This window comes from Lathamus discolor, chromosome 4 (genome assembly GCF_037157495.1).
Source record: "Lathamus discolor isolate bLatDis1 chromosome 4, bLatDis1.hap1, whole genome shotgun sequence".
NCBI classification, from domain to species: Eukaryota; Metazoa; Chordata; class Aves; order Psittaciformes; family Psittacidae; genus Lathamus; species Lathamus discolor.
In genome coordinates, this window is record NC_088887.1 from 42308130 (window position 1) to 43461562 (window position 1153433).

At 37.4% G+C, this 1153433-nt stretch overlaps 2 protein-coding genes across 2 annotated transcripts; one reads left to right on the top strand and one right to left on the bottom strand.

The window, feature by feature from the left end:
- Window positions 1–8463: 8463 nt before the first annotated feature.
- Window positions 8464–746236, bottom strand: IL1RAPL1 (interleukin 1 receptor accessory protein like 1). Its single transcript, XM_065675722.1, has 11 exons — window positions 746103–746236; window positions 658622–658727; window positions 342813–343092; window positions 277685–277871; window positions 275562–275715; window positions 165374–165448; window positions 36148–36280; window positions 34057–34202; window positions 24343–24486; window positions 10218–10388; window positions 8464–9182 (listed from the first exon to the last, which is right to left on the bottom strand). Exons 2-11 carry the CDS (start codon window positions 658701–658703, stop codon window positions 8464–8466), a joined length of 2091 nt encoding a protein of 696 aa, XP_065531794.1. The 5' UTR covers window positions 658704–658727; window positions 746103–746236.
- On the top strand, window positions 407569–409319 carry LOC136012624 (matrix-remodeling-associated protein 7-like). Its single transcript, XM_065675715.1, has 2 exons — window positions 407569–408051; window positions 409227–409319. Exons 1-2 carry the CDS (start codon window positions 407569–407571, stop codon window positions 409317–409319), a joined length of 576 nt encoding a protein of 191 aa, XP_065531787.1.
- Window positions 746237–1153433: the final 407197 nt, after the last annotated feature.

A 1153433-nucleotide genomic window follows, 5' to 3' on the forward strand; every position in this document is an offset into this window, starting at 1 on the left:
AAGGAATAAGAAATCTGCAAACCTTTATGATGAAACCAAGATGTTGCATCAAATTATTTCTTAGTTTGCTCATGGTAGGGTGTGATGGAATTAGACGATCTTAAGGTCCCTTCTAACACTAACTATTCTATGATTCTATGAGAATAATAATAAAATCCCTAGATCATATTTTTACAGGACATGTAAACGAACTTATGGCCATTGACTATCTAGAACAGGACAGGAAGAGGTATGGGAAGAAGGGGTGGATATCTGTGTTCTAGTCAGCTATTCGAAATGATCAAATATGGAAATGTATTTTTCCATTAATTCACCTTGACTTTGAAATATCTGATTTTATTTTATTTTTTGAGTCTTAGGAAAACCTCATCAAGCCAACAGATGGCAGTCAGAAGGCCAAAATGAGACGGAAACCTTATGTTTCACGCAGAAACCTCATCTCTCAGGGAGCCTGTGGTATCAGACTTACTGTATCTGAGACTCCATCTATTATGGCACCTAAAAGCACCATTTTTTTCCTTTTCAAAACCTCTTTGTTAGAGTGCCTATGAAGTGGAGAACCAACTGAAGTGGAAGCTAAGGAAATTCAGCAGCTCTTTCAACAGCTGCAATGTGCAGAGGCAGGAGACTTTCAGCCTTAGTTCATGACTACTCCAGTTCTCTGGAGCTCAGCTCCATTCTTTCTAATGTGGCTATGCCATCTCCTAACTAATGTAGTGCAGTAGTATGTCAGTTCTGACGTCTCTTTCCTTATGAAAACAAAACAAAAAAAAAGCAAAACAAACTAAAAAGCCAATAGGAGTCACTACAAGGAATAAAAACATCCTTGAAAATTATATGCATGTGCAATTCAGTCCTTTATTCACTAGATTGCTCTTTGCCAGGATCTAGAAAGAAGAATTTCAGGTAAGGTGCCCAAGACGACTGAACAGGGAATTTTTGAACTTGGCAAGTGTCATTTCAAGCAGATAGTATCTTTGCTGCTATTTCTCACTTTTCAAATATCTAACACTAAAAAAAAAATTAAAAAAGTGTGGGAATGCTATTTGCTGTATGGCACTGCAAACTGTTCACAGTCTTTTTTTTTTGTTTAGAAGAGTGAAAAGGTAAGCAGAGAAAATAGGAGATGAACTGTACTGACACTAATTATTATTTACAATGATAGGAATTCTGACAGATATTCTTTTGATTTGGGTAGATCCTGTCATCCAGAAAAAACATTCTCTGCCTCTAAGAGGGTTATATAATTGACTTCAGATAGCACCCAGGAAGTGAAAGAAGTACCTGGTAAATTTGTAATTCTAGTGTCCTACAGGCAAAAAATGCCTGTAACCTCCTGTGGCAGTAGGACCAGATGAATGCCAGTCAGGTACCACCTACACTTCCTGACATGACCAGAAAACATCTTCGCTATACTTCTCTCACTCAGTGTCACCCCTAGCTATGTATCTGTGTTACAGTGCCACCTAGCAACGGTCTGGTTGCAAGTCTGTCATCTTGCAGAAGATGGAAAATGTCATCTTGCGAACAAACTCAGGTTTTTGGGAGTTACTTGAATTTTTATGAGTGTTACTTATTTTGTTGCACTATTTGGTGATTAAACGATTGCAAGTTAAAATACCTATGTAGAAGTATGAATATTTATAAAATGCTTTTTGTGATATAACTGTGATTCAAAAGTGTTTATTGCAACAATTTTTCACCAGATATCTGCACATTTTGTAGATTCATGTGTTTTCCTGCAGTAGGCATAGGTCAATGATCTCAAAGAAGGAGCCTGATGTCACAGAACTATTTTGCTAAAATAGATGGAAACCACTGTATTTTCCTCTCTGCTTTGTATTTGCATAATTGTCCCATTTGAAGTTGCCTGGGTTTTAAGAAGACAAATGTACAATGATGTGATGTGATGCTTAAGGTACATGTATAATACTAATTGTTTAAATTTTCTACTGAGATGTCCCTAAGAATTTAGTTAGGGCTTCAGTGGGCTGTTCACCAGAGAATATTAACTCTGGCAAACAATTTCTTCTAAGTCTGTAAATTCACTGCAGCTTGTGTTTTAAACTTGCAATTAAGAATTGAACTTTCTCAAAAAAGAAATAAAATCTCCCTGTGGTTTACCTGTCATGCAAGGAATGAAGACAAAATTTAAAATAATCTCTCATATAACTGTACAAAACAGCAGAAGCAAAAAACTTTCCCTGACAAAAAAAAAAAAAAAAAGGAAAAAAGAAAAAATCTCTCAAAGCCACATTTAAATAGGATTTAATAACTGCATTGCTATTTTGCTTTTCTTTGTTTATTTTGTTCTTGTTTGTTTTTTTCTTCGAGTGTGCGTGCAGACACTGCAGCTTAATGGCAGATGCATGGGTGAAAATATTCTGAACCCATGACTGACATTTTTAAGACTGACTTTTTTCTTCACAGAAAGCTCAGGACAATATCAGGATGTTCTTTCAGACGAGCACTCTACAGGGATGTGAAAATTGATGTGCAAACTGAGAGCAAAAATAAAAGCATTTTACAAATCAATGCTTTGTTGCTGTTAAGTCTCTTCTTAGGAAGGAAGACATCTATTTACCCTAAACATCTTTGCAAAGAGTTTTCACATGTACCTCAGCCTGAGGGCTCACAGCAAGCTTTGTGTGCATGTACTTTTAGCACAGTCTGCAAGGTAAATGGAGAAGGCAGAATGGGATGGGATAGGATGGGATGCTTGGGATGGCACAGCATGGGATGGGATGGAATGGGTTAGGGAGTTGCTGCAAGAGAGTGGTGCTAACTGACTGAGATGGCAATTTCCTGTAACTGTCATTTAGTGGTTTGCACACTAACCCAGTAAGAAACTTTTTCTGTGTTTAGTGCTGGCTTTTATTTTGCATACTGAACAAGTGGAAAACAATGTCAGCTATTTCTACTCTTCTGGCTGCTTTGAAATAGGGTATCTGTGCTTAGCCAGCTGATGGCATTTGCAAACATCAAGGTTTACTGCCCACCTTCTCTGTGTGTTGCCTATAGCAGATAGAAGAATGGTAATATAGTGAGCTTATAGTTCCTTCTGCACCCACCTGACAGAGGTGTAACTAAACACAATGGACAGAGCCCTGTGCCTCTCCCTGAACAGGCACACACAGCATCCCCACTGTAGAGCTTCCCAGTTGCAGCCATGTGGTGCAGCCCCTCGCTCTGGCTTGCTCTTCTTTGTCTGCCATCAAATGGGCTTCCAAGTATGGGCTCAGTAGGTATTCATTTTTCCTGGATGATTTTGTATTTTTGAGGGGGGCACAGAACAAGATAATATTTGATAAACAGAGAAAGAGAAGCTTAAAAAGCACATCCATTTTATTTTTTGAGTAATTTGTGTGTTCTTTCTGCCATACCTTGACGGTTGAGAAATATCTTTATAAAAAACAACAAAAATATCTCCAGAAAATTCATAGCTCTTAAATTTTGCTTCAAATTGTTTTCCTAGTGCTAGTGAACCAGCAGAGAGATTGTTGTGCTTCCTGTAAGCTCAGTACTAGATAAAGTTTATCTATTTTATTTTACATTTAGATCCTAGAGAATCATGTTGATCTTAAGTCATCAAACTAAAAATATTTTAATTGACTATTGAATGTTTCTGAAATTACATTATCTAGGATATTGGCCATTTGATGTAAGAATGCTGATAAGGTTTTGCAATGAGGCTGGTTATACAAACAAACCAAATACTTTCCATCAATCTCAATGCACCATTTTAGAGTAATATGGGAAGCTTAAGAATTTATAAATTTTCCAAATACGGTATCAGACTTGCCTTTGTAATTTCTGTTCTGATTACTTCATGGCTGTGTGGACTCCAGACCTCTCACCCACTGAGCTTATTAGTGCGGAGCAAAGGTCAAAATCTGTCTTAAACAGAATTAAAAAAAAAAAAAAAAAATCTAGATGAAATATTTCTATTAGTTTCACTCCCCAGGGCAACAACTCTGAGTTCTGGAAAATCAGCCCAAGGCCAGCTGGAGAAGTCCAATGCCGCCAACATGTCTTCTTGGAGGATACAGCCAGAGTCGATGGAAAATAGCCCAGTGAAATTATATCACAAATGATAGCTTAGTATGCGTACGAAGTTCAATAAATCTCAAATGAAAGACATAGTGGTGTTCTGCAGCCTCCACTCAGCAGGCTATTTAGGAGGTGAAGACTTGTGATTATACAGAAAAAATGCAAGGGAACTTGCACCAATACAAGTAAAGTAATGGTTATGGTATTGCTTGCATTTTTTCTGATGCCAGACACATTAATCACTTGCTGAGCTGAGAAATGGGTTAAAAAAGTATTCTAATAATAGTAAATCAGATAAGGGGTGGGTGTGAAGGAATATAGTTACTCTTGAATAATAAACTAAGCTTGCTACTGAGATTATTTTAATGCTGACAGATTTCTTCAATCCTGTGTATCACAACCAAAAGCTCTCTGTGCTAGACTATCAGCAAGCACAAAATCATTAGGAAGTGTATTAGACATACAGGTACATATTTGTGTTGCTGACCTGTATGATGGGCCCCAAAAGCCAGTTGCGTGATGTAGGTCAGCTAGAGTACAGAGTTTTCATGACAAAACCAGCCACAATACAGACAGAACACAGGTGGGCATTTTGGCCTTTCTTCTCCATTGACCTTTATCCTATTTTTAAGCTTACTTTACTGCTGCGATTTGTTTTTCTTCCTTGGATTTTAATTAAACTCTCCTTAGGCTTGCTAACTTGACATTTTTCTTCAATTTAAGAATGAAGGAAGCCTGTTTATCCAGCCAGTTTTCCCCAAATCTCACTGCTTTATCTATAATTTAAACGTGTCATTAATGCACAATATCCAAGTAAAACTTTGTGAATTTTAATCAGGTGGATAACAAGCTTTCCAATTATTCTGAAGCTGATTATCACCCATTATGTAATGTACACATGGTTTTTGCAGCTGTGCAGTAATAGAAAAATCTTAGTTTGCATCTAAGCCTAACAGTATCTAGCTCTGCACCAGATCATTTTGAAAGTGTTTGAAGTCAGCTGCCAGGTGAGAACTGGGCCTCTACTAAAATTCAGAAGATGTTTTGCTGCTGCTTCCCTTGCAGCCAAGATCTCAGCTTGTCACAGACTCCAAATATGATTTCTTTTTCTCTTTGCTTTTCCAATTTTCTTCTCCCACACAAATCAATCTTAAACTCATTCAGCTTTATTAGATTTACTCTCAAATCATACTGCTGCAACTGAGAACGGAATCAGACCCAGCAATGCACTTTACCCTCAAAATAATTAGCTGAATATTATACAGTTCCCCCATTACTGTTCAGCTACATGTGCTGTCCGGAGAATCTATATACTGAATTTCCACAGGTTGTAGAATAGAGTCCTTTAGTTTTATAGCAAAGACTACCCTGATTATAGAGAGCCTCATAAAGACAAAGCACCACACTTGAATAATTCATGTGCATAGAATACACATACAAACCAAAGTTCTTGACCAGGCAGAGTAAGTTTTTCCAATCATTACACTGTGTAGCTTTTAAAATAAAGTGCTATTTGCTTATGGCTAAACCTTATATGTGGCTATTGCATGCACACTGCAGACTGCATTGTCAAAAACTGGAACACCTTCACCAAAAAGGATGGAGCCTAAGCACTAGGGCAACAACAGGTGTGGTTGGTTTTGGTTGTTTTGTTGTGGTTTTTTTTATTTTTATTTTATTTTGCATTCAAGCAACTTTTGGCAAACATAGAGCATGTGAACACAAAACAGTTCTCTTCACTGTTCCCTGCACAAAGCTGTTCATAGAGGAGGAATTCTAAGGAGGAAAGTTTCTAAAGCCGTAGACAGCTTCTCCATTTGTTTTAGGTTTTGTTTTGTAGTTGATTCTTTTTCTTTTTGTTTTTCTTTTGTTTAATATAGTATAACAAAACATCATAAGAAAAAAATTTTACGTAGTGTGAATATCAAATAGTATTTGTCAATCCCTGAATCATGCTATTCAAAGTGCTTAAATCTACACTAAAAATAGAGCAACAGAAAAGTACTCCCCATGAGGGATTGCCTACCAATCACCTAAATGTGACTGCTGTCAGATAGTTGCATCCTACATTTGTTTCACATCCCAGTCTTTACGCCAAGGTAAAGAGGAAGGAAAGGGGAAAAAATAATGCATTGCTTTCATAGGATACTGGGGTATTTGGCATACAGATGAATGCCATTGGTGCCTGACAGGTGTCTGTAGAAGAAAATAAATACTAGCTTTCTTTCTTACACTACGAAAATAATCAAATGTGCAAAGCTCTCTTAAAATTTTATGTGGCCTGGCAGCTTCATTTCCATTTTGTCGATGTTTGGCACATGTCCAGAGGGAGACACCATAGTAAAGAGTAGATTGTAGAAAAGCAAATAGTCAGAAAAACAAACTTTTTAAGCAACTAAAAATCAGTGCACATCCCAAAGCTCTATTAGGTTGTTATGCAGATACTGAGATTTCTTGACTTTCACAACAGGAGCATAGTCATTTCCTCCCACACTGTCAGCTCTGGATTACTCCCACAAACATCCCCCACACTGCAGTTTACCCACTCTCTACCCATCACTTTTCATTAAGAAGACCAAAATATTATAAGCTGTACTTTTCTTATTGTGACAATAAGGATGAGAAAGCCCCACACATCCATTATATGGGTCAATATTATTTAGCTACCATAAAAATACATAAAGTAAATTAATCATATATGTAGACTATAAGGTCTGTTTGTCAGGATACCAGTTACATTTCTGCCAGGGCAAATCAAACCCATGACTACATGACAGTGTGCTGCAACGAGTAACCCCAGCTCCTCTGCTGCTTCTAGCAGCTAGCAGAGAGCTTGGCCTGGATATGTTATAGAGCTACAACACAGCTCCTGTCTCTTTCTAAAACCAGAAAAGCCTTTTCTGTTGTTTAAAATGTAAGTATGAGTAAGATGATTATTGTCTTAAAGACGTCCAGATATGAACCTAGTGGGTTTTTATTTCCTCCCTGGCAGCCATGGTGCATGCATTATTTACAACTCCTCAAAGATAGAATCATACATAAAAAATAAAACTAATTTATTTATTCCTTAAAGTGAATATTTTTTAATACTTCCAGATCTGATTTAAATATTAATTTTGTATAAATAAAGTTTATTTTTAAACCAATTATATTTGTTATTCATGTCATTGTTTTTCTGCCTGAGTTCTTACTGAAATAATTTTGAAATTAAGAAAGTTTTACTTTTCTTTACAAGCTAAAACCAAATGAAAGAAGATTTCTTAATCCTGAATATATAATTTTAAAGCAAATAATACAGGGTTTTTTGAACATTAAAATACAAGGGGTCTCTGTAATCCACAGCAAAATAATGTTTTGCTCTTACTTTTTTAGAAAATAACACTTTCTATAATACAAAGTGACAAACCATCTACAACACTGCCTTTTATTCCCCTTTGGTCTGGAAGTCATCACTGTAAATATCAGCAAGATATTGCACTTCTGTGCCTATTGCCTCACTTTTCTTATTAGCCTTACAATCATAAATGGTCTTATTTGCAGGATTTTGAAAGGGGGGAAAAGAAAAAGTTAAATGCTTAAAAATAAAATCCACAACCACATTAATACTTTTCCAGGAAATGTTAAAAATAGGGTTTGCTTTTATATTTATAAAAGGGATACAATCAACTCATTCTGAAAATAATAATTAAAAAAAAAAAAAAAACAAACCCAAGAAAGCAAAAACCAAACCATCTCTAGTTTCTACAGACTCTGTAGTGACTACTGTGAAGCAACCGATACAGATTGGGTATATTCTGTTGTTTGACAGGTATCTACCAAGTTACATGTTAGATGATCAGACTGCAGTGTTACCCCAAATGAGGGTCATTGTAAGGGCAGGGAAGGAGCAGTGCACATTACAGGAGTAGAAATGAAGCTGGAGCTCTCAGTGAAGGATGGGGTCCTTCTAATAACAAATATTCTCTGAAAGAGGTGAACTGCAGCAGGCATGGCCTTCAGAAATCAGGCTAGGTAGGCCAACAAAACGGATGGTGCTTCTGATATCAACATAGCTTTGTCCAAGCATTCCCAAGAGAGGTTAAAAACAAACAAACAGGAAGTCTAAAACTATACTAATGAAGCAAAAAAGTTTCCTATCTATACACCAGTCTTTTCATTTAAAAAAATGTAAATATACAAATTCCAATGACATATAAAACAAAGTTGAAAATGTGAATGGAAAGAGACATGGGTAAAACAGGAAGACTGATGCTACAAAGAAATTGCAAAAACCATATGTACAAGACCCTGTTTTTCCTCGTATGTTATTGATTGTAATGCATGTTTAACAGCAGCAGTTGAGGATGTAGTTCCAGGCACCGGACTGCAGACTCAGCTCCTACTCAAGGTGGTTGACAGCCCCTTGCATTTCGGTCACCAAATGACACTTGATATACTGGTCTCCCGTGGCAAGAGGGGCAGTATCGCACTGTTTGTGTGAGCCTCTTCTGGATTCTGCTCCCTGTTAGTTTTTGTCTGCTGCCGCTGCCCGTTTATAAGTGTCATAGGGATGTTGCAGTAGGTATGCTGGTTACCTATTGAGGTAAGCGGCAGGGTGCCGGTAGGAGGTACATCGTATTCGTAGCTTCGATAATAGTGTTTCTGGCGCATCTGTGAATGATATGTGTTATGAAAGGTGGAGCGCAGGTCTGGATGGGCAGTGGCAAGAGCAGTGGAGGTGGCAGCAGCCATGGAAATTGCAGAGACTGTCTGCAGTTCCCCAAAGGGCCCCTGCTCACTGACATCTAAAACCTGCTCGTGTGTGATGGGTTCAATCCTCTTAAAAGGCATTTCGTACTGTAAACGTTTCCAGAACTTGGAATTCAACTTGTTACATTTTGGTCCATGCCATTTAATGACAGTGAGGAGCTTGATGGTATGTTTTAGGGCCTCAACCTCCTGGTAGTTCATAACTCCTCGCAGTTCACTGCATTCAATCAGTATCACTTTGATTTCGCCCGTGACTAGCATATTTCGAAGCCTTGTTTCCAGTTCAAAGATGCTCCAGCCTCTTCTTACCACATAATTTGGAGTCATAACGATGATCAGTCGCTTGCTTTGGTCTACACATCTTGCCACGTCTTCAATGTAGGCTACAAAATAAGACAATTGCTGAAAAAACAATCTAGAAAACACTGCTCCCATAGGCTTGGGAGAATCAACAGAGGCAAATCCCTGCTCCCAGAAGAGCTGAAGTACTCAGATTTACCAGGCTGGCTTGGCAGGCCATGGTCCTGGGCAACCTGCTCTGGAGGCTCAGCTTGAGTACAGGGCTAGAGAAGATGACCTTGAGAGGTCCCTTCCTATCTCAACTATTCCGCGATCCTGTGAAACATCTATTCCTGCATGCACTGTGTGCTATGAGTGCTTGCTCATGAGCCATGGTTTCGTATCAGTAACTATGTCTTTATTAGAACAAACGTGTCCACCATCATCCTTTCCTTTAAAAAGGCAAAGTCACCCAGGTAGCCAAGAGAGCAGCAACTATGTGCTTGAGGGGCTCAGTCTCAAATCAAATATACAATATACAAAAAAAAAATATACAAAAAAAATACTGTATGTATATTCTAACATGTGAAAGAAACATATAAAAAAAAAAAAGATTTACTTGAAGCAGCTGGAATGAATTCTGATTTTCAGTCTCTGAGAATGTTCCAGTACCTCAACTACACATTTATCTGCATTGGACACTAACAAAATTCACTGCTTTGCTCTGCTGCAGATGTAATATTTAACCCTTATTTTAGTCCAAACATAACTTTTTCCTTCCTGTCTGAATTTCCGTAACAAATACTTGGAACCATGGAAATCTTTCCAGGTAAGTCCTCTGTATTCATCCCTAGATATGCAAGGTCTCAAAAAATTTGTGAAAAAGTTCATTTCATTAATTTAATTATGCATGGCCTTTCTGCACTATCTCACCTTCAATCACTGTAATACAAAACCACAATCTTCTTATCTGGGAAATACACATTAAGTATGCTTGGTAGCTTATTTTCACCATTCTGTAACATAAGGGAGGAAAGATGACATTCTGAAGCAGTATGTATAGAAATGATACTAAACCAACCACTGCAATCACTGCATTTGCTGTTTAGGGAACACACAAGAGTAAAGACATTACTTACTTCCTGTGGGAATCAAATCTCTGTCTGGTATGAACAACTTATATCCATAATGCTTTTCAAGCATGTCTGGTAAGATTTCAAGAGCAAATCTTTCTTCTTCTCCAGTTTCTTGATTCCACTGGTCAGGATCCACTTTGGTGTAAGATAGATATGCATCGTAGTCTTTGTTGTCTAAGGAAAGAGTGGAAGAAAGTAAGTTAGCTTATTCATTATTTTTGCAGATTTCCTAGGCAATTCCCCAGGAATTATTTCTAGAAGAATTTCCCAGGAATAGTAAACTGTTTAGATAAAATGGCAAGCTTTCACACAGTATGAATCCATTCACCTTTCCTGTTCCCCCTGGTAGAGGTAATCCTTATTTACACAGATGCAAGGGAGAAGGCATCCATATCCATAGACCGAAGCCAGTTTATGTATAAACGTTTGTGTAAGGCTCTGTATGGAGGAAATCCACTCTACTGTGACACCTTGTGAGCATAAAGGAAAAAAGTCACTGAAAATAATTTCAATCCTTCTCTAGCTTTAAAAGGGAAAAGAAAAGCATGGCAATACCTAAGCTAATGTGCAGTTGTCTCTGCTGCATAGTAAAACCATTTCAGTCTTGCCAGATTTTTATTATAGGTTTAGGGGCTGAGGCTGAAATGTTCTAAGTGTATGTGTAGCTTTACTTGTAAAACTCATTGGCTTTCCCAGTCTGAAATTATTGCCAAGCATAAACCTTTGCTGCATCAGCTGCTGATAATGCAGTTTTAATCTCTCGAATTCTGTGTGCTTAAATTTGCAAATTTAATGTTGCATTAATGTACGTTTTGTTACTTAACAGTGTGTTATTTCAATATGAGAAATAAATGTGCCTGTTTCTTAAATGTGTTTGGTGTGCCTACTTAAAAGACTGAATCAAAAGAGCCATCATTAATTTTCATTAGGGGGTCAATAATGCCAAGTGCTCTGGAACTAATTCAGTGGAATGAAATAAGAGGTCATGTTTTGACGTGTTGTGAAGAAAGCAGAAAAAAAATCAATGGCAAGAGTAATGAAATGTTAACATCCTTCTAACTCTCTTGACAACATTATGCACAAGCTATCGAGAATATAAATTGCTTGCAAAAGAGACCTGACTGAGTATGCTGTATACTGTGTGTCATAAGTAACATTATATTCGATGTTGACTTTATTTACTGAGACACTCCTTTCCTTATTTCACACCTGCTTATATTCTGTATTATGTAGAAAAGCCTGCCAAGTGTGTGGTGGGTGAAAGAGTATAAATTAAATCAATGATAATAATCTTGGTCAGACCACTCTTCTTTCTAAGGAACCATGCATACTGTGCTCATTAACATTTGAAGATTATAAAATTAGAATTGGTTATTCTGTTACTATTTTCAAACTTTCCAAACCCATGAAATGACCGTGGGCTCATTCTCTCTCCTGCATGCTTTTTGTGTGATACTATTTATTGGATTGTTGTATCCACAGAAAACCAAACAAAAAACCAGCAACAACAACAAAAAAGAAAAATAAGAAAAAGAGAAGCACTGCCTTCTATGGCTCACTCTTTTCACTATTTTTCTTCAGAGTGTGTGTGAAACAATCCTTAACAACAGACAAGCATCTAATGCCTTTGACAATGCCTTTAAATAACACTGAATGGATCAAGTATGAGATTCCATAGCAGTTTTTTGTTTCTGCAATAGGACATTGTTAAGCCAGCTACTGAGTTAACACACAGAGAGGTCAAGAAATACATGGGAAAAGTATGACAACTGACAAAATGAAGATCAGGTAATGCCATTTTCTGCTGTCACCTTAGTAATGGTCATAACCATACTACGTGCTTGAAAGCAGTGCTGCTCTGTTGAAAATCTTTGAGTAAAGAAGAGAATATATCACTTCTTGAAGGGATAAATAATAAGAAATAATGCAGTATTCAAACTATTTTAAAGGCTCAGGGTATTGTCTGCTAAGATGGTTTACAAATCCTTACTTAGAGGGAAAATTATTAATGCTATGCCATTGCTTTCTTGCTTATGTAAATATCACACTAATATATTTATTTGACATACACATTTTTCATACCACTGACGCAGACAATGCATTATCCTGTATTGTATGGCACATTTATTTCTCCTCTAGTTCCCTAGTTTTAATAGCATTTGAAGAGAAAGAATGACTAGGATCTAGGCTACATCTGCAGAGATGGGTTCAGGCAATCATGAATTTATTCAAACAGCAAGATGGGTAGTCTGGTTTGGGAAACTGCTAGATGCATTAGCACAGTGGTTTCCCTGAGTTATTATACTCCCTATCTGTCAGGGTCATTTTAACTTTTTTTTTTTTCATGAAAAGTAAAAAGATCAGCTTAAAGCAGAATCACCTTATATGGTAATTTTGTTATCTGATGGGATGGCGTACTGGCATAATCAGACAATTTGGAAACTGTGAAATGCCTGGGATACACAGGGGATGATCAAATACGCCTTTTCTTTACTTCTATGATATTTACATATTAGCTTGCTTTTAGTTAATTAAAATTATTTGAGTTACATAGACAGCTCTGTGAAACATTTTAAGGACTACCTCAGGTTCTTCTCAGTTAAATGGTCCCACCTACTCCTGCTTGTAATAGGTGGGACTGATACCTACATTCTAAAGAACATTTCTCTTTATAATTAATTTTTTTTTAATGTGCTGTCCCGATGGACTGTGAGGGAGACATAGGAGCCTGCAGACATCCAGATCTTATGGCTGAATCAAACTCTGGGAACTGGGGCTCACATCTTATCAGTCTTTTAGCCATGTCACATGGAAGCAGAAGGCTCTCGGTTTTCCTCACAACCCCTTTGCTCTCGGGATATTTTCCATGTAACTATTCTTTTAAGCAATGCATCCAGGAGTTCCCAGACTCCCAGCAAGCATGCAGCAAGTCCATCACAGCTTTGTGTTTTCTTGACCATTTACTGGTGCATGCAGTTTACCCACGAAAATACTTGGTGTCAGCACATCTGCCTTTTCCAAGAAAAAGAAGACATCACCAGAAAATTTCTGATCTGGTCTTAATCATAAACCAAGTCATAAAGGATTTAATATTACTAATTATATAATTATGTAGTATGATAATTACAGTTTTGGCTGCTTGATAAGTTCAGATCCTGGACAGATCTAATATTCAATGTCAGGAAAAAAAGGCAAAACTCCAAATTCAAAGCAAAGCTTTTCTTTAAAATGATAATTTCCTTATTTCCCTTCATCAGCAAACAATTATGCCATCTATCCAAGAGTTATCAGAATGAAACTGTGATTGATCATTGCTTGCACTCTGGCTTTCCATATAGATTATGCCATTTCAAAGATTTGGTTTTTTCAAGCTCCTGTGCCTTAGCAATAAACTGGAATATAGTTACTCACTGTTTCCTCCCACACTTAGGAAGAAAAATACCTGGTAATAACCAAATGAAGGGCTGTTGATCATTTCTTCTGAAATTTTTTTCTTTCCCAAGGAGACTGAAAGTATTTATCTATGTATACTTTCGTACCTGAAAGTAGTCTTATTTTCTTAACCATTTCAGAATTCTTTATTTAGAAACATATCAGAACAAGTTGATCTTGCTTTGACTTCAGGTATGCTGCAGAGCTGTATTATGTAATGGCTGCCCTTTAATTTTGTGAACAGAGATGAATGTGACATAGAATATCATGCAACAGCAATACTTTGAAACATTTTGGTGCAATAAGTTTCCTTTTCCCATTCTTTGTAAATGGACAAATAATCATCTTCTGTTATGTGGTTTGTTTTCTGCTGCCCACAGCTACTATACAGGTACTATACTATACTAGGATGGAGCTCTTCAACTCAACAGCCTCCATTTCTGTGAAGTTTTTTTGTATCCATTAATTGAAAATATGGAAACAAAACCTAAAGCAGACCTTGTATGGCCAAATTCAACCAGATTTGATGAAAAAAAATTGTTATTGTACTGCAGACAACTATGACAGCATATGGAAACTCTGGATTAGCTTATCATAATGGGGTCAAATACAGCCTGTGCTCAAGTTATGGATGCATTCAGTTCAAAAATGTTTCAAAACCACTGTTACAGAAAGACTTTGGTCAAAACAGACTGTGAGGTACAAACTTTGCTGTATCATTTTAACAATTAAATGGAGTTGAAAGTGAGGACACTGAGTAATACCAGCCACAGGTCTGACAAAATTGTTAGGATCAGTCTTAGGTAGGTAAACACTGAGGGTGAAATCCCAGCTTCATTAGTAACACACAGAAACATCACTTCATTTAGTGGCCCAGTGTTTTAACCAAAACACCTGCTGCATTACTTCAACATGCATTTTTTAATGCTGTCCATTCAATTTGGAACTCATCCAAATATAGAATATGTTATCATACTGTCCTGGGTTTAGCAGTAGCAGTCAGTTTCTCTCCTTCTTAGTAGCTGGTGCAACGCTGTGTTTTGACTTTAAGCCTGGCAACAGAGCTGATAACACCGATGTTTTTAGTTGTTGCTAAGTAATGTTTACTCTGACTAAGGACTTTGTGAGTCTCATGCTCTGCCAGGGACGAGGGGAGGCCGAGAGGAAGTAGAGACAGGACACCTGACCCGAGCTAGCCAAAGAGGTATTCCATACCATAGCACGTCATGCCCAGGAGGTAACTGGGAGTTACCCGGCAGGGCACAGGCTCTCTTCTGGGGGTTCGACTCATTTCAGCGGGTGGTACTGTATTCTCTTCCCTTGTTATTTTCTCTTATCATTATTATCATTGGTGGTAGCAGCAGTGATTTGTGTTATACCTTAGTTACTGGGCTGTTCTTATCTCAACCCGTGGGAGTTACATTCTCTCAATTCTCCCCCCCATCCCTCCGGGAGCGGGGGTGGGGTGGGGCGGGAAGGAAAGAAAGAGGGAGAAAGGGGGGGGAGTGAGTGGACGAGCTGTGTGGCTGGGTTTAAATTACGACACATACACCCTGTAACTTTCTACAGTGTTAATCCAGAAGAAGAAACACAAACTTCTAGGAGATGAAGCTACAAATGCTGCTTGTTATTCAAAGGATGTGCTCAGCAGCAGTCACTTAAAGGCTTATTGTAAGCATAAAATGAAACCCAAACTCTATATGCATCCATTTTGTCACAAGCAAATGGAATCTTTGGGTAAGTAAATTGCCATCAGACATCTAAGAACACATCTGTGTGCATGTTCTTTTAACAGCTACACACGAAGAAATGGTAAGCTGGTGCCTACAGAAATACAGATAAAATTGCCTATCCTACTGGGACCACCAAATATATTCAACTTTGAATTTGTATTAAAGATGAACATGTTTTCTAATGGCTTGCATGCTGCACCCCAAAAAGCCAGCAGTTTGGGCCTTTGAAGATTTATTAAACCTTAAACATTGCAAATATTTTTGCTAATGGGGGACAGAAGAATTATATATATATGAATGAAAAAATAAAAATATTTTAAAAAACCTTCATAGAGTCCACTATGTTAAACAGATGAAAAACTGAATTTCAGCTGGCATGATATGCTTTAGCACCATACAGATTAATAGATAAAAGCAAAGAGAAATCCTACAAAGTCATATTTCATAGTGAATCTTATTTTAATGAAGCTGTAAGGCCTAGACACCAGAGTGAATCCATGCTTCTGTGCATTCTGAAATCCTCCACAGTAATTAGCAGTGACTTTAGAAATGTTCAGTGACCACATACAGCTGCTCTGCACCTAGGTGTAAGCTGGCAACAGGTCTGGCTTTGGCAAATCTTCCATTTCCGGATCAAGAGGGAACTGGACAGCTGATTCCCCTCCTTTGCCAGAGCACATGCCAGCCTAGTAAAGATTCAAATATTCATTACTGGACACTAGGAGCAATGTGCTGATTTAACTCAAAGTTTCAAAATTTCAAGTGGGATCCTAAGAAAAGACAGGCCAGATCCTCCCAGTGCTGCACGGAGTTGGAGTCGAGCCAGTGGAGAAGACTTTCCTCTTTAAAAAAGCATGCTGTGTTCAGGAAAGTTTGCAAAGTACTGGGCTTTCAGTATCTCCCAGAGACTGTAGTGGCTTCAAAATTATGACTATGGCATTTCATAATCTGTATTTGTTTTATTATTTGTGGAGCCACATTTAGTGTACACATTGCAATAGTGTTCATCATCCTTAATGTAATGAAAAATGTTTTTTAAATACTTAGTTGAGCAAAATGGCCAAATCCCAAGTCTTCCAAAGTGCTAATACTTTTCCTCATGCTATTTACTGTTGCTTATGAAGCTCACCTTAACATTTTCTTTTATGTCAAGCCCTTTTAATGTTAATAAAAATTAAGAACTGCCAATAATAGCTATTTCTAAGGCAAAGCACTTAAGTATCACATTCCTAATGACAATTCATATCCATGTGAAGAGTGGGTAATGGTGGATTGGTGAAAGGCTTTGTAAATGCAATACTGGAGAAGAAATTAAAAGAATGTAATCAGTTCTAAAGAGGATCTAGAGTATTCTTGTACACCATAGACCAGAAAAAAAAAAAAAAAGGTGCTTTGTCCTTACTAGCACATTTATAAAGACATTAAAGCAATCAACATGCATTTCTGTTTTCTCCTTTTTTCCCTCCACATTAAGCCATACTGAATAAAGAAATACCAATTTGAAAGTTGATTTTATACGGACATTTATGAAAAATCCAAAATATCAATACTGCTTTTGACATTTCTTGAAAATAAGGAGTGAAACCCAGCAGATAAAAATTTAGCCAAAAAAAAACAAAACCAAAACCTACAAACAAAAAAACAGTGAGATGATTTCAAGTGTGAAACAAATATTTCCATAAGCTATATTTGCCCTGGTTTTCTATAATTACAGCTAAAATTTGTCACTGACAGACAGATAAGATAAAATACTACTTGTTTAAAATTAATAACCTATTTTAAAGTTAATTTTTCCCCTTCTATTTAGTCTAATTTTGTATTCTTAACTAAATGAAAAGTGTATCTCAAACATTCTCAGTCATTCTCTTTAACGTGGAAGTTTAAATTTATTACTACTACTGAAGACATTCTACATTTAATAAAAGAGATCAATAAATCATTAAACTTCTTAGTTGATATTGATAGATATGAAAACTGAGAAGTCTTTATAAGAATTTGTCCTGGGTTTAGCAGTAGCAGCCAGTTTTTTCTCCTTCTTAGTAGCTGGTGCAGTGCTGTGTTTTTGACTTTCAGCCTGGGAACAGTGCTGATAACACTGATGTTTTTAGTTGCTGCTTAGTAATGTTTAGTCTGACCGAGGACTTTCTGAGCCTCATGCTCTGCCAGGAAGGAGGGGAAGCCAGGAGGAAGCAGAGACAGGACACCTGACCCAAACTAACCAAAGAGGTATTCCATACTACAGCATGTCATGCCCACTATATAAACTGGTGGCAGTCACCCAGAAGGGCTAGATCACTGCTTGGTCAGGCTGGGTATCAGTCAGTGGGTAGTGAGCGGTTGTATTCTCTTCCCTTGTTATTTCCCTTATCATTATTATCATTGGTGGTAGCAGTAGTGGTTTGTGTTATACCTTAGTTACTGGACTGTTCTTATCTCAACCCATGTGAGTTACATTCTTTTGATTCTCCTCCCCATCTCTCCGGAAGCGCGAGGAGGAAGTGGGAGGAGGAGCGAACAGCTGTGTGGTTTCTGAGTGACAGGCTGGGCTTAAATCACGACAGAGTTTCAGACTACTAAAAAACCTTACTAAAAGTTAAAAGATGGTGATTAAAAAATTCTCTCGGTTGCTATGAATTATTTGCAGGTCAAACACCAAACTAAGAAAAAATGTATTGTTAATAGATATTGAAGGACTGAATGTTAACTACCTAGCAGAAACATAGCATAACAGTTACCTATGAAAGACTAGAAGAAACTAGCTACTATTTAAAAAAGGAGAAACTAGGAAGTGGTGCTGATGGAAAGTGTCATGTAAACTCTGAAGAAATGTCAAGAATTGATGCTCTTATTGTGGTCTTAATTCAGCAAAGCAACTAGTTACCTGTATAAAATACATGCTCAATTTTATGTGTATTCCTTAGTTCTCTTGATACCAGTGACAGTGCCTGTATCTTAGCACTGGGTTAAGTATTTTGAAAACTGGAGCTGAGTTTTGCCTTGATCTAGGCAAAATCAGTGAAAAGTTAAGTATATCATCATAAAAATGTATATATAAAAACCCTCAAGGGACAAATGGCTTGGAACAGACTTTCAAACCAAGATTTTTGAAATCAGATGCCAATATGCTGCGTTCATCTCACCTACCTTGGAAATATACAGGTGCTTTGGACTTCAATAAAAAAAATATTCACAATTTAGAACCATTTGACAGAGCTTCTGGTTAAATAACAGGAAATACCTCAGTTTTCATTGATTTATATATGGTAGTTTTTTTGTTGGGTTTTTTTTTTTCCTACTTTACATCTGGACTTTGTAACCTATAACTATCTTTCAGTTTGAAATCTAAAGATTTTCTTGTGTTATTGTTTGGGGTTTTTTTATATATATATATATATACACATATATATGCTACACATGTACTTTAGATGGTATAAAATAGGACAAGAGAAAATACAGAAGTTTTTATTTGAATTAGTAAGTTTCATGGACAGAATCCAGAAAAACCCATATTCACTTGAGACATAAATTGAGATTTTATGGTTTAAATTATATTTCAGATGTAAATAAATAGAATAAACAAGAAGAGTTAAGAGAAGGAGTTCTTCAACAATAAAACTAATTAAATAAGAGGAAACACCCTTTTTGTAACCAGTAATATTTAGAAAGATGAAAGCTGCATTTTTCTAAAGGTGATTTTAATAGAATTTGAAATTGATATTCATAGAGTAGGATTTCTTATTGCCACAATTTGCCAATAGCCAATAAAACTACATAGACCGTGGTGAAGCTGTTATTAAAAACTTGCTCTATAGGTCCCCAGGGAAGATTCTGTAATTGCAAAGTCAGTAACTTGAGCAGTAATTTCAGTTTAGCTATACCTGCATAGCATAATCATTAATGCAAGTGCTTTGGTGGCGTTTAAACCATTGGTTAGTTATATTCGCAAGTTAACAACTAAGTCACACTGAAGCATTAAGAATCTCAAAATGTTGCCTTTCCTTGCTTTATAAGAGGTTTACTGGGATGAAACCCAGGAAACCACTAACAAGTATATCCTATTTGTTCTTGTCTTGTCCAGTTAATAAGACTGTACATATCCCATAGGTCTGTTCATGAACCATGCCAGTATTTGCAGATAAATAATACGGGAAAAAATATGATTACCTAAGGACTCACAGGTGCAACAGAGACTTTGAGGCAGAAACTGTTTCATCAGTCTCCTAATCTGAGCATTGATTTTTCTTCTCAGCAAGCAGTAGAAATTCATCTCAAGAAAGTGCAACCAGCCCAGCCAAGAAACAGCCACTATGTACTAAATCCAAACAAAATTTCCTTAACACAGAGAGCTCACCAGTGACACATTTTAATCATTATAGCAGCAGGAACCTGCAGGACTGAAAGTGAAACCCAGAGGAACTCCCCAGCCCTGTCTCCCAGGTGCATTTTCTGGCAGCACCGCAGCTACACAAAGGCTCTCTTCCTTCAATTCAGGAAGGTTTCCTTGGCAAGGAAAGCTGAGAATAAAATTGAGGACGCTATGTAGATCTCCACCCCAACTTTGTAGAAACAGCTGATGGGATCTAAAGGCATCAAAGGTCATTGTGAAGGTCATCATATCAGCTGCTAAGCAAAGCTCTCCTTTCTTTGGTTCTTGACCCTAAAGCTTGGCTTCTTGTTAGCCTAGTTGTAAGAAAGGGTATTTATGTAAATTTACTTAGAAAACTATTTACAGCATATTTGTTCTGACTTTATTTTTAATTGCTACTTTTTCATTCTTACGAATTTTAATGCCAGCCTCTTAATGTTTTTTGGTTTTGTTTTTGTTTATCATAGTGTCCACCCTTTGCTTACTAATTCCTTCATACAAGCACTTCCACTCATTTAAATGGTTACTAATGTACTCACATAATGGTAGCAGCTGGTGCCTGCAGACTGTTTCTACTGTCAACTGTATCATATGCTCTTTCCTCTGAAACTGGACTTGGGAATGTAAGCACATATGTAAGTTCATAATTTTGAGTAATCTTGCCTATCTGACCATGTCCAGAGGGTTTCAGCCAGTCATCTGTAGACTTGTGGATTTATCCTTAGCATACCTTACATCTGGCATACAGACATCTGCGCATCCACAGGAAACTCACAGGTCTTGAAGTAGCAAAAAAAAAAAAAAAAAAAAAAAATTGAAAAAAGTTGTTTTGGTGACTCTCAGCTTCCTGTCCACTATAAGGAGGCATCATAAATGGTACTGCTTAGAGAAGTGGTCTGACTCCCTTCTTCACCCCCACTGCATCTGCTGTGGCTGTCACGCCTGGGGTCTGATCCTTGCACAATTTAATAAAGCAGCAGCAGTCTTCAGGTAAAATCCTGGGAAAATTTCCACAGATTTTAGGTGGCCTGGAAGTCCATTTGTATGTAGCCAAAAAGTAGATTTCTGTACTGTGGTAATATCACAGAGTGCAAGGTAGAAAGAAGTCAGAGCATGTGTTGATCACAGTTGCTTGTAAATGTTTACCTGCATTTTTACTCTTCTCTGTTAGTTAAAGTATGTTCACTTGTTCATGAAGTAATTTAAAAACTGGAAAAGGCAGCAAAAGAAGATCCTTGGAAAATAAAAATACATAAACTAAGACACTAAAACTAAAGGCTAAAACACTCCTCAAAGGATGAACGTCATATAACATCCTTGTTCTGGAGCTGAGTGTACAGCAAAATAGAAGAAAATATCTATTCTAAAAATAGTTTTCACTAATAGTGTGTTAGTCGTTAAGGTGCACTTTATGGACAAGGTGTTTTAAAACAACCTTTTAAGTTTAGAGCTGCAAAACTAAAAAGGTTGCCTGATGTCTAGCAGTGACCAGAAGTTCCCATTTAAGTGTCTAACTCTGAAAATTTTATTGTTTTTCAGAATAATACTGGATATTTCTTTGGTTGCATACCACTTCAAGGTATCATCTTCATTGTGTCTATGGAGAGATTTTGAACTAAGATTCTCCACTTAAACAGATTTGGGAATTTCATCCTACCAAACTGGTAGGTGTGAGTTACATCTCTGAGATGCAAAGCCATGGCAAACACCTGCAGATGAGAAAGCTACAGCTTTGCCAAGGGTTGGAGTGTTCCTTTTGCCTCTGTGCTCCAGCTCCCAGGGAATCCATCAGACATTCACAGTGAGGTCCCCTGATTAAACACCAGCACAGTATTTTGTATTCCTCCACATGGAAGGGCATGACAGGGTGTCTGTCATACAGTCCCCCAGTATGGAGTCAGCTCCCAGGAGGCTGGAAAGCATGGACACAGAGTGGGAGGAAAAGCAATAAAATTTGAGCTGAATTTGATCATATTCTAATTTAGTAGGAAAGGCAGGGAATTCGCCATGAAAAGAAAAAAGGGGGCTGCAATGCCCATTCCTAGGAGACACTAAAAGCAAAACTGAGCTAAAGTGTCTGCAGGAGTGAGAGACAAGCAGAAGGAGAGTCTAGTCCCTGCGATGAGAAAGAAGATGGGGAATTCAAAGCTACAAGCTAGAGAAATGAGGAATAAGCAGGGGTGATCACTTGCTTAATCTACAATATCCTCAGAGAAAGTAATAAATTATGTTAGCTATAACAGTTAAATACTTTGTTTTCAAATTTTTCTCTCAATTTACCCATGCCTCCCACAGAAATGTGTATGTTAGCCTGAGAAAAACTGATGTATCTAAGGCTTGGAAAGGAAAGAGGAACTGTGATGGGATTTGACATCCTGAAGGGCTTGTTCTCCGATCAGGGAAGAAATGAAGCATTGCATTTTAAAAGAGATTTTCAATTGAAAATTTTAATTGGACCTCACTTTTAGAGTGTTTCAAATCCTCTCTGAGTACAATATAGCACACGCACAAAAAAAGAGCCTGTGATATTTTGATGTTTGTTTCTCTACATGTTCTCCCATATGACCGAACATGGTGAAAATTATGAATAACATGGGCACTCTGCTGTTGCACTGCAGGAGATACAGTTAGGAGATGATACTAGAGTTCAGCATTTTGTATCTGTCAGCAACAAACTAAGCCAAAGGAAAGGATGTCACTGTATGTCTGCAATTTATTTCTGCAGAAGCTGTGGCTTGGTCTTCTGTGGGGCATTTTCTGTCTTCTTGCTTTTTCAAGAGTGCAAGTGAAAGAGACAAAGTAAAAAAGTCCAACTGCAGTAACTTTATTTTCACAATGGGTTATAACCACGTTGCTAGCACACTGAATACAAGTAGAAGCGTTAAGAATCTGAAAGTAGTATTTTTATTGCTATATTATTGTGATTAAGCATCAAAGCTATCAGTCTTTCCATTGATCATCTAAGGAGAATCCATGCCTTACCTTTTTTTTAACAATGACCTTTGTTCAGAAGGATAAACTGAATGGATATTGGTTTTTCTCCTTCTGAATCCCAGAACAGTATCCTTTAGAGGTCACTTTTTTGTTGCTTAAAATGCGTGATTAAAGTATTGATGTTCCCAGGTGACCAATGTTTGAGATGGGAAAGGAGATAGAAGCAAGGGTGTAACACCTGGTAGAGCAATATTGCAAAGGGATTGGAATGATTTGAGATAACAAAAAATGACAGCAGCGAAGGTAAGAATTCCTGATACTGAGAAAGAAAACATTCAATTGCATTTATTTAAACGATTATAATTAAACTATTTCTGCATCATTTTATATGGCCATTATAAAATTCATACAACTCATGCAAGTAAGCATGATCATTTAAGATGGGGGCTGCTTCTGGAAAAGAGAGGATCTCAGCTCCTGAAAAAGAAGGTGTCTGGCAAAATCCTCCATGAGTCACAAGCCCTCTGGGCCTCAGTTTCCTCCTCTGTAAAACAAGTAGAATAACCTGATTTTTTTCCTCCACTGAGCTGCTATATTAATGAACCCTTTTTGTAAATCCAGTAGAAGGATACAAAATGTTCTAATGCTCTTCAGCTTGTTGTTTTGAGCATTTTCTATTTTGAATGCTTGTGCATTTTTAGATGGGAGGCAGAAATGGGTCATTCCCTAGTGATCTTATTATGGAAGTCTTTCCCTTATATAAGGACCTCTAATTCTGCTGCTGCTCTTCTCCCTTATCAGTGACAGATTTTGCAAGTGCTTGCTTATTTTAATTTATTTTAATATGTTACAGTGGCCTCTCCCCACAGATTATTGCCTTGAACTGTAAAATAACTTCTATTAGTATTTCAGTAAAAAAGAAGGTCCTGTCACCAAAGATGTAGTGGTAGCATAAAACATCAGGAACTCTGACCCAAGAAACCAAACCTAATTAATCAGAGCCTGCAGCTCAATCCAGTTCACTGTTTGACAGCAGTTTTGATTAGTAAGGCTGGAGGCAAAGAGTGCTTAAAAAGAGAAGAAAATAGGTGTATACATTTGACACAACCCAGTGCATACATTGTGGATTACTTTTGTTTAGGCTGGGTGTCCCTGAAACACAGAACAACTTTAATGACCATTAACAGCTCTTTCAGTGATTAAGTAAATGAACTCAACAAAATTAACTGCTGGGTAGATTCCCAAGCACTTGGTACAGTTTATTGAAACTGATCAATTTAAACAAGTAGCAAATTGAGATTCACTTCAACCTCTACCTATTCGGTGAATACAATTAGCTTCTGGAGAAGTGAAGCTGGTTTGCAGTACTGACAGAAACTGAAAATCTTTAATGCATCAATGTTGGTAATTTACATTCAGTGTAAGGAATAAAAATCTGAAAGACTTGGGTGTCTACTGGAGCTCCAGAGGGCAGCAAGTACATCAGCTCAGCAATCACTGCTGCTAATGTGCTGTATGAGGAATGCATATTCAAGTCAGTTGCTAATGCAGTGAGAAATAAAAACTGCAGTTGTTAACACATCTTGAACTGAAATGAAATTTGGTGGAGAGAACAAAAAAAGCATACTTAGAAAGTAGGAAATATACTAAGAAGCTGCCTTACCTCCATCTAGTTCTTCAGCTCCAAAATGATTCCTGTAGAAGAGCATAATCTCTATCTTGTAACACTTGTAGATAGTCACTAAACAAACGAGCAGCAGCAGAATAGCACCAAGCCCACCAGCAAGCTCAACTGTGTACATCAGCTCTGCAAAGAATTACAAAATGCAATAACCACGACATTCCAAAACAGAGAAATATTAGCAGCAGATCTCACACTTATATTAAAAATTAAAATAAAATAATGAATGACGGGGTAATCATGTATTTATTGTGTTATAGAGCCCTTGAAGAATTACATCATTATAAGGCTTGGTTTTTTTTTTTTTTCCGTGAATAAACTATTTTTTCCTCTGGTAAGCCATTTGAATTGCTCATTTAAAAAATAACTGTTGCTGGGATTGTGCGTGTATATGTATGACTGTGAGAATATATACAAGACATTTGATAACTGCTCTCTCTGTGGATAGATCATGGTTTGCTTTACACAGATAATGTTGAGATTCTACTTATAATGAAAGCAGAGATTAATGGCTTTTTTGTGGAGGACTATAATGCAAATACAGCTTTTCCCTTTTTTCACACAAAAATGAATTTCAGTGTTCTGGATAAGTTTACACTAAGGATTTATTTATTTATTTTTAAATATAAATAAATGTAAAAAAAATCAAATTGAGCGATATGAAGGCAAATCTCCTGAAGAACCCCACATCCTCACATCTCAGTTATGTTTTAGTATCTATAACAGTTTCCCAACATTCTGCAGTTCATCTTTATTTTCCCTTTCCCTCAGTTGGGGTTACTTTAAATGTAGTCACAGCAAACCACCACAATTTGTCCTTCTGGCATTCCCATTCATACTGTGACCCACTGATGTCTTTGCTGCACTCTACCACTGGAGTCTCACATGATGTTGCTGTGTAGCTCTATACCATCTGGTTAAATATGGCCAAAACCAGCTAACACCAGCAGTGTTCTTAGTGGGGCCACTTATCATTGCATAAGTAATATGCTATCACGGACTTTCACCTCTCCCAGTCTTAACTGTTGCATGTTCCAGCAAGCCTACACAGCTATGTGGCATCCATTTTGTCATTACTTTTAATTTGCTATTTGACTGAAAACTGCAATGTTAAAAAAAAGAGGGTGGAAGGACAGGAGCTTTGCTAACAATTTCATAATTTGAAATGAGTAGTAGATGGCAAATCTTAAGACCACCAACCAATACTTTTACAATATCACTCAATTTTGAGGAATGCCAAGAAAATGAATCTTGGAAATCTAAGATACGCAATTTGCTTCATAAAAATCTGTGGCGGAGAAAGCTCAGTTCCATGGAATTTTCACAGTATCCTCTACCAGTGGGCAGCATCTGTCCGAGTGAAGCAGGGTAACCCTAAAATAACCTTTTATGTGTGTGTGTGGTTATGCAGATATGATACTCTAGCACAATACAATTCAATTAGAGAAATAAAAGGTTAGAGGAAAAAGTAACAATTCAATTTATTTTAACTATATCTACTGAGAATCACACACTTTTTTATTATTTTGAGGCAAATGTAAGAAGATTTCATTGCTCTCTGGAAGACACTAAAAATGCAATAAAATAAAAAGACAGCTATATTCCATGTCTTTCCCTCCAAAACTGTGCTGGAAATTCTGTTGTGTTATTTTTCAGGCCAACATGCTTATTTCAGACTTTCAATACTTCTCTGGTCCTGAGAAGGGAATGTTATTAAAAACACCCTACAAAAAATTGTTTGCATAGACAAGTAATATAGTATTTTAGAATACAAATGGAAAGGGAAACTACTCTGCACTGGCCTAGTATACCCTGTTTATCATTTTGTACTACAGGTGATATAGCTGTTCAATGGTAAGTAGAAGAAATGTTTTAGTATTTCAAGTTGCTAGGCACAAAATACTCTATTTATGTGCCTAGTGTTATGATTCATTAAAGGCAAAGAAAAACTTTAAAAATGGAACACAAAAGTTTTTCCTTAATTAATGATTTTGAGATTATATGACAAAAATAACTGCAGGTAGTCAACTATTCTCTGTCACTGTGCATGCAATTAGGCTAATGCACTGCATCATTTTTGCCATCAAAGAGTCCCTCTTAGTTATCTTTTTCCACATAAAATAATTCAAGATTATGCATATATTTTTACTGCAGTAAAGTCTATCAGAACATACAAGAAAATGTTCTAATTTAGGCAACCGAAGCCAACAACAAAGTTCTCTAAGTCAATCTGTACTCGAAATCACCTGCTTCCAGGCCATCATGATCACTTACAATCAAAAAGATATGGTGTTTTCTTCTTACACAGATTTGTTTGCAAAATGAGTTTCACGATCTACCCGTCTAGTATAGCAAGGTTGTATTTTCATCTGTGCTGGACAATGTCTATCAGCACATGTTTGCACTTTGCCTTGGGTGTTATTTGTCAGGGTTCAGAGGCAGGCAGGAGCTGCGATTAGCCCAGCATCCTCACACCCAGACCTGCAAATGCATTAGCTAATCCCCGAAGTGCTAAGAGGAAGACAACCACATCTGTGCAGTGCTGTTGGAGGAGGGACAGATTGGCCTGGGCACAGTGCCACACTGAGTTGATTGCTTTCAGGCCTTGAGTTAGTGTTTCTGCAGGATGATAAGCCCTAAACCCTGCCCTAAGGGGACACTGGCTGAACTGTAGGGATTTTATGAGCAATATTAACTTGTGTTGCACTGAACTAAAGAAGGTGTGAGAAGCAAAAGGCTTGGTCCTGCCTCTGGTGTTGGCCTCTTGGGTGATGGAAGCCATTTCACATTTCTGTGCCTTAGTTTTCCTAATGTGAATTGGGGAGGGTGCTTCTCAGTCCTTCATAGGAGAACACCAAAGATATTGTTGATGTGTGTGCTAGCAATGTCAACAATGATGTAGTGACTGTTAAAGCTCAGTTAAAGTGTAACAGCAAGGTTAGAATGTAAGGTTACGTTCACAATAACATTGTTTTCTGCTGCTGCAAATTGTGATTTGAGCAGGGATGCTCTAGCAGGCATTGCACTTCACTTTGAAGTGTGATCTTTTTTTTTTTTTTCTTGCTGAAATTCAAGTTTCCTGTAGTGGCTACATGCTAAAAAGATTCAATTTCAGCACAATTCCACATCAGAAGGGAGAGACAAAAAGTGCAAACCTTTTAAAATCTATTTAGCCTCTGTGTTACATTGCTCAAATTACAGACCTGGCCCTCCTTAAGGAGCTGAGACTGAATGTAGAAAATAGTAGAGGAAAATTACTCAGCTAACCCTGAGGGGGACAGGCATTCTGTTAAACACAACAAATGAGTGAGTGCCAGGGAGTTACATCCAGAAGCACAGCAATCATTTAGTTACAGGCAATTAACAATACTCCTCCAGTAGCACAGGAACAGTTCTACTCCAAGGGAAAACGCATTGATTACTGCAGCAGTAGTAGATTGGTTTCTGAATAAAATTCAGATTTAAAACAAGATTTCTTACAAGCATTTTGACCAATATACTTTTTTTTTTTCTTCCTTATCAGGAGGCTTTGGACAACAAACCCATTGAAAGAGATAGTTAATTAAAGCAAAGTATGTGTTTTCTCCAAATATTCAGCATGATATTTCTGATAATACATTTACTTGGTTTATACTGATTCTATCCTAATTATTAAGCATATTTTTAGAATATAATTTTGATCTTCACCTGGCTTTAATATTTGATAAACTTCCTTTCACTGTGTCATGAATTCACTTATCGTAGCCGGAGTTGTAACAAGAATGTAAATAAAAGGATGCCTTCAAAGATTCATATATTTTTACTTATACAACATGTTTCAGGGACTTCACATGTAATGATCTGTGATAATTTAAAATTAATCTTATTCTATTCATTAGTCCACATACAGCTGAGCTACGAAGAAAAAAAATATATTTCAAACATTCTTTTTTCGTGATTTATAACTCTTCAAGGATGTGATTTATAGTTGTGTATTCAATTTCTGAGCCTTTTTCAAAATCCAATTACAGCCTATCTAAGGTTTCAATTTTTCAATCACTTAACGCAGATTGCTTAAGTTTATGGACTATAAGTAATGCCTCTAAAGTCAACAGGACTATTCACAGAGCTTCAGGTTAATGTATACATAAATCTTTGCATCTTTGTGGCCTAAACTCATTTCCATTCTCTGCCTGTCTTGGATAATTTAACAAAGCTACAAGGTTTGGTTAGAAACAGTCTGTTTGTCTAGGCATGCTTTCATGAACCGGAATTATTAAACAAAACATTAAGATAATGAATATAAAGGGGTGACATGTTAGGGAGCAGTTGAAGAATACTAAAACTCCTGTGATGACATCTGAGAGAAGGTAAAGTACGCAGATCCCAACAAACAGAGCAAGACTGATGTGTAATAATATACAGCTTTGGTTGTAAATGGATGTGTTTCTCCTAAAGGAAGGAGGCTGGCTAACACACAATTACTTGTCTGAGTCTTATTTCAGACTTTCAGTATTCAAATATTGCATTATATAGGATTTTTTTTTGTTTGTTTCAACAAGCCAAACAAAATCTGTATTTGAGGCACCTAGATGGCTTTGTGGATTCTGTTGTGGATGGTTACTGTAGGATAATAATACTTATATTAACAGAAATAGATTTAGGATGTTCATTAGCTTGACTATGAAATAATTTCTTAGCACAAAGTATATGCTTTCTTCCAGCATAGGACATACTGGAGCATAGGAAGTTCCACGTTAACATCAGGAAGAACTTCTTTACTGTAAGAGTGACAGAGCACTGGAACAGGTTGCCCAGGGGGGTTGTGGAGTCTCCTACACTGGAGATATTCAAGGCCCGCCTGGACAAGTTCCTGTGTGATGTACTGTAGGTTACCCTGCTCTTGCGGGGGGGTTGGACTAGATGATCTTTTGAGGTCCCTTCCAACCCTTGGGATTCTGTGATTCTGTGATACAAGCTTGCAGATGTCTGTAGAATTGACTTAAGGTGGCTAAATTTCATTGCAGTTTTTAATTGCAGTTTTAATTAAATTTTTTAATGCAGTTTTAATGCAGTTTTTCGATGCAGTAATTTCCTTTTATTTATTACAACTACTGAGAACAGGGTTCTCACTTTATTTTTTAGATCAATACCTAATATATATTCCCAATTCATCTATGAAAAAGACAGTCAGGTTTGGGAATATATATGCATATGTACATGTGTGTTCAAATGCAAGACAGGGATCTTGTTAACCTGTTCATTAGTATGGCAGGCAGCATATCTGAGTCTTGGTGCTGCCAGATTTCCAATATTATTAGAATAGAGACAGTAAATTATTATAATAAAAGTATATTCTTACTGATGACATTTTTATTTCTTCTGAAAAATGCAGGATACCTGTTCCTGGCAGGAGACTAATTACACTGACTAGCTCCAACAGTATGTTAGCTCAAAAGAGGATAAGGTTGAAAACACATAGATGTTGCAATGTTACTGAAGTTTATTACATTTAAATACAGAACACTGAATTTTAAAGGCAATTTATACATTAGGTTGAAGTAAAAAAGTGTCATGGTGCAGAATTACATTAATCTTTGGTTAGCTTCCCCAGATAAATGAATTGTATATGACTTAAAACCTTACTGACTAGGAGAGCTTCTGTTTGCTTACTGCACTACAGAAATCAGACAGCCCACACAACTACTTCTTTTAGATCTTCTGAAAGAAATGAATGCATGAAGCACTGGGAGGTGCTAAAGTTCCAGTGATTTAAGATCATAAAACATACTGTTTACATTTTTTTTGAGGATAGCATTAATGAATAATTTAGCTCTGCATGGTTATGGGAACAATTTGTGACATTTTATTTTAAAATATTTTTATCCTTGGCAATCAAGATTAGAATTGCACTTAGACGTTATATAAAGAGAAGATTATGATAAAAGTGGTACAAAATCTGTTTTTAAAATGAAGGCCTACCTATTCGCAGGTTTCCTCAAGATGCATTTCCTATAAGAAATATTAACTTATTTCTTTTTCAAACATATATTCTTATGGGTTATTTCAAACAGATTAAATCTCTTCCTCTAAACAATTTATTCCAGTGAAGGTCTTTTTTGTTGTTTTTTTTTTTCAACAGAAAAAGAGTTGTTTTAACCATCCCTCATTATCTTATAGTCAAGAAAACCCATTATGCCCACTGAGAAAACCTATAAGAGAAAAACAAACCCAGAGCATAAAAGAGGCCCAGGATAGGAAATTAGACAACACTGAGAAAATGGGAAGAAAGTACAGGTGACACTTAGAAAAAAAAAAAAAAGGCATAAAGTATGTTACCTGTTCTTAGTTCTTGAGTCTTTCTCATGAAAAGTAGAGGTAATATATTATTAAACTTTTAAAATTATATCAGCAACATCAAAGAATAATGCCAAGATAGAATTTGAGATTATTTTTGCTTTAGAGTTTTAACTGCAGACATGTAGATAAGAATTTTCAGAAAAATAATCACAAAATTAGATAATAATTGAGTAAGACTATGTAGGCTTTGCTCTGGAATGAAGGTCATACTTTTCAATACATAACATTGTGGAAGAGCATTCTTTCTCTTCATGCATTACATTTCTATCTACTATATTGATCGACTATAGGCTTGTCTTCCTGAATTAAACACCCGTGAAAAAAATCAAATCATAGTGTGTGATCCATTCCTTTTATCATCTGCAATATGTGGTCTGTTGTTAATAAATTTGTGCTTAGCTGCTGTCAATACTACTCTCAAAATTAATTTCTAGAAGATTGATCTACATGGCTGAAGATTAACCTGTAGCGGCTACAAATGATCAATGACAGCTATCACGAATAAGTAAAATCATCCTCAGATTACAACAAGTAGGTGTGTTTTATTTCTCACACAAATGAGAAAATTATTATTGTCAAGGTAGAGATTTGGCCAACAGCTGGAGGAAGGGTTCTGATCCCTCTTTTTTTTTTTTTTTTTAATTATTTTTTGACAATTTTTGTATGACTGGACCAGAAAAGAAAACAGCATTGGCATTTGCATGCTTAAAATGCTCTACTGTCTCTAGCTCTGAGTTAAATTCTCCCTCTGCACAGGGTCTTAGGAAAGTTAGGAGTATAAAAACAGCTAGCTGGCTGCACAAAACCACAGATCATAGGTTTTCTCCACTGGCAGTATGAAAGTAGAAGAAGCTCAGAAGAAAATGGGGGCTCAGCTCCTCAAGACACAGAAAGCTGGCATCTGGGCTAGACAGAGATACCAAGGCCCCCAGGTTTGTCCCAGTGCTGGATGACCAAACTGGGTTTGCTTTTCCTGCACCCGTGGTGCTGGAGCCCAGAGGAGCTGTGTTCTGCTCTCCTCCTCAAATTCCTCTTGGGAGGCTCTGGATTCTTGTTCCAGTGCAATGTGGGGGACAGAGCAGAAGCTCCCTGTCTCTGACTGAATGTGCCAGGCACTGGTTTGCGGTGGGGACCACCATTAGGTGGACCCTGCTTGTGTTTTCTGTGAGGTGAATGTGCGTCCCTGCTGGGCTGACCAGCAGGAAGAGTAAGGAAGATGCATCCATGTTTTTGCTGGTGATTTACCCTGAACTTTTTGCCCTTTCAGGGTCTGTGTAATTGGAGGCATATCTAAAACTCCCTCTGGAATTTTGAGTTTACAGAGAATATATTGACAAGGATGAAGGAGCAGTTGCAAGGATGTTTGAAAGGCTTAAATTTTATACCTGAATCCTCACTGCAATTTAGCCCTAAACAAATTTATTCCCAGGATCACGAAGGATTATAATTTCTTTTTTGGGTATCCAGTTAACATTCCAGATTCAGCATTTTTGTTGGCTTATACTGCTGGAAAAAAAAGACCACCAACTAGAAAACCACTCAAAACTAATACCTTTACAAATGCCTCAGTGTTCAGGAAGCAAATTTACCTAATTCTTAGGTCCCAATTGTTCTAAGTGAGCCAATAATCAGAAATTAATAAATAGGTAACTCATTCCTAGCAGCAACTAAATGTGGCTCTAAACAAGGAAACCTAAAACAAAATGTTGTCATGGTGACATACAGGAGACTAAGCAAGCAGTGCAAAGCTCCTATTCCTAGGAGACCTGAGAGACTAGCTCAAATTTTTATCTGTCATGGTTAATTTATCATTCCACTGAAACAGCTGTCAACATGGAAAGTAAGTAGAAGGCTTCTATCAGGTACCTTTTGTTTTCTGAGGGCACAACGGACTTTGTTTCCAAATCAAAATTTCAGATTCAGCCTTAATTAAAGAAGGAAAAAAATATTGGGGGATTTTTTTTTTTTTGCTATTTTTAGCTTTTTGCTATTTATAAGGGAAATTAAATATTGAGATTGCTTCCTCTTAAGCATGCCATCATGAGGCCACATGCTGTGGTGTGCTTGACATACTGATTTCCCAGAAAGGAAGAAAGGAAAGTAGACCCTTGCAAAATTTATGCATGGATATTGTTAGATTAAAAAGCTGGTAGGCATAGAACAGAAAAGACTCGTGTTGTCAGTCTTGGAGTTACTGCTTCTATGTAAGGCAAAACAAGGACTCACCATCAGCATGTAGCTCAATACATGTCAGTTAAGTATTGGTTTCAAAGCAATCTGAGCCTTAAGAATTCTTTATTTTTGGTGTTCCATGCACTAATTTCATTATTAAAGACAATCACTGGATTTCAGTGTTGGGTTAAGCTCTTTCTCTGTGTTCAAACCTCTCTGAATTAGAAGTACATGACTATTAGCTGGTAAATTGTTGAGGTTCAATTACTTAATAAGCTAATTTCCCATATCAGTAAATTTAGGAAAATATACCAGAGTAAGTAGAACACTTGATTATTTACATCTGCTTCCCTTAGGAAGCAATGACAAGAGTTCAGAAAAATGGCTACAAATTAGTTGTATTAACCGGAGGTACACAGCATAAGAAAACAAGCATAGTAACAACAGCAAAGTCCAGACGCTGCTCCTGATTTTCACTGCTCTCATAAACCAGCAGAATAGTGCATGACGATGGGGACTGACAAGCCCAAGCATGTGGAGCGCCCTCTGGGAGGTAAAGTGAACAAAGTCGATCTGGGAACCTTGCTTTACAAGAGATTCTCCACCTCTCTATAATTATCTCCATGGGAGATGGCAATGGCCATTAGGCAGGCTGGAATCATGGGATGTAAGTGGTGAGTAGAAACAGGAAGGTCCTTAGCAGTTTCTGTCATGATGCTTCACTTCAGAAACATTGGTGTCAAACAAATGTGTTAGAAAGAAAATGTCCATAGACAGGCTATGCAAGAACTGCCCTGGCATGGGGTTTAGGTGGCATTTCTGGTAGAATGTATTTTTTGTTGGTTTTTCTAATATTTGATGTTACTTCTTTCAGAAAATTATTAGTTTTATCACCTGTGTGTTCTTACCACTTCCTTTTCTCCATTGAGCCTCTATTAAAGTTGATGAATTATTAAATGCATCTTTCATATAAATACAATTAAAAGGTGTGACTGTATTCTTCCCAGTGACATCCACAATTAGCAACCACCTTTCTGTTTAATTTTGAAACAAATGCCTGGAGAAAAAGAATTGTTGTCTATTAATATCTCATGAGGCCAGAATTCATGCTGTCATCAGAAAGAAGCTCTATAAACAGACCACCCCTATATTATACCATTTCATAGTGAAAAGCTGCATATTTACCCCTTTTATGTAGAAGAATACTGGCATGCCGGCGTCCATTTCCATTCTCGACATAGCATGAGTAATTCCCCAGGTCTGCCTCTTCCACAGAGTCAAGAATCAATGAGATGGAAACTTCCTGTTCCCCGAGATGTTCCTTGAGAACCCTGAGAAAAAAGTAACCATCACTGCTATTCTGCTTGTACCATAGCAGAGCACGACATAATCATGACATAATAATGCTACTTTCAATTCAAAACTCTCTGGCTTCAAATTTGGCTATGGTTTGATGTAATCTTAATTTAATTCTATCATTCCCTTTTCTTCCTCATTTCTAATGAGGAGATTTGGCTTTGTAAATGTTAATGAGAGCTTCAGTTAATTGTCTTCTTTAAGACGAATGATGCACACACTGATAATATATCACTGCATACTCTGATGGAGACCCTGATCAGTAGTATGTGAAGTCTTGTAATGTTAGAAAACTGAAAACAATTATTTTGTGGTTTAGGGTCACATTAGGAGTCTGGACCAAACACACTATTTGTGCACCTTCTGAGGTTCTTCAATGTGCCACTCTGAAACAATGTGTTCATGCTATGGTCTGAAAAATTATTTATCAAATGTGTTATGAAATTTGACTAGGTATCATAAATCAATAGAAAGAATGTGTATACCAGATGCTGCTCATTCATACAGATGATAAATAAAGCACCTCCTGCATAAGACTCCACCTGTCTTCACATTGCTTTCTTTCCCTGTTAGCAAGCCCGTCCGTGGTTTTAGAAACCCAGGAAGGCAAATGACAAACCTTTCCAGGCTGTTCTCTCACCTCACACCTGACAAAAGAAGTGGAAACTAGCTTTCCTGCTCCTCCCTCCACAAAACAAGAGAATTGCAATGACATTCTTGCTACCTTTTTGTCAGCCTTCAAAATAGCAAGTCTTTGGTTGAAGGGCTTAGAAGAGCTTTAGATGTGAAATACAGCTGATCTGGTTGTGATTTGCCATTTAGTGTATTTGTACAATAAACCTAAAGTACCTTGGGGAGAAACACACTTTCATTTTGCCAGCATCTGGGATGATGAACTTGAATGTCTATGTGGCCTTCCTGATTTTGTTAAAAGAATTGTCTGTTATTTTGGTTTTTTGTTACACTCAAGTGTCTGTTACACTCAAGAATCCCAAGATTTAAGTGAAAATGAGTGCAACTTCGTGTCTTTTGATGATATAGTAAACTCTCATGTAAAAGGTGAAGTATAAATAAGCTTATTTTGTTCTATTATAAACAATCATGTAGACAACATATCCATGATTATTTAGTGTCTTTTTTAATGCACATTTAGATTTGCCTTAATTTCTGGGTTTATCCATGATATATAGACACAGTGATGTACATGCATGAAGAATTATACATGAAAAAGAACTCTCTGCAGATCCAAGTAGATACTTTGTACTGAATAGAAGTTGGTATGCTATGTCAAGCATGTAATTCCCAATACAAAACCACCTTTTTCTTATTTTCCAAATGAGGCAGTACTTTTAGGAACCATAGGAGTACATGGTGCGAATTGCCAAATCCTCTCTAAAACATGTATTTCAGCAGATAAAGGCAGCCCACATAACAGGATGCTTGGCTCTCACAGGCCAGATAACATCTCAGGAAACTCAGTTTTTGCCTTGAAGAACAGAAAGCAAAATATTTCAAAGAGAAGCCACACATCAGTATTTATGTAAGGCTCCATGCTTTAAATGACTTCTTTTGAGCTGTTTTTCTTGCTGTGTTTATTTTTCTGTATTTCATCTTAGTAACTGTCTTAGTGGTTGTTATTGTAGATTGCTACAGTTTTAAAAAGTCACTGTGCAAGTTCCAGTCCTTTAACACCACAAAACTCATCAGGAAGCTATTCTACTTTTGCATATCTCTAAGATCAGACCTGGCCAAGGCATGCATTTTTCTGTTTTGTACAGGTGGAGTTGAAAAGGTAAAGAATGGATGTTGAAAAACCAGGGATCAGAAACAAACTGTTCCTGAGTTAGTCTGTGATAACAAGTATTACAGTATCAAGAAAGTATATTAACTGGGAAAAAAAAAATAAAAAATTCTTTTTACCTGATGTCACTTTCCCAGACTCGACTATCATCCAAATCTTCAATAAACTTCTCCCCTTTCATCCAGTAGATTAAAGGACTGACATCTCCACTATACCCAAAGAAAGCTCGGCAGGTTAGATTAGCAGAACTGCCTGTTACAAAGAATGCAATAAAATTTATTATTTCAAAATATGTTAAAAACAAAAATAAGTTTTGAATTAGTTGCTTTTGTTGATTAAAAAAAATAAAATCTGTAGAGACCCTCAATTTCCAGCTGCTGTTGAAAATGTCCACAAGTAACTACTTATCTTGCCACTAGTGTTCAATATATTTTCTGAAAATGAGCAAAATAAAAATGAAATTAAATGTTACATGAGAACAGGATTCAATTTTGTATTCTTTCACCAAGCTTTCTATGTTTGGTAAGGAAATGAAAGACTGTTTTTTCTCAGAAACAGCTAACTTAACTCTATTTTCCATGTTTTCTCTGAAAGCAGATAAAGATTAGGTAAAATAAACATGCAATCACATCTTTGTGAGTTCAGCTTTGCAATGGCTTCTGCAAAGAGGATGGTGGATTCCTGTTGGGTACCATTTCCAGGGGAAAGCCAGTAGAAAGATGACTGCTCATTACCAAATTAACTTAGCAGACAAATATTGAACAGTGAAACTCGAAAAAGGAATACACATGGTCTCATTCTGTACATTATAGGACATGTCTTGCTGTATGAATAGGAATAACCATTAAGTGTATGCAGCAAAAAGTAGAAATTCAATATGTATGCAGCATAATTAATCATTTGAGTGAAATTTAAAAATGTAATACACCTTCACTTTGGTTTATTTTCATTATTTAGTTTTACATTGTGTTAGCAGCACTTGGTTTTGGGGTTTCAACTAGAGCACATACAGGGATCGAGACAGTACTTCGCACGCATTTTGTGTATTGGTAAAATGGGATAAAACTAGAGGACAGCCATAGTTAAAGACCTCCCATTCACTCCTGTAAAGATGTTTGTGGATACATACACCAACTCTTCTAAACCAATATTCAAATTTCTTTAGCAGATAATTACACAGTGATTTAAGCAGTGGGTTTTTTCCCCCCTGAGGAGAGTATTTTCATGGAGTTTATATTCCTGCTGAGATGAAACTCATATTTTATTTACACTTTCAATTTTTGATCTAATGATTGTAAAGCTGACTGACCACAGCTCCTGGAAATTTAAAAATAATAAATAAATGAAAACTGCATTGTTAACACTACTTCAGTTTGTACTGAGATTCCATGAGAAGTCTGTGTTCAATGAATTTTCTTAAAAACATACTGCTTTGGGTCAGGACCTGGTCCTTCTCAAATCTTCTTCAAACATTTATTTTGAGCATCCTATTTACTTTTCAGTATGGAAACAAATACAGGATTATGTATAAAAATAAGATGAGTAATTTTACATAAATGCCTTATTTATCTGGAACTATTTGTGGTTTTCTCTAAAAGCATCCAACTCTTCCATCTGGTTTGAACTCTCACATCCACACTGTAAAAGGTGCAGAATCAAGTGTTTGTAATTAAAACATGCAACACCAAGCCAAGTAACCATCTATGTTGCTTTCACAAGCTACTTAGGAATTAAATTGCTTTTAGACATCTCTTGAACTTTTGGTTAGTGCCACACTCTTTGTCAGGAACGCTTGCTAAGGAGACAGGACTATCCCAGTTCTTGAAAGTAAGATGGAGAGGAGAGTCTCATTCATAATCAAAAAGTATGAAAACAGATCTTTGACTAATGTGTGAGATAAGCCTTGGGAGCCACTTAACACGGGTCAAGTGCATGAAAACCTGTAATAGAACATGAAAAAATTCCTAGTTGTTGCCTAGACATTTTAACAGATGCAAACCCAGCTTATTATAGCAGTTGCATAGAAGATATAAATTGGATTTTTGTTGTGCTGTGCATTATAATTATCATACCTGAACATATGAAAATGAAAAGACAAAACCTTAAAGGATTATGACTATCATGCCACAGTCATCCAATCTAGCACAAATTCAGGGCTGTGAAATGCTTCATAACCGCAGCACTGGTGGATTCTGATCACTCTTGAAACAGAAGGTACCTGCACATCAAAATCGAAAGGAGGTCCCTGTGATAATTGTGATTATCTCCCTGTATTAAAGGAAAGAGTGCTACCTAATGCATCACTGGCATTTCTTGGGCTTTTTTTTCTGGAGCTTTTCCATCAAGTCAAGGCCCTGTTGAAACTTTACAGCTTTTAAGAGCTGTCAAGATCATAATTAAAGGGACTGTAGCTTGTGGCGAACTTATCCATGATTCACAGAAATTAGGCACCACAGGTGCTGAAGCACCAAAGTTCTCCGGGCTCCTGCAGCCAACAGATACCCACTGAGAGCTGTTTTTTGCACTGTACAGACCTTGAAGCCTTTTACAGTTGAATATTAATGGACATAGGTTTGTTTTTTTAAAAATAAACTTCTTCTGTAAAGGGCAAAAAATGTCAGAAAAAAATAATTTGTAACATAAACGCTTTTATCCTTATAAAATTCTTGAAGAAAATTCTCCCTTAAAAAAAATAAGTAAACATATTTTTAAACATGGAATTCAAAGGTTCTATTAATCATGAAATATTTACACCTGAGAAATAAAATAGGAAGGATGTAACATCTCTTAGTAGTTCTGTGTCAATTGCAGCCACTGAGCAAAGACCATTAGTGTGCAGCGTGTTCAGCTATAAATTACCTATACCATCTACCTTCGGCAATCTTCACAATCAGCCAGTGGGAAGTTCATTAGCTGGTCATCAAGAAAGATTCAGTGACCAGCTAATGACCAACTGTGACCATTAATGAAGAGGTCTGTTATTGCAAAGCTCACAGCTCATTGCAGAGGGCAGTGGAACTCACTTGGCGGAGCAGAGATGCTTCCAGCTGTAGGCACATGTAAGTAATGGAGAAAGGTTGGCTGAAGGGCTTTATTAGGAGTGGACAGAGTATTTCGGGACTGCATCTTGATCTCTGCTCCAGACCTGCCCTCATGTGAGTAAGTGTATGCCGTAGGATGGGCTGCATTTTCCCCTAGAAGTACACCTTTGAGGTGACAAGACAGACAATGCCTAATTTGGCAGCTGCAGCTGCTCTGCATGGGCAGTCTGGTTTTAAGAAGCCTGCAGATTTTTAGAAAGCATTCAAAATCTAAGTAAACAAATACAAGAGCGGCATAGCTTCATGTTTAAATTAATGTGTAAATCAATCTGTCAGCCAATCGATAGAAATCACTCACAGTTAACCCTACACAACTATCCCTCTCCATGTATTTTGTGTGCTGGGAGAAACTATAGGAGTGATTCAAAAAACTGTAAAAGTTTGATGAATGGATATGTAATGCTTTTTCTGACATTATTTTCAAATTTCCTGTAAATGCTGGATTATTACAGTTTTATAGTCTATTTTTGATGGAATATAAATACAGATTTTAAATTAACTACATGTTTTAAATTAACTATGTGTTTTAAATTAAATAAGTAGGGAAATATCTCTCTCCCTTTGCTGTGAGATGCTGTAAATTCTTGAGAATGTCCTGTCTCAAGTTATGTCTTGTGTAAACTGATTATTTTATGGACCCTGGAAAAGTCCAAAGGCATGAGATCAGAATTAGTAAGTGAAACTGAGAGTGTTTTTATTAACAGCACCCCCCCCAAAAAAAAAAAAAAATCAAACCAAAACACAGCATTCTCAAGAAGGGATAAAAAAAAAAAAGAGGCCTTTGATTTCTCAGTATGGTTATAATTTTGTTACTGTGAAATAATGTAATAAACACATGTAAAAGAGCACCCAAAAGGTAAGCTTCAACTGAATATTTCTCCATCAACCTTATTTCTGACGATGAATATGCTTTTACTGAGCTGATGTTTGTAAAAACTGGAATATATAGTACTACGTATTCCTGCTACTCACTGTGATAAACTTGCAGTATTGATTCCAGTCAACTGGGTTGAAGCTAAATTAATCAAAAGCTCTTTGCTGTCTAATCGGAGAGCAATTTTTGTTACATAGTATGCTTCCAAGTAAAGCAGAATGCAAGGACGGACCACAACAAAGTATACTTCCCTGAAACCAACAAACCCCTTCAGTGGAGCAACACACCGGTTTTGTGTCCCTTTTCTCTAACTGGAAACATTTGGGGCACTTTCAAAACTACTGCTATGGGACCCTATGTGCAGGAGAGGGCACTGTTTACCTTCTAAACATTAAAAAAAAAAAAAAACAACAAAAAAACACCAAAAAAAACCCCAAAAACCAACCAACCAAAAAAAAAAAAAAAAACAACCACCAAACAACCAACAAGTAAATTCCTAGTGCATAAGCTATAATTAAAAACATCACCCTGCTAAGAACCTGTCAGTTGTAATTAGCAAATAGTGAATGTTTTGTGGTTAATGAAATGTCATCTTGTATGGGGAGTCTAAATTACACTTGCACCATTAAGTCATACAAGTTAGCATACACCGTAATGGAACTCATTCTAGTCTTAGATTTGACAGATTCTTCAGTGAAGGACAACGATTTTTGTTGGAAGCAATGACAATTATCAGAGTTCTGCTATCATTTTTTAGAAGAATCCTCAAAGATGTATTATGGAAGTGAAGGGCTTGAGAGCCATGCTCAGCATCTAGTAATATTGAGGGCTGAAGGAGTGGAAATGTCAAGTGCACTGAAATACAGGACTTTCTTTTACTGTACAACATAAAACATTTATAAAACTAATGCACAGGCAATACTTACACACTTATAAGTATGTAATTTATAATGTTAAGTATGTCATTTGTTTGTAATGTTAATGTTTCAAAATGACATTATAAAAGGGCAAGGCAGATGCAGTCAAAATCTCTCACACATGAATTAAAATAATTCTTTCTGCTCATATAAGAGAAAAAGTACTGATGAAATATCAGTCTTCCAAGTGGAGGGATGTTAAAGCTGCTCTTAGGTGTGAGGAATAGGTGGCAATTCCTCACAAAGTCAATAACCCACTTCTTTTACCAATGTCACCTTCCAAGCCCAGCTGGTAGGTAGGTAGAAGCTGCTCATGTATTCAGGGAAGTCCTATGTCCTAAACCAGTTCAACACTTCTTGAAAGTCTTCTTGTAAATATGATTAAGAAAAAAAAACAAACAACAAAACCCAAAAGAAAATAAGGTATAGTATATTTTTGAGCCATGAGCCTTCATCAGATTACTATATTGTTGTGATCTGTAAGTCTTCCCTTAGAGCAGGGTGAACTGCAGAGATTTCTCTTGATTCCTTTCTTGCCTAAACAAAGCATCACCTACTGCTATGCTGGCCTTCAGTTTACATACATATTTTCACACATTGGTATCTTGGACTTTCTCACCAGATTGTAACTGTCTTGCTGCTTCCTTCATATAGAAGGTTAGGCCAAATTAAAATATAAATAATTAAAAAAAAAGTTTTCTGAAATGTAACTGTAAGCTTGTAACTGCTAAACTCTAATCTCATCACTGAGTGGTATGTTGTGAAGTCTGGCAAGCCATCGCCTTGCATTCATACAATTGTGAAGATACAACGTACAAATTCCCTCTTTTCTGAATTCACTGAATGTAGGTTTGAAAGGGCTGGGTATTATTATTCCACTAAAAACTATCATGAATGCATCATACAAAGTGGCTGAGTGTGATTATGAAGCTGTATCTCCTCATAGAGACATCAGTTGGATAGGTAGACCACTCGGTGGATAAAGAACTGGTTGGATGGCTGCATGCAAAGAGTTGTGGTCAATGGCTCCATGTCCAGCTGGAGACCAGTAACAAGTGGTGTCCCTCAGGGATTGATTCTGGGACCGGTCTTGTTTAACATCTTTGTCAGTGACATGGACAGTGGGATTGAGTGCGCCCACAGCAAGTTTGCCAATGACACAAAGCTGTGTGGTTCGGTTGATATGCTGGAGGGAAGGAATGCCATCCAGAGGGACCTTGACATGCTTGTGAGGTAGGCTGATGCCAGCCTTATGAAGTTTAACCATGACAAGTGCAAGGTCCTACACCTGGGTCAGAGCAATCCCAGGCACAGCTACAGGTTGGGCAAAGAAGAGATTCAGATCAGCCCCTGTGGAGAAGGACTTGGGGGTGTTGGTCGATGAGAAAATGATCATGAGCTGGCAGTGTGTGTTTGCAGCCCAGAAAGCCAACCGTATCCTGGGCTGCATCAAAAGAAGCATGACCAGCAGGTCGAAGGAGGTGATCCTGCCCCTCTACTCTGCTCTCGTGAGACCTCACTTGGTATATTTTGTACCGTTCTGGTGTCCTCAACAGAAAAAGGACATGGAACTGCTGGAACAAGTCCAGAGGAGGGCCACGAGGATGATCAGGGGACTGGAGCACATCCCGTATGAAGATAGGGTGAGAAAGTTGGGGCTGTTCAGCCTGGAGAAGAGAAAGCTGTGTGGAGACCTCATAGCAGCCTTCCAGTACCTGAAGGGGGCCTATAGGGATGCTGGGGAGGGACTCTTCGTCAGGGACTGTAGTTACAGGACAAGGGGTAAAGGGTTAAAACTTAAACAGGGGAAGTGTAGATTGGATATAAGGAAGAAATTCTTTACTGTTAAGGTGGTGAGGCACTGGAATGGGTTGCCCAGGGAGGTTGTGAGTGCTCCATCCCTGGCAGTGTCCAAGGCCAGGTTGGATGAAGCCTTGTGTGGGATGGTTTAGTGTGAGATGTCCCTGCCCACGGCAGGGGGGTTGGAACTAGATGATCTTAACATTCTTTCCAACCCTAACTATTCTATGATTCTATTAATAAACCTGTCCATATTTTGCTATGCTTCAGAGCAGTATGTTGGTTCCACAGGACTGTGAACTACACACTGAATAAGTTCTTCAGGCTATAAATGTGTAAATTTAGAGTACACACTACCATTCCTCCACCAAAGAAAAAAAAAAAATAAATCAGCTAAAGGTTTGCAACAAGATCAGAGAGAGTCTGTAGCTTTTGAACTTTCACTGAATTTGTATATATGACTATTTATTGGAGACATTAAAAAAATCACTTCCCTGAATTTCCCTTTTTTTTTTTTTTTTTTAATTGGAAAAAGTTCTCATTCATAAGGATTTTCTTTGTTGGTTTTGGTTGGTTGGGGCTTTTTACTTAGAAACTAGCCCTCATTTACCATAAGGCTAAACTCATTTGACCACTGACAGTCATCCACTGCCATATGAAGAGCCCTTTATGCTGCAAGGCTTCCAGTTGCTGTAATACTGTTCAATGCAGGAAACTTAATGAAGGTCTGTATGTGTCTGTATGTTGCTGTTCACATCTTCCTTGATGTCAGCTGTGAGATATTCAAGTCTGCAACACTTAATAAGGTGCTGTACCGAAACATATATGGTAAGATCTAAGATTAACATAAGAATATTAATTTTTTTTTGTGGACTGCTTCATAGCTTGTGAAGGAAAAGAAACCCAAATCCTTTCTGCTTTGAATGGGCTCTTTAGCAGCAGGACTGTCAGAGAGAAAGCCAATGAAGAAAGCAACCACTACAGCAGACTGCAGAAAAAAAAATGATGTATGGGACTTTGGGCTCTAAATGCCCAGAACATTGTTAAACTAACCTTCATTTCACAAGAGGTAACAAAACCCCTGAACCAATAATCTTGATTTTCCTAACAGCAGGTCTCTCCTCTTGATAGATGGTAACGTCAGGCTGGTAAATTATTCAGCAAGTATTTTTTATTCCTTCCTCTTCAGAAGTTGAAGCTGGAGTGGGAGACAACTATCACAAGCATAAAGCAAGAGTTGCTAAAGAAAAGAAAATCACTGCAATTGTTTTACAAGCTTGACTTAACTTTTACTCTAGGAGCTCATATTTTTCTCATGATTTGTTTTAGACATATGCATTTCTCAAACGCTTTTTTCCTGTGCCCTGTCTGTCAAATAAAAAAATAGGTTTTGTTTTAAAAGCATAACTATTTTTAGATACAAGTCACAAGAAAATATCCTAGATAACAAAACAGCTCCAATGGAAAAAAAAAAAAAAAAAAGAAAAATAAAAGGAGGTGGCTTTAAATGTAAAACTTCACGTTTTTCAGCCGTTACAGACTTATGCCTTGGGAACTTTACATCTGGCAACACTGTGCCTAGCTCAGTATTGTTCAGTATGTTGTTTCTGGATTCTTTTTCAACAGTATTGCTGTTGACTATGGTGCTGTGGTTTTTGCTTTTTAATGATGCTACATGGTAAGAAAACAAGCTTAGCTAGCAGCCTGAAGTTCCTTTTGCATAAAGGAGTCCCATAAGGACTGCTGTAAGTAGTCCCATATAAACACCTTACACCTTATGGTCTCTGTGCCTCGAAATTGAGACAGGTAGGTCAGGCCCCCAGGGACCACTGTCCCTCAGCAGTCTCAGACCACCAGAATGGCGTCTTGGAAAGCTTTGTGAAGTCCTGCTCTGGGTAACATCTTGGGAAACACCTAGAAAAGCAGGAGGGCTTTACCGTTGATCTTTTCACATTTCAAAGAGGTTAGATTAGGGGAAAAAAAAACAAAACAAAACAAAACAAAACAAAAACAATGTGTATCTCTCTGGTAAAAAGTATTGATTATAAATATATTAAGGACTGTAGCATCCTGGATGTTACTCTGGGTCCCAAGAAATTACAGAGCTGTAATAATTTCTCTGTTAGTTAAGGAAGTTTCAAGCTATTACAGCTCTGACAATATTTTCCTCCTTCCCATACCAAATCTAGAGGCAAAGCAGCAGCAGACTGAAAGTGGGACTTAGGCAGCTCCTCTCAGAATGTAGCTGTTGGTAGACTTGTTATGCTAAGGAGCTACTTGAACATAATGATAAATCCATCCATGACTACAGTGACAATAATGTTCTAATAAAGAATACTTGCAATAACACAGCTTTCTTTTCACTTTACTTTCTTTTAACTGTGAAAACTGTAGAAATAATTGACCTTTTTTGTTTCTTTGGGTTTCTTTGTTTTGTTTTTTTTTTTTTTTTGTTTGTTTTGGTTTTTTTTAAACCTGAAGAATGTTGGCTTAGAAGATAAAAACATTCAAATGTCTTGCTGTGGAGGTTTTGTTATAAATCCTGTTTTCTTGCTCTTTCTGAACAGAATACAGTGGGTTTGCTTCGTTCTCTAGTGAGTGCTACTCCATGTCAAAAAAACCCTGCACATAAATCACAACAACCAGCAGCAGCCTCAGAACCTTCTCACAGCATCTGTCTCAGGTGCACTGCACAAAGCTTTCTGTACAAGGTGAATGCAGGCTATGCTTTGGATTCTAGATAATGATAAATAACACACTTATTTTCCAAAAGAGGTTACCCCTGGGGAGCTGTAGCAAACAAATTATTGTGTCAGATCACACTTAAATGAAAATATCAATAATCTTAAGGAACAGATCTGGCAATTCAGTTTTCATACAAATTATCAGCTATTCTACCTCTTGCAGTTATTTCAGCCCCTAACTATTCAGCCAGCTGATGACTTCAGACATAGCACTTAACGAAGAGTGTTAGAAACTGTTTTACTGTAATGTCTCATAATACCTTCTTTTTTATTGCTTTGGGAAGAGGGATTATAGTGTTCATGCAATCATTAGGTAATTCAAGTACATATAGCAAATCCTCAGCTCTGGACTCATACATATATATTAAATAGAGAGTTATGGTTTTATTTTTCATTGGTCAGCCTCTCTGCAGTTTTCCTCTCCCTTTTTTCTTTCCTCATGAGGAAGCAAGACATGGAGGTTGCAGGGGATTATTCAGCAAGGGAAGTATTCTGAGAAATATGACAGAAACAGGCTGCATTTGGAAGATTTCTTATTAAAGTAGAGCTTTTGGAAAGTAGCAGGCACAGTGTCATCTACACCTGCTAGGAGTATTAAGGAAACAGATTACAAACAACAAACAACAAATAATTAAATACTATCTCTTCCTCTGACAATCTTTACTCTTCAGCACACATTGAAAACAACAGCAGTTCTAAGATTTTCATGAACTAATCAGTTCTGTCAGATCACACTACATGATGGAAAATGTCATTTGGAAAAGACTGAAGCTAGTTTAGCAAGCATTTGGATGGGAAAAATTACCATTCCCATGAAGCAGTGTGGCACAACAGGATAAACATAACTGAAATAAAACACATCTATTAGGTGAATCAAAATATTTCAATTTGGTACAAAATGATGTCAAACCACTGTTCAAATTTTCATCAGGAAATCCATTAAACACCGCTGAAAATATAAGCTCTGGTTAACTGATCCTTTGATTACTAATAAACAGTTAAACAAAACAAATACCAACTTTCCCTTTTACTGCAATAAAGCTTCTGATGGTGGGAAGTTATTTCATGCTTAGTCATACTGTGGTTTTCTCTATAAATAAAAGAATGATATATGTACAGTTTAGATGTACTTCTGCTTTAAATCCTGATATGAAGATAGTGCAATGGAGAGAGAAAAACCTCAGAAATAGCTGGTTTACCATTTAATTATCACACAGACTATTATTTTTTTATATAATTTAAAAGCCCCAACACATCAGATATTTCAATTGTATAAAAATGTGACTGCATGCTGTTTCTAACTGCACGAGTTTTTCTGGTTTTATACCACGGTCATTACACCACGTAGTCTTTCTATTTCTCTTGCATGTGTGAGTTAGTCCCCTGTTTTCCAAAGAAGCCCCTGAAACAAAATCCATGAAAACAAAACCCTCTCATTCACAAAAATGCAAATGGACCAACACAGTTGCTTGTCCATGACAAATATGCACTATATATATGGCCTATAAACATGCTGGAATTTACTGCTATTAATCAACTTCCTTTCCACACGAAAGGCAGACAGGCTTTTTCAGTATTTACTTCTATGTAATTGCACATTTATAGATATCATTTAGTGAGGGAAGCTGCATAAATGTCACCAATGGAATAAATAAAAAGACTCCACTGAGCACTACATATGTGCTACTTGACTTTAAAGGAAAGAAGTATAGAAATGGGGGGAAAACTTGAATTCTAAATGTCATACCCTTATTTCTGACCTACAGGTATACGAGTAGAGGAGAGGACCTGTGTTACAATCAGAATACCCACAGGAAAAAAGACAGCTCTGGCGGAATGCAGGATTCCTGCTTCATGCTCCTGGGCCACACAGCAGGTTCTCTCTCTGGGTCCTCACTCTAAATGAGAGCTTCTGCTCCACCATGGGGCCTGCCCACTGCTCCCAGCCCCGTCAACACTGATTTTAGGATAGGTGAAAACCTGTGATTTCTCCTCCTCCACAGATAGTAGCTATTCTTGTGCCACACGTGCAAGAAGGGGAGAGTTGTTCTTGTACTCCTAAATAACACCTGCTAGAGGGCTGGCTTTACATTGGTTATCATTCTTTAACAGAAAAATGGACTGAGCACGTACAATAGAAAGAAGGAGTGCCTGATGTCCCCATGTGTGTTTGAAGTAGGTGCGGTGCTAGGCATCATAAAATGTGATTCATCCAAAATAACTTCCTTCTCAAGAACAATTAGTCATAAAATTATTTTGTTTTCTGACACGTTTTTGTCAAGAGATGTTCTTCAGCACTGGAATGTCTGGACAACAGTAAGGCTTAAATTATTTATCTTCTTGCAGCAGCCACATGGGCCTTCTTTCTCTAGTCTGCCTTCATCCTCCTTTAGCTGTAATTTCCATAGTTGCACTGTATAAGGGTCCTGCCAGCCAAACTTCTGAGAGATTTAGGGCTCCTATATCTGAAGCCAAATACCTGAGGTCAGCAAGCAGAATATCTATCCTCATTACTAGCATAATTGTGAATTTCCTGATCAATTTACACAACCTACCCTCCTCCTGCTGCATGCTCACCGGTACTGTAATTTTTGTTTTAATTTCCTAAGTTCTCTGAGAAGCATGGGAGTTGTGACATATCTCAAAAGTAGGTGAAAGTAAAGGAAACTTTCACCTTGCCCCATTCAAGCCCCAGGAATGCAGTGCAAGCAGGGAAGTGGCAAGTTGGTGTCTCTGACAGAGCATCTCTCTTCAGAGGTGGAGAATGCCACTCTGAGCAGCTGCTCTACTACTCACCCAGTCCTCTGCCCCTCCAGATTTGAGGCTGCCAATCATTCCAAGCTGCATGATGGCTTTTAGCATTGAAACTAAAAACCCAAGAGGGACTAGGGTAGACTGGCAAAACCCCTTTTCACTTGTGACATGGAGCTAGAATTTTAATCCAGATCTGGGGAAGAAGAGTGTATGTTAACTTTTGCATTGCATAGCCCATCATCAGGTCTAAAGAATACCACTGCAGTTATAGGCTTTGATTTTTATTGATGCAATAATTTGTAAGTAAGTGCTGTTACAAACTACTGGCTAATAAAAGGATGGATTTTTAGAAAGCGCTTAGTACAGTGTTTACTTTCAGTACTTTGGCATCTATATGACATCAATCCCTTTAAAAATATGTAATAATTGCAGTCATAGAAAAATTAGTATTATTTATGAAACAGTCCAAAATGAATGTGCTAAGGCATCAAGTATTGCATGATTGCATATTCAGCCAGTTTCCTAAATGTATAGTGTACACTCTCAATAGAGTTTAAATCCATACGGATTATCTGAAGTGAGAATTGTGTGGTGGGGGGAAACACTTTAAAATCTTATTTCCTTCACAATCTTTTTTTTAATGTTAATTTGGGATCATTAATCTTCAAAAACAAAAAGTCGGAAAGAGTAAAGCAGCCACACATACTAACTCAGAACAAGGATTCATTATTGTAACATCCTGTACCTGACAGTATTCAATAGCAGGGGGCAAATGTCTAGATATGAGAGTCATAGTCCTTGAAAACAGCTTTAATTTTATGATGAAAATGTTGACAGACTTTAAACTACAGCAATGCCAACAAAATAAAGCAAGATCATATGGTTGTCCTCTGTAAGCAATTAATATGTTTGTTTTAATAGGATGCACATATAAAAACAGGGCCTGTAATCAGCTTCATTAGCAGTAGGAAACAACAAAACATATCCCTCTTATGGAAGTTCAGCAATATGCTTTTTAGCAAAATCATGTGCATTTATCTGAGAAGTTAAAAGATGGGAATTTATTGGTATGATAAAAAGCAGCTAGGTGAGCTTTTCCAGTTGAATGCTTTGCCCCAAGTTGCTGTTTTTTATTTTCTCCATGTTCCAGGATAATCAGAGATTATTATGACTAAAGTTTGGGAAGAGTTGTTTGTTGGTTTTGTTGGGGTTTTCTAAATGCATTAGATTTTGGATAGCAAGTATAAGAAATTTCATTTTACATAAATTATGCTCCTAAAACACTTTGTAGTGTGTAATTATGAAGTTTAAGTGTTAAATAATAAGATCATTTAAGAAGCATGAAAAAAACAGGGGAAAATAATAAAAGGCAGAGGGAAAAAGGCAAAGTTGTTTCTACTCTGGGCAGTCATTTAGAGACAAAGTGAGGATTTTTTCAAGACTGTGATGGCAGGGAGTGTTTCCTTGGTGTCCAAGGCAAGTAATAGGATGAGATGGGGTGGTTGGTCCTGTAGTTTTCCTATGAGTCAGTCTCTAAAACTAGTACCTGTTCCAATGAGCATGAGAGAAAAGCTAACCATTGGGAAAAGTAGTAACTTTTAACTGTCCTGCTGAATAAGGGCTTCTTGTAACAGCCATTTCTACTTTCAGTGTTTAGGTCAGTATGGTGTGGAGGGAGTAACTGCGAAGCAGAAAAAGACTGTTGCTGTTGAAATCAGGACTTGACCTCTTCATGGGTGTGTCTATGGGAAGCTGAATGATGGCAGTGATATCCCCTTTGAGATGGGTTTCTGGCACCTACTCGGTGTCACTGCAGTAGTCAGAGTAAATTCCAGTAAAAGGCTTAGATTAAAGAGAAAGATATTGTTTTTTCTCCTTAAAACCTTACAACACTCCTGTCGCCTCATGTTTCCACAGTCACCCTTTCTCATCCCATCCCCTCCTCCCCACCCTGAAAGATCTTCTGCAATTGCCAGCACCTCTCTGCCTACAGACAACTCCAAGACTAGACTTCCAGCACCCAGATCAGGTGAGAGACAGCCTGAACCCTGTTAACATGGAAATACATCTTACACTTTGGTCTTCACACATAAAGTTACGAAGACTGGAATCTGCCAGGCCCCTAACAGTCATCAAATATTATGAAAATAATTTGTCGGAGGAGTAATAAGGAATTAAAAAAAACCAGCAAAATAAAGCAACACTGCAAAAGAGGTATGGGAAAACTGGCTGACAGCAGCTTTACAAGTGGCATTACAAGTAAGAACTAGCTAAGAGAAGCAGTTTGCAATCCTGAATAAAATGAATCATTCCTAATATGATTAGCACATGTTACATATTAGAATGAAACTGAAATGTAAGTTTGAAAAGAGCATTTGTCGAAAACACAGAAGAAAAAGGTTGACATGACATTTTCTGCATAAATGAAGACTTTGAAGGAAAAAGATCTCCTTTCTTTGTTCATTTTAGAGATATTACTGTTAAAAAGCTATTAGTTACTTAAATGTCACTTTTATGAATAAAAACTTATCTTGGTGACATGGGAGATATTGCAGATGAGCTGTTGTTTGTGTAGAGCTGCAAAACCCCAGATTTTCACAAAGACAGACAAAAAATGCAAAGCTACTAGCTCATCCTTTCACTAAGTGGAAACATTAAAAGCTCCAATAGATTATTTAAAATTAACAAGGCAAATTGTTAGACTGGTTAGACAGGAACAAAACCATACCTCATATAGAATTTTTACAGTTTTATTTATAAACTGACCATAAATGAATGATACATATTCTGGACACACTGGGTTCAATAGAATTAAGTTTCCATAATTTAGATAATGGGATGGAAAAGCAGAGGTTACCAGGAGACAGGATTTCTGATAAAATAGCCTTGCCATTCTGTTTTCTTGGATTTTTTTTCTTTTTTTTAATTTTTTTTTTTTCTCATTAGTTTATTTAATTTTAATAGACAGCACCTCAGAGCTTTTGGCCCAGGACAGTCCCAGGATCAAGAATGACCTGTTGAGCCAAGATGCTGGGATCTCTCCCAGGATTTGCAGGTTTTGAATTCAAGTGCTGCAGAAGAGGCTTGGAAACACTATTGGACCTTTGGCCCATCATTGTTTCCAGGGTTTTTCTGTTAAGGACAGTCACTTAATTGGGGCTGGTGTTTAATTAAAATGCAAGGGCAGCAAGTCAATGAGACTCCACAATTGAGACTGTCCAGCACCAGCTGAATGAATGGGTAGGCCAGGGTCCATTACATAGTAAAGCAATATGCAGATATAATAGCTAAAGTCCAGAAAGCCATATAGCTGTAAATGCTGTATTAGATCATCCACACTGCTTCTGTACCAGAGGTCACTCAGTCTGAACCACATTGGCAATGTAACTGTAGAATGCATTGCATACTGTAGATCTATCATTACTGTTTCTTCTGTACAAACCAGAATAAAATTGCAATGGATCCTCCTTCTGGTGGACACCAGTAAATGTCGCTGTGCTAACAAGTATTGCTAGTTACAGTTGTGACTGTTCATTTCTTCAGTCACTATTTCTTCATCTGATCCTCAATGAGGTTACTTGTTTTGGCAGGCTACATAAAGAAGTGTGAAGAAAGGGGAAGACTTATTAATGCATTTATACAAAGGGTGTCAAGTTTAATTTTATAATCTGTAGGGCAGTATTATTTTCAGCTTATAAGAAAAAGAATAAATAAAACTTGAATAGCTAGACACTGGAAAGGGCTCTAAGCAAATTGCTACTGAAACCTTAGCAAAAAGCACCCTTGTTATCACTGTGATCTAGGCTTCACTTCTGCAATGAGGAAACTGCTTAACACTCTGTAAGCTACGAGATGACTCATATGCTTCAAATTAAGCATTTACATAACTGTTTATAGGTGGGGTGTTGGATCATAAGCTTCATGGGGGAAGAAAATAATTTCTCTCATGCTCATCACATACATAAAACTTCATTCTTTTTTCTAGAAATCATTCTGTTTCTAGTAGGAATAATTTTGCAATAACTATTATAACATCCCAGATATATTTTTGCTTCCTTTATTTTTCATTATTGACTTGTAATAAACATAGTGATTTCTAGTTTTTTTTTTATTGGAAAGAAAGGCACAAGTAAAATTAAAAAAGTCAAAGTAGCAAAGATAAAGATCAGAGAAAATAGATTGTAATTTAATTCATTGTATTACAGAAGGAATTATATGAGGAAGGAAAATGTGCACTGGTAACTGTTCTGTTAATCTTAAATTGATGCCCCATGTCATTAATCTTCAATCAAGATGAAAAATCTAGCCGCATATAATATAGAAATAGGTATATAATCTTACATGGGTGTCCACATGCTATTTAAGTGTTCTAGTACTAATACCAGATTCTAAGTTTTTTCAGCCAGTATGTGTATAGGTCTTTCAAAATACACCCTGAAAGCATAATTACTGTTGTGAGTGTTATTACAATAGGGATGAATTTGGACCCTAAAAATATTATCTGATGGGGTTTTACTGGTTACAAACAATATTTGCTAGAAGACGCAAATGTGAGGAAATTCAAACATTCATCACAAAGTTAGAATAAACACTTGTACTGTCCACCTCTAATTAAAAAATTCTCACTTCTATGTTATATTGCCAGTATGTGCCTCATATATAAATTCGTAGAAGCAAAAGAGCATAGAATAGTAGTGCTGCAAGGGACCTCCCAAGACATCTAGTCCAACCCTCCTACAATGAGCAGGGAGGGGTTCCTATTTTTTCACATTTTTCCTTTTTTTCCTATTTATGCTCCCCAGAGGGAAAACACAGGCCTCCAGGTTACATAAACTTTGACCTGCTTCTTTTCAGAAATTATTAATTTTACCTCTTCTTTTATGGATAGCATTTTGTATTTCTATACTGCCTTCATACTGAGTAGTTGTGCTATCTAAGGTACTCTACAGTGCTCTTAAAATAGCATAACAACTTTTCTGATACAAATGGCTGTCTTTATGTTTTCTGAAGGGTAGAACATAAATAATACACTTTTATGATTGATAGCATGATGAGAAACTAATTGCTAAAGTACTACCCAGGCTGAGAGCAAAACTCTCATCCTAGTCTGGGATTCCACCCACTGTCTTCGCAGTACTGCAGCAATTTGCAAAGTAATGCGCCATCTGTTGATGGTTGGCAAAGTAACTCCCATCATTACCACTGCCCAGCTCAACAGCTGTAGCAGTGTAATGAAATATAAAACCACTTAAGGCTTCTATTGCTATAAGATAAATGCATCAGGACAGTCCATATTATTCTTTCCACGAAAAGGTGTATCACCTTGGAGTCTTTTAGTACGGGTGAACAGTAGGAAAACGGAATTTGTGTGTTTATGTGGACTAAAAAAATGGGAGATTAGTCAATCTTTCATCCATGGATCACTGAATAATTTTCACTGCTCACAATTACTGATGTGCTTCTTGTATTTCTGGCTCATGTTATCAACTAGAACCAGACTAGTCAAACTACAGCCAGACAAGTCAAACACTGCCTGACTTCTATGACTTCTACTCCAAATGCATATGTGATTACCACACAAAAAAAGAATGTGGTGAACATGGAAGAGGAATATGAGAGTAGCTCTTTTGAGAGCCAAGATGAAAGGTTAGTTCTTAGTCAGCTGGAGAAGACACTAATTGTGAGGAAAGAAAACCAAAATCAACCCATACCTTGCAAGAAAGAATTTTATTTCTAGTCTTAGGGGATGAACACTTATTGTTAATACAAAAGGTAGTCATGGAAACACAGTGGCTGCAGCAGAGAACTTTCAGACCACTGAGTCCACATCCTTAGGACAGGATGCAGTTTTCACACTTCTAACCTACTTAGTAAATATTAAACTGATGTTTTACTGGAGCTTAGCCAAAAGACCAGTGAGAAAGTTGCATAACTATGTGAGAGATTTGGAATAACAAATGCTTTTGGATTAAACACTATATAATTAGCAATTATTCACTATAATGATTTAAAATTCTCTGAATGTATCCCTTTTATTGGTAGATTAAAATATATTCCCTTCGGAAGAATAGTGGAGGGAATATTTGCCCTCACGAAGTAAATGCTTATTCTCATTCTCTTCTCAGCTTCCTAGTAAAATAGTTGTGGTAATGGCTCCTTCACCAGTTTTGACAGTACCCTCTGTGGCTTGCTTGGATTCAAGTTATATATTCTTGTGGGGGGTATGGGTAATAATTCAGTTTAAATATTAATTCTTTCTTCCTCTTCTTCTGAATTCACAGGGAACATAGTTTTCTACATGTTAAAGATGAGGTAAGAAAAATCCTTTGGTTTTTTTGATGCATAAAAAGGACAACTATCCAGAGACTACAACATCATGGAAATTGACCTACTTAGTAATGCTTCCTAACTAATTCTTATCCTCTTGAGAAAGGCATCTTCAGTTAATTAAAAGGCTCATGTATATAAATTGCTTGGAACTATTCAAGGATGATAATAAAAAAAAAGATGCAATTTGTAATTCTGTTGGTAGAAAGGGGAATTTCTTTACAGATAGGAGAGACTGGAGTTGGTAGAAGGAAGAAATAAGTACTAGTCATGTAAGGCTCATTTGCAAACAGAGACAGGCAAAGTCTGTCTAGATGCTAGTGCAGGGTGCACTAGCTCTCATTCAGAACTGTGACTATTTGAGTTACTCAAGACTGCAAACAACAAAATTCCCAGTAAAAGACCATATGACTGCGCCTGCTTCCTGAGATGTACAGAAAGCTTGCATATACAGTTCACTTTGCCTTGACCAAGGCAATGTGTTTTTTAAGTGAATATCGAATTAAAAAAAAAAAAAAAGGAAGAAAGATGCAAAAGAAAGGTAGAAAATATCAATAGAGTCCTTTTGACATTTTCAAATAAAGTTTGTCAATATTTCTAATTTATTTTATTTTGAGAAATTGCCTACCCTGACAAAGGAAATTTTTTTCAAGGGGACTGAAAAAACTCAAAAGGAAATGAAACTTATTGTTTTGTGTTGCATGAAAGAGCTGGCTACTCCAAAACTATATACTGCATCATTGTGGCGATAAATGTTCCAGAAAGATTATTTAATTTCATCCCTAAAAATTACACTCTAATTTCTCATCCAAATATTGATGCTTGGCAAGTTCGAAACACAGGGGCTGAATTGTGATTATTAATGTGAGAACAGACTTCTTTAAGTTATTAAGCTCCTATATCTAAACTGTCCTTTCACCATATCCTAGCTTTTCAGGCAAATGGTATTTGGCAGAGCAAGAGGAAAGGGAGAGGTATCTAATCTCCAAATATTTGAGTTCTGTGAAGAAGTGAGATATGTGAACACAATATAACACTCTACATGCCTTCAAGTCCCTTGGACTTGTACAGAAGCATGCAGAAAACATGCAGAATTTCAATAAAAAACTGTATAGGAATTTATTCTGCCAGCTTCTATATCTCTAGATGTGACAGAATGGCAGTGGTATATAATGTAATCTTGCTCAGAATACACTTACTGGAAGGCCCCAATCTAACAGTCATTGATAAATCTGCAGAGGATTTGTCTTGGCTAAACTAACTTCTGTAAGTTCAAATTTCCTTCAAAATATGTCATGTGAGTGACTCATAACAGATCACATGTTTGTATAGTCACTGTCTTCCTGCTGGATGTGGACATTAAATTACACAGAGCCTGAACGGATTTTCCTTGACTGCTCAGTATTTTAAAACCAACAGATTTAACCAAAGGGCATGGAAAAAACATATGGAAAGAGATTTTCTGTAGGTCCTGATTTTGTCTGGGCAGCATATCTCCAGATCAACAACAGATTTTACAATATTTTGGCCAAGAGAATTGTATCTGTGGCTATCCCTAACTGTCCTGGGTTCAGCAGTAGCAGTCATTTTTCTCCTTCTTAGTAGCTAGTGCAGTGCTATGTTTTCATTTTCTAAATGAAAATGAGTAGAGGGAGGGCAAGAAGAGGGGGGGGGAGTGAGTGAACAAGGTTTGTGGTTGTGTTTAAACCACGACACTAACACACACACACAAAAAAAAAAAAAGAGAGACAAAAACATTTTAGTGGCATACCAAATTTAAATTGGGCTATGAATTCTTACACCTGGAATAAAGTGTGCTATTACTGAACATTTTCTGTAGAGGTTACCATGCTTTCAGCATCTCCAGTTGAGGTCATTTTTTGTTTTAGCACTTTCATTCCAACATAAAGCTAGGAGAATTACTTGCAAATGTCATAATAGACAAAAGGTGTTAAAATTTGCTGAACCATCAAGACAATAGTTTGCATTTGGAGTTTGGCGTTTGACTTGCAATTCAAATAAAAAATTATTTTCTGCCCTATTCCATACACCTCTGCCATTCAGATTTAATCATCTCAAACAGGGTATTAACTGGCATGAATTACCATGCTCACTATGTGGGTCATTCTTTCTGTTTATGCCCTGTGTAGCCCATACCCATATAGGCTACATAGAATAATATTTTTAGTAACTTTTTGCTTAGAGATTTCATTTTTTTAAAATGTTCAGACTTCCAGATTCATATTACATAAGCTGGTTGAAGAATTGTCCCAGGCACTTGGAGGGCAATGATAGGATTTCTGCTTTGTGATTCATCAGAAAAGACTCCACTGCAAAATATGGTTCAACTGTACAATTAAACAAGGACTTATCTGAACTCTCACATAAGGACATAAATAAAGAGATATTTAACTAAACCAAACTTGGAGATGATTTCCAATAGAAAATTATGCTTAACAAAAATAATTACAGGCTATTTCCAGCACCATGAGAAGAAAACATCATTTTTAGATCAAACTTAAAAGTTTTTGTTCATGAGCATTTCAAATTTTTTCATTGTAGTTTAAAATCATATAGTAAGAGCATAGCCATGGAAAACAAATTTTAAACATAATTTACTATGTTAAACATATATATCTGAGTATAGCAAAGTAGCACAATCTTTCAAAAAGAGTGAATGTTGAATATTTCCTAAAAGTTACCTTTTTATTGATATCACAAAGTCCCTCCAAATCTACAGTTTAATAATATCATTTTTTCTTGAATGAAGAATAATTATAAATAAAAACATACATCATGTAACACAGTAAGACTTCTATTTTAAGGATCTTAAATATGGTAACTTAAAAATATTAGGCTCAGCTGTGCCCACATGTTTTCAAAAGTAATTGAAATTGTAGTGAAAAGGGAAATATAGTGTCTGCCCCCATGTAAGTTACTCTGAAATTTTTAATTTGTACAGTTCTGTCTTTCAATGACTAAAGGCTAAAACTTCAGGTTAATAGTATGCCTGTATATAATGTATCATTTATTAAAGTGTGAATCATTTCAAGTGACTGACAAAAATGTTATAAAAAGCTATTTAATCCTTCTCTATCTTTCCATCACACCCTGGAAGATATGAGTCTATTGAAATACTATTAACATATGACTTATGTTAAAAACATATTAATACTATTAACATATGACACCATTCCTGAAAACAGACAACATTTGACTTAATTTGCTTTGACTTAGTAATTTTCATTACTAAATTCAATTACTATATTACAAATTCATTACTAAAATGTATAATATAAAAAGGGGATTTCAGGCAAAGAGATCTGAAAAAAGTCCATTGTTTGGATGTTACTATCTTTGTTGTTGCTCTGCTAAATAAAAAAAAAACTAGTTGATTTCTTCATTAACACAATCTGGGTATGCCATTGGGTTTATATTATTATAACAGGAAGTTTGAAATAGATTGACATACTATGGTAAATAATACTACAATCTTCCTGGGACCAAACACTTGCAGAAATGGTCCTGTTGCTAATCCATACCGTAATTTCATCTGAATGCCAGGTATAGTTTTAGCAGACACCCTGCCATGTGGACACTGCAGCTTTTGACTCCTTGCCTTCTGTTTCTGAGCAACTTTGTAAGAGTTTTCCAGGGACTAAAGACTAGAGGCAGCAGCCAAGAGAAAGAGATGAGAAAAATATGACTACTGCCTTTCAGCAAGCTCTAGAGTGTGAAATTACAGTAATTGACTACTGTGGTCAGATATTGCACAGTTCATGGAAAGAAATAAAAAAGAAATCTACTAGTAGGGAAAGGAATTTTATTCAAAGTAAATTCTGCAGTCACAGCTTCAACAGTCTTCACTGAAAAACATGATACTTAAACCCAAACACATGGATTTAAAAACCCAAACACATGGATTTAAAAAACATGGACTTAAAGCACACTGGCTCTTTTAAATGGTTATCTATGCAATCATGGTCAACTAAAGAGAGACTCCATAATAATATGAAATCAGTTTACACCACAAGAGCTACTGGACACCACTGTTTAATCGTTTGTCACTGAATGAGAGGATTTAATATTTTTCAGGTGTTCTGCTCCACTTATTGAACATAAATTGCAAATCCTTTCCTAGTCCTAGACTTTCTTTGAAGTATGATTCAAGAACAGTGATCTCTTGTACCCTGTGATCTGATCTCTTTGAATTTAAATGCTGTAAACACGCTGCTCATAAAAATTAAAAAAAGAGAAGAAGCTTCCACAGAAGCTAGATGGTGGGGGTGATAGTGGGGGTGAGGGGTGAGGGAGAAGTAAAAGAGGAAATGATATTAAAGATGTCAAAAGGAAATGGCTTAGCACCTTCAAAGATTTGGCTGTTTAGACATTTCTGAGAATGGGGAAGAATTGGGTAAAAATGCCACTTTTTTCTGCACCCAAGGGAAAGGGAGCATAATATGTCCTTGGACTGGTGCTTGCTTGTGCGTGACAGATGGAAAGCAATTGTGAAGAGATACAGCTCTTGCTCTTTTTCATGCTACCAGTGTATAATGTGTCTAACTCTTGTTATTTTCTTCCGTGGCTTTTGTGATATCTGTCCTTTCCTAACATCCCTAACCTCTGAAGATCTACAACATCTCATCTGATTTCTACAGCCTTCCCTCTGGCAGTCATTTAAAATGTTCTTACCCATTCTCATAAAAACCTGGTTACTAAGATCAGTTTCTCTGAAAGCAGCTTTGAATATCAAAATCCTTCATGTCCCCCTGTAAGTCCATTCAAAAATACTTTCATTAATTCCTTATTCAATGTTCTATTATTATTTTTTTTATTACCTAAACAGTTTGTCACTACTAAAGTCCTCCAAATAATTAAGTTCAGCACAATCTTTTAATAAGGTAAACCTTTTGCTGGAAAAGAAATGGAATTTTGTTTAAAAATGGAAACAACATTTGAAAAGGATAAGGTCAAAAACTATGTTGAAAAGTTTTAACTGATCTGACTTACCTTGAGGTTTCAGTTCTTAAAAGCTTTTGTGATTTTTTTTTTTTTTTTTTTTTTATTCCAATTGAATAATTTAGGGGGTTGGGGAAATCATCGTAGGACATGAAAACTGCCTCTTAGTCAGTTATGGCTCCTTGTACAGGTACTAGATTTTAAGTGGGTATCTATACTGCCGCTTGACAGCAAGTGCTCTTACTACTTTCTTTCCATCTTCTTTCTATTAACAAAGTTAGGAGGGGTTACATGGGCAGAACAGAAATGACTGATGTATTACCATGGTTTCAATAGATTCAGGTATAAAAGTATAAATCTCTAGTTCATAGCTTTAACTCTCTCCCTTAATCCTCATGTTGCTGGTCTAAAGTTTTGTAGTATCAAGTAACATATATTTCTGGTTAGAAACTTTCTCAGAGAGAGCTTAGCTGTGATAAATAAAGTTTAGAAAGGTTCAAGTTTTCAGTAATGGAAAGTTTCCACTAAGGTCTTAAAAGGAAAAAAAAAAATAAATTAGAAGCATCATTTCTTCATTGCCTACTACTGAGTTTTAATCTCCATTAGCAAACGCATGAATGGATACAATTTTAATCTATTCATTTATCTGTCTAGAGGAAGTATTTGAGGACATCTTTATTACCTGTGGAATCTGGAGTATTTACAACAGCTATATTATGACTAAAATAATCCTTTCTGCAAAGGTACACACGTATGGTGGGCACCATGGAGGCATGGGAGCAGAGGGGAGGGCAACATATTGCACACAGCAGAGATGCAAATGAGGTGGCATATATAGGGGAGTGCATAGAAAGTAGACCAAACCAAATCTTGGATTATTGGTAACCTGTTGCTCAGCTACTGATAGCACAGTTATCTTTTCTAGCTACGGGAGGATTTGCAGCCACTAGCTTATCACCTGGCTGTTTCCAGAACTCACCTACATCAACACATTTTTTAGAGAGGAGGTGGTAACTCAAGAATTAAGCAATATGACCATGTTGAAAATAACCCATGGAAAACTGGCAAAACCTGATCAGCTTTGCTGAGTGGAAATGCCATTTTTCTCAGAATGTGGTGGTGTAAGGTTCATTGTGCCTTCCAGTCTCTAGGCCATACAGGACATTTTGAAAATTAAAAGATGCTTTATACCTCTAACTCCAGTCCTCCAAACACACAGTGGGATCTACTACATGATTTTCATATGCTCACTGTTCAAAATGGTTATGTTTTAAAGGTTGCATTGTGAACTGAAAATTTTACATACCAAGAAAACTTCAGCATATGTTCCCAGCTGGATGGTGTTTCTCTCTGTCACACCAAATATTTCATGTCTCAGTATTCAGCTTCATGCCAGCATCCCTCCACCCACCATGGCCCCTTAAATTAAAATTAATATTCGAACTACTTAGCTGTTATAGTACTTGGGTAGAAATAGATGACATTTTCATTTTTTCCTTCAAAGGATAACTGTATTGGCTCGCTATGGAGTTAATCTTACACAAGTTTATCATATGCAAGATAAAATTTGAATCACTTAATTTTAAAACTGTGCTGGTTTAGTTATCCTGAAATAACTTCTTTTTCCTTCATAATAAAACTCACTCAAGAGATATTAATATTGCCAACTTTTTCAACATGTACTTCAGTTTGAGTAAGATTCAAATAGTTATACCCTGAGAAATGAAGAAAACTAGGCTGCTTTTATATTTTACAGCACAAGGTTGAAATTAAATGTGCCATTTTTCACCAAAATATTGTTTCCTATTACTGAAGAGAAGTGATGGGCCTGAGGGCCTCATGCATTACAAATCTCATGTGCTTTAAATTGCTAGTAAATCACTTGCGGTTTTGCCTTTAGTAGTTTCTGCCAAGCTCAGCATTTATTGCTTACAGCTGAATACAGCCACCTAAATCATCCATTACACTTTTATAACCTACTGTAGCTTTCCATTTCATACACCAAGGAACTGGCACATCTTCAGAATAGGAATGGGTGAGCACACTCTATACACACTGAATAGTACTATACATGCAGTTCACTGCAGCATTTTTAATAGCACAGGGGAAAAGAATTGGGAGTTTCAGCCAGCAGCAGCCACAGGTGTTTGAGCTCATCTGCAAGGACAGAGATCCAGCGCAGAGCCTTCCCCACAGGTTGAAGTTCACACCTCTAGTGCCAGCAATCACTATTAATTACCGAAGAGCAATAACTTCTTCCTTCACAAAGGGACATTTCTCACCTTTCTCAGAATTTCTTTCATATTTATTTTCTTCATCATATTTTTAAGTGGGAACCCCTGCTCCTACTGATCCTTTTGGTGCACAGTCTGTGTTTGGGTCAGTACTAGCCTGTCACAAAAGACACACAAAAGACTATATCCTTAATTTGTCCTGGTGAACAAAATACAAAACCAAATACACAAGAACAAAATTTCCTCAGAAAAAAAAAAAAAAAAAGAAAATCTTGTTTTTAATTGGTTTTCTACAAATAAAATGAAGGTTTAAATGATCCTGAGCTGAATGTACCTGCTTATACAGCAGATGGTTATAATGTGAGGAAGATCTCTGAATCTCCAAACGACTTCCAGTTGTAGTCTGGGCCTTATCTTTTTTATTCAAGTAACTGACATGCTATAGCCATGCTGGATCTGTTTCAAATTATGCTTATTCATCTGCTTTTTAGCCCATAGTAGCTTTTCTGGCTATACCTTCATTGAAATATTAAAAAAAATATATATATAATAGAAGGAATAAATATGCCTGGTCCACAGATGGTACACACCAATGAAGCTTCTCTGTCTTCAGTGGAATGACACCAATTTATAGCAGCTGAGGATCTGGCTCTTGGAGCCAAGTTATGAGCCAGATGAGCACAATGGGATGGGAAAAAAAAAAAAAGGCATAATGTGGCCATAAATTTGCTCAAAGGCTCTTCACAATTCAATGACAGTCTCTTCCTAGAATTCAATTAGCATTGCTGTTTCTACTCATAAAATATATGCAATTCCTGAATAATTTTATCTTGTTCTTTTACACTATGCAGAGGCCAAATATTACAGCTGCTACTGAGGCTAAATTCTGTTGATTTCATAAGATGCCTTCAGTATGTAAGCTGGACTATTTGAATATCTATCTTAAACAATAGGAACTTGGAAAGCAGTCTCGGAAGATTCTTTGGAGTGTAGAATCTAACATTTGTTGGATGCTCCAGCCTTTCATGAGTTCAACACACAGTGCTGCCTCATTGCAGTCATTTTATTTTTGCAATTTATCAGTCATATTTTATGTTGTGTTAGATTTTATGTGCTTTTTTCCTGATGTACTACAAAAAGGGTATTTGTGTGTGTGAAGCATATGCTATAAAATAATAAATAACACAAAAAAGAGTCAGAACCAAGTATCTTATTTACTGACTGGCAATATTGTAAAAAGATAAGAACAAACTATAGGAACAGGTTTTTAAATCTTGTTTGTTGTACAGCAAGTAAGAAAGTCATTAAAAACAACAAGTTTATGTTCATATGTCATTTGCGAACACCACTGCCTTTAAAGATTTATCAAAATTTTCAGCATATGTAATGTTCAAAGCTAAGGAAAACAGAAGCAATACATCACTAGTATTTTCATGTATTTTCCTAACTATTTAGTCTTAATAGCTAGTTTGAGCCTTTTGACTGAGTCAACAGCCCAGGAGGAGCAATAATTCTGACCAAATTACAGTCCCCTCCCTTTTCTTTCAGGGCTGAAGAGTCATGGCTCTTGCAAAGGTCAGGCTGTCATCCTCCTTATGTGCTGCCATTAGCTGCATTGCTTAGGCGCTATATCAAGAGTCCTTTTCCTCACTGCCAGAGAGTGATATCTGCATCCAAAGAGTGGCTGGCTTTCTCTAGCCTCTTCTATGTAGTATCCAGGAAGTTTTGTAAAAACATACTGCAGGAAGGACAGAAAGCCACTGTTCCTTGTGCCACCCTACTATTAATTTTAGAATATATTGTATGTTTGGCCTTTTTCCAATTATATCTCAAATTTAATCTTTTCACTTTGCCTGTCCAACTTTCTTTTTCTGTTAATTCTTTTTCACACAGCTGCTAATGTAGCATATGCCCAGTCTCACCACTCTCCTTTCCAATTCCTCTTCAACATCCCTTCTCAGAGATCATCCACAAATTCCAGCCAGATATTCTAACGGTATTACTAAGGAACTGGAGCACCTCCCGTATGAAGACAGGCTGAGGAAGTTGGGGCTTTTCAGCCCAGAGAAGAGAAGGCTGCGTGGAGACCTTCAGTACCTGAAGGGGGCCTATAGGGATGCTGGGGAGGGACTCTTTGTCAGGGACTGTAGTGACAGGACAAGGGGTAATGGGTTAAAACTTAAACAGGGGAAGTTTAGATTGGATATAAGGAGGAAATTCTTTCCTGTTAGGGTGGTGAGACACTGGAATCGGAGGTTGTGAGTGCTCCATCCCTGGCAATGTTCAAGGCCAGGTTGGATGAAGCCTTGTGTTGAATGGTTTAGTGAGAGGTGTCCCTGCCTGTGACAGGGGGGTTGGAACTAGATGATCTTGAGGTCCCTTCCAACCCTAACCATTCTATGATTCTATGATTATATGATTCTATGAATGATAAGTAATAGTCTAGCATAGATATCTGGTTATGGACCTATCTAAGAGCATTAGGAAAAAAAAATTGTCAGTATTTTTGTGCCTAATTTGTATGTCCAGTCATTGTCCATCTACTCTGTCTGTAAACTTGAAGGGCAAGAGCTGTGTCTTCTTTTATGTTCTGCAGAATGTGGAGCTGGTTGCAAGTGCTTTCTGAAGACAGATAATCACAGTAACAACTTACAGTGCTCAGACTCATAAGGAGACCTTGGGCTGGGAACACATAAACCTTAAGAACATTCCAAAAGAAACTACAAGAGCTGGAGGATGTGGCAACACCCCTACAACACAGGATATTAAATGTTGAAGACAGAATACATCACAGGGTGCGACATTAAGGAAAAATATATCCTTTGAAATAAAAATTTATAGTACGTTGGAAATACTTACCCAACATAGAAAACTTCAGAAAGATAATTTTATAACCAAATCTCAGAAGTATGAAAAAAATTATGGAAACAAACCCAAGTGTTAAACTGTGATAGAAGGAACAATATTGTAACAGTAAAAATAACGAAAATAAAATCAGTAGTGAAAGAATTCTTTATCAAAGTCATAGTGAGTTGTATGATCAGCTCTACAAGATTTTTCTATTCCATTTTATCTGAGTAACAAAACCATCTCAGAAATATTTTAACCAATGAATATAAACTTCCCTTTAAAAAAACATCCTCTGAATTAAGGAGTAAGGTTGCCATTCGCTTTTGTGGTTTGTAATTTTTTGTTATGTCTGATTTTTATTTTTCACATTCATTCTTATAATTCTGAAAACACAGAAAAAACTTGTAGATTTTGCATGTAAATTTATGCTAAACCAGTGTTGAAAGTGAACCACTGTTTTTATTTGGTGCTATTGACTTTGGAAGTGGCCAGGCAGCTCAAAATGAATTGCAGCAAGTTTTGGATTATTTTATCTGCTCAGATAAATTTGAATCTGCTTCTTTAGCCGCACTTCAAAAATAGGGGTTTTGTTCTGTTCTTGGACAATAGTTGTTACATACATGAGCAAAGAGCTATTTTAGCAAGCAAAATTGATTATGCACATGTGATCTTACTTTGGCCTTCATTCTTCATTGCCTGTAGTCATTTAAATCTGTACAAAATTAATCTGTTTCCTTTGGGTAGTATTTTATTCCCATACTGCGCTGTAAGCAGTCTTTAAAGAACAAAGATTTGAGCACATTCTTTCCTCTCACCTCCTTTGTGCAGCTAGGGTGCTAGCCTAAGGATTTTTTCTCTTCAGTAAACATAAAGATAATCCTTAAAAAGAAATCTCTATGAGAACAGGGTCTAAGTTTTAGTTCTCATTTCTTTTAAATTTCAGTGATACCTGTTAGGCTCAGAAAATACAAAAAAACAGTGTTTTTTTCTGTTTTGCACACTTAAGGCTTTAGTCCTGTGCTAGATTCTAAATGGATACTGCATGCATGCATGAAAAGAAATCACAGGAGAACCGAAGTATATTCTCTTCATCAGGCAGAAAAAGGATCTCTTTTCCTCTCATTGTAAATTGAACTCCCTAAACTGCAATGTTTGCCAAAAGAATGCACTCCAATCCCATTTAATTTTTAGTTTATTATTAGGAATTAACTAAATTAACTAAATAGTTTGAAGAGACTAAAAGTGAAAATAAATTATTCTCCAAAAAGATCAAACTCAGGTCAAGATTTGTTAACCATATTTCACTGGAGGTTAACAAAGACTATAAATAACATATAGTTCAAAAAGAATTCAAATGAGTATAGTAAATAATTTGGATTCACTATGATGGTTTTCTATGGGTCTGGATTTTGAGTACATTTAAAGTAATAATTTCATGTAAATATAGATATTAATTAGGCAATAGTTGGCTAAACTACAAATTCAACGAATTTACTAGGTTAGTAATTGCTTTAGGGGATTTTCTTAATTTTTTATTTTACTTTCTCATGCTCTTGCAATTTTTTTTTTAATCTAGGTCCACCAAACATTACAGCCAAAGCCAGTGAAATCCCTCATATGTTTAAGGCAAGGTAGATGCTTAAGTGCTTTCCTTCATCAAAGCACTTTGTGTACTGCTACAGTCACACTACTTTTTGCGCTTCTATTGTGCTTCCATTTCCCTGTTTTTACTCCTAGATCTGTAGTGTATTCTGAGATCTGCAGGTGCAAAGAAACAGCTCAGTGACCAAGATCCCTTTATCTGTTTGTCGTCTTATTTTACACTCCAAGATATCCTGGGGAATGGTAATGAATCTGCAATGTACTTGCCTGTTGTCTAGTACAACTGCCCCTGAGCAATAAGAAATACAAAATTACAAAGAAATACATAAATATACAAACAACAAATACAATATTGCAGGTGTGTTCAGACTTTTTGATATGCCTCAGTTTTTTGAAATCTTGTGTACAATTAAGAATCTGTTGCTAAGGTTTTGCTTTAGAAACTCAAAGAAATACATATAATATATACATAATTTGTTATTCTCATTTTTGACTCTTGTTGCTTATGTTATCCTATCTTTGCTTTTTAGATAGGTCACAAGGATAAGAACACTCCTCTAGCTTCATGCATCAGTATGATTACTTTTAGTCACTGAGTCCATCATAAACTGTGTCAACTTGGTTCATTGGTTGCTTTTAGGACCCCTGTGTTGAAACTCTGCCTCAGAATAGCTGGATTCTATCCACAGGCCACTGATTTCAAACAGGTTGCAGATAAAGTTTATGCTTTTTCATCTTTGTCATAATATGACGTAAGTGCATAAAACACTAGGGACTCTTTCTTACAAGCTATCTATCTCATAAATACTTTGGCTACTTGTCCTGGATTCAGCAGCAGCAGTCATTTTATCTCCCTCTTAGTAGCTGGTGCAGCACTGTGTTTTTGACTTTCGGCCTGGGATTCAGTGCTGGTAACACCAATGTTACTGCTCAAATGTTTAGTCTGATGAAGGACTTTCTCAGTCTCAGGCTCTGCCAGGAAGGAGGGGAAGCTGGGAGGAAGAAGAGACAGGACACCTGACCCAAATTAGCCAAAGAGGTATTCCATACCACAGCACGTCATGCCCAGGGTGTAACTAAGAGTTACCCGGAAGGGCGGGTTCACTGCTGGGTGGGGCGACGTATTGGTCGGCGGGTTGTGAGGTGTTGTGTTCTCTTCCCTTGTTATTTCCTTTATCATTGTTATTATTGGTGGTAGCAGTAGTGATTTGTGTTATACTTTAGCTACTAAACTGTTCTTATCTCAGCTCCTGGGAGTTACATTCTTTTGATTCTCCTCCCCATCCCTCCGGGAATGGTGGGAGGAAGGGGAGGAGTGAGTGAACAAGCTGCGTGGCTGGGTTTAAACCATGACACTACTTTAAATATGAATGATGCTCTAGCGATGTGTTTTAACTATAAAAGTAGGCTAATTAAAAGATATATGAGAATTTTCTTTGATCAACTAAACTTTCAGGATGTAATGTAAGGTGAAAGGATATATCTCAGATGCTTAGGAAGATTCTTGAAATCACCTTAATTTCTTTCACTATGCTGTTAAAATTTTAAGTTTCAAGTTTTTAATTTGAAACCATGCCATTCTGGATGTGGAAGTGCTGGATAAACTTTTGTCTGTAATAAACGAAGATGTTTGCAGTGAGGTATAAACTGGTAATGAAGATTTTATTTCTCTAAATATTTATTATGCTCCTAAATAAAGCTATTGATAGCTCCTCAAGTAATGCAAGCTGTCTGATCTTTACAGGAGGGATCACATATTGAAGATACAAGACTGAGCAACTGGAAACGCATCCCCTTGACATATTCTAATTTATAATACCTCCAATGGCAAGGGTAGAAAAAAAAAATCCTGTTCATAACGTAGAAAATGCTGATGTTCAGTGAATAATTCCTAAGAGTCTCTAACTTTTATCATGTTTTTTGTGTTATTGCTAGTTCAGCTAATTCATCTAATAAGAGATATTGCTTCTCTCCCCCAACCTCATTTAGTGCTTGATCAGGGCACTGCAAATGCTGTCACAGGTGGTCCCTTATTCTGAAAGATTCTGCATGCTGGCAATACTTGACTGAAAATAGCAAAAATGCTACTTTGGGACTGGAGTAATGGGCTGTGAAGAAGGATGATACCGTACTGCTCCTGCCTTAGCAGCAAACTTCTGCCTGACTTTTCGTAGACAGCTGGGTAGCTGTGGTATCTCACTTGCTATAGGTAGATAAAGCTACATGCTGCTACAAGTAAGAAGCACACTCATGCCCCAAAACTGATTCATCCAAATTATTGTGGAGCTTTGTCTAAGCTAAAAATCTGCAATTCTCAGCATGACTACTTCTGCTGCCTGTCCTGGGAGGTGTTGTGACAGCATGCTTGTTTATCTTTCATATTGGCTGTGAAACATCTCTTGTCTGCTTTTCAGCTGTCATGAAAAGCTTCATCTTGAGTTCCTCTTTTAAGGTCATTTTAATAACAAGCAAACAACATGAAATAGCAATTAAGGACACAGTTTTACACCTTTTCTGCAGGTGAGAAGGAAAAAAAAACAGGTTGGTATTTTACCTCAACAATTTCAGGACTGCTATTTCTCTTTCAGAAGATGTCTTTACCTTGTTCCATAAAGTCTCTGGTTTCAGTAACAGATGTTTTAAATTCATCTTTCACTGTGTGTGACTGGTAACTAGAACAAGTATGTAGAACAGGAGGATTATGGAGAAAAGTACTGAAATGTGTAAGAGGTCTGAAGGGATTGACATACAAGAATAAATTAAAATTTTAATATGTGTAGAGTAGCTAAACAAAAACAAAGAAGGGATTGATAGCCATGCAGGGAGTAAACACAATAACTTGAGGCAACTGAAGGAAATTAATCAGAAGAAAAATTAGTCAGAAAAAAAAATAAATAGGAAAAGTAGAATTGATTAATTTCCCAGAACAAAAGGGGAATTCCCAATACTTCAAGTCCTAAATCCAATACAGAGGAAAACCATAATAGGATGCTCTCTTGGGAGAATTCCTGCATTGCAAAGAGATATTACTTTCTGACATACTCTATTGCTTTTATCACTAATTCCTCTGTATATGTAACTAACTTTCAGAAGAATGGCAGAGGAAATACTGCAGCAAATCCTGTGGAATACTGTTCCCTTATTTTCATATCAGCAAAGGTGATATATATTAACTGTGGCATACTATGGGAAACATACTGATTCTGCGATTTTTAAGAAAATTATGGTAGACTGTAAGCCAGACTGGAAACTTCATGAATAGTCAAATTAAATTATCTTTTCTTATCCTTCCTACTTTGCCACCTGTATATTGTAATGTCTGTTGCTCAAGAGGTTACCCAGAAATAATCTTTGGGAATACATTGTCCCTTGAGTAATGTAATTAATTACTATTGTTTCCCCAAAGGATTTCACTTTCAGATCATTTATTTTCTAGAGTCACTGATGAGCTGACTGGGAAAATGAAACACTTGAGTTTAATTACCGGTTAAAATTACAGCTTTCTAAGCAGGTACTCCATCTCATACCCTTTTTATAATTGTCTCTTCTTATGATATAATATGCAGTCATATCTGCTGCCTTTCACACTGTTAACAATGTCTTACTACAATTTTCAAGACAAAATGAATATAAGATGATTGTAAGATGACTTAAGTGTGGCTTTAACATGCACTAAGCATGGCACAGTTTAACCTCTTACAGATGCTTACATATTTTCCCCAAACTGGTGCCATAATGAAGAAAAGAAAGGAACAAGCAAATTACCTGAAATGACATATTGACATTAAAACTTTCAGGTCTTTTCAAATTTTAGTTTATAAAATCTAATGCAAATGAGACAATGGATATAAACTACATTTTTAATTTCAGTGATACACTTCAGTGATCACTGAATGTAACACTGAAAGCAGATTCCCAGTGGAAAGATCATACCCTCAGGACCAGAGCTTTGCTTTGCAAAAGGGGTAGGGTCACTTTTATCAAAACACATATCAACACTGTTAGCTACAAAAAGACTAAAAATGTAAAGAAGAAATATTTTATTCACCACTAGGTTTATAAGATTGGATTTTGTTCCTAAAAAAAACACAGTTTTCTCTTTTCTTTCTAGCTTGCTCAGGTATTTACAGACGTGTTATTCTTTACATTGCTTACGCTGGATGTTTAAATGGAGTTTCAGCTGATTATTTAGCTAAGCTAATAGTTATGCAGTCTTTTGACTTCCATCTTCCCATGTTGCCACTCCCATATTACCTAGTATGGCCTTTGCAGCATTATTCTTTTTTCTAGGAGGTGAGAGAGATGAATTCGGTATAGATGAAACTGTGAAAATCAGGTTTAGGAATGGACGACACCACAAGCTCTGCTCAAAATGCAACTTCTGGTCTTCTCCAAGTAGGAAAATGTTTATTGCTGTGACTTTTACCTTATAAATCATCATTAGTTCTGGTATGTATCTAAACATACTTCAGGAATCTTAGCCAGCAATTTTATTTTATGTTTGTATTTGTGAATTAGAATTACTGGAGCTAAGTGAGCTGCTAATGGGATGGAGTTATCATAAAGCTAATAACTGCTTATCTTTAAAGATGATAATGATTTTCTTTTTCAGGCATGGGTAAAATTTATTCTTATTAATTGCAGATGTTAATTAATTTGACAAATATTACAATTTGAAACCATGCTTTGTCATTTGTGTTATGTGTTGCCTAGGGAGAGTGACATGTAAGAGAAAGAAGTAAGACTATACAAGTTAGGATGTTGACAAACCATATGACAACATGCAGTTTACTGATCTCTTAACACAATAAATTAGAACTGAAGATGCCCAATGCCATTACCATTCATCTAACTAGCTTTGAACAAGACTCATTTCAAATTATTGCAATTATTCCACAAATAAGAAAAATCTACGATGCTCAGTTGTTTGCTTACATGTCACTGACTACATATCACTTTATTTCTGACTCAAACAAGGAAATTACATGTGCTTAGATTCTTCTAGAATTCTCTGTCTCCTCCACTGAGGAAAAGCCTAACACAAATCCTCTGAACTGTCTATAAATTGCTGCACATTTCTTACTATCCACTTCTTCTGGCTAATACACATGATCATAAGCCTATCTTAGTTACCTCTTGGGTTTTACTACTGTTGGTTTGGGGCTAATAGATAAAAAAAAAACAAAACAAACCAACAACCCCTAAAAAGATAAAGTGCTGAAATCAGAGACCACCCAGAAGAAAAAAAAAGACACACACACATCCCCTATCTCTTCTCTCCTTCATTCTGAGATGTTTATTCCTTCTATATTGATGGTGTTTCTTAAAGCTTCTCACATATAAACTTTTTGTTTCTTATAGTTATTTGATTTTCTGGATTTGAGATAGGGTGTTTCAAGTGAGCAAATGCTCAGAATAGAGAATTTCTCATGGTGAGTAAGGGATGTTCTGGGTAGTTTTGTTTGTCAACCCCTCCTTCCTCCCCAGTCTCTCCTTTGGTCTTTATTATATTATGTTTTCAAATTTCTGAATTTTTTATATGACTTGACTATTAATATTTTTGAAGGCAAAAGTAACTTTTTCATAAGCATTAATTTCAGAAGACAGGAGAGATATCATTATCCCAGCTAGCAGGATGGATAATAAAATCTTAAAAATGCGAGGATCCAAATTAAGATGACAAAAAGAAGCACATTACACGTGAATTTATTAAATTAAATAGAAATCCCTGAAACATAAGGTCACACCATATCATAGAATACCATGTTGGAAGAAACCTCAAAGATCATCTGGTCCAACCTTTCATGGCTAAAGCATGGTTTAGACAAGATGTCCAGCTGAATCTTTAAAGTGTCCATCTTCAGGGAATCTACCACTTCCCTGAAGAGATGAATGATTCTTCTCATTGTGAAAAAATTTCCTCTGTATCAAATCAGAATCTTCCTGGGAGTAACTTGCACCCACTAACCATCATCTTTTCCATGTGACTCCTTGTAAAAAAGGGATTCCGTCTTCTTTATAGCCACCCTTTAGATACCAGAACATGGTGATGAGGTCTCCCTAAGCCTTCCTTTCTCAAGGCTGAACAAACCCAGTTCTCTCAGCCTTTCCTCATACAGCTGGCTTCCTGATATTTTGATCATCTTTGTGACCTAGACAATGCCTGCCCCCCACCTCACGTTAACCGAGCATGTTATTTTGTTATAGAAGGTGGGTTCATCAAGCATGATTTGCCCTTCGTGAATCTGTGCTGGCTTTTCCAATCACATGCTTCATTAGACTTGTGATAGCCCCCAGGAGGATTTACTCTATACTTTCCTGAGGACTGAAGTAAGACTAATAGGCCTGTAATTTCCTGGATCTCCCTTGGAACCCTTCTTGTAGATGGAGGTGATGTTAACCTTCTTCTAGTCTTTTGGGGTGTCCCCCAACCTCCATGGCTTCTCAAAGATTATGGAAAGTAGCTTTGCAATGATGTCAGCCAACTCAATTAACACCCTTGGGTGGATATTGTCAGGACCCATTGATTTGTAGGGATCAAAGTCCTCTGATAATTTATATATCAACTCTTCCTTCACTGATGGTGGGTCTGTCTTCAATCAGCCCTGGAGTTTTGCTCCCAAGGCCCGGGGCCCAACAGTGCTGGTAAAGACAGAAGTGAATAAAATGCTAGGAATCTGCCTTTTCAGTGCTATTGGTGACTAATTCCTCTCTCCTGGTTAACAGCATGCCAGTATCTTCCTTCTGTTTCTGCTTGTTCTTTACTTGGCTAAAGAACTCATAGTTTTGACATCTATGGCTAATTTCAATTTAAGCTGAGCTTTTGCTTTAGTAACTGCATCTCTGCACACCTTATCAATGCCTTTGTATGCTTCTTTGGTACACTTTCGGTTTTGAGCAGACACAGAAGCTCACAGTTATGCCAAGTTCCACCTACTTCCATTACCTTTAAAAGGGATGAACTGGCTTTGTGTTTCCAGGGAGAGTGCTCTTGAAAAATTCCCAGGACTTGCTAGCTCCTTTTTACTCCATGGAAGCTTCCCATGGAATCCTTCCAAGCTGAAATCTGGGTAAGCTGAAGTTTGCTCTTCTAAAATATAAAACTTTTATCTTACTAATAAACTTTAGCATACTCAGCCAGATCCCAAATTCCACAATCTTGTGAGCATATGATCTATCTTATAGAATATTTTCACAAAGAATGGATTACGTGTATATTACTAAAGCTCTTTGTAGACTCCAGCTATACCAGTAAGGACTTTCGGAGTGAAATTTTTGAAGAGAAAATTCTGCTTAAGATGTTGATTAGGACTAATTTGTGAACAGAAAAGAAGAAACATCTTAGGTCACCAAATACAGTTCTTTCATCTTGTCAGCAAATAAAGCCAATAGCCAAAATGCAGAACTGTTTCCTTTTCCTATACTTTCAGATGAAAAATGCTTCAGAAGAAGCTTTTGGATTAAAAGCTTCACTAAGCAACGCAGACTCAAGAATACACTTTTAAGTTTTTGCCTGTTTCCAGGTATAATAAAAAAGTGGTTTTGCCTCAATAGATCATTACTGACCACTGCAAAATGGAATATCCCTCCTTCAGAAAGCAAGATTTCTCTAAGACCTTTAGAAAGCCTTATTTATGAAGCAACTTTTCACCTTTTCCCACTTCCATTACACCTCCATCAGGTGAATACTAATCTTAAGAATAGTTTAAAGATTTTTGAAAACTAGTTCCAAGTCACTGAAGACACAGCAAGCTGGGAAATCTTGTCATACATTTTTATATGAAGACTTGACAATGTCACCTGTTAGGACAAGCTAGAATTGGGCAGTTCACATTAACCAAATGAGGAATACCCAACTGTGAGGATTTTGATTTGCCTCAGGCATTTTCCAAAGTTTGCTCAAAACCCTAATTCTGTTTTTTTTTTTTTTTTAATTCTTAGTCATAAAATGTGCCAGACAGGAATGCAGTTGTTTATATATATATATATATAAAAAATGTTTCTGTTTTCCTGCAGTAGCAATGGAAAACAGGGTGACATAATTTTAACATCATTATTTTTACTGTGGTAGCTAGGCAGGAATGACTGCCACACTTCTGTTGGCAGTGCATAAGCAAAGGGACAGATGTATTTCCTACCTTAGAATGTGTTAAGTCACAAGCCATCAAGCGACAATCAGATCCAGCAGCTTTCCATTTTGAAATCACAGGAATTGCAAATCTTGAGTAAGGGATTCTTTGACAAAGCTTAGATCTAAAAAAGCTTTCCTTTGCCTGCTGCAATGTATTTTTGACCTAATTCAGTTTCTGAATGGTTCACAGAGTACTGTGTGCATTTTCCTTATCATTACCTTATTTGAATATTCTGTTGGCATGATAATATACCATCGTCATTAATTATTAATTGGAGTGAGTCAGTGACTTTTCTGTATTATATTTTCTGTTCAGGTCTTGCCCTGAAGAGCCAGCTAGTGAGCCATCAAAGGCAGAAAGATAGACCTGTAATGCCCCTTAGCTTTGATATGCAACTTTCCCCAACATTTCATTCAGGCAATAAATATTTTAGAAGGGAAGCAGACAGATAAGTAAATAAGTGAATAAGTGAATTACTTCATAAATTCATATTTATGAAATACTCACTTTGATTCTGTTAAAAAACTACTTCCAAGAGAAATAGGAATTTGCTTTCCTGAAATGACCACCAGCCTCTCCCCACTGCAGAACCAGTGCTGCAAATGGCAAAAAAGCTAGAGCACAAACTCCTTTTGAAGGGAGAAAGCTTGCCCTGCTTTAGAGATGAAAAGCCTTGACAAAATTCTTCCAATGTCATCGCAGATATGCCAATCATTTAAGAATAAAAAATATGTAATTTATTTTATTTATGGCTCATTCTCTTTGGACTTTAATTAACTTAAAGAGTGTCAGAAATCTTGTTTGTGCTTCAAACAAAGCTGCTTTACCCCTTTGAGATAGTTGGTCTCTTTCAACTTGTTCCCTGAGAAACATATGGCTGTGTTGAGGCCACCCTTATGTGAAATACTCTTTCTTCTTTTTCTGTATGAGACTTCCCTCACTTCGAAAATCTTTTTTCTGCAAAATATTTATCACTTCATTAATGTTTTTGATCTGCCATGGAAACTGAATATATTTCCATTTCTCAAAATATTTACCAGTGAGACCTAATAAAAGATTCTTATTAAAAGCCAAGATTAACATATATTAGGCCATTCTGTTACATGAACTAAGTAGGACAGACTGTCTGAGTTAAGTCTTCCTCCGCCCCCAGAGCAAGGTAAAGCCTGCACCACTCAATGCAGGAATACTTTACTTCCAAGAAAGAGTATTTATCTGTATCATACAGTTGTGCAGGCATGTCAGCTCTTGTCCTACATATGTTACAGGAATGCTAGCAGTTTGCATGTGAAGTCTTCTACCCTGAATGCAGCTGCTAACGTTACTGCCAGTTTTTGGGCTAGTCTGCTTATGCAGATGTTGCAAAACATGGTGCAGATTTGACACATGCCTTTTCTTTCAGCCAAGGCGATCTGCCTGATAAATGGCAGGAGCACAAGCAACATGACTGAATTTTTTGACTGATTGCAGCGGGTTGGCTCTGTCTAGACAGAGGTGCCCACCTAAAGCTGCTCAATCACTTCCATGGGATGCAGCCCTTAAGGAACAGACTGCTCCAGTGTGGGTCCCCCGTGGGATCATAGCAAACCTGCTCCAGCGTGGGCTCTTCTCTCCATAGGGACACAGGTCCTGACAGAAGCCTGCTCCAGAGTGGACTTTCTGTGAGGTCACAGCCTCCTTTGGGCATCCACCTGCTCTGGTGTGGTATCCTCACTTGGCTGCCTGTAGGTATCATATGGTATGGAGTATCCTTTCGGTCAGTATGGGTCTGCTGTCCTAGCTAAGTTCCCTTCCAGGATGTTTCCCATCCTCCAGCCTACTGGTGATGGGGGGAACATTGGAGAGACAGCATCTATGCTCATAGCCCTAATGTTTCCACTGATTGATGCCACTGAAAAATCTCTTCATTCAGTCAAGCTGCACCTTATTTTTCAAGTCAGAATATATATCACTGTAATCAGATTGATTAATACAAATAATTAGCCAAAAGAAATATCCATAGAGCTCTCAGAACATCTAGCCCTACAACATACAGGATACATATTTCCCTATTAACAAAAGTCCCATGACAAATCTTTTATCCCTGATGTTCCATGACACATCTTTTGCAGCAAAGCTTCAAAATAGAAACAACTGTGAACAGACATCCCGGAGTTGAAAAAACTTTAATTCTAAGAAAATTAGGATTTGAGGATAGGCCTTCGGAAAGTATGACTTACATTCTCCAAGTAGGTATTTCCACTTTGTTTTCAGTAAAGGAATCAAAAAACTTCATAACAGTTCTTTCTTTTCAGTCCTTATTATTTCCTTTTTAGCAAGCCAGTAAGACTGAGAAATGCTGGTTCATTGTTGCCATCACTCCCTGATCAGTCAAAACCATTTCATACTTTGCCTATAATCTTTTTTCTTCTTATATTCCCTTCAGTTTGCAGCATGGACAACAAACACATACCATGTTATGTGAACTCTCTAGTTGAAACTTTCTTTTTCTGAACTCATCCATGTATCCAGGAACTGTTAGAATGATACAGTGAAGGTTTTGATACTTCCTTCATCATGTTCAAGGTCTTTCTTTCACATCCCATTGGGTATAAACCAACATTACAATTTAAAAAGAAAATAACAGCTGGGTTTAAAATCTAGCAGCAGAACGAAGTAGAAAGCACTGCATCTTTGTAAAATTTAGGTGGGAGAGGAGTCTTTGTTTCAGTGAAAGAACCCAGATGGACTTATACTTTAAGAGAGATGACAGAATTCTTAGCCAGCTGAAATTATTTGATTTTACTGGAAAAGCGGGACCATGGACTCTTAGCTACTATGACCAAAAGAGAAGAACATTCACATTTTTAAGATGAATTCTCATTTCTCTCAGTAATCCATTGTTATTTAAGAGCATGTCAGTCAAATTGGATAGGCACCACCTTTGACTGAATATGGGGAGACAGTTCTGCTATGTCAAAAATAGAGGTATAGCCCATTTACCTTTCCTTTTTCTCCATATTTCTAAGGCTCTACTTGAAACAGTAGTGATATTATCACATATTTTGCATAAAATTTAAGTTAAAAAATTCTGCAGATTCCGAGTATATAACGCATAGGTAGTCAAAAAACCTGCACATCAGCTGAATTTGTAGTTCAAATTCTCCACACTTTTAAAATAAATGTTTGGGAAAAGCTCTGCTTCTTTTTTCCTGTAATACTACAAAGCAAAATAAGCAGTACAATGCCAAAATGGAAAATACCACCTAAAAGTTTATTAAAGGCAACAAATATATCATTGCCAATTCACAGCAATATTTCGTTTCAAACAATCACCCATTCTTGAGTGCTAGAAATGCTCCAATTTTGAAAAGCTATGTGATTTGTGACAATGGTGGTGTGAGAGTTCAATGTAGTTATCTGTAAACACATTTCAATTCCGCTTCAGTAATTGTGGAAATGAGCACAAAATATGATTTTTAAAGATTTAGTTGTTTGGGGTCTTTTATCTGGTTTTTAAATCTACATTTAAGCAGGCCACAAAAATTACTACTTTTCATCCTCACATAGCGCTCCTCACAAATGACACCACTATTCAGGAGACCATTAAATTGACAAGTTGCAACTAAAGCTCTCCAAAAATAAACACATCGTCATTTATTCAGGGATACAAACATAGAGTAGTTAGAATCATAGAATAGTCAGGGTTGGAAAGGACCTCAAGATCATCTAGTTCCAACCCCCCTGCCATGGGCAGGGACACCTCATACTTAAACCATCTCACCCAAGGCTCTGTCCAACCTGGCCTTGAACACCGCCAGAGATGGAACATTCACAACTTCCTTGGGCAACTCATTCCAGTGCCTCACCACCCTCACAGTAAAGAACTTCCTCCTTATATCCAATCTAAACTTACCCTGTTTAAGTTTTAACCCATTGCCCCTTGTCCTATCACTATAGTCCATAATGAAAAGTTCCTCGCCAGCATCCTTACTGGCCCCCTTCAGATATTGGAAGGCTCCTATGAGGTCTCCACGCAGCCTTCTCTTCTCCAGGCTGAACAGCCCCAACTTTCTCAGCCTGTCTTCATACAGAAGGTGCTCCAGTCCCCTGATCATCCTCGTGGCCCTCCTCTGGACTTGTTCCAATAGTTCCATGTCCTCAACAGACACCAGAACTGTACAAAATACTCCAAGTGAGGTCTCAGAAGAGCAGAGGGGCAGGATCACCTCCTTCGACCTGTTGGTCATGCTTCTTTTGATGCAGCCCAGGATACAGTTGGCATCTGGGCTGCGACTGCACACTGCCGGCTCATGTTAAGTTTCTCTCCGACCAACACCCCCAAGTCCTTCTCTGCAGGGCTGCTCTGAATCCACATGGGATTGCTCCGACCCAGCATGTCTCACCTTGTCAGCTTTCAGACTGCTGAGCTGAGAAAAACAGGTGCAACTTTCCATTAAATGTCTGTTTAAGCCTGGTAGTTAAGAACATAAAAATGGTATCTTTAAGATGGTTCCTAAATCCTTACTATGAACTACTTAGAGCATTGATTTTCTGAAGTGCTGAGCACTCTACAGTTCCCTTTAAAGTCATAGGTTGGTCAGGAAAGATAAATGCCTAGTGATTTCTGTGTCCAACTTCAGATGCCAAATACATGGGTGCTTTTGGTATTAGGCTACACGTATAGGTGCTTAAAGGAAGACATTCCTTGCTTTTTAATAAAGTTGTTCTACAGGGATTTGTAGGTTACAACCTAGCTTTGCCCAGTTTTCAAGGTGTCGGTGTGGTCAGTTAAAAAGCCCTATTAAAAATCTTCACCTGCGAATTCCGGCAGTGTAATCAAGATGAAAACATGCAATAGAGGCTTAATGGAGAATGACTGAAATTTATTTCTCTTGTTTACCTGATGAGCCTTAAGCCTGCTGATATTCACAGCGGACCTAGCTTTTTTACATGTACTTTTTCTTAGTAAGCTATAAAAGTAGTGTAGAGTGTTTGGTGTTTACACAACAATTTGCAAATATATTGAAAGGCATTTTCTTAATGAGCTTGGAGTGACAGTCAGGTCCAGACACTAGGCAATATTTGAGAAAACAAGAAATGACTGGCCGAAGGAAGGTCAGGAATGGTCTCTGAATGCTGGAAAAGAACAGCTGGAAGAGGAGGACTGAGTTAGCTGGGGATGAGAGGAAGTTAAGTCAAGAGAAGAAACCAAGGTAGAAGAAAGAGTAAGGAATGTGGAGATGAAAACAAACTAGAAATAGGGATATCAGTGAGACTGCAAAGGGTTTTGTCATCAAGAATTAATAGCTTTATCATGTTAAAAAGGAGCAAAAAATCAGGAGATTCAGAAAGAAAAGTGGCATAAGCAGATCAAGAGGTAAGAAAGGAAGATTCCTTTGGCAATGGCACTTAAATTAAAATGGAAGACGGTGGCAGGCAGTAGGGGTGGATAATTTCAGAAAATCAAATCCAGCCATGCTCAGCTCATAAGCATACATGGATTTTAGTAATGCGGTATTGTGGAACCAGTGGCTCCCAGAGATGTTAGAGGGAAAGAAGCCACATATTCAAAGTGTCTGAGTATATCTGTATTTTAAAAACACATTAAAAACATACTACTAGTGGGTCTGTACTTCACTGGAAGATACATTTATATTGTGATATTAAATTTCTTCCCAGAACCCTGAATCAAGGACATATTGAAGGCTTTCGTCTTGAACTCCAGCCCTCATTACCTTAATGGATTTAACTTAGACCCTTAATTGTATATAATACTGTTCATTACTGTAAAGATACTCCACGGTCATAGAAGGAAAATAATATGGTTGGCAGCCTGCTAACAGTACTGTTGGCCATAGAAGGCTGTTTTTGCTGGTGCTGAGTTCCTCTGCCATGGGGTCCAGGGGCACACAGCCACCCCCCTCACAAGTCTTGCTATTCAGCAAGGATGATCACAAGGAAGCTACACTCTATCTGGTGGCCTGGTACCTCATTTTTCAATGCGCTCATTCTCTAAAACTAAGTTAAGGAATTTCTGGGAGAGTTGCAGCTCTTATCTTCAGGTGCTGCTGCTGCTGCTGCTGCTTCTTTGTACTCCTGTTTGCCAAATGAGTCCCAGGTAACTGCCATCCATCTTTATACCCTAGATACCTGAAGTCTTGTATTGTTACTGTGGTGGGATTTTCCACAGAGGGAAAAGGCATTAGGGGAGAGAGGTTAATTAGGCAGAGAAAACTTCTGTCCCTAAATGGTGAAGCAAGTGCCATAATGAAAGTCAATTTAACAAGGCAAGTAGGATGAACTTTGACACAGAGATCATGGGTAAAATGACTCTGCTTTCCTTGATAAATAATAAAATCTATTTTTAACTAACAAAATTCTTAGCTCAATGTAAACCTTCACAAATATAGATAAAAAGTTGCTTCTTTCCCTTTTTATTTATTTTTAAAATGTTCTTTGCTGTGCTTTGAGGATATGGTCCACAGGTGAAAGGAGGATCATCTTTTATTCATTTCATCTGGTAAAAGACTTGGCTGTTAGTACTGGTGTACCATCTTTCCTGTTGATCGTGTAGGTAGTTATATTCCAGCTAACAGTTTATGTTTGGTAAACCTTAGATAATTGAAATTATTCTGCCCAGGTGAGTTGGTTCTTGTAGCTTGCCTGATGTCTATAGAAGACACCTTTGTGAAAGTCTTACATATATCTTAACTATATGGTTTAAATTCAGAGAATCTTTTCCATCTGAGAAATGTCTCAGTTATCCCAGCTGTGAATTTTACTGATTACTCCAGTCTGTTAAAATGGGCTGATTTTTGAGAGTAAAATCAGCAAAGCACAACAGCAAGGTTAAAAGCAACCAAATTCCATTCTCTTTTAAAAATAAAGGAGTCATTTTAGTGTAAGAGTAAATACGGTGGGAAAAAAAGTATTTGAAACATCTGTGGTAACTGGCATTAAAATCAGCTACAAAAAAAGCATAAAGCCAAAGTCTCAGAAAATTCTGGCCTTCAGATGTCATCTCAGTCATTTAAAGAAATCACAGAACTTGTCATGACAAAGCACTGGTATGACATGACAACTTCTGCTGTATCTGAAGCCCAGTCAGGTTTCAAGGTTAAAGACACATTCGTGTTTTCAGAGTTTTTCTTCCTAATTTGTAAGGTTATATCTATGATTATTATAATATCTAATCTGCAAATTTCTAATAGGTGAAAAGGTGATCTACCATCATCTTTAAAATGTGAGGTTAACAGCTTTATAGTTAAATTATGCCGTCAAAAACGACTAAAGGTTGCCTATGAAAAAGATCTTTTTTACGACAAAGATAATTGAACCCATAGAGAGGAAAGTATAAGCTGTAAATGATTTAGAAAATTCATCATGAAAGTGTGTCATTATATTCATTTAGAGAGAAAATAACTTCTTTTATTTACCTATCTCTAATGAATTCATATTTCTCCATACAGATAGGCTAAGAGAATGTCAAATGTTAATGATGAACATGTCAGAAGTTAGACTTTAACCTTGTCTTATTCTGCATAAGGCTAGCAGTTAAAGCCAGTATTTCTGATGTGCTTGTAATGCAACATGAGATGAATCACTGAGAGTCTTTTTGTTTTTAAAGGATAAGAGAAAGACGTTTTGGAAAAACTGAATTCAATCAATTTGATAGCTGCTTTTTTTTTTTTTTTTAATCAATATATTATGCAATGAAAGACTGTTCTAATAGCACTGAAAATTTCACTTCAGCCTGCATAATATTAGTTGCAGTGCACATCGACTCAATTTTTTTTTCATTTTTATCAGTTTGTCAAGTAATTTATAGTTAGCATTATTAACTGCCCCAGTAATTAAATCAAGGAGCCTACCTCTAGAGTGAACAGTAATGAGGCAGAACATAGAATCATAGAATCATAGAACAGTTAGGGCTGGAAAGAACCTTAAGATCATCTAGTTCCAACCCCCCTGTCACAGGCAGGGACACCTCACACTTTTCCAGGTCACCCAGGGCTCTGTCCAAACTGGCCTTGAACACCACCAGGGATGAAGCATTCACAACTTCCTTGGGCAACCCATTCCAGTGCCTCACCACCCTCACAGTAAAGAACCTCCTCCTTATACCCAATCTAAACTTCCCCTGTTTAAGTTTTAACCCATTACTCCTTGTCCTGTCACTACAGTCCCTAATGAAGAATCCCTCCCCAGCATCCAGATAGGCCCCCTTCAGGTACTGGAAGGCTGCTATGAGGTCTCCACACAGCTTTCTCTTCTCCAGACTGAACAGCCCTAACTTACTCACCCTGTCTTCATACAGGAGGTGCTCCAGTCCCCTGATCATCCTCATGGCCCTCCTCTGGACTTGTTCCAACAGTTCCATGTCCTTTTTATGTTGAGGACACCAGAACTGGTGGGTGCTGGTCAATGAGAAAATGAACATGAGCTGGCAGTGTGCGCTCACAGCCCAGAAAGCCAACTGTATCCTGGGCTGCATCAAAAGGAGCGTGACCAGCAGGTCAAAGGAGGTGATCCTGCCCCTCTACTCTTCTCTTGTGAGACCTCACTTGGAGTACTGTGTGCAGTTCTTAGTGTTCCTCCAGAGACAAAAACAATAGTTTGATCAAACCAGTGATTAGGAAAGCAGAGAAAAAAGATCCCAAAGTATCAGGAATCCACATTTTACAATGAGGGTGGTGAAACAATGGAACAGGTTGCCCAGAGAGGTGGTAGATGTCCTATCCCTGGAAACTTTCAAGGTCAGTCTGAACCAACAGAACATCATGTTATGAAGCGGAATTGTGAGTTTATGCACTCAGACGTGTATTTTGAAATCTCTAAGTAAAAACAAGAAAACACATTTCAAAATAGTAGCTACAGTGTTTATCATTGTCAGATAGAAAAAAAAATCACTGTTGAAAACAAACTATATGTGAAGTGCTAGAGACAAAAAAGGGGGCCCATCCCCCTAGATTTAAATCCACAACGAATTATATAATGTAAGGGAAAGGAGTATCTAGTAATTTACAGTAGTTCTATTGAATATATTGTTCCAGAGATATAGGATGTTAAACCTGTGTTTAATTCTTTTCATTTTAACTAAGAAGTAAATACCTGCACTAGAATGAGATTCCTCAAGTATTCAAACTAGTTTCTCTAAGAAACACAATTACTGAAGTCTCTGCATGAGTTACAAAGACAATTTCACCGATCAAGCAAAGGAAAGGTCTTCTTTTATGTTTTGTATTAGGCATAATTTGTCAGAGATGTTAAATTACTTTTCTGTGGATTAAATTTCTTTTAAGTGGTTGACTTTTGCATTTCATTAACTGAGATCATTATTAATGTCATGATAAGGGATAATGAAATACAGCTTCTTTCACTAATAGACTGTCATAGTGATGCTCAGATAGATCTTTTCCTTGGTAATCTTTCCCTCAAATAAGTTTGAGATTAGGAATAACCAAATCAAGACATGAACATGTTAAATAATTGGAATATATCCCTTACATCTACATCTTCTTTTGTAACGATCAATACACAGAAGAATATGAAAGCTGTAACTTCTTCTGTCCATGAGAAAGAAAAAATAGCACACAACCTCTCCTCCCTGGGTACAATTTTGCTGCTAACAGGAATGACTTATCTACTTCAATCTTTTATCACAATGAAAAATTGATTTTGTCAAAATCAATTTTGTCACAAAAAGCAGGGAAATACACTATATGTGTGTCCTCCTGGTCTCATGGATTTTACCTAAACAGACAGAAGGTGTAATAGTTTAATTTTCCCTGGAAGACAAACTGAGTTCATGCCCAGGATAGTCCCAAGAAACTTATGGAAGTAATCACAATCTGCAGAATTTCAAATAACTTATTTATAAGCATGGCATGTTTATTTTGACTCAGTTAGTGAAAAAAAAATAATAGCAATAGCTAATTCATGTTCAGTACGCTAAATGCACATATTCTGTGCCCTTGTAAAACTAACCCCAAACCTGCTTTTCAGAGGAAGCATGTGGGCATTTTCCTCATGAAGGTAGCTAGAAGCTCACAGATTCTTAAAAGAGGTAGTTTCAAGATATTCTCAAAAGCAAGGTAACATCAAAAAAGCTTTCTTTCCTTTATTCCCTCCCTCCCCCCTTCTTTTTCTTCCCCCCATCCCCTTCAATTCTTCAATACCCAGACAAAATGCAGGAAAGTTGATTATGTTAACAGCCATTACTAAGTTTTCTCAATGCACTTGTTATTTGAACTCTTTCAATTACATCTAAAATGATTGTAATCACAGTTCTCCCAAAGTGCCTTGCTTTTTTTTGTCTTCTTTTACTCAGACCTCATTGTGACAGTCTAGACAGAAGAAGCATTTTGTGACATTTATTCAAGCTTTTCCTTCTGCTCTTATCTCCTGCTGCTCCAAGGGCAGTTTTACTAGTCTTCCCCAGCAATACAAGTGAGAATGTTTCTTCTGGATTTAGCCCAGCCTTTCTATTTGCTTCAGATACCTCTTTCCCAATCTTATTAAGTCTTCAGATGATCCATTTGAGAGCCTGCATTTCAGATTTAAGACCCTTGGGTCTGTTGTTGCAACCCAAGAGCAGGCAGAAAGGTTTCTATGCAAACAAATCCTAAAATGCAGATCCTGTTTCTAATTGGGATAAATTAAGAGGAATTAGAGTGAAGTGCTACAGATCCAGGCTAAAGTGGCTTTTGTTTTCCACTTGAGATTTCAAGAACCCAGTTCTCCATTTCAGTTCTCCATGGCTTTGTCGGCAAATACCAGGGTAATGTTACCATGAGACAAAAATCTGTTCTGCAGAAATGGGGATTAAGCACAAAAAGCACTGTAAATCACATATTTCCTGCATCCTGCTTACAGCCATGTAGATATTAGGGTGATTTAATTCTTGATATAACTACATTTAACCATGTATGACATGACAGACTCATGTTCTCATTCTATCTTCTCAATTTTTTTGCACATGGATCACCCCAAAGCTTTTGTAACGGTGCCATCCTTATGAAGCTTGTCAAAGGACATGTTCACATGGTTCAAGCTTAGAAAGAACTGAGAGCCTTAAGCATAACCTTGTGCATGCTTAAATGAAGTGATCTTTCTTGAATCACTAGGTAAACCACTTCCATGGCTAAAATGACAGATTTGCCTTTTGCACATTAACGTTCTACTAATTTTTCTACTCCATGATCAGCAATTGACCTTACTGCATTTGCTGTCTGACTGCAGAGCAGTGTTGAATAGAGAAGGATCTGGGTATCACGTTCCTGAAAAGTATCACAGAATCATAGAATGGTTAGGGTTTCCAACCCCTCTGCCATGGCAGGGACACCTCACACTAGGATCAGGTTGTTCAAAACCCCATCCAGCCTTGTCTTGACCACTTCCAGGGATAGGATAGCCACGACTTCTCCGGGAAAACTGTTCCAGTGCCTCACTACTCACACAGTAAAGAACTCCTTCCTTATATCTAACCTAAATCTACCCTCTTTCAGCTTAAAGCCACTATCCTTATCCCTACATGCCCTTGTAAAAAGTCCCTCTCCAGCTTACCTGTAGGCCTCCTTAATGTACTGGAAGCCTTCTCCTTCCCAGGCTGAACAAACCCTGTTCAGTACACAATTAGTACTTTGCTCTTTTCAGCATTTGATCATTCCATCATGGCAGGAGATGTTGCCTGAGGCTCAGTTCAGGTAATAATAAACATGCACCCAGTGCTACTTCAGTTGTGCTTATACTAGTGCTTTGTGGGATGGGTTTGAGAGAACTGTGTCCTTGCAGTTGCAGGACGGAAGGGATATCGTAGGCTGTCTCAAACTACGCAAAGGTGGCTGAGTCTTTGCCTATCTATCTTATAGATCGATTTACCATCAGCGATTTCCCTTCACCCAAGTTAGAATGGGTCTTCTGTTCATATTGCAGTAATGCTTTCTGAATTTCAAAAATATGTCTAAATCTTTTAATAGAGACTAAATTTTCTTTCAATAAAAGGAATGAATCTTCTTTTAACAGAGACTTTAAAACTCACCACCACCTGTCTCTTCAAAGGAAAGGTTCTGCACAATAAACTAGACCAGTGGTTTGCAGAGGGGGTTTATTGTTTGTTTCATTTCTGAGCTAAATGAACTAGAATATGCTGGAAAAACATCAGTCATTTCTGGAACTTTAGTCACAATGTAAGCACTGTGGAAATAGTACCAGTATGTTCACTGTAAAGGACTAGATAGTACAGAGCTCAGGACACAAATTATATGCAGCCCATACTCTGGCAAACATTGGCATTTCTGATGAAGTTCTGGATTTATAAAAATGCAATACAAGTGGGTCTTTCAGCCATAACTGACATTCTTTACAAACAATAATTTTTGAAACATCTGGTTTAAAGGTTACCATGGTTGACTAGGGCTAAGACTTCCCATACTAGGTGAGGTCAAAGTTCCCTCTATCCCAGTACCAGGGTCCACTGGGAGTAAATATGGATTACAAAGATCAAAACTGAAGCAGAAGCTAAGCTTGTTCTGAGATTAAGAAAATAGTGCAGTGAACACCAGGACATGTAGGTGCTTGCTTGACCCTGCATTTTGTTTAAGCTTGGGAAAGTCTCCCCTTAGCATTTAAATCTGAGATATTCTGTTTCAGCTCTTTGTCTGCTATTTTCTATACAGTGAATTAATGTAAGGAGGACTGTATTAATAAACCATTAATTCATAGCCCATTAAAGAAATTCCTCCTACAGATTTCATGAAGCTGTTCAGAGCTGCAGTGCAGCACCCCAGGTAGTCCTCTGCTCTGTTATGTTTACCATTGGTAGACAAAATTTGCAGGGAAGGCTTGGTGTGTACTAAATGCCTTTTAAAGAGAACCCTGCACATGCACCAACTCTGCTACATTTGGGCAGCTTTGAGGCACCTACACAGTGGGGTGTGTGCAGTCTTAGGGACCAATCTAAATCTATTCTGAAGTAAAACTCGAAAATGTAAACATTGTCAAAATTCAGGCCTCAACACAAGCCAGCTCAGTCTATTGCACTGCTGATAGTGCATCAAATTGTTTGTCAGAGATAGTTGCTGCCTCCAAACTTCTTACTTCAGTTTATAAGCTCCAGTATGAGAACGATTTTCAGCTTCTTAGCTCAGAATTCCCCACATTGGAAGTAACGCATTAGGATTGCCTGTGTTGTATCTGTCTTTCAATTGTCGTGATTAAACCATTCAGGGGCACATATATAGGTTTATATTTGAGACAGAAAAAAACAAAGCAGATAAATGGGACTCTTGATGGCGAGCTGTATGTTAATAAGAAACCAAAAGATGATTTATGAGTTGAAGTCCTTCCCAAACACCTTTCATATTACTGGATTTACTCTCCATTTTTCAGCTTCAATTTGAGCACAAAACACAGTATAATTGCATGGAGGCTAGCAAACTTGTACTGAAACAGAACATTAGCTACTGATACAATATCTTTTATGGAAACTGGATAAAGGTAAAAATCAATACATAAGAGAAATTAGGATAATTGAGAAAAGCAAGAAAGCCAGCATTTTAAAATGGTACTTGTCAATGGTACTTGCTCCATTTTAAAATGGAACTGATCTATGAAGTTTTGGGATAAAAAATAAATTAACATTTCTTAAGGAGTGTGTAATATTCTTCCATGGGAAAGGGTGGAAAATGTAATAACTTAAGAGCATACCAGATGTCAGATCTTTGGAGAAGATAATTTTTATCTGTAGGAAAATAGAATTGGGAAGAATGGTGGATTACAGGAGATAATTACTCTTTTTTTAAATTCTCTAATTCCTATAATTATATTATGACTAGGAAGTTATGGAAACACTGGTTATCAGCTTGTTGAGTGGCATGGTGTATTCCAGTAATAGCTATAATGTATTCTTCTTTATAAAATTAATTAAGCTTTCTTAAATCTAAAGTAATTTATTTCAGGAAAAAGCGTATGGTGTCTTCTGAAAGAAATACATATAAGATGCCGGAGGAACTGCAGTTGTGAACAATTATATCCAGATTAAAATAGAATATCAATATCCTGTGGGTACTCTCAGCATGAGGAAGCTTGCATTCCCATCATTTTGACTGGTGCTACTTCACAGGGGAATAGAGCAAGAGAGACTGCAAGAGATAATGGGTAATGGGTTAAAACTTAAACAGGGGAAGTTTAGAATGGATATAAGGTGGAAATTTTTTCCTGTTAGGGTGGTGAGGCACTGGAATGGGTTGCCCAGGGGGGTTGTGAGTGCTCCATCCCTGTCAGTCTTCAAGGCCAGGCTGCACGAAGCCTTGGGTGGGATGGTTTAGTGTGAGGTGTCTCTGCCCATGTCAGGGGAGTTGGAACTAGATGATCTTGAGGTCCTTTCCAACCCTAACTATTCTATGATTCTATGATCTTCATATGCCAGGAGAAAATTGTTATAAAAGTGACAGAGCCAAAAGTCACTAAGTAGTGGCAGTTATACAATAGCTTTTGAATCTTACATAGCAGCATGAAGAATAAAAATCCCCAGGCTATTGCAGCCCTCAGTCACAGATTCCATCAGTAACAGAGAAACTGTGAAGGGAAGGATAGTAAAACTGAAAAAATCAACAGCAGTTTTCTTGGCACCATTCGAGTGAACTTAAACGGTATCAGTACAAAGCTGTTTGCTTTATTTTGTTTGTGCCTTGGAGAAAATGTTCAGAAGCAATTCATCCTCATGTTAAGAATTTGCAATTTAAGATTTACTGTGTAATATAGCCAGTGATAAATTGCTTTACAACCTGAACATCTTAAAGCTTAGAAACTATTTTCAAACTTTTTTCTCAGAACTCTCCATTTATTTCTGTTCCTTCTTTCACTTTTTATTTTAGACCAGTTCTTATTCTGAGCTTGGAAGAAAAATAGCACTATAAGGTCCCCTAAAAACAAAAGCTTTACTCCATCTAGCTTTACTGAGAATTGATTCTCAAGTAATCTGAATAGTTTATTCTCTGATATTTCTGTCTTTATAACATTTGCTGCTCATTTTTCTTTGTTTTGTCAGGTTTTTTTTGCTAATGGCATGGCTTTTATTTAGAATGATTACAAGGTAAATGAGTAACATACCTCTGGGATACTGTATACTTCTAAGCCATTCGTATTGCATGCCAAATTTCTGCACAGAATCCACAGCATACATCTGCACAGATGAGTCTGAGAGTCAGTACTACAATGTCTAAATGGATCAAACATGAACTGGCAACTATTCTCAGCTAAGATATTTCTCTGTTCTGAAGGAAGTTACAGTTAAGGAGTGCACTTAATTCTTAATAGGCCTAATGCAGTATGCAGTATGCAAAATGAAAACGAAGATGAAGGACTCTTATGAGGATTAGATGTTTCAAAAGTGTTGGATATTTTCCAACAAAGTCAGAGGACAAGGATGTCATTTGATACTTCTGAAATTACATATTCCTAGGGAGGCATAACAGCTACTTTTCAGCTATATGAAATAATGAATCAACAATACTAATACTAATGCTTTCTTCTGAAAAGCTTTTGCTTTCTTTTGAATTGCATTATTGTTGAGAATGACATAGAAAGACCTACAGTTCTGGGGGATAAAAAACTGGAGAAAAAAGTTATATTTCTATGAAGACATACCAGATTCATGACTGCAAGATATTCCAGAAAGAATTGAGAAAATTCTGTTGCTTTTTTAAAATTATTATTATTATTAATAGGAACCAAATAATATTTATAAGCAAATTGGGAGGGGAATTTCTGCAATTAGCATTAGATGTATCAAAGTTAATTGTACATAAATGAATGAACTCTTTATTGTCATATTTTTTATTTTTATTATTAGTATTATTCATCTCATAAGGAAAAGAAACAGTTTGACATGCAAGGAAACAAATATTTATATTAGGCTATCAAAAGGCAGAACAAGTGTCCAAGAGAAAGGAAAAGAAAGGGCAGTGATATTTCTGTCTGTACTGACTGCAAAGTTGTGGAAGGTTGTATGACACACACTCCTTTGAGACACAGTGAAATTGTCTCTGCAGAGGAACTGGTCAAAGTGCAGCCAGCTGGGCTGCCTTGTACATGCAACACAGCTAAACCACAATGCAGATCATCCTCCCATGGATAATTGAATTAACTGCTTTGTGCATCCTTGTTATCACTACAGTTATCTCACTTTCTTTTATAATTAGTATGAGCTAAATATGGGCAAAGAACAGTTTAGCATTCAGAAAGTTTAAATTAGGCTGTATCATTGATTTGTCTATGACTGTCTAACACATGGGCGAGAGTGGGTTTATAACAATTGCTTCCAGAAAATGACTAAGGACTGAGTCACTTTCACTTGGGAAACCCTGTGCATTGTCTTCCTAGGTATTTTTAGGCTTCTGCTGTTTGATACAAAGGGAAGTACTGAATGTATATGGTATGAGGCAGATCTATCATCATAAAAATTGATGTTTAAAAGCACTAGTTTGAGTGACTAGACATTTACATAATTAAGTTGCTATCATTTTTTCTAAAGGGCACCTTATCATAGAATTGTAGAATCATAGAATCAATTAGGTTGGAAAAGACCTTTAAGATCATCAAGTCCAACTGTTACCCCAGGACTGCCAAGACCACCACTAAACCATGTCACTGAGGGCCTCATCTACATGGTTTTTGAACACTTCTAGTGATCAAGACTTTGTAAGCAGCCCTACCCTCCCCTTAAGATACCTTAGCAGCAATTCAGTGTAATCAAAGAGCGCATAGCTAGCTGCTTTTGAGCATCCAGTCTATAACCTGTAGGGTTAGTACCAGTAGGGATGATAGCTCTAAACTCACTGAATAAATTCTATGAAGCCAAATGTACTTTCTTTTTATTCTTCCCAAAGAACTCCCAGTCTCCTAAGGGAGAAGACACCACAAAACTAATAGATCATTTTTAATCCCAGTAAACAGGGAAGAACATATTCAAAATTTTAAATAAAAAAAAAAAAAAAACAAACCCAAAACAACGTTTTTTGGGGGTTTGGTTTTTTTTTTTGTTGTTGTTGCTGTTTTTTGATTTTTTTTTAAAGATTAAAATAACAGTGACATCTCATTGCTTCAGAATGCTTCATTCTCAGTAAAAGTACCACTGGCAGAAGATACCACAAGAGAACAAGAAAGTAGGAGGGCAAGAAGAGACTGGTACAAGTCCTAGAGCAAAACACACTGTATGTAAGTATCAAGGGCTCAGATGACAGAAATAGTCATTATTATTAGCAGCAGGTTTCCCAGCAGCATTAGGCTCTAAGAGATGAATTTGGAAAATTGGCAGTAGTTAATGGCCTGCAAAAATGCTAGTGACAGGAGGTCTTCCAGGCTGCTGTCCAAATACTGGGTGATGCCACATCAATATAAAACTTACCTATCAAGAATTTATATTTCAGAGATCTTCAGCTTTTAAATTGTAACATAAACCTTCTGGATATATATAAATCTTGCCCAAAATCATGTAGCAGTACGAGCTCACAATTTCTTGAACCTCCATCAGTTCTTGCCCTTTTGTAGCTCTTGTGTAATAGAGATGTGAGCAAATCTCCCTTTCACATCCTCACAGCAGAGATTTCAGCCAAGCTCTGCAGTGGATCCCAGTCATTGTTGCTTCTTGATCCAAGAAACTCTCAAAGGATCTTTAAAAAGCAGTCTAAACTCATGTGTATATGAGAAATGCTGCTTTGGATCAGACCTAGGCTTGAGTAAGTAATGTGTAGGCCATTACTCTCCACCTATAATTCCAGTTTCCAAGGCTCACTGGTTTAGAAACTTCATGACATAGCTCTTGCACCTGTTGAGGAACTCTTTCATGAATTTTCTTCTCCTTTCTTCAAATTATTTGTATTTTGCTCTCAGTCACATTCCAACACACTAATCTTACAGCTGTTGAGAACTGGTTAACAGAAATTACTGGGGACAGAAGTACATTATAGTATCCAGCAGCATTCAGGTATTAACTGTGTGCTGTGATTTGTTCTCTCCCAGTACCCAAAAAATCAGTTATGTCTGCTTTAAAAAAAAAAAACAACCCAAAACCAAAACCAAACTTAAAACCAAACACAACCCCCAGCTCCCAATTTCTTTTGTATTTAAAAATGACACTATAAAACATTTAGAAGTTAAATGAGAACATATCTCAGTCCACTCACTTCCAAATCACTTTCTGTCTCTTTTTGTCTCCTTAATATATAGGCTAAATCACTACTGGTTTGCTGTCTTGAAAAAAACTTCAGGTACAGGGGGAAAAAAGAATTCCTCAGACATTCACTTGAAAATTTTGCCTGTGGGGGAGAGGAGAAAGGGACTCCTCATTTAAGTTAACCATGCTTGTGATTCCTTAATGAAAACACTGTCAAGAGCCATTGAATCTCAATTCTTTTCATAGCAAAGGAATAATTATGACAGGATCTTACTTTTTTTAACATTTGCAAAGTCTACTTGGAACTCTCTGACCCTTGGTCCATGGAATTAAATAACTGTTTGTAAGATGCAATTCATCTGACCTATTCTGGGACACCACTTGTGTTTATTCCAAAGGGCCAGATCAATAGATCAGAAAAAAAATAACTACGTTGCATATTTCTTAAATTCTTCAGATGACTTTCACCTCTTCTTTGAGTTCTGAAGGACTTGAATCCACTGTATGGCAGAGACAGTTCTGGTCATGTGTGGAGCCACAGATGTCTCTGGTAACTAAAACAACTGCTCCCATATAAAGCAGAGGCATTCCTGCTTAAGGTAGCAATGAATTGCCATTCAAAAATTACAATTGTCTGTATAGAAGGCACGAAGATCTCCTATGTCTCTCACTGCCTAAATTCTTGCACCTGACTCTCTTTTGCAGGAAGTAGAACTATGTTTTAAGAGGCTTTTTTTTGTTGTTGTTTCCCACACCTAGTTTTCAATCTCAGTGTCAGAAATGGCTGTTACCGGACAGAATCATCTTTGGCAATGTATCAATACATTGCAGGTGAAACACTCAAAGGTTAATGATTTGACCCTTTTTCCATCCTAAATTATCTTCTAAGGCAGTTCTACAAACATGTATTTTATTAGTTCATCTACTTCTAAAAAACTATATTACTTAGCTTTAAGAGCAAAGCTGAAGAACTACAAAAATCCTTCAGCCATCTGTGTATTTCCTGCTATTGGGTAAAATTCATTTTTTTAAATTATTTTAATTTTAATATGCAATAAAGATAGGAAAATCATATTCCCACAGAGATAAGCACACTAAAATTGGCACAGCTAGGGTTTTCCGCAGATTCTAAAGAAGACAGAGCTGGCTCATTTGGTTTAAAAATGGATACATTGAATATAGCACATGTAGGGAAGAATTAACTAACTGTAGCAAAATGTTTTTCTCAACTGCTTCTCTCTGCTGGAAATCTCACTATCATACTTAAAATCTAAGATAATGAGAAAGCCTCTAAGTTGAAAAAGCACTACCTCTAATAATTTCAATCCCAGTTTAATATATAATTCTATAAAACCAACCATCTTTCCTTATCCAAATTCAGATTGAAATATTTTCTTTTCAAATTTTAAACTATTATTTTTGTTGTAGATTCTTTCAACGCACTGCTACATACACTGGCAACTAAATAACAGCAAACAGACTCTTGCTACACCTGGGAGATGAGAGTGAATTTACAACAGCCCAGTGAAAAAAGCTGCAGGGAAAATGTGGAGTACGTACTGAGGTAGGACAACAAGCAACACAGTGTGCCAGAAACAGGCAATGAAAGGATCACATGGATATATATACATTAGCAGGCCTTAACCTGAAATAGCTGGGGTAGTAAGAAACACTGTCAACTCCAATAAGAGTTCTACTTATTTGAGAGGAATTATGTTCAGCTGCAGGCATGGAATACTCCAGTATTGAAGAGGTGGTGACTTTTCCTTTCTGCTTATGGGACACTAGGGACAAGTACAGAGAGTATAGGAGTATAGGATTTTTCAAGTGTGCTATTTATGGTGTCTAACGTTATCCATTTAAGTTTGAATGTCCAGTTTAAAAAAAGAGAAAATTAGATTCCTATTGCTATCACAAGTAAACATCTGCTCCTTGGGGGAAACTTAGCCTTTCCATGTTAGTGTCTAAGATGGGGTAATCCTCCTTTGGGAGATGTTTCTCTCCTACCCTTTCAGTTCCAGACGCTTAATTTTCATATGGTCAAATCTAGGAAACTGAATCCTGTCAACCTCGGGGAGAGTAAGCAGGGAAGCATAAGAAGGGATGGAAGAAAGATAGAGGTTGGTTCTCACTAAGTTTTATGTTCTTTTTCTCTAGTATCTAATGCTCAGCTACTAAAGATCAATATTAATTCCTGCTAATAGCACATACAGCACATGAAATAAATAATAGTTTCTTTGCAAAACCCTCCAAACATACTGAGAAATGTTAATATTTCAGAGTAATGAAAAAAATGAAAATTTCTGCATGTCTGGAAAACCTGGAAGCCACTTCACTTGCAAGTCTATTGAATGTAAGTAAAAATAACTTTTCAAAACCTGTTTCTGTTCCACATGTTATGTCCTATAAAATAACACAATGGAAAAAGGACTGTATTTCAATAATGCAGATGGGGTTTCTGTCTAAACCTAAGGCTTTCTGTGCTTTCCTGATGCCCCCTTCCCACTGAGGTTCCATGCCAATATTTTGGCTGCTATATTGAGATATGAATTGGAAATTAATTTATACACAAAGTAGATCAACCTGAATTTCTGACAGATATGAAATTATATCTAAACTGTTTTCAAAGTATGTTAAAAGGGTAGCAGATGAAAGATATGTTGGTTTTCATTCATGGGCTTGAAAGATATAGCTTTAATTGCTTAATGGTATAAACATTTCTACTTTTTTTAAACATTCTTTTTGTCACCAAAGAGCCAGTGGTTATAAAAGTTTGATTTCACACAGTATTTGCAGAAACTGCATTATTGAACTTAATTATTTACCTATTGTAAAGTTAAGCAAAACTATGTTTTATGTTTGGTTGGGACAGAGTTAATTTTCTTCTTAGCAGTGCCTGAGTTGCTGCATTTTGGATTTGTGACCAAAACAGTGTTGATAACACAGGAAATTTTTAGTTACTGCTGAGCAGGGCTCACACAGTATCAAGACCTCCTCTGTTTCTCACGCTGCCGCACCAGCGAGAAGGCTAGGGGTGCGCCTGGTGAATGAGTTCCTTGTTTTGCTTTGTTTGCATGTGTGTCTTTTGCCTTACCTATTATTAAACTGTCCTTATCTCTACCCATGAGTCCTCTCACTTTTATCCTTCCATTCCAGTGCAGGGAAAGCAAGTGAGCAGCTGTGTGGTGCTTATCTGCCTACTGGGGTTTAACCACAACTGTACATGCTGTCTTATTACATTTACAGAGGCAGAAGTTTTACATCCAAACATACTCTATGGATTGCAATTTCTCGTGTGAATGTAGCCAAGTTTTTAAAGGATAGATTCCTGTAGCCACTTGTTTACAGAACATTTCAACCTGAGTTCATATAATTTTATATAATTCTGTAAGATCAAAATATAGGGATATTATTAAATTGCATAACAAATGTTTGATATGATTAGATATTTATGTAATAATTTGACTCTTCACATTCAGAAAATAAGGAAATATTAAGCAAACATAAAAGAATAATTATTTAAATTAAAAATAAAAGAGATATCTGCAAATATTAATATATTATATACATATGACTTTGGCTATGTGCTGGTTTTAACATTACATGTTTTAGATAGAGTAGCATTATAATACAAACATAAAACAGAGAGGTAAATGAATAACACTTGTGCATATATTCTTTCAGAAAAAAGTTAACGAGCTATTTCAAAAGCATGTTGGCAGTTTGTAAATTATGGCTTCTGGAAATAGACCCGTAAAATGAGTGCAAGCTGCCCTCTAAATTAGAATGTAATTTTATTTTACAGAAAGGTAAGCATTTGGAATACCATCTTGTTTATCGCAAACAGAGAGCACACATTTGCTCAATGGAAAATTTTAGTCAGTTAAGTGAAGTTTGTAGTCTCAATTTAAGCTTTGTTAGAAGTCTGTTTCAAATATTATACTACAGAATAAGCTCCTATTTAACTGATGAAAAGTGACCCATCTGCTAAATACTCATTAGTATGCATGTAAATTTATGTGCTGCTTGAGAATTTTTGTATGCTGTACTATCAGCCCTGCCTACTGGACTTATTTTAGCCAGTTCCAAAAAGAACATTCCAGAGTATAATAAAGTAGACTGCCATAAAGGATAAATAATATCCTCAGTCCCAACACATAGTCTTGTCTTTCATTTATAGTTTCCCTTGTTTTGTATGGCAGGGAGAAGCAAGGAACTGGTTATTTCTCCTGTTGCTGCATATTTGAGTATTTACTTGTCCAAGATGTCTAAGACATGTTGGACCTACTTTACTTGTATGATGCTGATTAATTATTATGAATAATTAGTCATATGCAGATAATCCAATGCTTTTGCCAAGGCAAACTATGAGCATGGTAAGATCACTTTCTTTGAGCATGAATAACACCCACAAATCTTCCCAGATATGTCAGAGCCCTCTTCACTATGGAGCATTCTTTATTTTATGCATGTTTTGCACATAAGAACTAGGTCTTTTATGTCCCACTATAACAAGTTTATAATATATGTGCTATTCTATTCATGTATATGTGCTCAAGGCAGAAATATGGTGGTCCTATCTGGAGATGATCACTACTCTGGGAAGTCACGATTAAGTCCACTGAAGGTGGACCACAAAAGGTGCCATTCTACTGCTCTTGTGGCACTGAAGTCTAGAGTGAAGAAAGGTTTCTCTGTAAAAGGAGTGTTCCAGTGGCTTCATTGCATGGTACTCAGGATGGTTCAGTGGCTTCAGTAATTCTGCATAATCAAGGCTAAAAAAATGTCCAAGGGCTTTCTTCCCAGTGAGTAGTGATCAAATACATGTACAGAGGTAATGTTTGTGGACAAATAATGAAATAACACTAAGGACAGTACAATGATTTCAGTCACAATCATAATGCATGTGCGGACTATATGTCTTACAATTTTTAATGCTATTTTGCTTACTAGTGCTAAAATAGAATAAGATTACAAAGCAGTATTCCTGAGAGCCAGAATCTGTTACACATATATGACATGAAGTGTCAATGGCTTCAAAAGAGATTAACTGCAAAGGAAGATAATGTTCAGATGAGAAAGGAAAACTGAATATAGACCTTGGAAGTTTCACTGGTTTTTATCCAGAGGGAAACATGATCATCCAAATCTGATTTCCAACAAAACCACCTCAAAAGCTTCAACCACTAATTCCTTCACTGAGCCCACAGTTCTTGTGGAGTTTGAGCATATCTTTTTAAAAAAACAGTTAATCTTAATTTAAGTACTTTAAATGATGGAAAGTCCACCACAACCCTCAGCAAATTGTTGCACAGTTTAACTACATTTTACTGCTGAAGAAGTCTACCTCATTTAGACTCTGAATTTATTAAGCTAATTCCAGTCACTGGGTCTCATTCTCCCTACATCTATAAGATTAAAGAGACTTCTACTACCAGAAAACTTTCCTCATGTGGGGAGTGGCAGACTACAAACAATTCACCTCTTAACCTTCTTTTTGTTAAGTAGATTGACTTTTTTTACAGCTAAATAGATTAACTTTTTTTTTATTATTTTACAGTTGAGACAGGTTTTTCAACCTTACATTGTTCTTTGCATTCTTTTCTCAATAATTTCCAAACTGCTGACATCACTTTTACACTCTTAAAATGACAAAGGTACAAAGAATTTCAGTAAGTTCTTGTTGATATCATAGATAGAACTAGCCACCTTACACCTACTTGTTACTCTCACCTTTATAAAACTGAAATCTCTGTTTGGCTTCAGAGCCACAAAAATCACTCTATGACCTGAGGTTCAGATGTCTCTGCTTGAAGGGAATGGGTAAAGGTCCTTTTGAAATTCTTTCACTTTAGATAGAGATCTTATTAAGGTATACTTCTAAAAAACTTTCAGATAGAACCGTATGAAGAAATGTTTATATATATATATAACTGTCACTTTTGTAAAAAGCCATCTGCTCTTCTGAATGTATAAAACCATTCAGTAGTTGAATAGGCAATAATATAGTCATAGAAATAATATTTTTGTTAATTATAAAATTAACTTAATTATAAAAAAATCAACTGGTTACAAATCATTGCTTGCTAGAAACAGTTTCCAGTTGGGTAATGTTAAAGCTTAAATCAAGATGGTTAGCTGAAGCTCTTATCCATTAAACACATAAAGAATTCTATGTTTACTGAGGCAGACATTGAAGTATATTTTGAATAGTTCTAATTAACAGAGGTTTTAAACTACAAGAAATCAGTTTATGGTTTTAAATATCTTCTCTGTATCTAGAAATTTTCCACTTAGGCTTAAACTGAAACTAAAGCATTACTCCTCCTCCAAGTGAGCAAGCAAGGCAAAAGGAAAGCAGGTATTTTCAGAATTTCTCTTGTAACATTTTTATCACCCAAGCATGTATTACAGAGATACTGGTTACAGGAGTTACTCAGAGCAGTTACAGCAGAGTTTGTACCTTCACAGAATTTGGATGATTTACATTACAAGACAACTTCTTAAATATTTATTAAAGTTTGAGTCAGTAGCTGAATTGGTTTTGCTCCAAAGCAAATGATTTTAAACATGATTTTACAATTCTTAGTTCTAAGGATAAAGAAATCTTGTTCTTGGCTTCTGCTGCAATGATTGTCCATTTCCCTAAAGCTAAACTGATCCTCTAATCAGAATAATTTGGGGATTTCCTTCTTGTAAATTACAATATAGGAAAGATATTTTCCTCTGTATTTCACCCTAATTCCTTCTCACTCTGCTGCACTGTCTCTGAAGAATGGACAAAGGCTAGTAGTTAGTTGCTGTTACTGATTTGCAGACTACAAATCCTCCCTCTGTAGGACTTCAACTAAGTTTGTCAAGAACTTGGAAAGCAAGCCATCTCCCTTACCTTTCTTCAGATTACTTATGGACACAGATCCACACAAACTTCAGTACAAGAGCCACTTGAAATGAACATTATTACTCTCCTATTCTTTGTTTTGTTATAGCTGTCCAAGGAGAACCTACAAGTTAGAAAAGCCAGGCTCATACTGCTCCATCGTCCACGTATGATTCTTAGAAAGCAATACTACAGTTGTTCAGCAGCTTGTGTTTCTTCAATATAATTGCTGACATTTTGATAGTCTGAAATAACCACTTATTTTCACATGTAAGAGAAACTACTGCACATCTAGGAATAGTGGCGTTTGGTAGATGAGCTGTGCACATTACTGGTGTGGAGTTTTATTTATTGTTATAACTTTTGGCAAATATTTAGAAAAAGTATTAGCTGCTTTCTCAATCATTTGTAGACCTGTGTGAAATTAAATTCCTCACTTGCTGGAAGTAGTGTATCCAGTTATTGTTTGTTTGATTTTTTTCAACAGTGTTCTGTTCGTGCATGTTGAGATCTGTGAAAACCAGATTAAACAAAAACTAAACCTCAAACAAGATTGACAAATTTCAGTTGCCTTTGCATATTAAACTATATAAAGCTCTGATCTCCTCACAGAACTGCAAACAGCATCTTAGTAGATGGCTTACAGGCTTTGCAAAGCAGAGCCAAATCAGGATGAATATCCATAACTTTGTGAAATTACACTTGTTGGCTTGAAGTTCTGCATAGTGCTAACAGGTAACCCTTTTCATAGACAAATATGAGATTTGCAATCCTGTAGAATTTTATGGTAGTTCCTGTGAGGCCTATTTTGCAAATATCAATTGCAGTCAACAAAATAACTCATAAATATAAGCAATGCTGTAGTTAGAAATGTATCTTGATTTTGGGTCATATATTATTAATAGAAAATAAAACATTTCTGTTAAGAAAAATTCAGAATGTTCAATTCAATGAATTCTAAGTACAAATATTTGCTGCTGTTTCTAAGGTTTACTTATCAAAACATCACAAGATGCTCATCTCTGTTGTCCATGAGGAGTACCCTAGTCAGAATGTAAATTCTGCACTGCTCTGTGCTCAGATATATATATATAATGCCTGTCAGGTTCAGAATAAAGTTTAGTTAGCCTTCTGAGCTAACAAAACATGTATTACATGGTAGATTGACTTCACCCATTGTCCATCATTAAGGTCACTGAAATAAATTTTAGAATATCGCTAGATTTTACTTAATATCTTTAACAGGTAAAGTGTTATTCTGCTGGAATTGCATTTGTTCACTTTTTTTCAAGTTAATATTTTTAGGCTATATTTCTAATCACCACCTAAATGTTAAATCTCAATATAAACTTTATTACTTCTTTGTAGTAATGTTACTACTGACATTAATTCTCTCTCCTGTTTTATGTATTGTCCGTAAAGACTATTCATGTGAGAATCATTCCAGCTTCCACAACAAAAATTAAGATATTAATTCAAGATGGATAATAAAATCTATTCCTGTAGAAAGCCACTAGACACATCCAGTCAACAAATGTTATTTATCCTAACGATTAGCTTAGCTGTCTTCTGAACAACATAAAGCAATTTGTTGACATTTCCTGCACAGAATCTTGCCCTCCATAAAACAACCAGCATCTGTTGTCAGGAAAGAGAAAAGAACAATTGTGAGAGTACTACAGTTAGCTATTTATAGTTACTATGGAAACAAAGCAGAATCAAATAAGCACCAGAGCTTGTGTGATTATACTTTTGCTCATTTGTCAGTGTATTGAACAATAGGCCTGTTTTAACAGCATTTTTTTTTGCAATATTAATATAATTTACTGTGGTGGGTCTGATGATACCAAGTAGAGAGATAGTAAGGCTTAAATTTTTCTAACTTAAAACTTTAGCAATATGCAATATAGGAAGTTTTTCATGTATAAAAAACCAATTCCCAAAGTAGGATGTAGAACACAAAAATGGTACTGTTCTTTGCCTGATGTTCTCTGATATAAAAAAAAAAAATCTTTTCAATTCATGAAGATGATATTACTATCATGAAAAAAAGTATTTAGGTAGACCTAATTGAGCTGCATGGGTTAACTATAGAATCACAGAATAGTTAGGGTTGGAAAGGACCTTAGGATCATCTAGTTCCAACCCCCCTGACATGGGCAGGGACACCTCACACTAAACCATGTCACCCAAGGCTCTGTGCAACCTGGCCTTCAAGACCGACAGGAATGGAGCACTCACAACTAACCTGAGCAACCCATTCTGGTGCCTCACCACCCTAACAGGAAAGAATTTCCTCCTTATATCCAATCTAAACTTCCCCTGTTTACATTTTAACCTGTTACCCCCTGTCCTTTCACTACAGTCCCTAAGGAAGAGTCTCTCCCCAGCATCTTTATAGGTCCCTTTCAGATACCAGAAGGCTGCTATGAGGTCTCCATGCAGCCTTCTCTTCTCCAGGCTGAACAGCCCCAACTTTCTCAGCCTGTCTTCATACGGGAGGTGCTCCAGTCCCCTGATCATCCTTGTGGCCCTCCTCTGGACTTGTTCCAACACTTCCATGTCTTTTTTATGTTGAGGACACCAGAACTGCACAGAATACTCCAAGTGAGGTCTCACAAGAGCAGAGCAGAACAGAGGGGCAGGATCATCTCCATCGACCTGCTGGTCAGGCTTCTTTTGATGCAGCCCAGGATACGGTTGGCTTTCTGGGCTGCGAGCGCACACTGCCGGCTCATGTTCATTTTCTCATCGACCAGCACCCCCAAGTCCTTCTCCGCAGGGCTGCTCTGAATCTCTTCTCTGCCCAACCTGTAGCTGTGCCTGGGATTGATCCTACCCAAGTGTAGGAGCACAGTATGTCATAGGTAAGAAGTTCTAAGCTTCTCAATTGCTTTCTTCTTCATACCTATCTTTTCAGACAAAAGACAATCAAAATATATATACATGTAGAAATAAAATTGCATATATAACAGAAAATTTGCTTTGTAGTCCAGTTTTCAAATAATTCTTGCTCTCTCAGTTTATACTGCTTGCTTGTACTATATTTATATATTTATTATATTACATTATATTACATTAAATTGTTGTATTACATTATGTCACATCACATCATGTTATATTATGTTACATTGTATTGTGCTATGTTATAGTATAGTATATTTATTATATCTATTCTATTTCTGTTCTATTTTTTACATACTTAACCTCTGTGCAATAATAATGTGCGTAGAGGCAACCAAAGAAATATTTATCCAATTGCTCCATCACTTTCACCGCTAACACCACTATTTGCCTCTGATCCCTCTGGCTTCTTGATTATTTGACAGGGAGAGTTAGTTTATGATATATTTTTGAACAAGAGTACTTCTTAAATAGTGAAGGATACTAATGACATTCATATGCAAGAGTCTTTCCTGCAAACTGAAGAAATTGTTACTTAGTAAGGAAATTAAGGATAATAGGTTTTGGGTTTTTTGCATGCAGTAAGTTCACTGTCAGAATTTAGGACTATCTTTGCACATCACACACAATAGTTATGAAGAAGTTGGACTGCATCATTGCTGGTTTGATTCTTGAAAGATTTCAAACATTACTGATGTAAGCCCAGAAACAGTACCTAAATATTTTTGCCAAATGGAAATGTTTTGTGATACAATGTTTTCAGCAATCCTTTAGGAAGAAAATTTGCAATCTAATAACTTTACAAACAATTGTTTAATAATCTGGTAACCACTACAATCTTAATTTCATCCAATTATGTAAAATGTAGTCATGAATATGACAATAGCTTAATTTCTGGTTTAATTACTTTTCCCCAACTGCATATTTTCTCAAGAATGCATTAATATCTTATTTAGATATAACAAAATATTGTGGGTTCATTTTCACAATAATCAGCGGTCTGGAGAGGTGGTTTTTTTAATTCAAACCCCTGATACACCTCTTGGTCAAGGTAACATCTCAAACCCCAGGAAGACTGGAACTATTAAAAAAAATTTACATCAATCATAAGAAGCTGCTACCTATTGTAAATATTAGCTTAAGCCCTGGGATATGGCATTAACTTCAATGGGAACTTAAAGTTTTAATCAATGTAGAAAAAGTTTTCTTAAATGTGGGAGAAGGGCTCAAAATATCATACTTTCTGACACCTAATACATTTGCTTCTCTACACTCAGCAATTAATTTGTAGTTTAGATTATGCATTTAAAAACTTTCTAAAATTTTACATTGTGCCTTTGCTCATATTTTTCTAAGATGAAGATAAGAAAAGAATGTGCATGGATTATTATATTGGGAGTGGGACAGGTGTGTCCATGTCCTGCGTTCAGTTGTAATAGTTACTTTTCTCCTTCCTAGTAGCTGGTACAGTGCTGTGTTTTGGCTTTAGTCTAAGAATAATGCTGATCACACCCCAATGTTTAAGCTGTTGTTAAGTAATGCTTACCCTGATCAAGGACTTTTCAGTTCCTCATGCTCTGCCAGTGAAGAGTGGCACAAGAAGCCGGGAGGAAGCAGAGACAGGACACCTGACTCAAACTAGCCAAACGGGTATTCCATACCACAGCAAGTCATGCCCAGTATATAAATTGATGGGAGTTACCTAGAGAGGTATTACCTAGAGTTACCTAGAGGCTGCTCAGGTCAGGCTGGGTATCAGTCAGCAGGTGGTGAGATATTGTACTGTGCATCACTCGTGTTTATTGGACTTTTTTCCTTTCCCTTTTTAGTTCTATTTCTCTCTCCTTGTTATTTGCCTTATCATTAATATTAGTAGTAATAGTTTTATATTATACTTCAGTTATTGGACTATTCTTATCTCAAATGTGAGGTTTACATTCTTTCATTTCTCCTCCCCATCCTGCCTGGAGCAGGGGGAATAAGGAGGGGAGATGAATGAGCAGCTGCGTGGTTCTGAGTTACCAGCTGAGCTTAAACCATGACAGTCCTTTTTGGTGCCCAATGTGGGGTACGAAGGGTTGAGATAACGACAGATCTGACCAGAGTGTGTCAAAACGAATTTATAATAAGCATTCATTGTTTTGGATTAAGTCACTTGTCATAATGTTGATTTATTTGTTCTTGGAGTTGTAGTGCTTGGTCTCAAGAGTTTCATTATGTCACAAGTATAGTATGCTATACTTAATTGCAGCAAGTGTTTGCTGTTTTAGCATTTATTGGCTTCGAGGCGTAGGCTAAAGTTCTTGTTTTGTTGTACTTTATGATAAAGGGTTGTGATGTAATAGAATTATTGATAATGAAACTGATCTGGTATGTGTTCTTAGCACTGCCATCACCTCTATACTTTGGGAGCCATGTAATGGGAATTATTAACAATTACATCTCTTTTTTACCCCCCTCAGAGGGCCAATCTGTGGAGGAGACATCCTTCTGTACCTTCCCTCTCCCCCCACCCCCCCAGTAGCATTTGAGAATTTTAAAAATTTTTAATATCCTTTGAATACCCTTGAAACCAATCTGCTCCTATTGCTGGGAACCATCATTTTGCTGAGTATGGTTCAAATTTTGTTTAAGGTTAGACCACTATGTAAGAATACCACCAAGAGATCTTCCCCGAGCTTGGACAGTCATGAGTGGCAGGGTGTGTGTGATCGCACGGACAAGTACCTAGGCCAGTGGGCCCCTCCAGTGTTCTGGAAACTTCACCCGAAACAAGTGCAAAATCTGGAAAAACTAATAAAACTCTTAAAAAAGGTATGTGTCATCCTGGCAGCATTAGAGAGGTACAAATCACCATAATATGCTGGGGCTTGGACTATGCCTACAGAGCCCTGCTCAACACTATCCAGTACCCTCAAGAGGAAAAAGATGGTTTTGGATCTGATGGCAAAGTAACAGACAATGTGGCTACTCCATCCCTGACAACAAACACAGCAGCTGGTCCAACTGTCATAACAGACACTGCGGCCACTCCAGCCTCAGACAGCATTTACCGCAGCTGAACCAAAGGACTAATCTGTACTGCCATGAGTTGTCCCTATATGCAAGAGGAGATGGAAATGAAAAGCAACTCCTGCAGCAAAGGAAGATGAAGAAGACTCAATACCAGAACTAGAGGGGGAAACACCAGAACGACAGAAACCAATACAAGGAACAGAGGAAGAGGCAGAACAAGAGGTAACTTCTTGATCCCCATCCTTGACTGAGGAACAGAATATGCAGGAAGATTTCAGCTATCTTCCAGCTGAGCACATCATCGCCTGGATGCTCCGATGCTGGGACAATGGGGCCAACAGTCTCAAAACTACAGGGTAAAGAAGCCAAGCAGCTGAGATCACTTGCTAGGGAAGGGGGAATTGACAAAGCAATTGTGAAAAAGAAACGAGTCTTCAGCCTCTGGAGGCGGCTCTTGTTAGCTGTGAAAGAAAGATATCCCTACAAGGAAGATGTTATATATCCCCCAGGCAAGTGGATGATAGAGAAAGGCCTCCAGTACCTGAAGGAATTAGCTGTTCTACAGACAATCTATTGTAAGTTGGATGCCAGGGATACACCCATAGATCCAGAAGAAGTCGAATGGATGTGACTCACATCATGGAAATTTACATGGTGTCAGCTCATTGGCAACAATGAGCTGGAGGGATGCAGCAGCACAAACAGTGCATGAAGTGAGTTGTCAACTCCAAGAATTTGAAGAAAATCTCACCCCTTCCATCATTTTGGCTGTGGAAAAACTCTAGTCCCAGGAGTTCAAACAATCGAGACAATATATCCAGCTCCCCACATGTACAGACCCACATTTTAGCTATTAACAGTAAGTGCCCTGTTGTTCGAGAGGGAAGATATAGGAGGTGCATGCCATGGGGCACCCGAGACCATAATTTGTAATTGGAATGGTATAATCTTTTTATGGCAAGAAGAAACAGCAGCTCTTGGTTACTAGCATCCCACTTGCTCTCACACCCAGAAAGATTCTGACTACAACCTACTTTGTATTTCAACTAATCACCAGCTCAAAGATTCATTTCAGTCATGTTAAGAGAATGACAGTGATGGCAGCACCTAACTCTTCTAATCACAAGGGACTTGTAGCTACTAAGATTGTAATCAAAGTTTAAAAAAATATTTTGACAGCATATAGAGTGCACGTTACTGTTGTGGGCTTTTATTGTTATGGTTTTGGAAACCGTCCTGGCTCCCTTCCCTCCCTTCATGGTGATAAATACATCATAACTCAGATTTATTTTTCTCTACCACAGCTCTTGATTCTAGTTGCTCAACTGGGCTTGCGATAAGTTCTGTATTTAAATCAGCTTCTCTGTTAAGAAGGAAATTACTTTATGGATGACATCCTGGTTCAATTTACATCAATAGCAATATTCTTCTCCCTTCATTGGAGCCAGAATTTCATAATACAAGCTCAAATTAATTTTAAAATTATTACTGTAAGAAAAGCAGTTTCCAGAGGCAGAATTTGTCTTGTTTCCAAATGCTTTTAATAACATCATGATGTACAACTTTTTACACTTTCACATAAGTACATCCTTGTCCAGGGGAAAAAAAAAAAAAAAAGAAAAAATTACAAATAATGAAATAAAACCACCTCTATTTCCTTTAGTGATACCAAAACAAGGGGAAAACCAACAACTTAAAGAATAAATTGAGTATAATTATGTACCACTATAACACACTAATCAATCTGATGGGTTTTGTAATCATATTTCAGAAGAATGCTATTGTTTTATCTATGAGATATTTTGATATGCCCTCCTTTTCCATATTTTAATACATTGTTTTCATTTTCAGTATGATTAGAACTCCTGAATTTTCTAACTTTAGAAGTACCATAAAAATCCTTCTGATGTATTTAGATAAGTTTCCAAAGAACAACATCTTCTTGAATATGTACTTAAATTCTTTTTATTGTTGATTGAAAACATAATTATATATGTTATTATGCTATTAAGTGTTGACATCAGTCAAATCCATGCTTGAAAAAATATTTCTAGCATTTTGATGATGAACTTGCTTTGGAAGTGTTGCTGTACTTTAATAAATAAATCTCTTAATATCGTATTTTTTCTTCTTTTTTTCCAAACTAGAGCTGACATGCACGTAAGGATCTTTGAAGACCTGAAATAACTGTATTTCTTAGACTCTCTTTCAGGGCTTTTTCACATTTTGGTTTCCATTTTTCTTCCATCTTTGTCCTCTAATTTATGACAACATCATGTTTGAAGAAATTGAGTGAGTCAGGAAGAAAGAATGTGCTGCAGACTTCTGTTTATAACTCAACATCTGACTAATTTATAATATTAGAACATCTTGTCAGCTACACAAGGCAGTATAATGTGGTTTCTAGCTGGAGTCATTACTTAGAATCTTTCTGGTTTTGTTAATAAAAATTAGTATTTTTCCAAATACCGTATCATTAGGGAAAGGAAAGATAAATGTTTCCTCATCCTATTAAAATTTAAAAAAGCCTTTTGTTGCCAACAAATGTACATGTGTTTGCTTCTAAAGACACAGTCCTTATGAAAAAATTACAATAAATGCATTTTGGTTGGTTTAAACAACAGATGGCTGGCATCTTTTACACTTTGATTTTTCCAGTGGTATTTTGCCACCATCTGAAAAGCTTGAATTGTAGCACTTCTTGCTTTTTTGTTAATTTTGTGATGGGAGTCAATCTGGGAAGGAGTAATGACATCTCTGTGAAGGGTAAATGTTTTGCAACAGTTTTCTGCACATAAAGTCTGAGGCAGTGGAAAAGAATAGGTAATCTGAAAGGTTTAGCTTTAGTTACAAGGCTCAGCTGGTGAGAAATTGGACTGAAGAAAAACTAAGATGGCAAGAAATTCACAGAAATGGCAGTGTGCCTCATTTCTCGCATTGAGAAAAATAAGAAACTGTTGGAAACATCCAGTTCTTATTGCTATACCAAGACTTTTGACTTTGGAAATAATTGACATTGTAAAAGCTCCTTTTTTCCTCTTTCAGCAATTTAAAAATTGGAACATGTGACGGAGGTGGAATAGGGATGGAAAAAATAAAAGGTTCCTAGATGAAACAGAAACATTCGGTCTGAAGTCAGGAACTCCTTAGGCATGGATTCCCCAGTGAAAGCATTTGGATCAGTCAGCAGAAGTTAAAATCCAAAATTCTTCCTTCTAAATGAATGCTAGTGAGACTGACCTTCCTGTGAAAGGACAGTTGTGCTGCACCTAGCTACTTTCATCTCATTCTTTGAGCCAAGCAGTGTTGTTCTCAAGTTCAGCTCCTCAGCAAGCCCAGCTCACGTGTCATCGTGAGACACAGACAGGCAGCAGAGACACGCTGGGCCAGGCTGGCAGTGCAAGCAGGAGAAGGCACCCCACTGTCTCTATATCCTCCCACCCCTTACTGTTTCCTTCCTCTCCACCACACCCAAAATACCTTTTGCACTTCTGTAAGCCTTAATCTGTCAAAGGTTATTCAAATGAATCCTTGGGAGGCTTACACAGAGCAGATCATCGGTATAAGACAAGAAAGTTGCCTTAAAACAGAGTTAGTAAAATATTTTTGGCAAGTCAAATTTCATCAAAATGTTGTTTTTATAAAGCTGAAAAGCTGCCCGGAGATGTGTCAGTTTAGACAAAGATGAATTTTTTTCATAAGAAGTGTGTGGAGAGAGAGACAATTCAAGGTACAGGCATAAATGTACCCACATTTTCACTCAAAATGCTCAGCCAGCATAATTCTGCTCTTTGAAAATGTTCAGGGGTTTTGTTTACCTTCCAACAAGCAATTTCAAAAGAAAAAAAAAAAAAAACAAAAACAAAACCCCATAACACCTTAGAATTTGACATAAAATATAACTGAGTCTGCTCAATTTTGAACACCTCTAGCTTACATTGAGGCAACTGAAAGAAATGAAAAAAAAGATTTTGTTGGGCAGCTTTCAAAAAATGCTGTAGTAGTTTACCTGTAGCAGTATTAAAATAGACCTTTAAAAGCTCAATTATTGCAGCCTTTGAGACTGCAGTTGAGAGAAATCTTAATTACATTATTTTTTAACAATAAGCAATGCGGGGAAAATATCCAAGTATTACTTCCCTATAAGAAAAAAAATGATGAAAGATTGTGCTACTTTGAAATACCATGTGAAGGGGTGGGATGAAATATTATTGCATTTAAAACAGTGGCATGTAGCTGCTTTCTTTTCTGTTCTTTTTTTTTGTGCCTGTTTCTTCAGCAGTGCTCCTTATCAAAAGTATATAGCCTTATCTGAGCTAAAGAACAAGCTGGAAAAGAGCTACATATATATCAAACTCTGTATAAGTTGTCATCTTTGCGGAAGGAAAACAAGAAGATTTAAGCACTGCAAAGTGCTTCAGTATCCAAAATATCCGTATTGATTCAATGTAAAGATATGCTAGGAACTATGGTAAGTGATATGAATTTACAACTCGGTCAGCAAAGGAAGAATCTCATCTTGGAGCTGAACATTTCCACTGCTCATTTTTCCACCGCTCTGTGATGCATAGTGACATTTTTAAATGAAAACCATCTGGCTTTAAGGACACTGGATAAAGACGAGCAATATAACAAGCTAATCTCTGAGACAGACAACGTTTCGCAGAAAGTTTTGGGAAAAAGTCAGCCATCTTGATTTGGAAGGCAAAGAAAGGAACTTCCCAACAGAAGAAAAAGATAAAGAACTTGTATATGGCTCTTAGAGGCCAGGGTAGGATCTGGGCTGCCCTATACATAGGCATAGTCATGCATATATACTGCTGAACCATGAGAATTCAATTCAGCTCTTAATGTTTAGTTAAAAAAGACATTTTCTACAACCATAGCAATGGTTGTAGAAGCTCTCCAGAGGCAGACCCTGAGTGAGTCTTGCTGCAGTGGGAACTAAGACACCTACAAGGAGATAACGAAAAAAAGTCTGTCTGGTACAGATGAGCTGTACCAATGTGAACAGGCCATCACAGTGATGGAGAAATGAAATGGAGTGGGACAAAGCCTCTCTCTTTGCATGGTATGCAGAACAGATGCCACACTGTGAGGTTCTACCTGGAACCCCAAAGTACTCCCCTTCTCACTTTTTTCTTTGGCAAACAGGTACTACTCCAGATGTAGACTCACAAATGCCAGTGGTAGTGAAGGATCACTCCCACAGACATAGTAGCTCCATCACTGCCAATACAGCCCAGAGTACCGAGGCTGCCTTTGCTGCAGGGATCACTGCTGGCTCAAGTTAAACTTGATGAATGTGTGGGCTCCCTGGACCTTTTCTGCAGAGTGGTTTCCAAGCAGTTGGCCCCCACCTCATGGTGCTCCATGCTCTTATTCCATTCCAGCTGCAAGGTTTCTGGTTTGTTGAAGTTCCTGAGGATTTCACCTGTTCATTTCCCAAGCCTTCGAGTGCCACTTCCCGGCCCTGACCTCCAGCAGATCAACCCCAAAAAAGAGATGGAGTTAACAAGTCTTCAAGCCTGATAGTGATGTGTTTTCCAGACTAGGGCCTGAGTTTGATGGCTATGTGCTGGTGCTGTGGTAAGCACTGAAGATAAAAGTTCTCTCTTCATTAGGTGTTTAAAATAATTCTGCCTTTCAAAAGCAAACCGTAAAGAAAAGAATTCATCCTTTTCCTATACAGAGCATTTCCAGTACAACACCTTCAGCTTTTCCTTCTCAACTTGAGAAGGGTCCATAGGTCACACGAAAGGAGGACCTAAGGGACAGAAGGCAGTGGCAGACTCATTCTGAAGACAGCATCTATGTTACATTCTGTAAATTAAAGCTATCAGCATATTATTTGTATAGCCTCATTAATACACAGAGCACAGAGTGGATTCTGCAGTTAAAAGAAAGGATCTTACCTGATATCTTTCTAAATAACTCTGGAAAATGCATTTTGTGCTGCAAAAGGTAGCCTTACAGGTACAGTACTGGATGTCAGTGAGCAGTAAACAATGGTTTGAGTACATTGCACTGCTACCAGTGCATGAAATTGTGAGTACATAAGAGAATGGGCATATGCAAAGCATTTTGATTTCTTCTTGTTTAAACTCAGAACTGTCTCTATTTCTGTCTCATAAAAAGACACTGGATAGAAATTCATAATGCAAATGATCTAGGCACCTAGAATAAATTAATCATTAAGATATACCTACTCTTTATTCACTTTTTCATACTAAGGTAGTATTCTTGTAGAATCATAGAACAGTTAGGATTGGAAAGGACCTTAAGATCATCTAGTTCTAGGCCCCCTGCCACAGACAGGGACACCTTGCACTAAACCATGTCACCCAAGGCTCTGTCTAGACCAGCCTTGCACACCGCCAGGGATGGAGCATTCACAACTTCCTTCGGCAACCCATTCCAGTGCCTCACCACCCTCACAGTAAAGAACTTCTTCCTTATATCTAATCTAAACATCCCCTGATCAAGTTTGAACCTGGTATCCCTTGTCCTGTAACTGTTTCTTTTAAAGCGTGGGAAATGTTACAAAACTTTTAAAATTAAATGGCAGGATTTGTTCAGCAAAAATATGCAAATCAAAAACAAGAAACAATACAAAGTCTTGATGAACATAATGGAAAGGAATATTCTGATTTAGAACTTTAAAAATGAACTAAACTTAGTACACAGAAGTTATTAAAATTATTATTAATGACATGCAACTACTATTATAATTGCTTTACTAATCATAGGGACATTATGCAAAGTTCTTTAACATGAGCAACATCATTTGCATGCAGGCTACTGCTAACTAGTTTGATGCTTTGTACTATCAGAATGATCACACACTAGGAGTGTATATTCAGAGCATTTGTAACAACGAATTTATTGAAGTATAGTTTTCTGCATTTGGTTATGATGGAAGACTTGGTAACTGTTGAACACTGAATGCTGTCATTGTCGTTTCATGACTGTTATAAAGGAGAGCAATGTATTCTCCATAGTGAATGATGCAAAGTGGTGACAAGAGCCATTTATGTAATTTGGAGGAAATAAACCACAGAACTTTGTGAAAACAATATTAAGCAAACAAATTTTAAAAACAATGACAGCTACAAGCTGTTGTAATTCATATCAATAATATCCTTGTTTTCCTCTTAGCAACTAAGAAAAAAAGAACAAACACAACAAGTTGGATTACACAAAAGGTCCTTCTAAACTTCTGGTTTTAGGGAGGGATGCCATCACCAGCAGGGTGAAGTTGGGTTTGTATATTCATGACATTCCTCCAGATGTAGGCAACATCCAGAGAACTATTTGAAAATGTTAAGAAGATATATAAAATCATCATGCTATCACTATGGAGTTTTCAATCTACTTTCAGTCTGGGAGAAAGCAGCCTCACATTAAATATATATGCTTATTATCACATTAATGAAGAATTCTGTGTTGTTGCATTGAATATTTTAATAACTTTCATGCAGTAAACACTGCAATGAACATTATAGCAAACTCATCCATTTTAATTAGTCATGCTATAAATTAGGTGAGTGACACTACACAGCTGCTTAGCAGTAAGTAAAATGCTGCTTTTGTATTCACATGTAAATAACTGTGCATGACAATTAAGAAAATGTCAATAAAGGAGAATATAATTACTGCTATTAACATTACACCTTAAAAACAATTGAGGACTGAGTTATACCTGTTAAAATACAAAGCTCCTTTGAAGACAACACCCAAAAGATTCTTTTCATACAGTTGTTTTAATCTAGTTTATTGTATGTTTAATGAGTGCAGAGTACAAACCAGTATGGAAGACAAAGCAAAAGAGAAGAAAGAAAAATATTTTAACTTTTCTGATGATTCCATGGAATGAAGTCTAATTTACTGTAATACAGATTTTAATTAGTCTGTGTTTGACACGAGATGAGGATGAGAGGCAACAGCCTTTTATTTAATTTTTGCTTTTTTTGTTGACATATTTGATTTGGTAATTGTGTAAGCTTGTGAATCGATATGGACCAAACTTCTGCAACCAGGAAATATTTTGTTAATTAATTTTGCAGTGAAAAATATGTTTAGATTAAAAAGTGTACATATTCACAAAGTCAAAATATTAAAATATATTTTTAAAACAGTTTATTCTCTTGGGGAGGTCTGTTTTGTTAAATCTTATTTGAATACATTTAAACAGAATATCATAAAATGGTCCAATTTTCATGCAATTATCTTGTTTTATGCTTAATTTGATCAAAAAATATTAGTTCAAAGTTGTCAGCAATTTCAAGGATTTTGCACATCCCTGTTTATATATTAACATTCCCAAGCTTTTACTGATGCTTAGGTAAAAACATGGGATTGCTTGCATCAATATCACATCAGTGAGATTTATCAAAAAGAGTCATCATACTTGAGGGTGAGATATTGACAAATGTTATGAAATGTTAAATAATTATTTTCTTCATGCATTGCCTGGGAAAAAATACTATTAACAGTGTCAATGAGTTTGTTATGGTTTTTTTTTAAATTGTAATGCAAGTTATTTAATTTCCATTGATCACATAATTCACATGGTAATTAATTATAAGTCATGGGATGAATTAATCCTATGTGCTCAGGAGAATAAAAAAAAAATAAATACATTAGTAGCATGTCCTATTTACAGTGTCCCTTTCTGGTTCTTTCTGTACTGCATCCATATGAGAGACACATGTAATCTACTAATTTTCCCCTCCTTTCCCTTCCCCAGAAAACGAAATTAGGATGAAGCCACGGTTCGTTCCAAAGCATGATAAGCCCGTCTACATCTCGGAAGTCCTAATTGCTCCTCACCATACCAACAATGCCATCATGACTCGCATGCTATTTATACTACAGCAATTCTGCCCCTAACTTGCCAAGTTTTCTCCATCACATCAAGTCATAAAAGTACACTCAGATATTTCTCTTGATGTGTATGTAGCAAGGACAGATTCAGCTCTGTTGCACATAGCGCACTGTGTACCACTAATGCATTGCTCTCATCTCTTAGCATATATGCTGAACCAGACTTATTAGTATGGGTCCACTCTCAGTTATGGGTCATAAGGTTCTGCCCAGTCACTAAATTAAACCTGATCTGTAACTATTGCTGAGTACTTAAGGTGCTCTCTCTGAAATATTTTTTTAAACACAGTAATTCTGTTGGTTTTCAATTGCCCTGTGCTTATTTAGCGGTCCTCAAAATATGACAGCATATTGTCATTACTGATTAAGTGTAGAAGAAGAAAATCTGTGCATAGCAGTTCCAAATTGGAGCCCTTCAAGTAGAAAGATATGAGAGCTGCTGGGAGCACTTGCAGCAGTGACTGATCTGGTTAAGATTGATCTCCTTTGTGCACACCAAGCTGTCAGCAATAGCTTGTCTCTTTTTTGGCTGATTTCAAAAGTATCATCAAAAGAAAATTAAGTAAAATGAAAGCTGATGCTTTTCCTTTCTGAATTCCACACCATACATGATACAGAACTTTTGAGTGGTCTGGCAAACAAATGCACAGCAATGAACTTGCAGGTAAAATTAAAGCGAGCATAATGACTTCTAGCTGGGGAGCAGTGTTAGCATTTACAGTATCTGTAGAGACAAAACACAGTTTCCTATGGCCCACAGAAATGGGGGAGGGAGTAGCTCAGGTAGGGCTACAGCAGTCCCTGGAGAAGTGAATGATGACCAAGTAAAAAGAAATGCAGGAAAGATAGTCGAATATTTGCTTTTGAGGACAGTGGCAATGACAATGTCCTGGCGGAACAGTAAACTCACGATCCAAGTATCAGTGTCAGTGGTAGAAGGCCTTATCTTAGGTTTTGGCATATAAAAGCTAAGTTTGTTGAAGAGTTCGTCTGAAAATTATTTATCTTAGCTATTCCTTCAGATTCTTTCATTTTGGTAGAATTCAAAAGCTATGGGAGTAGGCATGAAAAACAAAGTAAGTACTTTGGTCCATAATGCTTATTTGCTGCCTTCTTTCTTTGCTAAGAAATGGTATAAACAGAAACACCGAGATGCATATTGCAGCAGTCTACTTTCAAACTTCATTGTGGATTCAAATGAAATGGAAAAGAAAATCAGAATAAATTCTACTTGTAAACTTCCTGTAAAAAACAGGTCAGATGTCATCCTAAAAACTATTATTTCCGTGTTCTTTCTTTTCTACAGAAATGGAAAGTAATCATTAGTAATACATATAACCCATGAAGCAAGGGATTGCTAGACACCTCTACAAATAGCACATAATAAATCAGTGAACAAAACCCATGAAGACTCCACTGTTTAAAATACTTTTTTTAAACACCTACCCCTGCTATGACAGATATAGCTGGGTAGCTGGGTGGTCTAGCTTAAAAAAACACCCCAAACAAATGAAAAAGGTTCTTCCCAGCAGTAGAGTCCTCTCATTATTTCAGAACTCAAATTTGAGGCTTGAAGAAGCAGCAGTAGGGTTATTATTCCCTGTAAGATTCAGTCTTCTGTGACAATTTTTTGACAAACTGTAACAGGATAACAAGGTATGCAGGGCTGACACAGGAGGATGATAATGCACTTGAGATTGCCTTTTGAGTAATTATGTGATCCCAATTAAATTATTCTAGTTTAGAATGTCTTAAAAGGCAGGTCAAAATTTGGTATTCATTGTCCACCTCTCTAGGAGTTGAAGTCTTGCTCAGCACAGTACATAATTGCCATGACAGTAATGATTAGAGCCTCATTGTCAGGATTCATTACTGAACTTCCTTTGCAGCACTCACAGCTTAGGTTGCTCACCAGTTTTTCTTGCATTTAAATGCATGAGGTTCTGATAATAAATGTCATTTAGGATATATATATAAAGGTACTGTCATCCCAGAGATAACTTCAATCCTAATTAAGTATTTACAGCATTTCTAGAAAAAAAAAAAAGCTTTATTCTTGTTCTTTTAATGAGTCTGTACTCTATACAGTCAAATACAACTTCTGATCATGATAAGAATGTAGATGCACTTTGGGAAAAGATATCCTTTGGTTAAAAGTGAATTGCTTTGCCAGTGTTGTCTCAGAAGAGTTTTTGCACTAGTATTCAGAAGTAATCTTTCAAAGAAGCACATTTTATAATGCAGGCATTTTTGATTACTTTTCTGCACAAAGTACACAATTATTTGTCCTAAAGGACTGCAACTGACAGTAAAGAGAGTGTTTAATTTACTTTAAAATAAAAGGATTAGCATTCAAAGTATTGTGGCATCCTGAATGCTCTCTCTTTTTAGTGAGACAGCAAATTACTTGCTTTTGAATATATGCATAAATGCTAGGTAATTATTTTGATCATCAAAAATGACTAATTCAGGTCTGCAAGAAATGTAGGCCAGAAATGGTCTGCCAATTCGTTTTTGTAATTAACTGTACCCTCCTATGGATCTCTCTTCTTGCTTCTGCAGCCCAAAAATATCCTTGTATTTAGTATCAGTTATATAGTTTGCCATTCTAGTAGAGCAAATATGTCCATCTAACAGCAGTGCATTTTCCACTCAGATGTCAGAGAATGAGATGGCACCCAGCTATTCAATCAGCTATTCCCAGATTGGAGGCAGCTCCCACTAGGCATGCATTGTCAAATTGGTCAAGCTCACAATTATTGCTTCACTTAAAAAATGTCTTTCTATGATCTGAATTCAAAATAACAAAAGCTTAATCAGACTGCCTGTAAACATGATGGTGAACAATGTTCACCTCTCAGAAAACCCTCAAATCACAGTCATGCTAACAGAAAAGTGTAGAAAGCTCACTGACAGAAAAGCTGTGAGGGGCAACCAAAGGGTATGATTCTATGATTCTATTCTAGTATTTGTTAAAATTTGCATTAAATAATAACTTCATGAGGATTTATACAGATTCTTTCTGAAATACAAATTGTTGCAAAACTATTTGTTCCCTGTAGAGAAAACTACCGGGAAACAGTATCTGACTTATTGGCTGACATGGCTAACGCCTTCTTCTGGAAGGAAGGGCTGCTGGCACATTTTGTGAATGACATTGTAAAACTGGCTATTTAAAATACTAGCTTCTAGTAAAACAGATTTCAGCAATTTCTTTTGTGTATGTATAATCTTACATTACAAACATAATTTGGCAATGTGCTATATTGTATAAGCAATAACTATGCACAGTGGTTCACACCTCCTAAAAAAGCTTTCGTAATTCCAAGTATCCCATTAGAGTAAACAAAATAATCACAAAAGTGTTTTACCAAAATCTTTCTTGAGTATACGTATTTGGGCTGCACAACTGAAAGCTTATATTAAACTCAAAGACAGTGAGGGGAAAAGGCTCCAGGGGCTCAAGATATGGCTTGCTACAACCCTTGATAATGAATTATGATTATTAATTTTATAACTCTTGAGTTAAAATCCAGGGGTGAAGCCAAGGGCATCTTCTAACTCCAAAGATGTTAACAGTTGGAAAGCCAAGTTTGGTAAACTATTGTTGTTTCCATAAATAAATTTTCAATTCTATTACAGATAAATAAAATTCATCTTTTTAGTAGCACATCCAGTGTGTGCAGCTGGAATTTTGTGATGGAAGGAATATGGTATAACATTTGAGCTGATACAAGATTGGCCTTTCCCCAAGAGAAAATTATAGATTTTTCTACCAATTGCAATGTAACACACAGTTTGCCAGGCTTAAATTGCTTAGCAATACTCTTGGCAAAGGCTGATATATAATCATATGTCAATTACACTACTGCTGTGTGTGGGAAAAAGAATTCATTTTGACTACATTAAAATCTGAGCTCCTTAATCCAGGCCTTGATATCTTTGTTCTAGAAGAATTTTGGTTTGTTTTTTTTTTTTTTTTTTTGCAACGTAACACAGTGATTTCAAGCTTTTCAGATTATTCCCACCACACTTTACCTGAAGTAGAAATTAAAAGTGAGGGGAATAATTTGCCATTCAAGCTACAATAAAGCAAACCACTAGAGGCATAATTTGAATTTTCTTTCAACAGGAAAATGCATCAGTTTTAGGCCCAGCGTGGCCCAAAAAAGGAAATCTAAAATCATCCAAAGCCTAAGGCAAAAAGCTGTTGTGCAAAGCATCACTTCACTGTTAAAAGTTGGCTGTTGCAAGAATAAAACACATTTGTGCCATAAACAGAGCTTTGGTCCTCTTAGAATTAAATAATATTTCCTTAATGTAATTTATGTCCTATGGTAGCTGTGGAAAACTGTGGTTTTCTGATTTTGTGCTTACATATGTGACCATCACCCTGTACTCATCTCTAATAAACTAAACGTGTTTCTACTTTATTTTTGAGTTTTATGGAGTTGAAGAGCTTGTGATTCAGCCATGGTGGTTGCTTGTTAAACTTCTGATCCAACTTTCTGCATCAAAAAATGTTAACATGTCCTCAATATATAATGTCATTAAGGAATTCTGAGCTCTCCTGAGCCTCCTTGGTTTGTTTTTCTTGGGTTTTTTTTTTTTTTGTTTGTTTGGTTGGTTGGTTGGTTGGTTTGTTTTAGGTTTTTTTTTGTTTAGATTTGCTACCTATAATCTAGTACACCAATCCTTTGAGTTTTAAATTTGCTTTCTTTAAGTTAATGTTTCTGTTCTGACATCCTTTCTCCTTTGTTTTTTGAAGAATCATGAGGTCTTATGCTGCTGACATCCTTTTGTTTATGTAGTTAAATTCCTTTATGAAGCTTCCTTCAAATGTGTATGTTAGCTACCTCCCAAGAATAAGTTAAATATATAATAGACAACAAACAACATTCAAATACCAGTAAAAGGAATAGAAAAAACATATTAAGCAATCCCTCCCTTCACACATGTGAGCACAAGCACACACAGTGTGCACTAAAATACTTAGGTTTTCCTTATAAGTTAATCCCCTTGAACTCTCCAGGACACTTTCCCTGATGAATGTGTATATATATTTTCCCTAGGCACATTGTTAAAATATAATAAAAAAAATCATTATTTGGATTTAAGTAGCTCACAAAAGCTGTTTATTGTTTAATAGACCGTCATCATTAATTTTAGCCTTCATTTAATTTTCTACCATGCGGTTATATTAGAAAAATATTTGAATGAAGTCATCTTTTAAAAATTCATTTCATTTTCCTAGCTGAAACAAACCATATGCATGAACATGCTGAGAAAATGCAAGGAAAAATTAACATATTTAATTTTATAAATCAAAATTATTCAAATGATTAAGCTTTGTTGAGTTTAAATAAAAAACTTATTTGACATGCCCCTAATCAATTTGTAGAACTGTTGTCTCAGGAAAATAACTAAGATTCAGTCTGCCCTACTGTACATTGAAGCAAGCACAGGAAGCCTCACTGGAGGGAAAGGGAGGAAGGGAGAGAAAGCAAGCCCTCCGATCTTTCTCGTTTCATAGGATTTAATTTTTCCAAGGTGGGTGGTTGCCAGGGAGCAGTAAATACAGCTGAAGAAATGGATTCATTTGGCATGAATCCCATGAGCGGGGTGAGGAAACAGAACTGCAATGGCTAAGCTGAGGATCAGTTCAAGAAATCCACATTTGTTCAGGTGATTACTGAGCAAGCTACACACAATACTTTTGCACCCTTTCCTACCCTGTGTCCATTCCCTGAAAAAAAGATGAGTGTAGAGCTGGCAGCCCTATGGGCTTTGTGCACAGCTTTATTGGGCTGAAGCCTGGCTCCCAGGGAGAACTTCTATTGCTCTCACACTGGTTGGGTACCAAGGTGATCCCCACAGCCCTGGCTCCACTCCCACATCTTGGAGTCCTCTCCTCCCTATCCTGCTCTTACCTCCTCCCTCATCTCTTCCTCCTTCTATCCCGCTTAAAACCATGGAATTAACATCACATTTGCTTCCAGCTCTGCTTACACAATATTAATTTCCCATGCATGTATTTCATCAAGACGGAAAACTGCTGGATGCAAAACCCATATCCTTCTTGGCATTTGTTTCTTTGTCTAGTACAATCAGGCACTATTCTTGTTTGTTTCCATGCATCATCACTGCAATAAATGTAAATAATAATAGTATACAAATTATCCATGATTAACTGTTTCTGGGTGAGATTATCAGTTCTCTGGGATACACCATGAGAAGTCTGTAATATTATAGTAATATTAAATCTTCGAAATGATTCAGAAATGTTGAAGCAGGGGAAGCAGAAATCTGCAACTCTTTAGTAACTGCTCTGACATTTTTATGTAAAGATTTTTTCAATATACATTTTAATTGAAAAATTTTATTACAAATCTTGCAGCTATCCTACCCTGGTAATTACATGTACAATTAATTTGGAAGTGTGCTGGAGAACAGAAGTAGTGCAATTAATTTCACTGTAAAAACAGGTATCTGTGTAAAGACTCATAATTTAAGATCACATTCAAAAATATCCCACTTTTGTTACTATCTTTTTTTTTTTTTTTAAGATAATAACTGGTGAGAAATTTTTGTGTCATGGCTCATATTTCAGATTTGTCTTTGTTGTAAAGCTGTAGAAACACAATATTCTACTAAAGATGCTTTGAGCTGGGTAAAAGGATATGTCTATCTAAGCAGCTAAAGTTACAACTTCTGTTGCTCCTAGAGTTACCATATTTTAGTCAAAGATGGTCAAAAGTTTAGTTAGTAACTAAGTGGGGGTAATATGCCTTATATATTCAACATGCAATTCATACGGATTTGAGGACAGTAGGATATTCTTGACCTTAAATTATTTAAACTCAGAAATATCGGGTTTAAGGACTAGTAAAAGACAAAATTTTTCTCCAGTGAAAAAAGAAAAGTTATATTACTCCTATAAGAAACCAAGTTTTTCAGAGAAATTGGAAATTCAAAAGCGTATATTTTGCATTGTGCAAACAACATCTACATCAGTTTTAACATTAATGCATACCCTCTTTTACTGCATACATTTTGCAGAGTCTAAGACTTGGAATGAAAAATAAAATCATAAAATCTAGTCAGTACTTATACAACCCAGGCCCACGAGAAAAGGAGGAAAAAAGCTTAACTTCTCATGAACTCTGGATAAGAACTGTCTGGATGTCCTTGGTGGCTTATGGAGCTGAAAAAGACACCATTTCCTTGAAGTGGTTCCTGCCTTGCTGCCACAAAAGAATGTGCTATGGAAATCCGGCATATGCTTACCCTGAATACTGTGGATGTCCACCAAAATGAAGAGATGTCATACATGTACAACTTATACCAAGTGACTTTCCTCATGTCAGCACATATACTGCCAAAAGCACAATGACCAGAAATCAAAATTTCCTGAATTGCAACCCTGTATTACTTCTCTCAAATCCCATTTCCATAACTGTTTACCATCTTTACAGTAAGATTTACCATAGGGAACTACTATCAAGGTAGGTTACACTTCGAGCCTAACAATTTTGGCAGTATCCTTAGAGTACATTTCTTTTTTCAAAGGATCAGTGTGAGTGACTGCCACTTCTTTTCATGTAGGAACACTTGCTGATCTTACTACAACCAACTTCATTGAATTACTTACTGAAAATGTGGTGACAAAGCATAGCTGTCAGGAAACCATGCCCTCTACAAACATCTGATTTTAGCAAGTTACTCGTTCATACTATTTCCATACTACATTTGTATTAAATAAATATGTATATTCCCATGCATACTCAGTAGACAAAACTATTATTTATACAATATAAAAAACCATGGAAAAGTTGTTAAAGTTTCATGATGTGTACACACAGTTTCACAAAACAAATCTTTATAGTGTTTTGTTATTGTTATTTTTGTTGCTAGTTTTGCTGCTTTTGTTGTTCTTCTTGTTATGAAATATTACTTTGAATAAAATAAAACCATGGAGAAAATTGTCTTTTAAGTGCATACAATTGTCTTTTAAGTGTATGCACACAAATGCCGGGGATGATGAAGGCAAGGACTTAAAATAATGCTTTCACTGTTCTGGGGATAGGAACTTTAAATAGTTCAATTATTTTAGATATCTATGGAAAATTAAGAAGTAAAATTTGCTACCTTTAAATGAACCCTTGACACAAAATTATAGAAGAAAATAACAGGTCTCTAGACTAAACATAAACACCCAGACAGACATATTTGCACCTATTCCAAAACATCTGTAAAAGCAGCAGCAAATGTGTAATCTTAGCTTACAGAAACATAACTAGTAAGGAAATAGGGGTCCACTTATGACCAACTTTTTATTATAGGATTAAGTTTATGATACTCTAGTGTATTGTGTAGTGAAAGCAGAGAAATTACAAAATAACAAGACTGATAGAAAAAATTTGGGGGAACAGAGTGGGAAAAAGAGAAAGCCTTGATGCTCTGCAAGCACAGATCAGTGAGAACCTTGTTTTAGTCACAAATCCAAAATGTAGCACCATACAGGTTGCTACGGAGGAAGTTAACTCCATCCCAGAAACAGCAAGTACAACTTGCTACAAACGATACTTCATCACTTATATTGCAAAATTAGCAAAAGGATTAGCAATTAGCAAAAGGGATTGTTACATATGTCCATCAATGCAACAGAGGTTGTAAGAAAGGAAGGCCAAAGCAAGAATCTCCTAGTCCCTGAACACATGCAAGGAAGTTCTTGGGCAAGCCCTGAAGGCCCCATCACCTGCAAAGGAGGAGGTCATTTGAAAGAAGTACTTCCACACATGGCAGCTGCTTGGATGAGAGAATTACACTAGTCTGTTTAAATGGGAAATGCAGTGCTAGCATCACCTGATTTTAATTGCAATCTTTAAGTCAGGCTGTCAAGGACTCTCTAGTCACTGAAGAGTATAACATATTTCCTTAGGGAATTCAGCCAACTATTTTACAGAGTTGTCTTGGAACAGGATGAATCATCCATTTTAGGTACTTACTGCTCTTCAGGTATTGATGTAGCTGTCTAAATGCCAAAATACAGTATCAGAAAGAGAAACTGCAACTATCACTTACTGAAGAACTATCTTGAAATGAGGGTGCAGCCCCAAAATACAATATTTTCTAATCTGCCCAATTTAGTCACAGTTCATAACTGATTAGGGTTTATTTCCAGTTACCGGCTAACTATAATGTTTGTTCTCCTAAGCAGAAATAAAACCCAAACAACAAAAACCCCAAACTGAAACCATGATTAAGAAAGGTATACAAATGACACACCAGAAGACAATTGGACGTTTCCAACTGTAACATAAATTTTGTCTGTCATTTCCTGTCACTTGAAAGTGGTTTTGTAACACAAAATGTAGACCAGACCTTCATGTAAAGTGTATTTACTTCAAAAAAGCTGAATTAAGAAATTGCATAAAATGAACTGTTATCAAACCTAGTAGAAAAATATTTATTTTAGGCTTATTATCCAAGACTTAACATATCTAAATATCGAGTTAAGATTACTAAAAATGAATTAACTCATTTTGCTTAGGTTGCATAAAGAAATAGATGACAAAAACTACTTTGGTGTTTCTTATGAGATTCCTTTACTCGAAATTCACCAGGGAATTTATTGGCACTGATTAGTATGCTGCAATACTGACAAAAATAATTAGTTCATATAAAATACAAGAAATTCCTGATAAATACAATCACTGGCTATAACAAAATGTATGCTACAATAATTGAAGGTGAGCTGGCAAGCAAAATTAATAAAGTTTCATCCACTTAATTAACACATACACACATGGGCCTGGTGAAGACAGCTATTTGAGCATATAACTGAGACAACACTGTTCTTTCCTGAGGCTTAGATTTTTTGTTTTCACTACATTAAATCCTTGTTCTGCTTGGAGTTGTATTAAAGACCATAGCAGTATCACATGGTTACAAAAAAATTTTAATTATTTTAAAGGAACTAGTATACAGCTGGGATTGAAAGAGGATGGGGAACAATTACTAAAAATTTATTAATATTACCTCAGTGACCACTCCTTAAAATTATGGGCAATTTTAACGTGGCTCCAGTCTCTTTTCCTAATTTGAGATAGTATGGAAATGCTCATAGGAGTATACACTGAAAGAATTTTGGCCCTTCCACCGAGGCCAAATGGAAGTATGACTTTTGCAGTCAGCCTTTACAACAGGGGAGAGTACTCATCTGCAAGCTGTGAGGCAGGAACCATGCAGGCTTCCCTTCTAGAGCCTCCCTTGCTCTTCCTTCTTGAACTAGGTGTGCCAATAGAAATGACAGGTTATAGGCAAGGTTTTTTCCACCAGTTCTGTTTCTTATGTCGACAATATTAATAACATACTTCTTGATAACTAACTTGGACTGTTTTTCTGGTAATTTCTTGACTTGGAAGCAAATGAACAATTCATATCCACAATAGCAGCTAATAAAATAGCATTAAAGAAGGGATAGCATAATTTTTATAAATCAGAGCTGGGTTTTTTTCAGACGATAGTGGCAACACAGAAGTGTTTTACTGCTTGCAAAACATAAAAATAAATCACAGAATAGAACTGTTATTTTTTCTCCAGTGATTGTTCATTTTATTATGTTTAAATTATTATGTACTACTGTAAATATTTAACTATAAAAATAGTCTGTAGTTACTAAAGTAAGAGACAATGAGGAAAATATACAAAATATAATTTATAATGTTTCTGCAATACTTTCCACTGTTGTTCCAAAAGTGTTACATGGTCTGTGAGAACCTGCAAAAATTGCAGACAATGTGCAAATGGTCTAGTAAATCCCAAAACTTCCATTTCACAGACTATCAGTTGTCAAATGTGTGGGGTAAAATATAAGCTCTGCAAGGCAATAATTCCATTGTAGAGGTTTTTGGGAACTGTGACATTATCACCTGTCTCCTTCTTTTGCTTTGGGTACCTGTGTATAGAAACTCAAAGCCTTTTCAATAATGCAGCCGTTATGAAAACAATTTTCCAGAAAGTGGTTAGTATTATACCTAAAATTAATGTTTCTTTTCTATGCAAATACTCAAGCAATGCTTTTATAATGAATGTAGAAGACAAAAAACTTAAAAATTATGTGACTGAGAAAATAAACAAGGCTCATCAGACTCCCAGAGAAGCTGTTCAGCAACTACTAAAATAAAACTCAGTCCTCTCTGGCTTGAAATTTATAGTCCATGGCTTCTGCTGTCTTTGAAGATAGCATCCTCATGGATCAACGTATTTCCATGCAATGTTGGCAGTTGTCTGAGAATGGTTATACTGCAACTCTCAAGACAAGGATGCATCCAATGTGAGCTGAAATGTTTCCTATCTTCACCACTTCTCACTGCCTGCAAAACCTGAACAGAATTTAGGATTTTAATGGCTGTCAGATGATAGCGAAAGGTTGGGCAGAAAAGACATTCAGAGCAGCCCTGCGGAGAAGGACTTGGGGTGCTGGTTGATTAGAAATCTAAAATGAGCCAGCTTCAGTGTGCTCTCACAGCATAGAAAGCGTGACCAGCAGGACAGGAGCAAGTACATGAGGATTATCAGGGGGCTGGAGCACCTTCCGTATGAAGACAGGCTAAGAAAGTTGGGGCTGTTCAGCCCGCAGAAGAGCAGACTGCGCGAAGACCTCATAGCCGCCTTCCAGAGCTTGAAGGGAGCCTATAAGGATGCTGGAGAATGTAGAAACAGGATAAAGGAGAATGGGTTCGAAATTAAACAGGGGAGTTTAGGTTAGATACAAGGAAGAAGCTATTTACTGTGAGGGCGGTGAGGTGCTGGAACAGGTTGCCCAGAGAAGTTGTGAATGCTTCATCCCTGGCAGTGTTCAGGGCCAGGTAGGATGGAGTCTTGGATGACATGGTTTGGTGTGTGCTGTCCCTGCCCATGGCAGAGGGGTTGGAACTAGATGATCTTAAGGTCCTTTCCAACTCTATTCTATGATTCTATGCTTATAAAGTTTGTGATAAAGCGATGTTATATATCTCAATACATTAAACAGAAGTCATAGATTAGGATACAAAAATGTATTAAGGAGATAAACGCATGGAATGTTTTGATTAGTTGAGGGATTTCCGTGAAATGTCATTTCAGTTGTTAAAAATGAGACTCCATTTTGAAAGTTGATCAGAAGAATGATAACTTCTTAGTTTTACAAATTACGTATCTGCGGAATACATGTATTAACCTTTCTTTACTTCCTGTGAGTTCTAGGAGTCTCCAATGCTTAACATTAAGACTCTTGGGTAACTAGTAAGACAGCAGTGTAAAGCATTTTTCTTAACCAGAATAATGTGACAAATGAGCTACTCTTCAGAGTATTTTAACAGTTTCAGTGAACTGCAACAGGAGGTGAAGAGACACCCCATTGTCCAACCTGTGTATCTCAAGGGTAGACGTCAGCATGATTTATTACAAGAGCTTGAACTGAGCCTGCAGCAAAGGAGCAGCAGTTTCAGATCACTAGGGAGGGCTGGGCTGACTAACAACTTCGCTGAAGTTGATCACTCTTACACAAAGCATCTGTCAGGACTCTGCTACAAGACATTTACAAATCGCAGATCATGACAAGTACAGAATGTTCTGCGCTTCTACTTCTGTTTTTTGCCTGGTTGAAGTTAGCAGTAAGATGATTTGTATTCAGTACTCTTGTTTTTCACTATGTTACACTATTTTGCTTGAAGTACAGTTCAAAATTTCTTAGCACAGCATAACTAAATTAATTTAAGTTCTTTCCAGATTTTGCTAATATAAAGGTACTATAGGAGGGACCACTGAGAACAACCACACTGCACTTGTTTAATGGCGCAGGTACAAGTTTTTGTCTGTCACCTTTGCCCCACAAACTGGTATCAGAGTATCTCCTGAAGCCAAACTCTGCAAATGGAGCTGACTTCATAGATTGTGGTGGGTAAAAGCATACTATAGGGTACCAGTTATTTAGCTTCTCACTAAAAAATACCACTCTTTTGATATCTATGTTTGCCAAATTCTCTGTCTTTTTCTTTTAGCAACTTCTGAATGTGATAAAATATAATTACACATAACAAGATGCAATGTATAGAACTATTACTTTATGATGGTTCTCAAAACTGCATTTAGAAAGCTGTATGGGCTGCCTATATGAATGCACTTCCACTGCTGACCCAGTGACTTTGGCACTAAATTTTGCTAGCAATGCTTTAATGGAAAATCAGAAGATCAGGTATCAAAATATAAGAATTTATGTGACCCCCAAGTGTTTTTAAATGAAAGATGGTGAGCAGGCCAGGACTTTCATGGTCGAAGCTAAAAAAAGTGTCACAACTAAAACATTTAAACTGTGCTCTACTTCTAGTATCTTACCAATAGCAGGTAAAATTTTCCCTTTTTCTGTTTATTTGAATGAAAAAACAGCAGGCAGAAACCTGGCAGAACACATATTATTCAAAATGTTGGTACATATTTTATAATGCAATGTACCATACATCTGGTATGATAAATGAGAGATAAATACCTATAATAACATAGACTGAATCATGCTGAGTATCATATTCTTGATGCAAGGAATCAGAATGTTTTAACAATTATTAAACCCACAAAAACAGATGGTTAGGAAGGCTAAGGCCCAGTTAGAATTAAACCTAGCAAGGGATGTTAAGGATAATAGGAAGGGGCTCTACAGGTACGTAGCAAATAAAAAACAGACAAGGGACAACATAGGCCCCCTGAGGAAGCTTTCAGGAGAACTGGCTACACAGGATTTGGAGAAGGCTGAGGTTCTGAATGACTTCTTCACCTCGGTCTTCACTGGCAACTGCTCTGACTGCACCACCCAGGTCTTAGAAGGTAGACTCAGGGACTGTGAGAATGAAGACCTTGGGCCCACTGTAGGAGAGGATCTGGTTCGTGACCATCTTCAAAATCTGAACGCACACAAGTCCATGGGACCTGATGGAATCCATCCTGGGGTCCTGAAGGAGCTGGTGAATGAAGTTGCTAAGCCAATGGCCATCATATTTGAAAAATCATGGCAGTCCCAACGACTAGAAAGGGAAATATAACCCCCATTTTCAAGAAGGGGAAAATAGAATACTCGGGGAATTACAGACCAGTCAGTCTCACCTCTGTGCCTCGTAAAATCTTGGAGCACATTCTCCTGGACAGCATGCTAAGGCACATGAATAACAACAAGGTGCTTGGTGACAGCCAGCATGGCTTCACTAAGGGGAAATCCTGCCTGACCAATCTGGTGACCTTCTATGATGGGGCTACAGAACTGACGGACAAGGGTAAAGCAGTTGATGACATCTACGTGGACTTGTGCAAAGCGTTTGACACTGTCCCACACGACATCCTTCTCTCTAAATTGGAGAGATATCAATTTGATGGATGGACCACTCGGTGGATAAAGAACTGTCTGGATGGCCGCACACAAAGAGTTGTGGTCAATGGCTCAATGTCCGGCTGGAGACCGGTAATGAGTGGTGTCCCTCAGGGATCGGTGTTGGGACTGGTCTTGTTTAACATCTTCATCGCTGACATGGACAGTGGGATTGAGTGCGCCCTCAGCAAGTTTGCTGATGACACCAAGCTGTGTGGTCCGGTTGATATGCTGGAGGGAAGGGATGCTATCCAGAGGGACCTTGACAAGCTTGTAAGGTGGGCTGATGCCAACCTTATGAAGTTCAATCATGCCAAGTGCAAGGTCCTACACCTGAGTCGGAGCAATCCCAGGCACAGCTACAGGCTGGGCAGAGAAGAGATTCAGAGCAGCCCTGCGGAGAAGGACTTGGGGGTACTGGTATATGAGAAAATGATCATGAGCCTGCAGTGTGCGCTCGCAGCCCAGAAAGCCAACCGTATCCTGGGCTGCATCAAAAGGAGCATGACCAGCAGGTAGAAAGAGGTGATCCTGCCCCTCTACTCTGCTCTTGTGAGACCCCACTTGGCGTATTGTGTGCAGTTCTGGTGTCCTCAACATAAAAAGGGCATGGAACTGCTGGAACAAGTTAAGAGGAGGGCCACAAGGATGATCAGGGATTGGAGCAGCTCCTGTATGATGACAGGCTGAGGAAGTTGGGGCTGTTCAGCCTGGAGAAGAGAAGGCTGCATGGAGACCTCATAGCAGCCTTCCCGTACCTGAAGGGGGCCTATAGGGATGCTGGGGAGGGACTCTTCGTCAGGGACTGTAGTGACAGGACAAGGGGTAATGGGTTAAAACTTAAACAGGGGAAGTTTAGATTGGATATAAGGAGGAAATTCTTTCCTGTTAGGGTGGTGAGGCACTGGAATCGGTTGCCCAGGGGGGTTGTAAGTGCTCCATCCCTGGCAGTGTTCAAGGCCAGGTTGGATGAAGCCTTGGGTGACATGGTTTAGTGTGAGGTGTCCCTGCCTATGGCAGGGGGGTTGGAACTAGATGATCTTGAGGTCCTTTCCAACCCTAACTATTCTATGATTCTATGATTCTATGTTTCATAAAAGCATAAGTTTACCCTAGAATGAGTATGAAAAGGACAATTGCTTTTTACTCTTCTTATACTGGCAGGAAAGACTCAGAAAACTGGGTACTAGATAGTTTTAAATTACTGATGGATTCATAAATAGGTGTAAAAAAGTAAATAAGTCTGAACCTGGTTGAATTACAGAATACAGAACATAGTTACCTCAGTGTGGAAGATAGCACCTTTACCCATTCTGACTTTGTAAAGAATGGGAAAAGGTGACAATTGTCAGTACTTATGCAGCACTTTGTTGAACATGAAATACATTCACTGCCTGGAATTGTCTTTTCAGTTTAACCTCAAAATGTGAAAATCTCTCTGTTTGTCGAGTCTCCTGATCACCTCTTTTCCCAGTGAAGCCTGTTTGTAACAGAAGAAAGGAGAGTTTTACTCTACAGCAGAATGTGTCTAAGGATAAATATTCTAACAGTGATTGCTCTAATTGGCAAAGGCACAAAGTGCGCACTCCAAATTCAAGAACTGCTTCCTGATTTCGACTAAGACATCCTGTTAGTTCAATGCAATTATCTAACTAAACTTCTTCCAGTGTAGCCAACAGATGAAGTATTCATCTCAAACTTAGACACAGGGAAAACAAGGCTGACAGCCAATGGTGCTGTTTAACGGGTTTGGTTTTGTCCTTAGTAATGAGACTAGTGTTCCTTCTGTTCAATCTTTAATACACAAGTGACATTACAGTTAATCTTTTGGAATGATGGATTAAAAGCATAAGAACTGCAAGACCTGTGTTCTCCAGGGTTATCCCAGAAGTCATTCTGCCTAAGTTCTTAATTAGAAATAAATAAAAATTATGGACATTTAAACAGTTGAAACAGTTTTTCTAAGTAATTTGGCTTTACCTATATTAAATAAAAACACATTATGCTATTCTTCATGAAAAAGGCGCATGTTGAAAGAATTTGCCTTTGTTCATCTCTCATGTACAAGCTTTGGAATGAACATAGCAAAAAAAGTAGCAGTTTTAGAAAGGAGGTCTGGATTTTTCTATTGGCAAACCTGATGCCAATAGGGACACAGTAAAATCTAACCAGGGTATCAAAAATCAGTTTTGCACAATCAAGCCAAACATTTTTGGTCTATACTAGAAAACATACTGCAGCTAAAACCCACTGAAGTTACTGCATTTGCACAGATTTATACCAGCTGGGAATATCTACCAGGTTCTATTAGGCTGGTAATATTAGAGCTTTCAGTATGTTCCTTTGAGGCTCAAATACTGGACTTCTTATAGAGAAAAATCTTTCCCAAATCTGCTTCTGAACTGATCTTTTTTGAGAGGATTTTTAAAAGATTTTTGAATTGGGAAAATATCATATATTTGCATAACATATATATATGCATCTGTGGGTATATATGCATTTATATTTATGTGTCTAGAAAAGTAACTTTACGTATAACCATATATATAAACAAATCCCAGGACCCTTAAAGTCCTTCATCTGAGAAAGTGTGTACAAGAAGCGAAATAATTCCTGTGGCAGCCTAAATTATACACTAAGCATGATAAGAGAGTCAGTGACATGATAAATTACAGCTTCCTGGGCCTCTGAAACAAAACCCCAAGCCTTTCTTATTTTGTTTGTTATTTCTCAAAAATATATGAACATTGGAAATTAAAAGAACCTGCTGATTTTTATGGAGGAAAGCTATTTCTAATAATAAAATATTTAATTTTCTTCCATTTTCATTTCTAAATGATTAATACAATAAAACGGTAGTAACTTTCTACGTAATCATAATACTGACATGCAGTATAAACCCTGATGGAAAAATACTTATTATACATAAAATTTTCCCATAAGGGTGACTTTAAATCTTATATAAATTATTAGTCTTGCATTTTGTGATACACAATTTTTTTTTTTTACAGAAATAAAGAAAAATTAACTTAAAATTATGTTAATAAACTGGCTTGAGTAAATGTTCTGTCTATTATTTGTACACGTGTTTATCTGAGAATTTACTTACAAATTACTTTCTTCACTATTAATTGAAATATTATACTAACAGATAAAAAGCCATAATTGAAAAAAAACCCTGAAAATATTACATATTTTTTTATCTAAAATGTTCCTTAAAAAATAAGAATATACTGGATACCTTATGCTATTTCCTTATAAAGTGGATTTTCTGTCTAAAGAGACAAAAACTATACCACATTGAAAAAAAAAAAAAAAGCATGCATCTTCAAACATAATTTCCTTTAATTTAATTCCAAAAGGTATTTATTTTTCCACAACTTGATAAACTCCAGTAAGAATATGAACCTGCCATTTAATACCAATAATGAATAGGTTAGTCTCATGAATTGTTCACATTGTATCAGGACTTCTGTGGCTCAAACCACACCATCAACAGCACTGTCTGTTTTTCTGTAGATGACAAAAGCCCTAGAGCAAATCCATAACACTTAAATTTTGCAGAATAAGGATAGCTCTGTGATCATCAGGGGATGGAAAGAAAGCTTGTTTCTGGTCTGGTTATTCCACGTTATGCTCTACATAAAGCATTCTTAAATTTTCCTTAGAGGTAAGAGTCAGAAGGACTCCTCCATAGCCAAGAAACTCTCTACTTAAATCATACACAAAGAAATGCATACTTTAGCTAGCATCTTGCTCAATGGACAGGCTGAAAGATGGTAGAACATCTCCTTGGAGAAGGTAGCAAAACTGTCGGACCACTAATGCAGGCCAGCCCACACTTCACGGCTTGTCTGTGATCATGCCATGCAAGCTTTGTTCCAGCTCCCACACTATTACATGTGGTTATATGATGTAATCACAGTAGGTACTGTTACACACTTAGTTTCTGTGACAACAATCAGAGCTGACCAGTTCTGAGAGCTACTCGGTTTTACTTATCATCTTTCCCCTTAGATGTTTGCTCCCGAAATTCACGGGTGTCAGTCTCTAGTTGTAATTTCTTCCCTGCCAGCTATAGGTGCCCATGGATCTTGTCTTTGCTCAGCTGCCACACTACACAGTGAGTAGAAGTACTCAGGGCATTTATTGTGCTGATTTACTGAGTCCACCAGTCTGTCACACTGACCTTGCTCTGTACAGACTTTGCAGAGTCTCACAAATTTACTTCCACGTGATCATCCTCCAAATCCCTTAACCTGCCATTGACACCAGGAAAGACTCCTCATTCTACTGGAAAGTCCTCCTGGCCATTCCTCCTGTTGAAAATAACATTACTGATAAAAATAGCTCTCTTCCACACACCATAGGGCTTGAACTGTCATCAACTAATGCAATTGATTTTTATTCCTTTTATTTTTTTTTTTTTTTATTTTTTTTTTTACCCTTCTTTGGCGGAACATGTTGTTTCTCAGAATGCTTAGGTGGTCCTGAAAGTGTTCTATGTAAGCACTTCAGGAGACAATATTACCTCAAAGCAACTAAATATGCCCTAGTTTAATAGTCTTCATGTACTGGTGTATCCACAGGCTACTGCAATAGTCAAAGCATGTCTAGACAAGGTTGAGGTGAATATATGCAACCTTAAAATATTCAATTCTGTTTAGCAAAAAGACACAAAAAGTATGATTAAGTATTAGCTGCCTATGCCATGGAACTTCTTCTGCCTCTGCCTGCAGGCTAGATTTGCTTTTTACCCTCAAGCAGAAAAAGAGACTGCTGAAAGAAAAATCCAGGAGTATCTCAGAGGCTGCTCCACGACAAAGATGAAGAGAAACTTTCTTATTCTTCTAGAAGGAAACAGTAGGGAAACTAGAGGAGTTTATGCCTCAGGAGATGCAATTTGTTTCCTTGCCTACTCCTGAGACTAACTTTTTCTTTAGAGTATGTTATAATGTTGTGATGTACCCCTAATACTTTTTGTTATGCAGCTGCAAAGCAACTGCAGTTGTTCTGGATGATGGTTGTAACAGGAATGCAAACACAGATACTATGGCTGCTATAAGACTGACTTATATTAAAAAAAAAAAAAAGGTTGGAGGTGCTTTATTTAAGCTTTTTGACATGTTTCATAAGTGCACAGCTGGTTCTTTGAAACAAAAATATAGAAATTTTATTACTGACTCCTAAACACAAACCTGCTTCAAATGCTTCAGGGAAAGACTATCAAATATGTTAGTTATGTGAGAGATCATCTGCCTTATATCTATTTCGTAATTGTTTTTTGAATGAGTGGCTTGATACCTGAAGCATAAGATTAACATCTTTTCTAACATTCAACTACTATAAAATCCAAACTATTATTTAACTACAGCAACTCTGGATATTTTATTTCATAAGCATTTCCCCTTGCTTTTCAGTTACACAGCATTAATTTTTACAGATGTTCTATTATCCTAACCCACACATTTTGATGAAACTAGGTTTGTGAGTTGTCTCAAATGTTTGTTTCTCCTCTTACTGTTTATTTCACTGGCTTTGGATCCTGCTAATTACTTGAATCAATACGTTTATATTCCTTTCCCTGATCAGAACAGCTAATTGATACACCAATTTTCAACTACAAGCTCCACAAAAAGTAAATGTTTAAGCAATAAGTAGGTAATTATATTTACCTGAAAGTGGAGGCTTCTTCACTGTGGGAAATGTGGTAAGCTCCCTATGTAATGAATGTGTGTGAATGCAAGAGGTATCCTGAAGCTGGAGAGAGCACATCCCTTGGTGCCCTTCAGGAAACTTGTAGATTCCAGCCTTTGCTTCTTGGAGGGGCAAGCACCTCCCAGGTGCAAGGAAAGGAAGGCAAAATTCCTGATTTGATTACAGACTTTTCATAAACATGACAAGTGCAAGGTCCTACACTTGGGTCAGAGCAATCCCAGGCACAGCTACAGGCTGGGCAGAGAAGAGATTCAGAGCAGCCCTGAGGAGAAGGACTTGGGGGTGCTGCTATATGAGAAAATGAACATGAACCAGCAGTGTGCGCTCGCAACCTAGAAAGCCAACTGTATCCTGGGCTGCATCAACAGGAACATGACCAGCAGATCAAAGAAGGTGATCCTGCACCTCTGCTCTCGTGAGACCTCACTTGGCGTATTGTGGGCAGTTCTGGTGTCCTCAACATCAAAAGGACATGGAACTGCTGGAACAAGTTAAGAGGAGGGCCACGAGGATGATCAGGGGATTGGAGCAGCTCCTGTATGAAGACAGGCTGAGGAAGTTGGGGCTGTTCATCCTGGAGAATAGAAGGCTGTGTGGAGAGCTCATAGCAGCCTTCCCGTATCTGAAGGTCTATAAGGATGCTGGGAAGGGACTCTTCATTAGGGACTGTAGTGATAGGGAGTGTAGTGATAGGGTTAAAACTTAAACAGGAGATGTTTAGATTGGATATAAGAAGGAAGTTCTTTACTGTAAGGGTGGCGAGACACTGGAATGGGTTGCCCAGGGAAGTTGTGAATGCTCCATCCCTGGCAGTGGTCAAGGCCAGGTTGAACGGTCCCTGCCCATGGCAGGGGGTTGGAACTAGATGATCTTGAGGTCCTTTCCAACCCTAACTATTCTATGAGCCTCTGAGCTAATGGTAAAATATAAAAATTAAACAGATTTTATAAATATTTTAACCTGAACATTCATATTAGTTATTTGTGCACAGAGGAGACCTTGTAACAGCCTTGCAGTACCTAAAAGGGGCTTACAAGATATCTGGAGAGGGACTTTTACAAGGGCGTTTAGTGACAAGACAAAGGGGAATGGATTTAAACTGAAGAAGGGGGATTAAATTAGGCATTAAGAAAACATTCTTCACTATGAAGGTGGTGAGGCACTGGAAAAATTGACCAGAGAAGTTGCGGCTGCCCCATCCCTGTAAGTGTTCAAGACCAGGCTGAATGGGGCTTTGAGCAACCTGGTATAGTGGAATGTGTCCCTGCCCATGGCAGTGGGGCTGGAACTGGATGATCTTTACGGTCCCTTCCAACCCAAACCATTCTATGATTCTGTGAAAACCAAAAAATTGTACAAAAGAAAGTTTGCAGATAACAAGAAAAAAACAAATGTTTTTAACTTAATATGTGGTCACGTCTTTACTTTTCTCGATATTCATTGAAATTTGCTGGCAAGGTTTAGAAAATATTGCAAAAACATATATAAAAGCAAAACTAATTCCTCTGCGTAATTCATTCCTCCTCTGATTTTGTATACATTGCTTAGATTTCTGTATGCTGTGTAAAAGCATGTTGGTGGTGGGGGTCCTGTAGCTCATTCTAAATTAAGAACCTTTCAAAATACACTGAAACATTTCCTGAGCTGCTGGGTTGCAAAATTTTTTGATTGTGGAATATATTACATATGCTTACGCTGATCTTATATAGCAATGAAAACCATAATAAAATAATAAAGAAAACTCCTATTTTGCAGCTATAAAATAATTTGATATTAAGTGTATATATTTTATAAAGGTTGGGTGCATGTGATTTTGGTACATTCTGCCTGAGGCTCTTTAAATGCTTTTCAGACAGTAATGATTACTCACAACACTGCAACAGAGATTGTATCTTATTTTCCTCATTGTCTCACAGAGCAGAAACATTAGAAAAACCCTATTGCCTTTTATTAGATAACAGAACCATTGTACAAATTTGTGCTGAAAGCTTTCTTCATAAGAAACTTTTTATTTAAATTATTACATTATTTAAAATATTTTTTTTAATCTTCCTTTTTTTTTTTTTTTATCCCTTCACCTGGAATTCTGGACAAATATTCTTCTTGTACTCTGTAAGTCTGCATGTAGAAATAATCTAGGTAGCTAACTGCATGCTTCTGTTTGATTCAGTTTCTCTCCTCGTGTCTCTTTTAAAGACATTTTATTGTGTGTGAATAAAAATAACAGAAATTCACGCCCCACATCACACAAGGCTTTTCAGAATGAGGAAACTGTGATTAGGCATCTTTCCTCATTGCTGTCCTTTCCACAATGTTATAAATATTTTTCTTTCCCAATTGATGAAACTTTAAAGTATTTCATGAAACAGAATTCAAATTTTATATTTTTCCGGCTTTCAGTTCTAGGTGCAGGGAGGGGGAAAAAAAGATCTTTCTCTCTGAGCTCTGTGAAATTATGATAATTGATATTACCATAATGTCTAAGAATTCCACCCACGTAGCAGAGTATTATCATAGCAGAAACTCTACAATGCTCGTAGATGTTCTTAAGCTTGATGCTCCTAAATCTATAATCTACATTTAAGATGAGAAGCAACAGATTGATACAGGCAGATGGAAAAATGCAAGGGAAAATCAGATGATGGCATTAAAACCAGCAGGCTTTGCACACTAGTACTGTTTTCCAAATTTCATCATGGCACCATATTAAAGGAGAGTTTTGAGGAATTTGAAGGAGAATAATAACACAGCTCCATGGAGATACTTTGTAGCAGCAGGGACACCACAAAAGAAAGCAGAAAATATTTTCCTGATAATTTGCAAAAGGGAAGTGAAGCATTCAGCTGAGGAAGAAGAAAAGGTCTGAAGTCAGGGCAAAGTTTCACTAGCCTACAAGTCTAGATGGGGATAGCTAGCCATAGATGGGAATGGAGTACAAGAATTGCAAAAGAATCAAAAGGAAAGATGTAATAATGAGGATTTAAAGGGCAGCACAAAAAGATCAGCTTGTAACAAAGATAAAGGATCTTGTGTCCACCAGATTCCATTCTTCTCCAGTCTTAAGGTGACAGCTCCATCTTGTATCAGTCTCACTTGTTTTACAGTATTTCCAGACAGATGCAGACCTGCTTCAACCATGGTTATCACCAGCCAGATGAAAGCCCACTTTGAATTGAAAGGCAAGACATTATTGGTTTACTCACTCACTATTCTGAGGGCAGCTGCATTTCTGGTTAAGCTGACATTGAAGTAGGTAACGTTGGCATTTCAAAGCTGACAACAACCCTGCGTGGTAAAAAATGCTCTACTGGATTCTTAAATGTGCCTCATTTTCTACTCCTTTCCACCTTTTTCCACCCCTTGCTCCTTACATCCCCTTCACAGTATGGCACTGGTGCTTCTAAGAGAAGTGAATTTTACCTTGAGTTAGTCCCTTCTAGTATAAAGGGATGTAAACCTTGGTTTAAGGCTTAGCTATGGGCAGCTACACTCCACTGTGACAATGTGCTAATCTTTTTACAAGGACTGCAACATTGCTCTGTGCAAATGCATACTTCCAGACTCTTTCATCCAGGGCCAAATTTCAGTCCACATTTTCCTAGTACAAGGTTTACTTTCTCATTGGCACCTTGATTAATCTTTAATTCACAGGGGCATCTGAAGAAGGAGGCATGAGGTCTGCACAGCTTTTCTTGTGAGTCTAGCCCCTATCTGTGAGCCCCATGCAAAGTGTTAAACTCTCCAGTGTGTTACAATCCTTTATACCATAGTCAGCATGTGGTTTGTACAGGGTGGTTAGGGAAAGGAGTAGGTCTTCAGATCATTAACATGAGACAGATAAATAGCTGTGCAATTTACAGACCTACTCTTCCAGTTAACCTAAATAAGCAGTGGAGAAAAACAAGTATTTCCTGGGAGGAATGGAGAGTAAGAAATTACTCAAAATGATCTGTTCTGCCTTTTGAAAGATTTTGGCTCTCAAGGGAGATAAGGCACCTAAAGAGCTGCGCAGAGGAGGGAAGAACAGATATCCAAAATCCTTCTGAACTTTGAAGAAACAGCTCACAGCACATCCATGGGTGAAAGAAATGGTGAAAAGGTCATGTACAAAGTAGTGGGTAAAAGAGCTTTGGGCTTTCCTTATAAAAATGCAGTTTATTGCTGACTGAGAATAAACTGCTCTGTCACCTTCCCTAGGGACCAGACACTAATGTGTGATATGAAGCTGTACATTATGAAAAGAAGGTAGACAGGCAGCCAGGGCTTGTGGGCTGTTTCGTCTGCTGTGCTGATGCTTCTGACTTTTATTCTGAACTGTGAAAGAAGAGATGATCCCGCTTGCAGTGTCAGTACATCCCAGAAAACTCCCTATAGAAAGCTTAGGTTCTTGAACATTAAGCATGAAAAAGCATTAAAATGCTAAACTACATTGGAGTTCAACTTCTGTGTTAAAAAGTCGCTTCAAAGTACAGCGTTTAACAGATATCAAAATACTGAGTGTACTCAGTGGTAAAACTACGTTATTCTCTAATTGTGTAAGTTAAGAATAAATATTTATTGATGACTGAAATTTATAAAGCAAAATCCTATGAAAGCAAATTTCAGACCCTAAATAACAGATAAAAAGATCTCTGAAACTTATCTTGATCATGTTATCCCAGTAGGAAGCAGCGATTTTTCTCTTGCTATTTTCTGCTGTGTTGCAGGGCAACACCACTGAGACATACACATCTATGGGGACAGATGGGATCCACCTGAGGGTACTGAAGGAGCTGGCAGAAGTTCTTATCAAGCCACTCGCCATCATTTACCAGCAGTCCTGACACTGATGGGAGAAAGCCGATGTATAAGGTTAAATAAGGCTAAGTGCGAGGTTAAGAAAAGAAAGAACAGCAGCAAAGTGAGAAACTGTGTTTTGTTGTAAACTCTAATTGTTTGTATGTCTCTTCCAGTTTCATTGTCGGTTTCCAGTGTACATTGCATTCTTACTCTTCCTTCCTGAGAGATAACAATATAATTTCTTGATAGCATACTCAAATATGGTCTCAGAAAATATATTTTAGTTTTGCTGGACTTCTTGCCAGATTTGAAGGTGATGGGTTTGTCGACTCTTTCAAATTCCCCTGCAGGAAACAGAGAAAGGGTGAAGGAAACATTTCTACTGCCCTTTTTGTTCTGTCAAGGGGAAAAAACTCATTAGTATTCCCAGATGTCCAGGTAGAACTATTCGCTGATCTAATGGTCTCTGAAATGCAGTGGTAGCTCAGTACAAAGGTTCAAGTACACACTGATCTTTTTTTCATTATTATTCAGCTCTGATAACTCTGGGTCAGAATAAATTCCAAAATGATTTAAACATACACTTTCATTTATATCTTCCAGCTCCATAACTTCTGCGACAGAGTATTAATGTAGGGCAAGAATCTATGCATTCAAATCAATAGCACTGTATGAAGAACAGTGGAATTGCCTAGAAATAAGTCTTCTGCATATAAGATTTTCTGGTTAAGGAGATTGTCATCCACTGAGTGACTCCTGTGGCCTACAGTTCTAATACTGAAGTGGGATTTATAAAGGCTCTTGCGATACTTGTTGGTGTACATGGTGAAAGACTTCTATCAGTGGAGGTACAGTCATTAATACTATGGAGACTACAGCCTACAATGTGAATGCATGTACAAAACGTTTCTGTGATTCAAAGATTATTGTTTCTTACTGATTGTGCTAAATGACTTAGATGCAGTTAATAGATCCCATAATCTGCTCAGGTTTTTGCAGTTCTGTCTACACTAGAATAATTCATTGTCTACAAGATTCATGTATAATGGCTTTCAACTGAAAGAAGGTAGATTTAGATTTGATATTAGGAAAAAAATACTTCATTATCAGGGCGGTGAGACACTGAGATTGACACTGCCCAGAGAGATTGTGGATGCCCCATCCATGGACATGTTCAAGACCAAGCTTCAAGCAACGTTAACATCAGGAAGAACCTGGTCTAACGGAAGGTGTCCCTGGCCACGGCAGGGGAGGTTGGAGCTGGATGATTTTAAGGTCCCTTCCAACCCAGGCCATTCTCTGATTCTATGATAAATGTATTGTATTAATATTAAAATAACTGTATAATGGTTTGTTCAACAAGGGCACACCTGAACTTTGAAAATCCCATTTCTAATAGCCAACAGATTGTACTTCATTATCAAAAACCAGGCAAAAAAGACTGTGAAAGCAGGCTGTGAAAGCATCTGGCCACAAAAAATGTTTCCACAAAAGTGATTAGATATTTTGCCTAGGTCTGAACATAGGAAAACTGAAAATTTTCTTCAATCTATTATTACTAGTCAGGTAATATAACTGTGCCTAGTTCGTGGTTACATGTCTAAGTAACTAACAATAAATCAGGGTAATATGATCTTAAAAAGAATGCAGAGAAACCACTTCAAATTATTCTGCAAAAATAATTAGGTATTGCTGACTTAGTTTTCAAATCTACTGTCTTAAGCAGGGAAAGTTTCATTAATATTGCATTCTAACTTCATAGATTTTAAATTAATTTTTCAATTATCTTCAAATATTAAAAGCATGGGAAGAGCTTACAAAACAAGAAGACCTCCTTAGGAAAACACTTAGGGAATGTATCTGAGAGCTATATTTCACTTTTTCAGTTCATGCTTGTGATATGTGCTATTACATCTGCTTAGGCAGCAATTAAAGTATAATTAATCTGTCATTATACAGAAAAAATCAGAAAATTTAACCTGTTTGGTCAATGGTGGCTTTCTGTCTACTTTAGGTATGTGTCTGCTTTTAATGGGCTTATTGTTGTTTTTTTAATCTGTTCTTCTACTTTTTCCCTTGAAAAATTATCTCATCAAACTATGAATAAATTCCACATCCCTCTTTTTTTTTTCCCTCTATTAGCTACATTGGTGTTGCTTGCAAATACATACAGACTGTATGCAGGTAGAAGACTTCTCTGCTGTTGTAAAGGACTCAGCATACAGAGCACAGGAGATCAGCAGTTATCCAGAAGAGTCTTCATTTTCTTGCTATCCATAGAGACAGTGTGTCTGATTTTCAGGATATCTCTTATTTGAAGTAAAACCTATTGTTATATCCTGAACCATTCATCATTTTTTTTCCCCATGTTTAAAATCAAATGCATTTTGGAAAGGACACAGTAACTGATATCAGTTAATTTTTTTTGTTGTTATTTACAGGAAAAAATATATAGAATGTAATGAAATGTGGAATAATCCTTATATAAAGTGATGATACGTAGCTGTAATGTATTGGGTATCTGTTTCATCAATATTCAAACCCTGTTCTGATACTACAGTGAATTCCTAAAAATGTAAATACAATGAAAGAAAGTGGAACATAGTTGTTGGCAATTTAAAGCCAATATTTCAATAGCTCTTTTAAAAGTTCTATGGGATTTGCTTCTAGCCACTACTTCGTTTCTTACTTGTAAATGCAATAATTTTATCTCTGTGCATGCTCCCAATAACAACTTGCTAGCACCTGTGGCAACATCAGTCAGTACTGGAAATTGTAAGCTAACACATATGCACATATACACGAAAAAGCCGTGCTAGTACTGCTGTTCAAAGACAAGCTATTACAGCACATGCAAGGGACACACAACAAAGTTATGCAAATAGGAACTCAGAGAATGAGTTTTGAAAAAGCACTTCTTTGTTTCAACTAGTCTGAATAACAATTGCAAAAAAAAATGAAATATCTGCCAAACACCATATATATTAATAAGCAGCAATATAAAAAAATAATTTAAATGTTTACCTCTTTTTAAGAAATGTGTTAGGTCAAAAAAAAAATAAAAATTAAGAGGTATCTCCTAGTCTAAAAATATCCTGAAAACAGAATGCTTCATCAGACAGAAAAACCAACAAAGCAAAATATCAAGGGAACAGCTGACTGAGTCCTCACAAATGGGACTGCATTTACAATACAGATCAGTACTGGTTTCAAGGATTGACAGAGCTTCTGAAAAGTAAAATCACATCTGAGTTAAATTTGAAGCCACTGGAAGTCAGTCTGGAAGCAGGAGATAAAGAGCTTTACCATTTCTGCAAGTAAACCAAAATTTATTTATCTTATTTAATGGGGTAAGGTGGTATTTTACCTCATCACAAGAGAATGCATAGGAAAAAGAGCTCAAACGATCAATAACCCAGTAAGATTCTCCTGGAAGGCATGCTAAGGCACATGAAAAACAACAAGGTGCTTGGTGACAGCCAGCATGGCTTCACTAAGGGGAAATCCTGCCTGACCAATTTGGTGGCCTTCTATGATGGGGCTATGGAACTGACGGGCAGGGGTAGAGCAGTTGATGTCATCTACCTGGACTTGTGCAAAGCGTTTGACACTGTCCCACACCACATCCTTGTCTCTAAATTGGAGAGACATCAGTTTGACAGATGGACCACTCGGTGGATAAAGAACTGGCTGAACGGCTGCATGCAAAGAGTTGTGGTTAACAGTTCAATGCCCAGCTGGAGACCAGTAACAAGTGGTGCTCCTCAGGGACTGGTGTTGGGACCAGTCTTATTCAACATATTTGTCGGTGACATGGGCAGTGGGATTGAGTGCACCCTCAGCAAGCTTGCCGATGACACCAAGCTGTGTGGTTCGGTTGATAACTTTGGAGGGAAGGAACGCCATCCAGATGGACCTTGACATGCTTGTGAGGTGGGCTGATGCCAACCTCATGAAGTTTAACCATGCCAAGTGCAAGGTTCTACACCTGGGTCGGAACAATCCCAGGCACAGCTACAGGCTGGGTAGAGAAGAGATTCAGGGCAGCCCTGCAGAGAAGGACGTGGGGGTGTTGGCCGATGAGAAAATGAACATGAACCAGCAGTGTGCACTCGCAACCTAGAAAGCCACCCGTATCCTGGGCTGCATCAAAAGGAGCGTGACCAGCAGGTCGAAGGAGGTGATCCTGCCCCTCTACTCTGCACTCGTGAGACCTTACTTGGAGTACTGTGTGCAGTTCTGGTGTCCTCAACATAAAAAGGGCATGGAACTGCTGGAACAAGTTAAGAAGAGGGCCACGAGGATGATCAGGGGGTTGGAGCACCCATGAAGATAGGGTGAGAAAGTTGGGGCTGTTCAGCCTGGAGAAGAGAAGGCTGCGTGGAGACCTCATAGCAGCCTTCCAGTGTCTGCAAGGGGTCTATGAGGATGTTTGGGAGGAGCTCTTCACTAGGGACTGCAGTGATAGGACAAAAGGATAATGGGTTAAACTTAAACAGGGGAAGTTTAGACTGGATATAAGGAAGTTCTTTACTGTAGGGGTGGTGAGGCACTGGAATGGGTTGCCCAGGGAAGTTGCGAATGCTCCATCCCTGGCAGTGTTCAACGCCAGGCTGGACAGAGCCTTCGGTATCATGGTTTAGTGGGGGGTGCTGGAAGTAGATGATCTTAAGGTCATTTCTAACCCTAACTATTCTATGATTCTAAGAAACCTGACTGTGCCTTTATGGGAATGCACTTTTAAGTGTGTACTTACATTTTTTAAATTAATGCATTTGTATGTGCAAATATAAACAGTATTGCCAATGTGCTAGTAGTGTTGATCTGTTTTTTCGGGTTTTTTTTAGTTATCCAGAACAGGGAAACCTCATCACAGCCAGAGATATTCCTACCTCTGCTTGGTGATGACCCTCAGCTCATTTAGCCTTTAACAGCATCACAGTGGTGTCACTTAGCATCTTCTATTCCCTGCTCACCACATGATTGCATAGGCCAGTAATCACAATGTCTTTACAGTGACCAGACTATGGATTAGTGAAGACACAGTCCTCAGAAGCACCTTGTGCTTCTTACATCACAAGATAAGGCCACATACCATGCCTCTCCATTGATCTAGTTAAGATTTTTTTTGCCTTCTGACCCTGAAAAATTCATGGGTTTTAGACAGATTTCCCAAGAGGGACACCTTAAAAGCAGCTTTTCCAAAGATGAAAATCAGGACTCCGGAAAAAAAAAAAAAAAAAAAAAGAAAAAAAAGAAAATGCAATGTATACACTAGAAATGTGAGATAAAATCATAGAATCATAGAATAGTTAGGGTTGGAAAGGACCTCAAGATCATCTACCTCCAACCCCCTGCCATGGGCAGGGACACCTCATACTAAACCATGCCACCCAAGGCTTCATCCAACCTGGCCTTGAACACTGTCAGGGATGGAGCATTCACAACTTCCCTGGGCAACCAATTCCAGTGCCTCACCACCCTAACAGGAAAGAATTTCCTCCTTATATCCCATCTAAACTTACCCTGTTTAAGTTTTAACTCATTGCCCCTTTTCCTGTCACTACAGTCCCTGATGAAGAGTCCATCCCCAGCATCCCTATAGCCCCCCTTCAGACACTGGAAGGCTGCCATGAGGTCTCCACTCAGCCTTCTCTTCTCCAGGCTGAACAGCCCCAACTTTCTCAGCCTATCTTCATACGGGAGGTGCTCCAGTCCCATTTCAGTGAGTTGGTTGTAAATCACAAAGCTCCAGCTTCCTGACAGGGCTGTTCAGTGCCTTGTGCAAGAGCCTCCGAAGCTGGGCCTTAGTACAGGCTGGCCAGTACTGAGTGAAGCCTGATGTAGGCAATGACCAAAAAAGCCTCCTCAGGCACTTGCTCATTTTTAAGTCCTTTTTTGCTTGCTTATGGACAGTTTGAGGGTACACACACAGACTCGATAGGGTATAAGCACATGTCTATAGTTTAGGTGTGCTCAGGGTAGTGATAGGATGTTATTACTGAGATGTTTCATGACTTTCATATCCTCCCAAACACCCACCACCATTGATTCTATTAACATTATCACTTATTAAATTTCTTGCCCAAAGGACTAAAGTAGATCAGGGAACAAAGGCATATTGTGGCCAGTGCCACCTCTGTCTCATCCCTAATGTCCTTAAGAGTAGATGTTACAGGGGTAAATTTCTCCAATAACTCATGATGGCACTGGTGGTCCCTCCTTCCCTACTCTTGTCCAAGTTGTTGCACTCTACCAAAACACCCTCAGGACCCAGAATCTCCCCCTTTGTCTCCAAGATTTTGCTGAGGAGATGCATTTTTGCAGCAAAGGGCAAACAGCAAATCTAGCTTCTGCATCCCCAACTCCTTGTATGTGGTGGAGTGAGAGGGTTATTGCTCTAGTTCTATGGAAAGGGAAGAGACAAAGGAAGAGGTTAGCCCGTGAGGTAGAGCATGGGACACAAGCCGAGCAGGACGCAAATTTGCCTTAGTGATGAGCAAGTCTCGTGTCTTTCAGCTAATGAAAGTTTAAAATCACCATACTACCACCTTGTTGATAGGTTGTGTGTCACTAGTTTAACAGCTCTTTGAGAAAACTATAAACCAAATAATGAACAGCTGCAGAAGCAGATATAAACCCAAAGTCACAGGAGAGGAAATAGGAAAAGAAATCTCTCAGGATGGTGACAAAACACAGTGTGAACAACATGGTGGAAGAATCCACCCCCTCACTGCTACTGAGCAGCATGTATAAATACAGCATGGCTACAGCGCTCTACTCAAGGAAGTCAGTACCTATTCATCTGACATAAAGACTCAAGAGTTGCAAAGGGGGGCAGGCAGAAATATTAAACCTGTTAAAACAAAAAATGGACTACAACACAATTGTGATTGTATTAATTTACAGTAGGAAATTTGTCAATACTTTGAACACCTGTGTTCTCTATAAGAATAGAAAGACATTATTACAGTGTTAACTACTGAATTACGATTTGTTGAGCTGTTTAAAGTGACAGACAATTCCTATACCTGTTATTCATGAATGGCCACATTGGACTGCTCTTCCTCAGGCCACTCTGACAGATAACACTGCAGACAGATCCTCTGGTTCTTTATAGAGCAGGTGGATGTGATGGAACAGATGGAAGCTATTTGCTAGTATAAGAGAAACACTGACACCAGGTTCAATGAGAGTATCAGCAGGTAGGCTTGCATGGAGTGGTTTAACAAAATACCTCCATTACTCCAACATGCACAAATGTAGGCATTAGCATGCCACATGCAGTGACTGAAACTAAGGAGACATTGCATTAAAGAGGGTTAGCCACGTTTACCCATGTGGATGGCAACCTGAGTAAGCAATAGAAACAATCAGATTAAAGTAGATCTACAAGGATTTTCTTCTCCCATGTTTCTTTCACTCCTTCATCTGGAATTAGGCACAGATCTCAAGAAAGTAGTTCTATTACAAAGTCCAAAAGTATCTGTGGGGTTTAAGAAAATCCTTGTTCGCACAGCACGTGCAACCAATCCTTCAAATCAAACTGCTTTATTTATGTTCTGTAAGTAAAATTTTCCTAAAAATTTTAAGACTTTAAGGTGTTATTTAACTTTAAAAACAGATAATATAAAAGAGTTATCTTTGATATGCTAGCAGATGTAAAAAGTAATTTATAACCCCATAACACAGGACATAGGTTTAGGAAATCCCTAAACTTTTTTCTATAAGGAAAGGAATTTTGTTAGTGCATTGTGTCAGTGAACTGTTTCAACTGCTGAGGGGAAAAATGAATAGTGATTTATTTTTTCCATGGGGAGGCAGCATGCCCACAGCTTCACTAATGTCTTTCCATGCTGCATGCCCAGTAGAGCTTCATGTCACAAGTTTTCCCAGCATCAGCACGGCAAGTGAGCTTTCTATCTCATTTTGACTCAGATTTTTACTCTAAAAGAGTCTAAAGAAAAACACATCTTTCACATGTGAATCAACAGAGAGAATGCCTTTGCCTCTTCTTCATTGTCCTTAGATAATTGACGAATTTATTACTCATCCTCTGCAAATCATGAAAGATCACAGAAAATGCAGAATAGACAAACTAACTGCTAGCTATCCTACCTACAGACAGGCACAGCAACCCCTAAAATCCATGTGTCAAAAATGAAGAGAATTTATAAATATTTAATTAAATTTTACTTTTCTAATTGCATTTTTAAAAGAACTTTTTACTGTGTGAAGACATCCTACAAATTAGTAGCCATGCAGAAATAACTGAAGCAACCCACTGTGCTTCCCTACTGTACTTTGATGTTAGCACTTTTTTCCTGTAAAGGTGCTTTCCTGGCAACATAATGATTAACGGAAAAGAGGTCAGTTGTTAAATATTTAGCTTTCATATGTCATATTCTCCTGACAGAGATCTGTTAAGAGCTACACAGACCACTAAACCCTTTGAAATGTTGCATAAATAAAATAATTTTCTAAACCTTTTCAGCAATTAAAAATGGGGGGGAGGGAGGGGAAACCCAGTAGTTTTAAATACTGTGATAAACTCAGTAAAGGCTAGGAATTTTTTATTCATTTATGTTTAAAGCAGGAAGATAGACTGCTACCAGTAAATATAATATGACAATAATTTCCCGGCTGTCAAACCCTGCAGGTATAAGAGAAAATGACTACTTAACCATGATTTTCTGGTATTTCCTTCTTTCTCCCTCTTTTAAAATATGCATTTTTTATTTTAAAAGTATTTATAGTGCTTGTCCATTAACAACTTATTCTATTTAACCACTTAGACATAGGCAGCATCAGTGTTTCTGACATGTCCCTTTCATTATGTCTCATAGGTGAATCAACACAACAAAACCTACTGTGGCAGCGAAAAGAAAGTTACTTCCCTGTGACTGGTCACCAGGCTCCCTGGGGAAGTGTCCACAGCTCCTGACTGTGGCCCATGTCAGTGGGTGACACTAATTTATTTTCTCTGACTAACCTAAACGTTTGCCTTTCTGTGAGGACTGCAAAATGAATGCTGATGGCTTACAGACAGACCCTATGTAAAAGCCTTCAGTTATTAAGCTGGATTCATACAAGTGACTACCAGGAAAAAACATATTTCTCAGCTGTTCCAGTCAGAAATTTTTGTTTGTTCGTCAAACCTTTAATGAAGAATTAGCTGCTGGAAATTTGAGGACTTAGATTATCAAAGCTTTGCTCAGGTGAAGATCAACATGACAAATTGCCTGACAAAATTAATCTTTATCTAAGAACAATTTGTGTTTTTCAGTGAGTAAACATATATAGGTAATGCAGCAGGGGTGGGTACTGAAATGTCAGGAACAGACTCTCTACCTGATTATACTTTCAAATTTACTTCTATTTTCTAAAGACACTCCTGGCTTCCATGGATTTGATGACTGCATATGTTTTGCTAGTGAATGTACAAGAACGTGTGAGTAAAATAGATAATACAGCACAGACTGTCACAGATCAATGCAATATCAAATGCAACCTCCCATAGTCAACATAGGCCAGAGAGGTACGTACACTGTCACTAGAATGTAAGCATACCCGTGTTAAAGCTAGTGCAGAGTTTTCCCAGACAGGATCCACATCATCCTCCACAGTTGATTTTAGTCATGAGCAGTCATTCTTACAAATTTTACATGACACTAATAAGCTTAAAGACTGAAAATGAAGTTAAGATAAAAGGATATGGAAATGCTAGAGTTTCAAAGGCCAAAAGAAGAGTGCCTTATCAATCGTTCTGAAATGACAGAGCACTTGCTGACCATTGCTAACCAACTTCTCCATCTTTTTTCCTCTTCTTTTTTTTTTTTTTTTTTTTTTTAATCCCAGCCAGGATATAGAAGAGTCATACTGCCTGCTACATGCATCGTATTTTCTGATACTTATACTTACTGAAATCTGCTTTCATGTGTAAGTATTCAACAGAAACACAACTGGATAATTATAACCCAGCATGGTCTAATATAATTAGAAAATTAATATATTTCCTGCCATAGAATTTATTTACATTTCTTTCTTTCAGTTTTCATTTAATAAAAAGAAGGAATCAGTTTTAGCCTTGCAGGCTAAACATTAACTTAATTAGAAGATTATTACGGAATCTTTCACTTGATATCTATTGTAATCCTGGCAGCATTAACAAGACAGATTCTTTGTGTTATGCCCTTGTGCCCTTCCATTACAGTCATAACACAGTCACCCGATAGATGTCCTCCTTCCTTTTGGCATCTAACTGTTTCTTGGTGCACACTACACTACCCCAGTGAAGGAGTCTGTAGAGTTCTCTTTCCTCTGTCACACAATGGGGTCCAAGTGTTTTCCTAACAATACTCTTGACAAGCGGTTGTGGCTACGCTGTACTCCATGGCTCCTTCCTCTTGTTCTACTGTTTCCAGTCTTAGCTTGTTTTATCTCAACCACTGCAAGGCCCTTTTTCCTTGTTAGCTGAGGCTTTGCCTGCTTCCTGCATTCTCACTGCCTGATGCCTGAACTTCTGGTTTTAAATGGCCTTGATTTTTCATTCTGCTAGAGGCTCTGTTTATGCCCATTATACCTAGTCTCCTGGTCTACTTCTTATTTCTTACACTAATTACTACACACATCTTTCCTTCTTTTTCAGACCCAGCTGTTTGGTTAAGAGGTTTTTGAAGGATACCTCAAATGCCTTTGAAATTATTTATAAAGTTTAGTCTGTTTATTGAAATTTGACCAGAAGACCAGGCATGACATACTGGAAGATTTAAATTCTAAATATCACGCATATCACTAAAAATCAACATCTGATAACAGAAATAAGGAATACAAGAAGCACCTAGGGGAAAATATGCTATGAATATGGAACAAGCAGAAGATACTGTGAGCATGTAAAAAATTCTTTCATGTTTCATTAAGCATTTCTACATAACAGTTCTTTCTATAACTACATAAACTGCTAATGAGGAAGTTTGTGTGTGATGTCTCACACAAGCTCATGCATGCATAGATCATTAAGTCACAGAAACTCTATTGCTGTTACAAAATCATCTAACAAAAGGCCATCAGGTGCACTGAATTCAGTAGTATGCATTTTAGCATTTTTCATCAGTTTAGTCCCTTCCAGAAGTAAGGTAGTGCCAGAGATGAGCATGTGTTTTCCGTATTGCTGAAACATCACTAGGCTTCTGCCTGAAAATAATGATCATTTGGGATTAATGAGAAAAGTAATAATAAATACTGCCTTGAAGTTTGTATTGTCTACACATCATTTCTACTGCAAAAGATTTTCTTTACATTTTATTTCCCATTAAAATGGCAGTGTGGATAGATGGTGGATGGACATAAACACACACTCTGATTCCTTGCAAAGCTGCCGAAATAGGAAATGAAAGCTATACTAAGCAGCAGTTTTGGTTCTTAGTGCAAAAACTTCTTCTGAAATTATGCCATGACCTAACAGAGTTTTCATTAGCTGGAAACGTCAAATGAATGCTACAAAGGATCACTGACGGCTTCTGTCTTCATAGTGTCCCATGGGGTGCCTGGCAGCTCTGAAATGTCTTCTAATAATAAGGGTATGGATAGACTGCATATATTTTTATTTATTTATTTATTAAGCTTCATTTTGAGATACCTGTACTACATGGAATAAGTTTTGCTCTTCTTTTGTTCTCTGCCTTTCTTTCTGTTCTTGGCTGGGAAGATAATGGTAAAGGAAGAATGAAGATGACAGTGTACTTTACAGGGTTGAGATGTTGACAGGGTTCATGGAGAGGTCAGCACACTGGAGAAGGATGGACTGAGAAGCAACAGCTGTAATCTAGATCTCTTTCCAGTGAAAGAACAAAACAGTTATTGCTATTGTAGTTACAGCTACCATGACTAGTTATCACCAGTTGGGCATGACTCTAGATGGTCCATCCATAGTAGAGGAGAAGTATTTCCTCCAAAAGCTTTCAGTTTTTATTTATGACAAAACAAACATGTAGAAAAAACAAGTGGAGACTGCAAACCAAGCAAGTTTTAATAATTTCAGTTTTCTCTGTCTGGCCACCACTGGTAAGTGTATTTCAGCAAGTATTTGAAAAGGGTATGATACCTACCTTAGCTATTTCTGGAATCTATGTAATATACTGGTACCTGAGTGTTACAGGATTTTTGATGCTTCGCTGGGGAGTTCAGGTAAAGATGTTGGAAGATGAAGAGGTTTCTGAGATAATTACTTCCTCTTGTTCAATGACTTAACTGTCACTTTTATGAAGGATCCTAGGGAAGGAGAAAGTCTCTTCTATTCTCAAGGTATTTGGGTGAAACTTGAGCAGGAGTGCAATACTTTTCATTACAGGAACTACCACACACGAAGCTTTTGCTCTTTAAAAAAAAAAAAAAAGCATTCTTTCAAGCAAATCTTTCTTGATTTACTGCTATAACAGGTGTCTGTCCCACCTCTGCTGGCCAAAGACTAATTGGAAACTTAATACTTGTCTTTTAAAGGTCCCTCATACAGACAAGTGAAGAGCAGCCCATCACTGGCAGGTATTTTAGCTTTGTGAAAGGCACAGAGTTTAAATCTTAGATAGACCTTTCCAGTTACATTAAAATAACTCTTGGGAAATAGTAAAAGGCGGTAGAACCCAGACTAGAAAACCATCACTATTCTTCACACGATAAAAATATTTATTATAAGGGTGGGTAGGAACTGTCTAAATAAAGCCAATTATTTTCAAAGAGAAATGAAGAAACAAAACTGGAACTGAAGGAAAACTTGATGGCTTTGGCCTTTATGTGAAAGATAAATATGACAGTAGTATTGCATGTAAAAGTCTTTATCTCCAGCAGACAGGAAGATTGCTAAAGACAAAAGTGTACAAACCTGTAGAGAGTGAACCTGGTAAGGAGAGAAGGTGCATTTTACATGTAGACAGAATAAAATGTTGAGGGTGTTTTTAAGTCTTTTTGAAGAAATAATTATATTGTTTTTCCAATACAGAATTGATTCAATCGTCCTCAGGCTTTGAATCATTTACATTCCTAGAAAGATGTAAAATCTTGAATCTGTATTTATCTAATGTAACTGGAAAAGCTTTAAATTGCAAAGACGTATGAAGAAGATTGGCTAAAGAGACTCACAAAAAGTTTGGGACTGGAGAAACTTAGAAATCCTTTCAATGTCATTCTCTGAGATTAGTTTTATCAGTTTTATCATTACTTATGTATGCCAGACTTCTACCTCACTAGTTTTTTAAACTTACTTCTCCAAGAGGTATGTTTTTAAAAAGTGAACTTTTAAGGGAAACATACATCATTTAAATATCCTTAATAATATTATCTACTTTAATAAAATTCACATAATGATTCTGACAGAGACACTTTTTTCAGCACTAGTCACTATTAGAAAAAATCCTGACATTAATGCAACACAAATTATTTCCTTAGTTACGTGATTCTCCCTAAATCCACCTACTTCCAGTTTATTTGTACAGTTATCTTATGTTTTTAAAGAGGCAGCACAAACCTTTACAAATCCTGACCTTTACTAACGATTAATGGATTCTTTCTTTCTTTCCCCCTCATCCCCTTTCTCCAATCTTTACTTGGAGCAAAATAAGTATTATTTGGATCCATGTTTTAAGTAGGCAGTATTCAGTAGTACAGGTGCGTAAGAAAGAATGAACCCTATTGAATTTTTTTTCCATTTATTGTCTTTCCCCAGTTTAAATTCTCCTATTATACTCCAAATTCAACAGTGATTTTTTTTTTTTTTAATTTATTAGAAAACGGTCAGTAGATAAACCCCAACATCCCCTTGTCTCTTAAAACATTCTTATGGCTTACTACCATAAGGACAACAATGAAGGATGTGAGTTTTCATCTGTGTTTAAGATAACAGGGGTTTTATGGATTTACTGTTACTGTACACAGCCAGTAAAATCTATAATTACTGTAATCTGGTTCTACTTGTGCCTACACAGGCAACATGTGGGTACCATAACCCAATATTTTCTCTTTAAAAAGCTACACTCATATGCAGACTGCTGGTTTTAAAATATTATATCCTTCTATAACCTTCATAAAAAGAATTAAAAATATTCTTTTTCCGGATGGAATATACTAGAGAATAAAACTGATGATACTTACATATCATGTTGGCTTTTCATTATTTAAACTGTATAGTTTTACATTTCATCTAGTTTGAACTGTAAAATTATTACCAAAAAAATCAGTTTACTTCTGTTCAGACTTAGTTATTTTTGTCTTTTGACCTAGCTGAATATACTTCCGTGCTGCAAAATATGAGCTGCAAAGCAAGCTGGTAATAATTTTTAGATGATCATACCTGGTGGTTTTTATAATAAATTTGAAAATAAACCCAGAAGATTAGTTCAAATACAATACCATGTTATATTCTTACAAAGTAAATTCATGTACACATATTTACCTGTGTGATATATAATGCGTCTGGGGGCAGGTAAATGACAAATGTTTAATGTATGGAAATATACCCTGCAAATCTGACATGTATATTATCACTTTGTATGCAAAGGTCATAAAAAGTACATATAAACAGCCTCCTTTACTGAATTCATTTATAAGACAGACTTAATGCTACGTCTCTGCTGGAAGAACAGCTTAGAAAAAAATGGAACTTTCTACAAATGGCATTCATCTATGATAAATTGCTGCACTGCTAGTATATAACAGAAGCAACTATGAAAAAGATTTTAAGGTTTCAAAGTAGAATATAACCTTTTATGTACTTGTGTTGTACACAGCACTGTGCATGAACTAAAAATTCGGTGCTTTCCAATACAAGTTAAAATAGTCCAGACAGTCATTTTAACTAATTTATCATTACTAACTGTGAAGGAACTGTTATATTCTGAGTAGACAAAAGAGATATTAGATAATTTAGTAAGGATTCAATATTGTCATTTAACTCACAAATGTATGATCACAGTTTAAGGAATTGCATAACATCTTCTATAGCACAGTAAGTGATAATGTTGCGCCTTTGAAAAGTAAAGAAAACCCTGCCATCTTAAACTTCAGCAATTCTTGATCTTGCATTTACAATGTACTTAACACGTATCTCAAGAAATGCTGCGAGCAGTCAATTACTGAGGCTCAGCTGATCTACAACTCAGTCATGCTTGAGACCCCAATTTACAGACTTGGAAATAACCAGCAATTACAAATGCACAATAGTTACTACCTTCAGTCATCTCTAACTAGTGAAGTCCTCCTTTTCATCTGTGGATTGCTTGTAAACTGCTACAGCAGTCCAATGCTTTTTGTGTGTGTTGAGGAGTTGTAGCACCTAAGGTACCAGGCACTCGTACTGATATGGAATCATCTCCACTCCTAAATATCTCTGGCATATCCCATACCTACATCTACCTGGGATCAAGATTATCAAGGAACTATCAACAACACTCAGTAACCTATAAGGATTGGGCCTATAAGGATGCTGGGAAGGGACTCTTCATTAGGGACTGTAGTGATAGGACAAGGCGTAACAGGTTAAAACTTAAACAGGGGAAGTTTAGATTGGATATAAGGAGGAAGTTCTTATACTGTAAGGATGGTGAGGCACTGGAATGGGTTGCCCAAGGAAGTGGTGAATGATCCATCCCTGCCGGTGTTCAAGGCCAGGTTGGACAGAGCCTTGGGTGACATGGTTTAGTGTGAAGTGTCCCTGCCTATGGCAGGGGGTTTGGAACTTGATGATCTTAAGGTCCTTTCCAACTCTAACTATTCTATGATTCTAACCACCACTGTCAGCAGTCTGCAAATTGAGGCCTTTCCTACAGCACATTAGATTATTCCGCAGTCTCTCTTAGCTTTGTCTTTCTACTCTCTTCTACACCTGCCTGAAATCTCTACTGCCTCGAGGATTTAGACAACTCCTTGAAAGCTCAAACACGTTAAATACAGACCTAGAAATAAGCTGCTTTAAATTCTCTTTCTTCCAAGAAGTTAGATTTATTTCAGCCTTAAAGCATGGATTGCCACCTGGAGGGTAATCCAGCCTCCAGAGCAACGTAATCTTTATATAAACCACACTTAGCTCCTCCCCTGTGGCAATTCAGAGCTGCCACTATGCACAGCCTCAGCAGTGAAATATTCTCCCCACAGGGCAACTGCCAAATGCCTGCCCATGTGGATCTCCTTAACCAATAGGCTAATTTTGAATGAAGCATACTGAATTAAGGACAAAAAACCTCATGAACTACATTTCATGCCTTGGGGTATTATGACAGCTCAGAGGAGTTGGTCCACATCCACACTTTTTAACAGATTGCCACAAAAAGCAAAATAGGATATAAGGGCAGGGATACTGCGGAGTAGTGGGTGATACATACAAGCTCAGTGACACCATCTTACCATAATAAAGATAACACTTCTAAATCACAACCACAGTTCAAAGGAGGAGATGCTCAAGCTCTGAGACATACTGACTTCTCTCAGTAGTCTTCTCTTTGATCTACTTCAGGCTAGAACCCTACGTCTAATTACATAAGACGCTTAAGCAAAATGGAGTTCAGAAACAGAATGTGCGCAGACACTAGCTGCATGCAGTGAGAGTGGGGGTTTGGAAGTTTAGCACATATGATGCTGACCACAGCAGATCTTGTTCTTACAGAAAACTCTGGTTTCCAGTGCAAAGAAAAAAAAAAGAAGAATTTCAAAAGCCAAGTGATTTGCTTTTATAATGATTAATTTGAACTATTTTCACTGATGATTGCCTATAACATAAAGTGAGACCAAAGTGAAAAATAAGATATTCCACAGTCCTAAGATTAGACATAAGATACCTTTTCAGTGTACTATACAGCTAAAGTAGAGCCAATAACCTTACTGTGGGCAGGTTTGTCATAGCTGTGAGCAGAGGCAAGAAGCCTTGGGCAGAACTCATGCTCCTTTGATTGAAATAAAGAGAGCTTGGGCCTTAACGTAACCAGAGCGTCTGGGGAGGCATATTAGGGAAGTAAGATTGCTGATGCTGTATAGTCTTACAGCTAGAAACAGGATGTGAAACCGCAGAATTAAGATGTTGAAAAGTTGTGGTCGGCAAGCAATGTTTAGCAAGTCGACATTGTTAACTTTTGAACGTTAGAACATTAGCCAATGGAATTGTTGTTGCTAGGCTTATGAGGTAAGTTAACCTTTGAATGTTAGCCAATGGAATTGCTGTATCTAAGGATATGACGCAAGCTGGAAGAACGAGATCGGTATATAACCCAGTGTAAACGCAAAAAACTTTGGCAATTGCTTGATCACATTGATCATCTCTGCATTGTTCGTGACTCCCGCGTCAACACCTTACTTCACAGGTTGTGTTAAAGTCAGTATGTTTTTTTTCCATAACAAAGCAATATTCAAAAGGCAGGAACAATCCTGAGATTATTTTTAAATGCCACCAAGAGGAGCAACTAAAAAAATTCTGAGAAATAAATCTTCTGAAATGACAATACTAAAAGACTGAAAATTTACCAATGAAAATAACATCTGCTAAAATTAAAATTGTCTTTGAAGTTTGATGAGCTGTATAATTATGACAAAAATCAGCCCTTAAAAATATTTGTTATGTTGTTCTCAGTATCGCTAATGTAGCATATATGCTTCTGTTGAAAAACAAGAAACATCCACCAGTATGCTTTTTATATATAAATGAGTACCAAGGAGACGAAGCAAGAACAATGGATAAACAAAATTAACTGAATGTTTTACTAAAGAGTTGACATGACTAATATTTTTTTATTTTAGCATTGGAAAATGTATTCCTTGCTCTCAAGTTTCTGTAACTGGATACCAGACACCTTTTTAAGCAGCAGTGTGATTCATGTATAGCTTTAAATAACATTAGGATAATGACAGAATTGTTTGGTCATGGTAAACCATTAACACATCTCAGCTTATGGAGCTACGTTTCAATAATTTTAACAGTCAAAAATACAAACACGTCAGAAGACCTGGGCCACAAACTTCTATGATATACTATACCTATGCCATTTCCTGTTATGAAATTCAGTGTTAAATGGTTCAGCGTAAAATGTTTCTGAAAGATCTATTCATCTGCCATGCATAGGTGTCATGAAAGAAGTGATTCATACACTCTAACTTCAGATGTGTCATCCCACATGTCTAAAACAAAGTCTAAAATCCTATACAGTGAATGGAGTAAGATGTCAGTGTGCCAAAGTCCAGACAAAATACATCCTCATGGGAAGACATGGGTAGCTTCAGAGCAGTTCCACTGTGTTAGGATATGATTCATGCCACTCCAGTGCTTCTCAATCTACATGTACCTTATGGGGAGCCTACTGTGACCAAGTATTGACTTAGAGTGATGTTTCATAATTGGTTTGAGTCAAAAAACCTTTATGCTATCTTCTCCACACTTTTCTCCCTGGCTATGCACTCCCACTCTCACCATGTCTCAGCACTAGGGCTTGTTGCATTCATATCATAGAATCATAGAATAGTTAGGGTTGGAAAGGACCTCAAGATCATATAGTTCCAACCCCCCTGCCATGGGCAGGGACACCTCACTCTAAACCATCCCAACCAAGGCTTCATCCAACCTGGCCTTGAACACCGCCAGGGATGGAGAACTCACAACATCCCTGGGCAACCGATTTCAGTGTCTCACCACCCTAACAGGAAAGAATTTCCTCCTTATATCCAATCTAAACTTCCCCTGTTTAAGATTTAACCCATTACCCCTTGTCCTGTCACTACAGTCCCTGACGAAGAGTCCCTCCCCAGCATCCCTATAGACCCCCTTCAGATACTGGAAGGCTGCTATGAGGTCTCCACGCAGCCTTCTCTTCTCCAGGCTGAACAGCCCCAACTTTCTCAGCCTATCTTCATACGGGAGGTGCTGCAGTCCCTTGATCATCCTCGTGGCCCTCCTCTGGACTTGTTCCAGCAGTTCCATGTCCTTTTTATGTTGAGGACACCAGAACTGCACACAATACTCCAAGTGAGGTCTCACAAGAGCAGAGCAGAGAGGCAGGATCACCATCAGCATAGTGAGCCATCTAGTTTAATGAATGGATTTATTTCCTTTTGAATCACTTTAGATGGCATTTTACTCCTAATTTAAATTTGGGACTTCAACTAGGTTGTACTGTTATTGTTGGTTACATTAACATATGTATCTATTACAGTAAATAAATTGTTCTGAATACCACCCTGGACAAACTAATTATCTTTCATTCCCTAATAGTAATTCCAACTAATTTCAGTCTTGGGTTTTGTCCTTGTACATTCGATTTCTGTTTGTTCATTTGGTTAGGTTCTTTTTATAAAGAAGAATAATCTCACTGATTTGAGTACTCATTTGGCAGAAGGCATTCATGTTTATAAGCTTTTTAATGATTAGAAGTGCTTGACCTTTCCAAAGTGCTGTGAAACTAAACAAAGCACCTTGCATACTGTATCTATGATAAAATATCTGTTTTGATATTAATTACCACTTGAAAAAGGAAAAAAAATGTATAATATTGGCTGCTTTATTTTTAAGTCATCTTTCTTTATGTGGGAATTGAATCAACAGCTTAAAAAGTCTCCCAAAAAGAAATTCTCTAATTTTAACTTAAGTGGAATGAATGTGCTGTTTAAAAGAAAATAGTGAGAGATTAACACAACACAACAAACCCACAGAAACTCTCTACTAATATTTAAACTATAACAAAGTTATAAGTATCTTTGGTATCAATCTCTAAAAGTATTACAAAATCAGCACCAAGAAGCTAGTCTTCCTATAATTTTTAATGAGCAGAAATGTAGCACATATGCTTTTATAAACCCCATGAAAAAATCTGACCATGAATGATTAAATATACAAGCATATCTTACTTCAAATTAATTGCCTTGAAAACTGTGAAAGAAACAAAACATATGACCCTACAGCCTCACATAACTAATCCTTCCATCACATTAGTGTAGAGAGAGGTAATTTTGCAATGCTTGTTATAATTTTTTCTTAATAACACAACTTATTTAACTGAGGCTATGTGCTTCTTTTGTTTCTGTAGTGAATATAGGTAGTCAATACGTTTTATTTCTTTGTAAGTATGACTTTTTTTTATATTTCCTTTCCTTCAAATATTTTCAGTTATTATATACTAGTTATTGGAATGAGACCAGTATATTTGTAATATAGCAGATACAGATTTAAAGGATACTTTCAGCATTTGAAATCACTGATGCACTAGAAGGTGGCATTTACTGGTTCAAGGTAGATAGCAAGACAGGCCTCACAAATAACTAGATCTTGAGGTGCATTCTGAGAAGGATATAGGTCACAAACTATGATTGGTATGTGAATGTTGAATACATTGCTAGTAATTTGTTGTCAGATATGAAGTTTGGACTAATAGCCGTGTGTATCCTAATATCCTCAAGCCTAACCCCAAGCAAAGGAGTTCACTGACCTATAGTTCTTGAGCATGCATTCATCACTAACAAAGTGTTACATGAAGGTTTACAATTGTCCTGGGTTCAGCAGTAGCAGTCATTTTTCTCCTTCTTAGTAGCTGGTGCAGTGCTGTGGTTTTGACTTTCAGCCTGGGAACAGAGCAGATAACACCGATATTTTTAGTTACTGCTCAAATGTTTAGGCTGACCAAGGACTTTCTGATCCTCATGCTCTGCCAGGGAGGAGGGGGAGCCGGGAGGAAGCAGAGACAGGACACCTGACCCAAACTGACCAAAGAGGTATTCCATACCACAGCACGTCATGCCCAGGATGTAACTGAGAGTTGCCCAGAAGGGCTAGTTCACTGCAGGGTTGGACTAGGTATTCTCCTCTCCGTCCCTCCAGGAGTAGAGGGAGGGAAAGAAGGGGGGGAGTGAGAGAGCGACTGCATGATTTATGGCTGGCTTTGTTTAAATCACGACAACAATACATGACATAAATAAACTATTCTTGGAATTCATTTTTTTTAATTAAGTAACTATGCTACGCAGCATCAAACTGAATTTTTGTAAGTCTTGTTTTATTTGAGAATTCCTTAGATATTAAATATAATAGCAAATTAAATAGCCAGTGAATTGGCCATTTATAACAAATTTGTATTGATTATATCTAGGGATTCTGTATGTTATTCCACCCTTAATAAGCTATGTAAACAGACAAGCATAGCACCCCAGTATGCACAGCTTGAAATTCAGTGTTATACATCTGTTAACAAATATAAAAAATATCCTATTAAACTGATTGTTTCAAAATATTCATACTGTTATGAAGTTCTAAAGCTTAAGAGCTTATCACAAGCATTTAAGCCCTTCAGCCTCTCAGTGTTCCTCCAAATAACTTTCAATTTTCTATTGACATGACAAACTGACAAATCCACAATAATTATTGCTAGTAAGAATGCATGCAGATTTAGGTAGATCTTTCAAAATGAAACCTCTGTACAGCACTAAATCTTGATACAATCTACAAATCCACAATACATATAAGACAAAAAAAAAAAAACTCAATGCAGCTTCTGTAAAACCACTCTTCATTTGGACTGCATGAGTATATCCTGACTTCACCAGTAATGCTGGAAAACATTTATTCTAGAACTGGAAAACAGACTAATTTTTGGGAGAAAAAACAAACAAACAAACAAACAAAACAAAACAACAAAACTGGATGATCAGGGGACTGGAGCACCTCCCATATGAAGACAGGCTGAGGAAGTTGGGGCTGTTCAGCCTGGAGAAGAGAAGGCTGCATGGAGACATCATAGCAGACTTCCAGTACCTGAAGGGGGCCTATAAAGATGCTGGGGAGAGACTCCTCCTTAGGGACTGTAGTGAAAGGACAGGGGGTAACAGGTTAAAATGTAAACAGGGGAAGTTTAGATTGGATATAAGGAGGAAATTCTTTCCTGTTAGGGTGGTGAGACACTGAAATCGGTTGCCCAGGGAGATTGTGAGTGCTCCATCCCTGGCAGTGTTCAAGGCCAGGTTGGATGAAGCCTTGTGTGGGACGGTTTAGTGTGAGGTGTCCCTGCCCGTGTCAGGGGGGTTGGAACTAGAAGATCTTGAGGTCCTTTCCAACCCTAACTATTCTATGATTATATGAGTCTATGTATTCAGTATTTATTATGATCTTGGTTACAATAAGTTATATCCTGTTGTCTCCCACAGAGAACTCTTATAAGAGTTTTGTTGTATCTGATTATATTTTATTCTGCTAGTAAGAGACATATGATTTTTGACTGTTTAAGGAAGTCTTAAACAGGAAGTCAAACTTTTGGATGATTATCCAATTCATATGGAAAAATCTTTTGAGGTTCCACAGTCTTCTCTCATATTATAAAAATAAAATGGATGTTTGCCTTTTTAATAGGAAATGTGACAAACTGCACAAACAATCTGAAAGAGAAAATTCTTATATACCTAATCTGTACATAAATAATGAAATGTACATAGTCGCAGAAAGACTAAAAAGGAACTTTTTATTGCATTAAATCTTATTTAGATGCTTAACACAGAAAGCACCTCAGATGACTATGGTATCTAGTATCCCCTGGATACAGATATTTCTCAATGGAATATGATCTAACACTGATAAAAAAGTTTTATTATACCATCATTAAATCATATAAATGTCTCACAGAGAAGGCATTAATAAATTGAGATAAAATTTGAAGAAATGCATTGTTAAGTTTTGTCTATATATATTTTTATATATATATATGTTCTATATTTAGGCAGAAATTAGGTATACATGCATACATACTTATTCTCAGATGTGCGCACACAGAAGAAAGACAGAAAAACAAACATTTAAAATACATAAACCTGCTATTTCTAATATCTTAATTATGGGCTTTTAGTTTTTTATTAAATTAGGAAAAAGAGTAGAAGGAAAATCAGTTGCCATGTTGTCACTGAGCTGTAACTGCAAATTTTCCTTGGTGCAATTGAATGTGTCTGACCCAGTTATTGTCTCTCACTTAGTAAAATACGTTTCACCCTTTATGGATTACCTCAACTACAGAATAGTTAGATTAATTGAATCTCAAGGTTGAAAGTTTAAAGAAGGGACCAGAGTACCCAGGAAAAAAAAATCTTTTTTTTTCTTTTTTTTAAAATAAGATCGTAGTGATTAAAATCTCCCTTATTATAACATGGGTTTCTTCACTAGATTTTTTTTCCCACAAGCCAAGACCTTTGGAATCCCTCAGTCCTTGGGCCATTACATTGTTCTTCATTAACTGTGCCTTGCCTCCCTTTCATTGCCTGCTTTTTTTGCCTCCCTGGCATATGCTGCTGACAGACCACAGAGTGGGAAACACTCCTCATCTCACTACAGCTTGGAGCTTGTTGCAGGCTTCAAAGTTTTGAAGACTGTATTTGACATTTTTTATCTGGAGTGATTTTTTTTAGAGAAGCAGTTTATATTGAGGTCACCACAGCTATCTAATAACCCTTTTAACAGGAGAATATCTTAAAAAAAAAACAAAACCAGTATTAAGGATTAAGTTGCAACAGGATTAAGTTATTGATTACAAAATTGGAAGTGAATTTACAAACAAAAAGCATTTAGTGCAGAACAGGTAAGCTGCGAATTAATCTTTCTTTCCTCATCTAGGATTTCTCATGCTTTGGCTGTCTCATACTGTCCGTAAAGAAAAGCCTTTAAGAAATTAATTTCTTCTCCAGTTTCCATCTTGTGTTCTTCTGGTTATTATTCAGTGTAATAAAAAGGCATTTCATGATTCCTGTGACTTTCTAAGGTTGCTCATTGCAGTGCAGCCATGCTCAACACTCAAACATCAGGTGAATAGCTGGACACCTTTTCCATGACAGACTGTGGCTAGCTTGAGTGTGATAGGAACCTGTAGGTTCATAGGACTGAGGTGTCCAAATTCTCCAGCTCTGACATCTTTCTGTTTTCTTTGAGGGTTTCTCAAAAGCATGCCTAGTGCCTATCACCAGAGGCCTGCAGGCAGAAAAAGATTTTTAGGTGAACCCTCACTACTGATGTTTCAGCACACCATGTGCACCTGAAGAAGCTGACGCATCCCTGTAACTTATGTATGCACCCACCAGGGCATGCCCTGACACTTGCAGCCTGCTTCATTTCCAGCTCAAGGTGGAGAACTGTAAACTGAGAAACACAGAAACACTGGGGGAGAGCAGGGACTGCCCCAGCTCCCTGTTGCACTGGCCAGTGACCTGTTAACGAAATCACAGCCTACCTCAAGCTCCAGGTTCAATGCTTTCCCTTTTCTGTGGCACACATTCCACTTCTCCCCCTTCCACCAACACATTTGTTTTCCAAATAAGGGACAAACACCATCTGAAACACACTCTGGAAGACTAACATGTTTTGTGGCAGTGTCTAGACCAGTCTGCAAAATATGGTCACCCCAAACCTCAGGTGCATAGAAAGCTGCTGGCTTAGGTGACTATCTAAGGTTTGACTTAGTCAATCTTGGCATTATTCCGACATTAAAATATTTTGCAATTTTTGCTGGGTATGCACTGGCCCCCTGAAATGAATGCTAACTACCCTCAGTGAAAGTGAAACAGAGCTTTCAAAGCAGGACCACAACATTAAATCGAGGAGTGCAACAACATAATTTTCATTTCAGGGAACTATCACTTATTTTGCACTTGCTCCAGTTCTCATTTTTTAACAGGCTTTTAAACAACAAATTAATATATTCTTGTAACTTCCTGATATAAGTCTAAGTATTGTAGCTTCACATTCATTTACAGTTAGACTTTCCCATCTGTGCCTGAAAGTGACATTTTCAAATTAACTCTTTCATATTCATCAATAGCTATTTAGTTTTCTAGAAAGTGTCTTTTCCAAATGCAGCACTTCTCAAATTATTTAATTTGTTTCTTAAAACTACAAGAAAACAAATGTGATTAATTCTAAAAATCACAGATAAAAAGCCAGCCATGAATAATTACACTTTTTATTGAAATAGTCTCACCCATGCAGTATATTTAGTAAGACAACATCAAAGCCCCAAAAGGTTCTGCCTTCTGATTTTTTCATCAAAAATATCTCAGTAAGCAACATTAGTTAGGAGAAAAATGTGTGGAATCACTTTGTTTCCTGTTCCCTATGCTTGTTCAAGCAAAAAGGTAAAATCATCTAGGATTGTCATACAGAAGTTTTCTGAGTTGGTACATCAGAAACAATATCTTCAGAACAAAAGAAAGTAGCTCTATAGGGAAATATGTGACATCTTCCTTTTTCTATAATTTTCTGAAAACATACATATGAGTATCTCAGAATATCACCTGAATAGCATGAATAATTTTAAGTAATATTTTATGAATATTAAAACAAAGATGAATTATTCTCTGTCCACTATTAGCCATATGCTGGCAAGGACCACAACATGTTCTGCCAATGACTGTCACAATCAATTTGCAAGACTTCTGCTTTTTCTGGTGCTGCAGAATGTACTGAGTTTTGCTTGCTATTCTTTTTTTTTTTTTTTTTCTATGAGATTTAGAAAACCACCAGATTTGTTTCCATTTGTTTCTGTAGCTAACATGCTAGAGGATCTATCAATAGGCTACTGTTCTGACCCCAAACAGTAATTCCAGTATAGCCTACCGAGGACTATTTGTTTCTTACAAGTTGCCCTCTGTGTCCATCTGCAAATGGGATGGACTGTCAAATCCTGCAAACTGTAGCAACTCATGCACTTAGCTTCGGAGCCTTAATTACCTGTACAGCAGTAGGAGACCAAAGTGAAAAATATACCCACCATCCATTAGGCTAGAAAACAATAAGCAAAATGTTTTCTTCATGCATCAATTTCTCTCCATTTATCTTTACATATATATATTCATACATTCAGAATAATCAGGTGCTATTATATTAACTTCTCACTGTTTTCTGGATGGTTTTATACCAGTACAACATTTACAATTACAAAACATCTTTGAAATTCTTCAAATAATTGCCAAGCAAAGAAGTCTTTGAAGCAGAATTTACACCACTATATCTGTATATATATAGAAAAGGGGAAGTTTGGAAAGAAAAGCTCAGGTAAACATAACTGTAGACTTTCAGCAAAGGTAAAAAACAGCATCTGGGTTAATATTCCAATATCTGAAACATTAAAGAGTTTAATATTCAGTATCAATTGCTACAAATTTTTTTTTAACAACAATCTTTTAGATGGTATATGACACATCTCTCCACAGAAACAATTTTTAAAGCCTTTTCCATGAAATTATTGTCAACATACCATCACATTGACTTCATACATTAACACATCAAATACCTTCATAAAATCTGAATATAAATTATGTGTTTGCTACTTACCTAACTGGGTCTCCTGAACTGTTAGCTTACTCTCCAAGGGATGCAAAAGCTTCGGTGGTTTATCTGTTAGTGGTGCTAGAAAAGAAAGACATTCACATATATAGTTTTCCGATTATTATTGGGTAGCATAAGACTTGATTTTATACCTATTGTTTCAGAAATGCTTCAGTTTTTCTTTTGTTTAAATAATGCTCACGTGTTCAGTAGCTGTAAATATTTCTGCTTAGAGAGTAAATATAGCACTGATATTTAGAATCTTTCACATCCTAAGATATTGAATTCACTTCCATTAATAAAACTCATCTCTTTATACCCTCACAAAAAACATGCATTGATATAATTTTGTATTTTCATAAATATTATCCAGCATTTCATTGTTACAATATTTAATTACCTTTCTATCAAATGTAGTTATTAAAAGAGAAATAATATGATCTAAGTTACTGTAAAACAATTTTGAAATTTTGATTAAAATTGTGTTTAAAAAGATATTGCCATCACTGAAACATTTGACAGTAGAGTACTAGAAAAAGGCTCAGTTTTCAAAATCCAAGGGATGGATACAGTGAAATAATGTCAAGATTAGTAAGATTACTTTCCAATAAGATTATTTTCCTCCTCCTTTTTGATCTACCCTGAAATAATACTAGGAGACTTATGCAAATTTTGGAATAGGAAGAGTTTTGTAGTGGTCAAAATCCTTTTGAAGGTTGTTGAAGTGTGTGCACACATGCATCTAAATAGTGTAATTATTCCACTAGATTTATTTAACATCTTCACACTTTATTCACAGAAGTGATATTGATTATTACTATATTTGTTGTTGATAGCAAGTATAATCCTTACTGATCTCTGACAGATAAGTGCATGCAAAACAAAAAAAAACCACATTCGTTTATGCAAAACAAAAAAAAACCACATTCGTTTATTTTTTTCTTTAAAATTGATAGTAATTTTTCAGGGGAAAGCTCCAGCTTTTGTAGCCACCTGAAACACTTTGATATTTTGCTTTTCAACATTAATTCATACTTCAGCCTTTAACACAGATGATGGGCTGTCAGAGATTTAAAGTACATTTGACATTTTGATATAACTCTATAATATTTCTTCCCTCCAACTTGTCAAAATCACTGTTCCCTTTCTTACTGACACATACATCCACATGTGTATGGGTTTAATCTACTAAACACACTCATCTTCTGTCAGTTGAATTGCAGGAGAGGTTTATGCATTCCCTTTACTGTTTCCCCTTCTCTTTGATTAAGGTATGATGCTTTTTAAAATCTACAATACAAATTTCAACATTGCAACAATGACGGAATGGATCCATTATCTACTCATATGTTTCTGCATTACAAAGGTTTGTCTTTATCTGACCAGAGCACAAACCCACCCAATTGGTGTCTGGGATGTTGACCCTATCAGATCTAGGACTGAATCAAAATATTTCTTCAAGGATAGGAAAAGAACAGGATTTGGTCCACAGACTTTCCTTCCACTGATTTTTCCAACAACAGGTTCTACTTTCTTATACTCTTCTAGGAAATAATTCTAGACTATAGACTCTGGAGAGAGCCAAAGCTGTGAAAGACTTTTCATTACACTGTTCTCTGATTTGAATTATTTTTAGCTCCTTCTTTTTTTTTTTTTTTTTTTTTGGTAGGGGGGAGATAACATGGATAGGAGACGAATTCAAAATACATGTTTTCTTAAGCTGAAAATTTAGTTATTTCCATTTCTTTACTCCTCTGTAAAGGCTCATAATTTATCAGCACATTGCAATTTTTTAACCATCATCCACTATGAATTTAAATTTAGTTTTGCAGTTCTGTCATTTTCAAGTCATATACCATTCATCAGATAATGTCTTCTGAGTCACTGTTGTTCTAAATCTGTTTTGAAACTCTTCCAGCAAACAAAGTTTTCTCATTCTAAGTAAAGATACAGTAACTGGTGGAGTTAATCTCAATGCAACAAATAAGTAGATTAGAAAACAGTATTTTTCTCAGTTAAGAAAAGACTGACGTGATAGTCACCAATATCTGTGACCAGGAAGAATTAATGCTTAATAAGGCAGTGCAACTCTAAGCTCTTTATATTGAGGCAAATATCAGTATTTCCGTGTTGCATTCCCTACTGATGCCTGCCAACCTAACACTGCTGTGAGTATGTCTGTACTACAAGCAATCACATCTTCCAGGGCCAACTTGCTGGAAAATGGGAAAAAAAAAAAAAAAAATACCCTGGGTATTCTGCATTGCAGAGGTTTAGGCTGTAGGGAAATATTGTGAATGGGAGTAATACAGGCAAGGAAAATAATTTCTGTAACTTGGTATAATTACAATCTCAGATTTTCAAAGGTGATCTGAAATGTGCCCTCAGTCAATCAACACCTTTAGTGTCTGTTATTTCATCTATTTATCAACCTGCAAATATATGTAGGTTTTCATTGCAACTAATCCATATGGACTGAGGCAGAGGTGGAAATATCTCCAGGCTATTCAAAATTAATATAATTTTCAGATGGGTCTATTGAGGCACAGTTATCTACTAAATGAAACAGCAAACCCAGACATTCATCCTTGCTTCCTAAACTTTTCCTAAACAGCAAGAATCAAACAAAAATTACAAAACTCACAACTACATCTGGTCTCTTAAAAAGTTAAACAACTTTTTTCTTTTTCATGAATAGATGCTGGAAGGCAATAATTTCCATGTCCTACAAAAATATTCATGATTTCAAAGCACTTCCTGTTCTGTACTGTATACAAAGAACCAGGATTCTTTTGAATGTGTTTAAAAAACACAAAGAGAGGGTCCTCTACCCACCAGGCAGTAGTTATCAACACGGTTGTCCTACAGTCGGAACAGAGTATTCAGATTCTTATTCTTGCATAAGGGAGTTCTCACCCGTCAGCAAGAATCTTAGTTCCTGGACCTTACCGCCTACTGATGCATGGGTGTACTTCTCCCTCCCTCTCTCTCTCCCCCTCCCCACTTTTTTTTTCTTTCCCTGTTGATAGTTTAGGGTGGTTTTTTTCCCTTTCTTTCCCACTTAAGAAAACTGGTATGTTCATCTCAAAAAAATGAGGTTTGACAGCTCAGATTCATTAAAAAGAAAAAAAAATAATCAACAAACAAACAAACAAAGATGCTGGATTATTGGATCATAAATCAAGTTTATGGCCAATCTTATATTTGATTTCTGAACCACCAGTGATGAATGTGTCACAGATATGTCAAACTTGATTTTGATTAGAAACAAGCTAAAGTTAAAAAAAAATCATAAGTAACCAATTCTGAAGCTTTATTAAAAATTAATATTTAACTCCAGAGATACTATCCACTTGCAGATATATTGATCCTGCTCAAAGAGTAAGTGCCTAAATTCATATTCAAAGTCTATCAGATTGGTTTTACATTTAAAACATATTGAACAATTTGTCTTGTGGTAATGAAAGTGAGAGCCATCACAATCCGTCACCCTCCTGGTAACTAGCCAGAAGATAATATTTTTACATCAGCTGCCTACTTCCATACTGCTCTTTCTAAGCTGCCATTTTAAGTTTAGAAGCTTATGGTCACACAATATATACATTTCCCTATGCAAAATTCTGTTATTTGAAGAGACCACCCACCTGTTACGATTTAACAGAGCTAATGAAGAAAAGCTTAATTCAAACTGTACATAAAAAGAATCACAAATCTGGATATCAAAAAATACAACTGCCTCAAACCCCACAAGCTTTATAATAGAAAAAAAATAATTTCAAAGTGCTATGTTTATGTCTGTTTTACAAAGTGCTCTCAGATTCTTCCTTGCAAATTGTAATGATTACAGTTAGTTTCAGTTTCTTAGAGGCAGGAAGGGCTGTGGAGTTGTCTGCAACTCAGAAAGCCAGTTTATTGGGTGGACACTTCCTGCAGGGAAAAAAAAATATAAATCACAGGAATGGCTGCCTTCCCTGGCCAGTCTGAGTTTTCTATATTTTAGAGTATTTCTTGTTCAACTTTTTTATTGAAGTAAAACTTCCTTTCTGAGGATGAAAACCCTTCCGATCCTTCTTAGATTTGAGAAAATATGAGATTAAACCTCTTATGTTTATGAATTTAGACCATTTTTAGAAAAAATGACTGACATAGCCCTGTAACGCATTGCAACTAAGGCACAGAATTAAATCAGGCAAGGAATTCATTGCTATGCTAAGGCAAAATATTCATACACTTTGAAACCAAACAAAGCCAGAGGGATGGAGTTCTCTTCTTGAAGTCCACACTGTTTCTCTGATTTCACCCCACAGTTCAAAAAGATCCCCCACCTCAACTTGCCTCTAGAAACTAAGGAATTCCTCATTACTATTAACTTCCCTGCTGATTTTCTGTGCCTGGATTTCTTTTTGTGCTCACTTCATTCTGCTAATTTTGCCACAGTCAAACGACTCTGGGGACAAGACACCTCTGTCAGAGAAGGGATATTAGGTCTGACTGACTAAAAGCTGAACCTTCAGGCACTTCTGAGCATGGTGCCTGGCACTCCTCATGCTCTCAGAGTTGGATGGTGTCTGGCTATTAAGTGCATGTGGTGTGCTCACCCCTTTAACTACTACATCTCAACATTTAACCAAGTATTGTCAAGCTTGATAACCTCATACCAGCAGCAATAGAGAAGATTTGAAATGAGATTAAAACAATAGATTTGATTTTTATACTGCTATGATAGGGTCCGTATCATGATGGGGCTCTTGAAATAAAGCACTGTCATTAGAAAGCCATCATTTATGAAAAGCTGCTGTAGATGGCAATATTTAGGAATCACAGGTAATTATAAGAATAGGAGGAAAAACTATAGCAATTCAGTTGATAAGTGCTATACCTTGGAAAACAGTTGTGTATGCTGTTGGTTCTTTTCTTTTTCTTTTTTTTTCCAATAGTCATGTCTGTAAAAGAAATAATGCAGTAACAGTAGTGTACTGTAGGCTGCAATAAAATTAATTATGCGCAGCCTGAACCTGCAGCCTTGAAACATTGGTATACACAGTTACTGTCCAGATGAATACTAATTTGGAGAACTCTCAGGTTCCTTAGAGCAATTGTGAGTAGCGCAAAACTTAGGTAATGCAATACAAGGATGTTGGTTTTTTCCTTATTTCTCCTAACATATGTATAGCTCTACGCATTCAGATATATCACTAGAGAAATCATTGCCTTTTTAAAAAAAATATATGGCAAGGACTTCCATAAAAAGGGAATTTATAACTTCTTGATACCCCTAACAACCTTAAATCTCATTTCTCAGCTACAATTAGATTAGTTTTCATTCACAAGGACATCATTTAAAAACATGTATGCCATGAAACACACAGTAGCCTTGTAAAACTGTTCTGTCTCACTGTGTAAACAAGGCTGGTTATACAGTGAATCAAGCAGTTAAAACTGAGGGCAGATACATATACAGATACTGAAGTTACATGTGTGAAGCCATAGGCATGTGACCATAAATGAGTAACCTAATGTGACTTAGTTATTACTTTGACTGATTAAAGATCAGCTCTTCTGAAATGTTCACATAAATCTTGCATTGAGAAAGACAAAAAATCTGTCTCTTTTTTCAGTTTATGTCTTTCTGTCCTGGGTTCAGCAGTAGCAGTTATTTTTCTCCTTCTTAGTAGCTGGTGCAGTGCTGTGGTTTTGACTTTCTGCCTGGGAACAGCGCTGATAACACCGAAGTTTTTAGTTGTTGCTAAGTCATGTTCACTCTGACCAAGGACTTCCTGAGTCTCATGCTCTGCCAGGGAGGAGGGGAAGCCGGGAGGAAGCAGAGACAGGACACCTGACCCAAACTAGCCAAAGGGGTATTTCATATGACAGCACGTCATGCCCAGGATGTAAAACTGTGGGCAGTTACCCAGAAGGGCTAGATCACTGCTCAGTCGGGCTGAGTATCAGTCGGTGGGTGGTGAGCGGTTGTATTCTCTTCCCCTGTTATTTCCCTTATCATTATTATTGGTGGTAGCAGTAGTGGTTTGTGTTATACCTTAGTTACTGGACTGTTCTTATCTCAACCTGTGAGAGTTGCATTCTTTCGATTCCCCTCCCCATCCCTCCGGGAGCAGGGGAGGAGGAAGGGGGATAGTGAGCAAGCAGGCTGCGTGGCAGCTGGGCTTAAACCACAACACTTTCTCATTGTCTTATTGCACATTTAAAACACCCCAAACCTCTTCCTCTGGACATAAAAATGAATACAGTCCTTATTTCTCATACCTAATCCTTTCTTCTGATGTTTTTCCAAAACTGAAGTTTAAATCCTCAAATTTTTTACATCAGAAAATTTTCCTAAAAGAACTATGTAATGCATTAAAGACAATATTAGCAGTTTCTGCAAGAAAGGGCAGAAGCACATAAAATGGCAGCAACCAAAGAGGCCATTATTATGCAAAAGCTACCGTGATGCATACTGAGAAGTGACATTGCTAAAATGAAATCTTAGAAGACAGGAAGAATACTTCCAAGAAGCCTATTTAGGATGTTTTAAACTTGCAGGTCACTTGTGCTTAACGACAGTTTGAATATGGGAGAACAGCAAATGAAGCCAGATGTTGAGGTTTTACATTATCTGTTCATCTCTAATTATAGAATCATAGAATAGTTGGGGTGGGAAAGGACCTTAAGATCATCAAGTTCCAACCCCCCCGAGGTGGGCAGGGACACCTCGCACTAAACCATGTCATCTAAGGCTCTGTCCAGCCTGGCCTTGAACACCGACAGGGATGGAGCATTCACAATTTCCTTGGCAACCCATTCCAGTGCCTTACCACCCTTACAGTAAAGAATTTCCTCCTTATATCTAATCCAAACATCACCTGTTTAAGTTTTAACCCGTTATCCTTTTGTCTTATCACTACAGTCCCTAATAAAGAGTGCCTCCCTAACATCCTCATAGACTCCTTGCAGATACCTGGAAGGCTGCCATGAGGTCTCCATGCAGCCTTCTCTTCTCCAGGCTGAACAGCCCCAGCTTCCTCAGCCTGTCTTCATACGGGAGGTGCTCCAGTCCCCTGATCATCCTCATGGCCCTCCTCTGCACTTGTTCCAACAGTTCCATGTCCTTTTTATGTTGAGGACACCAGAATTGTACACAAAACTCCAAGTGAGGTCTCACAAGAGTAGAGGAGAGGGGCAGGATCACCTCCTTCGACCTGCTGGTCACGCTCCTTTTGATGCGGCCCAGTTGGTTGGCTTTCTGGGCTGCAAGCGTACACTGCTGGTTCGTGTTCATTTTCTCATTGACCAACACCCCCAAATCCTTCTCCGTAGGGCTGCTCTGAATCTCTTCTCTGCCCAACCTGTACGTGTGCCTGGGATTGCTTCGATCCATGTGTAGGACCTTGCACTTGGCATGGTTAAACTTCATAAGTTTGGCATCTGCCCACCTCAAAAGCATGTCAAGGTCCCTCTGGATGGCATTCCTTCCCTCCAACGTTATCAACCGAACCACACAGCTTGGTGTCAGCGGCAAGCTTGCTAAGGGTGCACTCAATCAGACTGTCCATGTTGCCAACAAAGATGCTGAACAACACCGGACCCGACACCGATCCCAGAGGGACACCACTCACTACTGGTCTCCAGCTGAACACTGAGCCGTTGGTCACAACTCTTTGCATGCGGCCATAACTGAATCTGATGTGACACTTATGCTACCCCTATGACTTCAGAGAAGATGTATATTTGCTTTTTTTTTTTTTTTTTAATTGTTAGTTTTCTTAAACACAGAGTGACATTTCCCAGTGGTCTCCAAGGAGAAAGTACAAATAATTAGAATGCTGTTATCACAGATGCTAATGCATTCTTGAAACACAAAAGGACCAAAGAGTATACGTAGTTAAACCTATTCAGTGAAATATTAGCCTAATATTTTGACACTATTGGTCTCTTTGTATGGCAGGTTTAAAAGCTATATTTTGAACTTACAAAGAGGAAAGAAAGGAATAAAGATTTTAATCCTAGAAGACTTTTAATTCCTCCTCCCTATCCCCCCCCCCCCCAAAAAAAAAGAGACCCTAAACACACAAAGACAAAAAAATAATTAAAGGTTCTAAAATACCTAAAATATTTTTTCCTCTCTTGCATAATATTTCTCTGCATTACACCACTGTTTCTGCATGAACCTAATCCCTAAAGCAAGAAAATGGATATGAGATTTTCTATGTAGTTCTATGAAAATGATGCCATGCTAAAGCCTAGCCTGTCTGTATGGTCTATTAAATTTGACTGTCCATTAGGAAGCATCAGATCGTCTGAAGAAAACCTGATAAATGATGAACAAGATGGTTGCCGTTGTTGTTGCTATAAACAAGCATGATATATTATCCGTGCTTTTAATTAAAATAGAAGTTCTTATCAAAAGAATGAAACAATGAAACCAGGCATCTGGGAACACTTCCTCCAGGAGATTTTCTGATGTTTCATCTTAATGGAGAAGCTCATCAACATTTAGAAATTTTGCCTGTTTTTTAATGTTTATATTACTGGCTCATATGAGTCCTCTAGGTCAAAATAACCATCCTTCCAGAGTACCAAAAGTGGGTGCTTTGCATAACCATTTCTATACTTCTGGAGGAGGACGCCCAGACCAGCTGCTGCTCACATGTAACAGGTCACTCTTATAAAACACGTCTATAGGATCTGGTATTTTGCGTGGTCTCTAACTGTTCCTTCTGCCTTTGTTATGACAGCAACTAGAAGTCAAAATAAACTGAGGACAGAGAAGGCCACTACAATTGTCACGTTCTTGTATTCACGCACTATGCTATTGGTTTGAGTTTGGCTTATTCTCCAGTTTTACCTACACAGAGCTTTCCCTAAAACATCCTTGTCTTTACCAACGGGTGAAACCATGATTAAGCAAATCCACTTCACCTCAGTTAAACTTCATATGCTGCAGTTTCTTCTATTGTTTCTATTCAAGACTAATGAAAAATTCTGGGAGGTTGTTTCCTAGCACTTCTTAAGTCTGGCATCATATACTAATGATTTTTGGAGGGATCTATATAGAACATAATCCATAACTATTTATAGACATATTTATTTGCTTTTAAAACTCAAAAGTATTCTCTTGCTCCTATATCTACGTGTTATATTATGCCTTTGTTTATGAGTCTTCAGGGGTGTGTTGTATACATCCTGTATAAAGCTTGTGAAACAAATAGAAACATATGCAGCATTCTTCACAATTGGAATACCTAAATAGATTACATATTCATGCAGCAAAACAGAGTTATATAAATCATGAAGTTTTGACAAACAAGAAAAGACAGACTCACACATTTCACATCAAGGAACCATTCTGCAACACACTGTTAAAATTTCTCTGCATATTATAATAAGTTCTCTTATACTGTTCCCTTCGTCTATTCTCTTTCTTTTTTTCTCTAGGTTAAAATATAGAAAATATAGGGGGTAAAGTATCATAAGGTTGTGTTCTCTGTGACAAGACCAAACACGTTTTCTTAAAAATTACTTTATTATCCTTACTGCATGACTCCCAGAAATTTTATTGTCCAATTAATTAGAAATAACTACATTTTCTCATTCAGCTTCAATTTTATGATTGCCAGTTGAATTTTAGCATCCACTATTATTTCTTTTCCTCAACCTTGTCACAATCATTAAAGTTTTCCCTTGAAATTAATTAATTTTCATTTTTGCCTATTGTTTGTATACCTGTCTCAGGTTTAGATTTCAAACCCAAAGAACTGAAGCATATTTTCCCTCATTTAAAGTAATTTACTGTAAATTTTAGAAAATTAATTTTAGAATTTTAGAAACTTAATAATAATATATGTGGATCACTTTATGCCTTTTTTTTTTTTTTGTTATTCTCTCCTTTTTTGAGATTTAGGGCAGATAGTTCTTGGAAATACTGTAGCTCACAACCTTTGAACACAAATTCTAGATACTCTATGCTTCATTTTTTTATAATTAAATCTTTCTGCTGATAATGCTGACATTTCAGAATGAGATTTCTCAGCCTCTGAGGAGGCCTAGTAAAGGGAATAAGACCCTATGCACCCTGACCACTTCAACTCTTCCAAAGAGCTGACATTTAAAGGCCTTGCAATTAAAGTTTTTACCTATCGCACAGAGTTTCCTCTTCCAGGATTTGTAGTCAACCTTTTAATTCTGTTGCTTTATTTCAAAATAATCTGATATAAAAGGCAACCTGCTCTCGTTCATTCTGTTCTGATTCTGTCTTAGACCTGTATACTTCTTTCATTTGTTCTTTGCATCATTTCAGTGATTTAGTTTTCTGAATCTGTCTTAGCTCTGCTATTTGGACATACCGTAAGTTCTTGCAACCTGAAAAAGCAAGAAAAATTTATAATTTCCTCTTTTGTGAACAATATGAAATCTTTTGTTGCTTTTTCTATTTTTTTTCCCTTTCTTTCTGTACTTCTCTTTTAGTGCACGTTACATTTCCTGCTCTGTCAGGCAGCTATTTTTTATCTGTTCCATACAACTGTGCTTATTTGCTTTTAAGCTGAGACACTTTGGGCTATAACATAGCAAATGTCACTCTCATCTTCAAGAAAGTCAAGAAGGAGAATCTTGGGGACATAGACTGGCCAGCCTCATCCTGACCCCCATGAAGGTGATGGAACAAATAGTCCTGGAAACATTTGAAAACACATGAAAGAGAAGAAATTGGTTAGAAATAGTCAGCATGGATTTATGAAGGAGAAAATGTGCTTAATCAACCTAGTAGCCTTCAGTGATGAGCTGACTGGGTCAGTGCATGTGAGGACAGTAGCTGATGTTGTCCATCTAGACTTTTTCAAGAACTGACAGTGTCTCACAAAACATCCTCAGTGACAAACTAACTATGGACTAAGTATGGGTTAAAAACTGGCTGAACTGCTGGACTCAGCTGCAAACAGCAGCACTAAGTCCAGCTGCAGGTCTGTACTAGCAGTGTATGCCAAGGAACAGTGCTGGGGCCAATGCTGTTTAACTTTCTCATTAGTGACCTGGATGATGAAACACAAAACTGGGAAAAATGACTGATAAACCAGATGGGTATGATCCCACTCAGAGGGAATTTGACAGGCTGGAGAAATGGTCTGACAGGAGCCTCAGGAAGTTCAACAATTGGAAATGCCAAATACTGAACCTCTGGAGGAATAACCCCACACTCCAGCACAGGCTGGGAGTCAACTAATCAGATTAGCAGAGAAGGACCTTGGGATGGTAAAGAACAAGTTAGACATGAGTTGGCAATGTGCTCTTGCATCAGTGAAGACCAATAGCACCCTGGGCTGCATTAGGCAGAGCATGGCCAGCAGGTTGAAGGACATGATCCTTCTCCTGTACTCAGCTGTAATGAAATACATTTGGACTGCTGAGTCTAGTACTGGGCTCTCCAACATGAAAGAGATGTAGACATACTGGAATAAGGACAGTAAAGGACCAAAATGATGATTAAGGGATTGCAGCATTTCATACAAGGAGATGCTGAGACAGCTGGGACTGCTCATCATGGAGATAAGAAGGTACAGGGGGATCTTGTCCATATGTAAAAAACTTTATGGGGGAAGTAAAGACAATAGAAACAGACTTCTCTCAGCAGTGCTAAAGGACAGGGAAAAGGCAATAGCACAAACTGAAATACAGGAAATTCCATTTAAACATAAGGAAAAAAATATTCACTATGAAGGTGTTCACATATAGGAAGAGGCTGCTGTCCTGGGTTCAGCAGTAGCAGTCATTTTTCTCCTTAGTAGCTAATGCAGTGCTATGTTTTAATTTTTTGGCCTGGGAACAGTGCTGATAAGGCTGACGTTTTCAGTTGCTGCTCAAATGTTTTAGTCTGGCCAAGGACTTTCTGAGCCTCATGCTCTGCCAGGGAGGAGGGGAAGCTGGGAGGAAGCAGAGACAGGACACCTGACCTAAACTATCCAAAGAGGTATTCCATACCACAGCACGTCATGCCCAGGATGTAACGGGGAGTTACCTGGAAGGGCTAAGGACTGCAGAGTTGGACGAGGGATCGGTGGGTGCCCAGCTGGGGGGAGTGGGGCGAGTTATCAGTCGGCTGGTGGTGAGGTGTTGTATTCTTTCCTCTTGTTATTTCCTTTAGCATTATTATTATTGGTGGCAGCAGTAGTGGTTTGTGTTATACCTTAGTTACTAAACTGTTCTTATCTCAAACAATGGGAGTTGCATTCTTTTCGATTCTCCTCTCCGTCCCTCTGGGAGTAGAGGGAGGGAAGGAAGGAGGGGGGGGATGAATGGATGAGCTGTGTGGATTGGTTTAAACCACGATAGCTGCCCAGAGATGTTGAGTCTCCATTCTTGTATATGTTCCAAACCCAACTAGATATGACCCTCAGCAACCTACCCTTGCTGAAGGTCAAATCTCCTGCTCTAAGCAGGGGGATTTGACCAGAAAATTTCTAGCAGGTCTCCACCTTCTTTTTTATTTTTAGCAAATATTTGTTCTTACAATCAGATTTAGAAAGTCTGGAGAATTCACAGGGTGTCCTGAAGGGTTAGTGTCTATGCAGCAAATGGGATAGGGCTGGATTTAGGGGATGTGCCATGCAAATTGCACTGTACAACTCCACAGTGTATCATAAAGATGTTCTGCCTGGTTCTATACTGTGTGTACAGACCCTCCCATAACAGCATGAACCTTGGCACAGGGGACTTTGGGTTTCCATTATCTCCACACAAAACTTGCCAGAAGCCTGAAGGTTTAGTTTCCACAGATTTCCTGGTTTGTAACATGGTAGGAAGCCAAGGTCTACCACAGGACATTAAAGTTATGCAGTCCATGTAAGAGGAGGGAGGGGAGCATGCCTGAGAACAATTATATCTGGCACTTACTGTCCATTTGATGTACCATGATTTAACTAAAGCTCCCTATACAAACCTAGTACGGCAGATGTTATATTACCACACATCATACCCTTAACTTAGCAACAAACAGAGATTGGACATCATAAATATTTGGTCTGCAGAAATGTTATCAAAGCTGGTGCTTACACAACCATTATTTAATAATACGTTAAAAAAAAAAAGTAGTTGCAAAAAATGTGTGTATATTTATATACTACAATATCACTAAAGCAAGCTCTTAAACCAGAAAATCATGTTGAAAATAATACTATTATATATTAAAAAATACCCAAGCAAACAGAAAAACACAACAAACAAATAAAACACAACACAAAACACCCTTTATTAATTACAAACAAGTTAATAAAAAGCACCATTGCTGCCAAACAATGTAGATCACACTAGATTATTTATTTTTCAGATACTGTAATAGGAAAATGATGACAGACTTCTCTCGCTTTAGTTGACCGTTTTAAAAAGAAATCTTCTCTTACTTTCATTTGAAACAGAAAATAGTGATTGGACAAAGTTAATTTTTTAAATGAAGGGGATTAATGACTACTAAATCATCTGTACATTGTTTTCTTTGGTCAGAATGATATGCTTTCTTTGGCTAGAAATCTAAGACATCCTATTTCTCTTCAGAATATCTACCATCATAAATTCACAATAACTCTCATGGTTGCTATTACTCAGGTCTCTTCATCATCAAATACCTTCAGCTAGAGGAACTGGAAAGCTTTTGCTTAGTTTTCACCAAACTTGCTATTTCTTCTGAATGCAACGAGGAATCCATAATGGTGTATATATATTGTTTACACAGAAAAGAAATTGTTACTAAGGAATTTTCTAATACTGAAATTTTCAGTAGAAATATCTACTTTTCTTGCCCCCCCCCCCAAAAAAAAAAAAACAAAGAAAAAACCCAAAAGAAACAAACCCCATGGCACACTGTTTTGTGGTTTCTGGCATTGAATACAACATTTAGAGTAAGGTCTCTTTAATATTACTCTTTGTCTGCCTACATTTCTTATATTGGCTCTTGTGGTACGAGCAGTTTATATTTCACAATATTTTGGTTTGAATCAAGGCTGAAATTAAGAGATCAGAAATTAATACAAACTCAAATTTCAACTGAAGGGCTAGCTATCTATGTTAGAATTTCCTAATCTATCTTGGAGTCTGTTTACAAGGCACTACTCAGTGTCATCCAGAGTTGTATGAGACCCATAGAAAGAATGTATTAGGCACTATTGTGTCTAAGCTAAAATACTTTATTTCAGAAATTCAATAATCTGTGCCGGTGAGCAAGGGAAGAGTGCCCTCCTAAAAAATCTGTGCTGCTCCTAGCATTTGAGCTAACTAAGTGCTACTGTACAATACTTCACTATAATATATCATTAGTTATTTAGGAGCCTTATTCTGGTTTTCAAAAATGGCATAGCTACTTAGCAGCCCAAGTGTCATGCCAGTTCTCAAAAACTCATGACTTGATAAGAATCCCATTTTTTTAATTCCTGTGCTTTTGTAAATCCCACTTGGTATCAGCAGGTATCTAAATCCCTGGAAAGCAAGTGACTTGCCTGAAAATTTTCTTTGGCTGAAAATGTAATTTTCCAGCAAATCAGACTTTTTTTCCCAATGGATGAGAAATCTGTAATGTAGAGTCTGTGTAGAAAGTATAAGCATAACTGGTTTTGTATACAAATACTCTTTGAGTTTAGTTCATATAGCTGACTTCCTTTGCATGTTCGAAAAAGTCCATAACCTGTCATGCTAGAGAAAGGATAAAATAGTTGTCACTTCGGCCACCTAGGTTTTAGAATCTAAAAAGGTAGAGCTGTAGCAAACACTTTAAGTTGGTTTTACTGGGAAATGGAGAAAGAAAAGCATTGAATCAGAAATATTGCAGCTTTTAAAGATGCCAAATAAAATCATAGACAGAATATGAAAAATTTTCATGAGAAAAATTCTCATCCTTGTATTGATTGAGAAGATTGTTCCTTGGTACTATTTCATCCTTGTGGCTTCTGTGTTTAGTTTTTATAGCAAGGAACAAATTTTGTCCCATAAACAGCTGTAGGAAATTACTATTGCATTACGTGGCTCTATCTCCTTTAAGCAGAGAAAGAAGGCAAATAGAAGTTATTATCCCATAGTAGCAGCCATATCTTTGCTATGTAGTGCACTGGCTAGGAGCAGTCTGCCCAAAAGACTGGCATCTCTGTTTAATGTTCTTAAATTCTTAGTAATCAAACAGGCTTTAGGCAGTAAACATTAGGACACAGTGCCTCCCCAGGCAGGACAGCAAGCTAGTATACTGAAGGAAGAAAAAGGATCTTATGAATCAAATGAAAAACAGATGATACCTTTTGCTACTACATTACATTCCAAGACAAAGTAAACTCAGAAGCAATGCTACCAACAAAACCCAAAAGAAGACCAAACCCAAACAAGCCTCCCAAGTTTTTCTTACACTTTAAGCAGGTATACACCAAGTTAAGCATGAATTTATAGATATTTTATATTCATACTAATTATCTTAGTATATTAGTGACTTCCACATATTAACAAGGGTGAGGGATGAGAAACATTTTAAAAGGTGTGTATTTTAATTACTAAAATATGCTGACAGACGCTTAGGAAGATTTTCAAAGTCTTTGGATATCACATTCCCATTGTACACCACAGTTACTGGGTATTTTGGAAAACCAGGCACTGTACATTATGTGTAAAGGTCAGAATACATGTCAAAAGCATAAAGACTATTCCATGATTTTCTTTCTGACTCAGTTATATCAGTTAGGTATAGTCACAATATTTGTCATTCTTTTTCATGTAACATCTCCCAAAGATGATCCAGAAATTATTGCCTCCCGCAGAAGTTTGTTTCACCTGTAACAGGTGTTGGCGGTACATACAGAAGTTTTCTCCTGTATTGTGTTATACTACCATCCATGGCATAGTTTTCATTGTTACCAACAGTTTTCACTTGAAACTCAAAAGTTATCACAGACCCTTCTAATGACTGAATCATATGTAACCCTAGGTAGAAACACTGAAAGTATCAGATCAGGTCCAAAAGTAAATAATGAAACTATTATTCAAATCAACTAAAAAGGAAAAAGGTAATTACTATTTTTTTTAGCAGTTTGAAAAATGCCATGCTTACGGTGTTCCACTTTGCTTCCTATCACACTGCTCAGCTTCCCTATTTGTTTAATACAAACCCAGTTAAAGCCTCATTATAGCTGTTTAGAGCTGATCACTGGGGAACACACACTAAACAGTGATATTACAAGAAATGGTACCTCAGCTAGGGTGGTGGCAAACTTAACAGGCTGTAATGCAACAACTTAAATTAGTCATCAAGTTGACTAATCACAAATTGCAAACGTAGACACCACCACTATAGAAGCTAAAAAAAGCACCCCTGAAAAAAAAAGAAACTTATGGTATTTTTTGTGTTAGGAATAAATATCATTTTCAAGCATGCTCAGTGACAGAGAGGAAGAGAATGAGAAACAAAAGCAAATCATTCCCAAATTCACTTTGCATAAGGAACAGTGGAAGAAAGCATGGCAACATCACACATTTCTACTGAAATTAGCTGCTTCATGTATAAATGCAAAGCTTCAAACTCTTGCAGCACTTGAAGATTTTCCCCCATCATTATTTTGATAGAACTGAATTTATGAAGTGTTTGTGGGTTCTCAAATCAATTTCATATGTATATATTTATCCTTCATGCATATTTCAAAAATTTTCATCAACATGCTACAAGTTAAGCATTGTTCAGCCAGACTCACTTCCGATAAATGTGAAATTAATATATTTAATTTATGACAGCAATAGAAAACCAAGAAAAGAAATAAACAATAAAAATTGTCAAAGCCAGGTATATTATTCTGTGTTTCTCTTCTGGGAATACAACTAGCTCTAAAGTACAAGGTGGATTCAAGCTATCAGAAATCAATAAGCAAGAAATTGGAAACATTTGTGGCGTGAAAGAACCCTGGAGCTATGCTGTAGCTATTTTCCTGAGGAAAACCTCATGCTAGAATGTAATATGGAAGGTAAAAGAAGTTACAGCAAATGCGTACCCCTTAATGTATGCACATCTTTTCTACAACTTCCTCCTTCTTTTTTAAAGGGAAAGGTGAGAAAGGAGATTTAGCTTTAATACATACTTCAATCCAAACCAAACCATATACACCAGAGAACAGAAAATGCAGAAATGCAGTGCAAATTAAAAGGAAAAAAAAAGTATATAGCAAATCATACTATAAAATTATCATGTGAAATGTTGATTTCAAAAAAAACCATATTCACAAACAAATATTGTAAAGCTATTAAAAGCAGGCAGCAATAAATCTATTGAACAGAAAGTGTTGATTAAAGATTTGTAATTTTGCAGGCAATTTGTGCCTTATTCACATAGTAATCACAATGTCTCATCAATATGTGGATATTTCAAAAAGAGTTTCTAAGAGTGTACTCAATGTGTGAAATATCAGAATCATGAAGTGGTTGAGGTTGGAAAGGTCCTCAACCTAGAGGTAATCTAGCCCAAAACCGCTGCTCAAAGCAGAGTAAAATAACCAACAAACACATGTTCAAGGGACCTTAAAGAAATAATCTTTGTTGCATTAGTAATTTTGTATTCCTCCTAATCATCTTACTTTATTTTCTATAATAAGGTATTTCAGATAAAGAAGGGAGGCCATTTCATTCCCATCCACCTCTGCTTTACCCATGACAGAACACCCTTGCACCAGAGTTCTGACACAAGAACCCACACAAGAATGAGACTTTAGAACTTTCTTAAAACAGGTTTTCATCTGCTCAACTTTTTACATAAGGGCCAATTTCTCTGACAAGTGTTGTCATTTTCTGAAAAAAGAAAGACTTACTAAAAGCTGCTTGTAAGTGACAGCCAAGTTATTAATAGCTGAGCATTGGCAGCAGACTCAGGAACATCTAAAATATGCTTTTTCATCTCAAGAATTACTTCATACAATAGAATTTCTTAATTTTATGAATCAACATCACATAAAGGTACTTCAAAGTTCAGAACAATCAGATATTCTGAGATCATTTGTGCTTGTTAGTATTTTCATCATTGTAAATGCACCTTAAAATACACTTATTAAAATGGATTTACCTCATTAACAGGCATTTCCACTTTTGTACTCTTCCATATAAACTGTTGTGTTTACACTCTGCAGACAGAGTATTTTAGCTTCTCAATTCACTATTTCTTCAGATATTTAAGTAGCTATAATGTACATGTTTTCAGGTGTTTTTGGAAATACACAAATGGAAAAAAACCAGGAGTTGAACACAGAAAAGAGAGAAAGAAAGAAAGAAAGAAAGAAAGATAGATAGATAGATAGATAGATAGATAGATAGATAGATAGATAGACAGACAGACAGGTAGATAGATAATGTACTACTTCTAAAATAACAAGGGGTTAACAAGTACAATGCCAAATTTCTGTAATCCTAGGATGGCTAAAAGTTTAAACAACAAGTAGACAGATCCTACTGACCTCCAAAGAAAGCAGGTGATTCAAGGAAATAAAATAGACTTCAAAAGTCCCCTTCATTCTATCTGCTGAGAATTATTTGCTTACAGAAGTATGAAACTACTCTGTCATAAGTTAATGTCCTGGGTTGAGCAGCAGCAGTCATTTTACTCCTTCTTAGGAGCTAGTACAGTGCTGTGTTTTGATCTTTTGGCCTGGGAACAGTGCTGATAACGCTGATGTTTTCAGTTGCTGCTCGAATGTTTGGTCTGGCCAAGGACTTTCTGAGCCTCATGCTCTGCCAGGGAGGAGGGGAGGCTGGGAGGAAGCAGAGACAGGACACCTGACCCAAGCTAGCCAAAGAGGTATTCCATACCACAGCACGTCATGCCCAGGATGTAACTTGGAGTGACCTGGAAGGGTTGGGACTGCAGGGTTGGAGGAGGTATCGGTCGGTGCTCGGCTGGGGGGAGTGGGGCGAGTTATGGGTCAACTGGTGTTGAGGTGTTGTATTCTTTCCTCTTGTTATTTCCTTTAGCACTATTATTATTGGTGGTAGCAGCAGTGATTTGTGTTACACCTTAGTTACTAAACTGTTCTTATCTCAACCCGTGGGAGTTGCATTCTTTTCGATTCTCCTCTCCGTCCCTCCAGAAGCAGGGGGAGGGCAAGAAGGGGAGGGAGTGAGTGGACGAGGTTTGTGGTTGGGTTTAAACCACGACAGTTAACTACTTAAATATATTCATTTTTCTTAATGATTTTCCTGCTGCTCAGCACTTTTATCTGTATTTTATATTCAACCTTACAAATATTCATAGCAGTCCACATTGAACTCCTTAACAGAAATCATCGCATAGTTTTTTAAAATGGATCTGTACTGTGTCCAGCTCTGGAGTCCTCAAAACAGGAAAGATATGCACCTGTTGGAGAGTGTCCAGAAGAGGGCCACAAAAATGACTGGAGGGATAGAACACCTTTCCTTTGAGGAAAGAGTTGGGGTTGTTCAGCCTAGAGAAGAGAAGGGTGCAGGAAGACCATATTGCAACTTTTCAGTTTTTAAAAGGGGCCTATAAATAAAATGCGGAGAGACATTTTAGCAGGGCCTGTTGTGATAGGATGAGGGGTGATGGCTCTAAACTAAAAGAAGTGAGATTCAGGTTAGATGTGAGGAAGAAATTTTTTTTACAATGAGTGTGGTAAAATAACAGAAGAGGTTGCCCAAAGAGGTATAGATAGATATATAGATAGATGCACTATCCCTGAAGACATTCAAGGCCAGGCAGGATGTAGTTCTGGGCAACCTGATCTAGTTGAAGATGTCCCTGGTCATTGCAAGGGGGCTGGACTAGATGAGCTTTGAAGATTCCTTACAACCCAAACTATTCTGTGATTCCACGCAAAACCCACAGGCCTACCTGTGGTTCTTTTGACAGATCTGTACTAAATTCATGAGCAGAGCCTACAACTTTCCTTACTTATATACAGAGAACAAGCTCTGTCTCTGGGCCAGCTGGTCCAGTCTGAGACCATTCTTATAATGTGTCAATTGGTGTAAACCTAGTGGCCTGGTCTTCTGTATAATGTATCGGTAACAAGTACACTGAAAAATTGACAGCATGAAGCTCCTCTTAAATAAGTTGGTTATTTTACTAGAAATGAAAGTCCAAGGTAGAGATAAAGATGCAGACTCAAAACTTAATTTTCCAGCCGCACTGCAGGGGTGACAGTTGGGGGGATGGATGGAGGGAGAGAAATAAAAGCCATTTTAGTGACAACAAAAGTGATTGACTGAAGTTAGCCTTCATGTTACATGAAAATCAAATGCTTACTTGAGATTTGGAGTGAAGAAGGATCATAAAGAGATCTATATTTCCAAAAACTGACAACAATACTGGGTGCATAACTTAAAAAAAAGTTCTTATCTACAAATTTCTGTATCTTTTTATTCAAGCAATTAACATGATTAAGTACAGTTTCCCTATCTGATTTAATTAGCTGCAATCATACCAAACTATTGTAAGTTGGGCATCAAAGATGTATGACATCTTTTCAAATATGTGTACAATTATTGTGAAAATGAATGTAATTGTAGCGTTCACTAGCCCAAGGCAATTACAATTATGAGAAGTGCTTGTCTGGTAAAAGGTCAAAATCAAGTGTCGTGCATTTGCCTGAAATAGCCTTGTCACTGCACAGGCTCTAACAGTGGAAGCATATTTTTAACAACCATGATTTAGCAATTTAACTTTAGAACTAATTCCATGTACTCCTGAATATGTTAACAATGAAAACTTAAAATATATTACCTTGACAGAAATGATAGATTAAACATTTAAACTGTTTCTTACTTTTGTACTCAAGCAGTTTATACCTTTACATATAGGCATATTGCTTGAATAAAGTGTGCCAGTTTTATGAAACAGCAATGCTATGATGATGATAATTCCTTAACATTATGTGAATTGTCAAGAAATTTTTTAGTGACCCTTCCAAAGTTACATTAATTTTCAAGTTTCTCCCCACTGTCTCCTGATTAATTCACTTGCATTTTCTTGGAAGTTACTCACACAAAGCCTTTGAAACACGAGTGAGCCTGCTTTCAGTACAGTCCACATCACATCAATCACCAGCGCCCTTCCTCCATACAGCCACTGTGTATTAATGACCTGGTTCCTGAAGCCAGAACTCTTTGCCAGAAACCAGTTTTCTAGCTTGCATTGTAACACATTACAGCTGTAGAGGATGTAACGTAATTAGTCACTTTAACATTTGCTGCCAGCAAGTTGTCAAACAGCATTTGGGGAGAGAGGGAGGGGAATAGTATAGAAATTGAGAACAATCTTAGAGTAGATTATTATGAAAGTAATTACTTTTTAAGCATCATGTGCCTCAAGAAGGAAATGGAATGAAAATAGAAGCGAAGCTGGCTGCCGTTTGAAAAACATGCAGAAAATGACAACACATAAAGTTCCTGGTTCACACCATGAATTAACCACAGTAAACATACTAAATGCATTCAATATGAAAAATCTGTTGGAGGTGAAAGATCAAATTATATCAAATCAATGAAGCATTGCTACTAGAGTAAATTACAGTTGTTTGCAATAGGTTTTGCTAACTCTGTAGGAAACTGCAAACTTCTTAGGAGATAGTTTCAACGTTTAAGCATTTTCCTTTTTGACTTCTGAATAAAAAGCCAGATAATACATGTAATTTAAAGACGTCATTACAAGCTGCTAGCAAAAGGTGCGGTGATATAAGTTTATACTGAAAAAGTACGGTTTCTCTCTTGTTGACTACACATACAGGTGAAATATAACAGTGTGTTGTGTTTAAACACAGCATAGGATACCAAGGCACAGTACCGATATTTGGAAAAATAAGCAGAAGAGAAGAAAGAGAATACAGTTAGGGAAATTTATAAATTAAATAAAAAAGAATAAACAATTTACTGAATTAGAAGTACTGAATTGAATAACCTGTCACACATGGTGACCTGTGTCATTGTTTTAAGGACATTGCTTCATGTGTTTCATCTCCTCCTTCATCTTTCTTTCCAGACATGTGACAAGTGTACTGAACACCATCTATCTTTTTATGAAATCCCATACCCTTTCAAACTTCTGTTTTAATGAAAACCCATACACTTAATTTTCTTTTGGAAAAACAATTCATCACAATCTGAAACACCTCTGTAAAATGCTGGATACCTAAATGTATCCAGTATTTATATACAAAATGATTTATCTTGTGTACCAGAACAAAGAGCAAAAGAAGTTAAACCTCCCCACCCCCCATATTTTAAAGCTTCCCAGCTATTGCCCACATATGTCCCAGGAAATTTTCACACAAAGGAAGAGGCTTTTTAAGCAACAAAACCAAACTGGGGATTTTGTTTATGTCTGTTTTCTGAAATAGAACAAAACCACCATTAAACTAATATAAGTGTCTAATTTTCTCTATGGTTAAGCTATTTATTGATTCAGAGACAGACACACTCTAACCTGAAATAGCCTTCTTCTTCCCTCTGTACTTTCCTTTAAGTAAAAGCAAAATCAGGAAAAATATTCCATTTCCTTACATCTGAATGCTTTATTACCCCCAAAACCTCTTTTTCCAGAGCATGTATTCTTCTGCATAGGAACCTATAACACCTGTTTTCTCTAAAAACAGACTCAGTTCATTCATGACTTATTTTGCTTAGGCGCCCAGGATGAATAGCGATTAGTGTCAGTGCACTTCTTATTCATAAATACGTATGGCAAGTATGATAGGGTCACATAAGTGAGAGCAAGTTTGTGAGCAATACAGGAACATCTGAACAAAGCTACATTGAATAAGTTACTTATTCAACTTCCTTATGTGATACCTAAATATCTGGTCTCATCTGGAACTGCTGGAAGTGGATCTGTTAAAAAGTTTGTTTATTTGAATTAAAAGCAGTTGCAGTCTATTTATATTTGCAACTTTTCCTTAGTCATAATTTCTTTATTAAGCTCAATATTCAGAAGAATAGACCTTAAGCTTACATGTTGTTTACTAATTCAAGTTAAGCCATAGTTGGAGATGTGATTCTCTCATCTCCATCAGGTAATTAATCTAAGCACGAATGAATCCTCTCCAAACAAATTTTAGATACAACAAATATTATCAGATTGGCCTTTCTTTCTAAGTAGCCCAGTTGCTAAAGTAGCCCAGGACTAAATTGCCACTCAAGAATTTTGTAATTTCTTCTTGGGAAAATAAAAAAAAAGGCAAAAATATCCGGATTAATAATGTTGTTGCTAACACTGAAATCTCAAAGCTTATCAGTGTGCTTCTTATCAGTATTAAACCTTTGAACTTATTTTCATAGGTATAACTGATAGAAATGTCAAACATAAGCGTAAAAAGTAAGCCAATGAAAGTTAGCAACAGAACAGCAAACAAAGCAGAAAATCCTAATACACTTCTTGTTCTATACAATATCTAAGCTCCATATTAATATTGAAATTTACAGCAATGGTAGTGCTGGAAAATATCAGCACATGCACAAATATGTGCTGTTAGGGCACATGACAAACTTGGTACAAAAGCTGTAGGTGCTATATCTGCTTAGTAATAACCATTTGATTATTTAACATAACAGACTCATGAATCCTTAATGCAGACAACTACCCTTACCTGATGTGCAGTGATGATTTTGTAGAGTAGTGTTTATAGTACTTCACTTTTTTTTACTTGCAGATAGTTGAGAAACAGACAAACTTCTATTTCAAAACAAAAATACATGATCCAAATTTCAGGTGTTCTGTTGCCTGTAAGCCCTGGGAGTATGTATGTAATGTATGGGAGAGCATGAAAAAGATTTTAGAAATAAACCAAACACTATACTCTTAGTACCAACGCTAGGAGCACCCTTTCCCTAGAGTGGTAGTGAGGCAAACAACAGAAATTGTAGTAAGGAAATATGTAGGCACAGAAGCCAGCTACTAAATCAGACATTTTAAGGAAGGGATGTAACAAATGGGTTCTGAAAGATGGTTCTAAAAGTTATGTGGCTTTCAAGCATAGGCCAAGATTTTGAAATGTAGCCATTACGCGTGTATATGTAGATATATGTACATATGTTCAAAGACACATTTGCAAAGGAAGTTTGCAGCAACTCAGATAACTAATTTTCCAAACAACCAATGATAAGAGAGATTTCTGAGCACTGGAACTGCTCTGGATTAAGTCCCAAGCAAGGAATACTCCAAACTTCTGACTTTGTGTAAAACACAAAGCTTGTTTTTAAAATATGATTTTTCTTTCCAGAGAAGATTATGGAATTAAGGTTGGGACACCTGGCACAAGGATCCTTCAGCACGCATCTTTTTATAAATTTTTCTCTTTGCATCACAGTCCCTTCAAATAAACCTGTTCCTAAAGCACAAGATTTCTTTTAGAAGAAAAGAACATTCTTTCTTGCAATTCTGAAGTCATATATGATATGAATCAGAAGAAAACAGAGCAACAAAAGCAGTCACACCTCTAACAGCTTGAAATCATACTTGCTGAAAGTATTATGTGTCCTGATTCATCGCAATGAATTTCACAAGGAATCTGAAAAAGGTCATTCAAATATTAAACATTCTACTGTTTCACTGATGACAGCCCCCACTAAAAGCAAGCTGTACTTCTATAGTAAAATTCTAAAATGGCATCTCTGCTGCTAAATGCCCCTGATGACCACAGTTGCAGTTTAAATAATGCTAAGCCAGTGAAACTTCTCTACTGTCTAAACTACAGCTAAATATTATAATGTCAGTGGTTAATAAACCTGACAGGAATAACTTGGGCATTTAAATCTGGGAAGTTATTCTTAACTGAGAACTAGAAACTCAGAATGAGGTGCACCTTGATCCCGCCCTAGGGACAGGAAGGTAATTCTCTAGACCAACAATTTCTGAAAGGATTGTGGCTCAAGTCTACACTGAAGAAGGTACACCTCAAAGCATCAGTGGCTGTGGATAAGCCCATGCTTCAGCAAGTACACCTTCAGCATCAGTGGCTGTGCATTAGGCCATGCTGGAACACCTCAAAGAGAATGGCCATGGATAAGATAAAGGCCCATGACAAAGCAGGAACCCCCTAGAGGACTGTAGTCTGTGGACAAATCCAAGCCAGAGCAGGAGACAAGGGGAGGAGTTCACTGCAGTGTTAAACCCTATGGTTTCATCCAAAGGGATGAATGACCTTGTGTTAAAGATGAGGAAAGAAAGAAGGAAGGGGGGACACATTTGGGGAGATGGCATTTGTCTTCCCAAGTCACCATGATGAGCGATGGAGCCCTGCTTTCCTGGAGATAACTGAACGTCTGCCTGCCGAATGGAAGTAGTAAATGAATTTCTTGTATGCTTTGCTTGCATGCACACCTTTTGCTTTACCTATTAAACTGTCTTTATCTCAATCCATGAGTTTCCTTTCTTTTACTCTTCTGATTCTCTTCCCTATCCCAGTGCTGGGGGATTGAGTGAGCAGCTGTGTGGGTGCCAGCTGTAGTTAAACCATGACAGGTTCATTCCCCACATACTGACCAGCAGTCAACCTGTATAACCAGAAATTAAATATCATCTGGGCAAAGGAAGCTTCTTCCAAGTTTCATAGGATTACGTATTCAAAACTGTACATGCTGAGATAGATGTCTGGTGGCTGGAGTTGTACCCGTGGGATCCGGCTGCAGTTCCACAGCCCAGGGACTGCAGGCTGTACACATGCATGTGAAAAGGTCAGCCACCTTTCTAGCTTTGAGCAAGTCTGTCTGAGGATTCTGGCCACGCAGACCTGAAGTGTCCTGTTGACCAGGTTGAATTGTCAGTTCCTGCCTTAGACAAAAGACTGATTTCTAATGACAGTCACACTGTATCAGACTTTTAAAAGGTTAAACAGATGAGCTTAAGCAGTTTTAACTTGATGAGACATTCTTTGGATCATTATGGCCTCATCAAAAAGCCAGGGAGCATTACACTGTCATTCATTCATCAACAGGTTGAGATGGAAACAACAGAAAATGTCTTGAATACAATTTCCTGGATTGCTTTCAAATTTCAAATTTTGACATACTACACACACAGATCACATCAATTTAATCTGATAATCAGATGCCAGTAACCTTTGATCTTTGCTACTGATTATAAATTATTAAAAATGTATTTGCTATATAGGTCTCTGACATGATTCAGAATATCTAAATGAAGAGCACAAAGTTTTTATCAAGTTAACCATGGAGACTGAATTTCTACAGTTGTAACTCTACTATGTCCTGTATTAAAGCCTGTGTGATTAAAATTGCCATGGTAACCAAAAAGTTTCAGAGAGATTGTGACTTTTCATATGAGAATTTCATAACAAGTTTATACTTTTTTTTTTTCCAAAAACTCAATCAATTTGTGCAAACGGTTTATATATGTAGTTGTATTTATAAAGACATTAAAACATGACAGCATTTTGCAAAAATAATTACTTCCATGTATTTATTGGTAAAACAGGTAGCTAGGTAAATTCTTCTTTGTAAGAAATCAAGATTTTGCAATAAAGTTAGAAAATTGATTCTCTTATTTAGTCCAATAAGAAGGTACTTGTAATTAGCTCAAGGCTATCTTCCACCATTGGTCACAGGCAGTTGATAATATATTATCTTATTATCTTATCAAATACCCATAAAATGCACTGTTAGTATGCACAGGTAAATAAACTGAATCTAACAAAAGGTGAAATTCCCCTTGAATGAGCAACCAAGTTCAAAATGCTCAAACAGAATTAAAAAAAAAAATTAATTCCTCTCATATTGAGTGCACCCTCAGCAAGTTTGCCGATGACACCAAGCTGTGTGGTTCGGTTGATACGCTGGAGGGAAGGAATGCCATCCAGAGGGACCTTGACACGCTTGTGAGGTGGGCTGATGCCAACCTTATGAGGTTCAACCATGACAAGTGCAAGGTCCTACACCTGGGTCGGAGCAATCCCAGGCACAGCTACAGGTTGGGCAAAGAAGAGATTCAGAGCAGCCCTGTGGAGAAGGACTTGGGGGTACTGGTATATGAGAAAATGAACATGAGCTGGCTTCAGTGTGTGCTTGCAGCCCAGAAAGCCAACCGTATCCTGGGCTGCATCAAAAGGAGTGTGACCAGCAGGTCTAAGGAGGTGATCCTGCCCCTGTACTCTGCTCTTGTGAGACCTCACCTGGAGTATTGTGTGCAGTTCTGGTGTCCTCAACATAAAAAGGACATGGAACTGCTGGAACAAGTCCAGAGGAGGGCCACAAGGATGATCAGGGGACTGGAGCACCTCCCGTATGAAGACAGGCTGAGAAAGTTGGGGCTGTTCAGCCTGGAGAAGAGAAGGCTGCGTGGAGACCTCATAGCAGCCTTCCAGTACCTGAAGGGGGCCTACAGGGATGCTGGGGAGGGACTCTTCGTCAGGGACTGTAGTGACAGGACAAGGGGTAATGGGTTAAAACTTAAACAGGGGAAGTTTAGATTGGATATAAGGAGGAAATTCTTTCCTGTTAGGGTGGTGAGGCACTGGAATCGGTTGCCCAGGGAAGTTGTGAGTGCTCCATCCCTGGCAGTGTTCAAGGCCAGGTTGGATGAAGCCTTGGGTGGGATGATTTATTGTGAGGTGTCCCTGCCCATGGCAGGGGGGTTGGAACTTGATGATCTTGAGGTCCTTTCCAACCCTAACTATTCTATGATTCTATGATTCTATATTTTAATTTCTTTCTCTCTCCACTTCTTCTTCTTTCAGTCTAATGAGAAGTGAAGGGAAAATTGTTCTTCAAGGATTTTCGCAGCCGTGATGCAAAAGTGGGGGTCTAGAATATACATAGAACATCCAATAAACATTTAGTATTTTACATATGTATTGAATAAGAATGATATCGGAACTCTGTGAAAATACTAGAAATAATACACTCTAGAAAGAAGTTCTAGGTATGGAGTAACTTATAGCATGCAGATGAATGCAGACACTTCCTTTTTTCTAAAGTCAATCCTGTCAGTCAACAGTGTTAAAAGATTTGATACGGGGAAAAATAATTTAACTGCTCTGTTCCTGCACTTTAAGTTCTTCATTTAGGTTAAAAATAAGAGCTATTTCAATTATGTGGTTTTGATGACTTTTTAGATAAACAGATGAACACTCATAATCTAAAACAATATGGTAAAAAGCATAACAAAATGCTGTAGTATTACAAAATTATGATTCGTTTAAATAGTAATAAGCTGAAATCACACCATCTCGCATGGCAATCGTATAAAAAGATTTCCTGTATTTTGCTTCTAAAAAACCATCACTGTGCAACATTAGGAATCTAATATAAATGGGCTCCTTGCATAGTCATTAACTATCATATGTGCAAGTTGAAATGAGAAGAATTTAAAAATATGGCCATCTACCATTTTCTATTAGAAATCCACACAGATTTCCCACCAAAGTAGACATGGAGTATTAACTGGCTCTTTGCCTCATGACTCTGCAGTAAATACCTCCAACCTACCAAATCATAATTGCCAATAAAACCTCGGTCAACTTCAGAATACAGTTTTTCAGGGGCTGTCTTCACATTGTCAAGATGCCCAGAACAATTTCTTTCTATACTTCCACTCATCCTGTGTGCATCTTACTGTGCAAGAAGACTCAGTGCTCAATATGGGCACTCAACCACAATCTCAGCGCTTACAGCCTATTTTTAGATGCAGGACCACCTGAATTAGCTGCTCAAATCTATAGTCTGATAAAACTGTCAGTGCAAAGCCCAAACTTGGTAAGGTGCCTTCTCAACTCCTCTGCTAAATAGAAATGAAACACAGCCCCAAGATTTTTGCTTTCTTAAGTAATTCAAATGATAGGTCCACAAACAGACTAACTCATAATGGCAGATAAATAAAAGATAAGAAATCACAAAACCAAATAGAAACCCAGCTTTGTGTAATTTGGGGACATGTTGCAAATACATAATCAATCAAACAAACAAACAAAAGATAATTTTTTTTCAGAAACAGATGGATCCTAATAGAGCATTATAAACTGCATTTAAAATACAATAGGATTTACCAGAAAGTATGTTCTTAAGTCAATATATGTTTATCTTGTGCCGAAAAGCAATCCCTGAATGACTCTCACTATGTTTGTGTAGTGTTGCTCTTTGTAAATACTTTGCTAATTAGCTAATGATTCTGAAGTATTTATAAGTGTTATGAAAGAGCTAATTACCAATATATTATATTGTTATATTATGGATCATTGAAAATACACATATATACACATTTTCTTTGTTTCCAGTTATATGGTGGCTTAATTTTCCGGTTCTGATTTGCAACAGGAGAAACACAAAAGGCTGAAGTCCCGCTGAAAACCAGTGAACCCAGTTCTGTTCTAACAACAACCAGTGATGCTTTTTCTAGCATATCGGTTCAGTCAGTTTGCTGTAATAGACTTATTTGAAAGGGCGCTATATCCTTTTCTACCATGTCCTGTACAAGACTGAAATCACTACTTTTTTCAAAATTTTATATGACAATAATGCTTATGCTAAGAGCAAAGATACATAGTTAGACCTCCATATTACTCTGAAGAGTAATATGTTCAATAACTAATACCATGTCTAATAATAGATTATAAACTACAGGTAAAAACAGGGCATTCTAGTTCTAAACGCTGTCCTGCTAGGAGCAGATTTCTTGCTTATACCTCCAATCATCATGGAAGCATGCATTACTTATTACTCTTCACCATAATTAATAAAATAATTGACTTCAACATATGGGTATCTTTACTCTTAGCCGAATATCACTGCTATTAGACTCTTGAAAGCGTGAAACCATCTTTGACCACATGATTCAATTTATCTGAAATTACATAACTTACTTGTACTGACGTATTTTGAAAATCAGATGGTTTACGCTTCCTAGGATGCTACTGTCAGAGTTGTCGAACATGGATCAGGGTGCAAGACTGTATATGGCTAGGCACAATGTCCAAAGATATACCACCATGCAAGCTGGTGTCCAACCCAAAGAAAACAGGAACTTTCATAACTTGCACCCAACACTTATAATCAGTGAAGTCCCTACCACCATGGGGCTAACTCTGTGTAGACATGAAGGTACATAAACCATTCCTAATTCTCCAAACCAAATTACATCAAAAGTTATTATCAGAATATAATCAGATAGAATACTATTATTAGTTTGGGTTTTTTTTAATTCATTCTAATTTTATTTCTAAATAGAGTAAATGACTAAAGAGTTTTTTGGTCTATAGCTTTTCAATTTTCTGCTTTTTTTTTTTTAAACTGGTTCTACTCATGAGAATTGCATATCAGAGTTCAAACGAACAGCATTAGTAGTAGAAACATGAATCCTATTTTTAGAATTTCAAAACTTAGTCAGCATTTAATTTAGAAGCCATTGTGAAATATTTGGCATAATGATACGTGAGCTGAGACTAATTATTTGGAGGTCAAAGGTAAAGACTTTTATACAGCAGGATTGCTGGATTTTTCTTTGTGCAAAAGCAATACTGGAAATGGGATAGTTAGCTAGTATATATCTCAAACTTCCTATGAGAAATTCATATTTTGTTCCTTACAGCTTTCAGTGACAAGAGCTTGTGTCATGATCACATATTCTGTTTGCTAAAAGCCTATATAACTTGCCATTTGATGTCTCTCAGATCCAACAGTCTACCCTGTCAAATACTCAGTAAATCAGATGAAGTATTATCAGAGTGCAGAATTCATCCTGTGGAAGCTTTGTAGAAAATAAGAAGTAATTTCCGAACTGTATTTCTAGATGTCTGATGCAAAGGAACCCTAAATAGATTTTGTACATCTTTTTCTCTTCACTTGGATTGGAGCTATTGATACCAACTGTGAATTAATAGCTTCAGGAGACACAGGATAGCTGCTTGCAAAGTTCATCACAGGGCAGATATGGCAACTTCATTGGCGTCCTGTTGGTTGTTCATCAATGGCAGCTGTTCTTCAGTAAACGTAACTCTGCAAGAGCAGTAGAAAAGTAGCAGAAGAATTTCGACACCGCAGTTATACTGATAAAAGGAGTAACAGCTGCCTGCATGACAGATATAATGGCATTTATTATTATCTGTCATTTGTGTCTGATTTAATGATTTTTTAATTTTTTTTTTTATCCAGGAACTTGTTGAATGCTGCTTGTAGTTTTGATTACATGCCTTAAGCAAATATAGTTAATGCCTTTGAGTAGCTGAAGACAAGTATTAAAACTGCCTTAACTTTACAATGGACAAGTTTATAAATGGAAGTCTCACCAGGACTGTGCTGGACAACATTATGTTGTCAATCTTTCCATTTTTACATACTGTGAATCAGAGAAAAGGGAAACAATAAATCAGAAATGTAAGAGACTGTCCCCAACATCACAAAACCTAATGCTGCATAAGATGCATCACTCTGAAATGATCTGTGGAAAGATTAAACATGAACAATAAGCAAACAGCCAAACACAGTGAGATAGCAGAATAATGTGTACAAGAGGAAATTGTTTAAAAATGGTAGCTGGAAATAGAAGAACAAAATCTGAACATTTCTAGCTGAGCTTTTAAACAACCTCAGACTTTTCTGACCCACGCATTTCACTGAACAATCCGTAATATGAATATACCAGGCCTGAGACCTCATTCTTTCATGGAACAAAAAAAAAAAAACATTTAGATATTTTCAAAGAATGAACAATCATTGTAAAGGTAAGTATCTGCCATTCCAGATTGGGAATGTATCTGTGCTTGTCTCAGCTTTCTTCAAGGAGGTAAATTTTCACAGGATAATCAGCACAGAGGAGTCACATTTTAAAAGCTTTCCGAAAGCTAAATCCTGCCTTATTGCCTGCATTGACTTTTCAGTGTATTTGCTGTGTAAAAAAACATGCAAACGAAATTAGTGTGCACATTTTTTTGAAGGAGATAATATAAACCCACAAACACATGAACAAATTTGTCTAAGACCTCCTTTAAAGAATATATTTAAGATTATTAGGTTTTTGAAGGACTCCTTGCTGACACTCATGTAAAGCATGTGCATGTAGGCCATAATTTCAAATTCGCAAATACACCTTACAAATGTGGTCTGAGTTTAGGCATCCAGTTTTAATTTATGTGTGACTCTATCATACTCAGATTTTGTTACAATCCATATTTAGATCTTCAGCATATATGATCCACAGGAGGTGAACCAGGGAAGGTGGAAGGTGCATGTCACTATTTTATTCAGTTAATGTGACACATTTTTCAGAACTTTGTTCATGATGATGCCATGGAATTTTCCGTCATCTTTTTTTCTTTTTCCTTAGCTCTATATGCCAATGACAAAAAGAATGAGCCTGCCTAGAATAATTGTTAGAGTAGCAATGGAAAAAATACCTCAATTATCATGGAACTACAACAGAAAGCAATCACTGTGTGTGGACATATCTGTATACATTTATGCATCTGTTACTTTGATCAAGGGACTTAACACTTATTTTGCTTTGGATAAAAAACAAACCATAACTGTACTTTAATTTTCATTTGTAAATTCAATGCATCATAACAAATTATTACAGAAACTGTAATAGAATTTTCTACATGCTTTCAGTTCTCCCTAGCCTTTTTTCCATCTTTAGCCTGTTCCTACAATCCCCTCCGGATGAAATCTTGCCAGGGAATTGAACAGAGTAACTGATTTCAAAAGCATAAGTGATGAACAAAGGACATCACACTTACAGTTCTCTGCATCTGTTACTGCTAGACAATAAAATTTTATGCTAGCTATTGATGCTGCTAGCATGGCAAAAGTTTACCACATAACATGCTTATTATGATAGTAAATTTTTTAAAATTGTATTTTACCTAGATAAAACTATGCTGTAAGGTTCCCTAGCTCCTGCACTATAAAACAACCTTCAGCAAATGCTGCAGAACAGACTCTTTAGATAATCCATTCTGAAGTATGCATACAAAATACGTTCTTTCCAAGTTGTACTACTATGCCTCTGATAAAAAGCCCACAGCCGTGTTGCACTGTAATAACTGCTATGACGTGCCGCTATTAAATAAAGTTGTTATGCCTGTTTTCTTTGTTTCATGACTGAAGTTAATTACACCATCAGGATACTTAAGCACAGCTCACAGTTCATGACAGCTTTCCATTCAGATTAAAGTAACTGCAAGACCTGGATGTGACCAGAACGGAAATATGCGGAAAAAATATTTAACTTAATCAGGTTTCTCTGTTAACGAAGTTGTCATCAAGAAGTGTCATGTTACACACCTGACAGGTATTTTTCTGGTTATTGTTTCCTGGGGTGTTTCAAAATCATTTTACTTGGAATATGAAATGCTACTACAACACAGAGAAGTGCAGGAGAAGCCAAAAAGAACTGTGGAGAGACAAAATCAAAGATGGAGAAGTCTTCTCCTGAGTCTGTAGAACCCGCTAAGCCCTATTGAAGTACATCTGGGAAAAAAAGGAAAATTGTCAGGCAGGGAGAGTCAGCGAAGCTGTCCTACTCAATGAAGAGAATGTACTTAATTTCTAGGCAGTGTAATATTAGTCAGTATTAACTCTGACAGAGGAATAACATGTATGAGGTCCTGGGGATGCAGGGAGTATATGAAAATGTTTTAAAAAGCATTTCTTTTCACAGTAAATTATTTTGCAAGGTAAAATCTGCTGCTGACAGATTATGACATTCATCTTGTGGACTGGCACCTCACCACAGTTTGCTAAACTATGGAGAAAGAAAGTGCAACGGGAACTTTCTGTTGCAATGGGCTGACTGAAATCACAAGAGCTCTGTTTTTGACGAAAATCTCCATCTGTCCATGTCCAAAAGAATCAAACTTAAACCACATTATCAGAATGTAGGCATACACTATGGTACTGTCAGCACCAAATATGTGGTTCTGCACTATGTATTGTTTCCTGAAAATAGGCAAAAATAGAAATACTAGTTATCCAATATTACATGTTAACATCTAGATCCAAAGTGGTGCTTTCATTATGCTCTGTGTTGCAGTTCAAAACTAGAAAAATCAGGGTGTATGCTAAAACCAGCAGTCTGATGTGTCCAGTAAGGGTGCTTCATTAAGGTATTGATGGAAACATAATGAGATAATGAGCATGCAACCTCCATAGCAGGATCAATGACTGTCCACATGCTAGCTTGTGTGCTGATCACCAATGAAGAAAGATGAGCACAGATACAGTGCTGCAGCTCCTCTTTTTAATGACAATAAGCTATTAATTCAGTTTTAGGCAAGAATAAATTATACTTGTACAAGCTATCTGAGAAAATGAAAATAATCAAAGTATAGTATCAAGATTTAAATTATCTTCAGTGAATTGAAAAAGCAAACAAAATGTTATGACATTTTTTTTCTTCTTGGAAGAATAAGAGACCACAAAATACGGTATGCAATGTTGGCGATTTTTCTTTTTTTTTTTTTCAAATATTAAAAGAACCTGTGATCCCCTGGATTCCACATTTTGGAAATATTTCAGTAGACAAATAAAATGTCTCCTCAATAGAATTACTCAAGTACATTTGGAAACCATATGAAATTAAGGAGAAAAGTAACGACTTTTGCTTTCCATTTATACAAAAACTTATTCTATGTATGGTTAAAACTCTCTGATGACATAAATAAGCATATATGTTATAGAAGCATAGACAATGTATCCTAAAACGTAACACATAAGGTTGCTGTCCGGCCCCAATATTTATAGTAGTCAAGAAAGTGGGAGGATGAGTGGAACTCATCCACACTGCGTGGAAGATCTAGTGTGTGCTGAAGTGTATAAGGATCTCAGACCCTTTCATGTTAATAACTGGACACTAGCTGCAACAGAAATTCTGCATGTGCATTAAAGTTTTAATTGAAAGAAGTTTTGCCCCTCAGTACTGGGGAAATTGCTACTGACAATTACTTTAATGTGTATTGTAGAACTAAATTGATAACTAGGAAATATTGTTTATGCTTTAGGAATGTCTAAATGACATTTAATATTTCAGAAACAACTGATAGGACTGCAGTCATTGCTATTATATTGAACAATATGATTATTTTTTTCAGTAACCAGTCCATGAATAAGTAGTTAAGGAAAGATTCTACTAGGCAGCATTTTTGAAGAGTTTTTTGTTCACACACATATTGCTTTTAAATGCTTCGTTTAAGTAGAACTTAAACTATTGATACATAAACTATATATTAATAGCATGTCTTTCTTTAAATATAATGTAAAATTATTGAATTTTCAATTCATATAAAGTAGAAAAAAATGCTAAACCTTTCCTCAGAAGACATGCACTCAAGTGAATAAATAGTCTTTTATGAACTGTTTGAACATTACTCAATTTGAAAAATACATAAATGCATCTTCAAAATTTCCTAATCACTTCATTTTAAAGACCTGTTTCTTGCTGTCAGAACTGATGAATTTATATCTTCTGTCTAAATGTAGATATACACTTTATAACTCTACAAGATACCAAATTTCCTGCTGAATGGGAAGTAAACTGCCATATGCAAGAATAATGTACTAGTGCAAGATGGAAGTAATGAGTGACATCAGGTTTTTTTTACTCTGTCTATAATCAGCTTCCAGGCTTCATATTCTTCATACTAGTACTTCACCAACCTCCCCTGCTTTCTACTTAAAATGTTCATTGAAACAGACACATCAGGACATGCATCTCTGGATGAACAGAATTATGAAAATGGAAATAAATGCCTGTGTTTTGACAAACAATAAATCCTTTCAGGGGACTTGATCAGTATTAAGAATGATATGGAAATCAAAATACCTTGACTGAGAGTAATGGATTGGTGGTTACAGCAGGATAAAAAGAAAATTTCTCTTTCAGTCTTAGCTGCAGGAATTGAATACATCCAGGTGTAGCAAATAAGACGATTTACAGTTGCTTGGGTGATGTAATGGATATTCTGATCAAGGTACTAATATTGCCATCTTCTATTTGACAATACAACTTTACATGTTTCAAGAAGGCCCGCAAAAAGGCAAATATAAATGATTGCATGTTCAGAGCCAGAGATAAACTGTAAAATCTTTATAACTACATAATTAAATGAGAACGTTCCCTTTTGTGAGACTAATTGCTGAAAAACTCCAGTGTTTTTTACCATCTTCTGATTACCATGTACATTATAACCTCTAATGGATAGGTGTACAATTTTTACAAGAAACTGACAAACTCCTCTGTTCCTAGTATTCATAGCAAATCAATCCCTATAGCAATTGGGAAGAACATCTGCTCCTCAGTTTCTCTGAGACAAGGAAATATGATATCAACTAAAGGCTTAAGAAAGAAAAAATAAAATAAACCACAGAGGTTTTGAAGACGATTATGGCTAAAAGACTGAATCTGGCAAATTCACACTTTGGTGCAGTTAGTTCATAACATACAGTCTTTATTTCACCAAAATGTTGTAGCTCATTTAGCAGGATTTAGAAAAGTTGAATGCAAAGACTGTCAAGACAATCTAACAAGAAAGCTGATGAACAAAGCTGGCATACTACATGTCTTCAGTTATTAGGTCCTTTCAACTTTTTGTGTGTGAAAAATGTCTTGATGCAGACTAGAAATAACTAAATTAGGAAAAACAGAGAAAATCTGTATGAAAATTCATACAATCAATTAAACAAAATCAAGATTGTCTGCTTTAATCATCGATCCCTTTTGTTGGACCTGACCAAAATAAAGGTAGTAAAACAGATAAAAAAGAGAAAGCTACACAAAGTCAAGCTAAAAGAAAAAAAGAAATTAGATGTACAATGGATTTTTTGCATTTAATAAATTTTAATCCTCATATAGTTTTTACTGCCAAAAACTTTACTGAGTCATTACACATTTACACTGCAAGTGTTCCTTTGTTTCATTTCTTGTCATGATGAAGGTACTTGGAACCACCTGCACATAAGAATTCTCTCAAATTCAAAATCACAGTCTAACAGGCTAGTTTGCACTGCATATTTAAATAAATATTATACTGTTATACACAAATACTCGCTGCACATATGTTGCAGTGTTACATTGTGTAAGAGGACAGAGACGACATTTGCATATATTTCAGATTTGTTCAGTACAATCAAATATTTTCTGTTGTATTACTCTGTCCTACCCTTCAACACACAGAAGTAGCATGAAAATAACTAGCAACAAGAAAACATCACCACTTGCATGATTTCCAGCCTATAGTTTTCAACACATTTCACTCAATGATATATTGAACTCAACATATATATACTGTTCTTTGTCCTATCTTGTGTACAATATGCGGATTTTCTATCACAATTTCATAACCTGGAAAAACATATCTTGTCACACACACACAAAACAGATAGCAACACACATTCCTGCATGAAAAACACATGAAGCCAACCTAAAAAAGGAAGGAATAATTGAGAGACCTAGCAATGTGAAACTATAATGAAATTAAAATTCTGAAAACAATCTTTCCTCTACTTTCTCAGGTTGAAAGATAATTACAAGAGAACAGCTAGGATCAAACAAATTACTTTGTCTGGAGCACAAATTGTATAAGAAAGTTTTCTAAAAAACAGCACAAAAATCAAGCTTAATAAAAAAATCAAAAATATTGTCTTCACACTTACAGATTTAAGTAGGCAGTAGTTTCATAGCGTCAATTAAGATTTATATGCAACTTGATACTGAATACTTTTTTACAGGAAATATATATATATATGTAAAATGAATATGAGAATGCTGAGATTTAAGTAATTAGATTTTTACCAAAATAAAAAGATTTCGTCTTTTTGCACATTGCAGTATTATTTAATTTTCTTAATCAAGTATTCTCCCTGGAGCTATAGGAATAATAGTCCAGAACATGTGTTTTAGATTTCTCACTTTAAAATAATTTTCACACACACACACACAGACACACACACACACACACACACATCTTTATGATATATTAGAAACACGATCCATGATTTCCTTAGGTTGGTACTGTGATTAGAATAATATGGATACCATCAGATACAACTAATTATAGAGTCTGTACATAATCATAGAAACATAGAAACATATAACAGTTTGGGCTGGAAGGTACATTAAAGATCACCTAGTTCTATCTCTCCTACAATGGCCAGGGACACCCTTTGCTAGACAAGGTTGCTCAAAGCCCAGTCCAGCCTGGCCTTGAACACTACCAGGGATGGGGCATAATATCAGATCATTCTGAGATACTTCCTTGAACATACTTATAACACAAAAACAGTCTCATATGAATACTGTGAGGTGTCCATGCTACCTCAGAGTTTGTCTAGCAAGATCAAATTTCTGCCTTGGCAGGATACTGAGATCAGTATGGGCTACCATTTAATCTCTCCTGCTGATTCATGTAGAGGAAAAGATTTTGCATTTGTTTAGAACTTTAAATCTTTTTTTTTTTCTTTGCAGCTGTTCTGTTTGGGAAGTGGTATTACAAATGCAAACTCTCAAGGAGATGAAAAAATCAAAATATAAATTAAAAGCAAAGAACAGGCAATACATTTTAAGTGGAATAACCAGAGCACTCATAAATTCAGTTTGTCCAAATAACTGTCCTTTAAGAAAGGTTTTAGTTGCTTGTTGCTTGGTTTGGGTTTCTTCCACTTCTTTGATAAGTATTGATAAACAAACAGTCTCACACCTTATTTATGAGGCTGACTTCTCCAGTTCAACAGATGGATTTGGGAGTCATCTCTTAGAGGTAACTTTATATATTTATATTTTTATAATCCATCTCATTTTTTTGCAGCTGGAGAAATACAGTTCGAATAAGACATAAGGATTTTCCTGAGCATTCTCTCAGCCCAGTTTTTCATGGGCAGAACTCTTAGTCAAGTCTAAAGAGGCATGAAAACCGGGTTGTCGCTCAGTAATATCTGGAATGTGTCTGCTTCTCATCCTCTGGCAATGAAACAAATATTAGCCCAGGACATAAAATTTGAAGGTGCTCACCCCTAAATGATCAGGACAAAATAAAAAGCAGAAGAATATTTTTTGCAATGTCATGCTTTAATTTTTGAAAATAAAATTGTTTTTCTTTAGTACAAAAGTCATGGAAAGCCAAAAAAATGTATTTGCTCAGAATTATAAAAGAAAGGCTAAAATGAATGACAGGAAGAACATGAATACAGGAAGAACATCATATAATTATATGGATTTAATTTCTTCACTTCGAGTTTCATAGTTATCTAACAAATACTAAAATTAATCTTTTTAAAGGCAATCACAGGATGACTCTCTCTTAAATAACTATTTGTTTTGAAGCATATAAAAGGGAAGTAGGATTAAAGGGAGTATATACAAAACGTTCCAAACAAAGATTTCTGGATAATTAAAGAGATAGAAATGTCACTGAAGGATTTTTGCACCATGAACAAGTGAAATTTTTCAAGACATAAATCTCACAGTTCTTTGACACGAACTGTGGTTTTTCAAGTTCTAGTCTGATTTATCTTGTGATAATTATACATTTCTCTGGTAAATAACAACCATTAAATTCTCCTACACTACGGTGACATTGCTATACCCTCAGTGGAAGCACGCAATGCCTTCAAACACTTAGATTTGAGGGATCTCGCTGAAAAGTTATAGTTACATGCCTATATATAATCATGGTAACAATAAACATATTAATTAATCAGAAAAATATCTTCAGGAAAAATTTTACCCTTAACCCACTAGTTTGATATTTTATAGGAATAAGCTAATTAAGAAAATGTTGATATTCAAATTAGAACACCATTTGCATGTGCATTCCATATATAAAAATATATATAAAAAATAAATATAAGTTGTTATAAGTACAAACTGTTTCAAACATCTGATGTTGTTCTTGTAGGAAGTAATGATGAAACACAAACCAGAAGAAAATCTACAATGTTATGTTTATAGCTTGGAGCTTTCCGAATTAACTTTAAAAGATTGTCAGTGTTTCCCCTGCCCAGTCTCCCAGTTTCTTTGTAGTGAACACAGTGGAATCAATGGTTCATCCATCCTTTACATTTCTTATTTATTTATTAGCATTAAACATGAATAGCTGTGACACAGTAGCAGTTAAAGACTATTTTACAAGGACACAATCATTTTATGTAGTAGAAAGATACTAATAGAATAGACGCTGGTTTGCTCAAGTCATTTCTCTATTACTGTACTTACAGTAAAACATGAAAATCCTGTGCAAGACTTACATAATTACTCCAATGGGTTTATTGGTTCAGCAAATGTTTTCATATGTCATTTGCCTGCAGAATATAGATTTCAGATTGGTTTTGGCTTGCCTTGTGGAAATCAACTTCTTTTTTTTTTTTTTTAAAAAAGGCAAAAAAAGCACCCCAAATCCAAAGAAATCTCAGACTGTACAAGACGTAAAAAAAAGGATTTCCACCCTGTAAAATTATAGGGATAATTTTAGTTACGTAAATGTCACTGAAATGCATTTTAAAATGGGAGTGTCTTAATTAAATTTTTGCAGACATCAAAGTATTTTTCTATGGAGCAAATCAAGCTCTGAGCTTTATGACTGTACCTGGACAAAACCAAAAAAAAATTTGAAATCCAAAATTGTTTTATTAATAGGAAAACATACAGTTCACCTGTGCCATAATAAATAACATTTTATGGTTAGAGAAATCAGAAAATTGAGAAAGGTTCAAAACAATGACATATTCAGGTCTATAAATAAGTACAAATAAAAGAAAAAAGCTTTTTCACTAAAAATATTTTACACTATAGTAGAATTTTACAGTATAACAGTACTTCAAAGTATAAAAATACTTCAAAAAAGTATTTTCATGTAATAAATGAAATAAACCTAAATACTAAAACTTATAAACCTAATACTAAAGTATTGGAAAAAGCACCATTCAAGGCGACATCTCTCTCCCTTGTATTATTAAGCTCAAAGGCATTTCAATGCTCTGAACTTACAAATTTCTTTTACTATTGAGTTATGTAGAAAGTTGTGGTGAAATAACTTGGGTGCTACAATTACTCCTTAGTTTTTCCTCAGTCCTTTCAGTGGAAATTATGGAGGTGAAACTGGTCTCAGTACTTTATAACCCCTCTGTTTATAACCCCTCTGAATAAAATGTTAGACAACTGTGATTTTGCATATGTCATATTGAAGAAATATCTACAATATGCTGGGTCTTCCAGTTATATGGTATTTCCCTATTCTGTTCTTCAGTAAGACCTTGTGTGATAATAATGATCACTCACTCACAAGTAATGATATTTCCCCAAGTCTAGGAACTGTACAGATTATATCACCTTCCTGTTCATTTCTTGTGTGAGGCTCCTATATTTTTCTAGTGCTGTTGTGTGTTGGCTAAATTTGGGCCTTAAGTGTTTAACTTGGATTGAATCTGAGTAAGACTAAATTGAATCATAAACAGGTAAATTATGATGAAAATATGGAGGAAGATTATTTTGGCCATTTTTTAAAAAAATGCCCATCCTTCTTTTGAACACGTCAAAAATAGTGTTAGACTTTGGGATGCATCTTTTGGCATCAGTGGATTTTACCTCTTTTATTACTTCTGCTTGCTGAAATCACTTGAAAAATTTGCTCATGTTGAAGGCTTCTTACCAAAGCTTACTAAAGCGAGCATGACAAAGGGACATGATTAACAACTCAGAGTCATGGCTGTGTCTACCAATAACTAGGGAATCACTGTGAGAAGGGCTGCTCCAATCCAGATTTGAAATACAAGGGATTAACTTCAGCTATTCCAAATCTGCAAGAAATTACAAAAGCAGCTAGCGTGGCTGCAATCCTTGAGCCCAGTGTGCAAAGCACATGCTGACGAGATGAGATCAAGCCAATCCCACAAAACAACCTTATTGTTGTAGTACACTGGAGAAACTACCTTTGGTTAAAAGGCTTTGCTTCAGAGCTCTAAGGTTCACGATGGATGATGCAATCTTCCACTTATTCCCCAATTTTAACTACATTGGTTGCATCTAATTGCTAATTCTCATATACCCAAACTCCTGTTAGATCCTCTCAAAATTTGATCACCATTACCTCCTGTATCCTAATAAACAAGAAATACTTGCAAAGCAAAGGATGACCTCTTTTTATATATTACTGCACAACACTCCAGATCTTCACAATCTGAAACACTGACCAGCTAAGTTATCACTGACACAGGCAAAAGAAGCCACTGGAACATATTTCCATCCCTGTACATCTTTGAAGGAACTGGTAAGGGAATGAGAAAAAGGTAGCAATTTCATACACATATGCTGCAGGCTTTTGAAAGAAGGAAGGATGCTGGGACAGAGCTGCAGTAGTACTGGCTCATTTTTTCCTTCCTCAAGTCTCCCTCTCTCACATGTTACCCATTTAAAAGAGAGGAGAGGCTATCACAGACTTATTAAGGATAAACATCAACTACAGTTTTGGCAAGACCCAAACACTTCTGATAATCGCAGTCATCTCCTAAGTATAGAATATCTACAACCCTGATTTAAACAAACAAACAAACAAACAGACCAAAAACCAAAACAACAACAACATAGCAAATCTGAAAATGGCAGATTTTCAGTAGACTGAAAGAATTTGGAATTTCTCCAGCCATCCAAAGAACAGGGATGCTTCCCTTTGTTTAGCAGAGAGATATATACTTAGGTTGAACCTAGGGGAATGATCTTTCCTAGGTAACTGCAACATGAGAATGATGACAGGTGAATAAAGAGGAAAACTGAATTTCCTATCAGCCCCAAGTCATAAAAAGCATAAGTAGCTCTTTTATGGTGCTGCATACAGACAGGAGAGGCTGACATGGCCCACTCTCCAACCACAGAGCAGGGAAAAGTCTACATTTGCCCATGTTCCCTGATAGTCAAAATTATCAAAAGAAGGGCATGAGGCATCTATGAAAGCATAAATTGGCAGGAGGGCAGCAGCAAATCACCACATATGTCAGCAAGACTGAAGGGAAAGAAGTGCATGACCATTTATGTGGCAGAACGTACACCACTGACCGCTGGGAAGAGGTGGGACTGGGAAGACAGCGGTGGACAGTGAGATACCCTCAGGTGGGCAGAAATATTGTGAGATGCTGCAATAGAGAAGTTCGGGTGATAAGGAGAGATGAAGGGAAGAGAATGGGCAAACTAAGAAATGGAAAAAAAAAAGGAGGAAGAGATAATTTTTCTAGAAATGACAGTTCCAGCACATAAACAGGTTTAATGCAGCCTGGAGTTTGTGCAACACCCAGCTACAGACAATTAAACAGTGTGACAGCACCAGAGAGTTGCCAGTATTTTCTCCATATTTGATTTCAGGGCAGAGCTGTCACTATAACATTTTTTTAGCCCACCAAACTCTGAAAATTGATGAATAGTTCATATTTAAAACAGAATCAGATACTAATGTTACCTCATGACCAGGGAAATTCACAAAGCAATATTCCCTTATCCCATGCATGGAGTATAGCCTGAGGTTCAGAGACTTTAATTCATGTACCCAAGGTGCTACAGGAAGTCATTGGAAATACTAGAAAGCAAGATATGCCACACTGCTAGGCTAGTATCCTAACTACTACCCAAGCATTCAGAACAAACATGATGAAAATCCAATTAAGCTCTCACTAATCTGCTTGTGTTTTTTCCTCCATGCTCTAAAGACACATACACTACCTTCTTCATTTACATCCTAATGTAATGTAATGCATGCGTAAACACAAATCTTAAATGGAAATATGTAAACTAAATATTGAGATAATAAAAGAAAAAATAAAGAAAAAATAGACGTACCCTCATGCAATGACTTGCTCTTAAGATGACCTTACTGTTCACATGTCAGAAAAAAAATTAGTAACTAGGAATTTTCTGACAACACATTTAGCAATTAAGCCCTTGTTGGAAAACACTTTTCTTGTCAAATGCCTGGTAATAAGTTCTGCGGCCAGAACTAAGCACAAATTTGGCTCTAACCAAATGTATCAGAGATGATGATGTTTGAACTGCCAGTAGATTTTATCTGAAAAGGAGTAATTAAAAAAACCTCCACAACTTTACAAACTAATTGTAAAATTCAGGGAGGATGGTCTCCAGAATTCATTCTCACATTTTTCTGTCACAGCCATGGCCAGAAAAAGCCTGTAGGAGAAAAGGTTACACAGCTTCCTCCAGCGGCAAGGACATAGGTATATAGCACTACTATGCAGCTAGTGGAGCTGCTGCAAAGGAAAGGTGGACTGGGGATAAAAAGGGACATCAGCGGGGAGAGTAAAATGACAGAAGGAAAAGGATCTTACTGTCACATTGAATCAGGATTAAACTGTGGCATATGCTGACTGCACACGAGATGTTATACCCTCCTGGCATGGACCCTGGATACAGAAGCAGAAAGGGGGAATCTGTCTTCAATTATTAGGCCCTGCTCTGTATCAGGAAAAGAGAGATGGGTTGGAAAATAATAACTAGCAATGTAGTAGTACTGAAATATAATTTTTAAATCACCTGTCAGAAAAATCTAAAGAACTCTTGTAAAAAAAAAATCCCTATTTCCCTCTTATTTCAACTGATAAAAATTTTACTATTGGATTCTTACAGCCATCCCACCTCATTAGAGCTTGAAAGGGAGGGGAAAAAAAGTCAGCTTTTGCTCTGCTTCCCCAGGGGAGTGTCCATACCAATACGGTTTTGGAGGACTAGCATCATGCACCTGAGACTCCTGAAATTAGGCACAGTTGGGTGACTGAAGTCAGCTTTCAAGAAGCGGCTGGTAGAGTGAGTCTTTTTACACCAAAGAGGGAAAGAGTAAGTGAGATGAGAACTAAGCGAAAGTTTCACTAGAAATCTTGTCTTTTCCATTTGTCCTTCGCTTAGCTACAGCTATACTTTCATGTTCACTTCAGTAGTTATGGACACAAATATACATTAATTTAAGAAATAACTCCAGTGCCTTTAGTAGTACGAAGGTTCTAGCAAGCATATCTTTTTTTCAGTGGTCTGCCTGTTAACTCTGTTTTGGCATGTTTAACATAGGATATTCAAGATTCATATTAACAAGGTAATTTATTAAAAAATGTAAAAAATAGTAATAATAAAAAAAATGAAAAATTAACAAAAAACACCTTAGTAATGTAAAATGTCTGAAGATAAAAGAAATTAAAAAAAATTACACAGTAACAATACAATTAGCATTACACAACATGTGGTGAGATTTCTGGTTTTGATCATTAGTATTCCTACAGCTTTGTCAGCCCAGGAATAATGAGGATAATGGGGTGTTTTTCTCTAACTGCTGTCTCAAGGTATGGAAATTAAAGAAATCTCTGTAGAGCCTGAAATCTGAAGTTATAAATAATAATGAAAATCCTTCTGGACCCTGGAATTAACTAATGATACACGCATTTTTTCTGAGAGGAAAAATAGCAGTGCCGAACACTACACCAAGTGTCTTGCTATTGTCTAACATGCTTTCCAGCTCCCAGTCTCATTTTGACTATGGAACGAGCAAATGCACTTTGGTGCACAAGGATCTAAGATTTTACAGGGCAAGACCATTTTGTTCACATTTTCTTCCCCACATTTATTTTTTCTATGTAGATTTTCTTGTATAGCTCCTTTGAACTAAGGGTCCCTGCTTTACAGGAAGAAAGACACAAAAGCATGGATCCCAAAGCTAATTCTAAACATCCTGCAAACGTGAGAAGAGGGTGTTACTGAACCCTCTTCTCACTGCTCTGAGGTGGGATGACTCATTAAAGAATCATTTCAGTATTAGGCTGAGAACAGAGAAGAGGTACCTGTGGCTCAGTGGCAGGAAGAGTGAAAAGATTCTAACAGGACCTTGAGCTGGAGACCCTGAAAAGAACAACCTTTCTGATGTACAGTGTAATTTTTCTATTTATTTCTAGGAAATCCAACAGCTGTCTTCCCAGAACTGTTATACAGCATTTACTTTAAAAAAACTTTTGATTTCTGAAGTGAACTATTTACTATAAAAGAATTCTTAATGAATTTTTGTATCCCTCTGTATGAAATAAGGCAAACATATTATTGCATGCATGACATGTAAAATGTAATTCTCATTGGACTTCCACAATAACTTCATCTGCGTATTAATAATTTCCTGTGAACAGCAGCAGAAATTTAACATTTTCTCACCAAGATTCCCATGAAACCAATTCTAAAAAATACTATATTAGCAAATAAACTGCAGTTTAACAGTCTAGTTTTGAAAAAAACCCAACAATTAAAACAAAGTTTAAAAACATGGTTAGATAAAACCAATAACTTCTTCTTTTCAGAAAAAAAAAAAAATAAAAGAAAATAAGGGAATTCTAAAACAATGAATGACATAAACAGCTTTCCTTTTCTATATTTTTTTCCTTATCAAAGACATAGAATCAAAAAGTTCTCTTCAGTCAACACTAAGATTCTGAAGGTGGTTTTTGTGGATTGTTTTTTGGGAAAACTCCTAGATGCAGAGATAGGAAAAGCATAAGGATGAGAAACAGGCACCTCACCGAGTGCACTTTTTTACTCTTTTACTTTCTAACTTACGAGGAAATGCTCAAAATTCAAATGAACATCATACTTGGTCATCTAACATTGTTCCTTACTATCTGAATTTTTAATATTGCCTCAATTCAGATATATTTCACAAGAGCAAACTCGCTTTTACCAAGCTAAGCCATCATTTGAAAAACTTCTAAACAGTAATTGGAAATAAAGAGTAAAATTAGTTTAAATAAACAATTCCCAAAGTGTATTTGATAAAATAACCAATTGCTTTAGTTTGTATTTGTATGCTTATGTCCTTGAAAAAGTTAAATGTGTCACAATATTAAGATTTTTGGAAAACACTGGCAATAATGGAATTTTAGTTTAAAAAATAGAGAATGACAGAGTTGAGTTAACTGGACATCTTTTATGTGGAAATTGCAGAAGATGTAGATGAAATTGAGCAGCTTTCCTTATTATTTTTTTTTTTAATTAGCAATTACTATCATTTATTCCTTCCCCTGTTTTTCCTACTTAAATTGTGGAATGTCTGGACAATATATTAAGAATTCAATTCAGATATCTGGACACTGGTAACATTTAGGTTGTATCTTCTACCTTTACTGATGGAAAAAAAAAAAAAAAACCTAGGATATTCTGAAAATAAATACTTCATCTAAAATATTTTACATTCATAAACTAGCACAAATTCTTAGAAAATATTATTTGTCAGTGAAGAACAGGGAATGGAAAGCAGAGTTGGCTGAGCATTTATAACAGTGCTAACTGGAGGAAGGCTTCCCTCTTAATTTCTGGTTTGATATGGAATGGAAATAAATATGGTGGCTTTGACCATACTATAGCTGAAACAAATGTAACAGATACTAAAAGGTGTTGAAATTTTGTCTTAGTTTGACCTGTCTTTTGTCTGTCTTTATGATATTATCTTTGTTGAAAAAAAATCATAGAAGTTCAAGAAGATTACTTTTTGTGCAACAAGGATTTAATCATGTAATTTCACTAAACTGGAACTAAATTGGTTATGAAAGATATATAGCATAAAGAAACAGAAGGAGGGCACAATGAAAAACATTTCTTTTTTTTTTTTTTGTGTAGGCCATGTACAACATTATAATAAATACAAAAAGTAATGTTTTGCTGCAATAATAATTCCTACTACTGGCCTGATAAGCATTCAGAAAGATCGGAATATTTCTATGTACCATGCAAGTTAACCTCTGCTGATAAAAAACATGAAAATATTATTTGGCGTGTTGTTTACTCAAAAGTTAACATTTACAACCATTTTGAACCATTTTGAATAACATATCTTCTTGCCTGAAGCATCCCTAGCTATCTTCACTGAGCCTAGTACTTTTGAAGTTAAGTGTAAAAACACTCAAAAAAAAAAAAATGGATACTGGATGACAAATACATAACTTGAATATCAAGAATAAAGTCATAGTAGGTAGACTGCGTAATGACACCTACTGGATTCAGTTAAAAGAAAAACCTTGCCATCCAGAGAAGTGACCTAATTCGGTACCATTCAAAGTAATCTCATGGCTTTATTATGTAGATAAAACTATCCAGAAAGTTGGTTGATAAGGTGGATATATGTACTATAGCAATATAAACCTGAAATCCATAACAAAATCCTTGGGCTCATTCTGAGGATAGTTTGCATTAAATGTACAAAAGCCATAATTACAAAGCAATGAACACCTGTTCAACAGACAAAACAAAAATCTTTTGTCAGGGGAACTATGTAGCTCTGCCATAGGTTCTTTGCTGCATGTCCTGAAGAGTGCATTGGAGACATTTAAACTTTAAAAAGAAGTTTGAAAATTGTAAAAAATATCATTTTCAGTAATTCAGCCCAACTGTTCACTCCATGTGTGGTTTGTTTTTGTTTGGGGTTTTTTTAATATCTGTCAGTCAGTTGATTTTGTTATGTTTATGGGTTTGATTTGGGGTTTTTATTTTGTTGACAGTTTTTAGTATGAAAAAGCATATGCCTGCTGTGTGTGAGTTTTCCTACAGCATGGAAGCCACTGAAGTGTAACTCAGAAAGTAGTGGAACTTCCTGAAGCATGAGGAAGGAGGCTTTGGTGCTACAGCAGTCTAAAAATGTCTGTGTAGAACTCACTACAGGTAGCAAAATTTGCCTTCTGAAGTTAGTCCAGAGACACAAAGATGTTTAACTGAGCTGGGAACAATTTGCCTCTGAACATAGAAAGGGAAATTCCTGAATGTCCATTGTTTTTTCTTTATATGACAAGATGTGTTAAAAAATCAATTCTAGCAGACTATTCCAGGACATCTGGACATTGTGGCAGACAATGGCATTGTGCCCAAACACCTCATACAACTTTGCCTTGTCTGTCCAGCTGACTGAAATTCTTCTTGAAGTGATGGGATTTGTACATTTTATCAAAACTATTTCATAAAGTAACACAATGATCTAGATGTGTGTCTTTATGCTGCTTCACAGCCATGTAAATATAGCTGTCTATGAGCAAATATAGAATATTCTTTATATTCAGACTCTTGACTGACTACATGAATCAGTGCTAAAAATACAGTTAATCACTTTCTACTCTTCTGCAACTGACAGGCCAAAAGTGACAAAAATTAGCTGTCACAATGTGTTAAACATGCTCTAAAGTTCCCACTGAAATGCATGATTCAGCTGCTTTGATAAACACATATTGCTGAAACAGCACAATTATTTATCTTCAAAAAAATGTATAATTGAAAGAGCAAAGTCTGCTTTTGATCATCACTTTGAAATCTTCATTAGCACAATTTTATTTAGAGCTGCAGCTGCTTCTCTTTGGTGGTGGAAACTAATCAATCAAACTGCAATCTTATACTTCTAAAAGACTACAAAGCAGCATCCAAGTATCAGTATATTTTTGGTGTGCCTTTAAAGCAGACTAATAAGGAACAGACTATGTAATTCTCTTTATTCTAAATACACTATTCACAGCAATGACAGTTAATTAGCAAGTAAAACACAAAAGTAAATATTTGGCAAGATTACAACTTTTAAGAAAAGGAGTATAAACAAATTACTGGGCCAAGTAACAGATTTTTCCATACTGTATACCTGACAGGAGGGCTTTTTAAATGAGGTCAGTGACAAATTCTTTAAATTACGGGTTTTGTTTTAATAGGATAAAAAGGATTAATAACTTGTCCCCTGTAATGGTCTGTAATTTATTAACTGGAAACTGCTCTATAGTTGCTGGGTTTTATCTCTTGACTGTTCCAGGCTACAGGAATATTTAAGACTGCCAGAAACCAGAATTAACTGGAAGTGATGAATAAATTTGTCTGTTTTTTCCATCAGGAAATATGTACGTACTAGCATGACCAAAAATTCTAGTCTGATCTTCAGCTGGCCAAAGTCTACCATTTACAAGGAAGATGATAACCTTTTATAAAACTTTGATGAGGATTTATTAATATATAGCAGGCAGAAAATTCTATTTTGGGTACTCCTTTGCATGAAAATGTTATACAATCTTAGTCCAGTGGAGCAGATGTCAACTCTAGCTTTGTATTAATTAGTTGTCATATGGACGTGGGACAGGTGTCTATGTGGCCATGTGGTGCACAGTGGAAACACTCTTTGCTAGATAGAATAGGGCTGGAAACAGAGACACATTTTGCATGACACAGCTTCCTCAGAAAAAATAATTATGAATTATTAAGGGGGGAAAGTATTGTCATTTTGGAATAATTAAGAAGGGAAAAATTAGCTGGATCAAGCAGGGTTCAGCTAACTCTTCTGCAGCACCCAAAAAGCACTATTTTACTAGTAGAAAAATAAACATGTCCAAAAAGGCAATTTGGTTTGATATAGATGCCAAGCTACACCTGCTTATGCATAGAACAGTGTTAGGTGGGACTGCTGGGTGTCCTGCAATGCAGTGTTTAACATCATCATCCAAGGCCCTGCAGTAAAAAAGGCCCATGGAATCTAGGCCAATTCCATACTGACTTGCTTGGGTACCACTGCACTACACCTACCCATTTAATTTGGACATCTCAGCCTCACTGACTTTATACAGCAACATTCAAAGGAATGAAAAACAGCAATAGTGAAGAAATTCTGCAGTGCTAACGAAGTATGAAACACTAGACAATCGGTGCAAAACCCTTATTGCATAGAAATTTAAGATAATGTAGATGTCTCCTTGTTTTCATTACATGCATTCAAAATAGGTACAGTAAAATTGAAGACAGCTGAGACTTCAGACGTCATATTTCTTGTTCTAAAGCATCTTTAAAGATGCAAAAGAAGCACGTATGTGAATTCATCTTTTTTCAGCTCGTGGCTGAGAAGCTTCAGTGATCTTAGCAAAATGCTTAACATTCTGCAATCATTGAGCTAGTTGATAGTGTCAACGCACTATGAAACAAAATAACATCACAATAAACTATCTCAAAGATCTGCAGGTCAAAATCACTGTGCATCCTTGCCTCTATTCGATGTAAAAAAACTGTCTACTGATGAGATTTCCTTTATGATAATCTATTTTATGGTACCAAACCCACAAACTGGTGGTGATTTGTGGTATTCTTTTCTCAACTTCAGCAAAGAAGCCATAATTGATCACCTGAAACCAAAAACTGTGGCCAGGACATATGTGGATCTTACAAGCCACAGAAAAAATGCTTTCAAAATGGAAACAGTCAACATGAAATCCAGTAATACTTGGAAGAACTCATGCAAGTGAATAATCCTTGTTCTGACATGTAGTTCAGCTGCATAGCTACATAGCTTATTCCAAGCTAGCCCCTGGGTTAAGTAAATATGAACAAAGAAAAATCTATAGTTTCTCAAATACTGATTTTTATTAATATAACAGTATATGAATAATGAGGTGAAATCCTCCCTTCTGTTTCCCTCTCTAAGACTGTTTTCAAACAGTTATTTGGTCTTTCACAGACAATCTAATAAAAGAAGATGTATTTTTCTTCAGATACTATTGAAGTAGCCTGTATAATTTTTTAAAAGCAATTTGCAGCAGACATTTTTTTGTTTCAGAATTTTCATAAAAGCCAGCTACTGTAAAATAATGGCCAGTTACTCACAAACACAGGCTTCAGACAAATAGTTTTCCCAGAAATCCTGATCTCATTCTGTCATTCAGAGAGAACTCCCATTTTTCTAATATGTAGAAATCTTCACATTTAGCACAACATGTACACCTATGATCAGAAGATGTATTAATTTAAATAAACAGCAAGAGGTTCAGCAGACTTTGACCCTTTTCAATTGTATTTCTTTGAGTATAACATAAGTAATGAATGGGGGGCAATTTAATTAAAAAAATGAACTCTTCCTGTTTATGCATGATTAAATTCATAGACCAATAAAGATTAACACTTAACATTTGCTTGTTTTAACAATGCTCCATGGGCCTCTAGAACCCTGTGAGGACAGCATTTTCTCCTGTAAAAACTAACAGTATTACAGTGGTGGATTCAGGCAGACTCTGAGACTGGCTGGTATGTAGAGATTTTTAGGTGAAAAATTATCATAGGCATTAAAAAGATTTTACAAAACTTGCTTTTAGACTTCACAGGAGAAAACAAAAAACAGTTGTTTGAGGTCATCCCTCCCATAACAAATCTCACCACCAAAAGTTACAGCATATGTAACTGTCAACAAGGTAGGGTTCCTTAATCTTTATGTGTGATTTCTTATGTATGCCAGCAAGGCTGGATTAACAAAGGAAACCCCCTTTTTTTCTTTTTTTTTTTTTTTCATATGTATTCAGTGTACACAAAATCCAGTTAGAGAAAAATTAGATTGCCCCTATTGCTGGAAATTATTTTATATGTTAATACAATATTGTTCTGGTTTAGCTTTTTAAGCATAAAGAAGTCTGAATAATGCTGTCCTCAACACATGCAAATAAAAAAGACATTCTCCCATGTGAAATTAAATAGTGCTTATAACCTCATGTAACACTACACTGACACAGAATTGTAAATGCTGCATTAACACAAAGTTAATGCAGCATTTATGCCCTTCAGCTTCAGGGATATAAAAGCACCTAATTTAATGTAATCAACTGATTTTCTTCTGGAGTTCCTAGCATCTTAACATCCTAATATCCTAATACAGGTGAAGTGTGGTGAAGCCCTTGTAGAGAAATGCTTTTAACTCTTGTGAATATTGCAGGAGTTATACACCAGATTTTGTGTTCAACTCCCACAAAATGTAGTCTGCAAGACCTCTCAAACATATTAGACTATTAGATTCTCAAACATCTCTTACTGCATATCAAACTATAGTACACTAATAAATAAATATTTGTATAGATTAGAAGATTCTAAGGAAGACTGAGTTACTGTCCCAAATCAAAAGAAGACCTTTCTTGAGTATGTATCAATTGTTCAAAAGCTATTAAAGCTCCTGAATCATGCTGACTCTAAACAAACTCAGAAAGTTTGTTGTACAGTAAGGAAATCTAAAGAGATTAGCAAACAACTGAGAAGTCACAGTTGTGACTCAGCTTCAACAGGAAATTTCAAAGTTTATGTGCAGAATAATTCAGGAATGCACTGCAATATTTGACCACCTCTGAAACTTTTTGCTTTCTCAGGTGATGGAGTTGCTCAAGGAAGACATTTTTATTCAGCACCTGTAACTCCAGACCAACCAGATCTTCACAGTGAATATGTTTTTCTGTGAGCTGGTGAGTACACATCTTCAGAAAGTATTTTGCTTTCCAATGAACTGAAGCTGGACCTAAAGATAGCTTACAGACAACATATATGCTTAAAGTGGGATTTTCCATACTGGACTTTAAAATCTTTTCACACAATTTTAATGAAGAACAAAATGCACACTAAACACTTCGAAGGAGCTCAGCTCTAGACAAGGCTTTATCAGCATTTCAAAGCACTTTACTGGTGAGTGTTACAGCATTGAAAGACTCTTCACACAATATACCAATGATAGAAATATTTGCGTAGGAAGGGATTTCTCCTTTGTAATCTGCTCTCAGGATTCACTTTCATTGTATTTGGGTAGTGATAATTTTACCAATGAAACCTCTCTGGGCAACATGATCTATTGCTGAAGTGTTCTTACTGGTATGATGACATCCTTAATATTAAATTTAATATTTGAGCTGCAGCTCAACCATATTACTTCTTCAATATATTCAATGTAAAAATCAAATGACTGAACCCTGTATTATTTTTAGGAATATTTTAGGCACACCATCCCCAATTGTTTTTTCCTTTAATCAGTTGTTCAACCATTTTGCTGCTCAACTCCCTCTTTCTACACACCTAAAATGTGCCAGTCAGAACTGGCTCTTGTGATACAGTGGATGCTTGTTATAAAACTATTTAGATGCTGAGTGTTAGAATTAAACCAGGTTTATCAAGTATGTTGATCTGGAGAATATAAAAACAAAGCAGCAAAAAATAATGAATCTAAAATTCATTAGTTAGAAAAATAGTTAGAAAATGGTACTAAAATCAGACTGAAATGTAGAATTTTTTAAATGCTTTCATATACCTTGTTTTTAAACCAGAAAAAAAAACCCAAGCTAATATAGCAAGAAAATAGAACTGATAACGTAGAATCATAAAATTGTAGCATCGCTTAGGTTGGAAAAGGCCCTTAATGTCATCAAGTCCAACCATAAACCTAACACTGTCAAGTCCAGTAAACCACATCCCTAAGTGCCAAATCTATATTTCTTTTAAATACCTCCAGGGATGTTGACTCAACTACATCCCTGGGCACCTTGTACCAATGCTTGACAACCCTTTCAGTGAAGAGATTTTTTCTTATATCCAATATAAGCCTCCCCTGGCACAATTTGAGGCTATTTCCTCTCATCCTATCACTTGTTACCCAGGAAAAGAGACCAACAGCCGCAGTTCACAGCATTTTCATATGTAGTCTTTGCACTAGAGTAGAATGGCAGACTTCATGTGCACATTCTGAACATTTGTGTCCAAATTACCTCAGTGGAATAATGCTAGGATAAATGGGCAACACCAATTTACGCATACTGATCAGGCATGAATATTAAACTCTGAGTCTTCCTACTCTGATAGTAAAAGAAGTTTATAGCTGTTTTTATCTAACAATCACAAAAGGTACCACATTGTCATCAATTGTCTGTTTGCTTGCCTATCTGGTAAAACAAAGTGTGATTCTAAAGTTAATGTATCAGAAGCCCATAATATCTCTGAGCTACTGTGACCATTCCTGTTCATGATGACCACAAGACAGTAATCCAGGAAAGCAGTTAGCTTCTTGCCTAACTGGAATACAGTCACATTATTCACTTGTTTGATGATGAATGTATTTTCAATATTAATTTTCACATCTCCACATAGTCAAATAAGTAGCACAACCCTGAACATGTAGTGCCATTAGCATGGAAAATGCTTTGTCTCCTTTCTTCACTGTTTGATGTTATAGTGATTCAAATGTGTATGTGGTTAAAGCAAGGCAAGGAAGCTAAGGGACAACCAAAACCAAGTTGACCCTCTCTATTTCTGCACATTGTTTATGTTCACTATGCTGGTGCACCTTCCAGTTCATGATTTTATTTCTTTCTGATACTGTTTCTACCTCAAAAGACTTTTTTCAGGATAACGTCAAACAAAAGCCAACTGGCGTTAAAAACAAAAGGATCAAAACCATAACTGGCAATGTTAGCAGGAAGGAAAGAATTTGTGTACCTCCAGGCCCTCCTGTTCTGTATGCACTCCTGTCCAGGCACTCTTTTCTGTACACATAGAAGAGACTGCTCTTCAACACGCTAATGTCTCCCACAACATTATTTTTTCTTCCAGGAATATTCCACTCTCTGGACTTAAGAAGCATCTAGACTCAGAGTCTTGAGTAAGAATAATCTACTAGCCACACCAGTCTCAACTCCAGACGGCAGTAGTTTGTATATCATTACTCCTATCCTTCTCCCACCAGACTGGCGTGAATTTGAGTGACCCGGACTTTTACTTTATTTTCAAAATCCTGCTGAGTCTTTTTAGTTCTTACCTCATCTACCTTTACAGCTGCTAACCACAGAATCATAGAACCATAGAATAGTTAGGGGAGGAAAGGACTTTAAGATCATCTAGCTCCAACCCCCCTCACACTCCAACACCTCACACTAAACCCAGCAGAATACAAAAAAATTTAGTTTTTCCATTTTCAAAGCCTTCCCTTTACAACCAGTGCCTTAAGATTTTCAGCAGCACCTCATTTAGTAATTCACTTTTTTTGTTTTAGGCTTATCTTTTGGGATCAGACCACTGTTACAAAAACGCGTTGCTCAAGGGATTTTAATTGGTTTGATTAAGCCCCCAAAAATCCTGAAAGCATAGAGTATTCATTACACATTTGAATTTAATTTTTAAAGAGAAAAAGTCCTCCCCATAAAAGAACTGAAACAGTTGACTGATGCATGTCACCAGAGGATATCTTTCTGTGGATTGAGAACTATTCCTACGATGAGAGAAGATGTTTTGTTCAGGTATGTACAGATTTTACATACTCAACAAGAAAATTTTCACTTCTGACTTGTTCTTCCACTGGGAATACTGAAGCTGATGAGAAAAAAATTCTGTTGGGAAAAAAAAAAATCTTTGTAGGAAAAATGAAAGACATTTCACTGCCTGAGATATTTCAGAACTGATGAGGGCACAATACAAAAAGCTACAACCAAAATAACCCTCTCTATAGACCATTTTTGTCTTGTATTCCTTTAAGTAAGTGTCTACTGACTGACAAAAAATTGCTAGCCCAAGCCAGTATTCAGAAAAGTGATTAGACAAAGAAGTGATCACGTCAGAGTATGCAGATCCCACAGACTTGTAGCTGCTTTGTAGCTTATGCAAAATTATACCTTTATCTTCCTCTCAGCTTTTAAGGCAACTCTAGGAATTAAACAATCAGAAGAGCACTTGTTAAAACTCAAGAAAGATGTGGTTGTATTGAAGTTAGTGAAAAGATTAGGGAACACCTTCTAAGGCCATAGTGACAGCCTAACTTTCAGATGGTTATGGCTGCACCTGCCCTGTTACATCTTCAGGATAAATTGATGTTTTGCGTCTTGATTCAACACTTGTGAAGGCTACCCAGTTTTCAAAGAGAGCAAAGCAACAGGCCAGGCCTGGCCAAACATTAGACCTTCTTGTGTCATAGTCCTGAGCCAACCATGTATTTTGCGCCATGAGGCTCGATTTCTCCAGCTCAGCACACCCGAGTACAAAAGCACCCATCTAGAAGAAAAGCCCTAATTAGCACAAAATACAAAAGACCATCTGGTTAGCAACCATGAGAACACGTTATCCCTCCTTCTGCACACTTTCTCCCAGATGAATTGGGAGATCAGCTCAATCTATCTGTTCTAATATCTAAAGACATCTGTAGTAGTTGCCTTCCTATGACAGACATCACGTCAATCCCTTGTACTTCTGTTGCATTCTCCCATAAGAATCAAACTGTTGACCCACACAAAGCCCCATGAGTGCAGGGGGCTACCTCCGTATTTCTGATGGAGTAGAGTATGACATTTCTGTTGTTAAGATTCAAGAAGTACACTGAATAGCACGGCTTCCAGAATCAAAATTTTAACATTTCCAAAATGCAACAGTCCTTTCAAAATCTTTACATAGAAGAAAATCCAGCCTCATCCTCCCTGAATTAAAGATTAAAAAAATGAACTAATAAAGCTAATTTTATAGGCTAGAGATATTTCTATTATAAATTCAGACAGCAGAACTTTATGTGATACAATCTAGCCTCTTGCACAATACAGGCCAGAAGACTTCATGGTTTTTCTTATGACTTGAAATAAAAATAATTTTCTGCACATAGTAAAAAATAAAATCCTCATGTAAATGGTATCAGGAAAAAAAAAAAAAAAGCTGTAATTGCTATTCTTTCCAGTCAAAAATGTATATGTATTACAGGAATTTAGTGTTTTGATAGAGCTTAGATTCACTTTATTCTCCATGCTCTTAATTCAAATATTCTCTGACAATTAAAAGAAGTATTAAAAAGTTATTACTTCATAAAATCAATTTTGTATATGCTAGACTTCTAATCTACACCCCTTCAGAGCTGGAGGCTCAGAAAGCATGTGGAAACAACACAAAGCTAGTTGAAAAATTAGTTTACTTATTTACCAGACACAGAACATAATTTTAAATTATATGTGCCAGTAAAAATGTAATGACACAGCCATTTACAATGAGGTACAACCAGCAAACATAAAAAGGTTTTAATTTCAAAACATAAAGGCAAGAACTATGTGGCTGGACCCAAATACATCAAGCTCTCAAAACCAGACACCTGACCCCCTGCAAATCTCCCTTCCAGTACCCCATTTTTGACTAAAAATTATCTTGCTTTATTAGATTGAAAGTAGAATTTTTATCTTTTTCTCAAATAGAAACATAAATAGAAACATAAAGTCATTAAAAAACAGAGAGCTGCAATGAGTGCTCTTCATCCCCTTGCGCCTTTCTGCATAGCCAAAAGCCTTGTATTTCCCTATCTTGGTCCAAGGGAACTCCTCCCAACACCTGGGATGTGGCTGTCCTGCTCCCCAGGGCCGTAGGTTGTGCTGGCAGTTACTCTTTCTGCAGCTCGGCTGCTTCACCTTTCCAGTCTGCAGCAGTAGACCGTAGAAATGCTGCCAGTAGTTCCCCAGACTTTTTAGACAGAACTGAAAATACGCACCCATACACTGTCATTTACATAATAAATAAAAAGTCTGAACTTTTATTTTATTCTGGTCTTTCGGCTTATCTTTTTTTAAGATACTGAGAATTAAAGCCAATCTTTCATCTTGTCTATTTTTCTGTGGACATTTTTTTCCCAGAATGCAAGTATAGTATATGATGTACCTCAAAGTATATCAGAGTAATATATGAATAGAGGACAAAGTAAAACTTTCTACATTTTCTCTGTGAGGATTTAAAACTAAGGAAACATTTGCTCAAGAAAAGAAGTCTTAGTATTTTTTTTAATACTGATACTATTTTTTTCTCCTTTGTAGGACATTAACCATAAACACAAATGGGCCATGCTTTAATGATTTACTGAAGTTGTTTTTTATTATATTATTTCTGCTTTCATTTTGAGGAGTTTCATGAGTCATTAAATCAGACAACAGTGTGCACAAAATAAAATGTCAAGCAAGAAGAAATTATTTAAAAGAGATGCAGGTTTGTTAATAACAGCAGCAACAGCAGAAAACTCACTGTAAATGTTAACTTCTCATGAAAAAATGTTTTTTATCTTTATGCTTTCTATTAAATCGTTTTCTGTTCATTGCATAGTCACTTTTCGATGCTGGCATAGGATGCTGCACTTTTGATCAATGGTACATTTATAATCCATGCTGTACTAAAATGTACTCACATTTTAACTAATGAGGATACGATTTTTACACAAATACTGAAATATTATGCAAACCTGAGAACATTTTTGTTTAATTCCTTAGAAAATGAATCCACACAGTATGATTCCATTTAAGTTGCAGCATTTTGATGTAATAAGTATTATAAATACAAATTGCTTAGATTAATGTAAAGCCTGATTGTTGGCAATTACTTTCACAATCAACTTTTATTCTTGCTTCATTTAAGATAAGTAGAAAACACCTAATAATTTTAATTTCATACAGAATTCTGAAGAAAAAAAGCCAACTGAAAAGATACATTAGAAAATGAACATATCAAATTCTGTTGCAGTAATAGTAGCTTTTTTCTTTTCTCAGAAATTTTAGAAATCTTTGCCATTGCAAATATTGATACTAGTATATGAATATCAGAACCGAGTAGTTTGTTTCCTCAGCCGTATATATATTAAACACAAATAGGAAAAAAGTTAGCTATTATCTATTTAGAGTGATACATTCCTAAAGTAGCGCCAGTGCTAAATATCCAATTCTCCAATACATATTATATACAATTATTTGAGGGTCCTTTCAACATTTCTTTAAAGATATATTTAAAACTCCTTTTGAATTTATAATTAATTCTTCTCATAATTAATATAAGTTATTCTTTCCTATAAAACCAAGAATTTGGCAACCATATCATGATGTAGGAATATAACACAGATCAGCCCTAGCAGGAATTTAGCAGAGGTATAAGTTTAATAGGGGCTAGGGGAAAACATTATAGTGTAATAGATAAGACCACAGAGATATTCCACAAAGACTAAAACCATCGTTATATGTAAGAATATCTTTATTGTCATTAATACAGCCTTGAAGGAGTGGGTGTTAAATAGACGCACACTCATGTAAATTAACTTAGGAAAAACATTCTGTATGCAGGGGATGACTTGGAAGAAAGTAGAGTGGTTTGTATTTCCAGACAGATGCTGTGCCTGGAATTCAGAAAGGGGGATAAATGATACTATGAGACGTATACTAAGTGCATTTTTAAGTATTTCCAATAAAAATATCTTAAAAAAAAAAAAAGGGATAAAAATGAAGTGTTAGATATAACTATTCTGTGTGGCAGGCAATTGGGGTTAGAGTGGATGTACTTACGAGAGATCAGTTTGTGTAAATCATTGTCTTGTTTAACCCCCTTTTATTTTTTAAGAAAAAAAATGTATTTATCTAGATATGAATTCTTGATTTGCTGGTACATATCGGAGCTATAACCAAATACTCCATAACCATGTTTAGCCTATGTAGTTTGGTCTAACTTTTGGCAGACTAATAACAATAATCTGTATACATAAATAAAACCACTGGACTGATGCAGACAAGTTTAAGACAAGCCACACAGGAGAAAAAAGGGCAAAACCTCTGATTTATAAGTGAAAACAACTGAAACTACCCCAGTACACACTACCTGCCTGACAAACAGAATTTCCCCTCTTCCATCCAACCCACTTTCCCAGGAGCCCCTCCTGGCTTTTATCACATTTCTACTCAGTGTCAGTGACTGTCCACAGCTCCTGGGAGACCTGTAGCACACCGTCAAAAGAAAAGGCTGCCCACTGATTTTGCTCTAAATTCACTGTAATGGCTGTGCTGATCAATGCATGGGCAGAGTCCATGCACTATAGCATTTGACTGAAAATCTCTTAACAGAAATGAACACATTCAACAGGATAAATATATTTGAAAGAAGTATTTCAAAACTGAGAAACTTCTCTAAAACCTACTGAAAGAAGGTATTTGAGACATAGTTTCCTCTTACAATGTATTTTCAAACTTTGAGTTTTAAAATTTAATTATTTCATCTTAGTCACTTAGTATCTTTATTGTCACTAGCTGTGACTATTATCACTAAATATCACTAAAATACTATTATAACAGATAAGTTATTTAAAATTAATTAAATTATATACGTTTGTCATTTGGGGAATATATGGGACTAGATTTTATATTTTTATCTTGACTACATATAATAATTCATGCCAAAATACAAATGTAACAATCTTATCTTATTACAAGCTGTATTGTCACAGAAGTGACTGCTCAGAACTTATTCCAAACTGTATCTATTAAGCAAGTGACCGATTTTGACATCTCAAGAATCACAATATATTAACAGCATACTCCAAAGTTATTGCTACGATTTTTGAAGCCAGCTACAACTTTTAGTCTGAATTGCTTGACAAGCAGTGAGCACCAGTACCTAGGAAAATTACAAAAGTCATGATGACAGTATTTAACAAACCAAAACCTATTTTTGAAAATTATTACGTTTATACTTAATGTTAACTTCAACTGTTTAACTATAAATGTGCTCCTCATAAGTTATGAAAAGCTATATACTTAGTTTTGCAAAAATAGAATGAAAATTAAGAATACATTTTAAGACTTCAAGTATAGTAGAAACTATCCTTCAAACTTCATAAGCCTTGGTGAGCTTTTTTGCAGTTTCCTGACTGAATTAAATAAAGCACTCAGCAAAGAGCAGATGTGTAATGCTGCAATGGCAGTGGGGGCAGGGGCGCTGAGCAGTAACATTATTTAGTCAGTTTTCTCTTTCATAGTCTAAAGAATACATTCTTTCATTGACTGCAGTACTCATGACTCCTTCAGAATTTTCAAGGCTAATTATTTAACAAGTGATTTAATAAGTTGTTCAGATATTAGACTGTACAATACACTAAAATACAAAGATGGAAGAATCCAAATGTGAAGATTAAAAAAAAATCTAAGAACATCAGTGTTTCAATGAGATTCCATGAAAATAAACCTTTTTATATGTACATTTAGAAATTCATATCCAGGAAAATACAACAGTCCTCATTACGAAACCACAAAAAATATGCATATGTAGCAAATTTTATTCTTGAGACAGTAGTTTCCCAAAGCATTGTACAGAAATCGCTTTAGAAAAAAGAAATTAAAATCTTTGCCTTAGGTATGAACATTTGAAATTTAACTTGTGGAAACAGAGCCTCCATTAAGAGTTACAATCTTTCATCCACCAGCAGGTGTTATCTGTTTGACAGGATGTTTATAATACCAATCCAACTGCTAGAGACACTGAGAGAATACGCAGTGCTTCAGTGCATCTGAAGGCTGAAAACAAATGAAATTCATATGGGTACATGCCCTCATTAGGAAATGTATTTTTTAAAGGGGACTTGGAAATAACTAACATGATCTTGAAAAACAACAAAAATCCACCGCGTGCCACCACTAAATAATGATTTTTTTTCAATACTCTAAAAGACTGCAAGTTACATAGCCTAGCTAAAGCTTGGGCTAGCAGGGTGTTTTGGTGCTGACCATCGTGTGTGTGGGTGGGAAGTGCGGAGATCCCAGGAAAAGGCTGATGCTTGAAACCTTGCCCCATAGTGTGTCAAATTCTGGTAGGATTTCCAGGAAGAATTCATTACTCCCTTTTAGTACTTCTGGTGAAAGCCAGAAAAAGTGAGAATTACAATCCTGAAAAACAAAGGAAATGGGTTTTGTTTCCGGGGGGGGGGGGGGGTGGTAAGCCTCCAACAATCTATCACAGATAAAACATGGAAGACATTAAATCCCACTCTGCCTGGCACACCTTATATGACTCAACCTAGGTCTGCCAGAGCACAAGTCCATACTGTTCCCCATGCACTTCATTACAGGATTTTGAGGGAGTTTTTCTTGCATTTACTATAGGAAGCTTCAGCCCAAGTCTCTAATTTGAATTTCTAATGTGTCTTTTAGTCAAATATTTTTTCAGGAAATCTTGTCCTGCCCCTAGGACAGTTACTTTCTAGGGAGTACGAAACAAATATTAAGCATTTTCAGCTTTCCCCAGGTTTAATTTTCTAATCCTTTCCTGATATATTTCTAAGTTTCCAATCTATATTGAAGCATAGACCCACTCCTGGATTTTGTCCATTCTTTTTACTTCACTATCTACTTTTAAAACAATGTGAAGGCACCAGACAGTAATACTTCATTGCCTGTCTATACTCTTGTGCTTCTGAGAAAGATTTTCTGGCTCCCATTAACCTTTTGTCTCCAAGTGTGGGGATTAAATACTAAATCCCTTTCACTCTAACACATATTGCTTCAGCTCTGACAAAGGAAAATGTTGCAACCTCATTATTATTTTTTTTTAACTTCTGCTAACAGCAAAATCAATAAAAAATGGCCATGGAAAAGGTTCTAAAATATCTGTGTTTAAACAAATTTGTACATACCATATTTATCTTTTGGAGGTGTAAAGCCTATAATAAAACATAACTGCAGGGTTGGTAAAATGCTGAGATTAGAAACTGTTTATGATGATAACTTGCTATACAAAATGCATTTTGTCATCACCCCTTGTAAACAGCTACCATGCTTATTCATTGGTCTTTTTTGTCTAACTTTCATATCAGGAAAAGAACATTTTAGTAATCATACATTCTCTGAGGTGCTTTCCAGAATAAATGTGTGATGTTGACTTAAGAAACTGCTAGATCAGTGGACTACGGTAAAGGAGTAGGAAATAAAGCAAACTCGACTATATGTGGTTGCTGGTCAGAATCCCATGTCTTTTCTAGAAAGATGACTGGAAAATGAGATAAGCACACGCACACATCATATCTGCAATGTGAAGATAGTTACATATTTTGTACACTTAAATGTGCCTCCTATATATTATTCAAATATGTTTTTTCCACTTGAACTTTTCAAAAATATGTCTCTGTAGGAGCTTAAAATTGTAGAGTAGACTGCACTGCAGCTAGACCAAGTCAGCCAGAATTTCTGGGCCCACCAAATGTTATCAAATTGCATTTCAGAAAGATGAGGGCCACCAGTAAGTTGCTAATGCTCATCCTTCCAATTTTTTTCTTAGGTGAATCATTATTATTACTTCTTATTATAATTTTTTTTTTTTTTAATGACAAAAGGCAGTTCAGACAAGCTAATAGCTTGGTGCTTGCCATGCTCCTGACAGATCCATGAGTCCAGTTCAAGGAGCAGTTCAACTATCACAATACAACTGTGTGCATACTGCTACCTCCTGCATATATATGCTTACATCAATTGTCATTATGACTGTCATAAGAATCAGGATCTCTGCCATCTTTCTGCTAGTTACTATCCACCAGACTTGCTTCTTCCCTGTTTTTCATTATAGTTCCTGACTTACATTTACTGCATGTTTCTTTGTTTTCAAAACGTATTTCAGTTATCCTACCTGTCACAAGAACCTTAATAAGACTTGACCTTACCACTAATCTTTCAATGACATTTGTGAACTCAGACAGCTTTGCCTCTAATTTCTCCTGCTCTCACATCATATTCTCTTTAAAGAGCATGACTTCTTTATACTCCTTTCACATATGGTTTATTCCTAGCAAAGCATTTCAGGTTTTCAAGTCAAAATCCATCTTCCTATACCTTTTAACACCTGCAACATCCAGTTGTTTATTGAGTATTCCCTTTTTTGTTTGTTTTTGTGGGGTTTTTTGGTTTTGTTGTTTTGTGGGTTTTGGTTTTTTTTTTGTTTTGTTTTTTTCTTCTTTTTCCTATAGGCAGGGTTGTGGTTTTTATGTGGTTAAAAAAAATAAAAAAAAATACAGAAGGCATGACATTATTATTCCTCTTAGTCTGCTTTCTTCATGTCTATTTATCATCCAGAGACACAGCATGTTCTCTCTTCTTGTCACGCCTGTCTCAATCACCCTATTTTTATTCTGTCATCTCTTAATGTTGATAGCGGGGAAGAAAAGTTTACAGCTGTTTAAGGAACAAAAAAAAAAAATCTCTATATATAAAGCATACAACTAGTCAATTTTAATAGTTTATATAGTCTGCCTGGCAATAACAGATATGTCATCTATTTCTCTTTAGATTTCACAGTCTGTGACTGATATAAGTACGATATGACAACTGGCAGTGAAGAACTCTAATTAACTCAGTGGCATACAATCACAGTAAATATTAACAACATCATGTTGTGGTTTCTGCAAGCACTAGCAGATCCCTTTTGCCCTAACCTGCAAAGGTCTATAAGACCTCTTGGTTGGCTCTGTGAGCCCACACGCAAGCACAGGGAATCAAGGTGTCCTGCTGGCATTCAAAGGCTGTCAAAAAGTGCTCACCCACCCCTGTACCAGGTGATGTTCAGGGCCTGTCATTCCCCTTATGGGTCAGAAGCCTTTCCTGTTACCTAAATAGATTCAAATTTCCTATCGCATCTTACCATGCCAAATCTAAATTCCTCCCTACATTTCTCTTCTAATTTTCACTCACCTCAACTGCACCTTACTCGAAGAAGATAAGAAATGTCCAACTGTGTCAGAACAATTACCTCTAGTTCAGCAATCTGGCTGCATCTAGCTCAGCAGTGGCAATGGGAGATGTTATTCAAAAACTTGTCACTTTCTCCAAACCATTCTCCCACAAAGACTATTACCTTTTATGCCCTTTTACATCACAGTACAAACATGGTCAAGTCCCCTCCATTTTCTAAAGAAAAAGGCATTCAAATTTTCCCCCCAGTTCAATTCCCCATTCAAATTTTGTCCTTTCTCTTCAATTTATATGTGCACAGAATGTTATAATGCCTACCCCTAAGTGGGTTTCCATACATTTTCCATAAATTATTAAAACAAAACCCTTAGTATCTTTTGTATATTCTAATAGTAAGACAAGTGCCCCATTTTCCTTCTTTCACTTACGAGCTTCCTCAAGCCAACTTCCTTCTCCAGTCTTGGTTTTTCTTCTTTTATTCCATCTTTTTTTTTAACATTCTTTTTCTTCACCTGAATCACTGCTTCATAGAATCATAAAACCATAGATTGGTTAGTGTTGGAAAGGACCTTAAAGATCATCCAGTTCCAACCCCTCTGCCATGGGCAGGGACACTTCCCTCTAGACCAAGTTGCTCAAAGCCCCATCCAACCTGGCCTTTTCAGACTAATCATAAAAATATGATCTCAAATCCTGCGGCATTTTTTCTCCACAGCTACCTCAGTCCTCCTGGAGTTGTTGTCTGTTTAAATAATTATTTTCTGTTTAAATCATTTCTTTCATGAAACCTCTTCACAGAAAACAAATTTACCTTCTATTATTGCATGGCAGCATGCAACCCAGCCAAGAATTTACCACATGTAACTTCAGGCATCTATACATATAAACCCCATCTCTCTTTACTGTCATTGCAGAAAACAAAACAAAGCAAAACAAAACAAACAAACAAAACAACAAGAAAACCCAAACAAACAAAAAAACCCCACCAGAAACCAAAAACACCCACCCAACAAACAAACAAAAAACAACAACCCTCCCCCCCCCCAAAACCACTCAAAAACGAAGAACAAACTCAATGTTTTAGGCACTAATCTATTTCAGATTAGTATCTTAGAAATAATGGTTTTCTAGCTGTCTTATTTCTCTCAGATATAAAAGAGTTTGGGTGGTTAGCTCAGATATTAATGTCAAATAATCCCACTTAGACTGTCAAAATTAAGACATCAATTTGACTGTTTTACCAAAGTTTTACTGGATGCCCAGCTATAAACTTAAGTTCAGTTGCCTAAACAAAACTTTTCCCCACCATTCCTCCTTACTACCTTGTTCTTGTCACTAAAGACTTCCACCTCCATTGATCCACGCATTTAGTTTGGAGGAACTTTGTTTCTGATAACTAGCTTTTAATTCACAACTGGACTTCTTGTCAAGGTGATTAATAGAGCCTATGAGGAAACACCCACAAGACTGCCAGCCTAGCCATGAGAATGATGGAGGAACCATTCATATGACAGGAGGGACAGGAGGGACAGACATGTTTCATGGCAACAAAGCAAGAAAAGAAATTTTAACTAAGACCTCAGTTACCATTCTTGAAGGCCATCTTGATGGATGTTTCTATTTCCTGAATCCTGGTTAAAAAAATTATCTCTAAGAGCTAGGAAGACGGAACCTATGCAGATCAGATCAATCTCTATACTTGTGTTCTGTGGGAGATACCATTAATCAACCAATTGGTATTTTTCCCCTAGAATTTCCTGAGTAGTTTGTATAAAACGTACAAAAGCTGTCTCTGTGGATAGAGGATGAAGGCAGGAGTTATACGAAATCTAACATACAAGTACCTGAGTTTTCAGAAAAACTGAAAAAAAATAAAATTGCTGATTGGTTACAGATGTTTACTTGTAACTTGCAGTTTGGAACATCTTAGTATATTAAAAAACATGAGGACATTCCTTAACATTTATGCCTGTTATCAACCTAAGGTTGAAATAAAAAAAAAAAAAAAAAAAAAAAAAATTAGTTTCTTTAGGATAGTTTTCACTATACATATAAATTAACTTTTATACCCATCACAATTTTTTTTCCACAGCTGGTCTTTTAACGTCTAATCCTCTATTTGGCTCCTGAACAGAATACATATTTCAGACATTTTATTTAATATTCACTCCTCTTCCTTAATCCCTAACAGAAACCAACCTAAAAAAAAAAAAAAAAAAGGATTGAAACATATATAAAAGAGTACTTTAGTTGCTCATGAAAAGCCTTCTGTGAAATTTTTCAAGTACTAGGAAACCAACAAGAAAAGCTTGGATAATCATATCCCCGTCCACGAATTTCTCAATTCTCACAAAAAAAATTAAAACCACAAAGTCAATTTTGCAATCTTTTCTACTTCAGTTTTTAGAAATATTTGCCAAATGTAATAGTTTATTGTTAAGACAACATATACATGAAAATATTTTCTTCCTGAAGTCCTTTGTTTATATAAACTGTGTCTTTCTCTGTCAAGATGAATTAATGTGGGTAGACTAATGAACTATCAATATTGATAAACAAATAACTCTAATAATAGCCATTATCTAAAAGCCTGATGTGCTACTGCACAGAATAGAACTTTAAAAATTTTAGATTCCAAATAAAAGATAAGCTTAATTATAGCCATTATTTGTTAGTGGCAAATAAAGACTTGTGTAAAATAAAATAAGAGCAATTATTATGAGATTATTTGATTCACTGATTTATCAAGTCTCACTTTTATTTAGACAGGATATACCAATAAATACATACATGCAAGATAATGCATTATTACATTAATGAATTGTAATAATTGGTTTTGATAACACACACGAACTTCAGTTCTCATCTTTGTTTCAATTTGTTAATTGTCTTTCCATCAGCAATTACCAAACCAGAGCTATAACGCAAACACATAATACAAATGCTACTTTATCCAATACAAAATAAATTACGTAACTTGTCCATTTCTTTCAGATGAGATCAGAAAGGAATATTTTCCTTCATTATTTTACTTGGTATTTTTCTCCTTTATAAGCTCAAAAAAAAAGTTCCAATTTTCATTTGTTTCAGATGTTTCAATTTTTGATGCAGTTCTCAATCTGCCTTTTGTTTGAAATGCTAACTAGGATTTCAAGAAAAATTTCCCATTCTTCCAGATTTAACATCTGATCAACTTCAAAATGATATAGAGGAAAAAAAAATCTGGATTTTAAGTATATATTCTGTCATAATTATTATTTTACAGTTGTTTTTCTAAGGGTTTTGTTGTGGGGTTTTTTTGAAGTGGAAACTCATCAACCATGAAGGGCCTGTGCCCATCATGACACTGGACATGCTAACCGCTGATCGACCAAAAGCACTGTAGGTGCATTTAACTCAGTTTAAGGTCTACAACGGAAAACCATATATGAAAAACAACAAGGTGCTTGGTGACAGCCAGCATGGCTTCACTAAGGGGAAATCCTGCCTGACCAATCTGATGGCCTTCTATGATGGGGCTACAGAACTGATGGACAAGGGTAAAGCAGTTGATGTCATCTACCTGGACTTGTGCAAAGCGTTCGACACTGTCCCACACAACATCCTTGTCTCTAAATTGGAGAGACATCAGTTTGATGGATGGACCACTAGGTGGATAAAGAACAGGCTGGATGGCTGCACACAGAGTTGTGGTCAATGGCTCCATGTCTGGCTGGAGACCAGTAACGATTGGTGTCCCTCAGGGATCGGTGTTGGGACCAGCCTTGTTTAGCATCTTCATCGCTGACATGGACAGTGAGATTGAGTGCGCCCTCAGAAAGTTTGCCGATGACACCAAGCTGTGTGGTCCGGTCGATACGCCAGAGGGAAGGGATGCCATCCAGAGGGACCTTGACATGCTTGTGAGGTGGGCTGATGCCAACCTTATGAAGTTCAACCATGCCAAGTGCAAGGTCCTACACCTGGGTCGGAGCAATCCCAGGCACAGCTACAGATTGGGCAAAGAAGAGATTCAGAGTGGCCCTGCGGAGAAGGACTCGGGGGTGTTGGTCAATGAGAAAATGAACATGCTGTGTGTGTTCGCAGTCCAGAAAGCCAACCATGCCCTGGGCTGCATCAAAAGGAGCGTGACCAGCAGGTCGAAGGAGGTGATCCTGCCCCTGTACTCTGCTCTTGTCAGACTTCACCTGGAGTACTGTGTGCAGTTCTGGTGTCCTCAACATAAAAAGGACGTGGAACTGTTGGAACAAGTCCAGAGGAGGGCCATGAGGATGATCAGGGGACTGGAGCACCTCCCGTATGAAGACAGGCTGAGAAAGTTGGGGCTGTTCAGCCTGGAGAAGAGAAGGCTGCGTGGAGACCTCATAGCAGCCTTCCAGTACCTGAAGGGGGCTTATAGGGATGCTGGGGAGGGACTCTTCGTCAGGGACTTTAGTGACAGGACAAGGGGTAATGGGTTAAAACTGAAACAGGGGAAGTTTAGATTGGATATAAGGAGGAAATTCTTTCTTGTTAGGGTGGTGAGGCACTGGAATGGGTTGCCCAGGGAGGTTGTTAGTACTCTATCCCTGGCAAGGGATGGGTCAAGGCCAGGTTGCACAGAGCCTTGGGTGACATGGTTTAGTGTGAGGTGTCCCTGCCCATGGCAGGGGCGTTGGAACTAGATGATCTTAAGGTCCTTTCCAACCCTAACTATTCTATAATTCTATGATTCTATGATATTATTCAGAGATGTCTGGAACTTGAGGATCAGGAAGACTGCACAAGGAAATGCAAAATTAAAGCAGTCTTAGGTTCTGACATGGATGCAATAACTTCAGAGAAGATGAAAAGTGTGGAATAACAATAATAGAAACTTTATTTATTGATGAAAACCACTACATTACAAGTTTCCTGTCTTAGTGACCTATCAGATAATAATGATTTTCAAATGCAATTGACTTTGGTGAATTTAAACTCATGACCTGAGGGTGACAAAGCTATACCCCACTGCTTGAAGACAGCAATTTGTCTTTGAGAATTACTTTTTTGAAATAGAGAAAAGCCTAATCATCTTTGCATGTCATAAACAGGGATCACACAATAAATGCTGAAAGCTTTGTAAAAGAAAATGCTGATATTCAGCATTTTTTTAAAAGAGAAAATATTAAGAAATTGTTAAATGTCCATTACCAACAGAACTATTAGATATTTGCTCTTACAAGTTATGAGAAGGACAGAAATAGAGATTTGCAACTATGTCATACTTTTCTAGCTGCAAAATGGTTTCCAGTTCATTGCTGTACATGCACTTCTTTTGTGCTATTGATCCCACCACCTTTTGAGGGGAGAAGCACTAATTCCCATGTGACCATTCTCAGGCACTTCTGTGGTTTCTAACACATCAATAACCCCCATGTATTTGCTGCTGCATTGATATCCATTCCCTACCTCCACTGAGATGGCAGACTGAATCACCTTGCTAGCACATCATCCCCCAATCACTGGTGTGTTGGTGTGAACACAGCATTCTGTCGGGGGGATGCCATTGCTCCCTTGTCAAGCTGGTAGGGCTCCAGCATCCACCCTGACACATAAACTGCTATGCCATGTCTTTTGTGCCATGACATGCCATTTGCCACCATGTTTGTGGCACTCCCTGTTGCTGGCACTCCCTAAGGGCTTCTTTATAAGTGTGGGGAAGCTTGGCTACCATTGTTCTTGGCCCTGCTCAGGTTTTGTCAGCCACTGCAGCACAAGCTACTGGCTCTTGGTAGCTGTCTTGGCTCCCCAGAGGTTTCTCCACTTCAGGAGCTTGCCTTGTGCTCTGTGCTAGAGTTCTCCGTTGTGGATTGTGCTGGCACTTAAGCTGCTCGTCTCAGAGGCTGTGTGCTATTACCTCCTGAATTGCCATTACCTCCTGAATTTGCTTCGCCACAAGTCTGTGAATGACCCTGCTTCACAAAGATTACAGCTGTAGCATTCTAGTACTAATTCTGCACAAAGTAATTGTACAGATTATAATAAAATAAGCAAATTGGGATTTGTATTCAAACTGAACTATAGGAGTAACATTTGTTACTTTATTGAACAACAAAAGAGGTTTCTCTCAAGTGATTTTAACATCATATAGAAAAAGCAGCAAATGAAAAAATACCCAACAAACAATAAAACTTCCAGTTACCATCCATTCACTTCTATCTAATTCTGTGAGCAACTACATAGAAATGATTATGTTATAAATCTATTTTATTAATATGGTGATCACAGAAAAAGCTCCAAACTTAAGGAGCTCTTGAGGAAAAAGCTTTTTTGGCCGTGCTTTTCTTTAAACATAAAGGCACTTCCAGCATAATTACTTTCAGGACTTTGAAGAGGCTAATGAATCACTTTGGAGGTAGGCAGACATCAGGCTTCGGAAGGACTTTCTCAAACTCATGGGCTAACTCTGTATTTTGATCTGGTAATATCCAGTCTTCTACTGGGAAAGCCTAAACAGTGTCTCACAAAGGCAGTGAAGGTCTTCATGTCATGATGCCTCCCTTGTAAGATATGGCAGTACTTTTGACCAGTGTTGTCAAAATCATAGAATCACAGCTTCACAGAATCACAGAATAGTTTGGGTTGGAAGGGACCTTAAAGGTTATCCAGTTCCAACCCCCATGTATGGGCAGAGACACCTTCCATTAGATAAACTTGCTCAAAGTCCCACCCAACCTGTCTGTGAACACTGCCAGATGGGGCAGCCACAACTTCCCTGGGCAGCCTGTGCCAGTGTATCACCAACCTCATAGTGAATTTCTTCCTAGTATCTAATTAATTGTACTCTCAGTTTAAAACCATTACCCCTTTCCCTATCACTACACTCCAAATAAAAAGTCCTTCCCCATTTTTCCTGTATGCCCCCTTTAGGTACTGGAAGCCCGCTATAAGGTCTCCCCAGAGCCTGTTCTTCAGTAGGCTAAACAACCCCAAATATCTCAGCCTGTCCTCAAAGGGAATATGCTCCAGACCCCTAATCATTACAAATCCTCTGGTTACCTGTAGTTATGAGAATGATATCTGTGAGACTGGTTCATGTTTCTTGTCTGCCACAGCACAAATCGGAGTCTCTGCAAAATGAGGGCACAGAGGAGAGAACTAGAGGGTGTTTGCTTAGGAGGGCAGGTGGCCAGATGGGCACTTCTGATGAGATGAAACACTGTCATGGGCCTTGCAGGGCCAAGCCATTGTGTGGTGATCCGCATACAATCAATGCAGGTCATGCCAGCGTAATATCCTTCTTACAAAGCAGGCTTCAAATCCAAGGTTCAGTTAAAACATAACTCCATAATGGCATTAGGTAACTTTCCAGCTTGAAAGCACAAATAAGATTGATGCATTACAAAATAATTCTAGGTCCTTTACAATTTTAGTGAGTAAAGAAAAACAGTTACCCATTTTATGTAATTTTGCATAGTGGATGTTCTCTAGATGTGTGTTAAGAAAACCCAACAACAACAAAACAACAACAAAATCCTAAAATATAGCTAGTAAGTTTGTGTATATAAACAAAAATGTAGATCTTTCTTCATCTTTTTCAGCATCTATTTTCATTTACCAGTCCGCTTATCACTATGTCTCCAATGCTTCACTCTGCTGCATATCCAAATGAGCTTTACAGTAGTTTTACAAAGGAAACTAACTCTATATTCCAGACAACTTGGTTGTTGTATAGTATAGAAATTTCCACCAGTACAAACAAGTATTTCAGAATGCCATGCTGCTAACTTCCTTCCAATACAGAAGCTGATAAATTTGTTTTCTTGTGGAATCCTCTTTCTTTACCAAATTTCAGTGCTTGACCTCTCATGTCATGGCCGACAAACTTGCCAAATTTTTTTCAATATGCTTTATTGAAGGGTTACTTAAGGTGATCATTACCTTGGTCTGATTGTACTGAATTAAGTCTACTTCAGCATGAACAACCATTCTGCAGCAGCAGTTATTATATGCCTGAATCCAATTTCTCTAATTGGCTAAAATGGACAGAAATTGAACTTTTGAGCCTCCAGAGAACATTCAGCACTCCAAATGACTTAATCTGCCTTCTTACTGAAAAAAACTGTGGTGCTGACCAGTCATCTCTGATCAGGTAGCTCATATTTAAACAAACAAGCAAACAAACGAGCTGTTGGCAGGAAAATTTACGCACAAAGCATAAGTAAGAATACCAGATAAATCTGAAATGAAAACGTACACATAATAAACATTTAAGATATAACAAGTTATATCTATAAATTTGTCTTTAGAAAAATTTTATTAATTCCTTCACATGGGTGAAAATGACCTCTTAGCCTCTCCAGACTTTCTCAGGTAGTCTGCTTGTTCTCATTTATTTATTTGCATCTATATCACTATTGTTTATTGACAAGCAAGTGAAACATCTTTTCTACACATTTCAAGGTCACAAGCAGCACTTAAAAAGCATGGATACCAAATAGTGTTCTTTCATCCTTCAAATATACAAGTTCTTCTACTATAATTTTTTTAACAGAAACTTCAGTTGGAAAAACTCAGGTCTTTATTTTTATCTCATTTAATTTCTAATTGCTTTGTTTCTTGTTTTAGTTTATCTGACAGGCAATGACTGACATTGTTGCCTGTTAAAAACCGTAATCAAACCTTTTCAAAATGGCTGGACCTATTTCTTTTACTGTGATTCATAATAAGACAAAACTTGATGCCTTCTACCATTTTCCCATAACTCAGGTTTTTCATTTGCTGTCATAAACTGTCTTGGTAATAAATTGTCACTCTTCCTATTTACAAACCAGCAAGAGCCAGTTTTTTTTTTTGTTGCAATGCTGCTGTAGGATGATTCAAAGCTTTCACTGACAGTTTGTGATGGAACTTCAATGAGAAATAGAAACTTGGGTAGGCCTTTGCTTTCAGCAAGCATTTCATTTGACAAAACAATAAACCCTCTCCCATGAAATCACAATTCCATCTAAACTCCTGAAATAAAAACCAGTGGGATTTTCAGCCAGCTTCCAAAGTGCATTATCACTCAGTATGTGCTGTGTCTATACCAAAGCTTTGAAAGTCACCCAAGGTGCATCTAGGCATCCTTTGCTCTGCCTGTGCTTTAAAAGCACCAAGCACTCATTTAGTGCAGAGCAAACAAATGTAAAAGAAAAGTTATAAACTTGGCACATGGTTGGCAATTCTTTTTCTAGTCTGTGTTTCGTCACTTCTTCCAGTACTGGGGAAGTTTCACAGAAGTCTAGTCATCCCTCCATTAAAACAGGTCCTCTGTAATGGCACAGTATTTGTCCTCCTGAATTTTTTGCAGTTTGGAAGATGTCTCCAATATTCTTACAATTGGATTTCCATCAGGATATAGAAATAGAGATGCAAATACTGAGAAAAATCTCTTTCTCAAATAAAGTATCTTTACATGATAAATAGATGAATATTTACATAGTTCAGCTCAACAATAACATTCATTAAGTAATCTGGGCTAAAAGTTAGTAACTGCTTCATCTTCCCAAGTCTTGGGAGATCTTTTCTCATGAAGCAAAGTTTCATATGTATATAGAATATATCCAGGAATATATCCCTCAAATATAGAGAATATATCCCTGAATTAATTCCAAGGTTAAAATCTTTCAGCACCTGCTCACATAAAGACAAAGATTTATTTAATGCTAATTGATCACATCAATGCATTTTACAAACCACCACCAAAGAGGTCACACTGGCTTACAGAGGGAGAAAACGTGTTCCTTTAGTCTGTATTAATGAAAGGTCAAATGAAGTACATGTCCAAGTTCTTGCTTGTGCGGCACTGAAGAATATGAGATACGTTTCTCCATCTATTATGGTGGGTGCCCTATAATGCATTTGTTTAAAATATTTATTCCTTCTTTGTTTAAAAAACAAGTGTTTTGTAAAAAAGACATATGGTATTTTATTATTTAAAGTGTTCTAGTTCAGAGAACATGAATGGTACTAAATTCATCAGTGTCTTCCTATCATATTTAAACAGAAGGATTATAGCAAAGAAAAACGTTTTTTCTGTGCCTTATCTGCAGTCTCACAGGGAGAGGACTATGGCAGACCTAATTATATTCACAATGAACTCAGAGGAAAGTGGTTCAGAGGTGAACTATTCGTTAAAACAATTATGCATATCTCCATGTGCTAATTCATAAATAGATGCTGAGCTGTAGAATGTGGAGTTTCAAAAATACATATCAACTCTATTTGAGAATTAATGAGCTTTCTGAATACTTGTCATGAGAAGTCATGTACTCAGAAATTTGATAAATCCCAGTGACAGAGAGGAATAGACCCATTCAGACAGTGAACATTCATATCATGTTCAAAGCATGACATTTTCCTTCCTGATGTACCTGAATTACCCATTAACAAAGGTAAGTAGAAACAATCTTGACACCAAATGTCATCAGCAACATGCATAAAGGTCACTAGCTTGTTAATGTTTTACTCAGCATCGGTGCAACATAGAGCGGTATTACTTGTACTACATACCATGAGAAGAGGGTTTTTTTTAAAGAAGTCTTTTGTGTGCAATGATACAGAACAATAACCCATCATTTGAGGAGTGCTGCAAATGAGTGTTTAAGAGTAGAAAACATAATGACAATAATAGTCCTTTATGTTCAGAAGTTAAAATTTAAAACACAATTTTGACATTAAAAAATCCTGTAACTTGAAGTTACAATATTATTATCATTTTCTTAATGGTTATCTTGAACAGTATTTAGTGATATCTAATATTGTGTGGCAACATATATATATATATTTTATCACATTTGAAGATCAGGTCTAATAGTTATTTCTCATTGACATGACTAGGATATTACAACCTTCAGCATCTCTCTTCAAGTAATCCCTTCAGACCAGTTGATATTGCAAAATCTGCTTCAGGCATTTTCGTTTTAGCACCATAAATAAGATAGTGTTTAGCTCTCTTGCATACTTATGCTGCATATGAAAGTGAGGAACATTTATATCTATTGCTGAGATAAAGTGATGCAAAAAAGTCTAAATTTAACCTTAAGAAAAGTGAAAAGTAATGCATCTATTCCTGTATTTTCACTCAGTTTAAAGATGCTTACAAATACAGAAGATCTGCAAACGTCTAGGTGAGTGCAAAGAAGAATTACAGAGTCCTAATGTCTTGTTTTACATCTATGACTGAAATAATAAATGAGATTAGGTTATTAAGAAGCATGGAAATAAATTGTTCCTACATTTTAAAAGTTTGTAGTAATTTTCAAATGCACACAGAATTATTGAAAAATATGTAACTTCTTTTAAAACAAAAGTTCAGTTCTTATATAACCATTTAGGTTCAGATCCTCAAATGCAATAGGCATATAACATTAAACTTGGTTTAAGCAACTGATTCACAGTAAATATAGACTAAAGCGAAAATTAGACATCTCAGTATCTTTGGGGATCTGAGTCATGGTAAACAATAACAAAGCAAACTAAATGAGGTTCACGTCAATGCTATTTCAGAGGAATAAAAAAACCCAAAACCAACCAACAAGGAAATCACTGTGGATTGTGCTAAATACACCAAATTCAGTATTCTTACTTTAGGGTCTATATTGTGAGCACTTATGCACAAACTCAAGCTGAAACATGCAGTTTCCATGAGTGATTTATATCTTTGGGAGGAAGTATGTAGGCAAATTTCAGAACAGACCTGCAGGCTCAAGCAGCAGAGTAAATTTTCTCTAAACTCATTTGTGTTGGAAGTATATAGCATCAATCTTGTTTAAAAAGACAAACTACTTTTCCCTACCAATCTCCTACATTTATCTCTGCAAAACAGTGGTTGATACGTATATCCTTTCCACTATTTTGATTTAATTTTATCTTGAGTTAAAAATCTACTTTGTCTGAAAGTGTTCTATAGAGGTACACAGGTATCTTAAATTTCTGGATACAGTTGTGCCCTTTATTAGTTTAATCAGCACAGACATAAAAGACTTTGAAGTGACCAGTGAGATACACAGATGATGAAACTTATCATTTGCATTTTTCAACAAAAGCTGCAATAACTGTGACACAGGTACGGTATACTTCTCATATCACTAAATATAAATAAAACATGCCATGCTTTCCACTGCTGGAGAGCTGAGCTATTAGCTATTGTATTTGCCACTCTCTAATTCTCTTTGAAATACTTGGGAAAGCACTGAATCTGAAAATGATTAAACTATATATCATAAACACCTGAGAAACCATACTGCAGTTTTATTTAACAATACCTAATATTATTTAAGCACTCTATAGACAGGAACAGCCTCAGGCTCACAGGCCCTTGTTCTCTTGGGGAACTTCAACCACCCTGATATCTGTAGGAGGGACAGTATGGTCGAGCACAAGTAATCGAGAAGGTTCCTTGATTGTGTGGAAGACAACTTGAGATGGTCAACTTTGAGATCCTCAGGACAGTAAGAAGAGCGTGCAGCAAGCTCACGTTGGTTGATACGCTGGAGGGAAGGAATGCCATCCAGAGGGACCTTGACATGCTTGTGAGGTATGTCAGCGTTATGAAGTGCAAGGTCCTACACCTGGCTCAGAGCAATTCCAGGCACAGCTACAGGTTGGGCAGAGAAGAGATTCAGAGTAGCCCTGTGGAGAAGGACTTGGGGGTGTTGGTCAATGAGAAAAGGAACATGAGCTAGCTTCAGTGTGTGTTCGCAGTCCAGAAAGCCAACCATGCCCTGGGCTTCATCAAAAGCAGCGTGACCAGCAGTCAAAGGATGTGATCCTGCCCCTCTACTCTGCTCTTGTGAGACCTCACCTGCAATATTGTGCACAGTTCTGGTGTCCTCAACATAAAAAGGACATGGAACTGTTGGAACAAGTCCAGAGGAGGGCCACGAGGATGATCAGGGGACTGGGGCACCTCCTGTATGAAGACTGGATAAGAAAGTTGGGGCTGTTCAGCCTGGAGAAGAGAAGGCTGCACGGAGACCTCATAGCAGCCTTCCGGTATCTGAAAGGAGGCTATACCGATGCTGTGTATGGACTCTTCAGTCGGGACTGTAGTGATAGGACAAGGGGTAACAGGTTGAAACTTAAACAGGGAAGTTTACATGCCTTAGTCGTCGTGGGGGACTTTAACTACCCCGATATTTGCTGGAAGACTCACACAGCCAGTCATTCACAGTCTAGGAGGTTCCTCGAGTGCATTGATGATAATTTCTTAATGCAAATGGTGGACGTACCAACTAGGAGAGCAGCACTGCTAGATTTAGTACTCGCCAACAAGGAGGGTTTGGTTGAAGTGGTGACGGTCAATGGCAGCCTTGGCTGCAGTGACCATGAGATGGTGGAGTTTAGGATCCTGTGTGGGAGGAATAGAATACCTAGCAAAGCCACAGTTCTGGATTTCCAAAGGGACAACTTTGGCCTCTTCAGACAACTGCTAAGGGAAGTCTCATGGGAAAGTGTACTAGGCGGTAAAGGGGCTCAAGATAGTTGGTTAGCATTCAAGGACCGCTTCTTCCAAGCTCAGGATCGGAGCGTCCCAATGAGTAGGAAGTCAAGTAAGGGATCTAGGAGACCGGCGTGGTTAAACAAGGAGCTGCTGGGCAAACTCAAGTGGAAAAGGAGAATCTATGGATTATGTAAGGAGGGGCTGGCCACTTGGGAGGAATATAGGACAGTTGTTAGAGGATGTAGGGAGGCAATTAGGACAGCTAAGGCCTCCTTGGAACTCAATCTTGCTAGTCGGGTTAAAGACAATAGAAAGGGCTTCTTCAAATACATAGCAAATAAAACTAACACAAGAGGCAATATAGGCCCACTGCTGAACGAAGTGGGTACCCTGGAGACAGAGGATATAAAGAAGGCAGAGGTGCTGAATGCCTTCTTTGCCTCTGTCTTTACTCCTGCAGACTCTCCCCGAGGGCCCCGGATTTCTATAGCCCCAGAAGGAGTCAGGACAAAGGAGGAGTTTGCTTTGGTAGATGTGGATTGGGTTAGGGATCAGCTATGCAATCTGGACATCTGTAAATCGATGGGTCCGGATGGAATGCACCCACGGGTGCTGAGGGAGCTGGCGGAGGTCATTGCTAGGCCACTCTCCATCATCTTTAGTAAGTCGTGGGAAACGGGCGAGGTGCCTGAGGATTGGCGGATGGCAAAGGTCACACCAGTCTATAAGAAGGGCAAGAAGGAGGACCCAAGTAATTATAGACCGGTCAGCCTTACCTCCATCCCTGGAAAGGTGATGGAACAACTTATTCTTGACTCCATCACTAGGCATATCAAGGATGAGGGGGTCATTAAGAACAGCCAACATGGTTTTATGAGGGGTATGTATGACCAACCTTATAGCCTTCTATGAGGAAGTGACTAGGTGGAGGGATGATGGTAGAGCGGTAGATGTAGTTTTTCTTGATTTCAGTAAGGCATTTGATACTGTCTCCCACAGCATCCTCATAGATAAGCTAAGGAAGTGTGGGCTTGATGATCAAGTAGTGAGGTGGATCGAGAACTGGTTGAAAGGAAGAAGGCAGAGAGTTGTGGTCAATGGCGCAGAATCTAGCTGGAGGTCTGTGACTAGTGGAGTCCCTCAGGGGTCGGTGCTGGGACCGGTGCTGTTTAATATTTTCATCAATGACCTGGATGAGGGAACTGAGTGCACCCTCAGCAAGTTTGCTGATGACACAAAACTGGGAGGAGTGGCTGACACACCAGAAGGCTGTGCTGCCATTCAGCGAGACCTGGACAGGCTGGAGAGTTGGGCGGGGAGAAACTTGATGAAATTTAACAAGGGCAAGTGTAGAGTCTTGCATCTGGGGAAGAACAACCCCATGTACCAGTACAGGTTGGGGGTTGACCTGCTGGAAAGTAGCGAAGGGGAAAGGGACCTGGGGGTCCTGGTGGATAGGAGGATGACCATGAGCCAGCAATGTGCTCTTGCGGCCAAGAAGGCAAATGGCATCTTAGGGTGCATTAGAAAGGGTGTGGTTAGTAGGTCAAGAGAGGTTCTCCTCCCCCTCTACTCAGCCTTGGTGAGGCCGCATCTGGAATATTGCGTCCAGTTCTGGACCCCTCTGTTCAAGAAGGACAGGGAATTGCTTGAAGGAGTCCAGCGCAGAGCCACAAAGATGATTAAGGGAGTGGAACATCTCCCTTATGAGGAGAGGCTGAGGGAGCTGGGTCTCTTTAGCTTGAAGAAGAGGAGACTGAGGGGTGACCTCATCAATGTTTACAAATATGTGAAGGGTAGGTGTCAGGATGATGGAGCTAGGCATTTTTCAGTGATATCCAGTGATAGGACAAGGGGCAATGGGTGTAAACTGGAGCATAGGAAGTTCCACGTTAACATCAGGAAGAACTTCTTTACTGTAAGAGTGACAGAGCACTGGAACAGGTTGCCCAGGGGGGTTGTGGAGTCTCCTACACTGGAGATATTCAAGGCCCGCCTGGACAAGTTCCTGTGTGATGTACTGTAGGTTACCCTGCTCTTGTGGGGGGGTTGGACTAGATGATCTTTTGAGGTCCCTTCCAACCCTTGGGATTCTGTGATTCTGTGAATATAAGGAGGAAGTTCTTTACTGTAAGGGTGGTGAGGCACTGGAATGGGTTGCCCAAGGAAGCTGTGAATGCTCCATCTCTGGCGGTGTTTAAGGCCAGGTTGCACAGAGCCTTGGGTGACATGGTTTACTGTGAGGTGTCCCTGCCCATGGCAGGGGGGTTTGGAACTAGATGATCTTGAGGTCTTTTCCAACCCTAACTATTCTACGATTCTATGATTCTATAAGAGCAGCCAATTGTGCCAATAAATACGCACACATTTATATCCAGAGACAGAGAAGGGAAAGGATGGAAGGGAGGGAAGCATAATTTCATTTTCTGCTATTATACAGGATTCTCTGGAACAAAATGAAGCAATCACAGCAGTTCACAAAACTGCCTAAGACCAGAAGTGAATACCACAGCAAATTAGAAGTGCAGGGGTTAATTACATTCAGCTGAGTATAATTACCCTCACTGGAATCTATCCAGAACACAGGGACCAACCCAGCAGCTCAGTTAGTCTGAAAGCTGGCTCCAAAGAGCAAGTGCCCAGGGTGATTGTGTTGAACATGGGCTTTCAGGCAGGAAGCTACTTATGAGCTCAGATATAGCCCCATAAAAGCCTGACCAATGAAGCCTGTCACAAGAATGGTGCAGCAAAAAGGGACCTTCACCTTCTGTCAGGCAATAATAAAACCTTTTCTCTCTAGTTTTTCAGGTACATACTTCCTTTCTATGCATCAGCTGACTGTCACAATTAAAGGTGTTTCAGTTTATAGACATTCCAGCTTGACTGGGAATTTCAATGAATTTACAAAAAGCCACCAGTGACTTTCTCTTTTTCATACTGACATCACCAAAATCCAGGAAGCTATTATATCGATAACCAAGTTTAACCTGATGTTTTTTGAATGCAACTGTCAGACATTTCTGTTATGACACATCTGATTTGTCCTGTGTATGGCTAGCTAATATCTGTAAAGAACTCACCAAGCAAAAAAGAAACATATAACATTCAGACACAACCTGAACACTCTTGTGATTTTCTGCCTCCTTTTGCATTTTTCTGCACCTGACTTTAGCCGTCTCTCATTAAGTAAATTAAAAGGATGAGGCAAAAAGACGACAGAATGCAATGCTCAGCAAAATCAGGATTCTTGGATTGATACTTCTTACCCACATCTATTAATTTTGTCATTTTTTGTTCATTAATATCTTTTCAAAGATCCAAAGATTAAAAGATTGGCTGAGCCTGGGAGGCACCTCAAGAGATCACCTGGTCTGAGCCTCCACTCAGAGCAGGGTACATGACAGCAGGTTGCTTAAGGCCATGTCCAGTTGAGTTTTCAAGGATGGAGGCTCCCTAACATATCTGTGCAACTTGTTCCTATGTGTGACAACCTGTGCAGTGAAGAAGTCTTTTCTTCTATTTCAGTGGAATTTCCTGTGTTTCAGTTTGTGCACTGCCTTTTGTCCCATCACTGGGCATTACTGAAAAGAGGCTGGCTCTGTTGTCTTTACTCCTCAATCATGTATTCACACACATGGGTAAATCCCCCTGAGCCTCCTCCAGGCTGAGAAGTCCCAGCTCTCTCAGCCTTTTCTCATATATCAGATGCTTCAGATGCTCAATCTTTGTGGCCCTTCACTGGGCATGCTCCAGTAAGTCCATGTCTCCTTTGTACTGGCAAGCACAGCAGTAGTTTTATTTTCAAAGAAAAAAAGTAAGGGTGCTCTGTCACAGTAATCTGAGAAGTAGCTACAACTTAATGTAATGGTCTAAAACCAGCAACAATACACTTAAAATGCAGGTGATGAAACTCCTTGTCACTGTCAGGAAAAATACCACAGTATTTGACAAAGGAATTTTCTAAATAAATGCATGAACATATTTGTATGTAACTATGTTCTTAAATGGAGTTTCTATTTTTGTTATCCAGGATTACTCATTTTAGTGTGTATTTCCCCTAATTTTGCAACTTTCTTTTGGTTTGCTCATTAATGGAAAATGTCTTTTTGGCACTGTTGACTTTTCATATTTCACTATACATACACTAAGTTCTTCAAACTTCTCTGATTAGCTTTTTTCATGTAAAAAAATCTTTATAAAAGATAAGGTTTAAAGGGTATTCAGTCTCAAGTTGCATTTAAACTGTGACAGTTTTATGAATTTTCTTCCAACCTGCTGCTTAGGTAAAAGTATATTTGTAATGAGCAATGAATGAGTTTGTCACTGTAAAAATATATTGATTCTATGATACCTGAGGGTTTATTAATGTCTTTAGAGTTCGCATTTACTACTTAAATACATAAAATCGTAAAAGTACCTACATCATTTTTTCATCTAAGCCCCAGTGCTTGGTTTGCCTTTAAACTCAGAAGCTTCAGTGTTTCCAGAAAAAAAAAAAAAAAAAAATATCTGAAGAGGAACAAAAAAGGTAAAGGGATAGAAATGCTTGCTATAAAGTAACAATGCTGATATATTCTTAAGTATGTGAGAACAATATAATTATAGTCATGACTATTTTTCATCAAGTTTATTAAAAAAACATTGGCAGACCTAATTACCATAAGACCTATGAGTGTGACCTGGGTTCAGCTGTTAACAGTTGTTTCGCTCCTTCTTAGCAGCTGCTGCAGTGCTGTGTTTTGGCTTTAGCCTGGGAACAATGTTGATAACATACTGATGTTTTAGTTGTTGCTAAGTAGCACTTACACTGTTCAAGGACTTTCCAGTCTCATGCTCTGCCAGTGAGGAGGGGCATGGGAAGCCAGGAGGAAGCAGAGACAGGACACCTGACCCAAACTAGCCAAAGGGGTATTCCATGCCACAGCAAGTCACACCCAGTATATAAACTGGGGGCAGTTACCTGGAAGGTCCAGATCGCTGCTCGGGTCAGGCTGGGTATCGATCGGTGGATGGTGAGCAATTGTATTGTTCATCACTTGTGTTTATTATTTTTCTTTTCCCCTCTTAGTTTTACATTCTCTCCCCTTGTTACTTCCCTTATCATTATTATTATTGGTCTTAGCAGTAGTAGTTTTGTGTTATACCTTAGTTACCGGACTGTTCTTGTCTCAACTCGTGGGATTTACATTCTTTCAGTTTTCCTCCCCATCCTGCTGGGAGCTGGGGGGAAGTATGGGGGAGTGAGCAAGCAGCTGTGTGGTTCTGAGTTACTGGCTGGCCTTAAACCGTGACAGAGTGCTTACAGGAATACCCATAACTGCCTATAAGAAATCAGGTTGTTAACTGAATCAACTATCAAGCTTTTCTTTCCATTCCTGGATGGATCAAGCAGACAGTATTTTGGAAAACACAGTAGGCATAAGGGTATGTGCTGCCCTCTGTGAACCCCTTTGATGGGAATGTATTTCTGAGAACATGCAGCATTGCAAAAACGAAGCAACACTGCCCAACTCATCCCCTTCCAAATGTCATCATCAGTATGACAAAGCATAAGGAAAGACAGTTCAACTGAAGAATTTCAGATGCTTTCTGCCATCAGCCCCAGGGAGAGGTGCTGCTGCAGACTGTACTACTTCTGTGTGAGGCAGTTAAGTGAGAAAGATGAAGAAGAAATAGGGAGTGAAGGGAAGCGGCAGCCATAAACGAGGAAAATAAATAAAGAGGTTGAAAACTAGCATTAGAAATTTTGTTGCTTAAGCATATCTATAACATTTCTAGAAAAGTTCTTAGCTGCAGTAAAAATTATTCCACATGGCAAATTCAAGTAGGACTACTGAAGGCTTTACATAATGTTTCAGGATGGCATGGAAACAGTCTAAAAATATGCCAGAAAGCTCTGTATGGATTTCACCCCTATGGTGCTGTTTTATGACTGTTTGGGATCTGTTAGTAGCATTTATCAAGTCATCATACAAATTACAGACCCTTAAAAGAGACTGCATGCCCTTCTGTAAGAGTAGGGACAAAGTTATGTTGCTCTGTATAAATAAGAACTGATTTTCTGTAGATGGTTCTGGAGTGTCATCAAGAAAGAATCACAACTTCCATCTAAAAATGCCAATATAACTCTTTCTTAAGCAATCATTACAATGGATCCATATAAATATAATGTTACTACATAATCTATCAATCAGATTCACTGTTACCTTCTCTGAAAATCACATAAAATTCCATTTGGTATTGCTAATTTGATAATAATTTTCAGTCACCTGCTATTTCAGCTTTCTCATAAAGGTTAACAAGGACTTAATCTGTAATCATAACAATAAATCAACTGTTAGGCAAAATATTTAAACTATCTTTAAGATAGGACTAATATAGTGGAAATACTTTGTAATTCATTGCACTTCTACTTAAAATAACTTCACAGTTTCTTTTGAATAATTAATGCAAGTAGTTAAGTTGCAGCATAAGAGCTTAATATTAAATATATTGTACACTGAACAGAATAACAGCATCCCTCAAATCCCATTTTCCTGTCTTTCAAAGCAGAGAATGCCTTTCAACTCTGAACTACTTCTGATTTTCTGTAAAGTGATCTAAGAAAAAGGGCCATATTGACAGCATTCAAATCCTTCACAGGCTCTTACATCCTTAAAATGTACTATTTGTTCACTACTTTGCAGTTCAATCAGAAGATGTTCCTCCTAACCACTTCTACAGTAAAATCCACTGGGAAGATATAGAATACCTTCTCTATTTCCTTTAATATGGAGCTAGATGCTAAAGAAATCTTACTAATCTCACATGAGTGACTGCACATGCAGAGATAACAGTCTGGAAATCAGGACTGCATATGTTGGATTACAAGCATCTGTAGGGTGCTGCATGTGAACACGCACATTGAGTTTAAAGATGCTGCATCAAAACATACCAGGTATCTTGTGTGGGAAGCCAACAAGGAGTTATGTGAGATTCTGCCATTGATGTGCTATTGTATTACAAGTTAGGAGCATATAAGCTATTTATTTTGTCACAGGGAGATCAGCTGATAATAATCCACTTTGTTTTCAAATAGTATTACATGGAGAAACCAAATAAGAGACCTTAGAACCTTTTTTTCCTAATAATGTTTTGTACTTTATTAGGAAAAAAGAAAATGTGTATACTAACTGATTTCAACATATAAGAGTTCAAAAGAATTCTACAAATGACTGACAGCTGCTAAAAACTTGTAAGACAATCTTCTTCTTACAAGCATGACCCTCCTAAACATTCATGCCAGTACCTAAACTCAGTTTTTTTAAATCTGATTGATCCCACTGTGAGATATATGATGTTTAGCCTTTCAGAAGGTACATATGTAAGAGGCAACAGTTGAAAATATGAAATAGGGTTAACCCTGTCATATGAATAGAAAATATGAATAGTAGTTAACCACAGAAACTAACTATAACTATATAAAATGAATATTTTTTGTGCTTGTATAATTATCACCAGATGACTCGTGAATGAGCACAAAAAATTCACCTTATTTGTCAATTATCTTTATTTTACTGCATTCTATGATTTTATTCTCCTGAAAAAAAAAAATTAAAGGTTTTAGATATCATCTGGTCTTTATAAAAGAGGATATATTACATTTGAGCAAAAAATAGCGCATAATGGTAAATTCCATCTCTCTATACACACCTTTAAGAGTGACAAAGGTAAATGCCAGGGTTCACAATAAAGATACTTTGGAATCTTCACAGACACTTGATTTTCTGCTCACAGCAAATTTTCAAAGCCATTCCTCCATCACCTTCTTTATGGATGAAAAATTCCATCCCATTCAACTAACCACAGCAAAGGAAAATAGTGAAAAGGGAGATGAAACCGAGAACTGTTCTTAACACTACTTTTGATTTTTTTGAAAGCTACTAAGCTTCAAACAAGTCTGCATGTTTCAGTACAGATTACAATTTCGCAGCTGGAAATCACTGAGAGGTCGAGTGTTATAGTCTGAAAGAATGATCAGTGAGAGCTGGTAAGAAAATATTCTCTGTTTCCTACTTGTTTTTCGGTTTTTGTTTTCTTCATGCCATACGGATTAATCAGCAAAACTAATATAAGAAATCTATTGCAAGTGTCAATAATTAAATACATTACAGCTGTCATTCCTGAAATTCTTATTATTGTCTCTACATGTATTTGGAACAGATTTAAGGTTTCCAGTATAAAAATTTTTTCAATTCTCAGTTACATCAAGTAGCATATTTTGCAGGCATCAGTGTTTAATTTTTTGAATGTTGAAATGGAAGGTTACAGGCTCTTTAGAAAAGACAGAGCCGCCACACGGGGAGGGGGAGTTGTTATATATGTTAAGGATAGGCTGGAGAGCATGGAACTCTGTCTGGGGACAGGTGAGCAGTTTACAGAGAGTTTGTGGGTCAGTGTTAAAGGGAGAATAGCAATGGGAGACATTACTGTGGGGATCTGTTACAGACCGCCTGATCAATAGGACTCTGTGGATGAAGCACAATACAGACAAATAGGAAGAGCCTCACGCTCACAGGCCCTTGTTCTCATGGGGAACTTCAACCACCCTGATATCTGTAGGAGGGACGGTACTGCCCGGCACAAGCAATCCAGGAGGTTCCTCGATTGTATGGAAGACAACTTCTTTCTGCAAGTAACAGAGGAGCTGACAAGGAGAGGTGCCATGCTTGATCTTGTGCTCACCAACAGGGAAGGGCTTGTTGGAAATGTAACGCTCCAGGGCAGCCGTGGTTGCAGTGATCATGAGATGGTCAACTTTGAGATCCTCAGGACAGTGAGAAGAGCGTGCAGCAAGCTCACTGCCCTGGACTTCAGGAGAGCAGACTTTGGCCTCTTCAGGAACCTGCTTAGTAAGGTTCCATGGGATATAGCCCTAGACGGCAGGGGGGCCCAAGACTCTTGGTCGATATTCAAGGATCACCTGCTACAAGCTCAGGAGTGTTGCATCCCAACTAGAAGGAAGTGCAGCAGGAGGGCCAGGAGACCTCCATGGATGGATAAGGAACTGCTTAGGAAACTCAGAGGGAAAAAAGAGGCTTATAAAAGGTGGAAGCAAGGTCAGGTGGCCTGGGAAGAATACAGGGATGTTGTCCGGGAAGCTAGGGACCAGGTTAGGAAAGCTAAGGCCCAGTTAGAATTAAACTTAGCTAGGGATGTTAAGGATAACAGGAAGGGATTCTATAGGTACATAGCAAATAAAAGTCAGACTAGGGACAACGTGGGCCCTCTCCAGAAGTTATCAGGAGAACTGGCTACCCTGGATTTGGAGAAGGCTGAGGTTCTGAATTACTTCTTTGCCTCAGCCTTCACTGGCAAATGCTCTGACCACACCACCCAGATCCTGGAAGGCAGATGCAGGGACTGTGAGAATGAATACTCTAGACCCAGTATAGGAGAGGATCTGGTTTGTGACCATCTTAAGAACCTGAACGTACCCAAGTCCATGGGACCTGATGAAATCCATCCTGGGGTCCTGACGGAGCTGGCAAATGAAGTTGTTAAGCCACTGGCCATCATATTTGAAAAATCATGGCAGTCAGGGGAAGTTCCCGATGACTGGAAAAAGGGAAATATAACCCCCATTTTCAAGAAGGGGAAAATGGAAGACCCGGGGAATTACAGACCAGTCAGGCTCACCCCTGTGCCTGGCAAAATCTTGGAGCAGATTCTCCTGGAAGGCATGCTAAGGCACATGAAAAACAGCAAGGTGCTTGGAGACAGCCAGCATGGCTTCACTAAGGGGAAATCCTGCCTGACAAAACTGGTGGACTTCTATGATGGGGCTACAGAACTGATGGACAGGGGTCGAGCAGTTGATGTCATCTACCTGGACTTGTGCAAAGCATTTGACACTGTCCCACACGACATCCTTGTCTCTAAATTGGAGAGACATCAATTTGATGGATGGACCACTCGGTGGATAAAGAGCTGGCTGTATGACTGAACGTAGAGAGTTGTGATCAATGGCTCAGTGTCTGGCTGGAGATCAGTAACAACTGGTGTCCCTCACGGATCAGTGTTGGAGATCAGTAACAACTGGTGTCCCTCACGGATCAGTGTTGGGACCGGTCTTGTTCAACGTCTTTGTTGGTGACATGGACAGTGGGATTAAATGCACCCTCAGCAAGTTTGCCGATGACACCAAGCAGTGTGGTTTGGTTGATATGCTGGAGGGAAGGAATGCCATCCAGAGGGACCTTGACATGCTTGTGAGGTGGTCTGATGCCGGCCTTATCAAGTTTAACCATGCCAAGTGCAAGGTCCTACACCTGGGTCGGAGCAATCCTAGGTACAGCTACAGATTGGGCAGAGAAGAGATTCAGAGCAGCCCTGTGGAGAAGGACTTGGGGGTGTTGGTCAATGAGAAAAAGAACATGAGCTGGCTTCAGTGTGTGTTCACAGTCCAGAGAGCCAACCATGCCCTTGGCTGCATCAAAAGCAGCATGACCAGCAGCTCAAAGGATGTGATCCTGCCCCTCTACGCTGCTCTCATGAGACCTCACTTGGAGTACTGTGCACAGTTCTGCTGTCCTCAACATAAAAAGGACATGGAACTGCTGGAACAAGTCCAGAGGAGGGCCAAGAGGATGATCAGGGGACTGGAGCACTTCCTATACGAAGATAGGCTGAGTTGGGGCTGTTCAGCCTGGAGAAGAGAAGGCTGCGTGGAGACCTCATAGCAGCCTTCCAGTACCTGAAGGTTACCTATACCGATGCTGTGGATGGACTCTTCATTAGGGACTGTAGTGACAGGACAAGGGGTAACGGGTTAAAACTTAAACAGGGGAAGTTTAGATTGGATATAAGGAAGAAATTTTTTACTGTAAGGGTGGTGAGGCCCTGGAATGGGTTGCCCAGGGAAGTTGTGAATGCTCCCTCCCTGGCGGTGTTCAAGGCCAGATTGCACAGAGCCTTGGGTGACATGGTTTAGTGTGAGGTGTCCCTGCCCATGGCAGGGTGGTGGAACTAGATGATCTTAAGGACCTTTCCAATCCTAGCTATTCTATGATTCTATAAACAGAGATGAGAAAAAGACCGTGGGATACAGCTAGTAGTGGAAGTATTCCCTGAACTTCAAATAAGACAAAACTGAAAGATATTCTCAGGAAATATCATGGTCATGCTTACCCTGTTCTTTCATTTCTCCTTATGCAAACAACTACAGTCCACACATGGAGATATGGGTTAATGCAGAGCGGAATTAATACCTAAGAGGAGCTTCTGAAAAGTTCTGTAATTAAATCCCGGAATTCTCTAACTGTAAAACCTTTTCCGAAGACTAAAAATGAGAAGGAATTTTACTTCCACGAGCTACAGTAGATGATAAGGAGTTTTAAATATTAAATAATATATGCGGCCAAGTATAAACAAATTTTGAATGAATGTGTGTCCTATTTTAATTTCTCAGCATTTGCCTTTTATGGAGAATTCAATAGTTACTTCATCTGTCTAAGAGAAAATTTAAATACACACTGTAACTGCTTTCCTATTACTTCAATGAAAAATTCATGTCTTAGACTACAAACTGACATTATGCTCGCTATTGGGAGATTACAGTGTTGCAACACTGCGTTTTGAAATTATTTGGGTATTCAAGGAGAACGTTAAGAGAACATGAAGGAAAGCTGATTAGTCATCTTGTTTTACATTAAATGTCTTACATTTAATCCAGTACCACTTGTACATACTATTTATTAATAGCTCTACGGGCAGTACCTGTGGTCAATATTGCCAGTTTTAATATGAAATTACACATTATTTAGTTACGATTGTAGCACAAGATATCATTATTTTTTATTTTTGTTAATTCAAAGTGTTCATAATTATTCAGACTCACAACCATGCTAAGAACATAGCAATCAGGATTTCTGTCTAATTAGAGGTGCACAAGGAAAAAAAAAAAAAAAATAGCTACATTCCTTGAAACTGTATTATGCTAGAGTGATAAATAAGCCAGGAAAACTTTGTAAAAATTAAATCAAATATTCACTAAAGAAATTTTCGGCATTACTATGAATTAGCATCTTAGAATTAAATGTAGACATATTTCTGTGTTTATAATAGCGTCTGCAAGTCATGTCATACCTGGTAGTCTAGAAACTACTAATTTAATACACATATTCAGTTATTAAAATATATCAATTTTTATCCTATAAATTACTTATTTAAAAGCAAAAACCTGGCTAGCTTTCTTGTATTGCTTTTTTTTTCCTCTACTTTATACACTGCTACCATTTCACATATCCATATTTTCATTTTAACAAATCTAAATTCACACTTGTATTCCAATGTAACTAAAGAATAAAGTGGATGGCAACAGGGAATGTATCACTCTATTTCTGTGAGTTACACAACTTCTGATTGATCTCAAAACCTAAAAATCAGTAACAGCTCAAACTGATTCCATCTACTTGCAGCAGACTTTGTGATAACAGGGACTTCTGCCCAGTTGGATCATAGATTTATTTCCCCAGAGAGGATCAAACTTTGCTGAAAGTAATGATAGATGCAAATTATCAGTCAGTTCCAGTGCCAACCAAGCAAAATGGTTTCACATCAATATAAACCTTTAAAGATTCTTTTGCACAAATATGTTTGGGCTTTTTTTCTAATGGAAGTTTAACAGGATATGGAGTTTCTGATGAACATAAATGCCTCATGAAGGAAGCTGGTGATTGTAGTATAGATATCAGTATAAGCAAGCAATTTATGAGATATCCCCCCCCCCCCCTTCTTTTAGCTAAACTTTCTCTAAAATCATAACTAGGGCCTGTCTAGAGATCTTATGCTCTGAAACACAATTCTAATACACACAAGGCAGTAATTTCAGTGTTTATAAGGAGGCAATCACGAATCATGCCAGTGAGATTTGTCTTGCCAAACCATGGCTCTGTCTCTAAAATTGACTTTTCTTCAATAAAATATGCTACTAATGCTAACATATACTCATCTGAGAGGCAGTATCTTTCAATTCTTTTCATAGAGGAAACTCCCTACTGACTTCCATCTCTCACTATGAGGAAAGAACCATAATTTCTCAGACACTATGAAACAGTAATAGAAGGGAAGCTGCTGTTAAAGGGACCTTTAATAACATCTTATTTTTGTCGCACAAATTTCTCTTCTTTGGGAAGATGGCCAAGATTATACACAAATTCATGATCCTTTTTTTTCCTCTTGATTGGCCACTATCATTACTACTTAAACATCTATACTTCAAAAAAAGCAATTAGAAAAGACACTGCTTGGAAAATGTATAATTACTGAATAATGTTCTAATAAAAATATTAGTCCAAATTCAAAATGATTTATTAAAATAAAATAAAATAAAGCAACAACAAAAATGTCCCAAAGAAAACCCCCAAAAAGCTTTGGCCAATATGAGACCTATTTTAAAAACAAATACAGAGGAAATAACCATTTTCTCTTCAAGCAGTTGCTTCTGTTTCACATTTTTTGCAGTTACTTACATTTTATTCTTACATTAATTCTTGTGTATGGACCAGGAATAAAAATATATTTAATTTAAGAAACATAAGAAAATGATGAAGAAAATGTATTTAACCTAACATCATACCCCCCTGTATGACAGGGGGAAAAACCCCCCTGTCACTCCATTTATTTATTGATTGATTGATTGATTGATTCATTCATTCATTCATAATTTATTTTCCCCCAGTGATCTGGAAATTACTGCAGATGAATAAAAGACATACTGCTATGAGAGAATAGTACTTTTATTCTAAGGTTATTTTCCTGCACAACCTCTTTCCAAACGGATTATTGTTTAATCACTTCTTTCTGTGTTTACAAAGCTTATTTATTTATTTATTGATTGATTGATTGATTACATAGCAAATTTAAAAAATCACTCTCTTTTTTCTATGCAATGGGTAGTGTTACTCCACTTTATGTTCTGCACTTTCAGGTGAACACAGTGAACTTATTCAAGTGAACTTGTAAAAGGATAGAGTGAACCAATCTAATTTTTTTAATTTTCGTTTGGCTGGTACATGATTCTTAACAAGCCATATTTAGGCACACAATTCGTAACAAGCCATAGAAGGAAATTATTAGAACCAACTGGGTATCGTTAATATGTTAAATGTAAGTATCACTGACAATTAAAAGTGATTGCTAAGAGCCCAAAGTACCATGACCAGCACCAGAGATGACCAGAAAAGATGTGCTTTTTTCGACTCGGTTCAAAATTAGGGGAAAAATTGGGTTCATAAAAAGTATATTTCAGGTCTGAGCAACTGTACTATTGATTCTTGCTTCCTTGTACCCATGTGTGTACCTATATAGGCATATGCATCTGTGAATCTTGGGTCTCCTTTTCCCTTCATAAGGTATCTAATTCCTTGATAAGCAAGAGTCGAAAAGGATTATCTGAAGAAAAGTAAGAGTTTACGGACATCAAGGATCATCTTTTCCTTGCCCCAAAGCAGCACCATTGGCAGAGAGGTATTTTTCTAATGCTAAGCCTTAATTACCCTGTAGCTCTTCCTTTTCTATGCCTACAGTTCTAAAATAAAAAGCAATATTAATTCAAAATGTTTTAACTTTTTAACTAGTTTTTTTGGTTTTGGTTTTGTTTGTTTTTAATGTCTTTCTATAAATCATTCAGGGTGAATGATATATTACTTTGATGTCCACATGCTGTTTGAATATAATAAAGTTATGAACCTAGCTGGGCTTAGAGAATCTGAAGTCAATATCTAGAGACTTCTTTCTGTCAGAATCTGATCAGAAGAATTTGTGACTGGAAAGACAAGCACAAAAGTGTTTGTTTCATGTGCCTATTTGTAATAAAGCAATTGAAAGATTCTTTGGATAAAACTTTTTGCATTTTACTGAGTATAAAGCTAATGGCTAGTCCTAGCACTTTTGCAGCCAACCAGTCTTCATAAAAGCCTGCAGCTGACTAGAAAAATTTAGATTACCTAGAAATGAGAAATAAGCAGCTCTTACCTGCCAACACTACCGCTTGAGGTTTGACAGTCTTAGGCAACTGTGTATTGTGCCGTTTTCACTGTCAGTTTGATATGTTGCCAGGTTTAGAAGCATTGGCATCTTTAGACAAGAGAATTGATTACCAAGTGGGTACTGCTGGACAGAAGTTTTGCACAGAAGAAGGAGAGCTGTGGGCAGCCTGTGATCCAGCTGGGAGAGACTCTGGGAGAAGCATGGGAATATTTCAGCTGACTTTTCTGGAAAATGTTGATGTCAGTCTCAGCTCTCACAGCAAAGTTCAGTGTATCATTTTGCAGTGGTGTTGATGAGATAGGCACAGTAGAAGTGCAATGCAGACACGAACTTATAGGCAAGAGCTTTAAAATTGGTCAGTACACCAACAGCAGAGTACAAATATTCTGCCCTCCCTTCACATTTTGGGATAGGCAGGACAGGCTATCACTAACACTTCCCCTATTAGTTGGTGGGGCTTTACTCATCTGCTTGTTTGTTTTGAAGTAATACTGCCTTTCTGAATGCTAACACTGATCTTCACCCTATGAATTGCTATTTGAAAACAAGTATCTAAAAATTGATTAAAAGCACTAACAATTTAACCAGATTAATACCATTATATGTATTATACATATAGGATATATATAATGATATTAAGCTATATAATATATATAGTGGTATTAAGCTATATATAAGGTGTATATATATATATATATATCTATATACCCACACTAGTCTCTTAAAGACTTTCTCCATTTCAAACCTGCAAAAATATTTTGTGAAGCACCAATGAGAATGCCTTATTGCTGACTGTAATGACATTTTCTGTGATGTAGACATTTGTCACATAAGATCACAATGAATCAATTCTGTTAATTTATAAACAGGAATGGAGTGTCTTTTTCTCCCTCTCCTTATGTAACTGCTACATGACTGAGAGATTAAGAGAGATTTTGATTCTTGAGTGTTTGAATTCATCAGCAGTGAAAGTAAAGAAAACTTTTTAACAGATCTCCAAACCTGGAACACTCCGGACACATCCACAAAACTCAAGCCTATTACTAGCCTTTTAATGCACAATTACAGCAGCTGCTTTGTTATTTATTTGTTTTGTTGGTAATAAAATCCTGTTTCTCAAGAATGACTGCCAGACAGGGATGACATTTCAGTGACTCTAGCAGTGTCACAAAGTCATCATTGATAGAACCACTATGCAAGTAGCAGAACTATGCCACTCAAAAAAAAAAAAAAAGACTTTGTGAACAGTGTGGTCTTTCAGGCAGCACATCCTAATAATTAATCACCAGTAGTATTACTAAGATTTTCTGAGCTCTGCAGTATCTGCCTTCTCTAACATATGGTATCCTCCCAAATTTTCACACTTCCACACAGTTTAAGTTCTTAATTATAACATTTTTCCTTTACTTCTGCAGTCGTATTTTATTGAACATTAAGACTTGACTCAGGATTCTGGGGAAAAAAAAATCTAAATAATTTTAGCTAATTTTTCCTGCTGTGTTAGGCAGAAATAAATCTCCTAGAAAGAAAACAAGGCTTTAGCAAGCAATGATTAAAAGTCTGATTTCTAATGTAAGTGTTCAATTTCTTACAGATAATAGAAAAAAAAAGATTAGAATTCCAAGTGCTTGTCTACGTGTCAAGCTACTTCAGACTCATAATTTTTTCAGCTTGCATTCCAACCCCTGTAACAATGCCTGAGTGGAGTACCAGATACGTAGAATCAGGTTCCAAAGGCCATTTAAAAATAGTTTTATATCTGGATGCAAAAATATCTCCTTACTTTTACTAGACAAAATAAAAAATATTTTTCATTTTGTCTGGCTAAAGGGTTGGGCTTTTTTTTCAATGCAGCAGTGAGAGGATGGAGGAGGGCTTACAAACTGTGACAGGTTATTTGTATAATAAAGCAATATTAAACATTAATTTCATCTTTAAAAAAACTGTTTTGATATTCTTTATATGTTTACATTTCCATGCTATTTAAAAAAAAATGTGCATAAGATGCACAGGTATTTCTCAAATGTCTGTACAGGTAGCCGATATAACCTTAGGGAGGGAGAAAAATAGGTTCATATGTTTGACAGAAAGCAACTAAGCAAGTAAACCAAAATCATGCAGTACATTACACAGTAATAGTTTTGAAGACAATTTGGAGCCTCTCACTTGTTATGTTACTTAGAATGAGGACAACAATTATAAAGCTTTTTAAACAGGAAAATGCTGCATGATGCAGCTGAAACGTTTGATGATGACGGATAAAGGCAAAGCTGACAGATAAAGGCAAAAGTCATCAATGGATTTCATATAAATTCCACAGTGAATGTGAAAAGTACCCTTTGGGTACATAAAATCATTGTTTATCAAATAAGTAACGATGCCTAGCTCTGCTTTTAGCAGATTTTTCATTGGATCGATCTATACAAACCTTGGGTTGTAATCCTACATGAAAGCATCATTTCAGTGAGATTCAGGTAGGGTACATTCTTCACAAGCTGAATGTAGAAATACACAAAATAAAAAAAAATAACTAAACATCCATCATCTTTGAGCTTCTCTCAGAAGCTAATTACTCATAATTTTCAACTTGTAAAATACTTGTTATAGAGCCTGTTTATACATAAACAATAAATTAAAGGCCTTACTTAAGTTTTTTTCTTTAAAGAAATCAGAATCAAAATTCAGTGTGATATCTCTACTAGTCATGACAATTTCTCAATATGCAACATTAAAAAACAAAATTCATTTAATAAAGTGTCAAATAGTCTTCACTGTAGTTGTATAATTCTTTTACCCCTCCCAAGTGTATATCTTTCATTACTTTTCACAGCAATTTTCCCTCTTCTTTTCCTTTCTTTCTGCTATTTCTTTTATAAATCAGTTATACAAAGTGAAAAGAAATCCAAGCATATTCATTCCACTTATATTGTTTTCTTTAATGGGATGTTAACAACTACTGTACTTTTGAGGAGCTCCATGGACTGTTGAAACCTACAATGGGTTTTAGAAACTGTGACTGCAACAGTCATTCATGATGGCAGACACAACTGTAATCACTTCAATATATTAACACCTCCTGACAAGCTCACCATGGCCTCCATTGTGAATACAATTTTGTGAAAAAATGGTAGAGACTTCCACAGTAGAAAAAATCATAAACACATTTACAGTGGGCCTTTAAAAAAAAAAAAAGTCACTATTTTCTCTTTTTGTGTTTTTCTTATCTATACTAGTGGAAGCTTCTTACTCTTTCCATCTTCACATATTCCTTTTCTCCTATACCCACTGAATAGCTCAGGGTGTACTGTTAAATTCTTCCCAAGCTTCTGTCCACAGCAGAAGAAAAGATATGCCTGTATTAAACAAAGACTCTGTTTATCCGCCTTTGTACTACTGCCCTGGTTTGAATTCACAGCAATCCTTTCCTCTGCTCCCAGCAAAACTGTCAGCTTATTTAAGAAAAAGAGTTGGTGCATTACCATAGACATGGAAATCTGCCTCTTATCTCATAGAAGAGCTTTCTAATAATATATCCTAAGCAAGAGTTTTAAATTATCTTGTTTCTGTTAAAACTGTCTTTTCCTTCCAGGTCAGAAAGTGCCATATATTTCTTCAAAGGTGTGCTACTCAAATTCTACAGAAGATGAAACACAGATAAATACTATTAAAAGCATGGGGTTTGTTTTGTTTTTTTTTCTTCAAATGAAATCACACAAACAACTTAATTCTCCTTTCTCCTTTCCCAGCCTAACTTCTTTTTAATGGCTGAAATTGCATTAAACAACTTTTTTTGTGTTCTAGCCTGCAGATAATGCTGAAAGGCCTCTAACAAAATAAATACCCTTTTGCTGTGTAATGAAGAATAATCTGCATCCCGAAAATTTAACAGTATTTCAGTTAATTTAACTAGATGTTATCAACCTCCAAAACCAAACAAGAATTAAGAACCCCTGCAATTCACTTCCTGAGTAAGAAGTGCATTTGTACTCTAGTTATTTCATTTACTCTTCCATAATGTACAAGTGGGAACCATAAGGACCTTCTACACATGTATCTATTAATTCTATAACAATTTATTTATTAAAAGTCTCCTTTCTGTTCACAAAATCATTTTAAAATCCCAAAAGTAGATTCATCGTTTTTCTGTTCACACAGTATAGTATTTTTAATCAAGTTAATGCAAGTTTTCTGTCCTTTGATACTATGAAGCACTAAGTTTAATAAAGAAACTTGGTCAGCTGGCACATTTTTCTAGAAAAGTTACTCTGACAAACATGCAAAAATGGAAAGAAAATTTTCATGGCATGAAAGTCTTTTATATAGTTTGGGCTTGTTTTATCTTTGCTAAATTAAGTAAAATTTTTCAGAATTGGTGTAAGAAAAAAAAGAAATAACACTGACAACTGAAAGAAATCATATTTCTTACAGAACTATTAAGTAATAACAGGACCCTGAACTTGCATTTAGAGATGATATATACTTTACAGAATCTACGTCATAAAGTAAGATATTTTCAGTGCCTTATGCATCCCATAGCAGGCATATATACCTATATATCTTTCTGAGTGGAGTTGGTAAACCTTTACTCCCTCAGCTTTATGTCCATATCAACAGATCATGACAATTTTCATTAACTACATAGACAAGAAGACACCTAGAGCAGAAACTACAGAATTTAGTTTCTGAAAATATGAGATGAAACTGACAACTAGTTTATGTATCTAAAGTACTAGAATAAGGCATTACAGAGCCCGCGCAAAAGCATTTTGCCCTTGAGTTTTCAGAAGGCAGAATAGCTCCTTCAGATATTTTTGTCCTTCAATTTTTTGAGCCTTTGTCAAAGCAGTAGCTGCACAGGACTATTTCCTGTATAGTCCTTTTTATTTTTGCACAAGTGTAGGTAAAAGAAATGCTTTTCCTCTCATGATCACACAATTTCCAGCAAATGTCACATTATCCACATTTTGTAAGTGTCTTTTCTTCCTTTATCTGTGTTTCTGCCCTCCCATTTATCCTAAGTAACTGTCATTCCTCAAATGTGACCAAAAAGTCAAGGGACTGCTAGCTATACAAAAAAGACAAATAGTTCACTTAGCCTTATTTTTCTTTTTCCTGAAGGTGTCGGAGTAGCTCCTCAGAAAACTGAAATTATTCATAAAAATCCAGATTAAAAAAAAAGAAAATAAGAAAAAAACATATGCAACCCACACAAAGGAATAAGCCTATTTCTATTTAAATTAGCTTATCATAATGCATCTTTTGCCCTTTGCCAAGTTATTCATGAATGACTTTTTGAATTCTGAATACTAGCTCAAAAAATTCTGAAAAACTCGAAGGAATAAAATATCTGAAAATATCACAACAGGATTTCAGCAATGCTGTGCCACTGCATGGAGGGGTGAGTGCTCAGCCAGAAGCTCTGGCTTCTCTGTTTCTCAGATGAGGGTGGGTAGGTGCTCCATTTGGCACCACAGAAACTGTGGTTCCTGTAGACTCCGCCTGCAGCTGGTCATTTTTCTGCTGCCTTCCTATCAAGCATTGGCTTGCTCACTGTGGCTGTCTGAGTTTTGCATAGAGAAGGATGCACAGACGAGTTGTTTGCAGAATGGCAGGAACAACTTCAGTAGTGTTTGTGGAGAGGTGGGGTGGTCCCTTCAGAAGTCCCTGCCACTGGTGCTGCTGAAGCACATCTTGGAATCATGGAATCATAGAATGGTTCAGGTTGGAAGGGACCTTAAAGATCCTGTTGTTTCAATGCCCCTGCCATGGGCAGCAACACCTTCCACTAGACCAGATTGCTCAAAGCCTCATCCAACCTGGTCTTGAATACTTCCAGGGATGGGGCAGCCACAGCTTCTCTGGGCAAGCTGTGCCAGTGCCTCACCACCTTCATAGTGAAGAATATTCTCCTAATGTCTAATCTAAACTTTTCTTATGCCAGTTTAAAGCCATTCCCCTTGTCCCATCACTAAATCCCCTTCTAAGAAGTACCTCTCCAGATTTCTTGCAGGCTCCTGTTAGATACTGGAAGCAATGCCAAGATCCAAAGTGAATTGCTGGTCTGTACTTTCAAAAGGCAGGCTTGAAAACTGAGAGCAGCCTGTTTCGGTCATTGAAATCACAAACTGTGTCACACTGAGGAGAGGGGATAGGTTAGGACAAGTTCAGCAGGAGATGCTATAAGGCAGCTGGTGCTTGGTTTCTAGTGCCAGGCACAAAGCTGCAGAGGAAGTAAGAGGTGTTCACATCAAGTAACAGTCCTTGTGTTGTGCTGGGTGGGAGGAGTTTTCCTGAAGAGGTATGTGACAATGATATAATAATATCATCACATCTCTCCTCAGGTTCTTTACCCTCATGGGCATTAATGTCAGTTGATAGTGACATTAAAAATGCCTTATTAAAAGATACCTGTAAGTAGTGAATGGAAGTAGTAGTTTAAAATAAATTTACCATCTCTACACTGAAACATCATAACCTATGTACTTACTAATAAAACATTTATTCTGTTTACTGCAGCTCTCAAATCAAAACAATTGTTTCCAGAGGGGACTCAATTTTCATTATGTTTAGTTTGAATTGTATTCAGAATAGTGAAATATAAAAGGAAAACTTTCAGTTGTCTTGTAACCACAATCACTTTCAAAGTGCAGAATATAAAAGGGTACACTCAGTGTTACATGTGAAGCACAGTTTATTCCAGCTGCCAAAATGAATCAAAATAGTAATATTTTAATAAAACCCCTTATCCTTATTTTGCACAATGCAGCTAGCTTAAAGAAATGCATGCTGTGACTCCTACCTAAGAAAACTTAAATACCATGAAAAAAAATAATAGTAATGTTGTTGTAGACATTATGGCTCAGACAAAACAAGGTAGAAGCAATATATTTTATTAGACCAGCTGGTATATTAAGCCCCTGAGATCTGAAGATAGCCTTGTACGCCCAAAAGCTTGGTTTTTGTTTTTTTTCCAGCTGTTTATCTCAGTCTAAAAAACAAATAATAATTCTACTACAGATTTGTTCTTGTCTGCTTCAAAAAGATGTCATTAATTTTTGGACTTGTTTTATAACAAGTTTTATAACCAGAATAATAATATAAAGAGCAAGCTTACAATTTGCAAAGATTATAAATATAACAACTGCGTAATCTTAAAGTGGGATTACTACAATTTAGATGCCTATATATAAATCTACATTAGCTTTTGTCACTTAAAGCTCCTTTGATAATCAAGAGAAGGAAGTGGGACTTTGTATAACACAACTTGTCTGATGTTTCACACATTAGCATTAAAAGGAGACAGTTCATGCCATGGAATTGCTATGAAGAGTAACAAGCTCATATGCATGACCTACATCATATGCAGATGGGTATAAGTATTATAATTAGGTGAGAAGGAATCTTACCTCTAGAGAAAAAAGCAAACAAACCAACAAACAGATCATATACTCACAATAAATAGACCTCCCATGTATTGAGTAGAATTATACCGTGGGACTGGTGACTTCATAAAGGGCATACGAAGTACTGGGAATGTTTCTTGACTTATTTTGTGTCTGGAGAAATTGTTTCTATGAAGCTATATCTCATATGTTTAAATTAATGCAGTTCTGGATGTGGATATAATACTTCAAAGTAATAGGAAATACCTTAAACAAATGAAAAATGTCACTGCTAGTTCCAATTTCTTTTTCATATTCAAACGATTATCTTGTGTTATCAACTTCCCACAGAAAAAAAAAAAAAAGTTGGTGAAATTGTTTTCCTATATTAATCTCTTACATGGATAAGTAAAACATCAGAAGTTAAATTATGGTATAGTTTAGATTTATTCATTCCTATTTATTTTCACATATCTTTAAGCTTTCCAGTTAGAGTACCCTAGAATAGAAAATTTGTTCTCTTGACTGCTTTATTAAGCTCTGTACTTTTCCCAGTGAGCCAGAAGGTTTTTTAGACATTTCTTTTTTAGAAGTGATTAATTAATTGAGAGAAATTGCATGACAGAATAACCAATAAAACATCAAGGTGATTTGCAGAGTTGGATATTTTTTAAAATCTGATTTCACTTTTTTAAATGACCTTTAATTCTGGTCTTTCTTAACAAGTCAAAATATGAAATATTGGCTCCTCTTCTGAATCAGTAGTCAAACTGCCACCAATTTCAAAGAAATCAAGATTTCACTCTTGATTTGCACTTGTAAAAAAATTTCAAATGAAACTTCTATCTTAAATTTTATGTACACCATTTTTCTATTATTTGTATACTATGATATTTTAGATGTCTAACTAATACTGTGAGGCAACAACATGAACAAAAGATGGATTGCTTTTTTGGGGGGTAGAGAAGGGGAGAGAACATTTTCTGAGGTCACCTCAGAATATGAGTACTCTTTAAGATAAGTTTACTTTTGATAGATTGGAATACATATCAGATACTTCGCACATGATTTTGAGGTTACTATGCTCTTAATGCTGTACCCAAACAGGTAATGCCTCAGTAAAAATGAGGTGCCTTTCCTCTTCTTTTAACAGTATTTCTGCTTTTAGCAACAACTGCAATGATTTCAGATACATGTATTACCTGGAATTTCTTGCTGAACTACCAATATCATTTCACTCAGTAGCTCTGAGTTAAGAATTTGACTAAGCCAATTAAGACACTGAAAGCAATGGAAAATCGCCCTCCATTTTAAAACTAAATATTCAGTTAGGGTGATTATGTACAGATTGTTTTAAAGGATGTGTACAGATTGTTTTTAAGGATGGAGGCAACACAATATCCATATGCTATTGTACTTGTATATTATATTATATAATTTATTAAAATACCATTGTAGAAGGCTCTACTGTACGCATAAATAATCTAAAGCACTCAAAGAAAAGCTAGGGAAATGATAAATGCTCAGTTAGGATAATATTGTTGGATCTAACATACTCTAGGGGGATGTAAAAGTAAAATGAAGTCTTCTGATTCCTCAGCAATAATGTGAAACATTAACATTGAATGCGATTTATCTACATTTTAAAAGGTTGCTTAACAAGCATCTTGGGTGTCTTAAGAACAGATTTATTTAGATTTTGTAACATCTTATTGAACTAGGAGGTTTTAAGTCTTTTATGCCTTTAGTAGTCACTAACCCTGTCTTGTGCTAAGCATTTTTTTCTACAGTTTTTTTTCTCTCTGCAGAATGCAGCTCATTGTCACAACTTCACCACACTAAACTGAAACAATGGGAAGCAGCACCATGGTAACAACATCCACTCAAAATGTTTATATTTTAATATTATCATATGACTCATGAAGAAAGGGAAAATGACTTACAAATAAACTTCCATCACACTAGGGCATGGCATTTCCTTAATTTTTCTCAACTGATGTAAAAACCAAATTTGTTTGGAGCTTGTTTTTTTTAAATCTTTGTTTTTAACCTTATAAGCTTAAAAAGTCATCAGGTTTCTAATAACAACGCTATGGATAGAAATAAGCAAAAATGTCACGATTTTAACAGCAGTATACACAGCAACACACTGCATTTGTCATATAATAGCTAACTTAAGTGGAATTATTTATTTTCATCAGGGAATAAGATTTCTTCTACTGATTGCCACATGTTAAAACATCCCCTTGACCTTTCCCAACACCATATTGTCAACAGGGAGTACAGCACTCCAACAGAAGTTATGACTGTACCATCAATTACATTGTCTTACAGCAGCTGTCCAAGTAACTATCACGAGTCATACTTATGAGATAAGCAGAGGCATCAACAGGTATGACACACAGTGAAAAATGATAATTAAAATAAGCTTGAAAACACTGAAGTTTAACATACTGAGCCCCAAAATTTCGGATACATCCTAGAGGTTTATAACTAATGTTCTATTTTTACATTATCTACATAAAAAGAAACTGATCATTTCTCTTCCGAAGATACACTATCAGGTAGAGAGGAAGACCTAGGTTATAGCAAGGTAGGTGAAAAATAAGTTGTACTTTTATAAAAGTCCTTAGTAAAATAAGAAAAGTCAGCAATAGTGGCCATGCCCTGGAGGTTTTCGTGATGAATACTAGAAAAAGATAGCATCTAAGGAGATACTGTTATAGATGGCATATTATACACACATTAAGACTTTATCCAGAATGACAATCATGCAAACATATGAGGAAACGCTACTCCCTCTAAAGGCCATAGTGACTATTTTCTAAATGCAACTCTGTATACTTCTCTGAATTACAGTCTAGAGGAGCTACTATCTCTCCAGTGACAACAGACAGGAATAATCTCCAAGTATTAAAGCTGGCCTTTGTAAGCACCCCAATTTAGCTATCAAAGGTAGAAATGTCAGGTCACCAACAGTGAGGCTCAAAATAAGAGCTGGGGGTTTGTCTCCCTTTAATTTTTGCATCCATTCTTTTGCTAAGTTGCTGAAGTTGGTTTTCTAATTCATAATTTCAACCTATAACATATAGTACATGACATTATTTGCACTTACTTTGCAGTAAAATACATAAAGCTTTGCTCATTGCTGTCTTCATATAAAGCTAGTTTTGAACAATGCACTAAACCCATTTACAATGAATATGTTAAATGAACATTTATAGAGAATGTTTTAATCAAATCTCTACATAACATTTTGATTATTACTACTCAAGCGCATACAGGAGATTAATTTAGACATCATTTTCAGCCATAGAAAAATGATTGAATCATAAAAGAAAATCGCTCATTTCTAATCCAAAAAAACATCGAACACACCCTTCAGCCATGAATAAAACCTACGGGGTTTTATGTATCATAAAAATGCTAGGTTGGTATTTTGAACTCGCTGCTTTCAATATGAATCTATTATTTGCTTTATATTTTATTAGTCTTTGGTAAATGGTAAATATAATTTTGATCTGAGTATGTTCTGTAGTTGAATTAAATTCATGACAAACAAAAGCAATGAACATCAGCTTTGATAATTATTAGGATCAGCTGAAGCAAGGAGGGGTTGGGTGCATTCAAAATGGTTCACCCTGTCATTAACTGCAGAAATCAAGCAGAGATTGTTCTCAAGCTCTAAATGGTTGGAAAACAACTCTCTTTGTTCTGCAACACTTTTCTCACTTAGCACCTGATAAGAATAAAGAGGTACATGCTTATTGCAGCACCTTTCTGCATTCCAATGCATTGAGTGAGAAAGAGCAAAAAACTGGTAAAAATTAAAGCCAACATTTGGGGGGGGGGGGGGAAGGGTGCATATTTTGTCTTACAGAGTTAGAATACAGACCACTTAAAGCAGACTAAAACCTTCAGTATTCCTCCCTACTACCCCACTGTTTTCTTTTTTCACAAAATAATGTGATTGGCTGTGTGTATAAGATTTAAACATAGCGAGCTGTAAGGCTAGGTGCTTAATTTCATAGAATCATAGAATGATTAGGGTTGGAAAGGGCCTTAAGGTCACCTAGTTACACACACACCCCCACACCCCCACCCACACCCACACCCCTCCCTGACATAAGCAGGGACACCTCACACTACATCGGTTTCCTAAAAGCCCCATCCAACCTTACCTTTTCAGTCTATCATAAAAATATGATCTCAAATCCCATGGCACTTTTCTCCTCAGTCACTGGAGTCCTTCTGGACTTGTACATTTTCTCTTTAAATTATTTCACTTCCAGTGATGGAGCATTTACCGTATCTTTGGGCAACCCGTTCCAGTGCCTCACCACCCTCCCAGTAAAGAACTTCTTATATCTAACCTGGATTTCCCCTGTTTAAGTTTAAACCTCTTACCATAATTTAATTATAATTACTTCTTCATACTATGTATTTTCACAGTGGACTTTTTAGCGCTAAAAATACGTAAATATATATAGTCACTTAAGATTTTTCACTATGCTAATGGAGACTAGTTCTATCAGAAATCCAAAGTGACAAAGCTTATTCAACAAACCCCAACCTTTAAGCAACAATAACAGTCAAGTGATGTATAACTGCAAAACAGACAAACTACATTACTTCATTTGTCTAAAAAAAAAATCTAAAGACAAAAAAACCCCGTCATGGATAACAGATGGAACTGGCACTTTCAAGATTATTGCAGAAATATTTTAAACCGAGCAGGCTAAATTTAAATATTAAAGACTTGTATCAATTTACATTAAATTTATTATTGCTGTAGCTTGATTGTAAATACTCTCAAATCTCCAAATCTGAAATGGTCTTATTCCAGCAGGAGTTCTTTTCAAGGGGACCTTAACGGTACTATTTGTTGAATAAAGACATAAAGAATATTTGTGGAAAGGCTCTAGGGGTAAGAATCTACTCTTTATCTATGACTCCATCTGTTAGTTATAAGATCTTACCTTTAACATAATGGAAACATTTTAATATTTAAAACTAAAAAAGTCATGGAGGAATTGAATAACTGTAAGTCTGGTGTGTTCTGTTTCCTGTATGATGTTCATCATGGAGAGATATTTGATATTGCAGTGGGGACACATACACTCTCTCTTAGATCCAAGCAGGACTTCATTTGACCTGAATGAAATTCTGCAAAAGTGGAAGGAGTTTTTGCCTGCAAATGCCCTGGTACTATAAGTTGCAAAAAGAATATTATTAAAACCTAACTTTTAATTAAAAGAAATCTCTGCTGGAAAATATTTTTGACCAATGTTGTGCACTATGAATTAATTAATACCAAACTGTTAAAACATGGTTTTTTTTTTTTCCCAAGTCTGAATGTGCACTTAATTATGTCACAGACAGCAAGCATGCCTTAATTAAAATTCCAGATATAAAAAAAAAAAATGCTAATCTGACCAATATGAAGATATAAATGTCTACAAATGTTTTTGTACATTGTAGAATGCTTTAGAACATGTAATTACATAACCACAAAGAACAATCAACGATGCTGTTTATGTGAAAATTTACATTAGTTACAAGCCAGAATAATGAGTGCATAGTTTATATTTTGCAAAGCAGATGATTTCTATATCAGACCTCAGAACAATAAGAAAATTGATTCAAGTGACTTAGATGATCATACATTTTCAGTGTAAGATAGAAATCCTCCAATTTTTTTTTTTGCATTATAATGAAAGGAAAAAAAAAATCCTAATAATCCCTGAAAGATACTTCCATATTATAAGAAGAAATCATACTCTGGAAAAGAAGTAAAGTATATACTTATTCTTGGTAAGAAATAAGTGCATAATATTTAAACGTTCTGTGTGTTATTTATGAATATTAGTGCAATGTTGCTGTCATTAACAAGACATTTTTCATAAACCCAAAAATGTGAGCACTAAATATGGTTGTTACTTTAAAAATGTCCCTAAGGTGGCATTCAGTGCTTATAATTTAAGCTAAGAAAGGACAATTTGTTTTCTCGTTCTTTAAAAGTGGGAAAAATAATTCTTTTCCATGGCTTAGGTATTTTCAACAGCGATACTTAGATGAGATGGATACCAACTATAAAGCGAGTTTGGCTTTTTTTTTAAATTTGTGAATTTCCTTACTTTCTTAATCCTTTTATCTTAACTTTAAATCAGAATATGAGCCATTCCATATTTCACTATGAGGCGTATAGACACGTAAGGTATAAAGCATTGAGGTTATCATAACAAACATACACAACATTAATACTGAAAATAATGTGCATATAGAATTACACCCATAGTTTAACAGACCAATAGCAGGGCAGGAACTACTGCAGCTGTGTTTCTGGGGAGGCAGGGTGGCTGTCTTCAGAGGTCCCTGCTGCTGGTGCTGCTGAAGCACACCTTGGAATCATGGAATCATAAAATGATTTGCATTGGAAGGAACCTTAAAGATCACCTTGTTTCAACCCCACTGCCATAGGCAGGGACACCCTCCACTAGACTAGTTCACTTGAAGCCCCTCCCAGCCTGACCTTAAAGTCCTTCTCAGGGCTGCTTTCAATCCAGCCTCCCCCCAGCCTGTAACTGTGCCTGTGATTGCCCTGATCTGGGTGCAGGAACTTGCACTTGGCCTTGTTAAACTTTACTGGCCCACCTCTCAAGCCTGTAGAGTTGCCTCTGGATGTCATCCCTTCCCGCCAGTGTGCCAACCACAATACACAGCATTGTGATATCATCAGACTTACTGAGCGTGCACTCAACCCCACTGTCAAAGTTACCAACAAAGAAATTAAATAGCTCCCGTCCCAATACCAGCCCCTGAGGAGCACTACTCATCATTGATCTCTGCTTGGACGTTGATCCCTTGACCGCAACTCTTTGCTGCTGTCCAGCCGATTCCTCATCCACTTAGCGGTCTATCCGTCAAGTGCATGCCTCTCCAGTTCAGAGACAAAGACGTTGTGCAGGACAGTGTCAAATGCCCTGCACAGATCTGTTTGTTTTGTTCAGTTACATAATATTATAAAGATAATATGAAGACCTATATACTACCCAAGCAGTTTACTAATTTGGAGGTTGTCCTTACATCTGCTGGGGTTTGCAGAGGTGGAAACTGAATAATTCCCTCCGTATACATTCATTCATTTTTAGCACATCAAAATCAGCCAAGTCTGTTTCTGTCTCTGTCTAGTTAAAAATTAAATGCTGAACTCCTACCTACACTGCAAGCAATGAATTACATTTTTAAGACTATTACTACAAATAGTAACATGCATCTGGCTGCAATGCTTTTTTCTTTCTCCTTTCTATCAGCCTGAATCTGTTTGAAATATTGCCACATAGTGGAGCACCAACTGTAGGGCCAGAGGAGACTACCTGAGGACTGAGGGGATATGCACATTTTGAATCCATGCATCATGTATTGCAAAAGAAAACTGACAACTGCCTTCTGGTGTAAATCAAATTCTTGAAAACTCTGTTTCTGCTTTCTTCATATGAAAGTCAATCAGAGTATACAGATGTTTACTGTGAGCTTAATCACTAGACAGCAATTGTCTGTCTGTACTGACCAAATAAATCAATTCCATTAAAAAAAAATAAATATTAAGAAATCCTGGATATTGAGCTTAAATAAATATGATTTATTACTTGAATTCTTTCAACAAAACATAAACAATATGATTACCAGACTAATCTACTAGAAAAAAATTGCAAACCATAATTCACTATAATTTCTGTTAATGTGAAAGGTAAATGGGATACATCAAAATAGAAAGCCAAGTTTTCATCATAAAAAGAAACTGTTACAATTCTGCCTAATGTACAACATAAGCGATGTTTCTATTTGTCACTATGCAAGAAATTTATATATTAGATACTAAAAAGGAGGAAGAATAGCCCACGAAACTCCTTCTCTAAGAGTTGTTTCTTGGTTTATTAGGTATTCTGAATGTGCAAGAACTTGTATAAACAAGCATCTTTGTCAATCATAGGGATGTAGTTCACCTCCAGTTTGCAGGAAAATCCTGTCTTGTCTTCTTTTATGCAATATACTGTGGAACTACACTGCATGACATAGATCATGATGTACTCCTGCCTTCCAATGACATCCTATAATTCTAGAGGCTAGTTTTCTACCTTAGGTATATGTTCAGCTATATGCTTTACATGTCTGTAAAACAGAAGTTAGAGGTCTAGTAAGGAACTGAAAATTTAATGGACCGTTTTTCTTACTGTTCTGCCACTGTGGACATTACTATTACAGTATATATTTTGCTTTCATCTATGTTGGATTTTACATGTTGATACGGTAGTTTTAAATGCAGATTACATGTACCTTCTTCAAATGCTACTTGATAAATTTTAGAGTTTATTTGTATTACATAATTACTCTGCGAAACTTGATACTTCAAAATATGTTTGAAACCAAGAATGAATGGATAAATAAAATAATCAGACTAATGTAAAATAAGTTAACTAGTAGCCACATCACACGACGACTGAGATCAGAGAGTTCTTGAACTATAAACTACAGAAAACTAGGAAAGAATACCAGAGGAAGAATGCTACCATCCTTCAGTCATGTGCTGCACAACACTATCCCTACATATCTGTCACCTAGCTGCAATGGTATCGCTGTCTAGAGCTACAGCTACTAGAGCTACAGCTGTTGGGTTGTAGCTACAGCTATTTACATGTCCAAACACAACTAGCGCTACAGCTATTGAGTTATAGCTACAACTATTCTTTACCACATGAAGAAGTATGATAGACTTAGTGATCTTAATTTCCATTAGAGGTAGTGCTTGCTGAAGTTACCTGTTCTTTGACCACATTTTCCAGTCAAAAAAAAAAGATCTACCCACAAGAGTTGGAATAAACAAAAACTCAGACTTGTGTAAAAATGTTACACAACTGTGAAGTATTCAGGACAGCTTTAATGTATCAACCAGTCATAACTAGTCTTCTGATTTAAACCATGACATCTAGGCATACAGCAAAGTTTTGTGCAGAAGTGGTTTCTGCAAGTATAATGACTCAGATACACACAAATCACGATAGTCAATATATTTTTATAAAATATTTTTTCTAAAATATATAGTCAATATATTTTTCTAATATAAGACATAGCAAGAGCCCGTAATTACCTGTAACTGTTAATTCCGTAGTTCTTCTGACAACAAAGAATCCGTATTTCAACTCACAAGTGTAATTTCCAATGTCATCCTCTCTAACCTCCCGAATGACAAGAGCATCCTTTTTAAACACAATACTTGATCTCCATGTCTTTGACTTGCATTCCTGTTTAAAGATAATATAACACTTCAGTGATTGCTTTTACACTAACATTGAACCACTGTTTTCAATGCTTCTCAAAGGTAAGACAGCTAGGCAAAAGCCCAGGCTAGTTATAAACTCTGCATACACTAAATACTTAAAAAGCCAGTTCAGGTAAGTGTTGATTAAAAAGAAAATAAGACTATGTAATTTTATCAGTTGACTTAATATATGCCCTCTGACAAGAGAAAGAAGAGCTGATTCCTTTGGTGGTTTTTGTTAGACATTAATTTGCTGAGGGACTCCTATTTAATTTACTTATTTTCCATTACAGTTACGTCTGTGTTCCATGACTATTATATTAGCAGTAGCTACAGGTTAAAGGAGAGACTTTTTCTAAGCTGTTTTTTAAAAACTTCTAATCAAAAAATATAAAGAAACAGAAGATGACAATGAGGAGAAATTAGGATGCTATATACCTCTTTCTACAAAATCTTAAAATCAAACCTTTCTGTAGTCTAAGTAAAATGAAAGGTTTGCTTCTACAAAAAATGCTTAACATTTCAATTATTACTACTAAAACTTTTTTTTAATGCTATAGTAGATGATATGCATTTTCTCATGCATATTTCTTAGTTCCCTAAAATGACTAACTTATTTTCATTTAATTAACCTAGGAACTACTCAAAATAACTTTTAATATTTTTAGTGTTTCTAGGGTTTTTTTAAATTTTTTATATTGCAAAAAAAAAAGAATTGCAAATATTTATGAGTAATTAGAAAAAGGGATTGGTGCTTCTCATAAGAAAATTATCTTTTGATTGGCTATCACAAAATCTTTTACTTCAAAGTATAAGAGGTTGCTTGAGTTCATTCAAACAAATATTGTCAATGACTCTCAAAAAGCCAGTCTTCTGAGGTCTTATTTAACAAGCCAGTCATAGTTTTAAATTTGTTAAAACTTCTGGTACACATATTGTCTTACAAAAGCAAAATTCAAGATGAGTATAAGCAAATAACTGGTTACATACCTCTTATCCTAGACATGGATTCAATTGATTCCAGCAGAATCCTTCTAGTTTTTGCTTACTACATAGTATGGTTTTGTGTATCACACTTAAAAGCAATTATGCTATCAGGCAAATTATCAGCCTTTAAAAAAATAATCTGAATGCGTATCAGCTCATACTTAAAACTCTTGACTTCCTATATACACAGACATCTGTGTGGACAAAATATACAGACTCTAAATTTAGATTTACTGAATTGTTTGAGGACTTTAAATTGTGTGTCTTATAGTACTTAAGTATTGAGTGTCTCCTGCAATGGTAAGAAATCCAGAACACAAGGTGCTATTCATAGTTCTACTGTGATGCCCAAAGGCAGCACTCTTTGCAAGAACTTGCCTGTCCCTTAAGTAATGATCAGGGAATCAGTACACAATATTAAAATAAAGTTACTCATAAAAACAATTAAATTATATTTGCAAGTAAAAGGTAACATGCAAAGACCAAATTTTTGAAGTCTTTGCTGAATTTTATGCTGCAAAATTAAGCCATCCATTCAGATAACAGCATGCATAGTTATCCTATTCATATCCAAATAGATTTTACGTCTGAGTTTTTAGAAGCATACTCTTTAGCCTGTACAGCAAAATGAATTGCTACATAAGCAGCTCACATGATTTTACCTTAGCATATCAAACCAGCCCAGGCTGGTAACACTTATCAGTTTTAGCCTTCTAGTTAAGCAGAAAGCTGGCAATTATTTGTGACACTCATAAACAGATATTAAGAAAATATAAGCTCTAAAGTTAACCAGTGGAAGCATTTTAATTTTCTCCACTTAGTTGATTCTTTTCTATCCTTGATTCTGTTGTCTGTTCTCAACAAATTTTAAAACAATCCAGGCTTCACATTATATTTAGATCATAAAAATCAGAACAACATTGCATAATAACATGTTGAATATTAAAATCTTTAGCATTCCTTACCTTATACCACAGAATTTCAGGCTCTCTAAAAGGAAATAAAAAATCCTCAATTTCAGGGCATGAGATTTCCTTGCTTTTGCTAAGTTCAGCTTTTTCAAAATATTTCATCTTTGAATTGTAGCAGAGTCCAGTGTCATTTTCACCCACTGTCAATGAAATGGACACTTTCATACAGTAAGTTGAGTTTCTGTAATGCAATAAAAATAGAAATAATAGAATAATGAAAAAAAAAATAAATTCAATGTACATGACATTGGTTTTGTCATTATTTTCATACCAAGCAAAAGATAGCAAACCAGATATTCTGTTTTGTGTTTATTTTATAGCTGTTCACAATAACATTACTTCTTTCTCAGCCACTACCTACAATATTTAGAAGGCACTGGTTGACCTTACACTAAGACTGTTTATTTCTCCCTTTTGTCAAACTGCTTTTAACATTACAGTCCCTACTGCGTATTTGAGAACAATTTCTCCCAAAGTAAGGAAGAAGTTCTTTACTGTGAGGGTGGTGAGGCAGTGGAATGGGTTGCCCAAAGAAGTTGTGAATGCTCCATCCCTGGCGGTGTTCAAGGCCAGGCTGGACAGAGCCTTGGGTGACATGATTTAGTGTGAGGTGCCCCTGCCCATGGCAGGGGGGTTTGGAACTAGATGATCTTAAGGTCCTTTCCAACCCTAACTATTCTATGATTCTATGATAAAGTAAATAAGCAATAAAAACTCCATGTATTTGCCAGTGAAATTAGACAACCAACTCACTGACAGACTACATTACAACAACTCTCAGGGTGAACAGATCATGTTGTAGTACCAGAGGCAAATGCCAAATTGGAGCATCAAGATCCACCTACTCAACGCATCTGATCATCGTTTAAAGTGGAAGAGGTAATCTTTTTGAAGTCTTTAATTAAAATGAGTCTTGTGATCCTTCCCATTATGGAATAAAGGATGTTTTAACCTAATGGACTGCTAACTTATTTACATTAGCTTTCAATCCCCATACTCCTATGCCAAAATGTTTCCTCATTACCTAGAGCCTTCATTAGTTTGGGCTCTCTTCTGAAACTTGTTACTTCTGCTGAATGTTGATATGCTAGGCAGCCAGAGACTAAGCAACATTGTCTTCCCACATTTTTAATTAGGCTAAAGACAAAATTATTTGAACTTTTTTTTAATTATTATTTATTTTAGTTTCCAGGTGGGCAGCGAATGAGTGTGTAAGGTTGAGTACTCCCCAGGACCACACTGTGACAATGCAAGATTTCTTTCCTACTGTTTGGTAAACACATTTGACCCCTGATATGCTGAAAGAGGATCCTGCTGATAGCAGTGAGGAAACATTAATTCTCTTATTTCCATTCTCATACTCTCCTAGCAGATTGCTGACTTACAACAGTCTCATATTTCTCAGACATGGCAGGATGTCAAAGGTGGCTACATTTTCTCATTCTCTTTAAATTTCATAAAATCTGTTTCCTTTTTCTTTTCAAGAGAGGGGACAGAAATGCTTAAGGAGAAAGAATAAGAGGAACATTGTTCAAAGAACTCTATAGTCCGATTTTCTACAGAAAATGTAAACCTGAAAAAAAAAATATATAAGTAACTGTCAAATTAGAGAATATTCTTAGAGTTATAAATTCTGGAACAGAATGAACCTTAGCTATCCTCTTAATTCATGCACTTGGAAAGTACATGAACCTGTAAATATAATTTATTAGCCCATTCAAGAATCTGACTGTATAAAGCAAATAAAGGTAATCTTTATTCAAAACAAATTATGGATTCACATTCACTGAATATGAATGGCTCTTGCTACTTTTAAGCTAAGAGCCTATCACCATTCTTACCCATGCATGCAATTTAAAATCATCTTGTGTTTTAAAGAACACATTGTTATTTCTTTACATTATGCTGTTCCCCCATTAAGACTCTATTTGGCATATTTATTGATTATGTGGCTTGAAAACATCATAAAAAGTCACCTAAATCAGTTTTTCCAAATTGGCAAAATTGTTTTTCTGTTCTTGTAAGATCTATCCCTTGGAAATAGGAAGAAGGTCTAAAGAAACCATCAAGCTCTGAAGATCAAGACTGCACTAACTAGGTAAGAAGATTCCATTACTGGATGATAGGGAGCAATACATAGGAAGCTAAGACAGAGAAGCCCTGGCTACTCAACTTACATTTTTAAATATTCTCTTTTATTTCTTTCTGTCTGTTTGAGCATTATGTTTTGTTCATGTTACTGAATCTTACAATTTAAAAATTTCTAGAAGGAGCTGGGAGAGAAAAATTAAAAAACTGAAGCACAAAACCTAATTAACTGTAATCCCATTCTCTGAAGAAGCAAGTTAAGCAAAAACTGTCATATAAGTGGGTTTGGGTTTTTTTGTTTGTTTTTTTATGGTTTTTTTTTGGGGGGGTTGGGGTTTTTGGTGGGTTTGTTTTGTTTTTTTGGGGTATTTTTGTTTTTCTTTCACATTCTTCAGAGTGAATTGGCAAAAAAATCTGATTTATGTTTTGGTCTATTAAGAGCTCTGTTCTGCAACAGTGGCAATGTCTACTGCCAGAGCTAGAATTCCTTTTAAGGCACATCCATGTTTCCATCGCAACAGCAGATTCATTATCAGATGCAGCTTAGGCTTCCTGCTCTGTAAGAAGAAATATCTCAAAAATGTTTAAACCCATTGTTTGAAGAAGATGTTTGAATTTAATGACTCCAAGTTGTGTGTCTGTGATTTGAATCATATGGATATAAGCCTCCTGCAGACAGAAGCACAAATTGACTGGGCTGCAAGGTAATGATGTTCTAAAATGTCAGGTATAAGGTACTGAAACAGTTTGGATGGATACTTTGTCAGCTGAGTTCCCTAACATAATTTTCTCTCAAAATCCCAAAGCATCATCAAAGGACCTAAAGCACAGGATGCCCCCTCATGACACAGACTTCTTTATTGCAATGCCAAATATTAACTGCACTGTCAATCTGACCTATTTCATACTCTGTGTCAGAAACCTAGGCTGTAGGAGTGATACAAAACTAAAAAGAATGCTATAAAAGGCAGAGAACACAAACAGTCTGAGCAAAGAAAACCAAGATAATGGGCTCACAGAACAGAAAAAGAGAAAGAAAATTAAACAGTTCCCAGGTAGGAATGAAGAAGGAGGAGGTAAGCGTGCTGATAACAGCTGGAGCATGGTGCATGCAGTAGGTGTGGAGCCCCTCAGCTAGCAGAAAAAGTAGCACAAAGCAGAGCTCTCTGGCAAGCATGCATATACTACAGAGGGAAAAAAAAAAAAAGAAAGAAAGAAAGAAAGAAAGAAAGAAAGAAAGAAAGAAAGAAAGAAAGAAAGAAAGAAAGAAAGAAAGAAAGAAAGAAAGAAAGAAAGAAAGAAAGAAAGAAAGAAAGAAAGAAAGAAAGAAAGAAAGAAAGAAAGAAAGAAAGAAAGAAAGAAAGAAAGAAAGAAAGAAAGAAAGAAAGAAAGAAAGAAAGAAAGAAAGAAAGAAAGAAAGAAAGAAAGAAAGAAAGAAAGAAAGAAAGAAAGAAAGAAAGAAAGAAAGAAAGAAAGAAAGAGAGAGAAAGAAAGAAAGAGAGAGAAAGAAAGAGAGAACGAGAGAGAAAGAAAGAAAGAGAGAGAGAAAGAAAGAGAGAAAGAGAGAGAAAGAAAAGAAAGAAAGAGAGAAAGAGAGAGAGAAAGAAAGAAAGAGAGAAAGAGAGAGAAAGAAAAGAAAGAAAGAGAGAAAGAAAGAAAAGAAAGAAAGAAAGAGAAAGAAAGAAAGAGAAAGAAAGAAAGAGAAAGAAAGAAAGAAAAAGAAAGAAAGAGAAAGAAAGAAAAAGAAAGAAAGAAAGAAAGAAAGAAAGAAAGAAAGAAAGAAAGAAAGAAAGAAAGAAAGAAAGAAAGAAAGAAAGAAAGAAAAAGAAAGAGAGAAAAAGAAAGAAAGAGAGAAAGAGAGAAAGAAAGAAAGAAAAGAAAAGAAAGAAAAGAAAAGAAAAGAAAAGAAAAGAAAAGAAAAGAAAAGAAAAGAAAAGAAAAGAAAAGAAAAGAAAAGAAAAGAAAAGAAAAGAAAAGAAAAAAGAAAAGAAAAGAAAAGAAAAGAAAAGAAAAGAAAAGAAAAGAAAAGAAAAGAAGAAAATCTGGACCATACAAAAACAGGAATCAAGAAGCTATTTGGGGATTTTTGTTTAAGACAACAAATCCATTCACATCAAATACAACTTAAAAATAAATTAAATTAGCAAGTAACTTATCAGAACAGGGAGAGGATGAAGATGAGACACAAAGGTGAAACAGAGAAGAGAACACATGCAGAGCAAGAGTAGTTTCTCTAAACTACTTGCAATATCGACATCTACATTTAAAGGAATTGCTTAGAGAACTAAGCACTTAAAGCATAATTTTGTTATACTATAGATCTCTAAAATGGGCAAGATAGGCTACTTTTACAGAACTTTACTTTTTTCTTGCACTGAATAAAACCTGGTAATTGTCAGCCTCACCAGAGAGAATTTGGCAGTGGACTTATACAGCTCAGTACTCCCCAGGCAGCAACACTCATCATCCTTATTCATGACAGAAGGAAGGAAACTGGGACCCTTCTGCTACTTGTCCACTCTGGTGCTTTGCCATGCACACCCTCAACCAGCAGGATAATTCAGGGAGATATAGCACGTATATTAGCCTTCCATGTATAAAGAAGACACGCTGTCTTTGCGACTAGAAAGAAATGCTCTTTGGAAAGTCCTCACCACTTCCCCTGTTTTATTTCATTGTAGAGTGCAGCCAAATTGCTTTCATTATGTAAAGAAGCAGTTCCTCTCAGCAAAGGTGTAAAGGATAAAACTATCTTCATCTAGTACAAAAATGCAGCATTCAAAGGAGAGATGAGCAGGTCAAACAGACCTCTGTTGATCCTGGCATTTATCATCAGGCACAACACTACCTTTCTGCAGTTCTAAATAAGGTCTGATGGAACCATAGTACAATAATGATACCTACAAATGCAGCCAGACCCATTTAACAGTGTTTTTCATTTAAGAGAGCAATCTTAAGTCTTTGCATTCCTCTGCATTTCCTTTATTTCTCCTCCATTTTCAAGGGATGTAATACTTGTAGTGCACAGCCTGTCATTACACTGTATTTTTTGCAGGGTATATTAAACACAATGACAAATTAGGAAGATAACCGGCAGCAGAGCAGACGCAGAGCAGACATGTTCTTTCAGTGCACACCATGAAAGCAAATTAAATTTCACCCTTTGAGTAGAATTACTAGAAATCTTGCAAGGTGTGTATTAATAGAGATCAGTTGTTTGTACTGAGTTATGCTATATATAATAATAATGCTATTTACCATGGTAAACAAACTGGAGAACAAACAGGAAGCAAAAAAAAATCTTCTGTTTCCCCTCACCATACAAGCTGAGTTGGGAAAGTAACATTATTTCCAACTCCTCTCAAACTGGACATTAAAAAGAAAGTCTGCAAGAACTCTTTTCTTCACAGTATTTAAATTTTGAATAAGTAAACTTGTCCAGTGATGTCAATATCCACTCTCTACAAATTGTCCACCAGTTTTCAGGGGGAAACTTTTGTTGACTTCATTAATAAGTTTTTTCATGGTTTTGTAGACACAAGCCAGTCCTTTCTCAGTCCAAGATACTTCTGTTAGAGTTATTTGGATGCCTGAAAGCTGGAGAGAAAAGCTTTCATTCAAGGGAAAAACAAAAACATGTTATTGATAAGCTACTTGCACTCTTGGCCAGTGGCTCCAGAGGCTCTTTGTGAGCTTTAGAAGTTTTGCACAAGTTATAAAGCCTTTAGATAGCAGTGGGGTAGCTTAAGGACATGGCTGAGGCCTTGGGCCACATGGTGAGGGAGGAAGGCCAGTGAGTACTGCAGCCAGAATTTCTGCCATGCAGTGAGGTCCCTTTAGTGGCAGGGCCTGATGCCCTCAGCAGTCTATGGCTTCTGGACCATTTATACAAATCAGCAGTTTTCAAACTTTTTATGCAAAGTTCCTGTTTGTTGGTTTGGATTTTTTTCCCCCAGGCTCTGGGATGGCTGGCTCCCACGCTCCCTGGCCCTGATAGCTGAAATCACAGATTGTCTTTTCCACAAAGCTTCCAGAGCCAACAGAGCTGCAAGTGCTGGGGCAGTGCGGCAGGAATGGAGGAGGAGAGAAGAAAAGTGGAGGGAAAAGAACAGAATCTGGCTGGAATTTTCCTCTGTGTCTCAGAAATTATCTTCTGCTTCCACACCCCCAGGGGACAACCCAGTTTGAAAACTGCATTTGACCTCGACTGAATTACATAAGCACTGACTTCTTCCCTCAAGGATCACCTAATTATGTGCATGATACTATGAAATAACCCACTGCACATGAGACTCCAGAACTATTTGAATACCAGTGCTTTGCAAGATACTTGTTTTAGTATGTTTGAATTAGTCACACCAGAAATATTGTTTGGATTTAGTGCCTACTTCCATCCTTGGAAGCCAAAACTTCCACATTTTATCTTCTTCTGCTACAAGTGGTATATGCTGCCGTTCTGTTTCCCCTTCTCCTCTCCCACCCTGCCAAAAGATAATGCACAGTCTAACTGTGTTAGAATAACACTTTCCTTGTGTCAGAGAGAGCTACTGATTGATGTGAAAGGCCTTTTATTGATGCTTTGGACAATAAAAATCAAATAGATATTAGCCTTTAGAAAGGGAATTCAATTTTCTCATCCTTATACCTTAAAGGTTCTTTTCTGAGTAAGCTAGAAAAAGAACTATGTGTAAACTTTTATGTTATTGACTTTTCTGCATGATCTCTGTCTTCTTTAATATCTAAGTGAAACTTATCCCCCTGTGAGAGCTGGAATCAGTCTGACATTGATTTCCACATTTTAATAAAGCCTTACTTTCTTAGTACAAAATACTTGAACAAAATTATGGCAGTCTTAATTAAGAACTTGTACGGGCAATTACATGAAAGGCAAAATTGCATGATGTTTACTGATTTCCCTATAAAATATTTTCTTTAAAATTAAAGATTCCTTTCAGATAAATTAAAAGGAAAAAAAAAATAATAAAAAGCCATACTCTTACAGCACCAGAATGTCTAAATACTCTATAGTGTAACACTTTACTCTTACAGTATAAGAATGTGTATCTAAATACATTTTATTTGAAATTAAAACTTTCGTTCAGATAAGTTTAAAAGAAAACTCACATATTCTTACAACATATATTCCTATACTCTATGTGTCTATACGTATGTATGCATATGTATCTGCCAGGGCCTAGTGAGCTTGGATGGTGACAGCAAAGTCCTCAGGTTGTAGGTTTTGTTAGAGTATCCTTTTCTTAGGATGGACTTATAAGCCTAAACGAGCTCCATCTGCCCGGGTTTGAAGTTAGAGTTGTCCTTCTAGGATGGTTGCCCAAAGGCTAGTGAGCCCATCCCGCCCATGGACACACTTTGTCTGACCCTTCAGTTGAGACTTGTCTGCGCAGGCCCAAAGGGTTTACTCATACTTGCAAAGCCCTGTGCTTCTGGTAAGCATGGGTAAAGCCCTTCTCAAATCTTCGTTCGCAAAGTCAAGCCACCATCATCATACATATGTATACATGTATAAATCAGTTATACCAGTATCTTAGGGATTCCATTAATTGTAAAACTAATCAGAGAGAGTATGTGATTTAAGAAAATTATAATTTAAAAATCTTCTAAAGCATATTAATATATACCTATATGCTATTCACTGCAAATAAATCCCAATTTTTAAAACTATTTTATATTAAAACACTTAGTACGTGAACTGTTTTAAGGTATAGCACTTAAATATGATCGCAGGTAAAAATGTTACAGGTGGCTAAAAAGGATGGGAATCAATCAGAAAAAAACATTGTACTGCACAAATTATATAAGGTAAGTACAGTATGGATTACCCCTAGTCTGAATTTAATAGTATTTTAATATTTTAGTGCTACTTACAAATTTAGTGCTAAATTAGGTACTCATTTCTGTGCGGCCTCCCAGGATTGTTAGCAAAGAAATTTTGGGTCAGTGAGTCATAAAGCACTAAAATGGAGACAACATCAGAATGATACTAAATGTTTTCTCTGCAGCAGATCTATGTATATTCCCAAAGGAGACAAAGCATGAAGAGCTTGTGAACGTACCCTTATAGCTGAAAATCCATTTAGCTTTCTACAAACTGTAGCAGTGAGACAATACCCTTGCATGAAATGCCTCTACATAGACTGTTACTTCATAATTCAGGAGGTGATGGCACTTGCCATCACCAATGATCATGAAGAACCAGTAATCATGAAGAAGAGTAAATTTTATACCTTATTCAGCACCATATGCCAGAATAGCAGAAATGCAGTACAATGCCTTATTTGGAAAATGACAAGTTAACAGAGTTTTCTTATTTCTCTTATTTCTTTCATTTACAGAATCACAGAATTACAAAACATTTAAGGTTGGAAGGAGGTCATATGGACTGACTCCCCTGCTCAAACAGGGTCACCTAGGGCTGTTTGTTCTGGAACATGTCCAGACAGCTTTTGAATATTGACAAGGATGAAGACTCTTCATTATCCCTACGAATCCTGTACCAGGGCTCAGCCACCCTCACAGTGAAGTGTTTCCTGATGTTCAGACAGAACGTCCTGTGTTTCATTTTGTGACCACTGCCTCTGGTCCTTTCACCAGGCAACACTGAAAAGAGCCTGGCTTCATCCACTTTGCACACTCCCTCCATGTATTTATATGTATTAGTAAGTTCATTGGAGAGATGGACCAATTCCTTAATCACCTTTGTGTGTCTTCATTGGACTCCTTTGAGTATGTCCATGTCTCTCTCATACTGCAGAGCCCAGAATGGGTCACTTGCTCTAGGTGTGGCCTCATGAGTGCTGAGTAGGGGGAAGACTCACCTCCCTCAGCCTGCTGCCAATAGCTTTTCTAATGCAGCCCAGGTTATCATTAAGCTTCTTTGCTGCAAGGGCACAATACTGGGTCATGTTTAACTTTATTTCACCAGGACCCTCAGGTCCTCTTCTGCAAAGCTACATATATTATTATTCATAGAACATCTATTTTCTAGTGGTTTTTTTTTTTTTTTTTTTTAGTTTAGTTTTTTTTTTTTTTACTGACAGGGAGTGGAGGGGAACTGCTAAATCAAAATACTTTTTCCAAAGGGAAAAGGGACAGAAAAAAAAAAAATAGTTGGTATGAGAATGAATGAGAGAAAAAAGCTTATTTACTGAAGCCAGAGGCCCTTAAAATTATGTCTACCAGCAATGTGTGCCCAAGCAGGTGTGCCTTCATGCGGTTCTGAGTTCAGGAACAACTGAGTGTTAATACTCCCTGATGACTCAGAAGGTCATTAAATATGGGAACATCTTTACCACCACATCATCCCTTTTGCAAATGCAATCCACTTTCTTTATAGAAATAAAACTGACAGCATTACTGGAAACAAGGAAGATGCTGAATGGCTTCTCCCTTGTTCCCCCTCTGACTGATGAATTACCACAACTGCCATCTACAGCTCAACTAGAGCTAGAGGAGGACAGATCCTATCATTCAGTCTCAAATGTTACATTGGATTCTTCTGTTTAGCTGTTATGCAGCTGCATAAAGATTATCCCTTGAAGGTTTCTGTCTTGTTTCGGAATGATTAGATATTTATCTCCTGCTAACTCTGCATGAGTGTGTTCTTTTCTGAATAGAAGCTATTTCTCATGTTCCATTAACAGAGTTACTCATTAAAGGTAGATATGGACAGAGATATCCAGCAATTATAATATTTATTATAGATCTTAGAAGAATGGCATTTGCACATGAATAAGATTCCTTTGAAATACTCTCTGTAAGTCTTCTCCATATCTACCCAGCAAAAATGGGAGTAAGTATGAAACTCTTTGAAAGCAGACACTAAAAAGAGAAAAATCATCACAAGGTTATTGCTTCAAGGCTGTTTACTAGCAAACTGATGCCACTTCTCTAGATTTAATTCAATTTAAAAAGTAAATAATTCCAACACTTATAACTGCTACAGTTGTTAAGAAACAGTTTTAATTATTCTTGTTTTACACTTACTTCCCTATGAAGAAAAGACAATTCTCTACCAGAAGCAGAATTAGAGAGAAGGTCTCTCAAGTAGCCTGTCATCCCATAGATTAATGCATTGATGTGTGCACACTGAATTGGAACACACAGCAAGTAGTTTCTGCAGAAGAGTCAGTCTTTGACAATGCTTAACCTGCTACCAAAGCAGAACTTTAGAAAAGTTCAAGAACTTAATGAAATTTATGTAAATGAATACCGCAGAGCAAGTCCAGAATTCCTAAATAGGAAATTCACATGCTGAAAACAAAGCAGGATTTGAAGAAACAGATCAATAAACAAATTAATATAATTCAATTCGCACGTGTCTTTCATCCGAGGACCATAAAGTACATAGAAAATTTACCTATTGTCCTGGGTTCAGCAGTAGCAGTCATTTTTTCTCCTTCTTAGTAGCTGGTGCAGCGCTGTGTTTTTGACTTACAGCCTGGGAACAGTGCTGATAACACTGATGTTTTCAGTTACTGCTCAAATGTTTAGGCTGACCAAGGAGTTTCTGAGTCTTATGCTCTGCCAGTGAGGAGGGGAAGCCAGGAGGAAGCAGAGACAGGACACCTGACCCAAACTAGCCAAGGAGGTATTCCATACCACAGCACGTCATGCCCAGGATGTAACTGAGAGTTACCAGGAAGGACTGGTTCACTGCTCGGTCAGGCTGGGTATCGACGAGTGGTATTGTATTCTCTTCCCTTGTTATTTCCCTTATCATTATTATCATTGGTGGTAGCAATAGTGGGTTTGTGTTATATCTTAGTTACGGGACTGTTCTTATCTCAACACATGGGAGTTACATTCTTTCGATTGTGCTCCCTGTCCCTCCAGGAGCGGGGTGGGGGGAAGAAAGGGGGAAAGTGAGTGAGAGGGCTGCATGGCTGACTTACGGCCTGGGCTTAAACCATGACACCTATCAACTATTTTTGACTATGCTCATACAAACAGCTTTACCACAAAATAGTTTCCAAAACATCCCCAGTATGGTCTGTATCAAATAATAAATATTTTTTAGTTTGCTCTAATTTTGAGCTCTAAAATTTGATCCTTATCTGCTTCAGACTTTTGCTGAAAATCAAAGGCATGGAAGCTCAGGCAACAGAAACCAGAACTCAAATTTTATTCATATTATGTTCACATCAACAGCATCCCTGAAGCCAAATATAGGCAAGCAAGTGCTTCCACCCACCCCAGCTACCTACTCTACCCAGTACTGGAAGTGATATTTCTCAGTCTAGCCTCCAGAGCTTCTTTCCAGTCTGCCTGTTTGCCCTTAAAGGCAATAAAAGCCATCTTTATGTCCACACGTTCAAAAGTGCAGAGAAGTAGTCAGCTTCAGAGAAGAAAACAGCTCAGTGAGCCATTTTAGTTAAATATTCCTGAAGGATCCTTTGGAACTAATTTCTTGGAAAGGCCAGGACAACCAGAGGGGCACATTTTTTCATTGCAAGGCTCTCAAAACACAAGTGAGTTGAGATTCCATGTTAAAGAATGAGTAATTCCCTTCTTCTGCAGCAACCCTAAACAAATTCATTCTTATTTTCCTGATCTTGACATAATGTAAAAAAACAACAGCTGTGCACTTTCACTCCTCTCAATGCCAGGTTTCCATCTCCAGTGGCCAGCCCCAAGCAGAGTGTGACACATCTCAGAATTCAGCAGAGCCTCAAGTTTCAAACAGATGAAACCATACTATTCTTTGTGTATATCAACCACTAAGGTAAATAACTCTGAGGTGAAAAATGAAAAGGCTACAGAGGCTTCAGCTGCCCCAATGAACAGAGGCATGAGAATAAGGAAGAGATATGTGCAGACACCATAACTATGTATTTTCATTTCTTGATTTAGTTTCAGACTTGCTGCTCTCATCCTCAGAATCATGAATCATCCAGTATATCCAGACATGAAAATCCAAATTCATGTGAACAGTGGCAACGTGAACATATGAAAGCATTTATGCATAGAAAGCTTTGAATAATTTCACCTAATGCAAGCATGCCTGTGTAAGCTATTTTAATTTGACAGAAATGAGTTTTGCTTTACATATTTTTATTCACATTTTTATTTATTTAGGTTTGAGAAACCTAAAATGTAAACTGAACAATTCTCAATACATTTCAGATAATTGAAAGTCACTGCCTCTTCTTTTTCAGTGGCCTGACTTCTATGTGTCAGTGTCTTTGTACAGCGCCTTTCAGCACAGGTATATGAGGGATGGTAGGAGAGACATCTCAAATACTGTTTCTTGGTGGCGATCTCACAGAAAAATCCACTTCATTTGACAGAAATGCAGAATCTCTACTTTGACTTGTCTGGCTGCTTCCTCCTGTAGCAGGACACAGCTTTCAGATGTGCTCGTGCTGCCAGCTTAATTATCTGTGGCTTTTTCTGACCTAGCTTCACCCCCAAATTCCTCACTATCTAAATACAAGAATAGCTGTATAACACAGTTTGATTCAGTTCATAAATACAGTACCACCGGTTTGTATAATTGGTGCAGAATTAGATGAATATATAAACTCCTTCTGAATATAAAATTCAACTTATGCTGTTATTCATGTACTACATTTTCTGTTCTACATTTTTATTCCTGTGTGGAATAATGGGGAAAATTAAATACTCCCCCCCACCTCAAATCCTCAAATTTATGTTACAGTATTAAATAAACTTTACCTTTCAAAGAAAATGTAGCTGCTACTTCTGGGATGAAATGAGGTTAACATGCACAGAATCTACCCTATGATAGCTCCCCAGCACACCTGTAACCTTGGCATATGCTGAAATAAACCGATCAGAGAGTAGAAAGGAGTGAAGACACTGTGGTCAGGCTCTTTTATACTTCCTGCAAGTGTGGGAACATGAAGATGCCATGTACTGATAAACATCAGTAGCAGATGACAAAGAAGGATTGTAAAGTGAGAGAATTTCACACCAGAAATACGTATCACTAGAGCCACTCAAATGCCACAGAAACATGCTCAAGCTCTGTGTTTAGTTTAAGCTCCACAACAATATATTTAACCTTATAATCATATACAATTAAAATTCCATAGGTATTTAGATAAGAAATTTGGACTTGTACTACTGTGAAGGAGCCTAAACAGATACAATGGCCTCTTAAATGGTCAGGATGCCCGAGAAACAAGTGATTTATGATGAGAACTGACAGCTGAAGGGGTTTTAGCCTTGTAGAAAGACTGAGAAAAACAGAACTAAGGAAAACAGGACTGAGAAAAATAAGATTAACAAACCTCTAATCAAGAAAGACTTGAAGTCTGCTACATCCTGACAATTCCTGGAAAACTGTCAAAATACACTTTTCACAAGTGATAAAAATACTATTAGGTTCCTTTGTTTGAACTTGCCTGATTATAATTTCGTTTTAATACTAAAAATCACACCCACAGGTCAAAAGACACCTGCCCAGGTTGGAAGACCCTCCCCTGGGCATGAGTAGTTAGACAGTTATGCATTCCTTGTGCAAGTAAGTTGAACAACTGGTAAAAGGTGGAAGGGTTACAGGGAGTTACTAATTTTAATAAAATTGTATAAATGTAAGAAATTAAGGGGGTAAAAATGAGAGGGAAGACTCCAACATAACTACTGGGATTGGTCAACAGGCTGAACCTGTGTTCTATCCACACAGGGACGCCTATTAGGTAAGAGCTAAATTCTATTCACATTTCGTTTCAGCTGGCTTTATATGTTATTTTCATTCCTTTTCTTGCAGCTAATATATTGTCACTGGCAATCTTCAAACCTTAAACCTGTCACAAAATAATATAATAAAACTCTTGGTGAAGATCTATTTTGTGTGAGTTTCCAGTCTTAAATTGACTTACAATCAGCTTAAAAGCTTCCTTTAATTTTTTTTCCAACTTAGTGAGTGAATCTGTTACTGTGTACCCTGAATAGGATAGTCAAACTGCCTTCTAATGGTGTGCTGTCTGACAAAATGCCTGCAGAGGGCTCTGACAAGCTAATTGGGTTCAAGGGTCTTGTCTTTCCTGGGACAGTAATAAACCCCTCAAATTTACAGGTGAAGGAGTGACATTTCCCCACTTACAGGGGAAGGTGGTGATGGGTAGTTTTAAACCCCCTTAAAGTGACATTCTGCAATCTGTTTCAGTCACAATTATTTTCTTTGGGTTGGGAAAGAACAAAGAAAACCTGTAAATTCCTGTTTGGTTTAAACATTTTGTCACTTTTTTTTTTTTGATAAATTCGTATCTATTTGCAAGCAATTTAATATTCAGAACAATTTGGGTTAGATAGCTATTTCCTTGCTATTTATTCAGAAACACGACTTCTGCTTGCACTCTTGAAGTCATTGTTAGAAGCAGCTGAATCCAGTAACCAGATAGATGAGAAGCTGCTCCGTACAGGAAAGGTATGGACCTGTTGGAAAAGGTCTCGAGGAAGGCCACAGAAATGATCAGATGAACACTTCTCCTATGGGGAAAGGCTGAAAGAACTGAGGTTGCTCGGCCTGGAGAAGACTCTGGTAATCCTGTTCTCTAATGATTCTCTAAAACTTACCAAAAACTAACGCAGAGGCACATAACATGTCTAATCAGTTTCTGCATCTTCCTAGAAAACTTGAAATAAGACTATTTCTTAACGTTAAGTTTCACAGTAGTATTTTTTCTATCTGATTATTTTTTAGTTATTATTTTCTTTTTAATTACCATTTTTAGACCCACTAAATTATTTCAAAGATATATTTCATTATACTATCATAAATATATAATGTCTCAATATAACTTCCTCAAGTCCTAAATATCCTGAAAACATTCATTTTGCAGTGGCCAAGAAAATAACAGAAACATCTTCTAAACTAACCAGTTTTGGAGCTACTACAAACAAAACAAATATAAAATAGCAGCAAAAATGACAGACAACATTTCAGAGTATCATAATTGTAAATGTTACCAGAAGAATCATGCTGTAAGAAAAGAGAGAAACTGTATTAAAAAAAAAACCCAAACAACCCAATCCCCCCAAAAGAAAACCCAAACACCCCCCCCAAAAAAAACCCAAATCAAACAAAAAAAACAAACAAAAACACCCACCCCCCCAAAAAAAAAAAAACCCACCAAAACTAAAACCTCAAAAAATGACACCAAAGAAAAAGCTTATTCTTTCTGAGCTACTGAGCTACTTCGGGGTTTGGTTTTTTTACAAGGCTTGTAATGGGACATATTCCATTGTAATTATGGATTAGCAACTGCGACTCCATAATACCAAAACTTTCTGTATAATTTCTTTCTCTTCCAACTTCTTTTTTTTTTTTTTTTTTTTTGGGGGGGGGGGTAGAAAGATAACTCATATTTCAGTTTCCAGTTACTGAAAGATAAAGAGTAACACTGAAATGCTGAGATTTTGAATAAGAACACAAACTGTGCACCGAAGAAAACATGCAGGGAAATGGTTTTGTTCAAGTGTGCAAGGCACTGATGCAACACAAATGTTTTGAGGAACATAATTTTCAAGCCCTCATGTTGCACCCTGCTTTCTCCTTCTGCTGGTTGAAATTTAGGAGACACCCTTGCTGCTACTCAGCTCAACAGCAGAAATCCTGCAGACATCAATCTATAGAGGTAGACTCTTCCTTTTTACACATATGCATTGGTGTTAGCCAAGAGTATTGTATGTTATAGTACAATGTGTTGACAACAGAATATTCGGCCCTTAAGAATTTATTTGCACCTTCTTTAAGCATCCACATAAGATTACACACTTCTTCTGTTATTATAGTAAATAATTTTTGAAACAACCAATTTCTGAATCTCAGTCATTACAAAATACCAATGGTTGTAGAACAGCTATTAACAAGATGCACAAATATACGTATATTGAAATGTAAATTGCCTCAGAAAAGAAAGAATTGTTATCAAAAGTGGAACAATAAATGAAAGTTTTATACATTATCTACATGTTTGAATCAAGGAATGAATAATGTCATTCTTCGTAACAGTCCAAACATCTGAAACATGTAATTTTTATGCAAGAAGGACAGAACCCAAAAATATGTTCAAATTTTAACATACCGTAGCTCTGATAAATGCCAGCATTACCTCAAAAGCCTTTTAGCATGACAGCAACACAGCCTATTATTATGAAAATAAAGTAGTTATAAAACAAAGTTCTTTTCACAGGATAAAAAAACACTCATAGGTACATAGTGTGAGAATGGCTTTCCTGGTTTCATGTGTTTTTAAGTTTCTACAGCTATTTTGCAATGAATGTTCACGATATTACTTACATTGTAAACATAGGAAACTGCAAAAAACATAATAAACCAAAAAACAAACTACATCTGTACGTAGTACTAGCACATGAGTATTGCTTGTTACAGCAAGATGGAGGTTCAGTATAAATATAGTATTTGATTATTAATTATTCCTGTAACTTCTCATTGCAGACTACCCAGTTAAACCAAACTACTAGGATGACTTAATCCTATAAACTGTGATTTTTGAAAAGTGCTCCTTGAGCGCATCACCACACACAATTATTAAAAAATATGTAAGTTTGAAAGAAAAGACATATCCTCTAGTTATACTTCAGCTGTCAGCATTTATAGCCTAGTTCCAGAAAGCTCCTGAATTTCAGGACACTGTCCCTCCTTTTTAAACTAATTGTAAGCTACCAGTTCTAGAGATGAAAGACTGAACACAAGAAGGTAATTCTGGGTAGATTTTACTTATTTGAGCACATTTTCACAATTGTGCAAGCTGAAACAGCTTCATATCAATAGTTATTCATCTCCCTGCAGGGTACAGAATTGTGTTTTTTTTCTGTGTGTGTGTAAAACCTGTGTAACCAAGTTCTGTTTCCTGTGGCAGTTCAGTGAGAGCTCATTACTTTGTGACTGAAGGAGGCACTGAACATTTGACAGAAATAGGCTTATTCTGTTGACAGAGCAGAATTTCACCACAATCTGCTGAAATGCATAATCAGAGGAGAGATAGGCTGCCTCTTCTAGCACACAGGTTCCTCTAAGACAGCTTTCTGCTGTAGTTTCCCTGCACAGCTAGACTTGTGGCTTAAATAAAAATATCATCTGTGGTGGTTTCAGACAGCAAGATGGTATGTTATATTCAGAAGCAGAGGGAAGTCCCTACAGTGGCATGCAGCATATGCACATTTATATATACAGATATTTAATGTTTTAAAACAAGGAAAAATTTTACAAAATTATTTCTAAAGCATTGTTTTTCTTATGATGTCATTAATGAAAAAATAGAAAGGCTATGACTTAAATGACTACTATATCCCTTTAGCTCTCCCTTTCTCTGTACTTAGAGTATGAATCAGTTATTAATTATATGATCATACACTGAGCATTTCCTAATTCTTAACATTTCAAACTATGAAGCATTCCTTTCAACACTTCCTTTAAAAACATAATTCTCAATTGCTAAATCTGAGGCATGTCATGGTGAGGGTTAGAAGCCCCTACGTATATCCTCATTTATTCTGAGAAAAAAGGCAACAAAGTCAATAAAGAAAAGGAAAAAGGAAGCTACTTCAGGGCAGAGGAAAAGACATTCTCCCAAAGTTCCCCTGGCTTAGTAGCCTTAGTGACTACTAAGGCCCCCAAGCTAAAATACAGGTATAGAGACACCCTGTATATCAAGTGTAGCTCAAAAGAAGAGAGTGGTTATGTAAACCCTACATCCTCTCTCCCCACCAAAAATGGGAGAGTGACAGATCTGACTGCAGCTGCACTAAAATATCATTCTTTTATCACTTACCCTCATTTCAGTTTTAATAAACTTTCTTGGCTTTCTTATCTTTTTGTTCACTGCACAGCAATTAAGCCGAAATGCAAATGTCATACCCATTTTTATAACAGTGCCTCTTATAAAATTGCAATGAAGTCAGCAAATGATATATTTGTTAAGTGATCTATCGTATTTTTGTCAACAAAATCTAGCTAATATAAGGATAATGTCTGTGTATGTACCATATGTGTGTTTGCATGTTGTATAAATGTAGAAAGATTATTAGTTACAATTCTAGCATAACTTCCGAGGAAGCACTAGACTTTGAAAGATCAAATCATTTAAATATGACAGGAAGAGAGTTTATGGATAATCATTTTGGATTTCAAAAGAACTGTTCTATTTGACCACTAAAAAAAATTACTCTTTTTTTTTGTTCCCTATATGTGAACATCCAGAAAAATTAGATCGCTTTCATACAAATATCTGGTAACTACTTTAATTCAGATGTGTTTCCATACAAGTATCTTCCCCCTTTAGAGGGAAGCCTCATCACAGAATAAACAAGAGAATTCAGATTAATTCTTATCTTTATTTCTCTGAAGCCAATTTAGCAATCCAATCAAGAAACAGAGAACAATAAAATAATTCAATAATTGTCCATACTGAATAATGAACAACATGGTGTCACAGTGATGAGTGCTGACCACTACTGCCAGTAGAAAAGATATCACCCAAAGCAAAAGGGATGTGCTTTGTCACTAGACATATTCTGACACAAACCCCATCTGCCTCCAGCTCTGGTATTTGCCTGTGACCTCAACAAAAGGCAGCCAAGTGTTTCACACTCTGTAATAAATTTGCTTCATCATCCATGAAGTGTAAAAGTGTTATTTCACAGAAGAGGAACTGGCATGGAAAGGCTATGTCCTCACTCATTCCAAACAGGAATATGACTAAATATCACAAAAATAATTTAAATCCAATTCTGAACACTTACCCTCCATAATCAACTCAATTTCTAAATAACTGTATTACAGGACGAAGGAGCCAAAACGAGCATATGAAAGAAAAAGCAACATTTCTATAATTTTTTCCTCCACTTGTTCAGCCTTTACACAAACTATTCATAGCCATGTGTAACAGCAGGTTGGTAACATCAGGAAAATGGCAGGAGTAAAATCAAGATGCAGGTAGCCTAAACAGCAGCAACTAAGCCTGTGCCAAACAGCAGCTTGTCAGGGTAGATTACAAGCATCAGGCAAAACAAAGGGCTGTACTGGGTTTACATGGTAAGGTGTTGGCAGCAGAGGGCTGATGAGATGGACTGTATAAAAGAAGCCAGAGACTGACCCTTGCTAGACAAACCCTGTTCCAGCTGGCTCCAATAGATCTACCTCAGGCCACACCTGAGCCTAGCATATTTAACAATCCATTAAAAAAAAAACCACACTGTGCAGGAGCTGTGAGAGAGAGGACTGAGAAGAAAATATGAGAAACAGCCCTGCAGACACTGAGCTTGATGCAGAAGGAAAAGGTGCTCCCTGTGCTGGTGGAGTCTTATTCCCTGCAGCCATGGTGAAGACAAAGGCAAGGAAGGATGTGACATGGCAGCCCATGGAGATCCACAATGGAGCAGGTGGACATGCCATGAAGGAAGTTGCAGCCTCTGGAGATCCTGCACAGAAGCAGGTTTAGTAGCAGGAACTGAATCTGACAGGAAACCCATGCTAGAGCAATCTGCTTCTGAACAACTGTACTCTGTAGAAAGGAGCCATGCTGGAGCAAATCTTGAAAGACTAAAATTGGAGCAACTGGTGAAGGACTGTATCCTGTGAGAGGGACCCCACTCTGGAACAGGGTAAAAGTGGGAGGAAAGGAGGAAACTGCAGGAAATTACTCTTGGTTTTGTCTTTGTTTCTCACAATCCTACTCTGTTGTTTTTTTTGGGGGGGGGGGTTGTTGGGGGTTTTTTGTTTGTTTGTTTGTTTGTTTGTTTTTGCATTGGCAATAAATTAAATTGATTTTCCCCAAGTCCAGTCTGTTTTGCCCATGAAGGTAATTGGCAAGTTATCTCCCTGTCTTTATCTTGACACACAAGATTTTTCATCTTATTTTTTCCATATATGCTGTTGAGAAGGGGGAGTGAGAGCAGCTGGGTAAGTATGTGGCAGACACCTGAGGTTAATGCACCACAAGGGCAAATCGTTCATTTCACACTGGCACTCAGAGTAATTTTGAATCTCAAAGGTGTGAGAAAAAAAATGTTTTAACTTTTACTGTCACTTATTCTCTAATGATATTTTATTAGTCTTACTATCCTCCCCAGGAATATCCTTATACATAAAAAAAAAAATGACTTTGCTTTATACAGGCTATTAGATATTGTAATTTTTAAAAAGTATTCATTAAACATGAGTTGCATGATTTTCTGCAGAGCTACAAAAAAAGGAGACAGAACCAACACAAAGATGACATGTTAGGCAGAATTATTGCTTGTTTAAACATCACTTCTGGAGATTAGACAAGAACATCACTTTGATGTACCATACCGAGTATTCTATTATAATTTCAAATACTTAAAGGCAGAAAAATACCATGAAATGTAGCATGACTGAAAAACTGTCTTTAAAAAGACAAGAAAGCACTCTTCATTTGACTATGACTTGACATTTTAACTTTGTCTTCCTCAAGAAACCCACAGTCTTCTCTGCTTTGCTCTCATTTTTCTCATTTCCTTTCTTTTTAAATCTACACTGCATTAATAGGAAAAAAAATCTTGAATGTAATCCTAATCTGTCATATAATGTGATGAACAGAAAAATAAATGCAGAATCACATGCTTTCATAGTACTTCTCAACTGCTTTCCAAAACAGTGGTAGCACAAGCTCAAAGACTGTGTCTTGAGGTAGAGGAATAACTGTAGTAAAGCGCTATGTCCCTTGTATGCAAGAAACAGTAATAGCTCATGAACAGATGTAGTTTAAAAAATGTATTTTTTTTTTATAGACTATTTGGTCTTTCTCATAATTTCACTTCTGTAAATATGATGATGATGATAATAATCATAATCCCCTAAAAGGAACAAAAATAATTCTAATCAGTGCCTCATCTAAAATAAATAACTTCCAAAAATTAGAGCAATCCTCCTTAGCCATACTTTGATCTTGTTATTCAAACACATTGCATCTCTCTATGGAAATACCGCTTCATTTCATCTTATATTCTAAGTAACACACAAGAGTAACTGAAAAGGAGGCCAAGAAGCGTTACTGTACAGCAGAACTGGCACAGAACAGTTATGGCTTTAGGTCCTGAGAGGTAGCAGTGTTACGCTGCATGCAAACAATCTGGCTTGCTCCCTAGAGAAGAAGACCAAATGGGATATAACAGTCAGTATTTCTGAAAGGTTTAACCAAGGGTTTGGATGCTTTTATTGTCTAGCCAATTGAAGCAACTTCACTGCAGCTGCTATTTACTATGCAGGCTGGCCTTTATGATGTCTTTAATAGGTCACAGTTAGACACTCAGCGGTAGGGGCATATAAATGTTTACAACAGAACATAGATTTTACAAATCTATATCTCTCTCTACACACCAGTTTTAAGCTCACTCTTACAAATGTTTTTATTCTGAAAATAAACTGAAATCCCATATGCTTTTCCTGTAGTTCAAGTCTTAGAATTGTAACATATTATTTGTACTCTAGTAGTGTCAAAATGCTCTGGTCAAAATGAATGCCTCCTTGTTTTAGGTGTTATGTATAAACACTTCAGAAGAAAACACATGACTGAAAACCTTACATTGGAAAAGAATCAACCTTTCAAAAAGAGGAGGAAGTGTTTAAATACAAAGCTACATGGGTTTTTTGCTTCTTGTTTCTGAAATTTTACTTCTTTTTTTTCTTTCTAAAATTGCTAAGTAAGGAAGGATGAGTATGCTCAGACTACAACTGATGTCAGGTAGATCACCAAGAAAAATCTTTTAAATAAGTGTTTGTATCTGGAGGAGAAGCAGAAAGTAGGCAGGGCAGGCAGAAAGGCTGGCAGGAAGGGAGGCCTGGAGGAAGCTGGGCACTGATATGAGTGATCTGTTAAGCATCACAGGGAAGGATTAAGGTCACTTTGTTGCTGATTTAAAGTTGATTGCAATGAACAGGAACTTTTCCATTTAATTCAATGGACTCAGAGAAGGGCTGTTTTTCAGTAGGTTTCTTTCCTGTCTGAGAAGGAAGAAAAGGTGGAATAAATACTTCAAGAAGTCAGTCAGTTCAGAACTATGTACCTTCACAAGGGCATAATTAGACTTCAGGTTTCCTCAGCTCACTCTGCAAGAGCCAACCTTGGAAACAGGAATATAAAGTCTCCTGAGTCATCTCTATGCGACTTGCCCTTCAGATACCATAACATAGGCACACTGATGATTCTCTGAGACGAGGCTCCTAGCAGCATGAACCACATGGAGGAGCTGGCACTGCTTCATGTAAAGAACTAGAACTGCTGTTCAAGGCTATTTCTCAGGGTGCCCTTCTGAGGCTTCCAATATCAATGTTGTCAGTCTCACCTCTGTGCCTGGCAAAATCTTGGAGCACATTCTCCTGGAAAGCATGCTGAGGAACATGAAAAACAACAAGGTGCATGGTGACAGCCAGTATGGCTTCACTAAGGGGAAATCCTGCCTGACCAATTTGGTGGCCTTCTATGATGGGGCTACAGAACTGATGGACAGGGGTAGAGCAGTAGATGTCATCTAGCTGGACTTGTGTTTGACACTGTCCCACACGACACCCTTGTCTCTAAATTGGAGAGACATCAGTTTGATAGGTGGACGACTTGATGGACGAATAACTGGCTGGATGGCCGCACACAAAGAGCTGTGGTCAATGGCTCAATATCCAGTTGGAGACCAGTAACGAGTGGTGTCCCTCAGGGATCGGTGTTGGGACCAGTCTTGTTCAACATCTCTGTCGGTGACATGGACAGGTGTATTGAGTGCACCCTCAGCAAGTTTGCAGATGACACCAAGCTGTGTGGTTTGGTTGATATGCTGGAGGGAAGGAATGCCATCCAGAGGGACCTTGACATGCTTGTGAGGTGGGCTGATGCCAGCCTTATGAAGTTTAATCATGACAAGTGCAAGGTCCTACACCTAGGTCAGAACAATCCCAGGCACAGCTACAGGTTGGGCAGAGAAGAGATTCAGAGCAGCCCTACAGAGAAGGGCTTGGGGGTGTTGGTTGATGAGAAAATGAACATGAGCCGGCTTCAGTGTGCATATACAACCATATCCTGGGCTGCATCAAAAGCAGCGTGACCAGCAGGTGGATGTGATCCTGCCCCTCTACTCTGCTCTTGTGAGACCTCACCTGGAGTACTGTGTGCAGTTCTGGTGTCCTCAACATAAAAAGGACATGGAACTGTTGGATGATCAGGGGACTGAAGCACTTCCCATATGAAGATAGGGTGAGAAAGTTGGGGCTGTTCAGCCTGGAGAAGAGAAGGCTGCGTGGAGACCTCATAGCAGCCTGCCAGTACCTGAAGGTTACCTATACCGATGCTGTGGATGGACTCCTCATTAGGGACTGTAGTGACAGGACAAGGGGTAACGGGTTAAAACTTAAACGGGGGAAGCTTAGATTCGATATAAGGAGGAAGTTCTTTACTGTAAGGGTGATGAGGCACTGGAATGGGTTGCCCAAGGAAGTTGTGAATGCTCCATCCCTGGCGGTGTTCAAGGCCAGGTTGCACAGAGCCTTGGGTGACATGGTTTAGTGTGAGGTGTCCCTGCCCATCGCAGGGGGGTTGGAACCTGATGATCTTAAGGTCCTTTCCAACCCTAACTATTCTATGATTCTATGATCCCAAAGTGAACTAGATCTTGTTACAGCTAACACAGTGATAAGAAATCAGATTCTTAAGGAAACTATTTGTCTAACTCAAGTAATCTGGAGAAACTGGTGCAGAGCTGCTGTAGAAAAATGAAAACTTTTAAAATACTGTTAAATTAATTTATAAAATAAATCCATGAAAAGTTGCTGCAGAGAGTACATATTTTCCATAGATAGAAACATGATTAGCTGCAACATGAAGTGAACTATGTGTCCCAGAAACAAGGGGAAAATATGTGTTTGCCTGGATGTTTAAGTTATAATCAAGTCTGCATCTCATGAGACACAATTTAGAGAGAGATTTATACTTCCAAAAAGTATTTTTATAAAATGGGAAAGAGAATATAGGGAAGATATGTCAAAGATATCGTAAGACAGCCGACTTATGTGGAATACATTTTTAAATACCTTTCTGTATCACATTAGTAAACATGCTGTGACCATACAATTTCTTGTTTTCAAAGAAATGAAACAAAACAGCTTTGAAAGTGGAGAGAAAAAACTCAGTTTGAGAATTATTGACTGTGTCAGCAGCTTTTACTCAAATTTCTTACATGTAGTGCCAAGAAAAAATATGCTTCTTCAAACATATATACAGTATATGTTGTATCATTGTGTAATTTTGTAATTTTGAGAGTCTGAGAGATATTTATTTCTTGATTTCTGTTTAGAAGAGTACATATACCAAAGCTGAGAAGAATTTAAAATTATTTAAAGCAGTCAGAAGTTACAGAGTAAATACGTATAATACAAAACCCCACCACAAAATACAGCAGTTTTGTACACAGACACAAAATCATATAGGATATACTATAAAAAAAAGTCTTGGATGACTGCAAGAAGACACTCATCCAAGGAAAATCAGAGTAAAAAAAAAAAAAAAAAAAGAGAAAAATAATAAGAAGAAAAGTCTGCAGTGGCTGTGAGGAAAACTAAATATTTCCAATAATTAAAAAAACCCAAGCCAGACTGCTTTGCCAGTATCCACTCAAGAATGTTGTAGAGTTACCTCTGTGCAGACCATTCCTATGCTTTACAGCAGAAGGTACAGGTTCCTTGTATAGGGAAGGTGGATAATTTTAGTAAACTGGGTTTAAAGCATTAACCAAGACCATGAAGCTCAGCTATGAACTACTCAGAAATCAGTACAGACTATAACCAAGCAGATGACTGTGAAGGAAGCACTATGGCTTTAGGTGTTAAGGTACAGACTCACTACATGTGTATGTTGGGGGTTTTTTATATGTTTTTTTCTCCACTGGTTTTTACTGATATGTTCAATGTAAACTGATTTTCAGTTTTCTCATTAACAGACGGGTAACATTAACGTACACATATTTAAGATACTAAAAAGACCTATACAATAGATGTGTCTATTCAGTCTTAATCATCCCTTTAAGACATTGAAGGATGGTTCACTTCACACTGAAAGAAACAAAACTTACACCCTTGCCAAATGCAAAGGGAAAAGGAAACTTTTTAGCTTTAGCACGTACTTGATCAGCTAAGAACACTTGCCAAAAAAAATAAAAGAAAAAAAAGGAAAAGGAACCAAAGCATTACATGCCACCGATGTGAAATACAAACTGCAAAAAAAGATTTCATTTATTTTCCTTTCAAACGTGCTTAAAATTTTTTTTCTTTTTCTTTTTTTCTTTTTTCTTTGTTTTTTTTTCTGGCTGTATTGTATGATTGATGTGGCAATGAGTCATTCCTTTCCTAACCAGATTTCAAGATCATCAAAATTTTCCATGGAGAAGCTGTGTGGATGTCTTTAAAATACACTTCCAAGAGCAGAAACTGAAAAACACACTCCACTACAATGAAATGAGCATGGTGTTCTGGTTTCGGCTGGGTTAATTTTCTTCCTAGTAGCTGGTACAGTGCTGCAGTTTGGCTTTAGTCTGAAAGTAATGTTGATAACACACTGATGTGTTTAGTTGTTGCTGAGCAGTGTTTACACCAAGTCAAGGACTTTTCAGCTTCCCATGCACAGCCAGTGAGAGGACTGGAGGGGCACAAGAAGTCGAGAGGGGGCACAGCCAGGACAGCTGGCCCAAACTGGTCAAAGGGATATATGATCCCTTTGATTGTATATAAACAGGGGTGGGGTGTGGGTGGGTGGGTGTTTCTGGCCAGGGGTGGCTGCTCAGAAGCTGGGCATTGGTCGGTGAGTGGTGAGCAATTGCATTGCACATCACTTGTTTTGTATATTCTTACTTTTTTACCATTTTTTTCCATTTTAATAATTTTATTTCTTTAATGTTCTATTAAACTGTCTTTATCTCAACCCACAAGTTTCCTCACTTTTACTCTTAGTTTCTCTCTTCCATCCTGCAGTGTGGCATGGAGTGACCAAGCGGCTGTGTGGAGCTTAGCTGCCAGCTATGTTAAACCATGACACATTTTCACTGCAGTTGAGCCGTAGCTGGTGAAAGACACCTCATTTACCAATATGAATGTTTCCATGCTTTGTATAGTGTTTTCTCAACTACCCTTGAATTCAAAGTGGAAATAACTCACTGCAATTATTGCGACTAATCTGAGAGTACTAGGAGCCTTGCACCATTATTTATTCACAATTTTTGTGGTACCTTGTGCAGTTTAAAAATAAATATGTAGTTTAATACTTTTCAGTGTAATAGCAACTTTGCTCATACTCAAAGTGACTAGCACACCATTTTTTTCAACAAGTGTCTAATAGTACAATAGAAGAGCATCATGAATGCATATATGAAATAAGACTAATCTGATCTAATAAACCATAACAGACAATACAAACTAGACTTTTAAAAGGAGCATGGGCATATAACTTACATGATACATGTATGGTGTTTTGGAGCGGTGAGTAATTACTTTCCAAGGGGCTGATCGTGAAAGATCCCACAGGAGCACAGGATCTTCAGTATGCTGAAGGAAGTAGCAGCCAAAATACTAAACTACAATTCTATAAGAGGACTGCATGAGAAAGAAAAGCCTGAATATATGTCTGCATAAAAAGTTAAGAATAATCAGAATGTAAAACATTATTATGAAAAAAATGTCATTAAGATGTTAACTCAGGTCTTGTCAAAATATTATTGCTGCTTGTGCCAGCAGAGAGGACTCCCAGGCGATCCACGACCTCAGAAGTGTGGGCTCTACCACTACTGGTACAAAAGCACACTCATAGTCCAGCTAAAGCCTTTTAGTATAGGCTTTGTGGCACAGCTCAGGAGAAGAACATATCATCTTGATTTAAAAAATACTTGTAAGAGCAGATATTGAAAACTGGAAAAGAAGCTTGTTGAAATCAACAGGAAGAGCAATAACTGTCATGGAATATTTTCCAAGACTGAGCTATTCATTTTTCAAAAACTCTTAAAATTTTTAATCTTCACGTTTTCTAGGTTACTCTCAAGATCAATCAATTTTTTAAAGTTGTATGATGAATTAAAGATGAAAATTCTGCCATCTGACCCAAAATTATGAAAACACATGCCCTTTGCAAGTAAATACACATGTTAAACGGTTATGACAAAATTTGAAAAATGTACGAATCACTTTATAGATTTGGTCTAAATGCCTCTATTGACTATAGAGGCAATTTCATTGCAAAACTATGGGGACATCATTATTTGCATGCTTTTTATAACTGTTTTCATGTAGCATTATGACTTAAAAAACAATTAAAATTCAGGTCTTCTGAGACCCAATGGCAATGCTGTCACAAAGCAATTTTAGACAATTCAATTTAGATGCAGCAGCTGCTTTTCAATGAGATTTTAATGTTTACCCAATTTTGCTGCTGGGTTAATTGAGTCATACTGAGGTCAAGTGTCTTGTCTGCAATCACCCAGATGTTGGCTCAGTAAGAATTACAGCTCAGGACTATCACAGTTATAAACCTTTTTTCCCTCCAATAGGGCAAAAATACAAACAGACATAAAATAATCAATGAAATACTGCCAGTAGAAAATTACATCATCTGCCACAGTAGATTACTTGGGCTACTGCTATTACTAAAGAATAACCATTAAGTAGAATGGAAGAAAACAAATTAACAAGAAAACAAGAATAAAAGAAGAGATAAATGCTTTAGAATTTATCTCATATTAACAAACTGACTTATTTTAAAACTTGACAACAAGTTAAACTTGAGTAATAATCCAAGCAGTAGAGTTTAAATAAAATCTCTTCCTTTGCCACAGGACAAAACAATTTCTTACTCACACAACATAAATTGCTGCTCTGTCTGAAAGCAATATCCAAATTGTAGGCAATGTGAAAATACACATGCCCAAAGAACAGCTTGAGCTTCCCAAACTCATTCAATCCAGCTGAAGCTGTTCTGGGAAAAGGTGTCATGGAAAATGGTCCTATATGTAGCTGCAATCTCAGCTGCAGCAATAAATAATTGAAGATCATAAGTTTTACAGATGCACACATAAATAATTAAAATTAGCATATCTTCACTCTGAATATCATATTTATTTTACAAACTATATTTTAAACTGTTAAGTAATCCTAGTTTGGAACTTATCTATCCATGATTAAGCCTCAAGTTACAGAATGCATTACTAAATACGAGTTTTGATATGTTTTTGGAGTGCAGGGGGAGATTTTGAATGAGTGTGTGCTCATGCACAAGTACAGGTAAAGAGGTACTCCAGGACAGAACTGATGGCTCAGTAAGAAATATAATGGGTAGAACATGGCTAAAAGTTCACTGTCAGAGAAACAGAAGCATATTATTTAAAGGAAGAAAAGATAAGTGGGTGGTGGTGTGATCAAGATAAGCTAGCAGTAGTAGCATTTCAGAGGGCCTTAGGTGACACAACATTAAAAGGACTCACAGAAGACTCAGAGAGTCTTTCCTCAGAGAAGAGCAGCACACCTACATTTGCATTTCAATTTGTATCAAGACTGCACTTTCATAGATAACTTCTTGATTATGTCTATTGCAGCCTCAGAGTGTACAAACCAGGCTCTTTTCAAAGAAAACAAAACTGAAAGATTGCTCCAAGCACACACTTAATGTGTTCCAACCACCACCAGCAGGGTTCAATCCAAGATGCTAGACTGCATCTAGGCTAAAATAAAACACCAGAAATGCATGTAATATAAATGTCAGATCAACATGACCAACCCTACAGCCCTGCAATGTTTGCAGTCAGATACAATCCTTTATGAGCATTTAGGAGTAGGGAGAACCTGAAATAGTTTCATTTTGGGGAAACCAGAGAAAAGCAAGGCAAAATTCTTTTCAACGTAGAGTGAGCATCATCTTTTTAAAAAATAGATATGAGAAATATTCACTACAACTGTCTATAGATTAATGTAATAATAATTTAGGTTGACATTCAAAGGTCAGCAAATCCAAACCCCTACTCACAGTGAAATCTAATAATGGGCAATTTTGCAAGGATTTCTCTATTTCATTTATTTCTGTGTACAGTAAAAGCTTATTGTCCCATCATAGCCTACTCCAAAAGTCCGATTTTTCATTAATAACATTCATGCTATGTACATTATAAGTCTATCATAAACCTGTACATTCCTTAATACTTATTGAAAGTTATGGGGATTATTTCTTTCTCAAGAAAAATCCAACTTTGTTTGAAGATTACCTAATCACCCCAAAGACACTTCAGCCTTCACACTTCAGTAAATAACGACTAAAACTGTACAAGAAAAGTTTCTTTCAAAAACCTGTTAACAGCCTTCCAAAATAAAACAAATACATATTGATAGTATTTTTGAATTTCCTACTTTTGTTACAACAGTTCTTGGAAACAGTGCTGAATCATTAAGTAATGCTACTCTTCAGAGACCTAGACGTAACACTGAAACATTAAGAAATTACAATAGCAATTACATTTTGACATAATAATACCTACTTTTTACTTGTTGCAAATCAATAGTTAATACACTGATAAACACAATGTTACACTCAAGAAGCAAGGAACTAACTAATAGAGAAGCAGAAATCAAAGTCTGTCGCTTCCTAGTTTATGTTTTCACATAGTCATACATGTAGCACATATTAGCTTATATATAAAACCTGCCTATGCATATACTATATGCTATTAGCACTCACTTTGTTTAGTGTTAGTTTTAATAGTTTAGTGATGATGGGTTTTTAATCACTCAAGTGTTGTCTAAACTAATCCTGAAGTTTACTGGTGTTCTCAAAAAAAAAAAAAAAAAAAATTCTCATTTTCATGTTTCCTACTTTTGAAACACCTTCCAAAAAGCTTTATGGTAAGGTAATGAAAGTCTTTATTGGGAAACATATTAAAAAGATTAGAGACATCCAAGATCAAATAACTTAAAGACTTGAGATCAGAGACTGATAATGCATATACAGAATTATTAGTGCACAATCATTATTTCACCAGAATTTTATGATTGCAAAACAGAAAGTTTTTTAAAATGGTAAAGGTCCTGTTTCATTTTTCAAAACCCTCTGTATTTCTTTAGCAACAGAGAAGAGTTTGAAACTCTGCTGTTAAAGAAAAGCAGGAAAGTGTCCTGGATTCAACTTACACAGGAAGGCCTCGTTGACTGATAGGGTGCTGTTCATTCTTTGTCATACAGTTATGCTTTCATGACAGAAGGCAAGAAGAGGAATAGAAAGAATGGAGCTCCTTTGTTTAACAGCTGAGTAAAGCAGCATCTCTTAATTAAAAATTGGGAAACTTCAGACTAAAATAAACAATAAGTGTAAGAGAAGGATGAAAAGCTTTTAGCTATTTTGTTTAACAAATGGACAATCTGCAGGCATATCTTCATTCAGTTAAAACCTCTAATTAAATCGCACAAAGATTTATTGTATGAAAAACTTGTGCTGCTTTCAGTGGAGATTCCAGCAAACTATGGCCATGCACTTAACCATGTGTCACCTCATCCCTTTCTTATAAGGTATGAATCGTGTTCTTAACTATGTGTCCTGGGTTGAGCAGCAGCAGTCATTTTTCTCCTTCTTAGGAGCTAGTACAGTGCTGTGTTTTGATCTTTTGGCCTTGGAACAGTGGTGATAACGCCGATGTTTTCAGTTGCTGCTCAAATGTTTGGTCTGGCCAAGGACTTTCTGAGCCTCATGCTCTGCCAGGGAGGAGGGGAGGCCGGGAGGAAGCAGAGACAGGACACCTGACCCAAGCTAGCCAAAGAGGTATTCCATACCACAGCACGTCATGCCGAAGAGGTAACGGGGAGTGACCCGGAAGGGTTGGGACTGCAGGGTTGGAGAAGGTATCGGTCGGTGCTCGGCTGGGGGGAGTGGGGCGAGTTATTGGTCGGCTGGTGTTGAGGTGTTGTATTCTTTCCTCTTGTTATTTCCTTTATCATTATTATTATTGGTGGTAGCAGCAGTGATTTGTGTTATACCTTAGTTACTAAACTGTTCTTATCTCAACCCGTGGGAGTTGCATTCTTTTCGATTCTCCTCTCCGTCCCTCCAGGAGCAGGGGGAGGGCAAGAAGGGGGGAGTGAGTGAACGAGGCTTGTGGTTGGGTTTAAACCACGACACTATGGTATTGCTCTAGACATGACAGGAAAAATGGCTAATTTTCTCCTTAAATATGTAGCTTCTATTTTAACTCTTCATTTGGTAGAAGAGGGAAGAGAAGCAACTACAGATTTGTTTCATTTATAGAACTTATTTGTACAAACATATTTTGTACTCCCCACATTTGTACTTCAGCCATCATCCTCCATATCAAAGAGGCTTTAACCACTTAGCTTGTTTCATAGCAGCACGTTTCACACTCATGAATAACCCGGGTAATAGTGTCCATTGTTAAGTCCACCCCTCGATCATGAGCCCGTCTGTATGTTGCATCTCTGCCCTGATGGCCTGAAGTGTCATGGGCCCAGTGTGCCAAAAATAATTCACCCTTATGTTGCCAATCTAAGTCCATCTGAGCCACTTCAATCTTAGCAGCTTTATCCACTTCACAGAATCACAGAATACCAAGGGTTGGAAGGGACCTCAAAAGTTCATCTAGTCCAACCCCCCTGCAAGAGCAGGGTAACCTACAGTACATCACACAGGAACTTGTCCAGGCGGGCCTTGAATATCTCCAGTGTAGGAGACTCCACAACCCCCCTGGGCAACCTGTTCCAGTGCTCTGTCACTCTTACAGTAAAGAAGTTCTTCCTGATGTTAACGTGGAACTTCCTATGCTCCAGTTTACACCCATTGCCCCTTGTCCTATCACTGGATATCACTGAAAAAAGCCTAGCTCCATCATCCTGACACCTACCCTTTACATATTTGTAAACATTGATGAGGTCACCCCTCAGTCTCCTCTTCTTCAAGCTAAAGAGACCCAGCTCCCTCAGCCTCTCCTCATAAGGGAGATGTTCCACTCCCTTAATCATCTTTGTGGCTCTGCGCTGGACTCCTTCAAGCAATTCCCTGTCCTTCTTGAACAGAGGGGTCCAGAACTGGACGCAATATTCCAGATGCGGCCTCACCAAGGCTGAGTAGAGGGGGAGGAGAACCTCACTTGACCTACTAACCACACCCTTTCTAATGCACCCTAAGATGCCATTTGCCTTCTTGGCCACAAGAGCACATTGCTGGCTCATGGTCATCCTCCTATCCACCAGGACCCCCAGGTCCCTTTCCCCTTCACTACTTTCCAGCAGGTCACCCCCCAACCTGTACTGCTACATGGGGTTGTTCTTCCCCAGATGCAAGACTCTACACTTGCCCTTGTTAAATTTCATCAAGTTTCTCCCCGCCCAACTCTCCAGCCTGTCCAGGTCTCGCTGAATGGCAGCACAGCCTTCTGGTGTGTCAGCCACTCCTCCCAGTTTTGTGTCATCAGCAAACTTGCTGAGGGTGCACTCAGTTCCCTCATCCAGGTCATTGATGAAAATATTAAACAGCACCGGTCCCAGCACCGACCCCTGAGGGACTCCACTAGTCACAGACCTCCAGCTAGATTCTGCGCCATTGACCACAACTCTCTGCCTTCTTCCTTTCAACCAGTTCTCGATCCACCTCACTACTTGATCGTCAAGCCCACTTGTTGGTTGTTCTGGTGTTCCTCAGTGGCCCGAATCTTGGGTACATGAGCATCTATGTGGCATACCTTCACCACCAGGTTCTGCACCTGGGCAGTGATATCTTGCCACAGTGAAGCTGCCCAGATGGGTTTACCTCTGCATTGCCAGTTGCTTCGCTTCCATTGCTGCAACCACCCCCACAGGGCATTTGCCACCATACATGAGTCAGTGTAGAGATAAAGTACTGGCCACTTCTCTCGTTCAGGAATGTCCAGGGCCAGCTGGATGGCTTTCACCTCGGCAAACTGACTCAATTCACCCTCTCCTTCAGCATTTTCTGCACCTTGTCACTGAGGACTCCGTACAGCTGCCTTCCATCTCTGATGCTTTCCCACAATACGGCAGGACCCATCAGTAAACAAGGCATACTGTTTTTCACTTTCTGACAGTTTGTTATATGGGGGGGCCTCTTCAGCACACATCACCTCCTCCTCTGGTGACATTTCAAAATCTTTGCCCTCTGGCCAGTCCATGATGACTTCTAGAATGCCTGGATGACTGGGATTTCCTGTTTGAGCTTGTTGTGTAATTAGTGCAGCCCACTTACTCCATGTAGCACTGGCTGCATGATGTGTAGAGGAGACCCTGCATTTGAACATCCAGCCCAGCACAGGCAGCCAGGGTGTCAGGAAGAGCTGTGCTTCAGTGCCAATCACTTCCGAAGCAGCTCGAACCCCTTATCCATGGTAATTTAACAGCATTTTCTTAAAAAAAAAACAAAAAAACAAAAAAAAAAATCCTAAGCAATAACAAAAATTACCTGTATTTCCATCATAATCTCATTCAAATCAGGTCTATATTATCTCGTTCAACAAGGAAAAGTGCAAAGTCCTATACCTCAAGAGGAACAACTCCGTGCACTGAGATCCAAGATGCGCTGGGGGACAAGCCAGCTAGAAAACAGCTTGGTAGAAAAGGACCTTGGGAACACCAAGTTGAACATGAACAAGCAATGTGCCCTTGTGGCAAAAAAGGCCAGTGGTATTTTCAACTACATCAGAAAAGCATTGCCACCAGATCAAGGAATGTGATCCTTCCTCTCTACTCTGCACTGCTGAGGCCACACCTGAAGTACTGTCCCCTGTTCTGGCCTCCCAAGTACAAGAGAGACATCGACAGATGGGAGAGAATTCAACAAAGGGTCACAAAGGTGATTAAGAGACTGGAGCACCTCACACATAAGGAAAAGCTGACAGCTGGGAAGGCTTGCAGGGGGTAGGGTGTGTCTCAGTGATGTATATAAATACCTGAAGAGGACAGAGCCAGGCTCATTTCAGCGATGCCTGGTCACAGAAAAAGAGACAGTGGACAGAAACTGAAACACAAGAGGTTCAATCTAAACAGGAAACACTTTTGGACTGTGAGGGGGACTGAACCCTGGCACAGGTTGTCTAGGGAGGTTGTCAAGCCTCCATCCTTTCACAAGCCATCTGGACAACTCCCAGATCAAGGTCTGGGCAATCAGTTCTAGCTGGCTCTGGCTGAGCAGGGGGGTTGGACCAGAAGACCTCCAGAGATTCTTCCAACCTCAGCCATTCTGTGATTCTGTAACTCTGTTAGTCTGTGTTGCAATATAAATTGACTTTTAATCAGATGCAGGAAAAACACACTCACATTGAAACCTGCATTGCTAGACATGCTCTTGGGAGTCTCCAGGACATCTGTCCTATGTTAACAGAACAAAAACTTCACTCTCTGTCTTCTTTTGTGGTGCAATTACATCATTATATGTGGGATATCAAGCTGCATCAGGATTCAGGATATGTGGATTCCATTAAGCCTCCTCCGCTTGCTGTCTGATCACACAGATGTCAGTTTATTTTTGCTTATATGCAAAAATATGTACATATGTAACTTAATGTTAACCTTTATCTATCTCATTTTTTATGTCCTATGCTCTAGAGATCAAGGCTGTCATTATGAGTCAGGTCCCCATTTGGTATAACGTGTCAGCTGCCACATGGTTTAGTTAGAGTGGATTGGATCTTTTGCTTGCAAACAGCTCCATGTCAGCAGCTGATAAGTGTAACTGCAAGATCAATAAAGCCTAACATTAACTGCTTGTCCTTAGCACATCCCATATGCTAATTTCTATGACATATGCTTTATATAGTTTTTTTTTTTTTTTTTTTTTTATGTTTTGGCATGGTTGAAGAAGGCAGTTACTCCGGATGAGAGAAGATAAGCTGCTCTTTAATTTATTTTTTACCCTTCTAACTCTTGTTGCTGATGTCTTAAGATTTGGATGGGTGCCCCTCCTTTTGTCAATGAAATTAATTCATTAATTCCTGTGTCAGAAGAACCAGTTTCAACCAGAAGATGCAATTGATCACAATTTTTATAAATGTAATAGGAATCGGGATGAAAAGCTTATCATTCTGACCTTGTAAGTGAACCATGAAAATAATAGTCAAAGGGATCTTCAAGTCCTGTGTTACATAGTGTTACTGTGATTTTCTAGAGTTGTATCAATATTTGAATTTAAATTTTCAACTACAAATTTTGAGCTTTGCTAATTATAAATATTATAACAGTAATAGGAATTCATTTTAAGGAGAATATATTTCTTCATGTATCGCAATAGCACAATCCTATCTTGACATTAAATACACAGACAAATGTATCTGTGTATACAGGTGTATACACAGTCAATCAATATATACACTTGACTTTTTTTTAGCTTAGTGACTCCAGAAACTTTAGCATTTGTTTTGTTTGTACTAGTAAGCTAAAAGGATAATAGTGTTGTTTGCTTATGCTAGGCAATAAATTGTTCCGACAGTTGATTAAATACTAGACCAAAGCCAAGGCATTTAATCAATGCATGAAGTCCTTCATTGCCTGCACATTGCATCATCATGAATTTTACTGCTAATCTGACAAAAATAAAATACTTACTGACAACATGATTTTATAATCTACCTTCTTATTTTCAAAGTCTTAAATGTGATATAATGGTGACATGATTTATAAATATAAATCAATCTCAAAGGATGAATCTATCTGCATATGTATGATTTATCCATATATTTCACTTTATTTTTGACCTTTTCACATACTCTTCATACATGTGGGAGAAAAAAATAGTACATTTTCAGATAAAACTGCAATGAATTTGCATCATTCTTTCTATCCATATTATTTGTTTTATTTCAAAAATCCACAGGGTACCTTGGCTTCCTGTCTATTAATTTCAGTGAAACATATGTTAAAATCACCTATACAGTTTTCTATTTTCATGCATAATATGAATTATGTACAGAACACAACACACAACATGAGACAAAAGTATGTAAGTTCATGATCTGGTAAATATTTGCAAAGATCTGCCTTAGAGCTCACTAAGTTATCCAAATTATGTATGGAAATACAGTCTATGTCCTGGAATTCTTTGGAACCATTTCTTTTTCCAGTTTATAATTTCTTTCTTTTTTCATCTAACATGACTGGACATTTATACATACATCATGTCCTCCCTCACTACACTATCGAAAAAAAAAGCATTGAATGAGAACGAATTAATAATAAAGCTATTGGTCAGACATGAATACTCATTTAGCACAAGAATACAAACAAACTATTTCATGGCATTATGCTTGTCACTTTCTTCAGGCCTATCAAAGCTACTTGTTAAGTTTTCTGGATATAACTATTCTAGGCTCATTCTCAAGGAAGGATCTATTTCCTAATAAGGTGCATTTTGAGGAATAAAAGCTGTTGTTCCACTGTCAAAGATTTTATTTTTTTTAACATCAGAACGGATCATACTATAACCCTGTAGTCTAACCATCTGCATGATGTCAACTGTGAAAAAATTCATTTCAGTACTGGCATGTAACTTCTGCTTGAGGTGTAACATGTATTTTACAAAGCCAATTTTACTCATTTTAAATATTCTAACAAACACACAGTTCACCAAAACACCAAATAAACAACTCCAAATATAATAGTCACTAAACGAGTCATTGCTCCTAGCATGAGTACAGATTGCTCAAGCTCCATATCACAGAACCTTGTCCTGCCTTTTGCTAAGCCATCCTACTTGACGCTTGACATTCTCATCCTCTGGAACATACATAGGGTAATAGATTCAGAAACAGATCAGCAGCTCATGTCTGAGTATTCTTTACAGACTCCCTAGACCCTTTCAGTCACAGCACTCCAGGCAGAGTTCCTTACCCTATTCATGTGATACATGCTCTGTTCTAGCATGGATTAAATATTCACATTTTGGAAGAGACGCCACATGATAAGAACTAAAATCAGTCTCTACAACTATCTAATTTATCATCTACCAAATGCCTCACTTTCCTAAATCTTTAATAAATACTTACTTTCTCTAGAAAAATTGACATTTTTAATGGCCAAAGAAGGTATCAAAATGTTGAAACAGTCTGTTATAATTATACAGTGCTAACATAGTACAGTTATTTGACTGCTATCTGTCTACCAAGGTTCTCAACCTTACCCCCATACTTTACTCGAGGTAATTTAGCTTATTAATTACATTTGATGAATATTACTTAAGTGGTGCACTTCAATACATACTTTATTTCAACTGAATTCCTACTGTTTCCTCATTAAAAAAAAATAATAATAAAGTAACTACATATTTATAAACTTGACACAAACTTTCTGGAAAATGAAATTTTCAATTTAATTACAAGTCTGCTATTTTTTTGAGTTTGCAATAGTGGTAGGTACAATAGTGCTTGCACGTTAAAGGAAAACAGAAAAAACATGGATCACAATATCGATTTCTAAAATAACTGTTTTCACATTACACTACTTTGAACTTAATACATTTCATCCCTGAGTTCATTTGAACTCAAAACGGAAGTATATAAATGATTAGATTTTGTTTTCCACAATATATTACTGGAAGTTTAGCCAGATATTTTTGTTTTGCTTTCTTTGCTGAAATTGAAATTATATAGAAGGCATGATTAAAAGACAGTTACAATATGTTTTTAAGTTCCCTAAAGCTCATTCAAAAATGTTAAGATAATCTCTAAACTGCTTAAATCACTTTTAACAGTAAATTACTGTTTAAATGATCTGTCTTCTATGAGAGTACTACATACAAGAAGAACTAATAGACTATGAACTAGAACAGAATACCTGCTGCTGTCCCTATTTCAGTGTTTCTTAAGAATATATATATCCTAGAGACAATTCTAAACATGTTTACCCTCACCTCCCTCCTTCCCTATACACAGCCCTGAGAATGCGAAACATTTTATGTTACTATTTGAAAAGGTCAGTCAGTTCTCCAGCGGAAGCTACCTATTGCTAGCAAGAAGCTAACCTGTCACTTTTACAGAAGATAATCATACCTATGCATGCTACCCATTCTCAGAGTCACAGAAGATTAAAAAAGGGAGGCATAATTTTTGTTTTCTCTGAGGAGAAAATATTTATCTTCAAGATTACAGGAAGAAAGTTCCACAGAGATTACAGAATCATAGAATATCTCAAGTTGAAAGGGACCTATAAGGACTGAGTCCAACACCTTGCTCCTCACAGGACTACCTAAAATTGTATGATAAAGATTTGGTGGTAAACATAGAAATTCAGTACACTATAACAAATATGAATTATGATATCCTTTTTTTCTTTTTTTTTTTTTTTTTTTTTTGGTTGGTTGGTTGTTTTTGGTGATCTTTGGAGTTTGAGCTCATTTTGAACAAGACGTAGATTATTTTTTGCCATCACTTATCTAATGCATTAGTTCATGTAAGTACATGACCTTGTCAGGATCACGAATACTGTAAATATGGAAAGACCTTCTTGGCGTACTCCGCATGTTAAATCCTTAAAATTTCTTTTAACAGAAGTGGCAATTTGCTAACTAATGAATCTGAAATGACTGAAAAAATAGACCTTTTAAGCACTTGAAATGAGAACAGAACAATAAACCTCAACAATTATGAGTGTAGCACAGGATGAGGGAGTCATACAAATTTGACTGTTGCAACTATATTGCAACATCAAAATCAGTCTAAACACATGAAAATTACTTCCTTAAATTCTATTAATTGCTACATAACAGTTATTGCAGTAGCAGATGATGATCCCCTTACACTTAATATTCTCTCCTTTTTGGTGACAGAAAAATTTAAACCATTATCCTACTCACAGTGATTATTTATGCTTTTAAAAGAAGTAGCATCCATTACTCAACTCAGAATTAATAGAACGCAAAGAGGTATAATTTCTGTATTGTAACTTGTAAAATGTGCAAATTTGATACATTGCAATGAACAAATCTGGCTCTCACACCTCTTCCAGATAGAAATATTAAAGAATCAGAAAGAGATAAATGTTAGTTCATATAAAATGCTCAAAGCTTTATTAATCATGTAGCTGTTCACTCAAAAATATCACTCCCCCTTTAGCAGTCTTCACAGTCCTGAAACAAGAGTCTATAATACCCTGTCATTCAAATTAAATTTCTTTTATGTGTTTTCTAAACACCAAAGAGTAAAACTTGGTGCTCAAAGAAACTACCGCATGTCAATGATCTTCTCAGTGGCAGCAAGGGACTGAAACACAAGCAAACTGCTCATTTAGTCTCCATTTAAATGAGACTTTTAGAAGAGAAACTGACAGTAGGATTCACTGTAGTTTCCCAAAGTTAAGACTTTCATAAAATACTTCCTATTCTATTTCATGCAAGATTATTATGCCTGCTACAGAGCCTCATCCACATTTTTACTCCAAATCCCCCTCCAATCATTTTAGAGGGAAAACATACATGCTTGGACAGCCCCCATATGCCACATAAGACAACACCTGCTGCCCCATGTAAATCACTTTAAGTCTTATGTGTGAGACACACACGTAAGTTGTGTCCCTGTGAGAGACACAGCAGGGACCCACTGTCCAGCACAGCTTAACTCATCTAGCAACCAGGCCTGACTCCTCTGCCCTGGTGGGACTGAGGAACTTTGATTTTCAGTGCTTGAAGTATGCCTCAGAAAAATCTGGATCTTAATGTATTATTCTTACATTTTGTTCATGGCATTGTCTCTTACTTTTTTTTCACTGACAAAATGTAACTATAATGAAAGGTGGTACAGGTCAAATTTTTCAGACTATATCAAGCCCACAGAAATGGTATTTACTGATTAATCTCGACTGTAAGCACGTGTTGCAAAAAGGGAGATGAAAATTCATCCAAACTTTTCTATTTTAGCTGCTTTCTTTTCATTTGGCCTTTGCCACTTTTCCTCATGCACTGAACACCCATAAATTAGAAGATATGTGGGAGGAATTTTTTCATAAAGAATGAGAAAGTACAGCTTAAAAGTACCACTTCAAACAAATGGTACATTATCACATACACTGCTGGTTTATTACTCTAATTAACAAGTATGTATTTTCTCTCTCGTGAACAATATGAGAATTCCTGATTTCCTTCATTCCCTGTTGAAGACTCTGTGTGATCAAGAAGTCTAATGCTGCGACCTGCATGGTATAATAATGATCCCCCAAATAAACAAACTTTCCCACAAAAAATAAATAAGAAAAAAAAACCAAAAACCTGAAAAACTTCTCTAATGAGGGAAACTATGGAAAATAGTGGAAAAAATAGTGGAAAAATTGAACAGTTTTTCAAAAGCAAGGGCAATATTTCAGGCCAGACAACTGTCCTAATATAACACCCCTTTTATAATGAACAGCCGCAAGCTTGAGAGGGTGTTACTTGGGCCCATAAAGGAGTCTGCATGCTTCAGCAGCTGAGAGGCAAATGGAAAAAAAAAAAATTTCAGTAAGCATGAATGGAGAATTTACTATCAGTGTATCATAAAAGTCCTGTAGATCTTGCATTTATCTTAAGTCATTCTTCACATTCCAAGTGATATGTGAATTAATGCAACATTGCTGTCAGCAGGAAAAGGGACTGTAACTTTCCAAACCTGGAAGCAATACTAATGTGAAGGGAATCTTTTGGGGAGAGGGTATTTCAGCAAGTAGCAGCCAGGGAGATCAGACACACTGTCAGCATCACAACTGGTATTGACTTTTGCCTGTATGAGGACACTTGCCCTGGTCTTTCCTACATGGGGGCCTAAGAGAACAATATAACCTAGAAATTGGAAAGCTGGGTGTGTTTCTATTAAATCTTGTCACCATCTTAGAGAAGTTTTTAAGGACAAGGACTAAGTTTTATAGAACATTAAATCTGTATAATTTGTTAATAGATTTTAACTTCAGTGCCATAGAGCCTGAGGTAAAATTCACAGGACAGAAGAATCAGAGATGACATATTAACAAGATATACACACCCTATTAAAATTAACCCCCTACAATTCTACTGCCATGCAATCTGTAGATTTAAAATGCATGAACAAAAAAAAAAAAAAAAGTGAAGTAAAAAAAAAAAAATAATCACCTGTAAAGGAATGCAGTAATTGAAGTTTCCTTAATCCTGACACTCTGCTTACCTATATTACAATGTTATCTTTAGATAGCAAGAGCACAATTCTTTTTCCCCAGTCTTTCCTCCACTCAGACACTTCCTCTTCTTATTTGGTACTCTGGATGCATAATGGATGTAGAATCCCCTGTAAATGTGCTCTGATCTCATCTTTCTATCTTACCACTTAGTATGCAGGTCTCAGTTTTTCTTACTGAATATCCTGAACTGAATACAAAGGATTTAATTTCCTTATAAGCTCGTACATAGTTTTATCACTGCACTACCCAAGTTTTTCATTAACCTCTCACCTTTCAAACTAGAATATTTGACTGCAATCTCCCAGTGAAATTATTTTTCCTTTTTCCTGCCCTGTTCTGAAAACTTGAGCCAAACAATTCATAAAGAGCTAGTTGTTTTCACTGGAGAGTTAACTGCTTTCTATTCTTAGATTAACTTGTCTCAAATAAACCTTGACTGAGTGAAAGTGACCATTAAATGACATGCACTGGAATGAATGTATAGGCAGCTCAAAAAAATCTTAGCTTACTCCATGTGTAACTTATATAGACTCAAATCCTGAGTTCCAGCTGCTTAACTAGGTATTCCCATGTTCAAGTTAAGACTCCATGTGGTTAAAGGATGTTACCAGCAACACTTGAAATACACTTCAAATGAAAACAACTTAGTGATGACAGAAGGAAAAAATGCGTTAATATTTAACACCTCTGAAACTTTTAATATGAGCTGGTAACTGTACAGGTCTCACTGGAGTTACCAGACAATTTACAGTGCCTAAGAAGTCATAATCTCAGTCAAAACTCAGTCACTCTGAGAGGGAAGAGTTTGCTTTTGAAAAGTACTCATACTTTCCCCACATCGGTAGTATTATAACTCCTTGCTTATTTGGGAAGGAATTGTTTTTAAAGGAAATGAGATTCAGGCGCCCTGAAGCCAGAGCAGTGGCTACAGTTAAAGCCTTTTTTTTTTTTTTTTTTTTTTCTTCAGCATTAGTTTAAGTGCACAGGCTTTTTTCAGATCAGGAAGGATCAGTGGCATAAACTAATAATGCCTGTCAGTGCTGGAATATTGCATATTCAGTGCTCCTGTAGTAAACTGAGTAAAGATGTTTGTTCAGAAGGCTCATCTTTGGATTTTTTACCCTTTTTTTACCCTTTATTGTTAGTGCTATGTGGCACCATACTGCATTCCACATGTCCCTTGTCTGCATTCAAGTAGAAAGACCTGGGGTTTGCTGAGACTGAGTATCTGCTCTGTTCAGGTGCTGACAGATACAAAGCCAGGAGGTCTAGGTATTTTACCCTTCTTTGCCTACCACTGAGTGTGGCATTCTGGAAGTATATTTCCATAAAAGGACATGGTTTTGAGCTTTATTTTGCATTTGCCTTACTTGCAAATATTATTCTGAAATATTATGTTGAAACAGATTTTTGTAAGACCGTGTCTTTGCCAAGAATCCACAAACAGAAAAAAATATACAAGAAAACTGCTAATAACATCTTTGCTTTTGGCTACAAAGTTACTTTTAGTATGTAATACTAACAATGAACACAACTTTGAATGCATTTAATTCAACCTTTGGGAGTAAAGTGCCACATTAATAGTCATACTTTAAACAATCGTGAAGATACAATGAACTATTTTAGTAGATATAATGCCACACATAAAAAGACTGTCTGCGACTGTCATTTACCTCTTATCTGTAAAGACACAACCATGAGGGTGTATTTGACTATGTGCTCATCATTTAATAACATACCACAGCTGAGGTTACTGACTGCTACTTGTAATATGTACAAATAATGTTCATGGCATCTAGACTGAGAGTAGCTGTGAACGAGGGCCTCAGAAACATTAATCCTGTTAGTAGCTGCAGATACATATGCATGAATGTATATTATATATATATTTATTTATCTCCAAATAATATACATATATACATATTGAAATCTATGCATGAAGGAAAACAGTTCCAGTTATTAAGACAGCAAAAATGCAGAAGCACCTTTCCTAGCAATCATGGGGGAGAGAAATAGCTCTTGCTGGTTTAAAAAAAAAGGCAACAGTAACTGAAGCCCACTTACTCAATGAGTGAGCACAATGTTAAACATGAGAATACAGAATAACAGATGAAGTAAGAAATGGAAATTGAGTCAATAGCAGCTTCTCTGCAAAAGTGAAAGGCTGTAGTTTCTTAAATGTTGCCATTAAGCATTGAAAAAATTTCTCTTGAAGTGCCAAAGAAATGTTCATGCTCTTCTTTCCAACTGCTGGTACCAACAGCACACTCCCTCCCTCTGTCTTCTCCCCCAGGTCCTGAATGAGGTTGACCTGCCTATAGGAAGAAAATCACGTGTTTTCCCTTATCACTTATTCTTGCCAACACTTTACCTTGCAGCTCTCCACATGCCTTTATTGAAATATTGCACCACTGGTTATCCAGGACATGTTTTGAGGCTATGAGACACAGAAAGACCAAGGCATACAGAGCTGATGTCTTGTACACTGGAATACCACCCATCCCCTCCTGCCCCCCTTCATAGAGTTGTTATAGGCATCTTATTTGGTCACTGAATGCATAATTCAAAGCCCGTCTAGTACCATACAAATACCCCCAACCTGCCTGGAGTGGGTGTGAGGCTAGGTAACACATATTGTAAGAATTCCCTTAATTTGTCATAAAACTTTACAAGAGCACAGTAGGGTTAGAATTAATACTAAGGCAGAACTACACCTGGGACCAAACACTGAACCAAGCTGCTTATACTGAGTGGGGTTAATCATAACGTCCAGAAAAGGTAGACAGACATTTCAGGAGGAAAAACAAAAATATGAACCCCCCCAAAACATAAACAAACAAACAAAAAACCCACTCAAGACTCAAAACAATCCAGAAAACCCCCTCAAATACTACACAAACACTACACTACTACAAATACTACAAACATGTCATAAAAATGCCACTGTAAAGATATCAGTACTTGTCCTCAAATGAGCAATCTGTCACTTTAATAAACCACAGCTGAAGGTGATGAACTTCAGTCCGTACTCTATGCCCTCATAAGCCAGACAACTTGATCTTAAAAACACAAGAACATCCCAGAAACAAAGCTGATTGTATAGTTGGTTATCCTGTGCTGATAAATCTATCCAGTTCACCTCGTGCTTCGAAGTGGAAAAACTTGTTTGAAAGGGGGGAAAAGAAATCATAACTATCTGTTACTTGTTGTTTTCACTATATATTTTAAACAACTGAAAAGAGTATATAAAAAGCATTTTCTGTTCTTCAAAGACATCATAAATTAACTTAAAATATCAGGCAAAAACTTCTCTTTTTGCATATAACCCCTAATTAAATTCCATTATATAACTGCACTAAATATAAAACTTTGGGATCTTTTTCAAATATATGTATAAAAATTAATTCTGATAAAACAGCTAAACCAAAAAAGCCACCTTATCTCCTTATATATTGACATGCATTTTAAATAGTTTATGTCAATATTTAGCATGTGTGGCTAAAAAATATAAATGCGAGAATCGTGGAAAGGTCATATTATAAAGATTTCCTGCTGACTGACAAATTTAATTTGCATAGCTGTTATCAGCAGCATTATATCAAACTAAAACTTGAAATCATGCCTTACAGGGGTTCTTTCCAGTGCATCGTGAAAAAGAATGGCCAGAATCCACAGTGCAACCCCAAAATCTTCCAAGGCCAAACTTCTTCCAATGACTTGGCCATGCTCACATAAGAAATCTGTCACAGACAAAAGTTAAATCCAGTTTTCAAGCATGTCCTCATCAACTGTATTCAGATCACCCCTTCTTCCCATTCATTCTCTTTCTCAGTTCACTATGCACATATATATATATATATGTATGCATATGCTGGCATGCAAGCATGGTTATATGCATGTGTGTATTTACAAGCACAGACTATAGCAGTAAGTGTAAATGGGAGCCCTCCACGCTGTCCAGTCTTGACTAACTTTCGAAATGAAGTCCAAGTTTAGCACTCAAAGGCTATATCAAAATGCTTCCCGCATTAAAAGGCTGATTTAAGATTATAGACACAATCTTGACCTTTGATTATCTTCTCAGCCTCTGCAATTAAACACCTCAAGATCTGTTGGGTCAGTCTCATATTTGAAATTAGCAGCACCAGGCTACATCACTTTGACAGATGGCAGCACTGAGCAAGCACTAAATATGCAAATGTCATTAGCTTTCCTCTATATTGGCAATATTGGCATAATATTATTTTCAGTGTTACAAATATTTCTTTACTTCCCATATCTGCTTGTAAGCATTCTGTCTGGAAGACAAAAAAAAAAAAAAAAAAAAAACCCACTGATTTCAGACTATCATCAATTCTGGATATATTTACTGCAAAAGAGTTACACTTCAGTCATTCAAACTGATAAAACTATTCTTTATGAAATATTGTCATCACAAACATGGATCTTTATTTATTTTATGCTTACATCTGAACTCTGACTTCACCATAATAGAACAGGAAAGACAGATACTCTGAATGCCAACAATTTAGTTGCTACAAGATGTTATTTTATTGCTTCTGGCACATCAAACCTGAAGGCATTTTGATGTCTAACGTGACATTAGAAAATATTCAATCCAAATCCCCCTCTTTCTCAGTCCCAGGAAACAGACTGCCATTCAATAACTCTTTTTCAAGATATATACTATCTTGAGGGGCTGGATCTTAATTTTTTTTTTTTTTAGCAAAATGGTATTGCTATTAAAAAAACCCCAAATGTATAGAATAGAGACTTGCCTTAGCATCTATTCTCAAGTTTCCGTTCTTATTAGTAGTCTTTCAGATCAGCAAATTTTGATGGACTTATCTGTGACTACTGGAAAATACCCTTAAAAACAGGTATAATGCATCTGAATAGCTATCTCTGTTTAAAACACTTGTATGTAAGAAACCTTGCCACAGTAAAAAAGGGTAAAATATTAACCATAAAAAAACTGTTTAGAGACACTATTAGAAAAAGTTTTTTTTCTAAGACTTACAGATGAAAAAATAAGCAAAACAGATTTAAGTTAGAACAAAGTTTTCCAACAAAAGAATACTGATAGCTTACCTTTACAATTCTATCAGCTAATAATTTATTCTTCCATTTCTTCTTCACTTGTTTATCCACCTTCCTGTAACTTATGCTGTTCTTTTTGATGAGAGATATTGTTTTTCTTCCAGAAGGAGAGGCATAAAATTTATGCTCAAAACCAGTAATGTAAGTCCTCAAAATAATTGAGACGGCTGTTTAATCATCCCATTATTCCCTTTATTGTTATTATTTATTTGTTTGTTCTTCTTATAGTTAAAACTTTGTGGGGTTTTTTTGTTATTGGTGTGGTTTTTGTTTGTTTGTTTGTTTTTGTTTGGTTTTTTGTTTGGTTTGTTTTTCTGGGGGGTAGGGGGAAGTGCCTGGTCCTCATTAGCTAGACATATGAAGCAAAATAAATCAGCTACGCTACATGGCCAAAATACAGAGAAATCAGAAGCCATGTATATGAGCTTAGAGTTATCTTAAGATTTTTCCAGTTTGTGGATTATTTTTCTTTTTAATGCTAATTTTCTCTTGAACAATAATATTACCATTAAAAGTTCTTTTAAAAAGAGCAAACAAATAACAACAACAACAACAACAACCACATCACACCACACCTGAAAATCTCTTGCTAGTGCTTTTGTCTAGGAGTAAGCATTTCAGTAAAATTATTAACCAGACTGCCAAAATAAAATAAAAGAAAAAAAAGAAAAAAAAGAAACAACTGTTAGGCATACTGGAAAACTTATATTCAAAGATAACTTTTATTTAAATACAGTCTACTTCCTTTTCCTTGATACTTTTACCTCTTTATTTTAACTGATTGATTTTGTTTTGTTTCTAACAAGCTTCCAAATATCCATAGAATCATAGAATAGTTAGGGTTGCAAAGGACCTTAATATCACCTAGTTCCAACACCCCTGCAAGGGGCAGGGTCACCTCACGCTAAACCATGTCACCCAAGGCTCTGTCCAACCTGGCCTTGAACACTGCCAGGGATGGAGCATTCTCAGCTTCCTTGGGCAACCCATTCCAGTTCCTCACCACCCTTACAATAAAGAACTTCTTCCTTATATCCAATCTAAATAAAATTTACCTGATTTGCATCTAAATTTTCCTCAAATATTTATCCTCATAGATAAGAATTAAAGCCTAAACATTTTTCTTTTTTAAAATTTTGTCATCATGTCATTCTCTTACATTTACCAAATTTTCTATTGCACACACAAATACCTCTTTGATAAGTAACAAATCCTCAGATGACAGGGGGCGGAGCCAGGAAGACAGGGGGCGGAGCCAGGAGGCTCGGTGTCAGATTCAAACCGGCCATCAAGGGCCACTCTCGATCAGTTGCTGAGGTGAGTAGCTTGAGAGAGGACGCCTGCAACACCGGAGCGGAGAGGGGAGAGATCAGCGTCCAGGAGCCTCACCTCAGAGCGACAAGAGCCACTGAGGAGGGAGCCTCAAGTCCTCAACAGGACTTGCCCAGGACTCGGAAGCTCAGCTCCCGCGAGGGGCTGACTCACAGGGGGCGGAGCCAGGAGGCTCGGTGTCAGATTCAAACCGGCCATCAAGGGCCACTCTCGATCAGTTGCTGAGGTGAGTAGCTTGAGAGAGGACGCCTGCAACACCGGAGCGGAGAGGGGAGAGATCAGCGTCCAGGAGCCTCACCTCAGAGCGACAAGAGCCACTGAGGAGGGAGCCTCAAGTCCTCAACAGGACTTGCCCAGGACTCGGAAGCTCAGCTCCCGCGAGGGGCTGACTCACAGGGGGCGGAGCCAGGAGGCTCGGTGTCAGATTCAAACCGGCCATCAAGGGCCACTCTCGATCAGTTGCTGAGGTGAGTAGCTTGAGAGAGGACGCCTGCAACACCGGAGCGGAGAGGGGAGAGATCAGCGTCCAGGAGCCTCACCTCAGAGCGACAAGAGCCACTGAGGAGGGAGCCTCAAGTCCTCAACAGGACTTGCCCAGGACTCGGAAGCTCAGCTCCCGCGAGGGGCTGACTCACAGGGGGCGGAGCCAGGAGGCTCGGTGTCAGATTCAAACCGGCCATCAAGGGCCACTCTCGATCAGTTGCTGAGGTGAGTAGCTTGAGAGAGGACGCCTGCAACACCGGAGCGGAGAGGGGAGAGATCAGCGTCCAGGAGCCTCACCTCAGAGCGACAAGAGCCACTGAGGAGGGAGCCTCAAGTCCTGAACAGGACTTGCCCAGGACTCGGAAGCTCAGCTCCCGCGAGGGGCTGACTCACAGGGGGCGGAGCCAGGAGGCTCGGTGTCAGATTCAAACCGGCCATCAAGGGCCACTCTCGATCAGTTGCTGAGGTGAGTAGCTTGAGAGAGGACGCCTGCAACACCGGAGCGGAGAGGGGAGAGATCAGCGTCCAGGAGCCTCACCTCAGAGCGACAAGAGCCACTGAGGAGGGAGCCTCAAGTCCTCAACAGGACTTGCCCAGGCTCGGAAGCTCAGCTCCCGCGAGGGGCTGACTCACAGGGGGCGGAGCCAGGAGGCTCGGTGTCAGATTCAAACCGGCCATCAAGGGCCACTCTCGATCAGTTGCTGAGGTGAGTAGCTTGAGAGAGGACGCCTGCAACACCGGAGCGGAGAGGGGAGAGATCAGCGTCCAGGAGCCTCACCTCAGAGCGACAAGAGCCACTGAGGAGGGAGCCTCAAGTCCTCAACAGGACTTGCCCAGGACTCGGAAGCTCAGCTCCCGCGAGGGGCTGACTCACAGGGGGCGGAGCCAGGAGGCTCGGTGTCAGATTCAAACCGGCCATCAAGGGCCACTCTCGATCAGTTGCTGAGGTGAGTAGCTTGAGAGAGGACGCCTGCAACACCGGAGCGGAGAGGGGAGAGATCAGCGTCCAGGAGCCTCACCTCAGAGCGACAAGAGCCACTGAGGAGGGAGCCTCAAGTCCTCAACAGGACTTGCCCAGGACTCGGAAGCTCAGCTCCCGCGAGGGGCTGACTCACAGGGGGCGGAGCCAGGAGGCTCGGTGTCAGATTCAAACCGGCCATCAAGGGCCACTCTCGATCAGTTGCTGAGGTGAGTAGCTTGAGAGAGGACGCCTGCAACACCGGAGCGGAGAGGGGAGAGATCAGCGTCCAGGAGCCTCACCTCAGAGCGACAAGAGCCACTGAGGAGGGAGCCTCAAGTCCTCAACAGGACTTGCCCAGGCTCGGAAGCTCAGCTCCCGCGAGGGGCTGACTCACAGGGGGCGGAGCCAGGAGGCTCGGTGTCAGATTCAAACCGGCCATCAAGGGCCACTCTCGATCAGTTGCTGAGGTGAGTAGCTTGAGAGAGGACGCCTGCAACACCGGAGCGGAGAGGGGAGAGATCAGCGTCCAGGAGCCTCACCTCAGAGCGACAAGAGCCACTGAGGAGGGAGCCTCAAGTCCTCAACAGGACTTGCCCAGGACTCGGAAGCTCAGCTCCCGCGAGGGGCTGACTCACAGGGGGCGGAGCCAGGAGGCTCGGTGTCAGATTCAAACCGGCCATCAAGGGCCACTCTCGATCAGTTGCTGAGGTGAGTAGCTTGAGAGAGGACGCCTGCAACACCGGAGCGGAGAGGGGAGAGATCAGCGTCCAGGAGCCTCACCTCAGAGCGACAAGAGCCACTGAGGAGGGAGCCTCAAGTCCTCAACAGGACTTGCCCAGGACTCGGAAGCTCAGCTCCCGCGAGGGGCTGACTCACAGGGGGCGGAGCCAGGAGGCTCGGTGTCAGATTCAAACCGGCCATCAAGGGCCACTCTCGATCAGTTGCTGAGGTGAGTAGCTTGAGAGAGGACGCCTGCAACACCGGAGCGGAGAGGGGAGAGATCAGCGTCCAGGAGCCTCACCTCAGAGCAACAAGAGCCACTGAGGAGGGAGCCTCAAGTCCTCAAGAGGACTTGCCCAGGACTCGGAAGCTCAGCTCCCGCGAGGGGCTGACTCACAGGGGGCGGAGCCAGGAGGCTCGGTGTCAGATTCAAACCGGCCATCAAGGGCCACTCTCGATCAGTTGCTGAGGTGAGTAGCTTGAGAGAGGACGCCTGCAACACCGGAGCGGAGAGGGGAGAGATCAGCGTCCAGGAGCCTCACCTCAGAGTGACAAGAGCCACTGAGGAGGGAGCCTCAAGTCCTCAACAGGACTTGCCCAGGACTCGGAAGCTTAGCTCCCGCGAGGGGCTGACTCACAGGGGGCGGAGCCAGGAGGCTCGGTGTCAGATTCAAACCGGCCATCAAGGGCCACTCTCGATCAGTTGCTGAGGTGAGTAGCTTGAGAGAGGACGCCTGCAACACCGGAGCGGAGAGGGGAGAGATCAGCGTCCAGGAGCCTCACCTCAGAGCGACAAGAGCCACTGAGGAGGGAGCCTCAAGTCCTGAACAGGACTTGCCCAGGACTCGGAAGCTCAGCTCCCGCGAGGGGCTGACTCACAGGGGGCGGAGCCAGGAGGCTCGGTGTCAGATTCAAACCGGCCATCAAGGGCCACTCTCGATCAGTTGCTGAGGTGAGTAGCTTGAGAGAGGACGCCTGCAACACCGGAGCGGAGAGGGGAGAGATCAGCGTCCAGGAGCCTCACCTCAGAGCGACAAGAGCCACTGAGGAGGGAGCCTCAAGTCCTCAACAGGACTTGCCCAGGCTCGGAAGCTCAGCTCCCGTGAGGGGCTGACTCACAGGGGGCGGAGCCAGGAGGAGTGGCACCAGCTGGGAGTGGCTAAAAAACCTTCCCAGGGAGCGCGGCGACCAGGAGCGCGGCGACCAGAGCCGGCAAACAGAGAGCGTCGAGGCAGAGGGTCGAGGCAGTTTGCGCGGCAATTCGCGCGGGCAGGCGAGCGGGCAGGGGAGCGGGCAGGGAAGCGTTCCAACCGCCTCATAGAGAGGACTCGCCTGGAGTACAGGAGGGGGAAGGAGTGCTGGGAGACGTAGACGGATTGATTGACCAGATAGATCATGGTTACAACACGATCGAAAGCTGTAGTGAGTACTAATGTGGGTATCCAGACTGAGCCTTCCTGCAGACATGCAGCTGTGCAGGTCCCTGGCTGCAGCGAATGCCTGAGCCTGGCACTTGTATTGGAGGGAGCCAGTGATACTGCTTGTGTTCGCTGTGAGCAAATAAATGACCTGCTCAGGCAGGTGGCTGAACTGAGGGAGGAGGTAGAAAGGTTGAGAGCCATTAGAGAGTGTGAAAGTGAAATAGATTGGTGGAACCACACCCTAAGGCAAGGGCAGAGGGAAGTGGTTCAACAAGCTATGGATCCCCTTCCCTCCTACCATCAGACAGAAGGAGAGAGCTTAATGGACAAGGATGGATGGAGGGAGGTTCCTCCTCGGAGAGGTAAGCGAAAACCCTCACAATCCCTTCCTCCCTCCCAGTTGCCCTTGAATAACAGGTACGAGGTCTTGGAAATTCAGGGCCAGGTGAATGGAGATGGTGAGGCAAATCTATCTAGTGAGTCACCCAGGGCTAGTCACTCACCCACATACCTCAGAACTTCCCCAACCAAGAAGAAAAGAAGAGTAATTGTGGTGGGTGACTCCCTTCTGAGGGGAACAGAAGGGCCCATTTGTCGACCGGATCCACCCCACAGGGAGGTCTGCTGCCTGCCTGGGGCTCGGATTAGAGATGTTAAAAAGAAGCTCTCTGAACTGGTGCAGCCGTCTGACTACTACCCACTGCTGGTTTTTCAGGTTGGCAGTGACGAAATTATTACGAGGAACGTAAGGGCAATGAAGAGAGACTACAGGGCCCTGGGACGGCTGGTTAAAGGGTCTGGAGCGCAAGTGGTGTTTGCCTCCATACCTGTTGCAAGCGAGGGTGAAGGGATATATAAGAAGACTCTGCAGGTTAATGTATGGCTACGTGACTGGTGCCAAAGGCAGGGGTTTGGGTTTTTCAGTCACGGGCTGCTGTATGGGACACCTGGTTTGCTGGTGACAGGCGGGATACACCCGTCCCAGAGAAAAAAAAAAGGGTTTTGGGGCAGGAGTTAGCAGGGCTTATTGACAGGGCTTTAAACTAGTTATGAAGGGGGGAGGGGATTTAACTGGGCCTGTTGGGGACAAGCCCAAGAGGAACATGCTAGGGATTGAAGGATGGCGGGCTAAGGAGGACTATCAATCTCTTGTTTCACTTGTGGGAAAGGATAGCTCTTTAGACCCTGTCCCGCAGGGGAAAAAGGGTACTAGGACTGGCTCCCTGAAATGCCTGTACACCAATGCACGCAGCATGGGGAATAAACAGGAGGAGTTAGAAGTCTGTGTGCAGGCTAAAGGTTATGATCTAGTGGCGATTACAGAGACATGGTGGGACAGTTCACATGACTGGAATGTGGTCATGGATGGCTATGTCCTTTTTAGGAAAGATAGGTCAGCAAAGCGAGGTGGTGGAGTTGCTCTTTACGTGAGAGAGCAACTAGAATGTATTGAGTTCTGTCCGGGGTCGGATGAGGAGCAAGTGGAATGTCTGTGGGTACGAATCAAGGGGCTGACTGGCACGGGTGATACAGTTGTGGGGGTCTATTACAGACCTCCTGATCAGGACGAAGGAGTTGATGAGGCTTTCTACAGACAACTGGAAGTAGCCTCGCGACTACATGCCTTAGTCGTCGTGGGGGACTTTAACTACCCCGATATTTGCTGGAAGACTCACACAGCCAGTCATTCACAGTCTAGGAGGTTCCTCGAGTGCATTGATGATAATTTCTTAATGCAAATGGTGGACGTACCAACTAGGGGAGCAGCGCTGCTAGATTTAGTACTCGCCAACAAGGAGGGTTTGGTTGAAGTGGTGACGGCCAATGGCAGCCTTGGCTGCAGTGACCATGAGATGGTGGAGTTTAGGATCCTGTGTGGGAGGAATAGAATACCTAGCAAAGCCACAGTTCTGGATTTCCGAAGGGCCAACTTTGGCCTCTTCAGTCAACTGCTAAGGGAAGTCTCATGGGAAAGTGTACTAGGCGGTAAAGGGGCTCAAGATAGTTGGTTAGCATTCAAGGACCGCTTCTTCCAAGCTCAGGATCGGAGCGTCCCAATGAGTAGGAAGTCAAGTAAGGGATCTAGGAGACCGGCGTGGTTAAACAAGGAGCTGCTGGGCAAACTCAAGTGGAAAAGGAGAATCTATGGATTATGGAAGGAGGGGCTGGCCGCTTGGGAGGAATATAGGACAGTTGTTAGAGGATGTAGGGAGGCAATTAGGACAGCTAAGGCCTCCTTGGAACTCAATCTTGCTAGTCGGGTTAAAGACAATAGAAAGGGCTTCTTCAAATACATAGCAAATAAAACTAAAACAAGAGGCAATATAGGCCCACTGCTGAACGAAGTGGGTACCCTGGAGACAAGAAGGCAGAGGTGCTGAATGCCTTCTTTGCCTCTGTCTTTACTCCTGCAGACTCTCCCCGAGGGCCCCGGATTTCTATAGCCCCAGAAGGAGTCAGGACAAAGGAGGAGTTTGCTTTGGTAGATGAGGATTGGGTTAGGGATCAGCTATGCAAACTGGACATTTGTAAATCGATGGGTCCGGATGGAATGCACCCACGGGTGCTGAGGGAGCTGGCGGAGGTCATTGCTAGGCCACTTTCCATCATCTTTGGTAAGTCGTATGAAATGGGCGAGGTGCCTGAGGATTGGCGGATGGCAAAGGTCACACCAATCTATAAGAAGGGCAAGAAGGAGGACCCGGGTAATTATAGACCAGTCAGCCTTACCTCCATCCCTGGAAAGATGATGGAACAACTTATTCTTGACTCCATCACTAGGCATATCAAGGATGAGGGGGTCATTAAGAACAGCCAACATGGTTTTATGAGGGGGAAGTCATGTATGACCAACCTTATAGCCTTCTATGAGGAAGTGACTAGGTGGAGGGATGATGGTAGAGCGGTAGATGTAGTTTTTCTTGATTTCAGTAAGGCATTTGATACTGTCTCCCACAGCATCCTCATAGATAAGCTAAGGAAGTGTGGGCTTGATGATCAAGTAGTGAAGTGGATCGAGAACTGGTTGAAAGGAAGAAGGCAGAGAGTTGTGGTCAATGGCGCAGAATCTAGCTGGAGGTCTGTGACTAGTGGAGTTCCTCAGGGGTCGGTGCTGGGACCGGTGCTGTTTAATATTTTCATCAATGACCTGGATGAGGGAACTGAGTGCACCCTCAGCAAGTTTGCTGATGACACAAAACTGGGAGGAGTGGCTGACACACCAGAGGACTGTGCTGCCATTCAGCGAGACCTGGACAGGCTGGAGAGTTGGGCGGGGAGAAACTGGATGAAATTTAACAAGGGCAAGTGTAGAGTCTTGCATCTGGGGAAGAACAACCCCATGTAGCAGTACAGGTTGGGGGGTGACCTGCTGGAAAGTAGTGAAGGGGAAAGGGACCTGGGGGTCCTGGTGGATAGGAGGATGACCATGAGCCAGCAATGTGCTCTTGTGGCCAAGAAGGCAAATGGCATCTTAGGGTGCATTAGAAAGGGAGTGGTTAGTAGGTCAAGAGAGGTTCTCCTCCCCCTCTACTCAGCCTTGGTGAGGCCGCATCTGGAATATTGCGTCCAGTTCTGGACCCCTCTGTTCAAGAAGGACAGGGAATTGCTTGAAGGAGTCCAGCGCAGAGCCACAAAGATGATTAAGGGAGTGGAACATCTCCCTTATGAGGAGAGGCTGAGGGAGCTGGGTCTCTTTAGCTTGCAAAAGAGGAGACTGAGGGGTGACCTCTTCAATGTTTACAAATATGTGAAGGGTAGGTGTCAGGATGATGGAGCTAGGCTTTTTTCAGTGATATCCAGTGATAGGACAAGGGGCAATGGGTGTAAACTGGAACATAGGAAGTTCCACGTTAACATCAGGAAGAACTTCTTTACTGTAAGAGTGACAGAGCACTGGAACAGGTTGCCCAGGGGGGTTGTGGAGTCTCCTACACTGGAGATATTCAAGGCCCGCCTGGACAAGTTCCTGTGTGATGTACTGTAGGTTACCCTGCTCTTGCAGGGGGGTTGGACTAGATGATCTTTTTAGGTCCCTTCCAACCCTTGGGATTCTGTGTGATTCTGTGTGAAAGGCTTGCAACACAGCTCTTTCTCCTTTCTTTTTATATCAGATAAAGTGGAAGTCACAGGATTTTTTTATAATTTAATCAAAACAGAGGAAAAGCTTGAGGAGAAGAGAAAGAAGGGCAGGGTCTTCACCTTTTTGATCTTCAGTATGCTGGGAAACACACAACCTATTTTTAATTTTGGCACTGTTGGTTGCCTTTTGCTGATTTCTGAAGGCAGAGGAGAAAGAAGCAAACAAACAGACAGACAAACAAACAAGAGGAATTAGAGATGTGTGCACATCTACGGGGGTATGATATAATAGGCATCACAGAAACATGGTGGGATGGCTCCTATGACTGGAGTGTTGGAATGGAAGGTTACAGGCTCTTTAGAAAAGACAGGCCCGGCAGGTAGGGAGGGGGAGTTGCCCTTTATGTTAGGGATAGGCTGGAGAGTATGGAACTCTCTCTGGAGACAGGTGAGCAGTTTACAGAGAGTTTGTGGGTCAGGATTAAAGGGAAAACAGCCGCGGGAGACATTACTGTGGGGATCTGTTACAGGCCGCCTGATCAAGGAGAACCTGTGGATGAAGCACTCTACAGACAGATAGGAAAAGCCTCACACTCGCAGGCCCTTGTTCTCATGGGGGACTTCGACCACCCTGACATCTGTTGGAACGATGGCACTGCCCAGCACAAGCAATCCAGGAGGTTCCTCGATTGTGTGGAAGACAACTTCCTTCTGCAAGTAATAGAGGAGCCGACAAGGAGAGGTGCCATGCTTGATCTTGTGCTCACCAACAGGGAAGGGCTTGTTGAGAATGTGGTGCTCTGGGGCAGCCTTGGATGCAGTGATTTGAAGATCCCCAGGACAGTGAGAAGAGCGTGCAGCAAGCTCACTGCCCTGGACTTCAAAAGAGCAGACTTTGGCCTCTTCAGGAACCTGCTTAGTAAGGTTCCATGGGATATAGCCCTGGAAGGCAGGGGGGCCCAAGACTGTTGGTTGATATTCAAGGATCACCTGCTACAAGCTCAGGAGTGCTGCATCCCAGCTAGAAGGAAGTGCAGCAGGAGGGCCAGGAGACCTTGGATGGATAAGGAGCTGCTGAGGAAAATTCAAAGGAAAAAAGAGGCTTATACAAAGTGGAAGCAAGGACAGGCGGCCTGGGTAGAGTACAGGGATGTTGTCCCTGTACAACAGGGGAAGGCTAAGGCCCAGTCAGAATTAAACCTAGCCAGGGATGTTAAGGATAACAGGAAGGGGTTCTACAGGTACATAGCAAACAAAAAACAGACAAGGGACAACATAGCCCCCTTGAGGAAGCTCTCGGGAGAACTGGCTATACAGGATTTGGAGAAGGCTGAGGTTCTCAATGACTTCTTTGCCTCGGTCTTCACTGGCAAAGGCTCTGACTGCAAGACCCAAGTCTTACAAGGTAGACGCAGGGACTGTGAGAATAAAAACCTTGGGCACACTGTACGAGAGGATCTGGTTCGAGACCATCTTAAAAATCTGAACGTACCCAAGTCCACGGGACCTGATGAAATCCATCCACGGGTCCTGAAGGAGCTGGCGAATGAAGTTGCTAAGCCACTGGCCATCATATTTGAAAAATCATGGCAGTCAGGTGAAGTTCCCAATGACTGGAAAAAGGGAAATACAACCCCATTTTCAAGAAGGGGAAAATGGAAGACCCGGGGAATTACAGACCAGTCAGTCTCACCTCTGTGCCTGGCAAAATCTTGGAGCACATTCTCCTGGAAGGCATGCTAAGGCACATGAAAAACAACAAGGTGCTTGGTGACAGTAACCATGGCTTCACTAAGGGGAAATCCTGCCTGACCAATTTGGTGGCCTTCTATGATGGGGCTACAGAACTGATGGACAAGGGTAAAGCAGTTGATGTCATCTACCTGGACTTGTGCAAAGTGTTTGACACTGTCCCACACGACATCCTTCTCTCTAAATTGGAGAGATATCAATTTGATGGATGGACCACTCGGTGGATAAAGAACTGGCTGGATGGCTGCACACAAAGAGTTGTGGTCAATGGCTCCATGTCCGGCTGGAGACCAGTAAAAAGTGGTGTCTCTCAGGGATCGGTGTTGGGACCAGTCTTGTTCAACATCTTTGTTGGTGACTTGGACAGTGGGATTGAGTGCACCCTCAGCAAGTTTGCCGATGACACCAAGCTGTGTGGTCCGGTTGATATGCTGGAGGGAAGGGATCCCATCCAGAGGGACCTTGACATGCTTGTGAGGTGGGCTTATGCCAACCTTATGAAGTTCAACCACGACAAGTGCAAGGTCCTTCACCTGGGTGGGAGCAATCCCAGGCAGAGCTACAGATTGGGCAAAGAAGAGATTCAGAGCGGCCCTGTGGAGAAGGACTTGGGGGTTGGAACTAGATGATCTTGAGGTCCTTTCCAACCCTAACTATTCTATGATTCTATGATCCGAACAAAGACCATGAAGGAACTTCTGCTAGGACTGCTTTAGATCTGTCTTGTTCTGGGGGTATTAGTCTAATTGCTTTGGAAAGCAAGAATTAATTCAATTGCCCCAAAGACATCCTGAAAGCATAGCACCTTTTCCCCACCTTTACTTGTTCCTACCATAATGGCACCAGAAAGTCATCAGAAAGTGGGTTCTCTTCAGTCTCTCCACTCTATTTGTAACCTTTCTGGGTTACGGCACACATGCCCTTTTCAGATTCAACCCTTCTGAAAAAGTCATGGAAGACTTCACAACAGATCATCTAATATTTGATACTTCTTAGAGTGTGACCAAAGAATCTCAGCTGCAGCTTTTCTTTCCCTTTTCTAACGGAACATCTGTAACACTCGTGCAGAATCTTGGAAATGTTAGTCTAATTACCAAAAAAGTGTCTTGTTTATTGAACTGATGGCTTTTATGTCAGTTTGATGAATTTTGGGACCCTCAACCACTATTTTAGATTTGCATTTCAGAAGAATTTAATTATAAATTAATTTAATCACATTACATTCTTACCTTATAGAGTCTTCAAATAAGTTTAACATTTTAAAATGTCAGTCTCATGACAGCTCTGAGTACAGAGATATGTTCCTTAGCTTTCACATCAACCAGTGCATTTCAATGGATGTACTATGAATACGCAAGTTAGTTTGGGATTCAGCTTAAGGCATTTTAGTTCTGTGACCCACTTACATTCATACACCTGTGTGTTACGTCCAAACTCCTACTGTAGCTGCTAGTTTGTCTGATGGAGCCTGGAAAATGGTTTAGCTGAAAAGCCACAAAAAGTTAATTTTATTTACTTAAGAGTGGGTGTGCAGTGGCATGTGGCTTGCCCAAATGTATCCCACATTCAGCCTCCTTCAGTTCTAATGCCATATATGTCATTCTTTGCAAATGTCTTGGAAATGTGCCTAGTGTCTCTAAAATAGTAATAGACACCTATCCCTGTGTAACTAAATAAAGTTTTAGCTATATTTTAATGGTGGCTAAATTCCTCTCTGTCCTGAAAGCAATGGATATTAAAGAGGTAAACAATTCACATACATCTCTTTAGTATCTAGATGCTTAAATTTTTTGATGCCCATGTGCTCTTTATATGCACAGAGGTAAGCATTTGCAGGACAGAGATTCCAAGTACAATTTCAAATAAGATGTTACAATCAAACTTAAATGATGATATGAAAGGTAGGAGGCCCATATTACTACCAGCTGTACAACTTGGTCGTTTTGAATTCTGTTAGAGGGAAAAATAAAAGCTAACCTGTGAACATCTTTTAAGAGACAAAGAAAAAAATAATCTATTGTTTTGAAATTCTATGCAAGTCATTTTATTTCTTTGCCTTCATTTTTCTCTAGTGCATGGAAGAAAATTACATACTCTTGACTAAATTATACATTATATGAAATTAACTTTATCTGTATTTTCTCCTTCCACTTTTGCTAAAATGAGAGCTGATAGACAACTTCTTCCATACTATTACATGGCCTTTGGTCCTTTTCTAAGATGGATGAATTCAGCAGGAGAGTGTAAAATACATAAAATACTGCCTACTCTTTAACAAATGAGAAATCATGTATCTATTACAAACAAAGTATATTCACACAACCTGACTACATTTTAGGACCTCTCCTCCTGAAAATACAGCTGCAAAACCAAAGACTATAATTATATTTTATTATTACACTGAAATGAGATCTGAAGTGGTACTTTATTGGTCAGAACTATTACTTTAGTTGTGAAAAGAAGAACTGTGACAATCAAATAGTATTTTAAACTGGTTTGAGAAAAGTACTTTTTAGGGAAAATAAACAAATAAACCTCTAATAAGATAGTGGAAGTAATTGCCAGACTAAGTTATTTGTTACATTGCTGTATTTCAGCAGATACCTCAACGGAAAAATTAGTAGCAAAAGAAACTTGGTATCATATAGAAGACTTGTCTTCAAATAATTGCATCCTAAAGCATTATCTGTGCCACACCTGTAAGTTCAGAACTGTTAAAATGGGATATTAACAATACCTTCTGCTCTGTAAAGCACAACTTGTAAGATAAGACTGCTTGTAAGGCTTAAATTTCAGATATTTTCTCTCTGTTTTTTTTTTATTCCAATTTAGTAACTAGTTGCTATCTGAAAACTTACTCTTAAGATAATAAGTAGGAAAAAATGTATAAAGTAATAAAAATGTTTGTAAGTATATATGGCCATACAAAAGACCTTCCTACATTCTGAAAGATTTTAAAAATGATTGGTATTTTTGTATTCTAAGATGACCATCACAGGAACACATCCTATCTATCTAACATAAGAAATTTATGCTATCTAAAATTAAGATGAATTTTCACGTATAAAGGACTGTTTTTTTGACAAATTCACAGCAATCTCAGGTTTCCAATAATGGTTGGGAAAAAAAAAAAAGAAAGTATATTATCTAAGACTATGATGCTTTCATAGACAATTTGAAGCAGTTTTGGTTGAAAATTTTACAGAGAAAAATGATGTTCTTTTTAAAAAAATATTTCTAAATGTTTTCCACTTTTTTCTGTCAAAAAATTATATACTAACTGAACTAAATGGCAGGGGAGTTACGTGATTCAGCAACATGTCTGTATGTGTAGGTGCATGTGTATTACCTATGCATAAATACAACTGCTGTGAAATCCCTTCCCTTCCTTTCCCTCCCCTTCCTAGCCATTCCCTTCCCATTTTCTTCATTTAATATTACAGTATACCAAAACAATTTATGTTTGTAAACATCCAAATACATAAGTCGGCACAAAGACTGAACTATAGAAAAGTTAAGGGGTCACTACCATCATCATTAGTAAGGATGAATGGTGGACAAGGGAGGGTGTTTTAGGCCGAAACCAATTTCTACAAGGGAAAATACATTATGCCTAGCTCCAAGGTGAGAATTTCTAGTTACAGATGTAAAAGCAAATTGACTTTAAAATATGAGTTTAAAACCAGCAGTCATTATTTAGTAAGAGCATATTTATTTTCAGAAATATGTCTGAACTGCTGCATACGCTATGTGGTGATAAAGATGATTTCTGAACACTACCTAACTGACATCCCAATGCCAAAATATAGCTGAATGTATCATAAAAAACTATTTCATCATTTGCAATACAACCTATTGTAGTAATTGCAGTCCAGCCCACCCCTCATGCCTCATTGACCTGAGCTAATGTTGGGTTGGACCACTATTGGAGAAACCGTAATAGAAGTTTCCAGGCAGGGAAGGAAAAGGTGAAAACATAAAGGAAATGTCAGTTTGACATTTGTCATGGTTACCAAACCCTTTCATAGAAGAAACTATATATATACACACAGATAATTTCCTGGAGCTTGGGTTAAATATATGTTAACTTTTTGCGTAGCTTACCCAGTTATACTTACTGTCCCTATATGTTAAACAAGCAACTGTGCTATATGACATTCACTGAAAAACTTAATTTATATATTCTGCTTCCTTAATATTTCAGCACATAGAATTTGCATCAGAATGGTACAGTGCCATACCTGAAACAAACCACATTATTTTCTTCCTTGAAAGCAGGGTAGAAGCCCATACATTTTCTACCAATCAGCTCATACCGTATTAACCTACAAGGTAGTAAACTGAAAGCTATTTCTTGCTGTCTATCTCTTCAGCTATGGGTGTGCAGCACTGCCTTGGTAATAAGGCTCTGTCTTGACTTTCTCAATTCATTTATGGCAGGCAGCTTCCCATAGCAACAAAAGCAGGGATAAGAATTTAAAGGGAAGAGTATTGTGAACAGTCATGCATGAGGATGAAGGTTGTTTCTTTGCTTCTGAAGGAAAAACAGCCAGGCTTCACTACTATCCCTAGGTTAATTTCACTGAAAATGTAAACATTTCTACTCCATGAAGCTCCATGTTTCTACTGCAATGTACTAACTGCAGAAATTAGTTTGGTCTACTAACTAGCCTTTTAATATTGTTCTTTCAGTGCCACAGTCTGTTCCAGCATGTGGCTCTCTATACATCCTGTGCAATAGATATATTTCTCTTCCTTAGTGCTGGCACAGGCAGCAAAGACAGAATTGAAAAAAGGAGCTTCCGAGCAAATAAAATTGTAAGTACTGGACTGTACTGCCCCTTCAAGTTAGCCTGAAATAAAAACTATACAGAGCCATTTGTTTACTCAAAACATAGTTCTGTTTTTACCCGTTTACCATTTACTGCCTGCCCTCAGTATCTCACAGGTATATTTCTTCTCCCTGCTGTCCTACTCAAGTTATTCCAAGCATCACACTGAATGTTTCCTACTAGGTAATTGCAAGCCTCTTACCTGAGCTTCTCAATTGGGTCTTCAAAACTAAAGCAGCTTATAACATCATTCTGAAGGTATTTAAAGCCCTTGTCATTAAAATAAATAAAAATTTCAAATTTCAAATAAACAAAAACTTCAAATCTGTAAGGAAAAAATTCCTATATCCTATCTCTGCAATCTTCATGTTGCTCCCTGACTGAAATTACAGTTCTTGTTCACTAAGCTTTCCCTAGATGTTTTGGCATATTTTACCAATACCCAAGCATAAAGTGACAGCAGGACTGAGTATTCTGATGGAACTAAAAGCGGTAAAAAGGAGTAGACAGCTACTTGATGTGAGGCGTGTTTTTCTAGATAGCTCTACAGCAATAACTTTGGAAATACAGATAAGAGTACATAAGTTTGCCAGATGCTATTAATTTAGTCTTATTTTTTTTTTTTCCTCAGATAATCACTTTACAGTGTAAGAAACTGAAGGGGGGGGAGGGGGGGAAGAACCATTATTTTGCTGAGTAATTAATTTTATTTCTTTCAGATTATTCTGGGGTGAGCAGCAGCAGTCAGTTTTTCTCCTTCTTAGTAGCTGGTGCAGTGCTGTGTTTTGACTTTCAACCTGAGAACAGCGCTGATAACATCGATGTTTTTAGTTACTGCTCAAATGTTTAGTCTGACCAAGGACTTTCTGAGTCTCATGCTCTGCCAGGGAGGAGGGGAAGCCGGCAGGAAGCAGAGACAGGACACCTGACCCAAACTAGCCAAAGAGGTATTCCATACCACAGCACGTCATGCCCAGAATGTAACTGAGTTACCCAGAAGGACTGGTTCACTGCTCGGTCGGGCTGGGTGTCGGCAGGTGGTACTGTATTCTCTTCCCTTGTTATTTCCCTCATCATCATTATTATTATTGGTGGCATCAGTAGTGGGTTTGTGTTGTACCTCAGTTACTGGGCTGTTCTTATCCCAGTCCATGGGAGTTACATTCTTTCAATTCTCCTCCCCATCCCTCTGGGAGTGTGAGGGGGGAATACGGGTCAAAAAGGGGGGGGGAGTGAGAGAGAGGGCTGCATGGCTGACTTACAGCCTGGGCTTAAACCACAACACAGAATAAAATCTTAATTAATACATGTTTATCTCAGGAACATAAAGTATTAAGTTTTAAATTTTATTCTAAATGGGCATTCAGAAGTATTTGAAAGTAACCTTTGTACGCACAGAACACATATAAAGCAATATATTCCTTCAATACTGAAATGAGGATTCTGTCTTCTTCCAATAACCATCTTGATCATTCATTTGAAAGGTTCCATTCAACAAATCTAAAACTGAAACACTCATAGAATGATAAGCACAGACTTCTCAGTACCAACTCTCTAAGCAGTACTTGCTTATTCTAGTAGGTCTCCTCAAGGCGGAAGGCTTTGTAACTGTTCACAAGAGTATTCAGGATCACATACTATTTAGCACTGTATTTTTTAAAATCTATTCTCAATCTATATGTAAAAGCACCAACAACTGGAAAGAAAGCATATGTGTAAAAAAACACTATGTATCTTAAGCAGATTAGAACATGCCTTTACCCACCTCCAGATTTTAAAAAAATAAAAATAAAAAATCAATCTCTTTAGAAAAAGCACAGATTGATGAGATGAACACATTTTAATGTCTGATTATCTAAATTCTGCATTTATCCATAATTTTGGAAAGTGCAATATCAGATTTTTTAGGTTTTCTTTATGTGTTTTAAGGGTGTTTTAAATAGCACTATGGAATAATTGACAAAACTGTTGCCATTTTCATAGTGACTGCTGCATGCTTATCTGAGAAAAATATTAAACTCAACATAACTAGTCTTCTTAAGTAGCTTAACATGTAATCTATTTTCGATTTTCTTTAAAAGAAAACCATCATCATCATCAGAATGATACTGAAAAGGCTTTTGAACAAATACTGTGATACAAAATGTCTTACAGGTTATGTAAAGAGCTCAAAGAACAAATGCTTTTAAAAATACATAATCTGGTAAAAATCTCCTTCACCACACACAACCCAGGCAGCATTGTCCCCTTCCCCTCCTCTTCCCCCCATGCCCTCAAAATTCTTTCTGTTGTGTATTAGTAGCAAGACCATCTTTATAGATATGTAGATGGAGAACACTGCTTCATCTGTTTACCTAACCACAACAAACAACTGTTTCAAACTTTTGAACAATTAGTAGTGACCCTTCACTGTACTTTCTGTGTACAAATTCTAAATTGTAGAATTTCAAGTCTAGTGTAAATCTAGCATAAGGCTTTGAGACAGTATGAAAATGCCTAGATTATCTTTTTGACTGCAAAGGGCTGGAAACAATACTCAGTGCAAACCATTTTAAAGACTCAGAAAGAAGCTGAACACCTGTTTTGGAAAGCAGGAAGCAGAATCTAGTTCAATTTATGGTGATAAAGCTTGATGCATCAGAAGGTTAAATGCCTTTGGAAGATATCTGGCACCCAGCATCTATTATCACATCAGCCAGATGTGATTCTAGAGGATGTATGCCTGTAAAAATGCTGATTTTTCACCTTTCATTCTCCTTGATGTAACTATTTTACATCAAATAACATTTTCTTATAGAAAAATGAGAATTAAACTAAACCATGTAATAAAATCCCTACAAAATGAAATCTGAATGTGAAAAAGAAAAGTTCTACTCTAGGATATTAAAATTGCAAAAGTTATACCAGAATCAGAAGCAGGAACACATGACATGCTTCCAGTCCCAGCCATCTTATATATTTTAGATTTTGCTATAAATTACTTAAATTTATACAAAACCCAATTATAATATGTCCAAGACATTCAATAGTAGTTTCTACTTCAGCATGAAATACTTCAGGGAAGGGAATATGAGGAGAAGAAGAAAAAGGAACATGCTCAGAAAACATTTTTCATTGGCACAAAAGGCTCACTATTAAGACCCTTGTGTCATATGTTGTTAATTAAAATGCAGGATATAAAATATGGTACCTTATCACACATGCATAGAGCCCGCTGTCTTGTACCATTGTTGGTCGGAACCAAATGGAGTCTTCTTCTTTGCTCATTCTAGTTCCATCAAAAGCTATAGGTTCCTCAAAATCCCCAGGTCCAGAGCTTTTGTACCACATCAAACTAAGTCCAGCACTTTGGGCAAGGGAGTAATTAGCTCTAATATATCCATAAAAGAGTGCACATTTTATACGAACAGGTTCTCCCACTAGAACTTGATATTTCTTGTAATCCACAGACCAATCAGTGCATCCATCAGCTAAAAGAGAAGAGAAAATGACAAGAGATTATCAAAGGCTTCAGATAGCACTATTCATACAGCAACCCTTACTGTGGGGAAGTACTGAATTTGCAAAAAGGTCCACTGAGTGACTCGCAGTACTCTTGATCTCTAAAAAATTAACTGCATTATCACTATTAATGTCATGTACTTGTCTATGCAGAATAGATATATTCTAAGATTTTTGTGTTAAGTGTTGTTAATTTCTGAGGTAACTGAGAAATTGTTTTTTTCTTTTGTGTAGCTCCAGCATGACCAGTTCTAAAATACTGGAGTGAAATCAGTGTGACACACAGGACATGTGGTAGATGGAGTGTCTGTGAATTTTACCAGTAAAATACCTTCAGGGTAACCATGTAAATGAAAGAAGGTGCTCAGTCTCAGAAGACATTAGGATAAGGATCTGTGACCTGAGCCAAAAAAATGTGAAAGTGGGTTAGATTTAAAGAACATTTAAGAGCAATCACAGCAGATGTGCAAAAGGATACTGCCAAGAAGATTAATGGCAGTATTTTTTATTAGTTGCTTAAGAACAAGTTAAGCAGATCTGACTTGGAATTTCTGACCTTCTGGAAGTACATTACAGATTTATTTGAGTAATGATTTTATTTTTTCCTGTTGAATAATGTCAGCCACTACCAGCAGTGTCACACAATAACTGTACATCAGAAAGCAATACTAGATGTTTGACTTTCTGAACCCCAGCAACAAAATCAAACCCTCAAAAGACCACCCAAGCTCCTTCCCTCTTTCCCACTGTTTCAAGTTAGAAGCTAAGAATACCAAAACAACAAAAGGAAAACAGATATTTTCTACAATGGCTTCCTTAACAAAAGCTTATGTTTTCTTTTCCTTAAGGAGTTTCAGCCATGGAAATTGACCATTAAGTTCATTCACTTGAAAACCTGGCGTCCAGCCTCAGCTAGCTAATCACAGTCTAAATCCAGTCATTTTTATTTCATCTTGAAATGAATATCTATGGCTCATACACATATTTTGTCTTTGAATTTGACACTTCCTTTTATTAACTTCACAAGAGCTTAGACAACCAGTTACCTTAGATCAGCTTTCACAAACCTGAAGTCACATCAAATGCCTCTCACCCTATAGTTAGTTAAATACTGACTTTAATGGGGAATTCAAGATACTGTGGAAGATAAAGCAATATTAGCACTTTAAACGTAGACATGTTTCAGCTCTTCTTTGGGAAAATAGCAAGCCAGTTAGTAATTTCTGAGATTCACATTTGGAAAATACCACAGTACTTATTATACATCATAAAATAAAAAAAAAACACCAACACCTCTACCTATCTCTGTGTAAGTAATAGCCTAAGATGATACAACATTGAAAGACAGAGGAAAAAAGAATAAAAACTTTAGAATCAATTTGCATTATGAACAGAATTCACATAACGAAATTCACACAGAGAAAAAATATTTCATTTATCTTCAGATTATCTCCTCTTTCATTTACTTTAAGACTGTGAAGGGACAACATTATGTCCCTGTTCCAATTTTCCTACCCAATAGTCCCTAAAAATTACTAACCTTTACAAGGTTCTAATAAGACATGGATGTATTCTTGCAGAACTTTTAAGTGAGTGGAGACAAGGCTACACTATTAGCTTCCCCACAGGACTTAAGAAACTAATTCCATTTACTTCAGAATTTATTTACATCTTCGATCTTTTTTTTTTACTTTTCTGAAAGAGCATTCTCTCTTTGAGTTGATTCTATTCCTCTGTGCTATATCAAAAATGAATTAACAGGCACCTCTAAGCAGCATTAATTCCATTATATAAGTTGCCATGTAATAGCTTCTTCATCATACTTTATTATCAAATTGTAATATTCCCTTTTACTGCCTAATTAAGTTAGTACACTTCCATTTATATTAGTCTGCTAGTCATGTTTTCTTTCTCAGGATATTCAGTTCTAATGGTTCCCAGTTCCTTGAGCTTGATGAATCCATGACAACATATAGCAGAATAACACCAACTCTGTTTTAAGCCTTCATATTGAATGAAGGCTTAACTATGCAGAAGAGATATCCTTGACTTTATTTCATCATGGTATGCCTCATTAAAAAAGTGCTAAGGAACATCTGCAGTCCACTTTAGGAAGCTTAGGCAAACATGCTAACAGGTAGTCCACACTCAGAAGCAAAACTAGAGAGAATATCACCAAACTACTGAAAATGATCAAAGTTCAGTTCCTGAGTTTTAAGGGGAATCTTAACAATATATTGAATATGCAGGCATTGTCTGTCCACTGGAACTCAAAGGTATGCTGACCTGCAATAGTCCAAGCATTTGGACAGCGGGATTGAATGTGCCCTCAGCAAGTTTGCTGATGACACCAAGCTGTATAGTTTGGTTGATAAGCTGGAGGGAAGGAATGCCATCCACAGGGACCTTGACACTCTTGCGAGGTGGGCTGATGCCAACCTTGTGAAGTTTAACCATGACAAGTGCAAAGCCCTACACCTGGGTGGGAGCAATCCCAGGCACAGCTACAGATTGAGCAAAGAAGAGATTCAGAGCGGCCCTGCAGAGAAGGGCTTGGGGGTGCTGGTTGATGAGAAAATTAACATGAGCCAGCTTCAGTGTGTGCTCACAGCCCAGAAAGCCAACCGTATCCTGGGCTGCATCAAAAGCAGCGTAACCAGCGGGTCGAAGGAGGTGATCCTGCTCCTCTACTCTGCTCTTGTGAGACCTCACCTGGAGTATTGTGTGCAGTTCTGGTGTCCTCAACATCAAAAGGACATGGAACTGTTGGAACAAGTCCAGAGGAGGGCCAAGAGGATGATCAGGGGATGGAGCACCTCCCGTATGAAGACAGGCTGAGAAAGTTGGAGAAGTGAAAGCCGCGTGGAGACCTCATAGCAACCTTCCAGTATCTGAAGGGGGTCTATGAGGATGCTGGGAAGGGACTCTTCATTAGGGACTGTAGTGATAGGACAAGGGGCAACAGGTTAAAACTTAAACAGGGAAAGTTAAATTGGATATAAGGAAGTTCTTTACTGTGCAGGTGCTGAGGCCCTGGAATGGGTTGCCCAAGGAAGCTGTGAATGCTCCATTCCTGGCGGTGTTCAAGGCCAGGTTGGACAGAGCCTTGGGTGTCATGGTTTAGTGTGAGGTTTCCCTCCCCATGGCAGGGGTGGTGGAACTAGATGATCTTAATGTCCTTTCCAACCCTAACTATTCTATGATTCTATGATTGTATTGCCATCAGGCTGAGAGATGTGATCCCTTCTACTCAGCACTAGTGATGCCACACCTGGAGTAACAGTGGTCAGTTCTGGGCTCCCCAGTATGAGAGAGACATGGAAAGGCTGGAGAGAGTACAACAAAAGGCCGCAAAGATGGATATGGGACTGGACCACCTCTGTTATGAGCACAGGTTTAGAGGTGATGCCGTTCAGCCTAGAGAAGAGAAAGCTGAGTGGGTAACTTATTTAAATATAAATGCATGAAGGGAAGGTGCAAAGAGGACAGAGGCAGGCTCTTTCCACTGGGGTCCAGTGACAGGACCAGAAGAAACACAGTAGGCTCTTCTGCACATTGGGAAACACTTTTTCACTGTGAGTATGACTGATCACTGGCATAAGTTTCCTAGGGAGGTTGTGGAGTCTCCATCTTTGCACATTTTCAGAAGTCAGCTAGACATTGTGCTGGACAACTATTTCAAGGTGGCCCTGCCTGAGTAGGATTTTCGACCAGATGACCTCCAGAGGTCCCTTCAAACCTCAACCACTCTGCAGTACTGTGATTTATTACAGTTACATTCAGTGATAATGTTAAGAAAACATGTATCCTCTTTCTTACTTTCATTAAAGTGAACATGAAAATGCTTCTCTTCCTGCTTACAGAAATATTATACAAATTAAACTCTGCCAACACTGGCATTCAATTAACTTAGAACTGTATTATTACAGCCGGTAGCATTAATACCCAAAAAAATCTTTCCAGGAAATACCTCATACTACTGCTCAGCCAATGTGCCTTCATCTACGACAAAGTGCTAATGCAATATTGACAGATATAATAGAAGTTCATCATTCTCATCAAAAGGCACACCCTTCTGTGATACTTTGTGATAACAGTGGCATTTCAGGGGAAAACTGTCTATCTGTGCTTAAAACGTTTCTATTTCAGTGTAAGTAAGGAGTATAAACAAAGGCTCCAAATTATGGACAGAAAAATAGATTGTTGTGTCCTTAAAAATTAGATTACTGTGAACACTGACAGATGATAGTACACATGCACTGTGGCTGACACTTCCTGTGTACACTTTGCATGTGGTGTGTACAGCATGTGCATTTTTCAGTGTAGAAAAACTTGGGTGTATCAGAATCCTAACTAAAATAATGGTTTTCAAATTCCTTGAAGCACATAAACAAACATTTCCCAAGACCCAAAGACTAATTATATTCATGATGCCTTTAATATTCATAGACATCTTTAGATTTTTCTACTGACATTGGTACCTTACAAGTATTTCATATTTGCATATTAAACACTTGTGTTACTGCCTTTATAAACAGGGACAGAGGACAGCAATGTTAATTCAGACTTGTTAATATTAAATAGATTGAGGGTTCTGTATTCTAACTGTGGTTCATTTCTGTTTTGACTGTATTTTCTTTATTTTCTTTGTGTAAAAGTAGGTCATTGACAAAAGAAAATATTTAATGTTTCCCTTCTTAGCTATGGCTGCTACTGACACAAAATCAAGACCTACATATATACTGGTTCAAAACAACTGTGGGAAAAAGAAAACACACTCAAAGACTTTTCAATGTTTTTATTTCTATCATCACATCATCAAACAGTCAATCATCTTCTATTTTATTTTATAATTGGAAAATACTTGAATAATTCAACAGCTTTGAAATTCCAGAGCAGCCTCCATATAAATGCTAATAGTCCCTGATCTCTATTTTAATAGGCTGCCAGCTAGTGCTACACATAATAGCACAATACAGGGTCCAGGACAAATATCATTCACTCAGTTATTTCTTTGTGTGATTTTAGGCTATGAAATAAACCACAGTATATCACTGTCTTAATAATGAGATCGTTCTGCTGGATAAACTTGTTTGTTGCAGGCTGTACCTGCTGATAGGACTCAGCACACAGAATATTTAACATTACTGAGAAGGTCTTCCTCTTCATTTTTTCAGGATCATATGTATCATGTTCAAGGCAAAATTCAGTGCTGAAAATGAGAAAAAAAAAAATAAAACTAATAACTCTATGTCCACTGCTGCAGACTGGCTTAATTCAAAAGCTTCAACTCAATTTATAGTTTTCAGAGTTAGCAGATGTCCTCTAGTTTCCAATACATTGGTGGAAATCTGAATTCTGGACATCTAAGTTTAGGACTGACAGTTGAAAACAGTTCTCTTAAGACATTTATACAAGTAACAGGAAATTCCCCTAAATTTATTGCACTTAATAAATTGAAAAATACAGAGCTATTATTTCCTGCTTATCTGTGTTTGTAGTTCTGTTCCAAACTTCCTACAGAGAGACTTAATGCTATGTCACTGTGACTTCTATTTATTTGTCAGCTACTTTAGGGTTTTTGAACACATTATGCATTTGCAACCAAACCTGACAAAGAAGTGAACTCATAAATTGTGAAAAATGGGTACATAAAGGAAAAGCACCAACTCTTGTTACTAAAGCTGGGAAATTGTCAGAGGCATCAACAGATGCAGAAATAAGATATTAGTATGCAGAGAACAGTACATACAATGGGTAGAGAAAGCAAACAGAGTATATTGTAGCAGTGTGACTAAGATTTTGAGATAAGGTGGAGAAGTATGGGGCATAATCTGTCAAGAAAGCAGGCTTCCCTTAACTGGCTGTTTATAAGAAACTTTTCAAAATTTATCAAGTTATGCATATGACTCAAGATTACTTTCTTTAAGGGAATTCGCTCAACAATATTTTACCACTAAAATCACAGTCTGTTCTGTGTGAACTCTTTTTACCCTGGTTGTTCCTTTGCTTTTCACTTACATTAGCTAGCATTAAAAAAATAATTTAAAAAAATAATAATTATACTTTATAGTTCACTCATTACAGTGCCTGAGCCAATTAGACCTATGCAACATAACACTTGGTATTCTGTGTGCATTCTCATCATAAAGAAATCATAGAATCATAGAATAGTTAGGGTTGGAAAGGACCTCAAGATCATCTGGTTCCAACCCCCCTGCCATGGGCAGGGGCACCTCACACTAAACCATCCCACCCAAGGCTTCATCCAACCTGGCCTTGAACACTGCCAGGGATGGAGCACTCACAACCTCCCTGGGAAACCCATTCCAGTGCCTCACCACCCTTACAGTAAAGAACTTCTTATATCCAATCTAAACTTCCCCTGTTTAAGTTTGAACCCGTTACCCCTTGTCCTGTCACTACAGTCCCTGACGAAGAGTCCCTCCCCAGCATCCCTATAGGCCCCCTTCAGGTACTGGAAGGCTGCTATGAGGTCACCGTGCAGCCTTCTTTTCTCCAGGCTGAATGGCCCCAACTTTCTCAGCCTGTCTTCATACAGGAGGTGCTCCAGTCCGCTGATCATCCTCGTGGCCCTCCTCTGGACTTGTTCCAACAGTTCCATGTCCTTTTTATGTGAAGCTTGCCTATTTTTTTGTTTCGTATCCTTTTATTTGCTATAAAAATGAACACCGGCAGGAATGCAGAAGCAGAACTTAGAATTGCAACATACTTTGGAGATGAGAAACAGAACAGTCAGTGCTATTCTTAGACCACTTAGATTTTGTACATTCAAAAAAGTATCAGTATAAAATCGGAAACATGACAAAATACAGATTCATCATTAGTATTAATGTTTTCAAATGACCATATCAAGTATATTTTATACATGATTAAAGTTCTTTTTGCACTAAGACTGCTATTATGGCTTTGCACATTACTGTTCTGCATTTCTGTTTAAGATAGCATTTTTATTTCAAAATGCTATTTTTCACTCTCTTTAAAGCCATTGCAAAAATTACGTTGTAGGCTAAAAACATATTTCATTCTCCATCTGGAAGTGTGTAGTGGCTGGTATAAGGGGGTGCCAGTAAGGCCAAATAAAGTACTGAGTGACATTTGAGGGAGACAACAAAAAATATTGGACACCAACATCTATTAAAGAACTTATCTCCTAAAAATTGCATTGTCCCAGCCAAACCTGAGAGAAGTTTTGCAAGTGGCAGATTTGGTAGTTGAGGAATCTTTGCAAATGCACTAGCCCACGGGCAGAGGAGTAATGGAAAAAGAAAGCTATGGTTTGACATTAGTTACAAATGATGATTTTGTTGGCTTCAGAATACTGAACTAATATGAAACAGAGTATTGGACTAGTTAGAGGCAGAATAAACATAAAAATACCTTTATGCCTATCTGGTGGTATGTTTTTATGTTATTCTCTCTTTTACCTAAACCAAAACAAATGGTATTTTTGTCTGAATTAATACTCATCCTTTAATTATCACTATTATGCTGTAAAAGAAATTAAACCATGAAAGCTACTTTTAAGAAAAAATAGAATAAATATACTATGCAAGAGAGAGCAACCAAAAGAACAAATTCATGTTGAACTTCCTGTGTTTCTACTCAAGAGCAAAGAATTCTTCCCCAATGCTCATTCAGTCCCTCTTGCCTCTTTCAACCCCTTCTTTTCTAGTTTACCATGTCATATAAAATAGAAGGCTTATTAAAGACACATTTAAAGGTAGCCCAGTCCTTGCTGATCTATCAGGTTCTGGTGTGTTGATCTCAGCCAGCAGCCAAGCACCACACAGTTTCTCAATCATTAAGCTCCACACACAATATGACAGGGGAGAGAACAAGAAAAGTGAAAGTTAGAAAATTAATTCACTGGGATAAGGATAGTTTCAAAGTGAAGGAAACAGAGGGGAAAAAAAAACAAACACCAAAACCCACCCCCCCACCCCCCCCCAAACAAAAACCAACAAAACAATCAAAAAAAAACAAAACAAAACAAAACAAACCCAACAAAACAAATAAGTGATGCAAAGGCACTCACAGCCCCCACAAGCAGACTAATGCCCGGCTGGTGTCTGAGCAACAGCTATCTTGAAAGCCAATACCTCCCCATTTTTAGTGCTTCTTTCAATTAGTCATTTTCAACTCACAGATAATATGTACATTTACAATTACAGCATAGAGATGGCAGCATAATGTAATCAACATAAAACAAAATACAAGTCTTTTTTATTAATTTCCAGAATGTGATATTAAACCGTTTAAAGTTCAGTGCCCATCCGAAATTGTTTCTTGCTTGTTACATTTACTATATATCTTTATTTGAGGACAGTTCAATATCCTCTCTTTTTTTTGTTGATATACCAAAGTATCTGCAGTCTTTTTTTAGACCTTAAGAATGCAAGTCTCTTCTCTGCTCCCCAAACATTATATGATGTACTTTGAAACATAACTTCTACTCAGCGCCACTGTCATAAAATTCCTATTCTTCATTATATGATTCAGATATGGAATCTCGATATTGCCATGTGAGGAAATGAAGTGTGGTATGTATTGGTCTTGGATGGTATTTCAAATGATTAAACCACAACAGTAACCCAACCTGAAAAGAAATTACCATGGGAAGTGGTTACCCTAATTTCTAAAAATTGAACAAGCACACACACCTAAGAAAGTAAAGTGAACTTTAGAAAGAAAATTTCCAAGAAAGGGGAATTTCTGGGACATACTGGTGTGACATCTTGTACAGCAGATGGTAAATTATTTATTGTCTTCTATTATCTATTATTGAAACAGATTCTGAAAATAAAATTATCTCCAGTAGCTTGGAGATTATGAGGAAAATCTAAGACTTCTTCACGTTGGAATTTCAGTAGCATTTGAATAACATCTGCACTTTATACCTTTAAACTTTTGTCCTACAAAGAACACAATTGCTAATATCACAAAGAAGTTGTTGAACATCAGCTGAACTGTGATAACTAAACATGTGAATACTCTTCACTTGGGTAAATATAAGAAAATTCAGAAGATTAGTTCATAATACAAGAGGATTAAAATTAATCAAATTATGACATGTGCATAGGAAAGTACAAACACCTTGTTGCTGTGACTTAGCTGGTGGAAATTTCTTAAGCTGCATTATCATGACTATGTGACTAAGACTGCAGAAATTAAAAGAATTGCAGTGAGTGTTTCAGAAGAGCTGAGAGCTAAAGAAACATTTTATTTCTAACAGACTTCGAATCAAAGTATCAGTTTTTTACTTTAGTTTCAAATATTACAATTTCTAACTATGTAAGTATCATATATATCTAGGCTATGAGGTTGACAGCAATAGAATACATTAAAAATAATTACATATTTCTGTTTATTAACCTGTTCTGCATTACTTTCACTGCTGGAAATATTGGAGAGAGTTAATATACTGAAGCTGATTTTGGATCAATATTCTTTGTCACAGTATATGTTAACTGCATACAATTCCTAATGATTTTGATGGCTACTTATTGTCTACAGACAGTCCTACATGCAATTAAATAGAAGTTAAAACACAGTATAACATTTAAGAGTTCAAAGCAGTTCTAGGAAGGCTTTTGTTTGTCTTTACTCAATGTGACCGAGTTCTTTATTTCTCCCAAACTTGACAGGAATTTTAAAATAAACTTCAGTGCACATCACCATTTCAAGTGAATTAACTGTGTGTGTTCTTGGACAGGGATATGATGTCAATACTTATATCAATAGGTTAATATAAACTTATGATGCCATATGAAATCCATTAAGTAAGGTTTTGGTAGTCATCAGTGGTTTTGAGACACTCCAGAACCATTTTTAACACTTGAGGAGAGAATGTGTTCTTCCTATAGCTGTTCTTGAGCAGGTAAGTGGAGCAGAGGTAGCTCCAAAGGCTGAGCCTGGCAAGAAGGAGGGAAGGCAGCATGCAGGAAGAGAGGTCTGGAAGGGCTTTATGGCCTGGTGATGTCTGTCTTGGCACCAGTGTATGGCCTAGCAATGAGCAACACTGCATTAGGAGACAAGAGATTTTTGACACAGGACAGGTCAGATGAGGATTTGCATTGCCTTATCGGCAGGGCTAAATAAAGATGAAAGATAGGAAAAAACCTACAAACTGCTCTCTCTGTGTAGCTGTCTCTGCAGCAGGTTACACATTTATTTTACTGCATAGTAGTCCTTCCTAACTGAGAAAAACCTGTTCTATGCTGTGTGATTACATACCTTAAAAATAGCAAAAAATATACACTGCTAACAAATACTGCTAAAGTTTTGGTTCACTACTTTGTGTATATGTATACAATCATCCTAGGTTCAGAAAGTGACACATTTTCCTTCTCTTTTGCATTTGTTTTTAATTCCAAGAGCCCAGTTTTTGTGCAAATGGCTCAACTGAAAAATAAATTCTTGACTTTACTCTGAAGCTTACTACCAGCACACAAAGCAGCACCCAGTGCCATAAATTAGAAAATGCATACCAGCAAAAATAAGAAATGTAGCCATTGGCAGTTTAAAATTTGTTAACTGAAGTATATCTGTCTTCTTTTATATACAAAATACTATAATTTCATTTAATACCAAAATATTTAATACCAAATATTATTTGGTAGCTACTTAATAACTACCAAAATTGGAATATAACAGCCTGAAAAGAAAAAATAAAAATAATAATAATAAAAAAATGGTGTTAACACTGGGTAATTTATAATCAGACTGCTAAAGAAAGAATATATTTGCTTATGAAATAGAAATGAATTGTTATTTGAGTTTTTTTTTATGATACATGCTTTTTTCCTGAAGATGTTACCAAATAGAAAACATAGTAGTTTAAAGCCAGTAGGAATCCCATAAAAAGCTTAGCAAAGAACAACAATATTAAGCGAACTTTAAAGAGAAAATATTAACTACAGTAAACCTGCACTCACTGGATTATAAAAAGTCAATATAAATCTGTTTGTACACTTTTTTTCTGTTTTAGAAGAGCCCATACTATCATAACATCTGGCATTTTCCCCTTTTTTTTTTTTTAATTCATATTAAGTCTAGAAGGTAAAGCTCATGAATGATATTAAATTTTGTAAATCTTTGCTCCCCATTTTGACATTTCTTCTGTTCCCATACACCACATGCTTGCCACACTTGAGACAGCTTACCAAAGAGAAAGAGGTCACCAGAGTAATACAGTAGTTCAGAACTTTAATCTCATTAGGCAAAGGAAATTAAAATCATTACTATTTGAGTTTGTGAAGAAAACTTTGCTTCTTTCAACAAAGCATACTTTAAAGCTTAGCATGAATGTTTTGGTTGAAGCAAATATAAAGAAATAGAATGGATTTAATTCAGCTAGGAATCCAAGTTCCTGTCGAACAGGAAAGCACACTGATGTGCCTAGCTGCGATGAATTTCAAGCGCAAAATCAAAACATCAGAAAATTTCCCTTTCCTTATGCTAAATCCTAGAATACATCCAAAACAAAATTAAGACCTGTTAGATAAAGCCAACAAAATACATTCTTATGTTCAAATATATTTTTGCATCCTGACTCAGTAAATATGATAACAATATTTTTGGAATTGAATACTGAGAGTATTTTCAATGAGCATAATTTGTCATCTTCAACTGAAAGACATTTTTTGATGTCTTATAATTTTTTCATTTGAGTTTAATGAAGAGATACAGAATATTTATTTGATCATGGAACTGATTTTTCCTACAGTGCCTCATGATGAGGTCAGATGGTTCAGATCAGCCGCACTTCTTAGTCGTCATCTCATACAAAATCCTTGCAGCCATAAAACCTCTCAATGAATGATGAAAACCAAATTACACTACTAGATGTAGAGTTCAACATGCAAGTTACACAGCAGAAGGGATGTGGACTCTGGATATCCAAATCACAACTTCCAAGGTAAAAAGAAAAAAAAAAAAGTTGATTTACTTAAAGAATTGTTTTAATAGCCCCATACTAGCTACTATGAAGAAAATGAACTCTATCTCAGCCAAAACTAGTACATCAAAATGTTTAACCTACACAATCAACATTTGTAGAATATTTATGTGATACTCATTTCCTTCCTATATTTGTTGCTAATCATCAACAGGACAAAAAAAAAAAAGGGTTTTTCTTTCTTGGTGTAACAATTGGGCTGGGAGAAGGGTCAGCAGTTGCTGGGAAAGAGTGGTAACCAACCATAGACAGAAAGAACATAGGGTGAAAAGTGCAGGTGTCTTTAAAAAGTAAAGTTCTGCAGATACTAATTCATGTGCCAAACTGAGACTAAATTCATAAAGTTGGCATCAAGAGATAAATTTCAGGTTGTCTGTGGGATCTTCTTGTTAGTGCTGTCATCTTTGTTTATGGTATTCATCATAATTAATTTCATCAACAAGCAAAAACTAAATCTCTATGTTTTAATTTTTTACATGGACTTAAATCTTGTATTTTCCTTAAAGATCCTTTCCAGAGCACAAATTACAACTCTAATTTTAAAATGCTGCCCCTTTGCTTTGAATAAATTGAATCTCATGGTTCATTCTCTTCCATGAACTAGAAAGGTTCATTACCTGACCTGTAACTATTTTCTATGAGATATTAGTCTGTGCTTTCTTAGCCATCAGATGGATGATGCAATATATCATCCAAAGAAGCCTCACATACAAAACACACGGGACTAGGAATTATAGGATGGCAGTGCTATTCTCATCCACCCTCCTCCCTCTCCTTCCCCTCATCTTTTTCTCTTCCTTAAAGGAAGAACTATTTTTCTTGTGAAATGTAAACCAAGCTAATAAACAAAATTGATTATAATACACTACGCTTTCAGTTAAGCCTAGTACTCACATGCTTGAATAAAGATTAATATGTTTTTTTAGCCCAGAGTAGGCACTAGGTATGACTGCACTGGATAAACATCACAACAAATTTACTCTCCACACTTTCAGTTAAATACTTGTAGCATATGGTCATACTTGAGTTACACAGAAAACTGAGCTACGTTTAATAAGTGAACAATTTTTTTGATCAAGTTCAAAAATCCACTAATAAAATAATTAAATGGAAATGTCTATGTTTCAAGTTAAAGAGCTGGCCTACAAACTTGTACTATCCTTTTCCAGTCACTGAAGAAATAATATTTTTATAAAGAAATTCAATGAAATTAGAAATAGTTGCCAAAGCACCTTATAACCCAACTATTCAACTGAGAGTTACTTTCATTGAGTGATGTTTCACTCTTATTTGCCCTCTGTGCAGCATTTTCGCTACCTCAAATGCACAGAGGCAACGGTATTTTCCAGTATAAGGTCACAGAGCTTAAACAGATTTTGATCTGCAGTAATTTAAAATTTCTTCAGGGATTGTTCAATTTAGTAACTAACTCACCTTCTACCTATTCTCACTGTCCTCCTCTGCACATATACACATACTTAAATGCATGATTTTTATATTAATGATGATTTTTGTGGCACAGTGTAAGGAATACTAATAAAACTGAAATCTGACTGCAAACTGGAGCTGTGAAATTTGAGGGTCACTGGTGTCATTGCCTGCTGCTACTACTATAGGAAGACAACATATGCATGTACAAACTTAGGCTCAGATTTATGCCAGAAGAGAGGAGACATGACTAAAGTAAGCAAATAGACATAGATCTCCATACAGCCAAAGATAAATTTGTGTTTATATGTCTTGAATGAGAGGAAAAAGGGACAAGGGACTTTTTCTGTCAGAAAAAAGAAACCACCTGCCTCCTTTTCTCTCCCAAACTAAAAGAAATAAAACTAAGGGGAAGTAAGTAGAAAAAAATAGTATACTGAAAGTACTAGAGAGGATCTGGACTGTATAATACTGTATAATACTGAAAGGCAGGGAAGACACAAGAAAAAACAATGTAGTTAATAAAAGTTTCTCATGTTTGTTTATGAACAAACAGTGCTTATATTGCTCCTTGTTGTTTTATTTTGTTTTGTTTGTTTTGTTTTGTTTCTTCTCAACCTCCAAGTCTTTTTCATATAAAAACAACAACAAACAAGTGAAGCTCCTGGAAGAGTTCCTATTATCTCCCCAAATTTCCTTTTCTGTCATAAATAATATATATCCTTTTAGAAAACGTTCCTACACTAAATTTATGCACGAATGTGTTTGACTGCTTTTTCGTGGGTTGCACTTAAGGTCTCTCTCTTTTTTTCCTTCTGGAGACGACTGCAGTTTCTGGTAGAAAAATATAAGATATAGAAGAGCCTAAAACTGCAGCATTCACTTCTGAATTTCTAGCAGTTTGTACATGGGGAGAAAATTTCACCATTTTTGATAATCAGGTTACTTATTTTGTTAGACTTCCCACAGTTCTTAAGCCTTTGGATGAAAATACTTGGGACATTCTAGTTTCTTCAATGGACATCAGGTTAAATGCCTGAAATGTGCATAATATAGCAGGAGAGTGATAGTCTACCAAGAGTTTCTTAAGGATCCAGAAAATAAAAAACCAACATATACATGGCTGTTTTTTTGTTTGTTTGTTTGGTTGTTTTTTTTCCCTGAATAACTACTCATACCTATGACAATACCTATGGCATGGCATATGGTGTATTATTTTACACACCTAATAGAGCAAATAAATGGAATTGAGACACCTAAGTATTAATCCCAAGATTCCCACAGCCTTCATCCTCAGGAATTTTGTTTTTTCTTTCCTCGGAAGTAATTTTGTAAATGGTGACAGAAGAAAGAAGAAAAAGCTATTTTTAGTTACAATAAATGAATGATGAAAATCAAAATCCAGGTCCCATAATTAACTCAGAACACTTTACATGATTATGTATGAACTCTAGATGATATGACCTTTTATTATTATAAAAATGTTATTAATAACTCCATAGTTAAGGCCAAATTGAGATTTCTGCTGAAAGCAGGATTAAAATCCTTCCGTTTCACGCTTCTTTGATTGAATTGCTATTCCATTGTTAACACAATATCTTCCTGGATTTCTCTTTCATCTTCTAGATGCCTACTATTTTTTCATCTCAAAAATCATAGTAATCACACAGTTCAAATTTACATTATGTACGCATGTATATAACCACATTTTAGACAGGTCATTTTTCAAAGTACATTTTATTCCATTTATGCATTCAAACCCTCACATAAAAGTGGTATTAGAAACCTAAGTGCTTCTTCTTTCTCCTATTCAGCATCTCACACTATATCTATGACTTCAGATTTTTATAGAAGAGATAACTGCAGAAACTTCAGCAGAATTATTTGTTCAATTCACTGAAATGAGGGTTACAGCAAAATTGGGTCAATCTTAATAAAAATCAGTTTCTGAAATGAAGTTGGAAAAGAAAACAAGCATACATTATTAAACATTGAATTAAAAAATATTTTTACTTTTCCTTTAAAATTTATTATATTTTATATTTATAGTACTGCACAACAAAATAGGCTTTAATGTAAATAATCAGCACTTGAAATAAAATGCTTACAAACTTGAATTTTTTTCTCTTTCATTTGTGACAAAATGGTCATACGTTATTATTCACGGCAAATCAAGGTTTTAAAATAAAGACTCCTTCACAAAATTGTATTACCAGTCTCTGAGATTGCCTTATGCAGTAGAAGTTCTTGCTCTCCTTTCATTGGAAAGCTCCTCCTCTATTAATATGTTCCCTGGCTTGACACTGTCCAGAGTCACTTGACTGCCTGCATATGGACAGCACAAGGAACCAGTTGGCCTATAAAGAAACGCCTTTTTCCTTCCCTGTCAGCACACTGCTTTTGACAGGACTGTCCTGTTTGTATTGGAATGTGGTTTCTGATTAGTTGGAAAAAGGACATTCAGATTTTGTGTTTAATCTGTTACAGAGACACCAGGTATACATCTTTTCTCTGCTCTTACATTTTGCCTGTTCTGATATTGCTGGAGAGAATCAGCAAAACTGATGAATTACAGCCCAGCTAGCTGACAAATGTATTAAAAGATGTATTTGTTTAAAAAAAAGAAGAGCCTATTGCAGCAAACTATAGTAAAACTGTCAGATAAGGGCAAATTAGTAAGTGCCAGACACACTCATGAAAGAGTGGGGTTTCACTTCGGCAAAAAGGTTTTGGAAATATAAAGGGTTTTCTGTTGTTTTTTGTTTTACAGGCATATTGGAAACTTTCTGTTTGACAAGAAAATTAACTCACGCATGACGATTTCACTTCATCTTTGACTTTCATTTAAGGGATTCTTAGGCTTGGGGGGGGGGGGATGGGAGGCTCCCTTTCCCCTGGTTATTCAACATAGCACAATACAGTTCCTAAATTTTGCATGCAATGAAAATTTTTTATTAGAATATCAAATCATTTCTATTATGATACAAATAAATATCTTGACAGAGAAGTAGAAGAAAGTTTTAAGAACTATATAATAGTGTTATATGCCAGATATTTTGTTTCCAGCCTGAAATATCCCTAAGATCTCTTGCAGAAAGCATTTTTAAAAGACCTATTTAAATATCTGGTCCCATCAAGGCATTCAAACATGTGGAATAATTAATTCCTTTATGAACTAAGCCCTATTGAAAGGGTGACTACATAATGTAGTAGTAAACGAATTTTTCAACACAGTTAAAAGACATGTAAATTAAAATCTAAAATGTTAGTATTTAAAAAGTTATATAGCAAACATACGGTAATGAAACATCGTCTAAAAAATAAAGAAGAAACTAAGAGATTCCTGATGGAAATGGAAGATTTTGCACATTAATACTTCTATCTTTTATTGAGTTGCCAACAGCTGCTTAGATTTTAATTTAATCTGCACATAAATGTATTTTTCTATCTTTTATTGGACAAGTCATGATGTCCTAAGACCCATTTCACCAAAATGAACACGCAGATATAGTAGAGGATAATGAAAATAACTTTTTGAGCTTTTATCTCTATTATGTTCCCTTTTTACACAGGAATGATTAGCTTAATTTTCATAATTTCAGATGACAAGCTGTCAAAACCATGCTTTCCCCCTCCTGATTTATCTTGAAAAAGCACTACCTCTCCCATTAAATTAAAAAAAAAAAAAAAAGGAAAAAGAAAACATGCCCTGATGCAAGTCAAAGCTGTGTATGATGTGTATCAGTTTACACTGATTTTTTCTTCTTCCAGGCATCAGATCAAGTTCTGTATATATATGGCAGTATTCTCAGAGGGTATTAAGAGAGTATCTAAGGAGAAGAGTTAATCTATTTCTTCAAATAATTCTGATCTTGCTTCTTTCCCACATGTCCTAAAAAGATATTCCAGATATTAGATGAAGCACTGTGTAATGGTGATATTCATGTAGGGAAAAAAACAGTCGGTTCCAACTGTACTATGCTGGTAGTTAAGAGTTCAGGAGGTATACAAAATGTGTGGTTTTCATTTCTATTTTCCTATATAAATTCCTTTCAGTTCACTCAAAAGTGTATTTCTTCTTACTGAATTCTGATTTTAGTTATATGCACTTTAGCTAACGTTCGTAGTCTGGCTTTGCCACTTTTAGGATTTGCTAAGGCCTCTCCCAGTGGGATTTGAACCTGACAAGGAAGAGGAAGAGATGAATATATAGTTGTCAGCAAGTGCCATTTTGTGCTAACTGCCATAGTTTTGGCAGGTCTTCTTTAGGTATTAAAACATTAGATCCTGAAATACTTACACAAAAGCTTATTTTAAAGAATCTGAATGGCTAAAGTTGATAAAACTTCCTACATGCTGACGGATATTCAGATGTCAAACATCTTCAAAACTGACACCCGACAAACTCTCCTGATCTTTTTCTTTCCTGCTTTTCCACCATCCCTTCTACCATTTCAAGCAGCTAAGAAGCTGTAAAGCAGATCTGGTGTGATAAAGCACACAAACACAGGGAGCATGTTTGTTAATAGTACCTGCAGTTTCAGTGTGACAGGCAGAAGTCCATCTTCCTCTATCTTCCTCTGTTTTCCTCTATTGTATTTGGCTTACTGAAACCCACACCATATACCTTCCCATATGTCAGTGAGAAGTCCCATTTTCTGAAGCTTTTGTCGGAATAGGCACAAATGAGCTAGCATCATGCAGCATGAAGGCTCTCAAAACCTTTAAATGCTTTAGACATCAGTAATTATTTAGTCAGGAAGCATACAGAGGAACTAATCCCTACCTGAGAAAGACTGGTTGTTGCAGCAATAAAACCCGTTATATCCACATGAGTTGTCCATACTTTCATAATGGAGCTCTTTTTTCCCTGTGAGCTTTATGCTCAGAAAAATTCAATGCAGCAGACTTACTTATCATGTCTTACAGACCTCATTAGGAAACAAAAGGAATTGCATGAAAAAAATAATTCATTTTAAGGTTTCAAACACATTAAATTTGCAGGTGGATGTGAGAATACTGTATATTTTTTCCTCTGGCATATATATTCACTGTGTCTGTGTAAGTGTAAGTGTAAGTATATGTATGACATAAAGAGTCTTAAGAATGCTTCTAATCTGCTAACAAAGAACATTAAAGCTAGCATATTTTTTTCTATTTTCTTCTATTTACTTCCGAAATTCAGAGAAGGCCTTTTCTCCCCCTTGTTCAAAAAGAAAGAAGGAAAACTCTTCTGAGCGAAACAAACAAACATGCAGACAAAATCCCCAATCACTAGGTCTGAGGTTCAGAATTTAAAAAAGTAAAAAAAAAAACACCAAATCCAAACCACCACAAAAACAAAACAAGATCATGAAATAGAAAACACTTACTTGTACATGAGCTTTTCCCTTCTTGGTGCTGATTCACATACATGCATGTGGTTTATGACTTGGATTATAATTATGCAAATACATAACACTTAACTACCTCCTTGCTTTTGTCTATTTTTCTTCCCCCTATTATATTTAAACTGTGCTTCATTTGTACTATTAGTTTTAATCAGTGTCATGAAAAATCCACAGGATTCTCACAAAGTCTAAGAAAACATAGTTAAAAAAGGGGGGGGGGGGGGGGGGGGAAAGCTCATTGTGTTTGAAATGACTGATTCACCCACTTTGTCCAAGCAGCTTTTGTCAGATTCATTACAGAGGTATCAATAGCAACACCACATTTAATGCCATATTGAGATTCGCACTTAAAGCAGCATTAAAATTCTCCCATTTCATCCTTCACTGACTAAAATTAGACTGCAAATGATGTGGCAACTCTTCAAAAGATAAGTATGTGCCAAGCGATTTACAGATGAACATTTGAAAGTAATTCCCTATTGAACATTTTTTCCCCCAGGAGTCTTACTGCACTCGCATTACCTTAATAACACAAACAAAATGATTTTTCACAAATACAACCTAGTCTTAGAAAATTCCAAATTTAAAATGCTTTTTAGGTGAGTGTTTAACCACTGGAATTGATTTTGTTTCTCTTTTTTGTTCTAAAGGTCAAACAAGATCAGGTGCTGATACTTTCAGCTGTGCCTATGTCATGAAAACACCTCTGTGTTTTATTTGCACTAGTACCTGGTCACCTCCATAGTTCTGACTGCAGTTTTTACTGTAGTCTTGTTCCAGATTGATTGTGGAAAGAAGAAATTCATGTCAGTGCTGAGAAGTCCTTAGATGTTCCCCAAACCTCTTTTACTCGAAAACCCGGGAAATTCACGTGATTCCTTAAGCCAAAGAAAAAAGTATCATGATAGGCAGCCTTCAATTAAAAGGAATAATAGTTGTGCATTTCATATTGCTTTCCTCAAGTACCTCTTCCTCTCTCAGATGTGGGATGTTCTGAGGTACCTACGAGTATGCACAGAAGGGATTCAATAGACCAGTGGGATATGCAGGTAGCCATAACAAACCAGAACAATTGCAATTATCCACCAAGTCATATATTTCCCATGAACCAGATACCACCATATTTTCAAAATCAGTTCTGATATATTAAAAAACAAAACAAAACCAACAACAAAAGCAGTATTTAATAATGATATTCAATTTTTCAAATGAGTTACAGAGTTTTTCTGTTTCAGAGTGATGGCATCTTTTGCATTGTCTTCAAGTGAAGTAGCAAAGAATGCTGGATAAAAGCAAAGTTTTTACACTGGCATTATTAAAATGAATTAGAGGTATTGAACAGATCACTGTGAATAACTTAAGCAAAACCACTGTGTTTAAAAGTAATTTAAAATTACTGGTAAAAATCTTCTTGTGTCCTACCGCAAAAGGGCTTTTTCCTACAGAAATGCCATATTAGTTTTATGAAATTACAGTGAAGCATGTTTTAAGGTGATTATAGTTGCCAACCATGGATACCAAGATAATTCAAATGAAACAAGTGTGGTACTAAATTTGTGCTTTCCTTTATGTTGAAGCCCCAAGCTGTTTGCCAAAATGATAAAAATTTAATACCAAAGTAATATATTCCTGCAAATATGATAGGAACTCATGGAGTTTCCAATGTTTCCTTGAACAAAAATCCTAAGTGGAGTTAGCTGTGCAAGCTGTCATTTTAATCTCCTCAGTTTCTTTTAACAACTCAGTATGCCTACATCATTTGTTGAAACCTCAACAAATTTCTCTCTGGGTGCTGTGCAAGATCACATAATGAAGTCTTCATTGTAGCATCTTAACATATAACGGATTCTTAGCACAAAGTGTAGTAATTTTTTTTCCAATATACAATGTCTTGGATGCAAACATTAAAATCAACAAGACCCCTGTTACTTTTATATTGTTATTTTGTCATAAATTTTATTTAGTTTATACATTATTTCAGTGTAAGCATCAGGGTGAAAATTACCAGGTTGCACAAAAGCCCAACCTAAATATTTGCAAGACCACAGTACATACCATTTTAAAGAGTAAGATGGTGATGCATACTCAGTGGTTGGAAAGAAGCATTGCAGGTTGTGAACCTTAGGATCTGTACAAGAACTCCAATTATTTAACAGTTGATATTTAAGTTCACTCTAAGGCAAACCCATCAGCAAGACTGCAAAAGCTAACTGGTGAGTTAGCTGTTGTCAGATCCAGCTCTGTGTTTTGTATGAAGAGTCACAAATTAAGCTTTGGACTTCTCAGTGATCTCATACGTGGCTTCCCCTTCACAAATGGTTCAAGACCTTCTGAAGTGAAATTACATGAACTGAAGGACATTTCATTTTATTCACTTTATTTAATTTGCAATTGATTTGTGACCTGTGCAGGTAGTTGGATCATGCCTTACTCTGCAATAAAGTTTTATGAGTATAAAGTAGTTAGAAATCCTGCCATGTCAGTCTTTCCAAGGGGTTTTAAATTTTGCACCCTGGTCTAGTTCTACTTAAGCTTTGTATTACCCCAAAGCACCTACAAAGTCTAATTTTAAGCAACTCAAAATCAAGGCACCTACAGAGTCTGGTTTTAAGCAACTCAAAATCAAGGCAAACAAGGATGTACTTGACTCAATCAGTACCCCAAAGGAACCCTAAGTGTATTTCCCCAACAGACGCCAGTTAGTTTGCCTATGAGTCTCGTGAAACTTTCCAGTACCCCAGTCTGCCTCCCAACCTATGCAAACACCACTGATTTTGAGAACAGTGAAAAAACCCCACTCTGAAACACTAACATGAATTGGCCTTATATGATTACTGAAGTAGTTAGTCATCACAAAGAAGTTTTATTTTGCTGCAACCAGGCATTCATGTTGCCAAACCCCAAATGGCTCTGCTGGAAATCATATAACATTCCATAGAGACATAGGCTTTTTAATTTTATTTAAAGGGGTAACTGCAAAGGCTGCTCTGTTTTCTGAAAATAGATACCTGCAAAACAAATTAATTTTACATTTGCAATTTACATCCTCTTCATTGAAGTATTTTCCCTCGAAATACGTGAGTTCAGGAAAAGTAATGCATTATTAGTCACTTTTTCGAAAACATGCTATATATATTATCTAAAAACCTCTGCTTTATTTTATAGTGTAAGTTTCTTCTTTGAAATGTTTAATATTACATACATGACAGAATTTTCACCCTATTTTGGACTTTATGATAGAAACAAAGTCACTGCATAATTCAGAGCATAAAAAATGTTTTTTCTGATGTCAAAAAAAATGATCCAGTAAGGCTCAATATAGCCACACCGTAAAGTTAATTGGACTGCTGGGACAATATATTTCAGTTACGTAGCTACAGTAGATGTTTCTTTGCCACCATGTACAGTATTTTTCTCTGAATGCATCTGTTTGATTACATTTTCTCTAAGAAAGGAATTTATGCATAAGGCTTCTATCTAACTGTTTGTGGTTTAAACAGATCCACACAGCTCATCCACTCACACCCCCCCCCCCCCCCAAACCCTCCCCACTCCTGGAGGGATGGGGAGGAGAATGGAGAGAATGTTACTCCCACGGGTTGAGATAAGAACAGCCCAGTAACTAAGGTATAACACAAACCACTACTGCTACCACCAATCACAGAATCACAGAATCCCAAGGGTTGGAAGGGACCTCAAAAGATCATCTAGTCCAACCCCCCCACAAGAGCAGGGTAACCTACAGTACATCACACAGGAACTTGTCCAGGCGGACCTTGAATATCTCCAGTGTAGGAGACTCCACAACCCCCCTGGGCAACCTGTTCCAGTGCTCTGTCACTCTTACAGTAAAGAAGTTCTTCCTGATGTTAACGTGGAACTTCCTATGCTCCAGTTTACACCCATTGCCCCTTGTCCTATCACTGGATATCACTGAAAAAAGCCTAGCTCCATCATCCTGACACCTACCCTTCACATATTTGTAAACATTGATGAGGTCACCCCTCAGTCTCCTCTTCTCCAAGCTAAAGAGACCCAGCTCCCTCAGCCTCTCCTCATAAGGGAGATGTTCCACTCCCTTAATCATCTTTGTGGCTCTGCGCTGGACTCCTTCAAGCAATTCCCTGTCCTTCTTGAACAGAGGGGTCCAGAACTGGACGCAATATTCCAGATGCGGCCTCACCAAGGCTGAGTAGAGGGGGAGGAGAACCTCTCTTGACCTACTAACCACTCCCTTTCTAATGCACCCTAAGATGCCATTTGCCTTCTTGGCCACAAGAGCACATTGCTGGCTCATGGTCATCCTCCTATCCACCAGGACCCCCAGGTCCCTTTCCCCTTCACTACTTTCCAGCAGGTCAACCCCCAACCTGTACTGCTACATGGGGTTGTTCTTCCCCAGATGCAAGACTCTACACTTGCCCTTGTTAAATTTCATCAAGTTTCTCCCCGCCCAACTCTCCAGCCTGTCCAGGTCTCGCTGAATGGCAGCACAGTCCTCTGGTGTGTCAGCCACTCCTCCCAGTTTTGTGTCATCAGCAAACTTGCTGAGGGTGCACTCAGTTCCCTCATCCAGGTCATTGATGAAAATATTAAACAGCACCGGTGCCAGCACCGACCCCTGAGGAACTCCACTAGTCACAGACCTCCAGCTAGATTCTGCGCCATTGACCACAACTCTCTGCCTTCTTCCTTTCAACCAGTTCTCGATCCACCTCACTACTTGATCGTCAAGCCCACACTTCCTTAGCTTATCTATGAGGATGCTGTGGGAGACAGTATCAAATGCCTTACTGAAATCAAGAAAAACTACATCTACCGCTCTACCATCATCCCTCCACCTAGTCACTTCCTCATAGAAGGCTATAAGGTTGGTCATACATGACTTCCCCCTCATAAAACCATGTTGGCTGTTCTTAATGACCCCCTCATCCCAATGATAATATTGATAAGAGAAAATAACAAGAGAATACGATACCACCGCCGAACGAGTTCGACCCCCCTGAAGAGAGAGTGTGCCCTTCCGGGTAACTCCCATTTACCTCCCTGGGCATGACGTGCTGTGGTATGGAATACCTCTTTGGCTAGCTTTGGTCAGGTGTCCTGTCTCTGCTTCCTCCCGGCCTCCCCTCGCCCCCAGCAGAGCATGAGACTCACAAAGTCCTTGGCCAGAATAAACATTACTTAACAACAATTAAAAACAATCAGTGTTGTCAGCTCTCTGCCCAGGCTGGAAGTCAAAACACAGAGCCTGCACCAGTTACTAAGAAGGAGCAAAACGGCTCCTTCTGGGTAAACCCAGGACACTAACCTATTTTATACTAGTATCAATGCAACATGCAAATCTTCAGCAAAAGGCTCTTGCTGGGAAATGAACTTCACTGCAAAAGTCCAAGTTTACAAGGAGTTGTGAAGGTCTGTTTCTTGTTTTCTGGATCTGTTCTTCTCAGAACTGATTACTTGAATCTTTCGTTTTCTATCTGCATAAAGTGCTTTGCACATATTCTAAGCAGCAGAACAGTTGCAAACTGATTGATTGAGCCCAGAATGATTTCTCCTCATTTACTACTTTCAGTAATAATAATGTTCCCCTTTAAGCAGAACTATTGATTACTGGCCACATTTTTTGGTAAAATTGATTTAACTCAAACTAAGAATGATTCCTTACCAGGTATGATGGATGACTTCCGTGACTAGGATTAAAACTTACAGTAATGAAATCATCCGATGATTAAGATCCTTCTTGTGATACATGTTTCAAATCAGACATGTTAGCTTAGGCTGAGTCATGTAGCCAAGCTTTATGTTTTCTTGAGCTATACCTGTTGATCTGACCTTAGTCTTAGCTGACTTGCTTAACTTGTCAGCCTCCAGATGATAGCTTTATGATTTCAGCAGAAAACAGCAGAAGATGGAAATAACAATAAGAGATTTTACACATCCTGTAAGAGAATAGGAAGGATAGTTTATTCAAAAGCATGTTTTTTTCCAAAGTACTAACATAGCTCTTAGAGCTTTTGCTAAAATACACCTTTGAGCAGGGTTAAAAAATAAAGTCTGCAACAATCTGTACAAATACATGTTATGTACACAGCAGTTCTGGCACTAATTGTTTCAATTATAATATTGTTATATTATCATGAGGTACAATCTGGAATAAAAAGAATTACTGAAAGATTGAATAGTATGCTGAATCAAAAAGTACTTCAAGCTGTCAATGCTTTGCCTTAAGTGACTCCTTGAAAATGAGATGCAAATTAAAGGCCAGCTTGCGTAACAGAGCTTGGTATTAGTTCATTGATAATTTTTTTTAATACAAAAATTCCTGTCCATGAAAGCTCTTATATAGGCATTTATTTATAGGCAAACATAATCACGCATCTTCACATCCATATAAATTAAGGAGAAAACAAAGCTTTGTAATAATGGATAATTTTTTAATTTACACTTATTTTTCCCAGCTTCACTCAGATAACACATTTCAATATTAAGACTGATATATCAGGCAATGAAGGTCTAGCTCTATTGTTAGAATTGTCACACATGAAACCCACAAAGCAAACATCTTCTGGATAAGTAATATTTATTGTGCACCTCTGAACTTCTCATCTGCATTATGATAATTAATTTATCTCCTGCCCACCCAATTATTTTAACTATATCAACCTCTCTGCATGTGTTAGAAAGTATCCTATTACCAAATGTTTTTGCTTTTTTGCTTCCAAATGTTGATTTCCTCCACCACACCCACACACATGACATTATTGTGAGATCTAGGACAGGTATCACTCAGTCCTGAGCCTGAAAAAACAACGTTTCTTGATCTTGCTGAGTCAAGAAAGGTTCCTTTATGCCACAGGAAGGGAGTAACTGACAGGATTCCAGGCAGGTGGTAAACACAAAGTAGAGGAATTACTTCACGCTAAGTACACTTGTTTGTTTATTTTGATTATCTAATGTAACTGGCACATAAAGAAAGAAATTCAAGGTGAAATGAATCCTTTCATGCTATAGGAAAATACATTTGTAGAATTAATGATCTATTTACTAAAACGACATTCATATAAGGAAAATTCACCATTAATCTCTTGTTGTAAGGCAATATAAAATTAAATCATGTAACATCAGACACCTCAAGGTTGGGGCAGAGGCAAATATTTTCACATTTTATGTTTGATGGTAAGAAAAATGAATAGCAAAGGTACTTATTACCTTCACAAGGATGTTACTGGTGACATTCACTAGACTCTGACTATTAAAAGCTGACATTGCAACCTTTAGCAAATTCTGCACTTCATCAGTTCCTCATATTGAATAATCCTTCTCTCACAGCTTTGTTTCATTTTGTTCCATATGATTTGCAAGGTATTTAGGCCTGGGACAGTGCCTCATGAGCATGTATTCAGTACTGACCATTTCCAGATTCTGGGCTGTACCAGACACTGCTATAATACTGACTATGACTTATAAAACTTCTTTCATCCATGGGAAGTGTTACAAAATTTCTCACTGCTTTTGTACCAAATTTTTTATTATGAAACATATGGGAAGACACTTGTAACTTGGAAACAGCTTCCTGAGACTTAAAAAAAGAAATAAAATCCCCAAAGACACAATGAAATGTTGCTTTATGATAAGAACACAAGTAGAGAATTATGAGGAATAGAGCACTCATTTTTTAAATACCCCTCTGTCAAACCAGAAAACTATTATTATTTTTTAATTTAGAGTATACAGGTGAGAACTGTTACTCCAATAAGGATGGAATGCATATAAAAAGAGAAAACCCAGTTAAAAAGAATGGTTGTGAAAGAAATGTGCAATATGAAATTAAAAAAAAAAAAAAATGCTATTGTCTCACTACTTAATTTCCAGTGATGTACAAAAGCAGCCTACAGCTTCAGTACTCAACAGAGTTGGAACATTTGATCTAGAACTGGTTTCCAACTGAAAATTATTATTATTATTATTATTATTAATTATTATTATTACTACCATCATCATCATTAAGTAGCTGCTCTCATAGTTTGGACTGTCAACCCTGTGGCCATGACCATCTCTTTGTGTAGATGTTCATTCCACAGATACCTGTATCTGTGGATGTACTAATGCAATATACATGTCAAAGTGTAACAATAATGCTTAAACACTACCATCATCATCATTAAGTAGCTGCTCTCATAGTTTGGACTGTCAACCCTGTGGCCATGACCATCTCTTTGTGTAGATGTTCATTCCACAGATACCTGTATCTGTGGATGTACTAATGCAATATACATGTCAAAGTGTAACAATAATGCTTAAACACCTCTCAACACCTTTGTCTTCCAATTTTGATCCTACTTCTCTATCCACATTCAGGAAAGCTGACTGTTTATAAACCATTAAGATCATGAACTTTACCATCAGCAGTTGTTCAAAAGTATAATCAAAAGCAGTGATACAATAAAAATAATTTAGCATTAGTAACTTCTAGGAAATTAATTTCGTGAAAAAAGTAAACCTTCCCTCTTTCCCCCTTTATTTCTTCAAGAACTCTATCAGCTTCAAGACAACCACACAAGAGCTACTAAATCTTCCTTCCACAGTTGGAAATAAACATTGACTTTAACTGAAATTTGACTGGTTGCTGCCAAAAATCTGAGTATACAAATCTCGTTTGAAAGGCAAAGCATTTTTCTGCCCAAAGTTAATTTTATCAGCACAAAAATTAATGTCGAAAGGAAACTGCCTTCTCTCCACAAGTCTCAGACTGCCAGAAAGCACAGTGTTTATAATGCATTCTTCAATCTAGCTGACTACAAAGCCTTCCAGTACAAATCCTGTATTTTTACCAGAATGCTAAGCCTTCAAGCCACACAGCTGAGTCACACAGCTCAGTAAATATCTGTACTACAATATAGTGATGTACTACAATTCCCCTGATTCCCAATTCTTCTTACCCAAGGCTAAGAGGTAATGTTACAATAAATTTTCTATATAACTTCTAAGAGGCCCACTGCACTCAATGATAATTTATCTTTTTATGAAAGAATAATATGTACTGGGAGAAAAAAAAGTTGGCAGATTTAGGATTTTAAGATGTAGCCTAATTATACCTTATCTACTTTTAAATGATCCTTCCTGAATAAACTAACTTATTAGGTTTATTCAATTCCTCCATTTTGCTTTCCCTGATGATTCGTATTTTCTTAGCTATTTTACTTCAGAACTTATCTACTGATATGTTTTTTTCCTGTATACCATTCCTCCCTTCCCTATTCTCCCTTAACAAGGAACCAATAATTTTCTAATACGACATAACACACTATATCTTATCTCAGCATTCTGATTATGACTTTCAAAATTAACACCCAGGAGAAAGAGAAACAGGTGATGCAAAACATGTATTTGTAGTAAGAGATGCACACATACAGGAATACCTGTATAGTGCTCTCAGGGCCTAGCTATAACTCCATCAAAGTTCTATAAAAAATGCAGAGAGAAAAAATTCTTACCTGTCATCCTCTTATATGAAACTTCATTTCCTGTTTGTTTGTTTAAAGTTACAAAAATTTTGCACACAGGCTAAACCTAAATAATTAGATTTTCCATTACAGACTCACAAGCTAAATTACTGACTACTCTTGTAAAATCAATAAGGGTGAATTAAATTTTGTGATAAAAAGTTTTTCTTTTCTGTTTTTCTTATAATGTGGAATTACATAAAATACATGCCTAGAAATTATCCGGATTAACCTGTTTTAAAAGTTTACTTTTAAACAGTAGTGTAAGCATGCTATAGGGAAGAAAACCCCCCACATTCATATTCCTGTTATAAACACCTTGTACAGAAACTTTAAAAAGTCTTTACTCTTAAACCTAGCCAGAGAATGGAGGTAAAACCTGTTATCTTCAAAAACCAGTTATCTTATACACAGATCTAAAAGCTGATAACCAGCTGTTGAGACACAAGTTGTAGCAACCAAGAGGTTTCTTCATGGCAAATAGCAGAAGATTGAGTATTATGTTCCATAAAGAAAGACTAGGACAATGAAATGCTCTTACTAGAAAACTAAGAAAACATCTGCCGATTTAGGGGGCTCAAGTTTTCCTTTTCCCCAGGGGGCAGGAAAAAAAGGTCTAGGAAACGCTGTGTCATTCTGCATGCATAGAGATATCCGATGGGCTGATCATAAAAAACCTGTTAAAGAACAACTTGTCCTATACAGCTAAATCAAAGAGCATAAACAGGGACTCATGATGAATCACAGCCATCTGTGCAGGCCAACGTATGTGAATTAAAAGGTGGTTCTGGAATTATTATAATATCCCATCTTCAATTTATGCAAAAAAAAAAAAAAAAAAACCAAAAACAAAACCACATCTGACATACTTCAGTCTCTCCCTAGGTGGATTGGATGGTCTTTCCCTTGAACAAATAGAAAGAAAAAAAGAAGACACTAAAATTACTATCAGGCAAATATTTATCCGATTTTTAATATCTTGCATGAAAGAATACACCCTCCACCCATATAATCCTGGATACATACAAATTTGACCTAGTTTTTATAATATACTGGCAAAAAATCTTCCAGCCTGTATGCTGCTGCATAACCTGAACCCAAAACCACTTCGGCCAGCAGAAAGCACTCAGGCTTTGAAGAAAATATATATATTTCTATTTCTATTTCTTTTTATTTCAATTTCTATTTCTACTTATATTTATGCTTATTAAACTATGTCAGTGTGTGAGAATTAGCTTTCATCCATTATTTTTCTTCAGCTATGTTAGGCTAAGACAGAATTACATCCATCCCCACTTGAGAAAAAAACCTCTTAGGCTTTTTTTTTTTAAGTAAGTGAAATAAGCTTAAATCCTGGTGGACTGTGTGACTGCCATGAGAAGCTGCCTAAGGAGAGAATGAAGATTAGAAGTTTGGCAACTCAGAGATGAGCAATAATTTCTTGAGTTTAAGCTTCTGTTCATAGCTTAAGTTTACCAGCTCTAGTTTGGGGACCAACTTTCCCTTTCTTCTGATCAAGCTCTTCTAATTCAACCTCTTCAGCGCTCGGAAGTTTCCACATGATGGCACCATAAATATCTGAAACTGTTTTTCTTGACTGAAATAAGGTGGAAAGCCTGATACCAGGGCATCAAGTATTGCGATCATTGCTACACCATACTTGCATTACACAATATTATGTCTGGCTACTGGCTAGACCCTAATTTTCTTAAACAGTTTTGAATGTTTCTCTCTAGACAAGAATGATCTTCAACGACTATGATCTTGTTCATGCTTTTCGGGTTTTGACCAAAATATTTTACAAGCAGAAATTTTACTTTTCAAAGACAAATAATCTAAAGTAAGTAGTTAATCCAAATAGATGTTATTAGCCACAAGATTCTTAATGAAATGAACCAGGCATAAGAGCTTAAAGGTAAAGGTGTCGTATGAATTACGCAAGAGGTCTGTTTTATGTTTTTTAAGATACAGAAGTTGCTAAAAAAAATAATTCTCTCCAAACCACTGACACTGTAAGATGACTAATAGCTTTGTAAGTATTTTGAGCAGTAAGGAAGAACTGGAAGAATTCATAGCAACCTTCCAGTATCTGGAAGGGGGCCTACAAGTATGTCAAAGAGGGACTTTTTATCAGGGACTGTAGTAATAGGACAAGGGGTAATGGGCTTAAACTTAAACAGGCTAGATACAAGTTCAGGTTAGATATAAGGAAGAAGTTCTTTACTGTGCGGGTGGTGAGGCACTGGAACAGGTTGCCCAAAGAAGTGGTAAATGCTCCATCCTTGGCAGTGTTCAAGGCCAGGTTGGACAGATCCTTGGGTGACATGGTCTAGTGGGAGGTGTCCCTGCCCACGGCAGAAGGGTTCAAACTAGATGATCATAAGGTCCTTTCCAACCTAAACCATTCTATGATTCTATGGTTATACTTTTACCTGAAAATCAGGAAAATTTCAAAAATTTTGTTTGTTGCTTCTGATAGTAAGTCTTGCATTATCTAAACTATATTTAGAAGTTCCATGAGTCAGACCTTATCTGAAGAAGTTTTTTTCTTTTTTTTCAAAGTTTGAGAATTTAGATTTTGGAAAAAAATAGAAACAAGATTTTCAAAATAAAGCATGGAAGAGTCATGTATTTACAGCAGGCTCCATACAACTTCAGAGAACTTTCATTGAAATGATGGAAGAAAGTAAATTTCGCTGAAATTACTCAGTCACTTTCACTTTGTTCCTTCTCGCAAATACAGCTCACCTTCCCCACTTGTCTTATTTATATTTATACTATGCTACTGTATCAATTGCCAGCTGCATCAAAAATATGAAGCATACAATTTACTCTGATGAAAGTGGTTTAAAAGGAATCCAACAGGGTGCTTTAACCCAGTGACAGCATTGGATCTTCTGTCATCTTAGGATCCAGAATGAACATTTGGTCTACTATGCTATGTGAAAATCCCTGTCAGGAAGACTAGCTTTATTTAGCATTAGTAGATCTTTCAAGAAGGAAGTGACTTTGGAAGAAGTTGAATAAAATCTTGATCATACAGTCTCTCAAGCTTATCTGCTTGTGTGATCTCCAAAACCAAACTACTCTGCCCCCCTCCCCAAGGTTCAGAGCATATTGACATTTCAATCTCAAATATATTAGTCTTTATTTTTTTGATTAATTATACAGCTACTATATAACTAATACTATAGGTAATTTCATAGAGCAAAGTATATTATAGTATTTATTGTCATGGAGGACCATGTCAGCTCTAAGAGAAGTATTCCTATCTTGTTTCTGAAAACCAACCCACGCTTGTTTCCATCAAATAATAAGAGCTGTTGGAGAATATTCACATTGTGAGATATAGCACTATTTTCCCCCTCATTTACGACATAACTCAGAGCCTTTTAGTATAGCCTACAAACATGATCCACTAGAACTTCCAGCTTGAAAATATTTATACAGACATGTAATAGCACAACTAAACCACGATCTGACATTTACAGTTTTGTAGGACTGAAAAGAGCTCCCTGGTCCCAACTGCAATGAGCACTAGCTCTGTCTCTTTGCTAATGAGCTATACATCCTCTCCTAGTGCGAGCAATGTGTGAAACCAGGAAAGACTTTCATATTCTTCCAAGAAGTTATTTAATTGTTTTAATTGCCTCTAGTGTGTCTGCAGGGCAGTTACTAATTTGCTTAAATGCCTGCAATGATTTGCAATATAAGAGGAAATGCCAAAATGAAAATAGGATATTCATTAACATCTTGAATATATTTACATTAACATCACAGTTTGAGTATATGTAAAGTGTAGTTCTCTAACTCAATATGCAAAGAATTATCACAATATAGCAGTACAGAAAGCATAGTGACAAAAAGTTAATGTTAGTAAAACCCAGTACAGCTCATATGCAATTTGGAACATGAGTTTAAAATAGACTCTTTCAAATGCAGTTGCTCTTGAGTGACTTATTTTATTTTTGCTAATGGTACAAGGTTAAAATGACACGATGATAAGTAGTCTCAACTTTTTAATTATGTATCTCCTCTCATTTTAAGCCTCCATTCTAGTATAATTTTTCTTCACTGACATACAGGGTCTGGCTAGACTGATGAAAGCAGACTCCATCTGCCGGTATTCATCAGCTGCACATTCACTGCCTGTGCCCAGACATGGGAAGGCTGGTACCCTGGGGATTAGTGAATATATCTGGAAATACAGCTTTGTTCCAGTCATGTCAGGTCTTCTCTTGGGACATCATGGTCCTCCTGTTCCTCACTGGATCTGAAACAAGTAACTAATGTACTCCCTTAGGTAGAATCCTCACACAGTCCTCCTTGCTAGAGGGTATATATGAGATCAGCAGCCATTAAAAATAAAAAGGGATAAAGCAGTGCCTCTGTTACGTAAAATGCATTTAATAATTTTATATATTGCCATGACAACCCTGATTTGGTACTTAAGTAAATTAGCATATTTTCTAACCATTTTCATTAAAGAAATAATTCTGATTTTTTATGATTTATGCATAGACTTCTTCTTTTACTATCAATTTTCACTGAAATGCTTCTCTTGCCAAGTTGCAAAAGACATACTTAATTTGAAAAAAAGGTTAATTCACACACATTTGTGTCCTTCAAGAAGTTGAAAGCGGTTGGGAGAACAAGAGTTTCTTTACGTTCCACAATTTTTGTCACATTTTGGGTCCCTTGGGCAGTGACAAAACTGTTTCTTAAGTCATCCTTAGGGAATGTCCTAAGTATGGGAATGTAGGAATTCTGTTATGAGGTAGTGGGAATGAAATGCTATACTCTGCAAAGGCCGGGATTAGCCAAGGGCGAACTGTACTGATTTTTACAGGTCATGTCATGGAGCACCTTGTCAAGTCAGTCTCTCAAAGTGTCTCCTAGGACGCTGTTCTAACTTACATACACAGGAACAATCAGTGACCTAGAAAGAGCAAAAATGACTGCTGTCATCCCACGCAAGACAACTGCAAGCTTGCAATATGCTGTTGACATGCTAACTGTTAGAATACATATTCCAACAGTGTACTCCCTGAAGTAGTATATGCTGACTCAGGCTTCAGTCCTCTGTTGTACATGCATGCTTCATAGCTTCTCTAGAAATCAATTCATATGTGAAAAAGTCAGAGAAGCTAAACACAGTGCTACTTTCATGACTGGAAGCTCTATCTCCTTTCTTCACAAGATGATGAAATTAGTCATTTATTAGCGCTTGTCAAAAAATGGTTCCACTTCTTTTTCATGTACTCCACTGAAAAATGTTTTCTGTGAATAAAGTGAAAAGCAGAAACATAGGATTTGTGATGTTATTGCTACGGCTCATGGGAGTTGCAGTTCAGAAAACAGCCACACAGCTGTGAACAACTGTTTACCAGATGGGCAAACATCTCTTGATCTACGATGAGTTATGGGAGATACATACACTAGATTGCAATGCTGGAATAAAGCTGAAATAGTTGTGTAAGAGAACATGAAGACCAGCATAAAAACATACATTTGCTTACGTATATATAAACACTGCTTTCCCCAATCAGCAAAACTTTAATCAATTTTGTGAAACTGAGGATTTGTTTTGATTATTTGGTTTTTTTGTTTATTCTCATGTTTTCCTTAAAAAAACAAACAACTTTATCTCTGAATCTAGTCTTTAAATTTCGATGAAACCTTGCACTTAGCTTTGTTGAACCTCATAAAGTTCACATGGGCCCACTTCATGAGTTTGTCCACGTCCCTCAGACTGGCATCACACCCCTCAAGCATGCCAACCACAGCACTTAGTTTGGTTTCATCTGCAAACATACTGAAGATGCACTTGATCCCACTGCCTATGTCACTGGTGACAATATTAAACAACACTGGTCCCAGTACTGGTCCCTGATGGGCATAATGATTTAATGATTTAATTATGATGCATAAAAGAATTAAGTTACTTTGGTATAAAAGTAACTCAATTTAAGAAAATCTTACAAAAGTGTAAAAAATATCACTTTTGGTTCATAAAAAAATCCCCTTCATTTATTCATTCTTCAAACAATATATTTAGAACTTATAAGACAAGTCATTATATTTAAAAATTTTTGTCTGTGAAACAGCAATCTTAACAGAGAGACACATCTAACAGTAGCAATAGTAGCAATTTCACCAGTGTCAACAGACACTTTTCATTATTAGCTAGATACAAAATTTCAGTTAAATTCAGATGTTCTTGACCTAGTTTCCTTTTATTTTTAACCTAAATAAGTCACATATCTAGAAAAAAAAGCTGACATGTTTCTACAGAGATTGACATCACTAGACATATGATGAAATTAATATAACATGCATATATTTATTTATATGCTGCCACCCTCCTTAAGTATAGAAAGCTGAATCAAATAAGGAAGATAAAAAAAAAGGAAAAGATGACATTCCTCACACTGTATCAAGAAGGACATGAAATAAACAGCCTGACAATTTGCTCAGATGGCAATTTTTACTTGAATGGAAAGGAACACTACAACCATAAAGATGCTGGTCTGAAAAGCAATGCTGGTCTGAAAAGCAATAGAAGAGAGGAGCACTAGGGATGAATTACAAATAGTCCATTGAAAGGCAAAGTCAGACTTTCCAAGGAAGAGAGAGGGTTAATTGGGCTTAAAGAAACTGTCAAAAGCAGGCAAGGAAGGATCTCATTTTAGGCAAGATTCATAAGTATTCTTTGGGAATTGGTTTTAATCTCTTTATTCCTGAGGTTATATAACTTGGGATGAATGAATAAACCATACTTTATGAGGGAAAATCTTGTGGGTGGTTGGTTGTTGAAAAACTGTTTCATCACACTTTTATTTTTTGAAGGCTCATGGCCCAAAACTGATTTGGCCTCAGGCTAAGGGGTTTTAAAACCAGCAAGATTTGAGCCTAGTGACACATTCAAAAGCAGCTAGGTCGTATGGCTTCTACTCAGAATGAGGAGCAGAAAACAAGATTTGTCATTAGAAGTTGCACTCAAGAGTAATTAAAATTAATTTAAAGCATATCCCTCTCTGGTATTATAACATCTGGTTTGTACTAGTATGTATTTGAAGTTACAGTTGGTCTTTGCTCTTTATGGCTTTCATTATGAAGTGAACCTTATGAACCAATTCCTAAATATTACTAGTTTGGATTCCTAAGCATGCTCGATTATAAGCCTTCTCATGCCCAGAAGGGATTGCTATTTTCTTATTATGGATAAAATGTAAATATAGAGTGTGCTACCACTTTTTGCCAAGAAAGGATGTTTTAAGAGAGATTCATGTATGATTTGCATTGCACGCCACAGCTGCAACTCTAAAGCAGCAACAAACTCACATATCTTAAAACTTTTGCTAAAACAAGGTAGGAATAAGATGTTATTTATCCACATGTGTTAATGTGGGGTAAAGCTTAATATTATGATATAATGCTAGGTGTTGTCAGATGGGTCTAAATTGATTTTTAAGCCACTTCTAAGCAGCATTTGTTATGCATCTTTTGTCTGCTTTGACAACAACAAATGGGTTTTCTTAAACTAAGAAAACCTACTGAAAAAATAGCAACTTTGTAGAAAGCTTTATTGTTTTAGAATATGCTTGTCATCAACCTATATAACTTAAATGACAAAGTTTCACATATATTTGAAAAGTAATAAATGCAAATGTGATCTCTTGAAATATGGGGGACAGTATGATATCTCTGCTAAGGAGTCACAGTACAGTTTTCAGAATATGAAATATTTAAAGAACAGAAAGGCAGGAAAAGGAAAATAAGTAATTTTAAACTGATTTAGTTAGAACTTTATTTTCTACTCACTGAACTTCACAGCAAACTCTCACTGGCATCACTTTTGCTGGATTAGATATTAAGTGACACCTTTACACTGTGCAGTGAGGCTGCCAAAGCCAGTGTTATTTCCTTTTAATCGTTATTTTGTTATTTCTGATCACTTCCTATTAATATTCCTTAATTTTCAATAATAGTTTCCCAATTTTTAAAATGCTGAGTGACAGGGACTTAGTTTCAGATAGTATTACTATGCATCAGTTACCAGCTCATCTGTTCCAATTTTTCAATTACATTCAGTACACCATCATCAAACAGAGCTTCAGACAAATATTTACTTCTTGCCCCAAATCTGTGTTGGAATGTAATTCCATAATGATAAAGTAAACTAAAGCCTTCTTGATTTTGTTTTCTTTCCTCTGAAACAAAGAACTATATCTGGGTGGAAAAGTGTTCCCCTCATAGACTGCCTTCGTGAAACTTCCTATAGTCTTAAGATATTAAAAAGACAAAATAAATAACTTAAGAAAACTGTTTTCAGTGGGGCCTCTAATAAATTCAATACTTTTTGCTGATACATTTTGATACAGTAAATATACTCATTAGTAATTCAAAAATCAACAGAAAGATCTGATAACATATTTTATACATCATGCAATTCAGATGCAATTCAAAGAGCTTTCATCCTAGTTTTTGTTACTTGTGTCTACTCCTCCACAGAGATCAGGTTTGAGATCATCTAAGGAATCTGAAAGTGCGCAAGTCCATGGGACCTGACAAGGTCCTGAGGGAACTGGCAGATGAAGTTGCTAAGTTGCTGTCCATTGTATTTGAGAAGTCATGATAGTCCAGTGAAGTTCCTGCTGACTGGAAAAGAGGAACTATAAACCCCATTTTTAAAGGAGAAAAAAAAGGAAGACCCAGGGAACTACAGGCCAATTAGTCTTACATCAGTGCCTGGCAAAATCATGGAGCAGATTCTCCTGGGAACTATGCCAAGTCATATGGACAATATGGGGGTGATTGGTGATAGCCCTCAGAAACACACTACAGGAAGCCAACAGAAAAAGAGAACACAAGATTTCAAGATTTAAGTTATACCTGAAACAAGTCTAGAAAATACTCTAGATCTAGTCTCATCTGGTTCTAAATGCTGTCATCCTTTTTAGATAGATAAAACTGGTTAAAAATCTATTATTTTTTTTCAGACATATATAACATTAAGTGGATGTGTATGAGCGCTGTTTCAAAAGAACACAGTGATTTCATTAATAAATAAGCGGCCTTAGGTAATTGACCAAGTTCTTCCCTGAGTTACACTTAATATACAGGACAACTTCCAAATAAGTTGAGTATGGTTTTTGGATATTGCCTGTATACTATAATGTATGGATATCTAATTTAGTTAGGAAACAACTGTTGTTAATTTGAAGAAAATAACAGTCTGAAGAGACAACGATAAGCAGAGCACATGCAATGAGGAAAATGCTGTAGAGGGTTTTAGACAATTTGTCATCCTTACCTGAGTTTTTTAATCAATAAAACAGCTGAACAAGTAAGGAAAAAAGCAGTCACTACTTATCAAGTGCATTGGTGTGAAAAGCTATGAAAACAAGTATTATGCACGTAGATTTCATTTTTCTGTGAAAACAGATAGAAAGAAAAAGCTAATATATAAGCATTTGAAAATACAAATGAAGTAAAGCACAGAAAGAGCACAACATTTCTTCAGTGTAGCTAGGTAGTATTAAGATCTGATCATAAATCACAAAGCTATATATACGTATTGTTACTACAACACCTCCTCTGGAAATCTAACACCCAACAGCCATTACTGAATTTAACTTGTTAAAATGAGACATTTAATAGATGCAGAAAGTAGACTGTAGGAAATACTATGCTGAGTATTTTGTTAAATCAACCCCTTAATTCACATCACTCAGTCTAGTACAGAATTCCCAAACTGAAGACGTCACAGAGTATTCCAGTGACCTCACAGCATTGCACTTAGTAGGCAAGCTATGATTTATTACATTGATTATTGTCATCAAAATACAAAATTCTTAGAAGTCTTGCAACTCAAATGTCCCTGCACCATTAAATCTCAAGATGTTTCTAATAGCACCATATTTAGCAGCAAAGACTCTAAATAGAAAATGCTTCTAAACTCTCTGCTGTCAAATAATCAGTGCTTCAGAACATTGTCTGCGTATCTACAGTATAAGGAAATCAAAATCTTAAACTTTTACATAGAATTTAAAAAAAAACAGCTCTTCAAGAGCTAGAAAATTTGCAACACTTTTTGTTTTTATCATGTTTTACAAAAATCTCCCTACTGGGGATACTGCAAGTGAGCAGACATATAGAGTCATGACTATAGTCAATACACTAGATTTTAGAAACCGAAATTTGTCTATTAAAGTCAGGGAAAGATGTCTGGATGTGTGCTGTAACATAACAGATTTGCAGACGGGTTGTGTAGGATTGAGTCAAACTTCACACATTCAATGGAGGTCACAGAGGTGGTACATGGCTTTTAGAGAAATTTTTAAATGGGGAAGAAATATGAATAGCAGCCTTCTACTGATGTAGACAGCCACAAATTTTCTAATAGTGTTGCATGTGGTTCTTTGTTTTAACACAGTGGGAAAAAAAAAATTCTTGGAATTCAGGATGCACATCAGAAGTACTCAGCAAAGAGAGGCACCCCTTTCCTGTCTCGAACTCATCTTCCACTACCACATAACATAGGGAGCTTGCTTGCATATATGTTCTTTATCCACCATGCATTTATTTCTATGGTAACTTCACCAGCACTCAAAGTCTTATTCTTTTCTCTCCAATTTAGTTTATACTCTTTCCCCATCATATTCCTTTATAGAAGTTCATTCTAGTCTAAGACTCTGCAACAAGAAAGATTTACTCCACCATGTTTTCTCTACTGTGAAAATATCTTTTCCTACATATTTTTTCACCCCAAGTGAAAAAGTTTTGCAACTGAAGTTTTATTTTAAAAGCATTAAACCAAGATAATACAGCTGGAAATAAAGAGTCAAAGAAAAAAAAAATCTCACAGAATGCCACGATGTCCGGGACACTTGTATGATTATACAGAAACTTCAGTTTTCATCTGTTCTGCTAAATTTTGTGCATGGGTTTTAAAACAAGAAACTTCTCTCATGCATGTCACTGTAAGAAGGAACAGTAATAACACCCACCCTAATTCAGCAACTTTTTATATGTGCAGGTCTATCCCACACTTGCTTAGAGCTCCCTTGACTCTTAGAAGTGCTTAACATGGATATTGCATCTTATACATGCTCAGTTAACTACAAGTCCAGAGCCTTTGCCGGTACAATTCTTCAAAGACATCAAGAAAAAGAAATTCTTGTACCGGCAGAAATCCCAAGAATTTTCCTTGAAACAGGATTTCACTCAAAATGTGGCAGTTAGCAGGTTAAAGAACAACAGTTTTAGTTTCACTCACATCATTCTATGTGGGTAAGACTCCAGTCCAAAATAGTTGCATGAGCTCAAGTTAAATGGTTTAACTTTCTGATACCAAAACATAGTACTAGCAAGATGTCCTGTGAAGTCCAAATTGTCTTCTAACGGTCTGAGATCACTCTTGTTGTAAAAAAATGAGGAAAGAAATAAAACAGGCATACTAAAATGTAAATGTAAAATGCGGCACTAAAGTGCCACAGTATTTTATTGACCATAATATCTTTATACCTAAACACCTTATTTTGATTTTGTTTTGAACATAGAACAAAAGGTCATGTCTCTTGTTGTAAAAAGTATTATGAAACATTTCCATAAAGTGAAATGAGCGATCTCCAAACACTATTGTTGCATGAAAAGGAACAAAAATGAAAGCTGGCAGTAAAGGTCTTCCTGCTTTAATTGTTTCCCTTAAAGGCATAGGCAAAGAAGAAAATTTATTACATTGCACAGGTGGATGTGAATAACTTCTCATATTGCTGTACATATAAAAGTTCCTCTCAGGATAATTCAGGAAAGGAAATTGAGAAGAAAACTTCAGTGATATCCAGATGGATATTCATTATATCTGTGTCTAACACATATTTCAAACTGTAGAATAAACGAGCTACCTTAGGCAATGTTACAAAAAATGATGGCCGAAGATATGCAAGCTCTTAAATGCAGTTGATGCATGTGCTATAATGAACAATGATAGATAGGATTTTCCCTTACAGTGCAGAATATCTGAATTCAGTACAGTGATATCTACCATTTTGAAAAAAGCACAAACACTGCCCTTTAAACAAAACTGATTGTTATTTCTGAAGATAGCTTATCAAAATTTTATCATAAAAAAACATGGATCCAAAGACCACCACTTAACTATGTCACTGAGGGCCTCAGGGGTGGAATCACCTCAATGGTGGACAGTGATTCCACCGCTTCCCTGGGGAGCCTGTCTCAATATCTAATCACCTTCATGGGTGAAGAATTTTTTCCTAATATCCAATCTAAATCTCCCCTGGCACAGCTTAAGGCCATTACCTCTTGCCCTATCACTTGTTACTTTGGAGAAGACACCATACCCCACCTCACTACAACCTCCTTTCAGGTAGTGGTAGAGAACGATAAGGTCCTCCCTGAGCCTTCTCCACACTGAACCACACCAGTTCCCTCAGCTGTTTCTTATCAGACTTGTTCTCCACATCCTTCACCAGCTTCTCTGACCTTTTCTGGACCCACTCCAGCACCTCAATATCTCTCTTTTAGCGAGGGGCCCAGAACTGAACACAGTATTTGAGACGCAGCCTCACCAGTGCTGAGTACACGGGTGTGACCGCTGCCCTGGCCCTGCTGGACACACTATTTCTGATACACGCCAGCATGTTGTTTGCCTCCTTGGCTGCCCAGGCACAAGCTGGCTCCTGTTCAGCAGCTGTTAATCAGCACCCCAAGGTCCTTTTCCACCAAGCAGCTTTCCAGTTGCTCTTCCCCAGGTGTGTAGAATTGCATGGGGTTGTTGGACCCAAACATAGGACCCAGCACTTTGCCTTGTTGAACCTCATAAGTTTGGCCACAACCTGTCCAGATCCCACTTCAGAGCCTTCCTATCCTTCTGCACATCAACACTCCCAGCCAGCTTGACGTCATCTGCAAATTTACTGAGGGTGCACTTGAACCCCTCATCCAGCTCATCAGTGAAGATACTAAACAACACTGGCCCTAACACCAAGCTCTGTGTAACACCACTAGTGACTGGTCACCAACTAGGTGTGATTGCGTTTACCACCGCTCTTCGGACTCAGCCATCCAGCCAGTTTTTAACTCATTGAAGAATACACACATCCAGGCCATGAGAAGAAAACTGTAGGACACAGTGTCAAATGCGTTACTGAAGTCCAAATAGACAACGTCTACAGCTTTTTCCTCATCAGCCAAGCGGGTCATCTTATCGTAGAAGGAGATCAGATTGGTCAAGCAGGAAAAAAGGTGTACTACTTCCGTCCCTGCAAAAAACTATTGGGTTTGGGGGTGAGGGAACTGGGTTGTTGTTTTCTATGATCAGAATTTCCAAAATAGTATTAGGAATCTATGACATGAAAAAAAAAAATCACAAAACTAGAACAAAGTTGTTAACTTCTAGTCATTGCTACCTAAATGAAATGTGCTTCCCAGCAGCTCATTAACTGCAACTTTAGAACTTTGCAACGGCAACCATAAAGATGACATACAGACCAACAACACTGAAATGACAGAAAAGAAATCACTTGTTTGAATCTCTTTTATTCCTCAGTCAAGTGGAATAAAAGAGATCCAAACAAGTTGTTCATTTCACCATTGCCAATATAACAAAAAACTAGACTTTTGTGATTTTCAATTTTCTCACAATTTTCCTGTAAAAACAACATGCAATTGATCAACACACACAAAGAAAATATGGAGGAAAGCAAATCAGACTAGATGACTTTATTGCCCAGTGACTTTTTAAGAAAACTGGAGAGAATAACAGTGCTGGTAGAACCCCTGCCTGTGCACATATGCAAGTTCATCTCATTGGGATGGGAAGTTCAAAACACAACTGGGTTCAATTTCTCAGTTGTTGATAGCCAAGGCCTCAGTTAAATTACAAATCATTGTACTTATTAAAGTATTATGCTTATCATACACAAAGTATTCTGTTTGGCACACATTATTTAGTAAATATTTTTCTGCATGCTAAAAATTCTTTAGAAGCTGACAGAAATGTCAGTTTTCAAATAATGTTTGAAACATGGGGAGTCAATCCAGATTTTAGATAAGTAAAAAATGTAAAAGCAGAAATCCAGGAGTTAAGTGTTCCTAAATCTAAGGACAAAACACACAACCCAAAATCTAAATTATTATGGATAATAACAGAAACTGTATGGATACATAATCTATAATGGAATCTAACTATAGTCCATGTCAGCAGAGTAAATTACTTTAATGCAAATTGAACTGACAATAAATTTTTCTGATAAAGAATTAAAATTAATATTGTAATCATAGCAATAATTGCATGTAATTTGCATACACATTAGTAATTTCCCAAGCATGTTTTACTGACTAAAAGTAGAGGGGTTTTTTAAATGTAAATGAATGTGTATACGTATGTGTATATGTATACGTACACATAAAGCTCCCTTAGCAGAAATATGTTAGCAAAAAGTATATGAAAATTTGTAATTAAAAAGTTCATTGTTAGGAATATAATTATGTAAAAAATCCCTAGAAGTAATATTGCAACTATCATTAAACAGGAATCCGTAACTATGTAAAAGAGAAAAAGTAGTTATATTTGCAAGGTTACAAATGAATATATTCTGGTAATACTGTATTATTCTCACAGAGAAGAAAGAAGTTACATGCATTTTTTATAAACAAAAATGAAACAAAGTTATTAAATTGGCTGTTATATTCTTCCCTTTCTTCTTGTAATATTGTAGCTAATGCTCCAAGATACAGACCTCTATTCAATTACAGTGTCAGCTGGCCATAATCTGGGTGAAGTAGATAATCTTGGTTCTCTTCTATTACAGCCTAAAATCTACTTTTTCCTTTTCTTTTTTTTTTTTTTTCATCAGATGTTCTATGTCATCTAAAGAAAACAATTTGATCATATAAGAATGAAAATGAGTATGAAACATAAGGCATGGCAAATGAAACAGACAAGTTCCTAATTTATGAATATTTTAAAAGGGCATGACTATCCAAGCAATGTCTTTTACAATTTCCATGACTTTTCATATTTCTTACATTTCCTTTTTTCTGTTTATGGCTTTTTTTTTTCCTACCATGTCCTTATTACTAAAACAAAATCCAATCAAAAAAACCAACCAAACAAACAAAAAAACAAAAAAGCAAACAAAAAAAACCCGACCAAAAAAACCACCCCCCCAAACCCAGAACCCAAACTGTATTTTCATAAGCAGAGGTGTTTCTGAATGACAGTCTTATACTCTTTGTGTAAGTACTGAGTGTTTGTCAGCAAGTTATTTTCATGAGACTTCATTTGCATATACCAAATACAGATAAGAGAATTAATCATGCTGTGAAATGCCACCTTTATAAGCCAAATATCAATTATTTAGACATTGATTAAATCTGTGCATTTTATGGGAGAAACCTGAAGAAAAAACTTGAAAAGGCGGGTCATGAACCTGGTCACTTACATACTGATGATGTTAGGATAGAACCATTGTAGTCTGCTGTAGGTTAAAGATGCTGAATAAAAGTTTAATTCCATTGAAATCACAACAGGCTTTCAAATATTAAATATCCAGTAACTTAATCATTCTAACTTCATCTTCTGTCTTTGAAATCAAAAATAATCTTCAGACACTCACACACCTCCTCCCTACAGATTTCAGAATATTTCTGGGGTTGCAAGACCAGCATAACAACAGAAGAGAAGCACATTCAGTTTCTTTGGTTATTTTAGCACATGACTCCTTACTACTTAGAGACAAGTTGTCTCTGTTAAGATGCTGCTGCCCGGGTGAAGAATCTGGTGGTGAAGGTACACCATGTAGATTCTCATGTATCAAACAGTCGGGCCACTGAAGTGCAATTGCTAAACAATTCCATTGTGTACCTCCCAAAGTATAGAGGTGATGACCACACTGGGAATGCAAGCCAGACCAGTTTCATGATCAATGAGCCTATTGCATTACAAGTCATTATCATGAAGTTCAGCGAAACAAGAACCTTAGCCCAAGTCCCTGAGCTAATAAACACTAAAACAACAAATACTGGCTGTAAGTAAGGTATGACATGCTGAAACTCTGAGATCAAGAGCAGGAACTCTGAGAGCCAATAAATCAGCACTGTGACGAGTGACTGCTAATCCGAAACAAGGAATGCTTATCACAAATAAAATTAGACACACTCTGTTCAGAGTGTTCGCACTACTGTTCAGTCTGTTCATACTGCTGTTATCTCCACCCTTTGTGCTCCACATTAGCTGCCACAAAGAGCTGTCATGGTTTAAGCCCACTCGGCAACCCAGAACCATACAGCCATTTGCTCACTCCCCATCTTCTTCCCCCCACACACACACTCCCAGAGGGATATGGAGGAGAATCTAAAGAATGTAACTCCCACAGGCTGAGGTAAAAACAGTTCAGTAACTAAGGTATAACACAAAACCACTGCTGATACCAGCAATAATAATAATGATAAGGGAAATAACAAGGGGAGAGAATTCATTGCTTACCACCCACCGACTGATACCCAGCCCGACCCAAGCAGTGATCTCAGCCTTCTGGGTAACTCCCCTGAGTTTATATACTGGGCATGACGTGATGTGGTATGGAATACCCTTTGGCTAGTTTGGGGCCGGCGTCCTGTCTGTGCTTCCTCCCAGCTTCCCTTCCTCCCCAGTGAAGCATGATACTGAGAAAGTCCTTGATCGGCGTAAACATTACTTAGCAACAACTAAAACCATCAGTGTTATCAGCGTTGTTCCCAGGCTAAACACAGCACTGCACCATCTACTAAGAAGGAGAAAACATGACTGCTACTGCTGAATCCAGGACAAACAGGAAAAAAAAAACTATGCATTTCTCCTGTCTAACACAACTAGCTATAAAGTTTCCAGAAATAACTGAGATGACATAACACCCGGCTGGAAAAGCACTCAATCTTGGCTTTAAATTTCCAAACACAACAATAAAGAAAATTTTGGAATTTATTCTTTTCTGGAAAATAGACGGTATTAATTGACAATAACCCTTTTATCAAGTGTCTCTAAGATGCACACTGTGCAAAGGAAGCAACCAGAAATAGCAATTTGGAGTTCATTACAGCCTAATTTGCCGTATTTCTTAGGTTGAGTTTTCAGGTAAATTGCAAAGCCTGGTAAGTTGGTGTGTACAGAAATCAGTGCAATAATGATAGCACATTTTGATTTAAGGACCACACATCACAAAAACTTTAACACATGGGTGCAAATTTTTTAAAAAATAAGTATCTTGTCACAGTGCATTCAATACAACTGAAACTGGGATTTAATAATATGTTTCTAATATAGAGAGAATTCTGGAAATAATAAATTGATTAGGTTTCGTAAATGTTTAAGAGACTGATATGCTAGAGGATTCGCTTACTTAATTCAGAATGTTTAAGGGAATCTATTGCTACCCTGCCTTCCACAACAAAGAATACAGATTTCTTCCCCTCCCTGCCCATCATAAACAAGAAAATGTTAGGGCCTAGGAGTATAAATTTAATGCTACAATTCTAAATACTTTTCCATTACTTTCTGCCACTGCCAAAATATACTGGGATGACATTTATCTAGAGGACAGATATAAATAGAGGTTGAACATGATGTGTTTCAGAAGGAAACCTGAAGTTCAGTATGGGACGATCTAACAAAAAAGTACGCCTGAAACAGAAAGAATAAGCCAAAATATTTTATATGTTTGATTGACAGGAAAACACAAAAGAAGTCTTCAGATGGTAATGTCAGCCTATTTTATAGCATGCTTACAAACTTTTGTTGCACTTACACTGTGTTTTATATTTGAAAACACTTGTTTTGAGCTAGTTCTGTGACAGTTGTGATTCTTAGTGATTAATATGTCTGATGAAAGAAAACCTGAAGATCCGGTGGAAAGGTTTTTTTGGTGTTTTTTTTTTTTTTTATTAATATAGAGGAATTATATGGATTCTTCAAGTTTGATTTTAAATTTAGTGCTTTCTTTTCAGAGCACTGTTCCAAAACTTTTAATGCTTAGAATATTTGTCAGTTTTAACACATTTATGATCAATTTATACACACTTGATCCTGTATCAGCACTGCCTTTTAAAATTATTTCCTTCTTTCATAATGTTTATCTTCTGGACAGCAAATCACATAAAAACTTAACCTTTAAAAAGGCTAACTTGACTATTTCTTTTCATACAAAGAGCCCCGATTAGTCCTCTTAAGCTATTAAGTTAATATTTTTGATTCTGAAAACCTTCAATTGTACATAATGTTCCAGATAAGACCTTGCTAAATTTAAACTATATAGAGTTCTACAGTACCCATCTTTCTATCATGGAAAAAATATAGTAACATCTATACTAGAGAAAAAGATTCATGCAGTCTAACTTATAAAATTCACAATTTAGTATCTTATCTTCAAATAAAATCCTAAAGACTAGAAGACCAGTGTAAGGAAGTGCAGATTTCTCAAATATAGCATATTTCCTGAACATGTGAAGTTGTGTCTTATATTTTTGTCTTAATTTAGAAGCTGCAGGAAATGCTACAAAACCTGGTTGAGTGGAAGATGTCCTTGCCCATGGCACAGGGGCTGGAACTAGATGATCTTTAAGGTCCCTTCTAACCCAAACAATTTTATGAATCTATGATTCTATGATTATTTTTCTTTTGTTGTTTATTTTGAACTGTTAAAAAAGTATTTGTCTGTAGTGGGGGAAACAAAAAAAAAAAAAAAACCCACAAAAAAACCCTAAAAAAGTGTTAACTTTTTGTAGTTTTGTACAAATTGTACTACACAGACTGTATATCTCTGTGTAGGATTTTAACTCATCTTTAAAAAAAAAAACTGCAAGAATTTGTTACAGAATTTTGGTAGGCTTAACCAAAGCTTTGGTTAAGTGGTTCTTTAGCTTAACTATATTGCAGTACAGTACAATGCAAATGATCGAGTCAGATTGGATTAAAAAATAAAGGTGTTTAAGCTTTTTTTTTTTTGTTTTCTTTGGGGTTTTTTATTTGTTTGGGAATTACAAAGCACCAGAACCATTTATTATCTGTTTTGTGATTAAAGAAGATAATGAGAAAACTAAGGGTGAAAAAGAGAGGAGACAAAACCAAACAAACAAAAAAGTAAAAAGGGGGCAGGTGAAAAAAATTTGTAGTATATTGTTTATCTTTTCAAAGCAGCAAAAAAGCATTACTGATTGGATTTAAAAAAAAAGTTAACAAAACCTACTGAACATTTCCAAGATTTACATAATCTTTAAGCATAATGAAGATTTAACATTTTCAATGTTCTTGTAAAAAAATGAAATAGGCCTGTTTATTTAATGAAATATATATTTGCATTGACATGTTAAAACTTCATAAAAACTTCTTAGTCTTAGGAGAATTTATAATTTCTTACTTTATAAACACCTCTAAGGATGAAATCATAGCTGGCACTAATATCATAGTATGCCACAGATATTTTCAGTTTCACAGTTTAAGAGACACTTGACACAAGACAGCACCAAAATTCATTAAGACTCTAGGAAGGAACAGAAATTATATGCTCAGTATCATCCAAAGGCCGTTATTCAGAAACATGTTCCTAAAGCTATTTCCAGAAGAAGGTAGAGAAAATGTTTCAAAGATCTGAATTTATCATCCATCATGCAGTATTTTTATTATGTTATATTCAAAAGACCTTTGGAGCCCTTTAAAAATTACTAGGTTAAATTTGTCCTGTCACAGCTCTCTCGGTGTTATACAGAAACTTTCTTTGATATATATCATTGCCCAAACATTGGAAGAAGATATTCAAGGGAATCCACATACTGACTAATGCTATACTTACTGTGTGACACCACTGAGTCTTAAAGTTGGAGCTTCATGGAGTAAATACTGACATACTATCTCAAAACACTACTTAAATGCTGTGCTGACAGTTCTGAAAACACTGTGTACAAATGTCTGATGTAAAGGAGTAGTCAGCCACTTCTGCCATCCCTGCAGAGTTTCTTAATTCAAACGTTACATTATTGTTTAAATAAATAAATCACAAATATTTATTTTGCAACAAAAACTTGACCAGGATAGCATGTGGCATACAGTTACCAATTAACATAACTTTGGTTTTTAAGATTTCTGATTTCTAGGGTGGACTTTTAAAAACATTTAAGCTAGCATTTTCCTTTCTTCAACAACAGGTGTGACGTACTGTGTACATGTAAAGCTTTCAGCTTTTTTTGTTAGAGTAAGTGGTTTATAATCATATTTTAGATACATAAAAAAGTACTTAAAAAAAGAAAAACAAACCCAAACAACAAAATCCAAAGTACTTGTCTGTGTTAGAATATTAGGTACAGTAAATTGAAATATTTTTGTTGATACTTCCTAGCTTAAAGCTAATTGTTTACATTTCTGTCTTCTAAATGCCCCTCACAAAGCACAGCTTGATCTGCGGACACCTGAGGTTTGTGATAAATATCTAATGAGAGTAAATGCACCAGGATAAATCATGGTGAGAGGCCACTGTATTTACTTCAGCTTCTGTCAAGATCTGAAACTGAAATGTGGACACAGTTCACACATTTTATGCTACAAAAATGTTGTAAAGAATTACATTGTTACTGTGCAATTGATAAAAAAATAAATAAAAATTGAAAAGTCATAAGCAACCCCTTCGAAAAAGTAATGCAAAAGTTTAGTAATGTTTATACGCCATAAACAATCATAATGCACTGTATTTCTAGTTCTCCAAAGAGCTTTTTTTTTTTTTTTTTTTAATTAGGCAAAACAACAGTAAACATCCTTCTGGGTTGTTGTACATGAAAAGAAACTGAATTTTCTGGTTTGTTCAAGTAAGCTGATTTACCGTTATCATAAGATATTAACATATTAGCATTTATTATTCAGATATCAAGGGACTAAAAAGAACAATTAAAAAATTATGCTCCCCCAGTTGTAGCAAATTTATTACTGAAATTTAAAACCATGTTGGGGGGGAGGGGGGTTTAATTTGATTTTTTTTTTGTTTTGGTCGGGGTTTATTTGTTTGGGTTTTTTTTTTCTTTTCCTTTCTTAATTACAAGTTTATCAAACTGAACACTCACTTGTAGAAAGAAAGAAGGACCTCTGATTAGCACCTCAGGGCACTTCAATAGTGCTGTGCACTCAGGACCTTTATTAGCAAGGCAACACAAACACAAACGATTCACATAAATACTTGAATAAATCTTTGAGTTTGTACCTGCGCTTCTGAAAAATGTGGAGCAAAGCTCTACCATGGAAGGAGTCTTGCCATGAAGCTCCCTATGACCCACTGCTTCACCTCTTTAGTTTTTAATGAAATTAATCATTTAAGATACTGAAAGTATACAAAATAGTTTTTTCAGCAAATGTCATACAAACCTTATGGACCATAACTTCATAAATCTAAAAGGGAGACAAGAAACATTTCTTTAATTTGATTGCTAATTTTGAAATATAAAACTCTGAATCACATTTTTGTGAGAATCAGTTTCTTCAGGAAAAGAATGGACAGGACTTACCTAATTAAGACATAAAGTGACCATTATCCATTATTGGGTGTCAGTTAAAAAATGGTGTAGCACCTGCTGAATTCAATTAAAAGATGTGAAATATACTCTTCATGCATTTTTAGAAAAAAAACTGTCCTATATCACGTCAGCTTTCTGTGAGAAAATCAGTATCTTCCTAACTCTATCTTGGCACACAAACCCCAAGACCAACTCTTTTCTCTAAGATTATTCAGTTATATCCTTCTGAATACTTCTAAACCAAAACTTTGCCATAACACAGTCCTCTTCAGAACCAACAAAAGAAATTATTCAAATACATAATAAAATGCCATATTCACTCTTACGCCTACTGGTATATTTGATAACAAAGTGCACATGGGAGGTGAGCTGAACAAGAAAAGTATCCTCCTACTGTACATCTTCATATTAATGCGATTACTGAACAGGTATGTTTGGCAAAAAAAATAAAACTTTTTTATTAACTGTTTTTATTAACTAATTAAATTATTTTTAAATGCCTAACTGGACTGACCTGCAAAGAGTAAAAGTGAGCTCTGAGAGCTGCTGCTAGTAAGTTATGAACAGGAGATGACGATGGCCATGGCATATTGGAGATGAAGAGACTAGATTCTTACATGACAAAGGTGATACATTTATTTTTAAAGTGGTGAACATAATTATGTGTATGCTTGTTAATTTACTTTTATTTCAATTCATTGATAGGAATAAAAAAATGGCTTGATGATCTACAAAATTATACTTATTAACTATCCTTCTATTGACCTACTACATTCTACTGGGCAAGATTCATCCCTCTCATAACTCGAGCACATGAGAATGACCTATTATACTTTTTTAGCACTTTGGAACTATTAGACTGTAAAAATCAGATCCAAAAATCACATTACATGTGTAAAGCAGAGAGTATAAGAAAGACTATGCATTAATTACAAAGTAATAACCCAGCAACTGTTAAAGTCCAGTTCACATCCAAGATAATTCTGAGGAAACTTCCCATTTCAGGTTGGAGTAGATATTAAAATCAGATACTTATAGACTGGTCACACGTTCAATATGCGGATATAACCAATAAAGGAAATACTAAATTTTATTTTAAAACATGCAATTATTTCTATTGAAAACTGGCAGCTGCCAGCATTCCAGAAAATGAGACTCTTTCTTTCTTTACCACAATAGGAGCATTTATGTGCTGAGAGATCTGATAAACCTGCCTTTAAATCACTGTTTGCTAAATCAAGTACACATTTGTAATTATGTAAGATTATATAACTTTTTCCCAGCATGAAACTAAGAATGAGAAGTTTACTGTGTAAAAATATATCCACTGGATTTAATCTGACCAACCCCTTTCTTAATGCTATACTGCTCAAAACATTCTGGTGATAAGATCCAGCCCAAAGTTAATCTTTTTTTTTTTTTTTTTTTCCCAAACAAAATAGCCAATGAACACTCTATTATCACAATCAATGATACTATTAAATAAGGCAGGATTTAATTTAGCATTTAGACTTAAGAAATAATGTTAATAATATCAGTTTACTGTCTTTAAGGATACCCAACATTAAAAACCATGAATATATCAAAAAACATTAAAATTCATTCACTGTACAAGTTATAGTAAAATGTATCTAGGTGTTTCAAAGCTAAGATTTCATTAACTAAGAAGTACAAATAAAGGCACTTCAGTCACCTTGGAAATATAAATAATGGCAGAAAACATGTAACATACTGGATTAAAGTGGTGAGGCTTAGAACTTTTTTTTTCTTACTACCTCTTAGATTGATTACCATCTGCAGAATAAATTGAAGTTAACAGGATAAACATACGACACTCGATTTTCATGCATGAAATAATTTGCATCAAATTGCAGTGGTAAACGTAAATGTTAAAATTCTAATAAAGTTAAGTTAGTTTTTATATATTAAATATGTCTAAGTCGTCAAACAATAATACCAAAATATTTCATTTTACAGCTGGAGATGAAATAGAACTCTACTAGTTTTCTCTAGTTACATTTTTAAGCACTACCTGGATGAAATGACAGCTGTTATAAGAACCTTAAGATGAACTTTTCAACAAGAAACTTATAAGAATGTATCAAGTATGAACTGGTGGGCTTACGGTAAAGCTAAAGTTGTTATGGAATTATTTCAAAGGCAGGGATAATAGTTTACAGCCATTTTCCCTGAAAACTGGCTTTTTGTCACCAAGTTTGATTATAGCAATAGTCTCCATAAGTGTCAGAAAACACAGATGGTGTAGTAGAGTGACTTGATATAAATAAGTTACCTTGCCTTTCTGTATTGAATTTGCCAGGTTTCCAGAATTTCTGTTCCTTTGTGAGATCTATAAATAAATGGTCTCTGGTAATCCTACAGTATCACTTGTTTGCACAACTAAAAGTACAGTCAAGTTTGATAATCATATTATGTTGGTCAACTGATATCCTTTCTTGCAATAATTATTATCACAGAGAAAAAAAAAAAAAAAAAAAAGCCCTGTACACCTACACATTATTCCCACTCTCTCTCTTTTGAAATTAATTTCTCATTGGCTCATTAATGTTGCTGAGAACTTTAGGATCACAACTCATATTGTACAATGGAGAACCAGTGATTCGTAATTCCACTATCAAACACGTAACACCTTAAAATAAATAAATATATACCCAAACACAAATCCAAGCAGAAGAAATACACAACTTATTAAAGAAGAGTATACAATGGAACGCACAAGGAATGCTGCACATGTATACAAGCACATTTCACATTTCTACTGATGATTTATGGAGCCATTCTTCAAACCTGATAGCTGATAAAGCTGATAAACCAGCTTAATAATTTGTTGAACATCTAGGTTAAAACAAGGCTTTAAAGTATATACTACTGTATAGACAGTAGTAAACATCTAAGTATTTTGGTGAATTTATGTGAATGGTTTAAACGAGAAGGGTACAGCAAGATTTTATTCAATTAAATTAATAATTTTAGACTGACAAAGATTTACTTTTCCTAAATAACCCAGAATTCATACCAGATATTTCAATTTCACTACAGTACCAGCTCTCCACATTGCAGCAAATATAATGGCAACTGCTGAAGTAAATGCATGACATGAGGCAACTGTTTTCAATTGTTTCAGGGGGAGCCTAAAACTGACTATTGCTACTAAAGATAAAATTTAAGCAGGATTTTTCTTTAATGTGCTAAAACTTGAGGTCATTACAATGCTTCTTAGGAAAATCCATGAAAAATTAAAAACTTGAGACAAACTTGGAAATTTTTTTGTTTGGTTTGACCTATCTTTTTATCAACAACTAAATACAGTATATTTTCACAAGTTCTATGTCCTTTTATTATTTTTTTCCTGTTGGGAATCTCTGTCCTACTTCTAACAGATTTTATTCCTGTTTTTCCTTCTCTTTTCATTGTCTATACTTATCTTGCATGTATTGTATGTTCTGATTAGATGTTATTTGCAGTACCAAGCTTTTGCTTAAAAGATCCTTCTCTTTCCAGTCTCAATAATCCTAGAAAGCCACTGGAAGGTATCTTACAAATATAGTCTTTAGTATCTAACTTTCTCATCTTACATAGACCAGTCTTCTAAAAAAAAAAAAAATCTTATCTAGCGGTCTCTATTTCTTGTCCTTACCACATTTCCTGAATTTTATGCCTTCCAAGTTATTTTACACTAGCATTTAGAAAGATAGGACTTTAATTTCGACAGCCTATGAAAAATCTCTCAATTTTTTAAGTTCTCAAAGAACTTAATATACTCTTAACTAAGTTGACCTAATTATGACAAAAACTAAAGAGAAAATACTCCACTTTCTGAAGTGTCTTTAAGGCAATTTAGCATTGAGATGGTATTTAACTAAGGCATTACTGATTAATTCAGGTATTTAAGCCCATCCTAACAGTTCCGGATGTTTTAGGAGCTTAGCACCTAGGCACAAGCCAGTTAATTCTCATGGAATTAATCCTTTTATGAAAGCCCTTTAGCTAACACTGTTTCAGTTTAGAGCTTTAAGGAATCTGTTTTGATTTAAATTAAATGAGTTCTTGAGTATTTAAAGTAGTTTATCTGCTATTTTTCAGCTTTGGGGAATTCCAAACTTGAGTGTCTTTTAATATCAGCTATTGTAAATGGAATAAAAGGCTTGATATATAGTTCAAATCTGCTTTACAAATCAGGTTCTATAAATGTTAAACGAAAGAAAAATAAATTTGCCCTGCCTCATACGTACCATGATTATTAACCTGATCTTCAACCACAAGTGCAAACCCTGTTGATGTCAGACATAGCCCTCTGTACCTGCAGAACCACAGAAAAACCTTTCAGCAGCACGGCACAGGGACAACCGGCAAATATAGAACTCTGTTAACAATGCTAACAGGAATTTGATGATTCATGAGCTAAAAGTAAATTCTTTTTACCATCCCTGAGCTGATCTAGACCTGTAGAGTTGTGTCTACTAATAGTATAATTTCATTTCTTTCTCAAATAAATGAGATGTAATAGAAAATAGAAAAGGAGCAGATCTGATACTGCTTATGTAGGACTTTCTTATTTAGGTCCTGGGCTGTGTATCAGCTTAAGTTAACATGGTAAAACTCAATTAAGCTGTTTTAACTCAGCCAAGATCCTGAGCCAGTTTAAGTCCTTAAAATGGTACACAATTTGCTTTAAAAGTTTAGTGAGTTGTAAGGTAGTAATTCAACTCCTAAAATGTGTCTAATTACACTCAGCATTTTTCTTTTTAAATAGATTTTACAAATATAGAATCATCATTTATCTACTCATTTAACTGACTAAGCTATTTTTACTTTTTTTTTTTTTTTTCTGTTTATTTCTGATGGCCCTGCATAGCTAATTTGCTGATAGGAAAGCCAGCTGGAAGCTCTTATGTTTTATGAATGATAAGGCAAAACTCTGACCTTAGTTTAAACTTTGCAGGATTGCCAATACTAACAAGAAAAGTGGTAATGTAATTTAAAGAAAAGCATTCTGCTGTTGAAACAGCATATATAATTTTGCTCATTTACCTACTTCTGTTACAACATTTAACAGTTTTCCACGCAAAATGAGTAATCCCACAGTTTATTTTGAATTTTGTACCCCAAAACAATCCAAACAAACCCAGAATAAAAGTTAAGCTCTTGGAGGAGAACACAAACTAGTTTGAACAAAAAAGGGTTATCTGTATCATAGATAGTCATTAAACATGACACCAGCAATTTTAATTTTTTACAATGATTACAATGATACAATAAAATGCATTGTAAAGTCAGAACACAGCATAAATTTTTCTTGGTTTCTCTGCAGTGAAAACAGTTTAAAAACTTCATAATACCATGTTCAAATTCAAACAGCTTTGAGCTGAAAGTCAATGACATGCAGCAAATATCCAATCCCAAAAATGGTGAATTAGGAAACACTTTCAAATGAGAGCCACTTCTGAGCAGGAAATGCTGTCTAAGCAGCTAAAAAATAAAATAAATTAAGAAAAAGAAAAGCAGCTTGTATTAAAAATCATTAGCTTTTCCTCATGACCTAATAAAAGCTTGGACCACAGGAACAAAAGTTATAATTAAAAATACCCATGCATAAAAAGATTGAATGGAATTTCTTCAGTCTTCATTTTCTCAGAATTTTCCACTTCAATTTTTTCTTCCTTATTTTTTTCACTTATAAACCTCAGGTGTACCTTGTATATTGCTTATTTGTCAATTCCTGGAGACTATTAATATTGTGCTCACAGTAAAAAATTTGGTCTCTATCCCCCTCTCCTGTTCTCCTTTCAGGTTACTGAGAACATTCCACCCAGCTGTAGAAAAAGAGGACTGGGGAGCTAATTGCAGGGATGCACACAATTCTTCTGGTGCCATTCAGGATTTTCAGTAAAAGACACAGCTTGCATTAACTCCATATATAGCTGAAAAAATACAGCAGTCAAATGTCTAACAAACCTGTTTCACTGAAACTGTAGCACTGAGAAGGCCCAGCCAGAACTACAACTTGCCACATTTGTCAGTCTCATGAAAAGCCATAAGGCCTTCCTGCAATAATCATGCTCAGCAGAGCTCTGTAGGAAACAGCAGGAAGCTTGACCATTTGTTGCCACACTTTAGGCTATGGCTAGGAGGCTTTAATAATTTTCTGAGCTGAGGCCAAGAAAAATCAGGCATGGGCTGAGGGTTCACAGTATGAACAAGTAAAGTGTGGGCATGTTTTCATAAAGACTTACAGTGATGAAAGTTTCAAGTCTCAGAATTTAAAGTTCTTGAGATTTAAATACATTTGTTCTTGCAATTTTGAGTTAGAACATGCACTGAGAGCACCCAGTGTCTTACAAACTCATTTAAACCATCTACGTCAAATGTCAAATTTACAACGTTTCCCCAACTGTGAACAAATTGTTACTGTATAAGCTTACTGTATAAGCTTACTGTATAGCTGAAAAGCACGTTCTCTGAAGAAAATTATTAATTTTAAAGATTTGTTTAGGTATATTTTTCCAGAAGCAGAAATAGAAGGGCTGATAAAAGACTATATTAGAAGAGTCAAATAAAAAGAAATCTGGCTTATTATTGGGATAATACTGTTCTGGTTTGTTTGTTTGTTTTTTTGTGGGATGATCACAGGAGAGAAGAAAAATATCCTCAGGACTTTACTAACAACAAGAATGCTTCTTCAGTTTACTTAGCAATCAACAGTTCTCTTGACAAATCCTGACTATGGGAAAAAAAAAAAACCATGTCCTATTAATCCAATAATAAGTTCCAGATGGAGATATGATTTTGTTGCATGAAAATTGTGTTCATTTAAAAAAAAAAAAGGAAAGTAAATTATGTTATTTGTAAAGTTTACAAGGAAATGAGTGGCACTTTTAGTAATTCTACAGACTTGTGACTATTACTTACCATTTTAACTACCAAATTTATATGATAAAAGTATCAGACATGAAGATGTTCATAATTCACACATTAGCATCAAATATTTGACCTGTGGAAGTATAGCATACCTATTAGTAAAATGATTAGCTTACTGAGGAGAAAGACCTAAAATCATGCTAAATGTTAGCTCTTTACTTTCTTGCCATGGCATGTTTCCTCTCCCAGCACAGTTTCTTGTTTTCAAGTGTTACCCTATACTCTGTAGCGGTAAAAACATCTTCAGGGAGAGTAAAGGATGTTTAAGAGCTCTTTTTTACAGATGAGAACCAAGTTGCTATGAAGATGAAGTCATTAACATTTTTTAGGTATTTGGATCCTTTGGCAACAGAAGCTCTACAAATAGTTGAATCTTATAGTTGAACTGTTGCAACAGATATTTTTCTACCTCTGTCAGTGGATGCTGTCTCCTTGGATCACACGTTCACCATGACATACTAGAGAAGAAAACAAGCAGATTAATCAAATGCACCTTAACTTGCACTTTTTTTTGTCAGTTTCTTATGTCCAGGTGCATATGCAGAGTTCTGAAAGCCTCTTGGTTACTATGCAGTACAAACTTCCACTTAGTTTCTATGCAAAATCCTTAGGATCTCATGATGTGGCTTGATAAAAATACATTTCATCTTCTATATTGTATTCTCTTTCTTTATTTATAATCTATGTCCTAAATGCTTTTTCAGCCACTGTGTTCCAGCAGTAACTGTTACAGTGTTATGCATAAGCAACTTACTAAAGTGACAAAACCTACAATGTAAAAAGTTTGGATTAGATGTCTGAAAGGCAAACACTTTTTTAAAATACAGAGCAATCCTGTATATTGTGCTGTTTCTGATCTGGGAAAACACTGGAGACTGCAGAAAAACAAGAGAGCAAATGATTTTCTTCAAGTTGCATTTTGAAATCCCTACATTTTTAATGAATTAACCCTTAACTGTATTCTCTATTCCTCCCTTGCTTATGTGGCATTGAGGTATCCCCCCAAAAAAGGGGAAATGCATCAATGTTTGCCTACTAAAGAAACCATAATTGTATTTTCTAAAAGTCAGGTGTAGAAAAGTTCTAAAATTGAAGATCAAAACTAGATTGTATAAAGGCGAAACTGACAAGGGCATCTATGTTTCTGTAAATTTTAAATTTATTTTGTAGACAAAATAATTAATAAACATATGCAGTTAAGCTGTTTTCAAATATTTTTCACCCAGTTCAGGCTTAAGCTTTAAGCTATATTTACTCTGACCAAATTACAATGCAACATGGTCTTCCTCAGCATACAAAATAAATATACAAAATACTGCATGCAAACCTTCCCTTCCGCACCCCCCTCCACCCTGGCCTTCCCCTCCCCAAATTAGGTATTATTTCATATTAACAATGTAATTTTCTATTTCTAGGTTAAAAATGCCTTTAGAAAACTAGCTAATAAAGAAATCCAGAGTTTTTTTCCAGTCTATCAAATCATCACATTACAATTTTATGGGCGATAAATAAGATGTTTTATTTTAGACAGACTGTCAGAAAGATGTTTATTTATATATTCATATTTATATACACATTAATTTTACAATAAATTCTAAAATGGTGGTACATGCTGTCCATAATTTTATGAGCTGACCTTGCGTTTATGGTCTCTGAAGGGACAAAAGGTGGAAGTTTGCATTTTAAGCTTGCAAGCATATGATTGTCCTTTTAGAAACCATGCTTCCAATACAGTTTCTGCTTAGCTCATTGTAGAAGTTCCTCATGCTTTGAAAGTATACAATTTTCTACACGTTTTACTTCCTCACATTGTTTGTGGACTGTATTATTTGGAAGAAAGTATAAAGAGAATTTGTTCTCTGTTCTGTCCCCATTACAAGGCATAACGAAAGGTGACTTTTGCTTTCATCCCTATATAGGGACATCACAATACTGATTTTGGAGAGTTTTCAATGACACAAAGAATTTTATCGCTACTGCAGACAGGACAAGTAAGCAGTTTAAGCTCCTTTCAGTGCCACTACGGGCATCCTTGATCCTCATGCTCTTCCTTCAGAAAGCCACAACTACCCCGTATTTTTCCAGTACCACCATAGTTGTACCTTATAAACCCAACACAAATCTGAATGCTTAAAGGAATTCTTTGTATACTTCGGCAGTTTACTTCTCTTTGGAATGGGGAGTGCACATATTCAATTCAGCCACAACAATCTGCATTCAAGGTGGTTAAATAAAGAAAATAAATCAACTTCTGCCTGATAAGAAGATAAAATTCTTTCATTGGGCTATGTGATAAAATGAAGGAGGACAGAAGCACACAGGCATAGGGGGGATCCTGTTCTGACCTCTACCCAGGATGTCACAGCAAATGACCAGCCTCTGTGGCAGCAGTGGATACCCATCTGTTCTAGGTTCAGCAGTAGCAGTCATTTTTCTTCATATCAGTAGCTGGTGCAGTGCTGTGCTTTTGACTTTCGGCCTGGGAACAGTGCTGATAACACCGATGTTTTTAGTAGTTGCTAAGTCATGTTTACTCTGACCAAAGACTTTGTGAATCTCATGCTGTGCCAGGGGGGAGGGGAAGCCAGGAAGAAGCAGAGACAGCACACCCGACCAAAACTAGCCAAAAAGGTATTCCATACCAGAGCACGTCATGCCCAGGATGTAGAACTGGGAGCAGTTACCCAGAAGGGCTAGATCACTGCTCGGCTGGCTGAGTGTTGGTCGGTGGGTGGTGAGCGGTTGTATTCTCTTCCCTTGTTATTTCCCTTATCATTATTATTATTGGTGGTAGTGGTGGGTTTGTGTATACCTTAGTTACTAGACTGTACTTATCTCGACCTGTGGGAGTTACATTCTTTTGATTCTCCTCCCCATCCCTCTGGGAGCAGGTGGGGGGAGGAAGGGGGGAGGAGGGAGGGGGAAGTGAGTGAGCGAGCTGCATATTACCGGGCTTAAACGAGGACACCATCCCTGACAGATCAGGGAAAAGCCCACACTAACCTTTGGAACTGAGGGCTGTTTGTGGAGGAACATGTATGGGAAATTAGAGAGACAAGGGGGTAAAAGGAGCTGTTAACTTGTAAGCAGGGACTGGTCATTGTGCTCACCTGGCCATGCTCTGTGCCTGTGCACTTAGCAAGGGGCTTTTTATTTGTGTGCAAATGTGCGTGGGGGTGTCTGAATGGTAGCAGCTGGAGTAGGATTAGAGCTTACAGGCTCCATGTGCCTGTAGGCTGTCACTGGAGTGTGTTAGGGTGCATGTGCCAACACATGTCGCCAGCAAACATCAGGCGACAGACCTATTACAACTTGCGGAAAGGAGAATACAGAGTCTCCTTCCCTTTGTCAGAGACTGTCCAGTATCTCCAGGTCTCTAAAGTTCTTATTAGACCAAATCAGATAGAACAGGAGTCTCCTCCTCTTCTGGACAGCTCTCTTGTTCATTATTAGTAACTATGAAAACTAATTTTCCCCCTTATTTAGCCCCCCTAAATGTCTTTCACATGCTGATTAGATGTTTTCTGTCATTTATTCTTCCCTTTGTTGTAGGAAGAATTATAAGGTGCATTTCTATTGGGATAACATAACAATGGAACATTAAATATTCATAAATCATACACAGAATTTAGGTCTGGCAAAAAAATAAGTGCCTGCATACGCAACATGAGTTTAAAATTGAAGCTGTTCTCACTGCAAATTCATCTAAAAGGGCAAAAGAGATAATAAAACCAGCTGAATATTGAATATGCGTTACACAAAATTGCATACTACCACAGCAATTTAAAGCAGACAGTTGTTTTGCATATCTCGAGATCCATAGTGGTTTAACTGTATTTGTTTTGATCAGATACTGTGAACTGCCTGCTCTGAACTCTTCCTAGTTTACAATAGGTCATACTACAACAAGGCTATTCTAGTAATCTTCTTTTTTTTTTTTTTTTTTTTACTTTAAAAATAGAGTCTTCAGACCTGTTTTTAAGATATGTGAAATTCCTCATCTTTACAAAACTAATAAAAATAATCTCACTTATAAAACATTTGAGGATTATTTTTGCACACCCTTCCATACATTTAAGTCCTTGGTGCTGACCAAGGAATTACGCTAGTAACCACAAAACAAGAGTTATTGTTTTATTTACTTAGCTTTAAGAAGGACTTGCTTAATGAAAGCCAAGAAGAGATTCAGATTGCTCCAAACGGTAAAAACTTAGGAGAACATGGAGCAGAGAATGTGTGGGTCTTTTGTTTTATCATACCAGAGCCAATTCTCAGTATGAAGCCTGCAACAGCAATAGTTGTTGAACAACTGCCTAAACGTAGTAGTTCAGACCAACCTAACTCTAGGAAAGCAGAAAAAAATTACTTGTTTGCCATAAGAGTTTCTATCTGCTGAAGTCATTGTTATCATAATGATTTTTTTACTTTTGCCCCCATAAAATGCTGCATACTTTCTCACATTTTTCTCCAGCAATACTTAGAAATGCTCAAGTGGATGTGCACTTCTAGCCAGGGTATGTCATTCTCTGCAACACCTTTTCAGCAGAGAGAGACAGTGAGTATGTGTATATGTATATACACATATATGTATGTATATGAGTGCCCTTAACATGTTCTCACTTCTTGATCACCCCTATGAGTGGTATCACCTTCAAGATCTACCATAATTTGGAAGGTCCCACAATGGCCTTACAAAATAAAGACAGCACAGCTATGGCAAACCCAGTAAATTTTCAGTCATTCTTCAGCTGGCTGCCACCTCAGAAGCAGATGAGGGAGCAATTTTCCAGAGATGAGGTAAAATTCTTTATCACATCACACTAACTCCTTCTCTGTGAGGGAACAGAATGAGTTTTCTCCCTCTGACATTGTTAGTATAGGTTACTAATCTGCAGAGACACTATCAAGAGTCAAGGTCTTTAATATGATCAAAATTCATGCCAATACACTATGGGATCAAAAATAAGTTGAATTTATAAGTGGACAGGCACAGCTGATTTCATATGTGTGCATCAGAATAAAGACTGTTTTAGAGATTCTGTTCTGCTTAGGAGTGCAGGTTTCACTGCCATTACAGACGACCTGTTAGATTTTGTTTTGTATCAGTTTTGAAAATATTTGGGAACATTTCAGTATTAGCATGTACCTGTGAAATCATTAAATTTGTAAACAATAATTTCCTGATCATATCTTTATCTATGTGTATGCATGTAAATGCAGAAACAATGATCAACCCCCCCTAACAATTCAAGATGGAGAAATAGTATTCCAGAAGCTGAAATCCATGTGTCTTCTAACGTGCCAGCCTTGTTACACATCTGCACTGCAACTAGACTGTGAAAGGTGTATGGTCACACAGTTGACAAATTAGACCTGCCAACAGCTACAAAGAGAGCAAGATGGAGGGGATTTCACTACACAAGAAAATGGCATACTTTCTTCTTTGAGCTGACTTTACATTGAAACATAGTGTGTGGTTTAAAACACAGATACGTGTATGGAGTACTTTACAGAAAACAGTCCTCAGACAGAAAATCTTAACAGGCTAGTGAACAGAAAAGTGAATTGAGCTGAATACAAAAAGTCCGCTCTCTGCCTCTCTTTTCCTCTGCATCCAATGAAGCAGAATAATACTCCACTGCCTGTACAGTCTTTCCACTCTAGGCTAGGATAAACATACACTACCTGACAGAGCATCAGATTCCCTGGTGCCAACCTTCAATTTAATTATACAGACAGAAAGGATTCTGAAAAGACTGGTGTGTCAGTAACTATCAAGATCATTAAATCCAATCCCTACGAACAAAATATTGAGTTGTTTTAAAGAGATTGAGGTGGAATGGCTATTCGCATTTACAAACTCATTTTGAATCAGCACCCAGTTTAACTCTGCTTATCGCATATAGAATCTGCTTTCATAAAAATCTGAGATGAAGTATTTGGGCTCCTTGTGGAGAAAAGGCTTTGGGGCTGCAGCCTGCACACTGACACCAGGTTTTCTTTATTTGCATCCCATGCTTAGATGAGCTTATTTGGTAGTACAGCACCCAAATGTACATTACTTTGACTTTCTGGACCCTGTAACTAACTCATATGCATCTTCTAATATAAATTAAAGTCTGATTCAATATCCTAACTTTAACATTTCCAAAATTAATGCAAATTCATTATTGATCAAGTTCATGAAAAAGTTTCAACTCCAGATTCTAGTTTCATTTTGGTGTTTCTCTTAGCATATGGCCATTAAGACTACTGGAGTCATTCCTGATTTGTATAGACACATATAATAAGATTTCTGACACTACATTAAGAGCAGGTGTAAGTACTAGACAGAAAAAAACCCTATTTTGTGCAAAGAAGTTTACTTGAAGGCATCCAAGAACCTACTGGCATTTAATCACTGATTCAACTACATGCATCCATAAGCCTAAGAATATATAGCTTTTTATGTAAGTGAAATAAAAAATAGTTCCTCATACTATTACAGAATTCAGTAGACCATGTCTTTATTTCAAAGCTTTAGAATAATTTTTCTATATGCAGCAAAAGAGAAAGATAGTATAGGGAAGAACACAGGCATATTTTTTGAAAAGTAAGAAGAGAAGGCACTAATAATCAATTAAAGTTCACATTTTCTTGCAGGTTTTCATACCGTCTTGCCACAGTTTACTTCCCCACATTTTTAAACAGAATGACCCTGAATATATCTGAATGCATGACTACCTGTCACAACTATCCTAACCAAGATTTCACAGTTCTCAGCTTGAAACCTATAGACTTCAAAGAACTGTGTGTCTAACTTAAATGAAAATCTCTCTCAGAATGCCCTGGGTTTAGCAGTAGCAGTCATTTATTCTCCTTCTTAGTAGCTGGTGCAGTGCTGTGTTTTTGACTTTTGGCCTCGGAACAGAGCTGATAACATTGATGTTTAGTCTGACCAAGGACTTTGTGAGTCTCATGCGCTGCCAGGGAGGAGGGGAAGCCAGGAGGAAGGCGAGACAGGACACCTGACCCAAACTAGCCAAAGAGGTATTCCATATCGCAGCACATCATGCTTGGGATGTAACTGGGAGTTACCCGGAAGGGCACTCTCTCTGCTCAGTCAGGCTGGGTATCGGCAGGTGGTACTGTATTCTCTTCCCTTGTTATTTCTCTTATCATTATTATTATTGGTGGTAGCAGTAGTGATTTGTGTTATACCCCAGCTGCTGGACTGTTCTTATCTCAATCCATGGGAGTTACATTCTTTCAATTGTCCTCCCCATCACTCCGGGAGCGGGGTGTGGGGGGGATAGACTGCCGACTGTGGATGACTTGCCGACAGAGTTTAAACCACAACAGTCCTTTTTGGCACCCAACATGGGGCACGAGGGGTTGAGATAATGACAGATCTGACCAGAGTGTGTCTAATCGTATTTGTGATAAGCATTCATTGTTTTGGATTAATAGTCACTTGTCACAATGCTGATTTATTGGCTCTCAAAGTTGTTTGTCTTGATCTCACTGTTTCAGTATATCGTACCTTACTTAGAGCTAGTATTTGCTTTGGTAGTGTTTATCAAGTGTGGGCCTTGGGCTAAGGTTCTTGTTTTACCGTACTTTATGGTAATCACTTGTAATACAGCTGGGCTCTGGCAGCAGAGCGGGATGGACGTGGCCGTGGACTTGTGCCTGGCCGTCCCGCTGCTCTTCACTGTCCTGGACCTCATCCTCACCTCCATCTTCGTGAGGCTGCGGGGAGCCGAGGGGAAGCGGCCCTGGGAGCCGGCGGCAGCCAAAGCGTCACAGGAGAGCGGCCCCGGGACCAAGCAGCAGAGGGGAGAGAGGCCGGAGGCCGGGAAGGAGGCGGCTGCAGAGCAGCGGGAGGAAGCGGTGGAGGAGCCGAGCCCCGCGGCCAAGCCCATCCCCGCGGCAGCAGAGAGCAATCCCCGGCAGCCACCTGGCCAACCCCTCCAGCACGAGCCCCAGGAGGATGCAGAGAGCAAGACACCACTTTTGGGAGCCTCAGCTGGGTCCAGCCTCGGGCACCCGGGACAAGTGGAGGATGCAGGAGACCACGCAGCATTTCTCAGCAAGGCAGAGGAGGAAGATCTGGACTCGGAAAAAGAGAAGCTGGTGGTGGGAGAGCCGGCAAGCACAGCAGCTACACCAGCCCCAGTGACAAGTACAGCAGCATCATTTGAGAGTTCTGAAGGGTTTGAATGGCCTTTGGGTACCCTTGGGACCTGCCTGATGATTGTGATGGGGATCAGCATGTTGGCACACAACACAGAGTGTGTTCTACCCATGACCATATTGTCTGATCTTAAAAGTTAAGCAGAGTCAGGTTTGGGTCTTATCTGGGGTTAGACAACAATATGGGAGGACCAAGAGATTTTCCCCAAGGCTGGCAGCAGGGTGTGTGGGACAGTATGGGTGAGTATCTAGTCCACTGGGCCCCTCCAGTGCTTTGGAAGCGTCAGAGATGGAAGGCAGCTGTATGGAGTCCCCAGCAACAAGTTGCAGAAACTGCTGAAGGGGATGGTGAATTATTTTGAGCCTGGTGGGCCCATGGCACTTCAGGCCATCAGGGCAGAGATGCAACATAAAGATGTACTCATGATCAAGGGGTGGACTTAGCAATGGACACTACTGACCAGGTTATTCATGAGTGTGAAACATGTGCTGCAATTAAACAAGCCAAACAGTTAAAGCCTCTTTGGTATGGAGGACAATGGCTGAAGTATAAATATGGTGAGGCCTGGCAGATTGATTTTATCACACTTCCACCCACCTGCCAAGGCAAGCGCCATGTGCTTACCATGGTGGAAGCAACGACCGGATGGCTGGAAACATACTCTGTGCCCCACGCCACTGACCAGAACACTATCCTGGGCCTTGAGAAACAGATTTTGTGGTGACATGGCACCCCAGGGAGAATTGAGTCAGACAATGGGACTCATTTCCGGAATAACCTTATAGACACTTGGGCCAAAGAGGATGGCATTGAGTGGGTATATCACATCCCGTACCATGCACCAGCCTCTAGGAAAATCGAACGGTACAATGGGCTGTTAAAAACCACACTGAGAGCAATGGGTAGGGGAACTTTCAAGCACTGGGATACACACTTACCAAAGGCCACCTGGTTGGTCAACACGAGAAGATCTGCCAACAGGGCTGGCCCGGCCCAGTCACAACTTTTATGTATTGTACAGGGGGACAAAGTTCCTGTGATGCACATGAAGAATTTGCTGGGGAAGACAGTCTGGGTCATTCCTGCTTCAGGTAAAGGCAAACCCACTCATGGGATTGCTTTTGCTCAGGGACCCGGATATACTTGGTGGGTAATGCGGGAAGATGGGGAAGTCCGGTGTATACCTGAAGGGGATTTGATTTTAGGGGAAAAGAGCCAATGAACTTAATTGTATGCTGTTGCCTGCTGTGTAATACTTTTATAGCCCATCAACTAGATGTCTTCCTTTCACCAGCGACCAGCCCTGACTTCCCTCTGACCATCATCCCAACAGAGAATGAACTTCGATAGAACCAGACGAGTTCTGTGGTAAAGGAACGATCAGCATCAGCAGGCAACGATCCAACACTGCACATAGACTCTCCTGCCCGAAAGATTGTTACAACAGATGGAACCTGACATCATGGACTGAATGGACTCAGCAGCTTTATAGGGATTGGTCCATGCACTAAGAAATGATCTCTTTCTCTCTGTCTGTGCATGTATGTGGATGGATATATATGCAAGAACTATGGTATATTGAAAATGTGGGATCTGAGCATGACATGAATGGTATGGAATAAGGGGGGGATACTGTCCTGGGTTTAGCAGAGCAGTCATTTATTCTCCTTCTTAGTAGCTGGTGCAGTGCTGTGTTTTTGACTTTTGGCCTCGGAACAGAGCTGATAACATTGATGTTTAGTCTGACCAAGGACTTTGTGAGTCTCATGCGCTGCCAGGGAGGAGGGGAAGCCAGGAGGAAGGCGAGACAGGACACCTGACCCAAACTAGCCAAAGAGGTATTCCATATCGCAGCACATCATGCTTGGGATGTAACTGGGAGTTACCCGGAAGGGCACTCTCTCTGCTCAGTCAGGCTGGGTATCGGCAGGTGGTACTGTATTCTCTTCTCTTGTTATTTCTCTTATCATTATTATTATTGGTGGTAGCAGTAGTGATTTGTGTTATACCCCAGCTGCTGGACTGTTCTTATCTCAATCCGTGGGAGTTACATTCTTTCAATTGTCCTCCCCATCACTCCGGGAGCGGGGTGTGGGGGGGATAGACTGCCGACTGTGGATGACTTGTCGACAGAGTTTAAACCACGACACAGAATGACTGTAGAAAATTCAGAGAGCTGAGTCAGTATAATACAAGCAATATGCACACATATTACTTGAGGACATACATAGTCTGCCTGCTTCTATCTTCTAACATGTGAAGACAACAAAAGAAGGAAAGATCATGATCACATCATGTCCTTTTTGTCCTTGTCTTGTGAAATACCTTATTCCAGTAACAAACCATGGCATCCTTATACTCAGTATAAGAAACCAAGCTCTTATTCTAATAAAACAAGACAACTTTGTTGATCTACCCATTAAAATATTTTATTTTTTAAATTATAATTACAGGGGAAAGAAAGTGTAGTGAATGCATCTCACCTCAACTACTTTTGCTATGTGTTTTTGTCCTCAACTTTTGATCTATTTATCCTTGCAATGAAAGCACAAGACAACTTTCCTTTTTTTATGAAGAGTATAAGAGGTATAGAGATTACCTCTCAAATACAGGATGTGGCAGTTTTCAGCAACATTCTGCTTTCATATCAGAGTAAGCCCATACATGGACAAGTTCCCCTACCTCTCAGCTGAACCACAGTTTCTATGGCAAGGAAATGCCAAGTGTGTGCCTTGGATAGAAATCTCAGAGGGTACATGCAGATGCAGCTACAAATGATAAATAGTATACTATAAGTGCCTGGAAGTCACATGTTATCAAATTAAAAACTGTAAGTATAGCTTTCATTTGAAACTCAGCCAGTCGAGATTACAAAGTGTGGCAACCTTATTCCCCCTATAGAGCAGCATCACACCTTAATGGAAATCAGGTCAACAAAGAACTTGTCATATCTGGTCATATCTGGTCATATCTCACATATTACAGGATATCACATTTAAGAAAAAATATTAATTTCTTAAATTTAATAATTCTTAGTAGGTAAATGCACTCAGTATTAAAACAATTGGCCTTACTTATTGTTTTAATTTGGTGACAGCTTGTAGGTGCTGACTTTTTCTATACTTTTCTCCCTTAAATTTTCTTTATACTACTCTTCTCCATAAAAAAGATCTTTAAATTATGAAATAAATTTACTACTTTCTGAATCCTTCAAGCAACTTAATGGTCATAAATGCATAAATATTGGCCACACTCCTGCTTTGCAGAGACAGAGAACAGAGTATGGATTGGAAAATTTTATTTGGTTCAAAGATTATTTTTAAGCTCTGGATGAAAATGTTATTTTCAAATTTTGTTCACCAAGACACTAAGACATGCTGCTTATTATTATTAGTTTTGTATTATTCCTAGTTGGAATAATGCATATTGCAAAAGGCCATCATATCCGGGTTGCATAACATGACATAATATAATAGTCAAAATACTATTTTATTAAAAAAATGAAGCAATTTCTAGCTGGTACGATTCTCCACTTATTTCTTCTTCAAATTATCTATAATTATTAAAGTAATTAAACATTATGTCACTCTCATCTTTCAATAAAATATAAATGTGCTGAGTGGTCTCAGAAGTGAAGAACTAGTTTTCAACAGTCAAGAAAATAATCCAGTTTAACACAGGTAAATTGACAACATCTGTTCTCTTAAGTAACATACTTAGTGATTCTTTTGCTTCACTGTGAAAGTGTCAAGATGTCAGAACAATTTTACACCCAGTTCCAATACCTAAATGCCTGGCATTTCATGTCTCTCATTCCTCTCTTCCATGAACTGGCTCCAGATGGTTCTCGGTCTTCACTTCTCCGCATAAGAGGCTGTGATCAATGAGCCCCCTTTGTATTTCTTAACAGACTGCTGTGAATAAAGGGTCTACATTTGAATTCACTATGGAAAGGAAGATCCTAATATGCAGAATATGAGTTCTACTGTCAGCTCATCTGTCTTGCATCCCAGATTTTCAGAAAGGATGAGTGTCTTTCTGAAACCAAAATATTATGCTCTGTCTAATCCATGTTAAAAGCAGAGCTTCAGAATCAAATGCACCTTTAACACGATAGGAGGCATTCATATATGCATATTGACTTCAAAACAAGCATCACCAAACAGTTACATCAGTAAGGCAAAAAAAGGCAGGGTTAAATTTCCAGTTGTGTTGTAGAAGAAATACTGATCTAGACAATAATGTCTCTTGTTAAATTCCTCACTAATGAGAAATTTTTCTTACTCAGCCCTGTTTTTCCCATACCGCACTGTTTTCATGTAGCTGTGAAAAAGAACTAGGAGTAATCTGTTTGAATAAAAAAACCCAACCAACCAAACAAACAAAAAACCAAAAAACCAAACAAAAAAAAGTAACCATCAGATTTTTGTCTTTTTTAACATGCGCTGTTACTAGTTAAACACACTGTACATTATAAAAAAAAACAAACTCGGAATAATTAAAAGAAACAATGTAAACAACTTTGGTTTTGCATGAATTTACTTTTATACACACGATATTGTAAAAGTAACAGATAAAGTATATTTTGTGATAAGCCTCTTGTACTGAATCATCAAGAGGCCTACTTTTCTAAATTAATGTAACGAACACTACAGACCTATTCTTCACTCTTTATTATGTTCTCTTTTTCATATTCAAAGAATTGTATCTAGTGCCACATGTTGATTAAAGACCTTTGGGCAATCTTGGACAACCTGCCTAAAATATTGTAGCTTCCTATGTAGCATAAAATATGCAAAGTACTTTTTATTCCTGACTATTTCAGCTGAAATATAGATCTATTTGAACTCCCACATATCTCCCTTTTCCAAAAACGGATAATATAAAATATGTCTATTCTTACGTCTTTTACATTTCAGGCAAAAGTATCTATTTCTTCCTTGATTATGTTGGGGGGAGCAAGGGTGGGAGAGTGATAAGCTGAAGAAATCTTTATTTTACCTATCATCTTCTTGTGATGGATTGGAGCAAGTAGGTGCAAGTAGCAGCAGCATTGTTTAATTTCTTTTCTCCTGAACAGTATATCTAGTTTTCTGTTATCTCTGTCTATAAGAGATCATTTCATATCGACCTGTTTGATAAACATATCAAACAAAAACAAATGCTACCTACTAACTGCATTGATCTAAACTTGTTTGCACTCATCCTACACATGGATAAGTAGATAATAGAGATTAAAAAAAAAAAAAGAAAAGGTGTGTGTACAGAAAACTAATAGGTTGTATAATTAACTAACCATACCTTTGAAAGCAATATATCCATAGTTTATCTCTTGGAAATCACAGAATGGTTAGGGTTGGGAAGGATCTTAAGACCATCTAGTTCAAACACCCCTGCCATGGGCAGGGATGCTTCACACTAGACTACATTGCCAATGGCTCTGTGCAACCTGGCCTTGAACACTGACAGGGATGGAGCATTTACCACTTCTTTGGGTACCCTGTTCCAGTGCCTCATCACCCTCACAGTAAAGAACTGCCTTATATCTAACTTGAACTTCCCCTGTTGAAGTTTAAGCCCATTGCTACAGTCCCTGATGAAGACTCCCTCTCCAGCAACCTTGTAGGCCTGCTTCAGCTAACGGAAGGCTGCTATGAGGTTTTTGCAGCCTTTTCTTCTCCAGGCTGAGCAGCCCCAATTTACTCACTCTGTCTTTGTATGGAAGGTGCTCCAGCCCCTTTATCATCCTTGTGGCCCTCCTCTGGGCTTGCTCCAACAGCTCCATGTCCTTATGTTGCGGACACCAGAACTGCACACAGTACTCCCAGTCTTACAAGAGCAGAGAAGAGGAGCTGGATCACCTCCTTCAACCTGCTGGTCATACTCCTTTAGATGTAGCCAAGGACATGGTTGGCTTTCTGAGCTGCGAGTGCACACTGAAGCCAGCTCATGTTAAGTTTCTCATCGACCAACACTCACAAGTCCTTCTTCGCAGGGCTGCTCTGAGATACTTCTCTGCCCAACCTGTAGCTGTGCCTGGGATTGCCCTGACCCAGGTGGGGTGCATGAATGAAACAATTTCTTAGACTAATTTTAATCTTTTCTAGAAACCTTTAGCACACATGACATTACTATCACCTGTCAGATAAAATTCAAAGCAGGAGTTTGAATATTTTTAAAGGAATAGCCCACTTTTGTAGTGACAAAAGACTTTATATGCATTAAATTATTCAAAATTACTAAATTATTATTGAACTATTAAAATTATATTTAGTGATTATTATTAAATTACCAGTAATGATTTCATAAATTACTATTATAAGGGCATTTTTAAAAATTAATAAAGAAGGGTCATCCAGCATGATCTAAAGTTCTTACAAATGCAGGTGACAATATGCATGTTTCTCCCCACTTCAGAAAATAAAAATATTTTAGAGAAGTTAAATCCTCTGAAATTTTTTAAATCTACATTTCCCCCTCACTGTAGTGGAAACATTACAGGATCCCAGTGACTAATTTTATTATTTAATACTCAACTTTATTGCTGCACACTCCCAAAACAAGAGACTTCAGGTAATTTAGTCTGCCATTCAAGTTTCTCATGAGGTCTGATACATTTTTCCCAGATGGCAAATTACCTTGTGGTTCTGATTATCACAAAGTTGTACACCTAGCAAAATATTTTTCTACCTACAAATTGTCTACTCACAAAAAAATACTCCTTTGAGTTAACTGCAGTGAATGAGGAATTATTTTTTCTTCCTACAGCATGAACAGTATATCCGTATTAATAGCAAGCTCCTTCATAGAATCATAGAATAGTTAGGGTTGGAAAGGACCTCAAGATCATCTAGTTCCAACGCCCCTGTCATGGGCAGGGACACCTCACACTAAACCATACCATCCAAGGTTTCATCCAACCTGGCCTTGAACACTGCCAGGGATGGAGCACTCATAACCTCCCTGGGCAACCCATTCCAGTGCCTCACCACCATAACAGGAAAGAATTTCCTCCTTATATCCAATATAAACTTCCCCTGCTTAAGTTTTAACCCGTTACCCCTTGTCCTGTCACTACAGTCCCTGACGAAGAGTCCCTCCCCAGCATCCCCATAGGCCCCCTTCAGGTACTGGAAGGCTGCCATGAGGTCTCCATGCAGCCTTCTCTTCTCCAGGCTGAACAGCCCCAGCTTTCTCAGCCTGTCTTCATACAGGAGGTGCTCCAGCCCCCTGATCATCCTCGTGTCCCTCCTCTGGACTTGTTCCAACAGTTCCATGTCCTTTTTATGTTGAGGCCACCAGAACTACACACAATACTCCGCACTGACAGTTTTTTTGATCCACCCCCTCCAAGAAGTGGATGGAGTGGGTCATGAACTCCCCTGTGCTGTCAGAACACATTATGTATATTATAGAACTATCTTCAGCAATAATTATTTCTGCTACTAGTCTTTTATCTAATTTTCTCAATAAGCTTTGGCGAAGACATTTGGCTTAATCTGCTCCTGTCTCACCACAGCCCATCTCAGAGCTGAAGAAAAGAGCAACTTAAATTACTCTGAGAAACACCTAGTTCTGTTTGTTTTGTTCTCATTCTGGTTTGTTCTGCCATGTTTCTTTCCATCAGAGCTTTTCATCTTTTTTTTCTCTCCGTAGGGGACACTTTTTTACTATCTTCCCTTAAAAGTCCTTTATCAGGCAGAAGGGGTCAAATTCCAATGACAAATGGACCAACACACAACTCTAGAGCTTTGCTGACCCTCATTACTTTTTCAGATATAAATGCTTCGCTTTCCTTCACTCTTTCATTCTCCTTTATCTGCCCCTTAATGTCAAAAGGAGGATGTTCTCTTATCTCTTAATCACGTCTGAAACTCAGCTAGAAGCCTTATCCACAGCAGTATTTCTGTAGCATGCTATAAGTTGGGTTCACCTCACTGTAGAAGAGGATGGAATATTTGGCACTGTGACCTACAAACATAGTCTAGGCGCACTCTTTTGCTCTTTCAGTGTTTTTTTGTGGAATCTTCATTATATAGTGTCTTGTCAAGCTACATTACCAAAGCATGACAAGATTAAAGAACATCAGGCTTGAGTAGGATGGACAGGAAGAACTTTCACACTGTTGCGTGAAGACACTGACTGATGAAACTGATATAATGAAAATTATCAAACTTTCCTCAAAGTAGTTTCAAAAAAAATCTTTCTGCATCTTTAAGAGGTCTTGCACATTTTTTTTCTCTTACAGACAGGCAAATAACGTGTAATAAGAATGTTATTTTATATTATATACACAGTTGTTTATGTATATTTTTATTAATAAATATGCATATGCATCTATGCAAATGCATCTATATTTGTGTATATAAGGGCACAAACCCTATATGTATATACTTGTATTTACAAACATAGATTTGTAGAAATGCCACCTACTAAACTTCCAATACTGCAAACAGCTTTATGCACTAAAAATGTGGGATGAAATCTTACACAACCTCTGATCATGAAAATGTCATGACTAATATAAATTTGATATAAAATCCGGTTTGACAATTTGGTTGACAATTTGGATTGTCAAAAGAATATAGGCATTCTTAATGTGTACCAGAAGAAGAAAAATGTGACTAACCTGTGAAACTCAAGGACATAATCTTAAGTGTGGCAAAGGATAAAATTCAGGTGTTTAATACCATCTGTTACAATAAAGAAAATATTGCATATTTAATATGTTAATTAGATTTTCTATACCAGTTTACTTGGCTTGTTCATGTTGCAGGAGAATACTATCGAATTAGTTAATCAGTCTTGATTTTTGCAACAACAAAAGCATTAATACTCCTGAGTGGCACAGAATATTCACTGGAAAGCTATGCTACAATGTTTATTACTTTACAGTGTTTCAGAATTACTTCTATTAGACTTAAAAAGAAGCACATAATATAATCTCAATATCTTTTATATTGAAAGAGAAATCTAATATCTGCATAATATAACTGTTCGACAACTAAATGATTCTTTAAAAACGCCTAAACCAGTAAAAATGCGAAGAAAGTTGAAAAAGTAAATTCTTCAGAATAATTATATGCACACAATTATTATAAACAAAAAGATGTGCAAGAGGACTTCTGGTCAATAATGATGAGAATTTTCCCTGATATGTTTATCACCTGTTGGAAAGACTAATCTGCAAAGGCATAGGAAACAACTAAAGTGTTGATTAATATTTAAATAAAATTCTGTAGTAGTCATATCTAATATTTCAACATTAAGAAATAGTATCATTAATACACTCAGAAACTGCGTATGATTTTTATCATGTCTGGTGCTCCAATGTGTTTTTCACTCTTGCAACAGTTGAGCCACAGACCATGGTGAAATGCAAAACTCAAAAAAATCTTGTAAAACAGTGTGTTCTGAGAATAATCTGGAAGGTAGGTCCACTGTAAACCAGTGACATTTGAGATCTAAAAGAGCTAAAGATCAGCATCTATTTAAACCACTCTCTTGCATATGCACTAGAGTAAAGCAGCACTGTTTCCCTGGTCCGTTAATTAAACTCCCTTGTGGAACTGGTAATGGTGACAATGAAAGTCACAGACACACAGGATTGTGCTTTTGCATGTTTGTTAGAAAACTGAAATTCACTGTTAGTCCCAAGAGGCAGAGCAAGTATATTGGATTACTGACTTTGACAATCTTGACTCAATACATCTCCCAGACATCATGAAAACTAATAATATTCTTAACTGTGTAATCAATTTTTAATGGAAAATAGCAGTTGCTATATCAATTAATTACTATGTGCTGAAATAGAGAACATGCTGATTTTGTACAGACATAAATGCTACGGCATCATATTGACAATATTTCTGAAAGTATAAACCAGCCAGGTTTAGAGACTTTTTCATAAGCATATTTTTCAGAATATCCTTAAAGTAATTACTTAATGCATTTTTTTAATGTATCTCATGTTAATCCTTCAGGATATACAAGGCTATTACATACTGACTGAAAGACTGAATACCTTTTAGTGCACCTTGAAAAAGACAGGTTTCAGTTTTGAAAAAAGACAGTCCTTAGCAAAAGAAAACTAAATTAAAAAAGACACCCAAAAAAACCCTCAACAAATAAACCCAAACAAAAGAACACAAACAAAAAAACAAACAAAAAAAAGAAGAAAAAAGCATTAATTATAAGTAATTTTAATGATAACACAAATCCTAATCTTTCTGAAAACACTAGTCCAAAACTGACCTAGAAATCGTTCACTCTCAGGCCCTGAAGCATGAAATTAATGACTAGTAGCCCAAACTGAAAATCAAAAAACAAACTTAACAACAATAAAATCCCACCTCATGATATTCTGTGTTAGTAAAGGGAGAGAAGGAAAGGGACTGTCAATTTCTGAAATATATCACATCAGAGCAGCCACACATCTATATTTATCCCTTTGAAAGAAGAAAAAACATAGTGAAGAACAAAAAATTCTGACCCATTATGGATCTATCAAAATGCCATTAAGAACTGCAATACAAATAAAAAATATAGTGTACAATTGCTGTGAAAGAGCTCCTTGTGGACCATATTAAATGCAAAAATAATGCTAAACAATGACAGAGAAACTGCAAATTGAGTTTCCCACCAAGGACAGAGTAAAATAAATATATACTGCCTAAACCCCATAACTCATGATTCAAAGCATTTCTGAAGTCTTCATGTTTCCCCAAACTAGCTGAAGTGGTGTCAGGTCCTAAAATATATTTCAGAACTAGGCATCATTTAGGAAATATGCAGTCATTTTGACATGTAGTGACTTATGGCATATTGAATCATGATCATTTTGACCTTTGGTCTACTAAATAATATATCCTTTGTGTAATGCTTTTGGACAGTGTCTCAAAAAACTATGTATACAAGGGCATAAGTTTAGGACTAGAAAACAGAGGGCTTTTAGAATAGAGGATGTTATTATGGAATCCATCAAATAATTAAGAAAAGGATAGTGACTAGTGTCATGTAACAGAAAAACTGCTGAAGATTTTATTGCCTGTAATATATTCTAATATATGATAATCAGTTTACCAAATTGAAGAATATAGAAATTAATACAAAGCATTCATACTGAGAATAATAAGTGATAGCAATATAGGAGTCAGACTTCACTTTTGAACTATTGCAACATGGACCCAGGCTACAGAAAGAGTCCATGAGTCTTCAGTTTCAGTAGGTCAGACAACTTTATGTCCAATTAACATTTTGACAAAGCATCTTTTCTCTGAATGATTTTTACTGACAGTGAAATTCTGTATAATATTAGTAGTTTGTTTTTAACAGCCTTAGATTACTTCAAAGTTTCCAGTCTTTCCCAAATGTGACACATATTACTATGTTGACATGAATGGACTAAATAACGTGGTCCATCTGGAAGCAAATGCCCTCGGAAATCCTTCTCCTCTATTGGCCCGGGCCCAACAGGGCCATTCCCAAATGCCACGTGGACCCAGAAAATGTTCCAGATTCTGAGAGTCTCTTAAATAATATGTCATCAAAATCAGGTGGCTTAGATATTTCCCAGCAAAGTTGTTTCTATCAGACGTATCACCAGTGATTTTCTACTGCAGGCTGTGAATATCATGGCTCGTACACAGCCACACTGCTATGACTGCTGCTTTCAGAAATTCTCTTTAAAAAAGAGTTCTTACACAATCACTCTCGGTCTGGCCCCAGGCTTTATCCATTTCAGTTTCCTTAGTTTCTCATGTGAAGTAGTTCTATGGAAAAATCAATATGAAGCCCAAAGATAGGATACAGTAGAATCAAGGAAATTTGCCTCCTTTTCTTGAAAAATAGTGTATACACATTTTCTCTATATAGCTGTTTAAATGGAATCACAATCTGGTCTAACATTTACAGGGCAGTCATAAATAACTCAGCAGAAATATATTTTTGCACGCTGTTTTCTCAAGCATTAAACTCGGTTTTTTTTTCCTTTAAGAGGTCAATGTAAAGTGTTTACATTACTGTTTCTTAATATTTTCCATGGGCTTCTGGTAACAGTGGTGAAAGAAGTAACAAAGTATGAGTTGTATTGCAGACATCAGTAAGACATCATTTTAGTATCAGAGGGTTTTTTTAACAAGACAGTTACATTTCCTAGGAGACAGAGGCAGGAGAAAAATTCAGTGAAGTTAGGTTTAGCACCTAACTTGTTTAGTCATCTAAGCAAAATTAACTATTTCTCCTGTATATAAAACATTACTCACTTAGAGCCATATATATGTCATTAAAAATTTAACAGTCTACAAATAGAAATGCAAACACATACTTAAAGTTTTCTCAGATAGGTCAGACATCCTACCTTAAACAAGCCACTTCAGAAATTTCAGTCTGTTTTGGGTGAGTATTGCAATTACTGTATAGAAATCTATTCAGGGTATTGTATGGCCAGGAGCTAAATACTAATGTGAACAAGTCAAGTCATTTGGCAGAAATCGAAGAAACCCCAGAAAAAAAGTGTTTTTCAGTATAAAAATGTAATTCTGTAGCAATAAAAGTAAGCTTATGTTATATATTCACTGAGATGTAAAAACACAAAAAGGAGCTAGAAAACAAGCCTTTTTCATGAAGGGTCCACAGAAAGACAAAGCTTCAGAGCCTCTGTCGATGCTGGATATGCAAAATTAAATTCCTCTGGAACAGTATGACATGCATGATAGGTCTCTGGGCAAAGAGACCTAAACCAAACTCAAGTTACATCAGGCAATGCAGGACAAAGTGGAGTGGCACTGGGTATAGAGACAAATAAGTTTCTTCATCCCAGAGTCTGTGAAGTGCTCAGTGTCTTGCTCTGCTGACCCTCCTCTCCCTTGGCTAGCAGTGTAATGGATGGGAACCTAGCTGAGAGTTGATTCCCATTTGTGACTGAGACATAACAAAGTATGTTTTTTGTCACAGTGTATTCGGTAGAATATATACGCTTATGTTCTTTGTAATTGTTGGAAAGAGGCAGGAAAACATGAGGGTGCAGCTGTCCTATGACCTTCATACTTGACTGCACCAGGGTGCCTGGCCAACACTCTCATCACAGACATCAGGGACATCATAAGAAACTGCACGGCCCCACGAGGAAACTGCAGATATGGCATAAAGCTGGTTGTTTTTCTAAGGGTATAAAAGCAATATCCTCTAGTAGCCAAATCCGAAGCTTCACCCATGGGTGGATGCACTGCATCAGAATTTTCCCAGTTACCTGAGACTCCTGGCATTGGCTGCAGTGGGGCTTAAAAGCTTCAAGTGTAGGTAAGCTTGGATGATGATTCACTGGTAACTGGTAATGTATTTCTCTTTAATAACTATTCTCTCTATGAATTAATGATTTGATGCGTTGCTAATTTTCCTCTGCGCTATACATATCTCCAATTTGCTTTATTGTGCTTATTTACTCTCTGTATATATACACATATATACCTGATCTGCATTAGTGTGTTTGTTTGCTTTAGTGCGCTTATTCACTTTAGTGTGCTCGTTTAATAAAATGTGCATTTTATATGACACTTTATAGTGTGTGATCATGTTGTTGAGTACCCTACCTATTAGCAGGCCACAGAGGTGGCACACATGCCATTAGGGCACACTGCACCATGCTAAAAAATAAATTATGCTCCTTCTGCACCCTGAGCAGCTCAGGGAAACATTCTGTGCTTCCAAAATCATCAATTCCCTCTGGCTCTACAAGGCAAACAGAGATCTGCACCACCCTGACACAGACACATCTATACACAGACAGACATAGTCTGGCACCCCAGCAATAAATGGACTTCCAGAATGTGACATTAACACTTTATTTCAGCAAAAGTAATAGCTTTATCTAATTCATAACAAGAAAATGAGGTGAAAAATTCCCACAGAAGAGGGTTTCACAATAAAAGGCAGTACTACCCCATGTTCTCTGTAAGCCAATCCACAGTAGTGAAATGATGTCTGAACATTGTTAAAGAAACTGTATTTGAATAGCGTGATTGCTATTATGTACCTTGCAGTGGGAGTTTGGCTTTTAACACATGTGAAAGTAAGCACTGTGTGGTCTGCTTTATGCACGTAAACAATTTCCCCATATTAACATTTTAAATATTGTACAAACTAAATATGGCCATCAAGCCCAAACACCTCTTTTCAGTGTCTAGTGCTTTTGAATGAATGACTCTCCTTGTTGATCAAGTTTTGAAACAAAACCCCTTTCAATAAACTGCTATTAAAGTTACTGCATGCATAAAAAAGGTGGGCATATTTAGCGTATAAGAAGGGAAGGCAAGAAAACAAAAAGATTTCTATTCAACCTTTGTATGGCTAAGTATCTGTTCCACCCTACCAGACAAACAAACAAAACCAGATTACTCTTATGTATCTCACTGCTAGCTAAAATATTGTTCTAAGATGGTGGAAACATTCATATTCCCCAACACAGAGGATGGGCTTTCCAGGCTTTGCCAGCTGCCTGCAAAGCCTTCTTCAAAAAGGCTGATTACAAAGTATTAAGTGACTCAGTCTGAAAACAAGATACTTTTAATCTTTTAACTTGTAGGATCAATCATGCACTGCTACATATTGTACTTCCCTGCATTATCTTCCAATTTTCCACTATTTTTATTTAATACACAAGCTTCTTTCCTTTGTCTACTTTTTCTTCTTTCATTGGATTGAAAGGCTGAAAAGGATCTAAACAGATCACCTAGCCCATCCTGTTGGGTCAGTGTCGAGCAGCCAGCCCCGCTAGGTCACTTTTTGTCCCTTTAACCCCTTTTCCTGAAAACTGCTTCTTCCTTCTCTGCATTGGCTGGTAATTTTACAGCTTTCCAAAGCATAAAAAAGCTTTCAATCTCTTGTCTGCATACTTTGAAAAACACTGGAAAACGAGCTTTTCAAAAATTCAGCATCCAAAGATGTACATAGCTTGTACTTTATTAAACAGATTAAAACAAAACCGCCTTTGAAATAGATCTCAATGTACGTAATGTGTTTCACACACATTCTTCCTGTAACAAAGAAATATTCACTAGAACATGCATGTCTCTGTTTTCTAAGCAAATATCCTACAGGCATGGCACAAAACAATTTTCTGTGTTGCCCCAGAATCTTCAAACAGTGCAATAATTTATGGACTGAGAGACTGAAGAACTTCCACAGAAAACATAGAAGCATAAACAGCAGCAGAAATGGTTGACAGTGATGAATCAGTCAAGGGTTTGTTTTTTTTTTTTTCTCAGTAGACAAGGGAAAAAACACTTCTTTTGTAAATAGGAATTTCATCATATCTTTGGTCAACCTGGTGATATCATCCTGGCCTTGGTAAAAACTCTGTAATATGATTGAAAAGTAAGTATCAGACACTAAATCAAGGCCTCTTTGTTGGTGCAATGAAATATCATCAGAGCAGTATTTCTGTTTCCTTTCCTAATTCTAGTTCTTTGAAACAAAGAACTAGAACAAAGAGTAATTTGCACTTAAAAAAAAAAAAAATTAAAAAAATCTACCTTTTATAATACCTGGAAATTTCCAACAACTAAAAATTAGAAGAAAATAAACATTGTTCTATATTTTGTAAAAGTTTCAGTTTTCATTGCCCTTTATTTTGTACAAGCTTCAACTTTCTATAAATACATGGAAATCCTAAAAACTCACCTTAAACATTAGACAGTTTTTCTTTTCTTAAAAAACAGTGATGTGAACTCACTTCCATGTTCACGAAAGTTTTATATATGCATAAGCGTTATGATGGATTAAGGCTGTGATTATTAAAGCTGCAGGTTTAGCTAATAATCTCAAAATTTCAATGGGTTTACCAGGAGCAGTTTTGCTCCTTCTTAGTAACTGGTGCAAGCTCTGTGTTTTGACTTCCAGCCTGGGAAGAGAGCTGATGACACCGATTGTTTTTAATTGTTGTTAAGTAATGTTTATTCTGGCTAAGGACTTTGTGAGTCTCATGCTCTGCTGAGGATGAGGGGAGGCTGGGAGGAAGCAGAGACAGGACACCTGACCCAAGCTAGCCAACAAGGTATTCCATGCCACAGCACGTCATGCCCAGGGAGGTAACTGGGAGTTACCCGGAAGGGCACACTCTCTCTTCAGGGGGGTCAAACTCGTTCGGTGGTGGTATTGTATTCTCTTGTTATTTTCTCTTATCAATATTATCATTGGCGGTAGCAGCAGTGATTTGTGTTATACGTTAGTTACTGGGCTGTTCTTATCTCAACCCATGGGAGTTACATTCTCTTGATTCTCCTCCCCATCCCTCCGGGAGCAGGGAGGGTCGGGGGCAGGGTGAGTAGACGAGCTGTGTGGATCGGTTTAAACCACGACAGTATGCATTAAAATGTTAATGTATTTTGATAGATCAGTGAATATTACAGTTTTGGAAAATGATGAAAAACGGTATTTCTTCTCAAAAGTGGGCAAAATGTCAAAGTCACATAAAACCTTACATCAAATTTTGCATCGGATTTAATGAAAATTTCCATGTATTTAAAGTGAATATATAACTAAAATGTATTAATTTGGTTTGTGTGGAAGGCTATTTAAAAAGAGCAAAAACTGAGCTCGCTCGCCAGCTAATATACCAAAAAGAAAATAAAAAAAGAGCAGGTTCAGTATAAAGACATTAGGGCTAACATGCTAAAACTGTTTGTTTTCCAATTTAATAAGTTGCAAGTTCAAAGGAGGTCCAGAGAAAAATATTTTGACATAAACTTTTAGTTAGTTTTGATTAGTTCAGTGGGTTAAAAGCAAAACCTTTCTATATTTGCTACACTTAGAAAATGACAGTAGAGAAGGCACTGTTATAAAAGGCCCATTCAATTTCTGTTGCATCTTTATTTCCTGAGTCCAAACATGGCAATAATTTAGATTTCAAGTAAAATTACGTTAGACAGGTTTTCTTTGTCCCTGTTTGTTCACATCAAAACACTGGTACATTTTTCCAGTTCTGCTGGAAAGAAACAAGAGACTTGAACTAAGAGACTTAGGTTTGAAATTATGACAGTAAAAGAAGTCTGAGCACTATTTTTCTGCACTATACTCAATTGCAAGTACCTTTCAAAAATATCTGCTCTAGGAACAAAAGGCTAGTTCAGAGTTGCCGATCCAACTACATCCTGAATCCTTGCATGAGAGAAAAAATGACCCAAATGGTTTACTTTGACTTTGCATTTCAATTCTTAAAATGGGCCTGCAAGAAAGACAAGGAAAGACTTTTTAGCAGGCCCTGTTGCAATAGGATGAGGAGTAGTGGTTTTAAACTAGAAGAGGAGAGATTCAGGCTGGATGTGAGGAAGAAATTCTTTACAATGAGGGTGGTAAAATACTGGCACAGGCTGCCCAGAAAGGCAGTGGATGAGCCATCCCTGGAGACACTCAAGGCCAGGATGGATGCACTTCTAGTCAAGGGCTCATTTCAAGGGATCTGGACCTTTGAAGGTGCTTTCCGACCCAAGCTATTCTATGATTTTATGATTCTATAGTAAAACCATAGCAAAGCCAGGATTTTTTTAGTTCTCTCCCTCTCCCCAACCCTACAGGTATGTAGTAGAAAGAACTCAATGCTTGACAGTGGCTTGATACAACATATTGTTTCTTGTCCCACATCAAAGTGGGCAGTTTGGCAGAAATCTCACACATTACAGTTTTGAGATATTTCTTAAAGAGAAGTGAAACTCTAATAATCTCTGAGCAATATTTTTTCCCCCTAACAAATTTAGTTATTGTCATTCAGGTTTTTAGAACAGCCTGAAATAAATTTATTTGAGCTTGTTACCACCTTGAAAGTATACAAGAAACAACAATTTAGGACCATTCTCCTGACGCACACTTCCAATGTAAGGGACCAATGGAGATATAACTATAGTTATCCAGAGATGTTTAGATCCATGTAGACATAAATCCAGGACAGGAGGGAAAGAGGAAATCTAGAAGGAGAAAGTGGCATAAATTTCTACTTCCCATCTCTCTCAAAGGACTTCCCTCTTTTCTCTCTGGAAATACATACGTAATTAGAATGAGATAACAGTTATCTCATAAAGACCTGTTCTACATTTATGTCTTTAAGAGAATATACCTCTGATTGCACTGCCTTCAGCAGTAAACCTCAGACACCAACATAAAATGGTACAACTCACAAGACTGCTGAATTCACAGTTTTCAGTACTTCCTTTAAAGCATGAGCAAAATCTTTACTTATGCAAAATTTAGTGAACTTCATTCACTAGCAACATGACTTTCCAGTCCCTACACTGAAAATGCATGTGCTCAGAAGATACTATTTTACTATCCAGACGATCAGCACCCTCATCTGTTTCTGCTCCGCAGTGAATATTGAATAATATTGGAAAATATATTGTGATGCAAAACACTTTCCCTGAGCTGTGGGGGAAACACAGGTTTATTAATAATAATAAATATACTCTCTGATGAAGCAATTTCTTCACTTGGCCAGTGCCTTTTGTTTTTCATTCATGAATATTTACTTGGATTCTCGCCTACATTATCTGTAAAGGATATTGAAGAGTATTTCAGTAATAATTATGTTTCATTTACTGACAATGTTAGTTCACAGTCACATTAAGTCAAAAGGGAATGTTTTATTACCTTTACATTAGTTGGATGATTGATTTTTCCCATATAATCCTGAAAAATCATTAAGTATTCTCACACAAAATATTGATGTCTCCTTTATGAGTTTAGATTCATTGTGTAGAAACATGATTCCTTAATATTTTCGATGGAAAACTCATAGAATACCAAGAGCAATTGCTTATATCTCAGTAAAAATCCCATCACGGATACAGTCACTTCAGAGGAAGGTTCTCTATATTAAGTAGTCCTTGAGTAGCTGTGAGGAATTTCCTCTTAAATTTGTAAAAACAGCAAAAGTCTGACTCCCTGTAGCTTGTTTTAAACATTTCCACATTAATAGTATAATTTTAAACACCAAATAGTTTTGCATTCTGTATCAATGATGCTTAAAAAAACCCACATTTCTTCTTTCAATAATTAGCTTTTCTGTTGTTATTATTATTAGTATGGAAGAAAAATATTATTTCCATTTCCCTTTTCCCTTCTTTCCAATGAAAATAGTATCTTCTCAATCTTTAACTAATGTCTTCCATTCTTCCTAATAATTTGATACTGATTTCTCTATTTCCTCTATATATTTTAAAAGTGAAAGATGTAAAACCAGAAAATATTTGAAGTGTGGACTATGTGGCCTACTGATTTACTTTTTATTTCCCCAGAACCCCAAATCCTCCTGAATGTTCTGTATGTCACTCATGTACTGTATGTTGTGGATTAAAATAATTAGATTTCTTTCAGCCTGATCAAGGTTCTAGTCAAACATACGCTAGATGATGGGAGAATTGTTTGTGTTTGATTAGCAGATTCTTCGTTTTCCAAAATTACCGTTTAACCTGGAATAAAAACTTTTGGAGTATCTTTTTATTCAAATTAAACTGACATGATATTAATCAAGCCTCATGATGGGTTAAAGGCAAACATACCCTGTGTGTATACCCTAGAGGGGATCTCTGGGGAAATATGCCTGGGACATACAGACCAAGTTGCAGTCTAGCTCTTTGAATCTAGCTCTTCGAATCTAGCTCTTCGAATGCATGAGAAATCAGTGAATGAAAGTCGAAGACAAAAATATGGTTCTAATCCTTTCAGTCAGCCTTTTTCAATGGCTTACTGCATAGGCTTTTGCACATACCTTAACTTTCTCTAATTTATTTTCTCTACCTGCAAAATAGATATAGCAGAAGATGTACTACATGCAAATCAAATTCCTCTGAACTTTTTGGGATCCTGAGGTAGAAGACATCTTATAAGTGCTAAACATTATTATTATTACAGCATAATTGTGCATACTAATATTTTCTTTTTGTCACTATGTAAATACCTTACTATAGCAGAATATTAATTGCATATACCTTGATGGAATCTGGAATGTGCCTTTTGACCAACTGTCCTAACTATCTGAGATCCTGGGAAATGTATGTCACAATGGGAGAGTTTTTAATTGCTACAAAACATGTTTAGGTGATGAGACAATACCTTTCTCTATGTACATGCTTGGTAACACCATAAAACATATCACAAAATGAAGTCAGAAACCATAATGCATTTTAAAAACCTGGGTTGAAGTTTGACTCAATGATCTTAAGAGAGTGGGGAAAAGCTGAAGATAAGAGGCTAACAAATTAGCCACTTAGTAGTAGTAAGCAGTTGCTGATCCTTGCTATCTTCAGAAATTAACTTTTGCACTAGACCAACTGTTCTGCCATTTAACCAGATGAACCACCACCTTCATCCACCGCTTTTAATTAAAATACCCACTGTACTGTTATTTCATTTTACCTCTTCACTTTAACCTATTTCTTCAGAGTGTTTTGCCTGGACTGGGAGCTTTCTCATTTAGGTATCTCTAAAGAACTCACAGTTTCAAAACCCTGGTATATTATGCATAAGCAGTTGCAAAGGAAATAAAAGCAATACCGGAATACCTTAACCTCTTCAAATAATTCTCTTTAATAGAGTACATTATCAGCTTAATTATTTCATACCAAAGGACTGATATATTACTTTAAATGGAAGTAGTACAATTCCATTTTATTACTACCTTGCTTCTTATATACTGGTAGCATTCCACTTTTCTCTTTCTCTCCCTCCTTTTCTGTCTTTCTCTCCTCTTCCTCCCTCTCTCCCTCCCTCCATGGCTTCTGTAGAAATTCAGAGAATTTCTGAGAATAAGCACCTCAGAAATTCATTCTGACACTGGGACTTTGAAATGAGAGCCCATGTTGGCTGAGCCTAAAACATCTGATTCACTGTCCTGTTATGAAGAAGAAAAAAGAATTTGTGGTTTTACAGTCTTACAGGCACAAACATCTCAAAGCACTGATCAAAGTAGGGCATTAGCTACTGCAGTGCCTGTCATGGGTAAGCAAATAGAGAAACATTTTCCCTTCACACAGATAGAGACTTTAAAGACTACTTTTAAGAATACTAATGCTAGATAATGCCCAGGAAACTTCCTTTGCTTTCCTCCCCCCTCTTAAAACTATTATTTTGGACAGTCATTTTGAAGCAAGGAAACACATTTTTTTGTCATACCCTAAATCATGCAATCTGCTAAATTCTATTTGGCATGAGCTAAGCCCTTCATAGCAGGTAAGTTGAGTGCCCCTCTACTAGTTGCACATAGCAGAAAAATTCAGAAATGAAGGCCTGTCAAGAGAACACTTTTATGTTACCTAACAGAAGCCTTTTCTCATACCTTTTTTTTTTTTCATTCTTTTTCTTCTTGTAAATGTGAATTTTAGCTCAATCCCTCTCTGTTTTCCCTAAAGTATATATTAAGGATTATGTAGTTCTTCCAAAGAGCTGCATAAAATACTTGCTTTTGATTAGCAAGGAGGTAACTGGTGAATTGGCTATCTTACATTCTAAATGTTAGCTAAAATGTGCAACTAGTTGGTTAATTCTAATCTACTATTTCATATAGTTAATGAATAATTCATGGGTTCATGCAGCTGCTGAAGTGCTGCAAAAGTTTAAATTTAGCACTCAGATGGTACACGTGGCAACTTGGCAATTATTATTTTTTGGAATATGGCTTGTAATTTAAATTCACATGTGATTGATTCGATATGACATGCTGAGAGTACAACAGATAGTTTAATCAACAAATGGTCCTTATGAATAATGTTGATGGTAAAAGTTTTATTCAATTTCATGTCACTTTCCTCATCTTACAAATGAATTTCAGCTCTTGTTCAGCTCTTGACATTCAATGTGTTGTTTTCTTTCATTACAAAGCATCTTAAAACACTGAGGAACAATGGACAGAAAGGTAAGGAGGAAATAGGTTATGATAATATTTAGTGTTTTCAAGGAGTTTCATTTCCATTTCTACTTATTTATCTTCATTGGCTTGGACTTAGTCCAACCTTTTATACCAATTACAGTAAGGTTTTAAATCAGACCCTATGATCTATCAGTAGATGTATAAAAATATGGGCGAGCCTCCTCTTCTCACACTTTGACTGCTTCTATAGATCCTACAGTCTGCAGCATCAGCCTGGGAGTGGGGCACTCTGGGATGTCATCAGCAACCCATATCTTTCCTTGAGTGTCATTTTGATGCTAATAGCTTCTTGCTCCTAATTTCAAGGTCAAAAATACATGGTTTAAATGCATTTTTATGCGCCTTATTTGTTGTTTGTTATTTGTTGGTGTTTCTTTTTCTTTTTTCTGGAAGGTTCCTACTATATCTGGAATTACTATGTGTCAAACATTTTTCGTACTGTGTATGCTAGTTCTTTGTTCTCCTTGTTACTTCTAAAAACTGTTTCTACCCAGCTCTAAAGGCTGCATTTCATTACCAATAGGTAATTGACCACTGATGAGTTGTTTATAGACCTGGGACTTGTATATTACTGTGTGCCACCTCTGTCATCATCCCATACCTGTATTCTCTCTACACTGTATGCTGTTTCTCCACTTCCAAACGATCTGCTTCACCCCCATTTTTTTATTCCATTACGCTATATCATTATGGCAGAGTCATAAGTAGTTCATTCTACACAGAACAATTACTTGTAGTACTATCTATGTAAAAATTATGGTTATACTACATGGTTACACAAAGTTCAGCAAAAGTAAAACAAATTAAGAAACAGCCGTCTGGTCATTAGAACATTGCTTTTACAGCCAAACAATATGAAACATAGCTCTGAGCAGCCCAAGATGAAAAAGCATGAAAAGTCCTGAAGCTTTGCATAACTACTATGAAGCCTGACATCTGTTATTAGGAAGGTCAATAATATATTTATTGTGTTACAGGGCTTCATTTTCTGATTGTCTCATATACATTCAGAATAGCAAGACTTGCCTAGAACATATGGTTGTAATTTGTCAGTTAATATAAATACATATTAATTGACCCAGCAATGCAATTGAATAATATACAGCAAATAATTACTAAAGGTTTAAAATTTATGATGTGCTGCTGAAGAAAGAAAGATAACTGAATGGCTCATCTACATAAACCGAAGAAATCATAACTAGATATTTTTTAAGCAGAAAATTATTTTGATTAAAGGCCAAGCTTTGCCTTTATTTACATATGTAGAGCTGCTACTGATGCCAGTTATAGTTATGGGGGTGTGTATCTGAGGGAAAGTTCTGTTTCTGAATAGGGATGGAAACTATTATTATTTGCTTTCAAAAAATAATAGCATTCTGGGACTTCAGATATTTCATATGTAACAAAAGGAATTGTTTGTTAGGGCTAAAAGTCGATCGGAACAGATTCTATCACCCTTGTGCAGTAGTACCTATCTACCTATCTGATAAATAATCTTTCTGATTCAGTAGAATTACATTCTATAGAAAAAATATTCAGCATGAATAACAGAAAGGAAAAAAACATCTGAGCTAGAAATGTAGCCACAGTTTAAGATGTATTATTATACAGAAAAAGCAGAATTCATTTCTGAAACTCTTTTTATAAATTATGTAAACGCAGATTCAATCATTTTAGATTCAGGTAGTGGTCCCATGAATTGAAAGCACTCCAAATTTGAAACAAAATCACTTTACTGTCATTACATAAAATTACTAGTAGGTATCTGCGCTGCATTTTGACAAATTAGGCATTAGAACATAAATGACTGAAAAGACAATAGTACTGATAGATAACTCAAAATTAAAACTACATCATCTTGTTCTTACTTGCTGGATATAAATATTACACCAAATATTTGGGTTTATATTAACATAATTTTTCTTTCTGTGTAAAAACAAATAAGTAGCTATAAAAAGTACAACTAATTCACTTTAGAACAATTTCAAGACATGTGGTTGCTAAAATGTATACATATACACATGTAACACTCTTCCTATTGAACATATATTGACATATACAGAAAAAGTATTAACATTTTTCCTCTCCTGTGAAGTTTTCTGATAGCTACTAGGAAGACAGAACTACAGTCTCTCTACCTTTCTTTTAAGATCTGCTACATTTCTCCTCAGTGCTTGCTAGAAGCCTGAACTTTTTAAATTTCACCTGAAAAGTTCATCCACTCATACAATTTGATAAAAACAGCCGCATTCTAACGTGCAGCCTATACCTCTATTTTCTCATAACTCTACTTACAATGCCAGCAATATAGGAATTCCTTTTTGCAATGCACTTTAATAAAAGCAGTTTGATAGAAGCACATCCAATATTCATTTTTTTTAAAATGTAGAGAAGATATAAAACTTCATGGATTACAACCAGAATCATTTTAAACCAAGCATCTTGGAAAATATGGTCACTATTTTGCTGAATATACCACTTTTATGCAAAATAATCATTTATTTCAGTGACTGAATGTGAAGTTGTCCACAGAGGTACTTGATAATTCAAAGGTTCTCAGGTATAATTTGTGCTTTGCTACTTTTCTAAAACACGGTACTCTTCCTTTACATGTACTTTTGCAGCGGAAGCATGGGCCCCTGAGTTTACTGGAAGGCTTTCTGTACAAGTGCAAGGGTTAAAGTGAAGAGGTTGAGAGTAAGGTTCAGTGATACGCTCTCAGTTTGCACAGTCACAAATACTCTTCTTTAGGCTTCTCTTATGTACACTGTAATAAATACATATGTGTAATAATTTGCTGTACTCATAGTAAAAAAAATAGACATCTATTTTTAGGGGTTTTTTTAGACTAGTAATGAGAATGAGAAATATCTTTCTATATTCTCATAGTAGATAGCTGTAGCATTGTCACATTAAAAGGGGCAGGCTGCTGCCCTCCCCCTTCAGTTTCCTAGGGCTACAACTAAAGCAAGTGTAGAACAGTTTTCTTGTTTTTACCTGGCCTTTGATTGAAATCAATTAAAAAGAAAATCCGTCATTGTTATTTTTAATGCCTGCTTTTACGAGTGGGAATTTATTTTAATGGTTAAATCTAACTGGTAGAAAAGAAACAGCACTTTGGGGCTGAGACCAGTGAGGAGCAATAAGACTTCAATAGTAGTGGTGAGGTGCTGCCATAGCTCAGATATTTGTGGAGCTATGGTTTTAGTCAGCGATATGCCTTGGCTCACATGAAATTTGATGGAAATAATAAAAAAAAAGACTACTTCTCAAGCTGACTGAGGCAGCTCATTCCAGGGTTATGGCTTTTATGTCCTGTTGTGTCTGCAATACTTAAGACACTGAAACTCTAGAGTGTTATGGACGTGCAAACTCACTCATATTAGAGTCACACCTTTGTCTGCAGTCTTAACTCTTGAATCAATTAACAAAGGGAAGGAGATGTGACTAGGTCAAATGCCTGATTTTCTGTAGTTACAGTGAAAATCTGTTCTTTGATCTTCAGCATATGCTGACCATGAAGGAGTTACATGCTTGGTGTGCATGCTAGCATTAGATATGCAGACAGGGATCCAGACTGACAACTGCTTTGAAAAAAAAATTGTTTGGTGTGTCACTGTGAAAAGGGGTATAGAGGGGAAGCTAAAAAGAACGTGCAAAACAAGTTTGCCACGTTATTATGGAAATACTGTTTCTATGGTAATAACTTGCTGAATTGATCCACAGTGCAAGACTTCAGAGACAGTGCATAGCCAAGGACAGGGCAGTTCATTATATACCCAGAAATGTTTTGGTTTATCTCTGTTTCCTATATGCTTTTAGACATGCTTCCACACAGGAACAACCTAAATATTTTGCAACTTGTCAAATGACAAACCCAGAAATAAAAATTTGTATTTTATTGAGTCCCTTAGCTGAAGTCTGTATCAGCCAAAGCTAGTATAGTCTTTCAAGGCATCACATCAATAAAGTAAGAGTCTAAGTTTTGGTATATGATTGTTAGATTTCTGCATTCTGTTTTAGCCACCTAGATTTAAGTATGTGTCATGGTTTAAACCCCACTGGTAACTCAGTATCATGCAGCCACTCACTCACCCCCCTTCTGCCCCTCAGGTGGGATGGGGAGGAGAATCAAAGGAAGGTAAAACCCCTGGGTTGAGATAAGAACAGTTTAATAACTGAAGTATAATATACTACTACTACTACTACTACTACTACTACTACTATTACTACTAATGATGATAATAATAATTACAAGGGAAATAAATGGGAAGAAAATATAAAACCAAAAGGGAAAAGATGCACAATGCAACTGCTCACCACCCACGGACCAATATCCAGCCCAACACGAGCTGGGTCCTTCCAGGATAAATCATTCCAGTTTATATAATGGGTATGATGCGCTGTGGTATGGAATACCCTTTTAGCTACTTTAGGTCAGGTGTCATGCCTCTGCTCCCTCCTGGCTTCTTGTGCCCCTTCTCGCTGGTAAAGCATAAGAGACCAAAAAGTCCTTGATCCGGGTAAGCATCACTTAGCAACAACTAAAACACTGGTATTTTATCAGCATTGTTCTCAGACTAAAGCCAAAACGTAGCAATGTGAATTTGCATGTAACCTCAGAATTTGGGAGCTGCCTCTGCTCTCTGCTGGTACGTCACTTTGCAAACAATTAATTTGTTCTGGGCTTTACTATGCCATCCCAAAAAAAAGAGGATACTACTCTTCCATGGCCTACTTCACCAGGCTGCTGGAAATGTTTGCTGAATTATACAGAGGACTTAAAAACATATAAAATGATAGAGAAAACTTATTATTTTAACTGAACACAGAAATGAGATTTTGGGATACAGAAGAGAAGTTTACTATCGAGACAACAGACAGTTGCTGCTTCTGAAATTCTCCTTAATATAAATTCATCCCCTTACACTGCTGTAGATAGCTAAGAAATAGGAAAATCAAAGCTCTCTATTTTAGGTTTTTTGTTGTTTTGGTTTGGCTTCATTTGGGTTTTTAGCCTACCATACCTTCCCATAGCTTTTCAAGCAAATAATTTCAAACCTAATGTGCAATCCTTATCTACTTCTGATAGTTTCAAGCAATGACCTTACTAAATTTACAACAGAAAAAATGTAGATGTTATGAAATAAGCTATTATTACTGTAATCTCACACAAACACACAAATAAGATTCCCATGTGTATTTCAAAGACAATCTGAAGCTCAAAAATAAGTAAATTGTATTCTCCTGTTTAGACAATTGAACAGAGGTATATTGAGTGTCCTGTAGCAAAAGACTCCCCAAAAAAGCAAAAATAGATATTAGAAAATATTCATAGTAGCTGATTAAGGGTTAAAGATGCAAAAGGAATTTTTTTAGGAAAACTTATATTCTGAAAAGAGCTGATGTCATCCTGTTAAACAGTAGAAGACAATCAGGCTAACATCCCACTTGATAGTAAGCCACTTAAACATGTCAACACATTGGACAAACTTCCTGAGTATTTCGTAGTATAGCTTTAAAAAACAGATACTGAAGGATAGAGATAAACAACAGCTGCTGTTTTTGGAGATGGTTGCTAAAATGCTCTAAGCAGAAGAAACAGAAATACACTGTGCCATTCTGTCTGTGCATTTCAGTTGAGAAAAAAATCCAGCACATCCAGAAGTTCCTGCTTCTGGAAGAGCAACATAAAAACATACACAGTTCAGCATAGCTAGAATGAGCCAGTGACTGCAACTGTAAAAATGCTTTGCCAGTGTTAACCTGAGGAATTCTAATTAAAATATTGTATTAGGGTAGATTATAACTGCATATATTCTCCTAGTGGAACAAATTAAACTATACGTATGTTGCATGCTGTAAAGCAATGCAAAAGTAGTAGAAAGGGACCGAAAGAGAGGTAAAAAAGAGCAGTGTTAAAGTTTGCCTTAGCAACATCCTTAAGTTCATCTCCCTTCATCCTCTGTATTCAGTCCATAATGTTTTATGGTCTGACCTGTTTAGTAGTCATAGTAAGAAAGCACCAATCCTCCAGAGATTGGCAGGAGCCATTGAAATGATTTTATCTGGGAGCTTAGCACAAAAACAAAAAAAAAAAAAAAAAAAAAAAAAAAGGAAAAAACCAACTATCATAATTTTATTGAGATAATTCAGATGTATTTAAGCTAATCTGCTGTGATCTCTTTTCAGGTTTTATTTGCTAGAGTTTAGCATGTCAAGATTTTCAGGGTTTCATGAACAATTAGTAAAATAGTTATTTTAAAAAATTGTTTTTGAACAATTAGTAAAATTATGCGAACAAGAACTCTAGAAATGTTTCAATCCTCTCCTCTCCACTCCTCTCCTCTCCTCTCCTCCCCTTTCTTTTAAGTTCTATTCTATGCTACTGTATTCCATTCTATTATATTCTGTGTTTTTTTAATGTTTATTTTTAATGTGGTTTACCGTTCTTAAGTCCAAGATAATTAAAAAATATTTTTTTTCTATTGAGTAAGCTTATTTCTTTTTTTCTAAGTAGTTTAAACAAGTCCTTTACACATTTATACCCCTTAAGTAAACTAGTATGGAATAAAATTTCAAATAAGTACAATCTATTTTTCTAGGTGCTAAATAAAAGCTAAGCATTCAGTATGTATTACGGTGTTGCTTTCTTTAAACTCACTAAGCAAATCCCATAGGAACTTTTGTACCCAGTAAATGGTGTATGTGTCTCTATCCTTTGATGATTTGTATCAACAGGCAGATAAGCTAGTACTACTTCTGTATACGTTAAGGAGCAATCTCAATCAAAAAGCACAATGTCAGAAAATGGGACTGAAAAATTGTGTGTTAAGCGTGTGATGTAGCTAGATTTTTCTGTCCTTAAAAACATCTCTTAGAAAACATTTAAAAAAAATATATTTATCTAAAAGAGGTTTTTACCAAGTTCTATTCCATATAAAAAGTCAAAAAGGTATGGCAATGGGGAAATATTTATACAGAAAAAAAGGTTTCTTTTTTGATAAATAAATTAAAAAGAGAATCCAGGTTTCTGAACCAATGTATTATATGGGTTTAAAAAATAAGTAAAGCTTTCTTTGCAAAGGTTTGTATATTAAAAAAAAAAAAAAGACTATGAAATTCCTTGATTTTTTTGTAAATTTCCCATTTTTTAAGGCTGACAAAATTCCTTTGACATAGTGAAGAATGAGTACAGGAAAACTACACTAAATAACTTATATTTTTTAAGAATCAAGCCAACTAATCATTACAATGATGCCAATATTAATACACAGGCTGATTTTTCTCCTTTGAAAAGAATAGACTAAGTGCTAAAATGTATATAAACCACCTTAACAATGCATAAACCTAATCCAGGTCTTTACGACGTTTAGGCAGAATGGTCTCTGAGGACCTACAGCCCCCAAAAAACTTATCAATGTTTAACAGACCTCAGTACAATGTTGAATATAGGATTAGAGACAAACAGGAACACGCATCACAAGATCCTTAGGGTTTCTGACCACTAGCAGCTAAATTTGTCTGTAAACAGTGCATATGGAACAAAACAGAAACATAAAACATTTTATTCTTCTCCTTTTTCCTTCTCTCTTTTGTTTAGCCAGAAAGAAATTTTTATTTACAAATTATTTAGCCCTTCACTCTTTTTTTTTCATGTGTTTCATCAATATGGGTGTCAGGGAAGAGTGTAAAATGGTGGAACAGCTGATCTCTTACACTTTAGGAAAAAAATTTAGCCTTAAAATTTGTCACTGTTCAGGCTTGATTTCAAAGCAGCATTTATTAAAGGCTCTTGTTAACAAAGGTATTCTCAGTATAGCTATATAGTGCAATGCAAAGATTATGCGTTGGACAGCTGAAAATGTATTTTCAAAACATATACGACTCTTGAAATACTAATAAAGCTAAATGAATATATTTGCTCAGAGATACCTAAGAAAGGTTGTAAAATAGGTTTTGGTTTATTTGTAGCACTTTCTAAATGCTCTATGCTATGATGTCCTACCCCTAACTGTGCCAAACCTAGGGTTTTTTTTTTTGCATTTGATATTGAAACACAAAGTTTTGTTTCTTTCATTAAATATAGCTAGTGTATGTAGATTTTTCCAAATGCAGATACACATGCTTCTTATTTGACACTCAAAAAAAGATATAGTCCCAAAGTAGAAAGAATTAAAGAAGTAAAAAGGTGGAAGTTATAGCAGAAATATTTCAAATTAAATTATATCTGGAGGGCAAAATGATAATAAAATAAATTTCTGAACACACAAGAGGGACTGAAGTTTGCTTAATTCTCCTAACATTTTTTTTTTTTTTTTACCCGCTTTAGGGTTTATACACTTTCCACTTTTGGCAGGAGGAAAAAGTGGTGCCACTGCTGTAAAAAGCATTTCTAAAGTTTTACAACTTGACCCTAAGGGTGGATCACATGAACTAATCCTCCGAATTTTTTAGGCTAGTTTTGAAAACTTCATCAACCTGTGATGTTTGAGTATAATTAGTTGAATCTCCAAGATCTGGATCAATAGTCTGAATTGACATGCTTTGGAGATTTGTTAAATCACTGTCTTATAATACCATAAAATCTCTGTAGTTCTTGGTGAATAATTTATCTAAAGTAATTTCAGCAAGTCATTGTATAGTAAGTCTTATTGATCTTGACAGCATTGCATGAGACGTGACTTGGCTGAACTGTTCTAAAAGACTTCTCAGAAGCATGATGGTTTCTCCTTCCCCCTCTTCTGCCTTGCTTGAGAAAAATATGACACTTGCCATGATCTGTGATAGCTTCATTTTCTGATAGCAAAGTTTTCACATATTCCATTTTGCATATTCTAAACCAGAAATTCTGTGTTAAAGGAAAAGCTAAACATTTATTCTATTAATGCAATTAATTAACTTAGAAGAAACTTAGGAAGTAAATCAGTGGTGCTGACCTTATCTCTTCACAAAGTTTTTGTGAAGGATTAAAATTATGAAAGTAAAAACCTATTTAGAAAAAAATCTTTTCACAAAATTAAGATTTAAGATTTTACTTAACATCCACCTTTTTCAATCTTTCCTTGGTTTCCATTCAATTGGTTGCCTGTTTAAAAAACAAAACTGTTGAATATAATTAGTTTTTAAAAGAGCCTCAAAAGGGTGTCTACATAATTTAGGCTTAGGAATGGGCATGTTTGCTTGCTGTGTTTGGTTGCTGTATTTGGTTGCAGACCCAGAGGAACAGGCAAGAATACTCTCTGTTGACAAACATGAATTTTTCAAATTAGCTTAATCCCTTACAGGTTTTGAATGTTTTGAAGCTCAAGATAAAGGCCATAAATAATCTTACTAAACTCATTCTTAAGAGTCTAAATTCCAGTTAGAGGATGGCAGCCAAATACTAAAACCCTGCTTATAATGGGAGGCAGTCTAATAAATCACTTATATGGCAGTGAAAATATTGCCCGCATGTCCTCCTATGGACACATTAGGCAGAATTATCCAATACAAGGTTTTCTCTTTCTTCAGAAGAATCCCCTCTGATTCCTGTTTCAGTTTTTCACTCAAGTCTTATTTTATTACAAGGAGTAATATTATTTAAAGGAGTACCTCCTCAGAAATTAAGGTATTAGAGATCATTTTGATACACAGAATAATTTATATTAGAAGATCAGATGGATGTCAGAAGATTATCTGTTACAAACTTCCCTGAAGGCAGAGCTAATTTCAAGGTAGAGCAGGTTGCTTTCAGCTTGTCCAGTTGAGATTTGAGTAAGTCCAAGAACACAGGTATTTCACAAGCTTTCTGGGACAACAAAGGGACAATTGAATATATTACTACTTAGCAGTGTCCTACATTAGCCAAATAGTCCTTTTATGCCAAGACCAGTGGAAATGCTTCTGCTTCATCAGTGCTTAGATGATAGCTTCAACCCAGTCAATGATCACTCGACCTTCTAAGATTTCAGATTATGGACTATGTTCCAAGAACGGTACATAAACTCTTCTTCATATTCCTAAGTCCCCCAAGCCTATTCCTGTCTTTCCACTACAGAGTTTCCTTGTTGAAACAACTGCATCAGCTTTATGCATAAAAGAAAGTCATGCCCTGCCCTTTCTGAAGCCTTGATCTATGGGTGCTTGTCTTCATCTACACTACATGGAGGTATAAAGAGAACTTAGTCTAGAAAAGCTTTAACATATAAGGACATCTACTTCCCTTAAGCTATGAATATATGGTCTGGTTTATTCTTAATATACTAACAATATACTTATAAATATAGTATTCACATAAGCAATTTCACATGCTCTTATATGAATGGAAAAGGGCCCATACTGATACAAGCTATGTGTTTTCAGGTACAGAATGATTCAGTCAAACTGCTGCTATTTTTTAGAGAAATGTATTTTCTTTCTTCCATCCGTAATGTCAATATAATGTTGATGAAACTAGTACATATGGATCAGATATGGTAAAGGACTACGGCTTTGGAACTTATGCTCCAAAAACAAAACCAAAACAAATTCATTTTGCTAAAAATAAAAGGCACTTACACAGGTTCCTTTCTTGAACAAGAAGTAGCTTTGTGGGTAGAGGTTTGTGACCTATAAATCAGAAGAAATCATTGGTCAATGTGTTTCAAACCGTGCCTCAAACAAAGCTGGGAATGCAGGAATGTCTTTGGTTCTAACTTTCTAAGAGGAAAAGGCAAGAATGGCCACAGTGCCTGGAGCTGCATCCTCTCATGATCTACTACCATTCAAGAGAATTGGCTCTCTCGAATCAGTTTTTTGACCTGGTGAAAAGAAGTAATGAGGACTCAGAAAAGCTATATGAATTTCTCAGCCATTGATATTGCTTGTGGTATGCAGAGTTCAAGCGTTTCCTCATTACAGCACTTACATGCTGTGTTAGAGGTGGAAGGAATACTTAGGAACATCTAGTTTGACTTTTCAGATTTGAAGGATACTTAGTGATCTGTAGTGCATGCGTGCACGCATCTATATGTGCAAACACACATCCATCCATCCATCCATAATATGAAATAATGCCACAAAGTTTTAATTACTGCTGCATTGAATACACATTTTCAGTGTTCCTGTATTTATTCCATATAACTCTGTTTGCTTTACCTGTCTTCATAAATGCATATTATGTACTTGCTAAAAAAAAAAAAAAAAAAAGAGCATTTTGCTGCACTCCTTCTAAAAGTTTATGGACCACCATTGACCCAGAAATCATGACCCAATAAACATCGCTCTACATGGTTTGATGAAAGTAGTTTGTAGTTTTGCTTTTTTTTTTCTCTATGAAGCCAGTACATTGCACTATTTATATAGATCCTTCATAATAGATCTTTATAGATCAGTTGCCATTGCTGAATGGTACTCCTGAGGTTTAATCCAAACTGTAATTCTACTAAACTACTTGGAAAAATTATTATTATGCAAGCCCTGTAGATCTTTCTCATTGCACAGGCTATGAAGAGACCAGTCTCCAGTGACAACCTGTAGGTGGAAGGGTAGAAAAGAAAGCTGAACTAGAGATTAGATGAAAGCAGGGATAAAGTTTGGATTTACATGTGAATGGGGGCATGTATTTATTGAAAATTTCTTTCAAGCTTTATTATGTTTGAAATGCTGAGTGATCACCCGACAAAAAAAAATACTTATACCATATCTATGAAAACAGAGTGAAATGGATACAGTGGGCTCTGATGGGTTTAACTGGTATTTCATTCGATCACAAGATTTTAATAATTGTAGGTATTCTGAGCAAAGACAGTCATGAACTGAACAAACCTGAGTTTCTTCCTCTCCCTTCTTTTCTCTATGTTGCTTGCCTTCTTAGAACCCAACTGTTATCCTACAGGCCTATTTTTATTTTTTTTTCAGAACTTGAATATATGAAAATTGAAATTAGCAGTGATACTAAATGGTCTGTACTTCCTTTTCTGCTCACGTTACCTATGTGTAAAGCCACTGGTACAGTACAGAGGAGAACTTGGAGGGTAATTAAAGAAACAGAAATAATTATTAAACGAAAGAATGCTAATAATGTGGCTGGTAGGATAATGTGTGACTAGTTTAGGCTACAAAACCAATGGGGAAAGACGACTTTTGACATTATCTTCTGGAAGGGAGTGGGAAGGATAGAGGGTAAGACAAAGAGAAAAGCACAGAACAAGAAGCAAAAGCTGCTGTTTAAACCAAAGGACCAGACTGACACAAAAACAAATGGGTCCAAATAGCCAGGAAGACAGGAGCATGATTTTGGCCCAGTCTTTTAGTAGGGCAGTTAGACAACAAAACTAAGACGGACCTTTACCAATTGCTAAAGGTGCAATAACCAAGAATTCAAAAGAATTGGACTTGATTACCCTAAATGCCCTCTCTTCCTGAAGAAGCAGGATTATTAGTGTCTCTCTTTTTACATGCTAATAGAAGCCTAAATACTGATTGTCTGTATGCTGATTTAAGTATGCTTGCAGATACATAATCACCAAGTACATGTGAAGCATTACAGTGACAATTTCTCAATATGATTTGTTTCCTTAAGCAGTTGGATGCTACCTGGCTGTAAGTCATAAATACAATAAATCAGTAATACACTGTGTACGTAGATAATAGATGCAGGTGAAAGAGTTTCTGTAAAAAAAAAGCTCATGTGGGCATCACAAGGTGCAGGGCTTACTTGAAGCTTGATACTAAAACATTTAACTATGCTGTATTAGCAGTATTTACAGATATACATAACACTTTCTTAGATTTCTGTAGCCGCTCTCTCATTAATGCCTTATTGTTTAGCACATCATCACCTTTGACATGTGCAGAAATCTTTGCTGATGTTTGATTTCCAAGTATATAATATGAACAAAAGTAAGAAAAGTAATTAGAGAATATAGCAGCTGAATTTTAGTCCAATACAAGAGCTCTAGAGTGCAGCATAAAGAAGTTTCACAACCAAAATATCATTGAACTTTTGCCTCTGGGTATGTGCATTTGCTTCCTACATGACACCACAACGGCCATAAAACAAGAAAAGGGATCGTTAGAAAAAGTTTCTTAGAAACTTTTCTTAGGCAAAGAAGCCTCACAATATATAATCACCCAACACAAGAAAGAAAAGGTCAAATTGGCTCAGTGTGCTTGGAACGATATGGGAGAATAGCTCTAATGCACATTTATAAATGGTGGAAAGAGACAATTGATCAAATAAATGCTAAATGCTCCCTCCTCCTGGTTCCTCAAGGAATCCATTCACCCAAACAACTACAGCACTCTGCAGAACTGAGCAAAGTAAATATAAAAGCCTTCTAAACTTAAAATAGGGTGACCACTGAGCTCTGAAAAGGAAGAGTAACACAAACTATATTAAACTATCTCTTTATAATTTGACAACGACAACAATGTGACTTTTAGATAACCTCCTAGTGAAAACTCATTGACTACTGCATGCTGCTGAGTTAAAAGGGGATCAAGGTCAAATTATTAAGGAAGAAACAAAATCCTAAAATCAATCAGTGCAGTCCAGAACCAGAGAAATAAAAAGGAATCCTGCATGCAATCAATAGTGAACAAAATCCTTTGTTTTCACTTAGAATCATAGAATCATAGAATAGTTAGGGTTGGAAAGGACCTCAAGATCATCTAGTTCCAACCCCACTGTCATAGGCAGGGACACCTCACACTAAACCATCCCACACAAGGCTTCATCCAACCTGGCCTTGAACACTGCCAGGGATGGAGCACTCACAACCTCCCTGGGCAACCCATTCCAGTGCCTCACCATCCTAACAGGAAAGAATTTCCTCCTTATATCCAATATAAACTTTCCCTGTTTAAGTTTTAACCCGTTACCCCTTGTCCTGTCACTACAGTCCCTGACGAAGAGTCCCTCCCCAGCATCCCTATAGGCCCCCTTCAGGTACTGGAAGGCTGCTATGAGGTCCCCGTGCAGCCTTCTCTTCTCCAGGCTGAACAGCCCCAACTTCCTCAGCCTATCTTCATACAGGAGGTGCTCCAGCCCCCTGATTGTCCTCATGGCCTTCCTCTGGACTTGTTCCAGCAGTTCCATGTCCTTTTTATGTTGAGGACACCAGAACTGCACACAATACTCCAGGTGAGGTCTCACAAGAGCAGAGTAGAGGGGCAGGATCACCTCTTTCAACCTGATGGTCACGTTCCTTTTGATGCAGCCCAGGATATGGTTGGCTTTCTGGGCTGCGAGCGCACACTGCCGGCTCATGTTCATTTTCTCATCGACCAGCACCCCCAAGTCCTTCTCTGCAGGGCCGCTCTGAATCTCTTCTTTGCCCAGTCTGTAGCTGTGCCTGGGATTGCTTCGACCCAGGTGTAGGACCTTGCACACAATACTCCAGCTTGTCTGTGAGTCTGTCATTCTGTGCTTTAATAAGCAAGTCATACAACTCAAACTTCTTTTCCAGAGGACTAATTTTATCTCTAGATTGCAATCTGTTTTTACATGCTTCCTTCTCATTATTGATAACAAATTTCTACCTACCTAATACACACAGTACTGTGTAAGTCCAGATAACCAAACAGCAGCAGCTCCACATACACTACACTCTTCCTGATTTCCAACACAAAAATGATTTCTGATGACTTATTATCTGGAGGGGTATGAAATGAATCTTTTCAGCACTCTTTTCTGTATGCCTTGTGTTTCAATATTTTGATGCTAGATCCATACTTATCACTGGCAGTGTATGTGCACATAGTAGAGGAAACACTCTGTAGGCACAATGGGATACTTCTATGGGCATGGCTCTGATCTTTCTTAATAGATTTAGTTACTAGTGTAATACGAACACACAGTAAGTTACTGTTCCTTTAATAAGTTTTAAGATAAACAAAGGCTTTGGAAGATTTATAATTTTAGAAAAAACTTTGAATACCTAAACAAATTAGTTTTCAATACAGTCAGAGCTAGTGATAAGATATATTTATATAAAGGCATAAATAAACATATGTGTAAAATATATTAAAGTTATGGCAGACTCTTGGAAGTAAATTGGGAATTTGAGCACCACAGCAGGTGGAAGAGTTGGAAGAGATTTTTCATGTAGCATCACATTATGGGTTTTTCTCATCTGAAGACAGTCTGAATATAAAATCTGCTTAAGAAGCACTTTATTCAACATTTAAGATCAGATTGTTTCATGTCCGTCTGAATGATATCGGCAGCCCACACCCTAGTCTTGAGAGCAGGGCTGTATTCTCCGGGGAACAGAGCTCAGCTTGATCTGACTAGACACTTCATGCTAACTTGGACAAGGTAGGCTACTCATGTGGACATGGTCCAAGTCTCAGATCAATGTGAACTAGCTTGTGAGTTCACCCATTACAAAAAAATCAGCTTGTCCAACATTTGGAAACAGCATTTGGAAACAAGTGAACAAGGGAGGTCTGTGCACCTGTCTTCTGCAACATGTTCTAAAAATTGAAAAAGGAAAAGGACAACCTAACCACTGTGTATGAGGCAAACATAGAGACAAGTTGTGAGAAATTCAGGTTAGTCAGGACGTGATGATTCCAACTAGTATGAAGCTGTTCATAAGTTTACCTGATTGAAGAACTGCTCACAGCTTGTCAGAACTTCAGAGCTCTGTAACAGAATTGAAATGAATATGTAGCAGCTTTCATTACACAGAAGCAAAAAATAGACATCGACCACCTGCTGAGAGAACACCAGCACTAATGTAATGAACTTCAATTTGCAGAAGACAAAAACTGTTTTGTCATACTGGTGAAACAGATACTAATATACATTTGACTTCCGTATGTGTCATGAAATGCTGGAGTCCTTAAAAAGAGCACAGAAAGAAAATCATGCTCCAGGATACCCTTATAGAGCTAGCCACTCAAGCCAGCTGGGATCTGTGTGCCTCCTTATATGCCTAAATATGCTATTGTGAATATCCGCAAATGCATATTCAAAATACGCTATGCATATAAATTATTATGTATACATATACAAAGACATGCATACACTTGTTTATGTGTGCATATACAGATACATATTTGTATATTCACACACAAACTTGTGTAGTCACAATATATATTCATCCAAGAGGGCAAGCTGGAAAGCACAATGAATGAAGGTCATGAAGAATCATCAAAAAGAGCTCATTTTCTTGGAAAATCCTTGGAAAATTTAAGAATCGTCAAAATAGACGAAAACAATTATGTGAAGCTTTTCAGAGTCTCCAAGTTCATGAGGATTTCCAGTAATACACATACTAAGAAAAAAATAGTATAAAAGCTTGAAAATTTGGTATGCCCTGATAAAGGGAGGAAGAATCTGGAGGAAAAGTACATTCTGTATTGTCCTGAGTTCAGCAGTAGCAGTTATTTTTCTCCTTCTTAGTAGCTGGTGCAGTGCTCTGTTTTTGATTTTCAGCCTAGGAACAGCGCTGATAACACCGATGTTTTTAGTTGCTGCTCCGTAATGTTCACTATGACCAAGGACTTTCTGAGTCTCATGCTCTGCCAGGGAGGAGGGGAAGCCGGGAGGAAGCAGAAACAGGACACGTGACCCAAACTAACCAAAGAGATACTCCATACCACAGCACGTCATGCCCACTATACAAACTGGGGGCAGTTACCCGAAAGGGCTAGATCACTGCTCGTGTTGGGCTGTGGATCAGTCGGCGGGTGGTGAGAGGTTGTATTCTCTTCCCTTGTTATTTCCTTTATCATTATTATTATTAGTGGCAGCAGTAGTGGTTTTGTGTCATACCTTAGTTACTGGATTTTTCTTATCTCAACCCGTGGGAGTTACCTTCTTCCAATTCTCCTCGCCATCTCTCCGGGAGCAGGGGGAGGAAGGTGGGGGAGTGAGCGAATGGTTGCGTGGTACTGAATTACCAGCTGGGCTTAAACCACGACAGTTCCTTTTGGCTCCCAACGTGGGGCACAAAGGTCTGAGACAATGACAGATCTGACTGGAGTGTGCCTAATCGTATTTGTGATAAGCATTTATTGTTTTGGATTAACAGTCACTCGTCACTATGCTGATTTATTGTCTCTCAATGTTGTTACTCTTGATCTCACAGTTCCAGCATGTCGTACCTTACTTACAGCAAGTATTTGCTATGTTAGTGTTTATCGTCTGAGGGCCTTGGGCTAAGGTTCTTGTTTCATTGTACTTTATGGCAATGACTTGTAATACAATAGAATTATTGATCATGAAACTGACCTGGCTTGCATTTGCAGTGTGGGCACCACCTCTATACCTTGGGAAGTATATAATAGAAGTGTTTAACAATTATACGCCTCCTTTTTCCTCCTTGGGTGGTCAGCCACCAGACCATTTACAGCAACATTTGAGAGTTCCGAGGGTTTTGAATGGCCTTTAGGTACCTTTGAGACCTGCTTGCTGATTGTGATGGGGATCACCATGTTAGCACGCAGAGCGTGTTTTACCTACGATCATTTTGCCTGATCTCAAGAGTTACGCAGAGTCGGGTTTGGGTCTTGTCTAGAGTTATACGACGATATAAGAGGACCAGGAGATTTTCCCTGAGGCTGGACAGTCATGAGTGGCAGGTGTGTGGGATAGTATGGGCAAGTATCTAGGCCAGTGGGCCCCTCCAGTGCTTTGGAATTTCACCACTGAACATGTGCAAAATCCAGAAAAATTAATAAAACCCTTGAATGAGGTGTGTTGTGATCCTGGTCATACCAGAGAGGGATAAATCATGGCAACATGCTGGGGCTTGGCCTACACCTACAGAGCCCTATTCAACACTATCTAGCACCTTCAAAGGGAAAAAAATGTCCCTGGATCTGAGGGCAAAGCAACAGACAGTGCATCTGCTCCAACTCCAAGTACGGCAGCTACACCAGCCCAGTGACACAGTAGCTAACCAAACTTCAACTGCAACAGACAGCGCAGCTAATCCAACTTCAAGTACAGCAGCTACACCAGACTCATCGACACATACAGTAGCTACCCAAACTTCAACCACAACAGACAGTGCAGCCAATCCTACTACAAGTACAGCAGCTACACCAGAGGACCACTTCATGCCAATATCAGTTTCCCCTGTACACAAGGGGAAAAGCAAAAAAGAGGCAAGAATGATGAAGAAAGATGAAGAAACAATATACTCAACACCCGGGACAGCATCTGACCAGGGGTTAATAGTACATGAAGAGGAAGAAGAGGAAGATGAGGTGACATCTTGACCTTGGATCTCAACCGAGCTACGGAATATGCAAAAAGATTTTACCCATCAACCAGGGGAGCAAATCACCACCTGATTGCTCTGATGCGGGGCCAATGGGGCCAACGGTCATGAACTAGAAGGTAGGGAAGCCAAGCAGCTGGGATCACTTGCTAAGGAAGAGAGAACTGACAAAGCAATTGCAAAAGAGAAACAGTCCCTCAGCCTTTGGAAGCAGCTGTGAAAGAAAGGTTTCCATACAAGGACGACGTTATGAGTTGTTCAGCCAATTGGACTACTCTAGAGAAAGGCATTCAGCCTCTGAGGGAATCAGCCATTCTAGAGATGATCTGTCATATCAAGCCGAATAATGGGGATATACCCGTAGACCCAGATGAAGTTGAAAGTACATGACCCACGTGGCAGAAATTTACATGGAATGACATAGCACCACTAACAGTGGATGAAACTGTTCATAAACTCCGAGAGTTCAAAGACAATCTCACCCCTTCCATCATTTCAGCTGTGGGAAAACTATTTCAGGAGTTCAAACAATTGAGAGATGATCTATACGATCTCTCCAGCTCCCCAGGTATACTAACATACATCTCAGCTATTAACAAAAGGCATCCTACTGTTCGAGAGAGAAGATATAGAAGGTATACGCCACGAGCCACCCTATGGTTTTACCTGTGGGATCACGGAGAAGACATGATGAAGTGGGATGGAAAACCTACTTCAGCTTTGGAGGAACGGTTGAGTGAATTGAAGAGGGGAGCAAGGGCCAAGACTGATCATCCCATAAGAGCTGCGGCTTCAGTCTCTGGTGAGCAGGCCCCCAGATGGAGCGGAAGAGCTGATTTTACTCCAGCTCCTGTGATAACGAAGAATAATCCCTTTCAACATGACTTAAGTGTTCAACGTCCAGCCAGGTGGAGGTAGGGGACAAGGGGATTTACTGGACTGTGTGGATCAGATGGCCTGGCACATCAGTCCCACAGAAATATAAGGCTCTAGCAGATACCAGTGCACAGTGTACCCTGATGCCATCAAGCTGTCAAGGGGTGGAACCCATTTCTATTTCTGGAGTGACAGGAGGATCCCAAGAGTTGACTGCACTGGAGCCTGAAATCAGCCTGACTGGGCGGAAATGGCAAAAGCACCCCATTGTGACTGGTCCAGAGGCTCCATGCGTCCTCGGCATAGACTACCTCAGCAGAGGGTACTTCGAAGACCCAAAAGAATACTGATGGGCTTTTGGTATTGCTGCTTTGGAGACAGAGGAAATTAAGCAGCTGTCCACATTACCTGGTCTGTCAAAGGATCCTTCTCTTGTGGGGCTGCTGAAAGTCAAAGAAAAATGCCACTCGCAACCACAACAGTGCACCAGAGGCAATATTGCACTAACCGGGACTCCCTGATTCCCATCCATAAGCTGATCTGTAGACTGGAGAGTCAGGGACTGATCAGTAGGACCCGCTCACCCTTTAATAGGCCCATATGGCCAGTGTGAAAGTCGAAGGGAGTGTGGAGACTAACAGTAAACTATCGGGGCCTGAGCAGTCACACCACCATTGAGTGCTGCCGTACCGGACATGCTAGAACTTCAGTATGAACTGGAGTCAAAGGCAGTCAAGTGGTATGCCACAACTGATATTGCCAATGCGTTTTTCTCAATTCTTTTGGCAGCAGAGTGCAGGACACTGTTTGCTTTTACTTGGAGGGGCGTCCAGTACATTTGGAACCTACTGCCCCAGGGGTGGAAATACAGCCCTACCATCTGCCATGGACTGATCCAGACTGCACTGGAACAGGGGCAAGCTCCAGAACACCCGCAATACATTGATTACACATTGCCAATTTGTGAACATTTGTTGATGTTGGATATGCTTTTCTTCTCTGCAACTTTATAGAGAAGTAATTCCAGTTATATGTGTCTACAGTGGACTCACAGGAAACTTTAAATCTAGAGAACACAGAGATAAGTTGTAGTGGTTTAAACCCAGCCAGCCATAAATCACGCAGTCTCTCTCTCTCTCACACACACACACCCCTTCTGGCCCTCCCCCTGCTCCCAGAGGGATGGGTAGGAGAATCAAAAGAATGCAACTCCCATGGGTTGAGATAAGAACAGCCCAGTAACTAAGGTATAACAGAAATCACTACTGCTACCACCAATAATAATAATAATGATAAAGGAAATAACAAGGGAAGAGAATATAACACCTCACCACCTTCCAACCGATAACTCGACCCACCCCTCCCAACTGAGCACCAACGGATACCTCGTCCAACCCCGCAGTGCCCTAGCCCTTCCGGCTAGCTCTCAGTTACAATCTGGGAATGACGTGCTGTGATATGGAGTAAGGGGTGGATACTGTCCTGTGTTCAGCAGTAGTAGTTATTTTTTCTCCTTCTTAGTAGCTGGTGCAGTGCTGTGTTTTTGACTTTCGGCCTGGGAACAGCGCTGATAACACTGATGTTTTTAGTTACTGCTCAAATGTTTAGCCTGGCCAAGGACTTTGTGAGCCTCATGCTCTGCCAGGGAGGAAAGGAAGCTGGGAGGAAAGAGAGACAGGACACCTGGCCCAAACTAACCAAAGAGGTATTCCATACCACAATACGACATTCCCAGGATGTAACAGACTTACCCAGAAGAGCTAGTTCACTGTTTTATGGGATGAGGTATCAGTCGGTGCTCGGTTGGCCTGGGTATTATTGGTCAGTGGTGAGGTGTTGTACTTTCTTCCCTTGTAATTTCCTTTATCATTATTATTAGTGGTGGTAACAGTAGTGATTTGTGTTATACCCTAGTTACTAAACTGTTCTTATCTCAACCCACGGGAGTTGCATTCTTTTCAATTCTCCTCTCTGTCCCTCCGGGAGTAGGGGGAGGGCAAGGGGGGGAGATTGAGAGAGCGACTGCTCGATTTATGGTTGATTGGGTTTAAACCACGACATAAGGCTAGTTAAAGTACGTTATAAAATAATGCACTCTTAATAATAATTATCATATTGTGTAATCAAAACCAAAGACAGTCAATCTTGACTGTAAGAGGTTTTATAAAACCCATTCCATGGAAAATAACAAATTCTCTCCTGATGGGACTGAATTCCAAACTGGACTTTAAGAAAATGCAAGCTAACCAATCCACAAGTTATTTTGTGTTCAGATAAAATTTTAAAGTTTCCTTAAAGGAGTATCTTGATATATGGCTTACAAATAGTTAGATGAAATGACCTAATGGTCTTTTCTGGACTTAACTCTATAAGACTATGTACACTATAAAGCAATTTAAAAAGTCAGCAGAGGAGTCAACATCATTTCAAACACTTTGAATCTGATTCATAGTACATTCCCAAATACATGTAAGCTGTCAATACATATTTGTATATTAGGTTAAATTTACCTCTTCTGAAGCAGTTTAAATAAGAACAGTTGAGGATTTTGACTGAGAAAATCATGTTGAATTAGGGCAATCATTAGTCTAATATCTTTAATCAGATGACCACTAGTGCGATTAGTGGCATTGTGTATCTTTCACGCAACCTCATTGAGCTAGACAGCACTGTCCCCATTTTTAGTTGCCAAGCAGGTGCAAATGACTTACTGAACGCAGAACAGAGATCTACTCAAGATGGAGCAAAAAAAATTAACTGTCTCAATTTTAATTTCCTTTTTTTAAAATATTTTGTAGTCAAAGAACACTTATTTTCAGTTATTAGACCGGCACTTTTAAATTAAGGAAAGGGTGAAAGCAATCTGCAATTCCTTTCCACAGTTGTCTTCTCCATTCCATGAAGACAAAGAAAATATTTATAATGATAACTGTATTTTCTCATAACAAAGTTGTGTAAAAATAGAAGAAATGACAACCTTGACTTCCAGCAAAAAAAAAAAAAAAAATTATTAATGAGTAGTTGAAAAGCTTATATCAGTACATATGCCAGTATAAGGTATAAAATGACTTACAAGCGCAGTTAATTGACTTTTTGATATGCATTACTATGTGTTTTCATCTGCAGTTATGTACTACAGATGGAAAAGGTTGTACACACACTGGCTCATCTGCTATCTTACAGGAAATGCTATGCTGGAGCAGACCTGTGATTATTTCAGCACTCTAACACCGGACAAGGCCACATACATCAGAAGATGCAACGTACCCATGGTGGAAAACAATGGAGTAATCTGTCTCCTTAAAACATCTCTTTGCTCTTGTCACCTTGTGCCCTGAAGAGCATTGGTAATGGTTTGAAGGATGAATGATTGAAGCTTCTTATTTCAAGCTGTGAAGTGTGACAACTATAAAAAGAAATACACTATCCAAATGAGTTGCTTGGAGTATGCCTGCCACAGTACTCTCTGAAACATATTTGCATTACAGTAGCATAGACAGAATACTAGACTAGATGGACTTTCGCGCAAGAACTGACCTTTAAGTCTCAGACGTGTAACAGAAATCTGTGAAACCATAAATGCTAAGAAGAAGGCAAATAAGGAATGAGAGTTTATTGTTTGTCATAAAACAAAAATGTAATTAGAGGCCTGAAATCATCAGACTGGAAGTTCAAAACAGGAGCTATGTTATCACTTTGCTCACAGCTGAACTCTGTGCAGGCACATAAACGATTGCCTCAGTTGACATAGGCTCAAAATATTTCTCCTAATTTATGGGAGGAAAAAAAACAAACCAGCATGAAGAATGATTAAAGACAGTAATAGCTGACTAATGGAGAGTATGAGTACACCTGAAAAATATAACAATATAGCTGCCTCTGACCTCTTCACTATCTGCCAGAGATTGGTGTCCAAATTAAGGTACTGAATTAGGTTTAACTTTCTTTTGACCTGACATGGCTAATCTCATAGAATATTATAGTAAATTTAAGCTATTACAATGCCATTTTTCAATCTCTGTTTCCAGGATGGCTTCCTGTAGCTTGTTCCTTACCAACGTATCATCATCCTTGGTTTATTTCCTTCTTATTTTCTTATGCTACCGTATGTAGTTCAAACTTTATGGCTGCCTCATTTTCACACATTACATTTACCAATATGTAATGTTTATGTATATATGTATACATACATGTCGCATGTATGTATACAATATATAGACACAGGCAGTGTACATACACTATATGCAACTTTATAAAAATGTAATTATCCTTAGTAACTTCCTGATTTGTTCAAGCAACATATTCCTGTTATTAAGAACTACTAGGTAGTTTAATAATAATGAGTCTTACATTATAGAATTGAGTTATGAACTCCAGTGAATTCATATCCTTGTTGTATCAATTACTAAAATTCCAAGTATCAGGAAAATAACTGAGAAAAACAAAATCTTCAGTCTTAAGATAGTTTTGGATTCACTTGCAAAACTTGACATTGATTTGAAGCAAATCATTTTCCCTTCTGGTAAAATAATACTGACTCAAAATAGTAACTACTAACGTCAACGAGATTCTTCCAGCTTCTTGCAATAGAATTTGTCCTGAATATTAAAAGACATACAACAGAGCTCGTTTATGATTTTGCTATTTTATTAAATAGTCATGCCTATGATTGATACTCTAGGCCAATATTTTAAAAGATACACATGCATTTTTGCGGCTTTTTTACATTATATATAATAATCTGTAGGTAGAATGAAAGAAAATATTCCATTGACTCTAGACTTCAAAACAAGCCAAAGAAGTTCATTGTGAACTTTCCCCTTTCAGGAAACAGTTCCTAGCTTCGTCTACTGTTCTCTTGGAATAAGAGACTTTTTTTTTTTTTTTTCATTAGAAACAACATACATCTTTAATCAGATAATACAAACATCTCATTTTCCTTCTTTTTTCTCTGGTTTATGTTTTAAAATGAATGTGATATATTGCTATGCATATTGTGCTTGAAGGTATGTTTTCAATGTGCTCTCTAACCTATTTGTGGTAATCGAAGACATACTGTTCTTCAGTGTTTTTAACAATTTGAAGAAGGCACAATACCTACTTATTAAAAAAACTGTCAATGCAATATTTTTGCTATAGGAAGTGCAATTAAGATCTTTAAAGAACCTTATGTTTTCTGAAAGTCTTCTCTATTCAGGTGTTTATTATATATACATATGAAAGCATTGCTTGTTTCATTTACCTAAACACACAAATGTGTCCTACTCACTGCTAAATGATAATGATACCTGACAATCTGAATTCACTTAAAGTTTTATGGAAACAAATCACTTGGCATTCTCAAGAAGATACCATTCTCACATATAGTAAAGTACAAGCTAGATTAGGTGACACATTCATAAGTGACAAGCTATATACAAGAATGTTTTTGGATGAGACTTTAATTATGACCCAAACACAAATGTAGAAAACCACAAAGAGCAAAATGAATAAAAACTAAGACTTGAACTCCATTTTGTTTACACTGGAATGTAACAAGACATAAGTAACACAAGCAAGCTTTTTAGAATTTGCATTTTAAACTGAATAAAATTCTAAAGGAAACAAATGAAAATTTCAGTCCAATAATGAATTCATGTAAGAGGATTATTCCATGCTTAGGCAGCTAGCCTGAGCTTAGCTCCATCTTAGCACCTTTCTCAGGAACATTAGGAAAATCCTACACTAGGAACAAAACCAGCCAGCTAGTAAAAACGCAGCCAAGCCAGGTTTACGCTTCAGTGTAAGAGTTCCTCCCTTATTCTCCCCTTTCTATCTCTTCCACTTACATCCTCAGAATATATCAATTAATTCCAGTCAAAAACCTTTTAGAAATTCTCACATGCAATTCAGCAGCACAGCTTTTCACTGGCACAGCAATGTTTTCTTTTGTCTGGATTTTTGTGGTTTTGGGCTTGGTTTTTTTTTTTTTTTTTTTTGTTTGGTTGGTGATTTTTCTGAACTTAAGGAATTTGGAAGTATAAAACTGGATAAGATTATAAGAAATAACTTCCCCTATTCTTAATGAGAATATAGAACATATGAAGAGTCTACCTCAGGAGTGTTTTTCCTTGTAGATATATACATGAAGCACTGGCAAAACCAAACAAAATGAGAAAACAAATAGCAAAGAAAAAAGTCACCCCAGAACCCTCCTAAAGAAGTTGTTTTTCAAAAAGTTTATAGAATGACTTGTATATCACTGTTTTGTATTGTTTATACTCAAAAATAAATTTCAGAAGTCCCTCTGTCTAGTTAGCTGAATGGTCTTTAAGCTAAATATAGCTTTCTTAGAAAATTCATATTTTATTTTATCCTCAGTAAAGACTGAATGATGTTCTTTCCTCAACCCTAATAACCCAACATGACATCTATGTGCCTGCTGCAGCTGAGGAAATGACCACTGTTTATTTGCCAGGTGTCCTGAAGCCTTCCAGTTCTTTTTAGCAGCCCCAACTTAGCACTGAGCTGTGCTCAAGCTGCACATCATAAATAGGCCTGTAAAACTTCCTTTCAAATCCATCAAGCTCTTTTTCTTTAAGAAATATCCATCATAGCTAGGTGGCCACAGTCTCACAAAAGCTACTTTAGTTTCTGAGTTTAGCTTGTGCTTGCTGGGTGAGAGTTCAATGACACATAGCCAATGCATATTTTCCAGCTCTAAAGATTTATTTCTAAATTGTAGTTTGTTGTTTTGCCAATTCAGTAGGTTTACATTTCACTGCAATAGAGAAGAAAAGGTAAGCATGTCGGTTGTAGTCATTTTGGTAACGACAAAACTTAAATTCTTTAACAGAATTTTGCAACTTTATCTTCAGTTGAAAACCTGACTTTCCACTTACAGGTAAGCAGCTTATATTTGATGCTGTTAATAAAGCTGTTGTTTTATTTTATTCTGAAGTAACTTATTGGAAATACCACAGCATTACTGTCTTACAAAATAACTATCAAAACCCAATTGAAAATGCACTGACACAGTAAGTTCAAAAAAAAATCACATATACAATTTCAATACAATGGATTTATTGATACTAAAGTTAGTGGTAAAGGGTTAAGAAATTGCAATCCCTTTGTCTTCTGTTACTGATGCAGAATGCAGTATATATACTTTTATAGAACCTGTTATATTCTCTATCCTGCATGATTTACAGTCTAGTAACTGTCACCATGTGATAAATTTTACCTTACATTTAGCTTTTAATTATTTTAAACTTTTGATGGGCAGTTGAGGCCATCAGCATTCCCAGGGCAAAACAAGCTTTCACTCTGGAAGCCTTAGTCAACAAAATCAGCTGCTAGGATCACTGTTGACTGTTGCTTGGCAGGCTGAATATTTTATTCAACCACTTACATGGAACTGAGATAGTGCAGCAAAAGATTTTATGATTGCAAGTCCTATTTCTAGTATTCACACAAAACCAAAGTCTAGCAGGGGAAAAGGCACGATTAAGTAGAGAAATGTACTGATGAAATGTGAATTTGAATGTTAGGTTTGACTCTTCTCACTTCTGTCAGTGCATCAGTTTCAAGAAGTTGGGGTTTTTTTATATTTAATACTTTAAGTATATGTTTCTAAGTGTTTAATAAAAGTCACTGATAAGAGTGTCATGAAAGAAGAGATTAAACACCATTTCCTTGATTCCCACTTCCAACATAATTTCAGCATTTAGTTTACAATCTTCCTTTCTGAAGTTCAATCTGCGGCTCTCAAAACCAGAGCCATGGTGAATTATTTCTATTTATTGCCTATTTGAAAGTAATTGGTAGCCTGCCATGTTGTAATTAATCATTTTTAACCTGAATAGGCGCTGTACTGTTTTTAATTGTTATTATTAGTGAAAATAGTGTAAGTAATATATGCACAGATGCTGGTAGCTTGGTTCTAACAAGAAAGAAACTGCAGGTGATGGCATATTTTTGAAACATTCAAAATCTCTCAGAAATATAACAGAGATAATCACTTACCTGGACACTTAAGGAAAAATGACTTCTTGAAAATTAGTATGAGCAATTCACAACCAAGATTTATAACCCTTATTTTCTTAATTCAATCTGCAAGTTTTTTGATTTGAAACAAACACTTTCAGAATGGAAAGTGGCCACTATTCTTCGCATTCTCATCTGTGAGGTATTACTTACTTTAAAAAACCACCTTCAACAAAGAAATGCATGCATAAAAATCTACAAACTCCTATTTCCCTATTGCAGCTGTGCCCACTCAAAGAAAATAATTAATACTTGACACCTAGATAACTACAGTTTCTCCTTTGCTTCATGCACCTCTATCTCTGTCAGCCTGCTGGGAACAGGCATTGCTGCTGCTGGGGTATGGGAGACAAAGTGGGCCCCACTCTCCTCACCACTCAGAGGACAGATCATATATATGATAGTGACAGTTAATTACAAGCTAAAGGTAAGCAGATTATAACTAATTAGAAAAGTGGGTTACTTGACCTTCTGGAAGCATCTATAGGATTTTAAATGCTGTTATTAAAAATGTCTGGAGGAAGCTGAAGCAAGTTCTAGGCTGCTGTCTGGTTTATTATAAAAAAAGGTGCATTATTTCTCCACATTAATAAATCATTATCATTCAATAGACTATTGTAAAAAGAAGCTAAACAACTTTTTTACAAATACTCCAAAACATTAGTTAAATTATCCCCAAAATAACAGACATATCTGAAAATACCTTTCTTCTGATACTGAACTTTTCATATTAACTGAGATAGGTAAGCGTTGCCACATCTACTCATGTTAACTTCAACTATATTAAAACAAATAATCCAACTTTTGAGGGAGGGATAGGTAAAAAAATCTAATGAACATAAAATACATTAACTTTTTTATGTTAATACAGAAATTGTCTTTAGACACTTCAAAATACTGTAGCATGGAAAACTGTCATCCCTTGAGATACCAATTTTTTTCAGCATCAAACATTTTAAAGGCTGTATCAGTAGACCACAGTGCATTTTGGAGGTATTTATTTAAAAATGGTGTAACTCTTTCTTGGGTTTCAAGACTTTATTTTGGGGAATATTTTTCTTTTCTTTAACAAGTGCTTCACTAAGCTTCATTGACTTGTTACAGATAAATTTGTTAGACTTAAGATCATGATATCTGTTTTACATAAAAACAGCCAGGCATTTTTGCCTGAAACATACTATTGTAAAAGAAAATCAGACCTTTTTTTTTAGATTTCCTGAATACTTTTTTGCCAGAAAGCCTTTCCATGTCCTGAGAGTTTAAAAATACTTTTTTACTTCATTAGGTCTTAATATTTTTATCATTCTAGCAAAGAGGGGAAATGAATTGACCTCAGACTATGATAAGCCTTCTTTCCAGAACTCTTGAGCAAGATGTTGAGAAATATATTACTGTTGCACTTAGTACATAGTTCAGGTATGTTCAGGACTCTGTTCAGCACACTAAGCAAAATTAAAACAGAGGCTATGTTGAGAAGAAAGTATCTAATTTTCTAATGCTATTGGGAGAGGGGGTTGGGGGGGCGGGGGGGGGGGAAGCTGGCTAAGTCCATGCACAAATAGACCACAATAGAAATTGTGCCTAAATACCAAAATATTTAAATCTGATTTGTAGGGAAAAATCATGGCAACTAGAAATACACCATAAGTTCTGCAAAGTCAGTCTGCAGTGATGATGGAGACGCCAGTTGAATTCAGCACAAAACATACTCCAAATAAAATATCTGCCACAAGCACCCACTAAATCATTACCCATTTCACACAAGAGCTTTTAGAAGTGAGGACTGTATTAGGAGTTTCTTCCCCCCCCCCCTCCCCCTTCACTGCCTACTACCAATATGGTCACACCTCTGCAGAGGCAGAACTGCCACAGCCTCATGGGGGAGTTCAAGCTGCAGCTGGGGCCTTACTCCAAGAAAGCAAGAAAGGTGAAAAGATTCCCTTTTTCCTTTCTTGATTTTCAGATATTGGACTAACTGAACAGGAATTAGTTAATTCCTTGTAGGGGATTCTCCATAGGACTCCCTGCCTTCCAAGACACAGCATCTCTGCCTGACACAATCCTCCAAGAGTAGTACTGGGTATATTACTGTCAGGTACTTAAGACTCCTGGAATTGTTTAATATCATATACACCTAAAACTGGATTATATTTAATTTCAGAATCCCATCTTGAAAAGTTTTCTACTGATATCCCAACATAACTTGGTGTCTTTCAACCAACACACCACCAAAGAATTAAAAAAAAAAAAAAATTATTGGAAGGGGTATTGCTATTACACTCTTACTAACATGAGACCTCAGCAGAGGTGGAGGATGAAAAAGAAGACTGACCAGCAAAATAAAACAGAAACTAGGTGCTTCTTTCATCTGCTGTTTTTGCTACTTCTCAACACTTATTTACATATGCTTTACCTCTCTCCTTGTATTCTCTGTGTTTCCTCTGTTGTCCACTTTCTTATTTTTGCATTCCTCCCTTATTGACTGTCCCCTGTATTTATCTCTTTATGTACTTTTTCCATGTCTCTTCTTCCTTGGTTTGCAGTTAATGTTCTTTAACATTGTCAGTTCCCGTCATTGATGAATTTTCAGGCAACAGAGACAGAAGGAGAAATGAATGCCACTCAGTCTAGCACTGGCAAGAATGGCTGAGATATTTTTATAATCAAATGCACAGAAACAATTTTAAAAACCCAGAAAGATGCAAAGAAACAATTTTCCTTAACCACAAAGAAACAGTAAGTTAATATTAAGAGCTATTTGCAGCAAACTAATGTTACTCTATGTTCAGCTCTAAATATGACTTTAACCTGGTGCTCTTTTCAACTTAATGTCACCTCATATGCTCTAGGCCCACTTGTTTATTTATGTTCAGTTTCCAAATCTGATTATCATTATTATTTAAAGGCCAAATTTTTGTTTGCTGTTTATCTCCTTAGTTTAAGATGACTCAAAATTATTACTCTGAATTATTTATTGCCTTTTCCCTTGTATTTTTAGATTCATAAAGTGCTAGTTTGTTCTAAAAATTATGGTGAAACCTTTGCCCTTACTTTTTGTCCTCAGATTGCAAGCATTGGGCAAAAATTCTCATCTCCCTCCTCACATGAGTTATTCCCCATTCCACTTGTACCATCAAGTATTAAAACGTTTTACAACCTGATCTGTGCATGAAGAACAGTTAGCTGCTTGAGAAAATAATTTTATTGCTATTTTGAATCAAATTATATTGTTAGTACAGAGGAGTTTAGTACTTCCATACTCATTTCCCTTAAAATATTCTCCATTCTCTTTTTGCTGTAGTATGATGACATGGTTATTTAAGGCATGACTTTTCTGTGTTAGCCTTTTTAATAGATGTAGGTTATATATAGATGTGTATATACATATTTATATGTATACATTAAAATTAATATCCCACAGCTTTTCTCATAAGAGTTTGAAAAAGCAGAGATTGTAATGAAATGTGTAGTCATGACCCAATTTTACTGTTTGCATGCTGAAATCAGCACATAATACTTCATACAGTGGAGAACGCTGAAATGCCAACTTGTCAAAGACTAAATCAGGGATTATTTTGGTGATTCTTCTGTGTCTTTGAACAAGACTGTCCCGGTCCCCAGCCAAATAGCTGTTTAGCAACATATTTCTATATCTTTATTTCAGTCTCTTTTAGAACATAATACACTATGGAATTTTGGGAGATTTTGTGGATTGTGATATTTGCATCTTTCACGATGTATTAGGGAAATCATAATTATAGCCTTACATAAGGTATGCAGCATGTTTTTTTGTTTTTGTTTTTGTTTTAATTATTATTTTAGTAGCTGTCATAAAGACTAGAATGAAATGCAAACTAATTATTTCTTTGTACTTTGCACACCAAAATTTGCAATTCTGCAGTGCTTAATAACATTGTCACCAAGTTTCACCTTCACTGTACTTCACATCAATACACATTGGCAGGATCAACCTTAATAATGTAGGTAGTGTTTCCTCCTGAGCATGGGAAGGAACAGATCTGCAAATTAAATGGAAATATTCTTCACTAACTGCATTCAGGAAAGTCTCTTTCTAAACTTCAGTCATGCCTCCACTCAAACCACACCTTCCTCTGATATCACACAGTTATATTACATTTGATTTTGAGACTAATGTACTTCTGCATGGGTTTTTTTTGGTTTTGCAGAGGAAAGAAAACCATTTCTTTCATAAATGTACAATCCAACAACTTTCCTAAGTGAGAAAGAATCAATGCTGTTTTTCTTACTTATGCACTATATAGATTTTTCGAATACATACAGATCCAGATGACATTCCCCTATAAAAATTGCAATCATGTGGGTTTCAGTACTTTTTTTACTTGAATTATAATGGTTGTGACAGTGAATCTTTCGCTTTAATAGACAATATGTCATCCAAGAACACTGGAGAATAAATCATACCAGCCTACCCTTCTGAAAAGGAGATGGAAAGTCAGTAGATTTAACAATGCATTGATTAAAATGTTCTTCTGATGGAAAAGGCATAATATAATATATCACAAAAATACACCAATTTTTTACATAGCATGAGATCTCAAGGAAAGTGCAGTTTCTATCAGCCTTCTGTTGTTTCAGTGTGTTAGCTTGTTCGTTGTTATAGGGTTTTTTTTAGGGAATAGGTGTTGAGAAAGTCCAGTGCTGGAAATAACTGCACATTACCTCCTGTTAACCCTAATTTTCCTGTCATTTTAAAGTGGGAGAACTTATGCATTCTACTTAAGGGATACTGCAGAGAGAGTAAAGGAAAAAAAAAAAAATGGAAAGAAAAAAAATCCTAACCTTTCAAAAGCTACAATAAATGTTTGTCCAGAGAGACTGTGAAATAACCATCCTTGGAGGTTTCCAAGACAGAGGTTGGCTGAGGAGCAGTTCTTTGGAAAGGGACCTGGGGTCCTGGTGGATAACAAACTCAGTATGAGTGAATAGTGGTCTACTGCAGCAAAGAAATCCAAAAGGATGCTGGGTTACATCAACTAAGGGCATCTCCAGCAGAGACAGAGAAGACATTATCCCATTCTACTCAGCACTTGTCAGACCAAACCTGAAATACTGTGTTCAGTTTTTGGTCCCTGCATGAAAAAAAAGATGTGGAAAGGCTAGAGAGGGTTCAAAGGGCCACAAAGAGATCAAGTGTTGAAGAAAGGCTGAGAGAGTTGGATTTTTTCAGCCTAGAGAAAGGCTTAGGGGAGACCTTATCACCATGTTCTAGTATTTAAAGGGTGACTACAAAGAAGATGGAGACTCCTCTTTTACAAAGAATCAAGGGGCACAAGTTACTCCTGGGGAGATTCTGACTGGACACAAGAGGAAAATTATTCACAAATGGAATCAGCCATTGGAATAATCTCCCCAGGGAAGTGGTGGACTGCCCAGCACTAAGACACTTTTAATATTCAACTGGACAGAGTTTTAGGTCATGTAGTCTAGGTCATGCTTGCCTAGAAAGGTTGATGACTTTTAGGTCCCTTTCATAACCTGGTATTCTATGACATGACAAAGCCCCAGGTAACCTGGTCAGAATTCTGTACTGTCATTGCTTTGAGCTCCTGGTTGAGCAAAGTTTGGGCTAGAGACTTCTGTGACCTCTTCTCTTCTCAGTGATCCTATGACTTCTTGACGAAGTAAGGTGGTCAGATTATTATTCATATCCTTATATAGCAAGCAGACAGCAGTTCAGCTTGGCATTAGGGGTGAGCTGCTGTCAGCTTGGACTGCGAGAATGCAAGCTTTCACCAATAACATTTTCACATTTCTTGCATTCTGCACTTGCAAATCCTTCTATTTTCCTAGTGCTTTGATTCCAGCCCCACTTCCACCAATAAATTCAGTATGATTTTAAGGATGTGTACTCTCTGGACCAGATGTCTACATGCACATGACTTTCTAACCCATAAAATTGATACCCTCCTTTTTTAAAACTTTGGGGGAAAGATAAACAAGCAAAAAAAAAAAAAAAATCCCTTCAAAATGCAAAGAAATAAGAAATATCTCAAGTACTAATCAAGTATGGTTCTTTTTGTGATGATTTTTAAAAAGTTGGCAAAATTCCTGAGATCTGATAGTCATATTTTTGCAGCGACGTAGATGACTACAAGACAGATAGATACTGGGCTGTTTTTCAAAGTGCCTAATTACTAAGATTTAATAGGAGTTATTTGCTTACCCCCTTTCAGTTCTGAAAAATACAACTGTCCACTTACATTCATTTTAATGAACATATATATATATTTCACATTAGCCTTAAAAGTTCCTAGGGCTTGAATTAAAGGCTTAATTTTTTTCATTACTCAGTATAAAATCCCCTAAAAGATTTTTTTTTTTTAATCTACTGCTGTAAAATTTAGCTCTTCTGTCTTGCGTTCACTGTTTAATACAGCCCCATTACGACTTTGATACATCACATATTTACATGGATTGATTCCACAAGACAGATTATTACATAAAATGAAATGTTGCATTCCCCTTCATAGCACACAGAGGAACTGAGTGAGATTCATCTGCCCTTCAAGCAAACCAGCCAGCTTTGAGCTTTCTTTTGTAATTAAAGAGGTGGAGAAAAAAAAGTCAGTGGCTCTGTTGACCTTTATGTCTGTGGGTGGCATGAGCCCCTTCTAGAGATGCCTTCTTCTCATAGATAATACAGAAAGCATCAGGTGGCTACATCTTATTTCTAGACGATTAAATTTGACCAAATTAATCCTACCTATATTTTCCATAGCAAAAGGCAGACATCACAAAAATAAAACATCAAGGACAGTAAAAGCTGGTGTTAATCAAATCTAGATTTTAATATGTAGTTTTGGTGGCGGTGACGATTTTGTTGTCTTTTCTTTTTTCATCTCTTCTTTACCATGAATGGTTTGCTGCGGTTGACACTATTGGACTATATTGCAGATTAATTACTTTCCATTCTTTCAACTAGTGAGGAGCACTGATGGTGAGAAAAAAGAAAAGAAATTCCAGCCAGCTGCATGAGTTGAATGCAGGGTGCACAGTCTTCACACACCTACCACTGAGATATTAGTGCGTATGCTTCTCTGATATTCAGTTACACAAGCAATAATGGATTTAATTCAGAAAATTAAGACAGCAATGTCCGGTGAAATTATTATCTGTGCCTTTCAACTAAGAGTTACCTCCCCAGATCAATTAATCTTGAGATGTTTATTTTCAACAAATTTATCATATCTTAATTTAATATTCCACATGCTACTGTTCTTTACAAAACCTAGCAAGATATTTTATGACAACAGTGCAAATTTTTAAAGTCCTTTTTGTGTTTATTGTTCCATGAACAATCAACAGATAGATAATAAATAAAGTTGTCTTATGGTAAGTAGATTTCTGGTGTTTGCGGTGAAGATGCAGCTGAATTAAATTGTATGGGCTTAATAAATAAGAGTGTAATTGCCCTTCCAACTGTATAAAATGATAAAACACCAACAATTGAAGAAGACATTGCTTAAGCAAATGTTTAAGCATTTTTATCCAGATTTAAAATTATTTAATTATTCTTTAAAAAATATAATTTATTTTAATTATATGATCTACCTGTTTTGGGAGAGGAAGAGAGGATTTGCAAGTGATAGTGATTCTTTTCCCACCAAACTAATATGGCTTTTCTTCTAAATGGTGATTTTCACATTAGATTCTGCAAATAGGAGAAATACCGATTTTTTTTTTTTTTTTTTTTTGGTGATGCCAGTTTGTATTGTAATTTTTTTCACTTTCCTTTAAATAAATAAACAGCATTTTAAGTTTAATCCATCTACAAATCTATCTTATAATTTGCTTAGATGTCAGAAGCTTTATGTTAACATGAAAGTTTGGCCTTTAGTTCTTTGTGCTGGAAAATTTGAATTTCCTTTTAACTTTTTACAAGTTCCCAAGCACTCATAATAAGAAACTGGCCTTGAAAAAGATAAATCCCTAAATATTAATATTCATTGCTCAAAAGAATTAAGTCAAATTCTTTTGGTGATTGACTTATCTGAAAAAAGTACTAATCATTACTTGATTAAATGTCAACTCATCCCTTTGATTCTGAATATTTAAGCTCTAGAGAAAATCCTAAAATAAAACAAGAAAAAAAAGTTAATGAAAAAATTTAACCCCAAAACAATTACATTAATATAAGATGAAGTGAAATTTCTGTGTTTCATACAGAACTATTTTTTTCATGAGTCAACCTACCTAATACAACAGACATAACAGATAGAGTTATTGGATAATGTTAGGCAAAATATTACATTACATAGACACAAATCTATGAGTTTTAGAAAGGAACTGTAAGTGCATATATAGCTTATTAAAATAAACTATTTATAAATTGTCAGTTTCTCCCAATTCTCAATTTTCATTTATGTTTCAATGACCTGCTTGCTCCTGTAAGTTACAGACACATACCATATATTTTATGGCATTTTCTGTGAAAACAAGGAAAACATGCCTTCAGAAATTAATTTTCTAGATCACCCTGGGCACAAACACTAACTGTTTCACAGTGACCAAATGCATTAGTATGCAGATTCAGAGAAAAACATCAAACTCAAGTGTTGCCTCTGCCAAGTACTGGAAGAACTTTACTGAGGTGAAAACAGGCATGTCATGCAAACATATTCTTAACAACAGCAAATCCCCCTTTCTACAAAAACTACAATAATCAGAAAATATTTTGTGGGTTTTCTTTTTTTTTTTTTTGTTGGTTGTTTTTTTCTTTTTGTTTGGTTTTGTTTGATTTGCTTGATTGCTGAAATGGATCTCAGAAGAAGTAACAAGAAATAAACAAAATTAACAAGTTTTTTTGTTGTGGGTTTTTGTTTCTCCCCAGGTGAAATATAATCTGGAATTGGTATTTTCAAACTTCTGAATCAGGAGCAGAATGAACAATTTTGGAACCGATCACAAAATGAAATTAAAAAGAAACATTTCAGATCAAGTCTTTGATCTTTTGATAAATTCAGCATGTTTTAAGATTTATTTGGATTGATGCAACATTTCCTTATACAGTACATAAAGATTATTGCTAATATTTATTTTCCATTATAAGTCACTGGAGCAGTGGATTCTATGTGTATTTGCAAACCCTCACAACTGAAAAGATGCCACAGTTTTCACAAAATCAGCAATAAAGAGGATATGGTTTGCCTATAAAATGCAAATATGAGTTATAGTAGAGCTCTAAATACAATTGCCACCATTGATTTCTGGAAGTACCCAGCTCCTGTTGCCTTACTGTAAAAATGATAGCCAAAATGTTATTAAGAGTTAGGTTGGGTTTTTTCTCCCTAAAGGCACAAAATTGCTTATGCACCAGAAAGTCTTCCAAGGTGTATTGGTGACAATGCCAAGTACAAGAATCGGAACCATTTTAACAAAAGACAGAATCCTGAAGTTGTTTCAATGGAACAAGAGCTACATCCCTACCCCTAAGTTCAAATGTGTCCACTGCAGTGAGCTGGGTAGATACTGTGGCTAGTGTCCTGACTTTAGCAGCAGCAGTCATTTTTTCTCTTTCTTAGTAGCTGGTGCAGCTCTGTGTTTTTGACTTTCGGCCTGGGAACAGAGCTGATAACATTGATGTTTAGTCTGATCAAGGACTTTGTGAGTCTCATGCTCTGACAGGGAGGAGGTGAAGCCGGGAGGAAGCAGAGACAGGACACCTGACCCAAACTAGCCAAAGTATTCCGTACCACAGCACATCATGCCCGGGATGTAACTGGGAGTTACTCGGAATGGCATTCTGTGCTCGGCTGGGCTCATTTTGGTGGGTGGTATCCTATTCTCTTTCCTTGTTATTTCTCTTATCATTATTGTATTTGGTGGTAGCAGTAGTGATTTGTGTTATACCTTAGTTACTGGACTGCTCTTATCTCAACCCATGGGAGTTATATTCTTTCGATTCTCCTCCCCATCCCTCTGGGAGTGTGGGGGGGAAGGGGGGAAGGGAAGAAAGAGCTGGGGGGGGAGTAGAAACTTCATGGCTGACTTGCCGACAGGACTTAAACCGTGACAGCTAGTTATGTAGTACTCTATATTAACGGTTTCTTCTGGAAAATACACCCTTCTAAAGGTATTTTAAAATGTGTTCTGGCCCTCCTACATAGATAACAAGTCAGACATGCTCTTCATATTGATACTTTTCCAGCTGGGTAGTTGCTATAGCAGAGTACCTATTAATCAATTCACTTTAATTAACTCAGAGACAAAAGGAAAGAACAGAAAAATTAAAACAGTTCCTGCAAAATCAAACAGAAGATGCAAAACAAGGGTATAGCAGAGGATTTTTATGTTCTTTGTGTGTGCTTGTTTAGAGTGACAAATAAGAGGTGTGGAGAGTGAGGGAGGCTGTGGGCCCAAACTAGGAAGACCATGTCATGAAGCACACCAGCCTGGGAATAGTAAGACTTGCTATGATATATGTGAAAGTTGAAGTGGGGCACTTCCTTACAGGGCATACATTTTCTGCCACAGTGATGGAAAAGTTGGGAGAGGAGATGGAGATAAATAAGAGAGACATGTAGACCAGTGGGACAGGGCTAGATACAGGGAAGGTAAATGAGACCAGATGATCAAAAGAACATTTTGATAGTCCTGTAGTAGGAGCTACTCCTATTGCTTGTTTCTATTCAACCATCTGCAATGGCCTGTCCATGTGAGAAGTGTCAATGCTTTCACTAGTTAAAACATGCCCTGCTCCTTTACTGGCGTGAATTCAAAAAGCACCACACAAATCTGAGTGAATCCTGTACACCTACAAAGAACCTATTGCTTCTCACTCACATTAAAAAAAAAAAAAAAAAAAGTTAAAAAAACCCAAACAATATGGTGCTGGGTCTTTTCCGTGAATTAGAGAAGACAGGTCAACTGCTTGAGAGATAGCGAAGAAGATAAATGTAATCATTAAGAAAAAGTTAAAAGATAGGAAGGGAAATGACCACTGAAGTCCAATAAGGCAAATAGCAATGAGATTCCTATACCTTCTAAAAGATGAAGGGATGAGTGAGTCTTCCACAGCACCCCTGAGTTCACACCATCATATGTTCATACAGTGAAGGGCTCAGGCACTTGTCAAAAGCTCTTGTGAATGCAAGTAAGAGTCACCATAATAAGTTCTCGATTTAAAGACAATATTCATGCAGATGATGCAACATTTTATTACATTTCTGAAGGTTATGGCAGAAGTAACATTTTATAAAGGATGAAATTATCATGATCATTTTTTTCTCAGTTTTAACACCAACAAATCATCTGATAATTTAGTATTTAACAGAATGAGGTAAAGCAAATGTTCCTTTTTTAAATAAAAGCAAAGAAAGTTATTTTCATCAGTTGCATTAATAGCAAAATTTTAAATTAAAAATATATCTACTGCAATGCTCAGCTCCACTTTTGCTCATGTCTCATTCTCTACAGATGGCTGGTTTACCTTACATTGTACCAAATTCTCCTAAGGCAGTGTCTTTCCTTTTTTAAAAGAAACTCTCAGAACCTCCTGCAATATCAAATAAAAAAAAAAGTACTTTACCGCACTGAATGTTCTTCTATTCACTGCAAAAATTGTCAGAAGCATTTGCACTAGCCTAGGTAAGGGCACCAATCATAGGAACGTAAAAGTGAAATCCTGTCATTCACTGAGGTAACTCAGATTCACTTTTATGTATGTCTAATTTCAAACAAGCTAAATGTTCATGGACAGAGGAAGACCATAAACAGCAGAAAACTTTGAAGGGCTATCTTAAAAGGACAAACACATTGAGAAACAAAGGAAAAAAAAAAAGAATGTTTGTCTTTATTTTACTGTGCACTGTTATACAACATTACTATATGTGAAACTATTTGCCATTATTTATATACTTTCTGTTACCATACCAAAACCAAAGGGTTTTATACTGTGCAAGCCTTTCTGTAAAGCATATGGGATAATGAATACATAGAATTTTCTCTTTGATATCAGAATTTCTAGGAAATTCTATTCCTAAACATCATATTTATACAAAGTAGACGGAATGACAGCGATGGAACCATCATTTGCCTAGACATTTCCATTCTAGACATTTCCATTTTTCCTTTTAAAAAAGAAAAATAAAATAAAATCCATGTTTGAGGAATTCCTTAGCTGAGAGCAGACTTTTCCATTCTGTAAGCTTTGGACTAAACATTTAAGAAACACTATTTCTTGGTTTCATTTAAACCCATTGATATTTGATGAAGTAGGAGTTTTCACTTTCATGTACTGGGAAAGTACGTGATCATGCAGCTAAAGATTATATTATGATGCAGCTATAAAAGAAATAAAGATTTTCAAGAAATGCCTTACTTTTAGGGATTTCTCTTCATAACCATTCTCCCCGACCCCTCATCCTAAAACAACTCTATGCCTGTATTACCTCTTCCTTACTAGATCTAGAGATGTATTTATGACAGAAAAATAGCTTGTCATTTCTTAGCTGGGATAAAAGACTGTTCCAGTGTACTGCTCAGCAAAACAAAAATAGGAAAGAGAAAGACAGCAGATGTATTACGGAAGAAATTCAAAGTCTATTAGCACAGGAGCAACAATATGATCCCAGGAAGATGGAGATCTGTTCAGCAGAGTACTGGAGGTTTTTCTTGTATAAAACTATAGTGTTCTGTGTAACCAGCTGCAATTTTCTTCCAGATTTATGAAGAATGATGCTGAAGAAGTGCCAGTGTTCTTGATTTTAGTCACAAAGATGAGGGTGAATTTTGTAAAATTTGTTTCTAAAAATCAGTATCATTGTAAAAGACCTCACTCTAATTTGTATTGTGTCAAGTAGAAAACAGTCTATACCAACATAGTTTTCGCATGTTAATCATAAAAAAGAGAGAAAGAGAGGGAAAATCCACAAAACTGTAGAGAGGATCTCAACTCTTAAGCTTATAGCTGCAAGCAGTCAGAGCAGAACTGAGAGAAAAACTATTTTGATAAATGAGATTTTCTACCTCATGATGCTTTTGGATAAAGATGACTCTGCAGCCCTATTGCCAAAACTGAAATAAGCAACAAAATTCTGTGGCAGGTCATATATGCTAATGACAAGCAAACATAATTTAATGCTGGAGAAATGTCAGTACCTATATTTGTTTCCTCAGTCCAAAAAAGATGCTGAGTAATTATTTCAAAATTTTGCATGCGTAGGCAATGATCTGATCCTTTCAAATATTTTACTTTTCATACTGTGTATGTTCCTAAACCATTTACATTTGGTGAAGGTTTTCAGAGTTAATATAAAATATAGAGACTGAAACATATCAATAATGACTAAATTTACCTCCTTTTAAAACAGTCTATAATGGTGTAATAATAGCACTATATTTTTTATTACACTCTAATATGATTGCAGAAAAAGTGTCATGAAGTTAAGGTTATTCACCAATTCCTTATGTACAATATATTTCTGAAATGAAAAGTTATAGCAAGACAAGCTGAAATTTCTAAGTTTAATTTGCCTAAGATGTCTTCAGTAGTATTCTATGGGCAAGGCCCCTACTTTTCTAAATCTCAGCCGTCATCTGATACATACTGCTGATTTCCCAGTAGAGAAAGCATGAGCATTTCAGGACAAAGTCCGAACATCCAGGCTTGTTCCTGACTGCATTTGGCCTCGACAACCACCACATACACCACTTAAATTTAAATGTTACTGCTCTTCCAATACTGTACTGAAAGTTGCTGCTGGCCTATATTTTTGTATCTATATATACACACACATAAAATCTATTCAGTACTCACTGAATCCTGGATAACGTCAATCTTCATGGCAAGAACCTTATATTTATAGTAGCCAGCACCAAAATAGCCCACATATACATCCTTAATATATGTTTGCACCAACTGCATCAAAACCTTTTCAGTCTCTAGTAAGCCCATCTGCCTTTTCCTTGTATTTTCTTGTATAATTTTTTCATATTGTTTCATAAGCTTTTCTAGCCAGAAAGTACAACGATTTCATGCTATCTCTTAGCAGAAGCTGTTGAATCATTACTGATGGTATGTGTTAAACTTAGCAATTTCTGACAGCCTATCTTCTTGATATGAAGGCTGTGAAAGATGAAGAACCTGTCATCAACTGGCAGCTTGTTAGCTGTCTTGGTCCCATTACCAGTTTCAGAGGACACAGGGGAAGGAGTAGTGTTTTCCCTAATTTCGTGTTCTTGGAGATCTACATTTGTGTTGTCTGACCTGAGGTACAAATAGTGCCCAGGGAAGAAGAAATAGTGAAGTTGTGTGGCCATGAAGATATTCCCACAGTACATAGGGATAAGCACAAGTAATTAAGCAATACAAATGGTGGAGAAAGATATATGTCTATATATAAAGTCTTAGAGGATAAATCTGTGTGCGCCTTAATATTTACTTTTTTTTTTTAGAAGTTTAAATGTAATAACTTCTTGCCCTCTAAGTGTGCAAGACATGACTAAGCAATTTTTATTGTATCAACAGCATTTTAAAGTAATGATTAAAATGACAGGCTTTTATTAGAGCTTTAATCCACAATGTGCAGTAAAAGTGATTAAAGAGGAACATCATGAAGTTAGTATTACAATTTCTTCATATAGCAAGCAATACCTATTTTTGGAGAATGCTGCAGAGCACTTGATTACATGATCAACATTAAATGGTTATAATATTCTCCCTTGCTACCAAGTAAACTACTAAACTGAGTCCTTATCTGAGAAAATCTGCATTTTTGCAATTGTGATTTGCAGAATAAGTGAGAAAAAGAAATATCTGTAGCTCAAAATACCCATCACCCAGGAAAAAGACAAAGAAGGCTCCCGATTCCTTGCTTAACATGATGGTAGGAAGCAGGGACCATTTTTGCCTTGGAGGTAAAAAGCAATCTTGTCATCTATATGGGAACGATTCCAGATACCAGCAGACATCTGAAAAGCTGAAGAACCAGCCATCCTGCCAAATAGCAGGTACAAAAGAATTAATAGAGAGCAGAGAAGAGACTTAATTTATCAGGTATAATAATTATGCACTGCTATTTCTAGGAGATTCTTGAACATTAGTATTTCCTTTTTTAATATGATTTTGAACAGTTCACCTCAAGTTTTCTGAAAGTGTGATTCTTCTTTTTAATTTGCCATCTTTTTGAGCCTAATGGCTCAAATTTATAGAACAACACTGTCACATAATTATAGAAGGCTTACTTTAGGGAATGATACATATTTTCATTATAGATATATTTCAGGTACAGATGATACCTGGAGATAAAACTTATATATTTTTCTTCTTTTGAAAAAAGAATAAAAAGAAAAAAAAAAACCCAAAAAAAAAAAAACAAAAACAAAAAAAAAAAAAAAACAAATATTTGAAAGCACTTTTGAACCCTTTTATGACCTCTTCAAAGAAACACTGGAGTCACCTCTCTGAGACCGCCACTTCATAGTCTAGCAGAAGGGTCAACAGGCATCTCAGACTCAGCAGGCAAAGAAGAAATAGAACATGCTGAAAGCAAATACACAGGATAAGGAATGCATTTTACTTAAATGTGAGTTGATGCTACGTGTTTTATGTTTTTTTTTCCTGCCAATTTTTAATTTTTCTAACAAATGTATTATGATCATTCAATGAAAGGTCGAAGATTACTTCATGAGGTAAAAACTTGCCTTTTTTTTTTTTTTCCTAGATTGCCAGGGAACAGTATGCCAGGAATAACAACCTCAGAACACAGGAACTCTATTTTAACATGATTCACTGTGATAAACTTGCTTAAACACAATATTTTCCTTATCCTAACATCAGAAAAAAATATTGGTCTACTTCCAGGCTCTTTACCTATGTCCCACTTTAAGTTTGCATAGATAAATGAAAACCAGAACTCTAAAGTATGTGTAAAAGAAATATCAAGCTGCTAATTTCAACAGAAAATAAAGAGAAGAATCAATCATGAATACAAGAATAACTGCACAAATGAATGGTAGATTTTGCACCAGTTCTTTATACGAGTGTAGCAAATGTAGTAAAGAGCCTTTAGGAATAGTTTCTGCTCTGCAAAGTTAAGCTAGCAGACAGGTAGAAATAGCAAGATCAGTGGCAGGATAATAGCAGTAGTGCAACACTTGCACTGGCACATACCACAGAAATAACAGAAATGTCTAGAATTACAGTAATAAAGAACAGTCAACTTTCTTTTTAAAAAAAAAAAAAGTCTATAACTGATGAGAAGGAGAATTTCCCTAAAACAAGTTATCTCTTTACAGACTACAAAAAAAGGCTATACTAGGTAGATGTGATTCTCACTCTGATGAGGCAAATAAGGGATGGTGAGGACACTGGGCTAGAGGGGCCATCAGTCAGGTGGCAGCTCCTTGTTTGTAGGCTCTACAGTAAGGCTGAGAAAAGAATGAAAAAGGGATAATTTTTAATTATCCTAAGGGGGAATTCCCTTTGGACCATATAAGGAGCATCAACAGGGTAAGTTCCTTCCTTGACGGTTAGGGATGAATCTGTTTTGGGGAATAAAAAAAAGGAGATACTATTCTCTCTGTCACCTGCCTAGAAATTTCCAGCAGCTTTATATTAACTGGCATTTGAAACTATTTTAGGGGAGAAAAACCCTTTAGGAGAAAGTCCACACCCCTGGATTTTTTTTTTTTTTAGCATTTTCTCTCTCCTTTCTATTATTTTCATTTTCCTTGCAGATGTGTTTTACATATAACATAAGTAAGATCAGTCTCAGCAAAAGGTACTTTCTGAGAGTTATTTCAAAAGTACTATGGGTCTTATGAAACAAGTTTATCGGATTTTATTTAAAAGGAGCAAAAGAAATTAATGGTTTCACTATTCATGAGAATTCTGCTATAAAGAGAAATTTCTAGCTTATCTTTAACACATGAACCCTAACTAGTGCAATATTTTTTTATAATGTTCATATTGAAGGCCTAATATCTTCACTGTTAGTCTTCCAAAATCTTTTTGTGCAGCTGAGCTATTTTTCAAAATCCAACCAAAGCCCTAGAGACCACTTTTGAACTCCAAACTACATAGATTCTTATTAGCTTTTTTCTTCTTGGTACAGACTTGCACCAATTTTTGCTCTCAGCTTGCTCCTCAGACAGCCTACTGTTTGAGAAGATTTTGGCATAAAATACAGCTCTGGGGGAAATAATGTATATTTAAAATAGCAGGGATTTAGCAGACATGAAAGGCCTGCACTCACTTGTATTTGCTTCTATTTACTTTTGAAGTCTTCATTCCAAGCTGTAGATGCTTTTATTAAACACAGAATCATAGCATCCAAACTCCTAAACATCATAAACAAAATCATAGCATACAAACTTACCAACCACCTCTAACTTCATTTCTTAGAGAGACTAACTGTATTTTTTCTTTTATATTTTCCTTAATACCTCATTCCAACCCACAATGGGGAAAATGAACCATGTTACATTATCACCTCAAAGTCATCAGGTCTGTTGTAGTGCAATAGTGAATTCCTGAATCTAGAGTATCTGACAGAAAAAAATAAGCCATCGTGATAAGCAAATTAATATCATGTTACTTGTATTTCATTTTGAACGCAGTATTGAAATAATGATGAACTATGTGAATAATGAATATGTGAATAACAGTTTGCAATGAAGGGAATTGCAATGTGTGAGAGTTTTAATACTGTAATTTCTTTTCTATCTGGTATTTTGTCTTCTATGAATCATATTTATCAAAAAGAGGTTTACTTTGTTGTGCTTTAACTTCTTGCTCTAATGTATCTTTGGATGCATTATCTATTTCTCTGAAGGACAGTAGTCATTGGCTTTGTGACTATTAATAGTCATAAGACATGAGGGGTGGTCATGAAGTAAGTCCAAGGGTTATGTGTAGGCCTAGACCTACCTAGTGCATATATATAGTGCAAGAAATACACCAGTTCAACATTTTGCAATTAGTATCTTTCTGAAATTTTTCAAAACAATTTATGAGGGAAGACTACTGTGGAACTCTACCTCTCTCAAAATGACTGAGAAAAAAAAAAAAGTTTAAAATCTTATCAAGACATTTCAAAATATAAGATATAGGGTTGAATTGCAAGATGATGAATAAAAGGAAAATAATAAAAAAAAATTATAACAAAAATTATGAGCTCGGTATAATGCTGAATCAAGATACAATAACACATTCTGACATATTTTAAATTTTAAATTTGGCATTTTGTAATTCATATGGTTGAAACTGTTATTTTTTTAATGTAAATATTACATAATTAAAAATATTTTTAACCCCCCTGAATTATATGTGTTTTCAAATATTTCATGTGGTTTTCTATTGTAGAATTCTATGCATGTAAGTGCTTAGAAAGATATTTTTAACATAAAGTCTTGTGGTTCTAGAGGTCATGGTACAGTGAAGTAATCCCAACATTCTTGTTCTCCTCCCAGTGGGAGGAAAAATATAAGAGAAAACTCTACAGTTTAATATAATGGTTACAGAAATCTTGTAGCTGGCCACTGCTGACAGTTGTTTCAGGAGTGTGACACCACCGAAAAGGCCCAGCTGACCTAACAGAGCATGGCTTTGGGCAGTTGGTGTTCTCAGCAGCCAGTGAGAATGAGTTAAGCAGAGTCTCAAAGCACAGATATCATCCTTCTTTTCTTTCTTAATAACTTTGATTAAAATAAACTCTTGATCTTTCCCACTCTGTGCCTAACAAAGTGCTCATGATGCCACAGCTCATACAACAAGACATAGCTACAGTGGTGCAGTACCAGCAACATCTGAGAAAAAAATCTGTCACCTGGTCATCTGATATTCTTCTCTTACTCAGTGCACCAGCTCCCTCAGTACCTTTCTATAATCAGTGATTGAATTATCCTAGTACCTACCCTAATTAGCACAGATTGATCAGCATAAAAATATGGAAATTACATTATTATTAATATAAATCACTGGGTTCCCCCAAATTTGACCAAATTAAGGACGAAACCAGATTCACTAGTAACTAAATTAGGCAAAAAAAAAAAAAAAAAACAACAAACAAACATGCCAGAAACACAGCAGAAATTTACACCTTATAATCTGTTCTTTACACTTAGGGGAAAAAATGCACTAAAATTGCACAGCTGCTTTGTTTTCAGCAGTTCTTACTTACTACAACTGATAGGAGTATGATTAGATTTCAAGAGAATTTAAGGTTTCACTGGTGATAAAACATATATACAAACACATATGTATTCACTTCAGTTAAACAAAGCCATGAACCTGGTCTTAAATTTCTCCCTCCTTGGTAAAATACATAAAAGTCCATTTAACTGTTTAAGGCATGTTTAAGAGCTATTTCCTTTGTTGTTAGCTGTGCTGGTTTTGACTGGGATAGTTACTTTTCTCTGCAGTAGCTACCATGGCACTATGTTTTGGATTTGTGCTGTAAAACACTGTTGATAATTCAGAAGTGTTGCTGAGCAGTGCTTATCCAGAGCCAAGGCCTTTTCTGTTCCTCACATCACCCCACTAGGGAGCAGGCTGGGGGTGCACAAGGAGCTGGGAGGAGGCAGAGCCAGGACAGCTGACCCCAACTGACCAAAGAGATATCCCAGACCATATGGCATCATGCCAGCATATAAAACTGGGTAAAAAAAAAAGAAGGGTGGGCACAGGGCAATTCAGACTGATGGTGTTTGTCTTCCCAAGTCACTGTTACACATGATGGAGCCCTGCTTTCCTGGTGATGGTTGAACACCTGCCTGCTGATGGAAAGTGCTGAATGAATGCTTTGCCTTTCTTCCATGCATTACTTTTCCTTTACCTATTAAACAGTCTTTACCTCAACCCACAGGTTTTCTCACTTTTGCTTTTCTGATTCTCTCTCTTATTGCACTGGGCAGGGGGGTAGAGGAGAGAGGGCAGTGAGTGAGCAGCTGTGTGGGACTTAGTTGCCAGCTGGGGTTAAACCACAGCACTGGATCATTTACTGCTCACAGAAAAAGCAATTAAATAACTGCTTAATCTCACAGTTCCCACTCATTTGTTACCAGTTAAAAAATGTCCAAGATGCAGGAAAGAGGAGAGTGATCAGCAGTGACTTACATGGGAATGTGTGTGTGCTGGGAAAAACTTTCCATGGTTTGAGTCTAGTCATTGCTGCTTTTAAAAAAAATTTCAAGTATCTCTGACAAATAGCAAAGTAACACATCCTGTTTGTATTTTAAGAACTTTCTATAACCAGGAAACTGGGTGTGGGGATCGTGTGGTTATCCCCTTACCCTTTGCCAGGTGACCCCTACCACTGAGATGGAGGGACTGTAAAATGTTAAGTCTGAAAAGAATTCCATTGTTCTCATTTGTACAATAGAGGTTATCCGTCTTCCACTGCTTGAGATCTTGAGTGCCAAAACTGCTCATCATCAGATTATTACGTTTATGACCCTTTGCCCTATTTTAAACTGATCACACAGCCATGTTGATATGGCGTTTCTGGTTGTGAACCCGGCATTCCCTCTGAATACTTATTTCACCCTTTCTGGCTCTGCAAGTTTGCCTAGCATCTCAGGAAATGTTTCACCTGTCCTTTTCAAATGGGCAAGGCTATAGCTATGTTTATACCATAGATATCATAGATCTCATACATGTCCACCTCTGTTTTAACGGGGGTAGACATAAGTATCTTACAAACTTTATCAACACTGCTCTCCTAGATAACAATCAAACTGCTAATATGTCGTGGTGAAGTCAGACTTTTTTTCTCCTCACACAGAACATGTTCTGCACGAATGATGTTCTTTCACAATACAAGAAACTCTTCAACTTTGTCAACTAAAATCTACCCTGCAGTTCTTCCTGTCATTTCTGCTATTTTTACTGCTTTAAGTATTTGTTTTGTGTTGCATCTGCAAGAATTCTGTATTTGCTGTTTGAAGTCATATGAATTTTACAGCCTATGCCCGTATTAAAACATGACCTTTAAGGAAAAACAACAAGCACCTTCCCTTCAGTATTCGATTCCCTAAAATGTTCAGAGATCCAAGAGTTTTTTGTCACGTGGGCTTTCTTTTCTGTCCTTCATGTGTTAAAAGTGGCAATGCATAATTTGCCAGTCTTTTTCATTCAAATGGAGTTGAGGCATGTGTGCGTCTGTGTGCACACACATAGGCGCATGTGCATAGATATGCATGTCAGCTAATGAAATTAAACCCAATATTTATCTTCATGCACGATTGCAGCTAATTAGATACTAACAGTGTTGAGGAGGAAGCCAGATCAGAAACCCATGACCTGCAGGTTTAGGCCAAATATATTATATTAAAACAGAGCAAAAGCTACATGTAATCTTGTTGATTAAGAATTAAATAGGCAACTACTGTCTCACTTTTTTTTTTTCTCATTTGATTCATAATCATAAATGGAAAAAAGAAAAAGTCATGTCCCCCCCCCGCCAGCCATCCCAAATTGCCTTCAAGAAAATAAACCTTCATATCTGGCTTTGCATAACTAATTTATTATATGTTTCTTGTTCCCAGTACAAAATATGTTATGACATGGAAAGGAAAAAAAACCCAACACCTTCAACAATTTTAACAAGAGCTGTTAGTGTTGAGCGTCTTCTGGAATGGCAGAAGACTAAAATACACTTACAAGAGAGTCATACATAGTGATCCTACCTGGAGGACCATTGTACATTGTAGAGTTAGTGATCCACATAGCAGTTGACCCAAGCAGGCACTGAGGATAAATCATTTGACTAATTGTGAAGGACATGTCTGTACATGGCACATGGCACCTGGCAATAAAACCACCATCACATCCTTGTCTTTATCTCAGATTTGTGTATGTCTACAAAAATACTACAAGTCCAAAGATCACCACGTTCTGAATTCCTTCCTGAACAGGATTTACACAGCATGCTATGCCCTGACTTGGCCTCATCATTAGATGACATAACTCACTGAAGGATTACAGTAAGCAATGTATGCACGTTTGCTCATGCATTAACAGATTATTTCATATGTTAAATAATATCCATTCCTACACTTATTTACAAATTACATAAAGGGAAATAAATAAAAGATAAATACTAACAAATGCATATTATGAAGTAATTGATGCATTGCCAGTTCAGCTCAACAAATCAGGTTTCCTGGAAGCAATTTGTTTCTATTTTAAAATTTAACAGATCACCTTTCAGTCAAAAGGTAACGGACTTTGTAAGTCGTAATGACAATATTCTAACAACTAAGGGAATAAGGCGAGCAGTATGTCTGATTTAGATTAAGTAAAAGACAACCAGAATAGAATTAAAAAAAAAACCTATGAATTAAGCTAATGTTGGCTTTGGGCTGTGAGATGTCTGCAGGATGAGTAGGCAGTAACTGAAATGAGGAAATACCAAAGAAAAAGGATATTGCCTCATAGAGTATCCCACTGTATGTATCACTCATACAGTGATAATTTTTATACATTTAACTGTACTGATCTCCTTACATTGAGATGTAGTATGTCCTTTGGAAAAGATTAGAAAATAGTGATTTATAACAACTTTTTTTTTTTTTTAATTTCCACATTGATATATATTGTAACTTTGAAGACTCAAGGAACTTTCTCACCTACTGAAAAATCTGACATCTGGGAATAAAAAAAAAGAATCAACTAAATTGCTACCAAATAAGGTGTTCTATTTTCTAAAAGAAAAAAACCAAACAAAATGGTTGAAAAACATGAATTAGCCTTCATTTGCATGAATAAATGGAGTTACAGTACAAATACTGTGCTAATCCAATTACGACTGGACAGACCTCTGAGCACTTCTGCAGACTTTTTGGTCAGAACTGAAAGAGAAAATAGGGAAAAATTTGATCACCTTTGTGTTGTCTAGATCCCTTGGGCAGCTGCATTCAAATTTATTTTGTAGGACAGATCAACCACAAAACTGCCCCAAATCATTTTGCATAGTAATTGTCTCACAGGGGCTGTTACATTGCCCTCACATGCCAAAGAACAAAGGACATTTCATTGCCATGCCTTTATTTTAGCCTAGTACTCTGTGACACCTAAGAAATTCTCAGTTTTTAGGAACATTTCTGGTTCCATCTGCCATCAAATTTTGATATCATTTTGGCCTATTTGACATATTCTCTCCTTTAAACTTTCATTTCATTTCTGCTTCTGAAAATGGAAATAGGGCAAAGGAGAAAAATAATTCTTCTGTGTCATACTGAACAACATAACTTTAAGTGCTTAACCTTTCCTGATACAAAACACAAATAGTTGCTGTCCTTGTTCTAACTTCAGTTAGATACACAAAAAACAGATTTTATGAGATTACACCACGCTAAATGACTCCAAAGTCTACTGCAGATATTTTAAAGCTCTTTACTTATAAGAAAGCATTTGTCAAAAAGTGCAACACATATTTAGCAAAAGTATTTGGTGTATACATTTATTTTAAGCCTTAATTGTTTTAAACCTGTTGGATAAAATCCATTTGCAGTATCCAAAACTCACTTCTAATGTGATAACTCTAAAAATTAACCAAGGATGTCATATGTTTCTTTGTGCCTCTTGACTTTCGCACACAACACTTTGCATTCTTGCCTTTATTAAAAAGAACAAACCACCCACCATAGCTGAATGAGTACTCCCACCTCAGAGCAGACTGGGGACAGATATGGGCTTCAACCTCTTGTACTGTCGAGGGCTGAGTATCTGCCACAGGGTGGGTTAGGGTGTAATGCACCGGAAACCTTCCAGACAGTACTAAATTCCCACTGTGGTTCAGAAGGACCACATAACATCTGTACCATTTTTAAAAGAGTTAACTTGAATGCCCAACAGCACAGGGTATTTCTGCACTCACAAATTCATACCTAAGACCCTCAAAGACCAAAAAGCATTACGACATCTGTATTTGATATCCCCTATTGACTGAAAATTTAGCATACAAACTGTTCTGACTTTCTCCCTGAAGTATCTCTCTCCTGACTTTGTACAACAAAGATCCTACTTTGCCTAACCAGTTCATAAATGTGGATCCCGGTGTCTCAGTGCTCTGTAAAGAGTCAAACCAAACACTCCCTAAAGCCACCTTCTTAAGACAGGAAGGGTTTATTGAATCTGTAGATCAAGTGCAGGTCTGTTGTCCCACAATTTTGACCTGTCCCAAGAGCTCTGGACTACTTTGGGCCCACACATCTCTGTGTCCCTTTCACAGAAATCAGGTCAAACAGAAAAGATTGCACGACATCCAATCGTGCCTGGAGGATGCAACCCAGACATTGTTATAAGAGATAGAAGCCAGAAAATGTTCCAATATACACAGTCGAAACATATTCTTAGAGAATCTTAGGTTTTTACATAATAACTTCTTAGATTTTTACATAATACCATAGAAATATGGCTTTATTAGGCTAAATTGGCTAAAAATTCAGTAATGGGAATTGCCAGGTGAAACTTCAGAATTTCACTTCAGGTTAACATTTCTCTTATCCAGTTTATATAATTTAATTTTAAAGCAAATGTACTTCACATACTAAAAGCTAGAAATTGATTTTTATGCCATTAGCTTCTGGTAAAAAGGAAAATACTAATAAATTTCTCACTTCTATCTAATTGACATTTTAGCCCTGGATTGTAAGATTACAGTTTTCCTAAGAAATCTAAGTATGATGAGGAACTTAGCAAATACAAAAACTGCAACCAGTCATAAAATCAATATGAAAACAAACTTTACCAATATTGTTCCTACCAATCCTTCCAGGCAATGATACGCTCAGTAATTAGATATCTGACCTTTCCTATTGTTCACACTATTGAGTGCTAAACTTTCCACATTACACATTACTGTTATTTTTAATGATTAGGTCATCTAGATGTGCAGCACGTTAACATTCTGCTCAGGAAGCAAATGTGCCTCCTTTCACCCCCTCTATTTTTGGTAGTTTATCAATTTGCATTGGACAATATTCCCTTTTTACATGAAATATCCCAGATTTCTCGCTCAAATTCGCAGTCATTCAGAATAAATTTATTGTATGCATCATTTCACTGCACCGGAGAGGAATAATGAATTTGAGATTAGTAGACAATATTATAAAATAAAAAATCATTTGTTTCACTCTAAACTCCCCATATTACTACTAGTTTAGCAATGCAGCACATAAATTTCACTTCCTCAGATAATTCGTTCTCAGCTGGAAAAGCGTTATGTACAAATAGGTAAATATTATTATAAAGAACAACATTATTCAGGAAGTAGAAACTGCAATAATAAATTTTGTGTATGTCAGCACATAAATATGAAGGACCAGTCATAGTGAGGAAATACAGGTGTAATACACTTACTTCCAGCTGGGCTGGAAACATGACTTAAAATTTGTACGACGAAGGAAAGTTTTAAGCAGTAAAAGCTGGAAAGGGAATATATATTGCAAATGAACTGGGAAATTAAAAGTAAACAGAAGGCTATAAACACTCTTACAATCTACTTTGTCCTTATTATACCTCAACTCCTTATCCCCTCTCATTTTCCCCAGTACATTTAAAGATGCAGCTGCAGCACTGGGGACCTTACACAATGAATTGTATGTGTATGACACGTATTGTTCAAGTTTTATTTTATTTACATGTTTGTTGTGGGTTTTTCAGTTTTCTTATTGTGTACAGTGCTACCTTGTTTAAGGTTTCCTACATATATAATTTTACTCATTTTACCTCTAATATACTTATTAAAGAGCACAGAAAGCTCAATGAGATTAATCCACACATGTAAGTGTGAGACCTATTATCTCTGGAAACATGGAACTCATTTATCTTGACCACTCAATCAGTACAGTACCTGAAATGGAAGATATAAATGAAGAAAGTTATCTTTTATTAATGTTATTGTATTTCTTTGATATTCTGTATGAATTCACCCACATGGACAGATGTACACATTTGCATGCCTCATTTTTATGGACACCCATCAGGATCAATCAGAATTAACTTTTAAAATGGAATAGTTAAACTATATGAAACTCTTGCCTGGACACTCTCATTCAGAATTAAACAGGCTTGCATTTGGTTTAATTTAATTTATTCAGGATGTGAATACACTAATCTACTTTAATTATGGTCCTCTGAATTCACAGCTTTAGTCAATTTGGGTTAACTTTCTTGATTGCCTTTATGTAGACAAGTCTTAATGCAATTTCAAACCTAAAGCAGTATTACCTTATAACCAATTTACAAAGCCTCACTATATATCCAAAGTCAAGCTTGATTTTATGTGTTCCTGGATGGATTTCATGCGTTTGAGCAGCAAAAAAGACCAAGATACAATCTAAATCCCCAGAAGGCACAGTTTTTCACTGATGTCCACCAAACAAAAACTCTTCAAACAAGCTGCATTGAGGCAAACGCTTGTAGCTGGAAGATAGGTGTGATGGGCACTTCAACCAAGTGGGTCACTAGGTATCCCATGACAGTTTTCACAAGATTAAAAGTGTTATTCCAGAGATACCCTGAATAATTACCTTCTGTCTTCCTAACCCCCCTTGCTATCTCAATTGGATACAGTATTCTCTGCTCAGCAGTGTAAAAAAAGAAATCCTATGAGCTCCTAAGCAGCTGCCACTTTGCATTTCAGTGGTGGATTGAGCAACCTGTATAACCAGCTGAAATACGGTTAGCAACCTCAGAAAGCAAAAATACAGTAAGTCTTTACACACTTTATTTCGGTTTGTTTTGGTTTGTTGGCTTGTTTTGTTGTTTGTTGTTTGTTTTGTTGTTGTTGTTGTATTCCCTGAAGAGCGCTACATGTTGGCATTTCAGTAATGGGGAGATTTGACACAGATTCTGTGCTTAACAGTATACCAAATAGTTACCTAGATATGAAAAGAAGCCTAAATAGGAATTAAGGAAGTCACTATTAAAATTAGAATAATTAATTGGAAATTTGATTAACAATTTAATTAACATTTTAATTACACAAATATCAATGCTTCCATTTGTTAAATAAACTTTAAGAAACTTCAAAAGTTTAAACAGTATCTTTAAATACCATCAGCCTAAAAATAACTAAGCTTTTCTCCAGCTACTGAAGCTAAGCATTTTTCTTTAATGCCTGCATTTTTCTTTCTGTCTGTCATGGTAGCAACAGATTTTGATGTTTTCTTAGGCCAAAGCCTTACCTAACACTATACATGTTACAAATAAGAGGGAGGAGTAATTGTTTCAAAGCCAAAAGGTACATTTCTTCGTGCACGTAATCACTTCAATTGATAAAAGAATTATAATGTTATATAGCTAAGCATAATGGCTAAACAACTGAACAAAAATACAGAAAGATTAACTGCATTTTCAAATAGTTATTTAAAAAGGGAATTCCTGCTTACATCCCGAGATACCTAGGATCACACACCTCTCCCTCCCCCCCCATACACACACAGTTTGGCATTGTTTTCTAAAAGGAAAAACAAACAAGCAAAAGAGTAGAATATCTGCTTTCACCTTTTAAATAAAGTGTAACTATTGCAGTATACTGTACTATAGCATATTTTAAAATTTGTAAGGTCTTTAACGTAGATAGAAAATATAATACACAATAACTTCAGATAATGCTTTTGTTTTAATCAAGAAGTAAGATAAAATACCTTTCTTATTTTAAAGAAAGATAAATTGGAACTTATACTTTCAAAAACTCTTGCATGTTGGCTTTAAAGATAGGTTATTGTTTTTTTTCACATAGAAACAGCTAAAAGTGGCAAAGACATTGAAGTCTAAGTCCTGAAAAAAATAATCTGTGTGGTGATTTTTTTTTTCTTTTCTCTCCTCCTAAGCATTCAACTTACTGCCACTAAAGCAGCTTTTCTGATTTTCATCCAAGAAAAGGCATTTTTTGAATTGAAGCTTATACTTTTAAGAATGTGTAGTATAGCTTTCTTTTTCTTTTTCTCTCTCTTTTTTCTTTTTTTTTTTTTTTTTATAAGTGTTATGTTCTGACATGGACATCACAGTATGCTAATGTTTAGAAAATTGGTTAGGTAGTAGGCAAAAGGAAACCTTTATCTCCTAACAGCCTAATAAAGGCACTACCTACACTTGAAATTGCTACTATGAATGACTTTTCATTATACATGCAGTGATGGTGAATGTAATGCTTCTACTTAGCACATTTTAGTCCAGAGATCTGAATACAGTATACAACAATGGGTAAGTAATCTGTATTCCTTTTTAAAATAGAGTAGCTGCTGCATAGAGAGATTAAACATTTCATCCACTGTCGCACTAAATGGCTTATTCTTCATCACAGAATGGCTCAGTATAAGCCGTATTTATTTATTTATTTTTTAGTATAAGCTCAATACAAGCTCAGTATAAACAGGACACAGTATTTCATAAGCCATGCATGTTCATTTCTCTATGTAAGTTATTATCACCTTCCTGTCACATACAGATGCTACTGGGAAAATGATTCCAGTTTAAAAAGTTTAGGATGAAAACATTTTTGACCTAAAAACTTGTGTGGAAACTGCTCCATCATCAAAAGCTCAGAAAGATTATTAACAGTAGCACTTGAGCAAGTCACCTCTCCTAAGAATCTGACAAGTCCTGCGCAGCACAACTAAACATGACCCCTATAAGACATCAGGAGAAGCCCATGAACGTAGTACAGAGATAACTGAGGATTTGTAACTGGACCGCTGTGAATTACTGTGAATTTACAAAAGTGTTGCTTCAGATCTAGGGTCTATATGCACGTCTCACTGAACAAACCAATGAGACATAATAATGTTTACAAGCTGGTATTTTGAATATAAATTCCCCAGGATGGATAATACTGGTCTTGTATTTTTAAAAATAACAGAGAGAGTATTGCCTACTCTTATTACTCTACCACTTTTTTACCATTTCTTGTAGCATTTGAAGGGTTTACAAGAGGTTCTTTCAAATATCTTTTTGGGCTTGTTGGGAATTTGTCTTTGTTGTGGTTGTTTTGAGTTTTTTTTTTTGTTTCTGGTTGTTTGTGTGGGGTTTTTTAAAGTCAGTCTGAAGTTTCTGAGCTCTGCTGTATGTCCAAGCATTGTGTGGCACTTGTGTAGTCATCTGATCCGAATGTTCTCCAGACAAGTTACTATTAAGTACAGTTGTAATTACCAGGTGGTTAAGAGGACTTCTCAGTAGTACGACATAACATGCTTCTGATATAAACCCCATAGAACATATTCCATACATATTTTTGTATTTATATGAAATGCAATTAATTTTAACTGCAATTGCTTAGGACCTTGATCATGAGTAGTGCTAACATGGCGTCTGGTCCTTAAACCCCTAGGAAGAGGGACTGTTATATATCTCCTGGAACGGGGTATCAATACTTTACAGAAACTTTGAATGCTCCTAATTATCTACCTAGGCAACCATAATTCCTACAAGTAGTCAAAGTATAAGCTTAGGAAATAAACATACTGGCATTGATCTTGTTTATTTTTTTGTACTTCAAAAAACCAATGGTATAAATTTGCTTTAGCAAACTACATATTTACATACTTCTTTAAAAAGTACTGTATTTCTGGAATGTATGGTGGGCCTATGTGAGAGGCAAGGAATTAACAGACCTGAAAAAAACTTTAACAAAATCTTACTGTCACTGTAATTATTATTTTTTTTTTTTTTTACAGATAAAAATCAGTCTTTCCTACTGAGCTATTGGTGATAAGACAACCAAATCTAGTTAAAGCACATACATATACAAAGAGGAGGAGAGAAAGCAAAAGAAGAGTTGTTTGGTGCTATAACCTGATTTATGTTGTCAGGAAAGCATATATTTGTCCTTTTGTCCACCTATGTTAGCATCTGTTATTCAACAGATCATTAAAACACTCATATACAAAAACATTTTAAAATAAAGAAAAATAGGAAATAGTAAGTTCTGACTTCCAGGAAGAGAAAATAACTGGTTGCTTCTGAAAAGACTTTGTATGCTTACTTTTGGGTGGTTCACTCATTTTTGGAGAAAGTCCATGAACAGCTGGAACTGTTTATAAAGTAAAAAAGCCTTAAAGTGCAAGAGAAATAGGGAAATATGTTTCAGTAACAATCATATTTTTGTAATGACTCTCTAGATATTACACAGAGATTGCACTGAAAACTCACTCACATTTATGTGCAATAAATGACATAGTGACATGGTTTAGTGTGAGCTGTCCCTGCCCATGGCAGGGAGGTTGTAACTAGATGATCTTAACATCCTTCCCAACCCTAACTATTCTATGATTCTATAAAGTTAATCAACCTATTTGTAGTCTCAACCAGCACAGATCACTTTGATGATGAAACTGAAAGCCACTCAAGATTATTTTTCCATTCATTAAAATTACCAAGAGGCAGGTGAAGTGAGCTTGTTGAACCATTGTTTGTGGTATCTCGAAAGTATCGTTAAAGTGTTAACTCTAACATTGTGCCATCAATTACTCTTAAAAAGACCGTGACTGAAGACCTCCTAGATTGACTACAAGGACTTCTCAAAAGAAATATGATTTCAAGCAGCTCTAATAAGTGACTTTTAATAAGTCACTTTTCATTAGAGCAGCAGGCTGGTGGAACTGGTTGCTTAGCAATAATAACATGGAAGAGAAGCGTCTGATCCTTTAAATGTATACAGGGGTCGTGAGACAGGTTAGCTTTACCATACTGGTAATGTGTTGTTGCAATAGTAATCCTGCTCAGTACGAGAGGAACTGCAGGTACAGACCCTCGGTGTGCGCGCTTGACTGAGGAGCCACTGGCGCAAGGCTACCATCTGCGGGCTTATGACTGAATGCCTCTAAGTCAGAATCCCGCCTAGACGTTTGATGTTGTGTTGTTGCGTCATTGGTTGCTCGAGACTGACCCAGGAGATAACAGTCTTGTTCAGAATGTGCGGGTTAAAGCCCTTCCTGAATCTTTGTTAGCGAAGGCAAGCCTTCCTCATAGGAGAAGGAAAACTCCTATCTTCAAACCCGGGCAGACGGAGCTCGTCTAGCCTTGTATGGTCTTCCATCTTAAAAGAAGGACACTGTTACAAAGCCTACGACCTGAGGACTTTGCTGTCACCATCCTAGCTAGCTAGGCCCTGGCAGATAAACCTCAGGTGTAAAGGGTGGGGCCAGTTCTGTGCACTCTGCGCCTCACCTAAAAACTCCACTACGCAGACTCGAAGGGTTTACTCTCACTTGTCTGTATGGACAGGCGAGGGTCGAAACTGCAGGTGACAAGGTGCATGGGAAGCTGCAGATCCAACCTTGCATGCAGGTGGACTAGGGCACTGGTTGCTCGAGACTGCCCCAGGAGATGACAGTCCTGGTCAGACACTTCCTGATTGCCTAAGCAGCCTTTTTTCTGACCAGATTTGCCTATCCCACATGCCCTTGGTCATCGTGTTTGTAGTAAGCGTAGGTAAAGCCCTTGCCAAATCTTCACTCGCGAAGCCAAGCCATCGTATAGAGGTATGTGTGCATTTGTGTGGGTACACCTACAGAAAGAGAGAGAGAGATGTCTCCCCTGTTGAAATGTGTATTGTATTCATACTTATTTTTAAATTAATATGAGAAATGCGGGGGCGAGGAAAGAAAGTAACTTAGTTCAGATGTGATTTAAGGTAATTTTTGTAACTAAAGATTTATTATGTTCCAATGCTTAATTTTTATAGGTTTTAAACTATTTTTGCAAAACAAACATGAGGGCATGAATTTTATTGAATATCTTTTTTCAAAATAATTGAAAGTTTTGTTACAACAAGGTGCATTCACTTCGGTGCTCATAAAAAATCAAAATATCAGGTACAAACTATACTCACAAAATACTCCCTGATTTTGATATAGGTATATACAAGATACTAGGGCAGGGGGTTTTGTGTTTGTTTTTTTGTTTTGGTTTGGGGTTTTTTTTTTTTGTTTACTTTTGCTGCAGTTGCTGCAATAAAGACTTCTGATTCATCACTGAAGCAAAACTAACCAAATTAATTTAGGATGATCACCTACAGCAATGCTGCAGTCTGCAACAGGAAGCACAGTAGCTTTAAGAGGCAAGAAAAGTAACAGACTATGTGCTAAATTGAAATACTAGGAAAAAGATTTTCTCATTCACAGCAACCTCAGGCAAGACACTTGCTTATCTGTCACAGAGAGTTTTATCAATAGTGAATGTAACAAAGTTATAGATAGCATGGATAGCTTTTCTAATCAGTGATTGTACAAATCCATGTTCGTTAGTGGTTGGTTGCAAAAGCTGAGAAGGTTTATCTTGTCTCCTTTGTCAGGCAGGTTATTGCTCTATAGTAGAAGTTTAGGACGACCACTTTCTTAATGTTTTGAGAGTATGAAATAACATCCTTCACTATATTTTAAAATTTCAGAACAGAAGCAATCTCAAAGGTTAGTAGCCTCAGATTAAATTATTGTGGTTATTGCTCTGCAAAATGGCTTTGCCTAGTCAGCAGCAGTATTCAGTTTTGTATGTGCTTATTTCTTGTAGACAGTCACTCATTAGCAGTCAATACAGAAGGCCAGACATAATGATGCTGCTTAATCTCACCGGTTTTATAGCAAACTTTTAAATGTTTACCAGCTTGTTGTACTTCGGTTTGAAGACAGCAGAATTTACAGCTTCACTATTTAAATACAGTGACAATTCCCAAGTATAATTTTGACCTCAAGCATGCGAAGGAGTAGTTCTTCTTCACCTGCCCCATAACAAATATTTTTCTTAAACAGCCATGAGTAAATGACATTAAAACTGCTACTAAACAGTTCTTAAAAAAGAACCAACAGCAAACTACCATTTGTCTTAATGCCACATGATTAACTGATTAGGCTCAGGTATTTATTTGTGATTAAACTAAAGAATCACATCTATGGGAAAAAGAGTTTAGATAAGATTATCTAGCACCCTATCCAATCCTGTCACGAAAACCTCCACCTCCAGTGACAGGGGCTCTACCAGGTCCCTTGGGAGGTTGCTCTGGCGAATGATTGCTCCTACTGTAAAAATTTTTCTTATGTTGAGATAAAACCTGTCCCAGTGCAACTTGTACCTAGAATATACACTGTTCTGTAAAGGAGACCCTATCAGTGCCTAAAATCATGATAGACTTTTTGAGAGATATATTACATTTGCAGTTTCCTGAACTGCCACCTCTAACTGATGTGCTTTTGGTTTGCACCTTTTAGGCATGAACTGCCCCAGTTCTCTTTGATATTGTCAATTGGCATAATTTTCATTCTTTCTGTAATGTCATTAATGAACACATTACTGAGCATAAATCTGAAAAATTATCCTTGAAAAAAAAATCATTACTAATTCCTATCTGAAGAATTCCTAATAAAAATCCTGCGCAGTCTCTTGTTTAGCCAGTTATCTCATGTGTAGCTCTTCTCTTTATTTATCTTAAGTCACTCTGCTGTAGCAATTAACAAAATTACCTATTTAAGTATAGGTAAATTAGAAACCCCACATTATATTTGTCTTAAAGGTTATTATTTTATTATAAATATTTAAATAATTAGGTGTCATTTACCTTTGATATAAGCTTGTACATTTGATCACACTGTTTGCTTCCCTGGGCTTATCTGCTTTCCTTTATAATCTGTTAAATGATGTTTGAAAATTTAGCACCTAAATCAATTTTTTTTTTCAGATTCCTGATTAAATGACCAATGTCTTCATATCACTATCATCCATTTCAAATAAAATTGTCTATTCAGAATTTTCAGATAAAGATTGTGTGCTCAAATTTGAGTATCTCAGTAATTTTGCTTAATAAAGCCTTATTCTTGAAAATACTTTAATACTAAATATAAAATGATTCATTAAACCAAATATATTTGCAAATATTTTATGTGTATTTTTCTGCCATTTGCCTTGTTTCTAATCACTGCTCTATAACAAACTGCCTGGGAGAAACAAAAACAAACAAAAAAAAATAACAAACCACAACAAGAAACCCCAAAAACAAAATCAAAAAAACACCCCCCCCCCCCAAAAAAAAACCATTTTGCTATCTTTACTTTTGTAATATTCCATTATATTTGCCAATAGTTCTTTCCGAGTCTCTTCAAAACAGTAGTCACCAGTGACTATAAAAAAAGTTTCATATCCATGATATGTCAAATAAAAATCCAAGTTAAAGAAGCAGCAGGAAAAGAACTAGTAGGTTTTCTTATTACCTTAATCTGAAAAAAAAAAATTTTTTTTTATTTCTCCCTCTTTTTGTTAGTAACATAAGCAAAGGAATGAAAAATATATCCAATTAGTATGTTTCAGGTTTTCATATTTTTAGAATTTGATAGCATTTTTTAACTAAACTTTTCTTTATAAGTAGACTTGTTTCAGCTATATGGCCTGTGAAAAATGGCCAAATTGAGTCTTTTATTTTCTTTCTTAATTTATATAAAAAACTCATAATAATAATTTTGAAAACATTAATGGGGGGGGCAAAAAATAGGGGATACAAAATCTCCCTTTGGGGGCTTGAATCAGCTTGTAAATGATGTGACCAATTTATATATAAATTGAAACTTATTTTCAAGTTCTTCAGCTGATTGTAATTATTGCAGCAGTAATATGTCATTCGCAAGTTAATTTTTCCTGAAATTACAGAGGCTGAACTGAAGAGTTTCAGAAACAGGAAAAAAAATTTTGTACATTGTTGCCTTTGTGCAAGACCTTATACTCAAATATTGATTACAGTAAATTGAATGTTAAGTAATAAAGCATAATTACATATCCAGAGAGCTAATAATAAAGAGTAAAATAAAACAAACTGTAATCCAATAACAAAGGCAAACCATCCAAATGAAACAACCAGGTTAAAGATGCTGAATTGGCAGTATTAACATAGATTTATAGAGAATGAACATCATTTAGCATAGCAGGAAAAAAAAATCTATTAGCAAATATAATCTCCCTGATGCACTTCCATTTTGGTATGTATTAACTCTTCTATTAACAAATCTCCAGTGATTTTGCATTGAATAATCAAGGGAACTGAATCAATATTAGGGAAACATATTATTCCCTGACAGAAAGGAAAGGATTCATTACAGCTATTGAGAATATATTTAAACATATGAAATAAAAATATGCCAAGACACTGTACCAAGTAATATAGGATCCAAGTGCTCAAGATCTTTGGAGTTCTCATGGTAACCACCACCACTGAATCTAGGACATATGATGTCTAATCTGGAAGCAGTCTGTCTCATTGCTCTTGTCTTAATTTAGATTTTTATTTGTTTCATTCAAGTATTATGTTAGAACAGCCAAGTTTTATGAGTACAATAAAACCAAGAGATCAATATATTATATATAAGAGCCTAAATAAGAAACATCTTACTCAGCTATTGTGCATGGGGGAGTACCGTGCTCTGTTTCTCCTAAAGTTCCTAAAATTTAAAAGACCCTTAAGTACAATAAAATGACATCGTTACCTCTTAAAATAAGTACAACTAAAGTACTTTGTTGGATAAAGTATGAGTCACTGATTGTGTGCACGAGCATAAGTTTACTTTTCATATAAGTTTACTTTTCATATAAGTTTACTTTTAAATTTAAGACAAATATAAGAATTTAATATACATCCATAAAAATTCCACATTTTAGAAAATCTAGCAGAGAAGCCTTTCTCTTTTTGTGTGTCTCTATGACTAGATTTTGACTTACTACGATTAAAACGTAATTAACTAACAACATCTGTGGTGGAATACAGGTTTTTAACTGGAAAAAATGAATGGACAACATTTCAATGCTACGATGATGTCTAGAATTATTCATACACACTGCAGTATGTTTCTCACTGTTGACAATTTCTAGCCAAATAATTATTAATTGCATTCTGAGAGTGTTTATCATACAGCTACTGGAGTTCTCTACTAACAAGGAATATACAGCATCTACTGCAACAAAAATGCTCTTCCGTCTGAGTTAGGGAAGGGGTCTGCTCCACACAGTATTAGTGTTTGAGGTCTATACAAATAACCACAACCAACTTACAAAATATGATTTCCTAATATCGTTTATGCCACAGTTATAGAGGGAATATAATTTTTGCTAGAATTCAAATATTTGAATCTGGAACACAAACTGGCTTATTGTTGGCACAAATCTGCAAGCATTTAATCTTCCTGAGGGACCGAAAATTATATTAGTTTTTCACATGGTATCCAATACTGCCAAACTGCAGTTATTGTTAAAAGACTCAGCCCAGGATCTGAGACACTTGATGCCCTAGGGTGATCCTGGGTGCCAGTGGTTTGCCCAGACAGGCTTTTGCCTACTCCCCAGTGCTCCAACCATGTTTTAGTCCTCCCATTTTCTATTCCACACCTAAACAAAAAGAACTCTCACTTTAGCACTTAACGACTAGGGAAAGGGGCAGATGAGGAGTAGAGAGCACAACTGACTATTTTTATAGCTCTAATAAAGCTAAATATGTTCCTCTGCTAATTCAGTTATTAAAAAATGTTCCCTCTATAACCCTGTTCAGAAAAGCACTTAAACAGTCAAGATGTGTCTCTGAAATCTGTGGTACTATTCACACTTTAAAGTTGCGTGCATTTTTTGGACAAAGGTGTTCACACAGATAATAAATTTACCTTTCCTATTCTCATCAAGCAGTTCAGGAACTTTCAGAATAACTAAGAATTTATTTTTTTTTTTTTTACAAAAGCCTTCTTACTACAACAATTAAAAATTTATTTTTACTTTGGATAGATAACTTCTGCTTTTAGTGTAAAGGCTAAGCATTTAAGCAGAGAACTGAAAATCAAAACCCACTGTTGTAATCTGCTTTTAGGTACCTGTTTTCTGTACAAAGAAAAATATTTGAAGTTTTTTTTATATATATATTCAGCCAAAATTTACTTTCAATGGTGTCCTGGGTTCAGCTATAACAGTCATTTTTCTTTTTCTCAGAAAAGGGTGCAATGCTGTGGTTTTGACTTTCAGCCTGGGAACAATGCAGATGACACCAATGTTTTTAGCTGTTGCTAAGTAATGTTTACTCTGACCAAGGACTTTCTCAGTCTCATGCTTTGCCAGGGAGGAGGGGAAGCTGGGAGGAAGCAGAGACAGGACACCTGTCCGAAACCAACCAAAGGGTATTCCATGCCATAGCACATCATGCCCAGTAGATAAACTGGGGGCAGTTACCCAGAAGGGTTAGATCACTGCTCGGGTCAGACTGGATATTGGTCGGCAGGTGGTGAGTGGTTGTATTCTCTTCCCTTGTTATTTCCCTTATCATTATTATTATTTTCCCATATCATTATTATTATCGGTGGCAGCAGTAGTGGTTTTGTGTTATACCTTAGTTACTGGACTGTTCTTATCTCGACCTGTGGGAGTTACATTCTTTCGATTTTCCTCCCCATCCCTCAGGGAGCGGAGGGAGGAAGAAGGTGGGGAGTGAGCGTGTGGCTGCGTGGTTCTGAGTTGCCAGCTGGGCTTAAACCACAACAGTTCTTTGTGGCATCCAACATGGGGCACGAACGGCTGAGATAACGACAGATCTGAGCAGAGTGTGTCTAACCGTATTTGTGATAACCATTTATTGTTTTGAATTAATAGTCACTAGTCACAATGCTGATTTATTGGCTTTCAAAGTTGTTACTCTTGATCTCAGAGTTTCAGCATGTTGTATCTCACTTTCAGATGGTATTTGTGGTTTAGGGATGCAGATGGGGGGCCTGGGCTAAGGTTCTTGTTTCGCTGTACTTTATGATAATGACTTATAATACAATAGACTCATTGATCATGAAACTGGTCTGGCTTGCGTTCCCAGGGTGGTCATCACACCTCTATGTTTTGGGAGGTGTATGATGGAAGTGTTAAGCAATTACACATTGACCTCAGAGCAGTCTTCCAGTATCTGATGGGGGCTATAGGGATGCTGAGGAGGGACTATTCATTAGGGACTCTAGTGATAGGACAAGGGGTAACAGGTTAAAACATGAGCAGGTGAAGTTTAGATTGGATATAAAGAAGAAATTCTTTACTGTTAGCATGGTGAGGCACTGGAATGAGTTGCAAATGCTCCATCCCTGGCAGTGTTCAAGGCCAGGTTGGACAGAGCCTTGAGTGACATGGCTTAGTGGGAGGTGCCCCTTCCCACGGCAGGGGGGTTGGAAGTAGATGATCTTAAGGTCCTTTCCAACCATAACTATTTTATGATTCTATGATCTTTTTTTCCCTCTTTGGGTGGTCAGCCTATAAAGGAGACATTCCCTTAAAGTCCCAGCTACCCCACCAGACTATTTACAGCATTTGAGAGTTCTGAAGGTTTTGAATGGCCTTTGAATACCCTTGAGATGTGCCTGCTGATTGTAATGGGGATCACCATGTTGGCACATATACAGAGCGTGTTTTACTCACAATCATTTCATCTGTTCTCGAAAGTTAAGCAGAGTTGGGTTTGGGTCTTGTCTAGGGTTAGATGACAATATAGGAAGATCAAGAGATTTTCCCCGAGGCTGGACAGTCATGAGTGGCAGGGTGTGTGGGATAGTGCAGGCAACTATCTAGGCCAGTGGGCTCCTCCAGTGCTTTGGAACTTCACCACTGAACAAGTGCAAAATCTGGAAAGAAAAGTACAACCCTTAAATGAGGTGTGTTGTGATCCTGGACATACCAGAGAGGGACAAATCATGGCATTGTGCTGCGGCTTGGCCTATGCCTACAGAGCCCTGTTCAACACTTCAAAGGGAAAAAGATGTCTCTGGATCTGATGCCAAAGCAACAGACAAAGCAGCTATTCGAACTCCAAGTACAGCAGATACACCAATCTCAGTGACAAGTACAGCAGCTACTCAAACTCTGACTACAACAGACAATGCAGTTACTCCAAGTACAGCAGCTACACCAGGCCCAGTGACAAGTACAGCAGCTACTCAAACCCAGACAGCAACAGACAATGCAGCTGCTGGTGCTACTTCAACACCCAAACACAGTGGCTGCACCAACCCTAACAAAAGATACTACAGCCACTCCAACCCTAGTGGCAGACATTCAAACCACAGTGATGGTCACTGCAGCTAAAACAAAGGACCAATTCGTGCCAATACTGGTTGCCCCTGTACTTAAGAAGAAACACAAACAAGAGGCACAAAGAGCAACCCATGAAGTGAAGAAAGATGAAGAACCAAAGGACTTACTAGACAGGACAGCATCTGAACAAGATATATTATTATGGGGATTGGAGGAAGAGGAAGAAGAAGAGGTGACTTCTCAACCCCAGGCCTCAACCAAGCTATGGAATATGGAAAAAGAATTCACCCATCATCCAGGAGAGGACATCCTCACCTGGTTGCTCCGATGCTGGGACAATGGGGCCAACGGTCACAAACTAGAAGGCAGGGAAGCCAAGCATCTGGGATCACTTGCTAGGGAAGGGGGAATTGACAAAACAATTGCAAAAGAGAAATGGACCCCCAACTTTTGGAGGCTGCTCTTGGCAGCTGTGAAAGAAAGGTTTCCATACAAGGACGACGTTATGTTCAGGCAACTGGACCATGCTAGAGAAAGGCATTCAGTCTCTTGAGGGAATCAGCCATTTTAGAGATGATCTATCACATCAAGCCAAATAACAGCGATGTACCCACAGACCCAGATGAAGTCAAATGTACATGACCCATGTGGCAGAAATTTACGTGGAATGCACTATCGTCATATGCCCATTCACTGGTAACAGTAACCTGGAATGACACAGCACCACTAACAGTGGATGAAATTGTTCATAAACTCCGAGAGTTCAAAGACAATCTCACCCCTTCCATCATTTCAGCTGTGGAAAAACTGTCTCAGGAGTTCAAACAATTGAGAGATGATCTATACGATCTCTCCAGCTCCCCAGGTGTCACACGTCTCAGCTATTAACAAAAGGCGTCCTACTGTTCGAGAGAGAAGATATAGAAGGTATACGCCACGGGCCACCCTATGGTTTCACCTGAGGGATCACGGAGAAGACATGACAAAGCGGGATGGAAAATCTACTACAGTTTTGGGGGGACGGGTGTGTGAATTGAAGAGGAGAACAAAGGTCAAGGATGATCATCCCATGAGAGCTGCAGCTTCAGTCTCTGGTGAGCAGGTTCCCAGATAGAGCGGAAGAGCTGATTTTACTCCAGCTCCTGTGATAACGAAGAATAATCCCTTTCAACATGACTTAACTGTTCAACGTTGTGATGACTATTAGAGGGGCCCTGCCTCCAGCCAGGTGGAGGTAGGGGGCAATCGGATTTACTGGACTGTGTGGATCAGATGACCTGGCACATCAGTCCCACAGAAATATAAGGCTCTAGCAGATACCAGTGCACAGTGTACCCTGATGCCATCAAGCTGTCAAGGGGTGGAACCCATTTCTATTTCTGGAGTGACAGGAGGATCCCAAGAGTTGACTGCACTGGAGCCTGAAATCAGCCTGACTGGGAGGAAATGGCAAAAGCACACCATTGTGACTGGTCCAGAGGCTCCATGCATCCTCAGCATAGACTACCTCAGCAGAGGGTACTTCAAAGACCCAAAAGAGTACCGATGGGCTTTTGGTATTGCTGCTTTGGAGACAGAGGAAATTGTGCAGCTGTCCACATTACCTGGTCTGTCAAAGGATCCTTCTCTTGTGGGGCTGCTGAAAGTCAAAGAAAAGTGCCAATTGCAACCACAACAGTGCACCAGAGGCAATATTGCACTAACCGGGACTTCCTGATTCCCATCCGTAAACTGATCTGTAGACTGGAGAGTCAGGGATTGATCAGTAGGACCCGTTCACCCTTTAACAGGCTCATATGGCCAGTGCGAAAGTCTAACGGGGAGTGGAGACCAACAGTAGACTATCGTGGCCTGAACAAAGTCACACCACCATTGAGTGCTATCATACCGGACATGCTAGAACTTCAGTATTAATGAGTCAAAGGCAGCCAAGTGGTATGCCACAACTGATATTGCCAATGCGTTTTTCTCAATTCCTTTGGCAGCACATTTCAGGACACTGTTCGCTTTTACTTGGAGGGGTGTCCAGTACATTTGGAACCGACTGCCCCAGGGGTGGAAACACAGCCCTACCATCTGCCATGGACTGCACTTGAACAGGGGCAAGCTCCAGAACATCTGCAATACATTGATGACAGTATCATGTGGGGTGATACAGTGGAAGAAGACTTTGAGAAAGGCAGGAAAATAATCCAAATCCTGCTGAAAGCCGGTTTTGCCATAAAATGGAGTAAGGTTAAGGGACCTGCACAGGAGATTCAGTTTTGGTGAATAAAATGGCAAGATGGACATCGCCAGATCCCCACAGATGTGGTCAACAGGATAACAGCAATGTCTCCACCAACTAATACGAAAGAAACACAAGCTTGCTTGGGTGCTGTAGGGTTCTGGAGAATGCACATCCTGAATTACAGTTTGATTGTAAGCCCTCTCTATCATGTGACCTGGAAGAAAAATGATTTCAAATGGAGCCTTAAGCAACAACAAGCCTTTGAGCAAATTAACCGAGAGATAGTTAATGCAGTGGCCCTTGGACCAGTCCGGTCAGGACTGGATGTAAAAAATGTACTCTACACCGTAGGTGGGGAGAATGATCCTACCTGGAGACTCTGGCAGAAAGCTCCAGGGGAGACTCCTTGGCTTTTGGAGTTGGGGATACAGAGGATCTGAGGGCAGCTACACCACAACTGAGAAAGAGATACTGGCAGCCTATGAAGGGGTTTGAGCTGCTTCGGAAGTGATTGGCACTGAAGCACAGCTCCTCCTGGCACTCTTGGTTGCCTGTGCTAGGCTGGATGTTCAAAAGCAGGGTGTCCTCTACACTCATGCAAATAATGCTACATGGAGTAAGTGGGCTGAACTAATTACACAAAGAGCTCAAATAGGAAATCCCAGTCATCCAGGCATTCTAGAAATCATCATGGACTGGCCAGAGGACAAAGATTTTGGAATGTTACCAGAGAAGGAGGTGATGCATGCTGAAGAGGCCCCACCATATAATAAACTCTCAAAAAGTGAAAAGCAATATGCCTTGTTTACTGATGGATCTTTCTGTATTGTGGGAAAGCATTGGAAATGGAAGGCAGCTGTATGTGGTCCCCAACAACAAGCTGCAGAAACTGCTGAAGGAGAGGGCGAATCGTGTCAGTTTGCCGAGGTGAAAGCCATCCAGCTGGCGTTGGAAATAGCTGAATGAGAAAACTGGCCACTGGTGAGGCACTGGAATGGGTTGCCCAGGGAAGCTGTGAATGCTCCACCCCTGGTGGTGGTCAAGGCCAGGTTGGACAGAGCCTTGGGTGACATGGTTTAGTGTGAGATGTCCCTGCCCATGGCAGGGGAGTTGGAACGAGATGATCTTAAGGTCCTTTCCAACATAACTATTCTATGATTCTGTGATTCTACTCTATATTGACTCATGGATGGTGGCAATTGCCCTGTGGGGGTGGTTGCAGCAATTGAAGCAGAGCAACTGGCAATGCAGAGGTAAACCCATCTGGGCTGCTGCACTGTGACAAGATATTGCTGCCCGGGTGCAGAACCTGGTGGTGAAGGTACACCACATAGATGTTCATGTACCCAAGAGTCGAGCCACTGAGGAACACCAGAACAACCAACAAGTGGATAAAGCTGCTAAGATTGAAGTGGCTCAGATAGACTTAGATTGGCAACATAAGGGTGAACTATTTTTGGCCCAGTGGGCCCATGACACATCAGGCCATCAGGGCAGAGATGCAACATACAGATGGACTCGTGACCGAGGGGTGGACTTAACAATGGACACTATTGCCCAAGTTATTCATGACTGTGAAACACATGCTGCAATTGAGCAAGCCAAGTGGTTAAAGCTTCTCTGGTATGGAGGATGATGGCTGAAGTATAAATATGTGGACACCTGGCAGATTGACTATATCACACTCCCACCAACCTGCCAAAACAAGTACCATGTGCTTACCATGGTGGAAGCAACCAGCGGAGGTTGAAAACATACACTGTGCCCCACGCCACTGCCTGGAACACTATCCTGGGCCTTGAGAAACAGATTTTGTGGCGACACGACATCCCAGAGAGAACTGAGTCAGACAATGGGGCTCATTTCCAGAACAGCCTTATAGGCACTTGGGCCAAAGAGCATGGCATCGAGTGGGTATAACACATCCCCTTAACGCTTTTATAGCTCACCAACTAGATGTCTTCAGGTCACTAGCAACTGGCCCTGACTTCCCTCTCACCATCATCCCAACAAAGATGGAAATTTGATGAAACCAGACGAGCTCAGAAGTGGCCAGACTTGTTCTGTGGTGTCATCAGTAGGCAGCAATCCAACACTGCACACTACCTCTCCACCTCTGAAAGACTGTTACAAGAGATGGAGCCCAACATCATGGACTGGATGAATCAGCAGCTTTATAGGGATTGGTCCATGGACTAAGGAACATCTGTCTCTCTTTGTGTGGGTGTGGGTGTATATATATGAGACAAAAGCGATGGTATATTGAAAAATGTGGGATCTGACCATGAAGTTTATGGTATGGAATAAGTGGTGGATACTGTCTTGGATACAGCTACAGCAGTCAGTTTTCTCCTTCTTAGTAGATGGTGCAGTGCTGTGGTTTTGACTTTCAGCCTGGGAACAACAGTGATAACACCGATGTTTTTAGTTGTTGCTAAGTAACATTTACTCCGACCAAGGACTTTCTCAGTCTCAGGCTTTGCCAGGGTGGAGGGGAAGCTGGGAGGAAGCAGAGACAGGACACCTGACCCAAACTAACCAAAGGGGTATTCCATACCACTGGACATGATGCCCAGTATTTAAACTGAGGGGAGTTACCTGGAAATCCCAGATCACTGCTCGGGCTGGGCTGGGTATTGGTCAGTGGGTGGTAAGCAGTTGTATTTTCTTCCCTTCTTAATTCCCTTATCACTTCCTTTATCATTACTATTATTATTGATGGTAGCAGTAGTAGTTTTGTATTATACCTTAGTTATTGGACTGTTCTTATTTCATGCCGTGGGGGTTACATTCTTTCGATTTTCCTCCTCATTCCTCCAGGAGTGGGGGGAGGAAGAAGGGGAGGAGTGAGCGAGTGGCTGCATAGTTCTGAGTTGCTGGCTGGGCTTAAACCACTACAAATGGGAATTAGGAAAAAAAACTATCTGACAGAGACCTATTTCAATCAATTAGAAATTGTAGGCATGGATTTTGTACTTTGAGAAGAGTTTTTCATTGAGCTAGTTTTATTATGTCAGCAGTCTTAGCTCCTGTAAGAACCATCGTGTTGCTGTCATGGTGCATGTGTCTGAGAGTCTGCATGTGCTTTCTGCTTTTATTTCTTGGTGGGAAAGAGTAAGCTTCTCTGCTGTGACAGCCCAACAACTTACAGTCATCCTGAAGTCACAGACAGAGAAATAGTGCACTTGGCAGCGTCACGAACAACTTGGCCCTCTTGCACCTGTGCTGATAAAACCAGAGTAGTAATTTGGAATCACAGAGGTAAAGGATCACTGAGCAGTAAGATATTTTGATATTGAAGTCACTTTTCATACCTCTAGTATAGTGAATACACTACATTCTTTCATCTGCAGCAGACCTTAATTGTCAACCTGAGTTTGTGGGCTCCCAAGGCTTTTAAAAATACTTGTCACCTGAAAATGTGAACTATTACAAATTTCAGTAAAAGCATATGTATGACATGGCAAATTGGATGCTTGGTCACCAAAATTTAATGGTCCATTGCATAATCATCTTGGCAGCCAGCTAATCAAATGCAATGCAAAATGGCATAGCAATGCGTAGTTCGTGAACAAACACATGAGGCTTTAGAATTAGTAAAGGTCTTACAATACTGACTACTGTCAGACTTAGCCAATGATCACAAACAAAAAATAAGATAAATTCAGCTCCCACTGTTGTGTGGAGTTGTATTTGCAAACACATATGTTTTAATAACCATTGTTCTGTCTATTAGATGCAACAAAACTATAGCGACTTGGTGATCTTCAAGGTTTCCTTCATGGAAATATTTGGTATTTCTGCAAATAGAGATGAATCTCCTAGCTGGTAAATTCTCTGCACTGCATTCAGTGTACTGTAATAGTAGTACTACTGTACTGTAGTACAGTGTATCACATGTAGTTCTACATACTGCCTTAGCACAAGATAAAAAATACTAATCAATAAACCATCCAGAAACCATAAAATCATAAATAAAACTCAGTATATTTAGTGCTCACAGCCATTAAGTAACAAGCCTGCAACTGATTGTAGTCTTCTGTCATTGGGTTCATGTTAAAAATCTCCGTGGAGTAACCTTTCAAGCAATCACTCTAAGATGAGTGCTATTCAAACAGTTGCATGGGAACGAACCTTGGTAGTGTGCTTTCCAGAGTCAAAAATATGTACAAAAATATGTAGGCAGCTATAGTATAACTGTAGGCCAGATTTCAAGCCACTTGATTTCAAGGCAAATCAAAGCAGAGAGGAATAATTTCCTGCCTCTTTGACAGGGACACAAACTCTGAACAGAGTACAGTCACATTCTGCCTGGAAACTGTAACAGCTGCAGCAAACATACGGAGCTGCCATGGAAGAAAAGCTGTTCGGTTTATGGAGTGAGACCCTAATCAAAGTGATTGATGCTGGATAAGATACTGAAATGCAGCAGAAATCCCTTCTGAAGGAAGATACTCAAGAGATAAATACAAGCAGCTCTAATAAATGGGATAGGCTGAAACATCTGTAATACCTCTAGGATAGATGTTAAAATCACTTACAGTTATATTAGCAATGAATCATTTTCCCTAATACAAAATACATAAGATACAAAGTAAAAATGAATCACTGGTCCAATACTAACCACATTTGGATTACGGTCATTCTATCTTCCTGCTGTTCATATCTGATTTTTTACACTATTACCTTGTTTGGGGTGTTTTTTGTGGTAGTTGTCCTGGGCTCAGCAGAAGCAGTCATTTTTTCATTTTTCAGTTATTGCTCAAATGTTTATTCTGACCAAGGATTTTCTCAGCCTCATGCTCTGCCAGCAAGGAGGGGAAGACAGGAGGAAGCACAGACAGGACATCTGATCCAAACTAGCCAAAGAGGTATTCCGTACCACAGCATGTCATGCCCAGGATATAAACTGAGGGTTACCCGGAAGGACTGGTTCACTGCTGGGTCAGGCTAGGTATCGGTCGGCAGGTGGTATTGTATTCTCTTCCCTTGTTATTTTCTTTATCATTATTATTATTATTGGTGGTAGCAGTAGTGATTTATATTATACCTTAGTTACTGGACTGTTCTTATTTCAATCCATGGGAATTACATTCTTTTGATTCTCCTACCCATCCCACCGGGAGCGGGGGAAGGAAAAGGGGGGAGTGAGAGAGCGACTGAGTGATTTACGGCTGAGCTTAAACCACGACAGTAGTTGGAACTGTTATGTTACCTACATATTAGAGACAGGTGTGATAGGGCAATTTATTTTTAATAGGATAAAAAAGTAGAGTGTAGTCAGTGAATCTTGTGTTAAACGACATACTTTGTTAAACTCACTTGCACTGAATATTAATGAATCGACTATACATAGGTACGATCATGCTATTTTCCACCTTTATTAAACAGACAGTAGGATGAACAGTAGCAGTTGCAGATTCAAAAGTTTCTTACAAATTAAGAGAAAAGCTGAGAAAGGGATTACTGAAATACTATTTTTATGAAGAGTTAATAAACTCAGGGTCACTCTGCTCCAGAGATAAAGTAAACTGAAAATACTATTTTTTGGGTGAAAATGGCATGTGCTTGTCTTCTAAAAGAGTTCTGACTGCCTTTCATGCTGCTTTTTTTCTCTACATCTTTTATTTATTATTGTATGTAAGGAAAAAGTATAATTCATTCTTATTAGTTGTTCATTTCACTGGGCAGGATGCTATTTAAAACAATATTTTAGAAAATCCTATTCAAGCAACACTAGTTTAATTTTCAAATATTTTTTAACATACTTATGAACTGCTAGACCTTAATCTAACTATAAAGGAAATTATATTAGTTCAAGTAAATCATTAAATAAAATCTGAAGTATAACAGAAGTATTTTACTGCATCTTGATCTCTGAGGCCAACAGGTATATCTGGATCCAAGCAAATAATGTTCTGTGCATCCTCAGACCCTCAGAAAGTGCCACCTTGATGATAACCCTGTTGCTCTGCGAGCAATCATGGGCTATATGTTAAAAAGAGACATTTAGAAACTACTATATGCATTACTATATGCATTTAGAAAATATTGGATATGCATTGCAAGGAACATGTCTGTATTAATGCTAGGATGGCAAAAAAAAAAAACCCTTAAGATTTAAAGTACTATATTTAACTAAGGTGAAAACTATCTGTTATATTCCATGCAGGAAAAAAATTAACGTAACTACCAGTAGGAGTCAATCAAGCATTATTAGAATTTTATGATAATGCTGCCAAACAAAACACCAAAAATATTGTTTCTCTAACTTCTGATCCTTGCTTTTACAATATGACACTGAAACAAACTTCTCAAAAAACCCCCAAAACAAACAACAAATAAAAAAGTCTCCCAACTTTATTCATATGCATTTTATTATGCCTACGCACTGAGCCATATAATATGACAAGCAAATAACTACAAATATATACTGGTAATTCTGCAATTTTCAAAAAACTTCTTAAGAAAAATGCAGAGTAATGGATGTTTCAGCATAAATAGCTATGGTGAATTCCCGACTATAAGTGAATATAATAATTAGTGAATATAACCTATAATAGACAGAAAAGCATGTGTGCAAATTTCAGTAAACTTAAAAGGAATCTCCCAGTCAAATGAATCTCACCTCCTTTTAGATCATTCTAGTGTGTTAATCTAGTGTTTAATTATAAACTTTAATATTTATAATTAAAATAGTCAATTACTTCAGCTACCATAGATAAGAATAAAATTAGGCTACATATTAACGCTTCCTTTAACGCTGCTATTTTTTCAGTTGGATTAATTTTCTTAAATTACAGTCCTATTTGGATTACTAGTGAAGGGAAATACCCTTTTTATAAATCTGATGCTAGCCTGCATCGCTGTGGTAGAAGCTAACAAAAAAATAAGTATATATGTGTAGTTTGGGAAGATACAGTTGGACTGACATTCAGAATTAACCACCTTTCAGGCTGCTAACTTAGCTTAGTTCACTTTTATTAAGCATTTAGTCTAAGTAGTTTTTTCTAAGCATTCCAGCTGTTTAATGAGGACCAAAAAGGCAAGGAAAACAGGGTTGAGGTATCTAAAATGAGTGAATAAACATAGCTTTTGGAAGATCTAGTCAATCCGCTTGACTTTAAAAGATGTCTACACAGCTAACTTGAAACAACTACATTCTAAATGGCTCAGTTCAGGGGAGGTATTTCCCAGTCACTGTATCAGAGTTTCCAGCTGTCTTCAGGGAGTTTCCTAGATGGATGAACATGGTTTTTTGTTAAAATAGTCCAGCTGGTAAAATGATTGGCAATAAAAACTAGTGCTTCCAGATACAGTAGATTTCTTTTATGTATTTATGATATTTGGCACATGTACTGCTCTTAAAATCTTAAGTGCATTTACCTCCCACTGAATTAATTGAAAGCCAACAATTCTCAGGATCACTAGTCAGGATCAGTAACTGCAGGACTTCATATTCTTTCTTGCATAAGCAGACTTTACCATATGCAAAATGAATTTTCGTTCATAACTATTTTAATCGCATAGCAATCTGACTGATACCAAGATATTTTAGCAGTCAAAAGCAGCAAATGCTTTGTGGGCAACCAACAAAGGCTTCAGTTTTTCCTTGCAATACTTCTACTGTATGCTCCAAGCAATTTTATATAATTTAACACATAGTACATTCTGAAAAGAAACTCAATAGCTTGCTTATCTTCTGAACGTTTAAAATCTGATTAAAAATATCCATGACAGTGGCAATAATCCTGGTTATTGGTTAACCATATATTTAGAGATGAGACCACAAAAAGATTTATATTATAGCTTTCCTCTAGAGTGATTTATCTAGTTAGGGATATGCAATTGCTGGTTGTGCCCTCACTGCACACACACACACACTCTGTCCTCACCCGAGCAGACAGAATAGCTTACACACGATTCCTGCCTTCACATCCTAACAGCAAAGGAAGCCCAATTTCATGACTTCTAGAACTGATGACCATGGGACCCTTGTGGTTTCCTGTCTTTAAGAATGTTAATGTCAGCTACTAAATTGTACAAATTTTTGCAGCAATATTAAAGAGAGGACAAAAAATGAGAAAAAAAAAACAAAAAACAAAACAAAGCCCCACTGCACTCAGGGGTAGTTCTCCAAAGATTTCTTCTCTCCCACATGTAGTTTCTCACTTTCAAAAATCATGAAGTGAGTGTTACTGATGAATGTTGTGCTAAAAGCTTGTCTTCCATACACTTATTCTAGACACACTTTAGATTTCAGATACACTAGAGGCTTTTGAAGTACTGAAGTTGCCGTCTACATCAAAAAATGGATAGAGTATTAAGAGCTGTCTCTGAAGAATATCCATAAGCAATTCGAAAGATTATAGGTAAGAATTAAGAGACTGAGGCAACAAAGGGCACCTCGTGGTTGGTGTCTACTACAGGTTGCTCAATCAAGGGGAGACTACTGTCAAAGCCTTTTTACTTCAGCGATGAGGCATCATGCTCACAGGCTCTTACCCTCCTAGGGTACTTCAATCATCCTGACACTTGCTGGAAAAGTAGCACAGCAAGTCATAGGCAAATCAGGAGATTCCTGAAGTGCTTTGAGAATAACTTCTTAATACAGGTAATAGATAACCCTACCAGACAGAATGCAATACCTGACCTGATGGTCACTAATGTGAGCTAATTGGTGACATCAAGGTTGAAGGCAGCCTGGACTGCAGTGATCATGCAGTAGTGGAGTTCACAGTCCTGAGAGTGAGGCAAGAAGTCAAGTCAGAACCCAGGATTTCAGGAAAACAAGCTTCCAGCTGTTCAAGGAGTTAGGCAACAGGATGCTCTGGGAAACTACCCACAGGGAAAAGGGAACAGAACAGAGCTGGCAGATCCTTAAGGAATCTTTCCATAGAGCGCAAGTGCTCTTAATCCCCAGGTGTAAGAAATCAGGAAAGGAAGGGAAAAGACTGGCATAGCTGAGTCGAGTCTTGCTGGTCAAACTAAATGGCAAGAAGGAGATGCACAGGCAGTGGAAGCACTGTATCAGGATACAGGACAGGTGTCCTGGTAAGAGTATAGGAATACTGCCCGGTTGAACACAGATGGAGTCAGGAAGGCCAAGGCACAGCTGGAGCTGAATTTGGCAAGGGATGCAAAGAATAACAAGAATGGCTTCTACAGTTATGTCATCCAAAAATGGAAGGTCAGAGAAAGCGTACCACCCCTGATAAGCAACACTGGCAAACTAGTAACTCAGACAAGAAGCCAGAGTTACTCAAAAACTCTTTCTGCTGCAGTCTTCACGGGTAACCTCTTTTTCCACACTTCTCTAGTGGATGGACTGCAAGACAGGGACTGGGGGAGCAAAGCCCCTCCCACTGTTAGAGACAATCAGGTTCGTGATCACCCGAGGAAGCTGAAAATCTGTAACTGTTAGACCTGATGACATGCCTCCCAGAGTCCTGAGGGAACTGGCTGATGTAGTTGCTAAACCACTATCCATGATATTTGAAAAGTCATGGCAGTCAGGTGAAATCACTGGTGACCGTGAAAAGGAAAACACTGCACCCATTTTTAGAAAGGGTACAAAGAAGGAGCCTAGGAACTACCAACCTGTCAGTATCACCACTGTGCCTGGGAAGATCATGGAACAGATCCTCATAGGAGCTATTCTAATTCCACAATAAGTCCCAGTGGATATATTTAAAATGTGTTAGGATATTGACTCTGAAGGACAGGTGAATATGGCTGACATGTCTGAATATTTGATTCTCCTTTATTCTTTGCCTATGAGACATGTAAATTCCTAGCAAAGTCTAACTTGAATTAGACTCTGTTTTTCCTCTCTACTGCTATTTCAAGAGCTTGTTATTCAATGCCTTTGTCCAAAAGCCCGGTGCTTTCTTGTTAAGTAGGGCTTTTATTTGTAATAGTTAAATATCACATGTATGATTGCACCTTTAAGTTAATATACACTTCTTTCCCATGACTCACTTGGGTTCTAGAAAATTGGCTGATGAATTATACCAAGAACTGAACTGCATTATCTCAGTCTAAGGAAAGAATGTACTATTATCATACATCGTTCTACATATATACTTTGCAGATGATTAATATGTGCAGCTAAAAAGATGTTTGAGTTCCCTGTTAAAAAAAAAAAAAAGTCTTGCCTATACTTCCGTAGAGAACGAAAGGTACTGTTTCATTTTTAAGGGAGTTATCATTAACAGAACAAAGGGATGTGAAACTTATAACTAGCAAAATAAATGAGAAAATTTATATTAATTTCAGTAGGAGTAGATCTGAACATAAGTTTTCTAAACTAGTAAATACAAGATAAGGGGTCCTCAAAGAACACTGAAGTTGCATGTCCAACTGCTTCCATCTATTTTGTTTGCTTGGCTTCATTAGTAAATCGCCCTCTTTTGAAACAGAAAGCAAAATCAAAGTACAAAATCTTCTAAACCTAGTCAAGAAACTCATATGAAAAGTAACATGAAAATAGCCACACTCTGAATTGGAACCAGGTTTCTGCGCGCATCAGTGAGAGGATAATCACTTATTTGAGAATTACAGCTGTATTTATTTCTTCTTACAAATTTTGCCCAAATGAGTCTTTGCATTTATAACAGTTTTTGACAATGTGCTATCTGTATTGTAACACTACATAGATCATTAACATTAATTTTCAGCCACAAACACAAGTCATACTGCTGAATATATCAAAACCTGTAAAGCCTATTAATTAGCAACACTGGCAGTTATGTGGTATCTTATTGTCATTCATCAAAAAGCTTTATTTTGGTTTAAAATTATATAACTAAAGGGCTTTTTTCCTCTGTCATTCTTCATTTACAATCTCATGCAGGGACAAACCCACACAGACATAAACCCACGCATAATATGGCCTTAGTAACTGAAAGCAAATGCATCTGAAACAAACAATCTCTGCTAATAAAATAATATTTTAGCAATTTCAGACAACACAATAGATAAATTGCTAATCCAACAATTCAAGATGATGCACATCCTAGACTCAAGTGACTTTAGCTGATAAAATTGTAAATCCTAAATATCTTTTGAAATAACCTGTAAAGGAGTTCTTATTATCTGTATATAAATCCCAATAATATAGTCTGACTGCATGCCAAGTGTAATTAAATCAGACATTTCTTTCTGAATCCATTAGAGAAGTTTCCATCTATTTCATTTACTTGGCTTCACTAGTAATTCATCGTCTTACCTTTTGAAACAGAAAGCAAAATCAAAGCATGAAATATTCTAAACCTAGTCAAGTAACTCAGCAGTGGTACTGAAAGAAAACCCAAATAGATGGTAGAGTCAGTCCTTCAGTTTTATCATAAAGTTGGGAGGATAAAAGCATGCAAACATAAGAAACCAACATTTACAGGTGCTGCAGTATGTGCTTCTTGTAAGAAATCAAAACTCATTCTAAAGTGACATATGTCTTAATGTCTTTCACTTGGACAGGAATAACCTTGTTTAACTAGCATGACAGAAGCTTCTACCACAAAACAGTCACATACAAGAGTGGTGCAAGTCTTCGCAGGCTGTGTACCACACAGAGTCTCAGATATCCTAGCACACCTCAAAAGCAATAGATGGCTGCATGAAAATCCAGCTCCTACAGGCAGTACACTGAAGGAAGGATTCACTCTACTACTCAATGTGACCACTTCATAAGGAGAGGAATTGTTCTTTAAATGCAATTATATTATTTAGCAGCTCTCCATTTATGATAATGAAATTCTAAATACATGGCAGAGCTGTAGTTACTCATGTAGACACCTGAAGGCAGGTATATTATTCTTCAGTGATATCCCTGCCTCAGACATCCAGTGTCTCAGTAGCATACTCAGAACCCCCAAAATAAGTACCATTACCAGTCAATGAATCTTAAATGCAGTAAAGATTTATGAAATGCTTACAATTAGGTGTCAAAAAGATAAGTGAAATTATATAAATTGTAATCTCTATTAATGCTGAGTACAAAAGCCTGAAATTAACAGAAAATAAAAACCTCTAAAAATTAATGATTTCCAGACTATGGAAGAAAAATCTGCTGAAAATTATCAATTTAATAATTTGTGAATAGTGAAGAAGCTGGGGAGAATGACTCCTTTGAGAGACAGAAAAAGAAGTGTTATTTTCTTCTATTTATCTTCAGCAGTCTTACAAAATGTGTTTAGAGTTTAAGAGGTCAAAAGTAGATTGTCTAGTGCTTTTTTCATCTCCATGAAGGAAAAGACAGTAGTTGTACTTACCATTTCAAGTCTAAAGAACAATTTTATTTTGAAGTAGCTTATCAGAAGTTCATTATAGAAGCTTGATTTCAGAAAAGTCTTCTTGCTGCAATATATCATTAACATTTCTCAAAATAACTGTCTTCAAAAGAAGGAAAAATTCTTTATTCTAATGAGTAGAAGTACATAAACTATGCATAAACTTCATTTGATTCAAATCCAAATGGTGGATTCCGAGCTGAACTTCTTCAGGTTTTTGACACAAAACAAATAATTTGGTGAGAACATACCAGCACCTAAAACAAGCATCTCCATATTCAGATAGAACTTGTAAGAGCTCTCCCTCTGTAGAGCTAAGACAAATAAAATGTTGCATAATGTTTTCTGCTAGAAACTAAATCTTTGTGCTTATCCAGTAGTTGAAATACCCCAGCAGAAAAAGCTGGGGTATTTAAAATTTTATTGTTCAAAAATATTCTTATACAGCAGGAAAAAAATAAAAGAAAATCTGTCCTAATTTACTTGTCCTCCACGATTTGTGTAATAGTTCAGAAATTACCAGACTAATATTTGAGGTTTCACTTCATAAAATATCTGCTTTCTCTCAGGTATCAGTTGTATTTTACAGAATACAGGAAATTAGCTAAATAATGCCTTCTGAATCTCTATTTTACCACAATGTGCATAATCTTTAATATTCTTATGACCTGTTAACTTTCACCATGTAAGAAGTGAAAACACACTTGTTATAACAAGCATTGCCTGTGGGCTGTGGAGTATCCCACTTTCTGAATAAGTTTTGTCACTGTGTATAATTTTTGATATTTTACTGGGAGTTGTCATAGAAAAAGATCAAGTGTGCGATATTGAACAGGGACATTATACTGGCTTCTTTTCAAAGATGAATATCCTGAATTCTGTTTAAAATGAGATGATGTTGCATGGCAATATATAACAGCCAGCCTACTGGACAGGTTGAGGAAAACAAAGGCATTCATCATAAAGTGATCTGGTTGCTTAAACAGAAAAAGGAAAAGTAGCACTGATACATGGATTTATGTCCGTTGGTCCAGAAGCAGCAGTGGTTTTGCTTAAGTCGCAGACTTTGAATCTGAGTTATTCCTAAAACTAAATGGTGAAGTGGAATCATGATAGAATGCTCTCCAAGCCTTAAGTACTTCACTGTTCCAAAATATCTGCATTTTTCTCAGTATTTTTTTTTTTTTTTTTGTTAAGGAGAGAGAAGGAGAGAAAGGAGAGAAGATAGTATTTTTTAAAAGGTTAATCTCTGTCCTTCTATTTGAAACCACTTTAGTCAACTGAAATTATGAACATAAAAAGGGGCACACTGAGACTATATTCTACTGTAATTTTACAGAGAAAAATATCTAGTGAAGAGGAGCAGAAGCACTGTCATGATACACCATAGCATGAATTCAGAATTGATTTTCCTTATTTGCTGGACAAGAGCTCATTATTATACAAAGCTCTGTTCATGTCCCATAGCTATTTAGGGTCCGTAGGAGGAAATGTTGACAGTCTCTTTCTTAAGCCTTCTTGTAGTTAATACCGCAGTCACTGCCAACTTGGCATTGCTAGGCTTCTATTGGACTCTGTGTAGGATTTCTAAAGCCCAACAAACTGAGAAAAATACTTGTCTCACAGCAACTACAGGATTTCATCTTAGGAGACAAATATTATGAAAAGTACGTTGCTTTAATGATAAAAAATTCTAGCATTTCTATGGGCCACAAATCTATAGACTTAGAGTGATTAATAGATATAGTTTGGAAAAAAAACCCAAAGATGTTAATGTTTCCAAAACAAAGACATATCTTTATTTTGGAAAAATTAATTTTATATCTTTTAATATCTGCAGTGAAAATACATGATGATTTGTAGTGACTCTCAGTGAAGAAGTAACAAGCACCATTTCAAGATTGCTAAACTATTTATTGTTTTAATTAAATATGCACTTAACACTGAAGTACAGTTCATAGAGATTTCATTTTTACTCTTTGCAGAAATAGTAGTCAGATTTGTCTTAAATACATTTCATTTGAAATGTTTTAAACATTAATCAATAGTAGAAATACAACTTAAAAATATTGTCACAAACAGCCATTGTGCTGCATGCACTGTTGAGCTTCAGAATGGTTAAGTGTTTTGCATTTTGAATAGGTGTAAGGTCCATGTAGAAGCAGAAAGCAGGAAGAAGGAACTGACTTTTTTTCTGCAGAACTTTACTATGTACTTCCGGACTCCCTTTTGTCTCATGAGAGATGCTCATGAAAGATTTGTTCACACTGTACAAAACACAGTTTCTGATGCTATAGAAGATCACAGAAATGGCTGCACTGTGTCAGACCAGAAGCCCATCAAGCCCAGTTTCCTTCCCACAGTGGCCAGCAGCAGATGCCTAAATTAAAAAAGAGCACCACAGCATGGTGTGCGCCAGCACTCTTCCAGCCTCCAGCTCTGCTCTTCTTCAAGAACACTTCTGGTTCAGGTTTCATGAGAAAAGAAGGAATGTCTAAGCTAAGCACAGGAAGCCATTTACTGTCAGGGAGCAATTGCTGGTCTCTAACTAACAGCAAGATGGAACTGGACACCAACAGGTGATAAGAACAACACTGTTTATTATAAAGGGGAAAGAAAGCAATCGGGATAAAAGCTGCTCCTTGACTTTGCACAGTGTCATCTCCACAGGTTTTCATTCACTTGGGATAACTTGGCGGGGAGGAGCCGTAGCACCCAAAGAAGGAGAACACTGATGCTGGTAGCAGAGACAAATGTGAAAACCATTGTGGTTTTCCAGGTACTGTGCGTTTATTCAGGTGAACTTTTAATGTAATACAGTACTCCCACTGATATAGTTTAGACTGGATTTAAATCACATCACTGATAACTGTGGCATATGGTTAGGCCATTGATCCCCCTCCTGGAATAGGTAAATACTAGGATGCAAATCTAATCCTATAGTGTATTTTCAGCTACCAAACTATTTAAAGTACTGCTCTATTGCCATTCAGAGAGTAAAGCCATTTTCTGAAATGCTTACAACTTCACAAAAAAAAATCCTAGCTTTTTGACTTTTTTTTACTTTTTTTTTTTTAAAGTTTCTGCTGTTATGAAAATATGATCAAGCCCTAATGGACACTGGGGCCTGTATTTTGGATAGAAAAATCAGCTGATGCTTTTACATGCTCTTGTCTCTTTGTTCAGAGTAAAAATCATTAGTGGCTAGAATTCACCTTGATATGTACCTCTATTTTCTTATCAACAGAGTTCTTTGGAAGTTTAAAATTTTATAGTTATTTGTGAGAAGCAACAGTAAGTTAAATTGATAATGAAAATATCTCCTTTATTAGCTTTCCATGCAACTTCTGTAAGCTTGATACTCTTTTTTTCCAGGTGTTAGATGAATGCTTCGAATTTGTAGCAACTAGGGGCTGGGCGGGCTGGAGAAAAAGAAAGTCACTAATCATCACCCTAAAAAAGGTGCCTGAATTAAAAAACTAAATTGAATCGTCCACTTCCATCATCTCCATCATGGAAATGATTCTATTTTTCCATTGTCTATAGAAATACTGAAATGACATTAGACTCGTAATTCTGTTACCAAGAGTTGTGCAGTGTGACTATGTAACACACACTGAAACCTGCTTGAACAGCCATGATGATGCCAAGTACTCCTGTCAAGTTCTAGGCATCTTACAACCCATTAAAATTTCTGGGCACCCAAAAATATTGCTCAATTGTGCATATACATCTTTAGAGAACATGATAGCCATAATAAGGAGAGATTAGTGTTTCCAATATTCTAAAATGGAAGGTCTGACTCTGAATTGTAAGTTTACTTTTATATATGTAAGGTTTATATACATATAAATAAAAGATGTGACTAAACAAACAAAAATCTATGTGATATATCAGACATACCCAAAAGAGTCAACCAATGACACAGTTACTGCAGTGTTTCCAATCTAAGCTTTCATGTAGAATCTTCTCTCCAAAGACTATACATATATTACAAAATGTTTGCTTCACCATCTTGTCTAATAACTAAAATTAATTTAAGAATTCCTAAGTTCCGAAGACTTTGTAGACTCTCAATAATACATCAGAGAGTCTCCTTAATAACAGGCACCGAATGCACTTATTGCATTTACTCCTTTACTGTTTGTGTGGGCAGGAATAGATTTGTTTGTAAAAGCAAAAATACCCAGATTTTAGAAAATTGCTGGTTTCATTCATTAAAGAAAAAATAAAATTAAATGCAAGCCTCATCTGTTTTCAGCTTGGCTAGAGTTATTTTTCTTCCTAAGCGATGGTACAAGGCTGTGCTTTGGCTTTAGTCTGAGAACAATGCTGATAACACACCAATGTTTTAGTTGTTGAAAAGTAGTGCTTATCCTAATCAAGGATTTTTCAGTTTCTCATGCTCTGCCAGTGAGGAGGGGCACAAGAAGCTGTGGGGGACTACAGCCAGAACAGCTAACCAGGACTAGCCAAAAGGATATTCCATACCACAGCATAGCAAGAATATTTAGTATACATTTACATGTCCAATAGAAATTGATGTGGACAGTGTTGTGCACCTGGTATTTATGATACACGCTTATATGTGGGTTTTAGTTTAGACTGGTTCTAGTCTAGCTCCACAGGCTGAACACAATTGTGACTAGAGATTTTTGTTTAGTTTTATGCAAAAATAAGTCCAACTGTTTATTCAAAGGCTATCCAAAGACACGAATCAAAGTACAGTGAGTAGGGAAAAAAAAAGGACATTCACTTAAAAAGAACCTTCTTAATTTGGAATAAAACATTGAGGTAGATGCAGAATAATTAATGCAACAATTCCTGTATTTATTGCTGCTTTACTACTACTGTAAAATGAAATGTTCTCACTAAATTATTTCATTTAGTTTTGGAATGTATTTAATTAAAAAGGAATTATTCTACCAATTAGTTTACAGCGTTTGGTTAAGCAACTTTTGGCTATTTATGCCTCTTTGAATGTGACAAATTATCAGAGCAAAAGCTCTAAGCCACAATACCCGAGTCAACATCATCTACTTCAAGAATAAGTAAGATACATTCTCTATAAATCTTTAGTGTCTGAAGACTTGCAAATTTGGACAAAGAAAATGGCAACCATTTAAAAAAGGTATGATGAATTTTATTTGTAATTCAGAATTCTGCCCTTAAGCTTTAATTAGCCAAACATGAGACTTGATGAAAACAGCATATGAAAAGACTAATTTTTAATTGACAGGCTAAGCAAATGACGTTTTAAATTTCTTAGAAACACTGCTGAAACCAATTATCTACTTTCAAATCTATGTATAGAAGATTGAAATGCTCATCTTCTCCTGAAAATACCACTACATTTTCTGGAATAGTCACTTCTAGTCAAGTATATGTCCCAAGGCCTAGAGCATATTCCTATGATGTGCCATCCTCCCCAAGGTGCACCTATGCTGATAGTTAAACCATGTGGGCATATGCCCACATTGGAAGGAATAATTTGATGTTCCTTTTTTTACTCTGCTGCTAAAAAAGCTCCAACACCCAGTATTCGTGTATTAAACAAAAGGTCTACTTAGGTTTAACAAAATCATATAAATGTCCAGTTCAGTGTGACAGAAGCAAATGAATGTCCAAACATTTAGTGAAATGAGTCAGCATTATCTACATCCCAACTCATATCAAAGACTTTAATTTTGCTGTGTATTTTATGCAGACATTAGGATATAACAATTTCAGCCATTTTTCTGAGTTAGTCAGCTAGTTACTTAGTTGGTTTGTTTGTTTAAGTGGAGCAAACCAGAACTTCTTTCATATTTGATAACAGACAGTACCTGTTGGTAGTACTGACAGTCACAGTTAGCACTCTAGGGTCCTGATTCTTCCCCATGCAGGGGAAACTTTGAATGGCATGTAATTAAACGTCAGTTGGAGGGATGGAGAACTGAGATCAGTTATTTTTATTTGACTGTGAAATATTTCAATTGCATACAGGTCACCATATCATTTGGACTAACTCATACAGAGAACAAGAAACACAGTTATTGACTAGAGTAATTTTCATGATTCCATGAAACTGTGCAACTTATAGAAGAGGCTCACTAAACACAAGCTGGAAGCTAGTTAGGATTTAGGAGTCTTGATACATTATTTTTAAGATCACTGCAATCGACCTGTGTGCTCAGCCTAGCGTCTAGAATTTTAATATTTGACATCTTATTTCAACACAACCTGAACTGCAGCCGTAGCAGACTTCCAAACTCCATCCTATAAACTTGAGGAGATCTTCCAAATGGCCCAAGAATCTAAGACACCTGACACAAAATACTGGAAGACTTGAACACATTTCTAGTGCCCACAGACTTTGGGAAGCTTTGCCATGCGTGTTTTCTTGGCATTTTAGACTTCCATTACAGCTTATTTCCAGCTGTATCTTTTCTCTCTTCACTTTGGCTGTGGGGGAAAAAGGTGCAGTCAAATATTCTTTTAACGAATTTCTCCTTCCAGATGAGGATGCTCAGTCAGAATATTTAAGAAAAGTAGAAAAGGTAGCATGAAACTACTTCTGCACAATTAAGTAAAATATCCCATATTTTATCCTTTCCTATAAAAAAGTATAGATTATGTAATTTTTTCTGTCTGCAACTTTGGAGTACAATATATTAAGACTGCTGAATCACTATTTTTTCGGGCTATCATCGATATTCTATACAATATATTCTACCCCCATATTAGAATCATAGAATCATAGAATAGTTAGGGTTGGAAAGGACTTCAAGATCATCTAGTTCCAACACCCCTGCCATGGGCAGGGACACCTCACACTAAACCATCCCACCCAAGGCTTCATCCAACCTGGCCTTGAACACCGCCAGGGATGGAGCACTCACAACCTCCCTGGGCAACCCATTCCAGTGTCTCACCACCCTAACAGGAAAGAACTTCCTCCTTATATCCAATCTAAACTTCCCCTGTTTAAGTTTTAACCTGTTACTCCTTGTCCTGTCACTACAGTCCCTGACGAAGAGTCCCTCTGCAGCATCCTATATTAGACTATGATTTAAACAGAGACAAAAGACACATGAAATTTTACCACTAAGAGCCATGCAGAGATTTGAAAAATGTTATGAAGCTATCATTATGACAATCTTTTCTGATATTCTGTAGAAAAAATATTTAAAATGAAACACACTATTCAGAATGTTTCCCAGAAATAAATAGAAAACTATCTAGTGCCATCTCAAGCTGCCCAAGTATTTAATTGTTATTAGTACAAGGAAAAAAAAAAAAAAGATTTTTATCTGGCTGACAATGCCTTAATTGCAGTTCTGATAATTAGATATTCTTTTATTGCTATTTGTAGTGTGATTACTCTCAGACGTTTCTTTTTCATTTGAGTGCTTACCTTCCTCATGCAAGGTAGCTATCTTGTGTATCTTTTGATGCATTAAATAGCCTCTTTATTCTCCTACTGTTTCATTCTGTTCACTTTTGTATAAGACCTGTATAGAGATGCAACTTTTTTTTAGAGCAGCCTGACTTTCATTATATTTTTATTTTATATATTATCATATGATAAAACTAGTTTCTTTGACTTGGTACGATACAACATAAAAGCCCCAAATTCATGGCAAATAATACTTTTAACAAAATCAATTCTGAATAATTAAATCTACAGTAAATATTCAGGACAATACACAACATTATGCATTACTGTTTTAAATACCCCCAAAAGATAACTCATAAGCAGAAACTGTGTGGGAAGGCAGTTTGATAATTTTTCTGAGTTAGTACTTGCTTTTAAAGAACCTGGCTATTTGGGTTATTTTAAAAACAGGCAATTGCTACAAAGCCTATTCCTACTTTTAAATTCAGTCACCTTATGTACTAACAGGAACTGATAGCAATCTAGTGATCCTGCTCCATTCCAGTCAGTAAAATTATTATTAGTGACTTGAACTGGAAATGGATTGAATCCCAAATAAACAGGCTGTAGAAATGGATTTTATATGCACCACTGAAATCTATATAAAGTTCTACCCCCCACACACAGTTAACAATACAGAAGTTTAAAAAACGTTACAATCAGGTGATTTGTGCAACAATATTTAGAAAGATGTCAGGAAGAGTTATAAAAACCAAACAGTTATTTTTCACTGAAAGTGCGTAATACAGAAGTCCTACATCATCTCCCCCTTCTTCATGTATTGTACTCTGTTCTAGTACCTAATAAAAACAATATTCCTTTGAAGATGTTAAATGAATACATTCAGTACTACAGCTTTTATTTGTGCAGAAAAAATTAAGAGCTTGATGCTCTATTTCTTTCCATTTGCAGATGCATAAAACAGTCACTTTAGAAAATGAACCCTGTTAAATTTATGGCTAGTATGTTCTCATTTAGCCTAATCTCTGCTGGCTCAGCGTAACATGCTGCCTTTACAGAGTGCCTACTAGTAAATGCACCCTCACAAATTTTGTAAAGGCTGAGGAAGAAAAGGAGAATCCTCCCTTTCAGTGTTGGCATACTTTGAGTGTTGGCACACACAACGAAAGTATCGTAAGAAATAAAGTTATAATGAGTCTTTTCATTTCATAGCTGAGTACTTGGACACAATTGCTTATTTCAGAGGAGATTGATGAAAGTGTTTACCTTCTTATATTACCAAGTACATTAATTTTGATAAAATCATTATAGAGCTAGATAGTATGCTGTCAATTGTCTCTTGTTCTTGGATAAACTACAAGCATGTATGAGCTATAATCCTTTGAAACTCCTTTCGCGGTTCTACACTGCAACTCTATAACTATCTTAGAATCATAGAACCATAGAACAGGGTTGGAAAGGACGTTAAGATCATCTAGTTCCAATCCCCCTGACATGGGCAGGGACATCTCACATTAAACCATGTCACCCAAAGCTCTGTCCAACCTGGCCTCGAAGACTACCAGGGGTGGAGCATTCACAACCTCCCTGGGCAACCCATTCCACTGCCTCACTACACTAAAGAACTTCCTCCCTATAGCCAATCTAAACTTCTGCTGTTTAAGTTTTAACCTGTTGCCCCTTGTCCTAGCATTACAGTCACTAATGAAGAGTCCCTCCTTAGCATCCTTAGGGCCCCTTCAGACACTGGAAGGCTGCTATGAGGTCTCCACGCAGCCTTCTCTTCTCCAGGCTGAACAGCCCCAACTTTCTCAGCCTGTCTTTATATGGCAGGTGCTCCAGTCCCCTGATCATCCTCGTGGCCCTCCTCTGGACTTGTTCAAACAGTTCCATGTTCTTTTTTTACGTTGAGGACACCAGTACTGCACACAATACTCCAAGTGAGGTCTCACAGAGTAGAGGAGAGGGGCAGGATCACCTCCTTTGAACTGCTGGTCACGCTCCTTTTGATGCAGCCCAGGATACAGCTGGCTGTGAGCGCACACTGAAGCCGGCTCATGTTCATTTTCTCATCAACCAACACCCCAAGTCCTTCTGCACAGGGCTGCTCTGAATCTCTTCTCTGCCCAACCTGTAGCTGTGCCTGGGATTGCTCCGACCCAGGTGTAGGACCTTGCACTTGGCACGGTTAAACTTCATAAGGTTGCCATAAGCCAACCTCACAAGAATGTCAAGGTCCCTCTGGATGGCATTCCTTCCCTCCAGCGTTATCAGCCAAACCACACAGTTTGGTATCATTGACAAACCTGCTGAGGGTGCACTCAATCCCACTGTCCATGTCACCAACAAAGATGTTGAACAAGACCGGTCCCAACACCGATCCCTGAGGGACACTACTCATTACTGGTCTCCAGCTGGATATTGAGCCATTGACCACAACTCTTCACATGCAGCCATCCAGCCAGTTCTTTATCCACCTAGTGGTCCACCTATCAAACTGATGTCTCTCCAATTTAGAGACAACGATTTTGTGTGGGACAGTGTCAAAAGTTTTGCACAAGTCCAGGTAGATGATATCAGCTGCTCTACCCCTTGTCCATCAGTTCCTTAGCCCCATCATAGAAGGGCACCAAATTTTTCAGGCAGGATTTCCCCTTAGTAAAGCCATGATGGCTGTCACCAAGCACCTTGTTGTTTTTCATGTGCCTTAGCACGGCTTCCAGGAGAATCTGCTCCAAGATTTTGCCAGGCACTGAGGTGAGACTGACTGGTCTGTAATTCCCTGTGTTATCCATTTTCCCCTTCTTGAAAATGGGGATTATATTTCCCTTTCTCAAGTCAATGGGAACTTCACCTGACTGCCATGATTTTTCAAATATGACGGACAGTGGCTTAGCAACTTCATTCTCCAGCTCCTTCAGGACCTGCGGATGCATTTCATCAGGGCCCATGTAGTTGTGCACGTTCAGATTCTTAGAATGGTCTCGAACCAGATCCTCTCCTACAGTGGGCCCAAGGTCTTCATTCTCACACAATCCCTGCATCTGCCTTCCAAGACTTGGGTGGTGTGGTAGGAGAATTTGCCAGTGAAGACTGAGGCAAAGAAGTCATTAAGAACCTCAGCCTTCTCCAAATCCAGGGTAGCCAGTTCTCCTGATAGCTTCCGGAGAGGGCCCATGTTGTCCCTAGTCTGTCTTTTGTTTGCACTGTAACTATACAACCCCTTCCTGCTATCTTTCACATCCCTAGCCAAGTTTAAGTCTAACTGGGCCTTAGCTTTCATAACCTGGTCCCTAGCTTCCCGGACAACATCCCTGTATTCTTCCCAGGCCTCCTGTCCTTGCTTCCACCTTTTATAAGCCTTTTTTTCCCTCTGAGTTTCCTCAGCAGCTCCTTATACATCCAAGGAGGTCTCCTGGCCCTCCTGCTGCACCTCCTTCTAGTCACGACGCAGCACTCCTGAGCTTGAGTAGGTGATCCTTGAATATCAACAGTCTTGGGCCCCCCTGCCCCCTAAGGCTATATCCCATAGAACCTTACTAAGCAGGTTCCTTAAGAGCCCAAAGTCTGCTCTCTTGAAGTCCAGGGCAGTGAGCTTGCTGCACGCTCTTCTCACTGTCCTCAGGATCTCAAACACAACCATCTCATGATCGCTACAACCAAGGCTGCCCAGGAGCATCACATTTCCAACCAGCCTTTCCCTGTTGGTGAGTATGAGGTCAAGCATGGCACCTCTCCTTGTTGGCTCCTCTATTATTTGCAGAAGGAAGTTGTCTTCCACACAATTAGGGAACCTCCTGGATTGCTTGTGCCAGGCCGTACTGTCCCTCCAACAGATATCAGGGTGGCTGAAGTCCCCCATGGGGACAATTGCCTGAAAGTGTGAGGTTGTTCCTATCTGTCTGTAGAGTGCTTCATCCACAGAGTCCTATTGATCAGGCTGTCTGTAACAGATCCCCACAGCAGTGTCCCCCATTGCTGTTCTCCCTTTAACCCTGACCCACAAACTCTCTGTTGAGCGCTCACCTGTCCCCAGACAGAGTTCCATGCTCTCTAGCCTATTCCTAACATAAGTAGCAACTCCCCCTCCCTGTCTGCCAGGCCTGTCTTTTCTAAAGAGCCTGTAACCTTCCATTCCAACACTCCAGTCTTAGGAGCCATCCCACCATGTTTCTGTGATACCTATTATATCTGATCCCTGTAGACGTGCACACATCTCTAATTCCTCTTCTTTGTTCCCCATGCTATGGGTGTTTGTACAGAGGCCTTTCAGCTGAGCTCTGGATGAAGCTGGCTCATTGGCTGGAGTGGCTGAAATATTTTTACATTGCTCCGAGCATTTACTGTAAGTGCTGGCAACTGACTGGGTGTGTTGGAATGGAATGATGCTCCCCACCCCCAATACACCTAGTTTAAAGCTTTCTTGACCAGCCTGGTAAGCCTCCTACCAAAATCACTCTCTCCTTTTGTTAGACCAGCTCCATCAGCCTCCAGTAGACCTGGCCTCCCAAGTTGTGTCCCATGTTCTAAATACCCAACGCCTGACTATGGCACTGCTGTTCTAACCATGTATTAACCTGGCCAGTCCTCCTAGCCTTTTCAAAGTCCTCCCCTTTATCCTGGAGAATTGATGAAAAGACTATCTGAGCTCCAAAGCCCCTAGCCACCTCTCCCAGGGCTCTGTAGTTCTTCTTAATGTTCTCTGGGCTACTGCTGTCTATATCACTAGCATCCGCATGGATGACTATATGCAGGTAACAGTCATGAATTCATGAATTAATTAAGATATCTAAATGTTGGATGCCATAGGTTAAGTTGCAAATCAAAGTTTCTTTTCCAGCCTCAGGATATGAAGAATGTTTACAGTCTAAATGGTTTTAATCAGTAAATACTAAACACCTCTGAGAAACTTCTGTATTTTACATAATTTTTGCATCCTGGAATGTTCACCTTGCCAGAACATGTGTCTAAATAAGCTCATCAAGCAATATTGACATTTCAAAATTATTTCACTGGTTGGATCAAAAGCAGATATTAGTACAATTGTCCTTAGATCACTGTTGCATGGAGATAAAAAGCTCAGCAAATGTTAAGTATGAAATTGGCTTGAACTTCAAAGTTTTCTGACTCCTGTCTGCATGTTTCAGACTGTACAATTAAGAACTCACATTTCTGCAAACCTTCTTTTCATATAATAAGTTGCTATGAGCATTCTGGACTCAAGCCCTAGCTAAAATTATGATTCTTTCTTTATGCTCCAAGCACCCTAAACTGTCTTGAAATCTTCCTTCTTCACAAAAAAAACCCAAAACTTATAATATCTGATGGGGACAGCAGATCTGATAAGGTACAGATCTCTTATCACTAATGAAAATGTAAACCACAGAACAATTTGGCCCTCAGTATGAGAGCCGCCTATTTATTCATTTGAACATTAATAATGCACTTACAGTTGTAATTCATTTATATGGATCAGAAAATACAGTTTAAATTCTTCATGTACCTTGCAATAAAAAATGTTGAAATATTGTATTATAGATTGCACACATGTAGGTAGAGGAAAAGTTTAAATCTCTATCTGAAAATACCATAGCTATAAAAAAAAAGTACCAAAAGAATTAGGACAAAAAACCCAACTATTTCAGCTGAAAGAAAAAATGCTATTTGGTTGTTTTGGGTTGTTTTTTTTTTTTTATTCTTAGAAAACATAGACTATGAAATACATAATTTCCTTTATCTTTGTATTATGCATGATTGTGGGTCTAGAAGGTAACCATGGAGTTCCAGGTATATGAGTAAAGTTGAACAAGATTTCTTTCTCATTAAGAGATTTATGTAAGGTTGTTTCTCTTTGCTTAAAAAAAAGATACAAGGACAGAAAAAAAATCCACACCTTTCTGCACTACAGAATTCCAGCATTATAAAATAAAATGTACCCAGGATTGTTTTCCTGTTATTTTCCACATTTCTGTATCTAAACTACATTAAAAAAAAAAAAATGGTCAGGCTTTGTAAACCTATGGAAGGGATGCTTAACTAGGAATCCAGTCCTTTCAAAAGGCCTTGTTTCTGTAATAATTAAGTTGAATTACCGTCTCTGTTAACTAACACATTAAAACCACTCCCTAGTTTTGGCGACTATCCACACTAATCAATTAATGAACACTGCAATCAATTAGATTTTTCTCCTCTTAGCTTTATATTTCTGAAATCTGTAACAGTCACACTGCTTAATTAAAAATACAGTATTTAAGAGATGTATTATCACTAGATCTTTGCTCTTACATAATTGCAATTATTTAAGCCCAAGAAAAATGCATGATAAATGGTAGTCTACATATTTAAGTAATGTCATAAAAAAAATTGTTTGATTTTCAATTGAATCCGATATTTTATAAGAAAATATATACAATTTTCATAAACTGAACTTGATGACTCCTTTGGAAGAGGTTATATATTGTCTTCAGATTTTTTTTGTCACCATATAGCTCTCCTTCAGAGTTAGTTAAAACTACTAGAACAAAAAAGGACTAGAGGTCTGGGGTGACATCAAGAGAGACTGAGGATCATTTCCATGCTCTATGTCCATTATTTCTTTCTTAGTATTAGATTATTTAGGTAGCTGAAACAGAAAACTTACAAAATAAGAGATATATCTGTGAGAGCAGATATTACTGCTATCATTATTCAGGAGAGATGTTATTCAGCAGGATAGCACCTGAAGAACAGCACAAAGTACTTTCACCCACTCCAGCCAATAAGGCAGCATCATCAAGGGCCCAAATGAAATGCCTCTATGCCAGTGTACGCAAAATGGGGCACAAGCAAGTGGAGTGAGAGGTGTGCACACACCTGAAGTACTACAACATAGCTGACATCACAGAGATGTGTGGGATGACTCCTACAACTGGAGTGCTGCTATGGAAGGACACAAGCTCTTCAGGGAAGACAGGGTGGGGAGATGAGGAGGGGTGTTGCCCTTTACATCAGTGACCAGCTGGAGTGCACAGAACTCTGCTTGCGGATGGATGAGGGGCCAACTGAGAACTTAGGTATCAGGATTAAAGGGAGGACAAGGAGACATTACAATGGGGGTCTGCTACAGGCCACTCAACTAGGAAGAGCTAGAGGATGAGGCCCTCTATAGACAGACAGGCGCAGCCTCACCTTCACAAGCCCTGGTCCTCATGGGAGACTTCAACCCCCAATATCTGGTGGAGGGACAAGACAGCAGGGCACAAGCAATCCAGGAGGTTCCTGGAATGTGTTGATAACTTCCTTCTCCAAGCAACAGAGGAACCAACATTCAATCTAATGTTTTAACAATTCACTAATCACAAAGCTATTAGCAGAAGTATGTGTTTAAACTTAAATACATGGGTCAGAATTTGCAGAATTTGCCTCAGTACTTTTGTGAAATACAGCAGTAGTTTCAGTCCAGTTCAAAACATGTAGGTATCTAAGCCATGATACTTAGATTGGCAAATACTGTGATGACTGAAACAAAGTTTCCACTCGCACAAAAAGCAATTCTGTTACTTAATACTAACATTAGTAACTTCTGAATAATTAATTACTAATTATAGTAATTAATTAACAATCAATTAGGCTGCATCTATAACTTTGAGATTGTAGCAAATACAATATTTTAGAAGCTAGTGCTAGGAAAAAAGGGCTAATAAATTGTTTATTATTGTGTGGAAGATTTAATTAAATAAAAATTCTCTTATACGAAAGCCTGTTTTTCTAAAGCATACAGTAATATACTTGCCAAAACACAATATGCACCTCTTTAAAATTATTTTATAAAGTCTCTTCCTCTTGAAGGCACAAATAACATGTATAGCCCTATGTACAGCTTTATTCTTCTTTGCTTCTGCAAGACAAACAATTCTTCATCTTAAACAGTTCAAACACTGTCAGATGGAAGTACCTATTTCTTTTCACATCTAAATTTCTGGAATTTACTTATTTAGATATTTAAGGGTAAGTATCTATTTGTGCAAGATACTAAGAATCAAAACCACTGGCTTTTGTTGTTAGTTTTGATTCTGTATAGCTTTGGGCAAGTAATTTCATTGCTTTACATTATGTTTACGGTAAGTGATCAAAACCCACTGAGTTGTGAGAATATGGGATTCTGAGAGAGCCGAATTCTTCAGGTTGCACTTCCATCACTGTGGGGACAGGAATCAAATGAATCCAGAAAGACCATTTTAGATTTAAAGTATATTGTGAAAAATTGAATCTGCTAACTAGCATCAGGTACAAATTCTGTAGAAAGTCTGTGGTACTGATGGATTCTGAAGACTTTTACAGGATTAATTCAATAGAAGGTGTTGTTGAGTGCTATTTTTAGTGTCCTAGGATTTTCAAGACATCTGTGTGGGTCTGGCAGATACGAATCTGTGAGAGACCTGCACTGCTTTGAAAAAGAAGCCAGCATTTTGATGGGATAACCTAGGGCATTTATGACACTAGACACTGCCTGAAGGTAGAGCTCATCTCCTTATTTTATACCAATATTACTTTTTAAAGTTTCACTTAACACATCTCATGACCATTCATTTTAGCAAACTTGAAGGGTAAACTTGCCTAGAAAAGGTTTGCTTACTATGAGTTTTCTGCTTATTCTTAGATAGTTTGCATGGCACTCAGTATTGAGCATCATGCTTAATGTATACTTGAGACAGAAGCATAACAAAAAAAAAATACTATCATTGATCAAAACTAACTTTCTGAAGTCCAGCTGGCACCCCACACACACACACATCCAAAACACCACACACCCAAACTCCAAACGAAGAGAAAGTGGTGCATAGAGCTCTAACCAGTAATAACTACTGATACATTCAATTTAAGTACAGCAGCCAGAGTTTAGTGTATGACTTCTGCAGATGTGTTCACAAAAAAAAAAAACAAAACAACCAAAAAACAAACAAACAAACAAAAAAAAAAAAAACCCATGACCAAGGAATTTCAAGTTTCACTATTTACCCCATGTTTATGGCATGAATCTCTTCCCACTGACAGCACTGGACTGAGAGGTTTCGTAAAAAGGAAAAAATGAAAGTAACATCTGAATACAGTGAGGCCTTTAAAAAGGCAGCAGGACATGAAAAAAATTCTCAGAAACAGATGTATATTTCTGCTTTCAGATTTCAACATTACTAAAGTGTGAGGCAAAGCTCAGATCTGACTTTAATGATAGGATGATTGTTTTAATTTGATTATAAAACTTATTCTTGGGATCCAAGTTTCTGAAAAGTTATTCTGGGTTGCCCAAAGTGGTCTCATTATTAATATTTTACTCCAGATTTACCTGCTCATGATAGCTTTAGTTTAAAGAAAGTTATGTAGCATCTAGAAATTAGCTGTACTACCTAAATCTGTAACTATTCTAGTGACAGCTTTCATTATTTAAATCCTGTTTCTTTTTCTTTTAGATGTCATTATTTAAACTGAAATCTATGAAGCCAATACAATACATACAATTACATTTCAAATTTTATTTCTAAAATTTCAGAAAAATCAGGTCTTTTCATTATGTCAGCAGCACATAAATATGTCTTTTCACTTACATCATCTATCTGCAAGCTTACAGATAGACTTACAAGGTAGAGTCGATACAGGCTGAATTTAGGACATTCACACCTAAACCTTCTACAGTTTGGCTTTGTGGCAGCTTCTTTCCTTAGGCACTGGAGTAAAAGAAACAGCTAGAAAGAGAACTAGATGATTTATGAACCCAGGATGTTATGGCTGTTAATGGCTTTAACAGGAATTTTTGCAGCATTGGCATTGCTGCAGGGGTCACAAATGATTTACTTTTATCATCATTCATCTTGGAAGGACATGTTCTCAGTTTGGCTGCAGGAAGTGGAGAAATGCATAGAGACCGAACTCCTTGGAATGTGCTAGAAAAACAGAGTTTCCACAAATAAGTGTGTCAATGCTATATTTTTGGGGGAATCTTGCCATGAGTTGGAGAGATATGGGTATCAGGTTGAGCAAAATCATGACAGTATTTCAACAGTCAGAGAATTAATTTAGCAATAAAACAAACAATAACACACAGAGGAAATGACTTTGTTCTCAAGAAGATATCATGCCAACAGGATCCCTGAAAAAGAGAAGGCAAAATATACGCTAGAATAAGAAGAGGAGAAGCAGTCTGTGTCACCAGAAGCAACAAAGAGGGACAACTGGATCTTTAAGTACTCCATTTCCTTTTAGGTAAGTGAAAAGGACATCCTCCAGGTGCCACAAAATAAAAAATACCACGAGAGTAGCACATAGCCAAATGGACACTGGGAAATAAACATCTAGTGTATGCAGCTGGAGCTGAATGAAAGAAATTAGCACAATGCTATAGCATTGTAACTGTCTCAGGTCTTAAAACCTCAGTCATCAGTTGTTACATAAAGGTAGTGTTTTAAGAGTAATTTTTACATAAAGTCTTACTTTTTTTTTTATTTAAAAATCAAGCATGGGTTTACTGATGAGAACTTCACTTTCACTTTTTAAATATTTATTAACCACTGTTTTCCACTTTGATAAAGGAACTTGAATGATATTCAGTTCTAATACGGGCAGGATGCATGCATTTGAGTTCTGGAACATAACTTCTGAAGAAGTACTCTACAAATACTTCTTCATATGGCATTTATATATGTCTTTTGAGAAGAAAATATTAGTAAGATAGTAACTAGCAATAACAATATTGTTAATTTTGCTTTTCATGTGAACTGAGAAATATGGCCTGTTGTGATAGGACAAGGGTTTTTCAACTAAAAAGGGATAGATCTGGACAAGATAGAAGGGAAGAATCTTTTTATGATGGCGGTGGTGAAACACTGTAACAGGTTGTGCACAAAGGTGGCAGAGGCCTCATCTCTAGACACATTCAAGGTCACTTCGAACAGAGCTCCCAGCAACCTGACCTGGGAAGATGTTTCTGCTCATTGCAGGGGAGTTGGACTGGACGACCTTTGGAGGTCCTTTCCAACCCAAACTATTCTATGATTCTTGTCCTGGGTTTAGCAGTAGCAGTCAGTTTTTCTCCTTCTTAGTAGCTGGTGCAGAGCTGTGTTTTGACTTTCAGTCTGGGAACAGAGCTGATAATACCAATTGTTTTTAGTTGTTGCTAAGTAATGTTTACTCTAAGGACTTTGTGAGTCTCATGCTCTGCTAGGGATGAGGGGAGGCTGGGAGGAAGCAGAGACAGGACACCTGACCCAAGCTAGCCAAAGAGGCATTCCATACCACAGCACCTCATGCCCAGGGAGGTAACTGGGAGTTACCCGGAAGCGCACGGGCTCTCTTCGGGGGGGGGTCGAACTCATTCGGTGGTGGTATCGTATTCTCTTCCCTTGTTATTTCTCTTATCGATATTATCATTGGTTGTAGCAGTAGTGATTTGTGTTATACCTTAGTTATTGGGCTGTTCTTATCTCAACCCATGGGAGTTACATTCTCTCGATTCTCCTCACCATCCCTCCAGGAGTGTGTGTGTGTGGCGGGGGGGGGGGAGGGGCAGCGAAGGAAAGAAAGAGGGAGAAAGGGGGGGGGGGGAGGAGTGAGTGAACAAGCTGTGCGGCTCGGTTTAAACCACAACGATTCTATGAACACAGTATTAATTGCATAGCATATAGTTAGAAATTTTGTTTAAACCTCTGGCCTGCAAAATGGAAGGTGAGACAGAAGAAGTGTGAAGCGTTCCTAAAACTGAGAAGTAGGTAAGTTCTCAGACTTGCACCTACAACCAAAGTTGCCAGCTGCTTCCTACACCAACCTCCACATTTTTGCACTGCATATGAAAAAAGAAAAATAATTAACAAATACATAAACTGGGTGTTTAATTGTTCAAAGAAGAAGCAGCCCTGTATTTAACAAATTTATGTTTATGGTATATATATATGTGTGTGTATGCGTAACAACATTAGCTATTATAGCTCCATTTTGGAAAAATATTTAATGCAAAAAGTAAAGCATTGCCAGAATGATCCCCAAATATTTCTTTTTTTAGGGCTGTATTAAGTCTGACAGGCTAAGAAACATTGCAGATGGAAAACTGTGAATGTACTTAACACCTTATTATAAAGAAAATAAGGTTGCTCTCATTCGAAAAGTCTGCAGTGTCTGTGAAGATTATCTAAAATAATAAAATGAGAAGAAAGAAAACCAGGCAACTAATGATACATATACCGTAAAGACTGAGTAGAATACTTATCTTTATAATTTAGTGTAAAGATTATTTTAGTATTTAGAAATATAATAATTTTCTCTGATGTAGTACTAAGCAGAAATGGGAAGCGAAGGGAAGGCAAGCGGCAGGGAAGGGGAGCAATGGGGAGGGGAAGGAAGGAAGGGGAAGGGAAGGGGAACAAAGAAGAGGGGGAGGGGAGGGAAGGGAAGGTAAATAGTCTGAAGCTCTGAAACTATAACAGTTGCTTCATTTTGAAAAGTACAGTGTATGAAAAGAATCTTGGTAACCTAATCAAAATGATCAGGACATTTCAGGATTAAAAGAAAATAAAAACCTGGGATCTTTCAGAGTATTATGCTTCCTACTGTCTCCTGTTCCCATCATGATCAAGAACTACAGTGCTAATGTAGCTGAAAATTCATAGGTATGCTTAAGGATGATGATATCCCTTCTGAAGGTTCTGATTCTTTACCAAAAATTGAGTGTTATTTTTGTACGAGACTGTTCTGATTCCTGTGCATTACATACAGAAATGCAATAAATACTGAAAATACCCCTGTTACTTGCATTCTGTATTTGTTTACGACATCCAGAAAATTTATAAGGCTTTCCCATGGACATAAACTTAGAAGTAGGAATTCAGGAGAAGAAATTATTTTGTTTTCAAGTCTTAATGTTGTTTTAACACATTTAAGGGTTTTGAAGTTAATTTCCAAGTTTACAGTCTGCTGTTAAGAGAGTGCTTATAATAGCACATGCTTTGTCTCCTACACTGTAAATCTTAACAGTGAAGAGCACTCTATGTTTCACACACAACATAAAAGATGCATCATGGCCATTAACCTTCCCCTTAGTTGCTGATAAAGTAAAATAGGCCCATTCTTTACAGTAACAGTAATGTATCTGTTCAGATAAATATTCCTCTTGGTGCAATAAAATGTGGTATTTTACAGCTGCATACCATCTTTCCAAACTATAAAGTGGCAATTAAAATTGAATATGAACAGAATACTAAGTGAAGATGTGAAAGCAAACAGGGAGGAAAAAGCTTTTACTAAAACTTTCCTCAGCAAAACCTGAAGTTCAACATATAAATCAACTAGTGTTTGCTTCCGTGATTTTTGAATCTACAGCAAAGAGACAATACTAAATGAATTCCTGGTAATTTTTAAAGGCTGTTAATTTGATATAGCTCAGTAGCCAACATATAGATGGCTGGTACTTCTGTTTTTGCACACAAGCTAGTTACATCAGGAGGCTGTAATTGAAGGACTGGTGCTACTTAAAATTTAAGAAGCAGACTTGTAAATACAGAAGTTGAATTATGCCTAATATTATAAATAATTTAATAAAATGCATTATGATTTCATAATTGTTCATAATTTTAAGTTTTGCAAGAGACTGAGATTCAGGAGCTCTAGCTTGTCTCATTAACCATGTAGCCTTGTGCAAATCACCAACAGTCAATTTCACCAGCTTTCTACGCCAAGATGTGTGTTAGCATCTCCCAACCAAGAAGTATATTTAGGATTAGAGCAACACTCACTGTGAGGATCAGCTCCTCACGCTTATGTGCAAAAGCTAGCTGGTGGTCTAAGACAGTGAGAACCACCAAGTTACAGATCTCTCTTCACATTTATATGTACAAGCCACATTCATATATGACTGATCCCAGATAAGACTTGTAATGCTGTAACACCTGAGGAGATATGCAGGTTTTGCACTGTACAGATACTCCTGAAAAAAAAATCCATTCATGGATCTCATCATATAATCTTACAGCCACGTATTTGTTTTTACTGGGTATGCCATGAAAATAGCCACATTACATGACTCCTTCTGCATAATTTCCTCATGACTGTGACACAAAGACTTTTCTGACTACTTAACTAAAAGTTAAAAGAGATTCTAGAAAAGAAAATAATAACTTCAGAAACAAGGTAGCCTAAGGAGACATGCCAGCTTACCAGCTTGTAAAACCCTGAAACTACTGTTCAAATGTTCAAATACTGTTTTCAGATAACACTGTACATTTTCCATGTCACAACAGATAGAATATTTTTCAAACTAAATTATCATAAATCACATGATCATCAAAGTAAGAAGACAAATTCTTTTTCTTATGATTCATTAGCTGTTTTTCATATGGGGCTACAGAACTAATGCCACACAGGTACTCACAGTAACACATTTTACCTAAATACATGAACCAAGAGAAATTCATAGGATTGGAGCCCAACAGTCTGACCACTTCTCCTTAAATGTACAAATATGAGATGCTAGCATTAAATAGAAGGCACAAGAAAATGAATTAATAAAGTCGGGTTGACATATTCTCAATTTCAAAGGTTATAAAATAACTAAAGTTTCTGCACGTCCACGTGTTTCAGCAAAGTTGTCAAATTTAAGGCCATACTGAACTGATTGCAAAACAATTCTTTTTCCTCTTGGTCTCTGCAAAATATAATTCCCAAAATTACAGAAAAAAAATTACACAAAGTATAATGAGATATACATAGGTAACTACCAAACATGTAAGTTTTAGAAGAAAAATGTATATTTTCACCATTCAAAACTATTCCAATCCCAGTGTTTTTATGCTTCTTGCAACAGTATCAGGTGAAAAATAAGCAGTCAATACTACAACTCTCCCCTGCCCAAACTCCCTGACTCTTAAATATTAAGATCATTTGAACTGGAATGAAGACTATCAATAGTAACTCTGTCATTAAGTGATTCAAACTATATATTCCCTAAAATGACACACTGATTTTTAAGCTTACACCTACTGAACACTTGAAATATATACTGAAATATACTCTAGTCAAATTCCATCTTGCAGCTGAATAAAATAATTCATTTAGTAAGAAATAAATTGCCATTTATATGAAGGTAGGTAATATGTGTATGGTAAACATATATGCAGGTTTATCTTAGGCAGTCTGTACAACTGTAAATTGTTTCTAAGTACAGCTAACCTGATTCACAGATGTGAATATGGTATAGTGTTGGAGCTGTATGAAAATGAATGCAGAGGGTTGCAGGGTTTTTTTTGTCTCAGCTTGGGATTTGTGGCAATTATGGACTACTGCATATACAGTACAGTTTTAGGAGGGGATGTAGTTTTTATTTAAGTCCATAAAAACACTCTCAAGCACTGGTGCGTGCATTATTATACTGCAGATCTTGAAATACTCAAAGTGCTTGAAGTATTTATTTACTGCCTCACCCATGATCTTTACTTGACCTTTTTTTTCCCTACTGCTGTGCTTTCAGGTGCCACGCATTCTTTTCTGTTTTAGCCATAGCTAAATGCAGATTATTTATCTGAAAAATAAAAAACCCAAAACCAAAACCCAATAAAAAAAAATCCCACCAAACAAAAATCCCACAAATGACCACATACTATACTACTGTTGTTGTTGTAGACGTATAAACATTAGACATTCATGAACCTGACTACCAGAGCTTCTCACCAGACATCTCTGACTTTCCTGTATCATGTGTAAGTGCTGTGGGAACAACTTCCATCTTTTTCACCCAGTTTTGAGTTTAGTTCATTATTTTTCCTGTAATTTCAGAAATATTGAGAAAATTAAAATTATAAATTCAGAAAATTTCTAAAGTGAATGCTAGCAGAACAACTGGGAACAACTTTTAGCTCTGTGAATCAGCTGTTACTTTTCCTTTAAGCTTTGAACTACTTTAAATACTATTAAACTACCAAACTAACAGTTTTCTGTTAATCATCTCCCAGAACTGCAATGGAAATTGGAATCTTTAGCTGTTACCGGTGACGAATTATATTGGAAAAATAAAAGTGCCAAGAATTATAATACGTGTCATTCAAAATCTCATGTTTTGGCTATGTTTTACTTGTGATTTATACTAATTCCAGCTGTAAGTAACTATTTGCTTGCAGCCAGTCAGATCTGAGAACTTACTGATGTTGTCTACCCTACTATTTTAAGGTGACCTATACCTGCAGCATTGACTGAAAGGTAAAATCTGACTTCTGCCCTTATACTGGCAAAGGCAATTGCACACCAGCCCAGTGAATCAGATTGGAGTTTTGACATGGTATCAAATAATCTTGATTTCCTTTCCATTTCTTCATTAGTTTCCAATTTGGTTTTCCTAACAAGGTCTCTTCAGGCAAATTAAAGTTAAAATTATATCTAAGAATAAAACAAAAAACATAGAAGGCAAGAAGTTACATGTGTTATATTTGCAAGAAGTTGTATGTGTTAATCCCAGACAAAACTGTACCCCAAAGAACCAGCAAGCATCACTAGTTATGCAATTTTTCCAATGTTTTTATGAAAGGATACAAAGAGAAAGAAGAAGCTTCAGGAACTGCTAAAATGATCTGTGACATTTTGTGTAATGACTGTGGAAACCCTGGATATCTGATTGGTTAAAAAAAAGAAAAAAAAAGCCTTTTAAAATATGACAGCTGCTGCAATCATAGAACGACAAAGAACAAAGCAATTGTGAGCACTGAAACAGAAAACAAAATAATAATTTCTATAGTTAGCTCACCATTTTTGATAAATGCTACCAACAGTTATTTTAAAATATGTAATTCCCCTAACATTCAAGAAAAGAAAATGTAAATATGGCACAGTAATTTATTAGTTCTACTGGTAATTGATTTTACTTCTTTTCAGACCATTTGATTCTCATGCGCATTCTGGCATTAAGCAGGCCTAAGTTGCAACAGATCCTTCAGATGTGAATTGTTAATCACTGCTTCAATACCTATTTCATTTCAGTTATTCCTTATACTAGATAAGAAAAGACCAAGGCTAATTATAAAAGAGACATCAGAACAACTCAGTAGTAACACCACACAGTCACTTAGCAGAGGCACAACAAAACAATGTGTAATTTCTTAGGTTAGATTTTGCTCTTTGCATCATTTTGTGCCTCTATCACTTCACTTTTACACTTACACATATTAGCTCTACAAGACTACGTGGCTATAAGTAAAGAGCTAAATATTTTTCTCTGCTTAAATCACACTTAAAACTTGATGTTAGTATCTCAGAAGTATGAACAGCAGTCTATAATAGCACCATCATTAAGATGGTTTAAACATAAGATTCAAGAAAGACTGCAAGTCTTAAAAAAAACCCTCTTTTGCATACTTGTAAAAAGTAGCATCCATTTTTATTTTTTCCTTTTTCTTTTTTTTTTTTTTTCCTTTTTCAGTAGTGGTATGGAAAGAGTTGATAACAAAGGAGAAGGAAAAATAAAAATAAAAATGTATTCTGGTTTCTGTTTTCTGTATCTGGGATTTTGAAGAAGCCTCCCATTCAAATGCCAGCAGATGAGGGACTAATAAAGTTCAAATACCAGACATATTTTGTTTCGTAAGGCAAGGCAATCCTCTGTTGTTTAAAATGAAATACAAATACACAGTAACCATGTTTAAGTGAACATAAACTGTAGCTCAACTATAAGGGAAAGGATATGGAAAGATCTTCAAGCAACTACACTGATGGCATTGCTCTTTCTATGCTGCTACATTCCTGGATAACGAATGTCTGATTAAATGCAAGCGTCTCTCAGTTTAAACATTACATATACGTAAGTAACTGGCTGTTTTGCTACATCTGTATTAAAGGCTAAATCCAACTCCACTCCTTAATTCTACTAATGTCTCCTTGTTGGCTTGTAAAAGGCAGGGTCCTGACGCTTTAATTACTTTAGAAAATTACTATTTCAAGATAGACTAAAGAATTTCATACCAAAGAAGACTGCCACTGGTATGAATTAGGAATTTTCAGTGTGGAACATTACATACCATATTACTGGCATGGAGAGTCAACTCTCCAATATGCTATTTGAACAGACTTTTTCAACCTCTTTACCTGCATTATTTAAAAATTTTATCATAAAACATTTAACATAAGTTTATAGAATGTGGTTTTGTTAACTAAGAAAGCAAAGTATCTAACCTAATATTATTTCAATAAATTTTTATGAAATAAATGTACAAAAATAGTTATAAAAATCTGTGAAAATATTTTTATTTACAGTGACAAATGTTTAAAATTTAATGTGTTAAAGTTTATTTCATTTCATTCTCTAGGTATAAAAAGAAATGAGGTAAGGCTTATTTTTAAAAATCTGGCTTTTTGAGTCTTCACTTTCATAAAGAAAAATCTGCAAAAGAGTGATCCTTTTACTGATAGTGATTAATTATATATGCTATCAGGTGACAATTTAGGAAAAACAGAAGGAATCTTTGTTTATAAAGATTTACAAGACTTCATTCTCAGTCAAGACTTGTGGAAAAAAAAACTACTGAACGATAAAGGATAACTTTTAATCTGAATTAAATGTTTATTCACAATTTTTAAGCAGTACTCATAATCTTCTAAGAGCTTAGATGCTTAATCATTTTTCTCATTTAACAACATCTTTTCCTACACTTTAAGAAAATAAATAAATTAAAACCAAAACACATAAACTTTGCAATCCCATTTTATTTCTCTTACCATTAGCTGGAAATATCCTAAATGTCCCCTGCAAGCTGTTGTCAGAAGCATTTTTGAGACTGTATAACCATAAGCCTGAAAGGATGAGAGTGAAATGGCCAGTGACAGATAGCTTAGCAGTTACCTAGTGAAAGATCTGCTCCTTGCAAATCTGTTTAAGAAAAGCAAAGGTTTTTACACTGTTCTTATGGTTAGGTGTACTTTTTTATATATTATATATTTATGTGGATTTTGACAGGCTAAGGACATAGGGGCTGTTCAGCCTGGAGAAAAGAAGGCTGTGTGGAGACCTCATAGAAGCCTCCTGGTAACTGACAGAAGCCTATAGGGATGCTGGAATGGTACTCTTCATCATGGACTGTAGTGACAGGAGCAATGTGTTTAAGCTTGAAACAAGATTAGGTATAAGGAAGCAATTGTGGGTGGTGAGGCACTAGAACAGGCTGCCCAAGGATGTTGTGAATGTTCCTTCCCTGGAAGTCTTCAAGGTCAGGTTGGACAGGGCCTTCAGCAACCTTATCTCCTGTGAGGTGTAGGCGGTACTCCCTCCATGGGAGGGGGATTGGAACTAGATGATCTTTTTAAGGTCCTTTCCAACCCTAACCATTCTACAATTATATGATTCTATGGTTCTATGATTTATCTTGAAAGACATTTATTATTGTGATTGTACAAGCCGCTATAAAGATACTCAATTTTAGCAAATATCAAAAAATGTGTCATAAACTAGAAATATGTCTTTCCCCTTTGTGATATTTCTACCACTCTTTATCTCTAAATCACCCTTTTTCTTTCCAAATCATCCCAAGGTTTATTTCTTATGACAAAAATCTGATTCTAGAAATACTCATGAATAGTAATGGTTATTTGGGTTTTTTTTTTTTGGTTTTTTTTTGGGGGGGAGGTTTTGTGGTGGGGTTTTATTTTGTTGTTTGGTGGGTTTTTTTGGCTGTTTTCTCCTATTTTGGTTTCTCTAGTAGTTGAAAAATTCCTTTTTTGCCAAACGTTGCTCACTCAATAGTATTAAAAAAATCTGTTACTACAGTTGTCAGTTTACTTCATTGCAGAAGATAAGGAATGGCATAACTGTTCCAAGAGTTCTCTTTCTGAAAAAAAAAAAAAAAAGTAATAAATCTTTAGCCACAACTGATTGTCAGTGTAGTGTTTCCTAAGAAAGCAAACAAAATATTGAAATATCAGTAACACACATCATGTTACAAAGCTAATGGGACAAGTAAAAAGGGGCTATCATGAAGTGCAAGACATAGGGGTATGCTGATTTCTGATGCAGACCCCTGGCCATTCAAAGTGACAAAATTTAGTTTCCAGAATGAAATTTTAGTTCTAAAGAAATTATATGGTCTAAATAGTAAGTTTCACAAGGGGTGATGAATAAGCATTCTAATGATATTTAAGGTATGTGGGGAACAGTAGGAATTTTGTAACAAAGGAAAATAAGAATTTATAAAGACATACAATTCCAGTTTATAAATCAAAACTGAAGTACCTGCAGGGAAGGCTCCATTTCATGTCTAATGCTGAAGAACTGTAATTTCCATAATGCCAGGAGAAACCTAGAGCTGGTTCATACAGTCAATAACAGTAGATAAAGAGGATACCTGAAGGAGTAACTGGTCAAGCTGATGTATTACTCCACTAAGGGTCTGACAGCATTGGCACTGCAAAGCTAAAGTCCCATTTCACAATTTTTAATCCATGTGCAGTTCTCTTAGTGTGGGAAATAAGGTACACACACTATCGTTCTTAAATGTTAGAATTATTTTATTTCAATTCATTAGAACCATAAAATGGTATGTTGATAAAAATAACATATGCAGAGACTGAAAATGAAAAATCCACATATTTGAATTTTATCACCACAGAAAGCAGAAACAACTTCATACCTGATTTGTGAATAATGGGAACATCTGCATTATATTTATTGTTATGTGTGCCTTTATCACTTTTATTGTTGTGCTGCAGTATAGTCCTTTGAAGGTCTGCCAAACCACTGCGGCTTGCTCAAATGCAGGACTGAATTTTAATTAAGCTTAGCAAAATACTCATTGAATTTTCTGAGCCTGATTAGGCCAGTCATCCCGATAGATGTGCAGAGGGCATCTTGCTTACTTGTTTTAATAACTGACAGAGGCAATTAATAGATTATTGTAAAATAGTTAAACATGAAAAATACAGGCTGTCATCACCTCTTTCACAAAGAATCTTAGCTTTTTTTGTATTTAACATGGCTACAAAAGATTTTTTGGAATTATGAAATACTTAACAGTAATTCAGTATTCATATTACAGCCTTTCAATACCTAAAAGGGGGATATAAGAAATCTGGAGAAGGACTTTCTACAAGGGCATGTACTGACAGTGCAAGGGAGAATGTTTTTAACGTAAGAGGGAAGATAAAGATCAGATATAAGGAAGAAATTCTTTACTGTGAGGGTGGTGAGGAACTGAACAGGTTGCCCAGAGAAGCTGCGGCTGCCCCATCCCTGACAGTGTTCAAGGCCAACGCAGATGGGACTTTGAGCAACCTGGTCTAGTGTAAAGTGTCCTTGCCCATAGCAAGGACTTGGAACTAGATGATCTTTAAGGCTTCTTCCAACTATAACCATTCTATAATCTATGATTCTAAGGGTAAAATATATATGGTTTTTTTTTTTTCATTATAGTGTTTCCTATAACATCACAGTCCAGTTAAGAGGAGTTTCCATTGTGAATGAAGTGACTTTTTACAGACAACTTTTACTTTCTCATGGAAGTGATACCAGACCTCTCTCCAGATTAGGCAGTTAGAGCATCCCACATATATATAATTATATACATATATATATATATATATATATGTATCTTCAATCTTTCCTGTGAAGATTGACTACGAACTGCAAAAACAAATATTCTTCTTTATCTCTTTTCTTTGTGACAGTGACAACTTCAATTCTTCAGATGTTCAAGAGTCAGGTGGATTTTGACACAGTAACAATGTCCTTAGGACACTGCTTAGGAATGCTGGTTTTGCAGTTTTCTCCCACCTATTCCCACAGTCATTTTAGGGAAAAAAATTGTGATGCATTAAAATCAAATGCGTAATAGCTGTCCAGCCAACCAACCAGTTATCCCTAAAACACTAAAAGAAAGGGATAATACTACATTAAAAAAAAAGGGAAAGGATATGTAGACGGATGGTATGAGGCAGTATTCACAGTAAGATGTTCTAGGTTCTAAGTCAGGGGCGAAAACTTATCAGGGTACTAAAGTACCCTAACCTTTTGTATGGTTAGCAAGACCACTGATACTCTTTAAATTTAGTATTGTCATCTTCAGTATTGTTGTCAAGAAAGGATATGAAAAATAAACATAAATTAATAGACAGAATTTGCATTCACTTTGACAGGTTTGGTATCAGGCTATACGAAAACAAATTTTTAACTACGAAACTAAGATTCTGTATTCAATTACTGAACTTCAGTGATCAAAAAAATCCCAGAGTGACTTGCAGCAGAAGCAAGACTAGTAAATAAGTTATTACAAACCACAACATTTAAGGACTGAATTACAGAGACCTAAGAGCTGTCTTCCCTCTAACTGAAATGGTAAGAGAAACATAAACATAGAAGATATACAGGAAAAAGTTGAAACAGGGAATATGTACATGTAAAAGATGGACAATAAATTTTTGTTTTAATGTCCTTTAGTACAACTAGCAGTTTGTGCACACAGAAGTGAAGAGTGGAATAGATGTTGCTAGTCTTTGATTTCACTGCTCAGTAGCAATTTTCACAGGTTTGGTGTGCTAATTCTAGGCTGAGGGTACAAAAAATACTAAAGTATTGGGAAGAAAAGTTTCTGTTACAGGACTTTGCCTCAGTGTACAGACAACTGCCCATAAAACAGAGTAATATGTTTTTTAAAAAATATTGTTCATTACATTCCTTTCCCCAGCCTCTTGCAATTAATCTTTTCTATTATCAATCAAGCTAAGAAGACACAAAACTATGTTATCCTTACTATTATCTTATTAATCAGGATGTTTGCATGTCTAAGCAAAGGATTTGCTTTTAATAAGGATACCAGAGTTGGACAAAAATAAGATCAGAAAACAAACAAACAGAAAAACAAACCCAAGAATACAAAGCCCTTTTACTGATTATTTTATCTACTGATAGAGAGAAGCTATATGGACAAGGATCATATGAATTATACAGAAAATTTCCAGAAATATTGGCTGAGAGAAAATTCTGCTTCGTGTAGTAGTATTTAAACTTATTTTCTAAATTTCTATTGCCACATACAAGGGGAAAATAACACTTACATGTACTGTCAGCAGCCTGTTCACTGCTGCTATCCATGGCATCTTCACACAGTCACATTTACAATGTGATATCAGCCATATCCCCAGGATGGTATTTTAATTGGGGTGAAGTGTTTATTGTTCAAAGGACTGATGAAGTGTAGAAAATAATTAGCATAATCTAAACTTTACTATGCTATTTACAGAAATTTCCCTTCGACAGCTGTATCAATGTTATTCAAATTCATTCCTCTGTCCCTGCCTAGCTTCACTGACATCAATCTAAATTTATAAAGCAAAACCCACGATTATTGCTTTTAATCAGGATATATAAGCTTTAATGAAACTATTTCAATTTTTCCTCTTATATCTCTTCACCACAGAAATACTATGTATTTTTTATTTAAAAATCTATATGATCAGGATAAATATTATTACATTGTTCAGTAGAGAGATCGAGGTCACACAGTAAGTAAGGAAAGTAGAAGTAATATTTACCTTCTCAAGAGGCTTCAAATAGACAAAAATTACCTGAAAATCAATAGCATTTTTGGTCTATGTATAGAAGAATTATGGCATTATCCAACACATTTAGGAATCATTTACGTAAAAATTAGTTTGATACAGTTATAGATGCTTTTACCAACACTACTGCTTCATCTTTTGTTTTTCCACAAGTAGAAAAAAAAGCATTTTTTTCAAGAGATGTGAATTATTTTGCAAGTTTTAACATCAAAATACTGAATCTTTTTTCTTTTCTTTTTTTTTTTTTTTCCCTAAAGCAGCGTTGTTTACTGTAAATTTGGTGAAACCTGGGCAGCTATCAAGCTATTGTTCTCAGTAGGTGCCTGACCAGTGCCATCATTATAATCCTGGCAGGCTTCGAAGACAGACACCCTCCATCTGTTACTGTTTCATAGAAATGGTACCTTGACGTCCACTTGACCCATGACCCCTCAGACTCCCCAGCGATTTATTAACATTTTTTTTTCAGTCAATGAAGTTGACAAAAAATTTTCCATGAACCCTCAAAGAAATTCATTCAAGTGTTACAAAGCCTGTGGCTCTCATGATTCAGGGCTGTGGTCTCTAATGAGAGAATGTGGAAGTGCTGAGGTTGACAGATTCATCTGGATGCTTAGGGCTTCTGGGGTCCCTTTTTACACGTTTGGAGATTGCCTTTGACAAGAGAAGAAATGTCATAGTTTCACAAGCCATGCATTTGTTGGGAATACTTGAGAATTACAAAGTTAGGGAAATCAACATAAAAACATTTGTTACCATAGTATGAACAATTCATAGGTGATAGGATGTTCTGTATCCCAGCATTTAGCAGCATTATAATTTTACTTTTATTCAAAAATATTGATCATACTGATACACAACAAAGGATTGAAGACGTGACCCCAGAGAAAATGGGGTTTGATTGTTCTGATAATGAAATGCATAAGGCTTTTGCATGCATGACACATTTTCTGGTCATCATTTCTTTGCCATTTATGACACAGAATCTGTTGATGAATACATGTCAGAACTCTGATTTTCAGAACAATCATCATGTCACAGGTTCAACTAAGAAACTTCAAAAGCAGATACTTTGACTTGGGACATCTCTTAGACTTCTGATCTGTGGCAAAGACTGATCATGGCATCATTTGCCAAAGATTTTGTCCTGAGTAGTCTGGTTATCTAATGAACCTTAAAATTTTCAGTTACCCTTGATCAAAGGAAGAGTGTGAATGAAAGTTGATTATTTCATTCTTGTATTTTGCTGCTCAACTCTGAAGGCTTGAGCAAGCATAATAGATGGAGAAGTGAATAAATAAAAAATGAGGGGAATGAAAGGTAAAGGAAAAGGAAACAGGAAAAAATATGAAAATACGAAAGAGAGAGGGGAAATAAGCTATTTAATCTTATCATTTTAAAATATTCTGCATTCCCACAATTAACAGGCAAGTTCTGAAAAGAGAATATGCATTTTTTAGCATGTCTACTGTGTGGCTTAAGAGTATCTGATGTAGCCTAGTTCCAATTATATTAATGAGAAGGGAAAAAGTCACATCCTGATACAGCTCGATACCATTAGACTTCTTGGCAAACACAAAGAGAATTCACATTATTTCAGGTTAGCAAAAAATCTCAAGGAGGGAAAGGCTTACACACACATGCACACACAGATTCACACACTGATTATCCGCAGTCAGTACAACAGTATTATCAGAATATTTGTTTCACAAGTATTAAATGCACGTCTTCATAGGGAGTAATTACCCATTGCTAATTTTTCCAAAAAGTGAAGCCTTAAAAGCTATTAAAGCAACTATTTCTTAAAGTTGCTCTTATAAAGTCACAAGGAAAGTCCAAATAATTTTCAGAAACATTTCTAAGTGCTTTTTACCTACTAAAAAAATATAATTTTATACTTATGAAATAACATGCATGAATCATGTTAAAATACATATAACAAACATGAGTCAAGCTGAAGTAGAAATTACAGTAGATTTTTGTGTCATCTCTTTTTATACATGCACTTGCATGGGTGTGCATGTCTGTGCACAGAGAAAGGAAAAAAATATACTGCAGCAGAAGCTTGTTCTGCGGAGAGATGTGGGAAATCATCACTTACACGGCAACTGGCATGCACGAACTGCATCTGGATCCGCAGTCCCCAAGTCTAACATAAACAGAAGCTAGTCTACTTTTCTGAAACTGATTAGTCTTTTTTTTTTATTTTTTTTGAAATACCAAGGAAGAGTACTGTCATTTTAAAAGTTTACATGAAAAAGCAACAATACTTACAGCTTTATTTTCAAACATACACAGGAGTTTTATTCAAAAGAATTTCCTTTTTGCTAGTTATATCAAAGTCCTTTTACTTTACCTCCAAAAGTCTTGTTGATTGACAAATACATCATTATTACAGGAAGAAGCTGAAGAATCAATTTTGTTTAATGTGTCTGGCCGGTACTGGACTTTATAAACAGAAGTATATGCTCTTGAAAAGAAATCCTGTCCTCATTCAAATCAACTGCAAAATGTTATGTGACTACCTTGTCATCCAGACTTCATAACAAGGCCTTTTTCCAAAACCACTGTGACTGACAAATAAACCCTTGCAGTGGAAGGCGGCTGAGGAGATGGGCAAGGGGATGGGATGTGACCATGAATCTGAGGAAATAGTCCAGAGTGTGACTGACCACAGCTATGTATAGAAGCTGACTTACCTCACCACCAAGGTGTCCAGAGGGTGGCCTCTGCTTTAGGTAAACAGCTATCAACAGTTAAGTGGATCAGCTGATGGTGTAAATGTTTCTCCCTGAGTTCATTAAAAAAGTGTGAATGTCCCCTGAGTTAGCCAGACCAGCATAGAGGGGAGTGAAATCCTGGCGCAGCCCAGCAGAGTATAAGCAACTAACAAAAAAACTAACAAAAGAATTTTGAGCAGAGCAATGGGCTTGAACCGGCTTCAATCCATACGTATGCCTTTGTGCTGAGTGGGGATGCTCAGCATCATAATGGTGAGCATGTAATAGAGACTGGCAATGAGAATCACATCGCTATTGTGACTGAACTGTGTATATTACTATATTTTAAGTGTAACTTACATTTGTATTATAAAATATATTTTGTATTGTTCTGCTAAACCAGAAATCCCATGCAACGTCAACTGGCTTCATATAAGGAAATTTGATATCCATCCACATCAGGAAGAGCTAAAAGAACCTGGTCAAGTAATATTGGACTCTGACAACTATATGTAAAAAAATGTAACACTCAAAGGAGTAACACATTTACAAAACATGCATCCCTCATTTTCTCTTGCAAAACAATTAGCTCATGCAGTTTTCTTAGGAAAGTGCCAAACACAAGACAAACTCGTTGCTTAAAGAACAAACATTAATTCCAAGGAGAGGAAGCATTTCTAACTAAATGACAGAAATCTATGCCAGTTACTGGATAATGCTTAAACAATATACAGCAACAGTTTGTTCATGTTATCTCCACAGAGCTAAACTGCCCCTGCAGGGGAGGATATGAAACAATTCTATCACTTCAATTCTGTCAATTCTATCTATATTGGAAAGCCTGTGGTGAACAATCTGATGCTCATTAGTAAACTGAAAAACAAGCAAACAAAACCTCCTGTAATGTTAAAGTGCAAATATGGAAATGATGCTGTTCCCCCCGCCCCCACCACCACCTTTTTTCTCTACCATAATTACTGCCTGCTTATATACAGAGAGAAAAAAAGAAAATGTGTTTGAAGCCTTTCAAAATGAGAGCTCCAATCTATTTCCACTGAAATCAGATTACAGTGTTTCATCTGACATTAGTAAAAACAGCACCAGTTTCTCAGAGAAAAAGGATCTTTGGGTGTCTTAGAATATTAGTGTATCACAATAGACTTACTGCTTTCTACTCCCAAACCTTTGCTCAAATTTGCTTCTGTTTTACAAACATGAAATAAACAAACTGCAAAGAAATCATAGTCATGAGTAAATTGTAGGAATAATGCTGATTGACTTCAAAAAAAACAGGCTTTTATTTTTATCTCTCTTGTCTCCCCTTTACTTCCTTGGGATAAATGTTAAGTTTCAGAAAAATATTGCTAGCAGCCTTTTTTTTAACAACTTCAAAAAGAATAATTTTCAGAAAAATATTGATGCTCATACAGAACACTAAAAGAGAGCTTTGCAAAATGGGTAGTGTCCTATAATTCAAAAAACTTACTTAGGCAACATAGCATAAAGGAAAGACTAAATCTTGTAACATCATTTTTCTAATCCAAACTTGTTATTGTTTTTTTTGGTTTTTTTTTAAGGGAAGTCAGCAGTATGTCACTAACCTGAGTTCTAACCATATGTGTATTTCATCTGATCTTTCTTTTATAATCACTGTTCCTTAACCTCCTATAATTTCCAAGAAACCTGTAGGTATCAACTATGGTACACTTTCTAACAATTTCAGCCCTACATTATGTCAAATACCACTGCAATTTCTTATTTTAGCTATTGAGAAATACTGCAGATATGATGCTGGTGTAACTGATAGCAAATGCTGGCATTTTAATAGTAGCTAAAAAAACAGGTGAGATTAAGGCCACAATGGATAAGCTACTACTTCTCCACCATAGATGTAAATGGTATTCCTATGATTTATGAGTACATTTAATGTCTTTCCTCTTTACCGTGTTCCATAAGAAGTTAAAATAATAGAAAAAAGAAAATAAAATCAAAATTCACACAACATAATGCCTTAAAAAAATCTCAAGCTAGAATATCCTCATATCCTTTTAAGAAGAATACAAAGTAAGAATAAACATTAATGTTTATTGCAGATTAGAATAATGATAGCTTGACAACTTGTTCATGAAAGACATTTTCCTTGAATTTATTTTTTTTTTAGAAATAAGACTTAATGAATGTATTCCATTAACTGTTCAGTACCTGGTTGGAAAACTTGGCTGTTTTCAGTCTTTAAATATAAAACAGCCTTAGGAAACCTCTCATGAAAACTGCTTTAAAATGAAGAACTTATATGCAGCGTCATACTTGCCTGTAGCAAACTCAGTTTCTGTCCTAATGCTTGCATAAATGCACACTGAATGCATGACTGTGAATGAACAGAGTAAGAATTATTTTTTCTTCCTCCTTCCAGTATTGTTTTGTGGGGGTATTTTTGTGCCTGAGCTTCTGACATGATAATAAAAGTTAAGGAAATTAATAGCATACCTTACTCCTCTTTCCAAGAAAGCTTTACTTGCATAGTGTGTACCTCAACTCAGAGGCAAATAAAACCTAAATCCATTGTCTTCACCAGATAGGGGACAACTTAGTGATGAATTAATTAGTAATGAAGTAACATGTGGTCTCCAAAAATGATAATTTGATTAGGTCTTCTACTGTCATCTTAAAATCTGTGACCATTTTTTTCTCTGATTGTATGTAGCAACAAGAATATGACAACAAAAACAAGTAAGCAAAAAACACATGGGTGTAATCTTCTAGATATTTAGGATGGGACCAATCTATGGAAAAGGAAGCTCTCTGGGTAAGAAAAGAAAGGATTTTTTAACATGGATAAAAATCTGCCTCAGTTCTAATCAATCTTTCACAGAGATGCACTACAAGCTTTATCTGAAGCCTGCGTCTCAGACTCATAGAGAGGATAAAGCAGGAAGTCACCTCTGGAGATTGCCTAGTCCAGCCCCCTGCCCAGAACAGTCAGCAGGGTTGTGTCCAGTTGGGTTTCAAGTATCTCAAGGGAGAGAGACTCCACAGCCTCCATGGGAAACCTTTGCCAGTGTTTTCCTTCACACTATAAAAGCATCCTTTTTCTTCTCAAGGAATCTGATGAGTTTTGTTTTGTGCCCACTGGTGCTTGTCCCATCAATGGGCACCACCAAAAAGAGTCTGGTTCCTTCAGCATTCCCTCCCATCAAGTATTCACACATACCAATAAGATCCCCATGAGCTACCTCTTCTCCAGACTGTCCCAACTTCCTTAGCTTCTTTTTTTATGTCACATATTCCACTCCCTTAATCATCTTTGCTGCCCCTTTACTGGGCCCAATCCTTCAGGTGTGGTGTCACCATGGCTGAGTAAACAGGATCATATCCCTTGAACTACTGGCAACACCAAGGCTCATGTAACCCAAGAGGCTGTTGGCCTTGCTGTAAGGGCACATTGCAACCTCATGTCCAACGTGCTGTCCACTAGGACCCCACGGTCCTTGTCCACATAGCTGCTTTCTAGCTGTCCCTGATCTTTACAGGTGGCTTGGGTTATTCCTCCCCATGGTCAGGATTTGGCACTTCCTTTTGTTGAACTTCATATGGGACATTACTAGCATGCTAAAGAAAAAAAGATGGCTTTCCTGTAGCAAGAAGGTAAATTCAGCTTGAATATTCTATAAAACTAACAGAAACGATCTTGCATTTTGCTTGTGTGCTTGATGGTTGATTGGTTTTGTTCCTTCACACATGAGTTGCAAAATTAAAACATCTGTCTAGTTTTGTTTTGATACTGTCACCACCATCATTATAGCTGAATGCTAGCTACTTTCTATGTTGAAGCAGATCATGGCTTAATGTTGTACCCTTATGAATTCCTCTAGGTTTCATCTGCTACATAAGGATTAAAATAAGTGAACCAATTAGTATATTATCTCCCATCAAATAAAAACAATTTATTAAACAGAAACATTAAAACAAACAAAAAAATGTAGACAGTTTTTCTTTCTTGACTGTTTTCTCAGCTTTGAGATCTCCACCCTGAATACTTTGTTCTCTGGATCACAAGCCTTACTAGAACTGGAAAAACTCTTTAACCTTTGGAGACATGGTGTAGATACATAGATTTGATTAGGTGTCCAGATGTCTGAGGAAAGGGAATCAGATTGATTTTGTTTTATTAAAAAAAAGATTGTAGATGTGAAAAACAGAGAATTAATTAAGAGAATACATTTGCTGGAATATTTGACTCTGCAAAAAGTGGAGGTAAGACTCAAAAAAAAAAAAAAAAAGGAAGTCCTTAAGGTAGGAAAAATATTTTTAATAGTAAATCTGTAAGCTTCTATTTATCTATTTATTTATTTACCACCAATATACTAGGATGAAAATACTAAATTTTAACTCAGATTATGAATTATAAGGGTACTTTAAGGAAGCATTCCTTTATGAAGCAAATATTCTCTCCCACACCCATAATATAGGGTGTTTTCTTTGTTCTTTACTACCTCTATACTTGAGATATATTTGTATCTTGGTGTATATATATTTAAAATATTTACTGAAACCTGGCTAAAGCACAACCATGTTAAAAATATGAGGACATACTAGAGGTGTGATTAGGAAACGAAAACATGAGAAGAACCAAAGCACAGAAGCTATGAAAGAACAAGATTCAAGAAAAGAAGTCTGTTCAATTGTGTAGAAGTCACAGGAAGGATGAGGCTGAAGTAATGGTTCTGTTACCTGGTGAGGAAGAGGTCATTGGAGTAAAGTGCCAGGAACAAAAGGTAGATTGAAGGGAGTGGATGGGGATGAAAGGAGAGGAGCACCAGACATTCATTAAAAACAGTATTCCGTAAACTCAAGATTAAAGCAACAAAAGGAATGGTGCTGTCATTGGAGAAACAAGTCAGGTCAAGTGGGTTTCCTTTTCAGCCCAGGAAACTAGGACATTTTACCTTGCAAAGAAGAGCACCAAGAGAAATTGAAATATTGAAGAGGAAAGTATGGAGAGGGGGAAAAAAAGGCACAAGACAGACCAGCACAAAGTTCAAAAGGAACCAGCAACCATGTCCAACGAAAACGAGAAAGAGTGGTCTGGAATTCACAAAACAAGGCAAGATGTCACCGATCATCTCATATTAAAAATCACAAAAATGTCAAGGTACAGATTCAACAGTTTCAATTTTATCTAGTCTTCACATTTGCTTTGTAGTTTTAAGCCTTGAAAGATAGACAGTGAGGAACAGTGAAGTCAGGTCAAACACAGAATTTAGAAGCTGTGAGCCAGCTGCTGACAAGGCTGACAACTCAATAACAAAAAGACCAAAAGTCATATCAAATGACGCTAGTAGAAATAAGGTAGATAGCAACCATGTAGCTAATGTAGGTCTATCTGAAGTTTCGAGTGAAATTACCATTATTAAAAAGAAAAAAAATAAAAAAAGCAATATACCAGAACTTCAGAATCAGGCCTGAAATGTGTATTACGCAAAAAATTTTTAAAATGCACAAAAAAAGTCAGTTTGCTGAATATTCACAGTATGTCCCAATGATTTTAACTTCCTGCATGTCTTACGATGTAGGTTATCCAGGAAAAAAAATACCTTACTCTATCTGTATTCTAAAGACATAGAAATATATATAAATACAGGTATGCTTCTTACTGGAATTAGAAATTACTGACAATGGAAACATCAAAAAGATAGGATTTTTACCTGAATGGCACCCAATATGCGGTCTCGTTTATTTAAAATATAAAATGTATCATGCCTGCCTCTGTGTTTTCACATTCTAAAAGCTGTAAGAAAAAAAAGTCTCTTGGAGTGAAATCCTATTGCTAGTGACTTGTTTCAAGTTTCACATGAATGTCAATAGAACCAGGATTTATAAATAAGATATTAGAACTTCCCTCTGTTACACATACATCTGTTTAATTATACGTGTGTAAAGGAGAAACTATTTCTATCTCCTCTCTGGATAGAAACTATAATAAAGATACATTTATTAGATATAAACCAATTATTCTAAAAGAACACTTACGGTATTGCCAAAGTAACTCAGGCCTGAATAGTCAAACCCTCTGCATATGCATATTATATTGACATGGTAATATGCTTTTTTTTTTTCCAGTCAAATCCCTGCTGCATTCAGCCTTACAATGGGTGGTGCTTGTTTCATGACAAATCACTCAAACTTTAATTTCCTCCTCATTGTTAGACCCTTCAAACCATTTTCTGTAAACAAACTGCAACATCTCAACAGCTTTTTTGACTCTCCATAGCTATCTGCACCACCATGAGACAAGAGGGCATTACTGTCCCATTCTACAGAAGACAAATAGAAACACAGAAAGAAAATTGGAAGTATCTTCTAATTTCAGGTGTCTAAATTTACAACAAGCACTTGATATTTTCAGTGATATGATCCCACTGGTTAATAATCAGACTTCAAGATCTGAAGTTCAAAACTTGAAAATAAGGTATCACTCATTAATAGACTGAAAAAAGTAGTTCTAAGAAACTACTCATATATCTATTCTCCAGCAGAGATAAAATTTATCTCTCCAGGGCAATATCTGATTTCTTTAACCACATCTTTGTTTCTTTTTTTTTTTTCTTGTACTATCTTTTCAGTAATGATAATGAACAGAAACCCATAAACCAGTAACTATCTCCACCTTTTCTTTTAGATGAAGGTTGGCCTTTTATTTTAGGAATTGGTTACTGACATGCTCCTAACTCAACAATCATTAAAGTAATGACAAAAAAATTGCCTCTTCTAAGTATCTTTTTTTCTTGCTCCTGCATGCAGGCTCAGCCCAAATTAGACCATACTGACCCCTGAGATCTGTAATGATTTAGTGCTTTTATGAAAGATTCATAACGAATACACAAATGAGGCAGAACTGAAGCTGTGAATTTTCTAAAATCTTACAGTATTTCTATAATATTAATTTTAAAAGCATGAAACCTATTGGTTTAGTACATTTTATAGATTTAATTTCTATGATTTTAATAACAGTAAATTGGACAAAAATACATCAAAATTATGTCTAAAATTATTCACAGATTTCTGAAACAGAGTGACATTAGCAATTTACATTAGCAAATGACAAACTACACAGTGAGACACTGTGCTTGAAAAATATGTCTGCCTTCCAACACCAGAGGAATTGCAAACATGGACTTTGAATTGTCGTCAAATAAATATGGACTCTTCTACTCTATTCTTCCCTGTCTTTCACTCAAATCTCAACTCCTTGCTTCAGACATTTTTCCTTACATGCTTCATCCAAACACCTAGATATCTAGATATCATACTCTGTTTCCTAGCTTATCCCTTTTTCTCATATAGTCATTTCCCTATTTTTGTACCTTTATCCTTGTTCACTTTCCTAGATGTCTCATTCCTGCATCTGCTTTCCCAAAACCGGATCCAATAGTTGCTCTCCTGCCCTAGGCACTACCCGTGCCCATATGTTAACACCAGTCTTGGTCCCATTGTCTGACTGGGTTTTCCAATCAGACCCACTCTCCTGTATACCTTCTTCTTTTCTCTTCCTTCGCTTGCTCAAATTTCTCTCTCAGCCTTCCAGTGGGATTTCAAGGAGGTTTCCCCTGCTCCAATGGAGACTAACACTTCCCATGAAAAAGGCCAAGATTGTTTCCTGAGTTTTTCGGTCCCTTTAAGTGTTGTCCATTTCCTCACACCACCCCAGGGTCCCTCAGTGTGGGCAGTTCCCCATGGCCTCTCCTCCAGGACTCACAGATTTCCTCTCTGAGCCACATTTCAGCAAGAAATATGAGTGGCTGCAGAAGAGAGGGAAGGAGACAGGACCCTCCCTACAGCCTTTTCCCTGCTCTGTAAGAAAAGGAATTCACAGAAACCCCACAGAGATCGGGCAGGTTGCTGAAAACAGGGAGGCAATGCAGCAAAAATACAGAATTGCTGAGATCAAGCCTAGGTAAGTACTACAAAAGAGCTAGAAGACTGCAATCAATAATATTTCATTACTAATAGTGTTATGCATATGAAAGAGAGGATACAGATGAATTGTCTGTATAATGCTGCCCATTACTTAGGGTAGGAGGCTTTTACTGTCAGCACAGAAGAATTTGTCTCCTCCTTTTACTTGCTTCTGGTTCAGGTGCCTGAATCTAGACTCAGCATGACCCAGGGAAAGCCCATCTCCACACCAGCAGGACATGCTCCAGGTGACCCAAGGCTTCCACTGCGCCAGTGCTGGCTGTGCTCTGTGCAACACTCCTGCCTTTGTCAGCTGGGCTGTGAAGTCCTAGGGAGGGCCAAGAGTGCCGCCCCATACGGAATCCTTGGCAAGGTTCAAGTGTCTCCTCTGTAATATGTACTAGACCTTTCCAACAAACAGCTGCCAAAACTGTGCCTTTTAGGTGGGTAAAGCTGTATCTTTTTCCCATCTTTTTGTCTTGACATCTACTCACCAGTTTGGACAAAAATGAGTCAAAACTGCCTAGAGGCAGACTAGCAGTTGAGCACTAGTCCCTGTGCTATAAAGTCTGGAAAGTAAGTAAGAAGGTGAACTTTCTCAGTTTTACTGCAGAGCCAATTCCATTTTCCTTAAGTATTTACTTGGTAAATAATACTTTTAAACTTATAAAACCTACACATCAATTTTAACAGTAGTGGCTGTATTCTGAATCAATAACTGGTAATCTGAAGAGTCTCAAGACGTTTCCTTCACATTGGCTTTACATAAAGACACAAATGTTAAGCTTTGTTTCTTTGTTTTCACTTAAATCATTCAGCTTCAGGATTAAGGGTGCACTGACCTGAAATGAAGGTTTTCATATTTATAGGGATGTTTGGGTTATTCAGAAGAATAAGAGAAATGCTATGAATTTTACTTCCTTTCCTAAAATAATGAAGAATAAAGCACATTCTCATCAAGTCTAGCAGACTGCTGTTGGTCCTCACAGCAATAATATTTTTTCTTCTTCTGACAGCATTCCCTTTTTCAGCTACTGAGTGTATGCTACTTTCTGAAACATTCTCTTAATTTCTAAGCATTTCTCATAATCATTGAAATTATTTATATCAACATTTTTGGTACATTTTCCTCATTCGTATAACCTAACCTAACCTCCTAATAATTACCCTGCTATAGGCATTTTCCTTTGCCTACATGCTCATGAAAAAATAACTTAGAAATTCCAGAAAATCACTTCGATGTAATCAATTAAACTGTGGTATCTTTTGGATGCTAAAGCAGAGCCAATCTCAATTCAATAGTTCAAAAATTTTAGAAGAATAAGTTTTCTAGAGACTTTTTAAAGACCAATGACTTAAACACACCCTGAATCCCTCTGTTATTTCATCACTAGATATTTACAATGCTAATGTTTCAACAAAACTGATATACAAAATGTGCTATTATGAACTGCATGCTCACTTATGATTATGTCAGTATTTATATTGTGAGGGTTCCGGGGAATTAAAAAAGCCCCCACAGCCAAGCAACCCAAGTTTTGCATTCCTGTCTCTTCGGGACTAAACTTTCCTGAAGTGATACCTCAAAGGGAGCTCACTTCTATAATCCCAGGATTCCAAAAATCCCTGACAGTGCAGATTTATTTTCACTTCAACTTTTTATTGAATTTTGTTATTTTGCCATGGAAAATACAGTGAGCTTCTCAGACCTTTAAATACTACAAACAAACAAAACAAAAGAAACAGAATACCTTTCCTTACAAGAAATAAAGTTTTAAGTGAAGTCACACCTCTTAAAATATTTGTGACATTTTATTCTGTCAAGACATCTCACCTGGACAATCTTTCAGATTAAGTACTTTCAGATTAGAAGGGTATTTATGACTAAGGCAGAAAAAATAAGTATGAAAGGAGTCTTGTGAAGGTTAAAAAAAATATTATCCCCAGGTTAATTTAGAGCTGGTAGATAGTTATCTGTAAAGAAGCAGAAAAGACTAAGTTATAGCTTCACTGCAATCTGCCTTAGTGAATGGGAGTATGCAGCTAAACTGTATAGGGAAGACATCTACGAAGGAAGCATGAAGCAGACTGAGAGCTCTGCTATGCTTCCTTCAGCTCCCTGTGCATCCACAACAGCACCACTACCTTTGCTGATAAATGCGAGATATATATTACTTAAAGTAACTGCCCAGCTGCTGTTCAGTGTGATGAATAATGAACTAGAGCCCTCTAAAACCACTTGCAATTCTGAACAAGGTAATTTACCTATGTTTAAATAGGCTTAAAATTACGTATGTTCAGTTCATATCTTGAGTATTTAAAATAATTTTACTTAGGCTTATTTACTTTACCTATGAAGGTGATTCATCTGGTTTCTCTGAATCTTGGTCATAGCAAGACCAAGCAATAAGGTTTGTTTACATTTATTCTCTTCACAAAAGAGTAAATGCTAAAAAAGTTAATCGATAATTAAAAGTTTTCAAATATGTTAGCATTCTAACAATAGTAAAAGGCACCAGTGATGTACCTCCTGAGTACCTCTTTCTAAGCACCACTCTGAAGAATTATGGAGTATTGTGATTCTCAATCAATTGCTAGTCTTGCTCCACACCGTTTTTTAAATTTCAGTTACAAAATTCGATCTTGAACCCAGTAAGTGATCCTAGCATATAAAGAAACACATTTATATTTTTTAAAAAAGTTTGATAAAATAGAAGTTTGAAATTCCTTGTTTAACTCTCAACTTCACAATCCTGCTTCAAACCTGAAATAGCAGATCAGAACCATTTAGTAAGGTTTAAATAAATGCAAAATAAATGGGTAAATAATAATAAAATAAACAATTTACAGTTTTATAATTTATAGTTTAAGGACATATATGATATATAATTTGTATATATTTTGTTATGATAATAACTATAGAGGGTTGTATGAGTTTTCACCAACTCTACAGAAAGAATAGGATGTGAAAAACAAAGATTAGGAACTGTGGAAAAAAATAAAAAGAAAGGAACACCTTATCAGTGATGCTGCCCTTTCATTTCATAGAGGAAAATGCGTACTAGTCAAAAGACTAGTCCACAGTTAAATCATAGTCCTCCACAATTTTCAGCACCTGCCTTTAAATTACTAATGTCTAAATATGGCAGGGCAAAGTCTTTTAAGTCTTCATCTGAATGAAGAAGAGAGGTTGTGCTTGATAAGTTTGTTAATTATACAGGTAACATGGATCATTCCTTTCTGAATTTTCTTTTGGAGTATGGACCAGAAGAGCTCTAATGCTGGCTTCAATGTGAGTAGCTGAAATGTCTAAATATTATATATTGAGATCTTCATGGTCCATTGGAATACAAAATTCTGAAAGGATTTGAAAACAATATTGGACTCAAAGATAGGAATATTTTATTTATTTTGTAAGAAGCACAGCAAGTTAGTAATAAATATGGCGTAAAAATTATGCCAACTGACCTTTCATTTAACATAAATGTTAACATTAAATACGTGTTCGTATATTCTTTGTTGACATTTTGATGCATTTATTAAATATCAATATTTTAATCTGTGAGGGTTTTTAATATAGCAGGATGTACACATCGCATCAAGTACAGATATACTAATTCTGGAACGCATACACTGCAGCTCATTTAGCCATGTAAAATATTTCCTTTCACATATTGCTCCTTTATAATTTGCCCAGTAGACAGTCATCAGGAGCAGGAAAAAAGAGGAACTCATTTCACAATTAAACACTAGGTAACAAAACATTGCTAGGGATTTCCCCTAAGTTTTGATTCCTTGTAAATCTTGCCTTTGATCTTACTCTCAAGAATAATTTCATAATTACAGGAATTTGTCTACTCAGTATCACAATTTCATTATTTCAGCTACTTGAGCCTTCTGATTTTAGTCCTTACAAATTATTTTCTATGCAGTATCTATCTTCTGAAATGCTTATCACCATAGTATTTGAACACTTTTATTAAAACAAACAGTGTCTTTACTCAAAATTATGCACAACTACTGAAAGAGATTTTTCAAAATGTAAATTTGTTCAGAAACTCACCTCCTGGGAAGCAAAATACAACATTTTCTAATTACGTGCTTATATTTTTTTAAACCATGCTTGGCTTATTCTGGTTCAATTCCCAGACATATATCAAAAGTTCTTTTAAGATGTATATTGTAAAAATACATTACTCTATGTCCCAGAGGAGACATAGTCTAAAATAATAAATTTTGGGGATACTTTTAATAGCTACTTTCAGTTGTGCCACTGATCTACTCTTTGTCCTTGAGCAAGTAAAACCTGTCTGCCTTGGAATTCCCCATACATAAACTGGATTACAAACAACCATGTGAATGTAGTTTTGATTTTTCTTCAGAATTTTCTGCTATTTTGATTATGAGAGGTACATTCCTGTAACTAGTTTCCACAGCTGTCTTATTCTACAGCGCACATGCTGCATTAATACATAAACAGTTCTAATTGTAATTTTAGTAAAGTTGTATCTTTCTAGACATTTTCAAAAATGTGGTGGGTTCTTTTGGGGGTGATTTTTTTTTTTACTGCTGCTTCTTTTCAACTCAGCCAGAGATGATACAAACTTATACAATATGGTATGTGATTGCAGCAAGAAAGGGAGATTCTCTACAAAGTTGTGTTTACTTGTACTTTCATTTTTCAAAGCTAGATCAATGTAGAAACAAATTAGTCACTGTCATTCATACGTGTTCTAGGAACATGTGTCTGGCCCCTCCAGAAAGAATCTGTAGCCAGCTACACTGCAATGACAGTCAAAAATTCAATAGAAAAAAACAGATATAGGGCAGAATCAGTGAGAGTGAGAGATCCCTTGCTAGCCTTCCTGAATTTGGCTTTGCTCTCAGACTCTTATCCATGAAAAAATGTGATTCGACTGAACGAAAAAAACATCAGCATGATTTCAGATTCATATTTTGTTTTCAGACTTGGATTACAAATAGCTGTGGCTACTATATGTTCTACTGATTATGTTCAAAGGGATGTTTTCATTATATTTATGCTTTTCATTATTATTTACTAACCCCAAGATATCTGCATGCTATAAAAAAATCATTCATAAAATATGGCTCAGCAGTATAGGAGCAGATATTGTCAAAACCAAATTCTACCAATGCACTTGACAGATAAGGTCTTTAACATTGCTCTTTGTTTCACTAGAGGAGTGGAGATCTACACAAAACTAGAAGATAAAGTACGGGCAAATTCCTTGAGGAAAAGAGGAATGTACATGTTTCACAGTTCCTCAGGAAATTAGTATTCTTAAATTATTTTCTAGTCTGTACTTTGTTTCAAAATGTTCAGTGGTTCAAGTATCGAAACTGAATCACAGATTATAAAGTAACTCAGATGTTATCAGTTTCTAAGTTTCCATCAGTTTAACGTGTGAATTTCTTAGTTTAATGTGTATGTAGTACTCAAGTGGTTCTATAGGCAACTCTAATCCTTTATTTCTTATTTAAAGCTTTTTTGTTGCTGTTTGGGCAAGGGAGTTGTTGTTTTGTGGTTTTGTTTTTTTTTGATTGGCTGGCTTTGTTGGGGGTTTTGTATGTGTGAGTGTTATTTTTTGGTTTTTTTTTTTTAATAAGCCATACTCAGGCTTCTAGAAGTTTCCAGACCTCCATACTTCATGACAAACTTTACAACATTAAAAAAATCTCACGTATCTAGATTAAACATAATTTCTTATTTAAACCCATTATGTACTGACTAGAGGTAAAAAAAACTGAGTGCTTTTTAATGTCATTTAGCAACTACTGTATATATAATGGACACTGAACATACTTACAAAGGAAGAGAGCAAACAAGGGTTTGTTAGAGGCTTCGGAACTGAAACAAAAGCATGAAAGGTACATTTGTTTACTAAAAGCATTTTTTTAATATTTCTTTTTGCATAATGATGAACAAATACACTAACAACTTAAGAAAAGCACAACATATTCTAATACATTTTCCCCCCTTAGTTCCCTCTCTTTCACTTAATTTCAACCTCACTGGAACAAGGTGGATTTCCTTTTATTATTTTTGTCACTATGTAATATATGGGAGTATCCATGCATGCTTATATTTGTTTCTTCAGGATGGTTCTGATGTGCCTATGGGCTGTACATTTCCTTTCTGTTTGACCTCATGCCTAACTTGTTAATTTGCTTTCCTTCAGGGACTTTCTGCTTTTATTTCTAGTCTACCCTAAACTAACTGAAATGTAAATTACATCAAGGACATGAAGTCTGGAAAAATAAAATCTGCCTTAAAAATAATAATACATTCATGTGGCATGAATAATCTTGCACATGGAGCAGTAGAAATTATGGAAAGAACTATTTTCCCATCTGCCCACTCCTGCAAAAGAAGTTCACTTTAAAGAGATCCTAGAAAGACCAGTCCAGAAAGGGCAGAAAAAGAAAGATATTGATAAAATACCTGTGCTTCTGCCAATAACTATCTGAATAACTTGACACTGAAATATTCCTGCAAAATTTAGCAGCTACTTCATGGTACATAAAAATTGAACAAAAGATTCCAAAACAGATAAAGAAGTAGCATGTAGAATACTCTGCAACGCATACAGATTAGACAGTTTTTCAGTTTTTTAGCATCCTTACTGAAGAACACAGAGCATTATACCTCATCTGGAAAAAAATCTCAGACATTTTTGTTTTTGGAAAAGCATACTAGGGCTATATGGAATTAAAACTGGTTTGCAAGGATTTGCAAACTTCAGGAAATTCTGTATATCACTGGTAAAGATAATGACAACAGTGGTTCTGGATTAAAGACCTCTCTATAGAAAGAACATACAGGTCTTCACCAAAGGTGAGAATACGGCAAACCAGTATCCCACTGTAGACTAGGTTACAGGCGCCAGGTAGCGTAAGTCTACATATCACAAGTGTATAGTGATATTAATATCAAGAAAGAAAAACATAATGAAAGGTAACTGTTAAGCACGTACAGAAGTTTCAATTAGGGAAAATACATTGAGAATTTCCAAATTGCAAACATACATAGTAAGAACATATTGCTGAGAGAAAATTATACATAGTTCTTTGTTTCACTAAAAAAAAATGTTTCCTTTATAAAGTGCATGAGATAGGAGGAAGGAGGGATTTCCAGCTATCACTTGGTAAATCAGAAAATTTCAGCACAGTATTCTGCAGAACTGGAAAGTTCTTCACCTACCTTAAGTCAAACACTGTTTTCAGTCAAACAACATTAACACTTTCTCTTACACTGATTGTTATGTTTGCCTATGAACCACTTAGAACTATTATTAGAATAGGAGACCGGCAAGCCTCCTTTAAGGCTAGGGACAAGTGCTTATTTGGAATTACAGATGCACAGCTGAATTCTGGAGCAATATGGCAAGAATAAGCAATCTCATGAAAGAGTGACAAAAGAGCAGAAGAGCAAATTTCTGAGCTAGGCTTTGGACCCTTCCAACACAAAGGGAAAAATAAGATCTCTTTACTTTGACTGCTATTGCCTGTAATATCAGTTAGGATGGAACTCTGAAGAAAATAATTATGGATAGCATCAAAGAATGCCTGGGACACTGCATCCTCAACCCTTTTGTCAATTTAACAGAGAGAGAGAGAGAGCAAAACATAATACAGAATTTTACTTAAAGAAACCATGCTATTGATTCTTAAAATACTACAAAGTAACATGTTAAAAAATTATGATATTCACTTCAATACTGAGAAATACAGGAGATAATGGTTCATATTGGACTCAGAAAAAGTTTTGCTTTTTAAGAAAAACAGTGATTCTTGTTTTGCCTAAGCAGAATTCAACCCATATTAAGCAAAGGAATCCATGCTCCTGGAACAAAGCAGTTGAGGTTTTACAGCACTGTTCCTTCTCAGTGAGCTTTCCCAAGTAACATAAGGAAGCTTTGAAAAATAGTGTCCTTTCTTTCTTCTGGTCATAATCTTTAATTCTAAAGCTGTCTCCCAGTCAACAGATGATCTGAAGACAACAATGAACATATGATTCTCAAGGACTAGTGGAGTTTAGAATCTCCAAATTATCCAACCTTCCTATTTTTTAAATACTGTTACATGTAAGATGAGGCTTCAAAAAAAGACGAACAGTAGTTAAGCTGAAGCCTTCAATGAAAGTCAGATTATCTGCACTTTATGATTCAGAAACATCCCCTATTCCAGTTTTGAATGTGTTTGATTACTTTAAATGCATGCTATACTAGTACTTAATTTCCCACCTCAGAAACTGCTCCTTACAGAGTAGCTACATGACAGGCTTTCTAATCTACTAACTAATCTAATCTACTAACAAACACTGCAGGACTCAAAATTAATAATTTGCAATAAATAAATATGCCTAAGAACTGGTATGGCAAGGGGAAAAGGTAGAGGTCTGAGATTACAGTTTGAAGTGTGTAATGATTTATTACCTGCCAGAAAAATGTTACAAAATTCAAATGCATTGCAGGACTTAATTAACAGCAAAATACCTAAATTGTACAGTCTTCACCAAAAACTGTGTGAAATTTTGTATTAGGACTGACATATTAACCTATAACTTATGCAGTCTTAAACTAATTTCTGATGAACTCTGGTAAATAGTAAATTTAACCCCTATGATGGTGGAGACACCTGGGCTATACATGGACTTGTGGGGCTGTGATTCAGAAGCATGATGAAGAAAACCCTGACTAAATAGTCACATACTGTGAATACTAAAAAGACAAATCTCCTTCTTCAGTCAACTGCCTCTTTGAGAGACTGTTTTGGCTAGACAGTGAAATTATTTCCTTAGGATTGTCTGCCTGTGATTTATAGTTCTGACTAATCTCTGTTGAAACTTCCAGAACAAGGAAATGTGCAGAAGGAAACAGTGTATTTTGTTTGGACAGTCTTGGCTTGGGCTGACTTGAAGATTATTTTGATGAAATGGCAAGAATCAAGCTAGTATAACTGGAATAATTCCAATTTCAAAGAAAGGGTGTTTACAAGACATGGAAATAATAGCCTCTTTACCATCATGTCAAGAGATATGCTTCTGCTGGTAAGTGGCTGGGACTTCATAATATCTGCAACCAAAACACCTGTTAGTATAAGTAGGTATTTTAAACATTTAGTCATCATTTAACTTTCAGGATTTTTTTCAGAGTTATTTGGTAAAGAAGTGATATTCCGTGCCCAGCCTTGTAGCTGGTCTGCAGGACTCGTATGGTAGCTTTAACTGGGCACCTAAAAAATCAACAAATGACAAACATTTCTGAAGTATGAGAAAAACTGAACTACAGAGAATATGAATGGTAAGTCTGGATGTCCTGGAATATTTCAGCTTTCATCAAATACCACACAAATGTACACACATTGCTATGCTGCAAAACTCAACACTAATATATGATATTGCCAAATATCCTTGCACTCTCTGACTTATCAGGCAGCAATGCCTAATGTCCTACCACACATACTAAAGTGCACTATCACAACTTTGCTTTCATCTGTTTCTTCCTACTGGAAACCAAACAACTCACATCAAAACCTCCTGGCACTCCTCTGGCTTGGAAAAATTCAGCACCATGCCTCACATCCCATCCTTCTTCTTCCATGACAGATTAGAAGCTCAGGCCCAGAAAGGAATATGAAAGGAAAAAAACCCATCCACTTAAATAAAATGTGAGATAAAAGGAGAAAGTTTTGCACCTAGCCACTGTGTTATCCCTGCTGTCTTGTGGTGGTTTAAATGCCCACGTTGGGCACCAGAAAGAACTGTTGTGGTTTAAACCCAGTCAACCATAAATCAAGCAGTCGCTCTTTAACTCCGTCCCCCTCAGCCCCCACCCCACCCCCCCAACCCACCCCCGCCCTTTTCTTCCCCCTGCTCCTGGAGGGATGGGAAGGAGAATCAAAAGAATGTGACTCCCACGGGTTGAGATAAGAACAATTTAGTAACTAAAGTATAACACAAATCACTGCTGCTACCACCAGTAATAACAATGATAAAGGAAATAACAAGAGAACAGAATACAACAACTCACGACCCGCCAACCGATACCTCGCCCCCACCCAGCAGTGAACCAGCCCTTGCAGGTAACTGCCAGTTACATCCTGGGCATGATGTGCTGTGGTATGGAATAGCTCTTTGGCTAGTTTGGGTCAGGTGTCCTGTCTCTGCTTCCTCCTGGCTTTTCCTCCTCCCTGGCAGAGCATGAGACTCAGACAGTCCTTGGCCAGACTAAGCATTTGAGCAGTAACTAAAAACATTGGTGTTATCAGCACTGTTCCCAGGCCGAAAGTCAAAAAAACAGCGCTGCACCAGCTACTAAGAAGGAGAAAAAATGACTGCTACTGCTGAATCTAGGACATGTCTTACACACGTATCATAGAATGGTTAGGGTTGGAAGGGACCTTAAAGATTATCCAGTTTCAACCTCCCTGGTATAGGCAGGGACAACTTCCACTAGAACAGGTTGTTCAAAGTCCCATCCAGCCTGGCCTTGAACATTTCCAGGGATATGGCAGCCACAGCTTCTCTGGGAAATCTGTGTCTCAGTACCCTTACAGTAAAGAACTTCTTCCTAACATCTAATCTAAATCTACCCCCTTTCACCTTAAAGCTGTTCCCCCTTGTCCTATCACTACATGCCTTTGTAAAAAATCTCTCTCCAACTTTCTTGTGGGCCTTCTTTAGGCACTGGAAGGCTGTCAAAGTTATTGACAGTTCTGACATGTAATTATGAATGTAGGCCTTCCTTTTTCTCCTGGTAAAATTTAGCAAAGATTAATTATTTCCCATTTTAGTTTCTGAAAATGTTCATAAAGAGTTATATAAAATCAGAGTTCCCACTTTAACTGAAAATATTTATCTAAATATAATGAAATTTGTAACAAATGATGGCATCTGTCTTTTCCCTTTTTTTTCAATTTTGGAAGGTGAAAACAATATTCTGGATCAGAGAATGCTTCCTTTCGTAGTTTTTTTTTCTAACATTTTACAGTACACAAGACAGTTTTACCTTAATCAGTGCATAAAATTGCACCTTGAGGGGAAGAAAGTCTTTCCTCTTGTTGCAAATCCAGAAAAAATCCATGAGAATAAATGGTTATCATCATACTCTCTATTGAGTGATTTCTGTTTACACGGTGTTCCAGCCAAAACCAGGGCATGCCCATGTTTTGAGTACAGATGCTTTGTCCCTGAGTTCACAGCTAATACATAAATATAGAATGAAGATTCTCAGCTGTTACAAATCAACAGAGCCCCAACACCACAGAAGTATCAGCAGGTGTCTGAGAGCCACCCGGTGGGTAAGACTGTGTGCACCCAGCAAACGCTCTGAGAATAGCCATATCTCAGAATATCTCCAGTTAACCCTGTCAGCTTCCAGCCACTAGTGGCTCAAGGACTTTGAAAGCCAGTGGTTACATCATTTGGTTTTGATATCACTTAATGGACTCCTCCTTCATGTGCTACTCTTTTGGCACCAAGGCAAACTTTAACAATGCTCTGTAATTAACTGCTTCCTGCACCTTTGCTTTGTGATGAAAGATCTCTCAGGATGGTGATGACGGTCTCAAAAAATTCAAAGAATATAAAGTTTTGTAATTAAAGATCTAAGTACAACCTTTACAAAAGCATAAATAATTTGTTAGTAGGAAAGCAGTGTGAAATGAATGGAAACTGAAAGAAGGCTTTTACATCCTGTTCAATTATTATGAAGTGGTGAAATTTTAGTAGTACTATTTCAGTTTTATACAGCTACACATGCTGGAAGTGCATAGAAATATTTATGTGTGGGAAAGTATTACATGAATTTAAAGATACTTTACTTTCAATGCAACAATGAAGAAATACATGCTTTATTTTCAGAGAGAAAAAAAAAGTAATTTAATTATTCTTTTCTGCCTAAATGTAACCTCATGCAGTACCAATCAGTATTTAGAAGCAATCTTAAGGATTTTTTAATTGAAAAAATTATTCTGAATTATTTAAAATGTGACAGTGATTTTTAGCTGACATTTATATTAACAGCAAATCATTGCACTCCTCCTTTAAGGCTGGCTTGACGATTTTGATTACTAAAGACTTCCTAAGCAAGGCTTGACATGAGTGATGATATAACAACACACATTTTAAAAACTGTCTAACATGTCTAGATCAATGAATGAATTTTACTTTTTTAAATCTGTATTAAGGATGTAATGCTGCATATAACTTTAAAACATAGTAAAGCATGTGAAAAGGAAAGATTCATTTTCAATCTCTGCCTCCAAAGACAGATAAATCAATGCGTAAAAGAAGGCAGAGGTGAGGAGAAAAATGAAATGTCAATACAAACTCTGATCTGAATTTCAATATGCATCCTAAATGACTCCTCTATTTTGGAGGGATTGTTTCAAGGACAGGTGCTTCTTATTAAATGCAAACAAGATTCTCTGTTTTAAATTGTTACTTCACAGCAGCTAACCTGAGATAACTGATGGGATATGCTTATCCCATGTTATAATTCTGATAGTACAAACAGTAGTACTACTGTAACGACCAGATATTTATAACAAGATGGTACCAAAGCATTCACAGAACCACGGAGGTTGAGGTTGGATTGAGGCTGGATCTCTGGAGGTCAGGTGGTCCAAGCCCCTGCTTAAACAGGGCCACCTAGAGTTGATTGCCCAGGACCGTGTCCAGATGCCTTGTGGGTATCTCCAAGAAGGGAGACTTCACAACCTCCCTGGGCAATCTCTACCAGGTCTTGGTCAATCTGATGGTCAGATAGTCCCTTCTGTGTTTCAGTTTGTGCCTGCTGCCTCTTGTCCTGTCATTGGCCACCAGTGGGAAAAGGCCAGCTTCACTGTCTTTGCACCCTCCCTTCAAATATTTATAGACATTGATAAAATCCCCCTAACCTTTCTCTTCTCCAGGCCAAACAGTCCAAACTCAGCCTTTTTTTGTATGTGAGGTGCTATAGTCCCTTAATCATCTTAGTGGCCCTTTGTGGGACTCTCCCTATTATGTTCATATCTCCCTTGTACTGGGGAGCACAGAACTGGACACAGCACTCCAAGAGTTGCCTCACCAGTGATGAATAGACAGGAAGGATTGCTTCCCTTGATCTGCTGGCATAACTTTGCTTAATGCAGACTGGGATACCACTGGCCTTCTTTACCGCACAGACACAATGCCAGCTTATGTTCAACCTGGTATTCACTGGGACCACCAGGTCCTCTTCATAGAATCATAGAATCATAGAATAGTTAGGGTTGGAAAGGACCTCAAGATCATCTACTTCCAACCCCCCTGCCATGGGAAGGGACATCTCACACTAAACCATACCACCGAAGGTTCTGTCCAACCTGGCCTTGAACACCGCCAGGGATGGAGCACTCACAACCTCCCTGGGCAACCGATTCCAGTGTCTCACCACCCTAACAGGAAAGAATTCCCTCCTTATATCCAATCTAAACTTTCCCTGTTTAAGTTTTAACCTGTTACCCCTTGTCCTGTCACTACAGTCCCTGATGAAGAGTCCCTCCCCAGCATCCCTATAGGCCCCCTTCAGATACTGGAAGGCTGCTATGAGGTCTCTCTCTTCTGTCAAGATTTTTTCACCTGGGTGTCCCCCCAGCACATTTTGGTGCCTGAGGTTGTTCCACTCCAGGTGTATGATTTTGCACTCCTTGCTGAACTAATTTTACCCATATGTTTCTATGTGTCTTTTAATGGATCACAGTTTTTGTAGTCCCCAAAAGTATGAGCACAAGATATAGGCAGAAGCACTGAACCTGCTAGCACGAGATGATGCCAGAGGCTTCAGAGCTATAAACAAAAATCATAAATGGTCAATTGCTGGTTAATAAAGGACCTTGAGAGAGTTGGTAAAGATGTTCTTCAGGACAGCTGTTAAAGAAAGATCAAGCAACCACACTGTAAATTTGCAACATCATGCTTCTAATGGTGAAGGATGGGGGACACAGACTACTTACTGAAACTCTGCCCTTTTGCAATTCTGCTTTTCCAAAGAGAAGGTTGTTGTCATTGAATTTGAGACCCAGAAGATGAGAAAAAGGGTAAGCATAACAACAGAGAAAGGGTGCATATAAGAAATTTTATCAGTTTTCACTGTGCCACAATTTATAATACAATATCATAAGTTAAGACAATCTAGAATTTGTTACTTTCATTGTAATGCATTGCTCTAGAACACTTTGGCTTCTGCATGTCATGGAGACACTGACCTAAAACAGAACTGCACATAGCAAGCATATTTCCTGCATGCAACAATTCAAACCTGTTTTAACACTTGGTGTTAAAACACCAGCAGCAGAACACAGGAAATCAGATTATGTATGGAGAAGCAATGAGATGATGGTGACCACTTATGAACAAGCAAAAGAGCAAATAGAAGAGGAAGAAATCGCAGACAGGTCGAGTCTGGACTGACATAAAACCTTGTCTGTACAACAACTTGCAAACCTTGTCTGAACAATTTGCAGAGGTCACACCATGCTGAGGTTCGGCTTCCTTACACTGCCCAGAAGGATCTAGGGATCTTGGAGTGCAGGCAAACAAGACGCAAACATCAGAAAAATCACAAATTGCAGATGGCAACATCTCCTTTGCACCTGAACAGAATCCTGTTGCTCTAAGAACCTAGTCTATTCAAATCAGCTTGGAGCAATTTATACTCACAGTAATTCTTTGATTAGAATAACACTGAACTCTCAACTATGCATAAAAGTTACTCTTCTTTGTGTCTCATAAATTAGACAAGATATTTGGTTTGGTACCCTGCCCACAAGGATCAGCTCATACTGACATTAAAGTTGAAACCCTAAGCTATCACTCTTAACAATGAACTAAATAGATCTTGATTTTCTTCCTGGTTTCAAGCAGAAATTTTATTGTGAGGATCTGAGATGTTTCACCATGGAAATCTCAAAATTCTCTCTTAGGAAATTCTAAGAATGTAAATGCTCTGGTGAGAACAAAACAAGAAAACTAATGCAAGCATTTCCAACAAAGTCTACTTAATAAAGACTGACACTCAAAACACATTTTCCTCACCTGCCAGCAATTATAATTACACAAAGGCAGAGAAAGACAAGACTACTTACATCATTAAGACAGAGAATACAAGATAAAAACCTGTGAAATTTTTGAGAGGGATTTGGATAGGCCAATTCAAATCTTTTCTTGCATATTTTACCAGAGCTTTAATTGTCTTCCCTTGTGGAAAATGAAATATGATACATGTGACATCTTCTTAATTACTTCTTGGGCTTAGATTAGTTATTCTATTATGTAAAGTGTTATATTGTTAAGTTGTGTTTCATATAGATTTATAGATCATTAGCTAATTATATCTAATATGAAACGTGGTGTTTAAATTCTCATTAATGACAGTTAATTTGATGTTATTAAAAAAGTGATAATTTTATTCTACTTAATTTTAATGCAGGAATGAAGTGCACTATAGCTTAATTACAGCTATGCAAATAATTAAAATAAACTAAGGAGTCAGAACTGTTCCGACAACAGCATCTTTCCCCCCTTTAAATGAACATTTATTTATTTTGGTCATAGTCTGAAATTCAGTAACTTGCTTTGTACTTCCTTAATTAATGAATTATTCAAGAAATTGCAGAGCAAGTAGTACAAAAAGTAAAGAAAGTATTGGAGATAAAGTGTTCTGGTATAATGTGCTGCTTTGAGCTTTTCCATGTAGTGAGAACACAACTGCTCTCTGATACATCAATTCTATAAACTGTTATTCGGAAAGAAGTATTTCAAACAACTCTTGCTTGTTTCAATCCACTTCTTGGATTAACAAATATATAATAAATATAGAAAATACAACAATATTTTAATATCACAAATACAGAAAATATAATAAATATAGAAAACAATACAATGTAGATAGAACTTAAGACTTTCTATGTTGTCATAGTCATTGATTATTCCAGGAAACTTGCTGACGTGCCATAAAATTATGTATTTATTTATTTAGGACCTGATTCTGTACTTTTCTAAGGAGCAATGTATTGATCCTTCAGTTTTCTTCATAATTTCTACATTAAAACTTTTTCTTAATCTGATGTATACATCAACTTTACCTAAATGAAACAACTCAAGCAAACTCTTTTCCTGTATTTACTACCTAATTTTTTGCTATTTATAAGGCAATGACATTGCAGATTTGCATAGCTCTTTAGGTCTGTACAGACACCTAATGAGTCTGGCTGTGTGCATGCCTGGACCAAACACTAATTCTCTAAATCCCAATCTGCAATTCACTTATTCACTCATCTGCAAAAATGGAGATTGAAGTATCACCCCATATGACCAAATAAGGAAGAAATTAACATCTCTACTTTGGCTAATTATACCTTTGTTCACATGTAACATTAGCCATTAAATCTTAACTACTGGGAATTCACCCATGAGGAATCTGTACAAAAAGAGTTTCTACACAAAAAGTAACATTTCATATTTATACTGAATCACAGAATGGTTTGGGTTGGAAAGGACCTTAAGATTATTCAGTTCCAGCCCCACTACCCCTGACAGGGACACCTTGCATTAGACCAGGTTGCTCAAGGCCTTGTCCAGCCTGGCCTTGGACACTGTCAGGGATGGAGCATTCACAATTTCCTTGGGCAGCCTGTTCCAGCGCCTTACTACATATATATGATTAATGAAATCTGTCAAGGTGACCTCTGTACTATGAAGAGTTTCATAATGGAAGAGGCACATGTACAATGTAATTTCACTATGTCCCATAAATTCAGTAAAATATGCATGCTTGATAAACCTATGCATATAAACACCAAGCAGGACTCAGCAGTATAATTAATTATTGTTTAGTAATTGTTGATGAATGTTCAATAATAACATTAAAACAAACTCTCTTTACCATGATGCATAATTAGGCAGCCATGGGTGGTTCTTTCCTTCTAACAAATGAATCTCAGAGACTCTTCTTGTTTACAGCTTGAGGTCACCCATCCAAGGAGGTTTAATGCTTTCAGAAATACTCTTGATCTATGACAATTCAGCTTTGTGACAATCTTTCAGCTTATATCGGGAAAAAATATATTTTACACATTTATGTAAAATATAAAAGAATTCAAATATATGGCAGCTGCAGTCCAAAATATCTCATTAATCAACATTCATCTGCAGTAAAAAAAATAAAGTTTTGTAATCAATGTTTTAATCCAGGACTTTGGCAAAGAACTTCAGTTCTACTATTAATTACAAAGAGTGGAAATTTCTAACATAAACTAAAAAAAAAACAAAAAAACAAAAAAACCAACCAACTAACCCACATTTTTTTCTTTAATAGCCACAATGGATCCTCATGTAAAAGAGAATATAGACTGTAACTGAAACATTCTTAACTAATTTTTCAATAGTAGTAGGGAAACTGAATTTGCCAAGATAACACACTGTAAACATCAATGTTTCACAGCAAAATCTTTTGTAAAATTATGCTTGTAACTTCTGAAATGAGAGAAAGCACTTAGCTTTAGTGATTACTTGCAACTAAGGAATGTAGAGCTGCCCTTTACAGAAAAGAATTTATTATAAGCTTCTTAACAGTTACAAACTTTTCAGCGCTTAATATTATATAAAATGTTAATTTAAAATTATTAAAATATTATTAAAAAATTATTTGGTTACTGATTTTTTCATGGTTCTTCAATTACCGCTGAATATTTTCAGACAATACAATTCAACAGCAAAGACTAAGCAAGCCTACCATAATGAAGTTCTTATCCCAAAACAAAAATGGTCAGCTTGGGGGCTGGTAGAGAGGGTACTGTCTCCCTGAATTAGTGAAAGAAATTCTTTTGACATTTTCAGAGTTCAGAACCTGTGGGCTTCAGCTTTTCTCTCATAACGCAACCTAACAGGTTGAAGCCATGAAGTGTGCTAAAGAATGGTGAACAATAGTATTGCAAACTTATCAAAAAATCAAGTGTGAAGAGGTCTTCCATTGAAAGAATTTGGTCATCGTGACAGCTGAAACTGGAGAATAAATTTCATACTGTTGCAACTGTATTATGTTGAAATGTTTTATAAAGCAGAACCAAATCAAATTTCTCGAAACTTAATTGTCAAAGCAGTTGTGGCTTAGTTATTTTTGCAACTCTACCAAAAGCCCTCTGCTGTGAAAGCAAAAATATTTACAAACACAAAAAAACCCCATTGCTCAAGAAGACACATCTATGTTACATATACAGGAGGTCTTAATGACCTAACAACTTCCAAGCTGCTCTGGGATCAAGAAGGCTCTGGTTCTGAATATTAAATAAAGACAGCACATTGCAGATTATGTCATATAATAGAAATTAATCCTAGGTTAACCAGTGAAGCGATACTGCTGTTACTAGTATTTTCAAAAGCATGGATTGTATTTTGGTAAATCCATTTTACTGATCAGATTTATGGGCACATTTTGCAGCTAGTACTTAGAAAAAAAAAAAAAAGCAAGCATATTAATAATATGGCAAGCAAAGTAGACAAAGAAATTGAAGGTCCTTCTATTTTCTTGATTTTTACCTATTTCTTTCCCAATATAGTTTGAATCAAAGATAGCTTGGTTAGATACTCATGAACTTGAAATGAGCATAAAATCTATTAAAATCAACAGGGTTATGCTATAGAAAGAACCTTCTTCCTTACTATGGCTATGCCATAAAGAAAAAGAAGACATAAATGGCACCTTGCCTTACACATTTGCATCCAGAAGCCAGTAAGCCAGCACTATGCAGTACTGTGAAGACAGGAATTGTAAGCAACTCAAGGACACAACAGGAAGGGAAGGATTCATAATTCATGGGGCTTGACGGGATTGAGCTACATGATCTGTACTTTAAATACTACAGAAACCTGTAGAAAATTTCTTGGGAAAACTAAGTTACATACAGAAAGAATTTGGACTCCATCTTTCTTTCCTGGACTGAATTCAGTGTACTGTGTGACTACCAGTGAACAAGAAAGGAGAAAAATAATGTCACCAATAAGTATCTGGCTTCTCATTCCCTTTCTCTGTGCAGTAACAAAGAAGTTAGTAACAGACTTTTGTATACAAACCTTGGAGGCAGAGTTTAGGACTACCTTTACAGAGTAAACTCAGGCCCAGAAATAAAACCATATATAATAATCTTCTGAAATTCTTTATTCGTCTTCCTATAATATTTACTTTTACAGCTATTCTCACTTTTGAATCAAAATATTATAAAACATTTAAAATAATTAAGACTAAAGTAAAGTTTTTATCATGCCATGGTAATCCTCTGTGCCATGTTTATGTTAATTCAGTAAGTTAAAAGAGAAAGTCATTAACTTATAATATGAAAACTAGATTTGTCACACTGTAATATTTTCTAAAGCTAGTTCATACAAAATGCAATACTGAAGGTCATCTAACAGATGAGCTCATGAGTGTTTAAATGGCTTTGAAAACTTTATCTTACATGCCAAAATATTTTTGTTCTTAAACTGACAGAAGAATCATACACCTCTACAATACGTGTATGCAGCTTTACATAATTTTTCTACACATTTACATGTACTTCCTTATTGAGTCATTTCACTGCAACTATTTCTTTCACTGTATAGATTCTGGAGGAATAAGGGCAAGACTGTCAAAGATATTTAGGCATTTAATGATGCAATTCAGACATTGCTAGGTTTTTGAAAAAGTCGGATTCCTACATGTAGATGCCTGCAGGAAACTGTTTCCTAATAGACTATGGTATTTTTACCATTTTCATGTGAGGCTTCAGGTATCTAAATCCTTCTGATTCAGTGAGCCTCTGGTACTTTTTAAGCGGCTAAGATTCTCATTTTGCTACAGTAGTTGTTCCCACAGCATTCCAGACAGCAGCAGTGTATTAGAAGAAATGCAGTGTCAACTATAGACTCTGATACCTGATACTTACCTCTCTTTTCTTGTTTTTGCTTGAAGTACAGTGAAATATAACATCTTGTAGTGGCAACATAAACTTGAACCCTGACAAGGTATTACCTGGCTGTGACCTTCTAAACCAAATATAAACCTTGTACAATAAAGTTGAATTAGTTGATAAAATGAAAAGAAACATTGCTATAACAGAAAAGACATAGTACCTAACTCCTTGCAAGTACAAAAGATTGCTCTGAGATGTAAATGGATACTTAGCATTGAAATTAATGATCTTGATGATGTATTGTTGTAAATAAAATGACTAATTAAACACAAAATGTGGTGAAAATCTCAGGTAGGAAGGGTTTGGTGTGAATGGAGAGCACTAGTCTATTGGTATTCGTGAATTCATAGAACTTCACAACTGACCTTTGTTTTGACCAAGTGAAGTTTGTCATCAAGCATGTATTTTCTGCTTCTTCCGGTCTTAAAACTAAAAATAAAGCTGAAGTACTTTACAGCTTCTCACTGCACTGTGTTTATACTGATATTCTCCAAATGTTTTCTTTACCAACAACCAGAAAGCATAAGAAGTGAGGGTAGGATAGAAATGGGAAGAGTGAAAGGAGGAAATTGTTAAGCACTAGATTTTGCTAAAGACTAGCTCATTTGGTTTTGATTCTGTATGTGTTTGTTTGATCATCTGTTCAAGACACATCTCTAAACAAATCCAGATACCTCTAATAAAGCCAGTTACACTTTAAAGAAATTAAAAGATAATCAGATCCTAATAAATCCTGAAACAATTTCCTGCTGCTGCTTTTGTAAGTGGAAATTGAAAGACATAAAGATTATTCAGACTTTTAATGCCATATTTATGAGGAGACTAACTGTCCTGCTAGAGACATATGCCCGTATCAGCTGCAAAATATGGCTAAGCAAACTTGCAAACCAGCGCTTTCATCGGAGTGACCACTGATCATCGATCAATTTACTCAAAGGTTTTTACAGACCAGTAACAAAGACTTCTTAACTCTATTTAAACAGGTTTGATTAATAAAAAGAAATACTGAAGATACAGAGATAAGTGTTGAAAATTTTTCATTAAGAAAAAATAAAAGTAATTTTGCAGAAGTATTTTTGTTTCCTGATTCAGGAGTAAATGATGGAACAATTAGGGGAAAAAAAAAAAAAAAGAAACAGCAAGAAACATGATACAGAAGATTATAGAAAAGACTACTCTAAATTGGTACATGATAAAATATACAAACCATACCTTGGCCATTACAATGACATGAGTATGCTTTGGTTTTCATATCTGTCACAGGAGAGCCAATTAAGTTTATAACATTGATAAATAACTTCAAAATAATTAGATGTTATAAAATTAGTCAGCCACTGACATTATTAAATTATACTTTAGTTTAGACATTCCTCTGAGTATGTAATGCAATAAGAGTTATTGAGCACTATTTGCAGTATAAACATATTCTTTCTAAAAGGTACACTTTATAGAAGTCTTAATACCAGTAGCCATCTGTAGGACTGGAGTATTTTAATTACCCTTTATAATTCTGAAAGTTTTAGCTTTCTTCTTCAATGTTCATTTTATTTTTCAAACCCCATCTGGAATTGATATGTGTTACGTAATTTTTCATACAGTTCATCATTTAAAAAAAAAAAAAAAAGTGGATACATTTCTATACCTGTCTAGATTTCATGTACTGGTGATGCTTCAAATCCAAACTAATTAATAAGGGTCATAACAGAAAATGAGGGATCACAAAGATTAAATTGGAGGAACTATACTTGATTTCTGGAGTAGACTTGTTTCAGTTTTGTGTGGGATTTTTTTTCCCCCAAGTTGTCTATGGTTTGATATCCCCTTATGTATGTGATTAGACCACAACATTTTATAAGATATATTTATTTTTTATAGTAATTAATCATAGCAAGTCTCTTGATAATCAAGAAAGTCAGTGATATTTTATCTATATTCAGTGAATCTATTACCACTCCTTCCTTTTTTTTTTTTTTTTTTACTTTAATACTAATTATTGGTAAAAGCCCAGTAAAAGAATATCTCAACTGTGCATTGGTTGTATGAATACATGAGAAAATATGGATAATATGTCACTCTAACTGCTGTTCTAAACTGTAAACTACATTATCGTTTTCACAATATAAGACTTAGACTACTTTGTGCTCATTAAAATATACATACTATGCATTTCATAGTTTCCTTAAACTTAGCAACCTGCTTGCCAGTGCAATTTAGACACCATCTTACATGGTCAGCCATAATGAAAAAGGATTTTATTCCTTATCCGTTACTTTTATGGATTTAACATCTAGATGACATTACTGAGAGACAAAAGGTATTGTTATCATACAGTGCTAGAGCCTGTAGCACAATTCTGGACCTGATTCGTAAGAGTTCTGGTGGCATATTCGGGGACTAGTTCTGTGTGAAAAAAAAAACAAACAGGTCTTTTCTTAGGAACTGGCATTTTTTTAGTTCAGAATTATTTGTGCCTTATGGAAATTCTGACCAGGAGAAGTAAATCTTTTTTATGCTAAATACCTTTGAGGGGCTGCACTGAACACAGACAACTTCTCATTCAGTGAATGGGATTTCATATGTGTTTGTTTATGTGTCAGTAGTTCTTCTGTTTTCACCTACATTATTTTGTCCTGAAGAGGTAAAACTTTGGCTATATGGACAAAAAGTAATCATGTCATCTGTCAGGAAGCTTCTTTCTAATTTATGCAGCTGTCAGAAATAAATTACATTCTTCCAGAATTTGTTCATTTTTTTCAGGTGAGTGCTGGTCTGTATTACTGATAGGGCTTTGGCAACTCCTTAATAGGATGAAATTTTATTCTTTGCAATAGGCAGACCTTTCCAAGGCCTTAAAAAGGAAAGGATATACAGAGACATCTAAAAAGTTATTGTTTTTTGAGATACTAATGAAACATCAGCAAGGCTATATACACTGACAGTCCTTGGCTCTGACATCAGAACTTAATTAATCCATCTAATTCATTGATCATTTTAGATGTAAAAACCCTTCAGAGCTAAAATTAGCCTTTCAGTCACTCTGAGTTATGAAGTACAATTTATTACATAACTTCTCTAAAAGGGAAATAAAAAACCCCGAAGAACTATCAGTCATGTAAACAGTGCTAGCCAGGCTGTTAAATTTGCTTCTAAAAGTTATACTGGACTCCTAAATTTACAGTAGTTTATATTTCTACAAATGTAATCAAAACAAATCTGCCAAATCTGCTAGGCTAATTACTTTCTATACCTTCTAAATGTTATGGATAATAGGTAACTGCAGTGTTACTCTTGTTTTCCAGTTAGGAGGTTAAATGGCCACTCATAGTTGTAAAAGAAAAAAATCCCTGAGTTATCTAAAGCTTTAAATTGTATGACAGGAATGGTTTACTGTACTTCCTCTGATACTCAAAAATTCTCAAGAGAAACATTAAAACCTCATGTTCTAATACATATCTTGACACTTAAAATAGAAAAGCATTTGTAGTTCAAGAGAACTTTAATCCCAGCAGTTTCCTGTACAGATGAGTCAAATAAATTACTCTGTCATGGCTCTTTAGTAAAAATAAAACATTTTCAAAACATGCCATTTATCTTGGACATTTATCTGTAACTCAGTTCCGAAGTCCATTCCAACAGAACAAGATTGTTTCATGTATCGTAAGCAATCCTTATGACATATATGAAAATGTAATATAAATGTTTAGCATACACTAAATTATGTATTAGACTAATACATACACAAGCAGATAACTTTTTTTTTTTTTTAACCATATGTAACTTTCAGCACTTCGACTTAAATCTCTGCAAGTCCACTAGCAAAAACCTGAGTCTGAATTGCACTTTGTCCATTTTTTATGCCTTTCTGTGCTGACATAGCAAAAGATGGGTCATGTTACTCTCTTCTCTTACAGGTATTGTTGAAAATATACTTTAACTATAAATTTACCATGTCCAGATATTACTCTAGCACCGGTAATGACTCAGTTCTTTAAAATAAAGCTCATCTTTCTCACACATCTAGAAAGAAAATAACAATTTCTAAAGCACTGTGGTATTTCAGTGAGGTTGGTATTATAGAAAGGCAGAACTACCGGTAACGAGTGGTGTCCCTCAGGGATCGGTGTTGGGACTGGTCTTGTTTAACATCTTCATCGCTGACATGGACTTTGGGATTGAGTGCGCCCTCAGCAAGTTTGCCGATGACACCAAGCTGTGTGGTCCGGTTGATACGCTGGAGGGAAGGGATGCCATCCAGAGGGACCTTGACACGCTTGTGAGGTGGGCAGATGCCAACCTTATGAAGTTCAACCATGACAAGTGCAAGGTCCTACACCTGGGTCACAGCAATCCCAGGCACAGCTACAGACTGGGCAAAGAAGAGATTCAAAGCAGCCCTGCGGAGAAGGCCTTGGGGGTGCTGGTTGATGAGAAAATGAACATGAGCCGGCAGTATGCGCTCGCAGCCCAGAAAGCCAACCATATCCTGGGCTGCATCAAAAGAAGCGTGACGAACAGGTTGAAGGAGGTGATCCTGCCCCTCTACTCTGCTATTGTGAGACCTCACCTGGAGTATTGTGTGCAGTTCTGGTGTCCTCAACATAAAAAGGACATGGAACTGCTGGAACAAGTCCAGAGGAGGGCCACGAGGATGATCAGGGGACTGGAGCACCTCCCGTATGAAGATAGGCTGAGGAAGTTGGGGCTGTTCAGCCTGGAGAAGAGAAGGCTGCGTGGAGACCTCATAGCAGCCTTTCAGTACCTGAAGGGGGACTATAGGGATGCTGGGGAGGGACTCTTTGTCAGGGACTGTAGTGACAGGACAAGGGGTAACAGGTTAAAACTTAAACAGGGGAAGTTTAGATTGGATATAAGGAGGAAATTCTTTCCTGTCAGGGTGGTGAGACACTGGAATGGGTTGCCCAGGGAGGTTGTGAGTGCTCCATCCCTGGCGGTGTTCAAGGCCAGGTTGGATGAAGCCTTGTGTTGGATGGTTTAGTGAGAGGTGTCCCTGTCCATGGCAGGGGGGTTGGAACTAGATGATCTTGAAGTCCTTTCCAACCCTAACTATTCTATGATTATATGATTCTAACTACAGATATGTTAACCTCCATTTGATGTGAAACATCACTGTGATTTCTTTTATATTAGCAGACTATTTAACTTGAAGAAAATGTGTCAGGATTATAGAACAGTATTGAAAAATCATCTCTCCCCATATGTTCTTTTAATTACTTCATTAATCTTCTCAAGATATATGAAAAAAAAAAGAAATTTTTATGTTGTATATTTAGAAATTTGATGACAATAAATATTGTAAACACAAAGTAAAAAGCTGGTAGCACGGATTTTTTTAACAACGAAGAGTATCCGATCAGTAAAATGTCTGAAAAAAAAACCCAGGAGAAGATAAAAGTATGAATGCACACAAACACAACTTTGCTTTGCATCTTGAAGGAATCAATCAATCAGAACTGTCTACAGATTCATGCTCTGTTAACATTATTACATGAAACAATAAGGAATTATAATACTAATTGCAATAATGTGTAGGAAAACTGTATGGACATATACATATTTTCCAAGTGGCTGGATTTAAATCAGCCTGGTTAAATATTGCTCAGCACAATCCTACTTTACATTCCTACAAGTTAATCAGATCAAAACAACTGACAATCAGGAAGGGACAGCATTTACAGTGTCTGAACACAAGAAAGGCTATCACCTCTTTCATTCAGATCATCAGACTACAGCCCTTTTTTATTCCTTTGGAAGCCATTTTATGTAAGTTCCCTTACGATGACTGGAGGAAGGAGAAATACCGTTCACTTGATAGAATAATAGAAGATGGAGACAATTTTGCATACAAACTGAGTTTAAGCTTGATTTTATTTTTTTAATAAAATTTACAGCAATTTTAATTATTTAGAAAAACAAATTTGCTAGAAAAACAGATTTCTCTTACAATTCCCTGCATTTAGACAGTGGAGAAGTGGGAAGGGTATGCCTAAGTAATCATTTAACGAAATGTCTCTTTACTTAATTGAACGTTAAGTAGAGCCCTGAATCATAAGCTGTTCTGTCTGTCCCTGTTTTTATCAGGGAACATCTAAAATAATCATCTGGATTTATTTTACATTTACAAACAGAATGAAAATATTTATTTATTCTTTTTCTTAGTAACTATGCTCTGACACACAATTTCAGTTAAAGGAAGATAAGCAACATCTTTGATACACTAGCACTCTTCATGTAACAGGTAAACACCTTTAGCACTGTGCAGGTTGTTAAAGGATTTCCTCTGCTCTAGGAAAGGTGGAGGTATAGGACAGAAAGTAAAGGATAGAACTAGTTTTCAAAGGCTTCCCTAAAAGAGCTAGACAACTTTGTACTTTTAGTTATATAACAGATTTACTTAACAGCCTTCAGCATGTGAGACTGGATGAAATTCTGCTTTGAGGCATTTTTCTTCACAGAATTGTTTCTATAGAAGCTGGGAAGAAACTGTGGGATTCATCCCTTTGAAAAAAAGACTACAAGGTAAAAAGGAAAGTCATTCCTATAGAAATAGTAGCCAGGAATAAGGAAGGAACTTTATCTTCTGAAGAAGGGTGCTGCTCAGAGCACAGCCAGAGGAGGACCTGCATGGCTGTGTGCGGCCAGGCCCCACAGTGCCTGGTGTGTGCTCCGAGATTGCCTGCACTCATACCAGCCTCCAATGGCAGACTGCCACTGGCATAACTCTGGACTTAAATTACAAGTCCTTCATATGTCAATATTTGGGTAATCTACTATATACTAATAACACGCACGCTCAGGTCAGCAAAAAACACTGGGGCTGTGGGGGAGAAAAATGCCGGAATGTCAGTGGCTGTGTTTCAGGTGTGTAAAGCAAGGCAAATGTGGATTTACAGGTTAAATTTTGCCATCACAGGCGAATCTTTGAATCACTTATCTTTTTTAGTGGACTGTGGTTTTATCTTTTCTTCCTTTATAACAACCTTTTCTTTCTCTAGTCCTCAGCTTCCAATCATTGCCAAATACTTGCTCAAAATATATGCATTTCTATATGAAGTGTCAGGAAAAGAAGAACTTGCCTATGGAAGTTCGTAAAAAAAAAAGACATTCTAAATCAGGAAAAAAAATAAAATAAAAATCACGTATAGCCACACTACTCCATAAAATATCATTTAGCTGTTGATGGTCTTTGGTTATCCTCTGAAGTCATAAGGAAACTGCTGCACCTGTGTCCTTCTATACAATATATAGAGATTATTACAGCCCTTTGAAAGGGGATTCTGGATTCTGCAGTAAAAGGTGAAGGGCAAAAAACAAAATCTTGATCTTACCATACTTTTTATACAAAAGCAATGAATATCATATGCTCCAAATAGATTTCCTATGCTAATATAAGCAATACGTACTAGACTAATAAATGAAGCTTTAGAATTAAAACACTTTATGTTTCAGAATCCAATGATTCAAGTCTTCTATCTCTTTTGCTCTTTGCCTTGGAATAACAGCAAAGGAAGGAGGAGGGTAAGAGGCAGAAAACAAGCTCAAAGGCAGGGAGAAAGTAAGATCCCATTTTGGTTTCAGAACCTGTAGGGGACTGCATTCTCTCCAAAACACAAGACTAATCACAACAACTACTGAGTAACTGCCACCTGCTGTTATTATTGTTAACATATTACAGATGCAAGGAATATTTTAAGGCAGAGGAAGAACTTTACTAACCCTCTCAAGATTACCAAAATTAGGAGACTGAATAATAAATTTTGAAAGATACCGGATTATTACACTGATATGGTCCATCAGAAATCCTTCTTGATATGGAGAAGAAAGACATTTAAGATCTAAAGAAAAAGTCATAGGAAAAATGGAAACTGAGTTTCTATTTTAGAATAATCTCTCAGTACTGCTAAGAATATATTTGCAACGACAATAAAGAATTAAAATTTTAAAATTCTGTGTTATACAACATAAAATACTGATACTAGTTTATGAGTTTATAGCACATTGTGCAGTGATACTATTTTAATCTTTTCTTCTTTTGGTATTTTAAAATTTAGCATTAGTAAATATGTATCAAAAATAATACTTAATCCAAACATTTCTTTTGACATGAAAAACTCCAAAACACAATTTTTCCACAAATTGCATCCAGTCTTTTTCAAGTTAGTTCTGTTGCTCATACTCTCATTTTTGACAATGAAGACACGAGCTAGTGTAATAACTTATACCCAAAAGATAATCAAGTTTTGTACTTAAGAACAGCAAATTAACTAGTGCATTAGGTCTTGTTTAACATTTATTTCCTGTTTCATTTATTTCTGATCCACACACTTATGATCAGATTTTTTTGGGTCTCCTCACAATATACTACCTCTTGCTACCAGCTGTCAATTATGAGCTTTGGTAATATAGTTCTGGCCAGTAACAACACTGCCTCTTTTGCTTGTTGTTACTTAAAAACTGTTTCTGGAAAAAAAAACAAACAAACAAAAACCAAGCAAACAAAAAAACCCACACCACAACCAAAACCCCTAACATAATATTAAGAGTTTCTGTAAAAGCTGCTGAGAAAAAAAAAAAAAAAAAAAAAAAAGAAACTTGTATAAAATGATAAAATGAGAGAATGGGATAATGAAAGATATAATTCATAAGGACTTCTATGCATGTTCTTATGTAACTGGGAAAAAAAAAAAAAAAGAAAATACCTGTTAAAGAAAATAAGAAAGGCAGCACAAAGATAAGGAATCCAATGCTTTAGTTTGTATAACCATCATTCTGTCACAAATATCTAGCTAGACATGGGAGAAGATCAAGTCTAGTAAACAACAAGGATGTTACAGTATTTTATCTACACGTTAGAGTAGTAGCTTAAAGAACTCTTGACTAAGGAGCAACATAATGAGTTTTAAGCAGAGCTACACCTCACTTTAAGGAAAATAAAGTCAAGGCAACTGTGAAGACAAGCAAATGCATCCTTTTATGATGGCAGATGTCCACACCAACCCACACATCAGGATTAAAACAGTCAATGTCCTTGGAGAAGCTCAGCTGACAGCTGTCAAGAGCAGCATAGACAGTGATAAGTCTTACGTTACACAGAAATCTAAGAGGAAAAAAAAAAAAGTGATGTGGTAGAAAAAGCTGGTGTTTCCTTATTCATTTTGATGTTTTAGCTACCATGATGGGATCCTCTTTCATAGGTCATTACATGGGATACATACATACATACATACATACATACATACATATATATATAAGCACACATGTATATAATATATACACATTAAAATATATGCATTTAAATAAAATGCACATTATATAATACATATATATATATATTGCTTCTTTTTTTTTCTCTGTATTGCTTTACTCCCCCATGTTAGCATATAAATTCCAAGGTCTACATGCAAAAAAAAAAAGAGAAAATTGGTACTACTTTGAAGTAAGAAAACATGTCTTATTACCAGACTATGCAGATGAAAAAGAAACAATCCACATGACATACATAACTTCTTATTGAGATAAAATGAAGTTGTAATTTCCACTTTCTATTTTTTATTAGAAAGAATATATACATTAATATATACATAAAATGCCTTTGAGAGTCAAAAAAAGTTACATGACACAATCAGTTTTCTTTTGTCATATGAAAAGTCCTTTTGAAGAAAGAAGCTATTTCATTAATGATAGATATTAGTTGTCTGAAAGACCTAATTCCACTGCTACCACCAGAAGAAAATCACTAAAATATCATTTTTTGGCCTTTGTCTTCGAGTCTTCACTTAAAGGCTCAGTCTTTGTGATTTTGCTGTAAAGTCTAAACTTCCCAACTTCCAACAATTAATTTCATTTTTTGTTTTGATTTTTACTTTAAAATATTATGGAAGACATATTCTGGCATGAATTTCACCTATGACAGCATCAAAGTTCCGAGTTTCTCCTTTCCATCTCAAGCACTAATTGGAATTAATAGCATATATAAGAAATCTTACATTAGTAAGAATCTGAAAGTCAGTCTTACCTACTGAAATATTTAAGCAGGTGGTTTTTATTGCCCTAAGGTATCTGGCATAAAATAACATTCTAATCATAAGTAATAAAGTTGTTATGAAACATCTTCTGCACAGGCATCTCACCAAACATGTTTCTGAAGTGTTGCTGTTATTGCAGGAGATTGCCATAGATCATCATCACTAGCATTTCTGGAAAGGCTTCTGTTGAGTGTACATGTATCAAAATGAGTTAACAGCAAAATGACAAGTGACAATTTTAAGTTTATTCTTCACTGAAGAGAGATACATTTTGTTTGCATGTTTTACTGGCTGGTAACAACTTAGATAACTTAGTAGGGAAGAAAATTATACATAAATAACTTGGAGAAATAACAAATAGAGAATTCATCCTAAACACCCTTCTTTCTTCCTAACATTACTAATGAATAAACCACAATCACAGAATCACAGAATCACAGAATCCCAAGGGTTGGAAGGGACCTAAAAAGATCATCTAGTCCAACCCCCCTGCAAGAGCAGGGTAACCTACAGTACATCACACAGGAACTTGTCCAGGCGGGCCTTGAATATCTCCAGTGTAGGAGACTCCACAACCCCCCTGGGCAGCCTGTTCCAGTGCTCTGTCACTCTTACAGTAAAGAAGTTCTTCCTGATGTTAACGTGGAACTTCCTATGCTCCAGTTTACACCCATTGCCCCTTGTCCTATCACTGGATATCACTGAAAAAAGCCTAGCTCCATCATCCTGACACCTACCCTTCACATATTTGTAAACATTGATGAGGTCACCCCTCAGTCTCCTCTTTTGCAAGCTAAAGAGACCCAGCTCCCTCAGCCTCTCCTCATAAGGGAGATGTTCCGCTCCCTTAATCATCTTTGTGGCTCTGCGCTGGACTCCTTCAAGCAATTCCCTGTCCTTGAACAGAGGGGCCCAGAACTGGACGCAATATTCCAGATGCGGCCTCACCAAGGCTGAGTAGAGGGGGAGGAGAACCTCTCTTGACCTACTAACCACTCCCTTTCTAATGCACCCTAAGATGCCATTTGCCTTCTTGGCCACAAGAGCACATTGCTGGCTCATGGTCATCCTCCTATCCACCAGGACCCCCAGGTCCCTTTCCCCTTCACTACTTTCCAGCAGGTCACCCCCCAACCTGTACTGGTACATGGGGTTGTTCTTCCCCAGATGCAAGACTCTACACTTGCCCTTGTTAAATTTCATCAAGTTTCTCCCCGCCCAACTCTCCAGCCTGTCCAGGTCTCGCTGAATGGCAGCACAGTCCTCTGGTGTGTCAGCCACTCCTCCCAGTTTTGTGTCATCAGCAAACTTGCTGAGGGTGCACTCAGTTCCCTCATCCAGGTCATTGATGAAAATATTAAACAGCAATGTCAGACATATAATCTAACTTTGTTGAAAACAGCAAAGAAGGCTACAATGAAACATTCTATCACTATGAACTAGCACTGGGTAAGAGATAATTAGTGTTTGATTAGGCATTCTCCTTAGGATATAGTTTACATTAGATATTCTTTTGACAGTGTATCTGAGTTCATAACTGCCTGAATATAAATCACTTCGGGTGAAATAACAACAGCAGTGATGGGTCCCTAGAGCTCTGATTCTTGTATCAGGAATCAAATCAGTTGATAGCCTGTAATCAGGCTTAGTTGACTTCAGAGAACAGTTCCATGCATCAAGAGACTACTGTATATTCCCATTCTCTTCATAATGTAGCCGTCTACGTACACTTTTCTTATCCCCAATATAAACCTGAAATGGTATTTATTTCCCTGCAGATAATTTCTCTTAGCATAGTTGCACATAAATAGAAAGACGGTATTTTTTCTCTTTATATGAGTAGAGCCCAGCACAATGAACTTGCTACGTCTGGCTATAACACCACTACAATAACAATAAGGAAGCATTTTTCCAATTCCTATTCCAAATAATAACAGCAAAATCACAGCAAAATTTTACAATCCATTAACAATTTAGGGATATAATTTGTTCCTAAAAAAACTTTCATATCTTTTTGATTGTCACACTAATTTTTCTTACTTTACTTCCTCTAAGCCAGAATATATTTACAGTAATATTTAATAACTGAAGGAAAATACTACTAATATTTTCCTCTGGTTTTATTCTAGGGTGCTTATCAGCCACTTTAAATGCTTGGATAGAAGCATAAGTATGGTTCCATTGTGTAGTATTGTAGTTCAAAATACACAAACCAAAGTATCTTAAATCCAAGTGACTTTTCTGGTTATATTTTTGATGCTCAACATGAGAAAACTGAAAAACATAATGAAAAAATATTAGTATTTTATATGTAAACCTCTTGGAAATCCCTCACCCTCATGGATGAATCTGCCTCCTTGTTTTCCTCAGCTGTATCACAAGAAGAAAAAAAGAAAAAAAAAAAAGGAAATACAACACAAATATAGGAATTGAAAGAAATTGAAGTTCTCTAAATCATACATAGAGAATTATATTCAAGACCATCAGAAAAAAGCAAGACAGTCACAGAGAAGCTTGTACAAACAACAATGGCCTTTCTCTTCATGCTGGGGTACTTTGTCATACAGCAGAATAATACACTGTGCTATTCCAGGTCTGGAATTTTCATCTTTCATTTTCCAGATCAAAGCAATTTTTTTGTCCTGGTGGTGATGTACAAGTGTTAGAATTCTGCTCTCAATTAATTTCAGCAGCTATCAAGCCCCACCCTATGTTTCTGGAATTGTGGTTTTATATTCCCATCTACAAAATGAGTAAGAATTTAATTTCAGGAAAGAATGCTAGTCAGAGAAATAAAAAATTGCTGTCATTAGAAAAGAGATAAAAAACAAAAGGTCTGCTGGTGAGGAATAAGGGAAAGGCAGAATAAAGAGAAACAGAAATGCAGTACCTAAAGACATATCAGGTCACTCAAAAAATTAAACCTGTGGAAGAGAGCCTTCTGAATTTTCACATTTATTATGTGCATTATTCAAGTGAATATAGACCCCCATGATACTGCGGTGGAAGAGGATAAGGAAAAAGTACTCCCTGCCTCAAAGACTTTGCGGAATATATAGAACTAAACAGTTCAGTTAACAAACAAGCCCAAACATCTTATGCAATTTTTCATTATCTATTTAGTGGACCAACAATAGTTCTGCAAAAAACCTTTCAAATACAACAAAATAGAGTTTGTACAAAACACAGAATGCCCCCAACACTGAATGAATATAACAGACCTTTTTTTTTTTTTTTTTTTTTTTTTTTCTGTTCATTAGCTTCTTTTTTGTTTAGGACATCTGTGTCTAGTATAAAAAGCTGTATTGAAGAGACTCTACCGTAACAGAAATTTTACAGGTATTAGTGAAATCCCATGCTTGTGTGTTATGTGTATACTTATACGAGGTACCAACCTGTTACCAGCCCACACACATACACCACACCAGCTCGTCACCAGGATGGTGATTAATAGAGTGCTTCTTATTAGCACTGGACTGCTAACTTTTTCTGACTCACGTTGGCAGGTGTGCCTCTAATGCTGGAGGCAACTGTAATAAAGACAGGGAGATGTAGGAGGAAACCTTGAAACAGGCAGGTTTGGGAATGAAATCAGAGATTTGCAATCTGTTATTACGATTTCAGCAAGGAAGGAAATAAATCCAAGGATGTGAGTTTGAACTTTTGCACCATTCATAGCTCTTATCAGCATGAGAATGCAACTTGCTCAGAATTTGGTGTTTTCACACACCAGCAATCATGAAGCTCTATTGCTGCTTTTCGTAACAGAGGGACTGTGAGACTCCATGTGGCTCTGCCCCAGAGGCAGCCCTCAAAAGCCCTACTGTCTCAGCTATGAGTCACTCAGACTGCCTCTGGCACTCAGAAAGGCTCAGCAGTGCTGATGATACCATGACTCTTTTCCATCCAGATGAGATCAGTCCTTCACACTGATGAACAGTGGAAAGAATGAAATGCACTTTCACTAACATCCTTCTTACAATTCAACTGTACAAACTATGCACCTAGGCAGGAAAAGCCAGAAACAGGTCTGGATGAGCAAATGAAAAGCAGAAAAACAACCACTTTAAACAAAAAGAATTAAATCACAATTTGCAACATATGATCTACCTAGAAAACATAACATATAAGCTATTCATACCATTCTAATCTTATAAATACAAAGGAAAAGGACTTCTGATGCACATGGAGAGAGAATATCTCTCTGAATAATTCAAACTGGATTTTCAAATGCCAAATTAACACACAGTTGCCCGCACTGGGCACAAGAAGCACTCATTTTTCTACCAGGAACACCAATCACAGGAGCAGCAGCTGGAATGTACATGGGATGTTAATCCTACAAATAGTATCAGATACTACCAGTCCGGTGGTTTTTGCTGTGAGAGGCAGCAGACTGTTGCACCTTAGACAAAGATGGTCACACTCCTCTCGCATGCTCAAGCTATGCTCCACAAGCTGTATTGCCATTTCACAGTGAAAAATAAACCAACATTATATGGCATAATCTACAACCAAAGACATTACTTATTACATTCTCCTTTTGAATTTTAAATTTTACGTGGGAACACGCAGTTCAGTGACATAAGCCTATACTGGCTTAGATATCTGAGGAAGTGCCACTGCATCTTTAGAAATGTTAACCCAATTAGTAAACTCCAAAAAGTCAAAGGACTAAAAGAAAATCTGTGGAAGCCAAGTATGTATAAACAATGCACAGTTCAAGCTAACATAAATAATAAAAGAAAAAAGTCCATCAAGTTACTGTGCTATAGAAGGACTCCCAACTAACATACATATCTGTTACACCATTATAGTTTTGCAAAGAAGAAACTTATCTACTGTTCAGAACCACTTTAGGATTAAACATGCAAAATATATTCAAAAGAAACAGTTTTTACACCCATACAAAAATTTTAAATGTATATTTTAAATGTATGCCAATTATAACCTAGGAAAAAGTTTGAATACAAACTTCAGTTCTTTTATTCTTTTCTTATTCAGTTCTATATTTTGCTTCTCTTTCACATTTTTCTTAGTTCTGTAATTCTTCTCTTTGCTTTCAAATCATGCAGGAAGGATGGGAGAGAAACCTTCCTCTTTTTACCTTTTTTTTTTTTTTTTGTCCTTGCCCAAAGACAAAGAAATAATCAGAGCACTGAATGGATAGACTTCTATTTACAAGCATCAAATAAAAGCCACTAACAGTTGCTTGCAAGCATTAAAGACACCTCTGGGATTAGCACTTTATAAAATTCTTTTGGCTTAATAGACATATGGCTGTTTATATACAATATATATATATAAGTTCCTATTCCTCAGAGACCTAAATCCTCTTACTCAGAGAAAAGGTACATGCTTTGTGATTACATATCCATCGGCACACTTACCAAGGAAACAGTAATAGGTAAAATGGGAGAGAAGGAAGGCTGTATTTCAGGCTTGTAGCTGTTACCCAAACTTGAGGATACATTTCAGTCACAGTTACTCATAAATTTTTCCCCAAAATACTTATTTGTTTTACACAAATTGACTGCATGTCCTATATTTGGCACTGAAACTTGTTTCCACTGTTTTTGCAAGAATATAGAAAAGCAAAAATTGAAAGTATCACAAACTTCAATCATTAGAATTTTAGCTGAATCAGACCCTGAGTTCCTAAAGTCAAATGACCTGAAAAGAAAAGGAAAAAAAAAAAAGATGGCAGCCCCCTAATCTGGCTGAGGTGGAGAGAGAGAAGGGGACGGCAAGGAAAAGGGTGAGCCCGTAGTGCAAGTCTAACAGTGCACTTAGTCACTTGCATTTTGAAATATGGGTAGGGATGAAGATGAAAACAGGAAGGAAAAGTTGAATTAACCCAGCCAAAAAAAATCCAATAGAATAAACAAAGAAAACCAGATTTATTTTAAGTATGACATTACTAATAAAAAAAAAGGTCTGTAAGGTAATTACAGAACTTAGAAAAAATACTGAGTCCATCAATGTAGTATTTATGATGCATCTTAAATATAAGTATACTTTTTAAAAAAATAACAGACTGAACTAGGAAACAAAAAAATGTTCTTTAACAATCAGAAGATACAGTCTCTGAGTTTCTGAAATACAGCTTTCAATTCAGAAATACAGAAACTCTTCTATGAATCTTGGGCAGAGCAGACAAAGCAATGTTGTATTTACCTTTTTAAAAACTAACATATGTATATTAAAAAAAAGTATTAGGGATTAAATTATACTGGAAGAAATGTGCAAACGTAGTTTTGTAATACTGTGGTGCAACTTTGAGAACAACCTAAAACTGTCAGTGTGCTTATGTCCTGTGTTTATCAATAATTCATGAATCCTGCAAGAAAAAAGTCCATTAATTTGGCAACAAATACATAAAACTAGATACAGCACAGTCTTGAAGTAATTCCTATCTGAACTGGAAAACATTCTGAGGATGAAAAAATACTTTGTGGTGGGTTGACCTTGGCTGCTAGGCCCCATGCAGCCATCTTTATTAAAAAAGTGAATCCACCACAATCATTCTTCCAAAGGTTAAACGATCATACTATAAGAATGTCTGCCTGATAGCTAATCTGGTTTTCCAGCTTCAACCTTCAGCCACGTTGGGACATTCAGTATTCATGATTTTTACTCCTATATCATGGATATCTGTATTAATAAATGTCAGGGTGTACTAGAAAGAATGATGCTTTAAAGCATTCATTTTCATAAATTCATTTGGCATTCACTGCAATAACAGTAGTCAGAAGAAATCTGTTTTGTAGTAATGTGGATGTCATATCTATTTTCAAAAAAACTTTGTTCCAATCTAGCATTATTATACTGGTAAAATTAGGTGCCTCTGGACACTTCAATAAAGATTTATGATGTAGATGTGTAATGTAAGCAAATCATTACCTGATTACTAGTTAAAAATGATACCATGAAGGCTGTATAGGTCATCTCAAAATTTACCACCAGGAAGGTTTAACTGTTTAAATTCTGGAGTAATTTCCTGTAAGAAATAAACAAACTGCAACAATCAAATATCCACCCCTGACAGCTCCACTTCTGCCTAACAACTATATAAGTCTGCAAAATATACATACAGATTTATCAGCCTGTCGGATTTGAAATACTGAAATGTAATATAACATCTGCCCTTTCCTCTAAGGCTGCAATAAACTCCAAAGATCCCTTCTTACATTGACTTTAATGAAGAAAGTACTGGTTTGGTACACAAGCAGCTTAAAAAACAAAACAAAACAAAACAAAACAAAACAAAGCAACACAACAATACAAGCAGACACGCAAAAACATGCAATTTATTTAAGAAAAAAAGTTAATAAAAATGAAGTAATAAAGACCATTGAAACTTGCGTTTTTAAATACCATAGAAAAGTGAAGACAGATCTCCGAGATGTACTTTTGAAGACTTTTCAGAATTAAAGTTTCTCCCAGTAGTTCAACATATTTTTGCAAACTTTATCACTTAAAAAAAAAAAAAAAAAAAAAAGGATTAAATGCTAGTGGAATACGAACAGAAGGTTTTGGTTGGGTTTTTAAATATGTAATTGCCAGGTTTTCAGAATGATTTAAATGTCAGTGTCATGCTTGTTTTAACTAAATCTTTTACCACAACACAATCAGTGAAGTAGATACCAGGTTGTAAAATAAATGAAGAAAAAAACCTGCCCTCTACCAGCTGTTTCAGTGATTCATTGATTAAAGGTTTTTCAAAAAAGAGCAAAACAGAATTTTGTGACACATTGCTCAAGTTAACTAGTTTCTCTGAAGAGTGAGAGTATAACCTGTGTGACAGCATTAGAAGGATGAGTTATTTCTTCACCACGGTAATCATTAGGACATATAATATACAAATCTTCTGCATGATTAAGACTGACATGAAGTGGCAATAAAAATGCCACAAAAAAGCACTGATCAGTTCTGCATATCCATGCAACAAATGTAATGCAGAACAAACCATAACGTACTTCAGTGGCCTGATGTGCTGGTTTTGACTGGGATAGCATTGATTTTCTTCACAGTAGCTAGTATGGAGCTGTGTTTTGGATTTGTGCTGGAAACGACATTTGATAACACAGGGATGTTTTTGTTATTGCTGAGCAGTGCTTATACAGAGTCAAGGCCTTTTCCACTTCTCACTCCACCAGCAAGTGGGCTTGGGATGCACAAGGATCTGGGAGGGAACACAGCCTGGACAGCTGACCCCAACTGACAAAAGGGATATCCCATACCATATGATATCATGCTCAGCATATAAAGCTGGGGGAAGAAAAATGAAGAGGAAACATTTGGAGCGATAGCATTTTGTTTCCGAAGTCACATTGTGCATGATGGAGCTCTGCTTTCCTGAAGATGGCTGAACCTGCCTGCCGAACGGCAACTGAATTCCTTGTTTTGCTTTGCTTGCGCGCACGGCTTTTGTTTTACTTATTAAACTGTCTGCATATCAAGCCATAAGTTTTTTCACCTTTACTTTTATGATTCTCTCCCCCATTGCACTGGAGGAGGCAAGTGAGTGAGCAGCTGTGTGGGGCTTAGTTGCCATCTGGGGTAAGACCACAACACCTGCATGATTACCAAGATTAGACACTAAGAGACAGGAAGGAATAGAGCAACAACAAATAATACCTCACATTTGAAACATTATAGAAGCATCTTTTTACAATGGTAAGGTTGTGGATCTGCTTTCATGGGAGTTTTCCAAAGATAAGGACACCTCCACTGAGCAGGAAAGCTACTAAACAGGCTAGAAGCACAGCCTCCAGGAAAGCTTCTACTACAGTCCTTTGTGGATGTTTTTGATTGACTGAACATCCACATCCTTGAGGGATTTTTTTATTTTTACTTTGCTAAATTATGGGTATTCATGGAAGTATAAGGGGCTAACTGAAGATTTTCCTAAGCAAGCAACTTGACCATGTCTCAGGAGGATTTACTTGTTTTTTCCATTACTTAGAAATATCATACACCATTAGAATTTAGATTTAATGCAGCCTGTGTGCCTGAAGTTGTTGATAACCCAAGAATTTCATAAATGTCTAAAACATGAGTTGCATAATTTTTATATTACATTTCCACCATTTTAATATATTAACTATTGTGCACGCTGCCATTCAGAAGTTTCATAAACAATTCATTAGCTGTTGAAAACATGAAATACAGAATTGAACGGTTAGATAATTTTGGTTGTCTTAGAAATAGCAATGATTCAGAGTTTCTGTTTATGGAAAAAGCATCAGGCTTCCCACACCTGGCACTGTATTCCCTACCAAAGCATGACAAACAATAAAACAAGATGTTCTGAATACTAACATACCCCACGTCCCAAATCACAGCAGTGTTGTCAATCCAGCAGGAACACCTGTTTAAAGATGCTTATTGCTTACTGTATGCTTATTGCAAGAGCTTGGGATTTTGAGTCATAGTTGATTGCCTTTCTTTAGAGGTGAATCACATTAAAAATTAGGGGCCTTAGGGCTGGGGTTTGTTTGTGGGTTTCATTTTCTTTATAAGAACAGAGCAGCATATCGAGAAAGTTTCTCCTTCATGGTACGCATGATCTAAAGCTGCTAAGAAGTGTAAACTTAAAGGATCTGGACAAGAGAGATGCCAAAAATAAAACCCTACCTAATTTCTATATAAGGAATAATGATAGTAAATTAAAAATATTACTGGGTTAATGCAAAATATTGAAACAAGACCACATTAATTGTACAGATAGGCAAGACATTAAATAATAAAAAAAAATAAACAAATAAAGGGTATTCCTATTTTGAGTCTATTAGGACTATGCATGTTGTTAAAAAGGTCAATACACAGTACAAGTTACATTACCTTTAATGAAGGTAAATGTTATTGGGCTGCAATGCACTTTTATGAGAAAGGGATCTGTTTGATATTTAAATACATTTCAGATTTCCAGTGGCTCTCTAAATAGCATAATTTCTGTTGAAGCTATTGAATTATGACAGAAAAAACAAGATGGAATATATCATATCAAGTGTTCATTTCTATCATTGCCTCTTGGCATTTCTGTAAAGGAATCTACCATACTTAGATTTCATTCTCCCCATTTTTTTAAGGTACTCTGAATGCTAAAGTAAAATGGAGGTATTGGATAAAAAGACATATGTCTAGACTCTGAATGCTAAAGTAAAATGGAGGTATTGGATAAAAAGACATATGTCTAGTTTTCTTTAGGACTTAAATACTCCAAGGAAAGGGACAGACATGAGACAACTTATGAAGGGAGAACTAATCGCAGATAGCATGACAAATTATTATTTGAATACATGATCATTAACAACAAATCTGAGTTTTATTTTTCTTTCTTCCTGTATTCTGTTTCTTATCTGATAAAAAACAATTTGCATGACACATTCAATTTTTATAAGCCAGAGTACCTTTCAAGGTTTTCGTTACATGTGACACAAACCTCACTTAAATTTACAAACACACTGTTGAAATATGAAAGCTGCCCTCTGAAAAAATCACTAATCAGTAGTGAAGCTTTCAGTTTGTCTGAACAAATGAAGAAATTTCAGCACACACAAACGAAATCTGACCAGAGCTTGATGCTTTTGTCAGACAGACTCTATGTTTTGGCTTCATAATTGACAGAACTTGTAGTGATCTTGAAAAGAATGAAAGAAAAGATAACTGAGCACATTTTGTCTTTCCACTCTGCTTTTCCTTCAATGGAAGGTAACATTTAATAAACAACTATTTCTTTCTAGTGAAACATTAAACCACAGAAATGCTGTCTGAATGTTTTGTGATGAAGAAATGTCTTATAATAAAGGTACCTGTTGCAAGGTGAGATGTCTGAAATAATTTTTTACTATTTTTTCCCCTATATTTTAGCACTGCTGAAAGTGCTCTGTCTCTGACTGTGTGTTTTTTTTTAGCATATCAAAGATGAAGAAAAAAAAAAAAACACAAACCAACAACAAAAAAAAAAAATCAACAAGTTAAGAGTGTACTGGAGGGAGAATGCTGTGGTTCTTTTTAGGATTTCCTCCTTAATTCCGGGGAAGAAATATGGAAAAAGAGACATATATGACCTAAACCACTGGGTGGGCTGGCACTATTTAAAGAATTAGGGAAGCTATGGGATTTTGACTCCTAGGCACAGGTGACCAAGTGTCGTGGTTTAAACCGATCCACACAGCTCGTCTACTCAACCCCCCCCGACCCTCCCTGCTCCCAGAGGGATGGGGAGGAGAATCAAGAGAATGTAACTCCCACAGGTTGAGATAAGAACAGCCCAGTAACTAAGGTATAACACAAATCACTACTGCTACCACCAATGATAATATCGATAAGAGAAAATAACAAGAGAATACGATACCACCGCCGAACGAGTTCGACCCCCCCGAAGAGAGAGTGTGCCCTTCCGTGTAACTCCCAGTTACCTCCCTGGGCATGACGTGCTGTGGTATGGAATACCTCTTTGGCTAGTCTGGATCAGGCGTCCTGTCTCTGCTTCCTCCCGGCCTCCCCTCGTCCTCATCAGAGCATGAGACTCACAAAGTCCTTGGCCAGAATAAACATTACTTAACAACAATTAAAAACAATCAGTGTTATCAGTTCTCTGCCCAGGCTGGAAGTCAAAACACAGAGCTTGCACCAGTTACTAAGAAGGAGCAAAACGGCTACTGGTAAACCCAGGACACCAAGAATAGAAATTTGGGGCATGGGAATAATTCCCAGGTTGCCTTAAGAAAAGTAACTTTGATGAATAAGAAGAATGAATGTCAGAAACAAGTCTGTATATAGTCTACATTTATCAGATTCTGCTGGATCATGTTATTTTAAAATCTGGATAGTTGGTGTAATCAAGTATGACCTACCAAACAGATACAGGGAGAGCTTAATTATGTTAAAATGTGAATGGACTTCAAGAATCTGAACTGAATACAAATTCAGAAGGAAAATATGATATTGTGAACAACATGATAATATCTCAAAAACTAATCCTCCTACTTGCTCACACCTGATTTTTCCCATCTTATTCAGCATGAGTTATACTGATAAATACTCATGGATTATCAAGTTAGCAATGACACTGAAAAGCTGCTGTGAGCCTTTTGAAAATGCTGCATAATTGTTTTTAGTTTACTTCAAAAATCTATACTGCTATCATATTTATAGAAGCAGTTTATCATTTAATAGGTTTTCATATATTTCAGAGGAAAGAAAGCTTGTCTATGATTTGTCCTATTTTTCTAGAAAAATATTTCATAGTAAACCATCATTGCAGAAACAAACTCCAAGCAGTTACTGATTGGATTCAGGTTATCCAAAGATTTTACTAACTAATGCATTATGTTTGTTTTCCATTCATATGTTTCTGAAAAGAAAGCTTTAGAGAAGATGCTGATTTTTTTTTTTTTTTTTTTTCATGGCTGAATAAAAACCAAATTGTAATGTTAAATGGTCCATTGCCATGGGTAGAGTGGGTGGGGAATCACAAGGGAACTCTCTTCTTCTACTGTTTACATTGAGGTAATCAATTCTGTTGAATGATCCAGCAAATGTAAGTAAATAAAAAGGTTTACCAGTTCTCTTATACAAAGGATTTGGAAGTCAACTGTCAGAAAGCAGACACAGTCAGAAGCAAAGATTTTATTTAGTAAAGACTCTCTTCCTCAACCATTAATCTCAAAAACAAAGAGAAGGGAATGTCTGCATGAATATGCAGGACTTAGTCTCTTATATTTTCTTTTGAGGTGTTCAATTATTTTATTTCTTATTTCTGAGAGCACACAAGCACCCACTCTGTAACACCAAATCTGAAAGCAAGCACTGTGCAGGCAGAAAAAAAGCAATGATGTATCTCTGGTGAATCACAGAATCAAAGAATTAACCAGGTTCAAAAAGACCTTTAAGATCAAGTCCAACCATTCCTATGGGTCCTAGGTGACAGAAATTAATGCTATGACCTAGATAAACTACCAATTGTGAATCCTAAATTTCTTCCCAATTTTCTGGTCCAAAAAATAAAGTCACTGTCCCAAAGAACCTACACTATAATCAGTGATTGTTATAGTGCTATTTTGGTAGTACTTGCTTTCTCAGCAGTATCGATATCTTGAGAATTATCATCTTCACAGCAGCATTTCTATTCACAGATAATGGTATCAATATGCACAGAAGAAAATCACTGATACAAAACCGGCACTATACACTACACTATTACCTATTCTATTCTACTCTGTTCTGTTATGAGATACTAGGCAAGACAGTGAATGCCAGGAAAAATGGCTAAAGATACAGATTTTTCAGCTGACTGGAGTTCTACGGAAAGCAGAAATAAGAACCAAGCATTATGTCACTGTTTAGCAAAAGCAATTTTTTGGCCCATTGGCTCTTTATATTTTAATTTAGAGTTCACAACTAAAGAACATAATTTTTTCCTCCTTCTCAGGCTGTTTTATTTTAAGTTCTTGTCTTGTTTTTTAAGTTTAAGGAAAATGGGCTGGTAATTATTAGTAATGGAAGAAATAATTATATGTTCACAATTACTTCAGTGAATAAACTGTAATCATTGAGCCCTCTATGACAACACATTAGACATTAAGTTCTTTGAGTTATACCATGTACTCTTAAACATATGATTATATTTCTTTCTGAACAAGTACAAGTAAGTGTTGATTTGGTTTACAGTCTATATTTTTTATTATTGTCTATATCTTATGTTTAGAACTGAAAGAAAGCTTGCTTTCCTGACCAGACAGCCAATAACGACAGTAGCAGGGGAAGACTGTGAGGAGTGTTCTCCCTGACGAGGAAGGAGTAGCAGTGACAGTGTGTGATAAACTGACCACAACTCCCATTCCCTATCCCTCCATGCTGTTTGGGAAGGATGTGGAGAAGCCAGGAGTGAAGTTAAGCCTGGGAAGAGGGCAAGAAAGTGTTTTTTAGATTTGTTCTTACTTCTTATTATCCTATTCTCTTATTAATTAGCAATACATTAAATTAATTTTCCCAAGTTGAGTTGCTTGATGCTAATTAATGAGTGATCTCCCTGTACGTATGAGCTTTTTATTGCATTTTCTCTCCCTGTCCAGTTGAGGAGGGGGGATGACAGAGCAGCTTGGTGAGCACATGGCGTCCAGACAAGACTAACACACCACAGCATCGTACTGTTAATCTTCTACATTCTCCTGTTCTGTACTCAATTATTTAATCTGTTGTCATGAGACACTTTCTACATTAAACACACATTCTTTTGTCTCCAGTTTTCACCATACAAACTATAATCTCTGAGAAAATATTGAAAAGTCAGGTTCTACGTCTTATATTCTGAATTTAAAACTTGACTTATATTTTGAAATCAGATTGTCTGTGGACTTTTTTTGCTATGATAAAAAGGGAGTTTCCCATAAAGCTCAAATGCATACATTAAATACGGTGCACATGAACATCACACACACACACACACAAAAAAAATCCCTCAGGCCCCACAGCCAGAAGACAGGAAGAGAGCCAACTATTTTAGAGTATTAATACTAAATATCAGTCAAGAAGCAACATAAAAAATGGATATAAAACTAGTCATATTTACAATGAATTGCCATTCTGCTATTTCAGCTCATGCTGCACTGGGCCTTAGTTAATAAGTATTGCCACCAAGATGAATTCACTAAACACTCAGAAAAACTATTAGTAAGACTGTGAATTTTCTTGGCAGTAGAAAAGACTTGGCTGCTACTCCTCTGTACAGAGCCAAATGGAAAGTATTGCCTTTTCTCCCATCCCTTTTTCTAGTATCACTCTTACAGACTGTTAGGTCTCCTAGTTCAGATAAAATTCTTCAGATTTATTATACTTTGTTGATTTACTAACTTTACTAACAGACGTAAGAAGTGTTATTTGCGTCCCTTACTATGCATGATGCACATTCACACTACAAAGTATAGATTGCTTAAGATAGTAAGAGCATTTGTTGGCTTTCTCATACTTCTATGTTTACACCATTTATACAACAAAATTCACTTTGCTGCTTTTACAACCTGTTTCATTCAGTTATTTACAAAATTACATAGACAGCAAACAGCTTTCAGAGAAAATTTTATGTTCTCTTTCCGTTAAATATAAAATGGACCATTTGTATGGTATTTATGTATATTTCACCAGGAACTAATTGCAGTTAGTGGCATTTTAGAGAACACATCAACAAGACAATGATATATTAAATAAAATTCTGTGATGGTGATAGCATTTTTTCACCCAAGTATCTTTCACTGACTGACCCATCAGAGGCCTGTCATTACTTTTTCTTTCTTACTGTTAATATCGAGAAATTCTTTGGAAAAAAAAAAGAAAAGAATCTACATAACTATAGATAGTTAGCGATAAAAAAAATGTCAAATTCATACAAAAGATAGTAACTTTAAAGTCTAAATTTGAATATGAAATGAGTCAAAGGCCACAGTTTTGCTGTCTGATTTTACAATGCATTTATTTTGTAAGCAGTTTGCACATATTAATTAAGATAGGAAAAGTAGAATATTCAATGAATCATTATTTCTTTCCTAGGTAGTATTTAGGCTGAAACGTTAGCAGACCCTTTTTAGCTTCAGAACTGCAGTAACTGAGAAATCCTCACAGCATTTTTGTGTAAAATAGCGAAAATAAAGTATGTATAAGAGTCCTCCTGCCTCTCTGATGAACAGCAAAGGAGAGGAATGAAGGATAGCGAAGCCACAGTAATATTTCTTCAGTTCATCAAATTAAATATAGACAAACCCACAGCAGATGCTTTTTGTTCTTGAAAAAGTCAAAGGTCAAAATCTAAAACACGGAATTCAAAACCTCTGTGTCATGGATGAACTGCCCATGCATTTGGTACTGGTGAAACACCACCTCAGTGGAAGTTTATTTATCTGACTCACAATTTAGATCTGCTTCATTTGTTTTTTTCAAAATGTGTTGTGTAAATACTGACTTTTTTCTTTTTAAGGGTGAGCCTGGACACCAGAAAGGCAAGCTGCTTTATCCTGTTTGATACCCTATGGCTCAAATGGGACACTTCTCAAGGGAAAGGGCACAGTTCTCTTGAGAATAACTGAGGGTGCCCAGAAATAATTTCTCAGTGCTAATGTACAGCACAGAATAAGGAAGTCCATAAACATGGGATAAGTACAGCCAGCACAGGTGAGAAGTGTCCTGAAGGACCCCTCCTGAAAGGAAACAGTGGATTGGGAAGGTTTATTTTCAAATATCTTGAAATATCAGATATCAAACATCTTCTGCCAGATCCAGAAGCTCAAGAATTCATCTATTGACAAAATTGCTTTTTAAAGTTGAATTTTAACAAAGATGTATTTCTATTGATTAGTTCCTATCACAGTATTATTGACCTCCATACGTAAGGGAACCCACTCAGAGACTGGGAACAATACCATCACAATTCAATATTAGTAGGATAAGAACTATCTTACAAGTATTCATCTGTTCCAAATTGGCCTGCAAGCAGCATAAGAGACAAACACAAAGGAATGATTTGTTTCATCCTAAGAGTAGGGAAGTCTCCACCTCTGGATAGAATTTTCTCTCTTCAGACTTCAAACAGGAAGATGGAAGGACTGCCTTAAATCAAAATTAGGGGAGATCAGTATAACCACTCAGAAACACGTTTTCAGGGGCTGATCAAGCCTGCCCCACAAGACATACAAATTTAGGTATAGTTTCTAATAAATTTACACAATTTTAAATACATGTTTCTAGAGATGATCCCTCTGTAATTTGAATATTTCCTTTATGGTTTTATTTTCATTTCAGGCCTTCCAGGATGTCTGCAAAAACAACTGTCCTGACCAAACCCTCAGCTCACAAAACCTCTCCCAAAAAAGGGGAACAAAAAAAAAAAATTGCTTCTCTGCCTTGCTGATATACCTTTAGCATTCATTCATATCAGCCGTATCTGGGAGGAATGTGTACATCAGTGCATTTGATACAAGATTCCTGGCTCTTTTTAAAGGTTGTTTTAGGATGCTTTTTGGCTGGGCTATACTAATTTTATAATTGCCAGTCAACAGCAGTCAGTTCTGAAGTATCAATAACCCAGACACATCTGAGGATCAACTTTTGTGTGAAATTACAATATTTAAGTTAACCAACAATATTTTGAAATACTACTTTTCAAACAACCTGAAAGGGGAAAAAAAATCTTTTGAGCATTATACTATGCATTTAATTGATACAGTCAAACCTATTAATAAGTAAATATTCATGGTTAACTTCCACATTTTCTTTGTGCTAAGACAGTGTGGAAAAAAAAAAAAAATATGTACATTACTGCCACAGTAGGATAGTTTGCGAAGTGAGTCACAGATGAATGAAAATGTAAGAAAGATAACTAAAAATGCAGCATATAATGAGGACTAAGATAACACCCCAAGCACTATTATGTCATTATCTTTCCAATATCTGTATAATGTCCTTGTGCCTTTCCTGGCATAAAAATGCTTAAAAAGTGCATTAAACTCTCAGGATCACATACATAAGCAACTTAAATAGTGGTGCATATTACTCAAAAACTGAATAGCTTCCTTTATTTTCTTTCTTTGGCCACAAACACATTTGATCTCAGCATGCTGTACATTTATTTTTCAGTATATAAAAAACTGGTACAACATGTATCATTTACATCTGTCCTCTCAGTTATTTACCTTTGGTAAGCAACAGCTCAAGCTACACTTAAAGCTGTTCCTGACATCAAATAAGTGGCCTGTCTCAGATAAAATGAAGCAAACTGTGTTTCAGAGTTTGAGCAGGAGGGACTAACATAAGAAGATATTTATTCCCTGATGTTATCAGCAAAGCTCCCTTTACCACATGGAAGTACTGCTATTTTCCTTCCTCCAGGCTGCTCATACACCTCATTTCCCCTTCTGTACAATCTGCTTGAGATGGCAAAATAATATTAAACACAACACACGTTTCCTCTTCAAAATAATTTTGGCATAAGCAAACATACTTGCCAAATTCAGGCTGAAATGTTCATTAAATCTTAATACAGGGTTAGAAAAATGCCATGTTTACTCATCTGCGCAACAAAGTAAGGAGCTCCACATACCAGGGACATCTTTAAGTATGTAAATGCATACCACCTGATGGTTAAATCCCAGGCAATAATAGGTTCGTTAAATATTGTATATTCAATAATGTCAGTAAAGACACCAGTGAACGTTTTGACAGCCATTCCTAAACAAAGCCCTCAGAAATACTACAAAATCTCAGGGGTTCTTTAAACACTAGAAATCTTCCAACAGTCCTCTATTATTTTTTGGATCCACATTCCTAAAGGCTTTTTGCCATAGTGATGGCCAAATGCCAATATCCAGCTGATGAAAATGAAGAAAAAATAGCTTAAGTAAGTATTTTTTGTGTGTGTTTTGTTTTAATAACAAAAAAAATTTAAAAAAACCAACAAAGCAAATCTGTAGAAAAAGAAATACCTACTTGTTTAATGAATACATTCCATAGGACTTCATTTAGTAGGTAATCTTGAACTTCGAATTACTATTAAGTAGTTGTGTTGAACATATTAATTTCATACATGTGAATATTAGTATTAATTTCAGTGCATATCAACATCAAAACAGGTTGCAGAAAACAACCTGCAAAGGAAAAGAAAGGACACAAAGCCTGACTATTTTAACTGCTGCCACACCTATCAGCACCTGCTGATTTTTTGTTTCCTTATTGGTCTTTAACATGGAATCTGCGGTAGTATTTTCAATGACTGAAATAAACAAAAATATTCTCTCACAGTTATCCATAAAGAAGAATAAAGGTAGAGAATTTATTTTGGTTGAGATTTTTTTTTCACTGGAAAATTCCTTCTCATATTTACCTTAAGATGCCACAATTTACTTTGAAGGGCCTGACCAAACATTCACTGAAGTGAATTACACTGATCTTCAACAGACTTGAGTTTAGCCTCTAGAAAATTGGCAACTTTTACTCAGAAAATGAGTGCATCGCTCTAATGACCTTCACACAACAGTTTCTTTTATTTTTTTTTTTTTAATTCTCAAACTATTTATTCTTAACTTTTCCTTTCTCAACTCAAAAGTTTTCAACCTACTCTATAACCATTCAGTCCTTCACAGAAGCATATGTTCAATAGCAGAAAACATCATTTTCAGGCTAAATTTGGTAAACAGAACTGTCTTCTCAGTGTTAGCATGGATTCCCCTCAAAAATTTAAAAAGCCATAAATAACAAGACAGATGATAAGAATTTACTGGAACTTGCAAAGTATCTCTGTTGGTGCCTTGTTTAGAGACACAATATCCAACGTATTACTTTGCAGAAATAAATACTTAAAGACTTCTAATTAACCATTTTAGCAACAAAGATGAAGATAAAAATGACAGCTATTACAATTCAACAATAACTTTGAAATAGCTGTGATTACCTTAAAAGCCAATTCACCTGCTTTTGTCTTAGAATAAAAAACTTATATTCTGAAGAACTACATATTTCTCTTTTAATAAGTTACCTTAGAGGCTCTATGCTGCATAGGGTTTGCATTTTTAATTCCCTTTTTTTTTCCAAAGAATATGTTTCATCTTATCTTTAACCTTGTGAAACTGTAGCAATATTTCTTCAAAACATAAGTGTGATACTGTCATGTGGACTCTCACAAGTAAAAGACTGAACACAGCATGTAGATGATTTGTATTTTGTTTCAGGAAATAAAGCACACAGGCACGGGTGTACTTCACAAGGAATTACAAAACTGGAAAGTTTTAATGATTAGCCTTGTACAGGAAATGTATTAAATTTATATTCCAGTGAAAATGCGCCAATTACTGAATCATATTTCTTTTAGACTACTCTGTTAGGTTATTGAAATATTCTATTATCTTCTAAAACATAACAGTACTGTTCATCTGACATTAGATAGCTCATTAAATACATGTAATATGCTTCTAGACATAATTCATTTGGAATTTCATTTTCCTTTTTTTTTTTCCCAACTATTTCTCCAGCAGTTCTTTCATTGGACAATGGAAATTGAACAGCCTCCTTACTGATCAATGTTAAAAAAGATCCCTAACATCCTGGCTTTATGGGAACCTCGCTGTGAGTACAGTCACTCTAGGGAGTGCCAGTTATGTCTGGCAACTCTGGAAGTTTTCTTATGAGGTGCTAACTTCTTGTGATCACTCCACTGTGACTGACCTATAAAGCAAGTATACACATAGACATAAGCAACTAAAAAAAAAAAAAAAACAGTCGTCACCATCTAATTACCACAAATGACAGAGATGTTGGCACTATACTTCTTATATATAATACTGTAGTCATCTCAGGTTTTCCTCTGCAATTCTTTTGTTAGCTGAACACAATCAACAAGGTTTTATTCCCTATCTCCTTTTTTCCTTCTACTTTCATATAAATAATATCCTTGTTTTCATTACCCAGTTTCTCAACTTTCTCTAAAATGTACTTATAGATGGTAAAATGACATCATTGGCAAGAAATAAATTTGATCTGACTAATTTGACATACTTTGTGCTATAGAGCCTACTTAACAATAATTATTAATTATAACTTACCCTTAAAAAATTGCATTGCTTTACTTGCTTACAAGTACCACCCTAATAAATATTTAATCATCAGTAAGGGTACTGCCACAGCAAAATGCATCACCAGTGCTCAGGTATTTGCTTCAGCAAGTAAAACTTGCATTTACTTGTTGATTTATTTTTTTTCTTATTCCATTTACAAATATTGCTACCATAATCTATAGTAAGGTAAAGTACGATATCTATACTGACTTATTTATATATAGGTTCCAGAATTTCAGGTCAAAGGGGAGAACATGAGGCTTCTGCACTTCACCATGTTATTTATGAACTGACCACAGGGCGGGATACCACTGTTCCCTTTCTCAGAAAAGCAAGAGAAGGGAGGTTGGGAGGCAGTAATGCATCAAAAGTAATCCTGCTTTGTGGGGCAGCACTCCGTTGAATTTGCTGGGTACAATGAGAGAAAGAACATACAAATGCGATCATACAGGAATGATCACTCTATGATAACCAGATATTAAAAACACTTTAACCAACACATGATTATACTTCAGACAGAAAATGCCTGCACTTCAGGGATAAAGGTAAAACACTTCCCACTGGAACAGAGGAAAAGACTTACAGAACAAGATAGCAACTATTTACATCTGTGAAGAATATTATTGCTCTGTTAAATGCAATTCTCAGCAACTGATTTGAGCCAAAACAAAGGTTCCTAAAACTTTGCTGTTGCTCACTAGAGCACAAATTACTAGATTAAATATATTTTTTCATCTACCCAAATGTGTCAAAATATTAGAGATAACTTTCTTCATCTTTAACAGAATTTTTATTGTACTAGTTTATACTTAGTACATGAAGTTTGAAGATCTCAAATCTGCCTATAAAAAGAATGGAAAAACAGAATGCAGCAGACTCGGACTACTGGCACTGAATGATTATGTATCTGCTTTGACTGGGAGCTTAGGACAGTGTCACATAGAAATTGCCCTTTCCCACATTCTCCAGTTCTTCCCTGAACAGTGTAGGTTTGTTTTGCTACTCGAAACTATACTTGATGGCTGAGTTGCCAAGTGTACATACTAAAGCTGCACAATCTATTTTCTCCATTATACAACAATGGTTTGCTTTCTTTCAAGAAATATAGCATTGATAGCAGAACTACATTTTACTGCGTAATCCTCACCCACTTCTTGATGATGTGATATGTTTACTTCAGAATACACACTGAAATTAAAATACATGAGCTCTTCTTTATTGACTGCAAAAGTAACTACTTAATCTTCTCTATTAACATTCCCATGAAGGATCACAGTTACCTGGAGTTACATGTAATAGAGGTACTTACCAATACTTGCTTAGGTGCAGAAACAAGAACATTCAGATATTGCATACTTATAAGAAAAGAAGGGGAATATTTTCTAGTGGACACATAGTGAGCGGTCTAACAAAGAATGGAAAAGGAACTAAAATAAGAAGAAAAAAATCAAGGTAATGAGAGGGAAAATTATGGCAAGAAGTAGAAACGGAGGCAAAGAAAAAAAATCTTGATATTCAAATAGAATTGAAGAAGCAGTATGAAATAAACAAGTGAGAGAGGTCAAGGAATAAGTTAAAAGAGTGCACACTGTTTATAAAAGCAGTTGGATATTTCAGTAAGGTTTCCAGCAGAGCTTAACCATTTGATATTCAGGTCAGAAAAGGAACTGAAGCAATGTAAAAGCAGTTTACTTGAAAGGAGCTGAAAGGAATAGAAATTTGCCAAAACACAGTTTTATTAAAATACTTCTGAAATTTGAGAATTTCAATACAATGCAAAACTGCAGAACTATCCATACAGGATGCTTAGCTACTTCAGACTTATTATATGGGTTCTTTTACCCCAGATATTCCTGTTGCTCAATAATCCAAACACCATAATACAGAATTTCGGCCTACCTGAAAGGCCTTTTCATTTTTGTCTGGTTGGGTTTGCTTTTTTTTTGTTTGTTTGTTTATGGAGCAATCACATGTTCCCACCCCCTCCCCCATATTATTTCAAGGTCTCAGTTTTCATCAACAGGAAGAAAAAGTAAATAAAAATCTTTAGAAAATAATTTTCTATTTAAAACCAAAACTGAAATTAAATAGTTGGAACAACACAGAACTCATTGATCAACAATGCTAGTACAGTTCCAAATGGTCCTTCTCTGAAAAGAAATTTAAAGGACAAAACATTAAAGGTGAGCAAACTTCGTTACAAATTTCAGCTTGACATGACCAGAAAGAGTGGTCAACACTTGCAACAGTTTTGGCTTTACAAGAGGTGGTAAACTAACAGTACATTTCCCCAATCTTTATTTTGGTATCTGATTAGAGGTTAATGTTAAGGCAGCTAGGTTTCTTGTCTTCTTAAATATAATTAGAAAACCACACTATATTTAAAAAAACTTCCACACTTGCAGAAAACACTACATAAATTTTCACACCTATGTAAATATTTAAGTTGGCAAAAACACTTAATCAGGTATACTGTTTGAACTTCTGATTGACTTTAGCAGAAAACACCTGCTCTTGGAAGATTTCATCAACAGCCTCAAGCTTACTCAGATTTATTTGCATTGTGAATAATCAGTGATGTCCATTCCACCAACTTTCTGAGGAACAGGAATATTAAATCTTATGTACTGGCTGTGTTCAAAAGAATCATATTATCCTCCTAATCTTCTTTTTTGGAGAACTTATTTGCATATTAGAGAGTTCTTTAGGGAAATTACCCCAAGCACGCACTTACAGAATACTCTGAATATCCTGTCATTAACATGAAAATCACTCCATTGCCAATTTATAATGTGTCTTATTATCAATGTGGCTTTTTTAAATACAAATATGCTATTCATTGGAACTAAAGATGCAAAAAACTTACTTTCCACAAATTATAAGTAAATTTTAAAATATCTATTTCAATTGAAAAAATCTTAGTAAACCACAAGTTAAATGTTTTTAGGTACTTCTGTAAGTTAAAAAACTTTATACTGGAAAGGATTATACACTTACATCATTTTGGCATTCTTTGTGCTTCCTGCACTCCTATAGACCTGCACAACCGGCCAAATACAAATCCTTCTAAATTCTACTACAACTCTCTTCTTTCCTAAACTAAAATCTAGAAACCCCACATATCAATAATTATACAATAGGCTTTTAAAGCAAATTGACTGCCTTTCAAAAATATTTTTATTAATGCACGAAAATAAATTTTTAATTTTCGAATAGATATTTCAGTCTGCCATTAAAACTAGAAACAAGATAACACTGTTTCACTCTCAAACTAGACGTCCGAATACTTCAGAACTTTCTCATATTTGAAGAGAAACGAAACATTTTGAATGAGATAATGATGTTATCTTTTTACCTCACCACTCTTCGCATTTCCTTTTTACAAGTTGGAAAAAAATCCCATCTGTCCTATTCAGGAAATGAGTGATGTGGAAAGGAGAAACAAAAAAGTTAGTATTTTTTTTTTTACTCTTGATAAAGAAAACCATTTGCCAGCAACAGTTAAGATTTCCATTTCAGGCGTTTTGTGCAACCTTCCTGAAATGAAAGGATAAGCATCTCAGGGTATGCTTATACGTAAGGTTTTGGCTTAAAGACATTTGTGGGGCTCCTCCTATCTTCAAAGCTGTGACTGAAGTAATACATTTGACAATCTTTTCAAAATTTTTATGCAGAAAAGCCTATACCTTTCTTTACTCTTTCACCTTCATGAGCACGGCCTTGGATTCTTTATTTCCAACATGATGAGCAAAGGTAAAATGAGTCATCAGGAATGATGCAGTGATAACTACAAAACTGAAATTAAAACCACAACTGCTCTGAGGAAAAAAAAAAGACAACTTAGGACCATAAGTTTAGCATAATCTACTCTCAAGGGAAATTGCTGTTGCTACATTTATGCTGCAAGGAAAAACTTCAAACTTCTGTTAGAAATGTTGCAAAAAATCTTCACATCTAAATTGCAGCTTATGTAATGTTTGTTAAAGTCAAAAGGAAAGTTTTACTTATCTATTCAATGGAAGATTAAAGAAGTTCTAAGCAACTTCAGGTAATCAGTAGAAGGGTTTAATTGAAGTGAAAATTATTTCTGTACACTCTTTTTAGAATTTTAACCACTTAGCCAATGCTTACTAAAGTGCCCTAGAGAAAATTCATAGCCACAAAATGCTACAGAACAATAGTAATATTAATAATAATCATCATCATCTTTCCAAAGCATAGAATTGTCCGCAGGACATTTCACTATACCACTGACACAGACTTGAAACACGTGCTCAAGTTAATTCAGAAGATACAGTGTCAAAAATCAGCTTTTGTATTTTTATAATAAAGGGTGGCAGCAATTTCTTCATAGAGCTTGCCAGCCATATTTACTATGTGAAGTACTAATGCAATTGAACAGTGAGAAAATGCATACACACTATTCGTATTCCTAGTTGGAACTTAGCATTGCATGCAAGAAAGTCTTCAGCAGTTGAAGTTTTTTTCCTTTACGGAAAAACAGACCCATTTGAAGCTAAACGGGAGTCCTGTTGACCCAATTTTCTGTAAAAGATAGCCTGAGCCTAATAATGAAGGCTTTGGAAATATTCTAGAGACCTGTGACCTAAAGGAAGAGAAAAAGGCTCAAGATCAAGCCTAATAGTTTTAAATTATTCCCTCTGCCATGCTCAAAAGAATCATGGAGTCTTTCTGTGCACAGATATTATTTCACTGCAGGAAAATAAAAACAAAATATTCTCAGAGTTTGTATAACAGCAGCATCCTTATTTTTGCTGTTTTTCCTTGGAAGTTTTAATTTATAAAGTCATCCCACAAAGACAAACCAAAAAGAATTTGTTATTCTAAGATGCACCAAAGTTAGTAAAGATTGTATTCTCATGTCAAACAGCTAAATATTAGAGTTTCTTAGATAATCATTAGTTATTTCTTTCCCTGAAACCACATAGCATTCCCTTCTCTCTTGGAATCCAAGTGAGACAAATAAATCATTACCTAGTTTCCATAGCAAATAGGAAAACCACATGGAAACACTCAGAGTGCAGTAATTCCTGTCTTGCTCTTTATTTCCAACAGGTTTGAAATTCCTCTCTATTTGAACAGTATGCCTAGGTTCTAAATATTTTATGCAAATTGGATGTTAGCAAACCAGAGAAAACCTTCTAGTTCACAAATTAGAAAGTCCTAAGATCTCTCTCATTACTTACTTCAGAAAAAAAGATTTTGTTTGCTGCTCTTTTTCTCTTGCTTTCCTCTATTCAAAAATGGGTAATAGGAAAAAAAAAGAAATCACTGGGACTACAATACTGCACATATGTAGCTTTTCACTGTCCTTAGATTAAATGAAACCAGTGAAAAAAGCAAAAATTTGTAGGATCAAAGTCCATAATATTTGCTGGAAATTATCTACACCAGTTGAGATTTATTAAAATAAAGGAGGGAAGTTTAAATATTTTCTTTTAAATAAACAATTCCTAATTCCCACAGTCCTAAGATATAAAGTATGTTGACTCTCTCAAAAATAATGCATAAACAAACAAAAAAGAATACAGTTTTGTTAAAACTATTTGCATGCTAGCTGACGAAAAAAACAGAAGCAACATGTCCCTCATGACATCTGCACTTTAACTGAAGAGGCATGAATATGAACCATTCAGTGGATAAGGAATTGGCTGGATGGTTACACTCAAAAGAGTTGTGATCAAGGCCTTGATATCCAGGTGGAGATCAGTGATGAGCGGAGTTCCTCAGGGGTCAGTGTTGGGACCAGTGCTGTTTAACATATTTGTCAGCGACATGGACACTGGGATTAAGTGCACCCTGCAGAAAAGGGATGCCATCCAGAGGGACCTTGACAGGCTTGAGAGGTGGGCCAGTGCAAACCTTAGAAAGTTCAACAAGGCCAAGTGCAAGGTCGTACACCTGGACCAGGGCAATCCCAAGCACAACTACAGGTGTTGAGGAGAATGGATTGAGAGCAGTCCTTCAGAGAAGAACCTGTGGGTGTCGGTCGATAAGAAACTGAACATGAACTGGCAGACCGGACTTTGAGCACTGTGGTCTACTGGAAGCTGTCCCTGGCCATGACAGGGAGTTGGAACTATATGATCTTTAAGGTTCTTTCAACTATAACCATTCTATGATTATGTGATTAATTTAGTTTCATTATTGATTAATAACTTGATCAAAGTCAAATAACTTTTCCACTTAAAATAAATAAATAAGTTTTCTTATAATGTTTGTTTCAGTAATTGCTGGCTTTGTTAAAATCAAAAATGCGCATAGAATCATAGAATCATAGAATAGTTAGGCCTGGAAAGGACCTTAAGATCATTTAGTTCCAAAACCCCTGCCATGGGCAGGGACACCTCGCACTAAACCATGTCACCCAAGACTTCATCCAACCTGGCCTTTAACACTGCCAGGGATGGAGCAGTCACACCTTCCGTGGGCAACTCATTCCAGTGCCTCACCACCTTCACAGTAAAGAATTTCTTCCTTATAGCTAACCTAAACTTCCCCTGTTTAAGTCTGAACCCATTAAATACCAACAATCATTAATGTGATGTTAATCATTTGATAGCCAACATACAAGTGTCTGTTATTTCTTATATTTATTCCTGTTGACATAAACAAACACAAGAGACACCACTGCAAAGAGTGCAAGGGTTTTGACAGGTGGACCTTTTCTTTAAAAACTCCATTTGCTTTTAGGCATAAAATGGGTTAAGATTAAGTCATGCAGAGGTTTCAGTGTTAATATCTCATTAAAAAAAAAAACAGAGAATAAATGTCATCATATTTTCAGTGTGTATCACTAATGTATTAAAATATTTACTGTACTCCAAATTAAGTCCAGTTAAATTATCAGAAGTCAACAACTGAGTGTAAAATTACAGAAGTTGAAAGTGTATTTTATTTTTTAATCTTTTTTTTTCTTGGTTGTAAATCCCAACACCCCCCCCCAAAAAAAAATAGTATTGAGCAGCATGAGAAGTAAATCACCATAGAAAAGAGATTCAAACTGTTCCTGACTCTGAGAAAAATTTTCAAGACTTCACAATTTCATTTCTTGTATTATCCACATCAGTATCCCCTGGTACTGCAGCTTATCTGTATGTTCAGCAGTGATAATTTACCCAAACTTGGAATTTCAATCACTATAAATTATTTTAGTTGGTAGATTTATAAAAGAATTCATAGAGTGAAATAATATTAGGTCAACATTAAGGATGTCTGAGTAGGAATAAATCACTATCCCCATATCAAGTCAGCAGTTCTATTACCCTGAAGTAGACTGCAAGTAAACACTGTATAATACAGCCATCAGTAACCTATGTGGCTGGAATGCCATTTCAAAGTGCATAATATATTATTCTAATTTTAGTGTGTGCACAGTACCTCTTGGTGAAATCTCTAGGTTTTGACAGTAAAATTACTGATTGTAGATTGGTATTCTCTGGGGTGATTTGTGCTTGCATTATATTTTTCATTATTTCCTCAAGCTGCCATTAAACATGGTGGTTACAAGCTAACTATGACTTTTCAGTTTTCCTTCTAAGAAACTTAACTGGGTTTTACAGACACTTCTCTGTGAAAAACATGTATTTATCAAATACCTGCACATCCTTAGACACTGACATCAAAAAACATATTTGTCAGCAAAAGAAATAGTGGATATATCCTCAGATGATTTCATCGGGGTAAAGAAAGCATTGCATGCTACACTATTGCAAGTTCACACCTAGAAATGAAGCCAGATCCTGATTTTAACCATACACATCCTTCACAAGTAAGTCAAAGTGTGGATATAGTGTCCAGTCTAAAACACATAGCCATACTAACTGATCCATGGAGGAAGGCAGTAGTTGAATTTCTTTGTTCATTCTCCTCTTAAGCTCCCAGTTTGGAGAGTGTAGATTTGGCCAAGCCCCCTTTCCCCATTCATCAACGTTCTGGGCAGCTCAGATCTGCCTTTCAGTTAGGCAGAAGCAAAGGTTAAAACTTGCTCCTGAAAATTATTATTCTCTTAATAGTGAAATAAAAGGGATTATTGCAGGGACAAAAGTGGACTCAGAAGGATGAAACTTTCACATCTGGCCATATTGTGGGATTGCATTTTGTGAGCCTTTTGATCTTGAACATCATCAGGGCATCCTTACCTTACTTCTTGCACATTCACTGCAAATTCCAACTTTATCACCCAAGAGAAAGGAATTTTATTCTGAGGACACTGACAGTTTTTTGGTTTGTTTTTTTTTTTTTTTTTTTTTGGGGGGGGGGTGGGTTTGTTTGTTGGTTTTTTTTAGAAGTAACATGAACAAACAATGTGCAACAAGCAAATATTTTTTGCAGGATGAAAGCTAATAGCCAAGTCTCTGACAATTTGCTATTAAAGCAGAATTATATTCCAGACAAGTCTGACACCAGTGTCTACCATCAATAGTGAAACATATTTGTTACAATGTTAGTTCTTATCTGCCCAAAGACACAGATATTAACTTCAGCAGAAATATCTTAAGCCGCTTCAAGACAAAAACACAAATCCATGACACATGCTACTACTATATTACAGTCATCAAGATCCTTGATGTAGGTAAACACATGACTTAGAATGGCCCTTCAGTGAGAGAAGTGCCTGCATGCCCCAAGTGAAACACCAGAGAAATCCAGTCCTGCAATAGAGGGGTCAAAATGCAAGCTGGAAGCAAGGATGCTGCTGTTACTGTGCAGTCGTTATTCTCAAATGAAAATTCATTCATAGAAGAAAGACAACTAAGCACCCAGTGGAATTCTACCACTGAGTATGAGTTAAGTCACAAGATGAGAAAGTCAACATTTTCTTACAGCTAAGACAATGGAACTTGTGTCTCTCCAAAACAATGTTACCCTGACCTTTCTTTTTGTTTTAAGAAGATACTAATCAAAGGCTCACAAAGATGAAGACATAGTGTGAGAGGGTATAAAGAAAATATTATAAAGGTCACCTACAAAACAATCTTCTTTTAGCTTAGATCACAGATACTTGAAATTAAAACAAGAAATCAAAACATCAGCTGCTCTTCTGTCATTGTTTTTGCACATATTTTGGTGTAATCAGATCAGACTAGAAAAAATTCAGACCACCACACTAGCAAAGCAAGCCTCACTCCTGCACTACTACCACATAGAAACAGCATTTTTATTGCATCAGGAATTGCAGCGAGTGTTTTTTTTCAAGTAAATATGCCTGCACTGTACTCTACTGGAATATTAAGTATCACAGTACACTTTGATACAATAGATACTAAAAAAAAAAAAAAAAAAGGGGGGGGGAATAAAGGTCCTTATTAGAAGCCTGAAGCATCAGAAATACTCAAATCACCACATTTTGACAAACCACAAACATTTTATTCCATCTTACTGAAAAGTTATTCTTCCTCTGAATATCTCTGTTAATTTTCTATCATGTCACATGAAACATAATAAACACAAGGGAAACAGAAAATAGTTTAACACAAGGCTATGACAGCACATGCAGTAAAAGAACATGCTCGAAATATATAGTCCTTTTTGTCATGAACTGCATTAATAACACGTATAACTAAAAAAAAAAAATCACACTTGTTAGCATATTCAAAGTTTTATCTAACTCATCAATATTCTGTTTAACAATGGCAGTATCTCTGCCAGATAAGTGGTGGCTATGAATGCATCATTTATGAAGGTCTTCTCTGCAATACTGGAATGAATTTCATCTTTTTTAATTGAAATGAAGAACAACAAATTCTAGTTATGTCTTCTATTTTTAAATGCCTTTGTGTTCATTTTCTTTTACAACCACAATTTTATCGGTTCATTATACAGCACATTTCTTTCATAGTGGATGAACTATGGCGCAGTTATTTTGGACCAGCGTTTTAACCAGCCAGAGTCCTGGTGATACTTCTTTGACCTTGAGAAGTCACAAATTCTCTAAATAGGGATTTCCAAAGAGATACAATTTCAGAATAAAAAAATGGGCTAATGCCCTACCAACTAATTTTCTAATTATTTGCTTCAATGGCAAATATTTAGTTTGCACAGAAATGTGCAAGGTTTGGTGGGGGTTTTTTGTGTGTTTTTATATCTACTTTCTAGGTAATCTACATTTTACCCCTTCGTAAAGCCTGGAGATGCACAATTTTCCATTTTGAAGAATATTTTTTGGATTCAGAGTAAAAGGGACTATGTACATGGTGAATATAGAATAACAGACCCTATAAACTGCCAAACATTCTCAAGGAATTCCTTTCCAGCTTCGACTAGCATATTCTAGTAGAGGAACGTTTAAACACAAGTGCACATATACACACAGATGCACAGATGATACACAGTTAAGCAAAACTTAGTGTTCACATGCTTTACTTAGAAACATGTGAATTTAAAAAAAAAAAAAATAAATAAATAAAAAGGCCTAGATGTAGAACTGACCAGAAAAACAATATTCTGCATACATAAGAAATAACAGTATTTTAGATTTTTTTATAAATAACCAATAAAACAAGAAACAGATTTCTGGATTTTGTTTTGGCTTGAATTTGACCTTCTGTAAAAAGGCTACTGCCTACTGCCTCAACCATTTACATAAAACATAGGAAACTCAAATTCACGAATCTGTTCTAAATTACTCAATTAAAAATTTCCTACATCTTGGATAAGTGCCAAAAGTGGAACAAAGGTATTGCTATTCTGTGCCATATTGCTTTCTTTTGAACTAATATTCTGTTTCAGATCTGAAAATATTTCCAGTCAAAGTTTTAAATTTATATATGAGTATTTCCTGGAAAAAAAAAAGAAAAATATCAAAACTCAGAGCAACCCATCAGCCACGTAAAGCATTCCCTATTTGCCTTTTTTTTTTTTTCTCTTAATTTTATGCTTTCTACTTCAGAACCTTAATCTGTAATCATAAACTATAGAAATAGGCATCATATTTAGGGTGCTGCAGGTTTTGCTATGTTTTTATACTTGAAAATTTTTTTTGCTTACCTCTTTCTAACATGAAAAACTCCCAGTGGGGATTAGTTTTGTATTATAACTTCACAGCAAGGTAGATTTTAAAGCTTGCTTTTTTCTTTTTTTTTTTTTTTTTAAATAATTCTGTTTCCTAAGAAAGATATTATTCATATTCATGCTCAATTATATGTGACTACATCACCTATTTACCAATTTTTAAATAGGGAGATACAAGGTTTGGGTAAAAATTGTGTCTTCAATTCTCAGTTAATAATATAAAACCGATGATTCTTTTTTGCAATGGAATTTGCAATAAAGAGACCAAAGGCTGCAGAAGTTCATGTACTGTTATTTCTCTTTTCGGTAAGTTACATATGCATAAATCTACTTACATACTTGTCGTGTTTTAAACCCAGACGGCAACCCAGAAAAAAAGCCATGCAACGCTCGCTCGCTCCCCGCCACTTCCAATCCCGGCCCCCCCAGGCTCCCGGATGGATGGGGAGAAGAATCGAAAGAATGTAACTCCCACGGGTTGAGATAAGAACAGCCCAGTAACCAAGGTATAACACAAATCACTGCTGCCACCACCAATAATAATAATGATAAAGGAAATAATGAGGGGAGAGAATACAACCGCTCACCACCCACCAAACGATACCCAGCCCAACCAAGCAGTGATCTAGCCCTTCCGGGTAACTGTCCCCAGTTCCTGTACCGGGCATGATGAGCTGTGGTATGGAATACTTCTTCGCCTAGTTTGGGTCAGGTGTCCGGTCTCTGCTTCATCCTGGCTTCCCCTCCTCCCTGGCAGAGCACGAGACTTGGAAAGTCCTTGGTCAGACTAAACATTACTTAGCAACAACTAAAAACACTGGTTTTATCAGCGCTGTTCCCAGGCAGACAGTCAAAAACACAGCACTGCACCAGCTACTAAGAAGGAGAAAAAATGACTGCTACGGCTGAACCCAGGACAATACCTCTAATATATAAGGATCTCAGTTCCAGCATTAATAATCTGGATTAAATGAGACTAGTGAGAGGGCAATGGATTATTCCCTACTTTTTCACCTCTTCCTGGTCTCCTCACCAATAGTACTTTTATATAACACTGCCATATTTCCAAAGACCTTTACATCTTTAATGCCTCCCACAACACTGCTTTTAAGAATGTCTGTATGCTGTATATTTCTGTTTTAAATTCAGGGTGCTGAATTAAATCCATAGGGAAAAGTAATATGGAAATACTTCCCTCAATATTTTACTTCAGAGACCATAACTCTTAATGGAAAACATTGTCTTTCTTCTTGTGTTTCACATAAAATAGAAGTCGGCTAAAGCAATAAAAAGTACACATAAATTGGAATACAATAATATTACATGGATGCTGTCTTGATGATGGGGGTATATCTGGATGATAGGGGTGTATCTAAGGTGGAAATGGCTAAAACTGAGTATTGAATGACAAGACTGCAGACTCTTACTGAAAATACTATTAGAGAACACACTTATATTATTATTAAATTAGTTGGCAAATCTGTTCTGATTTAATAGTATTGTACAACAACAAGAACCACAAAACTGCTTACTCCTAGGCTCTAACTTAGAGATTGCTGTATTGGGTTTGCCTGGTAAGGTTTTGGTAGCAGGCGAAGGACTCACTTTAGAGACGTTTACGGAAGACTGTCTCGCATGAAGGCACCTCATGCTGGAGCAAGGAAAGTGTGTGAGGAGTCCTCCCCGAGGATGAAGGAGTAGCAGAAACATTGTGTGATTAGCTGATCACAGCTCCCATTCCCTCTCTCTCTCTGCTGCTGGGTGGAGGAGATAGAGAAAATAAGGAGTAAAGTTGAGCCCAGGAAGAACAGAGGGGTGGGGGAAGGTGTTTCAAGATTTGGTTTTATTTCTCATTATCCTACACTGATTTAATTGGTAATAAATTAGCTAATTTCCTGAAGTCTACCTTTTGCTGCGACAGTAGTTGTTGAGTAGTCGCTCTCTATCCTTATGCTGACTCATGAGCCTTTCATTTTCTCTTCCCCATCCAGCTAAGGAGAGGAGTGATAAAGCAGGTTTGGTGGGCACCTGGCATCTAGCCAGGGTCAACTGGCTACAGTTACTTATATGGATAGCATGAAACTTCATCCTTGATATAAAAATGAAAAGCTCAACATTTTTTTTTAGTTGCATCAGATTTTTTATTAAATGGAAAATGTCATAATTCTTACACCTTCAAGTATTAGTTTTTCCAACATAAAACTACTAGATAATCCTACTGAAAATACATCCTGTGATCCAAATATTCTACCTGTATTTAGATCCATTTCTGTTTCGCTCAGAAAGAAACAGAAATCATTACAGCAAAATATGTTCTTCATTCTGATCTGTAGAAGTGCATTTTTGAGATGTGCCTTACTCTAGATTTTATCTACCTCCCATCATTTAACCAAAAATACTGGTATTCAGATAACATAACAGTTGTACAGTGATATTAATGTTTGAAGTGACAAGTAAAAATAACAACTTACTAAATTATGAGAGGTTCAAGAGGCTACTTTCTTTTTTTTCCATACATTTTGAGATAAAATTTTACAAATGGTTTGGTATTATCTACTTGCAAGCTTTCTTCTCCCTATTCCCAATCCTTGGCCATGTGCTTCCATCCATCCCTCATGTTACATATTAGGTTCTAACCTCCCATCAGATTAGTCATCTTTTGTGACCCTCTGCAAGGACATGTAATTGCCAGTGTTGACACCAGAGGTGGCAGGTGAGGAAGAACCTTCTTTTCCAGTAGCAGCCTACGATCAAAAAAAAAAAAACCCAACCTTACCTGTAGCATAAGGGATAAAGGAATAAGGCAGAAGAAATACTGAATTCTCTAAGGCATCTGTAGACTCTTAACCCCAGGCAGTATTGACCAATTGCCATTACAATTTCTTGTCTATATACAACAAAATAATGAATTGGTCTACAAGATAAATGTTCTGTAGAGAAAAATTACATACATTCCAGAAAGAACAAAGTTGTTTTATAAACAACTCACTTTACATACAAAACATAAACCTGAATTCTGAAATGTTTATATACACACCCATATAAAAGTACATATAAAAGTTACATGCACACATATATGCATACATATGCACACATATATCTGCAAGTTCCTTATATAAATACAATGGTAACTTTCCTACCTGCTGTAGTTGCTACTTGGAAGCTAAGTAAAATGTTCACACAGATTAATACAGAAAATGTCAGACTGATCTGTATCAGCTTACTCCCAACAGTTTGGGAATTTTTTTATCCAATATGCCATGCCAAATGGTCAGGCAGAAACTCACACATTTATAGTCACTCAAAATTTCCTACCTGCATGCGGCTGGCAGATATAATTCAGGAGTGAAGGGAGGCTCTGCTTTTCTGCATGAGCAGCTGGAAACCAGGCTGGATCCCTCATGCCATGGTACTTCAGACAGTGCTACACACTCACATATAGGCACCTGAATAAAGCCCTGAAACACTGTTCTATCAGTAACATAAAACAAAAAAAAAAATCTTACCTGTATTTAAATAAGAAAGGTCCCAAAGACCTCTTGTTTGTCCACCAGCTGAAATGCTCAACCTAAACTTTCTTTATGGAGTATCATTATTGCTGACATCAACAATACCCATGGGAAAGAGGGAAATTATCAACATGTTCTTCTAAAAGATGTTTTACCACCACTAAATAGTTCAAGGTGTTTAAATGGCCTTAAAAAAATGTCTTTAGATTGCCAGATATGCCACAATTCATACAAACAGGCCAGAAGGAGGTAATTAGCTTCAACTCCCCCGGTATCTCAGCCTGGTTCCCAGTTACGGATTCACAGCTATAGATCCTCACTCCACTCCAATATTTGCCCAGGGAGGTTGTGAGTGCTCCATCCCTGGCAGTGTTCAAGGCCAGGTTGGATGAAGCCTTGTGTTGGATGGTTTAGTGAGAGGTGTCCCTGTCCACGGCAGGGGGGTTGGAACTAGATGATCTTTAGGTCCCTTCCAACCCTAACCATTCTATGATTCTATGATTCTATGATTTAGTGCAATAAACGGGCACTCTTAACTCATCAGTGTTAATTCTCAGTTGCTATGACAATGATTTAGCAATGAGCAAAGGACTACCCTTGGACAAGGAAGTGGAAACCAGTCCCTAACAATTTCTGTTTTGGTAGGTGGCTGACAATGAATTTGTTTAGTTTAAGAAGATTTTTTGGAGGGAATATTCTTTACACTTTCAATATCTGGAGGAAAAAAAATGGCTTAGAGCCATGACTCACTTCTATGATTCACTAAGTGCATTCCAGTTTATCCTTCTCCCAGTTTTAGTATTTAGTTGGTTACACATACAGCTTCAGAAGTTTGTCAATTTTTTTTTTCAAATTATTCATTTAATTATTCAATACACAGTGTTTATAGTAGTGCATTATTCAGTCTATGTACTTAAATGCCAACTAATAATAATAATTAGAAATGCGCATACATATTAATAGTAATACTGAATAAGAATAAACATCAAGAGGTGATACAGCATATCCACTACAAGAGGAGAGTCTATAAACTAGGAAAGAAGAATAAAGTTTTACAACAATCCACCCTTGTGGCACACTTCCTGGAAGTCTCCGGTGATGACTACTTAGTCTGAATTGCCTTCACCTCACTCACATAAGAGTTACATTCAGCTTCCTGGACTCTCTCTAATCAATCTGAAAGCGGCTGCTTTTAAGTACCCTATTGATTCTTACAGGGGTTTCTTAAAAACTTATTTATCCTAAAGCGCTCTGCTTGTAAGAGTATCATCCCAATTTTTATCTTGTTATATCATCATATAATATTTTAAATTAGATTTTTAGGAGCTCAAGAAATCACCTAACATGTTAACTAAAGAGTTAGCAAACTGAATGGCATGAAACTCTCTCTTGTATTTTACCTACAAGCTTCTCACAGTCAGAGCACCACTGGTCATTGTTCTCCTGACTTGGCTCCAATCCCACAGGATGACATGGAAGAGCTCAACAGATGATAACAGGAATGGACTATTAAAGAACAATATACCGAAAAGCAGAAAAATCTACATCAGACTGAATCTACATAAACAAGCTTTTGTAATAAATTACTGAAGTATTATGTTTTACATGGCTATTGAGGGGTGATTGCACCATTTCTAAAACATCCACTTTAGTGACCTGAGTGTTCTTTTTTGTACAATTGCAATGCAACCATGAAATTATAAATATATTTTGAAGAAATCTTTGTTGGATAAAACTAATGATTATGATAAAATACCTGCCCATGGGTGGCTTCAGGATAGAGCATATTGTTGGGATTTTCTTTAAAATTACGATTGTTCCTGTTCCCTATATTACTGAAAATGATCTTTAAATGTATACGCTGTCTTCATAGGCTGATGAAAAAACTGAGCCTGAAATTCTTATAAGGGATTTAATATGCATGGCTTTTCTTCTTATTTCTCCAGCATGTTCAAAGGGATATTTTGCTGATAAAATTTTAAATATTTCAGCCTAGAGCAAGAAATTTAACCTTCACAAAACAAGATCAAATAGTTACGTCAGAAAAAAAAACAAAATAAAAAAAAGGAAGTCACATATAGAAAAACAGATGGTACTATGTACATGATTCTTGGTGGGAATTCCCAATACTAGTCAATCTGCTTCACCCAGCAGAGTTTTTATGTAATTATTTCCTCTAATTTTATTAGTCATTGACTGTCTATTTGGTTTTTATTTGCTGGTTTCAGAAGAAGCATTTGTCTTTCACTCTTTCTGAGATGATAAAACTCCATATTCTTCTATGCAGCTTTCCAGCTCCAGTCTGATCACTGCTGGCTCTGGTCTGAGTGACTCTATAGCCATCATCTCAGTGCCTCTTCCTGTGAGGGTGGTGCAGCCTGCTTTAGCACTGCTATTTAACAGTGTGAATTAGAGAGCAAAGAGACTCCGTCAGCACGGACATCAGTCAGCATGGTATCCTGACAAAGCATTTAATTCATCCCGTCAGCACAAGGAGAAAGAAAATAGAAAAATAGTTGTTTGTCCATCTCCCCTATGGCTTTGTACGCTAAAATGTAGCATTACTTTGTCTTTGCCAGAATAGTTACAATTCCTAGGGGGGATTGGTTTTTTTTTATTAAATAGTGACTTATGGAAGCACAGGTATTTTCATAAGGAAACAGGAACTAACTGGTACACTACACATTTACGAAAATCCTTCCATATTAAGGCTCTTTCAGCATGGAGGAAAATTAAATTGTACCACTGTTTAAATTAAAAAGCAGTATTTCAAGTATAGGCACTTCATTTAACACAAGGAAGTCAAGAAGTTGATATGTGAGCTAAGCACTGACTTGATTACTAGGATTTATGTAAGAGCAAAAACTTTTTACCAGGCCACTTGATTATCTTAATTATACTATCTTTGTAAATGTGTAATTGTATTAAGTGAGATCCACCGTAAATAGAAATGCAGAAATAAATCTTTGATTTCCATTTTGAAGAAATCCGGTAAAGCATCCTTCCTTGGTCAAAAAGAACATTCTTGGCTTAGAAAAGAAACCTTGTATAACACGTGATAAACAACTCTCTTTGGCTCTGGAAAATCTGTTGGAGGCACTGATTACTTCAGCTCTACAACTTTACACACATTACTTAAAGCATCCTCAAACTGATTGTGAACATTTTTAATCCCTTCAGTCTCTGAGTTGAGTTCACAGAAAGCTATCTCTCATTGTTCTAACCCGCACAATGTTCAAGGCAGAAAAAGTATCAGTTTCAAGGAGCCAAAGCAAAAGGAAGAAAAAAAAAACAAACCACCAGAAAAAAGTCTGATAACAATTATGCCCACAAATGACATGAATCTTACACATTTGCTACTGAGTTAGGCTCTTAAATTCCTAATCTTTCTTGAAACCCTCAGATTTTATTCCCCTTTATGGCACTGGCAAGCTTCTAGACAAAAATTTTCACAAAAAATGCTGCAAAACATGCACAAGAATGCAAAAGTTTCTGAAAGATAAAACCCTAATTTGTTCGAGGCAACCCTGAAACGCTTTTGTGAGTACAATAAATGTAGCAGTGAAATCTTTTATGCACAATATGCATAACACGAATTGAAGCAGCTTTAGCATAATTTCTTGATGCAAAAACTTTAATCTTACTCATTTTTTGAGTAAGACTGCTTCTGCGGAACACAGAGTTTATTTCACCTTCTTTTGTCTAAAAAAAAAAAAACCAAAACTATAATTAGGCAATGTATCTTATGCTTACACTGTCATAATTTGGGATGTTTCATTCTACAATAAAAACATACCTAACCATGACCACAATTGGAGCACATACTGAGGACAAAAAAAAATCATCAGTTATCAGTCAAAATAATTATTTACAGAGCTAAATTCAGGACACACTCTTTCACAAAAAGCTTTATATTTACTTTCCCCTTTCATGACCACCTCAGCTAAACTCAGAGCTTGTTACTTCAAGAAGCTATAATAAAAATAATTCATTACAGTGTTTGTGAGTGAAGTAATGCATGTTTCATGAAAAAGAGTACATAAATTAAACAAGCTCAGTTACATTATCTAATTTAACTCAAATAAAAATATCAGCATATGGCACATCTAAAAAGTTTTGAGAGCCTCAGAAGTGGAGTGTGGAGGACATCCCACAGCTCCCAAGCACTGCCAAAAGTGTAATCGCACTGTAGAAAAGGCCCAGTTAAAGTATACTCAATCTATTCTGAGCAGCTCTCAAAATACATTTTGTATGTGTCTGGGAGAAAAGAATAATCTAGAACTAAACATGAAAAATACTAAACCAATGCTCTCTATTGGAGTGAAAGATAAATCATTTAGTCTTGCTGAAGGGCATGAGAACTGATGCAAAGGTGACTGCTTCAAAAAGCTCAGTATCTTTTGGGAATGCTGCAAGTAACTTATCTGTATTGTTTTACTTTGGTGGTATACTGTGACGGTATGCTTCCCCAACCCCAACCTGTGTCAATGCGTCTGCTCATAATGGCTGCATTTGACTCAAAGTGGATTCAGATGAGACAGGTAACAACATAACAGCCACAGGTTAATCTGAGCAACACATCCCCTAACTACAGTCCTGGTCAAGGTCCAGTTCAAGCCAAATTTGAAATAAACTAACTTTTGTAGTTGGTATGCAAATATGACTATGACTCAGTTATCTTACTCCATAAACAGTGGATATCCCAGGGCCTATTGAGCTCTCCTAAACATCAGGATCTCCCCTTGAAGCTAAGGTTGAGAGATTCCTTGCCAGAACAGATTCTTGGTAAGTGATTAACAGCATGCTAAACTTTGAAATCTTAGCTAAGTGATATAAAGGATTGATTGTGCACCTGTAATCCTTTAGACATAAACCACTGACCAAGTCTAGGACTAAGTTTGGATCCATTCACACCAAGACTCCTCTCTGAGAAAGAGTTTAGGATGCAAGGTGGTCCAGTCTGAATATCATGACTTGATAATTTGATTCAACATGTCTCTCTGATAATTTTTGTCTGACCCTGTCCCATATGCAGTAAATAATCAAGTCTACCTTGCCACTGAATTTTGTTAAACCAGTGTCACATTTACTATCAAACAACATATTGCTACTTCTCTTTCATGAGAAAAGTGCATTACTCCATCTGTGACATACACACATGTATGTGATTTTGCTCCAGAAGTCATACTCTAACTCATACTCTAGAGTCTTACTCTAACTGTACATTCAAAACAGGTGTATTACAGTGTTTCTGGAAGTGCCTTAAGTGATTGCAAAGAAAGAAAATGAAACCCTTCTCTTTGTGACAGCCTATGGTAAAGGTTTCTGAGCCACTGGTGAATTTGGGAGATTTAAAAAACAATGAGTTCCTTCTCCTTAGATAGGTCAAATTGGTTTAAATCCATTGATTTTAGCATTTCAGAGTATGTTATCATCATGCAGTGTTCCCTAAAGCCATATGCACACCAAGAGAAAATACTAAGGAAGGCACAGTTTTAGAGTACTAAGTATCTCAAAGAGTATAAAGTACAACTCTCAACAGTAAAACGATGTCTAGGTCCTAGCTACACGGTTCGGATATAAGTTAAAATAATTACACTGAACTGCAACCTTACATATATTTCAGAACTTTTTGATTTTCTTATGGATTTCTATGTTTGAAAAAAGTAACTGATACTACTAAAGAATTTGGGTTTCAGATGCTGACAAGTTTACAGTTTTACTTGATTTCAAAATGAAAGAAGTTAGTTTGGAGTTGGGAATGTAGTAAGTTGAACAGCACACTGGTTGCAATATATTCTTGAAACAATTAGAATTAGAAATAGGGGAGGGGTTTTTTTTTTAGTTTCTCAAATGACAAACATATATTCCCTATTGCACTTAAAGGAAAAGTGTGTTCTGTTGTGGGTTTGTGGTTTTTTTTTTTTTCTTTCAAGAGAAAAGAAAAAGAAAGGCAAAGAGAAAGACAGAAGTGCCTAAGTAACAACAGAATTCAAATCCACATACATTCACCTACGTATAGCCATATATCAATTTAAAAAAACAATGCATTTATTTTTCAAGTGTGAAAACTCAGCAGCTTATTACTTGAAAAGATTACTGACAAGATAATAACGTATTGAAAAAACAGTAACATAAGGTACTTTAACTTTCTTCTACTATTCATACAAGAAATGACTGCACCAAAGGCTGCAGATGTATCCTCCCATCAAAATAAACAGAACTTAAGCACTATTTCGTTTTGATGTTTTGTGACTTTATATTTGTTTTTAAACTTGTTAGTGGAGCATTAGAAGATGGAGAAAAGAGCACACTTCCCTTGTCCCTTGATTTATCAGTTCTTTATTCTCCTTTTCCTCAAAGATCAGCAATTTTAAGAAACACTGCTTTTGTCTTATCTTTTCTTTGCTAAACAAACCCAAACAACTGGCTGTATGATTACAAAGAAGAGCTTAAAAATCGAAATCTGAAAATTCAGAACCAGAAGAAGACAAAACAGTAGCTTTAATTCTGGAAAATACATTGTCATTGCAGAAGTATGCAATGTAGTACAGAAGTGACTACATGGAATTTACAGTTTGCACCATAAAAGGTCAGAAAAAGTAACATTCCCCTTCAGGCTTTAATTTCATAGATTTTTGCCTAAAAAATATTTCCCTGTCTCGTAGCAATCACTGGCATTTCACACAGTTATCTAGACAAGGTTACTTTTCAATTCTTACATATAGAGTTTTATTTTTAAAAGTGAAGTATCAGCTGAAGACTTTTCAAAGAATGAGTTTGTCCAAATCCATTTCCACTGCACTATTAGATGAAAAAAGCAATGATAAATGTATTTTGATCATCATGCAAGATGACAGCAGTCTAATTAGCAAGATCAGGCAGGAAAAACTGACATCACAGAAATATTTTTTTCACATGTGGAAAGAAAAAAAAACAGACAAAACAAAACAACATGGTCATTATAGGGCTTATTACTACTTAATGAAATTTTAATTACTGAATCTGACAAGCATTGCTTAAGTGAATTACTTTTAATTAAGCTAGGAATAAAAAAAGAGATATGCCAAGATACGCTAAAATGCTAACGCTCTTCCATATTTGTAGTAAAAGATTATAGTCTGCACTGTAATTACTTCCCAAACTTTATCCTAGCTGCACCTATCAATAAATAAGTCTTTTTAATTCTGCTGATAGGAAGATTTAATTAAATTAATGTATTCCTACAGCATAATATAAAATGCTTTCAAAGACCTTGCAAGTAAATGTAAAGTTACAGGATTTCCTTTTTCTTTTTTTCCCTCCCTGGATTTCAGGGAAATTATGAAAAAAAGATGAAGGCACCTTCATATCATTTGATTTTAACAAATGGTTGAATAGCTAATTAGGTCCTGCAAGCTCTCTGCACTGTATATTGAATCTAATCTTACTACACATGAAATCTGAAACAACTTTTTAAAATCTAAGTAAACAGTCTTTAATTAGTAATCGTATGTGTACTCAATTTTGTGTCATAGTGGCAACTTCTAAAAGGACAGGAAAGGCTAATTTGCTACTGCATAGCACACAAATTAAGATACTTACAGACTAAGAAATTCTAAAAATTCAGTCTCACCAAACTCTATCAGAATAGTAATACATAAACTGATTCTGATACTGATTCTTCCAAAGAGAGAGTCCAAAGTAGGTGTCAAAAAATGCATTATGATGAGTCAACTCAAGACAAATTTTTATGCAAAGCTACTTTGATTCTGTCCTCAAGTATTTCTGAAGAAACTTGTTTATCTCCTCAAAATATGTTTAAAAATCTGGATTTCAAAAAGTATTGGCAACAATTTAATTTATTTATAGACTAGCTCGGGGTTATCAGGCCTTACATAGGAATAATACTCTGACCATGCAAAAAGACATTGGTAGAATGAAAGGTACAATCTTAGACAATACTTGACCTTCTTAGAGCAAGCCTTGCTGAACTATGCGTTTTCCAACAGAGATAAAATGCATTGTCTGTTTTCCAGTGGAACAAAGAGCTTTATACGGTAGTAAGGGTTTGCAGTGCAATACTCCGAAAATGTATTCTTTATGTCTCAGGAAAGAATATGAGGATCATGTAGCAACACCTAACTGGCTACATATCATTCAAGATGCTGCTAAAGAGGATATGAATTTTAACGTTGCCAAGAATTATTTTATTTCCCCTACCTTCAAGTTATGTATCCATTAAACATAAAAGCATAAAATACCTTAAAACATGACCAAGCACCAACTATTTTTATTTCCACTGAATATAACTGGAAATATCTGGAATTTTTCAACCTTCAGAAAACTGTACACCAACTAATTTGACACAGAAATACCATGCATAACATCCATATAGTAAACACAGTAAGTTAAATAAATCTATTTTCTTGAGTATCATTTGAAGAATATTATACTATCTAGCATCAGTGAAATTATCCCATATGATTTGGGAGTGGCCAAGGGTCCTAATGAAAAGAAACCCTTTACCCTCCCCAACAACTACAAAAACAAAGTGCTACAAGTAGTTTATACTGTACTTTTTCTCTCTAATAGTAGATTCCATAAATACTCTCTGGTTGCAGTTCACACTATTGTCCTGCTTGTTCTAAAGCTGAAAATAAAAGCCCATGCTTCATTTATTCACAAATTCATTTCCTGATTACTGGTGCTCATCATTCTCTGAAAACTACAGTCCAGAAAACTGATACATCCGAATCACTCACAAACATAGAATCATGCAGTATCTCCAACGAGAACACAGACTACAAATATTTTTATTGCAGCACCTCCAGCAATTCCTTACGAGTTTGAGAACACTTCAGGAGATGTTTGTCTTTGCTATAATTGTGTTTTTTCCTGTGAGCTGGTGAAAATTCATACAGCATGTTTAAAGAAAAAAAAAGAATCAAAACCAAAAGACAGAAAAGAAAAATAAAGTTAACACTCCATTTAATTTTCTACAGTGATACCTTGTCAGCTTCTTGAAAATAAAAGGTACAAAGATGTGGCATAACCATGAGAACCAAGCCTGTACCCTCACTGTTCCCTTGAACAATGCGAAGGAACAGGAGAGGTGGAATTATGTCAAGTATAAAAAAATTAAATTTGTTTCTATTTGGAAATTTTGCTATAAATTTTATAATAAAAAAATATTAGAATGGTTTAAATGTCAACAACTATGGATGGAATCTGGGAATCAGAACAATCCAGATTCCAGTTTTCCCTTTTGGTATCTAATTTTACCCTAAGCTTGACAGCACCTCCATGTACCAAAAATTAATCTTGAAAACACAACGAATAAAATAAATGAAGCAAATAACTCATTCTGCATTCATGAACTCTTATTAATAATCATAGAATCATAGAATCATAGAATAGTTAGGGTTGGAAAGGACCTCAAGATCATCTAGTTCCAACCCCCCTGTCATGGGCAGGGACACCTCACACTAAACCATCCCACACAAGGCTTCATCCAACCTGGCCTTGAACACTGCCAGGGATGGAGCACTCACAACTTCCCTGGGCAACCGATTCCAGTGTCCCACCACCCTAACAGGAAAGAATTTCCTCCTTATATCCAATCTAAACTTCCCCTGTTTCAGTTTTAACCCGTTACCCCTTGTCCTGTCACTACAGTCCCTGACAAAGAGTCCCTCCCCAGCATCCCTATAGGCCCCCTTCAGATACTGGAAGGTTGCTATTAGGTCCCCACACAGCCTTCTCTTCTCCAGGCTGAACAGCCCCAACTTCCTCAGCCTGTCTTCATACGGGAAGTGCTCCAGTCCCCTGATCATCCTCGTGGCCCTCCTCTGGACTTGTTCCAGCAGTTCCATGTCCTTTTTATGTTGAGGACACCAGAACTGCACACAATACTCCAGGTGAGGTCTCACAAGAGCAGAGTAGAGGGGCAGGATCACCTCCTTCGACCTGCTAGTCATGCTCCTTTTCATGCAGCCCAGGATATGGTCGGCTTTCTGGGTTGCAAGCGCACACTGCCGGCTCATGTTCATTTTCTCATTGACCAGCACCCCCAAGTCCTTCTCCGCAGGGCCGCTCTGAATCTCTTCTCTGCCCAACCTGTAGCTGTGCCTGGGATTGCTCCTTCCCAGGTGTAGGACCTTGCACTTGTCGTGGTTGAACTTCGTAAGGTTGGCATCAGCCCACCTTACAAGTGTGTCAAGGTCCCTCTGGATGGCATCCCTTCCCTCCAGCATATCAACCGGACCACACAGCTTGGTGTCATCAGATTTTATAGTAAAATCATATTCATGTAAGCCCTTTCTAAAAAATAAAATAACAGTTTCTTTAAATCTTTTCTTTTACAATATGGAAAAGAAAAAAAAAAAACAAGTAACTATTGTATCTTCATTTAATAACTGTTTCCTAACAATTTTGATATACCACATAGAGTGTGGTGGATTTCTCAGCATTCATGTATGTTGAGGTGGGTTTTTTTTAATCCACTAAATGTTCTCTACCTTAACTGAAAACCTTCAGAGTTAGCATATATTGATAATTTTTTTTTTTTTTTATTTCCTTCTTTCTTTCCTTAGTCCCTATCAACTAGGTGAAGAACCCTAGTAAAAATTACATGATGCACTGGTAGTATCCCTTCATTTTGAGTCAATTGCAAATAACAGAATTGTATTCTACCTGGAAAAGGTGAAGTAAATATATTTTGAAAACTAAAAGGTGACGTAAGTATATTAGGCTCTCATATACGGCAGCATAACACTCAGAAATTCTCAGGAAGTGCTTTATCTTCCTTATTTTGTCCTTTTCATTACTAAGCAGCACTATGATTAAGATCATAGCTGTGTACTTCAGTGAAGCAGTGCATTTTTTAGCCTCCAAACCTTTATTCAGCAATTTCCTCTTGCCTCTTTTAAAGTTAAGTAGCAAATAACTATATCAAAACAAAATGTTTTGTTCTGTGCTGATGCACAGTCAGCAGTAAAACGTCAAGCCTTATTCCTGTATTAACAGGGTGTAAAAAAACATCTTCAGAGGTTCACAAGAAGGGACTGTCAATAACTGAGTTCTGTCTTTCAAACTATGGTTTTGTACCCTCTTTCTACAAAAAGGTGTAAGCAAAGATTATTACTCTCTGATGCTTTTCCTTAAGATACTGAATAACCACTTAAGCTTCCATAAAACAGGAGTTACTAGTATTGTATAAAACAGAAAAAAGAAAAAGATAGTATAATACAGACAATGGAAAAACATGTTCCTCCTTCTATTATACGCAATTGCCAAGCATGTGTGACTGACAAAGAATCTGAGAGAAAAATGTAGACTATGTGTGGGTTCTGGAGTGATTTCCATTTAAACTATACAAAAAGGAAATTCCCCTGTGATGACAAGCTAAATTACCAAACAGTGATCTAGACAGTTTTGAGCTCAGCAAATAGGCTTTATTGTTTTTCTTTCACTGCATTCACTTATTTGCTATAGGTAAGAAAGAAATGTCATATATTCTACGAAAAAAACCCAGTATCTTCTATTTTCAGGGCAGAACCTTTAAATACACAAAATTACACTCACATCTGGGGGTTACTGTGGTGGAATTAGCTTAATATAAGAAGTCAGTGTGGGAAAATAAGATCTAGCAGGTCAGAAATCTGCATACACACATAAGCACATGCAGAAAGATTGCCTGAATTCGAACATGTTGATACAACAAGTAAAAATTCTAAATACGTATTCTAGAATGTCATCTTTTAAGTCACTTTTTACATGTAGGAAAATCATAAAAAGAATGAATGAAAACAAGTAACAGTATTAGATTTGCTGCATACTTTCAAACATGTCTTTGCTTACTCAACAAGACTGCAGTAGGCCTGTTACCTTTTATCTATCTATTATTAACAGTTGGGAAACAGTTCCATGAACAACAAATTAAGCTAGATTGTTTTTTATGGTTTCCTTAGAGTAGTTTCCTAGCACAAAATCTTAATATTTAAACACACAGTCTGACTTTCTGAAACATGGTCCATGACTAGCAGCTTCTTTCTACTTCCCATTCAGTTACTGACCTCAAACATACGGGCGAAAAGTGATTTTCACACCTCTCTATATTCAGTCTTAGTCTACCCTTATGCACAAGTTTGGGGTGAGGGAAATAGCCAGTACTCATGGAAAAAAAAAAAAGAGAAAGAAAAAAAAAGTGCATTTGTACATTTGTAAAATCATTTCTATCAGTTTATGAAATGATAAGGGATGGTTTTGTGAAAGAAGATCTCTTCCAGAGTATTTAAGCACCTAACTTCTAGGCCAGTTTCCTGACGTTCACTGCCATCTAGAAAGGAAATCAGAGTCTTCCTGGGTGTTATTCAATGACTTTGATCATTCACACTGGATTTCTGCTCTCTGGGGGAAATCTGTCTTCAATAATTCTAAGAGGGCAGATTAGCAGACAGATGATTCAAGGCTGGGCCATTTCCTCAACTTTTGCAACTCAACTTCCCACTGCACTAGAGATAAAACTGATAAGTTTCTTCTCTTCTCTCTGTCTTATCGACAACTGGGAAAAGCAATCTCAAGTCAAGATAATAAAAGTTCTTAAAGAGTTTTCAAACAGTCTGGGGAAGGGTTTTAGCAACTTTCAGTAAATATGTGAGTAAATAAATGGAGTTAAACAGTAAAAAGATTATACTAATTTTAATTTTTCTGATCCATCAGAAAAAAAAAGTCAATAGTTTCAGATTTCAATGCCGACAAAAACTGCAGATGCTTTTTTGAACAGAGATCTTGTTAATAATAGATAAACACGTATCTTGAAAATGTACTTGTCAACAAAGGATCTTTCTCACTAAAAAGGTGAAGCTGAAACTGTTCTACTAGTTTCACACTCCAAAAATGCCACCGCCAGGTCAGGTATAAGGCTCACATTAAACTGCACTTGCTATAATATTCAGCTTCCTTCCATTTCTCAAATGCTTTCTCTTTCACTGAGACAAAGAGCTGAATTCTGCTTTGAAATATGAACATTAATAACTGACAAAAGAAAAGACATGCTTCAATCAAGAACTATTCAGACAAATCCTGAATTGTTCTGAGTATTGCAAAGTTTTGCATTTGTAGGCAAGAAAGAAATTCCAATTCTTGAAAAAATGCAATTAATTCTATTTTTTTGACACCATATTGTTAATGTGTCTTTTTTTTTTTTTTCAAATACAGCACTATTTTTATTTGTTTTTATTTATTTGTTTATTTGTATTTTTATTTTATTAATATGAATTAACTTTGAAAACAATCATGCTGGAAAAAAAACCAAAACAAAAAAAAAAAAAAAACAAACCAAACAAACAAACAAACAAAACCAACCAGGAACTGCTTTACTCTTCTCCTTAATCTTTTTTTAATTTAATCCTTGAGAAGAAATATTTTTATGAAACAATTTGTCATTTATACAAATAGCAAGGTGCCATGCTCAACAGTATGATCTCTTTAAAAGCACAAAAAAAAAAACCCAGAAATAACAGTCTGGCTTTGTCCTTAGATTCTTTAAAAATCTGCAAACACTTCTGCTTAACTCAGGACTCTTTTAGTTTAAAACCTTTAACCCTTGTCCTGTCGCAACAGGCTCTACTAAAAAGTCTTTCCCTTTTTTTTTTTTTTTTTTTTTTTTACAGGCCTCCTTTAAGTACTGAAAGATCTCAGTGAGTTCCCAGCAGAGTCTTCTCCAGGCTGACCAACATGAACTCTCTCAGCCTTTCCTCATAGGAGAGATGTTCCATCCCTCAGGTCATTTTATAGAGAAACCTGGATTTTTTGCAACACTGTTTTTACCATTTTGAAGCTTGCATTATCTGTATTGTCAAACTTACAAACAGAATTACTAATACAGGAAAAAAAGTTGCATCTGGCACACATGGCTGACATAGTACTGGCTGTGTGACTTGCCATATTTCTAGATAAGGAATTCTAACATAAAATAAATAACCTTCTCAGGTAATAAACTTACAAAAAGAAATTAAATGAAGAAATTATTAGAACAAGATTTTACTTATTCTTCCTTCACTTTAAATGAATAACATGTAAAGGTGCTGCAGTATTTTGTCTTCAAATTTCTATTAGCTTTGAAAGACTCAAAAAAAAGTCATTCTGTTCTAAAAAAAAATAATCGTGTACTTATTGTAGCATCTCTTATTTCACTAAAACAACTAAACAGCTGAGAAGAGCTGAGAACTGCTTTATTTCTAGAGTTATACACTGTTTGTATACCTAAATCTGTTGGAAACAACAAACACCATACTACTGAAGATTTATTTGCTTGTGTAGTAAGAAAATATTTATATTAAAGTACCCTTTACAGACTTTGCTTTTTTTTCCTAACCACTATGTTGCTCTCAAAATTAATTCCACAGAGTAATTTGCTGATTGCTATTTGTCTTAAATTTATCCTTGTTAAAAGTATTACGCAAAAGTGTACACATAGATGTTTGGAGCTTGAGTTAGCAAGGACCAACAGCTCCTAGAAACTTAGAGCAAACACACAAGTATATTTTATTATGAATGTGTGGACAGAAATGACACTGGAATGCAGCTTTTGTAAATGTTTCTAAACACATAGAAGCTAATGTCAAAACCAATATTTTTCTAAAATGTTGTTCAATGAATGTGGGGAAAAAATTTAATTCAGATCTATTCAGAAAACTATAGAATTCATTCATATTGTTCAGCGTAGGAATTACCAATGCTTTACATGCTACAGAGACTGCATGTGAGAAAAAGCAACTCTGGAAAAAAAACACGTGAAGACACTAAAGACTGGATCAAGAATGACTGAATCTGTGCATCACTTCAAAGTTGTGCCAGGGATCATGCTGTAAATGATCACATTTGCCAACGATACTAAAACAGCAGTCACACCAAGAAAAGAGAGGAGGCAATAAAGCACAGAATGATTAGCACAGTACAGGAAAACAATAAGTTTATACAAATCATCATAAAGAAATTAATGGAGACTGGAGGAAAAAGGGGAAGGAGGCAAATGTATTGTTCATGCTATAGATACTGGAAGACAGAAAAAGGCGTCTTGGATTAAAAGCAAAATATACACTTTTGCACAATGCATATCAGCACTAAACAAAGTAACAACATTCTACTATAAGTAAATAATAATATTGCACATATCCCTGGCCATTCTATTTTAGGACTTCAAGAAAGAGTAGCCAAGTAAAACAGGAAATACAGTGTTCCTGTTTTGGCATGTGTGGTTTATGCACATTAAAATGAAAATCATAGAAATAAAAAGCATAGAAGACAGAAACTAGAGGCTTTTAACTGAGTTTTAAAAAGGGAATTGGATATTTTTAAGAGATTTTCCTGTTTTTCTAAAAATTCTGGAAACTAAACGTCATTACTAGAAGATATTTACATGAAATAGCTTAAAAATTCAAGATCTTCTTGCCCAAAACAGAACTATGCAAAGCAAAGTTCAAAAGATCCAGAGGAAGGAGCTCCAACCTGTGCCATCCTGTAACCGTAACTAAACCTGTCTATAGCAGAAAAGTTCATACAGCTACTATTCTTTTATACCATAAAAGGTCTTGATGGTTGCACATGGTTATGAAGAACTACTTCCAGCCTGTCTCATTTAGAGCAAACTACAGCACATGAACAGAGGATAAGTCTTTATTTACCTCTGAAAGCTTGATAATATGTAGTAGGACTGTGCTTATTTGATTACTGTCAACACCTTCTACTGTGTTTTCCTAGGGCACAGGATCAGTTCTCACTGTTAGGTTATGTTTTTGAATAAGTGTCATATGAATGCCTGTAATCAAATACAAGGATGTCAGAACAGCTAAATGAAGGCAACAGTTTCCCAAAGGATTTACAGAAGTATCCAAAAAGAGAAAAATCAGACTCGAGGTAAACTACAAAATAGAACAGTTGAGTAATCTTCAGATTTTATTAAAAAAGACTTTAAAAGTAGCAACAATAAGAAATGTGTGTCTATGTTAAAAAAATCTTGTTCTTTCTCTGAGGACCATGTCTTAGACATGCATATTCCATTTCACTATCCTCTTTCTTGTACTATTTGCCCCTTTGAATCTCAGGCAAACCATTGAAATGCACTATGGAATTCCTAAATTACACTCACTTGAATGTAATTCAATTCCAAGCAATTCAACTACTTTAAAAAAAAAGAATAGATTCATATTAGACTTAAATATATATATATATCTCATTGGTATCACAGTAATTTCTATTAATTTGTCACTAGCACTTATTTATATACATAACAATTTAGTTTCCTGTTAGGACTGCCATATCAGATCTTTGTCTGAGGGTCTGACTCATGAGAAATCAGCAGATAATAACTATGAGAGTCAGGAAGACCCTTTTAAATTGGTGCAAATGAGGAGAATCAGACTACCCTAGATTAGGTCTCTTAAAACAAGTCTCAATTATTTTCCTTTTCAACTCCCTGAAGCTCTAGGGAAAGAAAAAAACAGAAGACTAAATCAGTCTTTTGCTATAGCATAATAAACATGAAAAATCTCCATGTGTTGAAGGAAAAGGAAATACTGGAAATAAAAAACTGTCAGAAATAAAGGCAGAAATGATTGAAACTTACTTGAGCATATTTAGATGTTATAAGTAATCTGAGCAACTGAAAAACAAAGTGTTCTATTATTTTCAGTGAATGTACTTAAGTGGAAGAGTGTGCTAATACTGACTGATTACAGAATACAGAATCAAATCATATGATCATAGAATAGTTAGGGTTGGAAAGGGCCTTAAGATCATCTAGTTCTAACACCCCTGCTGTGGGCAGGGACACCTCACACTAAACCGTGTCACCCAAGGCTCTGTCCAACCTGGCCTTGAACACTGCCAGGGGTGGAGCATTCACAACTTCCCTGGGCAACCTATTCCAGTGCCTCACCACCCTCACAGTAAAGAACTTCTTCCTTATATCAAATCTAAACTTCCTCTGTTTAAGTTTGAACCTGTTACCCCTTGTCCTATCATGAAAAGTCCCTTCCCAGCATTCTTATAGGCCCCCTTCAAAGATGTAGAATAAGACACATAAAACTCAATTTCCATAATGTCAACATAGTCAAGGGAGAAAAAATAAACCTAAAGAAATTAGAATTCAGTGAATTTTTTACACTGATTTTCATGTCAGTGGAAGAAACGTGCACCATGTTCTCTTCAGCATTTGGTTTACAGTATAAGTATTTTTACAAGAAGATTGAAAGGATCTTTCATGAATTTTAAGGTGTCTAAAAAATTAACTAGGAAGAACGTGGTTAATTTACTGATGAATAGTTGAACCAAGAAACTTTCTGCTTTCTACTGGCTAGTAGCTAATGAATCTCTAATTAACTGCAAAAAAATCATCCCCACACAAATGATTCAGATGAACATTAGTCTTGTGATGAAGCTAAACTGGCTAAAGATAACTTAGTAAGATAACTTTAGTAAGATTTACAAGAAGTTAGTGGAAATTAGAATGGGAGGTGTCCTCCATTCAATAAGTGAATGGGAGGTTTCTGTGGACAATGCAAAAGAGTATGTTATAACTGAATCAATCATCATTTTCTACTTCTAAGTAAAATAATTGGCCAAGTGGTTCTCTGAGTTTATCTCTTCTATTTACAGCAGTGATCAGATATTGTTTTTTTGCCTTTGCTCTAGCTTCTACCAAATTCTTTGGAGAAGGCACAAAATGCCGGTGAGTATTCAAGTGTATTCTTTGTCTACAGGTTAAACACACATGATTGTTATTGAAAAGAATGGTGTTGCTTTGTTCATATAGAGGGGAAGTACATAATCACGGATAGGTGTATTCTTCTGGAAACTTTAAGGTAAATGTCTACGTTAATCAGGCTAAATTTAAAAAAAAAAAAAAATCACTTTGTTTCCAGAATTTTATTACCTTGAGATGTCACTTAAGTTTGTGTTGGGAAAATAAAATTAAACATATGCTTCTTTTTTTCTAAGGGACAAGATTAAATTAAAGGCGTTCTATTTCTTCCAAAGGCAGTGAGAGAGGACTGGACAGATACTTCCAGAATACACCAAAATAGGTATGATTGGCCAACATAATGCTAAGGATGCACAAGTGACAGAAATCTGGATGGATTGTACCCTATAGGGATTTTAAATACAGTAGCACCCTATGAAGCTACTTAGAGTGCTGGGAAGTAGAGAGATAGCTATACGCATCAATCCTCACAAAAAAGAAAAGATGCTTTTTGTGGAAGTGATTTGTTTTCTGCTTCAGATGCAGAATTTAAAAACTGATGTTGATAGAAAAACGTAGCTTTTAAAGACAGTTTTATAGGTACGTTTACTTAAAAAATAAATGAACTAAGTAATAAAAAAAATTGAAAACATAGACTTACTTTCTCAACCTTTTAAAGAAAACCTGGATTTTAAAAATTTAAAGTCACCTTCTGAGAGTCTGAATAACTGATAGTTAAAATTAAAATAATATATTTTCAGTGATTTTGATCTTTTTTCACTCTGTGTGTACTACGTTTAAGCAAGTAGGAATGAATGTAGTTATTACATAATCACAGTCCAGGAAAATATTTTAAAATAGTATCACATATTCAGAGTAAGCAAACTGAGAACTGTGGCTGAACAGAGACAAAGGTATTTAATAGTCAGCTCCTGCCTAGAGAAAAGAGACATGAAACGATGCACAATGCAGTCAGGAGGTCAGAGAAAAAAAAAAACTAAGTAATTTTTTCCTTGGAACATTGAGATGAAGTATTATGTGATATTAATCAGCAAAACATCACCTTCATTAGACCACTCAGGGTTCTTGCATGCAATAAGACAGATGTTAGACGCTTTAGAAAATGTTAGTAGGGCTCTCGCTGCTAATGAAAGATGATAAATACGTTTGAATAAACAGCATTGGTTTCTGCTCTGCACATACATCATGGAAGAAATGTGTCTTCTTTGCAGACACTCAGATGGTTATATCAACTGGCTAAATATCACATGAAGGGAGGGAGGGAAGTGTCTCTACCATTCATGGAACTGCATGATACTGACATCAGGGAAGCCTGTAATTGTTACAGGATGTTGGGAAGCCCCCGTATCCAACGATCCATAGAAGTGTTCTGTCTTGTTCCTTTCTGAACAAGGTGTCTCTTGCACAGCTTCTCTTAGCCTTTATGGAATTGAATGTTAGTGTTTAAACTAGCCATAACACTCTTGATGTAACAATCAAGAGCTTCCACTAAATCACCATTTCTTAGACCTCAGTCACTTTTCTCTGCATCTCTGTAACTTCTTGTAAAAATGAGGAGAGAATTTTGAAAGGTCCCAGACAGTTTCATATACATGATAGACATATGCAGTACATGTCCAGACCTAAAAATAAAATCTTTGCCTTTGACTTTTCTTTCAAAAAGCTAAGACTGTTTCTTTGCATATGAAGGCTTCCCCTACTCAACTGTTACACTGGAGTTTAGCACAATTCAATACAGTAACTACTTCTGTTGTTTTTAGGAGAGCTTGTAACATTTCAGTTTCATATCTGCTTTATGTGCACACAGATACTTAGACCAATTTTTTTATAAAACTTCAAGCTTATGCTCAAAACCCATGTTCCAATCTTTCCTTCTTTCTCTTCTTTTCCTTCCCTCCTCTGTTAAATGCAAAGTCTAACTTGACTGCCACCTCTATTTCTAGAAATAACTGTAAGTAGATTCTTTAGCTGATGATAATTGACCTCTACCATATGAGTTCCCATGCCAGGAAAAGATAAGAAATAGTAAAGACGCATTTTCTACCTGGGATGTTTGATCTGAGAAGCACCTGAATACAAAACACCATGTTACAATGTTGTCACGAAGTATCTTGTAGAACCTGCCTTCATCAAAAGGGTGTTTGTTGAGCTTCATTCCTTAGTAATACAGAACTGTATGGTCACAGCTTTGAATTATGGTACATTTATAAAAGTCAAATAGCAGAAAAGGAAATTAGTCCTCCCTGTGATCATAACATAAATTTAAAACTGAAGCCAAATTTTATGGGATTGAAAATGAGGTGACTATTAATATAACAATTTGTAGAAACGCCAAACATTCCTGCCCGACTGCAGCCCTACCAGTCCTTTTCAACACCAGTCAGATTACTCCATTCTGTTATTTTTTATTTATTAACAAAATTAAGACTAGAAGGCATAAGTATACACTACACTAAACAGAAGAAATAAATATGATTCCGTGTAAAAGAATCTCTCTTAGAACTGTAACATTACAGGAAATGTTTTATTTAAAAAAAGTTCTCAGCATATCAGGGTTATGAAGCAAAAAAAATGTAAAAGGTATATAGCCATGTATGCAGAGAGAAACAGTGAAAAATCTGCTCTGATGGTCAAATGCAGAATTTCAGAAGTCAAATACTTCTGACATTTGCCATCTAAATTAACATTGTGCTTTTAAAGTACTGAGTTGGGCTCAGTCCATAGCTACACTGATTTAAATCTGGATGTGCTGTTTTGCAAACACTGAAGGAAACAAAGCCACCTGGATTTGTGCAAAGTGTTTGACACTGTCCCACACAGCACCCTTGTCTCTAAACTGAAGAGGCATGGATTTGATGGATGGACCATTCGGTGGATAAGGAATTGGCTTCATGGTTGCACTCATAAGAGTTGTGGTCAAGGGCTCGAGATCCAAGCAAAGATCAGTGATGAGTGGTGTTCCTTGGGGATTAGTGCTGGGACCAGTGCTGTTTAACATCTTTGTCAGTGACCTGGACAGTGGGATTGAGTGCACCCTCAGCAAGTTTGCTGATGACACCAAGAAGCTGTGTGGCGCATTCGACACACTGGAGGAAAGGGATGCCATCCAGAGGGGCCTTGAGAGGCTTGAGAGGTGTTCTTCCCATGTGAACCTCAGGAAGTTTAACAAGGCCAAGTGCAAGGTCCTACATGTGGGTTGGGGCAATCTCAATCACAACTACAGGCTGGGCAGAGAATGGATTCAGAGCAGCCCTGAAGAGGAGGACTTTGGGGCGTTGGTCAATAAGAAACTGAACATGAGCTAGCAGTGTGCCCTCAAAGTCCAGAAAGCCAACCGTATCCTCAGTTACATCAAAAGAAGCATGACCAGCAGGTGAGGGTAAGTGATTCTCCCCTTCTGCTTTGCTCTCGTGAGACCCTGAGACACCACTTGGAGTACTGTGTTCAGCTCTGGTGCCCTCAGCGCAAGAGGGACATGAAGCTGTTGGAGCAAGTCCAGAGGAGGCCACAGAGATGATCAGAGGGCTGGAGCATCTCTACTGTGAAGACAGGCTGAGAGATCTGGGCTTGCTCAGCCTGAAGAATAGAAGGCTCTGGGGACACCTTACAGCAGCTTTGCAATACCTAAAGTGCAAGAAATCTGGAGAGGGGATTTTTACAATGGTATGGAGTGACAGCACAAGGGGGGGTGGCTTTAAAATGGAAGAGGGTAGATTTTAGATTTAGTTTGATATTAGGAAGAAATACTTCACTGTGAGGGCCATGGAACATATTCCCCAGAGAAGCTTTGGATGCCCCATCCCTGGAAATGTTTAGTGCTAGGCTGGATGGCGATTTGAGCAACCTGCTCTAGTGAAAGGTGTCCTCACCCCTGGCTGAGAGTTTGAACAACATGACCCTTAAGGTCCCTTCAACTCCAAGCCAAACCCTTCTATGGTTCTAGGATTATTTGTCATTTTTTGATATACACTTGTAAATGTCAAAACACGGTAGAGCTCATACTGGAAAGAGATGAAAATTGAAGGGCTCTACTGTTAACTGAACAGCACACTTTCTCAAGAGCAATGCAATGCAACGCAACATCTCCCCACATTCTTTGCTCAGTCTTTCGAAAACTTGGATCAGGAAGCATTTTCTGTACAGAGAATTGAAGCTACACATATAGGAAGAGATGGTAGAGGGAAAACCGGAAATTTTGTGCTAGTAAAATTAGGCCAGTAGGAAATTACTACCCTCATTGCCTAAAGCAAAAATAAGGAGGTGTGACTCAGATGTGTCCAAATTTTGATGTCTCTAGAGCATCTCATGAAATAATGCATTTCAACTATTGCATTTATGTTCTCAATAAAGGCAATACTATCCTAGAACCAATTATTAGGATGAAATATATAAAATTCAGGTTATTTTAAAATAAATAGATGATCCCTAAGGGCTATAATTGATGAGTAATTTGCCATTTTGCTTCTGCTTCTGAAGTAGAAGAACAAAGTGGCATACATGCAATTCCCTGGAAATTTAGTTTCAGGAAACTAAAAAGATTCGCATCTTGAACATACTCTAAAGATTTTTGAGAAATTTGATTGTCAAAAGCAGTGATCTTGAAAAGCAACTAGAGGAACTACTTTCTATTTTCAGATATTGTCGAGAAGCTCAGTAACAACTCAAAAGTGAAGAGGGAAACTTGCCAAAAGAGCTGGGTTGTGGATAGTGCTATTGTTGGATAGAAAGAAGCAAGTATCCAGAAAGGAGGAAAGAGCATGATTGAGAATGTAAAGAATATTAACATGCATTTAATTAAAACTAAGAAAATACCTCTGTAGACTAAAGACTGAAGGGTTTATGTTCTCTGCTTTTTTATAATTTTGTTTTAAAATACACATTCCACATGGAAGTACCCAATTTGATAACTTAACATTTTCCTCAAAAAATATTTCATGTGGCAAAATATTTGCCATGTTTGACTATATTAAAGTCAACATGTAAGTTACATCTTTCACTTAGTCAGGATAAATACTGTTTCACAGATCTTCCAGCATCTGAAATAAGCTCATGTATTTGTCTTTAAATATTTGCTGGTACACGTAACTGATTGAGAGATTACAAATTATTTACAAATTATTTGGAAAACTCTTCAAACTGATGCTGCACCCTTGTCTCTCTCTCTGAAGTGGCAGCTGTTTCATTATATAGATTCTTCTCATCATGAAGCAGACTCATGTCACTGATGCTCTGTGTGGGACTTTCAATTCGATACAAGTAGAGTATAAAGAGGCTCATCCAAATTTTGTTTTAAAAAGTAATATTCCCTTCATCTCAGAGTGCTTCACCTCTACACAATCTCATGCCAAGCTGCATTCAGCCAAGACTGAGAGAAAGTCAGTAACTTAGAACCCAGTTTGAAATCTCTGCTTTAAATGTAAACTACTCTGCTTCAGGACTGTTTTCTTATCACATATGTATTTTATTTTAAAAAGACTTTCCAGACATAGCTCTATTACTGTCTTGGGGACTGAAGAAAACAGAATGGTACACAAAATGTTACAAAATGTTACAAAACAAAATGAATTCAGAGTTCGTATTTTCATTTTTTTGACTTTTGTTTTAAAATCGCCTCCTCTCCTACCTCTGGCCAGAACTTCACACCTTTTTTTCAATGGAAGCAAGTCAACCCTACTTTAAGACTCTGAGTTTAGCTATATATAAATCAGTTTAACTAGCTGTGATTAGCTTCTGAGCTGACACACTAATGCTTTTGGATGTCAACCTCAGAAGGAAAGTAAGACTAAGAAACAAAGCAAACCCAAAAGAATCTGACCACCGTCCTTGAGCATGATATCCTATAGGTACCCATCAGAGTCCTGAAGAAGGCATGGGAGGCTGGAACATCCATTCACAAGACCCAAAATGTGTTCATTTTACCCTTTAAGACAAAGTTTAAATTATAGATTAAAATGTTGTTGAGAAGTCAATTGTCACCAAGAAGATTTATTTATAAAGGTTTAGTGCTTACCATGAAAAAAATTACCCACTGATCCCATCTAAAACAGAGAACATCCCTCACTAAGCTGGAACTTCTCTGTCCCTCACCCCTCCCCCAGTTTCCATCAGTCCTTCTAATTTAAAGCTTTAAGTCAAACATTGGAAAAAAGAAGCCTAGTCATGTAGGTAGAGATAACATTTTATTAGAATAAAGAGGCTATTAAAAAATATATTTAATGTGCAGAAAAATAACATTCAGAAATATTTACTTTCTATATATAGGAGATGCAGGCAATTATAACATAAATTATACAATATTCAAGATAAATAAGCTTCTGCATGTTGAAGAATGGGAAATTTTGTTTCTTAGGGACAAGAATGTCCTCCTTATAGTAATAACATTCTCTTAAGGAACTGTAAATGACCATGGTTATTTTTGAATTATAAAGCCCAATAGAAATGGAATAGTTTCATGATAGTCAAGATTAATTATTGTCTCTATTGAATTTGGGTTAACTGCTTAACAATTTATTTTATTTTTCAGTACGTCCCTGTTATAGACACTCTCTTCCAAGTGATCTGCTTCCTCACATGACCTGACAGTGACAAAAAAAGACCTTCTTCAACAAAGAACCCATTCATCTAATAAAAGATGTTTTACTTCCTAACAATTTTTTTCCCTGTCTATATTATTAAACAAGTGCTGCAACAGTATCACTACAAATTTTAATGATTTTTTTTTTTACATGTTTAATCAAGAGCTGTAATGGATTTCTCAAAACAATAATGAACGGAAGCTACAGTGAAACAATAGTAAGCAATGGTGTTAATACAGTTGAAGGCAATTATTATAACTGAATACTTTATTGACAACATTATTGCTGGACAACATTATTGCTGGATTCTCATAATGATAAGGATGAGTCCTTTTGAATTATTAAAACTGTGTGATTTAGGATTTTGTGCCTACTTCTTAATTAAAAGGAGTAATATCAGTCAAGGTTTCTATTCCATATATTAAAAAAAAAAAAAAAGTTTTGTTTTTGTATATATTCAGGTTAGGGTTTTCCAAAGGACAAAGTACAATGATGCTTATTACTGCCCTCTTTCAAAATGTCCTATAAGCTAGCTAATGAAAACTTAAGTTTGCTATTCAAGAACTAGTGTCATTCATTGTTTCAATGAGGTATTCTAATACACTAAATATGTATCAACTTAAAAACAGGGTTTTGACAGTAAAGGTTTCATTGACAGAGCTAGTTACGCTTCATGGAATTAAAAAGAAAATATTGTTTCTAGTGATCAAAATCCTTATGAAATTTAAATCATTTTCGAAAATTCTCTAAAATTCTTCCAAATCACACAAAGGTCTTACTTTAGCCATTAATATAGTAGAGAAATCAGAATTTTTATTTATTTAAAAACCCCACATTTCATGTAACAAATTTTGAAAGGATTGCAAGTAAATTAAATAACATTATATGCCAACAAAAAAAAAAAAAAAAAAAACAGGTAGAAGGGTCCATCAGGCTTTTATCCACATCAGGACATAATTTACAGCAGTCTTTAACACAGCAATAAATTGCCTTTATGAAAAAAAAAAAAAAAAACAAAAAAACATAAACAAAAGAAAGCATACATATGGAAACAAATTATGCAGAAAGTTGAACTAACTAAAGTATCTCTTTCGGTTTAATCATAGAGCTTTTTTTAAGGAAAAAGTTAATTTACTTATTTTTATATTAATTCTTTTGGGGTATTTTACTTCAGATAAATTTTACCAATCAAGACTGTTATCAACTAACTAACTTTGCATGTTTTCTTGGGTGTTTTATTTTTTTTTCATTTTGGGGTCTGTATCAGGCATAGTTTTTAATTCACGTTTTAGCTCATCCTGAACTATGGGAAAATACTTTGTAACAAGAGAGCCCTAGCAGAAGGCAAGAGTCTCAAAGTAATTTCGTCAATTACCCAGAGAATTTGTGCAAGCTCTGTCTCTGGAGGTTTTAAAAGCCTTGTGGATAAACCTCTGAGCAATCTGGACTGATATCAAAGCCGGCCCTGCATTAAACTTGAGACCTCCAAAGGTCTTTTCTGACCTCAATTATCTTACAAAAGAAACCTGAAAAATCAAAAGTATTACTTGACTAAGCCAGCTTCAGCTCATGACAAAAATCTTTGTGCCATCAGATCCAACTAAATTTGAAAAAAAAATCTTCTATTGTGGTCAAAAAGCACTTCAATACTATTCTGCTAACAACTGTAGCACAGGAAATCCACACCAGTTACATATCTCACATTTAGTTGCAATTCCTCACAGGCATATTTTTATATCATGCTGTTTAAACACATCTTCATGACAAAACCTTAAAGATGCATTGTACAGAACAGTACAATGTATAAAAAATCCCTCTTCTTTCACTATACGATAAAGCACTTCTATAAACAACTCTTGAAGATGTTTTCAAAATTTAATATATTCCACCTAAAATTAGTATTTTTTTAATATTTCTATATAGGTAACATTAATATCTTTTTTTTCTGAAAAATTTGTCGAAGAGTATTATAATCATTTCCTTAACACATCAGGTCGGTTTTCTCTTTAACACCATTGCGACTCATATTGAGAAGCAGAGCCAACCTCGCATGCGGATGGATCAGGACTCTGGTCACTTGAGTCTGCCTCAGGAGATGACAGTCCTGGTCGGAAACTTCCTGATTGCCTAAGCAGCCTTTTTTTCCATGCAGATTTGCCTATCCCACATGCCCTTGGTCACCGTGCTTGTAGTAAGCGCGGGTAAAGCCCTTCCCAAATCTTCACTTGTGAAGCCAAGCCATCATAATCAATATAAAAAGAATGAAATGTGCCCAGCAGAATTACCACATGCAGCTCTGAGGCACCCAGCACAAAAAAAGACATGAACCTTCTTGAGCAAGTCTAGAGAGGCAAAAAGAGGATCTTTACAGGATAAGGCAGTAGCACCTCTCCTATGAAGGCAGACCAAGAGAACTGGGGTTGTTTGGCCTGGAGAACGCTCTGGGGAGACCTTAATAGCAGCCTTTCAGTGTGTAAAGGGGGCCTACAGGAAACCTAGAGGGGGGCTTTTTACAAGGGCATAGTGATAGGACAAGCGGGAATGGCTTTAAAATGAAAGGGGAGAGATTTATTTTAGATATTAGGAAGAGGGTGTGAGGATGGTGAGGCACAGAAACAGGCTGTCCAGAGAAGGTGTGGCTCCCCCATTCCTGGCAGTGTTCAAGGACAGGTTGGATGGGGCTTTGAGCAACCTGGTCTACTGGAAGGTGTCCCTGCCCATGGCAGGAGGGTTGGACCTAGATGATCTTCAAGGTCTCTTCCAATCCTAATCATTCTATGCTTCTATGATTCTAATTAAAACTAGTATTTTTATTACTTTCAATGAAAGTGCTGTGCATTATGTATAAAATATGCAAGCAGTAGCATAAATAGATATATAACTCCTTTCAGTCTGATATACTAAAAGCTGCACAGTTTTCCACCAACTCTATATTTTTGTATTCTGTTTTTCCTTATCTAAAAGTAGGCATAATCACAGTTGCAGTCTTTCATAATGTTGAAAATTGTTTTCAACTTCATTAGAAAGAAAATTGGAATGCACTGAATAAAAACAATGTGTTAATGTAAAATTACTAATAAATATTAGAAAAAAAATCAGGGTCAGAATGTATTGTTCAGGTTAAGTAATCAACTATAAACAATCCTACTGAAGTTAAGTTCAATACTTTAAAAATTATCTGATCTTGATAAAGAGATCAGCTTTATTGCAATAAAACCAGTACAAAATAAAGAGGTTAATGGTAATTAAATGAGTCTGCATCTATTAAAATGAAAAGCTAATCAAAGATGTGCAAAAAAATGGTAATGGATAATCTACAGTTCTGTCTGCAAAAAACAGTATAAAAAGGTCATCAGTGACTGAAAAAAAGTATTCATCTCCATGAACTCTCAGAATATTTGCTGTTTGTATACCTTATCTTTTTGTCCTAAATCTTGCCATGTGAATTTTTGTTAATCACAACTCTAGGTTCAAGATTGAAAGCTACACAGTATGTATAATTTATCAATAGGTATGAGGCGACTGTTTTCCAAAGTATTTTGAAGGAAAGATGCATCAACTAACCATCACATGTACAAAATATATAAAAAAAAAAAAAAAAAAAAAGTAACATTACACAAGAACCTGCCATTCCACTATTTCACTGAAGTTACAAAATTATGAACTTCAGATTAAACAGTAACTAAAATTAAATAATTTGTGGTAGATTGAGTATTTTCTCCATTTGCCCTTATTCAAATGGAAATTATCAACTACATAGGTGTACATATGTAATACATATATTGTAGTTGTACATATACATGGGCAACTTTAATCATTCATGTTTAGATTAGGTTATTATCCTCCTGTAAGTCAGAGACTCATTCAGCAGGTGTTCCATTTTGATCCCAAAATGAGCAAAATAGACAGCAGTGTACTATTTATACAGAAATTAATGATAATAAAAAATAAATCCAAATCAAAAAATAATCCACGAGTACACAATAAAGACAGAAAGAGGTCCTCATGAACGGGAAGGGGGGAGGAAGTGCAAAATGTTCACCTTTTTCTTTGACTGAAGTAAACGTAAACAGAAATTACTTTCACATGTGGCTTTGCATTGAGAATTCATTGCAGCAGAGGAGGACTGTGAGCAAAGCATACATAACATTATTCTGCTCTCTAGAGTGTGATGGAACTTGATGCCTGATCTTTCCCGTAAAAGAAAGACTTCATACTACATTTAGGCTAGAAATTAAGATCAGGCAAATGGGAGAGAAAATAGCCATTTTTAATGACATATTAATGAAATCAGCCTAAAACATAAATGAAATTTAATTCTTTTTAATAAATTCATATAGAAAAAGGAAGCTGAGCAGCTTTCAGAGAGTAGCAGAGCAGTTTTGATATAAACAAAGAATTAGAGAGTTGGATACTTTTAAAATTACACAGCAGCGTGTCACAGTAATTCACTTCCAGGAGTTCCTATATATTACTAACAATTGCAACAGCCTCTATCAGAAAACTAGATTCCTGTGATTTTTAGTGTAAATAAAACTGATGTTCTCCTTGACAGAATTCAGAACATGGACGTAAAATTCTGAATAGCCACGTGTTTGAGGATGGTTGTTTTACCACCTGCAGTTATGTAGGAAATTATCTGCAGGAGACAGAGGCCACTTTCTCTCCGTTTGTCACAACTGTCAATACCTTGAAGCTGATGAATACATCTTGGCACAGAAAAACAGCTTTTAAAGCCTTTTCTTGAGTTTCTCAGCCCAGGAACATCTAACAATTTGCTGTTCAGTCACGGGCAACTACCATGCCTCGTTACATCCTTCACATTATGTATCTATAACTGAAGGAAGCAAATGGGAAAAAGTCATCTAGTAACATGGAATGTGCATTTCTTCCTCATCTTCTCCATCTTCTTGTTCAAGTACAGTTTGAAATGAATGACTTGAGTCTCCCCACTGGAAACAATAGTATTTCCAGGTATGAGTTATTGTGAATCCTAAGAGCAGCATGTACTCTAACTCTGGTATCGACAGCACCACCTTAACATAACTGTCTTCAATACCAAACTCATACAAAACATGTCAGCTTGGTACATGCATGAGAATAGCATGACCTACTTTGAAGTGTAGGTTTATTACATGTGCATTAATGAACAGTGACAAAGTGAAATAAAACCATGAATGAAGCCATCTACCTAGTTAAATATGAATTTCAGTTCTTTAAAATTTGCCCCAAATTACAGATGGCATGATACTACTCAGAAATAGCAAGGACAGTTGCTTTTTAGGAGAATCTTATTGTGAGGCTGAGCTAACAGTTTCTATGGGCACTGTAAAAGTGTAATCACACTGGAATTCAATCACTGCATTACCTCCTAATAATTATCCTCTGCTTTTTACAGCAGAGTGAGTTGATGGGGTTTTTTGGTGGGGGCAATGACCTCTTGCATTTTGATGTACTCTTGTCGTAAACTCTTACACCGACTAATTTTTATGCTGCTAAATGACATCCTGTCTGAACTACTTTTTATTAAATCATCTCATTATTTCTACGCCACTGCATGGACCTCTGATAATTTAACTAGTTGTAACAAAACAAAAGTTCAAATAATAGTAATAGTTGGCAGTTATTTCAAGGGAATCAATAAAATTTGTTAACAGACCACACTACATTCATCATGAATTTGTTTTCTTTGAAAATTTGAGAAAAAGAATTAATAGGTGTTTACCTTATTTCAAATCTGTATAGGAATTATTTTCAAGTGGTTTATGGAATAAATTTCAAATATATATAGAAAAATTATTACAATTTAAAAATATAAGCCATCCTATTCCATCATTCCTCATACTCAGAACCAATTTGTTCCTCCACTCCTGGACAACTACTTTTTGCAATAAAAATGCATTTTCTGAAAAACATGGTTTGCTATGATTTCTTCCCCAACTTTGTCTGTTTTAAGCTTCCTACTTCATCCTTAATAGTATCACTTTGCTAAAACTTTACAGCAAATAGTATACTATAAAATGAATGCATACCTATTTGTACATTTATACTCACTTGTAATTCTGCTGAATAATTATTTCAAAAAATGTTTATTATCCAACTGGAATGTTCTGTCACTGACCCTTATTTAATTTCTTAGAAAAATGCAAAACTTGATTTTGTCTCAAATTATAAATATGCAAACTATATTTAAAACACTGCCTATGGCAAAAATTAACTTACAATATGAAAAAGTGATTTTGTTGCAAGGTGCTTGAAGTGGCCTGGCATAGTCAGCAGAATACAAGCAGGGCATTTGCTCATCTCATCATGAGGTATGCAGTGGTCACTCCTAGAAAAGATAGCTTGACTCCTTGTCATACTGGGCTCAACCTGTTTGATTAGAAAGGGCTCAGAATTTTACGATATTGATCCATTTTTTCCCTCTTCCTTTGCTGTGCTGCACCCAGGTGATCACTTATCAACAGCTTAACAGCTTCTCTACAGGCTTCATGATCCCTGGGAAGGAATTAAGCCTTCCTCACGGCACAGTTACTTTTTCATTGTTCCTTGTCCATCTCTCTTTTTTTGCCTTCAGGATTCACTCCAGGTTATACAGCCAATGACATCCAGCAGAAAATTCAGGAGTTTCAGACAAGCCAAACTTGTACTTAAAAAAAAAAAAGCATTAAGAACAGCTTTGCTTCAAGCTGTGCTCTTCTTATGCAGACAACCCACGTATGTTGCTGATTTTCTTTGAAGCTGTTGACTCTATGGCCTGCTCTTTAAATTTTTATATCACAAGTCACTGCCTCTGTTCTACCTACAATGACAAACCTCATTAGAAAAAAGATCATAGTGAATTATATAAAAAAGCATGAAGGTAACATGCTTAGTATTATCCAATTACTTTTCCCATAAGAAAATACTATGTTTCCTGTATTATCAAGGATATTAACTATGGTTTAAAGTAAGATGGCAAGAGAAAGATAAAACACAGATTCTGTACACTCATTATTTCACATAGCTTAACACATGCCTCATTTACTGGCTTATGTTTCAATAGAGTTTGAAAACATTTGTAATTCCAGGAAATAAATAATCTTATTGTGAAAGAAACGGAACACCCTGAACAGGTATTAAGTCATTTTAACTGATGCTGCTTGCAATTAGGTCACATTTTAGAACCTGACATGACAATAGTTCCAGGTGTTTCCTTGGTATATTGCAACTCCACGTTACAGCAATTTGGTGCTACTATCCTAAACATGTCACAATTTCCACCGGGAAATGAGACAACTCACGATTAACAAGATGTTTAGGAAAGCTGCAATCTGGAAAAACTGAGGGTCAGGAACTACAGCATGAACATATAGCCTCTGAAAAGTCTCCCTAAGCACCTTAAAAATACTCCTTAAAGAACAGTCCTGAAATCACTTAATTCAACTGCTTGCAATCCTGAGCAACCTGCTGTAGCTGACATTGCTTCAACCAGGGACGTCATACTATATCATCTGAAGAGGTACCTTCCAACTTAAGTGGTTCTGTAATTAAAATTGGAATTATCAATTGGAACCATTTTAATTGGAATCAAATTTGACTTAAAAGATAATAAAAAGTGTTCTTTTTTGCCAAGGATGCAAAAAAGCCATTTTTGGAACTGTGCTACTCCAAATGCATTTGCAGATTGCTTTGCAACTGTACACCTGACAGTTTCCTGAAATGAGTTAAGCGTTCAGAACAAGATGATAAAATTATGGAGCACTCATCTTTCAACTAACCCAACTGTGTCATAATTTACCATTATAGCAGTCTGATAATTTTACTTATAATTGCAAGAAGCTTTCGAAAAACAGATAAAGTATGTATCTTAAAGTAATGACGGGCAATGTGCATGTTGCATTTGAAATAAAGACCTTAACAGCAAAACCAAGTATGAGCAAGAATGGCTGAAAATTTCTGCACTGCAATCTTAAAAGGACAACCTTCTCATTTCATGCTAAGTTGCTTCCCATATATCTGTGTATGCAGTACTGAGAGCACTTTCTCCCTTCATCTTTCAGAAAGAACAAGTCAATAAGCATTTTAATCTTGGACAGATTGCATAGATTTTTATCTGCTTTAGGCATAGCAACAGAACATACCCTAATGGGTGAAACTTCATATCCCAGCCCTTATTTCTATATTTTAATAATATTTAACAACAGAATACACTTAAATAAAAAAGACAAATCTATCTGCTGGCTTGAGGCTATTTCGTCTGTTTTCCACAGTCATTATTCTACATAAAATTGACAGCAGAATATTCAAATAAATAAATCTTCTGCAACAGCTATTTCTGATCAAAGGTCACTTGTTTTTTTTTACATCTTCTAGGCCATTTGCCAACAGATGTCAATCACTGAAACAACTGTTAACCATTCCCCAGGGAAAATAAGGTCTGTGGAAGCAGAGAGTCATTCTGAACCTCCACTAAAACTCAATGACCACACTATGTAAGAATATCTATTACCGTCCTTTTGGCTTTAGATTTTGCTTTGTCTCCTTTACTATCATTAGTCATTTCTTAATATGTATTACACACTACAAAACATTGACCCTTTGCTAATGCACAGGCTTTTCACATACTGTGGTATTATTCACCATCTCACAGGACTGAAAACTATCAGTATGGATCCTAGCAACAACAAAAGGTCATATAACTATTTTTAAAATGCCAGCCATCCTGTTCATAAATGCTCAGAAAACAAGTAACAGTTACTGCTTTCATAGTGCCTCCAAAAAGTAATGTGTCACAAAGGATTTATGCTTGTGATGCAATCATTCCTTATTGCCCAAATTGTCTAGCAGCACACAACTGTGTTTCTTTCTTTCTAATACAGCCCCCACCACTTCTGTAGATACAATCCGCAGCATTGGTCCTTATCTGATTTACTGAGCAGGGTCCTTAGCATAAAAAAAGGAAGACAATTGTAACTGGACCATCCCAGTGGCCATGCATCTGTTTAAGCTCACTAACAAAACTAGTGTTCTGTCCAATAAGATTATTATTCAGGTTTTTTTTTTCAAATGGAAACTATACATTGAAAATTATTCCACAGCAATCCAACATATGGAACATTCTGTAGCTAAAGAAGCATACAGCATTGTAACGTATTATTCTTTTAAAGAAAAATACATGCTTCCCATATAGAGCTGGCATCAACAACAAAAAAAAAAAAAAAAACAACAGGTTCAAAACAATAAGATAAAGGAACCCACCAATTTCCTGATTATACAGAATGTTACTAAAAATTTTGAATTCCTATTTTCTTCCAATATTGCTTGATTCACAAAAAGCACATCAATTCTTTTCTCCTAACAATAATCAGATAGATAGGTTTTTCCCTTCATAAACCAAGAAAGAAGGTGAAAAACTGGCAAGAATTGACTGCAGGATGGGGATATGGATATTTTTGCTGTCTAAATAAGGTGCTCAAGGCCACTAATCACTCTTTTAACATCCATGTAGAAAAAGCAGTAAAACTTTTCTGTGGCCTATATCTAATTCCAGGAGGCCTCATGGTTGTGTCAGACGGATAGCAAAAGTTCAAGACAGACGGTGAAAGCACTGAAGGATGCAGAGCATTTACACGGTCTTCACAACTCTAGATCCTCTAGACCTCCCTCCCAACACACATAAGCATTCATTCATCTCAGCTGGCCCTATTACTATATACTCAAGGGTATTGTTGAAGATTTTCTATCATCTTTAAAAGAAATGTGCACCTAAGAAAGCAAATAACACCCTCCCCCACTGATACGCACAAGGTTTATATCTTGTGAAGTAATTAGGTAAAATCCAAGAAAGTGGATACACACAGTTAATTAATTCTTGAACTATTTTGCTTATGCCAACTATATATGGAAAGCATGTATGTTTTATTAAAAATAAAAGTTACTGATTTCTACTACATAATAAATGAGGAGGAACAACCATCTTTAAATCAGACCAACAAAGATGCAAAAAAGTAAATTAAAATATCTTTCATTCTTAAGATATAAAGCAGATGAATATTATTGCTAATAAAATCAATATGGAACAAATTATTAGATCAGGACATAAGAAAGTTCCTTGAGAATGAAGCACAGGGATTTCTGTTTATCTATCTCCACTGTGGTTTTAGCTGTAAAGGTTTCCCCTTATCTTCCTCTCTCTTCTCCCTAAAACCAAAAAATGTTTCAGAGTTTTCCCAGTTCAGCCCCACAGCTACAACCACAACCAAGGCTGCACATTTATATGCCAATTCAGAATGATTGGGTTCTTTTGAACAATTCTCAGATGAAATAAGGTAAACTTCTTTAATCAGGTCATGATGAAATATATTCCCACCCCCACCCAGTGCAATAATATAGTTATAAATGTTTTTTTTTCTGAGGACTGTCTTTCACTTTTTGTTTCTTGTCACAAAAGAGAAACAGAAAAAGGTTTTCACAGTAATAACAGTAATCTTAATTGTTCCAACTTGAAAACTCCTTGCTCACAGAAGTTAATCTTATACATCAGATAGACACAGATAGACTCTAAATATTATTTCAGGTTCTGTATAACCGCCCAACAAACCACAAGTCTCATCAACTAATAATGGAAAACTAACATTCTGTAACAGAGTGAAAACAGTAGCTAGGGGCCATCAATATCAATTGATATAAACTCCTATGGCTTGCAAGAAGCATATCCTTTAATTGCTGCAAATGCTTTGCTCCAAGCCCAGCGTACCTGGAGTACTGTATATGAGAGTGTTCTGCCTATAAACTGTGTAAGAAGAACAACAGATAAATTATTTTTGACCCATATGATTACTATTCAGTACATATTAGATCCAATATGACATTCATCAACTAATTACCTTTTGACAAGAATCCAAAAAGAAAATACTTAGGTAGTCAAGACACAGGCAGAATGAGAAAGAGAATGGCAGAATGGCTCCACTGAAGGAAAGACTCTAAGAAGAATAGCATGACTTATGTAGTACTATGCACTTAGGACATCAAGTCTCAACCAGAAGGGTTATAAAAAAAGAAATAAAAAAAACCCTACAAAATTTCAAATACTGGGTAACAGATCTCTGCTAAGCCACAGCAGTTACTTAATTGTGTACAATTTCTCAAGGTGTTTTTGTCATGTATGCTGGATTCTAGATATATATATTAAATTATTTTCTGTAAAATAGTGACAACTCAATTATAAGGTACAAACGATTAAACTAAACTCAAAAATTCTCCCTACCTGAAAAGAGTTCTCAAACTGTCTTGACTTTTGTATATATATTCCTTACATATGGCACAGGTGAGTAATTTCTATTCCATGGATTTATTTTCTTGTTTTCTGTTTTATTTATTGATACGTTAATGAGTTCTCATTACAATGTTTGTCATGAGATGTAAAATCTTGGGTTTGTTGATGCTAATGCCTACAAAGCATTGATCATGTGTTTCATTTGCAGTTAAAAGAAATGGTTTTGAAAAACTGTCTTACTTGTGCAGAGATATCCTTTATACATCTGATATTATTTTTTAAAATACACTTATCCTTACATGAGAGACAATTTATAAAAAAATTAATAGAGGACCATAATTTAGAAAAATGTCTGCTCATAGTTCTTAACAAGTATGGAATTTGTCAAATTATAACTACATGAGAATTTTATATATATATTTCTAGTCTGTTCCACAGAATTCTACTAGTCTTAGAAACAAAAAAAAAACCTCTTCGATTATCTTTACCTAGTTAAAATTCATATTTTGCTCTTACAAAACAAACTAAAACTCAGAAATACCAATGTCACAATGTCAAAAGTCTTTCTTTTTTTCACAGTGCGGATCTTCCATACAAGTGCAATAACTAGAACCACCCATATTCATTTGTAACAGCTAAGGCACAGAACTACTACAAAAAGAGAAGTAATCTGCTACATAACAAAATACATCTATAGACTTTAATCTGATCATAATGATGTGACAGATCTCATACATATCCTAATAAACCATCACTGGAAAGATTGTTTTTCCAGTTAAATTATTCAATCATAGAATAAATTTGACCTAGAAAAGAAAATTTCCATTCACAATAGCACACACAATAGCACTGAACACAGAATACCAACTAACTTGTAATGCATAATAATGTGTAGAAAAAAACAGAGAACTACAAACAGTAACAACAATCTCTCACCTTTTTTGATACAAGGCAACACCAGATTGCCATTAGGCAATGTGAGCGTATAAAATGCCACTACACTACTATTATCTAATTATACTAATATGATATAATTCTTTACGTAATAAATTTTTCTACATACTTCTCACCCCATTCTCCCTTTTATCAGATTTGGTTAAACACAAAAAACCCCACAAAAATCAAAAACCCTTTCTTTCCTTTGTCTATTGAGCATGCTTGGAAAAAACCACCAGGTGGCAATACAGTGTTCAAGTATTTTATTCTACATACATGTTACAAGGAAAAAAATCTGTACTGATCAGCATGACAGTCTCTCCTAACCCACTTCCTCTTTGATGAATATTAAATAATTCATAAGCAAAAACTCTATTCACAACAAGTGATCAAATACCACTCAACCTGAAAAGAACAGACTTCAAGAAATGTGAGTTTCTAAGGATGTAAAACCATATAGCTAAAAAAAATAAATAAATCTACACTTTATTTAGGACTATGAAACAGGATAATTTCAGGAAAAATCACTGAAAGGAAAACATTTAGAAATGCATTACCATAAAGTTATCAAAATACTATCAAAGACTGAATTAAGCAACAATTAGTTGCGATATAGTCATCAGACTGCACAAATAATACATCTACATATTTTTACGCATTTTGTAAATTTACATGAAGTTTGGCATCATGCTAAGAACCAGGCATTATTTCCCACACTTTAGAGTTTTAAGCCAATTGCAGTAAAACTATGTGATGAATGAATCAAAGTATGAATGCTTGAATTATTTATTCTTCCTCTGCATCAAGCAGGACACAGTGATCAAAGAGAGGAATTGTTTCGTGAAGCAAGACACTTTCCGATATCTCAAAAAGCCAAGAAGTAATGCTAGAATCAGCTTCCCATTCAGTAGATTACATCTGATATCTACCGTGTGCCAAATTAAAGTTCATCTTTGCAGTTACTGTTGCAGGCTCTAAAACCTCTGGAGAAGGTCATGGGGACTTCACTGAATAGCTAAAATGTCCAATTAACAATCATTACATCTACTCTGATGTCAATGGCTGGAACAGCAAAGCTTAAGGCAAAGGATCTTTTCTTTCTTTTTTGAGAAGAAAAAAAGCTATAACTTTTAGAGTTGTAATTTCAACCACAATTGACAGGAAAAGTTTAGGTGTAAATAAGCCCAATTTAGTTTTTTCTTATGTGGATATTAGAAAAAATTTCTTAAATCATTTGTATTTATCAATGGAATTGCTACTGGAACTGCTTACCCAACCATTCTTATGTAACAAATAATTACACTCTTAACGTAAAATAAATCCACTGTATGTTAATGAGTAATTTGAAACTGTTCATTGCATTACAGAAATTATTGAAAACATTAACTGGAAAAAAAATGCATCTTCTGTCAGATAGAAGCAGAATCATGCATACAAGATAAAGTGCAAGATAAAGGTACATCACACAGTTATGAGCAAGCTAATTTAAAGCATGTTTTCCTGCTAATGTAATAAATATTTAATTAATACTCTTCACTTCATGCCCTGTACTGTTATATTTAACTGATAAATAGCACAAAGTGGTAGAATGATTCAAGACCTGCCTTTATGTAATGTTATTTAAGTGCCTTTCGTAATGACAGCTGTCATGATCAGAAATTTAATCCAATGCAAAACAACCTAGGCTATCTCTTGCAATGTTTTTTTAACATGCTTTTCAATAAAAAAAAAAAAAAAAGACAAGAATACTAGATTGATACTGTTTATACATACTGCTAATTCTTTGATATAATGTCAGTCCTGAAAGCCAATAGACTGTCAGAGTTGTTACCCATTTTTAGAAATAAAACCAGGAATTGAGTCTATGAAGTATTACACATGACTTTATGAAGGTAGGTTCTTGTGCTCTTGACAGATCAGAGAAGTAGTTGGAAGTGTATTTCTAACAGATGGAGAAACTCTTACTTTTATTAATCACTATCATTTTAGTATAGTTGATAACAAACTTTTAAGAGAGCTGAAGTACTCTACTAGGAAAAATCTAAATGACAGTATACAAAATATGTATTTCCAAGAATAGAACTCTTTTTAACATAAAATACTTCAGTTAAATACATGAAGAACACAAGATCAGTGTTTTTAGGTCTGGTCCTTAGAAATATATTCAACAAAAGTGATCACAAGGAATAAGTCACAATTGGGATAACCATTTATCATACTAATGCAACAACTTCTTTTAATACATTCTTTTTAACAGAGAAGAAAGTACATAAAAACAACACATCTCTAAAAGGTTGATACCACTGCTCCCCATTTATAATTATATCATCTCGTAAGTATAAAAATATGCCAACATTTTTATTTTGCTATTAATTGTACTTTCATGCTGACATTTCAAGGACGAAGTAAACTCACAAGTAGAACTGACTAAAGAGACTTAACTATGTTGTCATCATCCTCTGCCTCTGGTTAACATATTAATACAAAACTAGAGTTCTGTTTTCCAAGTTAATTTTTCTTTCCCGCTTCCAATTACATGCTGCATCACATGCAGGAAGCCTTTTCTATTTTCAGAGTACAGATAAGTGCATCTTATTTTGCTAAAACATCTGTTAAAGTAAATAAAGTTTTCTTTGTAAAAACACTTCAGGATTGCTGAATAGGCCTCATGATCATCCAAAGGAAGGAAAAAACATAACCAAACCAAACCAAAGGACAACAAAACCAACAAAAAAAAACCCAAACCAAGCAGCCACACATGTCATTATACTCCTCCACCTGATTCTGTGTAAGTCCTCCCATTCTCAAGTCATTAAATGACATGACCAAAGGCAGCAGGATCTGAGACTTCAGTAAATCAGATTTTTCCTCTGCACTTACATTATGATAATCAACCCTCTTGGTGATACAGCTAATTGAAACTATATACAGGATAAGCAGATCTCACATGGTAATATCAAAAACCCCACGTTACATTTTACTGTAGTAAGGCATGATCCAAAGATTTCCATTACAGTTTTTCCTTTTTATGACAGCATCAGGATGAGAATATATTCTGGACATCTTAAAAAGTATTGTATGCTCTTTCTCTTGCTGTTATTATAGCAACTACATTACTTTACCAAACAAAAATTAAAATGTATATTTACTGCTCTTCCTTGCATTGGTTAATCAGAGGAAGACAATACAGACAAAAATGATGAAATAAAATGGAAAAAAACAACCCAAGTTCTTATTATTGTCACATTCAAGTAAAGGTATCTGATGACTGGCTATTTTTTTAGTTCCTTAAAAATGGATGCCATTGTAAAATTTACTTTAAGTTAATCAATGATATTTATACTAAATTTGGATTAAGAGGCCTCAACTTAAATTTACAAGTATTAAATATTAATCAAACAGAACCACCTCACCCACATTCAAAGGGTATCTGTGATGTCTATCTAGGCTTCAACATCATATTACAAACACCTTTTGATGATATCATGATACAGAGATCACCAACTCCTTTGCTTGCACACACTCCGTAAACTACAGTTTTCTTGAATTTAAATATATTCTAATCTCAAGCCTTGGTTGAGGAATACCTTACTTCATAGTGGTACTTATTTGCCTTCCCTCCATCTACATTTCCAGTCACTATAATATTGAACATATAATCAGGTTTATAGTATTATTACAAATATAATCCATTGAAAATAAAAAATATGATTTAGGCTGTTGTCCAGAATGTATGAAGACCTATGTCCTCCCTAAGCACCAGTTTACAACAACCAACACCATCTGGAAACAAATTTTAAAAAATACAAAAGGAAATCAGAGACAGACTTCTGGAACAGTACAACACAAGCTACCTAAACCATGCCAATGCCAAAAGGAAAACTACTAATAACAACAAACCTAATTAACTAATTACAACAACATGGGATCAAGACATCCATTAAGGATTAGTGTCCTTTAATGCCATAGAGCAAGACAGTTTAGAGCAGTAATATCCTGCCTTTTTTTTTTTTCATTATCCAATGAAAAGTGAAGGAATGAAAAATCAGAATTTCAGGGTCACAAACAAAACATTAATTCAAAACTACTCAATTGTCTCAATATTGGTGTTCCCCTCATTTATATATGAAGATAATTAATGTTTAGTAAAAGTATGAAAGATGTTTGGTAAACACGGCACCCTCTGCTTGGTTTCTGAAAAACTGCCTTTTCTTCGTTGAATTAAACTCTTCAACCATGTATCAAGTAGACCATTCAAAAACACATTTTATTGCTCACTTTTCATGGTTATTAAATTTACTGTGCTCAATCTATTTGTTGTGTTACAAAAATCAGTAGCCTAAACCAAAACTGTATTATCTGAATTTCCAGAAGATTCTTCACAATAAAATATATAGTCAAACAGCTAAATCTAGCAGCTCACACTAACAACACTGACTGCAACAAAGTCTTTTAAGTAACATTGATTTCACATTAAGTATCTGATTTTAACATATTTGGGTTTTTTGCCTCAAGTTCACATAACAGGATACAGTCTGAAAAGATACAGAAGCTACTGAATTTTTTTGCTGCAGAGTTTCAAATCCTCTTAATTTTGTTTCAAATCACTGTAACATAGTATATATTTGCACTTCTTTGTATGTATTAAGCACTTTGTTCCAAACCACATATTAACCGGAGATAGAGATTTACTTACCTGATCCCCTTTTGGTCACAACCTTCAAGCTCTGAGTTACAGTAGCATACAAGACAATCAAGTTGGGAATAGGAGCTTTCATCTTCTGTCTTTCCGTGACTGCTTCCTAGAATACCAAAAAGAAGAAAGAAACACTGATTTTATATTGGTGTTGAAACAACCCTGAAGAAACTAATGATAATACTGACATTGTGAAAATGTTGAATACAGTGTTTGTGAGCAATTTAATGCACAAAAAATTATCTACTGTTCCTGACAAAAAATATGTAAACTGAAATCACCATAAAACAAACACGTGCACACACTACATTTAACGTTGGCACTTAACTTCCAGTTTTATCTACTCATCGAAAATTCATTGGGTCCTGTTGAAACTTTCTAACAGATCTCCAGAATGAAACAGTTTTGAGCAAATTATTCTATGAAAAAAGTGTGATCTTTCCACTAAGCCTGCAAAATAACATCTAGCTCTTTATCATATAATCTATTGCCCCACCCCAAACAGGAAAGAGAAAACAATGCCCTTATTCATTAGTTTTGCTTCCATTTATTAATTCCACAGATTGAGCACAAGAATCACAATGAAATAAGAAATTAATTATAAGCAAATCTGGTCATCTTCTTAGGAACAGTGAAATGGGAAATATAAGAGTGCACCAGAGGAAGCAAAAGACATTCCATAGATGTAGCAGAGACTTCCTTTTAGATGAGCTGAAATACCATGAGCAAGTTCAAACTAACACTAAATTAGAAGAGGATGATATAAGGATGGGAGAGAGGTGAATCACAGGATGTGAGTGGCTCATCCTTCACTTCTAAGATGTTATAACGGATGGGAACCTAGCTGAGATTTGATTCTCACTCATGATGGGGAGACATAAGAAAGTAAGGTTTTTGTCACAGTGCATTTGGCAGAGTATATATGCTTATATTCCTTGTAACTGTTTATCAGAAAGAGGCAGGAAAACACAGGTGTGCAACTGTTCTATGACCTTACTTAGTTGCACTGGGCACCTGGCCGATGCTCTCGGTATGAACAACAGTGAGATCATGAGAAACTACATGGCCCCCCAAGTAAACAATTACAGATCTGGCATAAAGACAGTTGTTTTTCTAAGAGTATAAAAGCTGGATCCTCTTGTAGGAAAATCCAAAGCCTCACCTATGGGAAAATGCACCATGCAGGCATTTTCCCAGTTACCTGGTACTCCTAGCACCAGCTGCAATGGGGCTTAACAGCTTGAAGTGTGGACTGGATGACGATTAGGAAGTAACTGGTGATATATTTCTTCTTAATCACTATTCTCTCTATGCAGTAAAGATTTGATGCATTGCTAATTTTCCTCTCTGCTATACACATATGTACCTCTGATTAGCTTTACTGCGCTTATTTACTCTCTATATATATACACATATATATCTGATTCGCATTAGTGTGCTTGTTTGCTTTAGTGTGCTTATTTGCTTTAGCATGCTTGTTTAATAAACTGCGTATATTATTTGGCTAGTGTGTGGTTGGTTTGTTGAGTACCCTGCCTTTTAGCAGAACAGATGTGAATAAAAGTTTTGCATTTCTATTACTTGTGTCCTCTGAGGATTGGGTGGTATGAGCAACTGGTGAAAGAAGGGAATAAAGTTTCTTGTTAATTCCTCGTATAACCAGGAGGGTGTCATCTCATCATGATGATTATAAGCTTTGTTCTGGAATGCTTGATAGGACTAACATCTCACATTTCAATGTGTTAAAAGGGGAAAGGGAGGCCAAATCTTCTGTCTAGTCAAGCTAGACAGTAGAGGCTATCTATGCTATCTATATTCATTATGGTATTTTATGCAAAAATACTCTTATCTAACGGGGAAAAAAGGGTCTGTGATCAATGGGTTTTTAACATTACAAATAAAGACTCACAAAACTAATGTGGTTTTGCTATTGACCTCTGTTAATCACAGCAGCATACAGCAACAAAAAATTCTGAAAAGGAACCACATGGTACAGGGTTTGATTTCAAAAGAGACCATGAATCTTTTACACTTTCACTGGCAGTCAGGTTACTGAGTACCCAAGATAATTTTTTTGAAAGCAGTAGCTTAAAATACCTTAATCTTAGAAAAGAACAGGTTAGAAATGAAATAGTGGGGGTGTAAAACAGCACATTATGGGAAGAATTACTTCAATAATGACTTCATACAGAATCCATCTTTATGTTTCAAGACATTTGAGAACTAAATGCAAACGTACTGCAATATGACTTTGTGGAGGATGAGTGAGAAAATACAGTCTGATGACAACAGTTTGTGACATCTTACTTTATATAACAATATTTATACTCACAGAGAAACATACTAGCATGAATATGTTTGCTTATTCATTGGCTGTAAACAAACTAGCATTTCAGCATCACAGATGAAGGACTATCATTTACCTACATTCGTGTGCAACTGCAGAAAAGCTAGGCAAAAAATTGCCTATCAATGTAGAAATTAAAGTGTGAAAGATGGGATTACTGTGAGTTAAATTACATGCATGTTAACATTTTTAGTTAAATTTAAAATTTAACTAAGTCTCATCATCACTGGCAATTACAAATAATACAAATCCTTGAAATTTTAGAAGCTAGAAATGAAGGTTAATTTTCCAGGGGCACAGTGAGTAGATATTACCAAATGTTATGGCACATTTTACTGCAGACCTGAGTCAGACTTCCTGAAGTCAAAATCTCATTTCCCAGTCAATGCACTAACTGATGCTGCAGGAAATCCTGAAGTTGGTATCTTCAGCCTCCAGGGTACGAGCAAGAATCAGCTCTTTGCTCTGTATGAGCCTAATAAATACTGTCCAAAGAACCACAGGATCTCACCATACAATTACAAATTCACTAAATAATAGGTTCTTACTGTGAAAGCAGATCCATACACACTCTTTTTGACCTTCTATCAAAAGATGATATTGCCAATTACTGTGATAGAAATAAAAATTCATACATGCATACGCATATATGTATATATATATGTGTATTCATATGTATTTATACATATTTTTTGTGAAACCATGCAGTAGCTATAAAGCTTGAAGTTACCAAAGAAAGCTTCAGTAAATACAAATATATCAGCAGGAAACAATTCAGTCAATTAAATTCTCCTCCTGGTCCATGCATATATCACTCATTTAACTAGTCAACAAGGAGAAATATATTTATTACAATGGTATAGTATGCATTGCATTTTAAACATGTGACACCATTATGGAAGCCATTCTCATGTACATTTATTCCCAGAGATTCAGCTCTAGCTTAAAGGCATAAGCAAAATTGGCTGTTGCCTACATTGCTTGTGGTAAATCCCTAGAAAGTAAAGTCTGCTACTGTCTTTGAAATATGAGAAAACACTTACTGCTAATGGAGATTAAAAAGGGGAGGGATGGCTCCCAGCAGCAGCTACTGCCTCCTTGCAATAATATAAGCAACAAATCAGATCTTACATAGGCTCTTCCTAGAGTTTTCCAACCCTTCTCTTCTGCTCCCATTCCCTTTTCTGCAGTAAAGAGATATTTTTTTCTAGTCTTTTCTTCATTTAAAAAATCAAAAGTTCAAACAAACAAAACAGAGTCAGCAGCCAGTAAAGCGGAGGGAGCTGGTGCCTTATGGTTTTGGAAGTTGTCTAAGAGGTTGGAAAATCTGCTTCATGCCATTCATATGACTGATTCAAAGCAGACACTTAACATCTCAAGTCCCCTGTTCCAGGTGAGTGCCTGAGCAATAGACTATTCTACAAAATATCACCCTAGTGAAATTGGTTGTAAAAACAAAATAAGCAAGTCAGAAAGGAATAAAAATAACATCCCAAGGGGGATCCCACAACAAGTCCACAGAAAATGCCTTCACTGTTGCAATGAGGGCGCCTAAGGCCTAGACACTGTAACATAGTTAGGTCTTAAACTGAAAAACAAAATAAAACGTCATAATTCTGAGAAGTCAAATTCTTAAGAATAACTGGATTGTGATATCCCATGAATTATAAACAATTTCCTCTCAGCAATGATTTTTTTTTTTTTTTTAATAACATTAAGGAATTTTTATTTTAACAAGTAGAACAAGTCTGCTTTTTTTTAAGTGATAGGCAGATAATCAGCCTACATAGACATCTATGTAAATCCTTTTTATTTATTTTTTTTTTTCCCTGGTTTTCAGTTACCTCAACCAAAAAGCTAAGACGACGTACGGTAGTTATAAACTTAACTGCTGCTTTTTAGGTTGCATCAATGTTAGCATGTTTTACATGCTTTTTGGCTGTTATACTGCATGGGTGAATAGTCAACTAGCAAAATATTTAAGAATCAGGGAATTTAGTTGCTTTTTCTTTATATGATAGCAAGAATTGAAACAATTTACATCTTTAAACAGCATTCACAAATTCAGGTTTTCAGTAGTGGGCTTTTTTGTCTGCATGAGCCACAACACTGAAAACATGTTGAATATTCTTGGATAAACATATTCCACACAAATTTTAACTGGGCATATTACTATTTTTTTTAAAGTGTTTTCTGTATAGGGTGTCACTGCTCATCACAAAAATTATATAGAAAGCCTCTAGCATCTGTATCACCAAGTATTTAATTTTCCAGTTGAGACAGAAATAGAAATACAGCTGTATCTCAATGCTAACAGCCTTTGGGGAAATGCCAAGAAAGCTTTTTTCCTTAAATTGTCATGAATACTCACTGTGAGGAGACACATGCACACATGCTTCCCAAAACAGCTCAGCAGAGAGTATATTAACAATAGTAAGGCAATTCCTGATAAGACAGGAAAATGAAAAAGAAAATTCTCATTTCTTAATTTCCTAATTTTACTTATGTTCATTTTGGGCCTTTCCCAAAACCCAAATTAAGCTTAATTGAAGTAAGAAATATTCCATTGGCTCACTCCCTCACAATAATTTTAGGGGCTGATTCTCAGTTAGCCTATAAATGCTAGCAGCTTCCATTACCTAATCATCTGAAAATCATTTTTCTTCCCATGCTTCCTAACTCTGAAGAACGTTCTTTTACTCATGTTCAAAACTACTTCACTATCTTCTTCCATTACAAAATTGCAGGATCTTGTAAACCCTGCAAAGCAATTCATGACTGTTCTATGGCAACATCATGGAAGTGTTATCTTTGCTAGCAAGATTAGTCCACTTTAAAAAAAAAGGGGGGGGGGGGGGGCAAAAAAGATCCCACACAACAAAAACCCCAAGTAAGACAAAACTAACTCTTCCCTTAAGCCTGTGTATTTTCACGTGACAGAAAAGACTTTAAACAGCAGTAAAAATCCCACAGTTTTCAACTTCCCTTCTTGACAAGTGATAACTGGGGTATACACTGAAAGCTTCTTTCTTGGTGCGAGTATTACCGAATAAGGCACAAAACTGTCCTTGATAAATTATGAATGAGTAACAAAATTGTAAAGAAACAAAACCTGAATATATAACAAACAAATTAACAAAAATGTCTGTTCAGTAACAGTCTCTTTTTAGCAGTTCTTTACAAATCCCTGAACAGCATGTCATGAGATCTCCCAAAGTGTAAAAACCAGTACAAGATATTAGTGTAATAATAGAATGTATCTTTGGTACATTCAGAACACAACTCAAAACAGCTTGAAAACAATCACTTTGAATTCTTAAATTTCAAGGAGAAAGTAAATTATAATCAGTGTGATTTCATAAACAAGTGTCACTTTATTGTCATAAGGGGTTCAGACTTAAAGAGGTAAGATTCAGGTTGAATATAAGGAAGAAATTCTTTACTGTGAGAGTGGTGAGACACTGCAACAGGCTGCTCAGTGAAGCTCTGAATGCTCCATCCCTGACAGTGCTCCAAGGCCAGGTTGGGCAGGGCCTTGAGCAACATGGCCAAGAGCAACATGGGCAGGGAGGTGTCCCTGCCCATGACTGGGTGTTGGAACTAGATGATATTAAGGTTCTTTCCAACCCTAATCATTCTATGATTCTACAATTACTGTTCTAGAACACAAGGAAAGCCCTAACAATACTCAAAATGTTACCTAGAAGACAATACACCTATTTCAAAGACATAAAAATAATCCTTTCTGAAGTACCAGGAAACAGAAAGTTTCAGCAATCAGATTCTAAGAAGTCATGAAAAACAAGTCTTAAGCACCAGGAAGGTGATAAAGTGCTGGTTCTCCTTTGCAAATCACCCTCTTCTTCATGCTAAGCAGCATTCCCAAGTTCAAGAAAGTTGTGACTGTCATGAGAAAAAAATAAAACAAAGGGAGGTGATTAAAAAAACACTAAGTGTTGAAGGAATGGTGACAGTGCTTTAAGCAGTGATAACCAAAAGCCGATACGCCACCTGTGCAGCAAAGCAGGCTGTGAATAGGAATTCACTAGAGTCCTTTGGATAGCTTTCCAACCAACTGCATCACCACATTTCACATTATACCTGGCACTCATTACTGCTTTCTTTTAAAGATTCTTTTCATTGCTAAGATTTTCAACTCCTTAAGACTCCATGCATCATGCATGGTACAGTACACATGGCAATTTGGCTGGAAAAATTTAAGATCATTTCATGTATCTCTATATAAAAATACAATCTGCCATGCCCAAAAGTTTCTGTTAAGAAACATGCATTGCTTAAACATTTAGAGTAGTTAAAAATGATTTTACAAGCAAGAAACCTTCTGTCAGAACTAGAAAAATCCTGGTATCTGGCTCAGTATTTATTTTCCCAGTTTTTTATAAAACAGTTTTGTCAACAAAAGCATTTGCACTTAACATGATGGGCTAGCAAAGATTCATATTTTGCATACTGTTTACATTGCTTAATGTGTTCCTAATTATTTCATTAAGTGATTTCTTTTTATGTGATAGGTAATGGAGAAGATTTCTGGAGAGTGTTTTATCCAGTAAGAGACAAATAAATTGCAGCAGGTTGCAGATGCCTAAAATGTAACACATACGCTTGAGAATTCTCTAGAAGAAACAGATTAACATCTTGTCTCTCTGAACTATAGGTTAAAATAGTTACATAGGTGAAAACTATCTAACACATAATTTGATAGCTGTTGTGGCTAAGAAAATAAAGTACTAATTCAGGAGAAACACAAAAAAGGGAAAAGGCAGTGGCTTTCCAATGGTCTCATAGAACCTTGTGGGATCCAGGTTAGCAGGGTGTCCTTCCCACTTACAGATAATTCATCAAGGCTTGCTCAATCAGTCAGAAGTTCACAGCTACACAGTTCACAGACACAGGTTGGGTGGAGAAGAGATAGAGAGCAGCCCTGCGGAGAAGGACTTGGGGGTGTTGGTCGATGAGAAAATGAACATGAGCTGGCTTCAGTGTGCGCTTACAGCCCAGAAAGCCAACCGCATTCTGGGCTGCATCAAAAGGAGTGTGACCAGCAGGTCGAAGGAGGTGATCCTGCCCCTCTACTCTGCTCTTGTGAAACCTCACCTGGAGTATTGTGTGCAGTTCTGGCGTCCTCAACATAAAAAGGACATGGAGCTGTTAGAGATAGTCCAGAGGAGGGCAATGGGGATGATAAGGAGGCTTGAGCACCTCTCATATGAAGACAGGCTGAGAAAGTTGGGGCTGTTCAGCCCGGAGAAGGGAAGGCTGTGTGGAGACCTCATAGCAGCCTTCCAGTATCTGAAGGGGGCCTACAAGGATGCTGGAAAGGGACTCTTCATTACAGACTGTAGCGATAGGACAAGGGGTAATGGGTTCAAAGTTTAACAGGGGAAGTTTAGGTTAGATACAAGGAAGAAGTTCTTCCTTAGGGTTGCGTAAGGAAGTTGTGAATGCTCCATCCCTGGCAGTGTTCAAGGCCAGGTTGGACAAAGTCTTGGTGATATGGTTTAGTGTGAGGTGTCCCTGCCAACGGCAAGGGGTTTGGGACTGGATGATCTTAAGGTCCCTTCCAACCCTAACTGCTCTATGATTCTATGATTCTGTAAGTGCTGGTGCAAAAAGGGCAGGAAAGGAAAGTGCTTGACAGCGTGCCAGTGAGTTACTCTTGGAGTAAGATAGCAGTGGATACACAGGAGTTCATTCCTGGGAGCCTTTACATGAGATAAAGAAACGCATCAGCCTAGGTTTGAAACAATCCAGCATTGTTAGTACAAGTACATGCCTCCCTCTTAATAACTAACAACTCATGATTGCAAAGAAGAATCTGAAACTGAAGAAAGGTTTTTGCAACAAAACATGTAAATAAACTGAACTGAAATACTAGATGAAAACAACTTATCTATGTGCTCAGGATGCTAATTAGGCCAACTGGTTAATGGAAAATATTAAACTATAATTTCTTTTGCTGGAAAGAAAACAAAAAACTGGTAACAACCTGGCAGACAACATTAAAAAAGTTAGCTCAACAGCAATGTTTAAAGAAAGCTAGATCAAAAACGGCTATATTGTTACTTAGTTTCTAGAGGGAGTTAGACTAGCAATGTATAAGAGGATAAATAAAACACTTGCCCCTTTTCATAGTCTCAAGTATGTAAAGTTAGTTGAAGAGACAAAATTCAAATATTATCTTCAGAGAAGCTCTAAAATGCCGTTCTTCCAAAATTAGTAACAAAGGTCTTCCTTCCAAATCTGTGTGCATGGGTAACGAATATTCAACTTACTATGACATGGTTTTGGCATGTGAGATATCTAATCATAATTATCTGTGCTTGTATTGTTTCTTGACCATTCTGTACCTTTGCTTTTTGCAGATGGATAGCTTTGTTCTTGTATCGAGCTGAAATTCTACCTCTGCCAAAACTGACAAAACAAATTTTTAATACAGCAAATACAATTTTATTGGATAATTCTGTCTTTTCAAGCAATTAAATGAGCTCCTGAAATACTGACAATAGCAGCATAACAATAACCTTGCTCTACTAAGTATATTCAAACTCCTTTTCTACATATGGCAAATTTTCGAAGACTACCTATTTACAGCAAAACCAACAGCAGAAAAGCTGGGATACTTCAGATTCCTATGGGTGTTGTTTTCTCCCATTTTCTACTAGGTGAACAGTAGCAGTTACTTAGCATGTTTTGGGAAAAAAAAAATAATTGCTAGATGCAACTTAAAGTAAGTGAAGAAATCTCTAATTTTGAGCCTAAGTTAGGATAAAAGAACATTTTTAGAAGTTCAGTCTTCCTGAAATTTTCTGAATAGATACTTGACAAAGTAAGCGTGATGTTCCTCAGACACTGGCAGATGATTCTAAGTACTTTGACAAGCAACACACATTAAAAGAATGATTTAATTAAAAAAAAAATTCTAAACAGTATTTCCCATCTGATTCACTAATGAGAGAGAGATTTTCCCTCAAAATGAAGGACAGAAGAATACGGAGGACGAAGCTCCACTGTGGATATTCTGACAGAATATTTGTTTACATGCAGGATAATAAACCCCCTCAACACCACTAACATTACCAGTTTACATAACACTAACATCAGTGGGTTTATGTATATACAGCAGGGTATGTATTTTCCTTTTTCCACAGTTGATGTTTGTAACACCATCTTAAAAATGCAATGTAATCTCAGGCCCTTAGAGCACGATCTGCCTCTAATTTAATGCTTACTCGACCCTGCCATATTAGATGTTTAGGCAAGTGGTCTGTAATTCACATTATACTTCATACTATAGGAGCTCACTTTGTACTTTAGAGTTGTGAAAAGGGAGAAATAAGTGTTTTGTTTATCCCTTCACTTTCACAGGCTGATTGACAAGCCCTTTACACTGGTTCAAACCAGATTTGTCAAACCTGCTGTCAGACCTTGAAAACATTACCACACCTGACTGTCTCTGCCCAGCCTCCCCTGGGGCCTCCCCCCCATAGGACCAGGACCCCATTTCAGCTTATCCCAGAGACATCAGTCCCTGCTCAGACACTGTAGGAGTGCTGGTCTCCAGCTCCATCTCTGGCCCTGCCTCTTAGACAGTACCAACACTGGAAGGGGTCCATCTCAGCATGGACTAACTTATAATGGCTAGAGCCCCAGGAGAGACTCTGGCTCTGTCTCACCACTTGCCATGCCAGGGGCTGTCAACAGACCCCATAACTAGCCACTGTGCTGTGGAATTACACACCTTGGGTGCCAGCGTCGTCCCTGGGGTCAGGGTTCCCACTTCAGGGGGGCAGTCAGCTCTCACTGCACCCTGGCACCTCCTTCCTCAACAGGGTCTGAAATCCAGAATAACTATTCACCAGTGTCTGCCTCAAATCTTTTTGCTTCCAACAGGAGAATTTTTCTCACATTTTAATGCTGTAAGTAATATGGGAAGAGTCACTACTTCCCCTTGAAAATGCAGAGATTATAAGAGATTTGTGTGCACAGAAATGATAATAAAAAGTTTTAGAAGTTCACAACTTCATAGATTTATTTATGATAAAATAATTTTAATATGTCAGCCCACTACATAACATATAAAAGCATTTGGGTAGCAGCAATTCAGCATCTGTATGAGATTTCACAGTCAAGCTACTACCTGATAAAGACAAAAGAATCCACATAATGGATTTGCCATTTCCACAATAACAACAAGGACATGAAGAGAAATACACATAGAAAGGGTAAGTCAGCTTTGCCATTCAGATACAGCACCTTGTGGATAATAATTAAAAGAAATATCCTGCCCCTCTACTCTGCTCTTGTGAGACCTCACTTGGAGTATTGTGTGCAGTTCTGGTGTCCTCAACATAAAAAGGACATGGAACTGTTGGAACAAGTCCAGAGGAGGGCCACGAGGATGATCAGGGGACTGGAGCACCTCCCGTATGAAGATAGGCTGAGAAAGTTGGGGGTGTTCAGCCTGGAGAAGAGAAGGCTGCGTGGAGACCTCATAGCAGCCTTCCAGTACCTGAAGGGGGCCTATAGGGATGCTGGGGAGGGACTCTTTGTCAGGGACTGTAGTGACAGGACAAGGGGTAACGAGTTAAAACTTAAACAGGGGAAGTTTAGATTGGATATAAGGAGGAAATTCTTTCCTGTTAGGGTGGTGAGACACTGGAATGGGTTGCCCAGGGAGGTTGTGAGTGCTCCATCCCTGGCGGTGTTCAAGGCCAGGTTGGATGAGGCCTTGTGTGGGATGGTTTAGTGTGAGGTGTCCCTGCCCATGGCAGGGGGGTTGGAACTAGATGATCTTGAAGCCCTTTCCAACCCTAACTATTCTATGATTCTATATCTCCATGACAATGTGTTATGCCACACAGGACTACCCAACACAGTGGCTGGAAGATAGTAATTATTTCAAAGGAGAGGGAGTCCCCAATTTTGTTTTATTTTCCTATAATAAGTATAGCCATTATCACAGCAGCTCTTTTGCTTTGTTCTACACCCCATCCTGATAGCCAGATTGCATACAACACTGACAATCACATCACAAATTCATAAGCTCTGATCTTCTATTATAAAAAAAGAGCAGAAGGTTAAAATAATGCAAATAATGCTATAAAGCCTCTCGCATTAAAACTCGAAAGCGTTTAACTTTGAAACTGCCCAGGCCCATCATTCAGTTTGGAATTACACTCCTTAATCCTACTTCATTTTTAGCGTTAATGTTCTTTGACTAGATTTTGAAAAGCATAATTTCTTAGCCAAACTCTGCTCACTACTTCAGTGCTCTAGCACCAACCAGCTACCTAATAATTCCAATGCTAAAGAATCTGAGTAGAAAGTAGCAGACCTGTGACTCTACTGCTTAACTTTGGCTGTGATCTGAAACTGTACTGAGACCAAGGTCAGAAAATGGTGTTGCTGGCCTAACTGATTACAACTTCTAAGTGCTGCTAAATATTACGGCTTACTAATAACTGCAATTTATGATATGACACTAAAAGGAAGAAGACATTTTCAGAAGAGGCAGAACTTCTGTTTACCTATGATACATTACCAGTGTGCAGCCATGAAATTCATATCCAGACTTGAAGCTTCAACAACAGTCTAATGGATAACAGTGGCTGTTCCAAACCCTTCCAAAATTAATTTCACATTATTAGCAGTGGAAAATATAAATCAAATAAAGATATATGCATATCCAGGTCACAGGCCGAGTATTATACTCTGCATTACATTCAATATGTTTCTGTCAATTTTCATAGCTGGAGCTATTATAATGAGATCCTTCAAAACCTTGATTTGAGAATAATGATCAAAAGCAGAAAAAGAACACTCGCAAAAATAACCTTCCTCTGGAAATTAGGAACAGTGTCCTCTAACATGACAGGTACTCATCTACCCCTTCAAAAATCAGATTTCAAATACTCACGGATCAGGAGGATACTGAGAGCCACTCTGGTCTCAGCTGTGGTAGATCAGACTTGGGATTCCAAGCCCCTAATTCAAAGCTTTTTGTCTTAAAATGAATGAGATGCATAAAAGAAATAACAGAAGTGATTGGAATCCTGGGACTTTCCCACAAAATTTTTATAACTATTAAGCCGGAATTTGTTCCCTTTTGCTTCTTTTTTCCAGGCCCCTGAATTTAGTATGCATAGCTGCACGGTGGTTCGTTTTCCCCAGAAATCATTGAGACTGCTGTTGTCAAAATAATTGGATAAGACATTTGGAAATGTGGGTTCAAATCCTTCAAATCAAAATGCTCCTATTTCTTGAGCATGCGCTGTAACTCCTTAACACATTGTACACATTGCGTGCTTTCAAAGGAGTAGTTTCTGCCCTGTAAAATATTATGCTGTAAAACAAATGCAGCAAATGTTTATGGGTAGCTCATTCAAAACTACTCAGTTAATTTCTGCCCTGTTGTACAGGATGGAATGATTCCCATCATATTCACCAAACATAAAAGTAGAGCATTCCATAAAAATTTATCAGCTCCCATTGTGTAAGCCCCCAGGAAGTTTTAAAAGCTCACTAGAAATGCATCTAGTTTCCACAGAATTCAAAACTGAGCATAAATGTATTTAGCCATGAATCCACCCCGTTGACTGTCTACTATCATACCAATAAATTACATATACAAAATCTATATTCATGATAATACTTCTGAGGTTTTACCTCTTTGAAAAATGGATGTACAAAATGTAAGATTTTAGGTACATTCTAAAAATATATGCATCAACATCTGATGCTTAAATTATTTCCACAGGATTTTGAATTCAAGCACATACTCACTCATGCGCACTATGAAGGAGCATGCTCTCCCACTCTCTAACAGCAGTCATCCCCAGCCTCAGAAAATGAACTGGGAAGGCAGTATTTTTTGGGTTCCTGCAGAAGACGCACAAGAAGTGACAGTCATCTATCTGTTCCTATCTTGATTGTTTGAGGTTGTTGTGCTCACCTATTAATGGGGGATCAGAAGTGGGCACATATACAAGATAAATTCATTTCACAGGTAGTGAATTCGATACCATGCACATATATCCTATTAACCCTTCATTGGTTATAGCACCAGGATATTAATCAGAGCTATTACAGTTATTAAGTAAGTTATTAGTAGAACAGTTTATGGGGTTCCAGTCCTTCTATTTTTATTTTTTTTTCACTTTTCTTTTTACATTTATTTAAAGGAAGGCAGTTATTTTGAGGATGGATTTTGACCTAAGGCTTCCAAAAAACAATTATGGCAGGAAAGATGCCATTGTTTCATCAAGATGACCAAAGGCCAACAGTTTGGAAGGACAGATACCAAGTGGACTTCTACACAGCCTGTTGTTAGCTCAGTATTAGTCATTAATTATTTACATGATGGGAAAAAAAATGTTATTACATTTCCAGATTAAATACAGTGGGATGAACTGCATAACTGTTTGAGGTCAGGGACAGTATTGAAAATTATCTTGACAGACCACAAATATAATACAATACAATAAAATTGACAAAATTCTAGAGAAACAAGTATAAATTATCACATTAAGATGAAATGAACCAAATACAAAAAGGATGAAGAACAGCTGGCTACATATGGTTCTACAGAAAAGAAACTATCGATTACCATAGATCAGAAGCTGACTACAACTCATACTACATTTACTAAGAAGTTAAATGCCAACCTGAGATGTGCTGAAAGCAGGGTAATCATGAAATCTTTACCTTTGAAGATCTAAGGAACTTAGGGTTTACACACATTGCATTAGTACATTTGACCTTGACACTGGACAGTGGAACAGGTTTATTCTATGCTTTTGAATCTTTGAAACTTCCTCTGAAAATAACAGTGGGATGTCTATGAAGTGAACATGCTTTGGAACATACCTGAAAACAAACAAACAGGGAACAAAAGAGTTCTTAAGAGGGAGAGCAAGAGTGTCAAATACAGATAACTATCCGTTCACCAGTACTGGCAGTGGCCTCAGCGCAGAATGTATCATTTAGAAAGAAATGATGATGCTATAAAGGCTCATTCAGCCACTGACACAGATATTAGGGGTTGAACTACTGGTTTTGCCTGACCTATTCAACATCATTCAAAGACAAAAAGCATTCCTAGAATAGATACTGGCATTGCTGATGTTTGTCCACAGTTTGGGGTAAGATATTCTGAGGTGGATCTCAAAGCTAAGTGGTGTTTCATTTATTTTCCATTAGAAAAGGCGTAAAGAAAGGACTCTTAACAGTGTAGGGACAAATATGGCAGAATCAGAGGGGCATGGATGTTGGCTTGAGGCACTGCTGCAGACACCACAGTTAAGCAGGAGTCTTAAAAAAAAAGTGTTTTGCTCCATCACCTGTGGTTCCCTCACTATGTATATGCATTTTGTGATAGTTTAGAAGTTCCAACCACTTGCAAATATTTTCCTTGCCAGTATTGTGCTTCATCCCCAAAGACATGACAAGTCTCCACCAGATGCGACAGGGATAAATGTGATGGTGTGGTAGGCAATTACAAAGCTTTGCAGAGGGGTATAAAGAGCGGGTGGAAGGCAGGAAGGTCAGGTTGCAAGATCACACTTCAGAGTAGCTAATTATGACTGTATGTGACAGAAGGTATGGCATAAGGCAATGCAAGATGCCACTCAAATGTATTAAATTCTTTGAAGCACACAGAGGTAATATATGATGGAAATCTAACAGAGTTTGACAGGTGCCCACCAAAAGAAACGTCATTTGAATTGTCACAGGTAAATTAAAAGATCAATTTGTTAAATCAGATCTGCTATCAAGATTATAGTGTATGTATATCCCTGTGCTTACTTCATTAGACATTTGTCTTTCAAGCATGGTGTTGAACAGATGCAATTTTTCTGTTGATTTTACCCCTTTTTTCCTCATTTCATTCTACAGTTGAAAAATACCTACTTAGCAGTTCTATTTCACTTGGAACAACTGAGCAAAGCCCTTTAGCATTGATTTAAGGGCATGTTTAATGAGACCCCATTAGACAAACTAAATAATCTTAGTTCTATTCATCTACAGTATTTCCAATTTGTAAGTAGAGGAGACAAAGTATTTTCCAGTAGATGTGGCTTAAAGAAATTTTATAATTGTATGAATGACATCAAATCAGAATGCTTCTCAAGTCAGATTTGTTTATTTTTTAATTTCTAATAATATATACAACTTGAGTAAGACATTTAACAGTTGCTTATCACTATAAGTACGTATTTAGATGGAGGATAGACTCACGACATGTCTGAAGTTGTTACTGTTACAAGAAGCATTATGAGAATATTCCACACTCTCTTACAAGGCCAATAAACAACAAAAACTTTGCCTGAATAATTTAATGGAATAATCCCTTTACTGAAATAATTAGTACTGAAGTATTAAAAATATGTATTAGAATTAAAATGTACAAGATTTTTCTTGTGTTGAATTTACTTTAGCTCAATTTTTTCATGCATCTCTTCTTCTGAACTCTGCAAACAATGGAAGCTTTGCATACGTAAAGTATACTGAGCATACACAGTCTGTATGCTGCTGGACATTCATTTAAATATGCCAGTTAAATATTAGCTAAGATTTTGGTTGAATGGTTTATCCTAAGAGTTTTCTTCCACATGAATGTCATCAGTAAAGGTTAGTTCTGATTTTAAGAGTTAAAAATCACATCCATATGTATCACCTCTGATTTATCATTCACAACAATTCACTAGTAATTTTGTCTGTCCCTGTCCCCCCCGCCCCCCGTGAAAAAATTGGTATTACAGCCAAGAAAGTCCTTCCTGTGACTATTGCTGGTTTAAAACATTTTGGTTTACAATGTTTTCAATAAGGTTAATTCCCCGTTCTTTGTGAATATGCCCGATCATCAATGGGAGTTTTACTGACAAAAGGGATGACAACTCAAACTGTAGTCTTTGTTCATCTCAGTCAGTTGAAAATTTGGACTGGAGAAAAGCAGACTGCAACTCTCATTTAAACTCATTAATACTGTCATGAAATCATTTAGCTGTTTTATGTATTAGAGCAGCTGCTAGTGTAGCCTAAAATAAAATGAGAAGGGACCATTCTGCTTTCAACAGAACAGTCTTTGGGGGCTTGAATTTGGTAAAGACATCATGCTATCTTTTAATGACTGTTCCCTGGATTACTATTTCCCTAACAACAGATGATGCTTGTGTAATATTGTCTGAAACAAAAGGGCTTCAGTTTGTAATCCTACTCTCATCACAGTTTGATTACCAAAACAGGCAAGACAAGGAGCCAGATTACTTAATAGTATCACCCTCTCACTACCACCCTCAGATAAAATCTGAGGTTCTTACTCAGAAGATTATATCTCATCTTAACCATATCACTTCTTAGAATACAAGAGACCAGTTTTAGGATCTCCCTTCATGCTTTCTTTCTCTTACCCCTTTCTGAAGGCAAATTGTTTCCCACAAGATGAGAACTCTTGTTTTATTCCTGTAACCTGCATGCTCACCAGCATCTCTGAAGACAAACATCTGTATAGGCTCCACCAGAAAATATTTACCCACTTTGAACAAAAGCACAGACATAAAACCTCAAGGACTTTACTTTGTTCTCATGATCACCTTTTGTAATTAATATATTCTCAAAAAAAAACAACCAAAAACAAAAAAAAAAAAAACAGCTTTTTTTTTTTTTTTGTCGGATCCATGCTTATTCAAAGGCTGCAAAATACTAGGAAATCTTATTTTTATATATTCCAAATAACAGCCCTTATGAGGGACTGAAATGAGTCCATGAGATTTAATATTGAACCTTTACAGACGATGTGCACCATGCCTTTGTATTTTTATACTTTAGGCATGTGCATGTTCTCTTCTTTGAGAATCAAACCAATTAGAGACCCCATTCTCATAGAAAAACACATTTGCCAAACAGCATCACTTATTTTTAAAAGCAAAAAACAATGAGTCATTTTGGAGTCTAAATTCAAAAAGATCAGAGTAATAAAACCTTTGCAAGCTGTCAGGTGGTTCAGTGTTTGGGCATATGACTTCTATAACGGCAAACTTGGAAAATCCTGAATAATTCTGCTATAATGCTGTTCAGAACAATCCCTGACCTTTCAACTAAATCAATTATTTATGAAAGAGTGAATACTTTGCTTACAATTGCATCTATATTTTTAGGAAGTGATGGAATAAACATGATTTTGGTGTTTAATACCAGCCAAATAAATTCTGAGTGCTACAGCACAGTGGACAAGAGAGAATAAATTTTCCAAATTTTTAATTAAAAGCTAATGTGCTTCAAGATTGTAAAAGTGTTTTGATGAAGTAATGATTGCAAAACAAAGAATTAAATTACCTGTTCTTGCTTAGATTTTAGAAATGCATTAAGTGTGTGTGGAAGGAAAGAAATTAAATAACAAAAGGATGTCATCTGTCAGATCTGCTAGGGACCTAAGGGGAGCTACCTGCTGAGCCTTGCAGGGAACCTCCACTGCAGGGCATCATTCCCTGCAGGCTGTGCTAAGGCATCTCCAAGAATGCACGCTGAACTTATACCTTTTATACCTAGTCCTGAGTATGTGTCCTCTTCTGGAAATGGAAGAAGATTTTTAAATTCATGTTAAATTGCCAAATTCTCATGTGACCTTGGGAAAGATGTTCCATATTTAGAAAAATAATAGTAAAAAGCCAAATTTCTTTTCAAACTTTTTATTCCCTGTTCCTGCTTGTTGAAATGAAAATGAATCAATGGTGAACTCAGTTGCAAGTTTAGGATAACAGCAGGATTTAGTTTTAATTTCTGGTTAAATTTACATGTGCACCCATCAGTGTAATTTTAAAACTGCGTCCTTCAATGTTTCTCTATGACCTTAAAAAGCTTTTCTGCACTTTAAGATTTATTGAACATCTCTCTACTTACAAAGTACATATATTTTTTACATTTTTAGATAGGAAATATTTACTATATAGGTGTAAGAAGGAAAGCATGCGAGCTAAGTGGTACTCTCTTTCCTTTGTTGATACTCAGTGACAAAAAGCATAGTCCGTAATAAAAACCAGAATGAGTACAGAAAAAACCTATACTTAGAATTTGCTTGGTGCAACAGAGAAGCCATGTCCTTTTAATCTGCTCCTTAAACATTACAAAGAGCAGAATGGTGGGATAGAAAAGTATGCATTTGTCAACTCAGAGCAACTGTGCTCATGGGAATTATGAATGACCTCCATGGCACGCCTTATTCCTAGACAGTCCCTGCTAAAGTGAAATATTTTTATACCATTTTGACAAGCCAGATCACATTTTGTACTTCTTGTACACAGCAACAAAAAGAATAGAAATACTACCTGGGTAAGCTTTCATAAAATCACCAGTGACCCACTCTGTAAAAGAATGCTACCACATTGTCCTGGAATGATTTCTGGGCTTAGAACTTTGAGTAACCATAGTAATTTTTGTAAGGAAGTGTTAGCTTAAATTGCTAAGTCTACTGAATAGCCAGCAATCATTAAATGGTTTTCCAGTTTAATGGCATTATTTATCTTCATGGTATGAACTGTACTTGGCAGTGATATCAAATGTGATGTAAGGTATGACATAGCACTGGGTCTTGGCACCGCTCTTCTCACCAGAAAATCACCCTGGTCAAGCTGCAGACCTAAAGAAGATATTAGGGGGATGCACTAGTGGAGGTGAAGCAGGAGACACCTCAGCTTATACAGCTGTCAGTGGGACAGAGTTGAAACAATGAACTTTTCTCCAGTGTTTTAACTTACATGCAGTTTAATATTCCTGTTTAGTAGTCACACCTATCGTCTTAAAAAAAAAATAGAGCAAGAAGAATGGGGTAAGATAAATACTCTTTCTCAAATTATTCTTGCAGGCCTATGATATTTACTTATATTTTAACGGCAACTAGATAGAGCTCAATATCACAACCATTAAAAAGATAAAGAGTACTATCCTGGTGAAGCTAGGTGGCTGGCTGCCATTAAAAAAAAAACATGCGAAGACTGCTTAAGTAATTCTGACAGTCACAGAGCTCGGCAAATTACATTTTACAAGCTCTCCAGTGCAGATGAACCAGAAAAAACTGTATCAAATGATTTTTAATACATATAAAGGACTTGTATTGAACAAACAATAAATGAACAAAGTAAATGAGACCTGATTTATGTAAACAATGTTGTTTTAACTGTCCTTATACAGTATTTCCTTCCTACGTTACAGCAAATTTTTTACTATTAAATTCCTCTAGCTAGAAGCTAGAAACTTTTATGTCTTTGTTTTGGGTGGTTTGTTGAATTTTTTTTTTACATGTTACAAACACTTGTGAGTAGAACAGGAAAAGAGAGGCAGGTAATAGTGTTGCATGAGACCTGGAGCAGCAGGGCACCTTTAGGGTTATGATCAGTGCCACAGAACCTAGATGGAGACCTGTAACTAGCAATGTTCAGCAAGGGCCAGTTCTGGGTTCAATAGTTCAATTTACCCATTAGCATCTTGGATGAAAGGATAGAGTGTCTTCTCAGAAAGTTTGTTGACAATGCAAAACTGTGAGGAGTGGCTGATACCCCCAAGTGCTGTGTTATTATTCAGAAGGATGTAGACAGGCTGTAGAGATGGGCAGAGAGGAACCTTTTGAAATTCAACAAAGGCAAGTGCAGGGTCCTGCACTTAGGGAGAAATAACCCCAGGTCCCAATACAGGCTGAGGTCTGACCTGCTGGGAAGTAGCTCTGAGGAGATGGACGTGGGGGTCCTGGTGTGCAACAAGTTGTCCATGAGTCAGCAGCAATATGCAGTTGTGGCCAAGAAGGTCAATGGTATCCTGTGCTGCATTAGGAAGAGCAGTGACAAAGGGAAGTAAGCCCAGAAGGGGTTGCTGGAGATAGTCGAGAGTTGACTGGACACAATCCTGACCAATGTGTTCTAGGTGATCAGGGAGGCTGGCCTAGATGACCCATGGTGGTCCTTTCCAACTTTAACCATTCTGTGAATTTTTCACCATTGCAATATTTGTAAAATGGCAGTTTCACCTTAGGAATGTTGTTCTTGAAGGGCATCAGCATGAGATAAGGATAACACCTTCTTCAGTGTTACACATGCACACTGTCATGGTTTAAGCCCAGCCCCTCAGAACCATGAACAAAGAGAAAGAAAAGGTAGTTTACCAGAATTAAAGCAGACTAGCAAGGATAGTTACGGTAACTTAAAAATAAAATGGTGCTGTGTCAACTGTGTCAAAAGATTTTGCTTCTCTGAATAACACAAATCAAGTGATCTTTGCTGTGAAAACTTTTTTTTTTTTTCTTGTAGGGGTAAATGAAATAGGAGAACAAGATATTATCACCTTAGGATATTTTTTACACATACAGCAGTAATTACATAGCCTGCTAAATAGGTATCTAGGCTAAATAGTAGAAAACATGCTGCAGCCAGCTGATATTAAAAATACACTAGAGAAAGTGTACATCTAATGAGGTAACCTGTACTAGCTTAACAAATATTTGGGTCACAGTGTTACTGGTATAAGTCTGTGCTATTCTGCTGACTTGCACGGAGTTGCAGAAATTTCTGTGACTTAGAATGTAAGCTGAAGTACATGCTCATTTTATGGTGAAGTAATACACATTTGATTCAGACAGACATGCAAAGACAACAGACACTCCATAAGGTGACTTCAGAGAACATAAATAGATAGCAAAACATTTAATTAAATTAATTTCTATAACATTTTGTCTGATGTATTTCTATATCGCTCGTTTGGAATTGACCATGTTAAGATACCTTAACATAACTCCCATTCATCATAAGATACCCTTGCAAGATAAGGGCTCAGTACTTTCCTCCATCAGCAGTACATCTCTGTCTAATACTGAGATCCCATATGTTCCTTACTAACTCCTGCCAAAAATCCCACAGTACTGTGGAGAGAAATTCAGAAAGGAGAACTGGAGTTTCCAAAACACAATGCTTATTACAACAGTACACTGACGGGAAATGCTTCGTGGGTTTGGCTTGTAGAATGGGGCATTTGTGGGGAAACCACTCATTAACACATTTTGCTCTAATAACAAAGATAATACCCCCATTACCAGCATCATTCCCTGTCATGCATACACTCACTCATAAGGTGTGTTTCCGTGCTTCAATGACTTCTTGACTTAATAATTTTCTAAGAATCATTTAACCACTGTGAGTAAAAGATGTGGATATGGGTATGTAGTTAAATAATTTGAAGGAGAAAAAAAAGGAAAATCCGTTTCTTCTTCAGTTGGCAACTTTGTCTAAAAGTAAGGCTGCATGTGAAGCACATCAAAAAGCCAGTTTATATAATTAGCTAATAGCCACTATTGACATAATAAAATCAATTTATGACAGCTATCCTAGCAAACCCAAGCCAGTTTAATGCAATATATTGTCCACTATTCACTAAAGTTTAATCACTGTTAGTATCATAGGGAAGATATATTATGCGCATATACCCAGTATGCATACATACAGTAGATACCCAGAAGCTGTAACACAACATAACCTATAATGCAGCCAGCCTATGTATTGTCCCTGAAAAGACTAAAAAATTCAGCTTTGGCACTTCTCATTTACAAATAATCGTCTTGAGTTTCAAGAGCAGAACTCTTTGGTAAAATCCGTGCTGGAACAGACTCTACTGCAGAACTGTCTGGGACTAAGTGCCAAATATGACCTCAGTTCTTGCCCCAACAACAAAGATCATTGCTAAGACTAGTATTGACAATGTTCATATTTTTTTATTCTTTCTTCTTTCTCCTACCACCAGCAAGAAATCTATGATCACCATGTCTTTCTTCAGAATAAATGCTGTAAAGTAAGGTAAACAGCAACATTCTAAAACATTGAAAAGAGTTATAATATTAAAAGCAAGCTAGATTAGCTTTTTTCATAAAAATTGTCAGCTTTATAATTGGCTCTCTACTTCTTAAGCCATATACTTGTCAGCTTTCAAAATATATATTCACAGCAGGGAAGCATTCAGCTGGAAGGTTTTATCAGATGCAACTGAAGCAAGCCTTTAGCTGGGGGGCAGAACACAATTGTCAAGATCCATGCAGCCTTAAAGCACGTGGGTAATTGCATTGTATCTGGGAGTTTTAACTTCAACAGGATTGCTTGTGCAAGTAAAGATTATACAAGTGAATAAACATCGGCAAATCAGTCCCAGAATATATATTCTTTGCATATATTTTTAAAGTAGACCTGGGAACACATCTCCTGCATGCAGAAGAATAAGTTTTTATTTTGAAACAGTGAAGACATGCTAAAGCCAGCAGTTTCACATGAAATTACCATGTTACCAGAAACTGTACCCCAGAGATACTTTTTCAAACATGTTAAAAATATTCTCTAACACTTTATTGTTACAGAAGCTATTCGGACAAATTTAGATCTCCAGAATTCCACTTATATGAGTGAGATAGCAGAGGATATAAACTACCACAAAATATGCTCTTTTTGCATTCAGTTGGCACAATATGATAGTATCAAGGAGACAGGAATAAAGTTTCTTAAAGCAATTAGGCAAGGGAAACAGACATATCTGATGTGTATGTTAAGAATCTTTGTAAGACTGATAGCACTGAACGAGCACTGAGGAAATAATTTAATTTTCTGTGTACATTGATTTTATTCAGTTTTCAGATTACCACTGATAACAAAGCAAAAGATTTCAATGGAAATTAAACTAAAAATACGGTGTCCCTCTAGCACAGAATAAATTAGTGCTTTCTCTGGGAAAATCTGTATAGCATTCAACAGAAAGTAAACTTCTCACCTTGAAACAGCAAAGAAACAGAAAGGCAAAAAATAAATGTCGATGCAGTCAGACAGAAAAATTAGAACCAAAAGCAAGTATGCATTGGAGTATAGCTCTCATTTTTTTCCAGTGTTTTCCCCAAAGTCTTATTTTCCCTTATCTGTTGATAAAGCTTGCTTGTGGGTTTTTTAAGACTTAGGATGTAACAATTTGCATTCTCTCTGCAGAAGTTAAGTATTTGTCATGAAGCATTTCTACAAAGGCAAGTGAAACAAATACCAGGAACACCTCAAAGAACTCCAATTCTTTCTGATGCACACAAACGGCAAATAAAAATATTTCCTAAGTGAATTCTTACAATTCCAGGAGAAATTCTGTCTCCAGACATCTAAATTCACATTTATTTATCATTTCATGTCTGCATGATCCATTATTTTCCCAGGCCTCTCGCACTCTCACATCCCCTTGTGAGACATGCCTTGTTAATTCCATGACACCTCCTGTTCCAGCTTGGAGCAGCTGAGAAACAAAAAGACACAGTGTCGCTATGTAGCTGAGCGTGTGTGATGGGATAGAATTCACTTCCAGCTTAGTATTCCTTCAATCTGTCCAGGCTGAGCTGAGTTGAGAAGTTCAGGAAAGCCTGTATTTTCGGTATCCTAAGGACTGAATACCCTAGAGTTTATTAGGTCATTCACAGATGGCTTTATCAACAGGCATCAAAGATGACTGTTACTAAAAATTCACCAATACAATGTCTGAAATGAATATTGAAAACAAAAGTAGAAAACGAGGAACTGCTTCTAAGCTTTATTTCATTTTTATCTGACCTTGCTGCTTCAGCATCACCTTCTGCAACTACCTGGCTTCCCTACAGTACCCCTCTCAAGCTCCCATCAGAGCACCCCTGCAAATACTCCCTCCAAATCCCTCCAGCAATGAGGCAGACTGGGGTCCCATACAAAATGTAGCCTTCTCACTTCAGTGGCTAGGCTCTCCAAAACTACGTAAATAGTGCTTGTAAAACCAACGTTTGTTGTAAAACCAACGTTTGTTGTAAAACCACAGATCTCACACAAAAATTGTTTAGAAACATGTTAACGGTTTTTCCCCATGATGGATCATAGAATCATAGAATCATAGAATAGTTAGGGTTGGAAAGGACCTCAAGATCATTTAGTTCCAACACCCTGCCATGGGCAGGGACACCTCAAACTAAACCATCCCACACAAGGCCTCATCCAACCTGGCCTTGAACACCGCCACGGATGGAGCACTCACAACTTCCCTGGGCAACCCATTCCAGTGTCTCACCACCCTAACAGGAAAGAATTTCCTCCATATATCCAATCTAAACTTCCCCTGTTCAAGTTTTAACCCGTTACCCCTTGTCCTGTCACTACAGTCCCTGACGAAGAGTCCCTCCTCAGCATCCCTATAGGCCCCCTTCAGATACTGGAAGGCTGCTATTAGGTCCCCACACAGCCTTCTCTTCTCCAGGCTGAACAGCCCCAACTTCCTCAGCCTGTCTTCATACAGGAGGTGCTCCAGTCCCCTGATCATCCTCGTGGCCCTCCTCTGGACTTGTTCCAGCAGTTCCATGTCCTTTTTATGTTGAGGACACCAGAACTGCACACAATACTCCAGGTGAGGTCTCACAAGAGCAGAGTAGAGGGGCAGGATCACGTCTTTCGACCTGCTGGTCACGCTCCTTTTGATGCAGCCCAGGATACGGTTGGCTTTCTGGGCTGTGAGCGCACACTGAAGCCAGCTCATGTCCATTTTCTCATATACCAGTACCCCCAAGTCCTTCTCCGCAGGGCTGCTCTGAATCTCTTCTTTGCCCAGTCTGCAGCTGTGCCTGGGATTGCTCCAACCCAGGTGTAGGACCTTGCACTTGGCATGGTTGAACTTCATCAGCCCACCTTACAAGCGTGTCAAGGTCCCTCTGGATGGCATCCCTTCCCTCCAGCGTATCAACCGGACCACACAGCTTGGTGTCATCAGCAAACTTGCTGAGGGTGCACTCAATCCCACTGTCCATGTCAGTGACGATAGAGAGACACTAAATAATAGAGTGTGTAAATGATAGAGACACTAAATGCAAATGAAGATTGCAGAATTGGTTATATTGTATAACAATGTAAGATTTAATTATGCATGCTAAAAGGAAATCTTAGTGTTGTTTAAAAAGATTTTGACAACAAAAAAAATTATACTCTTTCTCTGTTTTAGGCAGAATGAAGCAGTGACTTCATTGACATAGAAACATCCAAACCTTGAATAATAAGGTCAGTGAACTTTATGTGTCCCCCTTGTCCCAATATCAAAAAGGCAGTAAAAGATAGCAGTACATAGTAGCCAGCTTCTTCATAGAGACTTACTGGAGTGGCAACATGAGTTTCACCAGTACATATGACAGCTCCTTAATGCAGCTATTCATAACTCCATGCTTCTATGACTTGCAAGCATTTTATTATTTATAAAATATTCTTCTTGTCCCCTAACCTTTTATGACATCTATAGTTCCTGCTTAATCTATCATCTGTACTTCTTAGTCTTCTGTATTTCCATCCATACTCCCAGAAGTACTTGCTACTGATCTCATGCATCTCCATCTACCATACTATTCATATTTCCTCCCTTCCTTGTGCCACTACACAACTACAGTTTTTCTCTGTTACCACAAATATCCTTGCCTAGATCTTCAAACAGTGCAGGACCTCCTGGGGGGAGCTGCTAGGAATTGCTGTTCAGCTCTTTCAGTCTTAAGCCACGTGAGGTCAGCATAAAAATGTTCTATAAACATGAAGCATCAGTACATTTTTCAGACACTTAGAATGCTATAAGTCTGTGTAGCTCTGTAGCATATGTAGACTGATAAAATGTAATATGCATTTTCACATAGGACATGCTATGAATGAGGAAACCACACATCAAATTTCAGATTCCTCTTCCAAAGGATAGCAATACTAGAATATTTTAAAACATATGTAGTTTTTGACTATTTTATAACTTGCAGTGTTGCATTGCCTTACTAGAAGTGATCTTCGCTTTCAAGATAGTCTCAATATAAGCAATTTTTAATAAGCAGTAACTGTCCAGGCTCTCAGATATGACTCTAGCATAAACTGGAGATAAAAGTCATACTAATTAAGCAGCCGTATTCTGAGTTGACATGCAAGAAAAACAGTAATCCCTTAATGTTTTCCACTGCCACCTGTTTCCAAATTTAGTCTTTCAATACAATAAACTTATAGAGAGTTTTCTTTAATATGAGAATCAGAAGTAACAAGAGAGATCAAAGCAATACAAAGCATTATGATTTCACTCAGTTCCTTGAACCAAAACAGATTTTTATATGGTACCTGTAGAGGCACGAGTGCTCTAAGCATTTTCTTTAGCATATTTTATGCTATTGCTCAAATCATGAAACCTGGAATCTGAAAGCATCAACCTGCAGTGGTTGATGGAGACAGAAGTAATTGAAATCACATTCAGAGAAAACACATTCTGTATATATATAAAATCGTTTTTTGTGTAAGAAATCATCCACATACAGCTTAGTATTGCTTTAAGGATAAGCTTATTGAAAAGCAAATGAATGAATGCAATTAGTTTTCTTTCCTTACAGCTTAGGAGCTGTCACCAGATTTTCATAAACATAGTTTGGCCTCCATTTAGCCTTTATAAATCTCGTCCTTTTGAGGATGACGTCTGTTCTCTCCATACTGTTTTCCCTTTTCCAGAGCCTCAGCATTTCAAGAGTCAGAGCTGTAACTGAAGCTAATTCACTGAGTTCCTAAATCATGTTTAGATATCTTTCCCTTTTCCTCCACTTCCTCTCGAGGTTGTGGAGGTGGGAGCTGGATGGAAGGGAGCAGAAGGAGGAAGCAGAGAATTCAGAAGTAATGCCTTTTTTCCAGGTCAGTCAGCATTCATGTCTTTCTCAGTCATCAGTTCATGATGCACTGATAACTTTCTAGCCAGCTTTACTCCCTGAAGGGAAACATATTTCCTCCTTATTTTTGCCACTACTCCAATGTTTTCTTTACACTAAAAATGCTTTTTTATTTTTTTAACTAAGCCTGAAGCTTATTGCAATCTGCCATGCTCATCACTGACAACAAAAGGAGCTAAGGCCAGCCATAAGGCTTCCTGTAAGGCTTTTTGCGCTCTTTAATAATTTGCATAGGTGTTTGCACACACCTGGATGGATTTGCAAGCTTAATTCTTACAGACAGAGCTTATTTAAAACATTTTCTTCTTTTGCATTTCCCTGATGTACAGTTTCACTCTCTTTTCATTTCAGTGATTTAGAATAACAAAGCTTTATCTTAAACTGTAGCAGGTTAGCACACAGAGCAAAAGGACAGCAAAGATCAATAGACAGTATTAGGAGTGATGCAGCCTTTGTTCATTAGGAAGAGCTTATATATATGCAAAAGAACAAAGTTCTTGAGAACAGATAACACATCACCTCAGCAACAGCACTTAAAGCAAGCAAGGAGAGGGCTTGTTATTATTTGTCAGATTTTCTTCATGCAATATATATTCACAAAGATGTGGGGACTGTATTTCATTCTTTCCTCTGCCTCTGAAAGGCCTGAGTCAGTGCACTTCCTAAACCTTTACATTCTTTCCCAGTGACTTCTACCTATCTGGAAAGCTGTCTTTGTTTCTAAGGTTCAGGAAAGAGAGAAGAACAGGAACACAGAAAGCCACTGAACATATTATTTAACCTAGTATCCAGAGAATAGAGCACAAACCAAATTGTGCATCCCCAATTCCCACTGAAGCCTACTTTTTGAAATACCTTCTCTCAACTTAAGGCACCCACCCCAATAGGAAAATAAGAAATATAAGAAGCTCCGTATGTTCCCCAAGACTTTTATCAGGAAAACATAGTCAGCTAACAGTGGGGCCTGGTAAATGGGCAGTGCTGGCAGCCTCTGGACCTTCTCACTCTTAGAAAGACTTAGTCATAGCTGTACAGTGTCATGGGCATTTTAAGAGTTAGGTCCTGCAAGATGTCAGTGGCAAGATTTAATTCAGAGGTGATGTGTCAATCAGCACTATAAACAGCAATCCATGGTGAACTGAACTGTATCTAGGATCAGATGGTACAGCATTTAGTATAACAAGCTGCCTGCTTACAGTTCATTGTACCTCTTTTGTAAGTTTCATTCCAGTGGAAAAGACGAGAATAGCAGCACAGCCAAAGGCAGGCTGTTGGTTTGCTCCTTTTACTCTACTCCAGCGCCAAAGAGGGCAATTTGGCTCCCTGAGAGCATGTCTGTACATCCTTCCTTTGGAAAAACCTGCTTGGAAGGTATAATAAGCAGGCGGCCTGTATTAGAGGTATGGACAGTACTACACTGCTAAAGGAGCTGAAGTCCATTTTCCTAAACCTGCTTCTGAACTGGGAGACTTTTGAGGGAAACAGGGTAGTGCTTGGCAGTAGGTTGCAGATCCACAGCAAATTTTCAGAGGCAATAGAAAGTGGATGTGATTCCTATGGAGTGGGAAGTACGGCACTGCATTTGTTGAAACAAGAAACTCATAGCAAATTTTCAGGTTGAGACCAAGACTGATGGAATGTATTTTCCTTGCCATGACAAAGCTGACATGGGACAGGCTGGTTTCCAAACTTGGTATTACACACAACAGAAGGAGAAAGAAATCTTTCAACAGTTTCCCTACTCAACCAAAATTTTAAAGCTAGATCAAAAGGAATGTATGCATTGCTGTGGTACTATCCACCTCACTGCTATTTAGGTACTAACAGTGCCAGAAGAAAACCTATTCTGATTCACCATCAAGTTCAGACCTTGCAAAGAATTGAAAAGATATAAAAAACACTGTATTTTCCTTCCCAGAGATTAAAAAAAAAAATTATTTAATTCCGGAAGTGGCAAGATTACTCACAGAGAGGAAAAAAAAAAATCACTATTTTTTTGTTAATGATAGCAAAATGTTCACTGTGCTCCTGAAAATAAACAGATAAGATATGCTAAACTATTCTTTTCAGCTAATTAAATTACAACTATACCAGCTTATAGTTTTGAAGAAAAAGAGCAATCAGAAGTCTGGTACACTCCTTTATATCATTGCAAATCACAGTTCTGTAACTGAACATCTAATGTTGTAGTGGGTTTAGGAAAAGGCAAAGGAAGACAAATTAATTCATAATTAATTCTCAATGATCAGGAAGTTAATATACTGTAAATTTTCTCCCAGGAAAGCCTGACCTATGTTGAACATGGTAAAAGCAGTTTGGTGCTTACACATTATTTTATATATCAGTATTTTGTACCATTACATGAATTAGTTGCAGGTTCATTAATCATTTTTGCAACTGGACTGTTAAAATTATGCTAAAACTGAAATGAATTAAAGAAAAACAGAGCCCTTTTGTGAAGAAAACAACTTAAAAATGGTGTCATACATATATTCAGAGAATTGGGTATTTTATTAATTCATTGATATGTTCCACTGTGAACTGTTTTACATTTCTGTGAATTATATTTTACAGTTACATCCAGTGGGTAACTACAGTTCACTCCTTAATCTCTACAGTAACCCTATGAGACAGGTGATTGCTATTCTACCTTATAAAGAGAGCTGGTGCAGGTGATTTCTTTTTTTTTTATTTATTTTTTATTTTAACTCAGAGTGGTTTAAACAACCCAAGTAACCTATACACAGCAACTCCATAGAAGGAGATGAGAATTTATGATTCAGTGTTCCAGGGTCAAGCTCATTAGATTATGTTGTTCTAGACAGACTTCACAGGTCTGGTCTGTTCAAAGCTATTTACAACTGGCCAAGCAGTGCCGGTCATGCATTTTAGCAGATCTCAGCTATGGTATATAGAAGAGCTGGAAAAACAATACAGGGCTGGTAAAAATATTTTGGGTTTAGGTTGTTTGGAGCTTGGGTGGTTTTTTTTCATTTTTCCATGTATGAACTATTTTAATTATAAAAGGCTGAGAAAAAAAAAATCCAACGCTTTTATACAATGGTGATTTTAATGTTACTACTTGAAACATTTCAATAAAAAAATATAAAGTCATAAAACATGTATCCAAATATATAGTTTATACAAAGAAAAAGATAAGCATAAAAAGTTTTTGTTTTCTGCATTTCATTAATTCAATGACATTTTCAACTACTCTTTATATTAATAAATGAGTAACTATGTATAATACAGAGTAATTCTACATTATATAATGTCTAAATTATCTTTTTGAATCAGTTTAATGTTCTTTATTTACCAGAAGAAAAATATTATCATCTCCTATGAGCACAGTAAGTTATAACAGTATAAAAGATTGAAACTGTATGTATTTATAACAATTCAAATTTACCAACCTCCTATTAGTAAGACATTCGCCACTAACTGGTGATTGGATCTTTCTCTGACTATCTGAATATTTTCAGAGTATTTTCAAGAAGGCAAAGGAAGAATAAACATGTTGGCAGAGAAAGACACAACTAAAACGGAAAACAGCCTTGCCTCAGACAAAATTGCTTGTGATAGAGATTGGAGATCCTTAGTCTGCTTTTTTTAATAGCAGCAAAGGATTTACACACCTAATTAGCACTCTGATGCATTCAGTTAACAAAAATTACTAAAATGTTCTATCCTCAACCATCACACATTTGAATAGGTAAGTATCTCTAGAGAACATTATGATGTTTATTAATCAACAATGCTATGCAGGAGTGGTCTTCTATTCTGCCTAGAATGTCTTTCTTGTTTATCTTGATTTTAATCCCCAGTCCTTCTCTTGTTCCCCTAGATCTCCTCCTGAGTAACCATAGCACCTGAAATTTGCCAGCTCTTCCATACAGAATGCACTATGACTTACTTATTAAAAAATATCAAATGTTTGAAAACACTTGCTCAGAGATAATGATAATGCCTTAATGTTATCAGTATATGACACATGTACAGAAAGTCTTCACAGAGGGAGAAGAGACTAATTTCTATTCCTTACACACACTTTCAAAAGTGTGACGCTGTTATTCCCTATTGATTTAGGAAAAAAAATAGAAAAAAGAAAAAAACAAGACCCTTACCAAGACATGAATTTTGCAACTCAAACCAGGCCAAATCCTGATATATACTGAGCTCTTCTGTCTCTTGACTGGAGCTGCTGCTACTACTGAATGCTCAGTACCTCTTGAAAGCTTCAGAAGTACTGAGAACATTCTGGCTGAGAAGTAAGACATTCTCCAAGTAGTGTACTGCAATCCAAACCCATTATTTTTCTGTTTCTGCATGAAATAGCACATTCATATGTTCTATGATTGTATATGAATTTCAAAATATTTTAATGAGAATGATGGATCTGATTTCACGAACAGAGAATCACCAGGGTGCTGAGCGCCATAAGCTGAAGCAAGTCAGTTGTAGCAGTAGGCATGTTTGGTTCTGTTTTATAACAATTTTTGAGCTACAGGTAGCTATTAATGGGCTTTTTAATCCTATATGTCAATTTCTTATCAAATTTTCCATCAAAAGGAGATATATGAGCTTCAGAGAGTTATTTTTTTTTCTCTACAGCTCTATCTTTGTATAAATCTTGAGTACATTTCCTTGATGTTTGATTTACATAAAGAAAACCAAACACACAAACTAAACTAACTGTTGTTTTCATTTAAAGCTAAATTCTATGCTTAAAAATGCTACAGTGTGTCTTTCTGTGGAAATGTGTGTTGGTCAGAACAGTTCTTTCCCTTTCTCTCCCCATGAAGACTTATTTGTTGCATTAATTACTCTTGAACATGTAAAATTTATACATCTCTGTTACCACTGTGCTGCCTGGTAATACACCTATCTCTTTCCCTCCCACTCCTCCATCTCCATATGTTACTTTTTTTAATAATCTGTGACAAAACTTTTCCAGAGATGACTTCACTCATACACACTGTGGTATGAGAATGGGAACCTACAGTTAAGAGCTCATAATGGTGATGCAAATTCAGTTTGGTTTTCATAACCTACTGAAGAAGTGCATAGTTGAGAAGCTTAAATTGTATCCAAATCTGAGAACATACTAATCCTTTGTAAGAATAACACCAACAGTCTATTCTCTGCGCTATCTGTGATTCCACTGGGGCCAACCCTGAAACCCACAACTGAGCACTTCAAATCTGAGTTCTGATGTGAATCCAACCAAGCCTAACCTGTATTTCAGCTGACAACCATGCTTGTTTAGCTATTCTGAAGTACAAAGCTTTTCTTGCTGAACAATGCAGCTTTTCTTGCCTTTCTTCTGGAAGGTAAATGATGACTGTAATATTCATCCTTTTGACATTTCACCAGTCATCTTGTATTTCTCTGCACTTACAATCCAATAAAGTTTTTATTCAGACCTATGAATGAAATATGTCTCCATTAAGTTATCCAAGATGTAGAGCAGTTCATCCTTGATACAATACTTCCTGGCCTGGCATACAAGCCTTTTGTGCAGCACTGAATCATAAAAGTACATTGTGCTTTTTAAAGTCCACATATCTCCTGTGCCTTTTGCACCCTTTTCACAGGCACACGCACACAGCTACACACAAGCTTTATTAAACATGAGTCTATCTGTTCAGTTTGTACCTCTTCACCTTAATTATATCCTGCCTGAACCCTGAAGGGGGTTCAAATACTGTGGTCACTGAATGTTTCTTCCACTGTACTGCAGCTCTTCCTAACCCTGAAAATTGTTTAGTGCCAGTGAAATGTCATATATATGAATAACTCCAAAAGCTTGCCGCAACTATTTTAGTATTCTGAGTAAGCCTCATCTGGTTTTGTCAGTCACTGGACATCGATCACTTTTTTTCTTCCATGAATCTGATTAGAATCATAAAATCGTAGAATCAACTAGGTTGGAAAAGACCTTTAAGATCATCAAGTCCAACCATTACCCCAGGACTGCCAACATCTACTAAACCACATCACTAAGGGCCTGTAAACGGCCTTAAGTCAGGTATCACCTCCTTTAGTATACGTCACTCATCACCAACACTTCCAAATAACACAGCAAATAACTTGCCATTTTTATTCCAGTAAGTAGATGTTATGTTTACATATAAGAAGAATCCCAAAGAATCTAATCTTCAAAACAAACCTCATATTTTTCATGTGACTCCTTATCAAATGGGAGTCCCCATCTTCTTTGTACCCATACTTTCAATACCTCTCCACAGAGATGCTCCCCTGCCAAGTAGATCCCAGCCTGTGCTGCACTCTTGTATTGCGCTTACCCAGTTGCAAGACCTGACATTTGCCCTTCTTGAACATTATAAGGTTCTTGTTAGCACATTGTTCCAGCTTATCGAGGTCATCCTGCAGGGATGATTACAGCCCTCAGAAACTACAGGTTTCAGGGTGAAAAGACAGTCACACTAGTACTAGTCAGTGTGTCATGAAATCACTAGAATTCACAGGTTTTTGCATTATCTATCTGGCTTATGTACTTCTTTATCTACATAAAAAGATGTTTTCTTTATAATATCCAGAAACAAAGTTTTTACCTTGACAGGATGCATATTCATGTAAATAATGCCAATTTATTCTATTCCAGATAATCTTTTGGAATCATTTACTGGAGTCTTTCACATTCTTTTTAAGTCTACCCCTGATCATCTTTCAGAATCTGGCAAATGAAGTTCTCTATTTTCAGTGACAAGGGTAGGCATCATTTTGGCTTGGTTTTTTGTTGTTGTTGTTGTCATGTAAAATAAAACGGTTTATTTTTATTTTGAAGACACTTCTGCCAGTTCCATCCTGCCCTAAAAGGACTAATTAGAGATGAATATCTTCCATGAGCCATCACCTCTCCAGCCCTCATACAGAGATCAAAATAAGTCATTTTTCCCATACACTAACCAAAGATGTATTAGTACATCACTGCACTTCAAATGTAGAATTCTAAATTATTTTATGATTTGTATCTTATGATTAAATTTCATCCCCAGACCCCCCACCCCCAGAAGTTAGAAGGTTTCTTGTTTCTTGTGCATCAAGTTTCAAAGCAGTTCAAAGTCAGGCAATGCAAAGGTGCATATATAAGCAAACAAACGCATACATAAATATCCAGTATTAGGAACACTTCAGCCCACTTTTCCAAAGAACTGATGTGAGCAGTTGAGAAACTACGAAAGTAATCTAGCACTGAACAAAGCACCAGAAATCTTCATATGACTTCCAGCAAGTACTGTGGATCTCATTATCTCACCTTTTTTCTCTACTCATAAAAAACATCTTCCCAGCTGATACAATCTATCCTGCATGTTACAGCTCTGAGGCTTTCAAGCTAGGGACTGAATATCACGTAATTACTTCATCTGTTAAACTTTACTTCTCTGAAACACTTTACTGAGGCAGGTTTGCCTCCAAACACTCTTACTTATTCTTGAATTGAGTAACACATTAAAGAGTTTTCTCTAAATGTTTCTACCTAGGGAGCACTTCTGTTTTCTAGAAGACTATAATGCACGTATCATAAAGATTTTATATACCCAATTCCATATATGAACTTTGTGATAATTAAACTACAATTATGCGATGTTCTAAGCATTTATTAAAATCTTCATATGTGGAGATGGAGAAGATACACCCAACTGTTTATCTATTCATTTGGAAATGACTCATTGCCTTATAAATCTTCCTTGCTTTATCAGTACCTAACACTCAACTTTTAGTTTTAAAATGCAATAAATATGGACAAAAATATATATAGGACAATTGCACTCTTTTTGGGGAAAAAAAAAAAAAAGACTTTTGTGCTATTTACAATACTGTCTAACCACTGAATATTCCTATAAATTATTTACTCATACAGGAACAAGTGTCAAATTCAAAACCACTCTAGAATTATAACTAAGATAGCATCACACTTCCTAAGTTGAAATACAGTCACATAAAATGTATAGATACCGATTTTCAATGCATTCAAAATCTGATTGAGTTTACTTAACCCCACATTTTTTTAATATCTGACAAAAATATTTCTTCTCTCTCAGACTTTCATAAGTATGACTTAACCAGCATCAGGCACCATGAACATTATTTGAGTTGGTCTTAAAGGAGATTTCAATACATTGCCTTCAAACTTTGTCCTATCAGTTTGTCAGGAAGAAGAGCTGATTTATTATTAAATCCTCCTGTTTATCACAATAAAAAACCTGTACTTACCTCAATTTTTCTGTATATCTTTCAAAGGTTTAAAGTTGCAAAACACCTAGAATTCAATTCCAGTGGAATGAAGTAGTGTGTGAAGAATTTCACACTTCTTAAAACTAGCCCCAAGGAAATGGGAGACGCTGATTACAGTCAAGCTCCCTTTCCTTGCATTCACTGTGCACTCACTTTACACCCTATAGTTTACAATCTATCTGCACAGCACTACAAGTGATAAGAATGTTGAATTTAATAGTTTAAGATTAAATTCTTGTATTATTTCTGAAGCCCAAAAGTGATTGCCTAGTTTAATCTGATCTGAATAGACACTCAAATGTCTTGAACTTTGACAAAAAAGAGAAAAGATTATGAGATGAAGATGTGTGTGTGAAGCATCTGACATGTCATTCCACCAGCTGGAAAAAAATCTTAGTCTGTCTCTAAGGTATATTGCTTCACATTAGTCAGATACCAAAGCAAGGAACCTTTTCATTTGGAATGAACAAAGTTCAGTATCATTACTAAGATCACTGAGGAGGTGATCAGCAGTGCAGCAAAGTCACTAAGAAGCTCTCTCAAACAGCTGGCACAGAACAGAGGGTGCACACAGTTTGGGAAGTTTTGAGTTGTTCTGTTTTTTGAACCAAAAAAAAACAACCAACCAGACATAATCTACTGTTACCTGGAGGACAGAGAGATAGAATCCTTTCCTTTTTAAGAAAGGTAGGAGAAAATAACATTGGCATAACACAGACGATATTACAAAATGTATTATCAGACTGAATCTGAAAATCTGAATCCACACTACTGCTACCACTGTACTATCTACATTTCTGTTCATTCTTCAAGTCATCCAGAAATAACAAATCCTCCTGAGAGCTATATAAGATTTCCCTTTGTGTAGCAATTTTCTCTACGAACTAAATATTATTTAAAATGTAAGAATCTCACTTACTTTCAGAACATTCAACATACCTACATGAAAGAATGAATTATGCTGGCTATTATAAATTGAGATATTGTGCCAGAAGGGCCAACCATTCCAGATGTTATACTTGATAAGAAAGAGTGTTCAGTATCCCTTTTAATTAATCCTTGTAATCTTTGAGTATCCTTAGCCAGTTAATTTGAAAGGTAAATGTAGAAATTAGTGCACAGTGGTTTCACTTCAGAAAACACAAACTCAGCTTTTAATTTAGGTCGCTTTATCTCTGCTTCTTTCCCATGTACTCACTTACAGAAGACTGGAACATAATGTGACTCAGCTTGACTCTTCTGGCACTATATCCTCAACAGAGGTACAATGTTAAGACATTTTCAGGTCAGGGCTCATGTATACTGGTGGAGCATTGCAAGTATTAGTGTGCCTATCTGCTTGCAGTCAGAGCTATTAGTGTTTTGTCTTTTATCAGGAAAAGTTGGTTTATTTTCCTATTTGTATATTATGCCAATAACTAACTTCATGGTGATATTTTTATTTGCTTAATGGCCCTTTTTCGACCCAACTGCAAGTATTCCCATAATCATTAACCCTTGGCCTATGTTCCAGATTATCATGCAAAAGACTTTTTGTAGCTTACTGCTTTAACACTTCAGCAGTCAAATGTATTATTTCTGCTTTTAACTGCCTTTTTAACCCCTGCATCTACCAACCTAAACCAGATATATGCAAATGTGAATGCACAAATGCAACTGCATTTGTGCGCCAAACTTATTTGTGGAGCAAAGGGTTTTGGATAGTTAAATGTGATTCAAGTCACTTTGAAAGCATGTTTTTCTGTGGAAGGCATGTAAGCAAATATCCAGCATGTTGACTTTTCATAGCCTTCTCTTTTTAACTTTTTTTCTGATGGGTGTGCTTAGCGGAGTGATCAAGATACACGTTCTCTTTGAGGAGAAAAATAGTAAAATGACTTAAGTGAGAAGAAGGAAAAGAGACATCAGATAACACATCAAAGAGCAGCCAAAAATCCACACAGTCTCAAGCAGCACGAAGCAACATCAGTACATGGTCACCCTACACTTTAAAAAAGAAAGCTTCAATAGAGCAGTGACAACATGAAGTAACAAACCAGCGTTTGTGCAGTAATGACTGTATTATTCCCTTTTAACTTCACTCAGGGACAGGAGAGAGCACTCAGCTTTTCAAAACTGAGCACTATATATCATCAATAACTTGCCATGCTTTTTCCTAACAAATTCATTCAGTTTTTCATTCTGAAAGATAATCTCAGCAAGACTTACATTTTTTATCTTTTTTTTTTTTTTTCAATTCTCTTCCTATCACATAGAATCATAGAACAGTTAGGGTTGGAAAGGACCTTAAAACCCCCTGCCATGGTCAGGGAAACCTCACACTAAACCATCCCACCCAAGGCTTCGTCCAACCTGCCCTTGAACACTGCCAGGGATGAAGTATTCACAACTCCCTTCGGCAATCCATTCCAGTGCTTCACCACCATCACAGTAAAGAACTTCCTCCTTATATCCAATCTAAACTTCCCTTGTTTAAGTTTGAACCCATTACCACTTGTCCTATCACTACAGTCCCTAATGAACAGTCCCTCCCCAGCATCCTTAGAGGTCCCCTTCAGATACTGAACTATGAGGTCTCCATGGAGCCTTCACTTCTCCAGGCTGAACAGCCACAGCTTTCTCAGCCTATCTTCATACGGGAGGTGCTCCAGTCCCCTGATCATCCTCGTGCCCCTCCTCTGGACTTGTTCCAACAATTCCTTGCCTTTTTTGTTGAGGACACCAGAACTGCATACAGTACTCCAAGTGAGATCTCACGAGAGCAGAGTAAGATCACCTACTGGGGCAGGATCACCTCCTTCGACCTGCTGGTCACACTCTTTTTGATGCAGCCCAGGATACGGTTGCCTTTCTGGGCTGCGAGCACACTGAAGCCAGCTGATGTTCATTTTCTCATCGACCAGCACCTCCAAGTCCTTCTCCGCAGGGCTGCTCTGAATCTCTTCTTTGCCCAGTCTGTAGCTGTGCCTGGGATTGCTCCCACCCAAGTGTAGGACCTTGCACTTGGCATGGTTGAACTTCATAAGGCTGGCATCAGCCCACCTCACAAGCGTGTCAAGGTCCCTCTGGATGGCATCCCTTCCCTCCAGCATATCAACCAGACCACACAGGTTGGTGTCATCGGCAAACTTGCTGAGGGCGCACTCAATCCCACTGTCCATGTCAGCGATGAAGATGTTAAAACAAGACTGGTCCCAACACTGATCCCTGAGGGACACCACTTGTTACCGGTCTCCAGCCGGACATTGAGCCATTGATCACAACTCTTTGTGTGCAGCCATCCAGCCAGTTCTTTATCCACCGAGTGGTCCATCCATCAAATTGATGTCTCTCCAATTTATAGACAAGGATGTCGTGTGGGACAGTGTCGAACACGTTGCACAAGTCCAAGTAGATGTCATCAACTGCTCTACCCCTGTCCATCAGTTCTGTAGCCCCATACAGAAGGCCACCGAATTGGTCAGGCAGGATTTCCCCTTAGTGAAGCCATGCTGGCTGTCACCAAGCACCTTGTTGTTTTTCATGTGTCTTAGCATGCCTTCCAGTAGGATCTGCTCCAAGATTTTGCCATTTATTTTGACTGTAAAGTTTAATCTCACCTTCTTTCCTAAATGCAGTAAAACTTCACCAATAAAGCATGTTCATGCCAGGAGACATACAAAAATCTAGTTCAAAGTTTTCCAAGTAAACCTTTTAACATTACTTGTTTATTCTTAATTTTGAGATATTCAAGTTACATGAGTTTGATACCTTTTCCTTGGGTTTAATCTACTAGCTGATATTTTTTATTTCCTGTGTTTTTATATATTATCACAAGTTATGTCAACCTATAAAGGCCTTTGGTTACATATTACATGACTTATGCAATGTTCCTTTACAGTGGGGCAGCAGGAACACTATAAAGAATAGTACAAGGCCTAAAACACCCATGTACCACTGCTGAAACAATCCATCTCACTTCTGTACAGTACCTCAGGACTTCTAACTACTGAGAATCAGCACAGTGAACCTACACACTGAAAGCTGTTGTGTTGGGCTTTTATAGGGCTGCCTAGCTTGACTGACAATTCGCTTTTCTAGATCTCACTAGGTTCACACTATTACTCATCATTCTCACTAGTATGTCACTATTACTCTTCAAGATATCCTTCCTACATTTCTAAAGCAAATTCTATGTTGTACATATCTTATTCTTGATTTAGTTACTGAACTTAGAATTCTACAGAATTAATACCTCTGTAGTATGCTTTGCAAGCTATTTTCATAAAAACTCTGGTTTTGAAACCAAAATGTATTAGTCTGTAATTGTGTCTTTCTGCTGGATATCTGTATTTCTTAATATCATTGCTCACTGTAAATACATACGAGTTTTTGCTTGATTGCTTGCTTGGTTGTTTTTCCTGGTCTGTTAATATGTGTAGCAAACTACAACAGTTTCAAATTATTTTTTATCCAGTTTAGCCCATCTTAAATAATTGAATAAAAATCTCATTTGAAAATTGAGAAAAATCCGCTTTTCTATGTGACTAAATTTAAGCCTACAGAGGCATTGACTCAGACACCCAAGCACTGAATGATAGAAACTGAGGTCTGGTTATATTGCAGTCTGCAACTTTATAATGCTATACATGCAGCCAAGCAGTCATGTGCCTTATGGAATGAGTATAGATGACATACTGAAAATCTGGACAGAGCTTAAAAGCTGGTCTGTGTGTCTCCTGAGGTTTCCCTCTTCTCCTCTCCTCTCCTTTGAGCAAAATTTAAAGTCCACTACCCAACTTCACAACATTTTATTCTCTTGTCTGTATCTCAGCTCATAAGCCTGCTACTGAATTTTTTAATTCGTAGGGCTGGCCCTTTGTCATTCAGCTCAAATGCATTTTATACTGCATAGAAATACCTCCTTATTGCTATTACGCTTGGACAACCTCAGTTCTTTTTTTCCTTATATTTAGTAAGTTCAATTGGTCATTACACAATTTAAAGAGATTCAATTTGCTAATGTTCACCTGACACATGAACTCCATCATTACTAAATTTACCCAAACACAGTGTATTTCCTTGCACACAACTGTTGTACTCAGCCATGTTCACAATCTAGTATTGACTGTTTATCACACTGACGATGAATCTGTCTCATCCAGCACAGTACCTACCTCTCTCAATTGCATCACTGACTAGATCAGAAATACAGCACTAATGTAACCCACTCAAAGCAATCCAGGAATTCCCACTTAATTCTGCATCAGTTAGTTTTTTGAAGTTTTTCTCATACCATTGAAAATCTATGTCAGTTATAGTACTTCATGGTAGTAAATACTAGTGGTCTTGTCAGCCCATGAGGGAGATGATACAGCTGTGACCTCACCAGCCCTGTGCAGCCATATAGCCACATCATTATTTTATGTTTTACGGAAAAGAGAACAAATTTTTTGAAAGGACAATATCCATGCTTATAAAATGGAGAAAACCACCTCTAATTCTCTTGTTTACTGATGGCCTTTTATGAGTACCTTCATAGCTCTGGTCACATTCAGATGACAATGTATCCCTGTGCAACAGCTGTAGTCAGTGATCTGCACACACTGCCTTGGTGAGATGACACTACCAGGCAAATGCCCTACTAGCTTTGTGGCTGTCAAAGAGTTTTCTAACTGTTTTCCAGCTTGAAAGTCAGATGTTCCATTTGCATCATGAAGGAAGTGGGATTTATCCAGTGTTCACTGCAACCCTGTTCTGCACATCTGCTTCTGTGCTGGCTCCTCAGAGTTGTCATCTTCTTTCTGTATTTTCCTTTCTCCTCCTCTCAAAGTGCTCTGACTGCAGTGAGCCCAGCCCTTCTCATAGAATGCTAACTGAAGATCTGACTTTTAAACAGATTAAAAGCCAAAACCATGGTCAGGTTCCATAGGCAGTAGAACAGACATAGCAATGCATTTCTGAAAAACCCGAATTCCTGTTTGTAAACGCAGCCAAGACAATGAATGATGAGTAACAGGCTTAAGCAGTTGTAAATCAATGCTATTATTTACTGATGATCTGTGGAGGCAATAAATGGATGTGGGCACCCCTGGCAGTGTCATTCTAGAAATGAATGCTCTAGAAACCAGAACCTTGTAACTTTAAAACCTTGACAAGTTTACCTGCCCACAGATACCTCTCCCCATACTCTCTTGGCGTCCTATCGGTTTTAGCCCTTCCACTGACTGCCAATATGTGACATCTGACCTCTTCACGTTACACAATATATATCGTCTCAAAGTCTTTCAATAGCGAGAAGATTTGTGTGTCTGGTTTTGACAGCAAATTTTTAAGAGACTTCTGTCAACACTCCGTCCAGCACATTGTTGTTTTTGTCTATATACTCCATGCTGTTATCTCTTCTAAATCCTGGGCAACTGCCGTTCACCCTGACTCAGCCACATGCTCTGCTACTCATTTTTCTTCCTGGTGGTTGTCACCCTGCCACCCTCCAGGGAGAGCTCTGAAACTGAGCTCAGCACCTTATTCCCCACCTGGCATTTTGACTTCCTGTTTGTTGTCTGTACTACTAGTTGGGGCACAAAAGCTTACCTTTTCACCTTGAGGAGGAACGGTTTGGCTGCTTGACACACAGCTGTCCCAGTAAAGACCTGGAGGCATGGGGGAGGCACATTCAGCTGGTTATACACTGTGCAACTTTACTGTGCTAAATTCTACAAATATTGTTAACAGAAATTGAAATGACCACATCTAAAATGCCATTTGAAGAACACCCTTCTCGTATCCTGGTCAGCTGAATCTCAGTTGTTGTGCTGACCAAGTCAGAAAGATTTGCAAATCTTGCTCCCAAGGTCTTACAGTGTCAAATGTGACTGGTAATACTGATGGTCTTTGATTCCTAGAGGCACTTTGTGTCAGCTACTTTGACAGGGCTGACCCTGGCATTAACCCCAGTGAAATACTGTCACATACCAGCAGTTTCCTTATCGCGTACAAGTATCACTACCAAGGGTTGTGTCTGGAAAGTCCCCTGAAGAAATAAGGAGTAGCATTAATAGTCATGCAGCAAACATATGGAGCCTTAGAGCAGCTGGGAAAACACGGTGCTCCAGCTTTCTTGATGGAAAGCACTTTTCCTCTGCCAAGTGCATTTTGTAAAACAGTTCAAGCCTTTTACAAGCTTTCAGGGAGCTGCCTGCCACAGGGAAATGCTTGTGAAAGGAGTGGGCAGGCAGGCACCCAAACAGCAGAAGTCGCAAGATGTCTAGCTACATCTCCCCATCTTCCAGCTTCTTCAGAGAATGCTGGGAATAACTGCTGAGAGTGAAAATTACTTAAGGTATCTGGATACAAGTAAGCCCCCTATAACCACAAGGAGGCCAGTTCACATCATCAGGTATACTAAGGTATTGCTATTGAATGGTATTGCTAAGTCAGTCTTTTCCTGCCATCCACTTCTTTTGACTATGCCCCACTGAAATCCTGCTTCTTCTTCGCCCGCCTTTCTTCTCTGTGGTCAAACACTTTCTGTTCCAGTATCTTGCCAAGTCTGTATTCAAAGTGTTAACTTCACATCTAATGTTCAAGTAAATGGAATCCCATGACAGGTCCAAAAGGGCAGCTGATTAGCACCTAAGAGCCCCCCTTCACCTTCTCCTCCATGGGCAGCCACCCTGCCTTCATTTCTCTACTAGGTTCTATCAAATATCACAGCTGAACTTCAGGTAATGGCACTGTCTATCCGATTTCTCGGCCTAGTTACCATAGTTATCCTTCAGACTTAGAACCACACAATCGTAGAACAGGCCAGGTTAGAAAGAACCTCAAAAGATCACCTGGGCCAACCTTTTGTAAGAAAGAAAGCCTCAAAGGAAAGAAAACTTCAAGAAAGAAAGAAGAATGTTATGAATATCATGTCTACCAGTAGAAGTCATCATACGGAGGATAGGGAAAAAAGGTCCACTCAATATAAAAATCTCTCTCACAGTGGAGCCACATACCATTTTACTTGCCCAGCTCAGAACAACAGCATCATTTGACAGCTGCTCCATCAAAGAGTAGAACAATGAGAAAAAATACAGGATTACCTGCAGGAATCGTATGTTCTTTACATGTCCTTAGTTAACAGTTTCCCAAAAAGGAAGGGGAACCATACTACATATTCTGAATCCTTGCTGAACATAAAAACTGTAAATCACAGTCTTCCCTCAAAATAAATGAATATATTGCATGATCATAAAGCACCACTCTAAAACAACGTATTAAAATACGTCCTCTTCTCCCTCAAAATGTTAAGGAGAAAAGAAGGACAAGTCCTACATATAAACAGATACAGGCTCCAAAAGATTCAGGGAGTGAATGCCTTAGAAAGCAAGCCTTTTCTTCTTATCCTTAAATAATAATGATAATAAAATCATAGCTTGCGCCAACTTACCTTTCTTAAGCTGGGGAACTAATTTCAGCTTTAACTGCACATGTATTGCCCTGAAATCAGGCCCAAAATTGTGTTGGGTTCTATAGGTCGAGATCAGCTTCTTAACCTCTATCCAAAATCTAATTGTCAGTCACTGAGAGCTACACAGCACTATATGAAATAGACCTTAGAAACTGGCTTTCTGTATCCTCTATTAGTTCTATTTCCCAGTGTGAAGATATATATATAACCACTTTGTACAAAGAAAAGGCACTACAAGTATATTCAACTGAATTCTTACAGTATGAAAGTTGCTATTTCCCTTAGTACCACACAGCTCATATAGTATATATTAATAATCTTATTTTGAAAAAAGTCTGGTTCTTACACTTACAAATTGTGGCCCGGAAATCAACAGGCATCCTTTACTGCTAGAACAACAACTACTAGGAATAAAAATGGACTAACCCGGCCTTACATTTATTAAGTTCAATGCACTTCTTCTCATATGAAGGGGAAAAATCAGATCTTAGCATGGAAACTTAGTTAATATAACACTAATTGTTTAACAGAAAGAATAAATCTCACTTCAAACCATACTGTCACTGGAACAAGAAAGTGTATTTGTTCTTGCAATGAAATGATAGGGCTGAAAAATCACAGGAACATGGAGCCATCTTTACAATATGGATTTTAGAGAAAAACTGCTCTTCAACAGATGAATGATAGAATGGAATGGAATGGAATGGAATGGAATGGAATGGAATGGAATGGAATGGAATAGTTAGGGTTGGAAAGGACCTCAAGATCATCTACTTCCAACCCCCCTGCCATGGGAAGGGACATCTCACACTAAACCATACCACCGAAGGTTCTGTCCAACCTGGCCTTGAACACTGCCAGGGATGGAGCACTCACAACCTCCCTGGGCAACCCATTCCAGTGTCTCACCACCCTAACACGAAAGAATTTCCTCCTTATATCCAATCTAAACTTCCCCTGTTCAAGTTTTAACCCGTTACCCCTTGTCCTGTCACTACAGTCCCTGACAAAGAGTCCCTCCCCAGCATCCCTATAGGCCCCCTTCAGATACTGGAAGGCTGCTATGAGGTCCCCACGCAGCCTTCTCTTCTCCAGGCTGAACAGCCCCAACTTCCTCAGCCTATCTTCATACAGGAGGTGCTCCAGTCCCCTGATCATCCTCGTGGCCCTCCTCTGGACTTGTTCCAGCAGTTCCATGTCCTTTTTATGTTGAGGACACCAGAACTGCACACAATACTCCAGGTGAGGTCTCACAAGAGCAGAGTAGAGGGGCCGGTTCACCTCCTTTGACCTGCTGGTCACGCTCCTTTTGATGCAGCCCAGGATACGGTTGGCTTTCTGGGCTGCGAGCGCACACTGCCAGCCCATGTTCATTTTCTCATCGACCAGCACCCTCAAGTCCTTCTCCGCAGGGCCGCTCTGAATCTCTTCTTTGCCCAATCTGTAGCTGTGCCTGGGATTGCTCCGACCCAGGTGTAGGACCTTGCACTTGGCATGGTTGAACTTCATAAGGTTGGCATCAGCCCACCTCACAAGCGTGTCAAGGTCCCTCTGGATGGCATCCCTTCCCTCCAGCGTATCAACCGGACCACACAGCTTGGTGTCATCGGCAAACTTGCTGAGGGCGCACTCAATCCCACTGTCCATGTCAGCGACGAAGATGTTAAACAAGACCGGTCCCAACACCAATCCCTGAGGGACACCACTCGTTACTGGTCTCCAGCCGGACATTGAGCCATTGACCACAACTCTTTGTGTGCGGCCATCCAGCCAGTTCTTTATCCACTGAGTGGTCCATCCATCAAATTGATGTCTCTCCAATTTAGAGAGAAGGACGCCGTGTGAGACAGTGTCAAACACTTTGCACAAGTCCAGGTAGATGACATCAACTGCTTTACCCTTGTCCATCAGTTCTGTACCCCCATCATAGAAGGCCACCAAGTTGGTCAGGCAGGATTTCCCCTTAGTGAAGCCATGCTGGCTGTCACCAAGCACCTTGTTGCTTTTCATGTGCCTTAGCATGCTGTCCAGGAGAATGTGCTCCAAGATTTTACCAGGCACAGAGCTGAGACTGACTGGTCTGTAATTCCCCGGGGTCTTCCATTTTCCCCTTCTTGAAAATGGGGGTTATATTTCCCTTTTTCCAGTTGTCGGGAACTTCACCTGACTGCCATGATTTTTCAAATATGATGGCCAGTGGCTTAGCAACTTCATTCGCCAACTCCTTCAGGACCCACGGATGGATTCCACCAGGTCCCATGGACTTGTGGCACGTTCAGATTTTGAAGATGGTCTTGAACCAGATCCTCTCCTACAGTGGGCCTAAGGTCTTCATTCTCACAGTCCCTGCGTCTACCTTCTAAGACCTGGGTGGTGCAGAGCCTTTGCCCGTGAAGACCGAGGCAAAGAAGTCATTCAGAACCTCAGCCTTCTCCAAATCCTGTGTAGCCAGTTCTCCCGAAAGCTTCCTCAGGGGGCCTATGTTGTCCCTAGTCTGTTTTTTGTTAGCTACGTACCTGTAGAATTCCTTCCTGTTATCCTTAACATCCCTGGCTAGGTTTAATTCTAACTGGGCCTTAGCCTTCCTAACCTAGTCCCTAGCTTCCCGGACAACATCCCTGTACTCTACCCAGGCCGCCTGTCCTTGCTTCCATTTTTTATAAGCCTCTTTATGATGTCAATGCCTACAGGAGAAAAAGAGAAATGAGTGTGTAATGGAGCTCATTCTCCCTTTAGCACCATTAGGATAGGAGCTGTAATTCAGGTAAAGTACAAAATGAATGCAGTAAGGAAATGGTATGGCAAATCTGCAAAAGCTTTTGTCATGGATGAGCATGCCCAACCGTCATATTTAGTCTGATGCTGCCAACCATCAGGAGAGCTAGACTGAGAGGTACTCAAGAGCCATGCTGGGAATACGATTATGCTGTACACTGACACTTCATGTACTCCTTGATGAGTTTCTGTTTTCCTCTTAGAGGATGCCATTGGGTCACATCTTATCCCAATGTGCATCACTGCAAGAAAACTGTATGTTTCTTTTGTTCTTTTACCACTGGTAAAGATATGAACAGACAGAAGATAACAAAACTTAACAGATGATATTTCAAAGCTGTTTGTGTGCAAATGTGCATTCACTTCCAAGAATACATGTATCAGCTAGTGCTAATGGTGCTAAAGATTTGTGTGTCTGATCTGGTCAGTCCAAATATTTTGTCTTTATATTCATACTATCTTTTACATCTTGTTTAGTTAAATAACAATATGAATTATCTCCAAAGTGTTTGGGCCTGAATTTCTGCTAGTTACCAGAAGTGGTTCTCAACTCTTAAAATGTCACATCACTCTGATTACTTTTGAGGCAAACACACTTTTTTGCTAAGAAATGGTGAATCAACATTGTAAATCTCCTATCCAGACAAAAATACTATGCTTCTCTAATCCACTCATTGTTCTGTCATCTTAAAAACAGCCAATATCGTCTCAGAACTACAGTGTTGCAAGGACCTGCATTTTCTCACCTTCACTGTGATAACTGCATTGAAAGATAATGCCATTGTGTCAAAGAGAACAAAAATTCTCCACATTTTGGAAAAGGAATGACACCCAACTGAAAGAACTGAGGAAATGCAAGTCAATAGAATGTGATTTTCTGACATAGTAATTGATTAGGGCAAGCACTGCTTTTCTAAAGCACCCCATACAATCTACAGTAACCACTTGAGTGCATCTCTTTATTTTAAAGTCCTTTTAAAAGACAACAGCTTTCAGAAGCAACTTAAGTTTAGTGCTGATAATATTCGAAGGAAAGACTGCCACCTACTGAATCTTTCTGTCCCTATTCCTCTTAAGTCCTGAGATCACCTTTAAGCACTGAAAAGTTCAACCTTTTCTTTGTTAAATTTATTCATCAGGCAGGATAACATCAGCACCCAAAGAAAAAAGAAATAATGGACTTATTTTTATACTATCGAAACTCCTATAAAGAGTTCAAAATTAAATATCAGACACATGACCTTTGTTTTTAATGTTTCTTTAAAAATAATTAAAAAATACTACTACAGGATGTAGATACATTATGTGCTAAACACATACCTACTCATAGTTACATGAAGTAAAAAGTCTTCTAAAACCATAGTGCTTCTACAGTAACTTCAAATATACCCTTCAAAATAACTCATTTAGTACCTACATTTGTTTTCCTTTATTTAGTTTTTAAAATTAGCCTAAGGCCATTTTTCAAATAGTGGTTTGGCATATTCTTCACCTTACATTAAAAAAAAAAAAAACAAAACAACAAAAAGAACAAACCACAGTTCCAAAAGAAATTGCTGCATCATGGCTCCTTAGCAGTAAAGACAACAGCAAAATCATCAGAAGATAAACATTGGATTGGCTTTTGCCATTACATAAAAAGTGCTCATCAAAGGAGATTAAAACTCAAAGTACAAAATACATGATATGTTTGTAAATTGTTAGGTAATACTCCCAATTTCAAGATTACTTCTTGGTTTTAGGATTATAGATTTAGGTATAGATAGTATCCAGGGCTGTTACTGGGTTGAATTAATATATCTTGACCTACCAAACTGGGGAAGCTTCTTCTTTCAGTCTGTTAGCCCTCAGGTGGATACACTGAAATATTCAGCTCTCCATGACTCCAGTCATTTATTCATTATCTAACATATAACTAAACACCTATAAAACTGCTTGAACTGTTACACATTAAATTCCGTAAGAACATTTTCAGGGAAAAGACAGGATTTTTCCCCAGAAAATTGTAATGCACTCTCTTTGTTTCCACACCCTATATCTCTGATATATCCATATTTAAGGGAAGAAGTAAATGTCTCTTTTACTGTCTAATCTGAACTGAAACATTATGAAGCTTTTCTAAGCACCTTTGTTTCTACTAGTTCCTAGACAACTTGGATCAAATTAAATAATTTAAAGCAGTGTCTTCAGTCAAAACAAATGAAATAATAGGTCTTCTGTTGGTCACCTTTTTGTTAACCTGCACTATAAACATTAATGAGAAGACCACAGAGTAGGTTTCATAGCTGAGGAATGACTAACATGCACTACTTTTTTTCTTTTTCAACTTTCACTTTGTTTGTCAAGGCATAGCTCCTTTACATAAAATACAGGCTACATGAGACAATATTTATACAGCATAAAACCATTATCTTTTTCTACGTAGATTGCATCTCACAAATACATCTGGTAAAAAGTTTTCACGTTTTTGATTATGACAGTTTTGTCTTAAAAAATATTAAATGATGGCACTTCTGCTAACAGATGTCTCCAAAATTTGTCATTATAATACTATAAATTACTTGGAGATTAAAGAATGTAGTCCCATTAATTGATAGAACCTATATCCTTCTACCTAAGTACACCAACACATCCTCCACAGCTCTGACAACTCTGACAAAAGGTCCTAAAGTTTATGGAAAATTCAAAAAAAAAAACCTATAGTAAATTTGGTACGTATATATATGATCAGTCCATGAATATTGTTCCGATCTTACCAAACTCTACATCTAGAGTGGACTAAGCAAGGTAGAAGCTTTATATTACACTTAGCAAATGCTTTGTTCATGAGGTCAGAGCTGGTATCTGAAGACTGACTGATAAGACCTGGAAGGTGTTAAGAGCTGGAAAGGATTTTAGTACTGTATATTTGGAGAGAAGGTAATCGGCTTTAGACAGCAACGTGTTGGAAGGCAGAACCAAATCAGATAGAAAGCCAAATCAACAAAAATACTCAGTCACTGCAAACCAGTTCTTACAGCGTTTCCCATCTGGCAAACTCCTGCCTAGCAGAGTTTGCATGCCTGACTTAAATGAACAGGCTCTTTAGTGTATGTAAGAAGAAAATTTCTGAATCTCCAGTCTTGCATGAAGCAAAATGTAAGAAGAATGTAGTATTCTCAGTATGCTCTTGGATTGAGTTACCACAAATAAGGTAAGATATTAAATTTGAAATATGGAAGCTGCAGTTAAAACCTGTGAAGAACCAGGTTTAGAGCCCATCTCTGCTTAAACTGGAAAACAGACTTTGAGTTTACATCACTCTCCTGCGAGATTAGTTGTTTAATCACCAAACAGTTAGTGTATTCTGACCATTTCCACCTACAATACTCTCACATTGTTTAAAATATTCTGTATCTGACCCACTATGCCTGACAATTAGTAAGTATTTTCTAACTATGGTACATATCTGGAAGCCCTGAATTTCACTTTTACCTACAAGCAGTACTTAAGTGGGTTATCCAATGAAGATTAAATTTAACAGTTAACACCAAGGAATCATTACCCAGAACATCCTGCTATGCAGGCAACCATTTAGGATATGAGTGATAAATCTCAAACATTTGTTTCACCATACTTGCTCTTTTACCTATGCAGAAGAGCTAAATGTTCATTCTGCATGAGTGCCTGAAGCACAACATGAAGAAATTCATCTACATCTTCTGAATACTTGTGTCTGTGTGAGTCATGCTCTCCCTAAGGTGCATGCAACAGGAACAAACCAAAATAGAGAAGGCTCCCTCTGAACATCGGGAAACACTTTTTCACTGTGAGGGTGATTAAACCCTGGCACAGGTTGTCAAGGGAGGTTGTGGAGTCTCCACCTTTGGAGACATTCAAAACCTGTCTGGACATGGCTGCAGCTAATGCCCTCCAGAGGTCCCTTCCAAATTCAACATTCTCTGATGCTGTGATTCACAGAATCACAGAATCACAGAATACCAAGGGTTGGAAGGGACCTCAAAAGATCATCTAGTCCAACCCCCCCTGCAAGAGCTGGGTAACCTACAGTACATCACACAGGAACTTGTCCAGGCGGGCCTTGAATATCTCCAGTGTAGGAGACTCCACAACCCCCCTGGGCAACCTGTTCCAGTGCTCTGTCACTCTTACAGTAAAGAAGTTCTTCCTGATGTTAACGTGGAACTTCCTATGTTCAAGTTTACACCCATTGCCCCTTGTCCTATCACTGGATATCACTGAAAAAAGCCTAGCTCCATCATCCTGACACCTACCCTTTACATATTTGTAAACATTGATGAGGTCACCCCTCAGTCTCCTCTTCTCCAAGCTAAAGAGACCCAGCTCCCTCAGCCTCTCCTCATAAGGGAGATGTTCCACTCCCTTAATCATCTTTGTGGCTCTGCGCTGGACTCCTTCAAGCAATTCCCTGTCCTTCTTGAACAGAGGGGCCCAGAACTGGACGCAATATTCCAGATGCGGCCTCACCAAGGCTGAGTAGAGGGGGAGGAGAACCTCTCTTGACCTACTAACCACACCCTTTCTAATGCACCCTAAGATGCCATTTGCCTTCTTGGCCGCAAGAGCACATTGCTGGCTCATGGTCATCCTCCTATCCACCAGGACCCCCAGGTCCCTTTCCCCTTCACTACTTTCCAGCAGGTCAACCCCCAACCTGTACTGGTACATGGGGTTGTTCTTCCCCAGATGCAAGACTCTACACTTGCCCTTGTTAAATTTCATCAAGTTTCTCCCCGCCCAACTCTCCAGCCTGTCCAGGTCTCGCTGAATGGCAGCACAGCCTTCTGGTGTGTCAGCCACTCCTCCCAGTTTTGTGTCATCAGCGAACTTGCTGAGGGTGCACTCAGTTCCCTCATCCAGGTCATTGATGAAAATATTAAACAGCACCGGTCCCAGCACCGACCCCTGAGGGACTCCACTAGTCACAGACCTCCAGCTAGATTCTGCGCCATTGACCACAACTCTCTGACTTCTTCCTTTCAACCAGTTATCGATCCACCTCACTACTTGATCGTCAAGCCCACACTTCCTTAGCTTATCTATGAGGATGCTGTGGGAGACAGTATCAAATGCCTTACTGAAATCAAGAAAAACTACATCTACCGCTCTACCATCATCCCTCCACCTAGTCACTTCCTCATAGAAGGCTATAAGGTTGGTCATACATGACTTCCCCCTCATACTTCCAGTTGCCTGTAGAAAGCCTCATCAACTCCTTCGTCCTGATCAGGAGGTCTATAGACCCCCACAACTGTATCACCCATGCCAGTCTGTCCCTTAATTCGTACCCACAGACATTCCACTTGCTCCTCATCCGACCCCGGACAGAACTCAATACATTCTAGTTGCTCTCTCACGTAAAGAGCAACTCCACCACCTCGCTTCGCTGACCTATCTTTCCTAAAAAGGACATAGCCATCCATGACCACATTCCAGTCATGTGAACTGTCCCACCATGTCTCTGTAATTGCCACTAGATCATAACCTTTAGCCCGCACACAGACTTCTAACTCCTCCTGTTTATTCTCCATGCTGTGTGCATTGGTGTACAGGCATTTCAGGGAGCCAGTCCTAGTACCCTTCTTCCCCTGCGGGACAGGGTCTAAAAAGCTATCCTTTCCCACAAGTGAAACAAGAGATTGATAGTCCTCCTTAGCCCGCCATCCTTCAATCCCTAGCATGTTCCTCTTGGGCTTGTCCCCAACAGGCCCAGTTAAATCCCCTCCCCCCTTCATAACTAGTTTAAAGCCCTGTCAATAAGCCCTGCTAACTCCTGCCCCAAAACCCTTTTTCTTCTCTGGGACTGGTGTATCCCGCCTGTCACCAGCAAACCAGGTGTCCCATACAGCAGCCCGTGACTGAAAAACCCAAACCCCTGCCTTTGGCACCAGTCACGTAGCCATACATTAACCTGCAGAGTCTTCTTATATATCCCTTCACCCTCGCTTGCAACAGGTATGGAGGCAAACACCACTTGCGCTCCAGACCCTTTAACCAGCCGTCCCAGGGCCCTGAAGTCTCTCTTCATTGCCCTTACGTTCCTCGTAATAATTTCATCACTGCCAACCTGAAAAACCAGCAGCGGATAGTAGTCAGACGGCTGCACCAGTTCAGAGAGTTTCTTTTTAACATCTCTAATCCGAGCCCCAGGCAGGCAGCAGACCTCCCTGTGGGGTGGATCCGGTCGACAAATGGGCCCTTCTGTTCCCCCCAGAAGGGAGTCACCCACCACAATTACTCTTCTTTTCTTCTTGGTTGGGGAAGTTCTGAGGCATGGGGGTGAGTGACTAGCCCTGGGTGACTCACTAGATAGATTTGCCTCTCCATCTCCATTCACCTGGCCCTGAATTTCCAAGACCTCATACCTGTTATTCAAGGGCAATTGGGAGGGAGGAAGGGATTGTGAGGGTTTCCGCTTACCTCTCCGAGGAGGGACCTCTCTCCATCCATCCTTGTCCATTAAGCTCTCTCCTTCTGTCTGATGGTAGGAGGGAAGGGGATCCATCACTTGTTGAACCACTTCCCTCTGCCCCTGCCTTAGGGTGTGGTTCCACCAATCTATTTCACTTTCACACTCTCTAATGGCTCTCAACCTTTCAACATCCTCCCTCAGTTCAGCCACCTGCCTGAGCAGGTCATTTATTTGCTCACAGCGAACACAAGCAGTATCACTGGCTCCCTCCAATACAAGTGCCAGGCTCAGGCATTCGCTGCAGCCAGAGACCTGCACAGCTGCATGTCTGCAGGAAGGCTCAGTCTGGATACCCACATTAGTACTCACTACAGCTTTCGATCGTGTTGTAACCATGATCTATCTGGTCAATCAATCCGTCTACGTCTCTCAGCACTCCTTCCCCCTCCTGTACTCCAGGCGAGTCATCTCGATGAGGCGGTTGGAACACTTCCCTGCCCGCTCCCCTGCCCGCTCGCCTGCCCGCGCAAACTGCCGCGCGAACTGCCTCGACCCTCTGCCTCGACGCTCTCTGTTTGCCGGCTCTGTTCGCCGCGCTCCCTGGGAAGGTTTTTTAGCCACTCCCAGCTGGTGCCACTCCTCCTGGCTCCGCCCCCTGTGAGTCAGCCCCTCGCGGGAGCTGAGCTTCCGAGTCCTGGGCAAGTCCTGTTGAGGACTTGAGGCTCCCTCCTCAGTGGCTCTTGTCGCTCTGAGTTGAGGCTCCTGGACGCTGATCTCTCCCCTCTCCGCTCCGGTGTTGCAGGCGTCCTCTCTCAAGCTACTCACCTCAGCAACTGATCGAGATTCATTACTATTGAATTTGCCCTCTCTGCAGTTTTGGTGAAGTTTATTAGAAATGTCTGTTTTGGGAATTTCAACACTGCAATTCAACGGCAGGAACATAAGCTTCAAGATCTTTTGCTACTTTCAAACTACTGCGTTACTTTCAAACTATCACCACTGGGTTAATGTTTTGAAAAATCTTAGAAATATGTAATCTTGCATTAAGAGGTTTAATGCGACTGTTATCTATAGACTTTGTAGTGAATTTATTCCAAAATGAATGACAAATCAGAAATATTCATTAGACTTCAGTCTATACAACCAAAGTGCATATGAAGAAATATAAAACAGCTGGGTCAAGATAAGAGAAATGGAAATTTTAGCTTCAAGGACTCTTTATGAGATATAACACAAAACATAATGATTATTAAACATATTGCAAGTATCAGAGTAACAATGCCCTCATTATATTTCTCTGTACTCTGCTCTGATCTGCTTGATCCAGAAGAGATTTGTATTTGATGACAGCAGGCAGTGCTAGTGATGTCATACTGCAGTCATTTCCCTATTAGAAATTACCTTAAAGTTACAATGAATTTTGAAGACAGACTATTGTAAGGGAGACACTACTGCTTTCGTCATTCACCAGGCAATGAAAGGGCATGGCACTTGTAGAGCTGTGAGAGGCTGCTACAGACCTGACTGTGATCTCTCCTCCATTCAGCTTTTCACTGTCTCAGAAATCCCATTCCATAAAAACTAACTGCAAAAGCTGAAATTACCAAGGACTGAATGCAATTGCCTGCTGTTATTTTGTGCCCCCTCTGCATTACCAGACACAAATTATGCCTGAAACTTGAGGACACATGATGTGAGTGCGGAAGAGTGACAATGTCAGTGATGCTCAACATTTCAATAGTTATTTGACTTGCTGAAGCTTCTTTCCTTTTCTTGCTTGCTTGCTTGCTTTCCTTTCTTTCTTTCTTTGTGTTCTTTTAAGTTTTTCTTTCTTTCTTTCTTCCCTTCTCTCTGTACACCTTGATTACTTAAAGGATATGCAAAATTACTGCAAAATCACTGCACTGAGCACTAAATGATGCATGAAAAAGAAACAGGATATGTTGTGCTACGCAATCACTGCTCAGCTGCTAGACACTGTTAAGTGTAAGACAAAAACACCTTTCACTTTTGTAGGAAGAGAGTAAATACATAAATCTAAGAGATATTTCTTCCAGGTAAAGAAGGCAGAGCTAATTTCTGTTTCCTGGTTAAGCATTCTTAGAAGTATTTTTCATGCCAGTACTTTGAATTTGGTTCCATTTCTAAAAGTACAAGAAACATCATGCTTGATTGGAAGCTAAACAGTGACACAGACAAATCATTTGGCTAGTCTGCAAATAGGGAGCTTTTACACATTCCTCTGTTTGTTACACTGATCCATGGCTGCTGACTTGTTTAATGAGCATAAACTTAAAAAAAAAACAAAAACAAACAAACAAAAAAAAAACCCAAACAAAAAAACCCACCACAACTAGGATTTTTTTTTTTTTTTTTTTTTTTATGTTATTAGCATACCATCATCTACTGGTCTTGATTCTGACTGCTGTCAGTCCTATATAATTATACACTATTACACCTCTAATGACTTCTAGAAATTCTCTAAAAGATGTGGAAATCTAGCTTTTTCCTTGTCTTCTTTAGTTTAATGTGATAGAATTGCTTGTACTAAAACTGAATTTAATAGAGGACAGTAAGAACCATGAGTGAATACTTAAAAATTTTATATGTGATACAGGAAAAAATGCCCAATTGAATGGAAAAATGATTCAACCAATACCTTTTCAATCCACATTTGTTTACTTTTTAGCATTCAACAGGACATGGTCTACTTTTTAGAACATGCTTACTCTGTGCTTCTTGCTTTAGTATCAACCTGAAGTACAAAATACAAGAGTTGTACATTTCTCATTTGTTAACTAGACCAACAGAAGTAGAATGCATTAGTAACCCAGTGATACTTCCACACCAACTGGAAGGTCTGAAAGGCTTTTGATAAACTTTGGCAATGAGCTTCTCAAAGACGTGAATGTAAACACAAGCTTTAGAAGTTCAACCGTGTCTCAAATATGCAACATCCACTTGATGAATTATCAGTCGATTTGTAACAAGCATTTAGAGAAGGAGAATAATATATGTGTCAGGAAAATCAACACAGTTTATAAACACAGAGAAAGCACAGAAATAACCTCTCTGGGGTGATATTCAGAAAGCTGTTGTGATTTGTGTCCATACAGTGAGCTATGAAAGACAATGAGTGCTTTTCTCATCTTTCAGGAAGAGAAAACAGTAATTATCAGGTAATATATTTTTATCATGAGAAAGGAAGGTAAGGAAGAGGTTGGTTGGTTTTGTTGGTTGTTGCTGGTTGTTGATTTTCCCCAGAATTGCATTTTCACACAAATGCTGTGTCCTGGTTTAAGCCTAGCCGTTAACTTGGAATCAGGCAGCTGCTCGCTCACCACCCCCTACCCCCCCTTTTCCTCCCCCCCACTTCCAGAGGGGACATCAAAAGAATGTAACTCCCACTGGCTGAGATAAGAACAGTCCAGTAACTAACGTATAACACAAAATCACTACTGCTACCACCAATAATAATAATGGTAAGAGAAATAACAAGGGAAGAGAATACAACCATTCATCACCCACCAACTGATACCCAGCCCAACTGAGCAGCAATCCAGCCCTTCCGAGTAACTGCTCCCAGTTTATATACTGGGCATACGTGTTGTGGTATGTAATACCCCTTTGGTTAGCTTGGGTTGGTGTCTTGTCTCTGCTTCATCCTGGCTTCCCCTCCTCCCTGGCAAAGCATGAGTCTTGGAAAGTCCTTGGTCAGACTAAACATTACTTAGCAACAACTAAAAACACTGGTTTTGTCAGCGCTGTTCCCAAGCTGAAAGTCAAAACCACACCACTTCACCAGCTACTAAGAAGGAGAAAAATGGCTGCTACTGCTGAACTCATGCTGAAAGCTTAGTACTTTCATAAAGAATACTTCTGTGTAGCATAGCCTGTATTTCTCAAGGTCTTCCCAGGAATTTCTTTAAGCATGTAATACAGCATTAATTTCTGGAATTATAGGTAAACTGGAAAATCCTTCTGGGAGAAAAAGAAAAAGAAAACAGTGATCCATAAAGATCCTCTTGCTATGTGAAAATAAAAGCATCTGGTAGTATAATTGGGTGTCTTATCAAGGCAGTGCAGTTGATCATCTTTGTTCTTGCAGGCAATCAGCGGACATTACTGTAGGAGGTACCTGGAGATGCAATGATTATTTCTCCATTCAGAATGTGTATTTTATTCAAATGGTAAATGCTACAAGAAAATGCTGGAACCCCAGCTAGCAAGTGTGTATAAAAGAAAAGCATGTTTAAATAACTTTGGAAGTGGGAACAATTGATATCTGCACAACTATTCCTATTGATAGAAAGTTGAGAAGATGAGTTTGAAATGTTTAAACAGTAAGCAAAAAAAAATAATGGAAAAGTAAACAAAAGAAGTACATTAGATGAGTCACCTATACTCCAAACCTTAGAACTCTGCACAGAAAGTTGTAGCTGTGGACTAGATGTTTATATGCAGTTTTCCTTTTCTTTTTCTAATTTAGTGTAACTAGGTAATAACTGCTTGCATTTGCAATTTAAATATATGTCTAGTGTGAAAAGTCATTAAAATGGTGCAATATAATTATAATTATCTTACTAATTACTTCCAGGTCAGCTTCTCATATTTAAACTAGAAACATGGCTTTTTGAATTGCCAGCATTGCACACACATTCCTGAACCCGAGAGTCAGACTATTCCTTTCCTCCACATCTCCCAAACCTATTTTTTTCCTTTCCTCATTTACCATCTTCTGCAGATTTTGTAACAGTATCTTACCCAGAAGTTAATTTTAGTGGCCTAGAATAGAACTTTATGGTTTTTCATGAACTATATTGAATTTATAGTGCCATTAGAAATGTAGTCAAAATTGTCTCAGCAAAGTCAGCAAAGATGACATACATAAAGACAAAGGACAAGCCTGTTGTAGAAGATTCACTATTTGTACAGTTATCTATCTAAGGAAGATTAAAATACTTCTCTAGAAAAATATACTATTTCTCTAGAAAAAATACTATTGCTACTGTCTTAATCCATATCAACATGGTATTTGTAGTACCAGATGACTGACAGATCTAGGAAGTAAATACATGTAGATAGGAGATTTTAAGCTTGCACAACAGATTGATCCAACACTAAGAGTAAGACCAAACTGATCTGGCTTAAAGAATTCTGGAAATGCTACACACTACTGAAATTCCTCTACCATTTAGGCAGTCCTTCCTTACAGCAAGAGATCCGAGCCAGAGCATTCAATAAATAAGAAAGATCAGTTTGATACATCACTGAGAATGATCCTGGCTTACTAATAAAAAACAAAACAAACCAGCCCAACATTAATTTATTTTTTGATCCTCTAACTTATCTGTACAAGGGCAGGAAATGTTGCCACCTGAAGCAAAAGATACAAAGGAGGAATGGAGTTAAACTAAGACAGTTAGATTTAGATTGGATGTAAGGATGAAATTTTTTATGATGAGGGTGGTGAGGCAGTGGACCAGGCTGCTGAGAGAAGCTGTGGATTCCCCATCCCTGGCAGTGTTCAAGGACATGTTGGACAGGGCAACCTGATCTAGTGGAAAGTGTCCCTGGCCATGGCAGGGGGCTTGGAAGTAGTAGATTATCTTTAAGGTCCCTTCTAACTCAAACCATCCTATGATTCTGGGATAGAGTGAGGCTTATCAGGATCTTACCTTTTCCACAAATGTTGTCTCTGCAAACACTATGTGTATACATAGATTCTTGTATACTTTTAATTTTACCATCTACCTATACCCCCATTTTCCTTCATATATATGCTAATGCTCTTTCAGAATGCAAAGAAAGTTAAGCACACATTTTGCTAGATATTAACTGTAATTCTTTTAGATGACTACATGAAAATAAGCCTTCCTGTTAGAGAAACTCTTTGATCAATAGAGGTAAAAAATGTTACCCTTGACAACAAAGTGGAGTTCTTATCTACAGTTGTAACAAAATGTATCATTTTGTTTACAGGTTCAAGCCTTAATAGCCATGAAGATGACAGCTGTGATAGCACAAAGGATCCTCTAAGATGTTTACCAAACTATGGGGATGCCATCCTTGGAGAGCTGCCTTCCTGTGCAGAAGTGTGTGGCCTAATGCATTTACAAATCCTTATTCCTTAATGGAAGCTACAGAAACTGCACTGGCAGCCTGATGTCCCCACATTAGCAATTATATTTATTCTGAGTAAAACAATGTAAGTGGGGCATTTTAATATGTTGCATCCAAAATTAGTCATAGTATGGGAGACAGGAAAACATTAACAAATGTTCAAATTGAAGTTTTATTTAATGGAAGATAGTCCAACATTTGCAACTGATGGGTTCTGGTAGGGAAAGGTACATATTTTTCGTAAGTGAAATAATTAGAAAGCTCAAAATAAATAGCACAATTATTTAAATGTGGCAACAGAAAAGAAGAAAAAAAACCCAAAAAAAACCAAACAAGCAATAAATGCACAATGTGTATGCAAATAATAAAAGCTGTATTTTCTCCTTGAAAATCAGTCTATAAATGTTTGTATTTGGGGGAGGCTAATTCCCACCTTATCTGAGCATCACTTGAAAATCCTGTTATAACTGTCGGGGCTTAACACTGGGAAAAGAAAAGGATTTCAGTTTTTCTGTTTTCATTTTGATGTGACCTGTGTAACCCAGAGCAGCCTGAAGAATGTACCTTCCTTTCTAAAACTCCTGAATGCTGGAGAAAAGTATTATTTTACTAGTGCAGGTAACAAGTCCCTCCTATCATTTGCATGAAATTCTCATGCAAATAAGAAAGGTTAAGGCTGAACCCCATGCTGTCCATGAAACACCACAGATGTTTTAAATCAGTTGCTAAATATTTAACATATTTTATATGAACTTTTATTTATGATAGGATAAATATGCATATTCCTGGACAGAAAACACTGCTAAGCAGCAGTATAATAGCAGTATAATAAAGTTGGAATCAATGAAGCATCATGATTCATTATTATTTTAGTGCATGTTGCTGTAATTTCTCTGTGATAGCATAGATATCTTGACCTATTCTGCTTTTTTGCTATATATTCTCATTGATAACTCAGCTGTAAACATATGCTGCAGAATAAAAATTCTATGGAGATCATTTTTAAGTCCCCTTTCATTTTGCTTGTTTGAAATTTTAAGTGAGCATGTTTGAATGCGTGAGAATCTCAATTAAAGTTGCTTAATTTTTGAAATCACTTTTTCTATTTTCAAAAAATACCAATAATAGTATAAAAAACATACATGGACCTACCCTCTTTCTTCAAATATTACTATTTGCATTGTTAGTACATCAGGTTCTTCTCCACCATTAGAGGCTCCACACAAACAGTTTGTCCTCATCCTCAGATACCTTTCACTCTGAACATTACCAATTTAAACCTAAATAAAAGAAACCTAACTTCCAATGAATTTCAATTAGGTTGTTTTGGCAACACAGCCTACAGTTAAAAAAAAAAATAATAGCCTGTAGAACTCTCTGCCATACTGTTGGACTAATCTTGCAGACCGTTTAAACTATTGGGAAGAATGAACAGCTATCTTTTTGTTTCTCCTTTTCTTTTTCTTTTACCACTGACACAAGCTAAACAGAAACTCACTGAATGCAAAACCTCAATATTGTACTTTTGCTGATTTGTACTGCATGAATAAAAGGCAACTTCTTATTTACTAAATGTCATCAATTATCCAATATCTTCATCAGCTACATAGGTGACTGTTAAAGAACCTAAACTGGAGGCACTGCATCTATGAGTCATGCCATTAAATCTGTTTTGGAAGGCTTTAGGTGTTAGTGAAGATACCAGGCCTTGGCTCTATAACCACTCATCCACATGAATAACCTCAGTTACATAAGAGAACCTGATGAACTTGGCAACATCATTAAAAACGCATAAAACTGGCTCTGAGCCAAAACATGAAAGCCAAGCTGATATTCATATGTTAACAGTAATGATCCCCACTACTTTTAAAGACATCAAGTGAAAAGCTGAACATATTTACACAATCTACATAGAGATGATACATAACACATTGCATTTTGTTTTAATTAAAACACCTCTGTCTTTTTCAAAAATCATCTGCCATACTAAGAGTGAGCTCCAAGGAGTTCCTGGGGATGCTCCTGCTGCAGTGGGAGGAGGAGCGAGCCTGGTCTCCTTCAGCTCAGCCTACGGAACTGTTTGCCTTTAGCCCATCCTCTGTCATACTGTCAAGTGGAGGAAAAGAGGCACACACAGCACGCTCTTCAATTCTTCACCTCCCACTCTGCCTTCCTTTACCATTACCTTGCTCCATTGCCTTGCTTACCTCTCTGGAAGGAGATATGTCTACATAGAAAATGCAACAGTAAATATAGATACATCTGTAAGACTTGCATGTATAACAAATTGTGTTGCAGTGTAGAGATGCAAAAACCATCACGAAGAACTAATTGCAAGTCTCCTTAAAGATTTTAACAGGATACGCAAGTGAAAGAAAAGTTTCTACAACAGTAAGTGAATAAAATAAAAGGTTCAGTGCTACATAAATAAAGGTATGTTGCTCATGTCTTAAAGGTCACAGACCAAAGTAGACTTTCTTAAGAGGCCAGAGGAAAAATAATTTGCTCTATATGTAAAGGTAACATGGGTTATACACAACTGTGGAACTTTCAAATGAACTAAAATTGACTTGTTTTGCTAGTTTCTAATCAGCATTATCCTTCAATACTATGTAAAAGAGTCTTATACTCTCAGACACCATAAATGAGCACAAGAAGCAAGTACAGGCCCTCTTTCCCATCTAAAACACTCCAGCTGCAGTTTGTGTAAAGAGAGGTTGCCATAAAGGGTAGAATCTCATATTACCATTGAATAATTGCAAATGACTAATCATGACATTGTGGACTGCACTTCAGTATTAGATATTCCATTACTACCTGAACCATCTCAACATCTGTCGTGGTTTAAGCCCAGTTGGCAACCCCAAAAAAAGAACCACGCAGTCCGCTCATTCCTCCCCCACTCCACCCCACCTTTCCATCCCCTGCTCCCAGAGGGATAGGGAAGAGAATTGAAAGAATGTAACTCCCACGGGTTGACATAAGAACAGTCCAGTAACTAAGGTATAACACAAACCACTGCTGCTACCACCAATAACAATAACGATAAGGGAAATAACAAGGGAAAAGAATACAACCACTCATCACCCACCGACCAATACCCAGCCCACCTGAGCAGTGATCTCGCCCTTCCAGGTAACTGCCCCCAGTTCTACATCCTGGGCATGATGTGCTGTGGTATGGAATACCTCTTTGGCAGACTGGATTATTATCATAATCAAATGCAGATCGAAAAAAGTATCAGGATATGATTATGCAGGTATGTGAACCTGTAGCCTGTGAACCCATAAGCCACAAAAGCATTCATTTACTCTATTTTCCAGCAGTAAATATTGAAATTCATACTTTTCCCATTGCAAAAAACAATTCTTTTTCTCTTTTGTTTGGGCCTACTATTCAAAACTTATTCTCAATCTTTATTGATTTTAAATTCAGTTATATCTTCTTTCTCAATGATGTTACTTTATAGCAGATATTTCAATGCACTGAAAAAAGTCACAGCTGATTAAATCAGCAAAATTGTCACCTTTTGAGGTCTGGAAACAGAATTTAAAATAAACTTTGTAGTTCTGTAGCACATAAGTCTCCATTACTTTTCACATTTCATCAAGGGTGATGGATTTTCATTGTCTATTATCTATAAACAATAAAACTTGTAAAATAATGCATATTGAAGAGCCTATTTTTTGAGAGCATAAAGGGATCATCTTCAACGTAAAATGTCTTCAATATAAAATGTAAGAAATACTTGAGAAAGTCTTTGAAAAGATATTTCCAATCTGAATAAAGCAAAAGAAAAAAGTTTCCTCAATGATCAGATACTGCAAGTCACTTGCTTTGCTTTGTAATACCAACAGGGAACCAGCAAGCATATCCCCATCCTTGACCAATTAAAGTCAAAAAACCTGGCATGTTTCTGTCAAATGGCTCATCCTAAGGCAGTAAATAAAATAAGCTTATTCTAGTATATTAACTATATAAATAAATGTTAGGGTTATGATTTTTGAGAAATCTAGTCGTATCTCTGTCCAGCAAAATTCATCTTTATCTGCTTAACTCTAGCCACAAAGAATGCCTGAAGGTTTCAGTTAATGACTTTAACATGTGCTTTGTTGCATAAAAGCTGGAGCACTTGGCAACCTGTAGAATCACTCTTTCACATGTAGGAAGAACACTAAAATCCCCTGTTCTGCTCAATCATTACACTCAACCTCAATTACGGTTGAAAATCAAATAAAGTTAACTATAAATTATTAAGTAAGACATACTGCCTAAGTTCAGATTGATACAGTATTATTTTTTGTTTCATCACCTCTTTCTAGATCAGTCATTTCCAAGCATAATATTTATCAACCTTTTTCAAGAATATTGACCAAATATGGCATAGCTTTCTCTGAATGGCTATTAACTAGGTAAGCATGGATTCTATATTTTTAACTTGTGAACTAGACCAAGAAGACTATTAATAAGAACTATTTTTAATATTTATTAAAATTAGTATTATTTCATTAATACTCAAATACACTTCCACTTTTATACTACATGAATTTCAGATAGTTCAACTTTTTTCCTTTTGTCTAAAATAGACATTTAAAAAGTAACTTCCTTTTTTGTCACCATGAATTAGCATTTTTTAACTCATTAAAATGGTTGTCATGGGTCAGCTTCCTAGTTGGAAATGTATTATACTGGAGATCCACAACCCTGACAGTACTAAGCAATATACCATGGCAGTACAAAAAGGCTCAAGAGCTGATAAACCAGGTAAAGTTACTTATTTTTGGCCAATATAAATATAGTTTAGCTAATGCAAAATCTTCTTCAGAAATCAAACAAAAAGGCACACATAGAGCAGATTCTTTAGCTCCTGGTGCTATCCCACATGCGTGCAAATTTGATTTCCAGCAAGAGGCAGGAGGGCATGCAGTGCTAAACCCAAGCCTGCTCAAACAAGCTCCTGCCTGTTCCCACAGTGTGACTGGTACACCCCTTTCCTGCTGGGCTGCACAGGAATTTAGACTGCTCAGTACTGGGCAGGAGTGGGACCCACCTTCTGGATGTTTTTCTTTTTTGGAAGAGTTTTATAGTAGTTGCTTAGGAATCTATTTAGTGAGACTAGGATGGCTGGAAAGCAACAAAAAATGGGCCACAGAAATCAAGTGTAACTGAACAGACCACTTAAGGGGAGAATCGGATGTTCCATGCACACAGGGTATGGGGTGCCAAGAAACTACGATGTACTCGGGCTCAATAGCTTTTATTAAGGCAATAATAAAGTAAGCCTTGTTTGTCTATGCAGCTGGTGAAGTCTCCTCAAGTCACCGTCTTCCAGTTTCTACTCTAACATCTCTTCCTCCAGCTTCCCTTCAGTAAAAGAATGACCGTCAACTAACCTTATTAAGACAAATGGCATTTTAGAGTTAGGCAGCGAACAGTATTTATGTCAATAAATTCTTATGCATAAAACAGCATTAAATTAATGCAATTGCATCTGGACTCTGCTTATGATATCCAGTAAGGCAATTACTGCAATTAAAATAACAGGGACAACGGCCATTTGAAAAAATCATGCATGTAATATGTGTTTACTGGAGAAAAGTTAAAATTTAATACATGTCATTTTCTATTAAGACAGCACTGACCACTGATAAAGTCTTAAATTCATATGGACCTTATCTACAGACCAGTTTAGGACTCCCAAGTTTAAATCTGGATATGAAACATATAATGCAAATAAATCCAAACATATTATGCAACTGAATACACATCTACAAAATTTCTTAGGTCTTAGTAGATTCTAACAAGTGGTGCTACTTGAAAAGCAGTCAGAAATGAAAACAAGCAAATGCAATTTTGCAACTAACATATTAATTGCAAATATCAAAGTTCAGCTGTACACAGTTTACAGCTGCCAAAATCTGTTGCCTTTGTAGTGCTGTTGTTCTAATGTTCCAGGTCAAAACAGCCAACAGCTGTTCACTGAGGATTGACTAAATAATGCAATGCTACACAAACACTGGGATATATACTGAACCAGCCCCAGTAGAAAGCAGAAAATGGGAAAATAATTATTTTTAATCTCATTATGGATTAAAAGGCCATATTATATAATGAATTTCTTGTGAAACCTGACAAAACAGTGCTACACAATGTGTAATCTCCTCTTGCTTTTTCAATTTTTTTTTCTTTCTTTTCTTTTCGTGCCAAAGTGTGATTTCAGCTGTTTTAAAACTATTTGCAAAACTAGGTCAAATTCAGTAAGCAGTTTCTACTTTAAAAAAAAATTTGGTTGTCAAATTTACAAACCAGCTGAAGAAGTGGAAACCTCCTTTAACCTAGGAAGGCAGGAAGGGGGAGGGAGGCTGGAACATTCATGCACACAGTCGATGCTCCTGTTTTAACAGGAGCAATGGCAGCTCTAGAAACCAGTTTTAGGCTGATCACTTTTAAAAGTCTAGCCCACATGGCAGTACTTTGTTAAAGTTGTATTTACTTTGTTAACAGATGGGTTTAATGGATTATGTGAGTGGTAAAAGCACTTCCTAATTATTACTCGCTTTCACTTTTTACTAGAAAGCTAATTTCTTCTATAAAGGTAAAGATGGCTCTTCATTTAACTCGCATCACTTTTTACCACACATTATACCATTCATGCATTTACCGCCATCCCCATAAATTGCCTTCTTTTCACTTATCCTAGTTTCCTATCACTGGTCTTTTCTCTGTTTTCATGAAAAAAAAAAAAAGGGAAAAAAAAAAAAGAAAACACTCCCCTATTTATCTGCTAATTCATGGCAATAAGAGTGAAACAATAATTAAATCAAATCATGTGGCATGGAAGCCCCAGTTTCCACACTGCAGTAGACTGCACTTCCGAATGGACATAATCTGGTCCTCGAAACCAGATCAAGGCTGTTTGGAGATTCAGTCAGGGGTTTAAATCCACATGTGCCCCATGGGGATCAGAATTCTTGGGGCAGAGGTGGAGGGAGCCAGTTTCCAAAAGCTGTCCCTAGGAAGTGGGAACAGCCAAGGAATTTGCTTCAAGACTGTGTTACTGCTTCAAACCAGAGTGCTAAGGTGGACAGAGCCTAGTGCAACTCATGTAATTGAAAACTTTTTTGTGACATTCAGCTTAATCACAATTCAGCATAGCAACATTCACTCTGACCCAGCTGTATTGTGTTCGCATGGAAAGGTTTTGGAGGTGAGGGGCTACAGGGGTGGAGAGGATGTGAGAAGATGGCAGAAATTTCCCCATGTCCAATAGATCCAGTTCCAAGACAGATCCACTACTGGCCAAAACCGAGCCCATCAGCAACAGTGATAGCGCCTTTGGGGTAACATAGTTAAGAAGCAGGGGGAAAAATTGCACAACAGCAACTGCAGACAGAGAGAGGAGTGAGCATATATGAGAACAGCAACTCTGCAGGCACCAAGATCAGTGCAGAAGAAAAGGGAGGAGGTACTCCAGGTACCAGAGCAGAGATCTTCCTGCAGCCTGTGTAAGACCACACACTGTGCCCACAGGAGGCTGTGCCCTCCCAGAGGAGAGTGCCCATGGGAAGCCCATATTGTTGCAGGCTCCTGGCAGGACCTGTGGCCCCATGGAAAGAGGAGCCCATGCTGGAGCAGGTTTGATGCAGGCCTTGTGACCCCGTGGGGGACCCACACTGGAGCAGTTCATGAAGAACTGCCGCCTGTAGGAAGGACTCATGTTGGAGAAGTTTGTGGAGGACTGTCTCCTGTAGGAAGGACCCCGTCCTGAAGCAGGGGAAGAGTGTGAGGAGTCTTTCGCTGAGGAGAAATGAGTGGCAGAGACAACATGTGATGAACTGACCACAGCCCCTTCCCCATCCCCTGCACTGCTGGAGGGGAGAAGGTAGAGAAGCAGGGGATGAAACTGAGCCCAGGAAGAAGGGAGAGGTGCAGGGAATGTGTTTTAAGATTTAGTTTGATTTCTCATTACCCTTCTCTGGTTTGGTGATAATAAATGAAATTAATTTTCCCCAAGTTGAGTCTGGTTTGCGCATGACAGTAATTGGTGAGTGATCTCTCCTTGTCCTTATACTAGCCCACAAGCCTTTGTTATATTATTTCTCTCCTGTCCAGCTGAGGAAGGGGAGTAATAGAGCACCCAGCCAGGGTCAGCCCACTGCACCCAGCACAATAATTTTTTTCATAGTTGTTCTTCAGAATGCTCTGTTCATTGTTTTTATGAATTTTGAAGAAATTATTTCTGAGAGAAAAGTTCATTAATTCCGTTTAGGATCTCATGTACAGAAAACATTGTAGTTCATCTACAATACAAGAATTCACTTCTTGTCTACAAGAGTGGTTTAAACTTTATTTCACTGAACAATATAAATCCTCTCTCATCTTTGTAAATTGGGAAAGAAATTTTGTGAAATTACTGCTTGGGGAAACATACTCACTTCCTGTATTATCCATGCAGTTTGTTTTTCTCTAGTGATATGAAAATGTGGATGTTTTTTACCTTGAAAATATTCAAAATGATGTGTAAATTCCATGAATGTGATAATCTTGCACTTATTAACTTGACTAAATGAACAATATTAATTTCTGCAATGGAAAGTAAAACCAAAAATAAAACTGAAGAAACATCTATTTCTTTCTGTTGATTTTTTTCAGGTGGTGCCTGAAGAGGTTCATTTGGCTTGGCTGTCCTACTACCAGCACGTGGCAAAACTGCTTTAACTAAGGGAAGGAGGAGAAGACATAAGCATGAAAAATTACTGGCCTTCCCCTCCTGGAAATACTATTTCAGCCCTAGCTAGCTCCTCCACACTTTTGCAGTAGCAGCCTCAAAGCAATCCTTTCTCCCGTTGTTGCTTCCTTGGGCAATTATTACATCTTGTGACAGGACGAATACATCTTTGCCTAGCTGATTAAATGTACCTGAGATTAATAAGAATAGCAATTTTTGCTGTGTGCCCTTCACAGAAGGGCCTGTGAAGATGCTTCCCATCTAGATGTCTCATTTGGCTCTCGTTGCTCTGATGTATGTAAGAACATACTGTTTCTGGAGTGCTTTTTCCTATCTGTCCTTTCCCATCTTACATATTAATGAAGAAAAATGATATAATTTTTATACAACATGGGACTTGTTTCTATTTTTAGTAATTTCTTCTTTAAAACTTCCTAATTTACTTTAATAAAGAATGTTACATCAGTATTCTCACTGCTGCACCACATATATCCTAGGACACCCCTAATGTCCTTGATTTCTCCTGCTCTTTTTTTGTGGCACATTGTAATTTCTGGGGCTTTTTTTATTCTAATTAATTATAGGATGTTGCGAGTTATTAGCTTGGAGCTTCTGACACATAAGTGGTGTGGGGTTGGTGCTCTGTAGTCCTTTTTAAACTAACTGTGTATTTTATTTTTGCAGTCAGCTAGATTCCTGACTGCACCACTGCTAAATGAAATAAAGCCAGGAAGAAAGTGCAAGCACTGGATCTGCAGCCGTCCCCACTACTTCCCTGCTAGCGCACTCCCTTCTAGCCTGTGGATTGGGAGAACTGTATGCCCCTGCCCTGATGTGCCACTCATCAGGTGCACATCACCCCATTACACGACACAATGCCTTCACATCACATCGAGCATCTTCAACTGAATAAAACCCCAACAGACTCACAAAACTAAATAATGATGTTTTAGGCAACAGCAACAGAAGCCTTCCTCACAGGATTATCCCTCTGGGCCATAAATGACAGAGCATTAAGTACAGCCTGCCCCAGCCACTTGGCCTCAGGGGCTGGGAATGGTCCCTGGCTCTGCTTGTATTCAGCAATACAGGTACGGCCAGTTCTCCAAACGGTTTCCAGCATCTTAATCCTGCAATTTAAAATTAGATGACCCCCCCCTCCCAGTCTTACTCCTATACTTAAGGCCATTCTGAAACACTAAGTGCCTAACACAACTGGATCTTTTAAGACGGGTTATGCAATTTGAGATGATATAATAAAGGCCAGGGGTTCCTAATGTAGTTTTATTCTTACATCTGACAGATGTCACTGCCATTGATGACCCTAACTCACATTGGCTATTCCTTAATTTTACATCCTCAGTGAAGCTTAATTGTATGTAAGATGGAGGGGGTTTTAACAAAAATTTGGTACCTGATGAGGTCATAAGACTAAAGAACTGCTAATAAAATATTTAAGATACTAAACGCAACAATTGCCACAATACTCTAGAAAAGCTAATTTATATTACTCCTAGCTAAACTTAGCCAAAACTCGAGGTTTTATACTTAAATCATGCTGATATTACACTTTACCACCACATGACTTTCCTTTCTTTTGAAAGCTAATACTCTTTTCATGCCAGGTGCATTATTCTTCTATTTCTTCACTTGTTAATAATGAGGTATCTGCTGAGTACTACCTGTCCTAACTAAACATATGCCATAGGAAATTTCTGTAAGTCTGAAATTAAAAATAATAAAAAAAAAATAATCAAAATTTCTCTTAGCTTCATTTGTGATTTGCATTGGAATGCCAGATTCGCTGGCATGGTTTTACCACTGAGAGGAGGGGATTTTCGAATAGCATTTGCTAACTATAGGAACCAATCAGAAAGACAGTGTCTTGATACGGTAAGGTAAGACATACTCTATGAGGTCTCTGTTTCCAGTTATCCAGTGAATGTACCTATATTCTGTGAGTAAAACTGACCTGTTCAATCTTACATATCTATATAGTAGTAGCTACATGATATCACATATAATGTATCTATGAAATAGCACTGAAATAGGCAATCCTAGTACTAGGATTAATTTTTAAGCAGGTTTAAGCTATGAACAATTAATGTCATTTCCCACATTGCGAGAAGAAAGACCACTGTTAAGAGCGCTTACAAGAACAGAAAGAAAGCAATACTTTTGGCTATCATTCAGATTGGCTACTAGGCAGATTCTCAGCATTAAATACACACTTAAATTAGAGTGGTGAAGCATTAGAGATTGGCTGAGACAGCCACAGACTCCCAGTAAGGCAGAACGCCGCTACAGGTTGGATGTCAGAAGAACCATATGGGTTAAGTACAATAATCTAAATGGCATTTCACTGAATAGCTGCAAATTTAGCATCTGTATTTTAAGACAGGTATGTGGGAGAGCTACTGCATATGACACTAGCAAGACATATTCCGGCATAATGCAGAGGTTTCTCGCCAATATTCTCCAAAATATCAACTCAGTTTACAAAGTGCAAAGACAGCTGCTAAAGGACACAACAGGAATAAAAGTCTTAACTAGAATAGAAAATTTTAGCTTGTTCATTGTGATAAATATCAGGGAAGTTATGACTGCTTTCTGTATACCATCAGCGAATAGACATGAGTCAGAATAAAAGCCATTTATTGCCATAAAGGCACTAAATCTCAGCTGTCCAGCAATTATTTTGGCTTTGAAAGCAGAAACAAGAGTAGAAGGACAAATCCAAAAGAAAACTGTTTTAAGAGGGAGTAGGTACTGAATAATAATAAAGCCCTGTTCTCTGTTCCTAAGTATGGGTATTTATATTCATAACTGGAGTATATCCTGAGTAGCATATGATAGCATTTACAAAACAATTCATAATTAAAGTTTATGAGTCATTGTAAAATAGATCTTGAAAAATAAATACAAAGATAACTCATTCAAGGAACTATTCATCTGCTGAACAACTTTACTGTATTTGAGTAAAAATTAATATGGCAGCAGGAATATGTATCTGTAAATTAATGTGGTGGTTAGTGCATGCTTCACCAGTGTCTTGTGTTAGCATGGAAATAACTAGACAGGAAAAAGTAATTAAGTATATCTCATGTGAATTATGCTAAGTCATACTAGAGTTATTTTTTTTTAAAGATGTAACAAAAAAAAAAAACTTTTACAAGGGGCTTTGAATAGCCTCTTTATTCATCTTTACTGTGCTAGCACCCATCATTCATAAAACACCTTTCTACAAATTTCTTTTAGTAACTCCTGTCTAGTCTGGAGATGGGTACTGGAGGACAATTTATAGGTCAGTGTATTTTTCAGAACCAGACGCCATGATCTATGAGCAATTCTCATAATTAATTCTGAGTGATAAAAGCAATATATTCAATTTTGATTGTCATAAGGTGTTTCATTTGGTACCATGTGACCTTCTGATTATTAAGAAAGTAAAACAACACGAAGTCTACATAAAAAATTAAACAGCCTTTAAATTCAAATAGATTAAAACTTGCTTATAAAATGAGGACAAAAGTCCAAATTCAAACTAAGAGCCCAAGTATTCTATTTAAATACTCTGAGTACTGTGTAATATGAAATTATGCTTACCTCCCCTCAGTGACAGTTCAGCTTTCTGTTATCTAAACTTAAAGTGCTGAGATCTCACTGACGGTGGAAAGATTTATGCCACAGAGTTATGAAAAGCTCATGGGAATTTGCGCAGAAATTTCTTCTTCTATAGGTAAAATCACCTTAAAGAATCAACATGACTTTGAGCAAGCTAATAGTTTTGACAGACCAGTGAAAACTGGACTGTTGATTGTTATTCCTTAGGTGACATCTGCAGGTGGGCTGGCACAGTAAAAGCTTTCTGCTCTTCCTCCAGACAGACCTTGCCCTTCATAAGAATTGGCTGCTATGAAATTAAGCCAGAGGTGGCTTTTTATAGCCCTCCTCAATCATTCAAGCAGACTAAAAAGACAGTGAACTCCAACCTCTGTTCCTTCAAATCCCTTCTCTACTGTGATGCCTATGAAAAACTGAGAAGCGGTAGCTGACAGCTACTGTCAATAGTGTGGCCAATATGGTTTTGCTATTACCTTGTACTCCCTAGCTGCCCCCATCCAATTTCTCTCTCTTGTAAGTTGTATGGAATAAGTTCTGATTGTGCACAACATGGAGGGAAATGGAAACTGAGTGATTATGAGTGATCTTGTAACAGAAGGAAATAATAAAATTTCCTCCACCAATAGTACAATCCCTATACCCATCCAAACCCTAAACACAATGCTGGCCTCCTCCCACAGCGGACACTGTTGCTGACTCAGGCAGGGCAAGGTAAAAGAATTTTTTCCACAACTTAATCATAAAAGCTTTCTAAGGATATAGGCAGATGCACATTTTGCCTGTATAAAGCAATCGTATGGAGTAATATATGGAGAGGAAAAGAAAAAATCTGCTGTGGGAAAAGTCCGTCTTGGCCTTTAAAAGCAGTAACACCCTTAACTGAAGTCTGTTGAACAAACATGATCTGCTGGAGTGCCATGCACATTTCAGCTCTCCTACAAATGCAAAATATAGCTGTGTCAAACTGTCTTTTAACAGAATTGTTTTACCAAACCTTTGTTTCATTAGCCCTTTTTTAGCAGGACAATTTGTGGAAAGGAGTGCACCACAGCAAGCAGCTTTCACAGAATCACAGAATCCCAAGGGTTGGAAGGGACCTCAAAAGATCATCTAGTCCAACCCCCCCACAAGAGCAGGGTAACCTACAGTACATCACACAGGAACTTGTCCAGGCGGGCCTTGAATATCTCCAGTGTAGGAGACTCCACAACCCCCCTGGGCAACCTGTTCCAGTGCTCTGTCACTCTTACAGTAAAGAAGTTCTTCCTGATGTTAACGTGGAACTTCCTATGCTCCAGTTTACACCCATTGCCCCTTGTCCTATCACTGGATATCACTGAAAAAAGCCTAGCTCCATCATCCTGACACCCACCCTTTACATATTTGTAAACATTGATGAGGTCACCCCTCAGTCTCCTCTTCTCCAAGCTAAAGAGACCCAGCTCCCTCAGCCTCTCCTCATAAGGGAGATGTTCCACTCCCTTAATCATCTTTGTGGCTCTGCGCTGGACTCCTTCAAGCAATTCCCTGTCCTTCTTGAACAGAGGGGCCCAGAACTGGACGCAATATTCCAGATGCGGCCTCACCAAGGCTGAGTAGAGGGGGAGGAGAACCTCTCTTGACCTACTAACCACACCCTTTCTAATGCACCCTAAGATGCCATTTGCCTTCTTGGCCGCAAGAGCACATTGCTGGCTCATGGTCATCCTCCTATCCACCAGGACCCCCAGGTCCCTTTCCCCTTCGCTACTTTCCAGCAGGTCAACCCCCAACCTGTACTGGTACATGGGGTTGTTCTTCCCCAGATGCAAGACTCTACACTTGCCCTTGTTAAATTTCATCAAGTTTCTCCCCGCCCAACTCTCCAGCCTGTCCAGGTCTCGCTGAATGGCAGCACAGTCCTCTGGTGTGTCAGCCACTCCTCCCAGTTTTGTGTCATCAGCAAACTTGCTGAGGGTGCACTCAGTTCCCTCATCCAGGTCATTGGCTTTGTAGCATACTTATGAAGAGCAGCTGTGTTACAGAGGGATGCCCCAAAGGGAACCTGCATTGGAGACCCACTTGCCTTCCCAGTCCTGATTTGACAAGCAAGAGGGGCACACTTCCCCATCCTGCCAGAGTGAAACAGGCAAGAGAAAAGGTGTACAGCTCTGCACTGACCTGTCTCAACAGCATATTGATGATGGGAGTCAGGTTTCTGAGGCTTTTCAAAGGGCAATAAAAAAAAGAGGCATAGGCATCTTATAAACACAAATAAAGCCAAACATACCTCCAAAGCATAAGACTAAGAGTGAACTAATTTACTCTTAAGAAAAAAGTATGTTTATAAATATGCTTTTCATATTTAGTTATGAAATAACTCTCTCCATTTCACTCTTCCCTTTCATACATGCATGAGTTTTATAATGTAATAATTAAAAAGTACCATCTACATAACAAAATCCACAGAAACAACTGCAGAGCCCGTGGTTATTAGCTTGCAATTCAGAGGAAGAATACAGCATGCATTAATGCTTTACTGAGGGAAACCCATCCATCTTCTCAGACAGAAGTCTTTTTTTTGTGGTCTCCTCACCCTGCAAAATCCCGTATCTTACCATATTGTAACATCTCACAGTTTCTAATGTATCTATTCCCTTAGTGAGCCAGTGAGGTGAGAAGTGCTGTCACCTCATCCTGCTTGTGGGAACTGAAGTCAGTCAATATGCCTGCACTGCCAAGTAATGTAGTCCCCGAGTAAACTCCCTCACGCAGACCACCTACACTGCTTAACACGAGTTCATTGCTGGCTTCTGTTTGAAGTCAACAGAGAAGGAAGACAGTTCTCTCCAAGGACTGCCTCCAATACCAAGGTGACAGGCTTGGTTTGGTCTGTATTGAACCGTCCTTTGATACTATCCCATCCTTAAGCTTACCATGGAGGGGGAGGGCCCGAATCAAAACTACAAACGCCCCCAAAACCTACAGGAAACTACAACAGTAATAATAACTCAGTGTTGGGACCACCTCAGGTGGCTGAGAAGGGACTCAAGGCCAAACAATAAATATTGTGGTCTTGGCCAACATGATGGAAAGCGGATGGGCACCAAGCTCGGAACTGCTCTCCACCACTTGCCTGTCACAGCCTGGAGCACACTAACCACTTCCTCAGCTCCTGGCCAGAGAGCTGCCGTAGAGGGACAGCTTCCCCTGCCAAGTCCCCTTCTTCACTTGGGAGCTGATGTTAAGGAAAGGCTTGACATTGGCCTAGGAGGCAAGGATCTCTCCCTAGGGATGACATATACCACTGAAAAGACTATGTGATCAACCCAAAGTCACGCCAGAGGCCACTGACCAACACCTAGGATTTCTTAAATTCTTAATTATTAATAGCCATTAATATCCATCCAAAAGCAGCCTTCAACATGCATATGTAACCACAGGAATGAAACGACAAGGTGGCAATACCAGTCCACAACTTACCTTCAGGAAGAGGCAGAACTTTGCCAAAACCAGCCCCCCAACCTAATTGCAGAGCTCTTGTTATTTTAACTGGCAGGTATACAGCTAATTGCCCATGTGGGTTATGAAATCTCACAAATAACATACTACATAAATGCACTACTGCCATACAACATAAGTGATGCATGCAGAAGGGAGTCACAATCACTGCCAGGGACTGGTGACAATTAGAATGTCTCAACTGATAGAGTTAAATAGATTCCACAGTGCTGAAGATAATTCATGTATTTGTATATCACAGCACACAAAATACAGGATCATTTAAGGGTATTTTCTCCCCTATGGCTTTTTTTTCAACTTAAATTTAGTGTTCATTAAAAAAGAGGCATGAACAGCCAAAGAAAACGAAGTCCCCATTTGCTCATGGAAAAAAGCTATGCACCATACGTATCATAAAACAGTAAAAGTGGGCTAGATTTCCAGACACCAACAAAACACAACCTCCTGCTGAAATCAGTGATTCCATACATCAAACTCCAACAGCTTTGTTATAACATTTTTGACTTCCATAAACTAAATTTTCTGGAACCCCCTAGAAGTACATATTATTTTGATACTGAAATTAGTGGTAGTGCTCTCTTCCGTATTTTAACTATTTCTGAACATCTACAGGAAAGTGAGTGCTGCTGGACAGCATTTTTATTAAACTAAATAAATTATTTTATTATTTGATAGGGACAAAAACTGGGCAACTTCATAACAAAGCTATTTTTAAAATAAGCTTTAAATATTAAAAGGAACTCTCTGCCCTCTAAAATAAGCAAAAAGACAATTTGCACTTAAAAGCAAGTTATGGACTTAAAGAAATGTGTATCTAAATTTAACTACAAAAACTTCTCTTTTTTTCTGATATGCTCCTTTCCCTTGTCTTCAGGGGGGTGAAGATGGGGGGGGGGGGGGGGGGATGCACCAAGTCTTAATAGATAATCCTTAAAATCAAAAGTTTGTGGGTGTAAAAAAACTATTATTTGAACATAGTCATATTCTTCTATTTTTCCTCTATCCTGCAATAACCTTTAGACTACAAATTTCCAATAAAAGATAAAAATGAAGAAACAAAATTTCCTTTTTAAGCTGAGAATATGGTGCCAATTTTGGTAGAAAAAAATACAAGATAATGTTATAGGAAATTGTCTCTAATTGAAAACTTATTCATCCTCATTCATCACAATAAAGCACAAGCTTAAAAGCCTATATGGGAGCACCATGCAGGGTTAAAATCACAGCACCAAAAGTACTAATAAAAGCAGGGATGGTAGAACCACAGTCCCTGCCAAATAAAAAATAAATTTACTTATTTCTGTGGTTTGGGTGGACTACATTATATTCACGTCTGTTTTCATGTTCAGGTTTCACTATTAGATAAACATCAGTCTGACTATATATATATATTGCTTTCAAGCAATGGTTTTCATTGTCTGTATCAGTGTGTTGTTAAGCACACCAAAATATGTGTTAAAATCTTGACTCTTACTGTAATGTAAAATTATCTACACAGCACACAGCTCCTGCCAACCTATGAAATGTACTGCCTGCAGCTTCCCCTCCTTCACAAAAGACAGATTCCCTCTGAGTTATGAATTCAGGACTAATACAGAGCCAGTAGCCTATCTTGCACATGTCAAGATACTGTCGTTCAGCTGCCTGGTGGTCTCTTGACTCCTTGACTTTAAGAAACTTTGAACCAGCTCCTGTGGTAATGCATGAAGGAGTTCAGATGGAAAAACACGTGTAGTTCTAAACTAGACATGCAGGCGAGACTTTGGGCCCTGGGTCTTGGTCAGGTAATGCAGTGTCCAAACCAGCGCTCTTGAATTCCATGAGAACAACTTAAAGGGGCATTTTCAGTCTAACAATGAGTTGGATCAGGCAGGAAAGCATAAGAAAAGCGAAACTCTTGTGGTTAAACACCCTTTAACTGTGTAAATACAAAGATAAAAGTAAGGTAAATGTAACATCTGAAAATGGACATTATAGTTGTAACATCAGTATTGACTCCTATTATTCTGCAAAAACAGACATGCATATAGATACACCTCTGCTTACATACCTGTATACCTCTGCTTATATTTGTATATATACAACAGCACTACTTGAAAGACACCAAAACAAACACAGATTAAAGCTAAAAGATTCATTTTGATATGAGGCATTTGAGATGGCTAGCAAGCCTTATTTACACATTTCCTGTGGTTTTATATATTCAAAGAAACATCAAAGGTTTTTAACAAGAAAATTATATTCTCACAGCCATAAAGTATACTCTTGTGATTCCATTAGAGTGGCTGCACAGTATTTCTTTGCGGGCTGACAATGGGGTTTGCTACGTTAATTGAATAAGTCATGTGTCTGTGATCTTTATTCATTAAAATTAACAAAATAATATCTACATTGAAGGCTCATATTGGACTCAATCTGGCAAGCTAAATGAAACAGCTTCACTGGAATTACTCTAAGCTTATTCTTGATGTAACACAGAGCTCTGACAGGAGTTTCTGTGTGAAATCTGTTTACTTTTGCTTCACTTAGTATTATTTCCAATCAGCAAACACCAGAGCATCAGCTCTGATTATCACCAATCAGCAAAACTCAGAGAAGAGAAAAATATCTTGTACTAAACAAAGCTATGGAGACCATGAGCCTCTAGGTGACAGGTTGTGGCGGGCGCAGAGCCCGCTGGCTGGGTGTATTCCTGCGGCCGGCTGTGAGAGGGGAAATGCTGCCGGCGTACCCGCTGAGATCTGTGGTCGGGCCATGGTCGAAAGCCGTCAGCTGGAATTAGCCCAAAGAACAGCACTTGAGCATGGCTTGTCATTTCTAGTAATGAGACTTGAAACAAATGGCAGAGGTTTCGTGTATGAAAGCAGAGATCTCCTTGCTTCTAGGATCATCTTCCAGCAAAACGGCAACTTCCCTGCTTCAGCTTTCCTTTTGTAAAACTGCTCTTCGCAAACACAGTGATACCTATGAGCATACAACACGTGATGGCCCGGCACCAACAGGCAAATTCACCACATGAAATAAGAGAATCTTGCTGCTAAAATTATAAATCACTACACACCGAGACCAAGAGCAGTCTTTCCCACAATTCCCTGGGCACTGGATTAAGATTTGATAAAGAGTAGCAAATATGGGGTCAAAGTTTGGCATCAAAGCCAGAAAGACCTATTACAATTAATTCTTTTGTCCTGGTAACTAGGTGGGTTACATCTGAACCCTGGCAAAAACCAAAACCACAAACTACCTTTGATTCATGCCCACCCATATTCTGTACACAATTAATATAGGCAACATGGAAAAAGAAGATGAATAGTGAGGTAACCTTAAATTAAAAAGACTGACTAGTAAAAACTGCAGCTGACCCAGCCACCCCCAGTAGTGTGACTTACAGTACTATTTTCGTATTTGTATTTAGCACCTAAAGACCTTAGCTGAGAGTCCTGTTCTGCTATGAACTTGCATTAAGTAACCTGAAATTATCTTGCCTGATTATAGAAAAGAAAATGCTTTCATTTCCTTAAAATTTTGGTGCAAAATGTCATATTTTGATTTAATCCTCCCAAAATCAAAGTTCTAAATAATAATAATAATAATAATAATAATAATAATAATAATAGTAAAAATTAATTAAAAAAAAAAGAAAAAGATGACGAAAAAATCCACCCTATAACCAACATGGAAATTACCTTTTTTTCCAGAGGAAAGCAAATACTTTCCACAATTTTCAACAGCTGGCATTGAATTTCCATTAAGGTAAGCAGAAGAAATTAACATTAAATCTTCCTCTGACCCTCCCCTATATGTAATAAAATAGAAATCTTAAACTAAGAGTTTATATTATAAAAGGTAAAACACTTCAAAAGACAATAAGGCAGAAGGTGGTTTTGTCTTCCAGAGTTTAGAAATAGGAAAACATAAGCATTGATAAATCTAGTAAAGTTTTATAAAGAAGAAGTATCTGGAACTAGCAAAACAGACTGATTTTAGAGTGTGGAGGTCCAGTAACTTCAATTTTATTAAATAGCAGCAGTGCTGGGAAAGCAGTATGGCAAAGCAGCAACTGGAATTAAATGCCATTCATCTGGAATTTTACTTCTGGTTTTACACTGAAGTATTCAAAATCCATTACTAAGGACTTGTTTCTTTGTTTCTACCAGGAACATTCAGAAAGTGGAAACATTATAGTGATACCTCATTAAAGTTAACATCTGGCTCTCAGCTGCCCCTGGAAGCACCTCTCTCAACAGTAATGATAGAAAGGGTCTGATGTTTTGTGAGCCTTTGTGGAAACCCATCTTCATTTGCTACCTACCCTAATTATTTCTATCTTTGTTCCAGACCTACAAAACTAATTTTAAGATGCTGAAGAAATAAAAGACATACATTACATAAGCTAATACAGTAGAATTAAGCACCTTAAGCTACTACAAAGGGACACAATCCAGAGAAAACACTAATTAAGGAAGATCTCTTGTAAGTGAGCAGTCATAAATAGAAGCACAGTGTCTGTCCACTGAGCCATATGATTGTCCTTTAATAGAATATACATTATAAAGCACTGAAGAGGCACTAGGATGGGGGATATGTTAAACAAACTAAATATTAAAATACATCTGTAATTTTTTTAACCTGCCCATTTTTTAGAAATAACTAGCTGAGAATGTACATGAATACTGCATATATTTTTAGTAATTATTTTTAAAGGGCTTAATGAGTTTTCATTCATTGCAATTGAAAGTACCAGAGAGGGACTAACAAGCATTTAAAAATCTAGACATTCCCTTCTATTAAGAAACAAAGTACCAGGGTTGCATATCTTCTAATGATGGAAATTGATGAGACTGACTATGCTGTAAATAACAAAGCAAAGCTTTACTGAATTCTACAAAAGTTTACAGGATTTGATTTTTTTTAATCAATATTAACCTAGCAATATTAACCTAATCAATATTAAACTAGCAAAAATAAGGAAATTAGATGATAAACCTAGAGACTGAACCAAAACCTATCAATGGCATCTTTCCACTTTCTTCAGTAACTTTTGGATCAGGACTTCAGTAATGAGGACTTAAACAGCCAAATTCAGTTGCTCAGTCAGCACTAATAAAGTCTTTATTAAGCAGTACCGCAGTTGCCAGATTTGGAAACAGAATAGGTAGTGAAGAACTATGGTCAGAGGAACACATTTGCAGTCCATACAGTCAGACAGCAGACTTCCAAAAGCAGCCAGGAGCAAATCCTTTGGAAGAAGAATCTTTTAACACTAGAAATCACAGACACATACATCCACTGATTACCCTGTAACTGGAAGTTAGCAGGTGGTCCTTGGGGTACACAAGGTGATAGCCTCCCAATCTATCTATTACACATGCTGATAATCTTCTTATCTAGTTATTACAATGCAAAATTCTAAAATTATGATTTATTCATGGGCTTACTTAAGCTATTCTATTCTACTAGACCTTTTTCTTCACTGTAGCCTTGCCAGTAGGAGACAAAGCATTTGAGTGAACTATATCAGAGTGCTCTCCTTTACTCATTTTAGATTAGTCACAATTAAATCTTACTGGTCATGAGGAAAACAATATATAAGAGAAACCAAAGTATCTTTCAGCAGCCTTCAGTATTCCCCTGTTCTCCACGTCATATCTTCCTCTCTTTTCTGAGTCAGAAAACTTTCATATCTTTCTTCAGATGGTAATCTTTTTATGTGAAGTTTTTTCTTTCTGCTGTCATTCTCTGTTCCTTTCTTCCTTCCTTAATAGCTTTCTGGACAGGAAGTGACCAAAGACGAACACATTATTCATACTGAGTATGACAGTCATCAGTTGGTAAGGCAAGTGTTACACAGAAATACTAAAAGCTTTGCATTCTTTTTTTTTTTTAATATACATAGCTTCCTTCTACTATGAACTGAGTAAACACTCTTGAGCTTTTCCATAATAATGGACTAGGGATTTTCAAGAGTACCTGTTGTTCTGTTGGAGAGGTATACAGGAAACATTCAGACTGCACCTTCCAAAGTGTTACCATGTATATTTCTAAAATTATGGATGATACCATATAGCCCTGACTGGTATCTTTAATAGTGCTTTCATAGTATTGGCATTTCCAAAAAAGACTGTGCTGTCTTCAAATAAACTGTGTTTACAGATAATTAAAAAAATATATATTAATAGTAAATCAACCCTCAAACCCATCTACCATCTCATGGTATGTTTGAATGGTGTTATGCTTCCTACATTTAGTATAAGAAATAACTAAAGTACTTTCTTTTAATGGCTTGCTCTCAGTCTTCCTGCTTATGTATGTGAGAAAATGCATATGTATGGCAAAAAATACTTAGGTATGTATATACATAAGTGGGCATATGCATTTGTGCATGTACGTAACTAAATATACATATATATATATGTACAGAAACAGTGCCAATCAGTGAACCTGATTTAACTTTAGTGTAAGCACACCACCTTCAGCTAGCAGACTCCCCCAAACACACATCTAGTAGAAACTTCACAGGCCTTTTCTGTTTCCTAAGGGGAGATGTTGAATAAACTCTAAGTGTAACACATATGCAGATCTTATTGATAGACTGACATAAAACAAACACACATATCTCCATCATGCACACAACTTCCTGAAAAGGAAATACCATACATTTCCAGTTGCATTATTCTAAAATGATAAAAAAAAAGTTTCAATTTGAGAGGAGACAGCCAGAAAGCATTGAAGAAAAGTCAAGGATGCAGGAATGCCAACGTGCTATATGGTAACAGCTGTGCCCTGCTGCTATCCTGAAATTCTGTACACTGAACAGCAACCTGACAGACACAGGCCTAAAACTGTTGCCAGGGATCACTGCCACACAAAATCCTCCTGGCCAAACACATCCTTTTGCAGACATAGTGGCTCCATCCCAAGTCTTCCATTATACCAACATATCTTCTTGGTGTAGGAATTATCCTTGAGGCATATGATCCACTGAGTTCAGAATCAAATCCAACAAAGATGCACTGCCAAATGGATGTAGGCAGGGACGAATGTACATGCAGGTCCCTTACACCATTCAGACACAGCAATTCTCATTCTGAGGCAACTGGTGTGGGAACCCAGACAAGTCACTGATGGTTAAATGCACTCCTAACCTCACCAGCACACGCCTTTCCCCATACGTTATAATGATGCACGTTACTGTGATTTAATAGAACACTTGTAAGAGTGTTGTGAGATTCCACTCAGTTTGTGCTTTGCCAGAGGAGAATTTGATTTATGTAATATATCTGCCTCTTCTGAAATAGTCAACAGGTAACACCATTTTTCTCATGTTCCTGCTACTTTTTATGTAGAAGTACCTCAAGTTTCCTCAGTGGAAAGATCAGAGTCTCAGCTGTGAGACTGGAAACATGCATGAAAATGGGAAGGTGATGGCCCTCACACTGAAGAGTTTCAGAATTCTCAAAAACACTCTAGCAGGGGGAGCTGGGAACCACAGAAACATTAAGCATTCAGGTCTCACTAGTGGAGAGCAGGCAAAACGAATATAGAAATATACCACATCTCTGAAGAAACAGAATCTACATCTCCAATGTCTGTATATTTATACGCTTTTCTGCCCCCTTTTTAACCAGTTCTGCTAGTCTCCATCTTCCTCCTGTTTTACAATGCACTATTCATTGAGGACAGCTGTGAGGGACCAGAGAACAGAAAACTTTCTGACACCACTAGCCAACTAATCGCCAAGTAGTACAACCCCTTGCCTGCCTGCTGATTGTATAGATTTGTATAAATTGTCTTGGTCTTTTCAATGCATGAATTAGGTTTCTGTGTTCCTTTTCAAAAGCTACAGTGAGCATTACCTAAATTATGCTCAGAACTAAAAATAAAATGGAAATAGTATCTACTGCATTGGCAAAAATCTAGATATTTTCATTTCCTCCCTTTCTCCTTCTTCATCCACAATCAAAAAATCTTTGTGGGTAACTGCTGAAGTTGATGCTATGACCACTGAAGGACTATTGTTTGTCTGTGTGCTGTTCTTACAAGCACAAAATTTCTAAGCACAGAAAGCAGTTAAGACTGATGTCCTTGGTTCATTTGTTCAGACCTAGTCATTGAGGCATAAATAGTGTGCTGTATAACACCATGAAATAACCTAGGAGTACCTATAATGCACAGGTACAGCGAGACCTAGAAAAACAGAGTATCCAGTACTAAAACAGAGAACCAGCATTACCCGATTTCCTTGCCCTGGTCTTACATAGCTTTGGCAAGTAACACAAGGTTTTTCCCTTTTGCAATAGATGGAGTTCCATATGTGACTACCTTAGAGGAACACTCAAAGCTTGAATATTAATATTAAAAGACCCCACAACCTTTCATCTTCATTCTTCCCCCTCCTCCCCCCCCCCCCCCCCCGAAGATCTTTCTTCCAAATGTGCATTAATTTGAAGCTATCAGAAGTAAAATTCATTGCTGCATTTGAAATGGGTTTTCTTGTTTGTCTAATGTGAAAACAATACAAAAGTGCATGAAAAACGGTAGATTAAATGATCCTCCTGAGTCATTGTGGTGATCATGTTTAATTACATGATCTCATGTTTAATTACATTTTAAAATAAAACAAGCATACACTTAAACTGATATAGCATGATGGCTGCTTTGGTGCTGCTGTAGACAGGCATGTAAAGACTTAAAGAAACACATGGACTACTGACCTGACAGGCCGTGACAGTAATCCAAAATAGCCATTAAGGTCTCTACTGTAAATTCTTATTTCACGGACCCCTGACACAACGGATGGCAACAAGATAGAGGTTTATAATAGAAATGCTGACACAACCTTATCTATAGCTGTGCAAATGGTGCCGCTATAATTAAACTTTACAACTTGAGCATCACTAGATAAGTTGCTAGTTTTTAATCATATTAATCAGATCCTGGATATTTCAGTTGCCATATATTATCATGCAGCGTGCACTATAAAAATCAGATGATTCCCAGCCGCTGAAGATCATAGCTGTTATGAAACACAGAAGTATATCCAAACACTTCTCTGCAAGTGCGAACATACCAAATGAAAACCTCAGTCAGTTATCCTTTTTGTGCTTTGTTTCCCAATACATGGGCTTGATATAATAGCCACAAAAAGTACTCTGAATACATTACAAAAATATCACTGAATAGTAGAAAAGCTTCATTAAGATCTGCCCCATATGTTTCAAATTTTCCTATCAGCAGTAAAACAAGTCTACTGTCTTGAGTGATAATGACAGAAGCCTGCTCTTTCAGAGGGAGGCACTGAGATTATTCTTCATGCACTGCTGTCTTCTTTAAAAGCTGGCTTTTCAGTGCTAGCGAGGAGTGGGTGGCAAAACTCCCACTGCTTTCAGTGGTCTGAGATTTGGAGCCTGGGAATATTTTATGTAAATATTTCTCTTCACATTTTCTCTTCATTTGTCCGACTGATTTACAGTTTTACTTCAGCAAAGAAAGTTTCCTCTCAAAGATGCTATATTTGGTGCAAATTGAACAGATACTGCATTGGAGCTGAAACCCTCTATTTTTACTGAGTGGGTATCACTAACTATAATGAAATTAATCTATTAATAAAGCTTGGCTGCTCGCTATCACCCTGAATTTGCAAACCCTTGCATGCTGCATGCCAGCTTACATGTACCATGTGATATATTCCCACACTGTCAATGCCTACTCTTTTACGGTACCAGTTTTATAACATTTTCTGTAGCAATTCCTTTAAGATGGGTGGCACAGGTATGTTGCCTATGTGTCACGAGAAGTCCCATAACAAAAGAGCATGCCTGTAATTATGTGTGGTGGAACAGAGAATGCCATGGACATTTCTGAAAACTGTAAGAGCTGTAGCAGTGCACAGGAGTTGCCATAGTGTTATTCTGACCCCTGAAGGATGAAAACAGAGTTAACTTCATATCCCTTTTTTTTTTTCCAATTTATTCAGTATACTCTATGAATGTCAAACTCTATACTACATTAGGAGGATTTATTAGTGCTTGCCCAGAGTTATCCTCCAGAAATATGAAAATAGTCATGAGCTAATGGTGAACCAACTTAAAAATACTGATGTTTTCAGGGAAGCAGAGGTAAAAATGATTTTTCAGGTTTGTTGCATGGTAAAAATACTGTGAGTTTGATAGTTCATTAAATCTAGTAGCTATGTGAAGATCACGTTTATCAACAGATGCAAAACCCACTGTGCCCTAACCTCTTCTTAACTGAAAAGCATTTTAGTGGATTTTTTCTGGAAGGAATTCAGAGTGAAGTGAGGAAGGACATAGGCCAGTGATGGTAAGATCACTCATTTCACCTGACTTAAGATTTCATCAGGCTTACATTTTTTCAGAAAATGCATCTGTTAAAGGCCTCAGCAGTGCCTTTACAAGCTTAACTGTATTCCAGAAGTACTCTTCCCCCGCCTCCCAAACAGATAGGAATAGGGATTTATGATTCTAAAATGGCTATTAAGATAAAGTATATCTTGATACTACTATCTTTGTGGATAATTTGGTGAAAAGTCCATCCAAGTTAAATCGCTGTGAGTCCTGTCACACCTTTGCTCTTCCTCTGCTCACTTCTGAGATGCTTGAAATGTGTTAATGGACCACCTTTTAGGTTCCCCATAAATGTAACAGGTAGATTAGGCTGTTAGAGCTGACAATGCTTTTTTCTAACGTCAGTCATGCTGTACTGTAAAATATCAAAGCACCATCCTGCTAAAGCTGTGACACAGTCACTGCACACACCGAAAGAGACAACACTACCTGTGTTAAATATCCTCGGGGTGAAGGAGCACCAGCTCTGCCTTAACACTAGAAGAGGGGTCAGCAGAACACCACTTGAAGGCAGGCGACAGCGAGGAGGGGAGGAAGCCCGATTTTAATTTTGGGTTTGTTCCTCCTCCGCTCAGCTGTTGCCGTGCACTGAAGCCCCAGGTTGCCGAGTGACCTTGCCAAGGAGCCCGCAGCCGGACCTGCTGAATGGTACCATTGTGCAGACTCCTCGCAGGGGCTGCTTCGCTGGAGCCCTCTCCGCGGGTGTGGCTGCGCTAGCAACTGGGCAGCCTCATCCTGGCTGGGCATCCTGTCCCGGGGAAACTCCGCCAGGAGCACGCTGAGGCAGAAAAAGGCTTCCTGCGAGAGGCAAGCCCCTTGTCAGGAGCAGAGGAAGGATGGCTCTTCCTCTGCCCAGGTCTCCATCCCCCGCTGCCAGCAGCACTACAAAATTAATCCAAGTGATCAATACGCTATATAAGCATATTATTCCACTATCGGCGACTAATGCCACTGATGTAATCAAGTTACATAATCGCCGTCTTTGCACAAATACATCCATCTTCCTACAGATAGATCTGCATATCTTCTTCTATCCATTATGCATGAACCCAGCAGCAGTACATAAGGGTATGTATTTTCGCACACACTACAGAACTTTAGCGTTGCAGTGTGTTGCACAGCACAACATCATCACAATTGATTGCCTCAACCTTCCCCCATTCCCTCTATCAGAACTGATCGGGCAGAGGAAGATTACCAGTGTGCATTGCTTGGATCCCTTTAAATCTTTAAAGGCTGAAGTGCTTCCCTTCCTCGCTTCTGTTCTTAAGAAGACAATCTTTTCTCTCCTTTTTCTCCCAGTCTCGCTTCACACCACAACTAGCAGGAACTTAATTCACACACAGTCCCTCAGCCAGATGCATGTATGTATGAAATACCAAAGATAGCATCTCTGTTTGCAAATCTTCAACTCCCATACACGTGGTCTGGGGTTTCAGTAGGTAAGTTGTTGAGGGGAAAAAAATATATAAGAGCAGCTGGATCAGAGATTTTCACGCTAGTGACATTTATGATATTACTCTATGACCAAGATGAGATTTTTCCTTACCCGTCCCTCAGTTCATAACTGCCTTGCAGGATCTACAGGAACAGTTGTAACCCAAATTACCAGCGGCATTTAACACCCTTAGCACCAGAGCTCTGTACCACGATCAATAAGGATCGCCACCTTAAAGTTTGACAACTTGAAAAGCAGGATTTTTCTCCCTCCACTGCAGCTATGAAATGCAGCAGAATGCTGCACAGAGTTGGAAACACTTGTTTTAACCAGCGGATGGGATCCGATCATCATATTAAACAGATTCCATCACGGAGAGCTTCTTCACTATCACCTTTACAGTCAAAAAAAAAAAAAAATAAAACCGGGGCAAAAGGGAAAAAAAAAATAGAAAACAAGGGGAAAATAAAATACTCCTTCCCAAATCAAGAGAGTGCAAGAACAGAGAGGGAGGGGAAGATTTTTATCGCAAAAAGCACTCACCAGAAGACCTACTGCAGTTATTCCACTCAACTGCCAATACCGGCTGGAGCCCTTCGCATTAGGATAATGCAGCAATCCCGAAAGTACCCATCATTTCAATCCCACGCCACCAAGTTTAGCAATGCCAGGCTTTTGCCTGGATAAAATGACCTTACCCTCAGGAGTCTCCCGCAATATCCCTCCTGTGCGATCAGTCAGCGAGGCGAGTGCCGGTCACCACACTGCGCACTCGGCCGGAGAAGCCCCGTGTTTACTCCTGGGGCTGAGCTGGCCGCTAGTGCCGCGGCGCCCATCCATCCACCGCTGCCAGCCCCGCCGCGGGCGCAGGTAATTCCATACAGACTTCGGCGGCGCCCCCCACCCCCCACGCGTCGCCCCTTCCTTCCTAGTTCAGAAAGTGCCCCCGGCGCCGGCGGGAGGCACCATCCAGGTGTGGCGGAGGGGGGGTGTGTGTTGGAGGGGGCGGCCTGCCTGGGAGCCCCCGTGCTGCCCGCGGGCACCTCCGCACCCGGCTCCCCGCCGCCGCCGAGGGCCGGATCCAGGCTCTGCCACGCACGAATATCCAGTGAGCAGCGGTCCGGCGGGGTTCCCTGTTGCTGGGCGGCTATGGGGAAAGCGCTGCGGAAGGGAGGAAGGGGGCGGCGGGGCGGAGGGAGGGCGCTTGCCGGGTCCTAGCACCCGCGCCGCCGTGCCAGGGAAAAAAAAGGAAGGGGGGGTCGGTAGGGGGAGGAAAATCTCCAAAGGGAAAAGAGGAAAAAAATCGGTTGTCCGCTTGCCCCGAACGATACTAATCCCCGGTGAGAATGACAAGTGATCAGCAAAGAAGAGGAGGTCTTGACTGATAACCACAATCCACCCAAAATATCCTAAGGAGCAGAGGCAGAGCGAGAGGGAGAGAGGCAGAGGAACTGCAGCGTATACACGGCTCCCCTGCTTCCACGAGCCGGGCTCGATCGGCGGAGCGCGTCCTCCGCCGGGCCGCCCGCCGGCGGCAGCTGCCGGTACCGCCACCCGATGGACGCCGCCGGGTTGCGCGCCCGCACCGCCAGCACCCGCCGATGAGGAGGAGGCGGAGGAGGGTGGGTGTTTGGGAGAGGGAGGGAGCGAGGGGGGGAGGACCCTTCGGAGAGATCCTGGAGAAACTCCCCGGTACGGGGCCTCCCTCCCTCCCGCCGCCCGCCTCCCCGCGCTGCCTCGGTCCGCCGCGCTGGGGCCGCGCCCGCCCGGGGCAGGGGCTGTATCTGGGGCAAAGGCAGGGACTGGGGAGGGAGCGGAAGGCTGAACGCCGGCTGCGCAACATGCGCAGGGGTCAGCCGACTTCTCTTCCCCTAATGAGGCTTAATTTATTTCTACACACACAAACCACACACACACCACCTCCCCCCCCCCCCCCCCCCCCCCCCGCTCCCCTCCGGTTTCCGAAGCGAAGTGCTGTTTTAGGAGAGATGATACATTATCTATTCTTGGATTTTTATAAGGCAAACTGTGGGCCTCGCTGTTGCCATGGGATCTTCTTTGTGCGAACTCTCTGAACTGTGTGGGAACAGTTTTATTTCCTTCCCTTCAAATTTTTTTTCCCCTCTTCTCAGTAGCTCTTCTGAAGATATGTAGCCAAATGTAACTGCATTATTGCCAATTAACAGCAGCTGCAAGGTGCATCTAATTAAGAATGTTAATTACTTAATGAAATAAATAGTGATTTGCAGATGTTTATAATACTAAACAAATGTTCCATAAAACCTAACTCTAAAATTCTGACACTCCCCACAATAAATTGGATCGCATTCCTGCACAAAGGTGCAGGTGGAGTAGACATCCCCTCTTCCTTAGAACTAGCCCTGCAGACACACACTTTGGGAATATATACATGCAGTTGCCTGTCCATAGGTAGACAGTTGTGTCAAGAGGCATTCCATACTCTTGCAGCCTATTGCATGGGGTGGGAGGGTGGAGGAGAAGGAAGTATCTGAGCATTGTGAACATATACAGTCGTGTATCTGTTTATGTCTGTGTAAATGGTACTCCCCAGAACAGGGACAAAGAGACTAGGCAACATTCCATTACCAATAAGTCCATCCTGGCTTCCTTGCAGGGCTGTAGAGAAGAATCCCAACTGCTACAGTTGTTAAACCCCCAACATCTTACAAGAGAAGACAAGAGAGGAAAGAAAAGCAGCACGTGGGAAAGTGTGATTTTATTACAGAACATGATAAAGGATTATCGATAGATAATGTGTCGTGCAGAGTCAGTGGGTTGCAGGAGAGGTGGGAGCTGTTGAAGAATTTGTGGAGCTCGCTCACACCCCACACCACCTCTCCTTATGATAAAAAGAATGCCATTCTTCATGCTGGATAGAAGAGTAGAATAAACCAGAAATGAATGCAACAACTAGTAATCAAAATTAAATTTTAAAACACAGAAATTAATGTGGCTGGTTAAGGCAGGCATTCAGATACTACTATGATGAGTGATCCATATGAGTGGGTAGCTAAAAGACATACGAAAAACTTTTTGGGATTCTCTTTGTGGATCAGTACGGGGCATTTTAAGTTAGCAAAATGACTCATCCTGTCTACTTCAGAGAGCTACTTTGGGTGCTTGATTTAGAAGGCCAGGCATCCTAGCTGGTTGGGAGAGGGGGAGAGAGGGAGAACGAGAGAGGCTTCTAACTTTGATTCTCACCGTTATCCTTTGAGAGAGCTGCTCTCTTACCACTGAGAAGCAATATCAGACTCCTAGCACAGGCACTTTCATTACATGATATCAGGAGTCTTTGCTCCTGGACAGAATGATGAGTGCTCGAGGCTGTTCATGCTCTGCAATAGGCAGAGTAGGAAGGTGGTGCTTGGGGTTAACATGTCAGCCAGACACTCAGTGCACTTGCCTTCAGTTCCTGGTGCTTTACAGATTTCTCTTCCACTGATACGCAAGTCATGTAATTTCTCTGTCCTTTTGTTCCTTTTCTCTATAATGTGAATTAACGCTGTGCTTATTCACAAGGGTGCAGTGAAGATAAAAAGTTAATGTTTGTGAGATATTTGTATACAGTGGTCATGGGAGCTATGTAGGTTCCCAGGGAGGCTGCTTAAGGGTCTGGCAGGAGAAAGGAAAAATGAAAAAGAGTGGAAGACAGAAGATGTGAACAAAATACAATGCAATTGCTACAATAGCTGAAACCAGACTAGTAACACAGTAAAGATGTAGACCATTCACAAGTGCAGAATACAGATCACCTGTGTTCTTGGTTAAATTCACCCCTGGGTTGAGGAAACTGGTTTCCGTTCATTTCTCAGTCACTGAATTGCTGTGAATAGCAATGCAGTTGTACAGACACAAGTAAAGAGATTTTAGATTTCTTTTTTCCTCAGCCACATACTGAATCTCTATTTGGCTTTGTCCTCCCATCAATAAGTGTGGCATGTATAATATAGAAGGGGGTCTCCTTTCTCCTGATGATGACTTGAGTGTTTTCAAGATATTTTATCAAAGAGAGAAGCATAATCTTATTTTTTCTAAACATTGTTTTAATTCTGTGGCACTCAATGCATGGGGTAATGTCAATGAGTAGTGTGCTTGTACTTGCACCAATCCTAACCATTCCCTCATTCTATGATTCTGTATGTATAATCTTGAGGCACCGTGTCCCTTGAAGTAAGGAAAAGGCACAAACCACATCCTCATCTATATTTCAGTAGCTGACTTTTAAAGGATTATCCCATTTAATGTGTCTTAAGGAAAGCAAAACAATGTAGTCGAAGTAAACTCCCTTTTCTAAAAGTAATACATATTTAAAACGAAAGGGCTGACAGAGTATATGGCTCTGAAGAGTGTTAACATCATGTAGAATGCTTTTGGTTAGTAAGTTCAATTTGCTCAAATGGGTAGCATCTGAGATCTAATTAGCATGCCTTAGCTGCATGGTGCCCTTAAAACTTCCTGGCCTTGTGTTTACCTTGCTGGCAAGTCTGTCCAGAGGTTCTTGATTTCTCGCTACCTACCTCTGGACTTCAGATATTGAACAGTGTTTCCATTTGTATATTTGTTTCACAATTTTTAACAAATGTAATGGGAGAAAAAGGCTCAGCAATACAAAACACCAGCACTCACACATTCTCTTGTTTAGTGTGCATGTATAATAGAACTACAATGATACAGATGGTAACAGGATGATAAGCCAGCATAGTTGTTTTATATGAGGAAAGAAACCCTGAATTTCAAAAATACACCTTCATTCCCCCCCTGAAAACACCAAACAGAAGCCCTGCTCATGTAAAAATCTGCATCTGAATCCTGTAAACTGCAGTATCAATCTAATTGCTAAACAGTTTCAGTAAAGCAAAAAGGTCAGCATTTTATCTATCTTTTTTTTTCTTTTCCCTTTTCCAAGCACAATTGCATTTATCTGATTAAAAAACAGCTTCACTTGTCATGACTAAGTAATCTGGACTACTTCAAAGAGAACAAGGTAAAACCTGCAAACTGCCATATGATTAACTTCTCTGATTCTCCTTGACTCTTGTGTATTTATTTATATTTTTAATTTATATATAATTACATTTTATGTTATGTGCTTATATATTGTAGATTAAATATTACAGATTTCTAGTAAGTCCAGGCAAGAGTGTTCAAGAGAGCAGATATTTCAAAAAGAATAATCCGTAATTCCGTATCTTATGAAAATTTCAAAAGCAATTTCCTTTACAGAGGAGCCTGACTCTGAGGAGTAGTATCTAGTCAGGGAATAATATCTCATAATGAAGAGATTTAATCACAACAATTCTTGTTTATAGTCTTAACTGCAATTATATTTGTCTCTTCCTGAGCTACATACACATTTCCGTAAGTATAAGGGTGCTGTACTCACTTCTGAGCTACGTTGTCCCAAATGCTACAGTTTTACTATGCTTTTTTGTTGGTACTACTTTTGTGTGACTAATCCAGCAGCTCTGTGCCGAGCATGCCAGACAGCTCAGGCTATTTGATACACCGCTCTGCAGGGCTTTGCTGTCTATGCAGTTGAGAGAAGCCTTCCTGTGTCGGGAAGGCATCAGTTGTAGGTGGCCTGAACAAAGCACTACGACACCTATAGATGAAAAGTGACATTACATAAAAGCTAAATATCTTGTTACTACTTGAGTGGGAGGATTCGTTCATTCAGAAAGCCATTCCTCCAAAGCATGCATTTCATTGGTTCTTAATGTTTAAAGAAGATGGAAATAGATACATATTAAAAAATAAAAAATAGCTCGGTTGTCCTGCAACTCACTGCTTTAACCTAATTTAGCAAAGGATAATGTCAAGGTAGTTAAGTGCACATTTCTCTTGCACATTTTTAATTTTGTAGAAAAATGGTTACTTGCTGTTCCTCTAGTCTCTCATTAGGGTATATCAAATGAAGGTAATATCCATCCATAAGCTACTTAGACCCTATACCTCATCTATTTAATTAAACAGTACACTATCACAAAATGGGAAAACAAAAAAGACGGGCTGCATTCATGCATTAAAAAAGATTCATGTTTTGTTTCAGAGTTACTGCTTTTACTTTTTTCCGAAGACCTAATAGTAGGCAGTAGTAAGGGATTATTTTCCTTTGACGATCTGTTTACTTTCAGAATAAAGCCAATAGAAAGGCTCCTACTACTTCAACAGCAGTTATAGCAGGTCTTGCGCTACTGGTATCCAATCAAGTATCATAAATCAGAGATTTTAAATATAAACATTATTTAGACAAAAATACCATAAGAAAAATTGGCCCAAGTTAGGAGTAATACACATTGGCCAGCAACGTATGCCCAGCAGCGACAAGAACTGAACAACAGGGGGTTAGAAAGGCAGTGCTGATGAAATGCAAAAGCAATACTTGCATAATACACCTCCTGACTTCTGACAACTGTCAGTGCAGGGAATTTCACTTTTTGTCATGAGAAAATGCCAGTCACGGATATGAAAATTAAGAGACAAATGTGATCTGAATTGCAAAAAAAACCCAAAAAATAGTGGAGAAATCAAGAAAGCAAGTAAATCCTTCCTGAGTCATCCAGCTGCTTTGTGAAAAACTGTTTTTCAGTCTTTCTATGAAGTTTTTCTTTTTTCATTCTAAAAATTGCCAGAAGGTGGAATAGGACAAGGGGTAATGTGTTCAAACTTAAACAGGGGTTATTTAGGTTGGATATAAGAAAGAAATTCTCTAGTGTGAGAGTGGCGAGGCACTGGAACAGGTTGCCCAAGGAAGCTGTGAATGCTCCATCCCTCGCAGTGTTCAAGGCCAGGCTGGATGGGGCTTTGAACAACCTGGTCTAGTGTGATATGTCCCTGCCCATGGCAAGGGGGTTGTAACTAGATGATTTTAAGGTACTTTCCAACCCAAACCATTCTGTGATTCTATGTGCCAAGAGAGAAGATCCCACGGGGCACAGCTCCCTTCCCGCTGTGCTGCTCCCCAGCCCCACACCTCCTCTATCGCCTGCTCCAACCTTCTGAGCCCCTCTGTCGCTTAAGTATTTTCTTACGAGGAAAGGGATTTTTTTATGTCCCCCTGCCCCCATGCAGGCAGGCCAAGGTGAGCAGCAGTGGGGCAAACCAGGGCAGGCCAGGGCAGGCAGCAGCAGGACAGTGTGGCTGCGGCCTCCTCCAGCAGCACCATCCCTCCAAGCCTGGAGGTAGTAAGCAGAGCCTGGACAAGGAAGATGCCTGAGATCTACAAGCTGTCTGGCAAACATGAGGCAAAGGCAAGAGCTGGAGTCAGGCCAAGGTAAATCTGGGAGCCATGAGGCTGATCAGGGACAGTCGTGTCCTCATAGATGCCTGGGTATGCATAGAGGGTATTATAAACAGTTCAGTAAATATTTGTTATGCAGTCCTAGACATCTGTCAAAACATGACTGTTGTCACTCTGAGATGCACTACTGGTACTCTTTGCATTAATGTGATTCAGGTGGTCATCATGTAGCTAATGGGTGCATAGCACAAATTTTCTTCCTTTGACTGCAGGGTTTTCTGTTGAAGCACTCACCCACTCCCTACAAAAATGACTGCTGCAGCTTTGGTGCAAGTAAACCAATCAAAACATGAAGTTGTGTAGGTCGGTGTAACAGTATGGATGCTAGAAGCAGGGTAATAAGGTGTTTGCAGCAAATTCCCAAAGAAGTATGGTTACTTCCATTCTGAAGTACATTAAGTACTAAACTTTCATGTATCAGTATGACTGACAAAATCAAATCCAGAAACTGTCTGTGTAGATGTAAACACTTTGACAAGAACAGACTAAAATTTAACTGGTTTAATTTCTTCATAAAAATATCCTTTTGGAAAGTCATGAAGCAGAATAAGAGGTTGCTAAAATCCAAGCTGTGTGAACTACCTACCTCACAGAGCTCATGAATCAATTATAATAAAGCTATACCTGTCAAAATTAATTAACCTTAGAAATGTTTATTGTTCAGTGTTGCTGATTTTCTGTCTCCTACACATGCACATATGTGTGCATACATATGACTTGACTTTGAGCTTACAAGTGCACTCAATTTAGCAGCTGCAAAGGTTTATCCCAGTTATTAATATAAGATACTAGGATTTATCTGCAGTCAGAATATTATTTTGCAGCTTAATTTTGCTATTTGGATGCCAGGGGATATTCAGACTTTTAGATACAGGTATAGCCTGTGCATGTGGGAATAATTCACCTGAGGGCAAGACAAGAATGATGCACACAATGGAAAAAAGGACGAGAAAATCAAATCTCCATTAGATGTATGACAGACCTTGATTGAAATATCTGGATGGGAAGAACATACTACAGCTATACTCTGGACCACCTATCTAAGATTGTGACAATGACTGTAAAGGAGATTAGAAAGATTATAGAATCATAGAATCATTTAGGTTGGGAAAGACCTTTAAGATCATCAGATCCAACCATTAACCTAACACTGCCAACTCCACCACTAAACCACGTCCCTCAATGCCACATCTACACATCTTTTAAATATCTCCAGGCAAGGTGACTTAACCACTTTCTTGGGCGGCCTGTTCCAAAGCTTGACAACCGTTTCAGTAAAGAGATTTTTCCTCATAGCCAATGTAAGCCTCCCTGGCTCAACTTGAGGCCATTTCCTCTTGTCCTATCCCTTGTTACCTGGGAGAAGAGATTAATACCCACCTTGCTACAACCTCCTTTAACGTTTTCCTGTACTTCTAGTCATTTTTAGAGACAAGACAGTGGGCTAGTTGGGTCTTTGTGCTGACTCTCCATGGACATGTTTTTCTGCTTTTACAGTATATAGACTGTGAAAGTTTTGCATTATTGAAAGAGTTAATGTGCCTTATGCAGAGTTAATGCAACAAAGAATCTGGAAACAGATGGAATGTCGCTTTCCTGAGTTTAGTGTACAGGTATTTCAGTTTCCACTGCTGTGTACTTCTGTCTAAAAAGGGAGTAAAAACTGGTAAAGGTAAGAATTCATGCATTGATTCAATGCTCTTTCTTACAGGTGTAAGTAACCAGATATTATGAATGCAGCAGGAGGAAGAGCAAAAGATCCTGAAAAAGCAGAAAGTCCAGGCTGAATTTCAGTTCTGTCTGTCAGGCACTATTAATAAAGGTACTGAGCTGTATTAAGTATACAAGCCAGTTCAAAATGGTACAGGTTACACTTTTACATGGGGTTTACATGGGGGTTTGGGTTGGGTTTGTTTGGTTTCTTCTTTTGTCTGGTTGGTTGTTTGGTTCTTTTATTATTAGTTTATTCCTGCTGTACAACCTGTAACCTTACTAGCAGAGCTGCTGGTATTTCAGGAAGGTTGAAAATGTTGTTTATAGGACAGAAACCTTCCTAACATGCCTTCAGGTTTGGAGTGACTAAACAAATGCATTTGTGGGTGATGGCAGCATGGCAGGGTCTCTGTGGTATCAGCAGTAAAGGGGTTAAAGAAAACTATTTTTTAACATGGCTGTGGGGTTTCTATCTCTGTCTGAATCTTTCTTCATCTCTATAGAGAAACATGACAGCCTTAGTGGGAGAGTATTGTGCACTACTGAAATGCTATGTGGCTACAGGACAACTTTACAGCATCAACAAATTTGAAGCTTCACACAGCTTTATAAGGGTGCCAGCTTTTCCTGATGAGAATCTCTGAACGATTTTGTCAGACTTTCGTTATCTACAGTCTGAAATGCAGATTTCCCACTTCCAATGTTTTCTTTATGTCTTATATTCTCTTGAAATAAGAAGCAGCATAAGGAAATGCCACAATTTTAGCATGATTGTTACAGGACATCTATGACAGAACAGAAAGCAAGCTGCAGGCAGTGAAAAATAGAAGACCAGCAATTACCAAGATTTACAAGAACACTCCCTTATACCTGCGTTCTGTGGACCTGGAAGAAACATAACTTCCATTTCAATGTGTAGTTTTGCCTTGCTTTACCTTAAAAATGCTAGTTTGTTTCAAAGGTCGGTGTTCTTTGTTCTTACGAGGGCAACAAGCTACTCCTTATGAGAGCAACAATGATGGTGTAGCATTTACTGAAAGAAGAGAGACAAATGTAAAAGCAAAGGAGGAAGTTTTGATTTCAGCAGTGGAGATAGATGAATCAGAACAAGAAAAAATAAAGGCAGAGGAGAGTGGCAGAGTCTGAAACAAAGGCAATGTGATCTGAATATTGATAAAGAAGCATTGAGAAGATGAAAGATCTCTCTCTGTCGTGCTGTTGCCCTCTTATTTCCAGTGTGTAAAATCTGTCCTGTTGACACACTTTTGTGCTTTTTTTATGTTGCAGAACTGTAACGAACAAGATTCACAATCAGTGCTGGTGGTGGCACAGGCCCTGTGACAGATACTTGCTAGAGGAAGGGCTCATTAGCTGCATCCCATTCTCACCCATTTTCTGAGACCCTTCAGCCCATGGAACTGGACTTTATCAAGGTTTGAGAATTCTTCTCTGAGTAATTCAGGTTGATTACAAGAGAAGATGGTCTACGACAATTCACATCCATGGTCCAGGGAAACATACAGTATAGTTGAATACATTAGGTATTTTACCTGTATATAATTTAAGTGTATTCCTAACTTAACATATTTCTCTGATAGATGTCAGTACTTAGAGGAAATCCTGTTTTGAAAACAAACAAACAAACAAAAAAAAAATGACAAGCAGACATGCCATGTTTGAAAATAAAAGTTTACCAAACTTAAAAAAACATAAATCATAAAATTTATAGTAGGTAGGTACACCAAGAACTGCTGAAGTTTTGTTTCAACACATGCTGCTCCACTGGGAAAAATGTCACCTTCAAGCCATCAAGCCATTGGCTTTGATGGGAGCTCTTTTCAGAATCAGGGTCCTCAGATGAGCATGGCTGTTGCTCAGAACAGTGTGTATTCTCCCAGTAAATACTTTTTCACAGTGTAGGTCTAAATATAGTAACATATATCCGTATGTGTATAATATGGACTTAAATGGGTCGTTAGATTGTGAAGTATGCAATATACAGGCCACAAAATTTTACAGTGAGATGAAAACATAATCTTCTAAAGTTTATATGCTGAGATAGTACTGTCTTAATTGTCCTTCTCTATAATGGCTTTTTGTAGTACATCTGAAGCTTTTTTGTTTTTTCTCCCTCTGTAGTACAGCTGCAAGGAAACTGTGATTTCACTGGAACCAGTCAAGACAGTCAAGAAAACCAAGGTGCTACTTCAAATCCTGACCTGTTCAATGAAAACCATGTTTACTTTTGTGGCTAATTTGTCTGACCAAGAAGTTAAAAGTTAAATTATACTTTTTTTTCCTGGTATGTAGAAGTCATGAATTTTAGTTAGTGAATACCTGTGTAGCTTTTCTTAAAGGTAAAATACATTTGATAACTGTAGCATGTTTAACAGCAAGGAGCAGGCAGAACAGCCCAGTTAGAATTTTTCAAAGGCACTTATGGTAGGTTTCCCCAAAATTCAGTAGGTCTTGGATGCAGTAAAGTCTAATTTACTGAGATGCTTGAACCAAAGCAGATTTGTTATCTTGATATATATCTCTGTGTGTATACTGTTATTCCAGCATTTAAAATGGTTGTTTCAATATGCCTAAGTGCAGTTTCAAAAAAAATAAATATGACTGCAGGGGATGCAAAATTGCTAGGACATCCCCCAAAAAATTGTTGGCTGGTAGACAGTTGTTTGGAGCATCAGATTTCTGGGTACTGTAAAATGTCTGTAGCCTTGCTTTGTCCTTTGCCGTGTTAAAGCCTCAGAGAGCCAGGTTTGTTAGATGCATGGAAATGCTTAGAGTTTGGGCCCCTCATCTTTTGGGGAATAAAGTTCAAAATTAAGAATTCCACTGAGCATAAATTTGTTCTGGGAGAAACTATAAGTGCCTAAACTCACCTCCATCTCCTTTCTTGCTTAAGATCAATGCGTTACATTACAGTACAGTACAGTATTAGTGCAGCCTTGTATCCAAGTCATACCTTAATCTGATCACACCTGTGTTGAGCAAAAGACGTAAATTGTAAAAGAAGCTGTTAATTTTAATGCAACCCTAATCTATTAGGATAATTGGGAAAGTCTAATCTTTGTTATTAACTGTTTCAAAGACAAGGAAAATAGTGGAAAAAAAGCCCCCAACCAAAACAAAACCATAAGCCAAACCCAGTTTCTTGGGATTAATTCCTATTCACATTTTCAGTTCTGAATGGAGTACCTGCGGGTGGAAGGACAACTTCAAATATTAGTGTTCAGAGGCAAAATTGTCTGCTGTTATGTCTCCTACATAAAGTTATAAGGATAATTCAAAATCCTACTAGGCTGACAACACTTCATTGCAATATCCCGTTCACAAAAAAAAAAAAAAACAACAAAAAAACAACCAAATGAAAAAAAAACCACACACACAAAAAAAAAAAAACCACCAAAAAACAACTGCATAAATCATAAAGGGGAAAATATACATGTTTTTTATAACTGCACGTAGCTTATACCTAGGTTTGGTAGAAAAAAAAAAAGCAGAGCAGCAATGAATTTTCTCAGGACATGTAGGTTTGGAATTCACGTGTTAATGAATACTTTGTATATTTGCAATACTTTTACTATCTCTGGTCCGCACATTCACAGTATGTCACACACATTTTCATATTATGTAGTAGGGATTTCTTCTTGCTGATACACCAAGATACAATAGAGAAGGTTTAGCATTAATGATAAATTGAAGGATTACAGATTGAGAGAGTTTTTTCAGGTCATTTGTTTAATTTCTCCTGTTTCCTTTCCCTGCAGTTCTTGCCAAAATCCCTCATCTCTCACATATTTATTTTCTGTGGTTTGACATTACATTGAAAGTAAAACCACTGAAATAAATTACTAAGATGTTACTGCCAGGTTGTTCTTTAATCCATGACTTACATTTGACTGCATCTTTATGAATTTTTAAAACAAGAATACTTACAGTAAAACCACCAAGCAAATTGGGGGGTAAAAAAGCCCCAAAGAAACAAAAACTAAAAAGTAAACCCCAAACCAAACCCAACTTCTCCACAAATCAAAACCTTGTTTAGTGCTATATCAGTAATGATAGAAATAGCTTCAGGTTTTTCCACAAAGGCTTACAGTGTAGTCCAAATATATATCTATAAATATATAGATACAAAAGAAATTATAAGGCAGCTTCTTAAGAGAAAATACAAAACATTCTTAAACTAGTTTTCAATTTTAAATAGAGGCATGACTATCATTTATAGCCATGAAACTAGTAAGTTTCTCTCTCAGAAGATCACAAATTAAATAGTTACTTAAATCGATTTTAAAAGATTTGTCCAAATGAATAGCAAGAAAACTTTGCAGTGTATTGTAACAAAACAATTTTTCTGACACCGCAATTTGTGATGCTAACTCTGGTAATTAGGGCAGAACTAATCTTCTATAACTTTAGGCACTCAGGGTGTTGTCATCTTCATCCTGAGCTCCTCATCTGGAGACCTTATAGGCACTGGGGAGAAATAGGACTGCTTTCAAATGATTCAGGTCATTCCAGTGTAGACATCTTAAGTGAATCTCAGACCTATTTCACCCTCTCAACTAGACAGGAAAATGCATGAAAAGCTTGAAAATACAAGGTACATGACAGATGCATAAGGCTGTGTGAGGTCATTCCTGTTGTTAATATGTAAAGAGGATGTAAAATAGTAAGTAGAAATGAGCTTGTACATTTACAGAGTACGCATTACACATACAAAAAAAAAAAAAAAAAAAAAAAAAGGTGATTTTCCAATAGTTCCAATAGTGGTAGTGAGAAATATTAGTAAAATTTATGGAGATTAAAAAAAAAAAAAAGATGTATCCTATGTTTGTGCCCTTGCATGCAATACAAGGATCTCAAGGGGCTGCTAAAAAGCTACTCACTTGCCTAGGAACATATTAAAGTACAACATTTTTTCTGTTTTCCTTTGCTTTTATGGTGCTTTATAATAGCATACCTATATAGACATTCAACAACATTTGCAAAATAACAACTCAATACTGATAATCCTGAAATCTCTAAACACCTGAAGAGCAAATGGGGAATTGTGACTAATGGCTGTCAGGTCTAAAAATAAACCTAAAAGCAAATAGTTTTTTAAACCCACAAATAGATCTCTTGCTATACCTTCTGATTACATCTGACTTGATGGTCAAAGCCTTACAGGAGAAACTGAAGTCACTCTCCAACCCTAACTAGTCTATGATTCTATGATTCTTTTCAGGAACAAGCTGTTTGATACACTTTCCCTTTAATTATCTATGGCCGGGGAATGTCATTTATTCTGCCCTCAGCTTCTGTACTGAGATTCCATTAGCAGCTTGTTTACACAAAGCGCGCAGCAAAGTTAAGACAAACCAGCTTAAGACATCTATTTCGAGTTATATTTGTTAAAGCACATTGTATGGATGGTTTGCTTCAGAAAAGCAGCTATTAAATATGACACACAGGTTTGTATGGGATTATTCCTCATTTCCTTCAAATTTACAACTTAAATTGCTTTACATTTTGTCGGTTATTCTAAACACTTATCTGAACTATATCAGAGATGATAGAAAATAGACCCATAAATGAAGACAGACTTGTGCATTTCTTACTTGTGCATACTTCTCAGGACGTAGTCAAATAATCAACAGCTATTACTTTTCTTCAGTGTTATGCCACTTTAGCTAGTATGTTTTAATTACTTAAAATCTATTTTAGTTTGTTTCTCACTTCTAAGTGGCAAAGTGTTGCAGTCTTCAGTGGCACAAGGGAAAAAAAATTCGAAAGCTTTGACAATAAGGAATATTTATCAAGTCACTATTTTGTTTCCCTGTTTTCCAGACTGAACTGGCATTCGCACTCAGAACGTTTATCTAGCTTCAGACATGATTGCTGGAATATTAGGAGTGTGACAGACTGTAGGAATCTGCACATGATACTGAAGATTATACTTCTATATGATATAATACTGGCATCTAATGGCATCAATGGCTATTGTTTCATTGTGAAGAAACTAACAATCTTCAAAGCTGTTTCATTACTTGAGATTATTAATTTTGACACTTGTCCTGTAATTTTTTCCTGCAGCCATATCTGGAGATGTTCTCAGAGATAATTACAAGAGAAAAGGATCTCACTTTTTACCAGGGATGTCACCTTTGTAGGTAAGAGCCAAGTTAAAAATAAAACCAACACCCTAATTAAAAATCTTTCCCTAAATTTCCCTCCTCACCTAAAGGACAATGTGACATGGCATGAATAAATTCTTAACTAAGCTATAGTCTGTCAATAAGCTTCCAATTTAATGGATACTGAACAAAAAGACATCAAAGCTAAAGTTGTAACTCATTTGTTATGTCAAGAAGTCATTGAAAGAGCTTAAAATATATTTGAATTTTAATCAGTGTCCTTTTCTCTTTTTCTTGTGGTTACAACTATTTGGTCACTAATTGATTTTTTAAATCTTAGCTAATTATGATTTGCCTGTAGATGTAGCAAGTTTAGCAAGTTTAAACTAAGGTAGAGAGAGGCTTCTCTATTAAAAAGAAGAAGGAAAAAAAGTGGGTTTTTTTTAAATTAGTGTATGCTTCTCATCAGGAGAAAAGGTCTAAAAATAATTTAAGGAAATTCCTAGTTCACATTTGAAAATTTTATTCCTTCCTGCTTACTTTTTGAACTCTGAAAACATGCACACATCTCTCGCCTTATATTGAGCTAGTTTGATTTTTCAGCCAATTAATAGTGAAAAGTAGTGTAAAGGACACTCTTAGAAAGACATTCCTCATTTCTTTGTGTGAGAAGCTGATAGAAAATAACAGGTGAAATATGACTATGAGACGCTGTTAGGGTTCAGGTCATCTGCTGGCAATACCTATCGAAGTATTTGAGACTTATTTTATCACCTGGCCAAAAAAAAAGCTAAACTGGAGACAGAGAAAGATAAGACCTTATTTCAGAAAATGGTTCATAAATTTATGTCCCAAATTATTCAAATCTGAAGTGACATGATAACTGGAACAAAGTGATAATGATTTTGAAATTTGGTCTTCCCCATTACTTATATTTAGAGCAGATATATTTGCATCCATTGCCTTCTCAGGTTGCTGAACCTCCCGATTTCTCTGTTATCTAAACTTCCAGCACAATCTGGAAGTCCTGAGGGTGCTGACACTTTCCATTCATATCCCTAAGGATACATAGCAACATTGTGCATGTTCTGCCTTAGTATTTTTTTTAAATCACTGTGTGTTATTCAGAAACCCCAAGTACAGGCAGGATGTGCAGCACTCCAACACCACCATGGTGGGTACTGAATCTGGTTCTGACAGAATTGAATCTATTACAAAGTGCTGGACAGGTTTTCAGTTTCTTCTATATTGAAGGAGAATTTAAGACTTCAGTTTTGGAAACAGCACCCTCGACAGGCTCATGAGAGTTTACTATCTAGCTTTGGGCTAAATGAGCTCTAGGAAAACAGGAAGCCACACTTAAGCCAATGACAGAGAATAAAGTGTAAAACTGCTTGATCTGTGAGCATGAGATGTTTCAGAAGGTCCTCATCAGGGAGTTCAGCATACAACCTATGGTCATGCATCAGTCCCCCTGAGCAGATGAGCAGGAAGCACATCTCTTAGAAGAGAGGGGAGATAAACCGTGGCTGCTAGCCACTTGGCCCATCCCAAGGCTGAAAAGTGGCTGCTTTTCAGTTGATGTTCAGGCTGGTGTCCCTGACTATCTCTCTCATCCTGGAGAGAAGGGAGCAGGAGACACTACAGCAATGCTGTTTCTTCATCCACAATAAGAATGTCAGGCTCTGCCTGGCCGAACTCATAGGGATCCTTGCAGCCTCTTGTTCTTGTTTGTCCTTTTGCAGCTTTGCAAATGACAGTTTGTCACAGAAAAGCGTGCAACAAGTTCTGTGAAGACACTGATGTGCCAAAGCTTTCTATATAGTGAAAGACATGGGACTAGGAAAGGACCCAAAGTGGATTACAGGATAAGTGCTTGATGTATTTGCAGGTGGAGCCACAAAGGCTTGTGCAGTGTATGTTGTACCAAGAGGGTCTTTAGTATTTCAGAACTACTCCATGAACTCCATGTTGATGCAAGTGGAAAGGTCCAAACTAAGGCAACTACTACTGTCTTTGGAAATGTCTTCAGTCCCATGTTCATCTCTCTAAATTTAAAATGGAGCTGAATTTTTTTCTGATTTCTTATGGTTCACTGCATTTACTTACAACTCCTTTGAGAGCTTCAGTATAGGAGAGAGGGTAGGGGATGAAATCACTATCCTTGTTTGTACACCCAAGACAATGAAAGAATTTGATGGCACCAATGTGGAACCAAGTATTCCCTGTGTCAGCTAAACCATGAGTAGACAATCTCTCTTTACAAGAAAAAGATTTGGCACAGTATAACTCATGATGTTCTTGACCCAGTTAAGCAGTGATGCCTATTGTAGATCAGTGTGAAGGCTGAAGCCAGAGAGGGTCTTTTCATTTTTATAATATAAGGTACATTTTGAAAAGAGGGGTTGTAGCATTTGTTGAAAGGCTGAAATTGAACTGCTGAGAAGTGAAGGGCTTTTAATCCTTTTTCTCCTCTTCTTTCCCTTGGAATTATTAGCTAACAACACACAACAAAGAGAAGGTATAAAATGTCCTTCAGCTTTTCTGTGAAAGAAGCGGGGCTGCCAAAAATTCATGCTCAATCCATCTCCAAGTAATCCTCAGTAGAGCAATTTCATTATCACCCATCCCTGAGGACAGGGTAGCTGAGAGTAAGGTAGCTATATAGTAGCTTTCCTTTCTTCAAGGTGTCTTCAGAAATTTCTCACTCAAGAGAACTAGGTCTGTCTGACCAGGGGATCAAGACAAAATACATGACTTCATTTGGCTCCATGCTATGGATCTTCCTAGCCTCAGGATTTGTTCAAAAGACATTTAAATTAACATAGCATTAAAATATGACAGGATTATGTTCTACGGACTCATTAACACATTCCTCTAGTGCAGTGGGAGACAAGGAGTGCTTGAATATTCAACCACCCGAGGCATATATTAATATGACTGACACCCCCTGCAATGCCTCAATACATAAAAATATGACTCCTATTGAATGCAACTTTGCAATTTACATGCATTTTTTCAAATGTACTAAGAAAGTATTTATCTTTTCATTCCACCAAGTAATTCTTAGATTTGTGATGGGAGAAGCACTTTCTGTATGAAGCTACCATTACATTGTAACATTTTCCTCATTCATGTGCCCTTCCCTTCTGACATTATTTTCTTGCCTAACTCCCATGAATTCAGTAAAGCAAACTATGATACTTCAGGATTTTTATTTTCTTTCCCTTGATACCTTTGCCTGACTGCTGTACTCAGCAGACCTTCAAAGGCAGGCTGAGGTGCTTTCAAGCTTGTTTCTAGTTAGAAAGCTAAATGGAAAGCTGATCACTGTTTCCCATTCAGCTTTTAAATACAAACAGCTCTGTGTTTGTGTTTGTGAATACAAACTGTGAAATCAACTAGCCACCTCTGAATCTCTAGTAAGCCTACAGGCAGTGGAGGATGCAAAAACTTGGAACCAAAAGATACCAGCTGTAACTTGTCCTTACTTACAGATCATTAGGTGGCACTCTTCTCTCTGACTTAGCACTGAATCCGGAAGGGCAGAAAATGCAGCCTGGTGTTGGAGCAGCCATTGTTCTAAAAATACTAGGATACAAAATTATTAAGATGAGTAGTCATTAACGATGTCCAACCATCTAGAAAAAGAATAAGATTGTTGAGCACAGTATCTTGACCACATTCAATTACAAAGTTTCTCTACTCCTTGAAATACCATTTTGGGCTTAACTCTTGTGGATGCTACCACAGGTGATCGTGTAGCAAACAATATATGAAATGCCAAAATGCATGGCTGTATCTTAAAGCCTAAGTGTCTTAAAACCTGTTAGATTCATGTCCAATTTATATTGTTATGAACAGGCAAGAGCCCCCCAAACAAAACAGTTTATGATATTTGAAAAACCAAAAAGGAATTGAACGTATTTCAGAGAACTGTTTAATACCCTTGTGCATGCTTTCTTCTCTACACACATATATACATACAGAACAAATCAATTACTGTAAGTCATGATTTTTCCTCAGTATAACATATTTTAAAGCCTAAGGAATGCATGAATTAGGACCTCATAGTCATTAGAAGATAAGACGAGTTATCCCCATTTTGTACAATGTTTAAGCATTTTGTCAGTGGTCAATCAGATAGTTCGTAGCAAGGCCAGGAGTTGAAGCAGACCCAGATGTTCAGCTTTCTCCTTATCTGTTATTCCCTATGACAAGAAAGCCTGCGGTGCCTTGTGTATGATGCTATCCAAGTAAAATGTGATACCGCTTGTACTTGTTTGAGCCCCTGAGTATCTACTGAGCTGTCTCATTTAAGATTGAGATGGAGTTTTCTTTCTACCTTTTGCTGTAAATGCTACAATTTACAATTGTGTTGTAAATCTAAAATTTGTCAGTGGAAACTGGGAAGTGTTGATTTTGTTGGACTACATCTTTTTCTGCACCATTACCTGTGAGTGCAAAAGGCATGACACCTTGAATCTTTGTGTAAATTATAGTCCCATGTTTCAGTGAAAAAAAAAAAAAAGTTTTTTCAACAGGTTTGTCATCCTTTATCACTTTTTATCCTGCTCTGCAATGCAATGTATTTGCATCTAGAAGAGTGCACATCAGACAGCATCATACTTTGATTTTCCTTTGCATTCACTTTGACTTTTTTAAACTTGTGGGGATGTAAATTATACTGGAGGGCTTAAGGGTTGAGAATCATCACCTGATGGAAACAAAGGACCTGGATTCTGTCTTTACAACACAGACAGAAACCTCTAAGTTAACCTTCACAGAGGAAAACTGGATAGGACAGCAAAAATTAATTTGGCCATGAGTATGTTTGCAACAAAAAGTTGAAGGACATCCTAAGTTGGTCATATTTTTACACTTGGTTTCCCTTGTCCCACATTATTACTGAGAATGTCTCAGCCTGCTTCTGAATTATTTGATTCCACCAAGAGTATTTTTTATTCTCAAGTCACACTCATTGGCTTCAGTCTGTGCATGAAGTTGAAAAGCTATGGGATTGTTTGCATGTTTGAGCCAAATGTAGAGCTTAAAGATTTCTAGACTTCATTATACACTGAAAATTTTTTGGCCACTTCTCTCTATATTTCAGAATAATGAGGGTGAGAACCTAACCTTTTGCCATCAACAAGTGCTCATTTTGCAAACATCTGCTCCAGTTAAAGTTTTTAACGTCACCCATATGCCTATCATCTTCAGCTGTGGTGGTAGAAAGATCACGTGAGCAGTCTGTAACCTCATTTACGTGAAGTCAGCTGGCTAAGTATATATACTAAAAAGCTAATTTGACTAATTTACTTGACTTTGAACTGCTCACTGAATATTTTATGCTGCAAGAGGTGTAGAAGTAAAAATTCCTGTAGTGCAAATAGAAATAATATCTTTAATCAGGTCTGTATCTTCAATAAGATATTTGTCTGCTTAATTATTTAGCCTTTGTTATTATTGATCTGATTGTAAATGGGAATAGTAACAACTTATCTTGCCTGAAAATTGAAGTTTTCACTTCAACAGTAAGTTATTAAGTAAATGTTAAGAAATGTGAACACAGAGCGTTAATCCTCATGAAGTTTTAAGAGAAGAATTTTGCTTAGCCTTTAATTAATTACTTCATGCTATGCTTAATGTTTTTACTTTGTTTTTAATGGGGAAATCTAATAAATTCTTAAACTTAAATTAATAAATAAGCCTTTATGTAGTGAATCTTCAGCAAGCTGGATTGTCTACCTGTTATCTCAGTGGGTTTTCCTTTTATCCTCCCCCAAGTTTATAAAAGTATGCATAATAATGCAAACTTTTCAAAACAAACCCAGGTAGACTCAGCTGGGTTTTATTATTTGGGGGTTTTGGTTTTTTTTTTATGTTTTAACAGTATCAAACGTTGGTTCCTTGCAGTTGCAGTGCACCCACAATCCAAGGGCAAAAATGCTCCTTTTTTTTTTTTTTCTAATCCTTCTTGAAATGAAGTGGTGTAGACTTATGTTAAAAGACTGAAATGAAGTCTGAAAAAAGTGAGTCAAAAGTATGCATATAATGAAATCTTTACCTTGCCTCCCTTTAGGCCTTGAGCTGTTATACATAAACTCAAGGATTTGTAGTTTCAAAAGTCAGTTGTACTTCTTGCCAGCAACATAAAACAATAAGCAGGAAACATTTTTTTCTGATTGTTTAAATGAATTAGAATTAGTCCGATTAAAATATCTGTTTGACATTACAGATACATACACAGCTTGTACAATGAAATGTTGGGAACTGGTGCACAATAAGCATAATGGCTATGGTCCTCTTTTGGGTTTGGTACCATAAGACCTCAGTTATTCAGTGCACACCAGCAGTTTTAGTGGGGTTCCCTCTGTAAGAAATGAGATCTTATTTTTGCTAACACAAAAAACAATGTTGAGGGAAAACTTTTTTTGTTGCAGGGAAAAAACATAAAGCTTATTTATATGTGGTAAATATTTTTTACTTTTTAAGAACATAGTAAAACATGAGTTTGCATTTCTGCGCTTTTTTCCTGTCATGTCATCTTTTCTCCCAACTGGTATAGTATGATCCTTCCTATGACTGCCATACATTATTATTGAATATGGTAGAAATTATTCTGAAGCTTACATTAAAGAAAACCCTGGATAATACTTTGTGAATTTAAGATAAATGGTCTGTAGCAGAAAGGTAATTAAACCTTGCCCTGACTGACCTGGCTTTTTAATTAGTATGTTTAACTCTATTTAGTGGAAGTACTGTAGCACAAAGTATTCTGACTAGCAATATATCATTTAGACATTCCAACGCTTTTGTTGACTTTAGAACAATGCTGGTTTAATTCAGAAAGCTTTGGTTCTTTATTCCTCAGATTTTTTTCTCCAAAAGTGCTTTGACCCCCCATTCTCCCAAAATTTTCATAAAACATTTTTATCTCTAACGTTCAAAATAGCCTTTCAATTATTCATGCTAAAGGAAACCACAAAAGGCAAGATTTGGCTACCTTCATGTGACTGAATAATCTTATAAAATATTCCTGCAAATTTGGTGAAATTATACATTGACCAACATTATTTGCTGTGAATAGAGATTGTAGAAACTTACTGTAAAAGAAGTGTTTTGCAGCTGTAGGTACAAAATATTGCAGTGTTCACAAGTGGCTTTTTTCATCATTCTTACTGAACTTGAGAAAGAGAGAATATAAAAATATTGTTACAGAAATGTAGATAAGAGTTTTTTGATTGCTCAATTATGCATATAAACTGGGGAAAATCAAAGATACTTATGATATATTTTCATTTATTAGAAATGCAATATTGCTTTTTACCTGAACCTCCACCCACAGCCCCATGCAAGAGCATTTGGCTTCCAGATCAGGATTAATTTTATTCCTGTGCTTTTTGTTTATGATCAGGCACCAAAGTGCGAAAGAAGAGGAATAGAGTTAATTCCTTATATAATGTTCAACAGAGGAATATAATAATTCTGATTTTCTGAAAATTTTCTTGGAGCAATTTTCAGATCTATTATTATATGCTACTTCTCATTAAGCATGGGTAGACCACAATACTTCTTATTCCTTCAGTGTTCAAAGAACAAAATGCCAGAATGTCTCATTACACAACATCATTTCTGAAAGCAATCATGGTAAATTATGGACCTCTTCAATCTTCCACCAAAGAAATAAAAAAAGTAGAAAGGAAAAATTGCAGTTCCTGCCAGGGTTCTGACTAAGTCTCCAGCTGTTAGGAAAGATGGAAAATTCTTTAAGTTTTTGCTTTGTAGCCCTAAGAATTGTGAATTTGTAGTCAACTTTTCATATTTCCTTTTTTAGCCATCCTTGACTGAAAAGATGAGTAAGAGGAATAGAGGCAAAAAGAAGAATATTTAGTATTGTCATTCCATGTCATTGCGCAGGTGATGAAGAAAATTAAGACAGACTACTGATAAATCCTTTACTTCAAGATGCCTACTTTTAATTTTGAATTAAAAAAAAAAATATTGGAAAGCTCATTTTGAGCTGCACATGTAGCAAATAGAAATTGGCTAGTTTCATAAACTTTAGCTGTTTTACATGGATTTTTATCAGAAGAGGCTATATCCCATTGTAAAGACTTTCTTCTGAAAAACAGAAGAAATAAGAGTAACATAACAGGCGGTATAACAGAAAAACAAAAGACCTTCTATATTCCACCTCACTCTGAAATACTAGTTGTGTATTGATCTGCAAGTCATATTGTATAAACATCCAACAATGCTTGGCATCTAATATCAGCTTCTGCTTATAGTTCTTGTCTCATGTTAGTTATTCTAAAAAGACTCTTATTAACTTAGTAAAACTGAAAATAAAAGGAGAATATATTATTATTGTCAGATAAAATGCAGAAACCTTTGCAGTTAGTGGATTGTCAAATGCTAGCAAGGAAACATCTCTCTTGCTTTTCTGAATGCATTTTTATTGGAACAGTGTGATTTTTGGGGTTTTTTTTTTCTTTTTTTTTGTGGAAAAGAGGAAAAAATGTTGTGACTGAATTTTTTAAAATACACAAGGGTCTTAAAATGTTATACAATTTAGTATGTGAACCTGTTTTTGATGTATGCTTATGAATGTATGAATACGATTTTTCTGACCCTCACACTCTCAAATGTCTTCCAGATTAGCCAAATTCACTGAAAGTCTGCTTTGGACAAAGAAGTTTTGCTTTAAGACCATGGATTTAGTCTAACTGATGGATTTACTTAATTTTAAACCATCAATTCACAAACTGGGCGCTTAAAATTTATTTCTGAATTCAGAAACTCACAGATGCTACTTTATAGGCTGATTTTCTGGACATGAGTTTTCCCTGTATCTTTAAAGGCAATCTAATATGCAGAAGTTAGAGTAGATGACTCTTCAGTTAGATACTTTGCCCCTTTCTGGTACTGGAAATAACCATACCTGTTTGGTTTTGGTTCCAAATCTCAGTGTAGCACCCACGTTCCTAAAAACCTTTAGCCAAGACTTTTCTGCCTTTTTTTGTGTAGTGTTTTACTTCCTTGTTTCATGGGAAACTGTTACCTTACAATCACTAAACATAAGAATTAGTAATACCACTTTAGAATAGCTGTAAAATTGGTCAGCCTAGTCTGAGGACTTCCAGATATATTACAAAAATGTTACTGTGGATACACAGCATCTGTCTGTGCTGCTTTGTGATAGTGAACACTCTTTCTGCCTTCATTTTGCTTTTCAGTTTTATAATATATCCTTTACTTACCTTGCTTGTTTTCTCCTATTTTTTCTCCAAAGACAGGTTAATAGATTTCACCACAACAGAATTTCCATATGTAAAGGAGCAGAAAGTGCACTAGTACAGAAATCCATCCATTAGCTTGGACTTGGTTCACTGTCCATTACAAATTTCCACAGGTCAAATATACAAACTTAAATTCTTTAGCAGTTAAGAAAAACTAAATTGGCTACATACCTCAGTTGCTAACTCGTGAGCAAACCTAAGTACAGAAAAGACTCCTGGAAGTCTCTTTGTCCAGCTCCCCCTGCTCAGCCAGGGCCACTTAGAGCCAGTTGCCCATGGCTCTGTCCAGGCAGCTTTTGAGTATCTCAAGTGACAAAGACTCCACAACCTCACTGAGCAACCTGTGCCAGTGCTAGGTCATCCATGACAGGCTGAATACTAGTTGTCTATTAACTGAATGCTGAAGACTTGAATTTAAATTAATAAAAACACATAGAGAATGGGATCAATTAATAAAAATGCATAGACTGGAATAGTAAGAAAGAATATGCCAATCTAGTAACTGCTTTAGTAAATTTAAATTTATTCAAGGGCAAACATCTCTGGGATCTCATTAGGTTATAATATTGTAGGTAGCATTATGAAAAAATATCCATATTTACCATAATAATCTACATAATTCAACAAAAAATAATAGAAAAATCAAAAGCCAGAAATGATGATAAAGTTACTGCAATCTCTTTGTATGTGTCTCCAGAGAGACTATTAGCATAAGTCTACCTCACTGTCAGTTTTAGTAGACTGTAATTCAAATCATAACTTATGGAAATGACCCAATTTCCAAATACTGATTTTGAACATAACACTGTTGAAAAAATATTCTGGACTATCTGAAGTAACGTGAAAACCTATAATAATTAATTAATCCTATTCAATGATCTAAAACCATCTCAAGAGTGTATAAATTGAGGTAAAATAGTCAGAAAAACCACTGTCTATATATGATGGGGGAAGAAAAGAAATATTTTCAAAATAAAATCTTACTATTTCTTTTGTTCTAAATTAACTTCATATAATTTTTCCAGGATTACAGAATATAATATAATCTGGGTTTTTTAATATTAAAATCTTCTCTATTAAATTACTGTAACATTTCTGCATTTAATTAGTTATTATAGAAAAGAAAAACAGTGCTATGGAAATGCACTGCGGCGTCCTTTTAAGCAGCACCATTGAAAGCCCACCAATCCTCTGAATCAGGAAGTTGCTTCCCCTTGATATTTAAATGTACCTTCTTTTTTTAAAATTCTCTCTTCACCTTCTTTGCTGTTGCTTGCTGACCAATGAACACTATCAGCTTTGATAAATGCTGTAAATTATAAAGTAGGAGCAGAAGGAAGACTACTGGTTGAATTTCATAGTGCGTTAGTGACAGTAGATAATGGTCTGTGGTGAAGCCCACAAAAATAGAAAAGTACTTCTTGGGACAGGTTGTGGGAACATAACCTTGAAAATAAGGGAGTTAACACCACTGTTAGCAAAAGAGTGTCTTACACCAGTAAACCTCTGTTCACATGTTGGCCATGTGTGCGCTGATGTTGCAACTAGTAATTATTTTCCACTCCAACTCGACAGGGGATATAAGGACCTACGCAGGTACATTCGGATGAGAAGGCCAGATGCACATGTTGATTCGGGGGACACCCTGCCAACGGACTGCCTACCACCCTCCTGACTGGGCAACATCTTCCATCTCCTTCTCCTGCTCGGCAGTATCCCATTCAACCGGGGATCAGTATGTATGTAACCTGCTTCGTATTAATGCATACATATTTGCTTTGCATTAATACCTCAATAAGTAGACCAGAGCACTTAATTATATATATCTTGTGTTTGGTGTCCAGTCTTTGTACATGCGAATCCTATGAACCTGTAACACATAGCCTCTTCCCGACCTGTTTGTCTTTTGCAGACGAGAAAAGTATGCCCGTGTCATACTAGACTGGTTGCAGAATTAGGTTTTTTTCCCTCTCTTGTTATCTCAACACCTTCTTAGGAGTTAACATTTTAATCATTTGCACATGCATATTTTCAGGAAAATGTGTGGCTGGTAGAAGGATGTAAGAAGAAGAGCAAAAAAATAATTATCTTTAGTTCTAAGATCCCCAGCACATGAATGGATGTATAGTTTGCTTAATGATGTGCCAGTTGATTTTTAGTAGGCATTGTTCTGCAAGAATTTTCAGGTATACTCAAAGTGAAAGGAATGAAAGAAAATAAACTCCCTTAGCCATTCCTTGCTCTCAAGACTTCAGTAGGAATTGCAAATCTATTTCCAGTGAATCCAAACAATCCTATTTTTATATAGGATATCTTATCTTTGGGGGAAAAAAAGTCCTTGAGAGTGAAGGAGAATACAGTGCTTAAATTACTTAAAGTATCTTTCTTCATGTTATTTCGAATTGACTAAAGTTTTTTTAAAGGAAATAAGAAGCTTAAGTTGTCATAGTTTTTTACTAATAATAATGTAGTTTTCTACCTGTCTCCATAAAACCACCTGTTGTGATAGTATACAAATATACGTAAACCAATTCATTGTTACCACAGATGATGAGAAAACTAAAATTTGAATGTTGATATGATGGAATAAAATTATTTATAAATTTTAAAGAAGCAGTGCTATCTCTCACACAGAAGGAAATGCTAAGAACTGCATTGTGGCTTATTGATATTCAACAGTTAGAATAATCAACATCAGTAGATTTCTCACGGGAAATTTTCTTGTTGAAAATTAAAGATGCTTAGGTCCTTCGCTCCCAACTGAAATACACCCATCTATATTGGAAATGTCCTACATAGTTGTCCTGGGTTCAGCAGTAGCAGTAATTCTTCTCCTTCTTAGTGGCTGGTGCAACACCGTGGTTTTGATTTTTTTGGCCTGGGAACAGTGCTGATAACACCGATGTTTTTAGTTGCTGCTCAAATGTTTGGTCTGGCCAAGGACTTTCTGAGTTTCATGCTCTGCCAGGGAGGAGGGGAAGCTGGGAGGAAGCAGAGACAGGACACCTGACCCAAACTAGTCAAAGAGGTATTCCGTACCACAGCACATCATGCCCAGGATGTAACTGAGAGTTACCCGGAAGGGCTAGTGGACTGCATGGTTGGACGAGGTATCGGTCGGTGCTCAGCTGGAGGGAGTGGGGTGAGTTATTGGTCGGCTGGTGTTGAAGTTGTATTCTTTCCTCTTGTTATTTCCTTTATCATTATTATTATTAGTGGTAGCAGTAGTGATTTGTGTTTTACCTTAGTTACTAAACTGTTCGTATCTCAACCCATGGGAGTTGCATTCTTTTAGATTCTCCTCTCCGTCCCTCCAGGAGTACGGGGAGAGCAAAAAGGTGGGGAGTGAGAGAGCAACTGTGTGATTTATGGCTGACTTTTGTTTAAACCACGACAATAGTTTGTTGACTTGATTATGCATTATTCTTCTAAAAGACAATATCTTTTAATAACAGGTTTGTTCTTTAAAGATTCTAAGTTTTGTTATTTGCATGTTCATATTATTTATGTACAAGTTTTTTGTTTAACATTCTATGTATGTGGTGTAAGTTTTAGCCTGTGTGTTTATACATTTTTTTCCTGAAGTAAAAGTACAAAACCTTAGTGAAGAAAAAAATAAGAAGACAGAACTTACCTATAAAAGCAGATTTCACTGCTTGCATAAATACATTTGGGTGCTTTATGGCTCTTGAGACTGTGTTTGGGTAACAAAGCAGAACTGTTTTAAAATTAATCTAATTAACTATAACATTTTCCACTACATATTGTAAGCATTTTATATATAAGAGTAGTGGGGTTTATCCTTGCTGAACCTGAATAGCAGCTTGTGCTGATTTTAATGTGTGTGCAGTTTGGTATATTTTTTAAAAGGCAACACTTTTATGAAAACATTGAACTTTTTATCCTAACACTTACTCAAGAGCTTTCAAATCCCTAAACAGTCGTGTTAGAATAGAACGATTAATCATGCTTATTCTACTTGAATATATTTAATATAATTGCTTTAGTGCTAGATACACTTTCTGGAGGGGTCTATTGTGTAGCTGATTTAGCATAACTAAAATGGTACAGTGTTAATATTTTTTAAAAATTTTAAGACCACACATATTCCATTTATCTTTGCACTAGTATATTGAAAAATCATGGAAGGGACAGGAAGGACAGTGAAACAATATTTGAAAAGAAGACAGAAATCACAGAAAACATGAATGGAGAACAAACAGAAATTTCTTTTGTTTGTTTTCAGTATACCAAGCAATCTGTAATGCCTGTCTTAATGGGAGAGGGAAATAAGACTGAAAACAGAGTTTAAGTTGGTAAGAGACTTGATTACTCTATACAGTAATAGATAGTCTATTGAAAGAAGAGTGGGAATTGACTTAATGCCAAGTAATTCTAAGGCTGAAAAAGGCTTACAAACATGTTCAGCAGATCTGAAAAAAGGACTTCCTGTCCAAGAGGTGGTTCTTGGTGGTGTTTTTTTAGGTTGTTGTTTTTTGTGGGTTTTCTTTTTTTTTTTTTTTGGGGGGGGGGGGTGTTTCAGTTATCTTACCTGAACTTATAAAGAACATAACTTCTTTAGATTTTAGCTTAATCTGTTCCCTTGGCACTAGATGCAGTTAATGAGGGTGAGGGCACTCTTAAATATTTGCTAGATTATGACTTAATATGCAGCTAAGGAGTCAGCACAAAAAATAGTTTCAAATGAATTTCAAAAAGCCATTTGAATTTCTATGCATTTCCACTGCGGAGACTAATAGAAAGAAGTTAACATAAGCAGTTAATGTGAAAAAATGCAAAAAAATGAAAGTTGTTAAATCCTTTACAGAAATTACTTTTTTCGCCATGTCTGTGATCATTAAAGTAATTAGAAAATTTCTTTGTTTTTTAAAAGAGTTCAGATTTGCGCAGTATTTCTCCAGTGCCAAGAGAGACCTTTGTCACTTCAGTGTGTAAGTCTACTGTGGATGAAGGATTGTCATGGTTTAAGCCCAGCCGGCAACCCAAAACCACACAGCCGCATGCTCACTCCTCTCTCCTACCTCCCCCAACTCTTGGAGCGATGGGGTGGAGAATCAAAAGACTGTAACTCCCATGGGTTGAGATAAGAACAGTCCAGTAACTAAGGTATAACACAAACCACTGCTGCTACCACCAATAATAATAATGATAAGGGAAATAACAAGGGAAGAGAATACAACAGCTCACCACTCGCTGACCGATACCCAGTCCAGCCGAGGACTGATCTAGCCTGGGCATGATATGCTGTGGTATGGAATACATCTTTGGCTAGATTGGGTCAGGTGTCCTGTCTCTGCTTCCTCTCGGCTTCCCCTCCTCCCTGGTAGAGCATGAGACTCAGAGTCCTTGGTCAGAGTAAACATTACTGAGCAACAACTAAAACCATCAGTGTTATCAGTGCTGTTCCCAGGCTGAAAGTCAGAAACACAGCACTGCACCAGCTACTAAGACAGAGAAACATGACTGCTACTGCGAACCCAGGACAGTATCCACCCCTTATTCCATGCCATTCACTTCATGCTTAGATCCCACATTTTTCAATATACCATCACTCTTGTCTCATATATATATATATATATATATATATACATACACACATAAAGAGAGAGATCATTCCTTAGTGCATGGGCCAATCCCTATAAAACTGCTGAGTTCATCCACTCCATGATGTTGGGCTCCATTTCTTGTAACAGTCTTTCAGGGAAGGAGAAAAAGTGTGATATAGTCAATCTGCCAGACCTCCCCATATTTGTACTTCAGCCATTGTCCTCCAAACCAAAGAGGCTATAACTGCTTGGCTTGCTTAACTGCAGCACGTTTCACAGTCATGAATAACCTGGGCAATAGTGTCCATTGTTAAGTCCACCCCTTGATTACGAGTTCATCTATATCTTGCATCTCTGCCTTGATGGCCTGAAGTGTCATGGGCCCACCAGTCCAAAACTAATTTACCTTCATGTTGCCAATCTAAGTCCATCTGGGCCACTTCAATCTTAGCAGCTTTCTCCACTTGTTGGTTGTTCTGCTGTTCTTCAGTGGCCCAATTCTTGGGTACATGAGCATCTACGTGGTGTACCTTCACCACCAGGTTCTGCACCTGGACAGTGATATCTTGCCACAGTGAAGCTGCCCAGATAGCATTGCCAGTTGCTCTGCTTCCATTGCTGCAACCACCCCAAGAGGGCATTTGCCACTATACATGAGTCAGTATAGAGATAAAGTACTGGCCACTTTTCTCATTCAGCAATGTCCAGAGACAGCTGAATGGCTTTCACCTTGGAAAACTGACTCAATTCACCCTCTCATTCAGCAGTTTCTGCAACCTGGGGACTCCATACAGCTGCCTTCTGTCTCTGATGCTTCCAAAGCACTGGAGGGGCCCAGTGAACTACATACTTGCCCATACTGTCCCACACAACCTGCCACTCATGACTGTCCAGCCTTGGGGAAAATCTCTTGGTGGTCCTCCTACATCGTTGTCTAATCCTAACAAGACCCAAACCCGACTCTGCTTAACTTTCAAGATCAGACAAAATGGTCATGGGTAAAACACACTCTGTATGTGTGTCAACATGCTGATCCCCATCACAATCAACAGGCAGGTCTCAAGGGTACCCAAAGTCCCTTCAAAACTTTCAGAACTCTCAGATGATGGTGCTGTACTTGTCACTTGGGCTAGTGTAGCTGCTGTGCTTTGAGCTGAAGTAGCTGTGCTGTCTGCTGTGATCAGGGTTTGAGTAGCTGCTGTACTTGTCACTAGGGATGGTGTAGCTGCTGTGCTTGGAGTTGGAGCAGCTGTGTTATCTATTGTAGTCAGAGTTTGAATAGCTGCTGTACTTGTCAGTAGGGTGTGTGGGAATGTCTCCCTCATAGGCTGATCACCCGAAGAGGGGAAAAAAGATGTGTAATTGCTAAACACTTCTGTTATATACCTCCCAAAGTATAGGGGTGATGACCACACTGGGAATGCAAGCCAGATCTGTTTCATGACCAATGGGTCTATTGTATTAAAAGTCAATACCATAAAGTACAGAGAAACAAGAACTTTAGGCCAAGGCCCCCAGCCAATAAACACTAACACAGCAAATACCAGCTGTAAGTAAGGTACATAATGCTGAAACTCTGAGATCAAGAGCAACAACTCTGAGAGCCAATAAATGAACATTGTGATGAGTAACTATTAATCTGAAACAATAAATGCTTATCACAAATACGAATGCGATTAGACACACTCTGGTCAGACCTGTCATTATCTCAACCCTTCAAGCCCCACGTTGGGTGCCACAAACAACTGTCATGGTTTAAGCCCAGTTGGCAACCGCAAAAAAACCCACACAGCCCGCTCTCTCACCTCCCTCCCTTTCCTCCCCCCGCTCCCTGAGGGTTGGGGAGGAGAATTGAAATAATGTAACTCCCATGGGTTGAGAGAAGAACAGCCCAGTAACTAAGGTATAACACAAATCACTACTGCTACCACCAATAATAGTAATGATAAGAGAAATAACAAGGGAAGAGAATACAACCGCTCACCACTCGCCGACCGATACCCAGCCCGAGCCGAACAGTGATCTAGCCCTTCTGGGTAACTGCCCCCGGTTTATATACTGGGTATGACATGCTGTGGTATGGAATACTCCTTTGGCTACTTTGGGTCAGGTGTCCTGTCTCTTCTTTCTCCCAGCTTCCCCTCCTCCCTGGCAGAGCATGAAACTCAGAGAGTCCTTGGTCAGAGTAAACATGACTTAGCAGCAGCAAAAAACATTGGTGTTATCAGTGCTCTTCCCAAGCTGAAAGTCAAAAACACAGCACTGCACCAACTACTAAGACAGAGAAAAATGACTGCTACTGGTGAAGCCAGAACAAGGATGTAAGACAGCACTTGGAAAAATGTTATGTGATTCTCTGTAGCTCTGTTCTGCATCTCTACTTCATACTGGCATACAATAATGCAGACTATTTATTTGCTAAGAGCATTCTCCAAAATCTGGGAGTTTTATGCTTTCATAGGAAGTCTATCTTTCTTTCACAGCTTCTCTCACCACCTTTGTGTGACTTAAGCAGCAAAGAATGCTTATGGGAAGATGCAGACATCCAAAGTGAATAACCTAAGCCAAGGGATCAGTCTTACTGATATCAAATCTTCAGACCTCTAATGAAGCCCAAGTTGTCACCTAGAAACACAAATAAAACAACCAAACCTTCCTGTAGGTTTCATATTCTTTGGGGCCAAAAGTCTTGGGTAAAAAATGTTTATTGTAATTTATATGCAAATAAGCAAACCATCTGTGCCTTGATTTCCTAAGATAAGTAATAGTTCTGTATTTCTATATAGAAACTATATTTCTTCTATTTGTCATTAATGTTAACACCTTTGCAATACTGAAATATGTTTTTGATGTTTAGCTTCTACACTCTTATTAAAAGCAGCAGATAAATGTATTGATTCACACTGCAAGAATGCAAAGGCTCATATTTCAAAACCCAGAAAATTCTTACCTAAGCTACAGTTAACAAAAGATGGAGTTTTGCTATCAGAGCACCAGTATCTTCATCTTCTGATTAGTTATCTTGCTTCAAAACACTCATTCTGATCCATGAAAAATAAAATTAAAATTAAAAAAAAAAAAAGAAAAAAAGAAAAAAAAATCATGTTCTGGGTGAATTTTAGCTTCTTCTTTGCCATTTTTGTTTTATTTTTCTGTCCTGTTTGGGTTTTTTGTTTTGTTTTCTTCTGTGTTCTCCAGCAGATTTGTTTTAATAACTCAGTATTTATTGCTTTTTTAAGGGCTTTTACTTGGTGGGAACCTGAGGGAGAGCTCTGGGTTGTAGTCCTCACTGAGAACTCTATTTTACCTATTGCAGTCCTATTTACCTGGGTTGGAGAAGGTCTTATGACTGTTCCCTTTTCCAGAGGTGTGCCCTGAATCACCAGGCTGCAGTTATAAGTTGTCTTTCCTCCTTTTGCCATCAGCTTTTCTTAATAAATCAATGACTAGTAGCAACTCTTAGAGATGGCAGTCTTAAGTGCACGTTGCTTGCCTTGTTGCTGTATTATGACTTCTTGTTCTCCAGACATTTTCACAGAAATATGTAAACCTCTTTCTGGAGTCATTCTCCCTATAGTAGATAAACCGAATGGTTCTGTACTGACTACATATGTACTGCTCTATTACTATGTTTCCATTTATGTTTCTGGGCAAGAAATTAAGAGAAATAGCTACTCTTTTTAGAAAGCAGACATTTTCACTCTAAGATTTGCATTTAGCTGATAATGGTTCTGAAAAATTATTTTTGCAACTTTTTCCATCCCAAGATTTTAAGGCAGAAAAAAGGTTTCATTGTAACATTAAAAATAATTGTCCACTTTCTGAATAAAATCACATTCTATTTACTATATCAGAAAGCTAACTTTTGAAGCCCTTGCGATACCTATTTTCAAGCAGGTTGTTTCTGGAAAGAATTTGACTGTGTTCCTGTTTCTTGAAAGCCTGAGCTCATAAAACATGAGAGAATTAGTTGGACTACAAATTAAGTAAGAAGCTTTTTCCATTATTGTAGGTAATTCTTGAACGCCAGCTCAACAGGAATGAAATGGGCTGGTAGTGTACCTGTTGCAGACAGTGATAAACTATCTTTCAGCCTTTTGCCTAACACAATTAAGATTTAAGCAGTTGATTTGGCCAAGCCTCTTTAAAGCAGTGACATCTTTTTTGTAGGTAAAATAGTACTTCATTCCACAAAAGCAATGGGTTGTTTCACTGATTGTGAAGAGGAGAATACCAATGAGTATTAGAGATATTTTGCTACTCCTTAGAATCAACACTCAACACAAGATTCACAATCCGCTCCCTTTACAGTGTTTGTCCAGGTAGATATTAAAAGGCTATTTTTGTATATAAAATGCTAATTATATGTGAAGTGAGGTGATATTCATAGGGTCTTTGTACAATACCTTCTCTCCCAAATATTAATAAGTTATGTGACGTTTGACAAGAAGGGGAGCTTGTTCCTTCCACAAAGTATTAACATCACTGTGTTTTTGTAACTACATAACAAAATCCAGGAATGAATATAACTACTGGGTGGGTTGTTGCTTATAGTTACATGCTAAAATGTTAACTTGTAAATCCAAAATCATTCCCTCTAATCCACAACCTCCCTGGTATTTCGTCTCAACCCATACTATTAATTTTGTATGATTCAGTTTATGAGATCCTATGGTTCACTTGTTTACTATGCATCTTTCCTCTTTGTAAAATACATTTCTTCAGTACTTGACAGACATAAATGCAAAGAAGACCCAGAATATTATCCAAATTACTTTAAGCTTTAATTTATATCTGGGGCTGATGAAGTTGGATGGAGAAGCTAGGGTAGAAAACCTCTTCTCATGGTAGCTTTTGGAGTCACATGTCTTGTAAATTAAAAGCTTAGATACAAAGTGGATTCATACCAGAAAGGTAATACTGAGCATGGTTAGTGTACTGGATCTCAGAAATAAGTATCAGGCCTAATCTAGCTCTCATAAATGTGAATGGAAAGCTTCCACTTTATTTCAGGAGATGTGTTAGGTCCATGCAGCTAATTTCATTTTAGCCTCAAGCAATGATGGCCTGAATGCTAGCCCTGGGCACTGCTGTGCTCCATTGTGTAGCTGTAGATGTTCAGAGACTTGGATGACCGCATTCTTACCCATTTTGACACAGATAAATCTATGGCTTGTCTCATACAGAAAACATTTTATCTGTAGGCCTTAGAGACCTGAATTCTTTGCTGTTCAGGGATATATCCTTTGACAGGGAAATTTACTCCCCTTGTCTTTGGCATTTATCACCTCTTGGTCACAGTTTTACCTTAAGCTTTCTCTCTGATGTAGTGATTTTCAGCTCGTCTTCATCTATGCTTCTGACTTTGTCTCTGTCCAGATGTCATTTTTTGTGATTAGGCAATGAAAGCTCAGCTGACAGCTTTTATGACAAGAACAGTGCTCTCTCATGTGTATTCTAATATCCTGCACCAAAGCAGACTTTCATTTCAGCACCACAGTAAGATGCACTTATCTTATTTTTCTCCATCTCTGTAAATCAAGGAAGTATTCCATGCACCTTTCTGTCAAAAAGAAGTCTGTTAGACAAAGCCAAATATACATGCCTATAAGCAGTGGTAGGTCCTTTAAGAAGATCTAAGCTAGTACACAGCGAGGGTAAATCATTCAAAGTCTTGGTTATTGAGCAGGTATTAATGAAATGCAAGTTCAAATGAAGAGGAAAAATATCTCAAATTACTTTTGATTTTAAAAGCTTAGTGTTAAATCTATAGGAAAAAATCTGAAGAGACCTAAGAAGGGAAAATAAAAGGGAAGGACACACCCCCAGGTTCTACATCAAAGAAAATAGCTCTTCAAAAATAATGTGATTATGTCCCATTTTACCCTAATCTGCACTCTTGTCACTCAGTGTATAATAATTTTTATCACCTGATTTAACCTGCTGTGAGCTGGGGAAAAATCAGGTCCATCTGTCAGCACAAAAAGGTTTTGATTGAGGATTAAAAGCTTTATTCAAATTGGGGGGAAAGAAAAGAAAAAGAAAAAAAGAAAAAAATACAGAAAAAGGTTTCCATCCTCTATGCCTCTCTTGCATCACTAGCAGTTCTGCCATTAATACATAAAGTGTTTATTTTCTCTAACAGATACTGAAAAAGGGAGGGCTTCCTTAGTTTTGGTAGTCTTATTGTCTGGTAGGTACTTATTTCAAAGAATCCAGAAGAAGAAGTCATCACTACTTTAGAGGACAAAACACTCATCCTGGGTCATTTTCCTCTTTTGCCTGAGAAAATTCAGGCAAATAATAATGCTTACCTATAAATTAGTGCTCTAAAGAGGTGATCAAATGAAGCTAAACTGCTAGGTAAACAGAAACTTCCTAGTTTTTCTGATGGTGTAAGAGAAACAGGTGGAATAATCCTTGTGTACGGAGCTCTGAAGGGGCTTCAGAGGGAAAACTAATTAAGCAAACCCAAAATGAATTGAGAATGAACTAGACTGTAACATGTCAGCATCTGTGAAGACTGAATCATGTTTCCGGGCTTATGCAGAAGCTGAAATTGAAGTGTCAGGAAATTCTGTAGAAACCTTGAGTGTGTCAGGATGACTACTTAAAGTCACTTCCTCCCTTGTGATATGAAGTATCACGTGGTATGTGTCATTCTGATGGCTTTTGGTGTCACAGATTCTGTTCTCAAGGTGCAAAGTGTCTGTAAACTTTGCCTAACTTGAAAATTCATGCTTTTGCAACAGCTTCTACATCACTAGAACAATAGATTCCTGATGGAAACTTCTAGCAGATTCAGTCATTTTACAAGCAAAAGGAGCTAGTTTGGGTAATATATTTCCCTTTCTGGGTGATTAATTTGGTAATTTGTGATGTTCTGGTCTGCATCAATGAACCTCGGATTAAGTCAATTCAGTGTTTAAAGGGAAGACTCTTTGTCTCCTGCTTTCAAGAAGAGATCTGGCCAACTGAAGATATGCTATCATATGTACTTACCATACTCTAGTCTTGATGTGTAATGTGCCTCCTTAAAAAGAAAAAAAAGTTCCCTTTTCCATATTAATTTTTGCAGTTGGTGATTGGCTTCCTCATTTCTGCAAAGCACAGTGAGATCTCCTGCTGAAAAATCAATCTAAATAAGACTGTGTGAATAAGTCTAGTCGCCTGAGATACTACTGAAGTTGGTCTTCTTATCAAAACTAAACCCAAAAATCTATTTTAGCTGACTCAACAAATGATAAAAGTACATACTGATTTCTAAAATATCCATTGCAGTAGGCAGTGGTTACTACATGCCAACAGAAAGTATTAGTGTGTTCAGCGAGGATACAGGAAGCCAAGATTCTCTTTTCATTTTTGCTTAATTATTCATGTGTGTTTTCCTAATGAGCAAAAGTAACCTGAAACTACTTTGTAAAAGACTATGGCACCACAGAGCTCTCCATCCCTGCTCTGTTTTGTACAGATTAAAAGTGTTTATTGAAGAGATGCTTTTTTTCTGTTGTCAGCATGCATAGTATAATGTACTTAAACTGTGAATTCAAGAGGAAGAGAATACCTTATGTTGCACAGCTTCAAAAGCCTATTTTTTTATAGATTGATTGCAGGGAAACGTACTAACCTGTACATGTGTACTATTTAGATTGCAGGGAAATAAATTGTAGGGAAATGTACTAACCTGTACATATGTACTAATAGCAGATGGCTGGAAATTAATTAGTTGATATATGTATAGATAAATGGTTCTTATGCATGTAAATACATGCATATGTACATGATTCTTGAATAGTTCAGGCCAATGTGATGCTTGAAGAAATCTTTAATTGCATAAAGATTACATAAAAAGGACCATGACAGACCCATGAAAGAAAGGTTATTTTGTGGTTTGTCCATAATTCTGCATTCACTTTGCAAAACTTAACATGACTACCATGCTAGGCAGTAAAGTCCTCATCCCTATACCAGAGCCAGATGCACTGTAAATGTTCATACCTTCTTTGAAGAGCCATGAGTTCATCCTAGAATTTATCACTCAACTGCTCCCATGCACTTTGGTAATGGGAACCAAGAACTCTTTTTCATGCATGTGATAGTGAAGAATTGATCTTCAGCAGTCAGAAATGTTAGATTCATGTAAAATGGATGAGATTCTGTGCTACCTTTTTTCTCCTTCTTTTTATTACTCTGTATTTATGCCATTTATCACTTTTGATGGTGCTCAAAGTTATGTTCACTAGCAATGGCAGAGCAGCAACTCCACTACAGGCTCTGTGTAAGAGTGCAGTATGCATCAACTATTGCTTTCATCAGGTTAGGTAGTGGCTGAGGCTTGAAAACCCTCCTCACCCTGGGCAGTTGCTTGAAAGAACACTCATCATACATATCGATTTTCAAAGTCGAAGTGATCTTCAGCTATTTTTGACTTCTGACTAGAATTCTAGGAATTAATCTACTGCTTTTCAAGTGCATTTGGCTATATGTGCTGATTCTGACTGAACAACCTTTTGTCATTTGTGTTGGTTCATTTAAGACACTCAATACAGTGCAGTAGCAGAGAGAAGGGGTTCCTTTTAGCAGCTTTTTTTTTTTTTGGAAGATACGTAGCCTGTTAAGAGTGAACTTGGCAGCTTGCATCCAGTGTAAAATGATTGAATTTAATGTGAGTGACTGAATTCAGTGAGAGTGACTGAAGTCTTTGAAGATTTCTACTTCTCATTGTATCAAGAATTATTCCAACCGTGAAAAAATATCTGTAGAGATCCTGTATTTATTATTAAAGCAAACATCTAAATCCTGCTTCTTGTTGGGTTACAAAATATGTAGATTGAGATTTATGAGGAGGGAAATCACTCACTTCTTTAAAGTCCAGACTGAAAAAAAAATGAAAAGTATTATTTGCTTTTAGTGATAAATGCAGAGTTTAAAAACTATGCAACGGTGGTATACAAAACCAGAGAAACTGTGCTAGTATCATTTATTAAGTTATTGAAACAAGCTCAGGTAGGACTGAACTTCTGCACGTGCACATACTGCTGAAAAAGGGATACATTATCAGTAAATGTTCAGAATATATATTTTTTCCTGCTACCATACTAGTGCAGAAAAGAATTTACTTCTAGGTTGTCACAACTTAAATTAGATCTCAGTAAGTACAAGTCTGTTGCTTCCTGTGCTGTCCATGAAGTTGTGAGGATAAAGCAGCTGAAAATGTAACCCTTGTATGGATTAACTTCAGTTTTATAAAGCTAAGGTTGGTGTTCTAATGCTAGCAACTTCAAAGGAATATTACATGAAAGAATAGTTTACACACAGTTTGACACTGCACTGTCAACTGTTCCTCAAGTCTGTTATCTGATGGTGCCATTGCTGATGTTATCTTGGTGACTTTCAGCTGTTCTCTATAGTATAGAAGTTAGCAATGGTTCCATTGCCTTAGTTTCTCAAATGACTTCTTGTTACATTAGCAAACTACAGAGGAAAATAGTATTCAATAGAGCCACCAAAGCAATATAGAATGTCATTAGTGTTATAGTCTGCAACTTTCAGGTTGTATTTAAAAGGTGCTTAAAGGGCTCAATTTTCTTTTGTGTATCTGCTATCTGCTACACTCCAACAACTCCCAGATTCTGAGGCCAATAACAAGGTCTTACCCATGTAAATGAGGAAGGGAAAACAGTGCAGACCCTGTACCTTCCCTTTATATGTCTATACAGCACATTCTTCACTGCTTAAAAAAAAAGTCAAACCGAAAAGAATGTCCTTTAATTCTCTATAGAATTAAAATTGGAAGCTTTAGAAAGCCTTTGTTTTATCCTAGTTAATGAAAATGTCCTTTTGCTTTTCTATCACCCAGCACACATTTTCAGTTATTGCCCTCACATATTGATACAGTGTTCTTTTACTGGTAGCTATGCTATTCCACTACTGGCTCAAAAGTAAAAATAAAGGAATGTTTTCTCTCCTCTGATGAACAACATTAAACACATGCATGTACCTGCAGAAGCATATTATTAAACCACATCTTGCTGTTTTTTTCCTATAGTTATTTGTCTTAGCAAGCAGTCCTTTCCAAATACACTTGTATTTACATTCTAGTTCATTGAGAGCCAATTCAGGTTTTGGTTTTTGTTTTTTTCTGTCATTGCAGCATCAGCCTAGTAGGGTGGTGGCTGACAAAAGATATTGTCATTGCATGCTTTTTTTTCTTAGAGCAAAATTTATTCCTTTTTTTTTTTTTTTAATTGGCAATTGACAATACTGCAAGGATTAACATAGCTTTTCTTCCAGAAGTGCATTAATTTCTGACCTAAATAATTTCCAAAATTCAGAAGGGATGCTCAGAATGTGTGCATTCGGATTGAGAGTATTTAGGAGAAGCAACTGATGTCAGACAGAAGGCAAAAATGCCTGACTATATGCAAGACCAGCAACTCTAAATTTACCAAACTGCTATTATTGTACAACTATTTGTCTTTCTCATATTTTTATATCTTTTACTGAAAACTGCTATAATGATAGTTCACCCGTATAAACTGGGAGTAAAAATATGTGCACTGCTATCTCTGTCACCTAATATGGGATCCTAAAACATCCCGTATATACAGTGGACAGAGCAAAGCATGCTCCCACCTGCAAAAGGCAGAGCATGAAGATCAATTAAGTTAAGCAGTATCTTCATCTCTAAGTAGCATGGAGGTGTCTTCTGAAGTTACCTCCTGTTGATATCATGGGATGGTTAAGAAATTATAGTCCTAACTGAAACACATAGGTGAAGTGAGGAAGTGAAGTTGTTAACCTGTGGTACATGAGTGCTTCCACCATGAAGGCCAAAGGTAAAGGAAACTGTGAAGGGAAAAAGCACAACTGCTTTGTTATCTGATGAAAAAGCTATTCAGATCAGACGCAGAAGAGCCTGCAAGGACCAGGGAAACAGTGATACCTGGAGAATCTCTAGTAACCTCATCAGTGAAAATCTAACCAGTGACAATTACAGAACCCTGAATCAGGTGCTCCTAAAACTATCAAAGGAGAAGGACTAGACCACTGAATCTGGTGTGTAATATGAATTACACTAGTATGAATCAGCGAAGGAAGCCCTCTTTGCATTATCATGTAAACTAAAGTGGAATATCGTGTAAGGGATGAGGGAGGGAAGAGTATTTTGGGATTGTGTGAAACTTTTTATGGGATGATTTAAGGGGGTTGCTTGGGGGAACGAGCCTGGTAGATAAGAGAAGAACAAACATGAGAAAATAAGAAGGAGATTAAAAGGGGCTGGTGATGTGCAAACAGGTTACTGGTCAGCATGCTTGTCTGACTGATGCATGCACTTTGACACAGTTTATCCTCTCCTCTCACTAAATCCCATTTCCAACTGTTTTCAGTGTGTGTGCAGTCTGTGTTATGAGCCTGTGTGCATGAGCACTGATAAACACCAAGCCTGCCTAACAGGGGAAAGAGAAGTTGAGCTGTGTGTCAGCCCTGAAGAAAGGCTGAGTGGCCTGTGGGTCCCAGGACAGCAGCTGGAGACACTCTGCTCCAGACCACGGTGGGAGAGAAGGAGGAGGATGGTGTCTGGGAATGCAGGAATGAGGCCAGAGGCCAAGGGAATTGCAATACCCTGATAGGGGTGATGGGCAGCTGATGGGGGTGATTAGGCTGCCAGGTGGAGGCCATATGGCCCTTAATGCTGCCTTAAATGGGTGGGAAAACTGTTGGAAGATACCTGGGTGGAACTAAGCTTAATGAAATACCAACTGGTTTATCTTTACATGTGAGCTCAATTAACTGTTGGCTAGTTTTGGATTTTAGTGCTAATGCAGTAAGTGAATTTATCAACTGCAATTCTGAATCTGTATTTCTGTTGCTTCCAATAAAGCACATTATTTATGAATTCATAATTATGAAAGTTATTGAATGTAACTGGATGTATAGTGTCAATTTTGTTAAAATCAGAAATTATGCCTAGCTTTACCCTGACCCTCTGATCTCTGAGGACTGGCTGGAACACAAAGAGGTTTAGTTTCTGCCAAAATTCTATACTCTTAATGACATGTGGAAAGACTCCACAACTCATTACAGTTGTAAAGTAGGTATGCTTTATTCAGCTCTGAGGCGCATGTGGGATAGCTCATCCAAAGGCATGAGCACCTCAGCGTCGTTTCTCCTTTTACATTTATCCTCCAAAGTTATACATATGCATGAGGTTGCACAATATGCCTATACATATTCATGTCCTATCACTGCTTCGTATTATAATGAGCTAAGAAGTCCTTTGCCCCTGCGCAGTGCCTTCTAGTGGTCATGGGCGAGGGTCTCAAGATCAAGTAAATGAGTTTTCCTGGAGCCTGAACTTTTCATCTCTAGTCATTACGCATGCTCCCTGGAGGCTTGGTCATTGTCCAAACTTCAGAGCCAATTTCAGCCGGCCTAGGCGTCCAAAGGACAGGAATCAAGTCACGGTCCCTACCTCTTAACAATAGCTGTGTCCTTACATCTTGTTCTAGCATACATGGCGAGTACCATAAGCATGAATGAGTAGTAACATTGTTAAGCAAGTGGCTTGACCTACCCCCATTGCAAGCAGGATAAGCATGAGAAAGCAGTAACACTGTTAAGCAAGTGGCTTGACCTACCTCCCCGTATATCTGTTAACCCTTTGCATCATTAATGTAACAATCAGATTCAGCTGCCAAACTCACTCTTAAGCTGCTAAAAGGAACCTTTTCTCTCTGCTATTGTACTCTTTCAAGAATCTTACATGAATCATCAGACAGGGATGGGAAAAGTCTCCTACATCCTGGAGTTCACTGGGCCTGGGTGCATCTAGCAGTAATGAGCCTGCACAATTACTTCAAGGGAAGTTGGGGAAAACTGAACCAACAGATCTTCTGATTCACACCATTACCCAATATCTTTGTATTTCTGTTTTTTGAAAGTAAGAATCAAACTACATCTTGAAAGACTAAAGAGGCCCAAAGCTCTAGTGTTCAGACCACAAAATGTCTACTTAAAAAAAAAACCAAAAAAACAAAGCCAAAACCAAACAACAACAAATTGACTAAAAATAGTGGCATGGACCACTGAGAAAACAGGTTCAATCATTAGTTTTATTTTAATTGCTTAAATATTCTACTTGAATTCTTTTATCCTTGCCTTCAGGCTTCCAGCTGGTATAATTCAAATGCCATCAGTGCAGTTCTTCTGACTGAGGCACTGATGCAGCAAAATACTTAAATATACTGCAAAAATTAAGCAAAGGTTAAACTGTGATGTGTATTGGGGGACAATCTGGTTTTGTGAATCACAAAGAAAACATTATCCTTGTAATGATTTATGTGTATATTTGTACTTTGGGTGGACGTTCAGCTAGCTTCCAGCAAAGCATCAGCAGGTGGGGTATCTATCCTTCATGGTGTTATGTCTGAGATATTGTTCACAGAATAGTGATATCTGTTCATTATATGAAAAAAAAAACAGTGATTTGCATCTGAATGTCTTTTTAGGCACTACAGTTAAAACATCTGAGACAGTTCTCAGCTAACAGATCTATTGTCCGGTCTTGCTGCACTTGAGCATCCTGTTGACATTCTCTTAACACCCATTTTAGGCTTATAATTTTGAAAGGATTTTTTTGCAGTTCTTAATAACTACAAAATAGTATAGTATAATGAAAGGTAAGATTTGGGAGAGCATACAGGGTTTTAAATATGAGCCTGATAAGAACAGAGTCATAGAATCAAATAGGTTGGAAAAGACCTTTAAGATCATCTAGTCCAACTATTAGCCCAGAACTTCCAAGACCACCACTAAACCATGTCACTAAGGTCCTCATCTACACAGTTTTAGGGACAGTGATTCCACCACTACCCTGGGCAGCCTATTCCAATGTCTGCTTACCCTCTCTGTGAAGAAATTTTCCCTAATATTCAATCTAAATCTCCCCTTGTGCAGCTTGAGGCTATTACCTCTTGTCCTATTGCTTGTTACTTGGGAGAAGACACCGGCCCCCTCCTCACTGCAGCCTCCTTTCAGGTACTTGTACTGATAAGGTCCCCCTGAGCCTTCCTTCTCCAGACTAAACAGCACCAGTTCTCTCATCAGACTTGTTCCCCAAACCCTTCACCAGCTTTGTTCCCCTTCTATGGACCCGCTCCAGCACCGCAATGTCTTGCTTGTTGTGAAATGAACACAGTATTCTAGGTGCACTGTTTTGGAGTTTTAAATTTATATTTATATTCCAGTGAAGTCATTGAGATTATGTGTGTGCTTAAAGATGTGACACTAAATACTTGTGTACTTAAAGATGTGACACTAAATACTTCCCCAAGGCAATAGTCTTACTGCCAAGGACCTTTCTATGAAATGAATATTTTTTTTCTGGGATGTGATATGTTAATATATAAAGATACTAAAATTCGGCACTGATGAGATCATTATTCAGTTTGAAGGAAGAAAAAGAAAAAAAAGGCTTTTTCTAAATAATAACCAACGCCATCTGAAAATAGAAATAAGAATTCTGTAGTTTTTCAGGTACCAGATGTAAAGTGTATGTAGTACCCCTCTCCAAAACATAAAATGCTAACATTAAATACAAGTGTGTTGTGTCCTTTCATGATCTACAGTTGTTAACTGCAGTGCTCTCACTCTCTTCCTCTCACCTTCATAGATATACACATATATAGAATCATAAAATGGTTTGGGTTGGAAAAGACCTTAAAGATCATCTAGTTCCAACTCCTTGCTGTAGGCAGGGACACCTTCCACTAAACCAGGTTGCTCAAGGCCCCATCCAACCTGGCCTTGAACATTTCCAGGGAGGGGACATCCACAATTTATCTGTAGTTGGAACTTGATGATCTTAAGGTCCGTTCCAACCCTAACTATTCTATGATTCTACATATACACATACAACCACAATGTCACTTTAAAAAAAAAATAAAAATCAGACAACCATTAAATACAGCCAAATAATATCTCTGCTTATTCTCTTGCATATTACATTTCTATTACATTTCTATACTTCAAGTGTAGATTCTGATGCTATTCAAATAAAATGCTCTACGACAAAAAGTTAACAAATAGACACAGCTTGAAGTACATATCAATGTAAAAAACATCTCATACACTGGTTACAAGGCAATATATCATCATTAAGGGGTGGGAGATCCACATAGGAGTTGACTGATTAAAACCAAAAGACAAAACTGTTCTAAGACATAATTGCTTTCAGTTAATTTCCCCAAATGAGCAGAAGTCAGTAGAGGTGGCCATTTAATGGAAACAATTCAGTACCCTAGAGATTAGCCTTAATTAAATGTTTTTTTGTTCAATATTTTGTTCTAGGGGGCAGGAGGAAAAAAGATATTGCTTCTTATTCAACTTCAAAGGATTCCCAGGCATTTAATCTCTAGTAAGAGAATTTTTCAATTTGTTATTATGATATGGCTTTGCCCTCTTGCAATTGCTTTGATTTTTCAGACACAATGAATACTTGCCATTCACATTAATACAGTGCTTCAAAAAGGAAAACAAAAATTAAAAAATCAAATTTGCTGGAGTATTTAATAGCATAAACGCTAGATTAAGCAATAAGACTTAGCCATTCAGTCAGAATAGAAACAGTTTATTAATGCAGTTGCTGCAATGAACTCTCAGGACACTTACCCAACATGGTCCTTAGCTGATGAATTGCAGAAGTGCTAGAAGTCTGACAAAAACATTAACAGTCGAACCCATCTGCAAGCAAGGCACTTCCTAAGAGAGTTATTGTAACAGTTTATGTTGTCACCTTCCACTCTTACTTTTAAAACTACTCAGGGCAGAGTGGAAAACCCAGGTTGCTCTTGCTTAAAAGCAGTCTGATTTCAAGGGCAGATCAAAGTTAGGTTATTTATTCTCCTGTACTTTTTCATTTAATGCAGTGTAACTGTTTACAGAGAAGCAATAGGACAGAGACATATAATGTCCCAATGTAGAAACAAATAAAGTAAAACCTAAGGTGATAAGTTTGTCTTTTCCTCTGAAACTGTAGAGTGACATATGCATAATTCAGTAACTATTTCCAAAGTGAAGACTTTCGCACAGTAAAGTTTAGCTGCTGAACAGAAATAAAACAGGTGCTGCCCGGGGATTCTTAAAATGCTGTTCTGTTTGCAACTTAAATGTTAATACAGAAATATGTAGCTCAGATTTTGTCTTGCTTCATTTTTTTTCATAGAAAAAAGGATAGCTATGCAGCTATCACTTGTTATCAGAAGATGAAACAACAGGCTTTGTTACTTACCAACCCACTTTCCTGTGGGATACCTTTTGCCCCTTGTTTACTGTAATAATATGTGGCATTTAAAGAAAATTTTTATCTTTAAATAATTTCACAATTATTCATCTGTGTTGTTAGTATTTGTTGATATGTAGTACTGAGGCAATGCAGTAATGAAAACCTAACAGAATTTTATTTGATAGAAACTGTGACAGAAGGTAATGGTATAGTTCAAAGCAGATCTTAAAGGATGCTTTAAGTCACCACTAGGTATGGCACCAGGTTGTGTGTAGGTCAAGATATATAATTCTTGACTTTACTGAGAAATTCTCAATTAAAATTAAAGATCTAGTCTCTGCAAATAAAACTACACACAACTACTCTTCAACACCTGTAATTTTTCTTCCAGATCCTCATTTTGTTTGTGACAATTTCCACATCTAGAGCCACTTTAACAATCTGATTAAATGTCAAGGTTAGCTATTCTTGTTTTTTCTTATTAAATCTGTGAAATATCTGAATTTTTAACGATATTCTCTTCCTACAAATTGAGCTATACCCAGCTACCTCATGTATCTGTTCCCTAATATTCTTGAATATCTTGATCTCTTGAATTTAATGTCTTTGTTTCTTGTGCACCAGGGCCTCCAATTACTCTTCTATAATTTGTTATTTTATCGCCATATTAGTATTGGTCATATTCTATAACATTTACCATCATCATGATTTCTCCTATGCCAAAATATTTCTGACATCATCTTTATCAACTGAATTCTGAAAATACTTGTTGTCACTAACACCATCTTTTCTGTCATTCAGTCCTGTAATTGAATTTAGTTTTGCCTCAACTTTGCCTTTGACATATGCATCTGAGTGATCATTAAGTATTTTTGATCCATCTGCCCTAAGACTTCCAATATATAAACTTTCTTCTTTATGCAAATACTTTTTGCTCTATTAGAGCTGTTTTTAGTAAGTGTTTCTGGCATCATGTGTTTTCTTGGCCTTACTTGTCTTTATGAAGCTTTTTTTTATATCAACATATATATTTTATATCAACATATACGTATTTTTATATCAACACTTATCAACATGAGACACCCACCTACTGAACATCCATTTCTCTTTTGTCTCAGCCCTCATTGCTCTGAAACTACAGTTCCCACGACAGCTTTAGCAGATGTGTCTAGCCTCACTCTGTATTCAGTTGGGATTGAATGTTGTCTGAATTACAGGCAATCAGGAACATCTTGTACACTTTTCTTAACACACTGTGTGCCCATTCCACCCCAAATAGCAGCCCAAAGCTGCAATATTCTTCACACATGGCACAGCAGTCTTTGCTAAATGCCCAGAGTGCCTGCCTTGTCACATACCTTACCTTGCTACAATCCTGACACTAATCATTTGCATTGAAAGATGTCTGAAAAGACAAGAATATATTTTTCCATCAATAACAGCTAGGACCCATTAGCTTAAAGAAAGGAGAGGAGTTATATCTTTGTTTTTGTTTTCTCCTATTCAGTTGTGTTCTTTATTTCTGCCTCCCTCCTTTTAGATAAACTCTGTGAATAATAAAAACCACAAACAAACCTGAAACAAAACCAAACACTGTACACTGGTCCTTAGAGATAAAGTTAGTGCTGTAGAAGTCTCTTCTGAGACAGAAAGAGGAGGACTGAAAGATCTATATGTACCTAGGTATTATTTTTATGAACACATCACTGTCCTGGTAGCATTATTTTACTATTTTTATAAAGTACTTCACAAGTTCCTGTTGAAAAAAGAAATCTCCACAACTGAAGAAACTGGTTTCCTTCCTAGCAGAAGGCATTCAGCAGGTGCATGAAAGGAGATCTCTTCCTGGTGTCTTTACACTTCTTAGAGGACACATGTCCTCTGCCCTCTTTCTCTTTTAGTGAGATGCATGCAGTGGTGCGAAGTGGGAATACTCAGCAGTGAGGCATATGTCAGGGAAAAGGATCTGCTGAAGTGTCTTTGGAAAAACTTGAGTGTAACAGTTGGTGCCAAGCCTGCTTCAGCCAGCACCTCTAGCATTTGCAGATTCCTCTAGCACAAGAAGTTACTGGTGTAAGCTAAAGCAGAGGCTAAGCACACAGTATCAGATAAATGCATAGCTGGAGCAATGATGATACAGATGTGTCAAAGAGAAAAGTCCTGATGTCACATTATAAACCAGATTATAAATTCTTATGCCTCAAAAGACACCATCTCTATTGCATCTAACCAGATAAGAAAGTAATCTGTACCTAAAAACACGTGCTGAAATCCTTTCTTGTTACTGGAAAGAATCTCCAAATTTTTAGTGTATCTCACTCCTTGTAATTTTTAAAGGTTCAGGTGTGTCTCCAACAGCAGAAATCTTTTGAAGTTGAAGATAATCTTTGAGTTGAATACACTCTGCCCTGTAATTCAAAATGGCCTTTGAATCATCTCTTCTGCCCCACAGCTTTTTTTGTACATGCGAATGTTAGAGGTCATGTTTTTTGAACTTAATACAAGTGCTTTCTGATGCTTTCTTTGTAAAACACAGAATTCTTAAATTATACTTTATTTCATAGCTATTTATATGCTAATTGGCATTCTATGATGCATAAAAAATCACTGAGTTGAAATCTAGTTTTCAGTATGGTTCTGACATATTTTATTATTAAAATGATTTTAAAATGCCCTTTGTGTATCCATGTAACAGCTTTTTTCACAGAGGCACACTGAGCTTCTGTGCTGCAACAGAAGCTATGGCATTGTGGCATCCTGCATGATTTTTTTTCACCTTGACCTCATGGTGGCACTTAATGCAGCACAACAAAGGAGACACAGACCAAAATTTAAACGCTGCATAGCACAGATTGTTGCTGTCCCCACAGGCCTTTCCTGTGCGGAAAGGTCTGAGAACTGAATACGGAAGAGCTATATAATGCCTCATTTTGAGAAGATTTTCATAGCTTCTGAACATTGAATGCAGTGCACAGGTAATTGATTATTTTTTTTCTGTATTTGGATTTGAAAGGTGGAGTGTACTGATCTAGATGTAATGTCAAGCTTGTTCAATTTTTTTTTTTTTATATTTTAAAATTATTGACACTTACAAAATTAAGTAAGTGCCAAATAATTTTGAGATCTTAATTTTTCTGCGGTTAAAAAGTATACATCTTGTCAATGAAACTGATTAGTTTCTTTTCCCAGGTTTCTGTCTTAACATGAAAATGAACATGGTTGCTATCTTATTGTAAAGAGATATATGCCAGTAAGGAAGAGGAACCTGAGAATTTTATGTGGATTAAAGGAAGCATCCTTTCAGACTTTTCCTTATACCTTAATCTCCACTGCATACAAACCACTAAAGAAGATAATATTTGAATGTTGGATGGTACCTCTTTCCTTGTGAGTATGGAGTCTCTTAAACTGTGGAGCAGACTTACTGCCCTTCATTTGGAAAAGAATTTGAATTCCATATTTGGTACATCACAGTGGTGGCCAGCTCTGAGATTCCAGACTCAGGACAGAATTCTCTGAAAGAGGCCTGTGTAAGGTTTCTAGTACTTTTCTTTATCTATTTATTTATTTGTACTTTATTCACACTTTCCTTGAGCCATGTCCGAAGTTCTTCAGGAGTAGGAACTGAACTGAAATTTTTCAATCTGGTGAAAGCTGCTGGATTTTCATCAAGCTGATGTGTTGTGTCCTCAAGAGCTGAATCTCTGTATGCTGCCTAGATCAGTAAGCAGTTCCTCTATCTCCATTCCCAGGCACAAGCTTTGTTTTTCTGATCGCTTTATGAAAATGAGACTCTACAGCTGACTCCTCAGGCCTTTTTGGAGCATGCTGACATTTCTCCAGCTCACTTCAGTTAATGTTGTTTATGTAGATTCTCATAAGCGATTCCATCCATAAGGATATTCTGGATTTGTAGTTTAGGAACAGGTTCATAACCTAAAATGAATCTTCAAATATACTTGCCCAGCTTTACCTTTACAGAGAGCTATAACAGAGTTTACATCTGAACCACTGGCTGGAGTTGTACCACTGAATAGATGGATTCTTTTCTGAATCCAAGTGACATAAGATGGCACATGTCCACAGTATATAGCATTCACCTCTAAGTCAGTGCCCCGTGTGCTGTCCCATGGCCCTGAGATATAAATGATTTTCATGAGTAGTTTTTCCAGTCCAAAGTGCCTGGAATAATGTGAAGACAATGTTTCAGTTCAGTAGTGTTGAAACAAAAGGGAGGGCATGCAGTGGTGTGCTAAGATACTGGGGTACTATCAGAAGACCTTATGGAGCAAAGGGAAACAAAGCTGATGCACGCTTGTCCACTGGGCTTAGTAAAAACTGGTATCCTATCCATTGCCTCCTACTGGTGCATGCTCTGCTCAATTGCGTCCAGGCATTTACCTGAAGAAGGCTGGTTTGTTTCAGCCACACTTGTGCTTTGTGAATGAGTTAGTAATCAAGCTGCAGGCTTGATCAGCCCCGCAGCATTCAGTCTGCTTCTGCTTTAAATGTAGCCACTGAGCCTGTCACCTGTCTCAGTACTGCAGCATCTTTTGTTGGCAGCTGGCTCTTCAGGCATCTGTGCATGTGTGCCGCTGCTCACCCTGGGATTCTGGGCTTCCCAGTGACCCCCTAATAGTAAGTTATAGCCACTGCATACCCTGAGGAAGGGTGGAGTCCTTTATATGGAAATCGGAGTGCAAATAGAGAAGGCAAGGTGCTAGACTCCCTTTCTGCCATGGGAGCAAACACAGCTGGCACATGCCCCTAGAACCAACAGCTGAAAAACACATCCAAGCCCAGAAGTGCAGATATTATCACAGATGATGAACATGAACTTGTGTGGACTTCTCTCTCCCTCAAAGCTTCATGTCTTACACTGTCATCCCCGTGAGTTTATGTCTGATCTTACACTTTTGTTTTCTTGCTTTGTTGTCCATTTTCTAGTGCCGTTTCCTTTCCCAGTAGAGAAACCAAGGAACAGCATCTCCTAGATTAAGCTGACTCATTACTCTAAGGTATTTCTACTGAACAATGCTTCATTATTCTTGTTCTGACAGATAGATGACACACCTGTGAAACACAAAGACTGACAAACCTTTGAGATCTTCTGTGTTGTATCATTATCTGTAACATCACCAAGTCTCTATGAGTTACTAATAGCTAGGTTATGCAAAACATTCCAGTTCCAAAAAAATCATTAAACTTATTTCTCCGCAGGTTGTGCTGTATGCTTAGTACAAATGCAAATGCCACAAGGTGCTACAGAAGTCCTGACAGGATGGTCTACTTCTTTAATTTTCTCTAATAAAATACAAAGTTAAATACTAAAACTTTGCGCTTTTAAATCCTTCCCTGTGACTGTGTTTGAATTTCTTTAGAGTTTCTGGAAATCAGTGTTTTTTCGTTCAGAACATGTGAGCAGGGCTCAGAGTCCCTCCCCATCACTGACACCAGCATCTCATACACCACCAGCATGTGATACGTCTCAGGCGCTCAGGGACACGTCCTTGAGGGTGAACCTGTCTTGGCATTACATCATTCATTTTGGATGAATTGCCATTGTTGCTTAACTGTGGGTAGATACTTCTTTAAAAAAGAAACCTTTCTTTTTTCAAAGCTTTTTCTTTTTCTTTTTCTTTTTTAAGCCTTTATTTGAATAAGAAGGGCTTATTTACTGACTTGTTGAACATTTTGAACCTATCGATTTATAGAATCATAGAATCATAGAATAGTTAGGGTTGGAAAGGATCTTCAGATCAACTAGATCCGACCACCCTGCCATGGGCAGAGACACCTCGCACTAAACCATGCCACCCAAGGATCGGTCCAACCTGGCCTTGAACACCGCCAGGGATGGAGCATTCACAACTTCCCTGGGCAACCCATTCCAGTGCCTCACCACACTTACAGTAAAGAATTTCTTCCTTATATCCAATCTAAATTTCCCCTGTTTAAGTTTTAACCCATTACCACTTGCCCTATCAGTACAGTCCCTAGTGAAGAGAACCCTCTCCAGCATCCTGATAGGCCACCTTCAGATACTGGAAGGCTGCTATGAGATCTCCATGCAGCCTTCTCTTCTCCAGGCTAAATAGCCCCAACTTTTTCATCATGTCTTCATACAGCACATGCTCCAGTCCCCTGATCATCCTCGTGGCCCTCCTCTGGACTTGTTCCAGCAGTTCCATGTCCTTTTTATGTTGAGGGCACCAGAGCTGTACACAATACTCCGGGTGAGGTCTCACGAGAGCAGAGCAGAGGGGCAGGATCACCTCCTTTGACCTGCTGGTCACACTCCTCTTAATGCAGCCCAGGATACGATTGGCTGATGTTCATTTTCCCACTGACCAACACCCCCGAGTCCTTCTCCGCAGGGCTGCTCTGAATCTCTTCTCTGCCCAACCTGTAGCTGTGCCTGGAATTGCTCCGACCCAGCTGTAGGGCCTTGCACTTGTAATGGTTGAACTTCATAAGGTTGGCATCAGCCCACCTCACAAGTGTGTCGAGGTCCCTCTGGATGGCATCCCTTCCCTCCAGCATATCAACCGAACCACACAGCTTGGTGTTATTGCCAAACTTGCGGAGGGCGCGCTCAATCCCACTGTCCATGTCACAGACAAAGATGTTGAACAAGACCGGTCCCAGCACCGATCCCTGAGGGACACTACTGGTCTCCAGCTGGACATTGAGCCATTGACCACAACTCTTTGTGTGCAGCCAGCCAGCCAGTTCTTTTATCCACCAAGTGGTCCACCTATCAAATTGATGTCTCTCCAATTTAGAGACAAGGATTACGTGTGGGACTGTGTCAAATGCTTTGCACAAGTCCAGGTAGATGACATCAACTGCTCTACCCCTGCCCATCAGTTCCATAGCCCCATCATAGAAGGCCACCAAATTGGTCAGGCAGGATTTCCCCTTAGTGAAGCCATGCTGGCTGTCGCCAAGCACCTTGTGGTTTTTCATGTACCTTAGCATGCCTTCCAGGAGAACCTGCTCCAAGATTTTACGAGGCATAGAGGTGAGACTGACTGGTCTGTAATTCCCTGGGTCATCCATTTTCCCTTTCTTGAAAATGAGGCTTATATTACCTTTTTTCCAGTCTTCAGGACATTCACCTGACTGCCATGGTTTTTCAAATATGATGGCCAGTGACTTAGCAACTTCATTCACCATCTCCTTCTGGACCTGTGGATGGATTTAATGGTTTTGAACCAGATCCTCTCCTACAGTAGGCCTAGGGTCTTCATTCTCACACAGTCCCTGCATCTGCCTTCCAAGACTTGGGTGGAGACTTGTGGTCAGAGCATTTGCCAGTGAAGACTGAGACAAAGAAGCCACTAATAACCTCAGCCTTCTTCAAATCCAGGGTAGCCAGTTCTCCTGATATCTTTTGGAGGGGTCCTATGTTGTCCCTAGTCTGTCTTTTATTTGCTATGTACCTATAGACTCCTTTCCTGTTATCCTTAATATCCCTAGCCAAGTTTAATTCTAACTGGGCCTTAACTTTCCTAGCATGGTCCCTAGCTTCCTGGACAACATCCCTGTATTCTTCCCAGGCTTCCTGTCCTTGCTTCCACCTTTTATAAGCCTCTGTTTTCCTTCTAAGTTTCCTCAGCAGCTCTTTATCCATTCAAGGAGGTCTCCTGGCCCTCCTGCTGCACTTCCTTCTAGTCGGGATGCAACACTCCTGAGCTTGTAGCAGGTGATCCTTGAATATCAACCAACAGTCTTGAGTCCCCCTGCCCTCCAGGGCTATATCACGCGGAACCTTACTAAGCAGTTTCCTGAAGAGGCCAAAGTCTGCTCTCCTGAAGTCCAGGGCAGTGAGCTTGCTGCACGCTCTTCTCACTGTCCTCAGGATCTCAAAGTCGACCATCTCATGATCACTACAACCGAGGCTGCCCTGGAGCGTTACGTTTCCAACCAGCTCCTCTCTGTTGGTGAGCATGAGGTCAAGCATGGCATCTCTCCTTGTCAGCTCCTCTGTTACTTGCAGAAAGAAGTTGTCTTCCACACAATCGAGGAACCTCCTGGATTGCTTGTGTCAGGCCGTACCATCCCTCCAACAGGTGTCAGGTTGGTTGAAGTCCCCTGTGAGGATAAGGGCCTGTGGGCGTGAGGCTGTTCCTATCTGTCTGTAAAGCGCTTCATCCAGAGTCCTCTTCATCAGGTAATCTGTAACAGATCCCCACAATAATTTCCCCCATTGCTGTTCTCCCTTTAACTCTGACCCACAAACTCTCTGTTGAGCTTTCACGTGTACCCAGACAGTGTTCCATACTCTCCAGCCTATCCCTAACACAAATAGCAGCTCCCCCTCCCTGCCTGCCAGGCCTGTCCTTTCTAAAGAGCCTGTAACCTTCCGTTCGAACACTCCAGTCATAGGAGCCATCCCACCATGTTTCTGTGATGCCTATTATATCATACCCCTGTAGATGTGCACACATCTCTAATTCCTCTTGTTTGTTCCCCATGCTATGGGTGTTTGTATAGAGGCATTTCAGCCTAGCTCCACATGAAGCCAGCTCATTGGCTGGAGCAGCTGGAATATCTCTACATTGCTCTGAGCATTTATTGTAGGTGCTGGCAACTGACTGGGTGTGCTGGGATGGAATGATGCCCCTTCCCCCAACACATCTAGTTTAAAGCATCCTTGATCAGGCAGGCAAGCCTCCTGCCAAAACCGCTCTTCCCCTCTATCAGACCAGCTCCACCAGCCCCCAGTAGACCTGGCCTACTAACTTGGGTCCCGTATTCAAGACACCCAAACCCCTGACTATGGCACCACCCTCCTAACCATTTCTTAACCTGACCAATCCTCCTAGCCTTTCTGGAGTCCTTCCCTGTATCCTGGAGAATTGACGAAAAGACAATCTGAGCTCCAGAGCCCCTAAACACCTCTCCCAGGGCTCTGTGGTCCTTCTTTATGTTCTCCAGGCTACTGCTATCTATATCTCTAGCACCCACATGGGTCACTAGATTAGTGGGTAATAGTCAGTGGTTTCTGCATCATTTCATTCCACCAATCTGTTAAAACATAATTTCTGACTGTACAACTGCTGAACAGGAATTTACGCCAGAATAACTTTTTGTCTTTTCTCATCACAAGATGTGCTGTAGTTCTTCCTCTCCAGACCAGGATTTTTCTTCGTGTGAATTGGGAATTTTTCATGTGAATAATATTTTTAGATTGTCTGAGCACACTCTTTGTTGCCTAAGTCCCAGGATGGCTGTCATTCTGTGCTAACAGATACTCTGATGTATCTCTCTAAAGACACAAATTATATTCATGCAATATGAGGAAACCAAAAGATATGGAAAAGGTACTTATAATGTTTGTTGATGATTAGCAAAAAAGTATTTCCTGGAGTGGTGTAGTTTTCCTTCTTTATCAGGTATAGAAGAAAAATTTTCCCCAAATAATTACACATCAAATATCCTTTTCTTTGTTGTGAAAAAAGAAGACCAGCAACAATAACAGCAGTAGCATGAGGTCTTGAAAGCAGTTAATATATTTACAAAATTGTATTCTTGGTTGTAAAGTCCCCTTTTTCTTAATATCTTCACGGCAAGGAAGATAAAAAAGGTCCTAAGGTGAGTAATTCTAAGCATTCTTTGTTTTTTCTTGTTTGTCTCACACTTCCATGCTAATTTTGTAGTACAGTTATTAAACTCGAAATTACGTTTGACCAGCTATGTGTCCAGCCAAAACAGTTCCCAATGTGTGACACACATGCCTGAAAAAGGGCATTTAGAGGTATATCTATTTATTTGCATTAATCTAGCAAGTTGTTATATATGCACTAATCTGTCTAAACAGAGAACCTGGGAGTAGTACGTCTATTCTATCCTAATGCAATTTTAAGAGGTAGACTCTGCCTATTATGGGTACTACTGGTAAATACATTGCCCAATACTTATATTCTGTAGTCAGCAAACCCTTGTTAATATTTTTAATGTGTCTGAGAGGCCAGATAAAGTGAGGCAGCAATAGACTGAGCAATTAAGTGAGTGAATCTTATTAAAGTTTTCTCTGACTGGAAATTAAATGCCAAGTAAGTGAATGGAAATGTATGATGGAGTCAGGAGCAAAACTGTATAAACAATTTGACTGTGCCTACACTTGTCATTCTTAATAACTTTCTCAGCATATTTTTGACAGTACTAGAAGTGCTTGAGAAAATGGTCAAATAAAATATCCAGACACACCTGCAGAAAGTTAGTGAAGACAACATTGAAGAAATGCAAATGTCTAAGAACTTTAAAGACTTTTATGCCTGAGGATCTCCTGAGAAGCAATTATTTTTTTTTTTATGTGTTTTTTGGTGTTTGGTTTTTTTGTTTGTTTTTTTTTTAATTTAGAGTGCCTCTATATGGAAAAAACAAACATTTTTGAGCTTGTAGTTTTCTAGTTTTCAGGCGGGAAAAAAGACAGATTTTAAAGCCACTTGACCAAGATAGCAACTTCCAAAGCTGAAGAATTTTTCGAGTACAAACAGGTTGCATAAAGTTTAGAATTCTAATTCATGTGTGCTGGCGTAATTCATTCTTAGCTGCCATATTTCAGTTATACAACGATTTTGGGCTGGAAAGGTCATAGAATCCAATGTATTGAGAGATATAGGTGTAATAATAACCAAAGAAGCTAATGTTGGCTGCCAGGCTTGCCAGGGCGATGTCTGAAGCTCCTGATTCCAAACAGAACATGTTACAGCACCGCCTGGAGAGCAGGGTCTTCAGCATCTGATTGAGCTAGGCACCGTGAACTTCTACAGCTCATACTTTAACTTTTGCAAGTGCAGAGGTAAGAACAGTGACTTTTCCTCTATGTGAATTCCTTCCTCTACTATGAACAAAGCTCTGTGTGATGCAATCAACTGTCACTATAAATACAAATAAAATGCAGTCATTGCTTAGGACAGAGATACTTGAGTAGCCATTTCTCCACCAACTGGAGGAAATAATAGCACCGCAACTTTGGTTCTCTCCTCTGTTAATTCTGTGGCATATTATCTGCTTCTTAATAAGGGCATTTTTTTTTTTTTTGTGAGGTAGGCTAATTGACATAACAATGTTATAACTGCTTATAAATAGGAGTTTTATGTGTAAACTCTGTCTTTATTCTGTTTTCTGTATCATTAATCTACTATTATCTTTTACGTGGATGAAAGCATTGCATAGTTCTAAAATTCTGCCTAATGCTTCCAAAATAGTCTTCAGCTGTTTCCATGCTGTTTCTTCAAACTAACTGTATAATCTTTTTTTTTTTTTTATGCTCTTTGCTTATATTTTCCCAATTGCAAACAATTTATTAAGAATATTTTTTTTTTCTTTAGATTTTCAAATCTGAACCACATTGGGTGGGTGGATCTGGTAATGTGGCTTGACTCCTGTTCCATTACCAAGTGTTTACCAAACTGGGAGAAGTGGATAGTTCATAAGGGATCCATAATCCACCATACATGGATACATTAATAAGTGGGAAGATCTGCAAATCATGCAAATGCATGATGTCTAACAAGAAGAAATGTAAAGTCCTATGCTTGTCTTAGAATAATCCCAAGAAGTACCACCTTGGAGATCAATGCCTGGAATCTAGATATGCTGGAAAAGACCTGGAGGGGGGTGGAGAGCAAGTTGAACACAAGCCGTGTTCCCTTGCAGCAATGAAGGGAAATGTGCACTTGGCTTGTGTATCAGTAGGAATATATCTAGCAGATGAAAAGGTGTGATTATTTAGGCCACACACACATACAATAAAGTGTCCAGTTTTGGTCCAGCCTTAGTTAGAGAGACATAGAAAAATTGGAGAGAGCGTGACAGAGATCTGCCAAGATGTCTGGAGAACTAAACATATGAGGAAAGTTTGAAAAAAATTGGGACCATTCAGCCTAGAGAAGGAAAAGCTCACTTGAGATCTAATCATAGCCTGATAATATCAAAAAAGTAGCTACAGAGAAAGAGGAGCTATTTCCTTCACAAGGATGTCCATAAAAAGAGGATGTGAATACATGAAATAATTCATCATTGTGAATAATTAAACATATCAATAAGTTACTTGGAGAACTGGTGGGATCTCCTTCACTGGAAATATCTGTACTTGGCTTGCCAGGGCCACAGATAACCTCAAGTAAGACCCTACTTTCAACCAACAACCAGGCCAGGTATTCTCTGGGGTCCCCACCGTCCTGGGCTGTTCTGTGATTCTGGGACTCAGAGTAAAGCTCTGGCACAGAAAAGGAGGTTTGAAGAATCCTCTTAGGCCTTTAATCTATCAAGGGAGATACCAGATAATCAGGATTAATGAATTCCAAAAATGTTTAGAAACTTCCACTCTGAATCACAAAGGCCTTGCCTGAGGCACCAGTCCTGGAAAAAAATTATGCTATGTTTATTGGCAGCACAGTTTAAATGCAATTTTGTCTTGTCATATTGAGATGAAATAATTGCTTGCACATTCCCTGGTTACAAAAGGTTCAGTAACATTCTTGCCTGGCTCATTTGTTTTATTCTGTGCTAATTCTTCGGCAATGACTACAGGACCGTATTCCCAATTTGTACAGTATGTAAAGTGTTTTTCCATCCAACAGAAAATATATCAAGGGTGTTTCATTAGTTGGATTATAATTTTCTGCCTTTATCACAATCATTGATCCAGAGTAATTCCAGGAGAGTTTGAGGCCCTAGTTATTCTGGATGTGGCTGGCTCCTTGCTCAATTTAATCAACTCTGTGAAATATAAACCTAGTGGGTTTAAAATGTGTTTTTTTAGAGGGGCAATATATGTTATTTCGGGAGAAGTAGGAATAGAAAAATGTTTGATTTGAAAAATCATATCAGAATTTATTTAATTTTGCAAGGCTTTTTTTCCTATCCATTTGCATTTCATATCATAAATGTTTTTTGATAAAAGCCTTGGTTTTCCATGTCAAGACTTTATTTTTTTATTTATTTTTTTTTTACTCCTTTTACTATCCGTTCTACTTCTCACCTTTTATTACAAGTGAAAAAAGGGAGGAAAAAAGGTAACAACAAAGAAGCAAAAAGTCCCATAAGCAATGAAAGTGTGGAAACATCTTTTTTTCCCCTCACTTTAATGTTTGAGGAAACAACTTTAAAAGAAGTGCAATAAGAAAAAAGGGAACAAGAAGGAATTTGTCTGGCTTAATACATCTGTGAACAGCCTGGGTGGTGACATACATCTGCAAACTTACAAAGTCTGCAGGTGACCTGAATTGGAGAGGGCAGAAGGATATGGAGTGGATATGCTTAAGGTCAGGGTTGCTGTGCAGAAAAAACTCAGTGAGTCAGAGGGATGAATCCACAAAGGTCTTATGTAATGGAACAAGGACAGATGCTAAGTCCAGCCCCTGGGAAGAGAGACCCTTGGCAGCTACAGGCTGTGTACTGTGGGGAGAAACTGTGGAAAAGGCTATGGGGTCCTGGCTGGCACTAACCCAAACATGAACTGGCAGCATGCTCTGGCAGCACCCCTGGCTGCATTAGCAACAGCATCCCCCACAGATTGAGGGAGGGGACAGTCCCTCTTTAGACCACACCTGAAGTGCTTGCTCCCAGTAGAGAACGGACTTGGACAAACCAAGGCAATCCCAGAGGAGCCCCCAGGATGGTCATCATGGGAGTACCAACACTGTAAGAAGGTGCCAGGTGAGCTGGGCTTGCTGCAGGCCTTCAGCAGGCACCTGCACCTACTTACAGGGAGGCCGCCAAGCCAAGGACCCCAGCTTTTCTCAGACTGATGAAGGACAGCAGGCAGGAAACACAGGAGGTTCAAGCTGGTCCAAGTTGTCCAGAACTGAAGCAGGTGGTCCAGGAAGCTTGTGCAGCCTTCATCCTTGGAGGTCTTTCAAGAAAAAGCCCTTAGTAGCTTCGTCTGATCTAATTTCTAATGATGTTTTCAACATGAGCCTGTACCAGAGACCTCCTGAGGTCTCTTCCCATCTGTGTTGTTCTGTAATTTTATGATATGCAAAAAAAAAGGGACTACATTAAATGTAAAAAAAAAAAAAAAAAGAAGAGAAAGGGAAGTGACTTTAAAACACTGCATGTGCACATATGCCATTGTTCCTCAAAGGAAATATATATCAATTTCTGCTTCAAGCTTCTAAAAAATGAAACAAAATTTTATATTCCAATAAAAATAGACAAAATTTTCCACCACAATATTGTGTTTAAAATTAAAACAACTTCTGGAGAAAGTTCTCTTCAGTTCCAGTTTCTGAGTGCTAACTAAAGCCGATGAAAATCTTATTGGACTCCTGTCTTGAAGTTAGACTAATGATACACAGTAAGCTGATCATGAATAATCTGGAACAGGATCAGACCTTTTCAGCTTGGTGCAACTGTGTGCTCTGGCTGTGACCCAGATTCTCCTTTTTCTCAAACCCTAAGTGGCTTCTTTGCATATTTATATTGCAAAGCATGCACTCACACTGCATGAAATCCTGTACCTCTGAATCTTTTTGCAAAGTTGTGTTTGTAAATCGCAGTGAGCTAAATATTTCTGGTGAAGTGGAACAAGACCCAGCTTTCCAAAATAAACATACTGAATCTTTGAGTGAAGAGAGGCGGTTTTTGTTTTCATGTTGTTAGTTTGAATGATAACATTCATCTGCCCAGTGGAAATTGGTAACATTTCAGATGATTTCCTGGATTTCATAGTTTTTTCACAGCTGGAAAACATTAAAAAATACCCCAAACCAAGCAAATTGAATAAAGTTTGAAGGAAATGCTCCCATTTTTGAGTGATAAACCATTCACTTGAGTTCATTCCACTGTGGAGTGCATCAGGCTCTGGAAAGTTAGACAGATGGCATTGAAATGATATCTTGATGATTACTTTTCACAACTTCTTTTTAGATATTTCATGATTATTTTTTTTTAACAGTGTATGATTTTTATGGAAGCCTCCTTCACTGAGTCGTTTGCAAGCAAATTATTTCATTCTTACAAGAAATGTGTGGTGCTCTGAAGACAATTACCTGAATATGTGATACTGCTCTCAGTTTATGCACAGATTTCACACTTTTTCACTTCTATAGACATATGAGCTCCTTCTTCTTTTCTTTCGTATGAAAATGCCTTCCAAGCATATCTCCAATTTTATGTCATTTGCAAACAAGACTTTTCTAAGATCACTACATGCAGTCAAAAGGTAGAGAAAATGGAAAAATGAATTTCCCAGTGGAATTCTTCAGATGAATGATTTCATATTGTTACAATTTATTATACAGAGTTATAGCATAAAATTTCACAGGATGATGTGAAATGACACTAGATTTCATTTAGCAGGCCCAATTTATATTGACTGAAAGGTGTCCTGAGACTTCTTGCAAACTCATGCATCTTCTTTATGTCTAATGCTTACACTTTCTCTCTGCAAAAAATCTATATAAAAAAGATTGAAAGAAAGTGTCTATATTTTTTTGTGACCACAGAATTTAAACCCATTTTCCACTTCTGTCATTTCTGTTAAGGAGAAACCTATCTGAATGTATAAAACAGAATATTGGTGTCTTTTAACACCCATGCCTCATACTGTGTCTGTGTATAAACTGGTATCTTTGCCAAAATCTGATAGATTGTTATTTTTGCATTCATAGGTCAATTTCTGTCATGAGAAAGTTTCAAAAACCTTCAGAGAGTAAGTAATACAAAGCTATCCTATATATCCTAATATTTTTTCTGGTTCTATCCATCACTTTTTGAGACTGTTAACAGGAATAATATGATGTAAGCAATTATTTGTTTGTGTCATTAAGAATATATTTTTTAAATCTTCAAATTTTACAGGTTTTCCTTTGGTCAGTAGAAATTCTAATGCTTTCTGATAGTCACTGGGGAAAACTGTTCATTTCATAAAGTCTAAATCAAATCAGGATCAGAGCAACTCATTGATTTCTTAACGACTTGTAAATAACTGGCAATGAGTGAACAACACATTCAGGACTGATATCACTAATAAGATAGATAATCTGCAATATTAGCTGCTTGCAAAATAAATAATCACAAACAAAACATAATAATAATAATAGTAAGAATAAGAATATGAATCACAGAATCACAGAATCCCAAGGGTTGGAAGGGACCTAAAAAGATCATCTAGTCCAACCCCCCTGCAAGAGCAGGGTAACCTATGAGCAAATATGAATGAGAATAATAAACCCCCAACAATTTCCAAAACATTATTCTGTAACCAAAGTTCATATCACACACATACACACACAAACACAATTATTTTCACAGCTTGCTTCCACCGTAGGACATGTAGGTTACCAGAAACTCCCCACCATCCTGCGAACAAGGGCTGCCCTACTTGCATTCTGCTCCCGTGGCAGACATGGAAGCTCAACCTCTTTGTACCCCTCCCACCCCCTACAACCTGCTAATGCACATACGCTGATGTGAAAAGGCCCCATGAGGTTCTTTACACACACCTGGAGTGGGTCCCTACTTCTGTCCATAGCCTGTGGGAACAGCCACTGGCTGGTGGCAGGACCCTGATGGCGTTGAACAGAGATGTTGCTCCCTCTGGCCTGGATAGGGACAGGGTGACTTCTGGCAGTGCCAAGTTTCACTTCTACCCTTTCCACTGCAAAGTCTCTCCCTCCAGTTACAGATATTCATGTTCCTTTTATACTACTCCCCGTGACTCTTTCATTGTATCAAAAACCAATTTATAATTCCCCCATTACTTTTCAATGAAGCTGATCTGGTTCATGTAAATGTTCAAAAAAACAGGTTTCTGTATTCAGTATGTGCATGCACACACACATCACTGCTGCTCACACTGATAGTCTTACCAGAACAGGCCATTTGCCAAAGGCGGGCTGTGCAGGCACCCCCACACTGATCACCACAGGAGCAACATGAGAGTTGGTAGGTGTATTCTTTGCTGGGTTGGAAACTGGAGGGATTGCAGAGCCCAAAGAGAGGTGGTAAACAGTACACCAAAAAATCCTTGTGGTTACCTCCATATCAGGAACTGAGAAGCGATGCAGATATCACACATGACTGGAAGGCATAGATTTTTAAAAATCTTCTTCAGGTCTTCAAACTACATATAATATACTTTGCAATGACTCACAAATTTCTTTCTAGCACACATCAAACCCTGTCTAAAACTCATTTCCATGCACACTGCCAAAGTGAGAGGCTTTCCATCACTTTCCTAAAAGAACACTCCATTGTCTTATAGGTATCATTGTTAAGAAGATCATTTATTTTCTTCATGTTTAGTTTAAATTTGCTACTGCATTTTACCCTTAAATCCTAGTTCCATTTGCTCCAACTAATTTATTCCTAAATGATGATTGTCCTTTTTCATCTTTGGATTTTCAGGGATGCAGGAGGTGTAACTTGAGGATTAACACATTTACCTGTAGGGTTTTTGGATTTAGCTGAAGTCAGGCACACTTGTGAACCAGTCCTTTCCTTATTCTGGTTTAAGATGTATCATAGTGTCTTAGATTTGATACAATATAGCAGCCATTTTTCTCAAGGTCGTCTCTGTTTCATTCTAGAAACTCCCTTATTAATAATAATGTGTAAGTCTTCACCTCCAAAGTAAAAGCTAGACCTAGTATCACAGAATCGTAGGGTGGTTTGGGTTGTAAGGGACCAAAGTTCATTTAGTCCAACTCCTCTGCCATGGGGAGGGATATCTTTTACTGGCGCAAAACACTGTCCAACCTGGCCTTGAACAGTCCCAGGGATGGGACATCCACAATTTCCCTGGGAAACCTGTCCCACTGTTTCACCAACCTTACTGTAAAGAATTATTTCTTCTATCCTGTCTTTCATACCTTCATATCAACCCTGTTTCAGGTTAAAACTGTTACCCTTTGTCCTGTCACTATAAGCCTTGTTAAAAAGTGTTTCTCCTGTTTTCCAAGATAGAAGGGAGTTTGAATGAGATATAGGAAGAAGGTTGTTTAAATCTTGATTCTGTGTATTAATCTCCACTGCACTTGAAGCATGGAGCCTGAGGCTAAAATGAGGGAAGCACACCAAGAATGCAGGGCATAAACAGGGGTGTCCCTTTAGCACAGCTTGACTCTGCATCTAAATCTGCTTTTACATTTGCAGTGAATAAAGAAGAAATTATAATGAGTTCATTGGGTAATACACACTGGAAGATACATGGCTGCTGTGTTTTCTTTTAGTAAATAACTGCTCTCTAGAACCACATTTTCCATTCATCGTGGTAGCTATATTTCAAGCATATTTCATTTTCTGAGGCCTAAATTTCATAATAACTTGATATTTATAGACATATTATTAAAAGTTGACTAATGAGCTACCACTGCACAAAGGATAAATGATTCCCCAGTATAAACATCACAAGAATATCAAACTTATTGTCCCAAAGAGCAAAGCACTAATGTACAAATGGGATTTGTCCAAGTGCTTCCACATCTGAAGCCACAGGGGACTGGTTGAAATGCCAGCTGATGTTTTCTGCACTTGCTAATTGCCATACATACTGTTGAATATTGTGTTTCATTTTATCTGAAAGATCTGTAGTAGCCAGCTTTATTCTCATGGAGGATCAGGATGCTCCTAAATTTTTCTTGAACACGGCTGGATTCTGCAGTAGACTGTGTCCACCACCACACTTTGTTTAGCATTAGGTTTCCATTCATTACAATATCTCTGTAACTTCAACAAACACGCAAACTGCTCTGCACAGGCTCTTTTAATTTCTCCACTTAGCTGGACCTAGGAAATAGGGACAGTAGGACAATGGAAGCAGAATCCAAGGGCTGGGGGTGGGTGTTGGAACACAGTGGCCTGACGAAAGAAATTGCAACTGTGTCAGTCCCATTCAATTTATTTTATGCATAGAAGCAAACTTTCCTATCATATGAGTATGGGCAGATTAGAGCTCTAAATTGGTGGACTATAGCCCAGTCACTAAAACCCCATTGTAAAGCAATAATGTTTTGCACATGCTGCTGTTCTGCTGCTTCTCTTCTATCCACATTAATTTAATCACAATGTAAGAGCTACTTTGTTAGCACTATCAAAGAAAGTAAATAAGCCAAAGAAAGTCATGATAAAAATAATTATGTGATAATAGGGTTTAATCTACTCAACTTGGTCTCACCTTGAAAATAAGTGAGGAAAACAGAAAATGCAATTGAAATACTTTTTTTTTTTTTTTCAGAAAAGAAATAAATAGCTGCTGTGACACTTAATACCTACTAAGTAACTAAAATTTTACAGGAAATTCAGTAAAAACTGGCTCAAGAGAGAGCTGCCTGTAAGGCCCCTGAACATATTTCCCATAGCACAGTAGCTATCTTTTCTTTTATTTATTTTTATTTTTTTTTTTTTTTTACATTGCATGTTTCTCATCTACTGAGCTCCTTCATTGCAAGCCTGTAACATACTGGGATGACTTGGCTTTCAGTAAAATTTTATTGATCTGTTCATATCACAAGAGTTGGTAGGAATTCACCTTATTTACCCCAGATGTGCTTTAATTTTAGCAGTAGATGCCTTCGGCTTCATCAAGGACAGATTTTTCTACAGAATGGGTATGTAGAAGTGGTCTGAATGTCCTTCTGTGTTGCCTATATCCTCTCAGTTGCTGTTAGAAGGCTAAATATAGGAGATGAATATATGGGTGCACACAGATTCGCAATATCTTGCGTGTAGGTCACATAGCATTTGATAAGGAAGGTTTGGAAAGGTGTCATAAGAGTAGTCATGGCATGTCTTATACTGGGTCACTAAGACTTAGATATGAAAGGCAGCTCAATAGTGTTAGGCCTGTAGTAGAATTTCACAGTTTTAATGCATATACGTTATTAGGCACACAGATACGAACATTAATGAATATGGTTTTAACATTTTCACCCATTACTTCATGATTGTGTACTGCTTTTCCCTTTAGTAAAAGTGAAATATTTTCCATACCATAGGAAAGGACTCAAGGTGTCCTAGGAAATGCCAGCTAGTTCAGCAATCTCATGTGATCCCTGTGGAGAACTGATGGCCTCTTTCCCTGACTCTCCCCCATTTCCTCTTTTCTTTGTGCTCACTCTCCAAAGGAATTGTATTGCTGTACTAAGTATGAAAGAGTAATTTGAAAAGAATCATTCCCCCATATGTAAGGTGAAGGACTAGATGACCTAGTAAGTGCTTCTTATTTCTTTTGCAGGAGGGAAAATATATAAAGACATCTTCCACTGCTTCTTCTTTATAAAGACACCAAAATTGTTGATTATCAGTGTTGAATATATTTATTTAACATGATTTGCTGTTTTGTTTTGGGTTTTTTTTGTTGGTTTGTTGTTTTTTCTTTTTTCCTCAGATCTTATGTATATGTGAATACCCAGACATACACTACTTTTTAGTCTAGTCATGGACACAGGTGGAATACTTTTATGAATTCAACCTTCTATTTGTTGTTTTCTTTTGCTGTTTCACAATTTTATTTCACATAGTGAAAGACAGAAGAATAATAGAAATAAAAACAAGTCACGTAATGCAGCACTTTTTCCTACTCTTTAGAAATACTTTACTGTCTTGAAGGTTTAGGGAAAATTAGAAATTATGCATTATAAAAATCTCTTGTGTAAGCTGTTCATACTCACTATGCTCTGAGGATTCACCTCTGATGCCGCAAGCTCCAATGTTATACACAGAAGGATTCAGCTTCCAGCAGCCAATATTGAGCTCATCATATCTTTTTAAATTAGTCTGGAAAAATTCCCCAATTATGCGTTTGCCTGCTTTTCTAACCCATACACCAGAGGGTTAGGTTGGCTCCATATATTCCCTGAGAACTGACTTCTCTCCCTCTCTTCCTCTTCCCGCTGAAACATGTATGTGAGATTTCTATTTGTCAGCTGGCAAAAGGAAGATGAAATACCTCTGTGACACTTATTCACAGATGCACAGTTACCATGTGTCATCTGCTTTCCACTGACGACCAAGGACTAGAATGGAAAAACTATGTAGGCATCTAGTTCACACTGTAATTGACCATTTCGGGGGTTACAAATAGCTGCCCCAAATCTCTTCAGTTTATACTTGCACACTATTTAGATTTCTGCTGAAATTGCTGTGTAAATATTTCAGGATTTGAATTTCTTCACATCAAAGAAGAAAATATAGAGCAAGAGGTACAGAAACAGGGAAAGAACATATCTGATACAAGTGATATTCACGAGAACTGAAACGTGTTGATGGTCATGGTGTATAAGTAGTTTTGAAATAAATGCGGGTTTTTCAAAAACAAAGCTCACATTCTAATATGTTTTTTGAATAATGTTAGGGTAAGAAAAGTAAGGTAAGACTGAATTTTTTTACAAGCTTTGATATACTTTCTATAACCTCATGTTCACAGGATACAGTGAATGCAAAACTTTTTTCTGAAGCTCACTACATTATGGATGAGGGCAATAATCTACAAAAATATTTGCACTGAGCAGGATCTTTTCCACACAGGCTTGTTGAATGTCATACCATCTGTGTTTTAAGAGCCTGAACTGGGTTAAAATACTGTGTGTGATAAATTAAGTGTGAATAATATTTTTTAAAAAAGGATAGAATGAAGCAGGGGGATTACAGAGTTATCTAGTGGGAGAGTTTTGGCTGGATTGAGATGAGGAATTGAGAAACAGTCAAAGGATGCAGATAGAAAGTCAAGAGTAAAGAAGTTAGAACAATGCATAGAAGGGAGGTGTCCTTGGAGTCAATGATGATGAAGCAGCTTACACAGTGACAAGGCTGCATAGCTGATCATTTCTGCATTCTGTTTTCTCTGGTATGTTAGTATAAATCTATTATAAAAGCAATAATATGTTGTCCTAAGGGATCATATCTCTGAAATAAATATTGTCTTCTAGCCTACGTACAGATCATTATTCCACCCAAAAAGATTGCACTGAAGTAAATCCTCAGTGGACAGAAGAATGGTCATTATTTCACTCACTGGTTCATGCTATGGGAAAGGCTTGTGAGTGGCACAAGTGTAACACTAAAGGCAGCACTGAACACTGCCTGCACTTCACTCAACTAATTTTCTAACTAACTGGATGTTTCCAAGTCTTTACAGTTACCAATCTAAAAGGAAACAACAGCAAAAGTTACTATATAGAATCATAGAATAGTATACAGTTCATATATTTACAGTTTATAATATACAGTTTAAACTCTATTAATCTTGGTCTTCAATTGTTGTACATCCATAATTTTATGTTAGCTGAAATTCTAGCCATATTAAACATTTGATCCATGCCCATTTTAATTTCTCAACTCTGTTTCTTTGATTGAATGATGACCACAGTGCGTCTGTTGTATCAAAAATGTAGAAGAAAGAGAAATGTTTAAAGCAAACCTCTCAAAAGTATCTGCTGTGCAATAAAATTGAAAATTGCTGCATTAAAAAACACTTTATAAGTATAATCTGTTTTCCATTATTCATTAATATATACTATGAAAATTTGAATTTATGCACATTAACTTCCAGAATCAGATGTATTGCTCTGATTTATGTATGCTGCATAGAAATTTTATTTAAAAATCTCAGAGTGCTGATGTAGTATGTGAGTATATAAATCTTCCTGTTAAACTTCCATTTTAGTTTTCTGATTTATATACACAAAATTTCATGCTATGTATGGATTAATGATGTTAAAACTCCTAATACTATGGTTACTATAACAAGCATTAGTACAATAAACCACGCAATAGTTAAGGGGCAAGGATCAAAGTAATCAATGATTTCTGTAGACTGCACCTCTGGCCCAACTTTATGTGATGTAAATCAAAATAACTTTTTCACTCCAGGAACTTTATCTGTCTCACATCATTTATGAATCTTGCTCTTTAGTCATAATATGCAAATATAATTAGAAGCGTTATATCCAGAATGGTGTAATGAAAGGAGATGTTATATCACAGGAATACCTTTTCTCTTTGATCTCAACTTTTCATGATCCTCATTTGCTAGTCATCAAGGAAAATATGCCTAGCAGAGATGTGCTGTTACAGATGCTCTCATGAATGTTTTAGTACATTAGCATATACTTCATTTCAGAAAAGTAAGATGTTCTGATATTCATCAGAATAAAAAAAAAAAATCATAATACAATTCTAGGTCATAACTCAATGTTATGTTCAGTTTGCCCATGAGTTCAACTACTGTATTACTAATCCTTCCTATGTATGATATAATAAACAATCTCTTTTTAATTTCAGTAGGCAATGTGAGTTAGTAAAAAAACCAAACACGAAATAATCCTTCTATGCAAGAAGAGATATTAAGAGAGTTCAGGCTAAAATACTGGTTAAGTATTGTTTCTCAAAAAGCAGCTACCTCCTTTTACAAATCCATTTCACAGCCTAAGAGCCCAAATAGCTGAGTGTGTGATGGGCAGCTGTAAGGCCCCCCAGATTAGGAGGACTCTCTTCTCTAGCAATGTGCTCAGAGATTGATGTAAGAGCAAAATATCTCCCATTCCCAAACAACTATATCTTATCTAAAATGGTCAAGGAAACTAAGTTCTATTCCTGACCCTCATATAAGCCAAACTTACTCCTTCTTTTCATGTATAATTTGTCTGGAGCAATTTTGTCTCTAAACACTAATTTTACACAGCAGAATTTCCACGCAGAATAGTGGAATCATAGAATAGTTAGGGTTGTAAAGGACCTTAAGATCATCTAGTTCCAGCCCCCTTGCCATGGCATGTAATCAGTTTCTATATAACTGAATATATTTCTCTTTACTCAAAACAGTGAGCTGACCATGGTCAGAAAGACAGGAAGAGCATAATGTTCTTCTATATATCATTGAATAAAATCAAAGAATAGTGGAGAAAATGTTTCAACAAATTAACACTTCAGAAACAAGCAAAACTTAAGTTATCCTATCTCAGTTAATTTCCATGGTCTAACTGAAGAAAACCACCAGTGACAGCAAGATGTTCTTTAACTCCTGTTTTCCATTATACTGTCTTTTGTACTTAGGAACTTCTTCCCGACCCCATATAAACTTCCTATACGCTTATATACTCCTGTATTTTCTGTAGGCACCTGAATTGCTTTGTCTGATTCTAAACCCTGTGGCAGATCATCTGGCAGGGATATGCCTAATTCTTCCATTCGTTGCTGCACAAATAGATGCGTCTACTATGGGAGCTGCAGGCTTCCTACAATGACCAAGTGTGACAGTTCCTCTTCATTTTCATTAGTGGAAGTGGCAGTGACAGAAAATCTTTATCAGCCCTTCACTAATGTGGCTGCAGATATAGTAAGTCTCTACTACATGTAGGTCAGCTGGAAGAGTTGAGCATCATGAAGTCTTGTTTGTTAGACTAAACTTGAGGTCCTGGCAAAAATATTTCTGCAGCCAAAAAGAAAGTAGCACAAAATATGTGTGTTTGTCTCATGCAGCTTTAATTAGCAAGGGTAACTATAACAGAACTCAATATGGTGATGGTGTTTTTAATGAGAAATCTTGGCTGAAAACAGTGAGACTTCTTTAAAAATTGTGCCAACTTACATTTTTCCACTAAGAAGTTGTCACAGAACCAATGAATTGAGGCTAAACAAAATTTATTGTTCAAACTCAATTAAAGTTCCACCAACATTAATTACAGATTCAGGATGTCACATGGACTCATCACTACAGTGCTGATTCTTAAACTTTATCATCAATGATCCAAAATGTGCAACCACTCACCCAATTTGGGAGGGCGCTGAACCTCAAGGAGTTACCTTGGATGGTGTCCTGACCCAATGGGGGAGTCCCCAACTGCAGCCCAGCTACTCCAAGGAGGATCGACTCCAAATGGCTGTCTGCAGAGCTGCTTTTATATCCTGGTCAAATCTGAGCTGTGGTCAAACATGCTCATGTAGCCCCGCTACGGGCTCAGGCCACAGCTTCCTTGTCCCCATACCCACTGACCACCACCATTGTGAGTGGGACAAGAGCTGTGCATGTGGGGAGCTCTCATGGACTCTGGGGGGGGGGGGGGGGGGGGCGGAATTTTGGTCAGGTCTTTGTCAGGGCTTTTCTCAGGGTGGGTGTACCTGCCACAGCAGTCTTTAAATTCCCTTCTGTCTTGTAGATTTTAATGTCTCCTGCATCAAATTCAGAACTTCATGTAACTCCAGAAACATTAAAGTGATAGCCATAAATTATACATTCATAGTTCTTTGCTTAGAGGCTTGGTTAACAGCACCTCACAACAGCCATTTCATGCAGTCTTTTCTGGCACCCTCACACATGATTTCAGGACCAAAAATTTTTCCATCATCAAAAGCATTAATTAAACAAAGTAAAAAAAAACAAAACACCAAAACCCCCAAATGACATCAAATGACAACTGTTCCTTTGTAAGCATGAGCTGATAATGCAAATAATGACTTGAGCAGAAAATACGATTTCTGAGAAATGTATATCCATAATATAGAAGTACAATATTCCAGTAGAGAATGCAATAATACTGCCCTGCCAATATTTTATATATTTGGTCATGCATAACCACACACACACAAATGCTGTCTGAGACCTAAGACCAGATTCCAGTGACTCCTGCAAGGGTTAGTTTTTAAAAAGCAGCACTGCTTTTTGTGATAGAGCTCATTTTCTGCAGTTTTTCGTGATTCAGAACTGCAGGCTTCAGGAAAGCCAGGTGTCAAAGCCTCAGCATCCTAGTCATAATATCCAGAGGTGCCTGTCCTGGGTTCAGCAGTAGCAGTCATTTTTCTCCTTCTTGGTAGCTGGTGCAGTGCTGTGGTTTTGACTTTCAGCCTGGGAACAGCGCTGATGACACAGATGTTTTTAGTTGCTCCTCAGTAATGTTTACTCTGACCAAGGACTTTCTGAGTTTCATGCTCTGCCAGGGAGGAGGGGAAGCCAGGAGGAAGCAGAAGCAGGACACCTGACCCAAACTAACCAAAGAGGTATTCCGTACCACAGCATGTCATGCCCAGTATACAAACTGGGGGCAGTTACCCGGAAGGGCTAGATCACTGCTCGGGTCAGGACTGTTATCGGTTGGCAGGTGGTGAGTGGTTGTATTCTCTTCCCTTGTTACTTCCCTTATCATTATTATCGTTGGTGGTATCAGCAGTGGTTTGTGTTATACCTTAGTTAAGGGACTGTTCTTATCTCAGTCTGTGGGAGTTAAATTCTTTCCATTCTCCTCCCCATCCCTCCGGGAGTGGGGGGAGGGCGGGGGGGACGACACACTGAACGGCTGCGTGGTTCTTGTTGCTGGCTGGGCTTAAACCACGACAGTGCCTAAACTGGGAAGTTCCTTTCCTGTCGCCCATCAATCACTCAGAAAAAGTACAAGGTTGCATGATTACTGGAACTGGTCTTTTCTGGTCAGTGTCAACAGTGAGACTATGGCAGAAAAGTGGGAATAAAATAAGAGATCTGGGGAATGAAGAATCTAGAGGTAGAAGAAAGCACTACATTTGGTAGTGGAAAGAATAAAGTGAAAAAAATAAAGAGAAGGAGAGCTTCCAGAAAAGCCTAAGTTGAAGGGTAAGAGATTGATGCATGAATAGATACTAATGTGGTGTGGCAGATAAAGAAAATAACATTATTATTTGCTCATATTCAGGCTCGCTTATGGATTTTTTGAAGTTTATGAACACGTCTAGCAATGCAGAAAATTGAAGCTTCAACTCTTATAGTATTTCGATGGAAGCAGATAATCCTGTCTGTGATACTTGCCATATTTCAGTTTGTCACCAAGAAAATTAAATAAATACATACATATGCTGAATTTATGTTTAACTTGCATTACTGCCATGCTGAATAACAAAAATCTAGAGTATCAGCATCAATATCAGGGTTTCTAATGCTTGTTTGCTAAACACATTCAGACACAAGATCAATCACTCTTGAGACAATTCTCCAATTAGAATTAGACAAAAATGATATTTTCATTACAATTGGAAATGGTTTTGATGTGATTTTTTTGTAAATTCTGAAGATTTCCTTTTACAAAAATGTCAGTCTAAAAAGAACAAGACATTTTTACTTATCTGTATGCATATATGCATCTGTGTACATCTGAGGGTGTTGTGTCTTCATACATCTGAAATCAGTATTAATGAAGAAAGTAACTCTAAAAATTTTTCTGATACTACTTACATATCCTGTATACAGGGTAATTCAAGATACTTACTGAGTAAATGATGCACACTGAGTAAATGAAAAGTGGTTATGATAAAGTACATAATATCCCTGTGTGAAAGAGATAATGAAAATTAAACAGGGTTTAATTCAATGAATTAAGTCACTTCTGAAGTAAATCAAGCCAAATCAAATGAAGATTATAAAAATTTTCTGTGAGACTGTCCAATTGGAGGTTCAACCCAGATTAACCACAACACTTTTATATCTAATTCAGAATGATTTTTCTGAGTATCCTTCCATGTTGGGCAAGCTCTTTGAACTGACAAGCGACATGAAACTCTGAAGGCTGCCCAAGTAGTCAACATGCCTGCACTGTCAAAACTGCCTTCTGCCTGCTGATCACCACAGCAGAGGTGGACACCAGGGGAGGCAAAGCTGTTTCAGCAACATAATATAGTTTCAGCAAGATGGTATAGTTTCAGAAGTATAATAGAGCATGCTGACAGATTGTACATATGAGTTCTGGCATTCCAAATAAACCTGCAGTTCCTTTTAAACCAGGAGACTGCTGGTAAAAGGGCTTAAAAACTAAGCTAAGAAGACAGAAAAATGCTTAAATACCATTCAATGAAATTGAAGTGCTACAATGGGATATAGCCCTAGAGGGCAGGGAGACTCAAGACTGTTGGTTGATATTCAAGGATCACCTACTGCAAGCTCAGGAGTGTTGCATCCCTGCTAGAAGGAAGTGCAGCAGGAGGGCCAGGAGACCTCCTTGAATAGATAAGGAGCTGCTGAGGAAACTTTGAAGGAAAAAAGAGGCTTGTAAAAGGTGGAAGCAAGGACAGGCAACCTGGGAGAATTCATGGATGTTGTCCTGGAATCTAGGGACCACATTAGGAAAGCTAAGGCCCAGTTAGAATTAAACTTAGCTAGGGATGTTAAGGATAACAGGAAGGGATTCTATAGGTGCATTGTGAATAAAAGACAGACTAGGGACAATGTGGGTCCTCTCCATAAGCTGTCAGGAGAACTGGCTACTCTGGATTTGGAGAAGGCTGAGGTTCTTAATGACTTCTTTGTCTCAGTCTTCACTGGCAAATGCTCCTGCCACACCACTCAAGTCTTGGGAGGCAGATACAGCGACTGTGAGAATGAAGACCTTAGGCCCACTGTAGGAGAAGATCTCATTCGAGATCACCCTAAGAACCTGAACATGCACCAGTCCATGAGGCCTCACGAAATCCATCCATGGGTCCTGAAGGAGCCTGGACTTGTGCAAAGTTTTGACACTGTCCCACATGACATCCTTGTCTCTAAATTGGAGAGACATCAATTTGATAGATGGACCACTCGATGGATGAAGAACTGGCTGGATGGCTGCACGCAGAGTTGTGGTCGATGGCTCAAAGTCCAGTTGGAGACCAGTAACGAGTGGTGTCCCTCAGGTATAGGTGTTGGGACCGGTTTTGTTCAACTTCTTTGTCAGTGCCATGGATAATGGAATTGAGTTTGCTGATGACACCAAGCTGTGTGGTTCAACTGGTATGCTGGAGAGAAGGAATGCCATCCAGAGGGACTTTGACATGCTTTTGAGGTGGGCTGAGTCCCTCTGAGGTTCTTCCATGCTCAGGTGTGGCAGATTAGGTGATTTTTTAGTGCAAAAACAGGTCTGGGGGTCTCTGTTTCCTCCCCTAAACGCTGTGTGTACTGTTCTGTTGCAAGGGCCTCTCCCTCTGTGAGGTACTGCTTGGGGCTGGGCTGGCTACAGCCCCATAGAGGGAAAGATGGGAGGGCAGGAGGTGTGCTTTTGAGACAAATATCCAAACCATACAAACACTGGGCAAAATATTAAGGGGACATCAGGGCTGGGCAACAGGTGAGGGGGGACCTACAACCCTGCAGCTTGGAGTGTACATGTCAGAAAAGTGCCTTTGCTCCACTCTAATGCCAGTTCTTTTCCTCTGTAGACCATGTGTTGCCATATTTTGCCTTTCTTGGAGACAAGGTGAACTGAAGAGTCCTAAAATTACCTCTGCGGTTTTGAAATTTGGAGCAAAGCTCAGGACACTAGCAAAATGAAACATTTTGTCTCTGCTACCACCTATCAGGATTTCAACACAAGGAGACTCTGTGTGCTCTGAGCACCATTTCATAAGAAGGATGACAATAGCCACCAAGTTTCCAATGCAGATACGTTTTGGGTGTGGCCTTTGGACGAGATGTTCTTTGTTGCATCCAATTTCATGATCCTATCTGGCACAAATGTTGTCAGAATTTCATGAACCAGGAAGGTTCTAACCTTGCCCAGGGGGGTTGTGGAGTCTCCTACACTGGAGATATTCAAGGCCCGCCTGGACAAGTTCCTGTGTGATGTACTGTAGGTTACCCTGCTCTTGCAGGGGGGTTGGACTAGATGATCTTTTGAGGTCCCTTCTAACCCTTGGGATTCTGTGATTCTGTGATTCCCTCTGTTTGCCTGATTGTTTTTTTCCTTGCCTCTTTGGTGGAAATTGTGTGTATCAATGTGTCTCTTTTGCTTGACAGAGCACAATCACAAGATGATGTTTTATGGGTAAGTGTCACCTCATTTGCATCTGGCGTATCTATAGTGTCATTCTCAATCAATTTACACACTCACACCTCTAAACCTTGATTTTCCTCACAGTATAGTTAGATCCAATCCCTGGCAGTTCCCACCTCATATCGTTCCTCAGTCTTTATTAGAAAAGATGAAGTGAGATGTCAGAGGTCTTGGGTCCACTATTTTTTGAGATACTGAAATGCTGTCTGTGGGCTGCTTTCATCTCCATCAAGGTCCAGAACTTATCAAAGGTAATTTCAGCAGGATGACTTTACAGTGAGTTTTTCTCAGTCTATCTGGCTTGTGTCTAGCGTATTTTACAGAAGTGTATTTAAATTTATTATAACTTGAATTAGACATCAGTTTCAAAAGAAAAATATCTTTGGTCATTCCTGTTTCTAGTGCAATACTGAGCGTAATTGTAACTGATTTTTAATGAAGTGGTCCTTATTAAGGATTCTATTTTTCCATTTTTATCCCTTATGTGGAATGCAAATATTAATCTAGCTCTGTACATTTTAATACTTGCTGTATATGAAGAAATATATGAATACTTCATAAAGTAAATAGTTGGGTTTTTTTTTTTGTTAGAGAAATAATGTTATTTCTTGGGCTATGAAACCTGTACTTTTTAGGGTTTTTTAGTAAAAAAAAAGGAAATATATATTTAAACATCTATAGCAGAGTTTTAAAAATTAGGCAATTTAATAATTTCATAAACCATTTACATTTATTTTTCAGTACTGTTATGAGTATCATATGCAAATGCACAGATGAAAAAAGGAACATACATTGTTTAACAAAGAAATAGATATTCAGTTTAATACACCTGGAAAAAGAAAGAATTGGGTTTTTTTTTGTTGATGGTTTGTTGTTGGTTTTTTTTTCTTTTTCTTCTAACAGTCACAAATTGGCTGAAATATTGTATAAATTGAAAGCACATGCCTGATACATATTTTGACCTTGAGGATTCACCAGTCTGATTTTAATCTATTTGAACATTTTACTTTTGTGGGTGAAAAAGGTCAGTTCCTTTATTTAATTTGAACACAATTTCACTGAAGCTTAACAAATTCTGCTTCTACTATTGGCAGAAGCTCAGTTTGCTCACGCTCTTTACTAATTTTAGAAATCATGTACAATTTTATTCCAGAAAGCCACTATCTACTGCAATTAAGTAAACAGAATAAAATTGGAGAAAAAGGAGTGTAACAGAAATTCAGAACAGGATAAGATGTGTCACTGGTTTACATCTGTGATGGTAAATCGTTTCTGCTTTTGCCATGATTGGTCACAAGTAATATTCAACAAAGTTGCAGATGTTTATAAACTTCTTAACTGGTATCAACATACATCTATGCGCAAACAACTCAAGAGGAAACTCCTATAATACATAACATAACTATATAGTACTCAGAATTTTTGTTATAAAACTATATCAAGGAATCAATGGCATGTCTGGATGGAACTGGGACTTGCCTAATTTGTTCTTAGAAGTTTCTAAGAAAATCTGTCGGCTCCCTTGGACTGTATATTCTAGTGCTTAACTATTCTTACTTTTAGAAATTTTATCTTATATTCAAAATCTTCTTTGGCCTACGTCTGGCTGATACTGCTTATCCTGTTCAGAAGAGTTCATGGACAGTGGTTTATTTCTTTCATCTTTCCATCTTTCTTTCATCATGCCCATGTCCCATCTCCTCCAGATTAAACAACTGCAGATCTTTTCCTCATAGATCATTGTTTTTAGATCCTGCAGCAAGCAGACCACACTGAATGATTCCTGACTTTGCAACTATTTTTAGCCTACATGATCCTTATGCAGCAGGTAAATAAAAAAGTCATGCTGAAAGGCAGGGCCGTATTTAAATGCAGATGTGCGTATTGCAACTGGAACTCAGCCTTTATTTTGTAGAACTTTAGACTTTGTATTTGTTTGCTTGGGCATTCTCTAACATTCTAGTGTTTGGATTTTATTTTTACTCCCTATCTTGACATAATAACAGTATCACTATAATACTACTTGAGTCTCATCAAGTTGGCATAAAATAACTACTCTTAGTATGTTGCCATATGACAACAATTCAACACATTTCTCTCCTTTGGCCACAAAACAGGGGAAAAGCAAAACTGTTAAATAGCATTGACTATACAATTAAAATACATGGAAGTATTTTTATTTCCATGCTTTCTGTAATTAATGAAATTTATGTATGAGAGCTAGTACATTCCACATTTAAAAGAAGTCTTTGTCAATCATTTAAGACAGACAAATCAGACACTAAGATCTGAATAACATGTTTGCAAAACAGCCTCTGCTGTTCTTGGGTTTTGATTCCGATCTTTCTATTCCCTAGCAACTGTAAGTCACAACATTACTCTCTTTGCTCACTTACAAGAGCAAAAAAGATGTTCTGTATATTAAATGCACGCAGACCTACAGTAATGTATCAAAGCCATGCCTTAAAATGCATTTTGAAAAGTTTTCTAGCATATGTTTTTTCCCCATAGGCAAGGGCAGAAAGGAAAATTAGGACCCGATTTTAATTTTTCAGCATAAAAGCTATATATATATAAAGTAATGATAGTGATTTGTGCAACCACTATAGGAGTTTTTCGGGAAGCACATGTTTATTTATAACTAAATGTCCTGGGTTCAGCAGTAGCAGTCATTTTTTCTCCTTCTTAGTAGCACGGTGCAGCACCGTGTTTTTGACTTTCGGCCTGGGAGCAGCGCTGTTAACACCTATGTTTTTAGTTACTGCTCAAATGTTTAGCCTGACCAAGGACTTTCTGAGCCTCATGCCCTGCCAGGGAGGAGGGGAAGACAGGAGGAAGCAGAGACAGGACACCTGACCCAACCTGACCAAAGAAGTATTCCATACTACAGTACGTTATGCCCAGGATGTAACTGAGAGTTACCTGGAAAGGCTAGTGCACTGTGGGGTTGGACTAGGTATCGGTTGGTGCTCAGTCAGGCTGGGTATTATCGGTAGGTGGGTGGTATTGTATTCTCTTCTCTTGTTATTTGTTTTATCATTATTATTATAGGTGGTAGCAGTAGTGATTTGTGTTATACCTTAGTTACTAAACTATTCTTATCTCAACCTGTGGGAATTATATTCTTTCGATTCTCCTTCCCACCCCTCTGGGAGCCGGGGAAAGAAAAGGGGGGAGTGAGAGAGAGACTGCGTGGCTGACTGGGTTTAAACCACGACACTAAAGGATATTTTTTTCAGTAATATGCTCCCTAGTTTTGATCATATAGCAACAGAAAAAAATCCAGAATTCTTTATGCATGTATACATAGAACTACATGTGTCTGACTGAATAAAGCCCAGTGCCAGAAATATTTTGTTTGTGATCCCCAGGGTGAAATTTAGATACAAACAAAGTCACGTATCACAATTGGTCAGTTTGTTTATTATGAAAAGATAATTATTATTAAAAAAATGATTATTATAAAATGATAGCGATAGGGCAAATTGTGAAAAAGTATATAGAAAGCAAGAAAGCATTCAGAGTGCAGAGAATTACCACCGTGGATCCAGTCATCTTTGGTAGTAGGTGGCACACCAGTGATTACCTTTGTCCCCTTTTATTATGTGGTACAGGGATGTACTGTTAATGTCATGTACTGCACAATCCTGGCTGATCACATGCATTCAGTTTTTCTGGTCTTGCCGCCAGCTCTTCAGTTGTGCATGTCTGTCAGCAATCCTTGAGATAATGGACAGCAATCTTCAAACCAATGGACCTCAGCTCCTCACACCAATCTTTGAGACAATGGATGGTGGTGGAGTCTGATTTCAGTTCAGTCTCTCACAACATGTCTTACCTTGCCTCTGAAGAAAGTCAAAAGATGTAAGATATTGAAAGGCTATGGTTATTTCAGGATTTAATCTTCAGGGAATGCTCTAAATGGGGCTGAAACACAAACAAAATATGCTTGTGATTGTCTGAAATGTGTTTTCAGGGTTTTTTTTTGTTTCATAAGCTGAGACCACTGACTATCTATTGCCAATCTGTACTTCTATTACTAGCTGACATTCAGAAAACATTCTGCATTATGTTGCGTTACAAAATTCTGTGAGATTATCTGTTCTGGATGGAGCAGTGTAGAAATTCAAGTTCAGTTTCATCTGAGGACTTGGATTTTTGTGCATATGTATATATGTGTATGTTTTTGTATATATATGAGAGTACTAGGTAGCAGTGCTTGTGTTAGCAAAAGAAGATAAAATGTTTTCCAAGTTAACACATATCTTATGTCCCTTGAACATAATCTACACAGTATAAATAGAAATTACAGATATGCATTCAGAGTTAATCCTTTTTATTGCTATTATTGTTGTTGTTGTTGTTAGTGCTACTAAGAATATTGGTTACGTTCACCAGTTGGCTTTTCTCTTCTCTCTTAAGTTCTCAGTTAGAGACCACATGATGACGATATTCTGATATCTCTGAGCTCTTTCCTCTTTACACTGATTCATTCTGCCTCATTCCTTTTCTCTGTGCTTCTTTGTTTCACTCCTTCCAAGAGACCACATCGCATCTAGTATTGCAATTAAATATGGATTATACTACCACAAAAAGTGTAATAGAACCTTAACTGATAGAAAGCAATTTCCTAAAGCACTTCCAGTCCAAGTCCTCAGTTTTGTACTTAGATCCTGAGAAACTTTCATGAAATGGGAAGAAGCAGGAAAAGAGACATAGATGGGTACAGTAAACTCTTCCTTTTCTTCTCCTTTTGCCCTTATTTAGCAAAACTAAACTCCAGTTAACACTTTTCAGTTTTAGTTGATTAAGTTTTAACTGTTGTTGATGGATTCATTTACTGTTATCCTGTTTAGCAGTTTCAGTGCTTTTTTCCCCCAGTTTGGGCAAAAATTACATCAGAGGAACAATGACATCAGTTCTGCATTTTGCAGTGAAAATAATGAAGTAATAAGTAATAATAAGTTATAATAATAATAATAACAACAGCTACTACTACCTTTTGATAGTGATGACAGCAGATTAATACCTTAAGAAGAGGTAACAACTTGTTCATTATGATTTATGATTAAGTCCATTGGCATTATTTATGTTATTTCCTTCGACACTGTCATTTTTATTTCCCTCTCCACAAATTCTCCAATTATAAGAGCTAGCAACATGTCTTAGTCATGATATTTAATCATTCTAATGCTTCTTCGAGAGATGAGTAGATTACTGAAAACAAGTTAGCATAAAATTTATGAGACAAGCATGACACAAACTAAACTCTGCTTTTAGTCAACTAAATATCCCGTATCTTGAAACAGTAGTTATTGGATGAGATTCTCAAAATTACCTAATGATGACCATAAAAAAATAAATGATAGTTTTACAATCTTGCATAGATTCCTTTAGGGTAAGGGATTTAGCTTTCACATATCCTTTCTAAAGCATACTGCTGGGTTTGTATATAAATAAACAATGGGAATGCAAAAAAAGATACATTGCCCTGTTTTAACTCAAGCAAAAATGTTGTCTTTAAAGTTTTGTATCAAAAAATGCACTGAAAGTACAAATCAAAACAACAGATAATAAGGTACCGAAGAATTTCAACAAATGTCGTAATTTATTACCCCTTTTTTGACATATGGGTAATTAATTTTTGATAAATATTTTAACATGGAAGAAGTACTGATGTCTAAATTTGACATTTAGGAGTTATTTTCTAATTCACAGCTCTTTTTGCTTGCTAAACAGAATTTATTTCAAATATCTTGATTTTTTTCTGTGCTAAGGACACATAATTTGTGGCACAGAAGTTCAAATTGGAGAAATATCAGAAATGTAGGTTTGAATTATTATTTTGTTTTAATGATGAAGTTTATACATTTAAGGACATTCACAGCTACCAAGCTAACCTAGTACTTAGTTCTGCACCAGACCAATCTGAAAGTGTTCCTTTTGTATAATTAAATACGTCACAAAAACCAAAAAATAGTTGTTTAATGCTAGGTTCACTGTGCATTCCCGTTCCCAATACATAGTAAGGTTTTGCTTTTAACATTTTGGTGTAGCAGAAATATCCAACAAATTTCTCACATACCAGAGATAATGGAAAATTAAACAACAGTACATTCTCCTTTCCAATAATATATATTCATTTACATTAAGTTCAATATTCAAAATACTTTGCAGTGATGATATAGTGTAAGTAGGCAGAGATATTTACCAGGTAGATGTATAATAACAAAACTCACAAGATATCTGTTTATTATTTTATTCCTGAGTATTCAAATAGAAAAATTTCATAGAATCATAGCATCACAGAATAGTTAGGGTTGGAAACAACCACAAGATCATCTAGTTCTAACCCCCATGCCATGGGCACCTCACACTAAACCATCCCACCCAAGGCTTCATCCAACCTGGCCTTGAACACTGCCAGGGATGGAGCACTCACAACCTCCCTGGGCAACCCATTCCAGTGCCTCACCACCCTAACAGCAAAGAATGTCTTCCTTATATCCAATCTAAACTTCCCCTGTTTAAGTTTGAACCCGTTACCCTTGTCCTGTCACTACAGTCTCTAATGAAGAGTCCCTCCCCAGCATCCTGATAGGCCCCCTTCAGGTACTGGAAGGCTGCTATGAGGTCTCCACGCAGCTTTCTCTTCTTCAGGCTGAACAGCCCCAACTTTCTCAGCCTGTCTTCATACAGCACGTGCTCCAGTCTCCTGATTGTCCTCGTGGCCCTGCTCTGGACTTGTTCCAGCAGTTCCATGTCCTTTTTATGTTGAGGACACCAGAACTGCACACAGTACTCCAGGTGAGGTCTCACAAGAGCAGAGTAGAGGGGCAGGATCACCTTCTTTGACCTGCTGGTCATGCTTCTTTGGATGCAGCCCAGGATACGGCTGGCTTTCTGGGCTGCGAGCGCACACTGCCGACTCATGTTCATTTTCTCATCGACCGGCACCCCCAAGTCCTTCTCTGCAGGGCTGCTCTGAATCTCTTCTTTGCCCAGTCTGCAGCTGTGCCTGGGATTGCTCCTTCCCAGGTGTAGGACCTTGCACTTGTCATGGTTAAACTTCAAAAGGTTGGCATCAGCCCACCTTACAATCATGTCAAGGTCCCTCTGGATGGCATCCGTTCCCTCCAGGGTATTAACCGAACCACAGAGCTTGGTGTCATCGGCAAACTTGCTGAGGGTGCTCTCAATCCCACTGTCCATGTCAGTGACAAAGATGTTAAACAAGACCGGTCCCAACACCGATCCCAGAGGGACACCACTCGTTACTGATTTCCAGCCAGACATTGAGCCATTGACTTTGTATGTGGCCATCCAGCCAGTTCTTTATCCACCAAAAAATTTGCTGAGAAGTATAGAGTTATATAAAAAAACCTATCAATCTTTGAAATTCTATCCATGTTCCAAACTCCAAAATTTCATTTGACTTTCAGAAAATAGGGTTTCCACTCAGAAGGTGATAGATAGCCTGCATCCTGAAGCAGACTTCACCCTTATATATTCCTGAACAGAATTATGAGTGCTGACTGATTTTTTGAGGCTCACAGCAATGCAACAGGCCTAAAAATGGATTTTTTATGATTAAAACTGAAAGAAAATTCTCACTACACATTACCATCTCAAATACATCACTGAGTGATGTTGATTGAAAGACTTGGGGAGAAGCTGAACATGAGCCAGCAGTGTATGCTGGCATCCCAGAAAGCCAACCATATACTGGACTGCATCAAAAGAAGTGTGACCAACAAACCGAGGCAGGTGATTCTGTCCCTCTGCTCTACTCTTGTGAGACCCCAGCTGGAGTACTGTGTTCAGCTCTGGGTTCCCCAACACAAAAGAAGTGAAGCTTCTCAAGCGAGTCCAGAAGAGGGCCACAAAGATGACCAGACTTCTGGAGCACCTCTCCTATAGAGACAGGCTGAGCGAGTTGAGCTTGTTCAGCCTGGAGAAGAGAAAGCTCTGGGGAGACCTTGTAATAGTCTTCCAGTACCTAAAGGGGCCTACAGGGAATCTGGAGAGGGACTTTTTACAAGGACACGCAGTGACAGGAAAAGGGGAAATGGCTTTAAACTAAAAGAGAGGAGATGAGATTTCATTAGATATTAGGAAGAAGTCCTTTACTGTGAGGGTGTTGAGACACTGGAACAGGCTGCCCAGAGAAGATGTGGCTACTCCATCCCTGGAAGTGTTCAAGGCCAGGCTGGATAGGGGTCTGAGCAACCTGGTGTAGTGGGAGGTGACCCTTAAGGGATCTTTAAGTTCCTTTCCAACCCAAACCATCAAATCTCTGATTCTATGGTTATATTTCTTTTCCATTCAAAAAACCCAAAACAAACAAAAAACCAAACCAACCAACCAGCCAACCAAACAAAGCCAACAAAACCCAAACAAAACAAAACAAAACAAAGTCCCTGTTTATGGATTGTTTCATACTTCCAGAAAAAAAGAGAGACTGAATTTCTTCCTCCCCCCTCTTTATTTTTTTTACTGAGTAACAAGCTCTTACCTGGTCATTTGTTTATGTCTCAGTCCTTGGATAAGTCATGATGAAACTTCATTCTAATACTGGTATGCTCTTTCATTCAGGAATAAAAAGCTAAAAATGGTATACACAAGAAATTGCACACTTGAAGAATGTTATTGAATAAATTAAGATGTCTGTTCATTCATTCTAAAATAAAAATAAAAATTATGATTGACAGATATATTTAACTACATTAATTTGTTGTTCTGGGATACCATTTCCCTACAGCTTTAAACTTCCAAATTTTTATTTAGATCAATACAAGTTGTGAAAATAAAACTGCTAGCAGTATAGTTTTCAGGGCGCTAACTCAGAAGTATCTAGAATTATCTGGGTAGAGAGTTGTGCAATTTGAAATCAAGACATATCAGATAAAAATGCGTTTTTAAAACTGCAGCAAGGCATTTGGTAGAATTTTATGTGCTGATAATGTAATTTCTGCAGGATTAGAAACTACTCTGTTTTTATCCTCTGATTTGTCTACAAGAGTAATTTATATGATGGTTAGAACACTGGAAAAAAAACATGGAACAATCATATAAAAACTATTTCAGAATACTGAAAGCAAGGTTCACATTTTATTCTGTATGTCTCAATATATGATGAACAAAGTTGTTTCAGTTTGCAAATAAAATTTTCAGCACTGATAGAACACCTGACATAGTAAAGTGCACGCTGTAATAGCAACTCTAGTACTACAATGTGTGCATAGCCAGTCAAGCCCAGTATTCTTTCTCTGGCAGTGATCTGTGGCAAAGTTATGAAAGAAATATGCAGAAATAAGCTCTCTAGTTGCCAGTAATAATAATCAAAAACCCAATAATAATTTGCCAAGAGGCAAAGTTTCTTTTTCCTAAACCCTATCAGTTAATAGAATTTGTGAGGTTTAAATCCCTTCTATAAAAAATGAAAATTATGCTATGTTGAAATGGCAGTAAATGTTCATATTTTCCACATGCACATCTAATACTTTACTGAATCCTGCTAAGATCTTGGCCTCAATTATATCTCAAGACAATGAGTTTTCAAGGTATTACCTTCCATGTTCACTTAATTTTTTTTTTTTTTTTTTGCTGTATAATGAAAAGGTTAAAAAAATAGATTAAGATTTACCTACCATTTCTGAACCTCTATAGCTTTATACACCTCTTACATTAGAATAAGGCAACGGTATGATTTTGAAGACTATCCTGCAGTTACCTTAATTTTCTGCATTTCTTTTTTTTTAGAGCATGCTTGCAGAGCAGCTTTGCTCTATGACATGTATTCCATTGTGAAGAAGCTAAACAGAAATCTCACCCCAAAACCCAATCCTAATATTCTCTACCACTCAGTGGGGACATCACACTGTGAGCTGGGTCATGTTCACATGGCCACTGAGTACTCTGACATAGACTTTGTGCACATGCCAGTACAAGGCTCTTAAGCTCCTGTGACAAGCAGAAGTGGTTCTTGTGCTTTACAAAAGCAGCAAGTACTGTGTCCATAACCTTTCAGCCTTCAGCTCATGAACCCAGAACTGCCCTTCTAGATGCCCTGCCATCTCAGAGACTTCGGTCATCACTTGGACTATGACAGAATTACCTGCTCTAAGCTGGCTTGCCACACGAAGTGATAAGAGCTGTGAGTTGCAAAATTCACCATGAGAGCAGTCCCCCTCTTGAAGGGAAACAGTCTAGAAATTGGAAGGGGAGATGTCAAAGACCAGTTCATGGCATGGGACCTCAACTGTTCACTCACTGACAAATATTTCTGCACCAGCTGGGTCAGTACTTCAACTAAATTACTGGAAAGGCAGATCTAGCAACTACTGTTTTGCATTTCAGACTAAAGGAAGTATAACAGAGCTGGCATCAGATAACTCTGTCCTGCATTCGTTGCTATAGACAAAGAATGAAAGGTCCACTCCTGATCTTTTCTTTGGATACTGACAAAACTAGGATAGGACAGTTGAGTTGGGCAGCAGCCATCATGCATATTTTGAAATATTGGTTAGCAAAAGTAAGGGCATGAATAGAAATTAACTTTACTACAAGGATTATAAAGGTGGTGGTAGTGGGAACACACAAATGCACTGATGGACTAGTCATACATATGAAACAGATTAAAAGAGACTGTTTCCTCAGCAGGTATGAGTAGTGTGGGTAGTCAAGGAAATAAAAGCTTGCAGGACATTTGGCCCAAGTATCCAGCTTTATCTGGTATAAACTCCATGAACCGTATACAATAGAAACATGACGAACCATCAGCTAATTGATTATAATGAACTGTTAATGCAAGCATACCCTGCACAAGCATCTATCTCTTTCTCTATCGTAAACATTTCAGGCACCTCAGTTTCTGGAGATCCTCTAGGCATTTATTCAAGTTCAGATTGATTTATTCAAATGATAATAAAATATTTTCATTTCACGTACCACTTTTCTTGAGTAGAATGAGAACCAAGCAACCTATTTCATGTGCAAATGCCTCATAATCAACAAATTTGTACCATGATTACTATTATTTTATATTTTCTTTTTTGTCTTGTCTGTTATGACATCACTGTCATAATTTTTGATAGATGTGCAGGGTAATTTTAAATCCACTTCTAGAATGATGCCTAAGTCTCTTGTATTTATCCAGTTTCTGTTCATTTACAACTTACAATGAAGTATTCTTTGCCATATGAATTATCTGGCATGTCTAAGCATACACTTTTACATGCCATGATGATATCCATTCATTTCATTTTGATGGGTCCTTTGCTTCCCCATCCAGTTTTTCTTTTTTTGTTGTTTCATTGACTGCGTCACTAGTCAGCTACTTTTCCAGACTGCTGACAAGTCACAGAAAAAACATGTATGAACTTTATTGCTATAGAACTCCAAGGCATGTTTCATTTTTCATAGCTACAGTTATTATTCTTCTTTGTTTTGTATCATCTGCTGCAATGGCATCTAGTATTTCATATTATACTCCATTACTATTTATTTTAGTTCATATACTCTTTTGCTCTTTCACAAAGTGAAAAAACACTGATCAATGAATTGTCATCTTTTATGAACACACAAGTGATTTATCAAATCCTACTGCTTTGTACCTTGTTTTACTTTTGTAAAAAACTTACTTTTCTCCTCACAGCATATACTTTTTTTCTTTTTTCTCTATGGATGGTTTCAGTTAAAATCCCACCCTTTCCTAAAATATGGACTGACTTGACCTCTGAAGAGCTCGGTCAAGTCCCTTCAAATGCAATGACAATGTTTCTCTCATAGACATTACCAGAAGTCACAACCACTTCCTTGAAGTATAAAGACTATTCTTTCTTCTATCATAGTCTGCAGTTGTGTAGGAATCTGGATCTATGCTTTCTCATATTCAATATAAATGTCAAATTAACACATAGTTTAAAGCATTTATAATAAAGTAATCAGGGAGGTATCTGTGTGTTTATTACAGGTACTTAACACATGTAATTGTTAAAAGTGATATGTCTTAAATTACAGCAATATTGTGCTGGCAATGTACTCAGTTATGGGACATTACATAAATTATGAATGCCTTCCCAAAGCATGATCATCAATCAAAACTACAGGTGCTAATATTGCCAGTAAAATTAGAAATAGGTTGTCAGGAAGCAAATATAAAAATCATTAAGAAAGAAGTTAAAAAAAAAAAAGTTGTTGGTGAATACCCCTAAAAATGACCTTTCTCAAGCAATGTCAGTTGATTTAGGGACATTTTAGAATAAAAATTGAATATTTACTGATGAATGAAATAGCTAATGAAGTATTTACTATGTAGATCTATTATCAACCAGTAGAAACTTGGTTAAGAAAGCAGGCAGGAAGGAAAACAATGACTAATGGGGATCACTTTCCATTAAACTTGTAAAAAAAATTTGTAAAATAATAGTAGAAACACATTTTATAATAAGAAAAGTAGAAATAAAAAAAAAAGAAACAACATTGACTTGTTCTCTTCTCCAACTCTAAAAAATGGGTTTTGATTTAAAAGCTCAAATTTTTGAAATCAGGACAGTAGAGGAAGGAAAATTCAAACTGATCCTCTGCTATGAATAACAACAATAATTTTGGAGACTCAAACTTCTATATGTCAAATTGCCACTGAGGAACAGCAATTTAATTTCAATTGCCATTGAGAAATGATTACGCATTAAATATAAAAGATAAGTGTAGATTTTTTTCTGGTTTCAAAAATGTGCTTTGTCTTACAACTTTATTTCTAGCTACACAATGTATAGTTTCAATAAGAAGAAAGAGAAAGAAAAAAAAGAAAGATAAAAGGAAAATAGAAAGTTGATGATTGTGCTTGTCAAAATTATCACTTGAAAAACAGTGTTTGAGGCTTGACAATTTCTATGGCCTTAAATAATTAACTTCAGGCTAAAAGCCCGAGCAAATATGATTAGTCAATTAACAAATGTTATAGACTTAAAAACATAACAACATTGCACAGTGCTAGAACCATATATTTTACATGATGTACTTATTTACATGTAAGTAAACATTGTTCCCTAAAACTAATTTTATCCCTTTCAAAAATAAAATAAATCACTTAACATTTTTCAGTGCTAATTACTTAATGAAGCATGTGTAAATATACAGGGTTTTTTTCCATTGCTGGTTAGCATACGGTGTGCCTACTGGGTGATTGTATTATGATAAAATAAATCTAATTTCTCAAGTACGATATGTATAGTTATAATTTCTTTTTAAAATACAGAACATTCTCTGTAGTGTTTTAAATAAATAGCTGTTAAGAAAGTGAAGCTTTCATCACTGATATTCCTTTTCCAGTAATTTTTCTAGGAGTTAGCATGGATCACTTTTCAAGAAAAATTGGCATGGTTCTAACCTTTTTGACCCACCAACTGCATACAATTTTGATCCAGATTTAAGTGGCTTGGCATATTGTTTCATTTACTTGCACTGTAAGAATGACTTAGGCTCATATACATCATAAAACACCAGCATTTAGTCAACTTCTTGTCCTGTTTCTTCTGAACCGTTTGTATGCTTGCTGTAGTGCCCTGTCTTATGACTGTCAACTTTCCAGAGCACAGACAATTTTTGAAGGCTGAATGCAAAAGGGATATATTCTTGAGAGAACTATTGATCATTTTGGTGTTGAAGATTTTTCAGCAGTATACTGCTCCTACAGTATTTCATTTCATTCTTATAATAAACTCTTGGTCATATCATCTGATCTCCAGCCAATGCATACAATTGTATCATGCTTAACTGTGGACCATAGCATGCACAGGGACTACTTTTAAGTGCACTAATTGCCAATGCCATCATGAAGGCAGGAAGAGAGAGTGTCAAAAACTATTGTATTTCTATTAGATCATTTTGGTTGTGCTCTGCTAAGCAGAAAGAAAAAAAACCCAGTATTATTCCTTTTTTCATACAGTGGAGTGTATGCATGTAACCTAATGCTTTACACACCTCTTCCAAATCAGGCCATAGTACTTCAGAAAATAAGTACTTACATGGGCTACTGAGGACATTTTTAACACTATTTTATGCAGCTGGGAGTCCTCCTATTTTGTTTTCTAAGTCCTGAGAGAAATGAACAGCCAGCGAGGTTTGTAATGGTTTAGGTTCCACTCTGTCTCATAGGGTTATTAGCATAATCATGTTCTACAAAGGACATGACAAGGTGAGATAGAAGGATATGATCTTCACCAAGGCCATGAAACAGAAGTGACTGTTGAAAGCTGATGTAATGACACAGGAAGTAAAGGAAGATGCAAAATTCAGGCGCTGTGATAGTTCCATTTGAAAAAATAGGGGTTATGGGTTTTGGCACCTGGGGAAAACGGATTTTTCTGACGGCTTGAGAGATGATCACCTATAATTGAAAGACTGGTATAGCAGGTAACGGTTATTGGTACAACTCACGAGAAAAATAGGTAGCAGTTCTGTGAAGTGTAATGACGGTTAAAACTTACAACCTGCTGTGTAGCCTATCAGCTCTTAAATAAACCATCAGACAGCATCTTTAGGTATGTAGAAATATTATTAAAACAATCCATTTCCACAGAAATTGGTCACTGCAGAGTGTTTCTGCTTTTTTAAATGGAGTAAAAAGAACTACTTTTGAGCATATAGTGGAATTGAATAAATTGATAGAGGTCTCTCAGTTTTATACAAAAGTTTGGTCAGGTCAGGAATTTATACAACTCATGGTGAAATCTGTTCCTGGGCAGCAAACAGAAAATCAGCTGCATAGTGAATCTGATCTGACCATAAATTACACTTCATCATTGTTGGTTTAGGGTGGATTAGTACTGAAGAGGCCAAATAGTTGCCTGGTGCCCCATAAAAGATGAATTCAGGAGTTGGAGCAGAAATTGCACCAAAAGTAGCATGAGTTACTTTTTAATTCCATATTCATGAAGCACAATGTTAAAAATGCTTTTTTAGTCCAAGGTCAAATCCTTTAGAAAATGCAAAAAATTGGAGATGAGATGTTGCACAATTCGTTGAGTCAAAACACAGTTCATTGCAAGAGTTTAGCAGCTAACACCCGAGACCTTTGAATTCATTTTTTGCAGAAAATGACAAAAAAAGCCAGACTTCATGGCTGGTAATTTTGAACTTTGAATAGGAATCAAAAGTAATCAGCTCTTTTCAGGAGTCAGTAATTTCAGGGATTTTTTCCTATTTTTAGTGACTCCGAGTTTGCTGTTTCCTTTTATATAAACATGGCTGCTGGTAAAATGCTCATTTTGCCAATTCACTGCTTAGTTCCTAATTGGAAGACAAATTACACATACCAAATATTTAAACCTTATTTTACTAGAGATATCTCTCCTATTTCTCATAGGTAACTTTCAAATATATAATCTCTACAAAATTGCTAGATGCTTTTGGAAAATATATAAAAACATCAGTCATTAAGCATCTTTGATTCTCTGAATTCTTACTTACCCCTACCACTGGCAAAGCAGTAGGACATTCTGATGCATTGATATTATTATCCTGAGTTATCTAACTTGCATTCAAGTTATGTGTAAAGATGGCATTTTGGACTGCTGCACACTGTGTATAGCTTCATATTTAAAATGTAAACTATGAGTTAGAGGGGGGAGTAAAAAATCAGTAACTGTCATTTCAAAGGAAACTATTTCTTCTAAATATATATAAAACCCCCTTTTTTAATCACTGAAAATTTAAAATAATTTTAAATACACATATGACTTAAAAAAAAGGAATATATATAAAAGCATGTTTCAGCTCTCAGAAAATGCATGAACCTAAATATTTGAAATAAGAATTAAATTGAGATATTCAGGATGAAATATAATAATGGGCATTTTCATGAAGTTACAATCTCCATTAAACACTATTTTGTTTAGAGATAGGATACTGTATATTAAGAAAAAAAAAATGTTTCATTTAAATGATGCCACAAGAAGAAACATTCTTTGTATTGTCATTCGGTTGTTCATGCTAAATGAAATCCTAGTGCTATTTCTACAGTATAAATATCTAAAATCATATGTACACACTGAAACAACCAGAAACTTTTTTTTTATTGCATCTTTAGCATTGTCTGTCTAAAGACAGAAGAGTATTTTCCTCCACACTGATGAATGTGGAGGAAAGCAAACTAGAGAATAATATAAACAGGAAATACTCAACTTTCTTCTTATTAATTTGATATTCACAAAGATCACAATATATAAATTGATAATCTTTTTTTCTTTTTAAGTGTAAAGAAAAGATAGTTCAGCCTTTTACATAAAAGTGAAGCAAACCAGGAAAACTGTACTTGTACTCCTATGCCAATGTTTAAGAGATACCAATCACCTTACCTGAATGACTTCGCAGCCTTTCTGTTGTTTTCTGTTCCTGCTGGTGCATCACAGAAATCAAGACCTAATGTTGACTGTGACCTCAATGATAGTAAAGGAAGTATTTTCATTCTACTGACAACCACTTTTATACCTTTTTCATTTTTATATCCAGCTGTGGATTCTGATGTCATCCATAGCTCATAGTATATAAATCTGACCGGTTAAAAGTTCCCTTAAGATGTAAAGAAGTGTCTTCCTGAAAAGTGTTGCAACACATTTCATCTCATCACTGTTTTTTAGAAAATCAGGAATAGTACTTATACAAAGCTTGTGAAGTGCTTTCAAATGCTTCTGACATACAACTTCTAGATCAAAAGCCGTATGTGTAAATCATGCTTTGTCTTACACTTTCTTAAAAACAATTGAGTATGAAACTTAAAAATGGATTATATAGCTTCAGAGGAAAAGTTAAATGATTATAAATAATAACCAGAAAACAGAAATAAAATTTTAAATATATTTTCAGTTTTTACTCACAATGCATTTCTTCTATTGTTGTCTACATGCCTTTAAGCTATGATTAATATACATCACTTTCACATATTTTCTTTTCTCTTTTCCTTACAAAGTGTTTCACAATGGCCAATGAGCCAATTTCCACTCTCCACCCTTCAAATCCCAGCAAAAGTTTCTTTCTTGTTGCTTAATGTATGTTTGCCACAGCTGATTTCTCAGACTGGGGTCCTTATGTATCATCATGCTGTTTGCTAGGACTTAATCTGTTTAGAAGTGTCCAAAACATGCTCATTCATTCTTCTGATCAGAAGAATTCTGAGTTGCATTCTCTAGCAAAAAATTCTCCTCAAACTTTGTCCAAAAGATTGTCAGCTGACTAGGTGAACACACAGTCATTCAATAAAAGGTAATGAATGAAGAAGAAAAAATATACCGACTGACAAATCTGCAGGCCATAGAGTCCAAGCTAATACACAGTGTATGTCAACTGGCATAAACCTCAAAAATAATAAGTAGGAAACAGTATTACAACAGTATAAACTTATTACGACAGGAATAAGTCAGGGAAAAAAACCCAAAGGTGTACAGTGAAACAGAACCTTGTGTTAAGTTTAAGTAAAAAAAAGCAGTAGATGAAAAAGAGACTGAACTTTTATGATAAATACAGTAATATCAGGAAAGGAGATACTCAAAATATCATCAAAGTCAAAGCAATGCCAAAAAACATTGGACAACATTTAACAAAATATCACCAGCAGAAAAATGCACAGATGCAAGCAGAGCTGCTCTCTCCATAAAGCCATGATAACAAACAGGGCAGGAGTACAACAAACTAAAGATATCAGTAGTATGGAACACTTATTAGATCAGATGCACAACCAGCCCACTGGAAGGCTGGCCCAGTGTTAAAGAAAATGACAGCTAAAAATGTGAGCATATTAGCTCTGCCTCTCATAGAACACCGTAAACATTGCATAAGGGTAAAAAATAATAAAAAAGAAGAATAAAATAAATATGAAACAAAAGAAGGAAATAAAAGGAAATGAGAGACAGGAAGAAGGAAAGAAAAAGAAGGGGAAAGAGAAGGGTGAGGGACGGGGAAGGGGAAGAGAAAGACAATGCAGGAAATGGAAGAAGGAAGCAGGGAAGCAAAGAAGGAAGGAAGGGAGGGAGGGAGGGAGAGAAAGGGTGAGAAAGAGAGGGAAGGAGTGAAGGAAGAAAGATTTTTTAATACAAAATTTAATTACAATAAGATTAATTTGGTAATTTAAGAATTATTTTGTATGGCAGCTGACTGAATATCTTGAATAACAAAGGTGTTTATCCCAGGAGCTATGCAAATACTTTCTAAACATGACAATGCTTTTTTGCTTAAAGGTCTCATTTATTTCTTACCCTTTCTTTTCTTCAGGTTGACTTTTCTGGCTGACTCTTCTGGAAATAGGACATAGCTGAATGTTGATAGATGAGAAAATTATCTTGTAGTATTTTCAGTAATATATCATAGTAAAATCTCATGCTTCTAGTATTCTGTGTAATGACTGTCAAAAAAATCAGTTGAAGTCATCGTAAGTTGATAGGGTGACAAACAGAAAGAAACAATAAGAGAATGAACAACCAAAGAAAGTTGGCTGGAGAAGCAGAAAAGGAGGAGAAACAAGAGAATAAATAAAAGCCAAAGTGAAAAAATAAGGAAAAAATTGAAATGGTCTAAATGGTCTAAACCAGATATTTTAACCAAGCATGAAACATATTTATAAATTACCTGTGGGGCTATGTTTTATATGTTTTTAATAGGGACACTAAAATGGGAAAAGGAGGTCTAATGTGCAATATTAGATTCTCAAAATCTAGGCCAGGAATCTTGATTGTCTGCATCAGTCAGCAGCAGTGTTTCCATGTAGGCAACAGGAACATTTCATCTGGACTTCTAGTGGGATCATTTCATTCTTTAAGGACCATGACGTGAATTCAGATCATCTCTAGTTAATAAAAAAATGCATGGTAATTCATGGTACTGGTAAGATGACTTACCTTGAGATTCCTGTAGCATGATATTGACATAGGCATTGAATAGGGAGAGTAACCTCCCAACCAGCAACTCTTATAAATGCTGTGTTTCTAGGGAAATAATTTAGACACCAGACTCCACAAATTTTAGATTGGCATACTAGATTACCATACTTCTGCACAGCCATTAATACAATGTCAATGTTTGCCTGTCACCGTCTACATTATTGCAAGCACGAAACAAAGATAGGAAAGGGGAAAATGCACAGATACAATTCTTTTTATAAGTTCTTCAGAGCAGAAAACAAATAAAATTGAAGCATAGGGAAAAAAGGTAGATAAGGACAAGATAGAGTGACACAAAAATAGAACAAAAAAGAAAGCAGTATGAAGTGAAAATGATGACCTGAAGTAAGATAGGATGTCAATAATTCATATAAAGAAATGGCTACTTAGAAATGCAAACACTACCTCAGGTTGGTATGGAGATATAGTCAGTATACAGATGTGATGGGGGTCTGAGATCTGTCAGCAATCAATCAGTATTTTATATGAAATTAAAAAAAAAAAAAGAGCTTGAATCATTTATACTAAATTTATCACTCATTCTGGTTTTAAGAAGTGAACATAGTACCTGGAAGCAGCTGGGCTGATGAATTTATGACCATAAGGAAGACGCAGAACAGAATTATGTCAATCTGACTCATAAGGTTGCCTGCCTATAGCATGAAAACATGTATGGTTGTGACTGCATATGAAGATAAGAAGATGAAAATACATTTCCATGTCTACTCCAGATAGAACAGAGCCTTAGGGCTGTCAAGAAAGATGTTGACAGTATGCCCTGTCTGTATGAGGACGTACTACCAATGATGAATCCAGACGCTTTCTAAACCCTCAAAATAGGACCAATTTCTCTACTTAGCCTTTCTTTTCTCATCAAGTAAGGCAGTATCCTGCTCAGAGAGAAGCAAAAAGTGATTTCCTTTTAAAAAAGGTATTTCTCTACTGAAGCTAAGAGCATTGACAGGTTGGGTGTATGGTAAATCTAAGAATATTGCCTACACCTTCAAAAAACATAATCTCATTTAACACATGTTTTGAAAGCATCTTGTTACTAAGACAACTGTTTTTGTGTAATTTCGCTGAAAAAAAAAAAAGACAACCCTTTCATGCCAAAGAACATACATATCCCATCAGAATATCAAGAGAAGTATCCCTTCACACTGACACTAGGGTTGTGATGAGAGGACAAAAAAACAAAGCACCCAGTGATGAAGGGTTATAACAGCTGTATAGTGCAAAAACGTACCTGTGTGCAAGCATGCATAAAGCTTAAAACTACTAATAAGAAAAATTATGATAATGATAAAATATTTCCAGATAATAGGCTTATCTAGACAAGCAAGCAAGACATAAACCACCTTTTGCTAAGGGGAAAACCAGGGAGTAGATTTCCTACTCTGGTCTCAACTACAATTTTTATTTGTGCAAAGTTAGTCATGCATTTATGTATTATGTTGTAAGAAAACCTCAATAAATTAAGTGCACAAGTGAACTAGGTAATGAATAATGGTTTTGTTGTTGTATTAACAATTCCACAACACATCTCTAAGCAGCAGTTTTGTGGGTGTCTTCATTTTTGTTACTTCAATTCTTTTGGTTTTCATACATAAAACAAATGAAGAACACCATGAATTCTGATGCTGGCATATTTGCACAATGTTCATCTCAGAACTGTCTCTCTTGTCCTCTGTTATCCCCCCATTCACTTCTTCACTAAGCTAAGCAGAATATAAATACAAACCATTTTCCAATTATTAAAGCACATGAGAAAAGTCCTCAAAAATGAACCCTTTGAAACAATGCATTTCTCCGTCTTTTATAACGTTTCTGCATGAGAACAGTAATGAACATCTCCTAAATCTCCCAGTTGCACTCAGAATTCATATGTAGTTGTTAGATTTTGCTTTGAACCCACTAGCAAATTTCAATCTAGCCATCACTCTCGGACCACTTAATCACAGCAGCAAATTATTCTATTTCCTTCCATGCTGAAACAAAATGTTTAATTTTACTTCATATTTAAATGTTTCGTGGTATAAATAACTTCCATCAGTACTCCCAGGAGTGTGAATGCTAGACTAAATTTTAGCATCTATTGAGGCATACTTGGTTTTAGAGAGTTAACAATTTAAACAAGTAAAAAAAGGTGAACAGCATGCTGCATATTATTCATGTTCTTGTTTTCATTGTGGTTTCTTGCTGTTCTCAATTAACTTCCTGCAAGTCTTTCCCTTAGATCAGGTTTGTCTTTCTTTCAGGAGAGTTATGTCACTTTACATGTTTGGGGAAAGTCATACTGGCATTTTGAAAAGGCTCATTTTTTTTTCCAACAAAGAAAATGTTTAAGAATTACCTCTGTAACTACTGCTACCACCAATAATAATAATTATAAGGGGAAAAAACAAGGGGAGAGAATATAAAACTAGAAAGGAAAAAGAAAAAGAAAACAATAAACGCAAGTGATGCACAATACTATTGCTCACCGGTTTCTGACTGATACCCAGCATGACCCAAGCAGCGATGGGTCAGGCTTGGTGCTTGGTGCCCTGTCTCTGTTTCTAACTCCTGACTGGAGATTGCAGAAATATGAAAGCTCAATAAACACCAGTTCATCCATTATCAGAATTGAATCTATTCACAATAAACCCCTGCAGAACCATATTAGCTATCTAGCTGAACTAAATCCTGGAAAAAACAAATTGCCTTGGCATCTGACTATTTTAATATAAGTGATAGGGCTATCATGTTTCATGGCTCAGATTTGACATCAGAACACTATAGTTCATTTAGAGCTCAGACTAACTCTAAAATTTTCTGGAGAAAATCTTTCAGAGAGTACATTCTTTCAGGAACAGTATCAAGATCACTTCCCAATTCTTACCAGCTTTAAATAGTTATTATATGCTAACTTCAGGCACTAACAACATGGAATGGTTTGGAAACCAAGACATGAGAAAAACTTTATTTTATTGATCCCTTGACTTATCAAAATGCTTTAGAACACCACTTTTATAAGATAATAAATCCACTAGAGAATGATATAAACCCACCCAATTTTCGTTAGGATTTTTTATTCGTTTTCTGTCTGCAGCATTAATACTAACAGCACATTAAATATTAAAGAAAATATTCAAAGCATCCTGTGGAACAAAGTATTTAATATACTATCTGGGGCTTATACTATTGGCTGTCAAGTTTATGATCAGTAAATAAAATTTAAGTTCAGTTATCACAGAATCACTAGGGTTGTGAGGGACCTCTGGAGATCATCTAGTCCAACCCCCTGCCAAGGCAGGCCTGCCTTGAGCAGGTTACGCAGGAACACATTCAGGTGGATTTTGAATGTCTCGAGAGAGGAAGACATGACTCTCTTGGGCAGCCTGCTCCAATGCTCTGCCACCCTCAACATAAAGATTCTCAAACCACATTGTAGCACATACAGATGTCCAACATGCGTTACTAGGAGTGATAAATCTCCAGCAGCAAATAGCATCACAATGCAAAAGGCTTTGCCTCACTTTTCTGGTCTATACACATCTAAGAACTGACAAGAAACAGTATGTCCCATAGACTCATCTTCCTAGGTACAGGGTATATAAAATTCCCACTGAAGGCACTGGGACTCCTACTAATGAGTACATACAATTTCAGCCCCATGATATCACTTCAACAGTACTCCAAAAGACTTGGGAAATTCAGAACCAGACTGTTTTTAATAGTCTGGGGAATTCCCGTCTTCCTGTGTTGCTGATTGCCTATTAGACAACGGTGGTCTTCATTTCCATTTAATTTTCATCCCTGTAATTTTTAAATGCCATTCCTTTTAACCTAAGCTGTTTGCTGACAACTGCGTTCTAACTGCTAAAAAAAAAAAATAAAACTGGTTCCAGTGCAATTATTAAAGAAATCTTTGATTGCTTGAAGTACATAGATATACTTTCCTGGACTGTACAAATTAGTTATCATTGATCTGCTTGTCATTCCATGCATATCTCTATATATGTGCGTATGTAAATCTATTCAATAGTGTCCTGGGTTCAGCAGTAGCAGTCATTTTTCTCCTTCTTAGTAGCTAGTGCAGTGCTGTGTTTTTGTGTGAGTTTTTGGCCTGGGAACAGTGCTGATAATGCCGATATTTTCAGTTGCTGCTCGAATGTTTGGTCTGGCCAAGGACTTTCTGAGCCTCATGCTCTGCCAGGGAGGAGGGAAAGCTGGGAGGAAGTAGAGACAGGACATCTGACCCAAGCTAGCCAAAGAGGTATTCCATACCACAGCACGTCATGCCCAGGATGTAAAGGAGAGTTACCCGGAAGTGCTAGGGGACTGCAGGGTTGGACGAGGTATCAGTCAGTGCTCAGCTGGGGGGAGTGGGGAGAGTTATTGGTCGGCTGGTGTTGAGGTGTTGTATTGTTTCCTCTTGTTATTTCCTTTATCATTATTATCATTGGTGGTAGCAGCAGTGATTTGTGTTATACCTTAGTTACTAAACTGTTCTTATCTCAACCCGTGGGAGTTGCCTTCTTTTCGATTCTCCTCTCCGTCCCTCCGAGTGTAGGGAGAGGGCAAGAAAGGGGGTGAGTGAGTGGACGGGCTGTGTGGTTTATGGCTGACTTTGTTTAAACCACGACAGTTCTTTTTGGCGCCCAACGTGGGGCCCGAAGGGTTGAGATAACGACAGAGATGATCAGATTAATAGTCGTTACAGTGCTGATTTATTGGCTCTCAAAGTTGTTTCTCTTGATCTCACAGTTTCAGAATGTAGTACATTACTTAGGGTTGGTATTTGCGGTGTTAGGGTTTATCAGATGGGAGCCTTGGGCTAAGGTTCTTGTTTCATTGTACTTTATGGTAAAGACTTGTAATACAGATGGGCTCCAGGAGCAGAGTGGGATGGACGTGGCCGTGGACTTGTGCCTGGCCGTCCCGCTGCTCTTCACTGTCCTGGCCCTCATCCTCACCTCCATCTTCGTGAGGCTGCGGGGAGCCGAGGGGGAGCGGCCCCGGGAGCCGGCGGAGGCAGAAGCGGCCCGGGAGAGCGGCCCCAGGCACCAGGCGGCGGCGGGAGCGGGGCCGGAGGCCGGGAGGAAGGTGGCTGCCGAGCAGCGGGAGGAGGCAGCGGAGGAGCCGAGCCCCACGGCCGAGCCCAGCCCCGCGGCGGCCGAGAGCGTCCCCCGGAAGCCGCCCGCTGAGCCCCAGGAGGATGCAGGAGCCCAGGCAGCATTTCCCAGCAAGGCAGAGGAGGAAGAGCTGCACCCAGGAAGAGAGAAGCTGGTGGTGGGAGAGCCGGCAAGCACAGCAGCTGCACCAGCCCCAGGGACAAGTACAGCAGCATCATTTGAGAGTTCTGAAGGGTTTGAATGGCCTCTGGGTACCCTTGGGACCTGCCTGCTGATTGTGATGGGGATCAGCATGTTGGCACACACACAGTGTGTTCTACCCACGACCATTTTGTCTGATCTCAAAAGTTAAGCAGAGTCGGGTTTGCTTCTTGTCTAGGGTTAGACGACGATATAGGAGGAGCAAGAGATCTTCCCCAAGGCTGGACAGTCATGAGTGGCAGGGTGCGTGGGACAGTATGAGCCAGTATCTGGTCCGCTGGGCCTCTCCAATGCTTTGGAAGCATCGGAGATGGAAGGCAGCTCTAAGGAGTCCCCAGCAACAAGCTGGAGAAACTGCTGAAGGGGACAGTGAATTATTTTGAGCCTGGTGGGCCCATGGCACTTCAGGCCATCAGGGCAGAGATGCAACATAGAGATGGATTCTTGATCGAGGGGTGGACTTAGCAATGGACACTATTGCCCAGGTTATTCACGAGTGTGAACACTGCACACAGCCTCTCCTGCTCTGAGAGACTGTTACAAGAGATGGAGCCTGACATCATGGACCAGATGGACTCAGCAGCTTTATAGGGACTGGTCCATGCACTAAGAGTGTACTGAGATAAGAGTGATGGTATATTGAAAATGTGGGATCTGAGCATGAGTGAGTGGACGGGCTGTGTGGTTTATGGCTGACTTCGTTTAAACCACGATAAATAGCTAAAGGTTATTAAAATAATTTCTGATCATGTTGATTCATGATACACACTGATAGGTTTTCTCAAGTAGAAACTGACAGTGATTAATAGGTAAGCTAAGAACTTGCTATTAGAAATGTGCACACGCAAACAGTGGATTCCTTTTTTGAGATAAAGTTGTGGAATTCAAGGTCCTGAAGCAAGCAAACTGAATAACCAAGTTTTGCTTCTTGCTTCTCTACAGTGTTTCTTTGGAAATGACTTAAACTTTTGATATTATTTATGGTAACATACTGGCATAAAGTCCACTAACACCAGACTATTCTTCTGTGCCATATCTGAATTTTCTTATAATTGTCTTCAGAAGTGAAAGTTTTCAGCTACTGTACCTCATTTATTTTTCTAGCAAATATTAATTTACCACTATTTAATGCCATATTCCAAACTGACTTGCATTGTTTATCTACTGAATGAGTAAAAATATTAAAATATTACATTGCATGTACATAAATTTAATTTGAAATAATCTTTGTTTAACATAAGTCTCTGTATCTCCTGTATCTCCACATTACCACTGATTCCTAACACTTCACAAGTCCCCTGTTTCAATTTTCTATTGTCACCCTTCGTATTTTTTTATTTCATCAGGAAATTTATTTATTTTTTTTTTTTTTCAGCTCAGCTGTTCTCCAGGCTGAGACACTTCTGGGTGTCTCCAGAGATAAAAGGGAAGAATTTTAATATTTCAAGTATCAGTGTTTTATAATGTTGAATTCCTTTGTCTTTGACCATCAAGTAAGCCATTTTTTTGAGAATTTAAGCTTTTGATGCTTAAGTTTTACTACATATTTGTGGTGATCTGGGTTTGAGTGAATTTGATAAGTTGCTGAAGGAAACCTAACAGGTCAGGAATTCTTAAGCACTCTTAGACTAGTGTAGCAACCACAAAAGGCCTCTGTTTTTCCTTAGCACCGTTGAACTGGTTGCTTGTATAAACTCTGTTCTGAGTTTGCCAGTTAGGGCTATTTGCATTGCTGAATTTGAGGGAACTATGCATTTGTCACTGTGACAAAATATTTTCCTATAAAACTCTCAAACATTCTTCAAAACACTAAAAACTTGTGCATACTTTCACTCTATTTTAGAACCAATGCAAAAGGTTTCCAGTCCGTTGGGAAAGTGTCATTTCAGAACTTCACTCTTACTCAAAATTCACTTGGAAGTTTATCAAAGGTTTTCCCATCAGTTTTTGTCTAATGCTTTGCGCTTGCTGTCTTTTACATGGTGTCTAACTTCTTTCCACATGTAATGATCTGAAAAGTTCTGCTTGAATTATACATACATAGTTGCTGGGTACGCTTTTTAAGTTCTGTATTGCCAGTGACAGTCTGGAACATAAACAAATGCATTTGAATGTTTCATCTGGTGAGTTTCCTAGCTCATTTATTGCTCTCTATATTAAAAAAGAAAAGGCTTCAGAGATTTTCACAAAGATCCCATGTTTCTTTCTAAGCTTGATTTCATGGAAACATTTAAATGTGTTTTCTATTTACAGATTATGATGTGCAGCCTTACTTGACTTATACCATAACAAGATTTCAGTCTGACTATAACCTGGTGGTTGTGGGTGGGTTTTTTTTTTCAGATTTATTAGGGTTATTATTCTATTTGTCTGTGCTGACTTTATTTGTTCTGATGTGATGTTGTAGAAGCCTTTTTACTAACAGTTCATCTTAAGCTGTCACACCCACAGTTTTGGGTAAAATGTTAGGCTTTACCAACTCTTTCGGTGCCATTGCAATCTTTCTTGTCTTAAGCTAGTCTATTTGAATGATTCATGTTAAGATTATTGCTAGGTTTTTTTTATTGTAGAGTATCAGTTTACTTCTCAATGAGAAACAACTCGAAGCTGAGCTGTAAAAGTTATTTACATAGATTCTCTAACCATTAATGTAACCACTGAAAAATCACTTTGGAAAAAAAAAGCCAAAACCATTTGCAGATTTTGTCTGATATTTATTCTGATTTTAGGTCCAAACCTTTTATGTTTTTTTTTTGTTGTTTGTTTGTTTGGTTTTTTTTTGTGTGTGTGTGTGATTTTTCTTTTTGTTTTGTTGTTTGGGTTTTTTGTTTGTTTGTTTGGGGTTTTTTTAACAAAACAAACTGAAGCTGTGTCAAACAAATTCCTCAGATAAGCTGACCTATTTCCGATTACAGGCTGCATAAATTGAAATGAAGTTTTTGCAGTAGTCCAGATAGGATCTGCAATTTATTTAGAGATGGAAGTGGAAAGTTTCACTGACAATCTCAGTTATATGCATTGAGCAGTGAAATAATATTTAGCTATATGTTTGCTTCTGTTAAGCTGTCAATCATTTAGTACTAACCTGCACTAACATTGTCATCAACATAAGCTCTATGACCTTGTTCTGTATTATTTCTTTTTTGTTCCATTTCCTCTTTCATTTTATACTGGCATATTACTTTGTAGTAAGTGAAGCATGAACACTCATTTCCACTTGTAAAACAGACCACTTACTTACCTTGCGTATAAGGAGGGTTAGTATATTTATCACTGTTTTTCATGTAACAGACATAAAATATAGTCTGATCAAAGAGAATAAGATGTGGATTACCTGCTTAACTCAGTCTTGAGCATTTTTCATGGAAAAATGTATGTATTAAGAAAAAGATAGTGTAATGAATATCACAATATGTGCTTCTCTTCTCTGTGTTCTATTACTATAGGGGTGCAGAATAGCCATAAAGTTGTTGTATCTAGCTCTTTGAGAATATTTTTGGATGATGAAATTTCTAATGCCAGATAATCAACATGTCATATTCTAGCCTTGAATCATTGCTGGGAGAAAAGTGGCATGATAAGAGTTCTATTTTTACTCTGTATATACAAATATACTCTTCCTTAGATAGTAATTTGGGATAGCTGTGAACAGGATGTTCTTGTGAACTCAGTGATATTGAAAATATTTATTTTTATCACTGTAAGTATTCTTATATGCATTTTCTATTTATTTTCCACACTGACGCTGGTCAGCATGCAATATATGTGCATAATTTTATGAAATCAGCTCCAGTAAAAGACTGTTGGGATCATGATTGTCCCACCATGTTCTTGCTCCACAGGCCCTGCCTCTCTCAGAACCAAGAAGGCATTTACTTTAGCTAAGTAAGTCTTCAGCATGGCCTTCACTAGTATTCACATAGCCAACTCAGTGAAATGCAGGCTAATAACTGGGTGCCGAATTGGCTGAACTCTCAGGCTGACAGCTTACTGTCATCAGCAGTCCAATGTCCAACTGTCAGCCACCACATGGATTAGTACTGCAACTAATACTATTTATTAATAGCCTGGATGGTAGAATGGGATGTTTCCTCAGCCAGCTCACAGTTGATATAAAAATGGGGGGAGGGGTTCTTTGCTGTTTAAAGGACCTCAACAAGAAAGAATAAAACCAAACAAAAACCCTGAAGGTTGACAAAAAGCTTGTGAAGACTAAGGAAGGTAAATGCAAAGCTCAATATCTGTGACAAAATAATTCCTTTCAGCAGTACAAGCTAAGACACACTGATGAAGAAACAGCATTGCAAAAAAGGACCAGGTAAACATTAAAGCTGATCGTGAGCAAAGTGTGACACTGCACCAAAGAGGGCCAACCACATTTTGAGCTGTACTAGGAGAATTGTAGCTAGCAGTTCCACGGCTATAATTCTTTACCTTTATCTAGCATCTATGAGACATTTTAGGTGCCTTGGTAGAAAAAAAGACTTTGATGTTGTCCTGGGTTCAGCAGTAGCAGTCATTTTTCTCCTTCTTTGTAGCTGGTGCAGTGCTGTGGTTTTGACTTTCGGCCTGGGAACAGCACTGATAGCACTGATGTTTTTAGTTGTTGCTAAGTCATGTTTAGTCTGACCAAGGACTTTCTGAATTTCATGCTCTGCCAGGGAGGAAGGGAAGCCAGGAGGAAGCAGAGACAGGACACCTGACCTGAACTAGCCAAAGAGGTATTCCATACCACAGCACATCATGCCCAGGATGTAGAACTGTGGGCAGTTACCTGGAACGGCTAGGTCACTGCTCAGTCGGGCTGGATATCAGTTGGCAGGTGATGAGTAGTTGTATTCTCTTCCCTTGTTATTTCCCTTATTATTATTATTGGTGGTAGCAGTAGTGATTTGTGTTATACCTTAGTTACTGGACTGTTCTTTTCTCAACCCGTGGGAGTTACATTATTTTGATTCTCCTCCCCATCCCTCCGGGAGTGGAGGTGAGGTGGTGGGGAAGGGGGGGAGTGAGACAGAGACTGCGTGGTTCCGATTTACAGCTGGGCTTCAACCATGACAGATGTATGGGATTAAGCCCAGTGCAGGCCACCAGGTCCTTTTGGTCCTTGAGCACATGATGTATGAGGACAGGCTGAGAAGACACCTTGGTTTACTTAGTTTTAAAAAGAGAGGGCTTAGGTCTTACAGCTGTCTTCAGCTACCTAATAGAAGTATATGGAGAAGAGACTTGTCAGAGGTGCAACAGTAACAGGATGAAAAGGAACAGATGTGAGAGGTATCAGCAATAACTAGGTAAATGGTAGGTTAGTAAAATCCCAGACATGTACTGAAAGGGGTTCTTGGATCCCTTGGAGGTACTCAAAACTCAACCAGATAAAGCTCTGAGCAACTCTTTCTAACTGGACATGCTCTGAGCAGGAGACTGGGCTAGATAGCCTCTGGAGGTCACCTTCAGTCTACATGATCCTGTGGTTCTCTTCACTATAAATGGTGTAAAATGTATGGACCTGAAGTAAAATCTAGAGCCTTGAAGCGTATAGGTTACCAGATTAACACATGGAGGGAAGCTGATGCTGTGCAAAAAGGTTTCTGGTCTGAACTTTTTAGGGTTAGCTAAGCCCCTGACACAGAAATCAAACACTTGAATGAAACAAAGGATTTATAAATGTCCACATCATAGATGGTGATGGGGTCTTTCAGTGGTGTTACCTGCCTCAAAAGTTCTTTTAGAAATAAAAACCACCAGGTAATCAGTTCTAGGTCTCTCTGCCTCTGAGGGATTTTAAAACCATGTCTCTGATCTTTGGGAGAATGCTTTCACCTAATTTCACCAGGCTCTAGATCTGGAAGCAACACTTGGAGCTGAACAACTCTTACTAGAAATAGAGGAGTGAGTTGGATTTTCAGTATGTTACAGGAAGTGAAAGAGCAAAATTGATGGTTAAGATATCTGGATGAATTGACTGAGAAGGGAATATATTAAATACTTTGAGTTTACATGGATAAAGTGATAATAGATTTGCAGATTTTTGACATATTAACAAAGTTCTTTTTGTTTTTATTCCAAAAACTGCACTAGATCATACTGAAGTATATCACTGAAAGGAACAGGGAGTTTTCTAGGAAAGGTTATCTGCTAGTTATAGAAAAAAAAACCTGGTGCAGTAATGGCTAAAATAGCTAATAGAGACTGGAACATAATAATGAAGAATATGTAGAGGCAAACATTATCTGGAAAACATAAACTCAGCTCTTAGGTAGAATCTGCAATGGGCAGGGGAACCCAACAAAACCAGCTCAATCCAGACATTTTATAGTTTTAAGGTCTGCAACTTGTTTATTTTAATCATTTATTTAATTTCCTTGGAACAAGTTTGATTGGACTACCTAGAACTAAAGTCTATTATGACTAAAGTTGATTTATCAATTGGTCCATATATTGTAGTTATAGAATCATAGAATAGTTAGGGTTGGAAAAGATCAACTAGATCCAACCCCCCTGCCATGGGCAGGGACACCTCACACTAAACCATCCCACGCAAGGCTTCATCCAACCTGGCCTTGAACACTGCCAGGGATGGAGCACTCACAACCTCCCTGGGCAACCCATTCCAGTGCCTCACCACCCTAACAGCAAAGAATGTCTTCCTTATATCCAATCTAAACTTCCCCTGTTTAAGTTTGAACCCGTTACCCTTGTCCTGTCACTACAGTCTCTAATGAAGAGTCCCTCCCCAGCATCCTGATAGGCCCCCTTCAGGTACTGGAAGGCTGCTATGAGGTCTCCACGCAGCTTTCTCTTCTTCAGGCTGAACAGCCCCAACTTTCTCAGCCTGTCTTCATACAGCACGTGCTCCAGTCCCCTGATCATCCTCGTGGCCCTCCTCTGAACATGTTCCAGCAGTTCCATGTCCTTTTTATGTTGAGGACACCAGAACTGCACACAATACTCCAGGTGAGGTCTCACAAGAGCAGAGCAGAGGGGCAGGATCACCTCCTTCGACCTGCTGGTCACGCTTCTTTTGATGCAGCCAAGGATACAGCTGAAGCTGGCTCATGTTAAGTTTCTCATCGACCAACACCCCCAAGTCCTTCTCCACAGGGCTGATCTGAATCTCTTCTTTGCCCAATCTGTAGCTGTGCCTGGGATCGCTCCTTCCCAGGTGTAGGACCTTGCACTTGTCATGGTTGAACTTCATAAGGTTGGCATCAGCCCACCTCACAAGCGTGTCAGGATCCCTCTGGATGGCATTTCTTCTCTCCAGCATATTAACTAAATCACACAGCTTGGTGTTACCAGCAGACTTGCTGAGGGCGCACTCAATCCCACATCCATTTCAGTGACAAAGATGTCGAACAAGACCGGTCCAAACATGTCAAACAATCATGTCAAGGTCCCTCTGGATGGCATCCCTTCCCTCCAGCGTATCAACCGAACCACACAGGTTGGTGTCATCGGCAAACTTGCAGAGGGCGCACTCAATCCAGCTGTCCATGTCAGTGACAAAGATGTTGAACAAGACTGGTCCCAACACTGATCCCAGAGGGACACCACTCGTTACTGGTCTCCAGCCGGACATTGAGCCATTGACCACAACACTTTGCATGCGGCTATCCAGCCAGTTTTTTATCCATCAAGTGGTCCACCTATCAAATTGATGTCACTCCAATTTAGAGACAAGGATGACGTGTGGGACTGTGTCGAACGCTTTGCACAAGTCCAGGTAGATGACATCAGCTGCTCTACTGCTGTCCATCAGTTCCATAGCCCCATCATAGAAGGCTACCAAATTGGTCAGGCAGGATTTCCCCTTAGTGAAGCCATGCTGGCTGTCACCAAGCACCTTGTTGTTTTTCATGTGCCTTAATATGCCTTCCAGGAGAACCAGCTCTAAGATTTTACCAGGCACAGAGGTGAGACTGACTGGTCTGTAATTCCCTGGGTTACCCATTTTCCCCTTCTTAAAAATGGGGTTTGTATTACCTTTTTTCCAGTCATCAGGAACTTCACCTGACTGCCATGATTTTTCAAATATGATGGCCAGTGACTTAGCAACTTCATTCACCATCTCCTTCAGGATCCTTCAGGATGGATTTCATCAGGTCCCATGGACACGTTCAGGTTCTTAAGAAGTTTTCGCACCAGATCCTCTCCTACAGTGAGCCCAAGATCTTCATTCTCCCAGCCCCTGCATCTATATTCCAAGACTTGAGTGGTGTGGTCAGAGCATTTGCCAGTGAAGACTGAGACAAAGAAGCCACTAATAACCTCAGCCTTCTTCAAATCCAGGGTAGCCAGTTCTCCTGATATCTTTTGGAGGGGTCCTATGTTGTCCCTAGTCTGTCTTTTATATGCAATATACCTATAGAATCCCTTCCTGTTATCTTTAACATCCCTAGCTATGTTTATTTCTAACTGGGCCTTAGCTTTCCTGACCTGGTCCCTAGCTACCTGGACAACATCCCTGTATTGTTCCCAGGCTGCCTGTCCTTGCTTCCACCTTTTATAAGCCTCTGTTTTCCTTCTAAGTTTCCTCAGCAGCTCTTTATCCATCCAAGGAGGTCTCCTGGCCCTCCTGCTGCACTTCCTTCTAGTCGGGATGCAACACTCCTGAGCTTGTAGCAGGTGATCCTTGAATATCAACCAACAGTCTTGAGTCCCCCTGCCCTCCAGGGCTATATCACGCGGAACCTTACTAAGCAGTTTCCTGAAGAGGCCAAAGTCTGCTCTCCTGAAGTCCAGGGCAGTGAGCTTGCTGCACGCTCTTCTCACTGTCCTCAGGATCTCAAAGTCGACCATCTCATGATCACTACAACCGAGGCTGCCCTGGAGCTTTACGTTTCCAACCAGCTCCTCTCTGTTGGTGAGCATGAGGTCAAGCATGGCACCTCTCCTTGTCAGCTCCTCTGTTACTTGCAGAAGGAAGTTGTCTTCCACACAATCGAGGAACCTCCTGGATTGCTTGTGTCGGGCTGTACCGTCCCTCCAACAGATATCAGGGTGGTTGAAGCCCCTTGTGAGGACAAGGGCCTGTGGGCGTGAGGCTGTTCCTATCTGTCTGTAGAGCGCTTCATCCAGAGTCCTCTTCATCAGGTAATCTGTAACAGATCCCCACAGTAATTTCCCCCATAGGTGTTCTCCCTTTAACCCTGACCCACAAACTCTCTGTTGACTGCTCACCTGTCCCCAGACAAAGTTGCATACTCTCCAGCCTATCCCTAACATAAAGGGCAACTCCCTCTCCCCATCTGTGGGGCCTCTTTTCTAAAGAGCCTGTTACCTTCCGTTCCAACACTCCAGTCATAGGAGCCATTCCACCGTGTTTCTGTGATCCCTATTATATTGTATCCCCGTAGACACACACACATCTCTAATTCCTCTTGTTTGTTCCCCATATTACGGGCGTTTGTATAGGAGCATTTTGGTCGAGCTCCAAATGAAGCCATCTCATTGGCTTGAGCGGCAGGAATATCTCTACATTGCTCTGAGCATTTATTATAGGTGCTGGCAACTGACTGGGAGTATTGAGATGGAGTAAAGTTATGCTTTTTTCTACTTACATAAAATATTTATCTTATTTTGTTCATCCAAGATTTTTCACACCTTTTAGTCTGAAATGTAAACTGCAACACCAGATAGCTGGCATTCAACATCTTCTAATCCCTCCTGATTAAAAAAGTGATGCAACACCATTCTATTAATGGAGACATAAAAGCTTAGAGCCAGAGTCAGTGAAAGCTGTAGGGAACGGCTTCATTGGGCATTCTTACATATAACCTACTATAGAGACATCTGAGCTGGCTTGAATTAGCTAGCTTTAACAGAAGCATCAATCCTGTAGACCTGTCTGGTGTAGATATGTGCAAGATGATTTTTTCTGCTGCTCAGTGTCTTCTCACAAGATATTCATATGTAGATACACATATGTTTTATGCATCTGAGTTCAAGAACTGTGGTCATGAAAACAGCCACTCTGAGTTTTACAATATGCAGTCACTGGTTACCATGCCCATGTAGTTACAAGAACAGAGTAAGAATCCAACACAATCTTCTCCAGCTTCCTCCTATACCCATCCATAAGTTACAAGAAAACAAAGTTAGAGGATATTTGAATTCTGTAATTATACAAATCTTGAATTTCTTTCTGTAATACTACGTAGCTTTGCACAGAGCTTGTTTTGGCAGGATACCTGGTCAGGTATTTAAAGGCTTTGATAGCTTTCTGACCATCAATTGACTATTCTTTCTTACACACCCTTTTTTTACAGTTCTGTAATACCACCAAAATAGTGTCTTTATTTCACAAGACTATTTTCTGTGCTCTTTACTCCATGTTTCAAAGCACTTTGAATATAGGTAAGTGGTAAATACACTTAGGCCTGCATAAGCATCTAGTTTGACTGTGTAAACTCCTGTCTTAAGAGATTTCTAAGTAGCTCCATAAATAGAATACAATTTGCTCCTCAGCAGAAAACATTTTATGTTAGTCCTGGGAATGCTGGAGTTGAATGTTACTTGTTATCTTAATTGTCTCCTTGTATACCTAGCTTTCACTTATCAATAATTCAAGATGAGATTAATTGTATGAGCCAGAGCTATTTGACTTTAGAGATGTCTCCTTGTTTCCAGAAAAAAAAATAAATCTGTGAACCAGAAGTTCTAACCAAATAGGCAAAGAAAAGACTACTTGTCAAAAAAAGAAAAAGAAAATGCTAGGCGACATTCTTCTGTAAGAACTGAGAGTTTTGCTAGTATATTCTGGTACATAAACTGTTTTATCCATAATTACACAGAAGTGTCCTAACAAACAATTAATGGTGTTGAACCTTTTATTTGATGAGAAGTTTGGCAAAACCCCATTCTAGGCATGAATACCATTTAGAGAGAAAGTTGCAGGTCTATTTCTTGAAAATTAAAAATAATAACTTTTCCAAATGTAGACTTATGCACATAGCAAATTAAAAAATAAAAACTGAAGACATTTTAAATTGTACATGAAACAAAAATTTTAAGAAGCATCACACTTCCAATTTCAATCAAAATAGTAAAAAACCTACTGGATTATCTCTATGCAGAGTATACTGCTGTGAAAATTTGCCATAATTACCACTTGACTTTTTGGAGGGCACTGTAGAAAACTAGAGCGTCTAAATTACTTGGAAAATATGTTTGGTCTATTTTTCACCTTCACCATTCAGAATTGTCTTTTCAGCTTTCTAGTAGTCAGTAAGAGTACAAGACAGCTAGGAAAAAAAAAAAAGGGAAATAAATTTAAGAAAGAATTTTTGTAAATACAAGTTTGCAGTTTATTAGGGCAGCTGTATGTCTTGGCCTAAGAAAGAACTATCTTCTCTGTATAAGGATTCTATTATGATGTTAGTCAAAAAGAAAAGAAAAACTGATAGTTACATTGCTATTTGTGATAGCATGCCTTCTTAGAAGACATTCCTGGTATGAAATATGGGTGACTGTGTTCCTTTATATAAACAGTCATTGTAATAAATTAGTTGATAAACTGAAGATAAGTGATGGTATTGATTTGCTAGTTACTCAGGGGATTGTTATATATGGTGTAACTGTCTGTATTTAACTTCCAGATTTGACCAGCGTAGTATGCATTGTTGAGATTTGACATATTAGTGAGCCGAGTAGAGTTTCATCCTGTTGCCCTTAAACTGCTAACTGCTGAGATTAGTTACTCAAAGCAGTTTTGCTTGCTGATAATATCATCTTCACAGCATCTCAAGAACTGTATTAACTGTATACTATAAACAACTTATTCTTTTAGTAAAAAAAAAAAAAAAAAATCCATTACCATTGTATAAACTTGCATTTTCTTATCATCTAACTTTGACTCCCACAAGTATGCATATTTGCTGAAAGTAAACTTTATATGTAAACTTTCCGTCATCAATATCTATCCCTAGATAGTGATGGAGCAAGGGTTTGGATTTAGCACTTCTATCATCTTCTGAATCATTCCCATCTGCAGTGCAAAGTCCCTCACCATCTGTACCATGCCTGATAACTTATGCAGGCAATACAAATACTCGTCTCATTTCCATCAAGGGCATTTTATTTTAAATATGGGCCATTTCTCTCATAGGTCCTAATTCCTCAAAACACTGAATCTATATGTAACAATCAACTATTCTTCATCAAACTGAACGACTGATGAGGGCTTCTCTCTATTTCTGTTGGGGAAGGTTCCTCTCTGAATATGATTAGCTAGATCATCTATGCAATAGATGTTTTATAGTCCCTTCTTCTGAGTTACAGACCTTTAATTTGGCCATCTCCTCTGTTGTTTACAGAGCACTGTGAGTATTAGGGCTGACCACAGAAAGCAGAGTTTGGATGTGAGGATCACCAACAAGTACATATGCTGAAATTTCAGCATTAGAAAGAATATCAGTGCTTCTAAGCCGTTCCATCCTGAGAATAAGTAAATACCAAGTTTTGGAATAATTTTAGATACTAGGTGTTACCAATAGGTCAACAAAACAATCTACTTAACCCTAAAAGTATTTTTATAAAGCGTAACACTTGGCAAACATTATCAGACAGGCATGTGTCCTGTTTTTTTTCCCCAAAACGAGTGAAATCCATATGTAAGTACCATAGGAGAAATAGACGATAATAACATAAGGAAATGAGAGTTTGCATAGCCAAAAGTTCCTATGCTTTCCAGTCATGTCAAAGGTATAATTGCAGACATAGTTAATGCATTTTCTGTCAGCGTTTTGTTTACAATAGGAAAATTGCATTTAAAGATTAGTCTTGTCTTGTTGTCATAAGAATTTAATTTTAACCCCATGGGAGATGGAATCTTATGAATAAATCACGGACAGAAATTCATTCACAGGATTTATTTTGTTTATCTAATCTTAACCATCAAACCCTCAAATGTATAGCCTCCCTTTGCACTTGACCTTGGGTATAATAAATGAGTACACTATGACTATGTCACAGAGGTCTAGGTTTTGTTTTCTTAACATGGAGATCTAAAGAGGTGCTGAGTATTTTGTAGTTTATAGAATCTGTTAAAAAAAAAAAAAGGATAAATGAAACGCTCTACTGAGAGATGGGAACATTAGCTCTTTCCTCTTACCCTTGTACTTAGGGGTGACTGAATATGGTAGCCCTGCTGTAGCTCCTTGTCCCTGAGTCAAGTCAGCAGTGAGGGTAGACACATCTTCCTGACAGGCACACACACAAATGCATGTATGTGACATGTGTGTACATGTATACACAGGCTGCTGCAAAATCAATGCAGACAGGACACACAATGCTCATACAATCACAAACAGCACCAGCAGCCTCATCCTATCCTCCTCTTCAGCTAAATAAAGGTGGAGGTCTTCATCAGGGTGAGGGTCTGTCCGTGGGAATATATAAACACATATGTCCAATGTGGGTTCCCTGGGCAGACGGGCTCAGACATGGGGTCTCTCCAGAGGCTGCCCTGGTATCTTGCCCTTCCCAGCTGCTAGTACTTGGCACACAATCACCCACGGCTACACTCCGCCTGCTTGAAAAGATCCTCTTGCACACAGTGACACAGGTGGTTCACACATGAATCAGACCATGCATGTAAAGTAACAAGCAATAAGACAAGAGGTAACGGGCTCAAGCTCTGCCAGAGGAGGTTTAGACTGGATAGTAGGAAAAATTTCTTCACAGAGCAGGTGAGCAGGCATTGGAACAGGCTGCCCAGAGAAGAGGTAGAATCACCATCCCTGGAAGCCTTCAAAAACCATGTAGATGAAGCCCCCAGTGATATATGGTTTAGTGGTGGCCTTGGCAGTCCCGGGCTAATGGTTGGACTTGATGATCTTAAAAGGTCTTTTCCAATCTAGTTGATTCTATGATCTCACTGCAGCTGGACTTCATCACTTGGTCTACCTGTTAGCTGCCATTGGAGTTGCTCACATCCAGTCACCTAATGTGCAGGATCTCTCAGGTGACGGCCCCCACCCAGCTCTTCTGATGTCTCCAGTAGTAGATGGTCCCTCTGGTAGCCAGCTACTCCTATTGTCTCAGGCTCAGGCTCACCTTTACTTCTCAGCCTCCTAGGCTACTTGACTTACTCTTCAACAGTCCAGCCTGATGCTCACGTGACACATACCGACACACGTGTCCTCACACACTTGTGCCGTGGCCCACAGGCACACAGACCCTGTGAGCTGTGGTCCCACTCCAGCTGTGTCCCTCAGGAATTCCCACACCCTCGTGCACACCCATAGAGAGCCCCCCCACCTAGGAAAATGGTCAGAAATGGAGTTTAATGAGAAAAAAGGACAGACTGCTCTGCTTTCTTTTGTGTGTATGGCAATGGACTTTAAATTCTACAACCTAACAGTACTATCCATAGTAATAACAACACATTTTAGAAGACATAAATACTATCTTCTGAAGCACAAGGAAAATGGAGGTGTTGCTAACTTGGAAGGCATTAGTGCATAGAAGGAAATGATGAGATGAGGTGTGAATGGATTATTCCAATTGGTGATCTGCAGTGATAGTGTCTGTGCTGCTCTTGAACAAAGCTTTCAAATGTAGCCTACAGCAAAATTGTTATCTTCCTTGAATCCAAGTATCAGTGTTATTTTTACATTGAAAAAGGAAGATGCCCAAGAGGTGGAAGATTTCATGTTCTACCTAATTCACCAGGTTTCATGGTCTGCAGAAAGCATCTCAAGAGTAAACACAATTTATTGCGTGTGAAATATGAAAGTAAGAAAGTAAGTAGGTATGCTAAAGCCAAAAGTATCGTTGATGGTGAGCTGACGATTAATATGCCATTGCTGAGCTGCAGCATATATGTATACACTGGAAATATATATATTAAAAAAAAAAAAAAGATATCTTGCAATCTTAAGCTGTCATCACTAACAGATACTCCAATAACTTATAGCTGCAAACACAATTATGCTCACTGGTAAGATACACTTTTTTTTCAAGACTGATTCATCTGATTTCAATGTCTAGACATTTCTATGCATTTGTCAGCAAGACTGAAATTTTTTCTGATTCTTAGACATCACTTTCACAGAGATCAAGTCATCTTCAAATCTTCTCTGAAGTAGTCTAAATAGATTCACTTTCTTTAATGTCTTTGGGGATGTCTTTCTGACATCCTGAAATTGTTTTCCTAGCCCTTCAATCATTATTTTCAGTCTTCTCTGAATGTTTTGCTAAATTTCCATATACTTTAACAGCAATTGACACATAATTGTGCAGATCTTCTATTAAAAAAAAAAATAGTATCGTTGGATAAATAACCAAACTACACCATTTGTCCCTAATAATACTACTGTCATCATTGTATTAACAAAATTTTTGAGTTACTGGCATTTTTGAGGTGGCAGCACTCAGGTCCAGCATGTGCCTCTAATGTCTGTATATGGCAAGTTTTTAAAAATCTTTGAGATACCTCATCAGAGTACATCACAAGATTTATAACAAGAAGTTACAAGATGCCCCAAAAGATCATAAAACATGCTTTTTATGAAGAGTGGCCTTCTGTGAAATAAGGCTTTTAAAAGTCTACAATTTCTCACTGGATTTTAAAATTAAATACTTTATTGCTTTATTAAATACTTTATTGTTACCCTTCCAAGTAACTGCCCCGAGTTTATATTCTGGGCATGACATGCTGTGATATGGAATACCCCTTTGGCTAGTTTGGGTCAGGTTTCTTGTCTCTGCTTCCTCCTGGCTTCCCCTCCTCCCTGGCAGAGCATGGGACTCAGAAAGTTTATGTCTATGTTTGAATTGGCACTAATTCTTATCATTCTAAATATTTTAAATGTTGACAATTTTCACCTCTTTTTAAAAAATTAATAAACATTGCAGCAATTCTGGTACATTTGGTCTAGAGCCAATTTCTTAATCTGAACAGAGGATAGATAACTTCCATCATGTGTTTTCTGATCTTCCTATTTAATTCATAATGTCATCCACAGTGGATACATCCTCATATTTTCACCCAAGTACAAAGCAGAATCTAGTGTGAGATTTTTGCTCTATCACTTTCAATTTTATGATTTACAATTTTCTAGTTGTCTAACAAGACCGAAACTCGATCCCCTCTGAAGAAATGATTTTTTTTTTTTTTTTTTTTTGTAACTCTATTAGGCACTGGGATTTTTTCATCTTTTTGTCTTCCTCTTCTGTCTCAGGAATTTTTACCTTATTTTTACTGATGTTATTGGCATCTGCTAAACCATGCTTAATTATTTCCAGCTTTTGCTTCTTAAATTTCGTGTCTTCATCTGATTATGACAACAATTGCTTTAAACGTTATCAAAGCTCTTTGTTTAAAGTTAATATATATATATATTCAACAAGTGTAATGTGTTACAAATGCCAAGTTGCTATGACTAAACCATAGCCAATATATGACCTTTGTCTCTGTAAAATGTTCCTTTTTCTCTTCTTGCATGCCTTCCCCAATGCAAAGCTTCTTATTTCTTTGATCAACTTCAGATCACCCCTACCTCTCTTCTGAAGTCTGCCTATTTTGAAATGAGGAATTTGTTGTCTTTTCATCTCTATCCATATTTTGTTTGTTTGTTTGTTTTATTTTTTGGTTGTTGCTGGGTTTTGGTTGAGAGTGCTTGTTTTTTAGTTGTTCTTTCTCTTTTTTTTTATTAATTTTTCTGCAATTTCTCACCTTCTTAGCCATAAGTTTCACACTAGAATGATAACTTTTTCCTTTATTTGATCTATTAGAATATTGTTTGCTAAACTACAGACAGTAAATATTAGCTCTTTGGGAGATAAGATTAAAATATTGTTCACACCCCACACCAAAATATATATACCTCGATATGTCGTATTGTTTCTTGATATGTTGCACTGTGTCTGCAAATAGATGAAAAAAAACCCCAAATATGCAGACTGCAAACACATGGAAATTCACATTCATTTTAACTTGTACAAGCTTAGCCTCCCAAAATCTCTGCATATTTCTTTTTCAACCTTAGTATGTTTGGCTGGTATGGCTTGCAAGTAAGCTTTTAAATTTAGATGCAGTACATGTCTATGTAAAAACTAGTTTCACCTGAACTACAAAGCTCATGTGTATACTGTGGACTCTTACATTATTAGCAAGAACCAGCAATGACCAGCAGAGCATTATAAAGCAGAGCAAAAAGAGCCTGTTCTGGAATAGTGCTTGTTATGCCTTGTTTCCAATCCTGAAAACTTTATTTCAGCACATTGTCAGCACTGATAATATTACATTGTAACTACTGGAAACATTAAGGTAATGTCAATCAATGTTTTTATTCAGTGGCCTAGTGTGTTTTCTGAGCTTGTTTGCTTTTCTGCCACAGTGTTCGTAACGTGAGTGTATGAAATGCTGTCCTTTCTCATCTCAAGATACATTGTTAGTTTGTAAATTACACTTACTCTTACAAAAATGTAAAATTTTACATAGTTATATACTTGCTTATTAAGGTGTGAAGATACTGCTTGAATAAATATTATAAGTCTGATGTCTTTTCTATGCTATCTGGAATTTCATGAGTTTTACTTGTCTGGAAAAATTAATGTCAATCTCTGGCAGCTTCAAAAATTCATGTAGGAAGTGCCAAGATGTTTATCAAATGAGTGAATAAATAGCATATCAAAGATTCACTGGCATTTTATCTTAAGTTTTGACTTAATTTTGATTGTTTTTCCAGAGTAGTTAGTCCAGAATTCAAAGTTTTCAGCTGTTTCTTCAATTCAACTTTGTCAGAACACACTTCCCTGTAAAAAAAAAAAAAAAAAAAAAAAAAAGACATTAAAGGCACTTTCATCTGAATAGTCAGATATAGCCATTTTTTTAGTCTTTATTTTTAACCGAATGGCAGCTTTTTTATCTCTCATATACTATTCCTTTCCTTTTTACAGGAAATATTTTCTGAAGCAGCATTTAATCATTAGTATATGTATACACATTATAAAAGAAGGCTCATTCCTGCATTAACAAGCTAATTTCCAAAGAGGATTGATCTCATATGCAGAGATCAATGAACGTATTATTAAATCTCTCAGCCCTTTTTCTTTCCCGTGCAAGGCTGATATTTTCAGCTATTTTAAATATGACTAACTCTAATCCTAGTGGAACATTTTCGACAGGAAGTGAAGGAACATTGAATATTTTATATTAGGATGGTCTTAAGAATTCTAAACTATTTAATACCTTATAAGATGTCATTGGGCTAAAAGGAATCACTTTAATAACAATCCATCTCACTATCAATTTTGTCAACTATATGGACATTTCAATTTTTTCCTAACAAATATTTTCCCCTCTTCCTCTCTGATAAAACAGTTGACCCTGGGTTACTAAAATTTCCATTCTTATTCTAAGTCTAGAATGTTTGAATAGTCTAATTTATCTCTTACCGTAAAATGTGCCTTAGATTGTTTCCCTCTACTGTGTAAAGAGAAGTACTTGTGTTTAATACTCTTGAACAAATGAATTCAGGGTTCTTGTGTGGAATGGTTTAGTGTGAGGTGTCCCTGTCCATGGCAGGGGGGTTGGAACTAGATGATCTTGAGGTCCTTTCCAACCCTAACTATTCTATGATTCTATGATTCTATGATTTTATATTACTGCTGATTTAAATCATTATTAAAGTTGGAGATGGAAATAATATTAATCATTTTTTTTCTATGATACTGAAGTACTTGTGACAGCAGAAAGTATTTGGCTTACCTTGTACTGCAGACCCATGATTATGTTAACCAGTATGTTACTTTAGTTCAAAACTGTAATTTTCAAGTAACTAGTTTAATTATTCAGGCTATCTGAGTTTTAGTAATTAAGAACACCTCAAAGGAGTAACTGAATTTGGACTCCAATATATTACATAAATATGTGTCATTTGTACTTTAAACCCACTAATTATTTCACCTTGACTGCAAAGGGCTTATGACTCAGTTTAACTCAAGGACTGACAAGTCTTGACAAAATGAGTTCATGAACAAAGTTGAGTAACCCTAAGCTATTGAGGGAAGGAGTGGACATATAGTATGTCAAAATAACAGGATAAATAGACAGAATTAGTCTGTACAGATTTCAACATCTACCTCAAAGCTATTAATTTGATTGATTTTACTTTCCGTGGAGACTTGAAGAGGCTGATTCATCTATGTTCTTTGTCCGTTTTGGACTGATAGCTATTGTACTGTAGGCACATTCATTCCTCTCTCATTAAGTATAAAAGAAGTGAAGGCAACAATTTCAAATGCACATTAAACTGAAGTGAAACGGATCTCAAATTGTCAGTCCTAAATATCTACTTCTACATAATGCAGAAATATCTCAACCACCTTTCTCTGCTCTTTGCATACTGGATAATAGTGAAGGAGCTTTTAGCTTGCAGAACACTTTTCTTTTGTTCCTGCCTTCTTTGTAGTATGTATTTTCTATACTTTCCAAGAGAATCCTACACATTTCCAAATCATGGCAGTTACTAAGCATGCCAGACTTTTAAATGATTGTTTAATCTGCGACATATTCTAAATAAAGATGTCCTATGAAAGCAATTTTACAGGTGTCAGTGAAATATAATACAAAATAACACTTGAATAAGATAGACTAAGAGGAGCAGCTTTAAAGAAATGTATCCAAAACACACAGTTGTGTGTGTCTTTATACACATATTATACCTTGCAGATACCCACATCTCAAATGTTAGGGTAGGAAACAAACAAACAAACAACAACATCCAGACATTTTGGTCAGATGAATGAAACCAAAACCAAACCAAAACAAGCCCCATGGATTTTGGCACTTACACTTTCATAATTTTTTTCCTGATATGAAGAAGAAAGCAATAAAACATTCAGAGAAATGTTTTCATGCATACAGAATTTGGGAAAAGTTTCAGTGTTTATCACAACACTAAACTTAATGGCTGTGGTGGCAGACTCATATTGTATAATAATGTCCGGTTTTCTTTTACTCTTCACAGAGGATATTGTAAAGGAAAGTTTTTGATAGCTATGATCTTCAAAAGAATGGCATTTGTTGCACAGAACACAAATTTATACTCTGCAAAATCATCTAGTTTACATTTAACATAATTGTCTGCATTATTAATACATACACAGTACTTAGAGCTGAATGAAAATAGCATGGCCTAAAATCTAGTTTTTAGCTGCAGTGTTCCCTTGCTTTGTCTGTCCCAGTCCAAATTCCCTCTGAAAGCTAAGAAGTCTTGTGCTTATTAAATCCTTATATACAGGTCACTAGCTAGAAATGCAAAGTACTGTAAACATAGGCTTAAGGAAAGGTTAGGAAGCAACCACACACATCACACACACACTTCCTCTCTATCCACCCCCACTACCCCCCTCCCACCCCCACCTGCGCCAAAGACAAAAATCCCTAAAGTAACAATCAAAAGCTACACTAATGGGATCAGAAGGACTGATGAGAAAAAAGAAGAGTTAGACTGGTTTTCCTCATCAGGAGAAAACAAAATTTTAGTCAGGGATTTAGATATTTTGTACTACCTTTTGATCCGTTTCATGGATCTTGGGCAGGTGATTTTTATTCTTAATGCTTCAGTTCTTGTTACATACGTATCACATTCATGCTGCCCTCTGCCTGTGTTTATTTACTTTATCTAGACTGTGAAATCCATGAGATAGAAAGACGTATTATTTCAAATATAATACATACATGTAGCTCCTGTAGTGCATTGCATAAAGCTCTTTAGAGCACTTTTTCAATTACTTACGGAGTTTACACATTATCTAGAAGCAGAGCTAATGTTTATGTAGCCTGAAAAGTCTATGTATTTCTTTTATGAATGCATACCTCAGTCTGTTTAGCAGCCCATGCTCTTCTGTCTCTTACACCATTAATCCTTGAGGAATATTGGCAGTATAAATATACTTATAAATAAAAACTAGTGCAGAGCCACTTCGTGGCTTTGTGCAGGATGTGCCCAAATATCTGCAGTACAGCTTCATAGATTTGGATAAACCAAGATTACTTTTTCTCCTAGCTGGAAATCTGAAACTAATTTGGTATTTTAGTTTGGTTCCATTTGGAGATCAAACAAAGCTTCCTTCTTATTTTGCAGCAGCCTGTATGACATACAAAATAAATTTATGCTCAAAAGCAATAAATAAATAAAATACAGATTCTGCATAGGTGCATCCCATTTTTAGAGAACACATACATGAAGATCATAAATGGGCACAATAGGCCATTTATGTTTTCCAGATTAGTTTCATGTCCTGACCAATACTGGTGTAATTCTAAAAGTTTTCCCTTTTCTCTAGAAACAACTTACTACTATGAAGGACCAAAACCACACTTCAGTTGTTTTGGGGTTGGTTCTTTTTTTGTTTGTTTGTTTATTTGGTTTGGGTTTTGGGTCTAGAAACAACTTACTACTATGAAGGACCAAAACCACACTTCAGTTGTTTTGGGGTTGGTTCTTTTTTTGTTTGTTTGTTTATTTGGTTTGGGTTTTGGGTTTTGGTTTTGTTTGGGTTTTTTTTGTTTGTTTGGTTTGATTTGATTTTTTTCCACAGAAATATTTTAGCCCAAAGAAGACTTTTTTTTTTATTGCAGTAAATTCTTAAATACATGGAGACAATCTTACAAAATATCTACTGGCATCTGCCTTAATACCCCATGCTTGACTATGTTATTCTGCTGGCATAAGATAATGTTTGGGCTCCCTAGGTACTTCTTTCTAAACAGTGCTAATAAGGATTGAATAAATACATTGAAAAAAAGGTTCAACAGCCAACACAGTCAATGCTTATAAATAATGGATTTTCCTCTAGTGTCTGTTAAAAGTATGCAAACATTTCTGGCCTCAAATAATTTACTTGGTTTTAGTATCTCAGTACACTTAATGAAGTTTGCTACTTACATTTATTGGGAGCATGGACCTGATGTGGTGACTACATTTCAGTATGTATTTCCACCGAAGAAAAGACTCAACTGCTTGTCAGAAGTGTTTCAAAGTATTCAGTCCAATAGACATGACAATGTCAAAACCGTAACTAAATTTTATCTTTTAAGACTTACTTACACACATCTTGTAGGTGCCATACATATCTGTTTTCTGGAAAATCTACCATTCTCCTCTTGGGAGCATGTAACACTTAGTGCAGCATTTCTGGGGTAGACAAATTCTATGGAAAACAAAATAAGGTACATTTCAACCAAACAGCCTGGTAAAATGTATATACATAAGAGATGTGTATGTATGCCATATACTTGTGTGCCATAAACTGTAAGTTCTCAGAAAAAAAGTCTGCACTTCATGAAGTAGTATAATATCTTTTTTTAAAAAAAAATTAGAAGCAATAAAATTTTAAAATCTAATGGCACTGATAGGAAAAAACCAAAACTACAAGTATGGTTTTATCTATTTTGTTCTTATTTACATTAATTTAGTTGAAGAGTATCAGGTTGCAGAACACAGTCCTTCATACATTAAGCAATATAATCAGTGTAAAGATATACAGAATTTTGGATTCATACTGCTGCCATAGAAAAGTTATGATGCGTCTATGACCAAACTAAGTTCTATTTTGATTGAAGAATGTCCTAATTAGTTGGTACTTATGTAAATATATTTTTAAAAACAGCAAATAAGTTTTCACATGATGATATAAAGGTTGTTGCTTTCCTTGCTTCTAATAATTTCATTGTCTTTACAACTTGAACATTACAGCTTCAGACTACTTGTAACTTTGATACGCAGTATATTATTACATGGTTTGAACACTATCTTCGAATTCATCACATGAATTACTTGAATTTACTTTGAACAGAATGGCATCTATTGAGGAAAATTATTTTCAGTTAGGCAATGATCTGTTAACAGTAATATTTAGAATAAAATACTTTTTCTCAGCATTTACAAAGGCACCCTACTAGGTAGCAAGCAGAAGGGTCTATTTCGCTGTGCAATCCAATTTTCTTGTCCTAAAAATAGCTTCCTTCTTCCTCTTTCAAATTCAAGAGTTATGGAAATCTTGAAGGGACAGTGTTGTGTTTATTTTACCTCTAAGTTGTAAAACTTTAAAAGGTTGACATTTTGCAAAGAAAATGGATCATTCTATCTCAGAGAAATGAGTGTGCAAAGCAGTTCACTTTTGAAAAGTCTAGTGGCAATATATATTTTTGAACATATAGATTTTTAATGGGTTTAGATTTATGATTTTATATATGTGTAGTGTTTACAGCTAAAGAGGGAAAACAGTATGGTATTATAAGATACTGTAACCCTGTAGAAATTTATAAACAGTCTCTGAAGGCACTCAAACTGCAGCATCACAAAAGAGATGTTTGCTTCCTATGTGATGAAAAGCTTACCACAGGTGAATGCTTGGAAAAAATGCTCAAAGAACCATAAACTTAAGAGGATCAAATATCATACTGTGATATTTAAATTGTGATATTTTAAAATATCTTGGTATGATAGTGTTAGTAAAAGCTGACTTAGTGTTCACAAAGACTGAGGAGATAAAGACAGGCCAGCATCACCTGCTGGATGAGCGACTTGGACTTTGTCATTTTTCTTTACCAATAAATCAAATATTTTTGTATGCAGGTACATGACACTGAACGGTTAAACATTTTGTCCTACACCCTAGACTTCAGCACAAATAAAGTAAATCAAAGAAATATCTGGAAAACAATAATGAAGAACTTTTAAAGAATACAGAAGTAAAGAATGCTTTTTAATTCAATGCTTTTTCTATTACTTGATAGTATAGCTAATATAATGGCTAAAGATGATACGGCTAAAATTTTAATTAGCAAAGTACCAATACAAATGATATCAAAATCATGTAAAACTCATGTTCTATGTTTTTAATTTTGAAAATGACAAATTGCCTGCTAAGATGCTAACACCATAGGTATTACATTTACAGAAGTCTGCAATAGATTGTATTTCTTATGTGTAAATTATTTTTTATATAGATAGGAACTAGGGCACAAAGCTAACACTGTACTTCCCACCTTAGTTCAGCAATCTTTCAAATCTGTGTATATGAATACTTAATCTTATGACAATATTATGTTTTATCTTGTCTTGGTTTCTTTTGTCAGAATTATTTTTTCACACTGTGTCCAGATTCTCTGCGTATAATGCCTATTATAGGCTGTGATCTTCTCAGACAGTGTGGCGAATAAAGTCATGTAACCTCTAGAAAAAGAGAGGTATCTAATCTAATCTAATTCTCTGAGAATCTTTATTGATTGCTGATTGCTCCTGGCCTATGTCTCAATTACTGTACTGGATTTCTTGAAATATTAGTAAGACTAGGATACACCTAGGATGAGTGATTCATTACCATATTTACATGCAAAACGGACAGCTCATATTTTTTTTAAATAGGATCATTAGCATGTAAATGAATCTAACACAATGGCAGTATGTAAATGAATATTAGCAAATCTGTATAATGCTGTTAAAGGTTCAAGGCAGATGCACAATGGTAAGAGTGAATGTAGGTACTTAAATAATTAACAACTGAAATATGCATAAAATATACATTTGCATACATATGCATAAAATACATTTGAACTACTGTTGTTTTGAAGCCTTACAGAAAAAATTACTTAAGTATTTTTGCTTAAAAAAATGAGCTCCTATGTATGATGCTCCATTATATCTTCACTCCGTACCAGTGAAATCAGCAAACTCTGCTTCCAAAGAAAATTAAAGGTGAATAAAACTCTGGGAAGCAACAGTGAAAAATAGTGAAGGTATGACATTTAAAAGTAGATAACCAGACTAAGACCAACTACAGACAGATTTTTGGACAAATGCACCAAATGTGGTGATCAGCAAAGCAAAAAGCAGTGCCTTTTTCAACCAAAGCAGAGGGAGGACTTGTAGTGCATAAGCAGGGGCATAGATAAGACACATCATCATTAGTTAGCTGGCAATACAATGTGGCAATGTGGTAGCAGTTCCTCTCTTCATATTTTCACTTTGTTTCCATTTTTGTAGGTTTGATTGCCTTTTCTATCCTCTTGCTATCTGCTCTGTGTTTTCTTTTATCTTCTTGTGGTTTTGTTTTTGTGTTTGTTTAGTGACTGCATACAGAATCATAGAACAGTTAGGGTTGTAAAGAACCTTAAGATCATCTGGTTCCAACCTTTCTTCTGCCATGGGCAGGGACTCCTCACACTAGACCTTGTCACCCAAGGCTCTGTCCAACTTGGCCTTCTTTTTTATGCCTTTTTTTTTTCTCTTTTCAGATGCCTTGAAATAAGTTTATCCTGATTCTGGGGGCTGTAATCTGTTTGTGACCAGCTGTTGATCATTTGTGATTTGTATTTATAGCCTTGAAGTCTGCTATGTCCCAGTACTTTCAAGGCTTCTGATATCAACCTATGTTAATACTCTTGGAAGCTCCTGCTGCAGCACTCAGTGAATAAAAATTATGAAATAATATTGATGGAACATGGTGCTATGTGAAAATTTAGACTCAAAAAAAGAAATGTTAACTAGACTATCTAGACAGAATAGTGACCCAGTCTGTGGCATATTGATAAAAATCAGAAAAGTTGTTAGAGCAGAAAACACTCTAAGCTTCAGTTATTCTCATGAAGATTCATGTCAGAGTGGACATTATATACAAACAACATTTTAAGGCATTTTTCTTCTTAAATGATCTCACCTTAAAATACGTAATTGGAAAACATAAAGAGATGAGGTAGTCTCAATCAGCGTACAAGACCTGGGTCAAGACATAGTTAGTAAATAGCTAACCTGAAAAAATATCGTCATGCATCCATCATATGTGTAGGAGTAAAGAAAAAAATAGGGGAAAAAATCTAATATATTAACATGTCAAAAAAAAAAAAGAAAAAACTCAACATTCTTTTAATGATATTGAAAAAGATGAAGCAAATTGAAAGACAAAACAGAACAAGCAGCCAAAAAGATTAAACTGTTGTGAGATAAAGTGCTTGTATTGAAAATACTACTACTATACAAGTCATACAAATGATGCTAAAAATCTGGCATAGCTAAATGCAAATTAAAAGAGACCACTAGAAATTAGTAAAGTCTTATTTAAGGAAGAGATCTTGTATGCAAATAATGAAACTAACTTAACTGTACCTTAACTGTTAATTGTGTTGTACAACAGCTGAAACAAGACTTTGCTCTTGGAAAATGCTTAACCCCATTATAAATTATTCAAACAAATTCCAGTGCCAAAATCACGAAGCCTTCCAGAATTCTGTATGGCCAAAGTTTAATATGCTATAACGGATGTTTGAGTAAAATGAGGCCATAAGACAAAACCAAAATGAATTAACTACCTCACTGTGCAAGAGCTTAGGAGTGGCACACATGAAAACTTTTTGTAACAGAGGTTAGTGCTCAGGAACTGTCTCAAATGAAATGTTAATAAAAAGGGGTTTTCAAACAAATTAAGAAAATTAATAGCAGCAAACTTTTAGAAACAGATGGTATTCACATAAAATTCTAAGGAAAATAGAATATGAATGTGCTGAGCTGTTAACTATAATGCATAATTTATCACTTAAAACGTCCTTTGTACTGGACGGGTTGAAAATGGCAAATGCGATACAAAATTTTTAAAAGGGCTTTGGAGAACTGTAAAATAGAAAGTCTATATCCGTACTCAGCAAACTGTTGAACCTATGATTAAGAATAATTGAGTAAATATGATGTAGTAGGAAGTCAACACAGGGTGTGTAGCGATGGCTCAAAAGTGTGGCATAATTCTCTGTAAAGAAGAAGATAAAGTAGGCAAAAATAATTACTAATATGTCTACTTGTTTTTTCAAAATACTTTTGATAAAGCCCCTCTGTAACACAGGGTGCCATGGGACAAGGGTGAAAATCATCCTGTAATCATTAAGAAATGCTTAAAGACGAAAAAAGAAAACAACAAAACAGTTGGAAAGGTGATCACTTTTACCATTAGAAAGAGAACCACAGGAATCAATGATATTGAACATATTCCTAAGTGATCTGTGAAAAGTTATGATGGTTACCAAGTTTACTGATGTGGTGTTTTTTCAAGGAAGTAGGAACTAGGGAGTAATATGCAGTAATCCACAAGGAAGGACAGTAGTATTTCTATATTCTTTTCCTTAATCTCCGTTCCTGCTCAGTATAGTTTTAAACAGACTCTAAGTCCAATTTAGTATTGCAGTTCCTGTGTTATGATACAAAGATCTGACTAGATAAAGGTACTATTTGATTTCAGACTGCTTTATAGTTTCTAAAAGATTTTCTGGTAATAATTCTGTATCTTTCTGAGCTTCCCCAGTTTTGCATATCTGACCTGAAGAACCAGGTCTTTCGGGACAATGATCTGACTGTACTATTTGCACATACATGCTGTCTTCCCCTAAGGCAATCAATATACTACCCTTGGTGCAGTGAGATGGGTTTTTTTTTAACACAAAGGCCACTAATTCCAGATAAGACTTTTTTGGGGGATTTGAAGATTATGAAGCAACATGAAGGGGAGTAAGCTAACAGAACTTCAAATTTAAATTTAAACCCCGCATGAACTTTCTATCCAGACAGCAAACAGATTGAATTATTAACCAAAAGCAATATTAGCTAACCGGAATTAGATCCTTTGCTTAGTTGTTGAACATACAACTTATGAAGATGCAAACATACTAAAGAAGATAAGAAGACATCTTTTTTTTCCAGTCTGGAAAAACGTATTTTCCTTTAGTTCATGTTACCTGGCCATCCAGGTTTAATGTCTGTGGAACAGAAAGATAATTTTTCTTTGATGTATAAATAAAATTAAACTGATTGCTACAAAAATCTTTACAAATTATTTTATTTTGTCTTATTAAGTAATTACATCATAATGTTTCTAAAAAGATTGTGTACTGAACTGTGGTGATGATTCCTCTCCTCCCTTTCCTTCCCGCCCAACCCCCGTCATACTGCAGTTATTGAAAATGGGGCTTCGGTTTTAATTCTTCCTTGCTTCTACAGGTCTGATTGTAAGAATGAAAGCAAAATTATACATATTTTAAATCTAAAGATGGATAAGGGCAAATTTTCAAACACTTTGTGCTCCATGTTTCCACATGTTATAATTGAGATCCTCCCAGTGAAGTTACTGTTAGGAAATTATTCAACTGGTTCAGAATTAGCTAATTCATAATTTCAACTTATTTTTTTTCCTGTAGTTCCAGTGGTATTATATACTGTGGTTTCAAATGAACAAACAATGAACTTACTTAAAAAAAAAATCCCAGCCAACTGCAGTCAAGGTGTTATGTGCATCTTTCTACGCCACTTCAAAATTGGATTACGCTAAACTATCATTTAATGCAAAATTTGTTGCAAAATCTGCCTAGCTCTTACATGGATTTTTATTTTTCTCTAAGCATTACATAACCTTTCATAATTATGTTTGAATGGTTTGTATCTTACAAATAAGTTTTCTGCAGGAATTCTGGAGGCATTACTTGGAAACCTCTTAGAAAAGAACTGAAGTATAGTTGAGTGTAATTTAGCCTGAACTGACTCATCAAAGAGAAAATCAAGAGGATGCTGCATAACACATTTAGGAGTCCCAGAATGTTAGTGTATTAAACTGAGATAGCAGCCGCAGTCCAGAGACTACCATCTCGGTGAATTACGCTACTAATCCATTTATATATTTAGCTCAAAAATTCAGGTGCAAACCAAGAGAAGACATTCCCTAAACTCTTTATATTACAATTTCTTTTGTAATAGGAGTTCCTATACAGTTCTGCCTATGAGCAAAAAATCCAGTCCATGTATATATAAGACACTTTTACATCCATGTACAAGTTCTTCAGAATTCATCGTGAGCAGTGCCTAAATATCAATAATTATTTGTTTTTAACTATATCATGATGGCATAAAATTTAATTTCTGCTAAAATCAGAGTCACTTTTTCTTGTGTTATCGAATATTGTAAAATCTTCCATCACATTTTTGGCTTTCTAAATATGCATGATCATTTAAAACAGTTATTGACATACATAACGGCTAAGATATATTTGACATTTTTACATATCTTGATGTTTGATTAATTTTTGTATAAGCTATTCCTGCTTGAATTTCTAATTAATAATTATTATGGAATAATGCAAAGATTATTTATTCTTATTGCAATATATTTCTTATATTATAGCCAAAGGACCCAATTAGAATTTGAGGTCTTTATTAGACTGAAAACTCTTATGTTATCATAAATTCCTATCTGTCTCTAAATTATATTGCATAATATTGGACCTGATAGCATGATAGGAAAAAGTATAATGCTTTCTTGTTGCCTAAATTTTGCCATAGACTTTTTTTCTAGATCAAATTACTTATTCTTCATCCTTCCACCCAGTTTAGTCATTCTTTTAAAGACCTGAGAAATTGCCTCGCAGAAAAGAAACAATGTAGTATTACATGTATTCTGTATTCAATGGTATGATTACATGTATAAACTACGCATAAATATAAACTGTAATGTTCCTGCAATTTTATGTACTTCAGAGACCAAAACCATATAGACAAATAACTGACTTCATTAAAAGAAGCTTATAGATTTAGACTGCATTTTGAAATAATATGTTTGCTACATTTTTTTCATTAATGAAAAAGCTTAATTTACCTGTTGGGTTGGCTTGTTTTATTGGGGCACATGGATTGCGAAGCATAGATTTCATTGCACCATTTCCTATAATTTTTAAGCCTTTTCTTCTAATAACTGTGTCCTGATTTCACTGGGATAGAGGTAATTTTCTTCTAGTAGCTGGTGCAGTGCTGTGTTTTGGCTTTAGTCTGAGAATAATGCAGATAACACACACATAAGTGATGGTTTAATTGTTGTAAAGTAGCACTTACCCTGATCAAGGACTTTTCAGTTTCTCATGCTCCGCCAGTGAGGAGGGGCACAAGAAGCTGGGAGGGAACAGGTACAGGACACCTGACACAAACTAGCCATGCCACAACACGTCATGCTTGGTATATGTACTAAGGGAAGCTACCCAGAAGGGACCGATTCCTTCAATTCCCCTCCCCATGCTGCCCATGCCGTGAAAAGGGGGAATGAGTGAGCAGCGCTGTGGTACTTAGTTGCCTACTGGGTTTAAACCACAACAACCATAGTGAAACATCTCAGCATGGTTACTGTGCCTTCTGCAACTGCAAGAGGATTCCTGCAGGAATTTTTCAGCCAGGTAAAGCAACTTTTTTGTCGAATAATCATATAACTAAAATTATATACCCAAATATAAGCACTGCTTAAATAGAGAGATCTAGCTTTCCTAATAATACTTCTCATTACAAGTAATACACCTGAGGTCCCTCTGTGCAACAAGAGGCATCTGGGTGATCCTTAGATCTCACCTGGGGTTGTGCTCCCTCATACATATAATGCTATCGGTTGTAGCCCCTCGCATGAAAATAAATGTCACACAAAAGCTTATTCTTGTAAGTGATCATATAGTCTCCTTCCTCACAGCAAGGATGTAGATGTAAAAATATACCAATAAATTTGCTTGGTTTCAGAAAGCTTGTGAATTCAGAAAATCCTTTCTGAATTTACTCCTTGGCTTCGTCTTGTCCCTGTAACAGCGAGGTGAAGATGGTGTTCAAATTTAGGTTTGCAGTGGTTACACTTATGCTCAGACGTTTATCATATACTCCTCCTCTCATTTCCTCTCCTTTCTTCTCCTCTCTTTTCTATGTACATGATTACAAAGATTTTAATTAACACCAATAGAAAGAAAAAAAATATATTTTAGAGATGTTAGGAAATCCTACCAAGTTATTCAAAGCATGGCCGATGAGAGAAAACATGGAAGAAATTATGGATGAAATGCTAATTTTGCTACAGGAGCATGATAGAAATTTTCTGATGGCATTCATCCTCTGGTATTATTTTATGCCTGAATAAACCTTTATAATTCTTACACTGGAAGTAAATGTCTAATGTAAGAAGAATTACTAAGGTTTTCAACAGCTGAACTAGCATCTTTTTACCTACCTAAACATATCTAACTGCTAAAGTTTTTCAGGTTGAACATTAGCATGTTGTCATTGTACCATTACTGAGAAATAAATTATTTTCTTGCATATCTCAGCATATGAGATACTTTCAGTTCTATTTCAAATTACATTAAAAGCTTTTATACAACAGCTATTAACATTAGCTTGGTAGGTTCTCAGCACTCTATGAAACTTTGTATTCACAATCATATAACTAATTTTCCTGGAACACTTTTTTTTTTTTTTTTTTTTTTTTGGTCCAGAAATATGGAATAAGAAGTTAAAAAGGACAGAAGATGATAGACTCAGAATTAAGTTGCTTGTTTATTTCTGCTCATAGTATGTTTTTGATAAAACATTCTCAATAGTAAATATAGTTAAAGTACACTTAATTCTAGAATAAGCAGCTAAGATAAAAATACTCAATGTATAACAAAAAACAGTAAAAGACACAAGTGCAAAGGAAAAGGTGAAACCCCAAATATTTCCACATCCACATGATCTACGAAGAGGGCTACTCTATGCCTACAGGATGGAAAAAAACCTGACCTAGGACTAGAATATGAGAATAACAATATTATATATCTGGTCTCATATAGCTGGTGTTAGCTTCCAATTTAAGTTTGTGAGTCAAATAAGATTTAAATAGGCCAAATAAGATTTAAATCCTTTTAGAAGTATCTGTCCACAACACACATATATAGTGAGTACTCAATAGTAGTCAATAGTGAGTACTTGAGATTAAGAAAACTAAGAAACCTCACTGTGGGAAAGAGTGATTCCTTTTTTTATCCAGAAAGCAAATGATAAGAACTCTGTAGAACAGATTTAATAGTTTGCACGTGTAATGCAGATCATAGAATCATAGAATCATAGAATAGTTAGGGTTGGAAAGGACCTCAAGATCATCTAGTTCCAACCCCCCTGCCATAGGCAGGGACACCTCACACTAAACCATCCCAACCAAGGCTTCATACAACCTGGCTTGAACACTGCCAGGGGTGGAGCATTCACAACCCCCCCAGGCAACCCATTCCAGTGTCCCACCACCCTAACAGGAAAGAATTTCCTCCTTATATCCAATCTAAACTTCCCCTGTTTAAGCTTTAATCCGTTACCCATGTCCTGTCACTACAGTCCCTGACAAAGAGTCCCTCCCCAGCATCCCTATAGGCCCCCTTCAGATACTGGAAGGCTGCTATGAGGTCTCCACACAGCCTTCTCTTCTCCAGGCTGAACAGCCCCAGCTTTCTCAGCCTATCTTCATACAGGAGGTGCTCCAGTCCCCTGATCATCCTCGTGGCCCTCCTCTGGACTTGTTCCAACACTTCCATGTCCTTTTTATGTTGAGGACACCAGAACTGCACACAATACTCCAAGTGAGGTCTCACAAGAGCAGAGTAGAGGGGCAGGATCACCTCCTTCGACCTGCTGGTCACGCTCCTTTTGATGCAGCCCAGGATACGGCTGGCTTTCTGGGCTGCGAGCGCACACTGCCGGCTCATGTTCATTTTCTCATCAACCGACACCCCCAAGTCCTTCTCTGCAGGGCCGCTCTGAATCTCCTCTTTGCCCAATCTGTAGCTGTGCCTGGGATAGCTCCCACCCAGGTGTAGGACCTTGCACTTGGCATGGTTGAACTTCATAAGGCTGGCATCAGCCCACCTCACAAGCGTGTCAAGGTCCCTCTGGATGGCATCCCTTCCCTCCAGCATATCAACTGGACCACACAGCTTGGTGTCATCGGCAGACTTGCTGAGGGCACACTCAATCCCACTGTCCACGTCAGCGATGAAGATGTTAAACAAGACTGGTCCCAACACCGATCCCTGAGGGACACCACTCATTACTGGTCTCCAGCTGGACATCGAGCCATTGACCACAACTCTTTGTGTGCGGCCATCCAGCCAGTTCTTTATCCACCGAGTGGTCCATCCATCAAACTGATATATCTCCAATTTAGAGAGAAGGATGTCGTGTGGGACAGTGTCAAATGCTTTGCACAAGTCCAGGTAGAAGACGTCAACTGCTTTACCCTTATCCATCAATTCTGTAGCCCCATCATAGAAGGCCACCAAATTGGTCAGGCAGGATTTCCCCTTAGTGAAGCCATGCTGGCTGTCACCAAGCACCTTGCTGTTTTTCATGTGCCTTAGCATGCCATCCAGGAGAATGTGCTCCAAGATTTTATCAGACACAGAGGTGAGACTGACTGGTCTGTAATTCCCCGGGTCTTCCATTTTCCCCTTCTTGAAAATGGGGGTTATATTTCCCTTTTTCCAGTCATCGGGAACTTCACCTGACTGCCATGATTTTTCAAATACAATGGCCAGTGGCTTAGCAACTTCATTCGCCAGCTCAAGAACTATTCAGGGTGTAACAAAATGTAACTAATCCAAAATGTAACTAATCTTCAGGCATTCTCCTTTTAACTTATATGAACAGTTTTCTATGAATTTGTGAAGTTACAGTCTAAAACCTATTTAATTTCTTGCTCTCACAAGCAAGCTATTGTATTTAGAAGACTAATCCACTACTTGAATTATCAAAATCTCCTTATCTGATGCTGTTATTGGTTTTTTCCCACCTTGGTAAAAAGAAGTAAAATACATTTGCTTTGGGAAATATATTTCCGAAAAGTATCATTTCCCTTTTGTGCTTGTTTGATTAGGCTTAACTGAGGCATTACCAATGCAGTGGTACTAAGGAACTGTAATTAAGTTTCCCTGCCCTTTTTTGTAAACAGGGGTGTTTTAATGAACTCCAGAAGTGTAGCCATACAGTTTTCATGAATAATCAAGATTTAAAAAAATTATTAATGGATTAAATTAATAGTAATGTATAAAAGTAGTAGTATTGGTAAGATGTGAAGCAAAACATTATGAAAATGGTAAATGCAGCATGTACTCTTCTTGGGGGGTGGCGAGGGGAGATAAATATGCGCATGTTAAATGCAGCAAAATGCAGACAGTGTTTGTGCCAATCAGACAGAGCAACTGCATTGCTGTCAACCATTAAGAAAAAAACCTGTTGCACTTCAGTGAGAGAGGAGTTGTGAGAAAAAATAGCTGCAATCCAAATTAACTTCAAAAAACTTTTCTGAAGCTTGAGAGAAATGACCTTCTTACATCATCTTCAGATCTCTCATATTCTGTCTGGTATTGCTGTTTTTTCTTTTTCCTCTGATTGCCTAAATCAATTCAACACTTCTGAATATTTTTTCCTGGGAAGCTAATCATCTAAAATTATAGACTGGGGGGAAAACGGACCTCACACTCAGTTCCACACGCAGCTCAGCTAAGTGGAAGGGACAAAACTCAAGTGGCTAACTCTAAAGAACATTGTATGCATAATCTCACAGGAACTTTTAGGAGAATAAGGGCTTGGTTTTACTCTCACAGTATGTGCACACCAGTAAACATCTGTACAATTATCCTTGAATTGCCTAAAAAAGACAGAAATCAGGCCTTCGATCTTGTCAAGGTTTGCACTGCTCTGTTCAGAAATTGAACTAATTTAAACCTAAACTTTATTTTTTTATTTCAGAATAAATTCAACGTGAGTTAATTCCTTTGGGCAGTTAAAGTTTTGATAGATACTTTGGGGAAATGGGATAAATATATTGTGCAGGACATGTGGTTCTGAAAAGTAAATTTTTGGGGTTTTAATTTCCTAACTGAATTTGTTCACCTCTTCCCACTTAGCATTTCAGGATCCTATTTTGTCCCATCCGCACTGGCTATAAAACTTTCTTTTGCTAAATTACACTGCAACTGTACAAGAAGCAACAGCACAAGATAAATAAAAACATTTGAAAGTCTCTGCTGACTTGAAAAATTTCCCCTCAGCATTAGCAGCTGGACATATAATTGAGGGTTAGCTATGAATCTGGGAGACGGTTTGCAGTTTAACAGATTTGTGTTCTAGTATGCCACGTGGAAAAATGTAGGTATTATGTCTATTACCTAGAGTGTCCTGAATAGTTTTATTGGTCCTGGAACATACAAGGAAAACTTACGTATAGATTTCAGTTTAGAAGAAAAATCCCAAACATTACATTTTGACTTTTTGGATGTCCAAGACTATTAGTAATAGTTTTCAAATATTTGCTTTTTAAAAACATGGATTAAATTAATGATAGAAAATATGTAAGAGCTGCAGCAGCAAGTACTGGTTTAGATTATTCAACTGAATGGACAATTTTCTAGTACTATTCCAGCATAAGCCTCGAACTTAACTTCTTCTATGGGTTGGAGGAAAATGGAGACATTTGTTAGAATACGTAAACATTATTCAAGACAAAGACAAAGGAGTTATCTTCAGCATCTTTGCTACCTTTTAACACTTACTATAATTCTTTCCATTTGTATCTGTTGGCACAAGGCACTCAAACACACACACAACTATGATTTGCAAACCTGGTATTTTCAGTCTATTCACATTATGTCCAAATGGAACCATTTACACAAGCTCTGCTTTCACTCGTGGTCATTTTGTGCCGGTCACAGTTGTTTAGATGAAACCAAACTGTATCACAGTAGGTGTCAACTGAGTTCACAGTAGCTGAAAGTAAAAATCAAAGTTATTTAGTCTTCCCACTCCTGTTAGAACTGTAGAAAAAAAACAACTCTCACAAAACAATGAAGTCTCTGACTCATTTGCAGCAACAGTATTATTAAACCATGCAAGCAATGGCCTCAGCTCACTTGACTGCGTTGCAGCCAAGGGCAGGATTTGGAAAGAGTCATAGGGTAATGTTAAGCTCTACAACTGTCTTTCATATCTTGTTGAATAATGTAGAAGGATGTAATGAGAATTTCATTTCCAAACTGGAAATTGAAATGAGGATTTTTAGGGAAAAATTTCTAATATGTGGCACAAACAAAAATGAAGGCAACAGTGTCACCAGCTGAAGATGATTTTATTCAGATCACAAAAGGCACTTCTACTACTTTTTCTTAAAAAAAATCGGTCCGCTTCAATGAACTATGAACAAGTAAAATATTTTGTAACTGATATTCTAGACCTTTAATCTTTCATCGTCTGTATTAGAACTCCCTTTCATTTCACAAATGAACCAACACAACGAAACATAAAACACAAGAATGTGGAAGAAAAATTCTGCTTTTCCTGTATAATATATGAATCTCAAAGCATGGCAAAACAAAATAAAACCCAGATGCTTGTGGTAAGTAATTCCAAGCCACTTATCGCATGTCATTTTTTTTTCTGGGCTCATTTCCTACTACTTATCAGCTGCAACAATGAATATCAATGGAAGTTTTGGCAGAAATGGTTTGATACTAGCAGGAAAAATAAGATAGGATAAGAAAGCATCTGATGAACCTTATACACTTTTTGCTTATCTACAAGTTCTGTGAATGTTGGCAAAATGACAAACAGCTGAGACTGCAGGAGATATAAAATATTTCAAGGTTCAGACACAATAATAATAGAGTGTCTTGTAGCTGATGTTTTTTCATAGGTGTCACAGGCTTCTTTCTCCCAAGTTCCCAGTGTAAACTCACAAAGCTTCACTTCCCTGTGGGGAAAACAAGAGAAGACAACTACATTTCTCTAGTTTTGTCTAAGATATGTTTCAGTGCTCGTATTCTAGCTTTTGCACAAGGCAAGACAGAAGCATAAGCAATAGTTTCACTAGTAACAGTTGAATTTTCCTCTGATACTCTGAACTGAGAGGCTGTTATCTGCCTCAGATAATTACCTGATGTAGGTTAGGTCTTCAGAGTGACACAAATATGTATATATTTGCCTGGTCTCCCCTTTCTTTTCTCACCTTATCAGTGAGTGGTTTCTTGCTCTCACCTTAGTCTGGAATGCAGCTGAAAACTGACAGAAAAAAGATGATGTTTTCCACCTCTTACCTCTCTAAACAGGTACATTTAGAGGACTAAACTGTCACCTTCAGACTGATAATTCAATCTAATGTCATTATGTGTTTATGTAGTGCTTGGTCCCAGGACACAGGATCTCAATAGGCTTTCTAAAGTGCAAGAATAAATCAAGATGCTAATTGCCAAGGTATTCTTATCTATTAGAAAATAATGTTCCTGAATATCTGCTTATTTTATCAGTTTACTTCTATTTCCCATTTCTGTAAAACCATTTCCTGTTTCGTTTTCTGCGGTTTGTTTGTATTTCTCCTGAAAACTTAACACTGAAATAAAACTCAAAACCTTTAAAAATACTTTATTGATGTAACTTTAGTTGTGGACAATTGGGAGATCAGAAAAAATGACAAAATTATTCTCATTTTGTCTGGGTCATGTCTCAGAATCGTACACCATTCTCTCTTGATCCTGCTTTTCTGAAGGTGTTTACTTTCAGAGTGAGAGAGGAAGAAAACAAAGACATTCAATCAAAACTTCAAAACTTATTGTAAAAACAGTAGTTGTCACTCTCTGGTCACCATCTGGTCATTATCTAGTCACAACTTAAAACAAGTTAAAACGACCACATTTAAACTTATTTCCATATATCCTTTACACAAAATTCTTCTTACGTTATAAACCTGCTATCTAAGGTTCTTTCCTGACCATGAGATTTCCTTTCATCTTAAATCCCCCCTAAATCAATACACTAACCCAAGAGGAGTAAAAAAAAAAAAAAAAAAAAAAAAGAGAGAAACAACGTGAAAAAACTCATAATTACAAAGCCAAATGTAATGTTAGTGTGTGTAGCTGGTAGGAACAAGTAAAAACTGTGTTTTATTCTGTCAGAAAAGACATGGAGAATTGTATATTTGATTATGTAATTAAATAATGATAAATATTTAAATACATTGAGTTGCTAATGAGGGAGGCAAGTTGTTGGCTTAAAAAGACTTAAAAAGTATATAGAAATAGGTGAAAGATCACAGTCAGAATTCCAAACAGTTCCTATGGGCCAGAAGAGATCTGATTCAGTTGAGTCTACAAAAAATATGGACCTTCAATATACAGGAAATCATTCAGATCTATATCATCATTTTTAAGTACTATGTTACTTTGTGCCTCTTAACAATGTTTTCTCCAGGAGAGGTTCCCTAATTTGTCAGTGTTTCTGGCAATTCGAGTAAAAGACGAATTGTCAGCTGTCTGCATTTTTGGAGTCTGCAGTTACATGAACAATACATTCCCTAAAGAGAACTTTGTAACAGAAACATCAATATAAATTAAATAAAAAAAAAAACTAAAATATTAATTCCAGAAAAAAAATGAAAATAAAAAAAAGACATTCCCATATGGAACAGCAAAACAGTATCATCATGAGCAAGACTGTTTTGAATGGACTTGGATGAAAATTTTCAACCAGAAACTCGACAAATCTCAAATAGATGTAGTTACATGGGGCATTTGGTTGGACTGTTTCTTCTAATTCTTATATAGTTTTTTGTTGGTCCAGGTGAACTATTTCATCCTCATCTGGCTGTACTATGAAGCATACGTTCAGAATCAAATATTGATAACTTTTCCTGTTTTGCAGCCACCACTGAATTTACAGAGATTACAAAACTGACAGGTGTTGTCTCTTAAGGAATTTGCAATTACTAGCAGGTCCAATAAATGCATAACTGCTGAAAAAAAATGTAGAAGAGTAAATTACATGTGTGTCAGAATAAATCATTAATTTTCCACTTATTTTTTCTGCTTTGACATAGTTTAAACTTTTTTTTTTTTTTAATGGTGACAAATCAAAACGTGAGGAAAAAAATGTGGGTTTTTTTTTTAATTTAAAAAGGTACTCTTTACATAGAAAAATGACAAGCTGTGCAAAGAAATGCTATTCTAACAAAATATCAGACTGATTAAAAATACCAGAGGAACAGAACATTGTTTCATAAGGCCTTTTCCATGTGGATCGTTAGTGTGGGAGAAAATCCTTGTAATTCTTTGCACTGCTCCCACACATACACCTACACATATCATCACTTGACTTTCAAACTAACAATAGAAGTGTTAGTAGAGCTATCACCATCTGCAGAATGAACTGTGCATTTTTAAGGCTGCAACAGTCTCAGACATTATCAGGAGTAATCATATAGTTGGAAAGTAATACCCTCTTCCTACAGGAAGAACCACATGGGGTCAGTTAATAGATATGTTTCCCCATTAAATCATAAATGCAAGTTCCTCAACATTAATGCATTAATATTTTGGACACACTTTTTCAGTTTATGTGGTTTAATGTCAAAAAAAGAGCATCTTTTTTTTTCTAAAAGAGCACCTAATATTGGTGGGTCAATGAGCTACACCACTGCAGACCTCTCTATAGTAGTGCAGGTTATTTTGCTCAGTGGTTTAATGATCTTGGAAAAAAACTTATAATAATCAACCAGTGATTATTGCAAATAAAGCTGTGTGGGGATTGGTAGTTCAGACAAGATTCCTGTATTTATTATATATTCTAGTTTTCTAATTAGGAATTCTGACCAATCTGCTGCCTGCTGCCCCCCCCCCCCCAAAGAAGTCCATGGTACTCATTCTTTCCTCTAAATGTCTGTTATTTTGAAGAAAAACTTAGCACTTCACATATTTGAGTTCTCTAACTGTTGTAAAATTCGTATTGAAGAAAGGACAAAAGCTTTATGGCGCAGATTGCAAGACTACTGGTGTGGAAAGATGGGCTGCTTTTTTTCCTTGCTAAATTGAAACCATCAAGAAATTCTCAGAGGAAATAAATATTGTCAAAATATTGGAGTCATGCAGGAAAGGAATGCTCAGAAATTTGAGAAGATGATTACACAGGAAAAACATCAAGAAACAGAGCAACAAAAAATGAAGATGCAGAATAACGGAGCTTGAACATAAACTCAGTTCCAGAATGCTAAAGGTGTCTCGAAAAACAAGGTAAGGATTAAAGAGCAGCAGGACAATTGAGATTTACAGTACACAGGAGGGACAGACTTGTACCTGAACGATATGGTCTGCACTTCCAGCTTCTTCCTCTGCCAACCGCTGCTTGTGTCACACAAAGGACATAATTTAGAGATGGATTTGAAAAACAGCTGCACAGTTTCTTTTAGTGACCTGAGATTTCAGTTTATTTAAGATATTTATGGAAGAAAAAGACATATGAGACAGCCTTTTATAATAGTGTCATGGGTAAAACATTAGCCCAGCATTATCAGTGTGGGTTAATGGTAAAACTGGGGAAAATTTGGAGTTTCACATGCACATCTTCCAACTTCAAGACTAAACTTTGAAGATCCTACAGATTGCTTCTAGCTTCTGTGCAGCATGGGATATATGGGCTCTCTGGTGCAGGGAATGCGTCCTATTAAGGATATTAGTATGGAAGTGTTATCCTAGCCATTTCTGTATAAAAGTGGTTCAAAGATCTGAATTTGCTATGCCTGGATCAAAACTGGATTTGATTTGAATTTTTTTCAGCAGGAAATAGCAAGGCATAATTATTTGGACAGTGCACATAAAGGCAGGCATATGATTTCTGGCCTTGAACAATGTATGCCTACCTACCATTAGAACTGTAGCACAAAGTGTTCCCATGTACTTCATTTCCAGACTAGCAGTGCAGGATGATGGATATGCCTGTCAGGATTACTTGAATTTAACTGAATGAATAAAAAGATTGAAATCCTCCAATTTCTAATCATGATCGCCTAAACATCCTTGAGGATGTGTTACTTATAATTTATCAATTTTGAAGTTCTTCCATACTAACTTAAAAGCAAAGCCTTTTTGTGTTTGGGGAGGTTTAAGGTGAAAAAAATGTGTAGATCAGAACATACTGAGCTGGGAGGCAGGTGAGAAGGTATTTTCAATACATTTAATTCAGACTGCCCATTTTGGGGGCATGCAATTATAAAAATTGCCCATGCAATTTTAAGCATTCTGCTGTGTTTCCCCTTCCCTTCCCTTCCTTCCCCTTCCTTTCCATTACCCTAAGAGAATGAAAATAGTTCACTGTGTCTTTAATAATCTTCACTGAGAACAAAAAATCTGTAATGCATGCAAAGACCTTAGAAGCTAAGATGTTTTGAGAGGTGTGTGTACAGAAACTTAGACTGTCTTGAAAGGTCTTTCTTACAGCTGGCATTGCTTTGAAAAATTGTGTTTCATTTGGGTTCTCCAATGTGGTGTACTTGACAGAGTAGGCATATAAATGATACCAAGGTTATCTTGAGTTCAGCATTCTGCCATTCTTCTTTGTGTTGACTTCCTCTTCACTGCAACATCATCCTTCCTCTAGATCCATTTTTGTTTAGGTTTCCAAATGAAGTCAGCAGGTTGCGTGAGTATTATGACAATGAAATGTATGCATAAATGCATACATATGTACATATATATGGGGTAGATTTTATAAAATTCAAATGTTTTCACTCTTAAAGCCATAGTACAAGAGCACAACACACATCTGTATTTCTTTTCTTAGCTATGCATTCTCACCTCCATTTACCCCAACTTTAGTCATGAGTACTACTATGCAAATTGCATAATTTTATTTCTTTTCAGATATAACACTGGCATTACTCACCAAATAAATGCTTTTTTAAAGAAAAAAATAGGTATTTACTTTGTGGGTGAAATTCATTAAATTCAGCCAAAGTAATCATCTTTAGACTTTTTCTAAAGGAATTGAAAATGTCTCAGGTCTCCATCTCTTCTGTGAAGAATGGAAAAAGATTCTAATAAAAAAGAAAAAAAAGAATGGGAGTTTTATTAATGCAATAAACATAGCTATGTGCATTGTTATCTGAAATAATTGTGAATTTTTTGTCTTTTTATTACTATGTTGGTTTTATGATGCAATACCTCCCTATCTTTGGATTGCTCTGAACTGAATATTTTTTCTGTTTGCTCAATGAACCAAAAAATTTACATTTTCTGTTCTTCTTTTACTATCTCAGGAAAGTACTTGGGCTACTATAGGAAAAAGAAAGAACACACTCCATTTAACTATGTTGTAAAAATATGATTTGGAAGATCTGTAGTTTTGACTAGTGGGGTTCTAGGGTTTCTGTTTCCAGAACCTCAGCTCAATACCCAAAGAAAGGTGGTGTAATCATCCATGTAGTTATCAGAAGGATAGCGTTAAGCAAAACATGTTCTGGGAACTTACATGGACAACTCAACTGGAGAGAGCTGGTGACATGCCAGGTGAACGGATGAGAAGGGATTGTGATGTTGTACCTTGTCAAACCTTACTCTTTAATGTCTCCAACAGTGACTGTCCCTGTGATTTTTACTTAGAAGACTAGTTGACTTTCTCCTCTGGGTGTCTTGGAGCAGCATTCCAGCATGGGATCTCAGGTTCAAGCAATTCAGAACATAGCTTGCCACTCTTGTTACAGACACTCTGGTCACAGTCATCTGTGAGTTACCAGTGGTAAGTTCATTTCTGAGACCCCTAATTGCCATACTCATGAGTGAGATCTAGCTGCTCTTCCTACAATCACAGTTTAAAGGGGATTTTTCTACTTATAGCCTTTTAGAATATGCTCAACAAAAACTCCTTTTACTGCTGTTCTCTACCTCTCAGTCTCAGTGCCAGCAGTCCTTCCTTGTGCAGTTCTATTTACTTTTAACACAATATGATTGACTTCTGCCAGCTTCATATTGTGTGACGAGCCACAATTTTCTTTTTTCTGCAGGAATTGATAGATGCAAAGGAAGTCAGAGCTAAGCAAATGTGGCTGTTGTTATGGATAGGAAGATGGATTTGTCATTATGGTGAACCTAAGACCTAGATTTAATAACTATTCAATAAGTCATATGCAAATCTCTTAACTACAAGTAGGTCACAGAAGCCTCAGTTATACTGACTTATTCGTAGAAAAAGATTCTTGAGAGGAAAGTGAGCAGTTCATAACAGGGAGCTGCTCAGATGAAGATCTTTTTCATCAGTGTATGATGGTTATAACAGAGAAAAACTCAGAGCTTCTGGATGTGGCAAGAGACAGATGCACCTTGCTATGGTAATGTCAGCTCAATCACTCCTTACCTTGCTTTATGTTCAAATGAATTCTGGGTTAGACAAAGACTGTAAAAACATATTTCCCCTATATATGTGTGGAAAAAATAGCAGAAGAATCCACTGCTTTATTCAATTATTTTAGAAGTATAATTTGATGGAAGAACAGATGATTGATTGATACAAGTTTGGTATAGAAATTTCTGGCTTTGTAAAACCAGCATGAGTTTTTATATAAAGATGTGTAAATTAACAGCAATAAGTTATTGTTGAGATTGGTTATAGAGCCACAAGATTTCACAATACATGATAAAAAATTATAACCTATTTGAATTATTTCCTGTTGATTTAAAAAAAATACTGTGGTATTTACCCAAGACAACCTAACAGCAAATACTCAATTTAATCTTTGCAGTCATATTTTTATCTGTGGGAAAACATAATTAGAAAGAAAGTAATGGCATAACTCTTTGTTTTAATAAACTATATTTCACACATGGTTTATAATTCAAAATGTTTCACCATATTTGAGCACCTAATCCTCAAGTGGGATCTTTCCTAATTTCCTAAATCTGCTCAGCACCTCTAGAGATCAGGATTCATATAGCTGACTGAAGGGGGTTTGTTTTTATTTTGTTATTTCAGATCATAATTGACACAAAAAGCAACAAGAGTATTTTTAAAGTGCTCGCTAATCTCTGCAACAGTTTACTAGAAAATGCAAAAAAAAAAAAAAACACAAAACAACCACATTTAAACATAAATACAGGTGGTATTAAAAATTTAAAATATTTCCAGTGTACCAATGCCTTTAGAATTTAAGACAACTCTTATAAGAAAATATTCAGACAGATTCACAGACACCATTATCCCCAGAAGAAATATGCATAGTTTAGACTAGGTTTACAGAGAGGCTTTACACTAATAATCTTCAGATTAGGAAGGAGACATGTTATCTAGGAACTGGATTATGACATAGAGAACTTTGCAACACAAATTTAACATTTAGATGTTAAACTGTTCTTTGCTTAGGATGACAAAAGTGGATACATTCACCTGAGTATAATCAATTTAGGCTGTGGTATATCAGAATCTCTTCCAGTGTGTTTTTTACAATAAATATTTAACAGAAGAGGTGATAAATTCAGACAGGCCCCAAACATGATCTTTCAGGCTGAAAGAACTTAGGCCCAAAGATCCCTGTCATCAGGTAGAAGTAATGCAAAACGATGTCTCAAGTCCTCCCATATCTGAAGCTATATCAGGATCTGAATATGTATTACAGAAATTTCTAACGTGTCACAGACACAAACAGAAGTAGTCAAAAGCAAAAACCAGCATTCATTGTGTTTATTAAAAGTAGAGAAACTCAAAGTAATTTATATTTCTTCATATGTGTATTATTTATTATTTTCTGGACTAGACAGAAATGTTCACAGGAAGATACTTAATGAAAGATATCTCCAGGTGAATAACATTTTAAATAACAACCAGAGGCTCTTCCTGCCATCTACTAGTCTGAAAAAATCATTGGAAAATCACAACATATTTGTCTATTTAGTTTGTTAGCATTTATATTTATTTTAAATCCAAATGGTAAAATAATAATAATAATAAAAAAAAGTTACTAATTGTTCCAGGATTTTATCTACAGAAATAAGAAGTCTACATGAACACAGTTAAAATTTTCTAGACAAAAGGTGTCAAGCTTTAAAATAGTTTCTGAGGAATTTTTATAACAGTCTAGTTTTCACTTCATATTCATGGTCTTCTTTAAAGAGAGTTAAATAAAGATTTACCAATAGGTAAATGGAATGCCATGTCAGTATCAAAAAAAATCAGTCACAAATATTTTGTTTGATTACAGCCTTTCCAATATGTTTTCCATTCCTCAGTAAGAACAATGAAAATACACTAGATGAAGATCTGTCAATTTCCACTAAATTCCTTACACTTTTTTTTTTATTTTTTTTAATAATTAACATTAACATAGCTTTAGGTGTGTGTTTTCACTTTGCCAGGAAAACAGAAAATACTGTGGTAATAGCTGCATTTGCATGTTAAAAACATTTGCTAGTGTTTGATCTGAAAGACAAAAAAAAAATTTCAGTATTAACGCATTAAACAATTTTTCCTGTACTGAACTAGACATATGGGGACAAATTATACTAAGCAGTTTATCAGTAAATATACTGTAAATTACCTGATGACCAAATACCAGAACGAACTATTTGTCAGGCCATTGGCTCTCGCAAAACCAGCCTTTAGATCGCTGAAACATAGATTGTAAGTTTACTGCAGTTAAAATAAAGAATTTATCTAAATGTAAATCAACTTTGTGAATTTGTTTAGATGAAACATACTATAGAAAGGAATTACTTAGACTATAGAGTTAAATATGAACATGTATTATAAAAGGAACATGTATTATAAAAGGAAGATATAAAAGGAAATTCATATTCACCAAAAACTGTTTAAAATAACTTATTTTCTATCTAGTGTAATAAATTAGTGAATAATAATAAGCACTGGATCCATACAATAAATTAAATTTTGTTTTAAAATGCTTCTGTAGGTTTTAATGCTATAAATGCCACATAAAAATGAAGTATCACCCCTGTAAGCACCAGCACTAGACGTAGTTAGGCGGAACCTTTGTGTATCTTCAGGTAAGCTGAAGAGGAATGTACAGATTTCTGTCATCTCCTGCTTTCACACCCAGATGTGCTAAAGTAAAGTATTGCTAATGCAGGTGTCTACAAGTGGATACAGTCTTCATTATTCCGTTATAATTAGTGAAGAGGTGCTCAATTTATCTGAAGAGGCATCTGGTTGACTAGCTATTTAGGTATCCATCTGTAGGGTAGCTGATGTTTTTCTTTAGGGCCTATTGATGACTATGATTAGATCTCCACTGGAAGGAGGGGCTAGATATGCAGCAGCACACCTTGACTCTTCCATAAAGAAACCTAAATGAATTATGCAGCATCTCAGTAAAACTGACCAGTGTTTGGAAAGCTAGAAGAAAATTCTTGTACTTCCCTAAACACCGTGTAATGTTCATGAAACAAACAAACAAACAAGCAAAACATGCAAATAATGCCACATCTGCCCAATGCATAACAACTCTTTATGTCACTAAAATGCAAGAGCTAACTTCAACAAAGTCATACTGCATACCTGCTAATTATTTGGCTCATAAACTACTTAATAATACACAAAATAAAGGGAATTTGGTATTTAGTGGCTTTATGTCAAAAAATGTTGGCTCTTCATCTCCTTATAGATTAGTATTGTCGTTTATACTGCCAGTGGTAGCAAGTTGTGACAAATTTCCACAAGTTTTAGTAATTACATACTGGACAGAATAAAAGTAATGCTCATTATGAGTACTAGGTAACCAGATATCCAGAAATTATCATTGTCTTCTACAAAATAATTTAACCTAATGTAGTATGCTAGAGGAAGTTTTCATAGTGTTTGGAAAAGCCCCTGTTATTTTATCAAACCCTTATTACTGTAATCCTGATTATTTTGTTTCCCTCTCATAAAGCTTTCCCATAGAAGAGAAAATGTGACTGAGTGAACTACAGCAGTAATTTAGAAAGTAGGTATAAGATTCAGCAGTTTGGGAAATAGCTCTCTTTTAATGAGTTTGAAATATTGGAAACCACTCATTAATGTTACCCCAGTTTTCAAACCAGGCTCACAAAGATAGTATTTATGAACTTTGTTTTTACAAATAAAATGCAAGTTCATAAAAGCAGTGAATTTAAAGTGGCATGTGAAAATATACAGGTAGAACTGCTTCAGGAATTTAAACATACAAGTTTACTTTAGAAACCTAATTGTTATAAGCTACCAAACATTCTAATTAATAAATTACTGCAAAATCTGTTTGCAGTCAATTAGTCACAAGCCAGTGGCCTAATGCTGAGTTATTTTGCTCTGAGGAATAAATAAAAAGAATTTTTCTCAAATCTGTGTACTATATAAAAAGTAACTAAGTTAATCAAGCCATTTAGAGTATGAAATATTTGTTAATGCAAATGATGAAGCAGAGGAACCGACAGGGAAATTCTACTCTTTTACTTCTATCAGGTCTTGGAAGCTTGCTTTGAAAGAAGTTAAAAAATTTTGCTTTTCAAAAGGTGAATATTACCAAACCAAAACCTATAAATTTTCTTACTGTTATGGTTTAAACTAAGCCATCAACTAAGTACCACGCAGCCACTTGCTCACTTCCCCCATTCCGAATGCGAGGGGGAGAAGAATTGTAAGAATGTAAACCCATGGGTTTGAGATAAGAATTGTTTAATAATTGAAATTAAATAAAATACAAAGATAGTATGAATAATATCAACAATAGAAATACTAATAATAAAAACGGGGGAAAAAAAAAAGAGAAGCGGAAATTCGGAAAACACAAGTGATGCACAATACAATTGCTCAGTACGCACTTACTGATACGCAGCCCAGCTGGAGCAGCTGTCTGTCCCTTCTGGTTAAATCCCCCCAGTTTATACAGTTAGCATGACATGCTATGGTATGGAATACCCCTTTGGCTAGTTTGGGTCAGGTGTCCTATCTCTGCTTCCTCTGCTTCTCCTCACTGACAGAGCACGAGAGACTGATCAGGGTAAGCACTACTTAGCAACAACTAAAACATCAGTGTGTTATCAGCATTATTCTCAGACTAAAATTAAAACACAGCACTGTACCAGCTCCTAGGAAGAAAACTAACTTTTTCACAGCTGAAACCAGGGCACTTTCAAATATCTTTGTGATGTATTTGAAAATTTAGATCCTGAATCTCTCTAGCTCTTATTGAAAATTAGTTTGATATCTTCCATCATTTAACACTGCCATAAGCACATACCTAGTTTCTTGAGAACCAGTGACAAACCAGGGAAAGAAATTTGACATAACAAATACTTGCTTCCTTAAATTACCTGCAATAATATATAACTTTGCATTTAGGTGAGAACATGTGAATATTTAATGGCTCAATGTCTGGCTGGAGACCAGTAACGAGTGGTGTCCCTCAGGGATTGGTGTTGGGACCAGTCTTGTTCAACATCTTCATCGCTGACATGGACAGTGGGATTGAGTGCACCCTCAGAAAGTTTGTTGATGACACCAAGCTGTGTTGTCCAGTTGATATGCTGGAGGGAAGGGATCCCATCCAGAGGGACCTTGACATGCTTGTGAGGTGGGCTGTTGCCAGCCTCATGAAGTTCAACCATGACAAGTGCAAGGTCCTACACCTGGGTTGGAGCAATCCCAGGCACAGCTACAGATTGGGCAAAGAAGAGATTCAGAGAAGCCCTGCAGAGAAGGACTTGGGGGTGCCGGTCGATGAGAAAATGAACATGAGTCAGCAGTGTGTGCTCGCAGCCCAGAAAGCCAGCCGTATCCTGGGCTGCATCCAAAGAAGCATGACCAGCAGGTCGAAGGAAGTGATCCTGCCCTTCTACTCTGCGCTTGTGAGACCTCACCTGGAGTCTTGTGTGCAGTTCTGGTGTCCTCAACATAAAAAGGACATGGAACTGTTGGAACAAGTCCAGAGGAGGGCCACAAGGATGATCAGGGGACTGGAACACCTCCCATATGAAGATAGGCTGAGAAAGCTGGGGCTGTTCAGCCTGGAGAAGAGAAGGCTGCGTGGGGACCTCATAGCAGCCTTCCAGTACCTGAAGGGGGCCTATAGGGATGCTGGGGAGGGACTCTTCACTAGGGACTGTAGTGACAGGACAAGGGGTAATGGGTTAAAATTTAAACAGGGGAAGTTTAGATTGGATATAAGGAGGAAATTCTTTCCTGTTAGAGTGGTGAGGCACTGGAATGGGTTGCCCAGGGAGGTTGTGAGTGCTCCACCCCTGGCAGTGTTCAAGGCCAGGTTGGATGAAGCCTTGGGTGGGATGGTTTAGTGTGAGGTGTCCCTGCCCATGGCAGGAGTGTTGGAACTAGATGATCTTGAGGTCCTTTCCAACCCTAACTATTGTATGATTCCATGATTCTATGTAATAAGGTTTGCAGTTATTATGGTGTGGGTAGATATAGTTGTTGGATAGCTGGAAATGGCTGGTAACTATGCGATAACCTATGCTCCTCCTACTTCACCTTTCAATGGAGACCAAATGGTGAAATGCACCCTTTGCTGGATAATTATATTAGTAAGGGAATATAGTATCTTTGAAGACAGAAAGGTACCATGACACTGTGTAAATGTCAGGAATGACCTTTAAGGCAACCTCCAAATGACTACCTTGCTCTTAATGCAATCTTCTCTGCTAGGTTTTCCTGGTCACAGATGTTATAAGGGTTATTGGGGGAAGCAATTCCAAACTTCTTAACTTAATGCCCCAAAATAACATAATTGAATTGGGGCTTTTTTTTTAACTCCTCTGCCAAGGGGAATTTGAATACATGTTCTATCTTTCATAAGACATGAAAACACTAACTCATTTTCAAAGAGAACACCAAAGATCATGTGTAGTCTCTCAGAATGACTGTTCTGTTTAAAGATATATTTAAATATTTAAGCAACATACATATAACCAAGCTTAAGCAAATAATAGACTCAGCAGGTACTGTAAATATATTATATGGTTTCTCTGAAATTCTTTTGTGGTTCTGTAAGAAAACCCACTTTGGAACAGCAGTAAAATGCAATGCTGTAATTCAGCCTCCAGATCAACAGATTAAGAGAAACACTAACTCTTCAATTAGGTTAGAGCTGGTTTACATGCACCTGCATTCTCTGCATAGCTGACAGAACTGGAAGCACCCAGTCAGCTCTACACAGTATTGATTATGTATTTTGTGAAAGAAAAAATATTGAGAGGACAGAAGAATACTTTTCAAGACTCCTTTACATGCCATGCCAGAATAATATCCAAAGGAAAAAAAAAATACAATGGAATACAACTTTAAAACAGAAGGGGAGTAATGTGTTCTCTCAAGAGATATTTTTGATGAATTTGTTATATTTTGACTGACAATTTGTGAAAAATACTGATGGTACAGTAACTTTTATTAGGAAGAAATGTGGAGAATACTTGGAATAAAACTTCTGTTCTTCTTGCAGGTAGAATACAATGAAAAGGTCAGACAAGTTCCCAACAGCCAATCTTTGAAAAGCAAAAATCCTATACAACGCTCTGATTCTCTCCTGTTTCTATTCTGCCACCAGTCCTTTTCTGACATTTAGAGATGAAGCTTTTCTCTCATAATGGGATGAGAGCCAATTAGTAGTTATAAATTAAGCAATTCACATTTAATTCAATTTAATTGAATTGAATTCTATTTAAACAAGGCAGCAGATATGCAGGGTATATGCATGAATTATATTTCATGAATACTTATGCCTATCTGTAAAATAGCCGAAAGATACTGAGGCATTTGGCACTGTAAGGTTTGCTGGCACAAAGTAATTCACTCCATCCCTGTTTGTGGTCACATATCAGTATGAAGAGGATTCCTCATTACCCCTCAAAATCTCGGTCTGGAAATGTTTTGGGTCTTCTGATGGACATATGCCACATTTGTATAACTTCATTTTTACTTCTAAAATTAATGTATGCTGCATACTAGTCGCAATTAATACTATTTTAATAGCATAGCTTGAGGCATCCTAAAGACAAATTTTGAAACAGAAATTAATGAAAAAAGAGCTTCTTATAGGGGAGTGGTATAAATCCCGCTGGCATTAGTGGCAGAGCTCTTATTTGAACTATATACTCCTCTGTTTTCAACAACCCTTTGAGGTGTAGGATAGTATTTAATATTTAATTAAAAATCCAGGATTAAAATGAATGGCTAAAGCAAAGAACAAACACTTTGACCACAAAACTCTATTGTAGTTAACTGACTCCCAGAAAAGTGTTGCAAAGCCACTCAATTATTATTCCTTACTTTCACAAATCAGATTTTGTTGATCTATTGTCATTTTCACAAGTCCTATTCACCTCTCTACTGCTTCTCATACTTGACATTGTTGAAGACATAGTCAGCCTTAAAATTTCCCTTCAATATTTGAATAAGCAGTCAGTGTGACTGTCCACTTACAGAGGAAATACATTTCTCTTCAGCGTGAAGCAGAAAGGGAGAACAAACTGCTCCTTCAAATAATTTACTCACATCACCTGGAATGCACAACTCACAGGCCCAGTTAGTAGCTCTTTTTCCTGTTCCTCCTCTCTGACTTCCTTCTACATATTCAAAGAAACAGCAAGTATTTCTTCTAGTTACATTTGTTTTCTCAGTTCTTTGTAAAGAACACTTTCTATATTGGCACTTTTCTACCTATATATCCCAAAATTACTTGATACTAAAACCGTTTGTTTTACCTAACAGTGAACACTGTTTCATGTTTCCATGTAGAGAACATGGAACATAAAAAGTGGGATTTATTTTGTTTCTTTTTCTTTTTTTTTTTTTTTTTGTTAAGAGAATTAGAACACCAAACTTTAGGGAAGAGCATTTTATATAGAGCAAAGTAAATTGGAGGGATCAAAAATTTTCAGAAGATTGGTGAAATAACATGAAGTCTTCAATAACTTCCTTAAACTCTTTAGATATCTATGATTCTGGGCAGGCAATTCTTAATGTTTCTGGTCATATGCTGCTTAAGGACTGAACCAGTCAGAATTCAAGACTGGAAGAGGTCATAAATCTGTTCATTACACAGAATATGATGTATGTGAGGAGGGTACATCACAGCAAAATTAAAAAATGGAGGAGAAAACAGTTTGAAACTTGGAGAAGTTTTATTTCTTGTAGAATGGATTGCAGAAAGACACTGACTTTCTTTTTTGTATCTGTGTTTGCTAAATTTCTCCAGACTTTTTTCTTGGTTGGAATTTGAAGATTTTGACAGCTGGAGAAGCTACTGTTTAGATGACTGGAGGAACTGCTGACTTTTTGTTAGAATTAAGTGAAAAACAATTCAAAGTACCAGAAAAGCATATTTCCCTTTTAAGAAAGTATTGTTTACAGCAAAAATCCTGTTTTCTAGCTTTCTAGAAAACCTTGATGTAATCTTCATCCCCGTAATTCAGGTTGTCTGTGATCCAAGGTTTAGTTTGATGCCATATAGCTATGTGACCTTGGCTCAGTTTTACTAAGAAAATTATTACATTGTGAATTGTGCCGGCTGAAATCCTGTATAATAGAAAAAAAAAAAAAACAACCCAAAACTAAAACAAAAATAAGCATCATTGCTGAAAAAGTAGTTAGGAGTTCAAGGATTCAAGAGGAAAAATACAGACATGAAATATATGTAGAAAAAACCCTCAGAATTTAGATTTGTCAATTCAACATCACCAAGTGTCACCACATCTCAAGGGGAAAAAAAATACTTTCCTGTGTGACTTCCTGGCTATGAAAGCTCTCTGGCTGTCTCACTGGGAGTGGGTCAGCATTAGCTCAAAGTATTTTTGTGTCCTCTTAATTAGGTATATTCTTCTGAAGGACTTTCTTTGTGCATCCCTGGATAAAAGAGACCCAGTGGGTGGGTGAGTGATACAGAGCATCTTTGACTTTACCATTGCTCTCCTAAAAATTATGTAAGACCCAGAGTATCTGGCTAGCAATAAACCATATCTTCCATAAAGCATCTTTTGACCAATACACTGTTAAAGGATTTTTATGCTGACTAATACAGCAAACTGCTAGTTACAATTGTTTTATTGTTTAAGTTTTGAAGTAAGATCTCCAGATGCAAAAGTAAGCATACTCTTTTTTGTTACACCTGGGTGTTATTAGATTAAATAAAATAGTTATCTAGGTAATTTTAAACCTCAGTACTAATTTCAAATGTACACATTCTAGTTCTTAAATTTGAGTTTGTAAACTCTTACAAATAAAAACTTTGAAAAGTATTTATGGGAACAGTATGAAGGCACACAATCTTGCACCTGTATGCATCCATGGACACGCATGCAAAGCAGCCTTTACCTGTGATATCATAAAAGAGAAACTCATATTCACATCAGAAACAGTTACTGCCCTAATGCAAAAAATAAAAATAAAAAAGTAATAAACATATAAATCTTAGAGATAAATCTTTTGAATTAATGTTGCAATAGTAACTTTAGTCTACTACACAGTGAAATTATCTCTGATCCTGTGCCTATTTAGTTCTGAAGGTCTGAAAGACAGAGGAAGTTTAACCACCCTTTGTGTTTTGAGTTTGTTATTGTTTGTTCCGCTGTATTAGTTATTTTGGAGAGCTGCAGGCTCTGGTTTTCTTCTAAAACATTCTTTTATGTGAAGAAAGTCTTACTTTAGGCAACAGAATGAAAAATTATAGCAATCTGAGAGGATCTAGTGATCTAATCCTTATACGGAAATGTCCCTCATGGATCAGAGAGCATTATTAAGTAAATTGCATATTCATGCTGGCCAGAGAATGAAAACTTTTCTTCCTTTCTCTTTTTCAAGAAAGTGTTGTTTTGCTGCTTCCCTTCCCTCCCTGCTTATCTTTCTTTGAACAAAAGCTACCAATATTTTAATGTTTCATAAAATAGGAATGATTCAAAAGATGCACCTCCATATTGAAAAAACGTCAGTATTTTCCTTCAGCTTTTTCTGGAGAAGTGACACAGTGATTTTATTTTGGGTCTCAGACACTTTCTATCTGAAACTTTGCTGAGTCTCATGAGCTTTGAAAGCTCGATATCTTAGCCTCAGCATATTTTGGTGGAAAGCTATTTCATCAAAACTCCTCCTATCTCTAATAGTAATTTGCTATTGCTTCTCTCATACAAAGAAGACAACATTGTTCTCTGAGATATGACACAATCTGAGACAGATTTCTCCATGTTTCTCTCCTTGTTCAGACAACCACAAAAAGAATAGTAACTGGGATAAATGCAGCCTCAAAAAATACCCAGATTACTACAAGGTTTCAACTGGGCTGAGCTACCTTTACAATCATCTTTCTATCAAATATTTCAAAGTCTATAAGTTCTGTATGAATAGTGCTTGATTAATGAAAAATAGATCTCTACTTCTTATTCATAATAACAAAATGAGTATTTTGGAAAAGTTAATTTTATTAAGGATAACGAACTTTTGCAGATGTCATTCTACAAAATAAGTGAAAGCTAGTATTTTTACAACCTGAGAAGGTTAGATTTATCATTAGAAGATATATTACAGGATTGGCCAGGTTTTGTCTGAAAAGGTGTGAATGATGCAGTTTACACAAAAAGATGGAATGATTTGTGCTCAGCAGTACAATGGACTTAGCACTAGTATTTTTAAAAATAAATACATACCAACTTTTGGCAGTATTTCAGGTGCATTTTCATAAAAACAGGAAGGAAAAGATGTATGGAGCTATCAGAATAGTAACTGGCAAAATAAATTAAAAACCAAAACAAAATAAATACTCGTGTACACAATCAGCATGGAACATTTCAGGACTTTTGCCAGTATACAAACATGTTTGAATAACAGATAGGGAAGAGAGAATAATTTCTTCCAGCAATAATAAGAAGACTTCTTTCTTTCTTTCTTTTTTTTTTTTTTTTTATCCTGGAAACAGTGTTGTTTAATTGTATGAAAGTTATTTAGGAAACTAGAGTGAGTCTGGAGAGTGATTTCAAATGTGCTCTGATTATTCCAAGATACAAATTTCTGATAAAGGGAAAGATGTGACTAACATTATGCCACTGTGTTACTGGAGATGACCACAACTAAAACTTACGTGTAACTTTGCCTACTTATATAAAAGGTATAACTATTCCCTTAAAGTTAGGCTGATCCATTAAGAAATTGTTTGCCTGTTTTACCTCTGACCTGGCAATGAGGGAAATTGGTGCCAATCTATAAAACTGTATCTGTAGAAGAAAACAGTGTTAATGACTTGACATACATGTTATCAGAATTTTGGAGAGTTTTTATTAACACTTCCTCTAGTTTGGTTTTGATGGATGTAGAATTGCTCTAGGGGTGCTGGAGAGCACCTTGTTGACTTGCATTCAAAAGAAATCAAAGTAGTGCACTCTGAGACTACCCTGTGATGTGTACGAAAATGTGGTGAATGGGAAAATCAAGGAGTTTGCTTCCAACAGTTCATTTAACAAGATAAAAGACTAGTGTATATGTACCTATATCAACATTTTCAACATTTCCAGCTCCTATTAAAAACATCTAGCTTTCAGAAATGTCACCTAAATTGATATAGTTTTTAAAAACATCACCCATTAACCAGATTAATATTTTTACTCATAGTTACATAGGAGATGAAACAAATATGCCAGTGTAAGTCTTATTTCAGGGTAGCATCAACATTTAAAGAAATTAATTTTGAAAGTATCCCTAACTAGGAAATATCACATAATAACACACCTCATGGTCTCACTCATATCTCCAGCAATTATGGAATTCACACTCTAATTAAAGAAGTGTCAACTACAGAAACAAAGCCCCAACGTTTGCCTAGCCCTACTCAGGCTACTCTAAAAGGCAAAGGATGAGAGAAATTGTTTGTCTCTCTTTTATGCTAATTCCACTACTGATTTTTACTTTGTTCCATTTTTTTTTCCTCTTGCAAGTTTAATGATTATGTAATAGTTTTCTTGCAGATTTTTAAGATATAGCTGTATCACTGAGAAAGAAAATGTATGGGATTTTTTTTCTTAAAAAGCACTGATAAAAGTTGAGCTATGACCTTAAGATTTAGTTCAAAGTGGGCAGAAATCAAAGCTAGCACAGTTGTTCTCTATTGATGTGTTAGCTGAAAAGAATCTCAGTATAAAGTCCACACATGAAAATGATAGAAAGTACAAAAGACTATGGGAAAGGAAAAAGAAAAAGGTCTGTTCAGCTCAGACCTCCAATTTTTAGTGCAAAAGGTTAATTTTGCAGGGAACACTCTTTCATGATACCTAGTTATACCAAGTTGGATCAACAGCTCATATAAAGTTGCTTCATTGCACTGAAAATGGGCTGAATTACCTCAAATAATATTTTCCAAGTGATTTAAACTTCTACATCAGCTCTGGGAAAGTGAAGTGGCTCAAATCCCATGCACAACATGTTATTATTTTTTTATGCAGCTACAGAGCTTAAGTAAACTTGTCCAGGACATGCAGAGTAACAGGCTTTCTCTTCATTCCTGGAATACAACATTACAGCCAAACTCAGCAAGGAATAGATTAGTTAGTGATCTTAAGCTCCTGAATGAAATGTCTATTCTTACATGTTTATGTAAAATTCTAACAGGATCATTTCAGTTCAAGATTCCTTCCATTCAACAGAGTCATAAATGAGGACATGGCTTTTTCTTACTGATATTGTGGTCTGACATGATACTGTTGAATCAAAAATGAATTTCTTGTACTTAAATTGCTGTGTTGGTACTGTTACTGAGTCTTCAGACTTATTTCTATGGACTAATAAGGATGAAGCATTAAAAGCAGGAGTTAAATTGCTGAAAGAACAGTATTTTTAAACAAATGTTAGTATTCTGCAGGACAAAACAAGTATTTTGTCCATGAATAGTATAATACTTTTTCTGGGGACTGTTATGGATGCAGTATAATTATCAGATAAATAACTTTATGAGAAAATGTGTTTCACACCATTCTCTATGACTACTATGGAAAAAATTCTTTAGAAAAGAAAACCACCCCATGATCCCAAGCACTCATTCTCTGTAATTGTTTGCACCATTCTTGGTTGCGGGAAAGGTGCATGAAGCTGATTAGATGTTTTAAAGCAAAAATGTCTCCTTAACAGTGTTGTTTTGTCAGAAGAGAAGCTACTTACAAACATACATCTGGATGACATGTCTTGTAGGCTTTTCATTCCTGGAATAGTATTTCTGGTCAAACTTATAGTGAATGAATAGGAATCCAAAGCAGATGATAGCTTAAAAAGGATTAGATCATTCCTTTATGGGAGCTAAATTCAGGCCTTTGGTCTTTCAAATTCACAGGATTGATTTATCTTCACTAATTGTGATGTCTTCTTCCTACCATCCTTGTTGACTTTACATTTGTTGCAACCTCAGGGTCTGTTGCGGTCAGCCAGGTACAGGTATATCAGTAGATATTCTGCTGTCTTTCATGACTTGATAATTCAAAACCCTCAAGCATGGGTATTTTATGTCGGGCCACCTGAATCCCTGAGAGACCTCTGCGTACAACAAAATCAGTGCAAAAAGTCATGCTGCCTGGAGATGTGCTACCACTTGCTGGCACAAATGGTCCTTGCAAAATCCCGTCTATTGTAAGGTGTAAACATTTAAAAACAGAAGTTTTCTCTTGTCCTAAACCTGCTGCTGATCCAGGCAGGTTTTCTCCCCTTTCCCAGATGCATTATTTTTCAGGCTGTAGCTACAGGTCGGACCTAGTTTTCTGGTAACCAAATATTGTATAGGAGAGTAGCACTTTGCACTGAGAGTTATCACGTTTCTCTTCATGAAAACATGTGTGACAGAGGAGTACAGAACATTGGCATGAGTCAGTGTTTCGCCAAAGTTTGAACCTATAAGCTGCCATGAATACATAACAGGGTATACAGGACAATCATACTTATTGTTCAGGTATGCTGAGGGCTGTTTTTACTGACATGCAGTAGAAGACATTTTACTTGTGTTATGCTGTCTACTTCATATACTGCCCAATTTTTGTTTACCCAGAATTCTGGTGCAGGGAATGGGGAGGAGGTGTGTAAAGAACAAGCAGTAGATATACTTTGAAGAAGTTAATGTAGCCACAAACAGAACAAATTTTCAAGTTTTATATGCAGGATGACTGAAAATATATTAAACAAGCAACCTCCCACCCCTCAAATACCAAGAAAGAATATGCTGAATGAATCATATTACTATTTTGCACAATGAGTTATTACAACCTGTTAGAATATGGTTTGAAATGTTTCATTTTCATAATTAAATTTCAGGGTGAAAAAAATCAATCCTTTAGCGCTTAGAAACCAAATCTGGGTCTACATTTTCAAATAACAGGTTTGTGTACTATGTGCTAAGACTTCCTATAGTTGTATGTTAGGTTATGAAAGTGCAATATACTAATTAAAATGCTGAATTGCAGATCATTGAAGTATTTACATGCAGGCATAACTAAATGTGCAAAATGAGGTTGATGTGAGCAACCATACAGTTGGCCTGTTTAGAAGGGAAAAATTACTGAACAGAAGAAAATATCTGCTGAAAAATACTGACAGAGAGGTTGCCCGCCACTCTGAGAGCCATGAGCCCAGGCCTAGAGCTGGGAACCAGAAACATCCTTGAAAAGCACAGCCCGCCTCTCTGAAGTACAGCTGAGGTACCTAGAAACCAGTCATCCTCATATGCCATTGATAAATACAAAAACAAGGGACTATAATGGCAACATGCCATCTGAAAGAGTGGAAATGGTCTGGGAAAATTAAGTAGGCCTGAAACAGCAGAAAACAGCATCATTACAGGTGAAAAATCAAAATTAACAGCATCCATTGATTGTTCAAAGGGCTGATGTCCCATGCTCTTTTATATCTTTATAACAAGGATTTAAATTTTACCCAAGATAGAGCCTCTCTCTGGGAATTTCCCATTCTGCATGGACTTTTTATTTCCTACAGAGGCTGACCTCTCCACACAAACTTTCTACAAGATCTTGGACTCTCACTAGGCATGGCCAGCTGACTCCAATCTCTTTGATATGGATCATCTCTGAAGTGAGGCTGTGCCTGCTGTCTTACTGGTCCTACTTGGGGTCTACTTTTGGGGTCGGTTTGGTTTGTCCTTCCTACTCTGGAATGACTGGGTCCACTTCTAGCATTGGTTTGGCCCCTTCTGAAATCTGTCTAATTCACTTGATACCAGCACTATATATCCATGTAAGTAATCTATCATAAATATATCTGTTGTTATATTGTTGATAAGTTTACTTCACTAATGATAAGTTCAAAATACTCTTTATTGGTTTTGCTGTTATAGTCAAATGTTCTTGGGTTTGCTGTTATTCGCTGTTGTTATAATATTGATTGATAGTATATTATTGACTGCTGATAGTAATTTGATATTTGATATAGATCAAGATAATCATAGACATACTTGCTGGTGGTGATTTTGTGGTAGTTTAAGTGCTATGGCATGATATATTATATATGCATGCATACGCAAGCATATGATGTTTTAAAATTTTCCTGTGGTTGATATTACAGGAGATCACAAGCCATGGAATCTAGGTGATTTGAGATTTTATTACAAAACTAAAACTTGAGAAAACTAAGTAAAATGAGGAGGCCCTTGAAATGCTTAATAAACTAAAGCAATTTTAGGGAGACAGATGAGATACAAGGTGGCCAAAGTGACAATAACATTATAATTTTGTTTTATATGTTTTGCAAGTAAAAAAAGATAAAGAAAGGGGTTTAGATTTTATAATATTCCAAATTAAATCTCAATATATAATTAAAGAGACATTCACTCTCGTGGAACTAAAGAAACCTAGAAAAAAAGAAGTCTTGTTTTTATCTAGAAATTTGAGATGTCCGTTTTTATGTGTAAGAAGAATATGTACACAAGTTACCATTTGGTAGAAGGATTATAATGAATGGTGATGGCTTACTTATCACTCACTGAAATCACTGATGTGTTTCCACTTTTATAATGGATTTTAGATTTCATTGTGTGCTGACACGATATCCTGTGGAAATAATTTGTGAAATAGAAGCCTTCTGGAAATAGCATTTAAAAAATTCTATTATTTATACTAGTGGTCTGTAACACCATAATTTTTTGTGCCATTTTGATTTTGATCTCTCTGAAGTAATTTTTTGATTAAGACCAACCCAAAGTGGAAACATATTTTTTCCTCTCTCCAGATTTTTACGTATATGGATAAATTACAAAATTTGGACTCCCTAGGGGCATAAATAAGTGTCCTGCTTTCTGGCTTCAGCCGTATGGTTACCTTAGGCAGGAAAATGGAACTCTTGCACATTAGCTTAAACACTGCCGCTTTAAATGAAACATCCTACCTTGAACAAGATAATTGACTCCTACTCAATCCTTACATTTAGTTTCATTCTAAAAACTGGTAGAGACAACACAGTATTAATAATAATATATCGCGTTGCTTTTGGCCTTGCAAACAGACAATGTAAGGACAAACAAGAATTACTCCAACACTGAGAGACTGTAACTCATCAGGCAATACGCTATTTTGTGAGATTATAAAATATTGATTATAATGGGAAACCACTTTAAAATTCACTGAGTAATTCTTCTACAACAGAACCCAAACTGTTCTAAATGACCATGAAATTCTAAACCTTTCAGCCTTAATTTTTTAGTAACCAAAGCTTGCATTTGCTAGCTTGCTACTTGGCACTTCTATTCTTGTTTTTGAGTTGATGTTGTTTATCCCATAAAAGTTATCACTAACAATGAATACTACAGCTTTTACAAGTGAGGCCAGTGGAGAGATGTTAATTGACTTAATCACCCACAGAGAAATGCAGAGATGAGGTCTCACTGTGCTAGATTTCATAATGCATAAATGAATTTCCAAGGCTGGTAAAGCAATAAGGCATAAGAACTTGATATAAGTGTGGAAGTATTTTAATTTTTTAGTAAAATGCATGTGGTTTATTGCTTGTCTTTTTTTCTTCAAAGCAAGTAAATTAAGCAGTATGAAATGATTCTACCAGTCATTTCAAAGAGAATGAATGCAAGTGACCCGAAGCAGGTAATGAAAGGAAATGTATCAACCTTATCTGATGGGAAATAGCAAAGACAAAAACCAAGGTAATTTTGATTTTCATCAATATTTAACCTTGAAAGAAATATTTTGCATTTCATCTTCTCTTTTCATTTTCTTTTCATTCACTTTTTATCTGAGGAATTAATATATCTCCTACTTCCAATGATTTGTCTTCTGAGAATACATGGCAGGACCAAAGACAATATAAACTGTCAGAGGTGAAGAGTGTTTAAATGCTGCAAAAAAGCAAGCAAACAAACAAGTCTTTCAGTAAGTTATGTCATATGTCATCAGTTAAGCATGTAGAGCTTTCACTTCTTGAAAGTACTGCTTAAAATTGCTGCTTAGAATAATGGTATTATTTTTGTTGAGATCAGCATTCACAATTAAAAACACAATACCAAAAGAAAGTCTCCATTCAGATTATCTTGGACATCAATTTTAACTGACACCAGACCTTCTCCTGTGTCTCTGTGAAAGCACAAAAGAGACTGAGCACTCCGAGTTCTCCTCTTAGACCTGGATGAGAAATTATTTTTTCTCCAATGACTAATTTTAAACCTTTTAATTTATTTTCCTTAGGATATGTGTCAAGAATCTGAAAGACTGAAAATGTTATATGTTGTAACTTATATTTTGAGGAAAATGGTTAAAAATTGTTTTTAATACAAAAATAATTATGTTCAAAAGCCATTTTATAAAAAAAAAATATATGATTTTATGTTAGATTTTGTGTTGATCTTAATTGCCATCTGTTAATAAATCTGAGACAGTCAGATGCTATGGTAGTTAGCGACACAAAGATATCTGTAGAGATATGAGCATAGTCAAACAAGGGAAAACAAGTTTTGCATATTTTTATAAGCATGAAGTTTTTCCATTTTCAAAACCATTCCTGTGACCACATCTCAGGCAGTAACTGACGGGGAGAGGAATCTATTTTCTCATTATTTGGTAATTATGTAACAGTGTTTCATATATATATAAGCATATATATATATGCTTTTATATATATATATATATATGGAAACACTAGCAGTGTTTCCATATATACATATAATATAAGAAAATTATAGTCCTATTATTTTTTGGGGGGACAGTTGTCTTCATGGGAGGTCCAAGTTTATTATAAAATGAACAAAGGATTTGGTGCCCAGAACTTTTTTAGAGACTGCTTCAGATTCCCTTTTTCCATCTCAAATAAATGGAGTTACTTGTTTTTTATGTGTACAGCACTCTGATCAGTCATTAACCTGGTCAATAACTTCTGTTATTTTCATATACACTCACTGATCATGTATTTCAATGAATATACAGCTTTTCCTTTTTTACTATTTGTCGTGGTTGAAACCAAACCACAAAGCTCGTTCACTCACTCCCCTCATTTTTTTTTTCTCCCTCTTTCTTTCTTTCCTTCCCCCCCAGCCCCGACCCCGACCCTCCCTGCTCCCGGAGGGATGGGGAGGAGAATCGAGAGAATGTAACTCCCACAGGTTGAGATAAGAACAGCCCAGTAACTAAGGTATAACACAAACCACTACTGCTACCACCAATGATAATAATGATAAGAGAAAAGAACAAGAGAAAAGAATACAATACCACTGCCGAATGAGTTCGACCCCCCCGAAGAGGGAGTGTGCCCTTCCGGGTAACTCCCAGTTACCTCCCTGGGCATGACGTGCTGTGGCATGGAATACCTTGTTGGCTAGTTTGGGTCAGGTGTCCTGTCTCTGCTTCCTCCCGGCCTCCCCTCGTCCCCAGCAGAGCATGAGACTCACAAAGTCCTTGGCCAGAATAAACATTACTTAGCAACAATTAAAAACAATCAGTGTTATCAGCTCTCTTCCCAGGCTGGAAGTCAAAACACAGAGCTTGCACCAGCTACTAAGAAGGAGAAAAATGGCTACTGGTAAACCCAGGACACTATTTAAGAGTCTCTTGCCCACAACTCCCTCCCCTCACTTTTTTGTATCCAACCCTTAGTCCCCACCATTTACGTCATGCTCAGGTCCCCCATTTTTCAATATACCATCACTTTTTGTCTCTTGGGACTGTAGTGACAAGACAAGGGGTAATGGGTTAAAACTTAAACAGGGGAAGTTTAGATTGGATATAAGGAGGAAATTCTTTCCTGTTAGGGTGGTGAGGCAGTGGAATAGGTTGCCCAAGGAGGTTGTGAGTGCTCCATCCCTGGCAGTGTTCAAGGCCAGGTTGGATGAAGCCTTGGGTGACATGGTTTAGTGTGAGGTGTCCCTGCCCATGGCAGGGGGGTTGGAACTAGCTGATCTTGAGGTCCTTTCCAACCCTAACTGTTCTATGATTCTATGATTCTAGACACATACATGCACACACACACTGATCTCATTCCTTAGTTAATGGACCATCCCTATAAAGTTCTTTACGTTGATTCAGTCTATGATGTCAGGCTTCATCTGTCATAATGGTCTTTCAGGGCAAGAGACATGGGTGTGTGGTGTTGGATTGTTGCCTGCTGACAGAACCACTGAACTCTTCTCATCAGCCCAAAGCTCATCTGGTTTCATCAGTTCATTCTTTGTTAGGGTGATTATTGAAGGGAAATCAGGGTCAGTCAATGGTGATCTGAGGACAGTACTGGAAGGATCCAGCTGCTGCTCCTGCCTTTTCCCATGACTTCATTCTCTGCTGATGATCGTGACAGCACATATTGATTGTTTTCATCCAAATTAAATCACCTTGAGGTACACACCAGACTTCCCCACTTTTCTGCATTACCCGCCAAGTATGCCCAGGTCCTTGAACAAAAACAATCTCATGAATGGGTTTGCCTTTACTTGCAGCAGGAATAACTCAGACAAAGGGTAACGGGTTTAAACTCAAACAGAGGAAGCTCAAGTTAGATATAAGGAACAGGTTACCCAAAGAAGTGACAAATGCTCCATCCCTGACATTGTTCAAGGCCAGGTTGGATGAAGTCTTGGGTGGCATGGTCTTGTGTAAGATGTCCCTGACCATGGCAGAGGGTTAGAACTAGATGATCTTAAGGTCCTTTCCAACCATACCTATTCTGTGATTCTATATTAAAAATCTTTAAAATTCTCAAATACCTTTGTAAATAGCCTGGTGGGGGAGAGGAAGGAGGGGGATGATTTCTCCTTCATAGGTTGGCCCTCCTAGATGGAATAAAAAGAGGTGTAATTGTTAATTGCAATTATATGGCTCCCAAAATATAGAAGTGATGACAATGCTAAGAATGCATACTAGATAAGTTCAAGATCAATAATTCTATTGTATCACAAGCAATTATCATAAAGTACAACAAAACAGGAACCTTAGCCCAGGCCCCAAAGCCAATAAATGCTAAACCAGCAAATAATGGCTGCAGGTAGCATGACATAATGAAACTCAGGCCAAGAGCGACAACTCTGAGAGCAAATAAATCAACATTGTGATGAGTGACTATTAATCTAGAACAATGAACGCTTGTCACAGATACGATTAGACACACTCTGTTCAGATCTGTCATTATCTCAAACCTTCGTGCCCCACATTGTGTGCCAAAAAAGAATATTGTGTGGCATTTCATGACACGGACTCAAGCTGACGCAGAGACTCAAATCCTTGTTATTACCGCCAAGCTCTTTTTATCCCCTTGTTCAGTACTTTTCCAACATGCACATACTTACAACATTCAATCTCATTGGCCCCTGTAAAACTCTCCAGGTAAATAGTCCCATCACAATGTTGCAGACCCTCTCACAACCCCCACATCATCTGGCCTCCAACTGAGATAACCCCACAATTACATCTTGGTCCATCCTCCCAAGTCTTGCTTGTTTACCTTCCCTGTCCTTCAATGGTCCAACTCATGGCCCCAGGGCTTGTCAAGCACAAAGGCCTCAGAGCTCATTCCCAAACTCTTTTTCATGGAAATCTTATTGCCTTCACTCCCCACAGTATTGTGGTTTAAGCCTAGCCGGTAGCTCAGAACCATGCAGCCACTCACCCACCTTCCCACCTTGGCTCCTCTCCAGGCGGGATAAAGAGGAGAATTGAAAGAATGCAAACACATGGGTTGAGATAAGAACAGTGAAATAAAGAAAGAATAATATAAAACTATTACTACTAATAATAATAAAAGAAAGAACAAGGGAAGAGAATGTAAAACTAAAATGGGAAAGGAAAATAACCCACAATAAACACAAGTGATGCACAATAAAATTGCTCACCACCTGCTAATTAATACCTAGCCTGACCACAGCAGCAATATGGGCCTTCCATGTAACTCCCCCCATTTTATGTACTGGGCATGACGTGCTGTGATATAGAGTATCCCTTTGGCTAGTTTGGGTCAGGTGTACTGTCTGCTTTCTCCTAGCTTCCTGTACCCCTCCTCACCGGCAGAACATCTGAGTAAGCGCTACTTATCAATAAGTAAACCATCAGTGTGTTGTCATCGTTGTTCTCAGACTAAATCAAAACACAGCATAGCACCAGCTACTAGGAAGAAAAATAACTTACAGCTGAAATGAGGACAAAGAGCATGTTCTCTTCTTATAGACAGTCATAGGATTTTGTGATGGTTTAGTGAAGATTTACTGTACTTCAGTGGTAGCAAAAGAGAGGTTGGAAAACCATTTCCATAATCTCTTGTAAATGACATTTTATTGCAGAGGAAGCCTCAGTCATATAAGAGCTTTCAGGAAGAGACTTTTTGGCCCATGACTATACATAGTGACATCTTTCAGTTCCTGAAGGCATGCACACACTGTGTTCAAATTTCATTGCAACAGCGAGTACTGGCACATGTTACAATTCTCGTACAGTCAAGAGGAATGATACTGGAACAAGCAGAAGAACAGGTTTCCTCTATCTAAACTGTAAAACCATAAAGGTATATTCTACATTAGAACAACTGCAGAAATGTGTCATATGATAACAATTCCTGACTATTTCTAAGGGAGTAATCAACAATATCAGCTAACTGTTTAACATAAGCACTGCAAAACCAAAATAACCTGCTGTGCTCTCTCCTCTTTATCTCAAATAGAAGACCACATAATGTAATTATACTTAAATAATGAGGTTGTTTGAATACTACTATCTCTATGCACATTTTTGTCTATACAAGCTTACATAGAACTCAAACACAAATCAACACTTGTTCTTGTCATAACCAGAAAAAGAAAGAGCTCTTACGTTATGGCTCTTCTGTCAAATGATGTGCCTGTCTCATAAAGTATAAAGACTCAAAGGAAATAAATGAATGCTGTAAGGATAGTCTAAATTTCAAGCTGGCAGATGAAATTGAATTCTCTTTGATGTTTCAGTCACTGTAATTTCACTCAGCTCTACACCACCTATATAGTCAACAACTTGTTTTCCTTAAACAGTAATTATTTCAGGTCAGTGCATGTCACCTAAAAATACTACTCTGATCCTTTTTTTTTTTTTTAATTTCTCCACAGAATTTGCCATTAACAGTGAATTGTGATCACGTTCCTCACTTGCAGAGATTTCCTGTTCTTCCCACTGATAGACACTGCATCTTTGTTAACCTCTTGTTAAAACAGACTTCTGTTAATAACAGTTCCCCCTATTCCCTGTTTTCTGTCATGCACTGGAGTTTTTATTTAGTTTCTTAACTTTATTTGCTGTTGTTATTGTGAATTTTGTTCACATCATCTCTTATTCATGTCATATGAGGATATGAAGTCCAATTTTTTAGTTGTCCCCCAGTTTGTTTAGTTTTTTCTCCCAGTTTTTAGTATAACAAAAATTAAACTGCAGGATTTGCACAAATATGTAAAACAGACACTCCACACACAATACAGCGCTCCAATTCAATTGTCTGGTACGCACCGTATTTTCTCCTGAAAATTTTTGATTGAGGAAGACTTCATCCTTTTCAAAGCTTTTTGAATATGTAAAAAAATCTGTGAGTGAAACAACCACAGGAATTGTATAAATGCAGATTTGCATATTTATGTGTTTTATTTACAGATAATATATTTGAGCTCCACAGAGTTTGAAAATAAAGATCACAAATGGGTGTCTTGCTTGGGCTTGTCATATGATACTTAAAGAAATTTAAGAATTGAATTGAATTTAAGAATTTAAATTTAAATTTAAATTTCATTTAAATTTAAGAATTTCATTTAAATTTCATTTAAATTTAAGAATTTAATTGAATTGCTGAGGTGAGTAGCTTTGAGAGAGGACGCCTACAACACCGGAGCGGAGCAAAGTGAAATTGGTATCCAGGAGCCTCACCTCGGAGCGACAAGAGCCACCGAGGAGGGAGCCTCAAGTCCTCGACAGGACTTGCCCAGGAGCCAGCAGCTCAGCTCACTTGAGGAGCTGACTCACCGGAGGCAGAGCCAGGAGACTCGGTGGCAGCTGTGAGTGGTTAAAAACCTGCCCTGGGAGCACGAGAGACCAGGAGCGCGGCGAACAGAGCGGGTCGAGGCAGTTTGCATAGGCAGGAGAGCGGGATAACTGCCTGATCAAGAGGACACGCCTAGAGCGCAGGAGGAGGAAGGACTGCTTGCTTGTGCGGATAGATGTAGACGGACCAATCGACCAGATCATGGTCATAACACGATCAAAAGCTGTAGTGAGGAGTGACGTGAGTACCCAGACTGAGCCTTCCTGCAGACATGCAGCTGTGCAGGTCTCCGGCTGCAGTAAATGCCTGAGCCTGGCACTTGTATTGGAGGGAGCCAGTGGCACCGCTTGTGTGCGATGTGAGCGAATAAATGACCTGCTCAGGCAGGTGGCTGAACTGAGGGAGGAGGTACAAAGGTTGAGAGCCATCAGAGAATGTGAAAGCAACATAGATTGGTGGAGCCGCACCCTAAGGCAAGGGCAGAGGGAAGTGGTTGGACAAGTGGTAGATCCCCTTCCCTCCTACCATCAGATAGAAGGAGTGAACTTAAGTGACAAGGAGGTATGGAGGGAGGTCCTTCCTAGGAGAGGTAAGCGAAAACCCTCGCAATCCCTTCCTTCCTGCCAGTTACCCTTGAATAACAAGTATGAAGTCTTGGAACTACAGGGCCAGGTAAATGGAGATGGAGGGGTAGATCTATCTAGTGAGTCACCCAGGGCTTGTCACTCACCCTCATACCTTAGAACTTCTTCTACCAAGAAGAAAAGAAGAGTAATTGTGGTGGGTGACTCCCTTCTGAAGGGAACAGAAGGGCCCATTTGTTGACCAGATCCATCCCACAGGGAAGTCTGCTGCCTACCTGGGGCTCAGATTAGAGATGTTAAAAGGAAACTCTGATCTGGTGCAGCCCTCTGACTACTATCCGCTACTGGTTTTTCAGGTTGGCAGTGATGAAATTATTACAAGGAAGGCAAGGGCAATGAAGAGAGACTTCAGGGCCCTGGGATGGTTGGTTAGAGGGTCTGGAGCACAAGTGGTGTTTGCCTCCATACCTGTTACAAGCAAGGGTGAAAAGATACATAGAAAGAGTCTGCAGATTAATATATGGCTACATGACTGGTGCCAAAGGCAGGGTTTTGGCTTTTTTAATCATGGGCTGCTGTATGAGACACCTGATTTGCTGTTGGCGGGTGGGATACACCAGTCCCAGAGGGGGAAAAGGTTTTTGGGGCAGGAGTTAGCAGGGCTTATTGACAGGGCTTTAAACTAGATATGAAGGGGGAAGGGGAGATAACTGGGCCTGTTGGGGGCAAGCCCAAAAGAAACATGCTAGGGCTTGAAGGATGGCGTACTAGGGAGGACTCTCAATCTATTGCTTCATTTGAGGGAAAGGATAGTTGTTTAGACCCTGTCCCACAGGGGAAAAAGTGTATTAGGGCCAGAGTCAACAGAGCTCACTCACAGAGCTTTAGGTTAGACTCAAAGTGCGAGGGGGTTGTAGCTGGGTTTGAACTAGTGCAGCATTGTTCTAGTATTAATGAAGACCAAAAGGCCTCCTGCCTCCCAAGGGTGCCACTAGCATGCTCTGCTTGCTCCCTGAAATGCTTGTACACCAATGCACGCAGCACGGGGAATAAACAGGAGCAGTTAGAAGTCTGTGTGTGGTCTAAAGGTTATGATCTGGTGGCAATTACAGAGACATGATGGGACAGCTCACATGACTGGAATGTGGTCATGGATGGCTATGTCCTGTTTAGGAAAGATAGGTCAGCAAAGCAAGGTGGTGGAATTGTTCTTTATGTGAGAGAGAGACTAGAATGTATTGAGTTCTGTCCAGGGGCAGATGAGGATCAAGTGGAAAGTCTGTGGGTACGAATTAAGGGACTGGCTGGTACAGGTGACACAGTTGTGGGGTCTATTATATACCTCCTGATCAGGATGAAGGAGTTGATGAGGCTTTCTACAGGCAGCTGAAAGCAGCCTCATGCCTTGGTGCTCATGGGGGATTTTAACTACCCCGATATTTGCTGGAAGACTCACACAGCCAGTCATTCACAGTCTAGGAGGTTCCTCCAGTGCATTGATGATAACTTCTTAATGCAAATGGTGAACAAACCAACTGGGAGAGGAGAGCTGCTGGATCTAGTACTCATCAGCAAGGAGGGTCTGGTTGAAGTGGTGATGGTCAATGGCAGCCTTGGCAGCAGTGACCATGAGATGGTAGAGTTTAGGATCCTGTGTGGGAGGAACAGAATACCTAGCAAGGCCACAATTCTGGATTTCCGAAGGGCCAACTTTGGCCTCTTCAATCAATTGCTAAGGGAAGTTTCATGGGAAAGCGTATTAGGTGGTAAAGGGGCTCAAGACAGTTGGTCAGCATTTAAGGACCACTTCTTCCAAGCTCAGGATCAGTGTCCCAATGGGTAGGAAATCAAGTAAGGGAGCTAGGAGACCAGCATGGTTAAACAAGGAATTGCTGGGCAAGCTCATGTGGAAAAAGAGAATTTACGGACTATGGAAGGAGGGCCTGACCACTTGGGAGGAATATAGGACAGTTGTTAGAGGAAGTAGGGAGGCAATTAGGACAGCTAAGGCCTCCTTGGAACTTAATCTTGGAAGTCGAGTTAAGGACAATAGAAAGAGCTTTTTCAAATACATAGAGGATAAAACTAACACAAGAGGCAATATAGGCCCACTGTTGAACGAGGTGGGTGCCCTCGAGACAGAGGATTTAAAGAAGGCAGAGGTGCTGAATGCCTTCTTTGCCTCTGTCTTTACTCCTGCAGACTCTCCCCAGAGGCCCAAGATTCCTGTAGCCCCAGAAGGAGTCAGGACAAAGGAGGAGTTTCCTTTGGTAGATGAAGATTGGGTTAGGGATCAGTTAAGCAGTCTGGACATCTATAAATCGATGGGTCCAGAGGGCATACACCTGCGGGTGCTGAGGGAGCTGGCGGATGTCATTGCTCTGCCACTCTCCATCATCTTTGGTAAGCTGTGGGAAACAGGAGAGGTGCCTGAGGACTGGAGAATGGCAAGTGTCATGCCAGTCTATAAGAAGGGCAAGAAAGAGGACCCGGGTAATTATAGACCGGTCAGCCTTACCTCCATCCCTGGAAAGGTGGTGGAACAACTTATTCTTGACACCATCTCTAGACATATCAAGGATGAGGGGGTCATTAAGAGCAGCCAACATGGTTTTACCAAGGGGGAGTAATGTTTGACCAACCTTATAGCCTTCTATGAGGAAGTAACTAGGTGGATGGATGATGGTAGAGCAGTAGATGCGGTTTTTCTTGATTTCAGTAGGGCATTTCATAGAATCATAGAATCAACTAGGTTGGAAAAGACCTTTAAGATCATCAAGTCCAACCATTACCCCAGGACTGCCAACATCTACTAAACCACATCACTAAGGGCCTGTAATCGGCCTTAAGTCAGGTATCACCTCCTTTAGTATACGTCACTCATCACCAGCACTTCCAAATAACACAGCAAATAACTTGCCATTTTTATTCCAGTAAGTAGATGTTACGTTTACATATAAGAAGAATCCCAAAGAATCTAATCTTCAAAACAAACCTCGTCTTTTTCATGTGATTCCTTATCAAATGGGAGTCCCCATCTTCTTTGTACCCATACTTTCAATACCTCTCCACAGAGATGCTCCCCTGCCAAGTAGATCCCAGCCTGTGCTGCACTCTTGTATTGTGCTTACCCAGTTGCAAGACCTGACATTTGCCCTTCTTGAACATTATAAGGTTCTTGTTAGCACATTGTTCCAGCTTATCGAGGTCATCCTGAAGGGATGATTACAGCCCTCAGAAACTACAGGTTTCAGGGTGAAAAGACAGTCACACTAGTACGAGCCAGTGTGTCATGAAATCACTAGAATTCACAGGTTTTTGCATTATCTATCTGGCTTATGTACTTCTGTATCGACATAAAAAGATGTTTTCTTTATAATATCCAGAAACAAAGTTTTTACCTTGACAGGATGCACATTCATGTAAACAATGCCAATTTATTCTATTCCAGATAATCTTTTGGAATCATTTACTGGAGTCTTTCACATTCTTTTTAAGTCTACCCCTGATCATCTTTCAGAATCTGGCAAATGAAGTTCTCTATTTTCAGTGACAAGGGTAGGCATCATTTTGGCTTGGTTTTTTGTTGTTGTTGTTGTCATGTAAAATGAAACGGTTTATTTTTATTTTGAAGACACTTCTGCCAGTTCCATCCTGCCCTAAAAGGACTAATTAGAGATGGATATCTTCCATGAGCCATCACCTCTCCAGCCCTCATACAGAGATCAAAATAAGTCATTTTTCCCATACACTAACCAAAGATGTATTAGTACATCACTGCACTTCAAATGTAGAATTCTAAATTATTTTGTGATTTGTATCTTATGATTAAATTTCATCCCCAGACCCCCCACCCCCAGAAGTTAGAAGGTTTCTTGTTCCTTGTGCATCAAGTTTCAAAGCAGTTCAAAGTCAGGCAATGCAAAGGTACATATATAAGCAAACAAACACATACATAAATATCCAGTATTAGGAACACTTCAGCCCACTTTTCCAAAGAACTGATGTGAGCAGTTGAGAAACTACAAAAGTAATCTAGCCCTGAACAAAGCACCAGAAATCTTCATATGACTTCCAGCAAGTACTGTGGATCTCATTATCTCACCTTTTTTCTCTACTCATAAAAAACATCTTCCCAGCTGATACAATCTATCCTGCATGTTACAGCTCTGAAGCTTTCAAGCTAATGACTGAGTATCATGTAATTACTTCACCTGTTGAACTTTACTTCTCTGAAACACTTTACTGAGGCAGGTTTGCCTCCAAACACTCTTACTTATTCTTGAATTGAGTAACACATTAAAGAGTTTTCTCTAAATGTTTCTACCTAGGGAGCACTTCTGTTTTCTAGAAGACTATAATGCACGTATCATAAAGATTTTATATACCCAATTCCATATATGAACTTTGTGATAATTAAACTGCAATCATGTGATGTTCTAAGCATTTATTAAAATCTTCATATGTAGAGATGGAGAAGATACACCCAACTGTTTATCTATTCATTTGGAAATGACTCATTGCCTTATAAATCTTCCTTGTTTCATCAGTACCTAACACTCAACTGTTAGTTTTAAAATGCAATAAATATGGACAAAAATATATTTAGGACAGATAAGCTAAGGAAGTGTGGGCTTGATGATCAGGTAGTGAGGTGGATCAAGAGTTGGTTGAAGAGAAGAAGACAGAGAGTTGTGGTCAATGGGGCAGAATCTAGCTGGAGGTCTGTAACTAGTGGAGTACCTCAGGGGTCAGTGCTGGGACCAGTGCTGTTTAATATTTTCATCAACAACCTGGATGAAGGAGCTGAGTGTACCCTCAGCAAGTTTGCTGATGATACTAAACTGGGAGGAGTGGCTGACACACCAGAAGGCTGTGCTGCCATTCAGCGAGACCTGGATAGGCTGGAGAGTTGGGGGAGGGAGAAATTTGATGAAATTCAACAAGGGCAAATGTAGAGTCTTGCACCTGGGGAAGAACAACCCCATGTACCAGTACAGGTTGGCGGTTGACCTGCTGGAAAGTAGTGAAGGGGAAAGGGACCTGGGATAGGAGGATGACCATGAGCCAGCAATGTGCCCTTGTGGCCAAAAAGGCCAATGGCATCCTAGGGTGTATTAGAAAGGGTGTGGTTAGTAGGTCAAGAGAGGTTCTCCTCCCCCTCTACTCAGCCTTGGTGAGGCCGCATCTGGAATATTGTGCCCAGTTCTGGGCCCCTCAGTTCAAGAAGGACAGGGAATTGCTTGAAAGAGTCCAGTGCAGAGCCACAAAGATGATTAGGGGAGTGGAACATCTCCCTTATGAGGAGAGGCTGAGGGAGCTGGGTCTCTTTAGCTTGGAGAAGAGGAGACTGAGGGGTGACCTCATCAATGTTTACAAATATGTAAAGGATGAGTGTTAGGATGATGGAGCTAGGTTTTTTTCAGTGATGTCCAGTGATAGGACAAGGGGCAATGGGTGTAAACTGGAGCATAGGAAGTTCCACGTTAACATCAGGAAGAACTTTTTTACTGTGAGAGTGACAGAGCACTGGAACAGGTTGCCCAGGGGGGCTGTGGAGTCTCCTACGTTGGAGATATTCAAGGCCCGCCTGGACAAGTTCCTGTGTGATGTACTGTAGGTTACCCTGCTCTTGCAGGGGGGGTTGGACTAGATGATCTTTTGAGGTCCCTTCCAACCCTTGGGATTCTGTGATTCTGCAAGAAAAAAAAAAAAAAAAAAAAAAAGAAACATCTCTATAACCTGAATCACTGAAGAACTATGCTTTTATAAAAAGTTTATGAGATTAGATAAGATATGTATGGGCAGGCACTGAATTTCAGCTTTGATTGTTGAGTGCAGTGTTTCATGGCATGGGATATCCCTTAGCTCTGTTTGGGTCAGCAGTCCCGGCTGTGTCCCGTCCTAACTTCTTGTGCACCTCCAGCCTACTTGCTTCTGGGGTAAGATGAGAAGCAGAAAGGGCCTTGGCTCTGTAAGCACTGCTCAGCAGCATCTAAAACACCCTAAATTATTAACATTGTTTCCAGCACAAATCGAAAACATAGCCCCATACTAGGTACTGTAAACAAAATTAACTCTATCCCAGCCAAAACCAGCACACAGGGACTTTGAAGACTCTTTGGAAACTATAAAGGACCTTAGGGAACCCTGAAAACAAGTTTCAAGGTCTAGCTTGATCACATTGTGTTATGATGACTTACAAAGAAAGGTGCCAAACAAGGAGCAGAATGGGTGTGAAATCCCATAGTCTGAACGACTGAATGAGAGGGAAGGAAGAATTATAATAATTTTGGAACCAATGCAAAATTGTTTCTAACCTTGGGCTATAAAGGTTTATGGCTTCGTTTGTGTGGTTTCTATTTAAGTTTGCTGAATAGGGAGAAAAAACAAACAAACAAAAGACTAACTGTTTGCTGGGGCTAAAAATCCTCAGATTCAAGTGTATGCATTTAGGTGGTCCACATTTATTAGGCTGACAGCCACTATATATCCTGTCTTACAAAACTAAAATGAGCTATTACACCTTGTTGACTTTATCTGCATGCTCTCATTTGAGTAGTAAAAGTGAAGAATAGGAGTATCTAACACACTTTCCCAACAACAGACAGGAAGAAAAAAAAGGCCCCAACTTTAAAAAATAGTGCTTGGTTCAGATAGGAGATTTTAGTAACATTTTTACCTAGCATTTCTGATTTACTGCTTAGATAATGTTTCTATTTTAGGAATACAGATGGATTGCAGTTGAAGATAATGGGAAAAAATAAGAAAAAGAACCTTCGGTAAAAAAGTTATTTTGAGGCCTTAACTATGAAAATGAATCTTAGTCTTTTATAAAGACTCTAATTTTAATTGTTTAAATAGAAAAATAGCATACACACATCCAAAAGCAAAAAAAAAAAAATCCCCTTTTTTACCTTTGTATCAAATCATTAACTGCAAAATAAATTTTTAGTATGTTAATATTTTAATATTACACACCCTTCCTTATACAACTCAACCTGATGATACTGTTTAACATAAGTAAGTATTCTAGGAAAATGACATTAAAATAGATATATGAATTTGAATGCTAGAAAATTGTTACAAAGATTAATGGTTTTATACAAATACTTTTGCATTTTCTGTATAGCTTTTGAGTTAATTCTATTCTAATGGCACAGGTATTAAGTGAAAATGGATGTTGCTAGCTTAAATTAAATTCCTGCCAAGAAATTCAGTTTAATTTAGAAAGTTACAACTAACTTATGGCATTAATGTGTTTTGTCATATATGGCATTAATGGATACATCCATGGATAAAACTGTTTATAGAGAAGTAAAGATGAAGGCCAGCTTTATAGTGGGAGAAAAAAATATCAGAAACTTGGTCTTCCCAAGTTCAACTACATAGCTTTCTACTTGAGACATTTAGTAATCAAGCCACTTGCAGTAGAAGGCTAGCATCAATTCAAGTTGTGCTGTATGTATGTGGGGAAATAAATACCTTTTTAAGAAAAGGTGCAGAAAGGCAAAAATAAGCTGCTTAAGACAGAGGTATAAAAATTCAATTGACTCAGTTTAGATAGCATAGTAGAAAAAGTATATTTACTTCAACATAGGAAAGATAAAATTAAACCATTTTATAAGAGTAACAAATCTGGATTAATTAGTCAAAACAAGTTATTGAAAATTAAACCATCTATGAAGCCACAGGATCTTCTAGTTTGAAGCATTTCGTTAAAAAGTTGGTAAGTACCTATTACTAGTACATTTCAAAATGTTTATTATATTATTTTATTATTTTAGAAGATCTTTTCCCTGATATCCATTTTAGTTCTGCTGATACATATATTGTCTAAGTAAATATTGCACATGAAAATATATTAAACCTCATGTTAACTACATACATACAGAAATAAAAACACTAAACCCAACGTGATTAAGAAGGAAAAAATGCCCAGACTTTATCACACTTTAAAATACACATATAAAGTATAAAAATACATAAATCCAGTTCTACATAAATTATAAATGCTGTATTGCAATTAATTCTGCCAGAATATGGGAAACACCTCTATAAAAAGAATGCATTTTTTTGCAAAAATAATGTATGTGTGGCATCTGGTACTACAAAGGACTGAAGAATATATAGAACAGGCTGTGGCAGTGTGGGCAAATGGAATTTCTTATTCATAGCTTGTGAAACTGCTAGATTTTAGCAAACTTCACTGCTGACTATCACAGACTGTGACACTAAGAAATTGTATGACCTTGTCCTTGTGCTCTCCAAAACAATTTCCTTGTGCTGGAGCACTCAATTGTGTCCACATTACAAAAGGCTTTCCCACTGCCCTAGTTAAATACAACTGCAACAGAACAGGAAGTGTGGAATACATCAATGCTGAGCTCGAGACTTATTTCACAGAAGCTTACGCCAGTGGTAAGGAATCCATCTTGCATCCCATTTTTTTCTTCATTTATTAAGAATGAAGAAGAATTTGGCTCTGACATGCAGCCCTTCAAAAAGGGCTCTGTACAGTGGTGTCCTTAAAACACCTTACAGGGCTGAGAAAATGTGAAGAAGGAAAAACGGAGCTCCAGAGAAGAAGCAAATGGCAGCTTCTCACTTTTATTGTGCCTTGCTTATCATGCTTGTCTTCTACCAGCTGTGATTAGTATTGCCATCATCCAAAGCAATGCTTTGCTATCCTCCTGATTTTCAGTAGTATCTTTGCCAAGTTGCTGGATGCTGTTGTAACCCAGCTTGGACCTGATATGCCTTTAAAATTCAGGTCATAAATCAAAACCTCTACTTGCTTTTGACCAAGGCCAGCCAAGGCTACATCTAATTTCAGGATACGGAAAACCACATGGAGGTCAGGTGCCAGAGCTAGAAATGGTTCAGAAGCAGCAGCATACTTGTTTCTGATACCTTAGTACCTCCTGGGAAAGTGTAATCAGTGTCTACTGAACTACAGACTCGCTAGAAATTTTCAGGCTCGTGAAATAATGGTTTAGCATCAGTAATCCACTTTAAATCCATCAATATATTATATACAGGAGCAGATCTGTAATTATTTTTATTTCAAATGGTTTTATAGGCTGTATTTTAGTGGGCTCCAGTATTTTGTCAGTCAGTAGTGGCCACTTGTTTTTTCGAAGGTTGGCTAAAATATCTTTGGGATTGAGAGATGCTTCAAAAATACAGTGTTTATGTTTGAGGACTATATTCTACAAAATGACATCAAAATCAGGGACTGGATGGTGCCTAATTGTTTGCATTAATGAGGATAATGCTTTGTCAAGTGACAATAAGATGATTGCCTCCTCTATGACCCCTTTCAGTCAGAGCTTCAACTATTGAACAAACTGTCATTAAAACAGTCCATGAGACTATATCCTGTAAATTTACAGGACACAGAAGTACTTCAGCACCCCAGACTATACAGTCAAGGAAATGACAGAATTTATGCTGATAGATTCAGACATTTCATGTAACATAGAGAGCATCCCTCATTCAGCCTGTATGCAAGAGCTTTGGTGTGGTTTCCCTGCTGGTGACGTTGGTGGAAGAGCTCTCAAATCTATGAAGTATGGATGGTTTGTTCTTGAGGCTTTAGGCTTATTGTAGCAGGTAGATAAATAGCTCTGATAAGAGCAGTTCTTGCTATGTTTAAGAAGCAGATGTCTATATATGAAAGATTAAAGCAGCTGTCTGATTTGCTTAATTCTTCCTATTTCTTTTTTCTTAATTTTTTAATAGAAAAATTATGCTTTACATAGAAGATTTCTCATCTAAGCCAATTTTTGATTGATATGGCCTTATTTAAATTAGTAACTTTCTCAGTCTTTAAATCTAGTTACAGATGTGATTTATGTAATTATGAAATAAGGGATTTGCCTTTTTTATCACCCAAGTCACAGGATTACACTGTGATGGTGACACGAAGTTTGGGAAGAGAGGCCACAAATGCTATGTATGCCTTAGCAGCACTCTCTGCTGGTGTTTGGAGAAAGTTGACACTCCCAAAATTTCTTAAGCCTTGAAAAAAGATCTGCATGTGTACTATATGATTAATAAAGGTCATGTTTTGCTTAGTCTAGAATTTTTGTTTAATATAATTAAATAATATTCTGATAGATATTTTAGACTGACAAGCATCTTGGATTCACAGTTAGCACAAAAATCTTGAGTCATGAAACAAGCTGACAACCAACAGGCTTAAGATCAGTTAATTTCCAGTGCCTTCTCAGTCCTCAGCCTTTCATTTGGCAACAGCAGTCTGCAGACTTGTAGTCTGGATTAGCCTTGTCACATGTTGTCTCCTGCTGAGTGTCCTGGTTGTGGATGGAAAGGGAACAGGCAGAGAAGCAAAGGATATAAGTTCATAGAAAACTGGCTTTCTCTAGGCTAATGAATATCAAGCATTTTTGTTTTTCAAATGAAAAATTATATAAAAATTTAGGGTAAACACACTGGCTTTGGATAAACTCTCAAAATGCTTGAAAAATATGCATCAAAGAAAAACACTGAATTATTGTATATATGGCAATAAACCTGTTCTGCAGTGACAAGCCACTTACTTTTTGTGCTCCTTTTATTTCATTTTCCTAAGTTGAAGAGATATGCAGAGATAAATATTGTCTGAGTAGTGTAACTTCTCATTGCATCATACTGGTATTTATTAGCATGCACTGTTTGACAGATGAAATAAGTTCCTTTCGTTGGTTTGTGCTCCTGGCCATTTTGTGGGTGTTGATGAAACAATTAGGCATGTAAACCTTTTGATAAAACCAGACAGATGCCAGTCAGAAAAAAGCCTCATTTGCTATACTTGCATGCATAGCCTTATTCCCAGAGATCAACAAAACACCTTTCTATGCCCTGGAGAATACACTATAAGTAGTTTTAGTCAAGACTATTAGAATGAAAGCGCTATGTGGGGTTTTGGCAAATGTTTCAGCGAAGGTAAAATACTTGAATATTCTTGAACATTACTATAATGCTCAGGTTTTGATGGGAGCTCCTGTTTCAGCCAATGACCTGTGGATGTATGTCAAAATATAGTGTGCAACTAGTGGCTGGTATTAGTAATATTTGGCAGTGCAATAGATTTACTCATTTGTGTTTTGTGCATACAATTTTTGATCACCAAAGAAATTGGCCAGAAATACTGTGATTTACAGGTAAGCTAAAGTATACCTGAAGTATTGCTCCTAAAGAATGTGTTTTATGTTTTAATGTGAGGCATAATATAATACAACTGTGCTTTCACTTTTCACATGAATACCTTGTTTTACTTTATTGGAGGGGTTCTGTCATTTATTATTGCTATATGCGGACTTGCTATACATCATTCCCACATCTTCCATTAAATTTGTTTCTTACTTTGTGTATTTCAAGGTTGTTGATCATCAGGGACATAAATAAACTTGTCCCTCCACTCTTTTTTGTATATATCTCTCCTGCATATTATGCTTTCCCCACATTGTTTACTTTTCCAAATTCTCAGAAGTTTTCTGCTAGTTTTCAGTTTTCAGATTCAGACCTTTGCTAATGCTAATGAACTTTTTACTTCTATCCTCATACTTCACACACATACAAAAAGTTGCAACTCTAAACCATATTTACTCTATATTCTTTTTTGTTCTCTTTCAATAATATATCATAAGTTACTTTAAAGGAGGATATTCAAATTCCAAAGCACTCTTAGTATTTTAAATTGCATTTGCAGCTTTTGGAAGATTAATTGTAATGCCCATTCGTGGCAAAAGAACCTTGCAGTGTTTTATGATATAAAACCCGGAGGATAATGGTTTTGACCAAACTCTCATTCCTGAGCAAACATTTTTAGTGCTGTTAATTTGCTGTATCCTAATATTTAATTTGCTCACTTAAATCAGCTTTGGTGGTGTGGAAACACTTCTTCACATATCTCAGAAGACTGTCTAATCTATCAATACTCACTTTGCCCTGACATTGATTCGGAGAAAACTCCAGGAACAAACTCACCAACAGAGTTTCAAGTTGACAAGCAAGTATTCTTCATTGCAGCGCCAGGAGACACGGGGGATAGCTCCTCCTAACATGTGTCGCCGTATTGCTATACAGGCCATCCTTATATGGTCACTGGGCATACATACATATTTATGAGGCTACACATGAATTACATAATTTTCCAGAAAGTTTCCTGCGTGCATACAAAAATGTGATGGTGGTCTTTAAGGGTTGTTTACTTTTCCCAACAATCTTCATAACCAGCTTAATTAACATTACAGACATAGCAATCATCCTGTCCTTCTACTTATCAGTTAGTTTAACTGCTCCCACCCTGGACATCTGCTAGTCCTGGATACTCCCCAGTAGATGTTTACACCAGCTTAATGGGTTTATTAACACCACAAACAATCATCCTGTCCTACTTATTAGTTAGTTTTACTGTGCTCATCCTGGACATCTGCTAGTCCCAGATACTCCCCATCCCCAGGTCCTGTTTTTCTATTCTGCTTTTCATATACTTTTTGTACTAAGGTCTATGTACTATGTACTAAGCTATGTCAACTACCTTCAAGCACCGCTGTTGTTTTCCATTACAAAGCCATCAAACTTAAGGTTATTTAGAACTGATTACATTGTGCTTTTGTACCTCCTTGTCTCAACATTCATTATTTTCTTTATGTTTGTTTTTGAACAGTGACTGTGGTGGGCATCTTAACTTCATAAACCCAACAGAGTTTAAACTAGAACTAAAGGCAGTCTTTAAAGCAAAGAACATATTCATTCTGCATCTACGGACTGAAGGACACAGTTGCTTTGAATCAAGCTTAATCAAGTGTTTAATTAGCCATATTGATCCAGGCCAGCTGATAGAGTAAACAAAGGTAACTTTTCAAATTATATAGAATAATTTGTTACCTATTTTAGGTCCTCAATTAAGTCAGCTGGGAACTGTAGAGGCAAAGTGAAAACCAGAAGCTGAAGAGAAATAAAAAATGATGAAAATCAGTTAATTACCACTGGTACATGATGGTTGTAAAAAGATGATACAGTAGGAGTGATAACTGTGCTTGAAAGATTAGGCTAAGAATATAATAGACAAACTTTCAGGATAATCAACCTGAACTTGAGTAAGAGACGAGTGAGAAGTTTTTTTATACTTAACAAAAAGGGATGTAACTTTTTTCCCTTGCCTAAATAATTCATGAATTTACCAAATGTTAATTAAATTATATCTCCACATATTTGTATATATTTAAAACTAATCCATTAAACAAACAAATAAAAGCAAACCAATAAAAACCAAACCAAACAAAAAACGTCCAGAAAGAAAAAAAGTTTGAAATTCGAAATTAAAATGAGATAAACTTCCATTATGACCACAACAGCTGCTGGAAGCTTTAGCATCCCTCAAAAACTTCTTTACTTACCTATATTTTCCATTTCCAATTTATACCTTCTGTCCAAGATAGCACCAGTTTCTGTAGCTCTGATTCTAATTGGTTCTGTCGTTGATGAAATGACAATAATACTCATACACAGAAAGCAATAACTAACATTGTATTATAAACATATGTTTTTATATGGGAATTTACTAACAATTTTGAAATTTAAAATCAGCTAGTAGTATACAAGATAAGATAATTCACATACGAATTACTATAAGAGGAAACACAGAATTAAACAAAACTGTTTTTTTTTTTTTTTCTATGATGGAAGAAGAAATTATATGCAGGCATAGATTGGATAGAGGAGAAGAGGGTTTTAGAATTTTTTTTTCCTAACTATAGCATACAGGGCAATGACCTTTCAGGGAGCAAATGTCAGTTTAAGGAACAATCAGTATGGATGAGAGAGGACGTATTTTTGCCATCATCTGAAATTTTCATGAGAGAACCCAAAATAGCCAAAACCTGCTCAGACTTGACATTCATCACAACACTGAGTGGGATGTTGAGCCTGAAGGACAACTTGTCGTATAAATTTGCTTGCCCGTAAGGGCCATGTCAGCCCCAAAGTTTCAATTTGATGGTTAGACAAGGGCCAACATGACACTGGAAAGATATGAAGATTAATTAGGAAAAAGGAGGGAGCACTGAACTCTGGGAGCAAATGAGAAAACCACTTGAAGTTAGTGGATTATACCTCCTGCTTGCAGATGCCCAAACGATAAGAACACTCCTAAACCTTTATGACAGAAACTGAACAAGTCTGCCTCTGTAGACATGCAGTCTTATTAGTCAAGGTGCGAGAAAAGTGGAATGAATGCAATTTGGATTAAACACCTAGTGGAGGCTCAACTAAATCTAGTAGTAAAAAAAATTTTTAGATATGATCTTCAAACAGAATAGTAAATGTTTTTCTTCATTAGTGCTGCCTATAGATTTAGAAAATGTTGTGGGTGAGTGTGGATTTAATAAAATTTGGTAAATAAATGGTAAATAAATGGTAAATAAGGTGTTTATTTGTTTAAGTGACCTAAAGTGATTTGAGTGTGACTGAAAGGCAACCAGCCATCATTAGGTAACCACAGAAGACATGAATAGAAGTGATATTAAACACTGCTCACCTTCTCAAAACTTTCTCAAGCATGATTCTATGGTAACAGGGTATTTATTCCCTTTATGTGTTGTGACCGAGTGCTATTACTGCAAGAATATCTGTGAGAGAAAAGGGTTTTCTTTTCTTCCACAAAAAAGGGCACAAGACAAAGAAAATGAGCCATAGTAATAGGGAGAATGTATGAACTGGAATGCCTGGAAGAGTTTGTGCCAGCAAACAGATAATATTCTGGAAAAAAATAAAAAATAAAAATAAAAAAATCTTTATCTGCTCTTAGTAAGTCTAATTTTCTTCTTCGGTCTTGTCTAAAGAGAAGGATTTGTGTTTGACTAGACAGAAGTCAGGGTGTGAAGTAGCTGTTATTAGTCTGCAAAGCTGTGGGAGGCAGTGGGAATCTTAAAAGGGTCACTTTGCTGAACTGATACACTACTAAGACTGATACACTACTAAGATAAGCAGAACACAATACTTGATGCTGCCAGAAGCGTGCTTTGGCTTGTGTTGAGCATTTTGTTATGAATAAGAAGACTTCAGTATCTTTTTTTTTTTCTTTCTTTCTTTCTTTTTTTTTTTTTTCTGTAACAATAAGAAGAAAGAAGTGCTAATATCATCTTCAAGTGCTCTTCATAATATGGCTTCTACAAAACAGAAGGTCTTCAGCGTGTGTGACTAATTTAATTTCAAGCAGCTACACTGAGGCTACCGTGAATTCCAGCTGACAGTAACTGTGCTGCTGCACATTGTTGCACAGTATCTTCCTTCTGTCTAACCGCACTTCAGCAATGAAGACCTATTATTATGTTTTATTTGTGTAAGACATACCAGGGTGCCTGCACTGGTCTGCTGAGGGAAAGGTGCACGATGGGCAGGGCTGCACTCGGTGCTCCCTGATGGAAGCCCTCCTGCAGCAGGTGGCTGAGCTGTGGAATGCTATTAGTGGGCTTCAAGATGTCAGGGTAGCTGAGAAGAAGCAGGGCTGCTTGCTCCAGCCCCAAACTGTGCGGGGGCCTCAAGCTTCCCCTCCAGCTCATGAAGGAAAGAAGGAGGCCACCAACCTGGGAAACTGGGAATTGGTGACAAAGAAAAATAACAAAAGAAGGAGGAAAAGGACAATTAAAAGCAAGGAGCTTCCTCCTAAATCTGTTGTCCCCACGCAGAACCGCTTTGCTGTCCTGCAGGAGCCTAACAAGGAAACGCACTTGTACCACAAACAGCCGGGTGATGCACGGGTAAAGATCTCTACTGGCGCTACAAAGAAAAAGTGGCGGGTCGTAGTAATAGGGGACTCTACTTTGAAAGGGACAGAAGCACTCATCTGTCGGCCTAACCCTGTCTCGAGGGAGGTGTGCTGCCTACCAGGGGCACGGATCAGGGATGTTACAGAGAGGCTACCTGCTCTAGTAAGTTCCACAGACTATTACCCGCTTCTGGTGATCCATGTGGGTGCTAGGGATATCGGTAGTAGTAGACTGGGGACCTTAAAGAAAGACTACAGAGCCCTGGGAGAGATGGTTAGGGGCTCCGGTGCTCAGATAGTCTTTCATCAATTCTCCAGGACACAGGGGAGGACCAAGACAAAGCTAGGAGGATTGGCCAGGTCAATAAATGGTTAAAAGGGTGGTGTCATAGTCAGGGGTTTGGGTGTCTTGAACATAAGACTGAAGTTAGGAGGCCAGATCTACTGGAGGCTGGTGGAGCTGCTCTGGTAAAGAAGGGGAACAACAGTTTTGGTAGGAGGCTTGCCAGAGTGGTCAAGGAGGCTTTAAACTAGATGTGTTGGGGGAGGGGGGCATCATTCCATCCCAACACACCCAGTCAGTTGCCAGCACCTATAATAAATGCTCGGAACAATGTAGATATATTCCAGCTGCTCCAGCCAACAAGCCGGCTTCAATTGGAGCTCGTCTCAGATGCCTCTATACAAACGCCCGTAGCATGGGGAACAAACAAGAGGAATTAGAGATGTGTGCACATCTACGGGGGTATGATATAATAGGCATCACAGAAACATGGTGGGATGGCTCCTATGACTGGAGTGTTGGAATGGAAGGTTACAGGCTCTTTAGAAAGGACAGGCCTGGCAGGCGGGGAGGAGGAGTTGCCCTTTATGTTAGGGATAGGCTGGAGAGTATGGAACTCTGTCTGGGGGCAGGTGAGCAGTTTACAGAGAGTTTGTGGGCAGGGTTAAAGGGAAAACAGCCGCGGGAGACATTACTGGGGGATCTGTTACAGGCCGCCTGATCAAGGAGAACCTGTGGATGAAGCACTCTACAGACAGATAGGAAAAGCCTCACGCTCGCAGGCCCTTGTTCTCATGGGGGACTTCAACCCTGACATCTGTTGGAACGATGGCACTGCACGGCACAAGCAATCCAGGAGGTTGACATGGACAGTGGGATTGAGTGCACCCTCAGCAAGTTTGCCGATGACACCAAGCTGTGTGGTCCGGTTGATATGCTGGAGGGAAGGGATGCCATCCAGAGGGACCTTGACACGCTTGTGAGGTGGGCTGATGCCAACCTTATGAAGTTCAACCATGACAAGTGCAAGGTCCTACACCTCGGTTGGAGCAATCCCAGGCACAGCTACAGATTGGGCAGAGAAGAGATTCAGAGCAGCCCTGTGGAGAAGGACTTGGGGTCGATGAGAAAATGAACATGAGCCGACAGTGTGCACTCGCAGCCCAGAAAGCCAACCGTATCCTGGGCTGCATCAAAAGGAGCGTGACCAACAGGTTGAAGGAGGTGATCCTGCCCCTCTGCTCTGCTCTTGTGAGACCTCACCTGGAGTCTTGTGTGCGGTTCTGGTGTCCTCAACATAAAAAGGACATGGAACTGCTGGAACAAGTCCAGAGGAGGGCCACGAGGATGATCAGGGGACTGGAGCACCTCTTGTATGAAGACAGGCTGAGGAAGTTGGGGGTGTTCAGCCTGGAGAAGAGAAGGCTGCGTGGGGACCTAATAGCAGCCTTCCAGTACCTGAAGGGGGCCTATAGGGATGTTGGGGAGGGACTCTTTGTCAGGGACTGTAGTGACAGGACAAGGGTAACGGGTTAAAACAGGGGAAGTTTAGATTGGATATAAGGAGGAAATTCTTTCCTGTTAGGGTGGTGAGACACTGGAGTCGGTTGCCCAGGGATGTTGTGAGTGCTCCATCCCTGGTGGTGTTCAAGGCCAGGTTGGATGAAGCTTTGTGTGGGATGGTTTAGTGTGAGGTGTCCCTGTCCATGGCAGCGGGGTTGGAACTAGATGATCTTGAGGTCCTTTCCAACCCTAACTATTTTATGATTTATGGAGACTGTGTAACCTTAGAAAAGAACTACACAAGCATATGTTTACTAGAAAGCTTGAAGTGTGTTTTTTAACAGATGCAACATTTTTTCATGACAGCTCAGGACAAAACAGAAACTGTCTGCCCACAAAATTTTGTCTAATCCACTGGGAAACCTTTCCTTTGAAAAACAAAAACCAGCAACCAAAATCTATCCAAAACCTAGAGAGATCGAGTGTCAGAACATTGAAATAAACTTATGAGCAACATCCCCAATACTTTGTATCTTCTGAAGCTTCCCAGAAGACCTTTTCCATATACCAGACTTAGATTTTTATTTTTTTTTTTTTTATTATTATTATTCTTTTTGTAAAAACACTAAAGAACATAAGTGGGTTTGATGCAGAGGGTTGACCAATGTACAGGGCGGCTGTCCAAGGGGGATGTGCCAAGGGGGGTTAAAGGAGTTTTGCTTGTTTAACAGAAAGTGTTGTTTGCAAATACCTGTCATGCTTGCCATGCAGTACCAGGACAATAAGCTACTGATAAGGGGGAGAAACAGACCGATAAGGGGGAGAAACAGGCAGCTTTACGGTTTGGACTTTGACCAGACTCCTAAAGAGCATACGTGACGGCTAGAGGTGAAAAGTTCAGGCTCGAGGAAGACTCATTTACTTCATCTTGAAGACCCCCTACTCACAAGAGGAAGACTCGTTTACTTCATCTTGAGACCCTCACCCACGACCACTAGGAGGCACTGTGCGGGAGCAAAGGACTTAGCTCATTATAATGCGAAGTGGGGATAGGACATGAATATGTATAGGCGTGTTATTCAACCTCATTCATATATATAACTTTAAGGGTAAATGTAAAGGGAAACGATGCTGCGGCACACATGCCTTTGGAGGAGCTATCCCCCATGCGTCTCATCTGAATAAAACATACCTACTTTACAACTTTAACGAGTTGTGGAGTCTATCTGCATATCAGTTTTGCACAAAACTTTAAAATAGTGCAAGTGCAAGAAAGAGTACCTCCTGATGTTTTCAAATATTCTTGCTTCCCCTTCTGTGTTCAAAATGCTATAGCTAGGCATTAATAGGCACAACTACATCATCTAAAACTAAAAATGGATTCAAGACTTTAAAAAAAATAACAAAGCAAACAAGTAAACCCTGCTTAAAACAAAATCCTACTGTCTATAAATGTCTAGTACAATTTCAGCATGTTCTCTATTTAGGCTTTGTTATCATTCCTCTGACACTCTTATTTCCTTAAAAATACAGCTAGACACCACCACTCTCCCTCCCTCCCCACCCCCGCCTGCCGCTTTTCAGAGGCCTTCTTAATTGGCTCATTAAGGTTACAAAGCACATCTGTCCATACTGACTGAATTACAAAGCACTTCAGTTGCCTTTTCTCACACCTAGATCTGCCAGAGAGAAAAGAGCTTGCAGTTACTCACTCCTTAAGAATTCAGCTCTGTGGTATGTCCAGACCCCAGAGGGAACCCCTACTGATCACCTCATTTATGCTATAACACGTAAAACCTGTCTAAAGTGTTTTTAACAGTCTAGTTTGGTTGTAGCTGAAAAATTGAAGAAGACTTGCCTGAACGGCAGTATAAACTACTGGAGCATTTAGTGTAGGTCTGAGGACCGTTTTTTGTTGTTTTGTTTTTTTTTTTTTCACTGTGAGGTACAAATAATGCTTATTAAAGTTATTGGAAGTTCTTTTATCCCAGAAAATAGGACTTTGTGTTATAATCTCTTTGTATTGTGTAGGTTTTGATTGCTATATGTCTCAGATTGCTGTCTGTAAAATGGGGATAATAAAGCCTAATTACATTTCACCTACAGCTGTTGAGGTTATCACCTTTCATAATATGTGTCAGGGGAGTGCTGAATATAACATTTTCTCAAGATTTTTTCAGCTTCCAAGTAAAAAAAAAAAAAATCCTTTTTTTTTAAATTCAGCGTTATTTTTACCTTAAATTTAAGAAGGAACCCCCTTTTCAGGTTGCAGACTGCATTATCTTCAATTCTGGTACAGCAGCTGATTTTGCTCAGTTTGCTTGATGTCAGACCGAAGTGTTGAAAAGACTTGTACATTCACTGGCTGTGATGACTGACATTACTAGTGAACAACGGTGATTTCAAGCATGAAGTTATTAATGTTTTTCTTTTTTTCTGATGCAGTGACCACAAAATTGCTTTGGAATTTCTTCCAAATAAGATGTTTTCTCATACTCTATGCTACTGTAATGACACCTCTGTTCTGTTAATGTGATTGCTACCCACCAGCATCCATCTGATTCACAAATAATCATGATGAACTTTTTAAAATGAAACAGTGTGTTGATTGCTTAAAGTGTATTTACTTTTTGTTACCAAGATTTTAATTAGAATAAGAAATTCTCATTACAAATTACTTGCTATTAATTAGCTTAAAACTAAATTGGAATGACACAATCACTTGAACAGAATTAAAAGATTCCATTTTTAAATTTCATTGTAAAGGCTGTTTTCTTTATGTTAAAAATGGCCATAATGTCTGAGAGCAAGCTTGGTAGGATGCAAATTCAAAACCAGTAACAAAAGACAGGAAAAAAACCCTCAAGTGCTATTTAGGTTTTTATCTGAAGTGAATCATATTGGCTAAATTGTAGACACTGGTAAAAATAAGTGTGTGTGTATAAATACATATATATTTATAAAATTGAAAGACTGACAGAGCTTAACTATAGTCATGTTAGTCAAACTATAATTATAATTCAAATAGACTAATTACAGTGGCAAAAGAAAGAAATATTTCGACCATGAAATACATGAAGTCCCTGCTACTCACTGATGAAGTTTATTGGAGCTGTTCAATACATACCTGTGTTTTAATTTTATACCTATAGAAGATATTACAAGAATTATAGGAAGTATAAAACAAAATAAAAACATAAAGCCATATGTATTTTTCTTATGGCCAAAGACATTGATGCAATTAAATTGCGAAGACCAATGTGCCTTCATTTAATTGACCATTTAAAAAATTTAAAAAAACCGTAAGACTTTCATTGGGATGCACAATTTGCTGTCATTTTATATCATCCTGTAAGCACTTTTGAAGCTAAATTCCAAGAAGGTCTACATTGTCTTTGAATATACCTAGAGTTCTCACGTGCTCTTCTGGGACTGCTACATATACGTATACATATATGACAAAGCACAGACCATGAGCCTTTACGAGTCCTGTATCTCTGCCCTTCACATGAGATCTAGACAGCCGTTGGAATGCCCATTCCTGGACCTTTCCATATTTGGGAATAGATGTCCCATTAAGTAATAACTTTTTTTATTTTTCCCACACCATTAACTTAAGATTCCCTGTTTGGAAAGGCTGCTCATAACCAGGATATCTATGTTTCTTATTCATTGAGCTATCATTGTGCTTCTATATGGGCTAGTGTGCCAGCCAGAAGGATTGTTCTAAGTGAAACTTTTCTACGGAAGGAGCTCTGCATACAGTTATGGTCAGAGGAAAATCCCATCTCAACCAAAAGCTGCCATTAGAAACAGCTACAGATTCCTCATTCCCTCTGCTTGTTTTCAAAGATAAAATCTACCTTTCCCCCACCTTTCTCTCGCTAATCCTCCCCCCCTTAGTTCCTTGCTTTGACAATGCATCTGATTTAGTAATTACCAGATAAATACCAATGCTGCCTAATGTTTCTATAACAGTTCAGGGCAGCATCAACTATAGTACACGTGTAAAAAAATTTCAGACATTTGCTTTTTGGTAAATATGAGATACAATGATTATTATACCACATTCAATGACTCTTCAGCCCCACTTCCATCCATGTCTCCAACTGTGCTCTCAATTAATTGACCTGCCATACTTTCCTATTAATGCAAGTAAAATGTACTACCACTTCTGAACATGGAAATACACAATAGCTACCTTTTACAGCTGTTTTCACTGCCTATGCCTGGGAGATAGTTTGGAAGAAAAATTGGCAGTTGTGCTTCTCACATCCAGAAGAAGCAGAGCTGGGGAAATATGTGGATTCACTAGGAATATTAGTTTAAGAAAATCTTTTGCCTTAGACACTCTCCAAAGCAAGCTTTAACTGGTCAGAATTGAGAAAAACCAGAATGCATGACTTTCAATGGATTATCATGAAGGAAGTAAGTAGACAGAGGGCTATGGGGCTTAAGAAATGCTTCAAACCACTGGTATTTTTTAAATTTGCTTTGGAAGAAGATTTGATGTGTCCTTCTATCTAGGTCATTTAGATGAGAATGAGGACAGGCTACTTGGTAGAATGGCTAATGAAGAAGACTTCAAAATCTGTGACCTTCTTTGTTGAAGCTCTTCTTTTGTAAGGTCAAAAGCTCTTCACAAAAGACACAGCTGTTTCTGGTGACCACTCTTGAATGTTGCATATTGGTAACTCTCTTTATCTTTCTCAGTCTGATGCCAGGAATTGTCAGGAAATAACAAGATTTAAGTTCTCCCTAATGAAGGAGTCCACCTGGGAAACAAGCAACCTCCAGCGTGTATTTGAGGTACCTCCAAGAGACAAGGCCAGAGACAACATACTGGGCCATTATGGTCTATTGGTGCCTTCAGAAACCTGGAATGGATCACCTAGCCCAAGAACTTGCTCCATTTAAGCACCTATGGACCTGAAATTATTTTGGTCCTCTCTGTGAATGGTCTGTGCTCACCCTGGGTCTTGGTAAGCTATGGTGATTTTGAAACAGGCTGCAGCCTACCCGTGAGGAATTGGGATGATGTTGTGGTTTAAACAAAGTCAGCCATAAACCACACAGCCCGTCCACTCACTCACCCCCTTTTTGCCCTCCCCCTGCTCCTGGAGGGACAGAGAGTATAACTGAAAAGAATGCAACTCCCACGGGTTGAGATAAGAACAGTTTAGTAACTAAGGTATAACACAAATCACTACTGCTACCACCAATAATAATAATGATAAAGGAAATAACAAGAGGAAAGAATACAACACCTCAATACCCGCCAACCAATAACTCGCCCCACTCCCCCCAGCAGAGCACCAACTGATACTTTGTCCAACCCTGCAGTCCCCTAGCCCTTCCAGGTAACTCCCTGTTATATCCTGGCCATGACATGCTGTGGTATGGAATACCTCTTTGGCTAGCTTGGGTCAGGTGTCCTGTCTCTGCTTCCTCCCAGCCTCCCCTCCTCCCTGGCAGACCATGAGGCTCAGAAAGTCCTTGGCCAGACCAAACATTTGAGCAGCAACTGAAAATATCGGCGTTATCAACACTGTTCCCAGGCCAAAAATCGAAACACAGCACTGCACTAGCTACTAAGAAGGAGAAAAATGACTGCTACTGCTGAACCCAGGACAGGTGATGAAGGAGGTTAGTCTCTTTTTCATAATATGCCAAATACATAGGTTCAAGCAAACTCCAGGAATGCCTTGCGAGTGGCTGATACAGCTACATTTATAGGTTCACTTCCAGTGCCTGGTGCATGATTTCACTCGTCCCCTCAGACTCTGGGCCAATGAACAGTAGAGGACAGTCAGTTAAGGACTCTTACTTTCACTGTGATTAAGTGTATGCAGGTACAGCATGCTACAGATATTGGAAAGACAGATGTGTCTTTCCAAAGGTGCTGCAATGGTTGTAAGATAGGTATCTCATTTTAAAGTAGCCTAGCATTGGGATATTGTTGTAATGAAGGTACATAATCTATGGTGTGAAGGCAAGACAGATATCTAAGTCACTATGTCACTGAAGAATAGATCAAAAGAACACTGGTATTTACAGGAAGCCTTGACGTTATATTTTAATATTGATTAGGGACTGTACTTACGCTTAGCTGATTATTTACCTATACTATCACTAAGATACGTAACGGCAAAAGGATTAATTTCTTCAGAGTGAAACATACTCTTCCCTTTCCACAGCATAGAGAAGTAAATTATTTTCTGAAGTGAATGAACGTACTGCATGTTCTGTCTAAAGGCTGAAGACATGTAAACAGTCCAAAGAATCTCAAAATCTAAGAAAACTCCAGTGTGTAGAACCAAGGATATAAAATCTCTGTGCTACTTTGAAGTTGCTCCAACCATCAAATCTGTGGCTTGATTTTCACTGGTGTGAGGATCGCTTTGGCACACATCATGTCACAGAGTTGTGCTACATCTCTCTCTGCTTCTCCTGCACAGTCGGCTGCAACTCTGTACATCCAAGAAGAGTCTTACACAGTTCATGCCAGTATTTGCAAAGCAGACGGTAGGACTTTTTAGAGAACAGCAGGGCTCAAATCTGAAGTTCTCAAGTGTTACCTATCTCCACATTTAAAGTCAGACTGGCACTCAGATGCGATATGGTATCTATTAGTTTGAATTTTTTTTTATCAGCATCCACTTATTTTGATGCAGATGCCATATTCTTGGAGAAAATAAGGTTATACATTGCTGTGACACAATCGTAAATACATTTCAGTAAATTCAGGGTATTTTCTTTATTTCATAAGTAATTAAATACCTGTTTGACTTTCTGGATTTTTTTCCTATTACTTACATTCTACAAAAAAATATTGCACAGAATAGTTTTAGAGTGGAAAAAATGAAGATAGCAGAATTTAAAATAATTACATGCTCATCAATATGAACATTCCTTATTAAGAGCTTAAAATAAACACAGAACAAAAATTTCAGTTGGATTTTAAATACAATTTAACACATATTTCTTTTTTCTTTTAAACCTAGAAATTCAAGATAACCCAAATCCTTCAAATCAAATGAATTCACTAATATTTTCTTACAGCACTCCAGTTGTATTTGAAAGCAAAATTATATTAGCATTTTTAAATTCTATTGAAAAAAACCCAGCAAACTTTAGATTTGTTTCTGTACTTTTACAATTTCCCTTACAAAACAATTAGGTGAAAATCACTACAAAAATAAAATTTCAACAGTTTTAATTCATCTTTTCTCAACATTGAAAATACATAAACTGAAGCAGCCAATTGTTAAGTTAAGCTATGTAATTGCTTAAATATGTAAATAATTCATGTTCTTTGTAGCAAACTAATTATTATTTTTTAGGTAATGAGACAAAAAAAAGGAAAAAAAACCCCTCAAATCACCTATTAAGATTTAGAGGTTTGGAACTGATACATCCTACTTTTCTCCAAAATATGAAGTTTGTTTATAAAACTTACTTAGTCCTGAAACATATTTATCTCCAATTTCCAGAATCACCCAGTTCTGTTTATATTTAAATTCAAACTCATGATAAGGGAACATATCTAAAGTATGTGTAACTGTCTAGCTGTTGACGTAGATGCAGAAAGTGACATAGGTAGTTACAGTAGGAGCTGGGATAGAGTCAGACTTTTCTATATTTGTTCTCTTTGAAATTTCTTTTTTGCATAGCCTTTCAGCTTCACTGGGAGAGGAGGAGTGTTACCTGAGGAGAAAGGCATGGTGGTTTGATCAGTTTTTAGGGGCTTGAGAGTGATCCGAAATGAGACTCCACTGTCCATTGTCTCAAAGATTGGTATGAGAAGCTGAGATGGGATTCCACATATCTTTTGTCTCAGAAATGGGTGGGAGGATTTGAGATAAGATCCTTCCACCATCCATTGCCTGAGGGATGAGTGGCAAAGAGCTAAGACTCTTTCTGCTATTACCTTGAGGAGTGGTGTGAGGAATTGCTGTCCATTAAGAGCTAGCTACAAGCCCAGGGAAACTGGTGCACCAGGAACATGTAATACATGACTTGAAGAACAGAGGCACTCCCCTCAACTCATTATAAAAGAGTGAAAAGGTAATCACCAAGGGGCACATAGCCTGGGAGCCATTGCCATGAGGATGACTCCAGAAGGACACCTCTCTGAACACATTCTCCCTCAATAACTACTATGGACCCTGATGGACACCCTCCATGAGACATTGCCATGAGGGCAACTCCATGAGAGACACTCCATGGTGTACCTTCAAGGGGACTCCAGATACCCCCTCTGATGGACTCTAAAGACTAAAGTAGCTGTTGAACTGTTCTGTCAAATACAGGCATCAAAATTCCAGTTGTTAGGTAGACTATCTCAGAAGACAGAGAACAAAACTGAAATAATATTTATTCTTTATACCTAATATATATATATATATATACGAGTGAAAAGCAGTTTTACTTCAGATTAAATAGGTGACCTGTTTCAGCCTTCATGCAGTTAATTGCCTTCGTACATATTGTGGACTCTGAAATTCTTAGTTCTGTAAAACTGAAGAGTTGCATCTCTGCCAAGATTTGTAACCTCTGACGGACAATAACAAACTTTTAGTTTCAGAATTAACTGGAATTAACATCAGAGACTGATGATTTTTATCAGTTATTCAGGAAGGATAAGTCTAAATATTTTTACACGGAGAAAGCCTTAAGGGAAAAGAGACACAAACCCTCATCATCACGATTACCACTGCTACAGCAATTTTTGATGATGAGCAGTGTCTTAGAGAATGCCTTTTCTCTCAAGTTTTTTCCCTTATGAATTTTCATTCTCTATCCCAGCTGTTAGCATTCTTACCTGAAACTTCTAAATACCACTAAAGAAGCAAAATTGTAGTTTCTATTTTTAGATTATATGAGTAGGTTTTCAAGCATGTGTATTGACTCTGGTACTAATTACTAGCTCAGTGTAGGCTGTAACAGGCCAAGAAACACAAATAAAACTTAGATATAAGATATAAACCAAGACATAAATGTACTCCACCTTCTTTATATTTCTAATAATTAGCAAACATACTTTGATTTTATGCTAATGTGGGACGTTCTCTTGAATACTCTTTTATGTATAATTGCATGGGTTGAATTTTCTTTCTGTATTTAAATTCTTTTCCTTAATTGCCACTCTCTTGTGTTACAAAAATAACACTGTAATGATTACCACACAAATGTACAAAAAATTTAAACCGTTTGTTGATTTTAAAGGCCCTGTAGTTTCTTAAGTCCCAGCTGCCATGTTTTTAAGAATTCTGAAGAGTTCTTAAATTTTGGAAGAAACTGAATAATCTTAATTTGTTCTGATTTTTTACAAGCTACTGCTTCATTAAATGCTAATGTAAAGTTACATCAAGTCTTTTTATTTTAATTTCTTAGTAGAAAATTCTAATGTCACTTTACAGTTGTTTAATACTTCTTCTTTACTAAGAAAGGGAGCCATTAGAATTGAAACTATACATTTGGAACCCCTCTGTTATATCATGATAGCATTTACAGGCTCTACCAAAATAGGGCTTTACTGCACATGTTGCAATAGCAAATGACCCTACCCACAGTCCATTGAAATAGGTAATGTTTCTTCTCCACCCACACTTTTATTACTCTAGAGATGCAATAATAGGTAATTTCAGAAGAGACTTAGAAAATAAGTACTGGTGAGATGCAGGACGAGGTTACTAAAGTATGAATACATTTTGCTGTACATACAATTGGGAGATGATGGTCTTTTTAGTCATGATAATGGTTTGAGATTACTCATTTCTAGGGCAAAACCATCAGACATTATCAAGTAATATTCTGAAAAAAGTTAAAAAACCCACCTCAAACTCAAAAGGCTCTAATGGTTAACTTCACCTGTTTAAATTCTTTTGTCCACTGTAGTAGTATACACTTCTCATACTGACAACCTGACATAGTCTTTATACTAGGAGTAAAAATATAACAAGAATCTGTGATTTGGTATAAAATGAGATGAAAATGAAAAATCGGGTTTGACTTTTAATTTAGCAGTCTGGTACTCGAATGATGGCTAATTGAATGTACCTTCACTTTCTAAAGTATTTAAATCAGAGGAGAAATATATTTCTAAAACATAATTTGACATCCAGTACCAGGAATGAAGGAAGAGAATCCCTGAACCCATTTTATGTAGGGAAATGTAAGTTCCAGCATTAGACTTTCAAGCCATGAAGTCCGCTGAACACATTAAATACTTTTTCTTCATCTTTCTGATTTAGATGTATAGAAAGAAGCATTCTGAAAGAAGCTTGGGTATAACAGCAGCTAATGAAGCTCAATCAATAAGGCTGCATGATGGGGGAGAGGGATGATATTAAGCAGGAGGAAAAGTGAACCTAAATAGCAGCTGACTCATATAGATACTGACTCTGGGAAAAAGCAGGGTTTGCAGAGATTGGTTTTTTTTGTGTGCATGTTGTTTTGTTTGTTTGGTTGGTTGTTTTTTATTGTTTATCTTTTGCATTTTTTTAAAAGAGTATTACCCTTCGTTCTTTTCTTGATAATCTCAGCAAATGTAGTGCAGAAGAATTAAAAATAGCAGAAGAGGATATAAGTAACATGAAAAATCCTGTCTCTGATGGCTAACCTAGTGTAATTTTGAGCAACCCTTGTTGATGGATTTAAAAAAAATAAAAAAAAACCAAACCACAAAACAATTCATATGTAAATAGAACCATAAGGAAAGAGATGAAGTTCAAGAGAAAACCTAACCTCCCTCCCCTTATTTCCATTACTTTTGTTTTAATCTAAACACACTTACTTAATTCTAGTCTTATTTAAAACGCATTTATAGTATGAAGAATGTCACAGTTTGCAGTTTTTGCTGCTTGTACTGTTTTATCTGTTTTGTGTTTTAAATATGAGGACAAGGATATCTGCTTCCAGGGGAAGACAGCGTGGTTAGCAGAAGTCTTATTTCTGTGCTTCATTTATGCAATTACACGGTTATATTAATTAAGTGGCCAAAAATGTAATCCCTTCCAAGAAGTATTATAATTTTTGAAATTTTTCTCATTCCAAATTGATAATTATTTTCCAGAAAGCAAACTTTTCCACTGAAATATTTCAGTTTTCCATCAGGAAGTCTTCAGATATGAATTTTCTATCCATTGTTACTGCTTACTTTTTAAAAACCACTCACACTTAATAGCATAAAAAGCTGTTTTTGAAGCTAAAAGGAAATAACTTCAAAAGTTTTGTTCCCATACTCAGTGTCCTGGGTTTAGCAGTAGCAGTCAGTTTTTCTCCTTCTTAGTAGCTGGTGCAGCACTGTGTTTTGACTTTCAGCCTGGTAAGAGAGCTGATAACACTGATGTTTTTAGTTGTTGCTAAGTAATGTTTACCCTGACTAAGGACTTTGTGAGTCTCATGCTCTGCCAGGGAGGAGGGGAGGCTGTGAGGAAGCAGAGACAGGACACCTGACCTAAGCTAGCCAAAGAGGTATTCCATACTACAGCACGTCATGCCCAGGGAGATAACTGGGAGTTACCCAGAAGGGCACGGGCTTTCTTCAGGGGGGGTCGAACTTGTTTGGAGGTGATATTGTATTCTCTTCCCTTGTTATTTTCTCTTATCATTATTATCATTGGTGGTAGCAGCAGTGGTTTGTGTTATACCTTAGTTACTGGGCTGTTTCTTATCTCAACCCATGGGAGTTATGTTCTCTCAATTCTCCTACCCACCCCTCCGGGAGCATGGAGAGGGTGGGTGGGGGGAAGGAAAGAAGGAGGGAGAAAAGAGAGGGGAGTGAGTGGATGAGCTGAGTGGCTCAATTTGAACCACAACAGTTAGACAATAAAATAGTTAATAGAGAATATAAAATATTTTTACATGTATGTATGTACTTTCTTGCTTACCTGCATACACTCTGGAAGCATGTGCGAGTTGTTACTTGTCATAACTTTCTCTCAAATCTTAATATATAACATGGGACTTTTAAACCAGAAGCCAAATACTAAATACCAAACATATACTGGAAATTCTAAATGCTATGTTGAATTATTTACTTTGGTCCTTATTTGTCAAAACCCAGATGCTTTAGGAATTGCTCTCTGATTCTGTTCTTAATGAAAATCAGGATTTTTACCCAGAGAAAGTGCTTCTCTCAACAGAATACCTATAGGACATTAATTTTCTGGGAGTATATTTTTTCGTAGCAAATTTGATGTAAAATTCACTTCAGGAGTTTTTCTTTCTTTAAACCAGAAGTACGAAGTCATCACCAGCTGCTGCTAAGGCATTTTTTCAAACTAGTAATTGTATTTATTTCCTGAATTTAAAATCAAATAATAGTCAAATAATGCTTCAAAGAGTGCATTTTCAAAAAAAAACCTATTTTCCTTGTAAGTGTTGCATGTGGTACACAGGATGGTCTATAAAGAACAGCTATCCCTGCTAGTGCTAAGCTAGAAGGCAATTTGTATTTATTTTTCTCAAAAGATACATTGTGCATTCCTCAATATTTCACTTTGATCCACTAATTCTCACTGATTATACTGCGATTACATGGATAAATTGCAAAAAGTCCATATCAGTTTAATTGCCAGGTTAGGAGCACAGTGGTTTTTCGCAAGAACAAATATTTCAATTCAAAATTTATCAGAAGCTGACTGTGTGCACAAATTTATTTCACAGTTTTGAAAGGGTACAGATGGGCTGTTTGAAAGACACCTAATTATGTAAAGTGCTGCCCCCTCCTCCCTTTCCTCCAAACTACAGGAACTAACCACAGGCGTTTTTTTCAGTGGTGGCCCAGCCCTTTCTCCTGGACCAATACAAATTTCTTTATGGTACTTAACCCTCCACCTCTTTCTAAGGTTTCCCAGGTCCAAGTTGGTCTCCTTCTGTAATTTTCCTGGCACAATATCTAGGCATTGTTTTGTCTTTTAATTCCCTTTAACGGCAAAATTCTCCCTGTGAACCAACTGTGTGAGCCAACTGCAGTAGATCTGCAAAGATCACCACTGACATTTCCATAGCATCTTCAGCCAAATCCTGGAGTTTCAAACATGACTTGTAGCTTATTTCTGCAGACCCAAATCTAGCACATGAAGTGAGGAGATGGATATTTAGAGGATATTGTAAAGCAACAACAACAACAACAACAAAAAAAAAAAAAAAACCAAAACAAAACCACTGGGCAATTTGGGCAATAAAAAACAATATGCTGCCTTTGGCTAAGAAGCAATTATACACAAAAATCCTGCCTCGGCTTTATTGTGCCTAAAGAGCAGTTTTGTCCTCTTGAAGCACCAAAACCTTTCTTTGAGACTCATTTCCCCAGGTCAAGATTTCCTTGTGCTTTCTTGGAGTACCTCTGTTCAATAACCATCAGCCTGAAATGTCCCTCTTCCCCACCACTGCAGGGGAAGATGGTTGTCCTGAGAAGAAGACAATTCACATGATTTTAATTATAACACTGATATTTTACTTTTGCTGTTGTTCCCTCTGTGGTTAAATTCTGTTTATCCAGTTTGCCCCCTACATGCAAACTTTGCTAAAAACTGCTTTACCTACTTTTTAATGTTTTTATTATGGTAAAATGCCCTTTTTGATAGAAAACTGTGAATTGCTTAATTCTTGATCTTAGAGTCACACCTCTACGGTTCACAGCAAAATATTTCTCTATAAAGATCATATCTAACTTGCAGAAAATCTACAGTGTTTTCTGCCATGCTGGGTGGGTGGTGGGTCAAAAGCTATTAAGCTGTCCTAGTGATTTATCCTGCTGGTGCTTTTCTACTCAATTAATTCATGCCCCATACTGTCCCAAATCACTATATGTTCTATGGTTCCCTTTGGTCTTATAAAGTCTTTAATCTCCAACAAACCTATCATATTAAATTCTGTCAAATTGATGTTATGTGAGAAGAAAACAGCTTGAGACATAAGAGGATGGCAGATTTTGCAAGTGGTGAGTATTACAGGTTAATGAAAGTAGATAGTACAAGAGAAAAGAGTAGATCTTCTGCGTGCTTGCATGAGTGTGAAAATTATTTCTTCTGTGCTCTGCATAAATAAAAGAAGGAAAAAAAATTCTGAACAAACTAGTAAGATAATTTTACAGCTGGAGAAAGTTATTGAATAAATGCTCTAATTATGAAGAAGTGTGAAACATACAAAGCAAATAAACACTTTTTTTTCCCCACTCTCTTGGCATTGTTTAAGTAGTCTATGCATTAGTTAGCCTTATTTTCTCATTTTCTCATTTTATCACCAGACACATAGCTGTGTATGTAATTGTTTTTTAAACACAAACTCCAACACCATGTGCGTACTCACACAATCATGTGCCTTTAACACACCTATTCTTTCCATCTCACATTAATATTTTCATTCTATTATTTCATGTCTTTTATCTACAGTTTTATTTTAAATTTTATTTTTTGCTTTCTGAAGATAGGTTGACACAATGCTGGCTTCAGCTGATACTAAATGAAATTTGAAAGTCCTTATTCTGAAGCTGTGGAGTCTGAAGATGCAAATAAGAAGCCTGTAACTTTTAAGTAGTTGGAAATTCAACCTCTGTCAAATTTTAAATAAAACCAGACCTTTCTGTGTGTACATATGTATATATGTTTCAGATGTATACTATTTATTCTGAAAAAAAGTGCTCAGAATTTCAGTATAAAGCAAAATCTAAACCTTAAATAGAACACAGAAATATATATTTGCTGCTGTATGCATTCTGTTCAATTATAGTTTAGCTATATATAGGTAAGCTTGCCCTGACAGGGCCATACAAAATAAAGTTTTTGTCACTGATGCCTGGAGCAGTGTTTGTAAAGCAAACACATGCAGCACAGAATAGTGTCAGAAAGCACCACAGATGATGCTGGTTTTAGGGATCAAAAAAGAATATGCATTATCTATTGTATAGCATGTTGCTGCAGTTAGAATATTATTCTTTATATCTAGTGCAACTGTTAGTTATTTTTTGCTTCTGACCCTTCTGCTACTGTCAAAATGGAGATATTTTGCTGATCATTTCAGTTAGGATTTCAGTATGTACCCCAAAATGGTAATCCTCCAATTTCAGCAGGCACTTTAACCTCATAAAACGCATAGCCAGGGTCTTTCCTATTTCCTCTTGTGTCTGCTATATATACATCCATCCCTATGCCTGTGATACCAATAGGGATCACATTCTTTTCCTGCCATCTCAATAGGGCATCCCACTGTCTAACAGAGCACCTCTTCCTACTGTTCCTAGAAGTAATAGCGGTCTGACTGCTCAAAGACTGGTTCAGCATGGATATATTCAGCTGGCTTCCATCTGACTAGTTTCAATAACTGGCGATAAAATTTGTTATGTTCGCCTCCTCCTTGCATAAGCATAACATTAGTCACTGCTTAAACTTGTACAGTCCTTCATACTGGCATGTGCACTTCTAATACAACTCTGCTGCTATCTTTTCCCATGATTTTCTCCCAGAAAAACAGTGACTGCTAACACAGATGGTATATTTGTTTATTTTGTCTTTGAATTTACTTCCCTATTGCAAAAACTCCCTAGATTCCCATCTTGCTGACAACTAAAATTAATTTCTTTTTTCTTACTAAGTATTTTGACAAACATTACTTCCTCTACTCCAACTTCTTCTCCTTACCTCCATACACATCTTTCTTTAATTGTTCAAATATTGCCCATTCATTTCATTATAAATTCTTCCATTTGTTAAGATGACTGCTTGCCAATCCTCATCAGAGCTAAAATATACCTGCAGTTCCAAAACAAAACTCAGGACACAAAAGTATTTTTTTAAAAGTGGGGTTTTTTTTTCAACTTCCTTTTGATGTCTGGAAGCATTTATATACATTAATAAGTGAAGACAGTTCAGGTTAATAAAAGATGTTTCTCAGTGTCAACACTAATAGAACTGACAATCTCAGAATTTTTCAAGGCAAACAAAAACTTGTTTCCTTTTACCTATAAAGTTCCTTCATAAAGGTATATGTACATATGCACACATTTAGCATATAATCAAATTGAAATTGTTTGAATAAATCAGGCTAAGACCTACAAGAAACTCCTCAGGGTTCATTTGTCAGCAGTGGAAAGACATAAGGCTTGATTGTTTTCCATGTAAAGTAGCCATTCAAAATACTTCAGCTGATCTGTGCTGTAAAAGTACTTGTCTCTCCATTGACTGTAAAAGGTTGTTTAAGACAGCTAAGGTATCTGGCTCAAAATTGAGTATCTCTCTGCAGACATTGCAATGGCTCAATGGCTCAATGGTCAATGGCTCAATGTCCGGCTGGAGACCTGTAACGAGTGATGTCCCTCAGGAATCGATGTTGGGACCGATCTTGTTCAACATTTTTGTCGATGAAATGGACAGTGGAATTGAGTGCACCCTCAACAAGTTTGTCAATAACACCAAGCTGTGTGGTTTGGTTGATATGCTGGAGGGAAGGAATGCCATCCAGAGGGACCTCGACATGGTTGTGAGGTGGGCTGATGCCAACCTTATGAAGTTTAACCATGCCAAGTGCAAGATTCTACACCTAGGTCACAGCAGTCCCAGGCACAGCTATTGGCTGAGCAAAGAAATGATTCAGAGAAGCCCTGTGGAGAAGGACTTGAGGGTGCTGGTCGATGAGAAAATGAATGTGAGCAGGCTTCAGTGTGCACTCGCAGCCCAGAAAGCCAACCGTAACCTGGGCTGCATCAAAAAGAGCGTGACCAGCAGGTTGAAAGAGGTGATCCTGCTCCTTTACTCTGCTCTCGTGAGACCTCACCTGGAGTATTGTGTGCAGTTCTGGTGTCCTCAACATAAAAAGGACATGGAACTGTAGGAACAAGTCCAGACTAGGGCTACGAGGATGATCAGGGGACTGGAGCACCTCCCGTATGAAGACTGTATGAAGGCTGAACAGCCCCAACTTTCTCAGCCTGGAGAAAAGAAGGCTGCGTGGAGACCTCCATAACAGCCTTCCAGTATCTGAAGGGGGCCTACAAGGATGCTGGAGAGGGGCTCTTCACTGGGGACTGTAGTGATAGGACAAGGAGTAATGGGTTCAGACTTAAACAGGGGAAGTTTAGACTTGATATAAGGAGGAAGTTCTTTACTCTAGGGGTGGTGAGGCACTGGAGTAGACTGCGCAAGGAAGTTGTGAATGCTCCATCCCTGTTGGTGTTCAAGGCCGGGTTGGACAGAGTGTTGGGGGGCATGGTTTAGTGTGAGGTGTCCCTGCCCATGGCAGAGGGGTTGGAACTAGATGATCTTAAGGTCCTTTCCAACTCTAACTATTCTGTGATTCTATTCTATGATTCTACATTCACAGAGTCATTACTTTCCATCTGTTACATCTCTAAAAAGAGAGAAAAGAAGGAGATAGATAAGCTTTCCTTTCAGCCCCAATAAAAAGTGGGTTTATGTACTCAACTCCCTGTCCTTGAGAAAGCTCCCATAGATAAACAATAAAAATTGTGTTTCGACACATCTGATATTATATGACTGCACCTGCTTTGATATTTTAGTGGAGATCAGGAGTAAGCTTTTGAATTAAGTATTAAGGTCACTCCACTTGCTGTGCACTTGTTTGCACTGTGGGATCGTCACAGACCATGTGAACTGTATTCCTTTCAAATGAAACTAGACTAGACAGGATGTTCCAAAAGCACACCTAACTCTAGCTACAAATAGGAATTTAGTCCATGGGACTAAATTGATATCTGAGCTGCTCTAACAAAAGAGTCTTTGGGAAGTTTGGATGGCTGGACCTTAGCACCAGTGTTTCCCTTGATCTACATCTGTTGATCTCCACAACTTTCTGCACAAGAAGTGCAGCTATTGATAAGGCTTTGGCCAGCGGAAAAGCAATCAAATTTCTGATTACTTTGGAAATGGTAGATGACAATAAGTTAACATATGTTATCTCTGCTGTATTTTAGATATGAAGGATTCCACTAAAAAAACATCTTTGTTTACCATCATGGCATTTTGATGGTTAACTTTTGTTTGTTTTAACTGTCCATGAATAAACTCTGAGCCCATACTTCTCATTCACTAATTTCTGTTGTACAATTTGAATGACTAATCTACAAACATGTTTTACAAATCTATATAAGAAAATGGCTCAAGTCAATGGATCCTTGTGGAATTATACTAGAGTCTAGGAAAAAGAGATCACTGGCGCACAATTTTTTTTCTTTTGTTAATATTGTATTTTCAAGAACTGTGTAGTCTTCTAAGGATACTAACTAAAAATGCTTATATCTAACATCTTCTTCCTTTATGCGGATACTAACTAAAAATACTTATATCTAACATTTTCTTCCTTTATGCTTATTCCCAGTGTTCATTATCCATAAACATTTTTCCATGAGTGTAAAATCTAGAACAACTTTTTTACACTTCTTCTTACTTCCCTCTTTGCCTTTGTAAATCTCCCTTTTAAAGATGACCTCTATTCCTTCCAATTTCACTCCAAATTTAAATTCCAATTTATATTTTTTAATGTGTTGCACAACCTATCTTGAAGTACAGTGTAAGTGAAAGATGTTGCATAAACAAAAAAAAATTCTTAAATTGTGTGACTAACCTCAAGTTTAGTTCCTTATTTTCCTGCATTTATTAGTAACAAAAAACTTTCTTTAATTTTACGACTAACTACAACTTCAGTTCTCTATTATTCTGCATATATTAATAAGATTTTCTATTTACACAGTAAACCTTGTTATCAGAAAATGAATATAATTGGAGACAGAAATAAAAAATAACATTACTCACAAAGTATGAGCCAATTTTAACAATAAAAAAATTTAACATTTCAGTTTCAAACACTATTTCTTCTTCTAAAAAAGCTAAATCTTCCCCTTTGTATATATGGGCAATAGAGAAGGACATGTAGGGTTTTGTTCGTACAAAAATAAGGAAAAGAAAGAAAAACAAGTTTTGTTGATCAAACAAAAAAACCTGACAACAGAGTTAGAGTGGCCTACAAATACTTCCATATTTCATTCAGACCAAGCAAGCTTTTCTTTGAGAGAGTATAAAATTGAAGCAAAAATGTCTTAACTTTCTCTTCTTACACAGTTTCTACTGTTTTGTATTTCAATCTTTATTCATTTAATTTCTGGTGATATTTTTGTTGTTGCTTGATACGCTGAGTTGAATGATTTTATTAAATAACACCTTTGATATAAAATTGCAATGTTATTCTAGATTGTCAAACAGACAAATCAACTGAAAAGCATATGTTGCTTTAAATTTAGAACCATGTAACTGAAATAAAATGTGGTTTGTTGTTGGTTTTTTTCTATAGTGAGCCCTATAGAATTGTCCCCAAATAACTATCTGAAGGTATTGCATATCTGTGGGAAGGGAATAATTTCTGCCCAAAATAGCATGGACTGGAGGATGTACTAAGCACTAATCATATCGTTCCTGATTTCTGCTGCATCTGTTTCCAGCTTCTCTGGCTGTTTGAATCAACTGAATCAGTACTCATAAAGAAAAGCTTATCCAGCTGTTTCAGCTCTTGAATAGTGATAAAGCTATTTTGCAAACATGAAATCGCTAAATTCAGAGACTCTTTTCCTAACCTGTTTTATGCACATACACTAAAAAAGTAAATTAAAAATAAGAATATTCAGAAATCCTAGCAAATTTTTTGTCTGAATGTATAGCAAATTATATCTGTAAAATACATAGTAGGATAGCAGGACCAGTCCCACCTCAAGTCACCACAAAATGGTACCCTAAGCTGGTCCATCAAGCCTTCTCTTCACACATCGTGTTCATAAAATGAGTGAGAAGGAACACTACTCACAAAGAACAACAAAAAAGTACATGTTGCTCCTTTCTTGTTTTTCCCAGACCTCTCCCAAGTTGTTACTAACTCACTTCAGTTTACCTCCAGAAGCCTACTGCAGCAATAGAGACATTACTTTTGATCATTTATATAGTCTATGCTCAAAGAAGAATAAGCACGTTTTCAGACACTGAGGAGTTAAACTACTGAAATTACTGTTACAAAATATAGTGTAAGAGAGAACTTTGTGTGGGTTTGAACAAAACCAAGCTCCTGGAAGACTGTTAGGATGGAAAAAACAAAAGTTGATGCCAGTTGATGTCTGAGCTGTGACAGCACTGGGGAGAGCTCTGCAGGATAAAACAGTGGCTGCTGGGGACCTGGCATTCATACCACGAATGGTGCAGTGACTTCATTCTGTATACAAGCCTGTCTTTATCCCATTAGCAGCTGAAGAATAACAGCTGGGGTCCCAGAAAGCCTTTCTGGTGCAGCTTTGTCTGAAATTTCATGGTCTCAGAGACTGTTGCACAAATTGGTAAGGATAGTTGGGAAACTTGTTTCAGAAGGTCACTCCTGATCCACACTGCAGTGTGTGCTTAGATGCCTTCAAAGCCATTGCCTCCAGCACACGAAGCAGCTCATAGGAAGAATGCTGGAAGCTAAGGTGCTGGCTGTAGGTACCGACTAGGTACCTATGATGAAGGTACTAGCTGGTGCGTGCTTAGCTTGGTCTGGCACACTCCTCCTAAGCACCCAATATTTTACTAGATAAACTTTTGATATGACCCTCTACAGCCATTTTTTATGTAGACACATAGGTCAAGTAATGAAATTAATTATAATTAACTGGAATTCTGGGTTCATTCAAGGGTTTGTATTATCCCAACAGCTGTTAATCTTAAATGAGATCTAGCAGAGGAATATTTGTTTATAAATGTATAAAACAGCAAATGACACTGTTGTAGTATACTACATGTATACTCCATGCATGGAGAAAAAAAAAAACATTTTGGTCAAGAGGTATGTAAAAAAGAGTGATACATTTTGAGCAGTTGCTATTACTTCAATTACCTTGTCACATCTCCGCTTCTTCAAAGCTTATAGTATCCAATGCTTTTCACTATATCACATGTATGAATTTGTATTCAATGCACCAAAATAGTGTGGTATAACCTTGTGAGCCAGTTTGAAACTTCACTTTGATCAGATTTTAGAAATGCAGCTTCCTACTGCCTAATAAGCTGATAGAACTTCATTTTCTGTTATAACATTGATTAAATCTTGAATATTTTACAGCTACCAAAACATATGGTGTAAGTAAAATAAGAACAGATTGAAACATTTCTGAGGCAAAATTGGTTAACTCTGTCATTTTTTTTTAAACATCAGAAAGATTTAAACTTGAATTTAAATGATTATATCGGATATTAATTTTCAGAATATGAAAATATTTTAGCTTCTTTTTTGGTAAGAGCATGAAGTGGTTTTAAACCTTAATTTACTGCAGAATTTTACATCTTCATATTTAATTAATTTATTTTTAAAACTATAGGACTGGAATATTCATACCATGATCAGATCTAAAAGGCTATCTTAGATGGATTCAGATGTCTTAGATGTTCTCAGATGTCTTAGGGACATGCGAATTGAGTCATTTTATGAGGGTGTTCATTCATAAGCATATGATGACCTCTGAACAAATGCAAAGGCCCATGACAAATATCTGTTTCATAAATATAAAGGAAATTACAAATTGCGATAATGAAATGTTCTTGGAGTCCAAATACTGAGATGTCATTAATTGTGTGATTAATATTGGTCAGATAAAGAAAGAAGAACTTATACATACCTCTGTGATGTGCTTGTGTACACTTCTGCTTTTCCTGATATCACACAAGAAAAAATGTGAATAAAAGTCTCAATTATATATGGAGGGAGCACTTTTATTAGTCTCTAAAAACTTTTTTACTTCTATTTTTTTTTCTTACAGTTCATAAGCATGCATGGTTCCTAATCAAAATCAGTGCTCTTTTCAAACAGTGTTAAACAGAAGCAATTTCAATGCCTACTAGTGCAAGGTTAGAGAAAATGAGTTCAGTGATCGGTGCTTCAATCTTTACCTTGACTTCAGATTTTGCATCTTAATAAGAGATTTTTTTTTCCCCTTTAATAATGGAATTAAATGAGCATTTACTATGTGGAAGCTGTAATCACTTTGCCCTGTTTCAGCAGAGTATTTAGATGATGATTTAGAGACAATCAATTTAATCAGTGTTTGACTGATGTGTCAAAATATTTAAGTAAATGTGTCATGCTTAAAAGGTGCATGTTAACAGGCTTTTAAGAGTAGATACATTTAAAGGATCATTTAAAATACATGTTTTTTGGTCAAAACTAAGGCTAAAGAGTTTCTGAAGTTTCTTTTCACCTCCCCCTTTTTCTCTTAATTTTTAGAGTAACAATTCAGCTTCTACTTAAAGGCTCAAGAGAACAAAATAGTTCTTAGCTGTTAAAATATAACACCTTATGTAGACATTATTCAAAGCTTAAATATTTCTTATTTTCCAAAATAAATTGCTTTATAAGGATGCAAACCACATCTGGTCTAAAACTTGATATTTAGAGATTTTATTTTTAGCTTTTCTGTATTCACTAATTCCCTCAACGAGCATGTATCATTATATTTTTCCATTACTTAAGAAATATTGTAAGTTTATTTATGTATTATCATAGCTGTAATAAACTGCTAGAGTTTTGGTCCCTTGGGTGCTAAGCCTTTCATAGAGAGTATGGTATAACAAAACAGTAATACTTGTATTGTGCAAACACAAGTTAAAGAGCAGAATATGAGTACCAGGCTAAAACAATTACAGAGTCGTTAAAGACAATTTTAACAATGCAAAGTGGTCTATCACATAACAATGATTATCACTTTAAGCCAGTAGTATTGTACAATTACAATAAGAAAATATAGCAAATAATAAATTATTTGGAAAGAAGAGAAGAAAACAGGTCAGGAGATTACCAAATATATACAGTTTTATGGGATAAAATAATTACACTTAGTGGTTATGACAATGTTCTGCAACTGTAACAGAGAAAATTGGAATGTGTGTTGATTAAGCAGTTGGCATCCTTTAGCCCTTATGCTCTGAACTTGCAGACACTTACCCATTAAGCAGAAGGTCCATTTGGGCCTGTGTCACATCCTTTTGGTAATGTTCCTTGTCAGTTCCCAGTATTCATTCCTCCTTTTGATGATCCTTTACTTGATGGTCTATGCAGCTGGAGAGATGGGCCATTTATAACCCCAGTTTTTCCATTTATTTGGCAGATGGTTTGGATAAACATATATCCAGGAGATATGCTTTTTTTTTTTTCTTTTCTTTCTGCCAGCTGCTTGGCTTCTGATAGCAGACAGTAGACCACCTCAGGCTCCAATCTAGAGCAAATCACATAGTTTCTATGGCAAACAAAAAGTGATATGGACCTCTGTGCAGCATGGTTTACCAGGGTAATTGCTGTTTTCATAGCAGGTTAAATAAGGAAGGCAGTGTGGACATTTACTTTTCCTCTCTGGAACTGGTGAATTTTCAGTCTTTTATTCATTTTAGCTATCAGTTGAATACCTTTTGTCCACATCAGCCTAAGCAGGTCTCAAACTTCCTTAGTCAGCCACTAATGATACATATAAAATTATTAAATTTAGGTAGAATTAACTATTAGTTCTTGATATTGCTTTATAATGAGTAAGTAGTAAATATTGATGTATAATTTTACAAGTAGTAGCAGCATCTTGTCCATAGACTAAAAAATGCAAGGATGAGCCTGCCAGAGATTCCTGAGTATTCCACAGTAAATCCCAAACTTTCTTCAAAACTGCCTGCTACTGGTAAGATTTTAAACCTATTTTCAGTAGTGTTGTTTATTTGCTTTAGATAATTTGAGAGTATGTAAATTTACCCATCAGTTTACTGCTTTAATCTGCTGAAAGTGTCTGCATAAAAGGCAGGAAAACCTACTTAGGAAATAAAAATCAAGTAGCAGATCCTGGAGCTGAAGAATTTATTATAGGTTCTTGCTGACAGGAGCTGATTTGCTCAGCTGCTATCGGATGACCATTTTAATGCAGTCCTACACCTGTATTCCACCAGTAATCTTTTTCATACCACATAAGTCGCTCTGACAGTCTGACACAAGGCAGGGAATCGCACCCTACAGCAGCTGACTTACTTTTATATCACCAGTCCAGAATTCCCCACACATTTCAATAAACTGTTTTCAACACTTGTCAAGTACCATCCAGGTATATTCCCTTCACAGGTGCTTGCTTTGGCCACTAGTAAAATACACATGCGCATGAAAGCAACAGAAAACCTGACTTGAAAAGTGAATCTGCGAAGTACTTCCTCATTCTTTAGTCCTCTTTCTGAAGGTTTTGAGTTTCCTTTTGTTTTTCCTTTGTGATATACTTTGTCTCTATCTACAAGTGAGAAGCAGGAACACTGAAAAACATTTCAGGTAAATGTGATGGGAAAATTAATTTTCACATGAAGCTTGTTGCAAAGTGGTATCACTGTCTCAAACAGGCTTTGGTAGCTAAGGAAAATATTTTAAATCCAACTTAAACTTAGCTTTTGTTACTGCTTATACTGTACTTTTCTCTAAGAACTGCATAGGATGAATCAGAAAATTAAATAAATTGGTTACCATGTAATTAAAATAATCCTCTTGCTGCCAATCGGCTCAGATTTACCTTCATGTAAGGCAACAGGGTCAAATTCTAGGCTATCTGAACTCCAACTTTTAATCTAATAAATATTAAAGAGCTTCCATATGACATTATCATTTTACTTCCTTTTGTGTGATCAAGCATTCATCTACACCAAGTCTTATTTAAAAGATTGTATCAGTGGAAAGTGGAAAAATATGATCTTTTTTGCTCAGCAGTCAATTAAGAAAAAAACAAAAAAGTTCCCCCCAAAGCAACCAAAACACAGAACGAGCTTGGAGCTTGGATGTTTTGAATAATACATATGAGTTTCCTTACAACCCTGACATGAAAAGCACTGCAGATACTAGTGTTACATCAATCTCTTCTAACTGTCTTGGAAAATATGTGCCATGTTACAATGAAAACAGCTCACCAGCTGTTTATGTAAAAATTATTTGAAGAGAAACAAGCATGGCCATATGGCACTTTAGCAATACAGTGGGAACATGAAGGATAAGTTTTGTAGAGTGTAGTAGATAATGGTCACGCTAAGTAGGGTGTCAAATATTGATGACACTTTGCATTAATAGTTCCTTCTTTTATCCTCTAAGTGCTTACATTTCTTAGCAGCCTGTGTGCTGGAAAAAAATTTATAACTTATTCTGATGAGGAATTTGGTTTTGTGGAATGACAAAATATTTAATGTACTGAAGAAGTCCCAAACATTGCCTAATTAGAGGATATTTAAAAAATATTAGCATTCATTTGAATAGTGTCATGCAATTTCATAGTAAAAAAAAGACTACCCTTAGAGTTACCAAGTAGTTTTAGATACTCCCAGTGCTTAATAATTAGCTGAAACTTTAACCATGAGAGCAACACAAAATTTCTCATTAAAATTGCAGGAAGTCAGCCTGTAGTTTAACCAAAATCCAGCATGTTTCCCCTGCTTTGGGGATGAAAAGCCCTTCTCCAGCTCTCCTTCAGTGGTAGTACTAGATAACCCTGTGCTGATTACTCTCTCAACATGCTCAGGCAATTATGGCACATAAATAAACAGTATGGAATAGTAAACGGTTTTTGTTTGATTATTTGTTTGGTTTGGGAGTTGGTTTCGGTTTTGCTTTTGTTTCTGTTCTTGGATTTGCTACTATTTGGTTTGTTGGTTGGTTGGTTAGTTGGGTTTGGTTTTTTTCTGTTTGTTTGTGGTTTTTTTGTTTGTTTTTATTTTTTACATTATATAGCTCTGCATGCATACTTGGAAGTTAAATGTTTGTGTCCAAAGAGGAAAAAAAAAATAATCTCACTGTTCCAGTTTCAGCTGTAGCAATTATTTTTCTTCCTAGTAGCTCGTACAGTGCTGTGTTTTGGCTTTAGGCTGAGAATAATGCTGATAACACACTGATGGTTTAGTTGTTGCTAAGTAATGCTTATCCTAATCAAGGACTTTTCAATCTTATGCTCTACCAGTGAGGAGGGGCACAGGAAGATGGGAGGAAGCAGAGACAGGACACCTGACCCAAACTAGCCTAAGGGGTATTCCATAGCACAGCACAGTCATGCCCAGATTGCTGTTTGTGTCATACTCAGTATCTGTCGGCAGGTGGTGAGCTATTGTACTGTGCACCACTTGTGTTTTCTGAGCTTTCCTTTCTTCTCTTGTTGTTTCCTATTGTTATCATTAGTGGGTTGTGGGTTTTTTGGTTTTTTTTTTTTTTTTTTGCATTCTTTCTATTATCACTATATTTTACTTGGTTTTAATTATTAAACTGTTCTTATCTCTTATCTTATGGGGTTTGCATTACTTTGATTCTCCTCCCCATCCTGCCCTGAGGGAGATAGGATGAGGGAAGGTGAAGGGTGAGCAAAAGGCTGCATGGTGCTGAGTTACCACCCGAGTTTAAATCACGACACTCTCATTCAGTCTTGGACTACACATTAATCAATTCAAAAATCTGAGTTGTCAGTATAGAAGTTCTGCAAAGACTGGTCAAACATAAACATATATATCAAAGATATTTACAATGTTAAATCCTAGGCAAGCCCAGAGCTACCAGATAAAATGGAGAAGGAAAAGAGAAGCTTGGCAAGAGCCAGTGCCAAGTTGCCAAGTTGGAGAATTAAGTACAACAGGGGGATCAAGACAATCACGTTAATGAGGAACACTCTTTAACAGCTTGTGTGTGCATATTCTTAAGTGTGTACGAGCACTTGCTTTGCTTCAATTCAGTATGTTATGCTTCTAAATATTGATTCAGATGGAATTCTCTCTTTCCTGCACTCTACTCTTGGGAAGAGACACTGACTCAGATTCACCTGACACAGATCTGTAGACGTTGGCATGCATTTACCCTACAGTCATGGGGTAAGAGTTTTTTGAGAGATGCCTTTATTCTATTAAGATAAACTCCCTCATGTTCTCACCCTGGTTCTTAAGCTGTTTCTTCTTAACCTGTTTCCTCTTAAGCTGTTTCCTCTGTTTCCACAGAATCAAAAACATAACAATGTGAGGATTTTTTCCTTTCATCTAGCCAGAGAATTACAGTATTCATTTTCCATGAATTACAAAATATGTTTGGATTTTTTTTTACTGCCATGAATCATATTTACAATTGGAATAAAACAGTGGTGCATAGATGGAAATAGTAAATCTTTCACAGTGGTATATAATCCTGTAATATTAATTAGTATTAAAGGAGTTTGATGCAATGGTCAGACTTTAGAAAACGGCCTGAAACTAAGTAATCTCAAGTGGGAATGAGATTCCTAAATCAACGGTGTTCCTCTGAGACATAGAATAATTGGAGATAGACTAATTGTCTCACAGACCAGGACATTCTGCTTTCTCTATGGAGTAAATCCTATCATGGTTACTACATCCATCTGTTAAACGATTATAGCTTTGCCTGCTGAATAAAAGAATGTTTTGAATTGTATTCAGAGAATAGCTTCTATTTTCCTGCAATAAGAGATTCCAGATGTAAAATTTCTTCACTTAGAATATTAAAAAATTTACTTCTCACTGCATCAGTCCAAACTGAGCTAATTGTTCATGTCTGTGAATAATTTAAAAGACCGAGAAACATAATTGAAAAAAAAAACCCCACGTTTAATGAAGTACCATGAATGCTTCCCAACTTGGTATATATTTTAAAGCTGTTTGCTGTGACAGAGAATTGGCCTTAATATTAAAAAAATTCTTCTGGACTGTGTTTGCTGCTCTAATCCTATACTGAACTACAATGTGATGTGTTTAGAAGCAAGTTTCACATTTGTTCATGACATCCATATGAGAATGCAAACCAGTTATCTTTAAGATTCCTTATTACATTTCCTTTTTACATTGCATTATTTTCCTATTTTTATGCATTTTAATTTTGGTAAATTCTATTCCAACAAGAATACCCTGTAGCATTTATCCAAAGATTATCCCAAGCTTTTATCTGTGCGTTTAGAAGCAGAGGTGAATTCAATTACCTGAATCTTAACACAACTGTCAAGGTGTAAGATCATCTGAGGTTACTAGCTTGGAAATCTTTTCAAGCCATTTCTTTCCTACAGCAATAAATTTGACTCAGATGTTTTCCAGCTAACTGCTGGTATTTTGAAAACAATGGACATCTGCACTAAAACACTGGTAGAAATAAGTCAGTCCATTTGGATACTGGTGGCATTGAGTCCATGGCACATCATGACCTCTTCATAAGCATTTATATTGATCTACATAGAGCTCTTCAAAACAGCTTCATCTGTTGACAACCTCCTTTCTACTTCTGTCAGGAGAGATAGAATACCACATGCTTTTCAAACATCCAACTGAGTATGCTACTTTTATTTTGCAGGCAATTGTACAAGTAACCTGTGAACATCAAATGCATTTTCTTTTTAGATCAAATCCAGAGGCATAATCATGAATTTAAAGGTTAGTGTGGTAGCTCCCTGATCCACTCTCACTACGCATGATCATTTATCTATTATTGTGAGGTTGGAAGGCATCTTTTGAAATCATCTAGTCCAACATCCTGCTCAACCAGGGTTAGCTAGAACTGACTGACAAGGACAGCCTTGACACAGTAGTTTTCATTAAGTTACTACAGAAGAATAAACCATTTCATACAGTGAAAAGCCAAGGTCTCGGGAAAGATGACTGTCAATTTCTATCCACTATAAATACATGGGTCTCTGAGATCTCTTTGTAAATTTTTATAAATAATTGTAAATAAACAGTACATTTTTTCATCCAAACTACAGATAGATATTATCTAATACATACTAACTGATAGAATTACTATCAGTTCCTTTCCATTATTCTTCTAAAACATTTAGCAATATTTTTTAATTTATTTAATTTAATTTTATTTAATTTAGAAGTTTGAATTAACAACATTCTGTCTAGTATTTCCTCAGTTTTATGAAAGTGTACTGATTTCTACTGTTACTGTATCAGCTCCTGAAATTTATTTTTTGTAAAAACCTGGTTCATGCCACAGGTAAATACAGTGAAGAATTCCATCTTTTTGATCATATTATCTTTCCCTCACATTCTGTTGTTATCCTCAGGGCTCTTAATGATGTTATAAAACCAAGGTCTTTGTTATGCTCAAGAATTTGCATTTCAGTTCCCAGCGCTGTTGCTTGTGTCAAGCTTTTCTCAGCTTTAATTAGAAGTGAACTTTCAGACTTCAGTAAACCAGGTAAAGGTGTCACCCTTTATAGAGGTTGCTCATTTGGGAGGAAGATATTGGTTGGCTAAGGTGACAGACAGTGCTGAACCATTATGTGTTATTAGCAAGAATCTTCTGGCCTGCAGCATGAGTAAAGTCTCTTGAGGTCACTATTAATATGGCTGTGTGGGATTCATATGTAGGGCAAGAAGTAAAGCAAATGCAAAGGTTTCACCTCGGAAATATAAATTGCTGGGATCAGTGAAGATCTGCAATATTTTTATGCCTCATGCACCAATTTAAAACATTATTCTTTAATTAGTTAAAAAATAAATCTCCAAGCCAGCAGATCCTTTTATATTCCCTTAGTATTTCTTCAACATTTGTTCTCTAAAGCTGTTATGAATCATTTGGCAGAAAATAAGCATTAAAAAAGTTATAATAAATATAGGAAAATATGTAAAAGTTGAAAGGTGCCAGATTATCTAATTAAATTTTCTGAAATGTGTTTGATTAAGAGCAATCTTTTTCCTTTGGGTTCACTCTCTCCTCCTTTTTTCTTTGGTGAGTTATTCAACTATTATTTTCTGTTGAAAATCTGTTTCTCAGATTTTGAACTGTAGAGGGATGTGTTTGTACATAATAAAACTTTAAGCAAAGAACAAGATATTTTGAGCTTGGGAAAAAAAAATGCTCCTGATAAATGGGTTTTCCACAAACCAACATTATCCAGTCTACTTCCATCAGCTTTTATTAGCAAAAGAGGTGGAACAAACTGGACGAAAAAGGGTGCCAGAGTACTGAATGGGACCTGTCTATATGCCAATAGCAGTGGAAGGAGGTTCTATTTATTTCAGACAACATCAACGGATCAGAAGGACCAGCATTCCTTAAAAAACAGACTGATAAATTGTGAGCTTTTTGAAATTGTTATAATCCAGATAGATGAAGTGAAGTTGTGGTATGATAGTGAGTGGATTTTCTACACTGCTTTTTGCAGAAAAAGTCTAAAACCCAAGTGTAGCCACTAAATACAATAACTTGCTATAGACTAAGAACCCCATCATCAGGGCATCAACATCTTTATAAAGTTAAATTTGGTGCCCATAAAATACACCAGTGCAGGAAAATTCATGTGCTTACAGTGCTGTTCCCAAATAGATAGGAACTGAAATGCCAGCAAAATCATGCCAAAAGATGAAAGACATTTTCAGAATATAATTCTCCTGGAAAGCTACTGACTGACCAGAAAATGAAAATAAAACCCAATTTCTTCTCCCCTTCCAACTCTAAAAATTGTATTTATAATTATATCAGACTTTTAAAGATAAAATCTGTTGAGAGATCAGTGTTTCTCAGTGTGATATCCATATGGAAAACAAGAAAGAACAAATGCAATTCAGGTCATACTGGTGTTCATATACTCATCATGTTGTGTATTATACCACCTATTTCATTAAGTGTGTCTGTTCTGCCAATCCCTATCATTATTTTGATGAAAAGGCAGCTCAGATTTAGTTAAGAGGAAACAAAGTCATAGAAAGCAAAGAACATATCAGAGAATCATATTGTAGAATGGGTTGGATAGAAATGGAGCTTAAAGATCATCTAGTTCTAACCCCACTGCCACAGACAGGGACACCTTTCACTAGACCAGATTGTTCAAGGCCCCATCCAACCTTGCCTTGAACACTTCCAGGGATGGAGCAGCCACAGGTCCTCTGGGCAACTTGTTCTCACAGTAAATAAATTTTTCTTAATACCAAATCAAAATCCCTCCTCCCCCATCTTAAAGTCATTCCCTCTTGTCCTGTCACTACATGCCCTGGTAAAATGTCCCACTCTAACTTTCTTCTAGACCCCCTTTAGGTACTGTGAGGCTGCTATAAGGTCTCCCGTGAGCCTTCTCTTCTCCAGAATGAGCAAGCCCAACTCTCTAAGTGTGTCTTCACAGAAGAGAAGAACAAACTACAAACATGAAAAGAAACATTTTGAAGTCCTGTAATTTAATACAATTGAAGTTAACATTATCCTTTCACTACAGAGTAAGGTAACTAATGGTTGACAGTCGCTGTTTACTTAAATAGATCACTGTTACTCTTTCTATTGAGTATTTATTAATAGCTTTGCTTTCATAGCTGTATTTTCACAGGTATGTTTTCCAAAGCCCTTGAGTCAGAGGAAACCAATACATAAAACAGTAGCATTGTAGAATAAACTCATGTTTAAGAATGCTCTTGCTAGCTGTTCCCCTTAAACACACTAAATAAAAAGAGAGATAACTATCTTTGAAGAACCTATTTTGCCTTGTGGACGATTATCCGTTCTGATTATTTCCCAGCCTCTTCAAGATACCAAGAAAAGAGAAAATCTTGATAAAACAGCTATTACTCAGACTAGCGCACTCAGAGTATCAACAGTGCTTGACAGTTATTGACATCAAAGTTACCTGATAGATCAAATTACATTTTAACTTATGTGTGATGTTTATTTTGAGAAAAATCATAACCAATGAAGAGTTTGTGGGTCAGTCTAGGCACACAAAAGTTAAGGAGATTGGAATCATTTCAGCAGATAGTTTTTGTATTGTTTTGTTAGCAGTCTTACTCAAAAATAGAAACCTTTCCTAGACGTCAGGCCTGTCAGGCAATAAATTCATAATATTCAGGTCAGGTTATTTGTTTTCTTTCTAAGACGCATTAGCATTGTAAAGAATACGAGAATGATTCGTGTCAAGAACTTAGGAATCATTGTTACTAATGTACTTGTGACCAGTGTACCATGTGTGGAATGTATAAAAACTACTTTGATTATAATAAATGTTGCTGTCAATGTAATGAAGGGAAAGAAACACGGGAATAGATTAGTCCCCTCTTTAATCATTTTTGACTGTTAAAATAATAAGGGTGCTTAATGGCTTTATTTTACTGCTTGAGTGCTTTAAGGAAGAGATTGGGTAACCAAGAGATACATCCTGTTTAAGGGGTTTGTGAAACCTATCCTTTGAATAAAAAACCATATAAGGAATGGAAACTATGGTGGTTAAGCTTGTGGTAGACATCTTCCTGAGTTACTGAGGAAGACTGATAACCTTTTGTTAGAAGTTTCTCAACCACAAAAGTACCCCAGCAACCAAAGAAAATTAATAGAAAGGAACCACATTGACATAAAGGAGAAGACATGATTGGCTGAGACACAGGACCACAAAAGTATAAGAGACTGAACCCCAAAGAACCCGGTGTGCGTCTTTGGTGGAGCGGAGACTCCCCTGCACACCCAGTGCTGCTTGCTTATTGCCTTCGATATTAATCAATTGTAATAAAATAATTAAATCAGACCATGGCTAAGATGAAATTTTTATAACAGCATGTCTCCAACTAGCAGGCTTCCTAAGCACTTTAAGAGCAGCATCTCTTCCTAATAGTGCCTTTACTTTAATAGTCTCATTAATTACTCAGTACCCTTTGCAAAAAGAGGGGATTAGGACGTAGAGATAACAGGCAATCTGAGTAGCACTGACAAATAAGGAGTCTCTTTTGTAAGCAGCACTAATAAATAATTTTAATGCCTCCAACAGGTACAAACAACTCAAGATTTAGAAATAGTTTAATAACAAAAGCAGGAACTAGTAGTCCAGTTATCTGGTACTGAGGCTGAGGAAGTAAATTTTCAAATACAATCATAGAACAGCAGTAGCAATATGTTTAAAGTGATGAAATGTAAAACAAACAAACAAAAAAGAGTCTTAGAATGAAACTTGGCTATGGATGTTAAGGATAACAGGATAGGATTCTACAGGTACGTAGCAAACAAAAAACAGACTAGGGACAACATAGGCCCCCTGAGGAAGCTTTCGGGAGAACTGGCTACACAGGATTTGGAGAAGGCTGAGGTTCTGAATGACTTCTTTGCCTCGGTCTTCACTGGCAAAGGCTCTGACTGCACCACCCAGGTCTTAGAAAGTAGACACAGGGACTGTGAGAATGAAAACCTTGGGCCCACTGTAGGAGAGGATCTGGCTCGAGACCGTCTTAAAAATCTGAATGTGCACAAGTCCGTGGGACCTGATGAAATCCATCCTGGGGTCCTGAAGGAGCTGGCAAATGAAGGTGCTAAGCCACTGGCCATCATATTTGAAAAATCATGGCAGTCAGGTGAAGTTCCTGATGACTGGAAAAAGGGAAATATAACCCCCATTTTCAAGAAGGGGAAAATGGAAGACCCAGGGAATTACAGAGCAGTCAGTCACACCTCTGTGCCTGGTAAAATCTTGGAGCACATTCTCCTGAAAGGCACATGAAAAACAACAAGGTTCTTGGTGACAGCCAGCATGGCTTCACTAAGGGGAAATCCTGCCTGACCAATTTGGTGGCCTTCTATGATGGGGCTACAGAACTGATTGACAGGGATAAAGCAGCTGATGTCATCTACCCAGACTTGTGCAAAGTGTTTGACACTGTCCCACACAACATCCTTCTCTAAATTGGAGAGATATCAATTTGATGGATGGACCACCTGGTGGATAAAGAACTGGCTGGATGGCCTCACACAAAGGGTTGTGGTCAATGTCTCAATGTCCAGCTGGAGACCAGTAACGAGTGGTATCCCTCTGGGTTCGGTGCTGGGACCAGTCTTGTTCAAAATCTTCATCACTGACATGGACAGTGGGATTGAGTGCGCCCTCAGCAAGTTTGCCAATGACACCAAGCTGTGTGGTCCGGTTGATATGCTGGAGGGAAGGGATGCCATCCAGAGGGAACTTGACACGCTTGTGAGGTGGGCGGATGCCAACCTTATGAAGTTCAACCATGACAAGTTCAAGGTCCTACACCTGCGTCGCAGCAATCCCAGGCACAGCTACAGATTCGGCATAGAAGAGATTCAGAGCAGCCCTGTGGGGAAGGACTTGAGGGTGTTGGTCCAGAAGAAGCTGAAAATGAGCCAGCTTCAGTGTGCACTTGAAGCCCAGAAAGCCAACCGTATCCTGGGCTGCATCAGAAGGAGTGTGACCAGCAGGTTGAAGGAGGTGATCCTGACCCTCTACTCTGCTCTTGTGAGACCTCACCTGGAGTATTGTGTGCAGTTCAGTGTGGGCAGGTTTGTCATAGCTGTGAGCAGAGGCAAGAGGCCTTGGGCAGAATTCATGCTCCTTTGATTGAAATAAAGAGAGCTTGGGCCTTAACATAACCAGGGCATCTGGGGAGGCATATTAGGGAAGTAAGATTGCTGATGCTGTATAGTCTTACAGCAAGAAACAGGATGCGAAACCACAGAATTAAGATGTTGAAAAGTTGTGGTCTGTAAGGAATGTTTAGCAAGTCGACATTGTTAACTTTTAAATGTTAGAATGTTAGCCAATGGAATTGTTGTTGCTAGGCTTATGATGTAAGTTAACCTTTGAATGTTAGCCAATGGAATTGCTGTATCTAAGGGTATGACGCAAGCTGGAAGAACGAGATCGGTATATAACCCAGTGTATACGCAATAAATTTTGACAATTGCTTGATCACATTGATAGTCTCTGCATTGTCCGTGACTCCCGAGTTAACAGTTCTAGTGTCCGCAACATAAAAAGGACATGGAACTGCTGGAACAAGTCCAGAGGAGGGCCACGAGGATGATCAGGGGACTGGAGCACCTCCCGTATGAAGACAGGCTGAGAAAGTTGGGGCTGTTCAGCCTGAAGAAGAGAAGGCTACATGGAGACCTCATAGCAGCCTTCCAGTATCTGAAGGGAGCCTATAGGGATGCTGGGGAGGGACTCTTCATCAGGGACTGTAGTGACAGGACAAGGGGCAATGGGTTAAAACTTAAACAGGGGAAGCTTAGACTGGAAATAAAGAGGGAATTCTTTACTGTTAGAGTTGTGAGGCACTGGAGTCGGTTGCCCAGGGAGGTTGTGAGTGCTCCATCCCTGGCGGTGTTCAAGGCCAGGTTGGATGAAGCCTTGGGTGGCATGGTTTAGTGTGAGATGTCCCTGCCCCTGGCAAGGGGGTTGGAACTAGATGTTGAGGTCCTTTCCAACCCTAACCATTCTATGATTCTAAAAAACAAAACCCCCACAAATGCATATTGAAAAGAAACTGCAGAAACTTGAACTTCGCATAACTGTCTATAGTTATGGAGGGATTTATATTCAAAGATTCATCTTTGAGAATCATAGAATAATCAAGTGATTCGAATTGGAAGGGACCTTAAAAGGCCATCTAGTCCCAACTTCTCTGCCATGAGCAGGGACACCTTCCACTAAACCAGGTTGCTCCGAGCCCCATCGAACCTGGCCTTGAACACTTCCAGGGATGGGGCAGCCACAGCTTCTCTGGGAAACCTTTTTCAGTGCCTTGTCACCTTCACATAAAGAATTTTTTCCTATTATCTCATATAAATCTCCACTCTGACATCTTAAAGCCATTCCCCTTTGTCTGATCACTACATGCCCTTGTCAGAAGTCCCTCTCCAGATTTCTTGTAGGCCCTCTGAAGGTACTAGAAGGCGGCTCTAAGGTCTCCCAAGAGCCTTCTCTTCTCCAGGCTGAACAGATGCAACTTTGTCAGCCTGTCTTCACAGGAGAGGTACTCCAGCCCTCTGATTCATTTCATGGCCATTTTTGCTATTACCTTATAACTTTATTTGAATATATTCTTTTAAACTTGGAGTTCAAGTTGTATAGATAATACATTAAAAATGCAACTTATACTTCAAGCTGTGTTATACGACAGATATTTCATCTTCATTGTATGAGATGAAAACAACACAGTACTTCTTTGAAAAAAAATTCAAGCAGTCTCCTAACAGAACATCTGTGTTGCTTTGGCACTTTGCTGCATGAAATGAAAAATAACTTCACACTTCTAGTACAAGCAGGTTCCACCAATGTACAAAGCATTATGAAGTTGTCAGCAGCAACTTTGGCTTTCTTTAAAGTATGCATGTTAAAAATTTCAGCTCATAGAACACTTTTCCTGTGTTCTAGTGCCCTATTTTAAGAAAATGTTCTGAAATGAAGAATTAGGATGTGGGATCCAGCAGAAGAAAGAAGAACCAAATCCACTAGAAGCATTTTTGTATATTTTTCTGATCTTTGGTGAGATTAATTTTGTTATTTCCACCCTAAAAATTAGAATTTCATAGAATAAATCTGCCAGCACCTCCTAAGTGAAAATTCACACTATATAAAAGAATGTCTTAAGCACTATTCTACTAAAAAAAAAAAAAAATTGCATATTTTATTAGTTGAGAAATGATACATTTCAATCATATCTAGATAACTAATTATGAGGGGAAGCAGGAATATCCACAGCTGCCATTTGAAATATGTACCAAGTGAAGCATTATAGATGATAATGGCAATAGCTGTTTCATTGCAGATTCTCTGATCTTAATCAGATGAGCTTTAAACAGGAATAAACGTTTTGGAAGTTGGCAGAGCTGCACTGACTATCACCTTTAGCAGAAGATTAGTAGCCTTTTTCTAACATTCAAAATTTAGTTCATGTTTATTTAACCTGAGTTGAGACTAATGCAGTCATATAAGACATGTACTATTTATCCAAACTCATTTTTTAGTCTATTCAGTTTCGTAATAATACTTTTTAATCTCCAAGGTAGGATATAAGGTAGAACTGACCATAATTTCTCAAAAGTGCATGATGAATTTTAATAGATTGTGCCTTTTATTAAAAATACAGTACTTCTAATAACACTAATGGAACATCTGCAATAACTAGTAGAAACAAACCATTGAAGTCATTATGACTGTGATTTCAGAGAGGATTCTCTTCATAGGAGTGACTGTGTATTATTCATATCAAAAGAATTTTTGCAATGATATCTGCAGATGCACAGCACACCTTCTGTATAAATGTCATACTAAACTCAGAGAGAAGTATGGAGAAGTATGGAGGTCTCACTGACTTCCCTGCATTTGTGCCCTTTGTTTAGTTTTGATGAAAATTATTAAGAATTTTTCCATTAAAATTTTGTTGTTAACTCACTGTACAAGTGAGTACAAGGTCTCATAGACTTGTGCATCTTCAGTTTCCTTAGGGGGTCCCAAATCTGATCTTCTCCTGCATCAGGCAGTTTTTCATTCCCCCAGTTCCTGCCTTTTTATTGCATGAATTCTTCAGTGTAGCTAGAGCTCTTTCCAATGAAGAACAAGTAAAAAATATCTTTCAGAAGTTTTTTTCTAATGAGACTTTTCAAAGGTAAACTGTTTGTTATATAACATCAAATGATTGTCCTGGGTTCAGCAGTAGAAGTCATTTTTCTCCTTCTTAGTAGCTAGTGCAGTGCTATGTTTTCATTTTTTTGGCCTGGGAACAGCGTTGATAATGCCAATGATTTTAACTGCTGCTCAAATGTTTGGTCTGGCCAAGGACTTTCAGAGCCTCATGCTCTGCCAGGGAGGAGGGGAGGCCGGGAGGAAGCAGAGACAGGACACCTGACCCAAACTAGCCAAAGAGGTATTCCATACCACAGCATGTCATGGCCAGGATATAACAGGGAGTTACCTGGAAGGGCTGGGGGACTGCAGGGTTGGACAAGTTATCGGTCGGTGCTCTGCTGGGGGGAGTCGGGAGAGATGTTGGTCGGCTGGTGTTGAGGTGTTGTATTCTTTCCTCTTGTTATTTCCTTTAGCATTATTATTATTGGTGGTAGCAGTAGTGGTTTGTGTTATACCTTAGTTACTAAACTGTTCTTATCTCAACCCGTGGGCGTTGCTTTCTTTTCTATTATCTCTCCGTCCCTCTGGGTGTAGGGGGAGGGCAAGAAGGGGGTGAGTGAGTGGACGGGCTGTGTGGTTTATGGCTGACTTTGTTTAAACCACTACAATGATATAAATATTTTGGTCAGGAATGCTCACTGAAGTATGATGTATATTTATGTATCTAGGAGTCGAAATACTGCTTTTAACTAACAGACAGATTACTATATGGTGTAAAACTGCAGTTTTGGAAGACAATTACAAGTCATAGTGTGAACCAACTGAACCAGCTGAAGATTAGAAGTACTGATGATGAGCTCCCAGTATCATTACTATACTAAAAAAGCCTAGTGCTGGTTAAACAGGAGAGTAGTGAAGTGGCATGATGATTTGTTACTGTAGAAAATAATGAAATTGACTGTAAATACTACGTAGTTAGAATCATAGAATCATATAATAGTTAGGGTTAGAAAGGACCTTAAGATCATCAAGTTCCAACTCCCCTTCCACAGGCAGGGACACCTCACACTAAACCATGTCTTGGAGCAGATTCTCCTGGAAGGCATTCTAAGGCATATGAAAAACAATGAGGTGGCTGGTGACAGACAGCATGGCTTCACTAAGGGGAAATCCTGCCTGACCAATTTGGTAGCCTTCTATGATGGGGCTATGGAACTGATGGACAGGGGTAGAACAGCTTACGTCATCTACCCGGACTTGCTCAAAGTGTTCGACATTATCCCACATGATATCCTTATCTCTAAATTGGAAAGACATCAGTTTGATAGATGGACCACTCGGTGCATAAAGAACTGGCTGGCTGGCTGCACACAAAGAGTTGTGGTCAATGGCTCAATGTCCAACTGGAGACCAGTAAAGAGTGGTGTCCCTCAGGGATCGGTGTTGGGACCAGTCTTGTTCAACATCTTTGTTGGTGACATGGAAGGTAGGATTGACTGCGCCATCATCAAGTTTGCCAGTAACACCGATCTGTGTGGTTTGGTTGATATGCTGGAGGGAAGGGATGCCATCCAGAGGGACCTTGACACGCTTGTGAGGTGGGCTGATGTCAACCTTATGATTTTAAACCATGCCAAGTGCAAGGTCCTACAACTGAGTCACAGCAATCCCAGCACAACCACAGGCTGGGCAGAGAAGAGATTCAGAGCGGCCCTGAGGAGAAGGACTTGAGGGTATTGGTCCAGAAGAAACTGAAAATGAGCTGGCTTCAGTGTGCACTTGAAGCCCAGAAAGCCAACTGTATCCTGGGCTGTCAAAAGGAGCGAGATCAGCAGGTGGAGGAAGGTGAACTGGCCCATGACATGGTGACATGGTTTGGTGTGAGGTGTCCCTGTCCAGAGAAGGGGGGTAGGAACCAGATGATCTTAAAGTCCTTTCCAAACTTAACTATTCTATGATTTTATGATTCTATGTCACTCAAGGCTCTGTAAACATGGCCTTGAACACTGCCAGGGATGGACCATTCACAACTTCCTTGGGCAATGCATTCCAGTGCCTCACCAGACTTACAGTAAAGAACTACTTCCTTATATTTAACCTAAATTTCTCCCGTTTAAGTTTAAACCTATCAACCCTTGTCCTGTTGCTGCAGTCCCTGATGGAGACTTCCTCTCTAATACCCCTGTAGGCCCCCTTCAAGTACTGGAAGCTGCTCTGAGGTCTCCACACAGGCTTCTCTTCACAAGGTTGAACAGCCCCAGCTTTCTCAGCCTATCTTCATACGGGAGGTGCTCCAGCCCCTCATCATCCTCATGGCCCTCCTCTGGACTTGTTCTAATAGCTCCATGTTGAGAGCTTTCAAGAACATGGAATTAGGCAGCAGTCAGTGAAGTGTTGCATTCAAGTAGTAATACAAGAGGTAAAACCCCACACTAGATACATGAATGCTAATAAACACAAGCAAATATCTAAACAGCCTGTACAAGTAACATTACCGTGTAAGAAACTGTCCTGTGTTCAGCAGTCGTAGTCATTTTTCTCCTTAGTAGTTGGTTCAGTGCTGTGTTTTTGACTTTCAGTCTGGGAAGAGCGCTGATAACACCGGTGTTTTTAGCTCTTGCTAAGTAACACTCTGACCAAGGACCTTCTGAGTCTCATGCTCTGCCAGGGAGGAAAGGAAGCCAGGAGCTTCCTGGAGGAAGCAGAGACAAGGACACCCGGCCCAAACTAACCAAAGGGGTATTCCATACCACAGCACGTCATGCCCCCTACAGGAACTGGGGGCAGTTACCCAGAAGGGCTAGGCCACTGCTCGGGTCAGGCTGGGTATCGGTTGGCGGGTGCTGAGCAATTGTATGCTCTCCCCTTTCTATCTCTCTTCTCATTATTATTATTGGTGGCAGCAGCAGTGGTTTGTATTATACCTGAGTTACTGAACTGTTCTTATGTCGACCCGTGGGAGTTACATTCTTGCCATTCTCCTCCTCATCCCTCTGGGAGCAGGGGGAGGAAGAAGCAGGGAAGTGAGCGAGCGGCTGCCTGATTCTGAGTTATCAGCTGGGCTTAAACCACGACACAAAACCAGAAGAGATTCCTTAAATTGTTTTTTCCAAGAAGAAGGCCCCACCATAAGCAGTGTAGTAGCAAATGCTGCTTGGTGTATTGATAAGGAGTGGTGAGGAAATGCTTTATGCTCTCTATGTTTCTGCAAAGTTCATACAGAGGGAACCCAAACCCCTTTCTTTCACCTTTGGGATCGCCACAGTCAAATGAATGTACGTGGTATAAAAGCCTTTATGGATATGGTCTGAACATGCAGATTTATTTACGGGGACATCCCTCAGCGGTGCCCAGCCTGTGGCCATCATGGGCAGGGACATTGCCTCAGGGCCAGCAGCCCAAAGGCCTTTCTCCAAGGGATGCTGGGTGAAGGGGCAGCAGCAGCAGGGCTGCAGTGGGCAGGGCTGTGGGGGCCCAGTCACCGCCATGTCATAGTGCCTGCACCCGGTCACGCAGCATCACAATGCTCTGGGGCAGTATGAGTCCAGCGCCCTCCCCTGACCCACTGCCAGAGTGCCTGGTGCTGCCACCAGGACAGAGCTGGCAGCCTGAGGGCATGCAAGAGGAAGCCCTGGAGGCAGCAGAGGAATTACTGGGAGGGGGAGGATGTTGATGGGGCTAGCACTTGAAGATGCATGAAGCTGCGGGAGGTTTGGTGCTACAGTTCCAGCTCCTGGAGGGGCCACGTTCAAAGCTCATCAGATGGATGGATTGATGGATGTATGGATGAATGGGTGGATGGATGGATGGATGGATGGATGGATGGATGGATGGATGGATGGATGGATGGATGGATGGATGGAAGGAAATCCTGCTTCAGTCGTCGGGGAGCTCGCCGTCCTCATCTCCTGGGGAGAGAGTGGCAGCAGCCAGAAGATACAGGATGCACAGATGGCTCAGTGCCCTCCCCCCGTGCTCTGGAGCCCCCGCTGCCAAGCACAGGAAGGATTCTTGCTCCAAGGAGTCATCAGAACAATGGCATTTTGGTGTTGCTGGAAGCCCCTGAGATGGCTCCTGGTGGAGGCAGAAAAGGCAGTGCCAGTGTCCCCTTGTCCCCTTAGAGGCGTAACCAGCGTGTGGACCAGGAGCAGGTCTTGCTCACATGCTCAGGGAGTAGCTGATCGCCAGCACTGGGGTCAGGAAGGAATTTTCCCCTGGGGCAGATTGGCACTGGTCCCCCGGGTTTTTTTGCCTCCCTCTGAGCACTGAGCATGACCACTTGTCAGGGCTCCTCGGTCCGTTCTGGCTGCGTTATCACCTGGTGCTCGTGCACCACGAAGGTGGCCCCTTGTGTCCTGCAGCTGGTGGGGAGAAGGCTTTATTCCCCCCAGGCTGGACTAGCAAGCGTCCCTGGGGGGTTTTGCCTTCCTCTGCAACTGAGCACAGCCCCTTCATGGGGCTCCTTTGGGTCATGGTGTCCCAAAGGCAGCTGCTTGTGCCTCATGCAGGTGGCCCTCGTGCCTCACATCTGGGGGGAGGCAGCCTTCTGGACTCCCAGGGTGGCCCCAGTGTGGCCCCGGGACTTGCTGCTGTCCTCTGTAGCATTGAGCACCACCCCTTGTCAGGTCTTCCCTGGCCCTTTCTGGCTGGGTTCTTCTTGCACAGCTCTTGCACCACCATGGCACAGATCCTGCTCTGGCTTTCCTTTGTCAGGCTGCAAGGGAGGTTTTTTCCAGCTAAACTGAAGGGTCTAAATTAAACCAGACTAAAATTAACTAAGCTAAGCTAAACTAAACTAAACCAAGACAATTAAAATAACTTTATTTCTAAATAAATACTCTTTCCACCTGTAACCATTCTGATTTGTGTCTTTGAAAGTGCTTTTGGTGCTGAAATTCCCTTGATATTTCAGGTAGATAATATTCTCTTCATTGTACAACTCATTGTGAGTGCAGGGAATGGAACGGAATAAAATGAAATGGAATAGAACAGAACACAAGAGAAAGCCATGCTATGTTATGCATATAGAACCACAGAATAGCTAGGGTTGCAAAGAACATTAAGCTCATCTAGTTCCAACCCCTTGCCCTGAGCAGGGACACCTCACACTAGACCATGTCTCCCAAGGCTCTGTCCAACCTGTCCTTGAACACCACCAGGGATGGACCATTCACAATTCCCTTGGGCAACCTATTCCAGTGCCTCACTACTCTCACAGTAATGAAATTCTTCCTTACATCTAACCTTTACTTTCCTTGTTTAAGTTCAAACCTGTTCCCTCTTGTCCTGTCGCTACAGCCCCTGATGAAGACTTCCTCTCCAGTATTCCTGTAGGACCCATTCAACACTGGAAGGCTTCTCTGTGGTCTCGATCCAGCCTTCTCTTCTCCAGGCTGAACAGCCCCAACTTTCTCAGCCTGTCTTCATACGGGAGGTGCTCCAGTCCCCTGATCATCCTCATGGCCCTCCTCTGGACTTGTTCCAACAATTCCATGTCTTTTTTATGTTGAGGACACCAGAACCGTACACAATACTGCAAGCGAGGTGTCACAAGTTGTGTGTATAATTTTCAAATAAAAACCACAAAATGATTTGAACTCCGGCGAAGTAAGAGGTAGAGCAACAAAGGACTTCATCAATTTAGATACAGTACGAGGCTGAGAAGGATGAATCAGTAGGAATCCTTTTTTAAAATGTGCTCTGATTAATTAATAGAACAGAAAACCAACAGAATTATGGTTCCTCAATGTCTCTTAAAAATATATACTCCAGTGGAACACTTGTTTCTGTGTTAATGCAATGGTGTCTTTACATCTTTCAGCTTCTGACAAAGAAACAATGCAATGAATTGTTCCTGGTGTTCATAAATAATTTAAATATCTACTGAGTTCTAATAGTTACAGTATTAAAGGTGAAGATTGGAAGTACTGATGATCTTGTAATTCACACTGCTACATGAGATGTTCAAATTATCATCATCCTTAAAAATCAATATTAAAGTTTCCAGTTAGGCTTCCAAATTTTATGTTTACAAATACACAAAACTTATGCCGTTTCTGTTTCATAGCAAATCCAAACAACTGGGAACTACAGTGACGAGCATTTGCATTTCTGTACTAGGCATTTATTGTCATCTTTCGTAAAATGTAGTTCTTGGTTTTTAGATAACTGGATAATATGAAACGCAGAATTAAATTGTGGACACTGAGTAATATATACCATTCACCGGCTACCTTTTTCTTATGATGCCATACTGTTACCTGAGCATGTTTAATGCACTGATCTCAATTTCTGTTTGTATATTAGTGTTTTTCACTATGCACATCTTAGTCTTGTATTTCAGATGCTTGTGTTTTACTTGCTTATCTTCCTACTTTTCACCACTGTCACATTATTTTCTCTGTTCTCTCTTAACCATTTCCCCACTTTATACTACTCCTTACTATACTGTGCTCCTTGTGCCTGAACCTGATACTTGTATTATCATTTCACCCAGTAAAGTCAGATTGCCTTCCTTTCTTCTTTTCTTTAAGTCAAATTACATAGAGCACTTCTTACACTGTTTCCTAGTCTTTATGTATCCAAAGACTTTGGATTAGACAGTGCTACTTTTTTTTTTTTTTCTAATTTCTTTGTTTACTGGCAGTTTTAATAAAGGAAGGGGTCTAAGTTGCTCTTTCTTTCTTTAGAAGTGTTTTGTTTCCATGTGACTTCAAAGGAAACCAGAATTGTAGAAAAATAATCTGTATACCCTTCAGAAAATGCATAAATTAAAATCTTAAGTATTGTGTAAGAATGTCCCCAGACATATTCCCAGGTCAAATCACCTTCAGAAGTATTAGTTTAAAAGTGAAGAAGATGGATGCAGCTGCACTGGAAGAAATGTTACACATCAGCACTGGATAACCTCACTATCACCTCTGATGGCAACATGAAAAAAGATTAGTGAGTACTGGTGAAAACCAGTTGTCCTGAGTTTACCAGGAGCCGTTTTGCTCCTTCTTAGTAACTGGTGCAAGCTCTGTGTTTTGACTTCCAGCCTGGGCAGAGAGCTGATAATACCGATTGTTTTTAATTGTTGCTAAGTAATGTTTATTCTGGCCAAGGACTCTGTGAGTCTCATGTTCTGCTGGGGACGAGGGAGGCCGGGAGGAAGCAGAGGCAGGACACCTGACCCAAACTAGCCAAAGAGGTATTCCATACCACAGCACGTCATGCCCGGAGGGGGAACTGGAAGTTACCCGGAAGGGGCAGGCTCTCGCTCTTCGGGGGGGGTTGAACTCGTTCGGCGGTGGTATCGTATTCTCTTGTTATTTTCTCTTATCAATATTATCATTTGTGGTAGCAGCAGTGATTTGTGTTATACCTTAGTTACTGGGCTGTTCTTATCTCAACCCGTGGGAGTTACATTCTCCTGATTTTCCTCCCCATCCCTCCGGGAGTGGGGAGGGTCAGGGGGGGTGAGTGGACAACCTGTGTGGATTGGTTTAAACTACGACACCAGTGCTAAGCCATTCATAAATACATTACTATAAGCTATAAAAATATCTTCCAACTAGCTAAGAAGGAGTTAAGTCAATTGTTGACTGATGCATTAGCGTAAAAGATTATTCTAACAGAGAGGGTAAATAATTAGTCTGGTAGGCAAAAAAAATAATAAATCAGTACTTTGACAAGTCCAGTCTCAACAAATTCACTACTGAATAAAACCGTTAATCAAAGACCTTTATTCGATTAAAATCAAATAACCAAACAACAATTTCAATTAAACAATTAAGCTTACATAATGATGAGATGTTTATAAAAGGTCCAAGACAATACTGCGACAGGAAGTATGAGTTTCAGTAATTTCATTATGTTTTTACTTAGGTTTTGTTTATTTATGTAGAAATATTTATTTTGTTTACTTAGGTAGAATGTTTGCACAGGAGTTGAAAGACAAAATATAGATACAAGCCAGTCATAAAATAGGTCTTGATAGCTAGGGCAAGCATCATTTAATGTTGCTTAAAGTATTAACATTTTTGTCTCAAGATAAGACATAGCACCGCAAAACCAGAAGACCTGATGTGAATAAGCACTGATCATAGAATTTCAGAATGCACTCAATATGATCAGAAATATTTCTGTGGTTATCCATTATGGCTTAACTTTTGAAAATGGTGGTAACTTTTAGTCCAGATTAAAACACAAGGAAATAAAATATTTTAATATTTTTTAAGTGCCTCAGGATTTTTATTGTGGAAATCTGAATTTGTGTAACTGAGCTTTTTCAATCCTGATTTAAAATATTTCAGACTAGATTCTGTTAGAAATCTGTAGAAGTCTATGTGATTATTTGTGTAAGTAAGGTTTAATCTCAATTTTCAAGCATTCGTGTAAGATCCAGAAATACTAGTGCTATAATAATACTACAGTAGGCACTGAATAATTATTGGCATATATTTGCTTAAAAGAAAGAGAAATTATTTTTAAAAATGGAATAGCAGAGAGAAGTCCAGCAATAAAAAATTATTATTATAAAAAGAAACTCAATGCAACTGAATAGTCCCTTATTTGAAAACAGTGAAAAATTTATTTAGCTCATAATCAAGTTACTAACATAAAGTATTATTAAGTTCAAAGAGCTAACAAAAAATATGAGGTATTTTTGTGTTAATGTAGATAGGATTATATTCACAGAATCACAGAATCCCAAGGGTTGGAAGGGACCTAAAAAGATCATCTAGTCCAACCCCCCTGCAAGAGCAGGGTAACCTACAGTACATCACACAGGAACTTGTCCAGGCGGGCCTTGAATATCTCCAGTGTAGGAGACTCCACAACCCCCCTGGGCAACCTGTTCCAGTACTCTGTCACTCTTACAGTAAAGAAGTTCTTCCTGATGTTAACGTGGAACCTCCTATGTTCCAGTTTACACCCATTGCCCCTTGTCCTATCACTGGATATCACTGAAAAAAGCCTAGCTCCATCATCCTGACACCTACCCTTTACATATTTGTAAACATTGATGAGGTCACCCCTCAGTCTCCTCTTTTGCAAGCTAAACAGATTCCTTTGGACTTTAAGCAAAAAAAGTGTGGCTTTGTGGTTAGGAATTATGTTCACCTTATTAAAAAAATGTATATATAAGGAAAAAACAATTTTTTTTTTTATAGAGGGGTGTGTCATAGATGTCATATACAGAAACAATGAGAAAATGCGAAGATTGAAAAGTGATGAATTGGGTAGAAGATACATGCTCTAATTGTTTATATTCTTTTTCAAAATTTCCCTAATTTATCCTTATTTATAACTTTTCACTGAATTTATATACAAAACTATTTTACTTTACATAAGTATTCTTTGCATTTATATGCATACATGGAACACTGGGGCTCATGGACAAAGTTTCTCAGGACCTGATATTGCTACCTTTTCAATGATTATGATTTAGAGAACAAATGAGAGTGTCTCTGAATTATAGTAGGTTTTTGGAGTAGCTATTCAAAGAATGGTTTTGAACAATGTTCAAGAGTGTTGGAGCAATGTTCAAGAGCTCAGTGTTGTGTGGAGGCAAGGCATGCCAAAATTAAATTTGTGAGATAAAACTTCCAAAGGGGAATTTGGACCATCAGGAAATAATCAGAAGAAAATAACAACGTCAAATAATTTTTTTAGTGAAACATAAGGTAATTTAACTTCTTGGAGTTAGAAAAACACCTAATTAAAGATCTGTATAGAGAGAATTAAGTTGGAACACAATTCCATACCCTTAAACAAAAAACAATATAGGAAGCAAGAAGGAAAAATAGCTAGAGTTTTTTGATCGAAACTGATATCTTTTAAATAAACAGAAATGGTTTGTAAATGAAACCAGTAGATCACAGCTTTTGAAACTCCAGATGTTTCCAATCAGGCTGGAAACTTGAAATTGGCAACAGTGAGGATAATTCTCCTAGCTTTATTAAGCAGAGCGCTTCCTATGCCCAAACTTCAGATAGTCATTTTGCCAGGACTGGTGTTGAAGATACAATTAAGGATCTAAAAAGAAACCCAAACAAAAAACAAAATAACAAACCACCCCCACCCCCCCGCAAATCAAACAAAATAAACAAATAAACAAAAAACCCAAACCCAAAACCAATACCAAACCAAAAAACAAACCAAAACACAACAAAACAAAAGCAAAACAAACTTGACAAAATGACATGTTGAAAGGTTATATATAAGTCATAGAAAGCTATAAAGACTTCTGTAGGATTTAATGGTAAGTAAATATGAGTAGGATAGTAGTCAAAATTCACTAGAGACAAATCACAGCAGCATACAACAGATGATGTTAAATATATGAAAATAAATACAACTTTATATGACTTTTAACTCAGTGTGGTATTGAAGCCAGCAGCTTAAAAAAAAAGTTCAAACTGGACGTGAATATTGGTGATTAAAGTATTGATAACTATTTAGGTGGAAAAAAAATATCTAAAAGTCATTAAATTTTATGATCAGGAGAATAAACCAATAATTTCTCCAGATAAGGAGAAGCTTCATCTGTAAGTAAATTTTCTCATTTACGTTATCCTTCCTTTTGAAGTATCTTATGCTAACTACTTTAAGGACATGCTAGGAGGAAAGCTGTTCTGCAGTATCTGATTTGGAAAGATAATCATTTTAGGAAATGAAGAGGAAATATGATACTGCTTTTTTAGATAAGGTCTTGAAATGTCATCTACTTTTAGTATTTCCTTTTTCCAATTTAAAAAGATATATCCAGCCTCTGCTAGCTTTTACAGTAATATATATATCAGAGTTGTCAACCCTGAATTGCCTAATCATCTTTTTCTGTCTACTTTTAGGCACCATTTGCTAATAGTGTACTTACTGCAGTATCCTGCTGCTTTCCAAATTTAAAAAGCCAAGAATGCTACTAAAATAGCACTAAAGAGCACTACTGTCTCTTCCTCATTCTTCACTGAATGACAGAGATTTGTTTATAAATAACAGGAAACACCCTCAGCAGGTGTTTTTAAGGATCTTAAGAGCAGATGTTATCTCCTCTAGAAAAAAAAAAAGGAGTGATTTTTATATGAAGCATTTGTTTGGAGATTGTGGAAGATACATTTGCCTTTAAACATTAAATCACAGGAGTTTAAAAATCTGTTTTAGAAAATCTGAAGAAAAGTGAAAGGCTGTTTTGTGTGAGACCTATTAAATGAACCACTTGTACCTAGAAGCAAAATTATCATCCTAGATCTGCAGTAAGGGTGTCAATTTAGCTTTTTGAAGCTTTGAAGAGTATATAAGCTACTACCTCAGTAAGATAGTAAAGAGCATCTCATCTGCCTTGAAATCTTCTGAGGTAGCAGCATTCTACTCTGCTGCAGATAGCTAGCTAAAAAATCACAGAATCTCCTCTTTTTTTTTTTTTTTTTCTTATAAAATTCAGTTCTATGGTACTATTCACCAGCATGATGTAGACTAAAGTGATTGCAATTGTTGCATTCCAGCTATCAATTCTTTAATTCTCTTTTTCTCTTTTTCTTCCTGTTTTATTTTTCTTTCTGAATAATTGTTTTTTCAAAGTTGAAAATTTATAAATAACATCTACATTATACGTATACAGTACACCTGAAGTGTTCCCCACTAAATAAGATCAAATGAAATTTACTTATGTACTACCTATCAAGCCATGCACTATCCCGAACCTATAAAAGGGTTTGCAACTTCATCATGTTTCTGTGGGTTTTGCGTTTACGTGATAGATGGGCAATGAGAATCCCCCAGGTACCATGTTGCATTTGATTACAGAAAAGGCAATTTAAAAAAAAGATTCTTAGAGTAGATATTGTGTCACCTGTGCGATTTACATATTACTGTGTCTGTTACAATGGAAAATTATTAATGATAATAGCTTGCAATAGCAGTGCTTTGCAAAAACAGCCTTATGTTGATTATCATGATTACTCTCCACATTAATCTAGAAAACATCATTAGTCCTTTGCTTTATGCTGGTTGTGAAGGTAGGCTGGTAAGATTAAGCTCACAAAACTAAAAAGCTAATAATATCTTAAAATTATTTCTACACTCTTAACAATCCTTCTTTGTCCCTCGTGGATATATTGCAATAATAGAATACTATTTCAATATTATTCCTTTCAGTATTGTTTCAGATATAACATTTTGTCTAAACCCATACAGCTATTTTTATGCAATTATTTGGCATCATTGCACCTGTTAAACACTTCGCTTTTACAGCCATTAGATAATATAGAGGCAAGCTCCATATTAATTTATTGTACTTAGTACCATTTAACAACTGGTTAAAAAACCTTGCACAATATTGTTTTTAGTGTGGGTCTACTTTTATTTGAAAACAGTCTTCAAAACATATGCTTTAATGATTTTGCATAGGTTCTATGTAGAAAGAGACTTAATATATGCATAACAAAAATGATATATAAAAACTCAAAGCCAAATGAGCTTAAAGCTGAAAAAATTCATGGAGAAGATTTTTTATTTTTAATTTAATCTGCTGGATATGAAACACTTGATCTGAAACTGGATGGGCTGGAGTCAGGTTTCTTCTTAATAACATGTATGTATGCTATCAAGGCAAGCTCTGGCTTAAATAATCATAAAGGTTTACAGTGAGAGTGTATCTCAATGATCTTATTTTCCTTGTATTCTGATACAGCCAGTATATTGATATAAACAGACCAACTTCTCACACTGGAAAAGATATATATGTAGACAGACACATATTAGTTATTCCACCTCCCATCTCAGCAGATGTGCCTGTTGTCGTAGCTTAAGCCCAGCCATAAATCAGAACCACGCAGTCTCTGTCTCACTCCCCCTCCTTACTGCGCACCATCCCCTCCCCCCGACTCCCAGAGAGATGCAGAGGAGAATCAAAAGAATGTAACTACCACGGGTTGGGATAAGAACAGTCTAGTAACTAGGGTATAACACAAATCACTGCTGCTACTACCAATAATAATAATAAGGGAAATAGCAACAGGAGAGAATACAACCGCTCACCACCCGCCGACCGATACCCAGCCAGACCCCGGCAGTGATATAGCCCTTCTGGGTAACTGCCCCCAGTTTGTATACTGGGCATGATGTGCTGTGGTATGGAATACCCCTTTGGCTAGTTTGGGTCAGGTGTCCTGTCTCTGCTTCCTCCTGGCTTCCCCTCCTCCCTGGCAGAGCATGAAACTCAGAAAGTCCTTGGTCAGAGTAAACATTCTGACCAACAACTAAAAACATCGGTGTTATCAGCGCTGTTCCCAGGCCGAAAGTCAAAACCACAGCACTGCACCAGCTACTAAGAAGGAGAAAAATGACTGCTACTGCTGAACCCAGGACACCTGTGTAACTGAATGTCTCTTTTAAAAATCGGTGTGGTCTCTAACACTTCCCAAGCAAAGTCTGACTCATGGATATAGTCACTTGCCCCTCAGCATCTTCTGGACATTGAACATGAGTGCCTCCTCAGAGTCCCGCATGGGTGGAGTCATGCTCAGAATAAACAGCCAAAGCTGAAAGGAATGACAGCACAAAATAAAGCAGTAGTGATGACCCTGAAAAGGAATATGCTAGAATATTAATCAGGAAGATCAATGTTAGAGAATAGCTGGAAACAGTCAGAATAGAACAGGCTTAAGAGAATAACTTGGTAGACTTATTTTCTCAATTAGAACAAAGAACGGTGGATTAAAACCCAGATGAAACTAAAATATTTTGCATGATGTCTGCATTTTCCATCAGAGCTAAGTGAAAAAAAGATATCACTAAGCAGCATTCAAGTTTTACTTAAAATTTAACAGTGTCTAATTTTCTTCTGGACTTACCCTGGAAGTGGCCATTTTCACCTATTGCATTGTCATGGTTTAGTCCCTCAGCCCCACATAGCTGCTCCCCCCTCAGTGGCACAGGGAAGAGAACCAGAAGGGTAAAAATGTGAAAAATCATGTGTAGACATAAAGGCGGTTCAATAGGTAAAGCAAAGCCATGCACACAAGCAAAACAGAACAAGGGTTTAAATCGTCACTTTCGAAGGTCAGGCAGGTGTTCAGCCATCTCCAGGAAAGCAGAGCTCCATCAGACATAACAGTTACTTGGGAAGACAAATGCCATCACTCCAAATGTATTCCCCTTCCTTCTTCTGTCCACAGATTTATAAGTTAAGCAGGATGCCATATGGTGTGGGACATCCCTTGGGTCATTTGGGAACAGCTGTCCTGACTGTTAACCCTCCCAGCTTCTTGTGCACCTCCAGCCTACTCAGTGGTGGGGTGGTGTAAGAAGTAGAGAAGGCCTTGACTTTCTGTAAACACTGCTCAGCAATAAAGAAAACATTTCTGTTTTATCAATTCTGTTTTGGTCACAAATCCAAAACAAAGCCCCATACTACCTACAACAAAGAAAATTAACTTTATCACTGCTCAAAACAGTACACACATATAAAATTCCTATTCTGAATCTGATTTTTCCAAAAAGCATTGCATACAAATTCTACAACCCGAAGAATATCTTAAAATCTCAGGGACAATAATGGTGAGATACATAAAGAGAGAACTATGGTATTTTTATTTAAATTGTTACTTATTTGAAGATCATTCAACATGCCTCATGGAAAGACTGGCAATAAGTCCTGTATTTGCATGAGGTTCTTTGAGTAATCAGAATGTGCATTTGCATACATTGAAGCTTCACATTTCTAACTGTGCATATACAGTTGTGCGCATAAATTAAAAATTCAGTTTGCTTGAAAATATAATGAAAAAAATCTACAAATCTAAAAAATATTTCTGTTTTTTCTTAGTCAAATGGGGAAAAATGAGTCAGAACATTTTAAAGCTAAATTGTTGTGCTAGTATCAATGTGTCTGCAGGCACACCAAAAAAAATGGTTCAGGGTCTCCTTTAATTAAAAGACCATTCATTTTGTTTCCATAAAATCAGACTTAATATTTACATTTTTAAAGGAACTAGAACTGTGTAAGATTTTTCCTGCCCTCTAAATACATCAGTAAACTCATTTCCTTATGCATTTACATTCAAGAGTGATTCAGTGAAATGTTTCTTGGTATTACTGTTTTCATTTTTTAGAGTTCTATTATAATTTGTCACAGATGACAAGTAAGTGCTATTGATAAGGAAATAAAGTCACACTTTATCATCCACTTTTTTGAGCATCTTCAGTGAAATTAACTTTGTGCCACTTTCATCTACATGCTCTTCCTTATCTAAGTGGAGAAGCCAAACAGTAGAAAAAAAAAACCTGAGTATAAACTTTTCTTTCATGCTTAATTTAGAAATCCAGAGCATCTTTCATATCCACATAGATTTCAGTAGTACCTGCATACACAGAGTACCTAAAGGGTTAAACCAGTCCTCTATGTACCATCTTTCTCATTAGATGGATAGGAGGAGCCTCACATTCATATTCCTGGTGCTCATGAGGGACTTCAACCACCCCAGTATGTGTTGGAGGGACAGCACGAAGTCATAAGCAATCCAGAAGGTTCCTGGAATGTGCTGATGCTAATGTCTTTCTCCAAATGACAGAGGAGCCAACAAGGCTAATGCACTTTTCTCACACTTACCAATGAAAAATCAGCATTTAATGTTAACTGCATCTAACAGTTCATTTAGATTGTTCTTTAAAATCCATTTCCTACAGCACTGATTTTACACCAACTTATTATTTTTTCTCTGTTACCAGTTTGCCATAAGTAGAGACAATAGGAATAAAAGTAAAAAGTAAATATAAAGGGTGCAGTGGTGCTATGCTGTCAACATCCTCACTAGGACAGCCAATTCACTGTTGTCTTGCCACATAATTATTTGTGCATAATCAAAAAATATCTCAGATTAATGCAGTGGATAACAAATATTGTCTAATAGTTTCTTGAGCATTTCCTTGCAATCTCAAGTGTACCTTGTAGGGTGGGAAAATAAACAGCCTAACAGAAGATTTTCCTATCTCAACAGTGCCTTTAAAGAGGTTATCTCAGAATTTACAGGTCTACAGAAAAATAAGATGCATGTCTACTCTCCTCTTGTCATTAACGTGTCTTATAATCCAGGAAATAAAAGCACATGAAAATTTTCAATACAAAGTTTTAGGTTCCTATGCAGAAAAATGTCATCAAAGGGAAATTAAAAATATGACTTCATTGTAACTATATTTTTTTACTGTGTTCTGTCAAAATACACACCCATCTCCTGCAGCCTTTCTGGTGCAAAGTGGTAAAAGAATATATACAAACTAGAATGCTAACAATAACAACGTGTTAAACTCTTACCATTTGCATAATTGCTGTAGATGCTTTGGTTGTTGGAAATGTCTGAGCATGAAAACAATAGAACAAAGCATATTTTTCTGTGTACAGGGCTAATAACATGCTGCCAAACGTTTAACAATTTTAAGTACGTGAAGTTTTTACATGCTAGTGTTTTAAAGCTCCATTAAGAAACTGTTCCCTGATAGAAACTGAATGTGTACATTTGCTTTGTGCTAAAGCTGTTGACCTACTAAAATGCATTTTTATTACCTTTCTTTCTGTTGGATAAAGACTGTAGTATGCTCGCAGCATCAGTAGACAAGATCCCCACTGAATTTATTTTGTGATTACTAGTGGAGTAAACAGAAACCTTCTTTTCTGTTCTTCCTAGCAGAAAATCAAACAATGTCACAATTTGGAATGGGTATGAACTGATATTTTCCCAGTGGCTTTTACCGGAATGTATTCATTTAGGCAATAAAAATTACTAACATTTTTCATAAAATTTACTGAAGTACAGTTCACCCCACTGAAAGCTTGGAACTGGATTCTACATATCCATGAATCCACATCTAGGTGAGGAAAAAAATAATGTAAAAATAGGTTTATTTTTTTTATACCTACATCTCCATTTACTGAAAACACTAATGACAGAAAGTATAATTATATTTAAATTGTATGCAATTGTGAAATATTTCTTTAAGTAAGCAGATCAGTTTGTCCACAAAAAACAGATGTATTAAAGGCGGAAAAGAGAGTTAGGATTTATGTAAATATAGCACTTATCTCATTGCTGAAAGAGCTAATTAGCCAAGAAACATGCTTATACAGAAAATAATTTACTACATAAACCTGTTGTTTGGTTGTTGTTTTTTTGGGGGAATTTTTGGTTTCTTTACCAAGAAAAAAAGAATTATTAGGTGATTCTTTAGAAATTTCAAAATCTCCTCTGGACAGTTAAGAAATTAATGTTCTGAAATGAAGAATTTGAAGCATTGTGAAGTTGTCCATAGTATTTTGGCAATGATTCAGCAAGGTATTTAGGCAGGTAATTCAGGGAGACTCTGATATGTTTAGAAATTAATATGTGATGTGTACCTCACACTTTCTAGTCATGCACAAGTCATTGCAGTGTAGTTATAAAATTAAATTCCTTTCAGGTATTCCAGAATTTTAGAGTGTTTTACCGTGTTATTCAAAATAATGTACTGTGCAAAAAGTAATTTTAATGCAAATATGATTTAATTTTGCATTCTAACTTTTCTTGCAAAATTGATTCCACAAGGAAAGGCTTTGCTCCAAATTCTTATAATATAATCCTCATAATACATTTCCAGATGGAAATTAAGAAAACAAAAATCTACTTATTGATAGATTAAAGGGTTCCTAATGTATGTTTTTGCATCATAAATGGTATTTTACTTTTTCTTGAATTTTTGTTTTACACCTCTCTGGAACTTGGACAACCCTTCCCAAACCAAACCAAGCCAATACTAAATCAAACCAAAATGAAGCCAACCCTGAATTGTTTTCTTTTAAGTTTAGTACATCCATACATATCTTGGTAAAGTTCTCCAGTAAGGTAGTTATTGCAAATTATTATTTACCTGTAATTAAGATGCTCATTGAATTTACTTGGCCCACAGAAACAGTAAATAAGGTTTTTATCTCCAGAGACAAACTTTGTAAGTATTTGTGCAATAGAAGGCTACTGACAAAAAATATATAGTTCAGTGTACCACACCACAGTCAGCATATTATGAGATATCTATGCTACTATCCTCGCACTACAAATATTTTGTTGTGTTATGTTGTCTCAGTTTCATAGTAAGCACCTCTGACCTCCAGTGGTATAAAGGTTTAGCAGTAAAGTTTTAGATCGTTATATTGAAGTTTCTTCACCAAGCCATTATTACTTGGCTGTTTTCAGGAGTCACAGATCCATTGATGAATGAGGAGGCTGGATATCCCTTTACATAGAGATAGTGATTTTTTAAAAGATAAAATAAATGAAATATTTCTATAATATTTTCTGTCTATTTTTCTGAAGCAGCTGCTGCTAAAAAGAATGTACCAACTTTAGACACTTGTACTTTCTCACTTACCCTAATTATTAACTATTGAGAAGTTTTCTTAACAGGCTTGTGGCTGCTAGTATTAGTTTCCATCTATCAGTTTGTAGTTCTGACCTACAATGAACAACTGGTTTGACCTGGAGTGTAACACTAGAGTTGAACATGCAGTTGATTCATGCCAGGCAAAGAATCAGACAAAAAAAGACACAAAATAAATCTGGTGAACATTCAGTTGGACAAGCCTGACTGCAGGAGGAGTTGTATGTATAGAGAAGAAACCTGACCAGTATGAGACTCTGTTGTAGAAAGTAGGAAGTTTGGAAGAAGAAACAGCAAGAGAGAAACAATCTTGTAAGATCATAGAATAGAATCATAGAATAGTTAGGGTTGGAAAGGACCTCAAGATCATCTAGTTCCAACCCCCCTGCCATGGACAGGGACACCTCACACTAAACCATCCCACACAAGGCTTCATCCAACCTGGCCTTGAACACCGCCAGGGATGGAGCACTCACAACATCCCAGGGCAAACCATTCCAGTGTCCCACCACCCTAACAGGAAAGAATTTCCTCCTTATATCCAATCTAAACTTCCCCTGTTTAAGTCTGAACCCTTTACCCCTTGTCCTGTCACTACAGTCCCTGATGAAGAGTCCCTCCCCAGCATCCCTATAGGCCCCCTTCAGATACTGGAAGGCTGCTATTAGGTCCCCACGCAGCCTTCTCTTCTCCAGGCTGAACACCCCCAACTTCCTCAGCCTGTCTTCATACGGGAGGTGCTCCAGTCCCCTGATCATCCTTGTGGCCCTCCTCTGGACTTGTTCCAACAGTTCCATGTCCTTTTCATGTTGAGGACACCAGAACTGCACACAATACTCCAGGTGAGGTCTCACAAGAGCAGAGTAGAGGGGCAGGATCACCTCCTTCGACCTGCTGGTCACACTCCTTTTGATGCAGCCCAGGATACGGTTGGCTTTCTGGGCTGTGAGCGCACACTGCTGGCTCATGTTCATTTTCTCATCGACCAGCACCCCCAAGTCCTTCTCTGCAGGGCCGCTCTGAATCTCTTCTTTGCCCAGTCTGTAGCTGTGCCTGGGATTGCTTCGACCCAGGTGTAGGACCTTGCACTTGTCATGGTTGAACTTCATAAGGTTGGCATCAGCCCACCTTACAAGAGTGGCAAAGATGGCAAAACAACACCAACCAACCAAATAAAAAAACAACCAAAAAAGAACAACAAACAAAAAAAAAAACATTATGAATGGATTCCCAACAAAGTCATGGTCAGGAGATTCTTAAAATTTAGATTTAATTAATCCTTTAATTAAACCTGACACAACTGGAAGAGACACTCTAAGACACATTCTGACAACATTATGGCACTATGCTAATTCTATACCAACCTGACAGATTTGATGTTTTATTCTGTATTGTAACTTCCTAATGCTTATCATATGGTTTTAACTTTTGGTTTAGGTTAGGCATTTTAAAGTATGAGTTCTTACTGAAGCAAATGCTGTTGTGGTAACACCCTGAAGTATTTCTACTGCTCATTTTATTTGTGGAACACTTGTAGGTCCTCAAGCATTGAAATTTATGAGGTGACCTGTTATACAGGGTTACTTTGATAAAAGCCAGTTCCCTTAAATTCCTTAACCACTGATATCCATCCATTACTTCCTAAACTCTGTCTCTTTACAAGAATTGAGCACCTTTTCTCCAGTCTTTCTCTAGTAAGTGGTGTCTACAGACGAAGGCATATCAAGATGTTCTGTCTTGTCCTTCTAGCACCTGGACTTGTCCCATTTTCTGTGGACATGTGTTTATATTTACATTTTTGTGTTTGTTTAGATGAAATCTGGGGAGATTAGTATACATGTAGAATCTAGGAACAGAAGAATGGCTATACAGAAATTTTCGACATTTGCATATTTCTCTCTTTTGGAGAAAATATCAGGCTTAATTGGACATTTACCTTTCAACAGGGTTTTTTTAACCAACATGTAGGAGAAAAGAAAATCTATTTTACATTTGGTATACAAACTAGCTGAGCACATTGTCAAAATTTTTCTGTAATTTGACCAGTTTGGACTGCATGAAGTGATTTGAAGATGAGGAAATCCCCACAGGGGAAGACAAAAGGTTTTAATATCAGCAAGACGAACTCAACAAAACAGAGTATTCTGGGTGACCATATTCATCATAAGCTTGGTTAGATGAAAACAGAAGAGAAAGATAGAAAGGGAGGATGGAAAAGAGGGAGAGAGGAAGGAGAGAGAGAGAATGACTGCTTCTGAAAACTGCAGCATATTTCATTCAATAAAGGGGTCCTTATGTAGTGTCCAAGCAGAGTCATATAGTGAGTGTCCAGCGGAGGAAGAGTTACTACATGTGTGGCATTTTCATCTGTAGTTAAATCTACAGGATTAGTTGTTAAACGTCTTTCTTTTTAAAAGTGTTGTGCTTGTGTCTACGCATATGTTAGGATGCTCTTGAATTCAGTCATCTGTGAAAGCTTTTCATGGTCCATCCAGCTGTGAATGCCAAAATGGCAAATTTTGATTCCTGATTATAGTACAGACTCTCCTTTGGAGCTATACGAATCCTCAGTTTGAAATAACACCACATATTATAAGTTTCTTTGCTGCAATCCAGATCAAATTTCATTACAGAAACATACACCTTATTGTATTAAAAAGTGTTAACATATTCTCTTTTTGAAAAGAAAATTTTCCTTTTCTGGGAAAAAGACCTTTTTTTTAAAATAATGTTTCAAATAATGAAATCATTTTCTATATGCAGAGAAAAATGTGGAAATCGTTCTGCAGAACTTGAGGCTGTGTGCCAAACAGCTGCTGTTTGGAGCAGGTGATAAACTGATCTGAAAAAAAACTCAACCTTTTTTTCTTTCCTATCATTTCCCTGATGTACTGTCATTACACAGGTACCTCAATCACAGAATCACAGAATCCCAAGGGTTGGAAGGGACCTCAAAAGATCATCTAGTCCAACCCCCCTGCAAGAGCAGGGTAACCTACAGTACATCACACAGGAACTTGTCCAGGCGGGCCTTGAATATCTCCAGTGTAGGAGACTCCACAACCCCCCTGGGCAACCTGTTCCAGTGCTCTGTCACTCTTACAGTAAAGAAGTTCTTCCTGATGTTAGCGTGGAACTTCCTATGCTCCAGTTTACACCCATTGCCCCTTGTCCTATCACTGGATATCACTGAAAAAAGCCTAGCTCCATCATCCTGACACCTACCCTTTACATATTTGTAAACATTGATGAGGTCACCCCTCAGTCTCCTCTTCTCCAAGCTAAAGAGACCCAGCTCCCTCAGCCTCTCCTCATAAGGGAGATGTTCCACTCCCTTAATCATCTTTTGTGGCTCTGCGCGGGACTCCTTCCAGCAGTTCCCTGTCCTTCTTGAACTGAGGGGCCCAGAACTGGACGCAATATTCCAGATGCGGTCTCACCAAGGCTGAGTAGAGGGGGAGGAGAACCTCTCTTGACCTACTAACCACACCCTTTCTAATGCACCCTAAGATGCCATTTGCCTTCTTGGCCACAAGAGCACATTGCTGGCTCATGGTCATCCTCCTATCCACCAGGACCCCCAGGTCCCTTTCCCGTTCACTACTTTCCAGCAGGTCAACCTGTACTGGTACATGGGGTTGTTCTTCCCCAGATGCAAGACTCTACACTTGCCCTTGTTAAATTTCATCAAGTTTCTCCCCGCCCAACTCTCCAGCCTGTCCAGGTCTCGCTGAATGGCAGCACAGCCTTCTGGTGTGTCAGCCACTCCTCCCAGTTTTGTGTCATCAGCAAACTTGCTGATGGTGCACTCAGTTCCCTCATCCAGGTCATTGATGAAAATATTAAACAGCACCGGTCCTAGCACCGACCCCTGAGGGACTCCACTAGTCACAGACCTCCAGCTAGATTCTGCGCCATTGACCACAACTCTCTGCCTTCTTCCTTTCAACCAGTTCTCGATCCACCTCACTACTTGATCGTCAAGCCCACACTTCTTTAGCTTATCTATGAGGATGCTGTGGGAGACAGTATCAAATGCCTTACTGAAATCAAGAAAAACTACATCCACCGCTCTACCATCATCCCTCCACCTAGTCACTTCCTCATAGAAGGCTATAAGGTTGGTCATACATGACTTCCCCCTCGTAAAACCATGCTGGCTGTTCTTAATGAACCCCTCATCCTTGATATGCCTAGTGATGGAGTCAAGAATAAGTTGTTCCATCACCTTTCCAGGGATGGAGGTAAGGCTGACCGCTCTATAATTACCCGGGTCCTCCTTCTTGCCCTTCTTATAGATTGGTGTGACCTTTGCCATCCGCCAATCCTCAGGCACCTCGCCCATTTCCCACGACTTACCAAAGATGATGGAAAGTGGCCTAGCAATGACCTCCGCCAGCTCCCTCAGCACCCGTGGGTGCATTCCATCCGGACCCATCGATTTACAGATGTCCAGATTGCATAGCTGATCCCTAACCCAATCCTCATCTACCAAAGCAAACTCCTCCTTTGTCCTGACTCCTTCTGGGGCTATAGAAATCCGGGGCCCTGAAGAAACAATATGCACAGAAATATATATAAACACATATACTTAATAATTCAAAGCTGAAAAATAATGTTCTTATGAAAATATGCAAATGAAAAAAAATTGTTTCTTAGGATGAATGTGGAAAGGCTTGAAGAAGAACTCAGTATGTAAAGGCAAATAAATATTTTTTTATTATGTAACGACTTGGAATAATGATTTTAAGTTAGTTGTTCTGAAGTAGAATTTTTTTATATGAAGCATTAATAAGCTGGAAAGATGTGGTTTCATACAAGTGACTCACAAAGCTTCCTTTGAAGTAGAAGAAGGAAAAAAAAAAAAGAAATTGAGGTATGTAATAGCATCCAGGGACATTATTTTTTGCATTATTTTTAAAGACTATTTTATTCAAGATTAATAGTAGCAATTTAGCAGAATATAAGCAACTTGACTTCTTCATAGGACTATATCAAGATCCTCTTTTTCTCAGGACAAGAGCAAACTCTCTTCTTCACCTGGGAAAGAATTCCAGAGTGAGAATTCCACTTGTGTTTTCTATTGTGCCTTTGTGCCAATGAAGAATTTCTGTCTGTCACTTCTCTTCAGCTGCTTCCTTCTCCCCACTCTTAAAACAGTAGATACATCTAGAAAAGTAACATTCTTTTAAAAAGATTTTTTTTTCTTTCTTCTTCTGTAATTGTTCTACATGTCAAATTCAAAACCACAATGACCCATCAAAAATCACAATTAAACAGCTTCAGACAGTATTTCATATTAAAGATTTATATTACCTACTGCTTTATGAATTTGAAGAGTAAGCATCAAAAGAGACTGAGGGTTGGAGAATGACAATGTTTAACAGTCATGCTGTGAAAAATACTTTAATCCTCAAGACAGCACTCATCTATGGTGTGGAGGCAAATGTTAGGCCCTTTGTACCTCCTAAGCTCTGTGGCAAAATTATGCAAAACAGATAAAGGCATCAATTGGAAAGGCTTTTAGTGGGGCAAAAAAATTATGGAATGTGGGGCTTCACAGAGTCCAGCAGTGCACTGGTGTTACTGATTAAAGTGGTAAATAACGAGCTCAAATAGTTTTGAGCAGCTGTTGGTGTCAAAGATCAGATCGATCTTTGACAGGAAGGTTTGAAGGTTACAGAGTTTAAAGCACACTGGAACAGGACAGAGCCCCAAAGAGTTACACCTCAAATGTTCTTGAACTGAACTCTGGTTTGATCTGTTTTGTTTTGGTTTTGGTTACCAGACTGTCCACAAATTAGACTTGCTTTCAAAAATGTGTTAATTATTCATAGATGTTCACTGAAGAGTTTGGATAAATACTTTTGAGATAATGCTGTTTTTCTTAACCTGTTTCAATTTCCTGTCTTTTTGTTTGTGCTGTGGTTTTGGCTGCAAAAATGATAATTAAACACAAGTTCCAAGAGCAGATTTGTAGGATGTGAAAGCAGACCTCGGACGTCAGGTTGCTTATTGGGGAAACAATCTGTTAAATCTGTTTAGACCTCATAGCAGCCTTCTAGTATCTGAAGGGGGGCTATAGGGATGCTGGGGATGGACTATTCATTAGGGGCTGTAGTGACAGGACAAGGGATAAGGGGTTCAAACTTAAACAGAGGAAGTATAATTGGATATAAGGAAGAAATTCTTTACTGTGAGGGTGGTGAGGCACTAGAATGGGTTGCCCACGGAGGTTGTGAATGCTCCATCCCGGCGGTGTTCAAGCCCATATTGGACGAAACCTTGAGTGGCATGGTTTAGTAGGAGGTGTCCCTGCCTATGGCAGGGGGGTTGGAACTTTATGATCTTAAGGTCCTTTCCAACCCTAACTATTCTATGATTCTATGAAACTAAACACAAGGGAGGAATTTGCCCAATGGTCAACAATGTAAATAACATCATAGGCAACTGAGCTGTGATGGAAGAGAGCAGCCTAAAGGTAAAATGCCATTCTGAGCAATGTCTCTGCTTTTCATTAGATCACTTACTAATCTTTCTGTTATTTTATTATGCACTTTTATAAAAACACCACTTAGATGTCTCTGCTGGCCTGTCAATACCTTTCTAATTTATCAGTCATCTGTTGCAGTCTCTGCTCCATTACTAAAAATAATCATAGAATCAAATAGTTTGGAAAAGACCTTTAAGATCATCAAGTCCAGCCTCTACCCCAGGACTTCCACTGAGGGTCTCATCTACACTGTTTTTGAACACTTCTAGGGATGGCAGTTCCACCACTTCTATGGACAGCCTGTGGAAACACCTGATCATCCTCTCTCCGAAGAAATTGTTCCTAATATCCAAGCTTGAGACTGTTACCTCTTGTCTTATTGCTTGTTACTTGGGAGAAGAGAGTGACCCCCACCTCAATACAACCTTCTTTCAGGTAGCTGTAGAGAGCGATAAGGTCCCCCCCCGAGCCTTTTCTTCTCCACACTAAACACTCCCAGTTCCCTCAGCCATTCTTCATTAGAGTTATGTGTAAGATGGTTGAAAGGAAAAGTAGTCATTATGAGTGAACATTTTAAGAAAGCAATTCAAGCTTTCTTATTTGCAGCTGAAATCCTAGTGTTCCCAACCTAGTCTGGATTTCCCTGTATGACAAGAGGAAGGTGTTGGTACTTCATCATGGTGAAATTCATTATTACAATTAGGATGTATTTAAAAAATAAACGAGAATGAAAATAGAGACACCAAAAGTCAGCAGTTATTCAAAAGATGTCATTTTGTTAAAAATTGCTGGCATTTCTAAAGGCTTAAAGTATTTTTCTGTGCCCCAGAATTTTAAATAGATGTCCATTTTTTTTTATATTGATTAAAGGAAAAACAAACATACAAAAAAAAATCTGGATACGGTTTATATGAATATAAACAGACTGCTGTAGCTAGATTTATTCTTCCAGAACCAAATCACATGTGATTTAGACAAGACTAGACTAGACTGGAATGGAATGGAATTGAATGGAATCTGTTGGCATCTTGAAAGAGAGCCCACAAGTAAATTGTTGGGGTTAATGTGGTAACTGATGAGTGATGGTCTTCTATGGCTTGTGCTGTTCACGAGTTCTTTTTAAATGCATGGCCTTTTCTGATCTCTAAAAGCATGAATTTTCAGCAGCTTTAAATCCATGGATATCCACTGCCCTCAGTAGGCTTACCTTGATGTACACTGAACAGAGATCCGATTCAAAGAAATTAAAAGGTCTCTGTGCCATTACGGATCACTTAAACCGGTCACTGATTGTTTCTACCTTGTACCTATTGCACTACACCTACACTAAACAGTTATGTCTAATAATTTATGCAATTAATTATAAAACTATATTAAATCAATTTTAAAATGAAGGTTAATGTTTTCCTCAAAATATAAGATATATACAAAAACAAGCAAGTTGCTGTGAAAATCATAAATTTTTCAGTCTACAGATTGGCATGAAACTGAGTTAGCTGGAGATCATGAAGGAAAATATGAAATAATGGAGAATATCTTTATTTGTTTGTTTGTTTGTTGCTAATCCCTTGCAGCTCTGTATCAACTCATACAAACAGAAAAAATGCCTCCAAATAAAATTTTCACTTGTATTTTTCTCATGGTTTTTCAACAATCACTACTATTTCTTAGCTTCAACATACTATCTTCAATATATTGTATTTTAAAGACTATTGGCTAGTTTTGTAGTGTTTTAATAAGTGTCAGGCTGTTGCAGATAAATTGGGTTTGACTTCAGTGAAATATAGATATGGGCACAGATATTTTTGGGGTGTGACGAATTACTGATTAAGTTTAAAAGCATTGCACAATCTTTTATTTCATCTGAGATGTTCTATTTAAGGCATAGCATGTCAAACAAAAAACAGACTGCAATCTGTCTCTGCTGGGAGGTACACCAGTCGTCGCAAAATGCTGACTTCTACAAATGTGATAGTACTATATGTGCTATAGATGAACTAGTTACCCAAATATTTATCTGCCAGAAATAACATATATGTAATACAAATTATTGTGATATTTCTTGTTCTTCTACTTGAGATATGTGTGTTTGGAAAACTAATCATCAAATGAGTTTAATGTATCATTTCTTGTCAGCAACTATGAAACTACATGCTCTAAAAAGAAATAAAAACATTGCCAAGATAAAACATATGGTAGACAGAAATTATATAAGTAAAAAACATATTTATACATAGATGTGGGTTAAAAATGGTTTACATCTCTTAGAAATCTAGATATAGAACTGTACGTATGGTCAGACTACATATATTAATTCACTACACATTTAAAAAAAACCAACATGGTGAATAAGGGACTGTGAGCTGGTCTTATAAAAAAGATCAGAACTAAGCCAATGGTTTGGAGTCTATTTTTTAAAATTCTCAAGGGTGACAAATTGCAATATAGAAATTTGAAGTCTCCCTTCTCATTTTCCTCAAAATTTCTTCCAAGGGAAAAAAAAAATCCTAGCAAACTCTTCATCGCAGCTTCAAACTCTAGTGTAAAAGGCCTCATTCAAATCCATAGTTTTAGACACTAACCTCACTCATCTTGATTGGCCTGGAATTTGTAAGAAAGGCTATTTCTGGTGCTGCTCTTGTAGCTGGTATGGCTTTGCTTTGTTTGCTGGAGCTCAGACTGGAGGGACACGAGGAACCACGACACAATAAGGAGGAAAGTAATCCTTCAGGATATGCAGCCAACTCAAATTCACAAAGGTATTGCTCATTTATTATTTAGCTTATCACTAGGAAACTCATATGAGAAAAGCTTCTTGGAACTTGTAAATTTCACACCACCTTTATTAGACTGATCCAAAGGGAGCAATGCAATGGAACTGACGTAAAGGAAATATGTACATAATTAGAAATACAGGTGTTATTAACATTGGGCACTGATATGGGGGTGAATGGAGTAGTTAAAAACAAATTACTAACTTCACTGGCCATGAATGAATGTCTGCAAGATTATTCCATGGAAACACTAAAAAAAATTATTAAGGCATAAGAACAGGAATGACTTCCTGGGGGGAGAGGTAGTTAAGTCTGCAGAAAGTTCATTAAAAATGTGAATGTTTTAATAAAATAAAGGAGGGAAGGAGAAATAAGGAGAAAATACTCGTAAAGACTGGAAACACCAAAAAGGATTTTATGAAAAAAAAAAGGGGGTACATTTTGGACAAACTGCTACTGTCCATTATATTGGTGTAAATATGGAAGCAGCACCATGAAAGTTAAATTAGGATAAACAAGTATTGCATTATAAGAGACCAAAAGCACAGGTTATGGTTTTTAGTCATCCGTCCCATAGAAACCAAACTAAATTTCAAGAACAAAAGTGCAGCATGTGACTGGATCCAATATATTTGACTGGAATACACAGATCTGAAAGAGTAATGAGAAAGGTGAAAAAGCAATAACGAGACACAAAGTATCAGTATACAAATTTTCATGTGGATTTCTTGAAATTAGTTCTGAAAGAGTCACAAATTCCATGCTGTGGTTAAGCAGCTCCCCAAGGTGCATCTGTTCTTCTCAGCTACAACTGCATTTCTAAAATAATTCTTAGAGTCTTCTGGACTGAGAAGTTTGGATGTTGGAATGGTGAAAATCCATTTTTATGGCAGCAGTCCAAGATTCAGTGCACAGCAGCAATAATTCATTACAAATCACAAAAAATTAGTTTTCCTTAGCCATTTCATGATTCATTCTGACAGACCTCCACAGAGTTATGTGTAGACTAAGTTTACACTACCTAAAGACATTTTGTAATCTTAGTACTATGAATTTATTGCTTCAGGTTAAGTAAATCTTGTATGATATGGTCCTACCTTCCATATGGATTGCGATAAAATCACAGGGTATCACCAGTGTCACTTCCTTTTGTGTATATTACAGAACTAATTTTTAATGTGTATTTGAATTTTTCTAATGGAAATCTACCAGGGCTGGTAGAGTAAGCAGCTTGTACTGGAGATACTTCCAAGTGGGAGCTTTCAAATTTAAAGTTTGGTGGGTTCTAAGAAATCAGATTTCATCTCATTGGTCAATCTCATTGGAGCTGTTCTAGTTTTTCAAATTGATTTCAAGACAGATAAATGGCTTTATGTACCAAAGGAAGAAATCTGTATCAGACTTACAAAAAAAAAAAAAAAAAAAAAAAAGAAATAACTACCCTGGTAGTGGATTTTTCTATTTTACTTTTTTTTTTTTAAGGGGTGGGGTTTTGTTGGGGTTTAACACCAGCTAGCAGCGAAGTACCATGCAGCCACTCCTTACCTCCCTCCCCCCCACCACAAAGTGGGATGGTAGGAGAATAGGAAGAAGGTAAAACCCATGGGTTTAAGAACAATTTAATAACTGAAATAAAATACAATATAATAATAATAAACCTTTCAATAATAATAATAATAGGAAAAAGAGAAGAATAAAACAGAAGAAAAACAAGTGATGCACTGTACAATTGCTCATCAGCCGCTGACCAATACCCAGCCCAACCGGAGGAGCAGTCTGCCCTGCCCTTCCAGGTAATTCCCCCCATTTATATACTGGGCATGATGTGCTGTGGTATGGAACACCCCTTCGGCTAGTTTGGATCAGGTGTCCTGTCTCTGCTCCTGCCTGGCCTCTTGTGCCCCTCCTCATGGGCACAGCATGAGAGACTGAAAAGTCCTTGATCAGGGTAAGTGCTACTTAACAACAACTAAACCATTGTTTATGTGTGTGTTATCTGCATTATTCCCAGACTAAAGCCAAAACACAGCATTGCACCAGCTACTAGGAAGAAAATTAACTTTATCCCAAATGAAACCAGGACAGGTGGGTGCGTTTGTTTGTTTGTTTGTGGTTGGTGGGTTTTTTGTGGTTTTAAGGCTTTTTTAAATTTTTTGTTTGTTTGTTTCCAATTTAAGCCTTCAATAGTGGACTTGTCAAATGAAGATCTGTAGCCCCATAAACCTCGATTCTGGAAAAGGCTGTGGCAGAAGCTCAAGAAGCAATTGTTCTACATTTTGCACTCACATTCTGATTCTTATTTTCTACTGTTTGTAAATAGTTCCCATCCTCAGGAAACATTATTTCCAAGTTTGAAGATAACAGGACATGATGGCTTGAGTATGGGAGAACCTTTTCTTTTCCGCTTTTGGGAATATCTCCACTACTTTTTAAACTGTTTGTCTTAGGTACATCTTGGTCTATGAATTTATTTTATTTTTTTTTTAATTCTGTGATACTTAAGGTAAATTTTTATTAATAAGATTCTCTTTGGATGATTACTTAGGAGTTGAAATTGGAAAATTATTTAGCATTAATGTCCATAGGTTTCTGAAATATTAAAATTATGTCAGATTCCAAGGATATCATTTTCATAAATTCCAATGATGCTATTTTTACCCTGGGTGCCATTAAAAAAAAAAAAATAAAAATTGTGTTAGGTAAGACACAATTAATTGCTATGACCTGAGCATCCAAAATACAGCCAGCTCATGATTCTGTTTCCACTTCCAACACTGCTTCCCTCTATGTTGGTCAGCTAGCACTTTGACTTTTTAATTTCCCTGTCAGTGAGAGAGAAGGGAGTTAGTTACTTGTGAACATAAGTGGGAAGATATATCTCTAAGTATTAATCAGATGAAAGGAATTACACTATTTCATTATCAGTTGATTGAGCTTTCAATGCTGTGTAATTGTGTCAGTGGTGTTATTCAAAGTATGTTAGAATAACAGCCTGCAATAATATTTCTTAGACAAGTGTTAGTCATATTCAGGCACTACTACTGAATTTTGCTTTTACTTCATACCTCATTAAAAATGAATCAACCTCTTTTGAAAGCTGCTTTGTCTGTGTGTGGAGTAAAATAGAATATCGCTTGTTTAAATAAACCTTCAAATCATTCTCGGGAAGTTGCTTTTAGATAATACATGCAGATTGGCTGAGAACACTGAAATATGAAAGTGTGGGAAACAGAACACATGTACAGTTTACGTATGCTGGAATTATCAAGGATAAGACAGCTGAATTGTAGTAATACTGATTCCACTTTTACATTATCTGTTTAAACCTAGTCCAAACCACTGCTGACCAAAACTCACCTGGCTTAGTCCTTAGGATCTCGATCTGACTCGCTTCTAGAAAATTAAAATAGTTATTCAAAAAAATCAGAACTGATTTTGAATAAGGAGAGTCTCAACAAAAAGGTGAAGTCAGGGCTTATTTAACTTAATTTGTGAAGCTCATTGAAATGTAATGTTCAGCTACTTGTCTCTTTTTCTTTTTTACTTCTTTAAGTAACATAAAAGACATATTTCATATTCAATATCCCAATTCTTACTTCCTAGTGATGGTCAGAATGGGAGGAAAATAAGTTTATATTTCTGCTGTTGATGTTTTACTTTTCCACACTAAAATATAGTATTTGATTCCTATAGACACCTTCTCTATATCTATGTTCAGTATAGAATTTACCAATACAAATACAAATATCACTTTAATTTCAGAGAGGGCTATATTCTTTTTTATGCTTATTAACATATTAGTTATTTTGAGAATTATACACATGAAAGAAAGGAAGGCCAGAAGACACTTTGTTTCCTTATTCACAAAGGTAGTTTTTGTTGTTGTTACACATGAGACAAATAAGGATCTGAACTGGTTAGAAGGTGCAATAAATATTTTTAATTATTTAATTTGAGTTAAATAATATTGTTATTTTTGTACATTTGTATAAACTACCACTGAAGTTCTATAAAAATGATAGTTACATATGAATAGCTCTGCACCTCTTTGAAAATCTCTTTGAAACTCAAAACCTCTCTGAAACTTGGGGTGGTAGGTCTCAGATCTAAAATTCTACTTTTCTTGCATGACTAGAAATCTATACATCAAAGGTGAGAGGAACTGCTATCCTTAATTCATGTTTCTTCTGTAAAGGACCAGAAATTACTATCTCATAGTAGAATCATAAGACAAAAACAATCAATGACACCACAGGTTGAAAAAGAGAGAAGGTACAAGAAAATGCATTCACTGTTTAGTACCTATAGCCCCTTATCATATATGAATTAATTTAATAACAAATGTCAGACAAAAAGTGTTAAAGTTGTACACAAAGAACTGTCCACTGTTCAGAAGTGCAAAAACAGAATTTCTTAACTCCATTAGAGCAAAATCAATTTCCACAGAAGCAAAGGATCTTCTTGATAAAGGTCAAACTTTAACTTTTTAATTGTTTTAGCATTAGAGCTGTTTAAAAACTTAAATAGAAAGAAAATAAAATTCAACAATATGTAATTGTAGGATTTCTTCTTTTAGAACTGAAAAAGAACTATAGGCAAGAAATGTAGAGGCTGAGCTCAGTATACAGTATACAGTAACTACAGAAACTCCGGAAAAATATTTTGGTTTAGACCTCTGAGCCTGTTATTGGAGGTCTTTTTTGGAATGTGACTTGAAAAATATGAAACACTTAATGTTCAAATGATATGACAAAACTCGGTATATTTTTATTTCTTTTGTTGGAATATGCTAGATACCTTTTCCTGACCCAAGAGGTTATGGGTTTCCAAAAGGCTACTGATGTAAGTAATATAACTGAAGTTCTAGTAAAAAACCCTCAATCTTACCCATGTTTAGTTCCAGGTGCGAAATATCTTTGTTGCATGCACACTTTTGCTTCTTTAATGCATGGACAGACTTAGTATAAAAATGTTCAAGAGGAACTAAATGGAAAAACAATTTCTAATGTATACAGATACACTATATTATATCAAGAAAGCCAAGTGCAAGATCCTGCACCTTGGTGAGGGCAACACCCAATACGAATACAGAGTAGGGTATGAACTGATTGACAGCAGCCCTGCAGACAAGGGATACTGGTAGGTGAAAAATGGGCCATGAGTCTGCTGTGTGCAATTGTAGCCCCAAAAGTCAACTGTTCTGGAGAGGGACTTTTTACAAGGTCATGTGACAGGACAAGTGGTAAGTTTTAAACTGAAGAAGGTTACATCTAGACTGGATATAACGAAGAAATTATTCATGATGAGGTTGGGAAGACACTGGAACAAGTCTCATCCACCCATCCTGAGAAGTTTTGGTTGCCCCATTCCTCTCAGTGTTCAAGGTCAGGCTGGAAGGGGCTCTGAACAACCTGACCTAGTGGAGGGTATCCCTGCCCATGGCATTGGGGTTAAACTAGATGATCTTTAAATGTCCCTTCCAGCCATTCTATGATTTTTTCAGGCCAATATGCAAACAAATCCTGATCTTGCACTTACTAGTATTTCCAAGTATTATGTCTGAGTAGATATGTAGATATCAGATCTTACTTTGACACAATGTGTCATTTCTGAATATGGACAGGCAGATAACAAAAAAATTAAAGTAGCAAGGCTTTTCACTGAAAAGTTTTAAGATTTGTGGATATTATGGAACTATTTCAGTTGTCTAATTCTTTGAAACTTTAAACTAATAAAACCTTTATTTCAGTAAAAGTGAATATTTGCTCAACTAACACACAATATCAAATAAAAATGCAAATGGCTTAGATCTTGTGAGTTGTATAATATAGACTACTTAGACATCAGAGGAGCAAAGAACATCTAAGTAGATTTGACAGTACACATGTTATCAAAGCAGTATAAGCAGAAAATTATGTGAAGTGACACAGGAGGTGAATAGTAAATGTAAGCATAACATGTTTCTCAACCTAAGGAGCCACTTTAAAAATATGTAGAAACAATAATATATATGTGATAAAAATCTTAATGTTGTAAAAACACTGTATCAGATATACTATGCCATTTTCCTTACATTGCAGCCAGTATTTCCTTTGTCTCACGAATAACGGAAATAAAATATATAATGAGAGACTCCAAAATTCTTTAAAATGAGAATATCTTTCAGGTAGCATCCACAAAAATCTCACGTGGAAAAAATTCCGCATCTCCAAGTGTCAGGAAAGTATTCTTGCTGACTCAGGTTTTACAGCAGCTATCTCTCAATCATCCTGTCCTGAAATTTCCTGCTGTCATCTACAACCAATATATGTGAAAATTTTCATGAGAAAGTAAATGGCAACAACAAATTTTCCTTGCAGATTTTAAGAAGTCTCTGGGTCTGTTTCTTTTTATGACACTTCCTGAGCAGAGGCAGAAAAAATGAGGAAGCAAGTCCATCTATTGCCATTTCAGTTCCACAGGTCAGTCCAAGAAGGGAATAGGCTCATGACCCAAACTCACTATTTTATCTGAAACACTGAGTGGAAATAGTCATTTGTAACCCAGGGATCTGAGCTGAGCAGAGGTCGCATTACCTGAACTCCTTTTAAAATGGACAAGAGGGCGTTGATCTCTTAACAGGATGTGGTCTGTGTAGCCATTTGTTCTGGGAACTCTTCTCCAGTGGTAGAGTATAAAGAACGTCCACATATCTTTGGGCCACCCATGCTCACATATGTTTTCCTAGGTAAGAATGAAATTAAGTCCTCTTTGTTTAATGCAGCAGAAGCCCAAAGACTGAAGTGCAATTTGCTCTTACTCCAATACCTGAAGCTTTCTAACACACTCTTTTTCAGCCTCTGTTGGATGATTTGCCTGCAGATGTACAAAAATTCACATTAGCTCTTCATATTTCATTTGCATATGTATATCCTCAGCATAACACTTTATTCAAAATCATTGCATCTGGGATAAGAGCCTAATGGAATGCCCAGTGTGCCAATCCTCTATGAGGATATTAAAATTTATTGAATGGCTTGAATTTAGTTTTTTTATTAAATTGTTTGAGATGAATATTTTAATTTGGACAGAACATGAAATTCCACATTTACACAGTGGGCAACAAGTTCAAAATTTCTTCTTCTGTTTTCTTTCTTTTTCAATGCATACTATTTTTTGTCCCTGCTTTGTTGCACAACCATACTAAGTTTTGGCCACAGGAGAAATATACTTCGTTTTATCTATTATGCCACAGTTAGAGTGTGCTAGAGGTCTTCTGGATGTTTGAGGCTAGTAAAAAGTATTTCAGGAGTGTTAATTAACACTTTCAATTACAATAGTGGGTCAAAGTTCAGCGTGAATCCTACAGAAAGATCTCCACTCTCATTCTTTGGGTATAAAGCACAGAAGCTGAGTAAAACCTGTGTGATGTAATGTAATTAAATCTGTATTGTTTTAATCTGGGGCACTATATTTTGCACTAGCTCACTTCACCAGTGTAAATCAAATGTAAAGCAGTTGAATAGTATCTCTAGCAACTATTTAATTAGCCTTTACTTGTTATTTTCTTGCCTTCTTTCCATTTCAGTCTTCCAGTAAAAGTGACTGAAGCACACAAAAAGAAGCCAAGACTCTGTTTTCCACTGTAAGACAATACAAATTTGGAGCTTCCTAAACATTAATTTGAACACTTCTTGTCTCTCTTCTGAAGATTTTTTTTTCATTGGTTCATAATTTAGAAGTTTGGTATCAGATATCAGAGATTTGGGGTACATGTGGGAAGTATCAAAACATGATCAGCCACACATTATTGCAGGCATTGTTACCTCTTCGGTTTGTACAGTGGGTGATAGTCATCAAGTTGTCTTTTTGGGTAAAAGAATGGTTTTCTCCTGAGTAAAAGCATACAAGAATAATTTATAGACTTCCTCAACTCTTTCATACCATATAAAAACATTATGTAGTACTCTTTTTGGTTGTTTTGTTTTGGTTTTGTATTTTGTTTGCTCTGTTTTGGTTTGGGAGTGTGGGAGAAAAGTAAAATTTGTGAGCTCTTTCTCCTTGCACACCGTTGTCACATGTGATAGCCTAGCAAACTCTCCAAATACATATCTTGATCTGACTGTGAAGTAAATCGTCTCTATTTAATCAATTCCTCAAAATAGATTATTTTCGGGACAGAGAGAGAGAGTTTTCTTTTATTCAGTCCTTGGCTAAAATTCTCTTCTTAAAATTCGTCTTTAAATTCCTCTTAAAATTGCCACTGTTACCTCCAAAAGAGAGAAGTTATAAATTACTGATTTTTCTAGAGATGTGAAAACTGTAAAACTGTCTTTTTTGTTAAGGGAGTGGGTGGGTGGGGTGTTTGTTTTGGTTTTTTTTTTTTTACTTATTTCATATATACTAGTCCTTGACCTAGGTCATCAAATTAGTATCATAAAGGCAGTCTTCCCACATTCCAGGTACTCCTTAAGTGCTCCTACTACATTGCTATATGGCATAGCTTTTCTTGCAGATGATAAAGCAAGCACCAGTGGAACACCATTTCAGACTATGTTTTTGAACATGAAAATGATGAAAAGATGATAGGTCACTGCTGCTTTTGGGTTGGTTTTTTTTTTTTTTTTTTTTTTGCATTTATTTAGCTAGCAGTGTATTATCTGATCTGAGACGCATATAATCTGCTGTTATACACGTACTAGTAAAAACTAGTGCTATTTCAGATGAAAACACGTCCCTTCCTCATTCAAACCTTTTCATATTATCCAGGATAACCTGACAAAAAAAAAAAAAAAATCATTAAGGCCTACATTGGATAATTAATCAATAAAAAAACATATGATAGTTATTTAATTTCTTTGAACTATATTTTCCTTTAAATAAGAGCATGTGTTAAAATTGTCATAAATGTAAAAGATGGTCTCTTCTGCAGATTATTCTACAGTAATGAAAGAAAGTCTGCCAAAGTTCACAGAACTATCTCATTTATGAGCAAATATACAACAGGTAAGATAAGTTGATTCCTGGTCTGATTAATGAACATAAAGATACACAATAAAAGGTCATTTGAAAAGAAAAGTAAATTCAAGAAAATAGATTTGATAGGGAACACATTCTAAAAAAAAAGGAAGAAAAATCTTTTAAATAGGTGTTGGCTTTCACCTTGCTATGTTTTTCACCTTTATTCCAACATAATTTGAAAGAGTGATGGGACACTAATGGAAATGTTTTGCTATTAACCAAATTAAATAACATTTTTAGTTATTTGGCTATTTTTCAGTGCTTATGTTAAAAACTGGATATTTGAAAATAAGTTTCCTTTTCATGAAAAATAAAATACATTTTATTATCATATTGTTAGCTCAGCTGAGTGACTCTAGTTCCATGTGAGAGACTGGAATTATTTACTGGGGGTTGTTCTACCTAAATGTCAGATGCACTGATTTTAGGGATAACCATCAAGCTAGGAACATCAAGAAGGCACATAATAAGTGTGTTCCTTCAGGCATTACATGGAAGTGAAGAATTCAAGCAAGACAGAGCTCCTCTAAGAGCATATAGATTCTAACCAGGTGATACAAAAGAAGCAAATTGCTTTATACAAAATTAGGTTGCCAAACTATCTTATTAAAACAGATGCTTATGGCAAGCTTAATAGTACATTTCATATGATACGAGTCTGTATCATGTGAATGTTGAAGTTACAAAATCACTCAGATTTTAAGTAAGTGAATTTCTTGGTTGTTTTAATACCTTCCTCTCCGTGTACACCATGAAATTTTCTGTGTTTTCTGAAGAGCTATCAGTCATTTGACAAATAAACAGTTTCTAATTATTTGCTTTCACTAGTGTGATAGCTTAAGTTCTTGTTCACAACCCACTGTTTAAAAGATACATTGAGTTTAAAAAAATGTATATTAAACTCCTGTTTTACCTCTTTTTCTTACTGTGTCATGCTAAAAGCTGAGTTCTACCTGACTTCCACTGTAGCAGTAAATTGTACACATCTTGTCTAATGTCTTATGTTGACCATTCAGAAAATGTTGAAAGTGTAAAAAAAACCCAACCAAAAAACCAAGCCAACACCAACTAATGATATTTTACCTACTGCATTGGTAATTAATAAAGTTCAGAATGGTAGCTTCATCACGTGGCATTCTTCATTATTTCAGTTTAAAGGACTGACCAGCAGCAGTACATGTGAATGATTCTAATTAACTTTTAGAGAGAAATGTATTTATTTTGCCCCTCAGACCAATTTGTTGACTGACAACAGTGGAATATAGATATTCAAGATTGTTGGCCATATATAAGAAAGCCCTAAAAACTTTTGGTTTTATGGTTCAGTTTATCATATGTCTCTCTCTTCCATTTTTTAAGGTCCATTCCTTGCCTTTTTTCCACTGGTTAAACTTTGCTAAATATATAAATAACTGAAACAAGTGTGTTATAATGAGGACTGCTAGAAAACTTTAATAATTACCACATCACACATACTATGTCAGCAGACCATGTGAAAAGCCAGTGCATGTGTATCTTAATCAAATACAATGCATCAGCAACTTATTTGCTTACTGTTTTGAGTGCAAAGTGTATTACACTATATCCACTGGGGGTTTTGATTTGCTGTCTTTTAGACTCCACCTTGGACTGGTACCCCAAGTGATGGAAGCAGATGGCTAACAATCCATAACAATCAAAATGTATTAGCCTGGAGGATGTCTAATTCAAACCGAAATCTGTCACAATGAGCTGGGGACTAAAAATCCCAACTGACCTTTCTTCTAGATGACCTTATATCTAAGCAGTACGACTTCTTAAGGGGCCTAAGGTCAGCATGCAAATTCACCTGAAAGGTTGGTTGAGAAAACTTTAGGAAGCAGAAATTTGCAGAGGAAGTAACATAGGCAAATGCACATGCCACTAACTGCATGGTTGCAGGAGAATCAGAGCTCTGAGAAACCTGATAAAATCCTGATAAATTTTTTATCCCCAGAAACATATTGACTAACTTTATTTTCTGCCTGTTACTAGAAGGACAGTTTTGAAAGTCATCTGTGATTCTTTTAGCCCCACTATTACAGAAAACCAGAGGAAAGAAAGATGAGAGGAAGGGTAGATAGTTTCAATATGAGAGTATAAAAAAAATAGAAATTGCTTGGAAAAATAGACACTATGTCTAGGGATAGGGAATGTGGAGGTCCTACCTAAGGCTTCTAGGGAAAGTGTTTTATTCCTTAATGTATTCCCAGAAGCCCAGAATCAGAGAAAGTACCCACATCCACCACCTGTGCTAGAGTTAAGGAAGTTTGTGTAAGCTGGTTACAACTCATGTTTTTCAGATGCTAGCTGTTGTTCCTGCCCTATACCCCATTCTTTCTCTTTCTAAGATTAAGTGTTTTATAATGCTTACAATGAAAAGGAAAAAAAAAGAAAATGCATTCTGAAGATGAAGTTTGAGGACTACTTCCGAAGGGAATCATGACAGTACTCTCACACTGTTAAATGACTGGAAACCAGAAAGGGTTATTTTCAACTAGATGTTCCACCAAACCTGAAAATCTGAGAATCCCCTGACTGTTAGAAGATTTCAAATACCAAAAGCTGCTAAAATGCTAGAAAACCCGGTGAAGTGAGCAGTGCTGATATTCGACTCATAATTTCCTGTCCTCCATGAGAATTAATTCTATCTATTTATAGCTGAGTGATCTGGTTGATAGGCAAAGACAGAGAAGTATGATGGTGTTTAGTCCTTAAAAGCCTGGTAAAATAATTCAAGGAGGCCACTTTTGGCTGCTAAAGATGACATTTCAGTCTAATCCAAAATAAATCTTTTTATGCAGTAAGAAATACTTCACTGAAATGGTAACTTCTGCCTGACCTCATTGTGTTTCATTGCATTATCTTAAGTTCATTCACGCTATGTCAAAGTTTAAATACTGGCATGAGTAAATCTGCAAAAAATTCTGAAGAAGGCACAGAGGGATGAGTGCCATGTTTTGTTGAACCATGACAAAAAAACGAAGAAGAAATGTTAGCAGTGATTTGAATATGTCTGGTAATGACAGTTCAGCAAAATAAATCATTTGCTGAGGAACAATATTTAATGATTTAAAGCTATCATATTCTTGTATGTTAGCATACTCATATGTATACGAATATACTAACACATTAGTTATATTTGACATTTTTAAGGGGGGACAGTTTGTATCTTATACTTGATTTGTACAGTGATTCCATAGGGAATGCGAACCAATTAGTATTCATTAATTCTACCTAATAACAGACTGAGCTTCAGTAAAGGCAGGGGGAAAAGTCTGCTTACCTCCATAGGCCAAAAATTTTGCTGTGAGTAATTAGTCTTTCATGCTACCGTTTAAGCTGATGAACAAAATAATTGTTAAGGAACAATATATTACATAAAAGCTATAATAACACATTATTATTGTTAATTACTGATAATGTAATATTAAGGTAATACAAAACTATGAAATTTTGTTTTAAAATATAAAATGATTGTTACATTGTTATTTCTTTTACATTCAAGAAATTTTTACATAGAGCAGGAAATCATTGTGTTAATTGCTACACACATAAGTTTAAAAGATGTCCCTTTTTATGGGAAAGATGAAAGAATTGTTGACAGTCTTTTAGTTCATCACAAAATAAAGAAATTCAATCTTAAAGTAATACAAAAATCAACTTTCAAAAATATACTAGGAAGGAATAAAAGGAGAAAAGCTTAAAGAAGTGAGAACAAGGGGGAAAGTATATTATGAGACTACTTAATGAAGAGAGGCTCTTCATGGTATAGTTTTAATGAGAGAGAAAGCGAGAGAAATCCTCAGTAGAGATTTAGGGCCAGATTCTGCAGCCTTTGTTTCTGAGGGAGAAAGAAATAGAAAAGCATGAACTAGCAGAGGAAGAAGAGAAGATATAACTGATTGTTAAAGGTAACACAAAGATAAAGGGGAAATAGGCTACCAGGAAGACTATGGGTCACAGTGCAGAACCAAAGATTATCCTAAGGGTTGGAGCCTTTGGACATGAATTGCAGGAATGACAATTCTTAGTACAACTGAATTACTTAACAATAACAACCAGGAATAAAACAAACTCCTAAGATACTCTGAAGAGAAAAATGGAAATCTCACCAGATCTATAATGCAAAGACAAGGACAGAAGATTTAAATGGCTCTTCATAGAGTAACTGCAAGTAATGCACCAAAGTAAAGGAGGAAGTAGTCTTAAGTAAGCTCCAACCCTGACGACAGCTGGCTTTGAATCCCCTGATGTTTTTTAAACAGTTTTTAGTTAAGTCAGCCAGAGGAGGCTAACCATGAAACTCCCTTTATTTAAATGTGAAGTATGGCACCCAATGTAAAAATATGATTAATATATCTAAAAAATACATATTATGGAAAATGAAAGAACAAGAAAGGGTTATGACTGCTCTAAGCCCTTCAAGGTTTGGACAAAAGAGAGCTATTGTGGGATAATGATTAAAATAAATAATACAGATAATCAAGAAATTGAGACAACATTTAACAAACAGTAAAATTTGACAATCAAAGGCACAGTATATTGGAATGTGCTAAGGATGGGCAGTGTTTAGATTGTCTTGCCAGAGTGGAGTCTAAGATATTTTACAAGATGCCTTGAATAGAAAAGTTTGTCAAGACCTGCCTTGCAGTTCATAAAACCAACACAATGTATTGCACGTGTTAACACCAAATAACAAGCTCAGGAGTGATGCATCCCAACTAAAAGGAAGTGCGACAAAAGGGCCAGGAGACCTCCTTGGATGGATAAGGAGCTGCTGAGGAAAATTCAAAGGAAAAAAGAGGCTTATAAAAACTGGAAGCAAGGACAGGCGGCCTGGGTAGAGAACAGGGATGTTGTCCGGGAAGCTAGGGACCAGGTTAGGAAGGCTAAGGCCCAGTTAGACTTAAACCTAGCCAGGCATGTTAAGGATAACAGGAAGGGATTCTACAGGTACATAGCAAACAAAAAACAGACTAGGGACAAAATAGGCCCCGTGAGGAAGCTTTCGGGAGAACTGGCTACACAGGATTTGGAGAAGGCTGAGGTTCTGAATGACTTCTTTGCCTCGGTCTTCACTGGCAAAGGCTCTGACTGCACCACCCAGGTCTTAGAAGGTAGACACAGGGACTGTGAGAATGAAGACCTTGGGTCCACTGTAGGAGAGGATCTGGTTCGAGACTGTCTTAAAAATCTGAATATGCACAAGTCCGTGGAACCTGATGGAATCCATCCGTGGGTCCTGAAGGAGCTGGCAAATAAAGTTGCTAAGACACTGGCCATCATATTTGAAAAATCATGGCAGTCAGGTGAAGTTCCCGATGACTGGAAAAAGGGAAATATAACCCCCATTTTCAAAAGGGGAAAATGGAAGACCCGGGGAATTACAGACCAGTCAGTCTCACCTCTGTGCCTGGCAAAATCTTGGAGCACATTCTCCTGGATGGCATGCTAAGGCACATGAAAAACAACAAGGTGCTTGGTGACAGCCAGCATGGCTTCACTAAGGGGAAATCCTGCCTGACCAATTTGGTGGCCTTCTATGATGGGGCTACAGAATTGATGGACAGGAGTAGAGCAGTTGATGTCATCTACCTGGACTTCTGCAAAGTGTTTGACACTGTCCCACACAACATCCTTCTCTCTAAATTGGAGAGATATCAATTTGATGGATGGACCACTCGGTGGATAAAGAACTGGCTGGACGGCCGCACACAAACAGTTGTGGTCAATGGCTCGATGTCCGGCTGGAGACCGGTAACGAGTGGTGTCCCTCAGGGATTGGTGTTGGGACCGGTCTTGTTTAACATCTTCGTTGCTGACATGGACAGTGGGATTGAGTGCGCCCTCAGCAAGTTTACCGATGAGACCAAGCTGTGTGGTCCGGTTGATACGCTGGAGGGAAGGGATGCCATCCAGAGGGACCTTGACATGCTTGTGAGGTGGGCTGATGCCAACCTTATGAAGTTCAACCACGACAAGTGCAAGGTCCTACACCTGCGTCAGAGCAATCCCAGGCACAGCTACAGATTGGGCAAAGAAGAGATTCAGAGCAGCCCTGCAGAGAAGGACTTGGGGGTGCTGGCCGATGAGAAAATGGACATGAGCTGGCAGTGTGCGCTCGCAGCCCAGAAAGCCAGCCGTATCCTGGGCTGCATCAAAAGGAGTGTGACCAACAGGTTGAAGGAGGTGATCCTGCCCCTCTACTCTGCTCTTGTGAGACCTCACCTGGAGTATTGTGTGAAGTTCTGGTGTCCTCAACGTAAAAAGGACATGGAACTGCTGGAACAAGTCCAGAGGAGGGCCACAAGGATGACCAGGGGACTGGAGCACCTCCTGTATGAAGATAGGTTGAGGAAGTTGGGGCTGTTCAGACTGGAGAAGAGAAGGCTGCATGGAGACCTCATAGCAGCCTTCCAGTACCTGAAGGGGGCCTATAGGGATGCTGGGGAGGGACTCTTCGTCAGGGACTGTAGTGACAGGACAAGGGGTAAAGGGTTAAACCTTAAACAGGGGAAGTTTAGACTGGATACAAGGAGGAAATTCTTTCCTGTTAGGGTGGTGAGGCACTGGAATGGGTTGCCCAGGGAGGTCTTGAGTGCTCCATCCCTGGCGGTGTTCAAGGCCAGGTTGGATGAAGCCTTGTTTGGCATGGTTTAGTAGGAGGTGTCCCTGCCCATGGCAGGGGGGGTTGGAACTAGATGATCTTGAGGTCCTTTCCAACCCTAACTATTCTATGATTACACTCCAGTGACCTCCTGGATTGTTTATGTCCTGCTGTGTTGTCCATACAACTTAGAAAGCTGGACAAAGCTATGTAGACCAATACAATGCAGAAATAAACACACTTATGCTGAAAGGTAAATCAAGAAACAATATATGCATATAACCGTAAGTTTATTGTAGTGAATTACCTTCACTAATTACCTATGTGAAGCAAATACACGAATGAGTGAACAGCTTGGAAGAGTAAGAGTTTTGTATCATTTTATGATAGAATAAGTGTTTTAGTGTCATTTTCAAAGATATTCGATGACTGTCCATCAGAAAGTAAAAAAATCTAAGGCAAAGACAAACAGTATCTTCTACGACCATTTGAAAATTAGCTTCTCTGTCAAAGCTGCTGAGGCCAGCGACTGTAGAGACAAGAAACTGTGAAAGAACTCTTATTGACAGTATAAAAAAAAATGTGTTCTGGAGCAAAAGCTAGTTATTAACACTGGTTGGGAAAATATACTCTAGTTGGAATTTGATTAATAGTAACTACACAGTGAGTGATGCCTATCAGGTTTGTTTTCGCTGACCATATCATACCTGCCACAGCAAATTTAGCTTATAGTTCAAAGGGAATTAAGTTGAAAAGTTTACTATAACAAGTTAGTAATTCCATAATACCCATAATTCCATAACACTTTTTTGCTGGAAAATGGTGTTAAAATAACAGAGAGAAGAGTCTGCAATGAAATCTACTTTCAGAAGTCAATATTCTAATTCCCTTGGTAGTCAAGGGAAAGGAGAAAGTTACAGGACATAATTCATCTTACACTTAAGTAAATATCTAAATAGCTTAGATCAATCATGCTCTAAAAGGGCCTTTGTCTGTGGTCACTATAAAAGGAAGCCACAGTGACTAATTCAGATCTAGTTGACTAAACTGTTGTCCTGGGTTCAGTTGTAGCAGTCATTTTTTCTCCTTCTTAGTAGCTGGTGCAGTGCTGTGTTTTTGACTTTCGGCCTGGGAACAGCACTGATAACACCAGTGTTTTTAGTTACTGCTCAAATGTTTTAGTCTGTCCAAGGACTTTCTGAGCCTCATGCTCTGCCAGGGAGGAGGGGAAGCTGGGTGGAAGCAGAGACAGGACACCTGACCCAAACTGACCAAAGAGGTATTCCATACCATTGCATGTCATGCCCAAGATGTAAACTGAGAGTCATCTGGAAGGGGTAGTGCACTGCTCGGTCAGGCTGGGTATCGGCGGGTGGTATTGTATTCTCTTCCCTTGTTATTTCCCTTATCATTATTATTATTGGTGGTAGAAGCAGTGATTTGTGTTATACCTTAGTTGCTGGACTGTTCTTATCTCAACCCATGGGAGTTACATTCTCTCGATTCTCCTCCCCATCCCTCCGGGAGCGGGGTGGGGGGGAGGAAGGGGGGGAGTGAGCGAGCGGGCTGTGTGGGTCTGAGTTACTGACTCTACTTAAACCACCACAACTGTAGATGTCTAAATTTAGTTGCAGCGAATCTCACACAGAATAGCTTGTACCTTCCCAGCGTATGAAAAAGGCTTGGGAGTGAGCTCACTTATAGTTGTAAAACACAGGGGAAGTTTATTTGTCCCAGGCTGATAATTTTGTCCAACAGGAAGCTGAAATAAGAATCCTTTGAGTAGCAGAAACATTAAATCTACTTTGAAATTTGCAAATACAGAATGCTAAACAAAACTCAAAGTATAATCAGGGATTCCCAAGAAGTATCTTAGCTTACAAAAAATGATTCTGTGATAACACTACTGCTTGCTATGAAACAGCAAGTAAATCTAAACAAAATAAAGCATAGAAAATGGTAATGAAATTACCACATGGATGGAACAGGTGCATACAAAGTGAGCAGTAAGAGTTGGGGAGTTCAGCTTGTACAGGAGTAAACCAAGGAGCAATTTGATTGATGTTCACAAGCTTGTACTGGCTATCTGTTCATCAAATCTTACAATTCTTGAACTGAAGGCATTCGCTGAACCTGGTAGAAAATCAGTTTTGGACATGTAAAAGAAAGCATTTCTTTTCATAGTATACAGTGAACCTATGTTATTTGGTGCTGTAGGCTGCTGCAAAGGAAAATGTCACCAGTTGTAAAAGGGATTAGATAAATTTATTGGAAAAGAAAGCAATGAGCACATGCTAAAAGGACAAGGCACAGATCTACTCTTTAAAACCCATAAAACTATTTTAGATGCTGAGGAAAGCAATAAGAAATGGACTGCAGATACAACCAGGAACGTGTGCTTTTCCTGCCCATCTCCTCCTTCTGCCATTGCCAGAAACTTCAAGAATCCACTGCTCGATTACCTGCTGGTCCAGCCTGGTAAGGGCACTTCTTATCTTCTTGCAGACGTAAAACCTTACTCATACAAAGTGCTCTGATCCTTTCATTCGTGGTGGGCAGATACTTAGAAAGGATGAACAAAATTTCCTCTGAGTTTCAGAAAGAAGCACAATTCAAGGTTCTGGCCAGTCCATTTCTGAGTATTTCAAATATGGGCAGGAAGAGCAGCTTGAGATGACTGGGCCTCAGGACACAAAACACTAGAACAAATTAATTTAGTTCTGCTTGACAACAGTGCTGATGAAATTTCCAGGGAGACTCTCAGCACCTCAAAGAATCATTTTAATCACTATAGTAACTAGCCTGGGTAAAGCATTCCACAATGTTGTGTGGTGAGAGTTCTGGTTATTGATTTTTATAATGCCATTGGGGAAAGGAAACGTGAGGAAGCGAACTTGCAAAGGCTTGGTGATTAACCCCATGGGACTTTCAGTTGTGTTTTAAAGAAGCCTGTGCTCCACAGCTGGCAAATGAGACCTTACACCCGCACTGAAGCTCTTCATCAGACTACACAGCTCTTAGGACTGTTCATCAATACAACATTTTTCAGTTAACAACTTTCCAAACTGAATTACATATTGAATATATTTTCTATTTATGACAGCTACTAGCTGGGGTCTTCATGTTTACATATTGACTGAGGGAGCTTATAAATAGCTGTTAGCTCACATTCAGCTCTATTCTGTTACTCAGGGTTTGAAACCTGTATGACTTAAGTTTCTTAAGTTCTGGGTAGTGAGGCCAGGTCTCCCTGCAAGGGATTTTGTAAACTGCTGCAGCTGTGTGTCATTAGAGACACTAGGGCAGGCAAGAAACTTCCTACACCCTTTTATTTTTATAACTTTGGGGAAAAAGGAAAAGGTGGGGGAGTTAATAATAGCAGTTATAAATAGAAGACAGAAAAGAGTATTGCATCCCCATGAATACAGATGAATCAGAAAATATCTTGACACCTGTTAGTTTAGATGCACTAGAAATAATGTAATTTCAGGTTCTCTGGAGTACTTCAGAAATCAGAATTTTCAGGCATGCAAAGGATTCTAAATTAGTATTAAAATACAGTAATTCATTTAAGAAAGCCCTACAACAACAGCACATAATCAGGTGAAACCATCCAGTACACACATGACTTTCTGCAAAATTTTGCTCATATTTGCATTTCTTCTCATTGTGAGCAGATCCTTCAGAAGGGAACTTTTTACCTGAGAAACCAGTAACCCTGGTTGTCTCCTACATTTATGTGATGGATGTTTCTTCTGCAAGCAAATTGTATACAACACACAAAACAGCTATCTGAGTTGAACATCGAAGTATTGATAATTAATTTCTAGGGGTGAGGCTTAGGAAGTGCTTAGGAAGGAATACTGTCATATCACATGTTAAAGAATCTCAGTTTCTACCCAGATTTATCTACGGAGACATTGAGCTGTGTGACTCCTCTTCATGTTATAGTTCTAACACTGAAGTAGAAGGCCCTCATTTTGCTTTATCTCTCTCTTTTTCTCTTCTCAGGAAACAGTATGTCTAGGAAGAGTGTATTTTTATTACTGTCAAAATGCCTTTTCATGTGAAAAATCTATAAAACAGTTATGTAAAATTATATTTAACAGAAAAACAACAAAAAATCCAAACTAAAAACCTCCAAAGACATTCACTTCCAGCAAGAGAAGACTGACTGAATGGCATACTATCATACTGAAAACAAAATTATTCCCATAAATAATAACACTTGATTTCTATTTCCTCACAAAAATATGTTAGTATCATCAGAAATAAAGAAAAAATTATTCTGGTGGTTAGACTTTCCTTACCACGCATCCTGACATACAAACACTGATGGTATTTAGAATAAGGACACTAAGAAAGGTCCTGGAATACCCCAAGCCTAAGACTTGCCGCCTGTTAGAGATAAGCTCATGGCCTCTCCCAACTGTGGGAAGTGTTAGGTGCCTCAGAAAGGTGAAAGAAAAATAGAAAAGTCACTGAAGTTAGCCAGTGGAAGGGATTAACACATTTATGCAAGTTCCTATCTCCTTTGTAGGGTAAACCCCTTCAACAGCATAACTAAGGTGTTATGGTTGAGGCTGGAGTAAGAAGCAGCAAGCAAGAGTGGCATCGAAATCCACCTGCTTGGTAAGACTTAACAAGTGGTAAATCTGAAACACCTCTGAAATGGACTCATATAGACAGTTTGCTATGAAAAATTATCATTTGCCTATAGTGTAATTTGTCTCAGAAAAGCCTATCCTTGTCTTCCTAGACTGTAATGGATCCTAGAACTAACTTGTCAATTTAAATACTTTCGTTAGGGTGCTAGAGTTAGGAGTGCAGAACACTGTCTGTACCCAGTGCTTTCTGGACTATGCAGGAAGAATTAAGATGTAATTTGTATTTAGCACTATTTTTGAACAACATTCTACTTAAGTTTTGTTTAAGCAAGCTGTAAGCTAAGCTTACAGGTTTCTTAGGGAAAATGGCCATGTCTATTTTATACATTCTTCTATTTTTCAGTGATGGAACATTCACAACAGTTTCTCTGCATGCCTAATATAAAGGCTGGATTTCACTCTCTTTTACTGTTTTTGGCTTTTCTAAATTTTTATCATGCACAAAAATTTAATAGCTTTTTTTGACATAAGGAAAAATGTATGCATAATTACTTTTACTGAAATTAATTAAAAGTATAATCTGATCTTTAAAATTGAAAGAAATTATCTTCTTTTTGACAAATTACCTAGGCTGTAACAGAAGAAAAGATGAAAACAGAGTAAGCAGGCAGATGGCTGAGAACCATTTTTTTTTTTTATTTTTCTTTAATAGAAAAAGTGAAGTTCTTATGCCAGGAATTTGTAGGTTAAAGTTAACGTCAATTTTGTACGGAGTAGAACTCTACTAAACACTAACAGGCCTGTCTATTTTTTGCCAGGAAGGTGACTGAGTGGTTGGGGGTCGAGAAACACAAGCTAAGGGGTCCTGGTAAGATACTTTGTGAATAACACACTATAAATGCACGATGAATGCAAGAAACCTGTGCTGTTTTTTCATTAACAGAACATATATTTTCGAGGATCTGTGTTCTTGATAAGGTTTCACCACTGTCCTTATCCAAATTGATATTTTCTCATTTAGCATTTATATATATACTTTTTCTGCACATATTAAATATAAATTCAAATGTAGGAGGCTAAGTAATTGTAAGAATATATAAAAGAAAATAGAAAGCTTAAGGAAGTTGGTCAAATCTAGTCCTTCCTTGCAGAAAACTCAGAGGAATAGCTATGTCAGTTCAAAAGATTACTGTTAGCTATTATTATTGCTATTAGCTGCTATTATTACTATTCTGTCACCATTTCACGGTGACACTAAGAAGACAAAGAAAAGGATCATTCCTCTAGGAGATAAAAATGGCAGGGGACTATTTCAGTGGGAAAATGCAATAGACTGTAGACTTAATGGTTCCACAAGCCTTCTTTCTGACTGTAGTAATATAATTTCTATTGTCCCAATCAAAAGTATACAAGAAAGAAAAAAATGGCTTCATACTTTTCTAAGAAGCCCAAGTTATATCTCATTAATTATATAAAGATAATGTTCTCATCTTTCTATGTTTTACTTGTAAAAATATCTTTTCATTCTGTGACAGGTGGAGAAATACTGAAGTAGATACCTGTTTTGTGGGTTTAGTTAGGTATTTTTTTTTCTGTCTACTCTTTTTTTCTCAAAGTGTTTTGAATGTGCTTTATAACATCTGCTGTTAGTACTAAAGTGACATATTTTAGTTCTTTTTTTTACGAACAGATTTAAAAGAAATTATACTGATTGATGTTTCTGATGTTTCTTAAAATCTGTACAGTCCTTGCACGGCTGTTCAGTTCTGAGTAATGTAAACTGCTTCTTGCATTGCATATGTCAATGAAAGTATCTAACTTTACAGAAATGTTGCCTATATATATTTTTTTTTTTACTTTGAAGGATGTAAACACATTAAGATTTTCACATTTACAAGCACATGATGCATAAATCCCACTTTTCCCATGAATACTTAGATTGCACATTGATAAAAATGCAAAATGAAAATCCTACCCTGTAACTATATTCCTGAAATACTGCAACATCAAATATAATACTTTAAAATAAAATTTTTTTCTTTTATTTGTTTTCTCTTTTATTGCAGAATGATTTTTTTTCAGCGTTTGTAGAATAGTGTTTTGCAGCCAATCTTTGCTAACATAATTCAATGAGTGAATTCCTTGGTTTTACTTATCTAAGTCGCAAAAAAATAATATAGGAAAAAAAAAAAAGTATAGCACATACAAATATTGAAATGCAAAGCAGTGAAATTATGTCCTAATACAAACAAATTCTTGCTGTAAGTTTGGATCTGTGGAGGGTGTTCTTAGAAAGACACTGTGCTAACATATAGGAGCATCAGCCCTTTACGTTTCACTGCAAAGATACACTGCCACTGGTCACCGTACATCATGTCTTGTGAGCTCTGCTGTTGTCTGGGATCACAGAACTTCTTGCAGAGTAGATGAAATTTGGCCTTTAGTCTGGAAAAGCCTCTTTGAAGTCAGAATCAATGACTTATTTGGGATTTCACATTTAATGCGGACTTAGAACATGTTACAGTTTTGACCTCTGAAGGTATTAACATTCCTTGAAGTAACTGAGGGGCATCGCTTCAGTGTGGAGTTCTTCACACCTACCTGTGCAGACTCTGTGTGAAGGAGCTCAACAAAGTTGTAACAGGCACATCTGTAGTCAGAATCTGGTACCAGGGAATAGTCTGTAAAGTTATTTTACAAGAGACTGTAATTATTAAAACACAGACAGGTCATGCTTTAATATACTAAACAAGCTGTCTTCACTTTCTCTGAGGCACTAGACAAGTAAATGGGAAATAAAAATAGATGACTTGAGCAGGAATAAAAAGAGTCTAAAACCCTGCAGCCTTCATTCATAGCCTGGTTGCTCCCCCACCTCCCTGCCCCATGTGCCCCAGACTCCACAGTTAACCAGCTCCAGAGTCATTGCAGAGGAGGTATTTATCACAGCAGTACTACCAGCCAAACCTTTGCATTATAAGGAAGTAAGTTTGTGGTTTTCTATTATACACCTTATGTCCTTGCGTGCTTTATTTAACATACAAATATGAATTACCTCAGTTGATTTTAGGATTATAATTTATTCTAAGGTTCCTGCCATTCCTGGTTTCTTGGAGGGTTTTTATTCTTCATTCTATGACTTAACAGTGCTGCTCAATAGGAATATAAAAGAACAACTGTGTTTCCTTTCAGATAACAGTTTTTTCTCAATACTAGTTTTATTGGAGACTGCAGAGTGTAGCTGATGTTGCTGAATATTGGCTTACACATCATTAACAAAGGCTGTGATTAATCCTTGTCTCTTGCATTTTGTGCTATATAGCTCTGTTGTCTGAATATATTATTTACTTTTAATTATTTAGTAGTCGGCTTTCCTTCACTTCTCAATCTATGCAAAGCAACTTTTGTGTGAATTTCATTTTTTAAATTTTTTTTGTTTGTTTTCAATTGTTGCTTCCAACCCCCAAACACTTACAACCCCAAATCAAGTATTTTGTTTCTCATGTACATACTGCCCTCCCTAATATAGTAATTTTATGTCTAAGAAAGGAATTAATTTCTAAAAGTGCTGTTCAAATGGTACTTGTGTTTATGGTTCAAATTAACATCTCTTGCGCAGAAATTAGCGTGCTCATCCAAGCTTTCATCCATCATAGATAGTTCTCTCCTCATGTTTCACGCCACAACATTTCTTTCTTAAAGACTCTCCCACCATTGTGGGAACCAACTCCTGTTTCTGACTCAGCACGTGTTATGTCCAAACATGTGAAGTCATTAAAATGTTGTCTGCCCTGAAATCACATCTACTCTTCCTGTATTCTCAGCTTATTCCTGCCTATCTACCATGAGCTTTCTGTCTTGATCCTGGGAGACTAAAGAGCAACGTATGTACTCCAACTTAAAATCTGGTAAGTTCCAGCAGTTTTGCTGAGATTCTCTGTTTCTGACTGAGAGGCTGCTCTGGTTGTGCCAGATGTAGCTCTTGAAAGATCTGCTTCACTTTTTGCCCTTTAGTGTAATCTGGAAGAAGCTTTTCAAAGTTACAGTTTTAAAATTAATGTTCCCTATTCTCCTATTTATCCTTTAAAACATCTCTGGGAGAAGTCTGACAGTTTTTTCTGTGAGAGGAGAAATTGATCCATAATCTTTTCCCACAGTGCAGCAATCTCCACTGTGAGACCCTAATCTCTTTCTCTCACCTACTGCTTCAGCAGTTAGTTACCTTGGAAAAGATCAGTCCAGAAATAACAGTGGCAGCACCAAGGTTTCTACTTCTTTAAGCAGTGTTCCTTAGGTTTTCCTCAGCAGGTACATAGGCATTTTTGCAACAAATTGAGGAATAACTCTATTTCTGTCATCAGCAGTTGAATTCAACAGGTAGAGCAGCACAAACCCTCTGTAGCTTCAGGAAGATGCCAAGTTTGAAAGATAGGTATGAGAAAAAGTTGGTTTTTGTTTAAGCAGGAACTAATGCTCCCTGTAGCTTACTGTAGTGAAGATCAGACAAAAAGAATGAATGAATCACATAATGCAGTCAGGTAGTCATGCTAATTTAAACTAGCTGAAAGCAGGAATAGTACATAAGTTAAATAAATGCTTTTCTTAGATAATGGCATAAAAACAACTCTTTCTGTTTCTGGGAATCATTTCAGCGAGGCTGTTTATGACCTCAAGTCTAGAAGAACAGAGCAAGACAAAAGAACAAATTATCATATATTTGGACAGACACCATAAGACTGACTAAAAATGTACTTTGAAGTCTGTTTGTACCTGTTATAAAGGTTAACAGGTGAATAATTAAACTGTCTGCTTGACCCAGAGGGAGTGCACTTAAAAAGCACCTGGCCACAGAAATTACTGCACCTGTATGTTGCAGTTTTAGTTTGAGATATCTCCATAAATGCCAGTGTACCTGTTATAAGTACAAATATGCAACCACCTTGATAAGCCTACTAAAACTGTCCTACTGGAAGCATGAACATGCACTTAAGTCTTCTGAAAGTTCAAACCTTAGTCAATAGATGACATACTGGTCAATACCTGACATACTGCTCCTTCTGAAGAACCCAAACTCATGGCTTCTCCTGCCAACAGCAGAATAGATATACCAAAGATAAGAAATCAAATTCCTTCTGTAGGCCAGATGGACACAGGCTACTTATGAATGTGCAACAGTGGTTTGCTTGCTTGCCTGTAAATTTCAATATTTTAGTGAGCTACTATAGGCTTAAACAGTAGAAGTTGTAGTGGTAATAATGATAATGATGATAATGATAATGATGCTAATGATAATAATGATAATAATGACAATAGTAACAGCAACAGAGACTCAATTATTAAACTTTTTTTTCACTATTCAGTGGGAGAGAAAAAAAAAGTGTTTTGCAATTCCAGATAAATCCTTTTGTAAAATTATTTCAAAGGTTATCTCCTGGTTTATATTGTGAGTGGAAACTTTTGTGGAAAGAACTGCCTTTTCTTTCTGTGCTTGTGTTGTGGTTGGCACACTGCTTATGTCATCAGCTACCGACAGTTGTTACCATTGCAATTATAATAGGGAAAAAACTATGTTTCTTCTTCAGATACATTATATTGATGCTGGTACTTTGCAGAAAAGAAAATGCAAGGCAAGGTTCATATGCTGAATATAGATGTTGCACTGGTAAAATACATTTCCTATATAAATTTTTCAACATGTGTATTGGGGCCAGCTTTTCTTCCAGTTGTCCAAAAATGGGATATATCTAATCTAGACTGTTTCACAAACACAACTGCATAAGGATACAATAGATTTCATAAGAGACTTTCACAACTTTTGTTTGGATATGAAGCATATAAGAGGTAAAAAGATGAAGTATTGTTTTTCATATTTTACAGTAAAATTTTGGTTTCTCACATTTCCAGTTTGGTATAGTGGTGATAGCTGTTAGTGATTTGTGGTGGTGGTGGGGAGGGGTGACACTTGTAAGTCTCCTGGAAGTGTGATAACTGGAAATCTGAACAATCCAGAAGAAAGAAATACTTTTCAGTGTTGAAGCAAGTGAAATGGACTTCTTCAGGAATAAAAAGAAACTCACAAGAATGAAAGCAACTTAGATTTAAAATACTCTGTATCATGAGATTAGAATATTAATTGCAAAGCAATTGAAATTTTAATACTAATTCTAAAATGAGAGGAAGTTAAAAAAGCACAGAACTGGAGTAAAATTATTGTACAGATGCTTTCAAACTTTCTGCTAAAATTGATAAATCTTCATGAGCAAATTACTGAGAGAAGAATTTATTGTGTTCATGCAATAAATTTATCTGACAACTTGCTAGGTTGGCCAAATTCTTAATGTAATATAATGTGTTAAAATCTAACCCTAAAATCCTCAAATGAATTCTACTTTAAAAATGGGAATTCATACCCTACTGTATCCTAATAGTGAAATAAAGCAAAAATTACTCCTTATTGAAAGCAATATCCCTTGTGGCTGTCTTCCAAAACGGATGTGTTTAGGGTTTTATTTAGCTTGAAGAAACTGTTAATAGTGATAAAACCAGAGAAAGAAGGACTGGAGGAAAAAAAAAAAAAAATGTTGATTTGACTCCAGAGTTTATAAGACTGATACTGGAGGAAAATAAACAAATAAATAAAAATTAAAAAAATCTGCATGAGAAAAACACTTTTCAAGCGTGTTGTTATCACTCTGGATGGCATCTTCCCTTTCAGCATCTTCACCACACCACACAACTTGGTGTGGTCATCAAACTTGCTGAGGGTGCACTCAATGTCTGGCATGATCTGCCCCTAGTGAAGCCATGTTGGCTGTCAGCAATCACACGCTTATTGTCCATGTTCCTTAACATAGTTTCCAGGGGGATCTTGATCCATTATCTTGACAGGTGCCGAGGTGAAACTGACTGGCCTGTAGTTCCTCTGGTCTTCCTTGTTTCCTTTTTAAAAATGTGGGCTGTATTTCCTATTTTTCTAGCCATCATGAATTTCACCAGACTGCCACAGCTTCCTAGATATGATGGCTGGTGGCTTGACAAGTACATCCGCCAATTCCCTCAGGACCCACGGATGCATCTCATTAGGTCCTGTGGACTTGCGTACATTCAGGTTCCCCAGATGATCTCAAACCTGATCTTCTCTTACATCAGGTGGTCCTTCATTCTCCCAGTTCCTTCTCTTGCCTTGCTGTGCACCTTCGTCATTGCCCTAATGATCTCAAACTCCACGATTTTGTGGTCACTGCAGCCGCGGCTGCCCTCCAGCTTCACATTCTTCACCATCCTCTCCCTGTTGGTGAGAACAAGGTCTAGCATAGCCCCTCTTCTTATTGGTTTCTCTACTGCTTGGAGGGGGAAGTTATCATCAACACATTCCAGGAACTTCCTGGATTGCTTATGCCATATTCTGTTGTCCCTCCAGCAGATATCAGGGTGGTTGAAGTCCCCCATGAGGACCAGGGTTTGTGAACATGAGGCTGCACCTATCTGTCTATAGAGGGCCTCATCCTCTTGGTCTTCCTTGTCAGATGACCTGTAGCAGACCCTCAATATCATGTTCCTTGTCCCTACCCTTCCTTTTAGAGTGATCCATAAAGTCTCCGTCAGCCTCTCATCCATCCCCATAGAGAGCTCTGTTCAATCCAGCTGGTCATTGGCGTAGACAGCAACACCCTCTCCTCATCTCCTCAGCCTGTCTTTCCTAAAGAGCCTGTATCCTTCCAACACTCCAGTTGTAGGATACATCTCACCATGCCTCTCTGATGCCAGTGAGGTCATAGTCTTTTATGTATGAGCACACCTGTAACTCCTCTTGCTTGCTCCCCACGCTATGTGCAATGGCATAGAAGCATTTCAGTTGAGCCTCTGATGATGCTGGTTTGTAGGCTGGAGTGGTTGGAAGAACTTTGTGCTGCTCATCAGGTGCTCCACTGATGACCTGTGATCCCTCTCTAAGTTCTGGGTATCACTTACTGGCACTAGAATCAGACTGGTAGGAGTGGGATGGATTGAAGTTACCCACCCCTGGCAACTTCAGTTTAAGGCCTTCTGCACCGCCTTGGTAATTTGGTGTTGAGAAGGTATTGAGAACATGTTGCCCTGGGTAACATGATGTCCTTCTAGCATAAGACTGTGGGAGGAATCTAAGTCTGATTTTATGAAGGAGCAATTAACAAAGGCAGGGAAATTTAAAGACTTTGAGAAGTATCTATGCACATACCTCTGTAATTTTAAAAGCTGCCTTAAAACAGTATCATTCCACTTATATCAGAAAATATATAAGTATTAAAACTTACATGGAGGGTTATTTTACAAGGATACTTTGTATTTTAAAGGTTGGAAGTTCATATTTTATTTCTGCTGTTCACGTTGTGCAAGGTGACTTTGATAGATCTGTCTTGGTTGAAATGGTGTTCATGTTTTATAAAGCATTGCAAAGGTATAAGAGTTGCTTACTTTGTAATATAATATTCTCTTCTGATCTCTGTGTCAGTTGTTCTGTTCAGAATTAATTATCACAAGATTGGAATGGGGGAAAGCATGGAAGTTTTTATTAAAATTCTACTAAAGGGTTAGCAAATACAGTGGAGAACTCTTAAACTGCATAGTATTTATGTACAGTAAATCTATTTCTTCATCAGGTTTTCAAATGAAAAGCTTTCATTAAATAGAGCATAGATTATGTTCAACTAAGAGAAGATTTGTTTCAGTGTATTATTTAAATGTGATCTGAAGTGGTCTCATATTAAATTTTTAAGAGTCTTAATTCTTAATATATTGTGTAGTAAAGTCACAAAATTCAAATAATAGAATCTTTAAATTCAAACTTGCAGAAACTTTTCTTACTATTTAAACATCATAAGCATGGATACAGGAGTTAGCATTTTTACTAACAGAAAAGTATTCTTCACAAAGTCTTGTTAAAAGAGAAGAAACCACAGTTTCTTGTTATCTATAGCTTTCTGAAAATTTTACTGTCATCTACCTCCTCAGTTCCTAGCCTTAGAAGGCAGTGGAGAGCATCTTACAATCTAAAACACAGTACTGATTTACAGCTCTTCACCATTTGGGGGTAAATTCTCCATTCAAATCTTGTTGACTTAAAGAGCATTATAATCATCTTGAAGGACTGGCTAACACAGTAGAAACTCTTTAAACTGAACATCCTCAGCATATTGTAGAACTACTTCTTTGTCAGGTTTTCAAATTAAGGGCTTCATTAAGTGGGACATTGATTATCTCTGTACATTCAATTGAAAGAGAACAGATCCATTTAATTGTATAAGTTAAAGTTGATTTTGCCCATTTAAAGCCCAATTTTCTTTGTAAATTCTGCTGACTTAAGAGGCCTTCCAGTAATACTGATGTCAAAATATGTGACTTTGTGACTGCTTTTGCATTAAAAAGAAGACTGAAGTGGAAAGTGTGGGAATGGCAAGTGGGAAAATGTGAGCCTTGCATATAGAGAACCAAATTTTTAAAAGGAGTTGGCCATACACTTCAGTTCTGAGTGTTGTCTCTCCTGCAACTCTTAGATCTTTATCAGTTTGTATGTGGATTGAACTGCAGTCTAAAGTTTTGATATTGCCATTGTAAGGTAGCAATCTGCTTCCATAAAAGTAATTGGAGTCAGGAAGTAAAAAAACCTCTGTTAACTATATTTAAGTCCGGAAAGGACTGAAGAAGAGGATTTTTGCCAAAGAGAAAAGTCCTGCTTATATATGATTTCCAGGCAATTGGTCTGTAAAATATAATATTGCCAGAAGTAGGGAAAAAGTTTGAACACTTTTGTTTAAAAGAAAAAAAATCTAGGAAAATAACACACACACACACAAAATTCCAGTATCTTATTATTCTGAAGAATAGAACAAAACTCCTAATAAAAAGCAAATTGGATCCTGTGACTGTTTTTTTTCGTGTGTGTGTGTGTGTCAAGGAGTTAGTCTCCTTTACCAGCAAGTTATGGCTAGCACTGATTAATTATACAAGTAGTTCTGAAATGATGATTGATCAAATCAGAAACTTTCTGCAGAGGCAGTTTCAGACAATTGTTTGTGGAAAGTTTCTTCTGTTCATACTGGCCAAAAACATACAATGAAAGAAGGTCTTTCCTGGTACGGGAGACTGTCCTAGATAGAGTTACTATTCTGCACGAGCCCTTTCAGCTAACATCCTGTCCCATAAATAGCCATTTATAGTGCTTGTATTTGCTTTTTTTATCAGTCAGTGAAGCACTTTTAAAGGTTTCATCCTATTAATTTAAATGCATTATTTATGAATCTTTGGCTATTTCTATATTAATAAGATCTCTATCAGATTCGAAACTTCTATAAATCCTTCTCTCATTGCTTCTTTAGGAATTGCAAAGAAGGACTGAAACTTCTAAGATGATTAATTTTCCAGGTTGGATACTGTGGCTAGCACTGACCTTTTGATTCCTTTCTTTTCTTGCATTCTTATTCTATCATCATCTTCTTGTTACAGTATGTTTGTTTTATACATTTCTATAATTGTGCATCGTATAATTGTGCATCCTATAATTGTGTTTTATTGGATTGCTAGTTCACCTATTCTATATAAATATTGATAATCTTAGAAACATATTTCAAAATTATTGTGGTAAAAGAGGACAGGAAAAAGATAAAAATACCATCTAGAAGACAAAAGTATGATGAAAAGCATCTAGTCTACAGTTCTTACTCTTTTTTGAAGCTTTGAGTAAGATGGAACCTCTTAAATCATCACTAGTTAGAACTGTGAGAAAATGATGTTGCTGGAAGCAGTATATGGTCACCTCCCTTTCAACTTTTTGTTTCCCTACTATCCAGCAGTGTACAACTGAAATGCATTGGCTTGTAAGAATGTGACTCAGAAACTGCATATGCAATATCAGTGTTGGTGTTTCAAAGCAAAGGCTATTAATTTTGGGCTGTTTGCAAACCTCAATTTTGCTTCTAGGCGTTTATTCAAGAAAACACTCCCTGGCAAAACTGAGTAATGGTATGCAGTTCCCCTTTCTGCATAAGATGAAAAGATCTGAGACTGGCTCAGACTTGAGGTTGATCTTGATCTGTATGCTGCTCTTATCAGTGGTAAAATGTCGATGCTTAGGGAACAGTGTAAGAGCTAAGGAAGAACAGATATACTAACAAACCGCTACATTTAAATAGGCATTTCTAAATACCTATTTTCGTTTATCTCTTTCTCTTTTTTTTCACCCTTACTTTCTCCCTAATCCTGGTCTTTCAATTAAATTCAGTTTCTGCACAGCTCTTACTATAGACAACCACTGCATAAAATGCTTGGAATTCATGGTTGACAGGAATATATTATAACAGGCTTATATAACTAATGTAATTCTACACATGAAATCATACTCTAACTTGAATGAGATGTGGACTTGGAAATAACACCTATGCTTTAAGTTCTGTAACACTTTCAGGATTAAACTTTGTATTTTGTTCTGCATATACTCACCAAAATTTAACCTCATTTCCCAAAAGCCTCTATATTTAGTTATGTGAAATGCAGCCATTAAAACCTGTGCATTTTTTCTAAAAAAGGGATTGAAGGATTGATACACTGTTTACAAAGTATTTATTGCTACTTAGCTGACAAATCCTAGTTTCCTGCTTTGTGGCAACAGCTTTAAATTTGGCAGAGATTGGAGGCATATCTGGAAGCAGTCTGAGCCTGAAAGGAGTAGGGCTGCATAAGGCAGTTAACTACAACTGCATCTTGACATACAGGACTACTCAGAGTATGTGTTTCTCCTAATGCTAATTTGGGAACACCTGCCATCATCCAGCAGATTATATCTTTTGCTGTCCTCAATATTTCCTGATTTTCTCACTTCGTAAAATTGCTCTATGCATGTTCCAGAAAACTGTAGAGGTCTGTTAAAGTTTGCCAAAGAAATTCTCTGAAAATGGTGCCTGCTTTACATTGCAGAATTTCCCAAGGTCTTTGCTTCCAAATATGAATCTGTTTTTCAGATGCCATGATAAAATATAACATTTATGAAGACAGCCAGGAGAGCTACTGTGCTACCATTGATAGTGTGTCTGTGGAATGGAGGAGAGCGGTAAACAAACAAGAGCTGTGTAGCCTGGAAAAGAAGAAAACAGACAGTCACTCTGGGAGTAAGGACTGAGGGAGAGGTAGCAAGAGATTGTCCCATGTGTAAGGGAGGAGAGGAGAAAGCCAGAGCAGAAGGGAGTAAGTATCGGGGAGAATCGGAGCAAAAATGCAATGAAAAAAAAAGTGCACGGCAGAGATAACTGAGGAGGACAGAAAGGTAAGGGAAGAAATGAGGTGGATGCACCATGAAAAGTAAGTCTAGGAAAAGATTGTGAAGACAAATTGATTAATGTTTGATAAGTACCAGCTATTCTGGTAATGCAAATCAGGAAAAATGTCATTTTTTTACTGCAGAGTTCAGAATGCATGTGATAAATAAACTCTGAGGCCACATTTTGAATGATGAGAAGAAAGAGAAATGTTGAAAAATTGTCTAAGGTATAACCAGTCATTTAACATGTGCAGCCATTGTGGGAAAACTAAAGATCGTATCGTACAAATTAAAGATTCTATCCTAATGTATGCTCACAAGAGTTAATAAATAAAGTCTGCATGAGCAATCTCAATTCTGGCATTTCCTAAATTTGAGTGCTTGACTTTTAATGTTCTTATTGGTAGTAAAATTAGAAAATAGTTGAAATTTGTTAAACATAGAATCAATGAAACCTTAGTTGCAAGTGCTTATGCTTCCCATATGATTTAAAGCTACTGGTATACCTAGCTCAAACAAAAAATATTGTTTTATCCCTTAGATGTAAAACAGCGCTACTGTAAAAATAAGCACATGAGAGGTTCGGGTGAAGATCTAATGGGTCTCTGAAGTTTTAAATCTGTCCTGCAGTGTCTCACATTTCTGTGCAGTAAATCAAGAATTAATAGCATTTCATTCAGTTTGCTTCGCTGCTTTCAGAAATCTGTATTTCATGCTGCAGAATAAAACTCATTAATTTTCTTCACATCATATAACTGCACTTCGAGAAGAATAATACAAACTTGATCTGACATTCTTACTCATTTTTTTCAACACCTTCCCTATTTCTAGTGTTTATAGTCCTCTAGGCTCCTGTTTTACAGGATACTCCTGCTCATATCACTTCTCTGTCTCTTACAGCTTTCAACCTGCCTTCCTGAAGTCCTTTAAATAACGGATTTACAGGGGAAGTTAGCTAAGTTTCCATCCCATTCTCAGGCTCTGATTTTAGTCTCTGTTTCACTTTTTTCTTGAAGAAAACCATCCCTTTTTAAGAATAGCAATGAAAAATGGAATTTCAAAGACAATTTACAATAACTTTGAAGGCATTATGTAAATTTATGTTGTAAGTAAATAGGGAACTCATTTTTTTAAACTGCTACTGCAGCAAAGTATAAAAGTTAAAAAAGGCTATTTGAAGGCATTATGTAAATTTATGTTGTAAGTAAATAGGGAACTCATTTTTTTAAACTGCTACTGCAGCAAAGTATAAAAGTTAAAAAAGGCTATTTAAATAATGTGATTTTGAAACTTGGTAATCTTGAACTAAGAGAAGCAACTAGATAGATTGAGATTAAGAACTTTTCAGATTATTTCTTAAATGCCAGATAAGTTTCCAAGTTACTCTCTAAATAAGCCCTTAAAACATCTTGTAAGCAACATATTAATGAAACATATTTTCCTGTCTGTGTTTTACAGTAGTACATTTTCCAGTATGCATTATTTAATGCAGTGTGAATATTTTACCATATTTTCAAACACATCACTAAAAATTGCTTTCTCAATAAGTAACAGAACTACTTTTAATTTCAATTCATGAATGACAAATGCCCTTTCATCTTAGTTAAGTGAATTATGTATTTGAAAACACAACTCTGCAGTCCAAGTGTTCATTTGTATTGCCTCAAAGAAATCTGGTTCTCAGAAAGACTGGATTCAGAAAGATAAAAGATGGATGTATCTTTTTCACGCTGAACTAGTCATTACATTTCTATGGCTTAAGAAACATTTTCAGCCAGATGTTTAAAAGGAAATCCCTTCAGGCTTTGCAAAGGAAAAAAAAAAGTGTGTTACAGATCTGACTATTTTTAGTGATAAACTGTTATATATAATCCTACTCACTAAAGAGTGAAAAGAAGAGGCTTACTTAAAGATATTTCAAAGTAAAATATATAAAAAAAAAAACAGAAAAATAATATGCTAAAGTAATTTCTACTACAAAATTAAAAAAAAAAAAAAAAAGAATAGTTCAAAACCCACAAACAACATAAAACAAAACAAATCAAAAAGAAACAGCTGAGGTAGTGAAAAAAAAAATCAGTGAAATATTCATTTCTGATAAGACAAACAACTTGCTAACTGCAACAATTTCATGTTTTACATTCTTCTGTATTACATATTGGTGAATGTCTGTCAGTGGAAATTGCTGCGCTAATAGGGACCAAAAGAATGAAATTAAGATGGGAAGGAAAAGAAAATAAAAAGGAGAGTTAAAAATCAGTATTTGTATATTGAATTTCAACAATAATAAGTGGACTATAACACACATAAAATTAGCATTAAGCAAAGCTTAATAAGGGTGGCATCTTGTAGAAATGAGAATTTCTGCTGTATACATTAAACAGGGTAACAAAAACTTTGAAATGTGAAAACTTACATAAAAGTAGAGTTTGGTTTTCTGTGGGGCTTTTGTTGCCTTTTTTTTTTTTTTCAATAGGCAATAAGTACATCCCAAAATCTAGAATTCTTTTGCACTTTTTTTTTGCTGTATGAAGAAAATAACATATTAATGAAAATAAAATACAGATAATACCTGAACTACCTGGGGGGTTTCATTTTTCCTTTTCCTAGCAAGAGGTAATGAAGAGACAAAAAATAAAACCAAATATCAACAAACTGAAAATAGCTATATGAGAAAGATAGAACATACTCTTATGGCAAGAATTACATGACATGGCTGCCTGGTTATCTGTGCAAAGGGGTTTTGGAGTCTAAGAGGTGTCTTTCAGATACATTTTCTTACACATTTGGAGAACAGTTAGCAAAGTTCTTGCAGTAAACAGATAAAAAAGCAGTAACTACAGTAACTACAGCATAGAAACACTTTCTTTCTCTCTTTCCTTTCTTTCTTTCCCTTCCTTCCTTCCTTCCTTCCTTCCTTCCTTCCTTCCTTCGTTCGTTCCTTCCTTCCTTCCTTCCTTCCTTCCTTCCTTCCTTCCTTCCTTCCTTTCCTTCCTTCCTTCCTTCCTTCCTTCCTTCCCTTTCTTTCCTTTCTTTCTTTCCTTTCTTTTCCTTCCTTTCTTCCTTCCTTCCTTCTTTCCTTCCTTCCTTCCTTCCTTTCCTTTCTTTCCTTTCTTTCCTTTCTTTTCCTTCCTTCCTTCCTTCCTTCCTCCCTTCCTTCCTTCCTCCCTTCCTTCCTTCCTTCCTTTCTTCCTTCTTTCCTCCCTTTCTTCCTTCCTTCCTTCCTTCTTTCCTTCCTTCCTTCCTCCCTGGCCCCCTCCCTCCCTCCCTTCCTCCCTTCCTTCCTTCCTTCTTTCTATCTATTTATTTATTTTAAGTTTCTATCCTCTCCTAGGTATAGGTCAGGCTCCTAAAGTCAAACAGAATTATCATTGTTGAATAAATGGTTGTGGTAGTTTAAGTGAAATAACTGCAGATATGAGAAACCAGAAGATAGGGAGAAGAAGTGGAGAGTGATGGGGAAGGTGGTATTAAAAGGAGAAAGAAGTATAAAGAAGACCAGAATAAATAATAAAAAGCAAAAGTGAAATCAGATAAAGGAAGGAAGAAGAAAGATAAGAACATCAAAACAGCCAAGAAGAGTAATTTTTTGTGTCATAGATAAGAAGAAAATCAATTTAGAGAGTGGTATAGCAAAACCAAAGGCTGTTAACAAAACTATTAATCAGTAATCAAGGTGTTTTGTTTGGGACTTTTTTGGGGAGGGAACAAGGGCGAGTATGCTGCATTACAATTACAGTATGTAACAAAAGAATATTACACATTTTATTTATTGAGGGCTACCAATTCAGAATTTAAAATCAGTATATTCACATTGCCTTAGAAAAGGTGCCAGATAGATAAATTATTGATGTATATATGCATTGTAAAATATTAAGACTTTTAAATATCATCTACTGAATTCTTTAAATACAGTTACAGCTCTATTTCAGCAGCATTATTAATTGAATTGTGGTGCTCTTGAACTGATTTTATTCTGCAGTTTGAATACTGCATATTTCGTCAATCCCTTTGGGCAATAATGTTTGTTCTTGTCACTGCACATGAACAAACCAAGAAAAAGATAAACAAAGACAGGCATCATTTTTGAGGTCCTATCATCCCTGATAAAGCAAAGAACTGTGAAAGGAAATAAACTGTATCTCCAAAGATGTACACATTGCTGAGTAAAAGGTGCACTAGATCATTCTATTCAAAAGTATCCAAAGAGGTGAGTGCAGAACTATCAGCAGGTGACACTGAAAAGAACACACCATGGTGATAAAAAGAAGCTGTTTTTTGACAGAATTACTATTAGAAGGATGCCGATTTATCCTACCAAGGACATAAAAAAGCATCAGTGATATTTTCAGTGACTGGATTAAGGTAATTAAAATCATAGCTAGTGCTAATTTTATTTATAAGCAGTACATAGTCTAATGCCTCTAAGAGATGTTTCGAAGGAGAAGTGATGAAATATTATGTTTGGGAATGTAACTGGCTGCCTTTTTGCCTTAGATCAATTCCATAGTAGAAAGTCGTGGCTCTATTTCCAAAGCCAAGAAGTTTCTAGTAGCAAAAGTGTGACTTACTTTTTAAGAGATATTTAAGTATGAAAATGAAGTTCTATAAATAGAGCTGTAGTGTACCTTGGTATCAGGGCTGTGTCTACATGCTCTTCCTGCCCATGCTCAGAATTATTTATAAATTTATATTCTCTGATTTCAACAAGTGTAATGTAAATTGTGTGAAAATTTTGTTTGAGTGGCCTGAGCCAGTTGAACCAACCTCTCTGCTGTTACTGGTTCTATGAAATGTTATTTTAGCTTTTAGACTTTCTGATGTAGTTATAACCAATATTTCTATGAACTGCACTGGAAAGGATATGTCTCCTACATAAATTTAAGCCCTGGCTCCAGTGTGTAGTATTGATATTTATGCATTAAAGCCCTGTAGCAACAGGCAAGGGATGAAACAGCAGGTGATAAGGTGCACTGGAAGCTGCAGATCCAACCTTGCGTGCGGGTGGTTCAGGACATTGGTCACTCGAGATTGTCCGAGGAAATGACAGTCCTGTTTGGAAGCAACCTTTTTTTCCAACCAGATTTGCCTATCCCACATTACCCTTAGTCATTGTGCTTGTAGTAAGCATGGGTAAAGCGCTTCCTAAATCTTCGCTTGTGAAGCTAAGCCATCAAAGGACTGATATTAAAAATATCTTGCACTTTCCTTTCAAGGTTGCTTTTTTCCATAACAGTCCTACAGAAAATTGTCTTTTTTTAGCTCTACTGATAAGGGAAACACTGAACTGGTCCTTTACCCAACCATTACTACCCGTATCAATATTCACTGCTTTTCATGCCGTCACAAAAAAAATGAATAGAAAAAACCTCACAAGGTCTTTGAGCTGTTCTGCTTTCCCAAACAGTATCAAATACACAGAAACACATTTGTTTATTTATTTTGCTCATCTAATTTAAATGATATATAGTTGTCTTCAGTGAGGCAATGTAACTAAGAAAAAGGGACAACAAACTGACATAAGGTGTATAATTTGTATCCAACATTTAACAACTGTCTCATAATTACTCACAAGAAGATTTGTAAATTAGGCGTTTTTCTGTATAGCTCGATGGAAAGATCAGGGAGTATCTGGTCAGGACAAAAGCCTCACGATCAGAAACAGAAAAGTCAAAGAACATCCTTTATGTCGTTTAGAGTTGGGTTTGATTTCAGGTGAACAGGGGACAATTTTTACCACTAAATCGCTGTTCTTCTGAGGCATGGGTCCCTTTCAGTCTCCAGTTTCATGGTAGAGTTAATGATGAAACTGTACCCTCCACCTTTCCTGTTTGAGCAATTTATACGTAGCACAAAGTAATGACATATTGTCACAGTAAGCACTGGAAACTCTCTATTTTATTACAAGTAAATGCCCTAAACACCAGAGAGTTGAATTCCTTTTTCCCCTCCAACATACCCTTTTTTTCATTCCTCTGTCTTATTGGATGTTAGTTACGTATCTAAATTAAAAAACTCCCACTAGAAGACCTGAAAAACATAAAGCAAACTTTACAAACCAGTGGGATCAGACTGATGAAGGTAGAAAACTCAGAATCCTTTCTCTAAAGCTGGTAGGAGATCCACAAACCTAGATATTTCCTTTAGAAAGTTAGTGGTGTAATAAGAAGGCAAATAGAAAGCTGTCCTATTTGTCTGTGTAAAAAGGCAAAAGGCTGTCTCGTTCAGCTCTTGAAAAGCTTTGGAAAAGTTTTCAAAGTCCTTCACAACCATCTATATAAAAATTACTGCAAAAGTCAACAAAATTTAACATGCACACTTCTTCAATATTACTGAAGAACTATCTTAAAAATACATGAAGTCTATGAATGGTAAACATGAAATGAGAAAGGAAATCAGATGCCAAGGAAGCTATTGAGAAAATGAACTATTTCTGTCACCACAGTTGTCTGAATAGTTTATTTGGTATTAATGCTAGGCAACTGGGTGTCCTGAAAGGATGACGTTTATATCCTTTCTTACTGTTCTAAATGCTGCCATCCCCTGGAACTCCAGGTTCAACCATGTCACCACTGTTAATGGGTTTCCCTTCTCACTGCAGAAAAATATCAGGTCCTTGTCTGATGCCAAGTCACTGGATTTACCTCCCTTGGTCATATTTTCAGGAGATGTTAACTGGGCTAATTCAATGAAAGCTAGGTTGTTCTTTCACATACAGTGCAGCTTTTTATACACAGAAATGCTGTGTGCAGTAATTCACATAATTTTTCACAAAACTTGAGTAAGACTTACTGACTTGCAGTGCTAAGGGCAGAACAGTAATGGATACTGATACTTAGAATATTTATCTCCCATTGAAGGAACTCATACAAGAGAAGCAGAGCATGAATGTCAGTACTTCAGGGAGAGATGGGTAAATTCAGACATATTATTTCAGTCATGACAATCAGGCATATTTAATAAATAAATGGGGTCAGGATATATTAGCACTGGGGACAAAGAATGTGAAGAATGGAGAAACAAATCAATAAAGAACATTAAGGACTATGGGATTTTTTATTATTAATTTTATTTTAGCTCCTACAAGGCCTAACGTGAATTCAGTCATAATTTCAGAAAAGCATTGGTATACTACTGGGCTACGTATTACATTTGTGAAGAAACAGGTTCATGGTTCTTTAACTGCAAACTTGCCAGGCTACCAAGATGAATGCTGAAGTTTATACCCCTCTTGGCTTTACTGATATCAGTCCAATCTAGCTATACTCAGAAAGTAACAATTTATGTCTTTAAACCTACAATTCCATCTGGGAAAAAGCAAACAAGACAAACAAAACAATCTCCTCATAGCAACAGACATAGAGTTTTCTGTAGCAACAAGTGACTCAGGTTGCAAGAAGCCTTATGTTTGACACTGTCCCACATAACATCCTTGTCTCTAAATTGGAGAGATATCAATTTGATAGATGGACCACTCGGTGCATAAAGAGCTTGCTGGATGGCCACACGCAAACAGTTGTGGTCAATGGCTCAAAGTCCACCTGGAGACCAGTGATGAGTGGTGTCCCTCAGGGATCAGTGTTGGGACCGGTCTTGTTCAACATTTGTTGGTGACATGGACAGTGGGATTGAGTGCGCCCTCAGCAAGTTTGCCGATGACACCAAGCTGAGTGGTTCAGTTGATATGCTGGAGGGAAGGAATGCCATCCAGAGGGACCATGACACGCTTGTGAGGTAGGCTGATGCTAACCTCATGAAGTTCAACTATGCCAAGTGCAAGGTCCTACACCTGGGTCAGAGCAATCCCAGCCACAGCTACAGATTGGGCAAAGAAGAGATTCAGAGCAGCCCTGCGGAGAAGGACTTGGGGGTGTTGGTTGATGAGAAACTTAATATGAGCCAGCTTCAAGCATGCGCTCACAGCCCAGAAAGCCAACCGTATCCTGGGCTGCATCAAAAGGAGTGTGACCAGCAGGTCAAAGCAGGTGATCCTGCCCCTCTGCTCTTGTGAGACCTCACTTGGTGTACTGTATGCAGTTCAGGTGTCCTCAACATGAAAATGACATGGAAGTGTTGGAACAAGTCCAGAGGAGGGCCACGAGGATGATCAGGGGACTGGAGCACCTCCCGTATGAAGACAGGCTGAGAAAGTTGGGGCTATTCAGCCTGGAGAAGAGAAGGCTGCGTGGAGACCTCGTAGCAGCCTTCCAGTATCTGAAGGGGGCCTATAGGGATGCTGGGGACGGATTCTTCATTAGGGACTGTAGTGACAGGAGAAGGGGTAACGGGTTCAAACTTAAACAGAGGAAGTATAATTGGATATAAGGGGGAAATTCTTTACTCTGAGGGTGGTGATGCACTGGAATGGGTTGCCCACGGAGGTTGTGAATGCTCCATCCCTGGCGGTGTTCAAGCCCATGCTGGACGAAACCTTGGGTGAGATGGTTTAGTGTGAGGTCACCCTGCCCATGGCAGGGGGGTTGGAACTAAATGATCTTAAAGGTCATTTCCAACCCTAACTATTCTGATTCTATGATTCTATGTTCACGTGTCAAATATGCAGCATGTCCCATGAAGCCGGCATGAAGCACTTTTGCTGAAAATTATAAGCAAATTTTTCTGATTCTTATTCTGTATGCATTTATTCTCGCTGTTATTTGTTTTTCCAGACAGCTGTACACTTAGTTTGCAATTAGAATTTAGAAGGACACTGTTATTAAGTTGTTCTCTCAGAGGAAACAAAATGAGCACTTGCAGCATTTTCTGAAATGTTTAAAAAAGTCTGGCACAGCTGACATGGTTATATTGCTTCTGATTACAGCTCAGCCTTGAGTAAGCAACATCTCAAGGTCCTCTGAATCATCCTTCATGGTCTGGAGTCCACAGGCTGAATGGAAACACCTTGATCCAAAACCACTCTTGTGCTAATACACCAGCTCTTATGTAAGTCCCTCAGGCCAAAGGGAGACAATGAACTTTGCATATAACTTCCATAATGTAAATGTATCTACTAAGAAAGGCTACAAATATAATACCACAGCCTTCCATACATCATTATTTCATATTAACAACATTTTTGTAAGGAGGATTTTATTTTTTATTGAATATGCTATATTATGGAAAAAGGTTAACTTCACTGTGAAAATATTTTGCTGTAAGAGTTTAAAATATGTTAACAGCAAAAAAGAAGGTAAACTTCATTGCTAAATAAATAACACATGAGCTATCACACTTTCTGCATTCTTGATTTTCCACTGAAATAATTTAAAAGACATCATTTAAAAATCAATAATTTGATGATATGACCACAAAAATTTGGATGCTGAATTTGATATTTTTTTTTCAATCCAAGAACAAAGTGAAGAATTAGAGTCTAAACTTACAATAATAATAATAATAAAAAAAGCAATAAATGTCATATATACTGTTGGATTTTTATCTTGCAAAATATATACAACATAACCGTTACAGAGTCTGAGAATCTCTCAAGATACAAGAGTCCTGTAAACAGCACTTCTGGAGCCGAAGAAGAAATGCATCACCAAGAGGAGTCATGGAAGTGTCTGTGGAGTACTGTTCTGAATTTATGGCATGCAAATGGATATTCTGCTGGCTTTTCTTTGTCTTTCCTAAGCTCTGCTTCATTAAAAGCACATTTCACAGCAACACACAAGCAGAGCTTTGGTTGTTGAGCAGCTAAAAAAAAAGGCCCATCTCAACCCCCAGTTATTGGAAGAAGTATAGATGCATCTTCTAAAATGGTGGTGGGTCCCAGAGTTTGTCTTCATTGCATACTATTTGTATGCAGAGCGCCACTTCTCTTCTGACAAATATATTCCATTTATAGCAATATATGGTAGGAATATCTAATTAATGGTTTCAATATTAAATTTCTGTGAGAAAATCCTCTTTAAAGAATGTACAGGAAAAAAGTTGTTTAGGAAATGAATAAGACAGAAATATATTTTGAGCAAGGACTCAAATTTCATTTAAAGGACCTAAACATTACTTTAAATAAAGCTAGTATAATAAAATGGTGTTTGCAAAAGGCTCTGAATACTATGTTCTCCATTATCAGTAATCTATTTCTTGGACTTTTGGTTCCAAACATATGAAAACCTTCATATTCACACTTTTTGATAAGTATGATGCCAAAAATCTAGAAAAAAATCATCCCTGAAAAAAACAAAAGAGGCTGATTTGGTGTGTGTGGGTGTTTTTTTCATACTAGCAGCATTTGATTACAGTTCTTGAATTGACAAGGAAAAATTGCGTCTGGTTTTCATAGTCAATGGAAGAGTGCTTATCTGCCAGGCATCAAGGGTCACTATGACTTAGGAGGCACATTCCCGTCACAGCTGGGACTACACCTCTGCCTCAGAGCAGGTGAGCCTCATACTCAGGATCTTCACCATTCCTTTCTCTGCACAAGTGGTTTTAGTTGACTTTGTGTTGGACATGTGCATTCCTGTACTTTGATTTACTGCAATTGACTTTACTGAACTGAAATCTCTAAATGTGCATTTTTATATGAAGCAGACAGCTCCTGCACCATGTGTGGATAAAAATAGTAATTAAAGAGCACAGTTGTCTATAATGGGCATTTATCTTAAGTGATCTTCTGAATATTATCTGCTTTCTCACACTGGCACTGGTAAAAAACTACTATCACTGTCAAATGATTTTCTTTTTAGCAAAGGTAATGTCACCCTCAAATAAGGTTTCTCAGTCTCTTCTAAAAGTTTGAAGATTTTGAAAACCTATAAAAATCTTTTAAAGAAATGGACTGTACTGATTATTCACAATCCATAAAATATCAGCTAAAGTAATATTCCAAGAAATTTTGGCATATAATCCTAAATTAAATCACATGGTAGAATAATAGTCTAATAATCTTGATTTTACATATAAATTGTGAGATAACTACAATCTACTGGTTTGGGTTTGGTTGTTTGTTTTCTTTTGTTTTGTGTTTTCCTGACAGCTATTTCTGTCTTTTTTTAGCCTAGATCTTTTAGTGAGTGTGACTATCTCTGTTGTTACCCTAAGGAATACTATTTATGGCTTCTTAATTTCAAAATCCCTCATACGGATGATAGCTTGGAAGGTATACGAGTAAATTACATCATCTTTTGAGACCTTGATGAATTTACTGAAAGCTGAAAAATCCACAGGTTTAAAAATATGACTTTCACTTCCACCCATTAATATCTTCAGTTTATTTTTGACAATGCATCTGAGAGAGACACAACAGAACTTACAAAAATTTTTTTATTAAACAACTGCTATTTTTATAATCTCATAAAAATTCAGCCAATTAACATTATTTTTTTCACTATATTTTCAACCTAATTTATCCTTATGGGGGTATATTATAACCCTTATGGAGGTATATTATTAGAAGTTGGAGGTTGGAAGGCATACCAGGGGTCATCTAGTCCAACCTCCCTTCTCAAGCAGGGTCACATTACTCAGGATCTAGAATATCTCCAGGGAAAGACTCCACAATATCTCTAAGCAATCTACTCCAATGCTCAGTCATCCTCACAGTGAAAAAGTTCTTCTTATGTTCAGATGGAACTTGATGTTTTTTAATTTGTGCCCATTGCCTCTTGTCCTGTTGCCTGGCACCACTGAGAAGAGTCTGACCCCATCCTCTTCACACCCTCCTTTCAGACAATACACATTTATCCCAAGCCTTCTATTGTCTGTGTTGAACAGGCCTAGCTCCCTTAGCCTTTCCTCCTTTTTCTCATATGAGAGAAGCTCCAAAACCTCAAATATCTTAACATAACAATATGTTTATTTTAACATATGAGAAAATGATTATTCATTTTCAAAAATGGCTGAACTACTTGACACCTCCTGTGCCAATTTCCTTTCAAACAGAGCAATAGCTTGGTATATCATAAAAGAAAAGGTAAAAGTTGCATAAGAGTAGATGTCACTGAAAAGTGATTGTTGGAAAAAAAAACAAACATGTATACAACTTTAACTACAGATGTAGCTGCTGATCCTGCATAAGAAATCACATGGAATTGATGAATCAGAGAAAAAAAAAAAACAACAACTTGCTCCTTATCAGTGCAGATAGACTGCAGTATACACATCTGCATTTTTCTTTAGTTCCTATTTTGCAGTAGAAAAGTTCTTGGGGTGGAGAACATAACAGCACTGAACATTTTTCAATAAGCATGATCATATGTAACATGTGACTATAAATCTGTACCTGAATCCTACCTGGCATGCACACTCATAGTGGATGTAAAAGTAAAATGGAAGAGATTTTCTAGACACACTGTTCCTTTTCAGTATCAGCAAACAGCATGAAGAGCTCTGGGCAGTCTCTTTATGTAGCTATCTATAAGAACGGACATTATAAGGCTCGTTAATCTCTATAGTCTTCTTTCTATTCCAAGACTGAGCTGGTCACCACTGAAGAGCTGAGTTTGGCAAGCACAAGACACAGATGATATACTTTAATTTTTTTTTTCTAGCAGTGGCATCTGGGTCCTGTGTTGCCTTTCTGGCTGATTCTGCTTTCAGCTGTCATGACAGATACAAACAGTTGCTGAGAGTTTATATCATTTGAAGAACAGATTTTCAGACCTTGCTCTATATATTTTGCTCTAACATGTTCAAATGAGGAGGTTTCTGTAGATGTTCTAGAATAACCACATCAGACAGCTGGTTTCCATTCCCTTCCTTACCTATGAGTATATTACTGTTTTTTAGAAGAATATTTATAGAATCTGTAGAGTGCTTCATCCACAGGTTCTCCTCGATCAGGCAGCCTGTAACAGATCCCCACAGTAATGTCTCCCATGGCTGTTTTCCTTTTAACCCTGATCCATAAACTCTCTGTTGACTGCTCACCTGTCCCCAGAGTTTCATACTCTCCAGCCTATCCCTAACATAAAGGGCAACTCCCCCTCCCCGCCTGCCAGGCCTGTCTTTTCTAAAGAGCCTGTAACCTTCCATTCCAACACTCCAGTCATAGGAGCCATCCCACCATGTTTCTGTGATGCCTATTGTATCTTACCCCCGTAGATGTGCACACATCTCTAATTCCTCTTGTTTGTTCCCCATGCTATGGGCGTTTGTATAGAGGCATCTGAGACAAGCTCCAAATGAAGCCGGCTCACTGGCTGGAGCAGCTGGAATATATGTATATTGTTCTGAGCATTTATTATAGGTGTTGGCAACTGACTGGGTGTGTTGTGATGGAATGATGCCCCCCTCTCCCAACACATATAGTTTAAAGCCTCTTTGACCAGTCTGGCAAGCCTCCTACCAAAACTGTTCTTCCCCTTCTTTACCAGACCAGCTCCACCAGCCCCCAGTAGACCTGGCCTACTAACTTTGGTCCCGTGTTCAAGACACCCAAACCCCTGACTATGACACCACCCTTTTAACCATTTATTAACCTGGCCAATCCTCCTAGCTTTTTCTTGGTCCTCCCCTGTGTCCTGGAGAATTGACGAAAAGACTATCTGAGCACCAGAGCTCCTAACCACCTCTCCCAGGGCTCTGCAGTCTTCCTTTATGGTCCCCAGTCTACTACTATCTATATCCCCAGCACCCACATGGATCACCAGGAGTGGGTAATAGCCCGTGGAACTTACCAGAGCAGGCAGCCTCTCTGTAACATCCCTGATCCGTGCCCCTGGTAAGCAGCACACCTCCCTCGAGACAGGGTCAGGCCGACAGACGAGTGCTTCTGTCCCTTTCAAAGTAGAGTCCCCTATTACTACAACCCGCCGCTTTTTCTTTGTAGCACTAGTAGAGATCTTTAACCGTGCATCATCCGGCTGTTTGTGGTGCAAGTGCGTTTCCTCATTAGCCTCCTGCAGGACAGCAAAGCGGTTCTGCATGGGGACAACAGATTTAGGAGAAAGCCCCTTGCCTTTAGTTGTCTTTTTCCTCCTTCTTTTGTTATTTTTCTTTGTCACTAATTCCCAGCTTCCCGGGTTGGTGGCCTCCTTCTTTCCTTCATGAGCTGGAGGGGAAGCTTGAGGCCCCCACACAGTTTGGGGCTGGAGCAAGCAGCCCTGCTTCCTCTCAGCTACCCTGACATCTTGCAGCCCGCCAATAGCATACCGCAGCTCAGCCACCTGCTGCAGGAGGGCCTCCATCAGGGAGCACCGAGCGCAGCCCTGCCCGTCGTGCTCCTTTCCCTCACCAGACCAGTGCAGGCACCCTCTACACTCCGAGCTCTGCACTGCAGCCTCCCCTCTCATCGGCTCTGTCTGGGTGCCTACGCTGGCCACCGCCGGGGCAGCCAGAGCAGAGCTCCCAGGCCAGGCCCCGGCCATAAGACGGGCACTCACCATCCTGCTCACGCAAACCACCTCCACCCACTCTGCTCACCTGCGCTCCCTGGGGCAGGTTTTTACCCACTCTGGGCTGGTGCCGCTGCTCCTGGCTCCGCCTCCTGTGAGTCCCTGCTCGCGTCAGCGGAGCTGCCGGCTCCTGGGCAGGTCCTGTCGAGGACTTGAAGCTCCCTCGGTAGCTCTGGCCGCTCTGAGTTGAGGCTCCTGGACGCTGATCTCTCCCCCTCTTCGGTGCTGAAGGCGTCCTCCCTCGAGCTACTCACCTCAGCAATTGAATTCATGCTGCTTGCTCTCAATTCTTTTCATAGTAGCATTTTTCACTTCCTCTAAATTTCACCTTGAATTAACAAATCTGCTCACTAATCTAATTTGGTTTGTATTCACTCTCAGGTGTTTCGGGTTTGGTTTGGTTTGTATTTTGGTTTGAGTTTATATTTTCTGTGTATGTACAACCACTGCTTAGAAATTAATTTAAAAATAAATATAAATGCAAACCACTTCTAACTTCAAATGTCCTTCTTAAAATGTGTATGTCTTTCTTCTACTTCATCAACATAATTTTGATAGATAACTGACAATGAATTCAACTAACACATAAAGGATATGTTTTCCCCCTATGTATGAGACACAGTTCCCAATACTAGTAGTGTTGTTAGTCAGATCCTACTAGTAATAGCACAAACATGCAGAATATCAGGGTCATCTGATACACAAATGACTGTTGACAAGGCCTCTATATGTACTTTATTCAGTTTCATACTTACTGCTACAAAAAATTATACTTCCACAATGCAATATTTGATATACCTCTCTTCAGGTGCTGAAAATCACAGTTAGGGAGTCCAAAGTGCGCCTAAAAGTCTGAGTTAAAATTGGCAACTGAAAACAAAGTTATTTAAGCCAAAATAGGCTGCTAGGTCATCAGTAGTTAATTAGAGAAGGAAATTAAGTGCTAAAAGTTATATCATTTTTAAGGAAAAAGAATTTTTATAATGAAAGCTTGCCATCACTGACACAGTATAGTGTGCCAAACATAATGACAGCTATGAATTCCCTTATGAAGAATTGAAGGAGGCTGTCATTTTCCCATGCAGTTGTTGGTGTCTCTGGAATCACCATAGCTCAGGCTTTGTACCAGCCTGCCTTCTACTCTGTGATGGGTTGGCCCCAACTGGCAGCCAAGCTCCCACCTAGACGCTTGCTCACTGGCTGCCCGAGAAAGTTTAGGGGAGAAAATAAAAAAAGCAGAAGCAAGAAAACTCAGGGATTAAGGTAGGAAATAACTTGTCTATTTTTTTTTTTTTAATTAATCAAATGTATTGATAATTTTTATATATATATTATTACTCATTTGGGTATGGGGGAAAAGGGATACAAGCAGTAAAGTACAGGGAAAATACCTTTCGTTTCCCTGTCCCAGGCTCAGCCTTACTCCTTCACTTCAGAGACTTCTTCTTTCCTCTTTTGTTTGTGGCAGGCTATGCTCAGTCCCTTCTGTGAGGCAACTAACAGTACAGGACAGAAGAGTGTTTTGGTCAGTATACAGTGGTTTTTCTCTTACACTACTCTCACTTTTTCTCTGCTCTTGCAAAGTCTTTCTATGGGTGACCATTCCTTCAGAAATACCAATCTGCTCTGGTACACATCATCCACAGGCTGCAAGGGATACATGATTCACCCCTGAGAACCTCCTCCCCCTCTGATCTTTGTGTTTCCTCTGCTGTTTTTTACTCCTTTTTGTTCCCTTCTCTTCCTGTGGTACTTTCTGCCCTTAAATAAGTTTGCACAGAGGTGGCACCAGCTTGGCTCATGGGCTCAGCTGTGTCTATAGTGCGTCCATTCTGAAGCTGGGATCATCTATGTCCAGCAAAGGCATCCCATGGCATCTTCTCACAGAGGCCACCCCTGCAGCCCGATTACAAACATCTTGGCACCTTCACATAATACACCCTGCAAATCCCATTTTTATCCCTACGCTCACACCATGAAGAAGAGGACAGGCACAGTGATCTTGCTAACAGTGACTTCTATCTGCCTATCAACAAAATTTTTATAATTCTGTTTATTCTTCAATGGAAATTATTGAGTATCTTGAATATCTTTTTTCTTCTCTGAATGGAGAATATAGTATTCTTAATTTAAATATCCTCACAAGAAGCAGCATGATTGGTGACACCAAAGGTTCAGTTCTAGTTGAAGTGGTGGAATATACGTAAAGTTTTGAGAAACAGATCTCTTACTGAGCTGTTTAAATCAGATATTCATATAATACTTTTTGAAACCTAGAGAATTTGACATTATAGACAACAGCTGATCAGAATATCTAAATACATCTGTGACTATAGAATTATTTGTGAATGTCCTCCTGGAGGCTAGATCAGCTCCCATATGAAGACAGGCTAAGAAAGTTGGGGCTATTCAGTCTGAAGAAGAGGAGGCTGCATGGAGACCTCAATGCAGCCTTCCATTACCTGAAGGGAGCCTACAAGGATGCTGGAGAGATACTCTTCAGCAGGGACTGTAGTGATAGGACCAGGGGTAATGGGTTCAAACTTAAACTGGAGATGTTCAAGTTAGATATAAGAAAGAAATTCTTTACTGTGAGGGTGGTGAGGCACTGGAACAGGTTGCCCAAAGAAGCTGTGAATGCTCCATCCTAGGCAGTGTTCAAGCCCAGGTTGGACAAAGCCTGATCTAATGGGAAGTGTCCCTGCCCGTGACAAGGGTGTTGGGACTATATGATCTTAAGGTCCTTTCCAATACTAATCATTCTATGGTTCTATTTCTTTATATGTAGAGATATTTGCAAAAACTGCATCCGTAAGAATTTTTCCTTCTGGGTAGCTTATTAAATTTTCACTTCTTTCATTGAGTTTATTTTTTTCAAGTAAATATGTAGAAATTTGCCACGTGTAACAAAGGAATGATCTTGTTATTAAAAGTGCTGCCTCTACTGCCCTAGTTAGATGCAAAACTGCCAATTCTCTGCTTATGGGAAATAACTCAGGAAATGTATTTTCTTGCATTTTTAAATATTGCACCTTTATCTCTAAATAAAAGACAACATATGTGGAAGCATGTAACATGAGGTGAAGCAGTGAATTAGACTGCTATGCCACCTACAGCCACACGTATGTATTTCTGTCAGAAAAGTTATTTCCTTAAGTAAAAATAATTGCACAAAAAAACAATCTAATCTAAACACGCAGTGTCTTCCTTATGTGTGTTCCCTGTTTTACCTGCAAGCACATCACTGCTCAAATCATACTGAGGTCTCAGTGGCCTACAAAGGAAAATGCATTGATTGATTTGATTAGCTTTTCAATGATGAAGACCTCAAAGAAAGAAAAAAGTTTTAAATATGCTACAGACTGCTTGTATATTTTTTCTATGTAACGAATACTGTTTTAGGACATTCATGTCTCTGTCTTTATAGTGGTTATCTTTCAAGTCTTCATTTACCCTGTATATAAGGTTGATAGAAATAATATTTTTAAAACTACAAACATGTACATCCTGTGCTCAATGCACAGTTTCAATGAAACTATAATGCATGGCTAAATATTTGGAGTAGTTGATATATCAGTGGGGGTTTTTTTTATGTTTACCATACTTTCCCTGTTGGATATAACATTGAATATTATGCAAATGATTAACTATAGCAATTTTGTAGCTGACTATTTTTAAGACATTTTCTCCTCTTAAAATATAATTGCCTGAATGAAAATGCAGTCCAGAGTAATATAAACAATAATCAGTCTTCCTTATAATGTCACAAAGATGGTCAGTCTTTACATAGCAACAAGACAGAGCTCTGACTATCCTAGCATTACTGCCTGTTGTGATTCTTATGAGCTGCTGCTAGTGCTATAATTTCTCTTTCTCAAATGCCCTGCAAAACACTCAGTCTTCAAAGTACAGTTACTTAAAAATATATTGGTTTCCCTTTACAGAAAATGTATCTCTGAATATGAAATATTTTAAATCTTGCAAGCAGTGGTATTTACAAAAGAACAATTTTTTTAGCTGGAATAGACACAGTCTACAGCACTATGAAGATGCAGCCCTCAGCCAAAGTGGGGCTTGATCTTCATTTTCAATTGCCAGGTTGTATTTTCATAGAATGCTGTAAAAAATACAAAATTCTTTCTCTCTTTCCCTCCACCTCCTCAATTATCATTCTCCCTACCACTTTTCATTGCTTGCATTATACTTCAGAGTACAGGGAATAGATAATAAGCAAGTTGATAAAGGACTGCCTTTTTAACTCAATGGCATGAAGCATGAAAGCATTTTTTGCCCTTCCTGCTTACAATACAGAACTAGAATTGCTGCATAAGGAAATCCTGAATCTGAACATCAAAGAGGGAAGTTTGATAACTTTAGAGAAATGTCAGTGTGTCAGTGATGTACTTAAAAGGAGAATGAATACCAGACCCATGTCTGAGGTCTAGTCTGGAATCCAGACCAGGCTGGTCCCAGCAGGCCTGGTAAATGGCTGGAAGGTATCACTCAAGTTGGGAGCTACAGCCAGACAAAAGCCAAATGTCAGCTCTGTTCAAGCGCTGCTTGAGGCCATTTTGTACTAGGTGAAAACTGCGTGGACAATTTCACATTACTGCAAGTTCTCCCAGCTGAATAAAATTTTCTGGGAACTTCTACAAGCTTAAAGACTTTCATAGAGTTTAATGTTTTGAAAGAGCTGGAACTGAAACAGAAAAGGCTTTGCATCAAATATGGTGCAAGAGCACGAAGACAGTGAGGTAGTAATGCTCCTCAAAGACCTGGCTTTTTTTTCAGCCACAAATACTTGAAAACTTGTTTCTGGAACTGCATATTTGAGAAGCTTTTCAAGGGACAGAAACATGTAGTCTTCCAGGAGTGAAAAAAAACATGTTATGGAAATAGAAAGGAAGATAAAAGACTGCAAAGAAAAGAAAATAGTTAGGTTCAATGGTGTGTCTTGAAGGAAAAGGAAGTGGAGCTGAGGACAAAAGAATTGTCAACAGGTATAATGCAGATGACAGAAATGCTCTTGAACCACTGCATTTAAATCGGGGAAAAAAAAAGCATAAATGTTCCTCAATAAATGAAACTCTTTGAATGATTAGGCTTAGAGGGGACAGGTTAATGAGCCATGCTCTGTCAGGAGGTACCAAGTGCCTGTCCTGTTTCAAACATTTTTAGCAAGGACATGGAGGCAACCAGTGCTCATTCATCAGGTTTGAAGACAACACAGAATTGGAAGGACAAATTGGTATATTTGGAGCATAGGGCTACCATTAAGGGAGACATAGATGGGTCATGGGAATGGGCCAAAAGCAACCTTACATAATATAACAAAGACAAATGCAGAGACTGCCTGACAGTGTTTCAGTTGCTGCAGCCCTCAGAGGGGCTGGAAAGCCTATTTGCAGAAAAGACCCTGTGCTGGCAGGACCCTGAAGAAAAAATGATCAACAGCAATAACAGCAGAGCAGCCAGCAAATCACATGAAGTGATTATACCCCACTACTCAGCACATCTGGGTCCTGTATCTGGTTTTAGGTCCTCCAGTACAAGAAAGGCATTGATAAACCACAGTGAGTTCTGTGGAAACCAGAAAGTTTGACAGGCTGCAGCACTTGCAAGTCATTTACACCTTGATTAAGTGAACAAAAATAATCAGGGGGTAGACATGTATTGTTCAAGGACAGAAACATTACATGCCCAGGTGTTCAGCAGTCATAGCCATAGTAGGAACTTGTCAAGCAAGTAATTCAGAAACACTAATAAAGCTATTTCCTGCCACCCAGATTTTAAGATAATGAGAAGTGTGGAAGATTAAGATATCCAGATATACCACACTGTTTTACAGACAAAAGCTCACAGCTTCCTCTTTGAAGTTGAATGAAAGTTCAAATTTTGAGATCATTTCTGGGCATAAAATCTTAGTATTAGACTTCAGACTCATTGAAATAAAAAGTATTTACACCAAAATATATATTTTTGAGATTCGGAATTTATAAACTAGCCTAGTTACTTTATAAAAAGTATCTCCTGCAGAAGACAGGAAAATTTTTAGTAAGTCATAGAAAATGAAGTGTGTCTGTGGAATGGCATTTACAGCAAGATAAGGTTAAGAACAGGAGGAATGATGGGTAGAAATTTTGTTCCAGCAGAATTAGATTATATAATGGTTTGTTTTTTTTTTTTTTTTCCCCTCATCACTTTTCCTTCTTTCTTTAACTTAAATAAAACTTTTTGGCTGCTGCTGGGCAAATTTGAAAACTCTTAAGCTATGATTTTCATTTTCTCATCTCAGGGAAAAAAAAAAATCTCATAGACTAACCTATCCTACTACAAAACCTTTGTCTGTCTTCGAAGTCTTTCATAGCTTTCTCTTGGGCAAAGCTCAGAATCAATATTCTACCCTTTCTTCTCTTAGTCTATTAGATTACCTTGAGCCTACAAGGTAACATTTTTTTTTTTTAATTTTGTCTTTCTCTTAACTCCCATGTGTCTTTCCTAATTCTGTTACCATTTCAAGTGCCCCTTTAAATTTTATTGAAATTGTCCCAAAAAATGTTTGCGGTAGAATCATAGAATCATAGAACCATAAAATAGGTAGGGTTGGAAAGGACCTCAAGATCATCTAGTTCCAACCCCCCTGCCATAGGCAGGGACACCTCACACTAAACCATCCCACCCAAGGCTTCATCCAACCTGGCCTTGAACACTGCCAGGGATGGAGCACTCACAACCTCAGTGGGCAACCGATTCCAGTGCCTCACCACCCTAACAGGAAAGAATTTCCTCCTTGTATCCAGTCTAAACTTCCCCTGTTTAAGTTTGAACCCGTTACCCCTTGTCCTGTCACTACAGTCCCTGACAAAGAGACCCTCCCCAGCATCCCTATAGGCCCCCTTCAGGTACTGGAAGGCTATGAGGTCTCCACGCAGCCTTCTCTTCTCCAGGCTGAACAGCCCCAACTTCCTCAGCCTGTCTTCATACGCGAGGTGCTCCAGTCCCCTCATCATCCTCGTGGCCCTCCTCTGGACTTGTTCCAACACTTCCATATCTTTTTTATGTTGAGGACACCAGAACTGCACACAGTACTCCAGGTGAAGTCTGACAAGAGCAGAGTAGAGGGGCAGGATCACCTCCTTCGACCTGCTGGTCACGCTCCTTTTGATGCAGCCCAGGATACGGTTGGCTTTCTGGGCTGCAAGCGCACACTGCCGGCTCATGTTCATTTTCTCATCGACCAGCACCCCCAAGTCCTTCTCTGCAGGGCCGCTCTGAATCTCTTCTATGCCCAATCTTTAGCTGTGACTGGGCTTGCTCCCACTCAGGTGTAGGACCTTGCACTTGTCGTGGTTGAACTTCATAAGGTTGGCATCAGCCCACCTCACAAGCGTGTCAAGGTCCCTCTGGATGGCATCCCTTCCCTCCAGCATATCAACCGGACCACACAGCTTGGTGCACTCAATCCCACTGTCCACGTCAGCAACGAAGATGTTAAACAAGACCGGTCCCAACACCGATCCCTGAGGGACACCACTCATTACCGGTCTCCAGCCGGACATCGAGCCATTGACCACAACTCTTTGTGTGCGGCCGTCCAGCCAGTTCTTTACCCACCGAGTGGTCCATCCATCAAATTGATATCTCTCCAATTTAGAGAGAAGGATGTCATGCAGGACAGTGTCAAACGCTTTGCAAAAGTCCAGGTAGATGACATCAACCGCTTTACCCTTGTCCATCAGTTCTGTAGCCCCATCATAGAAGGCCACCAAATTGGTCAGGCAGGATTTCCCCTTAGCGAAGCCATGCTGGCTGTCACCAAGCACCTTGTTGTTTTTCATGTGCCTTAGCATGCTATCCAGGAGAATGTGCTCCAAGATTTTACTAGGCACAGAGGTGAGACTGACTGGTCTGTAATTCCCCGGGTCTTCCATTTTCCCCTTCTTGAAAATGGAGGTTATATTTCCCTTTTTCCAGTCATCGGGAACTTCACCTGACTGCCATGATTTTTCAAATATGATGGCCAGTGTCTTAGCAACTTTATTTGCCAGCTCCTTCAGGACCCACGGATGGATTTCATCAGGTCCCATGGAAATATCTGTACTATGCCTAATACCGCCAAAATTGTTGTAGGAGAAATAATAAGTAACAGTACTATTAATGACACTATTAATGTCTATTATAAAATTTTACAGAACTGGAGAGGATCAATTTTCAGAACAAATTAGTACATGATGGCTTTATTTTAGAGGGATTAGAATGTGTTCCTATCCTACCAAATAGCAGAAAAGAATTAGCTACATTTATCATAAGCTTCTATCTACAAACAACAGAAGGTGGAGAAAAATAAAGATGTAGATGGGGAACAGGAAAATGAAGGAGTGGTGAGAGAAAACATTTTTGTTTTTCTCAAGTGTTACAGTCATTGACAACTGCAGATGGCATTTGATCCCTTACCTTTCATTGCATTATAAAGTCTGAGAAGGCATATTTGAAGTCAAAAGCAGAAAACCAGAGGTGCCATACTGAGTATTCTTTTATTCTGTGAAGTACAGTTTCATTCTAGCAAGCACAATTTTTTTTTCACTTATGATGCGCTTCTCCTACTCTTAACAAAGCCATAATAACAATCTTCACTGAGAATTAATATCTCATAATTTTGAATTTAAAAGATAAATTTCTACTCTGAATGCAGCAGAAATTGCAATGCTTTTTTCTAGAGTAGTCAGAATATGGGTTCATAGGTCATCCAGACCAGGATTTCCAATTATAGTTACTGAAAAGTATTACTTTCTTTCAGGACATCAGGGATGTCCTGCACTTTCTTATCCACCTTCCATCATCCGAACATCAATGTCATATGTCAGGATGGCAATTCTGGAAGCATTTGCTGATTGACTTAACCTGAAATGTATTTTAATAAATGTAGATTCATGCATTGTAACGTTCTTCATTTGTTCACCGTAACTTGATGTGTAGATTCTCTGATGTTCATGATTTTTTTTCCTGTGATGAAATATCTTGATATAGATTAAAGCTTTGTTGTTTAACTGTGGCACGTAAGCAATGTCAAGGGAATGAAACTGAAAAAAGAAGAATTCAGTTACAAAGACAGCTCTGAAACTAAAATGGCCTTTTGTCAGGGGACATATTAGTAAATCAGAATATCTACTGGATGCCCTGCAGGGACAGAGAAAGGTGTTTCTGCTTTCCAAGGGATTGTATGAATTCACTAAATAGTCTACTGCTATGTGTTTAAATATGGCTAAAATAAGAGGACAAAAAAAACCCTAAAACACTTTAAACACAGAAAACTCAATGCAATCATAACAATGTTATGAGATATGCCCTAACATATCATATTATAAATATATGCCGAGAAAAATCTGTTGTTATTGTGAAAAAAAACACTTGAAAAGTGAGATTTAAAAAAGAGAATACAAAATCACCCTTTCTATCTGCTCTCCCTGAGATGCTGATTGGTTGATTTTTGTCCACAAACACCAGTTTCCCTGTCTAGGGAAACATGAAGCTGAAATTCAGTGAGGAATTGAACAGCTCTTCTTCTCAGTCTGCCAGTAGCAGTTACAAAGAGATAATACCAAACCCTGAAGAAAATTGAATGCAACCGAAACACAGTGAATTTCCAACTGAAACACAACAACTGCACTAAGAAAGCCTCAGGTATCCTTGGGTGAAGCAAGTAAAGCAAGGACATGGTCAGGATTACATAAAAAGCCTCAGAGGGGTAACATTAATTCCAGTGAAGCAGAAGGGTAGGGAATTCTCTTGGGAAGTCCTGCTGTAAGGCTTTTGCATAGAGCTTTCTGAGTGACGAGGTTGGATACACATTGCTTGTCTGATTGTACAGTGTAATTTTCAAAACAGCAAGAGAATAAAGCCAAGCAGGACTTTATCCCTGGTGTTGACACACTTCTGGCTAGGTGGCAGAAAGCTTACAGTAAGGTGTGAGTCAGGGCTGATGGCTTTTACTGTGCACCTATAATACATTAGGATTTTTTGTGGAAGTATTGGGTCATGCTGTCGCTAGGGAGAAAACAGACCTCTTATGTAAGAGCATGAAAATATTCTAGTGTCTGTCCTTCTTGAGTTCAGGAGTTATTTTAACTTTTAAACAGATATTTGCGTGTTTTTCTATGCAGCTATTTCCAGGCGTGATTACTTGTTTGTATTTTGGATGAATTTAATGTGTTTTGTTGTTGGTTTGCTTTCTGGTTTTCGTGTTTTTTTTTTTTTTTTTTTTTTTTTTTAAGTAATAGAGACTTCAACATTTGTACAGAACTTGCTGTATCACAAGAGTGGTTTAAGCTTTTGTGAAATTGCAGAAATTAAATCCATTTACGTTTTGCTAAGGGAAGCTACCATGGTAGACATATAAGGTGGCTTAAATAATCTTTTTTTTTTTTTTTTTCAGTGGCTGTCAACAGCAAAGGCATTAAAACTTCATTTGCAGGCTTTATCTTTAATGTAAAATGGCAGCAATAGACATTTAAAATTGGCTGGTACAATACCCTATGTGATACTGGCAGGAGCCACAAGAATCTTACTTTGAATGAGAACTTATTTCTTTCAGCTGTTCAAAAATAAGAAGGCTATGACATGAGAAATGCATGCATTCACTTGGCTTGAATTCCAAGAGAAGAGATACTTATAGTTAAGGTATTTTACATTTTTTTATTATGTATTGTGAGATAAAAGATAGTTGAACACAAGGTAAGATTAATTCTCTCTCTCTAGATAAACATTTCTGGGTTTTCTTTGTCCCAGTTTATTATTTAATATAGGATTTTCTCATAGTGTAGAGACCTTGTAACATAAAGCCCCTAAATTGCTCACAAATTATTTTTTTTCTTTTATATCATTAGATTTGAATTAGTCCTGTTGTCAGTGTGAGCTGTCAGTTGAGAACAAGAAAACATAAACAAATTATTTATTTTTTTTTTTAAGCTTAAGATCATCATAACTATGATTTTGGTTAACACTTAACAAGCACAGGTAAGAAAATATTAATAAATCACAATTCTCTTTGAATAAGGTAGAGACAGTAAAACAGTGCAATTTTTTTCTCCTCATAATAAAAATAGTAGTGTAGCTGTAAATAATCATTTTTCCATTTCTATTTGATTTGTGAATTCTCTTTAATTCACTGCTTCCTCTTGATGTTTCATGAATGTGTGTGTGCATGTGTGTGGCTATGTGAACTACATTTATTTACCTATTTGGAACATATAGATGATAACAGCAGCTGATCAATGAGAGTATTCCACTGCATCAATTAATGTTCCATGTTAAATAAGAAATTTATATCCTCCCCACCAGTCTTGTTACAAAATAATTAATTTGATTTAAATGCTAAATTAAGTTTGACAAGGAGGTTTTTTGGATTAAAGTTAAGGAGGAAATAGATTGCAGCCTTGGAAAGCCTAGAGCATGTTTTGCACTGCACCTTGAAACAAACAGCTTTGACTAAAGAGTGAGTTAGTCTATCTCTTTGATGGCTGCATTACCAAGTCAAAGTCTTCAGGGCCTCGTGAGGGTTCAATGACAGAGAATATTGTAGTAGCTAGATGTAGGACACATAGAATTTAGACTTTTTGATCAAGTTGTAATAAACAGCTTTAATTAACTGGGTTTCCCAGAGGGGATTAAAGAGAAGTGGAGAACTCTTTGTTTTATTATTTAAGATTCAAACTATTGCCTCCATTAGGCATATTCAGAGTTTATAGTTAGGATTCATTATTGGTTCATTTCAGTGGAGATTGAACATGAAGTATACCTGATACATTTTCCTTCTTTGGCTTGGTAAAAATAAAAATCTTCAGGTCCCATCTGTGTTTCAGAACAGTTATTAGGCAGTCATGCTCTTATTTCCCTTCAGACCTGAATAGCAAGTAATGAGAAGAGAAAGAGAAAATCATGAATTTATACTGTATTTCCATTTTGAAATCTATTTTAACTCAAGTCTCTTTTCTGTTGAGTAACCAACCAGAAATGGAAGGGGTTTGTGAGTATGAGAGATCACCTTTGGAGGAATTCTCATAATTATTTAAAATCTTAGAGGTGTTGAATTCTTCCACATCATTTTTTACCAGGAATGGTTTGTATCATACACTTAATTTCAACATCTTGTGTTACTAAGTTAACTTGCACTGGATAAAGACACCGCAGGAGTCTGATTAAAAGTCACTCCGTGAGTTATTAGAACAAACAAAATCCATCACTCTCTCAGTGAACCTGTAAAAAGCAATGCAGTGTTGTCTCCTTAGTTAATCACAATTTTGAAACAGTATTACTTAGATCATTCCTAGGGACTTAGTTCCTTGACTTGTGACTTCACTTTGTAAGTACACAAATAATTTTGCATGCATGCTGAAAACTAAATAACTTGAACTATGGTCCTAGTAACAGCAATAGCTTTTAGGAACTAATAGCTAACCTGTGTACTGGGAAGCAAAGAAAACCCCTCTCTCACTTCTTTTCATAAAGAAGTAATTGACAGTGGAGCTGTTTAAAAAAATGGTTTCTTCTCATTGTATGGTGAAACTTGAAATTCACTAGTAAGTGTAACCAAATACAGTCTGGCATGGGGGACTCAAAGGTAGCTTGTCAGCTGTCAATTGAACAGTATTGCTACACAGCCTTAAAGCCTCCTTCAAGTTATTTTCAATCATATGACACGTTGCAGTAGCTATCAGCTCCATAATTAAAGAGATTTTTGGGGGGGGGGTTGGTGTGTTTTTTTTTTTTTTTTAAGCTTTAGTGGAGGGTTAAAGTCCTCAGATGTAAAAAAAAAAAAAATAGATAAAACAAAAGGAGCAGACTTACAAACCTCACCAGGTCACCTTTCTTTAAAGCCATAAATTCAGCTTGAAACATCTATTAATCCTATAGGAAAGTCTCAAAATGGCAATGAGGAATGGTCTCCCAACAGTTGAGATTGTTCAAACACAACAATAAAAAGATGAGGTATGGAGGGAAAAAAAATAAAGCTAAGGAGAAAAAAAAAAAAAAAAAAAAAAAAGAAAATTTTATTTTACAGTGAATCAGAGAATTTGGAAAAAAATCTCCAAATAATATACATCCCTTGATATACAAAAGCACAGTTTGCTCTATGAACAAGTTTCCTGCAGTAAAAGTGTCTATATTTCGACCTGTAGAGATGGGATTAAGCCTATATAACATATAGATGAAAAAAACCCCACCAGGTCACATCAAAATATGCACTTAAAAGTAACATTTTCTTTCTTAATATTGTCCTTTTGCTTTTGAACTGTAATTAACAGGGATTGGTACTAAAGGAATGGGACACTTTGGCATTGCATTCTTGATAATGTTGATTTTTTTTTGATACTAGAATTACAGCATCAGACAACCTATTTGCAATTAGTATATCTATATCACAGATTATAACAGACAAATACCTTTCGCAGACTCAAATACAGCTGAGAAATCAGAACAAAGTGGGATTGGGAAACAGAGATAAAATTACTTGCTCAAAGTCTTGGAGCAAAGCAGTGTCAGAGCTGAGAAAGATCCTCCTGAGCAAAAATACCTGCAGGAAAATACAGCTTCTTTGTACCAGCAGTCACAGATACTACACTTGTCCATGTGTTTGAAAATGAGGGAACCAAAAGCACAGAGTGAGCTGGATAGTGATCCTGAAAAATGAAGCTGGCATGATGAAATATTGGTGATCAAAGAAATAGTGCTTAGGGTACACAGGCAAAAAGATTGTAACCATATGTTAGACAAGCTTGCAAAGCAGAAGCAGTGATTCAGTCTGTTGTGCCTGAATTATTTAATGTTAAACGGAGTATTCAGAAGCCTGTTTCAGTGAAACTCTCCTGAATTTACTGGGCATGACCAAGATAACTTCATAGAATTTTTCTATTTTAAAAACTATTATATTTTTTTAGGTTACAAAAGAGATAAAAATAGATACTTCTTGACAGAGTCCTTCCAGAAAATAACGAGCATGGGATGAAACTAGTATATAATACATTAAGAACTGCAATATTTGAAAAATATATGCTCCTGTTCCAATTTACATACGGACAAGAAACTTATTAAATGGATTGTATTTTATAACAAAAAAGGAAAATAGAGAAGAAAACATGTATGATACTTCAAAGCAAATAGAGCAATTACTATCTTAAGAGTAGTCATAAATGGATTGTATTTTATAACAAAAAAGGAAAATAGAGAAGAAAACATGTATGATACTTCAAAGGAAATAGAGCAATTACTATCTTAAGAGTAGTCATTATGTAACAATAATAATGTTTAAAAATTAATGTTAAAAAAAAAAGAGTGGCATATTGATGGAGAGAGAAGAGTACATTACTGGAATAGTTAGAAAGGGGAAAGAGATTTAATTGCTTTACAGGTGAGAACAAGATGGAAAATAAAAAGCCAAAAGGACCATGTAATAAATAAAATTTAAAAAAACCCAAACCCAACCACTCAAAAATGCCCCCACCAAACTTTCTCCAGAATGACTTCTTCCCTTTGAGACTGTTTGCATTAGAAAGGAAGGTTCATTTTGTGCTTTACAGATACGCATGAACTGACAACAATAAATATTCACTTTGTCAAAGATCTCTGTGATTTTGGGAAAGTTATTTAGCTTCTTTTTGGTTTAGCTGCCTGGGCTACTAAATGAGGTTATGATATTGTCCTGTCTTCGAAAAGGCATGAGACATATTGTAATATAAAGTGGTAGAAGATGCTCTTAGAGCACAGGAAAAAGTTGTTTCTATAAAAATAATTTAAGCATCCAGCTCTCTCATGATGTGTCGTTTCTATCTTTTTATAGTGCTTGTGTCCACACTTATGTCTTAGAAGTACTTATGTTCTTAAGAAGATTGACTTGAAGATAAATATCTTTTTCTTTCTTTCGTAGAAGGTTTGATAGGAGAGCAAAACTAGGAGTCCTTACGAATATGAGCAAATAACTCCATACCATGGGAGAATATTGCTTCAAAGACATCACCTTTTTAAGGATAATTTGAAAAAATATAGTCTATGCACATTTAGTGATAGTATCGTATACTAGATCTTTTCTAAAGGGTTAATATGAAAACAGACAGGATAAAACAGATTTAAAGATAATAAAATATTTTATGGCAAAGATAGGTTAAAGGATAAACTGAAACAAAGCCTGTAGCTGAAGGTAATATCTTTTCTATATCAGACTGATCTTTCTGGAGAGGTAAACAGCAAGCAATACTTTTGACATGGAAGAGAACTTGAGTGACTGGGTTTTTTTACCCAGTCACTTCAGATGGTCCAATAAAAATTGCCATTTCTTCCTTCAAAATTTTTTTTATTTATAAACCATGGTCAAACATAATTCCTGAAAAGTTTTCAGGAACAATTTTACTCAGAAACAGAGAATCTGCTGAACAATTTAACTTGTGGGTCAACCTACTCAAAAATTATCAGAAAATAGTAATAAACTCACAAGATTAGTGAGGAACTTACGTTACTGAGGGCTGAAATAAATCAGACATCATAACAGGAGCAACAGAAACTTCAGTTCTCTGTTTATATTATTTTGATTTTACCGAATAGACTCTAAGCTCTCCAAGTGTTTTGTTAGAACAAATATCCCTTCACTTGTGTTAAGATTTGATGAAACTGCTCTTTCCTAGTTGCAAATCTGCTTGCCATAATGCCAGGTTTTAAAATTAGTACTTTTGATTTTTTGATAAAAGCTTTGCTTCATACATATTTTTTGAAAATCCAAATAAAAGACTACACTGTTTGGCAGAGCAAACAGAGGAAGAAGAAAATCTTCAGTCTAAAGGAGAAGTTAGAATGACAGTGTCCTTTCCTTTTTCTCTAGTGCTGGGGATTGGCTGCTGCCAATGCTCCTGCCTGTCTCTACTTAATGTGTGGAGAACACTGCTTAAAAAAAGTGCACTAACTTGTTGCTCTTAGATATTTTATGACATTCCTCTTGGAAAAGAAAAATCAACACCCCCCCCAAAAAAAAAAAGAAAAAGAAACCAAACAAAAAAAAAAAAAACCCCAAACCAAACCAGCAACAATTAGTGGTTCCTGGTTTCATCTGGAAAAATACTCAGGGTTTGTCTGACTCTGCTGACCCATAAAGTATCACTGATTAATCCTGTCACTTTCTTTGTCCAAGAAAACTTTCTGTCAGAGACTTTTTATTATCCAGTTCTGCTGACAAAGTACTGGTTTACCATCTTGCTGACTGGTGGGAGAAAAGGAAAAGGGTAAGAGCTTCTGCAGGCTGCAAGTCCCATAAGAGATTCCCCAGGGATGTGGCACTGTCCTGACTATAGAGATGCTTCCCAGCCACAATCAACCACATCCTGTTCCCTGTCCCACTCATTCCAGAGATCTGGCTCTCTGAGACGAAGGCCTGGTTTCCATGGAGCATGTCTGTGCAGACAAGGTTTAAACTTCTGAGAATGATTATAAGAAAAAGCTGTAAGAAATTCTGAAGAATGGAGAAAGAAAAGGTCAAGAAAAGGCAGTGAAAGTGACAGACAGAGGCCAGCCTAATAAAAAGGGGGCAGATCTCAGACCTAGAATTAAAAAGAAAAAATACTAACAGAAAAAATTTGCTGCAGTAAAGAAATAAAATAGGGATCTGGAAGTTGGCAACTCGGCAACAGTGAGGATTTGTTGATGCTGACCCTTCCCTACCTGAGTGACAGCTGCCTGGAGAGCAAACATGCTTTGTATGCTATAATGGATTTAGGGAGCCATGTTAGAAGCTCATTCTTTAACATCTGTCACATGTATTAGCTAATAGAAATTATTTCATACTTTGACTCATAGAATGTTAGAAAAGGCCTTTAAGATCATGAAGCCCAACTGTTAACCCAGCGCTGCCAAGTCCACCACTAAAACATGTCACAAACCACCATGTCTACACATCTTTTAAATACCTCCAGAGGTGGTGACTCAACCGCTTCCCTGGGCACCCTGTTCCAATACATAACAGCGCTCTTGATGAAGAAGCTGCATGTCTCCTGCTTTCAAAATGTCTGCATGCAATAAAAGCTCCCCGAATGACCCACCTAAAACAGAAAGGCTTATGCCTTCTTTTCATCTCTTCTACAGACCTGGGAGGAGACCTTACTGCTATTATAATTTGTTTATTATGCCCTGCTGCTGCCCTGGTAGAGCAAGAGGCCAACATGAATGGTTAAATTTTCCTTTCTCCTTCATTGCCCTCACCACAGATCCATGAGTAGGGAGGCTTCCAACACAAAACTGTAAAGATATCTACATTCATGCTTCTGATTATACAGCCAAATGCCTTAATTTCTCTTCTAGGATCCTTGGTTCTCAAATACCTTGATATAAATCCATGAGAATACCATTAATTGTCATGAAGTAGTTACACCAACATAAAAGCATCAATGAATGTTCAGCTTGTTTCATTTAATTATTAGAGTAAAAAGTTTCTCCTCCTCTCAGTTCAGACATAGGTTTTGCACCAGCCAGTGCTGGTCCATGATGATCCCAGTAAGAAAGGCACCCAGAATTGGTAATGTATCATTTAGAGTGTTATTTATTAGAGCTAGCACTATAAAGAGAGAGAAAATAGTATAGCTCATCAACTGTCCCGGGGTGGGAAGCCTGAATGGTCCTTCTAATCCATGCACAGCACTCTCTGCAGACGCCATCCATAGGAGAAGTTAACCCATTTGGGTCATTACAGCTATTACAAGGTTTTCTCACAAGGAAACACCTCTATTAGCTGGAGGTCTGTGACTAGTGGAGCTCCTCAGGGGTCGGTACTGGGACCGGTGCTGTTTAATATTTTCATCAATGACCTGGATGAGGGAACTGAGTGCACCCTCAGCAAGTTTGCTGATGACACAAAACTGGGAGGAGTGGCTGACACACCAGAGAACTGTGCTGCCATTCAGCAAGACCTGGACAGGCTGGAGAGTTGGGCGGGGAGAAACTTGATGAAATTTAACAAGGGCAAGTGTAGAGTCTTGCATCTGGGGAAGAACAACCCCATGTACCAGTACAGGTTGGGGGTTGACCTGCTGGAAAGTAGTGAAGGGGAAAGGGACCTGGGGGTCCTGGTGGATAGGAGGATGACCATGAGCCAGCAATGTGCTCTTGTGGCCAAGAAGGCAAATGGCATCTTAGGGTGCATTAGAAAGGGAGTGGTTAGTAGGTCAAGAGAGGTTCTCCTCCCCCTCTACTCAGCCTTGGTGAGGCCGCATCTGGAATATTGCGTCCAGTTCTGGGCCCCTCTGTTCAAGAAGGACAGGGAATTGCTTGAAGGAGTCCAGCGCAGAGCCACAAAGATGATTAAGGGAGTGGAACATCTCCCTTATGAGGAGAGGCTGAGGGAGCTGGGTCTCTTTAGCTTGGAGAAGAGGAGACTGAGGGGTGACCTCATCAATGTTTACAAATATGTAAAGGGTAGGTGTCAGGATGATGGAGCTAGGCTTTTTTCAGTGATATCCAGTGATAGGACAAGGGGCAATGGGTGTAAATTGGAACATAGGAAGTTCCACGTTAACATCAGGAAGAACTTCTTTACTGTAAAAGTGACAGAGTACTGGAACAGGTTGCCCAGGGGGGTTGTGGAGTCTCCTACACTGGAGATATTCAAGGCCCGCCTGGACAAGTTCCTGTGTGATGTACTGTAGGTTACCCTGCTCTTGCAGGGGGGTTGGACTAGGTGATCTTTTTAGGTCCCTTCCAACCCTTGGGATTCTGTGATTCTGTGATTCTTGCTCTATTCATAATTTGCTTGTCAAATAGAAAGGATGCTCACATGGGAACTTTTCCCCCCGCTTTTAGATACAAGCAAGGCCATGCAGATGTAACCAACCATATCAAGGGGAAGCTGCCTGAAGGTTACACCGTTATAGTGGGCTGGCCGAGTTTGTTCCACAACCAAGGAATTTGTGCAATACAAAACAGCCTGAAAACTGAGCTGTGTGCACAGCACAGCCTTGTACTGGCCTAAGCATACTTGGGTTAGATGTTAGATGGATCACTGGTTTTCACACTATCTGTTTGTCTGTGTGTCTGTGCATGTGACCTGTGCTAGTCATGAAGCCTTAAGATGGAGCAATGAAGGCCATTTCCATTATGAGATTACTACTAGTGATATGTTCAGGAAAAAAATGATAAGACTGAAAATAGGAAAGTACTGTGGCTTTATTCAGTCCAAGATAAGCTTTCAGAGAGGTGGTAATGGGGAGACCTATAAAGAGCTGGCTGGACGGCTGCACACAAAGAGTTGTGGTCAATGGCTCGATGTCCGGCTGGAGACCAGTAACGAGTGGTATCCCTCAGGGATCGGTGTTGGGACTGGTCTTGTTCAACATCTTCGTCGCTGACATGGACAGTGGGATTGAGTGCACCCTCAGCAAGTTTGCCGATGACACCAAGATGTGTGGTCCGGTTGATACGCTGGAGGGAAGGGATGCCATCCAGAGGGACCTTGACACGCTTGTGAGGTGGGCTGACCTTATGAAGTTCAACTATGACAAGTGCAAGGTCCTACAGCTGGGTCGGAGCAATCCCAGGCACAGCTAGAGACTGGGCAAAGAAGAGATTCAGAGCGGCCCTGCAGAGAAGGACTTGGGGGTGCTGGTCGATAAGAAAATGAACATGAGCCGGCAGTGTGTGCTTGCAGCCCAGAAAGCCAACCGTATCCTGGGCTGCATCAAAAGGAGCGTGACCAGCAGGTCGAAGGAGGTGATCCTGCCCCTCTACTCTGCGCTTGTGAGACCTCACCTGGAGTCTTGTGTGCAGTTCTGGTGTCCTCAACATAAAAAGGACATGGAACTGCTGGAACAAGTCCAGAGGAGGGCCACGACGATGATCAGGGGACTGGAGCACCTCCCGTATGAAGACAGGCTGAGGAAGTTGGGGCTGTTCAGCCTGGAGAAGAGAAGGCTGCATGGGGACCTAATAGCAGCCTTCCAGCACCTGAAGGGGGCCTATACGGATGCTGGGGAGGGACTCTTCATCAGGGACTGTAGTGACAGGACAAGGGGTAACGGGTTCAAACTTAAACAGGGGAAGTTTAAATTGGATATAAGGAGGAAATTCTTTCCTGTTAGGGTGGTGAGACACTGGAATGGGTTGCCCAGGGAGGTTGTGAGTGCTCCATCCTTGGCGGTGTTCAAGACCAGGCTGGATGAAGCCTTGGGTGGGATGATTTAGTGTGAGGTGTCCCTGCCCATGGCAGGGGGGTTGGAACTAGATGATCTTGAGGTCCTTTCCAACCCTAACTGTTCTATGATTCTATATTAAGGAACTTTACATAGACCCAGTAGTTTCCAGCTGTGCCTACACATACTGCTGATCAAATAACACAACCAGGCTATGTTTTCCAGGCATTAACAAGAAAAGAGGTGCTGTTTCAAGTACTGGAAAAAATCTCCAATACAGATATTTCTAGTGTCAGGTATTAAAAAAAAAAAAGAGAATTTGCAATACCGAATAATGAACACATTTCTAGTACAGAAAATAAGAATTTTAATAGAATTAAGTTGCAATCTACTGTCTCTAAGAAAATAATTTTTACCTAATATGAAAAAAAAAATATCTTAAGCATTCAAAGATATTTTTCCAGAAAATATCTGGGAAGTAAAAGTATAACTATTTATTACACAGTAAAAATTGTTAAAAATAGTTATTTTCTCACATCATTGCTGTATCAGACATTCCTTTCCATTCTTTATTATTGTTTAAGACAAATAATGCTACAGGAAAACAGGCAATTCCGGTTTGGATCTATGGTTCAAAGGAAACTGTGCTCTAAGGGAATCCTTATGTAAGCTCTATAACTTTATTCTGTTTGCAGGCAACAATTCATTGGAAGATGAAAACCAGGATTTGAAGAGCACTGAAAGCCACAAGCGAGGTAATTAGTAAAATGATAGTGAATTACAATCTTTTTCTAATGAAGACATTTTTTTCACAGTAAAGTTCCACATATCACTTAAGTGTAAACTCAGTAAACTAGAGCAATCAGGATGAAGCTTTGGCTCTAAACTGCCTCTTATGATAAACAGCAACTCAAATAATCACCTATTGTTTCTCTTCTCCCTGCAGCTACTGGATATTTCTCTCTATCCCCTTTCCTTCACCCTCCTCACCTTTTTTTTTTTTTATTCTTGGGCTCAAAGCACCTATGTGGTGTAGCATGCATGTAGGAAGGTAGACAGAAAGAGAAGAGGCAACCTGCTCAGTCACTTCCACCCCTTCTCTGCATTTTTAAGCCAGAACCTGTGGGTTCAAGAGCTATTTCACATCCATTAACAATGTCATTGCCTGTCTGTCCTTACAGCAGAAATTTAACTCTGTGCGTCTTTAAAGACGGGTTGCCTTTGTCAACACCACAGTGAGTACTTTTCAGGACTATTGCCCCTCAATCAGGTTGCTTTCTCAGCTGATGCCCACAGTATCCTCAACCCTTTCTCATTCTGTTGCCATGTTTCTACATTTGCTGTTTGAGAACAAAACTATGTTTAATGATTGTGATAGCAATGTGTTCCCCTCACATTTGTGGATCATAAGTATTTTTTTGGTACAGCTGCTCTTAATGTGCCTCATGAGCCTGGTAGGAAGCAATATAAGACTAGCTGCTGTTATCATCATTATAATTATTAAGAGTTTAATTTGCAGTTCCTTAAAAAACTGCAACACAACAGATCATCCCACTGTAATGTATAATAAAATCGTGTGTACAAAACAAAGTTTGAAATAGTTAAAATTAAGCATATTTGATTGCTTCATAAACTGAAGTATACTCTGTATCTTGAGATGAAAAAAAAAAAGAGATGCAGCCTAATTGTTACACAATGTACCAAAACTATTTCTCCCACAGTTCATACTAAGCAAATCACAGGAATTCACTTTAATGTATTTGTTGCTCCGCTCCACAGATAGGTATGTTTTAGAAACATAGCTGAGCTGAAATGTAGGAAGAATAAAAGGCAAAGCCTTGTAGATTCAGTCCAAGGGAGGTTTCACTTCTTGTGAACACCAAAGTATGCCCTAGGTTTGTATCATCACACTCCAATCCTACAATAATCTCCCAAGGGCAATGAGTCACCTACTCCTTTTCCATACTGCTTTTGTGTTTCTTCTTCCCTCCCTCCTATGTATATTCTTGAAAAGTGGTTCAATCCTTTAACAGAAAATCCAATTAATTCATAGTAGGCTTGACCCACATGACATCACCAATTTTTTGATTTGGGAGAAGAGATTTGGTTTTGGATGACAAGTATAAATCTCAGAAACAGGCTGGTTTCTCTTTTTTTTTTTTTTTTTCTTTCTTTCTTAGAACCACTTTTTGAGCATTTAAATGTAAAAAAAAAAAATAATCCTAGTTCAAACTGTGTTTAAAATACATATTATCCTTGTTATTCTAGCCTTTTTTTTTCAGTGCATAAAGAATAATATTCAGTAATTTAAAGGAATAATGAGCAATTAGGAAGAACTGAAAATCATATCTTTAGCTGAAAAGCCTTTTACTGAAATTATTTACTGAAAGTACAAGTTATTATGTTTGTTAAAAGATGTGCTGATTCCCAATAGCTAAGAGAATAACCTTCTTAAGATAGTGTATGTTATAATTTTGGTTCTGTCAATATGAAGAAAAAAATATATTATTTACTTCGGCTCAGACCATGCATATTTAAAAAAAAGACTAACTTCTTTTTCAGTGGTACTCATATGCAAAGCAGGATAAATCCTTAATTTGATGGGCTGCTTAGGATTGACCAAGTTCATAAAGGAAAGCTGAAAAACCATGAGAGAAATTTATTTCATGTTTAACAAGCAGTTAGGTAACAGTGAACTTTGTCTAAATGCAGTAATGTTGCACTCAGTGCACATGGACTGGTGCACTGGTCAGTGTAGATGTGTAGTGCTGGCTTCACTTGCAAATGCCAAGTGATAGTCTAAAAAAGGAGATGTATCCCACATGAATCATCTCCATGTGGGCGTGTGCAAAATGAGCAGGTGCCAGTGGCAAACTTTTAATAGGATTTTTAAATTACCTTGCATTTGTATAAAGGGCCAGGAAGAGTTAAGAAAAATCCTTTATTTAGTTGTGTTTAACATATTCAATATAACATTAGATCAAAATCAACACATGCTAATAAAAAAAACACCTTGCCATTCCAAAAATACGTCTAGTAAATCTATGAAAAACATGAGAATGTGAAGTCCTATTAAAAAACATGATTTCGTAGTGTCCTGGGTTCAGCAGTAGCAGTCATTTTTTCTCCTTCTTAGTAGCTGGTGCAGTGCTGTGGTTTTCACTTTTGGCTGGGGAACAGCGCTGATAACACCGATGTTTTTAGTTGCTGGTCAGAATGTTTACTCTGACCAAGGATTTTCTGAGTCTCACGCTCTGCCAGGGAGGAGGGGAAGCCGGGAGGAAGCAGAGACAGGACACCTGACCCGAACTAGCCAAAGAGGTATTCCATACCACAGCACGTCATGCCCAGGGTGTAGAACTGGGGGCAGTTACCCAGAAGGGCAAGATCACAGTTCAGTTGGGCTGGGTATTGGTCGATGGGTGGTGAGAGGTTGTATTCTCTTCCCTTGTTAATTCCCTTATCATTATTATTGGTGGTAGCAATAGTGGTTTGTGTTATATCTTAGTTGCTGGACTGTTCTTATCTCAACCCATGGGAGTTACATTCTTTTGATTCTCCTCCACATCTCTCCGGGAGCTGGCGGCGGGGAGGAAGTGGGGGAGTGAGTGAGTGGGCTGTGTGGCAGCTGGGCTTAAACCACAACACATAGGCAGTCAAATCCAAAAAGTTTGAGACTCATTTAAAAGTATTACTCCCTTCCAAAACTCCTTTGGAAAGCCAGTCTCCAAAGAATACTTTATAAGAGGAATGAAATGGCCTCTGGATATTCTTCTTCTCCTTTGCTGTGTTTACTTAATGATCAGTGTAATATGAATTGCACTTGTAGTATAAAATTGTATCAAAATACCTTGTTAGACTCATATGTCTTCAGTTTAGATGCATTATTGGTGCACCTATGACAGAAAGATCCCTATCCCATGCTATACCCCTGTATTTTTCTTTTGTGCTATTTATAGATTGTTTCTTACACTTTGACCCTCCTCCAAAATCACTTATGTTGTCAATTCTTTGCACATAAACAGTTATTATAATAACAGAGTAAAATATCTGTTATATCTTTATTTTTTTCTTTACTGTATATTTCCTAACAGTGTTTATTGTTACTGAAAAAAAACCTAACAAATGTATTATTTAGGTAAATAAATAAGGAGGTCTGTCTTTTTTTTTTAAATCTTTTTGTAGTACATCAGGTTTCCTGGAAGCCTGATAGTGATTTATGGCTAATACATATAAGGGAAGATACATTTTTTGTAACTCAAGTCCTTTGTGCTATAACAATATGAAATACCTATCACAGATTAGTTCTCCTTGGTTTTTTTGTTTGTTTTGTTCTTCTTTTCCTGTTAGAGAATGATGCACGTAGATTTACCTTATGAAAGAGAAAGAAGAATCAGTATCCGAGTAAAATTCAACACCAAACATAAGGGCATTACTAAGCCCTTAAAAAAATATTTCATAATATTTGTTATCAACATAAAGTGGAGAGGCATGATTTCTATTGCCTCTCCCTGATAGCTGGACTTTTGCCTAAGGCTGTGCTAGACAGACTAGACCCACTCTTGTTTGACCGTGAAAGCTAACATTTTGTAAATACTTAGATGGCCAACCAGCTGAGAGTACTGAATCACATAGATGGTAAAGGAGCAGTCACATGTATGTAAGATGGCTGTGCCTAATCTGGATTAAGTGTTGCTACTTCCAATCTTATTCCTTCCTTATGCCAGCATTAAGAAGAGCAACACAGCATTTAATGATGACAGGAAAATACTTGAGTAAGAGAAAAAAGGAAAATAAGTAATATTTTATTAGATGTTAATAAATATAATATAGAAATATTTATTTAAAACTGCACACTGTATTACAAAAAAAGAAAGCCACTAAAATATTTTTTAGACTGATTTGGAACCATAACTGTAATTGTTCTCTTTAACTTAATTCTAAATGAAAGATGAAATGATTCCATTTTAAATTCAAGTTGTTCATGTTTAAATCTAAAGTAGAACTAATTTCAAATATTACCCTTCCTGTATTGAAGAGAAAATAAGAAGGACATAGAGAATATTTGAGTTCTAATCAGTCTTCTGCATATAACTCCTCTACCCTTGTATGAAATCATTTGTTAATAACAGAGGATAAAAGAAGTAAAGGAGCATGCTGTACAATTTTCATTTGCTATCAGAATTTTTCATTATTTTTGGCACTGCAGAAGTCCACACAAAGCGATGGACTTGCCTTCTTCATTGAACTGAGGCATGCAACAAGAAAAATACTGGGATGCAAAAGCTTTTTAACCAAGGTTCCTGAACTTGTCTCTCCCATATAATTTCAATTAAGTAAGCACCAATAACAGTATTTCTGACCTCCTTCCTGGGATATGACTCATGCTTCATCAAGCCCCAAATTCATTCTGTGAGACTACTGAAGCTACTTACTAGATCTGAAATTATTCTGCCTCTGATTTGAAATAGAATGGGTGGAGAAAGACATCCTCTCCCTGCTGCAGCTGTGCTGACTGAAGGCAAAAGGAGCAGTGCCACCTCATTCCCAGATGATCTTTCCCACATCCCTGCTGGAAGTAACCACCTCTTACCTTCCCACCTGCCAGATGAGCTGTTCCTATGAACAGCTGCCTCTTCATTTCCACCATAATTAGCTGGGGGGGAAGGCGGGGGGAGGCTGAACACTTCTAATGGGAGATTTTTAAACACCTTCATCTGGGCTGAGGCAGAAAGAGCACTGATCTTAGAGGAGGATGCCAGACCTGGAGGGTGCCAGACATCAACCTTTCAGCCCCTATGCTGAAGATGAAGGGAGATATCTCTCTTCTGCAGGACTGTGACTGCAGTAGAATGCCTTCCAAAGTATATGAGAAACGCCATGTGCATTTCCTCCATTACACACTTGGCTTAGGAAATCACTCACCCTGATCAGACTCCTCACATCACAGTGTCTTACATCATTTCCTTGCTGTGTAGGTGAAATGATTTCTGGACTGAGTGGGAAACTGTCTTTTTGAAATGGTGTATGTCAGCTTAGCATTTGAAGGGTTACGATTAGCACGCTTCATTTAATGTGGGAATAAATGTTTGAGAGCCCTGCCTTCTGAGTCACTCCTTACAACTGCAGTTATCATTAAGATCTTAAAAAAGCTTGTTGGAAGCTTTCTTGCCTTTTTACAGGTTTGAGTAGTCCCAAGCACAGAAACATGAATTTCAGTAGAGACCTACTGTGTGATGAATCAGACATGTGAAGTGAAACATCCTCAGACCTTTAACAGATACGTGACATGTCGTTAAGGCGAAGAACTCTAACGAAATGAAGAGGAAGACACCAAAGGATGGTGTCTAAACAGTAAGTGACAGTATCTGCTGATTTATAGTGGCAATGATCATCCATACTCCAAGTGTCTATGTGCAAAAGAAGTAATATTAAAAAAAATCTCATTTGTAGCAAAATGAATGGTATTTCTTGTTCAGAAGCATCTAAATCAGCTGACTGCAAATATAAGTGAGCTGTCAGAGCACACTGACAGTAATGATTAGCAGTACCACAGGTCTTTAAGTAATCCAGCCAGCAGGTCTTATTATTACTTAGTTTCTGATCATTTGGTTCTGAGTTTCATTAAATTATGCTGGTAAATTTGTGTTGAAAATCTCGATTATCGGTGCGATGGCATATTTCCAGAACACCGCAGTGTATAAAGGCATCAGGGACACTGAAAGGCTGAGAGAAAAAGGAAATATGTTCATTTCAGGGATTTTTTGTATTCTATGTCTGGATCAGAGTTTATTCATGCATCTAAAAATGAAAGTTTGCAGAACATTAATGGCCTAAAGCAGAACAGTAAACTTTCAGATGAATGGGACTTCTAGATTCCAGTATTTTCTTTCAGTGAGTCAAAGAGCTATGTAAGTCTGAAATCAATTATGATGTATTGCTGAAGGGTGACTGGTTTAAAAACATTTAAATGTGGATATTTTGTGTAAAAAGTACTGTAAGATACCTTCGGTGTGTCTTATCCCTTACACTGTAGGTAATCTGATTATTTTTATCTGCAAATCTAATATTTATACTCATGCTTTTTAGAAATAAAACTTATGACTAACCTATAAGTGGTTTTTTTTTATTATTTTTCTTTTCAAAAGACCTGAAAAAATAACAGGAAATAAAGTTATTTGCTTGTCTCATATAAACTACACAAATTACTTTTACACATATGAGTACAACTTAACTGTGCATACACTTGTGCTATATTTTATTACTAAAAATATTCAAAACCTAATGTAACATATTTTATAGAGAAAAAAGAAAAAAGACATGGATCTCTAACACTTTGGTAGGAGAGAAATATTTTAATTTGTATTCTTGATAGGCATGTTGTACAGCATAATTGTAATGAAGTTTTGTCTTTCATGTTTCTGTCTCTCTCCTGATTACTTGCTGTCAGAACTGAGCAGGAAAATGCAGTACTATCAGTCCAAGCCTGACCTACAAATCAGGACACGTTATGGACACAGGGTTATGGAATAAACCAAGAATGACCATTTCTTCAGACTAAGTGCAAGGGGATCTTTTAGTTAATTTATCACAGTCTGTGATCTTTTCACCTTGCTTCTCTGTCACTTGACCCTGTTTTCAATACAGCTATTTAAGACCCTGGATGTTAAGCTTCAGTACTGCCACAAGTGGTCCACAGCTCGTCATGACAAGTTACTCCATAGAACAGATTTACTTGCTCAGAATAATTCAGTATCGTGCTTTTTTGTAATAACTTGAAGAGAATAACAAAGAATGATACTTGCTGAAAATAACAAAACTCACTACAGCTTGATGGAATAAGAAAAGTTGGTAGTGAGGGACAAAGTATTAAGTGAATTTCTGGATAAGGCTAAATTGTGATTAAAAGCAGCAGCATTTATTTATTATCATTCTAATCAGATTTCAGCCTTGCTTTCATTCATTTTACGTTCAGCAGAATAAAAAATGCGTTAGAGGATGGGAACCCTAGCCCAAGCCAAACCAATGGGTCTGCTTCAGTGACATCCTTCAGGAGGAAGGGTAGGAAGGGGAATCTGAAAAGCAGAAATCACCCTTTTAACTCATTATAGGTGAAGGAAATCTTATGGACTACAAGTCAATCTTCTAAGCTAGCCTAGTCTAGTCATAGGGATAAACAGAGTGGTTTTATAAAACTAAAGAAAATGAAATCAGTCTAATAGCAAGTACTGCATTGATCAGCAACAACAGTTAACTTTTAAAATTCATGTATCATGAATTTAAGAAACAAATGTTTTTTAAATCAGCCCATGTAACATATGAGTCTAAGATATGGAGGACCATTTGAGCATATACATGCAAAATTTGGATGTTTTAATGGAGCACCCTGATCCAAAAAATTGATGAGAAAATGGATCCCTGATGCATTAGTATCCCCTCTCTGCACCTCTTTCTAAATACCGTCCCTTACAAGTATGTGAGCGATGCATTTTCTTATAAGTTTGGATATTTATCTGATTTTATATGATTTCAAAGGGTCAAAACAAACTTATGTAAGTTGAGCATCAGCTTAATTAAAAAAAAAAAAACTAATAAAACAATGAAGGCTTGCCCACACTTCAGAATGATTTCAATAACTTCAAAAATTGGCAACACCTTATGGTTTCATGAACTCTTACCTGTACAGTTGTGCTCTACGTACCTGTGGTACATGAAAGGAAGCTGACAGAATGGCAGCTCCACCTGCACAATAGCCTATTCTATCTATGCAACTGGCTTGAAAAAATCTGGGGGTTTTTTATATTTTGTTTTATAATCCTGAAATACTAGCTTAATTTAAATCAATGTATATTTTTGCTACTAATTTCAATAAGTCAGAATTTCACCACTAACAACATGCATCCAAATATCTTAAAATAATATATTTATGTTAAATCCTTTTTTCAAAGCAGGACGAAATCAAAGAACTGAGTTTCCTTGTGCAACCCTGCACCACTTGTTACAAATATGTATCACAAAATTTATCATAGCTCTATTCATCAAATTCACTGGTATTGAACTCTGCCTATTGTAATGACTTATGGATAAATAAACCATTATTTTTTTTCACTAGGTAATTTAATCTTAAAATGCATGGGCTTATCTTTCTATTGTCAATTACACTGGGAAAACTAAGTATGTGTTAAACAAGTTTGCCATAATGATTAATCTACTGATGAAGTGATATTCATGAATTGTCTTAATCAATAAACATTTGGAAATGCTGTGAGCACTATGTTCTTCAAATCAGATTTCTAGGAGAAAGCATTACTATTTTTTCCCCAATTTATTTGTAAAATAAGAGTTATTATAAATAAACAATTTAAAATCAAAATAAGTTTCTCTCCTCATATCATAAGGTAGGTGTCAGGGTGAGATTGATGACAAACTTGACTTCCTTGTTTATAAATGAAATATAAGTTATAGAAAAAAAAAAAACAACTAGTGTAAATGGGAAAATTTGCATTGACTTTGGATTGAAATATTGTCAAAATGTTTCTTCCAGATCTCATGTAACCCTCCTGCACTTTCAAAATTGCAATGAAACCCATTGCAAATGCCATTTTGTATGTATGCAAATTCTCAAATGTTTATACAGTAATTTTGCTTTTATAGCACCACATTATACTTTAATGAAAGTTTACTTTTCAAATAATTTTATAATCTGAGTTGCAAAGCTTATAGTGAATGATGCTGCATCAGCTGTTTGATGATTGATACATACTTCATTGTAAACGCAACTGTCGGCTTTCAGATGATAGCTTCTTGAAGTCTAATGTCACCATTGAATTAAAAAATAAAATGTAATGCAGGTAAGCCTAGACAATATGGAACCATTATGTGCTCAGCAAGTTTGCATCAAACAGAATAAAGGCTATCATAAAACTAAAGCTGTTATCTCCTTGGTAATGAGACTTTGCATTTGACCTGAGTTCCACCTGTCACAAAAAGCTGTGCATAAGATATTGATAGTGAATATGAAACTCATTTTTATACTAAGTTAAAGCCTTGATGAGGTGGGGTTTTGCCTAGTTTCATTGTAAATATCTGATCTGTACTCAGAATTGGTGAATCTTCTATAAATTAAGCAAGAAAACAAAATTTGGTGCTAATTTGATTTCCATGTCACTGTTACTAACATTAGTACAGAAGAAGTCTGAGCAAGTGAATGCGCTGAAAGCAAAGTGAACGTTTTCATTTTAAATTTTCCTCTGATTTTCACTCTCAGGATATTTCAGTTTCCTAAGCTTCTCTTTCAGATATTTCAGTTTCTTGAGCTGCTGCTGTCATAATTCTCACAGTTTATATTTAAACTACAACAAAGTCCCTCAAGTTTTGGCCTTTACATTTAGAGTAGACACCTCAACTGCCTCCCTCCTTCACTTTTCTCATTCCTTCTTTCTTTCCTTCCTTCCCACCCTTATTTCCTCCTCTTCCTCTTTCCCTCATTTTCCTTCCTCTCTTCTTCCCTTCCTCTCTCCCGCTCCCTCTCTCCATGTACCTGTGCCATACAATATATGAGAAATACCATAAACAATACTTCTGTAGTCTATTTTTCTCCATTCCAGGAATATAAATACAACCAGGCTACTGACCTTGGACATACCAACTGAATTGCAGTCTAAGTGTGCCACATAGAATGTGTGTACATAAATTGTGCTGAAAGTATACTAAATAAATATGCAGAACAAGAATTAAAGTTACCGACCTTCTCTGTTTTGAGGATTAGGTAAGTAGGTGACAGTGGAGAGCATAAGAGACAGCAATTGAAAGGTTTTTATGGTATAGACATGAATATCTGAAAACTGAAATGTTGAAGATTGGTATCAGTGGCTGGTGCAACTAATTTACTAATTAATTAACTAAGCTAATATTGTGTTTTAAGTATTAAAACCAAAATGTAAGAACATCTTACCTGCCCTAAAAAAAAAAAAAAAAAAAAAGAAAAAAGATAAAAAAGATAAATCATTTACAACTCAGCAATATTCTTGGTTTGATACATACGTAATTCTACAAGTTTTCCTGGAAAATGCATACCTGCAAAAAGACCCCAAAACCCCTCTATGTGAAATCTTACCGTAACTATAGCCAGCATACTCACTAGGTTTGCATGGAAAAACACTATTGTATTTTTTTTTTTTGTGTGATTGCATGGCCTAAAGAAAGTTCACTTGTTTTTACAAAAACAGACTAAAGGGAGCAAAACATTAGCAGTGTATTTTCATCATGCATTTATAATTATTGGCAATTCTGTTTGGGTTTTTTTTTTTTGGTTGGTTTTTGTTTTCCTGACTCTATAGCTATAGATGCAAACCACTTTTACTTATGTAATAAAATTCAATATAACCAATACAAGACTGGGTTGTTTGTTTTTGGTTTTTTTTTTCCCTCTTTGGGTGTTTGGTGCAGAGAGAAGGCAAGATAGAGGATACTTTGTGTCCCACACAAGACACAGGGATATACTTTTGATAATATCTTTGGTGAGAAAGCATAATATTTCTCTTTGAATCTCTGCCAATACAAAATAAATAAATTATTATCCATTCAAAGAAATAAATGTTAAGATCTAGAGTTATTTTTATGTGAGACTCCAGTAAAAATAAAACTTTATGGTTATGGATATCCAAGCAAATGTCTCTCTTTGAAGATAAGGAAATGGTAGTTCATATTAACGGAATACCAATCTGGTGCTGAATACTCATCTAGTCATTCTCACCTCCTACCTTCTGTCATCCTCCTTTAATGGCATATTCAAGGAAAGGATTATATAAGTTTATTATAAAATAGGATAGAATGAGTCACCAAAGGATACTTAAAATCACTCCGTCCAAGAGAGTGGTGATGTTGTCCTACTTAATTTGCTTGCTTATGAATTACATGTCTACTATGCTAAAAGGACAAATATAGTTCCAGCTTTTTGTTGATGAGCTAATCTGTATTTACTCTACATCCAAATCTGCAGGTAATGTTGGATGTTCATTGTGTCTTAAAGGATTTAAAATATTAGTTCTGAAGCAACAATGTACAAATCTGCAATTTGTCCATGGAAATTACGTATTTCAAGTTCAGAACACACCAAGCATTATCCTTAGGTCAAGGTCTCCGTCAAGGATTAGCTTGCTGCTTCAACCAGAATCTGATGAAATTGTTTTTCCTTGTCTGTTTGTGGATTTTCATCTCTTTTACATGTGAAAACTGTGTGCGATAAAAATAATAATGAAATATGACACTTGCTTCATTCAGTGTGTAATATTAACTTCATAGAAGTGAAGTGTAAGGTTGAATGTCAGGTAAGAATCAAATTATGACATTTGTTTAAGAGGTCATGTTTTCTGGAATAAAATTCATAAAATGCTGCCTACAGTCAAGGCAAATGCTCTTCATTGGTAAGGAGAACTAAAACACAGTTGACATGCAATTAAAATTTTAAAAACTTTTTAATGAAGTATATTTACGGTAAGTCAGGTGAACAGCAGATTTTTCAGTTACTCCACTAGTTCTTTAAGTTGTGACACTCCAATCTTGCTAAACACGATTTTGTTAGAAAAAGGTTCAACCTGGCACTATGATACATTACATGTTTATTTTAATTAATCTGCTATTCCTCTGTGACTGATAGTTATAAATACACTAAAGTTATGTATACACCTTGATAAGTATATCTTATTAAAGGCTTAGCTTTTTATTCTTTGTAGGCCTGAACATTTTTAGAGGCCTTTTGCTATCCACTCCTGTGTCTAGTCAAGTAAGAACACACCATAAAAGCAAATTATATATATTACATTTTTTAAAACACATCTTTGCTGCAATGAATGGCTTATGCAGGTATTCAAAGTGGAGGGAAAAAGTTTAGATAGATGCATGTGGTTGACTGAAGGGATTGTGCTGCTTTGGAAAAGTCCATATTTCAAATATGGCATATCAAAACTTGTGCAGAAAACATTCATGCATAGAAAAGAAATATAATGTATTTACCCCCTGATGGACAGGGGTAGAGCAGTTGTTGTCATCTATCTGGACTTGTGCAAAGCATTCGAAACTGTCCCACACGACATCCTTGTCTCTAAATTGGAGAGACATCTATTTGACGGATGGACCATAAGGTGGATAAAGAACTGGCTGGCTGGCCGCACACAAAGAGTTGTGGTCAGTGGTTCAATGTCTAGCTGGAGACCAGAAATGAGTGGTGTTCCTCAAGGATCGGTGTTGGGACCGGTCTTGTTTAACACCTTCGTTGCTAACATAGGCAGTGAGATTGAGAGTGCTCTCAGCAAGTTTGCCGATGACACCAAGTTGTGTGGTTCGGTTGGTACGCTAGAGGGAAGGGATGCCATCCAGAGGGACCTTGAAAAACTTGTAAGGTGGGCTGATGCCAACATTATAAAGTTTAACTATGACAAATGCAAGGTCCTACACCTGGGTCGGAGCAATCCCAGGCACAGCTACAGGCTGGGCAGAGAAGAGATTCAGAGCGGCCCTGTGGGGAAGGACTTGAGGGTGCTGGTCGATGAGAAAATGAACATGAGCCGGCAGTGTGCGCTTGCAGCCCAGAAAGCCAACCGTATCCTGGGCTGCATCAAAAGGAGCGTGACCAGCAGGTCGGAGGAGGTGATCCTGCCCCTCTGCTCTCATGAGACCTCACCAGGAGTATTGTGTGCAGTTCTGGTGTCATCAGCATAAAAATGACATGGAACTGTTGGAACAAGTCCAGAGGATGGCCACGAGGATGATCAGGGGACTGGAGCACCTCTTGTATGAAGGCAGCCTGAGGAAGTTGGGGCTGTTCAGCCTGGAGAAGAGAAGGCTGCGTGGAGACCTCATAGCAGCCTTCCAGTATCTGAAGGGGGCCTATAGGAATGCTGGGGAGGGATTCTTCATTAGGGACTGTAGTGATAGGACAAGGGATAATGGGTTTAGACTTAAACAGGGAAGTTTAGATTGGGTATAAGGAGGAAGTTCTTTCCTGTTAGGGTGGTGAGGCACTGGAATGGGTTGCTCAGGGAGGTTGTGAATGCTCCATCCCTGGGAGTGTTCAAGGCCAGGTTGGACAAAGCCTTGGGTGGCATGGTTTAGTTTGAGGTGTCCCTGCCCATGACAGGGGGGTTGGAGCTAGATGATCTTGAGGTCCTTTCCAACCCTAACTATTCTATGATTCTATGATTCTATATATGCTGGCATTTGTGCAAAGGAATATACATGAATGGTAGTCATGCATACTTTAAACTGTGTTTCAATGGCTATTATACCCTAAACCTATTTTCTTTCTTTACAGCATCTCTTAAAAATATCTTCCCTTCTCAGATGTCATGAAAAGAAACAGGTTTCAAGACATTGAAGGCAAACTCTGAGTGGGTTTGGAGAGAAGTTTTGGTTTGGTTTGTTGGGTTTTTTTTTCCTTTTGGGTAACTTGCAGATACAAGTATAAAGGTATTCTAGGCTGGCATTCTTTGATCTGAATTTCAGACTGAAAATCTAGCAGGAACAGAAGCATTTCTATGTTTTCTTTTCTTTTTTTTTATTTTAATTAATCACAATATAAGAATCCAAATACACACATTTTACGAAAGACTACTGCTAAATCTATAGGATTTATGCCCCCTCATTGTGCCTAGTTTATCCAATATACAGATGATCAAAAACCACAATCAAGTGCCACCTGGTGTTTCAGGAAACTACAGTATGTAGCCAGTTGACTTTTCACTCATAAAGGTTTCTAAGCATCTGAAGGTTTGTACTTTGCCATGATTGCAGCTGTCTATGGGCTGAATATGTGGCACATGATTTATTTAAGATCTACAAGATAGTCATCTTCCAGGTTACCTCCAATCCCAGTCTGGCAGGTAGTTTTACCATATGAATCACGAAATTAGGATTGGGAGTTAAAAATAGAAGGAAAATAAACCCAACAAAACTCAACCAAGTTAAAAACAAAGCCTACAGCCACAGTCAGTAGCTATTCTTCTTAGTCAGGATCTTAGTTTTCCTTACTTAGTAGAAAGTGGGAGATAAGGTTACATTCTCTCCTGTGGCAGAAGGAATTTGGACTCTTATTGCATAAGGGGAAATGCTCTGCATTATGATTCCTCTGATGAGACTAAGTTTTTCCTGCTGCAATTTTGCAAAATAAAATGAACATTGCTTGGCAGAGACAGAAGACTAAGTCCCACATAAAAATGATTAGGTTTCACCCAGCTCTGGTTTAACTGATGAAAAATGTTGATGGAAGTGGTTTGATACTGGAGGAAGCATAAACTGATTAATAGGTCTTAATAGAATTCCTAAATAAGCCATAATAGAATTATTTAACTCTCAGGAAAGAAAGAAAGAACTTGCAGATTGGAAGGAGCCAAAAAATGTTTGCGAAATACTGTTCATAGATGGTTTTAATGGAAGGAATGAGGTAAACAACAGTCTTTTGGGGGAGCTCCGTGTATCAATGATGAAACCTATCATCATAGTAAATTCAGGCATTTCAATGAATCGTTTAAGACAGTTGTCTAAATGTCAAAAAATCCTCATTGGTCAGAATAACACTCCTAAATTTTAGAGAGAAAAAAGCAGCTTTCTACTGGTCTCTTCATGTTATCTAGACTATTTCAGCAGCACAGTATGTTTTTGGGGGAACCCAGGATCTAACTTTTACTTATTCATGCATTGCATAACTTGCCATGATGACTAGGATTGTGATTAGGAAATTTGTTAGGTTGATCGCAGTTGCTATTACAATATTCACTATTCAGTGAAGTGCATACATTAGTCTATTTACTCAGAAGGATTAGATAAAAGGTGAAAACTTACATTTAAAATAAAGGCATAAAAAGTGTTATATGTTGAAAAAAAATATTAAAAACTTTCTAGGTTATAAACCATCAGAGAAATAAAGTAACTTTATTCAGATTTTAGATGATGGTTTGCTTGTCTATGAAAATATTTATGAAAGAGAATATTCACAAATGAAATCCTAATAATTCACAAGTGTACTTAAGTTATTTATTCTGCATTATTATTCTCTCAGTAAAAACAAAATTGGAGTAAGACCAATAATTATATCTGGCCAACCAGATGCTACAAGTAATAATACAAACAGTACAGTAGGAAAAAATTAATAAAAAAAACCAACTATATTTTAAATCCTATTTACATTAAAAAAAAACCAACCCCAAACAAAATACAAAACATTGAAAGAATATAAAGTAATGAATAATTTTGCTTAAATCAAATTTGTAAGCAAGTTGGTTGAGGAATTAGAATATTTTAATTTGTGATAATTAAGGTTCAATAAACAATGTGAACAGCTGAGTGTGAAAACATGAAAAATGGCTAGATAAAAATGGTGAAGTTCTGGAATTGTGTTTTTCTTCAAAATCAATAAAACTGCATAATGCATCTTTAATCTCTCAATCAGTGTTTTGCAGTTCTACTTGCTGCTTTCTAAATAAATCTTCACAGTCTCATTTTTCTCTTTACACTTTTGCTTACCTAATCCTGCAGGTCAGCTCGGTTTGACTGATAGACCTGGTGCTTCAGGGCTGCCACTGAGTATACGAAAGACAAAGAAAAGAGTGATGCTTGATGCTGAACAAGACAACTGTTCTCAGAGGACTCATTCAATTTTTGTGATAATCTAGTGAAAATCTGAACTGCTGAAGCATTAAACAGAACTGTTCATAAATGATAATAGTACTGCTGTAAGCTATAACTTTCTGAAGTTTCTAAATATCAAAATGCTCCCTGATGCAGCTCTACTAACAACTTTTCAAATTATCTTTAAAACCTGTATTTCTGCCAGATTGTATCTCCAGTTGTCTGCTTGAATGTTTAGGTAATCTCTCATTCAGACAGGGCACATCAGAATTCAGACCCAGATGGAAAGAACAGTTTCTGAGCTATATGCTGAGAAATTATGAAGCATACCAAAACTTTACTACTTTAAGCAAGTGATTGTGTAATATGTATAACAGCATATACTGAATATATACTGAGTTATTATATTCATAATAGTATATATTATTTTATAGGTTACCTGTCATAATAATAAATAATATATAAAATGTTATATGATAGAACACTAGTAAGATAATATATAAAATACTTATGTATTATATTAATATGACTTAAATATTATAATAATAATGTTATTGATATAATTATTAAATATTATAACGACAATACAGTCATCATATGTAACAATGTGATGAATCTTCTATACACTAAGAAATATTACAACTGTTTTTTATGGCTTACTTCATATTAACTAAGACTTTCCCAGTTTAAAGTAGGCATACCAGTACTGAGATATGAGACACTATAAACCATCATTCATCAAGTTCTAAACGTGGATCAACCAAGTAAATCAAACAGATCATGTAGGCTGCAATGCAATGGAATCTTACAGGAAGAACTATTAAAACATTAAAGTGTAAAATACACATTAAAGAAAACCCCAAAACTTTTTGTCATAAACCAAAGTTTAAATCAACTCTGATAGAATACTTACTTCAGAAAAATGTGTTATGAGGAATATTTATGCACAGAAAAATCAAAGAGGTTCTAGAACTTGAGCATTATTTTGGGTAATTCTAGAAACAATCGTGTAGATTCCTTTTCATCAGACATAGCTGTAAAATGAGCATGTGTAATGGTGAAGTAATTGGAAACAACTAATTAGATTAGTATCAGGTTCAAATTCATCTCAGTCATGAAATTCATGAGGATTAGAATGCAACAAATTTCAGAACATGTTCAAGATAAAGAGATGATCTTTGTATGTGGTCTATACACTTTATCTGTCCATTCTGTTTTGAATACCTGAGATGACAAGCATATCTAAGAATAGGAGATCTAAAAAGACAAAAAATAGGAATACAATAATAATCTATGGTGATGAACAATTTACTGAAGTCAGAGTTGCAAAAAAGCTAATTTAATTAGGGTACTTTTATAATTTAGCATATAAACGAATAACCCACTCTCAAGCCCAAGGCCGTGATTCTTTTATAAGCCTTCATTATACCATTTTCACTTCAGAATAACTTTAAAGTTTTTGTTCTGAAGATCTTTATCTTTCTTAGAAACAACAAACCCCAAACAAACAAATCCCACCACTCTACAAATAGACATAAGTTTCCAAGATCCATTTGATGATGATGGTTTCAAAAATAATAATGAAAAATCGAACAAAAAATCAGCAAAACAACATAGCTTATCTCAGTGAATGTATTGCAAAGATGCAAAAACATTTTTATAAGAGAGCCTTTGAAGTTCATGTTTTCATTATCTCTTTCCTAGAGAATTATAGATGTGTCATCAGCATAGTAGCTGCTTTCAGAATTACAATGCGGATGTGATAGGCTGAATTGCTGTTTTCTTATTCTGTATCAGCTTCACTGAAAGAAATACTACCACCATTTTGAAAGTCTTGAAAGCTGCTAATAAACCATCCTAAAACATCATCTCCTGAAGTATATATATATATGTATATATATGCAAAATATATATTTTTTTCTTCCTGGAAACTATGCTAAGGCACATGGACCATAAGGGAGTGGTTGGTGACAGCCAACATGGCTTCACTAAGGGCAAAACGTGCCTGACAAATTTTGTGTCTTATGATGGGGCCACAGTGCTGGTGGCAAGGCAGATGTCATCTACCTGGACTTGTGCAAAGCCTCAACACTGTCCTACATGCCATCTTTGCCTCTAAAGTAAAGAGTCATGGATTTGACAGATGACCACTCAGTGGATAAGGAACTGGCTGGACCACAGCTCAAAAAAATTGTGATCAGCAGCTCGATGCCCAACTCAAGATCAGTGATCGAAGAAGTTACTCACGGGTAGGTGTTGGGATTGGAGCTGTTTAACATCTTTGTCAGTGACATGGACAGGGTGATTGAGTGCACCCTTAGCAGATTTGCTGATGACAGCGAGCTGTGTGGTTCAGTTGATACAATAGAGGGAAGGGATGCTATCCAGAGGGACCTTGACACGCTTGTGAGGTGGGCCTGTGCAAACCTTGTGAAGTTCAACAAGGCCAAGTGCAAGGTCCTGCACCTGAGCTGGAGCAATCCCAGGCACAGCTACAGGCTGGGCAGAGACTGGATTGGGAGCAGCTCTGAGGAGAAGGACCTGGAGATGGGTATTGGTCAACACGAGCTGGCAGTGTGCACTTGCAGCTCAGTAAGATAAACATATGCTGAGCTGCATCAAGAGGAGAGTGACAAGCAGATCAAGGGACATGATTCTCCTCCTTTACTCCACTCTTGTGAGACCCCAACTGGAGTACTGCATTCAGCCCTGGGAGCCCCAACACAAGAGGAACATGGAACTGTTGGAATGAGTCCAGAGGAGACCCATGAAGATGATCAGAGGGCTGAAGCACCTTTCCTGTGAAGGCAGGCTGAGAGAGTTGGGCTTGTTCAGCCTCTAGAAAAGAAGGCTCAGGGAAAAAAATTATAACAGTCTTCCAGTCCATAAAGGGGGCCTGCAAGAAATCTGGAGAGGACTTTTTACTAAGGCATGTAGTGGCAGCACAAGGGGGAATGGTTTTAAGCTGACAGAGGGTAGATTTAGGTTAGACATTAGGAAATTCTTATTTCCTATGAGGGGAGTGAGGCACTTGCAGAAGTTGCCCACAGAAGCTGTGGCTGCCTCATGCCAGTGTTCAAGACCAGGTTGGATAGGGCTTTGAGCAACCTTGTCTAGTGGGAGATGTCCCTGCCACGGCAGGGGGGTTGAAACTAGATGATCTTTAAGGTCCTATCCTGATTTCAACTTAGCAGCCATTTTTCTCCTTCTTAGTAGCTGGTGTAATGCTGTGGTTTTGACTTTAGTCTCAGAGAAACTCTGACAGCACACCAATGTTTTTAACTGTTGCCAAGTAATGCTTTTGATCAAGGGCTTTTCAGTCTCTCATGCTCTGCCAGTGAGAAGGGGCACAAGAAGCTGTGAGGAAGCAGAGGCAGGACACCTGGCCAAAACTAGCCAAAGGGGTATTCCATGCCACAGTACATCATGACCAGTATATAAATTGTGGGGAGTTACCTGGAAGGACCAGATAGCTGCTCAGGTGGGGCTGAGTGTTGGTCAGCAGATGATGAGCAATTGTATTCTCTTCCCTTGCTATTTCACTTATCATTATTATTATTGGTGGTAGCAGCAGTGGTTTTCTGTTATACCTTACTTATCAGACTGTTCTTATCTCAACACATGGAAGTTACATTCTTTCGATTCTCCTCCCTATCCCTCCAGGAGAGGGGGGAAGAGGAAGAAGGGGGAGTGAGCATGCAGCTGCGTGCTTCTGAGTTACCAGCTGGGCTTAAACCATGACAGTTTCCTTCCAACCCTAACCTTCCCATGATTTTATGAAGTAGGATATGTTCTTTCAAAACTGCATTTAGGAAGAGATAATATGGAGAATCATAATCTATTTTCAATTATTAACATATGAAACAACCGTATTTTATTTCAATTAAACACCGTGTGCATGTTTGTGTATGTATGGCTATAGTAATAATAGGTAGGTTTATTAATGGGTTTATTACAATATCTCATGAAGGAACATCGTCCTAGGCATTGGACACAAACAGTAACACAGATAAAAAATATCCGTATTTTATGTTAGTAGAATTGAATCATATTGAAGAAAGGACTAAAGCAAGAGGTATGGTGTGGGTAACAGCTAAACTTACGCATTTTAGTCAAAGGGGCTGTCCTAGGTTCAGCAGTAGCAGTCATTTTTCTCCTTCTTAGTAGCTGGTGCAGTGTTGTGGTTTTGACTTTGAGCCTGGGAACCACACTGATAACACCGACGTTTTTAGCTGTTGCTAAGTCATGTTTAGTCTGACCAAGAACTTTCTGAGCCTCATGCTCTGCCAGGGGGGTGGGGAAGCTGGGAGGAAGCAGAGACAGGACACCTGACCCAAACTGACCAAAGAGGTATTCCATACCACAGCACATCATGCCCAGGATTAAAACTGTGGGCAGTTACCCAGAAGGGCTAGATCACTGCTCGGTCGGGCTGGGTATTGGTTGGCGAGTGGTGAGCAGCAGTGTTCTCTTCCCTTGTTATTTCCCTTATCATTATTATTATTAGTGGTAGCAGCAGTGATTTGTGTTATACCTTAGTTACTGGACTGTTCTTATCTCAATCCGTGGGAGTTACTCTCTTTCAATTCTCCTTCCCATCCCTCTGGGGGGGTGGGGGGGTGTGACGGGGTTGAGGGGAGGAAGGAGGGGAGTGAACGAGCTGGCTGTGTGGCAGCTGGGCTTAAACCACGACAGGGGTTGAAGATAGGGAATGGATAAATCTAAGAATGAATTAGTGGATGCAAGTGTAGAGCTTGAAGAGAGTCATGTAGTCATTATGTATTCGGGGAGATCTATGGATCAAATGATTCAAATGAAGGCTGCTATCACACAGAGAAAAGCCAGTCAACAGAATGGAAGAGTGTGAAGACAAGTTCTGGAGCATTTCCTGATCTCTGCAGGTTCAGGGTTTTTAAGTCCTGTCCTCAAAGGCAGTGTGCTGGGGAGATGACAAGATATAAAACACACTGTATTTGAATAGAGAATAAATTACAAAGTTAGAAAGAACAGACAGATCTTTAGACATCTGCTTTTTTTCTACAGGAAACTTTATCTGCCTTAACCATAAATGCAAATGTGTAGAGGATGTAGAAAGCACTTTTGTGTATTGTAAGTTAATATTCTCATGTTTTTAGAGTCTCCTGTAGACAAACCATAATGCAGGGGACATTCATTTTCCCTCATGCTTTCTTGACTTGATTCATTTAGCCTCTTTAATAAGACCCCTTTCAGGTTTTCCTTGTTTCAACCATTTACATTTGAAAGTATAGAAATAAAAGAAAGCCAATGGAAAGATTATTTTGTTAAAGATTTCAATAACTGTAAGGCAAACAAACACAGTCAAGGGTTCATGTTATTAGATATGTCAGGTTTAATACATTTAATCTGTTTTCATAGGCACTGAATTTACTATCTGTATTCAGTTGCTGCCATAGTCTTTTTCACTATTGGCTGAATCTTTCTGACCAGAACTGTTCAATACACCCTTCACCTAGAGATCTGAGGAAGTTCAGAAGTAACTGAATAATATAAATATGAGACATTTCTTGACCATAAACAACAATTCCAGTGGATAGCCATAGGCACATTTAGTTTTTTAGCATAAAGAAACCAACCGTGGACTAGGAATACCATTATGGTGATTGCCAAATTACAAACAAGTTCCAGTGTCCTCATTGTTCAAGTCCAAGCAGCTCTTTCTAAGACTAGATAATCCTGACTGTTTGGAAAACTCAAGTTTAAACATTATTGCGTATAAAACCTGGATTTGCATGTTTAAAGGGGCTGTATGCCTGTAAAGATTTGAGAAATAGACATTGTATTAAGCAGTAATTCTGTAGTAATTAATATGCAGTAACTGATGCAATTAGACAAACAAATGTATTTATGTGTTTGTTGCTCTTTACTTCAACTTTTAAATTTGATTTTTTGGATTTTTTTTCCCCTTCAAGCATGCTCTGTGGTTTATTCTTATCATGCAAGCTGTTAATCTCTCCTCTCCTTCAAAATACCTTTACACTTAACAAAAAAAAAAAAATCCAATACTTGTAACAGAAATGATCTGATAGGAATTCAAATTCTAGCTAAGGATCTCCTATTCCAGTATAACTGGGGCAAAATTAAGGACCCCCAGGCTCCCTTTCTCTCAGCTTTTATTTATTTTCCGAGGCTTGAGCCCTGTGAATTTATCCATGATTACACAAGCTGGAAGTCTTTCTCACATACATAAATATGCACATAAGCTTTCCTTTATGCAGAGATGCACAAATAACATACAGTACTGAAGGGAGGACTTGGAAATACAGGAGCTATCTTTCCATTAGAAAGCATTTCAGTCATTGTCCAAGATACTAAAAAGAGAAGTTACATTCCATAAAAACACCTGAAAGTCTGGGCAGGTTATTACTAAAAAAAACCATGTGCTTGATTTTCCATGGACAGCTTAAGAGAATGAGGGTAATGCAATTATGACAAAAATATTAGGTGATGCATGCCCTTCACCTTCAACTATGCAAACAGTTCTAAGATAAATATTAGAATTATCCATCCTAAATATGTTGATTAGGTATAATTCTCTTCTAGGGCTCCAGTTCACCTAGGGTTGTGCATTAAAGTCTGATGTCTGATGATGTTTTTTCTTTTACTTGTACACACTGCTCCTACTGACGGCTGTTGCTTTTCATAGACTGAAATCCATAACGAGTATTTGCAGAAGATCCTACCCGTCAGTTTTTCACCTGCTGTACTAAATTAAGCTGAAAATCAGGCTTATTTTGCCTTCATTTGCTGAACTGAATGTTACAGTGATTTGGGAATCATTTCATGACTATTCAATCCTTACTATCTCAAGGGTATAGAATCATAGAATCGTAGACCAGTTAGGGTTGGAAAGGACCTCAAGATCATCTAGTTAAAATGCCCCTGTCATGGGCAGAGACATCTCACACTTAGCTATGCCACCCAAGGCTCTGTCTAGACTGGCCTTGAACACCGCCAGCAATGGAGCATCCACGACTTCCTTGGGCAACCCATTCCAGTGCCTCACCACCCTTACAGGAAAGAATTTCCTCCTTATATCCAATCTAAACTTCCTTTTGTTTAAGTCTGAACCCATTACCCCTTGTCCTATCACTACAGTCCCTAATGAAGAATCCCTCCCCAGCATCCTTATAGGCCACCATCAGATACTGGAAGGCTGCTATGAGGTCTCCATGTAGCCTTCTCTCCTTCAGGCTGAACAGCCCCAACTTTCTCAGCCTGTCTTCATACAGCAAGTGCTCCAGTCCCCTGATCATCCTCATGGCCCTCCTCTGGACTTGTTCCAACAGTTCCATGTCCTTTTTATGTTGAGGACACCAGAACTGCACACACTATTCTAGGTGAGGTCTCACAAGAGCAGAGTAGAGGGGCAGGATCACTTCCTTCGACTTGCTGGTTGTGCTCCTTTTGATGCAGCTCAGGATACGGTTGGCCTTCTGGGCTGCAAGCACACACTGAAGCCGGATCATTTTCAGTTTCTCATTGACCAATACCCCCAAGTCCTTCTCTGCAGGACTCCTTTGAATCTGTTCCCCACTCAGCCTGTAGTTGTGCCTAGGATTGCTGTGACCCAGAATCTTGCACTTGGCATCAACCCACCTTACAAGCTTTTCAAGGTCCCTCTGGATGGCATTCCTTCCCTCCAGCGTATCAACCAAACCACACAGCTTGGTGTCATCGGCAAACTTGCTGAGGGCTCGCTCAATCCCACTGTCCATGTCACCGACAAAGATGTTGAACAAGACTGGTCCCAACACTGATCCTAGAGGAACATCACTCGTTACTGGTCTCCAGCTAGACATTGAGCCATTGACCACAACTCTTTGTGTGTGGCCATCCAGCTAGTTCTTTATGCACTGGGTGGTCCATCTATCAAACTGATGTCTTTCCAATTTAGAGAGAAGGATGTCGTGTGGGACAGTGTAGAACGCTTTGCACAAGTCCAGTAGATGTCAACTGCTCTACCCCTGTCCATCAGTTCCATAGCCCCATCATAGAAGGCCACCAAGTTGGTCAGGCAGGATTTCCCCTTAGTGAAGCCATGCTGGCTGCACCAAGCACCTTGTTGTTTTTTCATGTGCCTTAGCATGCAGGAGAATCTGCTCCAAGATTTTGCCAGGCACAGAGGTGCGACTATCTGGTCTGTAGTTCCCGGCGTCATCCATTTTCCCCTTCTTGTAAATGGGGGTTATATTTCCCTTTTTCCAGTCTTCAGGAACTTCACCTGACTGCCATGATTTTTCAAATACGATGGCCAGTGGCTTAGCAACTTCATTCGCCAGCTCCTTCAGGACCCGCGGATGGATTCCGTCAGGTCCCATGGACTTGTGTGTGTTCAGATTTTTAAGATGGTCTCGAACCAGATCCTCTCCTACAGTGGGCCCAAGGTCTTCATTCTCGCAGTCCCTGTGTCTGCCTTCCAAGTCTTGGGTGGTGTGGTCAGAGCCTTTGCCAGTGAAGACTGAGGCAAAGAAGTCATTAAGAACCTCAGCCTTCCCAAATCCAGGGTAGCCAGTTCTCCCGAAAGCTTCCTCAGGGGTCCTATGTTGTCCCTAGTCTGTCTTTTATTTGCAATGTATCTATAAAATCCCTTCCTCTTATCTTTGACATCCCTATCCAAGTTTAATTCTAACTGGACCTTAGCTTTCCTGACCTGGTCCTTAGCTTCTCAGGCAACATCCCTGTACTCTTCCCAGGCTGCCTGTCCTTGCTCCCTCCTTTCATAAGCCTCCGTTTTCCTTTGAATTTTCCTCAGCAGCTCCTTATCCATCCAAGGAGGTCTCCTGGCCCTCCTGCTGCACTTCCTTCTATTTGGGATACAACACTCCTGAGCTTGTAGCAGGTGATCCTTGAATATCAACCAACAGTCTTGGGCCCCTCTGCCCTCTAGGGCGATATCCCACGGAACCTTACTAAGCAGGTTCCTGAAGAGGCCAAAGTCTGCTATCTTGAAGCCCAGGGCAGTGAGCTTGCTGCACGCTGTTCTCACTGTCCTGAGGATCTCGAACTCGACCATCTCATGATCGCAATCAGCTTCCATTGGAGGAACAGAATTTATGGCTCAAGGCAGAAACTTGCCTTGGTTTTCTGATCTCAATCTCTCACCATACCTGAGACTGGATCCAAAAAATACTTATGTTGTTTACTTTTGCCACAACTTTTACAATTGTTGGGAAACCTCTGTTGTACTCATCAGTGGTGCTAAGAAGTATTTGAATCCACTTCTGCAATTTCCATATTGAGGCAAATAAAAAAAAGAATTGTAGTAAATACAGCTGTTTGGAACCTTTTATTACAAATGATTTATCAGTTGTTTGTCTAATGAAATCTTCATGAAGTTTTCCTTGGGGGAGAAAATGAGCCAAGGGAGGGAAACAGGAGGGGCCTTTCCCTGAGCGTCAGGGAGTAGAAGTTGCAAGTGCTTCCAGTGTTGGCCAGGCCTGCGCCCAAGGTCCCACCTGTGAGCATCAGCCAGCAGCTGGGTCCATGCTCAGTCCAGAGCATCCAAGCAGCATCTCAAGGACAGGGCTGGAGGTTGTCTCTGCTGTGGCATAGCCATAGTAGGGGCTGATGGCCCCAAGTGCCGGACATGGGTTCCTGGGCTGGGGGCTGGGTTGAGGAGAGCCCCAGGGGAAGCCCCAGGGGGGAGCTGGTATGGGACCAGCCCAGCTGCAGCCCTCAAGGCCTAGAACACTGCTGCCTTTCTTTTGTAGTTGAGGGAGAGCTAAACACTTTTCACAATTTTGTGACTAGGGCATTTTTGACAGTCATGATAATGTGTTGAGGCATCTTTTTTTTTTCCCTTGAAAGAAAATGGGGGTAAGCAGCAGGGGGAACTAGTTTAAGGTACTTGTTTGCATCATCTCTTCACATATCATTGCAAATGTTTTTGTCCAAAGTCTATCTACCGCTTTAAATGAGCATGACCGAGACTTAAAATTGGTGTTCCCCTTTTATAGGCCATTGCTCTAAAATCTCTGTTTCTCTGCATGCCTTTTCAAAATAAAGAACGGACAAGTCCTCACTCTTTTCACACACGGGGGCTCTTGCTAGCACAGTGGTTTCATTCCAAGAGAGAAGAGGGAAAAGAAATGTGGAAAGCTCAAGTGGGAAGCTGCAAAATGATGTGTTATGATTTATATATTAATAATTAGAAAGTGAGCAAAGCAGATGACAAAATGGTCATTTGTTAAATGCTCAGGCAGCAGAGTGCTGCTTCTGTGCTCGCAAATAAAGGCACCTTTATTCTGCTACAAAAAATAAGAGAAAAATAACAGCTCTATGAATGAGGATTACTCAGGAGAATTGTTAGCTGAGGAGCGGATTTGATGATGCAAATTATGGCAGACAACAGAGGGCCAGAACATTCACAGTTTGAGGGTTCTTGAATTTGACTAAACAGCACAGCTTCTGCTGGAAGCTCATTTTCAGAGTATGCCTGAGGCTATACTGAATGAGCAGAAAACCTGCACATCATGTGTGAAACAGAAAGGATGCCAGAGGAAACTGGTATTCCCAGACTAGGTTGTCCTGTGGGAAGACTTTACCCTATCATTGCAGCACCTCATTCAAATACTTTCACTAGAGTACAGAAACAAACAAGATAACAGCAAGAAATGAAATGTGGCAAGGAATACTTCACCTTTTCTTACTTTGCTCAGAATTACTTTGTTTAACTTGAAAAATGATGTAATGAGCAAATCAAGATAGGAGTTTTGCAATATTGCTTTAAAGCAGTGATAAGGTAGGAAATAAGTTAGGGAAAAATGAAAGAAAAAAAAAAACTGAATGTAAACCATGACACTTACAGTAAATAATAATGTGAGGAAAAGGGCAAGAGCGAGAATTTAGGGACAAATTTGTATTTCCCCAATTTCTTTTATACCATTGCTAGCCACTGATACCGAATGTTAAGGGGTTGGGAGGGTGTGAGAGAAAAGGAAGGGGAAGAGGCAGAATAATACAAAGGCAGTTTCTCCATTGCTGTTAAAGAAACATCTGCAGAGGCAGCTCAGACCATCTATAATATGCAAGCTGACTGATAAATTGCGTAAAAGTTAGCTTGCTGCAAGCAAAAACTATCAAAAAATAGTTGGTGAAATATAATTAATTTTTTTTCAGATCTAAAGTTTTAATTTGAATGTCCTGAGTTCAACTACATTTTCCATGGGAAAATGCTGTAGAAATTTGTTTCAGTTACATTTATAGTTATCCCAGTTTTCAAGCTCATATTTGAATATCAATTTGAAATTATTCAATATCAACAGATAACATTTAGATAATTGCTAAAAGCTTTTATAGAAGAGTTTGGCTTTGTTGCAAATGGTGATATTCTGATATTTGATCCAAACTGGAACAAAAATATATTTTGGCATGACAAGATTTATTTTAGGAAAAAAATAATAGTCCAAGACCCCAAATTTTTCTATGTCTTATTTTGAAAATCTTTAAGGTGTTTGATAAACTTCAGAGATAAGAAGTATGGATATGAACAATGCATATTATAATAGCAAAACCAGAGATATAAAGTAAGAACTGTTTTATATGCTTTTAGGCAAATTAAATTCAAACATTCTTTAGGCCCCCTCCCCAACCCAAGAAGCCTTCCTATTATAAGTAGCTACATAAAACCTAATTCAATCATTGTATCTTAACATGAGAAGAAGCATGAATTATTCATGCTCTTTTTTTTTTATTTTCAAGAATCAGCGCTAGTGAGAAAAAAGAATGATGCTGTACAGGGAAAACCAAAGAGATTCAAGAATGTGTAAGTTAAACTTTTCTGTGTGTAAAATTTGAAAGATGTACTAGCAGAAAGTATACTTATGGAGCTATTTGTTATTACTATTTAATTATAGTCATTTGGGCTTCAATGCAGTTTATCAGCAGTAACTTAAAATAGCTCAGTCACAACATTTTCAGAGAATAAAAAAAAAAAAAAATCTTTTCTTTTCCAACAGGTTTAATTAACTTCAGTAATTTCTCCAAAACACATGTAGATTCACTGTCAAAAATTATTTCTGACTTTTAGGAATGGATGGTTTTTAGTGCATTTTGATAAAGCTTTCTATCACCTTTTTTATAAGTTTTCATTTAGTGTCTTAGCTTTTCTACTCACTGACAAACACTGATTTTGACTACTAATTTTATAATCAGTTTGTATGATAGCTTGAGGTGTAACCTTGTATTCCTTCCTTCATTGCTGCAGGCAAGTTCAACCACCAAGATAAATGAACACTGAAGAATAATTGCATTCGCGGAAAGTTATTGGGCCCAATGGGTGCAGTAAGCTAATTTCAGCTCTGTAGCTCCTGTCTAAACTCCATTTTATATATTAACATAAAGCAAAAATTAATGAAAATGCTGAAAGAATGCATTTCCACTTCAAGTACAGCTTTTACCCAGAAACATAACTTTAAATAAATTTGTCTATGATGGTTTTTTTTGTACAATATTTTGTACAACTACACAGTCCTTAAATAACCGGTATTTACAATTCATCATAAAGAAAAAATATTTATTTATTGAAGATACATTAGATAGATTAACAGACATGTAAATTCTTTTAATTGACTCATCTGCATGTCTCTGAGGCATGGTTTCTTTCCTGTGGCAGGTTAATCACTGTTGTGATAATGTTACCAGTGTATTTTTGATATAAACAATATTTTTCTTTACACTTCAATGTATATGAGAGTCCCATCATATGAATGAAAATCTAGTCAATTAAGAGTTAATGAATTAGAAAGAGTGAATAACTATGAATGCTTAGTAAGGTTGAATCTTCAAGGTTAAAAGACTAATTAAGACATACCAATTGCGAGCAACCGTGACTATCTAAAGTAGATGATGATGTCTTTATACACTATTAGGAGTTTATCAAGTAAAATATTTCAGAATAACATTAGGATAAGAAAGGCTGACACTTTAATGTAGTTACAGCATTACAATCAAGCAGGTGCTGCCTAGACCAACCTTGCTGAAGCAAAATAAATCAAAGACAGTAACTGACTTGGATCAGCCACTTTCTTGTTACCCTCTGGAAAATTTGGCACAAGTATGTTCAAATTCCTAGTGATGCAGGGTGAGGATGGCTTCCTTAATGTGTGATGTTGAACATAGTATGGGCTTTCAAAAATTCTGACGACAGATTAAAAAAAATGATATCTTCCATAATTCCTGTCTATGAAGCCTTCCAGAAGTGCTAATACAGATATGGGCAATCGGTGTTTCTCTGACTTGAAAATATGGATTTTTATGCTTTATGTACTAAATAAAGACTTTGAGAAAAATAAAAACTTTACTATTTGTAATTCCTTTGTTTGTTTTACCATCTCTAGATAATGTTTGGTGTCAGGAGCAGACTTATTTAGGTCACTTTACCCTGGTTAATAATTTTGACAATTGCGTATGACTATATATAATGCCTACATATGCAACACATTATATAATACTTCTATATACCTTTATTTTTTATATTATATATGTTTTATATTTCAGGCACACACACTATGTGTGCATGTGTGTGTATATGTTCAGTGCATATTGTAAGAAACCTGAACTGAAAAATCACTTGAAACTGTTCATTTCTTTAAATAGAAACCTTATTCCAAAGCAGAATATTAGGTAGTAAATCACCTACTGTACTGCTTGTGGAAGTGCTATAGTCCTGATACATGGCATAATCTTAGGCTCAAAATAAAATGCATGGTTTATCTTTATGTTTAAGAAAATGACCTGCTGATTTCTGCCTATTCGTTTTGTCTAGCACACACACCCCCCCCCATCCAAACAGAATGCTCATAAGATTTTAGCTTCTGCTATCTCTTAGAAGAGAATTATTCATTACAATGCAAATGGAAACACACTTCAGCAAAACTTGTTGGATCTCCTACAGATCCATGCAATAAATTACTAAAGAAGGAACGTTATAGCTCTTCATATCATACTAAAGTTGTCTGTCATATTCCCAGGTATGCAAGAAAATTCTGTGACAGAACTGGGTGTAATAACCTTCTATATGTGAATCTGACCACAGCAGTCCTTTTAGATTTCAGAGCCAGTCTAAGACTGAAAATAATGAATGGCTCTCAAAACCTATAAGAATACCATCAGATGGAGGTCTTTTTTTTTTTTTTAATAATAATCACGTTCATATTAATAATATTAAGAATAAAACTCCCCAGATATAGCTTAATTTCATCAAGATTTTACAGAATGAAAATGTAATAGAAATCACACTACAAGGGGAAAGAGAGTAGAAGGAATCAACTTAGAAACCCTGTTCTAAATAGAATTTCTGCTCCATTGTCCTGGGTTCAGCAGTAGCAGTTATTTTTCTCCTTCTTAGTAGCTGGTGCAGCACTGTGTTTTGACTTTCGGCCTGAGAACAGAGCTGATAACACAAATGTCTTAGTCTGTCCAAGGACTTTCTGAGCCTCATGCTCTGCCAGGGAGGAGGGGAAGCTGGGTGTAAGCAGAGACAGGACACTTGACCCAAACTGGCCAAAGAGGTATTCCATACCACAGCATGTCATGCCCAGGATGTAACGGAGAGTTACCCAGAAGGGCTAGGACACTGCGGGGTTGGACTAGGTAGGAGTGGGTGCTCAGTCGGGAGGGGTGGGGCGAGTTATCGGTTGGCTGGTGTTGAGGTGTTGTATTCTTTCCTCTTGTTATTTCCCTTATCATTATTATTATTGGTGGTAGCAGTAGTGGTTTGTGTTACACCGTAGTTACTAAACTGTTCTTATCTCAACCCATGGGAGTTGCATTCTTTTTGATTCTCCTCTCTGTCCCTCCGGGAGTAGAGGCAGGGAAAGATGGGGGGGGAGTGAGTGGACGAGCTGCGTGGCTGGGTTTGAACCACGACATCCATGAATCAGTTTAAACTTCTGCTTTGCCCTACTGAAACCAGTTGAACTTAAGCATGTGTTTAAGTGCTATAGTGAGTAAAAATATGTGCACAATTAAGTATCTTCTGTAATTAGGACTGTAATATGGTGATTTAGTTTAGTTGTTATTTATAGAAATTCTGGGAAAAGACTGGTCATTCACTTTTTAATATCTTGTTTACTAACATAAAACAAGGGCTATATCTCAAAAAATATTACTTTTGCATGAGCAGCTGGTAAAGTGTTAGGAACTCTAAATTGCTCATCGTACAGTCGCATTGCTAGAAATAATGAATGAAGAAAAGAAATGGATATTCTGACTGAATTCTGAAGTGAAAACTTCAACATTAAATGAACAAAACTACACCACCTTATGGTGAAATAGGGTGGATATAGGGTGAATGTTCCACCACTTTGTATCTTCAAACTGTGTATCTTTCACTATGTATTTACAAAGTGGTTTACCCTCATTTTTATTTTATCTTTTGTTTTCCTATTAAAATGTCCATTCTTTGTTTCCTCAGTCCTCCTCACTAAACCATTCAACTTTTTAGTTGCCCGTACACAAGTGTAGCCTAACCAATTCCATTGGCAGTGAATATATTCCAGTATTTACTATCCCATGCAGAAAGTGGTGTTAACTTATGCATTTGTTTTGGACAGGATATTTGGACCAAATGGATATTCCATACTATATGACATTGTGCTCAACAATAAAAGCTGAGGGAGGAAGGAGGAAGGGGTGACGTTCAGAGTGATAGTGTTTGAGTTCCCAAGTCACCATTGCACATGATGGAGCCTTGCTTTCCTGGGGATGTCTGAACACTTGTCTGCCAATGGAAAAGGGCGAATAAATTCCTTGCTCTCCTTTGCTTACACATGCAGCTTTTGCTTTACCTATTAAATTGTCCTTAGCTCAACCCATGACTTTTCTTATCTTTCTAGTTGTCTCCCCATCTCACTGTGGGGAAGCAAGTGAGCAGCTCTTTGAGTCTGACATACGTACCCACTACAGAACTAATTGCAACAGCATTTCTTATGTAAGAAGTGGGAAGGAGGCAATCATTGTTCAATTAATCAATGTTTGTAGGATGAGTCTCCAATCAGTCTACAAACATAAAATCAATATATAGTGAAAAATGTTAAAAAAACCCTTAGCTCCAATTTTAGAAATGCCACTCCAGTTTTAGAGCTATTCTGTGTTCTGTTGTAACTCATTTTGTAGAGAGAAGCAAATAACTTTGATAAAGCAAGTAACTGTTTTAGAAACAATAAAACCTGTGTGGAATGGTCTTCAGCAGGAGTTGGACCTTGCAGTGTTTCTCCTTCTATGACAGCCATGTTGATTTATGCTAGTTAATATCAAATTCTTGATCATGTTGGTGCATCTAAGCTACCTTTGAGTTATTTTTAATATAAGTATAATAAATGACAGGAGAATTTCAGACACCTAATAAGAGATTAATTCTTAACAAGAAAAGAAAAAATGTTTCATGGAACCAAATTTTTTCATAAATAATTCATATAATCTATTAATTATTTTTTCCTAGTGTGGTGGCTTGACCCTGGCTGGACACCAGGTGCCCATCAAAACTGCTCTATCTCTCCCCTCCCTGGACAGGAGAGAGAAAAATGTAACAAAAGGCTGATGAGTCAAAATAAAGACGGAGAGATCACTCACCAATTATTGTCACAGGCAAAACAGACTTGACTTGGGGAAATTAGTTTTATTTATTACCAATAAAATTCAAGTAGGATAATGACAAATAAAAGCAAATGTTAAAAACACCTTCCCTTACATCCCCCCCCGGCCCTTCCTCCTGGGCTCAACTTCACTCATAATTTTCTCTACCTCTTTCACCCCCAGAGGTGCAGGGGCGTGAAAATGGGGTTGCAGTCAGTTCATCACACATTGTCTCTACTGCTCCTTCCTCCTCAATAGGACTCCTCACACTCTTTCCCTGCTCTAGCATGAGGTCCTTGCCACATGAGACAGTCCTCTACTAACTTCCCCAGCATGTGTTCCTTCCACAGGTGCAGTCCTTCAGGCACAAGCTGCTCCAGCATGGCACACCTATGGGGTCACAAGTCCTGCAGCAAACCTGCTGAGCATGGGCTTCTTTCTCCACAAGACCATAGGTCTTGCCAGGAGCCTGCTCCAGTGTCGGCTTCTCATGCTGTCGAAGCTTCCATCAGGGCACATCTCCCTGATCCACTGTGGGGTCCCCCATGGGCCGCAGAGGCATAGCCTGACTCACAATGGTTTGCATCATGGCCTGCAGGGGAATCTCTCTTTGGCACCTGGAGCACCTCTTCCTCTCCTTCTGCACTGACCTTGGTGTCTGTGGAGTTGTTTCTCTCACACATTCTTACTGCACTGCAATTGCTCCTGTGCAGTACCATTTTTCCCCTTCTTAAATACATTACCCCAGAGGCGCAATCACCGTTGCTCATGAGCTTTGCATTCACTACATACCTTTTATTTAGAAAATGAGTAAAGAAATAATTATAGTTTATGACTCCTCTTGATATTATATCCAGTAGTATATGAGGATTCATCTTGTAGCAGTATGATATCAAAACCAGGGAATAAGCACTTATGGGTTGATTACAGGTTGATTTTGAAGGGCTCTAACAGAAGGATTATTTTAAAAGGATGACCATAATTTTCTATTTGTTTAAGCAAACAAACCAACCTCCAAATCCTTAGTAAATTATTTTCATGAAGTTAATACTCCATTTTGAATACTTGCATAATTTGTGACCTATTCAAAGCTTTTTAGTGTTTGTCACATTGAATATTATAAATATTCTGGATTTAGTAAAGATAACACCATTGAAGAATGGATGAGACCACACTTGCCCAAATGTTAAAAGGAAGCCTTTTTTGCTATATTAATATTTTGGATGACCTACTTCATTTTAGGCCTTTGGATTTCAAAAGAACGTGTTTGCAGGTGGGCTTATTCTACAGCACACACGGAAATGCACTGTGTTCCAATAGTATACTAGTTGTACTGCATATATTCTCAAGGCTATTTTTCACTTGCAGGAAATTTGCTCTTTGGTGTTCAGCCACCCTCAAATATTCTGTCTACAGACTCCCATCAGCAAAATGAAGTTTTCTCAAACATTGCCTGGTGAAATGGATTTAAATTCCAGGACTCAGAATACCATTTAAACCCAACATATGTCCTCCAAAAAGGTTTAAACCAAACACATTGTCATTAAATTCAAATGCAGAGATAAATGCAGCGACTTTAATTGTCTTTGCTTCAAAAAAATGGAAGAATTCTCTCTACTGTGAATATCGATTGCCCCACTCTTAATTCGTGTTTCTCATTACCTACCTACATTTTCTGTCACAGCACTAAAAGCCTTGTGACTCTTCTTCCTAGCCTACAGAATTCTGTTTCAAAGGATCTGAGGGGGAATTTTGGGGGTCAAATCAGCATTGTAAGTTCAGAAAAGATAAGAATACTGTTGGTTTTGCAAAGGGTGCTATCTGGCAAACAACCTGCCCTTGAGTGCCTTTTATGTACTCTGTAATATCTGTGCTGTGCTGGGATCTCTGAAGAATTTATTTTTTTCCCATATGCAGAAGAAATGAGAAGGAAATGAAGCAGAAAGTAAACCTTCAGGTCTTTCACTCCTTCAATTAAATGTGTGGCAAGGAAGCCTCATTTGGATAATCAATAGATTTTTAAATTACCTGTTGTTTTTCTTCATTCCATAGTCCACCAAACAGATTTTTAAAAAGTTTGCACGTTGTGTGGCAGCATTTGCTATAAATCCTTTTTGCAAATTAACCTTGAAGTAGGTTAGTGAAACAAAAGTGGTGGGGTCTATGTTAATCTGTCAGGAATATCATCATCAACTGACATCATATGAGACCTATAGCTGTACAACAAACTTTATGCATTTAGAAGCAAAGGTGTGTTAATCACACTTGAAAATCTTTTCCATTAGTCTTTCTCTAAGTATCATGAGTGATTCTGATAATCTATGTAAAGTGGCCTGGAATTTCAATAAAAGCAGGATCACTCATCCATGCCATGGGTTTGATCAAATGAATTGTTCAACCAATGTGGTAGATTTAAGAAAATTATGTTTTAAACAAAAAATGATGTAGCATTTTTAAAGGTGAAACTAAACTAAAACTGAATATAGTACCTGACACTTCTTTACATGAAGTGATGGCGGGCTGACAGGAAGAACATCTCCTATTAGAGATCCAATATTTTCCAAATATTCTAGAAGATCCAAACCACTGTGTTCAAATCTTCAGGACAGTAAGAACTCTAAGAACTCTTTTTCTTGCATTTCTGGCAAATTCAGTCTCCTTTGAACTGTTCTTTACAGCTGAACTGGAACATTCCAATTCTATCTGAATCATTAAATCAGCATGCTACTCTCTCAAGCAACTCTCCTGGGTTCAGCAGTAGCAGTCATTTTTCTCCTTCTTAGTAGCTGGTGCAGTGCTGTGGTTTTGACTATCGACCTGCGAATAGCACTGATAACGCCGATGTTTTTAAGCTGTTGCTCCATAATGTTTAGTCTGACCAAGGACTTTCTGAGTCTCATGTTCTGCCAGGGACGGGGGGAAGCCAGGGAGCAATCAGAGACAGGGCACTTGACTCAAACTAACCAAAGAGGTATTCCATACCACAGCACATCATGCCCAGGGTGTAGAACTGGGGGCAGTTACTCAGAAGGGCAAGATCACTGCTCAGTTGGGCTGGGTATCAGTTTGCGGATGGTGAGCAGTTGTATTCTCTTCCTTTGTTATTTCACTTATCATTATTATTATTGGTGGCAGCAGCAGTGGTTTGTGTTATACCTTAGCTACTGGACTGTTCTTCTTTCAATGTGTGGGAGTGACATTCTTTCCATTCTCCTCCCCATCCCTCCGGGAGCTGGGGGAGTAAGGAGGGAGAGTGAGTGAATGGCTGCGTGGTACTGAGCTACTGGCTGAGCTTAAACCACAACAGCAACACTAAAGTAACTTTCTCCATTAATTCATCCAGATCTTATTTAAACTAGTTAGGTCTTTTCTTCATTTGTTTTTTTTTTATTCTTCAACTTAGGACCATCTTCTAACTCCATATAAGTTTATCCATGAACAGTTTATAACACTTTGTTCTTTGGACAGATTTCTTTTAAGTGTTTCTTCCTTATCGATATTCAAGTGTCATACATCTCAGATGTGCTACATGTCAGACAGCAGCATATCTAAACTTTCACTTTGTTGGATTCCAAAAGCAAACTATATGTTGTTTCTTCTTTCTCCTCATCACTATGATGGCCCTTCTCTGAATGCATATGCAATTTAAATTTACCTTTTCCAATTATAAGTATAGAAAGAAGAAGCATGATTAGGTCCTTTAAATATCAATTCCAAAACCTTTTCATTTTAGTGCACTAGCAATTTTTATTCCAAAATAAGAACATTGGACAAAATGACCTCTGAAATCAATCTTTAAAAAAATTTACAAGTAACTTTCCTTAAACTTAGTGTCTTGCCTTCCTTTTCTAGAGTATAAGCTTTTTACACGATTTCTCAAAATTTTTTAATACTTTTATTAAACAATGACATCTCCAATTTCACGTGTCATTATGCTGAACAATGTACTGAAAGGTAAATAGAAGAACTGAAAAATTGTCTTTTCGTTGCAAAGAATAAGCTATTCCCAGACTGCATAACATTGCAAACATCCATACTGTTAGCTGTTTCAATGTTTAGCCTGAAAGCACTTTGTGCATCTGTTTGCTCACACACATGTTCAGACAATCTGCTCTTGTTGATTTCCTCTGGCTTTACGTAACCAGGGTTTAGGTGGTCATATATATCAGACTTCAGTTGACCATTCTTGCCATATTAAATGTAGTCAGTATTCTGGGCACAGGTAGGTAGCTCTTATACCATCCTTAGAAGAGACTATAATTACTACTACATTTTTATAACCTGATTATAACAGACAGGCACCCAGTATATGCTGAAGAAAAACACCCAAACCATCATGCTTCCAGAATCCCCTTCAGTATGAAAATGCCTAGATCAGTAAACTCAGTTTCCCTTTTTTTTTTTAACTTTATCTGTAATATATATCACAACAGCCTCTACTGAATAACATGGATGCACACTTGTATGCCGTACACTCCCAGAGCCCCAAGGTTTTTTTTACTACCAATAAGGTACTTCAGAGATTTAAATGAGGTAGGTTTAAATTCTTGTTGTTCTTTTCATGAGAAATATCCCTTTTCTGACTTCAGTTATCATTGGTCTTAATACTTTCTTTTCCTCTGTCCATCCTTTCACTTAACTATAATCATTTAAGCACTTATTTATCTTAACATGCCCCTTAATTCATCTGAGATCAACAAGGGCTTTCCAAAAGGGCTTATAAAATTATAAAAGAGTACCAGTTAGTTAGATGCAGATATGAAAAGTGTTTTTAACAAATTTATATTTTTTAGGACAACAGGATAAAAATAAATTCCTATGTAATATAATAGGAACAGCTAAGGGTATAACAGAGCTATGAAACTCATCAAGGAAGATGTGTGATTCCTTGAGGGCTGTTTAATTGGATGACACTTAAAATTTCCTGTAGTGAAAGGAAAAACTATAGACTTATGGTAAAAACTATGTCACATTCACAAAGATTATACCTACATATATACCTGTGCAAGCTAGACCTACATATTATTTATTGTCAGAGGAGAGAAAAAGAGGCTTCACTAGCTGATTGTTCAAACCAAGTATCTGACTCAGCTGCTGTGGATTGACTTCTAGACGTATATAACTTTGCTCCTCTTCTGTAAAGTAGATTAGCCTCTTTAGGCCTTTTCACATTTCTCTGTCCTTTCATGTATTCCTATTTATCAGAAGACAAATGGAGACGATTGATTTGTCAGCATTATTGAAGAGCTCCTTTCTGCTTACACAGAATAATAATTTAACCAGTGCTTAGTTACTCTCTAATAGTTTATTTTTTGTTTTTCTTTCAAATAAAGTTTTAAGAATGGCATTTAAATAAAGATTATAACTGGGACATGAGCAAAAAATAGGCTTATTTTTTCAAAGTATAACACAACACTGCAGTCTCTAAAATGTATTTGAAACAAACACAGAATGACTTCTATTGTTTCCCGATCATACAAGAGATAGCTTTTGCAATTACCATTGAGAGATTTCAGAAGTATTTGATATTTACTGTGCTTAGAAACATGACACATGGTTCTAGTAGTATTTTATTCTTTAAAACTATATAGAAATGCTTACTACTGAAGTATGCTAATATAACATATACAGAAGCTTAAGGTTACCAAAAATACTCTGATTTCACAGGTGCATTACAGAACTTAAATTACAACATAGACTTAGCTTTATTCTGAAATGTTTTCTCATGCAAACTATGTTGAGATCACAAAGAAACACTTTTTTTCACGTTTCATCCAGAAGTTATAAGTCATTTTGAGAAGTTTCTTTTCTTCACAGCGTTCTTATTTAGCTGAGGTCTTGATTTTTCCTGTAGAAATGTTATTTTTAATAGAATATATGTGGCATTCACTCAGAATCTTCAAGTCATGAAAGAAACAGTGACGAAGAATAAAGCAGGGATGTAGCTCTGCCTTGACTTGCCAATATTTGACTAACTTAAGGCTGAGCTTTAATTCACTCAAATGCTGGGCCTTACAAATGAAGACAGGGAATGTAAAACATATCTGTAATTTTTAATTAGTTGGAAAAATAATGAAATGAGGTTACAAATCTCTGTATGGAACTAAGTATTGTGTCCCACTAATACTGCATTTGGCAAATTCCAGTAATGAATGTGAATACAGAAGTGATTTCAGTGACATTCCTACTGAATTATAGTTTCATTTTGACCCTTCTAAAGGATGCTGAAATGCAGCTAAGGGCTCAGAGAAGAGCTACAATAATGATTCAAGATTATGATATTATTTTAATAGAAGTTTAAGAGGGGATTTTATTATAATTTTAGGCTTATATAGAGGGACATGACATCTATCAATAAGCAAGACTAAGCAAAGGAATAACTTAACGTTTGATTGATGAAACTTTAACTAAGAAAAAAAGAAGTTGGAAGACAGATCAATATTTGATTTGAGCAGTGTTGGTTAATTGTAAAAATAACAAATCAAGTGCTTTGAAAGTTCATTATAATTTAAAGTATTGAAATAGTAAATAAATATTTTCTAAAAGACATGTTTTAGTTTCAGCATAAGTTGCTAATCATATGAGTACAAAAAGGGACAGTTTATTCCATAATGAAGAATTACCAGCTGAAATTAAAATATTATACTAAACAATGTGTTAAATTAAATAATTCTTTAATTTAAGCACCTTTAAAATGTTAAAATACTGAATATCTGGGGAGTTTATATATATATTATTTAAATAGAAAACAGAAACAATAAAAAAAAATGCACAAAAAATCCCCAACAAACCAAAGAAAAGGCAGCACTACCAAAGGATGATTTTCTACCACTGATACATTTCCAGTTAGATCCACTGCTGATATATCATAAGAATTCAAATATGGTAATCAGCTGTAAACACTAAATAAGGGAAAAACCCCAAACATCCAAATATTTAAATTTCATACCTATGTCTATTGAAAGAGATGTGCTGTTTTATTTATTTCTGCTATTTATGGATTCCTTCAAATTATTTCCCTATGTTTAAATTATTTACACTACTTTAAAATATTTAAGTCTACTACAGTTTTCTTTCAGTCCGCTTGCTTGAAAAATAGCTGTGAATAGAACAGATTTCAGAATAGACATTTTTTAATTTGTCTCAATACATTCAACTGTTTCTTCACCTTCAAATCAAATTAAACAACTTTGCCTGGTTACAGCAATTGAACTTCTCCCCCTGTAGCTCATGCTCAGTATTGGAATTCATCATTTAAATGAAAGCTTTGAACAGCAGTCTTCATTGACTGAGCATATTAGTTGTTTATCTGTTAAAGGAATGTGGTGAAGATATCCAAGACAGTGAACAGTTGTGTTTTGAGTAAAGTTATTATACATTGACATTTTCTACTTTATCAATGAAGTTTCAAAGAATGTAAACGTGCAGATTTATTTGAAATGTTTCAATTTTTCTGTGCATTTATGTTAGTAAGTGTGAATGTTAGTTATTGTAGCTTGAATTATGATTACACCTTTATTTGCAGGTGTAGGTATCGTGTTATCTTTGAAGTACAAGAAGTATACTTCATGAGTTGTGTCTGATTCCATATTAAAGTATTACATCAAGCTGTGCAAGGTACATCATCAGAAATACCTGATCTCTTAATTTACTGTAGGTAATTTTTTTTATTAGAATACAGCTATTCCCAAACTTACGCTAGATGTTTCAAAGACCATCCCATACAGCCTTGAGCTGTGCCCGTGCCTCACCACTGTAGGATGGGATTTTCTTGCAGAGAGCAGAAACAAGAGGACAGAGGGTGCTTGCCTGTCTGAATGGTGGCACAGAGGTAATGCTCAGATCTTGTGGCAGTAGTGGCATGTTTGTGACCAGACAAATATATCTGAGATCCTGGGTCTGGGAGCTCTTTGACACAGTTCTAATTTGTTCTAGGGGAGGTACCTTTGTACAAATACAAAATACAGGGAAAAGAAACACTTTATGTCTGAGAGCAAAAAGGGACATCTGTCTGTAGGACTATATATTTAAATCTCTTCAAGGCATTTGACATGGTGGATGATCTTTTTCATGTAGTATATATTTAAATGAACAATAAGTATTAGGTATTCAATATATCAACCCAGCTGCAAGGAATATCATGCAAAAAGAGAGGTTTGTGTATTTGAGTGAGGGAGAGGGTTGATAATGGGCTGTTCAGAGTAAGACATGAATCTGATGCTCAAGAAAAAGACCTGAAAGTATACAGAGACTGTCATGGGAGAAACTGCCAAACAGTGTTTTTACTTTATTCACTAACAGAAGTCAATGAGCAACTCAACAGCTATAGCCTTCCTTAACAGAAAAGGTATATCCACATATGCTCACCCTTTGCAACAGACCATTTTTGTCACTTCTCAAGCAAGAGTTCAGAACTTTCATGTTGCTTCTGTTATATGTTTGCAGTATTTCCAATGTACTCCTAATAAGCGTGGAGAGGGACGGCAGTGCAACAAATGTCTGTGTAGAAGACCCCCAAATTCATGCTCCAAAACACCAAAAGCTAGCCAGGGAAAAACTGCATCACTGTTCTTTGTTGATTTTGTTGTTGCTTTCTCTCTGTCTCTGTTATTTCTTTTTTCATTATTATTATTATCACTATTATTATATCGTACCTTATTTTAATTATTAAACTGCTCTTATCTCAACCTGCAGATTTTACTTTTATCAGATTTCTGCTCCTCATTCCATTCATCGGGGGAGAATGAGGAGTGAGTGGACATGTACTTAGTAGTCAACTGGAGTTAAACCACGACATTATTAATACTTCAGTTTTCTAATTATTGCCTTAGATTTAAGGCATTGCATCTTGCTGAAAAGAGCTTGAGACAGACCAGTGTCTCCACGCTGAGAGAACTTAAGATCCTTTTTATGTTACCATCTCTGCAGAAAATATAAAGCTGTTGATACATATAGTACTCCTGCTGGTAAAAAAAAAAAAATAAAATAGATCCTCAAATATGTCAAAATGTCTAACATGTTTCCTTTTTACTAAACTTCTCATTTCCACATCACTCAGTAATCTCTAATTTAGCTCTACAGAAGCATAGCCACTTTGCCCCACTAAGCAAAGCATATCCTGTTTTGCAACCTAAGCCAAGTCAACAGCCAGGATCACTTATTTTCCAGGTAGGACCTACTGCCTCAGAGACTTGAAACAGGGATTTCAGTTAAAAATGCATTATCAGTGTCTTTTTCTATGGAATTTATTGCTAGAATTTTTACAGGATGTCACATCATCCTAGGGAGTTGTGGAATATCTGAAAACATATATAGATGTGCTTCCTCTTCTGCAGGAATCTTTCAAAGTAATTCAACAATGATGTCATTAACACATTTCGAACAGTGCATAATAGTGCAATTCTCCTTGTGATGATTTCTAGTATTCAGGTAGAAGAAAGAGGTATAAAGCTTATCTATTTGATTCTTATTAGGTGAATATATGCAAGCAAATGATGACAAACTTTATCTCTAGAACTGATATATATATCTAGAAATCTATATATCTATATATAATCTATATATCAACCATGTATTGTCTATATATCTATATCTACATATCTATATAGATATATAGATACATGCTGTATAAAAGTACAGAAGTGATGATAATGGTTTTCTCTTGGCATTAAATGTTTTCAATTACTATAATGTGGTAAGCATCTATTATATGATGATGAAAAACTGGTCATAGTCATAAAATTTGAATGAGCTCTTATGGGTACTATTCAGAACAATAAATTTATTTTTTGCCAATAAATAAATAAAATAGGTTTTCCACAACGTACCTGTGATTTTGCAGGTCATCTTGAATAACACTCATATTAAACAAATAGTGAAGACTTACAATACACTTTTTCCTGTAATTGAAAAGTTTTATTCATAAATAAAGCACAATATGCTTTGCTATAAAAGGAGTTTCTTCTATGTAAAATTGGCACAACATGGGAATTTTTAATGTAAATACTTTGTATTGCCTTCCAACTTCTCAGATGGTTTAGATAAGGAATTCAATTACAAACCCACAAGTTTATAAAAAGTCCAATGAGGTTTTTATTTTATTGTCAGGAAGCAGGACTATTTTCACAAAAAGTAATCTGGATTTCTTCTTTAATAACTATAAACAAAAGGCATTGCATTATTAAAATCAATGAAACTCCTTGTATCTTTTATATGTGCTAAATCAAACCTTCAGGACTATTTTCATTGGTCCAAGAAACATATGTAGTTAAAATACATACTCCTTCAGATTTCTGTTTAAGTGATGGCCATTTTAATTAATTCAACTACATGGTCATTTTATTAGCAGTACCATAACATTTCTTGCCAAGAAAAATCTGCAGTGTCCAAACTTTTTCTTTAATGCCTTAATCTGCTAATATCTCCTGAATCGTCCGTAGTGTCTGTGTAAGCTGAATAATCAGAATCAGTATTGACTAGTTCATACTTGACCTTGCTGCCCTTTATTTTCCTGGAAGTCACAAAAACCAAAGGAATTACTGTTTAATTCTGACCAAATTTCAATTAAGTCCACATGGAAGTATATCTTTTGCAAAATAAAAGAGAATATCAAATGGCAGTTAAAGTGTCTTTAATAAGAATAGTGGTAGGAAAACCTGAAACAGGACAGATGGAAGACAATTTGAGTCAGAGGCTTTAAGAATAGAATATCATTGTTTGAGACAGGTATTTTACTCTTGGTGACCCTTTGAGACCTTGGCCTAGATGCTGCTATAACCTTCTGATATACCTGTTCTGATATTGCTGCGTGGTTCTTCCAGATAAATGAAATACATGATACATTTCATTTCTGTGATTTGAGTCTGTGATTTAAATCTGTGATTTGGAAGATTAAATGATGATGGAAGTATTTCTTTTTGTTTGCCAGGGGGTGCTTAATACGGAAGAATTTTGAAGGGAAAACAAAAAAGAGATAGACCTTATTCCAAGTCAAAGACAGGATGAGAAGATATGAATGCTCCATCCCTGGCAGTGTTCAAGGCAGATTGGACAGAGCCTTGGGTGACACAGTTTAGTGTGAGGTGTCCCTGCCCATGGCAGGGGAATTGGAACTAGACGATCTTAAGGTCCTTTGCAACCCTAACTATTCTATGATTCTATGATTCTATGATATCAGGACTCTTATAAAGCCAGGCTATGGAGTAGTGAGGTGATGAGGATCTGACCTAGACCATGGCTGAAATATATATACCAGTTCTGGAACTCTGAAACACCAAGTTGTATGTTTCACAGAATCACAGAATCCCAAGGGTTGGAAGGGACCTAAAAAGATCATCTAGTCCACCCCCCCTGCAAGAGCAGGGTAACCTACAGTACATCACACAGGAACTTGTCCAGGCGGGCCTTGAATATCTCCAGTGTAGGAGACTCCACAACCCCCCTGGGCAACCTGTTCCAGTGCTCTGTCACTCTTACAGTAAAGAAGTTCTTCCTGATGTTAACGTGGAACTTCCTATGTTCCAGTTTACACCCATTGCCCCTTGTCCTATCACTGGATATCACTGAAAAAAGCCTAGCTCCATCATCCTGACACCTACCCTTCACATATTTGTAAACATTGATGAGGTCACCCCTCAGTCTCCTCTTCTCCAAGCTAAAGAGACCCAGCTCCCTCAGCCTCTCCTCATAAGGGAGATGTTCCACTCCCTTAATCATCTTTGTGGCTCTGCGCTGGACTCCTTCAAGCAATTCCCTGTCCTTCTTGAACAGAGGGGCCCAGAACTGGACGCAATATTCCAGATGCGGCCTCACCAAGGCTGAGTAGAGGGGGAGGAGAACCTCTCTTGACCTACTAACCACTCCCTTTCTAATGCACCCTAAGATGCCATTTGCCTTCTTGGCCACAAGAGCACATTGCTGGCTCATGGTCATCCTCCTATCCACCAGGACCCCCAGGTCCCTTTCCCCTTCACTACTTTCCAGCAGGTCAACCCCCAACCTGTACTGGTACATGGGGTTGTTCTTCCCCAGATGCAAGACTCTACACTTGCCCTTGTTAAATTTCATCAAGTTTCTCCCCGCCCAACTCTCCAGCCTGTCCAGGTCTCGCTGAATGGCAGCACAGTCCTCTGGTGTGTCAGCCACTCCTCCCAGTTTTGTGTCATCAGCAAACTTGCTGAGGGTGCACTCAGTTCCCTCATCCAGGTCATTGATGAAAATATTAAACAGCACCGGTCCCAGCACCGACCCCTGAGGAACTCCACTAGTCACAGACCTCCAGCTAGATTCTGCGCCATTGACCACAACTCTCTGCCTTCTTCCTTTCAACCAGTTCTCGATCCACCTCACTACTTGATCGTCAAGCCCACACTTCCTTAGCTTATCTATGAGGATGCTGTGGGAGACAGTATCAAATGCCTTACTGAAATCAAGAAAAACTACATCTACCGCTCTACCATCATCCCTCCACCTAGTCACTTCCTCATAGAAGGCTATAAGGTTGGTCATACATGACTTCCCCCTCATAAAACCATGTTGGCTGTTCTTAATGACCCCCTCATCCTTGATATGCCTAGTGATGGAGTCAAGAATAAGTTGTTCCATCATCTTTCCAGGGATGGAGGTAAGGCTGACCGGTCTATAATTACCCGGGTCCTCCTTCTTGCCCTTCTTATAGATTGGTGTGACCTTTGCCATCCGCCAATCCTCAGGCACCTCGCCCGTTTCCCACGACTTACCAAAGATGATGGAAAGTGGCCTAGCAATGACCTCCGCCAGCTCCCTCAGCACCCGTGGGTGCATTCCATTTCTATTCTTTCTTAAAATTTATCATCCACACAGAAATTGTGGTATTTTTAGTCTCCTCCTAGCCTTTCACGTGTGAGCCCATTTTTTCCTTTTTTTTTTTTTTTTCACTCCTATCCACCAACTCAGTCTCAGCAACAAAAAAAAGTCCAAAACACATACATTCTTCTTATTTTGGTGGTATGGCAATCACTATTTGTTTGGCTATGATTTCTTGGTTTATGTGCATAGTACCCCAAAATTCCTTGATGATTATTTATTATATACTGGTCATACCTGCGGCTTCCAAACTCACATGATCAGTTGGATATAACATAGTTTGACAGTATAGAAAACAGTTCTTCCCTTTTGTTGCAGTCATTGGAAAAAAAGGTTGTCTTTGGTAAAGAAATGGAGTAGTTAGCTTTGAAATGACAGCAGTGAACTTATGTAAGAATAAAAGTAAACATCTTTCTGCCTTTCTGACTTACAATATGGGCTCATAGGGCTTTTTTTTCACTTCTTTCATTAGTGTCTCATGCTTTAATTTTTTATGCTCTCCTGCAATTATCACTGTGTTCTGATCAGACTAATGAACTTTTCTTTTTTTTAAGGAAAAACCCAACCAAAGCCATATGCATCTCAGTGAAGAAAAGAACATCTATTCAGAGTCATAGACTGAGTTGTGGTGTATCTTTCAAATTGTTAGATGTTTTTATCTTCCAATCTCCTGTTTATATGTATATAGTTTCTGGTAAACAATAAGCATTTTCAATGTGCTCTTGAGGAAATAGAGGGGGATTTGTGTGTGTAATTATTTATTTATTTACCGTTTGAAAACAAGGTTTGCTTTTTATAAAACATGATCCACACCACTTGAAAATCCTCACCAAAAAAATCCCCACCTTGAGGAATGCAAACTGTCCAACTATTACTTTGGTAAAATTAAATGTCATGACTAATGTCAGCAGTTACCTTCCTTTATTAATAGTTATAAAGGGCCTATTTGTTTCCATGTTAGTGCTTATCAAATTGATCACTATTTTAGTGAGTGCAGATTTATCAGTGTTTCTCTCAGTATTGGAGAAAGAGAGAACAGCAGGACCAGATCTGCTCAGAGAAAAGTTAAATTGAGTTTTTTTATAACTATAAATTTATTACAAAGAACTGACCTCCAGGAGTCTGCAATGAGAACTGCTGAGAGCCTCATCACTGCAATGAGATCAGAGCACAACATCCTTGTTACAAGACCATCCCCTTAATGCTGACACTACCTGAAGATTAAACCAAAGGACACCACACATGAAGCTGCACAATGCAGGCATTTAATGTTTTATGGATTGAGAGTTGCATGAATTGAACAAGAGCCATGTAAAAGGGAGAGACCAATAATGACACTGCAGTTGCAACCATGTCTCTCATTTAGCTCTAATGTCACACACAAGGCAAATTCTGCCTTTCATTTAAAATTCAGATTTCAGTAGAAACATTAGGAAGGCACTGTAGTAATATCAAACTTCTATTCTATGATTCTATGATTCTATGTTAATAAGTTCACTTTTTAGTTTTTGGCTCATGATAGAGCTGATATAGCCAACTTTTACTTTGAGAAGGTTTAATTATCATAAGTCACTTTAATTTTGCATTGATTAATGTGCCTCAAAGGAATACGTTCAGGTACCATTCCAGAACTTAAATGCAAATAAACCAGATTATATATTTAAATGCTTTCTGATTGTACTTCTTGTTGTAATATTTCGGTTGAAGTCTTGAAAGGCAAATCTAACCAGTCATAGATTTCAATCTGACCTGACAGAATGCTTGGTTACTTTTAAAAAGAAAATAGTGCATTTAGCTAAAAGTATAAACTACAGCAAATTCTTTTTTATACTTCAGATGTCTAAACATATTTTCAACATGAGTATTTGTTTTGTTATGAATACGCATCATATTTTATATTACAACACTGCTTAAATGCCTAACTGTAACCCGTGTACTATTGCACACAATACAGCCCTGGCCATGAAAAGGCACATAAAGAGTATGAGTAATACCAATTTATATTCAGCACAAAAAGGCACACAGATTTCTGTTAGGTCTTATGGGGGACTCAGAAAAATTCCAGTCGGCTCCACAGCTTCAGGGTCCTGTAAGGTCATCCTTGAACTCAAATTTCTGGTTGTTGTCCAAAATATCCATACTCTTAAAACACAGATCTATTTCTGGTATTCACAGTGCATATTGCACAGCATTTGACTACTTCCTGCCACATGTTTATGCACTCTTTTGGGAAGTGGAGCTAAGGACATCTCACAGTTGAGTAACTTGTTGCCACCAGTATATGAGAATAAATCAAGCAACCATTTCAAGCATTAACATACATGAAACCACTAGCATTTCAGATTTGTAAAGATATTTGTATTCCTGAAGAAGGAGAAAAAGACCTACTGGGTTTAGCAAAAGTGCTTAGATGCTTAACTTCAATTTCTGCAAGTTAAATCATAGAACAGTATTATACAATCAAATAATAGTTTTGGTTGGAAAAGACCTTAAAGATCATCAAATCCAGCCATTAAACACTGCCAAGTCCAGGACTAAACTATGACCCTAAGTGGCAAATCTACACATCTTTTAAGTACCTCCAGGGAGAGTGACTTAATCATGACCCTGGGCAGCCTGTTTCAGTGCCTGACAAACTTTTCAGTTAAGAAGATTTTTCTAATATCCAATCCAAACCTCCCCTGACACAATTTGAGGCCATTTTCTCTCATCCTATCATTTGTTATATGGGAGAAGAGACTGACACCTACCTCACTACAACCTCCTTTCAGGTAGTAGTAGAAAGTGATAAAGCCTCCTCTGAGCTTCCTTTTCTCCAAAATAAACAACCCCAGTTACCTCATAAGACTTGTGATCTACACCCTTCATTAGCTTCGTTGCCGTTCTTTGAACACCCTCCAGCACCTCAATGTTTTTCTTGTAGCGAGGGGCCTTAAACTGAAAAGTGCTCGAGGTGCAGCCTCAGCGGTGCCAACTGCAGAGGGAAAATAACTTCTCCAGCTGTTAAGCAACATCCTCAGATCCTTTTCCGCCAGGCAGCTTTCCAGTCACTCTTCCCTAAGGCTGTAGCATTGCATGGGTTTGTGTGACCCAGGTGCAGGACCTGGCACTGAGCCTGTCTGCACCTCTTACAATTGACCTTGGCCTGCCAATCCAGCCAGATCCCTCTGTAGATCCTTCCTACTCAATAGAGCCCTCTTACTCTATAGAGCTCTCCTACCCTCTAGCAGATCAACACTCTCACCCAAGCTGGCGTTGTCTGCAAACTTACTGAGGGTACACTCGATTCCCTCATGAAGATTGTTGATAAAGATATTAAACAGAACCGGCCCCAGTTCTGAGCCCTGGAGAACAGCACTTGTGACTGACACCAATTGAATTTAACTCCATTCATGACCACTCTTTGGGCTCAGCCATCTAGCCAGTGTTTTAGCCAGCAAACAATACAACCATCTAAGCCATGAGCATCTAGTTTCACCAGGAGAATGCAGCTGGAAATGGTGTCAGAGGCTTTGCTAATATCTATGTAGACAGCATTCAAAACTAAGCAGATCATCTTCTCATAGAATGAGGTCAGGTTAGTCAAGAAAGAGCTGACTTTCATAAAACGATGGTGGCTGGACCTGATCACCTGGTTGCCCTGTATGTGCCACAGGATGGAGCTCAAGTTGATCTGCTCCATAACCTTCCCCAATGCTGAGGTCAACTGACAGGCCTATAGCTCCCCAGATACTTCTTCCATCCCTTCCTGTAGGCATTGCATTTGCTAAAATCCAGTCGATGGGGACCTCCCTGATTAGCCAGGACTGCTGATACATAATCGAATGTGGTTGGTGAACACTTCTGCCAGCTCCTTTAGTACTCCAGGATGGATCCTATATGGTCCCATAGACTTTTACTTGTTCAAGTAGTGTAGCAGGTCACTAACCATTTTCCCTTGGATTATGGGGGCTTCATTCTGCCCCCTGTCTCTCATTTGTAGGTCAGGGGAATGGGTACCCAAGCAACAATTGGTCTTACCAGTGAAGACTGAGGAAAAGAAGGCACTAAGTACAGCAGCTTTTTCCTCAGCCTTTGACACTATGTTTACCCCTGCATCCAATAAAGGGTGGAGATTCTCCTTAGTCCTCCTTTTGCTGCTAATGTATATATATATAAACATTTTTTACTGTTTCACAGCAGTAGCCAGATTAAGTTCTATTTGGGTTTTGGCTCTTTCTCCGTGCATAACCTCACAAGATCTTTGTAGTCCTCCTAAGCTGCCTTCTTGCAAAAGTCATAAACTCTTTTTCCCCACAAGTTTCAGCTGAAGATCTCTGTTCAGCAGGCCAGTTTTCTTCCCTGCTAGCTAATCTTTTGGCACAGAAAGACAGCCTGCTCCTGTGCCTTCAGGATTTCCTCCTCAAAGTATGTCCAGCCTTCCTGGACACCTTTTCCCTTCAGGGCTGCTTTCAAGGAACTCTGTCAACCAGTCCCTAAACAAGACAAATTCTCCCCTATGAAAGTCCAAGGTGGCAATTCTATGAACCTTCCCCCTTACTTCTCTGAGAGTCGAAAACACAATCACTCCATGGTCACTATGCCTAAAATGGCCTCCAACCATCACATCACACGCAAGACCTTCTCTGTGCTCACAAACAGGTCCTGCAGGGTGCCTTTCCTAGTTGGCTCACTCACTGGCTATGTCAAGAATATCTTCCACACACTCCAGGAACATTCTGGACTTGAAACAGTCTTTCTTCCTCTCTGATGTATTTTCAGCAGTCATCTGGTAAGTTGAAGTCTTCCATGAGAACAAGGTCTAACAATTGTGAGACTTCTCACAGCTCCTTATAGAATATTTCTTCCCCTTCTTCCTCCCGATTGGGTAGCCTATAACAGACTCCTACAATATCTGCCTTGTTAGCCTTCCCCTTGACTCTAACCCATAATCACTCAACACTCTCATCACCATCATTAAGCTACAGACAATCAAAGCACTCCCTAACATACAGGGCTACCCCACTGCCTCTCCTTCCTCACTTATACCTTCTGAAGGGTTTATAGCCATCAGCAGCAAATCCAGTGGTGTGACTCACTCACCCTGTTTCCATGATGACAACTATGTCGTAGTTTTGCTGCTGCACAATGGCTTCCAGCTCTTCCTGTTTGTTGCCCATGCTGCATGTATTGGTGTAGATTCACTTCAGTTGGGCTAGAAGTCAATTTTAAATGAACGCAAATATCTCAATGTTGTTTAGCCTAAAAAAGATGTTTCTAATCTAAAGCAGAGAAGGTTTCCCCTGCAGCTTCTCTGAGGTAAAGACTATTAAAACATGGAAGGTTAGGTTCTGAATATTTTCTTCCTGTTTTTTAAAACTTGGTAACATGAGAATATGCTACTTCATCTAAATTTTATAGAAGCATAGAATCATAGAATAGTTAGGGTTGGAAAGGACCTTAAGATCATCTAGTTCCAATCCCCCTACCATGGGCAGGGACACCTCACACTAAACCATCCCACACAAGGCTTCATCCAGCCTGGCCTTGAACACTAACAGGGATGGAGCATTCGCAACCTCCCTGAGCAGCCCATTCCAGTGTCTCACCACCCCAATACGAAAGAATTTCCTCCTTATCTCCAATCTAAACTTCCCCTGTTTAAGTTTTAACCCATTACCCCTTGTCCTGTCACTACAGTCCCTAATGAAGAATCCCTCCCCAGCATCTTTATAGGCCCCCTTCAGATACTGAAGGCTGCTATGAGGTCTCCACGCAGCCTTCTCTTCTCCAGGCTGAACAGCCCCAACTTTCTCAGCCTATCTTGATACAGGAGGTGCTCCAGTCCCCTGATCATCCTTGTGGCCCTCCTCTGGACTTGTTCAAACACTTCCATGTCCTTTTTATGCTAAGGACACCAGAACTGCGCACAATACTCCAGGTGAGGTCTCACGAGAGCAGAGTAGAGGGGCAGGATCACCTCCTTCGACCTGTTGGTCACGCTCCTTTTGATGCAGCCCCAGATATGGTTGGCTTTCTGGGCTGCGAGCGCACACTGAAGCCGGCTCATGTTCATTTTCTCATTGACCAACACCCCCAAGTCCTTCTCTGCAGGGCCGCTCTGAATCTCTTCTTTGCCCAACCTGTAGCTCTGCCTGGGATTGCTCTGACTCAGGTGTAGGACCTTGCACTTGTCATGGTCAAACTTCACGAGGTTGGCATCAGCCCACTTCATGAGTGTGTTGAGGTGCCTCTGGATGGCATTCCTTCCCTCCAGTGTATCAACTAAACCACAGAACTTGGTGTCATTGGCAAACTTCCTGAGGGCGCACTCAATCCCACTGTCTATGTCAGTGACGAAGGTGTTAAACAAGACCGGTCCCAACACCAGTCCCAGAGGTACACCACTCATTACTGGTCTCCAGCTAGACATTGAGCCATTGACCACAACTCTTTGTGTGCAGCCATCCAGCCAGTTCTTTATCCACTGAGTGGTCCATCCATCAAATTGATGTCTCTCCAATTTAAAGACAAGGATGTTGTGTGGGACAGTGTCGAACGCTTTGCACAAGCATTCTGTACTTCCATTTCTTTCTCTTTTATTTTCACAAAAGAAAAATTAAAATGGAGCTGAAGCTTTGCCAATGCATATCAACTCTAAGATTGTTTAGAAAGCATTCTGAAAATACTTGTAAAATGGCACGTGAAGGTCATATTGAGCTTCTGCCTATCTCAGTCTATTCAGTCTTATTAAAGAAACAGTTACTGGATCTCAGTTTGCACAGTCACAGCTTTAAAAAGAAGATAAAAAAAAAGAAATAAAATTTGCTTCTAGAAATGCTGATAAGAGTAGTCAGTACTTGAAATGCTTGTTATTATTAATACTTCAGGCTTGAGCTATGGAGATCTTATCAAGATAAACAGACATTGTTAATAAAATTGAAACTTACAGTGCTGTCATCTGGGGAACCATTCATATAATAGAAAGATTTACTTTAATCAGTGAATGCATGGAAAAAATACAAACTGTTTCATAACACTGAGTTATTTGAATGCTTTACTCCCAGATGGTACTCATATATTCAGGTTCTCCATTTCTTCCAAGGTGAAAAACAAAAGCAAACAGAAAAAAATCAGTTGTTTTTTCTTACTGAGACCATTTTGAATACTTATATAATCTCTTGAAAACATGATCTTCCTCTTGCTAAAAATCTTTCTGTAATCACAAGAAATACCTATTCTATTCTATTCTATCATATCCTATCCTAATATTTTTCCTTTACTTTCCTTTTCATGTTTTCCTTTTTTCCCAGGAAAACTATGCTGTCTTCCCATTTACCCACAACAGTAAATCAAGTCAGTGATATTGCAGTTTCCATACTACTGAAAGTAAATAGGAAAATATTTCATAAGAAATATTCATTAACTTTTACATGAGGAAACATGAAACTGAATAGCTTTGGTGACTCAAAGACATTTTACTACTATTTCAGATGTTTGAATTGGTCCGAAACAAGCAATAGTTTTACTGCATGTGCGTGCTCAGTAATTAATACAAAACCAAAGTCTGTGATGAATCTAAACCAATTTTTTTCAATGGTTTCTTATAAACAATAATTTTGGCAGAAATTCTGCCGGTTCACCACTCTGCATGGTATGACTACCGCAGAGTATAATTTGCAATCCTTCTTAGCCAAACTGAAACAGAAAATCAAAATATATAGACAATGGAGGAAGGGATACTGCTATGGTTTAGCCTGGCAGGCAGCTTAACACCACACAGCCGTTTTCTCCACCCACCACCACCCCTGGAATGGGATGAGTTGAGATAAAGACATTTTAGTAGGACATGAAAAAAGGGAAAATAGTAATAATGACAAAAGAATATACAATGATGCTATTGCTCAGGCCACCACCTCCAGGCCAGTGTCCCCCAGTTTCGTTGTTCATCATGGCATCATATGGTATGGAATATCCCTTTGGCCAGTTTAGATCAGCTGTCCTGGCTGTGTCGCCTCAGCTTGTTGTGCAACCCAGCCTCCTCATTGGCAGGGCAGTATGAGAAGCTGAAAAGTCTTTGACTTACTGTAATAACCCTTATGTTGCCAGTCCATGTGCACTGGAACATGATCTGAAATCCATTTAAGGGACATTGATGTATCTACATGCATGAATCCAAAGAGTGTGCCAGTGGAATGTCTTTCTCGATCTTCCATAGTCACAGATTGTATTTTTGTCCCTCTCAGCAGAGGCAGGAAAACCATCTCTTCTGCTGGAATCACACCTATTCAGATACATTGGATAGACCATGGTGTTAGTAAGCTGTTAATTTGGAGAAGCATTGTTGTATTTTCATTTCTGCTTTGAACTTCTTATTGGCCAAATAATTTGTCAAGTGCTTGGATGACTATATATCTCTTACCCATATTACTTTTTCAATTAATAAATGATTAGTACTGCACAGATTATGGCCATTCAGTATTAACCAATTAAAGAAAAAGAAAATAAATTTAGAAGCAAAATGTAAGAACTCTGTGTTCCTCTTTAGTGAGGAATAAGGGATGCAAATCCTTATGCTTACAACACAAAAAAATTCTACTTTTTGACTTTACAAATAGAAGAGAAATATTTTGAATTTGAGGATAACATTGTATTGAATAACTCTGTGTGGTCCATAGAGATACAGTGTTCTATAAAGGGGAAATGAATAACATTATAATAAAAGACAAATAAAAGAGAATTACTTCATTTATTTTTGACAAAAGTCTGTATTTTTAGTGGAGTCCACAATAGATGCTAAAGAGTTTTTGCTTTGCAAAAAATCTAGTTTTTACTAACACTTCTTGAGTCAAAACCTAGAAAAGACAATTTCTCACATCTTTCTTAAATATGTATTTATATATTTATATATTTATATATATTTTTTATTTATACATATTTTGCTTTTGTAGAGAGTTAGAATATTTCTTATTGTTATCTCACCATATCTTAAGGATTAAAAAGAAAGGCATATTTTACGAGGTACCACATTTCATTTGGACTTCTAAACCAGCACATTCATTGAGATACATCATATAGTGTTTCTTTTTCCTATTGTTTGACACACAAAGTATTTTGAGAATGCTTGTATAGAAAGGAAGTTATTGATCTGTGTGGAACAATTACTTTATTTTTTATTTTCTGACAATATAATATGCATAAAGTGTTTGGAATTCCCTTTCTGACTTTACTAATATGACTTGAAAAGTCATCCAAAAGAAGTATATACTTGAATAATATTTGAATAAATAATAAAGTTGAATAATAATATTGGAATAAATTATACTTTAAAAATGTAAAAATATATAATACACTGCAGATTAATTTAAAACCTTTAAAAATCCAAGAAGATTTGTAGTTGACTTTTTTTTTGCATTACCTTCTTGAATAGACAAAATAGAACACTGAATAGACAAAACAATAAAATATATTATGATAAATCTTTCCTACGCAAAATTTCTAATTGCATCTTGAACTTTAAATATGGTGCATGTCTGGATTTTTGTTTATCCTTCTGTCTTTCGAAAGATTCAGGTGTACATTAAAACATACATACTAAATACCCCACTGAAAGAATGAGATTGAGCATGGACATAAACAGAAATTTCTGTTTCTTAGTCAAAGACTTAAATGGTAACAATTATATGTTATTTTGTCCTGCATACTGCATTGCTTTCATAAGTGATGGCAATTGTATGACTTTATAAAGATCAATTACACACATATATATAATCAACATGCACTGCTCTTCTTATGAAGGCAACCTTGTCCAATACATACACTTTTGGTTTCATATTAAAAAAAACCCAGCACGGATTTTATGCACATTTAGCAAGTTTTTATTCATTGGGAAAGATCTACTTTTGATTGAGGATATGCAGACAAAACCAATGAATGTGGGAAGTCAGGAACGGTGAGCAAGAAGTTGTGTTTCTTGTTGACAATTTATGCTCAGCATAGCTACATGTATGAGAATTCCTGAGCACAGATCTTGCTGTCTGCCTCAGAAAGTCTGACAGCTGTTATGAATGGATTTGCAATTTTGACCAAAAATTTCCTTACAGAACCATTTTCTTCTGATTCACAGGAGCAACATTTCGAATATTTTCAAATGGAAGTCTGAAAACATTAAATTCCAGCAAATGTCAAAATGTTTTATTTCACCCTTGAAATATTTCAGGAGGATTTGGATGATTTTTTTCTTTTTTTTTTTTTTTTGAATGTCATGAAAGATTCCAAGATTTTGACTCTTCAGTTGGCATCAGAAATTAAAGGCTGAAATCTTCACTACAGTTCCTTAATTTCAACTACATCTAGCTGCAAATCAGTGGGTGTTGTTTTACACTGATAGAGTCAAATAATTGAAGTTAACAGAGAAATAATCAACGAGGTATAAGTCTACAGATTTGAGTACACCTTCCAGTTTTTAAGAGGACTGAGATCACAACTGTTGCATATCAGCAGGTAGGAAATTTTATTCAAATACAAAAATTAATTCAGAATCTAAGTTCCCATCCTTAAAACATATTTTTTATAGGTCAACTACGCTACAAAAATCACCTTCAAGATTTATAACTTGCTTACACAGTACAAACCAAATAGAAAATGTGAGGGCTTTTGGCTTAGTGAGGTTTTTAATCTCAAGATTAAAAAAAAAAACAGACTCATGACTTCAAGGGAATGTATCATGATTTCTGAATGCTTTGAGTCAGCTATTAACAGAATTTATCAAAAAATAGTTGGCTTAATAATATCAAATAAAAGGTTGAGCAAAACCTTTTACTTATTCTTATATTGTTGTAATATACCTGGGTAACGAAAGGTCCATGTATTATTTTGCTTACTTGCTGATTTACAGACTACAGAGAAGTGGCCTGAGAAACCAGGATAGCAGCAATTTATGCATTGATAATTTATGTATGGTTTTGGTTTCCATACTCCTTCCTTTATTCAATAAAAATGCATAGTTGCCATAGAAACTGCTACAACATAGGATTTGGATTACTGTGAAGAGAGGGAGCATTTTTATAAACAAATAAACAGAAGACATATAAATCAAATGCTAATCAGCATCATGCATGTTCTTAAAACAATAGAGCTTGACTTTTCCACTTTTGTTGAAAGTGCAGTGTTCAGACCAGAGGCTCGATCTTTGTGCTGTCATCCTTACAAGTAATATTCAAAGGTATGTTGAAGTATTTCCCAGTCCAGTGACTGCATTTCTGAATAACTGTGTTCAACAGGGTTGGGTTTTTTTAAGCACAAATAGGTACCCAAACAAGTATTTTTATTCTCTAAGCGCTTACTAAAACTCATGGCCTATTTATCACCAGCCATATGAAAGGCATGACTGTCTCCTAAGAAGAAGGTACTGAAAGCATTAGAACTTCATGAAATCTATAGCGGAGAAGAAATCTATGTTAACTGTATGCATAAGACAGAAAGGACAAATGAGTTTTATCTACTACTCTCATTTTCAGTTCTTTTTATATCTCGCTTGTCTATTTTTTCCTCTTTTTGAAAATTCTTGGCTTTTCATTCTGAATTAAAAATAATTGCAGTTCTCCCCCAACATGTATACACACCCCCATCTACTTCATAATCATGTCTATTAAAATCCATCTCTGTTGCTATGTGAATTCCACACACTTCTATTTTTCTCTGCTTCTTTCTGCTGATTGACTTGCACAGCGCAAAATGGAAATTACAGAAAATAAAATTGGCATTTAATAGGAATCCTGACACCAGTTTAAATCTAATCAATCTTGAACAATGGTAGTTTTGGGGGGTTTTGGTTTTGGGCTTTTCTTTTAGAAATGGTTTGGATTAGAAGGGACCTTTAGAGGTTATCTAGTCCAACTCCACCTGAAATGAGCAAGGACGTCATCTAGATCAGGTTGCTCAGAACACCAACCAACCTGACCTTGACTGTTTCCAGAGACGAGTCACTGCCACCTCTCTGGGCAATATGTTCCAGTGTTTCATCACCCCCACTGTAAAAAAATTCTTCCTTATATCTCATATAAATCTCATAGAATTATAGGACGGTTTGGGTTGGAAGAGACCTTAAGCTCATCCAGTTCAAACTCCCTGCCATAGGTAGGGACACCTCCCACTAGACCAGGTTGCTCAAAGCCCCATCCAATCCGGCCTTGAAAACTTCCAAGGATGGCATATTCACAACTTCTCAGGGCACCCTGTTCCAGTGTCTCACCACCCTCATCATTGCCTCTTTCTCTGTCACTACATTCCCTGATGAATTGTCCCTCCTCATCTTTCCTGTAGGTTACTTTCAGATATTGGAAAGCTGCTGAAAAGCCTCCCTGCAGACTTCTTCTCTCTAAGCTAAACAGCCCGAACTCCCAACCTGTCCTCATAGGGCAGGTGTTTCAGCCCTCTGATCTTCTTTTTGGCCCTTCTCTGGTTCTTCTCAAGCAGGTCCATGTATTTCTTATTGTCCTGGTTTCATCTGGGATAGAGTTAAATTTCTTCCTAGTACCCGGTGCAGTGCTGTGTTTTGGCTTTAGTCTGAGAATAATGCTGATAACACACCAATGTTATTTTTATTGCTAAAGTAGTGCTTATCCTGATCAAGGACTTCTCAGTCTCTCGTGCTCTGTCAGTGAAAAGGGGCACAAGAAGCTGGGAAGAAGCAGAGACAAGACACCTGACCCAAACTAGACAAAGGGGTATTCCATACCACACAGCATGTCATGCCCAGTATAGAAACTCATGCCACACTGAGACAATCTTTGAGCAGAGTTAACCAGGGTGCTAGTTCAGTTGCTGATGACACCCTGCAGTTCTCCGTCATCTTACTACTCTGCACACAAGGCCTCAGCTCTGTACAGTCTCACTGCTTATTATTTCTGCTTGTGCTACTGTAGGCGGTTAATTAGGCATAGCTGCCCCTAGCTTGTTTCTTAAACACTAGCTTAAATTCTTTCTCTGCCTGCATCATTTTGACACACCAGGTTAGGAGAACAACAAATGTAGATATGCTGATAGGTGTAAAAACAGACTTGTTTCTACAAGTTTCTAGTTGTTTTTACTTGTCCTACTTGTTTGATATGAGGCAACAGCAGTAATCTCATAGTCTTCAACCATCACAGTAAAACCACAACAGTGAAATAGTGCTTCGTGTGATACCTTTGTGTCTAAGGAATGAGAGAGTGTATTAACTGCTAAAGGAAGAATGGAAAGACCATCTGTGGGTTTTTTTTGGTCTTCAGAAACTCAGTTTTAGCTACTTGGCAAATGCTCTATTCTCACTTATAGGAAAAAAAGGTTCCTTTTCATTGCCTACTTAGATATGTACCACACCTTACATTTTTAAGTATCCGATCACATAGATCAAAAATACAGTGAGAATATGCAAATTAATTACTGTTTTATAGAATTTATAACCCTAAACATAGTTACCGACTAACTGCACTGCAGTTAAGGGTCCAAATCTAATAAATTGCATCATGTCCTATAGAACTACCATCTGATTAGTGTCAAATATTTACTATAATTAAATTATAGATGTCACATGGAAAAAAAAAAAGATTATGTGAATGTGCTTTGCAACTAAATTAAATAGTTTACATGGAAAAAATCACTAAGAGCCTGCTGTAACTAGAAACTTACTGTAGCTCTTTCAGTGGATAGGAAAGCCTCACCAATTTTCAAGCAATTTGAATGTTGTTGGAAACTAGGGCTCCCTCTAATACCTTGTGAACACTGAGCAAAGGGGCATCTTCAAGGCTAAAAATATAATAATCTCTTTGCTTAGGTCACTAATACCATCATGGCAATGTTTAAAGCAGTAATGCTTATCATAGGGATGTCATTTACAATGTCATGGATACTAAATTTTTTCAGTGTGCATCCTGCTAGTAGGAAGAATTGCACAAGACCAGAAAGCTACTGCAAGCACACTTAAAATTTTGATTGATTTATAATCAAATCATGTTAAATAAGAGCACTTGTCCAGAATAATTTGCAAATGAAAGACAGCAAGGAGCTTTATGTAAATGCAAAGTATGGGATTAAAAAAAAAACAACCCAACCTGAAAAAAAAAAACCAAACCTGCTTTGGGATCACTATTGCAGTTGTTCCTATGGTAACCGGTTATTTGTGCTGCATGCATCATCATATATATTTCAGGAACTTGAGTGCTGGAAAAAGGGGAGGGAAAAAGAACACGTGTCACCATAAATTCATTCAAAGGACAAGCCCATATTAAAATACTTGACCCTTTGTGTAAAAAGGAAAACACTTCTATGTGATTTCACCCACTTGACACTTGAAAGTGTGGTTCTCAGAAAACGGGCTATGAAAAATCGGCATACGTTTGCTCATCTGCTTCTCATTTTGTTCTGAATAATATCTCTAATTCATTGCTAAATAGCAATTCTAGTCTTGACCAATCTCCACAACCAAGGCACTGAAGGGAGAAATCATTTGACTGCGTTTAAGACCACATTCCCTCCACAGCATTGCAGACAGTGGCAAAACACTGGTAACTATTTAATGTGGCTGGTTATTACAAAAAAGGCCAAGAGAGAAGAGCAAGTTATACTACAGAAATTCGTTTGGGACACAAGATTGACCAGCTTCAATAGCTTTCAGCCTTTTGGGATAGTTAAATTGTGTTCCTTTCCAAGATTTCTTTTGCTAATGCCATCAGGCTTTGATGTGAGGTCTCCAAATGCCAAACATCTTAGTAATGTGCAGAAAGATTCAGCTGCTTCTCAGAGCTAGGACTGAATAAACAAATCTAGCAGCTATTAAAGCATGCTTTCTACTGTAATCTGAAAACACCAGATCCTATATCGGTAAAAGAATTTAAACTTGAAACTTTTCAAAGGTCAGTAGTTTGTTAGAAAGAAACACTGTTATTTCCACTGTTATGCTACAGAGGACACAAGGACCAAACCCACACTTTTGGGTGCCATGACCCTATTTATATATGCCAGAGTTCCAACAGAAATCAAATGGAAATCAGACCCCCAGAGAGATAGTAGACTCCTAAATATCTTTGCACGTGTGTTCTTTTACTTATGTAAACCAAGAATTAAATGTAATTTAGCAGACACCAGTCAAAAGTACGTAAGGTAGTACTTTATGTTTCTCTTAACATCTTGAGTTTTGCCTCTGTGCCAATGCATAGGTGCTGAAAAGGTCAATCTATATTTCCCATACAGGTTTGGCATGAGTTTGAAAATGTGGCATTCTTATGCTGAAGCATCTTGAAAAGCCCAACCTGGTGAGCTGTGAGACTATTGAACACATTCAGGCCTGCTATAAAATGCAGCCGTGGTTGCTATTTTTTTCAATACAAGGGTGTCATAGTGTCACCATCTATCTTTTATGTAATACCTTAGAGAGTTTGTCTGGGATTAGGAGTTCAGTTCAACCAAAAATCTAACAGGAACTCAGCCTATGTATCTCTCAAAAGCACCCTATCGTCAATGTATAGACTGTCCTAAAGTTCTCCAAGCTATGCTAACTGTGCAAGAACAAATCTGATGTTACAAAGTATACAGAGACAGAGGTGAAGTATGACTTTTTCAATGCCTTCTCTATGAGAAGGAACTTCTCGTCCTTGTTTCTAAAGCTGTATCTAAGTTTAAATTATTCAGTCTCTGAGTAAAATGCAACCCTGTGAACAAAAACTTCTAATAAATTCCCCCCTCACAGCTGAGTGTCTTCAGTACTACTAGACTAAGAAACTATGCTCTTTTCTTTCTTAGTAAATCAGAATGATTTTCAGTGCAGTGTTATGGGATCATATCAACATGGAAACATGCTCCCTCTACATTCCACCAAGTTAATGTGTAGCCAGATTTTTTTCAGCTTTTGGTAAAAAGGGAAGCATAATCTTGAATAAAGAAAGAAAATGGATGTTTCACTTCCTAACAAAATTCTCTGAAATGCAGGGTTTTGTATTCTCTATTCTCTACCCTGTCCGCACATCCCATCTAAACCAGTATAGTTGGACACATGAAACGTGCAACTGAGGAACTGGGAGAGGACTTGAAGTTAGAAAAGCAGGCTGAGGTGTTGGTACAGTAGAAGCATGAGGAAAGGGAAAAGCACAAGTTTAGGATCCTATTTTGTAGGGCTCAGACATCTAATCTGAGGAAGACAGAAAATGAATCTCCTCTGTGCCTACATATGACTTGGCGTGGAGTTATAGCGCCTGCTACCATATACGGATTTCTCATTAATTGCCACTGCTGTTGGATGTACCTGCAACTCCTACTGCATTGCAACTCTTACTAAGTGTTATGTCTGACTACCCTGAATTTGAAAACTTGGGCCTTAGTTGCGCCTGATGGGCACCATCACCACTGCTCTTCTTGGCACAGTTTTGAAAAAAAGAGCTGTTGAAGATCTTTTACAAGAAGATCATTCTTGCCCTTCTTCTGTGAAAACTGTGGCATCTTCTCTGAGCTGGACTTACATGAGCTATCTCCAGACAAACTTCAAGTTTACCCAGATCTTTGTGCTCAGGAAGAAAAATCACAAGAAAAACTATTCCTAATTCAATTATTTACTTATTGTGTAACCAGCTGTTCTGAAAAATCATATATCAAATTTCTTTGTTCTGTAACTTGATATAATAAATATTATCTTTTCAAATTACTTTGCCTTGATGTTGTCAGTATACCTTATTCCATAGGTTCTGTATGGAAATCTATGCACCAGCAGTTTTTATTCTTGAAATAATCTTAAGATTCCACTTACTATTCTGTATATTCTATGCATGAAAAAATATGAATTATTGACAATAACTGAAAAATATTGAAAAGATCTTGTGAAGCTAAAATACTCAGGGAATGTGAATATTATAACGTTATTGTTACTTTCAGTAAGGTTCAGAAGAGTTGTGAAGGATTAATTTAATTTTGGGCTTTTCAATCTTTTTAATGTGTTTTCCTCTTATGCATGTTCTAAAATTACTTCCTGAATTCTTGTATATTAAAAATCAGACGTGGAAATTAATGGGTTTTCCAACTAATTTCAGTCTCATATATAGAATTTTTTACTTTTTTTCATCTACTTTATGTTACATTCTTTTATATATATATTTATATTTAATCACCTAAAGGCAGTTTAAAACCAGTATTCTGGCATTAGTTCCTGTTATTCCCATTTTGAACTTGTGTGATATTCTTTCTGGAAGTAGGCACACTCCTCAAGTTCTAGAAAAATGATGAAAAAAGTAAAACTATATAGTGATTTGAAGCTAAATATGTCAAGCATTCCCAAAGAGCAATCTGATTTATTTTATGAATTTGTTTCTGATGTTGCTGTATTTGCAACACATTGGAAGAATTATGTCACATTTAACAACAGACAAGTGTCTAGGCTTTTATTGGAAAAAGAAGAGTAATGTAACTGTGGAACAGGTAGCTCTACAGATGTCATTCCATTTGGAAAGACATTGCCCGTTTTTCATGTCCAAATGAGATTGTCCATTCAGCTAGTTTTTTGTATCTGTGTGAACCTTTTCAGATGTTATAATACTGAATCATTTTCATGTTTGCGTGTTGAAATACCACTTCACAAAGGTGACAGTTTCATAATTTCTGCTCTTCACAGAAATCACAAGGTTTACATTCTTTCAATTCTCCTCACAATCCTGCCCCAGGATGGAAAGGGGGCTGAGTGAGCAGCTGCGTGGTGCTGAGTTACCGGTTGGGTTTAAACCCCACCACCACAGCATGTCATGCCCAGTATATAAACTGAGGGGGCTATTGGTCAGCTGGTGGTGAGCAATTGTATTGCGCATCACTTGTGTTTGTTGTTTGTTTTCCTTTCCACTTTAAGTTTTGTATTCTCTCCCCCTGTTATATATTTCCCTTATTGTTATTATTATTATGAGTAGTAGTATACTGTACTTAAAAGTTATTAAACTCTTCTTATTTCAGTCTGTGCTGTTTACATTCTTTTGATTGTCTTCTCCATCCCACCTGGGAAACTGGGGTATGACTGAGCAGCTGTACGGTACTTCAGTTGCTGGGTTTAAACCACAACAGTCAGTAGCTAATTTAAAAAAAAACATTGCCTCTGGGTCAAGACTTGCAAAAATTACCTCACTTCTCCAGCCATACAAGTAACACATAAGAATATTTATAAACATGTTTGTATTATGCCTTTTTTGTTAAATGTTAATATAACAACATATTATGATGTCAGCTGTTTTCTAGTATAGAGAACTTTTTTAGACTTTGAAACATAGTTTTTCATAGAGAAGAAGAAAATATTTTTCATCTTTAGAAGTACTTACAGTTTTCTGTGTCAGTCTAGACAAAATCAAATTTTGTTTTACTTTGGCAGTTCTAATGAATAGCACACCTACATATACCAAGGGAAATCATATACTTAAGCTATTAAAATCGATGTTCCATTAAAAAATAAAAAAAAATTACAACATAGTAAAAGCCCATACTAAAAGCAATTTGTTTCCAATCATGATTTAATAACTCAAAATCTAGATGAAGCCACTTAAAATATAGAAGTGCAGTTTTTACACCTTTCAAAAAAGGAGTACTGTAGAATTTCTGTCACAATGCTGGAATTAACCCTGAAGCAGTGTGAGGATAATGTGAGGAAGAAACTGTACTGTGAGGAAGCAACTGTACTGTGCTTTAAGGTTGAAGTATTTTTGTTTGTTGTCTTCACGTTTCAGCTTATTGCTTAAATAAGCTTTAAAATTTTCTTGTTGTTTGCTTTGATGCTTAACAGTTTTTAAGCTATTTTTGAAAATTGTTCTTTTTCTCACTACCATGTTGCAATTTACAGTTCACCCTCCAGCTCAAGCTGCTGTTTTGTTTACACCTCATCAATTTTTTTTTTTTTAATTCTCTTCATCTCTTTTTTGCTTATAAAGTCATCTGTCTTTTTCCCCACTGACTTGAAAACCACTCAATGGAAAGCAGTACAACTTTTGCAAAAGTTAATAATGAGAGTAAAATGATTTTGTAGCTTGATGTTTGACACCATGGCAAATAAAAGGACTTCCAGCAGAGCTCTATCTAACCTTGTTTCCACTTTATAAAGAGATTTGCCTCAAACACTGATAGATATCTTGTAATTACTGCTGTTCTAATAGTGATATAGCAGAGCAAGATTCTCATTACAGCCATTATATTAAAAGGAAATTTTCATTTATTTCGGCACACAAAGAAAAACCCTAATCACTCTATAAAGTTTGTTAGGCAAAGGTATTATAAAAATACCTTTCTGGATAAGGTGGATTGCGAACGAGAAAACAAGAGTTCTGATAAGTGAAACACTACCTAACTCTGCTGTAGGTAATAGAAATAATCCAGATGAGATCAATGAAAAGTGAATCAGTATATGAATATATATATTAAAGTCAGAACAGTAATATTGCAAGCCTTTTGAAATTCTCAGTGGATTTAACACTGGTTTGAAGATATTTCTTCTGCTTATACAGGGAAGCCCTGTTTATGCAATACGGAATACTTGGCTCCTTTTAACAAGAATATCACTACTGTCTGGAAAGGCAGCAATGCAATCTCCAATGGGTAACATACGTTCTCATTTTCTTATGGTATGCTCTTTTGAAAGTATGTGGCTGGGTAGCAGTGGCTGAGGCTGCTCACTGCCCTAGCCTGATTGCTCCTTGCAGGAGGTGGTGGCACCTTCTAACAACATGAGCGTTCCCTGAGAGGAAGCTGAGTATATTCATTAGTTCATTAGGGACTGTAGTGACAGGACAAGGCATAACAGGTTAAAACTTAAACAGGGAAAGTTTAGATTGGATATAAGGAAGAAGTTCTTTCCTGTTAGGGTGGTGAGACACTGGAATCGGTTGTTCAGGGAGGTTGTGAATGCTCCATCCCTGGCATCAAGGCCAGGTTGGACGAAGCCTTGGGTGAGATGGTCTAGTGTGAGGTGTCCCTTCCCATGGCAGGGGGGTTGGAACTAGATGATCTTAAGGTCCTTTCCAACCCTAACTATTCTATAATTCTATGATTCTATGCTGGACCCAAAATTTTTGAGAGGGCAGAGATGAAACAGAGAGAGGAACAGGGGTCTGAACACACAAGCAGCTCCTGGCTATGAACCTGGAGCCAAATGAGAAGGGAAGACTTTGGAGAGAAGGAAGATCTTTCAATAACCTTAGCCAGGCCTCTGAGTTCTTCCTTTAAGGAAATCAGAATGGACTCTATGGAGTCAGAATTTCTTTTGTATCTTATCTACTTATTTGTCTTTATATTTCTCCTGTTCTTTTTTTTTTTTCTTAAAAAAGATAATCTTAAACCCCCCTCTTGTGTCTATTCAAATAAAAACATTTTTGACCTTAAAACCTTGATTATAATTTTGCTGTGCTCAGTACAAGAAACTGTCTACAGCCATTGACCTCAAAGCTCACAGGAGCGTCAGGGTCCCATCTCACAATGAATAAAATGAATATAAATGCACTAGAACTAAATTAATTTTTACCAAAGTAGAGAGGACTGTTTTACTTATTGCTGCTGATCTTTAATTCAGTTGTGCTGGTCACAGAAACATTTTTTTCTGTACGGTGGGTCAAATTATTGGCTCAGTTGTATCAGCCATCAGCAAAACTCAAGGTATTTTGGGTAGCAGTTGGCTAGCTTTCAGAATCGTTATTGCTATTGTATGCCTATAACTCTAGGAAAAAACTACATTTAAAAAAGTGACTGTGAGCTGTGAGCACCAGTTCTGTTTTCTGAAAAGAACGGAAACAAAGTCTACAATGTTTTTTTCCTTATCTATAAACCAATCTATAAGTGATATATGATATGAAATTCCAACTATGTACTATGCAGTTGAATCGTAATATCAAATGCATAACAGGTCACTGCAAGCTCAAACATACAGACTCAACAGTTGATATTTGAATCTGTGCTTTACTTCTAATGACTTTACCAGAAACAAGAAAGTCCAAAGATAAAAATAACTAGGTACATGGAATAAACAAAAAGGTCTAGCAAGATTCAGAGTAGGATTAGACAGTTACATGGGTATTAAGTGTATCTATACTTACATTACGTAGGATTTAACATTTAAGTCACTTGTAATAGCATTCTTTGGGGCATGAGCCAGCTACTAACTGCCAATGTTTGAAGAAGGTATTTTGCCATGTGACCAGGTGTTCCATGACTATCATGGACAAGCAGAAGATAAAAAGGTTCTCGGGGGGTGGGGGGGGGAACATTTTTTGTCCTCTACTGCACCCATTGTCCTGACAAATTGAAATCCTGATATGGCAGCAGCATATGTTTTTAAGTGCTTTTATTTTCCCCACTGCCTTTTACACTTTAGTATTTCTCAGTAATATTCTAGGTAATTTGGTTGTATATGAATTATAAACTCATATAGTCAGAGCAATTGGTTCACTGACTGGAAAAGCCACTGTTCCCTTGATACCTCTTTAATTTCCCTGAGTTTTGAATTTGCTCATTACATAGGATCTTCACTAATCTGGTAGAGATAAATGGATCCCATTTGGGATGGGGAGGAGAATTGTAAAAAAAGGTAAAACCCCATGGATTGAGATAAGAACAGCTTAATTATGGAAATAAAAGTAAATAGTTATAATAGTAATAATAGCAACAACAACAACAGAGATAGAGAGAAAGGAATAAACCCTGCCCTGCCCCCAGAATCCAAGAGATGCACAGTAAAAATGCTCACTACCCAATGACTAAGTCATGGCCCATCCCCACACAACAATTGATGGTTTTCAGCCAGCTTCCCCCAGTTTATATTCTGAACATTGCATTCTATGGTATGGAATATCCCTTTGGCTAGTTTGAATGAGGTGTCTTGGCTGTGCTCTCTCTCAGCTTCTTGTGCCCCACTTCACTGTCAGAATGTGGGACAGTGAAAAGGCTTTGATCGGAGTAAGCACTACTTAGCTATTAAAATATTGATGTTTTATCAACATTATTCTCAGACTGAAGTTGAAACACAGCACTGCACCAACTAGTAGGAAAAAAAAATAGTTCTGTCCCAGCTGAAACCAGGCTCAATCAGAAAGGCTTCCAGTTTGATAGAGAAGATATTTGTCCTCGTACTGATATACATACAAATTCATAATTACACAGCCTTAAAGGACATTTTTAAACTGTTCAGAAATGACCACTGAATTTGTCTTATTTCTGATGCACTTACAAAAATTCTTTGTAGGTGTGTTTTATGTCTCTTGCTAGTATCAAGTAACTTTGCTCCCTACTCTTTCTAATTTTATCTCTAGAAATTTGCTCAATTCTTTTTCAGAATTATTCTTAGACATGTGCCAGTTTTCAGTGTTTCTGTAATTCCTCTTTGCTGTAGGAGTCTTTCTTAGTGTTGTTACTTTTCTCTGACACCAGTCTAGGCTAGTGTTGTGCCTTTCACAGCCTGTTTAGATACTAATTCATATTAAATATGAACATTGCATTAAGTTCCTTAGGTTATATTCCATACCTGAATATCCTGAAGCCTGCATTTCAAAAGCCCATTTTCCTCATAATGATTCTTTCACACTTTCCCCTTCTTAGAGATGTGTTTTCTGATATTTTATGATTTTCACTCAAACTACTTTCCACACTTAAGTCTCAGGCAACTCTTTCCTATTGGTTGGATTAAAATCTAAAAATAACTGCTTCCCTAGCTTGCTTTCTCTGAAGCAAAGCACTGTCCCCACAGTAAGTATAGTAATGTTTCCCCCTGCTCAAATTTTTTTTAAAGCATCTGTTATATTAAAACAGACAAAACTATGAAAAGAACACAAAAATGCTGTTTTTCAGTAAGTTAGAAAGAAAAACTGTAGCTCCAATACCTCCAAATGTAACAGTCTGCAATTCACTTAAATTCTATTAGAAAAAACAACCTCGATATATTTTCATAAGTTATTACGGCTAGCATGCATAGATTCTTTTTCTTGTGGAACATACATACTTACACATTGTTGAAATCAAACAGGGCTTCACTAAGGTCAAATCATGCCTGAACAAATTTGGTAGCCTTCTATGGTGTAGTTATAATGTTGGTGGATAAAGGAAGATCAAATGATGTCATCTACTCTGTCTTGTGCAAAGCATTTGACATTTTCCTGCACAACATCTCTATCTCTAAAGTAAAAAGGCATGCATTTGACAGATGGACCGCTTGGTGGATAGAGGAATTAGCTGAATTGTTACTCTCAAAGAGATGTGGTCAGTGGCTCAATGTCCAAGCTGACACGAGTGATGAATGGTGTTCCTCAGGAGTAGATACTGAGACTGGTGATCTTCAACATCTTATTGGTGATAAGGACAGTGGGATGGAGTGCACCCTCAGCAGGTTTGCTGATGACACCAAGCTGTGTGGTACAGCCAACACACTGGAGGGAAGAGATGCAATCCAGAAGGACCAACAGGCTTGAGAGGTGGACCAATGCCAACCTCATGAAGTTCAACAAAGCCCAGTGCAAAGTTCTGCACCTGGGTTGGGGCAATTTCAAGCACAGCTACAGGCTGGGAGAGACTGGACTGAGAGGAGCCCTGAGGAGAAAGTCTTAGAGCTGTTGAATGACAAGAAGCTCAGCACAACCCAGCAGTGTGCACTTGCATTACAGAAAGCCAACTGTATGCTGGGCTGCACCAAACAGAGCACGGCTAACAGGTTGAAAGAGGTGATTCTGCCCCTTTTCTTTCATGAGTCCCCACTCAGAGTATCGTATTCAGCTCTGGAGCTCCCAAGAAAAGAGGAGCATGGGCCTGCTGGAGCAAGTCCAGAGGAGGGCCACGAAGATGATCAGAGGGCTGGAGCGCCTCTCCTATGAGGACAGGCTGAGAGATCTGGGGTTGTTTAGCCTAGAGAAGAGAAGGCTTAGGGAAACCATATGGCAACGTTGCAGTACATAAAAGGGTCTACAGGAAACATAAGAAGGGACTATTTATCAGTGAGTGTAGTGACAGGACAAGAGGTAACAGTTTTAGATGAGACATTGGGAAGAAATTCTTTATTGTTAGGATGGCGAGGCACTGCCACAGGTTGCCCAGAGAAGTTGTGGCTGCCCCATCCAAGGAAGTGTTCAAGGCCAGGTTGGATGGGGCTTTGACCAACCTGGTCTAGTGGGAGGTATCCCTGCCCATGGCAGGGGAGGTGGAACTAGAAAACCTTTAAGATGCTTTCCAACCCAAACCATTCTATAACTCTATGACCTTATGATTCTATGAGTTTATGATTCTATTTCATTCTATATTCTGAGTCTGTTAAGTTTAAAAGAACATGTTCAATGTTATAGTATAAATAATCTGCAGGATGGTGGAATATCTTGAATGGTATAATATATCCTCATTTACTACTTAATTGTATAACTGAGTGTTAAATTTAAAATATATAAAAATATCATTTAAGTGCAAAAGGGAGGGAAGGTGCATTTCCAGTATAAAAAAAAACCCAAGTCTTGTTATAAGGATGTGCATCTTTGGCATCCAAAAAAAAACCACAATATGGTGAATACTGCTGTGTACCCAAATAAAGAATCATAGAATAGTTAGGGTTGGAAAGGATCTCAAGATCATCTAGTTCCAACACCCCCGTCATGGGCAGGGACACCTCACACTAAATCATCCCACACAAGGCTTAGTTCAACCTGGCCTTGAACACCGCCAGGGATGGAGCACTCACAACTTCCCTGGGCAACCGATTCCAGTGCCTCACCACCCTAACAGGAAAGAATTTCCTCCTTATATCCAATCTAAACTTCCCCTGTTGAAGTTTGAACCTGTTACCCCTTGTCCTGTCACTACAGTCCCTGACGAAGAGTCCCCCCCCAGCATCCCTATAGGCCCCCTTCAGGTACTGGAAGGCTGCTATGGTGTCCCCATGCAGCCTTCTCTTCTCCAGGCTGAATAGCCCCAACTTCCTCAGCCTGTCTTCATACAAGAGGTGCTCCAGTCCCCTGATCATCCTCGTGGCCCTCCTCTGGACTTGTTCCAACAGTTCCATGTCCTTTTTATGTTGAGGACACCAGAACTGCACACAATACTCCAGGGGAGGTCTCACACGAGCAGAGTAGAGGGGCAGGATCACCTTCTTTGACCTGCTGGTCACGCTCCTTTTGATGCAGCCCAGGATACGGTTGGCTTTCTGGGCTGTGTGCGCACACTGCTGGCTCATGTTCATTTTCTCATCGACCAGCACCCCCAAGTCCTTCTCTGCAGGGCCGCTCTGAATCTCTTCTTTGCCCAGTCTGTAGCTGTGCCTGGGATTGTTGTGACCCAGGTGTAGTACCTTGCACTTGTCGTGGTTGAACTTCATAAGGTTGGCATCAGCCCACCTCACAAGCGTGTCAAGGTCCCTCTGGATGGCATCCCTTCCCTCCAACGTATCAACTGAACCACACAGCTTGGTGTCATCGGCAAACTTGCTGAGGGCGCACTCAATCCCACTGTCCATGTCAGCGACGAAGATGTTAAACAAGACCGGTCCCAACACCGATCCCTGAGGGACACCACTCGTTACTGGACTCCAGCCGGATATCGAGCCATTGACCACAACTCTTTGTGTGCGGCCATCCAGCCAGTTCTTTATCCACCGAGTGGTCCATCCATCAAATTGATATCTCTCCAATTTAGAGAGAAGGATGCCGTGTGGGACAGCGTCAAACGCTTTGTACAAGTCCAGGTAGATGACATCAACTGCTTTACCCTTATCCATCATTCTGTAGCCCCATCATAGAAGGCCACCAAATTGGTCAGGCAGGATTTCCCCTTAGTGAAGCCATGCTGGCTGTCACCAAGCACCTTGTTGTTTTTCATGTGCCTTAGCATGCCATCCAGGAGAATGTGCTCCAAGATTTTACCAGGCACAGAGGTGAGACTGACTGGTCTGTAATTCCCCGGGGTCTTCCATTTTCCCCTTCTTGAAAATGGGGGTTATATTTCCCTTTTTCCAGCCATCAGGAACTTCTTCTGACTGCCATGATTTTTCAAATACGATGGCCAGTGGCTTAGCAACTTCATTCGCCAGCTCCTTCAGGACCCGCGGATGGATTCCGTCAGGTCCCACGGACTTGTGTGCGTTCAGATTTTTAAGATGGTCTCGAACCAGATCCTCTCCTACAGTGGGCCCAAGGTCTTCATTCTCACAGTCCCTGCATCTACCTTCTAAGAACTGGGTGGTGCAGTCAGAGCCTTTGCCAGTGAAGACCGAGGCGAAGAAGTTATTCAGAACTATTTTGTCCCTAGTCTGTTTTTTAGTAATTAGTACTGTTGTCAGTAATCAGAACAGTGGAGCTGTCTTGCACATTTTTGGTACAGTATAATAGTAAGAGTGAGAAAAGATGATATGCAACTGACATAGCACACCTTAAACTAGAAATAATTGTACTTCTCTGAAAAAAGATAATGCATTCTTTATTACTACTGTATTAAATGTCCTGACCTTTTCTTAGGAGTAAAATATTTTCCCTTTTGTTTTATTCCCAAATTTGCTACAGAGCTTGTCCAAACAGCTCATCTAAGTGAGACTGAGAATCCCCAAGGACTGTAAATGATGAGACCATCTTGCCCTTTACTCTGTAGTTATTCCTTCACAGTTTTTGAGATATTCATCTTCACTTCTGTGAAAAACAGTCCTGTTTTGTTAGATCAAAACCATCCATTTCTCTTATTCAGAGCACTGAATTGCCTCAAGACATATGGGGGGAAAATATCTGGTTCTTTTACTCTAGTATAGCTTGACTTAGAAAGAAACTAAAGTGCAAAGCATACTCTAAGTAAACCATTAGCTAAACATGATTTTTTTTTTTTTACGATTAATCTTTTTATCACCACATATGAACTCATAATGACAATTTTGGAAAAAAAAAAACAACCTACAAACAAACAAACTGACAGAAATTAAGAGAAGGTGCTAAAACGCATTTGAAGAATGCCAACAATATGCAGACAATGATTACACAGTTTCCACTAAGAGAAGCCATTCACCATAAACTTCAATAGGCAATCATATGGTTCTGTTTCCTACCAGTTATATATTACAATAACATTCCCAAATGATGATCAAAATTCAAACATATCAAATTTATCTATTCTTTTGTTTTGTGGACAGTATGTTACAGAAAACACCTTTCTCAACAAGCATTTTTTCAGCTTCCTGCTTTATTTCTGCTTGATTGATTATCTGATAAAATGTTTTTCCTCAAGGCAAATTTGAAATTTAAAAGGTATCTTCTACTGAAAGATCATTACAGAAGAAAATTTTGAGCACTCTCTACTTACAGTCCAATTATATATTGTAACATAATTGCACATGGCCTCTCAGATAATGCTTGCATTGCTGTCAGGATTCTGAGTGCCATTGCATGTTTTGAACATCTTAAATTACCTGTGAGAGTAAATCTGTAATGATCATTCAGAATTTATTGCAGACACTTGGACTGTGGGCCAAGTAATTTCTTTCTTTCGTACAGATCTCTCTACTAAATTAATTTTATATATGGAACTCCGTATTTCTTATTTTCATCTATAGACTTTACGAGAAAGTAGAATAACAAAAGTTCCAAGATTTTAATTTCTTTCTACTAGATAAAAAAGCACTGCTCTCTGCTTCCAGCACATCAATATAACTCTGTTTCAAATCAGTTCCTGTGTGCATTAAGATATAAAATTTCATGATCTTCTCAGAGGAAACTGGCTCCTTGTAAAGAATCATAATTGTCAACACATGTACTGCCATTGATGGCTCTATTCATTAAATTTAAAGAATAGGACTGGGAAACTCCACCAAAAAAACCCACAAAATAAGCCATGATATTACGAGAGAGCAAGAGAGAGAGAAGAAAAAAGCGGAGAGCAGAGAGAAGAGAAGGCTGAAACAGTGTTAAGTTGCTTAATTTGCTCTATTAGGTATATAAAATGTTTAAGAGCTAAAGCAGAATCTGTGGCTAGTCTCCTTACATGAAATACATCACTAATATTGCAATTGGAGGTAATGACAATTTCTAATATTATAGGTGGAGATGATATCAGTGAGGGATTTGCCATGGGCATAAATGCAGTTTCTGGAGGCTTCAGTGTGAAAGATTTGTCTACTGTCAAACTACAAACTGTAGTTTCTGTTACAGGTTGAATATATGTCTCTGGGTTTTTTCTTTTTTTTTTTTTTTTTTTCCTTTTTTTTTTATTTTTTTCCCTCTGGCAGCCTATTCTACTGCATTCAAGACATCTGCCTCACCCAGAAAAGATGTTCATAGTCTCACTGAGACTATGAGGCCAACAAAATGCAGTCTAAAGTTGCTGATTTTGTTTCTCTTCTTTTTCTGCCTGAACAGTGATTTAGCAAAAAAGCCAAGACCCTGCAGGTGACACAGATGCATGACAGAGTGTGAAGAAAAAAGAGAAAGAATAGAAGCAGAACAGAGAAAAAAGGCAGAACACAGAAAAAAGGTCTTATTTAATAAGAAGGTTCTGCTTCATATCATCTCTGTGCTTGCATAGGCCCCCCAACAGTCTGAAGAACTTACTGATGGATTCACAAGCTGAGACAGGCAAAGAGAGTACCCAGTTGTCCTGGGTTTACCAGTAGCCATTTTTTTCCTTCTTAGTAGCTGGTGCAAGCTCTATGTTTTGACTTCCAGCCTGGGAAGAGAGCTGATAACACCGATTGTTTTTAATTGTTGCTGAGTAATGTTTATTCTGGCCAAGGACTTTGTGAATCTCATGCTCTGCCGGGGACGAGGGGAGGCCGGGAGGAAGCAGAGACAGGACACCTGACCCAAGCTAGCCAAAGAGGTATTCCATACCACAGTACATCATGCCCAGGGAGGTAACTGGGAGTTACCCAGAAGGTCACGGTCTCTCTTCGGGGGTGTCAAACTAGTTCAGCATTGGTATCCTCTTCTCTTGTTATTTTCTCTTATCATTATTATCATTGGTGGTAGCAGCAGTGGTTTGTGTTATACCTTAGTTACTGGGCTGTTCTTATCTCAACCTGTGGGAATTACATTCTCTCAATTCTCCTCCCCATCCCTCCGGGAGCGGGGAGGGTCAGGGGGGTGAAGGAAAGAAAAAGGGAGAAAAAAAGGGGGGGGTGGAGTGAGTGAACAAGCTTTGTGGTTGGGTTTAAACCACAACACCAGTTCAGAGTATCAAGAGTATCTGTTTCATATGTATGTTCGTATGTTTATATACATGCGTGTGTGTATATATATATATATATATATATATACACAGCTACTCAAAAGGAGGGCTAAGAGAGTCTGGAACCACACTGTTCAGAGATACATAATGAAAGGACAAAAAGCAACAAACATAAGTCAAAATTTGGGAAATTATTCCCTGATATAGGGAAGAAATTTTTCCATTCTGTAGGTTGTCAAACACTGGAAAAGGTATTCAGAGAGGCTGGGTATGTTCCACCCTGATTATATTCAAAACTTGGCTGGACATTGACCTGAGCACCGTGCTCTATAGGCCTGCTTTGAACAGGAGGTTGAACCTGTCAAGAGATCTTGTGACTCCATACATGTTTTGAGTTATTTGAGAGAAACATTCCTGGGGTTAAGAATTAATTTACTAAATCCAGCTTCTATTGTTTCCGTCTTCATTGTCTAGAAAAAGATTAGACTTTAGTGGTTTATGGAGTGTTTGGATTTTTTCACTTACAGAGTCTGAAATCAGTGATGGCTTAGTACAACTACTTCACATCCCATTTTAACGCTAAACACTTTCACATTATACATTTGTAATTTTGGATCTCTGTGGTGTACAATCAGGGAGATGCCAGAGATTAAGCCCATACAAAGTGATGGCATGGTGTCGTGGTTTAAGCCCGGCCGACAACCCAGAATCATGCAGCTACTTGCACACTCTCCCCACTTCCTCCCCCCGCTCCCAGAGGGATGGGCAGGAGAATCGAAAGAATGTAACTCCCAGGGGCTGAGATAAGAACAATCCAGTAGCTGAGATAAGAACAATCCAGTAACTGGGGTATAACACAAACCACTACTGCTACCACCAATAATAATGATAAGGGAAATAACAAGGGAAGAGAATACAACCGCTCGTCACCAACTGACCGAGACCCAGCCCGACCTGAGCAGTGATCTAGCCCTTCTGGGTAACTGCCCCAAGTTTATATCTATCGTTGTTCCCAGGCTAAAAGTCAAAAACACAGCACGGCACCAACTACTAAGAAGGAGAAAAATGACTGCTACTGCTGAACCCAGGACAGTATCTACCACTTATTCCATACCATTAATGTCGTGCTCAGATCCCACATTTTTCAATATACTTTCACTCTTGTCATTCATATATATATATATATTTAGATCTACATCCACACACACAAAGAGAGAGAGAGATCATTCCTTTGTGCATGGACCAATCACTATAAAGCTGAGTTCATCTGGTCCATGACATCAGGCTCCACCTCTTGCAACAGTTTTTCAGGGCAGGAAAGGCTGTGTGCAGTGTTAAATTGTTGCCTGCTGATGACACTGCAGAACTCATCTGGTTTCATCAAAGTTCATTCTTTGTTGGGATGATGGTTGTAGGAAAGTCAGGGCCAATCGCTGGTAACATGAAGACATCTAGATGGTGGGCTATAAAAATGCTACATAGGAGGCAACAGCATGCAATTAAGTTCATTGGTTGTTTTCCCCTAAAATCAAATCCCTTTGAGGTATACATCGGACTTCCCCATCTTCCCGCATTACTCACCAAATATATCGGGTCTCTGAGCAAGAGCAATCCCACGAGTGGGTATGCCTTTACATGAAGCAAGAATAACCCAGACTGTCTTCCCCAGCAAATTCTTTATGTGCACCACAGGAACTTTATCCCCTTCTACAGTATGTAAAAGTTCTGACTGGGCTGGGCCAGCCCTGTTGGCAGATCCTCCGGTGTTGACCAACCAGGTAGTCTTTGGTAAATGTGTATCCCAATGTTTGAAAGTTCCATCACCCATTGCTCTCAGTGTAGTTTTTAAAAGCCCACTGTACCATTTGATTTTCCCAGAGGCTGGTGCATGGTATGGGATGTGATATACCCACTCAATGCCACGCTCTTTAGCCCAAGTGTCTATAAGGTTGTTCCAGAAATGAGTCCAATTTTCTGACATAGTTCTCTCTGAGGTACCATGTCACCACAAGATTTGTTTCTCAAGGCCCAGGATAGTGTTCCAGGCAGTGGCATGGGACAGAGCGTATGTTTCCAGCCATCCAGTGGTTTCTTCTACCATGATAACCATATGGCACTTGCATTGGCGGGTTGGTGGGAGTGTGATATAATCAATCTGCCAGGCTTCCCGATATTTGTACTTCAGCCATTGTCCTCCATACCAAAGAGGCTTTAACCGCTTGGCTTGCTTAGTTGTATCACATGTTTCACAGTCATGAATAACCTGGTCAATAGTGTCCATTGTTAAGTCCACCCCTCGGTCACGAGTCCATCTCTATGTTGCATCTCTGCCTTGATGGCCTGAAGTGTCATGGGCCCACCGGGCCAAAAATAGTTCACCTTTATGTTGCCAATCTAAGTCCATCTGAGCCACTTCAATATTAGCAGCTTTATCCACTTGTTGGTTGTTCTGGTGTTCCCCAGTGGCTGAACTCTTGGGTACATGAGCATCTACATGTCATACCTTCATTACCAGGTTCTGCACCTGGGCAGTGATATCTTGCCACAGTGCCCAGATGGGTTTACCTCTGTGCTGCCAGTCGCTCTGTTTCCATTGCTGCAACCACCCCCACAGAGCATTTGCCATCATCCATGAGTCAGTGTAGAGAGAAAGTACTGGCCACTTTTCTCATTCAACAATGTCCAAGGCCAACTGGATGGCTTTCGTCTTGGCAAACTGACTCAATTCTCCCTCTCCTTCAGCAGTTTCTGTAACTTGTCACTGGGGACTCCATACAGCTGCTTTTCATCTCTGATACTTTCCCACAATACAGCAGGACCCATCAGTAAACAAGGCATATTGCTTTTCACTTTCTGACTGTTTATTCTATGGTGGGGCTTCTTCAGCAAGCATTACCTCCTTCTCTGGTGACATCTTTGCCCTCTGGCCAGTCCATGATGACTTCTAGAATACCTGGACGACTGGGATTTCCTATTCGAGCTCATTGTGTAATTAGTGCAGCCCATTTACTCCATGCAGCATCAGTTGCATGATGTGTAGAGGAGATCCTGCCTTTGAACATCCAGCCCAGCATGGGCAACAGGGGTGCCAGGTGTAGCTGTGCTTCAGTGCCAATCACTTCCAAAGCAGCTCAAACCCCTTCATAGGCTGCCAGAATCTCTTCAGTTGGGGTATACCTAACCTCAGATCCTCTGTACCCCCGACTCCAAAAGCCAAGGGGTTGACCTCGAGTCTCCCCTGGAGCTTTCTGACAGAGGCTCCAGATTGGACCATTCTCCCTGACTACGGTGTACAGTACATTTTTTACATCTGGCCCAGCTGGGACCAGTCCAATGGCTACTGCATGAACTATCTCGCGTTTAATTTGCTCAAAGGCTTGTTGTTGCTCAAGGCCTCATTTAAAATCATTTTTCTTCCGGGTCACGTGATAGAGAGGGCTTACAATGAAACTGTAATTTGGGATGTGCATTCTCCAGAACCCCACTGCACCCAAGAAAGCTTCTGTTTCTTTCTTATTAGTTGGTGGAGACATTGCTGTTATCTTGTTGATCGCATCTGTGGGGATCTGTCTACGTCCACCTTGCCACTTTATTCCCAAAAATTGAATCTCCTGTGCAGGTCCCTTGACCTTACTCCGTTTTATGTCAAAACCGGCTTTCAGCAGGATTTGGATTATATTCCTCCCTTTCTCAAAGACTTCTTCTGCTGTATCGCCCCACATAATAATGTCATCAATGTATTGCAGGTGTTCTGGAGCTTGCCCTGTTCCAGTGCAGTCTGGATCAGACAAAATGGTCATGGGTAAAACACACTCTGTATGCGTGCCAACATGGTGATCCCCATCACAATCAGCAGGCAGGTCTCAAGGGTACCCAAAGGCCATTCAAAACATTCAGAAATTTCAAATGCTGTTGTAAATAGTCAGGGGTGGGGGGGGGAGAAGGTAAAGGAATGTCTCCTTCATAGGTTGACCACCCGAGGAGGGGAAAAAAGATGTGCAACTGCTAAACACTTCTATTATATACATCCCAAAGTATAGAGGTGGTGACCGCACTGGGAACGCAAGCCAGATCAGTTTCATGATCAGTGAGTTTATTGTATTACAAGTCATTACCATAAACAACACTGAAAAAAGAACCGTAACCCAAGACCCCCAGCTGATAAACTCTAACACAGCAAATACTAGCTGTAAGTAAGGTACGACATGCCGAAACTCCAAGGTCAAGAGCAACAACTTTGAGAGCCAATAAATCAGAATTGCGACAAGTGACCATTAATCTGAAACAATAAATGCCTATCACAGATACGATTAGACACACTCTGTTCAGATCTGTCATTATCTCAAACCTTCTTGCCCCATGCTGGGTGCCATAAAGAACTGTTGTGTTTTAAGCCCAGCCAGCAACCCAGAATCACGCAGCCACTCTCTTACTCCTCCCCTTCTTCCCCGCACTCCCAGAGGGATGGGGAAGAGAATCGAAAGAATGTTAACTCCCACAGGTTGAGATAAGAACAATTCAGTAACTAACCTATAACGCAAACCACTACTGCCATCACCAATAATAATAATGGTAAGGGAAATAACAAGGGAAGAGGATACAACCGCTCACCACCCTCTGACAGATGCCCAGCTCTACCTGAGCAGTGATCTAGCCCTCCCAGGTAACTGCCCCGTTCTACATCCTGGGCATGGCGTGCTGTGGTATGGAATACCTCTTTGGCTAGTTTGAGTCAAGTGTCCTGTCTCTGCTTCCTCCTGGCTTCCCCTCCTCCCTGGCAGAGCATGAGACTCACAAAGTCCTTGGTCAGACTAAACATGACTTAGCAACAACTAAAAACACTGGTGTTTTCAGCGCTGTTCCCAGGCTGAAAGTCAAAACCACAGCACTGCACCAGCTACTAAGGAGAAAAATGACAGCTACTGCTGAACCCAGGACACAGTCTCCCCACTGACCTTGTTCAAATACTCATTTCAAATTCATTTAGGAACATCGTACTTCTAGTGGTCAGATACTAGCTCAAACAGGAATATCCTAATAATTTGCATAACTGCCCACTTCATATAAAATGCCATACAAGTATGTCATGAAATCCTTCAGAATTATGGGCCCACCACAATGGCTTCTTAGTATGGTTTATGTAACCTTGTGGATTTCTAATGCTATTGACATTGACTTCTGAGCATAGTCAGTTAGGTTTCATACAATTTATGGGTGGTTTGGTGTCTCTCTTTAATATCCAGAAAGCTACATTCACTTGATACATTATTAACTTGAAAGTTATGAGTGCATCTTTTTCTTCCTGTCTATACTGCATATAGATAAAATCAGTTTTCTGTCCACCTCCCTTCTTGTATTAACTTCAAGAGTTTTAGTTTCTCATTAGTATGCAATATTCATTATTTAAGTTCTCCCCTAAAGTTCAAAATAGTCATACATGCTGTGGCACAAGTATGTAGCACTCAGATTGATATGATTTTACCTTTTTTTTCATAACTAAGCATAAAAAAAAAGACTATATTAATATCTTCTATTGCCAATAGACGGATTAACGCCACATCAGTCTTTTTGACTTTGGATAGGAAACACAAGAACATTTAATTAGTTTTTCAGGTGTTCACAAGTTTTGATAGCACAACTCTCTCACCTTTGTTTATAACTTTAAATGATCAACCATCATGACTGGACAGAAGAGAATTAACTGGCAATTCAGTTGGAAGTACAGACTTTATCTGGTCTCCAGAACTCTGACATAATGGATATTGGCAAGTGGATTCAAACCCGTAAAATCTTTTCTGGGTCCTTTAAAGCTGTACTGGATTCAAAAGAGTGTCAAAAGGTTTTGATTTATGTGAGACTGAGTGCTTTTGCAGAGTAGGCTAAAACAAGTGCTGCTGAGTCATTATCCTGGGATCCCTGACAGCACACTCAGATTGTAACCCTCAGACTCAAAAGCGCCCCTAAGAGAGCATGCTGCAAACAGCACGTTTCCCCTATTTTTCAGCTTCTCAGTCCATACAATGGGCACCAAATACTCATGTTTGCTTATCAGCTATATACCTGTCAGCTGGCCATGAGTATTATCCTGCAATGTGTAATACCCTGCTTCATCATTAACAGGTGGTTTTCAGGGCTAATTCTGAGATGTATTTTTACCATAAATTTGTATTTTATATGAACTATGGCTGCTGCAGAATCAGTGTATTGTAAATTCTGCCTTTTCTACTCTTAAACAAGGTGTGGAGTAAAGACACATCTCTGATTTTTTTGGTTTTTTTTTCATGAAGAAGCTATTAGACGCATTAGTGATCAAAAGCTAGAAAATATTTTCTGAGAGAGGTCTTTTCCTTCTCTGTAGTTTTAAGTTTTCTTGATTTTAAACTTAATATTTTTGCTACCTAGTAATGGTGGTTGTTGCAGTAGTAGTAGTAGTATTTACATACATGTCCTAAATAACATTTACATGTCATTATATAACATGTCCTAAAATATCCATTTTAATGAAAAGCTGAAAAACAAAAAAAGGGAGGGCACATAACAGGGAACTCTAATTAATTTCTGTCCTTCATTTCTCACTATGCTTAGAAAGCAGAACCTAAAGAAATCTACCTTTCACAACATTAGATACAGGTAGTTAAAAAAAAGAAAAAAAAAACAGAAATCTGTGCTTTTGTGTAACACTGAAAGTAATGTAGGATGACTACTCATTAGCCACAAGACCTGCCTCACTGAAATTTCAGAAGAATATAAAGATTTCATACAAATCTGCTCCTGCAAGTAGATAAACACATTCACAAGTGTTAGCTACAACTTATAAATAAAAGCTGCAACTTCAGAATAAAATGTTGTCCTCAGTAGAGGGCAACTAAACTTTACTCTGATTTCAGTAAACTGGAATTTCCTTTTATGTATAATTCATTATGATAGTTGGTTTTATCCTATGAAATAGAATAAACACAAGACAGTTTCATGACAATTTTCTATAGCTTATTATTTTTTTTAATCGTAAAATAAAAGATTTCTTTCTACGTTTCTTCCTACGCAAGGTCAAGTCCATTAGCAATACTGAATTTACCAGATCTTACTGATTCTAACAGCGTGAAATACAGTATCATTAAATTTGTTCCAGTACCCTTCAGGTGTTGTGTAGTTTCCTGAAATTGTGATTTAGTGTCTAAATATGAAAACTGATTATCAATCAGATTTTTTTAATCTTAACGGTTAAATATTTTTGGGTTAATAATGATTCAAGAAACCCTTCTCATTCTGCTCAACCAGTTTATTGATCAAAACACTACTTAACCATTGATAGATGTGTTACTTGGTCACTGGGCTTTATAGTCCCTTACACTACAACAGCAAAAAATCACTAAGTACGTAGTGCACAATTAGCTATTCAAGTTTATATCCCCTCTGAAGCCTACAGTTCACTAATTTCCACAGAATTATATAATTCCTATCTTCTGGTAACTGCTTTGCCAGTAAGTTGTGGTACTTTAAAAAAAGAATATGGAAAATGGCAGGATGTTCAAATCAATCACATTTGTTATAAAAGGAATTTCTGGATACACAGGTTAATGAGTTCCCAAAAGAATCAGCTAAGCTAGAGGTCATAAGTTTAGCCAGACCTAAGCATGTTTAGCAAAGCATTATGGGAATTCAGTTCATTGATTAACAGAACTGTATAAAACCTTACGGTAAAAGATATGCCAGCTGAAATCAGCAGCTAAATAACAATATAAGACCGCTATTCATAGTTCCTACTGGGAATCTATGAGACATTACTTACAGGTCCAATATTTTAGCTTCCAAAATTTATAAGATGTTAACAATTGAAGTCAAACAAAGCTAACCAAGTAGGATAAACCTAGAATGTATTTCCAGTTTGAGAGTCCCATGCCTTGATAGTTATTTGAGATAAATTTTCCTTTGCTGAAACTGTGCTTAGGTCCACAGTCACATATTAAGCTATCTATCAATGAGAAGGCGAAGCCTTTACACAATCAAGAAAATGTTTAGCAGTGTAGACAAAGAAATCTTGAGATATAACAACCAACCAAATCAAATACAAACCTAAGCATCTTAGCTACAACAAAAAAACCCTATGACTCCCTTTTCTTTGCCTCAGTATGCTCCACATTATTTGCATACTCTCTTGTGTTTTTCCATCTAGATTGTTTTCAATAGAAAACTTGAAATTAGTTCCTCTTTTTTTAAATAGTTCTTTTTCATATGTTTAATCTGAAATGCTAATGGCATGGTTAATTGGTTTTTTAACAACTCAGTTGCATCCTCTTTCATTTTTCTCTTTTGAAATTTATACATATTTAAACGGGAAAGAAAATTTTTATTTTGCCTATTCTCCACTAATTGCAGCATGTTTGAATTTTAATACGTAAATTATCATCTTCAGCTTCCATCTATCACTATACAAGTTGAGTCAGCGCACCCAAGGAATAGCTGTTGAATTACAGTGCTGGTTGAATGCTTAATGCGCTATTTCATTACTCTGATGAGGTGATAAAGTATAAAGCTTGCACTGTGTAATTTCTCCATATGCTTCTAGGATCAACAACTTAAAAAGAGCAATCCAATAGTTCCATTTGCTTGTAAGGTAACATAAGGAAGGTCATTCATTACATTTTCTAAGATACATTTTAAAAATACTACTAAAACTATTCCAAATAAGTGCAGGCATATTGATTCCAGTGGCAAACTAGTATTAATAATTAAGGGTATTACATAAGATATTCATTGAACAATGAATAAAACAAAAATGAACAAAAAAATTAATGAAATTAAATTAAATTAAATTTAATTTAATTTAAAAAAAGAATAAAATGAAAAGAAAATGGTTTTGCTTTGGGAGACTTTTTAGGAACATACGCTGGTTATATAACAGTTACACACTTTAGCAAACCAAACTCAGAGCAGAGTACAACCTTTGGTTTCAACAATACATCTGTGAGTAAATATAGTTGAAAATATCAGGAATATCAGTCGCATAAAAACATGAAAGTGTTTAATGTTAAAAGTATTTCTATCATAGAATCATAGAATAGTTAGGGTTGGAAAGGACCTCAAGATCATCTAGTTCCAACACCCCTGCCACAGGCAGGGACACCTCACACTAACCATCCCACCCAAGGCTTCATCCAACCTGGCCTTGAACACTGCCAGGGATGGAGCACTCACAACCTCAGTGGGCAACCGATTCCAGTGCTTCACCACCCTAACAGGAAAGAATTTCCTCGTTATCTCCAATCTAAACTTCCCCTGTTTTAAGTTTTAACCTGTTACCCCTTGTCCCGTCACTACAGCCCCTGATGAAGAGACCCTCCCCAGCATCCCTATAGGCCCCCTTCAGGTACAGGAAGGCTGCTATGGTGTCTCTACGCAGCTTTCTCTTCTCCAGGCTGAACACCCCCACCTTCCTCAGCCTATCTTCATGCGGGAGGTGCTCCAGTCCCCTGATTACCCTCAGGGCCCTCCTCTGGACTTGTTCCAGCAGTTCCATGTCCTTTTTATGTTGAGGACACCAGAACTGCACACAATACTCCAGGGGAGGTCTCACAAGAGCAGAGTAGAGGGGCAGGATCACCTTCTTCGACCTGCTGGTCGCACTCCTTTTGATGCAGCCCAGGATACGGTTGGCTTTCTGGGCTGCGAGTGCACACTGCTGGCTCATGTTCATTTTCTCATCGACCAGCACCCCCAAGTCCTTCTCCACAGGGCTGCTCTGAATCTCTTCTTTGCCCAGTCTGTAGCCGTGCCTGGGATTGCTCCGACCCAGGTGTTAAAAACTGGCTATCAAATGAGCCAGTTCACATATTCCAGTTATGACAAATTCTGGCCCCAGAGGCCTTTAAGCAAACATATCTCTTTCTTGAGCAAAACTAGCCTTTAAAACAGTTATGTTTGAGATGACTGCATAATTGAAAAGGGACATGCGTTCCTGTGGTTTGACGAAATGAAGCTTTTAAATGCTTACAGAAAGAAAAAAAGTGAGAAAAATAGCATGAGGATCTTTACAAAAGACACTCCTTCCTAACAGATTATCTATAAAACAGCAACAGTGGTATTTTTCAGTTCATGATTATTTTTAAGCTAATATTCAGTATGTAAAAGGGAACTAAATAAATAAGCTTTGAAGTACCTGAGCAAATATTCCTTTAAATTGGTTCAGGATTAAACAGAAAAAAAAAAAAACAAAAAAAACCAAACAAACAAACAAAAAAAAAGGAACAAGAAATATTTTGGATTATAAAGAATATTTCAGGTGAATTAGGTATTCATTTGGATGGTGACAATAGTGAAAATCTTATGTCATAGTTTCAAGTTAAGAAAAGTTTTTGTTTTCTGTTCAGTTACTGGCTAATGGAAGTGCAAAACCACTTCCTGAAGTACAGGAGAAACATCCTCAGCTGCTGAACAACTGTTTAATACAGTAGTCAAGTAGTTGTCTGTACACATTAATTACTGTGAATCATTCAGAAGTGGTATAGTTTAGCGATCAGTTCTTTATGTTAAAAAGAGCTTTTCAGAACAATGGAAAACTATTGTTTGAAGAACAATGTAGCAGTTGTTTCTCAGACCCCAAGCTTTGGCAAATCTTTGATTTTTTGTGTTTGCATTGAAAATAAAAATCTCCTGTTATTAGATAAAATCCTGGAAAACATGGATCACAGGCTTTTATTGATGGGATAGCATCAACAATTGACCTTTCTTTGTCAGGGTTCCAATTAAAGAATGCAATGCTCCCCCTGAACTGGCAGATGTAGTTAAAAATGGTTTTGATATTAAAAATATTCATACCATCACATTTAAAAACCTGAAAGAAAGGTAGATTGTTGAATCGATCCCTTTCCAAGGTACATATCCATAGTAAGCACAGTGACATAGGTTCCTCTGGTTTGGAGATAATTTTTTTTCTCTAAAATCACTCCATAGAGAATCTAATGCCTAAGTTAAACATGCTACAGGTTTAAAAAGGTTAAATTTGACTTATATGAGATCTTTTGCTGCTCTGGGGAGCTTTGTTTTCATTTTTTTTCCCCCATGAAATTTAGACTACAGATCTATGCTAAAGTAATAGTGCTTATCTATGCCAAACCTTTGTTTAGTCTAAAAACCTATCAGTGTTCATGGTTGTTGACAGATCATTAAGAGGGACCACTCTGCTATGCCTTCCTACCTTCTGTCAAATAAGCGATTATGAACTTCCTCTTCTAAAAGTTGTTGCTAGACCACCAACAGGAGTGCTTATTTATACTTTGAGAGTGAACATTAAAAAAGATCTTTAAGATACAGTTACCATAATGTGAAACAAAATGGTTTTTTGCTCTAAATATGATCCTACATTATTTCATTAGGCACTTTTCTTTACAGACAGAGAAGTTTCTTCCTTTTACCTTTTTAGTAAAATTTGTTATTATATTGTCTTTTTCATGCCACCATTCAGTTTCATCTTTTCAAGGTTGAAGAGTTCTTTTCCTGTAAAAATGATGTTGTATACATGCGATCATCCTATCGTGTTAGTCTGAATCTTAAAATATGGTCTTCTGATGGAATAACTGCATAACATATCAAATATAGGATATCATCCTAGTGCTTTATTTTTTCCATAATCATTCTCAGAATTTGATTGTCCATTTTGTTCTCTTGTAATGAGAGAGATGACCTGTTCACAAAAAAATACCTGCAATTGCATTCTTATGTTTTTCCTGAGAGCACACAACTTCTTTAGAGCCTTTCTTCCTGAATACTTAACATTTTTCTTACCTAGCAGTCAAAAGGAAAATAGATTGTATTAGTTCTGCATGTATCAACTTTGAATCCAGCCTATCTCTCAGATATACTGCATTATCAAATCTTTTCTTCAGATTTTACTTTTTCAGAATTACTTCCTATCACCAGCAAGCTTTTTTATCTCACCTTCCAAACTTCTCCAAATCGATATGTTAAAAGACTCTCTTCCTATCACATATTCCTGCAGAAACCTTCCTTTGTGCAAACTATTTGCCAATTCTTACTTCTTCTCTCTTGCCATTTAATAGATCATTAATCCAGAAAGGTTTTTAAGAATGTAAGAACATTCTTTCTAGAACTGCAATCAATTGTGAAGTTATTTTTGGCTTTTTTTTTTTTTCATTGTATTATTTCTTCCCAAATAGGTAAGATTTCTATCTTTTTTTTTTTTTTTTTTTTTTTTTTTTTTAGTAGGGGTTTTGCTTAGCTTATTTCTTCCAGTATGACTATAATTTTTTTAGTTTGCAGTTCCTTGCACTTTATCCGGACACACTAAAAAAATAAAACCATAACAACCCTAAAAAAATACCCTCAGACAAGAAAACCCAGTCATCAGACACTTTTTGCTCTCCACTGAGTGGAACACATTAAGAGATTATACACTGTAATTAATAGTTTAGCATATTGCACAGTAAACACAATTTTTGCTATCACTAGTTGTAGGTGACTTCAGAAGACATTGTAAGGAGGAGGCAGTGACTGAAAACAAAATCTAGGCAGAGTTTAACCATATACCTTGGAGAGAGACACACTGCAAGCCATATGTTACCACGACTGTTATATAACCCGAGCATACCCCATGATTTTTTTTTTATTAATTTTTTTTTAATTAAAGTTTACGATTTTTTTCTATTTTTCTTATTTGGATAGAAAGAAGGTTTTCTAAAAGCTTCTTGCTTCTGACCTCACACCTCTGTCATATTCCTTCTGGACTTTCTTAAGTCTGTGCTTGATAGGTTGTATATATTCTTCAGAACATCCAGAAAAGTGTCTTTAAGCAGTCTCCATTGTGAATAAAGAGAATTTACTCTTTTCTCTTTCTTTCAGATTCTGAAAAACAAAATTCCCATGTAACTCTCCTTTTAATAGTTCCCTTTCCCTTTTATACCATAAGAGTTCAGTTTCTTTAAAAGCCTTCAGATGAGAGACTGTTGAGAACCTTTGAAAAAAGACTCTGTATCATCTGAATCCACAATATATCATATTTATTACTTACAATCTTTACTGTATTTCCTGACAATTTGTCTGGTACAAAGGTCAAATTTACTTGACTTTAGTTCTTAGAAACCTGATACAGAGCAATTCTGCCCTCTCCAGAACTGTATTTTAATGGATTATTCTGTTAGGTTCAGTATTCAGTTTAGCCTTCAAAAGGCAGTAAAATCTATCTGATCTATTCCTGTTGGCTCATACTCTAAACTGAACTCTAAATCCATATTTATCCTGATCACAGAGCTCTTCTCCAGTTTCATTCAAACCAGAAGTACACCCTTAAACTACTTTTATGGTCCTTGTTTGTATCAACTCTCAATTAAGCTAGACTGGTAGACTTAAAGCAGGCTCAGAATTGCTACAGCCCCTATGACCTCTGTCTCGAACATATATTTAGATTGTGAGCTCATAATTCTTTGTCTTTCTTTGATAATCTCTGCTGAATCAAAAATTAAACTCATTGAATTCTACTTGTCCGAACCCAATACCAGACAAAACTGCCAGCTACAGAATTAGTTCTTGTTATTGGTTTATGCCTGGTCCAGTCTACAATCTCACTTTATAATTTCTTTTCAATAATCTCTACTTATTTAAACTTAATAAACCTGTAGTGTTGCAGTGAAGAACACATATATGTTACTGTATTTTGATTCTTTTAGGTTGGACTGAAGAGTCATCTCTTCTCCTGCCTGTGAAAGTCACACTTAGCTTCTCCTCACAGTGCAAGTGCTCCAATTCCTGACACTTCTACTCTGCTCTCGTGAGACCTCACTTGGAACACTGTGTACAGTTCTGGTGTCCTCAACATAAAAAGGACATGGAACTGCTGGAGCAAGTCCAGAGGAGGGCCACGAGGATGATCAGGGGACTGGAGCACCTCTTCTGTGAAGACAAGCTGAGGGAGTTGTGGCTGTTCATCCTGGGGAAGAGAAGACTGAGGGCAGACCTCAGTATCAGCAGCCTTCCAGTATCTGAAGGGTGCCTATAAGGTTTCTGGGGAGGGACTCTTCATTAGGGGCTGTAGTGATAGGACAAGGGATAACGGGTTAAAACTTAAACAGGGGAAGTTTAGATTGGATATAACGAATACGTTCTTCACTGAGAGGGTTTTGAAGCACTGGAATGGGTTGCCCAGGGAAGCTGCGAATACTTCATCTGTGGCAGTGTTCAAGGCTGGGTTGAACAGAGCCTTGGGTGAGATGGTTTAGTGTGAGGTGTCCCTGCCCATGACAGGGGTGTTGGAACTAGATGATCCTAAGGTCCTTTCCAACCCTAGCTGTTCTAAGGTTCTAGTCTATGAATCTACGGTCCATCTCTTTTGAACTCACATAAATTCATCAATATCACTCCTGGAGGACCCAAACCGGAGCTCAGCATACCACATATAGGAAGCACCAAGTGACACGGAATGATCGCTTTGTTCAATCTACTGGCTGCAGTCCAGTTGGTATAGCCCAGTGTGCTGTTTGCTCTCATCAGTGTGAAAGAATGTGACTGATGACTTATTTGTAGCCTATTGTCCACCAGGACTGTTAAGTCCTTTCTGTCAGAGTTGCTGCCTAGCCAGCCAGTCCCCAGCCAGTACCATTGCAAGGGGTTAGTTTGCTCAAGTGAAGCACTTGGCAGTTTTCCTTTTTTGTGTTACATGATGTTCCTTTTGGTCCTTTCTCCTGGATTGTTTGGGTCCCTGTGGGTGGCAACCCCACCCTTTGCTATAAGACATTTCATCTAATTCTAATTTTCAGAGAGGAATACTTTGACTTAGAGAAGCAATGTGAAACTCATCATCCACATTATAAAATCATGTTTCTTTCACAGTAACTAGAATTATTTCTAGAGATAACAGGTTTGCACAAAATTTCTAATCTAGGATGGGAGTTATTTCATATAGTGTGCTTGTGGTAATTTAAAAAAGTACTTTAAAAGGTGTCTTAAGAGCAGATCTAATTACATCTCAGATTTTTTAACAGTACATTGACAACTACACTAAATCATATGATATGTTTATGTCGTGGTTTAAACCAAACCACAAAGCTTGTTCACTCACTCCCCCTCCACCTTTCTTATCCTCCCTCTTTCTTTCCTTCCCCCCCCCCCCAACCCTCCCCGCTCCCGGAGGGATGGGGAGGAGAATTGAGAGAATGTAACTCCCATGGGTTGAGATAAGAACAGCCCAGTAACTAAGGCATAACACAAATCACTGCTGCTACCACCAATGATAAGAATGATAAGAGAAAATAACAAGAGAAGAGAATACAATACCAACGCCGAACGAGTTCAACC

What these genes read in the sequence shown, in the direction of transcription:
- LOC136012624 (XM_065675715.1), top strand. Translation starts at nt 407,569, where the DNA reads ATGGACGTGGCCGTGGACTTGTGCCTGGCCGTCCCGCTGCTCTTCACT. An exon ending in AGCTGGTGGTGGGAGAGCCG is followed by an intron (nt 408,052 to 409,226) that starts GCAAGCACAGCA and finishes GCTTTTGCTCAG; the next exon opens with GGACCCGGATATACTTGGTG.
- IL1RAPL1 (XM_065675722.1), bottom strand. Translation starts at nt 658,703, where the DNA reads ATGAAAGCTCCTATTCCCAACTTGATTGTCTTGTATGCTACTGTAACT. An exon ending in CTGAAATTCTGTGGTATAAG is followed by an intron (nt 275,716 to 277,684) that starts GTAAGGAATGCT and finishes ATCTTTAAACAG; the next exon opens with GAATGCAAGTCAAAGACATG. An exon ending in TATTCTTCTACATAAAAGGG is followed by an intron (nt 24,487 to 34,056) that starts GTAAATATGCAG and finishes AATTCTTTGCAG; the next exon opens with AGCTGATGTACACAGTTGAG.